This window comes from Ischnura elegans, chromosome 3 (genome assembly GCF_921293095.1).
Source record: "Ischnura elegans chromosome 3, ioIscEleg1.1, whole genome shotgun sequence".
Lineage (NCBI taxonomy): Eukaryota > Metazoa > Arthropoda > Insecta > Odonata > Coenagrionidae > Ischnura > Ischnura elegans.
In genome coordinates, this window is record NC_060248.1 from 123351347 (window position 1) to 124483510 (window position 1132164).

The following is a 1132164-nucleotide window of genomic DNA, read 5'->3' on the forward strand; positions in this document are numbered from 1 at the left end:
AGAGTTGCCTTCCTATGGACAGCACTGAAGGGAGGCTTCACACAATTGTCACACTTAACATGGCAATTAATTTATTGCAGAAATTAACAAACATAAAGATTTCCTTTTAAACAAATACCAATAAATTACAGTGCGACATACATACAAGATACCATGAGAATATTGTCTTTTCTTCTGGTACCAAATTTGAAGATTCGAGACAGGAGAATGCTGGATCTCGGCTCATATCTGCCAAAAGGCAGCCGGATCTCTGAGACAGGAGAATGCTGGATCTCGGCTCATATCTGCCAAAAGGCAGCCGAATCTCAGCTACGTATATCCAGGAAATCACCTGAGTGGTGTCCACAGCCCCAGAGTACTTGCCCTGGAGAGAACAAGAGATAGGATCGACCCATGTCTTAGCAACCGGCCAGAAACCAGTTGATTGCACCCAATGCTGTGCACATGCAGAAATGAGGCTGATCCACTTACCGAAGAGCGTCGGGAGATACGGCTTAATATCCTTCGGGCGCTATCTCTATGCGTAGGCTGGACACTCTCTGAGTCGACCACTGTCGACCGGTCTCCTGTCTACTCTCTCTCTGTCTGTCCTCCGTTTCCCCGTCCTCACATACGCATATTCGCTCGCCTCTCTCCCCAGACTCGCCTCCTGGCTGACGCATCGTTACCTGGGCTCTCCCGGCCAGCCCACCGACCTATCCAGGAGGGGAGGGGGGTTTTGGTGGGAGGTGGGTGTGTAGGTAGGGGAAGGATTATTTGGGAAGGGGAGGGGTGGTTGCCTGAACCATGACTCCGCACGCCCAGCGAAGGGAATACGGGGAAAATGGGAGAGTGAGTCACCGTGGAACCGGCCGGTTAAGGCAAGCCCAGTGGAGTTTTCAGGGTGAACGTTACACTTCCCCCCCTTCCTAAATAAAAAATTTTTCCCTGGAAAAATTTTTGTATTACACCAGCTTTAAGTCTTTTATATGCCAGGGACCATCTGTTAGTCCCTGTTCATCCTGGAGAAGGTAAGCCTTATTTCCTACTTTAGAGTGGACTAGATAAGGACCTAAATATTTTGGTGCTAATTTGGAAGAAAAGTAATTAGCAGCATTGGATTGTACAAAGTTTCTCCTTAAAACTTTCTGTCCGGGCTCTATATTCACATCTCTCCTCCGCAGGTTATAGTAATGGGAATTCTTTTTATAAGCTTGCTGTAATCGCTCAACAACTTCCTTCCTTATTTCCTTGACCTTCTCTAGGTGTTCTAAATGTTTTCTACGATTTTGAAAATCTGGAATCTCTCTTCCATTAATTTGTATTTTCCTTAATGTCCCATTTAAGAAAATCTCTTCCCCAAATACTAGTTTATGAGGACTACATCCTGTCACTTCATGATCGGCGGAATTTATGGCATAATTAATTTTAGATAAATTTTTATCCCAATGGCGATGATTGTTGCCAACATATGCAGCTATCATGGTTTTTATTACCCTATTAACTCGTTCTGTGGGATTGCTCTGGGGATGGTAATAAAAATTATACATAATTTTTACACCATACTTCTCACATAAATCTTTAACCTTATTACTCTTATATTGCACACCATTGTCACAAAGTAAAGTATGGGGAGCCCCAAATTTCAAGAACACATCATCCTCTAAATGGTTTCTAACATTGTCGGCGGTTGCCTTTCTCATCGGTTTCATTATCACATATTTTGAAAACATACAACAGGTCACTACTAAATACATGAATCCATTAATTGACTTAGGCAAAGGCCCGATAATGTCAGATGATACTATCTGAAAAGGTTTTGTAACAAGTCTTTGATCTCCCATGAATCCCAATGGTGCATTCTGAGTAGCCTTGTATTGATTACAAATATCACAACTTTTAATATATTTGACAACATCTGCCTTCATCTTAGGCCAATAATATAATTTTCTTAGTCTACTAACTGTTTTCAGACACCCATAATGCCCTGCTGCCGGATCATCATGGCATTCTATCATTACTTCTTTCCGCAAATCCTTAGGGATGATTCTAACCCACTGATGAGATTGGTTCCAACCTGGATCAATATATTTATAGATCTGATAATCTTGGACCTTAAATTTTGGATATGACTCAGGTTTATCTATTATTCCTTTTCTCAGACTCTCATACCAAATATCTTGGCTCTCTCCCATGACTGTAATTAAGTTTAAACTTATCCCATCATTCGGTAGTGGGTTTCTAGATAAAGCGTCTGGAACAGTATGTTCCTTCCCTTTTCTATGCACAATCTTAAATCTGTATTGCTGCATTCTGACAGCCCAACGACCCAATCTCCCTCTGGGGTCTTTTAAATTATTTAACCAAACTAAACTAGCATGGTCTGTTACCACAGTGAACTCATAGCCCTCAAGATATCCTCTCAGCTTTTCAATAGCCCACAATACAGCTAAGCATTCAAGTTCAGTAGTACAATATTTCTTTTCTGCCTTAGAGGTGCCCCTACTAATAAAAGTTATCACCTTATCTTCTTGGTACAAGACTGCTCCTAGACCTTGATTGCTAGCATCACAATGTAATTCAAATTCTTTTGAAAAATCAGGACATGTTAAAATAGGAGCAGATATTAATTTCTCCTTAATAACTTTAAAAGAATGCTCACATTCCTCTGTCCAAACATACTTATTCTTTTTGGAAGTTAAAGCATTCAAAGGCTGCATGATGCTAGAGAAATTCTGAATAAATTTTCGATACCAAGAAGCGAGCCCTATAAACCTCTTAAGCTCAGTGACATTGGTTGGACGAAGAAATCCAGCTATTGCCTTAACTTTATCTGGATCTACTTGAAGTCCCTTTTCGTTTACCAAGTAACCTAAATATTTTAACTCATTTCTACAAAAACAACACTTATTTAAATTCAGTGTCAAGTTAGCTTTATCTAAACGATCGAGTATCTTATAGAGGAGTTCTAAATGGTGTTCAAATGAATTGGACACTACTATTATATCATCTAAGTAACAAAACACAAAGGGTTTTAAATCTTCCCCTATCACCTTGTCTATGAGACGCTGCCAAGTAGCAGGACTTGTATTCAAACCTTGAGGCATTCTTTTAAATTGAAAAAGGCCTTTCCCTGGAATTACAAATGCAGTCTTTTCTCGACTTTTCTTTTCTAAGGGAATTTGAAAAAATGCGGACTTTATATCCAATGAACTCAAGTACCTAGTGTTTCGCAACTGAACAAGAATATCCTCTACCTTTGGCAGAGGGTAAGCATCTGGTTTAGATACTTTGTTCACCTCTCTTAGGTCTACAACCCATCTATAGGAGTCATCTGGTTTCTTAATCAATAGCACAGGAGATGCCCATGCACTATTTGAAACTTCTACTATGTCTTGGTCTAATAGTTCTTCTATGCCCTTATGCAATATTTCCAATAATTTGGGAGAATATGAGTAATAACGCCGTTTAATTGGAGGCGAATCACCTGTATCAATTACATGTTCCACTAAATTGGTACAACCTATCCCCCTTCTACCTATAGTTTCTCGATAATCTCTCATCAATTTCTCTAATTGACTCTTTTGATTTTCATTTAGCTTGCGCTTAGAGATTACTGACTCCACAGAATTAACACTGATTGGTGTTTCCAGTTTACAAGTACCCTTTAATAAATTTGGTTGTAAGCCCATAATCCACCAAAAATCAACACCAAGAATGAAATCATAAGTGATATCTGGTACCACTAAAAACTCGCATATTCTGGTAATATCCTCTACTTCTACAGGTAAGCTCACTATTCCTTTTACCTGACATTTATTCCCATTTGCAACTTGAATACTAGAGTATGTGGGTTTTTCAAGAGACAGCTTAAGTTTGGACAAGGATTTCCAACCTGATTTACCAATAACTGAATGAGTGGCTCCTGAGTCTAACAATCCATAAAATTTCAGACCATAAACTGAAATTGGCAGATAAATCCTACTATCTCTTTCCATTTCCAACTTCACCAAGTCTAGATTCACATAGGGGGGAACTAAATAATTTAGAGAGTACGAGTGCCCCTTGTCGGACTCTCTCCTTAGTTTTCCTGTCTCTGTGGCTTATAAGTTCTATCAGTTCTATTACCCCTTCTACAATTTGGACAATTTCTGGTTATTTCATTTTTGTACCCACAGCGATGACAAAATATTTTAGAGGATAATTTGCATTCTGAGAATCTATGCCCATTTTGGTCACAATTCCAACATTTAATACCCTCTCTTTTTATCCCTATAGACTGCACCAATGGTTTTTGAGATGCCCTAAATTGGAAAGTTTTATTAAAGGCCAAGTCGGGTTCTAAAGATCTAACCTTGTTCATTTTTGATGCCTCATATTGTTCAATACGGAATTTATTCAAATCTAGTTCCTTGCCAATCGATTTCAATTGCTTAATTGACAACACTGGTTGCAAAGCTAACTTTTCCAGATAATAGGGAGCTAAATTTCTTTTAATCTGACTTAACTTTTCTTCCTCTACGACTTCTTTACTTAGTCTATCATATAGTCCTAACATACAGGCTATGAATGTCCCCACTGACTCAGTCATCCCTTGCTTCCTGTTTCTGATTTCTTGGAGTAAATTCTCCTCAAAGTCCAAAGGAAGAAACTCTGAGCGAAGCATAACCTTGAGTTCCTCCCAACTAGAGATATCATTCCTCACCGACCGAAACCAAAGTAGAGCTTGCCCCTCAAATAATTCCACTGCCCCAAGAAGCAATCCAGCTTCTGACACTCCACGGGCTATTGCAAGTTCCTCAATCCTGACAATAAATGCATTTACACTTTCTGAGGGACTACCACTAAATGTAATGTTCCACTTATGTAATTGTGGTCTACCTTCATAATTCCGGTCTGTTCTCATATTCCCACGAGTCTCTCTATGAAATGTATTAACATCCTGACAATTTTCATACTGATCTGTTGCAACATTAACTTCAGGTCTCCTATGACCCTGCAAGCTTTGTCTTTCTACTTCTGGTCCTGAAGAAGAGGACATGGAACATATATCTGGACTTTGGTACTCTACTCCTTCTCCTAAGTTACTAAACAATGTACTCAATTGTTTTAAACTGCGATAAATCTCTTTACCCTTTTTTCTGTCTCCCCCTTGACACCTGGGAAAGATATAACTAATCCTGTTACTTAAGTGATACAACAGAGTTTTAATTCTCCTGGGCGAGGTTTCCTTCCCACCCTTCTTAATATCCTGGATGGCCAATTGTACTAAAGTGAGTTTCGATTCAATTACTAAAAGTTCTGACTCTATTTCAACGCTTTCTTCCTCCTTAAAGCCACCCATAGGTTGGTCACTACGCAATAATTCTCCGAGAGCCCCTCTTAAAACATCTATTCCTTCATCTGTACCAGCTGAGCCCCCGCGCACTCCGACTTCGTAGATCAGCTCATCCTTAGTTAAACGGTTAACCTCCATTCTGGCCAATCACAGAAAACATAGGGTCTCACCAATCTCGAGTGCTCTCCTCCGGCTGGAAAAATTTCCTTTCTTTCCCCGGAAGTCCAAATCGTTCAAGGCGAAGATCGAGCACTCTCCAGTCTGGTCCATCCACTGAATACCTCTGCCTTTCTGGCTTAATTTTATACCCTGTTACTTGAAAGAGAATTTAAACAAATTTTAGAATCAATTCCACAAGATATTTCTTAACCTATACATTGACATACACTACATAATAATCAATAAATGATTGTATCAACTCAGAAAATTTGAAATTAAATCTTAAGTGTCTACAACTTGAAATCACAACATTATTCAAGCCTCTAAGCACAATTCAAGAGCAGGCACTTCACAATTTTCACTTAAACAGTTCAACACAAATTATAAAACACGTAGTAATGAGTCAATTAAACAATCCTTGATCTTGTAAGGCACTAATAAATGCTTTAAACTAAGTTTGCCTCTCCAGTAAAATGAATCAAAGTTCAAACTGCCGTCAAGCAAGTCGTCGTTGCCGCCCCACGTTGGGCGCCATTTTGTCACGCCTTCCCTCGGCCTATGATCCGATGGGACCGCCTACCATAGCTAATACCCGGCAGCTCTCGGCAGGCTCCGATCTCTTGAGTCGTGGGCTGACCTCATAGGAATTTCAATTTTATGGGCGCCAGGCAACCAGAGTTGCCTTCCTATGGACAGCACTGAAGGGAGGCTTCACACAATTGTCACACTTAACATGGCAATTAATTTATTGCAGAAATTAACAAACATAAAGATTTCCTTTTAAACAAATACCAATAAATTACAATGCGACATACATACAAGATACCATGAGAATATTGTCTTTTCTTCTGGTACCAAATTTGAAGATTCGAGACAGGAGAATGCTGGATCTCGGCTCATATCTGCCAAAAGGCAGCCGGATCTCTGAGACAGGAGAATGCTGGATCTCGGCTCATATCTGCCAAAAGGCAGCCGAATCTCAGCTACGTATATCCAGGAAATCACCTGAGTGGTGTCCACAGCCCCAGAGTACTTGCCCTGGAGAGAACAAGAGATAGGATCGACCCATGTCTTAGCAACCGGCCAGAAACCAGTTGATTGCACCCAATGCTGTGCACATGCAGAAATGAGGCTGATCCACTTACCGAAGAGCGTCGGGAGATACGGCTTAATATCCTTCGGGCGCTATCTCTATGCGTAGGCTGGACACTCTCTGAGTCGACCACTGTCGACCGGTCTCCTGTCTACTCTTTTTTTTTTTTTTTATATTTCTGCGTTTATTTTCTACCACTTCTTCATTGGGGTTGAAAACGCTAACTAGTTTTCTCTTAATGGACTTTCTTGCCACTTCAACAACAGCCGCTTCTTCAGGAGTGGACGCTGACGCCTCCGTTTCCATAGCAGCCTCCTTACTTGGGCCAGACATATTTACTTTTTGTCAAAGAACGCCTTCCCTCGGCCTATGATCCGATGGGACCGCCTACCATAGCTAATACCCGGCAGCTCTCGGCAGGCTCCGATCTCTTGAGTCGTGGGCTGACCTCATAGGAATTTCAATTTTATGGGCGCCAGGCAACCAGAGTTGCCTTCCTATGGACAGCACTGAAGGGAGGCTTCACACAATTGTCACACTTAACATGGCAATTAATTTATTGCAGAAATTAACAAACATAAAGATTTCCTTTTAAACAAATACCAATAAATTACAGTGCGACATACATACAAGATACCATGAGAATATTGTCTTTTCTTCTGGTACCAAATTTGAAGATTCGAGACAGGAGAATGCTGGATCTCGGCTCATATCTGCCAAAAGGCAGCCGGATCTCTGAGACAGGAGAATGCTGGATCTCGGCTCATATCTGCCAAAAGGCAGCCGAATCTCAGCTACGTATATCCAGGAAATCACCTGAGTGGTGTCCACAGCCCCAGAGTACTTGCCCTGGAGAGAACAAGAGATAGGATCGACCCATGTCTTAGCAACCGGCCAGAAACCAGTTGATTGCACCCAATGCTGTGCACATGCAGAAATGAGGCTGATCCACTTACCGAAGAGCGTCGGGAGATACGGCTTAATATCCTTCGGGCGCTATCTCTATGCGTAGGCTGGACACTCTCTGAGTCGACCACTGTCGACCGGTCTCCTGTCTACTCTCTCTCTGTCTGTCCTCCGTTTCCCCGTCCTCACATACGCATATTCGCTCGCCTCTCTCCCCAGACTCGCCTCCTGGCTGACGCATCGTTACCTGGGCTCTCCCGGCCAGCCCACCGACCTATCCAGGAGGGGAGGGGGGTTTTGGTGGGAGGTGGGTGTGTAGGTAGGGGAAGGATTATTTGGGAAGGGGAGGGGTGGTTGCCTGAACCATGACTCCGCACGCCCAGCGAAGGGAATACGGGGAAAATGGGAGAGTGAGTCACCGTGGAACCGGCCGGTTAAGGCAAGCCCAGTGGAGTTTTCAGGGTGAACGTTACACTCTTTCCGATAATGCCATGTATTGCTTCGACAACCGAACGAATCGGAGACACACAGCGGGTAGGACTCGGCAGCTGTTAATTGGTTGCGATTTCCTTTCAATGCAAGCATGAGCACAAGAGAACCATCCTCTTCCAGCCATTGAACGACGTCTCTAAACCCTACATGTAAAACAAAGACATCATTTTTCTTTGGTAAATTACAAATGTCATAGTTATCATCTAAAATATCTTTTAAAATATTTCCATCATTATCCTAATTCCGCACCACCTTAATTTTACTTTACCGCACACTGGTGCGGTCGAAATTAGACTACGGCTCATTCGTGTATGCGTCCGCACGCGAGACGTATTTGAAAGCACTTAATTCAGTGCACAACGCAGGTCTGCGACTATGCACTGGGGCGTTTAGGACCAGCCCGATTCCCAGTATATATACCGACGCAGGCGAGCCTCCTCTATGCTACCGAAGGACCTGGCTTCTTTGTAGCTACGTTTCCAAAATTTTAGCAATGACGAGTCACCCATGTTATAGTTTACTTTTTAAACCCCGTTTTATTAATGTTTTTAACCGAAGGACTAAAGCAACCAGACCAGTAAGCGTTCGTTTTAACGATTTTATTCGCGGATGCGAATTCACGCTACCTGAAGTGTATCCTGTTTCATTCTCGGAACACCCCCCTTGGATTACTCCCACTCCGGTGGTGAATATTCTTTCACGATCTCGACCGAAGTCTTCCACAACTCCCTCGGAGTACCAGCGTTTGTTTGCCATGTTCCGATGGAATCACCCCAACCTTACCCCCGTTTACACTGACGGTTCGAAAGATAACTCTGCTTGTGCATGTGCAGTGGTCTCCCCTATCCACGGGAACATCAGAGCAAAGCTTCACCCGATGTGCAGTGTGTACACGGCGGAGCTTTATGCCATAAGGACAGCTCTAGAAGCCCTAGATGACCACGGCGGCTCCTTTGTGATATGCACTGACTCCAGGAGCTCGCTACAAGCCATCTCTGGCTTCTCACCCGTGCACCCGATCGTGCAAGAAATACACTCTCTCCTGGTGACCCTTTCGAGAAAGGGTTTGAATATCCATTTTCTGTGGGTACCGGGACATGAGGGGATAGCCGGGAATGAGATAGCAGACGCTATGGCCAAGGAAGCTCTGAATAACGAAGTTCTAGTCTCAACGCTGGTTCCCCACGAGGACTTACGAGCATCTCTAAGAAACGTGGTATTTGGAAAATGGAGGGAGTCATGGAGGATTCTAAATAATAACAAGCTCCGTGGCATCAAGGACACGGTAGCAGCGTGGCCCTCCTCAGCTCGTAGTAATCGGAGAGAGGAAGTAGTACTTACACGATTGAGGATAGGGCACAGCCCCCTGACCCATGCGTATCTCTTTACTGAAGAGAAGGAACCTCCCCAATGTGGGGATTGTAAATGTCCATTAAGTATTAGACACATCATGCTAGATTGTGTTAAGTACCGCGAAGCGCGAAGGCGAAATAATCTAGGGGGAGACCTAAAAACCCTTTTAGGAGACCACCCTACCAACTTAATCTGTACATTTCGGTTTCTCAGAGAAATAAACATTTTTAATAAAGTCTAATTATGTACACTTTCAACGAAGACATCAGATGCATTAGATTACTTTATACATAACAATTGTAATTAAATAGCACAGTAGTGGTGCAAAATGACCTTGCCGTCGACGCACCCTAAATCCAAACACTACTACTACTCCATCATTATCAGAAGCGTAATAAGGATCCATGACTTCAATAATAAAACCATAAGTAAACCCTTAATTGGTCGCACCCTGAAACCAACGTAATTGGTCGCGTCGGGTTATTGTGACCCGTGTTGAGTTTTCTACATCTACGTAATACCCTGCGAGCCACCTCTAGGGTGTTTGGCAGGGTGTGATCAACCATTAGCATGCAATTGGATTCCCACAGGCACAGTCCAAAAAACGTTACGCATACTTAAATATTATATACCACATGCTGTTAGAAATAATAATTTTTGCGATTTATAATCTTTTGCCAGAATATTTGCTTTATTTACTGCTAACCTCTCTGTAAGTTGTTCGAATAAGGTTAATACAATTTTATTATTAAATTTGAAGTTGGATACACAATAAAAACATCATATCGACGGTCACGAGGAAATAATTGGTAAACAAATTTTACAGGGTAATTTCAAACTTCAGCGACTTAGCAACAATCGTCTAACCTTTAGAAATTAAAAAAAAATTGTTGCAATAAATATAATTCGCTCCAAGTCTCACTAGAAGCTAGTAACTTTAGCCGATATCTTCATTATCCACTTCATATTCTGGCAGTGGAATTCTGGAATTCAAAACAGCTATAATTTAACACGGCATGGTGCAATACAACATGTGACTAGAATGCAGGTGTGTACATATTATGGTAGAATTTCAAATTATGAAGCATCAATACTTCAATGCCATTTCAATATTTGAATTGAAACTATTTAGAAGAATAGTCGTAAGACTATCATACCAATGGTGCATCATTATGTTGTGTAGTATTGCGGAGCAAACAATTGCCTTAGATGCCTTCTCAGGGGTGTAATGCAAAGTTAGGTCTTTTAATAAGCATCTCCCCTTGCTTTTAAAATGCCGAAGACCCTTTCTATTTTATTTCTTGTATGGCAGTGGGCCATGGTGAATCTGTGTGCCTGAGTTCCCTCCTCAGCTTCTGGCAGTGGAGTGATCAACCGTGGCTCTAATGCATACCCAGAATCTCCTGCAGACGTTAAAATATTTAACCATCACTAAATAGAACTTATGTTAGCTGTTTGATTATTATGCTAGCTTTGAAAACAAGTATGTTGATCACTATTAAACGCACCTATCAAAAAGTACCCTCCATCTGTACTTCTCATTATGTTCTTCACGTGGCAGAAGTTCCATGTGAATTGGTCGTGTACGGGCCCAGGGTATGTGACCACATTTGTTATTATCATTCTATCATCACACGTCTGGAATTTTTCAAAGAGAGTTACTTGAAATTTATATTAACCTAATTACTTAAAATTACTGTGAAGACCAATGGCATAGATGTTTGTCAAGGAAATATAATGGTATCAATGTGAATTTCTCACCATTTGTGTGTTTAGGGAAAATTAGCCTTTTCTATTCCTGTAACCCTCTGAAAAAGTGGCGAATGAGATATGAGTACAGTTAATTAACCCAACTACCTAAGGAAATCGAGCATTAGGTTTAAATCTGAAAACGAAATAACTGAAGAGTTAATAAAAGTAGAGAGAGTCACTTTTTCAATACATCGTAATGAATGTATCGTACCTTTCTAGCATTGCTGCCATTTAATTTTCTATTTGGGGGAATTTAATCCAATGGTGTAGGCGGTCACAGATACTCGAAGTCACTTTAGTGACACACCTGCTTACATTGGGTTGGCTCAGTGCCATCAAAACGTTCTGCCCCTCTTTGGTAGGACCCATCCCTTCCAGGAAACCCCAAGGCAACTAGCACCTACGTGTATGAATATAAGTAAAAGGACTGGAGTGATCCTTAAGTGCTCTCTTTTCCAAGCGGAGCAATCGCCTTTCTCTCAAATAAATTTCCCGCGCGATTTGTAAAAAGTAACCGACTGGCTATGTCCGCTATCTCAGTTGAACAAATTGAGTGCGACCATCCGCGAGTTTTTCTTTTGAAATGGGTGAAAACGTTTTTGGTGTAGGCCTTCACATTTTTTATGAATTTGACGATTGAAAAGAAATTTCAACTAAAATACAGTCAAACAGATGTTGAAGGGGAACGACTGTTCTGAAGAAGTTAAGGCCCACCACACACGTTCCGGCCCGGCCTCAAGGCCCGGCCTCAAGGCCTGGCCTCGAGGCCGGCCTTGAGGCCTGGACTGCGCAGTTTGGCCGCCTCCCACACACGTTCAGTTTGGCCTCAAGGCCCGGACTGTACAGTCCGGGCCTTGAGGCCAAACTGAACGTGTGTGGCGATGCCTTGAGGCGGATCGTCGGCCGGACGGCCGGATGGGAATCCAATGAGGTCCGGCCTCAAGGCCAAGCGAAACGGAGTCGGAACGGAGTGTGAAGGGTGAATCCTGCAGTTCTAGACACTTGTTTTCCCCCTCCCACCACATTTTCAACCCTCTCGCATCTACTGTTTGTAAAAAAAAAAAGCGAGACGCCATAGTTTGAGGAGCTCTATCGTCTAGATGAGGCAATCAATTTCAATGCAACGAAAAGCTACGAAAGGGAATTTATTTCTACGTTGCATCATCTACGTAAAAAAATTTCCGCCCCATATTGTTTTCTGTAATTTTTTTTTATAAAAAAGTACCCGTTTTTTGCGCCTAAAATCAAGTTTCCCAACTTTGAGCGCTTGGTAGTCCCGTAGTTTTCGATCCAATAACTTGGGATTTTTATATAAGATAGCCAAATCTATTATTAACACGTTGCATACAGATGGCGAGAATTCTTGTCATTTTTTTTCCCGAACGTTCCGGACGGATGACGAAGATTCTCGTCATTTAGGCGCGTCAACCTAAATAGTTTTAAAGCGTACAATGCGTAGTTGTTAGTACGTTTTCAATTGTTGTTCGTTATTCATAATGAATTGATGCATCATTAAGTTTGCTTGGGTAAAGTTATATTCTAAACATTAGCTTTTTAACCATGTTTAAAACAAAGGCATTACGCCCTAATAGGCACATATTTCCAATCTCAACACATCCACCCAGAATTCCTAGGAATTTAAATACCCCGGTACGCAACGTGTTAACAATTTGCAGAAATTTAATTTTTGATACCACGAAAATTGATAGATTTGTTGTAAACAACGCTAATATTTACTAACTTTGAAACCAAAGGATCAATTGAAAATTTATTGGCATTGTTTTGTGCTGTAGAATGTGAGCAATGTAATTACATAGATCATACACGTTAAATGTCAGCAGTATATTCAATAGTGTTTGATATTTATTCTTGTTTTGAGATCTGATTGTTAAAATGGAGCGTAATCAGCATCCTTGTTTATTCAAAAGCATAATAGCAACATACATAGCAACATGCATAGCAACATGGATACATATTCATAAGAAAATCTATTTGATGAACGTATCATCAAAGCTGTCTTGTTGTTGATGGTGTAGTGTGCCTGTTGGCGTTGTAGTGAATTGTGAAGGATTTTGTGAAATACTTTAGGTGAAGCATGTCTTTCTGGTCAAGGGATTGCCTACTTCAGTTCATAGAGAAATACCGGGGCCACGGAAGTATCTGGAAAATTAAAGCCAAAGAATACCGCAACAGGGACATGAGGGAGGCAGCTTATCAGGATTTATTGAATTTTATGAAAAAGATTGACCCGCAAGCAACTAAGGACAGTGTTGTTAAAAAAATAAACAACTTACGGAGTTCATACAGAAAAGAGCTGAAAAAAATTAAATGTTCACAAAAATCGGGGATGGGAACTGAGGACGCGTACGTTCCGAAACTATGGTACTTCAACGAGCTGAACTTCCTACGAGATCAAGAGGAGGCAATGGAAGGTGTATCAAACCTTGATGGAAGTGATCAGGTACGCATACAATTAAATTATAATTATTATACTATTCAATAATTACTCATAGATCAATGTTTGCAATGTCTTGACGCAGGCACAGATGGTTTCTAACATATGACTTTATTTTCGTACTTTCTAATTAGTAAATTATTACATAACCTCAGATTTAAGATATGTTATTAGTCTTAATGCACGTATCTATCCTGCCACTCCACGGCTCCTTCGTCGTTGAAGTATTTCACGAATCTTTCCCTTACATCTTTCGCTTTATCACTTTTTGACCGATTAGATCCAGGTGCCAAACTTTTGTTCGGATCCATTCGAGGTCCTGCAGTAAATGTACCTGTTTCCAAATCTTCATTGTCCAACCAGTCAGAAGGGCTGTATTCTTTAGGTATTTTGTTGCGAAGGTAATTGTGTAAATAGCAGCAAGCAACAGTAACACTCTCTACCTTGTCTAAATTTATGAAGGAAATAGGTTTTTGTAAAACTCCGAATCTTTCTGCGAGTATACCAAACACACTTTCAACCACGCGTCGTCCTCTTGACAAGCGATAGTTATAAATTTTTCGCCTTTTGTCAGTGATTTTGCTGTTAAAAGGCTTCATAAGATCTTCACGAAGCGGGAAAGCATCGTCTGCGATGAACACATATGGAAGAGTGACTCCGTCAACAACGTCTTCTTTTGGCACATTAAGGCGTCCATTATTAAGAACTCTGTAAATGTCTATCATTTCAAAAACTCCACCATCAGATACGCGGCCATTGCATCCAAAGTTAAAGTAAAGTATTTCATAGTTCGCATTAACTAATGCCAGGAGTATCTGGCTATGAAAATTTTTGTAATTGTAGAAAAAAGACCCGCATCCTGGAGGTGGTGTTATTGCAATATGTTTGCCATCAATTGCCCCCAAACAATTTGGAAAGTTCCACTTCAGTTCAAACCCTTTGGCCACTATCCTCCATTCCTCTTCTGATTTTGGACACTGAAAAAATAGTGCATGATAAAAATAGCATTAGAAGTAAGCCAATATTAAATGATTTTGTGGAACTTAACATATATGTTGGGTTTCAGGAAGAACTGAGTATTGATGTGACATCTGAGCAGAATACATGTTCTCCGCCCACCACTCAGGTGTCGTCAGCCCAACGCTTTGCCCAGCAGGCTGATAACTTGAGCTTCTCTGAGTCAACACCATCTGGGCCTTCAGGAGCTGTAACTTCCAAGCCATTTAAGCGAGCTAAACCCCTAACGCCAACTGACCAACTTTTGGTTACTGTGGGCCAAAGATTAAAGGAGGTCAAGAAAGAAGACCAGTTTGATCTGTACGGAAAGCATGTTGCCCAAAAACTTCGTCTACTTATTCCTGAACAGCGAATCTTTGCACAGAAACTGATGAATGATGCTCTGTTTGAAGCAGAATTAGGATCACTCCATAGAAATGCTTCAATAAATACCGGTTTCCCTTTGGAATATGACCCTCCATCACATTCATCAGATCACAGTTTCCAGTCGCAAATATCCGTCCAACAACATCAAACTAATTCTAACTACCGATCAACATCTGAGGAGCAGCAATCTTTTTTTGATACATTATAGAACCAAGTTTATTACACCCATTTACAATAACTTTTTCTTATATTTTTTTATAATTTAAAATATTGGCCCTAAGTACTTAACATTACCAAGGACAGTAATACGGGTCAATTTATGTTTGAAGTGTTTGTAAACAGCTCTGCATTTGTATTTCCATCGGTTGTTCAATAGAAATTGACTTCAAATTGCGTACATTGCATTAAGAGTCAAGTAAAGTGAGTACCTATACACGAGTTGAACGTATAAATAGGCTAATAATTTGAAGACAACACGGGAGATAGAAAATTTTGTTCATATAGAAGTTATACTATGTATAGCGTAATAACTCATGTAATATATATATATTACTTTAACAGGTGTGCCCACTTATTTTGCTTGACTCTCACAATCAGTTATTTTATTTATTTACCTTACAGAAGTCCTTTAGTGCTTTTGCTAATGCCAAGCAAGTCTCTGGTATAATTTGTCCCAAAGATTGAGGGGAAATTCTAGTAGTGAACTTCAAATCTTCCAGTGTCCTGCCTGTAGCCAAATATCGCAATGTTGCTGTTAACTTTTCGTGAGGCGTTATAGCTTGCCTCATAACAGTGTCTTGCTTGGCAATAAAAGGTGTAACCATTCTTAATAACTCCAGGTAAGTTGGTTCGTCCATTCTTAAATAGTTCTTCCAATCTTTCGGATAACACTGAAGTTCGGTTAATAAATTAACATGAGTAAACTTTTTCCTTTCAAGCCACGACTTCGCCCACATGCTTCTCTTGCGCTTTTTCCTTTTCGCTAGAACACACACTATCACTGCAATTGCCTCAATCTCTTCAATAGTTGACATGTCGAGCACAAAAGGTACACCTTCGAACAGAGCTACCGCGCGACTGGTTTGCGTGGGGGGTGAACACGACTCCGGCCAAACAATGAGGTCCGGCCTCAAGGCCCCTTGGCCTTGAGGCCGGGCCTCATTGGATTCCCATCCGGCCGTCCGGCCGACAATCCGCCTCAAGGCATCGCCACACACGTTCAGTTTGGCCTCAAGGCCCGGACTGTACAGTCCGGGCCTTGAGGCCGGGCCGGAACGTGTGTGGTGGGCCTAAGAAGGAACTTCTTTTCGGAGAAGTATTGAAAAACGCAGAGAAATCGCAGTGAAAAGTAATCCTTACACTCAATTTTATGTGGAAAAATAGTAAAAAAATACAAAATGATGTCAAAAGTAAGGAATATATTATATCGCAGGACAACTACTATGAAAGCAGAAATTAAGGAGAACAAGAGACTGTTCAATGAAAGAATAGATGTGCGAGATTTCCCCTTACAAGATGAGCACAGCAAGCAGTGTGCTGGTAAAAAATACATCACAATAAATACCACACTTATAATGTTAAAAGTACAAAAGCGGCTCTTGACAGATTCATTAAAAAATCTGCATTAGAAGTTGGTGGCTACTAGCAAAAAATATAAAAATATGAGCGTTACACAATTCTGAGGACTGAGACCTTCTTAGGTTACAATTCCTCATTGTATAAACATGGACCCTTGTAAGAGTAAAATCCACGCAAACATGAAACTAGTAATAAGTAAGCTAAATGTAAGTAAGTAAAATGTTGTACTTAAGTCTCGGTGAAGCAGTACTCAGATATGGTTTAACGATCTGGGGCTCCACAAATAAAACCCTGTTGAGAAAGGTGGAAAAAATCCAAAACAATATGGTATTACAATTGGATCCAAGAGAAAGAAATGTCTTTAAAATTTACAAAAATCTAAACATGCTTCCAATACGCGATTTATTACACTACATATTAATAACGGACAACTATTTTAACAATAGCTACAAAACTGTAAGAAATGTAACACACGATATAGGACTCCGAAGTACTAGAATATATAATGTACCTAGTTTCATCAACGCTCACGGGAAAAGAACCTTGGAACACGTAGTTCCTAAATTGTTTAATACGCTACCACAAAATTTGCAATCAATAGAAAATATTTCTCTACTAAAAACGCGTCTGAGACATTGGTTACTAGAGAAATATAATGATACCGATATATGAGAATTATGTTTGCTTATGTGATAATACATTTATTTCTTTGTCTTGTAGGTATGTTAAAAATATGTTATGTTATGTACACATGTTAAAAATTTAATGACATTATACTACTAAAAATGTTAAACATTGTTTTGTTAAAAACTAATCAAAATTTATGGTTTAAACATGTATAAAGAAAGATACATATATTTTGTCTTTATTTTGTCACATATATAATTTCTTTCTTCCAATACGAGAAATATCTCAAATGCAAACACGTTATATATTAAAAAAAAAATTTAATACATATATTCCTATAATGTTAATGTGTATTTATGTATGTACTCTTGCTCCCTAATAATTTTATAATATGTTTTTGGCAATAGTGGAAACATTATTAGTGAGAATTCATGTTTGCTAATGTGATAATACATTTCTTTTCTTTTTTGCTTAAAGTTATAACCTTTTCTGCTACCATTTCTAATCTCTGCCATTAAATTTCTTATATTATAAAAAAGTCTATTGTTAAAACATTTTATTACATTATATTGCTAAAAATTTTAAACATTGTTTTGTTAAAAATTAACCTAAATTTATGGTTTATACATGTATAAAGAAAGATACATATACTTTGTCTTTATTTTGTCATATATATTTTTTCTTTCTTCCAATACAAGAAATAACTCCAATGCAATCACGTTATATATATAAAAAAAATATTTGATACATATATTCCTGTAATGTTAATGTGTATTTATGTATGTACTCTTGCTTCCTAATAATTTTATAATATGTTTTTGGTAATAGTGGAAACATTATGAGATACACAATTTTAAAAGACAATGTACGACCACGAATAAAAAAAAACTAATAGGCACCTGCTGACAAGCCTTGAAAGGCTTAGCGGGACCTAGACTTTTTTTTCACATTGTATTTTCTTGTAAATGACATTTCATCTTTGATTAATGTTATAAGTTTTTGTAAAATTTCTAATCTCTGCAATAAATATTATTATTAAAAAAAAAAAAAAAAAATAAAAATAATGCTGGAGTTATAAATGAAAAAGAAAACAACTAAAGAAGTTTTGCTAAGCAATACTTGTGGGTGTAAAACTGAAGAAATAATCATTCAGAGAAAATATGTCAAGTACAAAGGTAAAAAGCCTTATGAAAGTAAATAAAAAATTGCAATTTATTAAGAAAAAGTATGGTGAAAAGTGAGAACTTTACAGCTTATAAAATTTAATAATGCACTGTGGTTCTATTATTCGGTGTATTTTTTACTCGAAAGCGGGCTTTAATCTAAAAAAACCTTTTCGAATAACCCTATCAAAAAAGCATCAAGTTATCTTTTATCTTCTGACACCTTTATTTTATTTTTTCAATAATTTTATTACTCAGAGTATGTTGTAAATAAAGCAGCCAATGAAAACGTACAATTTTATAACGGCAAAAAAACTTTGGTTCAAGTACTCATGAGTCTTTTTTGACCACGCCTTTCTTATACGCTTCACGACGGACACGAGCGTTGCGGGGGGCTCCATGCGCTCGGGGCCCACGGCAATCGCCGACCTAGCCAGACCGCCCCTGATTGGCATTACCTTGAAGCCGGCCACGGAAAAGGAGCAGCAGATGGGTTTGGTGGCTGCCTGAAAACCCGAGTCCTCTGGATTGACAGTAATACGCTAGGTACATAGTGACTACTACAACCCCATGAGGGAGTAGTGTAGAGAACTGCCATCCAGAGGACTGCCTGGTGCAACGATGCTACGATGCAACTTAACATACACAAATTTAACGGTGTCTTAAAAACACATGAGATTTGCTGCTCAGTCACTAAACCAAACCTGGATGAAGTGAGAAGCCTAACATGCATTGAATGTGCTCCAAGTGAAAAATGTAAGCATTTTAACATTGGAAAAATTCAAATAGAATTTCAAGACGTCAGTGATAATATACAATTATTTACCTTGTCGCACTGGAAGTTCTGCTTCTCGAATCCTTTGTAAATGTTTATGTATGCTTGGATTTAAATTATACGCGGCAGTTACTGATATTTCACACTTATTTCTCTACGTAGGATATTTTAACGTGGCACATTTATTTGCGAGCGATTTTCCCGTAATGTCGAACGGAATTCCGGGATCTTTTTATTTTATGTAAATAAATGACTGCGCATTTTGTCAAAACTAATGGATACAGTACGGTGCAGACCTAGATTAGGCCAAGTTATCATTATGTTTGACATATTTATTATTAAATACTATTGTTTATTATTACTGAATGTTGAGTTGGCTGCGTTTATAGACGTCACTTTGAATTAGAGTAGGTCTATTTTTTTGTAGGGCATTATATTTAATACTTCAACATTTCACTCTGCACTTCTTTTTGTATTTGAATTCCTGACTAAATTTTATTTATTTTTTATTCTATGAATAGTCAAATTATGTCCAATAACAAATAAAACAAATTATCTATGGGATTCTATTTAAACGGCTTTTGTTTTTTTGTGAGTGAACACATAGTATGCTTCTTTTGTCTTGTCCGTAGACATTTATATCATGTCCGTGGGTAGATAAATCATGTCCGTAGACGACAGAAAAGTAAAAAAGCAGCGTATATATTACTGACGATCTCTGCCACTGACGTCAATAGAATGTTTGAATCAAAATCTGTATTTACATAATTTTGGTTTATATGTAAACAAAAATTAAATTTTTTAAAAATTTGCCTGTAGAATATGTACGTTTTTGGGAGATTGACCCATGGTGACGTCTCTTGACAACTGTTTCACCGGCAATCCAGCTGTCGTCTGAGGTTTACGACTGCATCGCGACGAAAACCTTCGAACTAACACGACTAAGTTCACTTCGTAAATAGTTAAGTTAAATAGTTTGCAACATTGCAAAAGATTAATTTAAATCGTTAATCTCAATTATGCTCATGATTATATCGCCAATATGAAATGTAAATGTTACTTTAAAAACATTATTTGTGTAGTTCGCTGTTGTGTTGCACTTGATATATTTTTTTGTGTATTTTATTCTATTTTACAGCTGCTGTGTTGAAAAAAATACCCTCTTCCCGCCTCGAAATTGCAGAAAAGACTGTGGGTGTGGTTGAAAAGTGCTCCCTACAGGAGGTGATTAATATAGAAGAAAAAATAACATATGAGAAGAAGGAGTATGATGTACCACTTCCGTCAGTAAATTTTCCTTTTCATAGATTTCTACGTTTGTTCATACATTCTGTTTCTCGGACATTAATTTCGTTTAGTTTTCTATTGGTTATGAAATGGATCTCGGTGGAGGGAAGACGATATGTCTTCATTCTTCATTTTACACAATATTTTAATCATCAAATGCCGTTTTTTGACCAACTAGAAGAGTTTGTGCTTGGATCATGTTGAATTGAAGGAAATAGATTTTATTGACCTGGAGAGGTTTTTTTGACCTTCTAAGTGACGTCTTTTTGACCATCTAAATAATGTTTTTTTGACCATCTAAATGACGTTTTTTGACCTCTTTTTAACCATCCAGAAGAGGTCGTGGTTTGGTTTAGGTGGAGAGAAGGAAATAGGCATTATTGACCTGGGATTAAGAGGTTTTTTTGACCGTCTCAATGACGTCTTTTTGACTTTCGTGTACTCATCGGGAGTGGACGGTACATTGCAATGATATTGATCATTTTCATTGGATTACATTGAAACATGCACTTAATTGGAATGACATGCAAAAATCACTGAATCTCAAAATTTCCCAGGTAGTAACATTTCCGAAAATTTCTTGATGAGATATTATTATTTAAAAATGTATTGATACGGAAGATATTGATTTAGAAAATGTGTTGATATGGTTAAATTTTGGGATTCAGCTCAAATCACAGCAGAGAACAAATGGTTAGAAATATTTCATCATTTTGAAACAAACCATGTTGCATAAAATAATGCACTAAAAATTGTGGAGTATGCATTGTCCCTACCAAGAACTTGCTGCGACTGAACGCTTTTTTCTGTGATAAATCACAATTAAGTGTTGAGACTTAGAATGCCATATAATGTGTGAAAGATAATTTAACGAGTTCATGTGAAAAAATTCATTACCTTGTAAACAACGACAGCAATCTGCTATAAAATTCACTCGAATTAGAAAGATGAGAAATAATAAGATAATACTTAACATAATTGTAATGTATTCTATTTGTAAAATGTACTTGCGTTGAAATAAAAACCGAATTTTGAAGCGAGAACGCCGGGTCAATGGTGTCCCGTTTTTCGAATCTTAAAATCTGGTGGCCTTATTTTTTCACGGAAAAATTCGCCGTAGGTTTTCTTTCCCGTATCTCAAAAATGGAAAGATTTTCCTGTATACGTTATGGGCCGAAAAAAGGTTTTTTTCTTGATTAAATTTGCCCTGTGCGGGAAAGTTGCGAAATGATATCAGGATTTCGCACATCAATTTTTTTTTCAAATCGGATAATATTAACCACTTTAAAATTTTGGGAAAAATCAGGCTGATTTCAAAATCAAACTGTTATGAAGACTAATTTTATGCAAATATGAGATAATGAATAATATTAGAGTGGATACGTGTAGAGTATCGTTTCGAAAATTCCATTTACAATATTACAGGCTTTTAACTTTAAGCATGAGAAACGTCAGTTGAGTCAAAATTTCAAAGCAGTTAAGGTTCAAGTCATTTTAATGGTAAGACAATAAAATCTGCAGTTCCATTTATCAGGGGTATACAGCCTAAAAATAGCCTACTGGACAAGAGCGAATCAGAAATAGTCCCGAATCGCAGTACATCTTCATCTACATCATTGAGGTTCTGGAGAGGGCGTCAGTTACCCTTCCCGCGGTTGGAAAGTGAAGCCAGGGGGGCGCGGCACTTTAGCCCGTCCGCCATATTCCTTTATCTCGGGTGAAGCAGAAATACATGGGTCCTTATGGGATATTCGTCAAAGGAAACTCAATATTTTCCCTGATGACAGCCGAAAAAAGCCGTTCCCACTGATGAGCGAAGATCATTTTTTGAATATCAAAGCGGAAAAAACGCATATTTTTTTGATGAAATAGACGAGTCAACCACGGTGTGAAAAATTAAAAATATGACGCAGGACAACTCACTTGCGAAAATTGCAATCAATTTTCAGCTGCAAGCTTGAAAATAACTAATTAATTCATGTGAAACACAAAAAATACAACTGTTGATATTCTCAGCAGATTTTTTAAACCAGATTTAGTTACGAAAACAAGGAAAACGGGATGAATGGACGAGAGAAGAATGTGAGGTTACTGAGCGCTTAAATTATATTCACGTTTAATCGCTTTCGCGTGCATTTAAAGATTTTATTTGACAAATCATTCGTCAAAAATATACGTAAATCGTGATAAGAGTCAAAAGAATACCCTGCGAGCCACCTCTAGGGTGCTTGGCAGAGGGTGATTTTCACCAGCATGCAATCGGATTCTCGCATGCGCACCACAACGGTCCAAAAAACGTCACGCATGCTCACAAATTATACTAACATATGATGTTATAAATAATAATAAAATTAAGAAACATGCATTAAGTTTTACATAGGTTAGTAGACTACACTACAAGTCATCTAATATATTTAGGTGTTCTATCGCTGCCGTTATAATATCTTATTGATGGTGTAAAAAAAGACATTCTTAATCTGTCTATTGTAAAGTCTGTAGCGATGGCTACGCTAAATAACACACTTCGGTTATCTGCGGAGAGGCGTTTATTGTGACTTCAATACAGAACTGAACTGGGTAGCCCAGATGGCTAGCTTATATACATGCGGCGAATATTCTGGAACGCCGCGCCGGAACTTCCTCGAACCTTCTAGAATTCCTGAAAAGATATCGGAAAAAATACCGGCCGGCGCCAGGACTCGAACGCGCGCCGTCCGATTAGTAGGCGGACACTTATCCACTGGTCCAACTCTACATTGTGGCGGACGATGCGCCACACTACTCCCCCCCTTGGAGGAGAGACAGAGTGTTGGCAACAAAACGTTCTGGAGGACGGACGGCGCGGCCGGAGCGAGTGGTGGTATCTGGTGACGGAGTAGGCGGAGGGTCCTCCTCAAGAAGATGGGCTGGCTTGAGACGGTCGATTGATATAGTGGCTGGTTTGCCATTGATGTACAGGGTATACGTCTTCTCACCGCGGCTGAGGACAGGATATGGTCCCGCGTAAGGTGGTTGCAGGGCTGGCCGCAAAGCGTCTTGGCGGACAAAGACCTGGGAGGATGTGGCCAAGTCCTTGTGGATGAAGACACGCTGCGATGAGATGTGGCGTGACGCAGGGGTCGGACGCAGCTGGCTAATGTGGTTACGCAGCTGAGAAACAAGATCCTGGGAGTCCAGAAAATTGGAGTGGAGCTCCTGATATCAGGACCTTGAAGTAGAGCATTGAGAGGGGCCTGTGTGGATGCGGCGTGTGGTATGTGCTGTCGATAAAAATTCAGCATACCGAGGAATCTCCGAAGGTCCTTTATGGTCTTCGGTGGAGGGAAGTTGTTGATAGCAGCTACCTTGTCAGGTAACGGCGAGCATCCGTCAGCGCTCACGTGAAAGCCCAGAAATGTGACCTTGGAAGATCCTAGGACACACTTAGCTGAGTTGACGATGACACCGTAGTCAGAAAGGCGCTGAAATAATATCCGCAGGTGTTGATGATGCTCTTCCTGCGACCGGGAAAATACTAAGATGTCATCTATGTAAGGAAAGCAAAAATTTAGGCCTTCGAGAGCTTCGTCGATGAAGCGCTGCCATGTTTTGGCGGCATTTCGAAGTCCAAATGGCATAAATAGGAATTCAAAAAGGCCGAAGGGTGTAATTATGGCTGTCTTCTCTATGTCTTCGGGAGCCATTGGAATTTGAGTGAAGGCCTTGGCACAGTCGATAACACTGAAGATGTTGCACCCCTGAAGAGCGTGGGAGAAATCCTTCAGATGGCGGACGGGGTAGCGGTCCGGTATCGTACGTGCGTTGAGAGCCCTGTAGTCACCACAAGGTCGCCAGCTACTATCCTTCTTGCGAACCATGTGTAGTGGTGAGGCGTAAGGGCTGTGTGAACGACGAGCAGTGCCTTCGCGTACTAGTAGCTCGAATTCTGCCTGTGCATCTCGGAGTCGATCCGGGGCTAGACGGCGGGCACGGTGGTAGATCGGCGGTCCAGGTTGTAGGCGTATGTGGTGCTTGGTATGATGGTGGATCTCCCGAGGAGTCCCTGATGGCCGCGTGATATCAGGAAATTCGGCCAGGAGGTCGTGGTAGGATGAAGAGCCCGACAGAGCGCGCACGCTGTCCTGGTAAGTTCGACCTCGATGACCCGATGTAGAATGGCCAGTGATTGCGTCGATGAGCTGAGCAGTGGCCATGTTAGGAATGAGTTGAAAGTGGGTTAAGAAATCTGCTCCGATGATAGGCTCGGTAACGTCGGCAACGATGAATCTCCAAAGGAAGTCACGCGGGAGGCCGAACTGAAGGCGTAGAAGTAAAGTACCATAAGTACGGATCCTACTGTCATTGGCTGCGGAGAGCTCGTAGTCAGTGCAGGTTCGTTGTTCGGTGCATAATTTTACAGGGTAGATTGAGAGATCCGATCCTGTGTCTACGAGGAAACGCCGCTGGGAGAGGCGGTCGGTGACGAAGAGGCGGCAGCCTGTGATAGAACGACTCATAGCCGCCGTTACGAGTCGCTGTTGGAGTTTACCGGATTCACTGCATTTGCGGTGCATGGCTGGATGCAACGTCTGGCTTCGGCTCCACATTTGCGATGGTAGTAACACATCTCAGGCTGAGCGGGGCGCGGCGCGGGTAGAGATCTGCTCCAAGTCCGTGAGTACGGAGGTTTTTTCAGATGAGCTTGTATATCTTCGAGCTGCTTATAGAGTTTCTCAACCCGTTGGGCCAATGACGAAACATCGTTGGTATGGCGTACTGCATGGATGGCGGGTGCAGTTGGAGGCGGAGCCACGGCGACGATGCGGTCGGCCATATTTGCAAGTTCATCAAGAGGCATTGAAGTAACTTGCGTTTGCAGGATGGCTTGAGCGTTGGCCGGAAGACGTTGCAACCATAATGTGCGGAGGAAAGAATCCTCCACAAGGGTGGTGCTGATGAGAGACCGCATGCGTCGTAATAGTTGCGAAGGCTTGGTATCACCGAGCTCTTCTGCTGTGAGGAGTTGCCGCACCCGTTGATCCTCGGAGGGAGAGACGCGCTGTATCAATAGGTTTTTCAGCGTTAGGTAACGATTCTCGGCCGGAGGATTCACGATAAGATCGCTTATTTCACTGGCAAAACGATGGTCTAGGTTTCCCACGACGTAATCGTATTTAGTCTTGTCCGAGGTGATGTTGGCCAAAGAAAATTGTGCTTCGACTTGGGCGAACCATATTTCAGGCTGAGCTGGCCAGAAAGGAGGCAGTTTCGGAGTGACGCGGTAGACGGCAGCAGTGTCGACGCCGTAGGATGATGGAGACGGTGAGGCTTGCTGCGATGACAGCGTTGTTTGCTGCTGTTGTTGCTGCAGAGCCTGCTGGTGCTGTTCTTGAAGGAGCGCTAGCTGTTGGCTGTGGTTCGTTTGGTGTTCGGCGAGTTGCTGCTGGAGTCCCGCGATTTGAGCCTGCAGTTTGGCGAGTTGATCTGCGTCTGCCATGGTCGCGTGTTGTCGGGGTCACCACTATAGCGATGGCTACGCTAAATAACACACTTCGGTTATCTGCGGAGAGGCGTTTATTGTGACTTCAATACAGAACTGAACTGGGTAGCCCAGATGGCTAGCTTGTATACATGCGGCGAATATTCTGGAACGCCGCGCCGGCCCCGCACGGGGGGAGGAGAGTTATCTCTTCCTTTGGGGAGCCGCGCCCCCACGGACCCGAGCCCACCGAGGAGAAAAGCTCGTTAAAAAACCCCGTCGCTCGCTTGGATAGTGTCCAGACAGCATGTGACTCTGCTGCTCTGAGTAGCCGTAAGATCTGGCGTCCAGAATCACCCACGTGTTTGCCGTGCGTGGAGACCCGTACGTGGGGGAGAAGGGGATCCTGGTGGGTGAGCTCTCCGGCACCCAGCTGGGCGTCGGATACCCGGTATGGGCCGGAGTTCAACACCCCACTTCGGCCCTGGATTCCCCGCAAAACGGGCGGCCGAGAAGAGCCCAGCTCGGTCAATCGGCTCCTGGCGGCTGGGGAGCTTGGCGGCTCCTTCCGAGCGTACGCCAGGACGGGTTAGTGCTGGAGATATGGGGGTCTCCGTAGGGCGGCTGAAGGCGTGTGGGTTCGGAGGGCCCCCGCGCTGGAGGTTCTAACCCGAAAGAGACCCCCTTTCGAAGGTTCCTATGTCCCTTGGGTAGCCCTGGCGACCACACCGAATCTCGGTGTGGCGTCCCGAATGTGTGGCTCCGTGGTGGGTGGGGAGCCCAGGGGATGAAATATAACGTAGCATGGAGTCTGAAATTCTTCCTCCACCAAAGAGATCCCGCCCGGACACGGGCGGAGGAGAACAGTTATTCGAAAGAGCAAAACGGTTTCTCTCATTGAAATGCTCCAAGGACGGCGAAAATTTGAAAAAGGTTTCTCCCTTCTTCATTAAAAAAGCACTTCAAGCCATCATTCCAGGAGAGCCAAACTCAGTAAAGAAACTTAGAGATGGTTCCCTATTAATCGAAACAGCCAATAACGTACAAGCCGAAAAATTGTTAAAAGTAGAAAAGTTGCACGATATACCAATCAATGTCGAGATCCACCGTACTCTAAATACATCTAGGGGTGTGATCAGCCACTACGACCTACTATATGTCGAACCAGACGAAATTAAGAAGGAGATGGCTTCCCAGGGTGTCATTGATTGTCGACGACTTACAACGAAGCGTAACGGTGAAGTGATTAATACTACCTCGGTAATCCTCACGTTCGGTTTGGATAAAATCCCGAGCAAAGTCTACCTAGGCTATGAATCGGTACCTGTGAGACCTTTCTTTCCCAACCCGATGCGTTGCTTTCAATGCCAAAAATTCGGCCACATCGCACCGCGATGTGAGGGCAAGAACACCTGCCCGCGCTGTGGCAAGGACAAGCATGACGGTGAGAAATGTTCATCGGAGCCTTACTGCGTCAACTGCGAGGGCACGCATCCATCGTACTCCCGAGATTGTCCCGTCATGAAAGATGAAAGGAGGATAATGGAAATAAAGACCCTGGAAAGAATCCCCTACTCCGAGGCACGAATGAAATACCGGTCACAGATGGCCCCAACATTTTCAAAATCGTATTCGCAAATAGTCGCAACCACCACTAAAAAAACTACATGTACCATCTCTACTCAGACTTATAATGATTTTCGCATTGAGAGCACGAAGATGCCCACACGAGAACAAAAAAAAACAGAAAAGCAAATTAATAAAGTCACAGACAGGAAAAGTCATTCTAAGGCGGTTTCCCCTAAGAAAAACCCAAAATCTACTTCTGAGGATGCTGGGAATAAGCGGGATAAAACACCCCCACCCACATCCTCTAAAGATGCACAATATGATGCCATGGAAGAAGACCTCTGTGTCTCGGACACAGAAGTGTTCCAGGCCAGGATAAAGCAGAGGAAACAGCGGTTAAAACGTTGATCCTCCGCTCACTGTGTACATACGTACATTTCCAGATTTTAACCTATTTATTTATTTATTTTAACAATTTAAACCATGAATTTTATTCTACAATGGAATATGAATGGTTTTTATAGGCACAAGGAGGAGCTGGTTGTTTTAATTAGAGACTATAACCCCGTCTGCATATGCCTGCAAGAGACGCATTTTAAGCTGACAGACAAGACCGTCTTAAAAGGTTTTAAATTTTTTAGACTTGACGACACCAGTGGTCAGCGAGCCCAGGGTGGAGTGGCAATTGCTATTCGGGAGGCCCTATACACCTCACGAGTGCAATTGGACACTCCGCTGCAGGCAATTGCAGTGACAGTACACGCACCCGAGGCAATTACTCTCTGCAACGTATATCTGCCGGAAGGTGCACCTGTGAGTCGAGTTAATTTAGAATCCCTCGTTCGTCAGTTACCTCGGCCCTATGTTTTAATGGGTGACTTCAACGCACACGACACCCTATGGGGTAGCTCAAGAACTCAGTGCAATCAAAGGGGACACATAGTCACAAATTTTATCAATGACCTTAACTTGTTTTTACTAAACACCGGTGAAAAAACTCGATTCAACAGCTTCAACGGTACCTTCTCGTGTATCGACTTAAGTATTACGACAGGTGGCCTAATGCCTAGGCTTGAGTGGTCCGTACATAAAGATTTATGCGGTAGCGACCACTACCCTATTTTAATTACTAAAGGTGGCGGTTTTATCCACCGTCCGACTCAACCAAGCAATTGGGTTGTCCGCAAGGCCAATTGGTCTCTTTTTAAAAGAAATTTTTATTTTAACCACGACGACAATGTGAATGGTGTGGGGAACATAAAAGTACTCACAGATAACATTCTAGAAGCCGCAAATTCCACCGTACCCCGTTCTAAATGCAAATCTCACAGCCCCACAGTTCCTTGGTGGAACGAGGAGTGCGCAAAAGCTATACAGGTGCGAAAGAGGGCACTCCGAATCTTTAGCAAATATCCTACGGCGACAAATCTCACCGCCTTCCGGCGCCTCAGAGCGAAAGCTCGGCAAGTGGTTAAGGAGGCCAAGAAAGCTTCGTGGGAGGAGTTTGTGTGTTCTATAAACCACAGGACTCCCATATCCAACATCTGGAGGAAGATTAAAAGCATCTCTGGCTCTAACCACAACCCTGCAATTTCATCCCTGAAGGAGACTGACCGAGTTCTGACGACACCTCCCGAAATAAGCGAGTGCTTTGGACGTCGACTTGCGGAGACGAGTCGTAACGGCAGCTACGACGAACCATTTAGAACACTGAAAGAGCAGAATGAGACGATACCTCTTACCTTTAACCCGAGAGACTCTGGCGAGGTTTACAACGACCCCTTTTCTCTGTGGGAGTTGACCTCCGCCATCCTCGAATCCCGTGACGGCTCACCAGGAATAGATAAGGTGCATAACGCTTTTCTAAGAAATCTTCCCAAAGAAGCACTCCCCCATATGCTGCGATCCCTTAACCAAATTTGGTCAGAGGGTAGTTTTCCAGACCCTTGGAGGGAGTCCATAGTCGTACCCATCCTTAAACAAGGAAAAGATGGATCGGACCCAAACAACTATAGACCGATATCTCTCACCAGCTGCGTATGCAAGGTGATGGAAAGAATGGTCAACCGTCGTCTCGTTTGGTGGTTGGAGCGGCGGAACCTTCTTTCGGATATCCAGTGCGGCTTTCGACGGGGTAGGTCAACCTCCGACCATCTCGTCAGGACTGACAGTTTCATTCAGGAAGCATTTCTCTTGCGGCAAAACGTAATTGGCGTGTTCTTCGACTTAGAGAAAGCGTATGACCGTGTTTGGCGGTACAAAATTCTGAAGACACTTGATAAATGGGGATTTAAAGGAAATCTACCTATTTTCATTAAAAACTTTCTGTATGCCCGAGTTTTTAAAGTTAGAATAGGTGAATATCTATCTACCTTATATCCACAAGAAAATGGAGTACCCCAGGGGTCCGTACTGAGCGTGACCCTATTTGCCATTGCGATAAACGATGTGACCGAGTGTATCCGCTCCCCAGTTATGGGCTCATTGTTTGTTGATGACCTCGCTATTTTCTGCAGGTCATCAAAATTAACGAATGCCTCTAGGCTGATCCAGCTGACTCTGAATAAGCTCTCCGTTTGGTCTCAGAGGAATGGATTCCGTTTCTCTACTGAGAAAACGAAATGCATTCACTTTTACCGAGGACGGGGTGTACAAGCCCCACCGTCCCTATATCTCAATGGTAATGAGCTTCCTTACGTTGAGAACGCCCGATTTCTGGGTATGACATTGGACCGGCGCCTGAATTGGCGCGAACATTTCCGAGCTCTAAGAGACAAATGCTTCAAAGTTCTGAACATTTTACGGTTTCTGTCACATTCGACATGGGGCGCGGATCGTACCTCAATGCTTATGCTGTATCGAGCATTAGTACGTTCAAGGCTAGACTACGGATCGATTGTGTACTCATCCGCCCGTGAGACCTACATGAAACCGCTCTCGACGGTTCATAATACGGGACTGCGTTTAGCAACCGGTGCCTTCAGGACCTCCCCTGTCTTGAGCATTTACGCCGATACAGGAGAGCCTCCCCTAGTCAATCGCAGAGTGACGTTGATGTGCAATTATGCCACAAAAATTTTATCCGCGCCGAACCACCCCTGTTTTAACATTATTTCTCACCCACTGCTTTTAGACCTTTTTAACCGAAAGACAAGATCCACTAAACCTCTAAGTGTTCGCTTCAGAAACCTAATCGCAGAACGCAATTTTACCTTGCCCGCCACGTACCCCACTGGGTACAGCAACGTGCCGCCGTGGTTAATTCCCCGGCCAGCTTTGAGACTTGATCTTACTCGCTGCTCTAAATCTACTACTATGCCGGGAGAATACCAACAACTTTTCAAGGAATTCCGCGCCGAAAACTCCGAATCTACGTTCGTATACACTGACGGTTCGAAATCGGATACCGCCTGTGGGTGCGCTGTGGTATCCCCATATCATGGAGTCCTTAAGGCAAAATTGCATCCGTACTGTTCCATTTTTACGGCTGAGCTCACTGCCATTAGGATTGCTCTCCGATCCATTAAAAACAGTGTTGCGTCATTTATGATCTGTACAGATTCTTACAGTGCTCTCCAATCCATATCTCTTTATTCTCCTTGTCACCCCATTGTTCAGGACATACAAAGCACTCTGTTATCCCTGAGTAAAAAAGGGACCACTATAAGCTTCGCTTGGGTCCCTGGACATGTGGGCATACCAGGGAATGAGAAAGCAGACTCTGCAGCCAAAGATGCGCTCAGGTCTCCGGATACAGATTTTCAGTTAATGCCAGCGGAAGATTTAGGGAATGCCATGAGGGGTATGATTAGACAAAATTGGAAGACGCAATGGCTCGAAATCCAAAATAACAAACTTCGGGAAATAAAGCCCGTAATAACTGCGTGGCAGACCTCTATAAGAAATGTCCGCAGGGAGGAAGTGGTTTTAACACGCTTAAGAATTGGTCACTGCTTATTAACCCATTCATACCTCTTCACCGAAGAGAGAATACAGCCCCAATGCTTAAATTGCGATTGTCCACTAACAGTGCGACATATCCTGACGGACTGTGCAAGATATCGTACTGCACGGGTGAATCACAACCTCGGAGTCAACCTAGCTGAGGTACTAGGAGACACTCCCGAAAACATTTCCCGACTGATAGCATTCCTACACTCAACTCGACTTTTCAATAAAATATAAATGATACCTATTGTAAATTATTGACACGTTAATTTCAGAACGGGCCTAATCCCCTTTATCAATACCAGTCAGTGAGTGGTGCAAAATGGCCTTAGCCGCCGACGCACCCTATAAAATAAACACTACTACTATTATTTAAAAATGAAATCAGGTAGTTAGCAACATACTGTTCAACAATTTTACTCAAAGAGGGAAGAATAGAGATTGGTCTATAGTTGTTCAAGTCAATAAATGAACCCTCTTTATGAATTGGTCTTACTATAGCTGTTTTTAAAGCCTCAGGTAAAAATCCTTCTTTAATACTTAGATTTATAAATTTAGCAATTAATGGAAACAACAAATCATTATTTTTTAGGTCAAACATTCTGATATTATCTAAGCCAGGGGCTTTCACTTTCATTTTTGACATAATCTTTTCTACAGAGTCATAAGAACATTCTGGTATTACAATAGAGTTCATGTTTGTATCACTGTGATTGGTATTGAATTTTTTATTGCATATTATTTTTAAATTTTCTATGCCGTCTGTAAAGTGGTCAACAAATAAATTACATATTACTTTTTCGTCACTTCCTAGTCTTCCAGTTAAATGTGTCAATATGATATCATCTCCTCTCCCACTTGTTTGTCTATCTAGCAATTCATTTATGATATCCCACATTTCTTTTGTATCTTTGATATTGGCTATTTTTTTATGATAATAAATCTTTTTATTTTTCCTGATTTCAATCAATACTCTGTTTCTTAAACTCTTATAATCCTCCTTATACTTTTTGTTGGAAATGTTACTTTTCCATTTTTTAAAAGCAAGATCTCTATCCCTAATTAGCTTTATAGTTGAAATATTCATCTATGATTTTACTGGAGATTTATGTCTATTAACTGTTCGCTTTTCACTTGATACACTATATATTTCTTGTAGAGTTTTGACCAACACCTGGTACATTACCTCAAGATCATTGATACAATTTATATTCCCCCACTGACATTTTTTTATGTTACTTTTAACTTTATGTTCAACCAAGAAACAATCATGATTAATGTCAGAGATGAAATCATTTGATTGAATTTTATGTTGTTCATCCAAGAAAGACAGTCCAACCATATAGTGATCACTAATTTTTGTTTTGTATAGGAGTCCTTCCACAAACTTTAAATTACCATTATAATAAATATGGTCAAGACAAGAAGTAACCAATTTATTACCTTTAATCTCTTCTCTAGTATACTCTGAAATAATTTCTTCATAGCCATATGCAGCTAGGAGATTCCTATATTTTGTACAGCTGATATTTCTTTTATTTTTTATATCAATATTGATGTCCCCTATGATAATGTTATGAGATCAACCATTTAATAAGAATTTGTCTTCTAGTTCTTCTAGAAATGCAGTTATAGAATTGTTTGGAGGCCTATATACACCAATGATATTAAGATTAGTTTTACCAATTGAAACATTTCCACTAATACATTCAAAACTGTCAGTTTTGATATCTTCTATTGTGAATGCAAGACCACACTTAACGAAGAACATTAATCCTCCTCCTATCCTGTTACTCCGTGGTTTACAGTATGTTGAAAATTCTAATTACAGAAGCATTCGGATCCTTTTTGACAAATATTTTCCCATGGTTTATCCATGCATATTGAAAGCCCTTTTCTTTACATCTACCCTTAGTTTTCCAAAACAGATTACTATAATAGCTTGTTAGTGATTCATTAATATAAAAGGATTTCCCTTTGTTAAAATTAGATACAACATTTTTAAGGTGCTTCCTTTTTTTTAACCATTGATCTCTCATAACAGTTGATATAAATTTTACAATAATTTTATCACTTCCACCATCCCTCTTTTTAGGAACAGTATAACAATCATCAATGTCATTAACTGTAAATTCATCAATATCAATGTTCTTGGCTATATCACAAATTATATCTGAACATCTACGATTTTCCGGTAAGGAAACTCCAACAATGTCCAGAGATTTACTCAATTTGGATTGTTCAAGATCTATGATTTTATCCTTTAAATCCTCAATTACTCTGTCCTTATGTGACAAATCATTTTTTAAGGCATCAATAACACCTCTGAGTTCATTTATTATGTTCAATTGGCCGTGTAGATCATCATATTTTGTGCACAAGAACGATAAACTATTTTTAATTTCACTAACATCATCTTCCATTTTTTGGAGTCTATTAGTGTTCTCACCGTTAGTAAATGCTCCATGGGAAGAAACCGCTCCCTTTTCCTCTCCCACTTCAGGCGTCCTTTTCTGCCGGCAAGAGATGCACTTCCAGGAATCTTTATTCTTACGAGACATGCATCGATATGAAGATTCCTTCAATCCAGCACACTCTAAATGTATGTTGCCGGAACAGAATCGGCAGATTACAAAATCGCCATCCTCGGGAAGGAGATCCTTACATCGCGAGCAGTTCATATTATTCACAGAACACTGATCTTTCAGAGAAAGGCACTTTGGAAATGCTTTTTACGAAAATCGATGCTATTTTGTTTCCTCGATAATGTAAACAAACTTATCACAACGGCATACTCTGCACAATAACTTTGTAGGGAATGATATATCACTTTCACCCACAATCTCAGCGAATACCCGTTCACAGTTTTATCTGATATTGCACTTACTATAACAGAGAACACTCCAAATATCTGACAATTTCAAGATTTTTAGTGAGCCACTTCGGAACAATGCCAACACTACTTAACCGCCATCTGCCCCCAACCATTATTCATTAATATAATATTAAAAATGTTTTATAAGCTTTGAAATCGAAATCTGGCGACAAATAGCCGTTCCAGCGCCATCGCCTATATCAATAAAAATAAAAATTTATCATCCCATTAATGCTCCTATCATACAAAAATTATTTTTTATGTCTAAAACTATATAAAATAAAGGTGCATGCCGAAACACAGTGAAAATAGAAATGATTTGACGTTTTTCAACTATGCATAAAATACATCATTTACATAAAATACATGATGTCTCATCGTTACCGCCACAAATACTATAATACTGTTGTCAAAGCGACACTTGCCTTATGGTGCAAAACGCAGCCGAAGGAGATTGATGCTTTTACGCTGTATATATTGCGATATTTCTCGCATTTAATAGAACATTCATGAGATAAAAGAAAGGAGAAAATACTAGGCCAAGATAATAGCGACTAGATATAATAATAGTCCTGCGCTATTTTTCCAGGAAATTGGATAAAATGGGTTGCGCCAGTAAGTAAAATTTTATTTTTCTATCTCAGGGTAAGCAAAAACATATTGTTAAACTTGAAAATCTTGGAAGAATTTATGGCAAAAATATTAATCAAACATGGGATTGTGCATATAATGGGAAAATGAATTTCATCATCGTTCCACCGCAGTCAATAGGAAACGTTCGCAAAAAATAAAGATTATTTCTAATGAAATAAGAGTATTTATAATGAAATTTTATGCCACTCAGTATTTGATATTGTGACCGTACGCGTCGTCACATACGTGATTTGGGGGGAGATAATCACGATCGTCTCGAGCAAAGGAATACTGGAGTCAAACAAATCATCACTCACTCTTAAACATACAAGATATATTTTACCCTTCATGAATTATTACATTTTTCACAAAACAAAACAATAAGAATAATACCCTGATGAGGATGATATGATTGAAATGATTCCACTTCGGAACAAAATAATGACGATGATGATATCGTGATGCTTCCCACCCTCCAAAATAGTACAAGTTACAATACAACAACAAAAATCTAATGTGAATTATTTGGGCCACCATCAACTTGTATCCTTGGATAAAGTTTTTTTTTTTGTTCTCTTTGAACTTGGCTTTTCTGAGCACTTCTTAACCCTTTTAGTGCGGCGGGCCGATATATCGGCTTTTGCTGCTCGGGCGAAAAGTGCGGCGGGCCGATATATCGGCTTCTACGTAGTCCATTATTTAATTTGCTATAACTTATTACATTTAAATTAAATGTTGTATGTTTTTTGTTCTTATGAAAGTGTACATTCTCTGCTTTACGCAACAAGTTTCAATTATTTTTATCGTCACTTTTAATTACATTTGACAATGCATAAATGATACCATAATTTCAGTTGGTTCTTTCTGAGTCAGGAAGCACCGCCCAATCTAAGGCTTGATTTTGCTGCTCAGTTTTCTTTTCTTTGCGAACATATACCAGAGGGCTTATAACCTGATAGTTCTGCTATGAAATGGATGTGTTTTGGTGAGGTTGTTTTGATTCAGAACTGCTAACTCAGTATATTGTGTTACGTTTCATATGAAAGGATTACTTTGTAATCATTTTGGTATCTCCTTTCATCCTTCCAAGCTAATCATTTAGACTTTGTGGAATGGAGTTGCACTGTCAGCAGTTCTCTATGTGTTAGGGCTTTATTTTTTTCTGCCTTGAGATAGTGAATACATTGTCCATATTTCGCGAGGAAAGCACTTCTCTCTTATGACCAAGGAGGCTCAGTGTGGTTTTTACCTTGTGAGTGTGCGGTTGTCTCGATAGCTATTTCAAGCATACTCATACGTTTTACTTTTGTTTCGGTTACCTGAAATGGCAACTTCAAACAAAAAATTAGACGAAGAACTTGTAAATTACTTGTTATCACTTAGTGACGATGATGATTATACAGAGGAAGAAGACTTGAGCGAACATCTGAATGATGAAGACAATTCTGACTCTGGCGACTCTGATATTGTGACGCAGAAAAAAAGGCCAAGGATAATAGAGGAAAGTGATGAAGATGATGTGACCAGTGATGTGACCGATGTTATTCCACCACCAGAATTCAACGTGGTAAATGAAGGCCGTGACACCTGGAATACTAACGCCTTCGAGTATGCTGAAATGACAGGTCCCAAGCATGCGCCATCGCCAGCAGCTCACCCCAGAGAATACTTCAATTTGTTTTTCACGTCCGTACTATGGAATCTGTTCACAACGGAAACTAACAGGTATGCTGAGCAGTTCCTTGCTGCCCATGATAAATTGTCGCCAAGATCAAGAGTGAGGCAGTGGCGGAATGTGGCAGTAACTGAAATGAAAGCATTTATTGCAATTTTACTAGAAATGGGTATAACAAAAAGACCAACCATCTTTTCTTATTGGGTGAGCAATTCTCGTGCCATACCATGGTTCGGAAAAATGATGTCTAGAGATCGTTTTCAATTGCTTCTTAGATTTTTTCATCTCACTGACAATTCCAAACTTGTTTCACCTGGAAATGAAAATTATGACCCTTGTGCTAAATTTCAGCCCATTGTTGACCATGCTAATTGCTTATTTCGCCATTATTATACACCACATGAACATCTTTGCATTGATGAAACTTTAGTTGGTACCAAAAGCCATTCACAGTTACTGCAATATTTACCAAGTAAACATCATCACAAGTGGGGCATAAAATTCTGGATGCTCTGCGATTCGGTAGCGAACTATTGTCTGGCATTCTATTGCTATCGTGGTGCGAAGAATAAAAAAGATAAGAAAGAATTACAGGAACATGGACTGAGTTTTGTGGTTGTGAAAAAGCTGTTGACTCTAGGTAATTATCTTATGAAAGGCTACCATGTTGTTGTGGACAACTTCTTTTCGAGTGTTGACCTGGCTCGTGAATTATATAAAAATCAATCATATTTGACAGGGACATTGCGAAGAAATCGGAAGAATATTCCAATGGAATTGAAGGAAAAGTTTCGCGTTGGGGAAAAGAAATATGTTAGAAGTGACGCGGTTCTTTTATTAGGGCAAAGGGAAAAAAAATCCCAAAAAAATCCTGTTCTGCTGATTTCCACGAAAGCTACAGCAAAAAGCGCAAATACAAGTAAGAAGAGGCATGGTAAAGTGAAAGATATAGTGAGGCCAGAAATAATAAATTTATATAATAGTTACATGGGTGGGATTGATGCATCTGATATGATGGTATATTCATATTTAGATGAAAGGCGTACCGTAAAGTATTGGAAGAAAGTTGTTTTTTCGGTGATTGCTCGTATGGTGCTCAATTCCTACATAATATACAAAGAAAACCATCCCACAAAAACAATGACAAGGCTTCAGTATACTGCAAGCATTATAGAGTCCCTTGAGGTGGAATGGCTTGGGAAGACAGGGAATGACTCATCTCCTAGTACAAGTGGACCTAAGGCTGGACTGCAGCAACTTTCCGGGAGGAAAGAAAAAAATTGTGTTGTTTGTAGTGGAAAAGATGCAAGAAAGAGAAAAAGGTCCCGCACAGTGTGTATAAACTGTAATAAAGGAGTGCATAGCATTTGTATGGTGCAGCATAGATGCTAGATGGAAACAAATACAATAAGGCGAGATTCACTGATGCTATTCTGCAATACACTGAGATGGGACTACGCAGAGGATGGCAAAAAGTTATGCAATTCGCTAGGTTTTTCTTATTTATTGATGATTTTTTCAAGACTTATTTATAATTGTCTTTAGATTTTTCAAAAAGCAGCTTCATTAGAAAAAGTTTTAAAAAATATATTATTTTTGTGTTTGAAAGTAAAAACAAAATATTGTTAAAAATATTGTTTAACTTTATCACATTGAAATAAAAAGATTTATATTTCAGTGCACGTAAAAACATTTTGTAAATATAGACCAGTTCAACCTCATCTACGTAAAAAAAACCGCATATGGATATGTAATAAAATAGCTTTGAATTGTTTTTTTTTCATAGATGCTACATTTTATTAAAAAACCCTCCGCATTTCTCACCAGTACCAGAGGAATAAGGATAGCACTAAAAGGGCTAAAAAGCACATAAAGTTATTTGAAAGGAAGCGATGCACTATGATCTTGGAGAAAACAATTTCTCTCTTCTGATTAGGGGAAATTAACGGTCGTCTGACCATAAACAGATGATATAAGAACTTTCTTACAGTTTTCTGTTGAGGCTGGAACGGAGAAATGGTTTGTAGCACAAGAAGGTGGATCAGCTGATCCACGGCACCGAGGTAACTCCTCTCGCACCGGGCGTGGGACATTGCCGTAACTCGTCCGGGCTGATGCCAGCGTTGGCCACCAAAAATACTCCGCTCTCAGCTATGATGGCGATCACGCACATCAAAAACTTTCCCCTAAGTCGTCCAGTCAATTATGCTCGCGACGCCTTCCCTTCACGGGCATTTATACTCCTCGGGAGGGGAAAAATCACAGGTGGAAATGGTTGTGGGGAGGGAGGGCGATTTCACTGGGGCCGGAAATAAATGGGTCAATAGCTGGTTCTAGATAACTGGGGCCAACACACCGGCCACCATACACATGATTCATTCACTCTCTCACATACACACGTCGCAGGACGCTATGTCCGACCCCAAGACTAACCCCTGCTCGAGTCGTCACGGTAGCGTGAGCAAAAACAAAAAATGCCCATTCGGCAATTATAATTAGAAAAAAAATACTTTCTGTACGGTTCGCTACAATATGGATGAAAAGAGTAATGGATTGAGAAAATTGCAATATTAAGTCGTCAGTGATAACGTAGGACAAATATTTTCATGAGAGAGACATTGAGATCAAATATCAATAAATGTACTTGCAGTCTGTTTTTGCAGCCAAAAGAATACTCCCCGAAAATAAGATTAAAAACCGGTGAATATAATAACATTATTCCCACTGTGGGAGAGGTATTATTTTCCCATCGAAAAAGTAAGTGAAGCGTCAGTGGGAAAATGGAAGTATTACATGCACATAAATGTATATATCGATAATCTTCTTCGCTCTTATAGGCTGCTGCTTTGGGAGGAAAAAGGAGAAAGGGCAGGAAGATGCCGAGCTTGGAAAAGATTATTTCGAAAAAAAATTTGTCGTGCGAAGAACTCCAAGCTATCCCTTTACTGTCACCTATCCCCCACCACCACCACCCAACAGAAATATACCACCTCCATCTCCGATTGATGTTCTTCTGAATACTGAACCCTCCTCCTTCCCCCTCCCTCAATCAACCTCTCTTAAATCAACCTCTCTTAAATCAACCTCTCTTAAATCAACCTCTGTTCAATCAAACTCCAGTGAGTCAACCTCTCTGCAACCAACCTCTCTTCAATCAACCCCTCTGCAATCAATCTCTCGTCATCATACCTCTCTTCAATCAATCTCTGATGAATCAATCTCTCTTCAACCAACCTCTCTTCAATCAACCGCTCTTCTATCAACCTCTAGAGAATCAACCTCTCTTCAATACATTTCACCCAGTCCGAGAACCTTCCGAGGATACGAGTTCGACATGGGGGAGGATAGGATGTTTAGATATTGGCTATATTTCGAATAATGAAGTTGACACTTGAGGTCGTTAACGCATATTTTAACTTCCTTCTCAATTTTACAATATATGTCTATTTCTCTGGCTAATTCATTTAGTGGATGCTAAGCACTGCAAGACGCAAGTGACTTTGTACGCAACCATGCGCACGGGTGCAAAGTTAAATAAACGTCAAGGATGACCAAAGAAGACCATTCGGTCTTCTAGCCAAGTGGTCTCCCTCCATTCTTCCGACGTTTCGGAACACGAGTCGGGTGCCATCCTCATGGCTAATGGTGAGTGTTCTGAAACGCCGGCAGAATGGATAGAGACCGCCCGGCTCGAAGCCCGAATAACCTTTTTCGAATATATTCTTTGGTTATGAAAATGGCTAATAACAAGAGGAGTTTCCTGCCATACTGAAATTCAACAGGTACGGTCAAGCTAAGTCTCCGTCAAGAACGAAAGAAACATAGTCTCTTGTCTTAATCTAGAGGGACGCGACGCATCAGTATCGTCGATGGCATATGATTTCACGGTGTACTACAATGTGTTTCTTATTTTTTGCAGTGGAAAGAGTCTGATGGTGTCGTTGATAATAAGGATTTGACGAAACCCGTCAATTCGTTGATAAAAGCTGAAAACTGTAATGTAAACATAAAAATGTATTCCTAAATTTTTAGTCGTTTCATTTGTGTTCCATCATGATCGTTTCCTCTTAAATTGTTGTGGCTTAAAATGAAAGCTTTTCGAATATTCAAATACTATGTATTTATGTAATAAACCACCAAAAGCACAAAAATGGATCGTTCAATAGTCTTTTCCCTTAGTTGAGTCCAGAGTTCTTTTGTAAGTTCAAAAAGAACCTTTCTTTGAAGGAAGTAGTTACTTATATTTGCGTAAAGAAAACGAAAAAAAACACGATGCCTCAATGGACTCTAATGACTGCGCTGTACACGTTTGCTTTGCAATTCACCAGTTAGTTTCAGGGCAGAGCACCGTCGATGAAATGAAAGACGACTATCGCGAGGAAACTAGACGTATATTGTAAGACGGGATGACAAATCTTCCATTATGTCCTCGGTGTGATCACGGCGCGCCGCGGCGTTCAAGGTGGAAATGAGGATTGGTTAGGATGTGATGCTTGTTCACGTTGGTATCACTTAGCCTGCGTGGATGCCACGGCGGCAAGGGAGGATTTCGAGAGAGGGAAATGGGGTTTGCTCGTTTTGTAGTCGGAGGGTGCGGAAAACTGGAGCATTAGATGAGTGTACCGCAGTAGAAGCAGAGGAAGTAATGGGATGATGATAAGTTGATGACTAATTACCTAATGGCATTCGGGTCGCCACTTCTTCGCTATTCCTCGGCTTTGTGTAGTGGTAGTTATCTTGTTTAAAGGGTGCGTCGACATCTGAGGTCGTTTTGCACCACACTATATCTTATGCTAAAAAGTTCCTGAAGTTATGCTAAAATGTGTGTAGAAGGCCAGTAGCTTTCAAAAACTTATTACCTGGATAAGTTGCTCATGGTCGTCACGGAGCATTTCCTTTAATCCTCCGACAAGGTCCATTCCATTTCGCCATACCCGGTATAAATCATACTCAGTAAAGAAATGACTTACACTGATAATGGGGTCACATACATTACACTGACGCGGGATTTTATCTTCCGTGAATAGATAGTCGTGTAATGACAACCTCCTCTCTTCGCGTACCCCTGACAGATGAGCCCCACCCTGACACGCCAGGTTTCACGCCATACAGTTTGTTCCTTGTTTTGGAACTCCAGTGTTCTTTCCACTGGTTTAGAATGACGTTCTTCGATGCTACCTTGAGATCTTCGGCAGGTACCAGCAATATGTCAGGTTCTAGATCGGATAGGTCCTCTTTCACCGCTCTGTCTGCTCTTTCATTTCCGCGTATTCCCATATGGCCTGGTACCCATATGAAAATATTTTTACACCCCTCATGTGGATGGAGCTGAGGGCTGCATGAATTTCCAGCGCAATGGGATGAGACGGAGAGAAACGCCCTTCCACCCGGAGTTTTTTTTTTTTTTAATAAATCTTGCGAACTCGTCGTTGATCCGGGCCAAGTCTTGGGCCAAAACATTCATAGTCAGAACAGTAAAACACATCATTTTTGGCATAACTTTGCCATTGTCATAGGGCGAATTTGAAAACAAACAGAAAGGCAAATTCATAACATAATCAGAACCGAAACACAAATCGAACACAAAAGATATACCAGAATCAATTCATGAACACATAGAACAATACTAATCTGCCATTGCTTCATGGCTGTATTGCCGCCCTTCACTTTCTGAGTCTGCACGACCTCATCGGCATTATCCGTCTTCCCCCTGCTGGCCCCTGTCGCGGCTCATCCCCAGGTCCAGGAGGGGGAGGTGGTGCAGGCTCTACTGGTTTGGGCGCTCCGCAGGGCCTGGTTCTCCACCTACAACGATCTGCCTTGCCGCAGCAACACGGGCAGCGATTTCCTCTGCAGATAATACCTGAACAGGAAATTGACCCTGCTGGACCATCGCGCTTGATTGCACGAAGCGCGCACATGTGCCTTCGAAGGTGTCCGAGAAGTCCGGGTACCCCTGAATACGCCCACGATGAAAATGTGGGGATTTCACAATTGTACTGCGGCCTAGGACATTTTGCACATAACTTCCCAAGCGGCCCATGCAGTCTTCAGCATCCACGTCGGAGAATGGGGGTGGCTCCTCGCCTGTGAGGTAGCGAGATCCGACGTGATACCGGGCAGGGGCAGCATCCACTAGCCTGCACCTTGCCAGCATTCCCTCGAACGGGCCCATGTCCCCTACATAGGCTACTAGATCACTGTTCTGTAGCCTCTTAAACGCGGCTCGCGAGACTGCGTGCCTATGGGTGCCTGCCGGGAACGAACTGATACGGAGCTGAATGTCCTTACCTGGCGTGATGGCAGTCTGTCCAGTATGGGCTATAGCGGCTGTGTCTGAGATCCCTCTCACACCGCACATGATCAGGATGTAACGCGTGCTTGCTCAGTGCCCCATGCAGTGGATGATCCTGTTCTGCATCTCCGCAGGAATGTCCCTCACGTCATCTATAGTTTGGATAACCTTGGCGACGTACCCGGGAATTGGGCCGCCACCCTGGGCCGTATGGTGGTTTGTGGCCCACCACTGGACCTTGGTCGCGATTATTAGGGTGGCGGCTGCCTTCACAGAGTCCAAGGTGACATTTTCCGCGGGGTTATCAGCGGGCGCTCCAGCACCTGGGCCATCGCGGACTGTGTTTCTCCAGTCTCCATCTGGCGTGCCGTCAGCACTTACGCGAAGGAACCCAAGCCTGATGCATGCTAGGGCTCCCGAGACCATGACCTTCCGGGCGACGCCGTTGTTGTAGGTGAGGTCATCGGCAATAGCAGCAGCCGAGCGGAGGATGGATTCCAGCCTGGCATCCCCAGTGATGTCTCTCTCGGGGCCCACCTGCAGCTTATGGTTATCTGTAAGGGCAGTGTCTGAAGTGGCTACTAAGCCGACTTCGAAGGCTCCGTTAACAGGTGGTAGGTTCCAACGGTCAGCCATTCCTAAGCACGACTATAATAACGTACAGTACGAGAGTAGAGAGTAGTTCAATTTGAATTCCACGGTTTGGGGCTTAGACTCTGGCGCCTGGGGAGAGATCTGGCGCTACGCCCTTCCACCCGGAGAATTCTCGAACGACTGCCCGTTCCAGGCTTCGTCCCACCTATATACCCAGCCGGCAGCTCGCGAATGAGCCGCCGACTTGGCATAGGGAGGTAGGACGGTCCGGGACGGACAGTCGGCCGGATTCCGAGCGGTCGGGACGTAGCACCAGGTCACTGTATGTGACGTATCCTTTATTATTCGAACATACAACTTGCGTACATAATTGCTATTAAATGCAAGGCCCTTACCCTATTGGAGGGTGTACATGGCGGCCATGTTGTCCGTGTGTACTTTCACACTGGTCCCAATTGGGGTAACACTTAACACATGACATGCTGCCATCACGGCGGCCACACACTCCGCTCTGTATATCGCCGTCTGGCGGGGTAAGGCCCAAATCTCGCATATATCGAGTTCGGGGGCCACCCAGGCCACTTGCCAAGGGGTGGCGTCGCTGAAAACATCTATAACCGTACTATAATTAACAAAATAACGAGGTACATGGAATATTCTCTCCTCCCATAGGTGGTGCCACCACTTCTATCTATTATATCTTTCGTATCTTTGCGCGGCATCCTTTATCAAAAATAATGGCAAGTTCAATACATGTATAACCCAAGAGAGAAACCCAAGTGCTTTGGGCATATCACGCCTCCTTAGGCGAGTTAAAACGGACATAATATAGTGAACTCTCTGTAATGTGAATATAGTCAATTGCAAACACAATTTCTGGGTGTCAATCCGCACTCCCAAATACTTAATCTTCTGCTGCGGAAACAAATTACATTTCTTAACATTTAATACAATACCAAGTTCAATAGTAATAAGTTCAATCACACTGTCAATCAAAACAATCTGGTCATCATTTAACTCTAGCAACCAATCATCTAAATAACATAACATGTAAATTCCAAATTTACCAAACACTAAAGCAGCCACCGCGCGCGCGTATCGCTGCATGATTGCGGGGGCTAACGTGTGTCCCATGGGCAGCCTGTCCAGCCTGATGGACTGGAGAGCGCTCAATGATTCAGTGCATATGACAGCGGACACGTCATCTTGTCGGATACGTTGCAGGGCCGTGCGTAAGGCGACCAATTCAGCCGTAAAAATCCGGAGAGAGGGCTGAGCTTCCGTTTTATTATACCGCGGTGGCTTGAAACCACGGCGCAAGCACATGCCGAGTCAGTTTTCGACCCGTCCGTGTACTCAGGAATTAGCTCTGGGTGGAGTTCTCGTCCATTCCAAAGTAACGTAGGTTACAGTCACTGAGACGAAAACCACAATTTTAGCTAAACACAATTTCCTGAGTTAAAGTGTAACAATCTTAAAAATATATTAAAAATGCTAAACCTTGCTTGTATTCATTCATTTTTTATCTTTTCTGGGGGTTTTCATATTTATGATTGAAGGAGAAAACGTAGGTTACTCAGACGAAGTACACATTTTAAGTATTCAACGTGTAATCAATAAACTCTGTGACTCCAGATGAGGTGTAATGTTCTAATAACTAGAAAATGCTCACAATACACATGGAGTTTCACTTGTTAAAAGTGAACAAAATATAACATGTTTATCATAGTTTGTATTGTTAAATCCTGACATGCGTCAGGTAACGTAAATTACATGCAGAGTAACGTAGGTTACTAGTTTTTTTTATTTAGCAGGTTATTTAGTAAACTTATTGATAAATTGAACAATTAAGTACAGGATTTTGTAAAATACAACACCATTCATAATATTCTACTATATTTATGTATTTTAAGATGAATTACTTGGTAAAAATAGTTTTTTTTGGGTGTGGGTGACCTTTTTCAAAAAGTGAACAAAAAAATTATAGCCCTAGTGCAGATAGTGTGATAATTGAGCACTCGATGACGGACCTGAAGCAGGTGCTTGTGATTTACAAATCGTATTTCCATCATCGCTCGAGTCTGAATAAATTTTAGAAAAATGCCAGCGCTCATTAGAGTTAAACTCTTTCTGGACTTTTTAATCTAAAACTTGAATTTCATAAATTTCAGACTGTGCAGTTTGATAAGCAAATACACTATTGTCTGTGCTCTTCTGAAAAAAATAAAAGGAATGAAGGCCCAGCTCGCTCTTCTTTCTATCTTTTTCTCCACTCTTTTTATGTTTCTTATTTCTTAATTAGTTATTTTTTTGTAGAAATTTTTATTTTATCTACTACTTCTTCCCATCTTCAACTCGGTATATTTTCATTTTCTTTGATTTCATCCTTTGACACAAAAAAACTTGAAAATTCTTACAAGATTTTATTGCTTTGTTGTACTAAACTTTCGCTGAGTTAATTGTTACATTTTCAGACTTAACCCTATTCCACATCATGTTCTTTAGTGCAGCACCCACACCATCTACTGCTCCTTTTCCATGTGAGGCAGCAAATGTGACCCATTCAACTGACCAAAAGTTCAAGTCAACCCCTAGATAACATAGATTTGATATTGTAAATTTACTTCTAAACTGACTGGCAGCGTTATCAGAGAAAAAGATGAGCTGCTCTACAAAAGGAAATTCGTCCTTCACAAACTTCGCAACTAATTTAAGGAAAGTCCTAACAGCAAATTTACTATGAATCAGATCACTCAAAATTGCGATTGATTTCACCTTGTCGGCACTGCAAGTAACGCATGTAAAAATATTTACCTGACGCTGCTTCCAATAGGCACTTTGGATCTAATTTTGGTCCGTTGAGGTTGCATTTTCAGCAAAATCCTCCTGGATTATAGCTTTTGTTTTATCCTTTTCACCTTTAACTCTGTCAAAGTACTTGTACAGAACGTCTTTTATGTATCGATGCTCTTCAAAAGCTGGAAGTTTTTTGTTTAATTCTTCTAACAAGAATTTAATAGACCCATCTTTAGTAGAGACCTGAAGAAAACCATTAAATTCCTCCTATTTTTTCCATTTAATATTTGTCACATCAAATCCTTCGGGAATGAATATTTCTGAATCAAACTTGCAATTTTTGCATTTATTAAACATGCAATTTTCACTGGACAGATCGCAGCACATCTTGCTCAGTAGAGTCTTGTATGTTTCTGGTAATTCTGGCATTGTTTTATGTAAAGCCTCTACAATGAAAGAAAAATTTAAATGATTTTTGTAAACGCATACATTGTGTGGAGTCTTACTTGCCGGTAAGACATAACGATAAGACATAACAGAACATCTCTTACGTTGGCCTCTTGCGCTACCCCAAAGGGCGTCATGTGCGTTAAAATCTCCAAGCAAGACGAAGGGTCTGGGTAGTTGATGGATTAATGTCTCATGCTGCATCGTGAGACCGGCGAATCCTCCGGAAGATAGACGTTACACAACGTTGTGGCCGCCGGAACATGGATTGTCACCGCTACTGCTTGAAATGGAGTAATCAATTGCAATCGGGAAGTGTAAAGTCCTTCCCGAATAGCAATCGCTACTCCGCCTCGGGATCATTGGCCACTGGTGTCGTCGAGTCTAAAAACGTTAAAACCTTTTAAATTCCCTTGTCTGAGGTTTAAAATGCGTCTATTGGAGACAAACACAACTGGGGTTAAAATCACGAATTAAAATGTCAAGCTCCTCCATATGCCGGTAAAACCGTTACAGTTCCACTGTAGGAAAAAAAGCAATAAAAAATTGGTAAAAATTTAAATAAGTAGATAAATTTAAAACCGCCCGAGGGAGAGTCAAGGCTTAATGCGTCTTCTATCCTTGGCTTTCGCCCGAATAATTTCCGACTCGGAAATATATTCGTCTTATTCCATAGGTTCTGGTTGGCTACGTGTAGGCGAACCAGATGGGCCCGGGGACTGAAACTTTCCACGCCTGCTTTGCGTGGCCACGGTGGTGGTTGTGGTTTGGTTCTTCTTTCAAGAACCCTGACTAGCATCGTTTTTAGTAGTAGTAGAAATGGGTGTTCGGGTGCGTCAACGGCTAGGTCATTCTGCATCACTGCTCAGTCATTTGATTCAAATGGTCGTCAATTAGTTTATTAACATAAAGTAAGTAGGAACTGTTATATTTTGCTAAACATACCGATTTCCTTAAGAAATAATATAACATTATTGAAATTAGTAGGGTGGTCTCCGAGAAGGGATTCAAGGTTTACTATATTGAACTATTAATACAAGGTTTACTACCCCCACTATATTGAACCGTATCCGCTCGTCACGGTATTTATCACACACTGTAAAGGATATGTCGGATACTCAAGGGGCACCTACACTCGTCACACTGAGGAGCTTGCTTCTCTTCGGTAAAGACGTAGGCATGAGTCAAAGGGCAGTGCCCTATCCTTAGCCGTGTTACTACTACTTCCTCCCTTCGACTGTTCCTGACGGAGGAGGCCAAAGTGACGTTGTCGCCTAGGTGCTTTGCAGTTTGTTATCGTTCAGAGTCCTCCACGACTGCCTCCACTGTTCAAGTACAGCTTTTCTAGGCGACGCTCTCAGGTCTTCGTGGGGAACTAGCGTTGATGTATACTCTTCGTCACTTAGAGCTTCCTTGGCCAAGACGTGTGCTTTTTCGTTCCTCGCTATGCCCTCGTGTCCCGGAACCCAGAGAAAAGAAATATTTACTCCCTTTCTCATGAGGGATAGCAGCATGGAGTGAAGAATATCTTGAGCAATTGGGTGCATGGGTGAGAAACCAACAATAGATTTCAGTGAGCTAAGGGAGTCGGTGCATATAACGAAGGAGCCATCATCGTCACTCAAAGCTTCCAAAGCCATCTTAATTGCGAAAAGTTTCGCTATGTAGACACTACACAGAGAATGTAATTTCGCCTTAGTGTCACCATGGCGAGTAGGGAACGCTGCACATGCATAGGCGGAGTTTCACTTTGATCCGTCATTGTATATGGGGATGAAGTTGGAGTGGTTCCCCGGAAACATAAAAAACTGACGCTGGTACTCCGAGGGAGCAGTGGCGGATTTTGTTCGAGATCGTAAAACCGTATGAACAATAGGAGTGGGAGTCAACTAAGGAGCGTGGGTAGAATACGCAAAAGGATATACGTCGGGTGAATGTAGATCACATCCGAGAATAAAATCGTTAAAACGAGTACTTACGGGTCTCGTTGCCCAAGTCCTTCGATTAAAAACATATAAAAAGCCGAGGTTTAAAAAGTATGTCGTAACATGGATGACTCGTTATGGATAAAAATTTGGATGCATGACTGCAGAGAAGCCAAGTCCTACGATAGCACAAGGCAGGTTCTCCCGCATCAGAATAGATGCTTGGAACCGGGCTTGTTCGGAAGGCCCCAGTGGCAGAGTCGTTGTGCAAAGTGTCATGCAAAGAATTTAATGCTCGTAGATACAATGGGCGAGCGGACGCATGAACGGAGAAGGCGTAGTCCAGTCTAGATCGGGTCCGTGGGGGCGCTGCACCTCAAAGGAAGAGATCACCCTCTTCCCCCCTTGCGGGGCTTCGGCTTTGTGATAGGGCCACCTGTTTTTTTTTTCGTTTTTCTTTACGCAAATACAAGTAACTCCTTCCTTCAAAGAAAGTTTTTTTTTGAACTTTCGAAAGAACTCTGGACTCATCTTTACGCGTACCGTCAACTGGTCTAAAGGCGGACACTTTTATTGGTAATTTACATATAACGAGTTTGGTTTTTGATTTACGCTAATATTTTTTCCGTAAGAATTAACAATCAGTCAAATTATGCATTCATACAGTTTTAATTAACCCATCCAATGTTTTCTGACCAAAAATAGAGAATAACGCGTGTCCAACTCCAACCGCCATTCCGGTATTAAGTCGGACAGTTTTTTAAATTTTACAGAAAAAGTCACCCTTTTGTCCGGATTTGGACGCACAATTGATGAATAAATGTTATTTAATGAAGAAATAACGTCAAAGGGCTGGTTACGGGATGATTTTTGTTATGGGGGTTATGGAGCTGCATCATAATAAAAAATATTTCGAGCGAAGAATTGAAAAGATCATATTTATTGTTGATCCATTTTTCAATAAACACTATAACAAACAAGGTCTACATTCAAATGGAAATAGGTCACTTATCTGCTTAATTTTACCTCGTGTGGGGGATCTACCTTTTAATCAATTTGAATTAAATCCACTAAACACCTGTCATCTGTGTCCGGCCATTTAAAATGTTTTCCCGTTTTCCGTGCACATCGAATTTCTAGTTCTTCGTCCTCACCACCTTCAACACATGCAACATAATAACTGTCACTTTTCTTGCTCGGGAGTTTAACTAACACCCATTCTCCAACTGCCGGTCCCTCAGGAACACTTTTTCCTTTTCCTCGCGAAGTTCTATTACCACAGCGTTTGAAGATTCCCCTTCCAACGTTGAATCATTAAAATGAGAAATTTGCACTGATCTTATATTTTTTGCTCTTTTTAGCACCCGACGTGCCCAGATCCGTTTCTCAAAACGTCGCCAGATGTGACGCTCTTACCAGGCTCCACGTTCATTTTTTCTTGGAGGGGCATTACTCTTTTGCCCTCCGTATTGCATTTTCTCCAACAGCTCCATCACTGAGTATCTCACAAGTTGCACGGTCGAGTTCCTTTCATTAATATTCGAAGTATCCACTGGGGATCTTCTTCAGAACGTTCTCCGGGGATAATGGGTGAATTCCGCAAGTGCGGAAACCAGCCATAAGATTATCAGCGGCATTGGGCTCAACCCTTTCACACAATCTCTTTAAGAGAGAAGGGAAAACATATTTGGGGAGGATAACGAGTCTTCTATCGGCTGTTGCTCTCCATTCGGTTAAAATTTCTCTCCAAGCCGTTTTAAGTGGCCGAAAAAATGCCACATCCAATGGCTGGAGCAGGTGAGTGGCATTGGGAGGGAGACACACAAATCTAATGTCATTTTCCTCGCACAATCTTATCACATCCGCGCAAAAATGGCTGGACAAATCATCACCAATCACCACTTTTGGGCCAATGAGGCTGTTTGGCCATGGCATCACGATGGTTGTAAATCAATCAAGAAATGTAATTTCGTCGAACCAAGCGGATGCTGACCTATTATATGTAGCACTTCTGGGGCCCCCAAGGGTCCATGTATCCCACATTTATTCTGATTTGTACACCACATGTAATGGTAATGTTCGCCCACTTGCTGTTCCTGCGAACATGATGGAAGTGGAAGACTTAGAAGAGTTCAAAATACGCTCAGGGTATTTAGTCCCCCTCTTGAATATGCACACTTTTCCACCAGGATCGTCGCCCATGTTCGTCTCATCATAATTGAGGATGTTGGATGGAGGAACCCCGTCAATCGTCTTTCTCAGCTGTTCAAAACATTGTTTGCATAGCTAAGGGTCAACCTGTAATATGAACGGAAGTTTTGGAGGAAACTTTAAAAAACACGAAATAATCAACACTTGCACTGGAGTTTAAAATAATATAACGAAACCTTACCTTAGATCTCCTTACAGGAATTTTTCTGCAAGTCCGCAAAGAGAGTTCAGCATTTCTGCGGAGAAATCCTTCCACCCATTCTTCTCCAGGCAAATTATTCTTAAATCGCGGCTCAGAACGTACAGCTTTGTCCAGATATTGTTTGGCCAACATACGAAGATCAAATTTTGTAAATGGAAAGCCCCATCCCGAAACCTTAGTCAGATTTACACAGATAATTGCCTCCTCATCTTCGTTAAACACTGTCTGAGCCCCATGCTTGCCAGGGTGTTTTCCACAAACATGATCAGAGAGAGTTGACTTTGCGATCTGGTATTTCTTGGAAGCAGCTCTGATTGAAAGCTTCTTCGATCGAACTTCCTCAAGTGCCTTCTCAATATCACGATACTTATCCATTTTCTGGGCCAAATAACACCGCTTCAATTCCTTAGCGCAAAAAAACACAAACCACACGCACGCACACTTCTCCCGTCCCTTGGCGTTGCTCTGTCCGACTTCAGGCGGGGATATATCCGCACGCTGTCCGACTCATGAAGGAATGACGGGATATTTATTTGACGCTCAAATTTTAGAATTGAGTATCTTGTAAACAATGCACACTAGAAGAGAATGTATTTCTTCAGGATTATACTCACCTTTATACTGATTGTAACTACATTGACGGAGGTCGCATGTGAAAGGCAGCCATATATTCTCCAGATATTTTCTGAAATTAATCTTGTTACAACTTCGAGCCAAATTAAATCGAGACAGGCGCTGTCGCGATTGCTTCCAAAAGGAAACATTATACGCTAGGCGATCATATTACGTCGCGGCGAGTGGGCCGAACAGAAGCAATTCCATACCATTTCTAAATCAGAGCTGCTTGTGTCCGACTTCACACCCCCTGTCCGCCTTTAGACGGAATGACGGTACTTTACACAACTATTTGTGGAATACTGCCAGTCAATTTTCGTTAACTAATATGGTCTAGCTGATGAAGCCCAACACCATTCTGTATAGTCTTTATAAATATCATATCAAATGCATTTGGCGTAAAATTAGGAAACATATTCTACGGATGCGACAAGTTATTCTGAATATTCTAGCATATTTCTCAATTGTCGTTCTATCGAGTCTTATAAGTGTATCAGGAAATCTTATTCAACCTAATGCCAGCAATATATTTTCTTCAACTACTAAAAGTGCCCGAATATATGACAAGATTCAGCGGTTAGTGGTGTTATCAGAGGAATATAAAAATTGACGCAGTTGATTTATCGGGTAATTTAACTATATTTGATAAAACCCTAATAAACGTTTTAAACGGTATAGAACAAAATCGAAATATTTCATTGCTAAAAAAGTTGAGGAAGCTACTTGAGAAGTAACTACATTTAGAAACTGCAAACGAATTTCTATAATAAAGTCGAAAAACTACCTTAAATGAAATATGGCTATAATTACGCTTATTTATTATTATTTGTAAGACATAAAAATACACTAACTTGGATTGCCTAATTTCATATTAAATTTTCTAAGGAAAAATGCAGTAAAAGGATCCATTTTTGTGTTTTGGGTGGTTTAGTAAATAAATACATAGTATTTGATTATTCAAAAAGCTTACATTTTGAGTCACAACAATTTAATTAGATCATGATGGAACACAAATGAAATGACTGAAAATTTAGGAATAAATTTTTATGTTTACATTACAGTTTTCAGCTTTTCTCAACGAATTGACGGGTTACGTAAAATCCTTATTATTCATGGCACCATCAGACTTTTTCCACTGCAAAATATAAGAAACACATTGTAATAAACCATGAAATCATATGCCATCGACGATACTGATGCGTCGCGTCCCTCTAGATTAAGACAAGAGACTATGTTTCTTTCGTTCTTGATGGACACTTAGCTTGACCGTACCTGTTGAATTTCAGTATGGCAGGAAAACTCCTCTTGTTATTAGCCATTTTCATAACCAAAGAATATATTCGAAAAAGGTTATTCGGGCTTCGAGCCGGGCGGTCTCTATCCATTCTGCCGGCGTTTCGGAACACTCACCATTCACTCACCATTAGCCATGAGGATGGCACCCGACTCGTGTTCCGAAACGTCGGAAGAATGGAGGGAGACCACTTGGCTAGAAGACCGAATGGTCTTCTTTGGTCATCCTTGACGTTTATTTAACTTTGCACCCGTGCGCATGGTTGCGTACAAAGTCACTTGCGTCTTGCAGTGCTTAGCATCCACTAAATGAATTAGCCAGAGAAATAGACATATATTGTAAAATTGAGAAGGAAGTTAAAATATGCGTTAACGACCTCAAGTGTCAACTTCATTATTCGAAATATAGCCAATATCTAAACATCCTATCCTCCCCCATGTCGAACTCGTATCCTCGGAAGGTTCTCGGACTGGGTGAAATGTATTGAAGAGAGGTTGATTCTCTAGAGGTTGATAGAAGAGCGGTTGATTGAAGAGAGGTTGGTTGAAGAGAGATTGATTCATCAGAGATTGATTGAAGAGAGGTATGATGACGAGAGATTGATTGCAGAGGGGTTGATTGAAGAGAGGTTGGTTGCAGAGAGGTTGACTCACTGGAGTTTGATTGAACAGAGGTTGATTTAAGAGAGGTTGATTGAGGGAGGGGAAGGAGGAGGGTTCAGTATTCAGAAGAACATCAATCGGAGATGGAGGTGGTATATTTCTGTTGGGTGGTGGTGATGGGGGATAGGTGACAGTAAAGGGATAGCTTGGAGTTCTTCGCACGACAAATTTTTCTTCGAAATAATCTTTTCCAAGCTCGGCATCTTCCTGCCCCTTCTCCTTTTTCCTCCCAAAGCAGCAGCCTATAAGAGCGAAGAAGATTATCGATATATACATTTATGTGCATGTAATACTTCCATTTTCCCACTGACGCTTCACTTACTTTTTCGATGGGAAAATAATACCTCTCCCACAGTGGGAATAATGTTATTATATTCACCGGTTTTTAATCTTATTTTCGGGGAGTATTCTTTTGGCTGCAAAAACAGACTGCAAGTACATTTATTGATATTTGATCTCAATGTCTCTCTCATGAAAATATTTGTCCTACGTTATCACTGACGACTTAATATTGCAATTTTCTCAATCCATTACTCTTTTCATCCATATCAAATACTGAGTGGCATAAAATTTCATTAAAAATACTTTTATTTCATTAGAAATAGTCTTTATTTTTTGCGAAAGTTTCATATTGATAGCGTAGGAACGGTGATGGAATTCATTTTCCCATTATATACACAATCCTATGTTTGATTAATACGAGTATTTTTTCCATTACTTCTTCCAAGATTATCAAGTGTACCTTATGTTTTTGTTTACTTTGAGATTTTAAAAAAATAAAAATTTTACTTACAGGCGCTGCCCATTCTATCCAATTTCCTGGAACAATAGCGTAGGACTATTATTATATCTAGTCGCTATTATCTTATTCTTATATTCTGTCTCCGCTTTTATCTCATGCACATTCTATTAAATGCGAGAAATATCACAATATCGGCAGCGTAATAGCATCAATCTCCTTCAGCAGAGTTTTGCGCCATTAGGCAAGCATCGCTTTGACAACAGTATTGTAGTCTTCGTGGTGGTAACGTGGAGACATCATGTATTTTATGCATGTTGAAATAGGTCCAATCATTTCTATTTTCACTGTGTTCCGGCATGCAAGTTTTCACCTTATTACCAATTCTTCCTCTTAGATTTGCGATGGCACTTTGAAAGAGATGGTTGCATGTGTGTAACCGGGAAAATTGCCTGCCCAATTCATTTCTACGTCTACATCTTCATAATAGCCTGCGAGCCACCTCTACGGTGTTTGACTGGGGGTGATCAATCACCACCATGCAGCATTCAAGAGGACCGCCACATGCACACGCACGGTCTTAAAAATGTTACGCACACTAGCAAAATATACATGCTTATTCATAAAAACATTTGCTAATGGTTAGTGATTCCTAGAGCAAATACATGCAAGGTTAGAACTATGAAAAAACATGCAATGAGTTATCCTAGCGAGCTACGCCATTAATCCTATCCATTGATACAACGATGCTATTCTTAATAGTACGAGGGAAAAATGACATTTTAAATCTCTCTCTCTCAGATTTAGGCGTTGGTCTCGTGCAAGAACCCAGCTCAGACAAGCTGAGGAAAATAGGCTTCGGCGGTTCTTCCTTCTTGGTAATTTCATGGGTGAATATCATATAGCTCCCCGCACGGGGGGAAGAGAGTAATCTCTTCCTTTGGGGAGCCGCGCCCCCACGGACCCGAGCCCACCGAGGAGACAAGCTCGTTAAAAAACCCCGTCGCTCGCTCGGAGAGTGTCCAGACAGCATGTGACTCTGCAGTTCTGAGTAGCCGTAACATCTGGCGTCCAGAATCACCCACGTGTTTGCCGTGCGTGGAGACCCGTACAAGGGGGAGAAGGGGATCCTGGTGGGTGAGTTCTCCGGCACCCAGCTGGGCGTCGGAAACCCGGTATGGGCCGGAGTTCAATACCCCACTTCGGCCCTGGATTCCCCGAAAACGGGCGGCCGAGAAGAGCCCAGCTCGGTCAATCGGCTCCTGGCGGCTGGGGAGCTTGGCGGCTCCTTCCGAGCGTACGCCAGGACGGGTTAGTGCTGGAGATATGGGGGTCTCCGTAGGGCGGCCGAAGGCGTGTGGGTTCGGAGGGCCCCTGCGCTGGAGGTTCTAACCCGAAAGGGATCCCCTGTCAAAGGTTCCTATATCCCTTGGATAGCCCTGACGTCCATTCCGGCTTGCGGGTGGCGTCCCAAATGTGTGGCTCCGTGGTGGGTGGGGAGCCCAGGGGATGAATTCTATATACTTGGATGGCTGAAGAAACTCTACCTCCAACAAAAAGATCCCGTCCAGACGACGGGAGAGTTAAAGTTAAAGGCGCTAGTCAGCGCTACCTAGTAATGAGGTGCCAGAAGGAAGGGGAGAACCTGAAAAAGGTGTCCCCCTTTCTTATTCGTAAAGTTTTGTCGGGTTTGGTTCCCGGGGAGCTGAAATCAGCTAAAAAGCTTCGCGATGGCACACTGCTCATTGAAACTGAAAATGAAGCCCAGAGCGAAAAGTTACTTAAGGTTAATAAGCTGCATGATATTCCCGTCAGGGTCGAGGTGCACTCCACCCTAAACACCTGTCGGGGAGTTATAAGCCACTTTGATCTGCTGTACGTTGAGATCGACGAGATCAAACGTGAGATGGCCTCTCAAGGAGTCTCTGATGCTCGTCGACTCACTACAAGGCGCAACGGAGAGAAAATCGACTCGACATCAGTCGTACTCACGTTCGCGCGTGACAAACTCCCTGACAGAGTGTTTATCGGATACGAATCGGTCCCAGTGCGACCATTCATACCGGCACCCCTGAGATGTTTCCAGTGCCAGCAGTTCGGTCATATGGCCACGAGGTGCCAAGGCAAAGCCACCTGCCCACGATGCGGCCTGGACAAGCATGAGGGTGAGTGCAATGGTGACCAGCGTTGCGTCAACTGCGAGGGTGCTCATCCCGTGTACTCCCGCAAATGCTCGAAGCTGATAGAAGAGCGGAAAATAATGGAGATCAAGACGGTAGAAAAGATCCCGTACTTTGAGGCGAGGAAAAAGTACAGAGCTCAAGTAGCTCCTACTTTTTCCAGATCTTTCGCCCAAATAGCTTCCGCTCCTATCGCCAAAATCACCATCTCGACTCAGACGGAAGAAAATTTGAACAAGAAGGCTGGAGAACAAAAATCGGCCGCGCCGGCTAAGGCCATAGATCCGGCAAACAAGGATAAAGTCGTGGGAACGAAATCTCCAAATAAGAAACCCAACAAAAACAACGCCGGGGCTACACAAACCAAACGCGGGAACTCTCAGTCCCCCGGCCCCTCTGATAAGGATCCAAAGAGCCAAACCAATTTAATGGAATTGGAATACCTATCCGATACGGATATTTTAAAAATTGAGAGCAAAGGGAAGAAGAGTCACGTCAAGCGCCTCAAGCGCCCTTCGTGACTCAACTGCTCCTTTTAGTTTTAATCCTCTTTTATATTTTAATCATGGCTTTTATCGTGCAGTGGAACTGCAACGGTTTTTATAAGCATAAGGAGGAACTTGAAATTTTAATAAGAGATTTTAACCCTTCCTGTATATGTTTGCAGGAAACGCGTTTTAAAGATACAGACAAGGGATATTTAAAACATTTTAACACTTTTAGACCGGACGATACTAGTGGCCAACGAGCCCATGGTGGAGTTTCGGTTTTTGTCCGGGAGGCTCTTTACACTTCCCGAATAAATCTTAACACACCGTTCCAAGCGGTAGCGGTGACGGTGCACGCTCCCGAGGCGATAACGGTGTGCAACGTTTACCTGTCGGAGGGTGCACCCGTCACCCGTTTTAATCTAGAATCCCTTGTTCACCAGCTACCTCAGCCTTTTATTTTACTCGGAGATTTTAATGCTCACGATCGTCTATGGGGAAGCACCCCGGAACAGTGCAACCGCAGGGGACGTATTTTATCAAGTTTTATTAGTGATTTTAACCTTTTTTTACTCAATAACGGCGAGAAAACCCGTTTTAACTCTTATAGCGGCGATTCTTCCTCCATTGACTTGAGTATTGTATCGACTAGTTTGGTCAATAAACTCAAACTCTCTGTGCATAAGGATCTTAGTGGGAGCGATCACTTTCCCCTTTTAATCAAAAGGGAGCAAAATTTAAACCCCGATTTTATTAGACCAGGCTGTTGGATTGTCCGGAAAGCTGATTGGCATCTTTTTAACTCAAATTTTAACTACGTGTGGGATAAAAACAACGACTGTGTAACAAACGTAAATCTTTTGACATCCAGCATCATTCAAGCCGCCGAAATTAGCATACCACGATCTCGAAGCATCCTTCCAAGAAATGCGGTGCCATGGTGGAATGAAACCTGCGCAGAAGCCATTAAAAAACGTAAGAAAGCTCTCCGAATTTTCAACAAGTATCCTACAGCAAATAATCTCTCCGCTTTTCGGCGACTAAGAGCGAAAGCGCGTCAGGTAATAAAGGACGCAAAGAGGATTTCTTGGATGAATTTTGTCTCCGGTGTCAACCACAGGACTCCACTTGCACAGGTATGGCGTAAGGTGAGGAGCATATCGGGTAGCAGCCAGCATCTAGGTATATCCTTCCTAGAAGTCGAAGGAAAGGTTATCACTTCTCCAGCTGCGATAGGGAACGTATTCGCCCAATTACTCGCCAAAGTGAGCAGCGACGAATGCTATGAACCTTCTTTTGCGATCCTCAAGAAAAGGCTCGAGAACGTCCCTATATCCTTTATGGAGCCTAAAACAACGGCAGACTACAATATGCCATTTACCATTTGGGAGCTGAAATCTGCCATCCATGACTCCCACGACACGTCCCCAGGACCCGACGAGATCCACAATGCCTTCCTCCGAAATCTATCGGAATCGGCGTTGCTGGAAATCCTTGAAACTTTTAATCAGCTCTGGGCCAATGGGGATTTTCCTCCGTCCTGGCGGGAGTCCGTCATTGTTCCCATCCCAAAACATGGAAAAGACCGAGCTGATCCGAATTCTTACCGGCCGATTTCTCTCACCAGCTGCCTGTGCAAGTTAATGGAGCGAATGGTAAATCGACGTCTCATTTGGTGGCTGGAGCGTCGAAAACTCCTCTCTAGGATACAATGCGGATTCAGACGGAACCGTTCCACAATGGACCACTTGGTTAGAATTGAAAATTTCATCCAAGAAGCCTTCCTTCTCCGCCAACACGTAGTCGGTGTATTTTTCGACTTAGAGAAGGCTTACGACCGGGTCTGGCGACGTAAGATTCTACGCGTATTACGCGAGTGGGGTTTTAGAGGCTGTTTGCCCATTTTTATACAAAATTTTTTAACCAACCGTGTTTTTAAAGTAAGGACGGGACAGTTGTTGTCAAATTTTTACCCTCTTGACAATGGAGTTCCCCAAGGCTCCGTTCTGAGCGTGACGTTGTTCGCTATTGCGATCAACGACATAGCTCACTGCATCAAGGAGCCAGTGTTAGGGTCACTGTTTGTGGATGATCTCGCGATTTTCTGCAGATCATCTAGGGTCGTGAATGCATCGCGGATGGCGCAACTCACCATCAATAAACTTCACAAATGGACCCAAAATAACGGCTTCCTTTTCTCTTTGGAGAAAACAAAGTGCGTTCACTTTTCTCGCACTCGGGGCGTCCATGTAAATCCCACGTTACACCTAGGTGGTAGAAACCTCCCATTTGTGGAATCAGTCCGTTTTCTGGGGATGACCCTCGACCACAAACTCAACTGGAAGGAGCACATTAATTCTGTCAAGGTAAACTGTTTGAAGTCTTTGAACATTTTAAAGTTTTTAAGCCACGCATCTTGGGGAGCAGACCGCACCACCTTAATTTTACTTTACCGCACACTGGTGCGGTCGAAATTAGACTACGGCTCATTCGTGTATGCGTCCGCTCGCGAGACGTATTTGAAAGCACTTAATTCAGTGCACAACGCAGGTCTGCGACTATGCACTGGGGCGTTTAGGACCAGCCCGATTCCCAGTATATATACCGACGCAGGCGAGCCTCCTCTATGCTACCGAAGGACCTGGCTTCTTTGTAGCTACGTTTCCAAAATTTTAGCAATGACGAGTCACCCATGTTATAGTTTACTTTTTAAACCCCGTTTTATTAATGTTTTTAACCGAAGGACTAAAGCAACCAGACCAGTAAGCGTTCGTTTTAACGATTTTATTCGCGGATGCGAATTCACGCTACCTGAAGTGTATCCTGTTTCATTCTCGGAACACCCCCCTTGGATCACTCCCACTCCGGTGGTGAATATTCTTTCACGATCTCGACCGAAGTCTTCCACAACTCCCTCGGAGTACCAGCGTTTGTTTGCCATGTTCCGATGGAATCACCCCAACCTTACCCCCGTTTACACTGACGGTTCGAAAGATAACTCTGCTTGTTCATGTGCAGTGTTCTCCCCTATCCACGGGAACATCAGAGCAAAGCTTCACCCGATGTGCAGTGTGTACACGGCGGAGCTTTATGCCATAAGGACAGCTCTAGAAGCCCTAGATGACCACGGCGGCTCCTTTGTGATATGCACTGACTCCAGGAGCTCGCTACAAGCCATCTCTGGCTTCTCACCCGTGCACCCGATCGTGCAAGAAATACACTCTCTCCTACTGACCCTTTCGAGAAAGGGTTTGAATATCCATTTTCTGTGGGTACCGGGACATGAGGGGATAGCCGGGAATGAGATAGCAGACGCTATGGCCAAGGAAGCTCTGAATAACGAAGTTCTAGTCTCAACGCTGGTTCCCCACGAGGACTTACGAGCATCTCTAAGAAATGTGGTATTTGGAAAATGGAGGGAGTCATGGAGGATTCTAAATAACAACAAGCTCCGTGGCATCAAGGACATGGTAGCAGCGTGGCCCTCCTCAGCTCGTAGTAATCGGAGAGAGGAAGTAGTACTTACACGATTGAGGATAGGGCACAGCCCCCTGACCCATGCGTATCTCTTTACTGAAGAGAAGGAACCTCCCCAATGTGGGGATTGTAAATGTCCATTAAGTATTAGACACATCATGCTAGATTGTGTTAAGTACCGCGAAGCGCGAAGACGAAATAATCTAGGGGGAGACCTAAAAACCCTTTTAGGAGACCACCCTACCAACTTAATCTGTACATTTCGGTTTCTCAGAGAAATAAACATTTTTAATAAAGTCTAATTATGCACACTTTCAACGAAGACATCAGATGCAGTAGATTACTTTATACATAACTTTTGTAATTAAATCGCTCAGTAGTGGTGCAAAATGACCTTGCCGTCGACGCACCCTAAATCCAAATACTACTACTACTATCATATAGCTTTAGCAATAATCTCCGTTTCTTATAACTTCTTCTTCTATGAAGGTGATGCAGGCTATGCTTTGGAGCCCTGCCTTCTAACTCCATATGCACTTCCTGGTACACCTGACCACGAATACACCCAATGCCATTGCCGGGCAAGGAATGTCATTGAGCGCTTATTTGGAGTCATTAAAGCACGTTGGAGATGTCCTCTAAGAGATAGAGTTCTCCATTACCAACCTCAGCAAGCAACCTTAATTATCACTGCATGTGCAGTTCTCCACAATATTTTGTTGCATTAAAGGCAAGTAGGTTTTTATTACTGGTAACTTAAGTACAAGAATTAAGTGCAGTGATGGAAATGCTTAATTCATGCTAAAGATATGTACTGCCAATAAGGTATAAAGTCACAGTTGATGCAGTGATAGTATTACCTCATTGTTTTTGAGTTATTTAAATAACCTCTACTCTTCATTCAATGCTATTCAGTATGAAAGATGAGCTTCGCTGAAAAATTTGGTGTTATAATTCATGGCCCACTGCCAAATTTTTTCCCATAGATTACCAGACCCAGAAATAAACGTGGAAGAGGCACATAATAATGATATGCTACAAGGCCCTTTACCTGGAGATAACCTTGCGCAAGCAAGAGCTATTCAAAGAAGAATTATAAACTCATATTTCATATAAAGTTACAGCCTTGCTTGCCTGCCATGGTGGATGCTTGTTCCTAGATTAATTTTCATTTTTATAAAACGAACTTCAGTAATTATTTTTTGTGAATTTATATTGATAATTGATTGAAAGCAGTAATTTCATTTCTTATTTCAATATTAATAAAAATGAATTTTTATATAGCTTGATTAAAGGAAGGATCACGTAGAATCTTTTTTTTAAGACATTGACCCTGGAAGAAGATGCATTGACTATATTCTGTATCTTTCATATGGAAATCGTCAACGAAATTATCTTAAAAATAATAGGTGCAGTGATATCAAAGAATTATTAAAAATAAAAAACCTACTTCCTTTAATAGAAACATTCTTTGGTTTACATGAAAAATACAAACAGAAATTCACAGGAAAATTATATTAACGCAGAACAAATAAAATATTTAATGACTTACTTCAGTCTTTTTAAGATTAAAAATCTTCTACATTAAATATGTAAAATATCTTCAAGCCTGTGAAATAAAAAAGCACACTAGTTTAAAAATGTGTGATATGGATGGGATTTTACAGTGATATTTAAATCACCTCATTGACCACTAGAGGAACCGGTGAACATCTCAAGAGCCACAGCTATTCTTTCATTGGTGGCTGCTAGCTCTTTCATTGAATTTGAAATGTGTTTAGTTTCCTCCACGAGCAGGGAATGTTGTGTGTGAAGATTGATTACTCCTTTGATATCCTGAATTAGTATGATTGATCAAGGATGACAAATTATGTTCAAGGTATAAAATTTGCCTTATATTCACAGATTAACCATCACAAAAAACACCTCCAGGAGTTGAAGGTGTCTCTGCTCATAAGATTCAATCTTTTCAGCTACATTCTCAAGCTCCCTGTGGAGAGATGCCTTTTTGGGCTGGTTGTTTCCTTTTAAATCCAAAAAATGCCACTTAAATCTCTGTTTCCATTTTAAATCATACTTCAAACGTACAACAAGGAGTTAAGCCTTTCTTTAAAGATCACATGAAATGGCTCAAGTTATGTATATCAACCTCAATCGCTGAACTTAATGGCAGTAAATGTAGATATACAGGAAGGAAAGAGGACTCATTTCAAGGCTCAAAGTTCATGACTAAATACTGAAGTCAAATATCAGCTATTTTGTATGTAACTACAGGTGAAACAACATTGAAATTCTTACCTTCTACATGTACCAAACACACATGCCTATGTTGCTAAGATTTTTAAATAATAGTAAGTTATAAACAAGGAAATGAATTTCATGGTGTACATCCTCCACTTGCATGTTACTTTGTCAGAGCAATCTTTAAAATATATTATATCTGTGCAAAACTTACTCCGAGGAGGAATAATAGGTTCAGTAACTGCCCCTGCTGAGTTAGAGAAACGTTGTTTAAAAAAAACAACTCCATTTAATTTTTCCATTGAAAAATAATATAAAGAAGATAATGTAACTTATAAAACAATATAACAAACCATGTCCTGGTGAGATCAACTCCGGATTTCCATTGCTGCTCTCTCCAACTACAACCTACAAATGTACAGCATTTTAAACAGAGGTCGTATTCGTTTATTATTAATGACTTTGTACTGCTCTAGACTTACTGAGTGCACAAACTGTTATCTTTTGAGTATGAAATTTACTGAGTAATATTTTTCTTACCTCTATAACGTTCTTCTATTTCTTCTATGTTTTGTGAAATATCTGCATCTTCCTGTAGTGATAAATGATAGATTCAGAGTTGAAAGTCTAAACAGCAACGGTATAACGAAAGAAGCTACATCACACACGTACAGACACCTCATCATTATGTACACTTCCATCAAAAATGGGAATGGAAGTGCGGACCCCAATTATCCCCAGAACCTTTTGATCGACATCTGTCAGCTTTTCTGGGTCCACCTGCTATGTTACATAAATGTTCAATATAAAGTTAACAACCCTGGCATTTTTCACTGTTCACTCTGCTTTAGTTAAGTATCCGTAAATCAGCATTGGTAAATATTCATTTTGATCACTCACTGTAAAATTTCCTGTTTGCCCTCTCTCTGCATTTATTTTTAACATTTTTAGCTCTTGCTTTTCCTTTTTGGTCCTTCCACAGCTAGAAACATAATTGATAATTTTCAAATACTGCTATTCTGCATTACCTTCATTATCTACTGGAATTAAGGTTTCAGATGAGACAAAAAGTGTTATAATAAGTAAATCGTAACCTTTTTCCACTTCTCAGTACTTTTTTTCGGCCCATGACGTGCAAGAATTTCGGCCAGCTGCTTCCATCGCCTCTCAGCTGTCACCTTACCCTGAGGCCCCTGAAAACGCCCACAGGTGAAATCACGGTGATCCACCATATAATTTATGAGTACATTTATTTGGCTATCTCGTACACGGGTCGCTCTTTTCCTTATTTCCCTGAAAAATTCAACATCTTGACATTTTGGCTCGTATCCAGCGCATTCGTCATGTTCTGTTGACACCAGTGCCAAAAATTATTACACTTAACGAAACGAATTAATACAACGCCGCATACACAAATAATATACATTAGAAGGTTAAATTAATCATTTAGTGTCAATTCACGTACTCAGTAAACTCCATTTTCTATTTTCAAAAGTTATTTAGCGTCAGTTGTTCTCCTTTCTATACTTGCAAATATCTTCTCGCCGCTGATTCTCACTCTTCCCTTTTTTAGATGTTTCCATCGACTGCCGGTACAGTTGGTGCGCCATAAATGGACCGAACTTAGTGTACCAATTATAATTTTCATACTCGCCAGGAGAAGGGGGCGGTAAGACTTATGGCCAGGCCATACGATATGGCCCCTCGAGAGTGGAATCGATGTAGGCCGTAATTTCGGGGCAGACCATACGAAACTTACGGCTCGGTAAAGAGTCCATCAGCTAACATTGTCCACCCACAGGAGGGTAAAGTTAGGAGCAATTATCAATGGTAACACAAACAAAGAACACAGAACAGTCATCTAAGTGCCAGCTCACTGAAGAGTCCATGAACTAATATTGGCCACCCAGAGGAGGGTAAAGTTAGCAGCAATTTCTACGGTAGAACAAATAAAGAACACAGAATAGTCTTTGTTGCGTATTACAAAAAAATAAAGGCACGTTAGCTCCTTTCTGAAAAGATTTAATACTTCAACAGTAGAGTAAGGCGGACGAGACGTCGCGGAGTACATGAACAGTTAGGGAGAGAAGAGTTCTTTTCTGCTCTGAGGTCGGCGAGAGAGAGAGAGGGAACGAGCGAACAGGTGCTCACAGCAACGTGAGGTGCGCGGACAATCTGCGCCGTAGTCTTCCCCTAGCGGCGAGAGCAGGGACTAAAAAGCCCGCAAGGGCGCACAATTGAAAACCAAAAAAAAATCTGCAACATACCGCCCGCCTCGTCCATGACGAAACAATACATTTGATACATTTGAAAAAAGAGAAACATTTAAACGAAAGAAAAGGAACCTTATCAACAACAGCAAGAAATGCCGCCCGCCGTGAAAAAATAACATTTTACATATTAAATAAGAATCTAATTTTGAAAAAGGTTCAGGCAAGGCAATTAATTGACAGAGAGGCGTTGAAATTTCTTCAGAAGTCAGCTTCTGGTCTCCATTCACTCTTCGGAGATGATGTTTCACAGATTTGACTCCGGCTTCCCACAGGCCGCCGAAGTGAGGTGCATACGGAGGATTGAAAATCCAATCAGTCCCACAGGTGCTGATATCTGCCGATGCTTTTTCGTAGAAGGAGGAAGCTGCTTTAAATAGACTTCTCAGTTCCCTGTCAGCACCTCTAAAATTGGTGGCGTTGTCGCTGAAAAGTTTCAAACAACGGCCTCTCCTCGAAATAAATCTGCGAAAGGCAAGAGTGAAAGCATTAGAGGACAGATCAGAGACACATTCCAAATGAACTGCTTTTGTGGACATACAAACAAATAGACAAATATAGCCCTTATAACATTTATGTCCTCGACCCTTCGTAGTTCTCAGAAGTACAGGGCCAGCAAAATCCACACCCGAAAAGGAAAAGGCCTTTTGGGGCTTCAGTCTCTCCACAGGTAGGTCCCCCATCAGCTGATGCGCAGTTTTAGTGCGGAATTTGGCACAGACACCACACTGTCTTATTACTTGTTTTACTAGAACCCGGTTTCGGATTATCCAGTACTTTTGAGCAAGGTGGCAACGGGTGAGTTGTTTCCCCCCATGAAGCGTCGCTGCATGAGCATGCCGAGCAAGTAACAGTGCAAGATGGCATTGCTTGGCGATGATTATGGGATGTCTCTCGTCATATGACAAGACAGCGTTCTTTAATCTGCCACCCACTCTGATGATTCCTTTCTCGTCGAGGAAGGGTTGCAAAGGCAAGAGAGGTGAGGACTTGGGCAGAGGCTTGGAGCTTTTGAAGCAGTCAAATTCTAGTCCAAAATATCGAGACTGCGAGCATTTAATCAGGCAATCTAAAGCAGCGGCACGCTCCTCAGCAGTTATGTGGCCAAGGCGTGCACGATCTTTGTTCCTGTAATTATACAAAAATCTTAAACAAAAGGAAATTATCCTTAGCAAACGTAAAATACAAGAATATTTAAGGAAAATGTCACCAAAGTCTGACGCTTGAGCGACATGACATGTCAGTTTCTCTGCACCCTTTAGCTCCACATTTTCGGAGCCATCCGAAACTGTAGGTTCTCTGCTCCAGGCTGTCTCCTCTTTTGCAAGCCAATCTGGTCCATTCCACCACAAAGGATGCCGAATGAGTTCATCAGGGTCAATTCCTCGGGTGGCTGCATCGGCTGGGTTGTGGGCTGTACAAACGTACCTCCAGCTGACCGTGGGCAGGGCTGACTGGATTTCAGAAACTCTGTGTGCCACGAATGGTTTCCACTTGGACGCGTGGCCTCGGATCCAGGAGAGGGTGACCTTGGAGTCAGTCCATGCGAAGACAGCAGGAACCTTTTCCAGGCGGAGTCCACCGATGAGCTTTACTAAAAGACGAGTTAGTAGCACAGCAGCACACAATTCTAGTCTGGGGACACTAATTGTTTTAACTGGGGCCACTTTAGTCTTCGCTACTAACAAATTTACTGATACTCCATGCGTTTGGTCTGACACACGTATGTAAACTGCAGCCGCATAGGCACGTTCTGAGGCATCACTAAACCCATGAAAAGTAACATTTGACAAATTTTCATTTGAAAATTGAATCCAACGAGGAACCTTTATTGATTCTAGCTTCTTTAATGACGACACATGATTCATATCAAAGTATTCTGACATAAATTCAATATATTTCTGCTTGATTGAAGATTGAGTTACTAAGCGCTTCTCAGACATTTGAAATAATCTTAATACGGATGATCGTGATGAAGCTAAATTAGAAACATCCGCTTTTAGAGGCAAACGCACAACATAACGTCCATCTGAATTTCTTGTATGCGTTTCCTTGAAATGATTTTCACAGCGAGTGTCCTCTTCTGACATTGGAGATTCTGAGGGAACCTCCTCCACTTCCCAAAATCTTTGCATTTCAGCTGTTAGGTTATTGTAAGCTTCAATATGCATTAAGGTCACGGAATTTTTCACCAGACAGTCCTCAGAAGAACATTCCACTGGACCTAACAATACCCATCCAAACGGTGTTAGCCTAGCGTTAGGAGAGCCGGCGGGCCCTTGGCGGAAACCATCTAAAAATAGGGGTCCGCAAACATCTGCTTCCAGTATGAGGTCAATTTTTGATGGGATTGCAAAGTCAGGGTCAGCAAGCGTTATGTCAGTTAAGTGAGGCCAATGTTCACGTTGAACATAATTAGACGGAATCAAAGAGGTTAACTTTCTAAGAACTAAAGCTTGTACTTTGAGTTCATATCGAGGATCAAAACTTGAAAGAATACGTAAGTTCACTGCACTGGTTGAAACACCAGTTTCACACCCTTGAACACCCGTAACCGGAACATTTACAATTGTCTTTCTGAGTTGTAAAGTTTGAACGACCCACTCTGAAACAAAAGAGGAATCAGAAGCAGTGTCCATCAAAGCTCGAACTGTAAGCAATTTTCCAGACGGGGCTTCAAGTTTAACGCAAACTGTGGCTAAAAGAACAACCCTTTTTGTAACCACCGAGCAACTAGATGCTCCTGCCTGTTCCGTGGGTACGGAAGCTGGAGGAACTAAGGCCGGTGACTCGGAAACAGAATAACTGTTCGTAGGAAATTGAGTTGTTTCTTGTGTCCTAGGGGGAAAGCACTGATGAAGTAAGGTATGATGTTTCTGATTACACACCAAACATCGGCCAACAGATTTGCAAAGTCTTGTCCTATGCTGTTTAGATAGGCAATTAAAGCAAAGTGAATGTTTATGAACCTGTTCTTTGCGTTCATTTGGCATCATACTTTTAAACACAGAGCAGTAGCTCAAAGGATGCCCATTGGAGCATAAGAGACATCGCAAGGTGCTCTTGTGCGATCGCTTAGTGGATGACGTATGAACTAACGATCGCGTTTTAGATCTTTGGTTACTAGAAAAATCACGTCTGGCTTCGCTTCGAGATGCAGAAGTACTTGCAGAATCTAACTCCTTCGACGCGTCCAGGGCATGAATTCTAGTCTCCAAAAAAATAGAAAATCCCTCGAATTTAGGAACAGTATTCATGTCTGTTTGTGACAACTCCCACATCAGACGAGTAGACGAATCTAATTTTCTTGTCAGAAGAAACACAAACCATTCGTCCCACTGTTCAACCGGTTTGCCAAGATTTTGAAAAGCTCTTACAGTCTGACGAAACTGATCTAACACCCTTTTTAGTTCAGCGGAGGTGGGCTTTTGCACAGGAGAGAGTTCAAATAAATTCTTCATATGAATATTAGAAAGAATCCTTTTACTCCCATAGCGCTGCTCAAGATCATTCCATGCGCCCTGATAATTAGCACTGGTAACAGGTGTATTTTCAATCACTTCTGCGGCACTACCACGCAAATGAGTTTTCAAATAAAGTAATTTGTGCACATCAGACAGTTCTGGCACTTCATGTACTAGTTTTTTAAATTGATCGCGAAAACTCTCCCACTCCAACACATTACCCGAAAAAGTAGGCAATTCAATTTTCGGAAGTTGCGAATGAATACTGACACGCGATATATCACCCGATGCGTCATGCTTGACGTCGGTTGGAGCACATAAGGAATTCAAACACGAGGCTATATTAGAACACGCGTCAATGTAATGCTCTTCTATTTTAGAGAAAATATCTTCAGAAACGTAGGTAGTCTTGGCTACCTCGGGTTTCTCTAGCAGTGCGTAGTGCTTTGACAAGAAATCATCCCAGTACGAAGAAATTAATATTTTTCGCTGTTCTAGGACAGTGCACGAGAGATTATCTACCCCTCGTTTTAAAGTATTAGCCCAAAATCTTGAAATTAATTCTCCTCTCTTTAATTGAGATTGAATAAGTTTTTCAAGTTCCTCAGACATAGCGTTAAGCTAAATTGACACGGTCATTCAGATAAAAGGAACTTAATATGAAGACTGAAGTGAATGGAAAGCACATAAGGTCCCATTGGAAGGCACAATTCAGTCCCGTAGTTCAGAAAATGTTCTCAATCAAGTTTTCAAGGTCGGCATGAAAGTGGCCGTCGACGTTAGTATCATAACTCCCTACGCCAAAAAGTGACTCAGAACAAGTGTTGAGAATGAAGCACTTCAAGTCAATGAATAAAATTTGATGCAAAAGTTCACACGTGACTCAATAGAAGCAATATCCACGTTGAGGTTTAAATGAAAGTTCACTTAAGTTCACATAAAAGAAAGTTCTTACCGAAAATTTCACTTGAAATTAAGGCAGGCACACTGCTGAAGAGGAGGAAAGATGATTTCTTTTCTTCGTAGATTCAGGAAGCAGAAGACAGGAACCAGCAATGGTGAATCAGGAACCACGTGGTCTCTTGAAGTCGACGTTATTAAAGTTCACTTTCGTTTAGCGAAATATTTTAATAGAAATTATTAATCGGCAAGTTTTACTTCTCTCCTACCGCGATCTCAATCCGGCCCGAAGGACCAAAAATGTTGCGTATTACAAAAAAATAAAGGCACGTTAGCTCCTTTCTGAAAAGATTTAATACTTCAACAGTAGAGTAAGGCGGACGAGACGTCGCGGAGTACATGAACAGTTAGGGAGAGAAGAGTTCTTTTCTGCTCTGAGGTCGGCGAGAGAGAGAGAGGGAACGAGCGAACAGGTGCTCACAGCAACGTGAGGTGCGCGGACAATCTGCGCCGTAGTCTTCCCCTAGCGGCGAGAGCAGGGACTAAAAAGCCCGCAAGGGCGCACAATTGAAAACCAAAAAAAAATCTGCAACAGTCTTTCAAGCGCCGGGTCAGTACAGAGTCCATCGACTAACAGTTGACATTTAAAGGATGGCATTCTAAGAGGATTAATTATCTACACAATTCAAACTCACAGAACTACCTCATGTCGGTTGGGCATTAAAATGATATAGTCTTCATGCACCATAACTTGGGACTGAAAACTATGAACAGGAACCACCTTATATTCCTTTGTAAATGTAAATTTTTCATTTGTTTTATATTATACTTAAACTTCCATATAACAAATCTCGAGTCTTGACTCACTCGTAGAAGTTCTATTAAGGCGTGAATTGAATTTGAAGTTGTTTTTATATAGCAAAGAACTTTTTCGTACTGTAGCTTTTCATCTTTAAATACAATGAATTCATTTCTCCTTTGTGTGGCTCGTGTGTACAGGGAACTTGTGAGATTCCCTTTGCCTTCAACTTGCACACGGGAGTGAAATACACTATGCACGGGCTTAAACTCACGCAAGGTACGCACAGCTCTTTCATTAAGAATTTTCAGTCCTCCACGGATAGGTGCCCCCAAAGGTAGTAGTAGTAGTATTTGTGTTTAGAGTGCCTCGACAACTAAGGTCATTTGCACCACAGACAATCTATAAAAACAAAAATTTTAAAAGATGCATTAAAAACATTTAAACATTCATAAAAGTTTTGAAATAAATGGGGTTGTCAAATTATAAAAAGGTTGGAATTTAAACACTGTTAATTAGCCCGGTCTCTATTAAAAACTTTATCACTCGGCTGACATTATCAGGGTCGTCTCCTAGGATGTGCCCTAGGTCTCCTCCGATGTTCAGCCGATGGCGCACAGAGCGGTATTTCTCACATTCAGTCAGGAGATGTCTCACAGTAATGGGAGAGTCGCAAACATCACATAGGGGTGGAATTCTCTCTTCGGTGAAGAGGTACGAGTGGGTCAGAGCGCAGTGCCCAATTCTCAATCGTGCGATTGCGACCTCCTCCCTGCGGTTCCTCCTGACAGACGTGGGCCACGCTGAAATTACCGGCTTGATTGTGCGCAGTTTATTTCCGGTAAGAGAGCGCCAAGTCTCTTTCCACTTTTCTAAGGCTATCGTTTTTGTGGTCGCCTTCAAATCATCATATGGTACCAGCACAGAATCAGCAACGTCGTCCTCGCTGGCTGCCTTCGCGGCCGAGTCGGCCTTCTCATTTCCAGCAATACCCACATGTCCAGGAACCCACAGAAAACGGATTTTCACTTTTTTCCGAGCAAGGGAAAGTAGTCTATTTTGAATTTCCTGGACGATTGGGTGACTGGGAGAAAAACTGGAAATGGACTGCAGGGCGCTCATGGAGTCGCAGCAGACCATAAAGGACGCGTTGCTACACTTAATACCATCCAGAGCCATCTTTATGGCGAACAGTTCTGCCGTATAGCCGCTACAAAGCGGACTGAGCTTGGCCTTGAGGGTTCCATGGTGAGACGAGATCACTGCACACCCGCACGCACGCTCCGACTTCGATCCGTCCGTGTAAACAGGAATGAAGTCGGGGTGGCGGTGCATTACTTCCTTGAAGCTATGCTGGTACTCCGCGGCAGTTGTCAAAGATTTTTGATTTTTGTGGAGGACAAAGCTGACTTGTGGAAAAGGTACCTGCCAAGGTGCATTTTCCGAATTCGCCCCCAAAGGTTTCACAACATTCCTTTCAGGCTCTTGTTGCCCTTGCTTCAAAGCCTGCAGAGATGTTATCAGACATGTTGGAGCCAAAATTTGTTCGCTAACAAATTGAGTGCCATAAACTAATGACAACAATTTACCATTTTCATTTTCAAAAGGGAAACGTGAATTTTCCCATAAAGGGCCCCAATTCTTCACTCCCTGAAATAATGGGTGGATGTTATTAAGACATATGTCTCTCACCGTACAAAATCTCCATATCTCCACAAATAAGTTCAGAAACCGATCTGCGGCATCTACTTCTGTGATTTTGAGTTTTTCCTGGGACAGTGAGAATATGGCCGCAGAAAGCAGCAGCCAATGCTCGTAGTATGGCCTTGGGAATAAGTGCTCAAGGTATAGGGTAGTAGAACAGGAGGCATGACCGGAACTGTGACGCTTTCCAATTACTCAATTCTGTTAAGCTTCTAGGTCCCCGGGTGATGGTTCTTGGAGGACGCATAGTCAAGAAAATCCTATTTATGTCTTCAGACACTCTGTCAATATACCACAGCTCGCTGGAATGCATGCTGTCCTCCCATAAATGCAATAACTGCCTCACAACCCTGAAGTATACAGCATGCATAGCATCTGGGATAAACGAGGAGGACATGTCAATTGAAGGAATCATAGATATGACTGGAGGCCCAATGGCACCCCGTACACGCTCTCGTACTTAAACAGCCTCCTGCGCTTGTTTTAACATCTACATGGGGCTTCTTAATTTCGGCTTGGGGTTCACATAAGGATAAACAAGAACCCTACATTTTTCATAAATGATGTGCATGTGACCCTCATGCTCACAAAAAGAGCATCCAAATTTGCCATTGTATGCCGTAATGTTTGGCATCTCGCTTCTTGCTCTAGCATCCACTAAAATTATTGGTGCTATAACCTTTGATGTAACTGTTACCCCTTTTTCAGTGTCTTTCCATGTTAACCCTGCCCTATGCAGCTTCAATAAACTTTCGGTAAACGGCTACAAAAATGTATTCATAGTTGGCTTTGAGTTGCCATACCATAGACCTGCCAGAGTTCCTATTTTCCGCCGGGTAGCTGGTTTTGTGTTCGCAACAGTGTAAAGAATAGGCCACATTTGTTTCTTAGCACTTTTGAACACTGGAATTCCATCCGTATTCCATATCAGTTGAATGGTATTAGGTGCAACAAGATTCTTTCGTGACATAGCACCATCAACGATATCATTGACATAGTCCGCTCTACCAGGGGTGATGAAGTGCTTAAAAAAATTTTGTCAAGAAGGTGTCTCAAACTATTCTCCAGTGGAAGTTCCACAAAAAATGAATTTATCTTTTCGTCGTCACAGGCTGGACACTTGACTAAATTAGCGGTCCATTCACAATTACCAATATAAAACTGACAAAACTGTACAATACCGGTGCGTGATGAATTTCATCATCAAGCACGTGATGAATTTCATCATCAAGCACTGGTAGTAGCATCATCATGGACTCAGATTGAAATAATAGCTTTAAAAATTTATAGTTAGTTTCAGGGAAAGCCGCTGAGGCTGGCAAAATTTTCTTCGTAATGCCTAGAGTGCTGGAGAGTGCCGTTCTTGTCAACTTAGGAGTCACAACAAATTCCAAAATATGTACATAAGTTTCTCCAAGGGTATACTCACTCCCACTGTACAAAGGGGCACTCCAAGGCAATCCATCCGTGAAAACAAACCTTATCAGCTCATCATCACCAATGAAAGACACTTCATCGTCCATTGCATCCGAAATCTCTGCACCACTCTCTGGGATGCCTTCAGTCTCCGTTGCATCCGAAGTCTCACCTTCACTCCCTAAGATGTATTCAATACAAAAATCTTCACTGTCCATTGCATCGGAAATCTCAGCTTCACTCCTCAGGATGCTATGAGGATCTGAGGGAATCATATTCACAGAATCTTCATTTCCAATGTTTGCATCGTCATCTGAAATAAATGGCTTGACTTTTTACAAAACGAAGTTCAGCATGAACATAATAAATAAACATTATTAACAACTGACTTTCCCACGAACTTCAAATCCCCTTAGGACATAATAGTACCACTAATATTAATAGGATATTGAAATATAAACATAACAAAACTCGAATTCACAATCGCATTGCGACAAATGTGGCGAGTCTCGGCAGGACACAACCGTAGTTGTACTTCCCCTTCCAGATTTGACGAAATGTCTCCTCTGCGTACTTAGAGGAACCTATTAGTGTAAATGAATAGATAAAGTACGTACAGAATCATGTTACATTAAGCGATAATTCATATTTATTATGATTACACCTACCACTATGTCAATAGTGTTATATTGACGGTAACAGCCACGTTTGATTGACGGTGCATCTGCATATTTCTGTTATCAGAAAAATATATATTCCCACGGTTATGTTTATAATTATATAATATTCTTGTGGCAAGGATCACTCAAACCTTCTGGAAATCTTCTCCTGGAAAATGTGGATGCTCCACATACCCTTACAAGTCATTTACGAATTGCGTTCTTCATTTTTTGTTTCACATGTGGCGCCAACCGCTCAACTCGAACCACGGGAACATGGCCCTTATATACCATGGCCCGTAAATAAGAGCCATGCACGTGAATTTTAGCCGCCATGACACACGTTAGTAATCTTTGAGCGTCATCAGTGGAACCTCGTGCGTTGTAGCAAAGACATCACGTAAAGATTCATTCTTGACTTACTTCTTCAAACCATCAAAATGAAGTATTTTATGATGGTGAAGTTCGCAACGAAGAAGGGAATTACTGCTAGTGTTCATTCTAGCAGCGGTTTAAATTGTAATAAGGAGTATGAAAAGATGGAGTCGGATGCGGTGGTGAATGTGAAATGGCTTACGGAAGAGAAAACGTTAAAAGAATATAACGGAACCGTTATATATAAATCTTGTAAGTATTGTGGTTTAATATCTTTTTGTTTTATCACCTTAATTATCCGCTGGAGTTTTACTTAACGTGCGTCACTTTTTAGTTAACGTGTAATGTATAAAGGTGTAGATATTACTTTCAGTGTCTCGACCAGAATGTGTGTCGGTGTTGGAGACATACCTAAAAACTGGTGTGGTTCCGGAGAAGCCTGGGGAAGGGAAGCGACCACTTATCCGACGGGAATGATCGGACGATTGGTCTTCAGGGGGAGAGGATCATGAAATGATTAGGCGGAAGCTTACGAAGAATATAGGCTGCTATTATGAATGTAATAGCATCATGCTATTCGCCGGTATTGCAACCGAAGTTGAAATAATATAGCGTATTGCAACTCAGATGCCATACGGTATTCAGAACGGTTGCAATTCATGTTTTTACTACTCCGGAAGACGTAATTCTCAAAATAGCTATAGCGCCGTTGCAATCCACTATTCTGAACGGCGAATCGCAACCGGTAGGTTTGCAATAATATTACACGGTCTCCCAGGCCGAGCTATTCGGTATTGCAACCCAGAAAGGACGTCCGCACAGACACTTTCATCTGTTTTCTATGTTTACTACGAAAAATGGCGGGACCGCTGTACCTAAATTTGAGGCGATTTCTTTTGGCCTACGAAGAAGTAAAGAATCGAAGTCGACTTCGCATCGAAAGAAGAATATTGCGAGATGCGACTAATCCCGGGAGGATGAATTTATTTCGTACTTCCGCGCGTCCAAAGAAGTAGCAATGTACGTGGCAGACCAGCTTCGTCGCGACTTGCACCGGCGAAAGTCTTTCGGTCTAACTCCTGAATTGCAGGTGAGTAAATACTCAATTACTTAAAAACTTATTCGTTTGCGGACACTTTCGCTTGCCTTTCTCATCCCTTTTTGCGATATGTAGGTACTAATTACTCTGCGCTTCCTAGCTCAAGGGAGCTACCAGCTGGCCGTTGGCAATGACTTCGTTTTGAATGTCAGCCAGCCTTCCGTGAGCAGATGCGTGAGGAATGTCACCGCTGCAATTACTCGCCAGCTGAGTGACTGCATAGAAATGCCAAGGACACACCAGGAGAAATCAGCCATCGCGCAACGGTAGCAGTCCATCAAAACCTTTTTAATATTTAAGGATCTATTCATTATTTTGACTTAAAAATTTCATCATAAGGTTTCGGCCGATAGCAGGGTTCCCTGGCTTGATAGGTGCGATCGATTGCACGCACATAGCAATTGTGACACCAATCAACAATCCATAAGGGTACAGAAACCGCAAGGGTTTCAATTCATTCAATGTCAGAGTCCACGTCTTTCTTAGGCTTGCAAATATATATTTTTTTTAATTCATGTAGTCGATTCATTTCCAGATATGTGATGATCAGATGCACATCATGAATGTGGTCGCTTACCCAGGGTCGGTACATGATCAATTTATTTAGTCTCATTCCAGGGCAAAGGCTATCATGAAAGAGGGGTATGATAATGGGATGGGGAATTTTTTTAATTAGGTATGTTCATTATGATAAATGACAGAACCTGACTTTACTTCTCATTAATTGTAGGCCGAGTACTCTTTCAGTGTACTGTTGAGATTTTTTTATACCATGTCAGGGGACTCCGGTTATGCATTGGAGCCTTTTCTGATTGCCTCATGCAGAGGAAGGCACTCCAGAGTACAGGTACACCTTGGCCCACTGCAAGGCTAGATGCATTGTGGAAAGGCTGTTAGGTGTCCTGAAAGCTAGATGTAGGTGCTTGAGGAAGGATAGGGTGTTGCATTACCAACCACCCCAAGCTATCGATATAATTTCGGCTTGTGCTATTTTGCATAACATAATGCTGAAGCAAAGGTAATGTCCCACTTTGCATGAAAGCACATTACAAACAGGGCTCAGTTGTAATTGTATTTTCCACATTCCATTTATAGAAAGCCTCTTCCTGAGGTGGAAGTTGAGATAAAAATTACCCTCAATGCTGCAGGAGGAAAAGACAGATTTGCTGTAGCCAGAGGCTACCAAAGGGATGTCATTCAAAGATATTTCCGCTAAGGGTATGAATGCAACAAGAATAGTATTTCACTGAAAGGATTTAATTTGATTAAACCAACATTTATCTCTATATCCATTTCCTTCTTTACCAGGTTGATCTTTCTGGTTCCCGGTGAGGCAACCACCAATTTCTCAATAAGCCTGCATGTGATTTTCCCCGTATTTATGGTATGCTGAGCATTGATATTTGTAGCTGTAGCTCTGTAGTATCTGTGGGTCTGAGTAAAATCAAGCCATGTGTAATTGAGGTAAGCTGCTGGCTTGGTAAGGATTGTACTAACATTTTACAATTCACCCAAATTCTTTCCCTCCTCTCTATTAAATTCCCCTTTGGTTAGGCATAGCCAGTCATTTAACCCTTGGCCTTAATCTCTTCCTCCATTTTCGAGGCATTCCGTCAGGGAAAATATTTTCATTTTGTTGCAGGAGATCCCCTTCCCGAGGACTACAACCTTGACGTGGTGGAAGGGTTTGAGTGCTCCACCACCCTTTCCATGTCTTTTATTCCTCCTAATTTTGTCGGACATTATTAATGAAAGGGTGCGAGCCAGACTGAAGGTAGTCCACCATTTCCCATTGTAAGGCTGTTGACTCCAGACTCTTCAAGTACTGATCATGAATTGATGCAATAATAAGGTTATCTGAAAATTACCCTTCTTTGACCTGTTTTTGGTTTGGCTCCTGGAAATGAGGAGATTCAAAAGAATTTTAGGAGATATCCTTACAGTATATGAAAACAATATGGATAATATCAAATTACAAATGATGAATAGTAGCATCCATGTTGTACCATTTATGAAATAATTACGTTCATCCATTCCATACCCTGCTGATCAATCCCTTACATAACATTATTTGAGATGCTGCCTCCAAAGATGGGAACACCTCTCACAGAAGTCTCCAGTCAATAAAACCTAGAATATGGGGAAAGGAAATAGAATGAGACAATACAAACCTCTCTGATACCATGTTTATTTCATGAAGCTAAGTATACATAATGTATTTGGATACAATCTAAAATGTATCTGCAAGTGAATGAAGTGGCGCAGCTGCACTTAGCCAGATAATCTCTAGCTATGTGTGTCTCATTTCAGAAATCTTATCAGAAATCAGAAACAAAGAAATGAAGTTCATGAGGAAGACCGTAGAATATTACATAAATATCTACAATTGCACATTCAGTACCATGCATGAGGAAGGCGTTTCAGCATAAAAAGCTTTCTCACCCCCTGGATGGGAATTGAAGGCTTGTAATCTGGAAGAAATACACTCAAGGAGAGAGCCATGTATTAATGCTTGGTTAAAAATAGATGTAAGCATTTCATCATTAGTGAAATTAAAAATATTAACACAACACAATTTTAAGTCACTCTATCATAATGGTAACAATTTCCTTATTGCATGTTCACTGTGGGATAGGTACTCTCGTACACGCGCGGAGGTGATACTAACACGCAGAAACGGTTCATTATATTTTATTTTCTCGGTTAGACTGTACAAAAGACAAGCGCTTAGATGTAGCACCGACGGGCGTAACAGACGGCGTCAATGACTGGGCCAGACTGAGCACACAACTCCTTCACGAGCAACTCCCCCGGGAACTTGCGCGTATCGGTTCGCCGCTGTTTTTCCGGGGAGTTCCTTGAACTTCCGCAGAGGGCGCGCGGTACGCCGTTGTGAGTCGGAACATCTCCATTATTATGCCGTGCAATCGCCACATCACCCCCCTTCCAGCATTCAAACCTGCGTAGAGAAATAAACGAGATAAGAAAAAAAATTACGAAAAAAATATGTGTAATACGCCAGGTGCGCTGGAAAACGTACGCGCCGTCCAGATCTGTTGGTCCTCGGCGCGGGAGGCGGTGGTGGCTTGGCGGCGGCATCGCGTCGTGCAGGGGCGGGCCTGGGCAAAATTATGCGGTCCTCTGTTGACGGTCGGGGTGTCCGACCGGCGGCCTCGGGTCGTCCGCGGGCAGGCTCTGGAAGAACGAAGAGATTGCTATCCTCGATCGTCGCTTCGGCTCCGCTTTCCGCATCCTCGTTGACAACGAACGCCGGCTTGAGGCGATTGATGGCCACCCAAACGTCGCGCCTCCTTATGCTGACAAGGTAGTCTTTCTCCCGACGTTGCAAAACCTGAAAGGGACCGTCATAGGAAGGAAGCAGCGACTTTGCGCGCCGTCGCTCCTCACGAAGACGCTAGGAGAGTAAGGGAGAGCTTTAAAAATAAATATTTTCCTGCTCCCGTGCTGTGTGGCTGGCGTTGGGCTGATCCTCCGGGTGTGGGCTCGAAGCTGGACCAAAAAATCCGTCTGATCCTCCATAGTAGTGTGTGGATACGGGCACAGAAACTCCCCAGGGAGTCTCAGCGGCTCGCCGAAGACCATTTCGGCTGCAGTGCAGGCGATGTCGTCCTTCCAACTGGCGCGGATTCCGAGGAGGATGCCGGGTAGAACGTCGACCCAGCTGAGGGTGCTGTGGCAACGGATGGCTGCCTTCAATTGCCTGTGGAAGCGCTCCACCATTCCGTTGGCCGCCGGGTTGTAAGCTGCCGTACGGAAATGGGTGGCGCCGCACATGCGCGATAGCTGATTAAACAATCTGCTTTCAAACTGCCGCCCCCGGTCCGTGGTTATGCGAGACGGAGTTCCATAGCGGGCGATCCACCCCAGGAAGAAGGCTCTGGCCACAGTTTCGGCGGTGATGTCCTGCAGTGGAATGGCCTCCGGCCAACGCGTAAATCGGTCGATTACTGTTACGCAATATCTAAAACCTCGGGAAAAGGGGAGGGGGCCCACAATGTCCAGGTGTATATGTTCAAAACGGGACCCAGGAACGCTGAATTTTCCGACTGGTGACGTCACGTGACGCGTCACCTTTGAACTTTGGCAAGCAACACTCACGGGCCAAATTGCGGCAGTCTTTTTTTAGGGATGGCCACACAAAACGTTCCGATACAAGCTTGGCCGATGCCTTAATGCCGGGATGGCTGAGGGAGTGTAATGATTCAAACACTTGCCTCCGCAAAGCACTCGGCACGAACGGGCGTGCAGTAGAGGTCGAAATGTCGCAATATACTTCCATTCCGGTATCGGGGAGAGAAATTTTCCGAAACACAAGGTAGGAGTTGTTGCCGTCTAAGAGCTTTTAACACGGGATCATCCTCCTGAGCAGAAGCGAGGGTAGAGTGGGGCATCGCGGCGGAGACTTCCTCCACCCGCGACAAGGCGTCCGCGACGACGTTTTCAGCCCCGGACACATGACGAATGCCCGTATTGAACTGAGAAATGAAGTCTAAGTAGCGGAACTGCCTGGGAGTGCTCTTGTCACTCTTTTGACGGAAGGCATAAACTAACGGTTTATGGTCCGTCATCACTATAAATGGTCTGCCCTCGACCATATACCGAAAGTGGCGGATAGATCTGTTAATAGCCTTTATTCACGGTCGTAAGCGCCTTAATTTTTTTCAGCGGAGGAAAGCTTGGATGAGAAGAACCCCAATGGCTGCCACCCATTACCAAGGCGTTGTTGCAGGACGGCGCCGATGGCGACGTCGGAGGCGTCAGATACAATGGCGAGGGGTGCAGTGGGATCCGGGAAAGCTAAAACAGCTGCTTGTGAAAGGCTCTCCTTGCAGTCGGTAAACGCCTTCCGCCTCTCGGGGTTCCACGCGACGGGGTGTTAACCTTTCACTTTCTCCGTGAGCGCGCTATGGAGGGGAGCTTGCAAGGTGGCCGCGTTGGGAATAAACCTGCGATAGAAGTTTACCATGCCTAAGAATCTTCGAAGCTCCTTCACTGAGTATGGTTCGGGGAAACTATGGATAGCTGATACCTTATCTTCCAGCGGGCGGATTACTGAAATATCAGCAGACAAGATGCTAACACAAAAAGAACTTAACATATATTAGGAGGCATTCCATAAGCAAAGCTACTTTCTGCTCTCTCAAGTATTTAGCCTGTGGACTGCCACAGTTGCCCAGGGTGTGAAACGGGCAGGCATATATGTGAGAGAGAGGTGAACCAAAAGGGAAAATCCAAATCAATATGCCAACTTACTTCCAATTGAAATGGCTGTAAATCCTCTGGGACACCTTATGCACCCCCTAGGAATAATAAAAATGAAAAAAGAAAATAGCATTCACTGCAATGCATTAGTAAATAGGAAAGATATAAACAACATGCAAGAGTGTGATTATGAAGGAGGTGATCCCTGAAATAAAATAATAAAAAATTACCAAATTGTAGGGTAATAAATCACAAGACTGTAAAAGCTGTGGCAACTTTCTCCGACCTCCTTGAAAGGGCTAACTATGACCCTGGCATTATCAGGGTCCACAGCCCTCGAGACAACCCGCAGAATTTCTTGGAGGGTCCCTTGGTTTTCCCTTTCCAACACCAACCTCTCCTTCTCCACCTCAAGGCGCTGCCTTTCCATTTCCAACTTTTGCAAAGAGGTCGCCCCAGCGAATTGCTTGCTGCACTCTTGATTTTCTCTTGAAAATTTCAAATTTTTTTGCAATACCCTAGGATTTTGAATAAATGTGTATAAAACCCAATTGCAAGGAGACAGGGCATGGTTGAAATAGGTAAATACCAAAAAAACACATAGATCAAAATAGAGTAAGGAAATCACCCAAAATTTAACTTTCTTATCTGCTTAGTTGGAAACGACCAGCAGCATGCCCTGCAGATGAATAGAAGTAATTATTCTTATGAATACTAAGTATTCAAAAGCATAATTACAAGAGCACACTAGAATTTCTCACCTCTTGTTGGAGCAGGGGGCTCCGATGCTGTATCTTCTATCTCCACAGCAATTGGTGATCCGACGATAATCTATTTGGCAAAAATTCAGTTTATTAGTTAATGGACTACACACATTTCACCATAGAATCTACAGATTGGTGAGTATATGATACTAATTGGTGGTAGTAGTTGCCTGATACAAATAAGTCATCTTTCCTCACATATGATACAAAATTATACTTCACACCAAGGACGATTACCTCTGTTTGCAGAGGAAGGTCCTCTTCCATTATCAGCTGAACATACTCTTCATTATCCTAGAAGATCGTCATTATTGGTTATAATTCCAAACAGATTATTGAAATAATGTTCAACAAGTCAACCAAGAAATTTACCTGCAGTGGCATTCCCAGCTCCACCGCTGGGGTGGACGTCTCCACTCCAATTACTGTCAAAATTAACTTCTCCATCTCATTCAGTGGTGTAGTGTGTCCCTGACAAGAATAAATATAGATGTATAGGCATATAACACGGTCGCAAAAGATTATCAAAAGTTGTCAATCACCAAGGCGTATGAATAACTACACACAAAATTAAATCATAGGCACTAGAGAAGCTAAGTTTTCACACATACTAACCGGCGTATTCCCGGTGGCCGTCCTCTCAGAGTTCAAGCGGGCATTTTTGGCCCTCGTCTTGGCTTTAAGGTCCCTCCAAGCCTGTTTTAATGGTATGAAATGGTTGTTTGGAATATGGCTAACAGTGAGCATAAATCAGAAATCAAAATATTTGCATTACCTTTTTCCACTGCTCCTCAGTTTTGTCAGGCCCGTGGAATTGTAATAGGTCTAGCAACTCCCTCCAGTTATTTTCCATCGTCACTTTGCCTAAGGCCCATTCAAATGTACCTAGAGCCACATTCCTATGGCCTACCATGTAGTTCACCATCACCTCCCTTTGCTTTTTAAGCATCTTTCCACACCTGCGGTTGAAACATAGAGACACATGAATGCATCGCTAACGTCGTGATTTACATTTCCTCAACAAAGAATGAACACTGGAATTTCGGTAGTCAAAACTGTCAGTAGAAACGAAAGCTTCCACTTCATCCAGTAAAGCTATATCGTCACGAGCAATACAATAAAAGTTGATACATTTTTATTTTGACATGCAACACACTAACAGACTTCGAAGCCTATTACACGCAGCTGCCCAATTTCGACAGCACTGGCGTGAAACCTCCAGGAGGAGGTGTTCACATGGGATGCTCTGAAGAGCTGCTCAGTGAAGGTCCATTCATCGAATAGATTGGTGAAGGCTGGGAGGAGGGAACGTTTATTACCTGATGACGTATATTTGTCGCTAATAAATCGAGAATACTTTCTTCTCTTGTTTGGTGCGGATGCTATTTGAAACAATGAGTTAGATGTAAAAGTGTGTAATATAAAGCCCCGCAGATCATTTTATCCCTCCCACCAGGAATGAAGCTATAAGTCTCCCAATCTATAGAAGGTACGTTGAAATCTCCACCTACAATCAAGTTTCTTTCAGGATACTTGGATGCTACGCTGTTTATTTGAGTATGAAAATACAACATTGACGTTATATCTGAGTTAGGTGGTCTGTAATACGAACATAATAAAATAGTTTTGAATTTTGGACTTTTAATTGATCACCATACAGATGCAACGCTGGTCTCAGTTACGGCTATCGATTGGCTGACGATTGAATTCTTTACAAACTATAAAAACTCAGCCCCCCCACTCGATTAATTCTGCCTTTCCGATAAACAGTGAACGATTTTGGGAACATCTCATTGTCTGAATTATCATCTGTTAGCCAACTTTCTGTTCCAAAGATGACGTTACACTTCGTACTATGAATTAAATGGTGGAATTCGGAAATCTTATTTCTTAAAATACGGCAATTAACCACAGCCACGATCAAAACTTCGAAAGTAGTATTATTGAGATTAGGGACTAATTCTGATTTGCTCTTGTCGATTAGACTATTAATGCCTTTGAAATTATTGCTCGATTGACGCTTCTCATGCTTAAATGTAATACCTGTATTATTGTAAATCGGTAGTGCTGATTCTGAAACGCTGATTTTCTTTCTAATACTCTACTCTCATTTCTAGGAGGATTTTTGCCTGTGAAAATATTTGAATATACCCCTTTACGTTTCAACCCACAATTATATCTACACTCTGCCCTACTCTCTACTCTAAAAAAGACCTACAGTGCTCATATATGCTACTCGCTACACGACTAGCCGACTCGGCCGTGTAATGGACTCCCGAACGGTTGAGAGGGATCCGACACGATCGGATTGCCGGCCTAAGATCCACGAAGGAGGCTCCCATGTCCGTGCAGAAACGACGCAGCCTCTGGTTTATGTCTTCCACTCGGCTCCAAACCAGAGAACCACGATCGATCCTCGGGACAAAACTGCAAATCGAAAGCTCTATGCCGACCCCAATGGTCCCACCCACCCGCTTCACTTCGGCATTCAGATCCCGGAGGGAATCTAGAATTTCCTCAGATCCACGGAAGATGGCATCATTGACGCCGACATGAGCCACAACCCGCAGTCTGGAGCACTTCGTGCCCCGTACCGCCGCACCAACCGCCTGCGTCACCTGAGGAACACCGCCACCAGGGATGCACCATGATGTTACACGATCGCTTACACGCTCGCGGTCTACCCTCTCCCGTAATGGGACCATCACACGACGGACATTGCTACTCCCTAACACTACAATCCCCCCCTTCCTACTCTGACGCCTCTTCCTAAGTGCCGGTTTCGGGGTAGGAGTAAGCACGTCGGGCACCTCGGAGTTTCCATCCGACAGCAACTGGTACCTATGCGAGACGAGGATTGGATTTGCCTCAGCATCCCCCAAACCTCGTCTTAGAGTGACGCTACCACCGTCCCTCCGAGACACGACCCTCCAAACCTGAGATTTACGGGGTGACGTGACCCCTTCATCGAGAGATGAACATCGAGGAAAGCTCTCGATCGACCAGCCGCTATTTGCAATCGGGCGAACCCGTGCTGCCCCTGGGGCACGGCGAGCTTTCGAAGAACCACCCCAAGGACCATTCCCCTCAGCGGTATTAGCCACTCTTTCGAACTGAGCCCGAAGTTCCCGCACCATCGTCTCCAACGCGGCAATGCGGGACCCGAGAGCCTCGCACTCACCGCCATTTTCGACTCCTGCAACGGGTGACCTATTCGAAGACATCCTATCACTAAAGCAACTTTTTATTTCACAAAATCTAACCTAAAGAGTGCTACGTTTTATGGATATATATGAGTGAGAGTAAACAAAACTGAGAGACTAACTACCTTTGCCACTTATCGAAAGTAAATAAGAAAATGTCACTAAGCTTAAAGATAGGCGAAAGTGATCTACGGATTTAAAACCGGATTAACTATATAAATTCAAAGAAGGTTAATTATCGAAACTTTGATAGGTGGAACAATTAGAGTAAGGTTAACGATAAAAATCAACAACAGAACGGAAAAAAAACTAACCGGGTTGAAACACTCCTGACGACTCAACGGGCGATGTAATCTAATAAACACAAGCAAGCTCTGCTAAGGCACGAGAAAATATTAGTAATAAATATAAATAAAAATTAAAAATGAAACACTTATCCCAACACCAAGCAAAAGTCTACTGCGCCAAGAGCTGACAAACAACAGCTAGCAAGGAGGTGTAGCAATATGTAGATGTAGATTTCTACATCTGGCAAAATGGTAAGATAAAAGGTCAAGTTCAACCACGCGCCTCGGAAGACCTTAATCACCAACCACTCAGATACTCTTCCGAAGTAGAAGCCAAAAAATGTTTCCATCCACCGAGATTCGAACTAGGACACTTCGGCTTCACATCCGAACAACTTATCCACCGGTCTACGACACCTACACCTTTTTCGTTTCTCCTTCAAGGAATACCGCGTTGCTTTCGATAAAGGCTCTACACCAAATTGGTTTGACATAAGTAAAACTGCATTATTATCTTTCCATTCCACTGCGATAATATTTCTTCCTTTTTCAACGCGTTTGTCAATTGTTCCTCTTTCCATTTTTTTATATCCTTCTTTGACGTGATGGTGCATTTTTCCGTTCGATTTTCAAGTACAGTACCAGTAGCACCTAATCCTCTTTCTGAGAGTTGTGAAATTACTTAAGAGCTGGTAAAAAAATTGTCAAAGAAAAAGGAAAATTTAAATCAGGGGTATGAACTCTCCAATTAATCTACGAAACGAAAATAACGGACCCTCCCAAGCCAAATTCTTTCTTGTTCTCATCATTTGAAGTATCTTTTCACTGATATAACATAAATTGAAGACAATACCCTGATTTCAAAGCCAATGACCATGCTTTATAACCAAAACGTACCGGCTTTCCCTTCAAAAACTGTTTGCAGGCATGCTTTCCAAAGTACCTCATCATAGATTCATCAATTGATGCAAAACTCTCTAATGGAGCAAATCGTATGAAAAGTTCATTGACTTTACTTACAAGTGGCCTAACCTTAGCATACTTATCATTGGCGTCCAAATTCAAATTATCACAAGCGTGAAAATGGCGAAATAGTTAATCGAATTGATTCCGTCTCATGGTGTTTTTCACTAGCACATTTTCGGTGTCTGCTCTATTTTCCCACTATATTCTTCGTCGAGGGCATGAATTATAACCCGATAGAATTAAAATCCCTATAAACGCGTACATATCATCGTGATTCACATGGAGGGAACTGTTTTTCCGAGAAGAATACATTGAAGTGTGTTTCACCAAAGGACAATTTCTTCATTGAGAAATAATTTCAGAAAGTCAATTGCCTCGGAGTGTTCCGAGATCGTGAGAGGAGGGAGAAAACATTTTTCTTCAGGCACTGGTATAGAATCCACATCACTAATATCTCCCTGGAACGTTCTTTTCTATTCAGACTTCCTCCTTCCATTAACTCCTATGCCGAATGTGTTCCAAATTTGATCCTTTTTTCATACCTCATACATCTTGCTCCATCACTATTGTAATTTGTCCCCTATTCCTCACACCACCCGATAAAATTTACTATTCTTTGTTATTTATTTGTAAATATTGTTGAATATTTTTTGTTCATTAATGGTTACGATGCTTTATATTATTAAATTGTTTCTCCTGTTATTGTTTATCCTATCTAATCATTGCTCGTGGCCTCGTGCTGTTTTTGGACTGGATTAAATAAATAAATATATAATTACCACGCGAACTTGAGGACGCATATAACTACGTGTGAATTTCCAGGTAATGTGCTCATCCTCGTCCAAGACATTGTTCCCTCAGCCTCTTCATATATTTATGGTCTCAACTTATTCTTCTCACCAAATAGACACAACCGGGTATCCGCATATTCAGTCACCAACCCTAGCCAGGTACCTCCCCTACCCATTATCGCCCGTCAAGTGCAATGACCCTGCGTCCCAACTGCCTGCTCAAGCCGTTCTGGAAGTCTTCTTTGTCTATCTTTCGCACACTTCTTCACACAGTTGGGCCCCTGATACCTCATTGAGGGATTAGCAAGGGTCAACTGCTGAGGGAAGGCTGTCGGGGTGGAACTCTTTGAAGGGCGCAAGAAAGTATGTCATAAAGTGGACAGGGTAGATGGAAGGACATTCTGTAATAACATCATGAGAACAATTTTCAATTCACTATTATTTAATCAATTCATTTTGTCAATTTACAAATTTTCGGATGGTATTCATCAAAAAAACATTTGAAACAGAGGATATTCTTGCACCAAGCACATTTCATGAAACCTACATCGGAAAAATTACATTTTTTTACACGTAACTCGTGGGGGAAACATACCTCCCTTACATTTCTAAATACAGTTCTTTCATCGACTAGTTTTGAGGCATAGAAGGCATATCTCAACATGTCACCGAATTCAGGCGATGACAATTGATGGTGCAACAAAGAATGTATTTTGATACAGTCCTCTCGTGAACCAATTCTCTTTTTTCTTTTATTAAGAAACTACTATTTTGCAGCCGTGCTATGAATTGCTTCACTTGCCTGTAAAAGTAGACATCGCAAGGCTGGCATAATGATGTGCACCGGGGCGAAATTATTTTAATATTGCAATTTGTTACACCATCTTCATTTGTGAAGAAATCATCGTATATTTCGTCATTCGGAGTACTATTTAAAATTCGTAAACTAATATAAAAATAAAAGATAGCAAAGTAACTGATATAAACGAATAGGAATGAATTATAGCAGTGATTTTAAAACATAATAAGGAAGAAAAAGAATTGTCCCCGCTGGGACTCGTAACCCGAAAGTATACATCACACGTTTCGTCCGCGTGCCTTAAACCACTAGGCTACGCCGCTTGCTGTACAGGGGTAGTCGAAGGAAGTCATGGTGCGCGGAATCTTTACATGCGAATATCTCTCGAACCCGGGCCTATGTGGAAGAAAGCCGTGACACTTTTTCTACCTTACCTATATTGTTTCAGGAAATAACATCGTCATTTAGATCCCGAACATCACTTTGGCGACGTCTCCTTGTAAGCTTAAAGATAGGCGAAAGTGATCTACGGATTTAAAACCGGATAAACTATATAAATTCAAAGAAGGTTAATTATCGAAACTTTGATAGGTGGAACAATTAGAGTAAGGTTAACGATAAAAATCAACAACAGAACGGAAAAAAAACTAACTGGGTTGAAACACTCCTGACGACTCAACAGGCGATGTAATCTAATAAACACAAGCAAGCTCTGCTAAGGCACGAGAAAATATTAGTAATAAATATAAATAAAAATTAAAAATGAAACACTTATCCCAACACCAAGCAAAAGTCTACTGCGCCAAGAGCTGACAAACAACAGCTAGCAAGGAGGTGTAGCAATATGTAGATGTAGATTTCTACATCTGGCAAAATGGTAAGATAAAAGGTCAAGTTCAACCACGCGCCTCGGAAGACCTTAATCACCAACCACTCAGATACTCTTCCGAAGTAGAAGTCAAAAAATTTATCCATCCACCGAGATTCGAACTAGGACACTTCGGCTTCACATCCGAACAACTTATCCACCGAATCTACGACACCTAGATGTTATATCAATATATCCATTCTATCTTATCATTTGGAAATTCTTTAGTAATGATAAAATCCATTTCATATATTGATGATAGTTAACAACCTCTCTTCTTTTTTCAGCTTTTGTTCACAAAAACGATACCACAAATGGACGTCCATTATCAAAAACTTCAGACATTATATCAGCTATGGGAAGAAGGCTGAATGAAGTGAGGAAATTAGCAAGTTTAACCGGTGCTGCGGACCCTACGGCTGCCGAGGAACCAGAGGTGCAGGGGAATGAGGATACCTGCTAATACATTTGTATTTGATATGTGTATTGTTTAAATTGTATTGCACAGGGCTCCCACTCAACCGTGAAAACCTTAAAGCCGCGAATAAGCCGTGAATTTCGTCTACCATGAAAAAACCTGGAAAAAGCAGTGAATTTCGCCATGAAACCTTAAAAATACATCAGTCTTGATAATATTTCTACGATTGACTGATCAAATTCGATGTGTTAGTCATGTTTCAAGGTCAAGCACGCGCAGACTCTTAGTTTACGCATTTATCTAGACATGAATATTCGAAGTGTAGTAATTGGTCCGTAATATATGACGACACGTTGACCGATATTTTCCATTTTAATGGCAGAAATCTGCTATTTTGTCTAAGCGTTTCAATTTCAGTTATAGCTTGGGAGTGACTTGTATTTGAAAAAGGACGAATGGAATAACTTGCATTTCCAATAGAACCAGAATGAACCATTTACGAAAATTATCTCATTGGGAACTCGAAGTTCGGTTCCCATACAAAATGAGGGCACATACCTTATGCTTCGAAATATGAGTTTGCCATTAAAATTTTACTTAAGGAAACATTTCTCGGAAACAGCCGGCCTCGGTGGCGGCGGGGTAAAGTCCTCGCCTGCCAAACCGAAGGTCGCGGGTTCGAGTCCCGCCTGGGTAAGTTACCCTTATCCAGTGTATGGGTGTTTGTGATTGTTAAATGTTATCAACCCCGATGTAAAGGCCGAACAGTGCTGTTTTCGGTGGTGTGTTAAATAAATAAATAAATAAATTTCTACAGCGAAAACTCTTTCAATTTATAATCAATAGCTCTCAATAGAGTTCTCAAGAGAGATGTTTCAATTGAGAAAACGGTAGAGTACCTACTCATTCCTTTACTAGGGTAATGAGTTTCATTGAGAAGGGGTAGGCGAGGGTAGGTGTGAGAAATACGTTCCAAAGTTTCTAGCTTTACTTTGTGGAACCTCAGTATTGGAGAATAAAATTCATTTAAATGATATTTGAACATATTTATTAATATTCAATGGCCATAATCGCCTCAGTTCGCAATTAAAACCATCTCTTCGATTTCATAATCCCAATTTGCCCGCCCTCGTTCATTTCCGCCATTTTGACTTCGCTCCTGACCGGTCGGATAAGAAATTCTCGTAGCGAACGTAGCGCCTATCCCTTTCGCGCCAGGCTCAAATCATTCGCAATCAAAGCCTTTCGTTCTCTTTGATGAAGGAAACTACCCTATTGATAGGTGTTATTCGACTGTACATTTAACCATGGGCGTCGCCGCCATAAGGGACATGGGGGACGAGTCCCCCCAATTTTTTAAATTTTCGGGAGGAGGACCCCCGGGCTCTCTATTTGTCCCCCCCAAAGTGTTGATGCTGACGACGCCAATGCATTTAACTCTAACAACATACTTAAACTCTTGCTTGGATCATAAAGGAAATTCATATATTTTTATTGGTCCGTTTATGAACAACACAGAAATAGAAATACAATTTTATGACAACTTTCTCGGACAATGAACTTGTTAAATTTTGATACAAAACACATTTCCAAAACAGTTCATCGAAAGAAAGGCTGTATTCCAATGAAAAAGGTAGCATTAGGAAGCAAACCATCCTATCCGTGCAAAATAATTCTGCGTACAAAATCCAAATAACCAAGTCCATCAAGGGGCGCTACCAGGAAATAAGGCTAGGGGGGTTTTAGGCGCAACTAGACCTGATATATGTGTTATACCCGCCAGGATAAGCGGGAGGTGCGGGGGCTCTCCCCCAGAAATTTTTTAAGATAAATGGTGAGTTTGATGGCTTTCTGAGGGATATTTTATTACCTTACCCTCTTCTATAAGTATATTAATCAAATGAAGTAAAATGGATTAAACTTAAAAGTTTCTCTGAGCTCTGGGGGGCGGGGGGTTCCCCCAAAACCCCCTTTCACATGTTACTGGTGAGAGAACACAAATTATCGATCCCAAAAGTATAGATGGTTCACCGTACACAATTATCAAAGACGTGAAATCTCAAATTAGTCAAACACTGACGTAAATTAATTCTTAGAAACGGGCATATCTCAAAAAATTTAAAGAGAAATGGGACTGCAAACCAAACAAAGCACCGAAATTTCACATGTTACTGGTCTACATCTACATAATACCCTGCTAGCCACCTCTAGGGTGTTTGGCAGGGGGTGATCAATCACCAGCATGCAGCATCCATTTGGACTCCCACATGCACACCACACCGTCCAAAAAACGTGCCGAATACTATCAAACTATACTACTATATGCTGTTAGAAATTATAATTGAATTAAGAAACATCCATTAATTTTTACATAGGTTAGTAGGCTACACTACAAGTCATGCAATCTATTTACGAGTTCTATTGCTGCCGTTATAATCTCTTATCGATCGTGGAAAAAATGACATTCGGAATCTGTCTGTTCTACAATCTATCTCTCTTATTTTACTTATATGATCTGATCTTCCGTAGTACGTTGGCGTCCGCAAGATATGGTTAACTTCGTCAGAAAAGACACTGCTCTTGAATTTATCTAAAAGGTTTAGTCTATTTATCAATCTACGGTCCGACAGAGATTCCCATCCGAGTTTATCTAAGAGGTCAGTTACACAAACAAGACGATCGTAACGACCTTTCACATACCTGGCAGCTCTTCTTTGCACGCGTTCTAACTCTGTTATTAAGCCTTTTTCATGAGGGTCCCAAACACTGGCAGCGTATTCCAGATGTGGCCTAACGTGATAAAAGTAGCTAATTTCTCTCACTTTGTCGTCGCACTTTCCTAATATTCTTTTAACAAAACCCACTTTACGATAAGCTTGACCGGTTATTTCTCGGATGTTGATTCCACGATAGATCATTATTGAGTTTAACTCCTAGAAATTTCACGGATTCGACAGTCTGTAATTGGCTACCCCGAATTATATAGCTACGTTGTGAGAGAAAACAAATTATCGATCCCAGAAGAATATATGGTTTACCGAGTACAATTAATAAAATCCTATCCTATGTACAATATGATTTTATGAAAGGTCACTCATCCACCACAATTCTACCTGACTTAATAAATAAGAGAATTATCGGTTTATTAATAGAAGAAACTTGAGAAAACTATTGATTTCTGAAGTGAATCGCCTTAGTTAATGTGCTTCTCACTCGAGGTTGCTCATTCCTTTGATTTCTCTAGGATGCCTTATGGCGAAGCCTTATGTTTAGGTATTCCATGCTTATGTTCTTCATTAGAAGAACCACATTGTTGCCTTGAGCAACCTCCTGAAACACATGGTCTTTTAGATGGCTAAATGATCTAATGTGCGTAACATCATGCAGAACGTCGTTACATATTTTAGACATAATGTTTCTCTTGCCAACAATAGACTACTACTCTTTCACTACCTCTTAAAACTCTCTCTGCCATCTTGCACAGCTGTATGACACAATGAGATGCCCTCACCAGCCCAGCACTGTCATTGGTGGTGAAACTTTTTATCTTCACTAGTGACGTTTGTTCATCACATGTAAGAGCCTTGAGGCACTCACCACATTTCACAATCCTCATGATCTTTCTGACCACAAACCCTGCAATGTGTGCCAAAACATCCCCCACGCGCGGAGAGAGTTTATCATTCGGCATTTCATAATCATGGTCAGTTAGGGCATTTTGTCTTTCCTTCCATGCACATTAATCTATTGAACTCTCCTGCAGGCTAAAATCATAGCATGGAAAAAATACACAACAACGAATAAAGTTTCTTCTCCTGACCATCCTTATTATAACAACAATGTAATGTTTATGCTCTTGGAGTATAGGTCATGATAAATTAAACTCACATTTGGCCAACGTTTCGGAGATTTATTCTCCTTCCTCAGGGCTCTTAATTATAATGAATGTTTATAAATAAAATAAATAAATTAAGTGGTTACAAAAATTTGAATACAATTGTGCAGTACAAATTCATTGGTAAATTAAAAATTGTGTACAGAATTAAACAACATACCTGTGATAGAAAAGTTTCGTTACTAGGCTAATCATGGTTACTTATAAATATTGATTCATTTGTTAACAAATGGTATCTAAATTATACTAAACAATTTTAATTTCGATGAATTAAATAATAATAAATTTCGCTTAGGTTTTCGATGTCTGATCTTTTATTGCAACTGTTATTTGATTTTGATATGTAAACCATTTCTTTAAATAATCTTTTCTTAAAATTGGTTTCAATGTCTAAAATTTTGGTGTTCTCGAAATCAAAATGATGGTTATAGTCTAGACTGTGATTTGCAAGAGCAGAAAGAGCGATTTTATTTTTTATTGATGATTTGTGCTGGGATATTCGGTTTTTTTAAATATTGAGAAGTTTGACCAATGTAACAACTATTACAATCGAGGCATGGTATGTAGTATATTATGTTACTTTTTAGTTTTTTTGGGATTTCTGATTTTATTTTTGTGTACAGAAGTCTGCTTTGCGTGTTAGAAATTTTGTGTGCACTTTTATAATCTAATTTTTTGAAAACTCTAGTAAGTTGTTCAGATAATTTATTTATATAAATGATTCCACGGAATGGGGACGTTATTGTGTTTGTTAAAGCTAATTTATTTGGTGAATTCTGTGTTTGTGGACATATAGCGTTGTTTTTTTGTAGAATACATTGAATGAGTCTTTTTGGAAAATTGTTTTTTATTAGAATGTCCTCGATTATTTTTAAGTTTTTTTTGTGAAAAATTTTATCACTCAGATTTAGCGCTCTAAATTTTAGTGCATAGGCTATATTTATTTTATGTCGTAGAGGATGATGAGACTGAAAATTTAGATATCTGTCTGATTTATGCGGTTTCTTCCACCAATCCACACTTATGGATCCATCTTGATTTCTTATTGTCAACATATCAAGGAATGGAAGTGTGTTATTATTTTCAAATTCTATTGTGAATTTTAATTTAGGATGGAAGCAATTGAAATAATTTAAAATTGTGTTCTCGTGTATATCACTGGGTAATGCTAGATATAAATCATCAACAAATTTGTAAATGAATTTTTTTTATACACAACAACCAGCATCACCACCACCAGTAATGGGCAATACCGATGTTGGGACTTCTACGCAGTTAGCAGTTTTGAGGCCTGATACGTCAGCATGAAACACAAGTCTTTTGTATGCAGCGGAAAGCTGGATGGCAGTTGGATTATTATTATGGCCACCCTTGGACCTCACTGCACTAAAAATACCTTTAGATGGTCCTGGCTTATTTTGTAAGATAAAAAATAATCCATCAAACCTTACTCCACAACCATCTCCGTATACATTGCTTGCACTGTCTCCAAAGCACTTAAAAACCCCACAAAACCAATCTTCTTCGCTCTTTGCGATAATGGCGTCTAAGCTGAATTTGTGAGGACAGTAATGTATCTATGGATTTCAACAATCCTGCAATCTATGGATCACAACCCTGCAATTATTGCGAGTCGAGCCACCCTTCAGCCCCTTGCAGAAAACATTTCTTGAGTTCAGGATGTCAAAGGCATCGTTAATGTTTAAGAGGAACTTCTCAGTGGGTTCAGTTGAGCTACTAAGCCCTCTATACGACACCTCTCTCAGATTCTGCAGTGCTTTACTAGCGCTCCTACTCAACGTCTGTGCAGCAGTTTTGACCTTCAATTTTTCCCTCTCCCAATTCACATGACGCCTTGTCAACTTGTTGGCTAGGTGCAATCCTTCCTCCTCCTGCATTCTCACCAGTTTCTCAATATATGCTCCAATGGGAGTCCAATGCAATTTTCAGCATATGGCAGGGGTCCAAAATCAGGAACACCTTTTCACAAGTGTCAGGGTGTGGAAACCATGGCCTCCGCGGGGTACCAATTATTTCTACACCAAGGCAGGAAATCATGGCCGAATCGGCCGCTAGTCCACAAAAAGTAATAGATTTTATAATGATGCCAGTCTGGTGAAGAATGCTTAAGCATCTAATAATAAAATGCGCTCTTTCCTCTGACCCAAGGGATGCGATAAAAAAATATGCAACTGGTATCTTCCACTTTCCACTGACACAATAAATCATAAACACAAGGACATTTTTTGCCTCAACAATGCCATCAAAGTCCAGTTCGCCCCAAAAATCCTCAAACCCACTAAAATCCTTTCCAGTCCACTCCACCTATTGCCTGGAATTACCAACAAAAGAAGATCCTCAAATCGCTGCGTCATTTTATAATTTATTTATGTGGAATAACTGTGTATTTAATATACAAGTATTTTAATAATGTTAGAAAAAGAATGATGAGGGACAGTCGAGGTATTTGCGATGACCTATTGACAGTCAAACCCTTTCGCAGATAAGTTGATGACGTCGTTACCTACATCTACATAATACCCATCGAGCCACCTCTAGGGTGTTTGGCAGGGGGTGATCAATCACCAGCATACAGCATGCATTTGGACTCCCACATGCACACATACACCGTCCAAAAAACGTCCCGTACAATAACAAACTATATTACTATATGCTGTTAGAAATAGAATATAGGATAGAAATTCAAGAACATGCATTAAGTTTTACATAGGTTAGTAGGCTACACTACAAGTCATGCAATCTATTTACGAGTTCTATTGCTGCCGTTATAATCTCTTATTGATCGTGGAAAAAATGACATTCGGAATCTGTCTGTTCTGCAATCTATCTCTCTTATTTTATTTATATGATCAGATTTCCGTAGTACATTGGCGTCCGCAAGACATGGTTAACTTCGTCAGAAAAGACACTGCTCTTGAATCTATCTAAAAGCTTTAGTCTATTTTTCAATCTACGGTCCGACAAAGATTCCCATCCGAGTTTATCTAAGAGGTTAGTTACACTAACAAGACTATCGTAACGACCTTTCACACACCTGGCAGCTCTTCTTTGCACGCGTTCTAACTATGTTATTAAGCCTTTTTCATGAGGGTCCCAAACACTGGCGGCGTATTCCAGATGTGGCCTAACGTGATAAAAGTAGCTAATTTCTCTCACTTTGTCGTCGCACTTTCCTAATATTCTTTTAACAAAACCCATTTTACGATTAGCTTGACCGGTTATTTCTCGAATATGTTTATTCCACGATAGATCATTATTGAGTCTAACCCCTAGATATTTCACGGATTCAGTTGACTTTAATTGGGTGCCCCGAATGATATAGTTACGCTGTAGGGAGTTATTCTTCTTCCAGAAATTCATTACGACGCATTTTTCCAAAAATAATTCTAACTGCCAAGCATCGCACCAAGCTTGGATAGCAGCAAGGTCATTCGTTAGTTCATCTATATCTTTGCTGGAACGGATTTCTCTGTAAACTACAGCGTCGTCTGCAAATAATAGTAACTTACTCTGCACTACTTCGCCAATGTCGTTTATAATAAAGAAGGAATAGGAGTCGGCCAATGACACTACCCTGAGGAACGCCAGAAGTGACTCTAACCTCATTGGAGACAGCACCGTCTAATACTACTCTTTGGACGCGGTCGCTCAAAAATTCTCTAATCCAGGAAATGACATCTTCGTCTAGACCATAAGATTTCAGTTTTATTATTAACTTTCCGTGGGGTACTTTATCAAATGCCTTTTTGAAATCAAGAAAAATCGCGTCTACTGGAATGTTGTCTTCCCCGGAGACTAAAATATCGTGGGCGAAAAGCGCTAACTGAGTTTCGGACGATCTGCTTTTCCTGAATCCATGTTGAGTTCCCATTAATAAGTTTTGCGCGTCTAAGTGCTTCATTACCGAGCTGACTACAATGTGTTCAAGGACTTTGCAAGAGATGGACGTTAAAGATATCGGCCTGTAATTAGATGGCTGTTCCTTGTCTCCACTTTTAAATATTGTCGTCACATTATCGATTTTCCAGTCATTAGGTACTTCGTGTTGCTTGATGGATTTACTGAATATTAACTGCAAGTAATGGGCAATTTCTGAGGCTAGTTCTTTATATACGCGAGAAGGGATTTCGTCTGGACCAGGTGATTTATTTGGACTAAGCGATATCAATATATTTTCTATTCCGAGCGTACTAATGTCAATAACTGGCTCTCCATTGTCATTTCTCAGCGAACATACGGTAGCTCGTTTACGTTGAACTTCCCTAACATATGACCAAAATGCTTTTGGGTTATCCTCTAACTGCTCTACCAGTGTTTTTCTTTTGAAATTCGTGAACGCATTCCTGAACGCTTCCTTCGTGGCGGCTTTAGTCATCCTATATTTTTTAATTATTAGCTCGCGTTCATTAGCGGATAAATCTGTGCTGACTTTTTTCATTTTAGCATGACACGCTCTCTGTCGCCTCAATGATCTTCTCACTTCCGCGTCGTACCATCGCGGTTCGCTGCCTTCTTGTACTATTTTACTAGGGATGTAGCTATTTATTACCCGAAGTTACGAGCGAAGGAAAAGCTTTCCAAGTATTCACTACATTTAACTTTAATACTGATTCTTGAAACTCGGGGAAAGCATTTTTCAGATGACTCTTAAACCCATCAAAATCAGCTCTTTTAAAAATGAAAACTTTACGCTCTTTTTTAAAGTTTACAGCGGTATTTAGAGAACACTTTGCAGTTACTACCTTATGGTCACTTATTCCTTCGACAGTGCCAACGATTATTACCTGATGTGGTATATTTGTCGCTAATAAATCAAGAATATTTTCTCCTCTGTTTGGTGCGGATGCTATTTGAAACAATGAATTAGATGTGAAAGTGTGTAATAAAGCCTCGCAGATCACTTTATCCCTCCCACCAGGAATGAAGCTATAAGTCTCCCAATCTATAGAAGGTACGTTGAAATCTCCACCCACAATCAAGTTTCTTTCAGGATACTTGGATGCTACGCTGTTTATTTGATTTTGAAAATCCAACATTGACGTTATATCTGAGTTAGGTGGTCTGTAATACGAACATAATAAAATAGTTTTGAATTTTGGACATTTAATTAAACACCACACAGATTCAACGCTGGTCTCAGTTACGGTTATCGCTTGGCTGACGATTGAATTCTTTACAGCTATAAAAACTCCGCCCCCAACTCGATTAATTCTATCTTTCCGATAAACAGTGAACGATTTTGGGAAGATCTCATTGTCTGAATCATCATCTGTTAGCCAACTTTCTGTTCCAAAGATGACGTTACACTTCGTACTATGAATTAAATGGTGGAATTCGGAAATCTTATTTCTTAAAATACGGCAATTAACCACAGCCACGATTAAAACTTCGAAAGTAGTATTAATGCGATTCGGGAATAATTCTGATTTGCTTTTGTCGAATATACTATTCAAAGGCTCTATACCGCTGATAAATGGAAATGCATGTCTTATTGTCTCACTATCAAAATGACTTGAGCCTGGACTGCCTTTGAACGTATTGCTCGACTGACGCTTCTCGTGCTTAAATGTAATACCTGAAACGCTGATTTTTCTTTCTACTTCTCTATTCTCATTTCTGGAAGAAATTTTGTCTGTGAAAAGTTTTGAACTTACCCCTTTATTTATCAACCCACTAATATATCTACACCCTGCCCTACTCTCTACTCTAAAAAAGACCTACAGTGCTCAAATATGCTACTCGCTACACGACTAGCCGACTCGGCCGTGTAATGGACTCCCGAACGGTTCAGAGGGATCCGACACGATCGGATTGCCGGCCTAAGGTCCACGAAGGAGGCTCCGATGTCCTTGCAGAAACGACGCAGCCTCTGGTTTATGCCTTCCACTCGGCTCCAAACCAGAGAACCACGATCGATCCTCGGGACAAGACTACGAATCGAAAGCTCTATGCCGACCCCAATGGTCCCACCCACCCGCTTCACTTCGGCATTCAGATCCCGGAGGGAATCTAGAATTTCCTCAGATCCACGGAAGGTGGCATCATTGACGCCGACATGAGCACGCAGTCTGGAGCACTTCGTGCCCCGTACCGCCGCACCAACCGCCTGCGTCACCTGAGGAACACCGCCACCAGGGATGCACCATGATGTCACACGGTCGCTTACACCCTCGCGGTCTGCACTCTCCCGTAACGGTACCATCACACGACGGACATTGCTACTCCCTAACACTATGATCCCCCCTTCCCACTCTGACGCCCCTTCCTAGGTGCCGGTTTCGGGGTAGGAGTAGGCACGTCAGGCACCTCGGAGTTTCCATCCGACAGCAACTGGTACCTGTTCGAGACGGGGACGGGATATGCCTCAGCATCCCCCAAACCCCGTCTTAGAGTGACACTACCACCGTCCCTCCGAGACACGACCCTCCAAAACTCAGATTTACGGGGTGACGTGACCCCGTCATCGAGAGATGGACCTCGAGGAAGGCTCTCGATCGACCAGCCGCTATTTGCAATCGGGCGAACCCGTGCAGCCCCTGTGGCACGGCGACCTTTCGAAGAACCACCCCTCGGACCATTCCCCTCAGCGGTATCAGCCACCCTTTCAAACTGGGCCCGAAGTTCCCGCACCATCGTCTCCAACGCGGTAATGCGGTCTCCGAGAGCCTCGCACTCACCGGCGTTTTCAACTCCGGCAACGGGTGACCTACTCGAAGGCATCCTATCACTATCGCAACTTTGGATTTCAGAAAAGCTTACCTGACGTGAGATATGCTTAATAGATATTTGAGAGAGTAAAACAAACCGATAAACTTACTAGCTTGTCTCTTTTAATAGATATTTACGCTTAATAGATATTCGAGAGAGAGTAAAACAAACGGATAAACTTACTAACTTGTCTCTTTTTAAACGTAAATAAGGGAATGTAGTTACCTGGATATGGATTAAATCGATTAATGGGTTTAAAACTGGAAAACTATATAGTTCCAAAGAGGACTAATTAACGAAATTAAGATATAACTTAACGTGGGACAAGTAGATTAACGATAATAATCAACAAGAGAGCAAAGACGAAACTATCTAGCTAAAATATAAATTCCCCGCAATATGATCCCCACGAAAGAGCAAAGCTATAAAAAGGGTGATAGACTAACAAAAATGTATAAATAAGGGTAAATAACTAATAAGTGTACTAACAACAGTATATAAATAAGCGTAAATAGACTTTAAATAAATAAGTAAAAAAGAGTATATGAGTCCTTGGGATAAAAGTGTGATCAGTTGCAATGCGTTTGGTGAAAGTACATCCTAACACATGAAAAGCACTAACAAGGCAAAAATATCAAAACCGCACTCGAAAATGCAATGGAAAATAACTGAAGAAGAAAAATACTAACCTAATAGCATTTGGGTCGCCACTTCTTCGCTATTCATCGGCTTTGTGATAGGGCCTCGTGTTTTTTTTCGTTTTTCTTTACACAAATATAAGTAACACCTTCCTTAAAAGAAAGATTCTTTTTGAACTTGGAAAAGAACTCTAGACTCATATTTACGCGTACTTTACACAACTATTTGTGGAATACTGCCAGTCAATTTTCGTTTACTAATATGGTCCAGCTTTTTAAGCCCGAAACCATTCTGCATAGTCTTTACAAATATTATATCAAATGCATTTAGCATAATAAAGTAGGCAACATTTTGAACGCATGCGACAAGTTATTATGAATATTTTTGCACATTTCTCAATTGTCGTTTTATCGAGTCTTATAAGTGTATCAGGAAATCTTATTCAACCTAATGCCAGTAATATATTTTCTTCAACTACTAAAAGTGCCCGAATATGTGACAAGATTCAGCGAATTCAGCGCAAAAAGTCACTTCATTCAGTGCTTAGCATCCACTGAATGAATTAGCTAGATAAATACACATAGATGATATAATTGAGAAGGAAGTTAAAATATGCGTTACCGACCTCAGTGTATATTTCGTTATTCGAAATATAGCCAATATCTAAACATCCTATCCTCCCCCATGTCGAACTCGTATCCTCGGAAGGTTCTCGGACAGGGTGAAATGAATTGAAGGGAGGTTGATTCTATCTACATCTATATAATACCCTGAGAGCCACCTCTAGGGTGTTTGACTGGGGATGATCAATCACCAGCATGCAGCATTCAAGAGGACTGCCACATGAACACCGCACGGTCATAGAAATATTACGCACACTAGCAAAATATACATAATAATAATAATATTTATTAGACATAAAACACAATTTGCATTAGTCTTCGTCATGATTGGTACACAAAATATTACAAATACAGAAAATTATTATATTATTAGTGCAATTTCTGAAAATATTCACTCACAAAATATACAAAAAATATTAAAAGATACAAGAAATTATAATGAACATTTTGGTGAATTTATGGAGAATATTAAATTACAAAAAAATTAAATCACCGTTTTCGCTATCGAGGAATTCCTCGATTGAGTAAAGGCCTTTTTTATTAGCCAGGCATGCACAACTCTCTTGAATTTGTTAACACTAACAAATTTAGCTTCAGAGGGTAAACTATTAAACAGGTGCAACTAAGGTACATGAAATGATTTATAAGTTTTAGATAGTCTATGGTAGGGAACATTTAGAGTCTCCCTGTTCCTGGTGAAATGCTGGTGGACATTTCCTCTTGTCTCCAAGAAGTTTTGATTGATCTTTACATCAAAAAGACACTTCTTTATATATAAAGAATACAGGGTCAAAATGCCGAGCCTGGTGAAGAGTGGCTTGCAGTGATCCCGAGTTTCCAAATGATAGTACAACTGATTGTGGATTGCTTTTTCAAAAAATTTTCCAAAGACAGGAATTATAGAAATAGGTCTGTAGTTGGAAGGCAGGATTTTATCCCACTTTTTATGGATGGGGATGGTTTTAGATATCTTCTGTGATTTAGGGAAAATGCCTGACTGGAAGCAAGAATTAAAAATTAAAGCAAGGGGTTCGTCAATTACATTGCCAAGTTTTTTAATTAGGTTGATTGATAACCCATATACATCAGTGCTGTTGGAACATTTAAAAGAGTGAATGATGATTCTGATCTCGTGAGGTGTCACCCATTTCCATTTAAAGGGGAGGGTAGAACTTGGGAAGTTCTTAAGAAGGTCCATTGCAGTGTTGTCGGCAGAGCCAACTCTGGAGACAAGTTCGTAGATTGAATTTATAAAATACTTATTTAGACAATCGGATGAGATGGGAAGGTCAGAAGCACATTTGGAACGACCAGTTTCCTTGTTTATTATTTGCCAGGCAGCCTTGCTGTGATTATTGGCGTTGCTTATAACGTTTAGATTTGCATTGCGTTTTGACTGAATTAAGAAATTATTGTATATCATCTTGAGTTGCCGCCAGGTTCTTTTGTCTTCCTCATTTTTGGATGCGACATACCTATGGCGCAGTTGAACCACCTGGGATCTCAAGCTAGAAAGTTCAGGGGTAAACCATTTCTGAGATTTTTTTGTGGGGGCAGGGTGCCTAGTGAGTTTCTTGGGAAAGCAGTTGTGGAAAAAAAGTATGAAATTTTCAAAGAAGCATGAAAAGTTATCATTACCATCTGAGTATGTGAGCATGGAGTACCAAGGTGTATTTAACAATAGGGATTGCAATTTCTGAACCCCTTCTGGGGTGATAGGGCGACTAAAACTATGGGTGTTCTTAAGATTGTTTTTCCATTGCCTTTCTCAATTGTGAAGTGAAATTCGAGGGCAAAGTGGTCTGATAAGCCGAGATCACTCACTTTCACTTTGTACTTATCTGCAGTAAGGCCTGGAATGATATTATCAAGGCATGAGTCAATTCTGGTTGGTTCACAGTTAGCATAATGCAAATTAAATGACTCTTTAAGAGATATTAGAGCAGTGGAAGCAGTAGAGGATTTACATATATCAGCATTGAAATCTCCACACACAAAAAATTCACGTATTTTCACGTATTTACATATATCAACATTGAAATCTCCACATACAAAAATTTCACGTTCAAAGCTGGATAGCATGACAAGACTCTGCTCGAGTTGATTACAGAAAATTTGGAAGTCCCCAGATGGAGAACGATATACACTCACAACAATAGCATTGTAATCTGTTATATTCATAAAATTCATCTGTTATATTCATGATTATTCATAAAAAATTGCTAATGGTTAGTAATTCCTAGAGCAAATATATGCAAGGTTAGAACAATGAAAAAACATGCAATGAGTGATCCTAGCGAGCGACGCCAGTAATCCTATCAATTGAAACAACGTTGCTATCCTTAATAGTACGAGGGAAAAATGACATTTTAAATCTCTCTGTTCTGCAGTCTATTTCTTTTATATTATTTACGTGATCGCGCCTACTATAGTACGATTACCAAGGGATGAGATTATTTTAATGGAAATTTGATACAGGGATATTCACTTTTCTTCATATTTGAGTACCTTAACTTACCTAATTAGGCGTTACATCCATCTTACTTGAACGCTATCTCTGATGCTGATTCCTTATACACTCGAGTTGGAATAAGATCAGTGCCTTTCGGTTTATTTGGATTAATAAAGCTGAGTTGTTTTTCTAAACCACTGCTTGAAATACAGATAGACGGCATCTGGTCATGGTAGAGTCGAAGTAAAGGTGCTGATATATTGGTCGTGAAATTAGAGAAGACAATATGGAAAAAGTTATTGAAGCGATTAGCTTTATCTCGATTGTTCGTCACTCTCTCGCCACGTTAATTTAAGAGTGATGAGACTAGCGCTATTTCCCTGTACCTCCCTCACATATGACCAGAAAGCCTTAGGGTTGTCATTTAAATATTCGCCCAATATTTTTGTTTTGAATTTACTCAACGCCTCCTTAAGTGTTTTCTTCGTCTCTTTTTTTCAATTTTTTTATAATTTTCACGCATTTCTTGTATTTTCTCACAGGCAAGTCCCGCATGTGTCTTTTTTATTTTAGCGTGAATTGCTCTCTGTCGCTTTAGAGCTTTACGGACTTTAGCATTGTACCATATCGGTTCAGTATTCAAACGTTTTAACTTATTGGGTATCGTTTTATCCTCGGCATCTTGCATAATACTAATGAACTTTTTCCATGCGTCGTTTACCCCAAGGTTAGGAGTGGCCTCTTTGAAAACAGCGAATGAGTTCGACAAGTACTGCTTTAACCCTTCAAAATTCGCCTTATGGCATAAATAGACTCTTCTTCTCGACACAGGTTTTCTATCAGAGACGATCCGAAACCTTCCATGCACTGCCTATGTGGTCACTTATACGACCACAGCCTCAGTTCTGATAACGCACTCTGGAATATTCGTTGCTAAGAGGTCTAGTATGTTGTTACCCCTGGTAGGTGTATCTACTAGCTGAGTCAAGGAATTGGAATAGAATGAGTAGTGCAAAGTTTCGCACAGGTCTTTGTCTTTCCCTCCATTTTTATAAGTGCAAAATGACCTAAGATGTCGACGCACCCTAAAAAATAACAATAACTCCATTTTTATAACAATATTTTTCCCAATCGATCGATGGAACATTGAAATCGCCGCCAATTATGACACTATTACGATTTTTCTGAGAAGTAAAACGTCTTATCTGCCTATCTAACTCTAAAACTAAAATTAGGCGGTGGAGTCTCCAATGAGGTTAGTCAATTCTGACGTCTCTCAGGGTAGTGTCATTGGCCCACTCCTATTCCTTCTTTATATAAATGACATTGGCGAAGTAGTACACAGTAAGTTACGATTATTTGCAGACGACGATGTAGTTTACAGAGAAATCCGTTCCAGCAAAGATATAGATGAACTTACGAATGACCTTGCTGCTATCCAAGCGTGGTGCGATGCTTGGCAGTTAGAATTAAATTTGAAAAAATGCGTCGTAATGAATTTCTGGAAGGAGAATAACTCCCTACAACGTAGCTTTATTACTCGAGGTACCCAATTAGAGACTGCTGAATTCGTGGAATATCCAGGAGTTACACTCAAAAATGATCTATCGTGGAATAAACATATTCGAGAACTAACCGGTCAAGCTTATCGTAAAATGAGTTTTGTGAAAAGAATATTAGGAAAGTGCGACGACAAAGTGAGAGAAATTAGCTACTTTTCCCTCGTTAGACCACATTTGGAATACGCTCAGAATCAATTAGAGTCAATAATGATCTATCGTGGAATGAACATATTCGAGAAATAACCAAACACTTTCCAATTCACTCTCTCCAAAATTCTCAGCTCTGCTAGTGTTCTCATCCTTAACTGCAATGAATACTCCTCCTCCTATTCTTGTTTTACGGTCCTTTCTGCATATCGAATATGATTTCGGGATAATCTTTCGGTCATTATTTCATCCGATTGCCAACTTTCAGTTCCTATGATTACATCAGCTTCTGTTATTAGAATTAAATGGTGGAAACCAGCAACTTTGTTCTTAATACTACGGCAATGTACATCTACGATCGATAAAGCTTCTTTAACACACGGTTTTGTGAACTTTCCTGATAATTTAAGTTTCTCATTGCATACTATATCTGATTTTTCTGATGATCTATCACTATTTTCACAAGGGCTATGTTGACGTTTTGAACGCTTTTTTGCTGTTTGAATGGAACCCTTGACCTCATGATTTACTATCCCCATATCTACCCTACACTCTCCCCTTCTCACTAACCTAAAAAAGGCCTACAATGCTCGAAGATTCTACTCGCTATACACCTCGCTGACTCGGCCGTGTAATGAACTCCCGAACGATCCAGAGTGTTCCGACACGATCGGATTACCGGCCGCAGATCAACGAAAGAGGCTCCGATATCCTTGCAGAACTGACGCAGCCTCTGATTTATGACTTCCTCTCGGCTCCAAATCAGGGGTCCACGATCGATCCTCGGGGACAAGACTACAGATCGAAAGCTCCACGGCGATCACCTTGGTCTCACTCACCCACTTCATTCACTAGAGGTTGATACAAGAGAAGTTGATTGAAGAGAGATTTGTTGAAGAGAGGTTGGTTGCAGAGAGGTTGACTTACTTGAGTTTGATTGAACAGAGGTTGATTTAAGAGAGGTTGATTGAGGGAGGGGGAAGGAGGAGGGTTCAGTATTCAGAAGAACATCAATCGGAGGTGGAGGTGGTATATTTCTGTTGGGTGGTGGTGGTGGGGGATAGGTGACAGTAAAGGGATAGCTTGGAGTTCTTCGCACGACAAATTTTTTTTCGAAATAATCTTTTCCAAGCTCGGCATCTTCCTGCCCCTTCTCCTTTTTCCTCCAAAAGCAGCAGCCTATAAGAGCGAAGAAGATTATCGATATATACATTTATGTGCATGTAATACTTCCATTTTCCCACTGACGCTTCACTTACTTTTTCGATGGGAAAATAATATTCCTCCCACTGTGGAAATAATTTTAGATATTCACCGGTTTTTATGTTTATTTTCGGGGAGAATTGTTTTGGCTGCACAAAATAGACTGCATTTACATTTACTGTACATTTGTTGCTATTTGATATCAATGATTCTCGTGAATATATTTGTCCTACGTTATCACTGACGACTTTATATTGCAATTTAATCAATCTATTACTCTTCCCATAAATATTTAAGAGAGGTACTTAACTGAGTATAAAATTTAGGCATAAAATTTCATTATAAATACTTTTATTTCATTTGAAATAGTCTTAATTTTTTGCGAAAATTTCTTTTTGATAGCGGTTGAACGGTGATTGGATTCATTGCCCATTATATGCACAATACCTTGTTTGATTAATATTTTTGCCATAATTTCTTCCAAGATTTCAAGTGTAACAATATATTTTTGTTTACTTGGAGATAAAAAAATAAAATTTTTGGTATTATTTTACAAGAGGTACAATCCGGATTTCGCCTTCAAACCTTCACTTTCCTGTAGTATTTTTGCCTCCTGATTAACGTGGTGACATTCATTCCTGGCGCAAATTAATAGTTTTCGAGATATTTTAACTTTTATGGATAGCGTTTTTCGGGTTCTGCGCATGCGCCGCCATTTACGATCTTCACTTACTCCACCTTTACTTTACGCACTTCACCTTCTGCGCATGCGCAAACATTACCATGCCGCCACATTTAAAGTTTCACTCTATTTGGTCCTTGTCATCATGGCGTGCGATTCCTGTGACTTCAATTACTTCCAGGCCATCAGCTCGTTTCACGAGAAGGAAGACGCTGCTTTGCAATTTCTGCAAAGTCACGGGGTTATTCCCTTTTCTATTACGTGCCCCCGGTGTGCTGCTCCCTGTCATTTTCACCAAAGAAGCATTTGTGGCGTTGCTCCCTTACGCGGAAATCACAAAAAAAGAAAAGTAAGCCCTGCGGTTTCTCAGTATCCGCGTTTAAAGGTACTTTTTTGCGTGGTGTTCATCTACCTGCGTGGAAAGTGATCCTATTTGCCAATCACTGGCTTGCCAAACATTGGGACCACGGTAACATTCAAGAGTGTTTGGGCTATTCCACCAAGTCATCGGTTGACTGGAGGTCCTTTTGCAGCGAGGTTACAGACCATTGGCTCCGTAACCAACAACCGATCGGCGGCCAAGGAATTATTGTGGAAGTCGACGAAACCTTAATTGTGCGTCGAAAACACGATAAAGGACGTCCTTTACAACAAATTTGGCTTTTCGGGGGGATTGAGCGTGTATAAAAAAAAAATTCATTCTTCCGTTAACTGGAGACGGCGAAAAACGGAATCGAAGTACGTTGGAGCCAATATTTACCAAATACATTCTCCCGGGCTCCATCATCGTCTCCGACTGCTGGAAGGCGTACTCCAATCTAGAAAATCTGGGTTACACACATAAAACAGTGAATCATAGCGGAAATTTTGTGGACCCTGACGATTCTGCTATACACACGCAAAACGTCGAGAGACTCTGGCGGGACGTGAAGGAGAGGGTGAAACTTCCCGGTATTCGCAAACATTTTCTCCACCAATACCTATCCCGATATCTCTTTCTTTGCTCAGTCCCTAAAAAAAACCTCCTCCACGCCTTCTTCATACAAGCCTCCCAATTGTACCCGCCACTCTCCCCTGAACAAGACCTGCCTGGGACATCTGGGCAAGCAGAGGAAGACCTGCCTGGGACATCTGGGTAACCATAAGCACTGGAAGGTAAGCACATTTTACCCACTTCTACCTCCCATCCTACCAACTGGACCAGCTCGAAGGATATTTTTTTCTAGTTGACCAACTCGTACATGTGCCCGGAAAGTGATTTACCCACTTTACCAACTGGACCAGCTCGAAGGATATTTTTTCCTAGTTGACCAGCCCGTACATGTGCCCAGAAAGTGATTTATCCACTTCTACCTCCCACTTTGTTATGTATTGGACCATCACTAGGGATATTTTTCTCTTGTTTACAATTTCAAACATGTTCCGTGAATCTCATTTACCGCCATTCCAATATGGCCGCGCATGCGCAGAACCCGAAAAACGCTATCCATAAAAGTTAAAATATCTCGAAAACTATTAATTTTCGCCAGGAATGAATGTCACCACGTTAATCAGGAGGCAAAAGTACTACAGGAAAGTGAAGGTTTGAAGGCGAAATCCGGATTGTACCTCTTGTAAAATTTTACCAATTTTTTACTTACAGGCACCGCGCATTTTATCCAATTTCTTGGAACAATAGCGTAGGACTAATTATCACATCTATTCGCCATTACCTTATTCTTGTATTCTCTCTCCGCTGTTATCTCATACACGTTCAATTAAATGTGAGAAATATCACAATATCGGCAGCGTAATAGCATCAATCTCCTTCGGCTGAGTTTTGAACCATAAGGCAAGTGTCACTTTGACAACAGTATTGTTGTCTTTGTGGCGTTAACGTGGAGACATCATGCATTTTATGCATTGTTGAAATAGGTCAGATCATTTCTATTTTCACTGTGTTTCGGCAAGCAACTTTATTTTATGCATTTTTAGACAAAAAATAATTCTTGTATCATGAGCATTAATGGGATGATACATTTTTATTTTTATTAATCTAGGCTAAGACGCTGAAACGGCTATTGGTTGCCAGATTTCGATTAAAAACCTTATTAAACATTTTTAATATTATATTAATAATTAATTCGCGTAAGTTCCCTGGTAAAAATCGAACGCTTGCCTGAGAGTAGATGTAGCGTAAACGGAGAGTTCCACACGTTACGTGTGGCTTCATTAACTCCCGGTTCACTCTTCGAGAATAATTATTGCTCATTTGTGATTCAAATTTTTTTTCTTTTGGGTTTTTTACTTTACTTTGTGGTAGAATTGCTTAGACTCTGGACTTCACTAGGAATCCATAAACATTTATTTACTTCACATATAAACATTATTGTTGTCAATTACATAGTAACCTGAGAACATATTTACTTTACTCTAACACAAACAGTTTTTTTTTATAAACATCAGTAGTCTTATTTCATTAACAATTTCCAATTAAAAATAATATGCTTCATGAAAACAAACATTCAAATGTTCACTGAATTTTTACATTAAATATTTGTTTGATGACATGTGAGAATAGCATTCCTGCATCTCTCAAATCTAATGCTTAACAATGGTTTTGTGAGAATATCAGCCAATTGGTTTTCTGAGGGACAAAACTGTAAATCAAATAAACCTTCCGAATATTCCCTACTAATAAATCTGTACCTCACCTCAATATGCTTTGTTTTTTTTACTCATTTGGCCGGATTGTATCATTTTGATGGTACTCTGGTTATCTATGTTTAAATTTATTAACACCGGTTTGCCTGTTAACTCCTCAATTAAGGCCTTAGCATTTTTAATTTCTTGACAGCATTCAGATGCTGCAATGAATTCTGCCTCAGTTGAGGATAGTGCCACAACACTTTGTTTCTGTGAACACCACAGGATTGGTGCACCACCAAACAGAATAACATACCCTGTTGTACTTTTTCTGTCAAATATATCTCCTGCAAAGTCTGAATCACAGTATGCCTGCAGCTTTATTTGTTCTCCCATTTCTGTTGGGCAGAAATGTATTCCTAACCCTTTTGTTCCTTGAAGATATCTCATTGTTCTTTTTAAATTCTCCACATCTTCTTTGGCAGGGTTTTCCATGAATCTGCTCTCATAATTAATACAAAATGCAAGGTCTGGTCTAGTTTTGCATGACATGTATAGTAAACTACCAATTGCTTCCCTGTATGGATAATCTACCCTTTCTTCTCTTCTTATCTGTTCTAACTTTTCTTTGGTGTTCGGCATCAATGGAGTCTTAACTGGTTTGCAGTCTTGCATCCGAAATCTTTCCAATACTTTTCTTGCATACTTTGATTGTGATAAAAATATGCCATTGCTCGTCATTGATATCTCCATTCCCAGATAGGAGCTTGGATTATCCATTACTGTTATCTCAAATTCTTCTGTCATTTTTTCCAGTATATCATCTATTTGTTTAATGTCCCATCCAATTATAATTCCATCATCTACATGAATTCCTAAATACAAACCTTTTGTTACATCTCTAAATATGCATTGATCACTTTCTGTCTGTATCAGCCCTTCTCTTCTAAAGAATTTTGTCACTCTCTCATTCCATTTTGCTGGAGCTTGTTTGAGGCCATAGAGTGCCTTTTTCAGTAAGCACACTTTATTTTCACTCTCTTTGTAGCCTTCAGGGACTTTCATGAAGATCTCTTCATCTAGTTGGCCATTTAGAAAAGCTGTTTTCACATCAAATGTCTTGATTCTAAAGTTCTCTTGTGCTGCAATTGCAAATAAAATCCTCAATGATGTAGTATCTATTACTGGACTGAAAGTGTCCTTGAAATCTATATTTCCTTCTTTCTGTTGACATCCTCTCACCACCAGTCTTGCCTTGTATCGACCATCTTCTTTCCTTTTAAATATCCACTTGTTTGTTAATATTTGCTTTCCTGCTGCTCTTTCTTTTTCCACAATCTCCCAGGTATTGTTCTTCAATAATGAGTCTTTTTCTTCTTTGAGTGCAAGCTTCCATTTCTCTTTGTCTTCTGTTTCCATTATCTCACTATAAGTCAGTGATACCTCATCTGTCTCACATCGCATAGCATAGTTCTTGTATCTTGAAGGCGTTCTTAAGTTTACTCTGGGTCTTAAATTTCGTGTGGTTGAATCTCTTTCTTCATCTCTTACTTCTGGTTCATTTCTTTCTTTATTTCTTGTTTCTTCCCTTTCATTATTTTTTCTCATATCTTCATCTAGATCTTCTTCACTCTCTCTAGATTCTTCTAAATTCTTTTCTTTACTTTCCTCTACTTCTTCTTTTTCCTTGTCTAGATTTTCTATACTATTACAAATTCTAACTCTCCCGACATCTTGCTGATTTTCACATATATGGCTTTTATTTTTAGTTGGAGATTTTTCAAAAATCACATCCCTAAAGACAAAAACTTGCCTTTTTTCTGGATCCCACAATCGGTATGCATTTCTGGCATATCCAATGAAAATACATTCTCTTGATCGATTGTCCATTTTCTTCAAAGGCTTCAAAACTTTGGCATAGGCTTTGCAACCAAATATCTGAACCCCTTTCAGATTCGGTTTATATCCAAACCACAGTTCCACTGGTAATGTATGCTGTGGTTAAAATGGCATCTCCCCACATTTCCTTGGGTAGGTTTGCATCAAATATTAATGATCTAGCTTTTTCAAGAAGTGTACGATTCATTCTTTCTGCTTTACCATTTAATTGAGGAGTGTAAGGCACTGTATACTCTAGCACAATACCCTTGTTCTTACACCATGACTGTAACTCTAAAGCACAGTACTCTCTTCCATTGTCACATCGTATCACGCTAACCTTTTTGTTAAATTGATTCTCAACAGAGTTTACAAACTGCTTCAGACATTCAGACACCTCACTCTTATATCTAATAAGAAATACTGTACAAAAATGTGAAAAATCATCTATCATAGTTACAAAATATCTTTTACGATCATGAGTCTCAATCTCAAATGGTCCGCATACATCAGTATGAATTATTTGCAAAATTCTAGTTGCTCTCATTCTTTCAGTTTTGAAAGGAAATCTGGTTTGTTTAGCATTCACACAAACAGCACAAAAATTATTTTCGTCTATATTAGCAATTTCTTTTGGCACACCATCACATAATGATGCTATTTTCTTAAGACTTTTAAAATTTAAATGGCCAATTTTTCTGTGCCAATCCATACCTACATTAACTGTCTGTGTTAACATGGCTTCATCAGTTCCATTGAGATCAACTACAAACATTCCATTTGCTCTTTTCTTACCTTCTATTACAATATTTTGTTTTGGCATAGGTATTTCACCAGTTAATATTTGAACACTATCCTTAGTAAATAATACGGTTCCATTATTCTCTGTGATTTCAGAAACAGACATTAAATTTTTAGTAAGTTCCGGTACACACAACACCTCTTTTAATTTACATTTATTTAGATCTAGAGTTCCTACTCCTTTGACTGTCATAGTTGAATCTTTTTTAGCAACCTTTACATTTTCATTGCACTTACGCAAATTTTTAACCATTTCGATGGAATTTACCATGTGTTTCGTTGCGCCACTATCGATCACAAATTCAAAGATATTATTATGATTAAGGTTAGCCTCAGAATCCGCAAAAAATGCTAATTTATCTTTTCTTGAGTCCCTGTCTCTATACCTTTTTTCATTATTCTGACCCTTATTTTTAAAAAAACAATTTTTTTCGTCATGATTTGTTTTCTTACATATTTTGCAAGATTTTTCTCGAAAGAAACAGTCCTTTTCATTATGATTTGTGCGTTTGCATATTGTACACCCTCTTTTAGGACATCTGGATTTTACATGACCCTTTTCTTTGCATAAAAAACACACTGTATCTATTTTATAATTAATTTTACCGTTTTTGTAATTTGCCGCGAATGATACCACATCTGTTTCGTTTTCCGTCTTCAGCTTCGACTCTTCTATTTGAAGACGTGCGCAAAGGTCCTCAATTGTTTTATCTAGTCCTCTCACGGAATCCCATGCGCTCGAGAAATGCCGGAAATTGTCTGGCAGGATGGACATCATTTTCGTCATTATCATGAGATCGTCGACGGGTTGTTTTAGTCCGTTCAGTCTATAAGCAATGTTTTGCAGATTGCTCATGTTTGTCATGACGTCCTTCGAACTGTCATATTTGTATGCGTAAAATTCTTGTAGGAGTTGACATTTCTGAGTCTCTGTGTCCTTTTCGTATATTAATTTAAGTTTCTGGAACATTTCTTTAGCTGTTTTACAGGTCATTATATGGTGGACCACGGATCTATCTATTGTTGAGACTATCCAATATTGGGCCTTGGCGTCTTTCATGTTCCATCTCCGCGTCTCTTCTTGATTCATATCTTTTTTCTCCTTTAAATCTTCACCTTCAATTACTTCTATCATTTCCTTGGCTCGGAACAGTATTTTAATTTGGAAAGACCACATAGAGTAAGTTGTTGTGTCCTTCAATTTTTGTATGTGCGTAATATCTTCGCTTGACATCGCCATCTCTTTTTTACGTTTTTTTCCTTCTTTTATTCTTCAAATTTTCCTTTTTTTTTACTGCAATTCTTGCCGTGAGCCCATAACCTTTTGGGTTTTTTCTTTACTTTGTGGTAGAATTGCTTAGACTCTGGACTTCACTAGGAATCCATAAACATTTATTTACTTCACATATATACATTATTGTTGTCAATTACATAGTAACCTGAGAACATATTTACTTTACTCTAACATTTTCTATCGTTTTAATATTATTTATCACATAAGAACTGCTCAATAATAATATCAGAATGCTGAACCTGTTCGGGCGAGTAACTCCATACCATGTAACTATATAATTCAGGGCACCCAATTAAAAACAGTTGAACCCGAGAATTATCTATATTTATAGGAGTTAGACTCAATAATGATCTGTTGTGGAATATTCGGGAAATAATCGGTCAAGCTAATCGTAAAATGGGTTTTGTTAAAAGAATATTAGGAAAGTGCGACGACAAAGTGAGAGAAATTAGCTGCTTTTCCCTCGTTAGGCCACATCTGGAATACGCTGCCAGTGTTTGGGAGCCTCATGCAAAAGGCTTATTAACAGAAGTAGAACGCGCGCAAAGAAGAGCTGACAGGTATGTGAAAGGTCGTTACGATAGTCTTGTTAGTGTAACTGACCTCTTAGATAAACTCGGATGGGAATCTCTGTCGCACCGTAGATTGAAAAATAGACTAAACCTTTTAGATACATCTACATCTACATAATACCCTGCGAGCCACCTCTAGGGTGTTTGGCAGGGGGTGATCAATCACCAGCATGCAGCATGCATTTGGACTCCCACATGCACACATACACCGTCCAAAAAACGTCCCGTATAATAGCAAACTATACTACTATATGCTGTTAGAAATAGAATATAGAATAGCAATTCAGAAACATACATTAAGTTTTACATAGGTTAGTAGGCTACACTACAAGTCATGCAATCTATTTACGAGGTCTATTGCTGCCGTTATAATCCCTAATTGATCGTGGAAAAAATGACATTCGAAATCTGTCTGTTCTGCAATCTATCTCTCTTATTTTATTTATATGATCTGATCTTCCGTAGTACGTTGGCGTCCGCAAAATATGGTTAACTTCGTCAGAAAAGACACTGCTCTTGAATTTATCTAAAAGGTTTAGTCTATTTTTCAATCTACGGTCCGACAGAGATTCCCATCCGAGTTTATCTAAGAGGTCAGTTAAACTAACAAGACTATCGTAACGACCTTTCACATACCTGGCAGCTCTTCTTTGCACGCGTTCTAACTCTGTTATTAAGCCTTTTTCATGAGGGTCCCAAACACTGGCAGCGTATTCCAAATGTGGTCTAACGAGGAAAAGTAGCTAATTTCTCTCACTTTGTCGTCGCACTTTCCTAATATTCTTTTAACAAAACCCATTTTACGATTAGCTTTACCGGTTATTTCTCGAATATGTTTATTCCACGATAGATCATTATTGAGTCTAACCCCTAGATATTTCACGGATTCAACTGTCTTTAACTGGGTGCCCCGAATGATATAGTTACGCTGTAGGGTGTTATTCTTCTTCCAGAAATTCATTACGACGCATTTTTCCAAATTTAATTCTAACTGCCAAGCATCGCACCAAGCTTGGATAGCAGCAAGGTGATTCGTTAATTCATCTATATCAAACACAGATCGTGCGAAATTCAGTAAGCGCTCTTCGAACACGATATTTTAGTCTCCGGGGAAGACAACATTCCAGTAGACGCGATTTTTCTTGATTTCAAAAAGGCATTTGATAAAGTACCCCACGGACATAGGTGCCGACTCCATGGGGCCTGAGGGGGCTCGAGCCCCCTCAATAATTCGTTTGGGGGGGCGGAGCCCCCCCAATAATTCAAGAAATTAATTAAATTATGTAATGCTTTGTAAAATCACAAAAATATGTTGGTATTTTTTATTTTCCTTGTTTGACGATAGTTACCTTTTAAAATAAATTCAGTGATGATATGAAACAAATAATTATACGGTATTGAACAGGTTAACTGAAAAAAGTGGTGTGAATCGCGATAGTGTTTCGAGGCTGCGACACACTTTGAACTTTTCCCGATGCGTGAACCTTCGGGTACAAACTGGCGGGCCAAGAGGGATGTAAGCTGCCTCCCGGTTGATTTAAATGGAAGAATGACTAATTTTATAAGAATGGAAGAATGACATAAAAAAATGTGTCAGGCTTGTAGAGTTTCCCGAAGTGTCGAGTTATAAAGAGTCGAGTTTTCGGGGTTCTAATATGGATCATATGACCCCTCGAAAAGGCTTTTAAAAAACTTTAAAACTCACTATTTTTCATCTAAAATTTAGAAAATTTCCCGAGGCAAGACCCGCGGTATGGGCCCCCCCAATATTTTTTATAAGTCGGCGCCCCTGCCCACGGAAAGTTAATGATAAAACAGAAATCTTATGGTCTTGACGAAGATGTCATTTCCTGGATTAGAGAATTTTTATTTAATTCACAGCCCTGAGGACGATGACCGAGTCGGACATCGAAACGTTGGCAGATATGGAGTTCCTGACCCGGTGGCGATCCCGAGAACTCTTTACCAAGTCCATTCGCCGGGAAAGCACGAAATCTTTCTTCAATTCATCTATATCTTTGCTGGAACGGATTTCTCTGTAAACTACAGCGTCGTCTGCAAATAATCGTAACTTACTGTGTACTACTTCGCCAATGTCGTTTATATAAAGAAGGAATAGGAGTGGGCCAATGACACTACCCTGAGGAACGCCAGAAGTGACTCTAACCTCATTGGAGACTGCACCGTCTAATACTACTCTTTGGACGCGGTCGCTCAAAAATTCTCTAATCCAGGAAATGACATCTTCGTCTAGACCATAAGATTTCAGTTTTAATTTTAACTTTCCGTGGGGTACTTTATCAAATGCCTTTTTGAAATCAAGAAAAATCGCGTCTACTGGAATGTTGTCTTCCCCGGAGACTAAAATATCGTGGTCGAAGAGCGCTTACTGAATTTCGCACGATCTGTTTTCCTGAAAATTTTCTAAATGAAAATTTCCTGTCATTGGCCCACTCCTATTCCTTCTTTATACAAACGACATTGGCGAAGTAGTGCAGAGTAAGTTACGATTATTTGCAGACGACGCTGTAGTTTACAGAGAAATCCGTTCCAGCAAAGATATAGATAAACTAATGAATGACCTTGCTGCTATCCCCCTGCCCCTGCTAACCCCCTTTACCCCTGCCAAACACCCTAGAGGTGGCTCGCAGGGTAATTTGTAGATGTAGATGTATCCAAGCTTGGTGCGATGCTTGGCAGTTAGAATTAAATTTGGAAAAATGCGTTGTAATGAATTTCTGGAAGAAGAATAACTCCCTACAGCGTAACTATATCATTCGGGGCACCCAGTTAAAGGCAGTTGAATCCGTGAAATATCTAGGGGTTAGACTCAATAATGATCTATTGTGGAATAAACATATTCGAGAAATAACCGGTCAAGCTAATCTAAAAATGGGTTTAGTTAAAAGAATATTAGGAAAGTGCGACGACAAAGTGAGAGAAATTTGCTACTTTTCCCTCGTTAGGCCACATCTGGAATACGCTGCCAGTGTTTGGGACCCTCATGAAAAAGGCTTAATAACAGAGTTAGAACGCGTACAAAGAAGAGCTGCCAGGTATGTGAAAGGTCGTTACGACAGTCTTGTTAGTGTAACAGTCCTCTTAGATAAACTCGGATGGGAATCTCATTCGGACCGTAGATTGAAAAATAGACTAAACCGTTTAGATAAATTCAAGAGCGGTGTCTTTTCTGACGAAGTTAACCATATCTTAATTGACCTCTTAGATAAACTCGGATGGGAATCTCATTCGGACCGTAGATTGAAAAATAGACTAAACCGTTTAGATAAATTCAAGAGCGGTGTCTTTTCTGACGAAGTTAACCATATCTTAACTGACCTCTTAGATAAACTCGGATGGGAATCTCTGTCGGACCGTAGATTGAAAAATAGAGTAAACCTTTTAGATAAATTCTGGTGATTGATTACTCTCTGCCAAACACCCCAGAGGTGTCTCGCAGGGTAATATGTAGATGTAGACGTAATTGGTTACCCCGAATGATATAGCTATGTTGTGGGGAGTTATCCTTTTTCTAGAAATTTATTACTACTTATGCAATTTTTCAAATTTTAAATCTAACTGCCACTCATCGCACCACGATTGGATAGCAGCAAGGTCGTTCCAATATAAATGTATTCTATATCAACTGCTCTTAGAGTAGGTTTTGTGATAACATGTAGTACCTTGATGGCCTTTACGTATGATTTAGATTCCCAATTAGCAATTTTGTTGCATGTATCAGAGGTTACTTAAAAAGATACTGTTTGTTAAACCCCTTCTAATCCCGCTAGATGACACACCCTTTAGTCTAAAAAATACCCATAGTGCTCAAAAAACACCCTACTCCACAGCTTATTTTAGAGGGTGAAATCAACGGCCGGGGAAAAAATAACCGACATTCGGGTTTCCCCGCCTCCACCCCCCATTCCTTCATCCCCTCACCCTCATTCCAATGCTCCCACGGAAATTTTCCCAGTGCATTCGAAAACGACCCTAACCCTACCTGGCAGATGAGTTCTCGGAAACCTCGCCTTGCCTCCTAATTGCTCTTACCATTCGCAATATAATGCTTCCGGGTTCCGAGTGCACTCGTTAAAATTTCTCCAGCTGTGAGACCAACCCACTTCCCAGAACACTAAGCCTGGTCAGTTCTCGGAATATTGAAATGATTTTGCCTATAGAGAGAATGGTTTGGAAGGCTCCTGCATTGCAGAAATTTTTGTGCGGCGGCTTATGGTAAATAACGAATGATAACGACTGAAAAACTGATTATACCATAATCTCTTATTGATCGTGGAAAAAAAGACATTCGGAATCTTTCTGTTCTACAGTCTATCTCTCTTATTATATTTATATGATCTGATCTTCCGTAGTATGTTGGCGTCCGTAAGATATGGTTAACTTCGTCAGAAAATACTCTTGCATTCTCTTGAATTTATCTAAAAGGTTTAGTCTATTTTTCAACCTACGGTCTGACAGAGATGCCCATCCGAGTTTATCTAAAAAAAGCATAAAAAAGGCACAGTAATAGAATACACAAACACAGTTAAAACACTGAAATGTTTGATGTCTTATTCTGAAGTCTGACTTAATCCTAGGTACATAAAAAGTCGCAATACCATAACTATTTAATCTACTGACATGCATGATTTCAATAAAAGGCTCCACTGGAGGATGGGCCTAATCGCCGATCATGCATAACTTATAGTGTACTTTTTTACTAGAAAGTAAAACATCTCGTTTAAAAAAACATCACGATTATTATTAATATCACTAACAAATTATGAGAATAGAATAGACTTAGCTAACTTAAAAATGTATTTTGTGTGTTTTAGCTTTATTGGCAGGTAATCTTGATGAGTAGTTGGTAAGTTTTGGTGCTGTATTAATGTGGGTTTATAATTTGTTAGTAAGCATAACGTATTTATGGACATTTTGGTGTGCATGTGAGAATCCTATTGCATGCTGCATGTTGGTGATTGATCAACCCCTGTCCAACACCCAATAGGTGGTTCGCAGGTTATCTACATCTACGTAATCTACGACCTTGCTGCTATCCAAGCGTGGTGCGATGCTTGGCAGTTAGAATTAAATTTGGAAAAATGCGTCGTAATGAATTGCTGGAAGAAGAACAACTCCCTAAAACGTAGCTATATAATCTACATCTATCTACATCTACATAATACCCTGCGACCCACCTCTAGGGCGTTTGGCAGGGGGTGACAAATCACCAACATGCAGCATGCAATTGGACCGTCACATGCACACCACACAGTCAAAGAAATATTACGCACACTAGAAAAATATACATGCTTATTCATAAAAAAATTGCTAATGGTTAGTAATTCCTAGAGCAAATACATGCAAGGTTAGAACTACGAAAAAACATGCAATGGGTGATCCTAGCGAGCGTTGCCATTAATCCTTTCAATTGAGACAACATTGCTAGTACGAGGGAAGAATGACATTTAAATCTCTCTGTTTTGCAGTCTATTTCTTTAATTTTTTCTCATGATCGCGTCTACTATAGTACGATGGTAAACGAAGGATATGCTTCACGTCGTCTGAGAAAATATTATCTTCGAGTTTCCTAAGTAAGCCTATACTTCGATCTACGCTCCTGTAAAGATTCCCATCCTAACTCGTTTAACATACTTGAAACGCTGCACTTTTTGTCGTAACAACTCATCACAAATCTGGCCGCCCTGCGCTGTACTCGATTAATTATATAATTCGGGGTACCCAATTAGAGACATTTACATAATACCCTGCGAGCCACCTCTAGGGTGTTTGGCAGGGGGTGATCAATCACCAACATGCATTTGGACTCCCACATGCACACCACACCGTCCAAAAAACGTCCTGTATAATAACTATACTACTCTATGCTATATATAATCTTAAAATGGGTTTTGTTAAAAGAATATTAGGAAAGTGCGACGATAAAGTGAGAGAAATTAGCTACTTTTCCCTCGTTAGACCACATTTGGAATACGCTGCCGGTGTTTGGGACCCTCATGAGAAAGGCTTAATAACAGAGTTAGAACGCGTGCAAAGAAGAGCTGCCGGGTATGTGAAAGGTTGTTACGATAGTCTTGTTAGTGTAACTGACCTCTTAGATAAACTCGGATGGGAATCTCTGTCGGACCGTAGATTCAAAAATAGACTAAACCTTTTAGATAACTTCAAGAGCAGTGTCTTTTCTGATGAAGTTAACCATATCTTACGGACGCCAACATACTACGGAAGATCAGATCATATAAAGAAAATAAGAGAGAGATTGTAGAACAGAAAGATTCCGAATGTCAATTTTTCCACGATCAATAAGGGATTATAACGGCAGCAATAGACCTCGTAAATAGATTGCATGGCTTGTAGTGTAGCCTACTAACCTATGTAATAATTAATGCATGTTTCTTAATTCAATTATTATTTCTAACAGCATATAGTAGTATAGTTTGTTAGTATACGGGACGTTTTTTGGACGGTGTGGTGTGCATGCTGGTGATTGATCACCCCCTGCCAAACACCCTAGAGGTGGCTCGAGGGTATTATGTAGATGTACTGTATGATGTTAGAAACAATAATAAAATTAAGAAACATGCATTAAGTTTATGTGTATGTTTATTCCACGATAGATCATTATTGAGTCTAACTCCTAGATATTTCACGGATTCAACAGTACCCAATTAGAGACTGTTGAATCCGTGAGTGCCCGAGTGCGGAAAACGAGATTGGCGCAAGTCCCGTCTTGCGGCAACAAAAGCCGTATCTACATCTACATCTACAAATTACCCTGCGAGCCACCTCTAGGGTGTTTGGCAGGGGGTGATCAATCACCAGCATGCAGCATGCATTTGGACTCCCACATGCACACCACACCGTCCAAGAAACGTCCCGTATAATAACAAACTATACTACTATATGCTGTTAGAAATAGAATATAGAATAGAAATTCAGAAACATGCAGTAAGTTTTACATAGGTTAGTAGGCTACACTACAAGTCATGCAATCTATTTACGCGTTCTATTGCTGCCGTTATAATCTCTTATTGATCGTGGAAAAAATGACATTCGGAATCTGTCTGTTCTGCAATCTATCTCTCTTATTTTATTTATATGATCTGATCTTCCGTAGTACGTTGGCGTCCGCAAGATATGGTTAACTTCGTCAGAAAAGACACTGCTCTTGAATTTATCTAAAAGGTTTAGTCTATTTTTCAATCTACGGTCCGACAGAGATTCCCATCCGAGTTTATCTAAGAGGTCAGTTACACTAACAAGACTATCGTAACGACCTTTCACATACCTGGCAGCTCTTCTTTGCACGCGTTCTAACTCTGTTATTAAGCCTTTTTCATGAGGGTCCCAAACACTGGCAGCGTATTCCAAATGTGGTCTAACGAGGGAAAAGTAGCTAATTTCTCTCACTTTGTCGTCGCACTTTCCTAATATTCTTTTGACAAAACCCATTTTACGATTAGCTTGACCGGTTATTTCTCGAATATGTTTATTCCACGATAGATCATTATTGAGTCTAACCCCTAGATATTTCACAGATTCAACTGCCTTTAACTGCGCGCCCCGAATGACATAGTTACGCTGTAGGGAGTTATTCTTCTTCCAGAAATTCATTACGACGCATTTTTCCAAATTTAATTCTAACTGCCAAGCATCGCACCAAGCTTGGATAGCAGCAAGGTCATTCGTTAGTTCATCTATATCTTTGCTGGAACGAATTTCTCTGTAAACTACAGCGTCGTCTGCAAATAATCGTAACTTACTCTGCACTACTTCGCCAATGTCGTTTATATAAAGAAGGAATAGGAGTGGGCCAATGACACTACCCTGAGGAACGCCAGAAGTCACTCTAACCTCATTGGAGACTGCACCGTCTAATACTACTCTTTGGACGCGGTCGCTCAAAAATTCTCTAATCCAGGAAATGACATCTTCGTCTAGACCGTAAGATTTCAGTTTTAATATTAACTTTCCGTGGGGTACTTTATCAAATGTCTTTTTGAAATCAAGAAAAATCGCGTCTACTGGAATGTTGTCTTCCCCGGAGACTAAAATATCGTGGGCGAAAAGCGCTAACTGAGTTTCGCACGATCTGCTTTTCCTGAATCCATGTTGATTTCCCATTAATAAGTTTTGCGCGTCTAGGTGTTTCATTACCGAGCTGACTACGATGTGTTCAATGACTTTGCAAGAGATGGACGTTAAAGATATCGGCCTGTAATTAGATGGCTGTTCCTTGTCTCCACTTTTAAATATAGGCGTTACATTAGCGATTTTCCAGTCATTAGGTACTTCGTGTTGCTTGATGGATTTACTGAATATTAACTGCAAGTAGGGGGCAAGTTCTGAGGCTAGTTCTTTATATACACGAGAAGGGATTTCGTCTGGACCAGGTGATTTATTTGGACTAAGCGATTTCAATATATTTTCTATTCCGAGCGTACTAATGTCAATAGCTGGCATCTTATGAATACACGGATTGTCATCGGTCCCGGGTGAGTTTTCGGAAGGCTCCGTGAACACGCTCTTAAAGTAGGAATTTAATAAATTGGCTTTATCGTAACTGCTTGTCAACACATCTCCATTGTCGTTTCTCAGCGAACATACGGTAGATCGTTTACCTTGAACTTCCCTAACATATGACCAAAATGCTTTTGGGTTATCCTGTAACTGCTCTACTAGTGTTTTTCTTTTAAAATTCGTGAACGCATTCCGGAACGCTTCCTTCGTGGCGGATTTAGTCATCCTTAATACCTTGTCATACTTAATACCTTGTCAGCCACCTTTTGGGTGTTTGGCATGGGGTGACCAATCCCCAATATGCAGCATGCAAGAGGACCGCCACATGCACACCGCACGGTCATTGTCATCATGGGATACCAAGTAATATTTATACGTGCGGGAATCTAGCGAAAAAAATATAACGGAATGGAAATGTCATCCGTTTTTGGTGAGCTTAATAAAGAACGCTTTCAGTAATTTGATTTTTTTTACTAAGTGATGAATCTCATTTGCATGAAATTCAGGAGTGACGAATTGACGTAGGTAAAGCAACACACCCCCTGCCAATCAACTTTGAGGTGGTGATCGTAGGGGCTTATGAAGATGTTCACGTAGTGAACGGTGCAGGTAGACGGTGCAGTCTCCAATGAGGTTAGAGTGACTTCTGGCGTTCCTCAGGGTAGTGTCATTGGCCCACTCCTATTCCTTCTTTATATAAACGAAATTGGCGAAGTAGTGCAGAGTAAGTTACGATTATTTGCAGACGACGCTGTAGTTTACAGAGAAATCCGTTCCAGCAAAGATATAGATCGTAAAATGGGTTTTGTTAAAAGAATATTAGGAAAGTGCGACGACAAAGTGAGAGAAATTTGCTACTTTTCCCTCGTTAGACCACATTTGGAATACGCTGCCAGTGTTTGGGACCCTCATGAAAAAGGCTTAATAACAGAGTTAGAACGCGTGCAAAGAAGAGCTGCCAGGTATGTGAAAGGTCGTTACGATAGTCTTGTTAGTGTAACTGACCTCTTAGATAAACTCGGATGGGAATCTCTGTCGGACCGTAGATTGAAAAATAGACTAAACCTTTTAGATAAATTCAAGAGCAGTGTCTTTTCTGACGAAGTTAACCATATCTTGCGGACGCCAACGTACTACGGAAGATCAGATCATATAAATAAAATAAGAGAGATAGATTGCAGAACAGACAGATTCCGAATGTCATTTTTTCCACGATCAATAAGAGATTATAACGGCAGCAATAGAACGCGTAAATAGATTGCATGACTTGTAGTGTAGCCTACTAACCTATGTAAAACTTACTGCATGTTTCTGAATTTCTATTCTATATTCTATTTCTAACAGCATATAGTAGTATAGTTTGTTATTATACGGGACGTTTCTTGGACGGTGTGGTGTGCATGTGGGAGTCCAAATGCATGCTGCATGCTGGTGATTGATCACCCCCTGACAAACACCCTAGAGGTGGCTCGCAGGGTAATTTGTAGATGTAGATGTATAGATGAACTAACGAATGACCTTGCTGCTATCCAAGCTTGGTGCGATGCTTGGCAGTTAGAATTAAATTTGGAAAAATGCGTCGTAATGAATTTCTGGAAGAAGAATAACTCCCTACAGCGTAACTATGTCATTCGGGGCACGCAGTTAAAGGCAGTTGAATCTGTGAAATATCTAGGGGTTAGACTAAATAATGATCTATCGTGGAATAAACATATTCGAGAAATAACCGGTCAAGCTAATCGTAAAATGGGTTTTGTTAAAAGAATATTAGGAAAGTGCGACGACAAAGTGAGAGAAATTAGCTACTTTTCCCTCGTTAGACCACATTTGGAATACGCTGCCAGTGTTTGGGACCCTCATGAAAAAGGCTTAATAACAGAGTTAGAACGCGTGCAAAGAAGAGCTGCCAGGTATGTGAAAGGTCGTTACGATAGTCTTGTTAGTGTAACTGACCTCTTACATAAACTCGGATGGGAATCTCTGTCGGACCGTAGATTGAAAAATAGACTAAACCTTTTAGATAAATTCAAGAGCAGTGTCTTTTCTGACGAAGTTAACCATATCTTGCGGACGCCAACGTACTACGGAAGATCAGATCATATAAATAAAATAAGAGAGATAGATTGCAGAACAGACAGATTCCGAATGTCATTTTTTCCACGATCAATAAGAGATTATAACGGCAGCAATAGAGCGCGTAAATAGATTGGATGACTTGTAGTGTAGCCTACTAACCTATGTAAAACTTACTGCATGTTTCTGAATTTCTATTCTATATTCTATTTCTAACAGCATATAGTAGTATAGTTTGTTATTATACGGGACGTTTCTTGGACGGTGTGGTGTGCATGTGGGAGTCCAAATGCATGCTGCATGCTGGTGATTGATCACCCCCTGCCAAACACCCTAGAGGTGGCTCGCAGGGTAATTTGTAGATGTAGATGTAGTGTTTCGAACACCGTATAAAATGCGCTCGAAGTGGCAACAAAAATTAAGTTTCAACGAGGCTGACTGGTGCTCTCCTTCGTAAACTCCTGAACATACGAAATGGAATTTTTTCAAGCAGAAGAGATAGTGCTGAGATTTCTTCTGAGAATACATTTACCTTGAACACAACTTGGGCTATTATGCTGAGCAGGAGCTTATACAATGGAGTTGGGCCTTCCCGAATTCCTTTTTACTTCCCTGAGTCATCGTCTGGTTTTTTTTTTTTGCTTCCCTTTCCAATGGCTTTGGCTCACCCCCTCTTACACCTCGGGAGGATACCCCCCTCCTCTTTTCTTCTGTTTTTCATTCCGTTTCAGAGGTTTAAGGCGTTTCAGGCATTAGCACAGGCAGCCCCTCGTCATTTTGGCCAATGGCGGTGGATGGATGACTCCTGGCGGGATTGGGGGGAGAGCCAGGGGGCGTTTCCTTGACGATAATTCTGCAAACCCCGAGGAGGCTAGGCATTTATCGTTGGTGGCGTCTGGTCTTCAGTTGATTGCGGGATTGCGGAGAACCGTTTCGTGAGGCGAGACTGTTGAGGAAAGACATCTACATAATATCCTTCGAGCCACATCTAGGGTGTTCGGCAGTGGGAGACCGGCGAATGCATTGGGTTGCCTGACTGATAATTGTGGTAAGTCGAATAGTCTTTTATTTGCTTCTTCAATGCCAGCTTGCCGTTTAGAATGTCAAGAAAACCTTGCGAGACTCGTATAAAAATGTTTGATAAAGGGTGATCAATCAGTAGCATGCAGGGGATCCCCTCATGCACACCACGCCGTCATTATAGCATTACGCATTATTATAATGGTGAAATCCGTTCTCATTTATTCAAAGGTTAGTAATTTCTGCTGCAAATAAATCCATCTGCAGCAGGCTAGTGGAATGAAACATAATCATGCAATGAATCATCCCTGCGAGTGATGGTATTATTTTCATTAATCTGATCCCGTTGCCGTCGGTTGGTCGTAGGGATGAAATACATTTAAAATATCTGTTTTGCGGTCTATTTCCTATATTTTCTTCTTGTGGTCTCGTCAACCATAGTACATCTGCATAATACCCTACGAGCCACCTCTTGGGTGTTTGGCAGGGGGTGATCAATCACCAGCATGCATACCACACCGTCCAAAAAACGTCCCGTATAATAACAAACTATACTACTATATGCTTTTAGAAATAGTTACATAGGTTAGTAGGCTACACTATAAGTCATGCTATCTATTTACGAGTTCTATTGCTGCCGTTATAATCTCTTATTGATCGTGGAAAAAATGACTTTCGGAATCTGTCTGTTCTGCAATCTATCTCTCTTATTTTATTTATATGATCTGATCTTCCGTAGTACGTTGCCGTCCGCAAGATATGGTTAACTTCATCAGAAAAGACACTGCTCTTGAATTTATCTAAAAGGTTTAGTCTATTTTTCAATCTACGGTCCGACAGAGATTCCCATCCGAGTTTATCTAAGAGGTCAGTTACACTAACAAGACTATCGTAACGACCTTTCACATACCTGACAGCTCTTCTTTGCACGCGTTCTAACTCTGTTATCAAGCCTTTTTCATGAGGGTCCCAAATACTGGCAGCGTATTCCAAATGTGGTCTAACGAGGGAAAAGAAGCTAATTTCTCTCACTTTGTCGTCGCACTTTCCTAATATTCTTTTAACAAAACCCATTTTACGATTAACTTGACCGGTTATTTCTCGAATATGTTTATTCCACGATAGATCATTATTGAGTCTAACCCCTAGATATTTCACGGATTCAACTGTCGAAGTACTTCTAGTACGATGTTAAACGAAGTATACATCTACATAATACCTTGCCATCCACCTCTAGGGTATTTGACAGGGTGTAAAAAATTCAGCATGCAAGAGGAATGCTACATCCCACACAGCACAAATATATCCATTGGATATCCAATGGATATCCATGTTGGTTGCCATGACATCCATTGGATATCCATAGATTTATCCAATGGATATCCAGTGGATATCCAAATGTCCTCTATCTGGATACGCCATGGATATACATTAGACATCCATTGGATATCCAGTGGATATCCATTGAGAATTCTCTGGATTTGTAGTGGATTTTCAGTGGATATCCAACTGTTCTCTATCTGGATAGGCCATAGACATACATTAGACATCCATTGGATATCCAGTGGATATCCATTGAGAATGCTCTGGATTTGTAGTGGATTTTCAGTGGATATCCAAATGTTCTCTATCTGGATAGGCCATAGACAAATATTAGACATCTAGTGGATACTCATCGAGGATCCTGTGGACATTCATTTGATAACCAGTGGATATCCACGATACTTAGGTATTCAATGGATATTCATTACAAATCGTCTTGAATTCTAAGGGATATACAGAGTCTAGGGAAAATCTTGGAGATCCCCAAAAATTGGCATGCTACCTACAGGATATTGAGTGGATCCACCAAATATCCACAACTACACTGTAAAATAGAAATTATACTTGAGTTAATGCCTTAAATTTTTCTTTGTTTGGCTACATTAATTTAATGCATTCTTTTGCAATGAATAAGTAAACACACCAAGCAGTGATTGAGAACCTTGTATTAATTTAACAGACTAAGATTTTGGATATCACCAGAGGTATAAATGATGGATGAAAGAGCAATAACATTCTGAAATGAAATTTATTTAACTTATGACTTTTACAATACAATGCTATTTTGTTTTAATTAGAATATGTATGAATTTCATTATTTAAACTCAATTATTATTAACATTATTATTATTATGTGCACCAGGTTCCTGGATATTCCTGAAATAAATAATAGAGCTTGTAAATAACTAAGGTTAGTGCTCTAACAATTTAAAATTATTCCTTTACAGTAAGCTCAGAAGTATAAATCCAATGTCACGTAGCTGAAAATTGTGTTTTTGTTTCAATGAAAAGGAACTCCATAGTAGGAACAATAATGCAAAAGTCTAAATAATTTAAAGATCATCCTAGGCCACCATCATAATTAATGACAGACTAAAATAGGAATAATGATATGCTCTCTGTATAGATATTTCTGTGTGTTGTAATATTAAATAAATAAGCCAAATATTAATAATGAACATAGTAATTTCAGGACTCTACCAGAATTGTTTACCTGGCTTCATTGATGGCCCTCGCCTTTCCGTGTCGCAACCAGTTTTTCACAGAATCAATTATTACTTTGTCCGTAATTTTTTCATTAGGGAAATTACCTCTAACACCGCCTATAGCAAAGAGATAAAAGTAAATAATCATAACATCCAAAAAAAGGGGCAAGTACATGATAGTTAATCTTTCAAAAAGACAAGGTCCACTATGTGCACTTAGCACAAATTATAATAATAGTCGCTAAGCTTATTAATTTAGATGCAATCTTTTTCTAGTACTGCAAATAAAAGTTGGTCACATTTTGACTGGTAAAACTATTAAATGATGATCAAGAAGACATAATTACATAAAATCTTTGTCGAAATTATTGTCTTCGCCACAACAAACCGACTGGTAGAAACAGAAAACAAAGAATTTCATCACACACCGAGGTAATCGATCCATTAACACATTTTCACAATAAGATGCCCGTATTTAAGATTTAACGTACCTATTCCCTCTTAAATTTGTTTTGTTGTTTTTTTGCTCTTAAATTAGGGCATCGAAAATGTTATTAGAATATAAAAAATTTCGTAGCATAAAAAGCGTGGTTAGGGCCGAAAAAACGTAATTGAAACTGCATGAAAACGTTCTGATGCCACATGAAAAGGCATTTAAAGGCCTACGTCTTTAAACACGTGTTTATGGTCGAGAAAAAAATGTTTTCGGGCGGACTTAATTACTTACTGTTTCAGTACTTTTTTTTAGCTGTTTTTGAAACGCTTTCATGAGATTTTTGTGCTCTCTGGTATGTTAACGAATATGGTCAGCTATTAATAGTACGCGTACACTTACCTTTAAAAACTTCTGTCGAAATCTGGCGGAGGAGTCCAGCAAATGCGTCACACAGAATGAACTAGTGACAGCAGTTTAAAATTCACTCGCGAAAAACGAAGTGATGAATATAGTTTTGTCGCACTAGCCTCAATAACTGACACTCGCAAAGACACTAGTTTCGAAAAACGTGGTCACTCGGATGTCAAGTCAAAAGTAAAACCAGTAAAACTGCGAAAAAACGTTTCCCAGCTTTCCCCCTTTCATGACGGTCGCGGGTGTACGACGTCTTTGTTTCGGGACCCAATGCTGCGGGGTTTAGGCTTTACCCTCGGAGTCCGGGAGCAACTACCCTGACCCTTCGCCTTTATTACCCCTCTTAGGGGTAAAAGGGACCGCGGTCATGCAATTGTTTATCCAGTCAGTTTTCTAAATAAATATTTGTTCTTTTCTCAATAAATATAAACTAAGAATTGAATTCTTTGTCTTTTGAGCAGGGTTTACAATTTTTAAACGAAATTTTACGATAAATATTAACTTATATTTCGAGTTCTTTATAAACATCAACATGGAAATTGATGCTGCATTAAATGCGTTAATATTGACCTTAGAACTTCGTTTAAAATTTGACAAGGCTCAGAAGAAAACTAGGAATTCAATTCAAAGTCTGCAATTTACGTGCAAGAAACAATTGTCCATGTGCCAAACACATATAAGCAACCCATGAGTTGACCTCGAACCGATGACACTGGTAGGGTCGAAAATCCGGAGAGGAGGGAGCACATGTGCTCCCTCCTCTCCGGGGAGAAGGGAGCACATGTGCTCCCTCCTCTCCAAGGGAGGAGGGAGCACATGTGCTCCCCCCTCCCGTGTGATTATCGGCGAGACACGTTTTAACGAATGTCCTCCAAAAATGCTCCGTACCAATGGCGCAGCGAGGGGGAGGTTTTGGGGGGAGGAACTCCCCCCCCCCCGCGCAGAGCTCAGAGAAATTTATAAGTTTAATCCATTTTAATTAATTGGATTGATATTACTAATAGAATAGGTAGCGTAAGGATTAATAAAATATCCCTCCTAAAGCCGTAAAACTCACCATTTTGAACCATTTATTTTAAAATTCTGCAATTTATTAATCTCGCACCTACCGCTTATCCTGGCGTGTATTCCATATCCCCACACACCCCGGTACATATTAGTTGCACCTAAACCCTCCCCCCCACCCAGCCTTAATTCCTATAGCTGCGCCCCTGCTCCGTACCAGTAGAAAGAAGAGTCACTTGGGGATCAGTACAGCAGTCATGCTAAGACGAAAACTCCGCCATCTCGAACGGGTTAAGTAGTTATTCTTATTATTTTGTAATATCATTTAGTAACCCCTGTCATAGAAAACATGTATAGATTGATTTTTACGTTCATACTGTAACTACTCATTATAAATAATTATTATCCATGGGTGTCCTCTGATGAATATCCAATGGATATCCACTCTTGGATATCCATTGGATATTCATTGTTGTACTCTGATGGATATCCAGCCATGGATATCCATTGTATATACATAGGATATATCCCGTGGCGATGGATGTGTGGTGGACATTATGGATATCCAATGGATATACAGTGGATATTTTGTGCTGTGTGGGATGTATGCCACACGCAGGGCCGCAGCCAGGAATTAAGGCTGGGGAGGTTAGATGCAACGAATACCGGCGTGTGCGGGGCATGGAATACCCACTAGTATAATCGGTAGGTGCTAAGTTTTAAGATAAATGGTTCAGAAGGATTTAGAATGGTTCAGAGGTGTTTTTTCACTCCCTGCCAAGCACCCTAGAGGTGGCTCGCAGGGTATTATGTACATGTAGAATGATGAGTTTTTCGGCTTTCTGAAGGCCTGGTTACACAATACATTAACACGTACGGGTTAATGTCTAAATGTATGAACGCCAAAATGCACCGTGTAACCACCCAACTTGTGCGAATGCATGAACGGGAAATAGAACCTGTTGTAATTTGGTTCATACATTCGTGCATGTTCCGTTCCGGTCCACCAAAACCATTCACGCAAACGTACATTAACTTGTATGTGTTAATGTACCGTGTAACCAGGCCTTGAGGGGTATTTTGTTAATCCTTACACTATTATATTAGTAATATCAATCCAATTAAGTAAAAAGGATTAAATTTAAAAATTTCTCTGAGCTCTGGGGGGGGGTTTATCCCCCAAAACCCCCCCCCTCGCTGCTCCACTGGCCACACGGTTACAAAATATAACGCATGTGATTCTCACTTCAATAGTATATTTAACATATGCTTTGCTTTACGCTCCTTTAAAGATTCCCGTCCTAACTCGCCTGATATACTGTAGCCAGTTGCTTCCTAGTAAATTGAAATTGTAATCTCAGAATCTTTTACTATGCCGACGCAATGTTTTGTAGCTTTCGTAGTGTCCTCGGGGCTGGTAATCGTGCAGTTTGGAACTGCATTAATTTCTCATAACGGTGTGCAATTGCACGTTTGCATGAACAAACTTAGAACACGGGAGATATTTGATATCTCACGTTATTTCCGCGCCTTCGTACAAACAAACAAAGTAAGCTACAATTATTTGCAGACGACGTTTTATTTTACAGGGATATCATCTACATCTACATAATACCCTGTGAACCACCTCTAGGGTGTTTGGCAGGGGGTGATCAATCACCAGCAAGCAGCATGCATTTGGACTCCCAATCAATTTCAGTTCCAGTATAGATAGGGATGAACTACCGAACGACCTTGTTGCTATCCAAGCGTGGTGCGATACATGGCAGTTGGAATAATATTTGAAAAATTGGCTCGTACATAATGAATTTTGGAAAAAGAAAAATGCCCCACGACATATAGCTATATCGTTTGGTGTACCCAATTAGAGACTTAAATCCGTGAAATATCTAGCAGCAGTGGCGCAGCTAGGTGGAGTATTGGGGGATAAAACCCCCCACAAAGGTTAGATAAATTTTAAGTTAAATCCATTTTACTTAATTGGATTGATATTACTAATGGGGTAGGGTAAGGATTAATAAAATATCCCTCAGAAAGCCATAAAATTTGAACCATTTATCTTGAAATTCCGCAATTTATCAATCTCGCACCTGCCGCTTATCCTGGTGGGTATTCCACGCCCCACACACACCTCGGTATTAGTTGCACATAACCCCTAGCCTTAATTCCCAGCTGCGCCCCTGTCTAGGAGTTATACTCAATTATGATCAATCGTGGAAATAACTGGTTAAGCTAATTATAAAATGGGTTTTGTTTAAAGTGGTGGTGTGTTTGTGGTGTGCATACGGGAGTCCAATTGCATGCTGGTGATTGATCACCCCCTGCCAAACTCCCTAGAGGTGGCTCGCAGGGTATTATGTAGATGTAGAAAAGAATATTAGGAAAGTGTGACGATAAAGTGAGACAACATTAACTACTTTTCCATCAGTAGGCCCCACTTCGAATACGTTACCAGTGTTGGGTTTCGTTAGGATTGTCTTGTTAGTGTACCTGACATCTTAGATGAACTCGGATGGGAATATCTATCAGACCGTAGATTTAAAAGTGGACTAAACCTTTTAGATAAGAGCAGTGTCTTTTCTGATCGTATCTTATGAACGCCGATATACCACGGTAGATCAGATCATGTAAATAAAATAAGAGGTTGACCCTAGAACAGACAGATTCATAATGCCTTTTTCCATGCTCAATAAGAGATTATAACGGCAGCGTTAGATCGCATTAATATAATAGATGAGTTGTAGTGTAGCCTATTAACTTATTAAAACTAAATGCATGTTTGTTAATTTTATTATAATTTCTAACAGCATGTGGTAGTGTTAATTGCTAGCATGCATGACGTTTTTTTGGACCGTGTGGTGTGCATGTGGGAATCCCATTGCATGCTGGTGATTCATCACCCCCTGCCAAACACCCTAAGGGTGGCTCGCAGGGTATTATGTTGATGTGCTCCGTTTTTCCTGTGGGAGCACAAGGGTCTGAGAGGCAAATGATCTCTTCATACTTGAGATTATGATCAAGTACAACAATTACTGTGTGATATATTCTCTTTATTGAGATGAAATTAAATCATTGAGGCTGCGTTATGAATGAATACAAACTATCCATCGCAACTCGGTGACATTTTATCCTTTTTCACGCGTGCGTGTTGATGGAAATAGGTGAGGGCAAACAGCTAAACCCTGAGCAGAGCAATTTTTCTCCACCTTACCCAAATTAAAACATAAATTTGCAGCAGAATATCGAAAGGTCGTTTGAATAGGCTATATTTAATACATATCCATCATTACATTGTTTAAAACGTAAAGAGTAATAAAAAGTTATGGATGTCTAGAGTGGGAGACATAATAGATATGTCATTAGTACGTATGTAACTTATTAATATTTTCAAATTATTAACTTTAATATTCAATAATTCAGTAAATTTTGTTCAATAATTGTTGCATTTGTTGCGGTTGTTTTTTGATCCCAAGTATGAGATAATGGTTTGACTGTCATACCCCTGTGCTCCCCCTGGAAAAAATCCTGGATCCTCTGTTCAGGTTCCCTGCAGGGGTGCCGACTTTAAAAAAATATTGGGGGGACCCAAACCGGGGATCTTGCCCCAGGAAATTTTAAAAGTAGTGAGTTTTAAGTTTTTAAAGCATTTTAGAAGAGTAATATGATCAACACTAGAACCCTGATAACTTGAATCTCGATATCTGGACACTTTGGGGAAAATCGAGAAGGCTGACACATTTTTTTCTCACACCCATAACAAATTTTTGAGGGGGCCCGAGCCCCCTCAGGCCCCATGGAGTCAGCACCACTGGTTCCCTGTAAAATGTGGGCTTAGAAAATGGAACGGAGTTCCATGGTTAGTTGACATTAAAATGCCTGTGGAGTTTACGTGAGTGTTTTAATTATGGAGATCTTTAACTTCCAAAAATAATGGCTTGTGTATCCAGTGGCGATGATGACTGTGAGAAAACCTTTAATAGGCCAACCCGCCCACTCTTATTAATAGCAATTGGGACCAAACATTTTATTAGGTCAATTTACGAGGGTAATAATTATGTGTGATATATTTTCCTATGTCTTCTTATATCTTTGCCTCAAAACGAAGCAATGCAGTTAAGGCGTACAAAATACTTTCTAAAGTTTCATAGTGTTGAAATCTAAGATTTTTTACTATTGCATCTGATGTGCAGCTTCTTGTTCCGTACCCAGGTGGGGTTAGGGTGGGGGGACTTCACCCTCACAAATTCTATTGTAATATTCTTGCGTTATCAGTTTAATAGTTATATTAAATGTCGAAAATTGATCTATTTTATACGTAGTGACGAATTAAAAATGAAATTTTAGGTCCCAAAAAGCGTAAATATGGGTATTTCATTCTTTGCAATGATGATCTGTGTGGAGTAGTGTAAGTTGTGAATTCAGGCATGGGTAACATAAAGTGGTTTTCATTTGAATTTTGCTTTTTTGTTAAATCTTCCATTATGACAATTGGCATATTTTACATCTCCAGCGGCCAGGAGGGATGTTCAAAATTCGTTACCGATTCACGTTTGCTGGACAAAATACGTTACAAATAGTTTTCATTACTGAGTAGGCAAATGGAAGTAGCAATGTGTAATATTTCAAACCCTGCCGTGTGAACGGCGGTGAATTATACAAGAATTGCCATGAGAAAAAATTCCCCTGGACTGGGAATCGAACCACGGACCTTTGGCTTTCCGGGCGTAGGTTTGAGGCTCTCAACCGGTTGTGGCTTCTTGGAAGTCCTTTCTCCCTCGCGTTGCCATCCTTGATGGACCGCAAGGGCCTAACATCTAGTGCCATGAGCCTCGGTATAATTGCCATGGAATTAAAGAACCTGGATAGCGTGGTGGTCTGCGCATTGGCCCGGAAAGCCAAAGGTCCGTGGTTCGATTCCCGGTCCAGGGGAATTTTTTCTCATGGCAACTCTTGGAAGTAGCCATGTTTTCAGAGTACACCTTTTTTGAGATTTCCCTTGTTGTGAGTTTCCTTATGACACAAGGCAATGTTAGTATTTCTTAATTCTTACACAACTGTTTTCCTACATAAGCCTTTTTATGTGCACAAGATGTGTAGTTTGTTGTGGTACAATGATATTTTGTGTAGACTTATTTATGTGGGTGTGTGATTGAATTTTTTCTTCTCATTATGGAAAGCATTATTTATCCGTGACCAACAAGGTATTTCTGAGTCACTTGTTCCGAGCAAATCGGGAGACTTCTCAGATTCTACATCACTTACTATCCAATCTCAGCATTTCAGACTGCATCCTTTCAATTCAAGGAAGTGTTTCCGTCTGTTAATATAGTTGATAGTGAATTTAATTGTCATGTAAATTAGACTATGTGTGCATATGGTATCACATGCTGACGGTGGCCTGGCAACACATGGGTCATGAAGGGGAAAATCCTTGGAAGTTCTGGCCGGTACTTAGAAATTCCGAAGGTGATGTTACTAACCATGGGTATTACCAGATTGATTATTCTCAAAGGAATTGCACAATAGTCCTAACAAAGAGGGAAAGGGTATGCTTGGGATATTTCCTCACCCTTTACAATGAAACTTGGCTGAATAATTTTGTTGAAGGCCGCTCTCTGTCAGTGTCATTAAAAAATAACGGTGACATCATTGACATACCCTACGAAGATTTAACTAATGCGATGAGATTAGCATTCATTGGTGAAGAGCTGGGTACTCTTGTGTTCTCGGGAACGTAGATTAAGGGGCTGCTACTCATGACACATTTCATCGACTGCGGTAACGGCCTAACTAGAGGACAAGTTTGAGTTCAGCGATAAGTGGTGGCTAGACTTAAGAGGGCAGCAACTGTTTACTTTCAGAAGCGTGGTGGAAGAGATTTGGTAAGTTCCATTTCAATAACCAGGAATGGCGGCATATCTTGGATATGAATAGAGATGGAAAATTTGTTCGTAGAAAGTGGACACATGTACTACGCAATCGGTGTACGATAGTCAATCCACACAGTGTTCCCCATGATAAGGATCATTGAGTACGTAAGCGCCACCAAAAAATTAGTGTGAGGGGGTATTGTGAGCACCGGCTATGCAAGACAGTCACTCAGTTCAAAACCATTTTAGTGTCATAGAATTGACCTGGCTCGCTGGTATAGCATAGGCAGCTTTAATCACGGTAAGGAGAAGTTACTGCATCCGCTTAGTGGTATTTCAGAGGGAGGAAGTTAGGAAGGGGTTGATAAGCAGAGGCACATTTACACTAAGTGAAGAGTCGATGCTTCGCTTAGATAATGATGTTATAGAGTGTGGTAACATGTCAGCAATTCATTCCCATAGTGTGCTGCAAAGAGTGCAAATGGAAGAGAATGCTTCGGGGGACTATTGAGAAAACCTTGTTAGATTTTATCAGATGTACTTAAGTAAAAGGGAGGGGGATTATAGGGAGGAGGATATACACCCAATTTTTTGGTTTCCCAATGATTGTTCATTGCTTTTTGCATAGACTAATGGAGATTATAGCATCCCTACCTTCGTCTTATAAACCCTTCCTGTACTTCGACGGGGTCAGTCGTTAAGCCGTTTCGAGGAAGTCGGAAGAGTGCTCCATTAGGCAGGAGTAGTTAATATTAGGCATGTTATAGTACCAGTCTTGGAAATGGTTACATCATCTCATAACAAAGGTTCATTGGCTAATTTTTCATCATCGTTTAATTAACGTAGCAAGGTGGAAACAGGCAAACGCAAGTCTCTCTTCAAGGCGGCGGTTTGTGATTTCAGTTTCGCGATCATTCATGCCCTTGTATTGTCTTTCTCAAGGTGCACTCTGTTGTGGTATTAAGAGATCGCACATGAGGAGGTTATTGGCTACACAGTAAGTGTAATCGAGGTTTCCGTTTACATGTTGCGCGCATTTCATGCGGATTGTTGTCAGGAAGTTAATCCAATCTTTGCATAACAAAGTACATCGGGCATTTCTGCGAGATGTCTTAGCATTGTTAGTTGGAGCTACATCATTGCGTATCATCGATAGAATAATGAAAAACATCATCACCCTGTCATGCTGTTGGAAAGCAGGTGAGAAGGAGGTAATTGCTGTCGCTTTCTTCAAGTACTTGGTTTCAAAAAATCCTGGTGTGGCGGGGGATAACTTGGTGAAAAGTGATGTTGCTGAGGAATCGAAGGAGCCATGCGATAGGCTGTTTAGAGGAAGCCTGATTTTCTGTAGATACAATGAAATGTATAAAGCATTCAACGACATTTGACGCAGAGAAGCCAATCAGTTCTATAACCCTAGGATTTTCAAATGGTTGTTGAAGTGACTCATCCCATTCATAGCATTATGGTCAAATGTTCTGTGCAGGGAGAAAGAGTCGTTGAAGTGAAGCTCAACCTTGTTGAAGTGAAGCTTTAACCTCAGTTGCGTTGAGAAGGGAATCTTGGATTCCGAAATCGGTACGCTTTTCCCGTCCAGGTGGCAGTTCCATCGCTCAGTTTTGAGCATATTCTCCCGGAGTATAACCCAAGGAGTAAGTGTTGTATGTGTGATTGTGTGTGTGTGTGTTTCTTAACTTGAGCAACCTCAGCGAGGCCCCCCAAAACCCTCGCGAAGGTTTCTACACTGTTGATCGTGTGTTAGTGAAGGCTTTCCGGTTGAGAGGCTGGGGATGGTCACTGCTGTGAATTTTCCCATTCCAGCATACCACACAGTGTTTTGTTTATACCTGTGACGAGGTCCCTTGTTACGGCCGTTGGAGTGTTTCTTTCCCCATTTGACCTTGAGGCCGCAGAGCTCAACTTTTTATCTATGGAGAAAACGAGGTTGACGGTTGCCAATGTCTGTCCTGTTGCATCAGTTGCACACCCGGAAAAGACATCCAGTCCCCGAGATCCATATCGTAACGTATGGCGAATGAAAGCCATACAGCCATTAGATCACCCTCATTTATCAACTGAATGTAACCGTTTAGTTTGCGATATAATCTATTTCCAAAACAGCGCTACTGAAAAAGTAACTTATGTAATGGGCTAGGTGGGTAATAATCGTTAACGCGTTTACCTTGATGACTTTTTGACTTTGTAATGGAGGAGGTGGCTTGTAAATTTCATTAATGATTCGTTCGCTCCCGTAGTTACGGAGGGCTATGCCAAGTTAGAGTATCCAAGACACCAGGCGTCCTAGATCCAAGAGGCCAGGCCGAGGTCCGAGTAAAAGTATTTCAATACGTGCCGAAATGCATTAAGGAATAGAGCCCGTGTGAGGAGGGAGGGTTCGGCCCCATGGGAGTACAAATTGTTCCATTACCCGCAGCTGAGAGACACAACTACGGCATATACGTATGCTATTGTATAGAGAAACTAGCCAATGGCCCAGAGTTAGGAGCGTCCCTCGAACCAACGAGTACAAGGAAGTAGCTTGCGAATTATTGTGGAAGGTTTGAAAGGCGTGAATGCCATCTGCCCATTATGCGATCAAAGTGAATTGCCAATTAACTCCTTGGTTTTCGTGTGATTTATGTTCGGGGTGGTTTCACATTAGATGCGTTGCAACATTGTCCTTGAAAGCGGAAATGGAGAAAGAGACATGGATATGTGTTCTTTGCAGCAATCGGCTTGTGCGTGTAGGTAATATGCTATGAAATTCCGCTTCCGTTTATTATTTCTACGTTGCATACCTTCATTGTTTCTGTTGCCTATCTGCTGCAAAATATAGTGGAAGGGCAAGCTCGGAACTCATTAAAACACATTAATGGCAGGTTGTCGCGTTCAAAAGATACTTAGTTTGATCTGTACCACACAGAATATTTCCCTGTGAGGCCCATCTGTTGCAAAATACGGTGGACGGGCGATCAATTTATTACATATGAATTTGGAAGGTCGTCGCCATCAAGATAGTTTGTTTCGTACTTAAAATTCTTTTTACGCCTATCTGCTGCAAAATAAGGTAGATGGACAATCGATAGGTTCAAAGGTGCATGTGGCAGTCCTCTTGCATACTGCATGTTGGTGATAGGCCACCCCCTGCCAAACACTCTAGTGGTGGCTCGCAGGGTATTATGTGGCTGTAGAATGGTCAACAAGGGTTTCCAATGTGCAGCACTGTAGTTATCCTTGCATGCATGCTGCAGTGTTTCATCATACTGAATGTTTCTTGTTTTGCATGACCCTCTATTATCACATAAATCTCATCTTATAACCCACAAATAGATTAGGTGAATTATAGTGTAGCCTACTGACTTGTGTGTCACTGGATGCATTTTCTGATTTTCATTATTATATTTAAGGATGTGGTACTAACGTTTTTTTCCTCTGTGTAATTTTGTGATATATTAGTTGGAAGTGATACATATTTTTCTATTTCAGTAGTTCCATCGCATGGTTTACCGTTGGTGTCACTACTGTATTTATAATGGATATCATGTCCTAATTTTATTTGTTGTCGTTTAGTGGGCAACTGCCTAGTAATTGCTCTGCTAATCTATATTACGTTTCCTTATCTTATGCAATCTCTTCTGAACTTGGTGCAATAAATGAATGATTGTGTGTGGATTAGCTTGAGCTCCAAATGTTGTTATTGAAATACATAAGAGTACGAGCCCAACTGTTAAAAATCAAACCACATTATTTTCCATTGTTTTAACTTACATAATTTGGGCCATTAATAATAATTTAATCATTGCATCTCCTTCATACTTACTCTTATGGAATACATTTTTTGTGTTAACTACATATCATGAAGGTCAAAACATCATTAAAGAAGGTCGGTATTCACATTGATAGTTGAAAATATGACAGTTTGTATAAACCATTGAGTAAATACTGCTGAGTATCCGTTATTGTAGAAAATTATGTGTTTTGCAACTGTCTGTATTTTAATTATGATTCATGACCTTAAAACTCAATTGTACTCTCAAGAGAATGAATGAAATAAATCCATTAAGATCTAAAGTCATTTGCACAAAATGTCAGGAGATTACTTGGGAAAAATAAATGTAGAAAATTTTATTTCTATATTCCGAAAGTGACGAAGTTACTCATTGTTTACTTTCCTGAAGTGTGAGTGACTTTCTGAACTATTGGTTGGTATTGGTTGATACTTTCCGCCAGGTTTCTCTGCTGCTTTCTTTAGCCTCTGATTGGCACCTGCTTCCCGGCACCTCTAAGGCACTGCTCCAGTACTGCAGCGGAACCTCATGCTGTGCTTCAAGGCTGGGTTGCTGCTGCCTATGTGACACCAAGCTGTCAGCCTCTCTGCCGTCAGTCCCTACAACTGTCATCAGGGAGGTGATGACTTTCGCAGTGAGATTGTCTTGGAATGGCCTTCTCGAGCAAACAGAATGGACTTCTAGACAGCAGGATCAGAGGTGCCTCCAACTCCGCAGCCACGCGCCGCCAAATGTGGTGTACCTGCTGCGTTCATGGCACCAGCAAACCACACCGTGCTGCCACCATTGTCTGCTCACTTCTCATTCCTTTGATCAGAGAAAAGATCAATTTTTAAAGCTGCTTTTTTTACCACATAACCTTACATTTGAGGATAAGGGTGTTGCCATATTATTTGTGTTATCCTACCAATGAGCGATTGTTTTCCATAGAATATGCTCTTGCACGTGGCTATGTTAAATATAGGTTAGACTGAATGTAATGATATTATATCGGTAATTGTGCCAATAGGAATTACTCTACCTTTTTAACGTTTACTTTTTTTGGCACATAAGCATCAGGGACTACTTGCATTTGCTCCCTGTAGAATATGCAGGTGACTGATATATGTAAGTAAGACTTGGAAGTTGAAATGGAGTCTGTTATTGTGCCGCTAAGGTACGTCTTTCAGCTGTGTTCCTGGGTCAGTTTTTCCTTTCGAAGGGGGTACACCTTTCACATCATGGAGTGCAGGTATACAAAGAGCAATCTGGTTTAAGGTTGGCAGCACTAGAGTTATACGGGTTCAATAACTGCAGAAGCAGGTGTTAAGTTTTTTGTTTCAGGAGAAGGAACAAAGTTGTGCAGGATTCTGCTAAAAAGGCCGGTGTTGCTGGGGCTCTGAAACCCATGGTGCACCCATCAAATTGGGAGCATTTTAAGATGTTCTTCAATGTTTTATGTGCTATGAATTAGCAAGGATCTTGAACTTTCCTCTTGGGTCTCAAAACATGGCATTTTGTTTGAGGCGTCCAACCTTTTGCTTCAGCAATTAGCTCTGCATTTTTGCTTTTACATTTCAACTTGTGACTGGTTCATTGTATGATCACTTCCTATCCGAAAAGGGGCAAACATTCCAGTACTAGACATGCAGCCACCATAAATATAATGACTTTTGTTAAATTTTATCCCCTTTTTTCAAATGACTCTGAAATGCATCCCATTAACACATTCAGTGCAGGCCCGAGTTTCCTAAAAGTTATCAAAATCAGCTGTTAAAATAAGAAAGTAAAATAGAGGGATATTTCAGCACAATGACTGCCGTTCAAATACTTCTTTTAACAACCTTTGCACTCTGTTTAAAAGAGGGAAGCTTGTTGAATGCCATTCATGCGATTGGAAGTGGATATTAGTCACGTACGGAGGCAGAGGAAGTGCTCCTGGCCCGATTGGCAGAGCGGGCTCTGCATCTCGGCCTGGGAGGGACCTTGTCAATTGACGGGCTTATGCTGAATGCCTTAATAGCATCATCATTGGAAGAGCTTATAGCCATGACATGTCACCTCACAATACAATTGACCTGCCTAATGTTGGGAGTAGGACTGTATTTATATGTGTGGGTGTAAAAAATATTCCACTTAGTTGTGTGTATATTGCTATACTCTGTTCATTTTATCCTTGCGGGAAGGCTTGTGTGGCCAAAGCAAGTGGAGATAGGGGGAGGGAAACTTTCTCGACAATTGACTTTTCCTTTCCCAATCAGCAAACAGTAGACGTGGCCTCAAAGTCGCTCTCAGACCTCAGCCGAGTGAACATTGTGAATCTGCTCGTGGAGCAGTGTTGCCAAACCTCACGTGTTCTCTTGCGACTATGTATGCCTTCCACGGGCTTCTATGAAAGGATTATCCTCAATGCCTTCCATATGAGTATGTATATTATCTCAGCGCCGGGGACGAAATACCTGTGGCTACTTATGACTCACTCGTTTTCAGTGACAAAGTAGGGCGGCTATGCACATTTGGCAACGTAAGTTCGCTCCTCCTCTCTCTTGGTTCTACCCCTCCCCATCAAACGAGCCATCCGAGAGTGTCCGGGCTATCACGAAAGCTCATCCGCAGGCATAAAGTGAATAGACTATAGTATGGAGATTTCCACATTGAGATTATATTTAAGGATATGAGAAAATGGAGTGTTGAAGTAATTAATTATTAACTGTTGATAGTGATAAGATATGGTAATTGCATTATTTTCTTTTGATGGATCTGAGTCTTATGAAGCTAGAAGATCCGTCTTGGCCATTAGTGGTTGGTGCTCCATTGTAAGCAATGATTTTCCTGAAACTGAAACTAGTGAATTCTCCTTTATTACCCAAGGTAGCCATAGTGTGTGGAGATATTGATGTTTCATTGAATGTAAACTTTACTCTTATAATTGTTAGTCCTCAGGGTACGTAATAGATGTGCCTTCCGTAATTGATTTGTTGCCACAGTAAGTTGAATTTCTCTTCCAAAAGAGTTTGAATCTAGCCTAAAGTGACTCTCAACCTCAATTACTTTTGGTTGTGATCTTGGGGAGAGTTCAATGTGTGCTGGTTGTGATAAACAGATTCCATTACTCTTCCTGCAAACTAATTCATCAGTGAAGGAGTTCCTTCACTTTCTCTAGGTGACTTAATGGATCGTTGTTGGTGTTTTTTAACCTAAAATTTCAATATCTTTTCTTGTAGGTATTCAATTCAGGCAGTCCTTGCCTGTTGGGTTTGAAAGACTTCTGTGAAGTGAAGACTGTATCATGGGAGCATCCTGGTGCTGTGTGTCAATGGTGGAATTTCACGGGGGATTTTGCTGTGAGAATGGGTGCTGTTGGGGAGCCAATTTTCTATGAGTGTGGTTTTTAATCATTTAATTCTTTTTATGAATGAATGTTTTCTATAAATAAGGCTGTTGTTGTGTGTTACACTCTCAGTTTTGACTGACCATTATTAACTTTCATTAGGATTCAATAGGCACCTGTGACCGGATGAAATTCTTTTATTGTTGCAATATTGTAAAGCTTGTAATTGCTGTAATGGTCTCTTATGTTAAGATGTTGTTTTGTGAGGGTTTCTCAAATAAAAACTTCTATATTTGCATAACATGGTTTTTTATTTCCTTTTTTGACAGTTTTTTTTCCTTTTTGTTCTTTACGTGGGCAATGGTTAGATGTCAACTTGTGTTTACCCATTTTGTGTTTGAATAATACTTTCAATTGCCATTTAAAAAAATGCAATTTTGGGGTAAAGGGTGGTATGTCATTGAATGTCCTCTGATGGTGAGTGACAGTAATAAATGTGGACTTTAACTTTTATCTCATGTTTTTGAAGTTTTGCCTTAAATGAATGTTATGAATAGGATAATGGATAAACTGTGGTATATTTCTATAGCTTTTGGAAGATAAGTTGCTTGGTAGATGGTTAGAGGTAGTTGCAGTTAGGTTGTGTTAATGGGCTAAAACGGCTTCATGGTCTTGTCTGACAGTCTCAATAATCTCACCTGGGGTCTACAATTTTTCATTCTTTAAAGGGTTTGATATTGTTAGGCAACACTTTGAAATTCCACACTTATGTATTTTGATGTTTTACTGGTTGTATTGACATCTCCTGATGTTATAATTTTACCACGGTTGCCTATTAAGAAGTAAACCCAATGGCACACTACCCCTGCTGGTGGGGGTTGAAGAATACACCAGCAGTATCCCTGCTTGTCGTACAAGGCGACTAAAAGGGTGGAGGACTAAGCGGAGCAGAGGAACGAGTTTTCCTAGTAGACTTCAGCAACTCATGTGAGGGAAATCAGAAATTTTATTTTATATTGCAAATTCTTTTTGACTTTGCTAACAGTTCTGTTCCCACTTCTTGCACTGCACACACAGCCTTGTAAGCAGTTAGGATGAAGGGTTAGTGGAGGTAGGAAAATGCCAATAGGTTAGCAGTGTAAATCTTGCCGTGATCTTAATCCTAATTAACTAATGTTAGATGCTGTTCCACAACAGCCCATATAAATTTCTTGTACGAAATTGGCTTCATAGTTTGAATACATTTGAAAACTGAAAAGATTGAGGCAGTAGTACGCCGCCTACCTGCGGCGGATGCTTGCCCCTTCAACGCACGTATAAGAATGTTGTTATAAGCTAGGTCCATACTAATTATAATTAGAACATTTACACGGTAGAGCTGTATTTCACTTTTATAATGAAAAAAGGACACTATAATTGTTGTCATTATGAAGGAATTGGTTACGTTGATGCACACAGCGGAGGTAGCAGATAGAGGAAAGCGCAGGTAGACCGTCAGTGAAACAATCTGTTCTGAGGTCGACGCAGTCGTGCTCTGACGTCTCTGTTGGCATGGCTCCTATGCCCCGTCATGAAGTTCGCTAAGAAGGGACAGTACAGTCCATAAGTAATTTATAAAAAGCAACTGGCGCACATGGTATCTTCAATCGTGAAACACGGAGACGCGAGCGCAGCCATTCACGCAACGCATTCACACGCGCAAGTACTCCCTATCATGCACTCCTCTCCAAACACTCCATCGCCACCTCCGTCCCCCTCATGTCTAGGTGGATACCATCCGGACGGGGGCGACAGCATTTCCCCATCCACCTGCCTTGGAGGACGGGAGTGAATGAAAACATCTTTATGCCATTGTAGTGAGATTGTTAGGTTGTGATACTCACCTCTCGAAAAACGTGTCGTGTCGGAAAGGTGTGGTTATGTCGTCGTTTTTGCTCCCCCCCTTTAACCAGAGGCAGCTATGAGAAACATAGTAGTCGACTAGAGCGATAGAAGGAAGAAGACATAATGTTGTCCTTTAAGAAACGATCGCCAAATAATATTCATAACGAGCCGATGGAGGGCGGCTCTCAGTAGCGATTCATAGTTTGATATTGCCCCGTCCTGGCGAGCAGTAACGTAATGCACGACGTCGGTGTGCGCGAAGAAATGGTCGAGGATGAACAATGCAAGTCTCGTAGAAGCTCTTTTAGATTCGAATGATGCCACACATCATGTCGTGACTACATCCACACCTCTCTCTTGTCACACCATTTCAAGGCAAGTAATTTTTCCGATGACTTGAATCTCAGCTCGACTTTTTTCAGCTCCTCCATTTTCGGCATATCCCTTCTCTTCCTGCGAATGGCTCCGCAAGCATTTGTTGCCCTGTCCAACAAAGTAGTGCCGGGCTGGAATGCCTGTTGTCCACGTGAAGAGTATTACCTTGATCCAAATAGGCATGCATAAGGCTGGACACAATATCACCGGATTTGCCAAAGTCAGCATGCTGCTCCACTATGTCACTTTTCGTAGTCACATATGACAAATGTTTTTATTCCGAATCGTTTGTTTAAAGTCGGCCCTTTAACAGAGTTAAGCTTTCATCGACGCATAAATTTTTTAATGGCGCTAGTATTTTTAAATGCTGCACGCAGATGAAATACCGCGGGACTGACAGGTGATCTTCATGATTTGATTCTCTGTTGTCCGAAAAAATGAAGCATCCTCCAGATCGAGAGTGGCGCAATGGGTATCTGAAACCGTGGAACACGGTGATACGTGCACACCCATTCACGCAACACATTCACCAGTGCAAGCGCACGATTTGGATATTCCTATCGCAGGCACTTCAATGGGGATTATTTTCCTCCGTCGCACTTTTTGTTATGAGAAGTATGCCCCTGTATGATAATTAGTAGATTATCCTTACCTCCAGCTAATGCCGGCGGAATTCTTTCATCTGATAAACATTTTCTTATTAAGTGCTGACAAGGTACCATGGGATTTTTGGGATTGCAGCATGCCATTTTCTCGTTACAAGTGGAAGTAGACAGACAACATAATTTTTGAGTATTTTATTTTCGATAATATTTAATTATTATGTATCCCTCGTCGTTGAGTTGTATGTGATCCCTCCTACCGTTTATCCATCTGCAAGTAACAAAAAAGGCGTAATAAGCCTACTTTCCACTGATTCTTCCCCCGGTGCAGGGGAATGTTTTGAAATCATGTAGTTAGTTAAAGTGATGATTTACCTGATTATCACCTGCTTTCCTACTGCATAAAAGGGTGATGATGTTTTTCATTACGCTATCGACGACACGCAATGACGTAGCCCACACTAATAATGCTACGACATCTCGCAAAAATGCCCGATTTTGCTATCGATGGATTGGCTCAACTTCCTGACAACAATTCGAATGAAATGTGCGCAAAATATGTACATGGGAACCTCGATAACATTTTACGTACGGCCTCCTCATATGCGGTCTATAAATACCGCGTTTAGGTACATCTTGAGAAAGACAAAACAAGGGCATGAATTATCGCGAAACTGAAATCGCAAACCGCCGCCTTGGAGAGAGACTTTTTATAGCCGAAACTTTTTCTGGAAAACATCCTCTGGCCAGGATGGCACAATTCTCTCTCCCGATAACCTTGTGCACGCACAAACCTCGAGGCCCTTCTCGCAGCCCTCCGCATTCGCATAGCGATCGCCCCATCAATATCTATCATCCTCGCAAGGAGGTGAAGCCGTCTCTTTTGAATACTGATGTACCTCTGGTATACGGCCATCATCTGTGGGATAAGGGCATCCATCTTTCTTATACTAACTTAAGCAACCTACATGATCAGAATAAGATATTTTCAGAGATACATGTACTTCCCCCTCCTTATGAAATACGTTTTCGCGCATATAATACCTTTAATACGAGTTGAAATGTAAAATAATGCCTAAAATACACGATGAAATGCATAATGATTTCTTAAATACCCAGTGATATCCGAACCTTACTTACCTCAACCGCTTTGCTTACCGTCAGTCACTGGTTTCCTTTGATTTCAGGACTGAAGGGCAGCACCGGCTTGACCATCGTTGTGTGAATGCAAGATAGTTCCGACAATCGCTCGGACAATCGTTATGTGAACGAGGCATTAGCCATGACCTCCTAGATACTCAAGGCCTCCGCTGTGACGTCCCCCTAGGTGTAAGCCCCTTCTAACTAAGTTAGTTGTGAATTCTACCGTGTCCAGATCTGTCGTCCTGTCTGTTCGTTCGTCCGGTCGTTCTGTCATTAGATTTTCGGTGCAAGAGTCACGTTTCAGCCGTTTTGCTTGAGAAAATGCACAATTCCCTGAGACTTAGAGTAGAATGGGCAAATCCTCTTCGAGAAGTTCCTGGTCATGGGCAGTAACAGTGATATCACTGAAAGGCATAAGAGCAGCCATGAATGGCTCTTTGTCACCATTGAAGTCTCTGGGTGGACCTCTAATGGTGGTGGTGGGCCTCTAATGCATCTGTCTGGAATTTCCCAAGGAGCACGTACTTCATTTTCACTTCTTAAAGGCAAAAGGAGGTCAAAATCAATGAGAGCATGTGTAGTGTGTGTAAGAGCTGAAAAATGTCTCTTTGATTATAAAATCTGAAGAACACTGTTTATGCCGTATTTCTAGTCAAGAGAAGAAATTTTTAAGAAATTTCTGGTTGTGGTCGTTAACATTGTTTTTGATGGGTGCCAGGTATATGTGTCATTATGTCGCCTTTCTTTATCCGGGGCTTTAACATTGACGACATCCGGCCGTTGAGAAATAATTTTAATGAAAGCAGCTGTTCCCTCAGCATTAGTTAACCCCTTTGACTTACCCAGAGTATTAAGAGCCTATACAATATAATCATTAAAAATCGGGCTGACTGAACGAACATTCTGTTTTTCAATATTGGAGGGCCATAGAGCTTTGCCAGAGAGACCATGTCCATACATGAGCAACTTGTATCATTCAAGATTGTATTACTCCCTTTAAGTGCTGAAAGAAGCAGGCTATCGTCTCCGTCAGGCGGGGAGCCGGGAAAACCTCTACTACGACTATATCCCGGCATCCCCGCCTCGACAGCTCCCGAACGAGGTTGTAAAATGCCGCCTTCATCTTGCGGATGCTGGTGTCAAAAATTCAAAAAGGCGAAAAATTCGAATGTAAGGTATATTCCGGCTTCTGCTACCTTACGGTTCCACATATGGGAATTCTTGCTTCGATTTGAGGAATTTCAAGGATGAGGCTTTCTCTCATAGTTCATAATCCTTTTGCGTGTGATAAAAGTGACGTCCTTGTTCGCATGTATAGCGTATGCAGCTTTAATCACGGTAAGGAGAAGTTACCGAGTCCGCTTAGTGGTATTGAGTGGGAGGAAGCTGGGAAGAAGCTGGTAAGGAGCGGCGCATTTCAATACCGAAAAGAGTCAATCCTTGCCTAACATGCCATAGCCCAATGGAAAGCTGTATACACGCTCAACGAGCAAATTCAACTTCTTACACCTCCAACAGCCTCTCCATCCCTCTTTTATTTAGGTGTATCATGTCCGTCCTCTTCCTAATGCCTATCCCCATCCATTTGTAAAGAAACGTTGTTATAATGATAATAATGTATGTGGGAATCATAAAAGTAATAAGTGGCTACCTATTCTGTTAACGTTTATAAAACCGTGGGCATACCTCTCAAAATATTTCTAACGGTGTCACCATCCAAAAATGGAGTGGTGACGTCTATCGCTCAGAATATCCCTGCAACGAAAATAATTGATCACCTTCCGAAGCGTAATTACGTCAAGTGCAAAGAGTCATGTCGGAGACACACATAGCCATTCACGGATCACACCGTCCTAGAGCCAGAACGTGCCTCCTGTATGTCTCGACTCATGTCTCATTGTCAGCGTCGATAGCCTTCACTATTCAGGTGGATGTCGTCCCTCCTTCCGTTGATCCATCTCAAAGTAACAGGAAACCGTAATAAGAAATCTACATTCATGTTCGTACTCTACGTGCACATAATACCCTGGAAGCCACCACTTTCGTTTATGGCATGGGTTGATCAAAAACCGTCATGCAGCATGCATTCGACTCCCACATGCACACCACATAGTCCAGACAACGTGAAGCTGACCCAATGTTTAAGGTGATTCAAACAGATGCATGGTATGTTTGCGTAGGCCGCCAACTTTTTATGGAAAAGGTAGACAAGACATCAACTCTCAAACTCCGTTTAATCCCAGTCATGTTGCCCAATTGTTTATTGTCCTATAATTTTGTTGTTACATGGATCGAACGTAATTACAGCGCATACGTAGTGTATCGCAGGGTTAAACATTGTCATAAGTCTATTGATTGTACATGCATATACGGTTCCCAGAAGCGGCAGACTGTTCTTGTTGCACACTCCCTTTGTTGTATGGCGCCTGTCGCAACTACCCGGATGCTCTCTGTAATGCGGAGAAAGATATCATTATTACCTACTGAACATACCGCGATTGCAATGGTTATTGATAGCTTTCAGCGTTAAAATCCGCATTAAAGATGGGGGAAAAGGAAGCTAGACTTACATCGCTCCAACCCCCGCAACCATCTGTTGTAAGATTTTAGCCTCATTCGGGAGGCTATCGTCTACGTCAGGCGGGAAGCCGGAAAAACCTCAGCTACGACTATATGCCGGCATCCCCGCCTCAACAGCTCGCGAATGAGGCTGAAAAATGCCGCCTTCATTTTGCGGATGCTGCTGATGCTTGCGGAAAAAGCAAAATACGGAATGAATAACTCGTGGTTATCAATAAGGTCACAAGTTAAGTAATACAGACTGGCATCCAGAAACTCACATTCCTCAGGTCGTTCGAACCGATTACTATTATGGCCCCACTCCTGGCCAGGCCAATCCGCCGGGGAAATCCTGGGAGCGTAGGAAAGGTAACGTGAATACAAGTCTAAGGCTTCCGCAATACGTTTTTCAATGTAAAAAAGTAATCGTCACTTACTTCCCTCTAGGGGATATCCCAGTCTACATTACATCTACCCCACACATCTTCACCTTTCCCTCACCATTCTCCTCCTCATGCAGTCACACGATAGGAAATTGCAACAAATAGTGGAGCGACAAGTCTCGCAATGCGATGAGTTAACCATAAATTCATTCCGCGACGTGTGCCGCAAATCCGTTGGAAGGGTCGCAGTCGGTGGATGGGGAAAGGGACCCGTGTTCCGCAGAGTTGGGTCGTAAAACGGGCGATTGCATTTGCAACACCTCAGGTACCCACGATCATTTAAATGGAGGTCATCTCTCCTTCCGTTGATTAATCTGCAAATAACAGAAAACTGCAATAAGAAATCTTTATTCATGTTTGTTCTCTTCATGCACTGTTATTTTACAATGTCTTGACTCATGACTCATAGGAGAATTTTTCCATTGTTTTGGTACTTACGGCTCATAATTTTCCCTTTCAAATAATGCTCCCGTGCTTATTACCCGGATGCTTTCTGTAATGCGGAGAAAGAAATCATTATTACCTACTGGATATTCTTCCATTGCAATTGTTTTTGACAGCTTTCAGCGTTAAAATCCGCAATAAAGGAGGGGAAAAAGGAAGGTAGACTTAACTCGCTCCCACCCCCGCAGCCACCTGTTATATGAATTCAGCCTCATTCGGGAGGCTATCGTCTCTGTGAGGCGGGGAGCGGGGAAAACTTCTACAACGATTACATTCCGGCATCCCCGCCTCAACAGCTCCCGAATGAGGCTGTAGAACGCCGCCTTCATCTTGCGGATGCTGCTGATGCTTGCGGAAAAAGCAAAATACGGAATGAATAACTTGTTGTTATCAATAAGTTCACAAGTTAAGTAATACAGACTGGCATCCAGAAACTCACATTCCTCAGGTCGTTCGAACCGATTACTATTATGGCCCCACTCCTGGCCAGGCCAATCCGCCGGGGAAATCCTGGGAGCGTAGGAAAGGCAGCGTGAATACAAGTACTTTCTAAGGCTCCCGCAGTATGTTTTTCAATGTAAAGAATTAATCGTCACTTACTTCCCTCTACGGGATATCCCAGTCTCTCTCCCAGGCGGACGGCATGGCTGTCCCCCGTCACCTCATCCCCAGAGGTAGGCGGGCATCTGAAATGATGGGCAAGAAGAGTTGAAATGTACAGATCACATCTACCGCACACCTTTCCCTCGCCGTTCCCTCTCATGCAGTTACACGGTAGGAAATTTCAACAAAGAATGGAGCGACAAGTCTCGCAATGCGATAAGTTAACCATTAATTCATTCCGCGACGTGAGCCGCAAATCCGTTGGAAGGGTCGCAGTCGGTGGATGGGGAAAGAGACCCGTGTTTGGGTCGTACATATTGACATACCTTCACAACTCTGTGAATGGAATGGCAGTCTAATATTATTTACACATACCCAATGCTTTGGCCAGGCAAATGCTTCATCGTTTCATCCTGCGATAGTACTGTGTTCCCAAGGGTTCACGCCACAGGCGGTAGATTATTAACCAATTGTTTCCATGAAGTGAGCGGGGTCACCACAAAGGTAGTGGACGCTGGGCTGTGGGCTGCATTCGACTTGACGTGGACGTCAAAATGACGAAATGTTTAAGGTGGTTCAAACATATGCATGGTGTGTGAGCGTAGGCCGCCAAATTTTTATGGAAAAGGTAATTCCAGTCATGTAGCCCTCATTTTGTTGTTACATGGCATTAAGGTAATCACAGCGCATACGTAGTATATCGCAGGGTTAAACACTGTCATACATCCAATGCATGTACATGCATATACGGTTCCCAGAAGCGGCATACTGTTATTTAACGATGTCTCGACTCATGAGTCATAGGAGAATTTTTCCATAGTTTTGGTACTTACGGCTCATAATTTTGATGATCATATAATCCTCCCGTCCCTATTACCCGGATGCTTTCTGTAATGTGGAAAAAGCCACCTGTTATATGATTTCAGCCTCATTCGGGAGGCTATCGTCTCCGTGAGGCGGGGAGCCGGGAAAACTTCTACAACGACTACATCCCGGCATCCCCGCCTCAACAGCTCCCGAATGAGGCTGTAAAATGCCGCCTTCATTCTGCGGATGCTTGTGCCCTGTGGAAAAAGCGAAATACGGAATGAATAACTTGTTGTTATCAATAAGTTCACAAGTTAAGTAATACAGACTGGTATCCAAAAACTCACATTCCTGAGGTCGTTGGAGCCTATAATAATTAAGGCCTTCTCCGCCATCTCAACCGCCGACACTACCTCCTGGAGGAGATGGAGGACGCGGGCCCCACTCCTGGCCAGGCCAATCCGCCGGGGAAATCCTAGGGGCGTAGGAAAGGTAACGTGAATACAAGTCTAAGGCTTCCGCAATATGTTTTTCAATGTAAAGAATTAATCGTCACTTACTTCCCTCTAGGGGATATCCCAGTCTCTCCCCCAGGCGGACGGCATGGCTGTCCCCCATCAACTGATAGCCCCAGAGGTAGGCCGGCATCTGAAAAGTAGGGCAAGAAGAGTTGAGATGTATAGATCACATCTACCCCACACATCTTCACCTTTCCCTCACCATTCCTACTCATGCAGTTACACGCTAAGTTGTCGCAATGCGATAAGTTAACCATAAATTCGTTCCGCGACTTGAGCCGCAAATCCGTTGGAAGGGTCGCAGTCTGTGGTAGGGGACCTGTGTTCCGCAGAGTTGGGTCGTAAAACGGGCGATTGACATACATTCATAACTCTGTGAATGGAATGGCAGTCTAATATTATTTACACATACCCAATGCTTTGGCCAGGCAAATGCTTCATCGTTTCATCCTGCGATTGTACTGTGTTCGTAAGGGTTCACGCCACAGGCGGTAGATTATTATATAAGCAATTGTTTCCATTAAGAGAGCGGGGTCACCACAAAGGTAGTGGACGCTGGCAAACTTCACTTGTATGAGGAGCCAAATGTGGGCTGCATTCGCCACAAAAGTTAAAGAGAAAATTTTCGCAGCCAGGTGTTCCTCAGGAAGCATTTGCCTGTTACACCCTCTCGCCGCGTTGAGGCAGCATTGGGATAAGAGAGGGTCATGCTCATGCAAAACAAGAAACATGCGTAGGATAATACAATGCGGGGTTAGTGCAATAACTGCTGAAATGCCCCCTATCGCCGCGCTGAGGCAGCTTTGAGGTCCATCTAGATCTACGTAACACCACGCGGTCCACCTATAGGGTGTTAAGCAGGGGGTGCTCAATCACCAGCATGCTATTGAATGTTCACATGCACAGTACAAGAACCAAAAAACCGTTACGCACACTATAACAGTGTACTACCAAATCCATATCTGCATAATAACCTGCGATGCACGTCTAGGGTGTTTGGCACGGGGTGACCCATCACCAGCAAACAACAGGGAAGAGGACCGCCACATGCACGCCTCACGTCGTGTTATATGTGATTGTGATAAGCCGAGAATTGCATCAAGTTATACATAAGTCAGTAGGCTACACTACGATTCATTTGATGTAATTCTGGGGTCTAACATGAGATTTTTGTGGTAAGAGAGGGCCATGCAAAACAAGAAACATGCGTATTAGGAAACACTGCAGCATGCATGCAAGGGTAACAACTGTTCTGCACAGCGGAAACCCTTGTTGACCGTTAGACATCTACATAATACCCTGCAAGCCCCTGTAGAGTGATTGGCAGGGGGTGACCAATCACCAACATGCCACATGCAACAGGAACATGCACCGTGCACCATTGAACCTATCGATTGCCCATCCACCGTTTTGCGCAGCAGATAGGCGTAACGCGGCGACCTGTCATTAATGTCTATGAACGAGTTTCGAGCTGGCCTATCCACCGAATTTAGCAGCAGATAGCCCTCACGGGGAAAATTTTGTGTGGTGCAAAACGTACGAAGTCTCTCTTGAACGTGGCGACCTGTCATTAATGTCTATGAACGAGTCGAGCTGGCCTATCCTCCGAATTTAGCAGCAGATAGCCCTCACGGGGAAAAATGTTGTGCGGTGCAAAACATACGAAGTCTCTCTTGAACGCGGCGACCTGCCAATGATGTGTATGATAGAGTTTCGATCCACCGAATTTAGCAGCAGACAACCCTCACGGGGAAAAAATTTGTGCGGTGCAGAACGAACGAAGTGTCTCTAGAACGCGACGACCTGTCATTCATGTGTACGAACGAGTTTCGGGAAGGCCTATCCACCGAATTAAGCAGCAGATAGGCGGCAGAAAAAATGTAGGGACGCGACATAGAAATAACACAGGCTAACAATTACCAAAGCTTTTTCCCTGAACATACCTAATTGTTATGTTTTAAGTTGCTTAATCCAAATGTGATGCTTAAAACGTTGTACCACCCACCATTTAATCACATTTTACATTTGAATTTACGATAGCAAGCAACATTTTTAGTATTTAACAGTTTTTCTATAGTTGAAAAAAAAATTGAAAAAGTAGCTCTCACGAACAGAGATAATGTGGGATTACTGTAGGTACTTCACCGAGAAGTGCAGCAAGCGATTCATCGCAGAAATACAAAAAATTAAAACAAATAATTCTATGATGTTACACAGCTTATCATTGATTTCCCTAGACACCTTATAGGGGTATTAGACTAAACATTAAATTACATATTAATGGGAAACGATGGGTGATACAAAAAGACTAAGTTCAGCTTTGGATTCGGCACATAAAAGTATATGAGTATCATGTATTAAAATGAAAAGATTTCAAACAATTTACAAATTTCCTTGTTGGCGTGTGTTATGAACGGGAGCGTCATTTCGTAGTGTGGTGCCTACACTCCCTAACCAATTGCTGCAAAGTACACAAATCCACGTCTTCTTCTCAATTTTCGCTTTCGAGGACGACGTTTCTACGCACCTCAAGTGAAACCACCTGGAACATAAATCGCCGGACACCCAAGGAGGGTCATCTATCAAATCGCCTCGGTCGCATAACGGGCAGATGTCATTCACGCATTTCAAGCCTTCCTCAACAACTTTCATAACTTCTTCCCGGTACTTACTTGGGTCAAGGTACGATCCTAACTCTTGACTATTTGCTAATTTCGCAATGTAATAACAAACGTAGATGCCGCAGTTGTAAGTGTCACTCTGTTGCGGGTAATTGAACGATTTATATTCCCAGTTGGGTTCGAACTCTTCCTTCAGCGCGCGGGCTCTATTCCTTAATGTTTTCAAGCACTTTTTGAAATACTGAAACGGGCGCCTGGCGTCTTGGATCAAGAAATGAAAGTTTTTTCGCGGAAGTTTACGTAGAAAAGACACCAACGGTTGCCGTTTTCATTATACAGCATTTAAAGAATTTCATTCGCTAAGTTGACATCTGGCGCAAAATTTTTAGGAGACAATTTCCCTTCTATCGCATTCTGTGACGATTCGCATGTAATGTACTCGACGTTGGCATTGTTCTCCGTAACGACGCACGCGAATGAATCAATGATGAAATTTACAAGCCAACTCCTAACAACGTCAAAAAATCTTCAAGGTAAACGCGTGAATGGTTTTTACCCACGTATCCCATAACATATTGTAATTTTTCGGTAGCGCTGCTTTGGAAATAGTTTTTATCGCAAATTAAACCGTTGGTTGCTGTTGATAAATGAGGGTGATGCACTTCCGTCTTAACACCCTCCGTTCGCCATACCTTTGGACGTGGATCGCGGGGAATGGATTTACTCAACGTAAAAGATAAAATTTTCTTACCCTCAAACGACGTTCCCTTATCGCGTCTTTGACTACGCTGCCTCTTTCCCCATTTCTCCCTCTTCATGGTCGGATCTTCCCCTCGCCTGAATACCAACACCTGTTTCTCTGTCGGCGGGATGCCAAGTTGTATTTCTTTAATGGTTGCCTCGACTGCCTTGGTTGTCTTACTGCCCGAACGAATCTGCCACACGTTAAACGCAACTGGGATCCTAATATCGATTTCTTAACCAAACCAAACCAGCGATCAACGGACGAGTTGCTGAAAGTAACTCCTAGAGACCCCTCTTTCTCTCCGCGCAGAATATTTTACCATAACGGTACGAATGGGATTAGTCGCTTCAACAACCATTTGCAAAACATAGGATTGTAAAACTGATTCTCTTCTTCGCGTGTAAAGTCGTTGAATGCCTTAAGCATTTCATTATATCGACGGAAAAACGGACTTCTTCTATAGAGCCTATAACGTGGCTCCTTCGATTCCTCAGCATCGTCGCTTTTCAATAATTCCTCCGACGGAGCAGGAGGATTTTCGGAAATCAAGCGTTTGAATGAATTGATGGATTCTACTTGATTATCACCTGCTTTCCTACTGCATAAAAGGGTAATGATGTCTTTCATTACGCTATCGACGACACTCAATGACGTAGCCCTGACTAATAATGCTACGACATCTCGCAAAAATACCCGATTTTCTTTTTTTTTCGAAAGCTTGGCTCAACTTCCTGACAGTAATTCGAATGAAATGAGCGTAACATATATACACGGGAACCTGGATAATATTTTCCGTACGGCCATTAACCTCCTCATATGCGACCTCTAAATACCGCGTTAAGGTACACCTTGAGAAAGACAAAACAAGGGCATGAATGATCGCGAAACTGAAATAGCAAACCGCCGCCTTGGAGAGAGACTTACGTTTGTCTGTAACCACCTTCGCACGGTAATTGAACGATGACAAGAAATTTGCCAATGAATCAGTGTTATGAGATGACGTTACCATCTCCATGACCGGTACTATAACATTCCCAATATTTACTACTCCTGAGTAGTAGATCACCCTCTTCCGACTTCCCGGAAACTGCTTAACGACTGACCCCGTCGCATCAAAGTGAAGGATGGGTTTATCATGCGAAGGGAGGGATGCTATCATCTCATTCTGTCTACGCGAAAAGCAATGAACGACCATAGGGAAGCCAAAAATTTGGAAGTATCTATCCTCATCCCTATCACTTACGTACATCTGATAAACATCTAGAATAGGGTTTCCGCAGTAGTCCCCCGAAGCAATCACTTTCCCTCATGGGAGGGAAAGGACTTGGTACTCTTCTGGATGGAGTCAACGGAGGCCACCCCCTGCCAAACACCCAAGATGTGGCTCCCACGGTATTGTTTAGTACGTACTTGGGGATAGACACAGGTAAAATGATGCTGCATGTGCCACTTTATTTCATCATTTCATAGCCAAGTTGTTAAGTTATAGAACGAATGATTCATTCTAGAATGTAGAGGAGACATGTTGATATCTATAATTTTCTCTACCCACCATCTTCATCGCGTTTGGTTGGCATCTAGCTGGGTGACACTGATGATTATTAACAAGTCTGCCACCACTATGAAGTTGATTTGCCAAAAAATGCAAAGCAAAGCAAAAAAATATAGGTAGCAGCCCTGAAAAGAGCTTTGTTATGATGAATAGATGCAGCCATAAGCGTTGTCAGTTCCTTTACATACTACTTCTAAACATTTGTGTAAAAGCACTTGTGCGCTTTCACCAAATCACGAAATAGGTCCTCCGTCGTTGAGAGCCTGGATCGCCAAACAAATTCTGTGAGGAACGATTCCAGATTTCCCACACGTAATCTGCCGGTCCTCCTCCTCAAGTCCCGTTTCATTACTGACCACACGCTTTCGATGTTTTGCGTGTGGGTGCTTCTATCTCCGGGACGAACAAAATTCTGGGAGTGGTTGACGGTATCATGGATGTACCCCAAACTCTCCAGACCGGCGTACCCTCGCCACATATCTGTTTTAATCGTCGTTCCCATTCTTACGTATTTTGTTATTGCCTCGTTGAGAGTGGCGGCATCCCTTTTCTCCCTGGTCTCCCGGTCAACACCACCAAGGACCCACTTCGTTTGGCAGAGACGACCGCGGTTATATTTTCGACGTCCGAATGCGCTCTCGTCGATCTCGACCACGTACCCCGGACCGCCGATTTCTACACTCGTTTCCTGGAGCCAGGTGAAGACCATCTCTTGGAAGGCCCAGATGATGCTGGAAACCGTCCTCCGCTAGATGCCTATCTCCTTAGAAATTACACAGACTTGATAGCGATTAATCCAGCCTATGACTACGGCAAGGACGTCCTCCGGTCTTGTGGCAAACCATTGAAAAATGGTTCCCACTGTGATGGAGGGGACGCGTTGCTGAAAGTAACTCCTAGAGACTCCTCTTTCTCTACGGGCAGAATATTTTACCATAACGGTACGAATGGGATTAGTCGCTTCAACAACCATTTGAAAAACCTAGGGTTGTAAAACTGATTGTCTTCTCCGCGTAAAAGGTCGTTGAATGCCTTTTTCATTTCATTATATCGACGGAAAAACGGACTTAATCTATCCAGCCTATCACGTGGCTCCTTCGATTCCTCGGCAACGTCACTTTTCAATAATTCTTCCGCCGGCGCAGGATGATTCTTCGGAAATCAAGCGTTTGAATGAAGTGTCTACGCTGATCACTTGTGAGTGAGTAAGTGATCGCTTTAAGATGATTATCACCTGCTTTCCTAATGCATAAAAGGGTGATGATGCCTTTCATTACGCTATCGACGACACTCAATGACGTAGCCCTGACTAATAATGCTACGACATCTCGCAAAAATACCCGATTTTCTTTTTTTTCGAAAGCTTGGCTCAACTTCCTGACAGTAATTCGAATGAAATGAGCGTAACATATATACACGGGAACCTGGATAATATTTTCCGTACGGCCATTAACCTCCTCATATGCGACCTCTAAATACCGCGTTAAGGTACACCTTGAGAAAGACATTACAGGGGCATGATTGATCGCGAAACTGAAATCACAAAATGCCAGAAGAGACACTTGCGTTTGGCTGATTCCTCCTTCGCACGGTAACTGAACGATGACAAAAAATTAGCCAATGAATCTGTGTTATGAGATGATGTAACCATCTGCATGGCCGGTGCTATAATATGCCTAATATTAACTACACCTGAGTAATAGAGCACCCTCTTCCGACTTCCCGGAAACGGCTTAACGACTGGCCCCGTCGCATCACCCAGCAGCTATCAGCAGCGCCTTTCTTCTACAGAACTGCTTCCATTTAATGGGTGCAGCATGGGTGTCGGACACCTTAACTTCAGCAACACCGCCCCTGTTAACATTATCCCGCACTATTTCTTCTCCGGAAACAGTAAAGTTTTCGCCTGTTGGTGTAGTTGTTGAACCTGTAAAACTCGCGCCGCCGCACAGATTGCTCCTTATACCCCCCGCACTCGGTAATGGGAAAGGTGTAACCCTTCGAAAGGAAAAACTCGCCCAAAGACTAACTTTTGTCGGCATTCTCACCAACTCACATATCAACACACGGATTAAGGTTTCGAATCTGATCTGGGATTACCAAAGCCACGTACAAGAGAGTAATGCACAGGGAACAAAAACAAGGTACCACAAATGGCAATATAACACAAATTCTACGCTAACTCCTTCTCCCTTAAATGCAGGCAAATGTTTTATAAAATTAAAGTGAAAAAGAGTACATGCAGTAACGGATTAAAGAATTTGTGAAGGGGAATATTCTAATTACAGTTATATGTAAATATCATCTAAAATGAAATATCTAAAAAGAGGCCATGCAATAACGGGTTAAAATAATGTGCGAAAGATAATATGCTAATAGCAATTAAATTGAAATATTTGCTAAAAATAATTCATATAAATTAGTACAATCTGATTTTTTCGTAAGCCGTATATGGAAAATGTTTTAGACGATATTCCAGATAGTTACTTACACTTTCTGCACCAGGAACCACGAAGACTTCGAATTGCTGGATGCTCGGATGCTGTTGCTACCTCGCTGAGGGCTGGTGGAACAATGAAATTACGCGCGCAGGGTGTCTACGTATTTTGGTTTCCCAAAGCCTAGTTGCTCGCGATAGAACAATTCCTATTGGCCGCCTAAATTGTCCAATCGTGTAAAGGTAATTAGCCTTTTTCTGGTATTTATTAGGTCTACATAGAATGGCTGGAAATACCCGCTGCTAATCTCGCACCCAGTCTCTTTCCTCCACCGTTCACTCTCTCTCCACTGACCTTTCTGAGGCAATCTGGTTTTTACATTACCTTTCATTTTGCAATGCCTATAGAACTTTTATACGAAGTTATTCGGTTATTTTTACGGATTTCAGCAAAAGGGCATTATATTATAGACCAACAAGTACATTCCAAAAAGAATTTGTGTAATTTATTTGTTTCTTCAGCAATAAGTTCCGCCAAAGGAACAGAGAAAAAGATTTCAAAAAACTCTCGAATGAAAATTCTGATTCCGAAGGAAGCTAGGGAAAGCGTACATCTGTAGTGGCCCTCTACGTTGACGTCAGCAGCTAACGCTCTGTTTCACCAGGTGACGCCGTTTGAGGCACATCACTATCCGAGTCCCTATCCTCGTCGGCACTGTCACTTCTGGTATTTCCAGGATCGATTGATCCGTATTCAGCTTGGACATTTTCGCAGTGCCCGCAAGTCCCGTCCAGCAAATTTGCCTAATGCTCCACTCGTCCTAGTAACTATGAACACGTCGAGAGCGTAAGCAAAACTAACGAGAGCTCTAAGGAACCAACGATAGGCACTTCAAAAAAAATCCTGGCTGTATAATTCCGAGAAAAAATGTAATTCCACCGAAACGTCATTTGAAAGAAAATCCTTGCAGGAGTAGGGAAGGGAATGCTTACAGAACATTAACGGTTAAATTTGAATACATGCCAAGAAATATTTGAAAAGAAAATGAGCTATTCCGAGAAGAGTGAGGTTATCGTCATCCACATACATATTTCAGTAGGAGGATACTTGCACCAATCTACTCTTGGGTGTGCCAGTTGGAGGGTAATGAGTCTTTCCAAGAAAACATTAATGCGCTAATGTGTCCCGAAGTAAGCCCGTGAGGTGCACAGGGCAGACTACCTTAATGGTTCCTGACCAGAGAACCAAGATATGAGAGTAATTACCTGGCGGTGGCTCTCATATCCTCCTCCGTCGCCGGGAATCGAATTCTGGCGTGGTACTGCCGGCGGACGGCGGCACAAAATTCTTTTGCCTTCGCCGACACCGTAGACCGTCCCACGCCGAAAGTCATGCCCTCCACCCCATAGTCCAATCCCGAATTCAGGAAGTAGAGGGCGATGGCCACCTTCTTCCTCACCGGGATAGCCTCTCTCATCTGCGTATCCTGCCTGGCCACTGTTTCCCCCAAGTCTCTGCATATTAGTCTGAACGTGTCTCTGCATAGACGAAACTTTTTCTGGAACACATCCTCTGGTCAGGCTGGCACATCTCTCTCCCAAAAACCTTGTGCACGTACAAACCTCCAGGCCCTTCTCGCAGGCCTCCTCCGCATTCTCATAGCGATCGCCCCATCAATATCTATCATCCTTGCAAATGAGGTGAAGCCGTCTCTTTTGAATACTGATGTACCTCTGGTATGCGGCCATCATCTGTAGGATATGGGCATCCATCATTCTTTATTCTAATTTCAGCTACCTATATGGTCAGAGTAAGATATTTTCAGAGATACATGCATTTCCCCCTCCTTATGAAATGCGTTTTCACGTTTCAGTACGCGTTGAAATGTAAAATAATGCCCAAAATACACGATGAAATACATAATGATTTCTTAAATACACAGTGATATCGGAACCCTACATACCTCAACCGCTTTGCTTTCCGTCAGTCACTGGTTTCCTTTGATTTCAGGACTGGAGGGCAGCACCAGGTTGTCCATCGTTGTGTGAATGCAACATGGTTCCGACGATCGCTCGGACAATCGTTATGTGAACGAGGATATTAGCCATGACCACCTAGATACTCAAGGCCTCCGCTGTGACGTCCCTCTAGGTGTACGCCCCCTCTATCTAAGTTAGTTGTGAATTCTACCGTGTCCAGATCTGTCGTCCTGTCTGTTCGTTCGTCCGGTCGTTCTGTCATTAGATTTTCGGTGCAAGAGTCACGTTTCAGCCGTTTTGTTTTAGAAAATGCGCAATAAGCAGAGACATGGAGTAGAATGGGCAAATCCTCCTTGAGAAGTTCCTGGTCATGGGCAGTAACAGTGATATCACTGAAAGGCATAAGAGCATCCATGAATGGCTCTTTGTCACCATTGATGTCTCTGGGTGGATCTTTAATGGTGGTGGTGGGTCTGGAAGTTCCCAAGGACCACGTACTTCATTTTCACTTCTATAAGGCAAAAGGAGGTCAAATCCATGAGAGCATGTGTAGTTTGTTTAAGAGCTGAAAAATGTCTCTTTGGTTAGAAAACCTGAAGAGCACTTTTCATGCCGTATTTCAAGCTAAGAGAAGAATTTTTTAAGACATTTCTGGTTGTGGTCGTTAACATTGTTTTTGATGGGTGCAAGGTATGCGTCCTTTCTTCATCCGGAGCTTTAACATGACCACTTTCCACCGTTCAGAAATAATTTTAATGAAAGCAGCAGTTCCCTCAGCATTAGTTAACACCTTTGACTTACCCAGAGTATTAAGAGCCTAAGCAATATAATCGTTAAAAATCTGGCTGACTAAACGGACATTCTGTTTTTCAATATTGGAGGGCCATAGAGCTTTGACAGAGAGACCATGTCCATACATGAGCAACTTGTATCACTCAAGATTGTATTACTGTCTTTAAGTGCAGAAAGAAGCAGACAGTGTGTGACAGTTATCAAATTCAGGGAAGATCACGCATATTCCATCATTCTTCTGCTTTACCCAGTTATTCCTTGTGCACTTGAATATGTGTACTGGATCTATAACAAAGAACAGGGCGAAATACATCGAATGTGTGAGGATAGACGATGCTTACAGAAGGTGGTGTTGCAAAGAAAGGCATTGCTTTGCGATTATGGAGTAATTGTCTGTGATTACGGAAATAACTCTTAGTCCAGCTTTCTCAACCCCTATGACAACCTTTTTTATTACGTCGAGGGAAGTGGCAGTCAATGAACTAACAGGACAATAAACGCAAACCGTTCATGGTTATTGAGGTTTTTCGTTTGAAGTTTCAAATAAAATAAGAAACCCTCATCTACCCCAAATTTAAAAGATATATTCATCTTACGAATGGTACTTGGATGGGGTAAAGGAAGACTGCCAGTATTTCTGACAAACCTGTACGCATATGGAGGTATGAGGAAGAACATCGAAGCAAAAACAATCGCATTAGCGTTGTATCTCAGTGCCTCTTTCTTTTTATGAAGTAATTGCAGTTGGTAGAAATAAAGTCATAAAAATTTTCATTGTCTTTATCATTTATTTTCATTTCGTCAAGAAGTTAAGAAATCTTGTAAAAGTTGGTTATGATGTCAGTTTTGCTTATTTTTTCATGTAATTCCAATGTTTCATAAACCTCATACAAGAATTTCAAGTTGTTAGGCATATTATATTTTCCAACTTTAGTCTGCTCATTTCCATTAATATATGATCTAATGTTTAATTCATTGTCAATTATTGCCGTATGTGGCAACACTGGGGCTTCTTTTACAACAATATGAATAAAGTGCAATGACTCTGTCTTTTCTACAAAGTGAGATGTGCTTGTTTTCCCTTGCCAAAGTTAACAATTTATCAAATGACTTAAGTCCCTGTCGTGCTCTGTATACCTCTTGCAACTGAATGATTTCCCTGATAGCTGCTTCAACAGCTGAGCTCTCCAGCGGTTGCCTCTTCTCCTCAGGAGCTTCGCTGCTGGTGCTGGCAGTTGAGAGGTAACTTGGACAATTAGGAAAGATGTGGGGAACTGCACCCTCCTTAAGCCTAGGCCTAAAAAGTGGTGCAGTCACAACTTTTCCTGATCTCTCATCAAGATAGCTCGTCTTGCAAAGGACTTAATATTTATGAAAACGTAACTGGCAAACCTGGAAAAAGGATTATCCTGTTAGTTGTTGACACTTATAAGCACTGTAGTAGTAACTAATTCTGAGCTTATTGGCTGAGCGATGGCTATCAGATAAAGAAATTGCAAGATTCAAGATGCTGTCATAAAATTAGTTAAATATTCTGACCAAGTTACTAGCTTATTGGGATCCATACTTGTTATTAGGGGTCAAAATAGAAAGTCCTCATGGCTACTAAAAAGGTAAAACCCTCTTTCTCATTTTTGACTGCTAATGCAGCTTCTTAAAAATAGATAGTAGAAAGAGGATACATCGATTATTGCATAGGTAAAGACAGTCTTGAGAATTTTGATAAAATTCGCCGCTAAATGCAACGCTGTGGTGAGCAGTCACCGGAGGACTAACACCAATTACTTGAATAAAACATTAATTGGCGAGGGAAGAAAATTGCTAATAAAATAGGAGTTAGAATGAAATAAACTCAGATGATATGCTGTGTTATGGAGATTTTACGCCCCACAATTTAAGTCCCACAATAGGCGAGTCAGATGTGAAACATACAAGAATATGTGGATGTGAGGCATAGAAGCACAGACAAAAGACAAAGTGAACAAAAGATAAACAATAATCTCACGTAATTTGGAAGGATAAATGCTTAGGGATCCTAAAGCCGAATTCACTGAATTTTCAATGTGTGAATGAGAGGAATTTGATTTCTGTTAGAAATAAAAAAGTGGATACCAAGATGAGAATATTCTCATTTGAGGATCCATTTAACGAAGATAAAAGATGGGAAGCTTCGTACATTTTTTAAAAATAGTTGCAAAATTATCTCTATGAACTTTCATGACAGGTTTATTAACTACAGATTCTTCTTCAGGTGTAGCGTTTAGTAATGAATATGCAACAGTCATTATACGCAGCATAGAGATGATAGTAAAAGGTGGTTAGAATACATGAAATATCTTTGAATAAATCAAAATATGGAAATTGGTTCCTGCACTTTCACCAAGTCAATAATCAATAAATAACGCATTTCCAACCACTTGCCAATCAACGGGATTAGAAACCAGAATAAGGAAATTTTATTCAGATATGAATCCTATTTCCAGAAGCTTTGTTCACTTTGAGCTACAGTTTACTTGAGTAAACATCACCAAATACAGCAGATTCAGAGAGAGAGGGCGATTATTTCCAAGTCATTGAATTAAAGGACCCCACGACCCAGTGGAAAATATCCTTAAGTTTACCGGCCGAGAGAGCACAGCAATGTTAAGGACAATATTTTCCACTGGCGCATAGGCCTACATGTAACCGACAAACACAGAGACGCACACAGCCATTGAGCAGCCACACAGACGCCAGAACGTGCCTCCTGTATATTAAGTTATTCCACATTGCTGGCGCGGGAGGTATTGTGAGGAATGTTACCCCAGGGGTCAACACCCGCAGCTTCATTATTAGGCGAAGGATGTTGGCCCTCAGGGAGCGAAATATCGCAATCCTGGATGAAGGGGAAAATTCTTACGACATTCTCCGCGAGAGGGGAGTTGGGAGTCCGCTGCCGCTCTCTTTCACCGAAAACTGGAAATAGGAACACTTACATTCCGTAGCTCTTTGGATCTGATAAGGACGATCACAGTCCTGCAAAACAGGGCGAACTGTTGTAAGAAATCACAGCGGATGAATATGAGGAGAAGTTATTAGAGAAGGTTTTTCATCGTAGTATAAGTATGTACGCACCTCCCTACAATCGCCACCCCAAGTGGGCACCCAAGCGCACCATGAGTGAGTCGCCCAAAAGCTGATGACCGAACATAACGGGCCCTTCCATGGTCGGCAACTGAAATTGGAGAGTAGCAGTGTTTTTTCTAGAGTTCACGACATGCTTTCCACTGTGTTGTTGAGATGCAAATGGAGTTTGCATGCCCCCGCACGGGGGGAAGAGGCTGATCTCTTCCTTTGGGAAGTCGCGCCCCCACGGACCCTAGCCCACCGAGGAGACAAACTCGTTAAAAAACCCCGTCGCTCGCTCGGATAGTGTCTAGACAGCATGTGACTCTGCTGTTTTGAGTAGCCGTAACATCTGGCGTCCAGAATCACCCACGTGTTTGTCGTGCGTGGAGACCCGTACATGGTGGAGTAAGGGATCCTGGTGGGTGAGTTCTCCGTCTCCCCACTGGGCGTCGGAAACCTGGTATGGGCCGGAGTTCAATACCCCACTTCGGCCCTGGATTCCCCGAAAAACGGGCGGCCGAGAGGAGCCCAGCTCCCTGCACGGGGGGAAGAGGGTGATCTCTTCCTTTGGGGAGCCGCGCCCCCACGGACCCGAGCCCACCGAGGAGACAACCTCGTTAATAAACCCCGTCGCTCGCTCGGATAGTGTCCAGACAGCATGTGACTCTGCTGTTCTGAGTAGCCGTAATATCTGGCGTCCAGAATCACTCATGTGTTTGCCGTGCGTGGAGACCCGTACGTGGGGGAGAAGGGGATTCTGGTGAGTGAGTTCTCCGTCTCCCCACTGGGCGTCTTTTTATCCTTTTCGCGCCGAGCTCCCTCACGGGAAGTTGCTTTTGGCAGTACGAAGGGTTTGAGAATTTCTTTTTCGCCCCGTGCGGAGTTTTTTCTCGGCTTAGGAGTGTCCAGGTAGTCGCTTCCTCCCCTCAATGACCTTTCCTAGCGGGGTGCCGGACCCTTCTTTTGGCAACTGGGCAAATATAATCCTCGACCCTTTTCCCCGAAGGCAGCCCATCCCGGCGTATTTTACGGTCAGTTTATTGTTACCAGTGCAATTTTAATTTTTTTAATCGTTACTGTTGCATTAAATGTCAGTTCATCAATGTATTCCTTTCATTTTGCAATGCCTGAACGTAGAACCGTAGAACTTATAAACGAAGTTCTACGGTTATTTTTAGGGTTTTCAGCAAAACGGCACTATATCACAGACCAACAAATACTTTAAAGGGAATGAAATCTTTCAATGTTCCTAGCCTACTTCTAGGTATTTACGATTTATGATAGTAACATATTTTAGATCCATGATGCCAAAATCCACACTACTCATTTTCGTCTGCTCTCCAGTTCTCTGAAAACATGAGAATGATACATTTAGAATTTTTTTAGAAGAATGTTTTCCCGAAAAATTCTAATAAAACTACTTGAAACTCACAAATTTGTTGTTTGAAATGGCTAAATATTATTTTTAAAAGCAAATTTGCTTGTATAAATAGAAATTCATATTACGCACGAAATCAGAATAAATACAAAACACTGTTTCCAGAATAAATTCTGGGAAAAATCGTTTGGGGACCACAAAACGCCATTACCAGCTATCCTTTTCTGTACGCATGGGGAAGGGAACGGGTAGTCTTCTTTTCGGAATAGATCCCTCCTCTTCGTTTGATGAAGATTCTGATTCATCTGCATACATACATTCCGAAGAAGGCTCGGGAAGACGTGCATCTGTCGTGTCCCTCGGCGTTGACGGCAGCAGCTCACGCTCTATCTCTCCTGATGACGCCGTTTAAGACGCATTACTATCTGTGCCACCATCCTCGTCTTCACTATCAGTTTGGGTAAGTATTTCCAGGATCGATTGATCCGTTATTAATGAAACACTGCCTTGCTATTTTCCACAAAAATAAAATTTTACTTCGACTCGAGTTTCAATGATACTACATCATTTTCAAGGCACTACTGAGAGAGGAGAAATGGGGTGGAAGGTCCTCAAGGAGGTAGCTGGAATGGGTAGAAGTGCAAGGCGTGGGGGGGGGGGGGGAGAGGGGAGAGTGGAAAAACCAGAGGAGGTAAAAAGGTTGGGAATTGAAGGGTTTTTCCAGGGTTAACAAACTTGAACATAGAAATGAAAGCATTTGAATACACGTGGCGGTCTTCTTATCTTCGGGTGTTTCCGAGGGCCATCCGTGAATGGTGTGGAAGGGGGGCGGTGAGTGGGCAACAGGAGGGGGGGAGAAGGGATTGTAACCCTTCTGGGAAACGCACTATTGGAACTTAATGGATAGCAAGGACAATTTTGAAAGGTAGAGGTGGTCATTGAGAAGGGAAACCTGGGAATGTTTATGTTGGTGGATCTCTAATTGTTCCAAGGCGTCTAATTTCCTCCCTTTGATACGTTTATGGAGAACTTTGGTTGTGAAGTTTGGATTGTGGCCGCTCTCAATGATGTGTTTGGCCACCATCGAAGTTGGGTTGCTGTGGGCGATGCACTTCCTATGTTCATTAAATCTCGTGTTGAAATCTCTTCCTGTCTGACCTATATATTGCGCATGGCACTCGTAACACGTAATCTCATATACACCAATCAGTTTTTCACTTTCGAATAGGTCTTTGTGTTTACACAAGAGTCGGGATAATGTTGTGGGGGTATAAAAGGAATCTCTGAATTTTTTCTTAGGGATTTGGTTGGCGATCTTGTAGGAGAGATCTTTGATGAAGGGAATTTTGCACCATTTACGGGGTTCACTTGTCTGCTGTGGGGAGAGAGAGGTGTTGAGTTTCACTGCTTGTTGTCGTTTTTCTTTGCAAGCAAAGAGTCGATGAGTTCCACACTGTATCCATTTTTCGTGGATCCGTTATTAGCCAGGACATTTTCCCATTGCAAGCAAAGTCCAGGAAATCTGCCTAACGCTCCACTCGTCCAAGTAACTCTGAACTCGTCGAGAACGTAAGCAAACTAACGAAAGCGAAACGAATAGCACCTCAAGAAAAAATCCTGGCTGTATAATTCCAAGAAAAAATGTAATTCCACCGAAATATCATTTGAAAGAAAATCCTTGCAGGAGGAGGAAGGGGAATGCGTACAGAACATTAACGGTTCAATTTGAATACACGCCAAGAAAATTTTGAAAAGAAAATGAGCTTTTCCGAGAAGATTGAGGTTCTCATCTTCCACATGCATATTTCAGTAGGAGAATACTTACACCAATCTACTCTTGGGTGTGCCAATTGGAGGATACTAAGTTTTTCCAAGAAAACATAAATGCGCTTATGTGGCCCGAAGTAAGCCCGTGAGGTGCACAGGGCAGAACACCTTAATGGGTCCTGACCAGAAAAGCAAGATATGAGAGTAAATACCTGGTGGTGGCAGTCAATGAACTAACAGGAAGAATGTGGACTACATCTTTATAAGTGGAAAGAAGGATTTGAACCATGAACACATGAGAACTCGAAGCCAGGTTTTCACTGTCATAGGAAAAACCAACTAATGAACCACCATGTATTATTAATATGGATTTCGTCCACCATCAAAACCACAAACCGTTCATGGTCACTGAGGTTTTTCGTTTGAGATTTCAAATACAATAAGAAACCCTCTTGCTGTTGGGTGCCTGGGCCAAGTTTAAAAGATGAATATATCTTGCGAATGGTACTTATATGGGGTAAAAGAAAACTGCCAGTATTTCTAAGAAACCTGTGCGCACGTGGAGAAATGAGAAAGAACATCTAAGCAAAAACAATCGCATTAGTGTTGTATCTCAGCGCCTCTTTCTTTTTATGAAGTAATTGCAATTGGGAAGAAAAAAGTCATTAAAATTTTCACTCATTGTCTTTATCATTTATTTTCATTTCGTCAAGAAGTTTAGAAATCTTGTAAAAGTTGCTTATGATGTCAGTTTTGCTTATTTTTTCAAGTTATTCCAATGTTTCATAAACCTCATACAAGAATTTCAAGTTGTTAGGCATATTATATATTCCAACTTTAGTCTGCTCATTTCCATTAATATATGATCTAATATTTAATTCATTGTCAATTATTGCCGTATGTGGCAACACTGGGGCTTCTTTTACAACAATATGAATAAAGAGCAATGACTCTGTCTTTTCTATCACATTCCGAAATGAGGTGTGCTTGTTTTCCCTTGCCGAAGTTAACAATTTATCAAATGAATTAAGTCCCTGTCGTGCTCTGTATACCTCTTGCAACTGAAAGATTTCCCTGATAGCTGCTTCAACAGCTGAGCTCTCCAGCCGTTGCAGTAGGGGGGTTACTTGGGCATGAGTTTCCCCCTCCCCTTCCTCTACCCCCCGCACGGGGGGAGGAGAGTTATCTCTTCCTTTGGGGAGCCGCGCCCCCACGGACCCGAGCCCACCGAGGAGAAAAGCTCGTTAAAAAACCCCGTCGCTCGCTTGGATAGTGTCCAGACAGCATGTGACTCTGCTGCTCTGAGTAGCCGTAAGATCTGGCGTCCAGAATCACCCACGTGTTTGCCGTGCGTGGAGACCCGTACGTGGGGGAGAAGGGGATCCTGGTGGGTGAGCTCTCCGGCACCCAGCTGGGCGTCGGATACCCGGTATGGGCCGGAGTTCAACACCCCACTTCGGCCCTGGATTCCCCGCAAAACGGGCGGCCGAGAAGAGCCCAGCTCGGTCAATCGGCTCCTGGCGGCTGGGGAGCTTGGCGGCTCCTTCCGAGCGTACGCCAGGACGGGTTAGTGCTGGAGATATGGGGGTCTCCGTAGGGCGGCTGAAGGCGTGTGGGTTCGGAGGGCCCCCGCGCTGGAGGTTCTAACCCGAAAGAGACCCCCTTTCGAAGGTTCCTATGTCCCTTGGGTAGCCCTGGCGACCACACCGAATCTGGTGTGGCGTCCCGAATGTGTGGCTCCGTGGTGGGTGGGGAGCCCAGGGGATGAAATATAACGTAGCATGGAGTCTGAAATTCTTCCTCCACCAAAGAGATCCCGCCCGGACACGGGCGGAGGAGAACAGTTATTCGAAAGAGCAAAACGGTTTCTGTCATTGAAATGCTCCAAGGACGGCGAAAATTTGAAAAAGGTTTCTCCCTTCTTCATTAAAAAAGCACTTCAAGCCATCATTCCAGGAGAGCCAAACTCAGTAAAGAAACTTAGAGATGGTCCCCTATTAATCGAAACAGCCAATAACGTACAAGCCGAAAAATTGTTAAAAGTAGAAAAGTTGCACGATATACCAATCAATGTCGAGATCCACCGTACTCTAAATACATCTAGGGGTGTGATAAGCCACTACGACCTACTATATGTCGAACCAGACGAAATTAAGAAGGAGATGGCTTCCCAGGGTGTCATTGACTGTCGACGACTTACAACGAAGCGTAACGGTGAAGTGATTAATACTACCTCGGTAATCCTCACGTTCGGTTTGGATAAAATCCCGAGCAAAGTCTACCTAGGCTATGAATCGGTACCTGTGAGACCTTTCTTTCCCAACCCGATGCGTTGCTTTCAATGCCAAAAATTCGGCCACATCGCACCGCGATGTGAGGGCAAGAACACCTGCCCGCGCTGTGGCAAGGACAAGCATGACGGTGAGAAATGTTCATCGGAGCCTTACTGCGTCAACTGCGAGGGCACGCATCCATCGTACTCCCGAGATTGTCCCGTCATGAAAGATGAAAGGAGGATAATGGAAATAAAGACCCTGGAAAGAATCCCCTACTCCGAGGCACGAATGAAATACCGGTCACAGATGGCCCCAACATTTTCAAAATCGTATTCGCAAATAGTCGCAACCACCACTAAAAAAACTACATGTACCATATCTACTCAGACTTATAATGATTTTCGCATTGAGAGCACGAAGATGCCCACACGAGAACAAAAAAACACAGAAAAGCAAATTAATAAAGTCACAGACAGGAAAAGTCATTCTAAGGCGATTTCCCCTAAGAAAAACCCAAAATCTACTTCTGAGGATGCTGGGAATAAGCGGGATAAAACACCCCCACCCACATCCTCTAAAGATGCACAATATGATGCCATGGAAGAAGACCTCTGTGTCTCGGACACAGAAGTGTTCCAGGCCAGGATAAAGCAGAGGAAACAGCGGTTAAAACGTTGATCCTCCGCTCACTGTGTACATACGTACATTTCCAGATTTTAACCTATTTATTTATTTATTTTAACAATTTAAACCATGAATTTTATTCTACAATGGAATATGAATGGTTTTTATAGGCACAAGGAGGAGCTGGTTGTTTTAATTAGAGACTATAACCCCGTCTGCATATGCCTGCAAGAGACGCATTTTAAGCTGACAGACAAGACCGTTTTAAAAGGTTTTAAATTTTTTAGACTTGACGACACCAGTGGTCAGCGAGCCCAGGGTGGAGTGGCAATTGCTATTCGGGAGGCCCTATACACCTCACGAGTGCAATTGGACACTCCGCTGCAGGCAATTGCAGTGACAGTACACGCACCCGAGGCAATTACTCTCTGCAACGTATATCTGCCGGAAGGTGCACCTGTGAGTCGAGTTAATTTAGAATCCCTCGTTCGTCAGTTACCTCGGCCCTATGTTTTAATGGGTGACTTCAACGCACACGACACCCTATGGGGTAGCTCAAGAACTCAGTGCAATCAAAGGGGACACATAGTCACAAATTTTATCAATGACCTTAACTTGTTTTTACTAAACACCGGTGAAAAAACTCGATTCAACAGCTTCAACGATACCTTCTCGTGTATCGACTTAAGTATTACGACAGGTGGCCTAATGCCTAGGCTTGAGTGGTCCGTACATAAAGATTTATGCGGTAGCGACCACTACCCTATTTTAATAACTAAAGGTGGCGGTTTTATCCACCGTCCGACTCAACCAAGCAATTGGGTTGTCCGCAAGGCCAATTGGTCTCTTTTTAAAAGAAATTTTTATTTTAACCACGACGACAATGTGAATGGTGTGGGGAACATAAAAGTACTCACAGATAACATTCTAGAAGCCGCAAATTCCACCGTACCCCGTTCTAAATGCAAATCTCACAGGCCCACAGTTCCTTGGTGGAACGAGGAGTGCGCAAAAGCTATACAGGTGCGAAAGAGGGCACTCCGAATCTTTAGCAAATATCCTACGGCGACAAATCTCACCGCCTTCCGGCGCCTCAGAGCGAAAGCTCGGCAAGTGGTTAAGGAGGCCAAGAAAGCTTCGTGGGAGGAGTTTGTGTGTTCTATAAACCACAGGACTCCCATATCCAACATCTGGAGGAAGATTAAAAGCATCTCTGGCTCTAACCACAACCCTGCAATTTCATCCCTGAAGGAGACTGACCGAGTTCTGACGACACCTCCCGAAATAAGCGAGTGCTTTGGACGTCGACTTGCGGAGACGAGTCGTAACGGCAGCTACGACGAACCATTTAGAACACTGAAAGAGCAGAATGAGACGATACCTCTTACCTTTAACCCGAGAGACTCTGGCGAGGTTTACAACGACCCCTTTTCTCTGTGGGAGTTGACCTCCGCCAACCTCGAATCCAGTGACGGCTCACCAGGAATAGATAAGGTGCATAACGCTTTTCTAAGAAATCTTCCCAAAGAAGCACTCCCCCATATGCTGCGATCCCTTAACCAAATTTGGTCAGAGGGTAGTTTTCCAGACCCTTGGAGGGAGTCCATAGTCGTACCCATCCTTAAACAAGGAAAAGATGGATCGGACCCAAACAACTATAGACCGATATCTCTCACCAGCTGCGTATGCAAGGTGATGGAAAGAATGGTCAACCGTCGTCTCGTTTGGTGGTTGGAGCGGCGGAACCTTCTTTCGGATACCCAGTGCGGCTTTCGACGGGGTAAGTCAACCTCCGACCATCTCGTCAGGACTGACAGTTTCATTCAGGAAGCATTTCTCTTGCGGCAAAACGTAATTGGCGTGTTCTTCGACTTAGAGAAAGCGTATGACCGTGTTTGGCGGTACAAAATTCTGAAGACACTTGATAAATGGGGGTTTAAAGGAAATCTACCTATTTTCATTAAAAATTTTCTGTATGCCCGAGTTTTTAAAGTTAGAATAGGTGAATATCTATCTACCTTATATCCACAAGAAAATGGAGTACCCCAGGGGTCCGTACTGAGCGTGACCCTATTTGCCATTGCGATAAACGATGTGACCGAGTGTATCCGCTCCCCAGTTATGGGCTCCTTGTTTGTTGATGACCTCGCTATTTTCTGCAGGTCATCAAAATTAACGAATGCCTCTAGGCTGATCCAGCTGACTCTGAATAAGCTCTCCGTTTGGTCTCAGAGGAATGGATTCCGTTTCTCTACTGAGAAAACGAAATGCATTCACTTTTACCGAGGACGGGGTGTACAAGCCCCACCGTCCCTATATCTCAATGGTAATGAGCTTCCTTACGTTGAGAACGCCCGATTTCTGGGTATGACATTGGACCGGCGCCTGAATTGGCGCGAACATTTCCGAGCTCTAAGAGACAAATGCTTCAAAGTTCTGAACATTTTACGGTTTCTGTCACATTCGACATGGGGCGCGGATCGTACCTCAATGCTTATGCTGTATCGAGCATTAGTACGTTCAAGGCTAGACTACGGATCGATTGTGTACTCATCCGCCCGTGAGACCTACATGAAACCGCTCTCGACGGTTCATAATACGGGACTGCGTTTAGCAACCGGTGCCTTCAGGACCTCCCCTGTCTTGAGCATTTACGCCGATACAGGAGAGCCTCCCCTAGTCAATCGCAGAGAGACGTTGATGTGCAATTATGCCACAAAAATTTTATCCGCGCCGAACCACCCCTGTTTTAACATTATTTCTCACCCACTGCTTTTAGACCTTTTTAACCGAAAGACAAGATCCACTAAACCTCTAAGTGTTCGCTTCAGAAACCTAATCGCAGAACGCAATTTTACCTTGCCCGCCACGTACCCCACTGGGTACAGCAACGTGCCGCCGTGGTTAATTCCCCGGCCAGCTTTGAGACTTGATCTTACTCGCTGCTCTAAATCTACTACTATGCCGGGAGAATACCAACAACTTTTCAAGAAATTCCGCGCCGAAAACTCCGAATCTACGTTCGTATACACTGACGGTTCGAAATCGGATACCGCCTGTGGGTGCGCTGTGGTATCCCCATATCATGGAGTCCTCAAGGCAAAATTGCATCCGTACTGTTCCATTTTTACGGCTGAGCTCACTGCCATTAGGATTGCTCTCCGATCCATTAAAAACAGTGTTGCGTCATTTATGATCTGTACAGATTCTTACAGTGCTCTCCAATCCATATCTCTTTATTCTCCTTGTCACCCCATTGTTCAGGACATACAAAGCACTCTGTTATCCCTGAGTAAAAAAGGGACCACTATAAGCTTCGCTTGGGTCCCTGGACATGTGGGCATACCAGGGAATGAGAAAGCAGACTCTGCAGCCAAAGATGCGCTCAGGTCTCCGGATACAGATTTTCAGTTAATGCCAGCGGAAGATTTAGGGAATGCCATGAGGGGTATGATTAGACAAAATTGGAAGACGCAATGGCTCGAAATCCAAAATAACAAACTTCGGGAAATAAAGCCCGTAATAACTGCGTGGCAGACCTCTATAAGAAATGTCCGCAGGGAGGAAGTGGTTTTAACACGCTTAAGAATTGGTCACTGCTTATTAACCCATTCATACCTCTTCACCGAAGAGAGAATACAGCCCCAATGCTTAAATTGCGATTGTCCACTAACAGTGCGACATATCCTGACGGACTGTGCAAGATATCGTACTGCACGGGTGAATCACAACCTCGGAGTCAACCTAGCTGAGGTACTAGGAGACACTCCCGAAAACATTTCCCGACTGATAGCATTCCTACACTCAACTCGACTTTTCAATAAAATATAAATGATACCTCTTGTAAATTATTGACACGTTAATTTCACAACGGGCCTAATCCCCTTTATCAATACCAGTCAGTGAGTGGTGCAAAATGGCCTTAGCCGCCGACGCACCCTATAAAATAAACACTACTACTACTTCCTCTACCCCGCTCCCTCCCCCACTTGGGGGCTGTTGAGCATGAGTAGCCCTGAGGGGACGTGTCCATTGAAAAAGCCATAAAAAAGCCATGCCTAATGGCTTTTTAAGCGGTTATGGATAATTTTATATGATTGTAGTTATTATAATTCATCATTGATGCACTAGGAAACAATTCTGAACCTATTTTAAATTATAGTAATAGTTGAAAGAATAATAATAATAATCTTCATTGGCCTCGTTGGTTTGGATTACAAACATACGGCAGGTCAAATTATAAAGTAAGATACATACTTCAAAGGTAAATTGGGTACATAATCATGCATAAATTTACAGAAAAAGAAAAAAGAAATAACACGGGTTTTGTACAAAATGGATTAAGGAGATAGTTTCCTTACCATAAATATTCTTCTAAAGAGTAGTAGGGGTGTTGCAATAGGTATTTTTTTACTCTAATTTTGAAAATGTTTAAATTGTTAATATTTTTTAATTCTGGTGGCAATTTGTTATAAATGGACAGGATTGTATGGTATGGACTAGAATCTGAAAGATGGAGGTTATTTCTTTTGTAGTGTATATCTGTGTTATGACGGGTGTAATGATTCTGCTCTTGATTATTAAGGGTAAATAATTTAGGATGTGATTTAGCAAACGTGGCAGATTCTAAAATTAATATACAGGAAAAAGTCAATATTTTAAAGTATGGTTTGCAGGAGGTTTTGTTAGAGACTCTGGCTATAGTTATGGATAGCTTTCACATTATATCAATTGATTATTATTATTATACATTGATACCATAGAGGATCATTTTCTGAACCTATTATATTAAATTTTACTGCGCTCTACTGTATTGCAAAAGGAGAGTAACACGCAGGCGAATCTGGGGAAGGACAGGAACCTGTAGGGATACAAATTTTCAGCATAAAAGTGTATTTATTTCGTCAACATAGAATTCAACACAAGTTTGGCAGAAACACCTGGATTTAATAATTTCGTCAAGCTATGAGTAACTACATATTTCTTCAATCTCACCATCTCTAATCAACAAGTAATTTAAATTATTAACAATTACTAGTGAAATCTTATTTCGTTAGCATGAATCAGCATGGAAAACTTTCTTATTATATTAATTACTATTATTAAACGTCATCGATACACTAGAGGATATTTCCTGCACCTATTATTTTTAATTTTACTAGACCCCATTGTATTACAAAAAGAGAGTAACACAATGGCGAATCTGGGGAAGCACAGGACCTTAAATAATAAGAGTTAAAAAAATTTCATCATAAAAGGCTATTTATTTCGTCAACATAAGATTCCACACAGGTTTGGAAAAAACACGTGGATTTAATGATATCGTCATTATGATGAGTCATTATTTGTTTCCACGATTTCATCATCTCTAATTAATGAATAATTTAAATTATTCACAATCACTTGTGAACTCTTACGTTTGCACGGATCATCAAAACTTAAACTTTCCACATAACTATCTCTTTCACACGTATTACTATTAAAATTTCTATCTAAAATTATAGTTTCCGCACTATCACAAAATACAGCAGATTCAGAGAGAGAGAGAGAGAGCGACTATTTCCAAGCCATTGAATTAAAGAAGGATGAGAAGACAATTGACATTTGAGGATCTTAATGATGAAGAAAAAAGAAGCCAATACTAAATAAAAAACAAAGCCGCCCGACGTTGTGTGATATGGAGAAGCAAATATATATACTGACTTCATTAATAACAAGGGTAGTAGTTTTTTGAAAAAGTTAAAAGGTATCTAGTCAATGATTTGATGAGTATATATCAGTTTTTCACGCCGCCCAAGAGGTAACCGTTTAGGCGCGTCTCCCTTTTTTACAGGTAGAACCTAACGGAGAAAGGGATCCACACGTCCCTGTGGAAAATATCCTCAAGTTTACCGGCCGAGAGAGCACAGCAAAGTTAAGGACAATATTTTCAACTGGCACATAGGCCTACTTGTAACCGGCAAACACAGACGCACGTAGCCATTCTCGCATCACATTCACACACGCAAGCACTGCCTACCTTACACTCCCTTCCAAGCACTCCATCAACAACTCCATCCCCCTCAGATTTAGGTGGACACCGTCGGGACGGCGACGATAACCTTTTCCCATCCACCTGTATGGAAGAACGGGAAGAAATGCAAACAGAAATGAATATTTGGCTATTGGAAAGGCATATAAGAACGTCTTGGCCAAGGAAGCTCTAAGCGACGACGTGCACACATCCTACTCCGACATCGACGTGCACACATCCAGGATCCTTACTCCGCCCTAGTAAATTTTGATTTAAATATAATTTTACTTCATGATGGACAGATCCGGTCCCAAGTGCCGGGGTATCTGGCGATTTAAGAGCAGCTGCTATCTTCTCATGGAACCACCAGATCGAAGATGAACCCGCTCCACCTTCTACAGCTGAATGTGTTGGAGACCCATTGGTTCGAAGTTCTCGGCATACTTCATCACTTAGGGCCTTCATTGCCCTCGAGCCTGTAGCAGGGGATGAAAAATGAATTTTTTTGAATCTCGGGTCCAAAATTGTCACTACACCAAGGATTATATTATTTTCAATGCTGGGCAGATATTTGTCCATCTTCTGGCATAGTCTCCTTTAGTGCCCTCACAGTGGAATCTACCGGTCGCATTCTGCTCACTGATGTTCTGAGGCAATTCATCAATGGGATGACCATGCTGCCTGATGAATACTTTTCCCCAGAAATCTCCACGGTTACTTCATTAAACGGCTTAAGAACCGACACAGCCTCCTCGATCATGGAGATTTCTTGAGGGGAAAGCATTTCTGGCCCTCCTCTGTGCCGTGGAAGTAGAAGCACTCTACCGACATAAACAGAAATTTCGACGAATCTGGAAATACAATCGAGGGTAGAATTCCAGCGTGTTTTTACCACCTGTTTGAGGTACTTAAAGTTACTTTCTGGTATTCCGTCCGTCCCCTCTTCTGCCCTCAGGTCATCCATAGCTTTGGTGCTCTTGCGAAAATAAGTCACTATTATTTTCACTTTTTCAATCACCATTTTGAAATACTTATTAGCATTTTCTCCATTTACGAAGATATTGTTTAATAAATGGTCAAGACATGGAATATGTCTGCCCTCACTCAGCAGCATTTTGATTGCTGCCACAACATAACTTCCTCTATCTGTTGTGGCGCAAAATATTTTGCTGGGTGAAACATTGAAATGTGTAAGCATTTCCTCCAAATCTTCCTTTACATGAAGAGATGTATGCTGTCGTTGGAGCTCCTTTGCTCCTGGGCAAATATTCTCCATTCTATCATTTTCTGTAATGAAAAGATAAAATAAGGCACACGTGAGTTATCAATGCCAGTGAAACTGTTGACAAATTGTAAAGAGAACGGCATTTTTCATTCGTAAAGCATATATTCAGACACGCATGTAAATGAGTGTGATGACAAGCAGATGAACTATAATGGTAAGAATGACAACTTATAAGCTACAAGAGAGTGAGATTTTTTTAAATTAAAGAGGGAATGAAATATGCTTTTAGGGCAAAAACAGGAGCAGGCTGAGTTATCAAAATTGCGATTGTCCACTAACAGTGCGACATCTCCTGACGGACTGTGCAAGATATCGGACTGCACGGAGGAATCATAAGCTCGGAGATAACCTAGCTGAGGTACTAGGAGACACTCCCGTGAACATTTCCCGACTGATAACATTCCTACACTCAACTCGTCTTTTCAATAAAATATAAATGATACCTCTTGTAAATTATTGACACCTTAATTTCAGAACGGGCCTAATCCCCTTTATCAATTCCAATCAGTGAGTGGTGCAAAATGGCCTTAGCCGCCGACGCACCCTATAAAAGAAACACTACTACTACTATTGGTTGACAAAATGCTGGCGGTTAGCTTGGATATACAAATATTGAGCTCCTCAATTTCTTGCTAAGTGATTTAATCTGTAGGGCTAACAGGGCATATTGCATATTTGTAGATTTAAAAAATCCACAAAGAGTACAAAATGCCAATAAAATATATATATTCCATACTTTGATACTTACTGAACTCTGCTGAGCATAATTGGGTCGAACAAAACCCCTTTTTCTCTTTCTTCAAGTCCCTTGAAAGTGAAGGTGGTCCCCACATCATCTGTCATGCAGAAGTACAGCATGTTGTACACTGCCTTCCCCACACTGATGCCCCAAAGTATTTGAAGAATTTGTACCTGAAATTTTGGATTCCAAGAAGCTGACTTCAACAAGCATAAAATAAATAAAGCGAAACCTACCACTTGTTCAAAAAGCTCTGGATCACTTTCCAGGGAACATTCCAGTTCTTCGAACTCCTTCAGAGTTTTCAATGGGACAGTCTTCTCCATTGAGTGGTTTGCCTAGGTTACTGAGTTACCACCCCCTTAGTCAGCTTTGCTAGCCTGCTCACTCTATTGCTGCTCCATTTTCACCAGTTTGCCAAAAAGAGGTAACAGGCTATTTTTCATGGTACGTTTCAGGCATTTTTCTGGGTAGTACATATTACAAAATCCTAACATTTCAGTGAAGTGTCACTACATTGCTGAGTGGCATGAAAAAACAATCATACAGTCAACTGAAAAAGTACAAGATGTTTCTCTACTCATCATTATTCATAACAACCTCTCAAGTAAAATGTCATATTAATTGCACTTACTGAGAATGGCATTTAATTTATCGTCCACATTTCCATGGATGTATGTGCAGCGTTCTGCTCCATTTCTTGACGGCTGCTGCACCATGGTGAAGTCCTCTCTGTGGTCAATCACCATCTCAATTTCATCATTTTCATTGCTGATTCCTGGCAAAACCATGATTGGATACGAGTCTTGCACGTCATTGGATTCAGGTTGCGTAGCAGGCTCGTGTGAATCAGTGATGTTAACTGCAAATAAACAAAATTAAGGTATTCAATACTCACAGGCCTAGAAAACAATGTTAGAACTTTGGAAAAACCTGAATTGAAGTCATCATTTAATCACAAAACTCATTCAGGTCTTACCATATATTGGAGGAGGTGAAATACCTCTCCCATTCGCTCTCTCCTCCGTTTCTGAATCTGACGTTTCCTCTGGAATTTGATCTCTTACCCGCTTGCTAGGCTTCTCTTTCCGGAGGCCACGACCACGGGGTTTGTGGATGTAAGAGTCACTTGTTTCGATGGCAGCATTTTCAAACTGGCAGACTTCACCATATGTATCTGGAAGAAATAATTATTAATTAGTCTATGCAATTAACCTTTGTGGTTCAGATACTCAATACTACCCCGCACGGGGGGAAGAGGGTGATCTCTTCCTTTGGGGAGCCGCGCCCCCACGGACCCGAGCCCACCGAGTGGACAACCTCGTTAAAAAACCCCCGGTACGACTAGGGTAGCGTCTTGTGGGCCCGACTGTCCGTGTAAGGTGATACCATCTTGCCTTAGCCCACCCACGTGTTTGCCGTGCGTGGCGACCCGTGTCGCAGGGAACGGGGATCCTGGTGGCTGAGGGGACCTCCTCTGTGGGAGGGGAGAATCCCCAACACTCCACTTTGGCCCCTGACTCTCCTAGACGGGCGGCCGGGAACTAACCCATTCCCGGTCAATCGGCTCCTGGCGGCTGGGGAGCTTGGCGGCTCCTTTCGAGCGTACGCCAGGAAGGGTGAGCGTGATCCAAAGGGACACTGCCAAGAGCATTCTCGGAAGGGCACGTCTATATCTTCGGGGGAACCTGGCGCTCTGCACCGGCCCGCGGTGCATCGTCCCCTTGTCGGACTCCATGGTGGGTGGGGCCCCGGAGATGAATATAATCAATGTCTATGGATACCCAAAACCCAACACCCATTGCCTCTAGGTAGGCTAATCCCAGCAAACGGCTATGTACGGAAAATGTACAACAGAATGATTACCTTTCTAACGTAGTAATGAGCAGCATAGAAGAAGGAGCTTTGAAAAAATTGTCTCCCTTCGTAATCGCGAAAGTTATCCAGGGGTTGGTTGGCGATGTAAAAACGGCGAAGAGACTGCGGTCAGGTTCTCTCCTCATACAGGTCAACAATTCAAGACAAGCAAAGAGACTGCTTGAGCTGAAAGAGTTCTTCCAAGTCCCAGTAAACGTTGATCCCCACCGATCACTAAACACTTGTGACGGCGTCGTAACATCTTGGGATCTTTCAGACTGCACCGAGGAGGAAATCAAAGAAGGCCTGAAAGACCAAAATGTAATATCGGTCCGCCGCTTGAAAACGAAGCGAAGCGGTACTCTAAAGGACACGAACAGCTTTGTCCTCACCTTCGCCCTTCCGAAGCTTCCCTCGTCCATCTATGTATGCTACAGCGCTAACCAAGTTCGACCGTATATTCCTAAGCCTATCCGATGCTTCCGTTGTCAAAGGTATGGACACACATCAGGCAACTGTAAGGGAGAGGAACTCTGTGGTAGATGCTCTCTGAAGAAGCACGAAGGAGACTGTAGTGAAAAGGAAAAATGTGTGAACTGCCATAGAGAACATCCAGCGTGGTCAGCATCCTGTCCAATATTTGTAGAAGAAAAGAAAATACAAGAAATAAAAACCTCAAAGAAAATAACTTACGGAGAGGCCAAGAAAGAATTCAGAGCTCTGCACCCTGTTTTCTCTGGAAAATCCTATAGCCAGGTGACGGCCAAAAAATATGTGGACGCTGCCGTGCATAGACACACACGCCTTCTGTATGCGCGCCATGCAAAGGCGTGCTCCTGCCCGCCAAGCCTAAGAACTTAACAAGTATCAGCATCACGAAGGATAAAGCTAAGGCTACTGCGGAGAGTGACTCTTCGGGCGAAAACTCGCCTTCAACAAAGAAGGCCAAAACACTCCTACGCAAAACTCATTTTAAAAATCGGACCTCGAGGAGGACGCAGTATCAGACGATATGATGGACGCCGATCCCTCCCAGGAAGCTAAGCAATTCAAATGCTCGGCTAATCCTCCAGGAAAGGGGAAGACGAGACTACGACGAACGTAGTCGACCGTATAAGTTTTTAATACATTTATCTCTTTTTATTAATCATGAATTTTATGTTTAAAACCGTACAGTGGAACTGTATGCTCTAATTAAGGATTCTTACCCATCGTGCATATGTCTGCAGGAAACCCATCTGAAACCATCCGACAGAATGTCACTACAGGGCTATTGCGTTTACCGGGCTGATGATGTTAGTGGCAATAGAGCCCAGGGAGGGGTTGCAATAGCTGTCCGGGAGAGCATTTACTCTTCCCAGATCACGTTAAGAACCCCCCTACAGGCAATTGCAGTCTCTGTAGCCACCCCAGAGTTAGTTACCTTTTGTAACGTTTACTTGCCCCAGTGGGCACCTGTAAACAAGAATGCCCTTGAGTCGCTAGTCGCTCAGCTTCCAAAACCACACGTGCTGTTGGGGGATTTTAATGCGCATGACTCCCTTTGGGGAAGCAACAGAGCACAAGCTAATAGTAGAGGATAGCTAATTTTATTAATGATTTTAATTTTAATTTACTCAACAACGGCGAACACACTCGTTTCAATAGTCATAATGGAGAGTTCTCGATTATGGACTTTTATAGTCTATTTTTATTTTTATAGTTGTAGTTTAGGAGCTAGATTACAGCTGTCAGTACATAACGACCTCTGCGGGAGCGACCATTTCCCGATTTTTATTTCGAAACCGGATAGACGAACTTGCGATTTTAACGGACCCCGTACTTGGACGATTAAAAAAGGGGACTGGCCGCATTTTAGAAATCTTCTCAATTTTACATTTACTGACGACCGAAATGGAGCTGAAAATGTTTTAACCCTTACGAAAGCTATATTGGATGCTGCCGAAGCTAGCGTCACTAGGACATCGATAGCTGCAAGGTCCACCCGTCCCATGGTGGAACAACGAGTGCGCAGCAGCTATTGACGCAAGGAAAAGAGCGCTTAAGAACTTTAAAAAATACCCAACTACAATGAACCTGGCAGCTTTCCGTCGACTCCGGGCCAAAGCTAGGCGGATAATCAAGGAAGCCAAAAAGGCTTCGTGGATTTTCTATGCGTCCCAAATAAACTGTCGGACTCCTATATCTAAGGTATGGGAAAAGGTGAATAAAATCACAGGAAGCCGAACGTCCACTGCTATCGCTGGCCTAAAAGCGGGACCCAAAATGGCAACTTCCAGACAGGAAGTCGCGGAAGCATTTGTGGAGCAATTCGCTGAAGTAAGCTCTTCCAAAAATTATGACCAGGCATTCATATCAATGAGACGAATAGCTGAGGCAGCCCCTATGAATTTTGACAATAAAGCAGACTTTCCATATAATGAGCCCTTTAGTCTATGGGAACTCGAAGCCGCAATCGCATGCTCAAAGAATACAGCTCCAGGTGGCGATAACATCCACTCTGCCTTCATACGGAATCTCCCCGTTAAGGCTTTAGCTGATATATTGTCAACGTTCAACCAGATCTGGTATGATGGATCTTTCCCGGATGCATGGCGGGAATCTGTAGTCATCCCTGTCCTTAAACAGGGTAAGGATCGCAGCGATCCTGGGAGCTACCGCCCCATATCACTAACAAGTAGCCTCTGTAAAATAATAGAGAGAATGGTTAACCGACGCCTGGTTTGGTATCTGGAAAGCCGAGACCTTCTCTCCAAAATTCAATTTGGCTTTCGCCGCAACCCATCGACAACGGATCATCTCGTCAGAAGGACCAACTTCATACACGAAGCCTTTTTCCTCCGTCAGCACGTCAAAGTAGTATTTTTCTAATTAGAAAAAGCCTATGACCGATTATGGCGACACAAAGTTTTAAAAACTCTGCATGAATGGGGTTTCAGGGGCAACCTTTTAACTTTTATCAGGAATTTCCTAGAATAACAGGTCTTTAGAGTTAGAATCCACAACATCCTGTCAAGTTCCCGCACCCAAGAAAACGGGGTCCCTCAAGGTTGTATGTTAAGCGTCATGCTGTTTGCTATCGCAATTAACAGCATTGATGAATGCATAATACCTCCGGTAATTGGATCCTTATTCGTTGATGACTTGGCAGTTTTTTGCCGGGCATCCACGCTCCATTCCGCTACGAGGCAAATTCAGATGACCCTCAATCGGATCGAGAAGTGGTCCAGCTGCAATGGTCTTCGATTCTCGACTGAGAAGATAAAATGAATGCACTTTTACCGATTACGTGGAATATTCCCTATACCATCCCTGTTCCTCGGCAGAAAGAAGCTACCTTTTGTGCAGACGACTCGTTTTTTAGGGCTGACATTTGACTTTCGGTTGAATTGGCGCGACCACATTTCTATTGTCCGGGACAAATGTTTTAAAAATTTGAACGTAATGAGAGTTTTAGCAAGTACGACATGGGGTGCTGACCGAACCACGATGCTCATGTTGTATAGAGCTTTGGTGAGGTCTAAACTTGAGTATGGATCGGTTGCCTACTCTTTGACCCGAGAGTCCTATTTAAGACCTTTGACGACAGTACACAATGCTGGCCTCCGGCTGGCCACGTGTGCGTTCAGGTCCAGCCCGATTACTAGTATTTACGCTGACTGTGGAGAACCACCGTTATCCATCCGGAGAAATATATTAATGTGCAATTATGCTGCCAAAATTTTATCATTAAAAGATCACCCTTGTTTTAATGCAATTTTTAAACCTAGATTTATGGATGTTTTTAACCGTAGGACAAGATCTACGAAGCCTTTAGGCGTGCGATTTCGTAATTTCATGAATGAAGCTGAGTTTCGGCTACCCGACATCATTCTCCAAGGATGCTCAGCTAACCCGCCGTGGGTCATTCCACGACCAGACGTTATTTTTTCTTTAGCGCGGGGAGCTAAGTCCTCCACTTTGGATTTGGAGTACAAGCTCCTTTTTAAAGAAGTTCTCGAACGCAAACCGCGGCTTATACTCATTTATACTGACGGCTCAAAATCCGAATCAGCTTGTGCCTGCGCCGTCATTCCTTATTATGGCGGCAAGATCCAAGCTAAACTCAACCCATTCTGCAGTATATACAACGCAGAACTTCTTGCCATAAAATATGCTCTGGAAAATGTATCTTTACGCAAGTCCTATTTAATCTGCTCAGGCTCCTTAAGTGCACTCCGTGCCATTTCAGATTACTACCCCTCTCATCCCTTGGTGCAGTCCATACAAGATACCGAAACGAAGGAAATGGCGTATAAAACACTAGTTAGGCCTATCCTTGAATATGCCTCAATGGTGTGGGATTCCTATGAGGTGGGACATATAAAGGCCTTGGAGAGAGTTCAAAGAAAAGCGGCTCGATACGTTTTGGGTAGGCATCGGAGGATAGAGAGCGTATCAGGCACGTTAAAAATACTGGGGTGGGAATCTTTGGAAAGTAGGAGAAAAAGAAACCGACTCTGCGGTATGTATAAAATATACAAAGGGGATAAAGCATGGAGGGAATTAAGCAATGAAGTGGGAAAACCTAATTTCATTGGTAGGAACGATCATAAGGTCAAAATCAAATGCCGGGCGCAGAGGACCAATGTTAAAAAATGTGAACCTGAATAAAACAATTGAAGATTGGAACAGATTGCCTGCAGAGTTATTTGAGCCCTTTCCTAATAATGTAAAAATATTTAAGAAAAAGCTGAAAAAGTATTTAATTTTTTAGAAATTTTAATTAAATTTTAAAATTTGTACAACTGTCAAGTTGATATGTGACTTTGTGGGGATGTTGTGTTTTTATTTTTTGTATATACATGTTACCACCTGGCCAGTTGCCAAATTGTAACTTATGCAATAATAATACCCTCTACCCCCGCACGGGGGGAAGAGAGTAATCTCTTCCTTTGGGGAGCCGCGCCCCCACGGACCCGAGCCCACCGAGGAGACAAGCTCGTTAAAAAACCCCGTCGTTCGCTCGGATAGTGTCCAGACAGCATGTGACTCTGCTGTTCTGAGTAGCCGTAACATCTGGCGTCCAGAATCACCCACGTGTTTGCCGTGCGTGGAGACCCGTACAAGGGGGAGAAGGGGATCCTGGTGGGTGAGTTCTCCGGCACCCAGCTGGGCGTCGGAAACCCGGTATGGGCCGGAATTCAATACCCCACTTTGGCCCTGGATTCCCCGAAAAACGGGCGGCCGAGAAGAGCCCAGCTCGGTCAATCGGCTCCTGGCGGCTGGGGAGCTTGGCGGCTCCTTCCGAGCGTACGCCAGGAGGGGTTAGTGCTGGAGATATGGGGGTCTCCGTAGGGCGGCCGAAGGCGTGTGGGTTCGGAGGGCCCCCGCGCTGGAGGTTCTAACCCGAAAGAGGCCTCCTATCGAATGTTCCTATATCCCTTGGGTAGCCCTGGCGACCACACCGGATCTCGGTGTGGCGTCCCGAATGTGTGGCTCCGTGGTGGGTGGGGAGCCCAGGGGACGAATTTTGTACGAGCGTATGGATAATAACTTCTTACCTCCAACAAAAAGATCCCGTCCGGAAACGAATGGGGGAGAAATGAAAAACAATAAATTTCTTATAATGAAATGTCAGAAAGAAGGGGAAACACTAAAAAAAGTGTCCCCTTTCTTAATTCGTAAAGTCCTCTCTGCTACGGTCCCAGGTGATATAAAATCGGCCAAAAAGCTACGGGATGGATCCCTTTTGATCGAAACGGCAAACCAGGCGCAAAGTGAGAAGGTTCTCAACATGAAACTGATGCACGACATCCCAGTGACAGTGGAGGTTCACCGAACCCTGAACACTTGTCGGGGAGTTATAAGCCACTTCGACCTACTATATGTGGACGCTGACGAAATCAAACAAGAGACGGCATCCCAGAAGTGTGCAACGCTCGTCGGATGACAACGAAACGGAATGGAGAAATAGTAAACACCACCTCTGTAGTGCTTACATTTACGTGTGACCGGCTCCCTGACAGAGTGTTCATAGGGTATGAATCAGTTCCCGTGCGACCATTCATACCAGCCCCGATGCGCTGTTTCCAGTGCCAAAAATTCGGCCACATCGCAACGCGATGTGAGGGCAAGGCCACCTGCCCGCGCTGCGGCAAGGACAAGCACGATGGGGACAAATGTGCTGAAGCGGCCTGCTGCGTGAATTGCGAGGGTACGCACGCGGCTTATTCTCGCGATTGCCCGAAAATGAAAGAGGAACGGAAGATTATGGAAATTAAAACTGTGGATAAAATATCTTACCTAGAGGCAAGGAAAAAGTTCAAAGCCCTTAGTGCCCCCTCTTTCTCGCGTTCCTTTGCCGCAATCGCCTCCGCTCCAGTTAAGAAGTGCACCATTTCTACACAGACGGAACCTGAAAAGCAGATAGATGTATTAAAAAAAACGAATGCGAGTAACAGTAGCAACAATAAAAAAACACCCCTAACACCTCCGTAGTGTCTCCCAAAAATACAGCAAAGAAAACAACCAGAAAACCTGACCAGCGAGAGAAAACCCCCTCTCCTGGTCCCTCCGGCAAAGGTATGGAACCGATGCAGGAGGACATAGACGAAGATCTCTGTATTTCGGACACAGAGATCGAAAAAGTCAGGAATAAGGGAAGGAAAAGTCGCTTGAAGCGATGATTCCACAGATTTCCGGGCTAATGCTGCTCCAAGTTTAAATATTTACATCCTTTTTTTCTGTTTTTATCTTTCACCCTTTCTAAACCTTTTTATGGCTTTTATATTACAATGGAACTGTAATTGATTTTATCGGCATAAGGAGGAGCTGGCTGTTTTAATAAATGATTTTAACCCTTTATGTATATGTCTACAAGAAACGCATTTTAAATCGACAGACAAGGGAATTTTAAAGGGATATAGTGTGACTAGGTTGGATGACTTGAGTGGGCGAAGAGCCCAAGGTGGTGTAGCAATAGCGGTCCGGGATACCCTACACACCTTCCGTGTGCGGCTAACCACCCCATTCCAGGCTGTGGCCGTCACCGTCCATGCACCCATGGAGGTAACGCTGTGCAACGTGTACCTCCCGGAAGATGCTCCGGTAAATGACAATAACCTTCAAGCCCTCATACGTCAATTGCCGCGACCCTATATTTTATTGGGCGACTTTAACGCTCATGATCCTCTGTGGGGCGGCCATTCTGCCCAACGCAACAGCAGGGGACGGATTTTAAGCAGCTTTTTCCGAGATTTTAACCTCTTTTTATTGAACAATGGCGAGAGGACACGCTTTAACTCCTTTAACGGAGAATATTCCTCCATCGATTTGTGCTTATGCACGAGCAGCATTTTTACAAGACTGAAACTGTCTGTCCATACGGATCTCTGTGGTAGTGACCACTTCCCGATTTTAATCAAATCTGACGAGATTAACAATACGAATTTTATCCGCGAGGGCAACTGGATTGTCCACAAAGCCGACTGGTCTATTTTTAAAAATTCTTTTAATTTCACGTACGATGCTCTTCGGGGCGGAACAAAGAACGTTGAGGTGCTAACCGCTAGCATAGTGGACGCAGCGAAACGTAGTGTCCCCTTATCTAAGGGCGCAATCCGTCGACCAGCGGTACCATGGTGGAATGAGGAATGCGCCGAAGCTATTAAGAAACGGAAACGTGCCCTCCGTATTTTTAATAAGTTTCCAACTGTCTCTAATCTTGCCTCATTTCGACGACTCAGAGCAAAGGCTCGACTAATTATAAAGGAGTCAAAGAAGGCCTCCTGGATAAATTATGTATCCTCCATCAACCACAGGACTCCACTTGCACAGGTATGGCGTAAGGTGAGGAGCATATCGGGTAGCAGCCTGCATCTAGGTATATCCTTCCTAGAAGTCGAAGGAAAGGTTATCACTTCTCCAGCTGCGATAGGGAACGTATTCGCCCAATTACTCGCCAAAGTGAGCAGCGACGAATGCTATGAACCTTCTTTTGCGATCCTCAAGAAAAGGCTCGAGAACGTCCCTATATCCTTTATGGAGCCTAAAACAACGGCAGACTACAATATGCCATTTACCATTTGGGAGCTGAAATCTGCCATCCAAGACTCCCACGACACGTCCCCAGGACCCGACGAGATCCACAATGCCTTCCTCCGAAATCTATCGGAATCGGCGTTGCTGGAAATCCTTGAAACTTTTAATCAGCTCTGGGCCAATGGGGATTTTCCTCCGTCCTGGCGGGAGTCCGTCATTGTTCCCATCTCAAAACATGGAAAAGACCGAGCTGATCCGAATTCTTACCGGCCGATTTCTCTCACCAGCTGCCTGTGCAAGTTAATGGAGCGAATGGTAAATCGACGTCTCATTTGGTGGCTGGAGCGTCGAAAACTCCTCTCTAGGATACAATGCGGATTCAGACGGAACCGCTCCACAATGGACCACTTGGTTAGAATTGAAAATTTCATCCAAGAAGCCTTCCTTCTCCGCCAACACGTAGTCGGTGTATTCTTCGACTTAGAGAAGGCTTACGACCGGGTCTGGCGACGTAAGATTCTACGCGTATTACGCGAGTGGGGTTTAAGAGGCTGTTTGCCCATTTTTATACAAAATTTTTTAACCAACCGTGTTTTTAAAGTAAGGACGGGACAGTTGTTGTCAAATTTTTACCCTCTTGACAACGGAGTTCCCCAAGGCTCCGTTCTGAGCGTGACGTTGTTCGCTATTGCGATCAACGACATAGCTCACTGCATCAAGGAGCCAGTGTTAGGGTCACTGTTTGTGGATGATCTCGCGATTTTCTGCAGATCATCTAGGGTCGTGAATGCATCGCGTATGGCGCAACTCACCATCAATAAACTTCACAAATGGACCCAAAATAACGGCTTCCTTTTCTCTTTGGAGAAAACAAAGTGCGTTCACTTTTCTCGCACTCGGGGCGTCCATGTAAATCCCACGTTACACCTAGGTGGTAGAAACCTCCCATTTGTGGAATCAGTCCGTTTTCTGGGGATGACCCTCGACCACAAACTCAACTGGAAGGAGCACATTAATTCTGTCAAGGTAAACTGTCTGAAGTCTTTGAATATTTTAAAGTTTTTAAGCCACGCATCTTGGGGAGCAGACCGCACCACCTTAATTTTACTTTACCGCACACTGGTGCGGTCGAAATTAGACTACGGCTCATTCGTGTATGCGTCCGCTCGCGAGACGTATTTGAAAGCACTTAATTCAGTGCACAGCCCAGGTCTGCGACTATGCACTGGGGCGTTTAGGACCAGCCCGATCCCTAGTATCTATACCGACGCAGGCGAACCTCCTCTATGCTACCGAAGGACCTGGCTTCTTTGTAGCTACGTTTCCAAAATTTTAGCAATGACGAGTCACCCATGTTATAGTTTACTTTTTAAACCCCGTTTTATTAATGTTTTTAACGGAAGGACTAAAGCAACCAGACCAGTAAGCGTTCGTTTTAACGATTTTGTTCGCGGATGCGAATTCACGCTACCTGAAGTGTATCCTGTTTCATTCTCGGAACACCCCCCTTGGATCACTCCTACTCCGGTGGTGAATATTCTTTCACGATCTCGACCGAAGTCTTCCACAACTCCCTCGGAGTACCAGCGTTTGTTTTCCATGTTCCGATGGAATCACCCCAACCTTACCCCCGTTTACACTGACGGTTCGAAAGATAACTCTGCTTGTGCATGTGCAGTGTTCTCCCCTATCCACGGGAACATCAGAGCAAAGCTTCACCCGATGTGCAGTGTGTACACGGCGGAGCTTTATGCCATAAGGACAGCTCTAGAAGCCCTAGGTGACCACGGCGGCTCCTTTGTCATATGCACTGACTCCAGGAGCTCGCTACAAGCCATCTCAGGCTTCTCACCCGTGCACCCGATCGTGCAAGAAATACTCTCTCCTGCTGACCCTTTCGAGAAAGGGTTTGAATATCCATTTTCTGTGGGTACCGGGACATGAGGGGATAGCCGGGAATGAGATAGCAGACGCTATGGCCAAGGAAGCTCTGAATAACGAAGTTCTTGTCTCAACGCTGGTTCCCCACGATGACTTACGAGCATCTCTAAGAAACGTGGTATTTGGAAAATGGAGGGAGTCATGGAGGATTCTAAATAACAACAAGCTCCGTGGCATCAAGGACATGGTAGCAGCGTGGCCCTCCTCAGCTCGTAGTAATCGGAGAGAGGAAGTAGTACTTACACGATTGAGGATAGGGCACAGCCCCCTGACCCATGCGTATCTCTTTACTGAAGAGAAGGAACCTCCCCAATGTGGGGATTGTAAATGTCCATTAAGTATTAGACACATCATGCTAGATTGTGTTAAGTACCGCGAAGCGCGAAGACGAAATAATCTAGGGGGAGACCTAAAAACCCTTTTAGGAGACCACCCTACCAACTTAATCTGTACATTTCGGTTTCTCAGAGAAATAAACATTTTTAATAAAGTCTAATTATGTACACTTTCAACGAAGACATCAGATGCAGTAGATTACTTTATACATAACTTTTGTAATTAAATAGCACAGTAGTGGTGCAAAATGACCTTGCCGTCGACGCACCCTAAATCCAAATACTACTACTACTACTAATACCCTCTACTCTTTGAGCAGGAAGGGCATTACAATTTCTTTCATGTGGATCCCGGGGCATGTCGGAATTCGAGGCAATGAGATAGCGGATGCTGCAGCGAAGAAGGCACTTAGTAAAACCAACATCGATTTCGATAGGATCTCCTCGGACGATCTAAGAGCCGCACTGAAGAGAATATGCACGGAGCAATCGCAAGAGGTGTGGAATAATATCGCTGGCAATAAACTAAGAAACATCAAAGTAGAGACGACCGCTTGGTCCACCTCAGCCAGGAATAGTCGTAGGGAAGAGGTCGCCCTCACTAGGCTTAGAATTGGTCATACCGCGCTCACACATGCATACCTCTCCACCGAAGAGAAACAACCTCCCCGCTTTGATAGCTGTGATTTCATCCTTACTGCGAGACATGTTCTGGAGGAATGTACTAAATACTCTCTTGAACGCAGGGAACTAGTTGGAAACCAAGATATACGAGCCATTCTGGGTAATAATTTGGATAATATATGTAATGCAATATATCGTCAACACAGGAATAATTAAACTCTTGTGAACTCATACAATGGGATACCCTACTTTTGTTGAAAGCGCTTAATAGAACCCAATAAGCTTCCTTAAGGTTAGGGAACTATGAGTGGTGCAAATGACCTTGCTGTCGACGCACCCCAAAAAACGCATCTCTACTACTAAACGAGAGGATATTTCCTAAACCTATTATTTATAATTTTACTAGGCCCCATTGTATTACAAAAAGAGAGTAACACACTGGCGAATCTGGGGAAGCACAGGACCTTAAATAATAAGAATAAAAAAATTTCATCATAAAATACTATTTATTTCGTCAACATAAGATTCCACACAGGTTTGTAAAAAACACGCTGATTTAATGATATCGTCATTATGATGAGTCATTATTTGTTTCCACGATTTCATCGTCGCTAATTAATGAATAATTTAAATTATTCACAATCGATTGTGAACTCTTACGTATGCACGGATCATCGAAACTTAAACTTTCCACAACTATCTCTTTCACACGTATTACTATTAAAACTTCTATCTAAAATTATAGTTTCCGCACTATCTCCAAATACAGCAGATTCAGAAAGAGAGAGAGAGAGCGACTATTTCCATGCCATTGAATTAAAAAAGAAGGATGAGAAGACGATTCACATTTGAGGATCGTAATGATGAAGAAAAAAAAGAAGCCAATGCAAAATAAAAAACAAAGCCGTCCGACGTTGTGTGATATGGAGAAGGAAATATATACTGACTTCATTAATATCAAGGGTAGTAGTTTTTTGAAAAAGTTAAAAGGTATCTAGTTAAATATTCAATGAGTATATACCAGTTTTTCCACGCCGCCCAAGAGGTAACCGTTCAGGCACGTTTCCCTTTTTTATAGGTAGAACCTAACGGAGAAAGGGATCCCCACGCCCCAGTGGAAAATATCCTCAAGTTTACCGGCCGAGAGAGCACAGCAAAGTTAAGGACAATATTTTCAACTGGCACATAGGCCTACTTGTAACCGACAAACACAGAGACGCACACAGCCATTCTCGTATCACATTCACAAACGCAAGCACTGCCTACCGTACACTCCTCTCCAAGAACCCCATCAACAACTCCATCCCCCACAGATTTAGGTGGACACCGTCGGGACGGCGAGTATAACCTTTTCCCATCCACCTGTATGGAAGAACGAGAAGAAATAAAACAACCTTATTTGGGCATTGGAAAGGCATATAAGAATAAAATACTAACCTCTTAAATGAATCAGTCGTCCACCCCACCTTGCTCGAGAAGGAAAGGAGTCGTTAAATATATGACTCGGATATCCTCCCTGTGAAGGAAGTCAGTAATGAGAGAAACGGTTAACGTGTGGCAGCATGCATGAGTGCGAATACTGTGTAATATCTTATATCTGTGGTATCGGTGTAGCCACCGTCCCAGCACCAGAACCTGCCTCCTGTATATTATGTTATTCCACATAGCTGGCGCGGGAGGTATTGTGAGGAATGTTACCCCAGGGGTCAACACCCGCAGCTTCATAATTAGGCGATGGATGTCTGCCCTCAGGGAGGGAGGGATGGATGTCTGCCCGCAATGCTGGATGAAGGGAAAAAATATTACGTCATTCTCCGCGAGAGGGGAGTTGGGAGTCCGCTGCCGCTCTCTTTCACCGAAAACTGGAAATAGGAACACTTACATTCCGGAGGTCGTTGGAACCAATAAGGACGATCACAGGCCTGGAAAAGTAACCATGGTCATCCACAAGTCTTCTCAAATCGATGACCTTCTGCTCCGAGACACACATACCGATGGGGGCAGGGCGAACTGTTGTAAGAAATCACAGCGGATGAATATGGGGAGAAGGTATTTCATCATAGTATGTACGTACCTCCCTACAACCGCCACCCCAAATGCGCACCATGTGTGAGTCGCCCAAAAGCTCATGACCGAACATAATGGGCCCTTCCATGGTCGGCAACTGAAATTGGAGAGCAGCAGGGTTTATTCTAGAGTTCACGAAATGCTTTCCACTGTGTTGTTGAGATGCGATTAAAGTTCGAATGCGACCTAGCCCCCCCCTCCCCTCACCGCCGCTTCCCCCACTCTTAAACCTACAAACCTTCCCACTATACGCCGGGCGGCCGTGTGACGTAAAGTCGAGCCATGCTGGCGCATACCGCTCACCGATCCGGACAGGCCGATGGCTACGTCTCCCAGGGTTGCTCTTCGATCATGCACGTAGGAAGTTCACAGGACGACTCACTTATAACACAAATTCACTCCCGTTCGCAGAGTGCAAAAAGCAAATCGAAAACTCGAATGTTAGTGGTATTGCCAACAGGTGCCGTCGCTCGACTTTGTGTGGGGCAAAATACAAAACCGAACAGGCGTTTTTATGGTTTTATGTTTGGTTAAATATTTTTAAGGTTTTTAGGTTGGACGATACAAGTGGACAACGAGGCCGTGGTGTAGTGGCGGTTTATGGTCGGGAGACACGTTACACCTCCCGAGTACACTTTGATACACCGTTTCAAGCGGTGGCGGTGACAGTGCATGCCCCTGAGGCGATAACGTTGTGCAGCGTGTATCTGCCGGAGGGTGCACCAGTCACACGTTTGAACTAGAGTCCCTTGCCCGCCAGCTGCCTCGGCCTTACATTTTATTAGGAGCAATTCCACGTAAATGTCATACTGACTGGTTAAATAAAAAAAGTGGTTGGAGGCTCTGATATGGATCAAAATTTGTGCTATAAAGTCTAGACTTTCGTTATTAAGTGCTGACACTAGCATGAGGTGCGTGTGTCTCTGATAAGAGAAATTTTTTTATGTGCTCACCACAGTTTTTAGCCACATACTAAATTTAATGAGTCATCTACTCGTAAAAAACATCTGTTTCGCTAATTTATTTTTATGGCCACTGTATTAATAATTTTTTCTATTTTGAGGTTCGTTCATTATTTTGAATGATTTTAAGGGTTTTTGCACAAATGTATTTTGAATTAAAGAAGTTATTTTGTAAAATTTTTGGCAGTGAATAAATTTATACCAGAAGGGAATCACAAAAGTCAGTCCGTGACATTTCTGGTCAGTCCGTGACGATGCTTTTCAAGAGGAATTACTCCTCCGTAAAATCAGTTATTGTAATGGGCTTTGCAGCAATATGAAATTTGCATTTGGTGTTCTGAGATGTATTATACAGTAACTCTGATCACTCTTTGTTTCAGAGGAAACCTTAGAGGTTTTACTCTGAGCTGAAAGTTCGTTTCATTTTTGTCAGTCCGTGACAGTGAATTTTAAGTCACGTAAGTCCTGTATTTTTCAAGACAAAGTAGTGTATCGACCAAAGTTAAACTTCACACCATTGTGCAGCAATTTGGAAGTTGAAAAAGTTTTGTATGTCAGTCCGTTCGCGTTACGTGTGTTCTTAAAAGTTCAAAAACGCATTGTGACGGTCAGTCCGTGACGCGTGGAATCGCCCTTAGGAGATTTTATCGCTCATAATATCTTGTGTGGTAGCACATCGGCGCAATGCAACCGCCGTGGACGTATTTTATCTAGTTTTCTTGCTGATTTTAATTCAATTTTATTGAGCAAAGGGGAGAAAACCCGCTTTAACTCATTCAATGGCGATTTCTCTACCATTGCTTTATGCATTTTATCGAGCACCTTAACTAAGAAAATATCATCACGTGTTCACGACGATCTCAGCGATAGTGATCATTTTCCTTTTTTAATCTCTAAGGACCGAAATCTTCACCCTGATTTTATCAGACCGGGCAGCTGGATTACCCAAAAAGCCGACTGGCATAGTTTTAAAGAAAATTTAAAAATACATGCGACGAAAATAGCGATAGCGTTTCTAATACGAAACGTTTAACGAGCGCTATCATCAACGCGGCAGACATAAGCGTGCCATGATCTCGCCGCATAACGTCGAGACATGCTGTTCATGGTGGAACGATGAATGAGCAAAGGCTATCCGTCAACGTAAGAAAGCTCTGCGACTTTTTAGCAAATATCGCACGGCAATTAATTTGTCCGCATTCGGACGCTTGAGAGCGAAAGACCTCCAAGTTGTGAAAGCTGCGAAGAAATATTTCTGGATGAACTATGTCTCTAGTATCAATATCAGGACACCACTAGCACAGGTATGGCGTAAAGTGAAGAAGATATCGGGTAACCGTCTGCAATTAGGCGTCTCCTACATGAAAGTAAATGGAACCACCATCACATCACTCCCTGCTATATGCGACGTCTTCGGCCATCTACTCGCCAGGACGAGCAGCGACGAAAGTTATGACCCATCTTTTCGCTCTTTCAAACGGCGATTAGAAATCATCCCTATCTGTTTTAAGGAGAATCGGACGATGGCAGACTGCAACCTCCCGTTTTCTATGTGCGAGCTACGGTCAGCCATCCACGACTCCCACGATACCTCGCCAGGACCAGACGATATCCACAATGCCTTTCTTAGTAACCTCCCGGAATCTGCCTTGCTAGAAGTCCTGCGAACCTATAATCAGCTATGGGCTGAAGGAACCTTTCCTTCATCCTGGCGGGAGAGTGCCATAATCCCCATACCCAAGCATGGGAAAGTTAAGACTGACCCAAATTATTACCGTCCAATTTCTCTCACCAGCTGCTTATGCAAATTAATGGAGAGAATGGTCAATCGGCTGCTCATTTGGTTGTTGGAAAGCCGAAACCTTCTCTGCAACATTCAATGTGGATTTCGAAGAGGCCGCTCCACCTTGGACCATTTGGTGAGGATCGGAAACTACATCCAAGACGTCTTCCTCCTCCGCCAACAAGTAGTTGGGGTGTTCTTCGATCTAGAGAAAGCCTACGATCGGGTGTCGCTTTGAAAATCTTGCGCGATGTGCATGACTGGGGTTTTAGGGGCAACCTACCGATTTTTATTCAAAAATTTTATCGCATAGTAGTTTTAAAATAAGGACGGGGCAGTATCTAACGCATTCCTACCCTCTTGACAACGGCTTCATCAGGGCTACGTTCTGAGCGTGACGCTGTTCGCTATTGCGATCAATGACGTAGCCAAGTGCATCCAGACGCCGATAATGGCCACGCTGTTTGTAGACGACCTGGCGATTTTCTGCAGGTCATCCAGGGTGGCTAGTGCATCGAGATTGGTCCAGCTCACGCTGAGCAAACTAGACCAATGGAACCTTAGGAGCGGCTTTCGGTTTTCTATTGAGAAAACCAAGTGCGTACTCGTCCACCGTGTCAGAGGCATCCATGTAACACCTACGCTTCGTCTTAGCGGAAGAAATCTCCCATTTGTGGAATCGATCCGTTTTCTTGGGCTAATATTAGATCAAAAACTCAACTGGCGAGATACTAATAACAATCTGAGGATAAGTTGTTCTAAGTCTACTAATGTTTTAAAGTTTTTAAGCCACGTATCGTGGGGAGCAGACCGCACCACCTTGTTCCTACTGTACCGCACATTGGTGCGGTCTAAACTAGACTATGGATCATTTGTTTATGCGTCCGCTCGCTCATCCTATCTACGAGCGTTAAATTCTTTGCATGACACTTTGCACTACGACTCTGCACTGGGGCCTTCCGAACAAGCCCGGTCCCAAGCATCTATTCTGATGCAGGAGAACCTCCCTTGTGCTATCGTAGGACTTGGCTGCTTCGCAGTTACGCATCCAAAATGTTATCCATGACGAGTCACCTATGTTACGACATACTTTTTAAACCCCGTTTTATAAACGTTTTTAATCGAAGGACTAGGGCAACGAGACCTGTAAGTATTCGTTTTAACGATTTTATTCTCGGGTGTGATTTTCAATTACCCGATGTATACCCTGTTGCGTGCTCTACCCATGCACCTTGGTTGACTCCCACTCCTATTGGTCATCTGCCTTTACGATCTCGACCGAAATCCGTCACTACTCCACCGAAGTACCAGCGTCAGTTTCTTATGTTTCGTCATCTGTACTGACTCCGTCAGCTCCCTACAGTCTTATTTCTGGATTCTCCCACATGCACCCATTTGTCCAAGATATTCACTCAACGCTGCTGACCCTCAAGAGAAAGGGAGTCATTGTATTTTTTCTCTGGGTTCCGGGTCATGTGGGGATAGCGGGGAACGAAAAAGCAGACGTCTTGGCCCAGGAAGCTCTAAGCGACGACGTGCACACATCAATGCTAGTTCCATTCGAAGACTTGAGAGCGTCCCTTAGAAAAGCTGTGCTTGAACAGTGGATGGAGTCGTGGAGGACTCTGAACGATAATAAATTGCGAAGCATAAAGGCGAAAACAGCTTCAGCTTCGCCCTCCTCGGCCAGGAACAATTGAAGGGAGGAAGTGGTAATATTTCGGCTGAGGATTGGGCACTGCCACTTGACTCATTCCTTTATCTTTGCGGAAGAAAAGGAAGTGCCTCAGTGTGATGAGTGCAGATGTCTTTTTAGCATCCGACATATCCTGACAGAGTGCGACAAATACCGTGACGTGCGGAATCGGCTCAATATAGAGGGGGACCTTGAATCCCTCCTCGGAGACAACCCGACTAATCTGAATGATATAATTTTGTTTCTCAGAGAAACGGGTCTGTTTAATCAAATTTAAATTTTTTTAAATAATTTCTGATTGTTTCCAACCTATATAAATGAATTATGCTGTGACGATCCTTCTAATTTACGACTTGAATCTAATGACTGAGTAGTGCTGCAGAATGACCTAGCCGTCGACGCACCCTGGCGATCAATACTGCTACTACTAATATACTTATAACCATAATTTTATTAACTAAAAATGTACATCACAGTTGTTCATAAGGATCTCAAGGACTCTTGATAATAAAATTAATTAGGATTGGACTGAAGTACACCATAGGCATGTGCTCTTTATGTTTGCTTGCCTCACACGTGCAAGAATGGGAATTATTACCGAAAATATTGGGGAATCTCATATCCCTAGTGGTTATTTTTATCTTCCTCCCGGAACATTTCCTAGGTCGACCTTAAATCCTATAGTCTACGATCGATCCTGTAGTCTGACATGTCGCACGCACTATTAATAATATAATTACATTCTAAAGATTTTGTAATTGAATCAAACATAATTTCTTAAGTGTGAAATATGATGAAAAGAGTTAACTAAGTTTTTTTTGCCCCTTCGCTATGCCAATCGTAAAAATTTATTCATATCTCACACAGTCTTCCGCGGTGGTCACGGGCGGATCAGGTGGAGGGTGGGATCGCTCTATCGAAGCACAATTGTTGATGGACGACCAAAGCTGAATTGTCGGATACGATCGACGATACTTAATGTTATGATTAGCAAGCCAGTAAAATGGCTCTACAATATAATGATTACAACATGAAAAGCTGATAGTATGTCTTTCCATTCGAAAGGTAGTGTTAGAGAGGTCAATAGGCTAAAGACTTCATGACCGCCACCCACCCCCCCCCCCCACTCCCAATCCAGTGGTGTAGATGAAGGTAGCGATTCCAAAACTGGGGGTCGCCCGCCGTTCGGAAAGGGGTCGCGAGATGTATGTAAATAATATGGTGAACAATGTACTTAAAGTTCACAACCATTTTAAACGTATGGGCCAAAATGGGTCGCGGAAAGAAAAAGTTTGGGAACCCCTGCTCTAAGGTTACCAGATTTTAACATTAGTAAAGCGGGATACTAATTTACGCCGGGTGAGATTCGGAATATTAATATGAAAGCAATATCAGCATGAAAGCCGGAAAATGCATATTCTCTTCCCATTCTCCCGCCGTTTCCTACTATTTCTCGTGTTCTTTGTAAAAAATCGGGACTTTCTTCAAATCAAAGTGCGCTCTGACGGCACTGATGTTCCTAAGGCACAAAAATATTTACGTGAAACTTTGTACATTCCCGGAAAGGCCAATTTACTATCCTCCCAAAATTGCAGAGGATCCTTACTCCACACGAGTAAATTTTGATTTAAATATAATGTGACTTCATGATGGACAGATCCGGTCCCAAGTGCCGGGGTATCTGGCGAGTTAAGAGCAGCTGCTATCTTCTCATGGCACCACCAGATCGATGATGAACCCGCTCGACCTTCTACAGCTGAATGTGTTGGAGACCCATTGGTTGGAAGTTCTCGGCATACTTCATCACTTAGGGCCTTCATTGCCCTCGAGCCTGTCACAGGGGATTAAAAATGAATTTTTTTGAATCCCGGGTCCAAAATTGTCACTACACCAAGGATTATATTATTTTCAATGATTGGCAGATATTTGTCCATCTTCTGGCATAGAGTCTCCTTTGGTGCCCTCACAGTGGAATCTACCGGTCGCATTCTGCTCACTGATGTTCTGAGGCAATTCATCAATGGGATGACCATGCTGCCTGATGAATACTTTTCCCCAGAAATCTCCACGGTTACTTCATTAAACGGCTTACGAACCAACACAGCCTCCTCGATCATGGAGATTTCTTGAGGGGAAAGAATTGCTGGCCCTCTAGTGTGCCGTGGAAGTAGAAGCACTCTACCGACATAAACAGCAATTTCGACGAATCTGGAAATACAATCGAGGGTAGAATTCCAACGTGTTTTTACCACCTGTTTGAGATACTTAAAGTTACTTTCTGGTATTCCGTCCTTCCTCTCTTCTGCCCTCAGGTCATCCATAGCATTGGTGCTCTTGTGAAAAGAAGTCACTATTATTTTCACTTTTTCAATCACCATTTTGAAATGCTTATTAGCATTTTCTCCATTTACTAAGATATTGTTTAATAAATGGGCAAGACATGGAATATGTCTGCCCTAACCCAGCAGCATTTTGATTGCTGCCACAACATAACTTCCTCTATCTGTTCTGGCGCAAAATATTTTGCTGGATGAAACATGGAAATGTGTAAGCGTTTCCTCCAAATCATCCTTTACATGAAGAGATGTATGCTGTGGTTGGAACTCCTTTGCTCCTGGGCAAATATTCTCCATTCTATCATTTTCTGTAATGAAAAGATAAAATAAGGCACACGTGAGTTAACAATGCCAGTGAAACTGTTGAGAAATTATAAAGAAAGCTATAAATGAAAAATTGAAAGAAAAATATGTATGTTGAAAAGACCAAAGTGAATGTAATTTCCCTTGCGTTTCGAAGGAAACTCACCCCCTTTTTTGAGTTGGGGTATGCCAGTTCATACCCTTAAAAGGGCTGAGAGTAGAGCTCTAATCCTTCGCGGAGAGAGATTCTTCACGCTCACACCAGCCTGCGTATACAGTTTCCTCGTTTACCTCGAGAAGGTAAGACACTTCAACATGAGGGTAGCGCAATAGTTTGTACATTTCGTCGCCTGACTTCAAAATGGAGCACTGTGGAAGATTCTCTCGCTGACCGAACTTCCTCCAGAAACTGTTAAGCATTAATTTTGCCAGTGACCTCATACCGGCATTTTCTCGTATATTTTGTGGGTCCAGATCAATATTCTCTCTTTGATTGAATGCCTTAATGTACTGACATTTCTTAGCCTCAGAGGTACACCAACTCGGCCATCCACTTGCCTCCTGTTTTAACTTGAGGAAACAGTTGATACACTCAGTAAATAAGCCACCTTGCTTTTTGCTGACATCTTAGCAATCGGTGTCATAATGCCATGCCTCGTGCATTTCAAGTATTTTGTATCCCTTATTTACCGCCATTTTTATCTCTTCAGACACTCATGTGCCTGTGATAGCCCGCTCGTTTTCCTCGTGAGAACAGTCTGTTTGGGCCCCAGTGGTGGCACATTTCATGTAAAGGGGGAAAATTAGTTTTTCACTAACCCTCACTGGAAGGACGGGGTGGTAGAGTGAGGTTGGAGGCAAAATCGAACACTTGACAAGTCCCTCTATCTCGTTAATTGGGGGGCATTTCTCTCCAACGTAAATCTTCGGGTGGCCAACTGGATATTTCACGTATTTATTGACATATGGATACAATGAGCATACATCATAGTATCTAATTTTTTCCTCTGCCGAGTCGTCAGTTTTCTTATAGAGTTTGATGGCATTGGTTCGCCCCCCATAAAATGCCTCTCTCGGATTAATTGGTGTTTTATCTAGAATTTTATTCTTTTTCAGCTCAGCAATAACGTCACTGTTCTTCAAAATTTCCTTTTCAAAATCACATTCCCACATCTCCACTACATTATATCCGTTCTTGCGGAATAACAAAGTCTTATATTCGGTAGTTTCGAAGCGACTTTGCACAGTCTCATTTCACCCGTTTGATATTTTTTCGTCGCGTTTTATGAAGCATTTTTTACAGCCATGGAAGAAACATCCGTGGTACTCGAAAATAGTTTCTCTATCACCTTCTTTGTGATATCCATCAACTCTCCGTCCTAAAACTTTCACCTCCCTCCCATTCCCGGCATGTTGAATGGAAATCCCTCTTTTCCTCTCTTCAAACAGAATCCAGAGTATAGCCTTAAATGACTGTTGATCAACCCATCTATACCCTCCAGATGGCATTGTGGAAATGGTTTTTGACCGCAGGTACGATTACGAGGGTTTGAACATTTCTTAAATGTTCAAACCCTCAGAAAAATTCTAAACTTATAGTATTAATATACTCTCTGTTAGTATTGTAGGTGGACTACTCTTTTGCTTTAAAGCCTTGAGGATGAAATAACATGCATAATCCTTAGAGAAGTTAATTTATTTCTTGGCAAAGCATGCCAACACAAATATCGCATAAACAATTGCAATTGAAGATTTTTTCCAACCACGAATCACATCCAATACATTCACAGTCAAATTCACAAAGATCATCTTCACTCACCACGGAGTAATTAGGATCAAATAATAGTGTATTAGCATATTTATTTTTTCAATGACATTCATTCAAATCACTTTAATTTGAAAGTATTTCCGTGAAGTGAGCTCCCTCATTTTGAATGTCCTTTTGAAATACATGTTCATCGGATACATCAGTCCAATCCGAAGGCATAACAGTTTCAGCACTTAAAATGTAATCATACAAATCTTGCATTTCGTCAAGAGTGCTCGTTTCACAGACATCTACAACTTTTCCGGCAATTTCCTGTTCATTCGTCACCACAGCCTGTTCTGATAAAATAATAGTCTCCGCACTAGAGTTGCACTCTTCAACGACCTGCACTTCATCACTGTCACACGGTATATGTACTTCATGATATTCCACAAGTTTTCTCTCATTTACCTATTCATTGGTCACCGCATTCGGTTCTGAAAAATAAGTTTCCGCACTAGAATTGTACTCTTCCACGACCTGCTTTTCATTACTGGTGCACGGTATCTCATTACTGGTGCACGGTACCTCTTAACATGTTGCCGCAAGTTTTTCGTACACTATTTCCACACTGTCACTTAAATTAATAGTGTCCTCTTGTTTCCGAGGGGACCAAAATGAATCGGGGAAGGTTATCTCTCTCCTCGGCGAGGATAAATTCACAGTCGTCGTATCCTTCCTCGGCGTTGATGTTGTTATTTGGGAGTTTTGATTTATATTTCCAAACGCCTGAGCCTGCATTATTTTAAATTTCTTCACCCATGGTGGTTGGTCTTGAAGTCTGAATCAGACTCATAGTCTGACCAGTTTGTTACCTGGGAGGATGAATAGAATTTATATATTAAAAAATATACGAGGCGTTTAAATCGAAAGCAAAAAAAGACTTAAATAATATATAAGATAAATTATAACTCACCGTAAAACTTTCTTCATTCTCCCCTTCGGAGAACAGCTTTCGCTTTGCGTTCCTCATGATGAATGATTCGATTGGCAGGCTAGGGTGCAGCGTAGATTGGTTTTGCGGCTGAACTGGCGAGTTGAGGGTCAGGAAGAACCCTTTTACTGGCGAAGACGCTCAGGGCCACCCCCACACGCCAGAGGAAGGGGGTGGAACGTGATGGCGTTGGGGGGGGGGGGGTGGTATCAGAAGTGAAAGTCTGTCGTTAGACTTGGAAAATTTTGGCTCACTGTCCTCCTGACTGGTGTTGTTGACGTGTCGTCATAACCCAACGGCTGCTCTGTTCGAATATCTTCGACCTGTTCCGACTTGTTCGTGTAGAGAGCTTGAGCTAAGATTTCCTAGCGCAGAATTATTGCATACGGAGTCTTCTTTGCGAGATTTAACTTCGTGTTGAAGAAACCGTGCTAGAGGCAGTTTGTGGGCTCGGAGTTTTTTTTTTTTTTTAGCGGAAACTGCCTTTCGTGACATTTTCTGTGCTGGCGTGGAGGCCGTGTCTGCAGTGATTGGTGGTAGAGCGCTTAAGCGGAATAGAGAGAGATCCATTGCTGTCTTCGGAGCCGAGTTGAAGTATTTCGCGGGAGAGCTGTTTAGCAGAATCTACATTTGGCCAGGTTACCGGTTTTGTCAACGGATCCAGGTTCCGGTTAAGTTGTTGTCGGTTAAAATCGGTTAAGTTGTTGTTTTTCTTTTCCCGACTTGTAAATAATTTTGGGATATGGAATCAATTTTTAAATGTGTGCCCGTTGAGGAAATCATGATAGTGACCACCTTTCCCTGTCTCGAGTGGTTGACCTCATGTTTTTAAAATTACTATTGAATCTTTACATTCGTCAGTCAATGAATATACAAGCAAATATGAACAGCCACTGCATCATCCTTATGGAGATGCTTTCTCAAATTAAGTCCATAGTTCATTTTATCTGACTTGTAGATATGAAGTGCTCTTTGACTGCCATTTAACCTTTAAAATCTGATATTAAAGGCTTTAACGACTCCTGTATAGTTTGGGCCGGCACACCTTTTTCTAACAAACTATTAATATAAATTTTGGTAACTTTATCCCACCTGAGGAATAAAACATTTTTAAATTCTAAGCATTGATTAATAGATGAAATATATTGCACATACACTTTCGTACACTTTTCCTAAACAGTCATCCTCGAGGAGCAGTGCTTTCAGTGCAGGCTATGCTTTCTCTTCCTGCTTGTTCTATTAGGGACAAGATCAATTTTTGATGATTATGAAATTTGCAGATGAAGCTAAATCCTTGGGAGGGCAAGAGAGGAGATCATGACATAGATTGCACAGAACACTATCAGCATCCCTGTCCGCTAAACAAAGAGTCGAACGACATTTATGTCAAGAGACCCCTACTAGTGGTGAGGGCACAAGAGAACATGGCAAACCAAATTTTCACCTGTGACCATCTATGAAATGGTCACCGGCCAACACTGGATCCGATAAATTGGTCAACCCACAGGCAATGACCCATGACCTCATCTCCCAGAGGTAACAGAGTTGATGAGAGTGTTTCAAATAGTATTTTAAAAATTTTATCCTCGCAATAGCAATCTCCACATGTACCCTTGCTTTGGCGATGCTTGAGGTCACCGAAGCATCAGCCGTGGTGAATGCTGTTTTTCCTCAGGAATCGAGGATGAATAACACCAATACAATATACATGGCAAAATTTTGCTTCATCAGAAAGCCTTTGTCAACCATATCGTCATCAATGTATTGGTCTAACATGTTTAAAATGCCACTTTCCTCAAAAATTTTCTTAGCTGATGCCCGTCCACTATACCCAGCGCTAATATAACTTATCAAGCCTGCTGGTGTTACCGCAACCATATATGTGCCCACCCTTGTAGTGGGAATAAAAGAGAAACCTACATTTGAGACATTTGAACTTACTGATGCGGATCTTAGTGCAGTCCAAAACGGCTCTCACTCTTAAAATTTTCAAAGCATTGGGGGATGTTTTTCAAAATTTCCTCTTTTGTAGGCCCTTAAATGAATGTGTTCATGGCCGGTGCCGTCCCCTTGATGAACTGGGCAAAGATATTCTTGTAAGCGGTGGGAGTTACAGGAAATAGTGGCCAGTACTGAAAATGGCCCGTTTAATTTTAGTTTCATCAAGGCCATAACCACTCTGAGCCACCATCCTCGTCTTCACTATCAGTTTGCGTAAGTATTTCCAGGATCGATTGATCCGTTATTAGCCGGGACATTTTCCCATTGCAAGCAAAGTCCAGGAAATTTGCCTAACGCTCCACTCGTCCAAGTAACTATGAACACGTCGAGAACGTAAGCAAAACTAACGAGAGCTCTGATGAACCAACGGAAGGCACTTCAAGTAAAATATCCGTCGTATAATTCCAATCTAATTTGGCGATGGCCACCTTCTTCCTTACCGGGATAGCCTCCCTCATCAGTGTATCCTGCCTGGCCAAAGTTTCCCCCAAGTCTCTTCATATTAGTCTGAACGTGTCCCTGCATAGCCGAAACGTTTTCTGGAGCACATCCTCTGACCAGGCTGGCACAATTCTCTCTCCCGAAAACCTTGTGCACGCAGAAACCTCCAGGCCCTTCTCGCAACCCTCCTCCGCGTTCGCATAGCGATCGCCCCATCAATATCTATCATCCTCGCAAATGAGGTGAAGCCGTCTCTTTTGAATACTGATGTACCTCTGGTATCCGGCTATCATGTGTAGGATAAGGGCATCCATCTTTCTTTATGTCGCCTTTCTTTATCTTGGGTTTTTACATTGACCACTTTCCACCATTGAGAAATTATTTTAATGAAAGCAGCAGTTCCCTTAGCATTATTTAAGCCCTTCGACTTATCCAGAGTATTAAGAGCCTCGGCTATGTAATTATTAAAAATCTGGCAGACTAAACGAACATTCTGTTGCTAAACGGTCATTCTGTGTTGAAAGAAGCAGATAGTGTGTGACAGCTTTCAAATTCAGGGAAGGACACGCATATTCCATCATTCTTCTGATTTACCCAGTTATTCCTTATGCACTTGAATATGTGTACTGGAGCAATAACAAAGAACATTGGGCGAGATACATCGCATGAATGAGGATAGTCGATGCTTACAGAAGGTGGTGTTGCAAAGAAAGAGATGATTCCGTAATCACAGACAAAGATTTATTGTCTGCGATTACGGCAATAGCTCTTAGTCCAGCTTTTTCAACCTCTATGACAACGTTTTTTATTATGTCATGGAGTGAAGTAGCAATCAATGAACTAACGGGAAGAATGCGGGCTACATCTTTATAAGTGGAGGGAAAGCTTTGGACCATGAACACATGAGCAAGGTTTTCACTGTCATAGGAAGAACCAACTTATAAACCACCTTTGTAGTCAATGTATTTTTTAATATGGGTTTCGTCCACCATGAAAACCAAACCGTTCATGGTCATTGAGGGTTTTCGTTTGAGATTTCAAATAAAATAAGAAACCCTCATCTTTAAATCAATGCCGTATGAGTCAACACTGAGGGTTCTTTTACAACAATATAATAGAAAAAGAAATAAAAAATAAATAGTAGAAAGAGCATTCGTCGATTAATTCATAGGAAATGACAGTTTTGAGAAATAAGAATTTTGATAAAATTTGCCGCTAAATGCAACGCTGTGGTGAGCAGTCACCGGAGGACTAGCACTTTATACTTGAATAAAACATTAATTGGTGAGGGAAGAAAATTGCTAATAAAATAGGAGTTAGAAAGAAAAAAAATCAGGTGATATGATGCATATTTTACGCCCCACAATTTAAGTCTTATAACGCGTCTTATAGAACTTGGGCTAAATAGCCGATATATAAAATCTTGATGAAAGCGCACTAAGCGATAATATAAATATGTGGCCGATCGAGGCGAACGAACAAAAATTGTACTACTAAAACATAGACACACGTAAAAAAAGGGGACACTCACAAATAAACGCACTCCCATCTTTCATAAAAGACTCCTATCATTTCCTAAGCATACTTAACTCAACCCCTATCCCTGCCGGTACCAATCTCCTAATGGCGACAATTGACGTCGTTTCACTTTATACTTCCATTCCCCACCACGAAGGCCTCAATGCCCTCAACTACTTTCTTGCCCAACGCCCTCAGCCTCACTCTCCCTCCACCAAATTCATCACCCAATTAGCTGAACTGATTCTAAACAAAAACGCCTTCAACTTCAACGAAACCATCTACCTACAGAAGCGAGGAGTCCCGATGGGAACCAGAATGGCCCCTGCCTACGCAAACCTCTACATGGGTCACCTGGAAAACTCTTATTTAAATTCCCAAACCCTTAAGCCTCTCCTGTGGGTCCGCTTCATCGATGATATTTTTTTACTATGGGCCCATGGGCGTGACTCGCTAGACACTTTCATTGCATCCCTCAACTCCACCTTATCCGTTTCTTTCACTTCATCAATTTCTGCTTCCTCCCTTACCTTCCTTGACATAAACATCCGCCTTGAAAACAATACCTTCAGCACCTCCATCCACAAAAAACCCACCAACCATGAACAATACTTGCACTACACCAGTTGCCATCCACCTCACACCAAACACGCAATCCCCTACTCCCTATCAGTCCGTGCCCATCGCATCTGCAACAATTCACCATCTCTTCAAAGAGCCACACAGAACCTCCATCATGCTCTCCTCAAACGAAAGTATCCAGAACCCCTGCTTAAAAAGAAAATACTCTCTCCCTCCGAACAGTACACCCCACGCACCAAAAAAGAACAAACCAGGAAACTGAATCTCACCACCACATTCTTCCCGGGCTCTCAAAAAATTAAAAAAATATTAAAAGATCTGTACCCTATCATCAGAAAAAACAAAATCACGGCTGCTCTTCTTCCATCCTGCCCCTCCATTGCCTACAGAAGAGCACCTAACTTAGGTAATATTTTAAAATCCACCCGCCCCCTCCTACGGCACGCTCTGCCCCCACCTTCCTCCCTGACTCCATGCAACCGCCCCCGTTGCAAATGCTGCCCCCTGCTACGCCCCACCACTTCACCTGTCATCAATAGATCCTCCTCCACACCGTCTTGCACTTCCTTCAACGTTGTATACAGGCTATTTTGTAATTTTTGCCCCGCGTACTACATAGGAGAATGTACCACACCCATATCCATCCGTATGAATAACCACAGGCACTCCTGCAAAACTCCCCCCTTTCATGAACCCATCCCCATTCACACTTCCTCACACAACAGTACCTTCGACCAATGTTTTTCCCTAACCTTCATTGAAGTTTTGCCAGAGAGGGCAACTATCATCGAGGTGAGGACGAGGGAGATGGCCCACATTTGGGTTGAAAAGGCGTTTGAAACGCCCGGGCTAAACATCGCCCACTAAAAAGCCAAAACAAACCCTACCCTCCCTTTTCCCCCCCTCTCCCCTTCCCCTTCTTCCACCCCCACTACCTCACCAAGGAGGGCGACTGGAGGAACTTACCCTGCCTGCAGCAGTTCACCTTCAGCATTGAGGATAGCGGATCAATCCGCTGAAACGTCTGAACGTTTATTTGTGAGTGTCCCCTTTTTTTACGTGTGTCTATGTTTTAGTAGTACAATTTTTGTTCGTTCGCCTCGATCGGCCACATATTTATATATATATATATATACAATGTTTTGGAAAATATGATATGCACGTGGCACGTAATATAAATAGTTCAAGTTAATAACGATAAACACAGAGACACAGAAAAGAAACACTCACATTGAAAAAATAAACTCGTCGAAGCTATCGAAGCACTTCAGGCTTCTTCGTCAGCTGAAGTATGAATGGTGAGGAAAGGAGAGGGTTGGAAGAGGGAGAAGAGGGGTAAGGGGAGAGGTGTATGGGGAGGGGGAGTTAGGAATAGGGGTTAGGATGAGACGTTCAGACCTGGAAGGCTATTGGCTTGAAAGTGCCAAATGCAAGCCAATTCGAGGGTGTGGAGGTTGAGGGCGGAGTCGGTGGGAGGGAGGGAGGCAATAATGGATACTTTGTAGCATTGATTGAAAATGGAATCATGTGACAGACAATGTGTAGGAACTGGTAGAGAGGAGTGGGGGGAAGATGGACAACAGGAGGCGCGATGATTGTTAATTCTGAGATTGAGAGGGGTAGTACATTGGCCAATATAGAAAGCAGGGCAGAAATTACAGTGAAGAAGGTAAATGATGTTGGTGGAAGTACAAGTAGTGGAGGGGAAAATCGGTAGGAATTTAAGCTTGGGGAGAAAAGAGGCAGGGGGTGGAGAGAATATCTTGCAGGTTTTACACCTGGGACGATTGCAAGGTGAGGGTGTGGAGATAGTGACTGACTCCGACTTTTGGAGAGGGCGGGTGGCTTTAAATATGGTGTTTAAATTCGGCGGTCTCTTAAATGTTATCCGAGGAGTGGAAGGGAAAATCTGAGAGGTGGACTTGTGTTTGGAAAGGATGGGGTACAGGTCCTTCAATATATTTTGTAGCAAATGAGCACCAGGAAAGTAGGTTGTGAGCAGAGAAGGAGAGCAATGTTTGTCTGCGCGGGGTTTATTGTGAATAGCCGGTTTTTTTTCTTATTTTGTTCAACAAGAGTTTTTCGGGGTAGCCACGGTGAAGAAGAGAGGTGTGGAGTTTGGAGAGGAATTTTTGAAGGTCTTCGGGGTTATTACAGATTCTGTGTCCCCGGACAGAGAGGGAATAAGGGATGGAACGTTTGGTGTGTGGTGGATGGCAACTGCTGTAGTGAAGGTATTGTTGTTTGTTGGTAGCTTTGATGTGAACCGATGTTTTGAATTTGTTATTATCTGAAAGGTGTATGTCCACATCTAGGAAGGTGATATTGGTTTTGGAGATGGAAGAGGTGAAAGAGACTGAGGCAGAAGCGTTAAGTGAAGAAACAAAGGTATTGAGAGAGTCGGTGTCATGAGGCCAGAGAATGAAAATGTCATCTATGTATCTGAGCCAAAGAAGGGGTTTTAGAGGGTAATCAGTGAGGAAATTTTCTTCAAACAGGCCAAGGAAAAGATTTGCATAAGAAGGGCTAAACCTACTGCCCATGGCGCAGCCAGATATTTGGAGATAGTAGTTATTGTTAAAAGAGAAGGCATTGTGGGTGAGAATGAAATGGGAAAGATCAAGAAGGAAGTCAGTGCTAGGGTTTTGAGGAGTGGGTCGTAATGAAAGATAGTGGCGGAGAGCAGCGAGTCCCTCAGAATGAGGGATTGAAGTGTAAAGTGAGGTTACATCAATAGTGGCCATGATAATGGGCTGATTGGGGGGGAGGGAAATGGAGTTGAGTTTAGAAAGGAAGTCATGAGAATCTTTGATGTATGATGGAAGGGACTGAACGAAGGGTTGGAGATAGAAATCAACGAAGGCCGATATTCGCTCCGTAGGAGAGTTGCGAGAGGAAACTATGGGGCGGCCTGGGTTATTAGTTTTATGAATTTTTGGAAGGATGTAGAAAGATGGCGAAGTGGGGTGAGCTGGTAAGAGAAGAGAAATGTCTGACTGGCTTAGGCCCTCAGAGGGAGCATTTGTTTTTAGTAGGGCATTCAATTCTGTGTGAAAATAAGAGGTAGGATCTGATGAGAGAGGGGAGTAGGAGGAAGGGTCTCCTAGTAGTCGGTTGCACTCTGATATGTAGTCGCTGGTGTCAAGTACAACGACCGTGGAACCTTTGTCGGCCGAGGTAATCACTATGTTAGGGTTTTTTTGGAGTTTCCTGATGGCGGCGGACTCCGAGGGGGAGAGATTTGGCCTTCTTAGGGAGACCTTCTTAAGGAAGTTAACACGATTCTAGTTTCGGCGCACCTCTTCCTCGAGAAGAAACGCGAGAATTCACTGCACAAACTCTCTTCCCTATGCATTTCACATTTCCGAGATGGCCTTTCCCTCCCCCTGCGTCTCTCACCCCACCCACAGGCCCCCCCTCCACTCATAGGTGTCAAACCAGACCTGGCCACACTTTTTAAACTCCCCCCTCCACCCCCACCTCCGCCGCGACCCACAGCGGCCCCGGAGCGCTCAACCCGGCCTCCTCGGCGCGATCCTTTGCCAATTGACCCTAACGACCGGGACCCAGTGGAACCCACCGACCAGCAAGTGGTAAACCTTTCTTCCGCTAAGCTCAGCCCCGCCGAGGTTTCTGTCCTCAACTGCGGACTCTCTTTCTCCCCAACGCCTAGGATTAACCCCACTACTCTTCTCACGGACATTTTGCATTTTTGCCGAAACCTTCGGTGGAAGGTTTTCTGGAATTCCCACATGAGACAACAGGCGCCGGAGGGTGTTCACAATGCCCTCTTCAAATTCCGCTCCCCGTCCTCTCACCAGCCCAAACCTCTTCCTCCCCACCACCCGCTTGAAATTTTTATCAACTGTCTCCTCTCTAGGGCTTCGAGTGAATCTTTCCTACGCTCTCTCCACCCGCCGCCAAATCTCTCCCCCTCGGAGTCCGCCGCCATCAGGAAACTCCAAAAAAACCCTAACATAGTGATTACCTCGGCCGACAAAGGTTCCACGGTCGTTGTACTTGACACCAGCGACTACATATCAGAGTGCAACCGACTACTAGGAGACCCTTCCTCCTACTCCCCTCTCTCATCAGATCCTACCTCTGATTTTCACACAGAATTGAATGCCCTACTAAAAACAAATGCTCCCTCTGAGGGCCTAAGCCAGTCAGACATTTCTCTTCTCTTACCAGCTCACCCCACTTCGCCATCTTTCTACATCCTTCCAAAAATTCATAAAACTAATAACCCAGGCCGCCCCATAGTTTCCTCTCGCAACTCTCCTACGGAGCGAATATCGGCCTTCGTTGATTTCTATCTCCAACCCTTCGTTCAGTCCCTTCCATCATACATCAAAGATTCTCATGACTTCCTTTCTAAACTCAACTCCATTTCCCTCCCCCCCAATCAGCCCATTATCATGGCCACTATTGATGTAACCTCACTTTACACTTCAATCCCTCATTCTGAGGGACTCGCTGCTCTCCGCCACTATCTTTCATTACGACCCACTCCTCAAAACCCTAGCACTGACTTCCTTCTTGATCTTTCCCATTTCATTCTCACCCACAATGCCTTCTCTTTTAACAATAACTACTATCTCCAAATATCTGGCTGCGCCATGGGCAGTAGGTTTAGCCCTTCTTATGCAAATCTTTTCCTTGGCCTGTTTGAAGAAAATTTCCTCACTGATTACCCTCTAAAACCCCTTCTTTGGCTCAGATACATAGATGACATTTTCATTCTCTGGCCTCATGACACCGACTCTCTCAATACCTTTGTTTCTTCACTTAACGCTTCTGCCTCAGTCTCTTTCACCTCTTCCATCTCCAAAACCAATATCACCTTCCTAGATGTGGACATACACCTTTCAGATAATAACAAATTCAAAACATCGGTTCACATCAAAGCTACCAACAAACAACAATACCTTCACTACAGCAGTTGCCATCCACCACACACCAAACGTTCCATCCCTTATTCCCTCTCTGTCCGGGGACACAGAATCTGTAATAACCCCGAAGACCTTCAAAAATTCCTCTCCAAACTCCACACCTCTCTTCTTCACCGTGGCTACCCCGAAAAACTCTTGTTGAACAAAATAAGAAAAAAACCGGCTATTCACAATAAACCCCGCGCAGACAAACATTGCTCTCCTTCTCTGCTCACAACCTACTTTCCTGGTGCTCATTTGCTACAAAATATATTGAAGGACCTGTACCCCATCCTTTCCAAACACAAGTCCACCTCTCAGATTTTCCCTTCCACTCCTCGGATAACATTTAAGAGACCGCCGAATTTAAACACCATATTTAAAGCCACCCGCCCTCTCCAAAAGTCGGAGTCAGTCACTATCTCCACACCCTCACCTTGCAATCGTCCCAGGTGTAAAACCTGCAAGATATTCTCTCCACCCCCTGCCTCTTTTCTCCCCAAGCTTAAATTCCTACCGATTTTCCCCTCCACTACTTGTACTTCCACCAACATCATTTACCTTCTTCACTGTAATTTCTGCCCTGCTTTCTATATTGGCCAATGTACTACCCCTCTCAATCTCAGAATTAACAATCATCGCGCCTCCTGTTGTCCATCTTCCCCCCACTCCTCTCTACCAGTTCCTACACATTGTCTGTCACATGATTCCATTTTCAATCAATGCTACAAAGTATCCATTATTTCCTCCCTCCCTCCCACCGACTCCGCCCTCAACCTCCACACCCTCGAATTGGCTTGCATTTGGCACTTTCAAGCCAATAGCCTTCCAGGTCTGAACGTCTCATCCTAACCCCTATTCCTAACTCCCCCTCCCCATACACCTCTCCCCTTACCCCTCTTCTCCCTCTTCCAACCCTCTCCTTTCCTCACCATTCATACTTCAGCTGACGAAGAAGCCTGAAGTGCTTCGATAGCTTCGACGAGTTTATTTTTTCAATGTGAGTGTTTCTTTTCTGTGTCTCTGTGTTTATCGTTATTAACTTGAACTATTTATATATATATATATATATATATATATATATATATATATATATATATATATATATATATATATACTACTTCATGCATTCACACGGCGCCTTAAGCGCAAACATACATATAAATTCAGAGGTAAGGAAAGAAAGGGATAGGAACATGGAACAGAAAAAGGACGAGGACAACGGTGCTGTGGTAGGTGGAAAAAAGCCAGAAATCAGAGGGTAAAAATGCGGCCTGACTGGGACTCGAACCCAGAACCTCCTGGTTGCCGGCCAGGTGCTCTACCAGTTGCGCTACCAGGACGCTTAGATTTACCATGATTTCGGCGGGGGTTTATACACAGAAAACTCCCTTTGCTGTGGCCCACGAGAGTAACCAATAGATGGCACTGGGGCAGCTCACCACTCACCAAGGGAAGGAATGGACGAGGACACAAGGATGAAAGGAAAGGTACACACTCACACGATAGTAGGAAAGAGACAGGAACATGCGTTTCGGGGCACGCAGAGCCCAAGTGAAATAAGCCAATATGGCCGATACACTACTTCATTCATTCACACGGCGCCTTAAGCGCAAACATACATATAAATTCAGAGGTAAGGAAAGAAAGGGATAGGAACATGGAACAGAAAAAGGACGAGGACAACGGTGCTGTGGTAGGTGGAAAAAAGCCAGAAATCAGAGGGTAAAAATGCGGCCTGACTGGGACTCGAACCCAGAACCTCCTGGTTGCCGGCCAGGTGCTCTACCAGTTGCGCTACCAGGACGCTTAGATTTACCATGATTTCGGCGGGGGTTTATACACAGAAAACTCCCTTTGCTGTGGCCCACGAGAGTAACCAATAGATGGCACTGGGGCAGCTCACCACTCACCAAGGGAAGGAATGGACGAGGACACAAGGATGAAGACAGTCAGGCCGCATTTTTACCCTCTGATTTCTGGCTTTTTTCCACCTACCACAGCACCGTTGTCCTCGTCCTTTTTCTGTTCCATGTTCCTATCCCTTTCTTTCCTTACCTCTGAATTTATATGTATGTTTGCGCTTAAGGCGCCGTGTGAATGAATGAAGTAGTGTATCGGCCATATTGGCTTATTTCACTTGGGCTCTGCGTGCCCCGAAACGCATGTTCCTGTCTCTTTCCTACTATCGTGTGAGTGTGTACCTTTCCTTTCATCCTTGTGTCCTCGTCCATTCCTTCCCTTGGTGAGTGGTGAGCTGCCCCAGTGCCATCTATTGGTTACTCTCGTGGGCCACAGCAAAGGGAGTTTTCTGTGTATAAACCCCCGCCGAAATCATGGTAAATCTAAGCGTCCTGGTAGCGCAACTGGTAGAGCACCTGGCCGGCAACCAGGAGGTTCTGGGTTCGAGTCCCAGTCAGGCCGCATTTTTACCCTCTGATTTCTGGCTTTTTTCCACCTACCACAGCACCGTTGTCCTCGTCCTTTTTCTGTTCCATGTTCCTATCCCTTTCTTTCCTTACCTCTGAATTTATATGTATGTTTGCGCTTAAGGCGCCGTGTGAATGAATGAAGTAGTGTATCGGCCATATTGGCTTATTTCACTTGGGCTCTGCGTGCCCCGAAACGCATGTTCCTGTCTCTTTCCTACTATCGTGTGAGTGTGTACCTTTCCTTTCATCCTTGTGTCCTCGTCCATTCCTTCCCTTGGTGAGTGGTGAGCTGCCCCAGTGCCATCTATTGGTTACTCTCGTGGGCCACAGCAAAGGGAGTTTTCTGTGTATAAACCCCCGCCGAAATCATGGTAAATCTAAGCGTCCTGGTAGCGCAACTGGTAGAGCACCTGGCCGGCAACCAGGAGGTTCTGGGTTCGAGTCCCAGTCAGGCCGCATTTTTACCCTCTGATTTCTGGCTTTTTTCCACCTACCACAGCACCGTTGTCCTCGTCCTTTTTCTGTTCCATGTTCCTATCCCTTTCTTTCCTTACCTCTGAATTTATATGTATATATATATATATATATATATATTGTGGCGGAACATGAAAACGCCACCTATTTTACTGGGTGGGGAGGGCATCAATGGTCCCGAGTACGGAATGATCGAACGATTATTGAGTACTTTGAGACATAAAAAAATATATTTTCCACTTCAGACATAGCATACACACACACTTATCGAAATTAAATACCCTGATGAGAATGAGGTGAACGAAAAGTGCACAAGATGATATGGTTCAATTGCCCCCCCTCCAAAAGAAATACAAAAAAGCAACAATTTGTGATTGGTAGAATTCGTGGGCCGAGTTTACAATTTGCCCAAATTAAGTTTTTAGGCTGCTCTCGTGGTAACACTGAATCAGATTTCTGACAAGGAGTCAACAGTTTGGTGATTACATACGGCGCACCGGGATAGAGAGAAAGAACCCAAATATTTTGGCTACACAGTTTGGGGATTAAATCGGGTCTGGGCGAACGAGCACGGGGACGGGTCGCTGACTGCGACGTTCTTACGGTTTCGTCGGAGCCTTGAGCAGTAGGAGCCGTCGATGATGCGACACGTTGGACCCCAAATGTCCGTGGGATCGGAATAAGCCTTAAATTGAAATTCATGTCGCTAGCTTACCTTGCTTCGAATTATTCTTTCCGTTGCCGAGATTCATCCAAATAGGAGTGATATAACTCTGATGCTGGCGTCGTAGTAAAGGAAACTCGTTTCCGAAGCAAAAGATTTTAAACATACCGACTTCGAAGTTTCCCAGGTTCCTACTTCGAGTAGAGTTTTACCTGTCTACCTGTATGATCAATTTTGAGTACTCCAAGTGCTAAACGTTGTTCTTCTTACATTTATTGCTGTCAATTAGTCTATTTTTAACTTCATAATTTAGTATACCGTGCGAAATAAGTATTTTACCTGTGTATACAATGGAACCAGATCCAATCCCTGGGCCTTCTAGTGGCAGTGCCGTAGACGATTGTTATTCAACGTCAAAACATGCTTTTAGCAAAGATGATTTAACGGGAGCTGTTCGTCATTTTGAAGGTAAGCATATTTTAATTATGTAAATAATGCTATTTATAGCAAAAGATATTCGTGGTCCATTATTTTCAATAGTATTTATTATTGAATGCAAATATTTTATCACGTTACAGACACTTTGCGTGGGATGCAGGCTATTAACGACCCTAAAAACGCTTCTGTCACGCGATGCTCCAAACTAATCGGAGATGAAGTTGTTGGGAGTTTTTTGGATATTTTGAATGAGTTCAAGTTTGAAGAAGTAGAGGAACTGTTTAGTGCCGGTGAATCTGACAATCTCCTAGTGCCGGATGATGTAACAGGATATTTAAGCGAAGAAAGGTCCAGTGATGACTCATCGCCGACGGACCTCAGCGAATATGAACCCAGCCCCAAAAGGTCGACTCACCAGCACATCCCATCAGATGTTAAAGTGAAAGTTGTGAATATGGCTAAGGAACATCCTAAATGGAGCCTTGCCACCCTTCAAACCCTAGGTTCGGCGCATTTAAAACATAAGGGAGTGCTAGCCATATGGGAAAAAGATATAAAATCAGGAGGAACGAAACGCGACAAGCTGGAAATGATCGACAGATGGGTATACGATCGCTTTGTGGAAGCCAGAAACATGAATGAGCCGGTGATGACCCGGTCTTTACAAGAATGGGCCATTTCCGCGTCGTTTCAGCACATATCGCAAGAGTTTGAATTCTCTGCGAGTGCTTCATGGATGGCATCTTTTAAGAAGAGACACCAAATTGTACAACGCAAAATAACGAAATACGTGTCTACAAGGGGGCATGCTTCAATCGAAGAAATCCTGCAATCAGCAATGAAGTTTCAGAAGCAAGCAAGAAGCCTGATTTCCAATTATAATAAGGATTTCGTAATAAACACAGATCAGACCGGGTGTGCGTACAGGGTTGATATGAAGAGGACGCTCTCTAACAAAGGAGACAAAATTGTTAAGGTGGCTCTTGGGAGCGTGAGGAAAATGACACACTCATATACAGCGCAGTACGCTATTACTGCTTCAGGAAAGCTGCTTCCTAAAGTTTTTTTGTGCATGCAGGAACCTGGAGGTGATTTTGGTCCGCGAGTGTGTGAAAGTGTGAAGAAAATGGAGAATGAATTTGGAAACGTTTCCGTTGTGTGTTCCAAGTCTGGAAAACTTACAACTGCGTTGTATGTTAAGTTTTTAAAAAATTTTCTCCAGCCATACGTTAAAAACAATAAATTTTTATTGCTTATCGATTCCTGGGGGGGGCAAACTAATGCTGCCATTTACGATGAACTATTTATCGACGAGGAAGGAGAACCGTTATGCAGCATAAAAATTTTACCACCGAAGTGCACAAACGTATGCCAGCCGTGCGATGTATATTTTTACAGACAGATAAAACAGTTTATTGCACGAATCCAGAACTGCACCTTCCTTCTTCAAGGGCAAAGGGAGATTTCCTCACGTGAGGATGGAATAAAAATTCATTCCATTGTTCATCATCAATTGTCCTCGCCAGCATTCAATAATATGCTTAGGTATGCTTGGTATGCGTCAAAGTTAGTAGAAAATAGAAGTGTTTTCAAGAACTTACGGGAAATACGTTTCCCTGAAGACTTAAAAAAACGCAAGTGCAAATGCTCAGGTAGCAGTTTTATTAAATGTTCATGGTGCTTTTCAATTTTGTGCTTTTCTTGTTTTTTTTTGACGCATATCATCCGAGTTCATGTAAAGGGGAAATTAATAAATAAAAAAAGGAAAAATTAGAGATGGCACTGCCAATATCAGTAATATTCAATTCTTTTAATCTGGTGCCCTATATTACTGAGGTATTTCCTAAAATAAATGGTCCTGTATACGGCAACAATTCCTCGCGGGGTTATACCTTATGGTCTCATGAAAGGGAGGGTAAACTGAATGATATCGTGCTGCAGAGAAAAGCAGAAGGAAGTAGCAGAAAGTGGGAGTCTAGGTAGGCCATGGAAAAAGAAAAGGGAAGGGATGAACCGACAAACCAATCTAAAAATGATACGATCGTATGGACATCGACTTCAAGCGTTGCGGGCCATGAACCAATTTCAAGTTAGCCTAGTAGTATAATCCAGCTAATAAAAAGTTCATATGTGCCAACAACTCCTTCCCCAGTTTATACAGTTTGTTTGAAAGCTCTTGCCCGCTTACTCTTAGCTCTTGCACCTAAATACGCAGAAAGAAGGAGACTGATATCGAGGGGAGGGTTAGTTAGGGGGAGGATACCTCGCCTAGCGATCGGTTAGGGAAGAAGGAATAGGGGATAATGGTTGACAGGGTGGTCAAAAATGACTTTTTGGACAATACACATTCCGAAAAAAAATACAGAACTTCAACCTCCTATCCAGTTCATTAAGTGATAAAAAAACCTTTGTCCTATTCGTTCAGCCCTTCCACTATCCAAGTGTAAAGGACAAAATTTCTTTTCAAAATCCTACCTGCCGCCCGACAAACAATAGTCGGGGTCCATTCGACGGCGAGAGCTATAATGAGTAACGATTCTCACTTCATTCTGAAAATTTAGCATATAAAACATTTCTAACAATTACCAAGTTAAAAATAGACTAATTGACAGCAATAAATGTGAGAAGAACAACGTTTAGCACTTGGAGTACTCAAAATTGATCATACAGGTAGACAGGTAAAACTCTACTCGAAGTAGGAACCTGGGAAACTCTTCGAAGTCGGTATGTTTAAAATCTTTTGCTTCGGAAACGAGTTTCCTTTACTACGACGCCAGCATCAGAGTTATATCACTCCTATTTGGATGAATCTCGGCAACGGAAAGAATAATTCGAAGCAAGGTAAGCTAGCGGCATGAATGTCAATTTAAGGCTTATTCTAAAAATGCAGTCTAGTAAAAAAAAACGTGTAAAGTCTGAAATCAACAAATCTGAAGAAGATGGAACAAAGTACAAAAAATGGAGAATGTGGCAGACTGGAAAAAAATTACACATTCCGAGCCTCGAACCCTGGACCTTCGAAACGTAAGCGCGATACGGTACCACTGGGCCAAATCGACCTATAATCAACGGGGCGAAATTTTTAAATTAAATTAAACGTGACCGTATTTTTAAATTTTTAAATGCTTTTTTTCTCTCAAACCCGGGCGTATTTGGACAAAACCCTTCAGCAGTATTCCTACCAAACTGTCTACTTTCAAATAAAAAGGGTCTCATCTTCTTTCTTGACATCAGTTAGGCAAAGTCTCCTTGTTAGCTGTCTGGCAAGGATGGATCAAAGAATTTTTTTCTAGATGGTGCACCAGGGTCTAACAGGCAAACAGTCTTCTCATATTTGGGATTAAAATCTAGTTCAACAATTGTTCTATGAAAAATGTTCTTAATCATAATATATAGATGACTAACATATTAATATTTTTACTCAAAATCTTTTCTTATTTAAGAACAAGAAAAAGTCAAAGAAAAGTTTGTAAAATGTATTCAGCCTGTAATGGACAGGTTTCCTAATTTTGAAACCTTAAGAATGTTAAACCGTAGCCTACGTTATTCATAAGGCCGTCCAACGTGAGCCTTAAACGGCCAGAATGAGCATGTCTGGAGTTAGTTCCAATTTTCGCCGCTGGCGCTGTTTTGAGAACAAAATTCGTATGGGAATGAATGGCGAACATTTGAAACAGACAAGATTTTTATCAAAATTAGTTCTCTTTTCGTGATTATGCTAACATTTACCATATTTATTTAAATTGGCCTTTATTTTTTGGTATTTTTCACGGAATAATGTTTTCAAAATTATAGGCATTTCGACAAAGTGATATTTTCCTAAACGCAGGTCCTGTTACAGTGTCCGTTTCTTTTTTAGCATAATTGTCCAGAAGTGGCCCCAAAAATTTTTGTAATATTACACGAAGCAATACCGGGTTTGTGCATTGTTTACTAGCAAATTCCTTCCGAAATCTTGGTAAAATGAATGCCAGTAATTGCTCTTCAAGTAGCTGGCGTTGCAGAAAGAGTATTGCCCGAATATAAAATTTTGCTGTCAAGTTTGCGCACTGCTTACACTGAGAAATATGTAAAGTTTTTGCTAGGATAACGATCTATCTATGATCTATTCAAATGATTCACTAATAACAGTGAGGGAGCACTTTTTTGACATGCGGCGAGAGGTTCCAGACACCCTATACATTCAGTTCTCTCCTCTGCGATTCTGACTAGGTAACCCGCCACGAAAGCTACTGCAGCTTCTCTCATATATATTTCAAATATATATAAGCGATGGTCACTTGGGGAAATTTGTTGATTAATTAATTAACTACCAAATAATTAATCAGTCGACAAACACTTTTTCAGTAACCTTACCTGGAATAGGTCTACTTAATATCTCGAGAAGATCTTCCGGTTGCGTTGCAGGAGTTTCATGGCCCTTAGAAATGTTATTGAGTTTCCTGATAAGCAACAGTGATTTGCAATCTTCAGAGTCATTTACTCTATCGCAGAGAGGTAGACAGTTTTGAAATTCAAGTTCTTGATATGTTTTCACTGTTTTCCTCCTGTCGGTAGAGTAACTTGACGAAGTCACTGGAAACGTTTACTCCGTCAGATATCAGTCTACGGTCAAGAAACTGATTTCTCATGTTCTCAAGGGTGTGACTAGAATCGTAGCTAAGGAATAGAGGCCGAAATGGGGTCACAAGGCGCGCAATGGAATACTGTCTTCTGAATGAACGCAAATGAATCCTTTCTTCCACTCATCAATTCGAACATACTGGTGTTCACTCTTTGGCCATCTTTGAAAGTTCCCACAAAAGTATAATTTAACTAGTTTAATAGAGGAACACGTTTTGCTCAATCCCACCCAGTTTTCTTACAATTTTACGCTGTTTCTTGCGGAAAAAATGACATGATACTTGCCAGGACCCCCCTCCCCTCCACGTGAGATTGGGTGAGAATCGGTTCGACCCCCTTTGCCCCTGAACGATTCACGCAATCAATGAGTACCCCTTACAGATAGGGTGGTACGCATAGGCGGATCCAGGGGGGGGGGGCACAGGGGCACGTGCCCCCCCCCAGACCCTTAAAAATATGCTAGATTTTTAATACGGTCCCATTATCATTTCGTTCGTTTTGTATGACGAGGTATCCTTGTGCCCCCCCCCCCTTGAACAAAATCCTGGATACGGCCTTGCTTGTGCCCCTCCCAGAAAGAAATCCTGGATCCGCCCCTGAATTGGTACGGCAGTTTACATAACAAAATCCGAAAACAAGAAAAAGCGGTTTTTTAACCCACAATTTCACACCTTGCTTTCTTTTGTTGTGGTATGCTTTCCTTCCTTTTATAGTGGTACGTCATGTAGTATATCGAAATATGCTGCGTGAACGGCGGTGATATATCCATGAATTTGCCATGAGAAAATAAGTAGTCAGGATTTGGGGAGTCTGGGACAAGGTCAAATTAAGCGTTCCCTTTCACTCCCAGTGAATTCCAGACACGTGCCGAGCCCATAGCTTCTCCCACTCGAGTTGGATATGTTCCCATTGGCAGTTACCAAGGTCTAAACACGTGCGGTTGCAACGTGAATCGTATTTCCCCGTCTCGGCATCGGAAATAACCGAAATTACACCTCTAACTTCTTTGTTATTGAACATTTTTGAAAATAAATGCTCTTAAGTGAAAGAGCAAGTAATTATCAGTAAAAAATATCTCTAACACTTTTTCGATACAAGTCATAGTTATGAAGATAAATAGTATCTTGTCTTATAAACAATTGTTGATTATTAAAAATCGCAATAACTTTGTTAATATTTATGCTATGATCACCATTCAAATTCCTATCATCATCAAATTTAATATAGAATACTTTAGCATTTCCAAAAATTTGTCACCACAGCGATAAATACTCATTTTCAGAACCCTCCACAAAACTGCACATATTGTCTATGGTATGAGGCAAGGCTATAAGTGAAAGGCGTTCCCAAGCGATCTAAGTGGGATGGGTAGGTTACGCCTAGGAGGCAAGGCTATAAGTGAAAGTCGTTTCCAAGCGATCCAAGTGGGATGGGTAGGTTACGCCTAGATTTGCCCCTTCCACGGTACCTTCTAAGCAGTATATAAGGCCGTGCAGCCACTGAGAAAATCACCAGCGGTCTCAGAACTAGTCTGATTCCATCGGTCCAACTGAATCATCGAGTAGGTCTTCAAGAAGTGAATTCTGTAGGAATTCTTTATGAATTCTGATTGAATTCCGGAAGAATCATCAGAGACCCGGACGCCGAAGGAGTTTGCCGCTTAAGGTAAATATGATCCGTAAAACTGAGTTTTTCGGATTTTTTCCTATTTTTTCTATTGCTTTTGGAACCGAGAAAATTCATGAGCATGTTATGCTCAATACCCCCCTTCGACTCCCGGTCAAAAAACAGGAAGGAATTTTTTATGTATCCTAGGATACTTAGGGTATGGTAGAAATCCTGGTCCTAGTACTCCCGTTTTCTCCTCTAAAATTCGGGGAGATTAGTAAAGGAACAACCCCGTTTAAAAAAATTTGATAGAGCAAATAGTTTAGATTCGGTGGGCCAATATATGAATGATGGTATTAGGAGAATATAGGTTAGTAGCAGGTATCTTTGTAAGAAAATCTTTAATATCTCCCTTATTTGAACAAATAGGACCATAGTTTAAATTTGAATGTTGATGAGTAAGTGACAACTCATCTTTTGTGTGTAAAAGAAATCACCTCACTCCAAGGGCGTGGCCCCTATACTCTGGAGATAATTCCTGCGATGGTCTATAACTCCCTTATTTGAACAAATAGGACCATAGTTTAAATTTGAATGTTGATGAGTAAGTGACAACTCATCTTTTGTGTGTAAAAGAAATCACCTCACTCCAAGGGCGTGGCCCCTATACTCTGGAGATAATTCCTACGATGGTCTATAACTCCCTTATTTGAACAAATAGGACCATAGTTTAAATTTGAATGTTGATGAGTAAGTGACAACTCATCTTTTGTATGTAAAAGAAATCACCTCACTCCAAGGGCGTGGCCCCTATACTCTGGAGATAATTCCTACGATGGTCTATAACTCCCTTATTTGAACAAATAGGACCATAGTTTAAATTTGAATGTTGATGAGTAAGTGACAACTCATCTTTTGTATGTAAAAGAAATCACCTCACTCCAAGGGCGTGGCCCCTATACTCTGGAGATAATTCCTACGACCGTCTATAACTCCCTTAATTGAACGAATAGGACCATAGTTTAAATTTGAATGTGGATGAGTAAGTGTCCACTCATCTTTTGTGTGTAAAAAAAATCACCTCACTCCAAGGGCGTGGCCCCTATACTCTGGAGATAATTCCTACGATGGTCTATAACTCCCTTATTTGAACAAATAGGACCACAGATTAAATTTGAATGTTGATGAGTAAGTGTCCACTCATCTTTTGTATGTAAAATAAATCACCTCACTCCAAGGGCGTGGTCCCTATACTCTGGAGATAATTCCTGCGATGGTCTATAACTCCCTTATTTAGACAAATAGGACCATAGTTTAAATTTGAATGTTGATGAGTAAGTGTCCACTCATCTTTTGTATGCAAAAGAAATCATCTCACTCCAAGGGCGTGGTCCCTATACTGTGGAGATAATTCCTACGATGGTCTATAACTCCCTTATTGGAGCAAATAGGACCATAATTTAAATTTGAATGTTGATGAGTAAGTGACAACTCATCTTTTGTGTGTAAAAGAAATCATCTCACTCCAAGGGTGTGGCCCCTATACTCTGGAGATAATTCCTGCGATGGTCTATAACTCCCTTATTTGAACAAATAGGACCATAGTTTAAATTTAAATGTTGATGAGTAAGTGACAACTCATCTTTTGTATGTAAAAGAATTCATCTCACTCCAAGGGCGTGACCCCTATACTCTGGAGATAATTCCTGCGATGGTGTATAACTCCCTTATTTGAACAAATAGGACCATAGTTTAAATTTGAATGTTGATGAGTAAGTGTCCACTGATCTTTTGTATGTAAAAGAAATCACCTCACTCCAAGGGCGTGGCCCCTATACTCGGGAGATAATTCCTACGACCGTCTATAACTCCCTTAATTGAACGAATAGGACCATAGTTTAAATTTGAATGTTGATGAGTAAGTGTCCACTCATCTTTTGTATGCAAAAGAAATCACCTCACTCCAAGGATGTGACCCCTATACTCTGGAGATAATTCCTACGACCGTATATAACTCCCTTATTTGAACAAATAAGACCATAGTTTAAATTTTAATGTTGATGAGTAAGTGTCCACTCATCTTTTGTATGCAAAAGAAATCACCTCACTCCAAGGATGTGACCCCTTTACTCTGGAGATAATTCCTGCGATGGTCTATAACTCCCTTATTTGTGGATTTTTTACCTTATTTGGGGTGAAAGGAAATAGGGAATGACTTCGCAATCCACCTGGGGAGAATTGAGCTAGGTATTTTCCACACTACTGGCGTCATTCAGTAGCAGCTTTGCGCATTCCTTACCTTATTTGGGTGTAAGGAAATGCATAACTTTATCATCTATCCGTGAGGATTGACCTCGGTTTTTTTTCTACTTAGTTGGAATACCTCTGCAGCTGACATCATTCACAGTCTTCTCAACCCACTTGGCAGCCATCCGCTGAAGAGTAGGAGGAGAAGATTTCCTTTTATAAATACCGATCGAAGACGGAAGCATTCATTGCAATCTCGTCATTTGATCCGAGAACTTCCTCTTGGTGACTACTCCTCAAAGACAACGTCATCTGCTCTCAACGAAGACAACATCATCGCCATCTAGATCTTGGTAAGTCTAACTTTTTAGACATTCCAAGTTCCCACCTTAAAATACTACCTTGAGGAAGTAATCACTGCAGAATACACTACCATTTTATTTTTATTGAGATTTTAAGTAGATTGCATTCGTTACGAGGTTAGAATTGAACGTTTTTATAATCCTACATCTGATCCAAGACGAAGAATTAGCTAAACTTTTCTCTATTTTTTCAGATTTCTCACATTAATCATGACATCTATTAGAGACATCATTTTTAACTTTAAAAACAATACATATAGAACTAAAGAAGAACTTGAACAAGCGTTAGCGTGCATTTACAGAAAAGTAGCCCTTGAAAACGAAAGCATTGATGACATGGAAACTTATCATGAAATGAAAGATGTATTAGATAAAGCAAATGGTAGAAAATTTTGTCCTTACTGCGAAATCTTCTATAACATTGATGAGGCTATGCCTCATGAGAATACCAACGCACACCGGATCAAAATTAACGAGCAAATAGGGAGAGGGTTCAATGAAATCGAATCGGCAATTAGATCCAGGCTAAAAACATTTTGGATAACTCCCGAAGGGGATGTTCAGGACGTTGTAACTTTTCTTGGTGAAATAAAAAATCTGTTGATTGAGAAAATTAGAGAGCAAACAAGGACGAACAGGAGTATAAAGTTCAACCTCCTATTGATTTGCAAATTTCAAAAGGGAGAACACGAGGAGCTGAATACCTCATTTAAGACTAGTAATCAACGAGTCCTACTTGTTGATCAGTTAAATGAGATTATGGACGAGAAATTTTCGAAACTTTTAAAAGAAAAGTCCGAATTTCAAGCTAAAGGGTCAGGATGGACTTTGGCTGAAGTTATAGGTTTAGAGCTTCGTATTAACAAGTACACCCCTCTTCGAGGTTCTACATTCATCGAGTTACCTACAAAAATTAAGCATACGAAATCCGTTATCAATGTCAAAAATGATGATCAATACTGCTTTAAGTATGCTATATGGGCAAAATATGTAGCCAATCATCCCGAACGAGTTTCAAAATACGATTGTGAGGAATTTCGGGAGACCTATACTTGGAACTGTATTGATTACCCAGTAGATCTGAAGGATATCCCTAAATTCGAGCGTGACAATAACATTTCAATTAATGTGTTTGGACTAGATGATAAAAACAATGTGTATCCTATAAAAATTGTAGATTATGAGCTTGAGGATCATCGCGACCTCCTCTACATCACCAACGAAACAACTGCTCACTATTGCTGGATAAAGAATTTTGAAAGACTCGTGCGCTCCCAAATTACTAGACATAAAACTAGAATTTTTATTTGTAAACGGTGTCTAACTTATTACCATGACGTAGAAAAACTCGAATCTCACAAAGACTTATGTAGAGGAACGGGGACACCAAGTAAAATAGTGCTACCAGACGAGGACAATAAATTATTGAAATTTACCAACATTAATCGCACTTTCCGTGTACCTTACGTGATATATGCCGATTTTGAATGTCTACTGAAAAATGTAAACACATGCGAACCGTGTTCTAATACTTCGTTCACTAACATCATACAGAAGCATGAGCCATTCAGCTTTTGTTATATCATGATGACTCCAAACGGATGCGAGGAGCCAGTATTGTATCGAGGGCCTAATGCAGCACGTGTTTTTATTGACAGTATAAAAGATGAAGCCCAGAAGGTTTTCAAGTTGTACAAAAATACTATTCCTATAACACCACTCACAGAGGAAAAAGAGAGCGCTTTCCAAAACGCATCGACGTGCCACATTTGTGGGAATGAGTTGAACGAGGATAGGGTTAGGGATCACGATCACCTGACGGGACAGTATCGAGGTCCAGCTCATTCCTTTTGCAATGTGCAGTATAAGATGCCTCAATTTCTTCCAATTTTTATTCATAACCTGTCCGCGTATGATGGTCATTTCATTGTACGAGAGCTAGACTATGATGAGAGGGAAATATTCATTATTCCAAATTCTGAAGAAAAATATATCACTTTTTCCAAGTCTATACAGGATAATTTCAAAATTCGTTTTGTCGATACCTTTCGATTTATGCCCGCTTCTCTTGCTTCTCTAGTCTCGAACCTGACTAAATTTAAATATACCACAGAAATTTTTGGTGACAAGACGCGACTAGTTACACGAAAGGGGGTTTATCCCTATGATTACACTGATTCGTTGAATAAGCTCGATGAAACCTTGCTCCCGGACAAGGATAATTTTTACAACAGATTGAACGACGAGCATGTGTCAGACGAAGATTATGGTCACGCTTTGAACGTATGGTCTTCGTTTGGATGTGAAACACTCGGTGATTACAGTGATGTTTATTTGAAAAGTGACGTCACTCTTCTCGCCGATGTTTTTGAGAACTTTCGTGACGTGTGCTACGGAGCCTACAAGTTAGATCCGGCGTGGTATTACACTGCACCAGGTTTAACATTTGATGCAATGCTTAAGTACACTGACATAGAATTAGAGCTTTTGACTGATTACGATATGATACTCATGATCGAAAACGGAATTCGCGGAGGAATTTCACAGTGTTGTAAAAGATACTGTGAATCGAACAATAAGTACATGTCAGGTTATGACCCAGGTAAAGATTCGATATATTTAACCTATCTTGACGCGAATAATCTCTACGGATGGGCACTCTCCAGACCCCTTCCTTACGGTGAATTTCGGTGGTTAAAACAGGAGGAAATTGACGATTTTAGCGTGGAAAATGTTCCCGATGACAGTGAAACTGGATACATTCTCGAAGTTGATCTTGAGTACCCACATTGGCTGCACGATACGCATTCAGATTTCCCTCTTTGCCCGGAAAACAAGACACCACCTAACGGTAAACATGAAAAACTTTTGACCACCCTCGAAAATAAAAGTAAATATGTAATTCATTACATGAACCTGAAACAGGCATTAGAATTAGGCATCATACTCAAAAAAGTGCACAGAGTTATCGAGTTCAAACAGTCTTCGTGGTTAAAGACCTATATTGACCTAAATACAGATCGTCGAAAAGTTGCTAAAAATGAATTTGAGAAGGACTTTTACAAGCTCATGAATAACGCCGTATTTGGCAAGACAATGGAGAATGTAAGGAAACGGATGAATATGCAATTAGTGACAAGCGAAAAAAGACTTCAAAAATTAATCAATAAATCGACATTTTTGGATAGGACAATTTTCAACGAGTCTTTAGTAGCCGTTCACATGCGGAAAGCCACCATCAAAATGGTTAAGCCAATATACATTGGTTTCTGCGTTCTCGATCTCAGCAAAACTCTAATGTACGACTTTCATTACCGCACCATGCTACCCAAGTACCAAAATAAATTGTCACTCGCCTACACAGACACTGACAGCTTCATTTATGAGATTAGAACGGATGATGTATACAGAGATATGCTAGAATACCTAGATGCATTCGACACCTCGAATTATCCAAAAGAACATCCGTGTTATTCTGAGACGAATAAAAAAATTATTGGAAAGTTCAAAGACGAGTGCGATGGTCTCATTATGACGGCTTTCGTTGGATTAAGAAGCAAATTGTACTCATTCAAGATGAAATCGGGTAAAGAAAAAAAGAAGGCAAAGGGGATAACGAAATCTGTGAAGGAAAAATGCCTAAAATTTGGTGATTATATTAATTGTTTAAAAGAGAACTCGACGCAATTTCGAAAGATGAACGTAATCCGTAGCAAAATGCACGAGTTATACACTGTTAAAATAAATAAGGTGACACTAAATGCATCCGATGATAAACGATATATTTGCGAGGATGGAATGAATACGCTTGCTTGGGGTCATTACAGAATTCCGCGAAAGCGTACACATGATCAGGCATTTGGTAATGATTGAAATTGGTAAAAACTAGTTTCATCGTAATCATGATTCCAGTGTTAATCATGACGTTGGCCTGGAAACATCCTTTCACATGCATCTGCGCGGGTCCGTCAGGTTGTGGAAAAACCACATTTGTCACGCAGTTTTTGGAAAAGTTGGATTATATGATAGATAGTCCAATAGAGCAAGTGGTTTGGTGCTGTGCCCCAGGAAGTGAGCCTAACATACGAATACCAGTTGAATTTTACTCCGAAATACCTCCTTTCGAAGAATTTGGTGGTGTTCCTACTTTGTACGTTATAGATGATTTAATGAGTGAGGGAGCCTACAGCAAAGATGTGTGTAGATTATTCACCAGAGGTAGCCATCATTTTAACATTTCGGTGTTTTTGATCACGCAGAATATTTTCTATCAAAGCCAGCAATCGAGAAACATATCATTGAATTCAAAGTATATTGTAGCGTTCAAAAATCCCAGAGATAAGTTACAATTTGGTCATTTAGCTAGGCAGGTCTATCCGGAAAAATCGGGGGAATTGGAGAGGGTATATAAACAGGTTACGCAAGAACCATTCGGTTATTTGGTTCTTGATCTTGGTCAGGACACGGACGAGAGATTCCGCTTTAGAACCAAAATTTTTCCCCAAGACGGGGCCACTGTCATTTACATGCCCCAACGCGATGAAAAGATTGAAGAACAATAAACACTTGCTCCACGTCCTAAAATCTGCAAAGCCTAAATTACGTACTGCCATATTGAATAGCTCGGACGAGGAGTTGATTAAAACAATTTGCGATTGTTGCCTCAATACTCTAAACGGAAATCACAAGATTGATAAGCGATTGAAACGAAAATTATCCAAGCATCGTAACACACTGAGAAAGTTGGCTGAACGAGGAACTAGTGTAAAAAGAAAACGAGCACTTCTCGTACAAAAAGGTGGCTTTTTGCCATTACTACTGGGTTCAATTTTAAGCGGTGTGATCGGTAGCCTGCTGGGAAAATGAGTTTGCAGAAAATGCTCGTAGTGAGTCCCGAAGTCTTTGATCGAAGTCATGCAAAGGCTAGGTTGAGTAAATTGGATAAGGAAATGAAACTTGTGTTAGCGAGTAAAGGGCTCAAGGATATTGACAAGTGGCATTTGTATAAAAGAATACTCGATAAGTATCTCGACTCAGTGTCAGACTTTAAATCTCCCGTACACGTTCCGATAGTGAAACACTCACCACCAGCACGACTAGTTGAGGGTAGCGATGCAATGAGAAGGCGGTTAGACGAAATTAGGAGGACAAATTCAGAGTTGGATTCGACATGGGCACGAATAAAGGAACAAATCGAAAGCGATTCTCCACCGAGAAAAATGAAGCGGATAATAGCAACTCCAAGAGAGCCAAGCACACCTCCAAGGGAGCAAAGAACATCTCCAAAGGAGCGATGGACATCTCCGAGACCAATTCCAAGGCGAAGCAAGCGAAAAAGGGTACCAAAAATGTTCGGGGCAGAGTGGGACACGACGTAATAGCTAGCGTGTACAACAATCCCGCACATCCTGCTGGTTTTTCCACAGATAAAAAATTAAATAAAGCGACTGGAATCCCTATAAAAACAATTCGCGAGTGGTTGGAATCTCAAGAAGCGTACACGCGTCACAAGCCGGTGAGAAAAAAGTTTGTTAGAAACCGTTACGAAGTAAACTATATAGATGAGTGTTGGCAATGTGATTTAAATGATTTGAGAAGTTTGAAAAAATACAACAATGGGTTCTGTTACATTTTAACCGTAATAGACATATTTTCCCGTTATGCGTGGGCTAGTCCTCTCAAGTCAAAAAGACCAGAGGAAATTATAGAAGCTTTTAAGGTCATATTTCGCGAGCGCAAACCATTGAAAATTCAGAGCGATAAGGGAGGGGAATTTGTTAATAGCAAGTTTAAAAGTTTTCTCTCGAATCAAGGTGTAAAGTTTTACACTACAAATAATCCAGAAATTAAAGCTAGCCTCGTGGAACGCTTTAATCGAACTCTCAAGACAAAAATGTATAAATATTTTACAAAATACGCAACTTACAAATATATCGATGTGCTTCCAAAACTCATCAGTTCTTATAACCATAGTACGCATTCTAGCATTAGGATCGCTCCCTCTCAAGTGAATGCTAAAAATGCATTTATCATTGCTAGTCGGAGAAAAAGCTTAAAGAAGACGGATGCAAAATTTAATAAAGGTGATTATGTGAGGATTAGTAAAGAGAGGATTCCATTCACCAAAGGATACACACCAAATTATACCAAGGAAATATTTCAAGTTACAAACATTGATCGAATGAAACTAATACCAACCTATAAATTGAATGATTTGAACGGGGAGGATATAAAGGGTAGTTTCTATGCGGAAGAATTAGTCAAAGTCAACGTGTCTCCTGACACGGAGTACAGGATCGAGAAAATATTGAGACGTCGGGGGAGTGGTCCTAATTTGGAGTATTTTATCAAGTGGGACGGATACCCACCGTCTTTTAACTCGTGGATTTCAGCTTCTTCCGTGCGTAAAATATGAACGAATTTTATCTTACACTACCCAGCGATAGCTCGAGGGATTTTTTCCCAAGAAATACAATCGCTCATTATCGTACAAAGTTGAGTCATCGCATCGATTTAGAAAATAACGAGTGGTATGTCGGTCTAGCTGAGATTTCGATTCCTTCTATTGAGGTAAAAAAAGTTTCCGAAGACACACCAGCTGTTATCGAAAACTTTACTCCAGCGCCTCGCGTAGCAGACGAATTGCCTCCTAAGGATAATAGGACCCGGACTGAAGAGGGATTAGTTCGAGGGGATAAAGAAGTTATAAATGTGAAACTTTTAGATGATTCATACTTTACAATTCCCATTGGTACTTATGACAGTATTGCGGCGGCATTTGCAAAACCATATATTACCTCCAGTACACAAAAACAAACGTACATTTCAAATGAAGTAATGCGTTATATTGATAAACTGAGTGTAAGGATTAACCAGGTTGGAGTTGATGAACGCATATTACCACGGTCTGCGAAAATTTTTGCGAGCGGAGTAAAATACTCGTTGTCTCCGGGAACGTATGATTCGTTTGCTAACTTATTCAATAGAACTTTGTCAGGCTTTAGTGGAAAAGGCAAGGAAAAGATAAAAAATGACCTATCATTATTATCGGCTGTTCTTATTAGATTATCATTTAAAGATTCAACGTTGACAGATGATGAGTTAGCTGAAATCATCGATGATGCCAGGGTAGAGATTAACACTAAAGAAGACAAAGGAAAAAGAGGAAAAAGAAGCATTGCAACCTCCTCAAAAAATGTTTACGTTTACACAGATATAATAAAACCGCAGTTGGTGGGTGACACTTTGAGTCGATGCATCCGCATCATAAATGTCAAAATTGGTGAATATCAAACTTTCAATCCGATTTATTACTACCCCGTCGAGAAAAACAATATCGAGAGTGTTGAAATTCTTTTTGCAGATAAACTCGGTGAAGCAATTTCTTTTCATAGTGGGGAGCAAAGCTCGATAGTTGTGCTACACTTTATAAAAAAGAGTTGATTCACGTTAGTACATCATTTTACGACGAGATGGCGCCCGTGATGGATCGATATTATAGTTATTATTCAAAACAGGTGGGAGGAGAGATTGGATCCTTGTATAGAGCTTCTTATAGGGTGCAAAAGGGACGAGGTATCGGGAGTTTCCTCGCGGGATTGTGGCGATTTGCAAAACCTTTGCTATTTAGCGGGCTTAAGACTGTTGGTAAGGAGGCCGCGAGCGCTGGGGCAGCAGCTCTTGGAGACCTTGGAACAAAACCGGTTAAGGAGATACTGCGCAGTAGAATAAACGAGGCAGGTCAGAACTTGAAACGCAAGGCCGAGGAAAAGATAAAAGGCATGTCTGGGGGTGGGTTGAGGATCGCGAAACGTCCAAGGTTAATTAAAATAAAACATAGCTGCGTAAGAAAAAAGCGACAGTCGATGAGAAGTCGAAGAGGAAAGAAGGTTGTTGGAGGAGATATTTTTTCGCGATAATGGCAGAGCATATGCTGACTTCGTTGGATTTATTTCAGCCCAATCCGCCGGTGCAAACTAACATCTTGGCAAAAAGACTCGTGTCCTACAAACCCATATCTTCGCTAGATAATCGATCGGTTATAGAATTCCTGATCAAAGACTCTGGGGATGCGTATAAGGATTTGAATAGTATATATCTTAGACTTAAAGTGAAACTTTGCAAAAAAGACGGGACTGATTACAATGAATCCGCTACCAATCAACCGGGAGTAGTGAACAATATTCTGCACTCTCTGTTCGAGCAGTGTAACGTTTATTTCAATGGGACGTTGGTCACACCATCAGAGGATAATTACCATTACAGAAGCTACCTGGAAAATGTGTTAAATTATGGAACAGATGCGAGCAAAACACATTTGCGAAATGTGGGGTGGGAGTTGGACACGGGAGACGATATTAACTTGACAGATACTTCAAATTCTGGTTATACAAGGCGTAAGGGTTGGTTTAAGAACAGTGCAGAGGTTGAGTTGTATGGTAAACTGCACGTAGATGTTTTTAATCAGATACAATTAATGATGGATCGAGTAGACATCGGTATAAGACTATTGCTCTCTAATCATGCTTTCCATCTTATGGTAGGGAATGATGATGGACTATTGAAAAATTTAGACGCAACTTTATACGTTCAACATTTCGATATTAACCCATCCATTTTAGTTGCACATAATAAAATCCTGGAAAACAACAATGCCAAATATCACTACAAGCGTACCGAGTTGAAAACCTTTACTGTTCCTTCTGGTGGACGAACTTTAAGCCTTGACAATGCGATCGTGGGTCGAATACCTAATGTAATTATTTTTACAATGGTGGATAATGAAGCATATGCGGGAAGTTTGAATAAGAATCCATTTGCTCTCTCTCACTATTCGCTCGAGAATTTTTCACTCTTTGTGAACGGTGTGCAAATTCCGTCCGAGGGATTACAATGCAATTTTTCAAGTAAAAAGTATTGGGCGCGAGCGTATGACACAATATTCTCAGGAAGTGGGATAAAGCATTACAATCGGGGTAATCAAATCACTTACGATATGTTTGGACACGGTTATTTTATGCTAGTCTTCGATCTAACACCCGATGATTCGGGTAATGAGGACTATATAAGTTTAGGAGATAGAGGTGTGGTGAGAATAGAGGCGAGATTTGAAAACGAATTATCGAGAACGGTTACGTGTTTACTTTTCTCAGAGTATGATGCAACAGTGGAAATTGATAAAAACAGAAACATTATCACAAACTTTTAGTCATGGATGGAATTCAAATTAACAGGTTACTAAGACCACTCAATATATTTCGCGGAGTTTACGCATCTGATAGGTTACCAAAATCACCACGAAATGGAGTTTACATAATAAATTTAGATCCATCTAAATTACCGGGTTCACACTGGGTTGCAGTCTATTTACATAATAATTATGCAGAGTATTTTGATTCCTACGGCTTACCTCCTTTTGTTTCAAATATAAGTAATTTTTTAAAGTCATTCTCAGTCACTCGCAATCACGTTCAAATTCAAAGCTTTCGTTCGGATATTTGCGGTGAATACTGCTGCCTCTATACCGCTAGTAAATCATTAGGTCAAACACTACACAAATTCCTCGCACACTTTCATCGCACCATCCCTCATCTCAACGACTGTCGAGCCCTGAAGCTGTTTCATCAGACCTTCAAGCGGGTTCGGCGGGCCAAATGTCATCCCAGAGCTCAGCGGTGCTGTTCCCGAATAAATACGATGAGCAGGAAGAGGAGGTGATTATTTGAGAAGAAACAGCCGCAGAATGCAGATCGTGGTATCTGTGACTTATAGCCAAGGCGGGGTGACGGAGCTTGCAGCCGTCGACGTGGATTCAAATCGTTTATTTTGGGGCAGTTTCAAGAAACATGGGAAGCTCATCGCTGGAGGAAAGAAGCTACGTTTCCCAGACCCCTTACAACGAGATGAGACATCCTTCAACGAAGGATTCATTTCACACACCGAACTTTCAACTACCCTGGAAGCTATGACTGAGGGTGCAACCGCTCTCTACGCATTCAGCGAAGCAGAGTGTGAGTTCCTGACCGATCTGACGGGACGCACTTTCATCTCTCTCGAAAAAGAGTTAAACTGTCCCCCTCCCGAAAAATGTTCCTTTCTTGCCTTTTCCTGCCTCAATCCTTGTCACAAATTGCGCAACAGCACTTGCGCATTGAGAGATGCACATTCTCTCGCCCAGTGGTTCCAGTATAACCGTCTCAAAACCGAAGTTGATCCTTGCCCGGATGACTGTTCCCCCACCCCTCCTCCTACATCAACCTCTAAATAAGGACGGTTACGTCACCATACGCCAGTCGTCATGCAGTCATCGGTGGATGCAGACCATCAGTCTCCTCCGGTGAAGAGAAAGAAACCTGCTGGAAATTTTATTCCTTCTATTGGACAATCGGACAATTTACTTCTTCAAACTGTGTATTATTTGAACAAAACAAAGACAAAGAGTGTGTGTATTGGTTACGATCCTGGTAGAGACTTTGAATCAGTTGTGCAATTTAATCAAGTTGGAAAAAAAAGTGTAATTGTTTCACAAAGCGAGTGGGCAAACATCTTGAACTGTGAAAAGGATGTGGATTTGTTCTTTTACAAAGGAGAAAAGCATTTTTTAACTTCCTGTTTGGCTTATGCGAATTACTTTGGGAAGACTCATTTGGTTATTAAAAAGACCTTTAATTTAAAGCAAGAAGAGTGGTTTGCATTGGTGAAACTCTTCAAGCTGATTGATTTATTTCTCCAGAGACTTTCAGCTAGTCGTGACAAAGTGAGACATTTTCTCGCCACAAAATTAGCAAAGAATATCACAGATTGTGATTTTGAAAGACTTGAATTAGAGATGGTACTCATAGCGTATGGTTCGGCTGATGAATAGCCTGTGTGAGTGAAAGGCTTTCTAACCTCTGGCGTGAATGAAAGTTCCGTAAGTTAGAGAGTCTTGATGTAAGTTCAACCCCTGGCATTGGGTGTAAAAACCTTGTAAGTTGGACATACATCACGATGGGTGCCATTGTCGAATTTCAAGGATTTACGGGTAGCAATGGACATTTTATTGTCAAAGAATTGGCAATTATCGCTGTCCAGAATAAATGCTGTAATACGTGGTTATTTAAATCACCACAGAGATTGCTCTTTACAAAAGAGTCTTCTTGGCTGAGAAACAACTATCACGGCTTGTGCGAATACTCTGGAGATGTGGATTATTCAGAACTGGAGAGTATACTTCACAATTATACTAAAAATTTTAAATATCTATTCACAAAGGGTGCTCAAAAAGCTGCCTTCTTAACAAGTCTTCTTCCCAAGGGAATTTGTGTGGCTAATCTGGAACTTTATGGGTGTCCTTCATTCACGAAATTGACCACGAATGAGGGTTGTTTAATTGAAATTCATATGGATGGTAATCTACAATGTGCCAGAAAAAATTGTTTTAAGCTAGCTGATTGGTGTATACGAAATAAAATATGTTAGATTTTCTAGTCAAATGTATCATTTTATTGTTTTACATCATCATGTTCACTTTGATCATTTACGATGCTATACAATTGAGACAATATGATTGTATCTGGGGATATTTAATCGAATGTGGTTATTTAAACGAGAGTGCTAGAGAACTGTCTGCGCTCAGACGTGCTGTTCAATTGTTTCAAGAGGATTATAACATAAGTATGAGTGGGGAAATGAACTATGAAACCATGTATATGGTGAACAATGTAACAAACTCATCTGTGTGCGGTTGAAGAAAATAAACTTTTGTTGTTAAAATTTACCCTGGTCTTTCATTTGGAAATAAAAAACACATAGTATAGTATTTAATATATTTATTGTTAATAAATATACATATCAACTTCAATTTTGAGTATAAACTTTATCACTCTCAGACGGGTACCTTTAATGGCGTCTGTGGTACCATAATCCACTTTTGATTTTCTATGGTCTGTATAACAAACAGGTTTTGGTCCGTCAATACAATCACTTTGAGTCCTCGTTCCTCCTCCTTTTGCGTAGACTCGGGGCTGGTAGCACTCGTACACATCCAACCAGATGATTGGGTGCTGCTTGTCCGCGAGGCGTCGCTTTTCCGGATCGGTGATGTCATCCTGGTTCGTTATGTTAAATCTCTCCACTACACCATTCTCATTCTCGAAGCCGGAGAAAGTCACTTTATGTCCGATCACTTCAAATATCTTTCTCTGGTGTCGGAATACGCAGTAGTAAACTTCGTTAAAAAGTACCGAGAGCACAAAATCTGTGCCTCGTTGAGGGATGTACACGATGTAAGTATCCGGATCTGACTGCTTCTCCACCCGGAGATTGGTGTCCTCCAGGGAGGCTTCGGGATCTCTTCGCAGCTCAGCAACAGTTCTGGAGGTCATGTTAACGTTGAATGAGGTAATAATCACTCGGGAGTCATTTATATGCGGGAGTGGGAGGAGTCACGTTGCAACCACACGTGTTTAGACCTTGGTAACTGCCAATGGGAACATATCCAACTCGAGTGGGAGAAGCTATGGGCTCGGCACGTGTCTGGAATTCACTGGGAGTGAAAGGGAACGCTTAATTTGACCTTGTCCCAGACTCCCCAAATCCTGACTACTAAAATATTCCCCTGAACCGGGAATCGAGGCTGTGATCTTGGATTTCCAGGCCACTGAGCAGACTTTCTTTGATTCACATGGCACTTGTTCCGAGGCTCATGGTACAAGATGAGAGTGGCGGATCTATGGGGAGGGGAGATGCTTAGGAGTCGTAACATACGCTATAGATAAAAATTGAAATTTTCATATGTCACTACTTTGACGTAAAGCAGATAGCTAAATTTTCCGGTAAATTCACCAACTATAACGAGTCAAAATACACGTAATTTTTAACCTTTAGAGCCTATTTTAACGCTTCAGCACTGATAAAACGATCTACTACGCCTGCATAATATAGTGTCTTTTTTTTATCAAAGAATTAGTCTAAAACAGCCGTTTTTGAGTCTGGAAAATCCTAACTTTCAAAATCCCCGAACCCCCCTTCGGCTAGGGGGAAATTCCCGAAATAGTAATTCACGAAGATACCCCCACCTAGTTGGTGCAGATCTAGATCCGTCTTTGCTAGATTTTAAACCCTTGTGGTTCGTCAAGGATGTCAACGCGGGAAAAAAAGGACTTCAATGAAGCCGCAACCCAAGACTAGAGCTCGGGCGTTGCAGGGGGGGCGTGTGCCTCTGGCGAAGATTTGAGAGGGGAGCAGAAAATTTTGAAACATTTACTAGAAAAGTTTTTTAACTTAACATATCCTCAAAGTGTCTCTTCAGCTACTTTCACCTGCAAAATTAGTTAGCCAAAATAATTAAAAATAATTTTAAACTAATATTAATAAAAGTTCTCCACAGCATACATACAGCGAGTAATTTCAACTAACGCACCATAAAAAATGGATTACAGAGGTATTATATTTTAGGGGTGGAAGAGAGAAGGAGATCACGGGAGGGATAGTGGCAAACTGATCGTTGTACCCCCTGAAAAAAGTCCTAGTTATGGCCCCTTCACGACCGGTTAAGAGTCTCAACCCTGCCCTAAAGACTCGCATGGCGGTATGACCGCAGTTCGATTCCCGGTTCAGGAGATTTTTTTCTCATGGCAATTCTTGTATATTTGGTAATTTTTGGTTAGTGAGTAATCATTTCCATCGAAAAATGTTTTGCAATAGGGTCCAAAATCAAAAGCCTTAGGACTAATTTTCTCGAGACCTCGGTAAAATAAATATCCTCGCTTTTTCTCATACATCATTATTTTCCCCTGCCAAATACCCTAAAGGTGGCTTGCTGGGTATTATGTAGATTTACAAGTATTAGAAATAATTTAGAGCCTCTCTTAAGATAAAAATAACGTAATTTCATCAGTTCCGTTGCTATTTCCCGTAAGATCTCATGTAATTCATGTTCTCAAAAGAGCGCCTCTACCGGCCGAAGACTCAACTACGTGCGCTGTCCCAGCTTTTTCCCGACGTTGGACGGCCTTGTATATAACGTAGGCTACGGTTAAACACGTGACTAATAAGACTGTAGCGTCCTGTCTTATGTAATCTGCTTGTTACGTACAAGATACAATTTCTTGCTACAATGAAATGTTTATATACTTCATTATTACAGGAGCAGTGCAGGAGAGCATGACCGCTGAAAAAGATGTGGAGGTTGCCATCCAAAACTGGCTAAGGCACGCCAAGGAGCGGTTGCAGGGGAAGAAGAAAATTAAATAATATGTATGTAGTTTCTTGCATTGTATTATTTTAAGAAGCCAAATAAATATTGTGCATGGAATTGATGCCTTATTTATTTAAATTCTTGTCTGGACCTATTATTTATTTGTATCGAACAAAATGCAATCCTAACCTAAACGTGTCCTGAAGGTGTCCGGAGCGGACACTTTCAGGACGTCCGTAGGCCACCTTTTTTACTGACATGCGGACTTGCAGCGGACAACCTTTGGCATGAATTCGCACGTCCGTAGGACGTCCATAGGCCACTTGACGGACAATCACCGGATGTCCGAAAGGTGTCCGTGTGCTGTGTGGGTAGGTACTGTGTAAGTAAACTCCCTTTGGAGTAAAGTGAATTACAAGTGTTCGAGAGATATGGCATTTTATATTCGTTTTGTGTTCTTATTAATTATGTCTGTACGCATATTGTTGGTCGCCGCGAGCCTATAATGCCATGTGCTCTTGCAAGAGTGGTTTCCATTTTTAATGTGGAAGTTGATCAGTATAAGCAATGAAGAAATTAACAATTTGGCGCACACCAACCCTTGCTAGTGTAGTCGTCGTATCTCCGTGTTTGAAATGACACTGCTTAAATACCTAAACGTCATTATGGTGATAAAAATGTAGTCTCATGTCTATGCTTGTCGCAATTAAAATTAATGAAAAAGTTGACGCCGTTTGATCACAATGGAGACAAGAAAATAAAAAGCTATCACGGAGCCTTGAACCCTGGTACCCCGGGTGGTAGCCGTAAATGCTAACCACTACCCCATGTCACCCACCTGACGAAGAGTGCGGTATCATGAAACTATAAGCGGCTTGTGAAAAGTACCGCATGAAAATTAATTAATTACAGCCAAACTAAGGCCCATTCAACGGAACCACTACTAGTTCAGGGATGTGTTCACCATTCCGAAGGCCGTAAAAAATACGGCATTGAAAAAGGCGGAGCAACTTTCGTGGTCTCCCCTTGTCAGTGTTATTGCAAAAAAGTAAAATTGCGAGGTGATAATAAAAAGGGAAAAATTTATGTTTTGTATTCGATTATTGCAATGAAGTGAAAATGCATGACAACAAAACAAAGGTATACATTAATGTTTTGCCCTGCACTTCACTGTTGAGAAGTTTAATTGCGAAATGCCAGTACCAAAGTAATAATTCACGTTTTACACTCGGTGTAATTGCAAACATATATCACATTTCGTAGTAACAATAAAAAAAAGAAATTAATGCTTTGCACTCGATTCTATGGAATGGAAGTGAAAATGCGAAATGACCTAAATAAATAAATTTTCATATTTTACACTTATTGAAATTGCAAGGAAGTAAAATTGCGAAGTAACGATGAATTGAACAATAAAGTGAGCAATAAATTCATGTTGTGTACTTGATTTAACTGCAGGGTAGTGAAAATGCGTAAAAAATTGTAATTTATGTTTTGAACCAGATTGTATTGTTAAGAAATAAAAATGCAAAATACGTAACAGAAGAGAAAATTCACGTATTACACTCAGTGTTATTCAAAGAAGTAAAATTGCGAATTAACAATAAAAAAGTAAAAAGTATGTATGTTTACTCGATTTAATTGCAGGGAAGTGAAAATGCGTGATAATGAAAGAAAATTATAAATTTATGTGGTGCACTATATTTTATTGTTGAGAAGTAAAAATGCCAGATGACAAAACAAAGGTAAAAATACATGTGTTCCACTCACAATTAAGGAGACGTCGCCAAAGTGATGTTCGGGATCTGCATGCGGATGTTATTAAATGAAACTATTTAGGTAAGGTAGAAAAAGCGTCACGGCTTTCTTCCACATAGGCCCGGGTTTGAGATATATTCGCTTGTAAAGATTTCGCACAGCATGACACCCCTTGAGTAATCGCTACCTGTTACTTGCGGCCGTTCTCTCTTCTAATTTTTGAAATCACTGTTACATTTTATCCCCATTCATTTTATTTAGTTACTTTGCGGTTTTTTAAATTCAATATAAATTTATGGATTTTAAACGAAACTCCGAATTGTGCCTTACCATGGCGATTACTCAAGAGATGTCATGTTGCGAGAAGTATTTACAAGCGAATATCTCTCGAACCCGGGCCTATGTGGAAGAAAGCCGTGACACTTTTTCTACCTTACCTATATAGTTTCAAAAAATAACATCCGCATCCAGATCCTGAACATCACTTTGGCGACGTCTCCTTGCTTGCCAGTGTTATTGCAAAGAAGTAAAATTGTGAAGTGACTATAGAAAAGGAATAAAGTCTCCATCCGAGTCTCCAGCGGCTCCCAGCCTAATATTTTAAGGTCAGTCACGCGCAGACATGGCCCCGGATTTATCTACACACATATTTTTCGAGGCACAATTATTTGTCCGTGTGACATGATGACAAATCGACCCTTAAGCCTGTACCAGAGCCGGAAGACTGGTAGCCAAAGTGCTCCTTAACACTTGCGAAAATTCAGACACTTCTCAGAGCAGAAGTTCTTCTTTTGTTCTCGGGTGAGCTCACTACGGACTTGGATATTTACTATTCTTTATCGATTGTAGCTGTTTAGTTATCCCATCACGTTGTATGGAGATTTCTTCCATCGATTCCTCAGTACATGGGGTATCTAAATAAAATTGAGAGTCATCTGTAGTGTATAAAATTTCGAAGTGGGAATTTAACGTGTTAGCTTTGCTATGTTTTCGGTGACAAGTTTACCATCGTTGTCAGATAACGAATCTACAGTTGAGGATATTCCCTGAAGCTCTCTCGCGTACAACCAAAAAGATTTCGTATTTTCTTCGAGTAATTCACCGAGTACTTTTTCTTGATTTTTTCTGTGCCGTTCGCATTAATTTCTTGGTATTTGAGCGTTTTTCAGTGTAACTTTCTTTTGCATTATACAGAATGTTTTGGGTTCAGTTATTTTCAATGAATTTAAATTTATTAGTTGAATAGTTCGCTATTATGGTTATTGGGCACCCCACCTTACTTGGTCAACGGTTGAATTTTCGTTGATAAAAGTGTTATCGTTTTTTTTTGTTTTCAAAAACATAAGAATTGACATCTCGATGAAATTCAGACTTTTTCAACTTCGAATTCCTTAACATTGCCCTTTCATTTTGGTTTGAACCCAAATGGTGAGGTCAAAATGGCCTGGGGTGGCGATCCTACCTAAAATTTGGGAAAATATTTGAAAAACGACATGCCTGGAAATACATTTCACTACATAATTCTGTGGGTGAGGGCGGTTTAGCGTCTCCTGATTGGCTGCCAGTCCCCTCGTATTTTTAATTTTGATGTAATTTTAAGAATACGAGGGGACTGGCAGCCAATCAGGAGATGCTGAACCGCCTTCACCCACAGAATTATGTAACTTTTTGTCCAGATGCAAATTCAAAAATGTGTGAAGTAAACGCTCATTAGTCATCAGGGGGACATTAATCAGCATGATTACCTTCCATGTAGTTTTGTTATTTACAAAGAAATGAAGATCGGGATGTCCTTTTTAAAGGGCACCCTTTATTTTTTATTCGGCAATTCATATCCTCTCCTAAAGACCTATTCAAAAATGTAGCACAGTGGACCATTAGCATAAACACAACGTTATGAAAACATAATAAACTCGTCCACGTACTGGTGTGCATTTTACTATGTTTTCATTTGTTCACTGTCAACGTCAGCAAGTGTAGGTGCACTAAGCGCTAGAGAGCCAGTCATTTTCCTAACACCGTGTTTATGTTAATGGTCCACTGAGCTACATTTTTGAATAGGCTACACTTTGAATAACAGAATTTTCATCATGAGACTCGATTGAAAAATTGAAACAAAGACACATGTATATGAGATAAGCAATAATTTTATTAAAATTTATACCAAATAAAAAGTTTTTGCTCATATGCAACAGTCAAAAATTTGGTTAAATAAATATTGATTCTCATTGTACAAACACACAAGTACCAAAAATTTCAATAAAAGGACACCATAAAAAAGTAACATCCAAATGTGTAAATTTACTCAAAAAGCAGCCATAGACAAATCGTCAAAGATCACCCCCTCTCTGGAGGAATTCCTTTTTCAATAACACTTTCAAAACCAGTGCCTATTTCCACACAGCTACAAATGTACGCGTTTTCTTAATATTTCACTCATGAAGTTGTGGCATAAGATTATAAATGTGTACAAACTCACTATATAAACTGTTAGATTGAAAATGAGCAATACACTTTAGTACAACAACTATAAACTGCTGTTTAAAAATGAGCAACTTGCATAAATACATATATATGTATGTATATCACTTTCATTTTGGTTGGCACATTTAAGCTAAGAAAATATGTAGTCGGGAACTCAAGTCATACTCACGCCCACGAGAGGCTTGACAGTGGCAAGAGGGTCTAGCTCAAAATAAGGAGAGATTTGCCAAGCAGAGATTCTCGACACGCACACCCACTCCATTATCCTCAATCACTCACACGCAATCCAAACTAATGGTGGGAAGAATAAAAAGATGCATCCATTCCTTCGGAGTTCATTCAGAAGATCACCACCCCTCAATACACTCTCCCCATACATGTTCTATGTATCTTTAGACAATTAATTAATTGGTGTAAACAGGTCTTAGGGCAGCAAACACAACTACAATTATGTATGTGCAGAATGGCCATGGGGTGAGAGAGAGGTATACCTAGGGAGGAAACTGGAAGAGGAAAGTAAACCTCCATCTTTCATCTGTTCGGAGAAGAGATAGGGAGAAAGTAGAACGAACGGCATGCTGGCCAATGCCATTAGGAATAGCTAGACTGGCAGCGAAAGAAGTTCAGAATGAAAGACAAGAGGGAGGGCTTCTGCCAAACGCAGCCCATTTGCAGCCATTTCTGTATGCGGACCCATCTTGGTCAAAAATGGGCATTATGCAAAGTCAATCAGCTTCCACACAGACTCTACTACTGAAAGGCATCCAAACAATAGATAAAACAATTGCACCATATCATGCCACATATAGGGTAAGGGATAAACTATATGCATAAGTTAACCAATACACAGTAAATGCATCTTGAGGAGGACGGAGTTTTAAATTTGGGTAAATTAAAATACATACATAATCTATTCCTAATGTAAGAGGTTCCTTAGAAGATTGTCCTCCCAGACAGCAAGGGCATTAAATCATTCCAGTTCCCGGAAAATTTTAGGCTTTAAACATCACTCAAAGGTAAATATTTTGCACACAGCAGGTACTTAGTTACCCATCATTCAATTAGCCATCACTGGATCATCTTGCAATCAATTCTTCACCCAGTCCTCCTAACCCCCAACTATCCCTCCCCTGGTAAAGAGTTCTCGGGATCGCCACCGGGTCAGGAACTCCATATCTGCCAACGTTTCGATGTCCGACTCGGTCATCGTCCTCAGGGCTGTGAATGTCGAGTGAGAATTTGACTTGCTTATATACAGTCACTCTGGTGGTCAGGTGACTGCTGATTGGCTGTCGTCAGCGGCATGCTCTGATTGGTGGTTTTGCCTAGCCTTTTGTATAGTCTTGAGCACAGGTTTCCAGGTGCTGCTCAGAGCATATCCGGAGTCTCTATTGATGGTATTCTTAGACAGTCTAATTTCAATAGACTCTTTAATGAGTCGATCCCAAAAGCCATTGGATCGGCAGAGCATCTTGGTGTCGTCAAACTTAACAGTATTTTTGCATTCCATCCAATGCTCTGCGATGGCTGACTTTTCGGGCTGTCCTAGGCGGAGGGCTGTCCCGAAAAGTCAGCCATCGCAGAGCATTGGATGGAATGCAAAAATACTGTTAAGTTTGACGACACCAAGATGCTCTGCCGATCCAATGGCTTTTGGGATCGACTCATTAAAGAGTCTATTGAAATTAGACTGTCTAAGAATACCATCAATAGAGACTCCGGATATGCTCTGAGCAGCACCTGGAAACCTGTGCTCAAGACTATACAAAAGGCTAGGCAAAACCACCAATCAGAGCATGCCGCTGACGACAGCCAATCAGCAGTCACCTGACCACCAGAGTGACTGTATATAAGCAAGTCAAATTCTCACTCGACATTCACAGCCCTGAGGACGATGACCGAGTCGGACATCGAAACGTTGGCAGATATGGAGTTCCTGACCCGGTGGCGATCCCGAGAACTCTTTACCAAGTCCATTCGCCGGGAAAGCACAAAATCTTTCTATCCCTCCCCTATTCACAAATTTTCTCCCCTACTCAAAACAACCAGTTTTCCAACGAATGGGCATGAAAGACAGAAGACAGAAACCAAAGAAAAAAATTACTAAGAAAATGACCATGAATGGTTTATCCATCTTGATAGATTATTCATTTGGGTTTTCCCTTCTATTAGGATGGATAATCTAAGTATTACTGCATGCATACAAGATTGCTGCCCGATCATTCACACCATAGAAACCAAATTCCAGAAAAATATTTAATAGTGTAGTTTTTCCTAATAACGGATAGGAGTATTGATCATTCACACAAATTAAACAGCAAAATTCATCAAAACATTTGCCTTGAAAACATTTCTGAAAGAGATTAACAATAAAATTGATAAAAATTTATTTCTTTCTTTCTAACATGAAATTATTATGGTAAAATATATAATCATTGCACAAAGCCCTATTGCAGCAACTACATAGAGGCATTTACAAATATAACTTTTACAAATTTAATTCAAGTTTAAAATAATTTTTAAGGACCACAATATCTACATTAACCTGTATCACTGCCCATATTTCTTCTTTCAGTAGTTCTTAATAAGATATAAGTACAATATAGCCAATGCACCCAGTCATTAGCAGTCAATGGCCCAAGGAGTGAAAATATTTCGTTCAACTGGAAGCGATTTAATAAAATTCATGTAAAAATCAATTTCTTTAAGTGGAGACATGAGTGTAAAGGAGGAAAAATGACAAAATCACTGGATTGCTCACTGGGCAGTTGATCACCTTAAATCCCTCTAATTAAGGAAAAAATAATTTCCCAAAAACAATTTGAGATCAATGTGAGTGCTAACAGCATGATAAAATGCAAGTTTTCCTCTCTTCCTCAGAAAAGAGTGACATCAAAGAGCACCAAATTTTTACGAAGATACAAATACGTGCACCTCGTTAAGAGCTTAAAGAAAGAGAATTAAAATTTCTCTATAGAGGCCCAACATTCACGAACATACATGGCAGGGCTAGGTGCAATTTAGGTGCATTGCGTACATAATTCATGACAAGACACACTCCATTTACCATCTGAGAAAAGGTTTACGGCAGTGATGCGTTTGTAGGAGATACACTGAAGCAGTAGGACCAACCAGAAGATATGATGAAAATAAAGATGGGGGGTGGAAAGGGGTGGGGGGGGGGGTCCACACTCGTGCGGCCCCTTCCCTCGCGTAGAGGGCAGCTGGTCAGGAGGGCACAAAACACGCACCCACGCAAACACGCGCACAGTTCCAAACACTTTTGCTTGCTAATCCCACGATAGCCCACACCATCAAAACAAAAACCCTCCCTCTCATCCACACTCTTACACAGGTGTAAATAAATACCTTAAATGCAATGCAAAGGCACCTCGGGTGCAAATGCAAACGTACCTCAAAAATGCTAAACGGAAATGAACAAAATATACCAGTTGGCAGAGCATATGGACATATTACATGATAGGTTATATAATTCTTCACAGAAGACATTTGTGGGGTGTACCTCAGAGGTCCCGTACCCCTGTGCCGTAGTTGGCTCCACCAGCACGTGCCAGCTGCTCCTTGAAGTGCGACACATCCAGCTCTGCTTCACTCTCCACCTGAAGCTCCACTGCAAAGTTCTGCAAAAGAGAAGGGGAGTGTCACTTGGACAGCAACACCAAGCACATACACTTTTCACACTACATATTTGAGTGCTGACTGGGTTTCCATGCTGGTGGAAAGAGATGAGTGAAGTGACAAGAAAAGTTCCTTATGCAGGCTTCCGCGGGTCGATGAGTATGAAGATACGCCTCTTTCGGGTGATACACCGCGTGGGTCCATTCGACTGTCGTCCGAGAACAATGGACCCACGCGGTGTATTACCCGAAAGAGACGTATCTTCATGACAAGAAAAGTATCTGGGCAGAGTTACAGTTGCTTTCATATGTTTGTCATCCTCCCCCTTTCACGCTTACACCAGTTATTATGAGTCATCAATCAATCAGGAGGTTGGTAGGGATGGGTGAGGGTAGACCTTACCCCAGACTTGGCAATAGGTGAGTGAATGTCATAATATCAAGGGGCAACTCCTACAGCTTGCACGTAAATATCTACTCACCACCAATATGTCTTTGATGATTGCTTTGTCGGTGCTCATTTTTGCTCGGTTGATAACACCTACTGATGGACCGACCCAGGTGATGAGTAGAAATTTCTTTCGTTTACTCATCTCGTCCCCCATCTGAAATTTAAAAATTGCAAATCAAACACATTGATTACTCATCAAATGATCATTTGAACAAGAAATGTCGCAACAAGGTGAGCCATGAGCCCAAAAGTTTCACAAATTTCACTGAGGGAATTTCATTTGTCTTGAGCCTGATTTGCATCCACACCCCTAAACTTCACTCCAGCCGCTCCACCCACTCATGGGCCAATCATCTTTGCCTGTAAGTTAATTTTTGTGGAAAGAGCACCCGGAGCAAATGCAGGTGATGTGGCTCAAAATCCATGTCAACGCCAATCACTTTTCCTCGCAGACACTAGAATTTTCACACCTCCTTCACTTAGGTTGTGGGTGACTCAGTAAAGCTACACGGCTGGCTAACAGGCAATTTCCATGAATTAAACTACAAAATTGGAGAAAGGGTTCAAGAATATTTACATTCTCTGCAAAGTTATTAAATGACTCTCCGATTCAAATTCCCCTAACAAAAATCTTCATTTCCCCAGACTCTCCATTTAGTGGGTGCGCACCATGTTCATTGATGCCTGATGACAACACTTTCACCAGTAATCCATCGGCAATTGTCACCCAGAAGCAGAGTTTAATGCAAGATGGGCCTTCACCATGGTCTGGTTGCTAATCTCCCGACATATTCCGGCTCTGGAGTGTTGCCTCGACAAACGCTTTTACCCCTCAAACCCCTCACACCCTTCCCCGCAAACACAACTCTGGGCACAGTGTGCTGCCACTTGGGGAAATATGGAACTAATTGTGCTGTCGAAAGCATATGCCGCCGCTGACAGCACAGTTAGTTCCATATTTCCCCTAGTGACAGTGCGACTGCGCCCAGAGTTGTGTTTGAGGGGAGGTGTGTGAGGGGTTTGAGGGGTAAAAGCATTTGTCGAGGCAACACTCCAGAGCCGGAGATTAGCAACCAGTATATAAGGGCCATGGCCTATACATTAGGGTGGGCCATCAAATCTGCCCTGTGCGGGAAAGTTGCGAAATGATATAAGGATCTCGCACACAAAATTTTTTTCAGTTTGGATAATATTAACCACTGCCGCCCGAGCTCTAAAGCTTACAATTTTGCGAAAAATCAGGCTGATTTCAGCATCAAACGGCTATGAAGACGAATTTTATGAAAATATGGGATAATGGATAATATCAAAGAGTGGATACATGTTTATAGTTTATAAAAATGAAATTTGAAGTTTATTTGACAAAATCTATGGTTCAAACAATGCCTATGAATTCACAACAAAATTAGAGTATAAACCACCCGCACAACACAACTCATTTTTGCCTATGTTTCTAAAATTCCATTTTGGGGGCTAAATTGCAGGTAAAATAATATTTACCGTATTTCCCGGCCGATAAGACGCACTTTTTTTTCTCCTAAATGTGCTGTAAAATTTGCCTGCGTCTTATGCGCCGATGGTATACGGATATCACGGGTCCTATAATAAGCAACCGTTTTGACAGGATAAATAATTACCATTAAGTATTTTTTAGTGTATCAGGCATTGAAAATAGTTCAATTCATTAAAAATTTTGATAATAGCACTCTTTTGAGCAGGTTGTTAGAAATAAATTTTTAATACGTCGATGTCTAACTCCCTTAAAAAAATTCCCGGATAAATCAGAAATGCATACAATGTAGCATGTTTAGTTTAATCTTGCAATGGGTGCTGCTGCAAAACTTACATACATTGAGCTAAAGGAGATGTCATCTATATGCTAATACATTGTATCTCTCACGATAAACTCACGAGTCTACCGGCACCACCGGCACTCAACCTTAGGTAACAAAGTATGAGCTCTGTGTTCAGTCAGTTCAGGCGTAATACGCATCTTTCTATTTAGTCTGCACATGTGCTTCTAAGCGCAGAAACTTGGTAATTTCTGTATAAAAAGTCAAAATTGGAATAACTTAATGGGATCTAAAGAAAGAAGATTGTCGTACAGTATTGCGTTTAAACTTGAAGTCGTGAAATATGCTTCGGAACACGGCAACCGGGCAGCTGCAAGGCGTTTCGGCCCACCTCCAACCGAGAAGATGATACGAGAATGGCGGAAGCAGAAGGTAGATTTAATGAATGCAAATAATATAGTAAGAAAACTTTGCGTTCATGTTCTCCGAAATGGCCAAAGCTTGAGGAGCACGTTAAGACCTGGATAATAAACCACAGGAAGAACGGGATCACTGTTTCGACAAAAATGATTTTAATGGAAGCGAGAAAGTTGGCGATAGATATGTCTATTGCCGATTTTTCTGGGACTACGTCGTGGTGTGAAAGATTTATGAAGAGAAATGGTCTGTGCATGCGTACTAAAACCACAATAGCACAAAAACTGCCACCCGAATACGAAAGAAAAATTATCGAATTCCATAAATACGTACTTAACCTGAGAAAAATGAAGTGTTTTGAAATAGGACAGATAGGAAATATGGATGAGGTTCCCTTGACATTTGATGTGCCATCAAATAGAACTGTGGACGTTAAAGGTGCAAAGACAGTTACGATAAAGACTTCCGGCAACGAAAAAACACGCTATACTGTTGTCCTTGCGTGTTGTGCTGATGGTTGAAAACTCCCTCCTTTGTTGATCTTTAAACGAAAAACGCTGCCTAAGTGTACAATTCCACATGGAATTTATATTCATGTTCATCCTAAGGGATGGATGGATGGAGAGGGTATGAAACTGTGGTTGCAGAGGGTGTGGTCCCGGCGTCCAGGCGGACTTCTGAAGAAATCGTCTTTGTTAGTGTGCGATCAGTTTAAGGCCCATATAACGGAGTCTGCAAAAATCCTTGCTACAGAACTGAAGACGCATCTTGCTGTGATTCCTGGTGGATTGACTTCTCAACTGCAGCCTTTGGATGTTTCAATCAATAAACCATTCAAGGGATTTATGCGTGAAGAATGGATAAAGTGGATTGAGGCACCAACTCACGATTTCACACCGACCGGAAGAATGAAACGGCCGTCAATTTCTACCGTTTGTGAGTGGGTGAAAAAGTCCTGGCAGAAAGTAAAAACTGAGACTATCATAAAGTCTTTCAAAAAGTGTGGAATCAGCAATGCGCTGGATGGAAGTGAAGATGACATTTTGTATGAGGAAAGTGACGACTCCCGAGAAAATATCTACGTGTATGATTTTAGCAGCAGTGATGAGGAATTTCTGGGGTTCTATGATGAATAAACTCTGACATATTTGCTCATTAATAATTTAAAAATTTTTAAATATTAAAGTTCCGTTTTTATGTAAAATGTTATCATTAAAATTCTTTTTTGTATTATCCAAGTATTTTAGTTTTTTTCGTAAATTTTAACCTGAAAAATCCAGGTGCGTCTTATGCGCCGGTGCGTCTTATAGGCCGGGAAATACGGTAATTCCATTGAATTTAATTTTTTAGTAAATAAGACATCATATGGTAGTAAATAATCCCACAAAAAGTAATAATAAGGTACATTATTTTAAATTAACATCAATCATAATGACGAATGATGTACCTGTGGAGCTATTTTCAACAAGAAATTCAGCCAAGGCTGAGAAAGAACAGAACCTGAACACCAAGCATTTCACTAAGTAGCTCTCTGCTAGTTTCGTGAAGAAAATACCCAGAACTCACCACGAGGAAGAGGCTACCATCGAGTTCCAAGTCGGTGGCACATGTGAAAACTTCTTTAGCCTTTTAACCGCTGAGGTTCACACGGATGATATTGCTGATATCAAAGACATTAGGCTTGGTAGATACTCATCAACATTAGGATTATCAGTCGTCATACTTGCGTTCGGACATGAAAGTAGACTTAAATCTTTGGAGAAAATTTTTTGACCAAATTCAAATTTTCCTCGTAAACCTTTCCCCAAATTTGTTTTTTTTTCCATCCCATACTAACTAATGTTTCACTCACAGATGCTTCAGTAGTGGTGCAGTGGATTTTGTATTTCATCGTGATAGTTTCGTGCCACAGTGCACACACATGGCATACACAGAGTTATCCTCATCCAAATAAAAATATTTCCACGCCATGGAAGACATTTTTTATCAATATAATTAAGTTAAGTTGCAATCATGCATTCTACAACACACTGAATGATGTTTATAACACCATGGACGTCATGGTGGAGAGTTGGGGGAACTATAACAGAACAAGATGAAGGCTCAGCGAGAGGAAGGTGTGGGCAGGAGAACCATATAAAGGTAAGGTGGAGGAGATGGAGTGTGCTCTCTGTCTCCCAAGCAAAAGACCACAGACGAGGGAGTCAAGCGAAAAATGATCTTGCACTTTTGTGATGTCATTACTTTCAAGGCAAAGCCAGGTGAGCTTTGTGATTTATGCTATGTGCTTTAAGTCCATTTCTTCTTGTTAGAACGTAGGTTTCCACGGCGATGGTTTGATCTCTGCATTTCTTCGGGGTTTTCTTCCGTGTCAGCTTGTTTGTAGACAACAGTTTCGCTGGCTATCCTGCCAGCGTCTTCAGGTCGAACACAACAAACTGTTGTCAACAAACAAGCTGACACGGAAGAAAACCCTGAAGAAATGCAGAGATCCATCTCATCTTATTCGAGCATATTCATACTACGCTTGTTTCTTTGAAAATATGTAGCGCTCTTTTGACAATTTTGAACATTGGTCAAGCCTCATTGTAACTAGAAAGCTTTGTGTCAATCAATAAGAGCTTTAAAAAACTTAAATATTGTCACAAATGCATCATGTTCGGTCTCATTATTGTTTAAATAGTTGTTACCAGTGACATTGTAATGATCCGCAAAATAGGATATCCAAGAAAATGATTTGCCATCATATTTCGCATGTGTGACTTTTTTTCAGGAAGGGTTTTACCAAACAAGGTGTTGATCCCAAATTTTGCTCTGAGGAAATGGCTTGGTGGTGTAAATGGCCAACACGCCTGACCGGCAATTGGAAGATCTGGGCTCGAATCCCGGCTCAGTCAAATACTCTTTTCAAAGTAAATGTGATCCTTAGGTGTATTTTTTTAACTCTGCATCCAGGCTCGTGACTGCGTACAAACTTACTGGTTTCATGCAGTGATTACCATCAAACTTGCAGTTGAAAATTAGAGGAAACTTTTCATGTGATTTTTTCATAAGTGCTCTACTTTCACGTCCAACCTTATGGCAGCATTGGTATATTCTCATTATTACACATTCGTTCACTTATGTCATACAAAACCCATACTAATTAGAATTATCATATGAATAATGAAAAAAAATCCTTCATTACCATCACATTCTAAACTCTCTGACATGCGAGAGACGTGATGACTAACCTGGATTCTGACGTATCCAAAAGCCCGATCTCCTTCACCAAACTGGGATCTGAAGTCATCAAAGTTGGTGCCTACAGCAGACACCACAATGCGGTTCCCTTCAAACTTGAACACAGCCCTGTAGAGATACAGAATCCATTAATCAAAAATCCACCATCAACCAAAACACTACGACCACACGAGTAGCAGCTACTGCTTTGACCTTGTTTGCTATGATCTGGTCATAGCTAACAACCATTGGTATAGCAATAATGGAGGAATATTTCTATGCCTTTTAAAATTTATATTTTTCTTGGTGTTGCTGGAGAGACATCAGAATTTATTTAAATTAACCAATTGTCTTGCTAATTTTTTTATTTTTACGTCATTAAGGTATATACAAGAGAAATACAGTTATAAAAAATTCATCCTTACAAAAAGTTTAATTTCATTTATCAAAGATGACTTTATTTGGTCAGAATAAGTAGGAAATCAAGATTTACAACTCTAAGAGCAAATTACTGCTCCCTTAGAATATTAACCACCACTTTTTACACTACCTACCAGTCTGTCTCAGTCGTATCAGAACGTACATCTTCATAAGCAGACCTTATAGCTTCTCGGTCCACATTTGTAGCCATTGACACCTAAGAATAATAGAAATGAATCAACAATCTTTTCTAAACAAAACCTAGAAAGCTCCAACAAATTTAAATCGAGACCTAAAGTATACTTGCATAACAAGGAACAAAAGTGGATGCATCAAAAATGTATGAATATCAATTACAATAAAAGCCTATCATCTATTTTGTATTTTGATGCTAAACCCATGTACATGCAAAGATAAAAATACTGTACGTGTCTGATTATAGTCCCTTTTTTTCCAAAAATGCCTGCGGTTAAAGTAAAGGGGGGGGGGGGGACTATATTCCTAAGCATTTTTAAATTTTTTCCCAAAACTGAAGCCACAAAATTAAGGGGGGGAATATATTCGGAGAAATACGGTAAATGCCACACACAAGATGATCGCAATTACTGACGAATAACATTAATTAAGAAGGGTAATTACACAAAAATAATGGTAATGATTGGTCATCAGAGAATTTAATGAGAAGAATGAAAAACTAGAAAAAAGAAGATAGGAGAAGTGCAATTCAGAAGCAGCACGATAGATGAACAGGACAATGTAGAGATGTTAACAATGCAACAGTAATGAAAGGCAAGGAGAGAAGAAGAGAATGCACTGCTCATAGAATTCAGTGATATCTTCACTATACTTGTTTGGCACTCCCACTACTACAACCTAATAAGAATCCCAGTACTGAATTGACCAAGCAATTTTTTAATACACTATACAGACATATACGAGGAAATTTATTAATGGTAGAGCCCAGTGTCTCTGCTCTTTCATGGGTATGCCATTTCAGAAGGACACTAATACAACCCTTTAATTTTGCAGCACTTCTGTAGCTTGAATACACACTTAAAAAAATAGAATGAAATTGTAGTGAAGTCATGCATCGTAACTTATGGAAAAATAGGAATTATGGTAATCATTATGGTGGCTTTCCAATGCAAGTTTTTATTTCACTAGCTAACAAACGATGTTTAAAGATAATTGGAGAATATCTGAAGGCCACATGTCTTTAAGCTGTCCCATTGAGAGGCTGAGAGGCATTGCATACCACCCAAGGTGTCGTGGAAAGTAATGAAATCCCCCTCAAACAACAACCGTGACCCGCCCCTGACAACATTCACATAACTGCTGAGCTACAATATACTTCTATTGAAGTGGCAGACTACTTTGGATCTTGATGGCATCGTGGGCAGTGTTTCACCACTGACTTAAAGAGTTCTGGGTTCAAAACTAGGGGGACACTTCATAAACCCCATAAAAAATCCTAGCAGAGCAAGATGGTTCAGGGAGAGCATCTTAAAGGCCGCCCTGCCCTAAATGGGTGAAATTCAATTACGGCTCATTGCTAGTCCTGAGTATGCTCTACTCCCTCCAATCCAAACCAGCCTTTTTGTTGAAGCACTTGTGACATTCATTCACATGTGGTAATGTTGCAATGTAAGTGTCCATGTTGGAGGATTCATTTGCCCAATTTCAGTTCAATGATTATCCTTCCAATGACTACAATAACCAGGGTACAAAAGAAGTGTAGTAGAATATCATTTTAAAACATAAAGTGTTCACTAATATGTACAAATGATTCGCAGGAAACCAATAGTTCTTTCGAGAGTATTTTGCAAATATTCTTAAGAGAAACTTTTATCATAGGAATTAAAATGTGTTAACGGCTTTCATAGTTTCCTCACTGGGCTGCTTCTATTTCCTTCGTGAAAGTTAACAAAACGAACCCACGTACACAACGAAAGAATATATCTTGACATTCAAGCCTTTTACGGGCTTACTTTCCAACGGGGCAATATATTAAAATTATAACTAATTCATGCAGAGGTCAGAATTATTCCTTGACGGCTCAAACAAATTCCCCGCAGTGTGAGAACGCCATCTCTTTACTTCCTTATATGGATTGGCAGAAAAGTAAACCACGGGTGCCACCAGCGGCTTATGCCAAGGCCATAGAACTCAAAGTCAATGTTCTACGCGCGGAGTACGTCAGAAGGACATGGTAGGTTACCTGGCCGAAAGAGTTTGGAAGAAACGAAAGTAAGATGCATTCAAGAAACAACGATTAATATCTGAACTGAATACCTCGCGGCACCTCGAAGTTTCTACAGATTAAACTGATCAATTCAGATAATTGTCACTCATAATTTGGAGCACATCATTAGGATACGCCTCCCCGATAATGACAGAAAGAAGCGGAACCAACGGAAAGCCGATAATTGCCAATTTGAAGACGAAGAACAATCATCTAAAACAATTAAATGGGAAAAATTGGAATTACAACACTCCCAAGTACTCGCTTATGTCCAAGTGATTCAGTCTCACGCCATATGAGGCCTGGCCTAGATTTAAATTGCCCAGAAGACGAATAACAGGATAGTGCTTTCGACCCCGTTCTACTTCGCCCAACATATATGAGAGACCCCACGGGTAATAATGCGGACGAATAGTCAAAAACTACCAGCAACTAAAAGTCGAAAACATATGAAAACATAAACATATGAAGTAAATTAGCATGCCCTGCCAAATTTTTTATGCAAACGGGAATTCCCGATGAATGAATCACCATAAATGTCACGATTAGAGGAATATGACTTCACAGAGATGCATCCAAAATGAACACTATCAGCAGGCAATAACGGCAAAATTTAAGGTAGCGACCACAATCGATTCACGTGACTTTGTCTCTTATAATAATAAATACCTTTTTTGGGCCATCAGGATGTATGTAGGAGTCCCGGTTTTCGGCTTTGGTAGCTGACATATTGACGAACTAATAGACACTCGTGATCGTGGGGAATAAATCGCTCAGAGATTTTGATTAAGGCCCAACTTCAGTGATATCACCCGCCCGTAATCACCTAGCAACACTTGACGCAAACACACTAACCGCCGCACAAAATGCCTTTGGCTGCCTAGAGCAATGGAAGACGGGTATGATAATTACGATTTCTGAGTCAGTGGCTCGACCGCGTGAGAGACAACAGACACCACGGCTGCAATGGGATGAGTGGGTGTGGAGGAGTGGTAGGAGGAGGAGGAGGAGAAGGAAAAAATAACAAAATACTCCCGCAACGCGAATTGAATTTTGGGAAAAGATTCGGTCATTTGCATCGGTCGATCTTGCTTCATTCAAGAGCCGCGCCAAATACAACTATCGGAACCGCATACATTTTATAGACAAGATTAGAATTCACGAAGGCAATTCCAATAATAATTTCGTTCGTTTATATTGAAAATGAGAGCCATTTTGAATTAAAAAAGTCTAGGCTGCGGAATATAATCAGAAAAAATGAAAAGAAACAACATGAAAAACATTTTGTAATAGTTAGTCAATTGATTGTGGCCATTTAGCTTTTTGACTTTCAATTGAAACTTGATAGTGACCGAGTGATACACAGGTGGGGCCAGGGCCATGGGTGGGGCATAGGATATCAGTGTAGAGGCCTTACCTGCACGCATAGCCATAGCTTAACATATGAAGTGGAGGCTGGCACCCTGAAACAATCACAGGCCTGGGACTCCGTTGTCTTCACACCATCTTCCAGATCGATATAAACGTTTTCGGGGTCCCCTTGAGGGTGAGAGCCCAGATCTAACTGCCCCTCTTTTTTTACTAGCTCTAATGACCCTCTTATGAGAATCTACTGCAGCCTATCCTCGATATACACGTATAAGCTCATTCTTAGAGTTCTCATCTTCTATGGATATAAACACGATGTTAAATTATCCCATTCCGTACATGAGGGTAGTGCTTCATAACGAAACATGTAAAATCTTGGAAAAGAATATAAAACTATAAAAGGGATTTATACTTTCAAACTCATTGAATTTTTAGTGATGACGATGACAAATATTGTTCAATGCAATCATTTTTGTGTTCATATTTTTATTTAGAAAAAAAATTTGCTTTTCCTTGATTGATGAGTTATTATACCTATATTATATCTTAGTACATTAAAAAAAAACTATAGGGATGGAAGTGGGAAACCCTACCAACTATGTCTTCCCTTTAGAATGGAGGTGAAGTAGATGGAGAGGAAAAGGAATGGCGAAGTGCTGGAGTGAGGAGAGGCAGATTTTAGATGAGATACAGAGGAGACGGAAGGTATGGATGGACTGGTTGAAATTAGTTTAAAACCCTCTACTTATTATCCTGTTTCTCAAAAAATTTTCTTTCTGCTTTTGGATCCCCCCCTCCCAAACTAAAGTCCTGGCTAAGCCACTACTGGCAGTTTTTTAGCCAATCAGAAAACAACAGCTATTGTAATGCCACATTTCTATTTTAATGGAATGATAGTTGTAAACAGCAAGCACTATGGTAAAGATGATTTAAAAGGGGACGGCAGAATGACCGTGTGATTCAAAAAATTATGGATTGAGTGATCACTTTAATGGTCCCTCAACAGCTATTGCAGGAGCTGTCACTCAAAGGAATAGAAAAAAATGATTGTATGACTCAGGCTTAAATTATGAGGAGAAAACCAAAGAATGACTTACAAACCTGACGCACAGTATCGAAAAATAGCCAAAACATTAACTTCCTCAACAAATTATAAGTAATTACATAATCATGAATTAGGTAAAAGAGAAACTATCATCTGAGACCAATCTTCAGATATTACCAACTGACGATAGGCACACACTCTTTTGTACCTGGTAAAATTTGTTGCTAAGCAGGTAAACAAGTCTGTATACAATACGCCATAAAAATTTAATAATAAAAATAAAATTTATACAAAACACCAATATAAAGCACATAAAAATACATTTCATATAGATCATAGCTTCACACAATTTAAATATATATGTTTATTGCAGACAGTTAATGGTAAACAGAGAGCTGTACTGAAGAGAGAGACTGTACTGAGAAAGAGAGCACACTCTGAAGGATGCCATAGAGAATCGACAGATATAGAGAGACAAAGGAAGGTGGTTAACACAAGCAAGAGATATATTTTCACTAATAATGCCACTGTAAAAATCAAATGTGGAATACGTCTTTAGTATTCTTTGCTTTTGCATGTATATTAATTTTTAAAAAATTAAAATAAAAGAGCAATAGAGAGACAATTGGTTAGATTCTAAATAATCTAGATACAAAAAAAATATTGTTTTAGTGAAATAGGGTATAAATGTATAAAAAGTTGCACAAACAACAAATTGATATTGACTTGTATGGAGCAAGCATGGAAAATTAGTGTTTAGTGTATAGATAAATATAAAAATCTCTGCATTGATATAATTTACAGATGCATGAAACTAAACTCTTGGACCCCACGCACGAAGAGATCTGATTGCTTTGTTAATCTGCATGCACCAACTTTGTCGTTCTTCCTTAGAATCAGCGGAGAGAAGGTGCCTGAAAACAACAAAAAATGAAAGTACGATGAGAAAGGAGAGGATATGAGGAACCATGCATACATCATAGCAATTTGGAATTCCATGCTTTGAATCGACAAACTTTCAATCATAAATACAAACAATTGAATAAGCGTTTGTCCATTATAATTACTTTGAACTCACACATTCAGCTCACCATTCATATGCATTACACTCATGCCTCGTTTAGATCAAGTTATGCGTTTCATTGGTTCTTTGCACTAATTAAATTTGTGTTATTAGAGACAATATTAACATTGAGAAGATAGGGATGTGTTCCCGGTAGCATAGGTATTGAGTATCAAATTTCCTATTAACCGTTTACATTCGAATTAATAGCCTTGGGAAACCTTCTTTATGAAAACATTCATAGTCTAAATTTTGTAAAGATAGTAAGCATGCATTCTTAGACTTTTTTTCTTGTTCAAAAATTTTGTACATGCTTCTGAAATTCCCTCCTTTCGTGCAGGTGGGCTTACATCTAGGGAAAACTTGCATGCTATCTCAGGGCTGGTAATGCATTGCCGGCAGTTGGCAAATTTTCACCATTGGCAAAGAAGGAAAACACCAAAAAAAATACATCACATTACAGTAAAAATGAAATTCGTCCATATTTATGCATCTATGTAAACACGCAAAGCATTTTTGCGAGTGTTGATGACAGCACTTAACCAAAGACAGGAGCTTCTTTCACGTTTTTCTTCCCTGATAATGTATGAAGAAGATGGCACTCTCTTCCACGACAATCCCATCTCGCCAACATTAAAAACTAGTTGATGGGGAACTGAATGATTGTTCCTTTCTCAAAAAATATAAACTAAGAATTGAATTCTTTGTCTTTTGAGCAGCATTTAGAATTATTCAACGAAATTCCACGATAAATATTATGTTATATACCTCAATGTCAGTACAAACATCAACATGGAAATTGTTGCTGCATTAAATGCGTTAATATTGACGGTTGAGCTTCGTTCAAAATTTGACAATTCTCAGAATAAAACGAGGAATTCTATTCGAAGTCTGCAATTTATGTGCAATGAACAATTATCCATACAGCTAATTCATATAAACTGAGTATGATTGACCGCAAACCAATGCTGCTGATAGGGTTATAAACCCCCAAAGGAGGGAGCCCAACTACCCTCAGAGTCTGAGATAATGCGGAGTCTCCGCTAAAAAGGGTCAAAAAAGGTTGGTGCTGAGAGAGTGTGATTATCCACGAGACCCTTCTCAACAAATGTCCTACAAAAATGCTCCGAACAGAGGGGACGGAAGAGTCTCTTGGGGCTCAGTCCAGCAGTCATGCTAAGGACAGAACTCCAACATCTTGAAAGGGTAAATGATCTTAATTAACCAATGCCATCCAGTAAAGGAGACAAGATAGATTACTTCGGTAGGTTGGGTATCCAGACGGTATGACAAGTACTGTTTTTGGCTACTTCACAGCAATGGATTTCAACTAATATAAAAACAAAGAAGACTTGAGGCATGAAATACTATTAGTATCCATTAAATGAGAGTAATTTCTAATATAAGACACGGTCTCAGGCGTTATTTAATGGAATTGCTTCATTATTGAATGAAATAAAATAACTTTGTTTTATTCCACACTTTATTTTAAATAGCACAACCTGGGTTTCAACACCTAGTGTTACCATCCTGCTGATAACACTAGATGTTGAAACCCGGGTCGTGCTATCTAAAATAAAGTGTGGAATAAAACAAAGTTATTTTATTTCATTCAATAATGAGTAATTTCATCTGTACTTGTGACAAGTTCACGTTTATCAAGATAGTGTTGAGGTTATTTGATTAGGCTAAGCAGCATTGGGATGCTTCCCAGATGAAGGAATTTGTGCTATAACGAAATTTCGCTAAGCAAAGCGTGGGTGTATCATGATTAGGAGTGAATTTATTGCCAGGTGAATCATTTCATGAAGTAACATTAGATTGGTATCATTTTCAAGAAAATGGCATTGGCTCTTTCGTAATTATGTAGTTGGATTCTCCTAAAGGAATGAAAGGTAACCCACCCAAATGTAATGCGAGAAACCATATTCTCAACTTTGGTGACCTTACGGGAAAAGGTGATGCCACATGGGCAGGCCCTAACCCAAGCAGCATAGAAGAAATGTCAGGGAAAAAGCAGGAGAAATGCTGTGCTCCCCAAAAACAAAATACAGTAAACTCTTGATTTTACGAAGTCAGTGGGACCGGAAAATTGGCACTTCGTAAAATCGAGTTTCGTAATTTCAAACCTTTTTCATAAGTCACGAAAAAATGTTCACTTTTGTTTCTTCCGCCGTTTTTTGTCTTTAATGGTCTTATTTAAATGTTTTCGGTGGTTATTCTCGGTATTATTCATAGAAAAGGCTTTTTGTTATCGATTTATGCTATGAAAGATCGTTAAATAATTATAACACCCTAAAATTACCGTTTCTTGTTCATACTTCAACATCAACGATCGCTTAAGAAATGCCCGACAATTTAGAAAACGTAATCAAATAATGAATTGCAAAGTTTATTATAAGAATTTAATGTTATAAAATTGTGGTTAGGAGCGAATAACAACTATTAAGTACGCCCAAGATAGATATTTGTTTCCAGCACCCACGGAATTTTAGCGGCAGCCGGCCTAACCGCCATTTATGTCGCCCTCTATCGCTCAGTGACGAAAAAAAAAAAGAAAAACGAGGGCCTTAACCATACTATATGAACATAACACTTCACACCCGGTATGAAGAATATGGTCCTGATGAAGAATAAAGTCTTTCGTAGCAACGTCTGCAAAGATGATGGAGCACAGTATCCGGATGGAGAACTCATACAGAATGTACTTCAAATATTCGCCAGACCCTTAACCCATTTCCAAAATAACCTTCGTAAGTTAATATTTCGAGTTACTCCGTATTTTCAGCTGAATGTGCTATCTTTTCAATTACATAGTTATTTTCATTGAGATTTAGTTACGATCATAAATTACGTAGGATATCTTCTGGCGAATATTTGAAGTACATTCTGTATGAGTTCTCCATCCGGATACTGTGCTCCATCATCTTTGCAGACGTTGCTACGAAAGACTTTATTCTTCATCAGGACCATATTCTTCATACCGGGTGTGAAGTGATATGTTCATGTAGTATTTCTCTCTTCTTTTATGCCGACAGGAGCAAGGTTCCAATCGGAAAACGACAGGAGAAACATCTTCCATTATCGGAGAAATAAAGAGAGAAACGTATTTATCCGTATTGATTGTTTTCCTACAAGAGACGTTTCATCATTTCTCAATGTGTGTGAAGTATTGGTTCACTTGCGTGAATTCCCAAAAATGACACGCAAAAACCTGTACCTTCACCTCATTTAGTTTTCGTATTCCTTTCTCCGCCGTATTGAAAGTTATCCAAAGGATCATTGACATAGAGAAAAGATTTTCTTAGCTTTAGCACTAAAAATAGCCGCGCCATAATCGTAAATAAATATAGTGTGGAAAGAGCAAAGAAAATAATTTCAATTGAAAAGTCAGCTGAGAAGAAGAGAGACAATTATTAGCGCGGCACCATTTGCCCGATTGTGGAAGATACTTCTTCAGCCTCTCTCCAGTTAATAACTAACCCCCGTTGCAGGTAAAGATGAACCATGCCCTTCTCCACAATCGGGGAACGTTCCCAGTGGGTGGGGTGAATAAGAGTGGGATGGGGATTGCCTGAGGGAAGAAGTGTGGTCAGCATAACGAGTGGTGAAGGGGGCAGGACAAAGAAGGGTGGGGAAATGGCCTTCAGCTCTGCCTCAGTCTACTTTTGGGGGCCATATTTTTTGCGGCGCACTCAAGCTCCGTCACCTTAGGGAGGGAGTGAATGGGAAATGCTGGGGAAGGAGGGGTTTGGGATGCCTAAGGTGGGTGTCAGCAAGATCAGCAGAAGGCCGCGGGAGGAAGTAAACAAAGACTATGGAAAGAAAGATCTCTCAGCAAGGGAGAACGGGGAGATGCGTGAGAAGAAAGTTCATGGTAAGAGTTAGAAGTGCGTCTTCATTACGAGTAGCCTGAAAAATAAGTTTGTGGTTAATAGAGCCCAATACTTAATATATTTAAGTTGTTTATTCCGGAAGGCTATTATATACACGAAAAGATATTACTAAAAATCTGTTATTTTTTTTCTTTTTGCCCTTCTCCATCGCCGCTTCCACCATGGTTTCTCACTTGCATAAATGGGATTGAAATTGGGGACCTAACTCGTTAGCCAGATCAAGATATCTTAATGTTTGGAGAGCAGCGTGTACTTCTTTTTTATTTGCTGAAATTACCTCCCTTTCATCTTCGTCATCACTGCTATTTTGACTAGTCCTGGCCGCTGCTTCTTCCGACGCAGGTACCAGCGTTCCATTGTCGCAAGCCCGGAGATCATCGTCAAGGGCAATATAATCGTTTGATGTTGCACGCAGTGCTCTTCCTGCTTTTTCCAAGAATTTTTCAAAAACATCTTTTAAGCCCCTAATATCCTCCGCGATTTTATCCGCTGCAACTTCCTGAAGGTATAACGCAATGAATCAACCGTAGCCGTGATATTATAGCAGTAGAATTACTAGTAGGCTAGTTGTTACCAACCTCGAGAACATCCTCTTGATGCGCTATCAAAGGGAATCCGGCCGATTTCCAGCAATTTTCGATTGTAGTGGAGGAAATAAAGTACGTCTTTGAACCGTGTTTCTGCGATGAAAAACAACAATTTTATTAACTTGGCCATTTTAGCAAATTTAACAAAATCGTTATTTCTCATCGCAGAAACAAGGTTCAGAGTCGTACTTGAAAGCCTGATTGGCAGGAGTGCGATGCAAACAATTATTTTTTGATGATTGCATTGATTGATAGATTTTCAAAATGCAGTCAGAGCGGTCACTTTAGGGGCCCCCTCGGAGGGTCGAAGAGAGGGGCCAGCGAGGGTGAGCTCGTCGAGGAAAGGGTCCCGGATTAGGGAACCTTCGAAGTGCTTCGGCAAAAAGCAGTCAAGTAGTCTTCGAAGTACGTTCACAGCAGCCTGCCTTGCGAACGTATCAGGTACGTTAACAGCAGTGCAAAGGGTTAATTAGGAGTGTACGAAATACCCCGCGCGACCTTCCTGACATGTTAAACCACGAAGTATTGTCGATGCGATGTTTACGAATAGGCACGTAAATAGGGGCATTATGTCAGTCGCGATATTTTTACTGAACTCCTACTTCCCCTAAATTCCCACCGTAAGGTTTTAGGCGAACCCTTTCTCTCCAAAGTTGCACTATCATTTACGATTTCACACTTTTGATGAACCACAGTTGGAAGCGCTGATTGTTTTAGCTATTTACGCCGGGGTAACTAGTTTTGTTGACAAATATTTCACCATAGTTCGTATAAACGAATGCCTTTCGCTCCTGGGGACCGATCCGAGATTCGTAAAATCAAAACATTTCGTATAATCGAATAGCGCCATGTATTTAGCATAGGCTTTTCGCCGGGACCGCAATATCACTTCGTATAATCGAAAACTTCATAAAATCCTGCTTCGTATAATCGAGAGTTCACTGTATACATATGTATCATTGCTCCCTCCCTTCATCCTACAAACAGTCCTGGACACAAAAAACTTACCACCGAGGAGCCAAAAAATTTTTCCCAACACAAGCCTTCCCTCGCAACACAAAGTGTTTGTTGTTCTCCGATGTGGAAGCATGGCTCAGCAGCATTGCCAATTCCGCATCAATTCAGGACTTCTTGGCTACAGAGTGGTAAGATTTTTATGTCCAGGACTACACTTCTAGGACAAGTATTTTACCCGACCAAAAATATTTACACTGCAGTGAAAAGATGATGGCAAGAAGTACAATCACGAATGCTCACCTGATTGTTGTGTGCGTGGAGGATGTGACCAGGACAAGGGAATCGCGGTCTTCAGGCAATGCAGCTCGCTTCGTCTCCAGCAGGAATGTGTTTGGGCGAGCGCAAATATGCCGTGGCACAGGACCAACATTCTCGTTCAAACAAGCATTGAGATTTATCCAACCGATTGGTTCCTGCAATTGATAAGGAGTCCATTTCCAATGACAATTCTGAATGCAATTCTCTTACATGTTCCACCACCCAAAATTGTGGAATGTTCTCAGAGTCAATTGCTTTAATGGCATTTAATATTGTATGTAATGAGTCAAATAGTTTCCAATTTTTATCTTTTTTTATCAACCTACAATAAATATTGCACCATTTACAACAAAAGTGACGGAGGACATTAATTCATATGCTCCACCGTCAATGTGCTAATTTTTAAAGGGTATATGATAACAATTATAACATTTGATCAATTTCTAATGTCAGGAGATAGATGTGTAATTTTTGCAATATGGAAAAGGAACAAACTTTCCCCTTTCACCAAGAAATTTTTTCCTTCCAATTCTGGTTACATCATGTTACGTCTCCTCAGATGAAAATGAAATTAACTGCTGAAACTGAGGACATGAATAGCAAAATTTTTATGGAGGAAAATGTGAAGCATGATGTTTTTCTATCCATAAATATGTATAGCAATAATCACGCAAAAACATTTATTGACACTTGCAGGGCAAGTAGAACTTTTATTCAGAGCATTGCTTAGCTGATACAGCTCCTGTCAAAACTGGATATGCTTGAATCTTCAAAACACAGATGAAACTACATACAGTAGGAGCCTAATTACTCTATTCAATTAAAATGGAATAGAATTTTACCCCACCTCTTTCAACTTGTTAAGAGACAAATGATTGTGAGGATGAGATGAAAGGCTGGTAATTGAATGTATAAAGTATGTGTACCATCACAAAAAGAAATAATAATCAGACCAAAAGAATGATCAATGTACACACCCGATTTAATGATAGCCATGTAACATCTGAAATTCTTTTTAAATAGTATAATTTGTACTGATGGATAAAATTCAATTTTCCTTCAATAATAAAATCAAATAAAATTCAAGGAAATGAAGCAATAAGTTTGCATGTGTTGCAAAATGAAATTATAAAAAATAAGATGCGTTTTTTAGCCCTTATTTTTTAATATTTAATCAACATTAATATGCAGTAGAACCATAAGCATCACCCACAAAAGTCAAGTCCGGGACATTGGAACTTAAAAATTGCAGACAGTAAGAGAAACATTATGAAATTGAATATTCTGCACAAATTTGAATTTAATACACTCCACAAAATGGTAGACCTCATTTATCACAAAAAATAGCAATTCCACAAAATCCAATTCTCCTCCTAAGACACGCAAAATCTCCAACTGCAAGATGAAGGCAAATATCTGTACAAGGATTGTGTAGTACGTTTAAAAACTACAAACCTTCTTTCTCTCATCTTCTGGGTACTTCCAGAAAGATATTTTATCATCATGTAGCAAGCACCATCGCCTATGCCACGCCCCAAAGCCGCTAATGTCTTCAAACATCGTGAGGAAACCTCGTTCCTCAACGTTCTGTTCCAGCAAGCAATTCAACTTCATTTGAACCACTCCCTCCAAAGGAGATGAGTACGGGACCTAAAACATATGGAAAAAAAACAATAATCGAGCAATATCCAACAAAACTGAAGGGCACTTAAGAAGTGAACACAAAGCGCTTTGACAGCATGTACATCATACATGAAAAATGCATTAGAGATGAGGAAAAAATTTGCAAATTTGGTTTAATCTTAATATATATGTACATTGATTCCATCATATTTCGATACCTCCACTGCATAAACGCTCAACAATCGCCCACCGAATCAAATCCGCTCATCTAGATAGCCCTAATAGCACTAGATGAGCGGATTCTATTCGGTGGGCGATTGTTGAGCGCTTATGCAGTGGAGGTATCGATTTGTGGGCAGTATATTTGGGTACCAGAGATGAGGAAAGGATTTGAAGATTTGTCCAAATCCTATGAGATCCACTGACTCAACGAAATTTTTGGGGTAAAGATTAAAATACTGGATGCTCGGTTTCTGTACACAATGGAACAAACCAATGATTTTTAAATGACTAAGAGTCAGTTACAAGATAACACAGTAAAAGGGGAAGTTAAGCAAAAGTATTTCGATATTACCTCATTCTGGAACTTGTAAAATTATTAAGGGAAACATCATATGATTGTACTACTTCAGTGGATATTAGTGGATGACAGTTAATTTTGTTATAGATACAATATTCAGTACTGATCACAAATTAACACTGAAGAAAACAAGGAAGAAAGCATTATACTATAAAAAATTAGAAATGAGAAAACACAGATTAAATGAAAAAGTAGACTATGTTTGGAAACAGAAAAGAACACTTTGAAATAAATTTTTGAATTCATCGTCTACATCAGGGGTCTCCAAAATACGGCCCGCGCACTCGTTTCAAGTAGCGCGCGATTCTCGCTCGTTTAACTCTGTGAGACGCCGCTAGGAGCATTGTAGCTCTGTACTGCACATCAAAGTCGCCTTCAACTGTTCATAATTAAGAAATACGCCACCGGATACTTCAGTAGACGTTGGAATCGGATACTTCAGTCATCGGCAAATTTGCTATTCGGCCCGCGGGGCCATTCGGAACTTGGAAAGTGGCCCTCGTGGCCTAGTAAATTGGAGACCCCTGGTCTACATTGAAGCCCAATCATAATTTAAAGAAATAAACAATTAAAAATAATTCTTGAAATAAATACATTAAAAACAAATATGAAATGTTCCAGGAGGAATGAAAAATCCTTGAGGTTCTGTCCAGGCATGGCAAAAAGAATTCAAAGACTTGATGGAATGGACCCACAATGTATCGTATGATGGAGTTAGGTAACTTGAACAGGGTTCCCACTCAACCTACATTATAAAATTCACTGTTTTTTCCAGGTTTTCACGGTCAAATTCACGGTTTGTAGATAAGGCATTTTAGGCAGAAATATTGATCAGGTAACAATCATCGGCCGCACGTTAACTAAAAATGTAACAAAGCCAACAGATGCCTTGAATGCAAACACAGCAATGAAAGTGCTATCTATTATGACTTCACCTACAGTTAGCAAAATTCAGGTCTGGCTAAAGGGTATGAGTTTGGAAAATGGAGAGAGCAGGGTGGCAGGGAAATGAAGAAGTGCCTGATTTTTTGCCAGGGTTGATGTCTTCCAATCGCAGGCTTAAGGTCAATGTTCTGTCATGGCAAACGGACCAATTAATAATTGCGCTTTGAATACACGTGCGCAGAAAAATGCGTGGACTATACCTGCACGTGACTCGGCCTTGAAGCATGATCAAAATATCAATTTTTCTTTTAATGTCTATCGTAGTTCTACAATCAAGTTTGAGAGATTTTTTTAAAGGTTTTTGTGATGAAATTCACGGCTTTTTCCAGTTTTTTTTCAAACGGTAGACGAAATTCACGGCTTATTCACGGTTTTAAGGTTTTCACGGTTGAGTGGGAACCGTGTTGAATTGGCTGCATACCAGCGTTAGGTAAGGTCCCACAAGCGGCAGTGAGGAACATCTTTTCTACATCTGTACAACTTTACAACATCTTTACAACTCACCTTGTTAAGGGTCCACTGGACTCTGCTGAGCTCTCTCAGGGAGAAAACAACATAGCCAGCCAAGGAAAATGCTGTGGAGCGCACTGCATGAGGACCAGCAGGACTCTGCACAATGGGCATGATCAGATTTGACTCTTGCTTCAGCAGCTTCTTGGGCGTGATGCGAATTTTACTGCTCTCCTGTGCACACAAACATAGCACGTATACTCTCACCATCAAATTACAGTACAAAACTATAACAGCTAGCACAGCACATAACATGAATCACGTTATAAATAGTGATTTGCAAGATACCATTTTAACCCTTTTAGTGCGGCGAGCCGATGTATCGGCTTTTTTTACGTTATTGTTGTTAAATTTGAGGACATTGAAATAAAAAACTTATGTATCAGTAAACGTATAAAAATGTTGTGATTATTGTCCAATTTAATCTCATTAATTAAAAAAAACCGCTTAAAGATATCTAAAAAATTAACTATACAGTGAGTCCTCGTTCTACGTCACCCCGTTTAACGTCATTTCGCGATAACGTCACGAAAATTTTGAGACCGTCATTCGTTTATCGCACCTTTGCTTCGCGATAATGTCAGGTCTGGTCAGGTCTTTTAAATTTCGCGTGAGAAAAAATGCGAAGCGGCGGGCGTTGCAGGTTGTTCGTTTTGTGGGCGGTAATACAGTCAGTCTAAACGAAGTGTAAAACGGTGTGTTTATGATCAATTTCGATTACGTTTATAGCAAATTTTCTGCAAAATGAATTCTTAGGTAGGTGCGCATATGTTAAGTGCGTAAATGTCAAGTAAAGTTTTAGCAAATTTTACTTGACATAACGGTTTTCTGGAACCTGAAAAGTGATTTCTAGGAATTTTTCCGGGTAGAACTCGGAGTATTTGTCGTTACTTTTTCGCCGTTTTCTCAATAATCTTGGTTCCTGTAACTGCGACGATGTTTCAGCGATGATGATGCCCAGGCGATGATGCCCAGGTGACCACCACAGCGAAGCCGAAAAAACAAACGCGGGAAGATACAAAAATGGAGAAGGATGTACGTCGCTGCTGGTATTGCCGTCAATGAAGACAGGGACTCGTGTTTATGCCATAGTTTGGCATTCCCATCGTAAGAAATGGCCCAAATATGATACGCTAAAATTTTTTCGCGTAGGAATTGTAAGGTCTAGGAGCCGATATTCACTTTTTACATTGTTTCTTATGGGATATTGTGCTTCGATTAACGTCATTTCGTTTATCGTCACATTTTTCAGGAACGGTAAGTGACGTTAAACGAGGACCCACTGTATAATGTTTATTTTTCCTAGTTGCTACATTTTATTAAAATACCCTCCGCATTTTTCAACTGGAAGAAGGATAGCACTAAAAGGGTTAAAGCCTAAGATTATAAAAAAATAAATACATTCTCATTTCTTAAGAGCCGTCAAAGCTTGTAGGCTTTAGGCATTTATGGGTCTACAAATATATTTCTGCTGAAAAACACAGGGTACACGTTGACAAAAAGAGATGAAAATAAGAAATCTCAAGATAGCATGAGTATTAACTTTACCATATGCTCACTTTCTGACTTTTCCCATCAGTGAACTTGGATGAAAGGTAAGCCAGCAAGACGGCACAAGCAGTGTGTTGCGGTGGCATACGCCATAGTAATATTTCTTAAATTTGAACACCTCTAGCTTCCTTTTTAATTGAGATGAGTTATGACACCAAAAATTTAAATAAATTCCTAGTTTACTCCAAATTTCATACACAAGATAAATAGATATCAATCCACATGTAAGTTAAGAGGCAACTGCTTTTTACCCAACAAAAATTCCAAACTTGCAGTCCCAAGGTTATCTATTAATGCATAGCAACATTTTATCTGAATCATGGATGTGAGAGTTTAATAATTTAACTTAAAATAATTTTCAAGTCAGTGCAGATGATCACTTGCCAGCAATCAAGTGAAGAAGATAAAGTTAAGTTATGAGCAGTAAAGTGATGAAAATATTATTTTAAAATTTCATTATTTTGTGGAAAAGATATTTTGACCAGTAATGCAGCACGCATTTGTATTTACACTCGATATTTTAAGATATATTTCTTCCGAGCAATATACAACTAATTAACTGGGAAGTAATCAGGGTCACCCATTAGGCAAAGATCAATAATATTTATCAATCTCAAAAATTATATTTAAAGCAATGAATTTCATGCACTCATATGCAAGCAATGAAACAGTTATATTTCATTAACATTTGTTAATTGCCTGCAGAGGGATTGTTTACAAATACACAACAGAATTGTAAAGACTTACCTTCCTAATGTGATATTTGGCCTCATGGCTCAGTATCTCCTTCCTCACTTGGAGCCCGTAGATTTCAAGGGCGACTTTGAAGTCGCTGTATAATCCAGAGAGACGGATGCTGTTACGAAAACGAAGGCAGGGAGCCAGTCTGCTTTTGCAGAGGCTCGCAGTGGAGAGCATTTCTGTTGCAATTACATTCTCTTGATGCTTGACCAGGCAAACAAAATGGTGAGTCAAGTCAACTGAAACAACACGAGGAGGGAACACATTAGATCAAGGTCTAGGTCACAGCAAAACAACCCTCTATGACAGAACACAAATGAGTTTTCAAAATGGTGCAATAAAGAGCTCAACTTATACACCAATCTACACTAGAATGAACTCCGAATGAATTTTTGACATTATTCCATTGTTTCCACAAGTATGCGTAAAAGTACAATATTCACCTCATCAGTTTCATTAAGGATAGATCATTTTAACACCAACATGATGAAAAACTGTGGAAAATTACCAAATTATTCACTTATTCATAACAGCCTAGTAATTCCACACTGTTAACAATCAAATTCAATGTTCACTTTTCCAAATTGTGCAACATCCAAAAAATATAGGCCATTGATTTTTCATGGTACTGAAATTTTGTCAATTTTAGATTTAACAGAAAAAATAAATTATGTATATTTGGCATGGTGTCTTTTCATGAATAGAGCTGGATAATCCTTCTTTTACCCCTCCCCTTGGGCCTACAAGACATCTCCCATTCAAACATAAACCTAAACTCACCCTTGTGGCATCAATCACAAGACATTTAACTGCTAAATGAGGGCTGGGATTTATCAGAAAAAGCATCCAAGTCTAAGACCACTTGAGACACACTGGCTGTATACACAACCTAATCTCGCAACATACTCACCATCACCATTCACAACTTTCTCAAGAAATTCTTTCTTCAGTGGCAGAGTGATGTCGCAGATATCAAGGTCTCCCTTTTCTAAGCCAAGGGTTGAAGTCTGAGACTCAGCATTTTTTTTAGGCCATAGAGTGCCTTCCACTTTTATCCTCTGTATCTCATTCAATGCTGCTTGCCGCCTATGTGCTGTGAAAAGGGAGAGAATATACGTGATAGATGAAACAATCACCTACTTTACAAACCACAAATACATATCACATATGATTTACATGTACTTTGCTTATGGATCTCATGCATGCCATAGTTTGTGTTTAAGTCTGTCATTGTCTTCACAGCACAAAATTAGACCTACTTTTCCAATGTTGGCAATGATAAGCCCAAATACCTGGTGTAAAACCCAAGAGAGGCTCATGAAAAAAATTCACCAGTTGAAAAACAATTGATTTTGGTGACAATTGATTGGTGAATTAATTGACCAGTGCGCAGCCCTCTAGCCATCAGGTTATCGATCTTACAGTCCCCAAACTTCTTCCCCCACTCACCCTTCAGTTTCCTACCCCCATTGACCACTTTAACCTGACACCTCCTCCACACAGCGCATGTCCATAAAATTGCAACACTTTGAACTAAACAACAGGTTTATTGCATTTGGTGTAAAAAAATTTTTGCAGCTATAAATCATATTAGATTCATCACAAAATTGTGTTATGCCTATTGTTGGAACAAAAGGCATAACAAAATTTTAAGCCTAGCCCAACACCTAGTACCATTTGCCTCAGTATAATTGCCATGGAAATTAAAGTACCTGGATAGCAGAGTGGTCTACGCAGTGGCCTGGAAAGCCAAAGGTCTGTGGTTTGATTCCCGGTCCAGGGGAATTTTTTCTCATGGCAATTCTTATATAGTACGTAATTAGTTTCACTCAAGTTTGGAGAGGGATAGATAAATAATGGAAAGGGACTGTTTTTTAGAGTGTTTGAGGAAAGCCCCAACTTTAGAAACTTACAACTAAAGTGATTTCTTTACATTCATGTTTAAGAATTTATTACATGCATACTTTTTTCTTCAAATGTTATAAGCTTCAATTTCATATTTTTTACAGGAAAATAGTTTTAATTGACTTAATGAAATGTGGTAAAACCAAAACTCTCTTTCACTCACTAATCCAACCTGGAGGTTGGAATAGATAGGTGAGGGTAAAGCACACCCCAGACTAAGCCACAAAAGCGAGAACATCACACTTTCAGAGTAGGGGGAGGGGGGTGCTTTTCACTGGGCCACTTCTACAAATGTACTTATTATAACATATTTATAGGCCCTCACACTAGATTTAAGTATATAATTGACAGAAATTAGTGAAATATGTACTAACACGCAGCTATAGTTATTGAAGTGTGATGCTGAAATAAATTTTTTAAATTATGGCAAATTGAAATGGCACACAAACAATATGCACTCATTTCAGTCAAATATGCATAAAATACTATGAAAGCGCAAGGCACATAAACCAAAGTCAAAGAATACCATGAATAGCTACACATCTGTGTTTTTTGATGATGGGTATACCCACCATCAATCTGAATATGTACTGACTCCTTAGACTTACTTGCGATGAGCAGCAACCTCTCCCCTTCCACTTGCTCAGCTGACTCGGAGAACTCGACAGTTGAACTGCAGAGATTCAATGCCTGGCTTGCCTGATATATAATGGTCTGCTGTCGATTGACCTGAAAGATTATGACATTAAATGTACACCACTCATTTTCAATTGTTTATGATAATTGCTTACAATTTTTTTCCAAGAAACTCAATGTAGCGAATTATCTAATTTTGGTGCATGGTGGCAGATTAAAATTACAACAACCACCTACCTCCTCAAGAAGGGATTTAATTTTTTCCTGCACGACCTCATCTGAGTCTTTACCAGCACCATTTTGGGATTGGCTATTGGTCCTAGGGTTACGATTCACATGGTGCACAACATTGGGGCACGGTGATGCCTGTGGAAAAAAAATAATTACCTTCTAGCATCAGGAAATTCTACAATGCATGTATTCTATGACGAGTGTTACACATGGGTTATGAGTATTTGTAAAAGGAGCAATTATGCAATGCATACATTTCTGGCACAGGATATACATAAAAGTATGATTGGATATTAGTTTAAAAGAAAATATGCTAGAGACATCAGTAAAAATGGTACTAATGCTCATGGAATTTTAATGAAGTACTGCACTTGTAAATATTTTTATGCCAAAAATTTTCTGTTATTTTTAAAGAATGTAGCAATGCAATTGAACAATGATATTTGTCTTTAAATATTGAGGTGCATTTTGAGAGAGTAAAGGTTAAATAAAGTATGTGATCTTTGTTTAGAAAATTCACATTAACAGTCCATGTTGGATATCAATTTCAACCTCAATTTAAGTACATATGTATTTACATTTCAAATTGTATGGTGAAATGCTGTATCAAAATTAAAAATAGAAATCGATCATTTATCAATGATTCTACAGAGAGAAGTGCTCAAATTCAAGTGTTTCAAATTTTTTTAAATAAATTGCCAGAACTCAAATAATTGCTTTTTTTAAATAACCAAATGAGGCAAATTTAAGAGGAATCTGAGAAGGTTAAGTTTAGGAGACATGCTGAATTAACAGGAGTGGCCCTGTATTATTAGGCACAAGAACATTGTCTTCTGTAAGAATTTATGTGAGGCAAAAGAAAGGTTTCCATTCAATCATAAGTGCTACGCCAAATCACCTGAGCTTGTTGTTTTCTGTAGAAACTGATTGTGTGCATTAGAGGCAAATTGCCCTCATCTTTCTGCACCATCACCGGCTGGCCAGAGTTTCCTTCCACGTATCTCGACGAATGTGAGTCTCGCACTGCATAATCTGAGCTAATACCCTTGCTCTGAAACATAAGGAAGAAATAATGCGTTCAATCCACTGAACTACTCAAAAAGGTAAGAAATTGTAATTAATCATGAGCGTAATCTTTCTCAAAAAAGTATGGAATTAACGACATGAAGACTACTTTAAAAGAGACAAGTACAGTAGAACCTCACTTATGAAACTTTCAGCGGAAAACCAAAAAAAGTCATAAGTGAGGTAGTTTCATATGTGAGGTTTTTTGGTATTTAGCATGAAATCCTTTCCTATAGGGGCTGGTTTGTCTCCAGGATGCAATTACTCATTTGGAGGCAAGAAATTGAAGCCTAATGATCTTATTTTCTCAAAAGTAACACCCGAGATGATGTGTTACTTTAAGAGAAATATAATTTTACATTCCTGAACAACTTTACCGACGGTTGAACAACTAGCATTTCTGGTACTAAGCTGCAAGGCTATCACACTGGAGAGATTTCGGAATGATGACACTAAATGTTCACAGAGAAGCCAATTTTTTAAAAAAGTTGACTCATAAAAAGCGGTTTTCAGGAAATTCATTTTACCACCTATAGGCAAACCCCAGATTGGAGATTGAAGAAATGAAATACCAGAGGAAAGTCATCCAAATTAACCCCGTAATTATACCATTTTTCTGAACTGACGGCGGCTGACCTTGAGCGTGCTCGAATCCCACCCACTCTTCTAGCCAATCACAGAAGAGCGACAGGAGAAAGTGTGGAAGAGCCCGCAGTCTCTCTCCGAACTCCGAGCAGTGCACATCGCTCTCCAGCTAGCAGTGTTGCCAAGCCGAATCTTTGGAGATCGCACAGCACTCGTTCTGCCGCCCCCAAAAGTACCGTTATTCCCAAGGATGGCAACGCCGGTCGGCCGGATGGAGGGGAGTGGAGGGGAAAAGGGAAGGGGATGGAGGGGTGGAAGGGGCAGCGCTTCTCATTGGCTAGTTTCTATTTTCCACCCAGCCGCCGTCAGTTCGGAAAAATGGTATAGGGAGCAAAATTTCACTAATGCATCACGAAGGCTTCACACCCTATGGACCCGGGTTAATGGCAGAGGCAGAAAGTTTTCAGAGATGGCTTTATCCCTGCTTGAGAGTAGTGTGGACGGAACTTCCAGTGCAACACACTGTCCGGCAGATGGGACATAAGCCCTGGTTAAGCCTATCGTTACAACCTGGCTAATTCCAACACAGGGTTTCTATACTCCCTCTCGTACCTCATGGCGCAAATGACCCCAGCTGTCAGTTTTCTCCCTCTAAATACCATGCCATAGATAATATGGAGCACCTGGCAGTGGCGTAATTATGGTTGGGGGATGAGGGAATGGATCCCACTCCAAAGCCTCAGAGAAATTTAAAAAAAATTTAAACACAAGTCTAGCTTTGATAAACAGCAACTGCATCTACTTAAAGTTATTTTATGTGCCAAAATGATGTAGAACATATTTACAGGCATGCCATTTTTTTAAATTTTACGGGAATCCCCATTGCCTCCGAGGGGTGGGGGGTGAAGCCGCCCCCCAGGTACTACCGTCACCCCCAAAGCATATTCCTAGTTACGCCACTGGTACCCCGGATATTCCGTGACTAAGTTCACTTTTCCGGTGCTTAGAAAACTTTTAAGTGAGCATTTGAAATAATCGCGCAACTGCAGTCAGTGATGAATGGACAAAAATAGATTGAGAGCCCGGAAAAATATCCCCTCTCAATAATGTTTACGCACTAAAAAAGAATTTTCCCATGACATTTTAGTAATAATAGATTGAATCTACCGGGTATAGCTTCTCTGCCGGCATTCTTCCGCGAATTCAGCGCCGGGAACTTCGACTCACAAGCCGTGTGACTCATCTTCACGTAATATTTTGCTTCCCCATATCTGAAAACAACACCAGACTGTTTTTGTACTTCGATATAATGCATATAAGTCGAAAGGAACTGCCTTATCTCTCGCGTTTTGAATTTGACTTTAATGATTACGTTACTACTGACGACGCGAGTTATTCTCCGAGGGCTTTCGTACTAACTCTCGTTCAGTTACAAAATGAACGCTTGCCACCAGGCAGTCAAGGTCAAACTATATTTCATTTAAACCCGCAGATACAAGTTGGGTCAGTTTTGATCTGCACGCCGCGTAAGCAACTTTCCTCCGGCTCAATTCGTCCCGCGGATGAGGGATTAGCCCGCGGAATTAGTCCACGCATGCTGTTTTCGCCATCCTGTTGAATCACCAACGGCTTACGTCCATACTACAAATACGATAATCTTTTTTGGATGACCTTGGAAGCCAAAATTTTGATACGCGAGGATTTTAAACGGCTCATTTAGGTGTTATTTCGCTGGGCGACGGGAAGCATAACCTTGGAAAATTCTACACAATCTTCCGTTAGAGATAGATATTCCGGATTAACGATCATCTATTGCAGTTAAAATTAATATCTAATAAACAGCATCGCTCATAATTAAAACTTATTATTCTTCATTGACATATCTATGTAATAAGCGCATACTAACCCCATTCCTGTGGCTAAAATCGGCGCGCCTACCGCAATCTTCTCGTAGATCAGTTCTCTGACAAGTCGTACAAGTGAGGTATTTTATCACATTGGACTGGAAAAATACGTTTCATAACCGAGGTCGTCGTATAGGTGAAGAGTTTCATAACTGAGGTTGGAAATACATGGGTTCATATGGGGTTATTCACCGGACCAAAATAAATCGGCGTATAAGTGAGGTCATCGTATAACTGAGGGTCGTATAACCGAGGTTCTACTGTATAAGCAGCCCACATTTTCTAGTAAGGTTCTGTTCTGATAAATTAATATTAAGAGTGGAATACTATTTAACATTCATCTTATTTGGATTTGAGAGGTAAGCACAAAAATAGTAAATTTTAGATATTCACCCACCGTTGTGATTCTGAAACCCTTGTTCAAATGATAAAGTCATGGCAATCACTGCACCACGCATGTGGCACTGAGAAAAATGATAACTAAAATATAATGCCTGTACAGCGTGATTGATGAGTACACTACAAGAGAATTTACTTATTCAAAACAACATTCTTTTTTGATACTGAGGACAGAAGTTTCCTCTATAGCCTTTAAAAACTCAACTTTTTCCATAAAGAAGGCAACAACCATGTAAAGAAATCTAACAGCTGCTAGATCGTTACTTCTAGTACGACCAGAGCAAATGTATGCATAATTTCCATATGTGGTTTAGGAAATTGAAATGAAAGTAACTTATTATAAGTTTTATTAATTATTAACTTGGATCAATGAAGTAACCTGATAATAAATTGGAACAGAACAACAGCAGGCAGCTTCCAAAAGAGTTTTAAGAGACAGCTTAGGGTGAACTCAACATCACGTCTCATGTTAAATGGAAGAGGAATGTGAATCCAGGAGAAGTAAATACAAGCTTCTTTGGGCTCCCTAATGCGAAGGAGAATAGACACATGGCTTAGAAATTTGAGATGGATGGATAAGGAAATAAACAATGTGTTTCATTAGATTGGTGAAATGAGAACACAATAAGATGTGAAGAAAAACAGGAAGTGTTTGTAGCAATTGAGGTATAAGTATGAAACAATAATAAAATACACCACAGATAGAAGCAGAAAATGCTTTGAGAAAAAATGTGTTATCTAAGATTATATCAGTCAAAATAAAATTTACACGAACAAATTCCTAGGCATGGCAATGATCACTTCGATATAATACTTTCTCTACCTTAGTAGGACTCCTGTAGGAAGTAGCTTCATCAGATGAACTCCTACGTTTCGGAGGAGTGGGGCCTCCCATGCCAGCCTCCTCTTCGGCAATCGCTTCGTCTAACAACTCGTCCATTTCATTCAGCACTGCCTTCTCGGCTGAAGACAACGGCCCACCATGCTAGAATTCAATCAGTTTAGATGATAGGGTCATCAAATGTTCCCAGACAGTTAAACAGCTTAACGAGTTGTAACCTCAAAAACTTTTACTTTTATTAGCTATGAGTCAAAAATTTATACAGACATTCTTCAAAACACTTCCTCCGGGGTTGATTAGATAATTAGATTTTTTTCTTCCTCTTATCTTGACCTAGTTTAATTAATGATAAAATAATTCTTGGAGTATAGGTCATTTGACCTATACTCCAAGAATTATTTTATCATCAAAACACTTCCTTGAGCTTTGGTCAAATCTTTAGTTTTAGTAATACATAGTAAACATATTATGATTGACAAAAACAATTAGCAAACGAAAAGCAATTTAAAAAAGATACTTTATTTTTTTAATTGCTTTTCATAAAATTTATAATATTTATTATTATTTACATTATATTTTACTTGAAATTTGTTGAAAAATTAGTTTTCTTCACATGACATGAAAATTTATTTTGTTTACAAATTACTTATGTGCCCAGCACTAAGATCTGAAACTTTAGTAGTGAAGAATAAATTTAATCGTGTTAAAAAAGTAGAGATGTGCAAGTAGAACTTTTTGATCTCAAGTTGAAAGATGAAAACTACTCGTGAGTATCAAGTCGAGTATGTCAATTCCTGAACTAGGCAATACAGCAATGCATGCTCCAACATATATATGTATACATATGTACTCGCACGCTCCGCGCGCTCGTTAAGGGGCTCCGCCCCTTAAAAACCCCGGTTCCGGCTTCGCCGTCTACATTTGTGGTCGCTCGAACACTTTTAAAGTTCGAATAATCTCACCTCAGCTAGGGGCCGGCTTCGCCGGCCAGGGAGTAGGGGGGCGCCCCACTCTTCCTAGAAACGGCTTCGACGTTCCTCGCTGAAGGGCGGCTTCGCCGCCCAGGGGTTGAGTGTGAGTTGAGATGGGGGGAGTCTACAGCGGCTGCGCCGCTTGAACAACGGGGCTTCGCCGCCCGAGGGTTACTGAAGCTCCCCCTCGCCTACGCCAGGACAAGTACCCATAAAAGAAGACTTAATGGCAACTTTTTCATTTTTTTGCGGGGGGTTCCAACGGAATACCGGGGGTTTTATACTTGAGTTAAGCCAGTGGTCACAAATCGTTCTCGTAAATTCGGTGCCGATAAGTCCTAGGGGTCCGAAACAGTGGTCTGACGATTCTTTTGAATGGATAGGCGATTTATTAGAAATATTTTGTGAGTTTCACGGGTTTATCGGGGGTTTTAATAGGTGGTAGGGGCACCGGTTAAATTGTGACGAAAACTACTCGGAAAGGCGACTTTGAAATATTTTTATTTTTTTGGGCTATGTTCCAGGAGTTTCCAGGGGTTTTCTGGTCTTTTTTCCCGTATGGTTTACAGAGGCTCGCCCTCACCAAATATTCCACATCTAGAGCTCAGAGGGGACGGGTAGTGCGGCGTAATGCTCGTAAGAAGTTCCCAAATAGGAGACTTAATGGCACATTTTACATTTGGGGGAATTTCAGGGGGATACCGGGGGTTTATGTGTGTACTCCCTGTGGTCACCATCCGTTCACATAAATTCCGTTGGGGGCATAGGAATAGTCACGAAAAGATCCATAAAGGTAGACTTATGTGAAAAAATTTATTTTTTGGGGGGTGTATGTGGGTTTACCGGGGGTTTATAGGTTTTTACTGCCAGGGGTCATCAATCGACCACATCAATTCCGTAGCGATGACTGGTAAAGCTTGGGAAAGCGGCGAAATTGTGACGAAAAATACCCGAAAAGGCTACTTATATGCAAATTTTAAATTTTTAGGGGGTTTCGGGGGGTTGAAAGATGACGATATTATATGGTCATATTCATTTACTGTCATATGTAATGGAAGTGTGCCCTATGACATCCATATTTCGAAAGTAGTACAATAAAAAGCAAACCAAACCCCGAAAAAAGTTGGTAGTGCCCGCCATTTTTATTTTTTCGCGGTTAAATTCATTAAAACATTTATTAAATGTATATGTTTTCTAAAAGATAATGCATAGTTGTATGTAACTATAAAAGTTTGAAATAAATCGGTCAGGTTAAAATTGAAGAAATCCTGTGTTAATCTTTCGGAAATCGTTAATTTCGGTGATTTTCGGAATATTTTAATTAATTTCTTAGTAACCAAGGCCGACGAAAGAAAATTGTTACCTACATTTCGTAGATGATGTTATGAGCATATATAAAAATCATTTTCGTTATCATACACCTTAAATTAAGTCGAGGGGAGCGGAAGGTATGAAATTTTTTTCGAAAAACCAATTTTTGGACGCCATTCTGGCTGCAAATTTCTTAAAAAGAAACTAATAACATTACATTATTACGTGCCCACGTTTATAAGCTTTCAATAAATGCATTAAACATCCAAGTGGCACGCACGGTTCGCGCGCAGTAAAATTAAAACCAAAAGAGGGTCCCCGGAAAAAGCGCGATTTCGGCCATTTTGTCGTCCTAGCGACGACACGTGGCGGAAACTTCCGGTTTTCGGATTTTTCCTCCGGATCATTTCGGGTTCCCCGCATGCATGCCAAATTTCAGCTCTCCAGCTCTTCTAGAAGTGGTCGGGAATTTGTATCCATGAGTGAGTCAGTCACCACAAGGGCTGTATATAGATAGGATTCTCATTTTTTTCAATCCCCTTGCAAAATTTCTATTTTGAATGCTTAGCTTGATCTAACAAGGAAAAGATAATGAGGAACATTTATGGTAATTGTGTCGTCACAATTAGGATATGAATGAAAATTAATGTGCCTTAAACACTTCCATAAGCACAATTGAAATGAATTTACCTCTGGTAATATGTCGTCAATTTAATTAATGTATGCATCCCAAAGGCTCAGAAGATGACTCAGTAAAGGCATTTGTACAATTGTAATAAAGATTATATACGTAAATGAATAATGTAATATTTGATCCTTTCAAATTCGCATGCAGAAAAACTAATGGTTGTACATTCTCAGGTCACAGGTTTTGACGTTTCCATGTAACACTACAATTGCCTACAGAAAATTATCTTTCGCAATACACTTGGGTGGCTTGACAAGTACTTTCTTGCAAAAGTTGCAGGATTTGGGAACCTAGAGAATTTTTATTTAATGTTAAATGAACAATATTTATGGATATTGAATCTTCATGGAATTTAAGCAAACAAACTATAGAAATTAGCTATAGATTTGTAGACCTAAATTTCTTTTTCTTTATTTCTTACTTCATTTTATCAACCATAGCAACTGTTTTTTTGTTCATTCAAGAAAGGAACTACACGCAACAAAGGAATAAACGATTTTTCTCCATAGGAATCCTGGAAATTTTTACATATTCTCTCGGCATTTGAGTAAAGAAAGTATGGTAGGTTATATATATAAGTATCACATGAGAAAGTACCCATCTGCGATGCAGTGGTCCTTCTTTGATTATGCCACTGGGTGGGAAGACAGTCAGCCGCCGGGGCTGACGAAAAGGTATTCGGCACCCAAGTCGACAACTATAGTGATTGACTGCTACGTATACAAAATCTGGAACTAAAGGGCTAAGGCATAACAATGATTCATTGACTTCAAAAACAATATCATTACATGAGTTTTTTTGAAAGCACTTCCTGTCGGCAGATTTCTGAACTTAGTGGTATCGACAGCTCAGTAACCGAAACTACTCGACTCGACATTCGTAATAATACTAACTCAAATCACTCTAGTTGAGTACCAACTACTCGACTTGACTCAAAATTTGGATTGCTCGCACATCCTTATAAAAACTCTTCCATACCAACTTATACGTTGGATTAAGACCCTTTTAATTCACCATTACATCAGGCAATGAATTTTCAAAAATAGAAAGAAAGCAGACTTCAGTTATGCAAGTGTTCTTTACGTAATAGTGATACACGCTGTAAGAAAGCTATGGCTAGTCTGTAGATAAAGTTAGAAGCCCATATTACAACTTGTTTTTTATATGTAAACGGCAGGTGTCCTAACAACCCCTACCACACGCCTTTTTAGGTGGCTTGCGGGGTAGTAATATTTAATATTTATTTGCCCAGAGGACACAGTGCATCATGGCAATCGTAAATATGGACAAGAATACAATTGAAGTGAACTGAACTAATTATTGCTACATGCAAAAACTTAATTATCACCTGTGCACTCCAATAACTAAGAAGACTGCAAAATTTTGGATCGCAAGCATGGATCTTGCTCGAGGTTCAAGATTCTTTTCAAATTCTAACTCGACTAAAAGATTTTCATGGATCCCTACCAAAAATACAGATAGCCTTAGCTAGATGTGTCCTATATCATATAAAAATGCGATCAGTCGGAAAAATAAACTAACAGATTAAACCCAGGTGAACAGGTAAAAACTCACCCTCTTTGTCCCAAAATTTTCACTGATTCCAGCAGCTTGGAATATTTCCCGGCCAAAGCTGGTGTCACCAGGTCCCATGCTACCACCACTGCTGCTGCTCTCATAATCCTCTTCCCTCTCCAGGTCGCCAAAGCTGAAATCGCAAAGTAGCATCAAAACATACGCGAATGAGCCCCAAAAAACTTCGATCAAAACTGCACAAAATTGTCACAATATGCACATGAAATATGTGCCATTTTGTAATCTGAAACACATGTACCCCAGCCAAACACACTGAGTGGTTTGTTGGATGTAATGCACAAAATGCACATCTCCTGAATCAATCTTCTGCTGCTCATAACCAAGGTTTGCATGCTTCCAAGTTCCAACATTTTATAACTTTTCCAGATTTTTCAACGATGATTTCAGAATTATTGCTGACTTTTCTCACACATATTTTTACCACTTCTCTCCAAGTATACACATCAGAAAATAAGGTGGAAGTCATTACAATTGAAATATTACTGTATAAGCGCGTGTAACAGGCGCACCTTTTTTCCCAGAAATTGCAGCCGAAAATGAGGGTGCGCCTCTTACACAAACTTCTTATCTTCCCCCCTCCCCTTCACCGGTCGCAAGTCTAAGGGGAACTGAGTGGCCTTGGTTTTCAGTGTGAGTCAGTCATCTGTAATCCTAGGCAGGGGCGGATACAGAAAACACTCAAGGGGGGGGCGCAAAAGATATATTGAGTTGCCTTTACTTTTTATCGCGATATCTCAATAAAAAATAATCAAGTCACAGGCAGAGTAAAATAAAATTTTAATTAATGTAATTATACACATATATAAGACAATGCCATCTTATGATATAAAAAAGTCACAATCGTGGTTCTGCCATGTTTGCCAATACGGCCGGACCCGCAAGGGAGGGGCGCGCGCCCCCCATCTGTATCCGCCACTGATCCTAGGTCAAAAACAAGTGGCAGGCAGGGGAGTTTCTCCCTTAGTGACGTATTTTTAAAATGCTCCTGTTTGCTTTCCTTGTAAGCATCGCGCCGTCACGTCGGTATCTCAGAGGTGAACATGGAAAAGATCGCGTGGGGGTTTTTCGCTCCGGAGGGCGCGCTAAATTTACTGCCACGAGTGGGCATCCCGCGGCATTTATACTGCATATAGTAATCGGTTATCAAACGTAGAGAAACGCGTATTTTTGAATGATATTCCTAGTCAATAGTCAATATCTGTCTTGCCGAGTAATTTCCATTACGCTGAGGACCTGATTTTCCATAAATCATCTTCAGACGCTAATATGAGGATTATTGCAACTGAAAATTATATTGGTATCAAAACCTGCGCTTTAAAAAATTCGAACGAGTGTGATCATTGTTGGACTAAATTGTGGATGGAAGAAATCATAAATGCTTATAAGTGATGAGCGCGGAAGGAGAGGTCCAGGGGAAGGAGCGCGATCCCTCCGTCTTCGAAGCAAGCAACGAAATACGGAGGGGAAGGAGCACGCTTCCTCCCCTCCGTATTTCAAGCTACGAGGCTATGAGCGAAGGAGCACGGGAAGAACACGTCCGATCTTGCATGTGACGTCGTTGCCTTCAAAGCGAAGGGGCGAAGGCGCAGCAATGTGATATACGCAGTGTGCGTTGCCTAAAGTTTCTGGTCCGTCTCGACTTGTTTGAATGCGCTTATGCTACGCTTGTTTCTTCCGAAATTGTCCTGTTTGGACTATTTTGAATATTAGTAGCCTTGTTGTAACTATAAATCTTTGTGTCAAACAATTAGAGCTGAAAAAACTTAAATTCTGTCACATATGCGTCGCGTTAGATCTCTTTCTTTTTTTGAACCTCGTGCGTGTCATACAATTATTGAAAGCTATCGAGATATCTTCGGGCTCAGTAGATGACTCACCTAGCATTTGGCCTCCATAAACTGGGAGATCGATCAAGGTCAGTTGGTGAGACGGGGTAGGGATGAAACACGTTTCCATTGTTCCCCTGTAACTTGATGTTTTCCTATTTTCCTGTGGGGTCTCGGAAAGGAAAAAAAACGGCAGAGGCATTGGCTGATGGAGGGCCGAGTGTGGTTCCGTTAAATCTACGACGTGGTTATTATCCTATGGCGCTGAGATTGCCCCGATTGTTGTCCAAGCTCTTGGGAAGGTTCATGCTATGTGCCTGTCGTGTTTTGCCTTAAAATTTTCCACGGCTGCAATTCTATTGCAGTACTCCTGCGAGAGCATTTAAACAAAATTCTTCGTGAATAGGACAAGCATCGTAGAGCAACGGCTATGCGAAGAGAGGATCGGAACTCTTTCTACTCCCTCTTATGCCGCTATTATCAAAATTTCCTCTTTCAATTAATATTGAAAGAGGAAAGTTGGATAACTGTCGAAATTCCAGGCGTACGTCTGCAACACCGCGCGATAGTATTAAAAAAATGCCGCAAAATTTTTTTCTTCATAGCTCCGATGCTCAAAATAGGGGTGCGCCTCTTACACACGCTTCTACGGTATAATATGGCCACAGGAAAGGTTAAATTAAAATCAAATCTAACCTATCAAAATATTATGTAAGAGAATTTCGAAACATACCAGACAAACATCGAAATGACCTATTCTGGATGTAAATTATGTATAAACTTTTGAATGCTTGCTCTTTTTTAAATTTGAATACCAGTTAAGGCTAAACACAACGAGCATTTGATGTGAATCCTTGCCAGAGATGAACAACCATTGTAACCAAGTCCCACATTTCCCAACATCCGCTTTTCCCCTTCCATCAATCCTCAGTCAACCCTGCAAATGTTTCCCTCCCCTCCATGACCACCCAGCAAACCTCTGACACTCCAGACCATGACTCAGAGGGGAGGGGTTCATGTTAGGAAGACCATAAATCAGTATTTTATCAAGTTACAGGAGGACAATAGAAAAGTCTAATGTCCCTCCCCTTTCTTACCAACAGACCTTTTCACCCTACCTTCCACAAAGCTCCCAATTTCTGGAGGCCAACTGTAACATGAGTCACATATTGGGCCCAAAAGTGTGTAACAATGACTTTCAGCAAATGATAAGGTAACTTGATTGGATTGAAATATTCATATAATGGACAAAATTCTAAAGAAAATGAGACCAAACACAGTGTATTTTTTACATTTTTTAAGCATGTTAAGCATGGAAGTATCACTACAAAAGATTCCAAATGATTCCAAATTTTCCATTCTACTCAGGTTCTGATGCCAAGGAGCAAGTCAAGAGACTTTTGAAATGAGTGCCTTTACAAGGGGCAGAGCTTCAAAAGCACGTATTACCCTCAACACTGTAGTGAAGGCAACTAAAGGGGCTGTGGGCAGTGACATTCTGCTGCAACAAGTTTCCTCTCCAGCATCCTCCTAAGACGCTTATGATGAGTATAAGTTTTACACTGATTGACACTATTGGTTGGTCTTTAGTTAAGACCAATGTTTCATGTCCCACTACTGGTGACATATTCATTGCTATCCAAAGGCATTGCAAAACATTAGGATTTACTGGAAACACTACCCAACCACCCACAAAAAGCTTACATATGACATGCACATAAACATTTGACAAACCTTTCATTTTCACCCTCAGATTCTCCCAAATCCATTTCACTCTCCGTTGCTTCAATGTCCGAGAGACTGGGATACAAGCAACCCGGCTTGGCTGGAGATACTTTGATCTTGCGCAGGCTGGCCAGTGACATGATCTTCTCAGAGTGAGGTGAAGTGGATGGGAGACTAGGCGATGCAGGTGACGAGGTATGATTGGAGAGTACCCCCCCTTTAACTTGGGCTCCTGGCCGTCCAGTCGATGAAGAAAAGTTAGGCAAGGGTGGGGGAGGTGGAGGAGCAGAAGCCTGAGGATATAAGATGTTGGCAAATGGTAATGGTAAATGTTAATGGTAAAAGCAGAAAAACATAGCACATCACTCAGTCATACAATGGCTACCATAGGCAGATCAAGGGGGATGGGGGGACACGTGCCCCCCCCCAGACCCTTAAAAAATATGCAAGATTTTTAATACGGTCCCATTATAATTGCGCTCATTTTGTATCACGAGGTATCCTTGTGCCCCCCCCCCGAGAACAAAATCATGGATACGGCCTTGCTTGTGCCCCCCCAGAAAGAAATCCTGGATCCGCCATTGATTGCTACACCTTACACTTAGCTTGGTCAACCGTAGGAACAGATCCAATGAGTGGCTCACATGCACAACAGTCAGCCACCTCCCCAAAAAACCTTTGAAAACTTCCTTTTTTTGGCTGTAATACTTTATACCCTCATGTAAATAAAAAATTAATGAGCCACATGCATCAATGAACATTTTTTCTAATAAGCGAACCAAGTTTCAGTTGCTCAAATTTTTCCTTATTGGAGGAAAGGAGGTGGAAGGGGCTCTGTGACAGTCCTCACCCAGGTTGTTTACCAGTTACTTTCAGATTAAATACTTACGAAAATCTAAGCGGGAGACAAAAAATTGACTAGGTTGTTAAAAATAAGCCTAAAACCATCTTAAGGTGTGTATTCCTTCACATAAAGCCAACTACAAAAATGTATGCAAAAACCACGAGCTTTAAAACTGTTAATTTCTGCAGGTTTAATTTAATTATTTTTGCAAAGTGCTTCTAATGTATATTTCATCTTTGGAGGCAATCATGTTGCTTTTATTTCCACCACAATCTCAGAGGTCAACTCACGATTATAAAATGCAGCATACTCGGATTATCCGGGCTACTGACGGGGAGAGACGGCACGAACAATCGGAAAACACGAATAATTAATCCAAACTTCCACTTAAATTTCATGTAATTTTGATGATTCGAGTAAATCAAACAATTTAATACCATTTTTGCACATTGTCCGTAATTTTAGGTTTCTCTCCGGAATCATTCACAGCTATCTTTTACCGACCTCAATCTTTTTAGCCGCGATAATGTGATTGTATTCGTATTCCTTCTGCTCCGTGTAATGCATGGTTTCCAAAAACCGGGCTCCCGTGTGTGTGAGATCACGGATTCAGAAAATTGGTTTGCATGAATGCTTCAAAACCACCATGCGATATCAGAATCTAGAATGTCACTCACCACGTTGCGTAGTCGCATCTCGCGCAAGTAGTCCAGTATGTAACTGCTGCGGGACACAGTTCCGTGATCACTGAACGCAATCATGCACCGTGATGCTTATGTAACATGAACACTGAGCTTCTGTGAAGGTAATGGGCACGTAGTCACCTCATCGCGCAGCAGCAGTCATAGGAAACCAGGACTTTTGGCAATTTGTCTACGCAAGCGAGTGCCTGGCAATGAATCATGCTATCTCTACTTCCCGCTGCCTACACTTCCGCTATTCTCTGCCTCTCCAGTTTGACCGTCACTAGTCACAGTGTTAATATGTCCGAATGGGACGAAATCTCCGGTTCCCTTGGTCCGTATTCAATTGAATGCGAGGCCACAGCAATAATTGCACATATGCGATATGAAATATAGAATCATAGATTGAAGGCAACATTTATCTTAATTTACAATTGGTTAACAATTGAAGAATCTTCTAAATCCAATCAAGAGTTTTTTCCCACCACTGATCGTCGTCTGTACGCAAGAGCAGACGTTCAGGTAAACTTGAAACATTCCTTGTGAAAATGTAAATAGAAAAATTTCCTTTCACACAAAGGATTCTAATGAAAATAATAAGCTCAGTGAAGCCTTGCATTAAAATGCAAAAGTCCAGGTGCTTTTGCACCAGATTAATTTTTTATAAAGATCGCGCAAAGCGTTGAGGAAATGTAAAACCCATATGCACGGATACGCCGAAGACCGATAAACCACAGCCTGATAATTGGGAGTCTGCTTTAGTTCCTAAAAATGATGTTCAATTATTTTAACACTCGAAAGACTAACTTGTCATTGTGATAATTTTCCCTGACCTGAAATAATTTTTTACCAAATATGCTATGTCTATGAAGAAGGGGTCTTAATGAAATGCATACGACAGATTATAAAGGATGCAAACGACAAGAAATACATCACTATGAATGAGCTAGCAAATAAAAGAGAATAATGGAGAGTTGTGTCAAAGCAATCTTAGGATCGTTAACTAATGATGACAATGCACATAGTGACGAAGCAATGAATTGTCAATCAGCAGCTCAATTAAAATCTCTATAAATCTTCACTGATTGTGTTGCAGTTACCTTAGAAGAGTGGCTCTCACTCGGTGGGCGCTTTGTCATTTCCAAAGATGACTTCTCAGTCAGTGAGGAGGTGGCAGCAGCAGCTGCAGCCTCCCTCTGGTTATTCCAGCGATTAGCCAGCATCTCCAGTTCTCTTTGGCGCTCTGTCTTCACGCTCTTCAGGATATCATTCTCCAAATTTTGAACAGGTTTACCCTTCTCAAAGATATTACATCTTTCCAGCACCTTGCTGGCAGCCACAGTCGGATTTTCACAAGCTAAGCATAAAAAAATATAAACCAAATTATGAATACCACAAATGAGAATCTCAAAAAAAAAAAACTGTCAAGGGCATATACAAACATGCATTTAGGATACAAAAAATATTGTAACATTTAAATAGAACTTCCCTCTCAAAATTATAAAACGTATTCTACTGTGAAGCTAGGTATCATCAAGACTAGTAGGAACATAACATCTTCCTATGAAGCAGCAATTAAAAAATACGGTTAAGAGCTCTCCACAGAAATGCGATAACATCTTCGATAAATTTACATGAAAACTTATAAAAGTCCACCAGCTTTAACATGATTCCATGGATAGTGATGCAAGGGTGAGCACAGACAAGATCTACTATGTAGTTGTGGCCCTAACCACACCACTTTCTCTCGAGAGATACAATTTAGTAAACATTAGCAGGACAATTTCGGACTTTCGAAGAGAGGTGGTGGAAAGACTGGGATTACAAACACCCTCCAAACTAATTGAGAGGAATAAAAATAATAAACCTACCTTCCTTCACTTTTGGTTCTGCAGGAGTGACCTTCTTGCCAACTTCAGCCATGGAAGACTGCATCACTCGTGCAACTGACTTCACGGCGCTCGGTTCACAAGGAGTTGACTTCTTCACGGGTGCAGGACAGCTGGCCGTCACTTTTTGGGGTGACGAGCTGAGCTGCTTCAGAGGAACAGCCATCGAAAAAGCAGCTTTGGGCACCAGGGCCTGGCCCTTGTTCTTCTCAAAGAGTGCCTTCCTCTCTGCAACACTCAGCTCAGCTGGATCCTTTGATTTAGGGCTCCTCGTGGGAGACTCAAACATGGCTGCTCTATGGAGAATGGAGCTATGAGCAGGAGTTAGTCGAGGAGTGAGTTTCTTTCCACCAACATCTGAAACAATTAAGTGACCAATGGATAAGACATGACAACCAAATTAATTGATGAACAAATAAAGTCAGCACGACAAAACTTTAAAAGTACATATAAATCATTTGATACACAACAGGGTGAATTCATAAAATTCCATTTAAGGAAAATTTAACACGCATGGTTGACAGGGCTCATGTAAAAAGAATGCTAGCAGAGATCTATTAAAGTAGGGTAGTTTCCTTCATCAAAGAAAACGAAAGGCATTGATTGTGATTACGTTATTCGTCATAACGATTGATGTTAATTAAAAATAATTTACCTTATTGGTACTTTTTGTGGGATTATTTACTACCTTATGATGACTTATTTACTAAAAAATGAAATCCAATCGAAATAAATATTTTTTTCTCTGCAATGTAGCCCCCAAAATGGAATTTTCGAAACAATGCTCTACCTAGGCAAAAATGAGTTGTGTTGTGTGGGTGGTCTATACTCTAATTTTGTTGTTTATTCATAGACATTGTTTGAGCTCTAGACTTTGTCAAATATACTTCAAATTTCATTCTTGTAAACTATAAATGTGCGTCCACTCTTTAATATTATCTATTATCACATATTTGCATAAAATTAGTCTTCATAACAGTTTGATTCTGAAATCAGCCTGATTTTTCACAAAATTTTAAACTTTTTAGAGCTTGGTCGGCAGTGGTTAATATCATCCGATTTGATAAAAATTTTGTGTGCGAGATACTGATATCCTTTCACAACTTTCCCGCATAGGGCATATTTGATCAGGAAAAAAAAACTTTTTTTGGGCCACCCTAACATACGTGTTGTGTCACATGATGCCACTCCAGACTGGTCACTAACAACAAAAGTTGAAAATAAATGGGAGTGGTCAGTCCTAGGTGCAATCATCTGGATCCGGGCTCAGTCTGATGCCCAGGGGACAACAGATTTATCACAAATTAGCACTGAGACACACTCCACCACACCAGTAGAATGTGAAGGATAACACACCATATCACAGCACAAAAAAAGTAAATTTGATAAAACATGACCTTTCATCCAATGCCGTCCCCAGCAGTTGTGAGATTATGGAAGGAGGCATATGGAAGGGAAAACTGGTAACTTCTCTCCAGCTAGGCAGCAGATGGCGGCAAGGATGCAGAGTTGCATATTTAGTTCTGGTGAATAAAATCAACTGATTTGGGCGTTACTTGGTGGAACAATGAAATATTCATGGTGAGACAAAACTCAGTACTATTCCACAAACTTTTATTTTAACAATCTACTAGTTTCGACGTTTATACCGTCATTATCAGTCTTGATAATGACGGTATAAATGTCGAAACTAGTAGACTGTTAAAATAAAAGTTTGTGGAATAGTACTGAGTTTTGTCTCACCATGAATTAGCTCTGGTGGATTTGGGACATCTACTCCCCAAAAACGAAAAGGAGAAAAATTAGCCCCCCAGTGCCAATGCATGCCTTCTTTTGTATAGTTTCAGGAGACATGGCAGGCCTTTCTGATGCTTGCCCACGATTACGAGGACAACTCATTGGCTGGGAGGGACAGAGAACAAGGTTCATCCTCTACTGTTGCCCCCACGCTTACACCTCATGGTGGAAGGAACAGTGGACATGGATTAAAGTCGGAGACTAGAAGGATATCCCAGGCATGACCCATTTGTGGCTCCACTTGCAGTCTGTACCCAGGAGGGCAGATTCAGTGCCACATGGCATGTGTTAAGTGGGATGTATTTCTCTACTTATTTTTTTAAACGCATCACTGACCTTGATTTTTCCGAAGAGGGCTCCCCTGGGCACTGGATGACTCAGGTGGTTTATTTGGTGAATTAACAGGAGTGCGAGGAGAACCTTTAGGCTCTACTTTGCGTCCCTGGGAGGGATCACCTCCATATTCATAGACAAGACGTGATCCAGAATTACTCGGCCGAAATCCCTGAGATTCCTGAAAATTACGTACAACAATTAAATGGGGTAGTAAGTAAGCCAAAGTGCATAATACAACTAAAGAGAACAGACGACAATCATCTATGTCAGAGGTGGGCAAATTGTAGCCCACGGGCCACATGCGGCCCACCACAGAGTTTGTGATGGCCTGACACAGAATTTAAAAAAAAACGTGATAAGGTACACTTGTCTCATTAAATTGATTATGTAATTAAATGTGCAAGCAGCTAGAAAACTAATTACATAATATAAAATTAACTATATTAATAAGTAGAATCGAACTACCACTACTGTTTAATTTTTATTATACAATATGAAATTAAAGATAATGTTAACTGATGAATACAATCAATGTAAACGGTGAAGCCCTCCAATAACCTCTGCTCATACAAAGTGGCCCTCGAGCCCAAGGAATTGCCCACCCCTGACCTATGTTATCACACCTATTCCACCACAAAACTATTTTCATTTATGTTGTGACCAATGAAACTGTACTGAAGTGCAATCCAACTTCAGTGAAGAAAAATGAATTCTGCTCCTCAGCTGGGAGGAAAAAGTATAAACTTCTACCCACTGCCCAGAGGTGGTGATGCACTAGGGTGCCTTCCACCAATGACGACAGGTAAGGGGGAAATGGAGGAGCATGAGACAGTCACCATTCAAGCCCACTCAGCTAGATTAGGGGCCCTCCCATCACAGTCGGGACTCGGGGCTACTATGTAATTTCTGGGCTTTCCCAACCTGAGCATCAGAATGAGGCCAGTTGTCAGATGGAGCCACATAGAAGTGCCACCTGGGTAACTAAAATCTCATTTCATTCAACTTGAATGGAAAAACTCCATTCTTAAGTGACGTGAGGGGGTGGGGCTTTGAAAAATGCGGAATGTATGCACTCCACAAGAAATTGTGCGCCGACAGATTTTTCTGATCCTAAGTGGTGGGCCCAGTTGTGGATGGTACACTATTTTGCATCGTACCACCCAGTCTGGTAAGAGTGGGATCCACTGGTGGATCACACTCGCTCCTGAATGAATCAAGTTTTGTGATGGGTGGCATTAGGTCATGCTTAAGTTATGGTCGCACCAAATTGGGTACTATTCATAGTATACACCCACCCACCTAACTTTTGTGTCCCTAAATCCTCATTCCGCTAAATGGCCACATCAAAAAAATGAAGAAATATAGTAATTTTTCTTAGCTCAGGGAGGAAGTGGGGTGTGACCCACCTGTAGAATATACCACAGCAAATATGTAAAGTGGTAGATTGCATGGAATGAATTTGGCATCATGGTCAAGGCAAACGATTCCAACACGATTTCCTTGGTGGATTTCTCTAATCGAACCCTATTAAAATCAACTATTTAAAGTCTGGAGAACCAATCTACAAACTTTGAAGGCCAGAGACAGTCAAAACTCAATGCCTGTAAATGCACAGACTACAAGACTTTATGCCTGAATGTCTACCACTTTTACTTCAGGAGTGCTCTGTGCACAAGACATCATAAGACTTACCAAAACCAAACCAAGTTACAACATAAACTGAAGTACTATTTCAGAGTAATAGATGTTAACGAATGGATAACAAAATGAACAGTTGGATACAAAAAAGTTTCTAGAAGAGGGGTTTTCCAGAGTCAATGTGATCCGAGGATATTCATAGATATTAGGATAACAATTATTTAAGAAGAAAGGAAATTAGATCAAAAAACCATGCTAAATAGAACAAATTTCCCACTCACCAAACTGGCGATGACCTCACGATCCCACACTAGAGCTTTCTTCGGAGATTTTGCAGCTGAACGATCAATGCAAATTTGTTCCTCTTGATTTTGCACAGCTCTCTCATCAACGGCACCTTCACTAGAGTCACAGCCTTGTGAGGAGTTTGAAGGAGACACCGCTTCACTTGCTGCGACACTCTTGGGATGGCTCAAGTCATCCTCCCAGTGATTGATATGATTAGCAAGGGCTGCCAGCCTCTTAACTGTATGCAAAGGTGGCTTTTTCTTAGGCGAAACGTCATCGTCATAACCTTTCAATTCTGATCTATGTATTGGAGATGGCATTTCATCAGCATCATTTATTTCTGAAAATTTTAAATGATCAAATCCACATGAGAACCCAAGAATGCTTAAGCACAAGGAACCAGGATAGTGCTTAAATAACTACTGTGCTCATTTTGCATTAATGAAGAATTTTCGTCATTGTGTAACCATGAAACCTCTGCAGAAGGCCCGGTAGATATAAGAGAGTTAGGGTTCAATGTGACAAATTTTAATGTGATTGAAAGTACATAAGAGGAAGAGGAGTAGTAGGAAGGTTAATGGGTGGATTGAGCTTTATGACATTATTCCAGTATTTTCACTCACGATCTGTTATTTCTCCTGATTTCCAACCCATAAATATACTAACCTCTCATTCAACCTCTCTTTTAGTTTTTAAATTGATAATCAGTGCAAAAATTGATGAGGTTAAAATAACAACTGATAATAGGTTTGTTTTACACTAACCACAACCTTCACGACCACATAAAATGAAAGTTAGAGGATTGAAATGATTACACCTAGTACTGCACCTCTACAGAAACAGACGAACTTCTTCCACACTTTGAATTCCAGCTCTTCGGCATGAAATTTTCTCCATCGTAACAGGTTTCATTGGGAAACATTAAAGATGAAATGGTATTAACATTACAAGCTTCACTCACCTTCACCATTGGAATACAAAGCTCCCAAGCGCTTCAAGCGGGAGCGAGCACTGCTTCGAAAGGTTACTTCCTGCTTTTCTAAACCGGAGTTTTCTTTGTTTGTTGCCGAAAGTTGTTTTGAAGAAGGATTCAATGAGTTTTTCTTTAATTTTGGAGGGCTACTCTCATCATACTTCGGCAAATTTGTGTTATCTACAATACGAATACGAAATTAATGCCATGATTTAACAAATCAATTCATACAAAAACTTCATTAATACGCACCATCGGTTAATTTTCTCTCGACATCATCACGCTTTGACGGAAGACACGAAGTTTTCACGTTACTGGTAGTCGATTCACCAATGCCATTGAGCTGAACATTCAACTTTTGCCTTCTAGCTCTTGCCCTTTCGAGCATCCTCTGAATAAACAAGAACAAATATGTTACAATCCAGAACCAGTTAAAGAGGACCTTTCGGGTAAGACTTTTCAATACAAAATCAACATCTGAAGACATGGAAAAGAATTCTCGGAAAAGACTAATAATTGAAAATTAATGATCACATGACCGGACTCAAGCAAAAACACGCAAATTATAACAAAGACAGGCTCACCTCCGTGAATGGATCCATGCTTCAAACAGAAGATCAACAAAAAGAAGCCGTTTATGATACACCAATTCTTGACAGAACACGCATTTAAAAACTTATATTCGCAGGTAAGAAGTCTAATAAAATAAAGTTGGTATTATTTCCTCTCACACGATTCAGTAATTGAAAATATAAGCACTACAATTGCACCTAACCACATGAAGACAACATAATATCGTACAAACGTTATTTTAAACGATCACCTGCCACCGAACATGTATTTTGAATCTTTTTTGAAATAGGCAGTTAAAGTCAAGATCTGAACTGAATTGAGTATCACTATGGTATTTTTCATTTTTTGAGATATAAAAGTAAGTTTATTGCTTAAATAATTTAAAATATATTTTTTTTAATTAATTTGACGATATTTAATACTTTTACTAATTAAAGTATCAACTTGACTACAAAATAAATAAAATAAGTACCAACATTAAAATGTCATACTGACTAAAAAAAACCGTACGGTTGGTGGCACTGGGACCAATGAAAACTTTGTTACCATGGTAACGAGCCAGTCAACGCGATTTGAATGTAAATAAACGAGTGGTTAGTGATTTTCAACACAAATGAAAACGCATCAACCGAATCGATTAATTTTGTGACGGATTGATAAACCCAAATATCAGAGCATTCAACTGATTGCGTTCTACTTCTTTTATTAAGTTATTGGCAATTAGCCATCGGCATTGGTGCTCGACATAATATCAGCACAGGCATGGAGAGTAAAAATTCATTCGTAATACCCCCTGGAGAAATTGATATAGCCGTCCAAATGATTGAGCCGAGTGACCTTCAAGATTTGGGATCCAAAAGGTTGTTTAATTAAGCAGATTATTTCATAGATCGGATGAGGTAGCCCAGATTTCAAAGTCTGAAATTTGGAATATTAATATTAAATTTGTGCTAAAATGAAGTTCTTTTAACCCCGAAAAATTAATTCATTCATGACCACACACTAATATCATGTAACATATTTCAATTAATGAATAGAAATTGTTTCAAGGTGGCTACTCTTGCATGGTAATTTCCATAAAATCCATCAGCAAGCGGTTTTGGAAGCAAGTGATGTCACAGAAGAGATAGTGAAAGACAAACTAATTCTAAATAATAAGGTTGATATCTTTAACATTTTTTGCGCCTAATACAGGATTGAATGGTTTTCCATTGATCCAATAAAACATTTCAGATTCCTGTGATTGTCCATGAAGCAATCTGTACATCCATTTGGCGGAAATATGTTCTACAGGAGCTTCTGAAAAAGCATCCTGAGCCGAGGAATACATTTTTACTTCTTTCTATTGTGGGTATTCATAATTACGCATGGAACTAAAATGCATCATGACACCAATGAAAGTTAATGTTAATATTCCAGCTGTACCACGAGTCAACTGCTGTGGCCCTGCTGGAAACTATTCTCTTTCATGAAGAAAGCTGTGAATCATTAGGAGATAGTGTTATAGATTTAATTGATTACTGCATTGAAGCTGCAACATACTCCATATCTGGGTAAACCTACATTATTTTAAGTTATTTCTTCATATGCATATCAACGTCACAATGATAGGCCTTACATTTATTTTTTCCATTTCCTGACCTCAATTCTCAAAGCAGAGATGAAGTTGATGCAAAGACAGCTGGGGAAGCTATGAAAACTGGAGCTGATTTCCTGAATTTAGAGGAAAAACGCCTTAAATTTGACAATGGTATCCGAAGTATTTCAATATTACGCTGTCTAGCTGAGTATATGAACAGGTACCGAATGTAAGGCTGAATCTGTAGTCAGTCACTCAAGTTAACAACAGGCTAGATGTACTTTCATTTTAATGGAGGAAAGCCTTCTAAATCTGCAATATATATATATGGTTTCAAAATGTTTTTGCTTCCATATTTGAACAAAATATAATTAATTATAACCTAAAATAATTTCAGTTTAATGCCCACAGCTGCTAGAAGGATGTATGAAAATGACGTACCAATACTTTTTGTGGAGCTAATTGATAACCCACCTTGGTTAAAAAAAGATGGCAATGGGAAAAAGAGAATTTATAAAGGTGAGCATCCTAGCATGGAAAATTAGTATTAAAAAAAAATATGCCATACAAACATCAAAATGTGAGACTGCATAAAAGAAAAGCAATCGTTGAACAAATTTACAGCATTGGGAAGGGTAAACTCATTAAATTTACATGTGAAGCATTATCTTAACAGATGGTAAATGGCATATACAAGAGGAGCTGAGAGGAAGTGGAGACCAGCTCATGACACTGGACGGTCAGGTGTGGATTGGACTGCTGTTTCTCCTATTGGGTGCCAACTGCCAAAACCATTACGAAATCACAGAATCAAGGAAACAGAGCTTAATGAGGGTAAGTTCCTTCAGAGGACCATCCCTGCCAGACCAGTTTCTTTCCTGACATACCTTCTACTACTCTACTTTAGATATTATCCAATAAGATACATCTTTTTAATAGAGTAGACTCTTTTCAGCAATGACCCATATCTCAATTATTATGCCCCAGTATTTTCTAGCATGCGTAACAGGTAAATTTTGACAACACTTTGGTAGGATTTTGGAGGCATGTGACACTCACTCGCACTGAATGCATTACCCACGTTAAGGTTTAGCATCAACGGCATACCCAGGATCATAACTGGGGGGGGGAAACCAAGTTGTGACATTAGTTTATGAGAGTATTTCCTTGAAAAAAAGTCTTATTTTAGTCACATATATCTTATACTAATACACATCACTTTTCATGGGTTTAAAGAAAATTTTGTTGAATACTTTCGCTTCGATTCAGTATTTTGCTTAGACTTAAAACCCATTAGATACTAGCATGAATAGCACCATTGATAGCTACGTGGTTATTATCCATTAGGAATTGAGTTCAGAGTATGTACCCTCACAAAATCCATTATAAATCAAGGCCAAGGGGCAACCGAAAGTGAAGTGGACCTTCAATTACTGTCCTAATGAAGGCAGATGCCCAAACAGTCAAATGAATAAGATAATAATTTCAAGACAATGGTAGTAATTACTTTGGTTTGTGTCACGCCTTCCATGACCCCATGTAATCGAAAAACTAACTCCAATTTGAGGTGGTGGGATAGGAGAGGGTGAAAAGAGGAAATTAGGGGAATGTTGGAGTGACAACCTTTGAGGCTTGCAAACAGGATTAAAACCTGATTTCTTCTTGCCTGGATCCAATGAGGTCACACTTTGGACCACCCCAATTAAGTGACCAACTAAGCCTGCTTATCGAGTGCCCATCTTCCTAGCCAAGCAGTCTCTCACCCTCAACTCCTCTAGAAAGCTGGGCAGGGATGGTGATGGGCATAGGCAGATAGGCACGTGCCCCCCCAGACCCTTAAAAAATATGCAAGATAGGTATTTAACATGGTCCCATTATCATTACGTTTATTTTGTATTACGAGGTATCCTTCTGCCCCCTACAGAACAAAATTCTGGATTTGGCCTTGCTTGTGACCCCCCAGATGGAAGTCTTGGATCCACCCCTGGTGATGGGTAAAGGCATACTTATGGATTTTGTTTGCCCTCGAATCTTGGGCCATCACCATACCACCTTCACATGAGTGACCACTCCTCTCAACAATTTGCAGTGGAATTGTGAGGGGATCGCAAAGTGGGCATGTAGTAGTTACCTGGGTCTCAGATATACACCCTGAGGCAATCATTCCAGTTGAATCACTTTAGTAATACAAGAATGCACTGCTGTAAAGACAGCATTGCAAGTTCAGGTTCCTTCTCCTCTTGCAGGAATGTCACTGAGACCCGAGCAACTCAGCATCTGATGTGCTGCAGGTCTCTTAGACTGTCTGGGGATGTGATTAACTCTACAAGCTTTCCCTTAATAATATAGTTACATATGTGTTATGCACAGTACTAAAGTAATCAAGCTTTGACTGTATTTAACATTTTTAGGTGCAGAAACACCTCACTGAAGATGTGATGGATCAGTTGGCTCCCCTAGTGGACCTCAAACGGTGGCTTGACCACCTCTCCATATCATCCCCTCCAGTCACTTCAAAACCAGTGCTACTTGAGGTGGTGCCAGAGGTCTGCTTTAATTTATATCTGTGACTGCATTCCCTACTCTTTTAATGGAAAAGATTTCATACTTATTTCATGCCACCATTATCAACCTGCAGGAAAATCAGTATCCTATCTCAATGTAATTCCAGTCCAGATTCACTATTATAGAGAGAGTAAATTAAGTACCATCTGCTTTCTTGCAAGTCTGAAATACTGGCAGTTAGCCTCCGAAGTTGAGATGAATTCTAGGACCTTGGTTAGTTGCCAGTTTGCAAGGTGAGGGGCAATGGAAAAAAGGTATACATATTCTAAGTGTCTCTCTCATAGGCATGCAACATGTTTTGTGTTGCCACCAATTGGTGACCAGTGAAAATTTCTATACCAGGAAGCAAGCTGCCAGAATTGCTTACCTCTTTCACGATGAAAATAGGAGATGTGATTAGTGTAAATATTTCTAGTCGTGAATTTGTGCTGAGAATTACACACAGTCAAATAGGAAACGGAATTTCTAGCACACCCTTAATGGGGGCACTATCTTCTTCAGAATACTTTTCTTTCCTATATTTTGTGTAAACCAACAAACATATGAAACATATATTTGAATGAAACACATAACTCACTCAGTAACATGGAACTGAAATACTACTTTCAATTGCAGATAAGAGAGAAAATTTTTAGGCTATACTCCAGAAAGTGGAAAAAAATAGTTAAAGCACAAGAAGCCACTTTACTTAACCCAGTGGGAGATGATATGCAAGACATAGCAAAAAGGTAACCTGCAAATTTAAACCGAAAATTCACCTTACAATGCACTCAAAAGCACTAACAACTTCTTTTGTCTTCAAGCCTGAGTGGAGCATATGACATGAGCAACTTGGCAACACTAATGCAGAAAGATATTTACTGTGCCAATGGCTGTGGCTCCAAGGGCTGCAGGAGATGTTCCCGCTGCAAGCAGGAGTGGTATTGTGGAAGGTGAAACTATCAGTAGTGCAGCTTATTTCAACAACATAAATTTAGAAAAACCCCAACACTATGCACAAAGAGAAAATTCATCACTTCCTACGTGGGTTATCATGTAGCAAATATACAAAAGAATGGTTTCTTTGATGTATGGTAATGGCATGTATGTTAGGTAACCTTCGGAAATTTTTCTTTTGCCCCTTAACTCATCACCACCCAGCAGAATCATAAGGCATTATAATAACACCTTTGCCCTACAACAAACAAATGTGTACAAGAACTTATATGACCACTACCATTGCACAGGTGGTATTTTGACAAAATACAAAGGTTCTACGAAATTAAGTGACATTTGACTTCTGACACCACCTATTTAATTGAATGAAAATACCCCTTAAATGAATTTGGCAACTTAAAAGATTTAAAGGCAATTGGTAAACATACACCCATTCCTCTCTATATTCAGGAAGACCATAATTGAAACCCACATAATTCCCTACTGTTCACATAAACACGAGCATCCTTGAGATAAATATTGCTACTTGATGGCAAAATGCACTTAAAAAAATAAGACAACTGATAATTGACAAAACCTTATTTTAGTCTCATTTATTTCAAGTTCGACATCATGAAGAGTTACAAACTTCAATTTAGATTCACCCCATTTTATCAAGTCCATCCCCTCAAATGGGATATCATATGTGCATAATACACACCTACTTCAGCATAACTTCCCAAGATGACTAGGTGGAGTACAGTCATTGCCTGCCACACAAGAGGACATGGGTTCCAGACCCACCCAGTTAAGTTGCCCTTACCCAGGGCATGGATGAATTGTTAATTAACTGTGTTGAAAGTCCCACTGTGAAAGGCCAATAGGGCTAATGTTTTGTGTGATACAGCAATAAATTAAATTGACATCCCATTGATTGAGTTGACATCCCATCTTACCTCACAAATGCAAACTTAGCTGTAACATCTCAACAGCAAAAATAAATGTATCATGAGCTGAGGAAAAACCTGCAATACATATGTCCATCCAATTTCATTTTAAGCATCACTCTTGTCAGAGGCAACTAAACAGAACATGACATAACACAAGCAAATATTATATGCTACCTATGCAAGACTGTACATAATGAAAGCTACTGGATAATGATCATGATTTCCCACAAACGCGAACCAATGAGCATCAATTCAAAACCCAAAGACCTTTTTCCAATTTATGTGACACAACCACTTAACCTTCATTGGATGGCAATAATTACTTTCAACTTCTCTTTTCAGGGAATGCCAAGTTCAGCACTGGCCTAAGCATAAGATATCATGTGACCTACAAATGGAGACTAACTAACACGTTGAAAAAACTAACACAAGGATAAATCATCAAGAAACAAAGACTGTGACAACTTTGGTCAATAAATAAAACACCAAGGTCAATTTAAAAATTATATTGGTCTTTTTAATTACAGTTACGTATCCCTAGACTGCCCAAGATATTTCATTAGGACATCACTAGCCGGTGTTTCATCGCCCCAGTCCTAGAATAAGAAGACACATTTTATTACAACATTGAAAACACACATAAAATAAATATCTTTGAGATTATCATCATTTCCACACACCTTAACAACAACACACGAACAACCAACAACCTTCCTCGCTTTGCCAGTGTTGTCGATCTTACACAAACCAGCCCACTCGCCCAGTTTCTTGTTGTCATCTACTTTGATAAGTGGTATTTGGTGCTCATTGCACAAAGCTTGGACAAGTTTCTTGTACATTGGCTCATCACAATTTTCCGCCAATATGCAGAGGAGGGCTTGTCTCCTGCAAGGAAAAACATCTTCTGATAAAAAGATGATCAAATAACATGCAATTCAACTGAGCAACCCAAAACATTTAAAGACCACTCAGATGGCTTTTCACAGCACATTCTTGTTTGGGTGACGTCTCAGCAGAGGGAACCTGCCAGATCATCGAATCATCATTGTGACCATCCATAGGGAACCACTCCATGGTAAATTTTTCTATTTCCATTATTCAAGTTAGTATAACAAATTTGACAGCACAAAACTACAATAACTAACGAATAATCAAAATAAACAGGCAACAAAGACTAAACAATGGAATGACATGTAGACTGCAGAGGAGAGAGACCTCAGGGTAAAAAAATGTGTAATCTTGAAGACTTGTCCAAGGGTAAGAAAGCAAATGGATTGATTGCAATTGCACGTGAAACCAAGGCAATGGTGTGGGTACACTTTTCTCAGGATTCCCACTGGGTTAATATTTTAATAACGGCCAACGTTTCAAGTGCAGAGACGGTACTTGAAACGTTGGCCATTATAAAACATTAACCCGGTGGGAATCCCGAGAAAAGTTTACCCACATTATTCGCTGGGAAAGCATAAAATCATGTTTCACAAGGCAATGGTGTTGTTGAGGGATACTCCCAATATCTATTTATCTTTATGACTGGTCCTTTGTGTGAGCTTGGAATGTTGTGAGTGGTGTTGAGGAAGGTGTAACCAGCGACACTGGGGATAGATGATGAGGAAAGATATGGGCATAGCCACATTTTCTCCGTATTTGTCAGTGATTAGAAACAAAAGATTGTGTTAACCCTTTTCCTGCCACCAGGCCGAAATATCAGCCCTCGCTGGTTGAGCAAAAACTGCCAGGGACAGATTTATTGGCACCAATTATTTCACTTTTTTTTTGTGATTGTGGCCTTTTCAACGGCTGTAATTTCTGTAAAACCCCATAATCTATCTATGGTTATAAGATGTAATTGTATCTTAAGAATTGGGAAAAAATCTAGACGTATTAAATAAAATTAAGTAGATGAAAAATTTTTAAATCTGAAATGGGCTGGCAGAAAAGGGTTCAGCCTCTTCCCAACGCTTTCACTTCCTACTCAGACTCCTTATTTTGAGCACATCAACAGCCGACGGTGAGCATCGGTTGAGTGTGAGGCGGGTGACTCAGAAATAGACATTGGAAAACATCAGATTTTAGCAGACTTTAAAGGAAAGAGTAACTCTTTGTAATTTTTCAAATTTATTTTATTTACAGACTGGTTCCAGCACTTTATGCCACATCCGAAGGTCCTAACTATTACAATGTCATGAGTACCTTATACACTTGTACTACAAGAAAGGTAGTGGATGTGGTGTGAGCTCAAATTTTGAGAAAATTAAAAAGTGTGAGTCCCACAAAATGCAGGAAAACATTGGGCAATATTGCCTTTGCCTGACTTCAAAGCAATAAGCTTACATTTCCCTAATCCAGCCTAGGCACCCCAGAAGGATGACGAAGACATTGATCAACTTTCCACAGAAAGTCTTGAATTTCACAATGAATTGTGCTCAAAACGAGGAAGAAGAAATAATAGAAGGGATTACAAAAGAAAAAGGTATGTGAAGGTATGATGGTGAGGTGACGTCAAGTTGAATTTGTTTAATTGATAAAAGTGGGTAAAAGCTTGGAAAAGGATAGAGTCAGGGAAAGATCACCACAGCACAACAAGCAAAAGTAGGCAACTCCACAAACTTGCTCACAAAGCATACATCCCAGAGGTCTGTAAGCGACTGAATATCTCAGAGGCTAGGCTCCATCTATTGCATGTTGGTTGGTTTTCAGAAAGTCTGGTACCCTCCAGCCTCACCCCAAAATCTTGGCCTGGCCACACACTGCAGTATCTGTTAACTACAGTGCAACCTTTATATAACGACACCCCACGGTACACTAATAAACACTCGCTATAGCGAATTGTCGCTTTACCGGAGATGGAGCAAATAATAGCCAATATACCTGTAGCGAACAGATATACAGGAACAGGAGTGGTGCGGCAACAGATAAACATCTATCCGATAAACGTAAGCATAAATCCAGACGAAAGGCGACGTTTTTTTGCATCACTAAATTTCCTTACTCAAATAACGACTAACTATTCAAACAATTTATTAGCGCCGCACTGAATAAAAATCGTGCAAAGCATTGCTTCGTCAATCATTATAATTATCGAACGACAGTTTACCACATAAATTTGAGACTGAGCACTCCATTAACTTCATTTCTAACAGATCGCTAGCAATTACAGAGGTTAAGGAGTCTTGATGAAAGTCTTCCGGCGGTGAAACCCTCGCTATGGCGAGAGCCAACACCGAAAGGGTCTCGTAAAAACGAATTTTTTAACACGCTTATTATAGGGTCAATTGACGGTGCATCGGCTATCTCTCGTTATAGCGGGGGTGTCGCTATAGCCCGTACTCGCTTTAACGAGGTTCCACTGTATTAAATCCACATCCAGTTCATAGGTTGCTTTCATTCAGCAAGAGCCCTTGCCATCGTAAAGCACTGACTGTAGACATTTTTGAGCAAATATATGATCTAGGAGATGCTTCCACCAAGATATTTCTTAAGGATGGCAGAGACTACATGAGTCTTATGATTGGGAGGGTGAGATGAAATATACTAAGACCATGAACCTATTATAATTTACCTCATGAATTGAATTTCATTAAAAAAAGATAGTTTATATCTAGTGATATTTTGTTCCTTTACTCATAATATTTTCTTGTATGTCTCAAAAAAACAATACTCATATACTATTGGAATGCCATTGTCATTGCCATTGGAGAGCCATTATCAACAATTCCCCCCTTTTAAAATGCAAACGTAGATGCAAAATGGAAAACATGAAATAACAAGTGAAACTTTAAAACTTTTTAGTTAGATTTAAGTGACAGCAGGATCTAAGAATACAGACTTTTCTGCCTTCAAGACTGAAATTTTTCCATGAAAAAGATCTCATTAAGACCACTCAGATGGCTTTTCACAGCACAGCCTTTTTGGGTGACATCTCAGCAGAGGGAACCTGCCAGATCATCGAATCATCATTGCGATCTTGCACATGAGACCATACATCGAAAGATGTAAAGGCATTAATAGTCCAAGAAAATGCAACATGCTGACAGAAGACAGAAGAAAATGCTCTTCCTTAAGGCAATTATTAATCTGTAAGTGACATTGAGGGTCACAGCCTGTTCTACCTCAAACTATACAAGAAGATGAGTCTTTTAAGCTATTAAGGGGAGGTTTAGAATATAGCATCATTGATATTAATCATTACATTATATATCATGCCGTCAATTGTAGAGTTACTAAAGGGAAATAAAGTCACTATGCATATTCCACAGTTGATTATTTATCAACACAGCATCAAAGCTCAAAGTCAAGTAGTTATCATAAACAATTAATATTCAGTAGGGAATGCACAATGTGAAGCAAGAAACCTTTAATAGCATTAGAGCAACTAGAAATTAATGGAAATCTAAAAAAAAACAATTACCTTCACAATCTCACTCCTGTAGATATGCAGGAATGATAGGTGAACTGAAAATACTTTACTGAACTGTTACCTGAGGACAATCCTCACATGCAAACCCTGGTTCATAAGAATTATATTTTGAATAAGTTATTTCACATAAAAAAACTTACTAAATACACTGCCCCTATCAGGAACATTATTTTAAGTCGACTTTTTCTGGAGAGATTTTGCGGAGCAGCATGACAAATGAAGATAAAATCTTGCTGACCACAGCTCTGCAACATGCATTTCGATTAGCCTGCAATGACGATTACAAGCCAATCGAAACACGTGTTGTAGAGCTGTGAAATAAATTTAAGATGACAGTCCAATACCTTTGCTTAACAGGTGTTACAAATTACTTTTAAAAATAGAAACAACATAGGTGAATATAGGTTGTTTCTGGATCCAGGAAAGGGAATTCACAGCTAATAGTTAGAAATTGAGGAAATAAGAGTGTTGCATAAAATTTTTAACAATAAGCACCTGTTGATGCCACAAGTTTGAAGCTGAATAAATTTTTTCTATAAATAAGTCAAATCATAATGAAGTCTGAGGACACAAGAGCTTCAGCCATTTCACTCTAATTTCCATCACAAATAACTTGTTTTTCATGGCCTGTGTTGCAGTTAAGAGAATACAGTTAACTTTAAAGGTGAGCCATCCTGACCATAAAGATTTACCACAGTTTCGATGTAACTGACCATGCAACAAAATAAATATAATTACTGCTTAGGCAAACAATAAATAAAAATACTCAGAGCCACTTTCTCTGCTGGTTCATATTCCATCAACTGGTGAAAAGGCAAAGTACACACTTGACATGTGTTAATTTTGAGCTGAATATTGACGTAAGTGATATCTATTGAAAATAAAAATTTATCATTACCTCGAAAATGCAGAGAACTAGATTTCTCATCTATATGTTCTGGTTAGGGGAAATATGACACACATGTTCATAATTTCTAACCACGTGAAATATTAAGATAACACCACTGAAACAGAATTACTGAAACTCTAAGAAAAGAGCAAAATTGAAGGCAACCTAAAGCTATAATTATGACTACATTCAACTTATACGGCAAAGGGCGTCTGAATAGTATGTCTGAATAGTATGATTTCTCCTCTCCTCAATGGTTTGTCCATTTGCCTCCGGAAACGAGCTCAGAATCTCAGGCAATAAATACTATGCCATGAAAATAACATAAACAACATGCCCTCTATTGACACAACCAACCCAACCCTGCAACAAACAGACAGGATAATTGATAATAATGCTGTTTCAACTAATTTCCATGCCACCATTGACCACATAATAAACTTACCTAAGGAAGACAAATGACGAACATTGATGATTCAACACAAGTTCACAAGTCAAAGATTGTAATTGCCCTGTACTCATCACTATCTTGAACATACCACTTTAATTAATTATAAGGCTATATGGTTCTACTTAATCTCGATATGAGAGTATTTGTAACTACAACTAACGTACACCATAACGTATGAATTAACGACATGACCTGCTGGACGACACTAATTGTTTACTAACCTTGAGCCGTTGCCCTAACAATACGACCAAAAATTATCAATGTCTTTTCTTAGTTAGGTCCCATTATGCAACCAGAGTGGAAAATTGCTGCTGCACCATCATCTATGTCATTTCAGAGAACTTGAAGACAGAATCGCCCCCCACCACTTATGTAGGTTCAACTGAGAAAAGCATGTAGGGACGGATATACAGAGTTGACTAAGAATGCGGGTCCTAATTCCAAACAGAAAGATGCAACTCTTTCCCAAATCAGATGCAAAATAAGCTCATGATCACACATCAAAAGTCGGGAGTAGAGGATAATTTCAAAATGGCATATTTGAAATTATCCTCTACTCAGCCAATGGCAAAAAGTGGAACTTAACTGCACGTCTATCATTTCCTAATTCATCTTAGAGGAGGAAATGAATGTGAAATACATATAGGCAGAACTTGATGGTGATGATAATAAGCGACATGACCAACATAACCTTAGCAACGATAAAGAATGTGACATAACAATGAACCTGAACAAAATTTCCTAACACTGGGTGCTTTCCAATCGTGTATCTTCGCTGATCTGTTTTAAACTGTTTAGCTCAGGGCGTTCCAATCGCAGGTGTGACATCATCTGCGCTTAACAGATAGGAACACATCCTGCACCATTGTTCGTCTGCGCTAGCGTGTTTCAATCTGTCGCAATGAGAGCTAATTTGCGCAAGGTGATTGGAAAGCACCCACTGACAACATATAAAAGTAAATTTTGTTAATTTCAAATATTATTCCACATACACAATGACACAATAGACCAAAAAATGTCTCATGTATTTTTTGTATCGAAACCACCTATATCTATAAAGCATAACTATACAAAGGAATACAAGTTTTCGAGGAAGTTATTGAGATCAGTGTATCTGAAAGTGCACAAGGTGCCCAATTGATTACTTCTCACTATTCCATCCATTCCATAACAAATCGAAACAACCTAAAAGAGGAGCCACACTTAAAATTTAACTCACAATTGATCCCTTATATGAACTATTAAATAAGATCAAAGACAACGATACTTCTCCTCAATTACCTAATCATTAAATCTTTTATATTGAGATCAATGTTCCACACTTTACTGAGTCCGGTTGTTCCCATGGCCCAAATAAAATATACAAAAAGCAATCCTGTCAAGACCACTCAGATGGCTTTTCACAGCACAGCCTTGTTTGGGTGACATCTCAGCAGAGGGAACCTGCCAGATCATCGAATCATCATTGTGGTCCTGAACATGGACGCAGGGATCACAAGATTAGAGCAGATAGCATGAAAGATTTTAATAAACGGTAGGAAGAAAGGACGAAAATGCAAAGGTAATGACGAATCTATAGGACGGTATTAAATGCAGCACAATTCACAAGAAAAGGAAATTGTCAGGGGAATTCACTCTTTAAACGTGGAAGATACGTCAGGCCAACAGACGTTTAGGGGATAGCATAACAAGGTAAGGTTCACCGGCATCAAAAATAAGAAGATAGTTAAATAAATATACTGGGTATACTTACTTGTCGAGCGCCTTTGCAGCCTCATGTAAACCATGCGCTAAACTTCCATGACACAATGCAGACTTAAGGACTTGTTGCAGGGCAGTATTTACATCCATAGACCCATCGGCGGCAGCCGAAGGGACGTCATCTCTGAAAATACGACGGACTTATTAGATGCCCGCTAAGGGACTTCGACTATGAGTTCAATGCAGAAAATGTGATCACTTCAGAATGCATTTCACAGCATGATTTTTTTGGGTGACTTCTCAGCAGAGGGAACCTGCATAAGTATTATATCATCACCATGATCACTTCCTGATTGATTCTCCTTCCCACAAGTGGTACGAGTGATAAACGATGCAGAAAAACTCAAATGTGGATAAAAATCAGAACACTAACTAATACTTAAAGAGAACATTCATCCCAACTGATGTGTTAACAGTTCTAGTTAACAATGTTCACTCTCACTGGACCCTATGCTTTGCAAATAGGGGAAGCCGTATCAATAGTTAATTATGATGAAATCGATTAGTGGCTCAAACACAACAGTACTGGTCAAATAAATTACAATAAAAATATTGATTGATGCGAACTTATTTCCGGCGGCAATCGCTACAGTTGCGAGTTGCATTTTGAGGCGAATTCCCCGTAAAATGGCAAAGCAGTCCACCCTTTAATCGAGATTCGACGGCAATAAACGCCAATGTTTATTCATCCTCAACTGGAATTTCAGCCACATCAAGAACTTGGGCACGTAAGTTAAAAAACCAGCCATCACTTCTCGTGTAACACGTTAGTATGTAAATAAACAATTCCAGAATAACCGCAAACCATTAACAAAAGAAAAGATGCAAGCAACTCGAAAACACCGAAAAATTAACGTACGCGTCAACAACGAGTTTTTAGTTTCACTTCCCTCACGACAAGTTGTAAATGAATCCACATGGTGACTACCGTACTTACGTTTCTCCATCGGATCCAGACATTATTATCAGCGACACTGAAAATAAATTTTATATATAAGAATAACTGTGTGGCTTGTAGAGATGTACAAAGTTAAACGATAAAATGATTCTAGAAGCAAACGATTGAAGAGAATTTCGACCGATTACTCACAGATTTACAGAGACGAAAGGACCATATCCCGGTCTCGACGCGTAAGGAACCGGACGTGACGAACCGCAGCGGAAGTTGTTGTTGTTGACTCCGTTTAAATAGCAGAGGGCATCACAATCGCAGAAATTACATTTTCAACGCAACATTTTCAAAAAGAAAGTGCGTACTTATGTACAATTAGAATACACAAGGGAAAATAGGAAGAAAGTTGACGAGGAAAAAATAAATAAAATTACGGTAATGAGACACTCATATAATAACATGTATCGGAGAGGTGTTGCGTAGCGGACACAAAGACGCGAACAGGAGCTAATTTTCTTCTGGACGCTCTCTGGCTCCTCACCGATTAGTAAATATTGTCAAAGTGCTGAGATATTTAAATTTTTGGCATAGAGCCGATGAATTGGGGAGAAATCGTTCCGTGAGATCAATTAAAAACGGCCATCGGCTGAGCGTAAACATTTGATGACTGACAGAATGCGCTCAGCTAAATGTCTCAACAACACTAATTTACTTTTTAATATAAAATATTGTATATTGGATAGTAAAAATAAAAATGATACGAACATGATACCTTGATCACTACCGAATGATACAACACATGTTGGTAAAATATTCGAATCGTTCGAATGTTGCCGCCCTCCCTCGATCCCAAGATTCAAAATATAAAAACAAATGCTACGAAGCAAAACAAAATTCCCTGCAGTGAAGTAATTCGCAAGTATTTCATACTGGACGCATATTGTTAATTATTTTGAATTATTATGAAAGCAGTGCTAGAAATCGAAAGTTAAACCACATAATTTAGAGCTAAAGCCAATTTCTTTGTCACGTTGATTGATCTTAGAGGAAAAATAATTGAAGATGTGAAGGCGACAATGTTTTTGTAGCGAGTTGATATTTTGAAAGTATGGCGAACCATTATGATATACCCAGTTGGTTAGTTTGATGCCGATTTCTTGAAACTTACACTTTTGTAAAGTGCCCTCTGCTTGGTAAATTTCCAATGTGCTTGCGGTTCATTTACGCCTTGCATTATACAATTTTGTTACAGGGCTGGAAAGCCTCCTGTTGGATTGCATTTGGATGTACTGAAAGCGGGGAAACTAATTCAGGTATGGAGAAAAATAGGTTGAATGAATGGCTTAACGTTTACATCGAGGAATTATGTCAAATAGCTTAAGAGAGAATGGGTTTTATGTACTTTTTTATACATGTTTTCCAGAAATTGATGATCGATGAGAAGAAATGTTACTTATTTGGTCGAAATGCCCAGTTAAATGATTTCTGTATTGATCATGCGTCCTGCTCTCGCGTTCATTCGGCATTGGTTTACCACAAGCATTTGCACAGGGCCTTTCTCGTTGATTTGGCCAGCAGTAAGTTTTTGTTTACATGTTGTACAAAGCATGCTGCAATTACCGTATTAAATGTAATTATTGTATCTTCATGCATCTCTTTTGACGTTCAGGACATGGAACATTTATTGGTAGTCTTCAGCTCGAAGCTCACAAACCTACTCAGCTTCCAGTGGATAGTACATTTCATTTCGGAATGTCCACCCGCCGCTATGTTCTCAGGGAACGCCCACAAGCTGCCCCAGGATCTCGTCCTATAATTATGGAAGAGTTGGAACGTGAAGATTACACTTCAGAAGCCAATGAAGCGGAAGGGGGGCTCTTGGGTCTTCCGGAAACAGAAACAGAGTTGGATGTGAGTGTGTTACCAACTTTTGTAATCTTTTGTGCGCTTACTATTTTTATCCTGAAAAAGAAATGTTTTTTTTTATAAAAAATGAATAATGTGTTAAACCTGTCAGTGGTGCAGCGAGGGGGGGTTTTAGGGGATAAAAAACCCCTCCCCCAGAGCTCAAACAATTTTTTAATTTTAATCTATTTTATTTAATTGTATTGCTTATAGAAAAGTGTAAGGATTGATAAAATACCTCTCAGAAGGCTGTAAAACTCACCATTTTGAACCATTTATCTGAAATATTTTCTGGAGGAGGGCTCCCGCACCTCCTGCTTACCCTGGCAGGTATGCCATACCACCAGACCCTCCAGTATTAGTTGCACCTGAAACCCCCGCTAGCCTTAATTCCTAGCTGTGCCCCTGAAACCTGTTACATTCCAGGATCCTAAATTTCAACATAAGAGGATCTCTCCCCTAGTGCACCCTTCCCCTTACTTACCAGAGTTGTATAATGTTTGTTAGGTACAGCATGGAGAAATGTGGGAGTTAGCAAAAAGAGCTAAATTCATTTGGGAAAATACATGAGATGATATCTGAATAATTTTCTTGTTTTCCTTGGAGGGATGTTTTTCTGAATTGAGTAGGTCTTTTAGTACCGCATGGAATTGCATTGCATTGTATCTCTCTGCATTATAGGAAATATTGGGGTTTGTGGTCGAAGAAAGTACATAAACTACCCACATATGAAGCACAGTTTTACAGTGTGTTATTTGTCATCATTCGAAAGAGAGGTAGAGTTTTACTTTGCAAATTCGGCAGCCCGGCATGAAATTAGATGATATGTAGATAAGTGTGGTCACTTACATTCAATTTGAGTCTTCACATGATATTTGCAACAAGATGAGAACTGTTTGAAAAAAAGAGAAGTAACTGTCTACAGAATGAATTTTAATGGCAATTTAAAATAGCAGGAGTCCAGGGATAAGAATGTTAATGATAAATTTTATATCATAGTCACAGCTTCAGTGGCATATTCTCCTTTGGGTGTTTTGGAGTTTGTGTGTGTTTGATCCACCCAGGCATGGGCCAATCATAAGTTTCCACTGCTCAGTTAGACCTTACCTTGGCAGAATAAAACCAGACACGGAAACCACTTTGTTACTTTCACCTGAAGATGCCAGCAGCAATGCTGGTTGAATTGTTGCAACCATTGAGCAACTAATACATTGGCATTGTATGTTCAATGCCAAATATGCCAACCATATTTCAGAAAATTCTTTAAATCTTTTACATCCGTCAACCTAGCTTTTCACTTTCATTTCCCTCCGCTTCATTTTCGTTTCCCTCAGTTGTCTCACAGTATGAAATATTGTTTCTTTCCAGATTTTCAAAATTTATTCAGCTAGTGTTGCTGTTTTTTTTTATTTTAGTTCTGTCGAAAATTTTGCCAATAATCTTACCGATATAACCTTGCTCTTGTGTAGAAATCCTTGTGAGGTTTGTTTTGCAGTGTTCCTCTTGCCTGAAAAGTGGGTTTTATTAAAAGTTAATGTCTTTTTATTGTTACACCAAGTTTCTTGTCAAAAATGGTCAAATCAATTATTCTTGTTCATAACACAAAGTATTGTTTGCAGAATTCCTAACGAGTGGGGAGATACACTTTCATTTTCGTGGAGTAGAAGCACTTACAGTTATTCATATCTTGTGGGTTGAGAAATTGTGTAACTATGATAAATTTGTTTCATCAGTGGGAAACTATAGGGGGGCTGAGGGGATAGTTCCCCCCAAAGCCTCAGAGAAATAAGAATTATATTTAATACTTTTTTCTAGTTTTGACATATAATAACTGCATCTATTTTAAGATAAATTTTAACTGTCAAAATGATGTAAATTGTGTATTCAGGCATGCTATTGTTCTAAAATTTCGCGGAACATCCGTTGCCTGGGGGGAGGTCTCAACCCCAGGCCCCTTCATCCCCCCAAAGCATATTCCTAGTTACGCCACTGTGTTTCTTCATCATCATCAGTCAACAATCCTAAGATTTGTTTGATACAGCTCTCCATTGCGTTCTCCTGTCTGCTAGCCTTTTCATAGTGAAGTACTATTTCTTCTCTTTTACATCCTTAATAACTTGTCCTATGTAATTCATTTGGGGCCGTCCCTTACCATTCTTTCCTTCCACCTATCCCTCTATGATCGTTTTCATCAGGCCATCATGCCTCATCATCTACCATGCCAAAATTTGTTTAAATCCCATAAATTACCAAATTGTAGCCAATTACTAGCAATTTGTTGAGGAGAGAGCATTGAGGAGTAAGGAGCTTAAGGGATTTCCTAAATTTCTGAGAGAAGCATCATTCACATAGTTAGTCAATGCCCAAAGGCTATGCATAGCTTGGTGTGAATAATTTCAGCCAAACCCATTTCCAGCTGTGGGATTTTGGGAAAAGAAGCAACTTCCATCACCAAATGTTTTGCACTCAGGTGCCAGAGAATTTCAGTTTGATAGTTTTTTTTTAGTGTGAGGCACTTTGTTGGACTTGTGATGTACCAGGAAAAGTTGCTTCTCTTCATAATGAGTAAATGAAAAAAGGAGAAAACTCATGCCTTGTTTCAGCTGGAGTGAATAAATGTATGTAATTCAAAATTGCATAGTGAGATCTTAAAAATGGAAAGTGCGGTTAAATCTAATAATTAAGGTGTCTAACGGTACTAAAATCACTTTCAAAAATGAAATTAGTTTAAACAATAATTGTTTCCTTAAATAACATGCTTAATAATGTGCTAGCATTAAAGGCATTTGAAACTTTGTGAAATGAAATTGGAGGTGATCTGTGACCGGTATTGCGGATAATATTGAAGTTAAAGTCACTAGTTCTGTCTTACCTGTGTGACTCAAACCATAAAAACTCAGTCAATTAGGGAAATTTTGATGTATACACATAAATGCAATGATCTTTATTCATGATCTCAATGAATGCGTTGATGGAAGGCAACATACATATTACATGTAGGACTTTTTTAAATGCAATTTTTTAAAATTATGTGGTTGACTTTCTCTGCTAATTAGAACATCAAGTGATTTTGCATAAAAATTTTATTTAAAAATCCTATCACATCACTTCGTGCATTTCCCTGACCCATCGACATTTTCATGACATCAGACTCTTTTTGTTGCATTAATCACTTGTAGAAAATCAATTAGTTATTTTCTTTACAATTTTGTTTACTATACTTTCATTTCCGGGGTAAAATGATGACCCTGGAAATGACTGTGGAGCAGTTGAACCAGAGTTTTTATTAAAGTTTTATGTTACTAAAGGGAGTAATCATTCAAAATTTTTTGCCTTACTCGGAATTATGTGTGAAACTGTCAATTATAAATGTATGTTTAGTGCTTGTCAAGTTTTTGCAGCCATCTTATTGATCACATTTTCTTTCAGAACCTGACTGAGTTCAACACTGCCCACAACCGTCGTATTTCGATGCTTGGGATTTCGGTAGATACTGATGAGATCCGACCTCCAGCTGCTGCCCTAAAGAGAAAGAAGAGGAAAAAAGGAGTTTCGTTCAATGAGGATGAGGAAATTATCAACCCAGAGGATGTTGATCCTTCTGTTGGAAGGTTTAGAAACCTTGTTCAAAGCACTGTTATTCCTACCAAGGTAAAGCATAGAGATTATTTATATTGCTGGTGGCATGAGTGAATGCTAGCTTCTCAAACCTTTCTCATATCAAGGAAGTGGCGTACATATACATCCTCATTTCGGAGGAGGCATTATACAATGTCATTCTCAAAGAACCTTTGAGAATGATACGTACAATGTCAAAAACTGAGTCAGATCATTAAAAAATTAGGGGAACATGCACTATAAGTGTATCTGTGATTATATTTCCTGTTACACAGTTCCGCCAAATATTGCCATCCACCCTTAAATTGGTTACTCCAACTTGTTTTAAACGGCATTCACATAATTAGTTGAATTACTAACTGGAAGGAAAGTCATCTAATCAGCGGGATAACCTTATTCTGAAATGATCCTGGTTCGGAGTGTTTTAAATTATTGGCTTCCACTCTACTAGCCTATGTCTCAAAAAAGTAAAGTCCAATGTGTATCCTAAAAGTTATCCCCCCCTCATCACATCTGTCAATTTTATACACTCTTATTGTACACATTACCCATATTTTGGTCCCTCCAGCTGCGTAATAATCAAGGTTCTACTACTGTCTGTCAAAATGGGGATGATAATCATGGATGTGCGATATGATGGTTCCTCTTTTTCTTGAAAAACCATGTAGATTATTTCCATATTATTTTTAACTTTAGTGATTCATCTAACAGATCTGTTAGAGTCAGGAGATGATTCAGTGTTCTTAAGTTCAAAGCAACATCATATCAGTTATCCTATCACCATTTGTGTGTGAGGGTGTGCAATGATATTCCCTTATGATGATTTGTTTCGAGGTTAATTCTGCGTTGACTCATTTTTATGAAAAAAGGAATTAACCTGGAAACCAATCAACAATTAATCACCGCAGAAGCCTCCATAATAATAATACTCCTTTATGTATGTTTGTTGAATGCTGGAAACTCACCTCATATTACAAATTTTTGCAAACCTGGACGTTTATTCCTGTTATTTCTCTGCTAGGTAATGCTAATTCATAATTATGCGAATAAATGCCCTGGTTGATATGATATCAATATGATCGATTGATTGCTCAGTTTTTTTTAATGTTCATTTGTGTCCTCTGTATTTACTGATTTAATAATGTTTCAACATGGTAAAATGTAACTTTTTCCATGCTGCTGGGCAGGGGCGCAGCTAGAAATTAAGGCTAGGGGGGGTTTCAGGCGCAACTAATACTGGGGTGCCTGGGGGTGTGGTATACCCTCCAGGGTAAGCGGAAGGTGCGGGGGCCCTCCGCCAGAAAAAAATGTAAGATAAATGGTTCAAAATGTAGAGTTTCATGGCCTTATGAGGGATATTTTGTTAATACTCACACTATTCTATAAGCAATATTAATATAATACGTAATATTAATAAAACACTTGGGAAGCACTGATAGGGCCAGGGTTAAGGTTTACGTCTCCTGAGAGAATCACTAGCAGCAGCACCACGACTGCGCTCCAACAGTATGGCATCGAGACAACAGGAGAATGGCCGAGGGATCGCCGAGGCTTGGGTGGATGGGCGTCCAAGTTACGGAGGTCACAGGGAGAGAAACCACTCGTGGTGAAAGTTTAAAAGGAAAAACTCCTGTAGCCAAGCATCGCTATTGGTAATGAATCCAAGAAAGGCTGTGATCGGTTGGCGCACACAACTGTAGATACACGCACCACAATATCTAGGAATAGTGCAAAACTCAAAGCACAAATACAAAAAAACGCAGGAGCTGAAGCATAGCATGATCTCTCACTGGTGGCCATCTAGGCTATCCTGTGGCATATAATATACTTTTTTCTCTCACCCCCTTGTTCCCTTCATTCTACCAGCTGTCGGCTTGCACTGAGAGTGGCTTATGGAAATTAAAGAAAACTACTGACAAAGATGGATTGCTCAGTGCAAAAAATGTGTGAGGGTGCTGGTGGCAGTGGATTAAATATCATGCTTGCCAATCTGAATGTCGTGGGTTTAAGTCGTGTGTGGGACCATCCAGGGCATCATTGTTTGTGATTGTCCATTGTTGTTTGCTAAAAAATCCCATTCGTAATTGGCCTCAGTGTACTGTTTTTGGTGTATGGTGAAGATAAATACCTTACCTATTAATCCTCAGAAGGTTTTTCCCTCACCAATAATTCCTAGCCATCTCCTTCATGAATATGGTGGTGAAGATACATATAATAAATAAATAAACTATGTTTGATCAAATTATTTTCAAAGAGCAGTGTATTGAAATGTATAATCTGCATCAAATATAGGAAAAATGACTGCTGGAAGATACAATTCCAGAATGGAAATTTCAGTGGATTTGAAAATTCACAATAGAGTCATTCACTTTTATGTGGGGCACGAGGAAAGGGAATGTTGTGATTGTTCCCTCGCTTACGCCTCCGTTGTTCCCTTGTACATTCTAACTCTATTTGCCATTGTAATGTATGGAAGTTGCTGGTTGCAAAGTGTACGGAGGCACTTGTACAAGTGCAGATTGGGACACCGACTACATATTGTATTTTCTCTTGGTCCTGTGCAGAGGCTGAGAGCAGATGGCGGGATAGCTGCCGTTGGTTTGGGCATAGACGTGTCGCGGCAGCTTCAGCTCATGCCCACCACCTCCCACTTGTACCACGACCTCCCTCCCGAGCGCCACCTCACCTCCCCCCAGTCCTCTTCTGCCTCGGCCCCCCCATCCGCACCCTCTCCCACCACGCCCACCACACTCCTCTTCTCGTCTGCCCTCGCCTCCAAGCTGGGCCTGGCCCTGCCCAACCCTGCTCCCGACGTGGACGTGGTGCCAGAGGAGCCCATGGAGATATCCTCGCCCATGATGCCGGGCCCTTCCGCCCCTGGCCCCCGCTTGCCCCCCATGGCCCCGGAGAGCGCTCCTGGAGCTGGACCAGCGGCCGCACAGGAGCCGAGGAAGAAGAAGTATGCCAAGGAAGCCTGGCCAGGGAAGAAACTCATGCCGAGTCTTCTTGTTTGAAATGTTTTGTGCTGGACATGTTAGGACTTTTCCAGGAGGCATACTCTGGAATTTTTGTCTGGCTTTTGGCAGTCTTCAGAAGTGTATGAAGTGCATGGTGCCAGAGCACCCAAATTATCAGAGGCAGCGTATACCTCTGGGAGTGTGTGTATGAATAACAAACACCCATCACCCATAAATTCCTCATATCCCTCAAAATTAAAGTGTGACCTGTTTTCTTAAGACTTTTTAAAGGACATCAAAAGAGAGAGATGGATTTTAATTAATTATATTTTACAGCTGATAAGTTATGCTTGAGTTGTTGCTCATTCATAATCAATATTTTCTCAGTGGAATTGCTAATAGTTTTGAACATTCAATCCTCTCAGCAGAATGTTAATTTTCAAATATTGATTTATTTCCACTTCATGAAGCCCTATCTTCCCTTGAATGTGGTAAAGATTCAGTCTTAAGGTCACTCATTCTTGTTTTGAATTTTGTTTGCATGTTTACTGCTTTTAGTAAAATGTTCATTAATATCGTTGACCATTTTTACCTCATCTGGAGTTAAAACAATTGTATCTTTCCGCATCACAAACACCATGCTGTTTGCTATGACTATAATTTACATAGAATTCCTATTGCTAATTTTGTTAATTGCATTGGCTTGTGATAAGCGATACATTTTGCTTTCTTTTATTCCTCTCAGTGCACCGAAAGAAACTAGATGTTATAAAAAGGTAACACTAGCAATAATGATGTGCAAATTGTCTTTATTAATGAGTTTACTGAATTAACTCTGTACATTTTGTTAATGGAGACAATATACTAGTGAAATATTTTATCTGAAGATTATGAATTCTTGGAAAGTCCTCAGTCTTTTTTAAAGCTGAAATCAATTTAATTTTCAATATTTTTTTTATGTTCCAGTAGTTCCTTTGAGTTCAAGAAATTGGGGTCCACAATGTAAGGAAATATGCTAAACTTCATTGTGGGACTCAAATGGGAAATTACATCTCAGATCAATAAAATCAATGGCAGCCAGTGAGGTTTATATCTACCATATTGATGTGTAATTCATAGAATTGCTTCTAGCCTTTTATGCATTTCACTCTTTCATTGGCTTATGCATTGGTCTGTGTACAATTTTTTTAACATATGCTTTTAAATGTCATATACTCCATGAAAATTTAAATTCCTCGGTACACTTGCTAATTCTAATTAGGTTCAGCCTTCACAAGTTAGTGAGGTGGTTATGTTACAGGTATGTACTTAATTATCCTTGTAAAACCAGTTTATCACCATCTCCTAAATTCCAATTATGTACGCTATTGCCCGATAAGCAGTGGTGGCTGGTGGTTATATATCCAGGGTGTGCATTAGAGAAGCTATATGATGATGAAAAAGGGCATGAAGTTCAAATGAATGCTGCTAAATGGCACTGAATGCATTGACGGACTAGGATCCTGAGTGCAGGTAGTGTAGGCGGCAGCTACACCACTACACTACCTGCGAGCTACTCACCAAATATCCGTGTGTGCACTCGCGTTGTGTTTAGTCTGCTCCCAACACCCATTTGAACATGGCATATGCCCCCCCGCTTACCTCCTCCTGCCCGAGCGCCCTCAAGCGATCGATTTAACCGAAGATGCGGCCGGTGCAATTCCACGTGATCGCATCTTTGTAGAGCAGTGAATTCGCCAAGGAGATAGCTGTAGCGTTTGGAGCTTCATATTTCATCCATATGTAGACGGGAGTTTTATCTATCTCGTGGTAAAGGAATAGTTTTCTTTTTTAATTCATTATGTTTGGGTGTGCACTTGCTAACATGCACCAGCCACCACTGCTGAAAAGTAAGCATGAGCACTAAATGAGGCCATACAGCCTGATTGGAATGTCGGATGGATTGCTGAACATATGGGAGTTTTAGTCCACATGCAGATATTTTAACTAGGCATTACTGGCCAATCAGTAACAGGTAAAATTTCATATTTAGTTATTACAACATTTTTGGTGACCTAGCTAATCCCTTTCAATGTCACAGCACTCACAGTGAACTCACGTAAACATGCCGAAATTGATGAAATCAATAAATAATGTGGGAACCTTTTATCTTTAAATAGATATATATGTATTCTTCTTCCATTAACAGATTCTTTATATCAATAGAATCAACCAACTCATTTTAATGGCTCATAACGATACCTCCAATGCATAAATGCTCATCTATCACCCACCGAATCGAATCCGCTCATCTAGTTAGCCCTTATAGTACTAGATGAGCGGATTTGATTTGGTGGGCGATCGTTGAGCATTTATGCATTGGAGGTATCGATCGACAAACCTGTATAAATAGCAACAGTAGCCATACTTATGTTTACAAATGTTTGATTTGCCAATCAGTGGTCTTTCTAAGAGGGTTCTAAGTGTGGTGGTGTGGCCTAGTTGTGCATGTGTTTGGGAAGTGAAACTATGGCTTGCCGGATGGCACCTACAGTTGGGCTATAATGCAGCAAGCTGTGGCTAGCCGTAGCCATAACTGCCACAGGTAAACCACATTTCGGCCACAATGTGGCCATAATTTTTTGTTGACTGGGCTTCCTTATACATACAGAGCAAACACATCTTTAGCCTCAATTTTAGACATGGCTTGTCCTCTTTTTGCCGCCCGATAGCGACTTAACTTTGGCCTACTTCTCCATCCTTCTGGAAATTTTCCATTTCCTTACAGTCTTTTCCGCTAAGCCTCCCTTAACCTTTTAGTTTCACGTCGTTATGGATTATTTAGTTCCCTATACATTCTTGTGCCACGCTCTGTGTCCACGTTCTTCCACTTCCTTCTCTCCTCAATTTCTTTTGCCATTGCCTCTGTAACCCAAGGCTTCTTTATCCTTTTGCTGTCAACGTAGCCAATTAACTTCTCCACCGCTTTGACTATTGCTGTTTTAATACTATGCCACCCTTCCTCTACAGTCTGTTTACTTCCAATCTCCCAGATACTATTGTCCACTAGTTCCTGATATTCTCTCCTCATAGTCCCCTTCAGGGCTTCTACGTTCCATTTCCTCGCCTTCCTAACTTTCATAAGTCTTTTGAAACTATGTTGCATTTCATGAGCTTTAGGCACTAGGTGTATGAATCCACATCTGCTGCGGGAGTTTTTCGCACTATTCCTAAACCTCTGTCTTACCATAATGTAGTCTATTTGATATCTCCCCACATCCCCTGGACTACTCTATGTGTACCTTGGCCTTTTATGGTGATTGAACCACGTGTTTGTGATGAATAATTTGTTTCTCTTACAAAATTCTGCTGCTTTCTCTCTCCTGTCGTTCCGTATTCCTAGTCCAAATTCTCGTATTTCGTGTGCATCCCTCCCTTGCCCGAATGAGGCGTTCCAGTCCCCCATCACTACCAGATTTTTCTTAACCGGTGTGTCTCTAATTATTTCCTCGATCTGTTCATACACCTCATCTACTTCTTCCTCCCTATGATTGCTAGTGGGCATGTAAAAATGAACCACCACAAGGTTTGTGGGCCACGCCTCAATTTCAGAATCCTATCCTGGTCTATATCAACCTCACGCGTACCCATCTACCCGTTTAATACTTAAGCTACCCCTCGCTGGCTTTCCTCCCCACCACTTAAATATAATCCTATAACCGTCACTCCAATAGTCCCCCCCATTCCTCCACCTCACATCTCATAATCTTAAGATATCTGTCCTATGTTTATCCATTTCCCTTTTGATATTTTCTAGTTTACCCGCCGCCATCATTGTCCTCACATTCCACGTCCCTACATTTATAGCCAATTTCTTCTTCTCCATCTTCTTGGTCTTCTTTCTTCATTGCTACTGCTGGTGATGATGATAAGTCTCTGCAAGGATTTTGCATGTTGATGACCCCGAGGACCTAGCCGACTTCGCTGCCGTGACCAACACCCGCCCTTTGCGGACAGGTCCCGGTCGATGATATTCCGAGGCTCATTTGGTTGTAAATTATGTTTTCAGGAAAGAGATAGTGGGTAGGGTTTCCCACTTCCATTCCAACAGTGTTTTTTTTACGTGACACCATCACGTGGACTACGATTCGTCTGGCTCCTACCCTTCGACCTATCTGGCATGGATGGCCCTACCGGGAGTAATTTAGAATTAATCCCGCCAGTGCAGCTCTAGGGGTCATAGGAACGCGCAAGCCTTTCCACCGCGACAAGGTTGTGGCCAAAGGAAAGGCGCAGTATATTATGAGCATTTGAATAGGCGCGCATATTTCTAATGATTAAAAACATAATTAGCTTTGCAGCTCAAAATGATATAAATAAACAAAGAATATATTAAATAGTAGTAAAGTCAGGTATATTACCAGATTTACGCGTAATAACTGTAAATATGAAGTTAACGGAAATAAAATAAACTGGGAAACAAAAAGCAATCGCATATGTGCCATGTTGACTTTGATTTGGCGGTAAAATTAATGGAGTTGGTTAAACGTCACGATGTCTGCAGTTGTATCTTCTCCCAGCGTTATATTGCGGGATTTATCCGTCAAACTAGGTGTCACAAATTCAATACTTAGGTAAAGTTATAGCATTTTACTCTTTGTAAGTATTCATGTACCATTGCGTCGTTGGAAGTACCTCGAAGGTGAATTATATTATTTGCCCGAATTACTAATCAGCTGACGTGTGCCTAGGCTTCACTATCCCTTGTATGCATGGGTTATCTGGACAAAAATTACGGATTCCATGTATATTAATAGTTGTTGATAGTGTAAATTCTCCATATTTTCGATTCGATGAAATGAAAGAATCTGTCCTGTCTTGTAAGTTTTTGTACCGATGCTCTGTGTACCTGATGTTTTCTTTATTATTTTTTTCTCAATAGGAAAGGAAGTGAGATATCGAGGCTTTTGCAGTTAAAAATTTCTACTAATTCTCGAGTTTTGCAGCAGTTCAACGATTCATGTCGGCATATTTTATGTTTGGATCTAGCTGCATCATCACTTGGCGTAGCTTTCGACAGGGTAATGTTATCAACTTTTAATTATGGGTTATGTTAGAGTTTATTTAACTTTTAATTGACATTATTATTACTGTTTTAACTGGTAGGAAACTGCTATTGCCTTATCTGGGATGAAGAAGAGGCTATACTTGAATGGCTATCATATGTTTGAGAAGATGTTAGGATTGGAGCAAAAAATATCTGTGAAAACAGTGTGTATTCAACTAGGATGTAGCGAAGTGATAGAACTGGCGGAGAGTTTGCTAAATAGGTAAGTTCTATCTGAAATTAAGATTTATATATTATTATATACATTTTTACTTCAGATTTGATACTGTTCATTTTTCTGTCATAGGTATAGCAACGGAAATTAATAAATGCAGGTCTAGATTTAATCGTCAGTAAAGTATTTTTTGATTTACACATGTATTGCCTTGCTTTTATCAGGTACGTTGAGGAGCATTCCAGAGGTTCAAATAGAAACAAACCGCTTGATCTTCAGCACCCAATGTATGCAGCCTTTGCTGTTTACTGTGCATGTCGGTAAGTGTGAAAATCATCATCTGGAAGTGCCAGGTGTTTTTTTTAATCATAAATTGATGCAATACTTCGTAGTGCCTCCCTTCAACACTTCCTTTACAATCGACCTGCTCCTCAGAGTTCTGATACTGACTTTTTAGTTGACCTCTCTCGCCTCACCCTCAGCTAAAATGCCTCCTTCAATGATACACACTATCTGCAGATCAAAGGCTGTGCCATGGGAAATAGAGTAAGCCCTTCATGTGCAAATTTATTTCTTGGTCTCCTCATAGAATTCTTCCTATCCTCCTACCCACTTCAACCGTTACTTTGATTTCGCTATATCAATGACATATGCCTTCTCTGGCTTCATGGAGAAGACTCATTGAGCTCTTTTCATTTTGGCACTCAATGATTTCTCCATATTATCCTTCACCTCCCATCACTCCTCCTCCTAAATAGCATCTATAGATGTTACAATTACCCTATAAAATAATAATTTCTTCACTTCAGTCCACATTAAACTCACCATAGACAACAATGCCTCCACTTCAGCAGCTGTCATCCTTCACTTATAAAAGAAGCCCTTCCTTTCTCTTTCTAAACAAGGCCATAGAATTTGCACTAACCCTGACTCCTTAGACACTTTTCTTAAAAATCTTCACCACTCTCCTCCTAGTCAAGGATATCGTTAAAACTTTCTGTATAAGAATATCCTTCACAAAGCCTATAAACTCAATAGTCAGCCTAATAAAAAAAACCCACATACCTCCCTTTTCACTGCCTACTTCCCTGGCATGCAGGCTTTGAACAGAATTGTAAAAAGCCTCTTTCCTATTCCTTCTAACAATGTCATCCCTGGAAAAATCTTCTCTTATTGCCCATCCTTAGCCTTTTGTCGGCCACCAAATCTGTCTTCCATGCTCAAAACCAGCAAACCAGTCTTAAAGCTTAAAGCATCTTTCATACTACTCAAGATTTCTTGAAGAAGGAATGTGGAACAAGTCGTCTTGAACGTTAAAATGATATTCAAGACCATTTGTGATGGCATTTCAAGAATGATTGTTCAACATATCTTGAAAAGAGTTGAAAGGCCTTTCACACTGTTGTGAAAAGCTTGAATTCACCTGAATAATGATAGCAAACGTGATTGACGAGGGCCTAATGAAAAGCAAGACTGAGAGTTCATTAAAATAAAATTTTACGTAAGGGCAATACATTTGTATGTATTAACTTCTTGCGGTGTCGAACTTCTCCTGCTTCATGTGGTAGTTCACTCAATATAGAACACCTTTGCCCCTCGTAAAATTTAATGAGGGCAGACGTGATGTCAATAGGTACTTATTAATATATCTCATCTCCAAGGAAGTGCTGAAAAGGCTAGAAAAACTTCACTGATTGGTCGAAATGCTCCAACACCATTTGAGATTCAATAGAAATTAGAACCGTCCAAGACGAGATGAATTAAATGGAAATGAAGGGATTCAAGACAAAATGTCCGCAGTCATGGCGATTGACATGACATCACATCCATTTGAGAAAGCTTGTTCGACAGGTCTTGAGCGGAATTTGACGTGAATTAAACAGTGTGAAACGGTCTTTAGGTCATATCCTGAACCAACCACCCCCATTGCCAGACGTGTGCAATCCTCGTTACCCAGTCACTTCCCAACAAATTTCTCACTTTTCCGCTTCCTTCCACTCCATCCCCCACCTCCACCTCTAGTAATGCAATTTTTTGCAATTCTTGCCCTGCCTCCTACATCGGTCTAACCTTCACTTCACTCAACCTACAGGTTAATTACCATCAAGTCTCGTAATTTTAGTATACCGGCACTATCCACTGTGATAACTTAATGGAGTCACCTGCAATGCATAAATTGTGTGAAAAATCATTTGCTGTGACCAGGATCCCACCAAAATTTTTTCCCTTTGTGGCAATTACCTGCATTGTGTATAGCACCAAAGAAGATAACTACCCTGATAGGGCCACCCCTTCTAAATTCCTCTCAACTACTGGAAGTTGTGGACTGATATCAGGGTGTCCTTTCTCAATTTCGTGCATACGGAACAATGTCTAGGGTTATATGCCGAAGTGATTAAGTAAAATGTTTTTGAAAAATCAGGCGTATTTTGGAGAAAGGGACTTAGGTGACCAAGGCCTATTCACTATGGCTGTTTTGATAAATATCAATCTTTTGAGCAGGACCGTCCCCTTGCGGCATGCGTCTTGAGGACTTTCAATGGTTGTATTCTGCTGATACTGCTGTTGAGTGACCAGCCACTCCCCAATTCACCACTCCTATTATTTCTAAGCTGTAAAAATTGTCAACACATTGATTGGCTGGTGAGCAACCATAGAGCATTCGGCAGAACATCTAATGTTTTTTTTTTGGCCAAGTGCAGCCACTAACTCTTGACCGATAGCCCTGAATCCTTAGCCTTAATCCTTGTTGTGGAGAAAAATGTGCCACCCCTCTTCTGTTATTTTTTGTAAACAGGCATAAAAAAGTCAAAGTTTCCAAGAAGGTGCTTGTTGAGATGAGTCGCATCAAGGGCACTAGTTTTGACAAAGTCACGTCAGAGATGTCATCTCTTCTGGCTGGAATGGAAACTGCAAAAGCGGCTAAGAAGAGGAGGGCCACCACCCTAATGGATTTGGTGCAGGAGAATTTGAAAGGTGAGAATGACGAAATTTGCCTGAAACATTGAAACTCCCAATTACCTGGATTAATTGGATAACAGAGGGAAACTATGACACCTGACTACTTGCTGCAAGTGTAACACTCACGGGTACCACCCACGGGCTTTACACACTTAGCCATGGGTGTCAAGTATCCTATATTTTGTAATTCTCGCAGTGCCCTTCCCCATAATATCACTTTCAGATTGTTATAAAACATACAACATAATTTCTTCTTCTGTGGCCACCCTGAGGAACCTAATAAAAATTGCTTGTGGTAGTTGGCAATTTTTATCCATTATTTCATGATGACTCTAAACCAGGATAGACTATGTTGAGCCATAGCAATGGTGCATGGTATGACATCCATAGCAATGAGATTATATCTCGTATTTTGGTGAATTTTTATTTTAAAAAGAAAATTATGTATTCACTTTATTAGATAATGCTGAAAGTGAACTATATAGCTCAATCTTGGCTGTATAAATTGATCCAAGGTGTCATGAGTGAGTGATCCACTGTCCTGCTAGGGAGTAAGCTACTTTAGCATTATTGGTAATGGTCCAGTCAACCCTGAGTAAGGTCTGGAGGCCCTTCACTGATTGCTTTTGCTGGAAGACCACTACTGAATAAATCCTGTACATATCTACATATGTATTCTCTTTGTGTACAGGTGAAAATATGAACGTTTTTCATGGGAAATTGAGGGTGATTCGTTGATACAAAAATGATTTTTGTTTTTTCCATCTCAATTTAGATTCTGAAAGCAGAAAGGCAAAAGGAAGCCCCAGTGAAAACCAAGAGGAACAAGATAATGCCATCAATAGCAGTGACTATGAAACCTGGAAGAGGAGAATGCTGGAGGAAGCCGGTGAAGCCTGCTCTTGATAGGGAAGTAATTGAGCGTTGATTTTTAAGATTGAAAGGAAAGACTTTGTTGAGAAGTTCATGTTGAGGTTCATATTTCATAAGCCTGTCTATTATTATGGGATATATTTCTTAGTTATTCTGCTGGATGATTTTTTTTATTGCTTGGATAGTGACCTCTGAAATGTGATTTGTCATCTCATATGCTGAGGTCCCAGAAATACCAGCTCTCTTGTGGTAAAGAAGGATTTCAGCCCTGGGAAAGGGCTACATAGCATGTTCATTTTTGTGTGTTATGTAGTTAGCTCTCAGTATTATTTTGATTTTATTTATTAAATGATAAAGATGCTCATGATTTATGACATTTTGCTGATTTAATGTAGGATAGCATTTATTGCGGATTGCTATTGTGGGCTAAAAAGTCCCTCAAAGGTCTTGAAGTGTTACTGTTATCTGTACCTCCTTTGCTGTTTTTGATTTTGTGTGTGTGACATTCAGGATTATGGAAGGGCCAATAGACTTAGGTGTGTCAATGAAAATGAATTGTTCTACTTTGTGTTATGAGAAAGCATTCTTGGGTTAATCTGTGCAATAGTTAAGTGTGCCAACCAAGAGAAAGTGCCTTCATGACCCGAGTTTCCATTTGGCCCTACATATGTACTTGTTTTACATACTCTTATAATATGAGTTAGCTTGTGCCTCAAGATGGGGTTTGACGAAAGTGCTTGCTATACAGTACGTCTATTTGTATTTCACTTTTTAAATGACTGTAACGGTAGGATGAGTCAGATGATATCTTTCTTTAAATAAACGGTCTGAGTACTTTAAGCATTGTTTTGGGATTATTTTCAATGAGCATGCGGCAATGTATGTTTTTCGTGAGGAGCTGGCTAAATTGACTAAAACACCTACTTATTAATTTCCACTCTAAATTTTCTAAACCTCAACAGTGTTGGGATATTAGTCAAGTAGAGATTGATTTCCAACAAGTGAACTTGCCAACGGTTGAATTTGTTCATATTATGTGGGATCATTGAATTCTGCACTCAATCGCTATATTTTGAATTTCATTCTTCATCTTGCCTGAGGAAAAATTTTAAACTACCTCATATACTTCAACAGCATTGTAGAATTATGTTTTTTGATTGCTTATTATTAAAAAAAAATTGGTTTTAGACCTCAAATATGACAGCATATGGAATGTTGTATCCATGGGAATGGCTGGGATCCTGTGTATCATTGGTGAGTTGTGGATTACTGATACATATTGAACATAAGGAAGGGATACAGAACATCATTCTGATTTTTTGACCCCTCAAGAACCAGATTAAGGACATCAGTTTATCTCTTCCATATCAGGATAAGTTCTATGCCTGTTGAGGATCTGGACTAAAAATTAGGAATCTAAGTGTTAGCTTTACTTTTGATATAAGGAGTGGCATTTAAATGGGTTCTTACCCTCAATTTGCAAATTTTAAGTTCCAATGTCAAGGTGATGTTCAAACTTAACTACTATTGATTTCAGTCGGACTACAAATGCATTAAGCTGACTACGTAGCTATCTTTAGACTGACTGAAGCTGGACACCAATATTGGAATTGGCTGCCGGAAGTACCTAATTCAAAAGTGCTGTTTTTTTGAGGGAGATAGTTCTTTCTTTAACAGGGAAACTGAAGCAGTAAATAAAAATCTGGTTACTGGGGTAGATTTACTTTTCTAATTTATATCTAGCCCCCAACATCCAGTTTTAGAGTCTAATTTTTCCTGAAGACGATTCTGAAGTCGATTATTTGTTCATGTGCTAAAATGGACAATGGCCTATGTCTTTCAAAGAATAATTCCGTAAAATTTTGTTTTCATAATTTTTGCTAGTTCCATATTTATTACTTATCGATTATTAATGTACGAATTTTAATGCATATTTTGCTTTTAGAGAAGTAAATCATGATTTTCTATCCAACTGCTTTAAATGGCATCTGTGGTGTTGAAAGTATCACATGGTTTTATAAAGTAAAACCTCTATATAGTGAACCTCTTTACATCATAAACCTTCATATTTTATACCACCCCTACGGTCCCGTCAGATTTACATGTAAATTTGTTGGCAAATCTCTTTGTAGTGAACCTCTTTATCTCTTAAAATCTCCACTTATCACACCAAGGAGATACCCCCAAGATAGCCTAACTGCCTCCGCAAATCGTACCGAGACAACTAGAGACCATTAATGCAGCCACGATTACGTACATGGAATGACATTTTAAGTGATAAATGTTTTACCCTTATTTTTTTTCTTATACACCTTTAATATGCTGTAATTTTCACATTAATCATTATTTGTGACCATTTTGTTCCATATGAGAGCATAGCTAACAGTAAATAAGAAAAAAGGTATCCAACTATCCTAATCATTTTGAGTGACTGTTGAATTAAGAGAGATCACATTGTTTTCACTCGAATCATGGTAAAAATCATGCGATAGCATTCGCTTTCTGTTATTATTAAATAATAAATACATGTTCACTATTGCACGCATGTTTGTTTAAACATATAAGTATAATGGTTTAAAAGATAGTAGTGCTTTTCATTTCCGAAGGATATGAAAAAATGGTGCCTATCACTGAAACCTCTGTATTGTGAACCTCGATACATCAAATTGCCCAAATTTCGGTCTCCTCCATTACAATGTAAAGAGGTGTTACTGTATTTTTAATTAATTAATATTCATATTTTTTCCCTTAAAAAGACGGAAGGATATGAGTATGGCAATGGATATGATGAGGTGACTGAACTGCAGTAGCGATACAGAAAAAACGGAAGGTGGGGGGATGTGCAAAAGATTTCTTGAGCTACCATTAATTTGTCGTAACGAAAAATAATTTTTTCACATGCAATTTTTAAGAAAGTTTAATTTAAACTGATTATAACCACACAAACAAGACAATGCCATCTTATGATTTTAAAAATTTTACAATTGTGGTTTTGCAATGTTAGGCAATGCGGGTGGCCCCCATATGTATATGGCCACTGGATGACTGCGAAAGGTGAAGACAGCGGCAGATACAAATGGGGGTGGAGGGGACATCCCCCCCCCTTGCTGGGCTGCCTGCAATGACGATTGCCGGCAGCCCAGCAAAACTGCATTGCAAAATGACAATTGTAACTTTTTTATATCATAAGATAACATTGCCTTATATATGCATATAATCAGTTTAAATAAAACTGTCTTAAATTTAGCATATAACTTGATTATTTTTCATCACAATAAAAGTATATGTAGCTCAAAATACCTTTGCACCCCCATTGTGTTTTTTCAGTATTCATTACTGGGAGAAGACTGCACTGGTAAATGTGCTAAGCTGTTGATGTGGTTCATGATATCTTTAGTCATTGCCTGAGGATGTTTCACTTTGTGTGCTATGGGTTTCACTTTAAATTTCTTCAGAATGTATGACTATATGACCTAAAACTTTTCAATGATTTCGTTTTTATTTCTATCTCTCTCTTGCAAAATAATGAAGTCAAGGGTATGGGCCATCCTATCTGCCAAGGGTGTTGTTTGAATTAGTTAATGCTTGGATTCTTAAAAGGGTCTTAAAGAAATTGATTTTGGACCACCTAAAGATTATACGTGATAGAGATTCCCCCTAAATGTGGATTATAGGTGGTGCAAGCATTCCACGTATTTGTAAGTTGCCTAATGAATAAAATGACAAATGTTAAATGAGTAAACTAGAGATGGTGGAATACTAATGTATTTCATATTGTAAATTGACTAAATTGATACTGCCATTTGAAATGTTTTCGTAATGGAGGAGAAAAAGGGATTTCTCTTCAGAAATTTCCCCTGTAGTGTTTGGTTGAAAACCCCCATTCATTTCTTGATTCAAGCCGAGGGGGCCACATAAATAGCATAGAATAGTTGTGAATTAGATGGATTACATCATCTTGAATTAAACCTTTGGCCGACCCTGATTACATGTTGGAACATCTGGTAAACTCATTTAAATGCGCGGTGGGTGACAGCACACAGAGTTTGACTCAAGGATTTCCTGTCGTATTCGTAGTGACGGCACAGTAGTAATTTGTTTGAGTTCCCGCCTTATGGCGCTTTTTGCTTTTCAACTTACCAGACGCAACATTGGCGGTACTTGTTATTTGAGGAAGTGGTCGTGTATTTGTGTACAGTTCGGCACGTTCTACTCAGTTTTGATTTTTTAAAGTTATCTTTGTAAACATTGATTGGCAGTTGATGTCTTCCGTGTCGATTGGTTTCCATTATTCCTCTGAATGTTTGTGTCGAATCGCACTTAAGGTATCTATCTCACGGGCGTAGTCTGCTTGGTACCGATAAAACCTGGGTAATATGCGAATATATCGTGAGTTGCACTTTTAATTATCAATGGTGGGTTTAATTTTTCGATCTATTTATTACAAAGTCATCTCTTTAGGCATTGCTTGGGACGTACTGGAAAATTCGACACCAGTATCGTTATCAAAGTGTGACAGTTACGTTGTTGTGAATACGTATAGCTGAAAGAGGGCTCCTTTTTTTATTAATTTGAGATTTTAAATTAGATTAGCCATTGCTTTCATTCAAGTGTTCTTTCATTCGTGTTTATCTCTTGCTCTACCAACTTAGTTTCTAATTTCTACATGGTGCTGTAGCAGACGACAAGATACTATGTTCACAATGGAACCTAGGGAAGAAGATTTTAGAGGACAATTAGGAGCGTAGGGAAGAGTTGCTTTTGTGTTATTAACAGTATGGTGATACCGCAGACTATTCTAATGACCGGACCACTCGCGATGAAGACCCACAAGAGAAGGAAGAGTCGGTGGGATGTCACTCCTGAAGATGTGGAGAGAGAGAGACTGCAAGAGAACACCAGAGGAGACGCTACTCAGGTTTGAATTTTTATATTATTTTGGACGAGATGTAGTTTTTATGTAGCCAATATTCGTCGTTTTGAAGGATTATCATACTCGTAATCTTGGTTTCTCTTCATGTTATTCCGATTTGGATCTTAATGGATAGCAATGTTTGCGTTAAACGGGAGAGAATAAATTGACTGAAATCATTGCAACAGAGCTTAATTTTTAACACGTCCATAAGATTGTATTATCACTTTTTTGCCATTATTAGTTTGTTTTGAGAATTTAATGGCGGGACGGAATGAGAAACATTTTAGGACTTCGGTAACTGCTGCCCCCTGTTGAGGGAGAACAGGACTATGTCCAACTTCAATCGTCATGCATAAGTTTTGAATTCCAATGGTCCAGGAAACCCAGCCTCCCTCGTTTTATTGCCGTAAAAAAAATGCAACTTGGGTAATGCATCCAAATTTTGTTTAAGTGACTCGAGAGTAGTTATTTCGTGTTGTTTATCTCCGTCAACCAAGCACGACCGCCAAATGAATATTTAGTTTTCATGCGCTAAGTGTTTTCTTTACGTTCCTTCCAAATGTGGCTACTATTTTTTCTGTTTGAAAGTTTTTGACTATGATGTATTTGGTAACTTCACAGTGACCCTAGTATAATGGATCGTGACTTTCATTATGTTGATGCCTTTCTTCCTCGACGGGTATTTCTTTTGAAGCGTTGTCCAACTTATTTTTATATCTTTTATTTTTTTCTACTTATCTTTGTAAACATTTATTGGCAGTTGATGTCTTCCGTGTCTTATGTCCTCTGAATGTTTGTGTCGAATTGTACTCAAGGTATCTATCTCACGGGCGTAGACCGTGAGAACTGAGATCGCAAGAAGTGGGATTTCAAATAGGAGCTGGCGTTAGCATGAAATGAAAAATTGTTAATATATCGCTTCGCGTTATTTTTAATTTTAGAGGTGAAATTTTTACTTATACGAAGTTTTCAGTAATTATTTATGATTGAAGGGGACTTGAATAATTGGAACTTGAAGTGAAAAGAGCAATAGAACTAGTCGAAGTATCCAAATGCTCAGAACCTGACGAAAACTCGCTTTTGATGTGAAGCAATGAAGGTTTTGCGTACAGGAAAGGAGTGAAGTATTAAAGTAATGTTTTTTTCAAAATGATTTTTCGAAAATTGTATTGAAAGTGAAAACTGAAGGATAACATTTTTTTTTACTCAAAAGGTGTTTCAGTTGTGAGAACCTCTATGTAAATATGATTTTGAATCATAGAATGGCGAATTATCCGATTTCATAAAAAAGTGTTTTTTTTTAAATGAATACATCGAGGAACCGTAAGACTTCTTTTTTATCTTTCATGTTATATGTGGCAGCGGCGTAGCCAAGAATTTCGTTTGGGGGCGGGGATCCAAAACCAGGTGGGTCCGAGGAAAAAAAAATGAAAAACGGGATACTAACAATAAGCATAGGGAACTGACTTCGGAACTGCATATTTCTGGGCAGCCTTAGTTGCAATCATTGACCCTACCCGCACTGCTGCCCCTAAACTTTCCAATTATTTTTCGGTGAATCTAAATCAGTGTTTCCCAAACATTTTCGAGCCACCTTGGATCCATAAACCTATACTCAACGATATCTTTAAAATAATCGGTATCTTTAAAATAATAATCAGAATGATATACTAATTAACCATATGAGGAACATTGTAATAATTAAATTAAAAACAGTGACTAATAAATAATTAAGTTCTCTGTGTCGTGAAGTAGTACCAACGATAGACCAAATGAGACTAAACCCCTTCAAACGTTTCCCTTGTGCAAGAGAGGCTTGGAAATATTTTTCAACCGTTCTTACTTTAAAATGAAAGAAAACGCATGGTTTAAATTACTTCCATATGCGGGAAACAAAGTAAACTTTAGAAGCGAAGCTTGAAAACGAATACAAAAGGAAGGTTACGGAACCTTCGCATTTGTCACATTGTCAGGACCCTCCGGGGCCCCCCTGCCGCCCCCTTTTCGCCCCCATAGACTACAGCAGCGCTACTCGGGGGGCGGTAGCGCCCACTTTGGGAACCACTGATCTAAATCTTGCAGAGGGCCTTTTACTTTGAACTGCTCCTTCTGCCATGCTACTGAAATTACTAAAATTCACAATTAAGATCCAAGAGATCGGTCGTGAACGATCATACCTAACCCCCGGAAAATCAGGACATGTACTGGTTTTCTACGCGATCAAAAAGGACATTTACTGGTACTTCCGCTTATACCCGATAATTTAGCCATTAATTTCGTAAGGCGATTTTGGCTATTTTTGGACCTCCTTTCCCCCGTAGTAAGACATCGCGAGATTTGGCTTGACCGCTTCCATCTGATCTTACGTGAGAGTGTGAAAAATGTGTATTTTCATTGTAAAAACGTTAATCTATGTTTCATTGCTTTGGAGTTATTAAAAAACAATTTATTTAATTATTTTTATTTAAGATTAGTGAAGACCAACACAGCTCAAAATATCTACTAGATATGTCTACAAAATATGTAGAACGTCTTCAGCTAATATCTAGAAAACATCTTGTAATATCTTGTAGACATCTTCTAGACATTTTGTAGATATCTGAATGTCCGCTTTTCTGATATCTACAATATATCTTGAGCAGATATTCTCGAGACATTCATATACAAATTGGACCCATTAGGAAAATTCAGGATAAATGATTTCCCGAATATAATATGCTTCGGTACAACAGTAGTTTATTATTCAATTGACAGCCTGCTGGTGGAGCAGGAAGTGATGGTAGAGTGTCTTCAGGGGATTATTCCTGAGTATTGGAACCTCTGTGGCTTTCGCTTCTTTCTAATGGGGGCTTCCTACTCCGATTCCAAATCTGAAGTTTCCTAAGCAGCTTACAATTTCCTTTTGGCTTTCTCAAAGGAGTCTGATTTACACGTTATCAATGAATGTTGATTCAATGTCTTGCTGTATAGGTCTTGAAGAATGTTTAATACAAGTTTTTTACAACGTATTTAAACACCTTCACGAGTACTATATGAGTACATAGCTGTGATGCGTAAAAGATTATGGCAATGTTTTTACGATATTAAAAAAATTAGTTGTAAATTAATTAAAAAGAAGAGACGAGTGTTTTGACATACTTTTTATTCCACTGAATTGGATTTGTGTATTGATGGTAACTAATCTGGGACATTTCATAGTTACCTATGAATTTTGATCAATTTAATAATAATAAATTTAGCTTAAATTGTCGATGTCTGCCCTTTTATCACAAATATATTTTTTTGCAGGATGAATTATTTCTTGAAATAATCTTTTTGTTAAATTACTTCCAGTGAATAATATTGGGGTATTTTTGAAGGCTAAGCAATAGCCAATTTTACACTGTTTCTTGAGGAAAAAAATTACGTGACTTTTATAGAATAAATATATTCTAGGTATCTAGTAGATATTTAAAAAAACAAGCTATGGTAACTTTAAATCGCTTTTATAAACATTCGCCAGAAGTTGCCCTTTGTTTTTTTAGCGTACGTGCGTGCAATGAATTTATATCTATCCATCCACCAAAAAAGCATAGCAGTTACACCTTTTTCTTTTTTCAAAATTCGGGTATGTTTTTGGATAATTTCATTGGACGTATACAATAAGAGTCTCCGCTAAAAAAAGACATTCTAGACATCTAGCAGGCATTTAAAATATCCAAGGTATTAAAGACATTTTCAATACATCTAGTAGATATTTAAGATATCCAAGATATCGGGTATTTTTTGGATTATTTCGCTGGACATATGCAATAAGAGTCTCCGCTCAAAAAAGACATTTTATAGACATCTAGTAGGCATTTAAAATATCCAAGACATTGTAGACACGCTCTAGATATCTGGGAGATATTTTGTGGTATGTGGGGACTAGTATTTAAGATTACTAAGATCACAATTTTACACTGTTTCTTGAGGAAAAAAATGACGTGACTTTCCAGGACCATCCCTCTGTCCCCCTTGCAGGATGGAAAGCATAGCAGGAAGCTGTAAGGCATTTACCATTACCCGTCTTATCTGCCAACTACATTAGCATCGATGTAAGCAATAGCTGTGGGTCGCATTAGTGCGTAGCATTAATTTCAGTGCACGATTTATCGAAAATTTCAACCCCACTTCTGGTACTTACGCTCAATTCCACCGAGATAATCAGATAATTATTTTTTCAAATGATATCAAATACAGCTTAGCTCATGAATCATATCAGAAAGTCTCCGTATGGGCTGGTGTTTGCCATAGTTTATTTATGGCCGAATAGAAACACCTCGTTTTTCCCTATTAAATTTTCGATTTAATCGGTTTGAAAATTGATATTAATCCTAAAATAATTTTAAGATAAAACTAAGTTTTATATTTTAGACGAAGAGATTTAGATTTAGAGGAAGAATTCACTTATCATGTCCATATTTTGTACTGGGGCTACCAATGGAAGCGTTGTTGGTGACGAATCAGGTCCTTCAAATAATATTTTCAAACATTTCGTTCTTCCTCGTACACGATTTCAGTCCCTCAATCTTCTCATCTTGTCACCACAGTGGAGTATGAATATTTCTCCTTCTAAATTTCTTTTTAAACGGTTGATGTTGGTCGTATGTTTTGCTTGAAAAGGAAATTTGACAATTCCTTCATAGCTATTTCGGCTCAAAATTACAATTTCATCCTTTTATGTTTAAAAGCAATTTGGCGGTTGTTTATTAATGATATGTGTGTTGTCTAATTTACTGTGATTATGTGTCTAGGCGCATTGTGTTTGGCTTAATCAATCATCCATAAATCATACGATTGATAGGCACCTGTTGGTGCAATCGCACACCAGTGCATGCACAGCTTTGGTACTTGTGCTTCAGTTCTAGTACTCATGTGTTCCTCGCGGTAAGACGTTGCCATACCAAATTTTAAGTCACTGAAAAAGTATAATTTGTTCTTACATTGATACAATAGGGTTTTCTTTAATTGCCTGAATCTAAATATTATTACTCCTGGAGTACGTATTTCACGCTTTTAGAATTTTAAATGACGATATCTATTTTTCGCGATTAAATGATGAAAAGTGAAAATTTTCAAGCGCTACATCAAAAGTACGAATGGTTTCGAGAAATGAGGCACGTAATTCACGGGTGTCGATACTTCCATTCTTCTTTTTTCAATGCGAAGTATAATGAAAATTTAAAACCGATGTCACTACATTTTAGGTGAAAATATTTCAGCTACGCTTTATTATGCCATAATATTAACCTTTAAAAAAACTAAGTGTAGGTATGAATTTTGATATTTTTGTGCATTCAAATTAACCATTGATTTTGATCCCTTGAGTCGATTCGTGAGCTTGGTCTAAAATTTTTTATCAAATAATATCCTAGAGGCTGAAATAATTTCTCAGCTCAGGCTCTTAAAATTTAAATACTTCATGAAATTCATCATAAAGTTACAAGTTAAGGTAGCAAAATCACTTTTTCACTTACATGATATACGGTCTTTGTTCTTAGGTGCCATCCTCTTTTTTTTTAAATATTTCTCGTAAAGTCATAGGAGAATTTCGTAGAACTAATCGGCTGGTATAAAATGATGTTCATGAGAATACACTGAAATGATAACCTTCCACACAATTTTATTTACAAAATTACCGACCCGGTTTTGACACGTAGTGTCATTATCAAGATACCAATTTGTCTTTCCAAGTTCTATATATACCGGCCTCTAAGTTCTATACATACGTTATATATAGAACTTGGAAAGCCTAATTGGTACCTTGATAATGACACTACGTGTCGAAACCGGGTCTGTACTTTAGTAAATAAAATTGTGTGGAAGGTTACCATTTTAGTTTATTCTCATGGATATGAAACATTTCCACCAGATATCGCCGGACACTGTGAATTATAAAATGATGTTTCTTTTAACATCAATAAATTATCAAATAATTAAATTTATTCTTTTAAAAATGAGTGACTTTAAATAATAATAAATTCCAGCTCCTAAATATAACAGGTACCATAAATAATTTTAAAATCCGGTTTACATAGGTACCATGGTCTCTTACACCGTAATTCCCAAACTTGGATCCAGAGAAGCTATAAAAACGGTGGAATGGCTATTTAAGATGGTGTAGTAATTAGGCAAAGAAACATAATGGAGGGAAAGAAGAAAGAGTCCCCCGAGGAAGACCAAGAGATACCTACACCTATCTAATTATGAGTGGAAAGGAGACTGCTATCATTGGATGGCAATACTATTACTGAATATTTGGGGATGCATCTTGTTTTATGTTATTCTCTGTGCAGGATCTCTAACGTATCCTTGACATGTAAGTACGAGTTCTACATTTTATCTATAATAAATTTTAATGAATTGCACATGCTTTCCGTATTTTATTGACCTAAATTTACTACAAACTACTTTTATGTAATTCAGTTCTCTTCCGCGAGAAAAAAATTTGACATTAATATGCTGGAGCCAGAAAATATACATGAACGTCAGGATAATATTTGCGCTTTAAATTGTGAACCATAAATTATCAAAAAAGTGGCCTAGTGGAGTAACTCACTCTCACGCCCAGTTATTCCGATTGATGCCACGGAAACGGTTGGCTCCGCCACAATCGAACTTTGGACGCGATTTTCTGTAAGGAGTGCCTATTATTTCCGTACGGATCACATAATGAAGCTGCAAATGAATGGGGGACTTGGACGAAGTGGGAGAAATGTCAGTTGTTAGAATGTTAGTGTTTGATAAACACTTTCACATTGACATCATTGAATTTGATGATGAGTTGACCCCTTAACAATAGATAATCAAAAGGTAGAGTATTTCTTATAAATGCGATGTTATAACTTTGTGAGTTATCATATGAAGTTCTTAAAGGACGAATCTCCGTATCTAATATGGTAAATATATTTTATTACTATTTCGCATTGCATCCCGGCGTTAGTGGCAAGCACTTCGGGTGAACGTATATCTGTTCCAATTATTTCTTTGTTGGAAATCGCGCCTATTCCTAGGGTCGAGGAAAGAATTAAGGAAAAAAATCAATGTTTTTTGATAGATTTTGTTGTGATATACATTAGCAAAAATAGGCAGGTACTTCAGAAATGAAATTAGGAGAAAATTAATGCGTATTACAGCGGTGTGCAGTGCGGATATAGAGAGGGATTCTACCTTAGAGTACGTATATTCTTACTCTATGGTTCTAACCAGAGGAGTGAGGGTCTATTTTCCCATCGCCCCTCCATCCTTTGTGGCGACACTTGGAGCGCCACCAACAGTTCATTCTCGTCAACCCAACAGAAAAAAAGTTTTCAACGCGACCCTCAATGATTTATTTCAAATTTGGCATATTTTTGTTTGTATTGTTTTGCTGAATTACGACTATCGAGTCGGAGGAACATGTGAAAGTTGAAATACTTCGTGTACTTGTCGTGTGCAAGTGAGTTAATGGTGCGCGTCATTGGTGTCATTCGGTATTTTCGAATGCGGGCTCAAATTCGGATTACGTAACGCGGCGATTTATCCAGGTACGGGAGAAGATTGTTCGGAAGTTTAATAACTGACTACGTACGGCGCGTGAGTAACAGCTCACTTCCACGGGAAACCCGTGCCGACCAGTGTACCAAACTTTGCGACTACACGATTTTTTCTCCTGATAAACGTTCGCGATGATTTCTGTTCAAGACTTTCGTGAGTTCACCATGGAGATGACTTCAGTACCATGTGAGAGATACTTTTGTCGGGACTACCTTATAACAATGAGTGCATTCATTGACACCTCCTTCGAAAAAGTGTAGGAGAAGAAGTACCACTAGTAAGTATACCTTTTTCCTATGCTTAACACTTCGTTATCTTATGATTTATTTATAAATATTGTGAATTCATTTATACTTGTCTTTCCATCTTGCCATCATTGATTGAGATTTTCATTTCTAAAAGCCGTTTTACACGGTATACGGAATTGCTCAATCTGACGTACGTGCGAAGGCGCAATCAAAATTGCGATGTGTACAGCGGTGAATTGCTAGAACACATGCGAGAATGCGTGGATGCGAGACGGCAAAATAGCCCGTTCTAATTTCGTTCGTGCATTCGCGCATTTCCACGCCATTTTAGAAATTAATGCAGCTCTAACCTGCGCATTCCGTGCCCCGTGTAAAACGACCGTAAGTACTGAAAATCTTTATAAGGGGGACTTAATTCTTGTTGATCGTGATAAGGATCCATTTAAGCACGAGTGCGATGAATTTGTTAGTCATCGTGCCTTCCTTAAATTCATTGACGTGAGTAAATCGTAATAGCGACCATCTCTTCTATTGGCGAATAAATTTACATCTCGTTTTAGAGATTATAATATTTGCATGAATCAGTTCACAGCTCGTTGTAATGCGTGCAGTTTCATATCTGATTCGATTAGGAAAGTACGAGATTTTTAACTATGTTACGCGGGCCTGTAGTGTGCAGTCAAGGCAGTGCAGCCTCTGCACCTGAGCCCTCTTCTACACCTAGTCCTAGATCACTTTGAGTGTAGCTCCTCCTCTTGCCTCGCAGCCTAGACCTCCCTAGACTATCCCTGACATCTCCATCCACCGCTATTAAACCTCCTCACCCCTTTGGGCCACTCTCCCTCCTGCAAACAATTTCTCTCTTGACGTTTTCAATCTTTCTCCTCTTACAAGTTCTACTTAGACCATCCGTTGACTTTTTCTGACGCAAATTGCTTGTATATTCAATGGCATCCTATCGATTCATTTGTTCTAAACGAACTGCATGTCTTTAACTTTGCCATATATATTTAATTAAGCAGTAGATGAAAAATAGAATCGCTGTAGTAGCTGTTATAAAATTTGCTCTCCACAATTTTTCGGGCATGAGACAACCTTGTCATTTATCAGGCATCAAATTATTTCTTGATATCGCTCCTTATGCGTATTGTTCTCCCCCAATCCTTCTTTGTCCACATTCGTTACAATTTCACATTAATCAAAGATGCACTATATTATTCCGGACACACACAGTAGGTTTACATGATGTTTGATGACGCATCATGCAGGCAATTGTCCCGATGTAAAAAGAAATAATTAACTTCTAGCTTCTCTGCTTGTAACTCATATTCGATAATACTCATTATCTATATATATAAAAGAAAGTCGAAAATCGTGTTAGTTAGAACACTTATAACTCGAGAACGGCTGCACCGATTTCAATGAGATTTGGTTCTTTGGATTCGTCTCAGGCGGGGTTAACATATAGGCCATTAAAAAAGGGATAATTTTACAAAATAAAATTCATCTCTTTCCTATGGGCATGCTTTTATGAGTTATAGTAACACAACAATTGATAAGTCGGTCAAAACTACAAATTAAATAATTTATTTTGTTTTTACCACTTTAATAACTGAATTTAGTAACAATATAACGTTTTAATTACTAAATATATTCAAAATATTAATTAAATTGAAATTACATTTTTTAAATTTAATTCGAGCTGATTGTAAGCCCAGCCGTGGCCCAGCTCGAGTTGACACTTCACTACCGTGTTTGTAAACAAATCTCCAAGCAATTGTTGACAAACGGTAATGTCCGTGTTCCTGTCGAGGAATCGAGTAGTTTTAACTCATTTCCTTGGAATGATTGCAAATAAGTTTCAGCGGAAGGTGAGCTCATCAACAAAGAGTTCCAGAATATGATTGATCACCAAAAGAATAAATGATGGTTGATTTAGCGAGCAAGAACGAAGATGTGGATGGCTAAAACGAGGTAAATTCAAATAGTTCGTACTCTGCATGGATTCGAATCTTTTAAATGTGTAACAAACGAAGACGAAATCACCAACTATCTATCTGAATATTTTAAGTCCTTGGACGTACCTGGCCTACCAAGGCACGATTTACAGAAAAATGTAGTTTCTGTGCTCATGATCTTTCGAAGCCTAAAACAACCATAACTATCCAACGGAACGTGTTTGATCATTAAAAAAAATTGGTGATGAATGTGATTCACGCAACTTTACTCAAAGGAAAATTCAAAGGTTAGGAAGTCCTCATTCCGTAGATTCCATGATCTCAACTCATATGCCCTTTTGAGCTTAAACGTATTCAATTTACAATTCGTGTTGCGATTAAAAAATCGCATGGTCATTCTTTCAGTTTTTGTGTTGTTTGTGCTCATGTGCTAATGAAAACCCATGATTTTCTCATGGTCAATTTAGCGTGCTATGTTCACGAGTCGATATAACATCCTCTGTATTTCTTCCTTCGCTTCAAGTGCGTAGCTAGGATAGGGGGTTTTGGGCGCAGCTAATACCACGGGTCTGTAGGGTATAGAAAACTCGCTAAGGTAAGCGGGAAGTGTGGGGGCACTCCCCCCAGACATTTTTTAAGATAAATGGTTCAAAATAGTGGGTTTTGTGGCTGTGTGAATAGTTAAATATGTTTTGTTTGTTAGTCATCCGTCCCCCAAATATTAATAACAAAATCTTTCATAAAAACATTCTCTAAGCTCTTGGGGGCGGGGGGGTTTATCCCCCAAAACCTCCCCTCGCTGCGTCACTGCTTTGCTTCGCTATATTTATTTAGCTTAATCGGCTTTATCTTGCGCCTGATAATCAAACAAAAACTGTTGTTTATCAGAAGGTGCTTGACGCAAGACATTAAACCCGAATGTGTAGGGCTCACCGTGGTGCGTTTACGCATGCAGTACGTTTACGCAGTGCATTTTTTCCAAACAGAGATACTAAAACTGGCGCGCCTTAAGTCATTTAATGCGAATGCTGCTTCATAGGGGCTTTTCTTGCACGAATTTGAGCATCAGTCAAGCGTCGGTCTGGGGTCGTGTCAACCTGCCCCCTGAATGGGCCAAGTGTATGCAACAGACTTGGACCTAAAAACATTTTTTTACAGCTAATAACGCAAATAGCCAACAACTGAATGCGTATAATTTTTATTTCATGAACTGCTTTATTAAACCACAATGCCCAAAATTTCTTAAGCTAAAACGTAAGAAAATTTGTTGAAAAAAATCCGCGTAAACGTGCTCCGATCCACCCTATGTAGATTCAATAAAGAAAATGTCTTTCTGACAAGCAATTTTGGTACTCATTTACGTAATTTTATTGAATTTGTATCCTTATTTTATTATAATAAATTAAACATGATTAAAAACGATACAGCCGCTCTTGATTTATAAATGGTGTAAGTAAACTGTAAGTTCATTGATTGTTAGGCGGTACGAAGTTCGCCGGGTCAGCTAGTTTTAACTTATTATTTGATAGTAAACCTTTTGTAAAGAGTCGTGTTAATGATGCATAATACTATTGCAAGTAACATGCCAAAAGCTAACGATATCAAATACTCTTTTTGAACGAATTCAACAGCTTCAACATAAACATGCACCGTTAATCGTCCAAAATCGAAAACCCCAGCAGACTTTTTACGTACCTTATCGTATTTTTAATTGTAATACTTGTAATCTAGTAACCTTTCAAATGTATCTAACTTTGGCTGAAACGCAAGTGGGTTTCTCAAAATTTATTGATTTCAAATCACCCCGTTAGGAGCACCTATTGGCCCTTTATTTTTAACAATATACCTACGACTCAATCATCCATGCCTCTAGCACCTCCCACCTTTTAAGGAGGCTTGCGAGGTAGTACCATAGAGTAAGTGTATACTAGATAGTACGTATATATTACGTAGATGTAGATTATCTGGTCGAAGATGACCTTCCCATCCTTTGATCCGACCTGCGGTTTGGTGACGAGGGCTTTACTCCCCCATGATAAGATATAACATAAACCATGAAAATGGGTTGTCACTTAGGATAGCGTTAAGTTGGAGTGTTCGCACGTGGTTTTACACGCTGGCAGTGAAAAGTTTTTTTAGGGGTACATCTAATTCTGATCTGCAAGCTGTCTCATCAGACATAAAAACCCTCCGAGCACCTGAAAATAGTCACCATCCCCCCCTCCCCTACCTCACCCCAGTCCAACGGTCAGTTTAAAATTTCCCAACCCTCCTTTCCACCCCACCTTCCACCCCCAATTTCTCAAATGTTTGCGAGTGTGCATTTTTTTATAGGTATATTGGTATGGTTAAATTCTTGGTTTAGTCTTGATAATGCTGCGGTGCAGCGAAACATGTCGACTGTAGTTTAATAAATTTTTATGTGGAAAGTGCGAAGTGTTTCACTTCATATCTCATAATGGATCTCCACAAAATATCTGCCTCATTCATCCAACATGTGGCCGTAGTTTTGAGGACGCTAGATCTTCACCTCCGAGATAGTATTATTTAAACTCTAAATGTGGTTTTGGAATATTGTGAATTGTGCCTTAATTTAATTATGTTCCGTCATTGAAAATATCGGATTCATAAACATATCCTGTAAGCACCTATCTTGATAAATCATTTCCGTTGGCCATGGAAATATTTTGTGGTTCTAAAATAATGTTGTCTTTGCCATTCTGTAGTGCGCTGTTTCTCAGATTTTCAAACAGTATAGGCCTGACCATAGAGTCTCTCGCGGATTCCTGCCATATCACCGTGAAAAAATCTGCTCCCGAAGAAATATTGCAGTACTATCAACGTAATTGCGGATTTTCCTTTACTTCCACACGGTTTGAGCATGGTGATGGTTGGGATGTGGTGGTGTTCCAGGCGTGCAGGTGGGTCCTCTACTATATAGTCTCTCTCTACTTATACGTCGGAGTGTGTTGGGATGGGTGGGAGCCGCGGTGGGCGATGGGTAAGAGTGGTAACTGGAGAAGCAGTCGCGCCCTGGGGCTCCAGATTAGCAATAACGACATCTGACGTCTCGCAAATCAAATAAAACGAGGTGGGCGGTTGAGTGGTAGCTATGGGGATGGGGGCGGATTTGTAACGGGAGAGGAGGAGCCAAGGGTGGGTGGTGGGGGGGGGGAATGGGATGGGGTGGGGGTTGACACGCCCCCTTGCCTCTCCCCCCTTCGTAGGCACGCAGGTGAGTCTTGAGTTCGACTCCCGGACCTCCCGTCTACGGCCTAGTTTACTCGTGTCCAAGTTGACTGCTGTTAGATTCGCATGGAAACTATCTGTTGCTCCTCTTACAATTAGATACTAACACGCTTGAGTATTCCATAAGCTTCATGATGGTAGATGTATAAAAACTTACGTTACTATTATTAATCTCCTCTTTTTTGTGGAAAAATGAAATAACGTTCATCTTACGATTGATACATCACAAGTAGTGAATTTATAAAAAGCAAGCTTTAATGATATCCTTTGGCTGCGTAGTTAAATCAACATTCCCATTGGAGGAAGAGTTCTCGGGTTTCCAGCCTGGTTCAAGGGTTTTTCAGCACCGACGTTTCGAGGGCGAAGTCTGCCATCGTCTTCAGAGTAATTCATCCTGAAGTCGATGGCAGACTTCGTCCTAGAAACCTCGGTGCTGAAAAACCCTTGGACCAGGTTGGAAACCCGATAACTCTTCCTCCAGTCTATTCGCCGGGAAAACCTTAGGTCCTTCAACATTCCCATTTCCTCTCATATCGGATAGGATAGAGTTGCAGTTGGGTGCATAGTTTATTTATTACTGCGGGAAACAATCCTACCACTAACTACAATTAGTACGTATCAAAAGGTGTCTGAAAGTTTCTATTCAGAGGTTTTGTGAGCCTCTATGACAACGTCTTCGGAGAACAAGTTGCTGCACAAAGGGATTTTCTAGAGTTTTCTAAAGGGCGTGCTGAACGTTTTCTGTTGTCTCTCCTCAAGAGGTGTGGGTCATGATATGTAACTGCTACGCGGTTTTCGAGTGGATTTGTAAACGTTTCGATGTAGGGAGGATCTTGATGAAGGTCTTTGAAATCACTGAAGAAATTTTCGGGAGATTTTCAACGTCGGTATTGAAACGAAGTTTACAGATTTTGTGCAAAACCTTTACCATCACCTTCATGCATGGGCGCAGCTAAAAATTAAGGCTAGGGGGGGTTTTAGGCGCAACTAATACTTTGGGGTGTTGGGGTATTGCATACCAGCCAGGGTAAGTGGGAGTTGCGGGGGTCCTCCTCCAGAAATTTTTTAAGATTAATGGTTCCAAATGGCGAGTTTTAAGGCTTTCTGATGGATATTTGATTAATCCTAAGATTTTTAATAAGTAATACTAATCCATTAAATAAAATGGATTAAATTAAAAAAATTCTTGTGGGGGTTTAACCCCCAAAACCCCCCCCCCCCCCCCTCGCTGCGTCACTGCCTTCATGAAGTTTTCCAGGGAATTTTGATGAAATGGCCTGCAATCCCTTTGAAAATTTAACCTGAGTCTCTTATTGGCTCATGAATTTCGTCTTTGGTAGAATGCTCTGCGGGGTTACTTAGCGATCATGTGGATTACGCGAAGGCGAACTCATTCGAGGGCGAGAAACAGAACAATCCTGTGACGAGACTGTTTTCTCATTTTCTCCTTGGAATAGAACAGAAAACATTTTAAATTAAATTAAAAAAAGAAGAACTTTGTGCTTTCACATTAATATTTATTTACGACCATGGTTTCAACGTTAGACGTCATCATCAGGTGAACTCTACAGAGGTCCATCACATCCTTTTATACCAGGCTAGGAGGGGCTAGGACTAATTACCTTCCTCCCTCCCCCTCCTAGCCTGGTATAAAAGGATGTGATGGACCTCTGTAGAGTTCACCTGATGATGACGTCTAACGTTGAAACCATGGTCGTGAATAAATATTAATGTGAAAGCACAAAGTTCTTCTTTTTTAATTTAATTATGAATCGGTTTCACCAAGTTACGCCTCAAACAATCAATTTTAGAAAACATTTTGTTCTGGGATTCCTTTAGGGCCAAAAATAATTATTTTTTGCCATTATGGAATATTTAAGTACATAACCTCAAGTTGAATTTCTTTTGTTTATATTTTATTTTTTTATTTTATTCTCAAACCACCGAATACAGCTCATATTGGCCATTTTATATCGGGATATTCAACAAATTTAACAATTAAATAACAATTAAACGTACACAAACAACCATGGCCTGGACACTGGACTGGACCCAGGCGGGACTCGAACCCGCGACCTCTTGTTTGGCAGGCGAGGACGTTACCCCGCCGCCACCGAGGCCGGCATATTCATGTTTAGCCTAATTCTTATTATTATCGTTATTGCTATTTTTATTGATACATATGTGAATAAATGGTCAACTAGAAATGTGCTAAATCAGTGTTATCCTAATGTTACGGTTTCTTTTAAAAAGATTTTGTTTGTCATAATTATCATAATGCATTGTCACCTTAAATTCTTGTATTAAGTATTTTATAAATGAGTGCGATTATTTATTTTTTTGTTGAAAATATTGTATTGTTTTTTTTCATGCTCTTGGCGATCTGTGCTGGTTGCATTTGCCTGTAATTATATTTATTTACGTTTTTACTTCTATTTATCTGCCAAGATGGAAATGTAGAAAGCTGTACTTTTATTTTCTCATGGGCCCCAGTGCCTACGAAAATAAACGACATTATTATTATTATTATTATAACAAAAATGCGTAACATCTTGGACAAAAAGCAAAAAAAATACTCTTTACAAAAAATCGTGAATTCGTTAATAAGCCGCTATCAAGATCGTGAAAGCAACAAATGAAGATGGTAAATAAAAGCGTCGCGTCAAACAGTAAAAGAAAAGCAGGCAAAATATCAGCAAAGCAGAAAACTTGTGGCAAAGATAATTTAAACTCCGACTATCGGCTAATAATTAGATATTGTTTTACGTTAAGTCACATATTGAAGAGACAGAATTGCCAAGGCATAAATTTAATAACATTTATTGAATCGAAGCGCATTCCTGGAGGGATTCATTATTCGGTCTACGAATTTCACAGGAAGCGGGGTGAAACAAGTTTCACATTTTCCTGTGCGGTTCTTTGAGGAAGTAAAGTATTTATTTTATTGGGATGGACTCTTTGCAGTTCGGCCATCAAAAGTGCAGGTTTAGATATTCCATCCATTTCCAGATTTATTGCTATTCAAACTCCTTTGTGGAATTGGGCATTCATCGTGACAGAATTTCAAAGGTAAATCGTGAACTGCCATGAGGTCGTTCACACAAATCAGAAATTGCGATTCATTGAAAGAGAACGGCATTCAACGGCGTTAGGAAACATGAGATACGACGGAAAAGCTAATCTTCTTCATGCTTTTCATTAAAAAAAAAACAACCAAGTCGCCGCCCACGATTCATGAGCTGAAGAGTTTCGGCTCATCAACTCAGGAGTTCAGAGAGAATTGAGGGAACGGATTGCTCAGAATAATAGTGTAGTTCCCTTCATCAAAGAAAACGAAAGCATTGATTGCCATTCGTTACCCACCATTAGTGTATTCATAATATAAAAATTATTTGGTTTTAGAAATCCCAGTTCAGACGAATGGCAATGGTCAATTTTAACCGCATTTGAAAAAGGCTAAATTGGCGCCCATGCGATGCCACTCCACGTGACGTCACAGGGACCTAGTTTCTATACGAGTAGATAGGAGTTTGACATCGTCTGAGATTACCATTGCATGCATGAGACACAGAGCTCAGGGAAACATCTCTTAATAATCACACATTAAAACTGTCTATGTTCGGAAATTTCCTTCGTTTGATAAGGTATTAATAATCCTTATTTAAGCCGAGTGCTACCTCCTAGCAGGGTACTCTGCTACCTGCTAGCAGCCTGTGTCGTGTCAGCGCTCAAAGCCTCGCCCCAAGGTCACCTCACTCGGCGAATGCTGGAACCAGAAATACGTCACACGGGCTTTTCCCATCATTCCTACTTAGCCGTCGCGTTTTCGCGCGCTTGAAAATTTTCACGTTTCATTTAATCGCGAAAAATAGATATCGTCATTTAAAAATCTAATAGCGTGAAATACGTACTCCATAAGAAATAATCTTTCGATTTAGGCAATAAAAAAATAAAAGGAAACCACCCCATTATAAATAACCGCGAACCACGCGAGGATGAGGTGTGGCCTAGACGTGGCTGAGATGCTGTGATTTCCTTGTTCATCCTTGAAATGGTGTCATCAACTTCTATGCGAAAGGTCGCCGATATTTCGCCGCGAGAGCTGGACAATGGACCGAGTTACGGCAAAGTGTCTTTATTTTGCTTATGTTATTACATATGTGAATTTTAGCGGTCGATTCCGGAGTGAATATTTTAAAATATATCTCTCAAGTGTTTTATGCACGACTGTATTCGCTAAGTGAAAACACAACAATATCTTAAATGCAAAAAACATTTTTTAAACCCGTTACCACGTTATTTTTGGGCAACAACAATCGACTTGAGTAAAAAAATGGCGAATGGATGCTCAATGAAAGCGTACTTAGCTTACTGGTCCCCACCTTCTTCCGACATTTGTCATTATTGCACCCCAGACACGTGTCTCAGGATGTAGAAATGCTTTGGACGAATCATTGGATACAAGGAGGGCGAAACACTTTTTAGAAAGACCTTTCCGGCCCACCCGCCGGAACCGGAGTCGACCGCACGCTCGGAAAAACGATTTAAAATTCGGGTTCGCCAATGTGAGTATAGGATTTTAGTTGAGATTCCCAATTTCGAAGCTTGGTAGAATAGAATGGTGTAAGTCAATTTGCTGGACTCAGGCGGAAGCATCTAGGTACTTCATTTCTACGTATGTGTAAAAATTGGCTGACAACAGCCACTCCGCCTTTTTTGTGTATCTATGGCTAAAATATTTTATGTACTACCAAAATGAAGGACTCTATTATTTTAAAATTATGCCACACTTTTTTTTTACCACGCAACAGTTCATTAAACTACAGCAAGTTGGTAATTTTCAGAAAAAATCGAGGGCGGCCGTCTTTCGCGAAATTTGTTCATCTTTGGCCTCGTATTGCTGGCGCACGAGCACATTTATCGGGAAACGTAAGCGTAATATATCGAAGCCTTCATGTGAAATATACGTTTGCCAATGCCACGGTCCGAAATACTTTCGTCCCTGTAGTATGGGGAGTGTGGGGGAGTTGGTTGTCAGGGGCCGACGGTTGCTAAGCCACCGGGCGAGAGGCGTATCCCCGTGCTTGCTTCGTTGCTTGCTGGCTTAATGGCTGTTGCCCCACCCCCTCCCCCATCCCCCTCCCGTCTTACACAACTCACGTGTGATTGTGGTGCGTGCGTGTTCAGAGCAGAGGGCGGTGCGTGCGGGGGGTGGGAGGGGGTGGGTTCGTGTTCTCATGTTCCCATAATGCAATCCTCCCACAACATCACCAAACCCCACTCCCCTCCCTCCCTTCCTTTCTTCGCAGCCTCCCGTGGACCACTCCACGACTTCATTTAAGGATTTGCGCCTCCTCCTCGCGCCCAACGCAGGCGGATTATTAATTCCCGAAGTGAAGGGGATGTTGAGGATTTGCCCCTTCACTTCACCCCACTCCACCCGCCTCGCTCGCTTCAACTTAAGCTGACGCGTCACTTCCTCTAGATCATTTCCTCGCTCATTACTCATTGCCTGCGTTTTTTTACAATTTGAGTTCAGGATATAAATGGGAAAGAAAGCCTGTGAAAAACAAAAAATCTGGAAACTGCCATTGAAATATCGGGGAAGGTACCCTAAATCGCACCAATTTTGAAAAAAACGAATTTACTCAAGAATAAGTGACGCAATATAAGTTTTTAATGCTGCTGAATATGAGGAGGAATATGGGTAAACTTTTCTCGGGATTCCCACCGGGTTAATGTTTTAATATCGGCCAACGTTTCAAGTACCGTCTCGGCACTCATCTTCAGGGCTGAATATTGAGATGAGTGCCGAGACGGTACTTGAAACGTTGGCCGATATTAAAACATTAACCCGGTGGGAATCCCGAGAAAAGTTGACCTATATTCAGCCCTGAAGATGAGTGCAGAGACGGTACTTGAAACGTTGGCCGATATTAAAACATTAACCCGGTGGGAATCCCGAGAAAAGTTTACCCACATTATTCGCCGGGAAAGCATTAAATCATATTTCATGAGGAGGAATGTCTACTTCTCTCACAATTTTTGGGGACAATTATTTCCAAGTTGAAGACATTTATAGAAATTCAATTTCAAACCTCTGCAAACAGTGCGATTTATGCAACCGGTTTCCCAAATCAATGGAGACATAAATTATGAAAATGGTGTTTCAGCGCGACAACTAGAGGCGGAGACTCATGTTAGTTAAGTTTATTTTTTAGATCCCTCAAGAGAGCAGACATGTCCATTGAAATACCCGTAACATAAGGAACGAAAAATGTCAAATAAGCCATATCTTTGACATAAATAACATAAGCAGTTTTATTGCTTGATATAAAATCCGCAAGAATTGAAAAAATACAAGTCCTTTGTAGAAGTGTTTAATTCTTTGGGATAGTCTTTTCACGGCAGCTTTTTTAAGACTTCTAACATTGCACAAGTAAAGAGAGACGTGGTGTGATTTGGGAGCGACCGCCATTTTATATGAAATCATTTCCACTGCCTAAACACGTGATCATACCACGCTGTTTATAGCATTAAATGAAACACAATAGACTTCAAAATGTGATATGTAGCTAAAACTATGTAAAAAGAACTCGTATGTTTTCAATATTCTTGCAAAAAGACGAAATAAATAGCAGAAGAGAAACTTATTTTCATAATACCTACGCATCTGACTTGGCACTACACAGGTGGCCACAATAAGGTAGTTTCCTTCATCAAAGAAAACGAAAGGCATTTATTGCCCACCATTCGTGTATTCATAATATACAAATTATTTGGTTTTAGAAATACCGGTTTAGACGAATGAGAATGGTCAATTTTATCCTCTTTTGAAAAAGGCCGGATTGGCGCCCATGCGATTCCACTCCACGTGACGTCACAGGGACCTAGTTTCTATACGAGTAGAAAGGAGTGTTACATCGTCTGAGATTACCAATGCATGTATGAGGCACAGACTTCAGGGAAACATGTCTTAATAATCACCTATTAAAACTGCCTATGGTCGGGAAGTTTTCTTCGTTTGACAGGGTATTAATAATCCTTATTTAAGCCAAGCGCCACCAGCTAGCAGGGTACTCTACTAGCTGCTAGCATCCTGCGTCGCATCAGCGCTCAAAGCCTCGCCCCAAGGTCACCTCACTTCCGGCAGCGGGAACCAGAACGACGTCACACGGGGTTTTCCCAGCATTCATACTTAGCCGTCGCGTTTTCGCGCGCTTGAAAATTTTCAGTTTTGATTTAATCGCGAAAAATAGATATCGTCATTTAAAAATCTGTAAGCGTGAAATACGTACTCCAGGAGTAATAATCAGTCGATTTAGGCAATAAAAAAATAATAGGAAACCACACTTTTGAAGTGGGGTGTGCTTGGTGATGCGGGAAGTTCCAAATGCAGCCATTAAATTGCACATATAGCTATTAAATTGGTTTCTAAGATGGTGGTGCGATTTGGAGAGCGGTGCGATTTAGACAACTCTCCCCTCCATTACTCCTAAGGGAGAGATTTGCTAATTACTTGTCCTTAGAAGTAGGAAGCAAATTGTTTGGGGCATTTCATGAGGCATCACTTCCTCCTGAGTGAAATTAAGGAAGGAAAAGTGTAAAGCAAACGCAAGGAAGGAAGAAGCAAATTGGTTATGTTGACAAATTTGAGGAGAAACGGGAGTTATCAAGAGAAGAAAATGAGGGCGCAAAATAGAGAAGTTTGGAGCAGTTCAGCGGGATCCAGCCTTGGGGCAGATCTTCATTGATGATTATTACTTGTTTAGAACTCATCGCTATTCTCATTGTTCCTATTCATCTATCTTGACCAACTATTATCCCAAGTACCTTGAAATTTCCTGGGTACATGGATATGTTCTGTCACAATTTTTTTTAAATTCTGAATTATCGATTGTGAAGAATCGCCTATTTTTCGAGCCGTTCGCGACGAATTTCGACGACCTTCGCTAATAAGTTGATGATGTCGCGAACTCATGTCGATCGGGTGGCCGATTTCTCCGTTATTCCTTCGACTCGCTTGGTGTTTTGTTGCTCGCCACCCCCTCTTGTGAGCGATTCCAACCCTCCATAAAAAGGTTCTTCCCCGAACGAGTAAATTAACCGGAACTTTCAAGACGTCACCAACTCATGAAAGGTTGGCGACATCGTTCTCAATTTAAACTGAAAAGAGATTGGCTGAATAGGAAGGATAGCTTTCTGACAATTTATCTTTCCCTTTCATATTTAAAGTTCAAGTGAATTGCGATTTATGTGTGAGTGAACGACCCGCAGTTTTCAATATTTCCCAAGTTAAATTCAAAATGTAACGAGAGTATTTGTTCTGGGGTAAAATTTTCACAATTGAGATAGAGATATAGACAGGTATGGGTATCATTTATGTATTATTTACATTTAAGAATTTCGTGTTATTCTTAAACAAATAACACGTTAGGAAGTTAGAGGGGTCGAGAGCATTCAGTAGTGATGCACCTTCTTGACTATCGGTGTCTTATTTTGGACGAAGCCGATAGCTCAGACATATTGGCCCTGGGAAATTCTTCAATATTCGTGCAGGGATATATGTAATGAATAGGGTAGTTTCCTTCATCAAAGAAAACGAAAGGCAGTCATTGCGTTTCGTTACCCACCATTAGTGTATTCGTAATATACAAATTATGTGGTTTTAGAAATCCCAGTTTAGACGAATGGCAATGGTCAATTTTAACCGCATTTGAAAAAGGCCAGATTGCCGCCCATGCGATGCCACTCCACGTGACGTCACAGGGACCCAGGTTCTATACTAGTAGATAGTAGTTTTACATCGTCGGAGATTACCAATGCATGCATGAGGCACAGAGCTTAGGGAACCATCTCTTAATAATCACCTATTTAAACTGGCTTAGGTCGGAAAGTTTTCTTCGTTTGATAAGGTATTAATAAACCTTAAGCCAAGCGCTTCCAGCAAGCAGGGTGCTCTGCTACCTGCTAGCAGCCTGCATCGCATCGAAGCACATACCCTCGCCCCAAGGTCACCTCACTCGGCGACAGCGGGAACCAGAATGACGTCATACGGTGTTTTCCTAGCATTCATACTTAGCCGTCGCGTTTTGGCGGCTTGAAAATTTTTACTTTTCGTTTAATCGCGAAAAATTGATATCGTCATTTAAAAATCTAAATGCGTGAAATGCGCACTCCAGGAGTAATAATCTTTCGATTTAGGCAATAAAAAAATAATAGGAAACCACCCTATTGTCAGTGGAATTAATTGGTGTATCTTTCCCATTGTTGAATCTAATCTCCTTGAATAAAACATTTTAAAAAGTGAAATAAATCAAATATCCAATGTCACTTCCTAGGTACATTAATCAAAATCAAATAATCATGTATGGAATTTAAAATCTGAAGGATATTATTGGAAAGTTATGAATTAGTCATCGCATCACCACTGATTTAATTCCGGTTGTAAAGCCGTTAATATAGCTCCGTGATATTCGGATCGTCCAGCGACGCGGGTGGCGGCTTTTGCAAACGTGGTACAATGCGCTGTGGATGGCAACATTTCTGAAGGCCGACCGGAGATATCCTATTTATAATACGGGGCGCGCTTTTTAAGTACCGCTTTAAAGTATAAAAAAACTGGTAAACTTTTGTGACAATTTTATTTTTTATACGAAAGCCCGCATTTAAAGTACATTTCCACATAATCTCCGTTAATATTAAGGTACTTATCTTATCGAACCACGTGATTTGTGTAACGTTGTCATAGAAAATTTCCGCTTGAGTTGACAGCCACTTGTTTTATCCTTTCATCGACATCATGGCGCTGGCTTCCTACGTGTTTCTTGAGTCACATGGCGCTAGGTCGGGACTGTACGGAGGATGATGGAATAGTTCGCAACCGAATTATGCAATGAGATATTGAGTTCGATCGGCTGCGTGTGGACGGGCATTGTCCTGCAGCAAAACGATCCCTTGACTCACAATCCCTCGTCTTTCGCTTTCAATTGCTCGGCGCAATTTGTTTAAGATCTCACAATTCCTCGCAGCATTTATTAAATCACCACCAGGCAAATAATCGACAAGCACAACCCCTTGCCTGTCCCAAAACACGGGTCCATATGTAGCCATTTTGAACTCAAGTGGTTGACAACTCAGGCGGCAATTTTCAATGACGACAGCATACAAAAGCACGTCGTTCGATACGATAAGTGCCGTATTGTTAGCGGGAAATATGTGGAAAGATTGTTTAAAATGTGGGCTTTTCTGTGAAAATTAAATTGTTACAAAATGACAGTAAATCCTGAGAAGAATTTTATCTGCCATCATTCGCCGGGAAAAAGTGAAATTGTTACTATTTGTTTTTTAATATTTCAAAACGGTACTTTGTTAAGAAAACGCGCCTAGTAATATTGGTGGTCCTGCCGTGAGCTGCAAATTCAACCATCCCAGCATCCCTCAGCCTCTCTTTTCCTGCTTTCAGGATGGGCAGCACCTTGTAACGACATGGGTGCTGCTTCTGCGTGATCCTCGTCGTCGCGGGGTTGCTTTTTTTCCTCATGTTTTTTTTTCTTTTCTTCTCCACACATCCATCCATCCGTCCTCGTGGTGGTTTTTTAGCGGGGGAGGGGGTTGTGTCTTCCTCCCACCCCCCCTACCCCTTCCCACCGTCCGTCGCTCCCGAGAAGTCGCTGTCCTTGTCACTCCGGGTCAAGATGCGGTCGCGCCGACGGAAAGAAAGGGGGGCCACCTGTGCGGAGAAGGAGCGCTCGCCGTTGCTGCATTGTTTCTCGGAAAGGACGCGTTCCTCCTCTCTCCGCTTGCGTGATTGAGGGCGTTGATCGCACCGACCCATCCCTCCCATCTCTGTATCTCCCCTCTCCACCGCCTGATTGTCAGCGCCAGTACGGTCCATACCAGGAGGAAATATTTGCTGAAAATTTTATCGCTTTAAGGGCAGTGGCGTAGCCAGGGGGGGGGTCCAGGGGGTCCGGATCCCCCCCCCCCGAAATATAAAAACGCAATTATTTTCCTTCATGAAGAAAACAAAATATTGAAAAATCATGAATATACAAAATATTTCTTTAACAAATGAAGTTTTTTCGATTATTAACAGTGTTAAAATTAGTGTATAACCCATTACTTAGTACCCTGTTTTCCACAAATTTACCCCCCTGGTTTTGGACCCCCCCCCCACCCCCCGAACGCAATTCCTGGCTACGCCACTGTTTAAGGGTATTGTCAAGCACCGCGGAGGTCGAGTTATCAAGAAGGTTTGCATTAAGGGGAATATAGGGAGTATTTCTAGGAAAAGGAGCATCCGGAAAAGTCCAAGAATTGTTAACAGTTGATAAATTCCCCATCGAATTGGTGCGAATGGTTTGGAAAATGTTTTGTGCAAGCGTTGTTAGATGAATTCGAAGTAAGAGAAATATTTATCGGCCTTGTAGGAGATAGGAAAAACTAAATGGAGCGACAGGGTCGGAAATGAAGAAGATTTTACCAAGGAGTTAGGGAATAAGGGGTGCCCGTTTGAGGAAAATGACGATGCCGATGGATTGTTGGCGAGCGAGACGCATCGAACGGAAAGTGAATGGTAAGTGAAAAGGAAGTGGAAAGAGGGGAGTGACATCAGATATGATGGGAGGATGACAATGGGATGAGAAGGTTACATTTTGGTATTTAAGGTCGTACCGAAATGTAATCGATGTTGGATAAGGTAATGGATTTGCCGAATAGTAATCGAATTCGGTTTGGATGTCTGACATATGAGTGGACCGATAATTGTGGAAAAAAATCGATTCTTTCACTGCACAAACGCTCAACAATCGCCCACCGAATCAAATCCGCCCATATAGTACTACTAAGGCTACTAGATGAGCGGATTCGATTCGGTGGACAATTGTTGAGCGTTTGTACAGTGGAGGTATCGAAATGGAAAATTGAAATCTCACTCAGGTCAAAATAAAAAAATTGCTTGGAAAAAACGAAAAATCAGTTAACCTCAGATAGTAGACAATTATTTCACTGAAATATTCCGTAGCAAGGTTAATGACGTTTTTATGGGATGTATAAAATTCTGACTTAGGGATAAAATATTTGACTTGTATTGGAATCTAAATTTATTTGCGCCACTGGTTTGACGAAGATTTGGAGAGGTTACTATACGCAGCCTAGGTTAACAAAATAAGAACGTATGCCCGGTAACTACTCGAAAGTAACGATTTATTTGTGAAAAAGAACAAGTATTAGCGATTACCGATATGTACGTGGTATGCCCATCACTGCCAGTTACCGACTTTCAAAGTTGAAATTATCAACTCAAGGTGCGTGAAAAAGCGCAATGCGGAAGCCGTTGACACCATTGTAAACTCAAGTTACTTCTCGACAGGTAAACAATAAAAATGGATGTGATGGAAATATGGCAGTATGAAAAGCACCAATTTACGTCTGACGGTGGGGATGTGATCGCCAAGCTTATACTAATTATTCTGTTTGAAATTAGTTACACTCGGAGACACATAAATACCAAACTCACGCCTTCGTTCACATCGTCGTGGAGAGCACCCTACCTCCGTCCCCTCAGGCCAATGCACACACACCGACCACACGCCGGCACCGGCAAAATGCCGGTTAGCTGCCGGCCATTGTCACTGTGGATCTCCGGCGCCGGCTCAAAAACATAGCAAGTTATCGTTTGACCGGTAAAAATCCGGCGTTTGTGAAAGCATCGCTTCGCCGGTAAAATTTAGGCCGGTATTTTACCGGCCGTCCAAAATCGGGTGTGTGTGTGTGCAAGGGGCCTGATTATGACTACAATTTTCGGCAATAATTGATTTGACATGAGCTAAGTAGCCGTAGTGTCTTAAAACGGCGATATTTAAAGAAGTGATTTTGGTGTGTTCTTTCTTCGATCGCGGGAATGTTGAATTCTCGAATTTCTCCTTTCCAGAATATTACACACGATTTAGTGGTGTTCAGGAGTGTGTTCATTGTGTGAAATTGTGATATATGCCGCCGTGGTGAGGGAATCGGGTTGGTGTGGTGGCTGGAGTGTTGGCTTCCCGCCCCCGTGGACTCGGGTTCAAATCCCGGCGGTGGCAGTGAATTTTCAGAGACTGCCTGATCCCTCCTTGAGTGCCTTATGGAGGACACTTCAAATACAGAACTGCGTCCGGGATGTGGGACGTTGAGCCCTGGTCTCTTAGTCACCTTTCGTTAAGAGCAGGCTAACCTTAACGGCTTCTTAACCTCGGGTTTCTTTCCATCCCTCACCCTTCCCTCGTGGCGCAAATGACTGGAGCTGTCGGTCGCCTCTTCCAAGTACCACTGCATACCGCATTGGTGAATTATTATCGCTATGAGTGCGAGGAAGAGGACGGCCAAGGCTGGAGTGGGAAGGCTATGTGGAGAGGCTGGCAGCCCGGCACGGGCTGAGTATGTGAAGCGGCTCGCTCAGAATAGGAGGTAGTTTAGGAAGTGGCTGGTGGACCCCGACGCCTAATAGCAAAAGTGGATTAGAGAAAGAAGAAAAAGTAGTGCAAACCTCCTAGAACATGCATCTTAAAATTAAATTCATCTGCAATTCAGGGGCTAAGCAATACACAAATGACGGGCAGCAAAAAGCAGAAAATAAATACATAGTTGCACTAATGCCAGAATCAGATAGTTTAATTGATTACAGCAGTGCTAAAATTTGTTCAAGAATCTATTACTGATAATTTTTATTCAGCTGTTGGTGGGTTGTCTGGGGCAACGAATGATGGCAATCCGCATCATTTTTATTTTAGGGATTTATACATTTCAGGCGATTTCAGTCTTGGGCGCCTGGGAAAGGGCCGATAATTATAATAATATTAATGATCACTCCTGTCCACAGTTGTTCGTGAGTGATCGCCATTTCATTGTATAAAGCTCTGCGGTCATGCGTCATTCCATTGTTTTCTCTCTATTCCAGTGCGCTTCTTATGAATCGCCCTCTCCCCACCACACCTCCATGCCACTCTTCCCTCCAGAACGGTTTTAAACATCCCGATCAGTACTCGTTCCATCCATTCCTTCTGTCACCTCCGCCTATCATCCAGAAGCTTGCTCTCTTTACCCACCATGTCCTGCACTTCGTCGTTCCTCCTCCTCTTCGTCCACTCCATCCTTCTCCACATCTGCATCTGTAACGCCTCCATTCTTTTCTCGTCCTCCTTCCCACAAAGTAGATAGAGTTTATGGAAATAGTGAAAATAGGAACAGTTGAGCGGAAACGATGCGTCCCCTTCTGGGTGAAGAGAGCCAACTTTATTCAAGAAAGAGTTACATATTTTCCCTTAAATATTGTAAACATGATTCTCCACTCCCGCGGTTCCATTGAATTCCCGCCGGTCGCCGTAAATAGTAGCGCTCCAGTTGCTAGGCTGCATGTCAATACACTTACTATTTTCCTTTCTTCCTCTTGGGACTTGTGCAGACGACGCGACGGATTGAATGGAGACAAGAGGACCTGTGTGGATGGTGGGTGGAGTGATTGTTAAAGGCTGGTCACCAAGGCGACCGAGGAAGAGCAAAAAGGAGCGGAGGGTGTGTGTAAAAAGAGCTGAATGGAAAGTCGCCCCCAGTTAATGCCGCTCGACGGACTAAAACCCTCTCTCCTTCCCCCCCCCATCGCATGCAGCTTCGCTTTTGTTTTTTTTATCTGCTGGCCGCCAGCGGCGCTCGAATGGCCTCCTCCTCACGTCAGCCGCCACCTCGGGAAGGGCGATGAAGATCGGTGGTGACAAAGCCACTCGCATGAGTAGTCAGCGGGCGGGGAAGGTGCAGGAGAGGGTGGGTGGGGGGAGGGCGGAAAGGCAGGAGGTTAGCGGGCACCGCACACACACATACCGCGAGAAGTTTTTCGCCCGCACCCCCAAAAAAAATGAAGAGAGAAAAAAAAACAACTGATGAGAAAAATCGACTTCATCGACAAGGTGCCCACGGGTGACAGCCGGGAGAGAGAAATAAAAGATTGAATTATGGGGGATGAGAGGACACCCTTCACTCTACCGCGCACGCAGGGCGAGCCAAGGAGGAAACAAGAGAAGTACGAGATGGAGAAGAATGTGTTGTCCCTCGAGACGAGAGACAGAGGGATTCGTTTCCATGGGGAGGCGCTCTTCTCCATGGATTCGTGTTCCGTGACTAATTACCCCTTCCAAACGTGAATCATCACCTGAAAATTTTCAGAGAGCACCGAGTTGAGACTTTAAAAACATTTGCTAGAGTCTCAATTATGAAAATGTTACCCAAGCATTATCGCAGATAAAAAAGTGGATTAGAGAAAGAAGAAAAAGTAGTGCAAACCTCCTAGAACATGCATCTTAAAATTAAATTCATCTGAAATTCAGGGGCTAAGCAATACACAAATGACGGGCAGCAAAAAGCAGAAAATAAATACACAGTTGCACTAATGCCAGAATCAGATAGTTTAATTGATTACAGCAGTGCTAAAATTTGTTCAAGAATCTATTACTGATAATTTTTATTCAGCTGTTGGTGGGTTGTCTGGGGCAACGAATGTTGGCATTCCGCATCATTTTTATTTTAAGGATTTATACATTACAGGCGATTTCAGTCTTGGGCGCCTGGGTAAGGGCCGATAATTATAATAATATTAATGATCACTCCTGTCCACAGTTGTTCGTGAGTGATCGCCAATTCATTGTATCAAGCTCTGCGGTCATGCGTCATTCCATTGTTTTCTCTCCATTCCAGTGCGCTTCTTACGAATCGCACTCTCCCCTCCACACCTCCCTGCCACTGCCGGATAAAATCCTTCATGGCTGCCGACGTTTCGGGGTACGAGTCGTACTCCATCTTCAGGGCTGAATGATGACGATTCGAAACGTCGGCAGCCATGGAGGAGATTACGCGGTGGAGCACCCGAGCAACCTTCACTACCAGGATATACACTGTTGTGGAAGGGCAACGGTGAAGATTGGGCATCACGTTGTGGTTAAAGTTGAGGGAAAACACTCACAGAACAAATTGAGTGATTCTCAATTTATTTCCTGCGCAAAACAGAGAGGAATATCACTGTGGAAGTGTTTTTTTTTCGTCGTCCCCGAGTGATTCGGTACATGAAGTTACCGGCAAATCATATTTTCCTCATTCTGAAAATAATTCTTCTTTTGAATCTTATTGTAGTAATCAAGGTTTGCCGGAGTTTAATTTTAAATCGCACTACTGCCTGGCTTGGCGAGGCCTGGCAAATATCAGGGCTTTCAGCCCTGAGGGTGGAGTCCGACTCGTACCCCGAAACGTCGGCAGCCATGAAGGAGAGTACCCGGTGGAGCACCCGAACAGCCTTCACTACCAGCATACGCCGGGATAGCATCAGAAGCATCAGATCTTTTTTCAAAAATTTCGATCATTAATTGAAATCATTGCCATCAACTGGTTGCCTGTCTGCTGCCCATAGGTCCCAAACGACACGGTAGATGTCTCCACCTTCTCCCGTCCCAGACATCCTCCTCCTCCCTTCTCTTCGCCCTCACTTCGCCATTTTCATCTCCTCGCCTCCTCTTCCTCACCTCCCTCCACCTTCCACTTCCAATTCATCGACTTACTTTTACTTAAACTCCAATGGAATATCCAAATCCCCTTCCTCTTTTCTATAGTTCTCAATAATGATCTTTCCTCCCCAGCTCTTTGCAACGCCTCCTCGTTTCCCCTAGAATCTATTTCCCATTCCACTCTCTTCAGCTTCCCACAAGGAAATATTGACAACGGCCTATCGTTGTGGTTCTTGCAGGCCAGAGAAATGGGGCTAAAGTCAGGGAATCTCTTCAGTGAAATTCAAGCTGTGATGGTCGAGTCAAAGAGGCTGTCGGCTGACTGCGTCTTTGATACGGAAAGATGCGGTGAATTTGCCTTTGGAATTGCAATTTGAATTTGGCATGATAATTTGGTATGGTTTTTGCAAAGTTTTGAGTAAAATCGAATGTACGAAACCAAAAGTTTCACTATTGACCCTGATACTCTGCTAACTACACTGGCCTGCAAAAAAATATTTTTTGAAAGTTGTTTGAAATTTGATAACAGATTTTTATGTACTTTTCAGCGCTGATTTCAAAAATCTAATCCATTTTTGTCGACTAAATTGGACTTCCAGGAAAAAATTAAGCATTTCTTATCTTGAATTTGCCTGTTTCAGGGGTTTTTATAATAACATTGCATTTAAATGCGATAAACAGCGATATAAATTGAAGGTTATTTTGTCGAATTTACGGACAACTGGGTATAGGCACTGGTGTGTGCACAAAGGCGGACCGGGCAGGATAAGCCGCGGCCTCTCAGTTTCTCCATGGTGTCGCTGCACAGGCGTGTTGAGCAGTGAGACATGCGAATGAGTTGTCAATTAAAGGAAGAATTCAAGTTAAATCGTTGAATACAGAATTTATTTCGAACTGACTAACAAGTTACAACGAATGAACGGATGGTGTCGTCAGAAGTTGGGGGAGTTTCACTATTGACCCTGATGCTCTGCTAACTATCTATGCAGAATGAAAACTGTATCCAAGCATATTTCGTGCACCCCATCAAGATCAACATTAACCACTACTGTTTTCAGCGAACGCCTGTTCAGTACTGCGGACAATATTTCAGTCAAAAATAGATTACACCCAGATGGGGTAAAAATGTTGAATTTTTCAAATCAAAACGTGTAGAAAGAACCAGTGGCTGCCTGATTTAATGTGATATTTTAGTCGATTCTTTAAGAGCCGATTTGGATTAACGCGATTTTTTTAATCGTCGTAACTGGGATACGAGGTTAATTCTTTTGCTTCGGATTTATTTGGTAGGCAACGGAGGCGGGTATTACACTAGCCTCGCATGACTAGCGTAATTTGATTATGTACTCCAAGGCTTTAGGTATAGGTATATCCTTTGTAGATTCGATTAGATATTAGTATACCCTTGGGTTATTTGGTTCAGCAGTTATGTTTACACGGTGGCTCAATGACGGTGCGGCGTAGTTTGTATGCAGTTAAGTCATGCCATATGGTATTGCAAAGGTTTTGGAGTATTATAATATTTTAAAAGTTACATTTGGATTTAATTTTTCTAATTGTTCCTGCATGTGAATGTGGGAAAAGTTTACTTAAAATAAGATTGTTGTGCGATATTTATGAGGCTTTTGAGGTTTAATTTTTTGAATAAAGATGACTCTGAAATGAAATGTACTTAAGTGTGTTATTGCGGTTAAGCATTAAAACCATTGGTGTCGCCAGCCCTGGCCAGTTCCTTCCCCTGGCGTACCCCTCTCAATGGACCTTGGTGCATAACTCTGTAAGTGAACTACTCGAAAAAAACTTCATACTTTACCTTTGGTGATTTTTCTCCTTCACACACTTTATCCATTATTATCACCGTACTTACTCTTAACTGGCAAGTCACCCGGCGTTGCGCGGGAAGGATACTACCCAAAGAGGTGGGAAACTTGGAATTCGTGGTCACATAGCAGGATTTGTAGCAAAAGGAACAAATCAGGTATGATGGTGGCATACAGGTGTAACAGCAAAAAGTGGAAAAAAAAACGTTTTCCGTATGCCGCCCATTGGATCTGCTCATACCAGATCAGTTTGCCCCTAGAGGATTAATAGTTAAGTACTGAATCCTTTGAGTTGTTTTCCAATTTATCGTGTCAAGAGGTATGCCTACCCGGTAGGATGACCGACCACAGAAGTTGTATGACGTAACGTAACAAACTTAATTGAGCAAAGGACGCGTCGTACACAATCGAAAGAAGCATTGCGAGCTTTGAGAGTATGAGATACACTAACGTACTAACTTTGTTTGCAATCCGTGCGGCCGTATGGAAATGCATAGCGGACAAATAAACCGACATCCTTTTTTGTACACTTACAATTACAGATTAACTCATGTATGTATTGTGCATCGTTAATTCCCTTTATTTTCAGTGTTCGGGCATATGCTTTGGAAGCATTGCCTGTATGATGTAATATAAGTCAATGTTTTCCTGCTGTCTTACAACTGGCATGAAAAATATTTATCCGTAATATGCATCTCGGGCCCTTGAATGCTTTGAAGGAAACTCGAAATAACGTCATTGTTGTTAGACTCATAATGAATACGTATAAGTGTATTCGGTAGACAGATTTTTGACGCATCGCGATACACTTAATTCAGTGATTATTATGTATATAAATAATGCGGCATTTGCTAATTTCGATGCCATTGAGCGGTTTATAAATTATTTCTGTGTTTACAGCTGAGTGTGGTCGAGGAGACTTCAGTAGAGATTGAGATTGGATTCCCTGGGTCTTTGTAGCAGATGCAAGCTCATCACCATTTTAAATGTACACCATGTATATACCCTCATTAGTTCTTCAAAGTATTATAATTATTTTGCATTTCTGGAAAACATTAAAATAAATGGGTAAAAATCACGTTTTCTGTGAAGTCATATGACAGGTTTTTCTCGTCTTGTGGTTCACCTTCGATGTTGGATCATTACACCATTGGATCATATCTGTCTATTATCATTTTGATATTGTGATCTTTATACCTTTTAAAGCAATTATTTAAGTGCTCTCGATCACATTTTATTCTCCTTGGAAAAGTGAATATTCGGAAAAGTGCCTATTATCAAGCACCATGGAATTCCTGGAAAAGTCACGATGGTTCGATTCGATATTTGAATCCAGAAAGTGGAGACCCATTTTGACAAATTTGGAATTGACATACTGCCTAATCCATGTGGAATTCAGTCGAAGGGCTTCGAAAGAAGCCCAGAATTCTACCTCGATCGGAGAGAAAAAGAGTAATGGTTGACGTTTGTTGGAGGCGTAATCTAATGGGAGCGAAGTAGCACCTCACTGTCTATTTTTCGGTCCTTCCTTCCTTTACAATCTTTTTGCTCGGTGTAAATGTATCATACTATACATAATTATGATAATTTAAGTGCCAGGCCAATGCCGTATATTGAAACAGAAAAAAGCATTGATGTACAATTTGGTCTTGTGCGTGAAATCTGCGGAGACTACGTTAAAAAAATATTTTTCCTTTTCATCAAAGTCAATCTTAGAATTTGCGGCATGTCGTATGTAAATTGTCATAAAATATTTGGCAGTTTTGACAAGTGATCGCTTAACTTGTTGAAAATGTTTCCTTAGTTACTAATTGTTTATGTTGCTGCACAGTGGAAGAATTGTTGACTATCGATAGCATAACCAAGGGATTCCAATGTAAGATTATCGTAAACCTCCAAAGGAATGTTTCGTGAGCATGACGTAGAGGTGTTCCGGCATGTTTCTAATAGAGTGACTGAGAAAAATGTGATTCTTGATTCAGTGGTAGTTAGTCCACAGTTCGCAGGCTTAGTAAAGACGTAGTCTATGTCTGTCTGAACTAATTGTATTAAGGTTGCTGCCCTATGAATAGAAATCGCTACTTTTGGGGACTCTTGCACGGAATATAGGAGAATTCCGGATGATAGACCTGCATTCATCGTTTTGATCGCACTCATATTTTAAATGAGACTCAATTTTTCACAATTTTTTAATGATAAACAATTTTTCAGAAAGTTATTTTATAATTATATACAGACTGTCCCAAGTGTCGTGTGTCATTTTTGACCTGTAATTTTAGTAACTTTCCGTAAAGCTATGTTCATGAAAATTGGCACACTTATGGGAAAAGGTCCTAAGTTTTGTTGAGCGTAAGCAAAATTTTAAAATTTTGACCTTTTGACCTCACAATTTGGGTCCAAACAAAAAATTTGAATTTGCCTTATGGGGTTTCAATGTTAAAAAAATCGAGATAGAAAAATTTCTGAATTTCATTGACCAAGGTGTCATTTCTTATGGTTTCGGACCCGAGAAACCCGAAAATAACAATTTTATTTACGAAAATTCAACCGTTGACCCAGTAAGGTCACGGTCAAGGTCACAAGGGTGGCAAAAAGAATAGCATACCGACAAAGGTGTCGATCCATGGGTTTTATAGGGTGCCCAAGTCATTGGTATTGTCCAAATACCCGTATTATTCACTAATTGACCTACGAGGGTCACAATGGGGGCCAAAGGTCATAGCGTTCAACGTCGGGCCATCATGGCAACTAACGTGTCAAACCATGGGTTTTGAAGGGTCCCAAAGTTGGTTAGGCAGTTCATAAATCAGTATTGTTAGTTTTTTGACCTCCGAGGGTCACAATGGGGGTCAAAGGTCATAGAGTTAAACGTCGGGCCTTCATGACAACCAACGTGTCAAACCATAGGTTTTGAAGGGTGCCAAAGTCGGTTAGGCAGTTCATAGATCCGTATTGTTGGTTTTTTGACCTCCGGGGGTCACAATGGGGGCCAAAGGTCATAGAGTTAAGCGTCGGGCCATCATGACAGCCAAAGCGTAGAACCATGGGTTTTAAAGGGTGCCCAAGTCAGTGTGGCTGTTCGTAGCAGTTTGCATAATGTCGATTTTTTTACCATCGAGGGTCATAAGGGGGGTCAAAGGTCATAGATGTATGTTTTGAAATAATAGGAAAACTAATTTCCCCAACTAAAGGTTTTGAAGGGTGACCAAGTGAGTGGTGTAGTACACATATCCACTGCCTTTTCCGACAAGCCTCCCTTACCCTCTTAGTTTCACGCCGTTCTTAATTATTTATTTCCCTAGACATCCTTTTTCCCGACTCTGTGTCCACATTCTTCCACTACATATCTCTTCAAAGAAGGTCCTAAGGAGGTCTAACGCCACATAGGACTTTCTTTATAACTACGCTGAAATCCCATTGGTTTTAAAGGTCAACAAGCAAATAGCAAAACCCATTCATGCCGCTTTTCATTTAAGCATTAGACCTCCATTGGTAACGCTCAAGTTAAGGGTTGCGAGTTTTTCCCATGAAAGTCCTAAAAATATGTTAAATAAGTAGTTAAGAGAAAGTCCCAGTTTGACTGTAAAGACCGCAACCTTCTGACTGACCCTCGTCCTGCAAACATTACTGGCTGCAAATTTATCAGGACCTCACTTCAAATTCCAACTTGCAAATTGGTTGGGTATTTCTCTGCTTTGATGAGATTTTTGAACACCCAACAGTCTCATTGCTATGTCTTGGCCTTTCCATTAAGATGCTTTTGCCGCTGAGCACTATTGTCCGCGCAGCGTGTACTGGACAATTCCAGGTGTGCGATATAACAAAATTTAAATATTCTAAACTTGAAGCCCTAGAAAGTGTAATGTTGCAGCTTCGAGAAGAAGAGCATGGCATCCAAACCATTTCTGCAATTGGATGGTTGACTAGCGCAATGAAAACTCCATGTTCACATTTCAATTTATAATCCTATTAATTTTGTCGTCTAATGATATTTCTCTTTAATGGTTAAATATTTATCACAACGCATGATACAATCAAACTAAAAGATGGATTTATCCATTTCTTTTATGTTTTACCTTATGGTTTCGGACATAGCCAATATCTTTTAAACGGAGTTTCGTCTTTCACTTTGAGCTGCAAATCAAAATGATGTTTAGAGAAATAAATGATCAACTTCGGCATTAAGCTAAGATAGCATGGGAAGCCTGCCGGAAAGCACTGCGAGGAAATGGAAAATTTTTGGAAGGAAGGGGGGTAAGCGCATTGCATATTTTCTTTATGACCTTTGACCCCCATTATGAATTTCGGAAATCAAAAAAATCTGTTATGCGGAACTATGAACTGCAAAACTGACTTGGGCACCCTTTAAAACCCATGGTTCCACGCTTTGGCTGTCATGATGGCCCGAAGTTCAACTCTATGACCTTTGGCCCCCATTGTGACCCCTGGAGGTCAAAAAACCAACTACACGGATCTATGAACTGCCTAACCGACTTTGGCACCCTTCAAAACCTATGGTTTGACACGTTGGCTGTCATGATGGCCCGAAGTTCAACTCTATGACCTTTGACCCCCATTGTGACCCTCGGAGGTCAAAAAACCAACAATACGGATCTATGAACTGCCTAACCGACTTTGGCACCCTTCAAAACCTATGGTTTGACACGTTGGTTGTCATGAAGGCCCGACGTTTAACTCTATGACCTTTGACCCCCATTGTGACCCTCGGAGGTCAAAAAACTAACAATACTGATTTATGAACTGCCTAACCAACTTTGGGACCCTTCAAAACCCATGGTTTGACACGTTAGTTGCCATGATGGCCCGACGTTGAACGCTATGACCTTTGGCCCCCATTGTGACCCTCGTAGGTCAATTAGTGAATAATACGGGTATTTGGACAATACCAATGACTTGGGCACCCTATAAAACCCATAGATAGACACCTTTGTCGGTATGCTATTCTTTTTGCCACCCTTGTGACCTTGACCGTGACCTTACTGGGTCAACGGTTGAATTTTCGTAAATAAAATTGTTATTTTCGGGTTTCTCGGGTCCGAAACCATAAGAAATGACACCTTGGTCAATGAAATTCAGAAATTTTTCTATCTCGATTTTTTTAACATTGAAACCCCATAAGGCAAATTCAAATTTTTTGTTTGGACCCAAATTGTGAGGTCAAAAGGTCAAAATTTTAAAATTTTGCTTACGCTCAATAAAACTTAGGACCTTTTCCCATAAGTGTGCCAATTTTCATGAACATAGCTTTACGGAAAGTTACTAAAATTACAGGTCAAAAATGACACACGACACTTGGGACAGTCTGTATTTTTCATAAGCTACATTTGATGAGTCGTTTGATGTATTTACTGTTTACTATCTTTATTTCACCCCCTCCCTTGAATTTATACGAGTACTTCTCTATTAAAGGGCTGCTTATACAATGTAGGTTCATTCCCCAAATCGAAGGTCTTGTCAAACCGGAGCGAAGTACTTACCTTCCTCTTTTTGTCTTCATCCTTCGTAGCGTGCGCTTGATAACAGATGATCGACGCGGGGCGAAAAAAAAAAACAGAAGAGTGTTTCATTCCGTGTGGCTTTTGTCCTCGTCTGCGGTCGTGGATGCTCGGAAATGGCGGCTGTGGCGAGAGATTCGGAGTTTATCGGGTGTCTCTTTTGGAGGGACACACGAACCACTGACAGCGTCTTTTGGTCGAATAGAAAGAACATCTCGTGGCACGGAATTTTGAGGAGACGACCGACAGCTGATGTCAAACGCGCTTCGGAGAAAGGCGGTATTGGAGATAAACCCCGGCGTCGGCATTAACGAAAGGCGCTCGACCGAGTGCTGTATATACTTGATGTGCCCTCACTCAAGCCAAACCTCTCAAGTATGAATCGGGAGGTCCCTTAAAAATCTCTATCACCGGTGGGATTTGACTCCGGGCCCACTGGGTGGGAAGCCAACAATCTGACAACCACGCCAACACGATCCCCGAATCATTTATGTAAAAATTAAGCCTGGGAAATTAATCATTTTAACTGAATATAACAAATATTGATTCTTGGCGGTTTTATACCATATTTTGTTCAGTGGCGTAACTATGGGGGGAGGGGATGTATCCCCCCCCCCCAAAGCCTCATAGAAAACAAAAAATGATGTGAAAATCTTGACTGGATTAGATCTATAATAACTGCATCTGCTAAAAGTTAAATTTTAAGTGATAAAATGATGTAAAATGCATTTTCAGGCATGTTATTTTTCAAAAAGTTTCCTGAAATCCCCGTTTCCTGGGGGGGTAGCGCCCACTAACCCGTCTCATCCCCCCCAGAGCTCCCTCACCACCCCCCAAAGCATATTCCTAGTTACGCCACTGACTTTGATAACTGCTGGTGTTTAAGCCTATACTTATGATCCTCGTTTCGGAGGATTGAGGGGGGCCTTCTCTCATACATTCGCCCCTGATGAGACCACCATTATAGCCACTCTGTTTTGTCCTATGGTATAGTGTGACCTCGGTGACGAAAGGCGACGATACACGACGGCATTATTGTAGCATTATTCTTCGAATTTGTTGAGTGAGGATGTTTCGGGTTTGCCTGCCTCCATCTCTCGCGCATATCCTGACTATTAATGCTTAATGATAACTCAAGATATTTTACAAAATAAGATCGATGATAGTGGGGGAGTGAGGATCGAAAAACGGTTATAACTCATTTAATAATAGTATTGTATATTTACTGCATAACTGTTAGCATTATTTGAGTAAAAAAAATTCGGAGTTTTAGGTAGCCTCAAAGACACAATAGCCCGAGTATGGAGACTGCCTTTCGTAAATAAATCCATGGCATTGCTGGTTTTGCTGTACAGTATGTAATATATTGTACACAACTGAAATTTTCCGAACATATGTAGTATCCGAATATGTAGATACAAAAATAAGGACCATTTCATTTATCCCATATTGTGAAATCAGTTTTATTTATGGATAGTATCCTTTCCTTTAGCAGCATTTTAAGTGAGGAAACGCGGTGATATTTTAAGCGATACTCCCCCATCCACTCCTCGCATCCCCCTCTCCTCGCATGAGCTGTTGCACCCTCAATTTCGCATCCCTCGCCGTGACGGTCTTTTGTAAGGGTAAGGCCCGCCACCTAAAAGTCGCGGGTCCGACGCTTTGAATTGCGTGGGTTCTTGCCCTTGGTGTCGGGAAGCGAATAATCACACGCAAATGTTTGAAGTTTTGGACCCAAAGTTTATTTCCCTTTAAAATCCCAGTTTCTAAATCAGTTCAATGAAAATACATAAAGTAATGATGAATCAGAGCGTCTAGAATAACCATAGTTTAGGATATTACCAATGTCTAGGGAAGGAGAGGAGCTGCTGTTGATGGCAAGGGTGGATAGCAAAGCGCTTAGGTCGCAAGGGCCATACGGCTTCGACTCCAACTGACGGCTACGTGGGTGATTTCCATTCATGCGACTCACGCGTCGACTAGTGTCGACTCATGGAAACTGTTTATAACTCTCCAATTCCTGTGCGTTACCGTTTGTTGACTTGTGTCACAACAGTCGGCGACACACACAGAATGGAACACGAAAACCGCGACACAAGTCGACTTGTGTCGACGTGTGTCAATGACTGGAAGGCACCCATTGCTGACTGACCACTGGTGAGCCTACTGGTGACTGAGTAACTGCGTCAAGTAAGTGAGTGTAAGTCTGTGCATCTCCACCGTGCCATTATATAGGGAAGTGGAACCAGGATGTTTTCGTCGAAGAGGAAGGGGAAGAGGAAGGTTAGGCGTTCTTGAAAGTGAAAAGGTACCAATCCCGAGAAATAGTTTGACATAGCTGGCTATTCTGAGACATCACACAACAACACATTTATGCATATTTTGGAAATGGAAATCTTCCATTTCCGGATCACTACACTTTTCTCCACCCACCCTCCCCATCTCACTCCTTGAATCCACTATACATACATACATACGTGCCCCTTGATTGCACTCGATGGCAGTGCTCACGATTATGCTACTGTGCGGTGAAACGTGTTTTGCGAATCTGAAATATTAAAGCTCAGTAAACTTCAGTCTTTTGCTTATTCAACCATGAACATCCAATGATTACACCATGTTACTCGTGAAGCAACCAGTTTCCTTTGATGATATATTAGTTTGCAGCAAAAGAGTGGATGCCAGGACAAACATTACACTCGGGAAACAAAAGCTTGAAGAGGCAAATATAAGTTTTGTTACCTAAGAAGCCGACTAACTAACGATGGACGAAGCGAGAAATGAATAATCAGTGGGATATCTACGGCGACGGGAACTTTCTCGAAAGGGAAGGATTTACTTACAGCATATAAGTGTAGAAGTAAGGAAACAATTCATCGGATGATATGGAGCATTTTCTTTTTAATGTATTTATTTCACACACCATCGAAAACAGCATCATTAGGCCTATTAATCGTGGTGTTTGATAAAATTTTTACAATCAAGGGTGCACAAACATCCATGCCCTGGATGAGGTTACCTTACCCGGTCAGTACTCGAATCCGCGACCTATGGTTTCGCAGGCGAGGACTTTACCCCGCCGCCACCGAGGCTGGCGAAATGTTTCTCTATGGAAGCGAGGCTTGAACGTTGACAGGAGTGGAGAGTGGAGGCATTGGTGGTGCTGCCGAAGAGTGATGAAGATAAAATGGATCGACCTTGTTATGTAATGAGGACGTGCTAAGAAGAGTGGAAGAAAAGAGAAGCCTCCTGAAAACCTTAATCAGAAGACGGGACAATTTAGTTGGCCGCTTTATGGGACGCGATGAAAACAATCGTATGATCAATCGTCACTGATGGGAGTGAAGAAGCGCAAGGGACGGCCCCGAATGACTTAGTGCAGGCTATGAAGGATGTAAAAGAGAAGGAATACGTCACTATGAAAAGACTGGCGGATAGGAGAAAAGAATGGGGAGCTACCTAACGGGGTAAAGCTAGCATAACGGGGTAAAACCAATCCTGCCGACCCGCCAGCTGCCTGTGTCGGTCCCATACAGTTTTTTGTCGCTCCATACGGGAATGCGTTCCGATTTGCTGATATGGGGCTTTAGTGACGGTTTCAGCGACGGAAAAAGCGACCGGACGAGTGATGAAAAAAGTGATGGGAATCCTCATCATTGGAGTGATCGCGAAAAACAATTGCCGGCGACGATCATTCGCGATAGTGATCACTAGGAAATAATGGATCAAATTATCGTGTGATTCAGGCTTTGTATAGACTTTCTTATATTTTGCTTACTTATGTAGTACTTTTCTACAGCTTTTTTTATTGATCATACAATTAGTATCACAGCATAACGGGGTCTTTAGGTAGAATGTTGTACATGAAGATGTCGCTGTGCTGTGAAACTGTGTTTTTCTTGGAGTCGATAAAATTTTTTGTGGACAAGTGGGATACAACATCATGAATACAAGGTATTTCGAGTCGAGTGTAATGTGGTTGAGCATGCACTGACAGCTGTCGTTGGCTCCCCTCTTATTCACATGTTGGGATGAACTTCGCCGCACTGAGGACGGAAGGCGATTGTCCAACAATGTCCCACAACAGCGCAATTAAATCCCTTCAACGCGTGAAGAGGAAATGGACGCTTATCGCTTGATCAGGGTGCGTTTCTCTCGAGCGACCCTGTCTCTCGCCAGACCCCCAAGTGTGGGGGGGAATATGTAGGAACATGCATACAATGGGGGAGGAAGAGAGATTACGTAACGAACCCAATAAAAGTGGAGAGGTGCTGTAAACGATCCCTGGGCGTCCTCGCTTCGTTACCCTTTTGCGGTGCGGTTGGGGGATGTGCTGCACCCCCCTCCCTCCACCAGTTGGTTGGTCCCCCCTCCCACCCCACCGGGACCAATCGCACGTCATCGCCCCGGTCCCCTTCGGGCCGTGATTAATTCGGATGCCTCTGACTATCGCGGTGCAAATCATTAACAAAGCGACCCGATATGATTCGACCTCTCAAACAGTGTGAGGATGAATATTGATTAAATATTTAGCAACAGTAGCAATTTTATGCACCAAATGTTTAACCTTTATAACCCAATGTTGCTTCTAAGCAACATCAAAAATTGTTCAAATTCAGCTCTATTTAGGAGATATCTAAACTAAATATTATTTTGTAGTGTAAATTTTAATGACGAAATATTTAGCTGCCAGGATAATTATCATTGAGGGTAAAATTTTCAAGATTTCAAAATGAAAAATCTTGAAATTCGATATCTCCCAGAAACAGCTCTGGGTTAGAAAGGATTAATGGCCACGGTTTCGCAATAAATTGCAATAAACAAGGCCACTTGGTCGGATTATGATTATGACGCCAAGTTATTGAGATGTTTTTTTCTGAAATTTAATTGTTGTTTTTAAATTTCACGCCTAAAATAGGTGACGTGGGAACTTAGTGGGAAGGGCCCTCAGCCGCTGACTGGGTTCAGACACCTTTGGACACGTGGACGAAGCCAATATCCTCCAAGTTGGCGGTGGAAAAGTGAAAGATTGACTCCCTAGTCGTGAATGTGTGAGAATATCCTATGGCTAAAGCCTAGCCGGGGGTGAGCTCTACCCTTACCTGTAATCGAATAGTGAGTGAGATTGGCCGGAAACTGCACAACAGTTACACTATGTCACCTTTTCGTAAATGCTGTTGGAGATAATAATACCTTCTTCTTCGTCTTCCTTCCCTGATTATAAAGCACATTTTGGCTTACTCGTACTTGTTCTTGCAGTTTGGGTGGACTTAGGCACCATTTTCATTGAATCACTCGATTTTCGTTGCTGAAAACAGTTCTAGGAGGAAGAAAAGCTAGTCAAGTAGGAAAAGAGTATGGATAAAAGTATTGTGCTCGTTGACGGGTTGAAAAGGAAAAGAAAAAGAGAATTCGAATAGTTATTCTGGTATTTTTGAGTTGACTACGGTGCTCTTTCCCATTAATAACTCCATTCCCCCTGCTGAAGACTATGCTAAAGGGAGGGATACTTGTCTGGTGAGGCTGGAGGAGGAATGGGAAGGTTGAGTTTGCGCAGATGGGATGATGGGGATTTGGCCTTGTGCCGTATTGAAGAAGGAAATCCTATTTAGAAACGGAAACCGGCTTCGGTAATGGGGAAATTTGTGTGTTGTACTCCAAGCAAACCTATTTTGCCTGGCAGATTAGTAATTTTAATTTATTGCCGAGTGAAATTAATTTGAAAATTATGGACATGCATAAAAAAATTACGAAAACGCTGTTATTGCTCTAAGAAAATTGATAGATAATACAATATTATTTTTAGTTGCGTTTAAAGTGATATGCTTTTTGCGAAATTTCTCTGTAATATACTTATACTCTAGAGAATGTAAAAAAATCGGACGTGCGATAGGCATTTTGAGTGTGTTTATTGTTTGCTGCCCTTGGCAGAATTTCGCCCCCGCGACCCCCGTAACCATTGAAGAGCCTTTTTTCTCCCACCCCACCCCCCTATTTCGAAATATCCCTCGACAATGATAATCATTTCTTCGTATCGTTGTGGAGGGGGCGGCCGTTGCTTGTGGTGGGGGTGGTGGATAGGGGGTGTAGTGTTACCACCCCCCCCAAGGGACTCTCATTCATGAGCAGGATCATCCCCCGCCCACCCCCAGGGGAGGGATCGGGTTGGTGGTGAGAGAGAGTGCATGCTCGGGTATTCTAATTCCACCCCTGAACGAAGGGAAGGGATGCGCGACGAGAGGCCGACATATTTTATCATCTGCGAGCACCTTTCACAATCCTCCTCGGGATATCAGTCACGATGTGGACTGATTTGTTCGATGTGCAGCCCCATCGCATGCTTTTTGGATTTAGAGGAGATGTAATGGAATAGTTAGGCGTGGGTACCCAGTCTGACGGAAGCCGCCAGCCTCTTACAAGATGGTGGCTTGGGTGGTTTTGCGCATGACCAAGGACCATGCGCATATGACTCTCCAGACCACACTCACATCCCGATTGAGCTGTGAACTGATTTCGGTGAAAAGGTTCGTGAAAGCCATTCATTTTATGACATATCATTGATTGATGTGAAGCGAAGATGCTAAAAAAAAGGATTTACGAAACGATTTTATCGTAACTTCATTTATAAAAAAATCAGTTTCCAGGCTTTATTAAAAATTTTATGTAAATAACATCCTGAAACTTAGTTTGGATAAGGAGTAACTGATGTGACCAACAGTGGCGAAAGCCCTTCTAAACTTCTTCATCTCGGGCAACCTATCTCACGCCTGCGCTAATTTCGAGTAAGTCGCATGGTTACTAATGAGTTTAGTTCGGCCTCGAGCGACAAATTTTTTCAGTTGAGTTTGCTGTCGTTCAGCAGTCAAAAATACATTTAAAGCTATGGAAACACATTTTAATTTTTCGTATTCATAAATTACTAAATTTTAAAATTTGTATCAATTATGCATGTGAGATACTTGGCTGTCACAGTTATTAAAACGAGGGATACCACTTTTACTATGAAAATAACCAAAATTCGTTCAATTGTATTAGGCTCAACTATGTGGAGTTAATACTCGAAATTGAAAAGGAGACTTCGTTGATTTCCACTAATTTATTTTGTCTGTACGGCATGTTTCGAACCATAGAGGTCATTATCAAGGTGCCTTGTTAATGACCTCTATGGTTCGAAACATGTCGTACGGACAAAATAAATTAGTGGAGATTAACGAAGTCTCCTTTTCATTTTCGATAACCAAAATTATTTAGATAGTTCTTTAGCTTTTTCCTCATTAAGTATAGTTTAATCTTGATGAGAGGTTTTCGAAGGTTCTCACGGGCAGTAGCTTGGGTGGGTTCTCCCTACGATTTCACGACCAGTGATTGGCATTTTCAAAAAGGAGATGAATTTTTCGGATGGCCTTTTCGTCTCGGCGTGTGGATAGGAAGTCGAGGCTGCTCCGTTTTTCACCGCCATTCAGGAGACACTGATTCGGAATAAAGCTCGGGCATAACGTACTATTTTGTGATATTTTTGGAACGTAATGTGAAGAGATTAGTCCAAGAAATGTCCCTCTCACATCCCCCTGATCGTCCGGTCTCTCGTCGCTAACATTAAACATTTGCTAACATTAAACAATTGCTCAGTATGGACCGGGCCTTTTGCAGTAAAAAATATCTTATCTTTGTGGTACAAATTGTGGTTCCATAAATAGCGAGGCAATACGCGTGATAAATATAATTTTTCTTAAAGTTTGACATTATTCTCACGTATCCATGGGTAAACTACCAGGTAAAATTGAATATAAAATCCATAATTAACTTTTTTAAAGGAATCTGAAATTTATTATCGTTAGCTTCTATATTTCTTTATTAATATTAGTGAGTAATTCTCACGTCGTATTTAATATGAGTACACGCCTCTGCCATCCATAAGAATAGTATAATAGGGTAGTTTCCTTCATCAAGGAAAGTGAAAGCATTGATTGCGATTCGTTACCCACCATAAGTGTATTCATAATATACAAATTATTTGGTTTTAGAAATCCCAGTTTAGACGAATGACAATGGTCAATTTTATCCTCATTTGAAAAAGTCCAGATTGGCGCCCATGCGATGCAACTCCACGTGACGTCACAGGAGCCTAGTTTCTATACGAGTAGGTTGGAGTTTTACATCGTCTGAGATTACCAGTCGCGCGGGCTTTTCCCATCATTAATACTTAGCCGTCGCGTTTTCGCGCGCTTGAAAATTTTCACATTTCATTTAATCGCGAAAATAGATATCGTCGTTTAAAAAGTTAAAATCGTGAAATGCGTACTCAAGAAGTAATAATCTTTCGATGTGGTCAATAAAAAATAAAAGGAAACCACCCTATAGCCATGAAGATGGCGCTGTCCGATATTCTTGGCGCGGAAGTGAAGATTAAAAGTGAAGTAAGCCTTCCAGAGATTTTCGCACTTCTCCCGCGCGACTATTTTTTTATTGAAGAAAGATTTCGTGCTTTCCCGGCGAATGGACTTGGTAAAGAGTTCTCGGGATCGCCACCGGGTCAGGAACTCCATATCTGCCAACGTTTCGATGTCCGACTTGGTCATCGTCCTCAGGGCTGTCACAAGGCCCTGAGGACGATGACCGAGTCGGACATCGAAACGTTGGCAGATATGGAGTTCCTGACCCGGTGGCGATCCCAAGAACTATTTTTTTATTGTGTATTGTATCCTGAAAGTTTCTGAGTTTTGAGTGGAGCCTTGTGAACACTAAGCGGTTGATAGCCGTTCAATATTATTGTACAATAAGGGTTGCACAAAGTGTTGACGGAGGCCGGCGGTCAATATTATTGCACAGTATTTTGGTTTGTGCAAAAGATTGTACCGTGTGGAGGCGATATTGAAAGTTGTGCAGTATATTGCGCAATCGCGAGCACATACGCACAACCTCATTGTGCAAAGTAACAGTCCCTGCCACAATTTCATGGACTCAACATAGTGATTGAATGTGAATTGTCTTGCGTGATAATTGCTGTGACCGCAAGTCGTAAAAATGGAAAAATATCCGTTTTAATTCTTAATTTTTTTCACTACTTTTTGTCTCTAAGCATCTGGGTATTTTTCGCGGTACTTTTCTATCAGAACATCGTAATGCTCTCCCTTTTCTCGAGATGGCTGCTATAATAATAATAATTGATCCCACGGAGCCGGAAGACCACGACGCAACTCAATTAATTCAACAATAAAATCTTTTTTGGTTTTCTTGTCACCAATGATAATTAATTACGCATGATTGAGACGACTAGTTCAAACGACCGCTAGAGGCTAACTGACTGTACATTACGCAATATTGCCAACAGTCGGTACAATATTATCCCATTTGCACAATATATTTTCAAGATTTTGAAAATCACCCAATATATTGCACAAACCTTCAATGATGCCCACATACGATCATTTTTGTTGCAGAAATCCAAATATTATACAATAATATTTGCCGTTTAGAGGTCGATTTAGCCCTTACATCTCCAATACGAATGTTTTTTCTCGGCATTTTCTGCAACCTAAAATAAGACAATTTATAATCCTGGCCAATGTTAAAATGTGCCTTGATATACTTTCAAGATAATCGTTTGCGTTGTTAAAAATATTAGGACAGGGAAAAAAGGCAGAATACATTACATACATACTATCCCGCAAGCAGCATCGACAGGGTTTGGCAGGGGTTGTTAGGACACTAACAAATGAAAAGCAAATGGGCGCACGAAGCCTAGCATTCATTATAATTCCTTTATTGTTCGGAATAAAACGAATTCCAATACCAATCCATTCGATATAAAAATTCTATAAATGCATAGTTTCTTCTGGACATAGGTATACAAACTTTCCCACAGGTCGTGTGTCATTTTTGACCTTTAATTTTAGTAACTTCGCTTCGAGCAATTGTCATGAAGGTTGGCATGCTTTTGGGGAAAGGTCCTAAGTTTTGTTGAGTGTGAGCAAAATTTTACAATTTTGATCTTTTGACCTAACAATGTGGGTTCAGACCAAAATTTTGAATTTGCCTTATGGGGTTTCAATTTAAAAAAAATCGAGATTGAAAAAAGTCTGAATTACATTGACCAAGATGGCAATTCTCAGGTTTTCGGACACGATAAAACCGAAAATAGCTTTTTTATTTACGAAAATTCAACCAGGTCAAAAGATCAAAATTGTAAAATTTTTCTTACACTATCAAAACTTAGAATATTTCCCCATAAGTATGCCAACTATCATGAAAATTGCTCGAGGCGAAGTTAGTAAAATTAAGAGGTCAAAAATGTCACACGACCTGTGGGACAGTCTGCAATTAGTGAGGCTCCAAGTTGATGTTCTCCGTGTCGCTCTGATATTTTCAATAGGGTAGTTTCCTTCATCAAAGAAAACGAAAGGCATTGATTGCTATTCGTTACCCACCATTAGTGTATTCATAATATACAAATTATTTGGTTATAGAAATCCCAGTTTAGACGAATGGCAATGGTCAATTTTATCCTCATTTGAAAAAGGCCAGATTGGCGCCCATGCGATTCCACTCCACGTGACGTCACAGGGACCTAGTTTCTATAAGAGTATATAGGAGTTTTACATCACTTGAGATTACCAATGCATGCATGAGGCACAGAGCTCAGGGAAACATGTCTTAATAATCACCTATTAAAACTGCCTAAGGTCGGAAAGTTTCATTCGTTTGATAAGGTATTAATAATCCCTATTTAAGCCAAGTGCTACCAGCTAGCAGGGTACTCTGCTACCTGCTAGCATCCTGCGTCGTGTCAGCGCTCAAAGCCTCGCCCCAAGGTCACCTAACTTGCGGCTGCGGAACCAGAACGACGTCACACGGGGTTTTCCCAGCATTCATACTTAGCCGTCGCGTTTTCGCGCGCTTGAAAATTTTCACTTTTCATTTAATCGCCAGTTGCAGTTTTTGACGAATCGCGACGATCTCCTTTGTATCTTTTTTTTTTAATTCTCGCATTAATTATTTCTGCGCCGGATCTCATATGCTCGCTGCATGTTCTAGGTGTGGCCATGCGAGTGCGAAGTAGCACCTCTCTTTTCCTATTTTCATCCAAAAATCTTCCCGTAACACGCGTAACGAATATCCTTTGCTTTTTCATGGCGCTGCAACAAATATATGTGTGTTTCTCTCGATAGGCTATCGCATAGCTTCCAGATATATCCGACTGGTCGTGCGATACGCCGCCTTTAAGTTACCGTCACCGTTAATTCGATTACTTCGGCTTGACAACACCCGTATTAATAGGGGGGACCTTTGGACAAGATGTTTCCTTTATGCTGCGCTGCCGTAGTTAGAGAGGGGCCTTTTCATTTCATTTGTAGTCCCCTGGGGGCCCCCCGCGCACGTGTGTAAAGGGGCGATTCAATTGAGGACCCTCTCTCCCTCCGTATACTTTTAATGAAGCTGCCTCCTCTTTCACTTTCCGATGGGGTCTCTTCCAATCCATCCATCCCATGATGCCGTGCGGCGGCCCAAGTGAGGGGGGGGGGAAGGGGCGTCCCATCGCGCCAACGGGTTTTAGGTTTCTCATCCCCCACCCTCTTACGTTTATTTTTTTAAGTGGAAATATTCTCCCCCCTTCCTCTCCCTCTATACATACACACACCCACGAACACCTCCCCCCACACTTTTATTTTTTATGCCTTCATTATTATTTTTTCCGCCGAGGTGTGCGGCGAATGCGTTTGCGCTCCCACCCCCTCCTCTCCCAGGGAAGAGGGGTGGTGGCTCCCCCTTTCCACCGCTCCCCCTCCCCTGCATCGTCTTACTCCTTCGGGGGTGTGTGCGTTGGCGGCTGCAAAAGGAGCGGCTACCTACCTTATACCTCTCCGCACGTCGTGCTTCATCTGTGAACATGATTGTCATGGTTACCTCCCGTCCAAACGCTCCTACGCCGTCGCCTCCTCCTCCCGTCACGAAAACCTTTGCGCTCAAAACAATAGAATGACGATATGCCACCGTCGAGCCGCCCTCGTGGAGCTGCTAATTGTAAGTCATTGCGCATCCAGTTGTATTTGATAGTTCCTTCGAGAATTGCGCTCCATTTAAATGCATGTGATTTGGTTTTTGGTTGAAAATATTTTTTTGCTCTGCTGGATCCATTCTTATATGATTGAGATATGGAGGAGATGTCATAGAATGGTGATAATGATAATATTAATAATGATAAATGGAGAGGGGAAAATTCTGCGGACTATTGCTTACAAGACGCTCTTAAGGAGAGAGAAAGGAGCGCGGCGTGGAAGATGCCAGGGGCGCAGCTAGGAATTAGGGCTGGGGGGGGGGGTTTAGGTGCAACTAATACCGGGGTGTGTGGAGGTATGGAATACCCACCAGGATAAGCGGTAGTTGGGAGATTAATAAATTGTGGAATTTTAAGATAAATGGTTCAAAATGGAGACTGCTTTCTGAGGTATATTTCATTAATATTTACACTATTCTATAAGTAATATTAATTCAATTAAGTAAAATGGATTAAACTTAAAAAAATTTCTAAGCTCTGGGGGGGTGGTTTATCCCCCAAAACCCCCTCCCCCTCGCTGCGTCACTGGAAGATACTATTATTAAACAATGGGTTAGTCGAAATAAAGCGGAGTGAACATGCAGACAGAATATTAATAGCGGGTAGTGAAAGAGGCGATGCTTCAAAAGGAAAAATAAGTGCGGGTGGACGGAAGGGGAATGTGGAAGGATAACCAATTCTAGAAATGTGCTCGAGGGAAGAGACACTGGCGTAGGAAGAAAGCTGAAACGAGAAGAAGAAGAAGAATGTTTGTTTAAATGATATAATTATGACACTATGGTATGATGATTTAAGCTCTTCTATTACAACTTCCATCGTCGCATTCTAATTTCACGCACTTTTCCACTTCCACAATACTATGATGAGGACACATACATTGGTGGTGGCCCAAGCAGTCCGTTCCGTTGGAGATAATAATAGTCCTTATATAAGGGTAATAGGGTTTATAGGGTAATAATAATCGTTTATTAAGCCAAGAGCTACCTGCTAACAGGGTACTCTGCTACCTGCTAGCAGCGTCGTATCAGCGCTCAAAGCCTCGCCCCAAGGTCACCTCACACGGCGGCAGGTGGAACCAGGATGAAGTCCCACGGGCTTTTCCCAGCATTCCTACTTAGGCGTCGAGTTTTCGCGCGTTTGAAAATTTTCACTTTTCGTTTAATCCCGAAAAATAGATATCGTCATTCGAAAATCTAGGAGCGTGAAATGCGCACTCCAAGAGTAATAATCTTTCCATTTAGGCAATAAAAAAATAATAGGAAACAACCCTATTATGACTTTGTTAGATAAAATCACTACGAATTTAAAGTTCTATTAACATCGGTGGTTTGAGGCATAACTTTGTGAAAGCGATGCACTACGAAAAGTACATCCCCTCCAACGTCCATACCTTCCCTAAGGGAGCCTCCTCCCCCTAACTTCTTTCAAACCGTACGACCAAGTTCTTTCCCCCCTCCCTCATCTCTGTTGACCAATCCATTCAACCCAATTACCTTCCTCCCTACTCCCTCCAAGCCTGGTGTAAATTGATGTGATGGACCTCTGTAGAGTTCACCTGATGTTGACGTCTTCCGTTGAAACCCTGGCCGTGTAAATGTTTGAATTAATATTTCATGTGAAAGCACTAAGTTTCTTCTTTTTAATTTTTCAATTAACATCACAGCAAAGCTTATTTCTCCGTAAATTTCGGGCCACTCTTCCCGTCAGCGGCGCACGTGGCACCTTTTGTAAGCCCCATTTAAGTGCGCGTTGAGTGACAACACATCCGGGAGAGTACTACAAGAGAATCGTCTTTATTGCAATGTTAATTATGAATCACCGTCGGCCATGGTGGGAGGTCACGCACACTCTCCTCAGCTGATCCCGCGCGTCTACGTTCAATTGTTTTGTGTTCAGTGCTTTGAAAAACCACTCTTTGATATTATTCGCATCGATCGCTGCCCCCCTCCTTACCCTTCGTTCCACCTGTGGGGGCGGGGAGATAGAGGGTAAAGGCGCCATTTTGGATCTAACCCCACTTCTCCCCCCTAATCCGCCCGCGCGCCCCTCTGCGCGTCTTGCAGGTGCGTGTGGAGATTTTTTCTTTCCTGCGTCTAAAGGCCGTTTTACACGGTACACGGAATTGCGCGGTCTGACGTACGACGTACATCAGAAGGCGCAATAAAAATTGCGATGTGTAAAGCGGTGAATTGCTAGAACACATCCGAGAATGCGTGGATGCGAGACGGCAAAATAACCCCTGTTCTAATTTCGTTCATCCATTCGCGCAATTGCACACCATTTTCGAAAGTAATGCAGCTCTAACCTGCGCAATTCCATGCATCGTATAAAACGGCCTTAAGATAGGGCACGTGTCTTGGGTTTTACACTCGTAATACATAGCTTAATACTGAACGTTGAGGATCTAGCTGTGTTTCTTGCAGGTACATAACCTAGTCTTATCATCGCATCATCATAGTACTATAACCCTAATATTTATATCCTAAACCTCCATTTCAGCTGCTTCCTTTAGTTCACTCGTCTACGTTCTTTTCACTCAATAGTGTCCTTCTTTTCATTCGTCTCAAAACATTCATCTCTAGCTCTTCCTCGGTGTATGATCTTTCCTTCAAATTTTCCCCCTCCATATATGCCTCGCAATCGCTGTGTCACAATATCTTTCTTCGTCGTATGATTCCCCTTAGTGATGAAGCAAATTTGGTCACCATGGACCCGCTAAAATGCACCAGATCTATTGAATTTAAAGTCGATTGCTGTTTTTTTGACACTTTATCTCTTGTGCAGTACAGTTATTTTCCTTAAGTCTTATGTTGTGTTATTATCCACCGGAAACCTTCCTCTTAACATGGTTCCTTTACTTCTCCTTCCGTCCTTCGGTTCACTTCCTCGTTTGGCCTCCTATCTTTCCATGCGGTCTTCAACCCACGCCAGGTCCTGGAGGCTTGTGGGGGCAGCTATTTCTAAGCTTTCATCGGGACTACTCGTGGGCGTTTTTTACTAGAGCTAGAGATGGAATCAGTTGCATAGAATAATTAATTCAAATATTTTACTTAAAAATAATTTGTCTTCTTAATTGGTGTGTTTAGTTGCCGCATGTCCTTTCCTGATGTATGCATGGAGTATGAAATATGGCGCGAAAAAATCATTTGACCTACTTCCAAGTTCCTATGAGTCGGTGAAGTATGCCATCAGGCTGCCTTTTTATGTGAATATCAGGTTAGGCTTGCCAGAAAAAGGGCCTTATGCCCTTATTTGAGTACAGGAGATAGCTGTTCGAGGAATAATATTTTTACTTCGTCGTAATTCAACGAAGAACGTTAATAAGTACAATTTTCCAACATCGATTAAATTGCAAAGGTGAGATCTGGTGTCTTACTATACGAATCATTGAAACTGCACCATTATTTTATGATAACCCTGCTTTATATTTTGTTCTATACATCCTATGTTTACTAATTTAGAATTAATCCTGGATAGATGTTGTCTGTGATGCTGGAAAAACATTTTTTTAAACCTCGTACGCGAAAAGTTCTTGCTTTCCGTGAGTGCCGCCATTTATGGCGCTGGCATACAGCTATATCGAAGCCATCCGACTTCGCGGGGCGCTGCGTTCTTCAAAGGTCGGGTCTATAAGTAAATGACCTTTTTCTCTGCACATCCTTGTAAGGTCTTTGATTTTGGGAAAGATTAAAGTGAAGAGGCTTCGCCGTGGTGATCACGATTACGCCTCAAGGTTGAGTTAGGCCTACCCCTAGCGAAACCTGAGATGCACTGTTGGTAGAGAAAGGATAGACCACCTAATAGAAGCGATGTTCCATAGATTTCAACTCTAGATACTCACGAGCACACATTTTGAGTCTGTCGAGAGGCGCGGGGATTAAGTGTGGTGCGGTGGACACCAATCACGCCCTCCAGTCGAGGGGAATGGCAATATGGCGGCGGGCGCAAGGGTCGCCTTTTCTAGCGATTATAACGAGATTGGTGCTTTGGCTACCCACTCCCCCCCCTCTCAGCCCCTAATGACCGATTCCGTATATTATATCCCTCGTTTATCTTCCACGCCTCTTCTTCTTCTTAACCGCCAGATGGCGCGATGCGGTCGTCATCCCGGTGGGCTTATATTAGTGGATGTCCCTGGGGTTTCCCTCCGTGATGGGTTGGATGTAAACCGCATCGCTGACATAATCTGCGTAAAAGGGTGGAAGAGGGAGAAATGGACTCTCGAGGGATGGAGAAGGTTATGGAGGGGTGCGATATCTATGACCTTGGGGAATCCCCACTTGGTGGTGCTCAAGCAGAGCTGTTAGTTCGATTTGGAATATCAGATGGCGTGCTTATCAATGGAGGCGTTGAGTAAAGCTTCCAAATAGGTACAGACACCCCCACCCTTCCAAATAGGTACCCCCCACACCTATCTCATCCACGTCCCTGCGTTCTCCTTGTAGAAAATACTCATGATCACACAACACTGAAAACGCGGCAGTAAAAGTTTCCGTTCATTTATAGCATCTGATCTGCGTAATCTACCGAGATGGAGTGGAGTATGTCTATATTCATGTTGAGAGGTTAATTTTTCCGAAGAAATAACTTTCAATTCGATACGTCCAAGTGTATTAGGCGAGATGGGGTGGAAAAAAATGGGGAATGAATTGAATGAAACTTATGCATACAGCAGAAGAGTTAATTTTCGCAATGATAAAAAAGTGATCGGTATGCATGAGTTTTATTCAATGCATTCCCAATGTTGCTCCACCCCATCTCGCCTGATGCACTTGAACGTATCGAATTTAAAGTAATTTCTTCGGAAAAATTAACCACTTCCTTAATGGAGAAAGTGGTTTTTTATTTCAGTGACTCTTCCTAAGAATGCCAAGTAGTGGCTTACATATTTTACGTCACACCCGATTATCATTCATCAGCAAACATTCGTATCACTTGTTACGATTTTATGGGCAATCTAGCGCTTAGGTTTTACATAGAATCTTCAAATTATACTAATCACCCCCACCTTCTTCATCTGTTGTAATTCTTTCTTCAGCTCGGCGCTATTGCACTCCATGCCACTCACGAAGGCTGCTCTATCCTTACTTCTCCGGGTCCTCAACATCCTAGCCTCATGATGGTTTCTCATTCCTCATCCTCACTCAGTCTCCTCGCCTTCTCCATGCCTCTTCCTCCGTACCCACATCTCGTGTGCCTTCACTCTTGTCCTCCTCCTTCAGCCTTCCGCTTTCAACCCCCTTCTATCCAAATCACTTTCCAATCGATCATCAGTGGCGTTTTATTTGCACTCCAACTCGACAACCCTCCCTTCAAAAGTTTAATTTTGGTCATCGAGCGTAAAATATTTCGTAGTTTGATAGAAAATATTTTGCATTGCATGTGATGTACGAATTAACGAAGCTGTAAAACGAAGTGATACCACCTTTGAAGAATGAGGAAGTTCGTCCTGTCTGTGGGCGAGGTGGAATGCATGTAAGGAGCTGAGCTGCTTCGTTGTATCCATAGAAGATCTCAAGGATTTTTTAAGCGGATAAGGCGGATTCTTCGTTACTTGCTGTGTAACATCGGTCAAAAATTTGGTTATAAATATTCATTATTGATAGCAAATATTTAACCAAGCGTTTCGGTACATCATAGCACCATCTTATGTTCGATTAAATGCCAAGTATCTCATTTTATTTAAGACTTCCTCTCTAATGTATACTATATGTATCGAAACGCGTAATTAATTTTCACAATGATAAAAAAAGTTAGCGGTATGCATAACTTTTATTAAATTCAGTCCCCATGTTGTTCCATCCGATCTCGCCTAATACACTTGAAATTATCGAATTTAAAGTTATTTCTTCGGAAAAATTAACCTCTCAACATCAAGATAGACAAATATCACTCTATCTCGGTAGATTATTCAGATTAGATGCTATAAATCAGTGGTTCCCAAAGTGGGCGCTACCGCCCCCTGAGGAGCGTTGCTGTAGTCTATGGGGTCGAAAAGTGCCAAGGGAGCGGCAGGGGGACGCCGGAGGGTCCTGACAATGTGACAAATGCGAAGGTTCCGTAACCTTCCTTTTGTCTTCATTTTCAAGCTTCGCTTCTAAAGTTTACTTTGTTTCCCGCATATGGAAGTAATTTAAACCATGCGTTTTCTTACATTTTAAAGTAAGAACGGTTGAAAAATATTTCCAAGCCTTTCTTGCACGAGGGAAACGTTTGAAGGGGTTTAGTCTCATTTGGTCTATCGTTGGTACAACTTCACGACAAAGAGAACTTAATTATTTATTAGTCATTTAATAGGTCATTGTTTTTAATTTAATTTTTACTATGTTCCTCATTTGGTTTATTAGTATATGATTCTGATTATTATTTGAAAGACACCGATTAGGAGTTATTGAGTATAGGTTTATGGATCCAAGGGGCGGTGGCTCGAAAATGTTTGGGAAACACTACTATAAATGAACGGAAAATTTTACAGCAGCGTTTTCAGTGCTGTGTGATCATGAGTATTTTCCATGAGGAGAACGCAGGGACGTGGATAAGGCAGGTGAGGGGTCGGCAGTTATTGGCGTGGCGAGGAGTGCTGTTGGTGCGAAAGTGCCTTCGAGGGAACATTTCGTAATTTTGAGGGAATTTAAGGGGAGTGGGAGGTGGGGGGGGGGGGTTGATATTCGGGGGGTGGAGAGGGGGAAGTCGGTTGGACGCGTGCGTGGGATCGATATACTTGGGGTGCCGGGGGGGAGGGGATGGAGGGGGTGGAGTCGAGGGGGTAAATGTGCCATACATACCTACCTATACGTACATATATATACGTATTTACGCAAGTTGTAGCTACATGTGTTCGCACTCAGTCGCCCATGTGCTGTGTTATGTAGAGTAGAGTAGAGTTTGAGGGGGAGGGGGGAGTCGTGGGGGGGGGGATGAGGGGCGGGAGGGGGTGGTCGGTGAAGTGGGCGTTGCCGGGAGCTCGGGTGGAGCCATCTGCGGGCCCCCGTTCCAAGCTCCACTTCCCGAAAACGTTTCATTGGTCCAATTTCGAAGCGAGCCCGAAGTCACGCGTGTGACCTCTTCTCTGAGTGATTTATTTTTGAGAGCGCAACGATTTTAGCTCAGATTGATGAAATTCTTGGAGGCAACCAATTGATGACGTACATATTTATTTTTGGAATTACAAATTGACTCCTTCGTTAATTTATCTGTTTTGAACTTTTGTTTTTCCCAATCGATAAGATTACCATTTTCCTTATTCTGACGGCATTTTTAATCGGGGAAAATCGAAGTGGTTCCATGAAGATGGTGTTGTAGGGAAGCAAAGTGCATGAATGTAGTCGCAATCGTGATAATCCTGCCGAAGAACTAAGCCCTCAATAGGGAAGTGCATGTGTATTTCTTATTTGCAATGTCAACTAAAGCACTAATGTTAATTTCCTCTAAATGATCAATCCCTTTTGAGAGGAATCGAACCGTAGCCTTTGGCCTTACCGATGGCACGCCCATGATCTTCGTTTATCATGATAACTATAGTATAGCCATCGAGGATTTAATGTTATGTGTTCATGGTACAGCAAAGATGTTTAAGCTTGAGATTTTAGCGGCATGGATAGACTGATATCATTGATGATGAAACTTAACACCTCGCAAAAATCACAGTGAAACACTGATTGTTGTTGGTACTGACTCAAGTAATACTCTCCAATATTGCGTATTGATATGAACCCTTGGAAATGCTTTTAGCAGTTGAATTTTGATTGCGTGCCTTTGTGTGCGGAGTTAAGTCGAGTGTGAATGAAATGACGAAATCGTAGGCCATCAGATGAGTGTAGCAGACCTCAAGACTTGTTAGTATGACCTGCTGATGCCACTTCGGGAAGTACATGTCTGGAAAGTCATGGCCCTGTTTTTCTCCAAGTTGTTTTTGAAAATGTATTGTTGAATTTAATGAATTAACCAATTGCTAATTTAAATGAAAAGAAATAAGCAAAAGGGTTGCCAATGGTCAAGAGTTGTTGATTAGTTACAGGATAAGATGGATCAGTCAAAGAGGCAACAACGGCAATTATAATTTGAGATTAATTGGACCTTATTTACATTAATACTGTGTCTAATAATTATTTATGGAGCAGAAGAATAATTAAAACCAATATAAATTTAATTTGGCCGATGGTCGTTTGTTATTGCAGATTATGTAGATTTATACTGATCAATGCTGAGTGACCTCTCGTCATTCTATCGCGTGAAAATTTTCCCTGGCTCTCCAGCTTGTGAAGCAAACTCTTTACAGAATCATAAATTTATCAGGTATATCTAAAAATAGCGCTGTGTAAAACTACACTCGGCTTGTACTCCTTCGTATAGAGTCAGAATGGAGCACTCCGCGCCTTACTGCCGGAATAACGGGCGAACAATCGACCATCAGAACGTCCACCAACATGGATCCTTAGGGTGTCCCAAAAAAACCGAAAGTTTGAAAGTTGAGGGGGCATTTCCATTTTCCTATGCGAATGCATGAAAAAACATCCCATTAAAATTTTCTGCTCAATCGGACAATATTTGACCCTGCCGAAACGCATTCAAAGTTTGAATTTTTGAGTTTTCCAAATTTCATGCAATCTTGCCTATCTCTAAGGGTCTTGGGGGATTTAAATTAGAAACCTCTGAAAGAAAATGCTCAATTATTTTTATACTGTCACAATGCGGATACAAAAGCACTGGGAACAACAAGCAATATGAAAAACTAGAGTTTTTTGCCACTTTTTTAATACATTTTCCTATGCCGCCTAACAACTAGTAACAGATGTTGCCATTGAGCCTCATCATATGTCAATTTTTTCTTGACTAGAAAATATTTTATTAATCGAACTCCTCTCTCTGCAGTATCATTAACAACCTTAAGGTGTTAAACTATAGATAGGCCCTTCTGATAGTCTACGTCACTTTTCCATTTGCACGGATCTCGCAACAAAAATATCGGCGAAATACCAATAATTTTGAAAAACTTCACATAATTTTTCGAAGCGAAGTCAGCGAGAGTCAGCTCACTAATAGGTCGATTAGGGGGAAGAGTAACCCGAGGTGCGTCATCATCAGACCCCTCATTGTCTCTGATTGCTTCCGCAATGTCTCCGTCAGAAACCATTTCATCGAAGAGGGCCATACAATTCAAGTTTTCGAAAGTTTTAACCATAGATGGTTACAAAACTTGGCCAAAGCTGCTGCGTAGTGAGGGTCTTTCTTCCGACCAAGGACTTTAAGTAGCTCAAGATCCATTCTCGGAGCGCTCACTGCCACGGGACACGTGTACCAATGTTTCATAAATGCAATTGCAATGAAGCAACACAATTTGAATAAATTGTCACTGTCATGTGTCGACAAACGCAATTGTTAGCCAAAAATCCACGTTTTAAAAGAGTAGAGCTCCTTATTCATCCACCGTGATTTGTCAGTTGGGCCTGGGGGGCGAACCACATACTTCTCTTTCTTGGGAACCACACCACCCAACCACACTATACCCAACTCCAAAAGTTCTTTGTAGTCGTCTCGAGGATGGTGGTTCTAAAATAATATGGGGCATGATTTTAAATACTAATCCTGAGGATGGACTTTAAATCACCCTGAACATCCTGACATTTACCATTTACGAACCTGCAGATGAAGAATACAAAATTTGATAATGTCATTTACACTTGAAATATCCTTCAAACAGCCTCTTGTCGTCTTCATTGCTTGGAAGTAATTTCCCATCCCAGTGCACTGCTAACGGAACTTGAGGGTGAAAGTCTTGCTTGATAAGCCTTACTGTATCGGTCCTTTTATTCACTCTCATTCTATGTAGATGAGATTTGGAAGATACTAAATGGATTTCATCCCCTTTAAAACCCAATGCAGATGCTATCGTATTGGTGACAGCCTGGACTATCATAGACCCAGCGGCAGAGGACGTCTGAGTCCGATCTAGGGAAGCAGTCACAAGGCTGTCATTAAACTTACTCTACGGCGCTTTCCGGACCTTGTCCGCATTTCAAATTCTGTAAAAGTAACAAAATTTTATTTTTCCCTTTCTTCCGCCATATTGATCACCCTTCCCGCACCCGGAAAAAATTACCTTCTTCCGAATCCACCAAGCTTGTCGTACTCTACGCAGACATCTGTCGAACGAGGTCCACTTTCTCACCCAATATTTCCTTTTCGTTCTCATGCCGTTTTTTCCTTAAAAAATCCTCTTCTTGAAGTCTCTTACGGTTTTCTAAACGCTTACACCACTTTATATCAATACCCGCCATATATCCTTTTCAATCAGTTTTCATAGATATGTAAAACAACTTGTCCTCCTCCACAGTAATGTTTGAAAGGGCGTCTTTGCAGCCGATGTCAAACAGACGGTCGAGCACTTTGCTGAATTCCTCTCTTGCGGACACTGACTTCTCACTAGTTTTATTTTGTCTTCCCCAAGGGCACGGTAGTTCTCGCAAGTTGTCAGGAGCTTCTTAATGGCTGCTCGAACCTCCTGCGTAGGAATATTAGACATTCCCCACACAACAAGTAACTCTTTGATTGCAATCCTTGCTGTATCTTCCGCTGACATCGATCCTGGAGAACAGTGTAGGTTGTAAAAGAAAACTTTGAGAACTTCACGCAGCGTTGGGAGTTTACCATTGCCGGGCAAATGTTTGGACTCATTACCCACCAACCACACACTTGTCGCACTTCGCATAACCGGCGTACCCTTCGACTTCACGCTCATTCTGGCCACCGCCGAAACAGCCTCGACCTCGAACCACACGACAATACCTCACGGTCTCAGTTAGTGCACAACACTAAATTCCACGAGTGACTGATAGACTAAGCCGGGATACTTTTAACATAAACAGAGCGATGTTCCTAAAGCACAACTCGAATCTCAACGCGACACGGCGCGGCGGGGCAATATGCACTCGAATGGCGCCTGGCGGCCGCAACGGCGAGCGGGACTTGTAAACACACCGAGTTGTGGCTATGAAGCTCATTTTGACTCAAGTGTTGCTGTCAACGACTATAGAGCTAGAGGAGATGGTTTGAAATTAAAATTGGTTGTTTTGTAACACTCGAGCCTCCTGCAGGGTAGGCAACATTGCTAGAAATTTGGAAAACTCAAAAATTCAAACTTTGAATGGGTTTCGGCAGGGTCAAATATTGTCCGATTGAGCTGAAAATTTTTATGGGATGTTTTTTCATGTATTCGCATAGGAAAATGGAAATGCCCCCCCAACTTTCAAACTTTCGGTTTTTTTGGGACACCCTAATAGATCCTTGATGAATTGGATGGATGAGGCAGATACTTTGTGGAGATCCATTATGAGATATGAAGTGAAACCCTTTCCACTTTTTTATGTGGAAAGTGCAAAGTGTTTCACTTCATATCTCATGGACCCTTGACCTGGTTGAGAGCGAGAGGAAGCAGTCCGTTTTATTTTTCCCTCTTCTATTCGTCTGTGCGACAAACCTTTTTACTCATTAATGGGCTGATACCCTTACTTTAGCGTCAATGCTGATAGTAACCGGGTGGCGGCCGCTGTTTTCAATAACTGTGAGATCTCGCTGTTTTCTCCCGCGGCTCCGACTGCTTTCCTCACTTCATGCAGCCGTTCACATCACAAGAAATGTGGGCTCAGGGGAGCCCTGTGAGGATACAACGAACCGGGGCCGGGGTCCAGCAATCGTGCCGATTCGCCCGATCACCCGGGGAGGGGGAGGAAAGGAAGGAAAAAGGAAAGAGGCGCTGCCGCTATAAGGAGCGCGACGACGCCTCTGGGATAGGAATAGGGTTGGAAGGGATGGTACGGGGTAAAACACCTTACCGCTATAGAAGCGGAAAAGGGCCCACTCACCAGCGAAACTCGGCATCAGCCATTAATGTGCCAACGATTTTGGAGGATTTTCCTATATAAGAGAAAAATCCATCGATCAAATTGTTGGATATCTACGAAAAATCGTAGGATTTTCCTTCCTAATAGGAAATTTTTTCCTTTCCGTAGAAACATTAAATCATGGTTTCGTTAGTAGTAGGCCCGCCCGCCTCTGTGATGGTGTGGGATTCCTCGTCCCATCCCTTCCTTCCCTATCCCGCCCCAAGAGGCGTCGACGGGTTCCTATCGCGGCGGCGCCTCCTTCCTTTTTCCTTTCTGTCCTCCCCCTTCTGCGGTGCAGAGGTGAAAAGCTGCGCTTACAGTCCCTGCCCCAGGAGAGTAACCCCGCGAGCCCGCCTTGGAGTCTCGTTCCATTTGTCCTCCCTCACATTCAGAGGACCCACCTAGGAGTCCCGATCTCTTTGTCCTCCCTCACATATCTACGCAAAATCGTAGAAATTTCCTTCCTCCTAGGAAATATTTTTCCTTTCTGTTGAAATATTAAATCATGGTTTCATGGTTTCAGTGGGCCCTGGTCGCTTCTATAGCGGCGAGGTTATTCCCCATCCCTCCCTTCCAACCCTATCCCTATCCCAAAAGCGTCGTTGGGCTCCTATCGCGGCGGCTCCTCTTTCCTTTTTTCTTCCCTTCCAAACCCTTCCTCGGGAGCGCGGGCGTATCAGTTATAGTACTGGGTCCCGGCCCTGTCGGTTGTAACCTTCAAAGAACCCCCCTTCGGTTCTCATTGGTGTCCTCCCTCACATTGTGCCTCTTTCTTTGCTCTCTGTGATCAACATGGGTTCCCGTCTGTGGGGAACACTTCATTTGACCACTACACCGATTGACCATGCCAAATATCGTTTTGTGTACTTAAAATTTGCGACTTAACGTTAGGATCTATTACACATTAGTGACGGCGAGGACATTTGAATTATTTTGCTTCCTAGAATAATATCCAAAGTCCTTCCAGGTTTCGTAATATCTCGTTTAAATTAAGAAATAAAATTTCTTCTGTTTTTTGCCAGATGCAATTCTAAAACTGCAAACTTTGGCGATAAAGGCGTTTGTCTTCGAGGACTCGAGCTGTGATTGTAATCGATTATAGGGACCAATATTCCCACTCTCATGGGTGGACCTGGTTACCCCGAGCACTCTCGAAAACGGGTACCCTTTTCGTTAAAACTGCGATAAAAAGTGCCTACTAAAACAAAATCGAGTTTTAAACAGGACTGAATTGAATTAAACGACTAGACAACTGAATTATAGGACAAGAAAAATTTGTTTAGCTTATTTTTCATATATGTGTTCGTTATTTAGTTACTTAAATCCATAGTCGAGGGTTCTTCGTTGAGAGTAGGAGGTCAGCCCGTTGGGGCCAAGTACGCCTGTGGGGGCGACTTCCCGCAGTGCACGGATGCGTTTTTGCGTGAGAATCAATTACAGCACCGTATCACTCTTCTCATTCCTCTGCGACTTCTTCGCGTTTACAGAATAAAATACACTATTCAATCGCACCCTTATTGGATTGTATTCTCATCAACTATAAACTCGTGCCAGCGTTGAAACAACGCAGAAATGGGTTTGTTAATATTAAAAATGAATAAAGTTAGTAGTCTTGAAATCAGTTGCAATTCAAATTACGAAGTCAAATTTCAACTACTCTGGTTCGTCAAACTTAAATGAAATTGAAATATTTCAGTCCTAATAATGAACGTTTTCGCTTCAGGTGAAGCAATACTATTTATGGAATCAGCCAATCAGTTAAGTTTGTTTTAGCGAAAATATCGGAGGGGAAAGGGTGGCGGATCACGTGACCTCGATGTTTTCCAGTCTTGACTTCAATCGCACCAGAAAATCATCTCAATTTCTTATTCTTAATCTGGTTTCGGATCTATTGAACGCGTAGATCGCCAATAACATGAGAATAGTTCATAATTAATAATGTAAAACACTTTGTTACTTCCACAAAATTCACAGAGTTTCTATTTTATTACCGGTTTCGGCCATTACACTATTTTTTTGTGAAAATGTATTTGAAAATGGTGTAATAGCCGAAACCGGTAACAAAATAGAAAATATGTGAATTTTGTGGAAGTAACAAAGTGTTTTTCATTATTAATATGGAGGCCTTCCACCACGTAAAAGCTTCAAGTTTCGATTTAATAGTTCATAACTTTAATGCAACACAATTTTAATACTTTTGTGGATTTCACGGACAGTCTCATTGTCCTAAGCAGTTCGATCGTTTTCGCGGCAAGGATTGTGTCCGTGAGTCTCATTCGGCCATCTTGTCGAGGGTGGAATATGATTTGATGCTTTTCCGGCGAATTATGTGGGTAAACTGTTCTCGGTTCTGTCGAGGGTGCTTTGCCAAACAAGTTTTGGCGCAGGGTGCACAGTCTAGGATTTCCGCTCTTGGGAGAGCACGACGCATAAAGGTCTGTAATGATCGAAATCGAGATTTGGTCGAGCGTTCGCTGCACTCGACATCATCCGCAAGGGAGGCTGAGGCAGCAGACACTTGTGCAGGTACATTTTAGGTCCATTTGCCCTTTTATCTGACGTCCGATGAGCATGCAGTCCTTGAATTGACTAGATTAATATCGTCCTCCTCTCACCAAATGATTTGCATTTGTTGAGAGGAGGATTCGGAAATCCAACCATAGCGATGCTATCGCTTATAAAAACAAGAGAAATTCTACCGGCTTCTTTAATTTGCGTTGCTTCTCAAGAACATAAACCAGTAAACCTTCATGCACCTATTTTGTTGTCCCTCTCGAAAACCGTCGGTCCTAAGTGTCCTCGCGAGAGAACTTTCGGGTATTACCACTTTTAAACAGCAAGTTTTTGTTCTAATAGCTGAATTTTTGTGCCCTGTGAACGGACATAATTTGCGAAATTAGCTGAAATCCGGGAGAATTAATCTATTGGGCTGAGTTTATCAGCTTGGTAACCAGGGCATTGTAATAATCTATTCAATCACTAAGTGATTTAAATCGAAAGTTGGTTTTTGAGCGGTGAGGGTAGAGCACACCCCGATATAAGCGACTGGCGCTTGGATATCAGGCATTGAGGAAGGCCACCACAACGTACATTGGATCTACATGCGTCAAAGAGAAGCACAGTGGGTTGGCAATGGAATGAAACCTATCAAATGGAAGGGAAATGGATCGAGAGATATGCACCAATTTAGAGAAAATGAGGAAGGGAGGGGAGAAAAAATAAGAATCACAAAGAAGTAAAAGAACTGGCATGGGATCTGAAGAAATGGAGGGTCGCAGCACAAGAATCTAGCCTTTTAATGCAACGAATGAAGCTCCTAATTCCAGGCGATTTCACTTTCCATTAAACACGCGCAGAGACGGACACTGAGTAGATTCCATGCGTCAGAGTAAACCCTTCATAGTAATAAAACCGAGCAGTTAGCTCAGTCAATGCTCCGAAAATCTATACGGGACAGGCCCCAAACCATTAGCTATCAGTATAGAGCTACACTCCCTCACTAATTCACTTAGTCATTCAACTCAATGGCTCATTTGGGTGGGTGATGGTAGAGATCACCCCAGACTAAGCCAGAGTATAGTGGTCCCTTTCCTTGGGTCACCTTTCACTAACAGGGCTTTGCTTGGGATATGCGGGAGCTCCACCCGGGCTTTCAACCCGGGATCCTCTTCTCAGTAGCCTAGCGCCCTGCCCACTAGACTACCACGCTCCCTGCATATTCATTTTGCTCTTATTTTTCATAGAAATGTTACTTGTGATGGAAGATACAGTGCCACGATTGGCTTCACCCTAGTCAGAGTGTCCAAATCCCAAGAGTGTGCTACAGTGATGCATCCCCATCATGACGTCTCATGTTTTCGTCGAAATGCTCCTCGGAAATGATTAACTTATGAAATCCGAAGATATTTCGAACAGTTGTGGTTGTAATGGAATAAATTGTTGGTTTCTTAAAGTTAAAAATCACATGGAAGGAAATAAATTGCAATAAATGTACAATTCCTCGCTGTTTCACCTCTTCTGAAAAAATTTCGTTCTAAATCTATTTTCTTCATTCCTTTTTTATGAATGCAACATTTGCATTTTCCTACATAAAAAAATCTCTTCGCAGTTACACTCCTCGAAAATAATTTATGACTTATGAAATTCGGAGATTATTTGCAAAAATTTGTGGAATTGGCGTAAAGTGAAGGAACAAAGTGGAAGTATCCTAAAGTTTAACTTACCTGATGGGGGGGGGGGCAAAAAATTACCATTATTCGTGATATGGGCGTTATATTACGCCACGTGAAATCCTTTGATTTTTGCTCCGGGCGTAATATTACGCCATATGTCTTTTGGAAAATCGTAATTAGCCATTTTTCAACAAACATGGTAATAAACATATGAAGAAACAAAAGCAAAATTCATTCTTAAAAATGATACCAAACACCCATTCCTCGCATCATAGGTTGGTTGATAAAACATAACAGAAATGCATTGCAAATGGCCACCGCTAGTGTACGAATCGACCGTGCGAATATCAGCGCGGTAAGTTTATAGTTTTATGGTTTGCGGGAAATTGAATGCTATCTCCTCGCTGACTTAGCTTTTTCGCAGTTTTAAGAACGGTATTCCTTAAAAACAATTGCATGAAAATATTATTAAATGAGATATTGCAATATTTCCACTTAGTTTTATTCTGACACAACGCGTTTCGTCGTTACAAACAACATTATCAATCACACTTGGTAATGTTGTTTGTAACGACGAAACGCGTTGTGTAATAATAAAACTAAGTGGAAATATTGTAATGTCTCATTTTAATAATATAACAAACTTCCACCATATCGTGCCCAACATCATACAAGATATGCATGAAAATACATTTGTTTTTCAGGAATACGTTATTAATCTATTTCATATATTTTTAAGGAGTATCTCACTCGTTGCGTTGAGTGGTAAAACGGTGAGATTAGGCTGGGGGGATGTGGCAACGCGTGCATCTGGACCGGCTTGGCGAGGTGCCGGGGGGGGAGGGGGTTGGAAGGGGGGGGGCGTCGTTGTTTGCCTTCGCATCCATCAACCCCGCCACGAGATGCACCCCGCGCACCGGTTGCCATGGCTACCATGAATCAGCGAGCGTCCCGACACCTGATCCGCACTTCCATTTCGGCGAGAGAGAGAGAGGTAGATGGATGCATGTATATATATATATACAGATGGAAAGGTAGGTAGGTAGAGGGAGAGGGTCCCTTGGAGAGAGGGGGGGTGGGATGGAAGAGGAGATTCTACCCCCTTGCGCCCTCCTCTCTCTCGTCGCGAACAGCAGTCACTCACATATCGACCCTTCCCAAACTTCCTCACCCTCTCCGCAATCCCACCCCCGCCATCATTTCTCCTTCTTCTTTCTCACGAGAATCTGCTCCAGGGCCAGCAGCAGCCTATGTTCCTCCTTTCTCTCCCACGCCTCTCCACCACCTGCCACCCCTCTCTTATACTCGTACCTCCCCTTTTCTAATCCACCTCACGCCCTCAGGCGGAGTATTTGGCGTTCATCAATTAGCGCATGCTCTACAATGGCCTATTAACATCCTGAGATGGTGATTTAGTTCAGTGAAACTGTATTCCCACCGTTATGTTAGATAAAAACTTTTGGGCTATGTCGCCGCGTCAATTTTTGGGTGGCCCCCACGTTTCACGACCGATGCTGGTCGCTTTCTCAAGGAATTCTGTATTCGCCATAGATATAATAACGAATTCAATTGATTCGGCTTTTACTTTGTGAAAATGCATGTTGAAATGAAAATACACAACCTTGGTAACTTTTCACTGGAAAATTATTCATTGGTACGACGCTTTTCGACGCTGAGGCGTCATTCTCAAGTACACATTCTCAAGGTACTTGAGAATGACGCCTTAGCATCGAAACGCGTCGTACTAATAAATAATGTTCCAGTGAAAAGTTACCTGGGTTGTGTATTTTCATTTCATCTAAATTACAACGTGGATTTGAATTTATTTTGGAAACAATTTTTAGTGACATATCTAGCGTAGGTTCTTGGAATTGGGAGGGTAGTTTAATGGAAGTGTCTCAGTCAGTTATCACTCATTGATGAATTCTCTCGCGCTCCGGAACGCTTAAGCTGTCAGGGGGCCCTCAAGATTTCAGTTAAATGACGCTCTGTCTCTTTGGTTCCTTGCTAAGGACCCTGAGTAGTCGGGGGACCCTTCAGTGAGCACTTTAACTATATACCAAGTATGAGAACTCTAGAAGCCGAGGAAGGAGAAGATAGGCCGACACGAGAACGTCCTTGTTGTGACGTCAATTATGAGCTGCAACTCTTACGGGGATATGAAAACAAAACAGCCTCAACATTTTCTTCGTTATGCCTCCGATGCAGTGGGCCACAATGATAGCGACAAGGCCTAGCCTTTTGAGGAACAACAATCTGTTGAGTAAATCCCATTGAGGGCTGGTTTGGATAGGTGAAGGTTGAGCTCACCCCAGATAACTTAAATGCAGACGTGTTGATTTCGAGCGAAGAGGGTATTGCCTTCCCCAGGCCACCCAGCACCGTGAGGAATTCAATCAGGGGTTGTCCTACAGCACCTGGAATTCCTTAACACTCCCTCAATCCTTTTTGACTCAGCGCAAAACAATCTACGATGGATTCTTCCACGCTACGTAATGATTAAGCTTTCTGGGTGCCCTAAAAATTTCATTTGAGTTTCTACTGTTTATTATTCGGTTAAAGTCTAGGCTTATAGAAAATAGTCTTTATGAGCAAGAGGACCTTCCAGTGTTCGCTTTTATTTTTAGTGGAATTATTACTTGTATGTGAGATAAAAGTGGAAAATGTGTTTTCCTTTATTAGATCAATTCAAAATTATTCATTATAAGGTGCACAATTTATGATAACGACAGGTTTTAGAAGTTAATATCCTGGTGACGTTGTGGGGTAATTATGATGACAAAATGCATATCTGAAACCTCCTTAAAGTAACGCCGTTTGTGATTGAACTTAAAGATGAGGCGTTGAACTGGAGCCCGGAAACAGCGTCCCATGTTGTTCATAATGTGTGGACCGATTGAAAAGAATAACATACATTTGGCCTCATCGAAGCAGTGTCATTCCAAGGAGCCACGAGGGAAGTTCCTAGGAACCAATGGCTACGTTGTATGACAAGAGGTGAAATAGAACTGTAAAAGATGTACTTATTCCATAATTCTAAATCTTGTGCGAGGGATACTGGTTATGCTTATTGAAAATAATTTATCGCTGTAATTGTCACCATTTCATGTATATCAATGGAGTTTTCTATTCTTTCATCAGCTTTTTTTTATACGGATGGAACTAACCTAACTATGGAAACAATATGTATTTATATCTAGCTTACTCGAGGATTTGGTCTTGGTAGCTATGGAATTAAAGTAAGTAGCTTAATTAGGAATCTAGGACCCATGAAATTACGACATTAGTTAAGTATCTTTAGATATTGCTGCGCGATGTAAGTTCTTGTTGTGAGCATATGCTTAATGTCCTAGACCACGAAGAAAAAACCTTTGTAAAGAAGAAGCATTAATAAGGTAAACAATATAAAGTGATGCAATTATTAAGGCAATCTTGTTGGAATCGGTTCTGGTAAGTATCAAGGGAACTAAGTTCAAGTGATTTGTAGCAATGTAGGATAATTTACTTGTTTCTTTTCTCCATTATAAGTAGACGCGGCACCCATCTTGCCAAAATATTTTTCGCATCCAATTTTTCGTTAAAGATAGAGCGAATATGCCAATAAAAATGTTGCCTCTATTATATCGCGCAATTTGATTTGTATATCACTTGATCGCATGGAATCTTGGATTTTGCGAATCAATTCGTGGGGGGCTTTCATAGGGCATCCGGAACGATGTTTATTTATTTGCTTGTACGGCCACATTTAAACTCATTTACCCAATTGGAAATACAGTGGAACTTGGTTATAACGGCATCGGCTGTAACGTCAACTCGGGTTTAACGTCACATTTTATACAGACCAGCCAAAATTGAACATTTTATGTTGTACGAAAACCCGTTTATATCGTCAACAAATATTGCGACGCTCAGGTATAGCGCCAAAAATTTTGTGATTCTTAGGTTGCAAAAGTGGCAGTGTGATTGTATTATGTGCCAAAGTTGTACTCATGTGTAGAAACATCAAAAGCAAAAACAGGTCACAAGCTGGACGTTGAGCTGGTGACGGGATGCAACTCTTTTGTTTAATTGGTGTCTGGACATATTCCAATGCACGAGTAGATTTCAATAAACAGTGTTGTATAAAGAGCAGAACATTTGCGTCTTTACTTTGTCCTTCCACTCAGATTAAAGGCTGCTTTTTTTTATAACGTCACTCGGATATAACGTTAAAAATCTTCTGGTCCCTTTGATGACGTTATAACCAAGTTCGACTGTATTTGCAAACGCAGGAGAAGATCTGCCATGAACTTCACTCAAATTGGATTCGGTTTCTTTCAGCCCTTCCTATAAAAATGTGCTTGATCACGGCTCGAAACTCACTTTTATCCATTTTTATAAACAAATAAAAGTCGTTTACTACAATCTGCAACAAAAATCGAACTATTCAGCGATACAGCCGAAACTCTCGGGAACTAACTAGTCTAGAGTGCTCTTTCCTGGAAAAATAATTTTTGATACTAAGATGGCGATCTCTCGAAAATTCTAAGGACTTACTGAACGACCCTAGTATCTAGGTAACATTTTTTGCCTTTTGTTAACTTAGTGAGGAACCTATCAAGCGCTCCTCCCATCCAGTCTCTAAGGTACGCTACTGGTTAGCACAGGTGCGCGGAGTATTTTGTCATCTTTAGACACCTTGGCCTTCTCATTTTGAATGTACTTTTACAGTGCGGCAGAAGACCTGTTAGTCTTTGTTCTTCATTATATCTTTACACTCTATTTACGAGCAAGCATCTCGGCACGCATGGATAACGCACTCCCACGTATGGGTCGCAAGGACCCCATGTGCCTCATTATCGAGGCGGGGTGCTCATCCCAGGGGGTCGGATCCCCCGCTGATATTCCGCTGATGGGCCCCCCTCTCCATCGCAGAATCAGGGTTGCAGGAAACCACTTCGTGGTCACAATGGAAAAGAATGGACTCTCGAAACATGCTATTTTCATGGTGGAGTTGAAGGCAGCATTTATTTAGTTATGCGTTTAAACACATTATCAGCCGATTAACAAATGAAAACGTATTCGCGCAATCAATTGTTGAAGCGGCTACTGCGGACGCAGTCGAGCTGTAGCGAGTGAAATTGCGTCATAGAGAGCGAACTTCGAAGGAAAATAGCGATCGAAAATGCAATTGTTTTTAAATCCGTAGCATGGAATCAATGGACGGAGGCAAGTAAAAATCAACTGCCAGCATGTAGGCGTATATATTAAGAAATAAAATTTATACGTTTTGTTTTTCAAAATGTAGTTTCAAATTAATTTAGATCATTGAATGCTTGCATGAATTTATTTATTTACAATATTATTTATTTATATTCGTATTATGCTATTCTCGTTGTTTTATTGTAAAGGCCATTCATCCTTGCATCATCACATGTATATTTATGCTCGCAGTGAATTGCCAGTAATGCTACAGAATGACGTCATAAGCGGCCACAAGCTGTTGAACTCTGGTTCACAATTTCAGTGAATATTAATCTTTGGTTAATATTTAATTTATCAATTTATAGGCTTGGCCTTAAAGTAATGGCTCATAGAGGAGATAAAAACAAATACAAATAACGCTTTTAGCTTTGGAGGGTATGTTAGTATTTGGAATGGCTCGAAGAGAGAATTATAACTTTTTTTCAGTTTTCCCACGAGTCTAACAGAAATAATAAGCACGCTCTTAGATTTTCGAATGACGATATCTATTTTTCGCGATTAAACAAAAAGTGGAAATTTTCGTGCGCGCGAAAACGCGACGGCTAAGTAGAAATGCCGGGAAAAGTCCGTGTGACGTATGTCGGGTTCCAGCTGTCGGCGTGTGAGGTGACCTTGGGGCGAGGCTTGAGCGCTGATACGACGCAGGCTGCTAGCAGGTAGATGAGTACCCTGTTAGCAGGTAGCGCTTGGCTTAAATAATGATTATTATTGATCTCTGCATTTCTCCAGGGTTTTCTTCCGCGTCAGCTTGTTTGTAGACAACAGTCTCGCTGGCAGAGACTGTTGTCTACAAACAAGCTGACGCGGAAGAAAACCCTGGAGATATGCAGAGATCAAACCATCGCCGCGAAAACCTACGTTCTAACAATGATTATTATTACCTTATAAAACGAAGAAAACTTTCCGACCTTAGGCAGTTTTAATAGGTGGTTATTAAGACATGTTTCTCTGAGCTCTGTGCCTCATGCATGCATTGGTAATCTCAGACGACGAAAAACTCCAATGTACTCGTATATAAACCAGGTCCCTGTGACGTCACGTGGTGTGGCATCGCATGGGCACCAATCTGGCCTTTTTCAAATGCAGTTAAAATTGACCATTGCCATTCGTCTAAACTGGGATAATTTGTATATTATGAATACACTAATGGTGGGTAACGAATCGCAATCAATGCATTTCGTTTTCTTTGATGAAGGAAACTACCCTAATCTCCATTTTCGACTTTGGACTCAAATTCGGAAGAAGTCACAGATTTATCCAATTACAGGTATCGTATGAAAGGTCAATCAGTGACCGCTAGTGTTGGCTCACTCATAGGAGTCACTTCGAAGAGAACAGTTCGTTTCCATCGAGTCATCATTGTTGCCTCGAGCAATGAATGATTCATTGAACGGTTCATTTTAAGGTCCAAAAAGCACTCGGAATGTGGTCATTTTCATTCCGAAATACAGAATTACCCCCAGTTATCTCACAGGGATCGAGATCTCCCCGCGAAGGAACAGTTGAAGGAGCAAGGCGAGCTCTTCGGCTGGAATAGCAGCCCCTCGCGTCATCCGCGCGCGCAAAGTGAAGGTAATTTATTATTCGGATAGTGCGCATCCGGCCATGTTGGGAGTGGGAGAAGTGCTTTGCTTCCTCGCTCTTGACTCCACGCGTCCCACAGACACACCACGGAAGATCCCCTCTTTAATAATTGCCACCCCCTCCTCCCCTTCGAGGGCAGTGGGTGGGGTGACCGTCCATCTAGTTAACCCTCTTTCGCGACTCTCTTATGTTAAGTCGCGAAAATTCGCTCCGCAGACACTTGACGCTTGATTTATGCCCTTTTTTGCTCCTGACCCCCTCCACCTTCTTTCCCACCGACTCCCCCGCCCCCTCAACCCTCGCCCGCTTGCATTTGTTTTTTTTACCCCTCGCGACTCCGTGTTTTCCGGCGACAACGGGAGCGCTGTTTTGTTTTTTTTTAAATTCATTTCGTTCAGCGCGTACTTCCACTTACTAGAAAGACCGTTAATTTTTAAGCGGAGGGAGAAGAGCCGTGATGGTTGGAACAGCTACTTGAGGAAAGTGAATGTGCTCGATTCGACTCGCACTCGTTGGCTGCGCCCTTCGTCCAATATCGCAATACTGCCGTAGTTTGCCGTGGTAGGAGGAGCGGAAGTGGCCACGGAAATAGGGTAGTTTCCTTCATCAGAGATCACGAAAGGCATTTATCGCGATTCGATACCCACCATTAGCGTATTCGTAACATAAAAATTATTTGGTTTTAGAAATCTCAGTTCAGACGAATGGCAATGGTCAATTTTAACCTCATTTGAAAAAGGCCAGATTGGCGCCCAATGGTACCACTCCACGTGACGTCACAGGGACCTAGTTTCTATGGGAGTAGATAGGAGTTTTACATCGTCTGAGGATGTTTACCAATTCATGCATGAGGCACCGAGCTCAGGGAAACATGTCTTAATAATCACAGCCCACAATATTTAAGCCCAGCGCTACCTGCTAGCAAGGTACTCTGCTATCTGCTAGCAGCCTGCATCGTATCAGCACTCAAAGCCTCGCCCCAAGGTCACCTCACACGCCGACAGAGGGAACGAGTATGACGTCACACGGTGTTTTCCCAGCATTCATATTTAGCCGTCGCGTTTTCGCGCGCTTGAAATTTTTCACCTTTCATTTAATGGCTAAAAATAGATATCGTCATTAAAAAATCTAAAAACGTGAAATGCGTACTCCAGGAGTAATAATCTTTCGATTTTGGCAATAAAAAAATAATAGGAAACCACCCTATTCACCACCTCCTGCTCCGCAGTTAATTTTCTCTTTGGTGTTTTTTTTCTCAATGAATTTGAATGTATAATTATCGACCATTTTCGTTTTCTTCTCCACTTCATCACATCCTTTGTCACAATCCTCCAACTAACGAGTAAATGGCGATATTTAATAGAATCTCATGACAGATGACATAATGATGAAAAGGCACTGTAGTGCGTTCCACACATTATTGCTATCCGACCTATGTATCCGTAATCACTAAGCCTATATGGCCATTTAAGTGTATCTGGATAATATGGCAGAATGTGACATTCATCTACATCTACAGAATACCGCGCAAGCCGCCTAAAAGGCGTTTGGTAGGGGGTGTTAGGACACCAGCCGTTCTTACATAAAAAGGAAATTACAAGCAGCTTTTAGGAAATTACGAGCAGCATTAAAGTCCTTAATGGTTCGGGGGAAAAACGAATTCCCATATCTATCCGTTCGGCAAAACATCTCTCTTAATTTATCGCTTCAATTGGACCTGGAAATATAGTGTGGCTCTAATGCATATTACGTTCTCCGTGTCGCTCTTTAAGATATGCATTCTCAATTGTTCAAGCAATCTAAGGCTAGCGCGCAGCCTCCGAGTCTCCAGCGGCTCCCAGCTTAATTGTCTTAACATCTGGGTAACGCTGTCTGTAAGCCCGCAGCAGTTTTTGACGAAATTGCTGAAGGATCGATCGGATGGTAGGAATTTGTGAAATGCACTGAATTGTAGTGGCCTTGTGGAATTCCATTTTAAGTTAATAAAAATAACCAATTTTGCTTTCCACAACTAACTTTTAATCGTCTAACTATAATTAAGACGATCAAAAGTTAATTTATAGAAAGCAAAGTTGTTTCTTTTTCCTAATTTGAATCTGTGTAATATGCAAAATTGTATCTTTAGTCCTCTCATCTTCCTTACCCATCGCATTCGCCTCTGTCGTTTATGGCAGGAATTCACAGGTTTCCAAATGTGTCCCAGAGGATTAATTTATTCCAACGTTTCGAGTGCGAACTCTACCATCGCCTTAAGGGTGTCTATAACAGCTCCATCACTCTGAGGACGCCCTGGAAACATAGGATGAAATAAACCCTTTGGAACCCGGTGGACAACCCGTGTACTCTCACTTCCAAAAATTCGCCGCGAAAGCCTAAAATGCTTCGTGCCTCTGTCGCTGGTTCGCGACTTACGGCTGGAGCGTGCTTCTAGTGGGCCGGGTCCAGCACTTTTCTCCGTGGTGATAGCATCTCCGTGGTGTAAATGGCCGTTGCTTGGGGAGATGTGGGGATTTGGGGGGGAGGGAAGGGTCGCGGACGCGCGTTTGATGGTCCTTGGCATTTTTCGCATTCCGCGCGTGATTTTGGGACGGGCCCCCACCATTCACTCCCACCACAGAGCCGTCTCCAAGGGACGGGGCGTATCTCAACTGCAGATGCTTATCACTGCCCCTTCCTCCATCCACCCTCTGATCACAGTGACTGAGGCATAAGGGCTCTCTCTCCTCCTCACGTGGCAATTTCCTCTCTTTCGATGTTTTTGGTGATTGAGTCCGACGCTAGGGTGAGCTGGCAGGCGTCTACACTTCTTCCCTGAGGCCTAACCTCGAATACGAGGCAAGTAGTATGGAATATAGTATTCAATGACGAAAGGTTTGGAAAAAATATTTCCTGCTCTCCGGAGCAGAAAATTTTTATTCATGGGAAGGGGTTTAACTTTACGTTTCGTCAACTTTTCCCTCCAAATCTTTTATTCGAACATCATGAGGACTGATTACAACCTTGTTACAACAACATTAAAAAGAATGCAGTAGTAAGTGTACAATAAAATGAAACGCAAGTGTTTTTTAAGTGATACGAAATTTTTGCTTTTAAAATTACAAACTATTCTTAAATGTTTAAAGTAACTCTTAGAAAAAGTATTAGTATTATTGTTATATTATTATCCAACTACAAAGATATTCCTTGCTGTTGTTTTAATGTAATGTACAAAAATGTGCATTGATGATGCTTAATTGTAATGCACCAAAGTTGACGACGTTCGTCTTACACGCATCTCTCGATGCAGCCGGCGGGGAAGTAGGTATTTAGATGGCCGATAGTAGATGCAGCTAGCGGGATAGCTGTGGATGTGCGGAAAGACTACAGAATGAGTGGCTGCTGTTTTTCTTGCCTCCATCGGCTTCTTCAGTTGACCAGCGGGGGAAAAGCCTTCTTCCACTTGGAGCGTGCTGCTTGCGAAGTTGCCGTGGGCCGTTTCAGGAGTGGCCATCTGTTCGTGGCTCTCCTAGTCGCATAAAATTCGGGGAAGCTCTCCTTCGCTCCTCTGCCTTCTCTTTTTTTTCCTTCTTCTCCCCACGAGATGGCACACTGGTCGTTTGGTCAAACATTCCTCCGAGTATCCTCTCGCGTTTTATCGCCGCCTCGTTATTAAAGTCTCCCGAGTGGCGGCGTCCTCGTCGTGTGTTTTACGGCATTTGTTGAGTGCGATTGATATCTCTCCGCCCGGACGTTCGCCCATCATCCGATGAAGATGTGCTCGCGTGTCAATTGGCTCCGTCTCGGTTGTGCGCGAAAAATGTTGTCGCCCTCCAGCGTTTGTCTTTGCATGTGGAGTAAATTGGTCCACTCTTCGCTGTGTGGGTGGATGGGGCCTGTTGATGAGGTGCCCTGCCTTACGGTGCGTGGATGTTTCATAGCGCTGACTCTTTATCTTCCACCTTCGAAATGTAACCTGTCGTAGTTGGGTCTGGCGAGGGCGGAGGAGACTATGTGGTTGGAATAAGCAACGCCTCCGCGATAGCGTAATAATGCATTTGTACAGGTACCTGTTCATGATATCGTGGAGATAGATATCGCGGCCAAGATGAATTCATCGATTTAGACCTGGACTATGCTTGGTGAATTGCTGGAGAGGAAATAAATATATTAGACGATCTCGCATTCAACAGGCCCTTACCACGACGGAAACAAATAGAATGAGGCGTAATTTTTCTGCAATTACATGCTTAATAACATGGTTAGAATTTTTCGCCAATTTGGTGTTAACAGTTTCACTCATTTGAAAATAGCCATTGGTTAAAGACACCCAATTATTCAGCTATTTTTAAAATTCGTATGCAAATTTAAATTAATATATTGTGTATTGTCTATTCTTAGTACAGCCTCATTCGGTTCCATCGCTCCTTTGTTATTATAAAAAACAAATACTAGATTTATTCTAGAATACTATATTTTATAGAATACATTATTCAAATATTTAGAATATGAAAGGAGTATTTACCATCAAAAATGACGTGGAAGTGTTGATATCGGTCGAGGTTTTACCATATAATGTGTGTGGAATAGTCAAAGTAATCAACTTATTTAATGAGTAAGTTCCACGAATTAGCTCGCAAACTTCTGAATGGCTGACTTTGAGAACTTAAAAAGTATATTTAGCGCTATTGAGTAGAAGTTTAAAAACTAAGACAAAGGCATATTTATAATTTTCTTCATTTAGACTCAAACTTATTGTGTAATTTTGTTACACCAAGGATGGAAGACTCGACGAAAAAAATCTTTCGGTTCAGTGGGAATTCGAACCGGGATCTCCAGATTGTGAGTCAGCGTCAACACCTGTTCCACCTCCAAGTCTAATCACTGAATGATGGACCGACAGTTGGGAGACCTGTGTTCTAATCCAGGCTGAGCCAAATGATGATTCTCATGGATAATTTCATCCTCCATGTGAATGACCGTGCGCGTGGCTACAACTTAAGTTGCGTGTTACACGTAGTTATTTTCATGATTTACTTATAGTCTATTCACTTTATGCTTGCGGGTGAGCTTTCGTGAGAGTCCGGTCACTCTCGGATGGCTTCGCTGATAGGGGAGGGGTCGTACCAAGAGAGAGAGGAGGAGCGAACATAACGTTGCCAAATGTGCATGGCCGCCTTACTTTGTCACTTAAAACGTGTGAGTCATAAGTAGCCACAGGTACTTTGGCCCCGACGCCGAGACAATATACCTACTCGTTTGGAAGGCATTGGGGATAATCCTTTCACAGAAGCCCATGCATTGTCAGCTTCCGCGCTGAATCAGGCACCGTTGGTGGAAGGCATACTTAGTCACATAAATACTCTACAGTAATATAAACTCTATGCTTAGTCATATAAAGGGAGAACGCGTGAGGTTTGGCAACACTGCTCCACGAGCAGATTCAAGATGTTCACTCGGCGGAGGTCTGAGAGCGACTCACTGAGGCCACGCCAACTGTTTGCTGATTGGCAAAGGCAAAGTCACGTGTCGAGAAACTTTCCCTCCCCTCATCTCCACTTGCTTTGGCCACACCAGCTCACCCGCAGAGATAAAATGAACAGAGTATAATTTTAATTATCATGTCATTCAACAATCGCATTCCAGATTGTAGCTCCGAGATTTTATGTGTACAGCACAGATTTTCATCCCTGAATTTTTAAAAGAAAAATTCGAGATAATGCCCGTGGGTTATAAGGACTTGGATAAGACCATCGATTAAGCGGTTAATGGTTGCGGATCGGGGTGTCTCGAGTTCAGACACCGGGTGAGGCCTTCGAACGCTCCCAAATTAAATCCTCCAAGTGCTAGGTGTCCCGGGGAAAGGAATCTGAATGCGTAAAATCCGTGCGCCCGTGGTTTAGTTCCAGGCGAGCTCTAATCCCACCGATCCAAAACCATCCATTGGGTTTATCGTAATGCAGCGATAGAATCAATTATCTTGTCACTACTCACAGTTTTGTTTACTTTCTTTATTCTTCCTCTTTTATCTTTTTAAGTACAAAAAATTATATAAACTTCCGTGTTCTCTCTCTTTTCGTCCCCAAAATAAACAACCCATTATTGGTTTTTTTTCCATGGTAACTTATATGTGGAGTTATTGAGGGTTTTCTATTCCATTTATAACATACACGTCAGGTTGAATCCCTGAGATGTTCTCTTCAAGAGAAAAAATGGGGAAACGTGCCCACGACCTGTTTACCTATCTTTCTTCGCCAATGCTTAGTTCCAGATGTCGTCGCAATTTGTCGTTTTCTGTAACAGTATTTGAAAAAATACAATATAAAATTATCCACAGCACATCATGAATGAGTATGATGAAGAAACGCGGGGTATGCCTTTTCAGGGTATATTTCCAAATTTATTCCTCTATTTTCGCTCCATTATCTCATGGTATACAAAAAGGCTTTCCGTGTTCTTGTTTCTCGATATTGCATTGCAAAATCCGTATTTATTTTCAGGTTCCTATGGCAACACCGTTGTCTGCCAACGAAGTGTGCCGTTTTTATGAAAGGACACCAATAAAAATGCTTCACAATAAACAGGGGAACAGTGATGATAAAAATGAAGTGTTAACCGTAACGGGATTACTTTTTTAGTTATTTGGAATTTATTGACTTCAATTCATGCTAGGTACATGGCATTGGCACTAACACTATTAGGATTGGATAGTCTGCACTGTCTGTTTTTCTTTTATAACTCGATAAAGATAGTCTGTGACAGAAATATTGTTTTCTACCACCTTAATCAAGGGCTCAACAATTCGAAGTAGAGGAATTGGGAAATCATTAAACACGCACATCACCTTTCAACTGTGTTTTTCTGTCTCCGAGATTATCATGTGAATCTACATTGTCTTTCTTACTGTTATGGATTTATGATTAGAGAACAATCCATTTCATTCGTTGTAATTCATACCCGCGGTGAGAACATGGAAATATTCCATCAATGAGTTTCATATTGTTATTGCATAATTTAACTCACAGGTAGTAACAGGACCAAGGAATGTGTTTTGAAGGATAATTTTTCAGGGTCGCGGTAAATTAGGAAAATACCGCGGTGATTAAAATGAATAGTGGTGTGATTTGTCAAAGTTTCCCCTCTCTAGCTTAAGGACTATGTCTTCCCGATGTCCCCGGGTACTTAATTTCCGCGCGCTCCTGTGTGGCAGAATAGGGGTTGTTGAGGAGGCGTGAAGAAAAGGATTGATGGAGCAGCGAGGGCAAGCGGGTTGGGGAGGGTGGGTAGGTGGCAAACGAACGGCCCAGCCAGCAGCGCGGTGCGTGATGTTTTTAGAGCCCTCTCTCGGAAGAGATTTGATTTCCGCGCCCTCTCTTATTAGACCTCTCAAGGGTGGTCCTTCCTCCGTGGTGGAGATGAGTGTAATGGACTGGTTAAGTCTGACGTTACGACAGTCGGTTGCCGTGGAGATCGCCATCTTTTTTTCTAAGCAATGTTGTGTTAATTCAGTTTCTGCCATAGGACATTTTTGAACCGTTACCTTTATGGCTAAACTTGTCCAGGCATAGTAAAAACTTAAATTCTCTTGGGCATATATATCATTGTTGGGGTGACAAAAAACTGGTATAAAGTTTACCATTGGAATAATGCCAACGCTAGTTGATAAAAATCGACCATTTGGTCGGGTGAGTACAAAATGCGACAATAAAGCCCTCATTAATCAATTTTCTTAAACCTGTCCATATGTCCATAATATTTATCCAAGTGTTACTTGTGAAGGGCTACAATATTTTTCGTGCAAACCATCCCAGTCTTCTATCGCTAGATGTAGGAAGGAATACTTGAGCGTGTTTCAGAGCTGCCTCGGAGCCTCTATGTTGCAATTATTATCCTCCATAACCATATAGCTAAGTCACTTTAAATTGTTTTATAGGTCCCTCTATGCACGATAGATTTGTAGATACGCACAATGTTGGGCTGAAGATCATTGAGAGTCAAGAAGGTGTTTAAATATTATTAAATCATATATAAAAAAAGGAAGAGCTGCATAATCAAACATGTATTTTAGACTAAAATATTACCTTTAGTAATTATTACACAACTCTGAAAAACCGGCTAAATTGCAAAATTTATACATTTTTAATGATCTTGTGCGATCGGTAATAACAGTTTAAAATCATAAATATGCATAAATTGATAATAAACTATGCTATTTGTAATCATTTTTTGATTTAGCGTTAAAAGATATTAATTTAATTTTATTTTTTTACAACGAAAACATTTTTTTTTCATTTTTGTCATTTTTTCAGGTGCTTTGCGGGATCGGAAGATGACGTCCGATTTAAATAATTCTTTTTTTTGTTTTTCTTGTACTAAGTAACGTATCGCAACTTTTCCGCACTGTAGCGACACGAAATTTGTAACTTGAGTTTTTTCGCACCACCCTACCCAACATTTTCAACATCTCCAATTAGTACCCTTGTGATGCACGTCGTCATGGTGTGATATTGAGACCAATATCTCGCCAAAGCAGCGCACAAAACCTGGTTGGCATCGCATACGACATCTTTGGGATAAAAATCATGCTCTCACGATTCCCATATCAATTCGTCATATAATCGTGCACATACACACTATCCCATTAGCAGCCTCTATTAGCTCGTGGCAGGGAGTTTTAGGGCAACAGCTGTTAATTTCTGCTGCACCTTGTTAACCTCGTAAAGAATGCAAGGCATATGCCATAGATATTTAGATTAGTTTTTTTGTCGAAGTCCTTTATTCACTAACGCATGATTAACTTAGTGGTATTCCATTATAAGTTTTCCTGGATTTCACACAATTACTTATACCTCTTCTTTTATAAAATTTTCTTTTTTTCTTTTTTTAATTCTTTTAAATTTTTTATTTGCGCCTGAAGGTGACGATAATTCATTGAAACCCGAGTCGCGCTCTGTATAAAAGAAGTGGTATAAGTAACTGTGTGAAATCCAAGAAAAATGAAGCCCTTTATTATCCGCAGGGAACACGATTTTTTTAAAAGATACAGGTATCTTTTAAAAAAAAAATTCGTGCCTTGATAATGGCACAAGTGACCGAAACCATGGTCGGTAAGAATAAAAGAATGTGGAAACAGACATGTGTTTTCAATAAGCTGAGACGAATTTTCTTACCTATTCGTTCGTCAAATCATCTCTCTTAATTTATCGCTTCCGTCGGACAAGCGATAGGTTCTAATATAATGTCCTCAACCTCACTTCGAAAGATGGCTGGTTTTAACTGATCAACCAATTTATGCCCGAGCCCGTATCCTTCTCCTGCTCGCATAAAAGCCGTGTAGAACGCCCTCTCCTCGCTCTTAGTCGTTTTGTACGAATCATATCCCTCTTTATTAGAGAAAATTCATTTCGTCCACGGGTTGTATCTTTCTGCGCTGGCTCCCATCGTAAGTTTACTGTGCGGTGGGGTAGTTTCGTGAGAGCGAATTCATCTGTTTCTTTTACAGATATTTCGCTGCGATAGTGTCGTTGTTTCGCTGTTGGCATGGCTACCTTCTCCCCCCCCCCCTTCCCCGCCGCTCTGGAGGTCTTCAGCGGCGGTGATCTGCCCCTCCGCCCCCCCCCCCTCGTTACTCTATTGCCCCCGCTGCTGGCAGGGAAGGGGGCTATCGCTCAGAAAGCGGCTGTCTCCAATCCATTTGATGTCGTCTCTATCCATTATTGCGGCATCCGGCTGCTTCTCCCGATTTTCTCTATGACTATTTATTTCGCTGTCACCTCGGCAACTCCAGCCCCAGTTATTGTTTCGTTTCGCAATGCCTTGCTGACAAGGACTTCATTTGACGCAACTCAGAGATGCTGTGGAGTTGAGGAATCAAGCAGAGTGCCCGCCAGTTCTTAATTACTTAAAGCGTAGTGACACGACCAGTAGTGGTCCCTAATTGAAAGGAGCTTAATTTTCACTTAATTTTTAGCCAAAATCAGGGAGAATGTAAATATCTGTTTCTGGTCCAAAAGCTATCGGAAGTCCTTTAAAATCAAATCGTCAGTTCATGGCGGTCCACTGAATACAATTTAAAGGAATGACGATTTCTCACCATCGAGTGAAGCCGACAAACTTCGCACCTGGCCATCTTGGACAGTGGCATTGCGCTCCATTCAAATGTAAAATTGGAAACGTGGAGAGCTTTGGAATTTTTTCTCGTAGCGTATAATTCGGAATGTGTTTCAGTTGATCCGGCGTGCGGAGCAAAGGGATCGTCATTTCATCGCATCGAGCTCACTGGCAAGGTTTAATCTGTGGTTGGTGTAATATTTCACCGTCAGACCTGAGTAATAATAAATCTAGTCGCTTCAAATTAAGTTGATGACAACGAGGAGTGTTATACCTTATTTACACCAACTTACGTTGGATGAACTTGGCGTTATCATGGAGTTCCGGACTCTAAAAGATCGTCAATGGGGAACATGCATGAAATTTGTTCATCATGCTAGTAAGTCTCGCTGAATAGACAATTTTCTCGCGAGTTTAAATATATAAGCCAAAACTCTCCTAGTATTCCACAATCGTCATTAAATGCTAATTCAAGTGCTCGAATATCGCTTGAAGTCACGTGACCTCAAACGCCTTCTGACGTCATCGGACAGTACACCATTCACTTCGCTAAGATAGTAGAGCGGTAGAGCCTTGAATGCAAGATACCTATCGAAGTAAAAGTAGCAATTGTTTTTGCCAAATTTTCGCTTGAGCCCCTGCATAGACCGATTTTCTATCCATTTCCTCAGTCTGTCATCAGTGGATACCGTACCGCGACGTCACGATCCGATGACGTCTTGTTTTCAAGCAGTCGATGAAGATTAATTTTTAAAGACTCATACCTCAGCGAAAAAATATTGTTCATCCGCCAGATTTTTGGCGAGTATATTTGAGGCAAGGACTTTTTATTATAGTACTTTTTAAAAATTGTGCATGTTTCCCGTTGTTTCACAAAAACTTAAAAATGGCTTATCTCGACTTTGGGCCGTAATTAGTTAAGAAAAGCTCCAATTCCTCTAGAAATGACGGGGAGAACGGAAGAAGGTTTTGTCTATCATTAGACATTAAAACAATCGTAAATTCTTTAAAACCGATTTTAAGATGGAAGCTTTTTCAGTAGTTAATGGTATATGTCATTCATTAGCCTCGGAGTCTATTCTCGTATTTTAACCTACCTTGGTTATTTGCCTAGCAAGGAAACCGAAATTGCGTTTTGCTGCCATGCCCATTTTATCGTGTCAGTTTAAAACTTGTAGAAGCAATGTCATTGATTTGCAACAATGAGGAAATTTAGGGACAAATTAATGAGATTCAGTGGAACAGCGGTAAGCGTAACGATGTCTGGACAAATTTACTACAGCACACTCGTGATTTCTTTATTGGCAAGTTTTGCGACGATTAATGTAAGGCTAATGCTAGAATCTATGCTACGCGAATTAAATGGGGACTGCAATGAATCGTAAAAGCTAAGATACAATCATTTCCTTTTGAATGTTATTAATTCGCTTAATTAAATTCGCTTGCTGTAAGAAGCTATATCCCTTCATGATTAAAACACTGTATAATGAATACGTAGGCTTGAAATTTTTCAACTATTTTTCACATGATTTCAGCTGGAGCAGACACGGCTCCCGGTGATTGTAAGTTGACGTTCCTGTTGGTTAGAATACGAGCATGGACTCCCAGGTTCATGAAATGCTCAGATACGCCAGGTCAAGTTCTCGTGAGCGAGGCTTTATCGTGGGGCTAATTCGTCGATGCATGGGTGGGCTAAGGGAATGTAGCGGGGGATGCCGGAGACGAATATTTATGCCGTGGGGGAGGGTTGCTACGGCAACGAGCAATAATTTCCGAGTCGAGCTTTCACCAAAAGTTTTTGAAATACGCCCATCGGGAATGACAGCCGACATGGCGCCGGGACTCCAAACGCATTTCTTATTTTTTCGCCTCGGCTCCATTAATTTGGGGCGACGTGCTATCCCACCACGTGGTGATTCTTTTTTATGCTGTGTTACGGCGAGGTCTGGGCGTCATTGCCGCTCTGACGTGATCGTCTTAATTTAAAATGCTTCCGCGAAATTGATTGCTTCTTCTTCTCGCTTCTTCGATGAACACGCTTCGTAGCATTCATAATTACGACCCCCAACTCGATATATAAGCGTTAAAAATGTTGCTTTTTATCGTAAAAGAATTTTCTTACTGACGCAAAAGATTGCTGACGAAATATTGTGATGCATTTTCTATTATTTTTTACGATTCTTTTTTTGCATTTTTGTGCCTATTGATTAAGTAATTTTTATTATTCATAATGTTAATCTACCAGTTGAGGTAGGTTGGCATATAGTTTAGGCACAACTATTAATGAATCATTCTTTGTATGTTCTCATATTGGATTTATGTCTTCAGTCGGAGCTAAAGAAATTATTATTTTACCGCATATGAAATTGAAGTCTATTTCTAGGAGTATTTCTAATCACTCCACCCTTCATGCACACTGAATTAGTTTATTTCATTCTATACCTTTTCTCTTCCTTCCTGCTTTCCCAGAATTCTTCTGCTGTAAATTAGAGCACGTTTTATTTACACAATCGCTGACAGCGAAGCCGTGGTTTTCAAATAAGTTTGTGTAATCTTTTAATGCACGGCAGTATTTCAAATATTTTTTCAATTCCACTCAACTTGTTGAAAAGGCGGTCGCCAAGGCTCTAAGTTTTTGATATCGCACGTGATAAGTAATATCCATTAGCAACATGTAATCGATAAGATAAGAGGATAAGATTGTCAAATTTCTGAGATCTTGGTCTGCTTGGATCAATTTATTAGTGCTATTATTTGAAATACATGAGTTATAATGACAAATCTCAAGTGTTAATTTACCTTTGCTCAATTTAGGTCACATTTGAGACTCAGGTCTATGCATGAAAATGGACTATGTTTGTCTTTCATGTTCATGGAGATCTTCTCAAGCCCTAAAAAAAATTCGTATTTACGAGTAAATCTCCTTTTAGGTATTATTTCCTGGGTATAATATTTGTTTTCACAGGACATATTAGCAACGTTGTTCTGCTGAATCTCATGCCAGTTCAAATGTTAATCCCATGCCCAATCAAATGTTATTTGTGGAGATGAATTGATTCGTTCTGAGAAGTAATTTTCTTTAGCACTGACATATTCTGATTTCTCAACGATGCTTTTTAATGACTTTAATGCTTTTTAATCTGCCACAGTTTTTTTTTCTCGCACGCGTGCAAGTATCTTGCCTTTCTTCCAAGTTATTTTCATATGCTATGCCTTAAACACTTTTTCAATTTTGGTCATCGATTCTTCCAGGATCATGCGGGGGAAAAATGAAAGGAATATGATCCAGAAAGGATTTTAGCCAATGCGTCATATTACCTCTGTTTCTGCCAGCCAGGTCAATTCACCCCCCCTCACCCGGCTACGTTCCTGGATTGCGAGTCATCGGTGTGATTTCGCGCCAGCCCTATCCTCCCGCAAGAAGTGGCCCCTCTGCTTAGTTGAAATGCCGTAATACTCGTGTGGTCCACTAAGGACACCTTTAATCGCAATCCTCAGCGTGATGCTCCCGGGACCGCTTAATTCCGCGCGCGTCATAAATTCCCCGATGATTCTCAGCCGTGGAATATTTGGTTACACTCGTACGCGCCCATCTTCCGGAGACGAAACGTTCTTTATTCTCGCGGTGGGTCGTGAAAGGAAAAATGTCTCGACGAGCGGGGACTCGGAGTAAAAATTAAAGTATTATTACCTCGAGCGCAATCAGAGTTTTGAGGTGGATCGGAGGGGGAGGGGGGTGGACCACCAAGAAGACGGGCCACCATCCCCTCTTCCACCCACCTCCGACCGCTCCGCGTCCTGGGTGGGCCTTCTATCCGTTGTCTTCTTTGACGCCACGGAGGTATAAATGTGGCAACAAACCCTTGGCGCGATAAAACAGTTGGTGGAGGAACACGGACCCCGCTCCCGAAGACAGATTATCAAGTCGAGAAAGCAGACACCGACCCCGGGAGGGACTCCGTGGGGCTGGAGGGGTTCCACGTCGGTTGGTTGGCTCTCCTTTTTTTTATACTTCAATGTTGGTACGAAAGGGTCATTCATTTTTGCTTGCTTATGAGCTTCTCGGTGGTAGACGTAACAGGGCGCACGGAAACGCGCCAATGAGTATTGAATCAGTGCAGACACCTTCAGGCGGGGATACAAAATACTACTACTCGAGAAACGGCAAGTGGATCAAAATGGGAGGGAGACAATTGCCCAGCAATAGTTTCCGTACTTGAGCTTCCGTACTTTGACGACTGCTTAAGATCTTTCCCGATCGAATGCTCTTTTATTTCGTCTCCTATTGCTCCTTTTAAATTGACGTTTTCATCTAGAAATAATCAGGACGTTAACAATAGAATCTCGTCAACGTTTGTCCGTTTCTATAGTATAAGAGTTTTGCCTCTGTGTTATCACAGATGTAATGTTCTGCATTTGAGGTACAAGAAAATATGGATGAAAGTGTTTTATGTAAACCCTGAAAATTTCAAGATTTTTGCGTTCGTACTGAACGCCACAAGTCTGCTAACAAGTCATGAAATAGGACGAGTGGCTTAAATGCGATTGGGCTGATGAGAGTCCGCTTAGGTGATGTATTTTTGAAAAAGCCGACCAATTGCATAATTCACGAAGAAATAAACTTTTATGAGATCACTTATTTTGATTTTGACTGACTTAGAATTCAAGATAGGTTATTTCGCTCTCAAAATGGCCTGGTTACACGGACATTAACACGTACAAGTTAATGTAAGTTCGCGTGAATGATTTTGGTGGAACGGAACATGTACGAATGCACGAACCAAATTAGAACAGGTTATATTTTCTGTGCATGCATTCGCACAAGTTGGGTGGTTACACGGTGCATTTTCGTGTTCGTTCACGCGTTCATACATTTAGACATTAACCCGTACGTGTTAATGTATCGTGTAACCAGGCCTTTAGTGTAGACGAGGCATAGCAATGAGAGTGGTTTAACCAACAACGAAACTTAGGTCGCCCAAATCATTATGGGGGAGTAATATAAGGGCCTTCGACTTACTGTTATATTGATTGAAATTATTCCCGCGATGCATTTGCTTCTGATTTGCTGCATATGCACTCCTATCTATATACTATGAAGCCCCGTAACGACCACTCACTCATTCACTCACTCATACAAATGTTTGGGGTGAACGAAACGAGATACGACAAAAAGTCTTATTAAGACCTCTAAAATTGTCTGAAACCCCAGGAAAAATTATGAAAAAACTAAATTTCCCATTATTTATCTGTCTATTCATTCAAAATTGAATATGGGGATTAGCTCAAAAACATACAATCAAAACAACAAGCAATCATAGCAACATATTTGTTTATGCATATAAGATTAGCTAAATTGGAACAGAAGATAAAGGAATTAAAATGAAAAAATGATAAAGATAAGGTAGGAAATTTAGAAAGTAATTTTTGAAAAGTCGATTTCTTTATGGCTTTTTTCCATTTAAGCAAAAATTTGTTTACATCAAAGCGCATTGAAAAGCGGAGAAATGCAAGGTAGGAAATTACTCATTGTTATTGATAAATTACATTCTGTATATGAAATTTCGGTGTTATCAAAATCGAAAGTGTGGTTGTGATTATTTCCATAGTTATAACAAGTGCACATAATACCATTTAAAAAAAGATGATTCGTACTGTTGACTGAAGTTCCTGTCCTGTTGCCGATACACGATTGCAGTCGAAAGATTTCTAAACGAACCTTCCGTAAAAGATGGGAGGGTAAAAATGATTTTATTTTAATCGATTGTGAAAGCGATAACGTTTTATTTTTGTACGTTATTTTTTCCGTTAATATCCATTTTAAAATGCAATGTTATCTTGTCCTATTCTACACACCAGAAGATTTTATTGCGCATTGTATTGGATATTAAAGCTGTTTGGAGATGTTTTTGTATCCCGACTCATTAAAACTTAAAAGAGTGGTAGTGATTCCTGATGTGGTATTATTCGCGATCATGATAAATAATCTTTTGTTAAAATTCATCATACTAGCCCCAATTCATGCGAAGGATCTCCAATTTGCGCGTTAGCACTAGATATTTATAGTCAGTTTGTACGTAATTCTATTGTGTGCATCATCCTCCCTTAAGCTTACGAAAGGAAACCGCAGTCAAAACTGATTCATATCTCAAGAAATTGGTCGAGTAATGTGAAAAATAATTAAGAAAAGTTTTTGTAATATTTATCATGGCAACCGATGAGCTTGGTCGATAGAGTCGGTTATTACGCGTGGGGAGCCCGTGTTCAATACCCTATCCAGACACATTTCTTCTCCTATTGTTTTGTATTTATTTTGAGGAAACCTAAATTCAACTCCTAATTTTATGATTTCCAATCTTATAAATTGTTTTCTGGGTGGAAAATCTTTCATCGGGTCACGCTACATCAGGTTTATTATGCGTTTGATCTTTGTTGTTTTATCAAACTAATGGGTACCATGTTGATAGTATATATCGAACTACATTTATCAAACTTGTTTGGTAAGAGTAACAGAAATATTCAATGCTTCATATGAATCCATAGTGAGATGAGTTTAATCAGAAAGTGGTATTTTTAACTATACTTTTTGCAGTGTTTACTCACGTTATGTAATTATTTATCAATTAAAATGTAGTTATCTGCAGTTAATTGTGTTTCGTAAAGTCGTTATGTTAAGACATTAAGCATGAATTGAGTGCTACAGTGGAATATGCTCTCAACGTTTTTTGTGTTTGAATTGAATAATATAGGGACTATGTCTGACTCGAAGAAAAATTATTTTATATTTTAAGTCCCTCAGAAACACGTTTCTCTTCTATAAAAATTTATTTTCATATTGTAACCTACGTACCATGCGCTCGTTTTACTTGAAAGTGGAAATATTGCTTATGGGCAGATCCATTTGCGACAGAATTACCTTTAGAGAAAACTATGCCATAGGATATTTCGATAAAATTGTAAAATACAAAAAATGTCAAATTCTAGCTGAGCATGATCAAAAAACATTTAAGAAGGCGATTTCCATGTAAAGAAACTAAATAAATTATCGAAATACCTTCTAAATATGCCCAAAGTTAGTATGTGACGGAATGAATGCCAGGTAAACATCCTAAGTGTAATATTTCAAACATATTCAAAAACTCTGTGAATCGAAGTATAATTTGAAAACTTTCAATAAGGCTCTGAATAACGTTTCAAGATAAAATATCTATAGCCTAAATATTAATGTGGGAGATAAAGTTGACATTATCATGGAAATACCCTGATATCTAATCTAGCCAACTGAAAAATAAACGATCCTCAAGTAATAAAAGGCAGACAAAAAGTATATGACTACACAGTGAACATTAAAGGCCGGAGGACTTTTAAGGGGGGGCGAGCAAAAGCGAGTATGATATCTATATTACATAATTTTCATACATTTATGTGGAGGTTCGTATCTCTTTAATGGCGGTGCGTCCCTGCGTTATATGAAGGATAAGGACGGGAAAGGTGATTTCAAAGAATGCACGACGCGCACAGAATCGATGGCGAAGTGACGTACGTGGCGGCCCGTAAATTCAAAGGCCCATGGGTCGATCCCTTGTCAGTCAGGTTTTTTTCTTGTAGCAAATTAATTCGAAGACGATTGTTGACGGTAAAAAATATTTTACCCGGGAATCGAATCGTATTCTTCGCTTACATCGCAGGAATCCTAGTGGTAAGAAAACTCGATAAACGTGTTGATTTGCTCTATCATGAAGCTACGAAGCTCTAAACGCAGTTTTACATGGTGCACGGAAATGCGCAGGTTAGAGCTACATTAATTTCTAAAATGGCGTGGAATTGCGCGAATGCATGGACGAAATTAGAACAGGGACTATTTTGCCGTCTCGCATCCACGCATTCTCGCATGTTTTCTAGCAATTCACCGCTTTACACGACGCAATTTTGATTGCGCCTTCGCACGTACGTCAGATTGCGCAATTCCGTTTACCGCGTAAAACGGCCTTAATGAACGTTGAGTGCAACTTCGCTATCTATTTTTCCAAACTATTATCGCAAGTGAGGCTGACGATCAGCGAAAATTTAGTTCGGATCATCGAGTTAAGCCTATATAAAATCCTATAGTACCAGGAATTAAATTTATGCAATCGTCTTGCTCTGGCGAAAAATCTTCCTTTCTTTCATACCAGAGAAGCATGACAGTTAGGGTCATCACTCGCGTGGCATATTCGTGGCTTCACGAAGTTTCATCTTCGGTTGGGATCAGCAACTCGGCTGTGAATTCTTCAGGAGGAATGAGTGTGCGCTGTCCGTCGTTGCTGCTGGTGATAGATGCCGCCAGTCGGGGGCTGTCCCTCCCCTCTCGCGCGCAGTGGACCAAGGGAGGGAGTGTGAGCAGGATAATATTCGCGAGCAGAAGCGTGAAGATGCGAACACAAGAGTGGAGAGAGAGAGAGAGAAGGGGAGAGAGGTGGTTGAAATGCAGGATAACAAGAGAGGGCTCGTCTCCTTCGCAGGTGTCTGAATACATTCCCCCCCCCCCCCAATCCTCCTCCCCTTCGCCCCTCTTGGGGGTCATCCAAGGGTCGGAGGGTGCCGTGTATTCGTTCGTGTAAGCAGTGGACACGTTGATTTGGCAAAATGTTCGTCCCATCGTGTGGAAGTTGCTTGCGGACTGGTCGCATCACACTTAACGACCGCAAGCGAAAAGTGGTTATCGACGGAATCAGCTCTGATGTAAAATAAGATCGTTAGTTTTCCCGACGAACAAGTCGAAGGAATTCTTCTCAGGCTCTTCACCGGTTGAGATTCTCCATTGCCGAAGGACTGCTGATTTTTAGACGATTGAGTATTTTTTAGATTTTTGGGCGTTTTATGGAATGCTGAACTCGGGCATCGTCATCAGGGGAGATAAGTTGTGAGGTGTAATCGTGTAGTCAATGACAGTAATTCTGTCCATTTAAGCCCATGTCTCCTCTATCTGGGCCCTTGTCCACTTCGCAGAATATAAAATTCTTCTATTGCAAAAAACATACACAGTACTGGAAGAATAAGTAGGCAGAATTAAATGACCTATCACCTAGCCTTCGAATCACTAGTGGCAGTAGTCGTCGAATGTAAGCGTCGTTTTAATGTGAATTTTCTAATTTGCTCTTATGGTTATGCTCAACCGCGTTTCCCTCTCTACTCACGCTAGGATGGCAATGTCTTCAGAATGAAAAACGTTTTGTGGATGGCATTTTCTGTGCTAACTACTTTGCACTCACGATTCCAGAGCCTGTCTCAGAAAAAGTCTGTCTTTCATAGTTTGGAGTAATACGCATTCTTTCGCTGGCGTTACTGCTAAAATAATTTTTTAGAGGGCCAGTATCAGCGTGTACTCATCTATAACTGGCTTCATTGAACTTAACATACTGCGGTTAAGATATTATATGTATTGTTATAAAGTGTTAAAAATGTTTTTTTTTGAGTAGTGGATACAGCCCAAAAATATATGGGAGCAAAGTGTTATTTAATTTTCGTAGAGGTTTCTCAATTCCTATGCACAAGCCTAATTTAACGATGTACAGAAGGAGTTTTTTGTATATGGGACCAAAATTGTATAATATGCTACCAAATACAATTAAAGAGACAAATGTTTTTGGTAAATACACAAGGTTGATAAAGAAATGGCTAATGACTTTTGATGACATCGAAAAGTTATCGTAAAGGGTCGGTATATTGCAGAAAATACACTTGGCATCATATGTGTTGTACATTACACGTTGTATTTCATCTTACGGTCTGCTCAGTTATGATATTATTACGATCATAATGTTTTTTTCTCGAGGTATTGTGTATTTTGGTTCTATGTGTTATCATTTCCGCAATTTATGAAATATGAAGTTAGCCTAAACACAGGCTTATTGTATGATCTTAGGTTTTCCCGGCGTATCAGTTGCAGAAAAAGTTTCTCGGGTTTTCCACCGGCTGATGTCGTCCATGTCTCCCGACGTTTCGATCCGCGACTTGCTGATCATCCTCAGGGGATCTTCCGAATGTCCTGCATTCCCTGAGGATGATCAGCAAGTCGCGGATCGAAACGTCGGGAGACATGGACGACATCAGCCGGTGGAAAACCCGAGAAACTTTTTCTGCAACAGGCTTATTGCCTTACAGGCTTCCTTACTTCCTTGAATGGATGTAATAATCTGTAAAAAAATATGTATGCAAGAAAGAATAAATTATTATTATAATTTTTATATTATTATTTTGGCTAGATGAATTCTATTTGATAGCAAGACCATCAGAAATGGGAAACATGGCGCTGTCAATATCTTTATTAAGAAGTTATGGGGCACTGAAACGGCCAAAAGTCTAAAAATACTCAATCGTCTAAAACTAAGTTCTTGGAATGCTTCACTTGTAAAGAGTTCAATTTTTTAGCTTTTTTTGTGAGAGCAATATCGTGAAGTTGGAGGTGTGTATTTGTTCTGCGTTCTGGATCTTCCTTGAAAAGTGCTTGCTTCGTTGGTGGATTTATATCGTTCGTTTTTGCGCTTCGTCATTCCATTTCGCCCTCTTTCCGATTTCATCGCATTCAGTGAGTGTCGCCCGTGTCGAGGAGGCCTCGGTGTCGGAGCGAATAAAATCCTTTCGTCTCGTTTTTGTTTGTCTGTTTGGTGAGCGCGCATCGCTCCTCGCCACCCTCATCTATATAAGTGAGCCTCCCTTGATGATCTACGCGGGAGGACGAAACGAGGAAAAAGAAAGAAAGGAAGAGCGCTTTACACAACTTCTTCAAAATCAAAAAGCCCCTCATATTTTCACGCGTTTAATAAAAACACGCGGCCGTAAATATCTCCAGGCCTTCCCTCCCATCCATACGCACCTTCCCCCCTCCTTTAATAGCGTCGTGGGGACTCCCCCCCCCTCCCTCCCTCCAACCTCACAACCCGACGACACACACACACTTGCGCGCTCTTGCGGCCATCCTCGGAGGCTGCGACGGACGCCTCGACCGCTCGTTTTTATCGCCTGACCCGAACACCCAGAGGAATCTCCCGAATCTCACCCTCCCTCCCCCCCCCCCCTCGCGTCTCTTCTTTATTGCCTTGTTCCCTCGCCTGTTTTATCCCTCGTATAACGTGCGTATATGCAGGCCGAGAACTCGGGGGGGTGGCAGGAGGAAAGGGGTGGGAGGTGAAAGGGGTGAAGTCAGGTAGTGTATATGTGTGTAGAGCGAGTGGAGAGAGCGAGGCCTACCTTATCGGAGGCAGGGGGGGGGGGGGGAGGCAGCAGAATGTCTCGTGTTGGGGGCGTCGGAGTACCTCAGGGTCCCCCTCTCGGCCCCCATTAGTCACTCGCATCGCCGGCGGTGGCGCGGCAGCGTCGCATTCGTGTGTTTCCAGCGCCCCTCTTCCTCTCGCTGCCTGCCTGTCGCTGCCTTTTTTTATTTCGAGGGCTCCGTGTGAATGTTTTCGGCTCTGACCGATTGCCCGTGTACGACGAGCCGTGGGTGCCCCTGGGAAAGGGACAATTTTTCGGGTCGTGGCGGGAGGGGGCGAGAGAGGAAAATTTACCCTCCGACTCCGAAAGGTGCGCACAACCTCGACGAGGACGTTTCCTCAGTGAGTAATGATATGAGATCGAAGATGTACAATATTTTAGGGCCATGTAGCGAAGGGCAGTTTATTTATTTAATTTATAATGAGTCACGAGATGTTATTTCTTTTGAAGAGGAATTTATTAATCTGGTCGGAAATAATGAGAATTTTTTGAAGATCATCCCCTTCAGTCATTCCCAAGTTGACTGCTATGATTTTTAATGGTCACCTTTCCATTGAACCCTTTTTTTGTAAATAAGGCATAATTTCGTCCATCATCACGTGGAAAAATTGTAAAGTTCTACCTGGTCCTTATAGCTAATTGTGATTCGCACACCCGCTGTTGGGAAAGCGTTTGTGCATTAATTCAAGTAAATTTCCACACTTTTTCGTAATCAATTACTAGAAATTTGAAAATCTGAGGAAAAACCATGTTTCGTGACTAACTTTTGGCCTCCGAATAAGAAAACAACCTCAGTTTTTTTCTATCACATCAAATTTTTAAGCTAAAAAATGAAGTCAACAGAAAATAAGTTAAAATTTGTTCCCCAGTGTAATCAATCGAATTATTATTATTTTTCTTACTCTTTTAGGGTTATCAAAATGATTTAAACTACGAGTGTATCTGGTAATTTAGTGGGAATTGTATTTAATATGAGAAGAAAATTTTCTCAACTGATACTGGACAGCCGAAAGGACACGAAGATACAACCTGTACTACTTCCTCTGATTTTATCTTCTATCATTGAATGAATCAGCTAATAAATAAGTGTGTTAAGATAAATAGCCATTATTTTAATAAATTCAGTCGTTTAAAAAATTCTGTATTAATAATTTATCAAGTAACCTGTGTCTATTATGTTGATGTTAATAATTATTATTGTACAAAATGGAAATAAAATATATTTTCTATGGATTTGAAAACTCCCATAATTTATGCGAAAAAAAATTCGCGTGAAATAAACCTTCTCAGCTATGGTGCCATCTACGTACAATGAACATTGAGTCCAAATATGAACCTGAAGAGAGGAAAAACCTCGCCAAGGAGCCCGAAAGAAAACAATCCTACAGTCGTGTGTGGACGTGAGTATCTGCAGGGCATTAGATTATCAAGGGATTTTGCGCCTGGAGTTTGACTCCTGTCTCGATAACCCGATCGCCCCCGCGTCCGTCCTCGTCGGCTCTGCGTGGCGGACGGGTGAGAGATGCACGTTACCTTACATGCCAACCATCCAAGTTTTTACCGACACAAACACATCAGTTACGTGGGGCTCGTGGGTATTATATTGGAAATATATTATATATACATATTATTGGAACATATTATATATACATATTATTATATATACATATTATTGGAAACTATAGTACATATTAATAATAATAATGATAACGGTAAAAATAGCATAACAATATCATTAGCAGTGGAAGTAGCAATAGTAATTGCACTAGCGGGAACATTAAAAGTAGCAGTAGCATTAACAGTAGAAGTTTGTATAAAAAATCGATAAAATTGAGTTTTGTACGGCGATCAAGCACTTGTTTTTGAAAAGATTAAATATATCAAAGAAAGCTATTAAAGACAGCCGAAAAATGACAACGCTAACTTAAATAAATCGTATGGAAGATCTGTTCCTGTGTTTGAAACTATTTGCAATTAAGTAAATGAGTTAAAACTTTTCCGTGCATCCAAAAATAATGAACATTGGTCCGGACGCTTTGTGGAAGTGTGTACTCCTCAAAATGATTGACTAAATCCACGATATGGTTTTAAGTGCTAGACGAATCAAAGTGCACGATGTAGGTTAGGCCACAGGTATATCGTAATGCACAATTGCTTTAATTGTGAACGAAAAGTTGGGTGTGAAAAAAATATTGGCAAAATTGTTGCCACGTTTTTTCTCTTTGGAGAATAAACGTGATCGTATGGTCAACTCAAAGGCTGTTTTAGCGCTTTTCCTTCGCAATCCTGTGAATTTTCCGCATCAATTCATAACTTTTGATGAAATATGAATTCAACACTACACTACAGAGACATAATAACAGCTAAAACAATGGAACTTTGGAAATCAACGGGCCTCAAAGTAGGCGAAGATGTTGGCATGGGCCGGTTAAGTCATGGCAACGATATTTTGGAATTTTTTCGGGAGTATCTACATCGATTCATTGGAAAAGGGAAAAACAGTAACAGGAGAGTATTATGCATCGTTATTGGACCGGTTGGTTTTCGAAATCAAGAAAATCGCCCTCGTTTAATGCAGAAGAAAATCTTCCTTGAACAAGACAATGCACGGATGCACACCTATTCAGAGTCAATATCCAAAATTACAGGATCAAAGTTTTAATTATAACAAAATTCACCTTATTCAATAGAATAGGTTTCCGGTGACTATTTATAATTTCAAAAGTTGAAGAAAAGACTTTGCGGACTAAGGTTTACGTCTATGGAAGAGATCATCGCCCAAACCAATGCCTATTTTGAGGAGATCCCGAAATTCTACTTTTTGAACGACTTTAAATGCTTGGAAAAATGCTTTAAAATATTTATATGGCTGATAGAATGGGGAAATCTATTTAATAGTCGTATTTTTAAGACATTAAAAGAATTTGGCTAATTTAAATTAAGCGACATCTAGGGTCTCACTGTTCCTGGTATGGTGGGTATGTATGTTCGGCCTTTTCTCAATAGAGCCAAGATTTTCTCTCCTATTGCAAAGGCAATTAAAAATATACAGGCTATGCAGAGTCAGAAAACCTAACTCGCAGAAAAGAGGCTTGCAGTGATTCCTGGGGTGTGTGAATGAAATTATCTTGTCTGCCTTTTTTTGCATCATAAATTAACTATTTTTGGATGGCGAGTGGCCCCATTGCTCGATGCCATAATTTATGTGGCATGAAACAAAGCATAATATACATGAGTAAGGTACTCTTTTGGAATAAAATACAGGGTGTCCCATTTATCTTGACCACTCGAAATAACTTTTTGTCCAGACGCAAATTCAAAAATGTGTCAAGCAAATGTTCATTAGCCGTCAGGGGGACATTAATCAGCATGATTGTCTTCCTTGTAGCTTTGTTATTTACAAAAATATGAAGAGCGGTATGTATTTTTTAAAGGCACCCTATATTTTTTTATTCGGCAATTCATTTCCTCTCCTAAGGTATTATTCAAAAATGTAGCACATTGGACCATTAGCATAAACACAGTGTTATGAAAAATGACTGACTTTCTAGCGCTTAGTGCAGGTACGCGGGTATTGGAACTACTCCACTTGCTGACGTTGACGGTGAACGAATGAAAATATAGTAAAATGCACACCAGTCATAAAAAAACGTCCGCATTGAGTGGACGAGTTTCTTATGTTTTCATAACACTGTGTTTATGTTAATGGTCCAATGTGCTACATTTTTGAATAAGACTTTAGGAGAGGAAATGAATTGCCGAATAAAAAAATATAGGGTGCCTTTAAAAAAGACATACCGCTGTTCATATTTTTGTAAATAACAAAGCTACAAGGAAGACTCATGAATAGAGGAAGAAAATGAAGAGAGGAAGAATCATGCTGATTAATGTCCCCCTGACGGCTAATGAACATTTGCTTGACACATTTTTGAATTTGCATCTGAACAAAAAGTTATTTCGGGTGGTCAAGATAAATGGGACACCCTGTATATTAAGTATACATAACATGTACTCTGCTTGGGACAGTTTTCCAATTGTGCCTACTGCATGTGTAGTAATATCGAAACCTAGGTCGTGATAAATTTAATAATCGAGAAAACTTACACGTTTTCATTTCATTACGGTTGATTTGAGTCATGCACTTATTATTTCGTACCAGCATATTTTAAAAATCATGGATATATAAAGAAGGAGGGAAGAGAAAGGAGGTGGAGAAAAGAGGAAGAAGACAGATTCAGGATTAATTAATCTCGCGGTCGAAGCAGGCAGCAATCAATCGAGGGAGAGAGAGAGAGAGGCGAGCGCCGTCGTAAGGACTACAGTGGAACTTGGTTATAACGTCATCAAAGGGACCAAGAGATTTTTAACGTTATATCCGAGTGACGTTATAAAAAAAGCAGCCGTATAACTGAGTGAAAGGACAAAGTAAAAACGCAGTTGTTCTGCTATGTACAACACTGTTTATTGAAATCTACTCGTACATTGGAATATGTATAATAAAAAAAAACGTTAATAAAGAAATGATATTCACAATTAAATATTTTATAGCCTAATAAAAATTTTACTTTACTGTCGAAAAAAATCTGTCTTCTTTTGAACGGTCCTTTCAGAAATATAAATTCTCTCCGTTGTGCAACAAACGTCTTGAAGAGATTTTGAAACGATTTGATGTTTCTACACATGGTTTTCTATAAACTTTGGGACATAATACATTCACACTACCACTTTTGCAACCTAAGAATCGCAAAATTTTTGACGCTATACCCGAGCGTCGCAATATTTGTTGACGATGTAAACGGGTTTTCGTACAACATAAAATGTTCAATTGTGGCTGGTCTGTATAAAATGTGACGTTAAACCAGAGTTGACGTTACAGCCGATGCCGTTATAACCAAGTTCCACTGTATTAGGTACTAAGTGGAAGGGAAGGAGATGTGATGAATGTGCACGGCAATGCGTTTAAGCTAATGAATTTGTCGCGAGGGCACATCAACTCAAGAGACGCGACGCCGAAAGAGATTGAGACTGCCGCATCAACTAATCTTCAAGAGATGCGTTGCATGCGCTGTAATATAACAGAATATATTCCCGAGGAAATCAAGATATGAAGGAGGCCTCCCTCCGCCCGAGACGGATGTAAGGAGCGTAAACACTCGGCGCGCAAGGCTCGCGCTGAAAAATCATCTGCAGGCGGAGGGCGGGGGGGGGGGGGGGGGGGAGGGGGAGAGAGAGTTAATGTTACTGGACACACGTAATTCAAACGGCGGACGAGATGAGCGCTGCCCTTCAAATGCACGACGCGTGAGTTTTCACGAAACGAATGAAAATAGGAATAATGGGAGCGATTCGATATTTTAAATGGGGAGCGCGATCTTAAATCGAGCGTGCGGACGTAATTGAGGATACCGCTTGCGACGTCATTGGATCTGCCGTGTTTCAGCGAGGGAAGAAGAGCGGGAGGATTTTTTTTATGATTCCCATTCCGAGGCGAGGCGACGCACGCGAAACGATGACGGAGACGCCGAATGAGTTTACGGATCAAAACGGTGCGGCGTCGCTCTTCTGCCCGAGGTTGGCTCAGCACATGCAAGATATAGCTCAAATGGGGCTGCTAAAACACGATCCCTAGCACTTACACTATTATTCTATGAATTAAATCGCACGGTCAACAGTTGAATCTTTTACTCTTGCTTAAATATATGTACAACTAATAATTATCTTATCCCTTCTTCAACAAATCCCTCAACCATATCATAACGAATAAATCAAAACCAAGCCAATTCCAGAAAATAAATAGGAAATAATTATTCCCGACTTGTATATTCATTATCTGCAGCCTCTTATTATAGGGAAGATTCAGTTTTTGATTAGTAAGTGATGGCGATGCCACAACTCCACACTATGACGATGATTTTAAAATGCTCTAATTAAGTCACACTTTCGCCAATTTGTACAAAACAACACCAATACCACACTTTTGACACAAAAGTAGAACATCGGGACGCCTCGCGAATACCTGTGGAATATGAAAAGTATTGAATGCCACAGGATATGAGACGGGTTTAGCTCATCGCATTCGAGACAGCGGTGAAAATTAAAATCATGTCTACTCTAAGTTATAAGAACAAAAGCGGGCGTATATATTGGACTCCAAATAACAATAGCTGACAAGACAAGGCACGCACACACTTCTCGCAGACATTCCAGAGAAAAACACACGGCCTAATAGGTTACCTAATAGGTAACCACCCGATGAAATTAGCCTAAAGGGCTGTGATCGATTTCGAATGAACGGGAAAATTACCGCGGAGCCTTGCTACACGGTGTCGTATTTATTTTTTCGTGTACTTTGCAATCGCATTTTTCTCACTCCTCCATTTTACAGCTAAAATCATGGGTTCATTTTCCATGACTGCTATTTATCAGGTATGAAAAACAATAAGTATCTTATTCGCTGCGAAAAGTATAGTATTCAAAGAACGTCAGTGCTTAGAAGGTTCTTTTTTGTTTATCAACAATTTGATGTATCGCGTAACACTGCTAGGCCCTTGTTTTTGGATCAAAAATGGATTATATTTGAGTGAATACATGTTAATATCCTAGAAAAAATAGGGTGGTTTCCTATTATTTTTTATTGCCTAAATCGAAAGGTTATTACTCCTGGAGTGCGCATTTCACGCTCTTAGATTTTCGAATGACGATATATATTTCTCGCGATTAAACGAAAAGAGAAAATTTTTAAGCGCGCGAAAACGCGACGGCTAAGTAGGATTGATGGGAAAAGTCCGTGTGACGTATTTCTGGTTCCAGAGTCGGGCGTGTGAGGTGACCTTGGGGCGAGGATTGAGCGCTGATACGACGCAGGCTGCTAGCTGGTAGCAAAGTACCCCGCTAGCAGGTAGCGCTTGGCTTAAATGTGGATTATTTCTACCTTATCAAACGAAGGAAACTTTCCGCCCTTGCGACAATTTTTATAGTGATTATTAAGAGATGTTTCCCTGAGCTCTGTGACTCATGCATGCATTGGTAATCTCAGACGATGTAAAACTCATATCTACTCGTTTGGAAACTAGGCCCCTGTGACGCCACGTGGAGCGGAATCGCATGGGCGCCAATCTGGCCTTTTTCAAATGAGGTTAAAATTGACCGTTGCCATTCGTCTAAACTGGGATTTCTAAAACCAAATAATTTGTATATTAAGAATACACTGATGTTGGGTAAGGAATTGAAATCAATGCATTTCGTTTTCTTTAATGAATGAAACTACCCTATTGATACCGGACCTGTCCTGTGTCGCCATCGAATACCTTTTAACTAACTGACTTCGAAACTACCCTATTACTGAAACCTCGAATAAATTACGATTTTCGACAGAGCGTTAACAAAGCAGTGATCTTGTTAAAAGTGAATACCAATGAATCTGGGAATCTCCCGCCATGGCGGATAAATCGCGGAATCTGTCTGCCAACCGATTGCCTATCATTGGCTGGAGGTATTTTGGTCACTGCAGCCGTGGAACCGCATCGCACTTATGGACCGCTTCACCGCCATAGCGGTGAAGCGGTCCATAGGTGTTTGGTTTTGGACCGGTTAAGTGCATTGGTGCGTCTCCGATCGGCCGAATGGCCACGGCCGGCGTGACGCCGTCGCCGCTGCGGAATTTCCGTTTTTTCATAACGGCCACCAAAGACTCACTCGCGCAGTATTTCCGTGTGATCATAATTTATTATTATCCCCTTTATATTGGAGGGTTTACATATATATTTTTTTACTTTAGCTTTCTTTGGCCGACATTAAAAGAAAAGTGAAAGATAAGTGATATTGTAAACTTGTAATTTCTTTATTTTAATTTGAAATGTACAAAATATATTAAATTATCATAGGTTTGTTTAAAAGCCCCTAAAGTTGAAATTGAAACTTTTAATATAAATGCTATACTCTCAATGTGCCACATTTTGTATTGAATAACTGGAACCTTCTGACAAGCTATATGGCTTAGAAGGACCAAGTTTGTATATGCAAATTAAGGCAATTATTATTGTTATATATTATACTTTCATGTCATAATTTTAGTGCAAAGTATTATTCAGAGTTCAATTATGTATGTCATTCGTACGGTAAAATTACCGATGAAATTATATTAGGTGTTACGCGCGTTGTTCAGAGATGAAGATTTATTTTTGGAGCGCGAACGGATCCCACCGGGGAGTCAGATGTTTGTGTGGGGATGGTGACGGGGATGTTTTTTTGAAGGAATTGGGGGGGGGAGGGGACATTTATTTACCTCCTCGACGAAATATCTCCCCCCCCACCACCCCACCCCTCTTAACTAGTTAACCGGAGCGGACTGAAGATGGAGGCAGGGTCGGAGGGGGAAAGGGGTTACAGGTGGTCTACAGACAGGCGAGAAGGAGATGCCATCGTCGATCCTCGATTCCCACGCTCTCTGCCCCTCGCAAAATCTTCCCCCCATCTCTCCCCTAACTCCCCCCCTCTTCTTGTGCCCATTGCGCCCCATTCGAATCAATCCCCAGTTTCAAATCCAAAACAATCAACTTCATTTTGAGAAAATGTAAAGTTTATTTGGCCCTAATTTTGATGATTAAAAAAACATACAAACCAAATGGCTTGAGAAAACATTTTCTATAGTTTATAGTGAAGATTTCCTATCTCATTTAAGTATACCGGGACTAGCCACGGTGATAACACGGGAGTATGACGCCTCGGTAGCTTAACTGGCTGAAGCACTCGGCTGGAAATCGAGGGATCCTTGTTCGAATCCCGATCAAGGCGAATGATTTTCCCTCTGTGGATTTTTCGCACAATTTCATATCTCAGTTTGCTTGAGAATTATTTCGTTAGAGCGTATGTTATTTTCCGTCGCATGTCTTGTACCAAGTGATCCATGTTAAGGGTTCCTTTAATTTCCATCAGCCATTCCTCACTGCATTATCCTACGATCGAGGGAATGAACGGAATGAGGGATTGAAAGGAGGATCATCCACTGTGCGCAATGGAAGGAAACGTGATGGAATGAGGGAATGCGGAAAACCAACGCAGATTCAGGAGCTGGGATCGGAAATTTATCCAACGGTGATCTGCGCTCGTGTATCAAGACTGCTCGCGTCAAAATTCTATAATCCATCCGTAAATGTTTACTATGAACGCGGGACAAACAGTCTTTCATAATGCTCTTGTTTTGAATGAGGCCATTTGTCGTCAACCGGTATTAATTGGTACTAAACGTGGACAATGGTCAGAAGTAGCCGGAGCATTAAGCCAGTGGCTTCACGGGCAGTTTCACACGACCGTTTGAAATTTTCATGTATATACCTACTTCTATGCAACGCTTATGGGTAAATTATCTCAGAGTATATATGGACGAGAGCGTTCAAGGTGGTCAAGCTGATGCAGACATTGAAAACCCCAACTTCAGTATGATTATAATGGGAGATAGAAATAAATTGCAACTTTTTTATTTAGATATTTTTACTTATTCTTATTCGCATCAGTTTATAATAGGATAAAATGTGTAATTGAAATAAACAGCAAGTCAGCAAACGCGACCGTTGGAATCACTTAATGGCAACTAAAACGTGATTTTAGATGCAGTTTTATTCGGCATGTCTACGTGTATTATGCCAATCGTGGTGATTGAAAGGAGAATAATTGATAATTCCACAACATTTGTTAGTACGCCCATGATATGGATCCCGCTTTTATGTTACAAACGCACATTAGTGTGATTAGCCTAAATGGTTTAAAGACGATTTAAAGGCCGTATGGAATGATCCGAAAGTCCAAAATTTACATAGATTTACATACATTTTACTTAGATGGATTTACAAGCTTTCAAGCTAGTTATCATTTTATTGGAAAACCAAACATTTTTACATCCCTGTGTATTTGTAACAGCAGTTTTTTTATGCCTGATGACGGCATTCTACGTCGAAATCACGGTTGTGTAAATCTATCTGAGTAGGTATATGAAAATGGAAGTCTGTTTGTCTGTCCGCTATGCGTTTTCATACGGCCGGAAGGATTGCGACCAAAGTTTGTACACAGGTGCATCTCATGCTCCCAAAGCCCGTTGTGCTACTTTTGGTCGCGTATTACGCATTTGTGCGTCGTTTTCTCATTAATGTTTGTTTCGACGAATCATGCAACTTCAGCGGTTGACATCCTGCCGCATAGGCACACTTCTTGACACGCTCAGAGGAAAAACATAAAAATCCTGTTACGTGATCATGATTTTGAAGTTCCAAGCTTCCCACTTCCTTAGGTACTTTTCCTTCCGGAGCACCGCCGGGTGCCTGCCTCCTAGCAATAGGGTGGTTTCCTATTATTTTTTTATTGCCTAAATCGAAAGATTATTACTCCTGGAGTGCGAATTTCACGCTCTTAGATTTTCGAATGGCGATGTATATTTTTCGCGATTAAACGAAAAGTGAAAATTTTTAAGCGCGCGAAAACGCGACGGCTAAATAGGAATGATGGGAAAAGTCTGTGTGACGTATTTCTGGTTCCAGTTGTCGGCGGTGAGGTGACCTTGAGGCGAGGCTTGAGCGCTGGTACGACGCAGGCTGCTAACAGGTAGCTGAGTACCCCGCTAGAAGGTAGCGCTTGGCTTAAATATGGATTATTAATACCTTATCATACGAAGGAAACTTTCCGACCTTAGACAATTATAATAAGTGATTATTAAGAGATGTTTCCCTGAGCTCTGTGACTCATGCATGCATTGGTTATCTCAGACAATGTAAAACTCCTATCAACTCGTATTAAAACTAGGTCCCTCTGGCGTTACGTGGAGTGGAATCGCATGGGCGCCAATCTGGCCTTTTTCAAATGAGGTTAAAATTGACCATTGCCATTCGTCTAAACCGCTATTTCTAAAATCAAATAATTTGTATATTATGAATACATTGATGGTGGGTAACGAATCGCAATCAATGCATTTCGTTTTCTTTGATGAAGGAAACCACCCTATTATATATGTATGTTGAACCACGTAGTCTTTTCTCTTCAATCACGTGATCCTGGATTTTGCCAAATCCGTCTAGGTCGTTTGCGTGGAGGCCGCAAATCACGGATCTTGTTTATATTTTTACCTGGTGTGGAGGATACGACTGCATTCCTCGACTGTCGAGAAAGCGGATGGAAAGCGCCGTGGGCCGATGGAGGGAGCAGTTGTAAAAAGTGAAGTGGGATTCCGATTGAGCGAGCAGCACCTCTGTTGGAGGAAGAGGGAAGCTAGCTCTGGCGTCCCTTCGGTAACGCCAATAATAATCCACAAAAGCCCCTGTCCGCGAATGAATACGATCGCATTATCCAAGGATGCGATCGTAAAACTGCGGACTCCACCCGCGAGATGGCAGCAATATCGGTAAGAGCGTGGGCTCCACCTTACGTGGAAACTGTACGCACTGACGCTACATCCATAGCGTCCATTTCGGAAACTGGAAATGAGAAAGTGGATGTGGAAAAGAAACCTTCCCTTCGGATGAGTGGAGAGAAAACACAGCGATCAAATGAGAACATTTTCCGACGACTTACCTATTTCGGGTAAATGCGAAGGTCGAGAAAAGGGATCACCAATCTCTGCGTCTATATCGTGCACGTTTCCCTTTTTCTAATTTTCCGCCAACTCAAAATAAATGGTATGATCGAAGAATGATTATGCTGAGCATTTGTTTTTCTTTCCTTTGTTCCAGCCTAAAAAGGAATCTCTTATAGGCCACGCGCACACATTTCGTTTTGCCCATTTTGTTTAATGTCATTTCCATAAAAAATGCGAATTTTCATCTTCTTGAGAGAGCGCATGCGCCTAAGTTTAATTTTTTTGATTGAGGTGTCTACTGCCCGCTCGTATGTTCAAGTTGGGGCTATGTTCAGCATAAATTTTATCGGAATGTAATTGATTTAGAATTTTCCCGGCCAATTTTCATGCAGCAATAGTTCTCAGGCTTCGCTTATGGTATGTTTTCTAATGCCGCTGACGTTTCTGTAGAATACTGGCAGAAGATAATTGAAAAGTCATCTGTCGAAACGTTGGAGGTAAAAAAAAACAGTGCGGAGCCCGAGAAAAGTTTATATATGAAAATTTTGCGTTTGAGAAAATACCTTGGAGCAAGAGGTTTATCATTATTATTTTCTCTCATTTCAGGTTGGTGTCTTTCATCCATTGGTTGCTTTATTTTGGTGACCTCACTGGTGTCGAAAGCGTGCAGGTCAGTTGTGTGATGTATTCTCTTGATGACTGGTCTCTTGGACTGAAAAATTTGAATGACCTGTCCTTGAAGGGCGGAAAGCGCCGATGCGAATATCATCATCACATCCCCAATCGCGTCAGCTTCATGTTTCTACCGTGGCGCTTGGGTCCAAGCAAATTGTTTATCCGACGAAATGATCTTTGGATTTTCATTCTCATAGAAAAAATCTTCCAATTTGGTTGGTAAATTACTGTCGGCGTCAAAATGATGTGCCGCTGTACTTTGCAAATTTATATGTGGACTTCAGTGCATGCCAAAATGATGAATAATTCGTTATTTTAAAGGAAATTTTCTTTTCAATTCTGATTTATTTTTTGTTTTATGAAAAAATCCAAAATCAAGACACGCGAGTGTAATAAATGACTCCGCGCACCCATAAAATTAACCCTTTTGTCAACTTCATGAACTTTGTAACTCGACGTAGGGAAAACTACCACGTGTACAACATTCATCTTCCATAATAAGTTGCAAACATTAATGTAGATTAATTAAATGGCTTTTACGTATTTTAGAACGCATATTTTGTTGTGAAATTACGAAAATGTTTAAACACTATCTAATCCTACAGTTTACCCCGAAAGAAAAAATAAAAATATTGATACACTTCGTGCGAGGTCAATTTAAATTTTCGCTTCTTATTAAAGTTTTCTCGAATCTTTCAAAGGAACCGTGAAAACCGTCCAAATGCACTGTCGGACACCGCCGTCTTTGAATAAGACTTGAATGATATTAGAAGAAAAACTGGCAAAGATGGAATCGCCCATTATTTTTTAAATATTCCATATCCCTAACTTTATGAAAGTTGCAAAATTCGCAGCCAAATCTTGTGTAAAAATGTCACCTTTCACTTCATTGCTCGCATTCTCAATTGTAGATTTGTGCTTTTCATTCAAACTCTACCTGGCTGGCTGCTGATCCGAAGGTATGGTCTGGAGCTGAAGGGAGATTTCACTTCGTTTTTTTTTGTTCTTGACGTTTACGTCTCTCGGTGGAGCGACTTTTTTCTCTTGGCACTTGTCACTTTTTCCTGCTGTGAATTCGTGACGCTTTGCATTAGGCTCAGGATAGAAGTATCCTGTGACCTGTATGCGATGGGCATTCACGCGGTTGGAACTTTTATGTTTTGCTCATGGAAATTTTTATGAGAGAAAATTTGAGGCAGCAATAATTGCGCATAAGTTATCAGCAGATTAATAATTCTCTAGAATAGGGTCCTCCAAATCAAGGCCCATGGGGCCCTCACATATGGCCCTTGGAGACAGTTTTTATCGGCGGGGAATGACTGGTGAAATTCATGTCTATGCGTTGCCAAGGTCATCCGCCGCTCAAATGGGCATCACCGTTTTACTGCAGTAAAGTAGAGGTGAGCAGAAGTGCATTATGTTTTCTAAAGATCATTTCATTGCAAATTCTAAATTGCACTAGGGAGAGGGTGTAATCGGTCCCCCAGACTGTTGTTTGGCTGTGAATGCCCCCCTCAGGCCCATAGTGTGGGGATCTCTTCTCAAATCTGTTGACCCTGGCGAGAACTCTGGTTTTCTCAAAATAAACAAGGTGTCCTAGGCAACCCAATCACCTTTGAATAAGTGACTAGTAGGGGTGACGAACCGTCGGGAGATAACCTATACCACGCGGTAAAACCCGAAAAAGTTTTATTTTGTATATCAACTATGAACCACAAAAGCCTCAGGGAAGAGTGGAATATTGCAGGTTTGTGCAATATTTAAAGGGAAAAATGTTGTTGGTACGCAGTTCTGCACCATTCTTCGAGTAGAACAGGCCAGATAATACTAACAGGTAAAATTATCTATATCCTACAGATGAGATAAAAGCCTTCGTGATTCTCCAGAAGTTGACATTCGGTTGATCAGGTTCCCCCATCCCCTCCCTGACTGCGGCTTTTTTTTCTTTCTCCCCCCCCCCCATCCTCGTCAAACCCCCTCTCCCCCCATCTTGCCCGCTTGTGTGGTCGAACAAGGCAAGGAAACAAGAGAGACTGGCGCCGGACCTAAATAGTGGCACCCTTCTCCCCTTCCCTCCTTTGTATCTGCCGAGCAACCACCTTCTCCGCGCGACATGCTGTTGCAGACGAAAGAAGGCGATTACAAATCGATTCCATGGCATACACGATGCTTATTGCCTGATTCGATTACTGCCTGCTTGTTACCACATCTTCATTAGCACTCTTAAATGGTTGCTGTAGCTTTTTACTCATCATGCCACACCTTGAATACCCTCCGAGATTATGGGATCCGTTGTAGGAAGACTTAATCTGTGAACTCAATATAATTCAATGGAAATCTTTGTGATTCCTTGAAAACTGTGACGATCGCACAGGAAGCGTTACAGCTTTATTACAAATTAGGCTGGGAGCCGCTAGCAACTCGGAGTCTACATTGTAGGCTTACTGGCTTGGCTTGTTAGATTGCTTGAGCAATCAAGAATAGATGTATTTCAGAGCGACACGGAGAACATCACATTAGAGCCCAACTGTATTTCTAGGTCCGACAGAAGCGATAAATTAAGAGAGACTGTTTGCCCAACGGATAGATATGGGAATTGTTTTTCCTCGGAACAGTAAACGACTTAAATGACTCCGATGCGGAAGTTAGTTTTAGCAATTCCTTTTTTTTTGTTAACGGCTGGGAACCTGATACCCCCGCCACACGCCTATTGAGGCAGCTCTCGGGGTAGTATGTAGATGTAGAACCTATTTTATAAAGTGTAAAGAACCTATTTTTCTCTCATCGACTTGCGATTTTTTTTAGTAAAATTAAACTCTTGGAAAACGTTTATACCTCCGCTTCTATTTATCGAAAAATATAAAATCTTATTATTATTTTAATTGTAGAACATCGAAAGGGTATTTTTTAGGAGCCCTCCGTTTCTCCCTATCCAATGGCAGTTATTTTCCCGTCCCGAGGCTCTTCTTCGCCTTATCCTTCATAATCTATGCAAGGCACTTGTCCCTTGGAGTCCCTCCTGGGACTCGATCAATAATTATTGTTATCCCTTTCATTATGTGTCCCACGCAACCAACTCTCTGTGCTCCTGTGGCTGACTCCATAGACTGCTGTATCCTGCATAGTAGTTTCTGCAAGGAGATCCGATTAGGAGACTACTTTATTTCTGGAATATTTTACCGGGAGGATGCCATCGTGTCTTGTTGAGCGCAAAGCTGCATCTTCTAGGGAAGGCAATGTGATGGTTTTCTATTGACTTGCACATCGCAGTACTCACCATTTCCGTGATTTCTCTCTCGTCTCTATGGCAATAGGGTGGTTTCCTTTAATTTTTTTATTGCCTAAATCGAAAGATTATTACTCCTGGAGTACGCATTTCACGCTTTTAGATTTTTAAATTGTGATATCTATTTTTCGCGATTAATTGAAAAGTGAAAATTTTTGAAGCGCGCGAAAACGCGACGGCTAAGTATGAATGATGGGAAAAGCCCGCGTGACGTCATTCTGGTTCCCGCCTCCGCAGTGTGAAGTGACCTTGGGGCGAGAATATTGTGCGCCGCTGCGATGCTGGCTGCTGGCAGGTAGTAGAGTACCCTGCTAGCTGGTAGCGCTTGGCTTAAATAAGGATTATTAATACCTTATCAAGCGAAGAAAACTTTCCGACCATAGGTATTTTTAATGTGTGATTATTAGGAGATGTTTCCCTGAAGTCTGTGCCTCATGCATGCATTGGTAATCTCAGACGTTGTAAAACTCCTATCTACTCGTATAGAAACTAGGTCCATGTGACGTCACGTGGAGTGCATCGCATGGGCGCCAATCTGGCCTTTTTCAAATGCAGTTAAAATTGACCATTGTCATTCGTCTGAACTGGGATTTCTGGGAAGAAGATAAGGCGTTGATTTGAAAATTTATAACGCGTTTTTATAAAATATGTTTGAGAGGGCCTAAAAGAAAAAACGTTTTCTGGGGGTGCTTTTTAATACCTTTCGGCTGACGTATTGAAAAAATAATTTTTAGGTGGTGGAACATCGCGAAAAAATGCGATTTTGGCCATTTGGCTTTATGCTCTTGCCCAAGTTCTTGCCCTGTCTTGTCCTGTTCAAAGTTCTTGAAAACAATTGGAAATCTGCTCCATTAAATAAGGTTTCAAATGTCGCAAACGGCATTAAAAAATATGTCTTCTTGACCGAGAAATTAAAAAAAGAGTAAAAATCGTATTTTCGATCCAGCCGGCCCTGGTGGGCATCTAGCGGGCTGGAACTGTGGGGAGGTTTGTCCTATTTGATCCCAAATCGCATGCCCCAAGTACGGGAAAAATCCCGGAGGGGAGACTTTTCACCCTCTTATCCGGCTATGCCCTTTACTGCTACTTTTTCAGTGAACCTTTACATTCGCAGAGATCGAAAATCTCTCCGGGTTCATGCGATGGCCTCAGCAGTGCACTTCCCTCTTTGCGTTCAACATCCCCTCGCCGTAATTAGCGGACTCGCAACACCCCCCCCCCCTCCCTCATCGCACTCGACCGCACGACGCGCATAAGAGGTGCAAAATGTTGAGGATGGTAATTGAAGTCGGATGGTAATTACTCGCCGCCGCGCGGACGGAGGCGGCGGCGACTCGGTTTGATACCTACCGGCCCCTCGACGCCGCTGCAAAAGGCTAGCCGTTGCCAATCTCGCCGGACTTCGGTCGGTTTGAAAAATAAGCAGGGGAAAAGTGCGCTCGGAAATGGGAGAAATTACTCGAGTAGCCGCGTGGGAGGGAAAAATACGGCTGGAGTGGATGTTGCTTCTCTTTCTTCTGCGCGCTGTTTTCCAGAGGCGCGTCGACGCTCGCGGAATATACGTGGGACATTTCAGACGTGGTCTCGAGCATCCGACTATCTCGGATGCAGAATGCGGCGAACGCGAGTGTCGGGTCAAATGAGCGCGCTTTCCACATTAACCCCTGACACACACTCGCTCACACTTGCTGACAGCGAGCATTTGTTTATTTGGCGTTGATCAATGAGTCGACCTTTGTACTCTTTCCTCTGACTCTAAGCTCGGAATCCACATCTTACGCGAAAATTTTAATCCTTTCTTGTGGATCTTCTTTTGAAGTTCAACCAAAAGGATTGTTTTATTTATCCGACTGGAATTCCGTCGGGTAATCAATATTTCGACAATTATTTCTGGCGAAATGAAATTGCTGAACGAATTCAGTGTTTTTTTATGGCTATAATTAATCGATTAATAAATATTAATATATACAATTCTTTTATCGAATTATTTTGCTGTACAAAGTAAAGAATATAGGGGATAGAATCCTCGCTAACCTCTCTACTGAGTCACAATCCGTGTGCAATCGTCCCGTTGAGTGAAATTCTAGACAAAACCTCTTTCATTCCGTAATTTTTGTGTGGTAATATAGAATAAGAATTCTTGAAGTTGTAAGTATTAATGGACAGTCATAAGATATTACAGTCTTATAGCTAGGTTCAAACGCTGTACATTTATTTACGCTTAAGTTAAAATATATGAAATATGCTATCAGTGGGGACTTTCAACAAGTACGCAAGACCAAGAAAATGTGAATACAGTTATTAATAAAGAAAAGTTAGCAATGAAAGTTAATAATAAATTCATTTCATAATAATGTTAAATTAATTATTAAAAAAAATAATAGCGATCACTGCGAAGTGTGAAAAGGTGTTAATTAAGGTAATATTATGTTTATAATGGCACTAAAATAGGGTAAACTTGAACTCAAAAGTATTCCTAACAGCTAGTTTTTTCCCCATTGTGCAATATTGCTCACGCAAATGTTGCCAATTTACCCGAAGTAGAATCAGGAGGTTTCAATCACTATCATACCCTAAATACTGCGTGAATTTTTAAATTAGTCTGGGCATTGACTCAAAATATGCTTCAATACGAGTCCAGGATTATACTCTTAGTATGTAAGAATTAATTTTCATAAAACGTTATCATATTCTGTTTGATGGCGCAGAACAATCTCAGACTGGAAACTTCAGCTATCATGAGTCTCATTCACACGGTTCAAAAATCTCGAGCAGAATAAAATGCATCGAGTGAACACCGGATCTTTCAAAAGATAGGAAATTTTCTTTTTGGTCTCATGAAATTATCACTCGTAAAGACTTCGCTGCGTGCAATATTAGAGGTCTCCTGCCTCCTTTTTCCGAGAGCCAAGTGCGGATGAGAGGCTCAAAAGACGAGATGACAAATGGCCGCAATAAGATTGGAGTGGAAGGGGACGCGGCTTTGCTTCCCCTCACTTCCCCCATTCCTCCCCCCCTCCTCGTCACAACCCTCCCCCCTTCCCGCCCAATGAGAGAGGCCAGCGTGGGTACAAGGCACATTTCTCCCCTTTGCAGCAGCATCCGAGCGATAACTTGAGCAAAAGAGTGTAGTATACGTCGCGAGATATCCCGAGGAGGGTGGTGGTGCTCGGAATTTTATTACATCGCCTCCTCCTAGGGGAAAAATCTCGGGAAAATAAACTCGAAGAGAGGCGCTTAGTGTATATTATCTGTGTGGATTCCGCGCGGAAAAGAGATGGTGGATTGCACTGCGGTCGAGGTAATTCTCCGAAGGAGGGAAAGGGAATTACAAGCGGTGGGTCTAGTTATATTCGGCCCCCACCCCACGGCAGGAAAACACGGAGGGAAAGCACACACACATTAAGACTCACCCCGGGATTAATGCAAAGGGGTGAGTTGGATACACTCTTCCCTCTTTATCTTTCTATCTCTCTCTCTCTCTGCTGTCCTCACCCACCCAACGGATGTGGACGAGTCGTCCTACTCAGGATGAGATCGTCGGAGAAGGTCACGTGATGCGCACTCTTTAGGATGGGCTGATAATCCGTTGATAATAGGGTAGTTTCCTTCATCAAAGAAAACGAAATGCATTGATTGCTATTCGTTACCCACCATCAATGTATTCATAATATACAAATTATTTGATTTTAGAAATAGCGGTTTAGACGAATGGCAATGGTCAATTTTAAACTCATTTGAAAAAGGCCAGATTGGCGCCCATGCGATTCCACTCCACGTAACGCCAGAGGGACCTAGTTTTAATACGAGTTGATAGGAGTTTTACATTGTCTGAGATAACCAATGCATGCATGAGGCACATACTTCAGGGGAAACATCTCTTAATAATCACCCATTACAATTGCCTAAGTTCGGAAAGTTTCCTTCGTTTGATAGGGTAATAATAATCCTTATTTAAGCCAAGCGCTACCTGCTAGCAGGGTACTCTGCTACGTGCTAGCATCCTGCGTCCAATCAGCGCTCAAGCCTCATCTGAAGGTCACCTCACAGGGCGGCAGGGCTCAAATTTTCACTTTTCGTTTTATCGCAAAAAATAGGTATCGTCATTCGAAAATCTAAAAGCGTGAAATGCGTACTCCAGGAGTGATAATCTTTCGATTTAGGCAATAAAAAAAAAATAGGAAACCACCATATTATTTTTTTCGACGGCATTAGCAGGTGGGGGTGGGGGGGGGGGGGGGTTGATGACTGCGGCTTGACACGGTGGCGCAGGAGTTTTGGGCCAAAGGAGACAAAGTGTTTTGGATGGAGCGAGAACTGAGCGGGGAGGGAAAGTTAAGTAAGCGTGTGAGGGGAAGGAAAAGAATAGGATTAATAGATAAAATGAGAGGGATTAAACCTCACTGGGAATTGGAGAATGAAGCTCTCTAGGATTCTATATGTGGGATATAAGTGAATTGGTCCTCCTGGAAATTGAATTTACGGACACATTGAAATTGAAACGGATATATCGATTCTCAAGTACTTCATGTAAATCTATATTTACCGTTGGAATGCATATTACCTTTCATAATTATACTTGGCCGTATCTTAGCGGAATGTCCTCTGAAATTTAGTTGTGCACACATGCACATGTAATCTCTGTGATAACTCAGGAACAGGATGATCTGAACAGAATTCAGACTAAATATGAGCAGAAAGCTAAGAGGACTGGGCACAGCGTCGAAATAATCGCCCTCGAAATTATAATGGAAATGGAAAAGTTAGTAAATTAAACACTAATCAATTGAATTGAGTTTAACGTCTTAGAGGATACGTTGTGGAAATCAAGAATCGATGCACTCGTAATGATGATAGTTTTTTTTATTTCCACAGACTTTATTTCTTTACCTTTCAAAAAATAAAATCTGTGAAAATAAAACTAATGTTTATCATTATACCTATGAATTGATTGTGCCTATGTCCTAATTTATCGTCTTCGTCGTTCACTGTCACACTTAATGAGAGCAATATTCCCAACACAAAGATAAACAGACTCACCGATTATAGTACAGATATGCCATCTACGGTTTCAGCCAATCGGCGATCTTCCCACGAGTGGAAAAGCCATCACTTCTCCCGAAAATAGCTCGACAATCGCTGTGGTTATTAAATTTCTCGGTGAAAGATCACCAAATCTTACGAAATTCTAATTTTCAATTGTTTCTTATTAATCTCAGAGTATAACTAGTAAGGGATTGATGGAAAACGTTTGGATCTCATTTTACACCCAAACCTTCGATATTCTCCCACCCCTGCTCCCCCAGGCCCAGCAGGACAGGTCTGGGTGCGAATCCGCCCAATGTGCTTACTCTTGCGAGATCGTACGAGGAGATCAACACAATTGTTCTCTTTGCAGAATTTATAAATGGTTTGGGGCGCACTTGGAGAGGAATATATCACAAAATTCGGCGGAAGGAATTTTGGAACGATCTCTACCTGATGTCAATTTGCATGAGTCGTAATTTTGCCGGTAATGGAATCGTGTGTTTCAATGCGTTTCAGCATATTGTCGTATTCCCTGACCTCACTGGAATTTGATTTTATTTTATCGAGAGCAAATGGGCTCTGCTGCGGAAACCTCGTCCACGATAAATAACCATTTTCGATGCAAAGTGAAACATTTCACGGGCTCATTGATTGATTGGGCGCTGCCTCTGAACTTCAGGAGTGCCAGGGGAGGAGGAGACGGGGTCAGTCTTTTCAAACCCGTTCGCCTCCTTCCCTCCCCCCCCAAAACCCACCCTCCCTCGAAGGTGCTGGCTGGCTGGGGAGGGGAGTCTTGCTTATCTGATGCTTGAACTTTCACCTTAAAATGTGACCATCGGAGCGAGCAATTTGTACCGCCTTCAGCCTGACTCGTCTTTTTATCGCCGGGTCCTCCTCTCTCTCTTTCTCAACCCTCCACTCCACACACTTCCCACCCCACACCCTCATCCTTATTTCGCAGCTTTGCAAGAGAGGCAATGGAGGCGAAGAGCCGAGCCACGCAGCAAAACCAAGTGGACTGTGTCGCAGGCCATCCCGCAGAAGCTTCATCTATGCTGCGAAAAACGCTTGCTTTTTATCTTCATTTCTTTGTTTGGAAACTGCATGCATATTTGTTGTTAAACTGAGGAAAATTGTTGGTTCCCGTTATAATATTCCTTAAATTCAAAGCTTAAATAAGCAATGAGTCATATGGCCTGAAAAAAACCATCCTTACCTTAGAATATACTGAAACATTTTCAGTGCATAATGGCTAAGGTTAGGTAATGACATTGGAAATCGCGATAATCTGCAGCGACGCCATTCGCCGAGGTATTAATCTCTTTTTTAGTTTGTTGCCAAAAATGTTCGCAACGCGGCGTTGAGCGCAGTGCGATCCATTGATTCCAATTGTTTGAGTATTTGAACTCGCGAGGAATGGCGCGGAAAAGTTAGGAATTGTGTGCATTGAATCATGTAGAGTATAAATTTGGGCTTGAAGCTCTTATTAATTTTATTCTACCCGTAAAAATCCTATGCCGTCAGCGACGCGAGTGGCAATTCTAGTGTATTCATTTAAATCCTCCATGGGTTGCAGCACATGTAGTGATCGACTTGAGAGTCCTCTGGCGTATTATTCCTAGAACTAAGGAAAGCCCCTCCGCGTCCAGGCGCCCGGCTGTCTATTCGCTCGTTGAAGTCCCCACCCGACAACTGTACGCTCACCCGTTGAAATCTCCACGTGACCACTCCCACAGAATCTCAGGACTGCGCTGCGCCGCCGTCACTACATGCCCGTGTTTTCATCCGCTTCGTCCTCACTGCCCTGCTTCACTGACATGGGGAAAATATTATTCGCGTTTAGCTGCCGTACTCTCTTTCCTATTGGGCTGCAACTTTGTTGCGGTGGAAAAGCTTGCGCGTCCCAATGACAGCTACTGACTGGAGGGAGTAATCCTCAGTTACTCTCGACAGGAGAACCCAAGCCTCAGATAGGCCGAATGGTTGGAGCGATAGGAAAGATAGTTAAGAGAGTTCTCGGGTGTCCCACCGGATACAAGGGTTGATTTCTTTCGACTTTTCGAGTCTGCCATCCCTGAGTTCCCTTACGTTTGATTTTAAAAATCTAAAAGACCCGTATTAATCTTATTTTTTGATCGATCCAATACTTTTATAGCATTGCCTCTTGGGAGATTTTAAGATCACCCTTTATTCAAATGTACGCCGTCCGATTAATATCGTAAGTAATTTTGATAATCAAAATCGAACTCTGGTGTTTCTTATTTCTCGGATTTTTCTGCGATCGTTTTATCGAAAAGAAAGTCAAATGTCCGATTCGAGTTTAGACGATTTCAAAACCTCTTTTCTCCCACTCTAGCTTTATTTTATCTCGACGATCACCTCCGATCGACAACTCGAATCTTTCCTTTCGGTGTCGAAGCATTCGATATAAAATCTATCATGCCGGATTCGATTCCGAATCACTCGCCTCACCTGTCATCCCTTTCGCTCGCATTTCCTCGTAATCACCCCTCCTCCCCTTCCTCCCCTCCCAACCCTCCCCCACTCCACCCGGGGCACGCCTCGTAAATCGCATCCCTTTAAGGCGACTCCCTCGAGAGATGGGACGATCTGATAATGAGCGCGCCCACAGCATGCGTGTGTGTGTGTGTGAGTCGGATCGCTGGACCACGTTGTGGTGGGGGTGGGGATCCCTCCCTCCCTCCCTCCCTCCCCCTCACCCTTCCGAGAGAGGTGGGCACGAACAAATGAGGGGAGACACCGCGTTTACATTTTCTCCTCCTCCCTCCCGAGGCAGACTCCCTGAAAAAAAAGCCAGAGGACCCTCATAGTCCGTGGCCACAAATGTCCTCCGCCCCTCCCTCCAATCCATCCGTCTCCCTTCTTTTTTTTTATTCACATCGCGCGCGCTCCGACGACACTCGTTCTCACCCCCTTCCCCCTTCCCTCCCCCTCCCGGACCACGACACTCACTGCTGGAAGGGTGTTTTTTCTTTTGCCTTGGTCGCGGTCGTGTCCAGATACATTCTTCGAGAGAGCACTGCCCGAGGGAGGACTTGTTTGCGTTCCGTGTCCACCGCTTCGATGCGCCAATGGATTTGCGAAAAGAATTTTCCGAAGGGAATGCGCCGCCTGCTGATGGAATTTTGAACTATCTCCGCCGCACGTTTCTTACTTACCGTGCACCGATATCATTAAAATCCCTGCCCTGGAGTCCTCTTATTTGCACCGATAATCGTCTTTTAGCTAAGTTCGCGCATTAATGGATGCGCCGCAGGCGCGTTTCAGCTGTCCCGGTGAACCAGTTCAACCCAACCAGCCAGTTGACTATGAGTAATATTGTGCGCAGGTGTTGGTGTTTTGGGGGTAGTGTTCTGTTTGTGTGGGCAGAAACTTATAACTAATAAATGAGTTGAGCGTACAAGATTTAGATTTGTTTGCATAGAAGTATGAGTTTTGATTACATAGAAGTATAAGTTTTGATTACATGAAAATACAAGTTTGATTACTTAGAAATAAGTCATGGTTATAATAATAATTATTTTTTTCCTTCCTTTTCTTAATTATTAATTTATTTGAATAATTCCTTCTTCTTTTTTATTTTTTTCTATTTATTTTTTTTAATTATTATTTTTTTAAAATCTTATCTATTAAGGTTATTCCTCTAAATAGTCTCACCAAATGCCCGATTGAATTTTGAAATCGTGCGATTGGTCGTAAATCGGTTATTGTCGTACATATTTTCGTGTACCTTATAGAGTATCCAGGTTTTGACCGCTGCAGTCGCGCGAAAGTGAAAATGAATTTAACCGTTGATGAAAGCTGATGATGCAAGATAGGGAGAGGTTTCGTGGCCTGGATAAAATAGTCGTGTAATAAAAAGTGAATGATCTAATGAAGTTTCGCCTAGCATTTATAAAAGTCCTTAATTGTTCGGGTGCGGAGCGAATTCTCAATCCCTATGGTGATCCGATGTAAACGGCCATTTCTATTACGTGTTGACGACTGGCGTTTTTGTGCAAAAATATAGCGATGGCACCTATAATTGAAGTCAATGAGCTTTTAAAATACATCAATGTTGGCCAGGACCTTTGACTGAGGACTTGAAATCGTTCAATACCAAATAAGTAATTATTGCACGTGGTATCGGTGACATCTCGTCTGTATTAGTCAGTGCCAGTGGTATGAAGACGGGAATATTCATTAGGAACCTGATGAGGTTAAATGTCCGATCTTGACATCGAAGGATGCCCGCTCCAATGAACCATTACGAGCAAGTGTGGTTTGCGGATATATAAGTATGTTGTTGATATCCCCGCTTGGTCACCAAAATTGCACGCATAACGAATGCTATTTTGACGTTACTCGATAATAATTTATATAATTCAAAAATTAATTTAAGAAAGCATATTTCTTGAAAAACATCGCATAAAATATTGACCGAATCCATCACAATGGTCATGGTATCCATCATTAAGTCACGAAAACTACATGCAATCAAAAACAGATTTATTCACCGTGATCACGTTTTTGCCCGACAAGTTTCAGGTACTTAGTTTGGATTCACGAATGTGGCGCTGAAGGTTTTGCGTGAAAAGGAACGCACTCGCGATGTCTCGAGTCGCTCATTTCCTTTTTTCTTTTTAATCCGTCGCGGGGTGCCCTGCTCCTAGGGGGTGGGGGGTGTATGGCCCCGTTTGCTTTTCGCCCCCCCCCCCTCCCCCACCCCCGCCTCCGTCCCAACGGCCCCACGCACATTCATTTGCCTCGGACGCAACCGTGCCGTGACTCGCCCCACGGACACACCGACTGCTTGGCACGTTTTTTAGTCATAAAAAAAGCAGGAGGCCCTGTTAGGTTTTTCACGCTCATCTCTTCGCCCCCCCAGCCCCTCTCTCTCTCTCTCATGCAATATAAATTCATGCCGAAATAAGGAGGAATGGCTCCAAATTCCCCCGGAAAAATGTCCTCAAAAATTCAACTGATTATTATCGTCTCCATCCCTCGTTCTTATCTGGGGAAACTTTTAAATGTCTCTTCTTCTCCAAGCGAAGCATTCGTGTTTGCGGGGCTACTTATAACGTAGGGTGAGGGATTTTCCCGAATCTGCGGAAAGTCTGACCAAAAGTGTAATCGTTTTTTCATTTAGAATCGCTGCTTCATGAAGTAGAGGAGTTGTGGATAAATTAATGTCCTCATGGCTTCCGTTGGGAATTCGAGAGAAATTACTTCCCCAATCAGTCCAGTCGATCGGATATGTGGTGAAAAAGTCACCAAATTTGGGCTAGGACATCAATTAATTATTTTTAGCCGAACGGAAGAGATGCTGTTTTTATGATATTTATTGTTCATTCACTCTCTCAGGAATATTACAAATAATTATGATGAACTACATACGGCTAGCTTTAGGTTGGCTCTATAGTCACTAGGCCTTCATTGAGCCGCTATAAATTAAAATAATAGGTACGGTATACGTATAGGTACGGTAATTATAGGTTTTAGACATACTGCTAAACATAAAAAACGAAACGGGTTGTAATTTTAAAAAAGTCGGAGACACAACGCTTACTAACTCTAATAGAAAAGAAATGTTTAGCAATATCTTTAGAGTAAACTCTAATAGAAATAATAAAAATAAATTGATGTTTTCCGAGCGTATTATGCTGATAAACTGTTTATAGAATCTCGGAGAAAATGAAACATATCAATCGGTGTAAACCCCGAGCAGATATCAGCGGATGAAGCATACCTCTAATCACATCATCCAATGAAAATCTACGCTAAGTTTACAAAATTTCCTACAGTTTAAGTAGGCACATTCGAATTTAAAAGTATTCAGCGGCACCAATTTTTCCGCAGTTCGGAAATGGAGCTTCGGTATTTTCAGCTGTACCGTAAGGAGGGAAATTTAAACAACATTCTCATTTCCCTTAGTATTTTTATTACTACGTTAGTTAAGGTGAATACATACGAAATGTGTGAAATGTTTAATACTACATGAATTGTGCAGCTCATTCTAGGTAAAAATAATCCTCCTCCAAAACTTCAATTTGCTTTCTCTCGTGTCTTTTCTCACCATTGGCGCTGTAGTCTTTTGATGAGGCATAGCGAACCTATAATATTTAAAATATTCGCCGCAATATCACTAAAAATAAAGCCACAACGTGTGGAGTCCCGCTGCATTATCACCACACCAACTCACTCATTGTGGTCGGTTGTGCCTCATTACGAATTTTCTCAAGCCATTACTTGGGAACGAACTAGTCCTCTACTGTCACTGAGTCAAAATGAGTTGTAACACGCAGTGGCATTATTTTCGGTTATATTGCGGCAGATATTTTATATATTTTACGTACGTTATGCTTTATAGAAAACTGCAGCGTTAACGGCAATGAAATAAACTTCGACGGATCGGCCAATGGGCGAGTGAAAGTTAATTGAAGTTCTGATGGTGTTTTTTTTTTTAATCTGGCATGAGCTGCTCAATTGATGTTGTATCAAACATTTCACATATCCCATATTAATCTCTCTTCAACAATGTTATAGTAAAAATATAGCGGGGGTTGGTAATATTGCTAAAAATTTACCTCCTTGCAGTACAACAGAATATACCGAAACTCTATGTCCGTCCTGCGGCGAAAGCGAAAGGACTCAATTCTTTATGATACTTATGAATTCGGCGGTACAGGAATGCCTTGTTGGCAGCTATTCGAGGGCCTTAAGCAAGACAGGGTTTTTGTAATAGTGTGATGGTCTGTAGATAACATACTACTAAGGACTAACTTCCTGATTTATTTGGATAGTTTGAGTTGTTTTTATAAATGCGCATATGCAGTTCGCTTTGAGGGAGGAGCAATGAAGGTCTTCTCCAAATTAAGGAACCATTATTCCCCCTCCCATGGTATTTTTTCTGACTTGATTTAACTATAAAGTTTATACTATCATGCAATAATTTACTTGTCATATATGAGACTTATCAGCATTGTTTTGTATCTAGTACATAAAAATATTACATCATCAGTTTTATTGGAAGTGAAATTTTCATGTTTGAGAGCCAGCCAAATGTTATTAATAGTCTCCGCCTTGTGTACCATGAATCTTTCATTGCAATGGCGTATGTTCTGAGCATGTCTTCATAAAACTTTCAAAATATTATCTTCTAAGCAGTCGACTTCGTCAAAGTAAGAATCATTTCCATGATATATTTAGTTAGGATGGAATTTTATGGTACACTATTTTTTACAGGACCATACGGTGACACCTGTATTTGCGCACGACGAATTTTGATCACCATGCTCCCTTACGAAGTCCTGGGTTCAAACCGGGTGAATCCTTTTGAACACCCCAAAATAAAACCCTCGATTTGCGGGGTGGCCCAGGAAAAAGGAATGCCTCCCTCCTACCCTGAATGTACGATATTCACATGCCTGTATAACTTAGTATGAGGCGAACTTTACTATCACCAACCTTAGGAATGAACCACTGAATGAGTGAGTGAAATATTGGCCAATGCTAGATGATATATGTGAATTTTTAACATGCAGCTGGTGCATACTGCGTCCTAACCAAGGGGCCCTTCCATGGCAGTCTTGAACAAAATTATACATAGGCATATTGTTGTGCAAATTTTTGTGTCATTAGTATAAGAAGACTGTAATGGATGTAAAATCGCGGTAGTTACTTGAAAATGGCGCTGCGGTCAGGTCAAATCCTGCAAAAAGTTATAGGCTAAATTACCTTAACAATTATCTAGTTTTTCATTTTTTGTGAACGTGAAGGTGAGATAAGGAAGGCTTGAATGCAGCGAGTTCTGAATGGGAACAGTTATAGAGTGAAGACTGTTAGTTGACCGAGGGGGGGGGGGGAAGGTGAAGATGATATGTTTTTGGAATGACAGGGAGTGCTATGCATTATTATGAATTTAAGAGGGTAGTCGAGGCTGGGGGGGGGGGAGGAGGGGAGGCAGGCCGGATTAATCTGCTAGATAAGCCATGCAAGCTTACTTTTACACTTGGTAAATGGTAACTTTGTTAACTTATTATTTTATTTGTTGATTGAAAATGGAACCTCTATGTCTCTTTATGTCATGAGCAACTTCATTTTGTATTTATCTGCTTAAATTTTATGTTTGACGAGGGGTTAGATGGATGATGGGACTTTCTAGTCCGGATCTCGCCCAATAAAGACGTTTTATTATTATTACTCGTGGACTACTTTCAGTCGCTTACTCAGTGATGCAAAGCGACGGTTGATATGGATAGGTGAGAGTACCAAGGTCAAGCCACATGCGTATGAATATCACACAATCATAGGGGGTTACCTTCCCTGTGTGCTGCTTCGCTCGTACAGGATTTTAATCGTGGTTGTCCGAATTAGGATTTGAACCTGGGACCCTCTGATCAGCAGCCAAGGGATCTACCCACTTGGCCACCACGCTTCCTCGACATTACTTTCATAACAAAAAAAATTATACGCGCAGAAAGTGCTTGGTTTGTATGACGGAATCGCCGACGTATCTCCTGTAATATCCGATATTCTACGTACGTGTATGAATTTGCCGCCGCTGTGTGGTGGGGTTGTCCACACGCGAAGGGAGTCTCCCCCTAGATCGTCCCCCCCCCCGTTCGCATCTCTTCCGGAAACACGGTCCAAGGGTCCGCAGTCCTTGTCAACCCCTTCGCCCGGATGGATATCACGTGTCGCCCTTCCTGCTGCCATCTCTTGAGAGGAGGAGGAAGCCATGCACGTCGCGCCCACTCCGTGAAGGGGCGCTGGTCCTCTCCACTCACCCACCCCACTTCAACGATGTGCACCCTTTCGCTGTTACCTTTTAAATGCGGCTAATTCATTGCATGACGACCGCTTTTATGCTCCAAGACTGACGCTCTGTGGAAACAAAATTATTTGAAATATTTTAGTGAGTGAAATATGTTTAATTCAAACACTGTTGATCCATTTTCGGCAACAAAGTCCACTACTCTACTCCAAAATTCTAAGGCAGACCGAAAGGAGACCGGAGGAAAACTGCCTTTTTTGGTTATCATGATCTGCCGAAAAAGTGATGGAACACTGAACCAGAGTGTGTATAGGGAATCAACCCATGCGGACGAGTACTTAAATGCGAACAACCATCACAATCCTTCGCAGAAAGTAGCTGTCATCTTTACTTTGCCGCATCGGGCAAAAATCATTTTCGACCAAGGTATTTGCACCGAAGAACTTGAACGCTTGGAGACAAAATTCCTCCAGAATTCATTTTCGGTGCCTGAAGTCAATCGCGCTCGAAGCAGAGTTCAGGCAGAGAGGACCCTTAATAGGACCAATGATCGTGAACCAGTAGCAAGTGCACGCATCCTGTTTCAAGTCAAGTCTCGAGTATATCAGGTGGAATCACGAGAATCTTCAGAAGACACAGAATCTATACTATTCAGTTACTGCATACCGAACTGCAAAACAGCGGGGTTAGAACTAAAGATCCAACTGGATTGAAGACTGAAGTGGTGAACAGCATTCCCTACTGTAGATGCTTCCACTTCATGAGTTCATAGTTATTACAATCAGTCATTTCCATTTTATTGAATAGGTGTTTCTTCTGCAAAGTAGTTCCGTGCAGACGGCGTATTCGATTCCTATATTTCCTCTATCCTCGAACAGCTCATCTCCACAAATTGCATCCAATGCCCTTCTCCTCATCAACACTCCTCACCTCTGGCCCATTTTCACTTTTCCTCTTTTCACTCTGCTTTCCTAGATATTTTTTTAAACCTTTTAGTTTCATCTCTTCGCCTAGAAACGTGTCCAAACCATCGTAGTCTTCGTCTAGTTGTTCTTAACTATTAATTCCCTCTTGTTAACCTTGTTTTCCCCTCCCGAGGACCTGCTGCATGCCTAACTGTCACCACCAAACGTCTTCTCTGTTTTTCACCCTTCCCAACCCCCTTACCTTCTTCCCAGAATACATACATATGTATCTATGGTGGAGTAGAGAAGTGCATAATTTATCTTGAGAATAAAATGTTAATTTGTCGAAACCATGGGCTTTAAATGCAACATATATTCAGTGTGGAAAATTTTCCATTGTTTTATTAAGAATATCATGTGTTTTCACAAAACTCTGCCTAATGCTGGTTTATATTTCTCGAAGGGTTTCCATCGCATCCTCTGTCATCGTCCTCCTTTGCATCTCTATTTTTTACGCCCTGTCCAATCTACGTATTACGTCAATTTCGACTGATCGTAGGTGGCATTCTTCCCTGTCGTTTTAAGGCGATGACTCAAGCTCGTGTTCAACAATTGTTCATTTCCATTGACATTTACGACAAAAAATACAATATATTGCTGTTGATTAATGCTCACACAAAAATGCATTTACCTTCAATATTAAGTAGGCACTCTCTTCAAATGTCCAAATGTGCGATGACAAGTAGGCTCTGTTCTTCCTGCGCAAATTTCTGTCTTGGCCCTTTCGAAGAAAAATGACTCTCAAACCTCCCACTGAAATCTCTTCTTTGGCTCACAAGCCAAGGTGCAGACGCGGGTATCGTCACCGAATCGCGTTCAAACTTCGCCCAAAGAAAATGAAATTTTTAGAGATATGATTTTGCTCAAACGTCGCATGGAACTTACTTTTCGAGATATTATCGATAGAAAAAACGGGTAAACTCCCATATTTATGCAACCGATGTCACAAAACACGACTGTCTTGAGTACAAGGTATAAAGTTCTTAAAGTAAGGGCCATTTGGTCACAGAAAAATATACTAATATGTAAAACATTTTATTGGCACTTTTAGTTAGCTACAAACCTACTTCACTTCTCTACATAATCGCCGTTGACTTCCAAGCATTTTTCTCACCGCTGCACCACCCTCTTTAACCCCTCTGCATAGAAGCTCGCCGCCTGAGAGTTGAACCAATTGAGAACGCTGTTCTTGAGTTCCTCTTCTGTTTCGAAACGTTGTCCACCGAGCCACCGTTTCAAGTGCAAGAAGAGTAAGTAGTCGCTAGTGCTAGATCAGGACTGTACGGTGTGTGGCCAAAGAGTTTCCAACGAAAATCTTTTGCATACTAGAATCGTATGACAGAACACATTTTTTACTTGGTGGGTTCAACGATTGTCACGGACATTGTTGTTTGCACGCACGAACAAGCAAACGACTTCTTAAACAAAACGAATGCCTCTATAGCTTCTCAATGAATCGATAGATGGCGTTGCAGGAGTAAAACTGTGTTCTAAAAAGCCAATATTTGAATATAAGCCAACGGCCCTTACATTCGGAATATGCTTCGTAATACCAATATAGTCTAGCCCCTTCCGTGCGATTTCTCAAGCTTAGCAACAAAGTAGAAGAGTCTAGGTAAATGTGAATGGGGCTACATTGCCATTACGTTTCGCTTATATTTTATCGCGGGTTGCCCACATTTAGGAGTTTTACTCGCCCTTTTTGTAGGCAGAGCCTCGAAAAGTATAGTTTGTTGTACGCTTTTGGAATAAAACTTACTCATCTCTCAAAATATCATTTTCTCGCACACTTTTATCGAATTCTTAACGGGATCTGGTGTTGATTCTTGGGGTTCCATCCCTTGTTGGATATTTCGACGGAATCTTCCTCATCTGGTTTTTCGACGTCAACTCCCTGAACACCCGAATATCCTTGCTCAACACATCTGCATAGCAACTGCTCATTTGGTGGAAGACTTCTTGGGAATTAAGTACTCTCTCGCTCATATATTCACCATTGAGGCACTTTGCTAACCGACGTTCTTTGATGAAGTTATAGATGTCTGTCTCTGAAAATTATCGAAGAATCAAATTTTAATGGTCAGTGAGGATGGAATATGTTTCCTTAACTTATACACGATGAAATATTCAATGAATCCGCATGAATAGATGCTTAAATATTGTAGTTAAACTATAAAATTACTGTCAATTAAAGCATGGGCGAACGGGAATCAAATTTGCGGATTGTATTTGCAATGCTTCACTTGCCAAACGACACACTAAAAGATATTGTGCAAGGTTGAGTTACAAATGCTGCCGCTTACCCTATGTGATTCATGAATTACTAGTTATAAACTCCCGCTTGGCTGGGGTCAAGATTAGTTTACATAGTTGTGCGGAAATGTTACAGGTTTATCATATGCGACTGGTATAAATTTTTGCGGGCTGAAATGAAAATTATTTGACTCGTAAGCAAGGCTGTATGGTATGACTCAACCCTTCCCTGTGACGTGCAATTCTCGTTACACTACCAGTGACGTACGTTCTGGGAGACCGTAATAAAAGAAAAATTCACAAAACGTTGCAAAGTCATTTTTATTGTTTGGTTTAATGTTTCTTTGAGTTCTCAACTATTACAAAACTTATATTTAATATTATGCATTCCAAATACGAACCAAATTTTTCCGTAAAAATTGTTATTAGAAACAGGATCAAAAAACTTATATGAAAAACACTTGAGTTTTTATTATTATCATACTTTTTTTTAAATTAAGCACTCATTTATCCACGTTATGCAACTAAAAATGCTTTTTTATAAATTTATTACATAATTATTATTCTTGAAAGTAACTAGCGATTGCTTTTAACAACTTTTTGATTCATTTCCACTAGCATTACGCTTATTGGTTTTTCCAATTTAGTGACGTGAGGTCTCACAGACCGTTGCTAAAATACAGTTGAAATTTTTCAGGAATAAACAATAAGAACGTTTAATTTTGAGAGTGATATGTCCTTATTAAACAAAATTATGACGCTCACGAGGAGTATAGATAATTTGAAATAGCAATTTTGAAAGTTTTCATAATTTTAGAAACGCAGCGGTCTCTCAGACCGCACGTCACCGGTCAAGGGTTAATAGGAGGGACAATTGAAGTAAAATGGTTGGTGGTTAATGAATACGGTACGGTGAGATCTGATTCGATAGATATGGCGTTTCTGCCATGAGAATATACGAAACTGATAGTTTCAAGTGGGATGTGGTGGAACCGATCCATTATAAGTAAAAGAAATCTTGCAAGCACCCCCGTACCTTATTTATTTACTGGCGCTTAACGATTGGTCGCTTTCTCGCCATTTTCCAGTGACACATGACGTAAAAATGACGTCGGCCGTAAATAAAGTTCAGTAGATTTTCCAAATTGCATTCTATTTATCATTTGAACACATATTTAATATTTCATTCATAATTATTTTTTTTCCTTATCTTGACCTCGTTTAATTCATGTTAAAATAGTTCTTGGAGTGTAGGTCAATGTATGTTATGCAAAAAAGTTTTAGCCAACGTTTCTGTTTATTTTAAACTATCATCAGGGCTTAACTTTGTACATATTTATTGATAGTATGATAATACAATATTAATAATTATTTTATTACATAATATCCATAAATATGTACAAAGCTAAGCCCTGATGATAGTTTAAAAAAACAGAAACGTAGGCTAAAACTTTTTTGCATCACATACGTTGACCTACACTCCAAGAACTATTTTGACATATTTTATTCATTACACAGCTTATTGTCCGAAAGTCACTAAAAATCAAATTGACATGGGTACCTTAGAGAAAATCCTTTAAGATCTTGCTCTATCGACTAGCTTTTACTAGCGTCGGAGTTATCCAAGTAGAAATTTGGTGTGTGTGGTGTCGACGGGTCACTTCACAAAGGTCCTCTCTCTCTCTCCCTCTCTCTCCACCTCTCCCTTCCGCCCCACTGACCAATTCCCCCAATGACATTGCGTTCGCCCGACCCCACTTCCTCCCTCCCCGATGTTCCTTGCCGCTCCAACGGATTCCTCCCCAGACGCTCGCTTGCCCATCATACCCTTCGTGTCCATCCACATCTGACCCCCCTCCCTTCCCCATCTCAGTCGGACCCCCCTCCCTTTTGTTTTCTCCGTCTCCCAGGACGACGATTACCTCCATTCCTACGGCAGCCTTTTCGGGGACTTCTCTCGACAAATTGTCCGACAGTCATTAGCTTGCGATCTCGTCCAAAGATTAAGGAGGCATATTTGACACACTTTTGACGTATCAGCGTGTATTCTGGGCAATTATTAACCGCTTCTGTAGATATTCGAGGACTTGGCCTCTCTCCGAGCGATCCTTTCCATTCGATAAATGCCCAGAAGTAAATTTACCTTCGTATTTGGCTTTGGGTCTCTGTTGCCTGATTTATCACTGGAGGATATCTCATTGAGGGACATAGGCTATTTATTTAATTGCCATGGCTGAGCATAGTATTTAGTGCGATGCAGATTTTTCTATCTTAATGCTGCAGTTTCAATTAGACTAAGCGTGTTAGCTAAGAAAATGAACTTGGAGTCTTATTTTAATGCCGCAATAACAATTTCAGATCGCTCCTTTTCCATATGTAACAAGCATATACTCCAGAAATTTCGTTTTATGATGCCTCGATTGTCTCCCTTTCTTTTATAATTCCTCCACACCACAATCCCATCTACCAGACTTCTGTCTTTGCAATTTCCGACCATCTTTTGCCTTACCCGTCGCATGTTAGCGAGACATGTATTTCTTCTGAATTCGGTTTGGTAGTCACGGACCCAGATTCCCAAACGGTGTTCCCTTTTATTCTATTCGATAAATGCTTTTATTAATTCTGTTAATTTTTTAATTTACAGAATTTAATAATTCAGTTAATTTCTGGTAATTTAATGCTAAAATTTAATTTTACTTTCTTGTTATTCTTTGGGTCTTTGCTGCCTGATTTATCAATTGGAGATGCCTATCATATCGAAGTGTCGAGAGATGTTCAATCGAGATGCTTCAGACACGGGTTTTTATTCATTAAAGTAAAATCAACTTTTTTAACGTCCACTCTTTTTAATGGAGTATGTTACTGCGCGTTTCGACTTATTTCTTCCGGTAAAAATGGTGAGATAATCGGTGATTGAGGCTATGCCTCGTAGTGAGTTGAAAGTGACTTTCGCCTTTGAGGAGAGAGGGCAGCACAAAAAGCTTTAATTTAAAATTTTAAAGCACTTTAATTCATCATCATATGTTCTCTCCCATTCATCATCCTACCTCAACCGGTTACACTTTCGATTTTATTTCTTTTCGTTGATGGCGTATACGGTCATGTAATTCTTTCCTTGACACTTGATTATATTTTGCTGCATTGATTTTTATGTTTTTTTATAAAAAACGAGATGCGGGTAATATAAATGAAGTGTGAGACGTAGATTGAAGCAGCGATAACATTTTACGATCGTCCTGTGTCGATAATAATCAACGGTTCCTTTGGTAACTTTTTCTGGCGTTTGGCGTTGTCCCCCATCATTCTGGACAGCCATCCGATATCCTTCACGTGTCCACCCACCCTCGCACACCTTCCGACCATTTTTTATCCCCTGTCTCCGCATTGCCTCCCCACCGCCCATGTCGATCACTCTCAGCCTTGTTGGACATTCCTCTCGACAAATAGGGTGGTTTCCTTCATCAAAGAAAACGAAAGGCATTGATTGCGATTCGTTACCCACCATTACTGTATTCATAATATACAAATTATTTTGTTCTAGAAATCCAAGTTCAGGCGAATGGCAATGGTCAATTTTATCCTCATTTGAAAAAGGCCAGATTGGCGCACATGCGATTCCACTCCACGTGACGTCACAGGGACCTAGTTTCTATACGAGTAGATAGGAGTTTTACATTGTCTGAGATTACCAATGCATGCATGAGGAGCAGAGTTCAGGGAAACATCTCTTAATAATCACCCATTACTATTGCCTAAGTTCGGAAAGTTTCCTTCGTTTGATAGGGTAATAATAATCCTTATTTAAGCCAAGCGTTACCTGCTAGCAGAGTACTCCGTTACCTGCTAGCAGCCTGCATCGTATCAGCGCTCAAAGCATCGCCCCAAGGTAACCTCACGCGGCGATAGCTGGAACCGGAAATACGTCTCGCGCGCTTTTCCCATCATTTCTACTTAGCCGTCGCGTTTTCGCGCGCTTGAAAATTTTCACTTTTCGTTTAATCGCGAAAAATAGAATCTAAGAGCGTGAAATGCGTACTCCAGGAGTAATAATCTTTTGATTTAGGCAATTAAAAAATAATTGGAAACCACCCTATTGCCTCATATTCATTAATTTTCGATGCGCAGACTTCGTCGTTGGAGCACTGTCGACGTATCCATCGCATGATTGCTGACGACTTAATGTGCCACCTCTGGTACTTTTCGCCCCAAACAGCTGATTAAGGCAAATGGGCTAAAAGTAATTTCACTTCCGTATTCCGCTACGGAGAATCTCTAAAACCTTAAAGGTTTGTATATGGAGTCAATCGAAACATATTCTGTAGATGTGTGGCATATTTCTTGACTGCTCGTTGGTCGGTCGTGAAATATGTAGCTCTCGTTTTTCTCACCTGTGGCAATTTTAGGACTATACCGGACAAGGTGGTGTAATGGACTGCTGAACATGTTGTGCGATTAGCAGTCCAATTTGTGCGCACAGCCGGAGAGCAAAGCTCGAACTTTGAACACTTAGTGGAGGTGTTCGCTCTTGACTAATTTTAAGTATAGCGGGACTAGCCACGGTGACAGCCACCCATCGTTTTTCTTTCTTTTCTGTTTTACTGTCGGATGTCCATGGAGAATGGCTCGATGATAGGTTGCAGGTCCAGCAGCAGGTGCAGCTTTATTTTAAATTGCGTTTTATGAGACATCATGTTAATATAATTCCGGGCGTACTATACGTTTATTAATTCTGTTTGTTGAAAGTCAAATTTTACCATAGAATAAAATTTTTCTAGTATAAATGAACTACGCAAAATAATGATTTTTCCCTTTCATGGATCATCCTACTTCTTCTGACGCGCCTTCGCCTGTGTCTTCCTCATCCCCTCCCCCAAATCCCATCTGACACCCTTCCCACTCCCAGCAATCCGTTTTTTATCCTCTACGTTCCCATCGTTATCTCGTTTTCCTTGGCAGTGATGACCCCTTGTCGGGAAATTCGTTCGACAAATTATCTAGGCGTCATTAGCTTTCGTTAGTGCGATTTCTTCCATTGATCAAAAGGACTTAGTTGACGTATCTTACGCATGTTTTCTGGGCGTGTAATGGGTGAAAAAGCTACTTGATAGTCACGAAACTTGAGATTCCTCGCATCGATAAGCCGCATTTTTGAATTACAATTATGGCCTGACAATAATTTTAACTCCGCAAATTTTCCTCATCTTATGTTTTCTCAGGGAGTGAATGGCAATGGAGTCGGCGAAAGCGTTGCTCTCGTTTTTCCAAAAATCCTTATTCCATACATTTTGCATGGTGGGTTGACGGCCGTGGAAAGATTAAAAAAATTCCTTCCAATGAACGACTGTAACGAACGATAGCGCACAGTGGGGCCAAACCCCACTTTAGACGGACAAAAGTCCAAAACCTTTATCATCAACCCGTAAAATATTAATGTTTATATTTTCGAAATCGCTTTATTGAAATACGATATCCAGTTTTCAAATTTTTCTCGATTTAAAAAAAATGAATTGTTTTTACAATTTTTATAGTAACTTGATTAGTTTAAAAAATAGATTAGACATAAAAATTGAGCTAATAAAAATGAAAATTTTCACGTCAATATTTTTAGTCGTCGGAAAAAATCGGATGTAAAATTTACAAAATTATTTTAGCAAATACCTCTGCGAAAAGCTTTCATGCTTCATGGAAAATAAAGATTTGATCTGAAGTTTGCATTCTCTATTTTTCAATGCATTTAGAAATAAAATACCGCATTTAATAGATATTTTTAACTATCAAACATAAGATACAATTAAAAATGGTGTATTGAGCAAAGATACTATAACAGTAGTAAACTAGGAGTAAATGGCATGGGTCGGCGAAAGCGGTGCACTCGTTAATCTAAAAAGCCTTATTCCATACAATTGTGCATGAATAGTTGACGGCCGTGGAAAGATTAAATAAATTCCTTCCAATGAACGACTCCGCAATGGCTTCTACATTTCAAAAATCTAAGCTCTTGTACAGAAAACTTCATCACTTGTACGTAAGAGTAGACACAATACATAAATCATGAAAATTTGATTTATTACCAAATAATAATATCTTAACTGACACTGTTTGTGCTATAGTTTACCTGTTGCCATGTGGCCATTGCGGGCGAATGAATTCCCTTTCGGCTTGTCACGCATAGCTATTGTTTTTTCGTAAAACTCCTTTTGCGACTCAATGGCAGTTGATTCCTTTCAAATTACCTAGCTCTGTCTTTAACAATTAATATAAATTAAAATCACGATACAATTCCGTCCGATTATATAACTTTTCTCTAATTAAATACAAATTTTCATCGTGAACAATCAACGACTTTTCATTCATGATAATTAATTGATTCACGGTTATTTTCACCAAAATAGAAACATGAAAAGAATATTAATATTTCCATACTTATGTCCATCAATTGAAAGTTTAAGAAATGAAATCATGAGGACCAGTGTACTGCAGTCATAGTTTAAAAGCGACCGTCCATTTAGGCGTCTGCGTCTACGGGACCAATGCTTCGCTTTTCTCTCCCTTTGACACTTATTTCTTCGCGAAGGTGAACATATACAATCCTGTGAAATACACCGTTATGCAGATCAAACATCCCATTACCAAATCTAATAGATAAAAAATCCCATTCAAACTTTCAATTCTGGACTTTTGTTTGTCCACGTTGCGGCGGCCCGGAAAGCAAAAGATCAATGACATTACTAACACCGGAAGAACAAATTCTCGACAGAGAGGAATAAAAGGTGGCACATGTAACTGATACATGGGAAATGCAGAATAGTCTAAAGCATTACCTGCTTCTTTCGTATGATTGCCTTCAGTGGCTGGTTTTTGGCAAGTTAATTTTGAATGTTGATAATCTCTGACGCTCGCATGCAGATTTAATGGCCACACGGCGTTTCTTTCGTTGATCCTGCCTCGAAAGTGTCCAGTGTTTTCAATTGGTATTGACAAAGATCAAAAAAACGTCCTACAGCACTGCCAGCTTCGGAAATAGCCTTTGGATTTCTAACTGATAGTGAATTATCGCTAACTGCGTGATATTAAAAAAAAAGTATTTCACTGAGGTGAACTTTTTCTCATGCATAACGTGACCACATTGGTTTCCATCAAGATATACTCATCATGAAATTTACATTATCGGACAAATGTATGGAACTTATTTGCACAAGTGACACAGAACTAGTTACATTCACAATTTAACATTTCATAAGAAAAATAAAAGATGTGCAAAATCACACTAACTTTAGCGAAGAAAAAGAAACTGCACATGTATATGGTAATTGGGACGAATTGATAATTATTCGCATTGATTTTTTCACAGTCTTGGTGTGTAATAAATATTACGCTCAATTATTTTAAAAAACTCAAGCGGTTAAAACACATATCTTTGCTAGAATAGGGTTCATGCCGTGACAAATATGCACAGCAGCTTCACAAATTTTCTCGTCCCTGGAAGAGGAATTGTCAGAGCACATGCGTGGTTATTGACTGTCTTTCATTAGAAAAATCTCAAATCATAGAAAATCACCCCGAAAACTCGCCTACCTACTTCAAATACTTCTGAGGATTTTAATTACGAACTGATGTGAATTTCCCTAGATTCAGAGATAAATTTTTGAGGGAAAGGATTGCCAGTAATTTCACACAATCAATTCGCAAGCGTCGAACGCAAGTTTATAGTGCAGAGGGATCAAATTGCATTGAAAAAGCAAAACAGGAGTGTAAGAGGAAAGAAGTTAGTGAAAATTGTGCAGTGCAAGTAAATTGCAATACGTTTAGGGTAAAAGTTTTTAGGTAGAGTAAGTTTCAAGGCAAGGAGGAAGCTGATCGAATGAAAACTGTGACCGTGTGCTGCATGTGTACATCCTCTCTACATATCGCACCCAATGCCTCTGCCACGGAACGAACATAAACGTTAATTTGATGAAGGAGACAATCGGTCAACGACGGGTAAACATTTCTAGGATTGATGAAAATAAAGTGTAGATTGAGTAAAATAAAATTTCTTGTTAGTGTAACTGGCCTCTTAGATAAACTCGGATGGGAATCTCTGTCGGACCGTAGATTGAAAAATGGACTAAGTAAACCTTTTAGATAAATTCAAAAGCAGTGTCTTTTCAAACGATGTTAGCCATATTTTACGGACGCCAACATACTACGGAAGATCAGATCATATAAATAAAATAAGAGAGGTAGATTTTAGAACAGACAGATTCAGAATGTCATTTTTTCCACGATCAATAAGAGATTATAGCGGCAGCTGTAAAACTCATAAATAGATTGCATGACTTGTAGTGTAGCCTACTAACCTATGTAAAACTTAATGCATGTTTCTTACTTTTATTTTTATTTCTAACAGCATATAGTAGTATAATTTGCTAATATATGTGACTTTTTGGACTGTGTGGTGTGCATGTGGGAGTCCAATTGCATGCTGCATGCTGGGGACTTATCACCCCCTGCCAAACACCCTAGAGGTGGCTCGCAGGGTATTATCATAGAGTAAGTATATACTTACTCTATGGTATTATGTAGATGTAGATATGATTTATGAACTTGACATATAATGGACTAGCACATTAGAAACGGAAATCCTCGGAAAGGCTCTAGAAATTCTGGTAATACACGAACATATAAAATTCGGAGCAACCCCTGGTCGAACGAAATTCTCCGCCTATCTCCCTCGCTACTACTAGATAGAATTTCAGGATACAAAGGCCCACGCATCAAGCAACAGCTGTGCCCATTGAGAGTTGAGACATCACCCCCTGCCCCATTTCCCCAGGAAAAGAGGTTGGACCCTGGCTATCCACCCTCCCACACTGACACACAAAAATCCATCAGGATCCAAGGTTTATTTGATTTGTTATACTTCGAGACTGTCGTGTGAACGTCGTGTGAATATACATAAATTATAATTAGAAAAATATTCCCTGGAACGGGAGGCGAGCCGCGGAATTTAAGATTCCGTACCCCTGCGCAGACCACTACGCTACTGAATTTTCATGGTGATTATCTCGAGGATCGAGGGCCCTTGCGGTACATCCAAGATGGCAACGGGAAGGAGAAAGGACTTAAATGAAGCCACAACCGGTTGAGAGCCTCAAATCTGTGCTTAAAGTCGCGCATAGCGGTAATGTGTAATATTATGAGCCTGCCTAGTGAACGGCGGTGAAATATGCGTTAATTTTAGCGAGAAAAAATTATTCTGGATCGGGAATCGAACAACGGATGACATTAGTGTAATCAACGGAATTAGTTCCAGTATATTTTCCGTACTGCGTGCATGTCAGTCCATTGTGGCACAGTACCGTAATCGTGATAGATTTAACAGCTGTGTGTTTAATCTTCACATGGACCCCACTTTATCCAATTATTTAGTCGCGCTTTCGAATCGCCATGGGGACGGCAGGTGGCAGCACCTCCATATATCTTTCCTCGTGCGATGTCATTAATGGCGGAAAAAGCAGCGGCAACAGCATCTCTCTTCTCAGGAGGGCATTTTTTTCGTGCGACGCTGGCTGAAAACTTAACCGATTGCTATTTGTGTTGGCGCGGAGATGTGTAAACACGTCTCCCCACCCTCACTCTTCCCGTCAGCCCAATTCCCACCCCTCTGCCCCCTCCCCGCCCTCTTTCACTTCCACCCTGCTCACTTCGTGCGCCTCTGAGCTCTCATTTCATACTCGCTCGTCTCGCAGTCGATCAGAAAACCATTTTGTGGTCTAATCTCCGTTTTAGTTCGCATCTGAAACATGTCTGAATCTCATTCACGGTTGGAAGGAACATTTTTTTTCGAACATTGGCGTAAATATGTGTGCGTCAGATCTATAGCTGGGATTAACGATTAAAATTAATCCTTGAAATTTAATAAACTTGATTGTTTCTGGCTTTACTTTGTGAAAATCCATTCTTAATGATAAAACGTTATTGTACTTTTCCACACGATTTAATTAATACAACTGTTATTATAACGGATTCTGTACCCGATGATGTCGCCTCTGCGACGAAACCGGTCGTATTAATTAAATCGTGTGGAAAAGTACAATAACGTTTTATTACTTGAAATTTAAGTTACTATTGTATTTAAAATTTAAATAAATAAAAGATTGTAGCACTTTTCCACAAATTTTTTGTTTACTGCGTACAACGCGTTTCGGCTCACTGAGCCATCATCTGGTACAAGACCATCTTGTATGATAGACAGCCTTGTACCAGATGATGGCTCAGAGAGCCGAAACGTGTTGTACGCAGTAAAAAAAAATTGTGGAAAAGTGGTAGGATCTTTTATTCATTTAAATATGTCTAACTTCCACCAATTGAAGCCTGAGTCGGTTGAAATTATATTTAAAATTTTTACAAAACTATAACTTGGCTTATTTTTATGTATTTGCGAGTATTTCTCACTAAGCGGTGAAATCACAAATTTATCAACACTCCAACATGCTATAAAACACACTATTTTATGGATCATAAAGTACAAAAACAGTGTTTTAGGACGTATTCTACTAGTTTAAATTACTCAATTATTGTTTTTAAATATCTCTGAAAAAATATCTTTTAACTGAAAACTATTTTTTAAACTTTTACTTTGATTAATTATTCTTTTAAGAAAGTAGAATTTTAACTTTAACCACATACTTTTTAATTAGTTTAAATTTTACTTTGACACATAATTGTTTTGGTAATCTTCCCACTTGTGATCAGAGCGAATTCCTATGGCATACATTATAGTGACTTGGAAGCACCTTAAGCATTCTATGTCTGCTTTAAAATTTTTCATCTTCACAGGGCGAGCGTATCAGTGCGTTCTATGTTATTTTCTTTTATTAAGGAAGATTCTGTACGCCAATACTTCTGAAGGATGGTTTCCCCTCTGACTAAGAACAGCAAATCTGTTTTCGCTAGTTGTATCTCGCGTCGCCTCAATTCTTTGCCCCGTAATCTTTCAGACGTATCTTCATCCGTTTGACGTCCACGTGCTCATATATTAATTATAATCGGTTGCCTCTCTATTGCAGAAGAAATTCCTGAGATCCCCACCAGGGAGTGCAATTGAAATGCAAAGCGCAATTTTTAACTCATTCACACAAATCAGATGTAAAGTTATCTGCTTGAGTGCAAGCGTAAGGCCATCACGGTGTGAAAGTGCATGGAGAATGTATTGTGATTCCTCCAAGGAATAAATTCTCAAACGCAAAATTAACGCCACATCTTGTAGCCTGGTTCGAAACAATTTGCCTTGTTGCAACTTGATATATTGCGAGCCGGACCAGTTGATGATCCATTCCTTTAATCGTTGCACAAACTACGGATCAATCGAAAAATTTATTTAAAGATCTTAAGATAGCTATACATATGTACATATCTTCAGAAATAAGCAATTTCTATGGCTCTTTGAAGAGTTTTATTTTCAAAAATTGAATTTTAAGAATAAATTTATTGACTATGAATGTACTAGTGAATCTCTCAAGTCTAGTTAGGTACGCCTTTTAAATTTGTAGTAAATCAACAGTCTTTTTGAATTTGCAGCTTCACATTTACGCCAAGCTAAGTCAAGTGCTGTAATCCAAGTTTGGTTCAGGATACAAAAGTCATAATAGTTAACTATTCAGATTGTCAGCAATCAATATTTAGCCAGCAAACGATTGTGGGTTCTTTGAAATCTTATGGAAAACACTCTCAGCACATAAATGTATAGGCTCGTCTCTTCCTGCCGTTAATCACTTGAATGGGTTCTCTTTAGTTAGTGAAATGTGGCCCCGGGGGCCTTTTTGAGGGCCTTGGGGGTTGGTTTTTGAAGGTCCTCCCGCAGCTTCGCCCTATAAAACATTTCGCCGTTGGAAGGTGGCATGCGGACATGTTCCCTTTCTTCTGACGACGGGTGCGAGAGGGGGTAGGGGGGGGGAGGGTGGTAATGGTGCGGAAGAGAGCGGGTGCGGTGCATATGTACCCCCCGTTCCCAGAACCCAACCAAAAAAATGCGACCGAATGCAAAAAAAAAGTACTTCTCGACCCCTCCCAGTCCGAAGATGGCCCGCACTCTATATGTTCGGCTCGTTTCTGCGCTGCGACGTCTCCATCACGATAGTCCGCACAACGCAACGGTGGGAGAGATTTAACGATGGAAGAGAGCTATAGTGACATTACGTGTTCCACAAGGTAGCGTAATTGCCCCCCTTTTGTTCCTCACATACTTACATGGCCTCTGTTCCCGAATTAGAAGTAAAATACGTTTATTTTTAGTCGGCGCTGTCATCTATCGCGAGATAAGTGGTCACTCTAACCTTGAAATTCTGTCATCGGATTTAAATAACGTTCACGTGTGCGGCCAAGAGTGGTTTCAACAATTTGATAGATTCATCATGGTTTTCATTCCATTGATAACTCTAACCTTGAATTTGTGCTCAAACATACAGATCTGTGGCCTTGGAAAATATTGTAAACTCTTTCGCAATAAACTGATCTTCCCCTGCAAACCAAAGCCTTAATGATAGTGGATGTGATTGACAAGATTAAGATTCCTTTCCTTGAATTCCTAGTGACTTGCTCCCTTGTGGCAGCTCGCCGTACCAAACGTACACTTGCAATTGCAGTGGAGTGATTTGATTGGAGTGCAACCGAAGAGACCATAAAGGGCGTTGGATGTCACTCACTATGGAGGCGTCTCCCTCTGGTGCCACCCTTTATTAACCCTTTCACTGCCACCGGGCCGAAATTTCGGCCCTCGCTGGTTGAGCGAAAACTGCCGAAATATTTCACTTTTTTGTGATTGTGGCCTTTTCAACGGCTGTTATTTATGTAAACTCCCATAATCTATCTATGGTTGTAAGATGTAAATATATCTTAAGAATTGGGAAAAAAATCTTGACGTATTAAATAAAATTAAGTAGCTGAAAAAATTTTTAAATTTGAAATGTTACTAATTCCGGAAAATAGACTCGGCAGTCTTCGTACATCCCACCTGAAATGGGCTGGCAGTAATAGGGTTAAGCATCTTCGCCTCTATTTTGCCATTTCTCCATTTAGATAAGAATCGGAATTTTGGAAATGGCGATGCACAGGCTTTGGCTCTTCCATAGTCCTAGAAACATTTCGAAGGCATTTCATCTCATCACCACTCTTGTTTAGAATATTTAATTATACAACGCCAAAAACAGCACTAAGGCCTTTACATTGGGCTTATAAACAAGATAAATAATTTAAATATAATAATGAACACGTAAAAAAATAATATCATAAATAACAATCATTTTCAGCTTATACAACAGATACAAAAGGTCAGAAAGATAGACTTTTCACTTGGTTATTAAAATTAGAGCGGGAGGCGAAGATGTCAAGAGAGGAAGAAGTATTGGAGACTGAATTGAAAATAGAAGGTAGGCAGAAAAGAGGGATCTTTGAGATGTTGCCAGACGGAAATTGGGCTGGTGTAGAAGTTCAGGATTGCGGGTTTTGCGAGCAGGAATGCGAAGTGAAAAGAAGGATAGGAGATCACTGGATCTGAAGGACCCATTTAAGATGCTGTAAAGAAATTTGATGTCTATTGTCAATCTGCGGTGGTTGGGGTGTAATAATCCAAGTGAATGAAGTATTTCGGCACGCGAAGAGAATCTGAGGTGAGGTATGCGGTGTCGAACTATTGCTAAGAAGAAATTAAGTGGACGGTTGAGTAGTTTAAGTGTGGTGGAAGAAGCAGTTGACCAAATGGGAGAGTAATATTCAAGGTTGGGTTGCACACATCCAACGAAGACGGATTTTAAGGCACTCGGTTCGGATATGTCGCTCAGACGATATAGGGTCCCAATCACTGCCTTGTTAACAATGGTTTTTATATGTCCGTAGAAGGTTAATAAATTATTTTGCCGCTGTGGCAAACGTAATTGCAGAATCGAGGAAATCATATTTATATTTGATGACTTTTTAATGCTAATAGCGAAGCGGCAGCATGTGAAATGATTAGTTTATTGGATAAGTGAGTAGAGAGCTGCTTCAAATCATTCTTAGGATTGCTTACCAGTGTTAACCCTTAACCACTGACGTGCAATTCTCGTTACGCTACCAGTGACGTGCGGTCTGGGAGACCGCAGTAAAACAAAAATTCATAAAACGTTGTAAAGTTATTTTTATTGCTTAGCTTAGTTTTTCTTTGATTTCTCACCTATTATAAAACTTATATTGAATATTATGTATTCCCAATACGAACCAACTTTTTCAGTAAAAATTGTTATTTGAAACAGGATCAAAAAACTGATATCAAAAGCACTTGAGTTGTTATTATTGTCGTACTTTTTTAATTAAGTACTTAATTATCCACGTTATGCAACTAAAATTCTTCCCTACAAGTTATTAATTAATATTATTCTTGAAAAATCACTAGGAATTGTTTTTTTTACAGCTTTTTGAATTATTTCCACCAGAATTACGTTTATCGGTTTTTCCAATTTAGTGACGTGAGGTTACACAGACCGCTACTAAAATTCAGTTGCAAATTTTCAGGAATAAATAATAAGAACGTTAAATTTGAAGAGGGCTATGTCCTTATTAAACAAAATTATGACGCTCACGAGGAGTATAGATATTTTGAAATAGCAATTTTGAAAACAATTCATATTTTAGAAACGCAGCGGTCTCTCAGACCGCACGTCACCGGTTAAGGGTTAATGAACGCCAAGTTTGAAACATTCTTTTTCTACGACCAGCATAACATTTGAATTAGAGACGAACTGCCTCAGCTCACCGTCTTGGAATAACGAAGGACCGACTTTACGGACTTGCAGGATCATAGGCTCAACGTGCGGTGAGAACCCCACCTGGTGGTCACCGCCCGTACCAACGGCAAGGGGACTCGCGTAAATTGCTAGAAACGTTGGGCGACCTGAATATAAAAATATGAAATAGAAAAGCCGCAAAACCTCCCTTAATTAAATTAATTTTCACACTAATTCCATCTGCAATTGATAATAAATTATATAAACGCCAAATAAAATGAATTAAAATTCTCAAAAGTTAATTTTTTGCCTTTATTTCTGCCGATATTGTGTGCTGCAAAATTGAAATACTTTATAATTCGTCGAGGTATTAAAACAGCCGTGTGTTTGTCAATTAAGACGGACATTGATAGAAGGTTAGCGAAACATGGCTTCCAGTCATTTCAAGAAAAAAGACGTCCAGGAAACTGCATCTAGTAATCACCACCTCTCAAATGATACTAAAGAAAGGCGACACGGTTATTAGCCCTGATAAGGTCTCTTGCATAGGAGAGGAAACGTTGGCCATTTTAAAATCTTTATTTTTTTACGTTCATCTCCCCGAAAACAGCACAATTTGACCTTTGCATCGGGGAGATGCAACATATAACAAAGGACGATCACTGACATTCATGCTCTAAATAGGAGCAACCTACCTAGGTGGGACTCGATCCTGCGACCATTAGGTGTGGCAGGCAAGGACTTTACCCCGCCACCGAGGCAGGCAATGAGGTCTTGACGCTAATTACCCCAAAAGCCGTTAATGCTGACAATATTTTATAATTATTGGCTGATTCAATAAGAGTTTCTTATACTGCAGTCTCGTAGGCTGTTGAAGTAATTAGTAATTATTTTAACGAAATGTTAATTTAAATCAACAACATTAAGTGTAATAAGGAATGCACATATGATATCATGGGATAGATTTATAAGTGGAGTAGAGGATGATATTCATGGTAGGCAAGAAATAGCATATAAACTGATGAAACAGCTTAACAAAGCAAAGAAAGATACTGCCCAACTAAATGTTATATCGATGGAAGAATGGATAGAACACTATAGGAGATTATGGTATGATCCAACATTAGATGATACGATCAACAATCCAGAGGAAACAATAGGAGTAGACCCTATTGACTTGAAAGAACTAGAATATGCTCTGAATAAGACAAAGAATAGGAAAGCTGCTGGCATAGATGGAATTGAATCAGAGCTGATAAAATATGGAGGTACATCCCTAAAAATAAGAATCCTCCATCTATACAACATGTGTTGGAAAAAGCTTGAAATCCCAAAGGATTGGAATGTGGCTAAAAAAGGAAAAAGAAATAATTCAGAGAATTGCAGAGGTATAAGTCTACTAAATACTGCATACAAAATTTACAGTAGAATAATAAATACTAGACTACAAGCTATCTGTGATACCATTTTATTAGAAGAACAGGCTGGATTTAGGAAGGGAAGATCTTGCATTGACGATGTTTTTACTTTAAAACAAATAATTCAAAAACGAAGAGAGTTCAATCTGGAAACGCATCTGGCATTCATAGACTTTGAAAAGGCATTCGATCGTGTAAATGGAGAAATGTTATGGTCAGTTATGCAGAAAAGAGGGTTTCCTAGACATCTGATAAAAGCTTCCCAGAGTCTATACAGAGACACCAGAATTGTAATTGACACAGGGAAACAGATCATCCATGAAATTATCATTAACCGAGGAGTTAGACAGGGTTGCAGCCTATCCCCAACCTTGTTTAATCTATATATAGATGACGTTCTAAGAATGTGGAAAGAGAATAATGTATCACCAGGCATAGAAATAGGACCATCTCAATTCTTAAATACGATGCTGTTTGCTGACGATCAGGTCATAATACAAGATAAAGAGGACAAACTCCAGATGGCAGTACACAGACTACACGAGTTGAGCAAGCTATACAACCTGAGAATTTCAAAAACCAAAACAAAGACTATGGCATTTTTAGGAAGCAACCCGATAAGAACAAAAATTGTTATTGAGGATCAAGTCCTGGAGCAAATGTCGCACTTCTAGTACTTAGGATGCGACATAACATATGACGAGGAAAAAGATATTATAAATAAGGTTAACACTTTCCAGAGAATATGCGGCACTATCAGAAGAACTCTAAAGAACAAAACAAGAAAAGAAACACAAATAAAATTTTACAAAGTGATGGCAGTCCCTACTGTACTCTACGGATCAGAATGTTGGGTACCAAAAAAGAAGGAATTAAGGCAGATAGAATCGTCTGAAATGAAATTTTTAAGATCAGTAAAAGGCTGCACAATATTGGATAAAATAAGAAACACTCAAATAAGAGATGAACTGGGTGTCCAAGCAGTCACTGACAAATTAAAAGACTACAAACATAGATGGAAAGAACATTTACTTCGAATGCCAAATGAAAGAATTCCAAAGCAAGCAATGGAATATCATCCATTTGGCAAGAGAAGTATAGGAAGACCAAGGAAAAGATGGTGATGTGGAGCCGGAACAGGCTTAGTAGCCTAATCCTGGAAGGAAGAAGAAGAAGAACATTAAGTGTTGAAGTTTATAAATAAGCTAAGGGTTGTCAAGGGTTAGAAAAAGTTGTTGACTAGTTACCAGAGCAGTTGAATAAATAAGTTAAAAGAGACAACAATATCGTGTATGTTTAAAAAGAAAAGAATAATTGAGTTACTTCATAGGCTCGTGCCTATGTAACCTATACTTAAAAATACCCCTGGAATATTCATGCCCTAGTAATCAGGGTCAGTTTGAATTAATGGATCCGTGGACTGTCGTAAAAAACTTTTCGCGGTTAAGACCGTTCGCTTTGTCGCGAGAGAGGAGACAGTTTCCTCTGCTGTTCCGACAGTGCCTGTTTCCACAAAATGATGCCTGCTCAAATGTCTTCTTCTTCTTCCCCGCTAACGATAGTCCCGTGCTCTACACTCGGCGTCACCTTTCTCGCGTTTGTTAAAATTAAGAGGCGACCTTTTTGAGGTGACCCTCGCATCCTGGTTCGGAAGGAGATCACGAGAGCTATGCGAAGAGGAAGAGGGGGATGTTAGTTAGAGTTTGTTTTGCATTTTTTTTGAGCTCTCACTTCCTAGAGAGTGCAAGGCGAGGCGCATCCGTTATGCAGGAATCGCGCAGCTGGGAAGGGAGCGATCATCGGGGGACCAGTTTGGGGGTGGCTCTCGAGAGCCAGTCTTTCGGAAAGAAAAGTTCCAAGCAGCGTCAGCACAATCTGAGAGAGTAATAGCATAAGGTAATAGATGGTGAATGGTATAATAGGGTGGTTTCCTATTATTTTTTTATTGCCTAAATCGAAAGATTTTTACTCCTGGAGTACGCATTTCACGCTTTTATATTTTTAAATGACGATTATCTATTTTTCGCGATTAAATGAAAAGTGAAAATTTTCAAGCGCGCGAAAACGCGACGGCTAAGTATGAATGCAGGGAAAACTCCGTGTGACGCCGTTCTGATTCCCGCTGACGCAAGTGAGGTGACCTTGGGGCGAGGCTTTGAGCGCTGATACGACGCAGGATGCTAGCAGGTAGCATAGTACCATGCTAGCTGGTAGCGCTTGGCTTAAATAAGGATTATTAATACCTTATCAAGCGAAGAAAACTTTCCGACCATAGGCACTTTTAAAAGGTGATTATTAAGACGTGTTTCCCTGAGCTCTGTGCCTCATGCATGAATTGGTAATCTCAGGCGATGTAAAACTCCTATCCTCTCGTGTAGAAACTAGGTCCCTGTGACGTCACGTTGAGTGGAATCGCATGGACGCCAATCTGTCCTTTTTCAAATGAGGTTAAAATTGGCCATTGCCATTCGTCTAAACTGGGATTTCTAAAACCAAATAATTAGTATATTATGAATACACTAATGGTGGTTAACGAATCGCAATCAATGCCTTATCCGCGGATATTGCCCTTCATCGGATACATCGGATCCAAAGTCGCGGAAGACATCGGATCTGGATCCGAATTTTTAAATAATAGCTTCAGTGAATACCCCGTAAGGGTGGAAAGAGTTCCGATTCTATCTTCGAATGCGCTGTCGCATTCGATTCTTGTCCTTCTCATGAACCGTTTTGTTTGAAAGCTCTCGCAGAGGTTACGTAGGAGAATTTCAGCCGCGGAAAATAAAAAAGGCAAAATACGACTGGCACATATTGTGACTCTTCCCAAGAGATTGAACAATCATCGGGGGAATCTCAGTGTCAGGAATTTGAAAATGCATTTGAATCCGAGAATATCCGATCCGAAAGATTCGGCTCCGAAAATCAAGGATCCGATCCGAATCCAAATCCGAAAAAAATCCTGGATCCGTCCATCCCTAGTAAAAATAAAGAAATGGTTCTGTCATCGTGAACGACAACCATCGGATTTAGAAGTCAAAATTCGGTTGCTTAAAGTTGAATGATTTAATCATTAAATTGTTGAATTCAGGCTTTTTTTCATGGTGGAAAGCTGGGAATTGAGAAGTACTAAACAAAAAATTTAAATTCGTGAAATTCATTGGATTTAAAATGTTAAATACGAATGTACTCATTCGCTGTCACTTGGATATTCAGGTTGCCTCTGGTAAAACAATTGTTTAGGCATTAAGTACTCTCGTACTCAGATGATTTTATGCGAATTTTTCCTGCGCCAGTGTCCCTCCAAAGGTACCAAACAAAAGAAAATATAAATTTAAAATTAACGTGTGAATGGGGTGGTGGAATGGCTGAAGAAATGCGAGTGTAAGGATGCATATTTTTTAACAAATCTTTTCTATGCTGTTATTTTTTCCGACATAAAATGGCACCCATTTCCTTACCCTGTGCCCCTGTATTAGAGTGTGGCCTTGGGGAATAGCTATTATTCGACATGTGTGCGCGATTTTATCGTCTAAGGGTCCATCGCAGCCACGTGAGAAGTGTCGTCTTCCTCCACTTGAGAAGAAGGGGGGACTGTTTTCACAAGGAGGTCAGGGGGTTAATGAAGGGGTGGGGAGACGAGAGGGGTGCAAGCAGATCCCATGTGGGCCTACGTGCATGCACATCTCACCCTCACGTCCAGGGTGATTGGCAGGGGGTGAGTTTTTTTTGCCTTACACCAGTGACGAAAAAAATGCAATCCAAGTGGCTATTCTATTTTATTAGAAATACACCAACGGATGAAGTCCGATATGAAAAAATATTTGACTTAGCCGGGATTCGAACCCGGATCTCCCTTCATCCGTTCAGGTGTGTTTGCCAGTTATGGCATGGTGGTGTAACTGGATAACACACCTGACCGGCAATCGGGAGATCCGGCTAAGTAAAATATTTTTTCTTGGCGAATTTCATCTGTTGGTGTAGGTATTTAACTTTGCACCCGTGCGCGTGACCACGTACAAAGTCACTTGTTCCTGCAGTGTTTATTAGAACTATTGCCGATATCCGTGTACTTAACGGTATTTGTATGATAAAATAATAAGTTAATAATTGCGGTAATATCATATTTACGCTTGTATCAGCATATAGCAATAATGAAATCTTATTGAATCACTCATAGCATCCACCTGAAAGTCGGTTTTGATTGCTGAGGGTGGAGCTCGCCTCATACTAAGCCACGGGCTTGTGATTCTCACGCATTTAGATTAGCAGTTACTTTCCCTGAGTAACCTCGCAATTCGAGGTTTCTGGGTGCCCGACCGGGATTTAAAACCATTCGATCCGTTCGTAGCCTAGCGCTCTACCCACTCGGCTACCGCGCCCTTCAAGTCTGCCTCCCATACACATCCAGCGTCGAATATATTTCCACGCCCGCTCACTGACACTTGAAACTATCCCTCGTCTCTTGAGAAATTTGTTGGCTGCATGATGTTTCCATGGAAATTTTGAAAATAAATAATGTGGTGGTTACCCAAGGTTCTTAGACTGTAAGGTTGCCTCATTCGCAACTGCGCATGCGCCAGCAGAAGTCCCGTTACGTCACTGTAGACCATGTATCCCAGCTGATCCTAGCCATTTCATTGTTTGCACGCCAGAAATTGAGAGAGAATAAGTTCCTGAGACCCTTCGCCGCCTTGTGTTTAACGCGAATCTGAACACATTTCCTGCAATTTCACTGGAAAACGTCTTTGTAATCCAAGACGAACTTTTTGTGGGTGAAGAGCGCCTTTAATCGTCGGATATGCCAGGCTCCCGTTGTACTGTGACAACGTGCTCCAACAGCTTGTCGAAAACGAAGAAAGCTGGACGGAATGTCTCATATCACAGGTGGATGCTTAAGTTGAAAAATCTTTTTATTGTATATATTAACTAATCGAATCACTGACCGTGTCTCGCCCCCCACACATGTGAAAAAAGTGGTGAAAGTGAATCAGTCAGAAAAACTAAGTGGACATGCTAAAGATTTCGTAATCAAGAACTTAGATGCCCCTATTGCGTTGGAAAATCAGGAATTCTTCCCTTTTAATGCAAATTGAACTTAATATTTTGCGCACTCATTCATACAGGAGGGACTATTTTGCAAATTCATCGTTTACCTCGTATGCTATGAGTAACATCGTGTGCCAATGGTAAGACATCAGGTAAACAAATTTCTAGTACTATGTCTGTAAATTTGAGTCCTTTCGTATGCATTTAAGAGTTATTGAGAAATTTTCGAGGCCACGGTTGCGCAAAATTGTTTATTAATTTAGGGGCAGAAAAGTTTTAGCGTGTATAAAAATATTTATCAGGAATCAAGTGTTAAATCGTAGTTCACATAAAAGAAAATTACGTTAATGTTAATCATAATATTTTCTCTCGAACTAGTAAATTGGTTAAGAATAGCGTATATAAACTTATGAATGTTGACTTGAGTCAAACCATATAATATTTTTATGCACTCTTTCGCGTTTATATTTACCTGCGAACTGTAATGAAGTAGACTCTACCCTCTAATTAGGACTAATTCGACAAATTACCAATGTTCTGTGATGTGTCTCCAACTTGGACAAAGCAATTATTAAATGTTACGCCAAGCAGAGGGTCTTCACAAGAATAAAATGTTTGAACAAAAAAATGCAACAAAGAAGAGCAACTTTGGTAGTGCCACTAAAAAGATTTAAAAAATTTGTCAGTAAATCCTTTTACATAAATTCTCGAGTCTTATTATTTATACCCTCTTCAAAATGAACCTTGACCTTGGAGCTAAATTTTTACAACAGACTTATGATCGACCAAATAGCTGATATGCATTAGTTTAAGTTTTTGTTTCAGCTATTGTCACTGAAAATAATCGAATTTGTTTCCTGCAGTGCTTTTTGGTGCCATGAAACATTTTTCTTTTAGGTTTTTTGACCAAAGGCTACAGTAGAAACTTTCTGTGGGATTTAAGATAGAGAAGAGTCCTTTGATTCGAAGGCTGTTCTCCACTCAAGCGGGCAACTATGGTGCTGTTTTGATAACGGTTCATTTTCCATTTCTAGAAATTATTTTACCGAGGAATTCTTATTTCTCTCAGCATAATATTGAAGTTAGTTTCGCTTCATCTGCATGATTTTTTGCTTAACGTATGATCACTTTGAATTTCTATTACGAATGATTTGAAAATGGTAATAACGGTAAATTTACAACTCTTATCACTCTACATGCTTATTTTTTCTTCCCATTGAAGTAAAGGATATCAATGTTCTCTTGTATAATTTTCTTTATCTTATGTATTTTAAAAGCCCGGCGAGGAATGAAAACGAGCATAATTTCTATTTAAAAAGTGGCTGAACTGTAATTTTTTGAAGCAACTAGTTCGTTTTTTGCGTATTTTCCCCCAAGCCATATTAATCTAAGTTTAAATTATATTGCGGAAGTAGCAAGGAAAACAGTGTTTTGAGAGTTACAGGAAGGAAGTGTGGACACGGAATTAACTCGCACACCTTCCCATTTCAACACTTCATCAGGAAATTATGGCGTCTGAATACACGAATTTATCTTTTTTTAAATCTTAACATCATTATTTTCATAAATCGGCATTCAATTTAAAATTCGGCTTATAGTGTTCGATAGAGGGTAACTTCAAGAACTCGCTGCGGTAAGCAGTTACGCCCGCGGAAAGGCTAGAATTTGAAATGGCGCTAGAAGTTGGGTCTACAGTGACGTCAAGCCAATGGGAGCCCGAGTCGCGAATGAGGCAACCTTTACTCTAAGAACCTTGGTGGTTACCATTGTCATAATTTTGGTCTTAATGCTGTATTTATTTATTTATTTATATCACACCACAAACAGCACAAAGGGGTTTACATATGGACGGTGTGAGGGCTTGAAGTATGTATAAACTCTTCTCGGGATACCGCGCGGGTAAGATTTTGTAAGAGCGCCGACGTTTCGACGTTTGGTTTGGGTAGCCGTGAGAATGGGTAACAAGTCGGTACCCGAAACGTCGGCGCTCTTACATAATCTTACCCGCGCGGTATCCCGAGAAGAGTTTGTACATATTGTTCGCCGGGAAAGTGTAAAATCTTGCAGTGCTTGAAGTACTTAAATACTCTGTGATTCCACTATTTTCAAATTTAGAGCTACAAGATCAATTTGATGGAAATGACTAGTACTATAGTAAAATTAAATGATAATTATGTAATAAATTATTATACTTATGGTACATAAAATAATCTTTTTCTCCTCAGGTGAGTGGTCCCCTCGTCAAGCTGCAATTAACATGCAGGCTTAACTGAGTGCAGTCCATTTCTCTATCTCCCATCCTCATGTTCAACCCTTACACCCTTGCCTCAACACGATTCCTCGAGCAGGATTCAACGAGAGGAATGTGAGCAACCCCATCGAAGGGGGTGAGTATTATACCTGACTCGCACCGAGCTACTTTTTACCTGCATGTCTTGGGCGCCGCAACTATAAATGGCTCGTGCAAATGTGCGATAGTGGTTGAATCTCACCGAGCTTGCACCATTCATTCCGCTACTGAAGTGCTTTCACCTGGATCCAAGTACGTTCTGTATCTACTTGACATGCAAAAGATTCTTGGGTCCGATCGACCTGTTGGTACCACTCGGCACATAACGCATTTGGCAGTGATGTAGTCGGAAAGTAGCAAACTATCAAGAATATCAGGTTCTGAATTCTGTTGTATTCTTTTTAACGTTCAAGGGAAAATATTGGGACCTTACCTTTATCCATTTTGAGGATATTTTCCTGTAGTCGTTATCATCACTTACTCTACCGTAGTAAGTACACACAGTGCTTTAACTTGAGGTTTGGTTAGGATAGGCGAAGGTAGAGGCCACTCTGGACACCCACGAGCTTAAGTCCAACAGTCAACTCGTTATCCTGAGGCTGCGAGAGAGAATTGTCACCATTACTCTCTAGCTAGTATGGTTTGGTTGAGCGCTCTTGTATGTTTTAACTCTGAGGTCTCAAATCTAACTCAGATCCTCCAAGCAATGCATGATATGAGTATGCTTTTCGGTCCAGAAATTTGGAAATATCGTGAGTCGTGTAATGTCGTGTAAATGCAAAGCATGGTGTTGTTGCGAGGTTATTCTTCGATGGCACAATTCTTCGAAATCTTATGGCATGAGTTATTTAGTAATGTCTCTAGATTTTAATTATTTATCAACTTTTAACACCAATATTTCGAGTATCTTTAGGGCTGAGTACTGAGACTTTAATATAAATATTTAAGTAATTTTTTAGTAAAATAATATTGAAGACATAAGGTGCATTTATTATTTTACTGTTACTTCCACTATTATTTTTTAAAAATTTTTTCATATACAAGCCAAAAATTGTTTAATATTAGGGATTTAAATATGTTGATTTTTGTTACTTTGTTGCCAAAACATTTGGAGCAAAAACTTAAGGTTCTTACAAAAGTTCATAGTATTGTTATATTATAGATTTTTTTCTGTATTTTTATTTATGTTATTACAAAGAAAATAGCGGAAAAGAACTACAAAATAGTTCGGAAATCAAAACTTGAAAACAAAAATGATCGAGTTGCTTAGTGAGTGTAGGATAGGCGGAATCTTTGATTTGACTACATTGACGCATGGAGTAGTTTCAGTGGGTTGGGGGGTGGGGGCTCCCTCCCTCCCCCTTCCTCTTCAGCAGCAGCAACAGCTAATGACTGCCCGGACGAGAGAAGGCCAAAATATACTCCCCCTTTAACGACTTCGGAGTTCCTTCCGCTCCTCACCCTCCTTCACTGCTCGTACTCTGCCTCACCTAATGGGATGGGACTCTCTCTCTCTCTCTTCAACCCCCTCCCTCTCCCTTTGCAAACAAATTATCACTTCGCCCCCCTCCCGACCGCGTCTCCGCCACGCACAGCGCCCCCTATCACTTGTAATGGGTTAATCAACATCTTCCCGATGTGTCCTACGAGTCATGGATGTTTGGCTTCGGGAATTTCAATCGAACGCGCGATATCCTCGCATACTACTCAGCGAAGGATCTCAGTTACCGGCGGAGATTACATTTTTGTATTTTTGTCTGAAATCCTTACATTTTGCAAATTCTACTTTTACACGTCATCTATGTCCTTCATTCTTAACCAATCACGTTTACTCTTTCTAAACTTTTCATTGCGATCGTCAGGTTTGTATACCAAAGAAAAACAAATAAGTATTTCAGGACCTACGTTGGTTATAATTTTATTCTCTTGTAATTCGTGACTGCGTAGGTTTCCGCGGTGTAGAGGTTCCGAAAATCTCCATTCTTCCGGTGCTACCGCGTCTGGTTGTTTGTTGATGACAACAGTTTCGACCTGAAGACACTAGCAGCAGTGCTAGCGAAACTGTTGCCATCAACAAACAACCAGACGCGGTAGCAGCATTGATCACGGAAAAAATGACATTCGGAATCTGTCTGTTCTACAGTCTATCTCTCTTATTTTATTTAAATGATCTGATCTTCCGTAGTAGGTTGGCGTCCGTAAAATATGGCTAACTTCGTTAGAAAAGACACTGCTCTTGAATTTATCTAAAAGGTTTAGTCTATTTTTCAATCTACGGTCCGCAAGAGATTCCCATCCGAGTTCATCTAAGAGGTCAGTTACACTAACAAGACTATCGTAACGACCTTTCACGTACCTGGAAGCTCTCCTTTGCACGCGTTCTAACTCTGTTATTAACCCTTTTTCATGAGGTTCCCAAACACTGGCAGCGTATTCTAATTAGCTCAAATAAACTTAGTTTCAGTTCAAGCATTGTGTGATCCAGGCATGGATATTTTAGACCGTTTTATCCTGGTTATCCTGCACCTTCACGTTACCATCCTCCCAGAAATGCATAGGTGTAATGTATCGTGTGATTCAAGCTTGAGAATTTTTCCTTTATGATGTTCTCATCCGACGTATAATGAATGACCCTCTAAAATTGAACGGGCTCGTTGAGGACCATTGCGAGATGTTAATTAGGTGCTCGGTTGCGGTTTCACAGCAGTTTGTCGTCACAATCGCCATCAATTTTCCACTTAACATGCGATTCGCGGCCGCAACAAAGTGTGTGATTACATCTGTATCGTGGTTCCGCCAATGAGGCATCCTTTTAAGGAACTACTGTCGTGTCCTCGCCTAGGATTCCTTATCGGTCGAAGCGTGCGCGACAGTTGGTAGCGACTTTCTCCTGCTCACTGTAAATACACGCAATTTTCGCAAACTGCGATTTCAACCAATGTTGAAGCGGGAAGGCAGTTCCATATCACGTGACCACTGTCGAGTCTGATCAAGTTATTTGTGTTTTTATGCCATGTTACCTCAATATTACAGGAGGAAAAGAAGAAAAAATGAAATACGCACAAGTAAATAATGTAAATAAGTATGTATGTAATAAAAATACGACAGAATGGTCTGGGCTTCCTCATCTCCATAAACAGTAAATGACGTAATCAAAACTTAGCAGTGATTGACATGGTAGCAATCTGTTTGCAGCTGTTTTGAAATTCATAAAGCATCAATTTACCTCGGGAAAACTCCCAGGGATGGCTACAGGTTACTGTGCATTTATAACAAGTGTTTGTTCCGGGATATATCGCCTGAGGTGCAAAGAAATACTTTAAAGAGATCTCTTATGCTATCCAGGTTGAATTCTGTATCGCACCACATACAGTTGCCGATAGAGGGTTAACGCATTACATGAGGAATGTATCCTGGAAATTTTGCAAGTGTTTCATCAGCAGTTTGGTCTCCGTGTTGATGTGTGTAAGTGAATTAGTCTGTCAGTCAGAACACGTTGCTTTATGTAATCCAAGGATCTTAAACCCGCGGAGCCCGCGCCATAGAAAAAGCGCCACAGTGCGGTCACCCGGCTAATTTCTTACGGACCCTAGAGGCTAAAGAAAATATTGTATCGCGCCTAAAAATATGAAATATAGCTCCACTGCACAAACGCTCAACAGTCGCCCATCTGGTAGCCCTAGTAGTACGAGATGAGCGGAATTGATTCGGTTGGCGATTTTTGAGCATTTGCACAGGTATCGATATCGACAAACTCGTTAAAAATAAACAATGTCAAAATCGTATTGATTGATTGAACTTTATAACTAATAATGATTATTGCACTTTGAAATGATAGGTTTTTTTTAATTTATTGATGTGGTGGTAATGTGGCGTGGAGAATTGTGGCCCTCCGGACGATTTGAAGTCGATTTTATTTTTTATTTTATTTTTATTTATTTCCAATTTCCCCGTAAACAGCACACAAAGTTCTTTACAACGGAGGAATTAACAAACACACGACACAAACATCCATGCCCTGGATAGGGACCACCTACACAGGCGGGATTCGATCCCGCGACTAAGGGGACTGCATAGAGGAGGCCCAACTCCATCGCATAGAAGGCTGATTTCTGTTACCACTTCGGTCGCATTTTAATCGGTTTTCAAAAACGTCCGGAACGCGGTGATGAGCGTAATGCGATCCAATTTTTTTCCAACATTTTGCTGTATTATGTTTGCTATTGCGAGGTTTGCATTGAAGAGTTATGAAATTGATAAATTACATCATCATGAATGTAAATATTGGTTGTTACCCTAATATTAAACCTTATTTCCCCGTTAAACTAGAATCAATTCGTCCGTCAGCGACGCGAGTGGCGACTTCTGTAAACCCATTTAAATGCGCGGTGGTCGACAACACATTATGAGGTCAATTTGAGTATCTTCTATTGCAGTGGTTCCCAAAGTGGGCGCCACTGCCTTGGGGGGCGGTGTTCTACTCTGTTGGGGCGAAAAAAGCCAAGGAGGTGGCAAGAGGGCAATTTATCTCTATCTTAAAAGTATATTATTACTTAAGTTCCTTTTATTGAGTTCTAAGCCTTTTGCACAAATGTGCTATGAAAACTATACACAGGTTGAATTCTAAATAAATATTCGATTATTCATTGTTTTTAATTTAATTATTACAATGTTACTCATTTGCTTATTTAGTCTATGGTTCTAATTATTATTTTAAAGTTACCGATTAGGGGGCGCTGAGTATAGGGTTATGGATCCAAAGGGGCGGTTGCTCGAAAACGTTTGGGAAACACTGCTCCATTGTAATATTCGTGCCCGCGACGTACGGTTTGGCAAGCGAGGACTTTACCCCAACGCCACCATGCATTAAAAAAGGTTGAAGATCCCTGATGAGAGCGATTTATCGAATCCCTGCTGCGTCCGAGCAGCGTATTTGTTAAGCATTTAGGAATGCTTGCGAATAAGAAAAAAATCGCATCAGGAAAGCGCCAGAGTGAGAGAGAGAGAGAGATAGAGAGAGAGAGAGAGAGAGAGAGAGAAAGAGTGATCCCACGTTTAATTCGTTTAATTGCGAATAATTATTAGCGAGCGGAGAAGTTGCATCTTGGGAGCGATTTATGTTTCGACCCCGAGGGGCTGAAGGGCCGCGGGCCCTCGCCATCCGCCAGGGCCCCTCTCCATAACTCACGCGAGCAGAGGCTCCGTTACACTTCCCCTCGGTGAGGCGAGAGACTTCATCCATTACAATCCGCACAGTGTGTTTTCGCATGGGGAAGGTCGCCTATAAATCTTGACGCCGCCGCAGCTACGAAAAAGGTTTCTTAAGAGGAAAAATCTCTCATCTAACCGACCGTCACGACGAGAGAAAAAGAGAAGAGGAAGGATTTGTTTTTTTCTCCTCTTATTTTTTCCAGTACTGAGGCGAGTGGGAGAGAAGAAAAAAAAAACCAAACACGGCCGCGATGCGCTCCATGGAAACGAGCGGTCGTCAGAGGGTAGCGATTGGGCGAGGCGTCCTCGTTAGCGCCAGGGCCGGCTGGGAAACGCGAAACTCAAGAGATGCAATCCGAAGGGGAAGGCCCGAAATCTTTCGAGAGTCCGACGCGGCGGCCGACCTCTTTGATGTCGCACGAATAAACCAACAGGCGAAGGAGGGGAAAGCGTCGAATTCGGACTCAAATTTTTTACTTCAACTAGAATCATGGAGAGACTAGGAACGCAAAAACGACTTCGGGCGAACGCCAACTTTTTGTTTCGATTGACGACTTTTTCAAGGCTGAATATTTTGTATTTATTTGTTTATTTATTGAATTATTCAAAACACAGCCAAAATGGCCTTTACATTGAATACAAAACATAAAATCTGCAGCTTTAACAAATATAAACTATAAAAAGGATATAAAAAAAGGGATTCAGATGATGGATTTTCGAAGCTGCCTCTTGAATGATCTGATGGGCATTGAAAGATCCAGGGAAGGGTGATTAGTCGAAATGGCATTGAAGGAGGTAGGGAATCTGTAAAAAAGTGATCCCTGAGAGAAAGACGGAATTTAGGTTGGTGTGGTAGGTGGTTATTACGGAAGGAGCGGGTGGGAATGTGGAGTGAAAAGAAAGGCAGCATATCTGAGGATCGGAACTTGCCATTTCTTTGGTCATTTAAGGAGCAGATGCATTGCCAGGGAAAAACATTGGTTCCAGAATCAATGCATTGTGAGGTGACATTGTCCTGCTCCACTAGTGTCACAAGTTTTACGGGCTGCGAGTGCGAAACTCAAAAAAACGAATGTAACGGAGAAAATCGTATCATAAACGGCCTTCACAGGTAAAAATGTATGTGTACAGTGTAGAGATAGTCCCTGCCCTTCCATGGCATGCCACAGAGGAAGAAAGTCCCCGGCGTCTGTGTGGATATGATGGACTGAAAAAGTACAGATATTAATAATAATAATAATAATGCACTAAGTTATCCCAAAAAGACTATCTGCACCGACTCAATCAAATATGCATCATCAACCAGAAATTAGCTATAAAATATAACTATGGGTATGATAAGAGGGTTATCGTATGTGCGGGATCAATTAGACTCATAGGTCTCGAGAAATTGATCCGGATTCATTTCCTATTAAATCCTTCCCTGCAGTAATTATACTCCGGTTCTCCATCGCGTCAGGTTTTCCATGGCCGACGCTTCGATGCTCGTCTGACCCGTTGGAGGATATATAAAGAAAAATATTATAGCAAATGGGATCTGAAATCCTCTATGCAAGTAGATAGGCAAGGAAAAAAATGAACTTTTGCTCTATGTCGTCCTGAAAATACCTTTCTACATGAATATTTGCGTTAATTGACCGACCGACTACTAGCGGAGATTTTTGATGTGAAGGAAGCAATAGGCTGTGACGAAACATTAACTGGATGAAAGAGGAAACTTGTCGGATAAAATTACGTTGGTTTTTCTGTGGCCTGCGAAGATTACTCTTCATTTATTTATTTTGATAATTTACGAATTTGATTGCATTTTTTTGGAAAATTTAGTCACCCGCCTGCCTTCGGACCTATTAGTGGAAAATTATTCACTATGTAATATGTATGATAGATTTAGTCTTTATAATATATTTTTAATTAAAGTTCAAAGAAAGGAAAGAAGTCGCGTAGAAAAGAGCAGCACTATATCAGTGCCAACCGTAAAATTTTTCCGAAGTATTTTCTAAGATTTAAATTAATTTTATATTTGAAATGCAGTCTAGTGTTGGAATGTCTCTCTTCTATATTCGCTCAAATTTCAAGATGGCAATCTAAAGTATGATCTTATACTTTCATTGAATCATATACATAATCAAAATTATTCTTTCATTGAATCATATACTCAAAATTATTCTTTCGCAAACTTAAGCATACCGAGACTCACCACGGTAATAACTTTGCGTAGTGACCCGCAATGAAAAAATTGCGCGAAAGTCCCACATAGAAATAAACCATTCTCCTTGACCGGGATTCAACCCGGATCCCCCAATTTTCTGTAACCAGTTAAGTTACCCAGGCATCATTTACCTATGTGGAAATTTGTGGACTATACCGAACAAGATGGTCTGTACTGCTGAGCATGTTATGTGATTAGCAGTCCAAGTCGGTCTAGTCCATAAATTCCCTCGTTGGCTTAACTGGCTAAAGCACTCGACTGAAAATCGGGGGACCCGAGTTCGAATCCCGTTCGAGGCGAATGATTGTATTTCTCTGTGAAAAGTTCGCGTTATCCTTTCGCCCTGGTGACGGTGGACCAGTCGTGGAAATTACGAGAAGAGTTGACGGTGACGAAGTGACGTTAAAACGATGAATACGCCAAGAGAAAAAGACGGTCGGTCGATGCGTGCTCGTACATAATGGCGCAACTCGTCTCCATTGGCGAGAGTTTTTCGTGCTTCTATTGTGTGCGCCCTTCCTCACTCACGTTGAGCAGGGGGTTAAAAGTGCGGGCACCCACCCCCTTCCTCCACTCCCCCTCCTCCACTAACTGCAAACTTCGGGACATCCTCTCTCGTGTGGTAGAAGATGGAACGAGGGACAAAAAAAGCGTGACAACTTTCGCCCTTCTCACCCTTCTTGCCTCGACATTTAAATCATGAGTTATGACGTCCGGGCGCGCTCACAACTCCCCCCCTCCCTCCTTCACTGCACCCCTCCACTCTCCCCACTCCCAACCTCCACATTCGCACATTCGGACATGGCAGCTCGCGTGCATCGAATGTAGTACCTACTTACCTCGAATATTAATACGTCAAAGGATTCTCCGAAGAACGTGCTGTTAACCCACCGTGCATGGCTTTTAATTGGTTGCACTAGAGTGGCCACGCGATAGAGTGTCACTCAAGGGGAAATAAGTCGTATCTAAATAGGGTTGTCAACTGAAATTTATTCTCCAAGTGATGCAATCAATAAAAGAGGTTAGGGGTGAAGAAAACCTTATTGTTTTAAGTGATTTATCGCCAAAGACGTTCTGGGAAGGCGAAAAGTTGCGAAGATAAAGCCATGGATCACGGTTGACTCCTAATTGGAAGGAAAAAGTACAAAAATGCGAAAACTGAAGAAGAAGGGCTTGCTACAAGAGAATAAGAAACGAGATTAGTTGCAAACGGAGGATAGATGGGGAAGTATGGATGATGAACCTAAGCGAGCATGTGCACAACAACCTCGTGCAGCGGATAGGCTTCCTATACAATTCTGAAGGGCCACTTCAAGGAACGGAGTGCAAGATATGCCAAATGCGATAAGTAGGGAAATATTTTGATTGAAAACGAAGACAAAGTGACAAGATGGGAAAAGGACTTGGAAAATTTATTCTACGCAAGGAAACTCAACGCAAAAATATCGGAGATGAAATTAAGGTAGAAAAGGATGGCATGAGTGTCAGCAATTCAGAATTTGCCGAATCAGTGAGAGACCGGCGAAAGAATAAGGCTCCATTAATAGATGATATTAGTAAGTAACTTCGAGAAGACGAAGACCAACCCTATATTCCCAGATAGGAGAAAGTTGGGAAATGTGAAGATTTTCGGACCACCTACGACCCATGCGTCGGAAGATACTGACAAGAATCATCTAAAGAAGAATAGAATGAAGAGCGGAAGAAGTCGTGGATGAGAACCAATTCGGATTCAGAAAAAGCAGAGGCACAAGGGAAGCAATATTGGCTCTTAGACTGTTCATAAAGAAGAGAATGGAGAAGAAAAAACCGAAGTTCATAGCATTTGTGGATTTAGAGAAGGCACTTGACAACGTGGAATGGAATTCAATGCTTGGGATTCTGAAAGCAATTGGAGGGCCATACAATGATCGTAACACAATGCCTATACAGTTTATACATATATTTGAGTTTGTACATGCATGGAGCTACTTAGTTTTATATTAAAACCAAGTAGTTTTGATAGCATCTGGACCCAACTGCGGAGAAGCAAGATAAGGAAAGGAGTGAGACAAGGATGTGCAGTGTGCACTGTCCCCCGTTATCTTTAATGTTTACTTCGAGAAAGTCAATGAAATCAAAGAGAGTATTTTTATATTGAGTATTGCAAATTATAAAGGATGTTAAAGAGAAGAAATATAGAAAATTACAATACAAAGAATATTATAGACAAGCTAGCAGACAGGAGAGCTGCGAAAAACCAATGCTCGGATTGTTAACTTATGATGATGATTGCCATGTATTATTTTTATTTGTTTTTCGGATTTATTTTTTACACTAAACACTCTTGAATGATATTTTGCAGTTCTACTTTAGCACGGCGGTTACCTTCTCCCGACGTCTCTTTTGTTTCTACATTAATTTTTTAAAGTTATGTTATATTTATTTTGTCTCACCACTATCGGTGCAGTTGTAAGAACCGCCCAACATGACTTCTTTTTTCCCCCAAATGTTGTTTGCTGCTCATGGGGCGCGGGCGACTGCAGAGGACGAGCGTCACAAACCTTCCGGGTAGTCAGCATCTTGCGCTCCGTCGCCCTCCTTTGTTTCTCGCACGTTATTTATCGCCTCCGTCCCCACGCGCCACCTCACGCATACACTCATCGGAATCTCTTTTCGTGGAAACTCATAACTAATGCACCTCAACATAATTACTCATACATCTCCCTCTGTTTCGCCTAATCTCCGATCGCCCGGCGGCGCGGCGCTGCTATCAATTTACGATTGTTTGTTTCCATGGTTGGCCTCTTTGGCCCCTCCCAAGTGAGTCGGGGCCCTCCGGCGCGGCGCCACGGCCCTTAGATAAATCTCCTCTTCCTGACATCCAAGACCTCCTCATTCTCCTGCTATAGCAAGGGGCATAATTATCAATACTGGCGACCCTGAATACCACAGTGGCCTCAGTAGCATGTCACGCTGTACTTACTTCATTGCACTTTTCGGGACTTTGTCTGGACCCAATGAACACTATCATGAAAATCCGAAGTAATATCCTAAAGGATACCCCGAAATATTTTCTTTCGTCTGCATACCAAAATAAATATTTTCAGATTTTCCGTGGCATGGAATGCGATTAAAAGCATAGGTAGTGGATACCAATCTGGAATTATGATGGTGTAAATATTTATATGTATAATCTTATCCAGTAATGATAAAATTATGAAACTTTGCCGGCCTCGGTGGCGGCGGGGTAATGTCCTCGCCTGCCAAACAAGAGGTCGCGGGTTCGAGTCCCGCCTGGGTAGGTTTCCCCTGTCCAGGGCATGGTTGTTCGTGTGCGTTTAATTATTAAATTTATTGAATACCCTGATGTAAAATGGCCAACATGCGCTGTATTCGGTGGTTTGGGAATTAAAAAAAATTAAAAAAAAAAACCGGTGATTACTCTAACCATGTAAATTTTTGTGTACGTTACGTGTGTTAAAATTACATTCCATTCTCAGTATCGACTCATTTTCTCGTATAACTTTCCTCCTTTCCGTTATGTAACCCAAAGCAGTGGCGTCACTGTCTTAATATTTACCCGCGGTTGATATTATATCACTTTATTTGTCATATAGTTGAATGACCACTCCTTGTCTCAATGCAGAAAATATTTTTTAAATTGTATTCCTTTCCCTTCCTTCCCAATCCATAACTTTCAATTGTTATTCACTAGGTATGTAAAGCCCTCGGAGTAATTATTTACGTGCTTTAAGAAAAAACCTCATGCCGCTCCTTGGTAACGATGACTGCTGTAAATTGACAGTTGTGGTGCAGGGAACACTCCCCACGACGCGGAACTTCTAAGGTCGTTTCTGAGCGTCCCTAGTATGTTGTCTTCAGTCCGTACACAGACTCTTCATTACGTCAAAATGGCGACTTCAATAGCAACCTCGGCAGATAGAATCTTTATGCTCTAAGCTAGAGGTGAATATAGTGCCGTTCGGGATCGGCCTAAAGCTTTATGTTCACGACAAATTAACTTGGTGTGAACCAGTGGCTCAGCGAGGGGGGGTTTTGGGGGATTTTATCCCCCCTAGAGCTCAGAGAAATTTTTAAGTTTAATCCATTTCACTTAATTGGATTAGTTTTATTATAGAATAGTGTAAATATTAATAAAATATCCCTCAGAAGGTCGTAAAACTCACCATTTTGAACCATTTATCTAAAGAATCTTCTAGGGGAGGGCCCCCGCACCTCCCGCCTACCCTGGCGGGTATTCCACACCCTCAGACACCCCAGCGTTTTGCGACTGAAACCCCCCGTAGCCTTAATTCTAGCTGGGCACCTGGTGTGAACTGTCTCATCATGAAACCGGATCAATAAATGGCTTATTCCTTCAATTAGAGCAGAACCAACCATTGCAACAATCGTGAAGTCATTCCCTTAGGGTTTACGTTAATATTTCTCGGTAAACGGTACTTTCTTCCCCACCTGTGGCTAATTTGGAGAGAAATTCGGGCTTTTGTCAACTAACTACTTGCAATTGAGTCGATTTTCACCGTTTCGATTCGTGGCGGACCAATGAACACTCTTTTTTAGTTTTCAGCCCCTAAGTTACGCCAAATTAGGTAGGCAAGGCTTAATGTTAAGGTGTTGGGACCACTATTTTGCCTTAGTAACGCATGCACTCTTTGTGTGATATTAGGCTATCTCTCGCGAACTTGACGACAATGAGGCCATCGCACCAACTGCAGCGTTGAGAATGTCGGAAGGATTGTCGCGAGAGTAAGGGAGCGAATCGCGAGGAATGATATGATAGGGGCGCTGTGCGGAAACTCCCGGGGGGTGATATACACATCACAGACTCACCCTTGGGTATTTATGATAATTACTACTCCACGTGGAGCCCAGCCCACTTCACCTGAAGAAGGAGACGAGGGGAGAATGAAAAAATACTTGGCCTGTGTATGCGGTTAGTATGTTTGGGTTATTCCTGTGCCTCAGTCGAGCAGATAAGGAACGTGTTTTCAGCGAAGTGGGGGACTAGGTGGAGATGGTTGGCAGACTTTTCCGCCGCGGATGTGTTGGCCTTGAAGACGAGGGAAATGTTATCATCATTTTTTATTTTATTTATTTCCAACTGCCCCTTAAACAGCAAATAAAGGTCTTTACAACGGAGGATTAACAAAGCACAATACACACACCAATGCCCTGAATAGGGGACCTTCTAACCAGGCGGGATTCGAACCTACGACTTATGGTTTAGCAGGCGAGGACTTTACCCTACCGCCACCGAGGCCGGCAACCGTCACCTTTCGTCACCGTCCTTTTGGACATCACGAGTTTTTCTTCAAGGACGAAATAACATTCATCTTTGACAGAGATTCGGAAAAATCGCAATGACGGCCAATGCATATTTTTTTTAAATTTAATGCTCTCCCACTCACTCAGAGATTCACTCAGAGATTCAATCAGAAAGTGTGTGTGGATCGGCGAGGGTACAGCTCACCTCGAACTAAGCCAAAGGAGGAATTATATCTCACATTGAGGGTGGGGGGCCTGTTCATTTCTGTGGTCCGCGTCGCACTTTCGAGGATTTTGATTAGGGGTGTCCGAGGGCTTTATTAATTGCGATAAATGCTCTGTCTAGTATTATTTTGTGTATGAATGCTACAAAACGCAAAATTCAATGGTATTATTGCGACAAATACTATATTTCCATATTTTCAATCAATATTTAAGGGAGCTAAATACCTTGTTCGATATGAAATACTTTTAAACGTAAGGAAAGCCTTCTGTCTTTACATGGTGGTCAGTGTGATTTTTTTATCTATATAACATGAAGCCCCTTAACGACCACTCATTCATTCATTCACGTATACAAATGTTTGGGGTGAACGAGACGAGATACGGCAAAAAGTCTAATGAAGACCCCCTCTAAAATTGTCTGAAACCCCAGGAAAAATTATGAAAACACTAAATTTACAATTATTTATCCGTCTATTCAATTAAAAGTGAGTATAGGGATTAGTTCAAAAAATGGCCACCAAATTCCAATGGCGGCGCGGCAGTCATACAAACGAACAATCATAGCAACGTATTTGTTTATGCAAACAAGAGGAGCTAAATTGGGAAAGAAGATAAAGGAAATGAAACGAAAAACTGATAAATATAAGGTAGGAAATTAAGAAAGTAATAATTGAAGTGTCTATTTCTTTGCGTCTTCTTTCCGCAAGAACAAACACCTGTTTAAATCAAAGCGCATTCAAATGAAAAGCGGAGAAATGTAAGGTAAGAAATTAGTTGTTGTTTTTGGTATATTACATCGAGAGTGTGGTGGTTATTAATTTCAAAGTTAACAAATGCTCTAAATGCCATATTAGAAACATGATTCGTGCTGTTGACTATAGTTCGTATCTTGTTGGCGATACACGATTGTAGTAGAAAGACTTTCAAACAAGTCTTACATAATATAGGTTGGTAAAAATGATTTTATTATCGTGTTTTGTGATGGTGATAACTTTTTATTTTTGTTTACGTTCTTTTTTCCGTTAATTTCCTTTTTAATGTACAATGTTATCCGTGAGCTGCAGGAGTGAATAGGCAGTGAATAATACAATACGGAAGATAAGGGCAAATAAAGGTATTTCTTATTCAATTATTTGTCTTGCGAAAATCACGTTTCCTTGAGTGACTAAGTTATTCAACTGTGAAAATTATCGAAATCTTGACATTCACAATGTCTTGTACACCAAAGGCTGTGATCCGTTACTCACTCCGTTCTCACCAGTTATTGCGCATTGCGTTTTGGATATTAAAGCTGAGATATTTGTGTATCCCGATTCATTAAAACTTTAAATAGAGGCATTTCTGAAGTGAAATCATTCACGATCACGATAAATAATATTTCGATAAAATTCGTTATACTAGCCCCAATTCATGCTAAGGCGCATTTGTTTCTAGATATTGATATTCAGTCCCAACGTAATTCGCTTACGAAGGGGAACAGCTGTTACATCTTATTCGTATATCAAGAATTTGGTTGTTTTGTGGAAAATAATTAATAAACGTGTTTTTCATTGTAATTCGTAAAGTCGTTATGTTATGATATTACGTATGCATCGGGTGTTACAGTGGAACGTGGTCTCATTTTTTTTGTATTTGAATTGAATAAGTTAGAGAAACTCGTAGAAATTTATTTTACTATTTTAGCCCCTCAGAAAAACGTTTCTCTTTATAAATATTTACATTCATATTGTAGCCTACGTACCATGCGCTCGTTTTACGTGAAAGTGGAAATATTGCTTATACCTAAGTTAGCCAGCTTAAAAGTAAACGATCCTTAAGTAACAAGTAGCAAACAAAAAGTGTAAGACCTCCCACAGTGAGCATAACAGGCCGAAGGCCTTTTTCGGGGGGGCCTAGGGGGGGCAGAGCCCCCCCAGCGAGCTAAGCGAGTAATAATATAAAGCTACGTTGTGAAGTTGTAAGATCGTAAGTCGTCGAAAAGATCGTAAGTTTTGAGTTTTCTTCACGTTACCGCTTACAAGCGAGAGAGAAAAACTAGAAGTATGAGTTCGCTTATTTCTTACTACATCCCTTAATTAATATGTGCAGTACAGTTTACTGTTTTTATAATGTTTTTATGCATATTTATTATGCGAAAAATTTTTCCACGGGGTCGAAAACTATATGAAGACACGTTGGACAGGGAAATAAAGAGCTTAAAGTTTATATTCCTCAACATCAACATTTAAATGAATAACGATTCGCAGTGATATCACAGATATATAATTTCCTGATAATGTATTGAAAATTCAAAGTGCCAACCTGTGAAGAGAAAAGGTATGCGGCGAAGTTTCCTAACCCCTTGTTAGTGAACATCTCGTGCTTAAATCACATTTTTCGATCATTGGATTTGTAGTATGATATAGATATTACTATACCAATGCTTCCCGAGAAGGGAACATTGGAAGGACATAAATGCAGTCCTTTGAATTTCATTAATTAGCCACTACACGCATGCTTATTTCATGCTTTCATTTTGGCTTAAAATTATTTTCTGCGAAAGATTTCCTTCGTGATGGAGTGAATCGTTATGCGCGGATTCACTGCGCGTGAACCCAATGCGTACGCTACTCTCTCTGTAAAGCATTGTCAAAGTCTGGGCTGCAATGGAATCGTAATTAATCACTTCGCAGTTAATTAATGCCTAAGTAACCGGTCTTCTTTGGACTCATTATTATGCATGTTACATGTTGCATGCGTGATTCAGCGATTTGATTTTCAAGTGCGTGAAGCCGAATGGGAAACACCTGACTGTCAGCGTCCGAAGCACTTCGTCTTCCCTCCAAAGTTATGCCCCGTTTACACCACGATCTTATGCCTCGTTCACATTACGATCGTCCGAGCCGTCGTCGGAACTATCGTGCATTCACATTACGATGGTTGAAACCTGTGCTGCTCTCTAGTGCTGACATCTAAAGTGAACGGGAAATTGATGATTAGCAAAGCTGTTGAGGTTTGCATTGACAAGATGTTACTGCTTTCAACGTGTATTTACCGAATAATTTTTCTTCCGCTCATATTCTTCCTTCCTAGGACAAATCCATGAAAATAATAGAGCTTAACGAGCTTTTCGACCTTCTCTTGTCGCTTCCGTTTCCGGTCTCCCAGCGCCTAACCATAGTAAAGTGGCAACGTTCGGAACTACGTCAACTATAGTCAGAACTTGCATTCACACGGCTAGTTCGGTCAACTATCGTTAGGACGACGGCTCGGACGATCGTAATGTGAACGGGGCATTACCGACGTTGATCGCGACTACTGCACGTTTACACGTCTAAAAGTTACCATCGTAACTCAGTGCTGCCCTCGTTGTGGAATTGTGTCAGATAACAACTGACGACGACACTGCGTGAGAAAATTGAAATCTTGCAAATCTTGGAAATAAAGAAGCAAAAGAATATTAATGTTTTCGTGTGCTATAACTAAAGTTAGACCGAACTGTTGGTAAAAATTTAAAGGATGTAGGATTCATTATGGGAATCGGTCCAAATTTTAACAATATTCATACGGTAAAGACAGTAGATATGTCGCTTTGCTACGTTCCAAATTGGAATATATTGTTGACTGGCCACTTTATTATAATATCGACTCAATCCGGCTTGAACGTGTCCAAAATAAATTTCTCAAATTAAATGATTACAAATTCGGAATCTCACTGTCTGATTAAAACACTTCATATATTCTTTCCCTTGTCAATTTGAAAACTCTAGCACGACAAGGATCCTCCAACAAAGGCCTATTCCTCTACAAAATTATCAATTAATATTTAGATTGTTCCTATATCCTCTATTGGTAAATTTTAATGGATCCCGTCACAGCTATACAAATCCTCACCTGCTTGTTTTTAATTACCATAGAGCAAATTATGTCTTCAACTCCCAGATATCCAGAATGATGAGGTAAAACTAAAACTAGTCATAACAGTCCGTGAAGCCTTTAAGAATCTAGATTCTTCGAGAGAATACGTCAAAACATTCAAGAATATTCACGCATTAAAGACAGTACATATTGCTGTTATTATTTAACTAGAAAAGGCTTAGATTTCGGCTTGATTCGGCACAAGTATTGATTTCTCTATGTCTTCATCTAAATGTTAGTTATATCTGGCGAATTTCATCGTGAAATCCTGTATACAACGATTTTAATAGGTTAATATTGTGAGTATGTTTGTTATTTTCCATAATCTGTGAAGTATAATGCAAGGATACATGGTTATGGGTTAACCTGTGAATAAAGAAATACATTAAACTGGTATAGTATAGAATATCAGATATCATTTGCTAAATAGACCATCAGAAAAAACTTTCCCATTACGTCCTTCCATTACCTGTTCAATAATGTCTTCAATCGTTGCCATATATCTTATATATATTAGAGTTATTTATGAAATATCAATTATTGTATCAAGATTGCAACGGCGCGAAAGAATCGTATATGCATCGATCTTCATTTCCTAACTCTTTTTTCTTGGCACACTAGCGCTAACCATCTTAAGTTCGGCAGTGTTAGGTACTAAGGCCTACGATGGTAACTCTGCGCGTTTACACGACGTTTTGAGGTTACGATCGTACGGATCAACGTCGCGACGATCGTTGTGTAAACGGGGCATTACCCCTCCAGCGATGCAGAGTGAAGGTGCGCGGCGCGGAGCGTGGTGAGGCGGCAAAATTCAAATGCGATAGCATGCCATAAAATGTGTAATAGATCGGATGATATAGATTTTTCGATACAAAAAAGTCGAATTTGATTGAATCGAAAATCGGAGTGGTAATATCACTTTCTATTAGAATTTAAATAGAATTTCCGATCCGATCCGAAAATCTGAAAAATGTTACTTGCTCGTGTCATTTTGTTAATATTGCATATATAGATAAGTTTTTGCTTTTCCCGCGACTAAAAATCGATGTTACCTCTGCTACTGTTTGTTGGCCACGTGGTCTCTTCCAATCCTCTCCCCCCACCCCCAAAGCCTTTCAAGGAGTGATTTGTGAACCTGCCTCACATGTGCTCACCATCTTCTTCTTCCTCCCTCCCCCTCCGATCCCCCATCCCTCCACCCCCCTCCTCCTCCCAACCTCCTTCCTTTTAAAAACTGCGCTCACTCCGCACAGATAGTAGATATAATATGACCCCTACAACTAGCTCCTTTCCCTTCCGGCGACGGCCGTGCAAACCTCATGTTCTCAACTTCAACCCATCATACCCTCCTTTCTCACTAAGAGCCTACATTTCCCACACCCTTAACCACGCTCACTTTTTTTCTTGGATAGTATTTCTGCTTCGTTGTTCCTGGGCAGTGTTGAAAAAATTTAAAATATTGCCACATCCCAGAACTTATTAATGTATTTATTTCTCGCACCCAAAAGCAGAACAAAGCCGGCCTCGGTTGCGGCGGGGTAACGTCCTCGCCTGCCAAACAAGAGGTCGCGGATTCGAGTCCCGCCAGGGTAGGTTTCCCCTGTTCAGGGCATGATTGTTTGTGTACGTGTACTTGTTAAATTTGTCCCCGATCTCAAATGGCTAATATGAGCTGTATTCGCTGGTTTTAGAATAAAATAAAAGTAAATTAAAAAAAAATAATAAAAAAATAAAGCCCTTTCCATTGGTTGAATCAGTGGCGTAAATATCGGGGGCATAAGGGGGATGGATCTCCTCCCCCCCCAAAGTGTCAGAGAATGAGAAGCAACTTTAATAGTGTACTAATGTCTTCCCTGTTGCGATGATTTCCCGCGGAATTGCGAATGAAACTCAAACTTAAAGCGTCACATTTATGTTGTCAAATGTATTTCCAGGCATGTCATTTTGCAAACATTTTCGCTGATCCCCCGTCGCTTGGGGAGGGAGTCGCCCCACCCCCAAGGCCACCCCATCCACCTCCCCCCAGGGCATATTCCTAGTTAGGCCTCTGGGTTGAATGATAAATTAATATTTATTTCTTATAGTATTCTACCGATTAAATTAGGTATCCATGGAGTACTTAAGAAGTGATCTGGGAGCCTCCCTTTCCTTCCAGCACTGCCTTCTTCAATTCACTGTAAGCCCTACTCCCTTTTAACCTATCTAAAAATCCTATTCTTTTCCTTCCCCTCCCTCGTTTCCCTAGCATTCTACCCTCTAACACCATTTTCAACATTCCCTCCCCGCTAAGTACTCCTCCCATCCATACCTTCTGTCTCCTCAGTACCTCATCTAAAAGCTGCCTCTCCTCGCCAACCATATCCAGCACTTCGTCGTTCCTTTTCCTCTCCGTCCATTTCATCCTCTCCATTCTTCTCCATACCCACATCTCGAATGCCTCCAATCTTCTCTCGTCTTCTTTCCTCAGTGTCCACGTTTCCGCACCGTATAGAGCTACACTCCGGATCAAACTCTTCACTTACCTTTTATTTAAACTCTTACACAACGATCCTCTGAGAAGGCCCTTCCTGTTCATGAACGCCTCCTTTGCTAGTGCCATTCGCTTCCTGATGTCCTTGCTACTGTGTCCGTTTTCCTCTAATGTGCTGCCCAAATAGTTGAATTGCTCTACCTGCTCAAGTTTTTCCCCACCTACTTTTATCTTGAGTCCTCACATTCCTCGCTCGCGATGCTTTACAAATAATACGTACTATATAAATTGAAAAACATCGAGATCGAACGAATATAGGGTCTAACGAGGGTGGATAGCGGTGAATTGTTTGGGGTGGTGTTCTAGAGAGGATGTATAAATGGTGCCAAAGGAGGTTAAGTCCAGGGAAAAGGATATTTCAAAGCATCGTTGCTGGAAGCATGGTATTAGCGAATTGCCGTGGACTCTGTATTAACATTGTGTTACTATATTCTTAACGGCCTTGATGACTTGTCCAAGTTAATATCTCCACTTCATTACTAACCTCCATGTTATTGTTCATGTATTTCCGACGTATTCCTTTATTATATACGGGAGAGATTCACCGAAACAAATGAATTTGGCACTGCGCTCTCAAGGTATCTCATGCCAATCATCAGTCCATCGATTCTTACGCTGATTTTTTCGCTTACACGGAAACGAAACAAAATATTACCGTACCTATATCTAATATATCTTGATAATTTTGACTCAAATGTCGCGAACTAGCTAAGTTGTTCGAAGCTCCGTCTCAGACTATTGTTTTGCAATATTTATTTCACACATTTTTTTTCGATGAACGTTGCGTTTTACCTGACCCCATTTATTTCACTCCACGTGCCTACTGCGGATAATTTTATGCATATTTGCCTATTTAAAAGAACCTTTAGATACAAAACTTAATCCATTAGCTTCTTCGGTTTGCAGAGACTTCAAAAATTTAAGAACCTGGTTGGTTGTCCACTCTTTGATCCGTACTGATGTTATGTTTCGATATAACATGCCATCACCTGCGTACATAATTGCCGAAAGCGACGCCGTAGTAATACGAAGTGTGTACTTATTCCTTGTTTGAAGCTTTCGTAGCAGTTGTGATGTTTTGCACCCCGCGTATTCTTAATCTAAATCAACATACTATCCCGCAAGACGCCTCAATAAACGCGTGGCAGGGGGTGTTTTGGCACCAATCATTTTCAAAAAATTAGTAAAAAGAAAAAAGAGAATGTTCAAACAAAGAGACGTCTACCATTCATTTAAGTTCTTTATTGTTCGGGGAAAAGAATAATTCCTATGGCTATCCGTTCGGCAAAACATCTCTCTTAATTTATCGTTTCTGTTAGGCATGGAATCGTAGTGATGTTCTAAGATGATGTTCTCCCTGTCGTCATCAAAGTTATCCAATCTTTATGGGGTGGTTTCCTATTATTTTGTATTGCCTAAATCGAAAGATTATTACTCCTGGAGTACATATTTCACGCTTTTAGATTTTTAAATGACCATATCTATTTTTCGCGATTAAATGAAAAGCGAAAAATTTCAAGCGCGCGAAAACGCGACGGCTAAGTATGAATGCTGGGAAAACTCCGTGTGACGTCGTTCTGGTTCCCGCGGCCGCCCTGTGAGGTGACCATGGGGCGAGGCTTTGAGCGCTGATACGACGCAGGATGCTAGCTGGTAGCGCTTGGCTTAAATAAGGATTATTAATACCTTATCAAACGAAGAAAACTTTCCGACTTTAGGAAGTTTTAATAGGTGATTATTAAGACATGTTTCCCTGAGCTCTGTGCCTCATGCATGCATTGGTAACCTTAGACGATGTAAAAATCCTATCTACTCGTATAGAAACTAGGTCCCTGTGACGTCACGTGAAGTGGCATCGCATGGGCGCCAATCTGGCCTTTTTCAAACGAGGTTTAAATTGACCATTGCCATTCGTCTCAACTGGGATTTCTAAAACCAAATAATTTGTATATTATGAGTACAATAATGGTGGGTAACGAATTACAATCAATGCCTTTAGTTATCTTTGATGAAGGAAACTACCCTATTCCTGTAAAAGCTGTGTAGCGCTTTCTTTTCAACCGTAGGATTTTTTGAGAAATCATGCGGCTTTCCTTTGTATTTTATTAAGGTTAAGGGTAAAGTTTTTCTGCGCCTGTTAGAATATGGTCGCTGCATGTTTGTGGTGTGGCCGGACGAGTGCAAAATGGCACCTTCTCTTTCTCCCGAAAATCTTCCTACTACACGCTTGACGAATCTTCACTGTCACTTCGCTTCATATGTCCTCTTTATGTTTATAACATCCACGGCATATTAATGGGGATAAATGGACGTCATATGCAAGAAATGTACCACCGTTCATTTGCTCAGATTTGGTGCTAACCTCATTCTGAGCTCCTCACATGAACGTTGTTTACATCTTACGATAGAATTTCAAGTCTGATTGTTCAATTAGGAGTCTGATGGATCACTAATTTTACGATACATGACATCGTCATCAGCTAATAAACGTATGTCAGTGGTAATTCAGGAGCAGAGATCGTTTATGGATATAAGGGAAAAAAGGGGGCCCATTACGCTTCCTTGTGGCACACCTGATAACGATTCCTTTTATTTTCCCAGTCACGGGCTTGACTCCGCGTTGGCCCTTTTCTTCGGAAACGGTCGCAAAAACCTGAATCTTGACAAACTACCACCCGTGGAAGCCTCATGATGAAAAATTAAACAGATCCATATGCTAGTTCTCTTGGATCTTCATTGTTCTTAATAATATTTTGTTCTGTTGTTCCATGTTCGTGGCTTTTTTATGCCAGTAATTCTTTTTTATGGCGCTTTTATGCCAATGTTCACCTAAGGTACGTTCTCAGTGGAGCGAGGGGCCCAAGAGCAATAATATATGTAATTCTTTCTTGCTCCTTTGAAATAATTCATTCTCCATCTGATGGCCGTCGTCTTCAAGGGTGGCGCTTCTTCTTCCGTCCCTTCCCTTTGTCTCTCCTCCCCGGACACCCACTCGCTTCCCAGCATCCCTTTCGCCCTTCCCATTTGTCTCCTCCTCCGCGCGCACCTCCCTCGCTTAGTCATTGCTCGGACACAAAGAGTGAATGATGGCCGGCGCGCGCAACCCCATTTGTCCCCTCTTACGCACTCCCTCGAGTCGCTGTGCGTCCGTGGGTGAGCCATCGAGTGAGACATTCGGACCACCCCGAGCGAGATAATATGGCAGGACTCGGTGCGCTCCCTTGCGGTACTACTCGGTACTGATTTATAGTGATGGGGAAAACGTCGTAAACATCATAGTTACAATTTAGATGTATTTTGGTTGATTAGATGGGATGAATCCATCATCTGATTGAAATTAATCTTCCTCTTTATTATTGGGGTGTTTATTTTACACTTCTTCCGATGCGCATCATAAAATTTTAGTCGAGATTGAAAGTTGTTTTCCCAACAAGAACGTTTATTAGAGAAAATTGGTTGATATGATTTCATTCTATAGTAAATTATAGGTCAAAGTCATAGTTCATATCAATTCCAATGGCATAAAAATACATTTGTTATGGCATTCGCGCTAAGTGCTCCCTACAGATAATTATTTGCTATCCTTTCTGTAATTATTGCCTTCAGGCTATCCCTCGGCGCGCCAAATGGATATTAAACTGCCGCGGCGGTTTAATATCTTTTCTCCTTCCCACATATGATTGCCCTTCTCGATAAAAAAATCGATTTCGGAGGTATTTCTTTTTTCAAGTGTAATTTTCACTCGGATTTCCATGTTTGGCATTTACACTTTAGCGAATTAGATGCTCAACATTATTATTACAGTCCACAGAATTTTCAGGACACGCATAGACATCAAGACATACTCCGAATTCTCCCCGCGCACCGATGTTAGAGTCCATTGCGTGGTTGTTTGGGTGTGGTCGGCCATCTGCCAAGGAACTCCTCCTCCCCCATGATTATTAGTATCTCTCTATCTCCCAGGGGACTCACTACCCTACAACGATCCCTCCCTCTCAAGAGTTGACTTCGCGTGCGCGGTAGTGCCGGAACGTGATTCTCGCGTTGCGTGCGATGGCACCAAACGATCCCGCCCTCTGCGCAATCCCCGTTTTCTCTTGCTTTCATCGCCCGAACTGCAAAAGACCAAAATGCGCGGCTTTTTCACGGCCAGGATCGTTCCACCAATCCATATGCCAATACTTCTTGCGGAATTCGTCCAACTCTAACCATATTTATGTAGTGGATGGTATTTGCATAAAGGCAACAGACGAAGTGAAGTACCTGGGAGTTACGATAACCTTGAACCTCACGTGGGGAACACATATAAATAATATTTGCGGCATAGCCCTAAAGAAATTAGGATTCGTCAAGCGTATTGTGGGAAGATTTTCGGATGAGAAAGTAAAAAAAGGTGCTATTTTGCTCTCGTCCGACCGCACCATGAATATGCAGCGAGCGTATGGGATCCGGTGCAGAAAAACTTAATCCTTGGATTGAACAAAATACAAAGGAGTATAATACTGAACTGACTGAACAAAATACAAAGCTGCGTGTTTCGTTAAAAACTGCTACGGGCGTACAGACAGTGTTACCCAGATGTTAAGCAAATTAGGCTGGGAGCCGCTGGAGACTCGGAGGTTGCGCGCTAGGCTTAGATTGCTTGAACAATTGAGAATGCATATCTTAAAGAGCGACACGGGGAACGTAATATTAGAGCCGCAATATATTTCCAGGTCCGATAGAAGCGATAAATTAAGAGAGATGTTTTGCCGAACGGATAGATATGGGAATTCGTTTTTCCCCCGAACCATAAAGGACTTTAATTAACGCTAGTCCCAGCTTCGTTAGAGCGCTTCATTTTTTTTAGCTGTAAACGACTGGTGCCCTAACACCCCCGGCCTCACGCCTTTAAGGCGGCTTGCGGGGTATTATGTAGATGTATGTAAGTACGACCGAACGCAGAGCGTTACACGGGCTGTGCACGAATTAGGCCGTGAGCCACCAGAAACTAATGAAGCGATTGAGAGATATTTCAGAGCGACACGGAGAATATCATCACGGAGAAACTCACTGTATTTCCAGATACGACAGAAGCGATAATTTAAGAGAAATATTTTGCAGAACGGATAGATATGGGAATTCGTTTTTTCCTCGAAATATTAAGAACTTTAATGAATGCTGGGTAGGACTCAATACGGGAATATTATTTTCTTTTGTCTCTATTTCTGTTGACGGCTGTCCCAACCGACTGGTGTCCCATATCAACCCCCGTTACACGCCTATTGAAGCGGTTTGCGGGGTTGAATGTAGATATACATTAATCCAAACCGCGCAAATGCATGGGGAAAAAGGGAAAAGTTTGCACTGCCATTTCCTCACCTCCGTTATTCTTCTCGCTCTGAAGTAATATCTGCCCAATCATTGGTCCCAGTATCCTGCCGTAGGAATTTTAATTATATTTCCTTCATTTACAATGTTTTAAATGGCAAGTTCCGATCCTCAGAAATACTGCCTTTCTTTTCACTTCACATTCCCACCCGCTCCTTCCGTAATAACCACCACCTACTACACAACCCTAAATTCCGTCTTTCTCTCTCTCTCAGAGATCACTTTTTTACAGACTCCCTACCTCTTTCAATACCATTTGGACTACTCACCTTTCATTGGATCTTCCAATGTCCATCAGATCATTCAAGAGGCAGCTTCGAAAAGCCATCTTCTGAATCTTTTTTTTCTTTAATATCCTTTTTATAGTTTATATGTGTTAAAGCTGTAGATTTTAAGTTGTCAATTCAATGTAAAGGCTGTTTTTGTTGTTTTTGAATGATTCAATGAATAAATTAATGGCAATGGTCCGATTCCGACGAGGGACATTCATCTTCCTCTTTTCACCGTTCAAGTCGGAATAATACCTGTACAGCAGCAATTCCCGAAGTGGCGGCAGCAGCGGCAGCGGGTGGACTGCGAGTTGAACGTTTGATCTTTGCCGAATGCAAGACAAGATGAAAGAAGCAAGTAGAAAGAGGGAGCGGACGGGGCATTTTCGGAGAGGGGTTCTTTTGTTTTGGTTGCACTCTTGAAAGCTACGATGTCAACTTGAAATTGAATGGGGAAGAAAATTAAACTTTTTTTAACGTCTGCTACTTTCTCACACTTTAAGAGAATCCATCCGAGAAAACAGTTGAAGGATGAAAAATGCGTCTTAAAATTCCCACTCAGAAATATCGCGATATGTCCTTGTGAATGATTCTCCCGTCATTGAAATGCCTTCAAATCGTGCGGAGAATGCTGGTATTAACCAATGGCGTGACTTTTCACCTTCAAGAGTTAATCTACATCTAAATACTACCCGTAGTAATGCAAGCCGCCTCATTAGGCGTGTGGCGGGGGTGTTACGATACCAGCCGCTTATAAAGAAAAGGAAATGCTCAAACGATATTACACCTTGTATTTATTAAATCCCTTTATTGCTCGGGAAAAAGCTGTTTCCTGCGCCTGTCCGTTCGGAAAAATATCTATCTTAATTTATAGTTTCTGTCGGACCTGGAAGTATATTGGAATTCAAATAGGCTGCTCCCCGTGTCGCTCTGAAATACATCCATTATTTATTGGTTTCAACCAATCTAAGTTTAACGCAGAAACCACCGAGATTACACCGACTATCAGAAGTTCTGAGGTTTGGTTGAATCATGGAAATAAAAGAGCAGCCTTCCCTTTAAAATACGAAAATGTCACGACCCGTCAAGCACCTGAGGAAATCGAACAATAATGCAATCTACCAGTCAACTAAATCTTTTGTTGTAACCTCCTCTAATTCTATGGTAACTTTGTTCTTGTTGTAAATCCTAAAAAAAAAACTTGTTGATTACCTCAATTCACAGGTTTTCTGTCCTCCATCCCTCCTACCCTCTTTTCGCACCCTCTGGCTCCCCTCCCCTATCCCCACAGTTGCCTCCGCCCCCGCACTTCCCCCACCCATCCCTCTCCTCCCCTTCCCCTCCCACGCACGCCCCCTCGTAAAAGGGGTGCGGCCCGCTTATCTCTGCGGCGGCACCCCCTCCCTCCCTCTTCACGAATAATAATAAGTCACCGCTTTTGCTGCCCTTTTTCCTCTCTCCATTCGATTCGCCCGGCAGTGACGTAGCGATCAAGCTTAACCAATCATTGCTTCACTCGCGAAATCAATGTATAAGTGCTGGGGATGGGGATGATTGAATTTTGGTCTTTTAGATTGTTAATTGTTCGACGACGTTTATCAATTATATTTTGCTCATTAATTAAGCATTTTTAGTGTTTAGTAAGGGACATTACATAAAACATTATTGGCATTACAGAAGTAATTGTAAAATAAAATTTATACTTTAAGTTTTCGCTGAATTTGATTTTGATTTTAAGAAACCAAAAATATATCAACACTGACATTTGATTTTATTACATTATACGCATGTTCTTTGCCGCCTTACAATCTTCGTTTTTATAATGAGATGAAAAACCTCGCCTGATCACGTCGTGAGGGAAAAGTTGCTTAATTCGTGGGAGTCTGGATATATGTGGACTATCTTATCTGACGTCATGAGTAATTCCACGAATCGAGTGCTAACTTCTCTCTCGAGTGGGCTCCTGCTGCTCACCCACGCTGCCGTCCCCCCTCACTCCTCCCTCCCCCTCCCCATATCATCGGAGCACCAAATTCCCCGTCGCCCCACTCCCAGCATTCATTGTCGTGTGGCCGTGTTGCCGAGGAACCCGCCTGATCTTCGTGGATGACTTTATCGCGAGAGCGGCTTCTGAATTATCCCCCACCGCCTCCAATAATGTGTTCGGACGGCCACTGTGCTGTTTGGCGCCCCGCTGGTCCCACTACACATACGCCCTCTCGAAATCCGCGCGAATTTCTCTCAACCATAAGAGTGTTTCTCTCTCTCTGTCGCATGCCTATCCGCCCTTCACGTCGTGCCACTTTCGCGGCTCTGTTGGGTGCTTTACCTTTTCAAAGACTACGAGAATTTTTTAGATTTGATGTTATTGTTATCGAGGTAATTCTTCGGAGGCTGTAGCAAACGTGTCGCAATTTAGGTAAACATCGTTGTGAAATTGCTCGTTTTATTTCCAATCCTTTTTTGGTGTTTCTTTTTTTATGCAGTCGAGAACTTGAAATGGCACTCCTTCATTCGTAATGTTATGTTTTGAAAGAGGCTTCTAAAGATCTTCCAGACTTTAATGTCATTATTTCACAGTATCCTGCAATGTCTTCATGAAATAAATGCCGCCATACACGGTGAATGATCTTGCGAATGATCATGCGAATGAAATTATTCGCTATTTGTAACGGAAAAATTAGCGAATGAACCGTCATGCCCATGATCATTCAGTGAAAATTAGAACATGCTCTCTTTTGCTCGCATGATCCTGTGAATGATCCCGTGGTCATATCCCGTGGTCATTCAGCATTATCATTCGCATGATCATTCACCGTGTATAGCGGTCTAAAGAAATCCCTTCATTTATTTGAATGCTCTGTTTCTTGGTTTCTGGAGCTCGCTTTTATTACTGATTCCGGTCAGGTGGGTTATTCAGCATTTTCGAATGAAAATGACCTCAATTGGAGAATTATTATATCTTCAAATGAGCCGTTTAGTGAGTCGTTCATTGTTCGAGGCAACAGCGATGACTCAATGCCATTGAACCGTTCCTGTGTAAGTGACCCCTCTAACCCCTCCTGTAAGTGAGCCGCTACTCACGCGCCGAAGGCGGCGGCTGATTGAACTTAACAATGCCCTTATTTGAATAATTCTGTGACGTAATCTGAATTTGGGCCTTTTTACCGAAATACGGAATATCCGCCCTTCCAGCCTAGGCTCTCATATGGATTTCAGTTTAAAGGGTTTATAGCTCGTGTTTTCATTGTTGGAGTGGAGGACCTACCTGTAGCAGATCTCCGCCTTTGTTGCGATCTCATGCGTTGAAATCACCAAGCCTACACGATCGGGCAGGGTGACTCTGTACCGTAGAGGAGGTACATAAACGCTATGTGAGAAAGCAGCGTATACTTTTATGTATATTCAAGTTATTTGTTTTTTATATGGATTCAATTAATTTTTATTTTTTTAATATACATATCGTATATGCTGGATTTCCTGAGATGAACTCGAATGAAGCAAAGATAATACTTGACCAGCCCGACATCCAATGATCATTGAATGTCTACGAAGCTGAACACAATGTACTAAAAGAAGAAAATAATACATATCGATATCATATTTTGTACGGTAAGAATGAACTTAAATACCTATGTAGAAGAGCCCTGGCACGGGGAAAGAAGGGGCCGGATTGTGGCCTCACCCGAGCCAGGTGAAATAAAACAAAAGTCAAGTCAAGCTATCTCGAAACTGTCATAAAACTGGATTTATTGGAGACACGAAAAGTGCGATCATTCTATCTCTAAATTAAGGGAAAGATGTGCTTTCCTGGAGGAATAGTTCTCGGGTTTCCAGCCGGGTCCAAGGGTTTTTCTGCACCGACGTTTCGAAGGGTAAGTCTGCCATCGTCTTCAGGGTGATTCACCCTGAAGACGATGGAAGACTTAGCCTTCGAAACGTCGGTGCATAAAAATTAAAAACCCTTGAACCCGGCTGGAAAACCCGACAACTCTTCCTCCAGTCTATTCGCCGAGAAAACCTTAGATCCTTGATGTGTTTTCATCTTTTTGGTTATCGCTTTTCCTTCTTCCGAGCTTGCTTGCGAGTGGGTAGCGGCCTTTCAAAATCGCAATAATAATATCTGTTGAGCAAAGGTGGACTGAATTGTAGATTGCATGGAGTACTGTTTTTCATTTGCGATGTTAGCTTGTGGCATGTTGCATGTTGGTGGAAAACTCACCCCCCTGCCAATCTCCGCTGAGATGGCTGGCGGGGTGTTACGTAGAATGTTCGTGTGGTCCTCTTATACTGTCTCGTGAGCCGTCGACCATGTCTGAAGATTCCAGAAAATCAGAATGACTCATGGCAAGAGCCGTGGAAACACATTTAAAGTTACGACTGCCACTTATTTCTTTTTATTGCTGAGTTAAGTCTAAGGTGGCTGTTGTAGAGGGCTTTGTCTCTGGTTTCTACTGGGAGTTCGATTTCACTTTCGGTCACGTTATCCGCTTAGTTCGTCAAGTATTTGGAAGGAATTTAGTTAATGTTAGTTCTTTTTATAACTTCTGTTTTGTTGTAGCTGGCCGGAGAACGCTAGGAGATAGCTCATCTCCTAACGGTTTTGCTTGTTTTGGTCGATATTACCTGGCATAAAAACGGAATTGATCTCGAAGGAGTTTACATGCAGTCATTTTTATCTGGTAGGATCCTCTTTCATTTTCGATTGATCCGACCTATTAAACTCTATAGTACTCGGGTGGTGATGCATCGGTCTATTTGTCCCACACGTACCGGACTGCATGATCCGCATGAGACATGTACACTTCACTTATTTATAATTGGCTGTTTTTTATTTTGAGTAATAAATTATTCTTCCCTCATTGACTAGTATGTAGATAAACATTCGATTTTTTCCTCCTGATTAAGTTTTTCATTTTCGCAGGACAATGGGCCAAGAACCCATAATATTCGATTTTTCTCCGTAGTATTTCCATGGGTGATTATTATTTCTTTTGTTTCTGTTATTATCTCTTAACGAATTGTCAAAGGGACCTATTTCAGGATCATCTTGGTTAAACACGGTACCCTTGATAAAGTTGTTGTTTGCAACAACATTCGTCGTGCGAAAATAAATCAAGTGGAAAATTGTGAAATGTCTAATTTAATCGATATTAATGATATCCATCGCTTAGAGACACACACTGTGTATGGTTATCTAAAATACTTCGGTGGTTGCCAAACAATCTTCAATTAATTACGACCCAAACCGCGGTCTAAGGATCGATGATCTTTATTTGAAATTAGGACAAACATGGTGTTTAATGAAATAATCCTTGAAGTTAGGTAAGTGATCCATTCAGCGCGATTCTCCTTGTAAGTGTGCGAAATCGTGGAAAGTGATTACCAGATATTTCTCAGTACCTATCTAACAGGCTTCAAGGAGTAGTTTTCTTGGGGTTAGGGTAAATGAGAAAGGAATATTTTCAAATCCACATAAAAGTTTGATCTCTATTATGATTTCTCTCCTTCGTGGATGAAATTTTTTCATCATGCTACTAAGTGTCATTGCATTGACAATTTTCTCACGAGTCCAAATATATTAGCCAAAACTCTCCTAGTACTCCGCAAGCGTCATTAAATGCTAATGTAAAGTTCTGGAATGTCGCTTGAAGTCACGTGACCCGAAACGCACGTGACGTCATCGCACGGTACACCATTCACTTCCCTAAGGGATAAGTGCCTTGAATGTAAGATTACGAAGTAAAAATCGTCAGCTAGCTTTGTTGCACTTCCTCAAAGGAAAAATTGACTTAGAAAGGATTTAACAAAGCTTATTACGACAGTTTAAGTTTGGTCGAATCCCTTATGACGGCTGATTTCCTGAAAAACGGTGTTCGTTTTCGTTCGTTTCCCCAATGAGAGTTAATAGATTCATTTCTTGCTGAAAATCTATCTTATGTATTTAATACTCTCGTAGTATACAGGGTGTCCCATTTATCTTGACCACCCGAAATAACTTTATGTCCAGATGCAAATTCAAAAACATGTGTCAAGCAAATGTTCATTAGCCGTCAGGGGGACATTAATCAGCATGGCTGCCTTCCTTGTAGCTTTGTTATTCACAAAGATACAAGGGAGGCAGCTTCGGACAAGAGACATATAGACAAGAGGAAATGAATTGCCGAATAAAAAAAAGAGTGCCATTTAAAAAATAAATACCGCTGTTCATATCTTTGTAAATAACAAAGCTACAAGTAAGGCAATCATGCTAATTAATGTCCCCCTGACGGCTAATGAACATTTGTGTGACACATTTTTGAATTTACATCTGGACAAAAAGTTACTTCGGGTGGTCAAGATAAATGGGACACCCTGTATACATCCGATAATGTTGAATTTTTAAAGTTCCTAAGTCATATTCGTAATAAGCGACCTCTAAAACCTAAATATATATTCTAATTTGGTTTGGATAGGTTCCCGACGTGTCGCTCTTTCCTGTATGTATTCTGGACCGATAGCTGTGCGCCTCCGTCTCCTCCGAATGTTTGACTCACTCGAATGTATTTCCTTTCCTTTTGAAACTCTGCGAAGCGTCGACAGATTGACGCGCGCACCCCACAGCGCCCTCTCCCGTGTCAAAGGCAACTCTTTCTTTCCCTCTCTCCTGCCGTGTGCGTGTGTGGGGCGGCGGTGCGCATCCAGCCAGTCACTTGTCACGCGGACACGTGACACTGGCGCTGCGGTGTGCGCACCCACGGGAGCTTCCCCGCGATGAATGAAGGGGGCCGTGCTTCGGCATAACAACAACATGCGAATCCAGAGTGGAGCGTAAGAGTGAGTGTGGTTGGCGTGACGGCGGGGGGAATTTTTTGAGTCTTCCAAGAAGGAACGGTGTATGTGTTTCCTCATTATTATTTTCGTCCTCAAGGAATGGCTCAAAGAGAGAAGGGGAATAGTGTCTCAAGCGAACGATATCGCTCCTGCTGACCCCTCTGATTTTTTACGCATTGTCAATAGGGTGGTTTACTTTTATTTTTTTATTGCCTCAATCGAAAGATGTAAAGACTCCTGGAGTACGTATATCACGCTTTTAGATTTTTAAATGACGATATCTATTTTTCGCGATTAAATGAAAAGTGAAAATTTTCAAGCGCGCGAAAAAGCGACGGCTAAGTATGAATGCTGGGAAAAACCCCGTGTGACGTCGTTCTGGTTCCCGCTACCGCATGTGAGGTAACCTTGGGGCGAGGCTTTGAGCGCTTATACGACGCAAGATGCTAGCAAGTAGCAGAGTACCCTGCTAGCTGGTAGCGCTTGGCTTAAATAAGGATTATTAATACCTTATCAAACGAAGGAAACTTTCCGACCTTTAATTTTTAGAATTTTAATAGGTGATTATTAAGAGATGTTTCCCTGAGCTCTGTGCCTCATGCATGCATTGGTAATCTCAGACGATGTAAAACTCCTATCTGCTCGTACAAAAATTAGGTCCTTGTGACGTCACGTGGAGTGGCATCGCATGGGCGCCAATCTGTCCTTTTTCAAATGAGGATAAAATTGACCATTAACATTCGTCTAAACCGATATTTCTAAAACCAAATAATTTGTATATTATGAATACACTAATGGTGGGTAACGAATCGCAATCAATGCCTTTCGTTTTCTTTGATGAAGGAAACTACCCTATTTAAAACTTACGTTATCATACCTAGTTTGTATGGACGACTATTTTGACATAATCGTGCTCGGTATCTTCCGAGCGTATTCAATTCGTTGCCCACTCTTTATCGGCCCATAATTATGCGAATGTTAACGTGGAATATCTCTGTAAGGAAGTAGCCCTTTAATGTACGTATTTACCGTTGCCGACAATTTGTGGCAAAAATCATGCTCTATATCTTCCGAGCGTATTTCAGGTCGTAGTTCCCTTAAATTTACTTCTAATATTCCGCATTTATACGTGGAGTAACTTTTAAAGGAAGTAGCTCTTTAATCGTACTCAACTCTTCAATCGTATTCGTACTTGTTTCTTTTGACAATTCTTACCCTATCCTAGTATATCCGTTAGGGTTATGACTTTTTTGCAACCCCATGTTTCTGTGCTATAAATTGATGAGCATTTGTTCAAAACTAAAGAAAAAGACATTCTTTCGATTTAGTTTTTGATAAAGGTCACCCCCAACCTAAAAAAACTATTTTTACCATAATACACGTTAGGTGAAAAAATCATTTTGTAGCAGTTTTTTATTTAAATTAATAAATTAAATTATAATGATGATATTTTATAACACTTATGCAGTAAAATACATCTATCCAGTGGCGTAGTAAGGCTGACGTCCGGGGGGTTCCGGACCAACCCTCCTCCCCCACCGAAATATTGAAAAACCATGAATTGACAAATGAAGTTATTTCGATTACAAAAAGTGTGAAAGGTAGTATTAAACCCTCTTCTTACAATTAGTACCCTGTTTTTATAAAAACTCCCCCCCCCTGGTTTTGGACCCCCCTGAATGCAATTCATAGCTACTCCTCTGGATGTGCTCAACTGTAAGAGACAAATCTACAAATTTTGAGTAGTGAGGTTGTTTTTTCTGGTAAAAGAATAAATGACAAAAGAGCTAGTATTGCTTGGGTATTCCACCTGGTATTACTTAAATTAGTTGTGTTCTGAAACTTTACTTTAGGAAATCTCCCAGTTTCTTCAAAAAAATGGAAAACCTGAGGTAAATGAAATAGACATTTCATATCATCACGTCATCCTGCTGACTCAGTAATCTCTTCTTTACCATCGTTGAAATTCATTTTTAGTTGTTCATAGTTACGTATTTTCAAGTTCTGGAATAAACGGATATTATCTGTTGGGATATGTCTTGTTTTCTCCAATTTCATTATTCTTTACTAAGCGAAGAACTCTATCAAGAACATGGTGCTGACAGGCAATGAATTGTAGCTTTTCTAGTTTATTTTCAGCAAACACTGAATAGCAACTCAATTATTTCTTCCAGTATTCACATTTGTAGTGTCCGCAACAATCATCTTAACACTTTTTCATAGATTTTTCCATTTGTTTCCATTCCGTTTTCCATTATTTTTTTCCAAACTGTAGCGTTTCCTTCATTTATTTAAACGGCTTCTTCAAAAGCGGATCTGTAAATACCCGATTGTGAAGGCATATCCACATTAATCCCATCTTGAAATAGCTGTTTACAAGCTGCTGATGCTTTTCTGGTCGATAAATTTAAAGATTTTACTAATTTTGTTGCAGTTTTTGTTCTGCTGTGCTTCTTACATATGCTTGTGGATTTTTCTTCTTCGGACTCTTCATATTTAATCTCAGTCACTGATATACAAGTTGATATTATTGTTGTAGTTGTTGTAGATGAAGTAGATGCCAAAGGCATTTTTCTTCTTTTGGATCGATGGATAGATTCATTATTTGCTGCCTTTTCAGTAGAATGTCCTACTTTTCCTTTACTCTCAATCCGTAGATGATAAAACTTTCTGTCCTCACTGCACAGCCATTCACCATTTCCTTTTGTTATGTCAGATACTTCACTCAATGAATAGTATTTTCCTCGCTTTACACATTCATCATAGGTTTTAGCACATTTTCTAGTTGTGATTGTACTACTTGATTTCATAAAGTTAGGAAATTTAATTTCTTTAGCCACAAACTTGTAACTTCTTTCATAATCTCTTTCACTTGTTCCTTCCTTCCTGTGATTGATGGTCCAAGGGTTAGATAGCGGCCAACAACTTGGATTTTCAGTGGTACCGTGCTATTCTTTTCCAGTGACTGTTCTTTTAGTGGAACAGTTCATCTTTTCCTATGTGGATCTTGAAATTGAGTAAGATTCTTTTACCAGATCTTCTTGTTCCTTTCAAAGTAGTTGCACTTATCTAATGAGGCATTATTATTTCAAATTGCAGTTGGAGACTTGGAACAATTTAATAATAAATTAAGAATAAGAATTAATAAGAAGAGAACAAACTTATGCAGTTATATACTCTAAATTGGGAGAATGTTCTAGAACTTTCTGGACACTTCATTTAAGTAATAAAAAGTTCAATACTGTCATAGAAGACTTAAGAGAGTCTTACAAACATCCAGAGTACTCTATAGAGTTCCATCATACCGATTATGATCTTTGGTGAACGTTTGAAAGCACTCTATAAAGAATAGGGATATACCTTTTACAAGACTGAAATTCTAATTAGTGATTTCTTGTTGGGGGTGACTTTTTTAAAAAATAGAACAAAACTAAGACTTCTAACATTATTTTTGGGCGAAAGTTCATCCTTTTGTGGCTCAGGAAATCAAATTTTGTACAAAAAGTCATAACCCTAATATTCATATTTGACTATCAAAATGGATTGGCGTGGGTACTTGCTGCGTCATGAGATTTGTTTGAGGGCTGTCAATTGGACGCAGTCTCAACTTCGCCTCCGATCGCCTCCAATGCACGCATCCAGCATCCTATCCTTCGGTTTGATGCGGAAGATACGCTTGCTTAATTGACTTACGCAATAGAAAATTGAATTGATTATTATTTTCCCTGTAATAATTACGGAATATTATTTTTGTAAGGAATCCACCTTTAGAGAAAGCGATCCCGTAGTTTTATTTCCTGCAACCATCAGTGGCTTGTTGTTTATGTTCAAAGCAATCAATTTTTCCCCGTGACAATGGCAAGATCTATCAAATTATCATGGGAGACAAATGAAGTTTTTTAAAAATATAATATAACTTTATTCCATTTACATTCAAATATATTACATTAGAAAACACTTAAATAATTATGGAATATATAGGTACCCCTTATTGAATAGTTTTGGGGCTACCATCTTACACTTTTTGCACAGGTCTGGTGCTAGCACATATGAGAAGTAAATTTATTTCTTTTCATTCAGTTATTTTTTATCTTACCGATTGCATTCATTATTATAATATGATATTTCAAATATTTACACAAGGATAACTATCTTTCTTATATATACGCATAATTACATACATAGAATATACAATAAACCTTTTATTGTAAACTTAATGCCACCTTTCTTAGTAGAAACTCTACTTCCTCATATCTCATGAGCCATTTTTTTTACAGCGGATGCAAATCTCCACCTTTGTTAACGCATGCGTCCACTTGATGGATTCTGGTATGCTCAAATAGTTTCCACGTTTTGCGACATTTACAGGAATTAATTAATGCCGAAAAATTTCGAAGCTTGTGCTAGAATCCAAAAAGTGGACACTCGACGTCTGAGATGACTCTTTGTGTTTCGCGTTATAACGGAGATGAATTGGTTGAAGGTTCGTCCTTGCTTGATCGTGGGCACATGCGCGAATTAGGTCTTGAGTCGAAGGCTGTCATTTTGGACGACTGCAGGCACAAATGTAGCTTATAATCTTTGCTCGCGTCTGCTCCAGTGGGCGCTGGAAGCCTCTCCTACTGCGCATCACAAAGTGAACCCTTTCTACTTTGGCGGGGGGGGGGGGGGGGCGACGGACGGCTAGTGGTGGGGGTGAGCTGCACGCCCTAATAAGTGCATCGGACAGGCATCGGGCACACCCCTTTCAAGTCTCAGGTTGCCCCCTTCCTCCCTTCTCATTACCTGCCTCATCGTCCCAACAATCTCCCCCCATTCGGCATTTCCACGGCTTCTGCTCCTACTCCACATTCCCTTTGCCATCCCTTGCTTTTTTTATTCTCCAACGTGTATGTATTTTTTTTGTTCACCCCCGCTCACCTCCCTCCGACTCTAGCGTGTGTATTCCGCTTGGATTGGTCACTCGCCCCCCTTCGTTTCCGGCCTCTTCGCTGAAACTCGAGAACGCAGAGAGAGGAGTCCCCGAGAAGACGATGATGACGAGGAGTGCTCTATGCGCCGTCGCATGTGCACCGAGGAGCGGAGGCAATATCAATCGCCCGCTCCACATCTACAACGTACGTTGAGGTGGGATGTATGGCAGGGGATGAGTGCAGAATATTAAAACTTCTTGCATTTATCCATGGATAAATATATTTCAGGGTTCCCACTCAACCGTGAAAACCTTAAAATCGTGAATAAGCCGTGAATTTCGTCTACCGTGAAAAAACCTGGAAAGAGCCGTGAATTTCGTCATGAAACCTTAGATATCTCTCAACCTTGATTGTAAAACTACGATAGACAGATAAAAAGAGAAATCGATATTTCGATCATGCTTCAAGGCGAGTCACGTGCAGATACTGTCCATGCATTTTTCTGCGCACGTGTATTCGAAGCGCAATTATTAATTGGTCCGTGTGCCATGACAGCACATTGACCTTAACCCTGCGATTGGAAGACATTAACCCTGGCAAAAAATCAGGCTCTTCTTCACTTCCCTGCCACCCTGCTCTCTCCATTTTCCCGCTAACGCCCTCTAGCGGACCTTAATTTTGCTATCGATTGATGAGAGATAGCACTTTCATTGCTGCGTTTGCATTCAAGGCATCTTTTGCGTTTGTTACATTTTTAGCTAATTTGCGGCCGATAATTGTTACGTGATAAATATTTCTGCCTAAAATGTCTTATCTACAAACCGTGAATTTGATGACTTTCATACCGTGAAAACCAGTAAAAAACCGCGAATTTTGTAATGTAGTTAGAGTGGGAACCCTGTATTATATTTGGCTCTCCCAGCGTCATCTGTAAAAAAAGGCCAACAATTAAACCCGGCATAAAATGGATCGTCAGATCTGATGAAGCTGATATTTAAAATATTGCCTTTATTGCAAGCAAATTTAGGATGAGACAGCCCTTTCTTACAATTTACTAGTTCAACAATCACATACATCCATGCTCTGGATAGCGGTAAATCCAACCAGGCGGGAGTTTAACTTGCAACCTTTTTGGATGGAAAACAGTAACATTACCCCGGCGCGCCACTGAGACCGGCAGGCTGATAAGGAACTCATTGAGAAGTACCAAGGACAAAAATAAAATGAAGGCTGAGGGAATTTACCAGATTAAATTCAAGACGCGCGAGAATTTCTAAATTGGAGAACTGGGAGAACAATCAGATCGAGAGTCAAAGAACATGGGGCCGCCATCCGACTGGCTTTTACGGATAGAAGGACACGCTGCTCAAGAACACGACGCAGAAATCGAAAACCACATTATCATCGCAAGACAAAGAAGTATGAAACGGGAAAAAAGTAAGAGAAGCTCTAGAGATAAAGAACAATAATTTTAACTTCTATTGGTACAAAGAGCTAATGATACGTGTTTCTAATAATAGGGTAGTTTTCCTTCATCAAAGAAAACGAAAGCCATTGATTGCGATTCGTTACCCACCATTAGTGTTTTCATAATATTCAAATTATTTGATTTTAGAATTCCCAGTTTAGACGAATGGCAATGGTCAATTTTAACTGCATTTGAAAAAAGGCCAGATTGGCGCCCATGCGATGCCACTCCACGTGAATCCACAGGGACCTAGTTTCTATACGAGTAGATAAGAGTTATACATCGTCTGAGATTACCAATGCATGCATGAGGCACAGAGGGAAACTCATGGAAACATGTCTTAATAATCACCTATTAAAACTTGCTAAGGTCGAAAAGTTTTCTTCGTTTGATAGGGTATTAATAATCCTTATTTAAGCCAAGCGCTACCTGCTAACAGGGTACTCTGCTACCTGCTAGCATCCTGCATCGTATCAGCGCTCAAAGCCTCGCCCCAAGGTCACCTCACAGGCCGACAGCGGGGGAACCAGAATGACTTCACACGGGGTTTTCCCAGCATTCATACTTAGCCGTCGCGTTTTCGCGCGCTTGAAAATTTTCACTTTTCATTTAATCGCGAAAAATAGATATCGTCATTTAAAAATCTAAAAGCGTGAAATATGTACTCCAGGAGTAATAATCTTTCGATTTAGGCAATAAAAAATAATAGGAAACCACCATATTACCAGAGGAAAGAAAACAGCCCAGTATATTGGAAATCCACTCCTTTAACCAGATATATATCGACGCGCAACAAAGGGGAGATAATTTAATCTTGAGGAGGATTCCAGCAGTTGGGAAGCCGTTCTTTCAATTGACGCTGGCAAAACTATGATATGATTTTGTGTTATCCTGGGGGTGAGTGTAGAAATTCAGTCATTTTCAGCGTGAGTTTTGTGATAAATTGCTAACACGCCATTTTCTGAAGCAGTGACTGTTACGATACGGCCGAAACCTGGATCCGAAATATTAAAAATTTAGCTTGGATAAATTAGTTCATGCCGCGACAAATGAAGATGTTAAAGGTGTTTAGTATTTGCAGGGGAAACCGCTTCGGTTGGATTTTGAACTCAGAAGGAAAGCGAAAACCGAGTCACCAGGCGACGATATTTAAGATTGCAAAAATTGCAACTTTTTTGACCGTAGTTTTCTTAGCGTGTACCTATGGTCAATTTTTTTATATATGAGCTTAGAAATAAATACTTTACTTAATTTTAATTTCCATACATTTAGTACGACTTAAAAAAAAAACTTTCAACCAGCCTTGTCCTTGTGGCTTACAGTTAGTGTTGAAACTTTTCCCACCCAAGCCAAATATCTTCTTCTCCTTTGATTCTTTTGATATATGGTGCTCGCGCGACAGTTATTCTCATGGTCACTCCACACTTTTGTTGGATTTTTTTCTTAAAAACAAATCTACTGGAAGGATAGTCTCGCTTGATAAATCTTGTGGAATTCATATTTCCTACGGTAGGTACAATTGTCCATAAAAAAGGAATACATTATGAGACGTCTTTGATCATAAAGTGTTTAATTGTTATAATAAAATTTATTTGTCGCCAATGATTGTGATGGAAGAATACGTTTGAATGTGTTAAATCATCAATCAGTGCTGTGGTGGTAGTGTCTGTATTTTTCAAACTTGATTTCGGCTGAAAATGGAATATTTCACGGTCCAATGCTTTTATGATCGTGGGGTTTTTGAGAGCCGTAATCAGGGGCGTATGTAAGTGTAGTTGACGAAGGAGGATATGAAGAGTCATTGATATATTTACATACACATACATATGAACTTCGTCTCCTAATCGTTGGGAAAGAAGCTATGTGCTTCGAAAGCCCCGAATATTGTTTTCCTGCGTGAGAGTTCTTTTTAAGTGTTTTTTTAGTAATTGTAAGCGCTGGTTACTTAGTGTTTTTATAATTTAAATATTAAATAGTTGTATGCATACTAAATATTTAATTAAGATATAATGGGGTGTCATTGTTTATAATGAGTTAAACCAACCTCATATTGATCGTGGACCACCTACTACCTATGAATCATTTACCTCCTATCCCTCCCTGGTGGGCAAACGCGAGAAATAAATGCAAACCCCATTGGCCGAAATCACCTCATTGAAATTGAGGAATATTCTGAAGTATTCTGAAAGGCGCGGTCGCGTCTCGTCAACGAAGTTATCCTCTGAATAGGTTACCGAAGGCATACCGAGATCACCTAAGTTATTCTCGGGTTCGTATCCAGGCAAAACCAATTGGTTTTTTTCGTGGTGAACTTAATCCTTAGAATAATTACACTTGCCGCGCTTGGATCTTTATGGTCGTGTGTCCATGTGGTGAGTTTTGAGTGGGGACTTGGCTTCGAGGCTTTGGTGGGTTGGAAGGTGCGTGTCGCCGCCTTCCTTTGTCTCGCCTGGCTGCTGCCGCCAGCTGCCGTGGACGGCGCTGATGCTCGTCTCCTCGCCTATTGAATTACACGGGCGTCTCCTCTCTCTCTTCCCCCCCTCCCCCCCCAAATACGCTGGCGGGGGCGTCGCTCGGGGACCGCATGGCCTCCCTGGAATGACGACTGCCCGTTTTCACCTGGGAGGAGGAGATGGCGGGCAAAGGTCTAATGTGGAAGCGAAAATGAACGACAAAAGGCAAACGGCATCGGTAGTCTAATACCCCGTTTACACTACGATTGTATCGACGTTGATCGGAACTACGGTGCGTTTACACGTCTAAAAGTTAGCATCGTAACTCAGTGCTGCCCTCGTTGTGGAATTGTGTCATATAACAACTGACGACGTGACTGCGTGAGAAAGTTGAAATCCTGGAAATTAAGAAGCAAAAGAATTTTAATGTTTTCATGAGCTAAAACGAAAGCTAGACCGAGCTGTTGGTAAAAATATAAAGAATGTAGGATTCATTATGAGAATCTGTCCAAAATTTAACAATAATAATGCAATAAGGACAGTAAATATATCGCTTTGCTACGTTCCGAATTAGAATATATTGTTAACTGGTCACCTTATTATAATATCGACTCAATCTGGCTTGAACGTGTCCAAAATAAATATCTCAAATTAAATAATTACGATTTAGGAAAGTCTGTCTAATTACAACACTTCATATCTTCAATTCCTTGTCAATTTGAAAACCCTTGCTCGACATTACGATCCTCCGACAATGCCCTATTCCTCTAGAAAATTATCAATTCCTATTTATAATGTTCCTATCTCCTTTATCAGTAAATAAGTAAATTAGTAGATTAGTAAATTTTAATGGATCCCTCTAAACTCTCTCTCCGAGTGGATGAAGAATAAATACCATTTATGAATTGCCATATTTTGGCGTCGTGGCAATATTGTTCAGTTGACCTGATGAAGTCAGCTGAAGGGCTAGCGAAACATTACTCCGCGCTTAAGGAGGTAGGTTCGCGACTTCTTGATCCAAAACAAGCACTTTTCGCTCTTATTTGAGCCAGCGCTATTGTTACGTAACTAACGGAATTTGACTTTGAATTTACAATATTAATTCGATAATTTTAAATTTAAAATGTACTGAAGGGGCGAGCCACAGTTTTATTTTAATGCCATGAGTCTTTCAGTTGTAACTAATATAATACTAGTCAGTGGTGGATCTATTGGGGGTGGCAAAAGGGGCTATAGCCCCCCTTGGGTATCCAATTTAAACTAAATAGAATGGTAATTTTGTTCGGAACCTCACCACTACTGGGAGGTTACCCTCCACATAGCCCTCCCCCCTTGTCCTTATCCTGGATCCGCCACTGATACCAGTTTGTTATCAAAACGACACATACATTCTGGCATTACCAACATTTTTCGGCTGCTTAGGCCAAATTGCCACAAGAGCCTGTATAATAATATTGGTTTTCAGATTCAATACCCAGCTATTTTAGCCGGAGATTCTTGTTTTTTTGCTTTCTGTCGATTATGTACTGTTGAATGAGCTCGTTTTGAAATTTTAATAAAAATGGCAAACACGTCGTATCTCGTACTAATCTCCTTGGATGCACGATGAAACCAGAATGAATATATTTATATGTATAACGGGAAGTGCCTCTTCGGAAGATTGCTCAAATGTTGATTGGCATTTCGTCGCGACGTCACAAAGGATATACTGAGGGAACACCATGAGAACACACCATGATAATGTTTTGATGGAAATTTCGCCCGACGGCCCTCTTGAAAGTAAGTTAAATTTGTGCCGTGGAATTCTTTTCTTTCTTCTCCTCGTCCCTTTCCCTGTAGCGCAACCAGTATCGCCGACCATTGAAAGTCACACAATCCGGCAAAAACAACGACATCACTTACATCTTAAATGCTTGTTTGATGCTTAGCGACCGCAATTAGCTTATTTAGAACATGGCCAAATAAGCTTCGCTGTGATCACCGCTTCACTGTCCTCTCTGTAATGGCCCGGATGAATAAAAGTGAGCAAATGCTTATGCTCATTGGAATTGGAGCATTTGCTTCAGTTTATATGAATAAAAATCGGGAGCATAAGCATTTGCTCAGCTCTGTCAGCAAATGCTCACTTTAATTGCGGAGCATAAGCAAATGCTCAATTTTCAAGCATTTAGTATGAATAAAGTGGGGAAATTGCTTCAGAGGGTGAGTAAATGCTCAGAAATGAATGCATCTCCTCCGTACTGGATGCATCAAGGAAGTTTTTCATGATTAAGGGGATTATTCGTTGCGTATAGCTATATATTGGCATCAAATCTGTTTTTATCGATAAGACATTGATTTTTAAGCGTGAACAACTATGATTTCGGTGGAAATTTACGGAAATGCAAAACGTAATCTTTCGTCCGAGAAACGCATTCAAAATTTTTGAAATGTTAATAATGCCCAGATTTTCACTAACGAAGGAAAACACGAGGATCGATTCGTGTGGCGACGTTCTGAGGGAAATTTCTCGTGACGTTTACCATCGCTGCCCAGCTGACTTCTTGGGGACCCCACACGGTGATCGGCTTCTGGAGGACGCAACACTGGTTGTCACTGCATTCTTGAGGTGTGGCAGCAGGGGCTGTGGGGGGGGGGGGGAGGAGGAGGGGGAGGGGGCGATTGTCGGCTGACGCACTGGCAGCGCAAGGTGCGTGCGAACGTCGTGATGCTGTGTGAGAAAAAACATTTGAATGTAGTCGAAGGAAGAAATGAGCACATTGTCCAAAATACAATTGCTGAACGGAAAAAAACATGGCAGTCGTTGGACTGCCGTTGGATATGAAAACTTTTTATTTTAAAAATTTTGGACATTGATTGATGCTAAAAAAATGTACGAGAAGCCTATGCTACTAACTGGATTAGGAATATAAACTCGGAAAAGCCAAGTTACTAGCGAAATTCCAGAAAATATTTTTTATAACTATTGCTATGAACAAAATCAGAAGTCGGTCATAGAAGGAACACACATAACAACAAAAACAATACGTGCGCATTCATGGAGGTGGCGGAGGAGCTCCCACCAAACTTTTATCGCTCCGTGCCACCACTGCACAAAAACACTGACGTAGAAAGCCAAAAGTTGGTTAGTTGCTGTGAACGAGGTGTGATTAGGGATGTGGTAAAATTTGAAATTAAGTTATATGCGATTGTTTTGAATTGCCATTCCTCGTTGGATACTCTTTAATCGGTGGATTGCCTCAAATTCGTGAAATTAGTTGGGGATTATTGTTGGTTGGGTTGTGAAGTCCTCAACTGGAACAAAACCCTTGGGCGGGGTCGCGAGGATACACTCCCGGGGGCAGGGTGTGTAAGCGCGAGCTTTTCACCTCTGCACCGCAGAAGGGGGGAGGACAGGAAGGAGATAGGAAGGAGGCGCCGCCGCGATAGGAGCCGGACGACGCCTCCTGGGATAGGATAGGGAAGGAAGGGAAGGGACAAGGAATCCCGCACCGTCACAAAGGGTCCTGCCACTAGTGAAACCTGGTAAACCATTGCTATTCTAACAACTTTGGAGGATTATCCTATGAGGAAGAATAACACAGGCCAACAGAAAAATTTTGTTTGAAAACTTTTTTTTATTTTAATAGCTGATCTTTATAGATTTTTATGTGCCGAATCCAAACCTGGCCTTAGTTTTTTTGTATCAACCATAGTTTTAAAGCAATATGTATTTAATAATTAGTCTAATACCCCTGTACGGTATATAGGGAAATCAATGAAACACCGTGTTACATCATAAAATTGTTTGCATTTACTGTTCACTGCATCGTGATAAAATTGTTTGTATTTACTACAGCGTGATAATACAGGGTTCACTTGTCAACTGGAATTGGTCTACATTTTCTTTCCCTTTTTTCCTTGAAGTGTTTTGTGTAGCTTTTTCTGCGATGAATCGCTAGCTGAACTTCTCGGTGAAGTACCAACAGTAATCCCCCATTATCTTCGTTCATTGGACCTACTTTTTAATTTGATTATAACTGTAAAAAAGCTGTTAACTTCTAAGAATATTGCTTGACTTCATAAATTTAACTGTAAAATGTGAATAAATGGTGGGTGATACAACTTTAAAACCATCATATTTGGATTCAGCAACTTAAAAAACTTAAGGATAAGGTATTTTCAGAAATAGGTTTTTTCATTGTTGGCCTGTGTAATCCAACGATCAAATCGTACGGTCTCCAGGAAGGCGGTTATTTTTTTGGGCCACGTCTCGCTGGGTTTGAGGGTGCATCGGATGGGATGAGCGTGTTTGGTCGCCGTCTGTCGCCGCTGCTCGGGGAGAAAGGTGCGAGGCGGTGATTTTGCTCTTCTGATCGTCTGCGAGGGTTGGGCTTGAAGGGATTCACTCGCCATGCAGATGCTGCGGCGCCTCACGGCCCGGGATGCGGTCCCCGTCCACATTTCTCACCTTTAATACTTCATCTCCGCACCCAGGTGCGGCCGTTATATCTTTATCGGAGTGAATATAGAAAACAGTTCTCAAAGATTCATGGTGAGACAAAACCAAGTAATATTCCATAAACTTTTATTTTAACTGTCAGCTAGTTTCGACGTTTACACCGTCATTATCAAGACTAACAGAGCAATAGCGTACAACGTCCAGCCTTATTTACCCAACAATAGTGTGGGGGGAAGGAGGAGGGGGGAACTGATAGAGGGCATTGTTGGTTGGATTGGAGGGTCAAAACACAAAGTATAAACCTGGGGGGGTTTAATGTAAAAATAATTTAAAAATATCTTTATAAAAATAATTGCAAATCATAAGGAAAAAATATAAAAAAATAACTGCGACTTGCAAAATAAAAAAAACATAATATTACCGAAAAGCAATAATAAAAAATGAATAAATAAAGAAAAGCAAGTACTAAAAATGATTTAATATTTAAAAAATAACTTTAAAAAAATATCTTTGTGTTTTAATTGTTCATGTCAAATAAAATTGTATTAGATGTAAGTTTCCGTTCACACAAACCCAACACTTCACACACAACACATTTAAAGGAGCAAAATAATCAATCTATTGTGAACTGGCTGGTTACGGTGATATGGTTCATCGGTACAGCTGAATCGCGCCTGCGGCGCGTCAAATAATGTTGAGATGAGATAGAAGGTCAGGTGGTAACGAGGTTAATGGGAAGAGGAGGATTGTCAAGGAAGAAATCAGATTTTAAAAGAGCAGATAAATCCCCTCCTCTACTGGGTTTTGTTTCACCATGAATATTTCATCGTTCCACCATGTAACGCCCAAATCAGCTGATTTTATTTGCGCTCAAAGATGGCCAATATTGAAACTCCAACCGCTTTATTATTAGGGGATATAGATAAAAAAAGACTAAGTTGGTGTTCGAATTGTTTTGAAAGGTTTAAAAATCATAACATCGGAAGTAACTCACGGCATTATCTACCCCCGACTAATCCTACGCGGTGAACCCAGAAGCCACGGAAACATATACAAATCTTCGTCGCGGAAATCTGCGAGTCAATATTTTTATTATTTTAATATTATTTAATGATATTTTATTGAAAATAGACTTTCGACTAGCTTATACACATTCTGTAAACGTTCAGTACTTATATTTGTGCTTTATGGTAAAATATGGAGCTAAAAATCATAACCGTAAGCAAAATAGGAATTCAGGAAATCAGGGGGTGAATTGATACGGAGCCATGCGGTGCCAAACGGCACCGCTATCTTCACTTATCTCAACTTTGAATCGGTCGATTCTGTTAATTTTTTAAAAATAAATATTAGTTTGTACTTTACTATTTACGAAAAAAATGCGATAGAATTATTATAGTAATAATTATAGGCACCAAAAGCAATTCCCTATGTCGAGTACCCTCAACTGATGGGTCAGGAAAAACCTTATGCTGTGAAACAGATAGGACGATCCGATGATGTGAAAAACACAATTTACATTGACTGAATAAGGGAAAAAACCTACGAAGTACGTGCAACGAAACTTACGCTAGGAATCACATATTATATGCATTGCAGGTTTTTTTTCAGCCGTGGGCGTTGACTGGTCAACTGTTGAAATACCTATGCTATTCTTGCGAACGCTTCCGCGGTGTGATAGTTTCCAGTTTCGAACCGCGTTTTTTTATATCATCAGACATCAGAAAATGCAGTGAAAACCGGGAAGCCGTGTCAGTATGCCGATACTTACAGTTCAGGAAAATCTTCATACACCTCCTTCGCATGAAATTTGATGGGTTTTAAAGAGCTATTCGAGATTAACAGCATATGAACAAAAGCTATAGTCGGAATTAGCCAATCAGGGATAACGTGTTCTGTGGCTCTACCACTTCTTGGTCTTGATCGCTAGCGAAAGAGCCGAAAATCGCTCCCATATCGGTTTCATCTTGGCACTCTTATGAATTTCATATTTTATGTCATTTTCTGTCAAATGTTTTTCGATTTCCTAATGCAATATAGGCTCATACGGTGATATTTGGTCAAAACAAATGAAAATCACTAATAATAAATAATAAAAACGGTAATATAGCTATCGTTGCGGCAGAAAACTGTATCAAATTTGTTAAATGATAAGAATTGTGATAAATATAAAATTTAGAGGCATCTTATTGCATTTTTTTCTAGGTAAGCAAATGATGGCTTTAATTAAGGTCAAATAGTGATAATTTCATGCAAATGACGCTCATGAACATTGAACAAGCATTAGTTTATCGTTATAAGCATTACTTACGGAGAAAGTTAATAACTGTGTCCTTGTTTACTTTTTATCTGAATTATCTGAATCCTCTTTTCAAAGAAAATTTTTAATCGAAATATGCCGCAGTATTTTTTTTTAGACGAGAAAGATGGAAGGACGAGGTGCTGATTTATATGGGATAGATGGGAATCAGCGAGTCGGATGCAGAAGTTAGAAAGAGTTGGAGGCAGACAGTTGGCGAGGCTAAGTACCATACAGGGTATAAATGGCCATGGGAGTGATTGAGTGTGAATTTTTTTGGCATAAAAATTCCACTGGAACTCCATCAAGAGCTAAATAAAAATTTATTCCTCGAAGAAAAGTTTTAACAGAATTTGCCACCTTTATAAGAGTAATGTTTCCGTGTATAATGTTTTGCTGCCTCTGTGAGGTCGTTCAGAGCGTGTGATTTGGTGGTAATAACTACAGCGCGGAGGCGAATGTCAAAGAAAAGTGTGTAAGGATCAAGCGAGGGCACTTGTGTGGTGAGTGTCTCTCTTCGCCTCTGTTCGAAGGAAGGAGCGAGTGGGGGACTCGTCCGTCTGTCTGTCTGTCACTATAACATCTCTTCCTCCTCTTCCCCCCTCTACCCCCCCCCCGTCCGCTCCTCACTCGTCGCCGCCTTTGAATCCCCCGCCGCGAGGATTCTCTCTCAGGAAAAGAAGGAAGGAGACTTCGCCGCGGAAGACGACAGTTCATTGCAAAGGGGGAGCACCCTCACCCCCTTTCCTAGAATAGGGTAGTTTCCTTCATCAAAGAAAACGAAAGGCATTGATTGCGATTCGTTACTCACCATTAGTGTATTCATAATATACAAATTATTTGGTTTTAGAAATACCAGTTTAGACGAATGGCAGTGGTCATTTTTAACCGCATTTGAAAAATGTCAGATTGGCGCCCATGCGATGCCACTCCACGTGACGTCACAGGGACCTAGATTCTATACGAGTAGATAGGAGTTTTACATCGTCTGAGATGACCAATGCATGCATGAGGCACAGAGCTCAGGGAAACATCTCTTAAATCTCCTATTAAAAATGCGTATTGTCGGAAAGTTTCCTTCGTTTGATAGGGTATTGATAATCCTTATTTAAGCCAAGCACTACCAGCTAGCAGGGTACTCTGCTACCTGCTAGCATCCTGCGTCGTATCAGCGCTCAAAGCCTCGCTCCAAGGTTACCTCACACGGCGGCAGCGGGAACCAGAACGACGTCACACGGGGTTTTCCCATCATTCATCCGTCGCGTTTTCGCGCGCTTGTAAAATTTTCACTTCTCATTTGATCGCGAAAAATAGATATCGTCATTAAAAAATATAAAAGCGTGAAATAAGTACTCCAGGAGTAATAATCTTTCGATTTAGGCAATAAAAATAATAGGAAACCACCCCATTTCTCACTCCACTCTCTCTCTATCTGCTTTTTAATTTTTAAAATCTCATCATGATTTAAACCCACGCTATAATTTCAGGTTTCTAAATTTATTTATTCAACGTATTTATTTATCCTATACACTCGTTTAACTATTTATTTATTTATATCTATTTATTTCATTGCTATATGTTTTGTTGGATATTCTACTGGAGGCCAACAGTTCTGCCCGTTGGTGTTTTGGGGAAAGAGGGTGTTATGTTATAGCCTGCCTCCTGACTTGGCTAAATCAGCACAAGAACATGAGAATTTCTATCGGCCTGCGCGCCGAGCGAACTGAACATTCTGTAAGAGATCCCTGGCGCGGGGGAAGAGGGGGCCGGAATGTGGCATCACCCGGGCCAGGATAAATGAAACGAAGAGTCAAGTCTCCCTATCTACGCTCTCTTTTTCGTGACGCATTGCTGGCTATAAACTCTGGATTAAAACCAGCAATTGTTTTAAAATGAGGAGTAAGTCCTGATGAGAGTAGGAGAGGAGTCTTGTGAAAACCTTAATAAGAAGGCGGAACATCATAATCGGCGGTGTTTTGAGGAATGAATGCTTAATGAAGACTACCCTATTGCCATGAGAGCTATTTTCACTGGTTGCCAAAATTCTTGAATGCCCAATTAATTTCTTTATTTCAATAGTCCTACACGGTGCTCCTCACCTCCGTAATAGGGTGATTTCCTATTATTTTTTATTCCCTAAATCGACAGATTATTACTCCTGGAGTACGTATTTGACGCATTTAGATTTTTAAATGACGACATCTATTTTTCGCGATTAAATGAAAAGTGAAAAATTTCAAGCACGCGAAAACGCGACGGCTAAGTATGAATGCTGGGAAAACCCCGTGTGACGTCGTTCTGGTTCCCGCTGTCGGCGTGTGAGGTGACCTTACGGCGAGGCTTTGAGCGTTGATACGACGCAGGATGCTAGCAGGTAGCAGAGTACCCTGCCAGCAGGTAGCGCTTGGATTCAATAAGGATTATTAATACCTTATCAAACGAAGGAAACTTTCCGACCTTAGGCAGTTTTAATAGATGATTATTAAGACATGTTTCCCTGAGCTCTGTGAATCATGCATGCATTGGTAATCTCAGACGATGTAAAACTCCTATTTACTCGTAAATTAAAAACTCGTTTTTTAAATATCCTATTTATAGTTTTTTATGGTTTATATTTGTTAAAATTGCTGATTTTAAGTTTTCTAATAAAAATGTAAAGGCCGTTTTGGCTGTTTTTGAATGATAAAAATTAATAAAAATCGTCGAGGGACAATTGGATGGTAATGATGGAAAAGGAAGACTCGAATAAAATTTATGGAACAGGTTAAGAATGTAGTGAAAGGGAAGAAATATGTTAAATTGAAAAAGATTAGCGAACAGGATAATTGAGTGAATATGTGCGTCAAAACCAATCTTACGATTTTTGACGAATGATGATGTTGAAGGTCATGTAGAACGAACCTTTTTCAGTATTCATCTGAACATCCAATTTTAAAAAATGCATGCTAGAGAATACTGAGGATAAATTTCAGGATTAAAAATATTTTGGGTACTCTGACAGTTTTATTGATTATATCTGAACCAGGTATTTTTTCGCCACGTTACAATTGTTTTCCACCTTATCTATAATCTCATATTTTTTGGAGTACGCAGAGCAGTCTTTTCAAAATGTATCCTTATATGAAATGTAAAAATTCAACTAGGCCGTCAAGAGGTGGCATCGCACACTTTCGACTTATCTTTTATCCCTACGTAGGCATTACATCCTTCAAAAGTACGCTCTCATGTTCTGATTGTCCGGGTACATACGTAGAGTAGACCCAAGTCTAACGCTAATCGTGATGCTGACAAATATATTCACAAGGTTCCATTCTATAGACGTAGGACTGTTTCTAAAGGGATAGCGCAAGTTTTGAACGAGGTATACGTCACGATGAAGAAACACGTCATAATGAAAGACGTCTAGATGAAACGCCGAGGAGGAGTGATTCGTCCTCTTAATAATTAGCCAAACTGGTTTCCTTCCTCTCTCCCTGATAAGGTCCTTGCATATTTGCAATGCCTCTTTATTTTCGTGTGGTGGGCCGTGAAAATTTCTTATAGGACCACTCAAAACAACCTAGACATATTTGAGCTCCTTAAGGTACTTGAAGCGTAAATTTTGGTGGAAGTGTAGCCGGGCGAAAGAGGCATCAGCTTCATCATTCATTCAATAACACCCTGAGGCTGGTCTGGTTAGCGTAGTTTACAGACTGAGACACGGACGTGTGATATTCAGGGCAGTGGGGCTATTCCTTTCCTTAGGCGGCGTCATAAACTATGAGGATTTCATTTGGAGTTGTACGACCCCTTCACCCAACGATCAGCAGCTAGGCTCCTCTTCCGCTTGGCAGATAAAAGAATCTGGCTTGGAGACTGGAATTTGACGTGCGAGGTTTAGATTGCTTGAAGTGCTAAGACCTTTCTGAGTGACGTGAAGGACGTCATCTTAGAATCTCTTTGTGTGTCCAGGTCCGGCATGAACGATAATTTAAGAGAGATATATTGTGCCAAAATGTTGGATATAGGAATTTGCATTTCCCCCGCTCAATAAAGGAAATTAATACATGTTACTATATGGGATTCAGACACTCGAATCTTTCCCAAATATCTTGCCTTAATCCTTTAGTCTTTTCGCATGGAACTACGCCTGGTCACCAACCGCCGCGCACCTTTTGTGGCGGCTTTGCGAGTGTTTTGGAGATGATGATGCGATTTTATAATTTCTTCAGCAGATGTGGCCGATTAAGTTGTTTCGTCTTCTTCCTTAAATTTGAATCAAAAGATTCGCTCTCTTCTGTTCGCATTTGGTTGATCCACTTCTGGTTGATCCACTTCATACCTTCAGTGGAGCACCTCATGTCGAGTCATTACGCCCTATAAACTTCTGATGCTTTCACCATTTTTCAAATGGCTGGCATCATCTATAATACGTTCATTTTTTATATTATGAAAGTTGAAAGTGACTATGGTAAAAATGCCTCTTTAACGGCCGGTTTTGTAATGTCTGGTTAAAATTTTGCGGCGTATGAAAACTATAGTTAACTCATCCTGGCGTTTACGATCATGAGTGAGACGAAACATTATTTTGAACTACTTTTACTTACTTTCACTTGCTAAGATTCTCCAACTAAGCTTTTGGCTGCACCATGTTCCGGTTAACGCTAACCAGAAATTACAAAACCGGCCCTAAGAGTAATTTGTAATTCCTTTTATGCACTATGTGACGACCTGAATTTATTGGAGCATCGAAGGAAATTTTGCTTGGAGGTGATAGAAATTTTGTACGAAATGAACTTGTAAATCAAAATCATATATGTACATGACCAGCCTGACTCTGTCATATAGAATTTGTATTTTTTTTTATAAATTCGTCCTGTGATTGTGTTATATGTTGAATGCACGTTAAACGTAATAAATAAAATCTATCCATCTATGATCTACATCCCCTCCCTCGAAATGGACGGCTCTCTCTCCCTCCTGCGCCCCCTTTAGGGGGTTGGCTAAGGCGGCACATCCACTCGAGGCTTCTCTTCCGTTTCTCTCTTTTTCACAGCGAGAGGGCGCTTTTCAATGTTTCCGCTCCCCTCCGCTCACGTTGCACCTCCCTTCTCTACTGCACCACTTTCCTTCACACCCGTCCCATCCTACGCGCTTCGCACCACATGAAAACGTTATATTCACTATTATTATTATTGTCATTTCGCACTTTTTCAGCTGGCTTAAATCAACTGGAAATATTCAATTATCTTTAAAGTAAATTAGGATTAGTGTCGGATGTAAAGGAAGATAATTTGCCCTATCTTACATTGTTCGATCAAAGCCGGACCAGGAATCTTCTTACAATCTGATATGTCTGCAGTAAAATGGATTCTTGCCCGAGGTTAGTCAGGTGTTTTTGAAATTCCTCGTTTTCAATTTATTTTTTGAATCTTTTTTATTACATTACTTTTTTTATTTTTATCATTACAGAGATTATTCATGGGTGAATACTGACTCTTTCAATTTCTAAATATTTTTTATTTTACCCGGCAAATTTTGATATTTTTGTATTTTCTCTGTTTACTTGGACACAAAGTTGTGACTAATATTATTATTAATCATAAATATGTGAATTGGAATTTTGAAAATGGTCACTTAAAAAGAAATTGAAATAAAACTTCGATGGCGTGCCGCTGTTATTTCTGTCATCGCACTACATCCGTCGCACCTCCTTCCCACTACAATGGAATAGTCTCCTTCATCAAAGAAAACGAAAGGCATTGATTGCTATTCGGTACCCACCATTAGTGTATTGATAATGTAAAAATTATTTGGTTTTAGAAATCCCAGTTTAGGCGAATGTTAATGCTCAATCAATCTCATGATGTGGGCGAATAAGTTGTCCCGCCGTTTTCTCAATGTTTTTAAAAGACTTCTCTTTCACTCAACACTACTCACGCGATCTATATCATGTTAATCATTTTCCCTTGTCAATGCATTTTTTTCGCTTTCAACTCTACCTTCTCCGCTGCATTCATCGTCCGTTCATCGCTTTTGTTAAGTATCATGTTCATGATATTAGTCACTATGAATTTCTTCCTTACTTCAAGGCTCACATTTAACTGTGTGTTTCGTACATTCCTCTTCGCTTTGAGTATTCTACTCTCTCTTTCTTTCTTGCTTTGTCCGTCGCTATCACTCCGTCACCGTGGCAGCAGAGCTTGCTTCTTCCCCAGGTTTTGCTTCCCTGGTTCAACTTGAGTCTTTGCCTGTTATCTTCCGATGCCGACTGATATTTAGGTTTTATACGCATCGTGGTGACTACCCCAACGATACCTTATATTTCCAATCAAAGGATTTTAGGAGCAATAATGTGAATACATAGAGTTACAAAGTTGATTTCTCGCTCTACATTTCCGAATAATATACCCAGTTGCTTTTAAAGGCCCATGGGTGTGTGCGTTGCTTTGCTCGCATACTTTTCCTTTATGATACATGGTCGCCTGGGAGACAGATATTGCCATCGGAGAATGAATGGCGAGGGCTATGCTATGCCTCTTAAGTTCGCGTGTCATTGTGGTGGCACCTACATGTTAGAGCTTAGTCGATGTTTGGGATAATGGAACTCACCCCCTGCCACATACCGCGGTGGTGGCTCGCCGGGCATATCGGAGATATGATAAGAACGGTTCCGCAAGATTTGGGTGGGAAGGAGAGTTGATATTCACGGTGGCGTTGTTTTTCCTTACTATCGGAGGTGGTCACGTGCCGCCCTGAAGGAGCAAGGGGGTGGGTGTCTGTGAGCCGCCCCCGCTGGTTCCCACAGTGCCATTATCATCCATCCCCCTCAACCACTCCGCTCCACCCCCTGATGCCCGCTCCTGTAACTCGCACCCCTCCCGTGTTTGCTGCTGCCTTTTCCCTTTTACCTGCCCGTCGCCCTGGCAACGCCCCCCCTCACCACCACCCCTCCGGAGTGCTTTTACCCCATCCTCCCCCCCCCCTCCATCACGCACCCCTCAGACACCGACACGCGGCCTCAACCAGCAAATGCCTGGTCTCATTACGCCCTCTCAAAAGCACCCTCCGATAGCCCCCAAAAACTCAGAATAACTCCAGGTTAGGAGGGGAGGGGGTAAACGGCAGCAGCGTTCATAGTTGGGTTAGTCGTAATGATGATAATGATGGTGGATGCAAGAATTACGGAGTCGGCTCTGCTACAATTGGGAGGCCGCCTCCCTGCGGGGGATCTCACCGTTGGGGGTGGCATCCTCTCCTCGGCGTTTCTCTCTCTGGGCACTGGACGGCAGCGGTCCAACTAAGAAGTCTCCTTATAATGCCGCTCCCCATGTCATCCTATTAACTGCTAGCTGGACGGCATCACTATAATATGCCCACTGCCATACAAAACACGCATTTGGCCCATTGAGGTATTGACGTGGCCTTTGTTCAACTGTCACGCGAGTAAATGGTGTGTCATTTATTTCTTAATGTTCATTTCTCCTTCGGGATAACTCAAACTTGCTTTAAGTCCATTACGACTCTGCCTTCATTGTAGAATTTAACCGATTTTTTTTACGATTTCTCGGCCATTACTATCAAGTATTGCAATGAATATACGATAAAATAGTCCACTATCCTGGAAATGCTCTCGCTTGAATCATAATGGTAACAATAATGATGTTTATTATTACTCAAAAGTAGAATTCGCCATATTTCAATATTTCCAGCAAGAGATAATAGGTAAAACAGTATGATATTTTAGTACTATGGTAAATCATGGGTATTTTTAAGATTCATAATTATAAAATGAAGTGGTTATAATTTTTGTTTTCCATTTAAAAGTATGCATTACTTATACTTATTGTTAGTATATTTTATAAGGTAAATCTCAAATAACCATCAATTATCTTATTTCAGTTCAATTTAATGCAAGAATTATGTATTTTTGAAAATTTAAATGGTAATGTTTTTGAGATTATATCCTTAGCATGGGAACATTTATTTTGAAATTTTTTCATACTTACGGAATATGTCCTTTAGAAATTTAAATCAAAATTCATTTATATAGTTGCGGAAATGAATTCACGTTGAAGAATTTCCCATATTTTTGTATTTGAGTGGAAATTGCGTCTTAACTGTAAAATTAAGACCAGAAGAAAAGAGGGTCATCTGATTTTATATTCGGGTGATAATGCCTAAATAGTTTCTTGTTATCCTGTCTCATGGCCATACATTCAATATTTATGAAGGCCGTTTTACACGGGGCACGGAATTGCGCAGGTTAGAGCTGCATTAATTTCTAAAATGGCGTGGAATTGCGCGAATGGATGAACAAAATTAGAACAGGGGCTATTTTGCCGTCTCGCATCCACGCATTCTCGCATGTGTTCTAGCAATTCACCGCTTTACACGACGCAATTTTGATTGCGCCTTCGCACGTACGTCAGATTGCGCAATTCCGTGTACCGCGTAAAACGGCCTTGAGATTGTGTCGATTTATTTCAACCGCGCCCTCTTCCTTTTCTCTTCAACCTGTCCTCCGGAGTTTCGCACGGGGATTCTAACTGAAGCTACCTCTCTAATAATTTCGTTTTTCACTAAGCTGTGTCTATTAGAAGAGACAGGGGGGGTGATAACCTAGTGGGTAGAGTGCTGGGCTTCTGCCGGAACGGTTCTTGGTTTGAATCCCGGGTGACGCATTCGGGCACCCCCAAACAAAATCTTCGAAAAGCGATATGTCCAGGGTAAGAAACTCGGCCCTCTATTCCGCAAATTCGATAATGAATCACCTGTGGCTTAGTCTGGGGTGGGCTCTACCACCTATTCGAACCAACGTTCGGGTTGAAGAATAGTGGGATTGAGTGTTTTTTTTGTTCACGAGACGGTGTGACTATGCTAAAATTGTCCTTCTCATTATTTTTCTAGACGTCTTTCGCCTTATCTTCCGTTGTAAAACCACAAAACTTTAATGTGTAGCGTGTAATTAGTGGATTAGGGGAGTAATCATCGCCGCAGGATACTCTCCTAAGGTGCTTTAGGGAACCAAGACGTATTCATGAATTTACTCGCATGCATCGGCTACTACCAGTTATATCGACACTAGCAGACAATGGACGGAGGCACATTTGCCATCGTTTAATTTGTCATCACTGTCGCTTCGTGTAATCTATTTTCTCGCTTTCCATTCGATTGGCTGCTGGTAATATTTCAATGAATTGCGGAATCACCTATATTCCATTGTTTTTAAGGCCCATCATCCTGTCTTCTATTTTGAATCCCCTCCTTCCACTCCTGCTTTATTTATGACATTTTTATGGGTGCCGACGTGTAATAAATAGCCGGAACCTGCTGTGATTTAAAGTTCGATTCGTTTTAGTATTTCCTTTGAGTAGTCTAATGCAAATACTTGTTATGTATATGTATTTAAGTTAATCAGCGATATTCCTTGCTACTTTATTATTTTGTTACGGTACAAGTGCTAATGCTAATGTTCGTTATTTAATCTCTCATCACTGTCGATTCATGCAATGTATTTTCTCGCGTTTCATTCTAATTGCTGTAAGTAATGCTTCAATTAATTGCGGAATCGCCTATAATCCATTTTTTTTAAATGCCCATCATCTTGTCTTATATAGTGAATCCCCCCTCGTGATCCTCGGCTCCTTTTGCCCGCATACCACTCATTCTGTCTCAACTCCCCCCCCCCCCCCCCGCATGTGTAAGATCTTCGCCGTTCACCCCTCATTTGTTTCTTTTGGGCTCGCTTGCGCATCGGCGGAATGAAAGAGAAAGGAGCAGATCACTGTGTAGTGGATGAGATAGAAAAGGGCCCGTTGTGAGACCTCCGAAGCCCCCCCTCCCTCCCTTCCTCAGGCAGCAGCGGCTTCCGGCGACAGTCTTGCAACAGAGTGGGGTTGGAAGGAGGAGTGGATGTCCGAGGGGGATGTGGTCGTGAGTGGGTTTGAGGAATCGCGTGCTTTGACTAACACGAGTTGAGAAGGTCCCTCTTCGCCTCCTGTATAAATTAAACCTCTTTTTTCTACTTACAATGGCCAAATATATTTGCCCTTCCTAAGAAGGTGAGTAAGTAATATTTTAGAGCTTTCCGTATAAATGGCGGTGACATTTACATGAATTTTCATGAGATGTTTCATGTATATTACGCCGCCATTAACGCGGCAGGCTCTAAATATAAAGCCTGAATCACACGATCATTTTAACCGTCATTTCCGAGTGATCACTATCGCGATCACTAGAGTGATTACTCGCAAATGATCGTCGCCGGCAATTGTTTTTCGCGATCACGATCGCGATGAGGATTCCCATCACTTTTTTCATCACTTGTCCGGTCGCTTTTTCCGTCGCTAAAACCCCATATCAGCCAATCGGAACGCATGCCCGTATGGAGCGATTGCAGCGCAACGTTTGACAATCGTGGGAACGACATAGATAAACAAACACGCTATACCATACATTTTCGTGATCGATCTTTGACATCGAAAGTGATGCGAAAGGTGACGGTTGGAGGGACCGTGTGATTCAGAAAAATGATCACTAGAGCGATCACTTTTCCCGTCGCGAAAAGCGATCACTTCTCGCGAGGAAAGAACATGATCGCGTGATTCAGGCCTAAGGCATTACCGCTATGGGCGGCTTTAGCGGAGGTTCGAGGCTCTTAAACGGCAGTGTCTTCATTGAAGTCCTTTCTCACTCGCGTTGTTATTCTTGATGGACCACAGGGGCCTTCCATCGGATAGAATGTGCCTCGCTTTAATTTCCTGAGGAATTAAGAATCCTGGATAGTGTCTACACAGTGGCGCGGAGAGGTCCTTGAATCGATTCTCGGTCCGGGAGAATTTTTTATCACGGCAATTTAGTTGAAAGGTTAATAACACTGTTCTACAAAAAAATAGTTCAAAAAATGCCTGGCTACAATTTAGGGTGTTTCTGGCTAATTTTGGGTCGCTGAATCCGAAAATGACCTCCTAAATTGGGGAAAACATCCCCTTAGCTAAACTTATCGCTTTTCAAGGGACTTTTACCAATGTTATCTGTTTCTGATTGAAAAAAACTGACGTTTTAAGGCTATCAGGGTCAAGAGAGAGATAAACTTCACAGGGTTTGAAAGGATTTAGGGGGTGAAAATTGAAAAAAAACTTTAAAAAGCATTAAAATAACCATTTTTCTTCGTTTTTTTTATGACACATGATGTGGTAGCTAATGGTAGCGTTTTTAAGGGATGAAATCACTGTTCACCCCCCTATTTTGTAAGGATTAATATAACATAAAATATAAAGGGGGAAGGGGTGTTGGCAATGAGGAAGGACGATCAGTCAGAGGGAAGAATGAGAGAGATGAGTATTTCGGACCTTGTCTCCGAAGCGGTGGATGAGGGACTCGAAAGCGCTTCACTATATTACCATCCAACCCTTTTTTTTCTTCTCGATAGTTATTATTTCTTCCTGGGAACTCTTCAGCGCTGTGTGTCCTCATTTTGTGCAATTCAGGATAGCAATTTCAAGAATCCGAGTCGATTTTTTAAAGCTTATATCTGTGATTACATAGGTTATCTTTATAAAAAATAAATATGACTCTGATAGCTTTAGTTTTCATCTTTAGATTTCCTCGATATGTGTTACATACTCATAAATATCACATTTTCCAGTCAATTTTTCTTTTTCTTCTAGGTATGTTGAAGTTTGCGGTCTGAAATTATTTCTGCACTCCTGAGTGAATTACTACTTCGAGAAATCTGTGGGACACGAGGTAAGCGTTTTATCTAGGTCACAGCAACCTGATTCAACGTAACTTGGCTTGGCAGACAGGCTCGAGATGTTGAGCCTTACGTCCGTCTTCATCATTATTTGTCGCGTACAGAAGCTGTTCCGGTAATCCATTTTCACCCCTACAAGCCAAATTACAGCAATATTTTATTATGCGCATTTGTCTGCGTTGCGAGACTGCTCGTTTATGACAACTTACAGAGACGCTATTCCTCTTGCGGAGGTCTAATAAAATAGATTGACTGGGTCATTCTCGCTATTGATCTTGCTCCATACAAGAAAAGCTACAATAGCTTCAATGCTTTGTATCATATTTGAATAAATTATGACATAAGGTGTCAGTACCTCGTTGTCGACATATTGGTAACGAGTTAAATTTGCATAATGTACTGTTTCTATTATGAACAAAAAAAATCACCCTTAAGGCGAAATATGTATTGGGCTTAAAATTATGCCGGAGTTACAATGAGGGGATTAACTGCAGTTCCACCCTGAGTTATTTTTAAGGCTACTCATTAGCGATTTGTTGGAGGAAACGATTTGAGGGTTGTTTGGGAATATAACGCGCTGCTATAAATGGTTGGGTGCGAACTTTCTCCCAAAAATTCTTTCGGAATTTCAAAACTTGTTTTTAGCAGGTTTCATACGCCGGAAATTTTTTCCTTTTATCGCTCGCAGAATCAGTGATGGAATAGGGTGGTTTCGCATTATTTTTTTATTTCCTAAATCGAAAGATTATTACTCCTGGAGTACGCATTTCACGCTCTTAGATTTTCGAATGACGATATCTATTTTTCGCGATTAAACGAAAAGTGAAAATTTTCAAGCGCGTGAAAACGCGACGGCTAAGTAGAAATGATGGGAAAAGTCCTTGCGACGTATTTCTGGTTCCAGCTGTCGGCGTGGGAGGTGACCTTGGGGAGAGGCTTGAGCGCTTATACGACGCAGGCTGCTAGCAGGTAGCAGAGTACCCTGCTAGCTGGTAGCGCTTGGCATAAATAAGGATTATTATTGGCCTATCAAACGAAAGAAACTTTCCGACTTTAGGAAGTTTTAATAGGTGATTATTAAGAGATGTTTCCCTGATTTCTGTGCCTCATGCGGTTAAAATTCGCCATTGCCATTCGCCTAAACTGGAATTTCTAAAACCAAAAATTTTGTATATTATGAGTACACTAATGGTGGGTAACGAATAGCAATGAATGCATTTCGCTTACTTTAATGAAGGAAACTACCCTATTTACAAAACCTTTCGGTTTTTCGTATATATTTTTTTGTTTTTTTTTCGAGGTCTGTGCCGTCATTTGATTCCATTGGCATTTTATTCAGGAGGGTTATATTCTATTCTCGTGTTCACGCTATTCCTTCCTCCCCTCGTGATGTGGAACTGCGCGCTTGCAAAGTTAGTTTGCATTTTTCCGCACGTGTGGCTTTCTGTTAAAATTAATTTCACAGATTTACGGTGTTTACAGCAGAATTTTCGTGGACTTGACGCCATCTATCATTTTTATGAAGTATTATCGGCTAACTTCCGCGCACACCCTGAGTTGAAACACGGATAAAAAGCGCATGGAGCACTTAAAAATACGATAAAAAAATCACCCTAATTTTCCTGATACGTGAAAATCGACCAAACCTTTCTCCAATTTTCCCGTTATTTTAGCTAATTTCCACGCTAGTTATTCTGTGAATGCCACAATCTATGACGTAATAGTACCTCATGTTAAATACGCCATGCGGATACTTCATTGCAATTTTTTTGTGGAAACCGTCTTTTAGTCCAATTTTACAGAGATAGACGATGTAGCACGCCCCACTTCCTTCTGCTGGCCGGCATTGTGTGTGTGTGAGTGTTGTGGTGGTACACACTCAGACCTTCTTTTTACCCTCCTCCTCAAACTCCCTCACACGTGGGGGCGGGAGGGGTTTGGGAGAGGAGAGGGGTGGGTTTGGAAGGCGCGTCCACGCCCACTTCCGGCCCCTACCCCCTTACCCCTCATCCCCCCCTCCCCAAACCAATCCCACAGCACAGGGCGGGCAGCGCACAGAAGCCCTTTCCCTGCGTTCCCACGGGCGACCCTCTCTCTCTGAGCTGCACCTGCACTCCGCTCGCCATGAGGGAAGAGACTGTTCAGCGCCTCAGAAGGATGGAAGGTCATTGGCCAGGGTCGCGGGTGGTCAGTGCAGATGACGGGGGGTCGAGTGTGACTCTTGCTTTCGATTGTGGAAGCCGAGAGGCCTCTTTTCAGAAAAAAATAGCGATAAATTAACCGTAGGAAACATTAAGTTAGCGTGATATACCAGCACATTTAATTCAACGGCGACGGACAAATTGAGCGCGGGCTTCGGTTAAATGAAAGGTAAAATTAGCATCGGGTTAGGTCGCTTTTGAAGTAAGTAACGGGAGTATTAGCGTGAAATTTTAGGAACTCGCAGTGTTATTAGTCATTCGTTTAAGAGGTTCACACTATTTTTATCCGTGTTTCATGGATTCAAACTGCGAATCGTGGAAGTAGGGATATTTGGATGAAAAAATGACACGGCTATAATATGGAATGGAGATATAAACTACGGAAAAAATATCCATGCAGATAACAAACAACTCAGCACAGTTTCATCGCCGTGTGTGCGGCAGTTTTCGATTAGTTCTTCAGTAGAATGGTAGATGGCACACAATTCACGCTAACTATGTCATTATCAAGGTTAATATACACTAAATTTGCGAGCTTATATATACCAGGGAGGGGGGGTGTTCTGACAGGGAGGAGGTGGGAGGGGTCCTCTCCTTTATTATCAGTTTTCCTGGACTCAGCAAGTAAACCCACTGACCTTGAGAAAACTATTTCCTCGTTTGCTCTTCCCCCTCCCACCATCACCACCACCTCCCTGTCTTAAACCCCCCCCCCCTCTCCCTGGTATATATAAGCTCGAAAATTTTGTGTGTATTCACCTTGATAATGACATAGTGTACTGTCGAAACCTGGGTCGGTTATTAAAACTTCTGTGGAACTTACAAAGGTGTATCTTTATTATATTTCCTGTCACCAAGTTCCACCAAGTGAATTCCCCAAAGACTAATCTAAATATTAATATGTATCTAATTTTTCTTTAAAGCGGCCTCAGGAATATGGCGCTGGCCTCACGCTGCCTTCTCTCTCTCCGTTTTATTAATTCCGACTCGAGAAAAAAAGCATCGACTCCCTCTTTTCCTGAGACACGCGCCGCACAGTGTTTGGTTGCGGTGTGCTTTCCCCGGATACTCTCGACCACTCTCGCTCTCCTCTCCACCCGCCCCTTTCGTTTCGTCTCGGCCGAGTTACGCATTCAAGCACATCCTCTCTTACTCCGCAATCCCATCACGAAATAATGCTGATATTTTAACCTCTTCCACCATCCCTTCGGAAATAGAATAGATGTCTATTTCAAAGAGTTATAGACACTCAGCCGAGGGCATTGGTCTCATATTTTTTTAACAATAATATAATATAATATAATTTATTGTTCTCAGATTTTTACATTCGATGGGAAATTTATATATATACAGTTTATAGCTCAGCGATCAGTTTATCAAATATAATAATCATTTGAACCAATGAACTGAAATGAGCATGTACAAAAATTTCAAGATAATCAAATACAACAGAAGAAAATAATTTGAACCAATTTACAAAAATTAACATATACTAAAATTTCAGGTTAATCTAATACAATAGAAGAATATAATTTGAAACTATTAACAGAAATGAACATTTAGAAAATTTTCAAGTTAATCAAATACAACGGAAGAAAAATATACAAACAACAATGCGGGACATACAAAACATGTTTATGTAGTGTGTAAGTAGTCAATAAAGATGAGCTGGTTAAAAGGTTTAGTATAATAAAGATGGCTGGTTACTAAGTTTAGTTTATTTCGGAATATTTGCAGAGATGAAGATTCTTTGAGTGTTTTAGGGAGGCTATTCCATATTTGTGAAGCGGAAACAGTAAATTATTTTAGAAAGGTTTTGGACATATAATGGGATATATGGAGATAGTTGGGAACGGCTCAGGCAATAACATTAGGCAAAGTTGTTCTCGTAGGATAAAAATCAATGATGCATTGCGGCTCATTATTTTTAGTATTTCCTTCACAACTTGCGAATTCCCGTTAATTCTGCTTCAATATTCTTCCAGCATCGTACCTTATCACTCAGCGTGACAGCATCTGTCCCTCCATTTTCTAATATATCCCTGTTTTTAATAATTAAACCAACAAGAAAATTCTTTTCAACTACCGTAATCTGCTCCGTTTCGTTTGCGTCTGAAGAAGGAACCTGTATTTCAAGAGGAGACGGTCTATTATCCAACAATCTGCGAAGGATGTAAGCTGTACTTAAGGGGAGATATATACAAAAATGATCACTACTAGATACTATTCCATATTTGTGAAGCATCAGCAGTGAATGATTTTTGAAAGGTTGTGGACCTATAATGTGATATATGGAGATAATTGGGATCGGCTCTGGTAATGACATTTGGCAAAGTTGTTCTCTTAGGATAAACAATGGAGGAGGGAAGGGCCAAAAACAATCTCTTACTGATGCTTTTCGCATTTCAATGATTTTTTGGCTATAAGGTTGATTTCATGAGCAAACAAATTGATAGGTGATAACCGTTATGAATTCAAATATATAGTTATCAAATTATCATAGTATACTTATTATTGGTTTTTGCTAAAAGATAAATTAAGAAAAGATGCCAGAAGTACAATATTTATTTATTTAGGTAATTAAAGACTGCCTATAATGCGGACTTCTGCTTAAGTTGGATGTGTTAGTGAGGTTTGTGGGCACCGGTTGCAAATCCGAATTTTGTTAATTCTTGGGAAAAATTGATTGAACGAATCATCAAATTGAATGGTTTTATAATATTGCGATAATTCATTTTTCGTGTGAAACTGAGATGAGCCGGAAAAGTGGAAGATATCGGTAACTGAGCAGACTGGCGTGAAGGCTGTGTTATGTGAAGAACATCGACCGTCACCTCGTGTAAGTCCTCTGCACTTGATGAAATCGACGTAATCTTATTCCGCAATGGTAGTGTTAATCTAACCCGTTTCATCAATTCAGTGCCATTTTTGAGAGACTAAAAAATTTGAACAACGGGAAGGTAACCTTTTAAAATAATAATGGATCAGGTTTTGTTACCTTTTATAGTTTGATGTTACCTTTAATAGTGCCTCGGAATGGGAGGGAGAGTCAAACACAGGAGTCATACAAAACAAAAACTAATGACAACAAGGAGAAAAAGGAAATCCAAAATAGAATAATTCTAACTTCAGCAACCTACTGGTTATTAGCTAATGAGATCAAGTCATAATTACTGTCAAAAAACCTCGAAATTTTAAATATATCACCAAATAATCCTTCCTTTTTGTAAAGACCAGTAACTCGGGTGCCATCAGTATAATGTGAAAAGAAACTTATAGTTTTTTGAAAATGAGATGCTGAAAAAAATATATGGACCAATACTAGATGAAGTAGGCTTGAGAATAAGAAAATACGGAGAATTGATAGATATGCATCACCATTCAGATCTTGTGGCAAGGATAAAAAGCAGAAGATTGAGATGAGCTAGAAATTTTTGGAGACTAAGAATGCATGCTATAATTAAAATATAACCCAGATGACCGGACGGCCAGGATAACCCAGAAGGCAGGAGACCATTCGGCAGGCCGACAGGATAGAGGGGCCAGGCTATAACTACATTAGGAATTAACCCCGAGGCAGCTGAGGATAGATAAGAGTGGAGAGGAATCGTTGATTTCAGTAGCAAAGCAGGCAAGGCAAGTCATAGAATTTTTGAGGTTAAAATACATGGTAGAAGTATGTATGTTTGCCATCATTTAGGAAGCGAATTGCACTAGCAAAGGAGGCGTTCATGAACAGGAAGGAGCTTCTGAGAGGATCGTTATGTAGGATTTTAAAGAAAAGGTTAGTGAAGAGTTTGAGTGTAGCTCTTTACGGTGCGGAAACGTGGACACTGAGGAAGGAAGACGAGAGGAGATTGGAGGCATTCGAGGTGTGGGTATGGAGAAGAATGGAGAGGGTGAAATGGACGGAGAGGAAAAGGAACGAGGAAGTGCTGGATATGGTTGGCGAGGAGAGGCAGCTTTTAGATGAGATACGGAGGAGACAAAAGGTATGGATGGGAGGAGTACTTAGCGGGGAGGGGATGTTGAAAATGGTATTAGAGGGTAGAATTTTAGGGAAACGAGGCAGGGGAAGGAAAAGATTAGGATATTTAGATAGATTGAAAGGGGTTAGGCCTTGCAGTGAATTAAAGAAGGCAGTGCTGGGAGGAAAGGGAGGCTTCCAGATCACTTCTTGAACACCTAACTTAATCGGTAGAATACTGTAATAATAAACGTAGTGAAATTAAAAAAAATTAAAAGTAGCTGAGGATATCAAGAATGGAGAGGTTCTGAAGGATACTAGAGTTGATACATGGACGATTGGGGGTGCTATGAGCTACAGTCGACGGGAACATTGTTTTATGAGAAGTTAAAACAAGCCACGTCATTATCGCTAATAAATTAGTTGAAGACATCATTAAGAGATTTTAAATTTCCGTTTGAGGATTGGGGATTAGGAGGATAAACGTAGTTATCGAGTAAAAACGGGTGTTAAATCCTGTGTACGAGACTGGAAGAATAGTAACGATTTACTCTTCTCTTAACATTAAGAAACGAGCATGCAGAGGAAATTCTGAAAAATACAATTCCTACTCACTTAGTAAAAGGTGCTTTGGTAGTAAATGCATGGTGTTTTTGAAGTCTGGTCTGACACGATCCTCAAGTATTAAATTAACTTTGACAATTATTTTATTTTAAACTCGTCATTTTTTCCATTCTTTTAGAAGTATTACAGTGGAATATTTTTCTAAATAGTAATGTAAATGCTTTTCTTTTTTCAATTAATAATAAACCTTATTTATTATCTTGCGATGATTTAGAAATTATTATTTACCTGAATTTATTTCTCAAAAACAAGGAACCAGTCACGAAGGATCTAAGGTTTTCCCGGCGAATAGACTGGAGGAAGAGTTCTCGGGTTTCCAGCCGGGTCCAAGGGTTTTTCTGCACTGACGTTTCGAAGGCTAAGTCTGACATCGTCCACCCTGAAGTCCGTCCGTCCTATTCACCCTGAAGACGATGGCAGACTTAGCCTTCGAATCGTCGGTGCAGAAAAACCCTTGGACCCGGCTGGAAACCCGAGAACTCTTCCTCGAAGGAACCAGTCTTTGACAAAACCGCTTGCTACATTGGTTACATTGCTAATATTTAATTTATATTTTCGAAAAGTATTTCCACGTCCGCTCTCATTATGCAACAACAGTCTAATCTCTCCAAACGACCACCTCTGTTCAGAGATCACTCCATTTCCCTACGTTCGTTTTCACTCGAACTGAGTAAGTTTCTCTGTCATCCTCCCTTAGTAAAATGGGCGTGTAAATTCAGCGATCACCTTCTCTTCTCGGCCAGTGATTCAACCATGACGACATAGGACAGTCGCTTCCATGATTTCACAAAATACGAGGCGTATCTATAAAGTAAGTGCAGTTTTGAAAACAAAAAATAGTAAGCAATTTCATTGGATCAAGAGTTAATTATTAAATGAAAGGACATATTATAAATTACTTATTTACGTGGTCCTGTGTGTCGATGTGTTTCACGTCTTCGCCAATTTGAAAACATTTACCTGCTAGCTCACGCTCCAAGTGCAAGAGGATGTGGTAGTGGGATGGTGCCATCCTTGTCTGGACATGATATAGCACCGTCCGAATCGTGATTCTTTTGATCTCACGACTTTTACGTCGACTCTCCTTTACGAGATCATAATTGACGAAGGATTTGCTTCCTTCCGAGCCTCATCGTTGACATTAGTTCGTTCTTCATCGAACCCACCATGTCACCGCATAATTTCTAGTGGGAACGTCTTCAATAGGGTAGTTTCCTTCATCAAAGAAAACGAAATGCATTGATTGCGATTCGTTACCCACCATTAGTGTATTCATAATATAAAAATTATTCGGTTTTAAAATTCCCAGTTTAGACGAATGGCAACGGTCAATTTTAACATCATTTGAAAAAGGCCGGATTGGCGCCCATGCGATGCCACTCCACGTGACGTCACAGGGACCTAGTTTCTACACGAGTAGATAGGAGTTTTTACATCGTCTGAGATTACCAATGCCTGCATGAGGCACAGAGCTCAGGGAAACATCTCTTAATAATCATCCATTAAAATTACCTAAGTTCGGAAAGTTTCTTTCGTTTGATAGGCCAATAATAATCCTTATTTATGCCAAGCGCTACCAGCTAGCAGGGTTCTCAGCTACCTGCTAGCAGCCTGGGTCGTATCAGCGATCAAGCCTCTCCCCAAGGTCACCTCACACGCCGACAGCTGGAACCAGAAATACGTCACACGGACTTTTCCCATCATTCCTACTTAGCCGTCGCGTTTTCGCGCGCTTGAAATGTTTCTTTTCGTTTAATCGCGAAAAATAGATATCGTCATTGGAAAATCTAAGAGCGTGAAATGCGCACTCCAAGAGTAATAATCTTTCGATTTAGGCAATAAAAAATAATAGGAAACCACCCTATTCGACGATGAATTTCGGCCGGCTTTATCTTCCTTGCATTAAAAACCGAAGCACCGAATGAATATCACAGTCGGCGGGTTTAGGAATTCTCTTAATCATTTTAAGTGCGTTTAAATACATTGGCGAAAGCGACAAAAATGGTGTGAATTTTTTCCAAAAAATCGAAGAGACATATGCTTATGGGAAGATAACCAACTCCTTCGCTGCAGTGGCGCCAGAACAAAATGATTCGTCTAATCGCAGGAAACGATTCATGGGGGAGAAAATGAATTTTTAAACTCCCGCCTCATCCGTAGATACACGAATAAAGAGAGAACAAATGAAAGCAGAATAGAAATTGGAAATCTCATTTCCTCATTTACCCATTATAACCCAATGTTGCTTCTAAGCAACATCAAAAATGTATATATTATATGCTCTGTTTAGGAAACATCTCAACTACGCATTATTTTGTGTTGTTAATTGTAATGACGAAATATTCAGTTGCCACGATAATTATGATTGATTGCAAAATTTTCAAGTTTTCATAAGAAAAAAATCTTGAAATTTGAAGTAGCTCTGGGTTAGAAAGTGTGCAAGAATGTTATAGACCCAAGTAGGGAAGAATTATAATTGAATTCTACGGCTAATCATGTGGAAATCAGATAGGCTGCCATCTTTTCTGAGGTCCCCAGCCGACCGCTCGACCCTCACAACGGAACTATTAGATTAGATAAGAAACATAATAATTATTCAGAGGACCTTTGAAAAGTTTAAAATTGTATTGAAAAAGTGCAAAGAAAAGATGGTATTTCCTTTGAATTCGAAGTTCTGAGACGATTTCCCTACTGGAAATGTTAATACCACTTTTGATTGAATTTATGAAAAAGTTGACATAGAAACAAGACGATATCTTCATTGCGCTGTCGCGCCGTCAAAATAATCTTGGGCAGCAATTATAAGACATATTTGTTGCCGAGCCGTGAAGAAGCAAGGATTCGTTAAGCGTGTAGCGGGAAGATTTTCGATGAAAAAGTGAAAAATTCAGTCCACACGTTGAATACGTGAACGCTACGAGCTTTTTAGAAATTGTCAACTTAATAAACTACGAGGAAAGCTGCGAAATTTGTCAAAACCTCCTACGAGTGAGTGAAAAGCGTTTCACTGCTTTGACTCAATTGAGGCTGGAAGCCGCTAGCAACTCGGAGGGTTAGTTTTAGGCTTCAGATTGCTTTCAAGCTATTAAGAATGGATATATTTCAGAAAGACGTAGAACATCATCTTTGAACCTCATTATATTTCTAGTTCCGGCAGATGCGATAAATGAAGGGTGATATTTTGCCGAACGGATAGATATGGGAATTAGTTTTTCCCCGAACAATACAGAACTTTGATAAATGCTAGGTGAGATTCGGTACTACTATTTCCTTTCTTTTTTTCTTCTTTTGGGTACGGCTGGTGTCCTCACACCTACCGTCTTACGCCTTTGAGGTGGATTGCGTGGCTATTGTAGGCAGATGCAGTCTTCGTCAGAACAGCGTGCTGCAAATAGGCCACCCAGCGCACACGCATGCATCGGTGGTTGCGGACAATGAAGGAGTATTCTCCCGCGCTCGATTGCCCAGTTCCACATACTGAAGTGCTCCCTTAATGCCAGTGCACCTTGATCATTCAATATGCATAGAGGGGTATTTTATACTCCTCTTTGAGATTTTCTTCGTCAGTAGTCGTGGTATTTCATGTTTCTCTATTGACCCTGCTTTTTATTCTATATTGAACACAGTTAATACGTCTTGGGCATGGGGTCTTTCGATATTTGGGTTTGGCGATATTCTAACCCTGTGGGCACGCATTTTAACCTCGAAGTTGGTATTGCAGAGGCTGCGCGATCTCTGCTGGAATCCCGTGTGGAGGGCGTTTCAAACGCTGCACTCCGTTCGTCGAATGGGACGTTAATCCGTAGTCCCCTTGGCGTTCCTAGACAGAGAGTGAAATTCTGCTTATTATTTAGGCTCATACCCTGAGTTATGTGTCATGATTGCTCCACGCGCATAGATTTTTAGAAATTTTTTCGTCAATTTGATAAATCCCAAACAATATTACTTTATGATTACAGTTCTTTAATCTAAGACTATGGTTACTGAGGTTATGTGCTATGTTATATTTCTGATAGATTAATTTTGGTGATGCAAAAAAATAGTAGAGGAGGAAATCTCCGTGGACAAAATTAGAGTAATGGAATCACAAATTTTTTTTTCATCTTTTTAACGGTTTAATTTGTATAAGAAAGTCTCAATTAACAAAATTTAACAAGAAAATAATAAACTTTCGTATCGATTACAATGGCTTTTTTAAAGGGATCAATATTAATAGTCTATTAACAGGATGTAACCCAAGGCTTATATGACAAAAAATATGTATCTCCACTCCTCAATTAGATAAAAACTGTAGTTTCTCGTGAAGGACGAATATACACGAAGATATTAAATATTACGGATGGGCATTGAATATTTGTCATTGATGGCGATGCGTCGAATTTTGACTTGAATGGACTTTGCTGTTTATTTTTCCAGGCCGAGGTGAGGCCACAATCCGGCCCCCTTTTCCCCTGGGCCTAGGCTCTTTTACATGGTATTTGTTTTGGTATTGAACTTAAATACAGGAATTGGTACTAATACATTATTTCGTCTAGTTGTCCATCGAGATTTGGTAGAATTTCTCCTTCCTGACGTCTTGTTGAGCCGGTCAAGTCTTTGAGTGGCTTCCTGTAACTGTCACCGCTCAGGAAGTCACGATAAATGGTAGGAATAAATTATAAACAGAATTTAAGCCATTAGAAGTTAACAGAAACCTGGTTAAAAAGGCATGATAAAACAATGAATAAAGGAAATACGTGAGGTTTGAAGCAAATAAAAACTGATAACTGAACAAATTTGTATAAAATATCAATAGAGAATCATTTGTGCCTCTATTTTATGGCTAAATATGGCTTAATTTTATAGTATTTTTCAGTTCCAGTATTTATTTAGTAATTATACCAATCATTGGATGGCGAAGTGTTAGAATCAGTTGTGGTCGGATTAGTGTGAGGGCCTAAGAAATGGCTTCCTAACAGTACTACCCGCACTTCAAGTACAGAACTCCGGCCGTCAGATGGGACGTTAAGTCGTGGTCCCCATGGCGCCTCTCGTTAATATAGCCCAGTCAAAATAGACATTGACCATTGCATAAATTCGCAACAGGCTGAAATTTTGCATGAACATTAAGGATACCACTCTTATGAAATCCTGAATAGTCCCCATCCATCCCGTGTGTGGTAACAATTTTATTCAAAGTCAAAGGTCAAAAAAATGTTTTTTTGTGCCTCATGTCATTTGTTTGCCTCTTTTATCAAGGAAGACCCTGAGTGTGATAGTGCGTGGGCAAAACCCACTTTCATTCGTGGAAGATGATTGCTATTGATCCTGGGCCCCGTGTCTCCAGCGGCGGTGGTGTTCCGTTTCCAAGGTGTGCGAGAGGCGAATTCGATTCGTTGCGCGTGCAGATGGGGGGTGAGTTCGATACGTTTCTCGGAGGATGACGCAGGGAGGGGAGCGGCTGGAAGGAAATGAGTTTAGCGAACAGTGCGTTCCGGAGGAGAGTGTTTTCTTGGGCGCGGCGGGGGGGAAGGAGGTATTCTGGGAAGGAAATGGCGTCTGCGGAGGAGCCATATTGTTGGGTGGGGGGAACGGTCGTTGCCATGGTGACGCTCTGGCTCCGTGGTGATCGAATCCTTTCCATCTCAGCGTCATAAAGGGCTTACTTTTCTTTCTCACACATCATCTCTTTGATGGATTTGAATAACTCTACTATTTCGAAGTAGATATACTCTAGCACAATTCTCTACGAGCCACCTTATTGATGTTTGGCATGGGGTGAGAGGTTTTCATCCCAATGTCCCTCTCAGTGTTTACTCTTTATGTCTGTGAAAGAAAGTTAATTCCATAGTTATCCAAATTTATGCTCAACACATAACCCCCTTTCAAGCAAGTATCGCATCATGCGACGTTCTTGTTTAATTCTCTAGGGTCAAATGATGACCTAAAACCAATGCAGATGCCGAATTATTAGAACTCTGGTTAACAACCTTTACCTGTCTTATGTGTGCTCGTTTAATACCTTTAATTTAATGTATTATGCAATGCCCTAATATCATATTTGCCCCTCTTTAACTTAACCTAATCAACCCGTATTTTGCACATTTTAAATTGCTGGAACTCGCTAGTAGGCCATTCATCCTTAATTATAGATTCCTTTTTTAAATTTAATTTTCTACAGCATATTTTAGTCTTAAACTAAGTCTAGAGAACACATATGAGCACTTTTTAAGGAAATGAAATATCTGCAAATTGTTCACTGACTCTTTTAGTGCAATTGTGACCTCTCAACCCCCTACAATAATTTATGGACTTAACTTCGCATTTTCACTAGTAGCGCAAGTAACATTATATTGCGGGGTCAAAAAGGTCTTAACAAAGAAAAATGGTTTTATTCTAAGTTCATTAGTTCGCACTAACGTCAGTGCACTCTGTTTACGCGGGAAAGGCGTAGGCGCGTAAGGTTTTACGTATCACTTGCGTATAATATTACGCTCGCTCGTGTCCACTAGTCCTGAGTGGGAAATAGTCCATGCCAGCTTGTGCGTCAGTTTCTTTTGGCAATAGCTAGTTTACTTGAGAGGGCCTTTGTCACTGAACTTTACACAATGCTTGTCTGGGACCCACATTTTAAAGGAGAGGTGAAGAAATTGGAGAAGGTGCAGAGAAAGGCTGCTTGGTATGTGTTACGAAAGCATAAAAAAACGGAAAGTGTTTCAGAAATGCTCAGAGTTCTAAGGTGGAAGAGTTTACAAGAGAGGAGGAAAAGAAGCATGCTATGTGGCATGCTGAGAATAATGAGTGGGGAAAAAGCATGGAAAGAATTTGGGAGGGACATATCAAAACCCAGTATTGCTGGAAAAAATTATCACCAGTTCAAGATAAAGTGCCGATCACAAAGGATAAATACAAAGCAGTTCTCCTTCTTGAATAGGACCATAAGGGACTGGAACGACCTACCAGCAAAACTATTTGAGCCCTTCCCGAAAAATTTACATATTTTTAAAAAGCTGTTGAAGAAGTAGGGACCAAGGGTTTCTTATAATGTTTTCTATTGTTTTTGCATCATATGTACATGCTACCACCAGGCCAATGGCCTACTTGTAGCCATTTAATAATAATACTAATAATAAAATGCATATGCCTCGTCCCCTAATGAAGCCACCAAATTGCGCATCTGGGCATCTTCTGAAAGACCTCTAGAATTGCGCTCCATTTGAATAATTTTTTTTCTCATATAATTCGAATGAAATTGCAGCTTTTAAGATCAAACGGATCTACTACTGGCATTCCATTATTTTAAGTACAATGCAGTTCACAATGCAGTTAACATGGCAACAATTGACTCACGATTGATCGGGTAATAGTATGTCGATTACGATGACTGCTAATTTCCGGGTTCTCCAGCCGCGTCTGTCGTTTATGGTTGACTACAGTTTCGGAAGCCATCCTGCTTCCGTCTTCAGGTCGAAGGTGAGAAGTTTTCATTTTTTGCCGTCATATATAGCACTGGCCGATCTCCTCCTGTGCGCTGATTGGTCAGAACTCTCTTCCAAACGTTGCTGGAGAACCCGGAAATTAGCAGTCATCGTGAACAACGCCGCGGAAACCTACGCACGAATTTCAGTATGTCGATTAATCGGAAAATATTCATGCGAAGCATCCACCTTTGAACGTCCTGCTCTGGTGTTTCGTTAGAGGCCTATCTTCTGTTGGATTCGCTCCTTCTTGGCGGGTCGCGCCTTACTGCTGAGTGAGTGCTTATGGTTCTGAGTGTTTGAGGTTCGCATGGGCGGGTTCGGTGGAGTGTTTTGTTGTTTGGCGATGCCATTGGGGAGAAGAGCGGAGGGTGGATCGATGAATATCCCCGTTCGTACCCTCCCCTCTTGTAGTCGATTGTTGGGGGGTGTTTGAGGGGAGGTGGGGGACGGGGGTTGGCTGGCGGGGGCGGAAGGGGTGGGGGTGCGTTTGCGCGCTGCGTTGCCGCGCAACCGAACGAGGGGGAAGGGAGGGGTGGGGAGGATAGAATATGTACTTCGGTGGCGCTTAAGGTTGTTGGTTGGCTGTGACGGAATTGATAACTTTTGGCTTAAGCATCGCCAGTTGACCAGTTCTTCGATAATCCTTTTAACCTAATCCTATAATTTTCATTTTTTGGCATTAATATCCTGGGAGTACCACATATAGCACGAAAAAATACTCGACTTCTACGCATGCCAATTAACATCCAAACTTAATGTAAGTTTCAACTGCTCACTTCGATATTCTCTCGGGGAAGAAGACGGCAGGTGGCGGAGTGTGCCACCAAAACATATTGAAGACGTTGAAAATACTTCGTTGGTTTCCCGCTGGGCCAGATATCCTGCTGCCGACATTTCGATAGCTAACTCAGCCGTCTTTTTCCGGGCGTTCGATGCCGAGTTCGGATTAATCTCCCGTTGACGCAGTGCGGTCAGATGGCTCTCGTTCTCTCTCCCCCTCTTGGTCCCCTTGATTTCGTATATTGTGCATTATACCCACCCCGTGTCTTTTATGATATTTGTATCCTCCTAGCGAACCTCAATGGCCACGATACCCTAGTCACTGGGGCAAGCCTTCCTCTATAAAAGATCAACATAAGAGGCCATTAAGATAATCATAACGAGTGCGACGGCGATGTCAGCCATCGCAACGTATGCAATAGAATATGTGAAAAATTCGCGAAGAACTTATTACATATGTGATATGTTTTGGCTGCAAACTGCTCTTCCGTCTTCAGGGATGAAGGGAGAATCTCCTTCCCGGAGTTATGACGGACTGATCCGTGGAAAGGTTTGTTTAGTTTGGACGTGGAGGGTGCGAATTGAGATGTGTAAAAATGAGGTTTTTTTCGTGGTGCATGACTGAAGGGTACCTCAATGGGCCTTATTATTAAATTTAAATAAGTATAAAAAATCAAAGTATGAAATTCCTGAAATAAGAATATCGGAAAAATGGCCCAGCCAGTGGAACACTTGCGATGAATAATATAAAGAATTATTTTTTTAGAGAAAAGGACTGAACCCGTAGATTTTCTCGGAGTTGGGAAAACTCGGATCGGTTCTCACTCGTGTTATTTGGGTCATACGTCCTCAATGCAACAATCCTTTGTCCCTTATGGTCTCAGATTTTAATGAAAACTTCTATATGGGTTTATCTTTATCTCTGAAGGCAGTTTTGAGAAAAAATAATTTTCGTGCGTTTTATGGGAATTTAAATGTTTCTCTTAAAAAAAAAACGATCCTTGAACCTTATACTTTCTTCTATTTCACCACAAAATTGTCGTCGAGCCATTGCGAAAGACTGTAAAACTTTCATGGAATGCCTTTCCCTAATATTGCTATATTTTTTAATGTCTAAAACATTAAAAAATGGTCTAGCAAGTGGGAAGGCCCGATAAACAAAGCGCAGAATTATTTTCTATAGAAAGGACTAAAAGCGTTCTATCTGAGATGAAAAAACTCGCCTGTGTTCAAACCCGAGGTGTTAGTAATTAACACAACATATCATAACATTGAAAATCTTTCTCGTTTCATTATTTGCACCGTGATCCATTTGCCTGGCCATTTATCCTAACCCCCGTGCCGACTCTCTCATCAGCGCCTCTTCGTCTTTGCGCTTGTATTCTCTCATTTCTCCTTGCTTTCCTTCAGCTCCCCGACCTGCTTTTCCACGCCCCGTTCTCCTTTGGCTGCCTCGAACGCCTCACACTTAGTTGCATGTGATTGGTAATAATCGAAAATCGAATTGCTTTGCGAGGCATTTGTAATTTGAAACCGGTGGATGGGTTGTCGCCTCAGGCTGTCACCAGAATTCATCAACTCGGGAGATTGAAAGCGCTGGGGATCCAATGGTTCGTGGGAGACCGATGCTTAGCCCAGGGCTTCGTTGCTACTAGGCGTAGCATTATACATATACCAAGTAGATTGCGACGGATTTAACTTCGTTGAATCAATATATAGTGAAAATGGCGTGTCAAGCCATAGATCTTCCAATTCTTTAGTCTCAACCTGCCAGTCGGTTCTTCTTGATGTTATTTGGGTCATTCCCAGTGAAGTTCACCAACCTTTTTCCCTTATGGTCTCAGATTTTAATGAAAAATTGTATGTGACTACATATTTTTCTCAAAATAAATACTGTTATGGGAAAAACCTTTTTTGAGCGTTTTATGCGAATTTAAGTTTTTTCACATTTTTGCCAAAAAAAAGATGTGCCTTGATTCGTATAATTCTTTCTATTGCACTGCAAAATTTTCACTGTAGCGAAAATTTCATTGAATGCCCTTTATTAATTGCTGTTAACTTTAAATGTTTACTAACTTTTCTATTTACTTTTCTTAAAAACCGCACGTCGGAATTCGTCCAAGCTTTTGTTTTAATATTAATAAATATCCTCTTTTCTATTACAAAAATATAATTTAGTGTAAGACGATTAATTGATTATTTAAGTATTTTAACGTTTATATTTTTTCTCTAGGGCAGCTTTCTGACTCTCTCATTTGAAATGCATATCATAAGCTCATGTAACGAATCTATGGATCTATAACAGCTGGTCCATTCGATAGTAACATGATCTAGAGCTTCAATGATAAACTAGCTATCAACGCTGCTAATATTTGTTATCTATATTATTGGCAATGTGTCTTTTACGAATCTTGTGCGAAAGCTGTACTGAAGATTTGGATAAGACAACCAGTTAGCATGATGTAATTGTGAAGCTTACTCGTGCCGTAATGGTTTACTAAAATATAAAATTTTGTTATATTCCAATATCAATTCCAGCGTTCATAAAATTCATTGTGTACTTAAGATTTAATATGATCAACCAGGTATCCACTCAAGTAATAAGAAGTATTTGAACGCGAATGAACACTTCCAATAGTCTTCAGCTGAGTGGAACAACTAGATTGGTCTCTGTAGTATTAATTATATTTCAACATGCACATTAGTGTGGGCATCATTGCGGCTTAAATTTATATTATTTTCACATATTCAGTATGCAATGAATACCCTGACTTATACAGTGTATTGACGATATCTGTTCCATGACTGTAAAACAAGCCATCGTTTTTAGTACCTTATAATTTTCGAACTGTTTGCATTATGCTTGTATGTGTTCATTGCATTAATTTGATTATGAGTGCTTTTTGTCGGTACTAAATTATTCATGATAATATTCAACTATTAACCTGAGTACTCGACCCAAGGTGAATTAGACCCTGGAAATATCCCAGCTGCCAGCTGCTGTCTGATAGCGCCTTTCGAAGTAAATTGCGTGATTTATAAAATACGATAGCGGAATCCAATTGCTGCAAGTTAGAGCAAAATACATTTCTGTAGACTTGAAGTACCTATTCTTACACACTCCTTGTGGAAAATGGACCATCATGTCCTCAGGAAGCAATGGATGGACTGGAAAATTGTGCGACATTCTGATTAGTGGAAAGCGTAGTAAAAATTTCAAAGTTCCTTAGGAATGTGGTAAACATTATCACGCCCGTGATACCCGTAAAACTGGACCATTACAAGGCAGAATCCACCATTTTTAAAGTCTTCCATTGTGCAGTGGTGAAAGATTTCGCTGCAACGGTGCCTGGAATTGAGCGGAGCGTGCTGAAGGTGGGTTTACAACATTTTTCCAGGGATGTGAGGAGGATGAATGATGCTGGCGAAGGATGCGCCTCTATCGGGGATCAGAGGAACGTCCGCCTGCCAATTGGCCCGTTATTTCACACCTTCACCACTTCCTTCCACTAGTATGGTTGTTACTTAAGTTCTTTTTCTATGCCATTCAGGAAACTGAAGGAATTCCTGGGAACTCGAGTGAGTGAGTACCACGTGAGCACATATGAACCCGAGTGTTCATCACAGTACTTTTTATGTTTCATCTCACTAGCGTGGGTAGTCATTGCATTTTGAGTGTGTGCGGTGTTTACCCGTTTTTTCACTAGTTTCGCGATGATTGACAGCTTCGTCAGTAAAAATGCGCGTTTTACCGGTAATTCGGGAGTAGAGGCCATTTATGAAAAAAAAAAATGGGGCCGATTACGCTTCCTTGTGTGATCAGGATGTATTTAACGACATCAGAGCTAATTCCGTCATTAACTGTTTTTTCCGAAAATTCTTTTTGAAAATAGATTATTTCTATTCCAAAATCATCCGCTGCACAATGCCGTAAGATTGCTCCACGTCGAGTGTGCGTAGATTTTAGCTTGCGCCCTCTTCTCATCGTCTCTTTGGAGCAGGAAGTTTCCCAACATTTTTTCAGGGATGTGCTGGGAGGCGCCTCCTCTGCCTATGAGGGCTGAGAGTAGTCCACCCCTCCTGTCACTTGGCCCCTTGTTTTCCATCCCACTCCCCCCCTTCCCCCAAACAGCAGCGCCCCCGCGGCGTCGGCGCTGGAATGAGAGCGCACACGGGCCCTCTGTGTGTGCGTGGGTGGGTGGAAATGCCTTTGTTTTCCCGACGTGCCTTTGGGGGGCGCTGGCGTGAAATCCGATCGTCGACGGGAGAGCCTTTCTTATTTTATTTCAATTCTCTCCCCCCCCCTCCCCTTACATCATTCAACCCCCACCCCCTGCGGGCGACGTATCCCTTTGCGTGTCGAGGAGGTATTTTGAGGGCTTTCAATCCCTTTGCAGCCCTCGCTCGCCGATAAAATGTTATCTTCGACTCCTCGCAGTTTGCATTATCACCCTCGTCGTAATGATGGGAGGCTGTGGCCGCCCATTCCATCGAGTGAAGGCTTTTATTCGCTCTCCTTCAAGTAGTGTTCTTGCCGCAGTATATCCTGGGGCTTTGAGAATATTGGTTGTTGAACTTTATTTGATTTCACTGCATTTTATACGGAATAAGCAAGAGATTGATAGCTATCGGTATCACATTTATTAATACATTTCTTTTTTATCTATAAAATATCTTTGACTCCTCACATTTTTGTAACATTTTTGTCTAGTTCTATTTCAAAATGATAATAGGGTTGCGTTTTCTGCTCTGGCTCATTGATCGTTTTTATAAATTTTTTACAGGATGAATAGCATTGCTGACAAAATGTTTACGTTTTTTTACAGCTGTAACCCGGCTGTCGGAAATATCTTTTGCATTTGATTACCGGTATTTCAATTCCTTCGCACTAAAACGTGTTGTTACTTAAATTTTTGGACTTTTATCCCAAAGGGCCATTTGCTGCGTAGGCTTTCCCCCCGACATTCATAGGCTTGCAGTTGTCCTGAGGATCCTACCCCCTCTCTGGTCATTATATTTTTGTGGGTAGGTAAGTGCGACGCACCATTGTCCTCTCTCCACAGAAGTGCTTTCCCCTGATGCCTTCTAGTTCGCCCGTCGCCATTCCTAACTGCTCCCAATCCCGGCGAACCCTCGTAGTTCCTTGTCTCAGCGCTTACCATAGGAAATTCCAAAATCTTTCCAATTCTGTTTTCCGAGGTCAATGTACTTAGCTTCATACACATGCATCACATTTTGCCCTCTTCCGTTTCACATGGCATTTTTATTTATTTATATCGTAATTTGGAAGTTAAAGCATAAAAACATTTTAAATTTCGAAAAATATTCGCATTCCGTATGTTACCTTACTTTTTGAAAAGGAACTGGTCGCAATGATCAACTACACCCATGAATTTATTATAAGTAACCACGGTCTCTGGTTTCTCCTTGCCTTGTCTAGTGGTTGCCACTAGGTCACTTCCAAATTCCGAAGAGATCATTGATATATCCCGCTTGTCTTTCCAGCGGGAAACACATATTCCCTGCTTTCTCCACCGAGAACAAAACCTCTCCTTTCGGTAATTTGTCCCTCCCATTTGGTCTCAATGTACCTGTACAATATATTTTTTGACAAAGAAGCAACGCTGTTGTAATTATTGTTCATGAAAACACTGGCCACCATTTTCAAAAATTTCCAACAATTTTTTACGACTTTATCGCCATGTCCTCGTAAGCAAAAAGCAAAAAATCTCAAGGTGCGAGGTTGCTTTGGGAATGGAATTTCTACCCTATCCCCGAGTGTGTGTTATTCCGATACCTTTGACTTAGCCTGAGTAGAGGTCTGCCCTCAATTATCCATACCAAACCTCCGCTTGATATACTTTGTGAACAAGCAGTATTTTGCGATGCAGCGGTGAGATCTAGAGTAATTGGAATGTGTACCACGAGCGAATTGTCAATTCGACCTGATTAACATAAGCTCGTGACGACATCATTCTGCAAATAGATCGAAGCCGGCGATTATTTTAATGCGAATGGCTCGAGAATGATGCGACGGATAGAAAATCATGAAAATACATTTCTCTGTAATGTATAAAATTCTATCGAATTCGACGCTGATAAGTTGTCAGGCTTTGGCTTTGTATAAAATTGTTTTAGGCTTGATTTTGTGGAATTTTCTTTATTGATGTTGAAAACACAAATGGTAATTTCCACACTATTTCATTAACCACTCAACGAGCGAGACCATGGCTTCAACACTTTGTGTCATTTTCATTGGTGATAATGCCGCTAAGTGTTCTCTCGCATCGGCCTCGCGTAGTTCCTCTTCTTTACACTGCTGCATACAATAGGGTAGTTTCCTTCATCAAAGAAAACGAAAGGCATTGATTGCGATTCGTTACCCACCATTAGTGTATTCATAATATACAAATTATTCGGTATTAGAAATACCAGTTTAGACGAAAGGCAATGGTCAATTTTAACGGCATTTGAAAAAGGACAGATTGGCGCCCGTGCGATTCCACTCCACGTGACGTCACAGGGTCCTAGTTTGTATACGAGTAGATAGGAGTTTTACATCGTCTGAGATAACCAATGCATGCATGAGGCACAGATCTCAGGGAAACATGTCTTAATAATCACCTACTAAAACTGCCTATGGTCGGAAAGTTTCCTGCGTTTGATAAGGTATTGATAATCGTTTTTTAAGCCAAGCGCTACCTGCTAGCAGGGTACTCTGCTACCTGCTAGAAACCTGCGCCTAGCGGCGCACCTGCCGTCGCCCCAAGGTCACCTCACTCCCGGCATTCATACCTAGCCGTCGCGTTTTCGCGCGCTTGAAAATTTTCACTTTTCATTTAATCACGAAAAATAGATATTGTCATTTAAAAATCTAAAAGTGTGAAATGCGTACTCCAGGAGTAATAATATATCGATTTAGGTAATAAAAAAATAATAGGAAACCACCCTATTTGGTACTTCCCCAAATCTTAGATGATTGAGTACATGAACCACATTTCTCATCAAATCCCAACTCTGGAATGATAAAAGGCGACTTTCCCATTTTAATATCTTTAACTTAAGCGAGAATGGCTGAATGGGGAAGAATTTTCCCATCGCAACTCATCTCAACCTTTCATCGAGGGAATAGGGTGGTTTCCTATTATTTTTTTATTGCCTTAATCGAAAGATTATTACTCCTGGAGTACGCATTTCACGCTTTTATATTTTTTAATGACGATACCTATTTTTCGCGATTAAACGAAAAGTGAAAATTTTCAAGCGCGTGAAAACACGACGGCTAAGTAGGAATACTGGGAAAGGTCCGTGTTACGTATTTCTGGTACCAGCTGTCGCCGTAAGAGATGACCTTGGGGCGAGGATTTGAGCGCTGATACGACGCAGGCTGCTAGCAGGTAGCTGAGTACCCTGCTAGCAGGTAACGCTTGGCTTGAATATGGATTATTAATACCCTATCAAACAAAGGAAACTTTCTGAACTTAGGAAATTTTAATGGGTGATTATTAAGAGATGTTTCCCTGAGCTCTGTGCCTCATGCATGCATCGGTAATCTCAGACGATGTAAAACTCCTATCTACTCGTATAGAAACTAGGTCCATGTGACGTCACGTGGAGTGGTATTGCATGGGCGCCAATCTGGCCTTTTTCAAATGAGGTTGAAATTGACCATTGCCAATCGTCTAAACTGGGATTTCTAAAACCAAATAATTTTTATATTATGACTACACTAATGGGAGTAAGTGAGTAACGAATCGCAATCAATGCATTTCGTTTTCTTTGATGAAGGAAACTACCCTATTCTTTTAGTGAAGCAGGATTTCGGGTCTTCGTGCAATCCGGCTGAACGCAATCGTTTGGTCGGTCTTTTCAGTTCCATCCTTCTCCCCTTCCCCTCTCCACATCGTTTTATTCATCACAACCCCTCACGAGGGCGGTCAGGGATCTCACGGCGAATAGGGCGCGCAGTCGCTACTGCCAACATAAGGCTTTCACTCACTCAGTGATTTTACCCGAAGTTCGGTTTGATAAGGTGAGGATAGAGCTTACCCCTGACTAGGCGACAGACGTGTTAAGTAGTATGAGTAGTAATAATAATATTAATGTCGTCTTTATTTCACGAGCGAATAACGAGATAGTCCTCTCTTACAATTAACTTGTTTGACAATCACATACATCCATGCCCTGGATGTTGGTCAAACCACGCAGGCGGGAATCGAACCTGCGATCTCTAGGTTAGCATTCGGGGTATGTATTTCTTATTTGTAGTATTCTAGTAGATATTCTAGTAGTAGTAGTATTTTGTTTTTAGGGTGCATCGACAACTAAGCTCATTTGCACCACTGACAAACTATAAAATCAAAATTTTAAATTATAATTCAAAAAAACATTTAAACATTCAAAAAAATTTTGTTAAAGAAGTGGTGGTCAGATGATAAAAAGGTTGGAATTTAAACACTGTTAATTAGCCCGGTCTCTATTGAAAACTTTATGACTCGGCTGATACTATCAGGGTCGTCTCCTAGAATGTGCCCTAGGTCTCCCCCGATGTTCAGCCGATGGCGCACAGAACGGTATTTCTCACACTCTGTCAGGAGATGTCTCACAGTAATGGGAGAGTCGCAATCATCACGGAGGGGTGGACAGGCGTGTTAACTTCACACATTGATCGTAGGGGGACCAGTTCCTTCGAGAATATTCGTATGGGGGTGTGCGAAGGCTTTACTCGGGATTTGAACCCGGGAAACCTCCATCAGCAGCCTAATGCTTCACCCACTAGGCTAACATGCTCCCCTATATTTGATTTACGTAGAGATGGACATTTGTCCAAATTCTACACTGATCTGAATTAGTTACCTCTTCACAGCCGAAGGGATTATATCGTGGGATCTTTTCTGTTCTCCTTATTCCAAAAACAGACTCCTGCATACCTGTGCGAATTATTCATCCACCGCAAAAAAGTTACTGGAATTCCCACCCGCCGTGTTTCTGACCTTCAAATTCCTCAAGCCCGCACCAATATATATTTCAAATCTTTTCATCCAACTGCGTCTAGATTCTGGAACTCTCTTCCGCCAAATATAGATATGTCACAATCACTTCGGTCGTTTAAAAGAAGGCTGTACTCCTATTTGAAGTCCGGGGCTTAATTCAGTCTCCTCAACTCATTAGAGTTATCACCTAAAAGTTGTGATGTTATCAAAACTCTACATAAATGTGTATATGTATGTGTGTGTTCAATACTGTATAAGTTAAAACTTATATTTTTGTGTTATTAGTATTGAATATTTTACATTTTTTGTATAAATATCTCTACTTGTTAGCCTAGAAATAATCTCCATAATGCATTATTTTTGTCAAAATTCCTTTTATTGTACATTTCCTGTATTTTCTATTTTTTGCTCTCATATGTTTTACCTAGAGCATAATAAAAATATTCTATTCTATTCTAATGTCTGCAATGCTGTGACAAATATTATTCCCTCTTCCTGTTTTTGTAAGACGATGAACGTTACATGGCCGACGTTGAGGCAAATTGAGGCGCATAAATATCATCGAGGAAAATAAAATATTTTCGTCGGCCTGGATTTGAATGAAGATCCATATAAATGCTGCTCACCCATCAAGCGCACTTCATAGGATCAAGAAGGCAAAATATTTGTCAGTCCCATTTGGAATACCCGCACTTTTCTTAAGTTGGTGCTAACATCTTTTCAGGGTAAAATACCCTTTGGTGACTTCGAATTTGCTTAATGCATATTTTTTATCTATTACATTCAATCCCAAACGAGTGAACTTTGTGAAAATTATTTCTCAAGAAATGAGTCCCGTTTTTTACTCTATTTTTATCAATGACCTCGACTAGTTTCTTCGTCTCAGCCCCAATATCAATATTTTTTTCATATTTTACCTATTTTTAGGTCAAATCGGGCCCGCAACGCATTTTAATTTAGAGGAGACATATTTAATGGAGTGTTCCAGCTCAAAACCCATTGTAGTAGCTAAATAGTGTTTTATTAGAAATACTAATGACCGCTTTGGCGTGATTTACACTATTCGAATAGTCGTTGGAGAGTGAGACAATGCCAGCGTTTCCCTTACCTATTCGTCTAGCACTTTGAGCTCACAATGGGATGGTGTCTCATGCGTCCTCTCCTCCTAAGGTCCGTGGTGGTGCGGGCGAAACGTCTGCTCGGCCGAAGTGGGCATGGGGGCGGTGGTGGTTTGGTCACGGACCCTCGGCACATGCGGGAGGTTTGATATGTCGTCTTTTGTCTTCCGTCTTTTGTCTTGAATTTCGCTCCTCCATTGTCTGCTCTGAATGCCTTCCACTGTCCGCTCCGAGGGACGCTCGCTCTCTCGCCACAAGCCACCGCACCTCTCCCGACTCCTCGTCTCTTTCGCGACCGCCTGGCGCCATTCGTCTTCGCTGGCGTCCTTCCTTCATGCCCTGCCCTTGCTCGAATCCCTTGAAAAAATTTTTTTGCCATTCGAAATTGTCCAGAGCGTTTGATTAATAAAAATATTTTTATTTTAGCTGTGTAGAAGAATAAGTGTGCCCTTACCACAACCAAATTTGACTTTGTTTGAAAGATGTTTTTTGTACGTAGGACCAAAGGTTTATAATTTGTTAACCCAGACATATTTAATTCAAAGTCTTTGAAAAAGGTTTTGCAAAATGCACATTCTTGGCTTCTCACTAAAGAAAGTATAGAAGAAATATTGTTATAAAATATTGATGTAAGTGAATTTTAAATACTACTTAAGTTGTTTTTTTTCATGTACGTACTTCTTTGCTTTGTTAGTATAGATTATCAAAGTAACACAAAATGAACTTCACTATATGTAAAGCATAATGTATTATTATTTTGGATGGTAGCCTCAAACAGATTATCCTTCGTGGCTACCTAAAATTACTCAATTTTGCTATTGTCATGTAATTTGTGTGTGGAGTAAAAATTATTATTTTAACATTTGCGGAAGTATTCCCTTTGAACAAAAGCCCTCGGCAAGCGTTGTCAATCCACATAAGATGCATTTTGGATAGTTGACGACTGATTGTTGAATTGAGCTCAGTGCAAAGCGGTGAGGCCGAAAACGAGGCATTGTTTAATGATTTGTTGAGTTGATGGCTACAATATGTATTTTATTGTTTGTCAGCGATAGTGTGAAGGAAGAAAGAAAAAAAGATCTCTATTAAGTAATAAAATGGTTGGATTATTACGTAAACTATAACGAAAGCTATGTTTCTGCTGGTTTTTATTCATTAAGTATTGATTCCGGGATGACCGTTTGCCGTGATGACTGTATGATCTTGAATTTGGCAATGGTTGTGCTGTAATGGAGGTATACGAGCAAAAATACTTTAAGTAAGGAGTTTTTAATTGGAGTACTGGTAAAAACTCATTCTGGTGATGATTTATGAGTCTTATTTCTTTATAACTGAGTTTCATTCTCATTTCGCAAGTTATGCGTGTGGCTGTGTTAACATTGCAACAAAAATTGCGGTGTTCTCTCTTTTGTTTAATGCTAGTGACCGAGCGTATTGCTGTTCTTTTCTGAGCGAACGCACGATCTCGTATATAAAGTGTTGAAATTAAGCCGATCGCTTGGTCGTTGCAGTCGTTGAAATCACCGCATCCGAAGCATTTCTCTTGAATGGAGAGAGGCCGCCTCTGAATGCGTATAATGTTTCCGTGTCGGCAGAGTGGAATTTATAGTTGACTCATTGGGATGGCTCATGCTCCGCTCAACTGGGGCTCACCCGAGTTCGCTTCCGAGAATTCGCGTCGAGTGAGACAATGGCATGGCGAACTCCGTCGCATCTCCCGTATGTGTCTCAGTATAGACGCTCGCTTAACATGCATGCTGTTGGAGTTGTGCTTATTGGTCGGAATTGCGTAAGGACGATTGTGGTTCCATATACTGGCCAGGTGCATTTTCCCTGAGTTAGGCATGAGTAGTCGGAAATTTATTTTTCACCTGTGTGTTCGTGATACCTAAGAGGTTTGTTTGGTAGGGCGTGAATTATCCCTATCCCCAACATAAACTAAGCTGTTTCAATTTTGTTGCCTCCACAATGAAACGCGAGTTTATATCGCAGGAGTTAACTCCCTGCAAGCGTTCATTTCGACTCTAATTAAGATCAGATCTGCGTTCCTCGACATCAAAGGGTATGGAAGAGAATCTATGCTACATAACCACCTCATTATTACTGGGAGTATTCATCGGTAATTAATTAAGAAATCAGCTTAAACTATGACACAATACCATGTTTCATATCGCGATGAAGTCTATTGTGCTCCCCTATCCTTCTCGGCATGATGCTTGGAATGATGATGACTGATGCTAGGAACCTCCTCGTTCTCGACTCTATTCATCGGATTTTGTAATCAGCATACAGTCCACCGTGATCGATGGGGTTTATCCATATATCGTTGACGTTATCAGCAAGTATTCAACCCTGAGAATTATTAATGAGATTAATTTCATGCTTTGAACTACGCTCAGGTAATGGTGCCCTTGCAAATTGTTGCAGGAGATTCGTTAATTATGGGGGCTAGGGTTGGGATTAGAGTCATTGGCTCTTGTGCCATTTGCCCTTGACCGCGCACGCTCGATTGATGGAACGAGTTCCAAAGATGAATCAAGAGAGAGAGAGAGAGCGATGTGACGTATTGGATGGTAGACTATTCATGCATCTTCTCGGATTATTAGGGATTATGGGATCGGTGTGTCTTTATTCGCATTCAGGGAACTGTGTGCGTAAAATATCATCCTTTGCCCGTTGATTATATTTATGAGGAAGGTGGCTGATTTGTCGCGGAAAGGACTCTAATTTCGTATTAAATGTCGAAGGGAGAATTTTTAGTGTCAGCTTTGCTATCTAAGGCAACGCTTCAAATGTTGAAACTTTAATGACTCGTTATGAAAAGGACTCGTTTGAAACTTTATGACTCGTTAAATGGAGCTAATATTTTTTCCATTACACTCTTTTCACGGATATGGAGTTAGCGATCGCCTTGCTAAGAAAACATACCCTCCCGCGAGAGCAGTTCAATCTGGAATTGGAAGCCTGAGCTATGAACATCATTGGATATTTTACTCCATTCTCTCTAGATGCGCTGCTTGTAAATATTGATCCGAGGTAAGATACGATGCTTTCCCGGCGAATATATTCTAAAAAGGCTTACTTCATCCACTCATCATTAGCCCTGAGGACGGGACCCGACTCGTGTTCCGAAACGTCGGCATAATGGAGAGAGACCACCCGGCTGGAAGCCCGAATAGCCTTTTTAGAGTATTGATCCGAGGTGTTTCCCTCCTCTTCAGAGGAACAGACAAGGAATGCACTCGGAAATTTTTAAATGGAAAAGTTAATATGTGCAAGTCAGCCTCAAGAGCAATTCTTCATTTTCTACTCATATATACAATGGGGTCTCCTTTGTACTTAGTTACTCGCAAAAGCACAATGATGGATTCTGGATATTTTGCCTCTTTCATGAATTCGGGCTATGTGAATATATGTATATTTATGGTCTTTTGCTTCTCTTTTTCAATTATCGTTTACTTTCACTACCTTGAATTTACATTATATGAATTCCAGGTATTAAATAGTGATAAATTACATTATGACCGTCCCTATTAATAGTAAGACTAATTTATAGCACGATACATAGTGTCGGGGGCAGCGTGTTAGTCCCATGGGTATGGTACATAGCTGCTAACCCAGGGTCTAGCCTTCGGACGCCCGCAAACCTAATCCTCTTTGCGAGTTTACCCAGGGAAAGGAATGAATGTGTGATATTCACTCGCCAGTGGTTTAGTTTGGGGCGATCTCTACTATCACCCATACGTACGAATCTTCGGCTTGAATCACCAAGTGAGTGTGTGAGAGAGAGTTTAGCTCTGTACCAATACGTAGCTAATGGCTGTGCGTCTGTCCCGTAAAGATTTTCGGAACACCGACAGCAGCCAACTGCTTGGTTTATTTCAATGAAGGGTTTGCGTTTTTCGCATGGAATCTACTCAGTGGCCGTCTCTACGCGTATTGAATGGAAAGTGAAATCACCTGGAATTTGGAGCATCATTCGTTGAATTGCAAGGCGAGGATTCTTGTGCTGCGACCCTCTTATTTCTTCGGATCCCATGCCAGTTCTTTTACTTCCTTGTGATCCTTATTTCTCGTCCCGTCTGCATTTTCTCCAAATCGGTGCACATCTCTTGGACCTCTTCGTCGTCTTTTCTTTAAGTTTTCCCCCCGATAAATCTTACCTCTGCTTGATAGGTTTCATTCCATCGTTAACCCGCTGTGCTTTTCTATGGCATTGTGCATTCATTGTGACTTATTTATCCTGTTTTTCGCTATGTCTCCTCCTTTATCACCCTATCCGTTCATTTGATTTTCGCCATCCTTCTACAGGCCAAGATCTTTTCGACTTGGTTTTTTCATTGGTCCATGTTTCTGGATTTTCGAGTCAAATTGAGATGTGTCGCTCGTTCTCCTCGATCATCGAGTGATTGGTTGTGGTCATCAATCCTCGCGCCTTCTCTTTTAATGACTCACCCTTTCGTGCTCCCCAACCCCCAGCCCAGCCTCCCTCTCCAAGGGGAGTGCATTCATTGTATCATCCCCCTTCTTATCCACCCCTTTCGCGTAAGGCCCACCTCCCGTGCGTCTGTTGCCGCCTTTCGCCGAGGGGAGGCGACACCCGCCCTGCTTCCCCATTGGCTGCCCGCAACCGGTTCTCGCGTCGACACCCGGAAGGGCCCTCTCATTGGTCGCCTCGTTCCGCGTCCCCGGATCCATGTCCCCACCCCACGCCCTCGCACCTTCAACTGTTCTCTCTCCCCTTTCGCCCCACACCCCTCTTGCGCATCCCGCTGCTCTTTTTTTCCCTCTCATCTCTCTCTCTCGAGGCGTGACGTCAGGAGGAGGGAGTTGGGGGGTGGGGGGATGCGCGCTTCGCTCGTCGGCCGCAGGGCGCCGCCACCTTCGCCCCCACCCACCCCCCGCTTCCCTCCCTCCGCTCCGCCCGCAGCAGTCTCTGTCCGTGATCCGTGCTGTGAGGGACGCGTGCGCCTCTTCCGTGCATCCGTCTCACCCGTACGACCCTCGAGAAGCGCCTTTGAGAGGCAGGGCGAGGTCCGTTCACTTCCCGCCTGCTCCCTGCATACCTTCCTCTTGGGAGGCTGCGCACCGTAGTGCTTTTTGGTGCCGCTTATCCTTCGCGCAAACGGCCTTCTTTGCCTCTGCCGCGGAGAGATAGATCACTCCGGGAGAACTGTGATCCTGTTTCATTTGAAGAGAACAGCCGGGAAGAACTGCTCTCCTGTCAGGAGGAGAGAAAAAAATTCGTGAAGATTTGTGCTCGTCGTAAACAGTTTGGGAGAATTTCTCTCCGACCGCAGTGGGCATCATTTCAGGTCAGTGCGAGTTTTAAAATCCCGAGAGACTCACTGGAGAATTGTCATCGTCCTGTACCTCATTTTGTTCGTGTCCAAGAGGGGTAATCTTTGAAAGAAAGAAAGTGAAGAGGCCTTCCGCTCGCGGGCGCCTGATTACTCTGCTGGCTGGAATAATGATGCGTGCAGTTTGAAACGCCGCGAGTGGATTTGGAAGGGTTGATCGGCGACGCATCCCAGTCGTTTCCGGATACTTTCCCTCGTGTGTGGATTGATAGCGAGTGCTTTTTCTGGTGGCAAGTGTGTTGTTGGTGGCATGGGCGGCGGAGGTCCTTTTTCGGGGCCCAACTGACGTGGGGCCGCGGCTGGTGGTGCTGCCGTGAGGGGGCGGAGTGGCTGAGGCGGGGGCAGAGGAGGCGGGGGGCGCGGGGTCGGCCATGCTCTACAACGTGTCTTCCTCCTACTACAATCACTCGCCGCTCTCCTACTACCACCAGGTAACAACCCAAACCCACCCACCCCCTCCTTCCCAACACACGACCAAATCCCTCTCGAAGCATCCTCAAATTCCAGGTTTCACTTGTGTTACCTCGAGTTGCCTCAAAAGACAGCGCGATATTATCCCACTCCTAGCCTATCCTAATCATTCCTGCTCTATCCTTAGTTAATTCAACGCGATCACCATTCATTCATTTATTTCTTCCTAAAATGCAGCCTCCTCTGATGAAATGGGGTAACAGTGAAACATGTCATGTTCTACCAGTATGAAATGATTGGTTTGAGTGTTCACTTTTTGGAATGGTGACATTATTGTTAAGTAAACATTTATATTCCACACGGTGGTATTTATTTAAGTAACTCAACCGGTTTCGACATTTTCAGGTCATTATCAAGAGGTGAGGTAAGATGTGACATGTGTCACTGTTCCGAAAATATTCTACATGCGAATGAGTTGTAGACCCGGTCCTGGTCCGGTAAAAGCATCCCCGTGACATCTGAAGACTCTGCTACTGCCTTGGCAGTGTCAATGAGTATGCCTACACGATTATATGATTCGAAATTATTTTTTTTTTTAGTTCCTCAGGGAATCGAACGTGGATAATATTCCCTTCGCTGGTCAGATTTGTGTTCATTTACACCACTATTCCCTTAAGTTACGAACGCGGAGGGAATCTTGATCACGACTATGACAGGACATTGGCTACGTTGCCGGGGAGATGCATGTGAGTAAGGACCTCGGTTATCACTTCGGCAAAGTCACCGTTGTTTCGTGTCGTTGATAATCGTGTATTAATTTTAGCAGGACGGAATATGGGGACTCATTTTCTATACCATGTGACTTGCAGACCAAAAGTAGAACCCCAGGGTAGTAATCTCTAGTAGTTGGCAGTAATATCTGACCGGCAATTGGGAGATCCGGTTTTGAATACCCGACTTGTCCAATGAGTTTTATTCACAGCGATATCCTTCCTTGGTATTTACATTATGTAATCGACTGCGCGTGAAGTCACTTGCATTATGCCTTGCATGGAAATATATCTCGGATTGGGCGAATTCTGGCAACCTGAGTGTCCCTGGGATTATGAAAAAGCTTTTGATGGAATCCGTCGGGGTTAAAGGCAATTATTATCATTAAGGTATCAATTGACCGTTCTCTTACCTTTTTGTGCTAAATTCATCAACACCGTTTTGCCATTTGCGAAATGCCCAAATTGTTGCTTCGTTGTCTTTCTTAAGTGATTGAATTAGGTAAAGATTTTACAATTATTTAACCTGCATGCTCCGGAAATTTTAGCAGTTTTTAAACTATTTTCTGCTGTTAGCTGTAGTATATGTTGTGATTTTAAATTCTATTTATATTATTATTATTTTGAATGCGTATGATTTTTCCTCAGATTTCTTTTCTTTCGACATTATTGAAATTGGACAATTTTTGTGCGTAGAATTTCGGCCGAAATGCTGGAGTAATGACTCCGTGTATAACGGAGGAAAGTAAAGGCTCTGTTCAATGAGCATTATTATTGCTTGCTGGCGTTTTAAAATGTGTATTTCAGCAGGATGTCGATATATTCAATTCCCCTGGGTACCACTTGCTTTGAAGGCTATCGTTTACGTAGCCGCCCTTTGCCCTTTGAAACCATTTTTTCCTTGAACTCGCATACGTTCAGTTATTTGGGGCACATAGTGTTCCGTCCCTATTGTAACTTGTTTTCGCTTGAAGATGACCTTTCGGCTGAAACGGATTGTTCCAAAATTTAATCAGAGGAAATTGCAACCTAAAATCTTTGGAAAAGAAGCATCAGGTTTTTGCATTGCTATCTTTTCTTTATTTTTATCGATCATGGTTTCAGTACTTTGATTTATATCAACGTGAAAGTCTCTGCCATAATGTCCATATATTGAAAACAGTGAAGGTCAAGTGTATGTTTGGAATATGCATAGACGCGGCTTTTTTAAAATCTCATTGTTTCAAATGAAAACATATGATGTAGGTATTATCAGGCATTGGCATTATTATTTTTAAACATGTGTGGCTAGCATCATCACCAAAACAATTTAATACATTACTTCCGTAATTTTATTTAACTGAAGTCGTTTTCCGATGCTGGGGGTCATGAGTGAGGTTCAAGTGTAATTATTATTTATTGTAAACCTTGTTGTTATTTTTAAGACGGTACTCAGCAGCTGAAAAACCTGTCGATATGATTGAATTACAGTGGGCATATTCTAGTTTGCTGTTTTGGTAATATCATGAAACGTTGAGCTCATTCGGAAGCGTCAGTCACCCGTTCCGCTGGTCTTCTTTCCTGTTGTACTACTAGTTTAAGAACTCGCGAAATCATCTTGAAAAGTTCAGGGTACTTATAGTGGTATCTCTATAACATATTCACGTACGTCTAATGTGATAAATTTTATATCTGGGGTATAGGTAAATGTAGTAAAGGGTCACCCCCATGTCTCCTAAATATTTCAATATAATCGCGAAATACATTGTATAAGTGACACTATGTGGTTTACGTTACGAACATTAGCTGCATGAAACATACCTTTTCCAATTCTTTTTCAATTTCTGCTTTTGAATTAATTCCCTCACGTCGTGTTTCGTGACTACAGCAACATTCTAAAGTCGTTGTGACAAACGAAACGCGTCCTGCGAAAATTAATTCAGTGGAAATATTGCTGTCTCGTTTGATTAACATTGGTGAGTATATAGAACAAGTAATGCGTTAGGAAAATAGACTAAATGCGACTGGTCGCACAGTGACGCGTATTCACAAATTTTACCTTCGTTATATTTGCCGAGGATAAATAAATAATCGTTTGTTTGATCGGGAAACGTTTTGGGCTAAATTAGATGCAGAAGAGCGTGGATACTGCCCCTATTTAAAAAAAAGGCGGTAAAGTCAAAGTTTAAAACGACAGATAGAGTGATAGGGTGGGCTGCGTCATCTCCTTGTGCATTTCGGGGCGGAGACGGCAGTCCATCAGTCGTGGCCCCGCTGTGAGCGAGCTCCGCTTCCTCGGTCATTCCCTGGGGGGCGCGCAGGTTCCCCGCAGAGGGCGAAGCAAGCCTTTCCAATTCTTCCCGAGTCTTTCCGGAAGCCATGAGAATGTATCCCTTCATGCATTCACCCTGCGTTGGCTCCGATCCGTATTCTTAAGTCTCTCCCTTTATCTCTCTCTCTGGCCTCTAATTTGAGATTAATAAACGTAATGTATTCAATGTTGTTTAACGTCTCGCAGTTTAGGTCTACGAAGATGATAGATATTATATATGCAGAATTGTTTGCCAGTGTTTCCATTTACTTTTCTATGCCTTCTTCAGGGCTTATTTGCAAGGCTTTGCGAAGTAACGAGTTCAGTGAAATCTTTTGAGGTTTATGCACATTGAAAAGTGGAGCAACGAGGAACTAATATAGGTGAAACGTAAGAATTTGGGTAATTCTTCTGTCGTAATTCCTATAGTAATTTTCATCCCTCAAATAAGGATTCTCGTGAACTATCTTGCAGCTCACGATAAGAATATATTTGAGGTGAACGATGAAAGTTCAGGATATAATTCCAGTTTCATTACCGATAAATCTTGCGTGATACCGAAATATTTCCATTGGTATTCCGTTAAATTTATTGTAATAGATTAAAAATGTGAGAAATAGCATCACTCGTGTATAATATGCAACTTTGTGATGTATACACTTCATTTTTTCACTGGAGCAGTCATTATCATGTCATTTAATGTGGTTTCTTGCAATAAATTCACCGTACCATTAAATTCCAATATCATACGCCGATCGCCAATGAGTTTAACTGGAGATCACTTGCTCCGGAATGCTAAATTGGTGGCTCAGTCATGCATATTTTTGTTGTCTTTATCTTATGTAAGAATGAAAGTATATGGTTTTTATGGCCAGTTCTTCAATTCTTATGTACTTGTGAGGAAGGATCTGGGTTGAGATCAGAGAGGTGATGCGGAAAATGCGTTTGGATTGCGAATGTGAATTTTTGCGCCGAAAAATCCATTAAAAATGTATGTGCCTCTACTGCCCTTGCAAAAAGTCGGGATAACCCCAGTTTGAAGTGTTGCCTTGCTGTCAAGTGAAATGAACAGTAAATGAAAGGGAATTTATTTCTACACTTCCTCAATAGCATCAGATAATATGATATCAGATACTATTTTGTGATAGAAGGCACGGTTTTTGACGCTCAGGGAAGATTAGCTCCTTTTTGAGAGCTGTTTTTTTTTAATAATTTGCTTGATTGCATCATTTATCACGTCATTTTTTTGCCCCCCTTTGTAATTTACGGGTGATTAACTTAATTTTTATCCGAGATGGGACCTGTATCCGTATGTCTGACCTGTATGGGGGTGTTAGGACACCAGCCGTTTACAGCTTTAAAAAAATGAAGTACTCTAACGAAGTTGGGACTAGCGTTTATTAAAGTCCTTAATGGTTCGGGGGAAAAACGAATTCCCATATATTTATCCTTTCGTCAAAACTTCTCTCTTAATTTATCGCTTCTATCCGACCTGGAAATATAGTGTGGCTCTAATATTATGTTCTCCGTGTCGCTCTTAAAGATATCTATTCTCAATTGTTCAAGCAATTTAAGCCTAGCGCGCAGCCTCCGAGTCTCCAGCGGCTCCCAGCCTAATTCGCTTAACATCTGGGTAACACTGTCTGTACGCCCGTAGCAGTTTTTGACGAAACGCGAATATGTGTATTAAAAAAAGATCTGATGCTTCTCCGGTGCATGCTGGTAGTAAAGGTTGCTCTAGAGCTCCACCGGGTAATTTCGTCCATGGCAGCCGACGTTTCGAGTTACGAGTCGTACTCCATCATCAGGGCTGAATGATGATGATTCGAAACGTCGGCAGCCATGGAGGAGATTACGCGGTGGAGCACTCGTGCAACCTTCACTACCAGGATATATACTGTACTGATACTGTTGTGAAAGGGCAACGTTGAAGATTGGGCATCATGTTGTGGTTAAAGTTGAGGGAAAACACTCACAGAACAAATTGAGTGAGAGTCTCAATTTATTTCCTGCGCAAAACAGAGAGGAATACCACTGTGGAAGTGTTTTTTTTCGTCGTCCCCGAGTGATTCGGTACATGAAGTTACCGGCAAATCATATTTTCCTCATTCTGAAAATAATTCTCCTTTTGAATCTGACTGTAGTAATCAAGGTGTGCCAGTGTTTAATTTTTCCAACAGGTTGTAAAAAAATTTGTCCTACTGTACAATTTCTTGCATTTTAGGCTTAAATTTTTAGGAGTGACATAAATGTAGCGGCTCATTTGTCAAGATACGGCGTTTTATCAACACGTTGTGGGAAAGAGCAACGGATTATAAGTTTATTCATTCACTCTATTGTGTTCCATAGTCTTGAATGTTAGTGGTGGTCGCATTTAATTATTGTTTGATCCAGATTTTCTCGTATCCACGGCTGAGTTTTTTGGAAATTTCAAAATCACTCTATCAAAAGCGTCATTACTCGTGAATTTTTGGTTTAAATATATTTTTCCTTGCTTGTATTGAAATTTTGCGCGCAATTTTCTCACGTATATTTCTCAGGCCGTTTTACACGGTACACGGAATTGCGCAATCTGACGTACGTGCGAAGGCGCAATCAAAATTGCGTCGTGTAAAGCGGTGAATTGCTAGAACACATGCGAGAATGCGTGGATGCGAGACGGCAAAATAGCCGCTGTTCTAATTTCGTTCATGCATTCGCGCAATTCCACGCCATTTTAGAAATTAATGCAGCTCTAACCTGCGCAATTCCGTGCCCCGTGTAAAACGGCCTTCTCACTGCGTGTCGGTGACATCAATCCGCTTTGACTGTATCTTTGATTGCGCGATTTCCAGAGCGGAAAACAAGCAAGAGATGAAGGAGATGTAGAACGGGGGGATCGAGCAGCTGTGGATGCCCAGGTGTGGTAAGTGGGTGCTTTGCCTTCGGCAGATGCTCACCTCACAGCCCCGATTCAGCAATCGCTCCCTTTTCAATGGACCGCTTAAACGTGATCGCTTTATTTGATAATTTCCTCGATAGCCATTATAATTGAACTCATTGTTTCTTTGTCTCTCATTTGACCTCACGTCTTTATTCGCCCCTTGCCAATTCGATCAATCATTTATCGTATTGTAGCGATAGAATTAAGTATCTTATCACTACTTACTCTTTTTTTAACTCCTTTATTCTTCCTCTTTATCCTTTTAAAGGTACAAAAGATTATATGACTTCGTGTTCTCTCTTTCGTCCCCAAAACATAAACAACCACCCATTATTGGTTATTCTTCCATGACAACTTGTAAGAGGGTTTTCTATAGCATTTATAACATACACGTCACATTGTCCTATGATGCAAGAACATTCTATCAGTTTAGATCTATATTTGCCATACCATGAAAATGATGGGAAAGTGGTGAAAGAGAAAAATGAAAAAGACTGACAGCTTGTAACCGATTGAGATACAGAATAGCTTTAATGACTATTTTCGTATTGTCTTTAACATGTTACTCAATTAATCCCTGGACAGTCTAGTCACAAGACTGATTACATTATTTGTCATGTAATCATTCTCCACTACCCATATCTTATTATTTTGCGTTCCGCATATTAATTGAAGAGGTAAATTCGGTTTTGCTACGAAAGTTACGGCGCCTGTCAACTTCCTGTCTTCGGGCCCAATCCTTTCATTATTTTCTCTTGAACCTCCTTTACCTCGTCATTTGGCTTCTTCTTTATTGAGCGAACTGAGTCAGGCGACACTGTTTCATCACAATACTGAGCGCCATCAGAATCCACATCGCTGTAACCTGAAGATGACGCTCAGGCGTCCAAACACATTGTTTAGTTGTAATAAACTGCCAATGGAATATACAACTTCTAGTGCTTCAAGTTTAATTAATTTTTATCTCGATTCTAATTTTGTTTTAATTCATTCCGACGGGTTTTTGGAAAACTTCCCTGCGAATGTAAGGCTTGAGTTCCGGTGTAATATAGGCTGAAAGCTCCCGCGGGTTATATATTGGCTCTTAGTTATCCTTAAATGACAGATGCAATAACTTCAGGTCATAATAATGTTGGATTTTTCATTAAGCAATCTACCTTGGAACAGTGACTATTTACAAGGAAATTTACCACGATAAATCTAACTGGTTCCTTACAGAGTTGTATCCCTACTTATTCTTACAAGTAGTGAGTTACAACCGTATCTGGATTTAACAAATGGAATACAGAAAGTTTCCTGGTACTTTTGGTTTAATTGTTGGACATAAACATTTAATTTATAGAGTATATCCCTGTCTTTGCTAAACTTTATTATTTAGAGCGAGGACTCATATATAACCCATGCCATTCCTTCATTCCAGAAGTGTTACAAATCCATAAAATTTTAGCAGGTTCTTATAAGATTTATAATTTTTTGTACTTTGGATACACTTCTTGATATGATATGAAGGCTTTCCTTTTTGAACGTAAAAACAACTCCCAATTCTGGAAGAACCAAATCATAAAAAATATATCAATTTGCTAAATGATGATGGCAGCTGCCTCAGCCACGGAATTTAAAAATTGTTCAACGCGGAGCACAGCCCGAGAGAGCTTCATGAATAGCGATTCGTATGATGCGGAATATCCGTGCGTCGCGGTCGTGGCTGGGTGGTGAGGTGTGAGCGCGTTCTCCCCCAATCGAAGCGGACCTCACCCGCCGCTCATTCGTAAACACTCGCGTTTCCGACGATGCAATATGGAAAGTACTCGGGGGAATTTCAAGTCCAGTCACACCCCGAGAATCGTTCTTTTTTTCTAGGATACCTTAGGAAAGATGTGGCGACCAATTTTCTCGAGGCCCCTTCGTCCACCCTTCTCCTCCGCTCAGCTAAGTCAGGCCTCTCACTCAACCGTGAAAACCTTAACCCTTTATAATCCATAACTGATTCTGGGAGAAATAAAATTTCAAGCCTTATCATGATAAAATCGTGAATATTTTCTCCTCAATCATAATTTTTGCGGCAGCTACATATATCGTCATTCAACTTTACAGCACAAAAGAACACGTAATTTGAATCTTTCCTGAATACAGCGTAAAATGTTTAAATTTTTGATGTTACTTAGAAGCAACATTGGGTTTTAAGGCTGGAAATAGCCGTGAATTTCATCATAAAACCGTAAAAATCTCTCAGGCTTATAGAAAAAGAACTACAATTGACAGATAAAATGGAAAAAAAATATATTTCAATCATGTTTCAAGGCCAAGCCACATACAGGCACTGTCCACACATTTATCTCCACACGTATATTCGAAGTGCAATTATTGGTCCTTGTGCCATGACGACACATTGATCTTGAGCCTATAATTGGACGACCGGCATACAAAGTGTTCATTAACCCTGGCGAAAAATCATACACTTCTTCTTCACTTCCCTACCTCACTGCTCCCTCCATTTTGGCACTCACAACCTTAAGCTTCACCTAAATATTGATTACAATAGGTGACCACATGAGAAATAGCACTTTCATTGCTACGTTTGAATTCACGGCGCCTGTCGCGGTTGATAAATTTTTAGTTAACGTGCGGGCGGTGACTGTTATATCATCAATATTTGTGCCTAAAATGGCTTATCAACAGACCGTGAATTTGACCATATTTAGACCGTGAAAACCTGGAAAAAACCGTGAATTTTATAATTTAGTCAGAGTGGGAACCCTGTAAGTACACGACTCACCCTTAATACATATATCTTATATTAGCGTTTCTCCTCACTGCCAAGTGACTGGCGTATTGTGCGACCGTCGAATGCCTGAACGATTCAGGGCCAAAGTATACAAGACCGTAGTCCGCCCAGTGGCCCTATATGGAGCAGAATGTTGGCCAGCCACAGCAAATCAAGAACAGGCCATGCATGTCATGGAAATGAGGATGCTGCGATGGATCCTAGGCATCTCCCGCCTGGATCACATCAGGAATGAAGACATTCGGAAAAGAATGGGAGTTGCATCGATCACAGACAAGATGCGGGAGGCTCGACTGCGGTGGTATGGGCATGTGGTGCGTAGTGATGAGAACTCCGTGGCCAAAACAGCAATGCGGCTGAGTACTGAAGGACGCCGACCACGAGGACGACCAAAGATGCGCTGGCTCGACAAAATTAAGGCGGACATGAAGACCATCAACGCCACGTCAGTAGACGCCCTGGATCGAGCCAAGTGGAGAAGGCTTTGCAGAAAAGCGGACCCTGCAATAGCGCGGGACAAACGCTAGGAAGAAGAAGAGGAGGAGGAGCGTTTCTCCTCACTCATTTTTCTGCCAAAGCATCATTCTAGACATTTGGAATAAATTTCAATCAAAAGTTACGGTGAAAGAAAACAATTGAGACTGGTAAATCCGAGATGTAATATGCCTAGAAAACCTAAGTAAACTTTGGGGAAAAATGCATTGATTGTCGCGTAACACCTCGATTTTGCATCGAATGTTTCTTTTGGTTGCTTTGCAGAACTTATATCGTATGCGTCAACAGATGCGCTCTGCTCGCTATACCAGTAAACCACAGATATTTTAATTTTCTTCGTGCCTTTTTTTGCAGAAAATACCAAATTTACATGTTTCAAACACATACCATTTGGATACCATAACAATCCAGGTCTAATGCATCTAAGGTCACACGAAACGCTGGATTTGGCGAAAATGTATTGGAAGAAACTCAGATAATCCCTGTATAAAAAATAATACCTCGCAATTTTACTTTTTTTATGCATACTCAGTGCTTAACGTCGGCCGGAATGGCGCTCCGGCACCTCTCAGGGAAAATTAGGTTCTGTCAAAAAAGTCATCGTTTTTTTAATATTTCGTTAAACGTTATTCCTCATTGTAATTTTTGTTACAAATTTTGAAAAATTGAAAGTTTTTATGGGGAAAGGGGTATATATTTGAAAATGGCGTGCATTAAATGTGTTGGTTTGCGTTCCGGTACCTAAAATTTTAGAAATTAAACTCTGTTTTTACTACTAAGTTAAATGGGAGAGTTGAACAATTATAACCTATTTTTTACACGTAGGCCGTTCTCATGATATCCAATATGTAGAAATATTATTTTTTGCTAGATCTCTCTCTGTCCTTCTGAAGCGTGATTTGAACAAACTACTTGCTGAACCTAAGGTGATTTGGTCAGGCAAACGAAATAATTCCGCATTTATTGGGAGTTTTCTTGTGATTTGACGCTTGCAGCACTATATTGCTTGCATCACAAGTATCGCTTGTTCTCTTTGGGAATTCTTTCCAAATTGTTGTATTTATCGTTTCGACTGTCTTCTCTCAACTTGCTTTGATTGTACTGCATGAATAGCAGCTAAGGCATTACTTTTTGATGGAGTTGGTTCTAATTTTATTCCATGGCCGAGCGAATCGTGATGAATTATCTCAACTGCTCAAATACCTTGTCTAAAGATTCTCGGAAGGATACAATTTTCCCGCACTGGGCGGTGTTTATAGATTGTATCTCCTAGTTTAGATTTCTTTGATTCTCTTCAAGATACCGAGACAGAAAGTTACGAGCGGCCGCAGGTGATGGTTGTGATGTATGTTTTTCGCCGCTTAGTTATCTACATCTTAATTATCCGCACGTCCATTTCTTGTACCTTGAATGTTTTGCTGGAAAATGCAAGCACAATTCATTAAGATCAGACTCGCTCGCTCCCTGTGCTACAAATATCCTGAAATTCGAATCTCGATAACGAAGCTGGATCAGTGTTGTCGATAAATTCATAACCCATAATCTTAGCTGCTGCACGGATACTGCGCTACAATATTACATGTATCCGAAAAAAGCGTTCCTTTTCATGTACTATCCGGTGAAACTTGTTCCCACGATTCGTGGATGTCGAAAACTTTTATATTTTTTCTCGCAGTGCGTTTAAATCGTGGCCTTTGTATGATTTTGCGGCATTATACCGCATTTGTGGCAATTGATTATCACCGTTTGGAGGGTGCAAATTTGTTCTCGCTTTGGTTTTGACTGGGTGACTAATTTCTGGAACGCACAGCTTACAGTTTCTTCATGTTTTCGTGAGTAGTACGTAATATAAGTTAAATATAGTTAAAGAGTTTGTGTAATTGGGTAAGTTTTAAAAATTCTCTGGTACTAGATCTGTTTGCGTTGCCAATCCTCTCTCCATTGTTGAACGTAGGTTTTAAATTGTGCAGACATTTTTTTGTTGCTGGTAAACTTCCACAATAAGATGAAAGTAACTAAAAGTTGAACGCACTCTGGCATTTTCGGTACCGTAGGAATTTTTAGCTACCGATGGATGATAATTATAAAACCTTGTAGAAATAATTGTATGTGGAATATATTTGTCTATGGCAAAATATCCTTAAAATGCTGCCTGAAATGGTTTAGTGTCCAGGCAAACATCGAGATTACGTTCATTAGCATTTCCTTTTCTATCCCATCGGTTCTTAGGCTCAATATTTTAGTAGACGATGTAAAAATTGAAAATATCGGTATTGCTACCTGGGCGAAAATGAATTTCTATGCTCAGTGTCCTCTCTTTTTAACGTGAGTGTGGTTGTCAGCGACGAATTGTAGCTATTTTGCAACGTTAATTCATTGAGGAATCTAAGTCTCTGTTTCCTTCGTTCTAATTGACAGATCTCCTCGCCTGAATCAGAATGTGTTTCTATTATGTAAATAAACTTTAATTATCCACAAATTTAAATGGGCACACCACCGAGGTATCGACCACCAACCCTTGGTGAATAAAATGGTTGACGACGTAGTCACTTAAGATGGATTTCATATTCCCTGAGGTGGTCAATGCAGGTGATTGGTCTGCAATTAAATGGGCTTCTTAGGGAATTAATGATGCGTACCAAAAGGCACTTAGAAGGCAAGGAAAATGGACGAAATAGAATGGCGAAGAGGAGAATTTTCTTGACTTTGCGGGGGAAGAAAGAAACCTTATAGTGGAAATTTGGAGTCAGGAGGTGTTGATGGTGCTATGCGGGAAACAGTGGAAAGAAAACTCGACGACCCTTTCACAGATAAGTTGATGACGACACGAGCTCATGCTCAGAGTGGATCAGCAGAGGTCTTTCAACTCCTCGTTCGTTTTCGTGGATCCCAATTTAATCGAGGCCTCTTTCCTGCTCTTTTTAGACTTAGGTACCTCCCTTTGGGGACGACGACATCTCCCCATCGCCGCTGCGAGCGCTGTGATACCCCGGGCGCCTTCTCCACAGCCGCCCGGGATGTCCGTCCGCCCCTCAGGGACGCGGCCGCTCTTTCCGCGTCGGCATCAGACGTGCGCTCTCGCGGCGACGACGGTCGCGTCTCCGGCTATTTATCCAATCCACTAAATGCCTCGCTTTTGCTTAGTCAATCCTCACCTTATGTGAAACAATGAATGAATCCCTTTTTTATGCTATCAGTGGCTAATCGCATTACTCAACGGTCCACCACGCAGTATCATGACCCCAAGATGTGAATTTTTACATGATTCTAATAATAATAATTATAATAATAATATTTATTTGCTCTGGGGCTCTGGGTAATACCCTTAAGAGCACAAATTGTACATTAAGTGGTGAGTAAATTTACTTACATAATACAGTTGATAACATATTCATTATTTGTGAATTGCATATAAACATAAATAATTAGCATATTAAAGTAGATAATTCAATTAAATTTATCATTTAATAAGGTATTTTTTAACATAATAATAAATCAAAAATTTGACACTTGATAACATTTTATTACTTTATAACATTTAATGAATAATAAACCAAAAAATAGTTAAGAAAAAAAGAGGAAAACCGCCGCAAATTCTATTGGGTATTAAAGTTTGGATTACATGACTGTGAATTATAGATTATTGAATTATGTTTTGCGTGAAAGGTGAGAATGAAGTTTTGATTTGAAGGACTGCACATTTGAAATATTTTTTAAGTTGATGGGGAGATGAGTTAAGTTGATTCTACTCAATTATAACAGCAATTTCTTGAATTCCAAAAGAATTATTCCCTCAGTCATCCGAATTCGATTGAGTTCAACGTCTTAGGTGATACCTTGTGGAAATCGAGAATAAATATCATGATAAAGATAAAACAGTTGTTTATTTTCCATAGATTTTATTGTTTAACCGATTTAGGTTTCGCCAGTATATAATGTCAATATGAAGGTAACATCTCATATTTCTGCTTGCATTTGTTTTAAGCGGATCTGGAAGGCGTATCGGCTCAAGGAATTCGCATATTGTCAGGTTCATATCCGAATTTCACCCTTTCCTATTAGCTATTTCATATTTTCACACATTTGCTGGCCCTTACCTGGTCCGTATATCTCTTGTGTCCTTTATCTTTGTCATAAGTATTCTATGATTCTCTGTTAGTTAAACATTTCAATTATATGAATTGGTTGTTACGAGTTCTCCTAAAAGTGAGAACTTCTCAGACGTTGTTCTTCCACCGATAATTTCCTAGTGGCGTCTTGTAGCGCGGCTACAAAGCCAATTACGGGTCATCTCTACGCATCTGAGAGTCCTGGCCCGAGTGCAGAGTAGCCTTGAGGAAAATCTCACGGCGGATGATTCCGGGAAAAAGGTGTAGGGGTGTGTGCTTCAATAGTCGAAGACCGAATTTTTTAAAATAATAATAATATATATTTATTCCACATTATGGTACATGAAATTATAACAGCTTACTCAAGCATGAGTTTTTACAAGGTGGAATATAGGCACCCCTGTGGTAAGAACCAGTGTTAGGGTTGCCATCTCTTAAATTAACAAGCTGACGGCTGGTGCGGCCAAAAACAAAAGAATATACCATAAGTAATGAGTCTAAGTACGCTTTTCTTTAAAGTGTGTTCCTTTGAGAATATTATGAAAGATTGAAACATAAAAATAAATGAAAACAAATACATTAATTACCATGATACATAGAAATATTCCATACACTGTACAGAAATCAGACTAATAACATACAATGTTAAAATAATGTGCAAAGATAGTATTTACAAGTACTCTTCAATATTGTCTATGGAGAACAACCATATTGTCAATTCACGTAAAAACAACGTGAATGACTTTATAGAGGTGATATGAAATGGTAGGAGGTTAAACATCTCAGTATCACAATATAAATAAAACCTTCTAAAAGCTTCGTCATTCGGTTTTGGAATAGTTACTCTATTCCGTGGCCTCAAGCCATGATAGGAAATATTTACATAGCCAGTGACATTGCGGAATAATCGAGAGCGCTCGTTATGAACTTATTTTTTTGGTGATTCTTTGGTTAGTTAGGTGACGGGATTAACCTCTAACTATTCGAGCACAACCATCGGAATATCGACTCATCTTTCGTTGCGGCTGTCGCTCGTTTGCGTAAAATTTTCATGTCGTAATTCGAAAAACCAGTTGTCATGCCTCCGCAAGGTTTACACGTAGGACCACGGTTTTGTCCAACTCTTATGATGTTTACCTTTGAGAAATTTGAATTTAATGCTTGTTTTCGGGCTGGCCTATCATGTTGTGTGCCATGCAAGCTGCTGCACCGACAAGTCTGCAAATCGCGTTTGTCGGCAACTACAGATTTACAGTGTTTTTGGGCGGAAAATTCTACATTTAGGATTAATATCGCTATTTTTACTGCGTCGTATTTGGACAACTCGTCTTATTCTTTCTTGCTAGGTCTCCTTTTATACCTTCCACTTAAAAAATCCATCGTGCCATTATAAACTTAGAACTCCAAAACATCACAAGCTGATTTAGGGAATTTTTCAACAAACCTCTTTCCCTGCCAATCGTCGAAGGAAACATTTCCCTATGAATGCATATGTTACAATAGCCTATTTCGGCGCCGGCAGGAGACCGTCTGCTCTCCCGGCGACGACGGATCCGTCCCCGGCTATCACTCCAATCCAGCGAATGCCTCGCTATTGCTTTGCCAATCCTCACCACATATGAAACAATGAATGAATCACCTTTTTATGCTATCAGTGGCCAACTGCATTACTCAACGGTCCACCACGTAGTATCATGACCCCAAGATGTGATTTTTTTATAGAGAATAAATAGAAGCGACAACTATGAGCTTCCCCAAAATATGTAATAATATTTTTCATCACAAATTTCTGCCCAGTCGACTGGTGCCGTTTTGTAAATCATGCCTTCAATTCATCAATGCCTCCAGAAGAAAATTGCTGTTTTTCATTCCTTCGTCATCAATACATCTTTAATAAATTTCAACTGGAGCATGAAATAATTCTCATTTTTGACCGCGGTAGTGTTCTCCTAATAAAATTCGTCCGCAGCACCGTTCTTTCTCGCACCCAACTCCCAGAGACACCATGCAAGTTAGGCTACGCATATGCCTGAATTCCAAATAATTTTCGTGTAAATCTTTTCAAAATTTTCACTCCGGGTATGACAATACCACGCGGGGCAAAAATAGTGATAACTTGTGTAATTGAAAACATATGTTTTAGGAGTAACTTCCTAACTAGTAAGCCATGAAGATAATTGAAAATAATAACAATGCCAGAGTGAGTATTGGGTGCAAAGAAGCAAGTGAATTTCTTATAAATCAGGTAAGTCGCGTGGACAGGAAGAAATCTTGTCGAAAAAAGTGGCGCCGCCTGTCGAGCTGATTTTGACACGAGTGACCACCGAGGTGCGTCGGATGCCCATAATCCGTTTCATAAATCATCCCACTATTCAGCAGGAAAAGAACATCCTTTCGATTTTTTTCCAGTGCGTCCATCTCCACTAATAACGCGGCGTTGATCTCCATTTACGGGCGTGATTTTTTTTTAAATTGACAAAGGAGGAGCGACTCGATCGAGCGTACGACACTTGGCTGCTCTTCTCTCTTTGGTGGACTTTGTAACTCTCCCTCAAAGTAAGAAATCCCGCCAGTCGACAGCAGAGCAGCGCTCTCCTTCTCCGCCCGCCGCTCTCTGCATTCTTGTGACAAACGAGGAGCGGCCCCCGCCCGCGCGTCGAAAAAAAAGAATGAACCCGTCTCCCAAGAACCCCCATCCCCCCCAATGCCCGACACCCGTGCCTGCAGAGAGAAAGAGAGAGCGCGTCATAATTAATGTATGCGGACCCAAGAAGAAGAAGGGACTCTTTTTATCGATTCCGTTTCGTATTCCTTCTTAAGCGCTATTTCAGTAATTGTGCGGTTGATCTCCGTAACGATGACACTCACATTACTGGAATCGTTAGCGTTTAAAGGCATGTTATGGGCGCCATGCTCTGCTGCCCTACCCCACGCCAATTCCACCCCTCTTCTGTAACGACATGCCCTTGGGAAACTTGTTTCGTGTCGGAGAACGTCCTTAATACTTCTTTCTTCCTTCCTTCGTTGGGAGTCGAGGAGACTTCCTTGCCATTTTGTCGTCTTAATCCTCTCCTCTCTTATTCACAAAGATGGCTCTCGTGATGAAATCTCATTATCGCCTCTATCTCTTATATTTCTGCTTTTATGACGGACGTTTTCATTGAGCCATTGAGTGAATTAGTCGGCCGTTTTCATTGGTCAGATGGATTACACGCACTCGCCCGCGATGAGTTCGCTCGCGCTCTCGCAACATCAATGCAAGTTATGTTCTTACTATTCGTTCGCTAAAACGGTCTTTGCAGCATTTCAGGTTGACTAAGTATTTTTTCCATCGTTGGCGTGATTCTCACCAATGTTTGTGCGCGCATTTGCATTTTTGTAGCAGTGCATGATTTGGTCTCGTGATCTTCGGTCATTTCTCTTGATGTATCCCTTGTTTGTATCACTTTTTCTCATTTTTCGGTTATTTAACTGCTGAAATTATTTTTTGTTTCACTCCCATAGTGGCGGAGTTACGATCGCTCTCTCGAAAAATCAGAGGAAGCTACGTGGGTGCCATTCATTCGTGGATCAGTCTTTGCAGCAATATTATCATTCTATTGTAGTGAACATGCTCCTGTGTAATTTTTGCTCTCGGTCACTAACGCCCTTGGTTTGAATGCTACTTGATTTGGTTTCCATCTCTGTTTTGATCTGGTTCTTGGGGTTGATATCGTACTTATAATCTCTTCAATTAGTTTTTTTACTCAACTAATATCAGAAAATTTTTCTCGAATGGGAGGCGGTTGCAGAGAAGGGGAAATGGATATTAAATTGTAATTACCACTCTCGCTGGATCGGTATTTTTTTCTGTGACGAATTAATCGCTTATATAGTATAATATCATCATGAAAAATTCACCGCCTGTAAGTATAAAGAAGTATCCTTTATCTCAAATTTGATAATTTTACTTCTTACTTTTAAATAGTTTTCTCAGGTGTAATTTTTTAATGCTCGAGATAAAATCAAATGTCGAATAGGCTTCACTCTGCCTTTTCTGTCAAATTCTAGATGACAGTATAAATTGCATGTGAGTAATCCGTCACCAAGTAAAACCCCTCGGAAGGAAGGCATGCGTCCTCATAATGATAGCTTATTTGAGCAGGAAACGAAAGTACAGCGAACTTCCGCAATAAATGAGGATGCGATATGAATTTCTTGTGAAATTTATGGCGGTATTCAATGTACGATCCTGGAACTTCATCTGATTTTTTAATTATTCTATTTATAGACATTTTTGCTTCCATATTTGTGGACGAGAGGTAGGGTTGGTTCTTGAATTTGTGACCGAGATTATCCTTAGTATTGCGTGAGTGTCAATTGAAATATTTGTCTGTTATGCACGCAATCGGTTTTGAATGATAGCCCTTGTAGCCAACTGTAATCTCCACCGCTGCTGTGTTCGGTGTTTAAAGGCTAATTCGGTAATCACATTGTCATCAATGCCACTGTTGATACAAATTCAAATTCGGTTATATTCTTTTCTCTCGTTGTTATCTTTCGGAAATTTATCGTTTCATTACGTGAATTGTTATTTTTTAAGATACATTTAGAGTCACATTGTTTATTTTTGGCAACATTTCTACTTTTTTGTATACCGCATTATCATAGCTGAGACAGATAATCCTCTGCATCATCAGATATTTGTGAAGGACTTCGTAATCAGTGATAGCCAAGTGAACGCACTCTCCAGCTTTGAGTTAATGGAAAAATTCTTGTTGTCATTTGATATGCTTAGTAAGGTTCGTATCAATTAAAGATATTAAAAATACAATTGATCCCCGCGTCGACTTTTGAAAGAATATGTGAAGGCATTCTTTTAGAATAATGGGATCCTTTTGTGGGTATAACTGGTTTCTTTCAATTTTTTTGTGTATTTGAAAGTAGAAACAACTTTCAAATAGTTACACTTTCTTAGCTCAGACTATTTTCGGCTTTCCATGCTAACCCATTTCAAGTCGTCGTTTTTTTCCCAAGCGAAAGGATGCTTGTTGTTGGCATATTTGTACGTTTTAATCTCTATTTCAAAGTTTATGTGTCACATACTTCTGTCTTGGCTTATCCTTTTTTCCCAGCATCATAAGCAGTGTCAAATATATACATTGGTTGCCAAGCAGTCACTCTGATTGCGTTTACATTTCGGTGGCCGTTGGAAACATTCCTGTATTTTCTCCACTCCACTGTTTGACATGTGTGGATATTGTCTTTCTTACCCTATTTTCTATATATTATATAACATTCTTATGGCTCGTCTATTTTTTCTATAGATTGAGATCTTCCGATTGAGGGAATAGTGCTCCAAAGAGGTCAGCTTTACTTATTTCCGTCTGCTAGAACGTTAGTCACTGCTGATCGAGAGAAAGAACTTTATATTCGTTGTTTTCTACATACCTATCTTGAAGTCTTACCATTAACTTGCAATCTCGTTTCCCGGCAAGGATATCTCTCAGTGGCCTCCAAGAAGCTTCTCCTCTGCCGCTAGTAATAGGATTAAACCTTATCTTTCTTGTCTGCAATATTTTTTTGTCTTTGCGCGACGCGTTTCTTCTTGTAATGGCATCATAAACTACTTGCGTTACGAGGTTTGTGTGGATAAAAACGTTGCCTCAATAAAGATTGAATCAATCCATTAAAGGCCGATGTCATTACTTTATTGATAAGTCTTTATTGATACTTAAATGCTGAATTAAGGCAACGATTTCTTGTGCCATCAAAATTTATCCTGAACATGCAAAATGTTCTACAAAATGTCTTATCTTTTTTAAACTCGTCGCGTTTATCCTTCTTTCTTCGTGCGCGGATCCGTCATGTGAGTCGTGGCTGTGTGCAATTACTCACCGTTGATATAATTTCGGATGGTCGTCAAATTTTGATTGACATTTTTATAGCCTCAGTCACTTCTATCCAGCGGCTATTGATTTCTTAGCCATCCATGAAAATCGAGCAACATGTTAAAGCCGTAATGTCCAACCGTTTGAAACAACAAACAGTCCATCAACCAGTCCAGTTTTTTCATTTTAATTATTTCATTCTTTGATACTTGAAGACCATCCGCTTTAATTCATAAGTGAACGTTTCAATCCTGGAAGATGTTAGCTTAAAATAGACGTCGGCCAGAAATCGCAGGAAATCTTCAGTCACTACTCAGGAAAAATTTTATGCTCGCATGTTCGACTAATGGACCAATCAACATGTCAAGTCAATAGACATTTATTTCCTTTGCTGCCAGTGTATATGAATATTTGCACAGTTTTTTAGGTACAGTTATAAATTACAACTTGTAGTACGCTAGACGTGAGGGCAATCGGGAAAACCCCACTTGTCAGGCCGCCCCGTGACACATCACCATTTGGTAAAATCCTAAGATCCAAGCTAGATGGGGTGTAATTTTTCCATGTACACTAGGCCGGCCCTTATTTTTCAGAATTGCGAAAAGTTATGTTTTCCTGGTCTCAAAATGATCCAAATGGTGTTCATATTCACGTGTTAAAATTTGGTTACTTTAAAATAACGGCAACCCGTGCCCCAAGGGCCCTAAGTACTAAGGACCCTCAATTGAGTTTTTTGGGGCCAAAAAAGCGCTATTTCTATGTAAAACGTAAACCCTTTAGGGCCGATTTTCTGTTTGTTTTAGCCTATCTCTAAGCGTTTAGGCGATATCATCCGTCGTAATGCAATCCCCCCCCTAGGGCGCCACCTCGCACCGCGGCACCGCTGAGGTATGTCCCGCACCACTTACTAGAGACTTCCCCTCAACCCCCTCCCCTCCCTCGGCAAAGACTTTGCTCCTGATATCAAGGTCTAGCCTATGAAGAAATGTGCTTACCTAAGAAAGAATTTAATTGCCATATCAATACTTCCAATCCAAGAGATCAATTTATTTTCACTCTGTCCATGAATTTCGGTACATTAACCAAAATAAAATAGATTTTCATTGTATTTCTAATTTTTCACTGACATCCTATATTTGGCAATGAAAGTGCCTTTCCGCACGTAAGGGTTGTATTGCGATGAAAAGTCACACTTAGTAATAAATTTTGAAAGCTCTCTTCCTTCAACGTGATTGCCTAAAAATCTGGAATTAGTTTCACTCCTCTCGCTGCACAATCATTTCCCACTTGGTGACCCCGAATAATTCGCAAATCGTTCTTGTATGTTCATCCCATTCTCGCATGTTCACATCAAAGAATGCAATGCATATTTACAATACATTAAATAGCTTTCTCGAATTAGTGGTGACAAAATTTGGTATAGATACCTTAGTCATGTCTTTACGTTTATAGAATGCCTTCTTCGGTGGATCATATTTTCCTACGCAAGACCACATACGGCGTATCACGTTTTTTTTCACACCTAGAAATGGATCCGTCAAAGAATGACAGGCCTACCAACTCCTCTTTCATGTACCACAAGTGGTTTGAAAACCTCTTTTGTGCTGCTTTCGCTATGTCTAGGTTAACACTTTCGTAATTAACAAGTCTTCGTAGGAACTGCGGGTCACTGATGGGATCTAATGCAACAAAAGGAGCGGAGAACCACATCTTTTCATTTCTTCTTGAATGTATTGAAATCTATTCAACCAGTAACTGCATTTCGTTCTCCTCTTTATTTGCATGAGAACTTTATTTCTTCAGCCCAAGCACATTTATCCGAGAGATTAACTGTACTTTCCTCCTCGCGCGTCAAAAATTCAATGGTACCGCTCCTTGCAGTGTCAAGCAAATCATCAAGTTTTGTTACGAAAGATTCTCTTCTCTTCATATCCACTGTAGTTCGCACTCTCTTTATGCCGTTGCACGTTCATCCATTCTTTGCGTCATTTTTCTAACTTTTCAATCGCCTTATTTTCCGTAACAACTGGAATTCTAGTATTATACTATGGATGAGACGCATTTCTCACGGTTTTTCTCGCACTAAGTCTTACAAATTTCGAACCCATTAGGTGATAGAGAAAACACACAGTACTTCTCTCACTGTCGGTAAATTTGAGCCGAGTATTTCTTCACCTTCTTTTCCAACCAGTTCAATGCCTGGATTTAGTCTTGATTATATGCCTTTCCTTGTTGGTCTATTCTTAAAATGAACGTCACGTTCATGATAAAGTATTTATTTCACCACTTTTCTCCTTACATCTGAAAAAACTTAGCACTTCCTATCCTTTGCACACTATACACAAGAACTATCTCTATTTATCCACAGTGATCTACATCCGTGAACTGACTGCCTCGTTTCTTCTTCCTTGAATATTTCTATCTACTGTTGGAGCCCTGGAAGCCCTGCTCATTCCCTTCATTCCTTTATTATTCATAGACACATTTCTATCACATGCTTATAATATTTTGTACATAAAAAGCACTTTGGAACAAAGCCTTCTGGAATGGTTCGCGGCCGTTTGGCGGCAAAAAATCAAGGTTTAAGGGGTAGGTACCCAGTACATAGGACGGCGTTGAAGGGTTAAAATTGACATTATAGGCTTTAACAACATTAATCATGACACAAGAGGAACAACCTATTCAATACTGTACCACTAGCATTTAAATCTTGTCATCAGGAGCAAAGTCTTTGCCGAGGGAGGGGAGGGGGTTGAGGGGAAGTCTCTAGTAAGTGGTGCGGGACATACCTCAGCGGTGCCGCGGTGCGAGGTGGCGCCCTAGGGGGGGATTGCATTACGACGGACGATATCGCCTAAACGCTTAGAGATAGGCTAAAACAAACAGAAAATCGGCCCTAAAGGATTTACGTTTTACATAGAAATAGCGCTTTTTTGGCCCCAAAACACTCAATTGAGGGTCCTTAGTACTTAGGGCCCTTGGGGCACGGGTTGCCGTTATTTTAAAGTAACCAAATTTTAACACGTGAATATGAACACCATTTGGATCATTTTGAGACCAGGAAAACATAACTTTTCGCAATTCTGAAAAATAAGGGCCGGCCTAATGTACACTTGCAATTGTCTACGAGATGTTTTAAACTCCAGTTAAAATTGTATATATTGAATGCACTGAACACCATTTGTAGGTACCTTGAAGATGATCCAGTTACGTCGAAACCTGGGTCGGAATAAATATTAAAATTCTGGAAAGTGTTTATTTCAATCGCCACCAAAGAATGGCATATTTCTTAATTTTTGCAAGGAGAATTAGATTATCTCTTTTGAATGGCTAAATTCTAAAGTTTATAAATTTTTCCAATTTATTTTATTTTCCGCGTATCATTAGTCAAATTTTTTTAGCTTAAAAATCTAACATGTTCTTCAGTTATCAACGATAGCATATTTTCTCAATTACCAGTGGAAGTAATATTACTTAGCGACTTCATGTTAGATGTACAATATTACTTTAATTGGAATTGCGTCGAGTTCTGCTTTTTTGTACACATGAAATCTTCTTTCGATTTTTGTATTTTTTAATTAATATACATACTGACTTGAAAAAGCACAAAGTTCTTCTTCTTAATTTTAATAAGTTCTTCTTTTAAATTTTAACCACGCATGGCGTTTTCGCGTTCCCAGTGCCATTTAAAACTAAGACTAAATCTTCATAAAAAGTTGCACGTTATGGATGAAAGGTGGTGAGGAGATGGGAACTTTTCTCCTTCCGTCGGAGAGCAAACGTTCGTGAGGAGCTTTGCAATCGCTTCCCGTGTTTTGCGCGGTTCGCTTCGGCGATGCGTCGTCCGCCCGCCGCCGGCCGGAGATGCGTCAGCGGCCGAGGACCAGGCCGATCGGCCCAGCGGCGCCCTCTCCTGACTACTTGCAAACTACCCGGCATTGATCGCATCATTTTTATCGCTACGGCGTCTTCTACCGCCTGCCCCACTACTCTAAACTTGCTCAACCGTCCTGTAAACTTCTTTCTTGCTGTTGCCCGCCATCGAATCCCCACACTCAGATATTACGCCCGTGACGCTATCCTTTCCTCCCTCAGGATATCTAACATAACAAGCCGCCGTGTCTTATCTGACCTCATGTTTCTGCATAGAATCTTTAGCGGTTCTCTGCGGACAAACGAAATTCTCCCTCTTTTCCGTTTTCATATTCCTCCTCGCCCCTCACGAAACAACTCTCTGCTTCACATTCCGCGATTCCGTCTCTCCATCTCTCAACGCTCTCTTCTACCGAAGCCCCTCCTTGTTTAATTCCAAAGCTTAAAAAATCCCTTCCCTGGACCTATTTTCCTCTGACACTCGTTACAAAGCCACCTTCAAACGCCATTTGAATTATTCACCATTGTCTAATCAATAGTGCCCCTTCTTATGTTTAGTAATTTTGTTTCCTGTTAGTTTTTATTTTTTTGTGCTATTGTTTGTTATCTTTTAGGTATTATTTATTTAAGGAAGAGCAATGGGTGTCGCACTCAACGACATGAATACTATTGAGCGTGGAGACACTTGTTCTTTTTCATTTGATCAACTAGATATGTGCCAGCATAATGATGATGTGGAAATATTTTTACCTCATCCAATATGTGTGATAATGTAGGTACTGAATCTTTTACTTTGGTGATGCTCCCTTGTAACCCAAATATATCGAAGTATCGAATCCCAATGCTGAATTATTGTTAATTAAAAAATTGTAAAGGACGCTCTGCCTTGTAATTTACTTTTGGTTTGGTGGTATTTAATAAAGTTAACGTTCTACTGTCAACGCATCATATTTTTTTCATCGTTGGGGCAGTGCATTGACAGAAATATAAATGAGATTTTTGAACCTATCAGTTTAGGTTTACTTAGGACATGAAGTTTAGTGTGGAACAGCTCAACTTTCTACTTAATTGTGCCAGCCGCAAGGATCATGGCAATTCCCATAATCAGCCAAAATATTTTTTTTCGTTATATGTAATGCTCTGAGCTGTTTTTGGAGGAATATATATTATTAAGTAGTCTGGTTTGTAATAATTAGCCAATTCACGGCGAGTGTTTAGGGGCGGGGATTTTCTTTCGGTGGCTCAGACGCTTTTAGAATCAATCTTTTAGCTTTTTTCGTATGATTATCTCCCGCCCTGATGTCTCCCGAACATTTTGAAGCCTAATGAAATTATTTTTATCAAATCTAGCATGAAAACGATCGGTTTGCGGTCGTAATGTCGACGATAGTCCCGGGAGATCAATTCCGTCGTGTCAGTCGGTGAGATTGTCGCCGCAGTTAAGAGTTTTGGGGGGGGGGGGTCACCAAAGGACCCCCCCCCCCACTCCTCACCGATTGCAGCCTTGCCGAATGGGCGGATGGCCTTTTTCCCCTTTGCTCTGCCGCAGGGCCCACGCTGGGGCCCGCCCCTTGGACCCACGAGAGCATTTGTTCATTTGGCAGGGTGCCTTCATGGGCGGGACCTCGAGAAAGGGTTCCAACAAGGGTTCTCTGCACCTGGAAGCACTTCGCCATCATCATCGTGCACTGTACTGCACGACCACGAACGATGGCCGCCAACTTTGTAGTGAGTATCGATAAAAAGTAAGGGACTTGTTTCCTGGTCCCTACGCTCCATCGAATCAAAATCTATGCATTACCCTTCGTACAAGAAGCTAGTGGCCAATACTCATATCATGGAAAAACATTTTTTTTTAATGTTAAGAGGAAATAACATCAACTATAAAACAATTTTGCTACCAATCCTAGTGAGAAAATAAAAATGCCGAGCGGTCTGAGAAGTGCCACTCTCGCGTTCAAATATTTATCCGTTTATTTCGATTTTTTTTACATTTCTCTCGTTTATTCATTTCATTAACGATAGGGACTGACGCAATTTTGAACCTTTGTTTGCCTACGCCCGAGTAATACGAACGGATACTTCTACACCATCCACGACACCTGTCATTAATCGCTTTCTCACGTTTTAAAACGAAATCCAATTGAAAGCCACTATAAATATAATTTGTTAATTTATTTAGACACATCAAAGCATGTTAAATAATAATACTGTATCAAATTTTCTCTGAGTCCGAGTCGGTAGTAGAAAAATAGGCATATTAGAATAATAGATTAAATTCTTGCAGCTACCTTAATTTCGCCATTTCTGGCTACTGGCGTTCCGCAATAAGCAATGGGGTGGTTTCCTATTATTTTTAATTGCCTAGATCGAAAGAAACTCCTGAAGTACGCATTTAAAGCTCTTAGATTTTCAAATGACGATATCTATTTTTCGCGTTAGCCGAAAGGAGAAATTTTTCAAGCGCGCGAAAACGCGACGGCTAAGTAGGAATGATGGAAAAAGTCCGTGTGACGTATTTCTGGTTCCAGCTGTCGGCGTGTCATGAGACCTTGGGGCGAGGCTTGAGCGCTGATACGACGCAGGCTGCTGGCAAGTAGCTGAGTACCCTGCTAGCAGGTAGCGCTTGGCTTAAATAAGGATTATTAATACCTTATCAAACGAAGAAAACTTTCCGACCTTAGCCAGTTTTAATAGATGATTATTAAGACATATTTCCCTGATCTCTGTGCCTCGTGCATGCATTGGTAATATCAGACGATGTAAAATTCCTATCTACTCGTATAGAAACTAGGTTCTTGTGACGTCACGAGGAGTGGAATCGCATGGTCGCCAATCTGGACTTTTTCAAATGAGGGTAAAATTGACCATTGCCATTCTTCTAAACTGGGATTTATAAAACCAAAGAATTTTCATATGAGGTAAGGAATCGCAATCAATGCATTTCGTTTTCTTTGATGAAGGAAACTACCCTATTCAATCATGGCTGTATTTTTTCAAAATCCTTAAAGAATTTTTTTTCATCATGAAAAACTGATGTGGCACAGAGTGAGACCGAGTCCTGTTGCGTGGCACAGTTGTCGCTGCACTACGCGAGGAAGTCATTAATTCAAACACACTCTTTTTCCCTCCTTGTTTTTATTTTCAACTCTGCTCCGTCAGCGTTTTTTCGAGTCGCGTATTCCCGTGTAATTAAACGCAATGACAACGGCGATCACACGGCTCCCGTATTCCGCGCACCCTCATTGTGTTTGCCCACTTCGATACCTACCCTCTCTCTCTTTTTATTGCCTCGACGCGGGAGTGGATGGAGAAAAAATTGAAAATCTCCCGTTAAGTGAGGAGCTCTAGAGCGCCTTTCAAATCGATTCCCTCCTCCGCCTACCCCTGGCAAAAAAAACACTCTCGCGCAGCAGCGGCGCTGAGACGGCATTTGTTTTTCGTCCGTCTTCCACTCTTTTACTCGCTCAGCTCGGCCAAAGAGCAACAGGCGCGAAAAATCCCGGCAAACAAATGACTCTTCCTCCTCCCTTTGGGTGGACATTGGGGGGGGGGGGTGCCTCTCTGGCCTTATAGGCGCCTTCCACCGGCGCCTTCTTCTCCCGTTGGGTGAGCGAGAATCGATCCACTGGATTCGTCCTTCAGGACTGTCCATCGATTGGAATGAAAAGCACTCAGTCTGGACAGAGGCCGTTATTGGAGGACTGGCGACATTGTTGTTGAGGTGCCATTACGACTGAGCAATTCAAAATTGATAAATTCCGCATAGTTTAAAGTTTTGTACTTGCGCATGACATAAAATAAAAATACTTTGTTCTATTCCACACTTTATTTTAATAGTACGACCCGGGTTTCTGCATATCATGCTATCATCAGGATATGCAGAAACCCGGATCTTACTATTTAAAATAAAGTGTGGAATAGATCGTCAACATCTACATAATACCCCGCAAGCCGCCTAAAAGGCGTGTGGCAGGGGGTGTTAGGACACCAGCCGTTTACAGCTAAAAAAAAAATGAAGTGCTCTAACGAGGTTGGGACGTTTATTAAAGTCCTATATGGTTCGGGGGAAAACGAATTCCCATATTTATCCGTTCGGCAAAATATCTCTCTTAATTTATCGCTTCTATCGGACCTGGAAATATAGTGTGGCTCTAATATTATGTTCTCCGTGTCGCTCTTAATGATATCCATTCTCGATTGTTCAAGCAATCTAAGCCTAGCGCGCAGCCTCCGAGTCTCCAGCGGCTCCCAGCCTAATTCGCTTAACATCTTGTTAACACTGTCTGTACGCCCGTAGCATATCAAAGTATTTTTATTTTATGATGAAGCAGTTCCACAAAGTAACGCCGGAGACCGTGTCTTATATTACGTATGGCATTCATCTTTGATGAAGGAAACTACCCTATTTAGTCGGTTAGCGGGTCGTACGTTCTCAGTGTTGGTTCTTGCTCCTGGTGTCGGGAAGCGAATTATCACACACAAATACTTAAAGTTTATTCCCATTTCAAATACCCATTGCAAATCAATAGAGAGAGCAAGTATCAAATAATGAACTTTTGCGTCTAGAAAAGCCAAAATTAGGATATTACCGATGTCTCGGGAAGGAGAGGAAGTGCTGGTGATAGCGAGGGTGGATAGTGAGGCGTTTCGACTCCCGCTGACGGATACATTGTCACTGACGGGAATCGAGTGACCAGTGAGCAGGCTATTCTGAGACGACACAAAACAACACATTTATGCATATTTTTGGAAATGGAAATCTTCCATTTCCGGATCACTACACCATTTTCATAGATATGCGTCATCCTCAGGTACTGGAGATGCTTTCTATCTGTCAAAATTTTTGCGTTAAATCGATAGAAAATTTTGAATCAAATCAAATATTTGAGAGAAATTGGAAGGCGAGACGCGAAATGGTGGATCCGAAGAAGCCGTGGTAATAGATAACATAGATCGCTAGTCATATCGTTTATGGAAGCATGTAATTTTATTTACCCTATCTACATGACTTATACAGGATTTTGTCTTACCAATTGTATGGCTATTCTCGTTCGTAAGGAGCCCTCAATCGGCGTATCCTCCGCAATACAACCGGAATTACTTTTCGGGGTTATTCTCGCATCAATTTTTGCGATAATTTTCGTGAGGAAGAGGTTTTCTTCCATGAATACCACTGGAATATGCGGAACGAAATTTTTTCTCCAGTTTTAACTTCATCGAAGTTTGTTTAATTCATAATTATAACCATTTGGCCGTGAAAGATCTCTCCAGACTTCTGCGATGAGCTCAAAGGGAAGTTTTGTTTATGTTCGTGTTGCGTGTGTGCAGAAGTATATTTAAGGCATATGATTAGAAGCGTTGCTGGAATAAGAGCGCTTTAAATGTTCAGAACACGCAAGTAGTTGGAAAGCTTTATTTGAAAATATCTTGAATTTCATCGAGATTACTTTTTCCACGTTGGGTGAAGTAGGGTGCGTGGGCCTTGAGATAAAAGTCTCGCCTAGCACAATGATCATTTTCTTCTGTTCTTACGACAGGAGTTCTACCTCAGTTGCAGCGGGCATCTTCAGGTTGTTCAGTAGCTACGTACTTCAGGTCCCACAACGAATCTCACTGAAAAGAAATTTCGTGAATTTTGTTAATGCTTTGGCTCAACGCTTGATTACAATGAAACCATTCTTTAAGGGTTTCGTGATTGTATGTTTTACTTGGATCTAGAACTTTGAACTTTTACCGAGGCCATCATTAGTGGCAATCACCATTTAAACACCTGCCGATTTTTGCAGTTCTTTACACTTTGAAAAGTTTTTTTTCGATCCCTCTTCGTTGGTTGTGTTTGATATGGGCTTGAAGATTCTCATTACCGTATTTTGTTGTGCAGCTTTAGGAAAGCAATTTGTATTACTCCGAAGAATGGAGTTGCTTTACTCTTTTTATAATAATGGTCTTATTTTTTATTGAACTATATTTCTTTATATATGGCAACTATAGCAAATTAGAAAGTTTTTTTAAATCAGAGTACATCCTGAGAAAGATATGGTAGAGGAACTCATTGAGAATATAATAAATGCTGTGCTATGATTGAAAAAAAACTGCGATGAGTTTATGCAAAAAATATTCAATGGCCAAACGAGGATAAATTTTCGTGCAAACCACTTTTGATGAAAACTCGTAGCAAACTCGTAGAAGTAAGAAGCGAGTTTGAAAAATATTTATGAGGTGCGCACCTAAGTTCCCGCTGTTTTTTGAACGAAAATGCAGCGTTATCGTGATAAAATAGTTATAAATAAATCATTCAAAGTATTGTCCATCGCTAGCTACAACTTTTCACCATCAATGTGGCAGAGGCCAGTACCGTAACTGTAAAAGTGTTCATATTTTGAGGCTACCCACGAATCATGCCTTTTTTTTGTGACTTCGTATTAGCGCAACTGCAGATCAGCCAGACCATTTGCCATATAACAGAACAAGTGATAATTGCACGGCGTAATATCTGGGGAATACAGCGGGCGGGAGTCAGGACTTCCCATTTGGGCGTTTACAGGTAGGTTTTAACGGGTTTTGCAACGCGGGGTCGAGCGTTGTAGACTCATTTAGAATCATAAGGAATCCAAGTTCCTTGCTTTTGCATAAATCCCAACGCATCCAATCGCTTGGAAATGGATTGGTGGGTAACTCTTAACGCATAAGCTAGCTCTTCTTGAGTTTGGTACTGATCTTCATCGAGCAATGCCTCCAATTCAGCGTCTTCGAACGTTTTTGGTCCTCCTTCACGTCAGCATTGGAAGCAGAAGAGACGGAAGCAATCACGGCTTGTTGTTTCACTTGGAGCAGCATCACCGTAAACTTTTTGGAGCTCTCGATGCACTTCAGCCTCTGTTTTCTTCGAATGAAAGAAGAAAATAAACACTCCCCGCGAATGAAGGTTACCTGGTACAAACTTGGACATTTTCACGCAAAAATAAGGATATGACGTTAAAAAAGAAACTAGCCATTGTTGTCAAGCGGTTTGTTTACCAAATGTGTAAGCTTGATTCGTGATTTCCGATACGTCAAAATCGACCATTAATCAATGATAGAGCCAACTGTTAACAAACAGCGGGAACTTAGTTGCGCACCTAATAGAAAAAAATGGATAGGAATCATTTTGACGCCTCCTGAAGAGATAGTCTAACGATAATGAAATAAAGTAGATTCCGGTTTAATGGAACATATCGGGACTTGTGCAGTTTGCCCCAATTAAGCGGCTACTCCAATTAGGCGAACTATCCTGTACATGGGCATAAACAAACGTTGAAATGACAGAAAGAAGATTAAAGAGTATTTATAATGGAACATAAGTTTATTAAAATATTAAATTGATTATTAAATCAGCGAGTTTAATTAATTTATTATAATTTTTAAGAATTATAACAAAATAGTTAAAAATATTTTTCACAGCCTCGGGCGACGCCGAATGAATGTATTTTACTAAGTCCTATTAAAGAAAAGTCCTTTCCTCTTGCGTATAGTATAACAACAAGAGCTTTCAAAATAGGGCAAGAATAGGAAGATTAGTGAAAAATGAGAGTAAATCAAAGGAGGAAAATATAAAAAATAGTATTCTGAAAACAAAAAAATTTAATTTCGTTGCGAGTATAGAGTCTATTTCGCCGACTCATGGCCCAATCAAGCGGCATGTTGTCCCAATTAAGCGGAGAATACTCGGGGATATTCCTCTATTGGGTTCTGTTCTTCAAGATCTGCCCCAATTAAGCGGCTGCCCCAGGTAACCGGTGGACCCATTAAACGGAATCTACTGTAGAAGTTGATTCGTTGGTTGCGAGTGTGGCATTGTGTGTTTCCAAACGCGATATCGCTTTGGCTGTGTTTTGGGGTGCTTTCTCGTGGGGCGCTGTGAGTGGAATGCGGTCGACGACGACTTCGCGCGCGGCTAGGAACCCGCCACTCGGACGATCCCTTCGGCGGCGGACATCTCTCCCAGTGACTAGTCGACAATGACGCTCTTCTGCGAATTGAAATCTCTTAAAACACTGTTTATTTCTTATGATTCCAGTTTACGAATGGAAAGAACTGAAAGACGTAACCATTTATTCAAAAAATTAATCTACTTGGTGCGAAGGCTTCCGCGGTACTGGGGTGCCTATATAACGGCGGCCAAAACACGGCATAATCACTTCGACCTGAAGACTCCTGCTGGAATGCAAGAGAAACTGTTGTCCCCAACGCAACCACGACGCGGTGAAACCCGGAAAATGCAGCCTACATTAATTAATCTACTTATCTAGCATAATAAAGTGCAAAAAATGTATAACGCCACATAAATTTTAGTACTGTGAGGCCTAAGTTTCGACTTGGCCCGCCATCATCTGGCAAATTTGGATCGAAGACACAGAAAAAATAGTCGCTCACAACTTAATTCACAATTCCAAAAAAAAAAATCCTGATGATCTGAGTTTTTTTTGGAATTTTGGAAGGAATTTATGAATGATTTGCTACTTTTTCTTGTTCAGAATCTCGAGGGAAGCGTCTGTCGGCGCGAGGTGGCTTGTCCGAACGGTATGCCTGCCGATCGGCTGATGGGGAAGCTCATTCTGATCGGTGCGAAACGACGAAATACAGAATATGGCTCCAGGTATTAATTGATACGTTTCCATGGCAGAGTCATCCATCGTTTTCGGAGCTGGATTACCCAGATGCAAACCCGACAACAATTTACTATTCGGCCCTGCAAAACTTCGAATTTTTCATTGGAGTGGAGTGAAAGAACGCGCATATTTTCGTGTGAGGACTCGACCAAAACATTAGTGCATTGAGAATCCATTCGGATAGTCATAAAGTCATTTGTCAATAATAATAATATAATTTATTGTTCACAGATTGTTAGATTCGATTTTAATGGAGTGGGTTGTTTCATTTCGTGTTGGGTTGGTTTATGTAGAAACGGGTTGATTTACAAGCTGAAGAGTGTTGGATTACGTTGTGTTGGCTATCTTACTCAGAACTTCTTCCGGGAATAAGTTATATCAAAGTCGTTTTACACCCGCAGCATATCGGGAGATTGTGGTAAGGGCATATGGTCGGAGTCTAATCAGTCACGACTGAAACGTTTGAATGGTGTGATCGGAGATCACCCCGACGGTGTTTCATTTATTCACTGTTTCCGATATTTCATATTTCTCCATCATTTACCGAAATTTAGGCTTCCTCTTCACACAAAAGAACATAAAAACTGACAACGATTCATTTGCGCCATTTTAAATTTATTAGTGTAAACTGACTGGTTGAAGTAAGTAAGGTTTCGCCGGTACGGCAAAACGCCTTCATCGCGGCCATTCAATTTGAGGGCAACCTGAAGATGTTATAGAGGTGCAAGAAACACCCTCCTTGCTCGTAAGCGTGAATCACACGATCATTTTTTTCCGTCCCCTCCGAGCGATAGCTCCAGCTATAGCTCCAATTGTTGTGCAAAAGCCACCGTGTCACGCGATCATTTTCCGCGATGGCTCAAGGGACGTGAAAATGATAAGAAAGCGTCGAAACGCGACTTGTAGTGTTGTCGTGAATGAAGTGCCTAAGTGGGACCAGCACTATCTTCTCTTTTATATATTTTAGCACGATGAAAGAACGCGCATATTTTCGTGTGAGGACTCGACCAAAACATTAGTGCATTGAGAATCCATTCGGATAGTCATAAAGTCATTTGTCAATAATAATAATATAATTTATTGTTCACAGATTGTTAGATTCGATTTTAACATTGTTTTCAAACAATTTACAGCTCAGCAATCAGTTTAATGTCTTCGAATTGTAATATATTGAAATCGTTTACAAAGAAAATTTAAAGCAATGAATTAAGCAAATATCTTCCATTTAATTATTAAATTCATTACATTTACATTTTATATCCTGTCTCAAGTTTGGAACTAGATTACTGCATTAGTCCAGTTTGAAGTCAGAGTATAGAAATAAATTGAAAATCGTTAACAAATGCAAATATATAACACTATGCGGAACATGCATAAATGAATGTACATCAATGAAAAGGGGAAAGTCGGTTTGAAAAGTTTTGATTGGTCAGGCAATGAATTGAGTTAGCAATTTGCGTGATGGAGTGGCAACTGCAAACAATTACTTTTGGTGCACCATTTTGCTCGGCTGCCCCTCGTTGTATTGTTGTCTGCCGCCGCGACGCGCGTCAGCTGACCCAGGGCCCTGTGCAAAGGGGGTGGGGGAGTGTGGCAGGGAATGTCAGGGTGCGATTCAGAAGAGGGGGTTTGCGGGGGGAGAGAGAGAATGGAGAAATCGGATACGTGGGCGTCGCCCGGCTGCAGCCTTTCAAAACGAACACAGAGAGAGAGTACATACATGCAAACGCACACACGATCTCTTCAAATGCTAGGCCGTGGTGGGGGGGGGGGGGGGGGTACAGACAGACAGAGGTAGCAGGACCCCCCACCTCCCCACAATTTCTGCACCAAAGAAGACACCCTCTAATCCCGGTCGCACTGAAGCCGTACAGCAGATGCGCTATCCCAGAAAGCGACCAGCTCCCTCACCGCCACAGTGCGGAAACTGCGACCTGCCATTTTTCAGCGATGTTTTTCACCGTTGCCAAACTTAAAAACCTATGATAACACTTCATGCATGTACTTTGAATGAACGGCATCACTTTTATCCAATTTTTTATGCACATTTCCATAATTTTTGTGTCTCATTTTCTGACATTCATTTGTTGTTTGTTGTATTTCCTTTTTTATTTGTTAGTGTTTTGTGTTTGGCGCCATGGTGACAGTAAGAAAACAAGGGATTATTGTGGAGGAAACCATATTGATATGTATGGGATGAAGAAAGATAAAATAGTGCCGAATGATACTGAAATTTTTATTTTATTTAATCGCTGTGATACATTACTGTGTAATGGTGCGGCCCGCCACCTCGAAAGTCGCGGGTTGCACGCTTTTAAAAGTGCGTGGATTCTTGACCTTGGTGTCGGGAAGTGAATAATCACAGACAAGTATTTAAAGTTTTTTTACCCTAAGTTTTATTTCCATTCAAAAACCCAATTTCCAAATCAATTCAAGCAAAAGGCATGAAGTAGTAATGAATATTGTGAGTCTAGAATAGCCAAAAGTTAAGATATTACCAATGTCTCGGGAAGGAGAGGAGCTGCTGGTGATGGCACGGGTGGATAGCGAGGCGCTTAGGTCGCACGGGCCATAAGGCCCGCGCTTCGACTCTAACCGACGGCTACATTGTGACTGACCACTGGTGAGTCTACTGGTGACGGAGTAACTGCTTCAAGTAAATGAGTGTGTGTCACTGAGTGCGTCCCAATAGCATCTCCACCGGGCCATTATATAGGGAAGTGCAACCAGGATGTTTTCGTCAAATAGGAAGGGGAAGAGGAAGGTTAGGCGTTCTTGAAAGTGAAGAGGTACAAATCCCGAGGCATAGTTTGTCATAGCTGGCTATTCTGAGACGTCACACAACAACATATTTATGCATATTTTGGAAATGGAAATCTTGCATTTCCGGGTCACTACAACTGTTTACACTTTAAATTCTCGAGCGACCAAGGATTCTGCTGTGATGGTGACATATTTCTGCCTCCGTACCCTGAATCTTGTCTTCGCTGCAACGGTGCGACACCTGTCCACCTCCTCTACGATAATAACTATGCACTTAAGTGCTAATGGCTTTTCAAAGTTGTGAGGTACCTGTGTCATTTCAGGAGAAAGGTAATATTTCTCAAACGAACTCCGTGGTGCACTCCCAGGTGGGAGGGAAATTAAAATGGAGACTGGAATTAAGGGTGGAAAAATATTGTTGACCCCCTCCAACTTATTTCCTTGACTATCATTGTGTTATGTACTGCATTCACCCCTCTCCGACGTATGGCATTGTCTTTGCAACTGAAATTTTCAAAATTAAAATGTTTTCTCGGCTGTTTCGCGAGTTTTATCTCTCGCCACCTCCCCAAATATTTCACCGCCAAAGTGTATTGCTGTCAGAAGGTCGCTCTGTAAGCCAAGAGGAGTGAATGAAGGTACCTAATGTAGGTACCTAATGTTAGAATGTAGGTACCTGATTTGATGTTGAATCCTTGAAGAAATATTGATACCATGATTCATTATCATCGTATAGATACCTATGGTGTAAGACACAACTACCAACCATTTTCTCTCTTTAAAGTGCAGTACTGTCTGCAAGATGTCCGCTAAGAAAAGTTATCCGATGTGTTTTAAGAAGACGCATCTCTCCCAACAGATTGTGTTGCATCATAACTTGTTTTAAATTACTTTCGCCCTGTCAATCTGGGATTCAAACTTTAAGTTGGTTTAAATATGCTAGGGTAGAGCTCACCCCGCATTAGGCCACGGTTTTGTAAATAATACAAGTTGTTCGGAAAGAGAGCCAGTTCCTTTTCCTTGTCTCTCACATGGAGGATTTATGTTTGGTCGTTTAAGGACGACAACCAAGATTTAAACCCAGGACCCTCAGCTCGATATTCAAGCGACCCTCCTACTGAGCTTCCTCTTTACTATTTCATATTTACCCTATTAGGTATCTTGAAATGTTCTTGAAATATATATTGCCTCCTAGTGCATACTTCCCTGCGTCTCATGTATGAAATTTTTAACTTCAGAGAAAGCACTGAGGTAAATTATTCACATCTTAGATACAGGGGAATGTTTAAAAGGATCTTTGCCCTGAAATTTCAAGATGATGGCTTAATGGTTAAAGAAGTAGTAAGACGACCGGTTTTACATCTGCATACTAATCCGGATGCCGTCTAAATAGGCGTATGGCAGGGGTTGTTAGGGTAACAGTCGTTAACAAGTATAAAGGTAATGCACTAAAGAAGATCCGCGTAGCATTTATTAATGCCCCTTATCTAGGCCCTGGAGAAAAACAAAATTGCATGCCTATCCGTTCAGCAAAATATCTCTCTCTTAATCTGTAGTATTTTTCGGAATCTGCGAAAAATCGTAGGATTTTCCTTCCTCATAGGAAAATCTTTCTTTTTTGTAGAAACATTAAATTATGGTTTCGCTAATAGAAGTACCCGCCCGCCTCTGTGGCGGTGCGGAATTCCTTTTCCCTTCCCTTCCAACCCTATCCACTCCGAGGAGGCGTCGTCGGGCTCCTATCGCGGCGGCGCCTCCTTCCTTTTCCCTGCCTTGTCCTCCCCCTTCTGCGGTGCAGAGGTGAAAAGATTCGGCTTTAGTCCATACTTTGGCCCAGGAGAGTAACCTCGCCAGCCCGCCGTAGGGTTTCGTATCCACTGTAGTATTATTCGGACCAGAAAATACAGTGGGGTTCCAATATGATGTTTACCATCTGAAAGATACCTGTTTTCGATCGTTCAATAAATCTGCGTCCGTGAAATCGTCATCGGAGTCTCTAGCGACCCCCAGCCGGTTGAGTGCGAATGGCGTTCTCCACGGTCGTAAACCTCTTGCCCCTCGCCTCATTGCTTGTCGTAGGTTTTTTAAGGGGCGCTCGCTTCCCCCAACCTCCCTTGGCTCCCTAGTTTGTGCAAGGAGAACCCCGTCCTATGCACCCACCATGTAGCGGGGGCTTCTGCCGGCCTACCTGGAGTAATAAGGGACCCTAGCCCCCTTACGGATATCCGTACAAACCCTTCTTTTTCTCATCTGACCCTGTGGGTCTTCCGCTAACTGTGAGCACGCAAATGGCCCAGCCACGCTCCCCTGAGGTACACCGATGAGAGAGAGTGAGAGAGAGAGAAGGGGTGGCTCGCGAGGGCCGTTTTCCGGGATGGTGGACAGAGGGTAAGTTTTAGGTCCTTCGAATACATCGCGTCGGCTTTATGAGAGCCAACGACGCGACGTCCTATATTAGTTAGTTAAAAGTTATTGGCAATTATCCACAAATACTTTAATCTCACCTCACGACCGTTTTCAATACATTTTGTGTTACCTTCAGGTTGTTATTGAGTGGCCAAGAAGATAATAAAAAAATGCATTGAAAGCGGTCGAAAAGTGAAATTGAAGTATTCGTGGCAAATTGCCAGTAATAGATTCAAAAATAGACTTTTTTATATTCTATTTTCTAACATGTCACCTTTCCACGAAGGGAACTCGCAAACCATTGATTTCAATTGCCTATAACTTTTAATTTTCTAATATGTTAGCATTCCACCACATAAAATCACACATAACTCTCAATAAGTGATGTTCTACACTTTCTTTACTTTGTTTAGAAGCCGAGCGATATCACTCGGAGTACATGTTGGAACGATTCGACGAACATCTGCGTATTTCAAAAGTTTTCCAGTTTTGGACCTAAGATTATGATCAACATGTTAATCGATCAATTTTAACATTTCATTTTTCTATTTCCCCAAACGTCATGGCAAGATGTTTCACTCTCTGATGGAATGGCAGTCGATTTAAAAAAAAAATTTTATCTTTCGAATCCGCAACCTCCACCGTCGTCGTCTTACACCAATCCTAACTGTTTCCCACTAATTTACTGCCACCAACACAGTCAAGATGTTTAACCGCGAAATGAAGTTCAAGATATCATTTTCATGAAATTTTCAAAATATGTTCTTTTTCTTTTGCTTCATAGACTCATGACCTCAAAAAATAGACATTTATCACTATTTTATGGAAATTGCCCTTGTTAATCCACTTATTTGAGCAGGTTTTCATGACTATTCTTGTCCCTTTATAAAAAATTATGATTAGTGCGTGGATACATCAGTCGTTTGACAAAAATGTCAGTAATATAATATCTAAACACTTTAGGAAGTATGATAAAAATCAGACTCCGCACCAGGCTACATTTTGAGTCATCAGCCAGATTTAAGTCAAGTCATTAAATATATTTTTACCCCGTAATTTTCTGTTTATACTACGAATGTGGTTGACGATGGCACAATATAACTATTCGCGGTATGTATTCGTTTTGAATCATGGACTTAATAATAATATAATGAATAATTTCATTTCTCCTCACACAAATTACATGACAATAGCAAAATTGAGTAATTTTAGGCAGCCGCGAAGGATAACCTGTTTGAGGCTACCATCCAAAATAATAATACATTATGCTTTACATATAGTGTAGCTCATTTTGTGTTACCTTGATAATCTATACTAACAAAGCTTAAGTGCGTACATGAAAAAACAACTAAAGTAGTATTTATAATTCGTTTACATCAATATTTTATAACAATATTTGTTCTACACTTTCCTCAGTGAGAAGCCAAGATTACGTCCGTGAGGAGCCTCGATTTTTAGCTGCACCGGCGTTGCATCCGTCCTAGTGCATTTCGTGACTGACTTTCCATCGTCGCCAATCCGCCCGGTCACCAAACGACGGCGGAGGGGGTGGAAGAGGGTGGAGGGGGGGCGTCCTTTCACGGGGAGAGACACGGGGTCCTTGGGTCGTCGAGAGTGCCGCCGCCGACGGTCGCGTGCTTGCAATATGCGCCAAAAAGAATAAAATCGCACGCAACTCCCCATCCCTTCCCATCATCCTCCTCGCCACCAGCAATCGGATCGCGACGACAAGGCGAAGACAAGTGAAGGCGACGACAGCGCAATCCTTTCTTTTTTCCACCCCTCATTCGCCCCCTCGGCCTTTTTGTTTTGCTCTCCGACTTTCAAACCAGAATCACGCGATCGTATCTTCGTCCCTTTTTGAGGGAGGATGGGAGAAAATCCCTTGGAGAGGAACAAGGAGTTGGTTGCTTCATACAATGAGTGCCACTTTTCGTCAAAATTACAAAACATGCCTCCGTACAGTGTTTTTTCGATTGTCCTTCCAAAAAATGAGACATTTTAACGATTTAGCTCACGAGTCGTAAATAATGAAGTAGGTTCCTGTGTTTAAGCATTCAACGCCTACTACTGTGCCGGAGGGTACACATTATGTAGAGACTCATCGTTTTAATCCCTTCGGAGGCGGCCTTTAAATGCTATTGAGTGGCTCCCTCGAATGCGAATGTTAATATGAAAACCTCCATTTGGATATTAGAATCTGGATTGGATCACATAAGTTAGGAGTATGCTTCTCTACGGAAGTGAGGCATAGACAATGAGAGCCGCGGAGAGAGCAAGGGTAGAGGTAGGGTCTTCGAAACGTGGTGCTGCTACAGAAGAATGATGAGGATCAAATGGATCGACCGATTAAGTAATTAGGAAGTCCTGAGAAGAGTATGAGTGAAGAGAAGCCTCATGAAAACCTTAATAAGAAGGTGGAAGAACTTAATAAGCCATATCTTGAGACATGATGGCCTTAAACCCCTAGGGTAAAATCCCTAAGGATTGGTGCTTACCAGGGGGGGGGGGGACCATGGGGCGCCTCATTCGGAAGGATAGAAGCGTGCGCGGAAAGAGAGCAAGGTAAGTAGGTGTACTCGGAGAGGCGGCGATTCTCATGTCGCGCAGAACCGCCCTCTGATGGGCGCCCACTCAATTACATGATGAATTCCAAGTCCCAATTCGTACTGAAAAAAATCATTCGAAATGGAAAGATCCCGATTCAATGGAGAATAATATCGACCGTAAGCGGCTACCAAATATGTTCTGTCCACCTTGCTAGATTAAAGAATGTTAAATTGGAGTAGAATTTGCAGCGATCTTGGTTTTCTTGTTCAATATGTTGTATGCAACTTTTCGAGACATCGCTCCTCATTGTAATGCTAGAGCAACTGATCAACTTCATTCACTAGACAGCGTATTGATGCAGTATTATGCTTTCGGTCGACGTGTTGTGACACTATTATTTCGTAAATTTTCATGAAGTCGAGTAATTTGATGGATTACAATAAAATGCCTCGTCGCAAATTATGACGTGTCTGCTTTTATCATTCGGGACTTATTTCTGTGGGCGAATGTTCATGCGACGCGTCATCGTTTAATCCTTTCGGAGTTGACCTTCAAACCTATTTAAGTAGCTCGCTTGAGAATTAAGTGAGGGTACATTTTCGTCTTCACTTCAGTTTTTAAGTTGCCGTCTGTGTTTCTTGAATTGAACATTTGCATCGAAGATGGAGTGCGTACTTTGGTCCGATGCGGCGGAGGAACTGCAAATTGCCGCTGGCCACGAGTGCCGTGAGATCTTGAGAGTGGATAAGGCGACGTGGGGTCTTAAAGAGCTGCCTGAAAGCGTGTGTTCCGGAGTTGTCGCTGCAAGTAATGCCCTGGGCTCAATGCACTTCCTTGCAGCCGCGTCGTAACTCACTCGCCTCGTTGTGCCGCACGAAAACGCATGCCGCTCTCTCAACTCAATCACCCTCGCAACTCCTTACGAGTCAGCCGCGGACGTTACCGCCTGTGCCTCCCGTCCACGACATTCTGCCTCCCCCAGGAATCCATATAATTTTTATTTCTTCCGTCGACTGTCATTTTGTTCGTCAAAAATCTAAAGTATTTTTATCAGTTCCTTGTAATTATTTTTAACTCTTCTTCATTGAGAATAAACTAAAATGGTAACCCTCCACACAATTTTATTTACTTAAGTACCGACCCGGTTTCGACACGTAGTGTCATTATCAAGGTACCAATTTGGCTTTCCAAGTTCTATGTATACCGTCCAGCAAGAGAAAGGTGGGGTGGAAAAGATAGCAAGGGAGGGGGGAGACAGTTTGACGAAAAAGATGCGTAATAGGGTAGGTCTTTGAAGGAAGGGGGGACTAGGGATTACGTAAAGGCAGCGAATCGGGGAGGTAGGAAGAGAAGTCATAGCAACCAGGACTACGTGTCGAAACCGGGTCGGTACTTAAGTAAATAAAATTGTGTGGAAGGTTACCATTTTAGTTTATTCTCATGGATGTAAAACATTTCCACCAGATATCGCCGGACACTGTGAATTATCTACTTCATGGGACGTAAACTTTTCAATTTTTACCTTACTATATCTTCCAAACTCAGATTTGTATATAATTCTTGCTATCTAGTCAACATATTATAACTAAATCGTCTGTATTAATATTTACATGTCCTAAATGATTATCTCTTTATCTATTTATCCATGGCAATTCAAATGTGGTGAGTTCCATGGTGCCGACTCAACGGAGGCTGCCTCAATTACATCGGTGTATGAAAGGAGTCACTCCACACCGTAGGAGCCTTCTGACTTGACCGTACATCCTGTCATCAATATAATGGACTTACCGGCATACGTGCTAATAAAATGCTTATTACAATAAAATCTTATGTAAAAGAGCCCAGTCCCAGGGGAAGAGGGGGACGGATTGTGGATTCATTTGGGCCTGGTTAAATAAACCACAAGTCAAGTCAAGTCGTCGCCAAACTCTTGGGCTGAATCTTGACTAGTGCGCCGTAGGACTGTCCGTTGCAAAGCATTCTTTAATTCGAGTTTGAAGACAAATACGTCAAATGGCCGCTCTTTTGATTTTAAAACTACGTGAATCGATTCAAAACTCGTTAATTAGGGTGTGCCGAGGGCTGAAAACCTTTTTCCACCTAATTGTAAATAATTATTTCACTGTGCGCTCTGCGAATTTTTATGGTCGCCGCTAAAGTTCACCGCATTTCCGGCTACAACCTACACAAAAGGTATTTCAAATCTTCTTCGGAGCGCAAATGAAATTATTATTCTCCCTCTTAGTGCCAGTTACCAGGAGTGACACTGACGAGAAATGCCAAAGGTATTTAAAGAAAATGTAACATCTTCGAGAAAAAAATTATATTATGTCATTCTTTGGTCGTATTTCAACATGCTGTTTTAATGTTTTTACTCGCATAATATTAATTTTTAACTGTACAATTAATCTTGATTTTGTATTCAAGAGTTTATTTTCTTCGTAATTATTAATTTGAACAATTAACTTGCTCAAAGCCGATATATTGGCCCGTGGCACTAATATCTAATTAAGGGTTCTAATATCAAAAAGGCTTCCATTTATTGTAAAATATAGAAACGTACGAGTCTTTATGAGATGTGATTAATGAAGATAACTTCAAATCCTCGGTAGAGATCACACAGAAGAAGTGGAATCCTGAAGAAGCTTGGATTCTTCAAATGAATTTAGGGAAGTTTCACGGACAAATGAGTGATTTAGAGATGATATCTCAGCACTCTTACGCGGCAAGCGAATTGGATCCGACAGAGAAAGATTTAATTTATTATTCCAGGAGGTAAATGAAATACATGGGAAAGAGAGATAATACAAAAAATTTGGTACGAGAGGACTGAGAATGCTTTTACACTAACGAGGATGGGAGCCCCTGGAGGTGCTAAGTGTAACTTGGTGGAGCAATAAAGTAGCAATTAATAAATATGTACTCGAAAGAATAAACTCGTATTAGTCGTGAAATGCTGTTGGTCTTTGTTCGTTTCAAATTGAAAATAGAAGACATTTTGCTTATTTTAGGTGAAAATATTCCTTATTTTCTCCATATCATTTCAACAATGCATCGCTTCGCGTCAATAGTTATGTCCTGTGCTTTCCTTACGCAGTGTTTCATCCCTGTAAGCCCATTTCATTAAGAAAATTCTTCCGTCAACGTGAGTAATGAGCACTTAACATCGAATGCGTTTTTGTAGCCCTCTCCTACACGTCTCCAATGGAACATATCCTTTCTCTAATATCATGATGTATGCGCCCTTTCCAATCCCTTCGACTGCAGGCACGAATTTTCACTCGGAATAACCGCCTCGACAGTTTCCCCGACCTCTCTCTCCTGTGAGTCAAATCCGTGAACGCGTGAAGAAGTGGGCCAGCCATCGCTCGAAGTAAAGCGTGCGTCGTGTTTTCTGCCTTCAATTGTTTCCTCAACCACGAGTAACTGATTCCTGGCTTATCTGAGATCGAGGAATATTATACATCCAAGTGTTGCATTTGTCTTCTATCGGCTGCATCAAGTGTGAGAACATCCATTGATCTTTTCCAAAGAAGTCGTGCTCCCACTGTAAATTCACAATTCAGCGTGATGAGGCTTCACTCGCGTTTCCTAAGTTGCCTGAGTCTAGTCGCCGAAGGTGAAACGTGTGGAAATGCGCACATTGACCTACATGGCCAATTTTAGACATGGGGTGCCTCGAATACTCCGAATATATATTGACAACGGCAAATTACGAAATGGCCATTTTAACGCGGTTTCCTCTCTGGGGTTTCAGATGATAATAAGTAAGGGAAAACTCACATTTCGCTGCAAAACGTATTTTTAAAAAACGTACACAACCAGCAGAACTAGGTTTCACGGAAGAATTTTTTTGCGTAGACACTGCAAATGAATCAACGAATTGCTCGACAGTACACAATAGTGCATCAGAGTAGAACAAAAAATGCTCTTTCACGAAGCATCAAATGGGGATATGCCCATATATGTTTCGATTATGTGCCAAAGTGTGTATCATTGGTAAACGGATGGAAAAAGTAAAGATGGAATAATATAGAATCAGTCGTGAGCAACTAGATACCCAATTGGAATGTGAAGAAACACGGGATATCATAAAAGTGTCCTTTTAAGTCGGAGGTGCTCGTTCTTAGTAACAAAGAGTGAGTGAGAAAAAATTTACGTGCAAAGGATAGTGTAGCCATCCCTCAATTTATAGTGTAATTTAAAATAGAGGCAACGTCACTATTGCACTAGTGTAATTCTTGCCACAGCTTGGAATAGAATATTAGAGCTGAATTACCGTGAAATTGTTTACGTGACTCAATTTTCTGTTTTGAAATGGAAATAATTTGGAGGAATTCTAAGGTTTCTGGGCGGGATTACCCATGGCCAGGTTGGAGAAGAAAGGTGCAGGTGAGGGAGATGGGTTGGAGAGACGAGGTTCGGATGGAGCGAGTACTGAGCAGCGACGAGATGGTTAGGGGGTGAGCTGGGAAGGGGAATCAAAGGGATGAAAAGGAATGAGTGTCACTTAGAAGATGGAAGCTCAACGCGAACAGACGGCAGTGAGCCTGAAAATGCTCCCTGTAAACTTACTTTAACCGTGAGAAAATTCCAAAGGGAAAAAATCGTTCGCATTGGCTGGGATTCGAACCCGGATCCCCCGATTTCCGGTCTAGTGCTCCAGAATCCAATCAAGGAGAATGATTTTTTTTTCATATTATTTTCGCACAATTTGTGTATTGTGGGTGACTTCATAAAATTATCGCCGTGGCTAGTCCCGGTACACTTAAATTACCTGAACGGCATAATACTATTTTTATGGTTAAACGGATAATACATTTGGCGATTTATCTTTCCCATGCACAAAAGTGATTGGAACATAGAAACCTACAGTTGATTCATTATAAAAGAACCAGAATGATTCTCCAATGTCATAAATTCCAATTGAATGCATAAGCAATAGAAAATATACCATACGATGCTGTTAATAAAAGGCACACCAAAACCTGATAATATACGCAAACAAATATATATATTGCAGTAGTTCGAAAGTACAAACAAAATATCCCTGTAAGTTAATCCGTGGTGGTACCAAGTGACACCCGCCCGTGATGGGAGTGATGCTACAATAGAAGTGGAGTCACGACCCGTTTTTGATCACAGAGAAATACACCTGATGTTTCTTTTCAATTGAAACAGTTCATCTGATAGTCACCATCCCATAACTCATCTAATATCAACAGCTTCAGGCTTGCTGTGGTTGGGGTATACACAAGTGAAATAGATACTGTTGCTTTTTTCACAGGAATATTCACAAAAATGTGTTTTATCTCAGGAAGCCATTATGAGACCTAAAGCAATGTCGTCACAGAAGAACTCACATATTAAAGAGGATAATCTGAATTTATATGTATGTTCTTCCGTGGTGCTATTTTATTGCCAGCTCTGCGAGTTGAAACGCGTTTTGTGGTGAATACAGTTGTGGAAAAGTTAAGAAGGCTATTCAACCTGACCGCTTTGATAGTTATTTTAACCCAAGATAGGTGAACGTTACCCATCCTCGGCGCCGAGAAGTGAACAATTAGAAAATACGAGAAGCGAATCGAAGATGCCTCGGTGAATTTTGCGCCGCGTTGTGGAGATGCAGCGAACGTGAGTGAGTGGAGTGGGGTGGGACGGAATGGAACCCCCACTCCCCCCTTCCCCTCCCCGCGGCATTCCTTTCTCTCCCCCCCCCCCCTCGCGGTCGAATCCCCGCCCACAGTCCTCCCCTCCCCCCTTCACCCTGCCAACAATGAGGGGATGGTCCAAGGTGGTGGTGTTGTGCACCTTTCTCTTGCACATCGTGCTCTGGGCAGGCGTGGGGGTCAAACCGGGACAGAGGGTGAGTGGGCGGGATAGTCAGTCACCCTGCCGGCCGGGCGATGGATGGATGGAGAGGCGCTTTCGCAGCCACCCACGATGGAGCCTCGCTCACTCACTCACCTCCGAGAAAAGTAGTATCAGCGATTGGTCCTCGTGGATGAAAAAAAAATCAACGATAAGTTATCCAATGATGTTACTGGCGCCATTTGAATTGGACGGTCGGAGGGGGTTAGGACATCCTTCACTGCGACGCCGCGCGAGTTGTAATCGCCGGGATAGGGGCGGATAACCTGATATCCTTAACGTGTTAAAGGGCTAAGCCCTTTATGTGATCATGAACGTATAAACTGGAGGAGTAGGATTCGAAGAGAGGACAATGGGCGCGTGACACATACGTCGAATCTATAACTCTTTCTGGCTCTAGAAGCTATAGCGATTGCACCTCAAATTATAGAGGATGTAAATGGAGAGAGATATTATGCCCCCCTGTGGATATCTAAGTATAAATCGGGGGATTCGGGTTCGAATCCCAGTCAGTGCGAACGATTTTTTTTCTGTGGAATTTTCGCATGGTCAAGGTAAGTTTACAGGGAGCATTTTCAGGATAATTTGCATTTTTACACCAGAAGGACGAAGCTCGTTGAGAACCCTGGATTGGATTCATGTGGTCAAACTTTACCTTAGTTATTATTGATTAAGTTTACAAACATGTTATGTTTAAAAACGCATAGTAATTGAGAAAATCAACGTATTAAGGCGTATTGAGGATTTTAGTGTTATCTTTCTTTAAGCGAATATTTCCCAGCAGCTGTTTTCCTCTGTGGAAGAGAACTTTTGTTGAATTGGAGTAATTTTATTTTTTTAATATTGCTTTATTTCTTGGCATTAAATCAGAATTCGGGTGGAAGAATGTTAGGCAAGAGGGAAATGGTGGGAAGAGGGTAGGATTTATTGAGATGAAGTAAGGAAATTGGCCTCCACATGAGTTAATGAGGGAAGGTTTTAGGTGGGGGACGGCAAACCACTATTGTGAATTGGGTGATAGGATGAGAATAGGGTGATTTTTAAAATGTGGCGTAGTAAAAGAGTGATAAAAAAATAGATCGACAGGGTAAGTAATGACGAGAAGAATAAGTAAGTAGTAGAATAGTAGGAGAATATAGGAACGTTATGGAAGTCTCAACAAGGCGGAGCAATAAAGTCGGCCAAATCTTAACACATATCCTGATGAAGACAATAGGGTAGTTTTCTTCTTAAAAAAAAAACGAATGGCATTGATTGCGATTCGTTACCCACCATTAGTGAATTCATAATATACAACACGTTTGGTTTTTAGAAATCCCAGTTTAGACGAAAGGCAATGGTCAATTTTAACCTCATTTGAAAAAAAGTCAGATTGGTGCCCATGCGATGCCACTCCACGCGACCTAGTTTCTATACGATTAGATAGGAGTTTTACATCGCCTGAGGTTACCAATGCATGCTTGAGTCACAGAGCTCAGGGAAACGTCTCTTAATAATCACCGATTAAAACTGCCTATGGTCGGAAAGTTTCCTTCGTTTGATAAGGTATTAATAATCCTTATTTAAGCCTAGCGCTACCTGCTAGCATCCTGCGTCGTATCAGCGCTCAAAGCCTCGCCCCAAGGTCATCTCACACGGCGGGAGCGGGAGCCAGAACGACGTCACACGTGGTATTCCCAGCATTCATGCTTAGCCGTCGCGTTTTCGCGCGCTTGAAAATTTTCACTTTTCATTTAATCGCGAAAAATAGATATCGTCATTTAAAAATATAAAAGCGTACTTCAGGAGTCGTAATCTTTCGATTTAGGCAGTAAAAATAAAAAAAAATCCGTGGCTCCACCTGGGGAGCGAGATTACGAATCTCCGCGTTGTCGTCATCGCTATCCATAACGCAGACTCTGCATCTCTACACGTCTGCTCCCCTCGGAGTCACCACACGAGCAAAGCGGCAGGGGTACCAACCCAACGGACCGGAGAGGAGAAAGAAAAAGAAGAAAGGAGATGTTGCGGAGTGCATGTACGAAAAACGAGATGCGTTACGAATGTACCCGCGTGTGTGTTTGTTCCCTTGTTTTTTTTCCATGTCTCGTTCTCTTTTTTACTGCAGCCAGGATTCCTGTTCATACGTCTGTTTCGCACGGCGCATCTTATAATTTTATCGCTTCAATTACGAACGCCTCACCCGATGTCCTACGCGCCGAACTCAACTCCGCATAATGGCATCCTTGTGTTCGTCCTCCTTTTGTCGCTCGGTGTTCTCCATCTCAATTGGATTTTATTCCATAGCTTTAGTCGCGCGTATCACTATGTTATGCACCTTCAAATTCTTGAAATAGTCGACCTCATATCCGTGGCAACTTCCTCGGATTAACGTTTCAAAGGAACTCTCGAGCTGTCTTACGACTCTTTCTCCATGCAATAGAGGATCAAAGCAGCTTCGGAGGCACATGCATTCTTGGGAAACGTTTTATTCTCCTGCAATGCCTCTTTCTTGCAATTCATGTCTCGATTTATTTTTATCCGTGCTTTATCTTGGAATACATTTGGAAGAAAATGCTGAACGCTTCTGAAGTATTAGGAATTGATGACCCGTAAGAAGCATAAATATTAAGACTATCTGATTTTGGCTCGTGCACTCCATACATAATAATAAAGGCACACTGTTGTATGCTCCACAGAAGTTTTAATAACCGACCCAGGTTTCGACTATACACTATGCCATTATCAAGGTAACCTTAAAATAATGACATATTGTATTGTCGACACCTGGGTCGGTTATTAAAACTTCTGTGGAATATACAACAGTGTATCTTTATTACGTTTCCTGTCACCAAGTTTCATCAAATATCGCCGTCCAGCCTTTGGTTGATCCACACATAATCTTTTGTGGATGATCCTCAATTATTTCAAACACCCACATTTTGCCTCTTTACTTACCTCCGAGTTATGAATTTGGTAATGAAGTGAGCGTAGCTTAGTGTTCACTGTCTGATCAACTGAATTCTGCGCACTCACTTCGAATACTCAGGTAATTGTAAGATCAATAGGAACGAGAGCATCTGAAAGTAAGAGGACCCACCTGGTCATACTGTGGGTGATATTAATTTTTGATAATGAGTGCTATGATCATTATAAGTATCTATTTTCCCCTTCTTATTCCGCGGCTTCTGCTAATCTCGATTGGCGATGCAGAAATGATCTCACCCAAGATGCTAGAACCACAATATATGCGGAAGTAAAACGTCGCTGAACACATACTGATGAAGGTCGCAACCCATGGGAGCTTATTGATCCCAGCTTGCGACCTAATTTATCATTACTCAAGTATTCTACCGATAAAGGGAGTAAAAAGTGTTTTGCGAACAGGCTGAACCAGCCCTAATTGGTCCTCCCTATATATTTCACATTAAAGTGCTCATCTCCTTTCATTCTATCAATATATCCTATTATTTTCGTTCCCCTCCCTCGCTTATCTAATAATATCCCTTCTAACACGGGTTCTGGCATCCCTTCCCCGCTCAGAAATCCCTCCAGCCTAACCATCCGTCTCTCAAGCTTCCTCTCCTCACCCACCATGTGTTGCACTTCGTCGTTCCTCTTCCTCTCCGTCAGCGTGTTCACCTTTGCTATTCTCCTCCAATGAAATTTGTATTTAAGGTAAGGCCCTTGATGATAACACCAGTGGAGAGCCTTCATTTTAAAGTTCATATAATGATGTATCTCTAAATATTGGGACATCATTGGCAGTGGCGTATATAGATGGGGGCGCAGGGGGTGCGCGCCTCCCCTTTGCGGGGCCACCCGTATTGACAAACATAACATAACCACAATTGTAACTTTTTTATATCATAAGATGGCATTGTCTTGAATATGTATATAATCACTTTAATTAAAAATTTCTGAAGCTCTGCTCATGACTTGATTATGTTTTTATTACGATAAAAGTAAAGGTAACTGAAGATATCTTTTGCGCCTCCCTTGAGTTTCCTCTGTATGCGCTGCTGATCATTGGTCACCTTAATCAGCGGTAGTTTCCGCCCTTCTTATAATTTGAGAATTTGAGCGTACAGACAGCGTTCCCCAGATGTTTTGCAAATTAGGCTCGGAGCCGCTGGAGTCTTAGAAGTCGATTCTGTGGATTTATGTTGCTTGAGCAATTGGGAATGGGTATCTTTCAGACGGTGAACATTATATTAGTGCCCCACTATATTTCCCGGTCCGACCGAAGCTATAAATTAAATTATTTTGCCAAACGGATATGTATGGGAATTCGTAATTCCCTCGAACCATTAAGGACTTTAAAAAAACCTATTCTTGATTTTTTTAAGCATTTTATTTCTTTATAAACGGCTAATAACCTAGCACCCCCAGCCACACGCCTTTTTAGGCGGCTTGCGGGGTGGTGTGTAGATGTAGACGAATTGCTTGAAAGGGGTCAGTTTGTATTTCTTCCCGTGGATGAGATATTTTCCTTTTCGTGTCTTTCTCTGTGCTCGATGACTGCATGGACCCTCCTGGATATGCACGTGGACGGGGGGCGGAGATAGACAATCGCCTGCTTAGTATTTCCGCTCGTGTCCGCAGTGGCGTGGGCGTCGCCGCCCGTGTTGTTTTGCGATTGCAGCGCCAGCCTTGACCCGCCCCGCCGCCGTCCGGTGCGTTCCCTTGACGACGACGAGGTCAAAGATTAATGGCGAATCCCGAGTGCATCTCCATCTCTAGAGAATCGCCCTAACGTCCTTTCTCTTTTTCATATTTCCGCCCACTTATTACGCCACGAGACGTGAACCAATTAGTTTTCACTTCTTTGCGAAGTTTATCGCAAATCTTCTCTCGTTCGCTATTCTGTTCACCGCTTTTTAAGTTTTCTGTCATGTCTAACTTGAACATACTTGGCGATATTTTGTGTAAAATATTTACCGGCAATATAATCTCGACTGTAGGACATTGGCATTTCCCTGTTATTTTCACTCTGTCTTCTCAAGTTACAGCCTAAGCAACGTTTGGCATACGTGGCCATTAGCACTTCAAAGGCATCAATCAATATCCTGTAAGTGAAAATGGATCGATTTGGGAATCTAGATCAGCCAGATGAAATATATATTAGCCATAATTTTTACTCAGTTAACTGTTGTCAAGTCTGCTTTAAAAATGCTGACCATAATATTTTTTGTCCGGCAAATATTGTGGAAATGATTTCATTGTACCGGAAGTAATTTCGCAAAAATAAAAGGGTGTTGCGAATTCCGGAAGTATTTTTGAAGCCTTTGGTATTAGGAATTGCATCCCGATCTGATTTTTAAATGTCTTCAAAAATACAGGGTCCTACCTACATGCTCTAAAATGTGTAAATTCATCCTGACTGAGTTTTTGACAGTTTTGCCTCGTCTTAGCACTAATTTCCATGAAGTATTAATTCATTAGGTTTAGAATTGAATTGAGTAGGGATAGCAACGCTTTACTGTACAATCAATCGTTTTTTTTCAATTTTAATTTAATCTACTTAAAACTGCTATTTTGGTTAAATATGGCACACTCATGAGAAAAATTTGAATGCTATATTTAATGTAAACGAAATCAGAGATCCCTATAATCTGGCTCCGAACGTAAAAACCAATTTTTTCTAAAAATTCAATGCCGAAATTTTCCACTAGCAGTAGGTATTTGGTTATTATGAAGTAGTACTCTATTTACTTTTATTCGCAAAAAATGTGACCGTTCCCTTAGTAAGATCTCTTTGTTTCCGCGAGTGTGTCAGATTTTAGGTGTGCCCAAGTCAATGGCACACTCCATATTCCCACATCATCAACATGTTGACCTATAGGGACCACGTGTGGGTCAAATGCCATTGAGTTTTGTTCCTTACCAAGCGCCCCCTTGATCATAGGCTTGAGCTGACAGAGATGACAGTGATTCTCCACGCTTCTTTCTAAAACAGGACGAAAAGCTGCGCTTGCGATGACTCGAAAAGCTGGTGGCGGGACAAAAAGTGTGAAAATGGTTTCGATCAGAGTAAAGTCTTGTGCACTTATGAACTGAATTCTTGCGATCAGTGGCGCAGCGAGGGGGAGTTTTGGAGGATAAAACCCGCCTCCATAGCTCAGAGAAATTTTTAAGTTTAATCCATTTTACTTATTTGGATTGATATTACTAATAGAATAGTGTAAGAATTAATAAAAAATATCCCTCAGATAGCCGTAAAACTCACCATTTTGAACCATTTGTCTAAAAATTCCGCAATTTATCAATCTCGCCCATACCGCTTATCCTGGTGGTTATTCCATACCCCCATACACCCCGGTATTAGTTGCACCAAAAACCATAATTCCTAGCTGCGCCCCTGCTTGTGATGACCGTTTTGTCGCACTGCAGTGGAAGGACCTTGAGGAAGGTAATGTTGGAGGTAATGGACTGAAGAACGGAATGATTTCATCCTTTCCTAGGGAGAGTAGCTTTTGCGAAATTCATTCATTCATTCTAATGCGATCGGTGTACTACAGCAATCCCCAACCCAAGCTAGTTCTTATTTCCTCGTAGAGGCTCGTCGTCTCCGAATACTTCTTGATCTGTCCCGTTTACCATCTCACTAATTATTCCTACGAGGAATTTTCTATCATATCTTCTCTTCCATTATATTTCCCACGTGACTTGTGTACCTCATTACGGGGCCAGTCCACCGTGTTCTTCTTTGGCTTGCTGTAGTCCATACTGTGCTTTCGTCTCCTATTCGTCCATATACCTCCTCATCACTCGCCCTATCCTCTCCATTTATCTCCACCACTAGGTCTCATTTCTGTCTTTCCGATGGTCTCCGATAGGGCGCAGCTAGGAATTAAGGCTAGGAGGGGTTTTTAGACGCAACTAATACTTACGGGAATAGGGGTGTTGCATACCCACCAGGGTAAGCAGGAGTTGCGGGAGCCCTCCTCCAGAAAAAAAATATAAGAATAACTCAGGCCAACGATGAAAAAACTTTTTTACTGAAAATACCTTATTCTTATGTTTTTTAGGTTGCTGAATCCAAATATGATGCTTAAAAAGTTGTATCACCCACCATTTATTCGCATTATATAGTTAAATTTATAAAATCAAGCAATATTTATAGAATTTAATAGCTTTTTTAGAGTTGAAATAAATTTGAAAAAGTAGGTTTAATGAACGAAGATGATGTTGGTAGCACTTCTGAAACACATGCTGAACCGCTGATGTTTTGTTTACTTTCAGCCTAACCTGACTTTCACGTAACCTGTACATGTGCTCAGTGCAATGTCTAATGGCGGTTGTAAAAACTCTGCTGACAGTTTTTGTTATATTTGTGGTGAGTTTGTTAATTAAAAACTCCAAAGAAACATTACAGACTTTGTGAAAAAAGTTTATAAGTATTTTCTGATGTACAGTCGGAGTGTTTCATTGATTTCCCTATATACGGTATAGGAGTATTAAGCTATATAATAAAATACATATTGCTTGGAAACTATGGGTGATACAAAATAAATTAGGCCAGCTTTGGATTCGGCACGTAAAAATCTATAAAGGTCAGCTATTAGAATAAAAAAAGTTTTCAAATAAAATTTTTTTGTTAGCCTCTGTAATGGTTCTAAATGGTGAATTTTACGGCTTTCTAAGGGATCTTTGATAAATCCTAGCACTTCTTTAAGTAATACTTATCCAAATAAGTAAAATGGATTAAAATAAAAAATTTCTCTGAACTCTGGGGGGGTTATCCCCCAAACCCCCCCCCCCCCTCGCTGCGCCACTGGTATCCAATGGTCTACTGAACCCATTGCGGGTACCCACGAGAGCGTTTGTGATATATGCAGAGTGAATTTAGCTTTTTAAGATAATTTTTCCATTAAATTTTTTATAATTTAATTTTCTTTTCCTTTTCAGGTATGTTTCCGTTTTCTGCCTTCGGTTGATGCTAAGGTTGTATGGTTGGACCCATTGTATCACCAAAACGTATGTTTTTCAAGCTGAATGCTTGTCAGTGTTTCTTACTTTTTATTGATTATTTCACTTTACTATTTCTTTGTACAGTATTACATTCCGGTTGATTTTGACTCATGGGTACACTTTGGCCCAGTTTAGCGGTTGCTCCATTTTTTTCAAGCATTCCTTAAATATGCATACTTGGTCGTTCAAGTGAAAAAAGATGATTATTTGAGAATTTAAATGTTATTCCGTTCTTATACGTATTAGTTCAGCTATAGTTATTTTAAAACAAGTTCTGACAGTATATTGCCTATTTATTTCTGTCTCCTCCCATTATAATGTAATCACTGCACATGATTCAAGTACTCAAGAGGTTGACGTAGGTTGACGCGGATTGTTTTGCGAGTCAACTCAGAGTGAACCTCTCTACCTTCAATTCGCAATTAGTCCTTCGATTTTAATATTCTTCTCGTAAACTGAATTATTAACGGAATTGACTCTGCTGAAAAATAAACTCCTTAACATTTATTTGGTCTGCCCATTCTCATTATTTATTAAATTACATCAATGTTATCTATTTTCTGTCAAACCAATCGGTATTCTTTCATGACGATTCCTCGTCGAGGTGGCTTACTAGGCAGTGTGTGGGCGTAGAAAACCCTCGTCATGGTCAGCGCGATATAAAGGAAGTGGTGGTTATTTCTTACTTTTATTTTCCTGTCTCCTCCATATGTCGCGAGTGGCCTTCACAATTTGCCGCGGAATCAGTCGAGAACTGTTCTCAAGGGATGGGAAGGGGTGCGTGGGGGTGGGGGCTATTATTGCTCCCGGAAAGGAATTATTGGCGAGGTCGGGAGACGTCCCGCGCGTGACCAGCAGCGGCCCTTGCTTCTGACAATTGACCGATTGCGTATTGCGGAATAAGGAGGACACGGAGAATGAGGGGATGAAAGATGCTTTTAAACATGGTGGACTCTGGAAGAAGTAGGTGTGCAATCGCGAATGTAAATAATGGAGCGTGTTCATCGGTGGACTCTAGCGGTGGTCTCCCTACTAGCTTGGCAATCATCCTCTAGTCGGTGTATTGATATCCATCCCTTGTTTTACACAAGTTAGAATGTTTTTTGTGTCTTGACGTCTATGTACTAATGATCAAAAGTTCCTAGAATTTACGAAAGTTTTCAAATGTGCCCTTGATGTTGAAATGAAAGTGTCATTTGTGCCTCCTACGCCACTTTTGCTTTATTGGCCATTTGAATAGTTTGAGTTATCTTCTTGACATATTCATGCATTTCGATATTTTTTATTGAACTACAGGTAACTTATTAAGTGATAGTAATAATATTAATTATTATTATTTTGAAACAGCATATGTGGCCAACGTTTCGGAAAATCATTTTTCAATTATCAAGGTCATCATGCAATGAATTGTCTCAGGCTACTGTTTAGATTTTGGTATGATTTCAAATATAAGATGGGCCCGTATTTATCCGTTTGTCAATCCGTCATCTTCTTGCCGAGCCATTAGCGGCGAATAGTCTCTTCCGCGCCTTGTCGCCGCGAGGAAATTAAATTTCGATGATGCTCCATCTCCCGAAACCTTATTTTGAAGGAAAATCAAAGAAAATAAAATTAGTCAATTTTTCCGTCGTACAGAGGACTATAAGATAAGAGTCGACATTTTCAAGTCAGGGAGATTTAACTTGGCGTGAAACACTTAACATTTTTCTGAGTTCTCCCTTATCTTCTTGGTAAGAGCACACCTCGCTCTGTATTCGGAAGACAGATTGCCTATGTGTGTGTAGCGAAGTGCAGGAGCCCCTCTTGCACTCCTCCACCTCCGCTTGTCTCGTCTTCGTCTCGACATATGCGAAGGCGTACGCACGCCCACCCACTCACTGCCGATTCTGCTGAGAAGGGAGGGGGCGGGGGGAGGGGGGTTAAGGGAGGCACGCCTCCTCCCCCACTCCTCCACGAAGGGAAGTGGCGACCCCTGCATGTTCGCCCCTTTGACCCCAGTGGTGCACACCATCATTGTCCACGCGAGAGAGAGAGAGATCTTCAGCTCCACCCTCTCCTTACTCATCCTTCTCCAACATTTTCCATCTTCTACATGCTCTGGGCATGGGGTTCACATGCAGGCTTCATGTGAAGTCAAAATATGGGATGGGAAAAAAATGGGATTTAAATACACCAACGGATGAAGTTCGCCATGAAAATTTTTTTGACTTAGCCGGGAAGCGAACCCGGATCTCCCGATTCGGATTAGGAGCCGGGTTCGAATCCCGGCTGTCAAATATTTTTTCATGGCGAACTTCATCCGTTGGTGTATTTAACTTTGCACCCGTGCGCGTGACTGCGTACAAAGTCACTCGTTCCTGCAGTGCTTTCAAATACATGGGAGTTGCCGTAATTTCAGGCACTGGGAAAAACAAATGAAATAAGAAGATTCAGACGTGATGGAGTGGAATTTTTCCATTTTAAAATAAATACTTGTAATTTTCCACAATTATGAAATATGTTACGAATTAGGTTTCATATTCACTACATCACCTTCATGGTATCAACGCAGATATTCAAGGTGGAGATGACTCAGCCTCATTGAAAGCTAGGTAGTTATACATTTTGAAAAATCGTGTAAAATTGAAAGTACCTATTAATTTCAACCCTTGGAAAACGTTAAGAAAATATCTATCGAGTAGATATCGTGAGGGTGATGCTCGGGATCTAGATGCCGACGTTATTTCCTGAAATTATACAGGCAATGTAGCCAAAGTGTCACGGCTTTCTTCCCCAGACTCGAGCCCAGGGCGAAAGTGATAGACTGCTCTCCTCAACGCACGCGGCTTCGCCGGTTTTTTGTGGAGCGTGCATACTCGACGTTGCTGATATTGGGCGAAATATTTACTTGCATTTATCTTTTGACAGGCCTATGGGGGAGAAAGTTGCATTTACATTACATTATATATATATATATATTATATATATATTATATATCAGTTGCCACCCACCACATACCAAACGTTCAATCCCTTTTTCTCTCTCCGTCCGTGGTCACAAAATCTGCAACAACCCCGAAGACCTCGAGAAGTTCCTTTCCAATCTACACACTTCTCTTCTACGCCGCGGGTATCCCGATAAACTGTTAATCAACAAAATTAGAAAAAAACCCTACAGGTCCGATAAACCCCGTGCGGAAAAGAATTGCTCTCCATCTCTTCTCACCACTTACTTCCCCGGTGCTCATGCCTTACAGGACATCCTGAAGGACTTGTACCCCATTCTCTCCAACCACAAATCCACCTCACAAATTTTCCCCTCTCTTCCACGGATCACGTATAAGAGACCACCTAACCTCAGCACCATCTTCAAAGCCACCCGCCCCCTTCATAAATTGAATTCAGCCCCCACTACCCCACCCTCACCGTGCAACCGTCCTAGATGTAAAACCTGTAAAATTCTCTCTCCACCCCCAGCCTCTTTCCTCTCCAAACTAAAATTCCTCCCGATATCTCCTTCCACCACCTGTACCTCCACCAACATCATATACCTCCTTCAATGCAACTTCTGCCCCGCTTTTTATATAGGCCTATGCACTACCCCTCTCAATCTCAGAATTAACAATCATCGCGCCTCCTGTTGTCCATCTTCCCCCCACTCCTCTCTACCAGTTCCCACACATTGTCTTTCACATGATTCCATTTTCAATCAATGCTACAAAGTATCCATTATTGCCTCCCTCCCTCCCACCGACTCCGCCCTCAACCTCCACACCCTCGAATTGGCGTGCATTTGGCACTTTCAAGCCAATAGTTTCCCGGGTTTGAACGTTGCATCCTAACCCCTATTCCTAACTCCCCCCTCCCCATACACCTCTCCCCTTACCCCTCTTTTTCCTTTTTCCAACCCTCTCCTTTCCTCACCATTCATTCTTCAGCTGACGAAGAAGCCGGAAGTGCTTCGATAGCTTCAAGTTTATTTATCCAATGTGAGTGTTTCTTTTTTGTGTCTCTGTGTGTATTGACATTAACTTAAATTATTAATATATATATATATATATATATATAAAATTGCCTGCATAGTATACGAAAATAATATCGGCCTTTATAGAGATATAATAGATCCCTAATATCACTCTCGCGAAGTCTCCTTGTTGCTGGCAGGGTTTTAATCAAGCTGGAATTCCTTAAGCTTTTGATGATAAGACGCTCTAATGCGTATGGGATCCGTGCATATGGACTACATCATGTAATCCGCGCACTAAATAAAGTACAAAGCTACACGATTAGTCAGAACCTGCTTTGAGCGAACAGCAGTTGTTACATGAATTAGTTTGGAGGGCGCTAGAGGTTGGGAGACGACGTGTCAGGCTTAGATTGTTAGAAATTATCTCTTTAATCAAAGCTTTCTTTCTGCTGGGCCTTCAGCTTCCTGTATCAAAACATTGCTATACCATGTATTTTTACAATCTGTCTTAGCGACATATTTTTTTAAGAGTTAGGCATGTTCATCACGTATGTACCTTCAATTTTTTTTTAATGTGCGTCCCTTGTTATTTCACTTGAAAAAGTTAAGTTCAAGATTCGGGTTTTTTTCGGCAATTTAGAATATTTATTATCAATAACGGACTTTTTTTACTTCCACATTATATTTTTAAATATCTCGACCGGTTCCGGCTGCTACACCATTATCAAGTACAGAAAATGTACTTGATGGTAATGTAGTTTATAATGGTGTAGCAGCTGAAACCGGTCGGAATATTTTAAAATATTGTGGAGGTAACAAAGTATCCTTCACCACCTATAAGCTTCAAGCTTTGATTGGATTATTTATCTGATATCCTGGGGCACGATTTATCCATGTGTTACTTTTCGCAATATTAAACGAAGTTTTTGTACTTCTCATTAATTTTCTCGTTCACGCTGGCGCCGTAGGCCGACCGATCGTGTGGCATTCGCATTTCGGCTTTCGTTTGTTTGTTTGAGACGCGATGAGGCGCCACAGCCAACACTTTTGAGCCCCATTGTCGGCGGCAAAAGGGGGGGGGGGGAGGCAGGGGTCCAAGCGAAAAGGGACGACGACGCTTTAAACTCCCTCGCCCCCCCCCCTCCAATCTTCCCCACTTCTTTAGAGCCCCCCCCCCCTCCCTCACCCTCGGCACTTGTGTTGAGTGGCTTCCCTCCTCTCCAAACAATCGCTTTTTCTTTTAACGCTTTCAAAACACGCGCCTCGTCTTAAGACAAGTTCCCACGCGTTCATCACTCTTTATGGGCCACGGCGTCCCGAGATTTAACGAGCTACCACTCCAAACAAATACCTCGCCGCTCAGTGCCTGCTTTTTTCTCGTAAATACCGTTTAAAAATACTTATTTTGCGTTTAAATAGCCATCGATTTTGAGAGTCAAAAGTGGAGCTATGAAACGTTTTGTTCAAGCAATCATTGACTTTAATCATTCAAATCATTTTCTTAGTTAAATATGGCATTGAAATATTTCCTCTAAATTCGTTATTGCACGACGGATTCCGATGTAACGACATTGGCCGTTGAAATAGATGTTCGAATCGGCGGTTCGGCACCAACCGAAAGTTTGAGACGAAGTTTGGACTGGCATTGCATGCTAGAATAACGAATATCTTGTATGATATGTGGCACGACTTGGAGGAAGTTATTAATAAATTCAACATAGCAATAATAATATAAATAACATCTACAAAACGGCCAATGTTGCTGTAAAAACGAAATGCGTCGGGCAAAGATAAATTCAGTGGAAATGTTTCAATAATATCAATTACTTCCACCACACCGTGCCACATATCATACAAGACGCAAGTTATTTTCGCTGTTGCTTTCGAATATCATTTGGCGGTCAATTATTTGTTCGTATTAACCGGTTGCTGTTTACTAACAATATTACGCATTTCCGAGTATCAAAATATAAACTGTTAAGTATTAACAGTGATAATGTTTTTGTCAAATTTGTTTTTTCTAGAAAACAAGAAGCTCACGGAAAATTTTGCAGAAAGTAGTTGTAATTGGTTCCTTTTTATTGACAAAATAATGATTACGAAAGATTCAAAGTAAAAAATAGTTCAAATTTACTTCATTTTCAAAGCAGATTTGTTGACAATTATTTTCTTCTGTGAATTATTTGTACAAAAGTTTTATAAAACTGTGTACTCTATTGAGTCGATCATAACTTTGTTCTTCTTTTGACTTCAGTTTCGTTATTAATTTTTCCTGGATTCAATAAAAGTCTTTTGAAGTGCGAACAACCTATTTTTCTCGTGATATAACAAGTCTTCGGTCAAACGATAAATGTATAAGTACTACCTCTAATTTATTCACATTATCCTCGCATGCAGTAGTAGCCGAATGAGGTGAATAAAAATTTCCTTTTTTTTAACAAATTATCGATAAAATACAGCATGAAACATCCAATTCTGCTCTAAGTTCGGCTGAACGAAATAAGTAGGATATATGTCACAAGTCACATGCTTCGGACCTGTCGCGTGAATAGCAGTGTGTATTTAACTATACCGGGATCCCGGTCAAGGCGAATGATTTTTCCTCTGTGGATTTTTCGCAGAATTTGTGCATTTCGGGTGACTCCGTAAAAGTTATCACCGCGGCTAGTCCCGGTATACTTAAATAAGTCTAGAGCGAACACCTCTTCGTGTTCAAAGTTCGGGCTTTGCTCTCCGGCTGTGGCGCCATGCGCACGACCTGGACTGCTAGTCGCATAATATGCTCAGCAGTCCATACCACCTTGTCCCATATAGTCCACAAATTTCCACAGGGGAGAATGACGCCTCGGTAGCTTAACACTCTAAAGCACTCGGCCGGAAATCGAGGGATCCGGATCCCGGTCAAAGCGAATGATTTTTCCTCTGTGGATTTTTCGCACAATAGCAGTGTGGTCCGTAGACATTGCCACGGGGAAAAAATTATTAAATGGTAAAATGAAATGTGGACGACCTGCTTCCTAGCACACTTTTCAGTTCGCCATTCCTGATTTCGGTTCTTTGATTCTAAGTGCAATCCTACCAATTTAATTGTGCTCTGTGCTGGGAGTAAAATTATAACGAGAAGGGAAGAAATTCTGCATCGTAATGGTTTGTGTTATGGCTCGGTAAGTCTAAGGTCATTGGTTCGATTCCAGATGGTCCTAAGGAATGTTTTATGTATGGCAAATAATACGAACTAGAACGCATTTCGAAATTTTTCAAGACTTCGCGACGTCAGCCATTTTTTTCGCTGTTAAAGCAGCATTTCGTCCGGTGGAGACACGGTAGCGACGGCTGCCCCAATACCACCGCATTACGCTGCCCCCCTCGTCTTTATTATGAAAATAGTCTCTCGTCTGTTTGCCTCCGCTTTTACTATCGCCCTGCTTCCCCCCACTCCTGTAGTGCCCGCCGCATGCGTACACATGTTCCTCAAAATCCGAAACCCCACCCCCCTCCACCCTCTCAAGGAGCAAAAGAAGAACTCCCCATTCGGAGTTATTTTTAGCGTCCACTCTCCATAATAGAGTCCTTATGAATGACACCATCACGACAGCGGCTCAATCGACAGAATAGCCGCACTGGACACTGGGCGCGAAGCATAACACGCATCCTCCTTTCTCCTCCTCATTTGAGAGGCTGAGCATCCACTGGACCATCCCTTCATCTCAGGGTGGTTCTTCCTGGGGGCGAAGTGGTCACCCAAATGCGCAGGCAACGCTCCGTGGTCGAGAGTCCCCAACTAGTAAATTCCTCCGAAAAAGAAAGCGAAGTAAAACATTTACGGGTAACAGTGTCTGTCTAAAGGGAAGTAAGTGGGTGTGTAAACAGTCGAGTGTTTATAGTTCTTATGATTTCTGAGTAAACTTGTACACACTTGTGGAAGGTTACACGGGATTTCCACCGGGTCAGGTTCTCCAACTCCATCTCCGCCGACGTTTCGATGGGCGAGTTGTCCATCGTCTTCAGGGCATATCGAGTCTTGAAAATCGTCCTTATATATGGATGACGGCGATGTGTGATGCAAATCATCATCATTAGTCAACAATCCTAGGATTGGTTTGACGCAACTCTCCATTTCTCTCTCCTATCCGCTAACCTTATCATAGCTAAATATTTCTTCTCATTTACACCCTTTATAACCAGTCCTATGTAACTCATTCGGGGCCGTCCCTTGCCCTTTTTCCCTTCCACTTGTCCTTCAACGATTGTCTTCATCAGACCATCGTTCCTCAAAATGTGGCCAACTAAGTTGTCCCTTCTTCTGCTTAATGTTTTTAGGAGGCTTCTCTTTTCTCCCACTCTTCTTAGCACTTCCTCGTTACTTACACGGTCAATCCATTTTATCTTCATCATTCTTCGGTAGTGAAGCAAATATGAAACAAAATTGAATAACCTGAGGACTTGAATGACAATTTTTAGCGTAACCTAGGGACCAATATTCCTCTTAACGCATTCTGCTTGTCTTTTGTGAGCGTGAATTCCACTGAGTGTCTCCCCTTGTCTTTCCTCGGCCCCTGATGAGTTCCAGAAGGATTCCAACTTGTCCCCTCAGTCCTCGGCTCAACACTTATCTCTCTCTCATCCTTTCCCTCTCCTCTTCAACAGCAGGACTGCTAAGTATACACAAGGGTCGCCTAATTGGCACTCCACTCTCTAGGGGCCTAATCGCTCCCTCTCTCACTCTGCAGGTGCTTCTTCCTCTTTCATCTTTCGCTTCGTGTGTGAGGTGCGAATGAGCTGACACGCATCAGCTCTCTGTACCCCTCGATCGAAACACGGAAACCGATTCGCGGCACCCACCCACGAATATTACAATCAAGAGGATTCATCTGTCGCGTTGTCGCCCACCGTGATTTTTAAATGCGTTCAAGTAAAACCGCCACTTGTCGCTGATGGGTAAATCGACCCGAATTCAACGAAAAAATTTGCTATAATTGGAGCAGTTAACCGCTATAATAGGGAAGTTTCCTTCATCAACGAAAACGAAAGGCATTGATTGTGATTCGTTACCCACCATTAGTGTATTTATAATATACAAATTATTTGCTTTTAGAAATCCCAGTCTAGACGATGGCAATGGTCAATTTTAACGGCATTTGAAAAAGGCCAGATTGGCGCCCATGCGATGCCACTCCACGTAACGTCACAAGGACCTAGTTTCTATACGAGTAGATAGGAGTTTTACACCGTCTGAGATTACCAATGCGTGCATGAGGCACAGAGCTTAATGTCTTAATAAACACCTATGAAAACTGCCTATGGTCGGAAAGTTTCCTTCGTTTGATTAGGCATTAATAATCCTTATTTAAGCCAAGCGCTACCTGCTAGCAGGGTACTCTGCTACCTGCTAGCAGCCTGCATCTCAGCGGCGCATACATCCTCGCCCCAAGGTCACCTCACTTTGCGACCGCGGGAACCAGAATGACGTCATTTGAATGACGGGATTTTCTCAGCATTCATACTTAGCCGTCGTAGTTCGAAAATTTTCACTTTTCATTTAATCGCGAAAAATAGATACCGTCTTTTAAAAATCTAAAAGCTTGAAATACGAACTCCAGGAGTAATAATCTTTCGATTTAGGCAATAAAAAAAATAATTGGAAACCACCCTATTGGAGCAGTTAACAGAAAAATGGGGAATGTGGTGACCTAAGGGGTCTTGGGCTCCAATCCGAGGTGAAATCTTCGGATAGCTGCAGACAAAATCCTCGAAGTACGAGGTTCCACCCGAAGGTTGGTCTGGATAGCATCGTACGTATTCGATGCGGATATGTTCCGCGCTGGGGACTATTAAACTCGGAATGTACAGTATTCGCGGAGAGCAAGTGTAGGTAGCACAATCACCGCTTGTCGTCGCCTCACGATGCTCGCCCGCCTCCATCCGGCATCGCCCTCTCACACACGATCCTCGAATCGCACATGCTGTCGATTTTTATCGATCGAGACGTTTACGGAAAGGAAATATTTTCACCGGAGATAGTCCTCGAGAAACGGCGGACGCAAGGTACACTTGGTTAAGAGGCAGACAGATCCCTCGGGTGTGATCGCCTTATTTGACGCGATCTCCATGGACACCATTGTCGAACCCCCCCCCCCTTCCCCCTCTCCAGTCGATGGCTGCAGCAGTGACCACGCCCTCCATCCCCGATCGAAGTGACCGCGTTTCCGAGCGAACGAAGTGGGCGAAACACGAGTTTAGTTGTGGAGAGGAGAGAGTGTCGTCGGACACTCATCGTTGAGTGGCGTTTCTCCATACCACCTTCCTCACCTCACTCCACGATGGAAAATATTTTCACTGCAGACGCCTCGCAGAAATCTTCTATATTATTTCTACTGTATAGATACCTTTTTCTCAACTTATACGCGACCAAACCCTACAAATTAGGTACCAAAATGCACAGAATTTATCAGAGGACATGCGACGGCATATCTTACTTCCTAAATATTGTTATTGTATCCTAAAATTGGTTTTTAAATAATTAAAAAAAAACAAAAACCGGCAAATATTCCTGAAGTTAACGTCGCACAAACTGATACATTTGTTCATTTGCAATATATATCTCGCATTCTTTAAATAATTTTTATCAAAATGCGACTGATTTTCATATTCAAGTCTCCTGTTGGTACGTAAGTATGAGTCATCATGTGCGTTTAACAGAGGATAGTGTAATTACTTCCAATGTTGTGTTTAAAGAAGTCTGACCTCAATTTGTACATGAACATTCCAATTAAATTTGTTCATAAGACCCTGCCTTTTTTTTCTACATTTTAAAATTAGAAACGCGGGGAGAGAGAAAGATGCTCTCGATTGACCAATGAATATGACATTTCATCACTGAATCATTTATTTCAGTTATTTTTTTTTCTATTAGATGGTCCGGAAGAATGATGAAGATGAAATGGACCGAAGGAATTAATAAAGAGGCAGTGTTAACAAGAGTGGGAGGAAAGATAAGTCCTTAGGAGGACATTTTGGGGAAGACGGAACAAATTCGTCGGTCACATTATGAGGCGTGATAGCCTGATGAAAACAATCGTAGAAAGACAGGTGTATAAGAAGGAAGGCAAAATAATGGAAATGGTTTTCACAGATCAGGTTATCGTGGTTGCTAAAGGGAAGAAATCACTATGAAAAAGCCAGCAGATAGGAGAGCAGAATGGAAAGCGTTGTCAAACCAATCTTAGGATTGTTGGCTTAGCGATGATGATAGCTTTTAAGTTTTCTCTAATATGTGCTTCATAGGAGCTTCATATCTTTTTAAGGAATATGAGGTCACCCAAGAGAGCATTAATTTTTTTCTTCGAGCTACTCCAAAAACAAAATATAACGACCTACACATAAGGGTTTCCAACATTAAATATGTACGATACGAAGATTCATGACCTATGCAAAAAAACCTGCGCAGGGCTCGAGCCCGGTACTTTCGGTTTGGCAGGCAGTTTTGGTTTAACCCCGCGGACACTGAGGCTGACCAGTGACCATTTACGATTGCAGGAACATTGTGTACACTTTAACGGGATGGAATCGGGGAATATAAAACTAGGTGGTTGATTCAAAATTTTTAGGTAAAATGAACACTTTTTGAATGAATTTTCTATGTATGAAATTAAAATTTTCGTGAATGTCTAATTTATTAGTATATCAGGTTCCTCTATTAACCCTACCGCGAAAGGTTTTTGCCATTACTAATGGTGCCAATTTTCATATTTTCACGTGAGAAATCCATTTCATGGCATGTTTTTCATCTAGTTGTTTCATTTTGCGCATTCCGAGGGCGACTCATGAGGTGGATGACGTCAGTGACTCATGGAAAGCTCCTCATAATTCTTCATGAAAAATTTTTGATGTAGGGACAGTATTTTGCCTTAGCCACGCATGTATTTGTTACATTACTAACTATGGGCAGGAAATAGTGACGCTCCAAATCGATATTGGCTGCTGCGTCGAGCTATTTTTGCACCGAGATAACGAGTATACCAAATAGATTGTTCACCCATTAGCTGTGTACGTAACTATGACCGATTGTGCGATATTTTTACTACTCAAGTTATGATAATGAATGCACTTTAAAATACTTGAAACGCATCATGCGTGAATCCATTGGCCGATGGTGGCAGCACCGTCGTCAGCGGAGAGATTGCAAACGGCCATTTTAATTTCGCGCCGACGGCCGCTGTTTTTTTGTATTGAAATTTAGCGATGGCCTCTGTAGTTCAAGTCTTTGAGCTTGTAAAATACATTTATGTTTGCCAGCATTCTTTGGCTGAAAGTAAGGAATCGTTCAATTCCGATCAAGTCAGTAATTACATGCGTTATTAATTCTAGCTCATATATTAAAGAATCTGTCGATGGATACTTGCTCTAGACACTTGAAATCATTAGGAAACCTCATGAGGATAAATTTTCGATCTAATCATAGAAGGATGGCAGCTTCAATGATCCATGTAATGAAATATTTCGTGGAAGTCTGGGTCTGGAAGGTGTAAACATGTTATTCGTGTCCCCATCTGACAGTCTAAGAGAGTGCACGCATACCGAATGCTTTGTAGACGTAGTGTGAGTCGATACAAAATTATGTCAATCGAAATAAATATATGAGGGCATATTTCTCGGAAACCACCTCATTAAATACCGTTAGAATTATTGCAGTCATCACGGGTACGGTCAAAATATCACGATTACCACCTTGGCTCAGAAAGCTTGATTCGCGCGATCACCTTTTCAAAGTTTCGATTCTTGGCCGACGCCGGTTGCGAGTCACTTTGTTTGGACTCGCGAATATTGGGAGCGACGAGTCAGTTCCTTACAATTCTGCCTTTCATCCCTTCCCCCAACCAATCTCCTACTTCCCCTAATTCCTCCAAAGAGGATTTTTTTTCAAAGATTACTGCGACGAGAGGTGCTTCACACGTTTACACTCTCCTTCTCCCGCGCCCCGTGCTTCCTAATTCTCACCTCTGGGACAATTTCTCACTCAACCACTTTTTCTGCTCATCCTCCTTCTTTCACCGCTTTAATCCTGGCGCGCACAGATTCGTCGTCCTGAATTTGGTTGGTGTTGGGACCACCCCATTCGCGCCCTCCCACGGCGTTCTTTGGAGGAATTAGGGGAGGGGATAAGGAGAAGGGGGGAAATCCGCCTCCATGATTATTACTTAAGCATTTTGACGGTCTACTTAGGTTTGCACGCAGCATTTGACAATCACTCCGTCCGTCTCCACCTTGAGCTTCCCTCTTTAAATCACAATAAGGCGTACTCGCTTTCATCTCCGTCTATAAATCCCATCCTCTTCCATCCCCGTGTACCAAGAATGGTTTTTAACATCCCCTCCCCAATTAGTACTCGTTCCTTCCAGAGCCTCTATCTCCTCTATATCCACCTAAGATCTTTCTCTCTTCGCCCACCATGTCCAGCAATTCGTCGCTCCTCTTCCTATCCATCCATTTAACCTTCTCAATTTTTCTCCACTCTCGCTTCTCGAACGACTCTTGTGTTCTCTCTTTCTCCTTCGTAAGTACCCACGTTTCCGCTACGTAAAGCGCTACTCTTCAGATTAGAGTCTTCACTAGCCTTTTATTTACTCTCTTACATGAATGTCTTCTCTTCAGCTCTTTCCTGTTCGTGAGTGCCTCTTTTACCTGTGCAATTATCTGATGGACGTATGTACTGCTGTATCCGTTTTCCTCTTATGTGCTGCTCAGATAGTTTAACCGATTCGCCTGCTCCTGTTTGTGACCACCTCCTTTTATCTTGAGCCTAACGTTCGTTGTGATGCTTCTTAAAATCGCTCAACCTTAGTCTCCTCCCGCCTTCATAGGGACAAGTAATAGTAGTTTGGTTTATTCCCTGCCATATATTTGTGATTCATAAATGCATCACTTGACCACTATATTTTATATTCGTGATTGCTTGATAATATACATTTGATTCCTGGCGAACTTTCCCTCGAATTTATAGTCTTTTTGAACACCAAGAATCAGTCAAATATCAGTTTAATTGAAGAGTTATAACAATATTAATAATATAATGATGGTACGTACAAATTATTTATTAATAATTAGTTTTATAGAATTGAAGCAATTTCATTGAGTAATCATCTGAAGACCGTCATCAAAATTTTAACGAAATTTTTGACCCAAGGGGAAAACACCTGACCAAGTCTTCGTCCAAAATACTTTATTCGTTGGCTTTACTGTTAAGAGTGCAATTAGTATCAAGTTCTTATAATGCAGTTCCACATCATGACTAGCCTGATTCTTTATGGCTCATTGCCGCGAGTGTAGGGGCAACTGTTTTTGGGAGCGTGTTCACCCTCCAACTCCTTCTTATATATATACATAAAAAACGGTAGTTGGAGGAAGAGAGCTGTGTCTCTTTGACTCCTCAAGATGTCGTCTCGTTCGAGCTAAATAATTCTCTTTTTTAGTGTGGCGGATGGTGATGGAGTGAAAAAAACGCACAGTGGTTCTATCTCTCTCTCTCTCTGAGCGGAGATTCTGGGTGTCTCTGTGGAAACGCCATGGTTACGAGAGCTCTACGAACTCACCGAAATGCATTCGAATCGAATTTGGCATATTAGAACTTGCTTTACTCGTTGAAGATGAGTTCGGAGCTACAAAATGATATCTTGCTCCTATAATCTGCACATAAGTATCATAAGAGAACCAATCGTCTTCGGGAGGTCGGAGGTAGAGAAACAAATGAAACGGCTTTGAAGAAAGAGAAAGAGTTTCATTCCATCTTCTTTGTAGGAAAATTTAATTGAGTTTTCTCTATTCAAAGATGCTTCATAAGACTAAGTGAAAAAAAGCAATCTGTAATTATATTAATTTCCTGGGTTGTCACATTAACATTTTGCGCACGCGAGACATCCATAGACATCGATTCCAAGTATGAAATTGCAGAGTTGAACTTCTTCAACCTCGCCAATGGATCAAACCGAATGCGATCGATTCGTCCGTAATTTCTTTTCAGTTTTTGCAATCACTGTCCACAGGCACTATTCGAGCGTAATATTCGACATTCATATATCAACGTGTAAAAAAGGTTTTATGCTCGATAGCTAATCGGAATTTTTTATCGAAAAATATCCACTTGATTCATTTTCCAGGTGCAAAAGTAATCTCTATTGAGGATTTGTTCACTGAAGTTTAATGCATTGCTTCATTATATGTATGGAAGTCGGTCTCCATCAGTCTTACTCTTTGGAGCCTGAGGATATCTAGATATTTAATTTATGTTTACGACTAGTTGCAGATTTCATTAACTAATCAGTTCACTATTACCACTAGTTTCAAATGTGTGGATGTTGAATTCCGCAAATGAAAGAGCACATGATTTTCTGCTGGGGATTTATTCCCTCAGTACGACATGTCTCTATTCTCTTTTCGAAAATTTGGAAGCGGTCGCACTCACCAGAGAACCTTACTAGAGAACTGACCAGACTTTCGTGTCCTAAGTTTTCTGTTTAGGGCCTTCAAAGGTAAGTGCATCACAGTATGAAACCGTTATATTTTTTATTGAATTAAACGTTGTTAGGGCTGCATCCGACATGTTTCTTTAGTTTGGCTGATACGCCTCCGTAGTTAGCCTCTCTGTTCTTCTCTTTATTTACTCGATCATTCCGAAAAATGCTGAATGCGGAATTTCAATTACACGAAGGCCGTTTTACTCGCGGCACGTCATTGCGCAGGTTAGCGCTGAAAACATTTGTTCAAATTGCGAGAATGTGAGCTCGGAATTAGAGAGGAGCTATTTTCCATCTCGCATCCACACTTTCTCGCATGTATTCCTGCAGTTCACCGCTTTACACGACGCATTTTTGGTTGCGCTATCGTACATACGTCAGATTGCGAAAGGACGTGCCCCGTGTAAAACGTGTTGAGGTCTCAATCTTGTAGAATTCCATTTTTAGGAGAAATAACAGACTTTTCTTTCTAAAACTCAACCTTTAATCGTCGACTAGTTTCGATACATTGTATCATTTTCAAGAATAGATTAAAGGCTAAGTTGTAGGAATTACAATTTGTTATTTGCATCAAAAACTTGGTATCTGCAGTATTGACATTTATAAATTTTGAATAATCTATGAGAAAGGAAAAATACTTTGAGATTCAGGATCAGAAGGCTTTTCGGAGCTGCCTCTTGAAAAATTTGGTGGTTTCCAGTGGCAGATACATATTGGGGCCGCCCGCATTGCCTATAACATTGCAGAACCACAATTGTATCTTTTTTCTATCATAAAATGTAATTGTCTTGTATATGTGTATAATCCGTGCGTAAACTTCCTTAAACTTTGCATTCGACTTGATTATTTTTCATTACTATAAAATTAAATGTTGCTCAAGATATCTTTTTCGCCCCCCCCCCCCTAGTTTTTATAAGACTAATTGTGAAAAAGCAATCCGTAATTAAATTCATTTCCTGGGTTGTCATATTTTCATTTTAGTTTGGTCATTTCCGGCGATACTTTATGGAATTTGCTGAGTATTATCAGTGAATATCTTAAACTTTGTTTTTCCAAAGATTTTTTTTATCAAATACGACCATGGTTTTGACGGCTGAGGAAAGACCGCAAGATGACGTTAACCATGGAAACTATGGTCGTAATTTAATTAAAAAATCTGTGGAAAAACAAAGTTTAAGTTATTCATTCAAAACTTCCTCTTGAATATCCAGAAGGGCGTTTTTATATGCAGGAAAGGGTAGGTAGAAGAAATGGTGTTAGAACGTAGGTTTCCGCGGCGATGGTTTGATCTCTGCATTTCTTCAGGGTTTCTTCCGTGTCAGCTTGTTTGTAGACAACAGTTTCGACCTGAAGACGCTGGCAGGATAGCCAGCGAAACTGTTGTCTGCAAACAAGCTGACGCGGAAGAAAACCCTGAAGAAATACAGTGATCAGACGAAATGGGGTTGAGCAACGTGGGAAGTCGGTAGAATAGTCATCTCTGGAATTGAGAAACTGATCTTATATCGGTCATGAAGTTCTCCAATCCTCGAAAAACTTGAAATCAGTGGTTGAAACTTAGAAAATGTTTCTTTAGTACGTCTAGTGTTGTACGTTGCATAAATTGGACCATGTGTGTAACGGCGCTTGTCTTCCGAGAGGACGGGGTCCGTGCGATCGCCCTTTGGGCCGCCCTCCGCCCGCCAACCCGACCGTCCGACTCCCGCGCCCTCTCAACACGGACAGCCGAATCACGATGCGGGCGTGAGGCGTCCGCTGGACCACGCCGACACTCATCGCTGCCTCACTGTTCTCAGTACGGCGGCGTCCCGCCATCTACTACTTTCCGCCATTCCCGATAGGTTTTATCGCGAAATTTTCTAAAATTGTTTGAGCCATTCATTTCTATCTATCATTTGCCAGTTCTTTCAACTCCCTGCGAGGGTGCCGACTTACAAAAAAATATTGGGGGGGCCAAAACGGGGACCTTGCCCCGGTAAATTGTATAAGTAGTGAATTTTAAGTTTTTAAGCATTTTAGAAGAGTCATATGATCAAAATTAGAGCCCTGATCACTCGGATCTCGATATATGCACACTCCGGGGAAAATCGACAAGCCTGACACATGTTTTCCTCGCATCTGTGATGAATTTTTGGGGGGGCTCGGGCCCCCTTAGGCCCCATGGAGTCTGACCCACTTGGAGGCCCACTGACTCCCTGAGACTTGTCTTCCCCGTAATATGGGATACACGCAGAAGGATACGGGGATATGAATCTCTTTTTATGGCGTTTGTGTTTCATTAAGTTTCTAACAAGATGCCAAGTTTAACCCAGCGCAGAAACTATCTCCGCCGCTTGCTGGAGTATTTTTTTCTAACAGAGATTAGATTTCGTTCGTACGGCGTTTATTTAATTGATGTCAAACATTTGGAAAGAACGTGACTTCGTATGTTTGCGCGGTGTCGAGGTTCGAATGTCTCCAATTTTTCGGTGCAGCCGCGTCGGTTGTCGAGTAATGACAACAGTTTCGCTGGCACAGCTGCCTGCGTCTTCAGGTCGAAGATAATGAAGATGAGGAAAGTCTTCGAGCTGAAGACGCTGGCAGTAGTGCAAGCGAAACTGTCGTCATTAATCAACAACCGACTCGGTAGCACCGTAATAATATAGCCATTGGAATGTGGAAAGAACAATTGTCGCGACATAGGCTACCGTTTCCGTATTTTAAAAAGCTGTCCTGGTTTGATATTAAATCAAGGAGAAAATATAACATGACTCGTTTTATGTTCAATCTCTTCAAATACGGTAGCCCTCTGCATTTAAAGGATATTTTTCTCCCCAGTTGTAAACACACTAATGTTATTTCGATACAAGACCCCTGTTTTTTGTATGCCCCACAGTTCCGCGCGGCTACAGTTCAGAAATCATTTACTGTTGTTGCCTCAAAGCTGTGGAACGGTTTGCCGAAACAGGTATAAGACAGTGCTTCAAAGGAAGTATTTAAGAAAAGGATTGTCACCCACCTACTTTCTGGCGACCCATGAACACTAATCATGTAATTCATTTATCTTCTCATTGATGTGATTAATACCTATTGTTGTTTTAGAAGTAGTAATATAGTTCTTGTTTCATTTGTTATGCTAAACTTCCTTTTTTAAGGTTTTGTTATTTATTTCTTGGTATGTTTAATGTTCGTTTTCTGTTAGAAATAGAAATTATTCTTTTCCAGTTTTAATAAGTTAATTCCAGTTTACTATGTTAATTGTACTGCTCACCACTTTAACAATTTCTATGTTCCGAAGGAGTTTAACTCCTAGAGCAATAAATGAGTTAATTATTAATTATTATTAATTAAGGCCTTGAGGCTATGAAGTATCCCCGTCCAGTAGTTGAGTATTCCATTCCGCTTTCGGATTTTCTATCGAAGATCACCTGAAGATGGTTCCAGGAGAAGAGGCGTCTGGAAAGCTACAAGTACATGACAGCAATCCTGAAAGCGGAATTGAGGCTATATTTTAATCACAGGCTACATTAAAGCATTCTCGCAAACACTGTTTCGTCCATAGAATTACATTTATGCAATGTGAAATTATTGGTATTATTCCGCAACTTATATAACCCCGATCTGTTTCAGTACTGTTGTACCGTTATCATGAGAAGTAACGAAGAGTTTTTTTGGAGTTCAGGGCATAAGTTGTGGACTTGAAGGATCCTTGTAGTCCCTAAAACTTGTGCAATGAGGCTTCGGGCTTGTGGATGGGCTGTGCACCGGCCCAGATGGGAATCAAGTAGTTTCAAGAATTTAGTTGTTACTGTTGTGGGTAATAATTGAGCATTGCTGATTAGTTGCGTGCGCATAATTGGATCCACATCTTCCCATTCGGTCGCCTTTGCAGGGGCGTCTCTTGGGGGAGGGGGTTGTGGGGTTCCGGTTACAGGAAGACCCCTGCTTCATAACGACCCCTGCTCTCTCTCTCTTTCGCTTTTTATTCATTTCCCTTTCTTTTACCTCCTTTAACATCGTCCCCTCTCTCCCACACCTGTCTCCGGTTTCTCTCTCTCTCTCTCGCTTCCATTTGACTAATTAACGCGCGAATTCCGCGCAATTTGTGCGAATAATAAAAAGGCGATGCAGGACGTGGTGTCGGAGGTACATTCCTCTCTTCCCTCCACCTCCCTACCACACTTTCGTTCCCGTTGGTCATCCCTCCTGTGAATGACAAAAGAATGCCGAAAATAATTTCGCCGCTAACAGGAGAGAGGTGGCGAGCCTATTTATTTATTTGTTTGTTTGCTTTGTGCCAAATGAGGTGAGTGAGTCCACACCCCTCATACCCTTGGCGGCCCTACCCCTGGAACGGAAGCGCGATGCTGGCGATGGAGACCATGGCATTCACTCCGGAATACAAGGGCCCCTCGCTTTTGACCAACGCTCGCTCGAATTTTTTATACTAACCGCTGTGCTAATTATGGCTTGCCCTCGGTCCTCCTCGCTAATTGACTTCATTATATGTTACCCTTGATTGGGGCTTGAGCTAGGGACTTATGGCTTTACGGGCCAGGGACATGCGGACTGCTATTTATTCAGTTTCTATAAGTGGTAGTTTTCTGCAGTTTAGTGAGTATTGGTCCTCCCACATTTTTGATCGAAGACAAGAGAAAGTTTCGACCTGTAGACGCCGACTGTATAGTCGACGAAATAGCTGTCTACCTTAGCAAACATGGTCGGAGACGAACATACAGCCTACTTCACTGAAACACACACGGTCATCTTCGATCATCATTATATTTCTAGGTCCGACGGAAAAATATAAAATAAGAGACATTTAAATTATATATAAAGATATATATTGAAGGATAGGCATAGAGATTGGTTATCATCCGAACAACAAAACGAACTTCAGTGAATGCGGGGTGGAACTCATCAGGCAATCATCTATTTCAACGCGCACCTTATTATTTACATCTACATCATACCCATAGCAATGCAAGCCGCCTCAAATGGGCGTGTGGCAGGGAGTGTTTGGACACCAACCGTTTATAATGAATGCGCGGATCCGGGTTCTTCAGTCACGTTTATTGTTTATGAGTGACTACAGTCCCGAAAGTCCTATCCTGCTCTGTCTCAAGGTTGAAGGTGAAGAGCTTCGATTTTTCGCCGCCGCCTTCGCCGCACTGGCAGTTTTTCCGCTGAGCGCTGATTGGTCAGAATTCTCTTCCACTCGTTGCTGTTTAGTTAGCCATGGTCTCTGTGCATATTATCGGTCTTTTGGATTTCCAAGGCTTCCCTGATTTGCCTCTCGGCGGCTCTCCTTTGCCACTACCTCTGCTCCTTCAAAATCAGTCTTATGTTCTGCCTCACTCCAAACGTGTCGGGCAACGGTTGACAAATAGTTCTGTTTTGTGGTTCTTTTCGGCATGTTTTTTCAACGCGATTTTATTATTATTAGTATTCTGGTGAGATTATCGGATGGCGTGCCACAGCACCTCCCACCAAACGCATATTCTGTAGGCTGTTGGGGAAGTTTGTAGTAGGAGTTATAGGGGAAACTTCAAGCTTATTAATTCCCAAAGTGAATTTCCGGAGAATAAATGTGCTGTAGGTGGAGTGACCTTCTGGTCCATCGTTGACGGAAGCGAAAAAGTGAAAGGTAGTTCAGAATTCACTGCAACGCAAGAAATGTATAATAAGAAGTAATCCAGGGTTGAAAGCATATTATCGACGTATGTATTTTATTCCTATCTACAGCGCCAGCCGCTAGTCATTCTTTCGGAAGGAGTCGAATGTTTCGAATCTACTCTGTTCTCTCTCAGAATGTAAATCGTGAAGGCAGCCTCTTGAAGTCAACGCAATCACATGGGTCTGTGCGCGAATCCTGGGATCTGAATTTCTCCTTTATCGTTTCCTTAGCGTCACTGAATAGTCCGTTCATTCACTCATTAAAGATACAATTTTAACTCTTGTTAAATCATTTAAAACCAGAATATATGAATGATTCTGAATTTTTCATTTGATTTTCGGGAACTCAAATTTTGATGTGATTTCATGAACAGGCACTTCAGTAGTCGGAGAAATCAATATAACTGATATAAAATTCCTCTGATATTTAAAGATATGCATTATCAGTGGCGCAGCGAGGGGGGGGGTATGGGGGATAACCCCACCCCCCAAGGATCAGAGAAATTTTTAAGTTTAAGCTATTTTACTTATTTGGATTGATATTACTAATAGAATAGTGTAAGTGTTAATAAAATATCCTTCAGAAATTCATAAAACTCACCATTTTGAACCATTTATCTTAAAATTCCGCAATTTATTAATCTCGCACCTACCGCTTATCCTGGTGGGTATTCCATACCCCCACACACCCCGGAATTAGTTGCACCTAAACCACCCACCTAAACCCCCCCCAACCTTAATTCCTAGCTGCGCCCCTGTGTTTTATTATGTACCTAAAAACTTGGCTACACTATGGCACAATTGGGTTTGAGCATGCTTAAGTTACATTTTGTGGAATCATATGATCGTGGCCAAATCTCGAGAGCACACGAATACTTGATGTCGTAAATACTTGATTATCCTTTAGAGTAGTTAAACTAATAGATGCCTTTGGAAAACAGTGCAATTGATGTAGCAATGGTGGGTGTGAGGTGGAATGGATAAGTTTAGAATTCGGGAGAGGAAGGAAGAAGTACAAGGCGTGGTGGGTGAGGTAAGCGGACTTGCGGAGGGGGTAATGTGGAGAGGGAAGGCAGTGTTGGAGACGCCGTGTCTGATGCAGTGGGGTGAGGGCCCACGGGCCGAATAATGATGGGCGAGAGGATATTAAACGGAGGGAGACGAAGCCGTGTGTTCTGAGGGACGGAGTCAAGAGATTTTTCTCAATTGGTATTTATTCATATATGTATTCGAAAAAGTCTCAAGAAGGTACACTGGCTGATTACATTCATGGGCGTACCCAGCGAGGGGAAGGAGGGGGCAGCTGACCCCCCCTAGAAGCAAAAATCGAAAATCGCTTGCCCTCCCACCTAGACCATGGCTTGCCTCCTCCTATTTATGGTCCTGGGTACGTCCTCGACTGGACTTATATTTATTTTGATGTGATCATGTATGTATACTCATAAAAAGCGGGCGATATACATTCGCGATTTTTATTTTTAACTAATAAGTGTATTACCGAATGAGGAATATATATATTTTTCATCGTGACATTCATTATCTCTCCCTTTCAACCATTTTCGAATTATTTGAATGAATTGCGATTTAGGGGCACGACCTCATTGCCATTCAAATCCTCAATCCACGTAGTGGCTGCTCAGATCGCCCGCCATCGCAATTTCAGCGGGCTGCTCCCGTTGTCCATTTTTGCGAATGACTATTCGTGCTGATTGGCACTCAGGGAGGCGGCTGTCTCTCTTCTCCGCGGAGACCGAAAGAGCCTCCCAAATGCGCACTGGGGGTCTGCCTGTTCCTGTTGCGAGCGGGGGGGGGGGAGGGGAATGAGAGAAGGGAGTCCGACCCCGCCATGAGCAGCCCTATCCATCTCACAATCTTTCGCGATAAGCCAATGCTGAGCAAACAGATTCTCATCTCTCGCCGGCCTTTTCTTTCTTGCACCCTCCGAGATGCATGCCGGGATAGGCCCTTTGAAGGCCACCCGCCCTCACCTGCAACTATAAGAAGCCTACTCCAGGGCCCCTTTCCTACCTCTTTCCCCCTGCACGGGCCCTGTGCGCCGCACAGACAATGGCAGCCAAAGGGTTTCGGGCAGAATAATTCCGTCGGCGTCTGCTGCTTGCTGCTGCCTTGGTGCTCATTCGGGTGCTATTATCCTCCCTGCATATCATTGGCGGGGGAAAACTCTGCCTTTCCCTGGGTTCAGATCCGTATCAGTCGTCGGAGGGCAGTTTGCGGCCAATCCTGCTTTGCCCTTCGTGGATGTCCACTCCTCAGATCTGAACTTAGCGAGGTTACTACTGAATGGCTTCTAGGAATGCGGAAATTTCGTTGAGAAACTGCGTGCGTGTTGCTTCATGGAGATTGTTTTACAAGGAAGAAAGTTTGGATATTTAGGTCTACTTCTTAAAGAAAGAAGTGAGATGGGGTTTTGGAGGGTGTGGTGGCTACACTGTTGACTTCCTATGTCCGTAGTCCGCGTTCAAATCCCAGCGGAGACATCTCTATCCCTGTTCGATTACTTTGTGGAGGACATTTCAAGCGTAGCACTCCGTCCGTAGGATGGGACGTTAAGCCGCGGTCCCCTTGGCAACTTTCGCCAAGAGCAGGCTAATGCCGACGCCTGGTTTCTCTCCCCCCATTTTTCCCTCATGGCCCTTAAGACCTAAACATCCGGTCGCCTCCTCCAAATACCATAGACTGTTGACTAAATCTGACAGGGACAACAATTTTTTGATTCACGGCATCAATGACCTTACCAAATAAATGTTCCAATTCCTCACAGTACTTCTCGTGTTGTATATCAGTAATTAATAATTATGTCATTCCTTCTGTAAAGGCTGGAGGGACCAGAGCTTAAATTGTATGTGCACCATATTAACTTTAAGATTTAGTTCATTAAGTGTAATGCTAGTATATCATGAAGTAGAGTTCTTCATTATTATAAAGCGAACCAGCGATTAGCGATGGACGTGTCCGTTATCGAAACCTCGATTGTAATTAAGAACCGGTTGCTAACCCAACAAAATTTTATCAACATTATACGCCATTAGGTGGAAAACTTCGGACAATACTTGACTTCCTAAAGATTTACCGTTGCCAGGTCCGTGATTATTTCCAAAAACTTTTCTTGCAGAGCGTTGGATAGCCTTTTGAACCAATGGAGCCATAATGGTGCGTCAGTGGTTGGGGGAAGAGACGCCGACGCCCCTTCTTTTGTTTTCCCTCTGCCGTCCCCTCCATTTCCCCTCCCGGCAGACATACACCTGTGCAAACTCCCCCCTCCCCCCATTGCATCCATCTTCTCGAGGCAAACACAGCTCCCCTCCTCCCCCTCCCGCATGTATCCTCCCCCCCCCTTATCCTCCGTCCCACTCCTCTATCTCTCTCTCACTTGCCACGAAAGCTTTGAGCGTTCTCTGACTGACTGCAGATGATGACGACGAGTGACCACCGCCATATTTCAATCGCAGCACATTCTGCTTGATTGGTTTGTTCATCACCTCAGTATCTGAACTTTTAACCCCCAACTTCCTCTCTTTACCTCACCAACCACGCTACTTGCATTTATAGTGTTGTCTTAATTTAGTGAAGAGTTCTCGGGATCGCCACCGGGTCAGGAACTCCATAGCTGCCGACGCGACGTTTCGATGTGCGACTCGGTCATCGTCCTCAGGGCTGTGAGTGTCGAGTGAGAATTTTGACTTGCTTATATACACTCACTCTGGTGGTCAGGTGACTGCTGATTGGCTATCGTCAGCGGCATGCTCTGATTGGCTGGTGTTATGGTTTTGCCTAGCCTTTTGGGTAGTCTTGAGCACAGGCTTCCGAGTGCTGCTCAGTGCATATCCGGAATCTCTGTTGATGGTATTCTTGGCCAGTCTAATTTCAATAGACTATTTGATGAGTCGATCCCAAAAGCCATTCGAAAGAAACGTCGGCAGCTATGGACTTCCTAACCCGGTGGCGATCCCGAGAACTCTTCACTAAGTCCATTCGCCGGGAAAGCACGAAATCTGTTGTCTTAATGCCTGTGAGAGTTTAATTTAAGTTTACTGGAACTTGCCACGGCGATAACTTCAAACGAGTCACCCGCAAGTGTTCAAAGTTCGGGCGAAGTGTATTCAAGAATTTTGTGAACTGTGACAGAAGATGATACGCTGTATCGAAACCGATAGCAAGTGAATAAATCATTGTGGAACAAGCAAAGTTTTAGTCTTTCCCGATATTCACAATGAGGTTCCATCCATCCAGTAAACCATTGCGTTTATTTAGAGCTGATGTTAGTTTGGAAAGACGAACTCAGGGTTCCCACTCAACCATGGAAACCTCAAAACCGTGAATAAGCCATGAATTTCGCCTACCGTGAAAAAAACCTGGAAATAGCCGTGAATTTAATCATAAAACCTTAAAAATCTCTCAGGCTTATAGAAAAAGAACTACAATTGACAGATCAAAAGAAAAAAGGATATTTCAATCATGTTTCAAGGCCGAGCCACATACAGGCACTGTCCACACATTTATCTCCACACGTATATTCGAAGTGCAATTATTGGTGCCTTGTGCCATGACGACACATTGATCTTGAGCCTGTGATTGGAAGACCGGCATACAAAGTGTTCATTAACCCTGGCGAAAAATCAGACACTTCTTCTTCACTTCCCTACCTCACTGCTCCCTCCATTTTGCCACTCACAACCTTAAGCTTCGCCTAAATTTTGATATCGATAGGTGACGTCATGAGAAATAGCACTTTCATTGCTACGTTTGAATTCACGGCGCCTGTCGCGGTTGATGAATTTTTAGTTAACGTGCGGGCGGTGATTGTTACATCATCAATAATAGTGCCTAAAATGGCTTATCAACAGACCGTGAATTAGACGATATTTAGACCGTGAAAACCTGGAAAAAACCGTGAATTTTATAATTTAGTTAGAGTGGGAACCCTTCGAACTCTAACTAAAGCCCAAATTGAGTGTGAGATCTAATACCGCCGAGGTGGAGTGGGGACTCAAATTTGATTCAGGATCTGGATTACTGCCCTTAAAGCCACCGTCGACGTCAGTCGGAGGATGGTAATTCCATCAGTTTCGGGATGGATGACGAGAAATCGCTATTTGGACCCGCGTCCAGCCACGGCGATCACTGTTGTCGTTTCGTTTGGTATGAGGATCCCTTTTCTTTTTTACTCTCACGATCGCACTGCTGAGCTCTCGATGATTTAGTTACGGTGTCTTTGTGCTCTCAACCTAAGTAATGTTTATGGAGCCAATCCTTTCATTTCCGCCGACGCGAAAAAAGTGACGAGCGGGCGGCGGCGCCCGGGTGTGGCTCCCGTTCTTTCGCGTCGCATCTGTTTCTTTTTCGTCTTGATCTCGCTCGCTTTTTATTGGCTCGTATTCTGTGCGAGACAAAGCTTCCGAAATAATCCCTTTTTCTGTGAATGCATTCGGGCAACTTATTTATCCTCTCCTGGATTCCGAAAGGAAGCCGCTGCGGGCTCGCTTCTTTAACGACTCTTTTTATTGAATATATCCTGACCCTGTGTCGGCGCCCATGTTCCTTGAAGGACCCACCCAAGCCTAGATGCTTCCGTGATTCCGCTGGCAATACCCGATGTCGGTAACTTCATGACGCATCTAAATGCGAAACAACTACCGCTACGAAAAATTCTTATCAGTCAGTTGAAGTAATCAAAGAGGTTTATGACGTGCAATATCGTGCGAAAAAAGCAATTGATAATCAACTAAACCAGAAAACACACGGTTCGGTATTTAGTTTTCATCTCCCGGATGGGACACACCCGGATGGAATTTGTATATATATATTGGCATACTCATTAATTTCTGGAAGAGTGGAATCTTTGATTTATTTTGACCAATAAACGTTTTGAAATTTGCGGCCAACATGGATTTCAACTATGACATGTTGTCTAAATACTTCAAGTTCAAATAATAATTATTTCCATTCCAAGGTAAAATGTCGTATTCTAGTATTTCGGCGGTTGTAGAAAAAAGGGATTAAATATGCCTCATATCTATGTTTTTGAACGTGTTTATTTGATGCATGAAAATAATTCGCGTAGAAGTTTCCAAAACTCCGAATTTATAGTAGTAATTTATAAATTACAACATTTTATTAAATTTCAACCTACAGAACAGTTTTATCTATTTGGCTTGGTTTTAATAAAAAATGTCATCCCTGGAAATTGATGTTTTATTTTTTCACCGCTCTTTTACGATACTTCTTGATGTAATTATCCATTTCCAGCCCAACAACCAAAATTTTCAAGTAATAATCTAATTTTCAACTGATATGATTTCGTTAACGCTATACTGAAAGTTCTTCTACTTGAAATACCCATGTAAGCAACATATGTAATCATTACTGGAGGTAGATTATAGCAATCCTTGTCTGGACTGTAAAATACCTATCCGTTTAACTTTTTGATTTCCTTTTTTCTGTCCATTTTTGCACCTATGTGATCAAAGCACATGAAGTTCACCTGTCGCGGAACTCAGAAAATGTAGGAACTATTTAAGACTCGATTAGATTAATACGTGGAAATAAACTATAACTTATATCGTAATTACAGCCTTTGTTAATTATTTACTCAACGAAGTCATGTCATATGAAACTTGAAATTGCTGCTGCTTGTTCTTCGATTTCTATTACTCTCTGCCGTAAGCAAGCTCTGATCCCTTTCACCGGTTTGGTCTTCAGTACGCAAATGGACTCTATAATATGTCAGAAACACGTCATCAATATCAATTCCGCAATCATTCATTGCTTATTTTTTGTTGATGACGCAAATTTGACTTATAGCCTTTTTACGCAGTGAAAAAAACCTGTGACAATCTCGAGCTTAGGAATATTTAAGTTATTTCATTATATTACTTTAATTGGACCTCTGTATTTAAATATGAACTCTTGAGTTTTAGGTGACTTATGAAAATGCATGTTTGCTGTCGTTTAGAAAATTTATTTTCCATTTAACTAAATGGAAAAAACGAGAGATACAATACTTACAAGAGCGGTCAAGTAATAAATGTTAATTTTACTGCGCAAAAATATTCAATAAAACATTTTAGCAGATAGATTTCAAAATAAAAAAAACATGAAGAATTAATGTGATATACCTTTTATGCAGTTGTTTTCGTTATTTTGTTAGTTGCTGTGTTACGTTATAAATTTTAATTTTTTATATATTTTTACATCAATTTTGATTTATTAGATTACAATATTTTTTTGTTTTATCATTGTCAAGGGAGGAAATATTTAATGGTGCTTAGGGATGGTGTGTTGAGTTTTCTCTGAAGACGATGAACTTCGTTTTTTTGTCAAGTCCATAAGGGGCTTTCGGAATACTTGGCTGGGTTGAAGAGGGAAGGCAGGTCGTTTGTCGACGCTTGCTCCTGGAAGACTTCGCTCTCATGAAGTGAATCTGGGAAACTCCGCATCCCATTGTACGAGAAGAAAATGTTTTCACAGGGGCACCTACGCCTGGCCGAGTGAGGCACAACATCCCTTGACGTATTGAAACGCAATTATGGAGACGGCGAAGAATGGACTGGCCCCTTTTCCTTTCATTCCTTCGGAACTTGAAGAGAGGACTTTTTCATGAGTTTTGGTGCGATCCTTGACGGAGGAGAGGAGAAACGTTGATCGCGCAGAAGAGAGGGAGAGGGGCCCTCTCTGACAATAATCGCGGATGAATGGCGAAGGGTCCTCTCCGCTTGGGCCCTCGGGGGGGGGGGGGGGGCCCGACAAAAGGGCCCCAAGCAAGACCCAAGCCCCTGACGGCAGAAAGGCGAATAGAAAAGGAGGCTGCGTAAATCTATCGTCTTATGTTTTTTTTTCACTCTCTTGCTTCGGAAGCCGGATTAGCAGACAAGTCTTTGGGCCTCTCCCTCTCTCCTCCTGTGTGCGTGCGGGCGTTGAAGTCTCTCCACAATGGACACCCCTCCTCACCGCCTCTTCCACCTTTAGTGCTGTCCTTTACCGCGTCCTTCTCCATTGGCGCTGAGAGCGCTTTCCTCGGTTGGAAGGGGGCGTGTTGTAGCTGTCTGCTCTCGAAGAGTTCTCCTCATCCTCTTGAAGGACCACTGCGATATAGAGGACATACAACTACTGCTCTCACCAAAAACAGAGGTACAGAACAGGAAAATGACAACTTAAGGTTACCCCAAAGATAAATATCTTCGTGGGGCTAACCATGTAATGCGTGCAAACAGCATTTTTTTTAAATTTGATGTTGCTATACATATTACTTGCAGTTTATTAAATACCACATGATATACACTAAACTATTTGCGTGAAAGAATCCTTTGATTACTCAAATAGCTCGTTTATGCACAGGAATAATTATTTACTCTGGACAACTGTTTGATTGACATTATCAAACAACATTACCACATTTTCGAGAACATATAGCCATTGTTTACTGTGAAAGTACTTACTTCGTAATTTTCTCTGAAGGTCGAACTTCTTTACCTTGCGGTTTTCTTCTTCTTTCTTGGGCCCCGTACTCTGAAATCCAGAATAACTCCCCCTCTTGAACTGCAAATAAATAAATAAATAATTTAATAAATATTTCCTCCGTATGCTTTTTTTTATTCGCGTTATTTATATCACGCGCTTTGGGGCCTTGAGCATGTTTTGTTTCCGTGGCTTTGTGCTGATGATATGAGAGGGACTTCAGCCCCGTGTTCCTCCTCCTTAATATCGCCTCGAGTGGGCCGCACTTGCGTGGAGGGCCGCACTCAGGCGAGGGATGAGTGGATATAGTGCGGTTGGTCGCGCCTTCCCGTGCCCATTGTCCCATAACCCGATTGGAGGCATTCAATGCAGCGGGTCAATGTGTGGAGAGGGATGATGATGATGACGATGGATATCAAGGAGGGAGAAGGTCCATGTTAAGTAGTCCTCTTCACTCGGCGTCCTTCACAAACCTCTTGACTTGAACTGTTACTCGGTGGGACGTCTTTTGGGCACTCGAGAGAGTTGAACGAGAGCTTCCGCTGGTTTGTCTAAACTATCTGAAGTGCGAACAACGATACAGTTTGAAAGTCATTTTCTCGAAATTTTCAAAATGTGCTCTGAAATGTTGTCTCGTAATCTTCCGCGGCGTTCAGAATTGGTGGATCTATCTATTTCACGGGTTTTCGCCGCGTTTTGTCGTCAGAGGTGACGCCAGTACCGACAGGATGTTGTCTGTTGTCAGAGATAACGACATCCTGGCGAAACTGTCGTCACCTCTTACAACAATACGCAGCGAAAACCCGGGAAATGGATAGATCCTGAAAAAATATTCTCTTAAAGTTGAACTTTCTCGACTTGTGACCGCTTCAAGTGATAAACATTATGGTATTTTTTTAAATGCCCATTTTTACACAGTCTCTGATAGTGGCATCACAATTCTTAGCTACATGAAAAGTTTTATTATTGCCAGAGTATTCGTATAATATTCGTCGCACCATAAGATAATCATGAAAGAAATAAAACGTCAACGTACGACGTTTAATAGTATGTTACCAATGTATCGGTAGATTGCCGTGTGCTTAGCGCGGCGAAATATTGAGTCGATGGCTTTCGACTTGAGCCTGTATGGTGATTATGAGGAGAAGGTCAAAGGTCGCTGGGCAGTGCGCGAAAAGGGAGTGCGTCTTTAGGAGCGAAGGAAATCCTCCGTGCGTGCTGTGAACGCATTTCGATTGGAACGCGTAGTGCCGTGTCTTCTTCGCAATGCATCTCACGTGAATCAGTGTTTTGGAGGTTCGCTGCTGGCATCATCGATAGCTTACAACTTAGCAAATGTATGCACGGCGTCCTAACTTTGTTATCATATAATTTATATTTTTTAAATTAATTATTTTATAATTTATCCATTTAACAATGGTATATAGAGTCACTTTTACAGTGTTGATGCCCTAAAGATTTTGTTTGTTAAAAATGAACATTCATTCTGGCTTTGACAACAATACGGTCAGATTCGTATTTCAAGTTGATTTTTGGCGTACTCTTTTCGGGCCTATATTTTTAATTAATCTAAGAACCCTTATAATATGCCAGGGTGGTAATAAAAAGGTCTTGTATTTTATAGATTACTCTTCTTTTACGATGTTGTAATGAGAAAATACGGGTGTAAAGATATAGATTGAGGATTAATAGAAAAGTTCCTCGATGTAAGAAATAAATCGATTGGAACTTGTTGGAGGGAATAGTAACATTGATGTTTCGTCTTCCGCATGAACCAATTGTAAGCGTGGGATTGCTTGTAATATTAATTTATTTGATACTTTGAATATTTAAAAATCAATATGTAACAGACGGAAATTTATATGTGTCGATAAATTAGTGGTGGCTCACGAGATGCTCGGAACCAACGGTCTGAGGACTAGGGGAAGAGGAGAAACAAATCTGCTTTAAAACGGACCAGACAGAGCCCACCTAGAGAATTTCCCAGTTGCTCCACCACCCGGAAGACGACGGCAGAAGACGCCTTCGAAACGTCGGAATAAATCAACCCTTGGACGCGGTGTGAAACCCTTGTTCTCTTGCCGCTATCCATACGCCGGCAAAGCACCGAGATCATTCGTGACTGTCCTTTCAGCTTTTCCTGTCTAAATCCCACTCGGCCCAATTATAAGTCACCGAATCGTGCGGGATAGATTGGTGTTGAACGGGAGGGATTGTGAAGGCGTGCTGTGAAAGCCGGAGCAACGAGTGCCGTGCGTGATTTAGTCGGTCTTAGCTTGCATCACTGCGCGGACACTATGCCGACCCACGGTTATTCAATTCGAGTATGCCTCGAATGCATCTGTGCGTCCAATCTCCATTCACCCCGGTGTCTGTCGCCGAGTATCATGGGACATTCGTGGCCCGCAGAGGGTGTCGGGAAATTCCCTTTTCCACTCCCTCCCCTACAGAGTCCCCTGTAATGCGTCCCCCTCCCTCTCCTGTGATCCTGGTGCTTATAATGTCATTCGTCCCCGTGCCCTACCGCTGCTGTTCGAGGGGTGGGTAAGTTGTTTTTTTTTAAGAGAGCGGCCCTTGTGCGCGGGTAATCGGCGGAAAAAAGTGAAGAGCGACTCCCGAAAGCGACCCTTTCCGTCTCTCTGCCTTCTGCACTCGAGACTCAAAGGTCCTCCGCTATGAACAGTTACACTCAAAAGTTTTAGGACGAAGTTTGTGGCGCCACTTCTGCTTCTCAAGGAAATTTAGTTGTCCTTACTCCCTTTGCTGTCATTGGCTACGCAACGTAGCCATTTCGTTTCCACGAGAAGGTATATGCAATTGATCTTAGGGTCAGCAGGTATGGACTGAACTCATCCCTACAAGTACTAGAACCACCTACCAGCACCAAACGTACTTATTTGAAGATGGTTTTGTCTATTATTACTTTGAAATGTAGAGCTATTACTCTTCCCTCCGATTCTTGGTTCTTGAAGAGGGGGGGGGGGAATGTAAAACTCCCCTTCGCCTCTCTCCCAAACTGCTCCATTAAAGCACTCCACCGAAAAAGAAAGAAAAACAGGAGAAAAACACTTCAAACGTTTCACACCCTCCTGGACCCCCCTCCGCGCCCTCCATCCCCATTCCTCCTCTAAAACAAAACACGCACGGGCTGCGGACAGTCGCGCCGCCAGCGGTCCATCGCGGGGGGAGCAAAGGCCCCCCACTGCTCCCGCAACACCCGACGGAGCCACTGAACGCGGAGAAAACACGAGAGGGGGGCCGCAGAAGCCGTTGGCGCCACGCGGCGCCAACCTTCCTCCCCCATGAGACCACAGACATCGGAAGAGGCGAGGAGTCTCGTCGAAATGCTTTGTTCTTGCTCACCGCTCATTTGTTGAGCTAATGCAGACAAAAAATTCTCATAAAATAACCAAGTTAGTGGTTCTGCTGATTTTTGTTCTACCCCCTTCACACCTTTTGATGGAAGTTATAGTGTTGGCGCCAAGGTCTTTGTGTTGCGCGCCTTTGTCCAATGTCCACTTATTTTCTTTGAACTCGATTATTTCAGAAGTATTTCCCGCTCTTTTGGCGAGATAAAAGTATAGAATGATACATTTCACCACACTAATTGGACCCTCGTCAACCTCAACCTCGTCCGACGTGCTCAAGTACTGAAACTTACTATTAAAAATTTATTTTTCCAATTTTTAGCGAGTTAAATTTCAGGAATAGGTGTAAAAAGTATTAAATATCTGATCGAACCCAATTCAAGACACCTAGATACACGACTCAAAATTCCTCTGAGACATTAAGAGATATTTACTGGATACTGGATACTTGCGGTCCTTCTTCACGTTAAACTATTAATCATTGTCCACGTGACATTGACAGGTGAGAATCGTAAACTGCCGCTTTGTTACGTTGCTTCCAGTGAAACCTTCTCCTCCCTCTATAGGGTGTCCCAAAAAAACTGTTTTTGAAAGCTAAAAATGAGGAAGAGGATGAGGATGAGGATTTGTGTGGTTTTATAAGGAAAAAAAGGAAAAACCACAGATTTAACAGACTTAAAAATCGCGCTAGAAAATTTCGGGTGTATTTTAACGAATAATTCTCCACTCTACTAAGGAAACACTCGGCTTCTTCTAGTTTCCACTTACGCCAGACCAGCCAAGCCAGGTTATCAGTTACAACCTCAGCTTTTAATCGAGAAAATCGAGATATGGAACATTGAAAAACGATACATCGAACGACCTGCTCCATCAACGAAAAATTAAGATATCGAACGACCTTTTTTGCGGCGCCCGTGGAGGCGATGCAACGTAGCGATCGGAGCAGTCATGAGGCACACGGTGTCATCCTCATAAAAGCTACTCTTCCCACTTCACTTGCCGACGAACAAACAAAGAAGCGCCTCGCTTCAGCATCCACATGGGGTGCGGCTGCTTCGTAGCTGGCGACGGCACTCAACTCCCTCAAGAGAAACCCTCCCCCCTTATTTCACCTTCCCCATCGCTTTTAAATCTCCGCAGCATCCGAGAAGAGGGACACGCGTTTGACGTCCAGGAGAGGGATGAAAATAAAGCCCACTGTCGGGACTACGCACACACATTGTCGGGGGGCCACGGCAATTCCATACCCCTCAACTAGCATTACTGAAAAGTCAATATATAATTATTTAGTATTGATGATTGGAGACTAAGTTAACTAATGTCGGGACAATAATCGGTACCGACTAAAATATCGCCCGAATAATAATCGCCTCACGATAAAATATCGCGATACAAAAGATTCAGTGAGATGATATCGAGGGAATCCAGTAACATGTCGGTTGATATACCGTAATTATTTTTCATCGGGTGGAGGATTTTTGTCGGATTTCTGTCCCGCCCATAAATTAATATATCGCGATAAACTTAAGGTTTTTGTGGTCTTATGGGTTTTTCGTTTTTTTTTATTTTTGTTATCGGGCAATATGTCCTTGCCACCTTGTCGCAAATAAATATTACACTTCGTAATAGGACATAAAATTCATTTATTCCATACGGTCTGGTTTCAGTCACTCAAAACCATCTTCAGGAAAATATGCCGAATAACTTATCTTTACATACACTATAATAGGCATACAAATAACCATTCATTGGCAAACCTAATTAATAAATCATATCGAAGGGTAGTATATGTTTCCGAGATCGAGTAAAAAATATCTTGATACATTTTTTTCTTACTTCTCTTCTTACTGGCGGTTATGAGACTGGATACAAGATGTGGCCCAGAAGATTTTTTTTATTCACGTCCCAAAAAGCATTAAATGCTATTGCACTTTCAAGCATCGGATTTTGTCGGCAGGAGTGGAAGAAAAGAATGTCGGGAGGACAAAATAGCAAAGCTGACGAATCGCCCCACCCTCCGTCGTTAGAGTCACTCCGTGCGATGAATTAGGCAGAATCAGAACACTCAGGAGAAGGTCGTCAAACGAAATTGGCCACTCAAGCCGAGCACGAGATTCATTAGGGAGAGTCGGAACCTTCAGAGCAATGACGGGAAACCCCACGTCATCTTAAGCGGGCCAACTAAGAATTGCGGCCCGACAGCAGATGATTGCTAAGGGGCAAGCGGCGTCTGTGAGCGCACAGCGATTACACATCCTTAAAAGTTAGCCATATAAAAATTTCCAGTTATCATTGCGATATTTTGTATGGCAACCCCGTACGCATCCTAAAATTAAACAATATTAAATCGTAGGATCATTTTTTTACATCATTTTATAATTCATAAATATAAATGTTAAAATGGCTGTCCAAATCTTTCATATATTTTCACGTACATTGTTATACGAACTACTAACTGAGCCCTTAAATAATATTTCCATCCCAATTCAGCAGATGTTTTTTTATTGCCAGCTGGGAAGCGAATGGCCCCCCTATCTACCCGTTGTTGGCTTCTGGTTTACGCGATGAGTGAGATTATCCACCCTGTTTCGTGACTTGATTATTGATTTACCCACCTTCGAATTAAATTTTCTTTAAAATTGATGTGTTTGCAAGTTTGAAATTGGAAACTGCGAGTGAATAGTAAAGTGAACAACTCCAGCCAATCTCGATGATTAAAATTAGAAGAGTGTCATTATGCAATCAGGGGTTGCTATGGTAGGGATGACCACGAGGTAAGGAAGGAGGAAGACCCTTCAAATGGACGGAGGCAATCAGAGGGCTGAGGAGAGGGAGGGAGCGAGGTAAGGTGTATGTTGTGAGGGCGGGGCCTTTTGAGGGGAGGATTGGCAAATTGGAGGGTGGGAGTGGGGGTCGACCAGAAGGGGGCGGAAGAGGTCAAAGGAGCGAAACGAGGAGGGTCCTTCCTCTCGACAGTCACAGACCGATTGAGGGCTTAATTGAAAAGATTAAGACAATGGGCGCGCAGGATGAGGTGGGGAGTGGGTGGCTTCTTAATTTTTTAATGTTCCACATCCTCGAAGTAAGACGGTGATGTTTACGGAGGAGAGACGGAGAGGGAAGATGAGAATCGTCCAAAGTCTGATTGGCGCACGATCCGCAAGCTGCCCTCGAGACAACTCCATTCCCCCAGCATCCCCTGACATGCATTTACCCATTGAACTTCTCCAGCCGCAAAGGCTAAATTATGGATAAATACTAGAGTATATTTGATCAAATATTTTAAGAAAAATTGCTTCAAGACTCTGGAAGATTTCTCCATGTTTCTGGGTTTCACCGCGTGGATTTTCTTTGTCACAAAGAAAATCCACGTTGTGAAACCCAGAAACATGGAGACATCATCTAGACAACGCCGCGGAAAACTACGCATCAAAGACTCTGCAATGGCGTTTACAGAAAAAGTAACGCGGGTCGGACTCACCTATCGCGCTCCCATGAAGTAGACGCAAATTGCAACACACACTCTAATTCCATTGAGCCGACACGGAAAAAAGTTTAGTTAGAGCTATCGAATTCTGATGAAATTTATCAAACTTTTCTGTTCATATGGCACAATGAAAAATTCAGTATTAATTACCAAACCAGTTTGATAAATTCTATCAAACTGGTTTGGTAATTTTTACCGAAATGGCCACAGAAGTTTTTACCGAATACGTCTAATTAAAGTTTTAATGTGTCGAAATGCACGAACATCTCCTTACAGCTTTAATATCCATGATAATACGCTATTCAATCATTGCCTTTGATACACCAGCTAACGGATAACATTGCAATTTAAGCAGAAATAAACAGAAAAATGATCGTTAACAAAATGAAAACGTTATCGCCATCACAAATAATGAAAATAAAATCATTTCTACCAACCTAACTTTTAAGTAAGGTCTATTTAAGAATCTTTCAACTGCAAACTTTTATTGACATAAACAAAAAAGGAAAGACAGACCGTTAGATAAACTACGAAGCACTTAGTAAATTCTATCAAACCAAATTTGGGTGACATTAAAGAGTTTGATAATTGTTACCAAACAAGCAAGCACCTTCGTAAAATTAATCATAACTCAGGTGAAAATTACCAAACTCTGAATTGTATTGAATGAATTCAGTTATTTTTACCAAAGTCTTTCGTACAAATGACCAAATTATGAAATACCAATATGTTCGATGAAATATATCAATAGCGTTTAATAAAATAAATCAAGTGGTTAATAATTTACATCAGAGTTTAAGTATTTTCAACAAAAATACTCCCTATCACGCCAGTTTGATAGTTGTAATCAAATCTTTTTTTTCGTGTATCTTGATGAATATGAGGGTACGTGGCAACCGAGTATTATGACCTCCATGGCAATAGGTCTTTGACACATGTCTTCCCGAGTATTTTAAATTAATTCCCCCTATCAAACAAGAGGTGCAATAAATATCTGCTTAATGACTGTTACTGAAATTGAGTAAAATTGTTCAATAGAAATATTTTTCAAGTATCCGGATTCAATTCAACGGTAGTTTTATGATTATATGATCACGTAATTACAACCAATCCCCCTGACACATTTCTACTATTACATTATTATTAAAGTAGTCTCAAGTATGAGTACTCATTAAAAAAACCGTCTTTGATTATGCAACCTGATTCCAAATAAACCAATGGTGTGGTACAAGGATAGCTGCAAGACGTTGCAGAAGGATATCGAGAGGAGCTAGGTGGACCAGCTGCAGAGTACCACAGCAGCGAGCACAGTCCTGTGAGCAAGAGTAAGCAAGCACTCTGCTCCCAACCGTCCTTCTTCCTCCCTCCCTCTCTCTCTTCACACACAGTGCGAAGGGTCCCCAAATTCAACACCCCCGCCCCCCGCAAGCCAAATGGACGCTCACTCTAAGGGCTGCTGCCTAAGACACCCTTTTTCCCCAATGTGTGCACTACTCTACTCTACTCAGCCTCCACTATCGAATGCGAGGGACTCCCCCTCCCCCCCTCCACACACACAAATATCCCCTCCACACGACCTCCGTCGTAACCGAGGTCCGTACCGCAGTATCCCAGAATGTACCGTTTGAATGCTCCTTGGTTACCGAGATATCGGTACTTCTACATGGATACCACATTCAAGAATATCATTTGCAGCTTAATAAGCAAGATTATTTTGAATTATTATTTCACTGAACCTTACAAAGTTTTATTTCTTTATTTCCAATATGGTGAGGTTTCACCAAGTAAAGCCTGAAGTTAACATCAAGATTATTTTAATTTTAAAATTAAAATTGTACCAAGCCTCAGAAATTGCTACCGTGTAAGGAAGATGAAAGGTTTTTTTTATTTATTATAGTATTCTACCGTTTAAAGTAGGTTTCCATGGAGTATTCAAGAAGTGATCTGGGAGCCTCCCTTTCCTTCCAGCAATGACTTCTTTAATTCACTGTAAGACCTACTCCTATTTAATCTATCTAAAAATCCTATTCTTTTCCTTCCCCTTCCTCGTTTCCCTAACATTCTACCTTCTAACACCATTTTCAACATCCCCTCCCCGCTAAGTACTCGCTCCATCCAGACTTTCTATCTCCTCCGTATCTCATCAAAAAGTTGCCTCTCCTCGTCCACCATGTCCGGCACTTCGTCGTTCCTTCTTCTCTTCGTCCAGGCTACACTCCAGATCAAGCTCTTAACTAACCTTTTCTTTGAACTATTACACAGCGATCATCTCAGAAGCTCCTTCCTGTTCATTAATGAACGCCTCCTTTTGAGTGATGGTAAAAATTATGCTTGGCTTCGGATAATTTTACGAAGGATGCCGGTAACAGAAAAAAATGTGACTTAAATTTTGCTTTAAGCCTCCTATCAGAGGCCCAATTGTGGAGCGAAATCGATCGAGCTTATCAGAATACTCCAGGGTTGAGTGAAATACAGTTTTCGTTAATACAAAGTTTTGAGAGCACTTTTGAGAGCGAGTATTTCTACTTACGACTTCTACCTGACTCACAGGAAAATTACCGGACCTCTGGTAGTATGGTATTAGGAGGAGGCGAACGACGGCTAAGGTCAACTGCGATATGACGAAAGGGTAGCGAGGGAAATGTTGAGAAAAACCCGGCGCCGGCATTAGCCTTCTCATGACGAAAGGCGCCAAGGGGACCACGGCTTAACGTCCCATCCGACGGACGGAGTTCCGTACTTGAAGTGTCCTCCACGCAACAGTCAAGCAGGGGTCGGGTGACCTCTGAAAATTCTCTGCCACCGTCGCATTTTGACCCCGGGCCCACTGAGTAGGAAGCAAGCACTGTAGCCAACACACCCACACGATCCCTTCCCTGACGTCTTAAGGAGTTAAGAACTCCCAGATAAGAAAGATGAGTTTCCTCGGCCTATATTTCGCCACATTGAATACGCTGCATTTGCTCCTATTTTAAATAAAATAATGAAACTCGTACAAGTAAACGTGTTTGGAATGCTTTTCGACCAAACATACACAGTCCCATGTACCATGCACAAAATTCAGGATAGACATGTAACAGGGATAGAGAAAAATAAAAAAAATCGGATGCCAGTTTCACAAGGATGGCTGAAATCCAATCAAGTCTTCATGAAAATGTGGAGACACAATGTTTGCCACGGGAAATTTCCAGTATTTTTCACGAAGATAGAGTCGACAAAAATTGAAATAATTTAACCAATCAATAAATACGAAGGATTTACCACCCAGTACGACACCTAGTAATATCCCACGTTAATGAAATTATTGCATCGTTGAATAATGCGTTGAAATAGGCACCCTAAGGAAATGCATTCGTCAATTTAACTGAAGATCAGTCATATCAAGTTGCCTTGAACTAATTAAAGGAAAAACGTACATTTACCTTTCTATTTCTCTATGGATAAATTCCCATTAACAAGGCAATGTGCCGGTAATTCGTTCCTATGTATCCCTTTGGAGATCACATTAAACCCAAACGAGAGATGAATGAATAAGTCACACGATTATTTAGAAATGAATTAGGGTTCCAACTGGCGTAAAACTCACCAATTAATTGTTTTTAAATGCGGAGGACGGTGCGTGCAAATGTAGCTGGCCAATCAGGGCGCAGGTCACGAGAGTGTCGCGAGGCGACAACACTCCCCCACCCACTCTCTCGTTTCCATGGCGACCACTAGCGCTAAACGCCAAGAGGGAATTTTCAGGTGCATAAAAGGGCAGATGCAAGCCCTTTATTATTTTTTTAATTTAAAATTAAAAATTGTACCAAAACTTATAAATTAGAACTACCGTGTAAGCAAAATGAAAGGTTGAGTGATGATAAAAATAAAGCTTGGCATCGGATGACTTCACGGAGCATACCAGTAAATGAAATATATAAATATATAATAATAAAAAATAATGTTTGCTTTAAGCTACCTTCCAGAGGCCCAACTGCGGATTCGGATGCTCGTTGAGTCATTTGCAGGTGACACTCGTGAAGATCCGTTCCGGGACACTATTAGTATTTCGAAACATATACCTTACAATGTAATAATGCTATGTAGCCGTGAGAATGGGTAACGAGTCGGAACTCGTAACGTCGGCGCTCTTAAAAAATCTTAACCGCGTGGAATCCCGAGTAAAGTTTAAATATTCTGTTCGCCGGGAAAGTTTCAAGCATGAAGATGTTCTCTGCCATGGGATATTATTTTTTCTTCTTTGTGATTTGGGCATTACTCGTTTAATAGTTTCGCGGGGGTGAAATCTTGATATCTTGAAATGTGCGGGGGTAGGGAGAAAGCAGTATTTGTCTGTATCTCAAGTTTGAATTTTTCCTCTCTATTTTCTCGGATTATATGTTTGTGGTGCCGGTACTTTTTGACGAGGGTGTACTTAAAATACTTTTCCTGAAAATTTCAATGTGATAGCTTTATTTTTTCTTCCCTTCGATGTTTCGACTTGAATATCTTGATACCACGAGGGGTGGGGAAAGCACTGAACCCCAGAGTCCCGCGTTAGAACCCCGGTCGAAGCTTTCAGACACCTCCAAATTGAAATATGGAAGTGCCAGGGCGTGTCTGAGGTGAACTCTACCCTCAGCTAAAGCAACGTTCGGGTAAAAAGACTGAATGTGTTTGCATATTTTTTAAACAAACCAGGTACAGCACGAAAAGAGTAGTGGAGCGCTAGTGTCGTCAGAGATATTCGAACGGCCGCACCAAAGACGCAGAATGCTGTAATATGTGAATCGCTATCTGCAGAAAGGCATCATGTCCAAGTTGGATGATTTTTTATTTTGTTTTTCTTCTTTAAGTTGTTGCTAGGTGCAAGGCTAAACGTTTCCTACTAAAAGGAAACATGTCATGCTAATAAGACCAAGCATATGTTTCCATAACATGTTTCCTCTTAGTTGGAAACGTTGAGTCTTCACCTAGCAACAACTTAAAGAAGAAAAAAGAAAACTTGTATAAATTAAGAGAGGTACTTTCCCGATGGATATTGTAATTCGTTTTCCCCCTAAAAAAAACAAAGGATTTTAATAAATGCTAGGTGGAGCTTCGTTAGAGCATTTCCTTTTTAATTGTGTATCGGCTGGTGTCCTGAGACCCCCTCTCCTCTCGCCTAGTGGTTCATCTTTGAATTGGGGTAGCATGCAGGTCTACATGTATCGCTATCTGCAAAAAGGCATCATGTCCAAGTTGGACAATTTATCTTTTTTTTATTAAGTTGTTGCTAGGTCCAAGACTAAACGTTTGCTACTGAAAGGAAACTTGTCATGCTAATAACACCGAACGTATGTTTCCATATCATGTTTCCTTGCAGTAGGAAACGTTGAGTCTTGCACATAGCAACAACTTAAAGCAGAAAAAAGAGAAATTGTCCAACTTGGACATGATGCCTTACTGCAGTTAGCGATTCATGTACGCAGTGTATAGTACATGCCGCCGGTGCACCGCAATGTATATGCGCCCCCTATAAGTGAACCCTACCCCAACTGTGCCATTTTACCTCGGAAACAAAAAATTTGTGCATTTTTGTCGTTGTTGGTGTATTAATTGCTTTGCGTTAAAAAGGAAACTTACAACAAACAAATTTGACGTGTATGGAACTCTTTATGATCACTTGAAAAAAAGGAATTCTTTGTTAGTGACAACTTAATAATTTTTTATTATTTTCATGTTTTCTTTTAAATTTGTTAATGTCTCTTTTTTCTTTTTAAAAATATATACTGGCAAATTTTTCTCCTTTGTAATATTTTTACTCATTTGTAACTAGAATTAAAAATATTTTATTATATTATTTTTTCCCATTAAAAAAAAACAATATACCAAAGATAAGACGTATATCGAGACATAGAAGAGAGACTTCGATAAAATTGGGAGAGTAGTTTAAATGAGGCAGTGTTTACGTTGTTGGGAGGATGTCTGTAAGATGCGTAACAATATTGTCCGTCAGCCTGAACATACGTCGGTTGCAATTCTTCTTGGGATAAGGGAATTAGTAGTTGGACAGTGGAGTGGTGCGGGAGAAATGCCTCGTCGTGGGAGAATGCCGCACAGTGCGTGCGTGCGCGAGGGTGCGGTGCGTGTTCGTGGAATGGCTGCTGCTCTCCGCACGGATGATCCGCACCTAGACAGAGTGTAGCTTTGCATCCACGAGGCAGAGAGAGAGAGAGAGGTTGAAGGTGGGGATGAGTATGATGAGGACAACCTGCTCTCTCTCTCTCTCTCTTCCTGCCCCCCCCCCCTATACTGACCCCCAAAGTGACTCGGGGCCGTGCCGTTGGGGGCTTGCCATCCACAGCGTACCGCGCCCTCTGTGTCCGAGTGCGCTTCCGCCCTAGTCATGACCACTGCCATACGTGGGACACGGGAATAAGATTTTCCCTTAGGGTGCCTTCACAGTTCGGCGTTGCGTTGACGCCGCGGCTAGCGAGCCAATCAGAGCCCGTCTTTGAGAATTGATGACGTCACGTCTCCAGGTCGCTGCGTCGTCGCAGAAAAACTGAACCTGTCGGATTTTTCTCTGCGTGAAGGCGGCAGTGCGCCGACGATTTCGAATTATTGTTTGTTTACGGGAAGCTTAGGTATACAAATATGAGAGATTAGCTCAAATGGGAGTGACAAATGCTATTTATTTCATTATTTACTATTATTTTGAAGTGTTAAGCATATATATTTCGTACGTTTCCTAAACATAAGATAAATGATAACCCTAAATTAGATTACAATCACTGAGGAGTAAAGATTAGCATAACACATACCCGTCAATGGTATCACAAGCTAAATACAGCGTGAGAACTCCTTGTTGGTGACTACGGTCGTTTAAATTCCAATTGGTGTATAATAATTGTGTCCTCTCGATCTGCTCAGTTAGAGCTATTTAGATAACATGACTGGGACAATCTGTTTGAACAACAGTATAGAACTACATGCATTTGGAATTATGACCCCATAATTCCAGTATCATATTTTCTGCCTCATCAAGTTACTCTTCTATGAGTCTTTCCTGCGTCTGTCGACCATTTTGTAGTTTTAAATAATGGCATTCGTTGAATATGTTTATGTTGTAATTGAAATATTTAAAAAGGAAAAAAATAAGGATAAAAATTTCTACTAGCAACAAAAATAGTCATTAAAAATAAAAAATAACAAGACGTAGCAAAAGAAGATAAAATAATATAATTCATTTAAAAATATTTGCTTTATAATTAAAATCTGTATGCAATTGTTAGAAATTTTTTGATTCATATTGTGAATGTTTAATTTTTAACTTCTGCTAACTCTATAGCAACTCACGCAAAACAGACAAATGCGCTCCGAAATTATTGTATTGTCAACTGGTAGGTTGGGGTGGACATGGTTTATCCGGTCGGATTCTGAATACCCGTGCGAGGTGACAAATAACGAGAAAGAGAGAGGGCCTTTCTTTCCTTCTTTTTTCTCCCTGTATTGCTCTTCATTGATATTGCAGGTCAATTTTTGTAGTCCATTAACACTCCTTTTCCTCCGTCCTTTTGCTTTCCGAGGGTATCCACTCACCTCGCATGTCCTGTCGAGCGTATTTCACGCCCCATTGAATTGCCAAGGGTCCTTCATCCCCAAAAGCGACCTCAAGGGCGAACTACGCTGAATCTCTGAATTATCCGGCGATCCTTGCGTCGGGAAAAAGTTTACTAACCTGATAATATGGTATGTGAATACGTTACATTGGCCTAAAACGTCTCTATCCATTCTGATCTCATAGTTAGTGGTTTACGTCTGGGGCAGAAGCGTTTCTGAAAAGATAACCTCAAAGTATGAAACGATTGAAAATTGGGTATCTTCGTTCGGAAAAAGGTCCAATAAAGTTATTAAAAGATTATATCACCCGTGAACTATTTTAACGGTGAGGGCATAAAGTGATTTAAAATCTGTTCCCTAGTAAATTGTTATGTGGTTTTGTTTTGAGTTACGTAACTAACGGTCTTGTTTTTTTTTATTTACAGGTAAGCCTCCTTGACGGACTCCAAGAGTACGGAGGTGTTTCCACCCCTTTGTGACCCTCTCGAACTGAGTGAGTGGTCAATAGTATAGGCTTGCCCCGTGGTCTGTTAAGGTGTCGCCTCCGTCCAAAGAGCCGATTCGCTATCGGAGTATTTCTTGAGGTGAAGGTGTGGGGTTTCAATTTCGCGCTTCTGTTCCTGCAAAGGATTTTCGGCAATACCGTCCTCTCACGGTAAATTTTTGGAACATTTTTGTTAATATTTCATGAATTGTACTATTGAAATCCTTTTTTGTTGATGGTCACGCTTTTCATGTAACATTAATCGTAACCAAGTAAGTATGGGTAATTACTATCTTAAAGTATTCACCTGCTTCCAGTTCGTTACATTACCAATTACGTTAATTATTCCCCTAGTATATGTCATTATCTGCACGGCAAGCGGCACTTCTCATTGACCTTGTAAAATTATTAGAAATCCTATTAAGCTTCGTGAAGCTGGATGACGATAATATATTCTGTTGGTTGAAAGTAATCGCATTGAAGTTAAATTCCCCCTTCACACAATTATCAACAATTGGTACAATACTGATTACAATATTGATTATAATATTGATTATATCCCAAAGAAATTAATCTTGGTGATACAGAGAGCGTTAATCGTATTCGTGATAGCCGTAAAATTGAAAGCGTGATAAAGACTGCTAAGTTTGTCGCGCAAGTCTTATGCCGCGGTCTAGTGTATCACACCCATTTAAAAGCGTGTTTTATCTCGTTTGTTCCATCGAAATGCCGTCGTCTCCAAGTTCAAATAGGTAACACCAGAAGAAGAGGAATTGTTTCAGAAAGTGGTGCATCTGCTTAGCACGACTCATGACGCTACCATTAGCGAAAAAACTTTTTTAAGTTCTGTTTAAAAAAACTTCAAAATTTCAACAGTTAATTGGGACCACTTTTGAATCCTACTGTCACTGTAGAAAATCCGACAGTAACTGTTGAAACTCAACAGTTATTGTTGAAGTCCAACAGTAATTGTTGAAATCCAACAGTAACTGCTAAAATCCGACAGTTTTTTGCTAAGGGCAGTGGCCTACGATAAGCTCCTTATGACTCCATACGAAAAACTTGTTTTATTGGAACCAATATTTTGCCTTAGCAACGTATCCTACTGTTTACATAATCGAAGGGCATAATGATATGATATGATTATTAGGGATATTGTTGAACATAAAATTGAGATTAGAAGGGCATTGTGGCTCTAGCAGAATTAAAAACCGTAGTAAGTTCTTGAAAATATAATATGTATTTACACGTTTCACATGAAACGATTTTAAGGAGCGCAGCCCATATCCCTCATGCGTCCAAGTTGTCGGTCGAAAGTATAAACGAAGTGACATGCATCCCATGGATCCCTCCCACCCTGGAGCCCTGTCTCTCTTGTCACGGGGGCATTGGGGCCGATCGGGGGGTCATTGGCCGCCCCCGTTTCGGACCCGAGGGGTGTTGGGTGCTCACTGCGACGGGGGTGGGGGTGTTTTCCACCCCCGTCCTACCCTCTCGTGGGAAGGCGTGGGAATATTTCCGAGCCTGACAACCAACCCTCAAGAGGGGAGGAAGGGGGCGAGAGCCGGAAAAAAAGAAGCTTTCTTGAGGGGTATTATGGTCTTAAGCTGGGGGCAGGGCGGGAGGAGGGTGTTGTCGGAGGAAGCTGTGGAGAAGAGGAACTCCATTTCGAGGAATGTAGTCCATTTCTCGGACGTTCTTTCGGCAAAATGGCCCAGAAGAAGGAAACTGGCGGTTGGTGATGTTTATGCTTTGGCTGAAGGTCCGACATCTGAACCTAAAGAGACGCAAAGGCGATTTTCGTATTGAAGACGGCGGAGAGAGTCTTTTCAAAGGCATTGTGCTGCTGCTGGGAGTATTGGGAGGGGAGGGGGGCTCTGGGGATTATGTTGCTCCCCTCCCTGAGGGTCGCTCAGATTCCGGTCAGTTATCTTTCATCCCTTTGGCCTTTCACGGTCCTTAGGTGCTTAACTTCTGCACGGCAACTTGAACAAGTTTGTTTTTACAAGACACCCTCTTCTGCCTCTATGACTGGGAATCGGCCGACGGAGGTTCAGTTAATAGTCTGGATGATGCACTGAAGAACGTGGCTGGATAGCTACTCGCACACGGCGTGACATTTGTAATATCCTAACTCTTTTCTCTTTGACAAATCATTGACCACGTCCTCATTCCACCATTTTATTTCCACGACAGTCCTCCTTCGTTTTTATTAGTAGTTCCCTAGGCGACCACGATACAAAGCACTTGCTACAGATGAGCAACAATTCAACAAAGTATACGTGACAATGTTCGATATGGTTCTCAAACTGAGGCTAAATAGGAGTTTAAGCTCTTAGTATGGTGACCAGCTACTCATTGAAACAAGAGTATTTATCTTTGAGTAAATGCAAAGACTATGCTCAAGGTGACTCGACAGCGGCTGAGCCAATCATTAAGACACCCAAATTCATTATAATTATGGATTTTGGCGAATGGTAGCGAGTTATATACTCAATTAAGTAATGAAAAACTAAAATGGAGATTTTTATGTTGTCCTCAGCTCTTGACTAAATTGCACCCTGCTGTTTATAATGTTCTGAACCGGCACATTGCCAATGTCTTTGGGGGCTTCAACTCCCATCTAAAATTATTCCCCTTTGTGACGATTGCCAACGATACATCCCCTCAGGAGACAACCAGCCCATGGGTACCCACACCCTCTAACTAGCTATCTAATATTCAAAATTGCTAACTGCGATGAGGATGTGTCAGATCTGAATTTTGCTCAAAATGGGATGTATTCTGATCACTGCTGCCAGAGAGCGACAGTTTAAAATGTTTGGATAAATCGGGTGGATTGCGGAAACAAACGCCAATGGAGACCAAGCCATAATGACTGCGATCGTTTCGGCAAAGACCGATGGAAAATTTTAATTTCGCACCCTGCAGAGGAAATTTATTGCTAAACTTTCGGTTTTTTGATTCGTGGGAATCGAAAACAAATTATCAGTGTGGCAAACGACATACCAAAGCTTCCCAGTAGCAAATTTCTGGCTTGGTGACTAGCTCTTAGATCACATCCCGATCTCGATCCTTCAATAACTGGACTTTTGGCCCTTGCGTTCTGCTTGCTGCCTCTGTGCGTCTTCAGACCACATCTTCAGCATTCTTTACTTTGCCATTGGCACTAATAGAGCATTGGAGAATAAATCTCGACATAGGGGACATGACATTTCAAGCGTGTAATGGACCAGTGTATACCTTTCCAGTGTAAGTGAAGGAGAAAGTGAAAGAAAGTCTGCTAGTGAGCGTGTGCATTGCACTCTTAGGTTTTGGAAGAATAACATTTATTACATGATGATTGAAATTTCCCTAAAATATTCTAATTCTAAAAAACTTAAATCTAATCGGCTATACATGGCGCCGGCAGGTGGCCAAATATCGGTCCACTGCAGTAATCTAATAGTATATTATTGATATTAACATACATATTTTTTCTAAAAGGATTACTTATTTTTGGTTATTTAATTTTTTTGTGGGAAAATGCCTCTTTTCTTGTTTATATATTTTTTTGTGGGCAAATGCCTCTTTTCTAGTTTTTATAGATTTTTAATAAGGTTTTCTTTTATATTATTTTTTAAAAAGTAAATCCTTTATGTATTTTAGTTTTTATTTTTCCAATTCATTTTTTACATTGAAACTACAACCGGGTGATTGAGCTGATTGCTCTCTCACAAGGTGGTTAAAAATATCTGAAACCTTTCCACTCCCAAAGTACCGACTGACATTGCAAGTGACCACTTTCCCATCCAAACTGACATTCGGTGTGCGCCTGATGAGATCTCCCCGACACCAATTAGTAAAACGAACTGTCAGTATTACGCAGACCACATCACAAATCTCTTGCAACTACGTAGTTAGCTGCTGTTGCGCTGTAATTACCGGCGTAATATCTTTCGAAGGAGGCTTGAGCGCTCTTGTCCACTTCTCCTTCCTGAGGACCCTCTACGTGTGTAACTTTGAGGGATGTCCATGTCTTCATATGTGCCGGCCCTGTCTGAGGGTGGACGAGGGGCCCTTGTGGTCGGTGGGGCGTGTCATTCGTTTGCTCTGCATTCCGCGAGGGTCCCCTGCTGGGGGTGCAGGCCCACCGACGAGGCCCCCCTCAACATGTGGTCTCATGGGCACATTTTGCTGCAGGACTGACCGTCTAGGTTTGAGAAAGTGGGATGGATGGTACAGACTGCGAACAGATTGTCCAAGCTGGTCGACTGAGAAATAGATCGTAACAACTATTTCATTACTACTCGATTCCAGTTTTCCTCAAACATGTTGTTATGGTTCATTAAAATGAATATTTGATCGATGAAACGTTTACGTTAACTTAAAAAATTTATTGTTTGAGGCGTAACTTGATGAAAGCGATTCATTATTAAAATTGAAAAGAAGAACTCTGTGCTTTCACATTCACATATTTTCACACATTTACGACCATGGTTTCAACGTTAGACGTCATCATCAGGTGTACTCTACAGGGGTCCATCACATCCTTTTGCACCAGGCTAGGAGGGGGAGGGAGGAAGGTAATTAGGTTGAACCGATTGGTTCCCCCTTCCTCTTCTCTGTTAACCAATCCAACCAAATTTAAAGGCAAATATGATAACATAGAATTTGATGCCTGTCGTCTCCGATGCCAATATTAATTTCGACGTCATGAGCGGCAATACTTCGTTTTTGGTCGTGCGCTAAGGAATCTTCTTCTTTAAAAACAGTTTCCAAAGCAGCTTTGACTGTGCAGGTGGTGAGTGGAAATCCACCGTCTCGAGCATTTCTCGGTTCCTCTCTCTTTTCCTCAGTTTTTCTCCGTCCGGAGTCGAATTCGCGAGGGAGGGTGAATGGGCGTGGGTTGGTGAATGCTCGAGTCCCTTCCCTCCACTCGTGACGAACACATTTCAGGATCTTTCCCTCCCGCCAACCACGGCCGCTGAACCCAGCGCATGCTCGTTGTCGTCGTGCACCACGCTTAAGGTGTACCTATGCTGGGAGTTGTATGTGAAACTCCTTTCCATAGGGTAGTTTCCTCCATCAAAGAAAACGAAAGGCATTGATTGCGATTCGTTACCCACCATTAGTGTATTCATAATATACAAATTATTTGATTTTAGAAATACCGGTTTAGTCGAATGGCAATGGTCAATTTTAACTGCATTTGAAAAAGGCCAGATTGGCGCCCATGCGATGCCACTCCACGTGACGTCACAGGGACCTAATTTCTATACAAGTAGATAGGACTTTTACATCGTCTGACATTACCAATGCATACAAGAGGCACAGAGCTCAGGGAAACATGTCTTAATAATCACCTATTAAAACTGCCTATGGTCGGAAAGTTTCCTTCGTTTGAAAAGGTATTAATAATCCTTATTTAAGCCAAGCGCTATCAGCTAGCAGGGTACTCTGCTACCTGCTAGCATCCTGCGTCGTATCAGCGCTCAAAGCCTCGCCCCAAGGTCATCTCACTTGCGGCAGCGTGTACCAGAACGACGTCACACGGACTTTTCCCAGCATTCATACTTAGCCGTCGCGTTTTCGCGCGCTTGAAAATTTTCACTTTTCATTTAATCGCGAAAAATAGATATCGTCATTTAAAAATCTAAAAGCGTTAAATACGTACTCCCGGAGTAATAATCTTTCAATTTAGGCAATAAAAAAATTATAGGAAACCACCCTATTCACAATCCGCACCAGGTTAGGGATCGGTCATTCATTATTTTCGAATTTGTGCTCAAATTCGGGTGGTGTCGTATTGCGGCATTGCTTGGAAGTTCAATAAGTGACCCAGTGGCGTAGCCATGACTCGTTCGGGGGAGGGGGTCCAAAACTAGAGGGGGAAATTTTTAAAAAGCAGGGTAATAAGTTGAGGGTTGTTAACTAATATTTACACTTTTCATAATCGGAAAAACTTCATTTGTTCAATAAATATTTTGTAAACTCATGATTTTTCAATATTTTGTTTTATTTTATGTAGTAAAATAAGTATGTTTTTATATTTCGGGGGGGGGTCCGGACCACCCCTGGCTAAGTCACTGAAGTGACCACCTACGGCGCGCATGTAACGGCTCATAGAAATCGCTCACTTCCACGGGAGCGGTTCCGTTCCATAGTATCATCGTTGTTGCCTCGAGCAATGAGTGATTCATTGAACGATTCATTTAAAGATCACTTAGCTCTCCAATGGTGGATATTTTCATACGGATATTCAGAATAACCCTCCTTAAAAATAGAGTCTTAAAGCGATGGGTGTGGGGATACGTAACGGGCGAATGAAGCTGTGGGCGCGATGACATTGGCATGGGCTGACGTCTCCCGAATTCACTGCACACATAGGGGAGCCAGCCTTCCCCTCCACATCGTAATGGTGCGCCCCCTTCAATGGGATCCCCACCCGATTGTTGCGCCGCAGTCGCCGCATTGTTGCTCATTTGATTTCCTCCCCCTCCGTTGCTCCTTTTTCCCCTCTCATTGTTCTCTCTCCCCCTCCCCCATTGTTGCCTCGTCCTTTCCCCTGCCCATTCACCCGTCAGTGTTTTGTTGCACGCTCCTTCTTCGATTCTTGCGTCAGCCCTCTCTTTTGCCCTCTGCTCTCTTTTTTTTGCACCATCCGCTCCCTCTCCCGGTAGTTATTATTATTATTATTATTGTAATTGCGACTGGTCCTGCTCATACACCCTCCCCTGCTCCCTCTCCAGTTTTATCCCGTTCCAGTCCGCGCTGTTCTTTCGTCTTCCAGTCATTTGAGTGGCCCCTCGCCCTCTTCCCCCTTGCCACTCCCATTTCATAAGGGGCTCAGAGGAAAACCCTTCATACATATCACTCGGCGACCGACGGACTCTCTCCAATCCATCCATTTATTCGCGCCAAACCATTGATTTGAGTTTTATCGTCCTCTCCGCTCTGCCGCTGCATGTCCTCGCCAATTGTCGCGCTCATGTACTCATACCCCACGACACTGAGCGGCGTTATTTTTCTTTACTCCTGACATAAGCTTATAATACTTAAATCATTTCACTGAAAATGGTTTCTGCACTTGATTCCACAGTAGCTGTGGCCATATTTTGAAAGGAACTTCTCTAGATTACCCTCACAATTGATTACAGTTTTCGTTACAGGGTACCTACAGTTATTCGTTTCGTCAGGGCGAAATGAAGAATACCATCTTAGAACCGGGCCATATTTCAAGGACCGGGACTACAAAATAAGAGAGATGTTTAGATGAGCGTGACAGCCTAGTGGGTAGAGGGCTTGGCTGCTGAGTCGAGGGGTCCCGGGTTCAGATCCCAGGTGAAGCATTCAGACACTGTAGAACAAAAAATCCTGTAAGTGCGAGGTGGCCTGGGGAAAGGAACTGCCCTGCCTACCTTTAATGTGAGAAATTCACACCCCTGTGACTTAGTCTGGGGTGAGCTCTATCCTCACTTATCCAAATCAGCTTTCGGGTTGAATTACTAAGTGAGTGATTTTGACGAGTGGATAAGTTTAGGGGTTCTTTTTTCCGCGATAACCATTAAGTATACTTATAAAAAGTCTAAGCCGAAATCAGCCAGTTCTAATCTCTCTCATCGCACTTGTAGATAGTCTAGTATTCTCGTATTTGCGTGCACTCGATGCCATCTATCATTCTTCTTTATAACTATAACAGAAAAAGCCGCACTCTAGGTGTTGACATTGATTTGAGTTGTTTCTCAGCCGCCTCGATTTCTTTTCCAGAATTCAATTCTCAGTTTCATACATTATCCACTTTATCTTTCATTTCAAGGTTACTCTTTCTCGATTCTTACTTAGACCATATAAGCCACATACGCAGCTTATATGGTCTAAGTTGGACAGAGATATCCAAGACCATAGACCATACAAGCTACATGCGTAGCTTTATGGTCTAAGTTGGATAGAAAAAACAAAACACGCTTGCAAAGCGTACGAAACAAATCAACACGACACGGCGCATTCAAATGTTTCACGCTGATTTTCCCGTCAATTTAAATCGACCAAACCTCTTCACGATAATCTTCGCGCTTATTTCATCAATGTAGTTTCCACGCTAACTACTTCTTTAAACACCGCCATTGACGGGTGAGTAATAATATCACGCTATGTGCTGCGAATAGATGATTTATTGATATTTTTTCTCTATACCAACATTTTTCTCTCAGCATGCTAAGCAATCGTGGTATACATGTAAGTGCAGAGTCGTTCCATTACTAATCTTGCCCTGGGGGTAGGTGGGGGTGGGGGTGCAGAAGGCCGTCGGTTGAGGAGACCCGTGAACCAGTTTCCGCGTGGCGCCCTCATCGAGAGAGAGAGAGCAGCTTCATGACGTCTCGCGTGATTGGCGGTGGGGGGGGGGGGCAAAGGGGGGCGGGAGGGGGAAATGACGATGAGGAATGAATGGAGTTTCGAGAAGGGAGGAGGCAGACTGCGACGTGTTGGCCATCGCATAGTGGAAGAGGAGGGAGGGGAAACCGGTCGTGTGTTACTCCTTCGGAATAAACAGGATCGCGCGATCATTATGAAGCGTGTGCGGCAGATGGGGCTAGGGACGCACGCTGACCGGATGGACCATTGGGTTGACCAGAGCAGGGGCGCAGCTAGGAATTGAGGCTGGGGGGGAAAGGGGGTTTAGGTGCAACTAATACCAGGGTGTGTGGGGGTATGGAATACCCACCAGGATAAACGGTAGGTGCGAGATTTATGAATTGCGGAATTTTAAGATAAAACGGTTCAAAATCGTGAGTTTTACGGCTTTCTGAGGGATATTTTATTAATCCTTACACTATTCCATTAGTAATATCAATCCAATTAAGTAAAATGGATTAAATTTAAAAATTTCTCTGAGCTCTGGGGGGGGGGGGGGGTTTAACCCCCCGAACCCCTGCGCCACTGGATCAGAGGAGAGAGAGAGATGAACGAGTAACGTAATGACGGAAAAACTTTTGTATGGTCCACAGAATTCTAGTATTCGTCGACCGAGGTCTCGAGAACTAATATCATTATCAAGGTACTGGACATATTTTGATAATCGTTTAAGTTGTGGAAACCTAGGACGGCTAAGAATAAAGTCCTGCTGACCATACAAACGTTACCTTTCATTATGTTACCTGTTACACGGTATCACAATATATTGCCATCTACTCTTAAGTTAAAGATGTGCATTCCATATAAATTTTGACCTTACTAGTGTTGTATTTATTTTATCTTATCTTGATGTTTCGCTATAATAAAATTTATTTAGTTCTTAGCCACCGTTAACATAACTTGTGATTTACCAAATCTCCGAGTTTCCAATGAAGTGAAATGAAATTCACTTTGTATGTACATTTCACACTGAATATTTATTGAGACCTTCAACCATGGTTATGATGCTGTTATGTCACTACCAAAGTACCAAGTTAATGTCTATTAACATTCAGTGTTGAACTTAATAAGTGTTTTATATTCTCCTATTTTCACGTATTGAAGCTGGAAACCTTGGACAGTATTTCTCAGTGAAGTTCTGAGCCCCGAGGATGGCTATTATATTTATCGAGGCATTGGTCAAGGACTATACATATTTTTATTGGCCAAACCTCAAGATAAACTGAAAATTAATCCATTGAAATTGTGGACCTGAAACACATTCATTAAATATCTTACTTCTGTTCTTCAAGTTATGATCATGTATATAGATCTAGGAATGTTTTATAATGAATGACGACCTATTATAAATGAATAGTGGAATGTGAGCTCATGAACCATTTGCGGCCCAACGTCGAGGCTGACCCTATAAAGGCCTAGTGCTAGCATCAGATCCAACGACAAGTTTAGCACGACATCACAAGGCACTGCGATTATACGAGGTCTCAAAGCATTATACATTATTTGAAGAGATATCACACACAGAAAATTTTATTAAAAAAAACTCTGATAGAAAAAGGATACAATTAAAAACAGTGGATTTTTACCTTAAACAATAAAATAAGAATAATTGGAGGTCAGCAATCAGTCATGTCAATTTTTTCCTAGAAATTATTTTGAAAAAAAATAATATATTCATGAAATAGCACGGGGAAGTATTAAATTAGTGGACTTCGGTGGTACTTGGAATATTTATGTATGAATATTACAATATGGAGTTCTCCAGTCGTGTTGTCTCATCTCTGCGCATTCGAATGTGTTTACGAAAGTCACAACTAGCGTCGCTGTCCGGCAGGGCGGTCCGAATTTCAACGGAGAAATAAGTGACCGGCTCCGGTGGGTCTCAGTCCTGGGGACTCTGATCACAATTTTATTTCATTTGGTTGACTGTATGATCGAGATTTGGTTCTATGAGATTTTCCGATCCGTAAACTTTCCCACATGGGCTGCTCATGCGATTATCGTCGTCGCAGTGGGGCGTGTGACGAGGCGGGGTAACACCAAGCTCCTCATGAAGAGGTTTTGATTGCAGGAAGAATATTTAGCGTAAGCAACGCAGTTGCAGGTCACATGATACGTCAGGCGTATTTTGGGGAGATTTTCGGACGAGAAAGTAAAACAAAGGTGCTATTTCGCACTCGTCCGACCACAATTTGAATATACAGCGAGCGCATGGGATCCGGTGCAGAAAGACTTATGCCGTGAACTAAATAAAATACAAAAGAAAGGTGCGCGAATCGTCAGAAACTGCCACGGACGTGCAGAAAGTGTTGTGCAGATGTTAAATAATTAGGCTGGTAGCCGCTAGACACTAGGAAGCTGTGCGTTAGGCTTATATTGCTTGACCAATTGAGAATGGATATCTTAAACACCTAAGCGCCTTATGCCCTAACACCCCCTGCCACACGCTTTTTTATGCGGTTTGCGGGGTCTTATATAGATGTAGATGATCAACGAAGTGTTACCTATCGATCAATGTCCCGTCGCCTATCGACTCGTTCTGCTTGAAATATTCCTGCGCCGATGTTACAATAAAGAGTATTCACTCCACTCGGCATCTAAATGTCTCATGTTTGCATATTTATTTGGGTTTTCAAATTTCACAACTCGCGGAAAGATCAGAATGTAACGGGGATAACATTTATAATAAGAACTGTTTGCCATCTTTTTTTGTTAAATGTATGTTCGTGAAGTGTGATTATCAAATTCATGACTTTTCCATGCGATTCTTTGTGATAGAATATATATAATAATATTAACAACAGTTATAATAATTTTTATTTCCACGTAACACTTTCATTATGTATGGCTTTGGCTACATTAGATGGATGAGTCGTCACAAAATAGCAACAAAAATTCCCTATAAAAAATATCCGAATATCTCATTGGGATTACATGAATTAAATTATATTTTGATCATTACATATTTACATTTAAAATTACATTTCCAATAGGATAGGATTTTCCAATATACGTGCAATCACCGACATATGTATTCTCTAGTCAATGCAGAAAATACATTCTTTCTTAGGAAATGCAATGAAAGAAAAAAATAGTAAGTTAAGGGTGGATATTTCCGGTTCATGCATAAAAAGTGCGTTTACATACAGTGGATTCATATTCAGGTGCCCTTAGCAAAAGTGCATCAAGAAGTTTGCATAAATATATTTACATATCGACTAAAATCGTATCATCTAGATTTTAATGTATAGTGTAATACCTTTTGTTTAAGGAAATTTACTTAATTTTAATCCTGAATGTATTGGAATGAATATATACGTTTTTTAAACTCAATTAGCAACATATTGTAAACTTCAATGCCCCTGTGTAAGGACGATGTTTGTAAAGCTGTAGCCTGTTGTATGTAATTAATATTAAAAGGCCATTTCTAGCCTCATAATTATGATTAACATTTCCATCTAAATATTGAGAATCAGTGGATCGCTCTGCACCCGTCGCCGCTCTGCGGACGTTTTTGAAAACCGATTGAAAAGCTCCCAAAGCGGCAGTCTGGGCGTAAATCAGTGGGCTCCGTTGGGACGGACTGCGTGGGCCTCCTCTACGTATATCGCCTCCCATTGTGTTCCTGCCTCGCCGATCGCCATGTTCCTCCACCTCCCTCTCCCCCCTTCCCCGCAGCGCCCCCCGCCGATGTATTTTCGCATCACTGGCGATAATTGGGCCACCCGCTCTCTTCTGAGCTGCGCCCTTCCACGGGATGAATAGCCGGTGGCGGTGATTGACGTGTGACGAGTTTGAGAAGGGAGTAGAGGGTTGGTTGGTTGTGAATGGGTGCGGAACCAGGTGGGAGCAGAACTGTTGCGGACGCCAATGTATGCACCCTTAGTAAGGAAGAACGCCCGACAGGCCACACTGTTAGAGGCGAAGTGTGCTGCCATCTGCAGCCAAGGGCGTATGTACTCCTCCCCTTCGCAAATATCAATGAATAGAGAAGACGAGCAATAGCTCGTGCGTCCTCCTCACCCAAATTAGTGTGAATGTATGTGGGCTAAACTTTGTGGGATCACGACTTGTGTACGTTCCACACTGAATAGTTATTAACACAGACTATGATTCCGATACGATAAAAATTGCTCATTTCAAAATTGTAGAGCAGGTAATTTTCTACAAAATTGTCATTGTATTTTTCTCTCTAATATTTATCATTTCTGAGATAGAGCCATTCGAAATTACCCGTAACTGTATTCTCAGTAATACGCATAACTATATTGTTGCGCTCTTGAACATTATTGGACGCGTAACACGCGTATTGCTCGAATGGCTCTCTCTCAGAAATGATAAATCTTAGGGAAAAAAATACCATTACAATTTTGTAGAAAATTGTCTGCTCTACAATTTTGAAATGAGCAATTTTTTTCGTAAAACTAACCGTTTCGCCGAAAAATCCAAAAAACCCATTTTTGTGACCTTTGACCTTGAATTTGAATTTTTGCACACACGGGATCGATGGGGACTTTTCAGGATTTCATTAGAGTAGTAGTATTAACGTTCCTGGAAATTTTCAGCTTGTTGGCAATTTATGCAAGGGTCAATGTCTATTTTGACCGGGCTATAATAGATTACGTATCAAAAGGAAACTATCTTACATATTTCGCCGCGGATTACAAATTCAAGTATATCAAAACACAGAGAGTTCCCCTAACCTGTTTTGATCCTATTAAACTGTTGTTACATTAGCTCTAAATATTTCTGTTGGGCGTTTAAAAGTTTTCCGTCTAAAGGGATAGGCCATATAGAGAGTTGTTACAGGTTTAATTTGGTGGAGTTCTAACATAGTAGTGAATGCAGTTTGTTGACAATTTCCCGCTAATACATGTTGGCCACGGTAAGGTCGGAGGGGTAAAGTTCTTGCTTTTCAAACCGACGGTCGCGGGTTCGACTCCCGCCTCGGTACCTCTATCCAGGGCAAGGGTGTTTGTGTCGTGTATTTCTGGTTGTTTGATCTTCTCGTGAAAAAGCCATGATGTGCTGTTATCAGGGGAAGTTTTAATTTTTTTAAAATTATAATTTGCCTCTATTGCATCTTTAAATCAGGACCTTCTAAGCCACATGGCTTGTCAGAAGGTTCCGTAGTATTCATACCAGCGGCATGATACATAGTGGAAAATAATATTAACGTACATAAAACAGAAATCAAAACACATCTCATTGGAAAGAAAAAAAGAACTTAAAAACCTGTAACATGAATACATTTGCCATAGTATAACATAATATTGCAATGATATTAGTAAAAAAATCACAAGCGATCACAGAAATGAAACATATTCATAAATATAGTGCTTAGTTTTAAGGGATTACAAATTCACAATATCAAATTCACAAATAAATAAAATATGAATGAATAGATACTGTTCTGAATCCGGCAGAATACAATAACAAGTTGGGTCTGAAGATAGTAAAAAACAGTGGCGCAACTAGGAATATACTTTGGAGGGGATGGCCTGGGGGGGGGGGGGGGGGTGACGACCCCTCCAGGCAACCCGGTCCGAGGAAATTTTTGAAAAATCACATGCCTGGAAAAGAATTTTACATCATTTTGGCGCTGGTGATTTAACTTAAAGCAGATGCAGTTATTATAAGTAAAAAATGGACAGCAGTTTTTAATATTTTTTTATTTCTCGGAGGCTTTGGGGGGAGGGGATCTATCCCCTCGTCCTCCCCCCCCCATAGTTACGCCACTGGTACAAAATGAATCGAGACATGTCGCGAATTGGAATTAATGTTTTCGAGAAAAATTGATTAATGATTTCGAGAAGAATTGAAGGCGCTCCTTTGTGAAAGCGATTCATTATTAAAATTAAAAAGAAGAAAGCACAAAGTTATTCTTTTTTAATTTCAATAATGTATTCGAGGAAAATTGCCAGTCACCTTTTTATCGCTCACGGGTAGTCCTACGGGTTGGTTTTTCTGCGTCCTGAAATGACGCGGTCCTTATTCACGGTGATGTGCATTCTGGTTTGGAACACTCGCCGCACAAGTGCAACAGAGGATGCCGTGTGTTTATTTATTGATTCCTTTTTCCTGGAGGGTTTTGCGGTTGAGCGAATCAGTGCATTCGACCCTTCTTTAAAGGCAACCCCCCCGAAACTCTGGGGTGGGCCATTGAGTGGCGCCCAGGCGAGCGGAAGGCGGACAACACGCACGGCTTCTCTCGTCTGTTTGCCCTCGTTCCGACATTTTTCGGGAGCGGCGCAATTTGCGGCAAGTGCTCCTCAAATGTTTTTTTTTCCTTGAGGAGAATTCACCTCCTTTTCCGGCGTGTCTGAGGTGCATTCAGACGAACGGACGGAGAGCACAGGCCTCCTTCTTCTTCGTCCTTCAGGCAAGAGTGGGGGGAACCCATCACACACCATGTCGTACCGCCGTAGACTGTGGCGCCGCCACCGCGCATAATAAGTAGACTCTATTCCTCCCGTTGAAGTTGGTCGAGCGTTGGTCAACGCAGTGTTCTTTGAATAGAAGTTCTCCACACTGCTCCCTCCGAAAGTTGAGTCGTCTCATACATTTTCACTATGAGAATTGAGAACTCCGCCATCTTTGTTCCAACGTTTCTATGTAGTGCTATGGGGGAGAGTCAGATTTTCTTAATATTATCATAAATACGCGATTCCCATTTCATTTAGGGTGGCATTAAATTAAAATCAATTCAGTCTGGATGTAATACGAATGCTTTATCAATAATTTATCAATTGAAAATCGTGAAAAATTACCAATTAAACTCGCATCAGTAAAGTTTTGATTCTATTCACGAGACTTTTACCGTTTGTGATATTTACAATTAGTATATTTAATATAACTATAGTCATCTATTGGTTACTCTTGTGGGCCAAAGCAAAGGGAGTTTTCTGTGCATAAACACCCGCCGAAATCATGGTAAATCTAACAGTCCTGGTAGCGCAACTGGTAGAGCACCCGGCCGGCAACCGGGATGCTATGGGTTCGAGTCCCAGTCAGGCCGCAATTTTACCCTCTAATTTCTGGCTTTTTCCATGCGCCACAGCACTGTTGTCCTTCGTCCTTTTTCTATTATATGTCCCTATCCCTTTCCTTCCTTACCTCTGAATTTATTTGTATATAATAAAGCTATAGTTCATATTTGAGTATATAGATCATTATCGGCAGGACTCTGGGTTAACCTGCACTCTCTGTCCATTGGCCCATGCCCTCTTCTCTGCCTTTGTACTCGCATTGAGGAGACCAGCCCCACCAACCTATAATAATAGACTAATAGACCCTATGAGGGAGTAGTGTAGAGAACTGCCATCCAGAGGACTCTGATCCAAGGCTACTATTATTGTTTTATGGAATGGCGGCGTATGACGGATAGTTATAGTTGGGAGTAGCATTCAGTAAAATCTTGTTTATGAATGGGTAAAAGATCTTATTTGGTCTCTGGATGCTCCAAAATTAATCATAGTAAAATTGATCATCATTAAATATTTTTCAATTGAAAATATTCAATTGTGTCTGTATCTTTATTCTTTTTTTGTTCCATTTTACGATGTTTCACAAGGTATTGCTAAAGTCTGAAATAGAATATACAGGTTTTTTTTAATTTATAAAATTCTTATTTTTTAGTTAAATTAATGAATTAAATTTATTAATTTAACCAAAAATACCTGTCTATTCTCGTTATTGAAGTCGGTAGACCTGAATTAGAGCCGTAGAATCGAGCCTATTATCGATTTAACCCTGTCCAAGCGTATCCGTGAGCCATGATGATATACTTCTAGCTTCCTGAGTACACTACGTCCTTTTTATTACAGAATTTCTGAGAAATATTCCGGTCGTTTACTTATGTCTGGGGGGGAGGGGTGAGGAGTTTATCTTCCTCCTTGAGAGAAGCGAGCAGCTTCTTGTGAGAGATAAAAAGAGGAAAGCAAGTCGTGCGTTTGTCTTGGAGGAGTCCTTTTGAGCTGCCAAAGGGGAGAAGTTCCACCTGTCTCTGGTGCGGGGGACGCTGGGAAAACAAGTGAAGGAGAGGAGAGCGGAGCCTTTTAAACCCCCATTCCCCCGATGCGCATGCAAAGTGGCTCAACACCACACAACCCCACCAATAGACAGAGAGAGAGAACATCCTTTGAAGACAAATAAATGGACCTTCATCCCCCCATTCCGCCCCCTTACATATATCTGTCACTCTTCTCCTGTCCGTCTCGTAAGCTCCATCAATGGCATCTCAAGTAGAGCTGTGATTAATAGATTAGAGGCCGGTAGCTAGCACCCTCTCAAGCAAACACCTGTACCAAACATCATGCATCACGTGACATGGGAAATTTACGCATCAATGATTCACTAATCAATAAAATACAGTATATTAAAATATTTCAACTTTACTCACTCATAACACTCTTCTCATTAGTTTTATAACACAAGTAAAACCGATGTAATAATAGCTCACGAACAAGCTTGCAGTCGGTTCGCATATGATTTTATTTCGTTTTCCTTGTGCCTCGGTTAACACTTGATGATATCGCCTTTGCAGTATTATGATTAGAAATAAAAATTCAAAATTTTATATTTTATAATTCAGTTGCTTATGACTCCCCCTCTTTCCCCACCCCCTATCCCCTCACCACCCCACTCCACCCCTTATCCTAGTTTCCTTGGAAAAGCGGATTATTGCGATCGTATTATCGCGGCCGCCCTGGCTCAGCTGGCAGTCGAAGCTGAATCCTCTTACCTTCTCGGCCCGGGTTCGATTTCCGGCGACAGCGGATTGTAGGTAATCTCCGCGTCTCTTTCTCGATTACTCGTGTACCGCACTTAGCAATCCTTGTCTTTCTCTCTCTCAAGGGCGGGCATAGAAATCCAAATCTCGCCCACTGTCTTAGGACGTATTAGGAATTAGAATTGCCTTTCGGATGAGATAAAAATGCTGCTTAATAATTGGTGCCAGGAGCTTTGTGCATTCATGAGTGCGGAGGCCTAATTACTCGTGATAAGTCACTCATTTTCTGTGTGGTGATCGGGTTGGATCTGTGGCTATCGTGCTGTCTTCCCTCCCTGAAGGTCCGTGTTCAAAAATCCAGTGGTGGCGATCCCTATTTGCCTAAGTATTGTGTGCCGGGTAGTTGAAATACAACCCTCTTTCGTTACCGAGAATATAGCACAATAGGGTAGTTTCCTTCATCAAAGAAAACGAAAGACATTGATCGCGATTCGTTACCCACCATTAGTGTATTCATAATATACAAATTATTTGGTTTTAGAAATGCCGGTTTAGACGAACGGCAATGGTCAATTTTAACCTCATTTGAAAAAGGCCAGATTGGCGCCCATGCGATTCCACTCCACGTGACGTCACAGGGACCTAGTTTCTATACGAGTAGAAAGGAGTTTTACATCGTCTGAGATTACCAATGCATGCATGAGGCACAGAGCTCAGGGAAACATGTCTTAATAATCACCTATTAAAACTGGCCAAGGTCGGAAAGTTGCCTTCGCTTGATAATTTGTTAATGATCCTTATTTAAGCCAAGCGCTACCTGCTAGTAGGGTACTATGCTACCTGCTAGCATCCTGCGTCGTATCAGCGCTCAAAGCCTCGCCCAAAGGTCACCTAATTTGCGGCAGCGGGAATCAGAAATACGTCGCACGGACTTTTCCCAACATTAATACTTAGCCGTCGCGTTTTAGCGCGCTTGAAAATTTTCACCTTTCATTTAATCGCGAAAAATAGATATCGTCATTTAAAAATCTAAAAGCGTGAAATGCGTACTCAGTGAGTAATAATCTTTCGATTTATGCAATGAAAAATAATAGGAAACCACCCTATTTGCTATACGAGATGAAAGTGGTTGGCTCCCGTAGGCTCTTCAAGGAGTGTCGACTCTATCCCATGGCGCCAGGCACCAGAGGAAAATCTAAAGGAGCCGTTCTCTCCCTCCCCCCCCCCCCAACACCCTCCCCTTCGCTTATCTCACATCATCGCTCTCTCTTTGAACAAGTCCTCCGCTCTGTCTAAGTATGTACCGCCGCTGGATGCTTAACAGCAATCTGATTGCTGATCTCTCGCCTCGAGAAACAGAACTTCCTCCCCATACCCCCATTTCAGCCGTGTATCGTCAAAAGAACCACTGTGCTTGTTTGCCAGCGTGGAAATCAGATCGGTACACTACTTTTTTACAGTCTGGCAATTGCAGGGTATTGAATTGGCCCGTAAATATCCTCATGCCACGCTTCGTAGTTGATCGATATTATTTAAATGAGATCGAAATAGTGTTGTTTATTCTACTATTGTAAAATTTAGATTAGAAATAATGCAAATGTTGGTTAATTTTTATTTTAAAAGCTCCTATTCATGTCATTATTTTGCACGTTTCCAAAAAATACTTTATTTTTCGTAGTTACTCGTTTTTTTCTGGCACTCAGAAATGAATAAATAAATTTACCATCATAAAATTTCAACCACATCTTGAAATATTACATTTTTCCCAGCACTTTCTCTTCGGCACATTTTTTTTTACTTCAGTTACAGGGAAATGTAGTAAAAAGGTCCAGTCTTCTTACTCTGAAAATTTCAAGGCGATATCGTAAGTTTTAAAACGAGTACTAATGCCTGATTTAGAAGGACGCGCGACCGGTCGAGTGGGTTCTTCTCGCCTGTCAATGCATCGCTCTCTCGGCGGATGGCCCTCAGCAGGTCGACGGGGGTCCTTGGGGCCCGAAAAAGTGAGGGGCCCCGCAGGCATCACTGCCCCCCCCTTGTCCCATGTGCGTCTCCCGTTGAAAGGGGGAGGGAATGGAGGGGTGGGTCCTGCGTGATGAGTCTCTCGCACCACCAAGGACGACGATGTTCGGCGGTGCGTTTCTCTCTCTCTGGACCAGTTTCGGCCCTCCCTGCCACACTCTCCTCCTCCAGGCAGTGGCTCAAACACTAGAAGCACATTGCCCCATCCTATCATCAGGGAGAGTGCGCTATATACATTCATTTATTTATTTAATAAAGGGAGTTATCTTCCTGACATAAAACTAGGGAGCTATATCCCGTAGGAATTTCCTTCATTTACAATGCCTTAAATGGCAAGTTCCGATCCTCAGATATGCTGCCTTTCTTTTCACTCCACATTTCAACCCGCTCCTTCCGTAATAACCAGCTACTACACCAAACTGTTGTCGACAAAACACAACGGACGCGGTGAAAACCCGAATAGAATGCAGAGATCATCTAATCAACGTCGCGAAAATCTTCGAACCTACCTACTACACCAACCTAAATTCCGTCTTTCTCTCTCTCAGAGATCACTTTTTTACAGACTCCCTGCCTCCTTCAAAGCCATTTCGAGTACTCACCCTTCCCTGGACCTTTCAATGCCCATCAGATTATTCCAGGGGCAGCTTCGAAAAGCCATCTACTGAATCCCTTTTCTTTCTTTTTTATATCCTTTTTATAGTTTATATTTGTTAAAGCTGCAGATTTTATGTTTTGTGTTCAATTTAAAGGCCATTTTGGCTGTGTTTGAATAATTTAATAAATAAATAAACCAAATACCAAATATATCAGAAAGGATCTCAAAATCACCCCTATTTTATCTAAACTCAAAGCATCACTAGAAAATTTCTCTAAATCTTTTGAAGCCACTGAGAACTCTCCATTATTAAATTTATGGGACTATCTTCTCCCTGTGAAACCAAAACACCGCCTCCCAAAATGTACGCTGAACCCCTCCCATATTCCCATCCCTTAATACCTCTTGCAATAATGCCACGACTTTGATTCAACCATCAAGATTTTAATGTTCCTGAAATCATTTTCCTAAGCAACTTTTTTCCTTACGCAACCAACTACACAATTTCAGGAGACAGCTTTCAGCTGGGGACTGAGAACTCAAATGCCAAGTGATACCTAGCGTAGCGTAGCTGACATCTTAATAAATATTGGAGACTATTTTTTCTTGGAGTACATAGTATTTGGTTGGTGCACTGCAGCCCTCAATTTCTCCCCATCCCTCCCATGCCAGTTCTTTCGACCTCGCTTAGGCTCTTCTCCTTCATAACCTTCTTCATCAATCCCTGGTTCTTGTCTCATAGTCCCCTCCGGGGATTTCCACTTAATTTTTTTCCTATAATTAATTTTTCAACTGCTGCATCTCATTACATGACATGTTCTTTTTTTGCGTTCAGCAATTTACGGTGACCTGTCTTATATATTCCTCCTTATTTCGTAACATTTCCGTCCATGTTATCTTCTACATCCTCTTCCAGCATCATGCCTCGATAACCTCTATTCTTTTACAATCACTATTTCCGATGGTCCAAGTTTCTGTCTTCATAGAATGTCCTCTCTTGGACAATCGATCTCATTTTTCTTTAAATTAAAAATCATTTAAGCCATCGTTTCGCAACCTGATTGTTACCTTGTCTAGACTTGGATGAAAGTGTGTTTGCAATTTAATGATATACTTTTTTTAAATCTACTAAACATGTCTGGCAATAATCAATAGTTGCAAAAGAAGCTAACAAGTTAAATTTAAGTACAAATAATCACAGAGCAGCATACCTGTAATTTAGCAGAAGAGAACTTAGAATTTTTGTCACTTACATTTCATGGAAGGAGTTGGTTATGGTAAAGAATCTCATTTATTTATTCCCACAGACGATGGCATGGTTTAGGTGAGGTGGCACTGTGAGGCTACATCAAAAGATAGCATATGAGTCGTATTATAAACGAAACCGTTGTAACTGACAAATATGGAGTAAGCTAAACATAGACGTTAATATTTCCGATAAAATTGCTTAAATGGTAGTCATCCATGTCTATGCATGCATTTACCATATCTCTTTGTGAATGCCAATATGTGACATGGTAGAGGTTTAAGCAGCCCTTCACGTAACTGGTTTCATTCAATGAATGTCCTGCTGAGGAATGAGAATTAGTTTCCACTTATTTTGGGATCTATTTCACTCTTCGCAACCTTATCTGAATGCGTGGATTCGTCGCTGAGCGTGTCGGTTGCTGGATCTTGAGATGCGATTTCGGAATCTTATCCCTGAACTTTCTTTCCCTCTCGCGATAAACATAGATGTGGAGATTCCCTTTGTTCCGTGGAGTCGCGTCGTTTGGAGACAATGTGTGAAATTCACTGACATGCTACAGCTAGCGTAGCTGATCAAGTTGCACAGGAGGTTTATTTACAACTTAATAACGGCAGTTCAAGAAGCGGAAAGTTGGTGATAGCTTATTATATCGAAGATAATTGCTTCATCTCCACTAGGAAAATCATGAATTATAAAAATGTTTGAAGATTACAACGAGGGTCCTAAAGGAATAAATAAAAAAGATGCTATTTAAACTCGCCAATGCTAACACCTGTCAAAATTTCTTCGATTATCATTAAGTATATTTATCATACATTGTGTGTCTTTCCGCTGTAACTAATGCCAAGCATAATACACTGTATTTTAAACGACAAAAATTGTCCTTTTTTTAGCATAATCTATGCAATGACCGGAGGATAAGACTTCGGAAGGCGTATTTCGTGGCGAGAAGAGAGCGGAAAGATTCGGAGGAAAGAATACTATCGCAGATCGGTAGTTTAGATGCATACATTATCAAATCCATGAGTTCATTTCCCTTTATTTTCGAATGATTGATATTCTCATTTGATCGATGAACATGAAACGTCCTTAATGCCAGTAATATTGGCTGATTAATTGTCACAAATCTGATTTATTAGTAAGGTTAAAGTGGTTAAATATTAACGGCAACACGTGACCACGGATACTCACCCAGTAACTAAGTTATGATTGCTTGATATTATTCCCTTTTGGAAACCTCAATAAAACATCTACGTCTACTTCTACATACTAGTTTGACTCAGCTCTCCATTACACTCTCCTATCCGCTAGCCTTTTCTTAGTATAATATTTCTTCTCTTTTATAACCTTAAGGGACCTTTGCTTTTGTAATTAACTAGGGGTCGTCCCTTGCGTTTCTTCCATCATTCTTCGGAAGCACCACTTTCAAATGATTCCGCACTTTACTCGTCTTATGCTGTTAACGCACGAGGGACGTTTTTTTTTCAACCTACGATCGCTCAGCAAAAATACCATACAAGCGACAGGCGGGTACTGCGCGAACAGGGCAACTGCGCATCCTCCGCACCACACGATCAAGTCATCCTTGACCTTAAGTTGTTAGTTTAATGTTAGTAGTAATCTCATTAACTACACACTACATCAATACATTCTCCCGCCAAGTGTGTAGGTACTGCGGAGCGACAGCCAGAAAACTCGCCGAATGGCTTCAGCATTGACATTTCTTGACCTCTATGCCGATAGAAGAGAATTTTTCTTTAATGCAATGTGGCTAGAGTGTGAAACAGCGTGAAACATCACACCCATTACCATTCAAAACAAAAGAGGAGACATGCTGGCTTCAGGAAGTGTTCTGATCCATGACAACGACCGTCATCTCAGCGTTGATGCACCCCACTGCTCCTTGAGCAATTTCAATGGGACATTGTCGATCATCCGCGCCGTGCAATGTGGTCATAGTGCCGTGTGACTTCCATCTTAACACTGAAGTGAAGAAGTGGCTGGGAAGGAAGGGTTTTCAAACAGGCTTTGAGCTTCAGAACTAAGGCAAAATTCATTGGAGCTCACTGGCGGCAACATCTTGTGAAGAGGGTATTGTAAAACTTGTCCACAGGCAGGACCAATACCTCAATTGACGAGGCGATTGTGTCGAAAGGATACCACAAGTGTGCTAAACATTTAGCGTTGAAATAATTTTTAGTCATTCACTTCGTCTTCCGTTCATAATCCATCGGAGGTTGAAAACAGAACTTCCCTCGTACGAGCCTCGCTCCCATAAATTCCAATTATAAGCTCTTCTCAGTTGTAGGTAGATTATTCTTTGAGTTCTGAAATACTGTCCGCTTTTAAGGTAGAGAGAAAAATGAAATATTTGACATGTTTACTCAGAAACTACAAGAACTATGAGACTGACCGATGTTAGATAAGATGATGATGTAAGAATAATCTAACTACAACTGAGACACCAATTGCTATCCTTGATAGCATGAGGAAAGAACGATATTTTAACTGTCTCTGATTTGCACTCTATTGGATCAGGTCTGTGAAAAATCCCTTCCACCGCTGGGATCTGATCCCGGGCCCACGGAGTGAGAGCCACCACACCAAGACTGTTGCTTTAAATCGTAAATTGAACGGCTTCATTTGAATCACAAAAACTTGCTCACTAATGTTTTCTCACTTGTTTTAATGCGAGGTTTCCCCGCGGGGGCCATTTAGTCTTAAGCAGTCTCACATTCGCACGTCTCCCATCGAGGAACCACCTCCACTCATTCCTAATGCAATTCAAGGTAGTCAGTGCCTATTGTAAGATTTGAATGAATCCGAGTTGAGTGTGTAGTTAGCGCACAAGTGGAGAACGCGTGTTCTTCGGGTTCATTTGGGGACAGAGGTGTGCGTGTTGGTGAAGGACGAGGAGGGTGGAAGGGGTGGGGGGAAGTGAGAAGGGGGGACGGGTTGGGGTAGAGGTGGACAGCGTTTGAACGAGGGTCGTCGCTTGTTTTTGTGAGAGGAGGTTGTTGTATGGTGGGCAGATCCACGGGGCGGAAAATCGTGTTCCCTCTGGGTCGGTCCTTTCTTCCTTTTTATTTCTTCTTTCGCTCAGCAGCCAGCCTCTCTCTCTCTCTCCTGTCTATTCGGAGCTGCTGTGGGTGGATGTTTAAGAAGGGGTCCACAAACAAAACTCGTTCCGCTGTCCCTCGGAAAAAGGCCCGTTGAGGCGCATTTAGGGCCAATATCAGTCGGGGAGGGTGAGCGTCACGCGGCAAACCAACCGTTCATTGAAAGAGATGATGATGATGAAGCCGGAGCGAGTGGTGTGCTCAGCGGAGTTCCTGATCTTACCTGCCTCCCTTAAATGCCCAAAAAAGGGTCGCGGGCACCCTTTCTCCTGGCCAATGGGAGAACATCCATCCAGCCTCCCTGCGCCCCACCGGCCAACCTCATTCAGATAAAGGGTCTTTGCATGTCTTATTAGGGGACAGTGTACAATTTCCTTTATTCATTCGTAGTATTCCAATTCTAAAATTAGTATAATTCGGCCCTCCATTTCTTTCTATCACTCTCATGCTCGTTCTTATAGAAGTTGGTGGTTTGAGGCGTCACTTTGTGGATTTAAAATATATTTATGTGGAAAAACAAAGTTCATTTTCATTCATCTCATTCTTATACTTCCATGAGACTTCTCCCCTCGGTATCTTTCTTTATCTTTATTTAGTACATATTTTGAATGAATAAGTTAAACCATGTTTTTCCATAGAATGGTTAATCAAAAAGCATTATTAATAACGGTTAATCAACGACCATGGTATCAACGGTTAACGTCGTCTATTTCTGGTTAAAATTTAAAATTTCGTTCATTCGTTCATAGTACTGCAACCCTGAGATTAGTATAGTTATCTACTACAGCCTTTCATTTCTACCATTCTCTTCCAAGCTAGCTGTTTTTAGGCACCCCGAGGCTCTTCTTCTCCGTATCCTCCTCCTATTGGTACATATTTATTCTTTGGTCTTCCTTGGGGGAATTTCACATCAATTTTTCCTTCCATCATTGTTCGCGACGCAAATTCTGTGTCCCATAACCATTCCACCGTGTTCTTCTTTGGCTCATTGTAATCCATATTGTCCTTTCTTCTCCTATTTTTACAAATTCATCCTCATTTATCACGATATCTGCACATTTTATCTCCCTCATCTTACAATATCGAGAGCACTACAATGATACATGTGTTGTGATATTTGAGATGGGATGAGTCGAGACTATTCTGTGCCCAGCAATTGGGTAGTTTCCTTCATCAAAGAAAACGAAAGGCATTGATTGAGATTCGTAACCCACCATTAGTGTGTTCATAATATAAAAATTATTTGGTTTTATAAATCCCGGTTTAGACGAATGGCAATGGTCAATTTTAATCGCATTTGAAAAAGTCCAGATTGGCGGCCATGCGATGCCACTCCACGTGACGTCACAGAGGCCTAGTTTCTATACGAGTAGATAGGGGTTTTACCGTCTGAGATTACCAATGCATGCATGAGACACAATAATCTCTCAATAATCACCTATTAAAATTTCCTGTGGTCGGAAAGTTTCCTTCGTTTGATAGGGTATTAATAATCCTTATTTAAGCCAAGCGCTACCTGCTAGAAGGGTACTCTACGCTACCGCCATGCTCAGCAGCAAGCAGCCTGCATCGTAGCGGCGTTCATAGCCTCGCACCCTGGTGGCATCACACATCAGCGGCCAGACGTCACGCGGGCTTTTCCCAGCATTCACACTTAGGCGTCGCGTTTTCGCGCGCTTGAAATTTTTCACCTTCCATTTAATCGCGAAAAATAGATATCGTCGTTTAAAAAGTTAGAAGCGTGAAATATGTACCCGAGGAGCAATAATCTTTTGATTTAGGCAATAAAAAATAATGGGAAACCACCCTATTTAGATAGCCATGGCGTTAAAGATGGCCGTCAGAGACCAATTACACATGTAGCCGCGTCGATTTGGCCTGTACAAGTGATTCAATAGCTTTTCTAATCTCCACTTAGCCGTTGATCAGTGTGTCACACTTATAGAATAAACCAAAGAACGGTGTGGTGGCTAGTGGATTCGACTCCCCCTTTCAGATGGTCGCTTGTTCAATTTCGTTTGCAATCACCCGACTTGGTGTGCTTTTCAATCTGATGATTCCCATGTGCCAGGTCTAAGTTTCGCCATTGATGTCAAACCTATACTATTACGATCTGTTGGTCTAAATCACCACCCTTTGTACTTTGTCAGCATCACTCTCCTGGTACTGAGAAATTCATAAGAAGTTAGTGTGCACGAGATATTTAGCCGTTGAGGATGGACTTGCAAAGGTATAGACCGGAAGAGGCCTGTCAAGTTTAAACTCAAAGTGAGTTAACACCTTAAGCAGGCTTAACTCATACGCTCCGGTGGCGTGTAGGTGACAGTCGATGCTAAGCGTTTTACCATTGTTGATATTTAAGGCGAAAAAATGGTAAGATTTCAATTGTTTTTCGGCATGAATTGTTTTTTGGTAGGTGAAGTGAATCAAGGGGAGATTCAGTGGTAGAGATTAAAGCCTCATTTTCCGCAGCGCTAAGATTATTTTTATTTTTTTGTTCGAGTTCTTTCCTTTCCCGTCAACCCTTCCGTATTACTCAGATTCAATCCGTCTTCTGGAGAGCTTACTGCTTATTAAGCCGCTTGAGGAAAGAGGGCGAGGCCGTTGGGGTTGGAAAAAAACTACTCTCAGCTGCTTAGAAGGAGAGGAGTTCTTTCGTGGGCGTATTTTATCCTGTTGATTTCTTTGGGACTCGCCTACTCAGGACTTTCATTACGTGAATCACATAGGTGGTAATATGTTGTGTATTTTTTTGTATCCATGAGGATAAAATAAAATGGTAACCTTCCACACAATTTTATTTACTAATGTACCGACCTGGACTTTTACGAGAAATTTGAAATTGTTAATAGCCCGCATAATCTTTGTAACGACGAAGTGTATTCTACCCAATCGCCTTTTTTAACCCTGAACATTCCTGTTAATACATAGATGTTTTTAATTTCTGACCTTCGGCAACACCCGCTCCTCTCCTGGTTGCTATGACTTCTCTTCCTACCTCCCCTAATCACTGCCTTTACGTAATCCCTAGTCCCCCCCCCCCCTTCCTTCAAAGACCTACCTTATTACACATCTTTTTAGTCAAACTGTCTCCCCCCTCCCTTGCTATCCTTTCCACCCCACCTTTCTCTTGCTGGACGGTATACATAGAACTTGGAAAGCCAAATTGGTACCTTGATAATGACACTACGTGTCGAAACCGGGTCGGTACTTTAGTAAATAAAATTGTGTGGAAGGTTACCATTTTATTTTATTCTCATGGATATAAAACATTTCCACTAGATATCGCCGGACACTGTGAATTATATTGTTTTGTAGTTAGCAAACATCGAATATTAAATAAAGGAGATTATGGAGGCTCCGCCTAAGAACCAAAGGCGTGAAAAATACTTGAAAGTATCGAAATCCGTAATGAAAAAAGTTTTCCTGCAACGTCAAGTGTTAGCAGAATGCATTACTTCCACATATTAACGTAAAATATATATGTTATTTAGACTCGCTTCGCATTTGTCGATATTTTTCCGTGGCGCTTGCACGGCATTATCGGAAAAAAAACTCAAAATGTGCGTCAGTGTGTTTAATATTATAAACTTATATTAGGAGAGAAGAGAAGCCTCATGAAAACCTTAACAAGAAGACGGAGCAACCTTATAGGCCACATCATGAGACATGATGGCCTGATGAAGACAATCGTCGAAGGACAAGTGGAAGGCAAGAACGGAAAAGGAAGACCTCGAACAAATATATGGAACAAGTAAAGAGAGATGTGAAAGAGAAGAAATACGTAGGTGTGAAAAAATTAGCTAATAGGAGAATTGAGTGGAGAGCTGCGTCAAATGAATCCTAGGATTGTTGACCAGTGATAATGATGGTTAAAAACACAATGTTTCCCAATGAAAAATGAAATCATCGTAATGAATTTTAAATTAAATCATTTGTATTCGGTGCAATGTCTGTATATAGGCAGCTGTATTCTGATTTCTAGATTCAATGATTGGACTAAAACTCTGGTAAACATTGCATTTTTAATATACTTTTACACTATTGTATACACCGACGTATATTTTGAGTTTTTTCCGATAATGTTTTGCTAGCGTAAGCGGAAAATCTCGATGTATCAGTGACGAGTATAAATAATTATCTTTTTCGTTAATGCATGAAATCAATGTATTATGTTTACAATTGACGTTGAAGGACCATTATTTACAGCTTTCACACTATATGTTCAGGTCTTGGCTCGAAACTTCAAGAATATATTTCATAAAATTGGAGAAAAACGTTGGTGGTAAATTTATTTTTCCTCAAAGTCATCGATAAAATGAAAAATGTGTCGTAATGACTGCACAAATTCATTCATCATTATAGTTTAATATGCATCGAAAACTTTCAGCGCACCATGGCCAAGTTTAAGCCTCGAAAAAGGAAATCGTGATCATCTGCAGCGACGCTTTACGCCGAGGTAGTGAACTAAGCGAGTTAGGTATTTTGGTTGCGGTTTGGCTTGGCAGCCAATCGTTGGACGCAAACTATTTTCACAAAACTAAGACCGTGCCTTTTTCATAAAACGTTCGTTAAAATTCCAAACTGTTTTGCTCGCGCGAAAAAAGGTTAGGCTATCCCGAGACGATTATTTACTATTTGCGTGCGCGCTTACAATTGCATTCCTCCGTCCACTTCTCTCATCCCACGCGCGTCCTGCCTTCTTATTTTTCATATTGTTCTTCGATGAAACTCGAGTCCGCAACCCCCCCCCCACGCTTCCTCCCCTCCCACCCCACACCCGTCTCATCCCTCACACCCTACGCTCAATGGAAAGAGACAAAAGAGGGGCGCAATTCGCCATCATCTTCACCTTCACGTAATTCGTACGTACGTATTTCGATATAATTCTCTTCTGCGTGCCTAATAACCTGACCTACGCAACTCATTCTGGGCAATCCTTTGCCCTTCTTCCCTTCCACCTGCCCTTGTCTCCATCATTCTATCATGCCATCATGATGTGGACAATCCTTTCTGCTGATTGGATTGATTGGCTGCATCGCCGCTTTTTTGTTTCCGGAGTAAAAAAATCTACGTTGTCACTAAGCGAGTTATGTATAATTAGAGTTAGACTAATTTGCAACCACTCCTGGTATCTCAGAAAAAGGTGATAAGGGTAATGCTGAGGGCATCAAACTTAACTTATTCCTTCCCCCTATTCAAAAATATAAACATCTTACCTTTGAGGTATATATTTGTTTATTTGTAGGTCTTTAGAGTATTTTATATTAGAGGTGGTGAAAAGAACTTACCGATATCACATAATCTCCGACATTGTAATGCTTTTCACATACCCAGACCAAGAACAGAATTATTTAAACAAAGTTACCTATTCTTGGGACCGAAAATTTACTGTGAGTTACCAAAATACATAACTGACGAAATGAGCGTATACAGATATATTGCAAAAGGGTAAAGATGTGGTTGTTTGCTCATAATGATGTTTTACATTTGCTTAGGTGAATGAGGTATTGTGATGAATGGAATGAAATGCTATGATTGTTTTATGTTAGTTAGTGATTTCATATTCAGTTTGTTTATTTATATATATTATGTTTACATATTATATATGTTTCATATGCTAGGGAGCTTATTATATCTCAATACGAATGATCCAGCTAGGTAACATTTTTTGTGTAATATGTACAAAAGCACTCTAACTGAAGAACGAGTCGGTAATCCCAAAGCGGAGTATTAACTCCTAAGGGGTACCTATGTTTCTGTAGCCATGTAATTCTTAAAATTCATATTTGTGTGGAACAATAAACATTATTGTTATTATTACTCTTGTTGAATGAGGTGAAATGAATGACTCGCTTTACGCAGATAAACCTTTATAATGCACGTATTACCTACAATATAAGATGATTCTACCAAGCTCAGTCCGAACGGCTGGTGATGGTTCCGAAGAATTTTGAGGATTTATCCATTCTGTGAAGTAATCGTGTACTTACCAATGATCAGTTTTGGTTTTAGCTATTTTGGGGTAATTATTGCCCCATTTATTCCAAATTTGACTTCCTTGCGAAGGTATTGTTTTACGCTGTAATGATTATTTAATTTCTTTTTTAAATAATTTTCACCCTAAGTACTGGAGTGAAATGTGTAATCCCAGAAATTTATTATTGGTAAATAGATATTGTCTTACATTCCATTCGATTTTCATTGATTGTTTCGTTAGTTGTTTCGTTAGTTGCAGCAGTCAGACTAAAGACTTAAGAGTCGTAAAGACTGATTGAATGGAGCCCGAGAAGGAAGGTGAAGGACCCTTTTGACAATGTGAGAGTCAAAATGAGAGTTAATTCTCACTTATTAGTGATCGCCGTAAAAAATGACCCAGTCTATCTAATTTTGATGCTTTTAGATACAGAGTTGAAATTAAAGCAGGGTCCAACCGCGAGGGGGTTGTAAGCGATTTGCCCTTTTCAAGGCGGCGTGTTGAGGTGTGTTGCGAGGGCAATCCGATCGAAGTGGCGCTCTCAAGCAACGAGGATGCCTCGCCCACCTAATGCATTGTGGGTAGGAATTAATGCAATGGGGGCGTGGAAGGGAGGGAGAGGGTGCACGCAAGCAAGGGCCGCCTCGTAAAGCGAGCCTCAGCACCCCACTCAGCACTTACCCTCCCGCACTCTGCTCTTATCCTCCCGCATCTAGGATTGAAATGGATATGCTGCACTCGTTCCTCCGACGCCTGAGCTATCTGCACCGTGGCAGACGCACGAAAACTCTAGGAATCCATAGGATTTGTCCTCTTCGATAGCGAATAAAAAAGGAGATGATTTGGGGCATGACATAAAGAATGTTGAAGACGAAGAAAGAGAAAACACACTCTGTAAGGTCTCTCGTAATTTTCACCCGTTTAAATCTTTTGTGAAACATATTCATTCACCCTGATAAAGATAGGCGAGTCGTCTATTGAAGCGTTGGATATGTACAAATGTTTAAAGCGGTGGAGATACCGAGGATACTTCACGCAAATAATTATCCAGGAAATAATAACTTCATATTTTACATTCGGTACCTCTCTATAATTGTAAATCTTATTCTAGGGAAATGCCAAATGTATTTTTTCATGAATTTCATCGGCTCATTCAGCTGATGAAGTAATCGGCTTATAAGACAATCAAGTTTTGAAACGATATAACTAGTGTTTAAAACGTGAAGTATTAATGAATTCATATGATTCGTGAGCCGAGAGGACGGGAATGGGAGTTTGAGAGTATTTTGAAACTTTTTCCAAATACAGAGATCCAACGGGATAAGGCTTGCTTCTGTGTGGCGCGTTGCAGAATATGGTGCAAAATGAATAACATTACAGTACAAAAAAATTATGCAGGTATATAGCATCGTTATTATTTCGCAGAGGGTCAGCATTGTAATGGTCTATATGATGCTGCCGAGATTTTTATGATTGAGTGGAAAATTTTAGCATTTGTAGACTCTAGGATTTTTGAGTTTTTACTTTTTATTGCGGAGAAATGAAGTTAAGTTAAAACGAGTTTAAAACTAGTCTTTCAATTGCCAGCGATTTATTTATATTGCTTCATTAAAGTTCGCGTGGTGGCCTTAATAAAGGAACCCGCCACCTTTCCCATGTAATATTGTGTCATATTTACGCGTTCATGGCTGGTCTGGGGTGAGCTTTAGCCTCACGTATCCAAACCGACCTTCGCTTGGATCACTGAGTGAGCGAGTGAATTGAATTTCGTGATTCCATGGACAGTTTTCTCTCATATTTAATCACGGTTTTACGAGCTAAGAAACTGCTTTCAGGATAGGGAGCTCACAGGGCTTAATCCGTAAACTGAATCCTAACATCATTGCTCGGGTAAAACCTGTAAAAACAATCAGTGTGCTAGAGTATGATACAATAAATGCCGTAGATTGCCTGTATCTTTGGTATGCAATGCTGTCGTTAAACCATATAATGCTACTTTTATTGTAACTCCAGCGGAGATGTAACCGTTAAAATCCCATGTTAAATAGAAGTGAGAAAATAACATTTAGCGTTTACTGTTTAAAAAAAACCGTCCCTTTTAGCCATTGATTGATTGCGCCCTTGGTTAAGTTAAAATGTGAGACAGGGAGATCGGTGATGGGTCCAGAGAAAACAATGGCTTCCATAAAGACTCGTTCAAAACCCAATAAGTAAGTTTAATGGTCGCAAATGTAATTGCCCATCGTCATCAAAGTCACTTGCCATGTGTGAGAAACAACACGATTGCGATTTAAGGTCAGCCGTTAAGAGGTCATTTAAACGCATCGCGATCCGCGCTCAAGGGCCGTAAGATCGCCGAGCAGTATAATAAATAATCATGGGTCTCCTTTGGATGAGGCTGGGAAAGTGAAAGGAATTAGAAAGGCCGGTGCCTTGACGACAGATGGCCGTAGTGTCGCGGGCGATCCGACTGTACGGACCAAGGAGACTAGATAATGGGGTAGGAGGCATGATTGCGTCCCGTTGAAGCTAGATATAGTATGTCGCCGCTATGGGCGTATTTTAATCAGTTTACAAAAATATGCGCAATACGGCGAAAGCGATACCCTAAAGTATTTCCAATTGTGAGGAATATCATTTGAAGTTATGAATTAGACAGATCATACTGTTGCGCATGAATATATTTCGGTCAACATCCCTATAAGTATGCCTTATTTCTCCGTGAAGTTGGGATCGCTCTTTCGCGATCGCGATTCAAGTCGGAATAACAATAACTTCTAACTAAAACAATGGGGAACAAACAATATAACAATAAAAAAATATAACAATGAAACAATTTATTTTTAAAGGACATGAAATTTTTGACAATTTTTAACAATTTTTAAATAAAATGTAATTGTTGCAAGACAATAAATATTATCTTTCTTAACTAATATGGCATGAGTGAAATTGAATATTAAATCATACTAGCCGCTTCTGTGATCCAAATCTTCAGCACAGCTCTCGCATAATGTTCGTCAAAGGCAAAAGTTAAAAATATCGATAGCAAAGATAAGCGGCGCTGATAATTAATCATTGAAGCTGTAGTTCAAATTAAAAAGCTGTCATCACATCAAACGACTTGTATTATGAACCTATAGTATGAATTTAAAATTGAGGAACTGTATTTCCAGGCGTGAGGAAAATGAAAATATTTAAATATTTTCTAAAAATCCATTTATGATTTGCCACTTAATTTATTTTTGGAATTTTACGTTAGATGTGTGTAGATTATAGAGTAAAAGTTTGAGCCAATTCTGAGTTTGAGTATTTGACAAAACTTAATCAATCATTTGTTAAACTTTTAAATGGAAAAATAATAAGGAAAGGGTATTTAATGAAATTTTAACAAATTCATTGTCTTGCACAAAGTCTTGCCTTTAGAAAAAAGCAATAAATCATGGCTGTATTACTACAATTCGGTCGTGAAATAGAAAAAATGACATGAATGAAGACACGTTTTTTTTCAATATTGGGAAGAAATTTGAATGCGCATATTTACTGTTTTTTTATTTACTGTTTTCACAATTTTTTTAAAAAAACGGTTACGGGGTATCTAGTTTCAAGTGGATACAATTATTACTTATACATTCATTTCCGTTGAAATCTAAGGCAATAAGGGATAACATTTTAGTTAAATAATACAAATTTTTGTTGTGACAACGGAATGCGTCGACCGAAAGTAAATTCAGAATAAATATTTCATTGTCTTATTTAAATAATATTAATAACTTCCACCACACCGTACCGCATATCATACCAGAAAACCCTTCATTGAATTGAGGTAGTATGATCCACATTAATTTGGGTCAGAAGATATTACTTTATATTTATTTAGCACGAATGCCACTAATGGGAAGTGCTAATACTGAAGCAATAATCTCCGAGTTGTGTGGCTATTAGTAATTACTCTTCATAAGTCGCCATAGTGTTGAAGTAGTTTATTTAGGTCATATTTAATTCCTTGAATAGATAAACCAACCCTCGCACTGATATCACTGAGAAGCACTGTTAATAGCTCTGAATAGTAATTTGTAGAGCTGTCCTAGTAATCAATGGTTCTTAGTGATCCTTCCAGTTGTGCGCACTGATTTCATCCTTTTCTTATTGTTTCCATCAGCTCTGCAGGTGTGTACCATAGAGCTGCAGGTTCATACCCCATTTTCCATAATTTCATTCCTTCATAATTGAGAAAGGTTTGTCCGAGGCACTTTGGCGCCGTAGACATAGAATAGATGTCCTTATGTGTGTGTGTGTGAGCTGGCTGGCGAATGGAGTCACGCATCGCTGTTTTTAGATGAACCACTTTTTTCCTTCGCATGTCAGTCGAGTCCCCAGATGTTCTCCCCTCCCGTTGCCCTTAACTAGAGAGAAAAAATGGGTTTGGGCCCAAAAGAGAAGAAGAGGGTAAATCACGGAGGGGCCTCTGAAGGCTCCTGCTCCAAACCTTCAAAGGTCGAGAGCTTCTTTTTTTTGTCTTCTGAAAGGATCCCATGTTGAATATTAGATCAGCATGTTACGCATTCATGCAATATTAGACCAATGAGATCGTTTCACCAATTATTTTTTACAAACGATAGTGATATAGTTAGAGAAATATTAAATAAGCCCGTATTATTCCGATTTATCGGCTTCTTCTCGAGCTATTCGTGACGAAAGCTCGACCATCTTAACCTTTTCGTGGATAAGTTGATGACGTCACGCGCCCTTGCCGAGTGGGTCACTGCTCTTTGCGGCAAGGTCCTTGACAATGGTACAAGTTGCCGAAACCATGGTCGGTGAAAATAAAAGAGTGTGGAAACAGACTAGTTGTTTTAATAAGCTGAATATCTAAGATTTCCACCGCATCACGCCGGACACTGTATCTTTCATTTCCTTTAGATTTCATTTCTCGTTTGAAGGTCCAAAATGTTACGTACCTTGAGATGATTGAATCGATATTTAACAAAATTTCACCATATTCGATGGTTGTGTAGGTGGGGAGAAGAACCGTGAATGAAAATGTAATTCCTCTGTGTAAGCACACTGCAGTGACAGTAGAAATTGAGGGTCTGTGGATGTGATATTGTCTTCATCTTGCTTTCAATAGTACTGATGGGCTATTTGGGATAATATATGACGAATTCGCCACGCTCGACACGCAGTCATTATGGGCGAACATATGATAAGGGTAGCCAGGACATTGAAATGTATATTTTTTGGTAAATTTTATAAATTATTGCTGTATCTGTATGGATTATATATAATTTGTGAAAAAATTGTAAAAAATTCGTTAGATCTACTTTGTCTCTACACTAACTAGGATGGATAGTAAGCGTTTTATATGCTTTCTTCGGTTGCACTGTATGACTGTCTGTGAATTTAATTTTCTTTGGTATATTTTACATAATGCCACCGAAAAATTGAGATGAAGTCACCCCAGTTGACGGTACCTTAAATATTCCCTCCTTAAGCTTCGGTAATCAAGTAACCAGCACACATTAAAAAACTGAACTCCAAGTATTAACAAAATGGTTCATGCTTGATAAAAATGTAGAAAAGAAATAGTGTAATTTGTATGTTTCTAATTGTGATATTTTTTTCTCGCAGGTGAGTACGAGGAGCGGATGGATGGATGTCCTTCTGTCTTCGTATTGCAGGGAGGAATTCGTGCGTATCCACTCAAACGCGTGAGCACTATCCCTCTTAAGTGAACCCCCGGATGTGGTACGTACCAGTCTCCTCCTCATTCTATTTCGCACCCTTGAGCTCAAAAGTGAGTTTAGTACCACTCCTGAGCTTGGAGCGTGGTGCCTGCAGTCAGTTATAATAATTAATAATAATAATAAACTCATTTATTGCTCTAGGAGTTTAACTCCTTTGGAACATAGAAATTTTTAAAGTGGTGAGCAGTACAATTAACAAAGTAAACTGGAATGAAAATAGTAAAACTGGAAAAGAATAATTTTTTTTCTAACAGAAAAACGAACATTAAACATACCAAGAAATAAATAACACAACCGTCAAAAAGGAAATTTAGCTTAACACATGAAACAAGAACTAGATTACTACTTCTAACACAACAATAGGTATTAATCGCATCCATGAGCAGATAAATGATTATTAAATTACATGATCAGTGTTCAATGAACACTGTTCATAGTTAGCAAGAAAATGACAATCCTTTTCTCAAATATTTCCTGTGATGCACTGTCTTTTACCTGTTTCGGCAAATCGTTCCACAGCTTTGAGGCAACAACAGTAAATGATTTATGAACTGTAGTTGACTTAGTGGTCTTGTCTTGTTACAACATTAGTGTATTTACAACTGGGGAGAAAAAGATCCTTTAAATGCAGACATTATACGCCTAATTCGTACTCTTCCTGAGCATCGTCGGCGGATAGTCTTCTGTCTCCTCACATGTACCGGCAATGTATTCAACATGACGATTTCTTCATGGAGCTTTTTTAATTTTTATTTTTTAGTACATCTATCTTGAATTCCCGCTGATTCCGGAAAAAACCTTCGTAATTGACATTTATTTTCATGGGTAAAATTCCTTTGTACTGGAGTCCGGACCTTTGTCTTTCCGAGCTTTGACTCCTACTTTGCTAATCCCACCAATCGCCACGGCAAATAAGGATCCTGAATAGCGTAGTGGTTTCTGCTGTGATCCGGAAATCCAAAGGCTCTTAGTTCGATTCCCGGTCCAAGCGAACTTTTTCCCATGCCAATAAAAGTGAATTCCGCCGCCGTTCACGCGGCAGGTATGAAATATGTTGCATTGAACCTTTTTACTATGCTTGAAACTAATTCAATGCGAAAGATATGAATTCTATGATAAGTCTTGGTGACGTTACTGTAGTGGCTAGAGGACTTCCTACTTACCATTTTATCGCATCGCTCGAAGCAAATTTAGGGCACTATATAGGATAAATCTGGTGGTTAATTTTTAAAGGGCTTCTCTATCATTGTTAATTTACCATGATTTTTTTCTATCTAATTCAGTCTACATGTTTTTAAATTCAGATATTAATGCTTATGACATGAACCTAACAATTAATAGTGTCACTCACATTGAGTAGTTAATAAATCTGAAGAGCTGTGCTCATTTTTAACGTGAGTTGACGCTAAATGGGATATCCGTGTCGTAGTTTCTTATCGAGGTGATAAGGGGGTCCCAATCGGGGCCCATAATTTTCTCCTTACGGAATTGCGGTTCATGGATTACGTTTTCAATGCCTCAGAGCTCCCTGTGATAAACTTTAATTGTGTCTGCATATTTCTTTGTAGCCGTTATTCCGTTGATATATTTCAGCTAATGTACGGTTTATCTTGTTTTTTTCTCCGTGTCCAACTGTCTTCTGTTTCGTAAGAATGAATCACCTTCTACTTCCATGCGAAATTTGCAAATGTGTGATTTTTTTCTCAAATATCGCTTCTTATGTCGGTGGTTCAGTTGGGGAAAGGTCGGCTCGGGGGAACTTTCTCTTCGCCGCCTCTCGTCCCGTTGTTAGACAGGAGGTATGGATGGAGCGAGTACTTAGCGGGGAGGGAATGTTGAAATTTGGTGTAAGAGGGTAGAATGTTAAGTAAACGAGAGATAGGAAGGAAAATAAATGGATATTTGGATAGATTAAATAGGAGTAGGTCTTACAGTGAATTAAAGAAGTCATTGCTGGAAGGAAAGGGAGGCTCCCAGATCACTTCTTGAATACTCCATGGAAACCTACTTTAAACGGTAGAATACTATAATAAATAAAAAAAACCTTTCATCTTCCTTACACGGTAGCAATTTCTGAGGCTTGGTAGGCCTTATTGTGAATCGAAAAGATAAGAGGGTTATATTATTTTTATTTTATTTTTTTATTGCCTAAATCGAAAGATTAATACTCCTGGAGTACGCATTTCACACTTTTAGATTTTTAAATGGCGATATCTATTTTTCGCGATTGAACGAAAAGTGAAAATTTTCAAGCGCGCGAAAACGCGACGGCTAAGTATGAATGCTGGGAAATCTCCGCGTGACGTCATTCTGGTTCCCGCTTTCGCCGTGTGAGGTGACCTTGGTGCGAGGGTATGTGCTTTGCTGCGATGCAGGCTGCTAGCAGGTAGCAGAGTACCCTGCTAGCTGGTAGCGCTTGGCTTAAATAATGATTATTAATACCTTATCAAACGAAGAAAACTTTCCGACCTTAGGCAGTTTTAATAGGTGATTATTAAGAGATGTTTCCCTGAGCTCTGTGACTCATGCATGTATTGGTAATCTCAGACGATATAAAACTACTATCCTCTCGTGTAGAAACTAGGTCCTTGTGACGTCACGTGGAGTGGAATCGCATGGGCGCCAATCTGGCCTTTTTTCAAATGCGGTTAAAATTGACCATTGCCATTCGTCTAAACTGGGATTTCTAAAACCAAATAGTCTGTATATTACGAATACACTAATGGTGGGTAAGAAATCGCAATCAATGCATTTCGTTTTCTTTAATGAAGGAAACTACCCTAGTCGATGAAGGGAAGAGAGACGTTCAGAATACTTCGTAAGTACCATTAAGAAACCTACCTTATCGGGTAGAATACTGTAATAATAATAAGTGCACTCGCGTGTGAAGGAATGTCTAGGTATAATGCCTTCTAGACCGCGTTGTTTTCCTTATAAAAAAAGACTGTCTCCCCGCGTAAAAAGTTGAAAAAAGACTTGAGCGGCTATCGGGAGGAGGAGACGTTACACGACACTCGGCGCAGGGGATGGGTGTCACATCCACCACCCTTGGAACCACCCTACAGAGAGGGTTAATTCACGTGGGGTCGCGGGCGCGGTGTCTTTGGACCATCGAAATTGTTCGAACCCTTTGCCGCTAACCCATCCTCCAGGCTAAAGGGCATGAGAGTGTCACACCGCGCAGGCATTCGACAAAAGTGTTTAATGTGTGATCGTCGGGAGGTGGGTCGCAGCGTCCACACCCGGGGGGCCAACAGCCTCCCCTTACCCCCTCCCCAATGCCCTCTCAACCATATCGAGGTCGGCTCCGTCCTCGCGAAAAGTCGAGGTACCCCAGTTTTAAGTGTCGCATCTTGGCAACGAATGTATTTGTTGCTATGAAACAAACTGTAAATGAAAGGACGGATGCTATTTCTACGTTTCATCATTTTCATCGGGAATTCATCTTTATGCTAAAAAATATTCTATTCGGATTTTTATGAAAAAGATAGTCTTTGACGCTCGGAAAGCGGTAGCTCCATTTTGAACGCTATATTTTCAAGAACTTATGAACGAGAACGAGTCTTATGCCGACAGAAGACTCGTTCTCGTCTCTCTCTATAAAGTTCCCTATAAATAGTGTCTCTATAAATGTTCATTTCTGGAAAGAACTTGATAGTAATTTTATGAGCGCCAAAATTGTTGCCTAAAAGAACTAAGATGATTTTGACCTTTAAAGATCTGCGCAACATTTTCAATCATAGTTGAGTTTTTGTTTTATTTTTTTGTTACGGTATACAGTGCGGAGGGAATCCACTGTGGCTGAAGCAATGCATTGCGCAGGTGACTTCAACAGACAAATTTAGCGAGAAGTAAAAAAATGGGAACGCAAGAACGCAATGGGATAAACCTTTGGTATCAATTGATGAATCCAATACAACAAAGCGCGAGAAAATAATAATGTCCACTAAAAATTCAGAGAGAAGCGGCTGTGTGAGTCATTGTAAGGCTATCTTTTGCTTACTTATTCCGGTGGTATCTCGAGTTTTCTTTTTTCCAAGCGTCCGCTTTTCATCGCCGGAAAGGTTTGGCGTCAAATCCAGAGGAAATAATAATTCCGACTCCAAATCTGGATTTCAAAAAACCGTTTACCAAATCCATCTATTTTTTTTAGCCTTTTCTCTCCCTGTGAACCTTATAGTTCACTTTTTTGTTCGTCCGCTAAACAGCGCCGGAAAGGGTTGGCATCAAACTATATTTCAAAGACCAGGGTGAAAAATGGCGAGAATATAACAATTCGAACTCCAAAACTGGATTTTAAAGAAACCGTGTGAATCGTATCGAAGTTTGTCGTCCGCTTTATTTTTCCTCTGGAGCTGTTACGTTTATCCTTTTCCCGATGTCCCGATTTCCAGCGAAGCAAAGGGTTTGTGCAAAACAGGTGTCCGGAATCTACTGCAAAGACGTGCGAGCAAATGATAATTCCAACTTCAACTCGGTAGAAAAACCGTGAGAACCCTTTTCAAAGTCTGTCTTACGCGTGTTTTTTTTTACCGCAGAAGACCTTGTGAGTGTCCTTTTTTCCGACTCTCCAGTCATTATTGCGGGAAAGGGTTGCAATCAAACAATTTTCTGGAATCCACGGCAAAGGAGAGCGAGAAAATAACAATGTCAACTCCGAAACCAGAGAGAAAAAGAGAGAAGTAAGGCAAAGAAAAGAACCCGTTCTTCCCTTATATTTTTTTCACTCCGACTCGCCCAGGGTCTTGCTTGGTGGGGCGGGGCAGTGTGGGTCAGGGTTTGAGGGACTCCTAGCAAGGGGTCACGCCCCTGTGCACCCAACCCTAGGGATGCGCCCGGAAAATAAGGGTTGCTTCCAGGTGCGATAACCCTTTCCAAAAAAAGAAAAAGGGTTTTGGAGTAGATCCAGAAATTTGGAACCGTGTGAGATTTAATTTTTTGTTAATTCTCACTTTTTTCGTTCCCGCGTGTATCCACTTCTTTCTCGCACCTTGCGTCCCTCTCTCTCATGCTTTTTTCTTCTTCCTTCCGAATCAACCCTTACTGCTCCACCCAAAACCCTTTTCGCTTCAACCCTTGCCCCTTTGGACGTACGAATTTTTTTCCATGTACCCGAGAGCCTGAGCACTTTTTTCGCGACACCTGAAATGCTTGGGTCGTTTCGAGTGATCTCGGAAGGGTTGACAGAAATTCCTTGCCCGTCTTTTCCTCACCGCGGGAAAAAGCAAATTTTTTCATTGGGTTGCACGCACACGAGAATTGGAGTAGTTTTGTGCGAAGTTTTTGCGTCGTTTATTGGAAGGGTTGAGTGAATTTCTCTGGACCCGTTCCCGCCAAACCGTCTCCAACAACCTGCGGCACATTCGAATATTTTTTCAGGGCACTCGATAACTATAGCGGTTGTTCTGCAACATTTTTAAGCTTTAAGTGTGTATACCGTGAAGGGTTGAGAGAACTCACTTCCGCCGTGGGAATTTTAATGCGACAAAAACCCGATTTTCAACCGATAACGGATGAATCCTTTTGAAATCGCCCTTTAGTGTTTGTCCAATTGAGGAATTATCTGTTGCCGTGGTTAAAGTATGTGTCGACTTTTTTTGGAAAAATATAAAAAACCCTTCCAAAGTTTGAGTTTTTTCGTTGACACCTAGTTCTCGTCGTTTGAAAGTTTTCAACTGCTTATACTGCGGCCATTGTTCATTCCCACTCTTCACATCAGTTCATTGAATTCACGATTCTACAATACCCGCTCAAAGACTCTGGTCATTTGGTTCTTCTTCGGACATTTCCTCAGTTAAATTCACCATCTAACATTATAATAGATAAAAATCCCATATTTTTATAGAACATAATCAAATTCGATTCTCCCTTACTATCAGTCCATCTAGGTTAACAGGTGAGACATCTATTGATTTCTCCTAATCCACGAACAAAAATTTTGGAAAATTCATTTAATAACCGTGTTCCAAGTTATGGAATGGAGTACCTTATCATTCGAAGAGCTCCAAAATTTTCTGTTCTTTAATTATAAAAAACTCAATCACCACCAAAATATTACTGAAATACTGATTCTTAAGATTGGTTTGGCAATATTTTCATGCAAATGCAAAGTATTTCATTGACCTTTGTTCAGTTACCTTTTTTCAACATGATTGATACTTTATTTTGTATGGAATTTAGTTAAGTTTTTCTGGATGTTTGTTTTGCATAAAGTTTATTTATTGCAGTTGCAAGTTAATCTCACTCCTATAGTAAATAACCCCTTAAAAATTTCCTATTCCAGTGACTTCAATCCTTTTGATTTTTAAACTACAAGCGTCGTATCTTTAATATATATGATTAGTCCTTTCGCCGCTGCACGCCTCTCCATCTGTCCATGCTTCGCTGTTCAATTGTCGTGGCGTGAATGTGCTTCCCTCCGTGTGTGCACCTTAATGAAACCCCGTTGCGTCGTTGGATCGTTTGCCCCGCCAGCGTGACTTCTGATTGAATCCACGTGTGCGTCTCCGTATCCCCATTTCTAACAGAGTCGACTCAACAGCATGGAGGGTGCCCTGATTATATCATATTCATAGACCGCCCGGTGAATCGCCATTCATCTTGAGACTAAATTTTAATGAGTTTTTTTCGAGTGGAACCATCGTGAGCCTCGAATAGGTTTTTTTATGACGACCCTTTGAGGTTCTTTATCCACACACTGTTCTCCGTCGAGTCAGAGGATGACTCTATTTCCAATGGCCGACCCAATGGAGCGATATGCCGCTGAATTTTCTGCGTGTGTTGTACTTATGGCCTTATATGGCCTTACTTCTCGTCGTCGTTTCAACTCGTACTTGCGCTGTACGAGTTGAAAACGGTCGCGTTATATGCAGTAGTTGCACTTTGTTACATTCCACGCTGTATACTTATTGACACCGACCAGTTCTTACCCTGATAATGATGTAAGTATCCAGGCCATGATCGTTATTCATAAATAATCAGTAGAGAACGTAGAAAGTGATTTTTACATCTTCATATCGTGGTTCCGCCGTGAAGTTAAACCGTAAAACTCAAACGAAAGTTGCCCGTGGTGTGAGCCCAGGTGTTGCGAGAGCGGAAATCGTGTTGCTCATGTCGACGTGAATACCGCTGAGGATTTAAAATTAGAATTCTCAGATCATGCCGAGTGTTCATAGAAATGGAAAATTCATAGAGTTCCGAAGTCTTATGATTTATGATCATGATTGATGATTGGAATGAAAATCCATTTGGAATCAAGCGATCATGTCCACAAAGAGTCCTGTCTTGGGTCGATTTCCATTTTCCATTCAATTGTGTTACTGTCACGGGTTGCTACATCCGTGGATGTCGCCATTCTTCGCCAGAGCAGACGTTGCTCCCATAGATGAGTATCGTAGGGGTCGCTATGCGCCGTAGTTTAAGCCTTGCATTCCCATTCCAAGCGATTCGGGTTCAAATCCCGGCGGAACAAGAGGTTATTCAGAGGTGCCCCTATTCTTATTTGGGGGATACATTTTTGTTTACATGCACTTCGAGTCGTCTAAAAATTTCCCTCTTGTGTTGTATAGATCATGTGAGTAAGCAGATGCACTTCTTTGCGTACTTCACCACTTCATCTGAGCCTCACTGTTTATATTTTAACTTGGGGAGCCCATGAATTTCCAAAAAGTTCACAGTGATTTGCTTGGGGTAGTTCTTCAGGGACTAACCAAACTGACGTAAAGCAAACATAGTACTGCGACGCTATTGATCCAAATCTAGCTCCTCCTAAAAATTTTTTAACGTTTGGTCCAGTACCTTTCCTTTGCAACGCATCAACTGTTTACATGATCTTTGCGCTTTTTTGTCACCTATATTATACGGTTTTTGTAGGTACCAAAAATGTCGTTATTAAAAGATGTTAATTGTTTCTGTGGATATTTTCGGGTACTTATTTTAGCATCTATTGAACTACATGCCGTCTAAAACCATTATGTTTACCATATGGAAAAGAGTTAAGTCTATTTTGGCCATAGTTCTCTAGTATAGGGCGTACTGCTTATTTACTTATACATTGAGTGTTTTTACCATGTTAGGGTGGTAGCCAGAACTCCCCCGTCCCTCAAATTCGTCATTATTAAAGCCAGAATGGGATTGGCGGCGATCGCAAGCCATTGTGTGCGCGTGGCTGGCCGTGGAGCGGTGGTCATGGCATCAGCGGCTGCTGCGATGCCCTCATCATAGGGTGGTATATTCGTGGGCCCATTTCACCCTCCTGGGTCGAGATATCGGAGAAGGGTCTATAGGGTTATATTCATATTGTAACCCCCTCCGGATAAAGAGGACTGAATAGGTTCTGAGGGCTCGGGGTCACCCCAGTAAAGCATTCTGAAGGGAACATAGTTGTTGTGGGGGGGAGGGACGGATGGCCGGGTGGGGAAGCAAGTCTATGAATGTATGTATGTAGTACAACGTACAATAAGGAGGGCCTCCTCGCGGTTCCTCCGCCTCTGTGACGTATTCTACCGCGGCCCACAAAAAGGGAGGGCATCGAAGAGGGAGACTTCAACGCTCGACAGTTGACGGAGAGTTCAACGCTCGCATGGATGTGGGGCGGCCATTGAGAATAAATAATCCGTGTGGGACGACTGAGCGATGGCATCGCGAATATTACTACGAAGAGAATTCTCCAGTCGGACATTATTAGATGTATTGTCACCCACTGTGCAATTAAATGAGTTACAAAAGGCGCCACTCGCGTCGCTGATGAGCAGAGCGATCCGAATTTCATCGGAGAAATGAGTCTTAGTGTTGTTGACCGGAATTCATCGATGATATGATTGATTAAATTTGCATATTTTCAATGCTATATCTCTAGAATGTAAATATTTTATAGTAATTGATGGGAATAAATGGGTCGCTGTCACACAATCGCCGCACTGTGGACGTTTTTGAAAATCATAAAACTGCACCCTTAGTGGAACAAATTTACATCTATGAGTTACCTTGCAAGCCACCACCAGGGTTTGTGGCACGGGGTGATTCTATACCAGGCATGCAGTACTCATATTGGCCTTAATAAGACACGCGCTCGCTTGCGGGACTGGTGCCTCCAAATATCAAGGTTCAACGGGACATAGTAGTGCCTTCTGTATTTAGTTTCATGAGTATTATTTTCAACCTCTTCGACGTCTGTCAGCATTCCATACGTTTTTTTTCTCTTCCTCTCTTCTATTGTATCTTACTTATCCTCTGATTAATTTCTTAGCATTATTTCCAGTGTTATTAGTCTCCTTCTTTTTGAAGTCCTGATTAAATTAAAATTCCTGTGAACTATTCCCGTTTCCTGTTAGTCTCCCTAGGCAATGGCCAAGGTCCAAGCTTCCAGTCAGAAAGATGGTTCAAATTAAACTTTATAATTTCACTTGAAAAAAAATACTAATACAGTATTATCTCAGCAACAGTAAACGTTTAATGTATAGAAATTTTCGTGGCAGTGGTTTCAGGTTTGACCTGAAAACGTCACACTTGGACAGAAATACCACGCACAGACACAATTACACTTTTTTTAAACTTTTATCCTTTCAGAAAAAAACCGGTTAATTTATTTTTCTATTTGGTTGTTGCTGATGGTGTTCATGTGTTCTGCAATTTGAACTACCTCGTTTAAATTCAAGAACCATTTTCACCAACTCATTCCGCAAACAATTCGTTTCCAATCCTCAAGTTTCTCGTTTCAAATCCGCATAGTACAGTTGCAAATCTCAAAACAAATCTCTGATAACACGATATATAAACACGTACGAGTTATTTTTGAATGATTTTGGTGACCAGAACAAATATGGACCAAATCAGAACAGGCTCTATTTGCCAGTTTATGCATTCTTAAAAGTTGGGTGGTTACACGGCGGTCATTCTTGCGCTCGTGCATTTAGGCGTCAGCTATACGCATCGCGTAACGAGGCTTTTAAGTAAACTTTTCATCAAAAAGGCTATTTGGGCTCTAGCTCTGGGTTATCTCTTTCTCTGGAAAGACATAACCCGACTGGAAGCTTGGATAGCATCTTTTAATTATATTTGCGGGGAAAGCATTAAGTCTTACTTCATAAAAGTATCATCCTCTGCGGCGTGGGGCAGTTCGGGAGGAGGAGGATAAAGCTGTTGAAGGAGATCGAAAGAGTGGACTAAAGAAATGATTGAATCTTTCGGTCCACAAACCGAGAAACACCAAGGCGTCAATTATGAAGGTCGGCGGCGAAAGATCCTTTGTTTTGAGGAGTGGGTGTGAGGGTGAAATGGAAAATGAGGGAAATGGCCCCTTCGGTAGAAAGTGCCACAATGTGGTAGACACACAAGATTCAGTGCGTCTTCGAGTGGATCTCACTTTCTCGGTTTCTTGTGCAGCGTCTTCCTCTATTTTCCCATTTAAAGCCGTGCCAGTGTTACCGCGCGGTTTCAACCTCGTCACCCCCGGAAGTACTTTTTTTATTTTCAATAACAATTCCAAGTCACCTGAAATGAAACTACTCGCTTGAAATATTCATTATTATCAATTTGCTTCCATTCTTGTACTGTTTCCGGCTGTTCTTCCTCAATAGCATTCTATTACTTGCCTTTCCCTTTATTCTCTATGTAGCTCCTGCCTTCTGTGGTGGCTGTCGGCAGCTGTGTTCCATTATCCCTCGCGCATCTTCCATATTCACTTTGCAATTTTTGCTATTGCAATTGTGTATACGTGGGACGGATAGGAAGATGTTTTGAAATCAGGAAGAAAGAACATTTAAATGCTTACAAAAATAACAAAGATGGAAAAAGTAATTTTGCTAAAAACTTAATTTGCAACTGCCATAGGAGCGTTTTAAAATGAATATTTAAAAAATTTTCATTGACCGCCTTTGAATTGGACTCTAGGGAGCAGTTAGAAATTTTAAAAATTATTGAAAGTCAGGACAGTTTCCTTATAAATGAACATCTCTACCCATCCTTTTCCCCTATTCTGGCGTCCGTTTTAAAATTCATCAAGTAACTAGGTAACAATAATAAGATACATCATAATTTGCGCCTGAGTATGATGATAACTCTTTGAAATCCGGGTCGCGCTCTGTAAAAAAGAAGTGCTATAAGTAATTGTGTGATAACCAGGAAAACTTATAATGGAATACCACAAAGTTAATCAAGAGTTAGTTAATTTTGTTCATATTCACATTTATGAGTTAAATCTTAAATCTATTCTCACCTGAAAATATGACTATCATAGCCTAATACGCATCAATATGTCTACATCTATGCCTATATCCTTCAATTCTTCTGGCCCACGGTCAAGTTTTGCGTTTTCATTGTATTTACAAGACTCCATTTTTTCGTGTTTATATCTAAGGCGATAAAAAATAGACGTTTCGTCCTCCCCATGAAGAAGCAGTTCCGGGAAGAGTTAAGGGCTGCTGTGGAAGAGCGATGGGGTCGGCTCGAGGAAAATGAATCTCCGAGAAGCACCGAGGCGTGAATTATGAATGGAGGTGGACGGATAGCGTTTATAAATTATACAATCTCTTGTTCTTGAGCGTGGGGCGCGTGGTGGTGGCGGGGGGTGCCTTTGGTGTCGGTCGGGAGAGAGAGAGAGAGGCATTGGTGGTGCGGTGGAGAAGATTTGGTGCCTCCTCTCTCTCAAGTCGAGTCGTGATTTCCTTATTTCCCTCCCTCCCCCCCCCCCCACCCACGCTGAAGCCCCCGTGGGGTGGGTGGGTGGGTGGGTGGCCTGTGTATCCCACCCCCGCCCTCCCGCCCGTGTCTTTTGCGGAACACACAGGTGGATGTCGCAGCGGGGACGACCAAGGGTGGGTGGGCCACCTTCACGATTTGTAATGGGAGGGGGGGGAAATGGCAAGAGAGACCTCTCTCTCTCTCTCTCCGCTTTGTGTTTTATGGTTCCGCTCGCGATCCTTCCCCCCCCCCTCCCCTCCTCCCCCTCTCCCCTCCTCCCATCATAGCTCCCTCCCTCCGTTGCGTCACAATTAGGCCCAAGAACGCAAATGCATCCAAGTGGAACTTCATCTTTACTTTATACCACACGTGCATGAAGACTAGGCAAAACGCTGTTTCGATCTCGTATTAGGCTTGTAAATCAGGACCTCTTCGTATAGGCTCTTGGCCTATTAGTCTGGGACCACCGCTGTCTTGATCTCTTCTTAGGCAATGAGGCTAGGTCCCTACGACACGAATGCCTCCCGGGTATCCCGTCGTCTTTACTCTTTATGACGCCCGTGTTCGCATAACGTTGGGGCTCAGCACTCTGCTCACTCTGATCTTGCTTTTAGAAGACTGAATAGTTGACGGAAAGGTGTGCTTTTCTACCTCTTCGCAAAGACCTCTAATCTCGAGGTAGCATTCGGTAAACGGTGGCCTGCATTGATATTTCTCTCAGCTTTCAATACTGTTGACTATCGATTATTTTAATTGATGGACAGCGCAGCGCTATCTCCGCTGCGTTACACTCTAAGTATACTGAAAAATTCTCCGTGAGGTTTGATATTCTCTTTTGCAGAGAATACTTCTCCCTTAACCACGGGTCGGCAGCCGATAGACCTTGGAACAGTCTACAACTTTAAGATGTGTTTGTTCTGCTCAAGAGATTTTCTTTGTAAAAAACAGTTTATGCGTGGAAATAGTCCCTAAAATAATTTTAATTGCGTCCTTCGCCCCCGCGGCGACACAACGGGACCGTTCTCTCAGGCCCTAAATATCAGTTTGTTTAAAAATTTGGGAGACGGGAGAGAAATATGAGTTACGACGAGAAAGAACTCTTCTTCGTCCACTTATTCTTTCTTTATTTGAGAATATAAAAACGCGAAAGTTGCAACTGACACTTTTCTTGAGTTGTTGACGTCATTAGAGTCAGGGAGAACATTTCATTAAGGCAAACAGTCGCTCAGGATGATGAAAGCAGCAACGAAAATCGAGAGTCCAATGCACAAGTAGGAGAAGTCGAGGGGCTGTATTTCTCTTGACTGAGTTCGTCAGTTCATCAACTTATCTGCAAAGGTGCTGAGGACACTGATTTTTCTTCGGAAGTTACCTGAGATGTGGTTGAAGGACCGGCATATAGATAATTGTAGTCTTCTTTTTAAACTCTATTGCAATCGAAAATAAAATCAAATTGATGTACGAGTCCATTGGTTTAAGTCCCCGGACGAAAATTCCTCTAGGAGAAAGTGTGTGTGTGTGTCATATTTACTTACTTTATAAGGCGCGTGCGTCTGCATAACAATGAGGCACTGCGCTCCCTCCTATTCTCGCTTCTCTTTTTTCACTAAGCTGAAAATTTGACGGTGAGATTATTGTTTGCTTTTGAAATTTTTGGTTTTGTTTTCCCTCTGCGAAGACCTTAACTTGTATAATGAAGCCATTGGCAACCGGCGGCTTGCGTTACAGCTTCTTTCGGCCCTCAAAACTGTTACCATGAGGAATTTTACGCTTTAGGTAAATGAGTTTCTAACTTAGTTTTTTGTTGTTTTTACTTCTGCATTAGTCTATTTTTACATTGAAATCTCCCCCCCCCCAGAAGAAAGGATGGAAATTGCCTCCCCATCCCCCGCTACATTCTTATCAGGACGCAAATGTCTCCAATTGTGTGTTTATATCCCGTGTGCCGTTTAAATTCTTAATTAAAACTGAAGCTGTCTAAATTGGTGGTGTGGCTGGAGTTCTCAGGACGTCAAGCGTTAATAAAAATGGAAAATAAAGGTAAATAGGAATTGGAGATGTATAACAATAGTCTCTCGACTTGAATTCATTTAAGTCCTTAATTATTCTGGTAATTCCACTTATCCGTTCGGCGCAGTATCTCCCTTAATTTATCTCTCTGTCGGAGCAGTTCATAGCGACGTTCTGAGATGATGTTCTCTGCGTCACTTTGAAATTTTTACATTCATAACTGCTCAATCAGTCGAAGCCCATCCGTACTCAGCCTCTGAGTCACTAGCGGGTCCCAGCCTTATTCGTTTATTTCACTTTGAAGAACGCATGTGTTGATCTCACCTCCGCAGTGATCTCCACTCTCTGTATCAGGGATAATCATCCTTCGACCTTCAGAAAGATTTCTTGCGTACCTTACAACTTCTTCTTTGATTGCGCAAGTAATAAGAGCTTGGTAATTTTCCACACAATTTTACTCAACCTAATCGATTTCTACATTTACAGCGTCATTCCCATGGGCATTAAATGGAGGTCTACCCACAATTCCCATAATTATGACGAAATTCTCCAAAGTTTAGGCAGCCACTATTGAATCATTCTTCTTCTTTCATCAGTTGGTATTTTGCCTGTTTACGAGGGTCATCCAGAAAATAAGTACATCGTCGTTCTACCTAAGTAATGAATTATATCGTTGGTTATTCTTCCATCTTTGCTTAACGTATGGATATTCTCCATTTCCTCCTGCTGGCTTGTCTTGCACTACTTCCTATCGTTCAGATATCCATGTGATCAACGGGGTTTCATTGGCGTTTTTTATCTTTTAAGTGTCCAATCGTAACTATTTTCCATCTTTCATATTTCTTATGTTTTATTACTGTATCGACCCAGCAGCTTCATCATCATTATCAGTTTGCAATCCTAAGATTGGTGTGACGCAGCTCGCCACTCATTTATCACATCAGCTGATCTTTTAACACTCGTTTTTAAATCATTCATCGCCTGCTCTTTGTATCTCATCCTAGGTCTTCCTCTTCCCTTCCTCCTGTCATTCAACGAATATTTTCATCAGGCCCTAGTATCTTCTGATGGGGCCACGGATGCCGACTTACAAAAAATATTGGGGGGGGGGCAAACCGGAGATCTTGCCCCGGGAAATTTTATAAGTAGTGAGTTTTAAGTTTTTTAAGCATTTTAGAAGAGTCATATGATCAACATTAGAACCCTGATGACTCGAATCTCGATATCTGGGCACTCCGGGAAAATTCGACAAGCCTGACACATTTTTTCCTCACACCCATAACGAATTTTCTAGGGGGCTCGGGCCCCCTCAAGCCCCATGGAGTCGGCGCCACTGGATTGGGCCGATATAATTGTCCCGTTCTCTAACCAAAGTTTTCCAAATACCTCAATCCTACACATGTTAGAACTTCCGCATTAATCACACGATCTATCCATTTGATCTTCATAATTAATTCTTCTATAACACCTCTACAACACCAACTTTCGGAAGCCTTCAACCTTGGTTTCTCCACTGCTGCAATGTGTCCACGCCTCACTAACATAATAAAACGTGCACCGAAAGCTGAGGCCTAATCAATTGTTTCCTGAAATCAACGTTCATATTCTCAGCAACTAAGATACTTATTTAGTCAAAGAATGTCCTCTTTCCTAAGGCCTAAGTTCCTGGTTGATAACGTGGGATTCTTCGCAGGGGTGGTGAGACCCTGCAAAGTTGTTCGTAGATGTACCAACACACAAGCATTCGGAAAACAGTTACACACAGATTAGCTCACGCACGGGTAGCTGCAATACACACGGGAGAAATAGGGTGGTTTCCTATAATTTTTTTATTGCTTCGATCGAAAGTTTATTACTCCTGGAGTACGTATTTCACGCTTTTAGATTTTTAAATGACGATATCTATTTTTCGCGATTAAATTAAAAGTGAAAATTTTCAAGCGCGCGAAAACGCGACGGCTAAGTATGAATGCTGGGAAAAACCCGTGTGACGTCGTTCTGGTACCCGCTGCCGCTAAGTGAGATGACCTTGGGGCGAGGCTTTGAGCGCTGATACGACGCAGGATGCTAGCAGGTAGCAGAGTACCTTGCTAGCAGGTAGCGCTTGGCTCTAATAAGGATTATTAATACCCCATCAAACGAAGGAAACTTTCCGACCATAGGCAGTTTTAATAGGTGATTATTAAGGCATGTTTTCCTGAGCTCTGTGCCTCATGCATGTATTGGTAATCTTAAGGCCGTTTTACACGGTACACGGAATTGCACAGGTTAGAGCTGCATTAATTTCTAAAATGGCGTGGAATTGCGCGAATCCATGAACGAAATTAGAACAGGGGTTATGTTGCCGTCTCCCATCCACGCATTCTCGCATGTGTTCTAGCAATTCACCGCTTTAAACGACGCAATTTTGATTGCGCCTTCGCACGTACGTCAGACTGCGCAATTCCGTGTACCGTGTAAAACGGCCTTTGGACAATGTAAAACTCCTATCAACTCGTATAGAAACTAGGTCTCTGTGACGTCACGTGCAGTGGAATCGCATGGGATCTGGCCTTTTTCAAATGCGGTTAAAATCGACCCTTGCCATTCGTCTAAACTGGGATTTCTAAAACCAAACAATTTGTATATTATGAATACACTAATGTTGGGTAAGGAATCGCTATCAATGCTTTTCGTTTTCTTTGATGAAGGAGACTACCCTATTAGCTCTAAGAAGAGCGTAAAGAGGGCGGTTGTAAGGTGACGTTTCTATTGTCCCCTGTGGTCCAACCCTTCATCCTCTGACCGCTCATTTACGCCTTTTATTCGCGTCATCTTATCCTTGTTTTGTTTTTGCGGAGAGTGGTGAATTGGACTGCCGACAGATTGGTTCAGGGTTCAAATCTTGGGTGAAGCATTGGGACACCCAACGCAAAAATCCTTAAAAAAGTACAATTTGGCCCAGGGAAATAAATTGACCCCCTGATCCTGAGTGCGTGAATTTCCCTCGACTATTTTCAGGCGAGCTTTACCCTCACAAATCCTAACCAGCATAACGATGGCTAACTTCAAACAGAACGTAGGTATCTCAAATTCGGCCGGTTTGGGGGAGGTATGTTAAAGAAAGTGTAATAACATTTTTTTAAATAAAATATAAAAAAAAACTCTTTGTTTGTAAATGAATGCTTCTTTTTCAGTTTTATGAACTTTTGGTTTTTAATTTCAGTGTACAAGTAAAAAAAATAATATTTTTTTGCTCTCCTGAAAAGTTGCTATTTTTGAGATACGTGTTGTTAGAATTTAGCCATCGATATGGATTAAATCAATGAGTGATCCTTGTTTTTTGCTCATTTTCTCCCGTATTTATTCTAGTCTTGTATTTGGCTTTGGAAAACAGTTGGCCCTTCAAGTGTTTTGAAATTTGAATTTCTTGCGGGCGTGTCAATGACGGAGATCTTCAAAACGATGCATTAATTCTCAGGGTTCTCCTCCCAACCCCTGTTTTATACATCACGCTTGCACCGGATATATCCGTTTATGGGACGAATGAGGGCGAATGCACCTGCTGAGTCGGTGGGATATGCATCCTCCAGATGCCACCCACATCGCCATTGTTCCCATCTCACAAGCACTACACCAAACACCATCCAGTCGCTCGTGCTAGTTTCGCCCACATTCCTGGAAAGCATCTTCCGGTGAACTCATCTCGGCCTCATCACTCAACCGTCGGAATCTCTCTGAAAAAGTTCTCGAGCTGCATCCATTTTGTCCATCCAAGTTGTCGGCAGCGGCATCCATTCAAGCCGTTTTTCATTTGTTCGCATCTTCATACTCGTGGATCTTGTCTTTGAATTTAGGTCTCCCATTTTTATCTTCACTAAAATAACATGCTATGCCAACGTTTCGGATCTTCATTGGTTGATTTTTGAGGTTTGAATGAAAGTATGTCAGCTAAAACATTTTTTTTAAGGATAGCATCATGTCTCAAAATAAGGTAGAGTGAAAAAAATAGCTAAAAGATTTCATTAAAAATCTAATTCAATAAATAGGCAAATACCAGTATTTTAGCAGGAAAAAATTAAGAATCTTGACACATGCATTTCACGCATAGAGTTTTTTTCGAAAATGAAAAGAGACTTCGTTGATTTCCACTGATTTATTTTGTCCGTACGACATGTTTCGAACCATAGAGGTCATTATCAAGTACAAAAATTGAATGGTAAGCAAACATATATACTCCGTGAAGGGAATGGGGGAGAGAGAGTGGAAGGAGTGGGTGTCAGGGTTTCCAACCGAACACCTTCCCCTCCTCCCTATATTTTTGCTTACCATTCAATTCTTGTACTTGATAATGACTTCTATGGTTCGAAACATGTCGTACGGACAAAATAAATTAGTGGAAATCAACGAAGCCTCCTTTTCATTTTCGAGTATTAACTTCCACATAGTTGAGCCTAATACAATTGAACGAATTGAGTTTTTTGTGAAAATAGGAGGCCTATAGCGCAAGAAATAGTCAGAAAATATATTGGGAGCTTAAGAGGATAACGCGTTCTTTATATTGTAATCCAACGACCCCTGCGTTTCCCTGGACATCTCTTTACGGACCAATGATCAGCTGAAGCTCAGGGGCTCAGTCTGCAAGTGACTCACAATTCCACTATCGGTTCGAACTCTCGGTCCGGCGAAGCAGATGGCATGAGGAGGTCATTGGTCTGTTTCGGTCAGTTGATAAGCTCTAAAGATCTTAATCTACATTTAATTACTGCATGGGGTCCATTCCTAGTCAAGATTTGCGGAGAAAATTTCATTTTCCATCCGTACATGAAAAATTATTATTCCCAACGAATTAAGAGGAACGGATTTTAATTTCATGATCATTGTTTTTGGAATCCGGAATTTCTATCCAAAATATTAGACATATATTCGTCTTTGTAAAGTTAGCTAATGATAGCGCTGAGTACGTACTTTGTTTATGACCACTAATCCATGTTAATCTATTGGTTTTCTATATTGTGTATTTGATTTTTGGGATGTTGGTGCGAATACTTGGTGCAGGTTGTCGTGGAGCCAATCGAATCGCGCATCGTTTGCCACTGGCCGAGGACCCTTTCGCCATTCCATCCGGACGATCATTATACGCGCGAGGGATTGAAGCCAATTGGGAGTGGCGTGTCAGAGATCGGAAATAAAGAGCCGGAGGGAGGGCGTGTGGTATGGATTCTCGTCTTGAAGATGATGCTATCTCCAAATTAATATGTTAGCGCGCAGATCTATCAATTCACTTGTCCAATTTGTTTATTCCCCGCTCCGCTCTGTAAACGGACGCATAAACATCGCCTTTGAATCGAAACGATGGAGCTCGTTTTTATTTGCCGCGGGAAGGTGGGGGGGGGAACACTTTTAAAAGCGCATATATCAAATTACCATTGTAGGAACGCTCCTTTTCCACGTCGGCCATAAAGAAACTCACTCCTCTGCTTATCGCCATCTCTCGCCCTCCCTTCTCACGGCGTTAAAGGTTTCACTCTCTCTCTCTCCCTCACTCACAGTCTCCGGGTGGATAACACCCCCCCCCCCAACCCCACTCCCCCCTCACCCACCCACCCTTCCCAGTCGACATTAAAACATTGCATTCCTCGCATGCCGTCCGCTTTATCTCCTCGCTGGGATCCTTCTCTTTTTGATGCCACGTAAATAATTACGCGCCGTGGCCCGATGCCACACACATTCAGGTCGTTTCGAGGGTCCAGGGGGGGCAAGCTCCTCAAAATATTTGCCCCCCCCCCCAACCCCCATGCCCCCCGTTTTATGCTCTTTCTCTCGAGGGAGGGAGGTGTGTGTGTGTGTCCATGGAGTATCCGTGTTTCTGTGTTTAGGCGCGTTTTATATGCGTGGCCGTCATGTTCCCGATCGAGGAACTGTAGGATTAAAAGAAAAATGAGATGATCGATCCGATAAGATCTAATATTGTCTCGTAACTCCCTCTTCTTTCATAAATATTCTCATAATAATGCTTTCGTCTTTAGTAATGATTCTTCCTAGCCTAGAAAATGATTCCGTGCATCGAATCTATCGGACGATCAAAGGTATAGTGGTAGAAAGCAAAGTTTGTCGATTTTCCTTGTAAACAATAAAAAGTTATGACGAATATTTCTCGGGTTTGCAGCCAGGTTAATGCTTTTATATAAGCCTACGTTTCGAGAGACGACTTGTCTCCCATCCTCAAGGCTGTGTTACTTTATGGAAGTCCAAGGCTGCAAAGTTATTATGCACAAAACAAAAAAAATTGTTATCCCCAACTTCAGCCCTTTTTGAAATGTGTCGCATTTTGTGTGCAAATTTTCCGTTAAACCCATGGCATGCGTAATTGCGTAAATAGTTACATGTGAGTGAACTAAATGTTTAACTTTAAATAGCTTTAAACAGACACCAAAGGTATTGAAAAACCTAGGCATACCATGCTATTGTTTATTTGAATTTAATGCTCTATTTCTAGGATATGTGGATAAAATCATCAACTGGAATACTTTGGTTTAAATGATAATTTGAAGATACTGAGAAGCATTTAGTCTGGATTAGGATAGTGAGTAGTAGAGTCGCTCGAGTACCAATTTAGTGCGTCGGACCAAATCCTTCTAGCAGAGTTTCTCCGTCATAGCAGGCTTTGGAGTCATCTGAAATATGAAAGAATAAGGTCAGTCAGCGTGGTTGAAAATAATGAAAACGTGGCCTATCCTACAATAGAAAATCGAAACTCTTCAACTAGAACATCCGTTGATCCGTGGTCGGGTGGGATTTTGTTAAGTGTTGATCAACTCTTGGCACATTTGTTTTGGCTTGGCGCGTGAACCGTTTTGCACAATTTATGGCATGAAGGGTTGCAACATTGATGGCGAATTTCGGCGTAGGAGAGCGCTGTTGAATCAAAATCAAGACACTCCAAGAACTATTATATAACATGAATTAAACGAGGTCAAGATAAGGAAAAAAATAATTATTTTACTCAGTGGAAAATGGAGAAGGGCAAGGTTATATCGAAACCGAAGCTTGTACTTGGTGGAAGGGCTCCATATTATCAATAATAACCTCTATGTTACTTCCACAAAATATTTATTAAAATTTCGATTTCATGACCGCTTTCGGCTGTTACACCATTATCAAGAGCAGAAAATAATATCTTCTGTACTTGATGATGGTGTAACAGCCGAAACCGGTCATAAAATCGAAATTTTTATAAATATTTTGTGGAAGCAACAAAGTGTCTATTATTGATTAAAAGCAATGTTTTCCAGCTTTCTTAGAGTTGCAGGGATGGAGGCGGATAGTGGAGGAAGTCATCATTGAAAAATATTTTTGGTGAAAAATTTCATATGAATCCGTACTGAACACGCTTTTTTGTTTATGTCCACCGTTTCCCTTGGCGCATGATCTGTCGTTTTAAAGCTTATATTCGTCCAAGATTGAAGTATGCTATATAATGATGCATCGATTGCGATGAAGCTGAGTGGTATTGAGAAAGAATTTATTTTGACGCATTCTCGATATCTTATTCGATTCATTAAAGCATTAAAATTCTTTTCTTCATTGGAAAATAGAAAAAGGTAAATTTTTCCATCTTTGGCCCTGTAATAATTCGTTCTTCCGTGATATGGGCTATCAACGCTCATTAATAATTTAGTCCTTGCAAAATTTGCTCTCAAAAAGGAGATATAATTTTCTGAGCGACAAAAGCCGTTCGGTTTGTCCTAAAAGAAGGATAAAATTTTTATAATGCGTTCAGGAATTAGCCATGATATTTATGCAACGAAAAAGGAATCGCTTTCATTTTTAGGTAATTTCATCGGAATCTATTTGTCTCGTACTGACATGCAACACATAAAATCATGGTGTCTCGACTTCAAGTAATAGTATATAGGATGCTCGATAATGGTAACATTAAATTTATTAATTCTAAGCATAGAATTGGTAATGAAAAAAGAATTTTGATTACCTGGGATTCTTACTTCGATCCACCGATTGCAGCTCTAGTCTGCTAACAGATACAAATAATACATTCGAGGTGAATTTCATCCCTGGTGAAAATAACTTTTCTCCCGTGCCCGCATCTGCGTTCTCAATTAAGTGTAGGTACATTCAATACTTTGGAATATATTTAGGTCATTGAAATGGCGATCCTTGCATTGACAATCGCGTTTCATTTCCTTAAGGTAGTTACCATGGGTATCTCGAATTTCCGTTATTCATTAGATGTAGTGTCAGCAGAGTGACATTGACCCAGCTCGACTTAAACTGATCCCGTGCACCGATGAATGAATGTGGCAACATGACACGCACCATGTGATCGTCAGAATCTCCGCGGATCGGTTTCCATCCTTGGGTAATATCCGGTTGTGGATCGAATCGCCACGCAGAAAATCCTATCTATTTATGCGAGTTAATAGTTCAAGTAGTGGTGAAGATAGCGCTTCCCTCACCTGAAAGCTAACCTGATTGAAATCCTGGGTACCTTGGATCACTTCACAACCATGAATGTGCTCACAATACTTGTAATTGCCATGGGGAAAAACTTCTCCTGGACCGGGAATCGAACCACCAACCTTTGGCATTTCATGATCATTGCGCAGTCCACTGCGATGTCCAGGATCTTGTATTCCCATGCTAAGATACCTAATCCAACCCGTAATATTCATCACGATGTACCATGGTGGATTGTCATCGCAATTAAGGAAGCTAGATTTTCGTAGAGGTGGTCTGCGTAATGGCCCGGAATTCCAAAGGTCTGCGGTTCGATTCCCGGTCCAAGGGAATTGCTTTTCTTGTCAATTATATTGTGATTAGCACCGCTGTTAACGCGATATGTTTGCGTGCCTCACATTCACTCCTGTATCTGATGAAAGTTTGAAGCCAATATTTTTTAAATATATTTATTAAATTAATCAAACACAGCCAAAATATCCTTTACATTGAATACAAAACATAAAATCTGCAGCTTTAACAAATATAAACTATAAAAAAACTATGAAAAGGACATAAGAAAGAAAAAAAAAGGGATTCAGTAAATGGCCTTTCGAAGCTGCCTCTTGAATAATCTGATGGACATTGAAAGATCCAGGGAAGGATGAGTACTCGAAATGATATTGAAGGAGGTAGGGAGTCTGTAAAAAAAGTGATATCTGAGAGAGAGAAAGACGGAATTCAGGTTGGTGTAGTAGGTGGTTATTACGGAAGGAGCGGGTGGGAATGTGGAGTGAAAAGAAAGGCAGCATTTCTGAGGATCGGAACTTGCCATTTAAGGCATTGTAAATGAAGGAAATGTCATGGAAATTCCTACGGGAGGATAGTGGGACCAATGATAGGGTAGACATTATTTCAGAGCGAGAAGAATTACGGAGGTGAGGAACACGGTGTCGGACTAATTTTGCGGAATGAAGAGGTTTTTCTCTGGAGTCGTATGGTATCGGTGGATGAAGATGGAGGGAATTTGATTTTGCTCGGAGGGAAAAGTGTGAAAGGAGTGTGTATGTGTGTAGGGATGACACTTCTTTCTCTTCCTCTCCTGTTGAGGTGTGGGCTGCGGATGATGGTGTGGGGCACGATTGGCTCTCTCTGTGGTGAGGTCTCTTCGGCCGGAGAGATTTCCAGCTGCGATAATGGACACACTCCCTTCCCCCCTTTGCTTCTTCCCACCTTGCTGACCCGACGGGACGCCTGCCTCGTAAATTCAGACCCCGAATCTTTTTCCCTCTGCAGAGTGGAGGGGGGAGAGAGGGGAGAAAGGTCCCCTTCCCCCACCCCTCCTTCCCCTCCTAACACTGATTGTCACCCGGGGTGACGACATTGCCTTTATTCCTCCTCGAAGTTATTCAATTATGATTTTGTTCTTTAGATACGGCGTATGATGCCGGTGAAATCTTCTCTGGTTTTCCACCGGGTGAGTTGTTTGTAGGTGAAGTTTCGATGGCTTCCTCTGCCACCGTCCACATTGCATGGTGTTAGGCCGATGCGGAGATCTCATCATAAATTCAAGTAAAAATAAATAAATTTCATTAAAAATGAATCTTCGAGTTCCGAACACGCAACGAGACAGACTTTTAAAGTTTTAAAGACCTCGCTAAGACGGAGTGAGTCGGCATGCGATTGTTGTGACGTAATTTTTCTCACCACTTGGACACCCATCACCAGAAATTGCAGCGATCAGTGAAATGATGTTCCAGGGTAATGAAGGAGTTTTCTCGCGAGCTGGTGTTTTTTTTTAATTATTTAAGAATAACTTATCAAATAACCAGTGCTACATCATAATTGGGTACATATTATGCCTGTAAGAAATGGAGAATGCATATGTTAGTTGTTTTAAGTGATATCCCATTATCGCCTTTTCCACATCATCCACCTTCTCCACTGGAGTTTTTCTCCATCGCGTAAATAGGAATTATGCCGCAGGGCTTTAGCGTAAATGTATGCCACCTACTGGTAGGCGGTTATTTCTCGGCATTAAATAATGTATTCTTCACTGTGACGAGGCTGATTGAGATCGGGTCTTAGGAGCAATCCACCTAAACCCTTGACCGGTTTTCGGTGATCTTTGAAGCGCAATTTTTGATTTTTTTTTACCTTGGGGAAAATCAAATTGAAGAAACGTAGGCTATACTAAAGCAGTTGCCGCATGCAAAATTAAACTAAGAAAAGTTTCCCCAAAAAAATTATCATTTTGTTTCTGTTGGATGGGTGCTTGAGCGAGATAGGTACGGATGATGGAGTGTTAAGAGGGAGCCATTGGTAATTAATACCCCGGGGGAATCGCCAATTTCTCTAGAGACTTGTGTCTACTCTTTTTTAGCGCTCAAAATACAACCTCGGTCTGCTGAGGGAATGACCGAGGCTTACGAGCGACAATAGGATTTCATTTTGCCTTCCAAAATCCGATCTGAGTCTTGATAGTGGCAGACTGGAGGAGCCATTCGTAACGAACGTAAATCAGTCCCAGAGATGCGACCGAATTCGAAAATACAAAAAACGCCCCCTGAACAAAAAATTCACCCTGCGTTATGAATGCATGTGCACCCCCCCTTTCGCCTTCGTCTCTTCTTTGGCCCAAACCCTCCCTCCCCTAATTCACACCAAATGTCTAACTCCGGCCTCGCCTTTCCCTTTGGACCCCTCGAAAAACTCCTTCAGCAGAAGTGTTACTTCACGTTCCTTTAAGACCCTTACACTCCAATCTGAGTGCGCCCAAATTAGTCACAATAATTACACTAATTTAGTTACAAGAGTAATCGAACGATCACTTGAGTACTAGCGTGTGTACTCAAGCGGTTAGTGAGTCAAATGCTGGGAGGGGCACACTCCACCTGGGGGGCAAAATTTTTTAATATTTTGTATATTTTAGTGAGTTTTAAGGCAATCTAGGGATCATTTTGACCCACTGAAACACAAAACAATCACTAACACCAAAACTCTAACAATCACTAACGCGATTAACTCAACTACAACTAGGCTTATTTACATTAAAACAATTTACACGTAGTAAGTCAACTGGTCACCAAAAAAAGGCATTCTGCAACAATGCAGCACCAAGATTATAGCAGCGCGGCGATGTCAACTCACTAGATAAGTCGCTCTGCGTATGCTCGGACGGCGTCCCATGACTTTCATAAGGCAGAAGCATAGGCGCGTCATAGCACCAGCAGCCCCCACCACTACCACTCTTCATATAACTGCATGGCGATGGATTGGGACGTTCTGGCCAGCGCCCCGCGGCTACAAATGCGAACTTCTCGCTCTATTTTTGCGTGGTATTCCTACATTTTCTGTATATGCGATTGAAAAAACACTTTGGTTAATTAGATGTATAATTATAATAAATGAAAACGAACAAATTTTGTATTAATCCACAAACTTTGTATTAATTTCAGTAGATTAAAGTTTGCTCGTTTTTATTTATTGAAATGAATTTCCACAACGTTGAGACTGTGACTATAGAGATTATGTATAATTATAATTGAATGGGTGTTTAATTTTTTTTTTCCTTTTTCAAATCTTTGGGAGGGGCGGCGTCCGAAAGTTCTTATGGGCAAGCCGCCGCTGGTTCATCATCATAAGCCAGCAATCCTATCATTTTTTGACGCAGCTCTATCATGCTTGAGTTCGTAAATTATGTCTGGTTTTGATAATTATGTTTGCATTTTATGTTTTGTACATGCTATTGTATTGCAGTCCTCCGAAATATATTCACTTGCCGGTGTTCACTCGCACAACTCCCAAAAAATGCTCTATCTTCGATGGCATCCGAATGCGAGCCCAAATTCGGGAATACAGAATACCTGTTTTCTGTTGCACCGGAAATAATAATAGTAATAAATAATTTTATTACTCCACACACAAATTACATGACAATAGCAAAATTGAGTAATTTTAGGTAGCCGCGAAGGTTAACCTGTTTGAGGCTACCATCAAAAATAATAATACATTAGATTTACATAGAGTGTAGCTCATTTTGTGTTACCTTGATAATCTATACTAACAAAGCTTAAGTACGTACATGAAAAAAAACAACTAAAGTAGTATTTATAATTCATTTACATCAATATTTTATAACAATATTTGTTCTACACTTTCTTTAGTGAGAAGCCAAGAATGTGCATTTTGTAAAAACTTTTTCAAAGACTTTGAAATAAAGCATGACTGGGGTAACACATTAAAAACCTTTGGTCCTACGTACAAAAAACATCTTTTAAACAAAGTCAAATTTGGTTGTGGTAAGGAAAGAACTTAAATGTTCTCAAAAGGTCGAACATTTTCATATGGCTGTTTTCTTCTGCTTATTAATCTACATATGATTATTTGTTTCTTGATCCATCTCATCTGTATATGCAAACCCTACAGGTTATCTGAAGTATTTTTCCTTAAAAATAGAAAATACTCCCTCTGAATTAAATTTATACGTAAAACTAATCATGCCAAGTAAAACCCCCTAACTGATCTTGCTCACTCTTCGTCAATCGTTTATCCTCGTCCCTACTTCCTCTCTCCAGTAATTTTTTTATCAACAATATAATTTTCTTTGCGTGCCAATACTGTCAGCATCAAGTGTAGCATCCGAGAAAAAATGGGCAAGTTGCATCCCCTCGCCCTGATACATCTCAGTTGTTTACCTTTTTTACGGAAAGGGCATTGCAAGGAATTGATTGATATCTATTGTTACCCCTGTCAGGCATTTCCAAATTTTCGAGAGGATGGCGACTTTTGCGATTTTAACTTTTGATTCACGATGGAATGGCTTTATGCAGAGGTCTTTTCTCGAGTACCAAAAATATTCCCGCGTCCACATCGCATTCATGCAAAGCATTCATATTTAATGAGCCTAATTTTTTTCTCCGTTGACTCCCCAATCTCTTGTTCTCATTCCCTCGCCGAATGTTGGACACTTGGCTCACTGTGGATCTTTATTCTCGGCCCGTGTCGACGTCGGTTTCTTCAAAAAGTGAGCAATAAATGATACGCATCGAGTACTACGTGTGAAAATCCAGTAGCCATGCGTCATCGAAAAAAATATGCGCAAAAAAATGGATTTTGGTCGATCTTACCATTTTTTTCCGCATTTCGTCGAAACGGGAAAATTTATCGTGATATTTTGAAACGCGCAGTGTATCGTCGTCAGTTTCTTCCTGCTATTTTCATCATTGCGATGGTATTTTAAGCGTGAATTATGGGAGAATATATATCGGCATGTAAAATATCATGTATCTAATATTGCATGGAGCAGTAAATGCTGGCTAAGTCAAGTATTATTCCATGACGACCTTCATCCTTCATCGTGTCACTGTAGCCATTATGACCTTCATCCTTTGGTTCATGTAAATTTGCACCCGTGCGCGTGACTGCGTGCAAAGTCACTAGTTCCATGCAGTTATTTAAATAAAATAAATAAAATCCAGTTGGACAAAGAACGACATTATAAGATAGGGTCCAGTGCACGATTGTTTTCACACTAAACGCCCCAAAGCTGAGTAGTTGATTTTTCGACAGTGCTTAGTTAACATTATTTTCCTTAAATAATTGGTCTTTGTATTTGGCCTAATTCTTGCAGCTCTGTTGGGCATCCTTTCCATACTATTGCAGTCAGTGGCATTTTCCATGTGATGGGCGTCACGGCTTTCAATTCGCTCCGAAATGAATGAATGAATTCGTGCACTCCTAGCATGTCACATCCCCTCGTGACCTCAGTGACCTCCCTCCCATCCAGAAATCCCTTCTCGCTAACTGGATCCAGCTGTGACCCCTTCGCCAACCAACACTTGACTCACTCCCTCGCCTTTTCGACTTTCTTCACTCCGGACAGAGGAGAAAAAAACGCGGGGGGGAGGGGTGGGAGACGCAGTCACCCCTTCGCCCCTCTCTTCAGGGGGAGGGGGGGACACAGTCACTCTCCACTCCTTTAACCATAAGACACGCGGCTATTCCTGCCAAAAAAATCTTTTTCTCGGCTCTTTAAATTTCTTAAGGCTCGTTTATATTTTCTACGGTTTATCTCCCTTTATTCAAGCATGGTTAAATTATGTAATAGTAGAAGATTGGAAGAATTGAATTGTTCATAATGAAGAACTAGTCGTCATCCGAGCTTTTCGTGTCACTGTAGCCATTATGACCAAGGGAAAACAAATACTTTGTATTTTTTCACGTTAACTTTCTGTAGATATCATCTTTCAAGCGAATTGTGGGATTTTCGGATGAGGAAGTAAAAGAAAGGTGCTATTTTGCTCTCGTCCGAACGCGCCTAGAATATTCAGCGAGCATATGGGATCCGGTGCAGAAAGGCTTGATCTGCGAACTGAAAAAATACAAAGGAAAGCGGCACCATTCGTTAAACTTCATTCAAACAAATATTCTTTGTGCTACGGGCGTACAGAGTACGGTGGAAGAGACAGCGTTACCCAGATCCTAAGCGAATTAGGCTGGGAGCCGCTAGAGACTCGGAGGCTGCGCGCTAGGCTTAGATTTCAGGAACAATTGAGAATGGATATTTTTAAGAGCGACACGGAGAACATAATGCTCGATCCACACTATATTTCCAGGTCCGATTGAAGCGATAAATCAAGAGAGATGTTTTGCCGAACGGATAGATGTGGGAATTCATTTTCCCCGAACCATAAATGACCTCAATAAATGCCAGTCGTAATTTTTTTGTATGTAAACAGGTAGTGTCCTAACACTCCCTGCCATACGCCGTTTTAGGCGGCTTTCGGGGTAGTAATTAGATGTAGAAGGATGAAAATTATTCTCACGAATGCTTTCATACGTTTACCTTGTCGCTTTCAAGAAGTTTCCGAGTGACCTCTTGAAAATCTACAATATCGTTTTGGTGTGTCGCGGTGGCCCTTGTCTGTCGTCCTCATGTTGAATAATGATTCCGATAATGACTCCGCGGCGCATCTGCTTCCTCCTAACTCAACCACTCCCTCATCCCACCTCATCCGACCTCATGGAACTATCCTCGTTGTTAGGAGGGAAATGAAATCAGCGACCATAACACCAGGGTGGCCACGGACCCCCTTAGCCCTTAACCTGTGACGTGCGGTCTGAGAGACAGCTGCGTTTTTAAAATTATGAATATATTTGAAAATGACTGTTTTTAAATATCTAAAGTCATCGTTAGCTTCATATTTTTTAAAAATAAAGATCTAACCTTCTTAAAATGAAACGTTTAAAAAAATGTAATTCTGTAAATTTTCAAATTAATTCATTAGCGGTCATAAAGACATCACGTCATGTCTGCATGAAGAAAAGGAATAAATACGAGAAGGAGATGAATTCAATTGCTTTTAATTAGTTAGGCATCTTGATTTAACATGTATGGCCTTATTTTGAAATATGGCGAGATATTGACGCTTAAAAACGATAGTAATAACTACAAACTAATAGTTTCTTTGACGCCAGTTTTTTGATCCTGTTTTAAATTACCTTTTTTACCGAAAAATTGATTCGTAATGGTAATGCACAAAATATAAAGTTAAGAATAGTTTAGCAGATAAAGAAACATTAACCTAAGCAATAAAAATGCCTTCGCAACATTTTATGAATATTTGATTTATTGCGTTCTCCCAGTCTGCACGTCAGTGGTAGTGTAACAAATATTTCACATCACTGGTTAAGGGTGAAAACCCTGGGAATGTTCTTAATCGGGAATCGTTCGTGCATGTATGACTTTTGCCTTCATCTTCATCTACAATCGAATCACTCCATATTTTGGGTCTTTTCGTGGGCCTCACACCCCGTTCTGCATGAGACTCTGGGGCCCGGCACCCTAGAAGCACCCTACCCAATAGAGAGAGAGAGAGTCAACTATTGCAGTTAAGCCCTCTCGCTGCCCTGGCCTCTTTTCAAAGTGAGGGATTTGGAGACTCCAAAATAAACCCCTGGAGGCTTCTTCACTCCACGAGATGGTCTTGAATGGGCCGGCACTTGCATGGGTGTAGATAATAGTCATGAACTAGAGATTTAAGATATAATTTTTCATTATGACGAGCAGTTGAAAACACCATGCGATACCGGGAGGGTAACTTCAAAATTTATACTCTTTACTTTCTCCGTGCGAGGCTTCGGCAAAATATGTCGTCCTGAATGCTGTTTACAGTATGAAAAGTCTGCGGAAATGGTCTATTTTTTATGTAAAAAAATGAATGTACAAGATAAAGAGTAATACAAAGTAGTTACGTTTTCCCTGGAAGGGTAAGCTTCATATGCATCATAAGCTTCATACTGATCAAAGGTCGACAAAATGTGATGACTTGGCAGCTCTCCTATCAGCCTGGACCTGTCCATTTTTACCCTCCCTTTTTTATCCTTATGAAGCAGTCTTCTGCGATAAATTCTAGTCAACCGTTTCCAACTTTCTGAGAAGTAGAAGTTAGGCGTGACACTTGAAATCTATATCAATTAATTACTCGGAGTTTGGTGACAATATGGAATATTTAGTGAGGTGAGCAACGAGATAGCAACGAGTGTTTTTGCTGACATCCGATTGACTCTCTTCTCCAACCTCCTTGATATTTCTTGTTCGGGGGAAGTGGTTCTCAAACACTCCCACTTCCCCCTGGGCAGGCACACAGCCAGAAATTTATATGGGGGAGGGCGTGCGGGGTAATCGGGTCCCCTGTACTGGTAATTCCCTTTGAATTCGCAGTTATAGCAAACACTTCATTTCTCTAAATAACATATGGATATCGTTTAAATTAAGCGGAAAGTTAAAATCGTCGTGTTATACTTCTGAAATGCCCTTTCTTACGATATTATGGCTTGTTCGCCATAGGCATTTTATCCTGAAATCCGTCTGAGTATTTTTATTTTAAACTTTAACATTTGTTAGTTGACCTGATGGGGTTATTGGATGAACCACCACCTGGTCAGTGTTCATCACTGATGGAATCTGTTTTTTTTTGGGAAATAACTTCGAACGCTAGGAGTTGTAGCATAATTTTTCATTTTTAACAGAATACTAATTCTCTTTGCGTTTGCTTTTCTCTTTCGTTTTGCGAAATACCGGCTCTGCTGGCCTCCATTACTTCCACTTCTTTTACTTCCGATAGGGTAGTTTCCTTCATCAAAGAAAACGAAAGGCATTGCTTGCGATTCGTTGCCCACCATTAGTGTATTCACAATATACAGATTATTTGATTTTAGAAATCCCAGTTTAGACGAATGGCAATGGTCAATTTCAACCGCATTTGAAAAAAGCCAGATTGGCGCCCATGCGATGCCACTCCACGTGAGGTCACAGGGACCTAGTTTCTATACGAGTAGATAAGAGTTTTACATCGTATGAGATTACCAATGCATGCATGAGGCACAGAGCTCAGGGAAATATCTCTTAATAATCATCTATTAAAACTGCCTATGGTCGGAAAGTTTCCTTCGTTGGATAAGGTATTAATAATCCTTATTTAATCCTAGCGCTACCTGCTAGCAGCTTGCAAAGCAGCGGCGCACATATCCTCGCCCCAAGGTCACCTCACACGACGACAATGAGAACCAGAATGACGTCACACCGGCTTTTCCCAGCATTCATACCTAGCCGTCGCGTTTTCGCACGGTTGAAAATTTTCACTTTTCATTTGATCGCAGAAAATGGATATCTTCATTTAAAATATAAATGCGTGAAATGCGTACTCCAGGAGTAATAATCTTTCGATTTAGGCAATAAAAAAATAATAGGAAACCACCCTATTCTTTCTTTTTTCCTGTAAATTTCTTGACCTGCCCTCATCCTCGCCTTTTCTCTCTCTCTCCCTCTCCGGAGAACTATCCTATATCATTTTCCTCCCTTATATTTCCCACGCTGTTACTGTGTCTCATGACCCTCCCCCGCACGACTGCACATCACTAAATTGGCGTGGATTGTTATTCGCGACCCTTACCCTCCCTTCCCAATTGAGCTGAGGTCTCCGCGCGTGGCCACTCCACTTGCTGCTCATCGCTTTTTCACGCTCACTTCTCATCGAGCTCTCAGTCTGCGTCCGTCTCTCATCTTTCGTGGCCGCTTCAATCTTGCACTCACGAAGACACATTCATTAGTCTTAGGCGACGACCATTGCAGAATCGCGGAAAGATAATAGGACTCCCGCCTCCCATAGCAACATTTTTAAATCCCCCTTATCGTCATCGTCCCGTGGCACCCTCTTAGGCGATTCACGCGGTCTTCTTTCGAGTGTTCGATTGTTTGTGGTCTCACCTGGCGTCCCAAACGTTCTTTTGTGGTACTACCGCGGACGGGTTGATGGGTAGTGATGGGTGTATGTACACTTGTTCGAGTATCCAAAAAATCACGAATCGTTTTCTTTTATTAATCCGAGAATATTCATGCTCGGCGAGGAAAGGGATTTAAATCAGTTCTCCATTGTTGGTTTCATGATCGCATACATTGCAATTTAATTCAATAGGAATTAATATTAGTAGTTAATTCTACGTATCCAAAATATTTTATTCAATGCGAGAAGGGTGAAACATCCATAATGGTCGCCACTACCTGTGAATGAGCTCGTTAATGCGCAATGCGCGTCTTCTTGTGGTCACGATTGGAAACAGGGACGAACCTAATGACGCGTTTATCTAGTACTGAAGGGTGATTTCGCACTAGGCAGAATGCTTGAATTGCTGCTCAGAATATGGCAATTAAAATGTGATCGATTGAGTATCATGTACATTCCTCGCATGATGATCGTGTGAAGCAGCCTTGAGAGAGAGAGAGAGAGAGAGGAATCTGCGAGTAACAAGAACTGAGCACTCACAGACGGATCTTCACGGAGGAGAAAATATCACCCCGTTGCGTTGACTACGATACGGTACTTACAGCCTTTTCCGGAATTTACTTAACATAGGGGTAACAACATATATTGAAAAAAATCAGGATGGTAGATCATAATAGTATACACAATTTAAAATCAAGAAAACGATTTATAAAAATAAAAACTAGAGATATGGTTAAAAAACTATAAATCGTGTTTCAATTTTTTCTGGGATTATTTTCCACTGTTGAAGTCCGAAACTTTGGGAAAACGCATAATTTTGGATGCACTTTAAGTGTGTATTTTTTATTTCTCAAAATATCGGGGGGCACTTTTCACCATCTTAACCTGCTAGACCCTTTCATGCATCGCTACTTTTGACCTGTAGGTATACGCCATCAGGATGGCTGGAGAAACTGGCATCACCTATGGACAACTCAACGCGGAGGAACGCCCGGAAGCCGAGACTCTTATTTACTCGCACGTGTTTAGGTTTAGTCTCTAAGCCTTAGAAATGCTATTGAAATGAAATCACTTTGTCTGCTTGAGAAAATTAACTACTGTTGCATTATATGCTCTTGAGCGACCTCTAAATTTTTAAACATCTACATACTAATGCGCAAATCGCCTCAATAGATGCATGGCATTTATATGGTCTTAGGACACAAGCCCTTTATAAATAAGATGGAAATGCTACAACGATGTAACGCTCAGCATTCATTTAAGTCCTTTATTGTTCGGGAGAAAAATGAGTTCCAATACCTAACCGTTTGGCAACCTATCTTTCATAATGGATCGTTTCTTTCGGACCTGGAAATATAATGGGCTTCTAATGCTATGCTATCCGTGCCGCTCTTAAAGATATCTATCCTCAAATTTTCAAGCAATCTGAGCCTATCGCTTAGCCTCTGAGTCTCAACATTTGACCAAATATTACGTATTTTTAGCATATTGATTCCACTACCCGTAGCTTATTTTTAGAGTTTGAAATCAGGGGAAAATTAAAAATAGAATGCCACTCCCTGATGCACGCTTTATTGAGAGAAAGAGCTTGAAGATGCGTATTTTCGTGCCCCGTGTGAAACAGTCTTCGTACAATATGGAATGTCACCTCTGCGTGCCTTGTCTGCACGCGTCCTCGCGCACGAGGTCAGCTGCTGCTTCGTGCTCTCTCTCGTTCTCACCATGTGCTGCTGCTGCTGCCCTCTCGTGGCGGTATGCGCACTTGGGATTGGAGAGGGGGAGGGGGGCGTGGCTCTCTCGTCTTGGCGTAATAAGGCGCAACTTGAGACTGCGTGGACCTTTTGATAGGAGGCATCCTCATTCAGCGGCCGTGGGAATTCCTCTCGTGGCGACCAAGATGAGCAGACTACTAAGCTGCTCGTTCCGCAAGAGAAGATTGGCAAGGAAGAGGTGGCGGAGGAAGTATTAATTTCAAGAGAGTAAGGTATTTTGGAGGATCGCATGTGAAAAATTCGTAGCTAATTAGAAGGTAACTCCAGCGTCACTCATATTACAAGTTTATTTTCCTCTCCAAAATATCCAAATGCCCTTGTTCAACTGCAAATATTTACTCGTAACGCAATAGAAATAATTTTATGTAGCCGAATTCTCGATATTGAAACAAGAAGTTACGGCTCAATTCATTGTAAAAATTATACAATGCCATTCAATCGACTTAATCATTTGGTATTCAGTCTAAACTATTTTTTAATACTTCCAAATCATTTTCACACAAATTATATTATAAGATTTGTCAATTACTCATTAAAGTGCTATGATATGGTTTATACTTATTATTTTATTTATTGTAATGATACTAACAGTTTTAATTTAAAATAATTCCATTAATTATACTCACTAATATTAGATTCTATTAATCTGTTGCTTACTTGAATCCAGCGAATATTTTCAAGTTAATATAAGTACTGAAAGAGATGACAAAATAATACGTAGTTATTGTTTTATTTCATCCGTTCAAAACCACAGTTTGCTATCGTCGGACATAAAATCAAATTAAGGGATTCAAATATGAAAAAAACTTACGCCTACCGCTTTCGTTGAACACAAATTCATATTTAGACAAATCAGCATTTTAATCTTAATTGTTATTTTTCAGGTGATTCTGATTAATTGATTTCGATGCGTTGATTAGTATATTTCTGTATATCTTGCGGGTGAATAGCAAACTCTTTCGAATTATTATTTCGCTGGAATTTCCATTCTTATCGTCAGTCAGAAGGCTATAAGTATAGATATAGGCTGTCCACAAATGGGATATTTACCTGTTCGGTGTATTTTGACGGATTGTTGATGGGTTTCTTATTGTGTATCCCTTTTAGGTAAACTGATTGAGTTGGACCTATCTTTTCTGTTCAAATCATTAGCCACGTTTTAGTTATCGTAACCAAGCATCCAATTGAATCTATCGGATTTGTAATTGAACGTCTAATTCGGTATAACTCGAGTATTTTATTAAGGTCTTCACAGTCTATCTTCCTCAATCAAATCAACATAAAATCTCTGTGGATGACACACTTTTATGTTTCCGGAAGAGAAATAAATTCATGAGAAATGTTTACATGCAGGGAATGGTGTCGATATTGGCACTTTTAGATAATCGAAGCTCTGCAAAACGAAAATTAATCGGTAGAGCAAGAGTCAATCCAAAATAGATTATCTGAAAGAAAGTTATCACTTAGTGTAATAAAGGAAAAAATTATCTTGTGAAGCGATGTCGATTTAAAAGATAAAACTTTATTTTGTCTAGTTTACCTTTACTCTACTTAACTTAAGTGTTTTTATGTATTTTTAAAGCTATTTTAACAAAGTTTCAGAATTTATTGAATTCTATCTTAATGGCTTAGAGTTTGTCGTATGGGTATATCCTTAATGCTACTTATTATTTGGATGAGTCCCCCTACCTATATTAAGTGAAATAAATATGCATCTTTAAAAAACCTGAGCAAAACGCCTCTAGGAACCACCAAAACAGACCTCTGTGAGTCAACATTACAACATGAAACGACTTTCAATTGTTTATATGACAACCGCTTTTGTTGTCATATTAAGCCCATTAAATTCCGAAATGTTGGCGAAGAATGATTCTTTAATCGCCGTGACTGATGACCTAAACTCGATATTTTCAATGAATACATAAATTTAGAGCTCGAGGAGGAAGATACTGTATTTTGTCATCACATACCTTTCTAAATGTTACCGAGTTTCTAATGTTTCTAATTGTTATGTCTTGCAACCGAGTTAACTGACGAGAAAAATGAAGAAATTCAGTGACATACACTCTGACCGACTTCATCGGATAATAACGCGCTTTGAAAAGACGTTTATATCGTTGATTTGTTCTAATTCCCAATTTTACCGTAATGGTAGACATAAAAACGAAGAGCAGAGTGCAAGAAAAGTAGCAAATTCCAAATACTTCAAACATGGTAAATGAAACAAACAGTGTACTCTCCACGCAGATATATGAGCACCGATCGATTAAAATCACAATGCGTAATTTTCAAATAGGGGCCAACGTAGTTCAATACTCGTGATATAAGTAATGCTGTTACAATACTAGGTCGACTTTCTCAACCAAATGGTGAAAATCCCTCTTCAGAATCATGCTTGGTCTTTGAAATCAATTCAATTTCGGGATTCAATGTATAAGAGGAAAGTAGACAGTTTGTTTCATTGGCCATGTTTAATATTCGTTATATCCACTAAGTTTCGCCACCATCCAGTGATTTCATTCGAAATACTCGTTACAACAGTGATGGCTAACGAGAGCCGAAGCGTCAGCATTTGCACAGTTCACGGGGGCGAAAGGAACTCTGCTGACGCGGCGAACTCTTAACAATAATGCTCTCATGTCCATGTGAAGGTGAGAGAGGTTGGGCGGCGTGACCTGTTGAGAGTGGCCGCTGGGCCTGAAAGGCTTTCGCTCTCCTCATTCGACCAATCGATAAGAGTCCATATTTGGGACGAAGACGAGTGAAGACTCTCGTAAGATGACTCGTTACTCCCTCTTCACCGATATTATTCATCTTTTACTCTATGCGACACGACGTGGAGGAATTCATTAGCAGAGGTTAAATAAGGCGTTTCAAATCCATTGAAGTGCTCAGTGTCATTTTCTAGATTGTAGAAAAAACCAGTTCGGTTAACATTAACCCTCTTAGTGCCACCGAAATTTGGTGGTTCTAGCGAAAAGTGCCAACCTAAATTTAAGAGTTTTGTAGCACTTTATGAAAAAACACAATACGAAGTTACTATTTTAGATATCAATGTGATGTTTTTTTTATTTTACTAAACAGGAATTATTTCTTGATAATAATATTCTAATACATTTGATAAAGGATAAATTTCATTATTACGACAATATTAGTTTGAAAATCCTGTCTACGCTCGAGCCGATGCATTGGCTCGAGGCACTTTTCACCCGTGGAGCAAAAGCCGATATATCGGCCCGTGGAACTAATAGTGTTAAAATAAGTGTGGAGTTCACAATCTTCTATATTATTTCTACTGTATAGATACCTTTTTCTCAACTTATACGCAACCAAACTCTACAGATGAGGTACCAAAACGCACAGAATTTATCAGATAACATGCGACGGCATATCTTACTTCCTAAATATTGCTATCGTTTCCTAAAATTGGTTTTTGAATAATTAAAAAAAACAAAAAACGGCAAATATTCCTGACGTTAACGGCGCACAAACTGATACATTTGTTCATTTGCAACAATATCTCGCATTTCTTAAATAACGTTTATCAAAATGCGGCTGATTCCACATTCAAGTCTCCTGTTGATACGTAAGTATGAGTCATCATGTGCGTTTGACAGAGGATAGTGTAATTACTTCCAATGCTGTGTTTAAAGAGGTCCTCTGACCTCAATTTGTACATGAACATTCCAATTAAATTTGTAGATAAGACCCTGCCTTTTTTTCTACATTTTAAAATTAGAAACGCGCCTATCCCTCTGTGGACTTGCATTGAAAAGAGCGGGGGAAGCACGCTCCTAGTGTTTTATTACTGAAGACTGGAGACCCAAGGGTTGTCGGTCATTGTCTCAAGAAGACGCGGGTCGATCGGATGAGGTGCTGGATATTACCTACCCTCCCTCCCTCTCTCCAGCGGGGCAGTTAGTTGCCTTTCTCTCTCTCTCTCTCTCTCTCTCTCTCTCACACACGTCGTCCTGTGTCAATATTTGACGCTTTGGCGCCCGATGACGAGTGGGTGCGGATGCGAGGGGCCTCCGTTCGAGAGCAACACCACCACCGCCTCCTTCCCTTCCTTGCCTTTCGAATTCTTTCCCTCTCTCTCTCTCGAAGTGCGCCATCAATGTGATGTGCTCCACCACATCCAATACGCGCGCCCACACACTGCCACTGCTTTTTTTTTTCACCCTCCTTGTCCCGCAGGCCGATATATCGGCTTTTGCTTCGCAGCTGAAAATACTACAAGCTGAGCACGTCTTTGAGGTAGTAAAGTATTCAAATCAATAATTGCGCGGTAATTAAACCCAGGAATTAAAAATCGGATAAATATATACCAAAATGACACAAATTCTGTTCTCGAAGATGTTTTTCTCGAATGACCGTGACTCCGCAAAAGACTCGGCAAATTTTAAAACGTTTACATGATATATTATGATATTTATGTTATAGTAAAAAAATTTGTAGTTACCATAGATTTTTACAAAACCAGCAATGAGCTTTTTAGAATTGATAAACCAAAATTACATATTTACGATTTACTTTTGAAAGTAGTAATGGATGGTCCACTTGTCTGATATGAGCAAACGCCGAATTCCCCTCTGCATGTTATAGCAGTACTAAGCATGATTTCAGCGCCCTCGCCATCTCGAAATGAGAGCCAATGAATGAACGCTCGCCAGTGATCAAGGCATCGCCTGCGAACGCGTTCTATGCCTGCATGTCCATCCTATCGTCGCCCGGGCAATATCACTCACGTAAGTGTTGCAGCGTATTTGGCGTACTAAATGTCACGTTGCTTAGTGACAGTGAGGTATGTGGTGAAGTGTCGCAGGCACGATCCCCAGAAGGTTTGTCTCTGTTCAAAGCTAGGAGAGAAAGATTTAGCAATAGCGAGGAGAAAAGGGATTGGTCATTTGAATCATAAAGTATTCTGGCTTCAAATAGGTAATTTTATCTCATTCATCATCATCACTGGTCAACAATCCTAGGATTGGTTTGACGCAGCTCTCCACTCTATTCTCCTATCAGCTAATCTTTTCACACCTACGTATTTCTTCTCTTTCACATCCTTCTTTACTTGTTCCATATATTTTGCTCGAGGTCTTCCTTTTCCTTTCTTGCCTTCCACTTGTCCCTCGACGATTGTCTTCATCAGGCCATCATGTCTCAAGATGTGGCCTATAAGATTGTACCGTCTTCTTGTTAAGGTTTTCATGGGGCTTCTCTTCTCTCCTACTCTTCTTAGGACTTCCTCGTTACTAACTCGGTCGATCCATTTGATTTTCATTATTCTTCTCTAGCACCACATCATCTACAAGAAATTCCTGATGCCTTCCCGGCGAAAACATTGGAGAAGATTTCTCAAGTTTTACTCCGGGCGGGGTTTTTCAATTCTACTTCGACGAGCGACACGTCTTCAGGGATCCATTTGACATTTATGACTAGGGAATTCATTTCCCTGTGACTTTAGTTTCCTCTTCACTTGTGTTTAAATGAATTTCTCGTCGAAGGACTTGATTTAGTTATTGATTTGAAGGTGCGTCTTGTAGCTTGTGGAATTTTCTCGAGTGTAATAGGGTATTTTCCTTCATCAAAGAAAACGAAAGGAAAACCAGTAGTGTATTCATAATATACAAATTATTTAGCTTTAGATATCCCAGTTCAGACGAATGGCAATGGTCAATTTTATCCTCATTTGAAAAAGGCCAGATTGGCGCCCATGCGATGCCACTCCACGTGACGTCACAGGAACCTGGTTTCTACACGAGAGGATAAGATTTTTACAGCGTCTGAGATTACCAATGTATGCATGAGGCACAGAGCTGAGGGAAACATCTTTTAATAATCACTTATTATTAATAATCACTTATTAAAATTGTCTAATGTCGGAAAGTTTCCTTCACTTGATAAGGTAGTAATAATCCATAAGGTAGTAATAATCCATATTTAAGCCAAGCGTTACCTTCTAGCTGGGTACTCTGCTACCAGCTAGCAGCCTGCTTCGTATCAGCGCTCAAGCCTCGCCTCAAGGTCACCTCACAGGGCGGCAGCGGGAACCAGAACCACGTCACACGGACTTTTCCCATCATTCCTACTTAGCCGTCGCGTTTTCGCGCGCTTGAAAATTTTCACTTTTCTTTTAACCGCGAAAAATAGACATCGTCGTTCAAAAAATCTAAAAGCGTGAAATGCGTACTCCAGGAGTAATAATCTTTCGATTTAGGCAATAAAAAAATAATAGGAAACCACCCTATTCGGTATGATAACATGAAATTTTCCTGTGACGTAGGCGTCCCTCCTCTCCAAGCTGTCCATCCTCCCCCCGCCATCCGCATGAGGGCAGCAGACGTGTTGATTTTGATCTCGATGACCAACGCCCCAAAGAGAGAGAGACTTGGCTGTTTGCACAGGGCGCGCTCACTGCCGCCGCCGCCGTTGACCCCTGCGCACGGTAGCTCGTCTCTTGTTTGCTTTGCCCACGGCGGCATGGGGGCGTGGGAGAGGCTCGCGCACTCTCTTTCGGCGACGAGAAAATATTTATTGTCCCGGGTCGCGCAGCTGCTCATTCCCGCTCGGACGTTGCCAATTCAGCCGGTAAAATTTCATCAATAAAGGGCATTTAATTTACTAGATAAACGAATATGGAATGGCGGAATTAGAGAACTAGGAAGAGAGTGGAAAAGAGATCATGTTGGGATGAGTTCAAGGTTCTGGTAGGTTTTATTCCATACGAGGCCACAAACCGTGCAGTTTTAAGTAAATTGGATTGGCTTGTATCTATGTTGAATGGGTTGTTAGGTCGGTATTAATGAGAGAGGAATTCAAGTGTAGGCAGTTCCAGTATATCGATGGCTAAGATCTAACAACACGTATCTCAAAAATAGCAACTTTTCAGGAGAGCAAAAAAAAACGATTGATTTTTTTCTAATTGTGCGCTAAAATTAAAAACCAAAAATTCATAAAACTGAAAAAGAAGCATGCACTTGCCAACAAAGAGCTGGTATTGCTTGCTTGTATTTTAATTTTTAATGTTGTTACACTTTGTTGGTACCTATATCAAACCGGCCGAATTTGAGATACGTGTTTTTAGAATTTAGCCATCGATATGTTTAAATTGTTATAATTTGACTACATGTAATTTTAAGAATAACCTGACCTGATGACTAATCCAGAAAATGAAGTTAAGCACACCAAATAACTCTCCGCAAGCATCAATCCGCATGAGAAGCAATTTCTCAGAGAGAAGAGGTAAGTTGGTAGTTTGCAAGTGGCTTTGCATGAAAATTATTCATCGAACACGGTACTGGGAGGGTAATTATGGAGGCGGTTGAGGTTGCCACTGGTGATAGCAGCTCAATATGGACTCGCGCTGAAGGAGGGGGTGGGGGCGGAAGCTGATAGGTGGGCGAAGAGAGTGGTGTGCGGGGAACAGTCACGTGACTGATGTCCCATATCGAGGAGGGGAAGCCGATGAGAATCTTTGCTATTCGATGGCGCAGAATGAATGGATTCCTTTCATTTTTTTATCCTCGTTATGAATGGAATGTGAAAGGTCCCGGTGAAGGAGGATCGTGTTGGTGGACTCAGTTGTTTAATGAAAACTTTCCCAAATCAGTGATTTGACATCGGCACGACTAAATGCATCGCTACCTTTTATTCTTGCTGTGCATCATAAATACCCTTGCCTCGCAATTTCCTCGATGGCAATTTTTGCTGATACTTTCGATGGACAGATTATTTGGCCGCGTCGATACTTCTAAAGTCTTCGAATTTGACGGATGCATCTTCTTTGGTTGATTTTAGACTGCTATAAACTTTTTCTGATATTTAAGTATACGTTTAACACTAAAATTGTTCTTATTTTTAGGCTTAAAAAACTTGTAGTTGGTAGTTTCAGGTGAGATGTGGTGAAAACGGTCCATCATGTATGAAAGAGACCTTGTAAGTTCCAATGAAAAAGTTGATTGACTGACGTTACGCGTGTTGACTTCCGTCATCTTCATCTTTAACAATACTTTAAGTTTCCTCGGTGAAAATTACGCGAAATCATTAAAGTGGCGTCTTGTTAGTGGCTTACTATGTTTCTCAGTTGAACTTTTAAGATTTCTTTCATTATTACTATAAAAAATATATATCTCATGTTATTAGCTCGTTCGAATGCTTCCGAAAATCTTCTACCGTCCTCGGAAATAGTTGCCATTTAATCTGGCCCACCGTTTTCAGTAATTTCTTCATGTTTTAAAAGAGCAATTTAAAGTTTTTGACTTAGTTTTGTGGAATCGCTATATAGGAAAAGAAACCTCGCTGATTACTGACTTTAATTTTTATGAACTTTTTTTCATTACTAAATGTCGTTGTCAAGTTAGCAATTTATTGTATGACCGTTTCTTTAAATGTTATGAGAGAAATAAGAGAGAAGACGAGGAGATGACCTTTTCCCTCCCCTCCTTCTCATGTAGTAATTTAGGAAAGGACGAACGAGATGATCTTGCCTTGATAATGGCCCGTGTATCTTTAATAATTCTGTTGAAGTCGTGCTCTGAAAAACGTTGGCGGTGGAATACGAGGTGTGATCAGAAAATGACGGGAATTTTTTCATTTTGCGGGTTTGGAGAGAACGATTGTCAATTTTTTTTTATTATGGTGCCATACATTCCCCGGAATTATGATAACAAATTCAGATGTGTTCATTGTTTACGTTGTCTATGGCAGCCGCTAAGGTTAAACGCGTTTTTATGAGTTCCGTGATTTTCGTTTGTTAAAAGAAAAACGGTTCCAAAAATGATGGTAGAAACATAGAAATAAAAGTAAGTAAAGTGTAGAGAAGTGTGCAAAATGTAAAAAAAAGTCTACGGTGAGTCTGCTGAAAATAAACAGGAATTTATAGTTAGTGTTAAATATGTTTCCAAGATGGCCGTAAAGACGTTGAATATGACGAACGCCTCAGCGCATTAAAAACAGATGAAAACGGGGAAAAAGTGAAATAAATGGTTACGAATAACTAATTTAATGATTGAAACTATTTTGAAAGCGGCAATGTTAATGTGGACGAATAAATACTTTTTCTTCAAAAAACCAATTCCAGTTATTTTCTGAGCACACCTCGTACGCAAAGCGAATTTCCTTTTCCTCCTTCGCCTCATGCTGTATATTCTCGCTCTGCGTATCGAGCACCCTCCCCTCCCCCTGTGGAGAGGGGAACAAAGGAAGGGGGCGGTCGCGCATCCCTCCGCCTTGATAGTTAGTTGGTGGGATTGGCCGCGGCGAGGCGCTACCAACAAGGCCGCCGCGGCTCTTCTTCTCCCTCCCCTCCTCAGCATCCCCCTCCCGTGGAGCTCTTTTCGTCTGTATCCGTCTCTCTCTCTCTCTTTCGCTGCCCGCGTAGGCGGGAGGGTGAATCGAGGGGGCGTGGCAGTGGAGTTGAATCCCATTGGTCGCCGCCGCAAGCTCCGCCCACCGCTCCTCCGACGCCCTCCCCCTCTCTCACTCTCACCTGGAGACTCCCCCACCCTCTCTCCCTCTTTTCAACCATCTCCACCTGGTCTTCCCCTCTTGTCATCCACTCATCTGATTGTGAGTACCCCCATAGAGTAAGTTTATGTAGAGGGCTCACCAAACGTACAAAAATCGTATACGTTTTTGGTGTAGTTCTGGAACAATTAACCAGATGGGTAGGAACAATTTTTTGCGATTTTTTGAATATGCTCGCTCCACAAGTCTAAAAATATATTCTGAAGCAGCAAGGGTTGCTACGTTTAGCGGAGACATTAATTATTCGATTTTGTTTATAACAATTGTTTAAAAAAATATTTTCTCGAATTTCGGCTAGTTACTTGACTTTTCCGAGTTTATATTCCTAATCCATTTTCCGGCAGACTGTTCATAGTATAAATTTGAAACTTGCAGGAAATGTTTATTGCACATTTTTTCCATACTGGTAAACTTTAATTTGTTCATAACTCAGTTTCAACGTTGTTATTGTGTGTTTATATATCTTTCGGAAGAAAAATCTGGAATTTTGCTGGGTAAAAATCAATCGCCTGATAACTTTCGTATCTGACGATATAGGTCCATATATGCTGCGTAGGAAATTTGGACAAAACTATAAATTTATTTTTGGTGAAAGAATTGTAACTTTATCTCGATTGCAGGGGGAGTTATGAATTTTTAATGGCCGCACCTCGTCAGGCATTCCTTACTGGCCTGAGTCTGCGCTGAAAGCTCCCGCCTCCCTAGGAGATCGTTTTGCCATCAGATAGGTTGGCGAGGTGAGGCTGTTGTTTTGACGAGGAAGAGATTTTCCGTGAGGGAAGATTTTTTCGCTTCAAGAGAATATCCTCACTCTGTGGTACCCCTCAGCAAGGGGCACTGGAACGAGTGCCCCTTTCTGGAGTGGAAGAAGTCGCTGCTGGCAATCACTGTATCCCTTTTAGTGGGCGATGCGGCACTTGTGCCAATGAAGACGCTCTTGAAGAAAGAATAGACCTGTGCAGTCACTGCGAGGCATTATTCATTGTAATGTTGACGTTGTGGAAAACGGACAATCGTTTTCGTTCTTAAACAATTTGTGTGCAATTTTTTCACAAGAAGGTAATAGAAAAAAACATTGCCTAATAGAAGGGATTTTTGGAATACGTCGATGACTAAGTTCTAACAACGCGTATCTCAAAAATATTAACTTTTCAGGAGAGCAAAGAAATGATTTAATTTTTCTAATTGTAGGTACGCTAAAATTGAAAACAAAAAATTCGTGAACCTAAAAAGAAGCATACATATGCCAACAAGAGTTGTTTTTTGCTTGAATTTTATTGTTTAATGCTATAACACTTTGTTTAAGATACCCACCTGCGTCAAACCGACCAAATTTTAAGACATGTGGTGTTAGAACTTATCCATCGATATGCGAATGCATTGTCAATGTTTATTTTTCTGAGTTACTATATGCATATTGTTCATTTTTTTGAATATAAGTTTCAATTTTGTGAATCTTTCAACTGACAATACATGTGCTTTTAATGTTCAAGTTATTGATTAATTTCCATCCTTGAAAACCAACCCAGGACAACAAGGATCAGTCTTTTTAATTTTTATCTCTTCGTAAGCGATATTGCATGAATGGATATAAAGCTACAGCATGATATATCCGACGCATGATCGTATATTTTTCAAAAAAGCGCCCACGGAATCAGCGGAAAATCTTAGCGTTTTAATTCGTACATTCCCCGTTGTAATTTTATGTTCGTAAAGACAGCATTGCAGTCTGTTTTCACGCAGAGGTGAGAGGCCAAACGCATCTATCGATTTTCGCCTTCCGCCCCCTCCCCCCCCCTAGGTAGGGAACACCCTTGAAATGTAAACCATCCCCCGCCCCACCTGCCCCTTCACACTAGGCTCTCATTAGAGCCGACAATCGACCCATCTGTCTTCTTCCTTCCTTCTCGTCCTTTTTGCAGCCATCCGCCCTTGAATTGGATCGACTTCTCTTCCCTTACTTTATGTTTATAATCACTAAGCCTTTCTTCGCGTCTGGTGATATCTGTCGTGATACTACCTGGGGTGGGATTGTTTGGAAGTTTAGACAGCCTTATTTAACATATAAAATTCGAAGATTCAAGCGTTATGGAGTGGAAGTTTTCGTATTTGAATGAATACTTTCAGTTTTCCAAGATTACATTTTGGAAGTCGTGGAAAATTTCAAGCATTTATTCCAATAAATTCACTTAATTCCCTCATAGTATTGAAATCCTAAGAATGCCCCATCTCCCATGCCAATTCTTTTCCCTGCCTGAGGCTCTTCTTCGCCGTATCCTTCCTCATCTCCTCCAGTGATTTTCTTTTGATACTCATTCGGGGATCACTTCTTTGATTTTTCCTGCGTCGTGTTTAACACGTAATTCATTGCTCCCTTTCATTACGTAGCCGACCCACCGTCTATTTTCGCGTCTGGCTCCATATCTCGCTATCTTTTGCTATTCTTCGGTACACCTTTTTTCTCGTAGATTCGATGGAAAGGGGAAGGTTAAGGAAGGTGAGACGTTTCATTCGGTAGTGCGCACAAATATAAATATATGCATGTAAATATGTGTGTACTACCCAATGGCATGTCTTCCCATTTCCTCAACCTTCCCCTGGGACTCCCCATTCATCCGAACTGTATAATTACAGCTCCTGATTCCAACAATTTTACATAGTTCTTGAGGATGACCTGACGGTCGAAACGCGTCGTGCATTATTAAATAAATTTTGTGGAAGAATAGCCATCTCTCTTTTTCATGAAATCGGGATGTCATTCCACTACATCTCGCCTGCTTCAGTTGCTAATAGAAAATTCAATATTTGCACAGCTAAAGCAGGTTTAGCTTAAAATACCTATTCTCGATGGTGTCAATAGCATTTCCATCTCTCTTAAATTTTCGCATAATAGGTAATTTTGAAAATGTGAAGGAAAAGTTTAGTTCCATTTTAATTGAAACCAAGGTCGTGTATTTCGGTCTAGTTTGTTCATTAGATTTAGGGATCAATTTCCTCTGCAAAAATCGGATACTAGTTTCATCCGTTGCCTATTCATTATTATGAAAGATATTCTACCGGTTAATGGGGTTAACACGGAGCATTTTACAAATCATTCCGCTCTTTCGCTATTTGAACTTTCCTCTTCGTTCCCAGTGAGGACTCTTCTCTTTCACCGCAAGAATCTCTATAAATCTTTTTCTGTTCCTCACCCTACTCGCCCACGTAGCATTTCTCCCTCTAATACTAATATGCAGGTCCGGAATTATAGGGGGAGGGCAGAAGGAGTACATGTAATTATTTTCGAGAAGTACTGCTGATATACTCGGTCCACAGGCAAAGACAATCGCCAACTCTGCAATACCTTCGTGAATAGGCGAAACGTGATCTAGAAATTTTTTTAAAATTACAAATTATTGGAATACAAGCAAAGAGCAAGGACAAAACACGTATGACCATAATCGTCCATTATTATCGGATTAAATGTCATGCTTGAAACTCCGTTGACGCAACAAAACTTTTAGGATGGGAAGGGAGGCGATGGAGGAGATACACGTGGATATTGACTCACTGCCTCAAGGACAGAAGAAGGGCACTGGAAGTGATTGGAGACACACTTCAGTGAGATTAATATAGTTTTTTTTTAACGTTTATTTAGCTACTCCAAAGCAATGATCTCACGTTTATAGCCATTAAATGAAAAGCAAAATATCTATCGTTTGATTTGGTTTCAGTGACATATTGTAGAATAAAATAGAAAACAAATTTGAAGTCCGAAGAGGAGATTAACGTCGCCACGTTCCAAGCGTGTGCTGTTCAACTTTATCAATCTGAAGTGAATCAGTAGCAATGCAGAGTCTAATCAGTTCCACAGCCTTTTATACATTAGTCTTCCTTCCAAAATGAGTTTTCATCATGACGTTTAGTTTTATTTTTTAAATGCAAATTAGGATTTTTAATCGTGATCGAAGATCGGCTTAAACTTTTTAACTCATAAAGAACAGTTTCAATAAAAAAGATAGTGTGACCAGGTGAAAGTGGAATGTAAGCCCCTCATTAAATGAAACTATCTGTGGTGGATTGGTTGAGATAACTGATAAATGAGCAATTTTAAATTACGCCTAGCTTTGAAAATTTCGGAGAAAAAACTGAATATCTGTGACAAAAATTGAAGGCCGATAGATGTAAAGGTCTTGAATAGTCCAAAATGCAGTGCAAGACGGGAAAGTAAAGGTTATGTCACAAAAAAAACATTTTCACAACACGGGTGATATAAAAGTTACTCTGAAAGTGAACAGTAGTCATGTGAAATAAATCTAATCATTGAATCGCACCCTTCGCTCAAATGATGAAAACTCTCCGACCACTTCCGTTTATCCTAGAGATTAGGTGACACCCGTTACACCCCTCCTCCCCCCTGTAGCACTGTTCCCCACCCCCTCCTCTCGCGTCATTGCCGGCCGTGTCCGCGTGCTCCACTCCAATAGGGTAGTTTCCTTCATCAAAGAAAACGAAAGGCATTGTTTGCGATTCGTTACCCACCATTAGTGTATTCATAATATACAAATTATTTGGTTTTAGAAACCCCAGTTTAGACGAATGGCAACGGTCAATTTTAACCTCATTTGAAAAAGGCCAGATTGGCGCCCATGCGATGCCACTCCACGTGACGTCACAGGGATCTAGTTTCTATACGAGTAGAGAGGAGTTTTACATCGTCTGAGATTACCAATGCATGCTTGAGTCACAGAGCTCAGGGAAACATGTATTAATAATCACCTATTAAAACTGCCTTGGGTCGGAAAGTTTCCTTCGTTTGATAGGGCATTAATAATCCTTATTTAAGCCTAGCATTACCAGCTAGCAGAGTACTCTGCTACCTGCTAGCAACCTGCATTGAAGCGGCGCTCATTGCCTCGCACCAAGGTGGCCTCACGCGGCGGCAGCCGGAACCAGAATGGCGTCACACGGGGTTTTCCCAGCATTCATGCTTAGCCGTCGCGTTTTCGCGAGCTTGAAAATTTTCACTTTTTATTTAATCGCGAAAAATAGATATCGTCATTTAAAAATCTAAAAGCGTGAAATACGTACTCAAGGAGTACTCTTTCGATTCAAAAATAATAGGAAACCACCCTATTGCTGCCTGCACCATCTAGGCGCTACACAATACGATCCTTTAGATATTTCACCATTTCTTCTTCTCTTTGATGCCGTACACTATTCTGTACATTGGCTGCTAAGGCATCGCTGTCTTACCCATTGAAATACTCGTAGATCCTCTGTATCTCTGACTGCTGTCCAATCTTTGACGTTTTCTGCCCACGAACATTTTCTTCTCCCTCTCGGGCGCTTTCCTTCAACTCTCCCTTCCAAGACAAAGACTGCGGATTTCTTAATTTTTCCCTCACAGAAAGAGGCCAAGGCATGAGATTTTCCTCTTCTCAATTAACTTCCTTTGAGAGCGATCGAGGCTTGCTGCTCGCAAAACATCTTTGTTTGAAACACTCTCGATCCATGAAATTTTAAGAAGCCGTCTCAAGAACCACATTTCAGTTGCTTCCAGTCCATCCATTGGTGTTTTCTTAATCGTCCAAGTTTCCACTCCACACAATGAGATTGGTACCTGTTTTGTAGCACTGCACCACTTTTTTCTGAGAGTCAAGGGAGAGTCTTTATGGATGAATATATTATTTAACTGCCGAATATCATTTTACCCATGCCACATTGAATGTTAATTTCCTTCCCACATTCAAGAGATGAATAAATCACTGAGCCAAGGCACTTAAATACTGAAACCTTTTTTTTAGCCATTCAGATCACTATGGAGTCTTTCCTACTACCCTGAACCTTTGCCTGCCTCAAATGGATTTATTTCACTGTATTATTACCAATAGTATTATTTTAAGACTTAAAAAAATGGTTCAATTTATAATTTATTCTAATAGTATTTTCAGTTCTGCTGATGTCCCAGTAAATTATATGTTCGCCTACCTAAACAGCTAAGACTTTATACACTTTCCGAGGATCGTCCGAGAGGTGAATGAAATTTCTAAACATCCTCATAATTTCAATCGAGAGGATAGCTACCAACTCCACAGTACGTGGAAGAGAGTGTTCGTACCATACTCCCATGCTATTGGCCGCAAAGCGACCTATCAGGGATAACATACACCACTGGGCATATTACGGCGGCCAAAACACGGCATAAGCACTTCGGCCTGAAGACGCCTGCTGGAATGCAGGAGAAACTGTTGTCTCCAACACAACCACGACGCGGTGAAACCCGGAAAATGCCGCCTACATGACTCAATGGATTTATTTTTTTCAACACTCATCAAAACTGTGGGCTCAAAATGTCGTTGAGACAAAGAGCGGCGCCACGTGGACTTGGTCATCCTGACCTCATCACGGAGCTCTCGTTGACAAGACACTTTGGTTCGCGGGACGATTAGTATGTACATTACACAGGTGAAGGCCCCCGCAGGGCCGGAGGGCATCCTCGAACGCCATGTCCAGGCCGCCCCTGCTCTCCTCTCAGGAATCGAATACAGGGAGCAGCGGAGACGAAGCATGCCTGGAAATTTGGGGACTGAAGACACCGAAGAGCATTTAAAAAGATACAAAAAGATATCCTACTGTCTACTTATTTTAAAACACGACAACACGAGTTTCAATTGGCTCGCAGTCATCATCAGCTAGAGGAATATTTCATTTAGGGACAGATCTGGATAGCTCATTACTTCGAATGCTTTATCTTCACACAAAGAAGAGGAGATGAAAGTACCTCTCCTTCGACTCCCTTAGTTCTCTTGCTTTTCTGCTGTCCAAAGCGCGTTAACACTCATGAGACACTTTTATGTTGGTAAAAGCAACTGGGTATCGGTATTTTGCATCTGCATACTGCTACTTCGTAAGCCTACTTAATGGGCGTATAGCGGGGGAGGGGTATTGTTAGACTTCAAAGAAAAGAAGAGAAAAAATGAAAAGGATATTCGCGTACCTAGATCCGCCTCGCATTTATTGAAGTCCTTTATTGTTCCAGGGAAAAATGACCTCCCGTATACTATCCGTAAGAAAAAATATATCTATTCATTTATCCTTTTAGTCGGCCCTGGAAATGTAATAAGGCTCTTACATAATGTTTTCGATGTCTCACTGAACAATTCGTAATTGCTTAAGAAATGTTCGGCTTACTAGCGCGTAGCCTCTGTGCCTCTAGCTGTTCCCTGCCTAATTCGTTTCACATCTGTTTAACGTTTTATGTTCGTTCGTGGCAGTTTTTTACGAATCGCGCAACTTTCCTTTGTATTTCGTTATGTTCACGCATTAAGTTTTTCCGTGTCGGATCCCGTACACTCTCTGCGTATTCAAGGCATGGTCTGAAGAGTGCGAAATAGCGTCTTTCTTTAACTTCTGCATCCTAAATTCTTCCCTCTACATGCTTTTCGAATCCTAACTTCTTGTTCTTTTGCTGCTTCATTCCACTCCCACTTGTAAAGCAGACTTTAAGAGCACTTTCGCAAAGGTAAGTGGATGATGGATGAGTGGGCATAATGTTGAAGCAGAGCGGCGTTGTAATGTTCGTTGGGGCCTCGTGGAATGTGCGCGCATGAGTTTCTCACGCGTGTAGCACGCTCTCAGCAAACGTGCCTATCTGCGAATGGCTCCTGCGTGTTTGTTGTCCTCCCGCGAGAGGGCACGCGTCCGCCTCTGAGAGATGACATCGGCTCCCGCTCCCACGCCCACCACCACTCCCCCTTATCTCTCTCTCTTTCTCACTCCTAAGTCTTCCGTTTCTGCACCCCTCCACCTCCCCACTCGCACTGCAAACAACCACGCGTGCGTACGTTGTGATCTCGCTTTCCTATTCGTAACAGCCTCGGCCTCCCAATCAGGGCCACGGTTTTTCACTCACAGAAATCAGGTGATCGTCTGTGAAAGAGCATGCTCAGAAAATGAAAAGGAGACTTAGTTGATTTCCACTAATTTATTTTGTCCGTACGACATGTTTCGAACCATAAAGGTCATTATCAAGTACTTTAGAAATAAATTAGTGGAAAACAACGAAGTCTCCTTTTCATTTTCGAGTATTAACTTCCACATAGTTGAGCCTAATACAATTGAACGAAGCATGCTCAGAGTCTGCGTTTCAGATAAAGATGTTCTGTACTTCTACGCTTGTAGACCTTGCTGTCAGTCTGTATATTCATTCCTCTTTTTATTGAATCCCCTTTTCGCTTCGGATATTCCACTGATTCCTTCGGCGTATCTTCTTTTTTTCTCTTTCTTTGTTTTCTCCTCCTCTTTTGTCGGCCTTTATTTCTTTCTATTTTTTGTTTATTCAGAACCGTAAGCCAGTACCTCGGAAATTCTTATTTTAAGAATTCCCACGGTAGTTTTATAACTGGCCAGGATGTGTGATTATTTAGATAGTTCCTTCTTACAGTTGTGATTTGGGATTTTTAGTAACAAATTTTTTCCTGAGATATTTCGATTCATTTGAAACATACGCACTTTTCCATAATTTCTTCACAATTGGTTACCCGTCATGGAGATGTCATCACCTGTAATATTGATGAACACCGGCAGGATAATCGCAGAATACCGTTTTGGGAAATGAAACACCGATCGGAGAAGGGATGCCGTTCGTAACATTGTGCGCGAAAAATCTAGCCGCGGAGTTTATTTTCTTCTATTTAAGATGTTTTGTTGCAATTACTGTAGAACTTATGTAATATTTTCTTTATTTCCAGGTGAGTCAGGGGTCGAATATGGAATCCGTCCTGATCGCATTATGCTGCCTTGCATGTGAGTGGTACATTTTTGTATGGTATTCTACCAATTCATATACACTTTATTGTACGGTGGGTGTGAATACGTTTTGATGGAATGGTTCCTTGCTCTATATGAATCCCAAATAGGACTCATGCAGCGATGATATAATAATAATTATTATTATTGTTATTTCTCCACTTCATTTACAAACAAAGACATAGACTAATTATTAGGAGCTTTTGGTAACCTAGCAGGCAGACCTGTGTCTATGTTACCATCATTATATAATAATCTTCCATGCATCTGTTTAAATTTCGGAGAAAAGAACATGTACCAACGTTAAAAAAAAAATCTGTACCAAAAGAATTAACTGATTTCAGTTTTGGTTCAGAATATTACATTAAAAGTTTCGTAGAATTTTCGGGAAATACTTTCAGTACATTTTGTATTATATATAGGTGACTTTTTTCTCGTAATATTTCTTGAAAGAAGCATGGAGGGAATCAAGTAGAACGGGGGAAGAGATACTCTACTCCTACATATTTTCCATTAAGTTTGTTTATGTGAAATGTTTGGAGAAGAGGTCATCTGAAGACAATACAAAGGGCCGCATTGTCAGTCGCTCCTTAAGTTTAGAAACTGTGGCTTTCTCCCTGCTCCAAGGCGACTAACAATAATAAAAGTTAGTCTGTACTTTCCACGCTGGTTTAATAGCTCGGCAGCCGGTTTCATCATTATCAAGCGCGGCTGCGTCTCCATAGAAGCCAGAGCTCTTTTTATAACATGGGAGAAGAGGGGGAGTAGGTGATATGGGCAAGAGAGGAGGTTGGTGTTTGGAGTGGTGAAGGTCAAGAGCCTATTGGGATCCGGGGGTGGAATTCCAGGGTGCTAAGTACCTTTTATTATTACTATGCAGAACTTCCACCAAGTGAATTCACCTAGGTACTATCAACGTCCAAGACGAATAATTTGTGATTGAGAGTCGCGAGGAGGTGGAGGTCGACTCCAATTAGGAGAGAGTCGAATCTTAAGCGAAGGTATCCAACGATCGACCATAGAGTTACGTATACATGTTCGTAATACCCTGCGAGCCACCTTTTGGGTGTTTGAAAGGAGATGATCAATCACCAGCATGCTGCACACAAAGACAATCCCATCATGTAGAGTATATGGTCATAAAAATATTACGCATAATGAGAAAATATAATTACGCATTCATGCAGAGGCAAAACTTGACAGGGATTATTAATTCCTATAGCAAATACATGCAAGGTTACGACAAAGGAAATATAAAAGCATGCAATGAGTCGTCCTAGCGAGTGACGACATTTATTTAATTGTTCGAGACACCGTTGCTATTCTTTATGTTATGAGGAAAGAATGACATTTTAAATCTCTCTCTTTTGCTGTCTATTTCCTGTACTTTTTATCGTTATTACATATACCACAGTACGACGGTAAACAAAAGATATTTTTCTCGTCGTCGGAGACAAAAATCTTCTCTGAATTGAATAAGTAAATTCAGCCTATACTTTTCCGACCGCTCTTGTAAGATTCCCATCCCAAGAAGATACAAATAGTTCAGCGCTCGTCCCGACAGTGCAAATTCATAAGCGAGCGTTAGGTCACGTGACTACTATTTCATGGCAGCACATTATTATTACTCCGTTCGGGATAATACACGGATTAGTTTACATTCGGAATGGTATTATCAGTTAAGGTGGCGTTGTTGTTATGAAGATATAATGACAAAAAGAAGAAAATACGAGGCTACATAGAATTTTCGAGAAGAAAAAAATATAGAATGCCAAGAATTTAGATGCCAAGCAATTGTTTTCCTAATCTTGAATTTCTATACCCATTGCATAGCATATGAAGTTAAAAATAACCATCATACTGCGTTACCTTCGTTGGTAGCTATTGAAACTTTTCTAAAGCCATTAAAAGTCGGCTGCCTCCTCAAATCAGCTTAAAAATTCCTTTCAACGTGTTTTTGCCCAGGGAATCTAATAAAGAATGCTTTTAAGTTTCAAATTTATTTAAAATTCCTTCTTAAATCAAAGTTGGAAAATATTGTGCAAATTTGTAAAAAAAACAGATTTTGTAGAAAAAAAGGACATAAAACCGCTGGAATGGTGCAATAAGATGAACAGGAATGAATCTTGGAGTGTAAATACGTTGTCGGCTGACCGATAAAATTATTGAAAAATATTTTGATTTGTCAGTTATAATAATGCGTCCAACGTAAAATGCAATTTTTTTTCTGGGATGAAAAAAGCACGATTACTCTCCAATATGTTGTGATTTATTGATGGTGCATGCTTATTTTGTGTTTCCACTCTAGACCCAAAATCCCTATCTTAATCAACTCCACTATTAACCCCTCTTCATATGAAAAATGCCCCCCCCCCCAAGATTTTCCACCTCAGTCTTGCCAATTAATGATATTGATCGGGCTGCTGAGAATTACTGACTATCCTCAATCATATGCTTTATCTCCACCTCCGTTAAGAATTTCATTTCCATTGCATTAAAATTACTCTAGTAAAATCCGTTTATATCGCGGGTCCGCGGAGGACAGAGTTTTTATCCGCGTTATTACGGGAAACATCTTGAGAAACAAGACCTCATTAACTTAATTTTCCCGCAAATTTCTTTAAATAATACAATTTGAAAATTTTGTGTAATGGTTTGAGCTATCATTCGCGCTGTACTGTATCGGGATTAACTTTATCTGTTATGTTTTTTCTTGTATATTTTTCGCATAAATATCGCGGAAGTAGCTTACCATTTCATTGGTTGATTTATTTAATTTTAAAACAGAGTTTTCAACTGAAAACCCTCGAAGCTGGAATAAAAATAAACTTAACGCGGTGTTGGGGACGTGCATATTGCTGGGGGCTACTCACTCTTGTGATTTTTTTTCTGCTCTAATTCAAAAGAAATTATGACCGATTTCTTTAACTGTATGTTCCGCTTAAAGCTATGTTCTCTTAAACGCTGTCGCTGGGTACTCCCATATCAAGTTACGTATTCGAAGTCTCCAACTGTGATTATGATTACATCTTTGACGATTTGAGTATATCTTACGCAGTGGTTAGCTCGCTTGAGGTGGCGCCGTTGCCTAAATATCGAGAGCCCCAATAATCCAGTCGGTTTGTCATGCTTACAGTCGACTTGGGCGAAATTATTGAGGATTAAAATAGTTTTCATTGAATGTCTACTTATTTTTTGATGCTAAGTAAAGAAATACTTATAGAAAAAATATTCATACTTTTACAAATGAAAACAATGTTTACTTGAGAATTATAATTTTTGGAGTGAAAATTAAAGCATGAGAAAGTACAAGATAATGTAACAACAATAAAAAAGTGAAAATTAGAGACGTGCTTTTTATACTTAAGATAGCTATGGCAACGTTGTACATATATTGGTAATGCGTACCGTATCCTCCCTACGTTCGAAGACATAAGAATTAGTTTGAACGAATTCACACCTTATCTTTTGTAAATTTTTTCACACACTCCGTGTTTCCAATGCGTTCTTTGTATGGTACATTATGATCTTATGTCAATAATTCAAAGATAGGTTTCATGAGCTGTCGGTTCAATTTCTCAATCAGCTGGTCTTTTTACACGTTCTTAACAAATCACAGCCCAATTTCCCCATTTGGGAACAGATTTATTAAAAAACTTCATGAAAATTATATTTCGTGTCTGTGGTTACTTTAGCAGCTTCTTTATATTAGTAGAGTGCAGAAGTGTTTTTTCAAGTGAATCGTATGACTTGTGCATACTTTGGTCATTCATTATACCTTTTCAAAATTGGTTATTTACATCACCTCTGTGGTGAGTATGCGGTTTATTCGATATTTTCCCATATAGCCGCTCTCCAGTACAAAATGCTCACTTATTCAAAATATCAGTATATATTACGTTGTAAATGTTAGATTTATGGTCAAGGGTATATTTATTTTCTCAAGCAATATTAAAATTTTGTGGCGTTTTCCCATTTGGGAACATGATTGAAAACGCATTTAAAGATTTTTGTTCGGGTTGTCTTTTATAATATCTTTTAATAGTGTGGTTTCCTATCATTTTTTATTGCCTAAAACGAAATATTATTACTCCTGGAGTACGTATTTCACGCTTTTAGATTTTTTGAACGACGATATGTATTTTTCGCGGTTAAATGAAAAGTGAAAATTTTAAAGCGCGCGAATACGCGACGGCTAAGTATGAATGCTGGGAAAACCCCGTGTGACGTCATTCTGGTACCCGCTGTCGCCGTGTGAGGTGACCTTGGGGCGAGGCTTTGAGCGCTGATACGATGCAGGCTGCTTGCAGGTAGCGCTTGGCTTAAATAAGGATTTTTAATACCATATCGAACGAAGAAAACTTTCCGACCTTAGGCAGTTTTAATAGGTGATTATTAAGAGATGTTCCCCTGAGCTCTGTGCCTCATGCATGCATTGGTAAATTCAGACGATGTAAAACTCCTATCTACTAGAAACTGGGTCCCTGTGACGTCACGAGGAGTCGCATCGCATGGGCGCCAATCTAGCCTTTTTCAAATGAGGATAAAATTGACCATTGCCATTCGTCTAAACTGGGATTTCTAAAACCAAATAATTTGTACATTATGAATACGCTAATGGTGGGTAACGAATCGCAATCAATGCCTTTCGTCATCTTTGATGAAGGAAACTACCGTATTAGTTTAAAATTAATGGGATGTGCAAAAAAAAGATAAAAATCAGTTGTTAGGTTAGTTCGGTCTTTAAAGGGCCAATTATTTCGCTTCGTCAGCTGCATCTCATCGGAGGCCTTCCTACGCCTTGCTTCTTCTTTTGACTGTTCTTCAACGATTGACTCCATCGCACCTTCACGACTCATCGTGCGAGCGATTACGTTATCTCATCTTCTTTTCAAGATCTTAGGAGCATCTATTTATAACGTGAGCCGTTTTGGGGGAGAGGAGGGGGTTGACCCGATTCTCATCCAATCTCATGTGCGGGAGAATAGAATAGAAAATGAAATTTATTATTCCGGGACAAGTTTGTCCCTTAGGAACATATATGATGTAACTTTTTAAAAATCTTCGCTGCTTTATAAACAAATAATCCCAATATAATTCGAAACAAACTCTATATTTTGAAACTTAGAGCATAAAACCAACATCAAAAGCCACCATGATATCACAATTCCATTTATATCTACCACCACCACTCACTGAACCACCGCCATGAACTGCACCCGCGAGGATCCTGAGTTCCGCCGTATTCCCCTCCTCCCGCTCTCTTCTCCTCTCGTGGGCGCCTCCCCTTCTCTGCTTTCTCTTCCTTTCTCTGCTACACCGCCACCTTTCTTAGTCCCTCTCCCGATCCTTCCTTTAAACACGTCTGCCTCCTTCGACTCTCCATACACAACTCCCCGTTTTCCTTCACAACAATCCCCCCGTCCCTCACTACCATTGTCAGTTTTAAATTATATAAAAACAATATGGTGGCTTGTTTATGTTATGTTACAATAAGTATAAATATAATAGAGTCAGAAATATTACAAGAATAAGTAGATTTACATTATACATCGATGTCACAGAATACGACTAAATATATGATAGAGTGGAACAAAAAATACATTGTGTATATAATTATCGGAAATACAAAAGTATGAATTCATAAATACATCTGATTTGATTGACTTTAGCATCAGCACAATAATCAGTTAACTTTGGCATTAGGGGAGAGAGGTTTACTTGCATGCATCAAGTAATATTTTCCCGCAAGAAAACAGTGTAAAATATAATTCTAGACTACCGTAATATTAGCAATCTTATGTACTAGTCTTGAGTGATCTTAAATGAAAATAATTAAATTAATTGTTTTTTTGTAATCCAACGCAATTGATTCACGAATTTACGCTGAAAATACGCATTTTGAACCCTCTCACGTGAGATTAGAGGTAGGGGGTCGAACCAAACCTCACGATATCTCACCAAAGGGGGAGGAGGGGTCCAAAAATCACCAAAATCACTTCACGCAAATAACGGAGGCGCACTTACCTCTTCTAATGCATCTCCATATTACTCACACGATCGATCTATTTCGCATTGATCATTCTTTTGTTTCACCCCATATCAAATGCTACCAACTTCGAAATCAACGTCCACGCCTCTGTACCGTAAATGATGATGCTCCAGATGAAAGTTCTATCGCAAATTACTACGTACTTTGTGAAGAGTTCTCGGGATCGCCACCGGGTCAGGAACTCCATAGCTGCCGACGTTTCGATGTCCGACTCGGTCATCGTCCTTAGGGCTGGGAGTAATAAAGAAAGTGAGTGACTCACAGCTCTGAGGACGATGACCGAGTCGGACATCGAAACGTCGGCAGCTATGGAGTTCCTGACCCGGTGGAGATCCCGAGAACTCTTCACTAAGTCCATTCGCCGGGAAAGCACGAAATCTTTCTTTACTACGTACTGTAAGATATCTTGGACTCACGCTCACCTGCTATGTATCATGGGATCAGCATGTGCTTGAAGTATGTAATAAAGGGAATAAGGCTCTTTATTTATTGAAACTACAAAAGAAAAATCTCCCTATTTCCACGAGAATTATGCTTGTCACATGTGTTATCTTCCCCATTATTGATTATTGTATACTAGTCTATAATGACTTACCTATTGTACTTGAAATGTGTTTGCAACGGTTAATTAACTCCTGTGTTAGATTTATATTTGATTTACGTAGAGATGAAAATTTGTCCAAATTCTGGACTGATCTGAATCGGTTACCTCTTCACAGCCGAAGGGATTATATCCTGGGATCTTTTCTGTTCTCCTTATTCCAAAAACTGACTCCTGTATACCTGTACGAATTATTCATCCCCCGCAAAAAAGTTACTGGAATTTCCACCCGCCGTGTTTCTGACCTTCAAATTCCCCAAGCCCGCACCAATATATATTTCAAATCTTTTCATCCAACTGCGTCTAGATTCTGGAACTCTCTTCCGCCAAATATAAAGTCGTCACAATCACTTCAGTCGTTTAAAAGAAGGCTGTACTCGTATTTGAAGTCTGGGAAGTTCAGTCTCCTAAACTCATTAGAGTTATTATCTTAAAGTTGTAATGTTAACAAAAATTTCTACATAAATATGCATATGTATGTGTGTGTTCATTACTGTCTTAGTTAAAACATATTCTTCTGTGTTATTAGTATTGAATATTTTACATCTTTTGTATCAATATCAACTACTTGTCAAAATGCCTTTGTTAAGATTTAGAACATTTCCTGTATTTTCCATTTTTTTTGCTCCTATAGGTTTTACCTAGAGCATAATAAAAATATTCTATTCTATTCTATTCTACTTTATCGCAGTGTAAAATTAATCCATTCCCAAGGTGTTTTTTTTAATTTATCACCTCCACGAAAGAATAGTTGTGATACGCTACAAGATCAACCTCGAATATTATATGTATGAGATATATACTAATGTTGTGCTGGATTAGCCCTTTTCGTATTATCCAACTCACTTGCCTTTTGAAGGGTGAAAATGGAGCATTATCCTATGACTAGTAATCTTCCCACGATGCGTTGATTGGGTCGTTTTCCACGTGACTCCGTGGAATACCCTTGTCATTGTTTTCACTTGACGTGGGGCACTTCATTTCCTGTTATCTGCGTAAAAGTGCGCTGTCGTAAATATTTTGATACTTTCGCGACAAGTGAATGCGTAACGAAGCGGAATTTTCTATTTTTAAAATTCTCGCGAACGATTTAATGGCAGCCGAGAACCGATTTAATTTCTTCCTCAAAGTGTGGATAATCTCTTTTAAAACAAATGGTTTTATGTCATAATTGTTATTCAGCACTGTTAGTTATGGCTTCTTTTCAATTAAAGAATAAATACTTTTCAGAAAATAAATACTTTTTTTTAATAAATACTTTTTCAGAGAATAAATACATGCTTTCGAGGAAATTGCTGTGACGAAATCTCTCCTATCCCGACTGACCAGCACGTTTCCATTATTAAATGTCATGCATTTCCGACTCCTTGTGCTTCCTGTATTATTCTTAGAAATTTCCATTTGCCTGTTGACGAATTCCTAACATTTTTTCTCTTTGGAGGAATCATGGCGTTTTCCGATAGATTTACCTACGCATTACCAATATGTGTACTATTTACGTTACCATCTTGCAATTTTCAGATTAAGTACACATGACCCTGGTCAACGTACACCTGTTTCTCAAATATGAAAATTATACTTAAATGTTTCCTGTGAAGATCTCAAGGTGATATCATAATTTTTAACAAGGAATACGTCAGGAAAGAGACAAATTTGGACCGATTGATCAGGAGTGATGCTACTGCTTATTCCTGATTGTCTCCATCATTTTTTCTCACCCAGGGGGTGTATTTGTTTACTCCCCAAGGTTCAATGTGTTTTTTTCCGAATCTGGGCTCAAAATCGGAATGACGTCAAAGAATTAGCCAATTACTGCCCTTGTCTCTAAGTTCAATAGGTGACAGCCTATGGCTCCCGATTTTCGGCTCACTTAAAGGGCTTACAAGGGAACGGTTAATTTCATCGATCAATGAATGATTCATCGAACGATTCGTTTGAAGACCCAAAAAAACTCCGAATGTGGTCATTTTCATTCGGAATTATAGAATACCTCCCCAGATCGGTTTTCATCGCGAATGGTTATTTGGGGTGTACGAATTTTGTTGTGTTCGATTGTTGACTTTACGACGACGAGACGATTCCTCGTATTTAGCGGTCATAATGAAAACTTCCAAGATAGAAGAAATTCTGATCGCATCGCCATCCACTCGTAATCACCAGCTACTCGTCGTGAAACTGATCGAAATAGTTTTGATGTGCCAAGCACGCTGCCCCTGGAATCATTTCAGGTGCAATTTTTGGCGATGGGAAATATTATGGCCAACGGGAATCTGTGTGTTATCTACATGTGTAAGAGAGGATGTCTGTTTGTTTGTCTACTATGCGTTTCCATGGGGCTAAATGGATTGCGACCAAAGTTAGTGCACTGGTGCATCTCCTGCTATCGAATCCCGTAGTGCTGCATTCTGTTGCATTCGAAGCGTCATTTTCTCATTACCGTTTGTTGCGGCACGTCGTACAACTTCTACGATTTGACATCCTGATGGCTAGGCACACCTTTCGACGCGCTCAAAGAGAAAACATAAAAATCCTCCCTTATGACCATGAATTCCAAATTCCAGGTCATCCACTTCTCTGGGTACTATCCTTCCCGTGCAACGCCGCGCCGGGTGTCCTGCTAGTATCATGTAAGTAAGTATATGGCAGAGCTCCTTGGTCTATTTAGAACGTTCTAGCTCTTCAAGTGGGAATCCGTTGGCTCGCTGGATTCGTCGGGCGTGAGACACAAGGGAGAGGGCATCGCAGTGCTCGCACATTTTTCCTTTAAAATGAGTTCCCTCGAGGAGGGCTGCTGGTCGCGTCGTGGGAAACGGAGCGCAAGGAATGAACGGTGGGGCCTGCAATACGTGACTTCTCGTTTGAAACGCCTTTCTCCGACTGACGCCCTCCCCTCGTCTCCGTGTTTACATTTACAACTACCCATGCTCCTTTACAATCTAATAAGAAAAGGAATCCGTATTACTCGTGACTTCCGGTGACTTTGATTACAAAACCTGGAGAGAGAATTGATTTATTGTAAATGTTAGTATATCATGAAATGAAAATCCATAATTTTCACATCTTCGCTGTTTTTCCTACCAGAGATCTTAATCTTATTTGTAACTCTACCTCGGTTGTTTCCCGAGTTAATTCACTGACGTCGCCTGTAGTCGATTTCCTCGTAAATAGGTCAGAGTATAAGTAAACATTATCGAAAGAAATTGGAATTTTCTTTGGGTAGATGATGAAATGGTTGATGATTTCGTTAATAGCATATTGACTTGTGGCGGTTATTTTATCGTCGTTTTGTGTATTTCAATTCGAAATATTATTTACAGAGAAGGAAAGGTTTCGGTATTTTAGTAAAATCTTTTTTTTATGTTTCAATTTACTAGCGTTGTCCAATTCCCTCACTTACACACAAGACGAAAGTTTCAATGTTCTCCACATCGCAACCACACCAATCACTGTGTTTACATTTAATTGTATCGGCTTAGTAACATAACAGAGATTGCATTTGGTTAATTTTCTCGCAAGAATGTTCACAAAGCCATTGCTAAACATTAAGTAAACATAAGTCACCAGTATACATATTTGGGAGAACATGATGTAAGCATTTGTCACGAGAAAACTGGCGACTTCCCTTCGATACCAGCGATGAATCACTGAGATGTAATATTCTCCGGAACTGGGATTGGCTATTGTTCACGTGACCCCCGTGACGTCATTTGAAGGAAGCAGTATCGTTTCCACGCGAATGAATGAATGAATCGTCTCCTCGTGTGCTTTCGTCTGAAAATCGCTTCCGTTTGAAAAAGCACTCCTTGCCCCCCTTATCAGTCGAAACGCCTTCGCACCCCCTGCCCCACTTCAAGCGTGCCTAATTGCCTCCTCCTCCCCCCCCTCTCACCCCCTCCTACCGTGGTGAGGTCACCCACAGCAGCGGCCGAACAATAAACAAACGCGTTCCCCCAAAGCACTGCCGTTCCGCGGACGCGGTTGAATTAACATAAGTGTGCGGCCGGCACGGAGAAGGCACTCTTTCGCGTGAGGAAGCTGTCCCTGCTCATTAGTGGTCTGCACACTCTGTGGTCCGTCCTCTACAGTCTTTCTTCAACAGCTGTCGTGTCGTGCAGTATTCCCGGTGCAGTCTCATAGAGCCTATAGGAGATCAGTTTGTTCGTACTTATATTTATATCGATCCCATTGCTTTGCCTTTTTGTTACTCCTGCTAAGCAAAGTCTAGCTATTTCGGATTTGTTGGCACCTCGGCTGATTTGTGTTTTGTTTGCGAGTGAGTTGGACAAACGTTCTCGCCTGTAATTCTCCGGATGTGACTCATTGTGTGTGGTGAACTCCTCCGAGTTTGGATCAGCTTGTCCCCGTGTCGACTGCACAGCCACCGCCCCAAAATGACGATGCTGCCGTGGGAGATACGGGACCTGTTCCACAAGCGCTATAAGGTGAGGGAAGTGACAGATTACTCCCTTCTTGTCCTCGTGGGCTGCTTTCTTCACTCCTCCCATTTCATAACACTTCGTCACCCCCCGCTTCAATATTACCGAGTGGGCGTGTCTTTACCATCTAAGGATCTCTGAGTTTCCCGGCGAATTCACAGCAGGCAGAGTTATCGAGTGTCCCTTTGTGTCCGAGGGTCCAATTTCTTCCGACGCTTCGAGAGTGTACTCTGCCATCATCTTCGGGGTGATACGAGCAGCTAGAAAGACGTCTGGCGGTTCATCTCTATGGAAACCGTAGAATTTTCTAGCTCATACATGACTATAAGGAAGCAGAGCACGCCCTAGGAAGATATCTGCCCTTGGACCCGGTGAAAAGCCCGTGAAATCTTCTTCCTAAGCATGTCTCGTTACTTAATGGCTGTGTTGTGCAGTGATAAGGGAATCGTATTTTGGGTTGTGGGTTTGGATTCGGATATGAGGTTGAGTGTTCAAATCTGTGCGCATGCGGGGAAGAGAATCCGAACATACCCGAACAAACATTCTCGCAAACATAGGTATCGCAGGGAAAGGAACTGACCCCAGCCACCCATCGAGTGTGAAGTTCGAGCGCCCAGATTTCACGGGAGGTGATTTAATTATGGCAGATGTATTTCATTGGTGAAAACGAATGGGACTGCGCGTGAAAATAAAGGATAATTATAAATGGATTCATCAACATATGAATCGCTAACTGCAGAAAGGCATTACTTATTTCCAAATTGGACGATTGTTCTTTTTTTCTTCTTTAAGTTGTTGCTATGTGCAGGACTCAACTTTTCCTACTAAAACGAAACATGTTATGGAAACATACGCTCGATTTTATTAGCATGACAAGTTTCCTTTTAGTAGCAAACGTTTAGTCATGCACCTAGCAACAACTAAAAAAAATCTAACGAAGCTCCGCCTAGCATTTATTAAAATCCTTTGTTTTTTTAGTGGTAAAACGTTCTCAATATCCATCGGCAAAGTACCTCTCTTAATTTATCGCTTCTGTCGGACCTGGAAATATAGTGAAGTTCTAATATGATGTTCTCCGTTTCGCTCTGAACGATATCCATTCTCAATTGCTCAATCAATCTAAACTTAGCGCGCAGCCTCCCTGTCCCTAGCGGCTCCCAGCCTAATTCGCTTGACGTCCTTGTAACGATTTCTGTACGGCCGTATCAATTTTTGACGAATTGTGCACACCTTTATTTCAGTTGTACATATTATATATTGTTCCCGGTTTAAGTTTCTCTGCGTTATTTGCGCGTTGCGTATTCAAGGTGTGACAGGACGAGTGTGAAATGGCACCTCTCATTTACTTTTTCGAATTACCGCGAGTTAACATTTTAGTGCCCTGTGCTTTGGTTTATAAATGAATCATGAATTCTTCTCGTTTGCTGAGCGGATATTTAATATTTTTCACTCGCGGGAAAGGGAGAGATATGTTTGTTTTGTTCTTCTGCAGTCCTTTGCATTGGCTGAGACGTGTGTACTTTTTGAACTAAACACATGGAAGTAAAACGAGTGTGATTAGTAAGACAATGTAGACAAGTGCCAGAAAAATATTACACGAATATAAAAATGGGGAGAGTTGTTACTTAGTTGGTGGATATGTGGGCTATCGGTGTCACGTTCAATAGGGTAGTTTCCTTCATCAAAGAAAACGAAAGGCATTGATCGCGATTCGTTACCCACCATTAGTGTATTCATAATATACAAATTATTTGGTTTTAGAAAACCTAGTTAAGACGAATGGCAATGGCCAATTTTAACTGCATTTGAAAAAGGCCAGATTGGCGCCCATGCGATGCCACTCCACGCGACGTCACAGGGACCTAGATGCTATACGAGTAGATAGGAGTTTTACATCGTCTGAGATTACCAATTCATGCATGAGGCACAGAGCTCAGGGAAACATGTCTTAATAATAACATATAATAATTGCCTAAGGTCGGAAAGTTTCCTTGATTTGATAGGGCATTAATAATCCTTATTTAAGCCAAGCGCTACCTGCTAGTAGGGTACTCTGATACCTGCTAGCATCCTGCGTCGTATCAGCGCCCAAAGCCTTGCCCCAAGGTCACCTCACAGGGCAACAGCTTAAACCAGATATACGTCACACGGACTTTTCCCAGCATTCCTACTTAGCCGTCGCGATTTCGCGTACTTGAAAATTTTCACTTTTCGTTTAATCGCGAAAAATAGATATCGTCATTCGAAAATCTAAGAAAGTGAAATACGTACTCTAGGAGTAATAATCTTTTGATTTAGGGAATAAAAAAACAATAGGAAACCCCCCTATTCCGACTGAAGCCTAGTGATATCTCCGTGCTAATCGCCTCACGAGGTTCGAGGCAGCCTCGGGCTAAGGAGTCCCTTTCCGATTACCTTTGCCACCCCCTCTATAGCCTGAAAGTGCGTAACCTTAACGCATAATTTAGGATGACTTTATCCATCATCACCTAACTTAACCAACAATCAGCTTGAATCGAGGAATCGCAGGCGATCCTGAGATTTGAGAGGACTGCACATCTTATAGAGGTCACCCCCTTCGCAAATAACACGCTATTTGAACGCATGACTTCCAATACGCTTCTAACTATCGCATTCGAAGACAAATTATTTTACTATTCATTTGGAATCTCTTTCGAAGAATCTGTGAAATACGAGCAGGTGCTGTACCATCGCCCATTTTATGTTGATATTCCTTCTGCTAAAACATTCCCTTAATCGAGACAATTCTAACAATTAAAATAAACATACTAGCTATGCATTTAAATTAATTATTAGAATAAAAGTAATAACTCATTATCTTTGCTGACTCATTTAACAGGTCCTTGGTACCGATAATCGTAATACGCAATCGTTCTCAGTGTTACCATCTTAGTATTGGTGAAATTTAGGCCTGGATATTCCTCTGTTTTGTTTTCTCTGACAATTTTTTTCATCCACTTTTGTTCTGACAATTATTTTCACCCATAACCGTCGAAATGTGATGCTTTCGATCTGCAATGTGATGCTTTCCTATCTTCTTCGCGTACGACCGCGCGGCAAGTACTCCATGCTCCTGAGGCTGACTGTGTAAGATATGCAAAGAGGTCATCGGGGACATCGCCACCTCATAGTATCTCTCAATTGTCTTCATCAGCTGCTTTCGTATCTCTGTTCCCAAACTTCTGCTACGCGAGCGATTCTATGCTTTGCGGCCCACTATCCTCGCGCGCAGCTGATAATTTCTATCTCCTCATAGCAAGATGCGCTACCATCAGCCCATCAATGGCTGGCCTCCTATTTGCTTTTCACGATGTTATCACCCCCAGTGTGCCCATTCTCACCATCAAAACTTACTTAAGGCAGTGCTGCTTGGCAGTCTTGAGTGAACTTTAAGAGAAAATAAATTTGTCATCTAGACAGTTGACTGTATCACGGTATCCTTTTTATGCCAGTTCCATCAAAACAGCATTATTTAAATGACCATGTTAGTATCGGAAAATTTAATGATTAAATTTTTTAAATTAAATCTTTAAAATGATTTTTTGGTTATGTGCGATGATATTTTTTCTATACAGTGTAAGTATTGAAATAATTACAAGTAAAAAAAACCGCTTCATTCAACCAAACGTTTTGATGCATTACCGTGGAAATAAATGGTTTTAATTCAATTGTAGTATTGGGAAGGATCCATAAATATGACATTTGACAATCCTATTTCTCTATGGGGATAAATCTTCATACTACTCCGGATACTGTGTCAACAGGTGTATGGTAGGGGGTGTTAGGTCATCATCTGTTAACATGTGCACGTTCTATGTCCTGCCTAGCACTTATTAAAGACCATTATTATTCAGGAGAAACCGAATTCCTATATTTATCCGTTTTGCAAAATATAACTCTTAATTTTTCATTTTTGTCGGAGTCACAAATATAGTGAAGCTTATGGATGATGTCCTCCATGGGGCTTTGAAAGATTTTTACTGATGAAACAATCCAGGCCCAGCGCAAAGCATTCGTGTTTTTAGCGGCTCCCAATCTAATTCGTCCACAAATTGTACAACGCTTTCTGTATGCTCGTAACGTTTTTTCACGGATCGTACATATTTCCTTGGTAATTTATTAAGTTCAGGGATTAAGTATTTCTGCGACGGATCCCATATGCTCGCTGGATACTCAAGGTGGGGCCGGAGGAGCGTGAAATAGTACCTCTCTTTTACAATCTCTTTATAAAATCTTCCCACTACACGCTTGACGAAGCTGGTCTTATAACCCAAGATTATTCAGGCCTCTGCTTCAAATGTTTCTTATATGTGTTTCTTACGATAGGTTTTTAGTTATTGCAATTCGCAGATACTTCACATCATCTGTTGCCTTCATCTTAAAACCACCCACAGCATATGCAAGTGAATAATTGAACGAAGTACGCAACAAAATCATCGCCGTGAATTAGCTCGGATTAAGTTCTATTCCCCCGCCCATGGTCTCACCCATCTAATCCGATGATAGAATTTCAAAGCCAGATTGATCAATTATTTCGCTTTCGCGATATATGACACCGTCGTCAGCGCATGAAGAAATTTTACTGCTTTTTCGGGAGCATAGGTCATTTAATACCCTTCCAGCAAACGTGGTGATATCAATGTGGGAAGTTACGATTGTCTAGGAAAGTCATAATATTGCTGATAACGATCTGTTCGGGAATCTGAACTATAATCGATGTGATACTGCTCGTCGGTCTTATCTGATTCCCTTTCTGAATATCGGTGTAGCGTTTGTTAATTTCCAGTCCTTAGGCATCTTTCGCTCAGACAATGACTTCTTGAATGTTATCTCGAAGAACGGTGCAATCTCGTTTCGTCTATCGACGCGAGAAAGTGTGCAAACGAAAATGTTGGCCCAAACCAGAGGAAGAGGGATGAAAATTTTTTAGCGAAGCAGGGATGCCGACTTACAAAAAATATTGGAGGGGCCCAAACCGGGGATCTTTCCCCGGAAAATTTTGTAAGTAATGAGTTTTAAGGTTTTTAAGCAGTTAAGAAGAATCATATCATCAACATTAGAACCTTCATAACTCGAATCTCGATATCTGGACACGCCGGAGAAAATCGACAAGCCTGACACATTTTTTCCTCACACCCATAACGAATTTTTGAGGGGGTTTGGGCCCCCTCAAGCCCCATAGAGTCGACGCCACTGAAGCGAAGGGAGCAAAGCTTTTGCTTTCATGAAATAATTCGTAGATTCAAGACCCTGGTATACAGATTGAGAGCTGTGAGAATTTCTTAAAAAGTTGCATCAAACCCGAGGAGCAATCAGTTTTCTTCCCCGAAATTATGACCGGATTTATTTTATCAATATGCATTTAAAACTCGATTCATGCAAAGAATGAAATGAATTTTTGAGACCTTAACCTTGTAGAATTTCATTTTGTGTCAGGAAAAATGACAAACTTTGCTTTTTACAACTTACCTTTTGATCGTCGTCTATTGTCGATACTAGTCTACTTTCACTTGAAAATGATACTGAATATCGAAACAAGTCGACGATTCAAAGTTAAGTTATAGAAAGCAAAGTTTCTTATTTTTCCTGACTTAATTTAAAGAATGTTAAGGCCGTTTTACACGGAGCACGGAATTGCGCAGGTTATAACTGCAATCATTTCTTAAATGGCGTGGAATTGCGCGAATGCACGAACGAAATAAGAACAGGGGCTATTTTGCCATCTCACGTCCGCGCATTCTCGCATGTGTTCTAGCGATTCACCGCTTTACACGACGCAATTTTGACTGCGCCTTCGTACACGCGTCAGATTGTGCAAGTACGCGCCCCGTGTAAAACGGCCTTTAAACTTTGCCTAGTCTGAGCACGTCTTGTTCAAAGCTACCGTGGACGGGGTGCATTGATTTCGAAGTCCACTCTGATTCGGCGACATCCGATATGGGTCGACCACTGATCGATGATCGATAGATGGCCGAATTTTCGAACGCCAAAGGGTCGGATGCCGCTGCTGCACCCACGCCACACTACCCACTTCCTGCTTGAACACCCACACCACCCCGCTCCCGAATATCTGCTCCCCTCTTAATACTCTGCGCGCCCGCACTTCAATCTCTCTCTTTTTCGCGAAACGCGATACTCGGCGAGGCGATAAGGGGGTTGATGGGGGTCATGGAAGGGTTTGTGTCACACCAAACTCCCCTACCCCCCGAAAAAGACAATGATGGATTCATCTATCCACGACCTCGCGGGGTTTCACTTTTTTGCTAGTGAAAAAAAAATCAATTTTTGATCTGTGGACTTTTCACCGCAGCATCGAAAGCTGGTTGGTTCGGTTCCAAAATGATCGGGTCTGAGTGGTGAGTAGGAAAGTTGGCTTCACTCCCTTTAAGCCGGAGTTCAATACCCAGCCGTGATAAAATCTTTTTTGGGGTTTGGCCGATCCCTTACTTGAGGCATGGATAGTGGAGGGCACTTCGAATACTGCACTCCGTCCGTCGTATGGGACGTTCGGTCGTGATCCCCTTGGCACCTTTCGTTACGAGTGGGCTAATGTCTACGCCGATAAACACTTATTGCGCCAATGGCCTTGGTCGCCTACTTCAAACACCGTCGGTCCTTATAAAATTCGACGACGGGCTATGCCTCTCATTATTATTATTGTCATTGGTATTTCAGGGAAATCAATGCATTTTGTATTATCTTCACCGTGAAGGGATATTGAATTATTTTGAAAATTTGCCTGAAGCTTTTTAAGTGCTTCTACGTGCCGATTTTCTCATCAGTTCTTTCCTATTCATCAACGCTTAAAAACTTTGAAAATGGCCGTGAGATCACAAATGGCGAATGGAACGAGACTCCAGGGCGGGCTCTCAAGGATACACTCCTGGGGCAGGGCCTATAAGCGCTAGCTTTTCACCTCTACACCGCAGAGGACTGGAAGGAAAAAAGGAAGGAGGCGCCGCCGCGATAGGAGCCTGACGACGCCTTCTGGTGGGGGATAGGGAAGGAAGGGAAGGGACGAGGAATCCCGCACCGTCACAAAGGCGGGCGGGTCCTACCATCAGCGAAACCAGGCAAAGCCATTAATGTGCCAGCGATTCTAGTGGATTTTCCTATGAGGAAGAAAAATCCATCGATCAAATCGCTAGAATGACAATTGGCAGTGTCCATTCAGTTAGAGTCCATCTTCAGATGGGGTTTGGGGGGCGAATCGAGGCTCTACCCCCCGCCCCACCCTAATTTTCTCCTCCGCCGAGGCGCGGCTCAAAAAGGGGCTCCGTTTAATTCCTTTTTCTTTTCGCATTCCTTTGTGTCGCCGCTCGTGTCTTTAGCTCCCCGAGAAAGAAATAAAGACGCCCTCGCCTCGAGTGGACGGACGCGCTCTCGGATTTCTAATCTTCTTCCTACCCCTGCTGGAATTACCACTCCCGACGCCACCAGACTTAAATCCACTCGCTTCATTTCTTTTTAAAAATTCCCTTCTTTTTATTTCACTACGTTCATTGAGGTCGCGAGCGGATTATTCATCCATCTTTGTGGCGCTGAGGATGCTGGGAAATCCCCCGCTGAGAACCAATCCCCCTCTTACTACAGACCACTTTTTCAGTTTGCCCCGAAGGATAACAGCGTTGCGATCTCCACGTCCATTCATCCTTCCATCTTGATGCTTCTCTTGAGAACCGGGCGCAAATCTTCGGGCCGTTCTTATATTGGACCAGCGAAAGGCACCGGTTGAATTACAACGGGAAGCGAAGACTTAAACATGACGTTACGATTATTAAAGCTGTGATGTATTACAGTTTATGGTAGATTAAGGTAAAAAGTAGGCTCAACCCATGTATGTGCTTTAAACCCGTAATGAATGAAAATTGTACTTTGTTTTTCCACATAAATATTTATTTTATCACAACCATCCTCTCGCATCCCCTTGGCTTTTACAACCAGGGAAAGACCTAAACCCTCCCCCTCCCCTCCCCTCTCCCAACCTCCCCCAACCTCTTGATTCCCCCCACTACTTCTGGTTTATATAGTCAGGTATTTAAGACGATCTTTCATTGTACTCCTCGCCTGAGGATGACGCAGTGCGTCGAAACCACAGTTCAATTTTCATTCATTATGAGTAAATTCCACTAAGTGACGCCTCAAACTATCAACTTTGAACCCGTGTTTACGGCTGGTTGCCATTAGATAATTCCTATAAATTAAATGCGAGAAAAATGAATAACTTTGGATCTAAAAATGCCATTATTAAAAAGACTAAGCGGATCATCATATTTATAGTTCTATTATATTAATTATCATTATATTTTATTCTATTAATATATCAAATCATATCTAAATATCATTATCATAAGACTAAGCGGATAGCACATTTGAACATGATTATTAAATTCTGTATTATTTTTTTTCACGCAATGATATAAATTTCCTCGAAATATCTCGTGTGTAAAGGCCGTTTTACACGGGGCAAGTACTTACACAACCTGACGTGTATACGGAGGCGCAGTCGAAATTGCGTCGTGGACAGCGGTGAATTGCTAGAACACATGCGAGAATGCGTGGACATGAGATGGCAAAATAGCCCCTGTTCTAATTTCGTTCAAGCATTCGCTGAATTACACGGCATTTTGGAAATTAATGCAGTTTTAACCTGCGCAATTCTGTGCTCCATGTAAAACGACCTTAAGTAATTCAAGTAAGCGAAGAAAAAAAAGGTCTTCACTGAATTGAATGCTGAGTCAAAAATTTAATATGCATGGAGTAAATATAACCTCATAGATTTTTGATCGCAAAAATGCTTTCTTAGGACGCCTGTACTTGACAGGAAGATTATTCTACATTCTGGAAATTTCGTGGCCGCAGCATCTTGAGTACCTTGGCCTGAGCGCTAATTAGTGAGTGTATCTTTCTGTCAGTTAGGACACGTTGTTTATTCGAGAGATTTTCATCTGTTTATCTGGGAATATTAAACCTCGGGTCTCGTTAGTGGGAGCTCACGTCGCCTCAATGAGGACTCCTCCCTTCCCTTATCCTTCCATATCTATCTTAGGCCGTGCCAGGGGTGTGGTGATGCTCACCTTGCCGCACAGTGGTTCCCAGACGATGCATTTGTTGGACAAAAGTCTAGAAATGATTGGCATTTCATGTCTGATTGTTTATAGAGGATTTTCTATGCTGAGGAACCCAATTTTATCAGTTTCGGATCCTTCAGAAGTCGATTTTAAGCATTTTTTTAATTGTGCTTGTTTTGATTTTGAATAAATTATAGAGAAGTTTTGCACATGAGCGAGTTTCCTCCGATCATTTTCTGGTAAATTTGTGAAATGGGTTTTGTAGCATTAATATTTTTGAAAAAAACTTGGATTTTATGATTTCTATATTTGAAATGCTCAATTTTTTTATGAAGACATAATGATCAAAGCTCCGTTTATATCATTATCATAAATTGATTTCAAAAGTTACACCGGGAAATTACTTCACTTTGAAAGCAGTAAAATCTTTAGGTAGTTGCTAATAGTATGAATTTACAAGTAGTTAATACATATATAAAAACTAATGTTTATAAAATTTTAATATGTATTATAAGTGTTATCTAAATTATTCCTTCGTCATCATCATTATTTATTTCATTTTGCATTTCAAACACCTCCGAGTCATCTGCAGGAGGCTGTAGTAGCATACCTCCTTAGGTATGCTCCCAGTTTTCCTTCTAGGTGTTTCGTGTAAGCTGGATAATGATCGGATGATAATAGAAGCATATGCAGTAAGTCTTCGTTGCATGCTTTCTAGATATTTTGCGTGTGTTTCAATTCTCTGTATCGTCTACAGTCCTTGTGTCGAGCCTCTATTGGTTCTTCAGAAAATTGTCCGATGGGGAGGGGTGCGACTTTAATAATGTCCGATCCGTGAATGAGAATTTTGTGAAGAGACGCAGGCATGCTATACCATTTGTATAAGGAACAAAAAACATTGCCCACTTCTCAAGTGTACTCTCCGAACGATTTTATTTCATAGGGACTTGAGAGAGCCCTCAAAATGACGGACAGACGAAAAATCAGATCTGCATCAATACCGGTAATGCTGGACGCTAGTTTTGGATTTTCAAAAAAAAAAACGACGGTTCTCGTTGCTTATCTGGAGCAGCCAGTTTGCTCAAGTATTGAAACGTTTCAGTTTTGCATAAGGATAGGTTTAAACATTGACTCAAATTCTAATTTTATTTGAAGGAGTTTAACATTATATTTCATTATAGTATAGAAATGAAAAAAATAGTATTTCTATCAGAATATCGGACGCAAAAGTTCTTACCTCGATTAATGCCTCTTTCTTACCTTGAAATCCTAATTATCAATTACAACATTTTTGGAAACTGTGCTAAACACCGTGTACTGAGGCTTAAGAGGTCGAAGAGCCTATGCTGAAATAAAAATGCGGTACTCACTTTCAGTGAAAGTAATTATCACTATGTTTTTGTTTCTATGCATGAGCTTGTGTTTTGAATTTTCCACTGAGATTGAATTTCCTGATTCTCCGGAGAGAAAATTATAGCTATATACACCCACCATACGCAATATCAGCTGTAATCCTTTCTCACAGCAGTGATTCAGTTAAACTGATTTTTACAGCAGAATAACATTTGCTTTGAACTCATTGTTACCATCTCTTATTGTGTATGGATGATAAGTTTCCCTCATATCAGACACTCTTTTATTTGTCCAGGATAATCCCACGGTCCTGAGGTAATCGTACCGATAATACTTAGTGGTCCGCGAGGCCATTTGGAGTTCCAAAGTTCTTTTCATCCCTTTATCCAATTCCCTTTTTTCCATCCTCTTTCTGGGCGCAAAGACACTCGAACTGCCATCATTTATCGGGTGATGTTTTGTAGGATCGGATGTGGGCGAATTCCTTTTGAATGGACAGTTTCCCTATTTTCCTTTTATTCGTATTCACATTCAATGGATTGCATTTTTCTTTTCTCAGCTTGGCGTGCATAGATTTTTTCAAAATCCTCGCACATCTTATTTCTTGCTCAAATCATATCCAGAATGTTTGTCCTTATTCCACTGTTCAAATTTTAAAGAGATCATGACTTATTTTTTCATGCACAGACCCTACTTGATATGGTTTTTCGATCACTTGTCCTCAAATAATTATTTAAGGTTTTGAAATAAATATTTTCAATTTTCCACGGTTATAAAATTTATTACGTCCTAGTTTGCAATGTTACTGCATTTTCGAGTGATAGTCAAGTGAAACTTCAGTTTTCATTTCTCTTCGCTGGGATTTTTAAAAGTTGTTGATGCTGTTTGATAATTTATGGAACGGCGAAGCTTCACTGAGATAATCCATTCCACTCATCAATCAATCATGCAATGAATGTCATAGTAAGTAAATTTTATCACAGTGGTAATAGGCAGACGGGTGGATGATCTGTTAATTGAGGACGTGACTCTTAGGAGGTGATTCAACTTTGAAGACAATATTGTAAAATTGAAAACCTAGGTCGTAATAAATTTTATATCTGCAAATCTTTAAATAGCAAGTATTTATTTCCAAATGGAAAAATTCCACCCAATCCGCTTGAATCTTTGGGTTTTATTTATAAAAGACCTCAGAAGGAATATGATCCACGGCGTGATGTAAAATTTCGCTGCAAACTTACTAAGTTAATCTTAAAAGAATTTGTGCCAAAAAGGGCCGTAATTTATTTCCTTTCACCATATTGAAAAAGTTAAATTTTAACTTGAGACACCCTCATATTAAGCGCCGTTCAAGCTAGCCTGTGAAAGATGAAACGCAGAAGTGTGAACGTAATTCACCCTGCCGTATGTTTAGAAAGTTTCGCAAGTGCTGTCTATGTTGTTCCTTCCACAGAAGAGATGGAATACTTTAAATTTATGTTTGATAACCGTACTTTCTAGTAGTATAAACATTTTCGGGTGATAGTCAAGTGAAACTTCAGTTTTCATTTCTCTTCGCTGGGATTTTTTTGTAGTAGTTGATGCTGTTTAATAATTTATGGAACTGCGAATCTTCACTGAGATAATCCATTCCACTTATCAATCAATCATGCAATGAATGTCATAGTAAATAATTTTTATCACAGTGGTAATAGGCAGACGGGTGGATGGTCTGTTAATTGAGGGCGTGAAGGAGGGTTGCTGGCGTGAAGACAATATTTAGTTCGGCGTCGTCCACATGCGCCTGTCACTCGCGCCCCCTCCCCTTCTGCTGTCTGCGGCAAATATCCGCATCCGACGGAAGACGGCGCTCGGAGCGGCTCCCCCTTCCACCTGTGCGGAGCGGGGAAAATGCCCCTAAAACCTATAAATATGATACAAGAAATTAAGCTCAAAACAGAAGTTGCTAAGAAATTGAAATCACTGTCTCCCGGCGGACGAAACTGATGCGAACGAAAACAATGACGTGGTTGTAAGCCCGAGAGTTATTTTCATCCATATTTTCTAGATCGCGCGCCAATGGAAACAGACTTTTTGAGCGGCTCGACATTATATTTTCAAATCCTTTTAAGGTTTAAATAGCTATATAGCTTTATACCTACAGCCAATGGTGCTGGTTTGATGTTGTAGCAGTGTGCGATGCGATACACGTTGTCGGGGATATTGACTCTTCTGTATGGTATCTGCCACCACCCCAGCAACTTGCAGTTTTTCGAACTTTAAATCAATAAATTGATTATATGTCTTCGTGTCTTTTGAGATCTATTTAAGATATTTTAACGCATCATCACTGTATTATCCACGATTATGAAGGTCTCATCGTTGTGCTCTTGCATGTGGAATTTTTCTTGTCGTGAATGACCCACCGGTTTCCAAGATAACATTGTTATGCTAACTTTTTTTAATTCCTAATATTGTTTTGAAAATATTTAACTGTATTAAAAGATACTGCAGCCCTTATTATTTGAAAAGGTCGATGTATTGTCTCATAGATTAAGGAACGTGATCTGTCTGAATCATTCACTCTCTCAACAACGCTCTCGCCAAACGACTGAAGATACTGCAGACACGAAATTTCCTCGATATGTATTTCTCATTTCACGTTTTCGCGCACTGAGAAAGTATTTTTGCCAGTAGCTATTTATTTATTTGGTTGTTTTTTTATCCATAAAACATTAATTTTTTTACTCACATAAGTAAAAGATTCGAATTCTACACTGGTCTTTTTATTTCGCTAAGTCAATTACTCACTCTCGAGATATTTGGTGGAAACTCATATCATTGCATAGAAAAGAGAAATAATCTGTTTAACTCTGAAGCTCAAATTACAATGCGACTCGTTTCCCTCTGATCATTGTATTTTTAGATCCAAATTAGTTCATCTGTCTCTCGTTATAGCAATAGAAATTACCATAGCAACCAGGCGTAAACACGCGTTCGAAACAAATAGTAATGCCAAACCTACTTTTCTCTAAACATACCATAAACAGTAATTCACAGCTTTAATAATCGTGAAGTCATATTAAACGTGTTCACAACCCGTCGAAATCCGCTGGGGCACTTTCACTGGTTCTGAGATATAAAGTAGAAGGATAGAATGTCATGTAGAGGTGGCGAGGTGTACTTATGCAGAGTGTTTGAGAGCATAGTAAAAGGTATTTGAGTGTCCTTAGTGAGTGATCTCCTTCGGAGGCGAGGCAATGTGGGTGGCATTCGCTTGTTTTTTCCCCTTTTTCTCCAGATGGAAGGGTTGGCGGGATCATTAATTACCCATCATGCCGCGCGGGCGCCTCTCCGTTGATTGGGAGTCGTCCGCAGAGCCCCAGGGCGAGAAGTAGAGGCCCCTGAAGGAGTCGAGTGGGAGGGGGCGATGATGGGGGGACGGGGAGAATGAAAGCGACTCGATTTTTCGGCGTTTTTGTACTTATAAGAAATAGCTACACGTCAGCACAACTGTACTTGACGAAAATTAATTAGTGTTGATTTTATTTATTTATTTATTTCCATACCACCAGAAACGGCTCTATACGGCCTTTTACATCGGGATTATTAACATGTTAAAAGTTTAAGGTCCACAAATAACCGTACCCTGGATAGGGGTAACTTAACCAGGCGGGATTCGAACCCGCGAGATAACATAATAGTTATACGTGAACATAATTGTGTCATCTTACCGTAAAATTGTAGATTGGAGATTTGACCCATTAAAACCCAATGTTGCTTCTAAGCAACATCAAATAGGTATAAATTTTCTGCTCTATTTAGGAAACATCTAACTAAGCATTATTTTGTGGTGTAAATTGTAATGACGAAATATATAGATGCCACAAATATTATGATCGAGTGAAAAATTTTCAAGTTTTCGAAATGAAAAATCTTGAAATTTGATTAATCCCAGAAACAACTCTGGGTTAGAAAGGGTTCAGCTACTTTAATTTCTGAGCAGTGCCACAGTATTCGAGAGTAATTATTGTTGATTTTCATTCTATAGATGATTACATGGGTGCATGGTAGCCTAGTAGGCAGAGCACTTAGCTGAGTAATCGAAGGTCCCGGGTTCACATCCCGAGTGAAGCCGTCTGACATCCCCAAATCAAATGCATCAATGTGTGAGGTGTCCTAGGCAAAGGAATTGTCCCTCCTACAGTCCTACCACGAATGTGTGAAGTTCCCATGCCCGTGTCCTAGTCTGGGTTGAGCTATGCCCTCATCTAATGAAACCAACCTTCAAGTTGAATCACTGAGCGAAGTAATTTTGACGCTGGTAATAATCTAAACAAATTACCAAAAACATCCGATTTTTTCTTTCAATATTTATTTTCATGTATTTGTTGAATGTTATAAACCTACACACTTCCATGGAGGAAGAGGTCTCGAGTTTCCAGCCGGGTCCAAGGGTTTTTCTGCACTAACGTTTCGAAGGCTAAGCCTGCCATCGTCTTCAGGGTGAGTTCATTCCCCCTGCCATTCACCCTGAAGACGATGGCAGACTTAGCCTTCGAAACTTCGGTGCAGAAAAACCCTTGGACCCGGCTGGAAACCCGAGAACTCTTCCTCCTGTCTATTCGCCGGGAAAACTTTAGATCCTTCATTACACTATTCCATTCTTAAAAAAGCAATCCTTCCTTAGTTCTCCCCGGAATCCGCTCCCATGAGTAATTGCCGCGAGATGCATATCTCTAGCCCGGCCACACCCCCGCCACCTCGCCCATTTTCCCCTCTCAAGCGAACGCGCAAGTGTCGTGGCTGGCATCGGACGCGTCTGCGATTGCGCACCAACGGAATCATGGCATAGGTGTGGGGGAGGCGTCTCTTTTTGGCACGCACCTCCAGTCAGCCCCACTTCGAAATGAATCCCACGGACGCAGCCATGTCTCCCGCGAATGTTATCGCCTTGGAAGACGAACGAACGAAAGCGGTGAGTTTCCCTCAAGCGATAAAAGTACTCAAATGAATGATAAGCCGCACTCAATTCTCCAAACATACGCACGCCTTAATTTTTTAGTACATACTATATGCAACTAGACGGATGGATATTGTCGCAACGCCTTCTGTCACAATTCCATCGAGTTGTTCTGAGAGGTAGTATGCAGGGATGCCGACTTACAAAAAATATTGTGGGGGCCCAAACCGGGGATCTTGTCTCGGGAAATTTTTTAAGTAGTGAGTTTTAAGTTTTTGCTTAAGATTGTGCAAGCACCTCCAGTCAGCTTCTTCCCCCCACTTCGAAATGGATCCCACGGACGCAGCCATGTCTCCCGCGAATGTTATCGCCTTGGAAGACGAAAAAGAGAGCGATGAGTTTCCCTCAAGCGATAAAAGGACTCAAATGAATGATAAGCCGCAGTCGATTCTCCAAACATACGCACACCTTAATTTTTTAGTACATACTGTACAACTAGACGGACGGATGCTGTCACAAAGCCTTTTGTCGCAATAGGGTAGATTCCTTCATCCATGAAAACGAAAGGCATTGATTGCGATTCGTTACCCACCATTAGTGTATTCATAATATACAAATTATTTGGTTTTAGAAATCCTAGTTCAGACGAATGGCAATGGTCAATTTTAACCTCATTTGAAAAAGGCCAGATTGGCGCCCATGCGATGCCACTCCACGTGACATCACTGGGACCTAGTTTCTATACGAGTAGATAGGAGTTTTACATCGTCTGAGAATACCAATGCATGCATGAGGCACAGAGCTCAGGGAAACATCTCTTAATAATCTCCCATTAAAATTTCCTAAGTTCAGAAAGTTTCCTTTGTCTGATAGGGTAATGATAATCCTTATTTAAGGCAAGCGCTACCTGCTAGCAGGGTACTCTGATACCTGCTAGCATCCTGCGTCTTATAAGCGCTCAAAGACTCGCCCTAAGGTCACCTCACTTGCGGCAGCGGGAAACAGAACGACATCACACGGGGTTTTCCCAGCATTCATACTTACCCGTCGCGTTTTCGCGCGCTTGAAAATTTTCACTTTTCATTTTATCGCGAAAAATAGATATCGTCATTTAAAAATGTAAAAGCGTGAAATACGTACTCCAGGGGTAATAATCTTTCGATTTAGGGAATAAAAAAATATTAGGAAACCACCCTATTCTTGAGTTGTTAATCGCGTCCTGTGTGTAGATGGCAGGGCGCGCGGCTTCACTCAGAAGCCGAGACACGGATCTTGTTGTTAATGGACTCTTGCTTCCTTCCCCGGGGCCCTCTCTTCCTCTTTAATGAGGTACTTCTTCCCCCTTCCACACTTCCCCTCGCTAACGAATCTCCATCGCCTTCTTTATCATCTTCTCTCTCATTCGATCTTCAACCTTACTTACTCTCCCCCGACTCCTGTCGGTTGCGATGAGAATTTTTTTTTTTGCTTACTGCGGAATATCTCGTCGAGATGGGCGTAAAAGCACTGAGGATACTGTTCGCGCAAGCCCACAAGCGTTTATCACGGCTGTAGCGGGGAAAACAAATTCGGAGAGGGTTAACTGATGAACCCTGTGACCACCCCACTCGCTTAGGCCTTAGTGTAAATCGCCTTTCTTAATTTCCTGCGCTAGCTCTAGGTAGCGAAATATATCAGCCACTCTCGCTATGATCGTTCATTCTAATTTCTTAGCGCCATGTATAAAATAAGATGATGGCGGGTGACTTCACTACCTTGGTTGTAACAGATCTCGAGCGTCTCCATGGTTACGTGGTATTGTGTCACGTGACTTGCACATATCGACTTGCTCACTATTTCTGTGAATTCAGAAAAACCATTCAGTGAACTTTCATTGGTGAGTCGAGCGAAAAATATTTTATTATGTCACATATCATTTCTATATGTGCCTAATTTTTCTTTCCGGGTCAATGTTTTGATATTCCACGTCACGTGATTCATGTGATGGGTGCGCACGTGTACAGATGAGTGTAATTCGTCACCCACCCGCAAACATATGTGCTAAAATCCTTAAGCTCAGCGGTTGGCCAATGTTATCCTTGGGTAAGGCTTTCAAATACACTCACCACTGAGAGCATGTTTTTTTAAATGTTCCCTCCATTATCCTTTCCACGTTATCACTGTTTCTGTGAAAGAGTCCTGGGGTGGGGGAAGAGTCCTCACTTATCTCACGTAAAATACAAACTAGCAAATAAAATTACACGGCCAATCCGCCTCTTTTGTCTTCCGAGTGCGTCTGCACTGCCCATTCTTCTCTTTGGTGTTCGACTCCTCGCTTCTCACCCCATTCGTACATTTATTTGCTATTCAGTGTCCAGCACCAAGCCTCGAATGCTTCTGTTATTTTCTGATCCCTTTTTTTCTCGTGTTCCATGTTTCTGATTGCTAATGCCGCTGTCCACGCAAATTTTTCCTCATGGCCTATCTTAATATTCTTTGTGCTCATTTAGAAATATAAATCTACACACTACCCCGATGCAAGCCGTCTCAATAGGCGTGTGGCGGGGGATGTTAGGTCACCAGCTGTTACCCAATTAAAAAGGAAATGCTATTTCGAAGTATCGCCTAGCCTTCATTAGAGTCCTTTGTGGTTCGGGCGAAAAACGAATTCCCACATCTATCCATTCGGCAAAATATCTCTGGTAATTTATCGTTCCTGTCGCAACTGCAAATATAGTGAGGTTCTAATAATATGTTCTCCGACTCGCTTTGAAAGATATCTTTTCTCTATTACGCAAGCAATCGAATAATTGTAATCCTAGAACGCAGCCTCCGAGTCTCTAGCGGCTCCCAGACTATTCCGTTTAACATATGTGTAACGCAGTGAAATTCTCTGAAATTCGGAATTTCCAATTCTATCACCTTTTTTTGTGGACTAGGGGCGATCCTCACCCTTCAGACTGCCGTGGGTTCACCCTTTCCTGAGCCTACTCCAACCCTCTCCCGCCCTACTCCACCCTTCCAGCCCTATCCACCCTTTTCGGGGGTACCCGTGACCGTATTTCACATTTTCCCCAAAAAACGCGAAAAACCCCTTCTCCGAAAGAGGTTACACAAGGCACGGTGTCTTTTTTTTTTACTGCTGTAAAGTGGGCATTTCTGGGATAGGGACCCCTCCCCTCCCCCCGTCCTAAGTTGGCGTTGATGAATGGCGCTCGGATTGGTCCGCAGGATCACCCCTCCCTCCCTCCCGCCCCTTTAACCTCCCCCCCTACTCCACCCCCCGACAGCCGAAAGGCCGACTGCGAAGGCCCCCTTGCTCTCCGTCCGTCTTCCTCACTCGACCGCCGGCAGGCCCACGAGCAGCACTGCCGAGCCCAACACACACACGCTCAAGTCGGAACACCACCACAGCCAACCTGCCTGCCCCTCACCCGTGTATTCTAAATTGTGCCGTTTCCAACGCTGGAGCGTGTGTTGTGTCCATCTCTCTGAATTATTCGCCTGAATTTCCCCTCGTGTCGCAGTGGTGTCTCCGCGTCTCCTCCTCTTCGGCGGTCGCCTCGCGAATTGCAGCCTCCCCGCCGAACACAACACCACCGTGCAACAGTTGCCGGATGCCTTTTGATGGACTGCTCTTTTGCACTCCCATCCGACTGCTCGTTTCTCCGCAACTTCTCCAAGTTCTGCTCGCATCGCTCTTTCCACGGCCGCATCACCGACGACCGGATGATGATGAACACTCTTCTGGACTGAAACGAAACGCAATTGGTCTCAGCACAGAGCGACGGGAGCGCTGAAGCAGAGCGGAGTATTTGGTGCCTAATTTTCACCTGAATTTGTCCCTTGTGCGTTTGTCATCGAGCTACTCCTGTTATTCACCAACGGATCCAATTATTGCGTCTCCCTTCCTGCGGCCAGCTCAATAGTGTCGCCCGGACAAGGGGTGAGAACCGCTCTGTTGAGTGACCCTGCTTCCAGTGATCAGCAGGGACAATGAGTTGAGTCACGGAACTGAATGAGCAGAGTTCAGTGGGAGCTTGACCACCCGTTGCTCTCATCCGTCTCCTCTTATCGCTGAGCGACTCCCGTTCTTTCGTCAGTGATCCTTTGATTCGCTCAATCTGCGCTCATTTCGCGGCTGCCTGATTCCGTCCAGATAGTGTCGGACATCGCCTGTTCCTCAAAGTGATTCTGTCCCATATTACTCCTGAAAGCAGCCGCAACATCGAGCAACCTGAACGCTGGAACGGCAAGAATCATTGCTCGGTGAGTATCAGACTGCTCTTTCTTCCCTACCCGATTGCTCTTTCCAACTAAGACATCATTCTCTCATAACTGCTTACTATAAATATCGATTTCCAATTTCGGTACCCCCGAACTCACTCGCTTGTTACTCCGCCCTGGATATGGCTGAATATGGACCGTGTTAGCCTAGCAGGAAGAGATGTATGATATTAGGTTTTCCCGGCATATCAGGTGCAGAAATGTTTCTCGGGTTTTCCACAGGTTGATGTTGTCCATGTCTCCCGACGTTTCGATCAGCGACTTGCTGATCATCCTCAGGGGATCTTCCGAATGCCGTTCTTCGAAATTTGTCCAGTAGGTATATTTACACTCCATCCGAGGTCAGGTGTAACCTGATTGGTTCACTCGTGTTGTGCTTTTACCGCCATTTTTGTTGTATATAAGGGACTTCATAATTACCCGAGAAACTAGTAGGAAGAGAGCTTGGCTGCTGATATAAGGGTACTGGATTCACATCCCGAGGAAGTCCTCGGGCGGCTCTGTTTAAGATCTTCAGAGTGCGAGTTGCCACCCAACACCCGGAATGTTTCATATTCAAACATCTTCGGCCAAGCCTGAGGAAGGTAGGCTCTACCATCACCAATCCAAACCTTTGGGTTGAATCACAAAGTGAGTGAGTTGGGGATGGACAGTCATCTTGTCTGTTTTTGAACCCACACTTCTTCCGGTTATCCGGTTATATCTCGCAGTGGTGATCGCCTGCCACTACCACGAGCAACAGTGGTCGACCGGAGTCGACTGTTCCTGTCCATCCTCTCCCAACAAACCACTGTCCATCCCTCCACACTCGGCGTCCCCCCCCCCACCCCTCACCCACTACCACGTATCGATGTATAATCTGAGGTTTCAGGCGAGATGGAGTGGAAGCGGAAGCTAATGTAGAAGCAGGAGCAATTTCCACAATTTTAAATTTATTGGTACTACCGGTTTCGCTTACAGCATCATCAGGTACAAATCGTACCTGATGGTGCTGTAAAGCACTCCACTGTACCATAGGTAAAGCACTCCGGCCGTCGAATGGGCCGTTAAGCCGTAATCACTTTTAGCGCCTTTCCTAAAGAGCATCGCATCACTCTCGGTGAGCCGATCGTATTTTGTCTTTCTTCATGACTTGTTTAAAACTTTTTAATCACGTTTAAATTTCCCAAGTTTATGGAGTGCACTCTCAGGTATCAAATATTAAAGATATGCCTCATGGAAAACATGAGATAAATGCTTAATATACAGACTGATGATGACAATTGTCTACTCTGCGTAATGTGGCAACGTCTCAATGAAATTTTCAACATGATATCGTAATTATTAAAACAAGTGATGCGTTTGGAAATGGACTGGTGGAGAGGGAGGGCAGGCCAGCGCCGGCACCGGGTTTTTCTCCACGCCTCGTTTCCTTCCTCTCTTCTGACGAAATACCGCAGCTGTTGTTTTCCTCCTCCAAACATCCCACTGTTTTCCTGGAGTCCTTATGCAGTGCATGCAGTTAATGTGTTTTGTTTGCCAGGCATTTTTATCGCCGATTATCACATTGCTCATCGCTAAGTAGAGGCCAACAGAGAGTTCGTTGTTTACACCACCGTGGTGAACTCCACTTAGAGCGAATATAATCAAGAGTGAATTTTAGAATCTGTGCATGCGACTTAGTTTTCAATGGAAAAATCCCAGGTTATTCCTACCTCTCTCATAATTCTACGACTGATTCTATCGCGGATTGGCTGATTCCGACAATGGCATAGTTTGATTTGAATTGCGAAGCTAATTTTAAATTTACGAAATTTACGATTTTTATCTGTTTACGTGTTTTGTATTTCGTTGAAATTGTTTTTCATTAAATTTGATCTTCACGAAGTAGGTGAGATGACAAGATAGTAATAATGTAATAGAAAGTATTTAGAAGTATTTGATTTTCAAACTTTATCTTGTTTCCATAATAATATTGAATGTAGAGCTTTCATCGTTACCCACATCGTTATGGTTACCACACATCAACCTTGCACGGCATATTTATAATTACAAGAGTATAAGTGCAGTTACCTGAGTTTAATCACGATAAACATGCCATGAATTACGAGATAAAGTGATCGTGCTTGTAGTATGAAATAAAATCGTAGTATTCCTTTTTTTCTCATGAAGATCCTTTGCAAGCTCCACCTTAAAACGTAATTGATGATTAATGGTTTATTGTCGATAATTAATTTAACTTCGTCGAATCGCATCATGTGTCTGATATACGAGATACTTATGTAATCTTTTGAAATCGTCTTCTTAATGGAACTCTCCCAAGATGTATCTCAACTGCTTCTGCAAGCATCTCCATTGTGTGCAATCCCTTTTCATAGTCTCATGTCATGGTGATAGCCAATATTATTCCGCCAATTTTTCCTTTCCCTGCTGTGTTTCCTTGTGATCTTCCTTCAAGGCAAGGCATACAATTTCTTCTGATTGTATCCATGCCATATATATTCATTTCTACCACTACTCCTCTCCAAAGCCATCTCTGTTCCTCAATTTCGATGTACATTTCTTCATCTTCTGACTGCGTCACTGATTTTTATCTTTTTCGTAATCACAATCGCCGATTATCACATTGATTATCGCTAAGAAGAGGGCATCAGAGAGTTCGCTGAGATTCTCTAAAAAAAATTTGAATTTTGAATCTCTAAAAAAATTTATTCCTCATATAGAGGGTATTTTCAGGGTTAATTCGGTGAAATTCTAGCATACTGGTAAATTGAACGGTGATGTATATATATTACAATGGTAAAATTAACTTTAATTTGCTAAGGTGCTCATCCATGCTTCATCCCTGTACATAACCATATTCAACAGAAGGCAATTAGCGTAAAGTTTCGTCAATTTTTTTCATCTCAGTCCCAGAATCGGTGTGCTTCACATTCAGCAATCTCACCAGATTTAGCCATTGTTAATAATTAATTTATGGATTAAAATAGATGCATACTGAAGTCTCTTTTTTGTGGAAGGGCGGGACTCACGGCGACCGCGTCGTCGGCATCTCCTCACTCGCAAGGTGTCTTCCGCATTCATATCTTTGGAAATTCCCAAATTTCAAATTTTTCGATAATATACTGGTGCACTTTTTTCAAATACATGTAGAATGTCAGAGTGACAATCAGATAATTGGGGTTGCGGGTATAAAAACATTTTGCAAACATGGATTTCACATCATAATTTAGAAAAGATGTCTTACACTCCTTCCATGTTTAAATAAAATTTACTCCCTGGTGTTCCAAGTTAATAAAGAATTTGCAGTAAGTGATGTTACATTCTAGAATTTTATAACGCCCTGGCTTCAAAATATCCTATCGTCCATACTAAACCTCCTTTCCCATCGTTTTGTAATCCTTCCTTAAACGCCACCCCCAAAAAATTCACCGATTTTTAACCTCCCTTAAGGCCGTTTTACACGGGGCACGGAATTGCGCAGGTTAGAGCTGCATTAATTTCTAAAATGGCGTGGAATTGCGCGAATGCATGAACGAAATTAGAATAGGGGCTATTTTGTCGTCTCACATCCACGCATTCTCGCATGTGTTCTAGCAACTCGCCGCTTTACACGACGCAATTTTGATTGCGCCTTCGCAGGTACGTCAGATTGCGCAATTCCGTGTACCGTGTAAAACGGCCTTATAATCACTCTCATCGTTTTTCCTTGATTTTGTTCTATTTTTATCGTTGTATCAAATTTTTTTACACATTGGTCCACCAATTTTTGGCCTTTTTCGGTGGTGAGAAATGATTCATGTCACTTTACCCGTTTGCCTTCATATTCCCTTTATATCCTTAGGTTTTTCCCGCGTTTGTTTACATCTTTTTGCACTTGGTGAATGATTCACGTTGCACTTTTACTAAAGCATATTCCTACGTCCCTTTTGTTACAATTTGACTTTGTTTAATTTCAAGTGTAACTTGACAATGTATTTCTCCACCAATACTTAATGTATGACGAGGGGTTAGATGGAAGATGGGATTTTCTTCTCCCAATATCGCCCAATAAAGACGAATAGGGTAGTTCCTTCATCAAAGAAAACGAGATGCATTGATTGCGATTCGTTACCCACCATTAGTGTATTCATAATATAGAAATTATTTAGTTTTAGAAATACCAGTTTAGACGAATGGCAATGGTCAATTTTAACCTCATTTGAAAAAGGCCAGATTGGCGCCCATGCGATGCCACTCCACGTGACGTCACAGGGACCTAGTTTCTATACGAGTAGATAGGAGTTTTACATCGTCTGAAATTAGCAATGCATGCATGAGGCACAGAGCTCAGGGAAACATGTCTTAATAATCACCTATTAAAACTGGCCAAGGTCGGAAAGTTTCCTTCGTTTCCTACTCTGCTGCCTGCTAGCATCCTGCGTCGTATCAGCGCTAAAAGCCTCGCCCCAAGGTCACCTCACTTGCGGCAGCGGGAAACAGAACGACATCACACGGGGTTTTCACAGCATTCATACTTAGCCGTCGCGTTTTCGCGCGCTTGAAAATTTTCACTTTTCATTTAATCGCGAAAAATAGATATCGTCATTTAAAAATCTAAAAGCGTTAAATGCGTACTCCAGGAGTAATAATCTTTCGATCTAAGAAATAAAAATATAATAGGAAACCACCCTATTATTATAATATTATTATTTGCCTTAGGTAGACGCCATGGTGTTCGGCAGTCACGTTACCAGCCGGAAGCATCTCGCAATTCCATTGTCGACTTCATTTTATTCTATCGAGGCGTGCGATTAGGTTGATTTGGTGGGACGTTATGTGGGGGTTCGTCACTGCAAGGGAGGTCGCCTCGGGCAGTGAGGTCGGGCCTGGCTGAAGAAGTGGTCAGAGGCACACGGCCTCCCTTGGCGCACGACACTTGAGCTGCCCGCTCCAAAGGAGACGCCGACGTCATTCCCTCGACATCAGTTTCTAAGCGTGTTCGTGCATTCGTTCCATCCTCAGTGCCTTCACCATGGAGCTTGCTCACTCTGTGTGTCAACGTAACGTAGAGACAAATAAGTTAGTCATTGAAATTCTGAAGTTGCACTGGAATTGCGTTTTTTTTGGTGTTTCATGATATTTCATTTTCCCCCGTTAAGTTGTTAATTCGCCAATAGTGCGTAAAAAGCATAAATCAGTAAAACTCTCGGATCAGGGACATTTTCTCATCCATTGGGTAGATATAGCGTAGAAACCAATAAGCTTTTCTTTAAAATTCTGAAGTTGCATAGGAATTATGTTTTTTTTGTTGTGTCATGACATGTCATTTTCGCGTGATAAATTGTTTATTCGCCTATAGTGCGCAAATAGTATAAATAAATAAAACAGTGGGATCAGGATATTTTCTCATCCATTGGGTAGATATAGCGTAGAAACCAATTAGTTAGTCGTTGAAATTCTGCAGTTGCAAAGGAATTGTGTTTTTTTTGTGTTTCATGATATGTCATTTTCCCCCGTTAAGTTGTTAATTCGCCTACAGTGTGTAAAAAGTATAAATTAATAAAACTGTGGACTCAGGGATATTTTCTCATTGATTGGTTACACATATCGTAGAAACCAATGGGTAAGTCATTGAAATTCTAAAGTTGCATAGGAATTGTTTTATTTTTGGTGTTTCATGATATGTCATTTTCCCTTGTTTAAATGTTAACTCGCCTATAGTGCGTAATGAGTATAAATCAATAAAACTGTCAGTCAGGGATCGGAAGTCAATAAAAGTCAATCAGGGATCGGAAGTTGGTTGGGTTAGATCAGGGCCGGAACTAGGAGTTTTGTCAGAGGGGGGCGATGATCAGTTTGCCACCTCCCTTCCCCAAAATTGAAATGTAGTACATCCGTAAGCAATTATTTTGAGACGCTGTAGTTGAAATTACGCACCCTATGTTTGCTTTCTTAGTTTCATCAATATTATTGTTTCATAATTTATCAAATATTAATTATTGTTTAGTAATTGAAGTATAAAAATTAAACATCTTTTTTCAATAGACTTTTATAAATTGTCGCCCCATGAAATCCGCCGCCCGGGGCACGTGCCCCCTCTCCCCCGACTCATTTCTGGGCCTGGGTTCGATTAGGGCGGAGCTCACCCGAGAAAACTCTGAGATGGTCAACAAAACACCATTAACCACTCGAAATTTAATGGTCGTACGCAGCATAATCACTGGTCAACATGATTAGTTTGAATAAAAGATATACAGTGTCCGGCGTGATACGGTGGAAATCTTTGATATTCAGTTTATATATAATATTTGATATTCTCCTTTACAAACCGCGCTCTTTCCTCCCCTATATAGAAACACATAAGGTCAATAAGTTTACTTCATTGTATTGTTATTTGTTTAAATTCATTACGTTTGATTGTGTTTGTGCTTATTATGTTTGTTATAACGTGCCACTATAAAATGGCAAACTATGCTGTATGTGGACAATTTGATAAATAACTTATTAAAACCACTTGTCTGTTTCCACACACTTTTATTTACACCGACCATGGTTTCGGCAACTTGTGCCATTATCAAGGTATTAATGATGATGGCACAGGTTGCCGAAACCATGGTCGGTGTAAATAAAAGTGTGTGGAAACAGACAAGTGGTTTTAATAAGTTGAATGATTAGTTTGATTTTCACTCAGCTTTCATGTGAGCTAACGTCATCCACTTTTAGCCTTGTCTTATAAGTGCTGCGGCAAGAAAGTTGGTTGGGATAGGTTAGGATAGAGATTACCACAGAAGTGTGAATATCACACATTCAGGAAGGGCGGTAGTTCCTCTCCCTGGGCTACCTCGAACTTTCACTTTGGAGTGTAGGAATGCGGCTCCCGGGATTTGAACCCGCGGCTCTTCGGTCAGACCCCTAGCGCTATACTCGCTTGGTTACCACAATAGGGTAGTTTCCTTCACCAAAGAAAACGAAAGGCATTGATTTGCGATTCGTTACCCACCATTACTGTATTCATAATATACAAATTATTTTGTTTTATAAATTCCAGTTTAGACGAATGTTAATGTTCAATTTTAACCTCATTTGAAAAGGGCCAGATTGGCGCCTATGCGATTCCACTCCACGTGACGTCACAGGGACCTAGTTTCTACACGAGAGGATAGGAGTTTTACATCGTCTGAGATTACCAATGCATGCATGAGGCACAGACTTCAGGGAAACATCTCTTAATAATCAACTATTAAAACTGCCTAAGGTCAGAAAGTGTCCTTCGTTTGATAAGGTATTGATAATCCATTATTAAACCAAGCGCTACCTACTAGCAGGGTACTCTGCCACCTGCTATCATCCTGCGTCACAGTGGCGCACATATCGTCTCCCAAGGTCACCTCACTTGCGGCTGCGAGAACCAGAACGACGTCACACGGGGTTTTTCCCAGCATTCATACTTAGCCGTCGCGTTTTCGCGCGCTTGAAAATTTTCACTTTTCATTCAATCGCGAAAAATAGATATCTTCATTTAAAAATCTAAAAGCGTGAAATGCGTACTCTAGGAGTAATAATCTTTCAATGTAGGTAATATAAAAATAATAGGATACCACCCTATTCATTCGGGGCAGTCCCTTGCCCTTCTTCCCTTCCACCTGTCCTTCTACGATAGTCTTCATCAGGCCATCGTGCCTCAAAATGTTGCTAACTAAGTTGTTCCCTCTTTTCCTTAAAGTTTGTAGGAGGCTTCTAACTTCTCCCACTCTTCTTAGTACTCCCTCGTTATTTACACGGTCGATCCATTTTATCTTCATCATTCTTTGGTAGCACCACATGCTTCCGCTGCTAATGCCTCCACTTTTGACTTCTCTGCTGCTGTCAACGTCCAAGCCTCGCTTCCTTAGAGATACTTGCTCCTTATATACCATCTGATTGTTTCCTTACTTCTATACATGTATTTTGTGCTTTAAAAAAGTAGAGTAAGTGCTCTAATTTTAGGTTGGATTTCATCTTCGCTAGTTCTATTCTGCTGACTATTACTTTCTTGTTTCGTCGTCCATCGCTGGTTAATTTTCTCGTGAATACCCCAGCGTTTACCCTCTATAACCCTGTGTTGCTTCTAAGCAACATCAAAAATGTTTAAACTCTCAGCTCTATTTAGGATATATCTGCACTAAATATTATTTTGTAGTGTAAATTTTGATGGCGAAATATTTAGCTGCCACGATAATTATCATTTAGTGTAAAATTTTCAAGTTTTCAAAATGAAAAATCTTGAAGTTTGATTTCTCCCAGAAGCAGCTCTGGGTTAGAAAGGGTTAAAGAAAATATTCTGCATTCACCTTAGCCTACCCTTCTCTTTTTCCATCCCTCAAGCGCTCTTCACCATCCCCTCGTCGTCTTGTCTCCCCTCTCCATGGAAACCCGCTCCCTCGTCTTTATCCCTTCCATCAGTGTCATATCCTCATCCACTTCCTTCCTCGTTCCTATTCCTCCCCGCCCATATTTCATTCCTCCTTTCCTCTCCATTCTCATTTCCCAAATGCCTCTCCTCATCCTCCTTCCTCCGCGTCCATTTTTCCGTGCCATCAAGTGCTACGCTGCATAAAAGAGCTACGACACATTACTCTTTGCGAGGTGTTCATTCACACCCCAACGCAGAAATCCTCTCATAAGCTCTCTCGTGGTCATTAACACATCCCTCGTGGACGCAATTCTTGTTTTGCTGTGTCCATATCCCTCCAGAGTCCTTCCCTAATAGTGTAAATATTGCATCTTGATAAGCTTGCGACCACTTATTTTCCTGCTCATCTTCATGTACCCATGCTGTATAATCCCGAGGAAATCCGCATCAATTTGGTCTTTCACATGAATCTCTAAGCATGTAATTTCCCAAGCCCAATTAAAATTTACTGGTATATAATGTGTTGTCAAAATTAATCGTCTATATATCTATTATTTTTTATTTAACGTATACCTGTGAAGAATTACACTCATGTCAGCCTTCTCCAAAAAAGTTGGTAGTTTAGTCGAACATCTACGTAATACTGTGCGAGCCACCTAGGGTGTTTGGCCACCTATCATGAACATGCAGCATGCAAGAGTACCGCTACATGCACACCGCACGGTCATAGAAATATTACGCATGCTAGCAAAATATACATGCTTATCCATAAAAAAAACTTGCTAATGGTTAGTAATTCCTAGAGGAAATACATGCAAGGTTCGAACTATGGAAAAAACATGCAATGAGTCATCCTAGCGAGCGACGCCATTAATCCTATCAATTGAAACAACGTTGCTATCCTTAATAGTACGAGGGAAGAATGACATTTTTACAACGTATCTATAACTGGCTGATTTTTTAAGTTTTTTCCTTATGAGGGAACGTCTGAAGACTAAATGTATTTTAATTTTCTCTCGGATTAGCAGATATTAAAAGATATCTCTTTCGCCTCATGGATTTCTTTTTCCATATCTGTCGTCAGGAAGCGTAATCTCACTCTTGGACGCTTCTGCATTAACATTAGTAGCGAGGGTTCGCTTTCTTAGCCTTTGTCATTGCCGTCAACTTCGACGTTTAAGCCCTGATTTAGTTATAAACAAAGAATGTGTGAGTCAGGAATTCGAGGAATACGTGTCCGTCCATCCATCTGTCCAGTGTGTGTATCTTAAGCTACGTGTCTCAGCCAAATGGTTGTCTCCTGTGAATTTCCATTTGGTTTCAAAACTATTTAAATCACCTCATTACGTCATTAAGCAATGTCGGAGGGTATGGCTGAAGGTGGGGGCTAATAAGGGTTTGGGATGTGGAAAGGATTGAAGGGACATTTTGGTTGTTTGTTCCTGCGTTTTTTTTAAATACTTGACCGGTGCGTCGTCTTATCTTCCTCTCGTGCTCCGCAAAGGGACCCTTTCCCTCTATGTAATAAATAATGAATTTAAAAAATTGTTTTATTACTCCAAAAAAAATAATAAAAAGTACAGAGTAGAATTAATTACATAAAAAAGGAGTAACTTTAGGTAGCAGCCGACCCCCCTATTGGGGCCGACGGCCCTCACCCCCGGGGGGGGCACCGTGATGTTGATGCCTCCCCCCCTTTGCCCCGCGGTCCTCCGGACGATCGCTTGCGTGTGTGTGTGAGAGTTGCGTGGCCGCTGCCATGGCGACCAGAGGTGGGTGGAGTGGGGGGTCTGCCGTGAGTTTCTTCCCGCGGACATGTCGCAGAGCATGATGGGAAAGAGAAGAAGAAAGTGGAGCGAGGAGGAGGGGAGGGGGTTGCGGTGTGTGTCCGTCTCCGGTGGCAATTCCATCTCCACCCCCCCCCTTTTCTTTTCTTCTCCCCCACCCCCGCCATAAAATGGCCTCGAAGAGTGACGCGCGGATGGAGACCGCAGAAGCAGCAGCAGCAGTTGTGGTGGTGGGGGGGATGGGGTTCGAGCCCCGTGTCCCGCAAGGACGCCAATTGGCACGGATAATAGACGCGGGCGGCGCACTGCCCCTACGTCCTTCCTTTCTGTATCTATCTTTCTTTTTTTTTCTTTTTCCGTCGCTGCGGTTCTGTCATGGGGGCCACGATCCCTTGCTGCAATGATTTTTCACTTCGATGAGATCATTATTCCCCCAATTGCGAACGCAGATTGCTTAAACCTCTTGGTGCCGTGATTATGCTTCTCAGCCGTGTAAAGTGCCACGACCCGAAATATGTCACCGTTGAGGTTGTTAGTTGTAAAAATAAATAATCATGCAGCAAAAAAAACTCTTGAATCCAAATTCAGGACTGTAACTATACTATTTTAGTAGTATAGTTACAGTAGTATAGTTAAATAAATATACTATTTAAAATTGATATAACAAGAGTAAAATTTAAAAAATAGCATGTTCACATATCAAAAAATGAGCTGATAGAATTTTTTTCTCGAGGGTATTACATTTTATTCGAATAAATTTGGCATTACAGTGACTTTCCTAGTAGTTATCACTGAGAGGGCTTAAATACCAACCACTGGCATGTAAAAAACTTGTTTTCGAAATTTCTTCAATTTTTCCCCTTTCATCAATAAAAATGTCCATAGTCTACTTCGACTCGTCACAGAGGTATAGGGTTCGAGCCTCGTTAGCCAAAAGGACCCCCCCTTCCATCATCTCAATCGCTAATTCACTCGATTTTTTATGTACTCTTTTTTTTAATTGCTGCGGATCACGATCGCATTGAAGTGGGAAGGAGGTGATATTTCATTTCTCTTTCAGATCTCTTTGCGTATAAATGTTTCAAAATCAGTGATGCATTTATTTCGACTGCATGTGAATGGATCGTAGAGGTCTGAGTCTTTCGTTAGGAATTCTTGTATGAAGGAGACCAAATGGTTTGGTTCACTGGAGCGTAATGGCGATTGTCATGGTGGTACAGGCGACTTTTACTCTTTGTAGAATAAAATAATAAAATATTTTCTCTGTAAATATTGGTCCGAGCATTGAAACTTTTTCATGAGGAGCTTGCCACTGCTTCACAACCCTCATGAGCAAGCCTAACGCACGCGCAATACGAAATAACTCGTCGAAAACCATGTCATTGAATGTCGTGGTCCGCTGTTGATAATATTAAGAGATTAAATAAATCAAGGCGAAAACTTTTCTATCCCTCATAAAATTTATTTGCGGCCGTTTTCGACTTCTTAAGGTCATCCTCGTGCACAACTCAAGAGCAACCAGACCGGTTCCGCCTGACAGTGCGATCAAGCGAATAGAGTCCGTGATGAATGAAGATCGCGTTGATTTTGGGACCGTCTGCTCCAATGGTGAAGTGTATAAAGGGGCATATCTGTTTACGCTTAAGTGGGGTGTGAAGGCTAAACGAATTATAAAATGCAATAGTTAAAAATAATGGTCGAATCTTGCACATTGTATTCGATCACTTGATTTCAAAATCGAATGAAACAGACTATTTATGCTGTATATATGAAATCATGGTTAATTTTCTAATCTAAAACAATGTTAATAATCTAAGCGTCCTGGTAGCGCAACTGGTAGAGCACCTGGCCGGCACCCAGAAGGTTCTGGGTTCGAGTCCCAGTCAGGCCGCATTTTTACCCTCTGATTTCTTGCTTTTTTCCATCTACCACAGCACCGTTGTCCTCGTCCTTTTTCCATTATATGTTCCTATCCCTTTCTTTCCTTATCCACCACACACGTTTTTCACACAAGTCGCCACAGGCGAATATACAATCATAATAACAGATAGAAATTGAAACAAAGAGACAGAAACATAAATACAGAACGATGACACAGTGTGGCGTGGAGATGGAATGAAGACCGAAAACACATGGAAAAAAGTTCACCTGAACCGGGAATCGAACCACATATATATATAAAATTATGTTATGGTGAAAAGTTGAATGTTTCTTTCTTATTGTTACTTTTTTATTATAATCGCATGGCCTCGGCGACCTTAATTATTGTGGCCGTCGATCTGATTGTGGTGTGCGTTGTGAATGTGTGTCGACATTTTCTCCTTGGTAGCACGCGAGAGAGGGGTGGGGGGTGGTGCGGTGGTGGTGTCTCTGGCCGGGTGCGGCTCCGCTCTGCTCCGTTTCCCGCTGCCACTCTCTGCGGCGGCATGCAAGATAACCCGAGTACGGTGGGAGCAACACAGACACGGGAGTCGTCCGAGGCTGAAAATCTTTCTCCCCCCCCAGGCACAGAGATCTCTCCTCTCCACCCCCCCCCTCCCTCCCCCGTCTGCCCCCGGGGGCTGTCGCTCTACACACACCGCAGACCTCCTTCCACGCCCCCCACCACCCCACCCCCTGGCCCCCCCTCGCGACACGGAGGCCACGGCCTGCGGCGGAGAGACAGTCGACAGCTAATCTTCACCCGCGCGACGCTCACTCCGACCAACCACACACTTCGCGAGTGGCTCTGCAAAGGTCCACTTGGACTGGACTAGGATGTGTGGGATTGTACTGTGGAACCACCCGATGTAATTAAGTTGCTCTGGACGACTGGACACCCGCGAAAATTGGACGTGGCGACGGATTATCAAAATATTTGTGAATGCGACGTCTTAAAGTCTTGATAACATCACGTTTTTTAATAGTGTTTGATGATTTTTTCGCGGAACAGATGTCAGTAGTACGTCTCCGTCGAGGATCGAAATTGTCAAAGTGCTACTGAAGGCAAAGTGCATTTGAAAGATCCGAAAAATAATCCCGAGGCATATTTGTGATTACACCTGCTGGTTGGACAAGTCGATGTTGAACGACATATTTTCGAATGCAATTCTCCTGCTAGCGTGAGGAAGGGTTTACTTGCAAGTGCCACTGAGAAAGGATTTACGGACGGATACTTCATCGTCCATCTGCCCGCATTGGATGTTGCTCGCATCGGATGTTGATGTTGCCGCTGATTGTGAGTGAGTGCGGCCACCCCTGAGTGGCTGTCAGTGTGAGTGTGGCCGGCCCTATCATAAGTAACGCGTCGTCTCCGTGGGATGGGTGCTTCGGGATGCTGGCCACCGAGCACCACCAGCAGCAGCACCCGGACCCCTGCTCACTGGATGCGACCACGCTTCCGCACCACCAGGTGGGTCACCCCGACAATTCAATCGCTGCTGCCATGGTTTCCGCCTTTCCATTGAGCTGTTTGATGTCTGATGACGACAGTTTCCCTGGTAATCCCGACAGTATGTTCGGGTCAGGAGTGCAGTTCGATGCCAGATTGGTCTGGATTTACTCACCGTATTGATGGTAGCAGTGGCGCAGCGAGGGGGATTTTGGGGGATAAACCCCCCCCCCCAGAGCTCAGACATTTTTTAAAGTTTTATCTATTTTATTTTATTTGATTAATATTACGTATAGGATAGTGTAAGGATTAATAAAAGATCCCTCAGAAGGCCGTAAAACTCACAATTTTTAACCATTTATCTTAATTTGTTTCTCTGGTAGGACCCTCGTATCTCCCGCTTACCCTGGCAGGTATGCCATACCCCCAGACCCCCCAGTATTAGTTGCCTGAAAACTCCCCTAGCCTTATTTCCTAGCTGCGCCCCTGAATGGTAGAATCGGTCTTTATTTACTCGAGTTTGCCCTGATTAGCCAAAGTCGTCTTTGTGGTTTGGGAGTGGGGTCCGTGAAGAAGTCTCATCCAATCGTTGGCGGTAGCTGTCCTCTCTATTGATGTTTATCGGCGCTTTGACCATTTCTATTGCCTCTCGAATCAACTTTGGGAAGTATCTCTTTTCCTTGTCGATCACTTAACGCTGTAGAAACCCGGAAACCTCGACAGCATCTACTACTCATCTCGAAAGCCTTCGCAAGAATAAATATGCTTTAGTCTCGTCCACGTCTCCAATGTGCCTTTGCGCGAATGGATTACGGCGTTGTCAGCTCTATGTCCTTACTTTACCCTCTTGAGGAAAATTACTTCACCCTAATATAATTCAATTTTAATAATTTTTATAACTTTTGTTGCTGCTCAGTAAATACGAAAGAGTTTATTCCGAGTGATGGAAATATCGTATCTTTTAGTGTAAATTCCAAATATAGGTTTTGTCATATTTGGCAATGCTGTGCTCCATTCGCACTATGAAGAGCCGATATGAGAGAGACACATATGAGCCATTATTTAAATGGAAACATGGAACGCACTGTGTCTTTACTTAGCCTGAGAGTTAGTTACTAACTATTATATAAGATTAAACTTGTATAGATCTATTTTATTGCTATACGTATGCTACCACTTACCAAGTCTTTCTTTTTCACATCTTTTTTTTACCTGTCCCTAATATTTTACTCTAAGTATTCTACTGCCGTTCTTGTCGTTGTCGTTACTTGTCGTTACATCAGACCATCATGCCTCACAATTTGGCCAATTCAGAGGGCACATTTACGTATATGTATGTATGTATGTATTTCTTCGAGGCATTTGCTTTATCCTCAGGAGCTGAAGTGAGGAATCGTCATCGCGTTATCTTCTCGTACTGGTTTTTGAATAATGCAAAATATATATTGACTTTAGCGTAGTCCTCCATTACTCTACAAAAAGTGCGAAATTCCGGGGAGGAAAACTTTTGTCTTAAATTTGACTTAGGCGGGGATTTTAATCCGGATATTCCAAAGTGCGCCGAATGCTAAGCGTCGAAAGTATTGAGGTGCCATTTTAAATTGCAAAAGACGAATTTATACACGCATTATCGTCACTATTATTGGTATGGTCCACTTCATATCGCCTTCAACGTCTCCATTTTTTCGTGAGTTGGAAACGCTTGCCATCAGTGATGACCTGGTCTGAAGTCCTACAAGCTGTTTTACGCAGCACTCTCGCTCAGTTCTCTTAGGATCTCATATTTTCATACCTAAAAATTTCTTAAATCACATATGATTCATCACCAGTTCCGTATATTTCATTTAAGCATGTCGTCCTTACCTCATACTCGCGCTGTACGATTTTTCTCAACAGATCATCGTGTCTAAAAATTTTGAATATTAAGGCGACGCATCACTCTCGCTCTGGTTAAAATGAAGTCAGTGCAGTGTGTACACTCTAGCACACTGTTATATTCAACTTAAATATAAATATTTTACCTCTTATAAAATACCGAAGTATTAATTTCATTTTAGAATACACATAAACGTTGAATAGGTTGTATTTAATATGCCCTTAAAATTTGAAAGATCGTCGCTAAAAATTCAAGGAACCAGGAACGCTTAGGTGGAATGGATAGGAAAGATAGATTGTGCGGGTTTGACGATTCCAATTGTTCTCTCGTCTCTCTTCTGGTGTTCAGAATACACCTCTCTTTCTCTTGTGAACGCATCGAGTGTCATGATTATCATTTGTCAATAGTCCGAAGATCGGTTTGACGCAGCTCTCCATTCCTCTCTCCCATCCACTAGCCTTTTCATTGCGACGTACTCCTCCTCTTTTACATCCTTTATAACCTTTTGTCCTATGTAAGTCATTCGGGGCCGTCCCTTGCCCTTCCTCTCTTCCACCTGTCCTTTTGCGATTGTTTTCATCAGGCTATCATATCCCATAATGTGGCCAGCTAAGTCTTCTGCTAAAGGTTTTTAGAAGACTTCTCTTTTCTCCCACTTTTCTGAGCACTTCTTCATAATTTACTCGGTCGATCCATCTTACGATCTTCATCTTTTTCGGTTGCTCCACATTTCGAATGCTTCCACTCTTGATTTATCTGCTACTCTCAACGTATACATTGGGTGTATGTATCATGTAAATCGGAAGTACATCAGCATCGCTTAGGGTTTATTGTGGGAGGTCTGTTGATGTTTTCCGCCATATGTTGGCGATTCGCTTCGGCGGTTGGAGGAGCTCTCCCTCGGGGGCCGAGTCGGATTTAATAAGAAATGTTAGTACGACAGTAGAAGACTTAGAGTAAAATATTAGGGACAGGTAAAAGAAAGATGTGAAAAAGGACTTGGTAAGTGGTAGCATGCGTAAAGAAATAAAATAGATCAATACTAGTTTAATCTTATATAATAGTAAGTGACTAACTCTCAGGCTAAGTAAAGACACAGCGCGTTCCTTGTTTTCATTTAAATAATGGCTCATATAATGATACGATATTTCCATCACTCGGAATAAACTCTTTCGTATTAACTGAGCTGCTACAAAAGCTATTAAAAATTATTCAAATTGAATTGTATTAGGGTGAGTAATTTTCCTCAAGAAGGTGGATGGAAGGAAAATTAATTTAAAAAATTATTGTCATTTCATATTGAGCAGCCACTAAATTTAAATCACTTGACCTGATTCTTTTAATCATATATATTGCATCTGCTGCTCATCGCATATTTAAAAGGGTAGAAATCGGGTAATGAATCCGCGCGCCGCAGGGCTGACTCTGCGGGCGTGGCGCTCTGGATCTCCCCCTTGTCCACTCCGACGCCGCGCCGCCGGGAGGAAGCGATGCTCTCAACGCCCAAGCCCAGTGTCTAAAGGCCGTTTTACACGGGGCACGGAATTGCACTATCTGACATGTTTACGAAGGCGCAGTCAAAAATGCGTCGTGTAAAGCGGTGAATTGCTAGAAAACATGCGAGAATGCGTGGACTTGAGATGGCAAAATAGCCCCTGTTGTGATTTCGTGCATGCATTCGCGCAATTCTTCGCCATTTTAGAAATGATTGCAGTTCTAACCTGCGCAATTCCGTGCTCCGTGTAAAACGGCCTTAACATTTTTTACTTTAAGTTAGGAAAAATAAGAATCTTTGCTTTCTATGACTTTACTTTTAATCGTCGACCTGTTTCGATATTCAGTATCATTTTCAAGTGAAAGTAGACAAGCATCAACAATAGTCGACGATCAAAAGTTAAGTTTTAAAAAGCAAAATTTTATCATTTTTCCTGACGTAAAATGAAATTCTACAAGGTTGCATTACAAGGTCGAGAATGCATGGATGCGAGACGGAAAAATAGCCCCTGCTGTAATTCCAATCTACTGTTCTCGTAATTGCAAAAATGTTTACATTGCTAACCTGTGAAATGACATGCCCCGTGGATAGTATTCATCCTCAAATGTCCCTCACGTTCTAACCGGGACTAATTTCTTTTGACACCGGTGTCGTCCTGAAGGTTTCTATGTAGAAAATTTAAAAAAAATGAAACTATTGGGAATGGTTCATATATTTGTGAACATTTAATCGTATATGTAAGAGTTAAACCTTTTAACCTTGACGTCATTGCCTTTAGGTGTCGTAATGAGTTTTCTAAAAATGACCGCTCCTTACAACGTTTCGCATTTCACTCAAACGCATACTTTTACGCACGTGAATGTAAGCCACAGATGTGTGAGTTTAGCGCGCACTTGCGTTAAATTCACGCATTTGTGGCATACTCCGAACCGATTTGGTGTGATGACTAAAATGTTTGCTTCGCATCCCGCGTGTCCGGCTTCAAATTAAGAAGATGGTGAAGATATGTCGGAGATAGTCCGATTCCTGCTTGAGAACTCAAGGAAGTATCCACCCAAACGCTGCACTCCGTCCGTCGGATGGGACGTTAAACCGTGGTCCCCTTGGCGAATTGAGTTGAGAGCAGAATGATGCCGACGCCGAGTTTCTCTCCACCCATCCTTCTGATATACTTCCAATTTGGCGCAAGCGACCTCGGCAGTTTGTCGCCTCCTATGAATTCCTACCTGTCCACCAATATGCCGGTTGAACCACTGAATGATAATAATAATAAAAAATCGTCTTTTTTTGGGCGAGATTGGGAACAGAAATTCTCATCTTCCATCTAACCCTATGTCATACATTAAATATATATGCAGCGCATTGCATCGTCAGGTTATTCTTAAAATTACATGCAGTCAAATTATAACAATAGAGACAAATCGACGGCTATGTTCTTACAACACGTATCTCAAATTCGGCCGGTTTGATATAGGTATCTTAAACAAAGTGTAACAACATTAAAAATTAAAATACAAGCAAGCAATACCAGCCCTTAGTTTGCAAATGAATGCTTCTTTTTCAGTCTTATGAATTTTGGTTTTTAATTTCAGTGTAGAAGTAAAAGAAATTAATAGTTTTTTAGGTCTCCTGAAAAGTTGCTATTTTTGAGATACGTGTTGTTAAAACTTAGCCATCGATATGCATGATTTAAAAAAAAAACAAAAAAACGCAAAGTGAACAAAGTTACGTTAAGTTAACAAGATGTGAGCAAACTTGGGAATAATCTAAGGATATCAACTTTCGTCCTTATTGGAAAAAAAACCCACTCGATGAATATCTCGATGAATATCTTTTGGTCTCTACCCTTGACCAGTGACGTGCAATTCTCGTCACACTATCAGTGACGTGCGATTTGGGAGACCGCAATAAAACAAAAATTCATAAAACGTTGCAGAGTCATTTTTATTGCTTAGTTTAATGTTTCTTTGACTTCTCAACTATTATAAAATTTAATATTATGCATTCTCAATACGAACTAACTTTTTCAGTAAAAATTGTTATTTGAAACGGGATGAAAAACTGATATAAAAGCACTTGAGTTGTTATTATTATCCTAATTTTTTAATTGAGTACTTAATTATCCACGTTATGCAACTAAAGATGCTACCTTACAAATTATTAATTACTATTCTTGAAAAATCACTAGGAATTTTTTTTGACAACTTTTTGAATAATTTCCACCAGAATTACGTCTATTGGTTCTTCCAATTTAGTGACGTGAGGTCTCAAAGACCGCTACTAAAATTCAGTTTCAAATGTTCAGAAATAAATAATAAGTACGTTAAATTTTAAGAGTTCTATGTCCTTGATATACAAAATTATGGCGCTCACGAGGAGTATAGATATTTCGAAATAGCAATTTTGAAAACATTCATAATTTTAGAAACGCAGCGGTCTCTCAGACCGCACGTCACCGGTTTAGGGTCAAATTTGGCGACTCTTTCTTGCATTTCTTCTCAATTTCCTCCTTGACTTCATTCCTGAATGCTTCGGACGTGCTCTCGTCCCGTGGGTAACCTAGGAAAAAGCGTCATTAATTTTAGCGTGCGCTCTCGTCAGCCGGTCGTGTCCTGCGTATAAGAGGAGCGGGGAAGCCGCTCCCCGCTGCACCCCTTTTCCCGCTGCATCCCTTCCTTCCGCACCTCTGCGGTCGCCGTGACGCTCTCGCTTTATTTCACGCTCCCGTCCGACGCAGACGGGCCGCGATGCTCTTGTGTTTTTTTTCCTTTCGCGGGAGAGAGAGAGAGAGTTCTGGTTGACCGCAGATCGTTCCTTTCTCCGTCTTCCTTTGTTGTCGAGGGAGGGCGCCATTTCCTATCCCTCGAAATATCCAACTCCCCTTTTCACCCCCTTCACTCGAGAAACTTGATCGCTCATCCCTTTGCGAGAGTGATATGTGCTCTCTCTATCTCCCTGAAAGCAGCCTCTGGCCCTTGTACAGCGGGTGGCTCGTCAAAAATCTCCCCTTTTTCCGCCACACGAGGCGGGAGACGGTAGCCGATTGCGGAAAAATTATGTGACCCACGGAAGCAGCGAATAAAATATGATCTCTGAACTCTGAAATTCGAGAAGATTCCAAAATTGCTCTATGCCGTCCCTTTTTCGTTGATGCTCCGCCCTCACCAGATGTTCACATGGATTCGTTTGGCTCGAGATCTTCATCATCCCAGGGGATGTTCGGAAAATCATCGCAACGTGAAGCGAGTTTTGGGAAATGTATGCTATCCTGAATCCGAATTTACCAATTTTTCGAGAGAAAATCCCCGTGTCTCTCTGATCTCAATATGTTTTCCAGTTTGAACTGAATGAAAATTCTTTCGATAAAACAAAATTTGATTTATATTTCTTCCCTAAGAGTCTCCTTTTTTATTGTTTTGAAGCATTTATTTTCTTGCTCTCTCAGAGAATTTTACCTTCTTTCATCCTTCTTTATTCCTTCCTAAAACAAAAGTTTCAATAAAAATTGCCTTATCCAATCTAGACAGCGGATAGCCGGTTCTCCATATAACACGACTTATCCCGCAAATGCGTGCGAGGTTTGCGAAAGGGTAGAGCGGAGAAAAAGCAGTCGGACAAAAAATTACGTGATCGATTGCGGGACCAAATAAAATATGACCTCTAGTCTGAAATACGAGATGGGGCCTATACAACTGGGGATATCCTGACTTTTTTTCGTGGAAGCCAAGCCGACCATCTCCAGATGGTCGTGGCTTCAATTGCCCTGATGATACCCTGAATTACCCTTGAGGAGAATAATTATGAAAGTAAAAACAAATATAAACGAGATATGGGATTAATACAGTGTGCTGACCCTGGAGTTTCATATTTTTAGGAAGAAAATTTTCACTCGTTCTTTCGTGCAGCTATTCTTGGTCAACCAATGCCCTTTAAAAGCATTGACAATCGCGATATCGCCATGGTTACAGTTTTAAGTGCTCGAAGTTGCTCTTGCTAATTTATGTGTAGCTGCAACAAATTTTCGCGAATTTCAAAATCCTTGACTTCAGTTAAAAAAATTTTCTCGATATGATTGAGATAAATACTAAATGGAAGTGTATGCAGTGCATTCAATGTAGACATAGTTTTTAAGTTTTGTAACAACTATGGATGCGATTACTGCCGAAATAAACTGTAGGTACTTAAAATAGCTATTTGCGAAATTCGATGCCTCTATTTGTAATTCATAGATTTGGTTGTAGGAATCAAATATTTTTAAACCGAGCAAGCATTCGAAAAATATTTATATTGTTCCAGTTGTTTAAATATAACAGAAGCATTTAATTTACGGGGTAATATTTTTCTGGCTATAACAGATTTTCATACACTTTATACAGATATTTTGAATCGTTTCTTGAGGATTGTGGTGTGGAGGTGTGGCCTGTTTTATTTATTTTTTATTCGTTTTTGGGGGGGGGGGGGGCAGCTACCTGCTTACGCAAACACTTCTCCTTCTCAACCCCTGCCACCCACTTTAACCGTCGTCGTCTCGTGACGGACCGCTGCGGATTTCTTCTTTCATCTCTTTCGCGGTCACACCCCCTCCCGTATTCCTTCCCACCCCCCATCGGACAAGGAGATCACGCAGAGGCAACCAAGCAGTAGTCTCTTGGGAGGGGGGGGGGGTCGGGGGGAGCTCGTGAAATCATCAACCTCCCTCAGTCCACTCACTCCGCGTCCTCCAATCCCGAACTTAATCTGAGCAAATGCATGACGGTACTTTTCTTGCGGTATTCGTCCAACTATTTTATTTATTTATTTATTGAATCATTCTAAAACAGCCAAAACGCGTAACTAAATCCTTCACAATAATCGCCTCTAGAGTATGGAACTCCCTACCATCCAAAATTAGAAATATTAAATCCATACATGCCTTCAAAACCCAGGTGTACGATATCTTAATAAATAACCCTAATATGCTGTCAGTTTAAAATTGATTGAAGTAAGTCGGTGTTAAATCGAATGGCTCAAACATATGGTTGCAAAAAATTGAGTTTAAAATTGTGTTAAATTAGAGTGTTATACTAATTTGTTATTTATTTATTTATTTTTTGAAAAATACAGTTTGTTTGACACTAGTGGCACCTGAACGCTGAACCTGTATAAGTTGTAAAATAATCTTCCCAAACATATTCTTGGCTCAAACATATTGTTGTAGAAAATTGAGTTTAAAATTGTGTTAAATTATAGTGTTATATCAATCTGTCATTTATTTTTTTGAAAATATTGTTTGTGTGACACTATTGTCATAATAAATTGTCGCCTTAATTTCTTGTAATAATTAGTCAGTTATATCGCAGTATGATATTTTTCCTTTCGTTAATATTGTTTTGCCGAATTGTCTGTAAGTTAACGGCGGTCTGCAACGAGTGAATCTTTTGTATTTCTTTTCATTTTTTCTTTTCTTTTATAAATTTAATGTCATTCTGAACTTGTAAAAGTTTTACAATAATTTTCTCATGGGCCACAAGGCCCACGAAATAAACGAATTTATTATTATTATTATTAGGAAGAGAATAGGAATTTTAGATAGAACGAAAGGGGTAGGCCTTACTGTGAATGTAAGAGAGCAGTGTGTGAAGTGCGGGGATACTATTAGTAAGTACACTCTGTAATCACTCCATGCAAACTTACATTGATTGGTTGAATGCTTCAACAATGATGATAAAATGTAATATTATTATTAATCTAAAACTTGTTATCCTGGGATTCTTCAAATCATTCTGTGGGGCTGCGGGGTGCCCCCCGCCAAATACCTTCCTCCGCCCGCGCGTGAGTACATATCTTGGAGCGGCCATTTTCTCTTTCCCTCCCATCATCCCCTGTGTCATCTGGAGCGCGACACCCCTCTCCCCCTTCCCCTTCTCCATTCTGCCACCCCTCCCGTTTCTGCAATAATTCTACTCCATTCCCATTCCTGCTTCCACTGCACTCATGGCGACAGTGAACAATCTACTGGTGAGGAATCAGCCCCCGATTCCACATATCTTAAACCACGACCTGTTTCGTAAATAGGAGTGGACAGTGCGCATATGATGAAAAGTTAAAAAATAATCCCATCAATAGAATAAAATCTTTCCTTCCGGGAATTTCGTTCGGGGGTAGTCCAAAACCAGGGGAGGAATTTTTTAATAACAGAGGTTTTTAAACTAATTTTAACCCTTTTCATGATCAAAAAAGCTTCATTTGTTAAAGAAATATTTTGTGAATTCATGATTTTTCAATATTTTGTTTTCTTTTATGAAGGATAATAATTGTGTGTTTATATTTAGGGGGGGTCGGACCCCCCGGACCTCCCCCTGGCTACGCCACTGTTTACTGAAACGGATTTTTTTCAATGCTCATTTATATCTCGATATGCCTGAAAATTACGTTTCTTTCATTAGGCCGCAACTATAGCATAATTATTCTGTTTTATTTTCTCAAAAAGAAAAGGGGAGAATAATTGATATTAATGTGAACTTCATCGACGTCTGCCTGTATAAAAACATAGCTTAAAAATGAAATTATTTCACTGTTTTGTGAAATAACCATTGCATAATTATAAATTATCTTTTTTTCCAAAATAAAAAGTGAAAATGAATCTTGTATTGCTTTTTTCCTATATTTTAGCCCAGTGCGGCACAGAGCCGTTTGAAGAAAATATATTATTTTTCCATGAAGGGAGATTACTGCGTGTATCTCACATTTTAGACGTTGCGGATGCTGATGCAGTGGGCTGAATAGCCCTCGGACCAAGATTCTCAATGCGGCCGTGGCCACTCTCTAGTTGTCGTTTATTTCGAAGCCTGAATGTCGGGGAAATTCACATTAATTGCCATGATGAAAAATTACCCTGGATGGGATTTGGCTTTCCAGGCCTCTGCGCTGACCACTACACTATCCAGGCTGTTTACTCTATAGTTAAAAATAATAATATTTACTTGTCAAATATCAGTAAGATGAATGAATATTTACGTGTATCTTGCACCGCCTCTCTTTGATATCATTCAGCAAATGCCCCGCAAACGTGCGCCACCCACTTGACACCACTGAGATCACGTAACCAACGCCCTCAAAAAATGTTTCCCTCGAACGAAATTTTCCTGTGGAATTAAATAAATGCAATGTGAAAATAATATGTTTGTCGATTTCTGTCGGCACAGAATTAATTATCAATTATGGAACTAATTCTTACGCTACATTTATTTAGGATTTATTCTCGGGCTCCTTACCAAGTTATTGCCTTCGTTAACGCTAATGTTTCGAAAACGACTCGCTTCACATTTTTTGAGGAGTTATTAAATCTAACAGTGTCGTATTTCTTAATCAGATTTCAGTCTTGATGCGGCTAGATAAACACGCCTTGCAAATTGGAAGCGAGTCGTTTTCGTATTAGGCGGGAATGAAGCCAATAACCCAGGGCAGAGCCCTAGAAAAACTCTTAAATATTATAAATATTAAATTAAATATGTATAATAAAATATTAAATTAAATATAATTCGTTTATCATGATTAATCATTATCAATCCTTGGACTGTTTTGTACAGCTTTCAGATCAATTCTATTACGTGCTAATTGTTACGCCCTCACGTACTTCTCTTTGACATCCGTTATTCCATGTTCCGCGCATTTTATTCGAGGCCTAATTTATTCGTCCTTTCCATCCTTGGTCGATTCTCTTCTTCACTCTACCCTGTCTGATGATTTAGTTGTTCCATTTTCTTCTTATGGTGTTCAGCAGACCTCTATTTTTCTCCCTCTCTTCCCAAGACTTCAACATTTAATACGCGTCCCATCTTTGCGATATTCATCTTTTTTCTGTGGCACCACATCGACAATGCTTCCAGTCTTGATTTCTCAGATGCCATTTCGCTCAATCCTTTTGCCTTGATGAAATATTCTTAAGATGTGTCCTTGCATAGTAGTTAGGAAATGTGGAGGGATGGCCAATGGTTAAAATTATTAAAAGCTGATGCAATTTTTAAGATTCGTGAAAATTGCTTAGTTTTATCATCCAGTTCATCAATTTTCGGGAAAGGGTATAAAGGGTAGGGGGCTTGGCTTCTGACCAAAAGGAGCTGCTTTCAAATCCCGGTGAGTCATTGGATAACGCACTTCAAATTCCACGTCGTTGGAGGTGGCCCTTGGGAAGGAACTCGCCTCCCTTCCCTGAATGTGTGATATTCACCCGACTAAGTCGGGGCTGAGCTCTACCTTCACATATCCGAATCAAAACACAGGCTGAAACACTGGTGAGCGAGTGAGTTTGAAAATGCAGTGTGCAGAGTTTTTTTTGGGTCTGAAATTAATATTATCCAGTCAAGGGCGGTCTGGCCAGGTCGGCTGGTCAGCAATCGCCGAGGGCCCCTACCTTAGGGGACTCCTACAACGCTCCCGTCTATCGAGAAGCGTGTGTTACAGGTGTATTAAAAAAAGACTCGGATTACCAAAGGTTTTTTTGTAATTTTAACATTCAGATTTTTTATTAGTTGCTTTTTTTACAACATACTCAGAGTAAAAAAGTATATAAAAATAAAATAAAGGTGTTAGACGATAGAAGAGAACCTGATTGTTTTTTAATGCAATTCGGAAACGTTATTTTAGAGGGTTTTTTTTAGGTTTTTGTGCAGGATTATATTCCGTAAATTAATTATAGAACCATAATATATTCTTGAATTTTATAAGCTATGAAATTTTCACTTTTCATTGTATTGCTTCTTGCAAAATTGCTATTTTTTTATTAAATTCTATAAAGTTTTTAAGAGCCATTAGATTAGCGTCAATTTCCATATTTGGGCATGCAATTTCCTAAAATTTTGAGGGGGAGGGCCCCCTAATATGTAATAATGTAAGTCAGTAAGGCCCCGAAAAAGTGAGATGGGCCCATCATGAGCTCCATGAGGGGGGGCCCTGATCGCCCCACACCCCCCCTGTATCTGGTTCATTTAGAAAACGCGTGATGTTGTCGCGAAAGTAGTTAGTCCGCCACCCGCCTCGTTTGACAGTGTCGCCCATGTGAGCGCGAAATGAGGCGACAAACCTCCCCTTCTCCCCACTCCACTCTTCGGATGGGGAGGGGTGGGGATTGGTAGGGAACGATTTCGAGGCAGATATATTCGTCTGTTTTACGGCGGTAGGGTTGAGTGATGACCAAAATAGCGGCTGTAACGAACCTCTCGAGTTCACACGTCATTTCCTCAGCCCTCATAGTAGTGAACACACGGTGACTTTGGGAGAAGATTTAGGTCCTCTTTTGTCGTTGAAACTATGAAAATTCTAGTTATGAGGTATGCATTTGGAGTGAAAGGCCACAAAAAAACAATTGCAGCAACCAGATACGGCCGACAGTTTATTGAATATACTTATTAAAATAGTGTTCCCTTTTTAGGTACGAATATAAACCCCGTTCTTTACTCAGAATTGTTTATAACTGTTCAATGTTGTCGCAATTTAATTCAATGCACACTAAAAATCATACACATTAGGATTTTGATTACATATAATAGTAAATATTTCTATCTTTTCCCAATTCCCAGAAAAATATCGAAGTTTCAGGGTTGGCTTTGGTTTTTGCGCAGCCATGTTTGTGCGATCATGTTTACATTTATTTCGAGTCCATAGCAACAATGGTCCCTCCGCCATATTGCAGAGGGTCGTGCTTTGAACTTGCAGCGTCAACTTCAATTTTCACGGAGTTCCTACCGTCGCGTCGTGGAAATGTAGCTGAATGGTTGGTGAGATTGCTTAAGTGTTGGTTTCTCACCCTGTGGGTCGAGGTTCATATCCCATTTAGCAATAAGACGGAGATGTTTTCGCAGACTGCCAAATCCCCACTTGAGTGTTTTGTGGAGGGCACATCGATCACAGTACTCCGTCCGACGTTGAGCCGTGGCTCCTTGTTGCCTTCCGTGAAGAGTAATAGGATAGTTTCCTTCATCAAAGAAAACGAAAGGCATTGATTGCGATTCGTTACCCACCAGTATTGTATTCATAATATACTAATTATTTGGTTTTAGAAATCCTAGTTTAACGAATATTAATGGTCAATTTTAACCTCTTTTAAAAACGGCCAGATTGGCGCCCATGCGATTCCACTCCACGTGACGTCGCAGGGACCTAGTTTCTATACGAGTAGATAGGAGTTTTACATCGTCAGAGATTACCGATTGAGGCAGAGAGCTCAGGGAAGCATGTCTTAATAATCACCTATTAAAACTGCATAAGGTCGGAAAGTTTTCTTCGTTTGATAGCGGAATAATAATCCTTATTTAAGCCAAGCGCTACCTCCTAGCAGGGTACTCTGCTACCTGATAGCAGCCAGCATCGCAGTGGCGCACAATATCCTCGCCCCAAGGTCACCTCACACGGGGACAGCGGGAACCAGAATGACGTCACATGGGATTTTCCCATCATTCATACGTAGCCGTCGCGTTTTCGCGCGCTTGAAAATTTCCACTTTTCATTTAATCGCGAAAAATACATATCGTGATTTAAAAATCTAACAGCTTGAAATACGTACTTCATGAGCAATAATCTTTCGATTTAGGCAATAAAAAATAATAGGAAACCACCCTATTCCAACGCCGGGTTTCTCTCCACCCTTACTTCCCTTCCCTTTCCTCGTGGAGCAGGTGACTCTCAGCCCTTCCAAATACCATTCACCGAGTATCATGTGAGTGGGTGTCTCTTGAGCAAAGATTGGTGTTGGGGATGAAGGCGTCCAGTCTCATTAATCCTCCTTCCCCCCCCCCCCCCCTCGCTAAGGAGGGAGGAGGAGGAGATTTACGTCCTTTGGAGTGGAGCCAACCCTCCCCTGCTCCATTTTGTCTCGTAATTGATTGCACTCCGAAATGAGGCGATTAACTGCGCCGCGTCCCCGCTTTCACGCCCCCGCGTCGTCCTCCCAACATGGCGGACTCTCCCTCATTGTTACACCAAAATTTGAGAGGGAGGAGGACAAGATGGCCGACTCCCGCACGTAACGAGGCTCAAATTTTAAAATTTTCAACGCTATAATAAACTTCTTTTTCCAGTTTTCCTACCTAAATATCGAAATTTTTGCCCACTCTTAAGTTGGCTTACCGTCATGCTCCACTGTAAATGTGGTTTAAGATATTTCTGATTGTTTGATTGATTCTTTTTATTCTGTATGCTAGAGGCTGAATTGCTCATTTCGAGTTTAAGAAAAATTAATTTCCGATTGATGCCAAAATCTTGGTTAGCGTATATCCGCATTCTCACTACACCGTTTTTTTTCAGATTTTGATCGGTGAGCATTTTGAATCATTTTTTTAAATCGAAATATAGGCGTTGTATTCCGATGTCTGGTGGTTTCGGAGTTGGTATCGGCTTTCGGCTCCCGTGCAGCCTCGGCGAGCGCCTCTCTCCCTTCTTTTGTTTGGTTTTTCCGCGGTGCGAAGAAGGGAAGGCCGGTTTTTCGCGAGCAAGTAGGGAGGGCGAGGAGGGGGGGGTTCTTTCTCAATTCCCGCGCTCATCTCGATTACCATGGCGACGCGAAAATAGCCCCAGGGAAATGAATGGCGTCTGTGGAAAGGGGGGGGAGTGGGAGGGAAGGGGGGGTCTCTCTCCGTTGAGGTATCGGATGACGATGTCACGGCGGCAGAGAGACACGCGGCCATTTAAATTGATACTCGCCCTGATTTTCGGAAATGAGTCTGTCCGCTTATTTCTCTTCATTTGTCTTTCTCTTCTCAAAAAGAGATCGGATGGTGATGAGTGCGCGAGTTAATCGAATCGACGAAAGAGTCGACGTGGATCGATTGCGTCGTTTGTTATCGACTCTATTCATAGACCTCTCCTGCCGAGGCCTGCGATGATGATTCAGCTCATTATACGAGTCTCTCTTTGCCGTCGCGTCGTCGAAAACACACACTATACTCTTCGCATTTCCGTCAGCGACGGAATTTGGTTAAAGGAGTGAAGTGCATTCCTTTGCAACAGCGAGATTAAAGAGCGGTGAGCTCTTATCAGTGTCTTCCCTCTCACGAGGCTTTGTGGCCTGAGCCAACGCTTTATAAATACTCTTTGGCTATGGACCCTATGGAGATCATGGCTTCTGCTGTGGACATCCTCAGTGTCATCAATTGGCGCACCTCAAAAGTATTTTCCAAGAAAATTAATTGGTCCAATTGTATTAGGCTCAACTATGTGGAAGTTAATAGTCGAAAATGAAAAGGAGACTTCGTTGATTTCCACTAATTGATTTTTGTCCGTACGACATGTTTCGAACCATAGAGGTCATTATCAAGTCTTGATTATGACCTCTATGGTTCGAAACGAAGTCTCCTTTTCATTTTAGAAAATTAATTGGGATTGCCTTTATTCCCCTAGGTTTACTTTTTCTTTGCGTGCGGAAGGAAAAACATCTGGTGATATAGCCACGGCGTTTTAAGAATGCTTCCCCGATTCGACGCATATGCAAAATGTTTTCACCGGCCTAAATTTTTTTATTTACTACGCGCCGTTTGTTTGTGTCTATGATACATTTAGCATTTAAAATTAGTTATCGATAAGCTACTCTTATAAACTATATAATATGATAAATATTTAAAATACAATCATATAAAGATGCCCTAAAGCCTAGATATGTTTATAGAAAATTATCACTCGTCGTAATAAAAAAGTTTTTTTTAAGAATCACTCTGAAGGGACTCAAGAGCTCGGCAACGGAATGTTTGAGAGTGGAAAGACATCTTCCTAACTTGGCGTGCTGCGTAATTTGGATTATAAACGCAGACCCTGAGAAGTGAAGTTGAGGATAGCCAACAGATGATCAACATTTGGGTCTACAGGGTGGGATTTGTAAGTTATGGCAAGTAGAAGAGGAAAGGCGAAGGAAGATTTCGCACTCGAAATAGTGTTCAAGAAGAGAACTCTTAAGAAACAAGTAGACCAAACTTCTAAACGTCTCGGTTTGCTGCCAATGGCTTAATTTCACCTTATTCCATCGGCTTCATTCGTGGCAAAACCCATTTCATTTACAAGTTTATTTCTCATAGGCAGTTTTTGGTCGTCCTCCCTGGTTTTAGCAAGTATGTTTTCTTCCAAAGTATTCGGTATGAATATTTCGCGCCGAAATAATTCTATAATCGGTTTTCATTTTCTGGCTAAAGTCCTTTCAATATTTCTATTTATCTTGGATCTATAGAACCTTAATTTCTTGTTATTTATTCCTTATTAAAGCTTTATTTCAGAGTCAAATGGGTGAGCGCGTGAACCATTTTGTAGGACCGGAACGGAACATATGCGACTGCGTGAAACATCTTAGAATATCCTTTATTTTTTATCCTTTAAGCCTTTATTGTTTTAATCGTCTTTATTAATATACCTTTGTTAATAATTCCTGCGAATTGGGTGCATTTTCGCGTGCATCTTTGCCTCCTTACATTTATTTATACGCACATTAATATTTAACTATTAATCTTACGTAATTCCATTACTTCGGGCTTGCTCACTATTTTTTTTATTTCGACACATCTAGTTTTCGTAATATCCTTCGCAAGGTATTCGCTTCGGCGCCTATTATCGATTTTGCCTCGTTCACATTACGATTGTCCGAGCGATCGTCCCAACGATAGTTGGCCGAACTAGCCGTTGGTGAATGCATGTCCTGACAATAGTTCACGTAGTTCCGAACGTTGCCACTTTACGATGGTTAGGCGCTGGGAGACCGGAAACGGAAACGACAAGAGAAAGACGAAAAGCACGTGAAGCTCTATTTTTTTCATAGATTTGTCCTAGGAAAGAAGAATATGGGCGGAAGAATAATTATTCGGTAAATACACGTTGAGCACAGTAATATCTTGTCCCTGCATACCTCAACAGCTTTGCTAACCGTTAATTTCCCGTTCGCATTAGATGTCAGTACTAGAGGGCAGCACAGGTTTTAACAATCGTCGTGTTAATGCACGATAGTTCCGACAATCGCTGGAACAATCGTAATGTGAATGAGGCATTTCTACTCGTAGAAATCGATCGGATCAAATGAAAATACTGTCTTAAGTGCGCGGCGTGCCCGCAAAGTGAGATGTCTCGACTCCACTCCATATCGGCGTAAATCTCCGCTCCTCAATCTGTGGTCCGTGGGTTGACCTTAAATGATGCGTGCTTGCGTGCTTGCGTGGGATGGGATGGAAGGGGGCGTGGTCGTTCGGAGGGGCTGAAACAAAAGCATATCGGGAGGGCGCATCAGTTTCCCTCCGCCGTCGCCGTGACGATGCATTTCTTCCTCCTGGACATTACGTATTCATTGAGAGGCTGTAATTGTAAATAAATAAACGATAAGGGATGGGACGTAGGTGGGGTGGGTGAGGAAGAGGTTTTTTAACATGCTGCTAATGAACTGAGGGCGACCGTTGACCTCTCGGGGGACGCCAAAGGCTCACCGCAGAAGGCTCATTAGGAGTGGCCCTCTTCGACTCCCGAGTGGTGATCGCCTTAGAGAGAGTAAAAAAAGGCCTCGCGTCCCATACCATTCCTTCCTTTAAGGCCTTTCCTCTGGCTCGTTTCGCTCCCGTGAGCTGCGGCCGAAACCTCCGACGAAGAGATTGATTGGGATCGAGGCCCTATGCGGTGAGGAAAAGCGGACGCTCAAGACAAGAGACGGAGGTGAGGTTGAAACGTCGGAGGGGTTAATTTGGAGGAGATTGGATGGAGGACGAAACGAACTAGGATGCGATAGACTTGGATATCAAACGCGATGGTTGGCGAAGAAACTTGGTGGAATATAGGAATTTGAAGTAATCATAATAGGGTAGTTTCCTTCATCAAAGAAAACGAAAGACATTGATTGCGATTCGTTACCCACCATTAGTGTATTCATAATATACAAATTATTTGGTTTTAGATATCCCATTTTAGACGAATGGTAATGGTCAATTTTAACCTCATTTGAAAAAGGCCAGATAGGCGCCCATGCGATGCACTCCACGTGACGTCACAGGGAACTAGTTCCTATACGAGAGGATAGGAGTTTTACACCGTCTGAGATTACCAATGCATGATGCATGAGGCACAGAGCTCAGGCAAACATGTCTTAATAATCACCTATTAAAACTGCCTATGGTCGGAAAGTTTCCTTCGTTTGATAGCGGAATAATAATCCTTATTTAAGCCCAGCGCTACCAGCTAGCAGGGTACTCCACTACCTGCTATCATCCTGCGTCGTATCAGCCTCTATGCCTCGCTCCAAGGTCACCTCACTTGCGGCAGCGAAAACCAGAACGACGTCACTAGGAGTTTTCCCGGCATTTATACGTAGCCGTCGCGTTTTCACGCGCTTGAAAATTTTCAGTTTTCATTCAATCGCGAAAAATTGATATCGTCATTTAAAAATCTAAAAGCTTGAAATATGTACTCCAGGAGTAATAATCTTTCGATTTAGGAAATAAAAAAATAATTGGAAATCACCCTATTGATTAATTCCACAGTTACTTTGTCATATTGGCTCTTGGGGGAGTCGACCAAAAGCATACGTTAATTGCGCCAAGGTTGGGGAAGCGATGGACGGGTGGAGATGTGTAGGGGAGGGTGGTGTACCTAGGCAACGCTACCTAAAGACCAGACTACGTCTCGAAACTCTTAGCCACCTTTGAGATTTTAACCTAGGCCCACGTGGTTGGAAGCGAAAGCTATAGTCGTCTCACAAACCATCATTTTATTCTAATCCTAAGATTGATATATTTATTGCAGCCCTCCATTTATCCCTATCTATTCTTTCTCGATAGTTCTTTTTACCTACCCGTCTCTTCTCTTCTTCCCCGTATCTTTCTTGATCGCATGCCCACCCAATAGAGTAGTTTCCTTCATCAGAGAAAACGAAAGGCATTGATTGCAATTCGCTACCCACCATTAGTGTATTCATAACATACAAATTATTTGGTTTTAGAAATACCGGTTTAGACGAATGTTAATGATCCATTTTAACCTCATTTGAAAAAGTGAGATTACTAATGCATGCATTAGGCACAGAGCTGAGGAAATTATTAAAATTGCCTAGTAAGGTCGGAAAGCCTTCGTTTGACAAGGTATTAATAACCCTTATTTAAGCCAAGCCATGATCAGAGGCGCAGCGGGGAATTAAGGCTAGGGGGTATTTTAGGTGCAAATAATACTGGGGAGTTATAGGGGGTATGGAGTACCCGCCAGGGTAAGCAGGAGGTGCGGGAGCCCTCCCCCAGAAAATTTTTAAGATAAATGGTTCAAAATGTTGAGTTTTACGGCTTTCTGAGGGATATTATATTGCTCCTTAAACTATTCTATAAGTCATATTAATCCAATTACGTAAAATAGATTAAACTTAAACATTTCTCTGAGCTCTGGGGGGCGGGGGGTGGGTTTATCCCCCAAAACCTCCCTCTCGCTGAGAGGGGTATTCTACGCAACCGCCATGCTCGGCATGAAGCAGCCTGCATCGTAGCGGCGATCATAGCCCTATTGCTATGTCTCATTAAGTGGCATATGTACTGTGTTCCACTTTGACGTTCAGTGAGCCATAATGCCCTTTCTTCTCCTAATCTTCCATATTAGAACTCATATATATACCTACATTTTATCTTCAGCATCCTCCTCCAGCTGCAGGTCTCGAAGGCCTCCATTATTTTCCGATAACTTTTACCGATGGCCCAAGCTTCTGGACCTCAGGAGTGCCGCTGCCTACGCCAATGTTTACACGTGCTGCTCCGTGAACACATTCGTCCACCTCACCCACTTGGAATCTCATTCACTTTCCCGCCTGTAGCGATACCATTATGACGCAGCAATCCATCTCCGCTTTGTCTCCGCTCTTTTTTTTTCGCCCTCTTCCCTCCACGGAGCGCGCGTGAGTGTGTGTGTGTGTTTGAGGACGCGTTTTATGAAATGGGAAGGTCGAGACCACCCCTCAGGGGCGGCGCCACCGTCTCTCTACTGCAGTAATGAATGAACTATTGGGGCACTCCCCTCCTTCTGGCTGCTATGATTGATGGCCTCCCTCTCTCTCCTTACGATCCCGCTGTGCTTCGTCACCCTCTTAATAGATGCCGCCGCCGTCCATGCTCAAAAACCTATCCTCCCATCGTTCAAGTTCGGACGTCGCTCAAATACCAGCCACTACGACGGTTAACCCTCTATCTCTCCCGCTACACCTGTGAAATAATAGGGTAGTTTCCCTCAGCAAAGGAAACGAAAGGCATTGATTGCGATTCGTTACCCACCATTACTGTACTCATAATATATAAATTATTTGGTTTCAAAAATCCCAGTTTAGGCAATGGTCAATTTTAACTGCATTTGAAAAAGGCCAGATTGGCGCCCATGCGATTCCACTCCTCGTGACGTCACAGGGACCTAGTTTCTTTACGAGTAGATAGGAGTTTTACATCGTCTGAGATTACCAATGCATGCATGAGATACAGACTTCAGGGAAACGCCTCTTAATAATCACCTATTAAAACTGCCGATGGTCGGAAAGTTTCCTTCATTTGATAGGGCATCAATAATCCTTATTTAAGCCAAGAATTACCAGCTAGCAGAGTACTCTGCTACCTGCTAGCAACCTGCATCGTAGCGGCGCTCGTAGCCTCGCACCAAGGTGGCCTCACACAGCGGCAGCCGGAACCAGAATGACGTCACATTGACTTTTCCCAGTACTCATACTTAGCAGTCGCGTTCTCGCGTGATTGAAAATTTTCAGTTTTCATTCAATCGCGAAAATTAGATATCGTCATTTAAAAATCTAAAAGCGTGAAATTCGTACTCCAGGAGTAATAATCTTTCGATTCAGGCAATAAAAAATAATAGGAAACCACCCTATAGGGGTGATAAATTTAAGAAGACGAAATGTGAAAATTTAGGGAAATAATGAAGTAAGATTTATATTTTTATTTTGCATATACTTCTTAATTATTAGGTAATTTCTTATCACATTATTATTTTTATTTCTTCATTCTTATTATGTATTTTTACATTTCACGATCTTTAATTTAGTTGCTACGTTTTGGCAGCTTGCAATTTCATTGCTTGTCACTTATAAGTTGGGTACTCCTTTACCTATTCCATCTCCGAATTCAGGAAAAGAATTACTCGATCTTGGCCACGAAGTTATCTATTGCTGACCGAGATCCTTCCATTCACGTAATAACCATCACAAAATGAACCTTTCAGAGCAGCGGCGTAACTAGGAATTTGCTTTGGGGGCAAGGCCGATCTTTCCCCCCCGTTTGGGAAAATGTTTTAAAAATGACATGCCTGCAAATACATTTTAAATAATTTTGGCACTTAAAACTTGTGTTTCGTTAAAAGGTTACGTTAAAATTTACTATATGTTCAAATCAGACAATAGTTTTGAATATTATTTTTATTTCTCTGAGGCTTTGGGGGAGGATCTATCCCTCTTATCCCCCCCATAGTTACGCCACTGCTACAGTGTGTTTTAGTTTTATGAGTTTCAATTTCATGTACAAAAATTTGTCTATCCAATCAATTTATAGATATGATTATGTGAGTATTCTCTTAAGTTGTGGTATATATTTTGTCGATGCTTCCATAATCAGCCCTTCCTTTTTCTAATAGATTGATCGATGCTCCGCATGTGATCACTATTATCTCCAAACAGTAAGCTAAAATTGACTTTTGTTTTTCCATAGGATGTCACAAGATTTTGATGCGAATCGTAATCACCCGATGATGGCACGTCTTAAAATGGGCAGACGACGTAGAAAACTTTCATAGGGTGTAAATTTAAAATTCTATAAATTATGTTTAGATATCGCCAAAATTTAGCTTTATTCTTGCATCTTTCGATGTTCTCAATGCAAATTTCTGTTAATCGTAACCTTCTGGCCAAAGTTCTTACTTATATGATTAGAGTGAAATCTTTTTTTTTCTTTGAACATGATTACGCAGTCAGCCACTGTACAAACTGCGTGGTTATCTGCATATTCCATTCACATGCGAGGAAATCAAATGCTGTGTGCGCTGATCACGGTAGTGGCGCCGCAGTCATCTAGCGACTTAATTACCTCATTAACCGTCGTGTGGCAGCGCCACCGAGGCTCCATCGGGGAACAGTTGAACCCTTTGACGGGAAGTGACGTCAATCGTCGCGTTCTCAACCGCTATGAACCCGCAGGAAAGATTGAGTGTTTCGCAATAACAATTTTGATTTCTTTATTTTTGTTAACGCAACTTTTGCTATCGCATGTAGTGGTTTGTAACCTAGGCTTCATGACACGATTGCGGAAGTTTCATTTTTATCTTATATAAGAGGAAATATCTTTAGCATACTTTTCTAAATTTTTAGCATGCGGATTAACCTCAGGCTGTTCATGTTTAATATAGTACTCTTTTGTAGTAGGTAATCATTTCCTTTATTACACAGAATTTTTCTCTAATTTAAGAGTTAAGTGCTTGTAAACGTTATTGCTCGAAAGAATCCGTTGGTAATAGTAAGGAAATCACAGTGCTTTTGCCATTATTTCATAACGAATTTCTGTTTTAGAGAACAACTTTTCATTTACTACGATTTGAATGCTTTTTTTGTTGCAAGTCTCTTCAGTATAGTACCATTATTACTCTTATCTGGTTATTTCGCCTACAGCCTTCGAAATGCACAGTACGAAAACGAGCATAAAAACTTAAAAGTTCCTAAGAATGAAGAAAATATTAATAGTATATAATCGCGTCAAGTTGGTAGCTGATCTATGTCATTCCTTAAATCATTGGTTCTCAAAGTTCACAATGCCAAAACCTTTCGGACCTGACCCTCATGATATGGTGATCCTCGCCAGTGTCAATATTGAAAAAGTATGTTTTTTCCGATTTTCTCAGTCAAAACCTGTGAAATGATCCTTCTACCCCCAAAAGGGTTCATATTATGAATAAAAATGTTACTTAAAAAGACTTATTATGAATAAAAATGTTGGTTAATACGTAAAAGAGAAGAAATACATCTCTATGAAAGGACTAGCGGATAGGAGAGAGGAATGCTGAGCTGCGTCCAACCAATCTTAGGATTGTTGACTAATGATGATGATTGCCAATACTACCCGACCACTTCTTCATCCCAGAAGCGATAAACTTTTGCGTGCATATTCGGAGGATTCCCAGGCAAAAAGAAGTAGCTGGGATTCATTGATCACCTTGGTGTGATGTTTTAATTGACATCTCGTATTGGCCCCAGTGACGAAGGCATTGGGAAATATTGTCGGAGATATTTTTTTAAACAATTAATAAGAGACATGGTTTATGTTGGTGAAAACAATTGATTTATTGGCCTCATTATGTCAATTTCTGCAACATCCAACGGGTGAAAACGAAACAAAACATCTGAATCACAATTTAAGCAAATAGTAATGACGAGTTAAGAGAGACGAAGGAGCCTGCGAAGGCGGACATCATTAAAGGATTCAAACACTCTGCAGAAGCTGTTAGAAAACACAAGTTACATTTTTTTTGTTTTTGGAAATTTGCTTCGGCGGATTTTTCTCCATGGCCGTGCCAAAACCCGGCACTTCTGAACTTCCTTTCGAAAAGGCGTTAATAGCGCTTCCATACCGGTTCCGTAGTGCAGTAAGCGATTCTGTTGGTCCACCGCCTCCGGTGACGTTCCGTTTCCTTTGCGAGCCAAATAGCAGTCTCTGGAAGCAGTCGGCTTTGCGTTGATGTAGCCGCGGTCGGCCATGCATACTTTTGTCCGTGAAATCTGATCCGTTTGGGATCCTCGACTTCCATCGTGTTAGGTATCTGGAACTTAAGAGCGGGGACCTGGAACGTTTCCTTGCCATCGGATCGGATCAGGAACATAGGTGGTGGGGATGTAATTTTGCGAGATAATTCGTCATATAACATTCTGCGAAAGGAAATTGCAAATTTTATTGTTGGACAGGATAATTCTGAATACCTGAGAGTGAATGGTTGGTGTAACAATGCAACTGTTTGAATAGCCCGTGAGAGAAAACGGACAGAGGGCTTAAGGGAGGGAATAACGTTAGCAAATCAGTCATTTAAGTGTGTCATTGTGCAAGATTGTAAATAAAAGGTTCACAGAAAGCTTGTTAAGGGGTTTAATGAGCGTAAATAATTGATTTCTAAATTCAATAAAGCTACATAAATAAGTGTTAAAATGGATTTTCATAGAAACATGTTCTTTGTTAAATCTACATGCGATAGAATGGGGTTGGCTTTGGCGGATAACTTCGTTCTTACTGCAATGCGTAAACATCTACCCTGCGCATTCGGGTTTGCTTTATTGAGTCAAGCACCTTCCGATATATGTCAGCTTTTGTCTTGTTATCAGTCGCAAAAACAAATAAAGCGGATGATTTACCAACTCGTCACCATATCACATATAAATGACCATGAGATAAACAAGAGTTTTCATGAGCACATCAGCACAAACACCACAAACTTTCAACGATTTACCTTGTGCTTTATCAATCGGCATCGCGAATGCCACACGAATTAGAAATTCAATTTCTTTAAACTCAAAGTAGATATCATTTGGGATCATGGGTATCCTTGGAATGAGAAATTCCTCATCATTAAATTTTCTCTTGAGTATAGTCGCAAGGGCGTACCCAGGATCAAAACTTGGGGGTAAGGGGAGGGCAAGTCATGGTTGTTCAAGATTGAAGCATGGAAAGGTGAATGAAATCAAAATTTTAAGGAAATTTTAACAGCTCTTTATTAGTTTTTAGAATTATTTGCTTGAAAAATTATTATTTTCCTCAAAGACATTCGCGAATTTTGCTACCCCCTTCTGCCCCTTGCTGGGTACGCCCATATATAGTCGCGTGGATCACATTGATTATCAGTTTTTTTAATCACCAAACGCGTTCCACTGCGTAGTGTTGGTTGATTTAGGTTTCGAAGCGTCATAACCACCGAGCTGACCTTCAGCTGTAAATTGTGTGGTGGTAAGTAAGTAAGCAAAATCCAAGAAGTTTAAAAATTCAGCTGGATAGTCGGTGACTTCGTCTTCGTTTGTTACGCAGTCAACAGATTTGAGTGAATGTGGTGTACAAATGATTTGATGCTGAATTACATTTTTTAGAAGTTTAATTTATCCACATCTTCGTCCTTTGCTGTCAAAAGTGCTCGCCCACTCAACCATTTGTGATTATCAGTCATACTCTGGAACACTTTGTTGATGAGCTCATCTTTCAATGAAAAGAAGTCGTAAAAATTCCGAGGAAATTAAATCAATCTGCTCGATTCGTCGACAGGAACACAGCCATTACCGATAATAAACAATTGCTCCGAGATTTGTTTACAAACACGGCAGTGAAGTGTCAACTGGAGCTTGGCTTAGCTCGAATTAATTTTTTAAATATTATTTTAATATTTTTAATATGTTTAAACTATTAAAATTCTTTTAATAAAGTTACAAAGCTTAGTCATTGAATTGGTAAGAACAAAGCAAATTATCTAGTTTTGTGTGATTAAACGGGTTTTACAGTATTACCAACTCCTACAAGAGTACCCTTAAGATCAATATTAACTTTTTTCGTGAAATTTTACCATATTTTAATGTTTAATCTGTTACCCGGGGCTGGGGCGAATTCAAAAAACCAAATATCATCCAATTGGTAAAGCCGTTCTCGAGTAATGAATGGTGTAACTAACACGGATTTCGATTTTTTTGTCCATATAAAGAAGATATCTTCCGTGCTCTGCAATTTTGAGTAAAATTACGACTTACACACTGATTTCTGCCAAAGAATTTTCGCATTTCCTTCATTTTTTAATGAATGTATTCGCCATTAATTCCTGTTATTTTTTCAAATTCACTCCATATTCAAGATCTCACTTCCGTAATTCTCTTGGACATAGAAAAAAAGTCCTGTGAAGAAAGCCGTTTTTGAACGAAAATTGTCTACCCTTGCCAACACGCCCTCACATCTACCATGTAAAATTATATTGCAAAATGAGCGAATTGTTGCGAGTGAGCGTTATTCAGTTGTGTGAGTCGGGATGGATTTGAGGGCTTACGTGAATCCTTAGCGTGGAGATGACAATGGAGAAGATGATGAAGGTGATGCACAGGGTGATGGCGCAGCATTCAACGATGGATCTTAAATTGACTCGCCGCGTCGACGACTGCGATATGTTCTGCGTGAGGGCAGCAGAAACAGACTCCATGACTACCACTCCCGCACTGCGCGTGACACCCATTGCTTAGCAACCTCCCGTTTGTTGACATAACAAACGCGAGCTAGGACTTTTCATCGGTCATCTCAACAATTGTATCGATCAATTTTATATAATTTTTCTCCTATTTTTAACACTCCGGTGGTCATTATAGCTATCTCATTCATTATATTTTTTTATATTTATGTATCACTCATAAAATAAATTCATAATGCTAAATTACTTACAAAATATTTAATACTGGAAAATGGCCGGCCGACTTCTTAAAGATTGTGATGATACCAATTCCAAAAAAGACTGGAACAAAAAAATATACTGAGTATAGTTGCACATGCTGCTAATATTCTGTTAAGAGTGTTAAATCGAAGGTTAATAAGTATAATGGAAGAAAATGCTGGTGAGGAGCAAGCAAGTGAAATTGTCCTTTAAAGTGAAAGGGTATTTTTTTAATACTTGTTTTTCAGCACTGAATCGAACAATGTCTAAAATTGCCTGTGCCATCCTTTTTGTGAAGTGTAGGAGATATTTGAGTGCAGCAACGCCATCTGTAAGCTACAATCGTGGAGGCTGTGATGGTTGATTAGGAGCACTTCCCGTGAAGCCGAAGGTGAACCTGCTCGAAACAAGCGACAGGGTTTATACCACGCAGGGATATACAAATCGCATTTGATTTGATGTGATTTTACGTTAGAAGAGCATAACAGTGATAAAGAAGGCGTGATAAAGAAGTGAGAAAGAATAAGGTTATACGAGATGCAATATTCGGCTCGCCACACTTACCTCTTTGTTGACTCCATGCTTGCCACTTGACTTTATTTCGCAGCATCCCGCACAATCTCCACGCACGACTGCATTCCCATTCATGTGCTTGATATGAATGATAGTATGTTGTTTTGAGGAATGGGGATACGTAATTTTGTATGAATGTGGGTATTTCATTAAGTGTGAATGTAGTTTGTGTAATTTAGGTTGTGTGTGAGGGTATTATTTTGGCATGAATAAGAGTTTGTTTTTTCAATGAATGATAATATGTAATTTTGTGTGAATGAGTGTATGAAATTTAATGTGAATAAGATTACGTTAAGCGCGAATGAGGGTACGAAATTAAGTGTTAATGAGAGTGCGCCATTTAGAGTGTGTGATGGTATTATTTTCGTATGAATGATAGTATGTTGTTTTGAGTGAATGGGGATACGTTATTTTGTGTTAATGTGGGTATTTAATGAAGTGTTAATGAGGAGATAATATTTTGCGTGAATATGAGTGCGTTATTTAATTATTTATTTATTTATTTATTTATTTGTTATCATTTTTTTGTAGCTATATTCTTGTATTGTTCGCCCTATAATTATGTTTATGTTGGGTGAACATTCATCATCATCATCATCACTGGTCAACAATCCTAGGATTGGTTTGACGCAGCTCTCCACTCAGTTCTCCTATCAGCTAATCTTTTCACACCTACGTATTTCTTCTCTTTCACATCTCTCTTTACTTGTTCCATATATTTTGTTCGGGGTCTTCCTTTTCCATTCTTGCTTTCCACTTGTCCTTCGACGATTGTCTTCATCAGGCCATCATGTCTCAAGATGTGGCCTATAAGGTTGTTCCGTCTTCTTATTAAGGTTTTCATGAGGCTTCTCTTCTCTCCTACCCTTCTTAGGACTTCCTCGTTACTAACTCGGTCGATCCATTTGATTTTCATCATTCTTCTGTAGCACCACATTTCAAAGGCCTCTATCCTTGCTTTCTCCCCTGCGGTTCTTGTCCATGCCTCACTTCCGTATAGAAGCATACTCCAGATGTAGGTTCTTATAAAAACATAATAAATAAATAAATGTGTGTTCAGGTTTTTTTCTTTTAAGTTCAGGCTGGGAATCAGGGGAAAGTCGTGGAAATTTAAAGTTCGTGTGCGATCTTGAATGTAGGCGTTGGCTGTTCTTTTGGTGGAGGCGCGAGTGATACGTTTGGTGAGTAGCGGAGGAAGTCGCCTGCAATGGACCGCTACGGAGATAGACCCACCCCCTTCTAAGTATAAGGATCTGCTTCGGTCCGCTCACTTGCCAAACATTTAGCCGCGACACTCTGCTGGCTACTGCATAGAATGAATCCTTTACAGAAGGAACCATTGAGTGTCAGTGTGCTCGTGTGGCCCTATCTGGACCATTGCCTTGGGCCGCGTGTCTGGAGGGGGCTTTTTACGAACGATTTGACTTCGTGGCTGCGGTAGAGATGCTAGAAATGTAATGACCCGGGCACGATATGATTAATGGAAGTTGGTCCATCCCCACAGAAAAAAATTTAACTGGGTTACTTCCAGCCAAACTGGGCATTGCCCGAAGGCAAAGCCTCTGCGATGCAGCAAAAAAAAACTATTAAAATTTTGACCCTCAGCAGACCGTAGGTTTTAGGTGTGTGCTTTTAATTCCAAACTGCATAGTGTTTGGTAGAGGATATCTCGCTAAGCCAAAGGCTCTCGTAAACTAATGCGAGGAGTGAAACTCGAAAGGAAAGTCTATCTTGATAGTTTTAACATTAGAGGCTAGCATTTCTTTTATAGAAAGTATATTCAGGCTTAATATGGGGGAATTCTAACATCTAAACTAAACTTTTCTAGCGATTTTCCACCTTCATTCGCACGAGCGATTTCAATACATTTTGTAATATAAATTGGTATGCATATTGTATTGCTGGTCGTTATACGAGATGTGTTAAACAAAATCCAGACGATAAGGGGGCGAAGGGGCACAAGGGGTCCAATTGGCACTCCTTCACTCCATTTATACTACTTGACTTTATTTTTTTACGGTACATGCCTTGCTGCAATTTTCCATGAAATTGCTTTGCACGCCTGCTTTGCCCCTGATATTATTAAATCGAGGAGATGTTTAAAAAAATTAGGAGTCGGGATCAGGGAAAAGTCAGGAGATATGGAAAAGTCAGGAATATCGGCCTGGATGGCGGTGGGAATAAGTCCTCGCCTACCACACCGAAGGTCGCGGGATCGAGTCCCGCCTGGATAGGTTGTGTGACGTCGGAATCCCTCAAATAATATAACGATGGCTAAGTTCTAAGAACACGTATCTCGAAAATAGCAACTTTTCAGGAGAGCAAAAGAAACGATTTAGATTTTCAATTGTACACTGAAATTTAAAACCAAAAATTCATTAAACTGAAAAAGAAGCATACATTTGCAAACAAAAAGTAGATTTTTGCTTGATTTTTTTATGTCATTACATTTTGTTTAAGATGCCTGTCTCAAACCGGCCAAATTTTGAGATACGTGTCGTTAGAACTTAGCCATCGATAAGCTTTCTTGAAATCTCAATTTGGTATTGCCTCTCTTTATTACATGTCTTCACTCTCAAACTTTCTTTTTAGCAATCCCATTATTTTTAACTACAGCACACGATAACGTTCCTTTAAGCAATCATCAACCTAGCAAAGCATACATTAACGTATAAATTTATACAATCAAAACCCAAATAATGAACGAAATTAAATAAATAAAGTTAAATAAAATAAATAAAAGTGGAGTTAGACAATGCACGGCGTTACAGTTGCTCTTATTCAAGACATGGATGTGTCTGATCGACAATTTTTAGTTACTGAAACACCCGATGTGTCTTATGCCCCGTTCACATTACGATTGTCCGAGCCATCGTCCTAACGATAGTAGGCCGAACTAGCCGTATGAACGCATGTCCTGACAATAGTTGACGTAGTTCCGAACGTTGCCACTTTACGATGGTTAGGCGCTGGGAGACCGGAAACGGAAGCGACAAGAGAAAGACGAAAAGCTCGTGAAGCTCTATTTTTTTCATGGATTTGTCCTAGGAAGGAAGAATATGGGCGGAAGAAAAATTATTCGGTAAATACACGTTGAACACAGTAATATCTTGACCCTGCATACCTCAACAGCTTTGCTAACCGTCAATTACAGCACAGGTTTTAACCATCGTTGTGTGAATGCACGATAGTTCCGACAATCGCTGGAACAATCGTAATGTGAATGAGGCATTATTGTGCTGTTTTCGAGGGTAATTGAGGTGAATAAAAAAGGAAGGTTGGTGTGAATGGAGGGAGAGAGTGTGAAAAGCAGATGCCTCAACGCATTGCACTCCCAAGGGTCGCATGTGACAATGCAGAGGGCGCTGGTGCACTTGTCTCTGGGTTTAAGGGAAGCAAATGGGAGTGACCCCTTTGTCTTCCCTTCCCCGCCCCTTGCTCCCTGCTGGGGAGGAGGCACTTGCAAGGGAGCGGTGCCCTTTCACAGGGACCGGAAGGAGATAGGGTTTTTCGAGGAACTGCCCAGGCAACCATCTCCAGGGTTCCGTGACCCCTTTCATTTCCGACTGCAGGAGGAGGGTGCGAAGCTGGGAGTGACTGTGATGCATTGCCCACCCACCCTCTCGCTCTGTGCCTGTGGTCACCACGTGGTCCTCCACTGGTCAAGGGGTGAGGAATGGGTGTGCCGAAGAGTGGCCATCGGAGCGAGTACAAAGAGATGGAATGACGTGCAGGTCACATCGCTCGGACACTTTCTAAAGTAGCTGAGGAGATCCCGACTATACATATTGTTAGTGCAAGCGAAGCAGTGCTTGAGGTGTTTTCGAAAGCACTAGTAATCAAGTGAAGTAGATAACGAGTTCACTCGGTGACGAAGGGCAATCATTTCACATGACGGTTTACCAAGGTCCTTAAAGTATATTTAACTTATGTGTCATAATATTTAAACTTATTCGTGACAAGTTATGAATGAAAGAACATTTTAACGCAATACATTTTCGAAAAGTGATCTTTTTCATGTATAATGAATGAGCCGTACCGCCAAGAGAGCATCGGCCCAGGGAAATTCTAGGAGCGCGGGTCTGTTCATCTCAGATGCGCGACTCTGATGGTCGTCGGTGACGTCAAGCCAATTGGGAGCCCGATTCGTGAGTGAGACAACCTTTATTTATCACGAAATGTTAAGGATTTTAAGGACCTTGACGGTTTAACAACAACCCCCAACGGAGGAGGCATCTAGCGGTCGTTGCCACATTTTAAAAAAATGAGCATCGAATTTCCCATAATGCCCTGAGGGCAAATAGTCTTTAACGCGGCGAATGTCTCTTTCGTTACGTAGTAATTCGTAAATTTTCATTCATGAGATCGTTGTCCATGGTCATCAAGTGGACATAAAATCGACTTCACTTGATTATTGGAGCTTTCAGACAAAATAAACTCTTACCACGTCATTGCTTTAGGCTAAAGGAAAGGAACTGGCCTTACTACCCTATGTATGTGTGAAATTCACATACCAGTGGCTTAGTTCCGGATGAGCTCTACTCTCACCTACGTACACCAACCTTCGGGTTGAATCACTGAGAGAGCAATACAATGTTTTCGGGCGACAAGATTCGTCTGGAAATTTTGAGCGCATTATACATTTTTTAAAATTATTTTTCCTCCTCCCACGAAAGGACCTTCAGAAGGTTAACCACCTCTATGCAAGGTCGAATGGGGTGGGATGGTTTTAATTTCATCTACCCCACTAGCCGCCTAAAAGGCGTGTGGCACGGGGTGTTAGGACACCAGCCGTCCACGCATAAAAAATGAAGTGCTCTACGAAGTTGGGACTAGCATTTATTAAAGTCCTTTGCGGTTCGGGGGAAAAACGAATTCCCATATCTATCCGTTCGGAAAATCATCTCTCTTAATTAATCGCTTCTATCGGACGTGGAAATATAGTGTGGCTCTAATATTATGTTCTCCGTGTCGCTCTTGAAGATATAAATTTCTGCGTCATTCCGTGCCCAATATGCGATTTCGAGGGTGCTCTTTGAAATATCATCATATTTTGGTTATCTTTAGTAAAAACAAATCAATAATGAAGCCGACGGTATATCTGTCAGTTGCATAACTGTCCAAATATAAAAATTGTGCACTTTAATGTCTGAAAATTGTAACTTTGTGTTCATATGAAAATTTTATTAATATATTTTAGTTGTGATAGTCAATAAATTTGGGGTAAATTATCGTAAATTTTAATTTTATATTCTCCTATATGATGCTAATTACTGATATTTGATTTTTTGTACAAAATTTTCCTTTGAGTATACTTTGTAATGCAAATGATATAAATTTATTGCTAACCGTGTGCTATTCTCTTCTTTTACAGGTCAAACGACCTAGGCCTGACATTGCGGACACTGAAGCCGCTGCAGAAAGGATAAGGTAATTTATTTAACTTATTGTCATAAAATTTAAACTTATTTGTCACAAGTTATGAATGAAAGAATATTTAAACGCAATACACCTATTTCTGTGCCTATTCGTGCCTGTTACTGTTGACCTAAACTCCAGGAAATATTTTAACATGTATTAAACGAGGTCAAGATAAGAAGAAAAAAAAGATAAGGTAATTACCATCTCCTACTAATTAATGCTCTTCATGTGTATGTATGTACACACTTCGCCACGATGTTTGAAGCGGGGCTTGAAGCGTGGGAATATTCGGCAGTCCTGTTCTTCTGAATAGCTTTCCAGTCCTCTTCAAGGCGAGGCCCATTCATGGCGGAATTAATGATGACTGTCGCCTTATCTTCCGACCCGCGATTCCTGCAACTCATCGATTGCCAATCGAGGCGCTCGATCTGTCGTCTTATCGCTCGCTCTATTGATGTCCACTCACCGTGACTAGCTCACAGCGGCGATTCAAAACTGCATGCATGTAAATGTAAAGTGACGTCATCACGTCTGGATCCCTGGCTGTTTGCATAACAAGACTCGCTCACGTGTAGGTTTTCGAGTTGATCCGTCAATCGATAGCAGATCAGCTCGTAATGGTGCTCCTGCGGAGACTACAAATGAGTGGGTTGGAATCCAAGAGGTACAAGTGATTTTCTCTCAGAGTTTGGTACAGAAAATGAGAAAAGAAATGCACAAAAACTTGTTATGTAAGACTTTACACTTTCCCGGCGAACAACATGTAAAAACTCTTCTCTGGATACCGCGCGGGTAAGATTATATGATTATTATATTTATAAAAAATACGGTGGGATGACACCAGAGTTTTATGGCGATCAAATCAATTCTGGGATCGTTTAACCAAAGAGGCTAATATTGGAATAAGACTTGAGAATAAGAATGTAAACAGAGATACCGGATATTCGATCAGCAGCTCTTGGAATTGAACTATTAAAAGAGTTATGCTTGCCAGAGCTAAGTCTACGCTGGTCCACGGTCCTCCGCGACAACAATCGGGACTCGACCAATCCGGCCCCTCCTAATGCTGAGCTTCAATGGTCACTTCGAATTTTCTGTCTGTAGCCGTGAGAATGGGTAGCGAGTCGGTACCTGAAACGTCGGCGCTCTCATATAATCTTACCCGCGCGATATCCCGAGAAGAGTTTTTGCACAAAAACTTGGTTTCCATGGCTTACGAGTGAGTCTCAGTTCTGTGCTGACATCGACTGAAAAATCAAATGCACTACTAAGTACATATCTAATTGATCTCGTTTTTTTCTATACCTAATTTCTTTTCCTAAGAGTTTTTAGAAAAAAGAAATCACTTGCATACCCCTTGGCTTCCTAACCACTCAAATGAGATGGTGCATTATATGGGTGATTGATTCATTGGCGATGTGGATCGCTTCTCATTCATGCGATTCCGGAACTTGTTGACCGTCCTCTCATGCTTCTCCGTAGTTCTTTGAATGGACGTAATAAATCCGCCGCGAAAACAATCATTATACTTTACACGCGTGCGTGCGTGCGATCCTAATTCCTAATGTGCTGCGTGCGCATCACGGCGTCCGGCGCGCCGCACCGTTTCGAATCGAACTGGGAACTCGAAGGCTGACCGCGACGCGACTCGCGAGGGAATATTTGAGTTTATTCTCGTGGAAAATTTTTTTTCAAATATTTTCACGTATGTTGTCGACTTTCTGTGAATTTTGCCTGAAAAAAGGGTGAACGGTTCCACCTTATAGCCTAAAAATATAGAGAAAAATTTTTGAAACTTGTACCAAGTATTATTATTTCGAAACGTAATATTTTTAATTAATGAAAATTATTACATTACTCCTTTTACATTAGCAAAACTTCAAATATTTTCGAAGATAAATAGAGCGACCGTTATGTTTGAAAATGTATTCGTGTTTGAGACTCTTTGCCTGAGGAACGGGTGAAACCTATTATGAGGAATGAATTACCAGCTCATATAATTGCTATTTATTTGTGCGTATTTCTGCATATATTCAAGAGGCTATCTAAAAAATAGAGCATTCAACTGTGCGCCGTTCTGAATCGAACTGGGAACTCGAATAAGCGCACACTTTTAATGAAATTGAATTGACGAATTGTTCCTTAGCCACCATAGATAATTTTTCCGTCGCGTTTTTCTTATTCTTCCGTGGTACTTTTCACCGCGAGATGGATTCTTCCATGATTCAAACTTTGAGTTATTAAAACACGGAGGATGAAACGAATCAGTACGGCATTGCGCACTCTGGATATTTCACGCTAATTCAAAATCGGTCCTGCCTTACGCTCCTTTTCTCTTTTAATTCATTTTTCGCTTTTTTTCCTATTTTTCTAGGGAGGCCTTACCTAAGGCCACCGTAATCCCAAGCGTAGTCCAGCATACACTCAATAAATTCATCGTTATTATTTTCTCTGAACCGGCCTTTAGACGATCCCATGTATCTATCATGTTCATAGATATCGCCTGCGTTCCTCCGTGAGTCGCTTTTTGCCAAGCTAGAAGGTATTTGTATGGATGGGGCGACCGGCATCTTTGGACATTCGGGTCTTATTGAAGATGGGGGAAGAGAGGAGAGAATCCCGGCGTAAGGATTGAACCGCTCTCGAAGAAAGGCGACCACGGCTCAACGTCCCATCCGACGGACGGAGTGTTTTTCTGGTAGTGCTCTGATCGAAGCAATCAAGCAGAAGAAGTCGTTGAAAAATATTTCTTGAACTCACATTTCGCGATCAATTACGGATTCTTACATAATTGGTCGTGACTTGCTAGTTCGCATTTATTTTCTACGAAATTATGAAATAATGTACTGTGAATTTGGATTCTCGGATGAAACTGCCTACTATTGAATCTTACAACGGCAAGCTCTCTAAGTAGTTATTTCTGATTCGGGCGAAATTCTCAACACTCGTCATTGGCGAAAGAAACGAAGTTGGATATATATGTATATTATATATATATCTACGAGTGGAGCAGGATGAGCCTTTCACATTGAATTCATGAGGGTGAATATAACAGTAGCTCGATTAGCTTCTCTGACTAATCTCCGCCACCACCGGGATTTGAACCCATGCCCTCCGGGTGGGAAGACGCCACACCCACCCGATCAGTCCCCCTTTTTTTTAAGCAATGTTCTGTGCAGGGAGCAGTTCTCCCCCCCCCTCCCCCCCCGTGCCCCACTGTGGTGGCCTTCCGGTGGTCGTTAGAGGCCGATTTGGCTGCCTCCATCTCTGAGCATGTCTGCGGGCGGTAAATCTCCTCGGAGGATGAGGAGTGTGTGTGTCTGCCTTGGAGCGATGGACCACATGGCCACACAACAAAGAGATAAACGCGAAGCTCCATAGTGACGCATTCAAAAGGCAAGCCATCTCCTCGCTCCACCGCTATACAATCCAACTACACTAATCGTCACCCTCCTCAGTGCCCACCATATGAATGTCCCGATCTGTTCTACGTGTATATCCAACTCCGTTTCTTTCACCTGTGCTGCCTTTTGAGAATCTCACCTGAATCAGAAGTAATCCCCCTTTTCCCCTTTTGTTAATTGTGCACGTTAATGATCACTGCTCCCGCATTAGCAGTAAAATACGTTTATTTGCTGACGACTCTGTCATCTATCGCGAAATTACTGATCAGTCTGACTATGAACTTCTATCATCGGATTTAAACAACGTTCGTCTGTGGAGCCAAGAGTGGGGGCTCGAACTTAATCTGAGCGAATGCATATCGGTACATTTCTTGCGGAATTCGTCCAACTATAACCATATTTATGCTGTGAATGGTATTAAAATAAAGGCAACAGACGAAGTGAAGTACCTACCTGCGAGTTACCATAACCTCGAACCTATCGTGGGGAACACATATAAGGAATATTTGCGGCATAGCCCTGAAGAAATTAGGATTCGTCAAGCGTACCTATTGTGGCAAGATTTTCGGATGAGAAAGTAAAAGAAAGGTGCTATTTCGCACTCGTCCGTCCGCAACTTGAATATGCAGCGAGCGTATGGGATCCGGTGCAGAAAGACTTAATCCGCGAACTCAATAAAATACAAAGGAAGGCTGCGCGTTTCGTCAAAAACTGCTACGCGCGTACAGGCAGCGTTACCCAGATGTTAAGCGAATTAGGGTGGGAGCCGCTGGAGACTCGGAGGCTGCGCGCTAGGCTTAGATTGCTTGAACGATTGAGAATGGATATCTTTAAGAGCGACACGGAGAACATAATATTAGAGCCCCACTTTATTTCCAGGTCCGATAGAAGAGATAAATTAAGAGGAATGTTTGGCCGAACGGATAGATATGGGAATTCGTTTTTCCCCCTAATCATAAAAGACTTCAATAAACCCTAGTCCCAACTTCGTTAGAGCACTTCATTTTTATGTGTAAACGGCTGGTGTCCTAACACTCCCTGCCACACGCCTTTTAGGTGGCTTGCGGGGTATTATGTAGATGTATATGTAGATGAATCTCTAAAGGTCGTTTTACACGAGGCACGTAATTGCACAGGTTAGAACTGCATTAATATCTCTCTGAGGTGAGGAATTGCGCGGATGCACGGACGAAATTAGAACTGTCTATTTTGCTATCTCACGTCCATGTGGTCTCGCAATTCTTCGCTTCACAAGACGCAATTTTGACTGCGCCTTCGTATACACGTCAGATAGTGCAAGAGTGTTACCCGTGTGAAACGGTGAACTCAACTTTGCATTCTTTGGTTGCATGTAATGTCATGAAAGAACCCAAATTCACTCAATGTATATTGAGAATTGTTTCAGGCTTGGTCTAGTGGAATCTTTACCAGTAGTCAAGGCAGTTTTCACAAATACTTTAATTTCATTTCTCAATCGGTTTCGATGCATTTCGCTCATTTTCTTATTTCTTTTCGTAAAATTAAAGACAATAAGGAATGTAATAAAACCAGTCGTGAAGTTAAATTTAATTAACTATGGAAAATTTCCGATAACTTTAAACTTACTGAACACTATATATTCTTTCGCTATTTTATCGAAAATGACTGCGGACTAGTCAGCCGTGAACATTTGTGAACACGTAGTCGCTCGCGAAAAGTGAGTCAATTCAAAGAGAATTTTCACCCAGCGAACGCATTTTATGTTAGTATGTACCTTATGCTTTTGCTATGGGACTGTGGCTCTAATCTCGCGAACTTGTTTCCTACTAATGTAAATGCGTGACAGATATTCTGTCTTGTCCATGAAAGCAAGCAAAAGTTCATTAAAAAAATCAAGGCGCATAACACAGGGAATGGTGGGTACATTTCTGGGTTGGTTGATTTAAGGGGTATTCTTGCTCGAGATTGTTTCTCCTTAGCAATCGGAGCTCCTCCAATTTGACCTCCCCACTCGCCTACGGCCTTGCCAAAAATGTAGTCCTTAGCAGCTTAATGGTGGTTAATCCATTCATAGAAAATGAGGAGTGGATTGTGATTCTGTTATAGAAGAATGATTTTTCCTCGGTTAAAATTTCGTTCTCCCTTCAAATATTTCCGTCAAAGTAAAGCCTGAATCACGCGATCATTTTCTTCCGTCGCGAAAAGTGATCACTAGAGCGATAGCTTTTCGCGACGGGAATTTAAGTGATCGCTCTAGTGATCATTTTTCTGAATCACACGGTCGCTCCCGCCGTCGCCTTTCGCATCACTTTCGATATCGCAGCTCGTTGTCATAGGACCCGCATTTAACGAAAATATATAGCGTGTTTGTTTATCTATGTCGTTCCCACGATTGTCAAACGTTGCGCTGCAATCGCTCCATACGGGCATGCGTTCTGATTGGCTGATATGGGGTTTCAGTGACGGTTTCAGCGACGTAATAAGCGACCGGACGAGTGATGAAAAATAGTGATGGGAATCCTCATCATTGGAGTGATCGCGAAAAACAATTGCCGGCGACGATCATTTGCGAGTGATCACTCTATTGATCGCGATAGTGATCACTCGGAAATGACGGATAAAATGATCGTGTGGCTTAAGAATCGCCATTTTATTAACCCAAGAGATGTTTGCCCGCTGCTATTAGTCTACCGGAACTGACTTCTGCGACCCTAATGTAGTGCATTTTTTATTTTCATTGTGTTGGCAATGGCACCGGTCTTAACCTAGAAAGATTTCCAAAAACATCCGAATATGTTGTGCTCACTGATTATTTTTTTTAATTTCTGGATTTAATGAACCTAAACTATTCTATTTTATCTTGCGGACTATTAATGGCTTCACCAAAAAGTCACGTGGTTTCAATTTTTGCCTCGGGAATCAACGTCTTATTCATCCCAGTTATATTTCTTTTTTCCTAATATCAATAAAATCCGAAGATTTAAGCGTGATGGAGTGGAATTTCTGTCCATATTGAAATAAATATTTTTTTTTAATTTTCCACGATTATAAAATTTAACACGACCTAATTTTCAGTATCACTAAATCATCCACAAGATAATCTAGTAACACTGAAACGTTGATCGCAATAAATTTTATAGTCGTGGAAAATTGCGAGTGTTTACTTCAATAACTTTTAATATCAGTTTTGACGTCATCTCCAAGGATCTACATCTACATAATACCCTACGAGCTACCTCTAGGGTGTTTGGCAGGGGGTGATCAATCACCAGCATGCAATTGGACTCCCACATGCACACCACACGGTCCAAAAAACGTCACGTATACTAACAAACATAACTACTATATATATGCTGCTAGAAATAATAATAAAATTAAGAAACATGCATTAAGTTAGTAGGCTATACTAAAAGTCATGCAATCTATTTATGAGTTCTATCGCTGCCGTTATAATCTCTTATTGATCGTGGAAAAAATGGCATTCTGAATCTGTCTGCTCTACAGTCTATTTCTCTTATTTTATTTATATGATCTGATCTTCCGTAGTATGATGGCGTCCGTAAGATATGGTTAACTTCGTTAGAAATGAGGATGAGTGCTTGTACGTATTTCGGGGTCGGTTGGCCATCTCAGTTTGGAGTGCGACACGACGCAATCGTGAGTCTGGCATGGATCTTCAGGCTTTTGAGTCGTCCGTGAATGACGTGAAGGTTGCATTAATTACTCCTTCGGGGAGGCGCCCAGTCATGCTCTCTTAATTTTCGTCCAATCCGAATCCCCTTTTCTAATCAGACCCATCAATCTGCTTCATTTACTCGTCTGCACTGACTCGTCTTCCCGAGGCCACCGCCAGGGGGTTCTGGCGTCGCGACATCCCTCCCCCCTCTGCAGATTGGAGGACGCCTCCGACCAAGACCGATCGTGTAAATCACGGTTCACCAAAAATGTTCTCCCCCCCCCAATGTCTCATTTACTATCGAACAGTAGCTCGGGAACCGAAAGCACTCTCGAGGTCCATATTCTGAAGCCTGAAATCTTTAATGTTGTATTCAATTATTTCTCAGTATTTTTTATGTGCTGTGATGCCGGGATCCCTCAAATAACATAAAATTCCTTGAAATTATTCAATTTGGCATTGCCCCTCTTCATCACACGTCTCTCTCATGAGCTTTCTTTTGGTAATCCCCTTATTTATATCAACAATGTATAGCAACGTTCTTTTAGACAAACAATGAACAATCTAAAGCATCAAGCAACGAAAACATAAATTAACAAGTAAATTATTACAATAAAATACCTAATAGAGACGAAATGAAACAGATAAAGTTGAATAAAAAAATCATAATGGAGTTGGACCAGTTATGATGTTATAGCATTTAACGTCGACGTAAACAGCGTCTGATCTTGGCTGGATCGCGTTAATTTCGGTTCGTAAAATGGTCCCCTCGTGCTGGTTTAGAGGGCTTCGTGTGTCGTATCACTCCCACGGGCCGTACTAACTTAGACCAAAATCACTGAAACTATGTTAAAATAAAGAAAAATATATTTTGGATATGTCCAACAGTTTTTTTTAATCTCCTAGAAATATTCTATCCGGCAACTGTGGATGCTTAGTTTCTAAGATCTTCCAAGAAAACTGCAAAACTCCGTTCCAGGGAAAGTTTTGTCACGCTTACGTTACAACGACAGATTTAGATGACAATTTATCTCCGTTTCATTCATTGCAAACCATTTTTTAGTAAAGATGAAAATTTTCCTGTTCCTACCGGGAAAAAGTTTTTTTTTCTAATTTTATCCTCTTTTTTTTTAATTCAACGCGCCCTGTGGGCTGAAAGCCTAGTTCGGAGAACGCTGATGTGATCAGAGGATGGGTTTGCTAGGGCGTATTATTTTTCCCACTATCAATACTTTTTTAATGGGTTGCTCTGGACCGTTACTGCCTTACGAGTCGATATGCGCATGCGCTAGTTCAAAACAACGAAATAAAAAATATTTTACGCGACCTACCGTCTCAATCTGCATGTATAAAAGGGCGTACAAGTTACGAACTTGTCCAACTTATGCATCCAAGATTATATTAAATATTGCATTTTAGGAAATCCTGCGGGAAAGTTTCTTATTTGATAAACTGGTACTTAGTGTCCATTCATCACGAAATGTTCACCCTGCATAGCTGATGCCAGTGAGAACCAAAATTGCTTATGATATTTATGTCGAAAACGCAAAATTTTTAAACTGTACAGAAACTTTGAGCAAAGTGCTCCGATTGGCCGCGAGTTTGCCCTGTTGCCGGAGGCCTTGAATTCGTCGCGATCTCCGACAGGCAAAGCATTGGAAGTCAGGAGTTGTCCAGAGCATCCGGCAACAGGGCAAACTCGCGGCAAGACTCAAATTTTCGGTAGTTTAAAAATGGTGCGTTATCGACATAAATATCACTAGTAATTTTGGTTTCCACTGTCATCAGCTATCAGGGGCGGATCCAGGATTTCTTTCTGGGGGGGGGGGGGCACAACCAATGCCGTAGCCAGGATTTTGTTCTGGGGGGGGGGGGGGGGGCACAAGGATACCCCGTACTACAAAACGAACGCAATGATAACGGGGCCGTATTAAAAATCTTGCATTTTTTTTAGGGTCGGGGGGGGGGGGGGTGGCACGTACCCCCGTGCTCCCCCCCCCCCCCTCCTAGATCCGCCTAAGTCAGCTAAAAATTAAGGAGCCACCAAGTTTTAACCAAAATGCAAGTGTTGACAGAGTCCACTCAATATTTCCCGAAAATTTCAATATGATATCTTAAGTTTCAAAGGAGCATGCATGTGTTGCGTTGAGCAGACGGGTTGGGATGATTCTCCTTTTGAAGAGCAGACTTGGCATTGGGCATCACGCCCGCTTTCAACACTGACACTGAGACTGTCCCTTTTTTTTCGACCGCGTGCTTTCTTGCGCATCGTCCACGTCGTGTGTCCGCACTTTTTGCGCGACTCCCTCGCGCGTCGCACGAGACCTCTGCCGTCGCGACACTCAATGAGCGATCTCCGTCGGCTGATATCACCCGCCAGATAGCGTCCCAAACGTGCATCTGCTAGCCATTCGCCCTTTGACGCAATCCAGACGGACTGACAGTCGGAGAATGGAGGGGCGGTGGTCTACAACACACCCTCTCCTCCCCCAAAGACCTCCTTATCTCCCTGGATTCCCACCACCCACCCCCCTGGATCTTTCTCTCCTATCCTCTCCAGCTAAGTAATTTCACACTCATTATGACAGTATTGTCGATGGCCTATTAGCATCATTACTATTTTCATTTCTCAGAACGAGACATTCCTTCACGAAGCACCTTCTTCGTCTCTTAACCGCGATGAGACAACGAAGGAAATCAATTATATATTTAGTTTGAATACATGTCATAACGATTTTCTTGGAGCAAATTAGATTTCTCCTCCAGTAAATCTCATATTTATTTATTGAGAAAGCGGAAAATTTACAATTTTCCAATATTACTCTTGTTGGATCACCCACACAATTATACGGCGAAGCCGGCCCTTAAAATCATAAATTTATAACACTAGTTAAGACCGTCGAAGGCCCCGCTCCGCGGTATCATAAAACGACCGTTTTCGCAGTAGAATCCTGTGGGTCAGGGATCGAAGAGTAAAGAAGGTATAAGAGTCTCGGCTGGTGTCTATCTGGTAGGTCTTTTTGTATGAGTCCCAGGAAAACAACTCACTTTTTCGAGGTGTGAACGCTTTTAATAGCAGTATGGTCTTCGATCGTATCCAAAGAAAACGAAATGAACTTCAATGAAACGTGCACTTACCTCGGCTGAAAATCCTCCACTGTCTTCACCATATGCCACCTGAGAATCGGTGTCTTGAAGCAAAACATAAAAACGGTGAATGCTGAGCGTTAAAACCCATGCAGTTTCAATAGCCTTCCCGCGTCGCGGCTAATCCAACTCCCGACGCGCGGAGACAAACCCTGCCGCGCGATCGAAAAATTCATGTAATTTCCGGCGTCGCAAACTTATGTCAAAGGTAACTGATAAAACACCTCAAGCAATCTTTAAAGAATGCTCTCTTACAAGTTACTTCGCGTGACTTTGCCGAAAACCCAATTGAAACTCTACCTAAATGTAAAACTTTGTCGAAAAACAGTATCCGCCATTTTGTAACTGCATGGTAAGAATTTATCGATGATATTCTTTAAGATTACGGATAATTAAAGAAAAAACACCATGGCATCATATTATGTGGTTTTTTATTCCGCAAGAATCCACCTATAACTTCACCATCCACTTATTTTGGAAGATTTTCAGAGAAAATTGAAGGCAGGCGTTTTTATGGAAATTTGCACACGTTTGAGCCTCTGTATCTCAGTAACGGGTGGGATCAATGTCAAATGAAGTACATATCCATAAATTTCAATCTTTTTTGAGTATATTTGCGAAGTTTCAAGTTTGTAACTAAAAAAAAGTCGTTTTGTAAGTTTGTCCGGCTTTTTCCGATTTCCGCCCACTGTGCGGCGTGGGGGAATTCTTATATATCCTACCCGGCTTTGGAGTTCATTAATCTATATGTTCTGACCATAAATATTGCATAATATATATTTAGATTTTTTATAGTGATGTAAACTCTATGGTTCTGTCCTATGGATATGATTTCATAATGACCGCGCACATGCAAGTTAAGAAGTTGCTCCCGGGAGATGTTTACAAAATTGCCGCAAGATGGTGTGGAGTCGGCCGAGTATCTCTTACTCACACTTTCCTATCGTACCAACCAAACGAAAGGAGCGCTTTGACTTAGGAAATAATCTCCATGGGCAGCCTGCGAGCAGGGACTTGAAGTCTGTCGGTTTTACTAGTCTACAATCAACCGTTTCTTTTAGCTCATGAGGATGGATTATTGAGAATTCGTCTTTTAATTACATTGAAAAAAAAACGCTTGCAATTTTCCACAATCATATCATTTATTCCGTTCTAGGTTTCCATATTACGCTACCATCTTCAAGATGGTAACATCGAAACCGAAGTCGGAATAAATTTTATAATCGGGGAAAATCGCTAGTGTTCATTTCAAAAATGGAAAAATTCCACTCCGTCACGCTTGGATCTCCGGATTTGAGTCTTTTGATTTTAATCGATCGTCAGTTTTGACCACCAACGGGGATGAAAGCTTCTCGGGTTTCCAACCGGGTCGGCTTTCATCCATGCTATTCACCGGGAAAAGCTCAGATTCTTCATAGACCACCAACGCCTCACTCTTTTACTCAAGCTTCATCAGGTTCTAAGTTTTCGCTGCAATTGGTTTTCGAACGATTGTATGAACAAGTGACGAATAAATATGATTTAAAGGCGAAAACTCAATAAGTACCTAACTCATCCTCATCATTTACAAAATAAAGAAGGAGTCTAGAGAACAACATGGTAGTTCCTATGGAGATCTAGAGCCTTGGCTGATTTTGCTAAACATTAAGTAGGCCAGCAATACAGGTGTAAAAGTAGTGAAACGATCAGGAGAGGAGTATGGGGCTCGTTGTGTTACATGACTGCCATCGAAGAAAAAATGAATTTCATTGCGAGGCTAACGCTACTGCCGAGGACATGATGTTTTCCAAGATTCAGAAGTGATGGGTATCTCATTGTAGGACAGGACACTTGCGGGCGTTCCTTCGCGTTGTAGTATCTTTTTAGTCAATGTAATTTCTCAATAGGGCACCCTGCTGAGGTCCGAACCTCTCATCTCGAGAAAAACAGCACGCTGCTGGCTGGTCAAGCTATCTAAGCAAGCTAGAATTTCAGAGTGATCATTAATTTCACGATATATGGCAACTTCGTCTGCAAATATGCGTGTTTTACTGCTAATTCGGGAGCAGAGGTCATTAATGTATGCATATAATGAATAAAAGGGGGCTGATCACGCTTCCTTGTGGAACACCTGATGTCACTTGAACTACATCAGAGCTAATTCTGTCAGGAACTACTTTTTGTTTACGACCATTCAGAAAGTCGCGTATCCAGTTTACAACTGTTTCGTTTAATCCGCATGACCGTCAATTGTATGAAAGTTTGCTGTGAGGTACCGTATCCAAAGCTGTCTTAAAATCTATAAATAATAAGTCAACTTGTCTTTTCGATCCACCAGATTTGAGAACGTCGAGAAGAAAGAGCGCGAGCTGTGTTTCGCATGATATACCTTTTCGAAAGTATGTGTGGTAGTTGGAGGGCCACGCCCCCTGCACACCAAAATGAGAAAAAAACGCATTTCGTCTTTTGAATGCCTGTTTAATGAATCATGTACGGGAACATTGCCGCTGTGACATTGCGTCTTTTTTCATGTTTTTATGTATTTAAGTATTAAATATGATTTATTGTCCTTATTTCAAATGAGATAGCTTAAACGTACATTGAACATGGCCCACGCCAGGATACAATCTATGCATGCAAATGGGCTCCCTATTTAATAATGTGGATGGCGACGTGTGGCGACCAACTGTCTCCACGGTTTCTTTCTACGGCGGGCGGGGGTAAAGGGGGGTGGCAAATCGAGGGGAGGGGTGGGTTACGGCGGCACGAGGAAAGGCATTCATGGCATCGGTATCTTGTCTGATTCACTTCTTACGTGCATAGTTAATTCAGGTATTCTACCGCGAAGATAGGTTTAAATGGAGCATTTTGTGGATGGAGACTGGCCAGTCCTCCTTACCAAAGTGAACTTTCTCAGATCGGTTGTTGACGAGTTCATTTTTTTGGAAATTCATTTGAACAAGCCACAAACAGCTTTAGTAATTTTCCCCATTGTTTCATTCGCGCAACCGGTTCCAATGTTTGTGCGTCCTTATCAAGTGCTGTCTGAATAATTTTTCATGCAGATATAATTATTCAAATAATCACGGGTGAACGTTGATACTAGTTGAGCGAATAATGAGGCGTGGAAAATTATTACTGCTGTTTGTGTCTTAGTGAACTTCTGTCTTCAGTTCATACAATAAGGCTTTCATTCCATCAGCATGTATCCCATTCTCCATCACTCTCTTCACAAAACGTTCTTCCTTCTTTACGCGGTTTTTTAAACTTCCCCATCCTACAACCATCACCACCACTCTTCCGCATCTCCCCTAGAAGCTTCTTCTCCACTCCCACCATTTACAGCAGTTTGATCTGTCTCACACATCTCGGGCTATTATGTAATTTGATGAGGTCACGAGCTCAAATCGAGCGCGTCACCGCCTCTCATCTGCTCCTTTGCCTTGTGCATTGGACTCGCGTGGTTCACGCTCTTCCCAGCGATTCCTCCTCCCCCCCATTGATCAAGTAAATGAACCAGAATACTTCAGAAGTCACCAATTCATGGCAACTTCCGCGTTTTTATTCTTTTAAAATTTTACGGGAGCGGCGAACTTGATAAGGGTTTTTTCGTCGTCACTTTCATCTTTCCAAATTCTTATTTTAATATTTAATTGCGATTTGGGGTGTGAGTGAGCGAGGCACACTTAAAAAGTACGTGATATGAAGCCGGGAATAGACGGATGTACCCAATACAAAGTCACCGTGAATTTTAAAATGAGGGAGAAATGATGGCGGTGGTCGATGCGGAGCAGGGGCGCAGCTAGGAATAGAGGCTAGGGGGGGTTTTAGGCCCAATATATATATATATATATATATTTTATACCTACCGGCACGGGCGCCGACTTATAAAAAATATTGGGGGGGCCCATATCCAAGGTCTTGCCCCGGGAAAAGGTTAAATTCAAAGTGTGTCGCAGCACCGAAACACTACCATGATTCACACCACCTGATTCAGTCAACCTGCTTCACCTTATAATTATTTGTTTTAACACATTGTTGAATTTATTTTAAAAGGTAACTATCGTCAAACATGGGAAATAAAACTTACCAATATATTTTTGTGATTTCACAAAGCATAATATAACTTAATTATTTTCTTGAAATATTGAGGGGGCTCCGCCCCCCCAAACGAATCTTTGAGGGGGCTCGGGCCCCCTCAGGCCCCATGGAGTCGGCGCCACTGCCTACCAGGGTAAGCAGGAGTTGCGGGGGCCCTCCTCCAGAAAAAAATTAAGAATAATGGTTCAAAATGGCGAGTTTTACTGCTTTCTGAAGGATATTTGATTAATCCTAACACTGCTCTATAAGTAATACTGATCCAAATAAGTAAAATGGATTAAACTTAAAAATTTCTCTGAGCTCTGGGAAGGGGGGGTATCCCTCAAACCCCCCCCCTCGCTGCGCCACTGATGCGGAGTTACTCTTCCCTCATTTTTATGTGAATTTAAATATCGCATTTTTCCCATTAGCGTGGCAGTCATTTTCAAATGTCGCCAAACGCAAAGAAATAAAAGATGAGTGAGGACGACGGATTGAAGTGAGTTGGTTTAGGATGTGGAGAGTTTTCTCAGGGGTCTTGGCGAGTGTTATTTCGGTCGCAACTCATGAAGGGAGGAAAAAAAAGAAGAAGGAGGAGGAGCGTGTCTCGGATGTGCAGCGCACGCGTCCATTTCACTCACCCGTCTTCTCCTCCTCCCCTCCCCCCCCTCTGCCTCCACGAGAGGGGGTGGGGCGTTGATGGGAGTAGGAGAGGGATAATTTGGATGAGGTGTGTTCAGAAAATAACGGGGAGTTTTAGTTCTTTGAAAAAAAATATTTATTTCTCCGTCTACATTAATAGTGTCGCTGTCAAAATAGTCCCCACTAGATATTATGTACTGGCGCCAGTACTTCTTACAATCCTCGAAACAATTCTCATACTCGATCTTTGGGTTAGCCTTTAGATCTGTCAGCGATTACTTTTAATGCCATCTACGCTTGAAAACCGACAGCCCTCTATGGCTCTCTTTATTTTTCGAAATAGGAAGAAGTCACACGAATTCTGGCGAATAAGGAGGCTGGGTATTAAGCTCATGTGTTAAGGCTTTTTTGGCATTGATCCTAAATTCCATACGTCTCCCGCATTCACAACAATTGTTATATTATTTTTATGAAACAATATTTTCTAAGCAACGTTTGCCCATATGAGGTGGATTTTGACGCTGTTGTCATTACTCCGTATCTTTGTACCTACGTTGTCAATTGTTCACAAATATGCGTTGATTTATACCTTGATGTATTATATGTGACATTAGGGAAATTCAGGCTCTTCCCCAAAGCCGAGGAAAAGGCAGGGCGTTCAACAAGTACTATTGTTGCTGGCTTTTTTCCGACTGGCGCTAATCACCTCGCATGGAAAATAAAAACTTTTAAAATGCATTTATAAGTAGAAACTATTAGATATCTTGCGGGAAAAAGTATGCATCTCTAGTTTCTCTGAATTTTTAACTCTGAAATAAATAATGACTCCATAGCGGTGTATGCGTATACGTATAAAAATCTGTGAATTACATAAATTTTAATTATGAATCCTTCGGTGTTTTTTTTTTCAATTTAAATCGGAAATGAGTTTTAACGACCCTATTTGTCGGTTTACAAATGAGTCCGATTGCAATGAAATATAAGGCGACGAAATGGCATTCATAATCAAATGAATGATACAGTGGCGTGATTTTATACTTTCATATTTCACTGTTTTCAGCGTCATTCGACGGGGCAGATTTAATTGTTTTTATTGCATTGCCTTTATGTGGAACTGAGTTAGCGGATGTGAGAGGTGGGCGTCATGGAATGGGAGTCACGTCAGAAATATATGAAAAGGCAGGGAAGAGATGGCAATTTGGCGAAGGAATCGAATGGTTGAGGTAAATAATCGGTGTCAGGAGCATTCAGGCCCGTCTCTGCTTTTGTTCTTCTTTTCTGAGGCGTAGAATTTCGTTTGGGGTCCAGCCGATCACTAACAACCGCCGAGCATTCGAGCAACTGTCGTCTCGTTAACCGTTTTTACTTTCGAAAATATTTAAAAATATGATTTTTTTTCAACACGCTCGACCGATTTCCGTTAAAAAATTGCACTCTTCACAGAACCATTTTGGCTTTTAAAAAATTGTAAAATTTTCTATTTAATCTTACTGCCGGGCTTGTCTGTGCTCTGTAAATAATGTATATTACACCCCTGCTGCATGTAATACATACGTTGATGCATGGATAGCGTTTTTGCAAATACTTTTACAAGGCGCATATTGTAATGGTAATGGCGTTATATTTGGCTTGAGCCGCCGTAAATACTTTTAAAGCAATTTGGTTCAATATTCGTCGACTAATCTCTGTAAGAGGGCAGGCTGTATGGTACTTTGAAGTGGGCAGTCCATGATTGGAGTAAAGACGCCAGAGAGATTCTCAATTGCTCCATACTCACTTACCTTCAGTGGCGTAACTATGGGGGGGGGGGGGATGATTGGGATATATCCCCCCCCCTAAAGCCTCAGAGAAATAAAAAAAATTATTTGCAACTATTGTCTAGTTTTGACATTTAATAACTGCGTCTGCTTAAAGTTAACTTTTATTGTGATAATCATGTGAAATGTATTTCCAGGCATGTTATTTTTCAAAACTTTTACCCAACGGGGGTGGGGAATCGCCACCCTAGGCTATCCTATCTCCTCCCCCCAAAAGCATAGTCCTAGTTACGCCGCCTTGAATGATAGAATACTTAAATAATCTGCATGCATTGCTAGGCTTTTGGGTAAATCGTTAGATGTAGCTAGAGAGAGAGAGAGAGTAGAATGTTTGGAACAATATTCACGGAAATTTGGAAAAACAATATACATTACGACTCAATTTTAAGGCATCCTTATATCTCGTCGGAACTTTCACACGTTTCACGAGGTTTTGGGACCACATCATGACCATTACAACATTACGTCTGTTTGAGGCCAGAAAGCATATCGTCGTAAAAGATCGTATCGTTCCATATTCTCGTGAGTCTTTACTCCCATTGAATGATAATTTTATGTTATAGAATTGCAATAAAGAAAACAATATGTCACTGCTGGGATATTTTCCCCATTCTATGAAGAAACACTTATTCAAGAAGGCGAAAAACACCTCGCATAAATGGAAACCGTTCGTAAATAGTAAGCATAGTGCTGTCCTCGTGAAAAGTCGAGATACCCGAGTTTGAAATGTTGTAAATTGGCAAAAAATATTTTGGTTGCAATTGAATGAAACTGGTAATGAATGGACATTTACTTCCACATTTCCTCAATATTGTCCGAAAATCATCCTTACTTTGACAATTTTTTTATTCAGCTTTGTATGAAAAAAGTAACGAATTTAAACCCTCGGAAAACGGTAGCTCCAATTCTATCGCTATTTTCTCAATGACTCCTCCATTAATTGACATGAGGTTTCATTCAGTGAAGGTTTGGACTCATTTCATTAATGTGTTCTGCAGAGAGGAACTTTATATCAATGGTAGTGACGATAGAAATTGTTGTTAGAGAGAGCACCGCTATATTTCGTTATTTCTATAAAATTCAAAAGCTCAATCGGCGCTACGCGCATGTCCTAGAATCAAACTCATGTTGGCCCAACTACGGTGATGAACGCGAATGTCTGTTACACGTACATGGTCGGAAGAACCTTGAAAATTTCGATCATGGTTACCCCAAAGTGTTTCGCTATCTCTCTCTCTTACTTATGACTCCCGCTTGATGACGGCGGCGTCCGCCGACTTTGAGATGAGTGCGTGGGAGGGAAGTGTGGCAGCGGGTGCTAATTTGAAGCGAAGTGCTCCCTGAAATTCACTCGCGGTGAGGACCACGTCAACTCGTCGACACATCAAAAGGAACAGAAGAAGAGCGCTCTTCGCACGCCGTCTTCTCTCGGAATTTGATTGGCCCGCGGCCATTAGGCGATGCTTCCGTTTCCTAGACGACGTTGACAAATAAGCGAAGTCCCAGCCGCCCATGTGCACTTTTCGCGGCTATTTGAGTCCTCGCCTTTCCCAACTCTTCCTTTCTTGGCTTTCGCCGTGAAAATGCTCCTGATGCAGCGGAAAATGTAACTCTACTCTTTCGTGTTGCCTCTTTGGGGGGTAAAGGGGGGTTTGTGGCCGGGAATAGGTGCGTAGTCGTGTTGAAATAGAGGCAGGGAAATTGGGTGTGAAGCACCTATTTAAGTGCGATACTCCTCTTTTTGATTTTGCTCTCCGCCATGAAAATACCTCCTCCGAAAGCAGATGAACACGCAGCAGCGCAATTCTTTTGTTTTATTGTGTGATGAGATGGAAGGGGAGAGCTACGAAAGAAGATGGATGCCGGGGGGGGGGGGGGGGCGGAAATAAGGTGGACCCGGCAGCGGAGAATATCCGTGGAGATGTAGTGTAATGCTGAAAGCAAATTCTACTGTTCTTTCGAATATTTTTGCGTAGGCTCAGCTTGTAGTTAGCACCGTTGGGCAAGAATTTGAAGAATTCTTTCTCCGTGGAGTCTTTGTGGAGATTCGTTCCTTTGTTTACACGATATTCGATTGTTTATTCGATGCAACAGAGAAATGAAATGTTGTTTTCATTTTGTGCACGTTGTCTCGTAGATGTTTTTTTTAGTGTTTCCTGGAGACATCAAGCTAATGTATTTTTTATTTCTATTGTTATATTTATTCTACTAACTATAAGTGTAGGAGGATTCACGCAAATACGAAGTAGCAATTGTAATTTAACATTTAACAAATTCTAAGGTTATCCCAAATAAATATCAATTAAAATTGAATCAATTTCGTTAAATAAACTGCGAAATGCAGGTGATGTACCCTATGTGATTTTTTCCTTGAAGATGGAATTCATTAAATTCCAAAACTTTGGCAAAGAATGATTTGTCAGTCAGCCAGACTGCCGACCCACACTCAGTGCAGTATGCAGTGTGTGATGTAGATTTAAACCACGGGAGGCCAAGCGCCAGGGCGAGGAGTAGCAAAAAAGTTATCTATTAACAGCTCATGACATCATCAAATTACCAGCAACAGGGTTAACTCCACCAATTTTCCGAATAGCTCGAGAAGTGGATATATTAAAATCAAGAGGTTGAGAAGGAAGATACGATAAATAAATTGCCATTGGGTGTACTCGAACCGGAGTCTCCCCAATTAGGGCAGACTTCCTAGATATCGCAAACCAAAAGGGTTAGCCTACGACTGAAGAGGTCAGTCTAAACTCCCGCGACTTTCGTCTTCCCCGTTTCAAACCAAGGCAAATGATTTTCCCTCGGAAAAAAATTCACATTTCAAGGGATGAAAGTTGAGTAGCTTATACGAAGCAGTTTGTCGATGCCGTGGCAGCAACCTACATCAGGTAGGATCTTAGAAGCCACTGCTCCTGTAATTTTGAAAGTTACAATTTGAATACATCATATTCGGCGCATCTACGGAATCGCTTTCTCTGTAAATAAAACAGAGCTTTTCCCTTATAAATTAATAACATCAGTCCTTACTTGTTGGTTGAAAATCACCATCTTGAAGCTCCGTAGAATAAATGAAAATAGTTTCTACATTTAATTGTGTAATGCATTGTTTTCATTATCCTATAGAACTTCATCGCTCTCTGCTGTATCTTTGAATCTGTATTAAAAGAACATCTATGTATATTTTGGGGTCTCAAAAGTATCCATTTCCTTGGTCCATTTTGTGAGTATCTCGGTGGAATCGTAGAAATAATGGCGTATCTCACAATGGTCCCACAATCTTACATTGATTTGAATATGCCGTATAGATGTTGAATTGCATAATTATTGGAATTGTTTTAAATCATGTTTTTGTCTAGTATCTTTTACATTGCGTTGTTGATGGAAATAAATATTAGCGGCGGTTTGTGTGGCTGTCTTTGGTGCACGTTTAAGTAACAGATCCTTTTCTAACCATATTAACCCCGTCGTTAAAAAATCTGCTCCAAAGATAGGATCTCACGATGAAACTGAGTTAATGAAAAATTATTTTTTATATCCGGGTTGTAAGAAATACTTGCAACTTAAGAATTACTGGTTATCCAATGATAAATATCAAGACTTACTCGCTATGTTACACTCTGAGTGCCGGCCACTAATTTTAAAGCCCTACTGAAAAATCCAGCCATTTTTACTAAATTCGCAAATATTTTTAAAGCATTAGTAACAAAAATATATTTATAACGATGTGTATTTCAATAAAAATGGACTTTGCTCTTCTTTATGTATGAGTTGAATAACATTTATTGCTAACTTTTAAATATATATTTTTATAATGAAAACCTAATGTTTTTGAAAAAATAAAAAAGTTGCAACAAATGACGTACCGCCATAAAATGCATAATATTTTTTATTACGCTCAATTTGAACTATTTAATCCATGGAAATCATACAAAAGCATTGTTCCAAGCAGATCATTCAAAATCCTGGATGACAAAAAGGGTCACTGCACCTTCAACGAGCGGTTCTTTCCTCCAAAGAATTTTCACACAAAGTAGGCTGAGATAAGGGTGCCGGTAGCTACAGAGGACTTTTCGTCCTCAATACATTAAAAGAACTCTTTTTCCATCGAGGAGTTGATTTTTGAAATAACAGAACCACTAAGCAGTAAACTGGAAAAGTACCATGGGCGAAATATTACAGCTTCACGCAAAAAAAGTCAATAAAACAGATAGACGTAATATTACGCCCATGGCACGCAAAGTGTTAAATGACACTGGATCTGTAAAATGTGTTCCTTTGTTGTACTTTTGGTGTATCAAACCTGATTCTCTTGCATGATGTTGGGCACGATATGGTGGAAGTTCTTAATATTATTAAAATAAGACTTAGCTATATTTCTCAGTGGAAATATTGCAATGTCTTATTTTAATAAAACCTGATTCTGTTGATGCATTAAATGCTTCGAATTTCTTAAAAGTATCTGTTAAATACAAAGTGTCTTATGCAATTGATATTGTGTTTGGTGGAAGGAGTTTAGAAATACGTCTTTAAATTTCAGGACTTGGCTTTTATTTATCCCGCTTTTCTCTAAGATCATGTGAAATGTCCTCTATCTTAGGGCATATTACATCTATGTCTACACCCCGCAACTCGCCTCATTAGGCATGTCGCGGGCTATGCTAGGGCACCAGCCGTGAAGAAATAACTAGGACATGCTGAAACAAATTTCCGCCTATAATTTATTGATTTACCAGCCTTTTATTGATTTGAAGTGAGACAATTTGAATCTTATGTAACCGCAATAGTTTGGCCATTTATTAATGTAATTTTCCCATAAAACATTTGTATAATAATATATTCTTACTCAGCTTAATATTGCGCAAATTAATAGTGCATTATATCTTTATTATCGCTCGTACGAAATCATGAACAGAAAAGAGAACCTGTTCTAATTTGGGTCATCCTATTTCCGTTCCGGTCCACCAAAATCATTCATGCAATCAGTCATTTACTCGAACGGGCTAATGTTTCGTGCAGACAGGCCTTCGTAAAGACTTTGACGCAAGTGGTCCACGTTGATTTCGGGCCACCAAAGGAAAGTCAATCTGTTTACGACGTGCGTATCTAAGGTGTGCGTGAAGATTTGTGATCGGAGACCTCCCCCTGTTGTGCTTTCGGCGTCTGCCGCTGCCGGTGGTCGGGCGCTGTGGTGCGTTAATGAGGCACTAATTACTGGGAGGCGACCAGCTGATTAATATTTGAGTGCTGTGATGGCCCCCCAATACATATATATCACCACTCCCTCCAACCCCACCCCCCCGCCCCCCCCCCCAATCCCCCAGTAGATATCATCTTTTTCCGTCCGCTTTCGTCGCCCATTAATCTCCCCCTTCGCAGCGTCCCGTCGTTACTCTTTTTTTTCTTCCTTTGGCCCCCTGCCAGACACATCTTCCCTTCGCAACCCTCTTGATAGCATTATCACTCACTCTCCACCAATTGAAATGTTTTTCCGTAGACCTCACGCGGCGCAATTATATACCGGGAACAAATTTCGCTTCTCGATCATTGAGTGCACTGTTTTACGTTTAATGCATTATTTTTAAATAATTTTTAAAGATTACGCTTAGTTCCCCTTACGACCGGCCGTATATTTTCTTGACTTCTTGACGCATTGATTCTTTTAATGCTCTAAATAACAAAAAGTCAATAAAAGAAATACATTAACAGATTTCTTGTTCACGATACCTCCGATTGCTGTGTATCATGCGAAAAATATTTAATATTTTAAACTCCTCCGGAACCAGATGTGCGCGGAATAACAGAAAAAGCGAAATACAAAGTTCTGTCGTACCTTCAATTCCCTTTATATGAAGTGAAAAGTTTTTTTTTGTAGCTGCAATAGTCTGGCCGATTTCGCGCATATTTTTGTACAGAAATATTTATGCAGCAATAATTTATTACTTAGCTTAATTTATGACAAATAAATCGTGGAAAGTTTCTTTATTTTCCACGAAATACCTTAGCAGTTTGGAATTTTTAAAACTGTCAACGTCTCGGGGCAGGTAGCTGCACGGGGTGAAACAATCCGATTTCCCAATTATATCTATCAGGCGAATGAAAATTTGTTGACTGGGAAAGTGCATCTTAGTTTCATCATATCACGTCATCGTCCAATTCGTCCAAGCAATTTTATCGTCCAATTTCATTAACACGTTTATAGGCAAGACACTTGAGCATATCGTCGTTAGCAATATCATGACTTTCTTGGACATTCGTAACTTCCTCCAAGGCTATCAGAACGGATTCCGAAAAGGTGGATCATGCGAAACAGCGCTCGCGCTCTTTTTTCACGACGTTCTCAAATCTGGTGTATCGAAAACAAGTTGACGCATTATTTCTAGATTTTAAGACAGCTTTCGACACGGTACCTCACAACAAACTTTTATACAAATCACAGTCATGCGGATGAAACGAAACAGTGGTAAAATGGATACGCGACTTTCAGAATGGTCGTAAAAAAAGTAGTTCCTGATGGAATTAGTTCTGATGAAGTTAAAGTGACATCACGTGTTCCACAAAGAAGCGTAGTCGGCCCCCTTTTGTTCATTATATACATTAAATACCTTTGCTCCCATATTAGCAGTAAAATACGTTTATTTGCAGACGACGCTGTCATATATCGCGAAATTACTGATCACTCTGACTATAAAATTCTATCATCTGATTTAAATAACGTTCATCTGTGGATCCAAGAGTGGGGACTCGAACTTATTCTGAGGAAATGCATGTCGGAGCATTCTTTGCAGAGTTCGTCCAATGATAACCATGTTAATGCTGAGGATGGTATTAAAATAAAGGTAACAGAAGAAGTAATTAGGAGTTACGATAACCTCGAACCTCTCGTGGGGAAACATATAAGAAATATTTGCGGCATAGTCCTGAAGAATTTAGGATTCGTCAAGCGTATTGTGAGAAGATTTGGGGGTCCTCTGAGGGTTACAACACACCGGGGCCGCGACCCAGTAACTTAACTGATACGCCCGCACTCCCAAGGATGGGTTTGGAAAGGAAGGAAAAAGGATATAGGCGGCGCACAGTAGTGGGCTGAAATCGAAAAAAGCTGGAAAAATCTCAAAAACGATTTTTTTAAATGCGGAATTGGAAACTTTGCACAGTTGTTGTCAATACATTAGTGCGTTTTTGACGCAAACCGTTTTTCATAGGTTACTCTTTTAAACAAATTATTTGACCTCAAAGTTGATCAAATTTCGCAAAAATTGCCCGCATTGAATTTTTTTCGAAATTCAGAATGTTGAAACTAATGCCACATCTTTTGAAGTGATTCAATGGAAACAAAAATTTACACTATTATTATGCGGTTTATCATTATTAATACTTGGCAACTTTCACGACTCAGTTATATTATTTGTGGCCGATACGATACAAAATGGCGGACCCTGTTTTTCGTCGATATTTTGTGTTCATGTAGGATTATAAAAAAAGGATCATCGAGTTACCTCGAAATATTTACACCACATATACAGCAAAACCTGTAGAGTATGATACCAAAACGATAATTGCGACCACCTGCGACGCCGAAATTAAGATCGATTTTTCGAACGTGCGGCACAGTTCGCACCTCGCTGTTGGCCACGGGGAATATCGTGCTCGACATATGTTGGACTTTAAATCTTTTAAAGCGAATTAATGGCATAAAAGCTATTATATGTTAGTGCCACATTTAATTTCCGTTTCATAAAACCTAGTTTCTTCACTTTCTTGCGATATTTATCGTCGATACGATACAAAATTGTAGACCCTGTTTTCTGGCGAAATTTAGTGTTCATGTACGATTATAAAAAAAGGATCACCGGGTTACTTCGAGATATTTACTCCACATATACAACAAAACCTATAGAGTATAATACCAGAAGGACAATTGCGACCACCGGCGACGCCGAAATTAAGATCGATTTTTCGAACGTGCGGCACAGTTCGCTGCTTGCTGCTGGCCTTGGGGTATACCGTGCTCGATGCACGTTGGAAAGTGAATCGTTTAGCGAGTGAATTGTGCAGAAGATATAATTTAATTAGTGCAAAATTTATTTTACATTTCATAATACCTAATTTCTTCGCTGTCCTGCGATATTTATCGTCGATACGATACAAATTAGAGGACTGTTTTTCGTCGAAATTTTGTGTTTATTTGGGATTTTAAGAAAAGGATCACCGAGTTACCTCGAGACATTTACGTTAATATTACATAAAACGTTTTAGAGTCTGTATCCAAAGAAATCAGACGCGGCGTACTTTGCAACCACGCGCGAGGATGACGCGCAGTGTCGGAGGTGAGCCTTGACCTACTCGGCGGAAGTTTGTGACCTCATCAACTTATCCGCGAAAGGGTCCAGGCCGTCCATATTTCGGCGTAAACACCTCAAAAAGAACGCGACAAAGAGGGGAACGGAATATTATTTGTCTCTTTGTATTTTTTTTAATTCTCACCAAGTAAAAAGACTAGGCAGCTGAAAGGTAAAGCAGCTGATTTCGACTTCGGACCGGAATGAACGACCACAAGTATTAGTGCCTTGAAAGTGTACCTTTTGGATACTTAGCGGTGTCGAGCAGGGGCGCAGGTAGAAATTAAGGCTAAAGGGGGGTTTTAGGCGCAACTATTACTTATGGGTGTGGGGGTATTGCATACCTACCAGGGTAAGCAGGAGTTGCGGGGGCCCTCCCCCAGAAAATGTTTAAGATAAATGGTTCAAAATGTTGAGTTTTACGGCTTTCTGAGGGATATTATATTACTCCTTAAACTATTCTATAAGTCATATTAATCCAATTACGTAAAATGGGTTAAACTTAAACATTTCTCTGAGCTCTTGGGGAGGGGGGGGTTTATCCCCCCAAACCTCCCTCTGGCTGCGCCACTGAGAGGGGTATTCTACGCAACCGCCATGCTCGGCAGCAAGCATCCTGCATCGTAGCGGCGTTCATAGCCTCGCACCCAGGTGGCCTCACACAGCAGCAGCACACAGTGGCGTCACACGGGCTTTTCCCAGCATTAATTCTTAGCCGTAGCTTTTTGCGCGCTTGAAAATTTTCACTTTTCATTTAATCAATCGCTAAAAATAGATATCGTCATTTAGAAAATCTAAATGCGTGAAATTTGTACTCCAGGTATCCCCCAAAACACCGCCCCCCCCCCACTGGTGCCGAGGGCGTTGTAAAATCCAGTGCGTTCAAAACTTGGTGATACGTGCGCGATCTTCGGTTTTGGAGATGGGCGAGTCTATTTTGATGATTAGGTGTCGCACGGGGGTGCAGGCTGTTCGGGACTCGACTCCACTCAAGGTCCACGCCGTCGTCGCCCTCCCCTCTCAACTTCCCCCACCACTGCCACTTTCCCCTCCACCCGCACGAATTATGCGCATTCAGGGGCCACCAAGTTTTGACCCGAATGTGTATAACCTTGGATGGATGTGAACGACGCGAGGCATGATGGGTAAGGTGTTGGGGGCGCGGAATCCCCTCCAACCCCATCACAATTACCATTCGCCACTCACACTCTTTTATTTATGCCCTTGATGCTTTCATTAGACAGTATTATGTACAACAATCCGCAATTAGCGTTAACGTGAAGTATTTTTTATCAACTCTGATTTCAATTACTCTGCTTAGAGGATGTTTCTCTTTGGAATAACGGGCGTACTACAGAGAGGGGTAGCAAAATCCTGTTGGCCGCCCTCAAATTAACTTATGGATGTGCTCCTGAATTTGAGGGGAAAATATTTACTGAAAACGGTTACTTAGACCATCACCGGAAGCGGAAAAAAGTGTTAACCTCTCTACTTAATCATACTCTTCATTTCGTCGTAATCAGGTCTTCATTAGCTGCATCAGTGCTTCAGTCGTTATTGACGACGCCTTATTGAATTATAAACAAAAGCAATGTAAATGAGTTTATATTGGGAATTGAACATAATTTTGACGTCCACTCTAGATAGAGATGAGTCCTCGCTCTTGGTTAACATAAATCAGACATTGATTGTATCTCCTTTGTGCGCGATGTCTGCATCTGATGAATTGTTACCTTACTTCCATGCTTCTATTCTCAGCTGTGAGACGATTCTTCTTTTTTGTGGAAAGCACTCTGTGCCTGGGCTATTCTACTAGTAACTATTTCTTTCTTTCTTCGTCCATCGTTGGTACCTAATTCGGCTTCCCTGGTAAGAAATCTCTTCACCTCTTCAAGCTTATGCTTTCCTAGGTTAATCAGGCATTGATTTTATCCTCGTTGTACGCGAGATGACTTGGGGACGAACCGGTCGAGGCGTCCATACCAAATAAAGTGTGTGTAATAGACAAAGTGACGTAGGTACTTATTTAATTAACCAGATATTGATTCAGTGGCGTAGCCAGGAATTTCGTTCAGGGGGGTCCAAAAGCAGGGGGGGGGGGGTATTTTTGAAAAACAGAGTACTAACAATAAGTAGAGAGTTTTAAACTAATTTTAACACTCTTCACATTCGAAAAAACTTCATTTGTCAAAGAAACCTTTTGTAAATTCATGGTTTTTCATTATTTTGTCTTCTAGTATGAAGGAAAATAATTGTGTTTTTATATTTCGAATTTATAGTCGGGGGGGTGTCCGGACCCCCCCGACCCCACCTGGCTACGCCGCTGCATTGATTGATTGGTAATGACAAATATTAACATTAAAAATAGGCACATTTTTAAAATAAGATATTAATTATATTTACCCGTAGATATTTAAACATTTTTCATTTTTTTCGGAAAAGCATTCCATGCAACGCTAGATCTGACATTGAATTATTTTTCGAACATTGTTCCTTCGTGGGCAGGTAGTGGGAATATTAGACGAGTCAGTCCGCGTAAAAATGTTTCTAATTGCCGGTGTGTTCCAAAGCTCAAATGCATATTTACATTTTTATTTTAAAATACGGAGAATAATTTTTATGTAGCAGTCTCTTTACTCAGTGTAAATAGCGTTATTGGAATTGACATAAAAGTTCTGTCCTCCGTGCTAGTGTCCTCAATCGCTTCATAATATGTACAGATTGCAGCAACTCGAGAATCCCCGCTCCCATGGCAACAGGGTCGTGGTCCCATTCGAATGGCACCTGTTGCCGGCGGCCGAGGGTGCATTAGACTCGACCGCTCGTAGCTTCCTTTCCCCCTCCACTGTCCATCTTCCCCCATACCACCCACCCCCAGATCACCCAGGCGATCTACCTTGCCGTAGACAAAGTTGCGAGGTATTTCGTCACCGTGTAAAAGGATCTGGGCTGTCATTGGCCGATGATGTCCCACGAGAGGGGGTTCAGACAGGATAGGGGAAATAACTCCAGACAGGAGTGTGTGACGTCCGGCCCCGAGGAGGTGACTTGTGTTGTCGCAGGGAGTGCTTTGGCGAGAAGTGTTGTTCGCCTCGATATTATCCTTATTTAGCTCCCGGATTTCCCTTCTAAAAAGGGAAGCAATGCATCACCATCCTTCGGGTCGAAGTTCGAAGCGCCTGCCCGCGGAATGGATGGCGAACGACGACGCCGTCGACTGTACCATTCGTTCTGTGCCGCCTTGCGACGAGGCGGAAGATTCGATTCCGGAGATTGCGCCTGTAAGAGGTAGCAGAGCGGAGGGAGCATCATCGCCGTCTCTTTGGTCCTCGGAGGTTTTGCCTCAGTCGGAGGGGGATCATGACATGTCTGCCGACCTCTCTGACGACTCTTCGAATTGCCTCGTCATCGACATGTCTCCGCCGGAATTCGCCAGCACGCCTCTCGGCTGCGACGAAGACTCCAGCGAGCGGACGACGCGGCCCCCAGACGGCGGGGCGCCCTCCTGCGCCGCTCCGGAGGAATCCTCCCCCGTCTTCGCGGAACTGCAGGTCGTCTTCCGAGAGCCGAGGACTGACATACCTCCGCAGCCCGATGCAACTTGCGGGGACCCTTCAGACGGGCTTCAGCCCTTCCACCGCCGCAGCTTCGAATCGGAGGACCGCTGCGGGCCACTCTTCGGGGCCTACGACCCCCTCTTTTGCTGCCCCTGCTACCCCTCCCCCATCGCCCCGGCCCCCCAAATTCCCTCATGGTGGTACGGTGTCCGCGACTACGGCGATGTGGGGCGGAGAGGACACGAAGAGGAGGCCTCCGCGGCTGGAGGACAGCCGGACATCGAACTGCTGACTTCCGGAGATATGTCGGTTCACTCAGACGGCTACGACGGAGGATCTGAGCGGCGAGTACTTAATGGCTCTGAGCCGCGTTCACTTCGAGTGTGCTTGGTGGTTGGATTATTAAATTGAAATTGAATGCAATGAATTTGTCAGGTCAGGAAACAGCTTTTTCGGTTGTCAACGCTACACATTTTTACACAATCATCGTCTGGGAGGAGAGAGTGCGTGTTAATCCGTAATTGGTCTAGAAGATATTTTCTCCATGCAGCCTTGATTTTCATTTTGATTGATCGTCTTCGGGCATTTTTTTTTACTTTGATCAATTAATAGATTATACTGCATTATTGCCTTAAAATTAATATCATCTCGACAGAAAATCAAATCGCGAACCTTCTGCTTCGTGCGGCACTGCGCAAGCCTTCACGCAATCCGAGATCGTAAATTTACTCGGTACTAGTGTCTAATTACTAATTAATTTTTCAATATAATTACTAATTTAATTACTATTTCTAATTAATAATTAATTTACTAATGTCATAGTGTTACCACTGGAAGAAATTGGAGGGTGCAAATGGAAGGGAGTGTGATAGGGAGAGGGGGAGAAGGTGGAGTGGGGAGGAACGAAGGGAATTCCTTATCGGATGGCGTCGGTGATCTGTGAAAATGAAAGGCCCGCGGTTAGCCTCTGGGAGATATCACTTCACTTTGAATTTCATGTGAATATACATACATCGGCGATAAGTAGGTACGTCCGAAATTTACACATTATACAGCATCTACTCACGACTGAGGCGTTGGCATTACTTTCTTCTCTGCCTGAGCAAGGGCGTACCCAGGATCATAACTGGGGGGGGGGGGGCAAGCCATGGTCTTGTGGGGGGCATGCCGTGGTCTAGGGGGGCAAGCCAAGTTGTGACATTTTAGCATGGAAAAAGTGAACGAAACTACATTTTAAGAAAATTATAACAGCGCTTTATTAGTTTATGAGATTATTGCCTTGAAAAAAGTTCTATTTTTGTTTCATAGCTTATACTAATACATTTCATTTTTCGTGGGTTTCAAGAAAATGTGTTGAATACTTTCGTTTCAATTCATCACGATGATTTTGCTTAAAGGTTTTTGCGATTTTTGCCTCTGGAGGGGCAGCTGCCCCCCTTCCTTGCCCCCTGAGGTTTCTTTGAAGGACTGTGTCTTTCACGTTTTCACTCTTCGATTGATTGGTACGATGAACGTTCATAGATATTGCCATAACCTGGAGATTGTTCCGGATAGTGTGAGGTCTGCGGTTCAATTCCCCTTTCCAGTGGCACGTTCTTTTGAGTCATTGCTTGTCGACCGTTAAGCTACTCAGGTTATCTGTGCGAATATTATGTCATTAACACTGTCTCGATTTTCGCGCATTTCATTGCTTGCTCATTTTGTTACAGAATGGGGTGACTCTCACGTCTCCCACGCCTTGAGTTATCGTTGGCTTAATGTTGTGGTTTTGTTCCTTTCGTTAAAACTGGCAGAAAAAAATGTTTTTGTGGAAAAGGCGATGAATTTAATCTGGGGAAGGGAATGCTGGAAACCGTGTTGAAGGTATGGATGTTACGGATGGAGGCTAGGGGGAGCGAAAGAGAGGTGAGGATAGGTTTAAGAAAATATGCGTTACTTTACACGAAAGAACAGGTGTCAACCAGTCCGATTTTTGGCGAAATACTTGTTTAAGATAATGCTGTCGTCTTGAAAATATCAGGGTATACAGTGCTACTTTTCAATCATAAAATGAATCTTAATCGTGAGAATTTTATCACAGTATTATCTACGGAATAAATTTTTCATGCTACAGGTGCGGAAAAATGTTTGCAGTGTGTACTCTGTATACCTACCATGAACACTTCAAAATTATAGTGTAACTTTTTGTCTAGTGATTCGTCGAAAATCAGACGGATTGATTTGGGATTAATGCACTCCCTTTGCATGCTTAATGCGTCATTTATTATCATACGTGAAAGTGCATTAGTTAAAAATTTGACGTATCAATCAAATACGTCAAAGTGCATTATAGGTATATGTGACAGCATCGCATGCATCATGCCGTAACCTTAATGCTTTTCTAGGGGTGGAAAGGTTGATTTTTATAGAGGGTAAATTCCCTGGAGAGGTATACATGAATTGGCAAGAGAATAAATTCCCCAGGACTGGGAATCGAACCGCGGACCTTTTGCTATCCATGCCTCTGCGCAGACCACTACGCTATCCAGGTTCCGTAATTCCAATGGCAATTGTACCGAGGCTCATGGTACTAGCTGGTGGGCCCTCGCAGTACTAGATGTCCCATCAAGGATGGCAACGCGAGGTAGAAAGCCAAAGGTTCATGGTTCCATTTTCCGTTTAGGGGAATATTTTCTCATGGCAATTCATGTATATTTCACCGACGCTCACTCATTACTCGAAATATTACACATTCGGGGGGGAAAGGTTCATTCAGTGGGGGTACACTGAAGTCCGTGCAACCAAATGAACCTCCAGACCCCTCTGCTGGGGCCTCGGTTTGCATCATTATCATTATAGTATTCTACCGATTAAAGTAGGTTTCCATGGAGTGTTCAAGAAGTGATCTGGAAGCCTCCCTTTCCTTCCAGCACTGCCTTCTTTAATTCACTGTAACGCCTACTCCCTTTCATTCTATCTAAAAATCCTATTATTTTCCTTCCTCTCCCTCGTTTCCCTAACATTCTTCCATCTAACACCATTTTCAACATCCCCTCCCCGCTAAGCACTAACTCCATCCATACCTTCTGTATCCTCCGTATCTCATCTAAAAGCTGCCTCTCCTCACCCACCATGTCCAGCACTTCGTCGTTCCATTTCCTCTCCGTCCATTTCACCCTCTCCATACTTTTTACATCATCATCACTGGTCAACAATCCTAGGATTGGTTTGACGCAAATCTCCACTCAATTCTCCTATCAGCTAATCTTTTCACACCTACGTATTTCTTCTCTTTCACATCTCTCTTTACTTGCTCCATATATTTTGCTCGAGGTCTTCCTTTTCCGTTCTTGCCTTCCACTTGTCCCTCGACGATTGTCTTCATCAGGCCATCATGTCTCAAGATGTGGCCTATAAGGTTGTTCCGTCTTCTTATTATGGATTTCACTTTTTACATAAATCGTTCTTATGTCTTTTTGCTCTCTCTTTGTCTTGCAGACCTTCGGAGCAGAGCGGGGGCAGTGGGAACGCGTCCAGCTGCAGCCCTGCAAGCCACTCGGACAGCACGTGCGGTTCCCCGGGGGCTTCTGCTGCCTCCGGAGGCGCCGTGGCCATAGTGCCCCCCAATGCCTCACCCTCTTCCTCCTCCTCCTCTACCCACCACCCCCAACAGCCCCCGCTGACCGCCCTCCGCCCCCAGGCGGCACCGGAGGCGGCCTCCTCCATGACGGCCGCCGCCACGGCCGCCACCCCCGGGGGGCCCCCCGCCTCACCCCCCTCCTACAACTCGGCCGCCGCCACGGCGCTAGCCAATAACAGCTCCTCATCATCGTCGTCGGGAGTGCCCTGGGGCCTAGCCGCCGCCAGCGACTCCAACGGTGAGTCCTCCCAACTAAGTAACCTCTTCCGCTGCAATCTTCTCATTTTTTTATTTTATATGCAGCAGTTAAAGCAGTCCATATTACACTTAACAGGGATGCCGACTCACGAAAAATATTGGGGGGGCCCAAACCGGGGGTCTTGCCCCGGGAAATTTTATAAGTTGTGAGTTTTAAGTTTTTTAAGCATTTTAGAATAGTCATATGATCAACATTAGAACCCTGATAACTTTAATCTCGATATCTCCACACTCCGGGGAAAATCAATAGGTCTGACACATTTTTTCCTCACACCCATAACGAATTTTTGAGGGGGCTCAGGCCCCTTAGAGTCGGCGCCACTGACACTTAACACATTAAATGCTGGCGTCTTTAATTCGAGGCAGCATTTCCAAGTGTTTCTTGGCCAACAATCTCCATCGGTAGTCTCTGTTAGATCTGTTGATTTTTTACATTGAGTGTAACAAATAAATTATTGAAGCAGGTCAAAATTTCCTTTGAATTTTTATCCCTTGTGGTCCGTATGTGGCTAATCAGAAGGCTCTCTGCCTTTGCTGCCTAAATATGTCTACTGCATGAATAATGTAAAGTAGTTGTAATTTCTGTGAGGCAAATTTTTACTGATCTCATTTGCAGTACACTCCCGATTATCCGAGCTAATGGGGATGGGGAGATACGCACGAATAATCGGATACACGGATAATCCAAACTTTCACATAAATGTCTTGGAATGTTCATAATTTACCTAAAACAAACAATTTATGCAATTATTCTGTTATTTAAGAGTGCTTCCCGGACTCATTGAGAGCTTTCTTCGCCAGTTCGCGATCTTTTTTTGCTGCGATAACATGGTTGTACTCGTATTATCAATGCTCCGTGTTAGAACTGTTTTCGAAAACCACACATCCGTGGCTGTATGATCACGGATATATATATATATATATATATATACTCCCTCCCACCTCTGCCTCATTATCTCAAATCATTATAAAAGGCAAAATTATTCATTTTTTGCTGAAATAAGTACTGTGTACGGAACAGATTTTCGACGAGTAGAACACCTTTCTCACGAAAACGATATTTTCCTGAAGACGCAGTCATATGGGAACCTATAGCGTTATGTCTTCGTAAATAATATTCCGTGCCTAATCAATCCAAAATTAATCTATTTCCCAAGTCCATCTAAATTTCTTAGAATCTTTCATGATTCGTTAAGTATAGCCGTTTTATTCGCGAACAATTTCCTTAGGCACAAATACCTGCATGCAACAGGTGAGTGCATACGCAATGATGCTCACGGATGCCCTCCTAGGGTGTAATTGAAATTAAGCTAAATAGGGTGGTTTCCTATTATTTTTTTATTGCCTAAATCGAAAGATTATTACTCCTGGAGTACGTATTTCACGCTTTTAGATTTTTAAATGACGATATCTATTTTTCGCGATCAAATGAAAAGTGAAAAATTTCAAGCGCGCGAAAACGCGACGCGTAAGTAGGAATGAAGGGAAAAAGTCCGTACGACGCATTTCTGGTTCCCCCTCCCGCCTGGTAGGTGACCTTGATCGAGGCTCTGAGCGCTGATAGGACGCAGGATGCTAACGGGTAGCTGAGTACCTTCCTGTCTGGTAGCGCATGGCTTAAAAAAGGTTTATTAATACCTTATCAAGCGAAGAAAACTTTCCGACCTTAGCCAGTTTTAATAGGTGATTATTAAGACATGTTTCCCTGAGCTCTGTGCCTCATGCATGCATTGGTAGCCTCTGACGATGCATAACTCCTATCCTCTCGTGTAGAAACTAGGTCCGTGTGACGTCACGTGGAGTGGAATCGCATGGGCGCCAATCTGGCCTTTTTCAAATGAGGATAAAATTTGACCCTTGCCATTCGTCTAAACCGGTGTTTCAAAAACCAAATAATTTGTGTATTATGAATACACTAATGGTGGGTAACGAATCGCCATCAATGCCTTTTGTTTTCTTTGATGAAGGAAACTACCCTATTAATAATTTAGATTCAAATGAACTCCAATTATTAAAGCATTCATTAGGTTTAGCCGGGACTCGAACCCAGATCTCCTGACTTAGGCTCAGTCCTTCTCCTGTGCCGCTTGAGACTTCAACGCTTTAATCGGTAAGCCCACCATGAATTTCGCCTTTGTAGAAAAAAATGGATTGATTGGTGGTGTAACTGGTTGTATACCCGACCGTAAATCAGGAGATCCAAGTCTGAATGCCGGCTAAGACTGATGATATTTTTTCTCTTCGAAAAATTCACTCTTGGGGTGTATTTCCTTCGATCTTCGGGTGGTTTTGATTCGTTGCGGAGTGATCATGGTGTGATTCTCCTGTGGCTGCTGGCTTGATCGTATTTTTTGTTATTGTTTGTCGGCAGGTGGCGACTCCACGTCAGAGTACCAGCAATCGAACAGCACCTCTGCCGCGGCGGCCGCTTATGCATCACAGTATTACAACAGGTGAGATCACACGAATGAGGAAAATGCCCTCATGCATTCACTTTGGCTTTTTGAAGTTAATTTTTATCGATTAAATTCACGTCTCATTATCATTTGGCAAGCGTGCACTATCTGAGACCGTCCGGGGACATCAGCAACAAAAATGTACGCGAATTGCCATGAGATAAAATTCCTCTGGACCGGAAATCGAACCACGGACCTTTTTGACTTTCCGGGCCACTGTGCAGACCAGTTCGCTATCCAGGTTAATGATTTCCAATGGCAATTGTACCGATCAAGTTCATGGTACTGGAAGTTATCATACCTTCACTAATCATCACTGTATATCATATACATCTCGTACCATAAGCCTCAGTGCAATTGCCATGGGAATATGGATCCTGAATATCGCAGTGGCCCAGTAAGCCAAAGGTCGGTAGTTCGATTCCTGGTGCAGGGAATTTTTTTCTCATGGAAATATCACATGATTAACTTGTTGACAGTATTGTTACAAACAAGGCCGACTGTAGTACCGGACAGGGACGCCGTCCTTAAATCTTTATCACGCGATCACTTTCCCAAAGCTTCGATTTAATGCCTCTGAACACTTTTATGCTTGACCTCCTGTGTGTGGGCGCAGCCCTAACTCTGTTATCTCGTTGCCATGGCAGCATGCAGGTGGCGGCAGCGGCGGCTGCTGCGGCCGCGGCGTCCGGCTACGGCTCCTCCGTGCACCACGGTGGCTCGTCTTCGTCCACCACGCCATCGTCTGCGTACTCGTCCTCGTCCACCACGGCCCCCTCCTCGTCCTTCTACAGCACCGCGCACCACGGATCAACGCCATCCTCGCAGCACCAAGCCTCGTCACAGCACCACCCTCAGCAGCAGCAGCAGGGGCACTTCCAGCACCAACAGCACCAGCAAACGCACCACCACCACCATCAGCATCAGCACCAACAACAGCAGCAGCAGCACGTGTCCGGGTACTCGTCCGCCTCCACTGCGTCTGCATCTGCCGCCGCATACGGCGCCGAATACCTCGCGCACGGTGAGTCCATACATAATACCCTGCGAGACACCCCACAGGGTGTTTGGCACGAGGTTATCAATCTCCAGCATGCAAGACAATCCCCAAATTTTTTTTGTAACCCTAATGAAAGAATGGAGAGAGTGAAATGGATGGAGAGGAAAAGGAACGACGAAGTGCTGGACATGGTGGGTGAGGAGAGGCAGCTTTTAGATGAGATACGGAGGAGACAGAAGGTATGGATGGAGTTAGCGGTTAGCGGGGAGGGGATGTTGAAAATGGTGTTAGAGGGTTGAATGTTTGGGAAACGAGGGAGGGGAAGGAAAATAATAGGATTTTTAGATAGATTGAAAGGGATTAGGCCTTACAGTGAATTAAAGAAGGCAGTGCTGGAAGGAAAGAGAGGCTTCCAGATCACTTCTTGAACACTCCATGGAAACCTACCTTAATCGGTAGAATACTATAATAATAATGACTATTTTATTGAAGTGAAAACTTGTAATGGCACGTTGAGTAATTTTGTAGATGGGTAAAAGACATTGGACTCGCGTCAGCGTCACCGCTACTGCATATATGTATAATTATGTATATTCTGTGTATACACAGTATACTCGCTGTACTTGTGGAAACAATTGGACTCGCATCACCGTCACCGCTACTAAATATTTGTGTAATTGCATATTCTGTGCATACACTTTTGTGGATGGGTAAAAGTGAAAACTTCTTATGACGCGTTGAGCACTTTTGTACATTGGTAAAAGCCATTGGACTCGCGTCCACCGTCACCGCTACTGCGTATAGGTATATTAATTGTGAATATTCAACATATACACAGTATACTCGCTATATACACAGTACTTGTGGAGGGATACAAACCATTAGATTCGCATCACCGTCACCGTTACCGCTAATACATATATGTATAATTGTGTATATTCTACATATACTCAGTATACTCGCTATATACACAGTATTTGTGGAGGGGTACAAACCATTAGACTCGCATCACCGTCACCTGTTCATACTCGTGCAGGAGAGTGTACTCGATACAAGAATAGTGAAGGTTAGTACAATATAACTCAATTTCTTTTTCTACGTTCAATTTGAGTAGCTTGTTCGAATGTTCTGCCATAAAATTAATTTATAAATGTGAAGTGTTTACAATTATATATTGTGGAAATATAAAAAAGGAAACACGTGGAGAAAAATTTTTGAAGTGAAAACTTCTAATGGCACGTTAGGCACTTTTTTCAGATTGGTAAAAAACTCTGAACTCGCATGACCATCACCTCAAATTCGTCACCGCCTCGCTGTTAACGAAGGAGAGGGAAATAAAGAGAGAAAGAGTTTTGAATGTGCTCGTTCCTCATGCATGAAAATATATTCTGAAGCAGAAAGGATCGCTACGTTCAGTGTTGACAGTAGTCAGTCGATTTTGTTCATAGCAATTATTATTACAGTATTCTACCGATTAAGGTAGGTTTCCATGGAGTACTAAAGAAGTGATCTGGGAGCCTCCCTTTCCTTCCAGCGCTACCTTCTTCAATTCACTGTAAGGCCTAATCCCTTTCAATCTATCTAAAAATATTAAATGTGGTGCAATATTGCAACTGGTTTTTGACAACCCTTCCGTATGTAAATAATTATAAAAAATATTTTCTTGAGTTTCGGCTAGTAACTTGGCTTTTCCGAGTATATGTGCATAATCTTGTTAGTAGCATAGGCTTCTCGTACATTTTTTAACGTCAATCAACGTCCAAAATTTAAAAAAAAAAAGTCTTCACTTCCAACGGCAGTCCCACGACTGCCATGTTATTTTTATATGTTAGATGTTTTTGAGTGTTATTGAGTCAGGTCTTTGTTGAAATGAAAGAGGCTCTTCTTGTTTTGCTTCATCTGATCAAATCATTGATGTCTTGGGCAGTGGCGGCTCGTGAGTCAAATGCTGGGAGGGGCACACTCCACCGGGGGGGTCAAAATGTTTGAATATTTTCTGTATTTTAGATAGTTTTTAAGGCAATATAGAGGCCATTATGACTCACCATATAGTACACTAAGCAATCACTAACGCTAAAACATTAAAAATCACTAACTCGATTAACTCAACTACAACTAGGCCTATTTACATTAAAATTATTTACACTAAAGAAGTCAACTGGTCACCAAAACAAGGTATTCTGCAACACTGCAACGCCAAGATTATACGGCTGCCGCGCCGGCCGGCGCTGTGCTGATAGCTCTGCGCATGCTCGGACGGCGTCTCAAGACTTTCATAAGGCACAAGCTTAGACGCGTCATAGCACCAGCAGCCCCCACCACTACTACTCTTCATATAACTGCACGGTGATGGATAAGGACGTTCTGGCCAGCGCCCCGCGGCTACAAATGCGAACTTCTCGCGCTATTTTTGCGTGATTTTGCTACATTTTCGATGTATGCGATTGACAAAAACACTTTGGTTAATTAGATGCATTGTTATAATTGAATGGGTATTTAATTTTTTTTCGTTTTCAAATCTTTGGGAGGGGCGGCGTCCGAGAGTCCTTATGGGCAAGCCGCCACTTGTCTTGGGTTGTATCCACCTGTGTCTACACATCAGCCGCTGTTTTTCCTCCTGATAATATTACTCCTTGTTGGTTCACAAACGTTTCATGCAAGTGTCCTTCTCCTTCGCTCACAGCTGGAGGTCGCGGCGGGTCGGTTGGTGCTGGCAGTTCGGGTGGTGCCATGGCTCCGGCGCACCAGCAGTGCAAGGCGTCCAACTTGGGCCACCAGCTGGCCGCATATCTCAACCCCTGGGCCGCACAGTCCTCGCACCACGCCACCCAATCAGCAGCCGCCACGCAGCAGAGCGCCTACCCTTACAGCGGCTATGGCGCCGGCGCCTCGTCTTCCACGACCTTCTCCTCAGCCTCACAACAGGTAACGCCTTTCAACGCCACGTTCAACATGAATTCTCTTGAATTATATCTTATACTTGTCTTTTTGTATTTTTTGCTTCGTAAATCTAAATTCTAAGTCTTAATTTTTTATTTCGCACGTCAAAATTTTTCTCCCCAGGGAACACTCTTATTTTATCTGAATCAATACAATACCTGCGTACATGAGAAAAAAAATCAAAAAAATTAAATCATCACAAGGGATGACAAGGGCGTACCCAGGATCAAAACTAGAGGGTGGCAAGCCGTGGTCGTTCAATTTTTTACACAGAAAAGGTTGAGAAAACCAAAATTTAAAAAAATATATGTATAACAGCGCTTTATTAGTTTTTTTAAATTATTCGCTCGAAAAAAATATTTTTTGTTGCACAAAATCTTTTTATACTTACATCACTTTTCTTGGATGTAAAAAAATACTTTCGTTTTGAACTAAATTTACTTTTGTTTCTAGGGGGGGCAGCCGTCCCCTGCTGCCCCTCGCTGGGTACGCCCATGAGGGATGATTTTGTGAGGAAAGGCCAAATAGCCTTAGGTAACCTATATTTTTAGCACGATGTGGCTATGCCTGGGTTGAGCTTTATCCTCACCTATCCATACCAACCTCTTGGTTGAATCACCGTATGGAGCGAGGGGTTCTGATTTCTACTACAGTTCAGGGATGCCGACTTACAAAAAATATTGGGGGGGCCTAACCGGGGATCTTGCCCCGGGAAATTTTATAAGTCAGGGGCGAAACCAGGATTTTATTCTTGGGGGGGCACAAGCAAGGCTGTATCCAGGATTTTGTTCTGGAGGGGGGGGGGGGGAAGGACACCTCGTAATACAAAACGAACGTAATGATAATGGGACCGTATTAAAAGTTTTGCAAATTTTTTAAGGGTCTGGGGGGGCACGTGCCCCTCCCCCTAGATCCGCCTATGTTATAAGTAGTAAATTTTAAGTTTTCTTAAAGCATTTTAGAAGAGTCATAGTGATCAGCATTAGAACCCTGATAACTCGAATCTCGATATCTGGACACTCCGGGGAAAATCGACAAGCCTGACACATTTTTTCCTCTCAGCCATAAGGAATTTTTGAGGGGGCTCGGGCCCCCTCAGGCCCCATGGAGTGGGCGCCACTGCTACAGTTTCGATGTCTAATGTAATTGGTCCGTATTGTCTTCAGGGGTTGGACTATGCGTCCGCGGCGGCGTATGGGTCGTACGGCCACCAGAGCAGCAACCCTTATGCATCGTACTACGCGGCCCAGAGCTGCTACTACCCCTCGTCTGCCTCGGCGGCCGCCCCTTCAACGGCATCCACGGCTTCGCCTTCCTCCGCATCCGCCGCTGCGGGGACCCAGGGCCTCTCCATGGCAACCAACGCAACACTCGGACCAACTGCCTACCAACTGCCACCGTCACTCTCCGCTTCCTCAGGTATGCACTCCCAGAATGTGTGGTGTGTTTCACCTTTTGGAAAGGACAAAAATCACCTTTCGGGAACTATGAGATGTTGGATTCTAATTCCTGTGATGAATTGGGAATGATTTCATGTACAGTGCTTACTCTCTCCGTAAACCAAGCAAAATTTCACTCCCAATTTCCCGTCGAAATCCCTATTGTAACTTTTTCATTCGATTCTTCACGGGTTGACGAGATACTTTTTGGATAAAATTTCGTATTCGAGTCTATGCTACCGAAAGGAAAACATAAGGGTCGGTGAGAGCTAGAATTTTCGCGAAAAATTTAATTTTTTCCCCCGAATGAGGGACACCCTAATGTGGATATGTACATTAGGGCGGATCGGAAAAATCGATTTTTTTCAAATCCATCTGGCCCAATGAAAAAAAGTTGTGGGACCGATCAAAAATAAGGCCTGAAAAATTTGAGACCTCTAGGTGAACCCCTGACCCTCGCTCAAATGCGATTTAGGGGGGGAGGGTCGAAATTCTAAAAATTTAATATTTTATGGTCATTTCCCATAGAATTTATTGAGTTACTGCCCTTTAGGACAATAATTTCGTGCATTTTGACGTATCTGCCACCGTTTAGCCACAAAATGCCTAATTTGAGTCCGCGCCCGCGAAGAAAATATTCCAACGCCCACGCAGCGTCGCGGATACAAGAGCCGCAGGCCGATCCCCTCCCCTCCCCGCTCGCTTCTACCCCTCCCACGCCTCCAATACAGCAAAATTCATCCCGCGTATGCTGCTAGGAGGTCGTTTATCATTGTTAATATAAATCGGAAGATGGTAGAAGGTAATAAAGGAAGCTTAGTGAGACGACTTGTCCCTTATTAGGCGCCTCGTCGGGGTTAAACAAATCGATGTTACCAACTTTTAGTGAAGTGATGAAATATTTTTAGATCCGACAACGCAGGAAAGAAGCCTACGGTCCATGAAAAGGCCTCTGGAGTGGCTATAAAGGTGTGCGAACTATGGTGACGCTTCCCTTCCATTATGTGTGTGACTAAATGGATTTAGCGGTACAGCAGGAAGTACTAAAACTTACGGAAAATGCGAATAGGCCAAAAGTAGGGTTTTTGCTTAAGTACAAACCTGGAGCACTTTTGAAAGAACATTTGAAATTATGCGATATTTTTGCGTGCAAGAAGGAGCATAATGTTCCCCCAAATCAAGAAGTATGTTGAGAGACCAGCGGACGAAACTAAAGATGATGGCTGCTGGATTGAGTCCTAAAGAAACTCGACAACTGAGGAAAAAAGAGAATCGTCGGAGAGTGTTGAGTCGACATCGTCAATTCTTGTATGGGAAAATAGTATCAAAAATTTTCTTCATCAATTCATCCGAAGAAAATTAAACTGAAGAGAAATCATCCGATTTTTATCTCTACGTTCCTCATCAAATAAAAATTCAGGACTAAACTCAAACTGGAACTTCTGCGTCGAAAATGCATCTGCCAAATGTGATAGAGGTATATGCAAGAACCAAGAAACAGCAATGATCGTCCCCGCAACTTTAGTTGACGCAAAAATCATAACTTCGTAAGAAACATCCAAGGTAGTTTGCAAGATTACTTACGTAGACAGAAAAAGATGCTAATTATTGTGAAGACGAAAAGAGAGGTATCAAAGGGTGTCATCAAAGGAATACATTTTTATGGAGTGAAACACTATACTTTTGTCTGATGAAAAAAGGCAAGAGTACTTATCAATCCAAGTTTAGAGGGGAATGTGTGATGTTAGTTGAAGAAGCAGGGTCCCACTTTTGGGTTTGCCTCCCCCGTTGGAGGAATAGCAAAAGTTATAAAATCTGCGATTCTCGATTCCTTTCCGAGTGAAAATTAGATACACAAAAATAAAAAGGATTTGAATGCGATGGTGAATACCGCCCAAAAAGGAGGCATCATCCCTATGCTACAAGCATAATTCCAACATCCCTTGCTATGTGAGTAAACTCTTCTCGGGATTCCCACCGGGTTAATTTTTCCATAATGGCAAACGTTTCAAGCTCCGACTTGGGGCTCATCATCAGGGATAAATTTCGTTGAATCCCTAGAAGAGTTTATCCACACCATTCGCCGGGAAAGCATCAAATCATATTTCATCCCTTACAGAGGTCTATTTGCTAATTGCACTAAGTTGACTTAGATTTGCGGCATAAACATTGGGAGGGCAATCTAAGGACCGAATTTGCGTTGTTGCAAGTATGCGTTTGGCGGCCGATCCGAGATTTTTTAAAGTGCTGGATTTTAATATCAACTTTAAGGACTACTCGCTGATGACATATTGGAGAGAGACCACAGTACCTCCGGCTACATCTGACCTTAGTGCTGTGGATTTTCAAAAATCTATTGATGAACTTTCAAATTTGAAGTTAAATATTTCTTTTTATTATAGATACGGACGAGAGATTCATGAAGAAATTCACCAAAACTTTGTTGACAACAGCGAAAGACGAGGAATGACACTGACATTAGAAATACAGATTGGAAAGCAGGTAATTGAAAAATTCTTTTGTGATAGTTCCTCCACAGACGATATTGAAACATTAAATATTTAGACTAACGAAGTAAGACGCACTTGGTCTGAATTTTGGTGCATTTGGCGCGTGGGAGAAGCTTGCGGGAAGGGGACGCGAGCGGCTTTCGCCCAAAATCCATTTAATCACATCTGTCGGACAAAGCCGAAATTGGAGCGCATATCCGAAGTTAGCACACTCGCATAGCCACTCGAGAGGCTTTTTCATGGACCGTAGGCTCCTTTCCTGCGTTCTCGGATCTAAAAATATTTCATCACTTCTCTAAAAGTTGGTAACATCGATTTTTTAACCCGACGAGGCGCCTAATAAGGCACAAGTCGTCTCACTAAGCTTCCTTTATTACCTTCTACCATCTTCCGATTTATATTAACAAAGATAAACGACCTCCTAGCAGCATACGCGGGATGAATTTTGCTGTACTGGAGGCGTGGGAGGGGTAGAAGCGAGCGGGGAGGGGAGGGGATCGGCCTGCGGCTCTTGTATCCGCGACGCTGCGTGGGCGTTGGAATATTTTCTTCGCGGGCGCGGACTCAAATTAGGCATTTTGTGGCTAAACGGTGGCAGATACGTCAAAATGCACGAAATTATTGTTCTAAAGGGCAGTAACTCGGCAAAATCTATAGGAAATGACCATAAAATATTAAATTTTTAGAATTTCGACCCTCCCCTCCTAAATCGCATTTGAGCGAGGGTCAGGGGTTCACCTAGAGGTCTCAAATTTTTCAGGCCTTATTTTTGATCGGTCCCACAACTTTTTTTCATTGGGCCAGATGGATTTGAAAAAAATCGATTTTTCCGATCCGCCCTAATGTACATGTCTGTAAGACGAAGGAAATCCTCGTCTCTGTTGGTGAAGTGACGATTCTTCTTTTTTTTTTTGATGATAGAGTCCCCGGAGTACATCTTGCCGGACAACGAGCACGCATCCCCCGCCATCAAGCAGGAGTCCAACGGCGGAGGGAGCGCCCACACAACCCCCAGGAGAGGAACCACCCCCGCCTCCACCGCCCCCGAAGGTAACCACGCCCTCCAAGCACCCTGTTTCAATCGATGCGTCTGCATCAGTAGGTCCATCAGTAAATCCACGTGATATGTAGTAGAGGTTTCCTTTTTATGGACGAATGGAAAAAAACCATGGGTCAACCCAGTTGAAATTTTATTGTGACTGTTTATAATAATCATAATAAAACACAATTGTAAACTTTAATGTCAACTTGCTGAGGTTTCGACACTGCTCAGTGCCAATTTCCACGTACATCATAGACAGGGTGTCCCATTTATCTTGACCACCCGAAATAACTTTTTTCCAGATGTAAATTCAAAAATGTGTCAAGCAAATGTCCAGTAGCCGTCAGGGCGACATTAATCAGCATGACTGTCTTTATTGTAGCTTTGTTATTTACAAAGATATGAACAGCGGTATTTTTTTTTTAATGGCCCCCTATATTTTTTGTTGCATAGTGATGGGTGAGAAAATATGGGTAAAAATGTGGATGGGGTAGTTAATGAGTTAGTAGAGTGAATGATAGCATTCTAGCTTTGGTATAAATGGATTTGAAAGGTGGCTTATTAAGAAGTTTTTTATTGTGGAATAGGTACTACGAGAAACTAGGATATGAGGGGGGTACTTTATAAACTGTATATAATTCCGAGTATTCTCCATTGTATTTGCAGGCCCTGGTTTGCGCACGGGCCGCGGCAGGGGTCGCCGCGCGGGCCATAACAATCCCGCGTCGCCCAACCCGGAGTACAACCTGGAGCGCGTGTTCATTTGGGATCTGGACGAGACCATCATCATCTTCCACTCTCTGCTCACGGGATCGTACGCCACGCGATACGGAAAGGTGAGTGAGTCCGTCGTCTTATTCTTATTCTTCTTCTGGAGAGAGAGAGTGTGTGTGTGTTGTCTGTTTGGAGGACTCGAACGTCACAATCCATTTAGGGTTAATATCAAAGTTAAAGATCATTTTTGTTCTTTGGCAAAGCAACCAATAATGGAAGACAACATGGAAATCGCGATAATTCTCAATAATTTTAATATTGATGATATGTGAGACCCACATCGGCATAATTTTCCAGCTGATACTCATGAATGATGGAATCCAAAATAAACTTCGTTATATTCCACATAGTATTTATTTAAAAAACTACCGGTTACGACTTTTCCAGGTCATAATGACCTAAAACAATGTTAACATTGATAATGACCTGAAAAGGTCGAAACCGGAAGAGTTTTTAAATAAATACTGTGTGTAATAATAACAAGGTTTATTTTTGATTCTACCATCTCACCATTGCACGTAGTGGACTCGAGAACCACATTCAATAACCATAAATATTCGCTTTTATAATTTGCATAGTTGTAGTTTATTTGCCATATTGACTCGGCCCTCGGGTTGCTTTCGTGCTGATTTCCTTGTCTATTTCTTCTTCTCCTCCGTCAATAGGGTGATTTCCTATTATTTTTTTTATTGCCTAAATCGAAAGATTATTACTCCTGGAGTACGCATTTCACGCTTTTAGATTTTTAAATGACGATAGCTATTTTTCGCGATTTAATTAAAAGTGAAAATTTTCAAGCGCGCGAAAACGCGGCGGCTAAGTATGAATGCTGGGAAAAGCCCGTGTGAGGTCCGGCTGCTGCTGTGTGAGGCCACCCGGGTGCGAGGCTATGAACGCCGCTGCGATGTAGGCTGCTTGCTGTCGAGCACGGCGGTAGCGTAGAGTACCCTGCTAGCAGGTAGCGCTTCGCTTAAATAAGGATTATTATTAATGCCCTTTCAAACCAAGAAAACTTTCCGACCGTAGGCACTTTTAATAGGTGATTATTAAGAAATGTATCCCCAAGCTCTGTGCCTCATGCGTTAAACTTTCGGAGAAAACTTCGTGCAGTGTAGTTTTCTCGGAAATGATCGGTCAGAGAAACTTGTGCGTTGTACCGCTGCCTTCCTCCTGACTTTTTCAGTGCGATATTGTTGCGCTCTTTGTGTGTTTTTTTTTTTAATTTTAGCATGCCGAAGTAAGCGACAAGGGAAACGCGTCGACGAAAGAAAAGAACGAATATTCTCGAAGGTGGCCAGATGTTCGCAGTTGGATTGTGAGGCCATCTCAACTCAGTTTACGAAAGCGAATACGTCCACGCGGCGACAAACCGATCAAATTCGCCACGGAGAAATGGAAGTGTCAGCAGGCGTTCCAGCAGTGGGAAAATCGTGCCTTTGCGACACTCGGTGCGACCATCTTGAAAATGCATTCATTCTGCCGTCAATGCGGGCGATATTGGAAACGTGAAGAAACGACGGAGTTGAGGAGACGGTGGTCGAGGACAGAACTGAGCGATGGAGAGGAATTGGGCAGTTTCCTTCATCAAATAAACGAAAGGATTTGCGATTCATTACCCACCATTAGTGTATCCATAATATACAAATTATTTGGTTTTACAAATCCCTGTTTAGACGAATTTTAATGGTCAATTTTAACCTCATTGGAAAAAGGCCAGATTGGCGCCCATGCGATGCCACTCCACGTGACGTCACAGGGACCTAGATGCTATACGAGTACATAAGAGTTTTACATCATCTGAGATTACCAATGCATGCATGAGGCACAGAGCTCAGGCAAACATGTCTTAATAATCACCTATTAAAAGTGCCTACGGTCGGAAAGTTTCCTTCGTTTGATAAGGTATGAATAATCCTTATTTAAGCCAAGCGCTACCTGCTAGCAGGGTACTCTGCTACCTGCTAGCAGCCTCCATCTGCAGCCTGCGCCTAGCGGCGCACCTGTCCTCGCCCCAAGGTCACCTCACTTTGCGACAGCGGGAAGCAGAATGACGTCAGACGGGATTTTCCCGGCATTCATACTTAGCCGTCGCGTTTTCGCACGCTTGAAATTTTTCATTTAAAAACTCTACCGGTTTTTACTCTTCCTGGTCATTATGACCTGAAACAATGTTAACATTGATAACGACCAGAAAAGGTCGAAACCGTAAGAGTTTTTAATAAATACTGTGTGTAATAATAACAATGTTTATTTTTGATTCTACCATCTCAACATTCCACGTAGTGGACTCGAGAACCATATTCAATAACGGAGGAGAAGACGAAAGAGACAAGGAAATCAGCAAGAATTTAATCGTGAAAAATGGATATCGCCATTTAAAAGTCTAAAAGCGTGAAATGCGTACTCCAGGAGTAATAATCTTTCGATTTGGGCAATAGAAAAATAATAGGAAACCACCTTATTACGCCAAGGACGTCTTTTCCTTAGACTGAGAGTATAAGAGAGTATGATTTACGTCCTAAACAGATGCAGTGCACCATTTTTTTAGTGAACCGGAAAGAGGACGTTGCTAGGAGTCCGCGCATTTGATGCGACGACACAATCACGGCGAAACTTCGATATTTCGCGGCCGACAACTCAGGGAAACGGTTGGAAGGATCAAAGGAGTGAAAAATAGGACGTGTGTCTTGAGGGGGGTGTGGGGCGAAGGAGGTCACCTGATACGTTTCAGCGACGTCGGCCCCTTTTTCGCCGGTCTAAATTAGAGGGTGGGGATTAATGATATTTATAAAGGGCCGCGTGTTTTGACGTCTGAGGAAGGAAGGGAAGGAAGAGAGGGAGTCAGGTGGCGATGTGTTGACGGGTCACAAGGGGTCCTGGAAGAGGGCCAGGGGGGGGGACCGACCCCTCTCTCTCCGTCCAAGGAATCTGGGAGAGAGACACATAGTCGCTGCAAGAGACATCCCACCCCACACTTACTAGGAAAGGTGATGACGGCCTTGCTCTGCCCCCTGTATTTGCTGTTGTTGATCAAACATTTATTCAGAAATTTATTTAAGTGAGGATCGGGTCGTTGTGGTGGCTAGTGCCTTGGCTTCCTACCCTGAGGGATCAGGTTCAAATCCTGGTGGTGGCAGGGAATGTTCAAGGACTTGACGATCCCTGCTTGAATGTTGTGTGGAGGACACTTCTAGCAGTGGCGCAGCGAGGGAGGGGTTTAGGGGGATAAACCCCCCCCCCCCCCCAGAGCTCACAGAAATTTTTAAGTTACTTAATTGGATTAATATTGTTTATAGAATAGTGTGAGGATTAATAAATAAAATATCCCTCAGAATCACCATTATGAACCATTTATCTTAATTTTTTTCTGGCGGAAGCTCTCCGCACCTCCTCCTTACCCTGGTGGGTATACAATACCCCCAAGCCTCCCAGTATTAGTTGCGCTTGAAACCCCCCCTAGCCTTAATTCCTGCGCCCCTGACTTCTAGTACAACACTCTATCTGCCAGATGGGACTTTCAACTGTGGTCCCCTCGGCGCCTTTCGTTAAGAGCAGGCAAAAGCAGACGCCAGGTTTCTCTCCACTCTTCCTTCCAAACCCTTCACTCATGGCGCAAATGACCTCAGCTGTCATTCTATTCCTCCAAATACCATACCATTTAATGCAAGTAATTATCCACATGAGTCTTTTGAAATGTCATTTGATGGTCTTCAGCAGTTTAAAAATGTTTGGGTTGCTATTGGGCTGTATTATTTTTGGGGGGTTCATTTGGAAGGGGTGCCGTCATAGGCGGATCTGGGGGGGGCACGTGACCCTTAGAAATGTGCAAGATTTTTAATATGAACCTATTATCCTTGCGTTTGTTTTGTATTATGAGGTATCCTTGTGCCCCCCCCCCAACACTAAATCTTGGATACAGCCTTGCTTGTGTCCCCCCCAGAAGAAATCCTGGATCTGCCCATGGGTACCGTGCTTCTCAAACATTTCTTGATGAGCTCCTTCACCCATGGCCTCTGTTGCCATATGTTTTCAATGTGCTATTTTTTATCAAAATTTCATTTAAAAAATTAGAAAAGGATCAAATGGCATTTTAAGTTTAATTAACTTCAATTTATTAATGTTTCAACAGTATACAAATTTCTAATGTCCAACTGTCAAGTTGTCAGAGCTGAGTTTTCCTTTTTCATACAAACCACGCAGACAATGTCAACAAATGTGCAAAATACAATTGTTTATGTAAACTGACTGTTTGGCATACTGGTCAATGCTAATGCTTAACCGATACGCTATTGGCGAGGTCATGGATTCGCGAGTGATTACTAATTGGCGATATTTTGGTTTTTTTGAGCTCACGGAATTTTTGCTGAATCTCATTCAGAGTTGACTCCCAATTGATTGGTCCTTTTTCCCCACGTATTTAAACTTAAGAATATTGTCTTGAAATTTTCAAAGTATTCATCATCAATCGTCACCAATATTTTTCTCTCTATAAAATATAAAAATGTTATCTTTCTCTGATGGCATATTCCTATCTCCTCATGAGATATGCTGAAGTTTGTTTTTCCTCACTACGAAGGTTGCTCATTTCAGAAACAATCTCTCTTCCGCACAGGATGCCCACAGTGTGGTTCAGCTTGGCTTCAGGATGGAGGAAATGGTGTTCAACCTGGCAGACACGCATTTCTTTTTTAATGATGTTGAAGTAAGTGCTCCAGGCATTTCAATTAGTGTACTTCTGTGATTTTTTCCTGCCTGTTTGACGCTAATCCTAGGAGTATGGTAGCCCAATGGGTTGAGCATGTGGCTGCTGATCAGAGAATTCTGGGTTTAAATCTTCAGACACCCTCAAATGAGTGTGAGGCATTTCAGGGGAATAGTTTGAATTGTAAACAAAATAAAAAAAATTCAAAGGTGATTAATTATCATTTTATGACTTGAAATGAATGAGCAAGGGCTCACCAGTCTTGGATTAGGGTCAATCGGACGCTGTGCATGAATCCTTTAAAATGATAACAGTTGCATTCTCAGATCAATTTTTCTGTTTGCTTTTGTATTAATGAATTATATGAGTGTGCAGTGGTAGACAAGTGCTTGTTTTACAGGAACGATGCCTGCTTCTCTAGTGTTTAGTAAATGTGCAATGATGTTGTCTTCTCCTAAGCAAAAATATTTAGCCTTACAGATCACCTATTCATTCTATTCATCTATGTACTCTCAGTCAATGTCACAATCTTATTTTAGGAAAAGTTTGTGTCCCTTAAATATTGTAATATGTATTTACTATGGTCGAAGAATGCAGCTGAGGAGAATTTTTAGTGTCTTTGATGATTATCTCGGCAACGGACAGGTTCATATTTATTTAACATTATTTAAATCATCTAAATTCTCAATGTAGTTTACTATTATATACGTTATGTGCAAAAATTGTATCAGGTCCTTAAGGACAGGTAATTTAAGTTGCTTTTTTGTGAAATAAATGTTAATACCTATTGGGTTCAATGGATGAAGAGGTTGCTCAAGGAGGATTTCTTTTATGCAGATTTTTCCTTTAGGCATGTCCAATTTGTTACCTTGCATAATATTTGTGTCATTGTTTTCCATTGTTTCTTAATCTGACCCATTTGGAAGAAACTTTTATATGAATAGGATGAAATTAGTTCAGATGTGCTCATCCCATGGTGTACTTTATTTATTGCAGGATTGCGATCAGGTGCACATAGACGACGTGTCATCAGATGACAATGGTCAGGATCTTAGGTGAGTAATTTAGTGTTACTTTAGTACGATCATGGTTAATTATTTTCTTAATATGAGACTTCACCATTACTGTGATCAGGAATACATGCAAAAACAATTTTATTCTACATAGTGTAATAGTAATTATGATTTTATATTAATTCGGAAATACCATATAAATATAGACTAGCTAGAAAAATTGTGTATGTTTATGGTCAATGCATCCTTTTTCAGTTGGACAGTTTGCATGATCAAATTTCTCATCTTATACATTTTTTTCCACTTGAAGTTGGCATTGGGTTTCATAAAATTGTGATGAAAGTGTGGGGTCTAGAAAGTTTAGATTTTGTACTTGTGATTGAGAGCACATTCTTTTGATGGTGAAATTTCTCATTTTTTCATGACAACTATTCTCTAATTACTCTGGGCACTTGCTCACATAAATATGAAGTTGTATGAATCAATTAATCTCTAAGTAGTATGTAGACTTGCTCTTGTTCAACTTCAGCTATCATTTTGACATCAGCGCAAACAGTGGATATCTTCTATTGGCCTAATTCTTCTGCATAGATTGTTTTCTCTGTTTTTTCTTTCAGAACTTTTCTTGCCATTCAAAATTTTTGATTCAATGCTTTATAGATCTTAATGCCTTGGAACAGTCCTGAAATACCAGTTTTACAGGTTTCATTGTTAAATTTTTTAAAACCTTGTGCTTGAATTTCAATTGAGATAGTAAACTTTCTTTTTAGGACTTGTTACTTAACACTTGTGTTTGAACTGGTATAATTAAGACACTTGATGCACCTTGACCTTTTACTCTGTATTTCGCAATTGCTTCATGAGTCTGTGTAAAAATGTGTGTTTGTGATTTATGTTTAATTGAGCTTCTTTTTTCTCTGTTTCAGTGCCTACAACTTTGCCACGGATGGGTTCCACGCAGCGGCCACCAATGGCAACTTGTGTCTCGCCACTGGCGTCCGGGGAGGCGTGGATTGGATGAGGAAATTGGCATTCCGGTATCGCAAAATCAAAGAAACGTACAATAATTACCGGAATAGTGTTGGAGGTGAGATCGGTGTTAAAATGCAGATTTTGAGCATTCACATTCTCAAATTGCCTACTTTAGAGGCTGTGGAACACGGTTTAAAGCACCAAAGATTGCATTCTTTTTGGATGCTTTTGTATTAAGTTTGTGGAAATGTAATAAATCTCTCTTGATAGAAGTTTCTTAACCCTTTTAGTGCGGCGCGTCGATATATCGGCTTTTACCGCTCGGCTGAAAAGTGTGGTGCGCCGATATATCGGCTTTTACGTTATTGTTGTTAAATTTGAGGACATTGACATAAAAAAAACTTGTATATCAGTAAACGTATAAAATTGTTGTGATTATTGTCCAATTTCATTAATTCATTAATTAAAAAAACCGCTTAAAGATATCTAAAAATTACATAAGTGTATAATGTTTATTTTTTCCTAGTTGCTACATTTTATTAAAATGCCCTCTGCATTTTTCGACTGGAAGAAGGACAGCGCTAAAAGGATTAATGCTTGTAGAATATTACCGATTAATGTAATCATTTTTTTAAATATTCAACTATGTATTTGATTGGGCTCAATGCAAATTCTCACGTCTAACAATCTTTGAATGGACATATGTTTAACCCCAGCTAGCACATTATAAGTCATTGAGATAAGGTGGAAAGAAGAAATAAGGAAGGCACTTATCAAGTGAGCTTGTTATGGGTTTCATACAGCCAGGCGGACAAACATCCAGAGTAATGACAAAACAGATGCCAAACTTTCAGCACTTCCATAGATGCTGTTATTATCCCATTGTTTCAGAGTATTTATTAAGACATTTATGTATAAGAATAATGTTTTTATTCTTGGCACTTCTATATTATGAGGAGAAATAATATCATACAGCCATAATTTGAAAATCAATCACATTTATGAAATGACTGCGAAACGACAGTCGTAAGAAAAACATATAATTTCACAAGAATAGCAACATAGAATAATATAAAAATAACCGGAAGGAATCTCTAATATATATTGTATTCATCAGGTTATCAGATCATAAATTAAAATTCATAAATGTTATATTGTGAGGACCTTGAATAATTTCAGTTTTTTCATTCACGTACCAGCTAAGTTTTTCTATATCGTTGGAATTTAAAATGGTAACCACACCTTGTTTCCTCATCGGTTACCGTGGTCTAGTAGCTGCAGATACTGAGGTCATACATTCGGTTCTCCCTGTTGTTTTTTTTTCTTTCCGCCACAAGGATAAAGTACTTGTATTATGCCTTATATCTTCACCTGCCAGTCCCTTGCTGTTATTAATTTTTTTCTATTTATGTAAAAATCTGTTATCAGTCATTAAGCTCTTATTAAGTCTCGCTGAATTTCACCGGTAGGCTTTAAATTCATGTCGGGATGAGCAGCGTAGCATATGTAGTACGCTGTTCTGCCGCCTTTGGCACTCCAACGGAAGCAACTTACGTTGCCTGAGGATATTTGACGGCATTCCTTACCTATTCTTTCCTAAATCTTACCCTTGCCTTGTATAAGCCCCTTAGCTTACGATAAGTTGCTTATCAATTTTTTCCGTAAGAAATCCGTAAGAAACGGATAACTCTTACTTTGTATTATCTGGGATGTTCTTGAAGGAGATCAACATTTTGAAAAGCATTCCTAATTTCTTTGGGTGCTAGAAGGCTATATCGAATTTAATATTCCTATGATTTATCCTCGTATTTACTCAGCATTTTCCTAATATTTTGTGTAGTTTTCTTTGTAACTGAAAAGATCAAGCCATTTATTATGTACGTATTAATTTACATCTGTTTGCAGGTTTACTTGGAGCTGGCAAACGAGAAGCGTGGTTGCAACTACGTGCAGAAATCGAAGCAACCACCGACAATTGGCTGACCCTAGCCATAAAATGCCTGGCACTCATTAACTCAAGGTGAATTTCTTTGTGAAAATATTTTTTCCTCCTTTTCTCAGGTGCATTTAATGAATAATGGGCTTGATAATTTCATTTAAATTTGCATTGCATTTCAATTTTCTGGAAATAATTCATGGTATTCTCAGACTCCATGGTGTTCTAAGACATGGTATTCTGCATCCTTGAATTGAATCCTCTGCTCTGTAGTAATACTTTTGTCATGTGGGTAAATTTAATATGGCTCAAAAAAAAACTGGTGGCAAAACAGTCTGTTGAATTGAAAATGGAGCTTCTATCCTTTTGAGCATTTTATTCTTGTTGTGATGGCAGAAATTTAACTAAATTACGCGTGTGAATTTTACTGGGGTGGCTTTTAAATAGTGTAATTCACTGGCTAACCAAAATTTAAGTAAGATGAAACAATTATTATTTTGCACCAAAATGTTCTCTCCAGCTCACTCACGACGTTTCCACAAAAGGGTTTTGATGTGTCTCTTCTTCTTGTAGGGTAGCTTTGTCACAAGCGTATTTGCTGGCATTTCACTCGGAGAATAGTGTGCAAAAAGTGTGCATGTTCATCGAATTTTGTTTATTCACTCACCTCTCCTTGAGTGGTGGATGTTGCAAACCACATTTGTGATCTTATGACATTCGTTCGATGAAATGAAATGTCAATCTTCACTAGCATGTCCTTGGTGTCACCTACAGCAGTGAAATATTGTCAAAGAGCATTTGTGGGACTGCTACATTTGTTGGGATATTTGTTTGACTCATGGTATTTACATATATGCACTCAGGTTGTTGAGTGACCAGTGAAACCTGGAATACTCTGGGAAATTTTAGGCGACTGAGGATGAGGAAAAAATCAGGGAATCCTTTTTTTTTACTGAAAAAAAATCTGTAAATTTTCGTTGGGTCCAATTTATTCTTGGGCTCAGAGTGCCCTTGCCATTGATCTGCTTCACATTAAATGCTGTTGACATTAAAATTCCCCTGGACTGGGAATCAAAGCAAGGACATTTGGCATTCTGGGCCTCTATGCTATCCAGGTCCCTTGATTCCCAAGTTTATTTCCCGAGGTCTGTGGTCTTATGGCCTAACATTTGCCACCATAAACAGAAGTGTATTGCTATGGGAATCCAAGAACCTGGATAGTTATACCAAAGGTCCTTGGTTTGATTCCCGATCCAGGGTAAACTTTTTCCCATGGCTAATAATGTTGATTTCTACACTGTTCATGTCGCTCAGTGTAACCCTGGGTTCAACATTAATATGTAATGAGTTACTCAACTTGTTTATCATTTATTTTATGTACTCTTCCCTCTGGACAAAGTTTGGCTGATCAGGACCATCACTATCGGAAGAGTTAACAGTGGAATGCAATCCAAAGGTGTCACAAAGAAATTGGAATTAAACTGTGAAAAATCCACGTACTTATTCCAAAATTTGGAAAGCTCAGGGGAACATTTTATGCGTTGAGAATTTGTGGATACTGTGTTGCTCCTTGTGTTTTGTTCATCTTAATAATATTCATTGTTTCCTCCTTTTTCGTAGGTCCAATTGTGTGAATGTGTTGGTGACTACTACTCAGCTTGTTCCCGCTTTAGCAAAAGTACTCCTGTTTGGATTGGGAGGACTCTTTCCAATAGAAAACATTTACTCTGCTACAAAAATAGGTAACGCTTGCCAAATTGTCAACACACACTCATATTGTGAATTATTGGCTACGTAAAAGTACACATATAGCGTTTCAAGAGAATTGTGAAGGCATTCATTTCATAATTTGGCTATTTCAGGCAAAGAGAGCTGCTTTGAGAGGATTGTGTCTAGGTTTGGCAGAAAGTGCACGTATGTGGTGGTGGGTGACGGACAGGATGAGGAAGCCGCCGCCAAACAGGTCAGCTCTCTCTTATTCCCACTTTTATCCTTTTCTCTCTAGTGGTACCCTTGAGTTGTTTAATAATGGATTGTTCAAGGACTCCTTTTCAAGTAATTTTCTATCCATGTATGTATTTTTGTGCTCAAATTAAGGCAAGAATGTCTCAAAATGTGGCAATGAACTCTGTAAATATTGAAAGAAAAAGAATGTAGAAATAAGGGAAACTCAATGGTGGATACAAAGGTTAACTATCAAGGCTAATGTGATGTCTACATACCTTCAGCAATGAAATGAAAGTGTGTTACTCCTCAACAGTGGTGCAGCGAGGGGGGGGGGTTTGAGGGATAAACCCCCAGAGCATTGATTTCAATTGATGGTCAATTGTAATAATAATAATAAATTTATTTCACCATTGGCAAATTATACATCTGCAAGGCTAAAGTAAATATGAGATTTACAAATAGTTACATACCAACATACATACATGATTGAAAATTTTCCAGGTTCTTGGGAATTCTCAAAATAATCGTTTCACTATATGTACAAACATTAGAAACAGAGCCGAAAGGGTTATAAAAATACTAACAGAAAGTATGGAAAAATATAGGCATTCAAGTTGCCATCTAGAAAATTTCCTTTATAATGCATCCTCCAGATATTCATTAATACTGTAATAGCATTTTTCAGCTAGGAGGATGTTTAGTCTCTTTTTAAATTCGGAAGGTGATTTGCTATTTCTTATTTCATCGGGCATATTTATGTAATTACCCTTACTTTATCGTAATGAATAATATAAAATATCTTAATACAAAAGTTTTGAAAATTATAGTAAAACACTTTATTAAAATCTGAAATTGTTGGCATATGGTCACTTAGGTTTTTGTTTATATCTTCCTGATAAATCATTTATTTAAAAGAATAAACAAATTAGAGACCCAAGTCACACGCATGGACTGCATACTGGGATCTAACATGATTTTCTGGGGGTGTCCCATGTCACCCTATATTATGAGGTGTGACTTGGGACAGTTATAATTAGTTAATAAATCTGCAAATAATTACCCAATAAAGTTTATTTTTTTTATTATTCCTGACACATTGTCTTGCACTTCGATATTAATTTCAAAAAAGTTAGCTGAAGTTGGAGAGACAATTTGAGTTTTGAATACCAAAACTGTCCCAAGTCATCCACTTTGACGGTATACATATTGTGAAGATGGATTGAGTTTGAGAAGTACCTGAACCAAGTCATTTTTGGATATTTCTGTAAACATATTGTTGAGTCAACAAAAATTTTTAATACTTCTCTTTGTATGCTTCATAGGTGGATCAATTTTAAAAAAATATTTTTTGTTTTTTTTTAGTTGAAATTTTAAATTTAAATTAACATTTTTTATTTCGGTTAAACTTTAATGTAACTTCCTTCTTTCTGACTCTCAACAGCTCAACTTCCCATTCTGGAGGATCTCCGGACACAGCGACACTGCTGCCCTCTTGAATGCACTCGACATGGGCTTCTTGTGATCTCCCTCTCTCTCGTTGACCTGAGCTGAGAACTATTCTGTGAAACATCGACAATTCTATGACGTCAGTTTTTGTGCAAGGTGTTCAGACCCGCAAGGGAACTTGTTGTGTGCTCCAAGATTCAACTCTTTAATAATCCAACCGGGGAGTGATTTTTTTTTCGAGGGATCTGTGAATGTTTGATGTAAATCGGAATAGTGCCGGGAACGCATGCTTTGGGAAAGACAGTGCATACGTAATAAGTATTTATATATGCCCTAGTGCTTTTGATGGGACCAGGGTGTAGCAACTCATTGTGGAACTGTTTATTTATACATGAGTGTGCAGTCCTGGCCACAAAGTCTTATTGTGTAATGGTCAAGTGTTTTAATCAAAAGTCGTTTGGATTCTCGGCGAGAGATTTTGAAGGAGAAGGATAGCAAGCGAGCAGGCTTTGGAAGGTTTTGAGGGGCTTGTGAGAGGTTGAGACTCGGTTGAACTGGCTATTTGGATTCCAGTTGGTTTTAGCAATCATTTTCACCACTCGTTTTTTCAAAGTAGCTTGTACCTGTCCCCTCTAATATCTCTTCCACATGGTGATCCGGAAATATCTGCATTGTAAATAGTAAAACTCACTCATCATTCAACTTTCGAAAAAAACACTGTAACCTTTTTAATGACATTGGCATGTAATGTACTTTTATCTTTTGTCTGAAAGGTGGAAAACTTTTTTTTTTTATAGTTTCTTTTTTGAAAAATCGAGAGTTCTATTTCTGTTACCATTTAGTCTTGTCTTAAAAATTACCGGTAACTAAGGGTACAGTGATTAACATATCATTCCTTTATTCTGTTGAGTAAGTTGGAAGTACTGTTTTGAAAATAGTTTTGTTAGCATGCAATAAAATACACTCGCAGAAATCTACTCTTTTAATCCATCACCCTTGGCCGTATTTATGTTGTGTGAATACTCATTTCTCAATTATTTCTGTCTGCATTCCTTGTTGCCTATCTTGGGCTTTGACAAACTCCATCCACCTTTGTAAGTCCTTAACCTAAGTCCTTACCCCTCTCATGTACCCATTCTTCTTCATTCTAGCCTCTGTTCTTGTTTCTAGGTCAAACTCTCAGATCTCGGGTTCTTCTTCCATGTGGCTTGGCTTCCAAATATTTTGACGATGATTCGAGATCATCAATAACTCATTTTGTTGAAGTAACCTTGCACCAATGTATTAGCTAATTTCTTACTGTGCCCTGGGTGGAGATGAATTTTGTTACAAAATTTTAACCACCCTTTTTTCAAATCCATTTAAACCCATCTTTAATTGCTCTGCTTTAATTTGCGTATTTCCTGTGCCAGTGGATCATCCTCCTTCCCTTCGCAATGGCAAAGTTACTGTTTTTTTTTCTGTGCAGGTATCACTTTTTTTTCTTTACCAAGAAGGTGGCATTGTGATTTTGTATGGGAATAGAAAATAAGGAAGAAAAATGGAAATCTGGCAATCCGTTGATTGATTGGCATTATAAATTTTCTCTGAAAAGGATGTGCATTTCTTTAGGGCTTTAATATCCCGTTACATTCACCAATTAAATATTTCTCTGTCTCATGACAGATGAGTCATTCTTTTGAGCAATAATCAATTCAGATATCAATTCAATTCATATATCAAAGTATTTGGGTTTGGCTAATGAATAAGTATTTCCAATGCCTTGTCAAAGCTTAGATGTTTCACTGAGTCCAAAATAACCAATTTGCAAAGTAAATGTAATTGTTTAATCATTACCGTAAACTTAGAAAAATGCTTTGTACCTCACGATTCAGACTTGTTTACATGGTCAGCACAGCATTAAAAGTAAACATTAGCCCTAAATAACCAGTTTTCGACCACCTAGACCCAGTGGCGGTGGGTGTATGTACGCATGTTCACAAGTGCACACCCAAAGGTGAATGAATTATGAAAGAAAACTATGCATTCCTTTAATACGAGAAAGATAAAAACCCTGTCTACATATAGATAGGATATGAAGCTCCAAACGCTACCATTGCATGCATGCATGCATGCGAATTCACCACTTAACAAATGTCCCATGGCATCACGCCGAACGCATATTTAGTCTATGCTATCGCTTGTAGTTATTTGGGTGGGAGCACAGGTAGTGTAGCTGCCACCTGCGCTCAGGATCCTAGTCCGTCAATGCATTCAGTGCCATTTAACAGCCTTCATTTGAACTTCATGCTATTTTCATCATCGTATATCCCTAGTAGCACAAAAGGATTATATCTGTATATTTTTAAGATTTCGAAATACATCAGTATACAGATTTGCAAATCTGTATATTAAACATACTTTATACATGTCTGATGATCTATGGTCCTTGATGTATACCAGAGTCTTTAAAATATACAAATAATATCCTTACGGCGTAAGCAGGGATCATCAGACATGTATAAGATATCTATAATATACACATTTACGACGAGTTATATGTATTTAATCTATATAAAATCCATATTATGGAAGTAGATATAATACGTATAATATCTAGATATTATCTGTGTGGTAGAGGACATTTGCATGTATTTTATACAGATATAATACGTATACTATGATACATATAAAATCTAGATATAATCCTTATGGTGCTACTAGGGATCTTCCCTAATGCACACCCTGGATATGTTACCACCAGCCACCACTGCCTAGACCACCAAAATTAAAAAAAAAAAAGGGATTGATGGTGCCTGGATGGCAGGGCCGGCCCTAGCAGGTGCGGGGCTAGGGGCGAACCTTCAGTGCGGGGCCCTTCACTTAAAATATTAAACTCTATACCCCATCTACAAACTCGAGCATTTTGAATCCCTACAACTCTCTGGCTAAGTATGTGTTCCCCTCCCAAATTCAGACTTCGTAATAGGGTGGTTTCCTATTATTTTTTTATTGCCTTAATCGAAAGATTATTACTCCTGGAGTACATATTTCGCACTTTTAGATTTTTAAATGACAAAATCTATTTTTCGCGATTAAATGAAAAGTAAAAATTTTCAAGCGCGCGAAAACGCGACGCTTAAGTATGAATGTCGGGAAATATCTCCGTACGTCGTATTTCTGGTTCCCCCTCCCGCCCGGTGAGATGACCTTGAGGCGAGGCTTAGCTCTGATACGTCGCAGGATGCTAGCGGATAGCTGAGTACCTTGCTGAGCGGTAGCGCTTGGCTTAAAAAAGGTTTATTAATACCTTATCAAACGAAGAAAACTTTCCGACCATAGGCAGTTTTAATAGGTGATTATTAAGACATGTTTCCCTGAGCTCTGTGCCTCATGCTTGCATTGGTAACCTCAGACGATGCATAACTCCTATCCTCTCGTGTAGAAACTAGGTCCCTGTGACGTCATGCGGAGTGGAATCGCATGGGCGCCAATCTGGCCTTTTTCAAATGAGGATAAAATTTGACCCTTGCCATTCGTCTAAACCGGTATTTCAAAACCCAAATAATTTGTGTATTATGAATACACTAATGGTGGGTAACGAATCGCAATCAATGCCTTTCGTTTTCTTTGATGAAGGAAACTACCCTATTACGCCGTTATGATACCATCACGCAGTTGAGGTTCAAAATAGTATGATACAAATAATTACTTTTTCATAATATTATTTTTGTCTATCACCGACTTAACAATACAGTAATAGTTGAAATTGCATTTTCAAAACTATCGTATATTTTAATTATTTTTTTCACGAACGCGGGGCCCCCCAAAGCGCGGGGCCCGGTGCGGTCGCCCCGCCCTAAGGCTGGCCTTGCTGGATGGTGTTTCCAGGTGAGTCCATCTGGCACTGCGCTCTGTATAACTCTCAGGTTGTGGAAGTCCAGAAATTAGCTGTCCCTGGACATTGTTCGGAGGGCAGACCTCTAGCACAGTTCCCCGGGTGCAGTGGGCCCAAATGGTGGCTGCCTTACATTCGTCCACTTTCCCTCTACCCGCTCTCATTGGCTGAAGGCCCCCAACTGCAGTGCCAACTTTAGGCAGTGGCTATAAGATGAACCTGCAGGTGACCCACTGGGTGTGTCCCACTTTGCCAAATTGCCATCAAGAACCGAAAGAAATGTCATTTTCATGAAACTTTATAAATATCATCCTCAGACAACACTTCTTAGAGTAACTTTTCATGCCATATATTCTGAAAATGCCTTTGAAAATCTGGGTAATTTGATATGGGGATGATCGTCTAAGTATATGAAAAATTCTGATTTCAACAGGATAATTTATGTCATTTTCACATAATATTGCTACAAGGTTTGTTACACCATAAGAATCACGATAAAATAAATTATTGGCATGTCACCCTCATATTTTTCATGTTATTAGCCAATAAATGCTGCGATTGATTTCAAATCACGTCTGTCTTCTGGGAATGGCACTGCGATTGGCTCATGAATTTCGAAGAGGCCAATAAATGACCACTTCCTATTTCCCAATTTATGTGTGACCTTATTTTTTTTTCATTATCATCAATTTATCTCATCTATTTAAACCAAATTTTATTTTTCTGCCAAATAGTGTTGTGTGTAATATACAAGAATATAAAATAGAGGGAAAAACATACACAAAGTGCCAGTTACTGACTAGGTATCTCAATGCATTCCACACAGCCTCAAAGTACCCCCAGCCCCTAAGTTCTTACAGTGTTACATATTTTCCACAGTGCCCATAAAATAATTAGTTACTTGTAGATCAAAATTATACTCAGAAATTGCCCACTATAACGTATGTGAAGCCTGAGCCACCATGTTAAACAAAAAGTTAATAACAGTTGGTTGGTTGTTAAACAAACAGCATATACCAACTGGATTTATTTTTAAGTTTACTTTGACAGTGTTTTTGGCCAGTTTTGATAGTATCTGCTATGATGTGAATATTTTAATGGAGGGGAGGCTTTAGGGTCCATGGTCTCAAAATGAAAGCATTCTACAGAATTTGTGAGGGAATGTGGCTTCAACTTAAAATGGTACCACCACGAATTGGCTTGATTAGTTTTGACACATCTCTCGCTGCATAATCATGGGTGTGTTGCACCCGCTTCATTTTATGCTCATGTTCTTCAGTATATTTTGTCTTCCCGTCCTCACTTTGTCAGCTTCACATCCGCTGACCCACATCCAGAATCAGCACCTTATGCCACTGGTGGCACTGCAGCTGCTAGTGCTGCAGCCGCCGATGCTAAAGCCCCTGGTGCTAGAGCCCCTGGTGATAGAGCCCCTGGTGCCAGAGCCCCTGGTGCCAGAGCCCCTGGTGCCAGAGCCCCTGCTGCTGCAGCAATCGGTGCTAGAGCTGCTGATGCTAAGTCCCCTGGTACTATAGCCCCTGGTGCTAGAGCCCCTGGTGCCAGAGCCCCTGGTGCTAGAGCCCCTGGTACCAGAGCCCCTGCTGCTAGAGCCCCCGGTGCTAGAGCTGCTGGTGCTAGAGCCCCTGGTGCTTGATGAGCCCCTGCTGCTGCAGCAATCGGTGCTAGAGCTGCTGATGCTAAACCCCCTGGTACTACAGCCCCTGGTGCTAGAGCCCCTGGTGCAAGAGCCCCTGGTGCTTGAGCCCCTGGTGCTACAGCCCTTGGTACCAGAGCCCCTGGTGCTTGAGCCGCTGGTGCTTCAGCCGCAGATGGCTTTGCAGCCGGTGGTGCCACTTTTGGTATTGCTGCAGCGGCTTGCCCATCATCGTTGTGACTTTCCCGTTGTTGTTGAGGAAAAGAGGACAGCAAGAGCTTGCTGGAATCCAACATCGGCACCTTGTGCATCATGCTATCAAACGTCTTAAGCTGTCAGGAAGAAAAACAGCATAATAATGCACTCTGTGCTTAACATTAAACCTTCACCAAAAGCCAGTGGTAAATATAGCTCATACCCACACAGAAAATTGACATTTATAGATAACTATATATTTTCTATTTTCAGCTATGAATAGAAATAAATCTATCAGATGCCTATTAAACATATATTAGATATATCTCTATCTGTTCGACATCTATTAGATGTGCAGGTGACAAGGGGCGATTTTGGATGCATCTCCGAAAGTGTGTTTTAAAACGAGATTCATGATCAATGAAAACGATTATTATTATTAGATATATCTTAGATAAGGGACAAATATTTTGGTTCTTTACTCAAGCGACGGCAGACTTGAAAAATTTGGTGACACGTCACCTGCCGACTGCCTGGCGGCTATGCCAACTGCATGACATCAGCAACCGCCCGTTTCCCCTAGTGGATTTACAGAGATTAGCACTGATTACAGTAATAATTTTAGTTACATAAGATGTTTGATTCCCCAAAGGTAAGAAAATTTAACTTATACACCAGACATTAGAATACCAATTTCTTACTTTTTTGCAATTAGGAATGTAAGACAGACTGGTCAACTCAGTGGTTTTAGTCATTTTGCATGCACTTGCGATCACTTCCAGGTTTGATCAGCTTTCTCTCTTCAAGCAGTAAAAGTGGATATCCAGCAACATCTCCGATAAGTAAGTATTCAATTATAAAAATACTTAATATCATAGGCATAGTTGCTATATAAACCTAAATTTATTTGAGGAACATGGTTAACGTAATTCTTCAAAAGCCGCTGTAACACACAAAATACTATGGTTAATGACTAATCTAAGGAAGATCATGTGCAACAGCGTAGGGTGCTAGTAGCGGATATAGAAAAAACTCAAGGGGGGGGGTCGCAAAATATTTCTTGAGAACTTTTATCGGAATGAAAACTAAAACGCAGGCAAAGTCTCAGGATGTTTCATTTAAGCTGATTCTACACATATACAAGATAATGCTATCTTATGATTTAAAAAAGTTACAATGACATGCCAGAAGATGTCTTCGTAAATGGTATCATTAGAATTTATTTACTTTTTTCCTCGCGTTTAGAACCTTTGGTTGTTGATGACTATTCATTGATCACCTCATCGTCCCTCCCTACAACGACTGGCTAGTCGTTATGCACCCACTGCACTCATCGTCTTCTCGCCAAGTACCTCGCTGAACAATACGAAAACAAAGCATTTAGAAGGAGGCTGAGTAGTCGTCCACCAACTGAAGCAGCTCAAGTCAAGTAGGGGAACTTACAGGTATACCTTCTCACTGGTTTTTCTCTCCGTTGGGACGCAAGCCGCAGATTTCAAAGATTTTTGCTCAGATGTCATTTTCGCCTTTAAAAAAAGGCATTTTGGAAGCCAGCTATTAGTGTCGTATGTCATCTCGGAAGGTATCTTCGTAAATGGTATCATTAGAATTTGTTATTTTTTACCTCAGTACCTTACCGGACAAGGGCAAACAAAGCTTTGAGAAGGAGGGTGAGTAGTCGTTCAGCAACGGCGAAAGCTCAAGTCAAGAAAAGCAACTCACAGCTATATTTTCTTACATGTTTTAGATAAAGTATAAACGTCTAATGGATATCTACGTATAGATAAACAGTTAGATAACTATATTTATCTATGTATAGATACGTATTATATATCTAATAGATGCTTATTTCCTGTGTGGATATCTTTTGGAGGTGACCAAGATCAACATAAGATTGTATTTCGTAATTTAAAATAGGAACACCCATTGATACACTTTAAATTTGAAATGAATGTTAAAAGATGGCAGAATATTACCAAATGCCACAGACATTCTTCCACGCATGGCTGTGGCATTGAGTCGTGTATAATTTATTAAAATAATTAAGATGACTGCCATTGAATTTTTTTATCATCCTCATTTTGCTGGGGTCTTGGTTCTCTCATTATACATATTTGTCTGAGGCTATAGTTGGCGGAGGTGGAGAAGAAGGGGCCTTACCATTTCTTTTGCCATGACTTCCATCTGCTCAAAAGAGTGGGTCGGGTCCAATGTTAATTGCGGGCGTGCTGTAGGGGAAAAATTGATACCAATTATAAGAATTATAAAGTACATTCTAAATCTCTGTGATTAATTCACTCGTATTTAACAAGTCAGCCTCATTACGCTCTTCTTCAGATCTCGTATTCTTGCCGATCTGTCGGTTGTTGCAACATTTGTACGGGCATTCGAAACTCTACTGGGAAATCGAAGGGATTGTCAGGGAAAGTCTTCGATCATGTGAACTGAAGATTCGTCATTTGGGTAAAATATTGATCCGCACATTTCCACTAGTGTTCATTTGAGTAAAAAAAAGTGCAATTTTGGAATTTCGTATCGCAACCCTTTCAAAAATTTTCCTTTCAGCAATGCAAGCTTATCTGTAAAACTTTACATTAATCGATTAATTTATATGCTAAAGTCAGGGTGCGTCGCCTACCCTCGCCTATTTCTCGCCGTCCGCAAATAGGGTAGTTTCCTTCATCAAAGAAAACGAAATGCATTGATGGCTATTCTTTGCCCACCATTAGGGTTTTCATAATATACAAATTACTTGGTTTTAGAAATCCCGGTTTAAACGAATGGCAATGGTGAATTTTAACCTCATTTGAAAAAGGCCACATTGGCGCCCATGCGATTCCACTCCACGTGACGTCACAGGGACCTAGTTTCTATACGAGTAGATAAGAGTTTTACATCGTCTGAGATTACCAATGCATGGCACATAAGGCACAGAGCTCAGGGAAACATCTCTTAATAATCAATTATTAAAATTGTCTAAGGTCGGAAAGGTTCCTTCGTTTGATAAGGTAGTAATAATCCATATTTAAGCCAAGCGTTACCAGCTAGCAGGGTACTCTGCTACCTGCTAGCAGCCTGCGTCGTATCAGCGCTCAAGCCTCGCCTCAAGGCCTCCTCACAGGGCGGCAGCGGGAACCAGAAATACGTCACACGGACTTTTCCCATCATTACTACTTACAATTAGCCGTCGCGTTTTCGCGCGATTGAAAATTTTCACTTTTCGTTTAATCGCGAAAAATAGATATCGTCATTCGAAAAAATAAGAGCGTGAAATGCGTACTCCAGGAGTAATAATCTTTCGATTTAGGCAATAAAAAATAATAGGGAACCACCCTCTTTCTCCCTCTCTTATCGACGATTTTTCCCTATTTATAATTATTAGATATAATTAAGATAAGTATAAGAGGACTAATGAAACAATGACTTGCAATTTTCCACAATAATAAAATTTACTTTGACTCGAGTTTCGATGTTACTGCATCATTTTCAAGGTACAACTGAGAGAGGAGAATGTACTCTCTCAGTTGTACTTACCTTGAAAATGATGTAGTAGCATCGAAACTCGAGTCGAAGTAAATTTTATTATTGTGGAAAATTGCTAGTCATTGTTTCATTATGAATCATTTCCACTCCATCTCGCTTGATTCCTCGAATTTTTTAAGAGGACTATTTAAAGAAAGTTTTTAGTTCAGCCGTAAATCATAATATTCTGCAATTCTGAGCACATTTCAGATCTGAGACCTTGATATCAGCCGGCAACATACTACAGTTGATAGAAAGTAATAGGGTAAGTAGTTTTCCCCTGGGCTATAGTTGTCTCCTCAGCAAATGTTTCGCGGGCAGTTGCCACACGGGGAAGAAATTTCAGGGGGGGCTAATGCTCCTTAACCGTGTCATCAAACGTGTGTGGGTAGATTTTCGTACGAATGAGTGAAAGATGGGTGCTATTTCGCACTCGTCCGACCGCACCTTGAATATACAGCGAGCGTATGGGATCTGGTGCAGAAAGACTTAATCCGCGAACTGAGTAAAATTCAAAGGAAGGCTGCCATCACAGACCACGTTTTTCATCAAAATTTGCTCGGCCGCCCTTTTAAAAATGGCTGCCAAAAAAAAGAGTATGGCTTGTAAATTTTTTTCGAATAGGTAGCGTTTTGTGATTGTCTTCTTGTAGGCAACAAATGATTTTTAAAAACTCAGGAAAATTAAAAAGTCGAGCGACAATTTTATCCACTGTATTCAATGTATTTTTAAATGCTAAATGAAAAATAGTATCCAAATGAAACGTTAAAATGAACGTTGATTATTTCTGTGTCATACTGCGATAAGAATTTCAATCCAATTCCAACTTTTCTAGGAGCGTGCTATGTCCAGCACATTTCCGCACCTAATAATTTCAAAATTAACAAATTTTTAGGAAATAATTCCTTCAAAATGATCATTGAGACACACAAAAATGTGTGAAATAGTTGTCAATTCACGGCAAATCAGCTTCCGAAAATCAAAATTTGAAGCGATGCCCCACACTCAGCCAGACTATTTAGGGTGGCACGCGGGTTGCATACACTCGAAATTTGTTGATCATTCTCATCCATCGTAACACATAGATACCCAGAGATGGGCAAAATACTTGTCAAATGTATTTAAGATACAAAATACAAATTACTTTTAAAATCTGTATTTCAAATACAAAATACAAATTACTTCTAAAAATTGTATTTTCGATACTAAATACAAATGTAATTTCAAAATACTCTATTAAAATACAAAATACATGCCTTCACCGAAGTTCTTACCTAATAAAAAATTAAAAAATCGATTCAAATATGAACTATTTTTAGAATGAGAGGATCAAACATTCTTACAACGTATTTATAGGAAACTGGCAATTAGACCATTATTCATGGCAAAATGTCTTAAATAAAATGGAGAAAAATCTGGGGGGGTGGGGTTTGGGGGATAACCCCCCCCCCCAGAGCTCTGAGAATATTTTAAGTTTAATCCATTTTACTTAATTGGATTGATATTCCTAACAGAATAGTTAACGGATTAATAAAATATCCCTCAGAATGCCGTAAAACTCACCATTTTGAACCATTAATCTTAAAATTCCGTAATTTATTAATCTCGCACCTACTGCTTATCCTGGTGGGTATTCCATACCCCCACACACCCTGGTATTAGTTGCACCTAAACCCCCCCACAGCCTTAATTCCTGCCCCTGCAATGCACAACTACATTTCGCAAACTACTCCACACGCGACTACGCTTTGCAAGTATACAAGCGCCTGCGGGTACTACAGAAGTAAATTAAGGGGCAATTTATTGTCCCATAGATGGCAGGCTAATACCGACTCATTTGGGATCCCTGCCTTCTCGTCGCACGCTCTTTCTACTTATGCACAAAAACATTACATGTATTTTGATTTTGAATGTATTTTAAAAATACAAACTACTCTTTAGATGTATTTTCGTTACAAAATACAAAATACTCTCAGAAAATGTATTTCCGATACAAATTACAAACTACAAAAGTATCGAAAATACGTATTTCAAATACAAGTATTTTCGATACTGCCTTGTATATACTTGTATTTGAAATACGTATTTTCGATACTGCCCATCTCTGTAGATACCGATTTGTCTTGTCTGCAGTGTGGCATTTTGGTATCTAAATTACTTTTGGAAATGCTTTAGATAAACTTTAAACTTCGACAGCATAACCTTTAATGTTATATTCATCATTGCTTATTTTGTTAAAAGTCTTAGTTGCAGTGATATTTTCTCCGTAGGTCTCGAAATTCAGAATTCTGAATGTGATCATTCTGAATTTTCGCAAAATGATAAACTTAAGGTCTCAAGCGGAATTGGTCGACAATATCCGATTTTGAAAAAAATTTTGGAACTGAGATCCTGATATAAGTTGGAAACTTTCCCCCACAGGGCAAATTTAATCCTCAAAAAAAAAAAAGTCGTTTTTCGGCTCCCCCTGCACTGTTTATGTTTAGACGGATCAATTGACGAGTACCACCAAATTGGCTCCATACATTTGACAGAGTGGAAGTTTCCAGGCATTAGCTTTTGTGATGCCGCAACATTTATTTCTTCTCAGACAATAATAATCACTTATAATCTTTAGGAATTTATTTAATCCCCTCCATCCAAAATGGCTCTCTCTCTTACAATCCCCTGTTTACTCCCCATCACCATAGCGCCCTCAACTCCAAAACACCAACATAAGCACAAATACGCATACAAATAACAAAAATACAATTCAAACATCGACGCATAATCAACCACGCCAAACATCCTGGACACAACGCGTCGCGTAAAAAGTGTAACGTCGCGACGTTACACTTTTTAAATATTAATTTAGTGCCTGGAAGCAACAACAGATAAACATGAAGAATACGCACCGTTTATTTTCAGTACTGCCACCGAGAGCAGCAGGAAAGCGTAGCACAGGATCATCGCTGGAAGGAGTAAAAACAAAAAAACATTAATTATTATCATCGCATTTCATTCCCCGACTCTTCATTAGCAGCAATCACGTTTCCCTTAGCGTCGAACATTCGCCTTGTTTTCCAGCCACTATATAGCGTTACTCTTGAAATACATCGCTTTAAATGTTGTTTTAAAATATATTTTGAGGAGAGCTGAGGTATAATTTAAAATAATTTAAGCTGTAGAATAATTTTAGTTTGTGTCTGTACTTCCTTTGTATTCTTATGTTTTAACTATATCGTTTCTTCTGTTCATTAATTTAAAAATCGTTAATGCAATAAAATGTATCTGTATCAATCGATGTCTACACTTTCTCTGTATAAAAAATGTGAAAAATTAAATTTTTATATCATTAACAGTTTCGTAATGCACGCAGTTTATTCTGAAAATGAGTTTTTTTTTCTTATTTTCCACATGGACATATTGCAGTGTGAGAGGTTAAAGAATACTGGGTAAGAATTTTTATTTAAATTATCGCATTTTGCTATGTAGACATTTTGCCGTTAGTTGTAATGAACATCTATTTAAATATCTAAGATTATTCAGGAAAAAAATTGGTGTTACGGAACTGTTTTGTTAATGTATTACTATGACACTGATAACTTCATGATCAATAATGACATGAAAATTTTTGTTAGACAGATAAAGTATGCAGTTTAGAATTAATCTGCTCAGTGATTAATTCCGATAAAACTAGTTTAGAAAATTTAGAAAAAAAAGATAATATCAATAAAAAAAACTGAGAATTAGATACCTTATATGATGAACGCATAAATTTGGCATTCAATAGTAGCATATTTAGCATGCGTTCATTCCGAAGATAAAAATAACAACATTTGGCAATTACACAACAGAATGAGAAGGAGTAAAATGTTAAATGGAAATGGATATCATATTCGCGCGGAAGGAAGTTTGAATACGGTTGTCGGCGCAAGTTACATATTGCATATTAATATTTATTTATTTTTTAATTCTAATTTTTTAACGCATTTTAAAATTCTGTATTGATTACCGAAAAAAAATATTGAAAAAATCTATAAGACTATCTTTAAAAATATATTCTTGAATTTCGAAAAATAATGGAGTTGAATGATATTTCGTCATAGTTGAAATTCGTTAAACTTTATATAACCGAGATAACTGAGTGCTAAGTCTGCGGAGTCAATTTTTCCAATTTTGCATAGTTTAGCGGACATTGTTTTGAAAAAAATCTTAAAATATTTTTTTTTCTAGAATGAAAATTTCAATGTAAATTCAAACGATGCACTTAAATGGTGTTTCAAACTTGGCTCAGTTTTTACTTGAATGAAAATTATCTGGTGCATTTTAATTGGGGTACAAAAATATTGGTGTTAATTTGTTGGAATCTATTCAAATGCAAAATAGATACCGATTTGTCTTGTCTGCAGTGTAGTATTTTGGTATCTAAATTACTTTTGGAAATTTATGTGTTGCTTGTGGAAAGAGGTGTTGAAATTCTAAGTTGTGGGATTAATTTGAATTAAAATATTCTTGCATATTTTGAGCGATGCTGCAATTAAATGCGACGACAATAATGCTGAAATTTGATTGCAATCCGTCAAATTTAATCAAGCGTACATATCTGTACTTTTTCAGTTGAACCCTAATTTGAATTTCTGTAATAGTTGGCAAACAAAAAGCAGAAAAATTACCGGGTCAACTTACTTAGGTCAACTTCCTATTTTGAATTTCTGTAATAGTTGGCAAACAAAAAGCAGAAAAAATACCGGGTCAACTTACTTAGAAGAGTTACCGGGTCAACTTGAATTAAAATTTTCCTCTTTATTTAAAACGAAAAATCCAAATGATGGCGAGAAATTGCTTGGAATCCTTGAAAATGTAAATATTGCGTTTTGTCTCTGCGTCCTAATCTCTCCACCTAGGTACTCAACGAGGCAGACACAAGTGCTCTGCAGAATGCCCAATTTCATCCAGTCCATCCATCTTCGCATTCGTCGGTTTAATCGAGAACTTAACGAAGGCATTCCGCCTGAGGTCGCTCGATTATCGTTAGGTTATTTGGTAAAAATATCCTGCGATTTCCCGGCATTTTTACCATAAATCACTTTCCGTATGCACCGCTTTTTGATGTGGTCCATTTCGTCCAAATATTCAGACGTGGACTCGGCGTTCGTCATGTGGGAGTCAGAATGATGACGGGCTGACTGAAGGTTTGTTGTAAATGGCCTATATCCACCGATGGAAGTCCGAACTGTCCGAGCTGGAAGGATTATCGACTGTCCAGACGTACCCAGATCTGTTTACTCGAGTCCTGTCTCAACTAGTGTTAGTCAATTAGTTGTGTATGCGGTATGGGTTTAAAAAGATTTCCAACAAATCTTTTGTATTTCGTCTGGTATGTGCGATTTAGAAATTATATATTGCTAAGTGAACTAAGTATGTCCCTTACGTTCTCTGATTATTTTTGTACGTTACTCAAAACACGCACTTTAAGATCAAAATAATTTTCCATACACACTAGCGATAATTTCTACACCAATTTAGCAATAACTATTGCTACAAATTAAGAAAAATAAGCGAGCTATAGCATTAATTATATCTGTAAATTCTTTTCTGCTCGGTGATGGTTCATGAAATGACCTATTCAACCAAATTTTATACCCTGATATAAGAGTAAATAGGTGAATTTGCTGTTAATGTCACATGCTTCACTTTTGTTGCCGTACATATAATAACATACAACAACAATAAAAAAAAGTCAAATTTCGTGCAAGAGGGGCCACTTTATTTTTTTGGGAAACTTCTTTGAGCCGTGGAACCCATGTGTTCTACCTCCTATCCACTTCTTTTGTTTTTGGTAGATGGGAATCTGAATTTAGTTTTGTTTTAGTACAGTAAATTCTGGTTAATTGGGACACGGGACTTGTGCATTTTACCCCAATTAAGCGGCTGCCCCAATTAGGCGAGCTATCCTGTATATGGGCATAAACAAACGTTGAAATGATAGAAGGAAGAATAAAGAATGTTTACAATGCAACACAAATTTATTAAACTATTAATTTGACTAATAAATCAGCGAGTTTAGTTAATTCATTATCATTTTTAAGAATTATAAAAATGTAGTTAAAAATATTTTTCACAGCCTCGGGCGACGCTGAATGAATGTCTTTTACAAAGTCCTATTAAAGAAAAGTCCTATCCTCTTGCGGATAGTAAAACAACAAGAGCTTTCAAAATAGGGTAAGAATAGGAACATTTGTGAAAAATAAGAGTAAATAAAAGGAGGAAAATATAAAAAATAGTATTCTGAAAACAAAAAAATTTAATTTCGTCGCGAGTATAGAGACTATGTCGCCGACTCATGGCCCATTAAAGCGGCATGCTGTCCCAATTAAGCGGAGAATACACTGGGATATTCCTCTATTGGGTTATGTTCTTCTAGATCTGCCCCAATTAAGTGGCTGCCCCAAGTAACCAGTGGAGCCATTAAACGGAATCTACTTACCTACTCATATTCCCGATCATATGGCTCACTCGAGTGCTGTTTACTTGAAATGGTGTCGGGTAGCGAGGCAGGTTCGCGATCAGTAACTCACCTTCACGTATTGTTAATCTTCCGAAGAATTCCGTCGAAAAGCACCCGCTACAACGGTACGTGTGGCTTAATATATATAGGTATGTACATCGACGCAGAGATGCAAAAGAACTGCTTCGAGCATCCTGCGTCCGTTGGAGATTGTTTCAACCGGTCACGTCCCGAGTAGAAGAGGGCCAGATAAGGCACGCGTGTCAATCCGTCACGCGCTCCTTCGCATCTTCCAAGGGTGAAGAAGAACACGCACATCTCCTTGCGTGATGCAAAACTGAAGAAAAAAAACGCGATCGTTTTCTTTCTGTACGATGTGTACGACATTGATGCATTGCCTGGCTCAAGCTGCTCTTTGACGATGTCATGAAAGGAAAATTCCTCCAGGCTAAAATTAAGAACGTTCGTTTTGAACGAGTCATTCATCGCTAAAAATATAAAATAATCAATTATTATTTTATATATTTTAGCGATTTGATTAATACATTAATTACTATTCGTTTATCTGTTAATTCGGTTAAACAACGTTAATCTGCTGATTGATTGCTCGAGATTGTATTGACTGCCGACCCCGTGTGAGAGAGTGTTGGAATTACACCTCATCGACATCATTACTTTAATTAATTTAATCGATCAGATTCCAAAGTTCACACGTCTGAATCTCCAAACACTTCACGTGCTATGGGCGTAATATATAAGCAACGTGAAATCCACGTGAAAAATCGTAGTTTGTCATTTTTTAGCATAATCGTACTAAACTCTAAATAAACAAAAGAAAAAACAACGGCATAATTCATTCTTTAAAATGATACCAAACACCGATTTCTCCCTCCAAAGGTTGGTTGTTAAGAAATACCACAAAAGTATTGAAAATGGCCATCCCTAGGGTACTAATATCAGCATAGTAATTGTTAATTTTGCTGAAAATTGATTTGTATGAACGAGAAAAAAAGTCCAAAGTGCCATAAAATTGAATAGAAAGGTGCGTAATCAAGTCTCAGAATCATAAATGTTTGATTTTCAATTACCATAGTTGTCTCGTGTTTGTTCAGCATTACCGTGGTTGCCCGCACTGATCAGTTAAAATTCCCCTATATCATATTAACTCGTTTTTTTGTCAGCTTCCACGAATCATTGAATGGCTTTTCATCTACGTCTACATAATACCCTGCGAGCCCCCTCTAGGGTGCTTGGGAGGGGGTGATCAATCACCAGCATGCAGCATGCAATTGGACTCTCGCATGCGCACCACACAGTCCAAAAAACGTCACGCATACTAACAAATTATACTATCATATCCTGTTAGAAATAATAATAAAATTAAGAAACATTCATTAAGTTTTACATAGGTTAGTAGGCTACACTAAAAGTCATCTAATCTATTTATGTGGTACTATCGCTGACGTTATAATCTCTTACTGATCGAGGAAAAAAAGACATTTATCTGTTGGACAATCTATCTCTCTTTTTATTTACATGATCTGATCCTCTAAAGTATGTTGGCGTCCGTAAGATTTGGCTAACTTCGTTAGAAAGACACTGCTCTTGAATTTATCTAAAAGGTTTAGTCTATTTTTCAATCTACGGTGCGACAGAGATTCCCATCCGAGTTTATCTAAGAGGTCAGTTACACTAACAAGACTATCGTAACGACCTTTCACATACCTGGCAGCTCTTCTTTGCACGCGTTCTAACTCTGTTATTAAGCCTTTTTCATGAGGGTCCCAAACACTGGCAGCGTATTCCAAATGTGGTCTAACGAGGGAAAAGTAGCTAATTTCTCTCACTTTGTCGTCGCACTTTCCTAATATTCTCCTAACAAAACCCATTTTACGATTAGCTTGACCGGTCATTTCTCGAATATGTTTATTCCACGATAGATCATTTTTTAGTCTAACTCCTAGATATTTCACGGATTCAACAGTCTCTAATTGGGTACCCCGAATTATATAGCTACGTTGTAGGGAGTTATTCTTCTTCCAGAAATTCATTACGATGCATTTTTTTTCAAATTTAATTCTAACTGCCATGCATCGCACCACGCTTGGATAGCATCAAGGTCATTCGTTAGTTCATCTATATCTTTGCTGGAACGGATTTCTCTGTAAACTGCAGCGTCTTATGCAAATAATCGTAACTTACTGTGTACTACTTCGCCAATGTCGTTTATATAAAGAAGGAATAGGAGTGGGCCAATGACACTACCCTGAGGGACGCCAGAAGTGACTAACCTAAAGGGGATTAGAAGCCAACGGGTACAAGTGGTTTTTGATCTGATCTTCCATAGTAATTTGGCGTCCGCAAGATATGGTTAACTTCGTTAGATAAGACATTGCTCTTGAATTTTTATAAAAGGTCTAGTCTATTTTTCAATCTACGGCGCGACAGAGTTTATCTAAGAGGTCAGTTACACTAACAAGACTATCGTAACGACCTTTCACATACCTGGCAACCCTTCTTTGCACGCGTTCTAACTCTGCTATTAAGCCTTTTTCATGAGGGTCCCAAACGCTGGCTTCTATTTCCTCTCAACGGAAGGGGTCACCACTTGCCCGAGTTCTCTAAGCTCGAAATGGTGTCGGATAGCGAGATAGATTTATGGAGCAAGGAAATGTTGAACATATCGCCTCGCGACAGCTGACTCCCTCGATAGCTAATTGCCCTCCAACCAAACAGTACCCAGCGTGAGTGGCGGAAACGTCCAGCAATGCATTGTGTTCGGATAACTCCTCAACAAAATCACGGTAGGACTAGGATAGAATTAAAATCAATAGTTTTAAACATTGAGAAAGCTACTTTTTTCTCCGCTCCTGATTTAAAAAAAATACGATTAGCCAAGATTAATTGAGATTCTCTTAAAAACCGATCAGCGTCATTCGGGATCAGCCGAAGAGTAACTTGAAGAATTATACCAAAAGTCTTCAACAATAATAATATTAAATGTTAAATAAATTTCTGTTTTTGTTTCCACCGCATTTTGGAGTAGTATCTTGCACCTTGGAAAATCAGACACAACCATCAATATGAAATATTTTGTCGTTTGCAGTGAGGAAATGTATATTGTCCTGTGGATTCCGAAAATCCCATTCATCTCCCCTGCACATTGCGCTATTATAAAGGAAAAATATGAGCTCGCTGCCTCTGGATGTCACATTATTGTCAAATATTTAACATTATACATCTGAATAATTAGTAACTGGTTTTATTTCTCAATATTTTGTTTGCGAGTTCTCCTGGTGTCCTAATTCCATGGAAGAATATTTACAAAATATAGTTACAAAATAATAGATAAAATTAGTTGACGAAAAAATTAATCGCTATTTTTATGGTAGGAATTACGGCTTACTAATTAAAGGAGCTATAATTTATCAACATGATATTTTTTTTAAAACCTTATCTCAATCAAATTTTATGGCTAAATTAACTTATATATGACAGAAAAACATCTTTTGAAGAAGAAAAACATCTACATCGAGTGGTTAGAGTATTCGGCACGAACTCTGGGGGTTCTCTGGGCAAACTCTCACCCCCCCCTCCCTTTTACCCTGGCTGTCCCTTAAGGCCTGGTTACACGGTACATTAACACGTACAAGTTAATGTATTTTTGCGTGAATGATATTGATAGACCGGAACGGAACATGTACGAATGCATGAAACAAATTAGAACAGGTTCTATTTTCCGTTCATGGATTCGCACAAGTTGGTTGTTGGCTACACGGTGCATTTTCGTGTTTGTTCACGCGTTCATACATTTAGACGTTATCCCGTACGTGTTGATGTATCGTGTAACCAGGCCTTTATGCACAGCGATTGCATAACCCATTCACATGCAATGCGTGTCTTCGTCCATAGGGTGGTTTCCTGTTATTTTTTATTGCCTAAATCGAAATATTATTACTCCTGGAGTACGCATTTCACGCTTTTAGATTTTTAAATTACGATAATTATTTTTCGCGATTAAATGAAAAGTGAAAAATTTCAAGCGCGCTAAAAACGCCACGGCTAAATATGAATGCTCGGAAAAGCCCGTGTGACGTCATTCTGGTTCCCGCTGTCCCCGTGTGAGGTGACCTTGGGGCGAGGATATCGTGCGCCGCTGAGATGCAGGCTGCTGGCAGGTAGCAGAGTACCCTGCTAGCAGGTAGCGCTTGGCTTAAATAAGGATTATTAATACTTTATCAAACGAAGAAAACTTTCAGATGTTAACAGATGTTTCCCTCAAGCCTGTACCTCATGCATTTGTAATCTCAGTCGATGTAAAACTCCTATCCACTCGTATAGAAACTAGGTCCCTGTGACGTCACGTGGAGTGGCATCGCATGGTCGCCAATCTGGCCTTTTTCAAATGCAGTTAAAATTGACCATTGTCATTCGTCTAAACTGGGAATTCTAAAACCAAATAATTTGTATGTTATGAATACAGTAATGGTGGGTAACGAATCGCAATCAATGCCCTTCTCGTTTTCTTTGATGAAGGAAACTACCCTATTATAAATATCGTCGATTGCGAAGCAGTCTCAGAAATAAAGAAGCAAGTGCTTCTTGCGTTTCTTTTTCTCTCTGTCGACAACTTATTCGCCGATTCTCAGCGATAAATCTTCCAAAGAAAATTGAGTTGGCAATTTCAAAACAAATAGTCAGAATCTAGATTTCAGTACATTTGTCGAATTAGTCGAATATTTTTTTGTAGCAAAAACTACCAGAATCCACACGACGTCATTCGTTAGATATTCTCGCGTTTTACAAATGTTACTGCGTTACTGTTTTTTTTTTCACTGATAAATACACGCATTTGAAACTGACAAATTTATAATGAAGATACCCAATGGACATTGTGCATCTAAAAAATTATGCTGAAAAGTAATATTTTCATGATCAATGGTTTCAATTTCGGAACACCTCACGATTTCTTGATTACGGAGTGATTGCAGTGGTGCAAATAAGGTGGAATGAGTTTTTCTGTGTCCTTTTTCGTCATACTCTTCTGATAATCCAAAATCGGTGGTACATATATTCTTCCTTGGAAGTCGCATATATTTCGTGGAAATTTCTGTTCTTTCCCCGAAACCTGCCATGTGATAAGTGCAGGAACGGCGCAAGCAGGTGCGGGGCTAGGGGCGAACCTTCAGTGCGGGCACCTTCACTTAAAATATTAAACTCTATACCCCATCTACATACTCGAGCATTTTGAATCCCTACCACTCTCTGGCTAAGTATGTGTTCCCCTCCCAAACTCAGACTTCGTAATTACGCCGTTATGATACCATCACGCAGTTGAGTTCAAAATAGTATAATACAAATAAAATTTATAATTATATTTATTCATAAAATTATAACGTAAAATAAACGTAAAAAGCGCGCTTAAAATTACTACATTATTATTCATTTTTCATAATATTATTTTTTGTCTAGCACGGACTTAACAATACAGTAATAGTTGAAATTGCGTTTTCAAACTATCGTATATTATAATTTTTTTCACGAATGCGGGGCCCCCCAAAGCGCAGGGCCCGGGACAGTCGCCCCGGTCGCCCCGCCCTAAGGCCGGCTCTGGATAAGTGTTCCTAAGTTGATTCACAAACTAGGAAAATAGCCACTTGGTGACACGGCCGAAAGAAAAAACATCGCGACATAAAAAATTCTCAAGTCTAACCGTCCAATGGCGGACAAATAAATATTCAAAAATAGTGTCCTACTTTTTTTTAGATGGAGATTTAAAAATTACAATTAACATGTTTTTTATTGAAATAAAATACGGATACTTTCCGTTCAATTAGATTTTCGTTCGATTTTTATTTTAGCATTCGAGGTTTTCTGAGCTTGAATGTAACTCAAATGTACAGTCGGATTCAAAAGTATTGCAACAAATGGAGCGGCGCCACTTTCGCCCCAGTTTTGAAATCGAGTTTCGGTATTTTCTATTGCACCAGTGGGAGGGAAATTTGAACAATATGTGGCTCCGTAGCCGAGTGGGTCTATACTGTGCGCTGTAACTTCATGAAAATCTTGCGAGGGATCAAGTCCGAAGTAATGAATTTTTTCTCTATCTCTCTCTCTCATATCTCTCTCAATTTGTCGTTTCTGTCGGACCCGGAAATGTAGTGGCATTCTAATATCATGTTCTTCATCCAACATCTATTGAGTGTAAGATAAGGGTATACCCTTCCTTGGGACTCCTTCCCCTGCCATCTGACTACCCTTCCTCTACACTCAATCAACGGTAAGGCAAGTTTAGGACTATCCTTCGTCCATCCTTCCTTGGAACCTCTTCTCTGTAAAAGAACATAAGCAGCCTTTGATAGCAAAGCTAGACGGGATGCACAACAAATATTTAAAAGTCCTCTAAGGAAAAGTAGTAGCTATAATTGTGTGAAAAGGACCTAATGTTTCTATGTGGCTGTCAAGGAGACATGGCGAGAGTGATGTTCGGGATTTGAATGCCGATGTTATTTTCTGAAACAAATAAATAAATATATAATAGGCAAGGTTACCTTGGTAGCCGTGGGTCTCACGGTGTGTGGGTCCCGGATTCAAGTCCACATGAAGGGTAATTTTTTTCTGTCTTCTAATTTTAGAAATCACTGTTACAACTCATCCCCATTCGTTTAATTTAGTTGCGATTGTAATAGCTTAGTTGCGATAATTATGTTGCGATTTTTTTATTTTCATATTATTTTATGGATTTTTTGTTTTCATATTAGTCCTACCCTTCCTTTGCCCTTTATTGAGTATGGCCCAACCCTTCATCTGCCTTTACCCTACACTCCAGGAAGGATAGGGCCTACCCGCCAATGTTCTAAAATACGCTCCGTCTATCCTTGCTTAAGGGTATAGGAAGGGTAGTTTTAAGAATCAGAAATAAAAAGATAACTGAGAGAGATTTATATGTAGTGAGCCAGATATAATTGCAACAATAAAAAGCAATTTTTTAAGATGGATATCATCATCATCTGGAGTTTTGCCTGTTGGTAGGTCCCTTGCGCCAACGCTGTCTCCATTATTTCCTGTTTCTGGCCATTTCTTTTTAGTCGCTATATTTTCCCATCTTTAAATTGTCAACTAACAGCCGGTATGATAAAACAGCATGTTAACTGTAGACCAATTGATAAGACAAGTGATTGAGCAAGACTGCGTTTGAGAGACAAGTGCCAAAGGATGTAAAGAGATGTGGACTGGAAATAGAAATGACAGAAGAGTGAATGCGAGGCCAAAAACCATCATGGGTTCACATGGCCACACGAGTGAGTAAGTTAGGTGGAAATGCATAGGCTCCTCAGGCCAGCAATGGGAGGGAGAGATGGAACAAGAAAGAAAAATAACAATTACATATATACTTGTCAAAAGCAAGAAAAGCTTACTTTTTTGTTTTGTCTATTTACTGCATCTTACACTCCCAACAGGTATGAGGCCAGCAATTTTCTCCTGGGGAGCTTAGCAATTCCTACACTAGCAAATCGTAAACATCATTAAACCAGCTACACATATTTTTCATTGGAATCTTGCTGAAAGTTAAATTCGAAGTTTTTTTTTTGCAGACATTAGATATGGAATATAACTAATGAGGCGATGGCAAAACTACACATAGGCCTAAAGTCTACCGATTGTGACAAACGGCATAATGACTGAGTTTATGCCTAATAGCAAGTAGGCCAAAGTATCAGAATTCTATATAGAGTTTAATTTCACTCATTTAATTTTATTTATTTCGCTTGTTCTAAATTAATGACTTTAAATACTGTACAGTTATTGACTTTAAATAAAATATTGAATATTGTATGGATTTTGTTGTTTTATTGTGTACTATACTTTAATATGTGCACATGAAAGAATTATTATACTGTGCTTAGCACCTAAATATTAAAGAAAATAACTATACCGTAAATAGAAAAGTCAATTTCTTCGAAAATATTTTGTCTTAGAGCTGTTTGCATTAAGCAGATGTTTGGGTTGCATGTGTCTGTATTAGCTGGACTCCAATGTATTTGGAAAAATGGAGTATTTGAGGATGGATTGCCCTGGGCTAGTGGTCTCCTCAACAGATGTATCAACGGCAGTTGCCGTAAAGGAAAAGATTTTGGTGGAGAGTGAAACCTCCAATGCTCTTCCCTCGCCTGACATTCAGTTGCAAGAGTTAAGGCTACTCCATCTTCATCGCAAACTTCTCCAAAAAAATCAGCTCATGTTCGAGAGCTCATGTTCATTTCCTATGGGGTCTTTCAGTTGGACCCAATATTACAATTCTACCAGGCAATTCTGCAAGTGGATGGAAAAGATAAGTTATGACAAAAAAGGTTTTTCTCATTCAGTTATTTTCTCATAACTTCTAATATAAGTGAAAAAATGTAAAATTTACCCCCTTTTTTTCATGAGTTAGTGATGTTGTTAAGTTCTGGTTCATTAATTCATTTAGATAAAGAGGTAGATTTCACTGTTCATTTTCATCCTTTTCAGTAAAATGAGCAATTCTTGATGAACATTCCCAGCATATTACAGTTGAGGACCTCAAATCCGGAATCAAGAAATCCAGAACATTTGAAAATTCCTCTGCGTAGTGTTTTGACTTGCCACTCCAAGTGGCTTCACTTTATGACCATCAAATGATTTTAATATTAATAACGTGGGTTTCAGTTCCACCTTCATCAAATTATCACTTTTACAATGTGTCAGTATTCTGTATTCTGTAAGGCAGAACATTCAATTGAGCTCCGGTATCTAGTTTAAATTTGACGTTTACACCATTAACATTAATAATCTCAGACCAGACGTTCGAATCATCTGTATACTCAAACTGCTCACAACACTTTCAATTACAAAATCATTAAGATCGTGTTCAACACTTACGTCTTGGGCAGATAAGTCAACTGATTTTACTTTAGTATTATTATTCAATTTTCTAACTTTAAATGCATTTGCAAAATGATTTTGCTTTCCACAATTATTGAAAATTTTACCAAATGCTAGACATTCTCCTTTTCTATGCTTATAATTGCACGTTTTACACAAATTCACTACTGCCTTAGGTAGGTACTTATCAGTATGCCTCACTGAATCCTTCAATGCTTTAGCTCTCGTTCTTTTCCTGCTGACTGCATCCACGGGTTTGGTTCCTTGCAGGGTCTCAGCCTGATGTTTCCCCATCTCAGCTGCCTTGCAGATCTCTTTTATGCACCCTGAAAATTCCAAGTTGGTGCATGAGTTTTAAGCTAGTAATCCGTCACAAAAAAGACCGATTGAGTTCGAGGTATGCGTCCTCTTAAAAACTAACACTAAATATCAGCGCTGATGTTGGGCACTACGTGATAGTTTTTGCAGATAGCACAATTTTTTCGCATGATAAATCGAAGCGGTTAACTAGGGCTGGCAACTGATAAGCAACGAAGCTGTGGCAAGGCGACGTCACTGAAAATGAGTTCTAAGAGGTGTGTAAGGAGTTGTAGAAGACCGTAGCTGCTTTGCGAGAGTTAGGCAATGAAAACAAACCTGTCTAGAGACAAAATAAAAACCAAAGCTTAAAATATAGGAGTTATTCGAAGATAAGATCCTAGCTTAGGCTGAGAAGTTCAATCCTTGTCCTGGTTGGTTTGCGCAGGCCGAAGCAAGGACAAGAGGCGGGGGCTTAAAGGTTAGCAGGTGGAATGGTATGTATTGTTATATGGGCACTTTACTCGAGCAGAGAGGTTCAGATCCAGTTGAGTCTACAGGCCTTGACTCGCCCCAAAAAGAGGTAATGCGAAGTTGGGCCTAACCGGTCATATCCACGCGTGGAAAATAGTTGGAGACTAATTTTGAGTGGTAAATAGGTCTAACGCCTCAACAGATGAAATTTAATAGGAAATAAGTTACATTTATGCAAACCGAAGGTTTTTATTGAAGAAAATTGGCCACACCATTCCCTGCAGTTAATTTCATGCCCTAGAGAAATATTTCCGCCCCTCAGCATTTACGGAAATGGCAATTAATATACCATGAATTTTTCTCGGACTTCCGACATACTGTTAGTGAGACGCGTCCATCGAAACGTCGGCAGAAATTGGGGAGCCTAACCCGGACGGAAACCCAGAGAGAAAAAGCCATCGCTGCAGCTCAACGGGAAAGCAGCAGCAGAAAAAAATACTTCTCAGGCACTATAAATTTCATCGTTTTGCCCAACTTGTTGAAATCATTGCGGTCTCGAAAATATTAACGCAAATGGCAGAAAATAATCATCAAGATGGACAAAGAATTTTGAATGATTTTTGTAATGTTATGTGAATTGGCATAGAAAATAGAGTAATTCGATACTTGAATAAACACTTGAAGATGCATCGCATTGGTGTTAGCCATGTGTGAGAGAGTTACTATATTACCTTTACCGTTATTCAAATCAAGGCCGCAGTCGTAATGTAGTGGGGATAGAACCACCCACGTAATTTCTGGGAAAATTGAAAATATTGCAATTGCTTTTAGGCGTATCTTGTATGATGTTAGGCATGTATGCTTTTAGGCGGCTTACCAATGAAATTTTTCGTTTGAACAGATGAATGAACAATGTTTAACAATAATTCAAGAAAACCACAAAGGCACTCGTCAACATATATCAGGCTTCATACGTAATATCACTGACAAGTATTGTACAACAAGGCGGTATGGAAGTTTATGAACCCTTTAAACAACGATGCACAACGACTGCTCCTGCCATACACATAAAATGTCCGGGTAGGAGGGGTTCATTATCAGGGATTTCGCATATGATTATTCTCTCTAGAATTTCGATAGGAAGAGGAATTGAGATCGCCCTGACTCTCCCACCGCTACCACGCCAATGACCTCAAGCTATTACCATTATTACATTGAAAAAACAACACGAAAATAAATGCTCGCAAATGCGGATGACTTGATCTTTACCATTAAGTTCTTAATGTACTATGTGGAACTACCGAAACCGTAAATATATGGAAAGTGATAAGCAACACAAAAACAGCAATCCGATTGAATCTTAACGTACAACTCAACCACCCACTTAAAAGTGCAGCAAATTATTTCATTTAAAAAATAATAATTTTAATGCTTTCAACAGTGTCATGGAGATCAGTTAGCGACCGATTTTTGCGTCCTTTAATTACACTGCTATTTTGACGAAAAAATCACATCTCAAATAGCGAGATTTTACAAATGTCTATTACTTTTTTTTCGATTCTTCCCACCCTCCAGATACAACCAGTAAAATAATTACGAACATTATCGTAAAAAGCCCGCATTACTTTTTCAAAGTAAGTTTATCCTATGAATTGTTCTACCGCCAGTAAAACATTTTCGTACTCACGTAAATGGCCATCCGAAGAGTTTTTATGTTTCTTTCGTAGTCTCCTTCGCACTGTCTTCTTTCCGTAACTGCTGAGGAAGAGGGTGATCTTGACGAAGAGGGTTGGCTGGTTTATCAGCTGTCTAATCAAGAATAAGTTGCTTGAAATGACACCATGGTTCTTGACGATTAGACTAGAGGGGGGTTAGACTTGATAGGAGGCGGGGTAGGGCAGTTACTGAGGCCGTCGAATTAAGGCAGGCTCGACATCAAATAGCCATGACTACTGCCCAATTTTACGTCGCGGAACAGACTGTTACGAGAGGCAATGGAATAATGCAATACTTTCGTGAAATGATGATAATCTTGCGGATGACGTCTTTGAATGACCTTTGAAGCAGATTTTCCCCCTCCCACAGGATGATTTTTCTGGAAGGTCTATGCGCGAAAAAGGTTGGAAAAATTGCATCGTGACCCTCGCGTAAGGATACTGTTTTCCGCTAAAGTTATTCCGCGAAGACTTTAAATTCGTTCTTCCGCGTAACGAATCAATTTTCTAATCGCACCTAAACGTATCATTAAATTAATAAGCAACATCAAATATTAAAATAAATAGATTTAAATATTTTGAAAGTTATTTATGCTATGCTGTCGCTTGCTTTTTACTGTTTTTTAAATTTATCGGAACTATTTATTGTGGTGGCTAGTTGTCACGTGACACTCGAAGAGGCCCACAATGATTCTCCTGAAAATCTTTCATCAGTCTGGCGGCAACTTGCATTGAGTTAAGAGGTGAGTACGGGAGTGTTCCCAAAAAGTTAACAGTTTCCATATTCTACATTCCTCTCCGGTGTTGATGGTGTGTGATTTCGACTTTAGGCATGTGAAATAATTCTTGTAGCGAGTGACTATGGAACCCGTAAAGTAAATTAATTTTACGGAAAATGGTGTTCAACGAAGTGCTGAGAACCAGTGACCCCGTATAGTCTTCAAGCTTATCAAGAGAAATCCTCATATTTTATTCGATGTTTGAGGCTACGTAATGTAATCGTTATCGATATGATGGTCGTGAATATATTTTTCGGAGGGAAGTTTCCATCGTTCGTTTACATGAACCGTTCTCGTTTTTTTCATGTTTTGGGACTTGCAAAATACTTGCAACGTATGAAATATCCATTTTTGTGTGTGGTGAATTTCTCTTGCCTCTCAAATTTTAAATTCACTATTTCTCGGCAAGCGTGAACCAAGGTCGTAAGACGTGCTCGAGAAATTTTTTGACCGGGGTTTCAATGTAGGCTTTTGAATCGGCGATTCTCGGGACCGTACATTGCTCTATACCGTCATACTCAGTTGGTACTGACATTGTCTTTTCAAGTTTTCACCGGTGTGTTGTATTGGTTGCGTCAAAAATTGTTAATCAAAGTATTCGTATATTCCATAACTATGTAGTGATGTGAATCAGAATCTGTAACATCATATCTTTTGCCAATCTTCGTTGGTATATTCCACGGATTGGTCTAGGAAATGAGTACATTGATACATAATATGAAACGCTTCTTTGAAACTACGGTTGGGCCATAATTCTGAGGAAGTTGGAAATAAGAATTAGAAATTAGACGACAAGAAGTTATAAATTCTTTCCCTGTATGATTTGTTTCACCTGAACGGTTAAATTAACCGGAGCTGTAATGACGTCATCAAATCGTGAAATGTGGGCGTGAAAGTTATGAAGATTATTTTCCTCGTAACTTAATAATCTTCGGACTTTCCTCGTAACTAATACAATGTCCCCACTTCCATCTACCGAATATGTATAATGAATTGTGGTTTCGGGTCTGAAAAATCTACCCTACTGTGGCATTTTGCCTCCTAAGCACTCTAGCGTGGGTGACTACTAGTAGCGCTTGGTTCACTATTAGGCGCGAAATTTTAAAAATTCTCAATCGGTAGGGATCGAATTCCAATAACTTTCTTTAATTTCGTTTATTTCTACTTGAGAAATGTATCAAAATAGCTCACTCAGATATTCTCGCATATTTTAATTCTTTCTAGTTACAATATTTATATTATGACTTGAGGTTTACAAAGGATAGTAATCGTTTGAATCGAGCACTAAGTTGAGGCGAAATTTAATTTGTTATTTTTCTTTCTTTACAGCAATGCAAATTCGTTGTCGCTGTCGATTGCGTGAAGTGAAATCAGATTTTGCGGGAAATCCTTAGTAGGTCACATGGGAGAGGTGTGCTGATTAAGATATGGTAAGTCAGTCAAATTTTCGTTCATTTTAATTTTATATATCCTTGTTGGTTCATTCGCTTCCTTTAGCATTTGCTTCACTTATATTTTGTTTTTACTTGACATTGTCTCAATACACTCGCAAAGCAGAACTATTTAATGACGTAGTGACCATTCATTTGGTGATTCACGGGCATTGTAAACTTTTTCTCGACGTAGATTTCTCTGCCTGCTTTGTTCCTCCGTGAGGGAGGCTCTTAGGAAAAAATATCCAAAATATACTCAAAAATTTTATGCAATGAGGTGGCATTAGGCAGGGTCATGTATCATGAGAACATTCAAGAAACCTTTTCTGAATTTTGTTTCAATCATCAACGAATGAAACGCATGTTTCAGCTTCACAGTGATAAGTTGACAGTCGTCATGTTAATTCATTGCGAGGATTTACAGTTTTGTTCAGCTTCATTAAGATAAATAGGTTTACCTATAACCATGAGTAATCATCATTAAAGCTTAATTTGAATGACTTGCGCACTACGATTTGCCCAGCTTTCTTGTCTCCTTTGCCTCCTATGCACCATTCTTACTTCGATCTATTTCTCAGCTCGAGTGATACGTCTTTATTTGAGCTTATACTTGTTTTTGACACAATAGACCAGTTCAGGACTTCCTTTTATCGTCAATTTTGATAACAGCACTGACATATTTTTCCGTTTACAACCCGTCGTCCACTTATCGAGCAATTCTCGGTGAAAAATCGAAGGTATCGAGACTTGGCAGAAAATTTGATACAGTCACAAATTAATGCGGAGCGAGTCACCGCCCCTAGAACTCCCAAGCATCTCTCGCGTAACAAGCGAAGTTCATTGCCGCTTGGTTTATTTATTTGTTCCGACGATAACACTTTTATTACTAGAATGAAAACAGTAGAAATATAGTAAGATGCGGATCAGCAGTGGCGGATCCAGAATAGGGAAAATGGGGGAGGCTAAGTGGGGGTTAGCCGACCAGCAGTAGTGGGGGTCCGAAATAAATTAATATTCTATCTAAAGTGAATTGGACACCCAAGGGGGGGGGGCTATGGTCCCCTTAGCCCCCGCATAGATTCGCCACTGTGCGTACAGTTAAAAAATAACTGCTTACAAAATAAATACAACAATTATTAGCCCAGGAAGGTTAGGCTATTATTATACGAGATCAACTAGACGGTTCTCTAGTTGGAAATGCTTTCCCTCTCTGATCGGTTCTGATTTATCAGAGATGCAATGGCATCACCAACTCATGATATGTGGGGGTACCTTCTCGTATATTTTCATTTTAAACAGAGAATGGCTGAATGAAGAAGATCAGTTTTCCTCGTAAGTAATCTTCCCACTTCATCAACCGAATTCTAATAATGAATTGCGGTTTCTTGTCTGAGTAATCGACCCTATTGTGAAATGTTGCCTTCTAAGGGCTGCAGCGAAATACTTAGCGGCGTGGGTCTCTAGTGCTTGGTTCACTGTTGGGCAGTCCAGACTCTCCTTTCACTTCGTGATAAATTTTACAATTTCTCAATCGGTAGGCATTTAAGTCAAATAACCGTCTCAAGAGCCGTTTATTTTTACTTGCCCAATGCATGATTTTAGCTTACTTCGACTGACTTGCGCACTACGACCCGGCCTGTTCTCGTATTTCTCATCATGGCTAAAACTTACTTCCTTGTTATCATACACATGAGTAGGGTTCCTTTCCCCCAAAGTAGGCGTGAAAATGCTTAAGACCTCTCATCTCTGCTGCCTAAGGAAATAGGAGGCAATCTATAAGGATATCTGTAAGAAAAAGAAATTCTTGATACTGATATAAATTCATTGATCTAGGACACGTCACAAAATACCAAGTACACTTCTTCCACATTTATGCAAGGATGCACAATAGTTTCCACTAATTATTCGCATGTTTCAATAAATTACAGGTCAACATTGACTAATGATAATGACTCGTCATTTTCATTTGTTACAAAATATGATTTTGTTTAATTTTTGATTTCTTTTCTCTCGAATGTCTGAAATTATAAATATGCCGAACCAACCGTAACTCAAATTTCGTTCTTTCAATAAATGCTCGCATAACTTTAGTTTTGAAAGACATATCAAATGAATGTCGTTTCAAAATCTTGAAGGGGAATTTCCATGACTTAAGGGATGTAATACGGAATGTGAGCTGAGGGTTGGTGGTGTGATGACAGGGGAGACCTTAGAGGTCTGGATTTGATCCTGTGAAACTAATCAGGAGTTTTCCTGTGAAAACATTTGTGGTGGTAGATCGGTTACTTTGCGATTTTTTTTATTGCCCTACCACATAGGGTCTAGACTAGGAGCAGACTTTTATGTACAATATATTAGGCGCAGCTTCCCCCTTTTACTTTTTCTCAGAACCTACTCTTCTACATCTGTATACTACGCAGCAAGCCGCGTCAATAAGCGCGTGGCAGGGGGTGTTAGGACACCAGCCGTTAACGAATAAAAAGGAAAGGCTCTAACGAAGTTCTACCGATAATTTATTAAATTATTTTATCGTGCGGGAGGAAAACTAATTTAATTATTCATCCATTCGAAAAAATATCTCTTATTATCGTTTCTGAGGGACCTGGAAATACAGTGTTGTTCTAATATGATTTTCTCCGAGTCTTCCTCTTCTTGTCGTGCCTGTTTTCCAAAGCGGAAAAAATGTCAAGCGAATTATGCCTACTATCTGTGGCTTGTCGCAACTAGACATTTACTTTTGAAGCCCATTGTACAATAGCGAGTCGATTATTCAGTCATCTTTTTCTCCTACGGTTTTATTCATTCCTGTCACCATATTAATGCAAGCGTATAAAACCCAAATTTAATAAAACGTGTTTATCGTTTTAAGTTTCCCGTTGATTTTAACCATTGGCTTTGACTTGCAATGGTGAAATGCCTTCCTTTTATTTTTATCATTAGTCCTCCATAATAGTTACATGTATTTCTCCTTAAACAATTTAAAAAGTTAAATACCATACATACATAAATAATTTTGGAGCTATAGTTGACCTCAATCTATTGTCTGTTGGAGGGATCACCTACAGAAATACAATCGTAATTCTGTGCATATTGCTGCGAAACAAGAAATGCCTTCCAGATGAACTTTTGATACATTAGAAACACACAATAAATATGAACTAAAAAATGGAATCAACAATAAAAAAGGAATATGGTTTGAAAATATTTCTATTAGATATCCCGTATAATATTTTTTAGTATACAGCCAGGTTCACTTGCTTAAGGATGGTATATATGTGGTTACTCTCGTAGTCGTATACATATTGTTACTCTCTTTGGTTGTTCTTCGCGAACTGGTGCAAATTTTTGGTCCCAAGAAAAGAAAGCTGCCTTTAAAAAAATAACATTTGGTTTGGGCAATACACATGAAGTATTTGTTCGTAGATAGTATTATTGGGGCTTGTCCGAGACTTTTGGACTACCTCCATCCACCACGAAGGTAGAAAACATTAGCATCTAATAGATTTATCAGTGTCTCAGGGGTAGTAAGTACCTGCAGTTTAACAATTATAGGAAAAGAGAGTGAAAGGCCATCTGCTCCGGCTGCAGGGGCAAGTGTAATTGCTCTTAGAGCTGTATGTGGACGCTTGAGCGAATTTTTAAATGCACTAGCCTAGCTCAACATACCATAATTTACCCTCGAATATACGAAAGCATAATAAATATTTTAAATTACAGTTAAAGAACACTTATTACGAATCGAGTAGTGTTTCATTCTACAATTTTTCAAACTATTTGCAATATTATTTGTATAATGCTTCCATTTTAGATGCGCATCAATTGCTAAACCATGGTATTCGTATTCCTCAACTCGAAACAGTGTGAAACTGTCAGCATGTCATTTAGTACGCTTGGAAGAACGTTACACAACATTAGTCAATGGGGAAGCTGCTGTATAAATTTAAACATAATTTGTGTTTTATCGCTTAATTTAAGTGTGTTCGATGCAAACCATTTGTTGATATCGTTTATTTCACATTTTATGCATTGCTGTACATCAATCCAGTTCACACTTTTGTAAGACAGGACTAGGTTATCCGCAAAGGCGGTTAGTTTACCTCTGAAATTTAGATTACACTGATGATTGATTTATAATAAAAATCATATTGGACCTAACGCTGATCCTTGAACCACTCCAGAACAAATATTTTCGGAACTTCTATGGTTGTTGTAGTACCTTAAAAACTTTAAGCGCGCAGTCAGGAAACTCGAAATTACTTTATGGAAATGCTACGAATTTCTGCAAGATGTTGTTTATCCAAAAACATCTTGTATTTTATTGTATCCAAAGCTTTTTTATAAATATGCATGCAGCAGTGGTTTATTTATTACATGTAATGGACTGGAATCTCGGGGTGATAAAGTTTTTCAAGCGTCCTGTGTACTTTTACCTATCCTAATACAAGGTTCGTTCTATAAGTCCTTAGAATTTCCGAAAAATTGCTCTCTTAGTATCCAAAATTAATGTTATTCAGAAATTAGCACTTGTGACTTGTCAGCAGTTGAAGTTGACTTGTCAGCAGTATCCATCCCATAGTTTCTTTGTTGTTACCGATTGTAGAGAACAACTTTTGCTAACAAAAAATTATAGAGCTGAAAGGAGACTAAAATCAAACATATATAATAATTTGTCCAATACAATTTGTTTTTATACCTTTTTCTAAAGACCTTTTGAACGACCCACGTACTATATTGACTGTCACATAACTACTTCCTTTTCCAGAAAATTTACCAGTACTCTTTTTACAAGTTTTTCAAGTACGTTAGAATAAGTTCAGAGCAAAGAAATCGGACGGTAATAGTGAATATTACGTAGTTCGACTATTTTGTGAACGTGAAAAATAATTTCTTGCTTTAAGGATGCAGGGAACCTTACATTTGGCAAGCTTTGATTGAAGAAATGGCAGAGTACATCTGCATCGTCTTATATGATAATTTTATCATACCAGCATTTAGTTGATCCGGACGGGCAGCTTTTTTAAAGATTGGCTATTGGCAATTTTTAATACATCAGGCGTCGTGACTGGTTCCAAAAAGGAGATTAGGCTTCGATGATTTTTACTATTTGATGAATTATCAATCATTGAATTATTTTTTACAAATGGATACAATTTAGGAGACTCAAATGTGCTTATGAACTCCTTCTTGAAGTCAATATCAATAATAGCTGGGTCATTTAAGGTCCGATTTCCTTGTATTAGTTCATGCATACGAAGTTTGTTTCGCTCTCGTTAATTCCTTGAAGATGCTCCACTGTTTCTTTTTATTTCGATTTACTTTGTCCAATTGTTTCATGTAATAGGAGTTAGCCGCATTACGGACACATATACAGTTTATTTCTTATCTTTAGGTACTCTTTTCTCAAGCCGTTACTGTGCGGGTGATGACGTAGTTTTTGAAAAAGATTTTTTTTACGCGCAACTTTGCTCATCGAGGAGTCAGTCATCCAGGGCTTTAATTTTACGGCACGTTCATTCCTGACCATACTTAAGACTCATTTACACATGTCAACAGTATGTTTGAAAATGTAGTAAAAATTTAGGAAATTTCATGTTCTTCATACAATACTTCCCGAGAAAACAGTCGAACATTTTCATTTAATGATTTACGGCAGCAATACTATAGCGAAGAGACATTAGATGGTGTATTTTCGTTTTCTTCGCGAGCAGAAAGATTGGATATTGGGTTGGACTCGAGAGTAATGCGTTATACCTAAATGCATAACCTTGGCTTGGAGGTCTACATCAATTGTGTTAAACCACCGAGTGATTACCTGATTTGAACAGGTAGCTCATTGTAAAGTAATTCTGGTTGCTTCAGTCATTAAGGTAGTCAAGCCACATGAACTCATGAGATTTGTAAACTGCTTGGAATCGCAGCTGGACATTAGTAACTGAACATTCATATCACCGATCATTACTAATTTTTTAGATATGCCCCTTGATTAGGGTTCAAAATCTAAAACAAATTGATCAATAGAAATTTTTTGTCCCTGTAGACGACAAAGAGATCAAATGTACAAAACTTGCATGAAACATTGATCAACAAGCAATCAGTTGGGCTTATATGACAAGGCCTCAGTACGGTTGTTATGTCATGTCTTATAAAAGCTAACACACCTCTTGCTCTTCCAGAAGTATTACAACTTCCATAAGAATAGTACCTACCCACTCACTGTATATACATTAATTTAATCAGATTGTATTCCTATTTCATTCAAAGCTATAATATCGGGTAATTGTGACATGCTATTTAAATGTGAAAGTAGTAAATTAAAGTTGCGTCTAACACTTAGGATATTTTGATGGAAGATCAATAGGGAATTCATTCCATTAAAGGCATTTACAGTAATATTTATATCCATATAATTGACTTATAGTCTAGGTATACCTTCTATATCATTGAATTATGAATCACAAAAGCAATGATCAAAGATGTTTTACGTCATCCATAATGCTAACTACAATTGCTGGCTCCTTTTCTACTTTTCTCAAATAAATTTTACCTCCACGAATCCAAATATGCTTACAGTGCTTATCATTCTGCGCCACCCCACCTTTCTACCAGCACAAAGGGTCTCATTAATGTAAACAAGTATTATTGTTTTCAATAATATGCAGACATCCACCAGTCCCATTTTATTGATGGGGCCGTGTCGGTGACCACTTACAGGGTTGGCACTCAATGCGAGCTGCTTCCTTTGCTTTACGTCGCCGACGAGGTCGGACGCGGATGCAGCCCGGCTAGCGAAATGGGAGTCGAACTCCCGGGGCAAAAACCCTAGCAGTTACAATGCACTGAGGAAACTCTCGCACACGTTGGGCCGTCTGAGTTTTTTCTTTCGGGCTCAGCGGCAAGTACAAACTATGATGTGACTCACTTGAGGGGGTGTATATCGGCCACACCGGGAGGAACTTCTTTACTCGTGTGTTCGAACGCAATATGTGCTTGGAGAACCGTTACCCAGCTGTTCAAAACGCCCAATGGCACAAAAACATACATCAAATTTTCGATATTAAAATTATTCGGTTCCAAGAAAAGGGCTTATTTTAGGTGCGGCCGAAAAGTGGGAAATGGTGAAAAAGAAAAGGAAGAAATTTGACTTACTGAACGGAAATGAGTTTTTTAGTCACTCCCCCATCTTATATGTACTCCCCTGACTGTTACCTAACCCCACTTCCTTCCCCAAAACCTTTTTTACCTCGTGACATGACGCAAGTCCGGAATTTAGGTTGCCTGTATGATCAACTCTTCTTGACTTACCGTCTGTGCGTCCTCCTACAACCCCTCCACCTACTTCTGTCTGAAACTTCCCCCTCACTATTTTTCAGTAACGGATATGAAAAATAACTCAAGGGGGAGCGCAAAAGATATTTTGAGCCTCCTGTACTTTACTCGTAATGAAGAATAATCAAGTCACATGCAAAATTTAATATAGTGTTATTCTACATTACGATTATACGCATATACAAGATAATGCTATCTTATGATATAAAAAAGTTACAATTTAGGTTCTGAAATATTAGGCGATGCGGGCGGTCCCGCAAGGGGGAGGGGCATATGTATTCGCCACTGCTACTTTTGAAGATATATATTTCTGTGCGGAATAGTAATTTGTTTGTACCCGATTATGACTATATAGGAATCGAAACACGTGCTGTGAGGAGTGGAATGAAATTAGTGGGCAGTACGATATCTTTGCATCAATTCGATATTTTGTTCCGCGATATCTCCCCGGAAAAAGGTTGACTTCGCGGCATGGTATATCCTCTTTTCATTTTCATACGTGACTCGCCGTTTCTGACTTACGAATTTGTGGCTCTATAGCTTGCATGTGCGCTCTATATATTTCATGTGCTGTTGTTGCGGTGAAATGTGGGAGGGTTTAAAATCGAATTAATTATTCTCTTTTACATTTTATAAAATAATAGAGTATACAAGAGTCAATACTACATTTATAAAAATAATGCCTCTATCTACCTTAACACATTTCTTTCTAAACAGATTAAATCACTGAGATAAAATAAGTCGAGGAGGTGGCAGTGGTTTGTTTATCTTAATTTCCTTGCGGCTAATCACTGTCAAATATCCATTGAGTAAAATACCAACTTATAGTATCGGCAATACTCGATAACTAACCAGCTACATCCGTAGTTGAAATCATTTTATAGCCCTAGGGTATGAAAATTATTTTAACTCACTAAAATGGGACACGTGGATGTCTATGATATTATTGAAAACGATTGTACATCACTAGGAGGTAGGATTACAAGGCCAAGAGTCGAATAGAAAAAAAATTTTACTTGGCACTTAGCTAACAGCTTATCATTTACGTGCTGATTCAGAATTCGGAGTTGAATTCCTCCTGTTTCCCAACTAGATTTCGTCTTAACCGGGTAGTAGTGGACAATTAGGCTACTATTTATTTCTGCATCTAATGCAGCACAAACTGTATTCACTACTACTTCCATATTTTCATTACATTGGCTGGGGATCCCATGAAATTTCGTCTCAATACCTAACATCCGTTTCGCAAGGCCATCAGAACGGTTTAGTGCGTCAGAAAGTAGCGTCTTTAGCACCACATTTTCACTTTGCAATTTGGATATTTGATCTAAAATTTTCTCTAATATTTTACCCTGCGATTCAATTAACTTTAACCTGTCTCCCAATTTATCTTATGGCTTATGAATAGTGTTTTTTTGATCCGTTATATTTAGTTATTTTATAACCTCTATGAACAAATAAAATATTTCCTGGAGGGATTTACCTTCCGATTTACTTCTGTCCATACGGCATGTCTTTCGTAAATTTTGGCAGTACACACATTTCCAGGATTGTCCTCTTGATTCAATCCCTTCGATGTCAGCGACTCCTGAAGAGAAAATCCATGGAAGGTTTTACGGCAGGTATGGCTATTGATGGAAGTTGTATTCCGTGTAGATGTGTTACACTTTGCACACGATAATGCCAGAAAGATGTTGTAGGCATGGCGGATATCACTCCTGTAAGCTCGATTTAGCACACTTTTCTTTACACAAATAAGGCTTCCACTCAATGAAGGCAACTATTTTCACACATTTAGCCGGAAACTAAATGGCTCGCAACCGGCGATGCATTCCACAACGTTGGACGTTGAGTCAACCACACGGAGTGCGAACACATCCATACCCGACGGGAGCGGAACACGAACTGAATGTAGCCAATCTTAGCACCGGACCTCGTTGCACTCACTGCCCTTTAGTTTACATCTACATACTACCCCGCAAGCCGCCTAAAAAGGCGTGCGGCAGGGGGTGTTAGGACAGAAGCCGTTTACATATGAAAGAAAATGCTCTAACGAAATAACGCCTAGCATTTTTTTAAAGTCCTTTATGGTTCGGGGGAAAAACGAATTCACACATCTATCCGTTCGCCAAAATATCTCTCTTAATTTATTGCTTCTGTCGGACCTGGAAATATAGAGGGGCTCTAATATTATGTTCTCTATGTCACTCTTAAAGATATCTATTCTCAATTGTTCAAACAATCTTAGCCTATCGCGCAGCCACCGAGTCTCCGGTGGCTAATTCGCTGGGTAACGCTGTCTGTACGCCCGTAGCAGCTCTATTACGAATCGCGCAGCTTTTATTTGTACTTTGTTCTGCTCGCGGATTATGTCTTTCTGCACCGCATCCCATATACTTGCTGCATATTCAAGGTGTGGACAGAAAGAGCGTAAAATAGCACCTCTTTCAGTTTTTCATCCGAAAATCTTCCCACAATACGCTTCACGAATCTTAACTTCTTTAGGGCTATGCCAGAAATACTCCTTATATGTGTTCCCCACGATTGATTGTAAGTTATCATAACTCCCAGGTACTTCACTTCGTCCGTTGCTTTAATTTTAATACCACAGTTTAATCAAGCGAAGGGGCACCGCGAAGTTTTCAGACACGGAAATGAACCTTTGATTACCGGAGTAACTAAAACAGTCGAACGTAATTAATTCCGTTACACAGAATGAAGGGAGTCATATCAATATTAATTCGAGGCTGTAGAATCTCACCTGGTTAAGAAGCTCGGCTGCACAAATCTAGTGGTACCAAAATGACAATCAGCGAAATGGAAAATGAAGGCAGGTCTCACCAGATGTCAAATATTTCATATTGCTCCTCGGTAATCAATCACCTTCTCGGATGCCAGTGAAATTAACCCTCCACCACTTGCCCGTTATCGTATATTTATCCAATTAGCAGTGTTTGTAAAAGTGCTGAGAAAAAGAAACTCGGCTATATTGCAGTTACTTTTTAAAAGGTAATCATTTACGGGTATAAATTACTGATTTTAAAAGTAATCAGTAAAATTATATTAACTTCTTCTAAATTGTCCACTCTAAAGACCACTTGGCAATTAATGTCGAATATTGGAGTAAAAATATGGAAAACTAGAGTCAGAAATAGCTAAAGTTGCACTTTAACTCGCGATATTTACAATGATAACTATTGTAACACCACTAGTGTCGTATTTTGTACCCATTTGTGTTGGTGCTTACAACAGAAGAGTGGCTGAACCTAAGCAAGGAAATTATGGCACTCAAGGATTAGAAGTTATACATAGGCCTAGGCAAATCAGTAAAATCTATAATGCTAGCGTCGATTAGGAGCAATTAACGATTACATCGATAGTACCGATTCCTCTTCCAACGTAAGTAGTAAATTACAAATAAAACTTGCATTTCGTAAAAGTAATTGTTACAAATACAAATGACTGCAAAAGTAATCGTTTTAAGAAATCCGATGCGTTTTACTCGATAACCAACCAAAAACTCCGATGAGGTACCTTTACGGTAATTATTCCATGTTGGGTTATTCTCTGCATAGAGGAGGCATCAAATGAGATGAGACACGTTTTGCTCTGCCGTTCCAAGCACTCCAATACACAAAATTCTAGCGGTGAAACACAACAAAGTACTCTCTCAACATATAGATTAGCTTAAAGCCAGAGGTAGCACGCTGAATTATTTTTGAAGGCGGACGTGGAGATTCGCACACGACATACCTCTCGCACGCAACGGGCTGATAATGATTTTTATTGGTCGGATGAAGAGACATTCACACTGCGAATTGTCAAGTAGAAGAATGCTAGTGACTTCATCCGTAAGGGCCCACAAATATTTACAGAATATTAAATGCAATCTCTAGAAATGCAGATATTTTCCAGAAATCCACTTTTTTTTAACAAAGTTTCGTGAAAGGCTATAAAAAAATGATTTTTTTCACATATAAGATATTTCAATTTTCTCTATTGCAAAGGTATTAATTCTTTATGTAAAAACAACCGTTCGTTATGTTATAAAAACATGTTATCCGAAATGTCACATTCGGGGACTTTCCTTGCCCTTCTTTCCTTCCACCTGTCCTTCTAAGATAAGATTTTCGTCAGATTATCATGGCTCATATTATTGCCAACTCAATTTTCCCGTCTTATCCTAAGGATTTTAGAATATTTCTCTTTTCTCCCTTTTTTCTTGGCACTTCGTCATTATGCTTACTCAGTCGATTCATTTCATATTCATCATTCGTCTATAGCACCTATTCGCTTCAACTATATCTTTATCATTCTCCGGTAGCACCACATTTCGAATGCTTCCACTCTTGACTTCTCTGCTGCTGTCAGCGTTCAAGTCTCACAACACGCCATAACGACACGAATTTGAAATATTTCACGATTATTATCAATCAGCGATTGATAAATAGAATAGGTATTTACATCAGCATCGTCATGTGGGTAGAAAGGCTACACCATTTTGAATTCAATTTCGAAAAATAGATATCACGACTTACAACGCATATTAATATATTGTTAATAAAATGAACGCTACAGTGAGAGTAATTTACGGTTTTTATTGATAATAGGAATTTCTATCAGCGCCGTCATATACGTAGCCAAGCCACAAAATTTCCAATACACTCGCGAATAATCGTTAGAGGTGGTTTACATTAGGATTCATTTGGATATAATAATAATAACAGAAAATGTTAGAGGTGGTTTACATTAGGATTCATTTGGTTATCGCGCGATTACTTCTCGAAAGTTATCCATACGTAGAATGTAAGTGCCTACTAACGTTTTCCAAAGTATGTAGACACTCAGTATTCCTACTTAACTGATGGGGCCGGGTCGGTGAAAACTTGAGAGGTTGGCACATAGAGCGACCTGCATCCCTCACTCGTAAGCCTCGTAAGCAACTAAGAGCCGACGAGGATGGAGGTGGACGCGACCTAGCCACCGAATCTGGAGTCAAACTTCATTAGCATAAGCCCAATCAGCATTAAGATTAGCGGATGGAATGTACCTAGGTAACCCACGTCCACACTCACGTTGGGCTGTCGCAGTGTTTTCTTTCGGGCTCCTTGGCGAGGTTCTGCCTATCTTTAGATTCACATTTGGACTCACCGTTTGTCTCTTACTACTACGTGGCTCCGTCGCCGAGTACGTCTATACTGTGCGCGGTTGTCGAGGAAAAGTTCCGGGGTTATAACTGAGATCATCAGAGGCTTAGAAGTCTTGTACTGCAAAATGTTTTCGGACTTTTCGTCGCGTTGAGAACTCGGAGCTGACAGCTGTTGTTGAGTCCTAGTTAATAACCGATTATTTATGCGGATATCAGTACTCCTTTTTAAAACCTAATTTAGGCTTTATATGACAGTTGTTACAGTTTTTATAAGGTGTTCAAGTGGCCGTTGAATGCTGATACGCTGTAGTGAATACATTGTTGATGACTAAATGTAAGTAATACTATCGTAATATGGACGGGCTCTAGGAACCCTTCAACTATAAATGAAATACGGGAAGGACAGACAGGGGTATACGTCATAAGAAAACATATGAAGCGAAAATAAAATGTTTGTGAGAAATATTATAATTGTCGTAACTAGATTATTAAAGAGGCTTCAATAAACTTGAGGAGCCACCTGCCAAAAATTTGCCCTGAATCCCTTCACGGAGGGATTTCGATTTAATCTATCCTTTTACCTTATTACTGAGAACATGTTTTATATATACACGGCTTCCGGAAACACAGCTCGCGCTCTTTCTTCACGATGTCCTTCAATCTGTCGAATCGAAAAGACATGAATACACTTTATTCTTAGATTTTAAGAAAGCATTTGACACGGTACCTCACAATAGGGAACTTGCATATATTTCAGATATAATCAAGAGCCCCAAAATTATATAAAAACATATGCTTGCATACCACGGTGAAAGTTTTATTTTATTTTATGACGTGGTTTGCGATATTTAATTCATCAAATTTCACGAGAATTTTCAAATACAAGTGAGAATCGAAAATGCCCGATGATTGGCTGGTAGATAAGTGACGTCATTATTCAGTACGAGGAGGCACGGCCATGGTAGAGGTTGCATACTTGAATACAAGCGACGGCGTGGTTATGATTCATTTATTGAAGTGCAGATGTATCGGAGTTGTTTATTGTGACTACAGGGCTATTATTTGATCTATTTTTCTTTTATTGAAAGCGATAGATTGCATGAAGGTGAAGGAATATGGTTATTCTTTGGCTGATCCTAGCAAGCTTCCTGTTACTGATTCCATCATGATACCAGGGTATTTTTGTGAAACTGTAGACTTCGTCGGCGCCGAATGTCGATGCCGAGAAATGGAAAGGTAGCTGATGTGCATCTGAAATGTTTTATAGTTAACAACAACGTGAGACTTGAATGAATCATTGGCGAAAGCGTATGTGAAATGTGTATTCTCTTGGCAGTCCGGTAGAGTCTTATGGTGAACTTATTTTCCATCTCGAGGCAGTCAATGATGCTTTCAACTTAAAAATAGTTTGCCTGGAAGGCGACAGGAAGCTCTTTGAGATTAGAATCTGAGCAAGCCAGACTAATAATTGTTTCAATTTAGTAGCGATAATATGCACGAATTTACCACACAATCTACCAGCTTGTGACTCAAAAACTCAGAAGCCACTTCCTATTTTGCAGAAAGAATCAGTCAATCGCACTTCGCTCAATATAATAAACACAACGTCTTCAGGTGTTAATAAGTTAATTTTGTAATTAAGGCCTTCCTAATGTAACATTAAAATATGAACATTTTCCAAAGAGCGTCCATTTTGGGAGCTTTTCTCGCGATATATCTGGAACCTACTCTCAATATGAGCTCATCGTCATTGCGAGCGTTGCCACTTAAAAATTCCGTATCGGAAATCCTAGAGGGATAACCTTCACCTGCACTCTCACCATTTTCCCTGTGGTGCAGATCAGTCCTACTTTATACGATGGCCTGACAACCTTTAAATGGATCCTTGGTTTTTCCTGACAACCAAAATAAAATGCTGAATGGAAATTGCTGATCCACACATGTATTCTGCTTCTTCCTCCACATTGTCCAAATCAAGGGCCGCGGAGCATTCCTCTTTTGATTCAACTTTTTCTGAAAAGCAAGCAACGGCGTAGAATAACATCAAAGAATGCTACGATTCATTTTTTTGTGACCACCTCTGTATTCCATTCTTTTTCCATCTACAACTTACTTTATCATACGTCTCCGATCCATTCTCGCAACAGTTCCCTAGGTTCCGCCGCGGCCCCGTATGGCAACATGGCATTAATAGAGTTGATTAACATTCATAAATATCAATATTTTTATAGATTATGGTTCATAGAAAAATTACAAATAAAATAAAAGGTGTTTCTATCAGTTTTATTTTTTCTTTCAGGGTAAACTACAGGACAAGATACTGATTAAATATTTTCATTAATTTATAACAAAATATGCGCTTTAAAAATACCAAAAAGCCATTTTTAATCTACACTGATGTTTGTAAATAATTATGGAAGAAGAGCGCTGTTGACGCAGTAGTTTACCCTAGGTTGAGTTTCAAAGTTCATTAAGTTGACAAAACGGCTACTTATACGGTGCGCGGAGTCATTAATTGCACTGGTGTGTCTACATTTTTTAATTTTAAAAAATCGGAATTTAGAATAAAATTTTCTTTAAAATGACGTATAATTCATTATTCTAAATAATCAACCCATTCCCTCTGTCTTATCCCACTCCGATTTAGGCGTCACTTTTGACCAAAAGTTAACCTTTTACGAGCATATAAAAACCGTTGTTAACAAGGCTATGGCAGTGGTTGGGACCCTATATCGTCTGAGCGAGATATCCGAACCGAGTGCCTTAAAATCAGTCTTCATTGGATGTGTGCAACCCATCCTTGAATATTGCTCCCCCATTTTGTCAACTGCTTCTCCCGCCACACTAAAATTAATCAACCGTCCACTCAATTTCTTTTTAGCAATAGTTCGACATCGCATACCTCACCTCAGATTCTCTTCACGTGCCGAAATACTTCATTCACTTGGATTATTACACCCCAACCACCGCAGATTGACAATAGACATCAAACTTCTTTACAGCATCTTAAATGGGTCCTTCAGATCCAGTGATCTCCTATCCTTCTTTTCACTTCGCATTCCTGCTCGCAAAACCCGCAATACTGAACTTCTACACCAGCCCAATTTCCGTCTGGCAATATCCCAAAGATCCCTCTTTTCCGCCTACCTTCTATTTTCAATTCAGTCTCCAATACTTCTTCCTCTCTTGACATCTTCGCCTCCCGCTCTAATTTTAATAACAAAGTGAAAAGTCTATCTTTCTGACCTTTTGTATTTGTTGTATAAGCTGAAAATGATTGTTATTTAGGATATTATTTTTTGTACATGTTCATTATTATATTTATCTTGTTTATAACCCCAATGTAAAGGCCTTAGTGCTGTTTTTGGTGTGACATAAATAAATAAATAAACTTATAGCATGCACTGAAGCCAAGATATAAAGTTGCGAAGTACAGCGTCTCATCATTTTGACGCCGACAGCAGAAGAAAACGATGTCTTCTTGGCTGGCACTCGAATGTATGAGGATAAACGCTGCTCTTTATTTTCATGTTTCCTTCCTTGATTTTAAACATCATGGAATTTTCTATGTCCTCCCGTAACTGAAATTGAACAAGTGCCATAAGTAATTCGAGCCCATCGTATCCATCGAGAAACAAGTATCTCGAAGTTTTTATTATAAGGCGGCCGAATTATAGAAAAATCTCAGGTTCAAGTCATTCAGTCGATGAAATATCGAAATATTATTTATATTAAAGTTATCTTCGCACACATAGCACACGGGTTTATCATTCCGTTTATTATACTCTTATTTTTCCGCAACGCTCATTCCGACGAACGGCATGTATCGCGGCTTATCTTCTAATTTCCTCCGTGGGAATGCAAACGACAATTTTTTTTCTGGGGTGTTATTGCACAGAGGAGCAATGCACCACATGTAATTTTTCCTTATTCCAGCCATGTTCTCCTTTAAACGCAAATTGGCTCTTCCAAACCTGCAGCTACGACGTTACTGGGCTTGGATCTTGGACTCCTACTGAATTATGACGTCACGGCGTAAGATTAGTGGGGGCGGTATTTTTTATCCCGCGAAACTCGGGAGACTTTTGGGAGTCATTTTCTAGGGTATAAACTGAATTTTAAGCGGAAAAAGTATATTGCGGTACTAAGTATTTACTGTAGTATATCAGCATACTGTCCATAAAAAGTATGCAATTTCCCTATTAACTCATATACTATTTATAGACATGCGGATTAGATGAAACAGTGGTAAACTGGATACGCGACTTTCTGAGTAATCGTAAGTAACAATTAGGCCCAGCGCACACGGAGCGACTCTTTTGTGACCACAGTTGGGAATCAGTTGCGTCTGCAACCAGTTTGCAACTGAAACAAAACTTCTGTCCGCACACGGGTGTAATGACAAAGGGCTGGTTGTAAATCAGTTTCGTCCATTGTGCAATCAGTGAAGTGTTTATTTAGTGCGGTCCGTGTTGTTTTAATTGTTTGTTACTATTATCAATACCAAAGACGTTATATAATTTGCATTTGTTCGGGACTTCATGCTTCTCTACTGCTCCAACGAGCTTCATGTTGACTTCTTGATCATTCAATTTGAGATCGACACTATACGGCCGTCAAAATGCCACCAAAACACCACGTGGTCTCGTGCAACTGAAGTCTGCAACGCAACTGCAACCGCGGGCCCACGGTTGCATGTGACTGGTTTCAGACTGGTTTGAGATCGTCAAAAACCAGTCGCGTCGTGTGCGCCTCCCCACTCAAATACATTGTCGATGTCACAAAACAGTTGCGCGCGCAACTGGTTTGCAACGGTAGTTGTAAAACAGTCACACCGTGTGCGCTGGGCCTTAGTTCAATGCGGAATTAGCTCTGATGTAGTTGAAGTGACATAAGGTGTCCCACAAGGAAGCGTATCGGGCCCCCTTTTGTTCATTAGGCATATACATAAATGACCTTTGCCCTAGCATTAACAGTAGAATACCTACGCTTATTTGCTAACGACGCCGTCATCTATCGCGAAATTAGTGGCCACTCTGACAATGAAATTCTATAATCGAATTTAAACAACCTTCATTTGTGAAGCCAAGAGTGGGGACTTGAACTTAATTTGAGCAAATTCATGTCGGTGCAATTTTTGCAGAGTTCGTCCAACCATAACCATGCTAATTCTGTGGATGGTATTAACATAAAGGCTACAGAGGAAGTGAAGATGGCAACGTCGCGACGTTGCCATCCATCCCGCCGTATTAGTGATCACTCAGGCTTTCAAATTCCATCTACGAACTTAAACAACGTCCATGTGTGGAGCCAAGAGTGGGGACTCGAACTTAATCTGATCAAATGCAGAATGACGATGAAATTATTTTGCTCGGGTCGCCCTACTATCTCCATGTATTTTCTGTGGATGTTTTTAATATTATGGTGACAGATGAAGTAAGGTATCTGGGAGTTACCATAACCTCGACCCTATCTTGGGGAACGCATATAATGGCCTGTTTACACGATACATTAACACGTGCGAGTTAATGTCTGTTTCCATGAATGATTTTTGTGGATCGGAACGGAACACGTATGAATGCATGAACCAAATTAGAACAGGTTCTATTTTCTGTGCATGCATTCGCATAAGTTGGTTGGTTACACGATGCGTTTTGGCGTTTATTCTCGCGTTCATACATTTAGACCCGTACGTGTTAATGTACCGTGTAAACAGGCCTTAAGAAATATTTTTGTAAGAGCCCTGAAGAAGCTGGAAATCGTCAAGCGTTTAGTGGGTGGATTTTCGGATGAGAAAGTAAAAGAGAGGTGCTATTTCGCGCTCGCCAGGCCACACCTTGAATATGCAGCGAGCGTATGGGATCCGGTGCAGGAAGATTTGGTTCGTGAAATTAATAAAATACAAAGGAAAGCTGCACGATTCGTAATATAACCGCTTCGGGCGTACAGAAAGTGTTACACAGATGTTAAACGAATTAGGTTGGGAACCGCTGCAGATTCGGAGGCTGCGCGTTAGACTTGGAATGCTTGAGCAATTGACAATGAAAATCTTTCGAAGCGAAAACGGAGAACATCATATCAGAGCCCCGCCACATTTCCAGGTCTTACAGAAACGATAAATTGAGAGAGATATTTTGCCGAACGGATAGGTATGGGAATTATTTTTTCCCCCGTCGACAATAAAGCTGCTGGGCGTAATTTTGTTAGAGCATATCCTTCTCATTTGTCAACGGCAGGTGACCTAACACTCCCCGCCACACGCCTATTGAGGCGGCTTGCTGGTTAGTCTGTAGATTAGATTTAGATAATCAAAACAATTTTTAAATAATTTAAATTATGTTGTGGATTAGTTCTGTAAAAGGTTAACGCACCGTCTAAATAACGCCCAGATGACGAGTAACGATTAATTAATGATAAATTTCGTTAGTGTATAAATTTTTACAAATGCGCTCATAAATATATTGTGTGCTTGCGAGTTAATACTTTTCTTTGCGCTGACAAGAACGCATGTAATCTTCCTTCTTCATTCCGTTAGAATTTTTCACCTGCCCTCTTGTCGAGAGTCAGAAATATTGAAACTTTTACTTTGCGGTGTCCGAAGTAGATGATATTAGTTCTAAAGAATTTCACGATACAGAGAATAATAATGGTTGCCGAAGAGAAGAAATTTGAGTAAAAGAACGTCATATGTTATGCACTTAGAGCAGTAATAGGAAAACTACATAATAGTAGTGATCCTGTGTGATTAAAATTAGCTTTTCAATCATTATTTGTCCGTAGAAAACTGAAATATCAGTTAGTGCTGGTTTTTATGGAAAAAATGAAAAGGGGCTCCTTAGTTTAAAGCTGATACAATAATATAAATCTCTATCATTCGAATAATTTCATTGGGATTCGGGAAGTACTAACCATTGCCTAGGAAAATTATTGAAATATTTGTTGGAAAATTGCCATATGACAAAATTGATTCGAGTTCTTTGTATGCCGCCAATGAATAAATTCAGATTAATTTTATAGTGTCCGTGAGCGATAAATCTTGCGAAGAAAGGAAGTTAGGACCCAAGGAACGCAGTAAATTACATTTTCAACGATAGTTTCATTTGAAATCACGGACCAAACTCCTCTTACATTAATATCATGTTTCGTAAACATTTATGGAAGGTAGCTTACATGCTTGTGATAAGCCAACCCTGCCAAACACTTTTTCAGTTTGCTGGCTGGATAAGTGTTTCTTTTTTTATAAGTTTACCGGGACTAGCCACGGCGGTAAATTTGCGAGGGTCACCCACAATGCACAAATTGTGCTAAAATCCACTGAGGAAAAAAAATCATTCGGGGGGATCCGGATTCGAATCCTGGCGAATGATATTTTTCATCGTGGATTTTTCGCACAATGCTGGCTGGATATTATGCTGAGTTAGCATTTGACATCGGGATACATGTCTCACTCTCGTTGGCGCTAATCTAACTAAACCTTCAAAGGGCATCGGAAAAAATGTCACATGAAGCATAAATAAGCGAAGAAGCTGATTAAGTGCAGAAATAGTCTCTCGCGTACAGAAAGCTAGTACGTGATTCGATTCAGTGAATGAGGCTAATCATTTATGAAATGAGTTTTAGGATAAGACCGTGCTTTTATTATTTTTTAATCATATCCTTCACTATTGAAGTTGAAACGTTTGAAAAATTATAATATTTAGCATTTCTTACTTTTAATATCATAATTTTTTCGCAGATGGAGTTTTCACGCTTATCTTTTACGTGTCCGTACTCGATACTAAAGCCTTTATACAGGTGAAAAATAAGAAACCGAGTATTATTATCATATTATTCTCAAAGTTCCTCTTAGTATAAATTGATAGACCCTCCACTTTCCCCTTGACTTGTAGGCACAACAGAGCCACATTTTTCGGACGTTAATGTCAAATAATGCTACGTTGGTTTACTATTCCACCTTCCTTATTTCCTGAAAGGATTTTATTTTCTTATTTTTTTCAACATCCAAGCAAAATATACCACTTTCGTCTGTCAACTATATATTTACTTTGTATCATACAAGCCAATTCTTACGAATATTACATCTTTGGGGGTATCCATTAACCCTTTCGACACAGTGGTGTTGTTTCCTTAGCATGACTGAGCCCCAAGGGTCTCTTCCGTCCCCTCTGTACGGACCATTTTTGCAGGACATTGGTTTAGAAGGGTCTCACGGATAATCACACTCTCTCAGCGCCAACCTTATTCGACTTTTCCTGGCGGGGACTCCGCATTATCTCTGACTCAAAGTATAGTTGGTCTTCCTCCTTTCCGGGTTGATAGCCCTCGCAGCGGAATTGGTTCCGGGTCAACTCATGGTTAGTTTTTTTGAATTAGCTACATGGATAATTGTTGTTTGCCCGTATGTTGCAGATTTCGAATTCAATTCCTCGGTTTTTTTCTTTGCATTGTCAACTTTTGAACGGAGCTATACCGTCCTAATTAACGAATTTAATGCATCAACAATTTCTATGTTGATTTTTATATCGAAATCGAGATATAAATTAATATTATGGTAAAATTTCATTTAAAATTTTTAAATGCTCCTTAAAAGGCAAATAATTCACTTATTATTTTATATTTTTTTGAGAAAGGAACAAATGCTTATTTCAAAAACTGACTGAATGATCACTATACCTTACCACAAAAAGGGGTAGTAGAAGACGAGGTGTCCGGGTACCTGCTCCCGGATTTCGAGGGTACGGCCCATGTCCCCGCTTTGTTGGGTCCCGATAGGACTTCGCGTAGCTGCGACCGGCATAAAAGGGCAACGAAACGGATATTCGTTCGTCTGCGTAGGAAAATATGAGACGAAAATTTGCTGCTTTCGTCTTCCGTGTCATAAACCGTCCGAGCGAATATTTACATTGTTAGTAGCGAAAGGGTTAGTTAGATGGTTACGGTGTTTAGGAGGGGCGAGGGGGTCAAGCCGATTCTCACCAAATCTCACGTGGGGGACCAGGGGCCGTATTCTTTAACTCCAAACCGATCGGTGCGGCACCGATTCGTCGGGTGCGACGTCACACCGACTCCCGGTAAGAAGTCGTGCGATTCTGTACGAACCCGGTCGGTGCGGCACCGACGAGAGGACGGGAGATCGTCGGTAGCCGTACCGACAGCAAAGAGGTGTCGGTACGGCCACCGACTAGTGGGTTTCATGAATTCCCCGGTGCGCATTGTACGTTTTATTTTGTTTTTACCTCATCACCGAGTAAATAATGAGGTTTTCTCCAATGTTATCTTTTTCTGCCCCTTCGAATACGCCTCTATAATTCACTGTGTCATCATCTATATTAATTACCTTGACAGAAATATAAGATAATGGTTAATAAAAATGAGGTTTGCTAACATATAATGACTTTCTCTCATTTATGTTACCGCACTTTCACTCGCTTGTAATAGGCTTTATTTCTCTCTATCATCATTTATTTGCTCCTTTGACATAAAAAAGATATTTTTGATTAAATATGAGTTTTGCCGCAATGTTATCACTTTATATCACTCTGAATAGGCGACTGTTATTTCACTCAATCATCAATTTGGCGTTTCTCTCGGCATAGAAATAAGATCTTATTATTTAAGTATGAAGTTTGCCACAACGGTATCAGTTTCTTTCATTTGTAACGGGTAACTATATTTCATTTCATCGTCAGCCATTGATTCCCTTGACGATAAAAGAAGATATTTGTTAATAAGTATGAGGTTTACCGCAATATTATCATTTTCTCTCACTTGGAATGCGCAACTTATACATATGTATTTCACCCAATCACAATTTATTTACTTCCTCGTCATTACACTTCTTTTAATTGCACCCAGCTCCATATTTTTATAACAATTTCCTAACTTGTTCCTCTAATATTACATTTGCATTTGAATCCTACGTTCACGTTCCATGGTATGCCATTTTCGTCTGCTACGGTGCCAATGGCATAACCTTCCGTTGATAACATTTATACGGAACTTACTTAATGACAACTATATTACCAAATCATGAATAAATAGCATTATACGGAACCAATATTTAAAAAAAGAAACTACGATCTCAAGGATAGTTTCAATAATTCATTCCAGCAACAACAATCTCCATCACATACAAACTTTATTGTGATGTTGTAATATTGTTTCCTTCGATTCTGTAGGTACAGCATTACTACCACACATTATATAAGCATTGTTAACAACTTATCCAATATCGTTTATCTTAATCTAGCAATAAGTCGTAATTTCCGCAAATAAAAAGATTGAGAATGACGACAACAAACTGTGCCAATGAGTCTTCACTTGTTTTTACCCTTCTTTCATTGGTGGAGACACGTGAAACTTCGGATATATTCGGATTTTCCCTGTTTGGGAAGGAAGGGGAACCGTACCGACTGGTTGTAAACCGACGACCTTATAGAATCGCTGAAAGTGTCGTCGTCGGTGCGGAATCCGTTGTCGGTACGGTTTGATGTCCAGTCGGTGGGCTTGAAAGGGAAACCGACCGGTGCGGCACCGACGAAATACAGAATACGGCCCCAGGTGGTCTTTGCAAGTGTCTCGTGATTTTTTTCATAAAAAACGATAAAATATTGTTTTTTAATAAATCTAACGAATGAAGGTTAGATTAACGTGTTTACACTGAAAATACGCATTCAATTCTGTCGCGATAATAACGCATGGTTATGGGCCATGGTTTTAAGGTATTGATTTTTCATTTTACCACTAAGATAATCCGTGAAACATAGAAATAAGGTTCACTTGACTGCCTCCTTTGTCTCCAGTATCAATTCAACGATTTATGTGAAGAGAGAAGGAAATTTTTATATAAATATTGACTCTGATCATTGATTAAAAATGAGCTTCCGTACTAATTTATCCAAAATAAACGTATCCAAAATAAACTAGATAGTTAAATCGTGATCTCGGTGGAACAAAGCAACTTTGAATTCCTATTTTTTCAAATCCAATATAGATAAAGAATCTTGCTCAACTTATATAACTCAATATACTAACATTGTGCGGTCAATAACTTCAATTTTTTGAGTTATATATTTAACTTTTGCTGTCTGCCTATTTTTAAAAACAAAATAGTTAATGCGATGTAATATTTCCCAAAATGTTTGTTTGGTATGTATTTCTTTGGTACTGCTTATTCTACGAATTCCCTAGTGCTGCTATTAGAATAATTTAAGTTATATATTTCTAAGTCATTTTACATATTTATACAAATCTTTCACTGCTAAAATGAAGTGGATAAAAGAGCTCCACATTAAAGTACAATAATTTAATCTGTTTACGAGAGATTTTAATATACCTACCCTATTCAATATCACTGTATTAAGCTCCCTAAAAAATAGCCTGTTGTTTAAAAGTCATTGAACAAATATGTGAATTTCTAGAGAATTTTTTGGGTGTCCTTCTTTTTAAATAAACAGCCTTTGTTTTAGCATCCATTTCCACGATTTTTAAAGACAGACGGGTATAATAGTTTGAGTCATTCCACCTCAATTCCAAAAAAAGCTTGTCCCGTAGGGTCTCAGATTTTGATGAATTCATGGTTGATATTTTATAGTTGACGCTGTAGGTCATACTAGTATGATATAGATTACCAGTCTACGAGTACACGTTCATAGAATGCTATTAAAAGTAATCGGAAAGCCGCACGGGAGAAAAAGTAAACGTTTAAATATTTTCAAAAATATCATTCAGGAGGTGATTTAAATTTAATTTTTGTAATTCTAAGGTAATTAATGAGCCTACATTCTAAATAATAAATGCTTGGGCCAATTCTGAGATGGGTTTTTTTTTTAGAAAAGTTGATTAACAATGTTTTAAACATATAAATATAACAATAATAGGGAAGTGCACTCTATAAATATTTTACTCAGAGTGACTTCCGAAAGGACTTAGCTGTAAAAAAGCAGTAAATAATGGCCATACGACAATTTGATAGTTAAATTGTGGGGTTTATATGATTTAAGGCAATTTCTTTGGGGAAAAAAATCGATAACGTATTAAAACCACATTAAAAAAAGATCTCATGGTATTTGGTTTGAGGTTGATGTAGACCCATGCAGATATCAAAATCTGAGACTCTTAGGGACAAACGCTTGTTGAATTTAGGTGGAGTGACCCGTATTTAATAATCTAACCCCCGAATTTAATTAAATTTATTGGTCTCTCCTTAGGTGCAGGCCATCCCCGGACGTGATGGGAAGAATAAAGGGTGGAGCAGGGAGAATGAAGAAAAGAAGAAGACGATGGCCTCTCGGGATCCAATGCTAATTCCTTTTATGTTATTCGGAGAGATATGACTCGAATTTTAATCCACATTTTTGATTTTTCAATTTCAGAATGAATATTGAAGAATTAGAACACCATTCATCTACTTACGTTGAAGGCTGGGAAGAGTGCAGTTTTCCTCGGACGCTGGTCATTGCCGTATCAGCTTTTCATCAGGTTATCTTGAACATGAAATGGTAAATTAGGGCCGACCTGAACCACACACCTGGAGTTATGAGAGACTCCTGGTGGAAAGTGAATTCACACTCTATTATCAAAGCACGACCTCTAGGTAACAACAGTACACGAAAAGTAACGGCTCAAAGGAGCAAGTTCAAAAAGGTTTCGAAACACCGCTGAAACTAAGGTAGCAGAAAGTGCACTTTAAAGTTATTTACTACGAATGAGACCGGTCCTGGTAGACAAAGAATGCATTCTAGGCAGGAAATAAATGTGGGTATTTTTGTGTGTGTAGTTTTTTAAGGTATTTGGGTGGGTTTTGTACTAACACCATTTATTGTAGGAATGAAGAATGAAGAAACAAGACGTAGCTGAGGCCCCGAAGATTGAAGACATCGCTGGGGGCCTCGAAGAATGAAGAGTGAAGATAATGTATGTGTGTTTGGGGAATGAGTGGACATTGAAAATCCCTCGCCTGAACTGAGTGTTTTTTTTGTACTTAATTGTAACATGTCTGTAACCCTTTCCCTTCCAGCCATGAAGACTGAAGACATCAAATTGAGCTCGAAGAACGGCAAGAATCCGATTTCGTGTGTTTTTTAATCTATCGTGTGATTTCGTGTGATATTTTTCTGCGTGTGATTATTTATATTTTCGTGTGCTGCGAGTATTTTTCCGTTGTGTTGCGTTAGGGCTTGCATGTTAGTGTTATTTATTTATTTGTTTGTGCATGCACTAATCTTACCTCTTCACAGATTCAAGCCATCCCTGGACTTCGAGGAAGGAAGAGTGAAGACTGCACGAAGAAGAGAAGATAGAAGACGCAAGTATTCACAGAAGAAAGAAGAGGAGCATCGCAAGAAGACGTGTGCGATATTTGCGGCTTAGTTTTGGGCCCTTCTGGCCAATGAATAAAAATTTGCGTAAGGCTAGGCGTTTTTTCCGTGCGTTAGTTTTAGTTTTTTGTGCCGTGGTTTTGCATTACGGATTCCATTGCGTCATGCAGGAATGTGGCTGTGGCTAGGTAGGAAATTTATGATTTCCTATCGATGCCATTGTCACGTTCTTGTGTGCCGCTTTGGAGTGGTGCAAATCCTCGGAAGGGTTATTTATTTGTGTGTGCACTAACCCGCTCTCTCCCTAGGCCCGCAAGCCATCGCTGGATGTGAAGAGAAGAATGAAGATTCATCGGAAGAAGAGAAGACAGAAGAGGATGGCATCGCGGGACCAGAAGAAGACGACATCTTAGCTTTGGGCCCTTCTGGCCAGTGAATAAAATTATGCGTAAGGCTAGGCGTTTTTTTGCGCGCGTTAGTTGTAGTTTTTTGCGCCGTGGTTTTGCATTACGGATTCCATCGCGTCATGCAGGAATGTGGCTGTGGCTAGGTAGGAAATTTATGATTTCCTATCGATGCCATTGTCACGTTCTTGTGTGCTGCTTTGGAGTGGTGCAAATCCTCGGAAGGGTTATTTATTTGTGTATGCACTAACCCGCTCTCTCCCTAGGCCCGCAAGCAATCACTGGATGTGAAGAGAAGAATGAAGATTCATCGGAAGAAGAGAAGACAGAAGAGGATGGCATCGCGGGACCAGAGGAAGACGACATCTTAGCTTTGGGCCCTTCTGGCTAGTGAACATAAATTTGCGTAAGGCTAGGCGTTTTTTTGCGCGCATTAGTTGTAGTTTTTTGTGCCGTGGTTTTGCATTACGGATTCCATCGCGTCATGCAGGAATGTGGCTGTGGCTAGGTAGGAAATGTGTGGTTTCCTATCGATGCCATTGTCACGTTCTTGTGTGCTGCTTTGGAGTGGTGCAAATCCTCGGAAGGGTTATTTATTTGTGTGTGCACTAACCCGCTCTCTCCCTAGGCCCGCAAGCCATCGCTGGATGTGAAGAGAAGAATGAAGATTCATCGGAAGAAGAGAAGACAGAAGAGGATGGCATCGCGGGACCAGAAGAAGACGACATCTTAGCTTTGGGCCCTTCTGGCCAGTGAATAAAATTATGCGTAAGGCTAGGCGTTTTTTTGCGCGCGTTAGTTGTAGTTTTTTGTGCCGTGGTTTTGCATTACGGATTCCATCGCGTCATGCAGGAATGTGGCTGTGGCTAAGTAGGAAATTTATGATTTCCTATCGATGCCATTGTCACGTTCTTGTGTGCTGCTTTGGAGTGGTGCAAATCCTCGGAAGGGTTATTTATTTGTGTATGCACTAACCCGCTCTCTCCCTAGGCCCGCAAGCAATCACTGGATGTGAAGAGAAGAATGAAGATTCATCGGAAGAAGAGAAGACAGAAGAGGATGGCATCGCGGGACCAGAGGAAGACGACATCTTAGCTTTGGGCCCTTCTGGCTAGTGAACATAAATTTGCGTAAGGCTAGGCGTTTTTTTGCGCGCATTAGTTGTAGTTTTTTGTGCCGTGGTTTTGCATTACGGATTCCATCGCGTCATGCAGGAATGTGGCTGTGGCTAGGTAGGAAATGTGTGGTTTCCTATCGATGCCATTGTCACGTTCTTGTGTGCTGCTTTGGAGTGGTGCAAATCCTCGGAAGGGTTATTTATTTGTGTATGCACTAACCCGCTCTCTCCCTAGGCCCGCAAGCCATCACTGGATGTGAAGAGAAGAATGAAGATTCATCGGAAGAAGAGAAGACAGAAGAGGATGGCATCGCGGGACCAGAGGAAGACGACATCTTAGCTTTGGGCCCTTCTGGCTAGTGAACATAAATTTGCGTAAGGCTAGGCGTTTTTTTGCGCGCGTTAGTTGTAGTTTTTTGTGCCGTGGTTTTGCATTACGGATTCCATCGCGTCATGCAGGAATGTGGCTGTGGCTAGGTAGGAAATGTGTGGTTTCCTATCGATGCCATTGTCACGTTCTTGTGTGCTGCTTTGGAGTGGTGCAAATCCTCGGAAGGGTTATTTATTTGTGTATGCACTAACCCGCTCTCTCCCTAGGCCCGCAAGCCATCGCTGGACATTATGATAAGGAGAAAGAAGACACTTGGAAGAAGATTGGATGGTGCACATTACCGAGCCGGCTTCTTGCGGCTCTACATGAGTTGCAGCAGATAAGGAGCGGTATGATCTCATAATATTCATTCAAATTTGGTTCATTTTTCCAACACAATTTTTTAAATTAAGGAGTTGCTTGAGAATGCTCAATTTTGCATTCCTTAACGGAACTCAATTGTGCTCATGCTTATACTGAACTTCTTATTTGCCCATAATGCAATCAAAATAACCAAATAAACTTAATATCCTCCTCAATTTAGTCATTGACTACTTAGTTTGAAAATTGTACTTGGTACTTAGTAACTGGAAGTGATATTTCATTGACCTATTAACTTCGAATTGAATTGAAAACTTATGAAATGTATTGCAATGGGCAAAATATTTTTTTGTGCCAACATTTTTCTGAATGACTCATAATCACCTATTAACATATTTTCTTTACAAGTGTTTTCAAGTCAAAATATCACCTCCCGTCACAGTTTCCGCAAAATATTTTCGCATTATAGAGCAGTGCGAATAACATTTATTTGTAATTAGTTTCTAATTATTTGTTTATTCATTACAAATTTTATTTTGATTTTTCATTCTGAATCAGAATTATTTAACTATTTTTATCCTGTGAATGGTTACCCACTTCAACATCAATCCTTAATTTTTCCTATTTAAACAAATATATAACTCCATTTAATTGTAATTAATTTTTTATTTTAATAATTATTATTAATTAATTGAATATTATTTTAATTTCCGCTGCAATATGGGAAATGTTATTTTTCACTCGAAGTTTTTTTAATCTAATTAAAAGGTGAGCCTATCCACTCTCTAACGTCTGTGCGCCATAAGAAAATTTATTGAATGATTCGGCCATGAAGCCGGTTTTCTAGGACATTGATTTGTCTCTTCATGAGTGTTCGTTTTTTTCCATTGCAGAGTTCGTTGGAACGTCTTGTGTGAGTTGACTACTCGAGGCCTCGATGAAAGCACGTGCAAAAAGATGGAAAGAATGCAGCTCGTTGACGCAGGCAGACGGTAAGATTTCATTCATTCCTCTTCCAAGTTTTGAGTTCAGTTCAGAACCATTATTTAGTGATCACAGGGGTACACTATAATTTTTATATTCAGGAACCTCGATGATAAAAGTAATGAATGTGTGATAAAATAAATAAATCTTTTCACTTTTGCAACGCGAAAATATTTAATTAAACCGCACCAAAAATTAAGATCTCGTGATTTTCTTGAAACACTCACAATACTTAAATCCCGCGCTGAATATCAAGGCATTGATTGGTTGACGACGACGATAGCGTTTGCTTTCATATATTTCGGTTTGTTACTTCATTTCCATTAAATTTAATAATTCGAATGAATGACAATTATGGGGATTTTCGTGAATCTATCATAAGTATTTACTTTTCTCTTTAATTTTCTCATTGAAATGTAGAGGTCGAGGTTTCCATATTAGCCTTGCTTTTGATAACCCAGCAACCGTCATGCGCGCTCAAGTAATTACTTCCTCGGAGACCCTACCTGAGGGAAACATGAGATTCCGGTAATATTTTCTACCTTACTGAATTTTTCCGTGAATTTAATGAGTATAAGTGACATATTTCAAAAAAAAGTCGCAACAATAATGTCACAATGATTGATACTCTTTTGTGTTTAATTTTGGGTACTTAATTTCTGGTGACGCGTTTTTCCTTGCTATTAAATATTTATTAATCCAATGGTGTCGGAAAAATCAGTATATATTTTTCATTTTTTTCGGCTGTTTTTTTTCTGAAGAGACACTTTGACCTCTGGCTCTTTGCATGATCTTGAGAATTAACTTATATTATTTCTTTCGTATCAGAAGACTTATTTATAAAATTACATCCTACAAGAAATTATTAAAATACATCCTCCTGGATAGGTGTGGTGTCCTTAATATGGATGCCATATTTGTAACTTCTGGTTTCGTCTTTTTAAATAATTTCAACGTATTGATTTTTGTAATTTCATTGTTGTTTTCTAATTCACATAATAGTACATATATTACATGCAGAATGGTATATATTTGCTATCAATGTTTAGTAATACCCATGAAGTCCAAGTAAGTCGTAAAAAAAGTATATATATAACAGACTCAGCTCACCGTAATGATTTTCGGGAAAATTTTTAATATTGCCCGATCATATCTTTAAAATGTTTAAAGAATAATGAAAATACATTGAAATATCGCCGATGAGATAAGCGTCAAATAATTTAGAATTACCCGCTCTTGCATTTTTTTAATTTTAAAAATTTCTTGACCATTACAAAGTTAATATTTTCTCAACGTCTTCCTCGAAATGATATTTCTGAGCTGAAAGTTAACTTTTTAGGTCTCCCCTTCGTTGGATTTTGAGAATTTTTTGTTATATTACCACAGGTCATGCTTGTGGACAACGACAGCGATTGCTTTTGGAGACAACTTTGGAGGTCCATGAAATGGACATCTGAAGGTTACTGCGCCGACCACTAGAGACTTGAGGATTTATCGTGAGGAAAGGAAGAATGAAGATAGGAAGAAAGAAGACACCACGCCTGAAGATAGTTGTTTTTTTGCATTTTTTGTTGCAATTATTGTACAGGGTGTTTGTATATTTTTTATTTATGCATGTATTTTTTCCAGCTATAGTTAGGATTTGCGGCAGGAGAGTAGGGATTTTATATTGCGTCATACCTTCGAGTAGAAATAACTAAGATTAGGCAGGTCTTCGTATATCGTGGCCACGATTCCGTATATAGGCGTTTAATTAATTCAGGCGTATAAAGAAGTATTTAGGTAGGCAGGGCTGTATGAATGGATGAATGTGATTTAATGAATGAGTGAATGGAATGTGATTTTATGAATGAGAGGGTGGAATGTGATTTGATGAATGAGTGAATGGAATGTGGTTTATGAATGAATGAATGATATTAGTAGTAGTAGTGCTTGATTTTTATGAATTGCTAATTCTTTTTTGTGTAGTTTTTTTAATTCTTATTAATTTTGGTCGTAGTGTAGTGCATGCCCCCCTCAAATCCAAACTGTTCCCTCATCGTGGGGAGGGGGTGTAACAGGGATAAGTCATTAATTTACGCCAAATGCTTACAATATTGCACCCTTATTGGGAATGTGATAGAATATTTTTTCTTCAAAGTTTATGGTTTTTCCGCATGAGTTGCAAATTGTAAATGTTATTTGATAACATGCAAATATGACTTATCCCTGGCTAAAACAGTTGGTGCATTTGTGATTTGTATTTAAATATGTGAAATCATTGAATATAATATATTATATGTTGCTGTGTTCTTTATTCCAGTGCTAAGTACTATTTGCATTACTGTTTTTGTGGTTTTTCGATAATATTGTACAGAGCCTTCTTTTATTTTTGTAACTATTGCTTGTATTTTTGCCAGCTATAGTTTAGACTTGGGGCAGGAGAGTAGGGATTTAATATTGCATCTGACAGTTGTTAAGAAATGACTCAGAATAGGCAGGTCTTCGTATTTGCGACCATGAAAATATAATTAAGTAACACCTTGACCAGAATAAATTGTACCCAATGCTAAGGTCGATTTGTATTATTGTTGTTGATATTTTTTCTCGATTTTTTTTAATAGCAGTTGAAATTATTAATTTAATAATTTTAAATGCTATTAAATGGTGTGCATGTAATTTCTCCCTACTACTTTGTACTGGTAAAGACAATAAAATTATTTTCTATATACCTTTGACTATGTTACGAAGGAGATGTTGTAAAAATAAAATATTTTAGTATCTTTGTGATTGGTGACATAAAATAAAACATTTTAAATGTAATTTTTGTGAAAATTAAAGTGCTGGTACAAATCCAGTAAAATGGAATGTCGTTAAGGTATTGACAAAATTTTACATTCGTCAGTTGACAATTAACCTAAATAAAGTGAACATTTTCAGAAAGCATCCATCAAGGGGCAATTACATTGGGCATATATTGGGTATATAACTATATTTTAATTCATTCAAGTGTATGCAAATAGGCGATTTGTCAGCATTGTTAATCAATTTTTTGTAATGATAATAGGACATTGTTACACAAAAAAGATTAAGAACATGTATTTTTTCGGCTACAGTTTAGATTTGGAGCAGGAGAATAAGGGTTATATATGAATTATATAATGCTGTCGATTATAAATAACTCAGACTAGGCAGGCCTTTGGTCATCGTGACAATGAGTCCATATTATGGCGTGAGATTAATTCAGGCGTGCATCTTGAGGTATTTAGTTAGGTAGGGATTTAACAATGGATGAATGTAATTTTGTGAATAACTGTAATAGTACTGGTAATGCTTAATCAGTATGAATTGATTTTAATAATGTATGTTTTAATTTTTTATAACCATAGGGGTGTTTTGGGGGCATAAACATCCCCAATTATTCTCCCCTATAGGTGACTACCTGCAATGCATCTACTGAGAAGACCACAAGCCCTCCAGCACTCCAATTTTCAAATTATGTTGTTACATTTCATTATGTATTCCAGTAATCAATTAATTGTTATAATGCTGTAAGATTATTTCATCGCTAAGTAGCTGAAAAGTTTGTAACGAGTGTATCGTTGTCTGATACCTCCAAAGCGACGACAAAAGAGTATCAGTGCTGGCAAGCCACATAACACCCAAACACTTCATACCTTTCTGGCAATGTGGCTGGCTGAGAACTAAGCAGCGATCTGCCAGATCAGTTCAACCATGAAAATTAGATCCTAATTTGCATAGCTAATTTGCATTGTGTTTTTTTTAATATATGAAACTGTTATACAGTAAGATGGAGGGGAAGGGGCTTTGGGATATCGGCCTCGAATATTTATACATATAAGATGAAAATATTCCAGGTTGGGCACACACAGTACAACACAATGTAATAAAAATCTTTCCTAAATCTGAAGGTGGTAGGTGTCCCTGAAAATTTATTTATTTTCATCTTTAAGTGTGTATTTTACTGTGTGCGCCCAACCTGGGACATTTTTGTGTTATACACTTCATAGAAGAATTTCCTGAATTATTTATACATATAATGGTAAGCAGGGGCGGATCTAGGAATTTCTTTCTGGGGGGGGCACAAGCGCGTCCGTTCCAGGATTTTGTTCTGGGGGGGACAAGGATACTTCGTAATACAAAGCAAACGCATTGATAATGAGACCGTATTAAAAATATTGCATTTTTTTTAGGGTCTGGGGGTGCACGAGCCCCCGTGCCCCCCTCTAGATCCACCATTGATGAACCGCCATTATTTATTAAGTTATTAGTTATATTTATATATTGTCACTCCTTGGTAGGGTAAGGTAGCTACCTCAAAAAACCGGATGCAGTAAGATCCAGTATTATATGCATAATATATTTTAGTGCAGCAAGAGCAATCTCACATGGTCACTAAGTGTAATACATCGCCGGCGAGAGGGGCGAGACAATTCCCGCAGCCGCTCCCGTGCGAACTCCCGTCCCCCATCCAGCGGCGGGCTATGCTGCTATCACGCGAGGTTTGCGGAGAAGGCTCATCGCTGTGAGTCCCCATGTAACTTCGCGGAAAACATGTAGGGCAATTGGTATACGCGGCAAGCGCCCTGCAGTCAGCCGCCTTTTCATCACTGACGCCACCTCTGAACTGCAGCATCTCATCGACACTGGATGGGACTTGTAGAATCCTGGAGGGAAAACTTCGCTGTCGCTTATATCCTTCATAAGTCAACTCTCTGTTCCTATGACCATGCCTACGTCCTGGAATTTACACCCGATTTTAGCACTCTTGTTTATAACGCTATGAAAATTAATTGCGACAAAGTTAATGTCATATTTTTTTTAGATTACCTTTCGGTCGGTTCTTTTCTTCGCTGTTTATAAGATGAGTGTATCACTATGAAAGTGCTAATCAATTTAGATATAGTAGCTTTCCCTGGAGTAAGCGTTTTGGATATTTGTTATTTCCCTGCATTACTGCTCCTAAATTTAATTCAGGTGATGTGAGGATTTACGCATGTGTGGATCACCTCGGAGTCTAAATTTAGAAAATTTTACTCCTTAAAAAATTCAGTATTGAATTTTTCTTAGTCGCCACCATTATTATGTTGATAAAATAAATAACATTCATTTCATATATTATGTTTAAAAAATGAAAAAAAAAGATTGATTTCTTCGGACTTGATCCCTCGCAGGATTCTCATGAAGTTACAGCGCACCGTATGGATCCACTCGGCTACGATTATATATGCCTACGGAACTACGTATTGGTAAGAGGTAAAAGGTGAGTCCAAATATGAATCCAAAGATAGGAAATGATATCTGCGGAAAGTAAAAAGATAACTTTCTTCATTAAAAATTTTACAACGACAGAAGAGTTTAATTAAGTTATTATGCGTTAAAGTGGATTTAAAAAATTGTTACTGCCATAACATGTAACAAAAAAATTATTGCAGAGAGGTTCGAAGCACCTACTTCGGATTACTACCGTAGTGAGTCTTCTCCTTAACCACTAGTCCATCTTTTTTTTAAATTTTCCCACCATCGCATTTTTCAATTTCTCCCAATTGTTTTCCACAGATCTAACTATATTTCTTTCCCACTGAATCCCCATTATTTTCACTGATTCCTTGTTTTCCCACAAATCCGTTTTAAAATTATCTTTACTGATTAAGTTCAGATAGCAGGTTTTTTTTCCTATTAACAGACATGCCGCTGATGTCGGAGAACGATGTCAGAATACTGTGGACCAGATTGTGTTCTTTTTCGTCTTTTAGGATGATCGTCACATCATCCGCATAAGCTATGCATGGGATCTTAAAGGTGTCCATTTCTAGTCCAACATTCCTGTCCTCTACCGTATCTAGGAGGGGGTTCAGTTGTATACAGAAAAGAATCATTGAGAAGGGACATCCCTGTCTTAAGGACTTACCCAATGGTATCCATTCGGTGTACTCATTTTTACACAATTCTATTTTTACATATGGGTCATTATATAAAGTGTTTATTACATCTATTGTCCTTTTGGGGAATCCCATCTTCTCCATTACTGAGTTTAAAAAACAAAGGTTGACTTTGTCGAAAGCCTTCTCAAAGTCCACTGCCAAGAGTTGTAAGTTTGGCACACCTAGACTGTCTTTTGCAGCTATTATATCTCTTATTACCCTAGTAGCCGTGTTTATATTCTTTCCTTTCTTACTAATTGCATACTGCAATGGGTGTATTAACTCTTCGGCTACATTCATTAGTTTATTCTTTATAATTTTCGCGAAAATTTTATAGTCCGTGTTTAGAATAGTTATTGGACGGTAGTCCGTTATTTGTTTTGGCACTGAAATTTTGGGAATGAGGATAACTTTTCCCTCCCTTTGCGAACTTGTAAGCTTCCCCTGTGACAAACAAAACAAAAAACAGTCAAACGACTCCGGAGAAATCAAATCGCTGAAGCCTAAGTAAAATTCTGAACCCAGATCATCGTTTCCCGCAGCCTTCCCTTTCTTTAGTTCCCTGATTGCTCTACTCATTTCCTCAAACCCAAAGTTTTCACTTACTTTTTCTTTCCCTTCCTCTGTTAATTGCAATTTAGTTTTAAAGTTCCCTTGATTGACCGTCTGTGCCGGTTCCAGATTTTCTTTAAAGTATTTGCAAATAAACTGTTTTATTTCATTCCCCTCTGTCAATGCCCGATTTCCGTCTTCGCTTTCGATACATTCTATCTTGGTTTCCTTTGCTTTCTTTTTCCCAATTACCAGGTGCAAAAGCGAAGACAATTCCCCTTCCACATAGTCGTTACAATTTTTGAATGTCTTAAAATCCGTTTTCTCTTTTTCTAAATTTTGGATCTTTTGTTTTATTTTGAATATTTCGCCAGTGTCAGTGGAGGACATCAGAACATCCTGTAATGCCTCCCTATAGAATTTTATCTTTGTATTTAAATCCCATAATATCTTTTTTCCTTGGCTATGAAATATTCTTTTGCCTTAATTTTTAATACTTCCCATTTATTTTCGGGATTGAAATTTTTATATCTATTCCTCCACTCAGTCCATTTTTGATTAAATTCAAGCCCTATTTCCTCATTGCTAAAAAGATTTACATTGACTCTAGCTTTATGTTTCCCCTTTATGTTGTTCGTTCTATCATTACTGCTCAAGGACAATATTAAAATATTGTGATCACTACATGCGACAGGGAATGACTCTTGACCTGTTATTTTGATGTTTGAATTATTTTTTATATAAAAACGATCTATTCTTGTCGCGTAGTTGTTAGTTATTAGTGTTTACTTGACTCTATATTCCTCTAAAACTAGGTCATTTACATCTAGAGCATCGAAGACGGTTAACAATTTTTTCAAGTCCGTATTCACTGGGTAGATAACTCCATCCAGGTTGTTCAGGCTATCTTTAACATCTACTATAGCATTGAAGTCACCACCTAGTATACACTTTTCCTGAAAATGATACATATAATGACATAATATTTCACTATAGAATACTCTCCTTTCTGCCGCCAGCTTACTCCCAGATGGGGCATACACATTTATAATCTTAAACATGTAAAAGTCATCTATTAGAATGCGGCCATCAGGGCTATAAAAATCATTTTTTAAGCACAGATTTTTTTTAAACATAAGGCCTGTGCCGCGTTTACCTTGCGAGTTTATTAGCACCTTAATGTCCTTTCTCAACCAATATTCTGATGGTATCACCTCCTGTAACAATAGGACATCGATATTGTTTTGTTGAAAACATAGAAAAACTTGTTCGATTTTTCTTTTCGAGGTTATTCCGCATGCATTTAGAGTTGCTATTTTACATGTCATTTTTAAGTTTTTATTTATTTAGTAGTGATGTTTTCTTCACTCCCGTGACTTCTGCGCTGTAGTCTTTCCTAAAATATTCTTTCGTAAAAGACGTAGAAGCATTGTCCCTCCCCTTCCGCCTAGCCCTCTTCTTTGTTCCCGTTACCTTACCCCGATCGTCCTCGCTTTTACTTTCCTCCCCTATTTCCTCACTCATACTTTCGGGTCGCTCTCCTTGATTGAAATCGACCGTCCTTGGCTTATCCGCCGGGTCATCGGCTGCGGGCGGCCCAGCAAGGACTTCCGCATCCATTCCCTTGTTGTTTCCCTCACTCAACCCCCAGTCTATTTTTTTGGGCCTTTCTTCCGCTTCACTCAACACTATTAACTCCTCCCCCTCACTTTGTTTATCTGCCACGCGGTTTACAGGGACCTGCTTTTCACTGTTGTTCGATTTGAGTATTATTTGCTTATTCTCCGCTTTGAATTTTTTCACAGATTGGGCTTTTTCACTATCCCGCACACGTTCATCGTCTGAGCTCTCAGCTGATTCACTGTTGCCCGTGGACGACCTTTCCCTTCCTTCCCTCGCACCGCGCACACCTCGTCTATTATTCTTTTTTCTTTCACTCCCTCCCTTATTTCCACTTTCTTCATCAGTCCTCCCCTCCCTTGACCCAGTTTCAGCCACTACCGAGTCATTCGTCTCTAGGTCGTCACCTTCCTTTTCCCCTTATTCCTTCAACTGCGCGTGACTCCCCTCTATGTCCATTAAATCCTGTTCTGTTATCGCTTTAACTGCTTCACTATATCCCCGTTTTATCGGAGTAATTAGGTTGGGACAGTTAACCCTAAGGTGATCTGTACCCCCGCACCTGGAACAGGTAATTATCTGCCCTTCGTAGTGGATAATCGCCCGCTCACCTGCTATGTTGAGGTAGCTGGGAATATTTTTTTCCACTATCATCTTAACGGTTCGATTGCCGTTTTTTAATTTAAACTTGTGTTCCCCCCCCATTTCGCCTCTAAATACGATAAGATTTTCCCGTAATCCTTCATCACCTCACACACCTCGCGCTCTGTAACTTCAAAGGGGAGCATGCATACCCGAACATACGCTGCACTCTTGGCTGCAGGCTCCATCGTTGCCACTCCTCTTTTCTGCCTCTTCGAGGGGAAGGGCAGCTCTCCCGGGTTGTCCATCAGGATCCTCTGCAAAATCTCCTCACTTCGGACTTTCAGGAAGGCTGTCCTCCTGAATGGGCCAAATTTAAGACCTATGAGGTCTTCCTCCTGTACCTGTAACTCTTCGGACATGAACGTCATCACCTCGTAACTGGTGATGTCCGTTGTCGCGTTAAAGTTTATCTTAATAGTATTAATTCTTTCCTTCGGCATCGTGATAAGTTGTCGATCGCGTTTCCGCGCTCGTACAGATGCTTTCACTTCGAAAACTTAGCGCTTTTCAGCGCTTCGCGAACGCGAGGATAAAAAAACAGAACACAATCGGTTCCTCCCAAGATCGAGCCCGGGCGAATGCCGAGGCAAACGCCGTGCAGGAAAACTCTCGCCTTCGGTAAACTCGGCCGAAATAGAATTCAACGGAGCGATCCGCACACACGGCTATCTCACTCGTTGACTCCGACGGGGATTCATTACGAGCTTTGTCAGCAAAGGGAATGAACCAGTCTTCTGGTGTCACTAAATCAAACTGAATTTTAACACTCAGTGGCATTATTTGCTGTGATATTGCGGCGGATATTTCATGTGTATGTTTTGCTCGCTATCGCTAATCGAAAAGCTTCAGCGTTAATTGTAAGACAACATACTTCGACGGATCGGCCAACTTAAAGAAGTAAAGTGTCGCTCTGGACGTAGATTTATTATTTGGCATGAGCCGCACAATTTATGTGGTATTAAACGCTGCAAATATCCCGCATGCATTTCCCTTTAATGATGTTGTTATAAACATATTGCGGGAGGTGGGCATGTTTTTCAAATTTCCCTCCCACTGGTGCAATAGAAAATACCGAAACTCGATTTCAAAACTGCGGCGAAAGTGGCGCCGCTCCATTTGTTGCAATACTTTTAAATCCGACTGTACGTAAACGAAAACGCATGACCAAAAAACAGATTTAAGAGGAGTCGTAAACTCTTTGTAGACTTATAACACACATAAAACACGTTCACCTCGAAACTTTCGTGCACTTTACCGGTAAAATATACTAGTTCAATATTTGTTGATACGCGGATGTTAACTAAAATTTATCGTGTGTAATATGTATTACATAAATTACGGATTTCCAATGGAAGTGAGTGCGTACAAATTTTAGTCATTTAGTGTGCATCTGAAAAGTTTTTAATATAGTTTTAACAATGTGATTTGATTTCTGTGTCCAAATTTAATGAAAATATGTGGTATGAATCTATCATAGCTAACATTTGTCGGGTAAACAATGGGATATATGGTGACTATATTGTGAATTATTTAATATGGATCAGTAAATGTTGAGAATGATTTTGGACTAGTTATCTTACTGTCCAAAATTCAAGATCATGCGGGGAATAGATCTATCTTTACTTAAATTTATCGTGCGCGATTATATCCAAAATACCAACGGAAAAGAGTGGTGTGAATAACTTTTAAGTTGTTAAATCACCGAAATTTGGAATAAGAATTTTACTACATAATTTATAATAAGTGTCGAAATTGCATGCTCTTAACTGGGATGCTTCCATGTCAACTCAAATTTATCGTTTGTGAAAATACATAAAACACCATCGGAAAAGAGAGTGAATAACTTTTAATTTAATTACAATGCAGTACTGCAATTTCGAGTATAAATTTTACTACATAATTAAAATAAGTTTACAAATTTCATTTCTTAACTGGGAAGCATCAATGTTAATTCACACTTGATTCATTCATTTCAGAAACAGAAATATGGTTTTAACTTCTAATGAAAATAATCGAAAAATACTTTTATTAATTTCCGTGGAATACATTGGTAAAATCCATATCCTTAATATTATATAGATACCACGCATCTATACATTCTATGATGTATCGATACATCACGGTTAAGTTGTTTAGGGTTATGTATCAAAGTTTCTAAGTCAGTGATAGTACTTGTATGAATATAATAAGCATCTAACATGCAGCGCTTTTAATATTAAAATTAGGGAATTTTTACTGTTTCCGCCATTTTATTTTAGAGAGGCCCCTGATTATTCTAGAGCAAAAATAACATTAGAATCGGATTAAGGAGGTAAAATTTATTAGAAATCGAAAAAATCGTGGATCTACGTTGAATAATAACGGAGATATTAGTTTTGTCAAGCTTTTTTCGATTTCCGCCCACTGTGCGACGGAAAGGAGAGTGAATAATTTTTGAGTTTTTTACTATACATTATTGAGCATGAATGTAACTACATAATTTATAAATGGTGTCTTAATTTCATGTATATAGGTGGGATAGATCTATCTCACCTAAAGTAGTAATACCTAAAATACTAACGAGAATGAGAGTGCTAATTATACTCTTGTATTTCTGTGCCACACATTAAATAACTTCTGAGTTATTTAATGTGTAGCACAGAAATTTCGAATATGAATTTTACTACACAATTTTTATTAGTGTCGAAATTTCAGGTTCTTAACTGGTATGCTTCTAATTACAATCGTTATGGGTTTGAGCGTTAGTTAGAGGATTAAATATGTGGAATATAGTATAAAACGGGTGTTATGGGGGCACAGGTGATGGAAAAAACAGCAAAACAAAATGGCCAAAATCGCATATTTTATTTTTTTCGCGGTTTTCCACCACCTAAACATTCTTTTTTCATTGCATTAGCCGAAAGGTATTTAAATACTCCTTCGAAACACATTTTTTCTTTGAGGCCCTCTCAAAAATATTTGGTGAAAATTAGCGTTTGAAATTTACAAATCGACGCCATTTCTCCATATGCCACTAAAAAGTTATCAAAAAAAATTGAGTTTTTGCTCCATTAAGACAGCATTCAAATGCCGCAGACTGTTTTGAAAAATATACTTTCTATCCCGAGATATTAAAAAAACAGTGGAAGTCGAATTTTCGAGCCAGCCGGCCCTGGTGGGCCTCTAGCGGGCTGGAAGTGTGGGGAGGTTAGTCCTTTTTGGTCCCAAATCCTATGCCCCAAGTCCGGGAAACATCCCGGAGGGGGGACTTTTCACCCTTTTATTCGGCTATGCCCTTTCATGATCTTACGTGGGATGGATTAATCATACCTAAAATTTATCATAAGTAGAGATACGTGAAAATCGCACTTTCATTTTTATTTTATCGCATTTTCAACAACAGATTATCGCATTTTGTAGCGTCTATTTTTTCTTTTCTTTTCGAGGTACATGACGATAAAAAGTAGTGAAACACAGTTATATGACAAAATACTGAATATTTTAAATGATTATATTGTAGAACAAAAATAAATTAAGGAATAAGACATATAAGTGGCGGAGGTGTAGCTTGCCCGCGCCCACTTGTAGTTCGCGACCACGTAGAATCCCATCCAACTAGCAGCTGGCCATACGCTCACATGCTCGTTCACAGTCCAATGTTCCCTTATGGGAAGACATTAATGAAAATTCATGAAAATTATATTTCTTATCAGTGGTTACTTTTATAGTTTTTATTGTGTAAATAAAGTATGGAAGTATTTTTAAATCGAATCGCATGAATTGTGTATGCATTGGTCGTTGATTATACCTTTTTAAAATTCGTTATTTTCAAAACCTCTGTATTGAGTGTGCGGTTTATTCGACATTTTTCCCTACACTTGCTCTCCTGAGACAAATGCTCATTTATTCAAAAGATTAATATATACTTATTTCAAACTTAGTTTTTCGGTCAAGTTAATCTATTAATTTTTCAAGCAAAAGCATAATTTTGTGGCGTGTTCCCATCAGGGAATACGCTTCAAAACGCATTTAAAACTTTTTTTTGGGTTTTCTTACATAATATCTCTTAAGTAGTTGTAAAATAAATAGGGTAAGCAAAAGAATTTTTTTCTAAATCAGTCAATAAGTTAGTTCGGTCTTTTAAGGGTTAAGCGGTGAGTGTCGGCGGAGCATTTAAACTGCACTCGGCACAAAATGTACGAATTTTGCCGTCGAAAGGGCAAACTTGCGTAAAAATATCATAAAAGTCCAGTCATCGCATCTATGTCGCATTTATTTGCGCACATCGCATCTATATCGCATTTATCGCATTTGCGATTTTCACGCATCTCTAACCATAAGTAATAATATCTAAAATACCTACCAACGAGAAAGAGAGTTTATTACTTTTGAGTAAGTTACTGTGCAGCACTGAAATTTTTTGTATGAATTTTACTACATAAATTTTAATGAGTGACGAAATTTCATGTTCTTAACTGGGATGCTTCTATGGTAACAAAGATATATCATGAGTGAAAATATCTAAAATACCAACGGAATTGGGAGTGAATAACTTTTTAAACATTTCCTGTATGGCACTGAAATTTCGAATATTAATTTTACTACATTATTTATAATTCGTGTCCAAATTTCATGATATTATGTGGGATGGATCTATCTTAACTAAATTTTATCGTGTGTGACTATATCTGAAATACCAACGCAAAAAAGAGTGAGTTACTTTTGAGCACTGAAATATCGACTATGAATTTTACTACGTCATTTTGAATTTGTGTCCATATTTCATTACCTTAAGTGGGATGGATCTATCTTAACGAAAATTCGACGTTTGTGTTTCTGAATTAATAACTGATTATAATTACCAATGGAAGATAATGTCAATAAAATTTTGGATATTTATTATAGATCTCCGACATTTCGAATGTTATTTTCCTATAATAATTTAAAATTATCGTTTAAATGACATAATATTGAGTGGAAACGATTTATACTAGCCAATATTTAGAGTGTGTGATATTGTCTAAATTACAGATTCCCAATTCAAGATAATGTGATTACATTTTGAGTTTATTTGTGAATATCGTTAAATTTTCGTGTGTAATTTTAACTTAAAATTAGTGACCTGATTTTTGTGTCCAGATTTCATGACCCTACTTGGGATGGATCAATCGTAACCACAGTTTATCGTTTTTTGTAATGTCTAAATTACGGATTTCCAATTGGACGAGTGTGTGAATTACTTTTGAGTTTTTTACTGCACACTGCTAAAATTTCGAATATAATTTTCTGTTAATAAATTATAATTAGGTCCAAAATTTAATGATCATGCGTGAGACGGATCTATCTCAGAAAAAACCTGTCGTGTAAGATAATATTGTCTAAAAGACACATTTCCTATGTGGTTTGAATTGACTAGATTACGAATTTCCACTGAAATAGAATGTGAATAACTTAATATTCATTTGGCGTATGATATGATCGCGTATTATTAAAACCTTTGAGATTTTTCATTTTCGTATACATCTTATGATCCTATGGGCGATGTAAGTGACTTGATAGTTAACGTGCGAATCGATCAACGGGTACTCATCACAGACCAAGCGGGCCTGACGTGCGTATCACGTAACTCGCAGGATACAACATTTTTGAACTGATACAACTCAATTTATCAGTGGTTTCACACCAATTATACTTTATTGAACAAGTGGAACGAGACAGTAGGGCGGGCTCGCGAGGATACACTCCCGGGGCAGGGTCTGTAAGCGCAAGCTTTTCACCTCTGCACCCTAAGAGGAAGAATAATCCAACGATCAAATCGTTAGATAGACTTTATTGAACAGTAAATATACATGAAATTTTTTACATAATACAGTAAATATGCACGGAACGAGCCAAAATTGCTCATAATGTCCATGATACTATTTTCCCATGTAGGGAAACAGTTGCCTGCTTTTAACCTATGACCTCATATGAACTCAAGAGAAGTTGTCACAGGCGGCCCTCCTGGGGGGTCTGAGGGTGTGGAATACCCGCCAGGGTAAGCGGGAGGTGCGGCTACTCCCCTGGAAAATGTTTCAGAAAAATGGCTCAAAATGGTGAGTTTTACGGCTTTCTGTGGGATATTTTATGTATACTTACACTATTCTATAAGTAATATTAATCCAATTAAGTGAAAAGGATTAAACTAAAAATTTCTATGAGCTCTGGGGGGGGGGGTTTTATCCCCCAAAAGCCCCCCTCGCTGCGCCAATGGCTTGGCCTGTGCTTTGTTGGTCGAGTGGTTCAGTCAGTCAGTCAGTCAGGACACGTTGCTTTATATTTATACACGTTTTACACGTTGCTTTATATAAGAGATTACCGAAGGCCTTAGATGAAAATAAGTCGTTTTTGAACGCACGCGTAGGCGCACCCCCGGCCAAGGTCACTTTGTGTAAATTGAAGCTCTCTTCGATTCGCGCGATAAGAATTCCTGAAGAGGAGCGGAGTTTGAGAGGCTATACATTCCAATGTGTATATTGCTCTAGAAGTATTTGTGGATTATTTGCCGAGTCTATCCGCTTCAAATTTGAGACACTTCCTCCCCTCTAATCAATTATTTTCTCCACAAATGTTCGTGTTATTGGCATTTCTGTGTCACGCTAAGATCAGTTTTTTCGGAATCTTCTGACGAAAAAGGGATAAAGTTTGCTTGACCGCTTGGAAAATGAGAGATATAATTTCGATCATTATTTTCTAAAGTATTCTTCCGGTTAAATTTTGCTTATAATTATCATTTTCGAATCATTCTGGTGGACTAAACTGACCTTTCCTTTGCCGCACATGATGAGGCCTATTCCCTTTCATTCCCATCCATAAATCCTCTCATCTTCCAGGGGATCGGGTTGGTGTGGTGGCTAGAGTGTAGGATTCCCACCGTGTGGACTCGAGCCCGAATCCCGGCAGTGGCAAAGATTTTTCAGGGACTCCTCGATCCTTCTAGCGCAACGGTCCGACCGTCGGATGGGACGTTAGACTGTTACCCTTGGCGCCTTTCGATGAGAGTAGGCTAATGCCGATGCCGGGTTTCTCTCCATCCATCCTTATCGCTATTATTGCCATCAATCACGGCGCAAATGGCTTTATAGCTTTCGGTCACCTACTCCAAGTACCATACCACAAAACAGAAAATAATATCCAATGGACGTAACGTAGGGACTACGTCACCGGTGCAAAAACGAATACTGTGTTGGTGTGCTGCAACGGAAGTATTCGCAATAGTGACCAACTCCAGCCTCCCAACCGGAAACACTTTCTTAAGGCATGTTTATACGGTACATTAACACGAACGGGTTAATGTCTAAATGTATGGACGCGAGAATGAACGCCAAAATGCACTGAGTTACCACCCAACTTGTGCGAATGCATGAACAGAAACTAGAACCTGATCTACTTTGGTTCATGCATTCGTACATGTTCCGTTCCTGTCCACATTAATCATTCATGCAAACAGACATTAACTCGTACGTGGTTGTATCGCGTAAAAAGGCATTTAAGCACTGTCTCAACTCGGATGAAAACTTAGCGAGGGCTGAATGGAAGCATCCGGGCATTGATGTTTAAATCACTGAGGTTCACGGATTTCGAGGCCAGTGGCGCAGTGAGGGGGGGTTTTGGAGGATAAACCTGAGAGAAATTTTTAAGTTTAATCCATTTTACTTAATTCGATTAATATACTTATAGATGAGTGTAAGGATTAATAAAATATCCCTCAAAAAGCCATAAAACTCACCATTTTCAACCATTTATCTTAAAAAAAATTTTGGGGAGGGCCCCCGCACCTCCCGCTTACCCTGGCGGGTATACCACGTGTCACGTTGCGGTGGCGCAGCTAAGAATTAAGGCTGGGGGGGAGGTTTAGGTGCAACTAATACCGGGGTGTGTTGGGGTATGGTATACCCACCAGGATAAGCGGAACGTGCGAGATTAATAATTGCGGAATTTTAGGATAAATGGTTGAAAATGGTGAGTTTTACGGCTTCCTGAGGAACGGATATAGGATTGCAAGCACTATTGATGAATCTTTTCGGTACCCGAAACGTCGGCGCTCTCATATAATCTTACCCGCGCGGTACCCCGAGAAGAGGGAAAGTGTGAAATCATATATACTGTTGATGAGTAAACGGTGCGAGGAATATGGCAAGTGGCGTAGCCTGGAATTTTGTTCGGGGGAGGAGGGGGTCCAAAGCCAAAAGGGGATTTTTTTTTAAAAAACAGGGTACATAGCATGGGCGTACCCTGCGAGGTCTGACGAATCCAAACGTCGCATATTTTCTTAAGAATGCCATTAACTTTACCATGCACACTCTGTGAATTGCTTTCTCAAAATCCATACACGTCCTGGTTACGCTCCAGTTTTCTCTCCATTAGGGTCATCATTACCGATATTACAGCACAAATTGGCTTTCCTTTGATGTAAAAAAACTGAACCTAGCCCAAATATACGTTTGCCCTCGTCTCCATTTTCTCCGTTTAAAATCCTCAGCATCACCTTCGCCTTATGCGTTATTAGGATAAAAGTCCAATAGTTTCCGCATTCTACAGCCTTCTTTTCCGTCGGTGGCATTATTACTATCTCGATGATATCCTCACTTTCTTATCTATGCTCATTTTTTCTGGTCTATTCCGGATCTCTTGCGGATTATCCACGTGTTCATGAAATGGGTTAAGCCCGCTATTGCCGCTCTAAAGTTCACAGAAACCCTCTCCACCACGGCAGGATTGTAGCCCAATGCTTTGGAGCGGATTGTCTTGTACAGTCGACTGTAGCTATCCCTGATGTTCATTATGCATTAATTTACCTACACGTAGAGCTTGACACGTTCCACTTCGTTCGCTCGGAAGTATGGACATCGCGCGGTTCGAGCCACTTGACCTGGTGACGTGCGCGGCTAATGTCTTTCTAGAGAAAAATCCAAGTAGGGATATATTCTGTGATTCGTTGAGAGGTCTTACTAAGAAGACTAGTAACTTAGCCTAACTCCTTGTTTATCCTATCCTTGTTTAGTTATTATATCTATCAACTTGATTATATGTTGATGTAAACTCTACTAAACATTATTATAATTTAGTACGCAGGTATATTTTGTGACCCAGGTGCGCTAAAATGTTGGTAGAAGTCGAAAAGAGAAAGGAAGGGGAATGAAATCTTGTCCATGCCCAATGCAATCCTCCAAACTGAACGAGAGGAATCGTCTGCTGCAAGAATTGAAAACATGTATTTTACCCCAGCGGAGAAAACTGTCACAATTATATGTGTCAAACGTTCACTAATTCCTCAAAAATAAAAACCTTAGGTGCAACCCAAGTTTCGCTTGTAACAGCATTGTCAAATGTTGATGCTAAAATCCACCACATAGAAGAGAACGTAAGCAAATGAGACGCTTCAGAACTGATGATAGAAAAATTATCCAGCGATCCAAAAACGATCCCCCGACAGGAATTCCCCTCTCTTATTGAATGAGTGATCGAGAATTGGCAATAACGAAGTACTGTTCCATAAAGAATTTTACGCTCCTACTGGTTTTAACAGCTATTTGTCTTGATGATAACGCTAAGACATTGAAACTTTAATTATTTGTGGAAGAGCGCTTTTTCCTACCATGAATAGGTATTACTTCATTCCACCGAAACAATAAGTTAAGATTGACATTTTGCTGACCAGATTAGTGTAGGAAATCGCTTTTTCTCCCTAACAATAAAGACTTTAATAAATGCCAGGTGAACACCCCCGCCAGCAGGCAGCTTTCGAGGTAGTATATATACGTATGAGTGGTCAGGTTGGATCTGTATGACACTCTAAGGCATTCCATTCAGGAAGGATAGAGTTGTAAAATGTTTTCTTTCCAGTTTGCAGTTGCTAAGGACCACAGCTGAGCTCCTAAATCTCTCCCTTTCCCCTCTTCTGCCTTCGACGGCAGGATGAAGCGGGCTGTTGGGAGCAGGGGCGCAGCTGGGAATTAAGGCTAAGGAAGGTTTTAGGCGCAACTAATACTAGAGGGCATGGGGGTTATGGAATACCCGCCAGGGTAAGTAGGAGGTGCGGGGGCCCTCCCCCAGAATTTTTTTAAGATAAATCGTACAAAATGGTAAGTTTAACGGCTTTCTGAGGGATATTTCTATTAATCCTTACACTATGCCATAAGTAATATTAATACAATTAAATAAAATGGATTCAACTTAAAAATTTATCTGAGCTTTGGGGGGGGGGTTATCTCCCAAAAACCCCTCCCCTCGCTGCGCCACTGGTTGTAAGTAATCTTTGGCCCTGCGTTAACAACGGCATTAGAGTATGATCAGTGATGTATGGTAGCGAAGTAAAAGTACTCGAATTAATTTTAACGATCGCATCTTTGGTAATTTTTTACTATCAGTCGATGCATTTTCAAAAGAGTAATAATTACTTGTAATCTACTTCAAAGCTCGTGCGAGTAATCGTTACATTTGAGTAATTTATTTATTTATTTATTTATTTCCATCGCCCCGAAAACAGCTCACAAGGCCTTTTACGTCGGAGGTTATAACATGAAACAACAACTATCACACACAACCATGCCCTGGATAGGGGCAACCTACCCAGGCGGGACTCGAACCCGCAACCTTCGGTTTGGCAGGCGAGGACTTTACCCCGCCGCCACCGAGGTCGGCGGGGTAAAGTGAGAATTTTAATTCCGCGCGCGCTGATCGAAAAGCAGTTCCAGCTACATTAACCTCATCCGTGGATTTAAAATTTTTGGTAGAACATATTTATTCGTGCCTAAATTTTCTAAATTAAAATATCAATAGCTATTTTCGGCAATAGCATTAAATAATAATTAAGATGATGATTAGCACGTTAGTGCTCCCTGAGAAATTCTGACGGCGATAATATCATGTACGGAAGCATCATGGAAAGTAATTTCAATATTTATTGCATTTCTATTGGTTACTTCTTCAAAGACTAGTTTTTAATAGCAATTAATTACAAATTTGACTGCTTAATTATAATTGAGGCCGATTTCATTTTTTTTTTCAATACTTTTTCCCATCATTATTCATATCTCAGAAATACGCTGCTGAAAAGCATTTGAAAACAACTTGCGGTATCAACCCGCACATGTAGCTTGAAATGATAAAAATATCTATCTTTTAGAAAATAGGGTGGTTTCCTATTATTTTTTATTGCCTAAATCGAAAGATTATTACTCCTGGAGTACGTATTTCACGCGTTTAGATTTTTAAATGACGATATCTATTTTTCGCAATTAAATGAAAAGTGAAATTTTTCAAGCCCGCGAAAACGCGACGGCTAAGTATAAATACTGGGAAAACCCCGTGTGACGTCATTCTGGTTCCCGATGTCGGCGTGTGAAGTGACCTTGGGGCAAGTATTTGAGCGCTGATACGATGTTGGCTGCTAGCAGGTGGTAGAGTACCCTGCTAGCATGTAGCGCTTGGCTTAAACGCCTTGGCCCTATCAAACGAAGGAAACTCCGACCTTAGGCAGTTTTAATAGGTGATTACTAAGACATGTTTCCCTGACCTCTGTGCCTCATGCATTGGTAATCTCAGACGATGTAAAACTCCTATGTACTCGTATAGAAACTAGGTCCTTGTGACGTCACGTGGAGTGGCATCGCATGGGCGCCAATCTGGCCTTTTTCAAATGCGGTTAAAATTTACCATTGCCATTTGTCCGAACTGGGATTTCTAAAACCAAATAATTTGTATGTTATGAATACAGTAATGGTGGGTAACGAATCGCAATCAATGCCTTTCGTTTTCTTTGATGAAGGAAACTACCCAATTGGCGATATTAGGAATATGTACCATGTCGATGCATCGCGATGATGAAATTTGCCTCTCAGCACTGCGTAGTTTGTTTTTCTCGTCTCTTTAGAGAAGAATTATGGAATTATTCCTTCCTGAATTCATTAGTATTATTTCGAAATGTGCATTTCGATAGCAGGCATTTAATTACTTTGATAGAACTTTGAAATTTTCCTTCCAGTCTCAGCGATTACCGATGGCGGATACAGAAAAAACTGAAGTTAAAGGCATCTTGAGATACCTTTACTTTCATCGTAATAAAAATAATCACATCATATGCGTGAAGGAGAGAGCTTCAGGGAAAACATTGAAATGTGGATTCGTTATTTGATAAAGATGGTAAACTTGTTACCGAAAATATTGACAAAGCTAACACTTTCAATTCCCACTTTGAAAGTGTATACACTACTGACGATACTCAATTCAATTTAGACATCCCAAGTACTGAGGAATCGATGGAAGAAATATCTATACAACGTAATGGGATAACTAAACAATTGCAGTCGATTAAGAATAGTAAATCTCCAGGTCCGGAGGGAATACCCGCGCGTGTCCTCAAGGAGATAGCTCCACAGATTGCGCCTTACTTAGAGATCATATTCAAGAAGTCACTCTCCGAAGGGAAGTTACCGCCAGACTGGAAAATTGCAAGCGTTACACGCATATTCAAAAAGGGAAACAGGCATGGCCCAGGCAACTACCGTTCAATTTCATTAACATCGATTATAGCCAAGATACATGAGCATGTCGTCGTTAGCAATATCATGACTTTCATGGACATTCGTAACTTCCTCCATGATTGTCAGCACGGATTCCGAAAAGGTAGATCATGCGAAACACAGCTGGCGCTCTTTCTTCACGTCGTTATAAAATCTGCTGAATTGAAAAGACAAGTTGACGCACTATTTCTAGATTTTAGGAAAGCTTTCGACACTGTACCTCACAATAAAATTTTATATAAATTACAGTCAAGCGAATTAAAAGAAACAGTTGTTAACTGGATACGCGACTTTCTCAGATATCGTAAACAAAAAGTAGTTCTTGACGGAATTAGCTCTGATGTTGTAAAGGTTACATTAGGTGTTCCACAAGGAAGGATAATCGGCCCTCTGTTGTTCATTAAATATACATTAATGATCTCTGCTCCCGCATTAACAGTAAAATACGTTTATTTGCTGACGACGCTGTCATCTATCGCGAAATTACTGATCACTCTGACTATGAAATTCTATTATCGGACTTAAACAACGTTCATTTGTGGAGCTAAGAGTGGGGACTCGAACTTAATCTGAGCAAATGCATGGCGGTACATTTCTTGCGGTATTCGTCCAACTCTAACCATGTTTATGCAGTGGATGGCATTAACATAAAGGCAACAGACGAAGTGAAGTACCTGGGAGTTACCATAACCTCGAACGTTACATGGGGAACACCTATAAAGAATATTTGCGGCATATCCCTGAAGAAATTAGGATTCGTCGAGCGTATTGTGGGAAGATTTTCGGATGAGAAAGTAAAAGAAAGGTGCTATTTCGCACTATTCCGACCGCACCTTGAATATGCAGCGAGCGTATGGGATCCGAAGCAGAAAGACATAATCCGCGAACTGAATAAAATACAAACGAAGGCTGCGCGTTTCGTCAAAAACTGCTATGGGCGTACAGACAGTGTTACCCAGATGTTAAGCGAATTAGGCTGGGAGCCGTTGGAGACTCGGAGGCTGCGCGCTAGGCCTAGATTGCTTGAACAATTGAGAATGGATATCTTTAAGAGCGACACAGAGAACATAATATTAGAGCCACACTATATTTCCAGGTCCGATAGAAGCGATAAATTAAGAGAGATTTTTTGCCGAACGGATAGATATGGGAATTCGTTTTTTCCCCCGAACCATACAGGACTTTAATAAACGCTAGTCCGAACTTCGTTAGAGCACTTCATTTTTTATGCGTGGACGGTTGGTGTCCTAACACCCCCTGCCACACGCCTTTTAGGCGGCTTGCGGGGTATTATGTAGATTTAGATATGCAAAGTTTAAGAAAGTTTTATTGAAACTGATTATGCAAGAAAATGCCATTTCATGATATAAAAAAGTTGCTGTTTTTTTTCTCTTCCGAAAATGATGAATTCTGTCGCGGGCGGTCCCGCATGGGGGTTGGGGGGGCTCATTTGAATCCGCAACTGGACCAGTGACTCTTCATATCACTGTCTATACAGTTGTGTCATCCCATTCAATTATCTCTCTGTCGACTTGCAGTGCGCCGAGCCCAGCGCCTCTAGTGGTGAGCGTGTGCAACTAAAGTAAGGCATTGCATCATGTATCGCATGCCACTTCGGTATATTTCAATTCAAACATTTTGAACCTTTCCAAAGCTATATATTTCCTGTCTCTGGCTTTTTGTCACCCCATAGTTACCCTCTTTAAATTTTAAAGATCTCGAGTGGATCACCAAGGAAACGCTAGAGGATTGATACGTTTTTTAATTGGCTCTTGACTTTCTAACTGCAATCTCTCGATGTCCTTTTAATGCGTCCCTCTTCCTCGCGTTGAGTTCAGAAGACGGTCATGGATGGAAAATTCTCCTTTGATTACACGCAACACTCCATACAATGGCATAGTGGTTGCATAAGTGTCAGGATACAAAATTGACTAAACTACTTACAGCGCATACGCGAAAAACGCGTAATTTAGCTGATATGTGCGTTCACAGTCCAGAATAAATTCAAGGGAATAAACCACGGACCTTTGAAATTGCGGGCCGCTGCGGAGAACTGTCGCTGGACGCAAGGGGACTGCATAGAGAAGGCCCAATTCCATCCCATAGAAGACTGATTTCCGTTGCCACTTCGGCCGCATTTTAATCGGTTTTCAAAAATGTCCGCAGTCACGGTGATGAGTGCAATGCGATCCAATAGTTTTCCTTTATTTTGCGGTGTGATCTTATCAAATGCGAATAATAGCATTGGAGCGTTATGAATTTGATAAATCGCATCATCATGAGCGTAAATTCAGTGTTGACACCCCTAATAGGCAAATTGAATACTTTTTATAGACAGTATGCTAATATACTACTGTAAACACTTAGTACCGCAACATACTTTTTTCCGCTTAAAATTCAGTTTATACACTACAAAATGCCTCCCAAAAGTCTCCCGAGTTTCGCGGGATAAAAAATACCGCCCCCACTAATCTTACGCCGTGACGTCATAATTCAGTATGAGTCCAAGATCCAAGCCCAGTAACTGCAGGTTTGGAAGAGCCACGTTGCGTTTAAAAGAGATCATGGCTGAAATAAGGAAAAACTACACGTGGTGCATAGCTCCTCTGTGCAATAACACCCCAAAAAAAATTTTCGTCAGCATTCCCACGGAGGAAATGAGAAGAAAAGCCTCGACGCACGCCGTCTGTCGGGATAAGCGTTACGGAAAATAAGAGTATAATAAACAGAATGATAAACCTGTGTGCTATGTGTGCGAAGATAACTCTCATATAAATAATATTTCGATATTTCATCGACTGAATAACTTGAACATGAGATTTTTCGATAATTCGGCCGCCTTATAATAAAAACATCAAGATACTTGTTTCCCGGTGGGTACGACGGACTCAAATTACTTATGGCACTTGTTCAATTTCAGTTACGGAAGGACATAGAAAATTGCATGATGTTTAAAATCAAGGGAGGAAATATGAAAATAAAGAGCAACGTTGTTCCTCATACATTCGAGTGCCAGCCAAGAAGACAGCGTTTTCTCCTACTATCGGCGTCAAAATAATAATGTGCCACTGTACTTTGCAAATTTATATCTTGGCTTCAGGGATAAAGGAAGGACCCATTTAAAGGTTGTCAGGCCATCGTATAAAGTAGGACTGATGTGCACCACGGGGGAAATGGGGTGTTTGAGGGAAAGTCAAACCCAAAGTTGCCCAAAGAATGTGCAGTTCTCTCATATGTTGCTCCTTCCCCAGTTAAAACCAAATAGAAATTGGATTGGGATGATATTTTCAGCACGGATTCCAGTGATAGTGAGAATGCAGGTGAAGCTTATCCCCCTAGGATTTCCGATTCGGGATTTTTAAGTGACAACGATCGCAATGACGATGAGCTCGTATTGAGAGTATGTTCCAGGATTGTTTTGGAAATTCGTGCATATCATCGCTACTAAATTGAAAATTAGTAGTCTGACTCGCTCAGATTCCAGTGTTAAATAGCTTTCTATCGCCTTCCAGGCAAGGTATTTTTAAGTTGAAAGCATCATTGACCGCTTCGAGGTGGAAAATAAGTTCACCATAACACTCTCGACCGGACTGCCAAAAGAATACACATTTTACATGAGTATACGCTTTCGCCAATATTACTTGCAAGTCTCACTTTGTTATGAACTAAAAAACATTTCAGATGCACATCAGCTCCCTTTCCATTTCTCGGCATCGACTTTCGGCGCCGACGAAGTCTATAGTTTCGCTAAAAATACCCTGCTGTATCGTGATGGAATCAGTAACAGGAAGCTTGCTAGGATCAGCCTAAGAATAACCATATCCCTTCATCTTTACGCAATCCATCTCTTTCAATGAAGTAGAAATTGATCAATTAATAGCCCTGCAGTCACAATGAACAACTCCGATACGTCTGCACCTCAAGAAATGAATCATAACCACGCTGTCACTTGTATTCAAGTATGCAACCACTACCATGGCCGTGCCTCCTCGTACTGAATAATGACGTCACTTTTCTACCAGCCAATCATCGGGCGTTTTCGATTCTCACTTGTATTTGAAAATTCTCGTGAAATTTGAAGAATTAAATATCGCAAACCACGTCATAAAAAATAAAACTTTCACCGTGGTATGCAAGCATATGTTTTTATATAATTTTGGGGCTCTTGATTATATCTGAAATATATGCAAGTTCCCTATTATACCTTATTTCCCCGTGAAACTCGGATCAATTTATCCGTCAGTGACGCGATTGGCGACTTTTAATAAAACCCATTTAAATGCGCGATGGGTGACAACACATTTAGAGGTCGACTTAAGGATCCTGTTTTGTATTAACCGTGGCTGGTCCCTGATTTCCCATGGCAATTGTACCAAGGTTCATGTAGGGCCTTGCGGTCCATCCAAAATGGCAACGCGAGGGAAGCCGCAACCGGTTGAGAATTTTTCGCTGAAAGTGTCGTCGTCGGTGCGGAATCCGTTGTCGGTACGGTTTGATGTCCAGTCGGTGGGCTTGAAAGGGAAACCGACCGGTGCGGCACCGACGAAATACAGAATACGGCCCCAGGTGGTCTTTGCAAGTGTCTCGTGATTTTTTTCATAAAAAACGATAAAATATTGTTTTTTAATAAATCTAACGAATGAAGGTTAGATTAACGTGTTTACACTGAAAATACGCATTCAATTCTGTCGCGATAATAACGCATGGTTATGGGCCATGGTTTTAAGGTATTGATTTTTCATTTTACCACTAAGATAATCCGTGAAACATAGAAATAAGGTTCACTTGACTGCCTCCTTTGTCTCCAGTATCAATTCAACGATTTATGTGAAGAGAGAAGGAAATTTTTATATAAATATTGACTCTGATCATTGATTAAAAATGAGCTTCCGTACTAATTTATCCAAAATAAACGTATCCAAAATAAACTAGATAGTTAAATCGTGATCTCGGTGGAACAAAGCAACTTTGAATTCCTATTTTTTCAAATCCAATATAGATAAAGAATCTTGCTCAACTTATATAACTCAATATACTAACATTGTGCGGTCAATAACTTCAATTTTTTGAGTTATATATTTAACTTTTGCTGTCTGCCTATTTTTAAAAACAAAATAGTTAATGCGATGTAATATTTCCCAAAATGTTTGTTTGGTATGTATTTCTTTGGTACTGCTTATTCTACGAATTCCCTAGTGCTGCTATTAGAATAATTTAAGTTATATATTTCTAAGTCATTTTACATATTTATACAAATCTTTCACTGCTAAAATGAAGTGGATAAAAGAGCTCCACATTAAAGTACAATAATTTAATCTGTTTACGAGAGATTTTAATATACCTACCCTATTCAATATCACTGTATTAAGCTCCCTAAAAAATAGCCTGTTGTTTAAAAGTCATTGAACAAATATGTGAATTTCTAGAGAATTTTTTGGGTGTCCTTCTTTTTAAATAAACAGCCTTTGTTTTAGCATCCATTTCCACGATTTTTAAAGACAGACGGGTATAATAGTTTGAGTCATTCCACCTCAATTCCAAAAAAAGCTTGTCCCGTAGGGTCTCAGATTTTGATGAATTCATGGTTGATATTTTATAGTTGACGCTGTAGGTCATACTAGTATGATATAGATTACCAGTCTACGAGTACACGTTCATAGAATGCTATTAAAAGTAATCGGAAAGCCGCACGGGAGAAAAAGTAAACGTTTAAATATTTTCAAAAATATCATTCAGGAGGTGATTTAAATTTAATTTTTGTAATTCTAAGGTAATTAATGAGCCTACATTCTAAATAATAAATGCTTGGGCCAATTCTGAGATGGGTTTTTTTTTTAGAAAAGTTGATTAACAATGTTTTAAACATATAAATATAACAATAATAGGGAAGTGCACTCTATAAATATTTTACTCAGAGTGACTTCCGAAAGGACTTAGCTGTAAAAAAGCAGTAAATAATGGCCATACGACAATTTGATAGTTAAATTGTGGGGTTTATATGATTTAAGGCAATTTCTTTGGGGAAAAAAATCGATAACGTATTAAAACCACATTAAAAAAAGATCTCATGGTATTTGGTTTGAGGTTGATGTAGACCCATGCAGATATCAAAATCTGAGACTCTTAGGGACAAACGCTTGTTGAATTTAGGTGGAGTGACCCGTATTTAATAATCTAACCCCCGAATTTAATTAAATTTATTGGTCTCTCCTTAGGTGCAGGCCATCCCCGGACGTGATGGGAAGAATGAAGGGTGGAGCAGGGAGAATGAAGAAAAGAAGAAGACGATGGCCTCTCGGGATCCAATGCTAATTCCTTTTATGTTATTCGGAGAGATATGACTCGAATTTTAATCCACATTTTTGATTTTTCAATTTCAGAATGAATATTGAAGAATTAGAACACCATTCATCTACTTACGTTGAAGGCTGGGAAGAGTGCAGTTTTCCTCGGACGCTGGTCATTGCCGTATCAGCTTTTCATCAGGTTATCTTGAACATGAAATGGTAAATTAGGGCCGACCTGAACCACACACCTGGAGTTATGAGAGACTCCTGGTGGAAAGTGAATTCACACTCTATTATCAAAGCACGACCTCTAGGTAACAACAGTACACGAAAAGTAACGGCTCAAAGGAGCAAGTTCAAAAAGGTTTCGAAACACCGCTGAAACTAAGGTAGCAGAAAGTGCACTTTAAAGTTATTTACTACGAATGAGACCGGTCCTGGTAGACAAAGAATGCATTCTAGGCAGGAAATAAATGTGGGTATTTTTGTGTGTGTAGTTTTTTAAGGTATTTGGGTGGGTTTTGTACTAACACCATTTATTGTAGGAATGAAGAGTGAAGAAACAAGACGTAGCTGAGGCCCCGAAGATTGAAGACATCGCTGGGGGCCTCGAAGAATGAAGAGTGAAGATAATGTATGTGTGTTTGGGGAATGAGTGGACATTGAAAATCCCTCGCCTGAACTGAGTGTTTTTTTTTGTACTTAATTGTAACATGTCTGTAACCCTTTCCCTTCCAGCCATGAAGACTGAAGACATCAAATTGAGCTCGAAGAACGGCAAGAATCCGATTTCGTGTGTTTTTTAATCTATCGTGTGATTTCGTGTGATATTTTTCTGCGTGTGATTATTTATATTTTCGTGTGCTGCGAGTATTTTTCCGTTGTGTTGCGTTAGGGCTTGCATGTTAGTGTTATTTATTTATTTGTTTGTGCATGCACTAATCTTACCTCTTCACAGATTCAAGCCATCCCTGGACTTCGAGGAAGGAAGAGTGAAGACTGCACGAAGAAGAGAAGATAGAAGACGCAAGTATTCACAGAAGAAAGAAGAGGAGCATCGCAAGAAGACGTGTGCGATATTTGCGGCTTAGTTTTGGGCCCTTCTGGCCAATGAATAAAAATTTGCGTAAGGCTAGGCGTTTTTTCCGTGCGTTAGTTTTAGTTTTTTGTGCCGTGGTTTTGCATTACGGATTCCATTGCGTCATGCAGGAATGTGGCTGTGGCTAGGTAGGAAATTTATGATTTCCTATCGATGCCATTGTCACGTTCTTGTGTGCCGCTTTGGAGTGGTGCAAATCCTCGGAAGGGTTATTTATTTGTGTGTGCACTAACCCGCTCTCTCCCTAGGCCCGCAAGCCATCGCTGGATGTGAAGAGAAGAATGAAGATTCATCGGAAGAAGAGAAGACAGAAGAGGATGGCATCGCGGGACCAGAAGAAGACGACATCTTAGCTTTGGGCCCTTCTGGCCAGTGAATAAAATTATGCGTAAGGCTAGGCGTTTTTTTGCGCGCGTTAGTTGTAGTTTTTTGTGCCGTGGTTTTGCATTACGGATTCCATCGCGTCATGCAGGAATGTGGCTGTGGCTAAGTAGGAAATTTATGATTTCCTATCGATGCCATTGTCACGTTCTTGTGTGCTGCTTTGGAGTGGTGCAAATCCTCGGAAGGGTTATTTATTTGTGTATGCACTAACCCGCTCTCTCCCTAGGCCCGCAAGCAATCACTGGATGTGAAGAGAAGAATGAAGATTCATCGGAAGAAGAGAAGACAGAAGAGGATGGCATCGCGGGACCAGAGGAAGACGACATCTTAGCTTTGGGCCCTTCTGGCTAGTGAACATAAATTTGCGTAAGGCTAGGCGTTTTTTTGCGCGCATTAGTTGTAGTTTTTTGTGCCGTGGTTTTGCATTACGGATTCCATCGCGTCATGCAGGAATGTGGCTGTGGCTAGGTAGGAAATGTGTGGTTTCCTATCGATGCCATTGTCACGTTCTTGTGTGCTGCTTTGGAGTGGTGCAAATCCTCGGAAGGGTTATTTATTTGTGTATGCACTAACCCGCTCTCTCCCTAGGCCCGCAAGCCATCACTGGATGTGAAGAGAAGAATGAAGATTCATCGGAAGAAGAGAAGACAGAAGAGGATGGCATCGCGGGACCAGAGGAAGACGACATCTTAGCTTTGGGCCCTTCTGGCTAGTGAACATAAATTTGCGTAAGGCTAGGCGTTTTTTTGCGCGCGTTAGTTGTAGTTTTTTGTGCCGTGGTTTTGCATTACGGATTCCATCGCGTCATGCAGGAATGTGGCTGTGGCTAGGTAGGAAATGTGTGGTTTCCTATCGATGCCATTGTCACGTTCTTGTGTGCTGCTTTGGAGTGGTGCAAATCCTCGGAAGGGTTATTTATTTGTGTATGCACTAACCCGCTCTCTCCCTAGGCCCGCAAGCCATCGCTGGACATTATGATAAGGAGAAAGAAGACACTTGGAAGAAGATTGGATGGTGCACATTACCGAGCCGGCTTCTTGCGGCTCTACATGAGTTGCAGCAGATAAGGAGCGGTATGATCTCATAATATTCATTCAAATTTGGTTCATTTTTCCAACACAATTTTTTAAATTAAGGAGTTGCTTGAGAATGCTCAATTTTGCATTCCTTAACGGAACTCAATTGTGCTCATGCTTATACTGAACTTCTTATTTGCCCATAATGCAATCAAAATAACCAAATAAACTTAATATCCTCCTCAATTTAGTCATTGACTACTTAGTTTGAAAATTGTACTTGGTACTTAGTAACTGGAAGTGATATTTCATTGACCTATTAACTTCGAATTGAATTGAAAACTTATGAAATGTATTGCAATGGGCAAAATATTTTTTTGTGCCAACATTTTTCTGAATGACTCATAATCACCTATTAACATATTTTCTTTACAAGTGTTTTCAAGTCAAAATATCACCTCCCGTCACAGTTTCCGCAAAATATTTTCGCATTATAGAGCAGTGCGAATAACATTTATTTGTAATTAGTTTCTAATTATTTGTTTATTCATTACAAATTTTATTTTGATTTTTCATTCTGAATCAGAATTATTTAACTATTTTTATCCTGTGAATGGTTACCCACTTCAACATCAATCCTTAATTTTTCCTATTTAAACAAATATATAACTCCATTTAATTGTAATTAATTTTTTATTTTAATAATTATTATTAATTAATTGAATATTATTTTAATTTCCGCTGCAATATGGGAAATGTTATTTTTCACTCGAAGTTTTTTTAATCTAATTAAAAGGTGAGCCTATCCACTCTCTAACGTCTGTGCGCCATAAGAAAATTTATTGAATGATTCGGCCATGAAGCCGGTTTTCTAGGACATTGATTTGTCTCTTCATGAGTGTTCGTTTTTTTCCATTGCAGAGTTCGTTGGAACGTCTTGTGTGAGTTGACTACTCGAGGCCTCGATGAAAGCACGTGCAAAAAGATGGAAAGAATGCAGCTCGTTGACGCAGGCAGACGGTAAGATTTCATTCATTCCTCTTCCAAGTTTTGAGTTCAGTTCAGAACCATTATTTAGTGATCACAGGGGTACACTATAATTTTTATATTCAGGAACCTCGATGATAAAAGTAATGAATGTGTGATAAAATAAATAAATCTTTTCACTTTTGCAACGCGAAAATATTTAATTAAACCGCACCAAAAATTAAGATCTCGTGATTTTCTTGAAACACTCACAATACTTAAATCCCGCGCTGAATATCAAGGCATTGATTGGTTGACGACGACGATAGCGTTTGCTTTCATATATTTCGGTTTGTTACTTCATTTCCATTAAATTTAATAATTCGAATGAATGACAATTATGGGGATTTTCGTGAATCTATCATAAGTATTTACTTTTCTCTTTAATTTTCTCATTGAAATGTAGAGGTCGAGGTTTCCATATTAGCCTTGCTTTTGATAACCCAGCAACCGTCATGCGCGCTCAAGTAATTACTTCCTCGGAGACCCTACCTGAGGGAAACATGAGATTCCGGTAATATTTTCTACCTTACTGAATTTTTCCGTGAATTTAATGAGTATAAGTGACATATTTCAAAAAAAAGTCGCAACAATAATGTCACAATGATTGATACTCTTTTGTGTTTAATTTTGGGTACTTAATTTCTGGTGACGCGTTTTTCCTTGCTATTAAATATTTATTAATCCAATGGTGTCGGAAAAATCAGTATATATTTTTCATTTTTTTCGGCTGTTTTTTTTCTGAAGAGACACTTTGACCTCTGGCTCTTTGCATGATCTTGAGAATTAACTTATATTATTTCTTTCGTATCAGAAGACTTATTTATAAAATTACATCCTACAAGAAATTATTAAAATACATCCTCCTGGATAGGTGTGGTGTCCTTAATATGGATGCCATATTTGTAACTTCTGGTTTCGTCTTTTTAAATAATTTCAACGTATTGATTTTTGTAATTTCATTGTTGTTTTCTAATTCACATAATAGTACATATATTACATGCAGAATGGTATATATTTGCTATCAATGTTTAGTAATACCCATGAAGTCCAAGTAAGTCGTAAAAAAAGTATATATATAACAGACTCAGCTCACCGTAATGATTTTCGGGAAAATTTTTAATATTGCCCGATCATATCTTTAAAATGTTTAAAGAATAATGAAAATACATTGAAATATCGCCGATGAGATAAGCGTCAAATAATTTAGAATTACCCGCTCTTGCATTTTTTTAATTTTAAAAATTTCTTGACCATTACAAAGTTAATATTTTCTCAACGTCTTCCTCGAAATGATATTTCTGAGCTGAAAGTTAACTTTTTAGGTCTCCCCTTCGTTGGATTTTGAGAATTTTTTGTTATATTACCACAGGTCATGCTTGTGGACAACGACAGCGATTGCTTTTGGAGACAACTTTGGAGGTCCATGAAATGGACATCTGAAGGTTACTGCGCCGACCACTAGAGACTTGAGGATTTATCGTGAGGAAAGGAAGAATGAAGATAGGAAGAAAGAAGACACCACGCCTGAAGATAGTTGTTTTTTTGCATTTTTTGTTGCAATTATTGTACAGGGTGTTTGTATATTTTTTATTTATGCATGTATTTTTTCCAGCTATAGTTAGGATTTGCGGCAGGAGAGTAGGGATTTTATATTGCGTCATACCTTCGAGTAGAAATAACTAAGATTAGGCAGGTCTTCGTATATCGTGGCCACGATTCCGTATATAGGCGTTTAATTAATTCAGGCGTATAAAGAAGTATTTAGGTAGGCAGGGCTGTATGAATGGATGAATGTGATTTAATGAATGAGTGAATGGAATGTGATTTTATGAATGAGAGGGTGGAATGTGATTTGATGAATGAGTGAATGGAATGTGGTTTATGAATGAATGAATGATATTAGTAGTAGTAGTGCTTGATTTTTATGAATTGCTAATTCTTTTTTGTGTAGTTTTTTTAATTCTTATTAATTTTGGTCGTAGTGTAGTGCATGCCCCCCTCAAATCCAAACTGTTCCCTCATCGTGGGGAGGGGGTGTAACAGGGATAAGTCATTAATTTACGCCAAATGCTTACAATATTGCACCCTTATTGGGAATGTGATAGAATATTTTTTCTTCAAAGTTTATGGTTTTTCCGCATGAGTTGCAAATTGTAAATGTTATTTGATAACATGCAAATATGACTTATCCCTGGCTAAAACAGTTGGTGCATTTGTGATTTGTATTTAAATATGTGAAATCATTGAATATAATATATTATATGTTGCTGTGTTCTTTATTCCAGTGCTAAGTACTATTTGCATTACTGTTTTTGTGGTTTTTCGATAATATTGTACAGAGCCTTCTTTTATTTTTGTAACTATTGCTTGTATTTTTGCCAGCTATAGTTTAGACTTGGGGCAGGAGAGTAGGGATTTAATATTGCATCTGACAGTTGTTAAGAAATGACTCAGAATAGGCAGGTCTTCGTATTTGCGACCATGAAAATATAATTAAGTAACACCTTGACCAGAATAAATTGTACCCAATGCTAAGGTCGATTTGTATTATTGTTGTTGATATTTTTTCTCGATTTTTTTTAATAGCAGTTGAAATTATTAATTTAATAATTTTAAATGCTATTAAATGGTGTGCATGTAATTTCTCCCTACTACTTTGTACTGGTAAAGACAATAAAATTATTTTCTATATACCTTTGACTATGTTACGAAGGAGATGTTGTAAAAATAAAATATTTTAGTATCTTTGTGATTGGTGACATAAAATAAAACATTTTAAATGTAATTTTTGTGAAAATTAAAGTGCTGGTACAAATCCAGTAAAATGGAATGTCGTTAAGGTATTGACAAAATTTTACATTCGTCAGTTGACAATTAACCTAAATAAAGTGAACATTTTCAGAAAGCATCCATCAAGGGGCAATTACATTGGGCATATATTGGGTATATAACTATATTTTAATTCATTCAAGTGTATGCAAATAGGCGATTTGTCAGCATTGTTAATCAATTTTTTGTAATGATAATAGGACATTGTTACACAAAAAAGATTAAGAACATGTATTTTTTCGGCTACAGTTTAGATTTGGAGCAGGAGAATAAGGGTTATATATGAATTATATAATGCTGTCGATTATAAATAACTCAGACTAGGCAGGCCTTTGGTCATCGTGACAATGAGTCCATATTATGGCGTGAGATTAATTCAGGCGTGCATCTTGAGGTATTTAGTTAGGTAGGGATTTAACAATGGATGAATGTAATTTTGTGAATAACTGTAATAGTACTGGTAATGCTTAATCAGTATGAATTGATTTTAATAATGTATGTTTTAATTTTTTATAACCATAGGGGTGTTTTGGGGGCATAAACATCCCCAATTATTCTCCCCTATAGGTGACTACCTGCAATGCATCTACTGAGAAGACCACAAGCCCTCCAGCACTCCAATTTTCAAATTATGTTGTTACATTTCATTATGTATTCCAGTAATCAATTAATTGTTATAATGCTGTAAGATTATTTCATCGCTAAGTAGCTGAAAAGTTTGTAACGAGTGTATCGTTGTCTGATACCTCCAAAGCGACGACAAAAGAGTATCAGTGCTGGCAAGCCACATAACACCCAAACACTTCATACCTTTCTGGCAATGTGGCTGGCTGAGAACTAAGCAGCGATCTGCCAGATCAGTTCAACCATGAAAATTAGATCCTAATTTGCATAGCTAATTTGCATTGTGTTTTTTTTAATATATGAAACTGTTATACAGTAAGATGGAGGGGAAGGGGCTTTGGGATATCGGCCTCGAATATTTATACATATAAGATGAAAATATTCCAGGTTGGGCACACACAGTACAACACAATGTAATAAAAATCTTTCCTAAATCTGAAGGTGGTAGGTGTCCCTGAAAATTTATTTATTTTCATCTTTAAGTGTGTATTTTACTGTGTGCGCCCAACCTGGGACATTTTTGTGTTATACACTTCATAGAAGAATTTCCTGAATTATTTATACATATAATGGTAAGCAGGGGCGGATCTAGGAATTTCTTTCTGGGGGGGGCACAAGCGCGTCCGTTCCAGGATTTTGTTCTGGGGGGGACAAGGATACTTCGTAATACAAAGCAAACGCATTGATAATGAGACCGTATTAAAAATATTGCATTTTTTTTAGGGTCTGGGGGTGCACGAGCCCCCGTGCCCCCCTCTAGATCCACCATTGATGAACCGCCATTATTTATTAAGTTATTAGTTATATTTATATATTGTCACTCCTTGGTAGGGTAAGGTAGCTACCTCAAAAAACCGGATGCAGTAAGATCCAGTATTATATGCATAATATATTTTAGTGCAGCAAGAGCAATCTCACATGGTCACTAAGTGTAATACATCGCCGGCGAGAGGGGCGAGACAATTCCCGCAGCCGCTCCCGTGCGAACTCCCGTCCCCCATCCAGCGACGGGCTATGCTGCTATCACGCGAGGTTTGCGGAGAAGGCTCATCGCTGTGAGTCCCCATGTAACTTCGCGGAAAACATGTAGGGCAATTGGTATACGCGGCAAGCGCCCTGCAGTCAGCCGCCTTTTCATCACTGACGCCACCTCTGAACTGCAGCATCTCATCGACACTGGATGGGACTTGTAGAATCCTGGAGGGAAAACTTCGCTGTCGCTTATATCCTTCATAAGTCAACTCTCTGTTCCTATGACCATGCCTACGTCCTGGAATTTACACCCGATTTTAGCACTCTTGTTTATAACGCTATGAAAATTAATTGCGACAAAGTTAATGTCATATTTTTTTTAGATTACCTTTCGGTCGGTTCTTTTCTTCGCTGTTTATAAGATGAGTGTATCACTATGAAAGTGCTAATCAATTTAGATATAGTAGCTTTCCCTGGAGTAAGCGTTTTGGATATTTGTTATTTCCCTGCATTACTGCTCCTAAATTTAATTCAGGTGATGTGAGGATTTACGCATGTGTGGATCACCTCGGAGTCTAAATTTAGAAAATTTTACTCCTTAAAAAATTCAGTATTGAATTTTTCTTAGTCGCCACCATTATTATGTTGATAAAATAAATAACATTCATTTCATATATTATGTTTAAAAAATGAAAAAAAAAGATTGATTTCTTCGGACTTGATCCCTCGCAGGATTCTCATGAAGTTACAGCGCACCGTATGGATCCACTCGGCTACGATTATATATGCCTACGGAACTACGTATTGGTAAGAGGTAAAAGGTGAGTCCAAATATGAATCCAAAGATAGGAAATGATATCTGCGGAAAGTAAAAAGATAACTTTCTTCATTAAAAATTTTACAACGACAGAAGAGTTTAATTAAGTTATTATGCGTTAAAGTGGATTTAAAAAATTGTTACTGCCATAACATGTAACAAAAAAATTATTGCAGAGAGGTTCGAAGCACCTACTTCGGATTACTACCGTAGTGAGTCTTCTCCTTAACCACTAGTCCATCTTTTTTTTAAATTTTCCCACCATCGCATTTTTCAATTTCTCCCAATTGTTTTCCACAGATCTAACTATATTTCTTTCCCACTGAATCCCCATTATTTTCACTGATTCCTTGTTTTCCCACAAATCCGTTTTAAAATTATCTTTACTGATTAAGTTCAGATAGCAGGTTTTTTTTCCTATTAACAGACATGCCGCTGATGTCGGAGAACGATGTCAGAATACTGTGGACCAGATTGTGTTCTTTTTCGTCTTTTAGGATGATCGTCACATCATCCGCATAAGCTATGCATGGGATCTTAAAGGTGTCCATTTCTAGTCCAACATTCCTGTCCTCTACCGTATCTAGGAGGGGGTTCAGTTGTATACAGAAAAGAATCATTGAGAAGGGACATCCCTGTCTTAAGGACTTACCCAATGGTATCCATTCGGTGTACTCATTTTTACACAATTCTATTTTTACATATGGGTCATTATATAAAGTGTTTATTACATCTATTGTCCTTTTGGGGAATCCCATCTTCTCCATTACTGAGTTTAAAAAACAAAGGTTGACTTTGTCGAAAGCCTTCTCAAAGTCCACTGCCAAGAGTTGTAAGTTTGGCACACCTAGACTGTCTTTTGCAGCTATTATATCTCTTATTACCCTAGTAGCCGTGTTTATATTCTTTCCTTTCTTACTAATTGCATACTGCAATGGGTGTATTAACTCTTCGGCTACATTCATTAGTTTATTCTTTATAATTTTCGCGAAAATTTTATAGTCTGTGTTTAGAATAGTTATTGGACGGTAGTCCGTTATTTGTTTTGGCACTGAAATTTTGGGAATGAGGATAACTTTTCCCTCCCTTTGCGAACTTGTAAGCTTCCCCTGTGACAAACAAAACAAAAAACAGTCAAACGACTCCGGAGAAATCAAATCGCTGAAGCCTAAGTAAAATTCTGAACCCAGATCATCGTTTCCCGCAGCCTTCCCTTTCTTTAGTTCCCTGATTGCTCTACTCATTTCCTCAAACCCAAAGTTTTCACTTACTTTTTCTTTCCCTTCCTCTGTTAATTGCAATTTAGTTTTAAAGTTCCCTTGATTGACCGTCTGTGCCGGTTCCAGATTTTCTTTAAAGTATTTGCAAATAAACTGTTTTATTTCATTCCCCTCTGTCAATGCCCGATTTCCGTCTTCGCTTTCGATACATTCTATCTTGGTTTCCTTTGCTTTCTTTTTCCCAATTACCAGGTGCAAAAGCGAAGACAATTCCCCTTCCACATAGTCGTTACAATTTTTGAATGTCTTAAAATCCGTTTTCTCTTTTTCTAAATTTTGGATCTTTTGTTTTATTTTGAATATTTCGCCAGTGTCAGTGGAGGACATCAGAACATCCTGTAATGCCTCCCTATAGAATTTTATCTTTGTATTTAAATCCCATAATATCTTTTTTCCTTGGCTATGAAATATTCTTTTGCCTTAATTTTTAATACTTCCCATTTATTTTCGGGATTGAAATTTTTATATCTATTCCTCCACTCAGTCCATTTTTGATTAAATTCAAGCCCTATTTCCTCATTGCTAAAAAGATTTACATTGACTCTAGCTTTATGTTTCCCCTTTATGTTGTTCGTTCTATCATTACTGCTCAAGGACAATATTAAAATATTGTGATCACTACATGCGACAGGGAATGACTCTTGACCTGTTATTTTGATGTTTGAATTATTTTTTATATAAAAACGATCTATTCTTGTCGCGTAGTTGTTAGTTATTAGTGTTTACTTGACTCTATATTCCTCTAAAACTAGGTCATTTACATCTAGAGCATCGAAGACGGTTAACAATTTTTTCAAGTCCGTATTCACTGGGTAGATAACTCCATCCAGGTTGTTCAGGCTATCTTTAACATCTACTATAGCATTGAAGTCACCACCTAGTATACACTTTTCCTGAAAATGATACATATAATGACATAATATTTCACTATAGAATACTCTCCTTTCTGCCGCCAGCTTACTCCCAGATGGGGCATACACATTTATAATCTTAAACATGTAAAAGTCATCTATTAGAATGCGGCCATCAGGGCTATAAAAATCATTTTTTAAGCACAGATTTTTTTTAAACATAAGGCCTGTGCCGCGTTTACCTTGCGAGTTTATTAGCACCTTAATGTCCTTTCTCAACCAATATTCTGATGGTATCACCTCCTGTAACAATAGGACATCGATATTGTTTTGTTGAAAACATAGAAAAACTTGTTCGATTTTTCTTTTCGAGGTTATTCCGCATGCATTTAGAGTTGCTATTTTACATGTCATTTTTAAGTTTTTATTTATTTAGTAGTGATGTTTTCTTCACTCCCGTGACTTCTGCGCTGTAGTCTTTCCTAAAATATTCTTTCGTAAAAGACGTAGAAGCATTGTCCCTCCCCTTCCGCCTAGCCCTCTTCTTTGTTCCCGTTACCTTACCCCGATCGTCCTCGCTTTTACTTTCCTCCCCTATTTCCTCACTCATACTTTCGGGTCGCTCTCCTTGATTGAAATCGACCGTCCTTGGCTTATCCGCCGGGTCATCGGCTGCGGGCGGCCCAGCAAGGACTTCCGCATCCATTCCCTTGTTGTTTCCCTCACTCAACCCCCAGTCTATTTTTTTGGGCCTTTCTTCCGCTTCACTCAACACTATTAACTCCTCCCCCTCACTTTGTTTATCTGCCACGCGGTTTACAGGGACCTGCTTTTCACTGTTGTTCGATTTGAGTATTATTTGCTTATTCTCCGCTTTGAATTTTTTCACAGATTGGGCTTTTTCACTATCCCGCACACGTTCATCGTCTGAGCTCTCAGCTGATTCACTGTTGCCCGTGGACGACCTTTCCCTTCCTTCCCTCGCACCGCGCACACCTCGTCTATTATTCTTTTTTCTTTCACTCCCTCCCTTATTTCCACTTTCTTCATCAGTCCTCCCCTCCCTTGACCCAGTTTCAGCCACTACCGAGTCATTCGTCTCTAGGTCGTCACCTTCCTTTTCCCCTTATTCCTTCAACTGCGCGTGACTCCCCTCTATGTCCATTAAATCCTGTTCTGTTATCGCTTTAACTGCTTCACTATATCCCCGTTTTATCGGAGTAATTAGGTTGGGACAGTTAACCCTAAGGTGATCTGTACCCCCGCACCTGGAACAGGTAATTATCTGCCCTTCGTAGTGGATAATCGCCCGCTCACCTGCTATGTTGAGGTAGCTGGGAATATTTTTTTCCACTATCATCTTAACGGTTCGATTGCCGTTTTTTAATTTAAACTTGTGTTCCCCCCCCATTTCGCCTCTAAATACGATAAGATTTTCCCGTAATCCTTCATCACCTCACACACCTCGCGCTCTGTAACTTCAAAGGGGAGCATGCATACCCGAACATACGCTGCACTCTTGGCTGCAGGCTCCATCGTTGCCACTCCTCTTTTCTGCCTCTTCGAGGGGAAGGGCAGCTCTCCCGGGTTGTCCATCAGGATCCTCTGCAAAATCTCCTCACTTCGGACTTTCAGGAAGGCTGTCCTCCTGAATGGGCCAAATTTAAGACCTATGAGGTCTTCCTCCTGTACCTGTAACTCTTCGGACATGAACGTCATCACCTCGTAACTGGTGATGTCCGTTGTCGCGTTAAAGTTTATCTTAATAGTATTAATTCTTTCCTTCGGCATCGTGATAAGTTGTCGATCGCGTTTCCGCGCTCGTACAGATGCTTTCACTTCGAAAACTTAGCGCTTTTCAGCGCTTCGCGAACGCGAGGATAAAAAAACAGAACACAATCGGTTCCTCCCAAGATCGAGCCCGGGCGAATGCCGAGGCAAACGCCGTGCAGGAAAACTCTCGCCTTCGGTAAACTCGGCCGAAATAGAATTCAACGGAGCGATCCGCACACACGGCTATCTCACTCGTTGACTCCGACGGGGATTCATTACGAGCTTTGTCAGCAAAGGGAATGAACCAGTCTTCTGGTGTCACTAAATCAAACTGAATTTTAACACTCAGTGGCATTATTTGCTGTGATATTGCGGCGGATATTTCATGTGTATGTTTTGCTCGCTATCGCTAATCGAAAAGCTTCAGCGTTAATTGTAAGACAACATACTTCGACGGATCGGCCAACTTAAAGAAGTAAAGTGTCGCTCTGGACGTAGATTTATTATTTGGCATGAGCCGCACAATTTATGTGGTATTAAACGCTGCAAATATCCCGCATGCATTTCCCTTTAATGATGTTGTTATAAACATATTGCGGGAGGTGGGCATGTTTTTCAAATTTCCCTCCCACTGGTGCAATAGAAAATACCGAAACTCGATTTCAAAACTGCGGCGAAAGTGGCGCCGCTCCATTTGTTGCAATACTTTTAAATCCGACTGTACGTAAACGAAAACGCATGACCAAAAAACAGATTTAAGAGGAGTCGTAAACTCTTTGTAGACTTATAACACACATAAAACACGTTCACCTCGAAACTTTCGTGCACTTTACCGGTAAAATATACTAGTTCAATATTTGTTGATACGCGGATGTTAACTAAAATTTATCGTGTGTAATATGTATTACATAAATTACGGATTTCCAATGGAAGTGAGTGCGTACAAATTTTAGTCATTTAGTGTGCATCTGAAAAGTTTTTAATATAGTTTTAACAATGTGATTTGATTTCTGTGTCCAAATTTAATGAAAATATGTGGTATGAATCTATCATAGCTAACATTTGTCGGGTAAACAATGGGATATATGGTGACTATATTGTGAATTATTTAATATGGATCAGTAAATGTTGAGAATGATTTTGGACTAGTTATCTTACTGTCCAAAATTCAAGATCATGCGGGGAATAGATCTATCTTTACTTAAATTTATCGTGCGCGATTATATCCAAAATACCAACGGAAAAGAGTGGTGTGAATAACTTTTAAGTTGTTAAATCACCGAAATTTGGAATAAGAATTTTACTACATAATTTATAATAAGTGTCGAAATTGCATGCTCTTAACTGGGATGCTTCCATGTCAACTCAAATTTATCGTTTGTGAAAATACATAAAACACCATCGGAAAAGAGAGTGAATAACTTTTAATTTAATTACAATGCAGTACTGCAATTTCGAGTATAAATTTTACTACATAATTAAAATAAGTTTACAAATTTCATTTCTTAACTGGGAAGCATCAATGTTAATTCACACTTGATTCATTCATTTCAGAAACAGAAATATGGTTTTAACTTCTAATGAAAATAATCGAAAAATACTTTTATTAATTTCCGTGGAATACATTGGTAAAATCCATATCCTTAATATTATATAGATACCACGCATCTATACATTCTATGATGTATCGATACATCACGGTTAAGTTGTTTAGGGTTATGTATCAAAGTTTCTAAGTCAGTGATAGTACTTGTATGAATATAATAAGCATCTAACATGCAGCGCTTTTAATATTAAAATTAGGGAATTTTTACTGTTTCCGCCATTTTATTTTAGAGAGGCCCCTGATTATTCTAGAGCAAAAATAACATTAGAATCGGATTAAGGAGGTAAAATTTATTAGAAATCGAAAAAATCGTGGATCTACGTTGAATAATAACGGAGATATTAGTTTTGTCAAGCTTTTTTCGATTTCCGCCCACTGTGCGACGGAAAGGAGAGTGAATAATTTTTGAGTTTTTTACTATACATTATTGAGCATGAATGTAACTACATAATTTATAAATGGTGTCTTAATTTCATGTATATAGGTGGGATAGATCTATCTCACCTAAAGTAGTAATACCTAAAATACTAACGAGAATGAGAGTGCTAATTATACTCTTGTATTTCTGTGCCACACATTAAATAACTTCTGAGTTATTTAATGTGTAGCACAGAAATTTCGAATATGAATTTTACTACACAATTTTTATTAGTGTCGAAATTTCAGGTTCTTAACTGGTATGCTTCTAATTACAATCGTTATGGGTTTGAGCGTTAGTTAGAGGATTAAATATGTGGAATATAGTATAAAACGGGTGTTATGGGGGCACAGGTGATGGAAAAAACAGCAAAACAAAATGGCCAAAATCGCATATTTTATTTTTTTCGCGGTTTTCCACCACCTAAACATTCTTTTTTCATTGCATTAGCCGAAAGGTATTTAAATACTCCTTCGAAACACATTTTTTCTTTGAGGCCCTCTCAAAAATATTTGGTGAAAATTAGCGTTTGAAATTTACAAATCGACGCCATTTCTCCATATGCCACTAAAAAGTTATCAAAAAAAATTGAGTTTTTGCTCCATTAAGACAGCATTCAAATGCCGCAGACTGTTTTGAAAAATATACTTTCTATCCCGAGATATTAAAAAAACAGTGGAAGTCGAATTTTCGAGCCAGCCGGCCCTGGTGGGCCTCTAGCGGGCTGGAAGTGTGGGGAGGTTAGTCCTTTTTGGTCCCAAATCCTATGCCCCAAGTCCGGGAAACATCCCGGAGGGGGGACTTTTCACCCTTTTATTCGGCTATGCCCTTTCATGATCTTACGTGGGATGGATTAATCATACCTAAAATTTATCATAAGTAGAGATACGTGAAAATCGCACTTTCATTTTTATTTTATCGCATTTTCAACAACAGATTATCGCATTTTGTAGCGTCTATTTTTTCTTTTCTTTTCGAGGTACATGACGATAAAAAGTAGTGAAACACAGTTATATGACAAAATACTGAATATTTTAAATGATTATATTGTAGAACAAAAATAAATTAAGGAATAAGACATATAAGTGGCGGAGGTGTAGCTTGCCCGCGCCCACTTGTAGTTCGCGACCACGTAGAATCCCATCCAACTAGCAGCTGGCCATACGCTCACATGCTCGTTCACAGTCCAATGTTCCCTTATGGGAAGACATTAATGAAAATTCATGAAAATTATATTTCTTATCAGTGGTTACTTTTATAGTTTTTATTGTGTAAATAAAGTATGGAAGTATTTTTAAATCGAATCGCATGAATTGTGTATGCATTGGTCGTTGATTATACCTTTTTAAAATTCGTTATTTTCAAAACCTCTGTATTGAGTGTGCGGTTTATTCGACATTTTTCCCTACACTTGCTCTCCTGAGACAAATGCTCATTTATTCAAAAGATTAATATATACTTATTTCAAACTTAGTTTTTCGGTCAAGTTAATCTATTAATTTTTCAAGCAAAAGCATAATTTTGTGGCGTGTTCCCATCAGGGAATACGCTTCAAAACGCATTTAAAACTTTTTTTTGGGTTTTCTTACATAATATCTCTTAAGTAGTTGTAAAATAAATAGGGTAAGCAAAAGAATTTTTTTCTAAATCAGTCAATAAGTTAGTTCGGTCTTTTAAGGGTTAAGCGGTGAGTGTCGGCGGAGCATTTAAACTGCACTCGGCACAAAATGTACGAATTTTGCCGTCGAAAGGGCAAACTTGCGTAAAAATATCATAAAAGTCCAGTCATCGCATCTATGTCGCATTTATTTGCGCACATCGCATCTATATCGCATTTATCGCATTTGCGATTTTCACGCATCTCTAACCATAAGTAATAATATCTAAAATACCTACCAACGAGAAAGAGAGTTTATTACTTTTGAGTAAGTTACTGTGCAGCACTGAAATTTTTTGTATGAATTTTACTACATAAATTTTAATGAGTGACGAAATTTCATGTTCTTAACTGGGATGCTTCTATGGTAACAAAGATATATCATGAGTGAAAATATCTAAAATACCAACGGAATTGGGAGTGAATAACTTTTTAAACATTTCCTGTATGGCACTGAAATTTCGAATATTAATTTTACTACATTATTTATAATTCGTGTCCAAATTTCATGATATTATGTGGGATGGATCTATCTTAACTAAATTTTATCGTGTGTGACTATATCTGAAATACCAACGCAAAAAAGAGTGAGTTACTTTTGAGCACTGAAATATCGACTATGAATTTTACTACGTCATTTTGAATTTGTGTCCATATTTCATTACCTTAAGTGGGATGGATCTATCTTAACGAAAATTCGACGTTTGTGTTTCTGAATTAATAACTGATTATAATTACCAATGGAAGATAATGTCAATAAAATTTTGGATATTTATTATAGATCTCCGACATTTCGAATGTTATTTTCCTATAATAATTTAAAATTATCGTTTAAATGACATAATATTGAGTGGAAACGATTTATACTAGCCAATATTTAGAGTGTGTGATATTGTCGAAATTACAGATTCCCAATTCAAGATAATGTGATTACATTTTGAGTTTATTTGTGAATATCGTTAAATTTTCGTGTGTAATTTTAACTTAAAATTAGTGACCTGATTTTTGTGTCCAGATTTCATGACCCTACTTGGGATGGATCAATCGTAACCACAGTTTATCGTTTTTTGTAATGTCTAAATTACGGATTTCCAATTGGACGAGTGTGTGAATTACTTTTGAGTTTTTTACTGCACACTGCTAAAATTTCGAATATAATTTTCTGTTAATAAATTATAATTAGGTCCAAAATTTAATGATCATGCGTGAGACGGATCTATCTCAGAAAAAACCTGTCGTGTAAGATAATATTGTCTAAAAGACACATTTCCTATGTGGTTTGAATTGACTAGATTACGAATTTCCACTGAAATAGAATGTGAATAACTTAATATTCATTTGGCGTATGATATGATCGCGTATTATTAAAACCTTTGAGATTTTTCATTTTCGTATACATCTTATGATCCTATGGGCGATGTAAGTGACTTGATAGTTAACGTGCGAATCGATCAACGGGTACTCATCACAGACCAAGCGGGCCTGACGTGCGTATCACGTAACTCGCAGGATACAACATTTTTGAACTGATACAACTCAATTTATCAGTGGTTTCACACCAATTATACTTTATTGAACAAGTGGAACGAGACAGTAGGGCGGGCTCGCGAGGATACACTCCCGGGGCAGGGTCTGTAAGCGCAAGCTTTTCACCTCTGCACCCTAAGAGGAAGAATAATCCAACGATCAAATCGTTAGATAGACTTTATTGAACAGTAAATATACATGAAATTTTTTACATAATACAGTAAATATGCACGGAACGAGCCAAAATTGCTCATAATGTCCATGATACTATTTTCCCATGTAGGGAAACAGTTGCCTGCTTTTAACCTATGACCTCATATGAACTCAAGAGAAGTTGTCACAGGCGGCCCTCCTGGGGGGTCTGAGGGTGTGGAATACCCGCCAGGGTAAGCGGGAGGTGCGGCTACTCCCCTGGAAAATGTTTCAGAAAAATGGCTCAAAATGGTGAGTTTTACGGCTTTCTGTGGGATATTTTATGTATACTTACACTATTCTATAAGTAATATTAATCCAATTAAGTGAAAAGGATTAAACTAAAAATTTCTATGAGCTCTGGGGGGGGGGGGTTTTATCCCCCAAAAGCCCCCCTCGCTGCGCCAATGGCTTGGCCTGTGCTTTGTTGGTCGAGTGGTTCAGTCAGTCAGTCAGTCAGGACACGTTGCTTTATATTTATACACGTTTTACACGTTGCTTTATATAAGAGATTACCGAAGGCCTTAGATGAAAATAAGTCGTTTTTGAACGCACGCGTAGGCGCACCCCCGGCCAAGGTCACTTTGTGTAAATTGAAGCTCTCTTCGATTCGCGCGATAAGAATTCCTGAAGAGGAGCGGAGTTTGAGAGGCTATACATTCCAATGTGTATATTGCTCTAGAAGTATTTGTGGATTATTTGCCGAGTCTATCCGCTTCAAATTTGAGACACTTCCTCCCCTCTAATCAATTATTTTCTCCACAAATGTTCGTGTTATTGGCATTTCTGTGTCACGCTAAGATCAGTTTTTTCGGAATCTTCTGACGAAAAAGGGATAAAGTTTGCTTGACCGCTTGGAAAATGAGAGATATAATTTCGATCATTATTTTCTAAAGTATTCTTCCGGTTAAATTTTGCTTATAATTATCATTTTCGAATCATTCTGGTGGACTAAACTGACCTTTCCTTTGCCGCACATGATGAGGCCTATTCCCTTTCATTCCCATCCATAAATCCTCTCATCTTCCAGGGGATCGGGTTGGTGTGGTGGCTAGAGTGTAGGATTCCCACCGTGTGGACTCGAGCCCGAATCCCGGCAGTGGCAAAGATTTTTCAGGGACTCCTCGATCCTTCTAGCGCAACGGTCCGACCGTCGGATGGGACGTTAGACTGTTACCCTTGGCGCCTTTCGATGAGAGTAGGCTAATGCCGATGCCGGGTTTCTCTCCATCCATCCTTATCGCTATTATTGCCATCAATCACGGCGCAAATGGCTTTATAGCTTTCGGTCACCTACTCCAAGTACCATACCACAAAACAGAAAATAATATCCAATGGACGTAACGTAGGGACTACGTCACCGGTGCAAAAACGAATACTGTGTTGGTGTGCTGCAACGGAAGTATTCGCAATAGTGACCAACTCCAGCCTCCCAACCGGAAACACTTTCTTAAGGCATGTTTATACGGTACATTAACACGAACGGGTTAATGTCTAAATGTATGGACGCGAGAATGAACGCCAAAATGCACTGAGTTACCACCCAACTTGTGCGAATGCATGAACAGAAACTAGAACCTGATCTACTTTGGTTCATGCATTCGTACATGTTCCGTTCCTGTCCACATTAATCATTCATGCAAACAGACATTAACTCGTACGTGGTTGTATCGCGTAAAAAGGCATTTAAGCACTGTCTCAACTCGGATGAAAACTTAGCGAGGGCTGAATGGAAGCATCCGGGCATTGATGTTTAAATCACTGAGGTTCACGGATTTCGAGGCCAGTGGCGCAGTGAGGGGGGGTTTTGGAGGATAAACCTGAGAGAAATTTTTAAGTTTAATCCATTTTACTTAATTCGATTAATATACTTATAGATGAGTGTAAGGATTAATAAAATATCCCTCAAAAAGCCATAAAACTCACCATTTTCAACCATTTATCTTAAAAAAAATTTTGGGGAGGGCCCCCGCACCTCCCGCTTACCCTGGCGGGTATACCACGTGTCACGTTGCGGTGGCGCAGCTAAGAATTAAGGCTGGGGGGGAGGTTTAGGTGCAACTAATACCGGGGTGTGTTGGGGTATGGTATACCCACCAGGATAAGCGGAACGTGCGAGATTAATAATTGCGGAATTTTAGGATAAATGGTTGAAAATGGTGAGTTTTACGGCTTCCTGAGGAACGGATATAGGATTGCAAGCACTATTGATGAATCTTTTCGGTACCCGAAACGTCGGCGCTCTCATATAATCTTACCCGCGCGGTACCCCGAGAAGAGGGAAAGTGTGAAATCATATATACTGTTGATGAGTAAACGGTGCGAGGAATATGGCAAGTGGCGTAGCCTGGAATTTTGTTCGGGGGAGGAGGGGGTCCAAAGCCAAAAGGGGATTTTTTTTTAAAAAACAGGGTACATAGCATGGGCGTACCCTGCGAGGTCTGACGAATCCAAACGTCGCATATTTTCTTAAGAATGCCATTAACTTTACCATGCACACTCTGTGAATTGCTTTCTCAAAATCCATACACGTCCTGGTTACGCTCCAGTTTTCTCTCCATTAGGGTCATCATTACCGATATTACAGCACAAATTGGCTTTCCTTTGATGTAAAAAAACTGAACCTAGCCCAAATATACGTTTGCCCTCGTCTCCATTTTCTCCGTTTAAAATCCTCAGCATCACCTTCGCCTTATGCGTTATTAGGATAAAAGTCCAATAGTTTCCGCATTCTACAGCCTTCTTTTCCGTCGGTGGCATTATTACTATCTCGATGATATCCTCACTTTCTTATCTATGCTCATTTTTTCTGGTCTATTCCGGATCTCTTGCGGATTATCCACGTGTTCATGAAATGGGTTAAGCCCGCTATTGCCGCTCTAAAGTTCACAGAAACCCTCTCCACCACGGCAGGATTGTAGCCCAATGCTTTGGAGCGGATTGTCTTGTACAGTCGACTGTAGCTATCCCTGATGTTCATTATGCATTAATTTACCTACACGTAGAGCTTGACACGTTCCACTTCGTTCGCTCGGAAGTATGGACATCGCGCGGTTCGAGCCACTTGACCTGGTGACGTGCGCGGCTAATGTCTTTCTAGAGAAAAATCCAAGTAGGGATATATTCTGTGATTCGTTGAGAGGTCTTACTAAGAAGACTAGTAACTTAGCCTAACTCCTTGTTTATCCTATCCTTGTTTAGTTATTATATCTATCAACTTGATTATATGTTGATGTAAACTCTACTAAACATTATTATAATTTAGTACGCAGGTATATTTTGTGACCCAGGTGCGCTAAAATGTTGGTAGAAGTCGAAAAGAGAAAGGAAGGGGAATGAAATCTTGTCCATGCCCAATGCAATCCTCCAAACTGAACGAGAGGAATCGTCTGCTGCAAGAATTGAAAACATGTATTTTACCCCAGCGGAGAAAACTGTCACAATTATATGTGTCAAACGTTCACTAATTCCTCAAAAATAAAAACCTTAGGTGCAACCCAAGTTTCGCTTGTAACAGCATTGTCAAATGTTGATGCTAAAATCCACCACATAGAAGAGAACGTAAGCAAATGAGACGCTTCAGAACTGATGATAGAAAAATTATCCAGCGATCCAAAAACGATCCCCCGACAGGAATTCCCCTCTCTTATTGAATGAGTGATCGAGAATTGGCAATAACGAAGTACTGTTCCATAAAGAATTTTACGCTCCTACTGGTTTTAACAGCTATTTGTCTTGATGATAACGCTAAGACATTGAAACTTTAATTATTTGTGGAAGAGCGCTTTTTCCTACCATGAATAGGTATTACTTCATTCCACCGAAACAATAAGTTAAGATTGACATTTTGCTGACCAGATTAGTGTAGGAAATCGCTTTTTCTCCCTAACAATAAAGACTTTAATAAATGCCAGGTGAACACCCCCGCCAGCAGGCAGCTTTCGAGGTAGTATATATACGTATGAGTGGTCAGGTTGGATCTGTATGACACTCTAAGGCATTCCATTCAGGAAGGATAGAGTTGTAAAATGTTTTCTTTCCAGTTTGCAGTTGCTAAGGACCACAGCTGAGCTCCTAAATCTCTCCCTTTCCCCTCTTCTGCCTTCGACGGCAGGATGAAGCGGGCTGTTGGGAGCAGGGGCGCAGCTGGGAATTAAGGCTAAGGAAGGTTTTAGGCGCAACTAATACTAGAGGGCATGGGGGTTATGGAATACCCGCCAGGGTAAGTAGGAGGTGCGGGGGCCCTCCCCCAGAATTTTTTTAAGATAAATCGTACAAAATGGTAAGTTTAACGGCTTTCTGAGGGATATTTCTATTAATCCTTACACTATGCCATAAGTAATATTAATACAATTAAATAAAATGGATTCAACTTAAAAATTTATCTGAGCTTTGGGGGGGGGGTTATCTCCCAAAAACCCCTCCCCTCGCTGCGCCACTGGTTGTAAGTAATCTTTGGCCCTGCGTTAACAACGGCATTAGAGTATGATCAGTGATGTATGGTAGCGAAGTAAAAGTACTCGAATTAATTTTAACGATCGCATCTTTGGTAATTTTTTACTATCAGTCGATGCATTTTCAAAAGAGTAATAATTACTTGTAATCTACTTCAAAGCTCGTGCGAGTAATCGTTACATTTGAGTAATTTATTTATTTATTTATTTATTTCCATCGCCCCGAAAACAGCTCACAAGGCCTTTTACGTCGGAGGTTATAACATGAAACAACAACTATCACACACAACCATGCCCTGGATAGGGGCAACCTACCCAGGCGGGACTCGAACCCGCAACCTTCGGTTTGGCAGGCGAGGACTTTACCCCGCCGCCACCGAGGCCGGCGGGGTAAAGTGAGAATTTTAATTCCGCGCGCGCTGATCGAAAAGCAGTTCCAGCTACATTAACCTCATCCGTGGATTTAAAATTTTTGGTAGAACATATTTATTCGTGCCTAAATTTTCTAAATTAAAATATCAATAGCTATTTTCGGCAATAGCATTAAATAATAATTAAGATGATGATTAGCACGTTAGTGCTCCCTGAGAAATTCTGACGGCGATAATATCATGTACGGAAGCATCATGGAAAGTAATTTCAATATTTATTGCATTTCTATTGGTTACTTCTTCAAAGACTAGTTTTTAATAGCAATTAATTACAAATTTGACTGCTTAATTATAATTGAGGCCGATTTCATTTTTTTTTTCAATACTTTTTCCCATCATTATTCATATCTCAGAAATACGCTGCTGAAAAGCATTTGAAAACAACTTGCGGTATCAACCCGCACATGTAGCTTGAAATGATAAAAATATCTATCTTTTAGAAAATAGGGTGGTTTCCTATTATTTTTTATTGCCTAAATCGAAAGATTATTACTCCTGGAGTACGTATTTCACGCGTTTAGATATTTAAATGACGATATCTATTTTTCGCAATTAAATGAAAAGTGAAATTTTTCAAGCCCGCGAAAACGCGACGGCTAAGTATAAATACTGGGAAAACCCCGTGTGACGTCATTCTGGTTCCCGATGTCGGCGTGTGAAGTGACCTTGGGGCAAGTATTTGAGCGCTGATACGATGTTGGCTGCTAGCAGGTGGTAGAGTACCCTGCTAGCATGTAGCGCTTGGCTTAAACGCCTTGGCCCTATCAAACGAAGGAAACTCCGACCTTAGGCAGTTTTAATAGGTGATTACTAAGACATGTTTCCCTGACCTCTGTGCCTCATGCATTGGTAATCTCAGACGATGTAAAACTCCTATGTACTCGTATAGAAACTAGGTCCTTGTGACGTCACGTGGAGTGGCATCGCATGGGCGCCAATCTGGCCTTTTTCAAATGCGGTTAAAATTTACCATTGCCATTTGTCCGAACTGGGATTTCTAAAACCAAATAATTTGTATGTTATGAATACAGTAATGGTGGGTAACGAATCGCAATCAATGCCTTTCGTTTTCTTTGATGAAGGAAACTACCCAATTGGCGATATTAGGAATATGTACCATGTCGATGCATCGCGATGATGAAATTTGCCTCTCAGCACTGCGTAGTTTGTTTTTCTCGTCTCTTTAGAGAAGAATTATGGAATTATTCCTTCCTGAATTCATTAGTATTATTTCGAAATGTGCATTTCGATAGCAGGCATTTAATTACTTTGATAGAACTTTGAAATTTTCCTTCCAGTCTCAGCGATTACCGATGGCGGATACAGAAAAAACTGAAGTTAAAGGCATCTTGAGATACCTTTACTTTCATCGTAATAAAAATAATCACATCATATGCGTGAAGGAGAGAGCTTCAGGGAAAACATTGAAATGTGGATTCGTTATTTGATAAAGATGGTAAACTTGTTACCGAAAATATTGACAAAGCTAACACTTTCAATTCCCACTTTGAAAGTGTATACACTACTGACGATACTCAATTCAATTTAGACATCCCAAGTACTGAGGAATCGATGGAAGAAATATCTATACAACGTAATGGGATAACTAAACAATTGCAGTCGATTAAGAATAGTAAATCTCCAGGTCCGGAGGGAATACCCGCGCGTGTCCTCAAGGAGATAGCTCCACAGATTGCGCCTTACTTAGAGATCATATTCAAGAAGTCACTCTCCGAAGGGAAGTTACCGCCAGACTGGAAAATTGCAAGCGTTACACGCATATTCAAAAAGGGAAACAGGCATGGCCCAGGCAACTACCGTTCAATTTCATTAACATCGATTATAGCCAAGATACATGAGCATGTCGTCGTTAGCAATATCATGACTTTCATGGACATTCGTAACTTCCTCCATGATTGTCAGCACGGATTCCGAAAAGGTAGATCATGCGAAACACAGCTGGCGCTCTTTCTTCACGTCGTTATAAAATCTGCTGAATTGAAAAGACAAGTTGACGCACTATTTCTAGATTTTAGGAAAGCTTTCGACACTGTACCTCACAATAAAATTTTATATAAATTACAGTCAAGCGAATTAAAAGAAACAGTTGTTAACTGGATACGCGACTTTCTCAGATATCGTAAACAAAAAGTAGTTCTTGACGGAATTAGCTCTGATGTTGTAAAGGTTACATTAGGTGTTCCACAAGGAAGGATAATCGGCCCTCTGTTGTTCATTAAATATACATTAATGATCTCTGCTCCCGCATTAACAGTAAAATACGTTTATTTGCTGACGACGCTGTCATCTATCGCGAAATTACTGATCACTCTGACTATGAAATTCTATTATCGGACTTAAACAACGTTCATTTGTGGAGCTAAGAGTGGGGACTCGAACTTAATCTGAGCAAATGCATGGCGGTACATTTCTTGCGGTATTCGTCCAACTCTAACCATGTTTATGCAGTGGATGGCATTAACATAAAGGCAACAGACGAAGTGAAGTACCTGGGAGTTACCATAACCTCGAACGTTACATGGGGAACACCTATAAAGAATATTTGCGGCATATCCCTGAAGAAATTAGGATTCGTCGAGCGTATTGTGGGAAGATTTTCGGATGAGAAAGTAAAAGAAAGGTGCTATTTCGCACTATTCCGACCGCACCTTGAATATGCAGCGAGCGTATGGGATCCGAAGCAGAAAGACATAATCCGCGAACTGAATAAAATACAAACGAAGGCTGCGCGTTTCGTCAAAAACTGCTATGGGCGTACAGACAGTGTTACCCAGATGTTAAGCGAATTAGGCTGGGAGCCGTTGGAGACTCGGAGGCTGCGCGCTAGGCCTAGATTGCTTGAACAATTGAGAATGGATATCTTTAAGAGCGACACAGAGAACATAATATTAGAGCCACACTATATTTCCAGGTCCGATAGAAGCGATAAATTAAGAGAGATTTTTTGCCGAACGGATAGATATGGGAATTCGTTTTTTCCCCCGAACCATACAGGACTTTAATAAACGCTAGTCCGAACTTCGTTAGAGCACTTCATTTTTTATGCGTGGACGGTTGGTGTCCTAACACCCCCTGCCACACGCCTTTTAGGCGGCTTGCGGGGTATTATGTAGATTTAGATATGCAAAGTTTAAGAAAGTTTTATTGAAACTGATTATGCAAGAAAATGCCATTTCATGATATAAAAAAGTTGCTGTTTTTTTTCTCTTCCGAAAATGATGAATTCTGTCGCGGGCGGTCCCGCATGGGGGTTGGGGGGGCTCATTTGAATCCGCAACTGGACCAGTGACTCTTCATATCACTGTCTATACAGTTGTGTCATCCCATTCAATTATCTCTCTGTCGACTTGCAGTGCGCCGAGCCCAGCGCCTCTAGTGGTGAGCGTGTGCAACTAAAGTAAGGCATTGCATCATGTATCGCATGCCACTTCGGTATATTTCAATTCAAACATTTTGAACCTTTCCAAAGCTATATATTTCCTGTCTCTGGCTTTTTGTCACCCCATAGTTACCCTCTTTAAATTTTAAAGATCTCGAGTGGATCACCAAGGAAACGCTAGAGGATTGATACGTTTTTTAATTGGCTCTTGACTTTCTAACTGCAATCTCTCGATGTCCTTTTAATGCGTCCCTCTTCCTCGCGTTGAGTTCAGAAGACGGTCATGGATGGAAAATTCTCCTTTGATTACACGCAACACTCCATACAATGGCATAGTGGTTGCATAAGTGTCAGGATACAAAATTGACTAAACTACTTACAGCGCATACGCGAAAAACGCGTAATTTAGCTGATATGTGCGTTCACAGTCCAGAATAAATTCAAGGGAATAAACCACGGACCTTTGAAATTGCGGGCCGCTGCGGAGAACTGTCGCTGGACGCAAGGGGACTGCATAGAGAAGGCCCAATTCCATCCCATAGAAGACTGATTTCCGTTGCCACTTCGGCCGCATTTTAATCGGTTTTCAAAAATGTCCGCAGTCACGGTGATGAGTGCAATGCGATCCAATAGTTTTCCTTTATTTTGCGGTGTGATCTTATCAAATGCGAATAATAGCATTGGAGCGTTATGAATTTGATAAATCGCATCATCATGAGCGTAAATTCAGTGTTGACACCCCTAATAGGCAAATTGAATACTTTTTATAGACAGTATGCTAATATACTACTGTAAACACTTAGTACCGCAACATACTTTTTTCCGCTTAAAATTCAGTTTATACACTACAAAATGCCTCCCAAAAGTCTCCCGAGTTTCGCGGGATAAAAAATACCGCCCCCACTAATCTTACGCCGTGACGTCATAATTCAGTATGAGTCCAAGATCCAAGCCCAGTAACTGCAGGTTTGGAAGAGCCACGTTGCGTTTAAAAGAGATCATGGCTGAAATAAGGAAAAACTACACGTGGTGCATAGCTCCTCTGTGCAATAACACCCCAAAAAAAATTTTCGTCAGCATTCCCACGGAGGAAATGAGAAGAAAAGCCTCGACGCACGCCGTCTGTCGGGATAAGCGTTACGGAAAATAAGAGTATAATAAACAGAATGATAAACCTGTGTGCTATGTGTGCGAAGATAACTCTCATATAAATAATATTTCGATATTTCATCGACTGAATAACTTGAACATGAGATTTTTCGATAATTCGGCCGCCTTATAATAAAAACATCAAGATACTTGTTTCCCGGTGGGTACGACGGACTCAAATTACTTATGGCACTTGTTCAATTTCAGTTACGGAAGGACATAGAAAATTGCATGATGTTTAAAATCAAGGGAGGAAATATGAAAATAAAGAGCAACGTTGTTCCTCATACATTCGAGTGCCAGCCAAGAAGACAGCGTTTTCTCCTACTATCGGCGTCAAAATAATAATGTGCCACTGTACTTTGCAAATTTATATCTTGGCTTCAGGGATAAAGGAAGGACCCATTTAAAGGTTGTCAGGCCATCGTATAAAGTAGGACTGATGTGCACCACGGGGGAAATGGGGTGTTTGAGGGAAAGTCAAACCCAAAGTTGCCCAAAGAATGTGCAGTTCTCTCATATGTTGCTCCTTCCCCAGTTAAAACCAAATAGAAATTGGATTGGGATGATATTTTCAGCACGGATTCCAGTGATAGTGAGAATGCAGGTGAAGCTTATCCCCCTAGGATTTCCGATTCGGGATTTTTAAGTGACAACGATCGCAATGACGATGAGCTCGTATTGAGAGTATGTTCCAGGATTGTTTTGGAAATTCGTGCATATCATCGCTACTAAATTGAAAATTAGTAGTCTGACTCGCTCAGATTCCAGTGTTAAATAGCTTTCTATCGCCTTCCAGGCAAGGTATTTTTAAGTTGAAAGCATCATTGACCGCTTCGAGGTGGAAAATAAGTTCACCATAACACTCTCGACCGGACTGCCAAAAGAATACACATTTTACATGAGTATACGCTTTCGCCAATATTACTTGCAAGTCTCACTTTGTTATGAACTAAAAAACATTTCAGATGCACATCAGCTCCCTTTCCATTTCTCGGCATCGACTTTCGGCGCCGACGAAGTCTATAGTTTCGCTAAAAATACCCTGCTGTATCGTGATGGAATCAGTAACAGGAAGCTTGCTAGGATCAGCCTAAGAATAACCATATCCCTTCATCTTTACGCAATCCATCTCTTTCAATGAAGTAGAAATTGATCAATTAATAGCCCTGCAGTCACAATGAACAACTCCGATACGTCTGCACCTCAAGAAATGAATCATAACCACGCTGTCACTTGTATTCAAGTATGCAACCACTACCATGGCCGTGCCTCCTCGTACTGAATAATGACGTCACTTTTCTACCAGCCAATCATCGGGCGTTTTCGATTCTCACTTGTATTTGAAAATTCTCGTGAAATTTGAAGAATTAAATATCGCAAACCACGTCATAAAAAATAAAACTTTCACCGTGGTATGCAAGCATATGTTTTTATATAATTTTGGGGCTCTTGATTATATCTGAAATATATGCAAGTTCCCTATTATACCTTATTTCCCCGTGAAACTCGGATCAATTTATCCGTCAGTGACGCGATTGGCGACTTTTAATAAAACCCATTTAAATGCGCGATGGGTGACAACACATTTAGAGGTCGACTTAAGGATCCTGTTTTGTATTAACCGTGGCTGGTCCCTGATTTCCCATGGCAATTGTACCAAGGTTCATGTAGGGCCTTGCGGTCCATCCAAAATGGCAACGCGAGGGAAGCCGCAACCGGTTGAGAGCCTGAAAGATTTTATGCCTTCAGTCAATGGCTGCTGGCCAACATTTATGTATTTAGACGAGCTAAAATATTTATTTTATCGAGACAATCGCTTAATTTTAATTAAGGAACACTAGTCGTCAGTACATAAAGCATTTTGCCCCGTTTGCAACCGATTATCTCTCCTCCGACGCTGATGCTACCACCATTGGACATTGGATTCGCGAATACACTCTCGTGGGCAGTTCCTATGGATCATCACCGCGTTCCCCAAATCTATCGTTTTTTTTGTTCTCTCATAAAGCCTTCTTTCGGTTTTGGATACAGATTGAAACGGGCTGTTGGGAGTTGAGCTTGACCCTCCGATAACGATATCAGAGCATTTTTTTACAAATACACATAAAAAATCAGGAGCAGAGGGCATTTTAAAATAACGTGATCCATCAGCCACAGATGAATGTGTTGCCATGGAATAGCTGTAATTTGCGATTTAATATAGGTATTTTATTTATTTTGAACACATGGCGAATAATGAATTTTGCCCGCTTTTTAAATATATTTAGCCTGGTCTATTTGTTACCTTACAATAACATTAGAAGTAAAAATGTCTACCCGTAATGGTTAATAAATATTTGAGAAATTTTTATGAGTGACATTTTATCAATTCGATTTTGTTTTGAAGCCTTCATCCTGAAACGATTGTAAAGGATTGTACACCAGAGTTGGCACGGGCAGGTGAAGGTAGAGCTCACCCGATAATAAGTGTTTACATAATAATAATAAATTATGTTTAAATAATAATAAGTATTTGGATAATAAATTATGCGTGTATAATACTAACGTAGGGTAAACGGATACTTCGACTACGATACATATATGCCATATACTTATGTATGTATATAAATGCAAAGGAGAGACCAAGAGAGGCCACAAAAACGAAGGCACACAAATAAAATGAACACTCGCGTAGTTTCAAAATTTCGGCCACTTCTCGGTATTCTTTCTTCGGAAAGGAGACAAGTGGTGAGTGAAATGATGACAGGAGGAGATTAGGATAAGAAAGTGGGAGGGAGAGGGTGGGGAGAGAAGGGGAGGGTCTTAGAAGTTAGTAAGACCTAATAAGACTAGGAGGATTGAACGCTTGGTGTAGCCATATGCGCGATCGCTTCAAGGTTTTCAATTGTAGTGCTGAGGGAGGTAAGTATTCCTAATCACAAGAATCAAGTAATCAAGTATTCCTAGGAATTATCACAATCTAAATTGCGGGAAAAAACATGGGTGGGGACAGGAAGCGAGGCAAATGGATTAAGGGCTCAAGGGGAGTCCTTCAGGAATACAACACACCGGGGCCGGGAACCAAGTCAGAGACGGCCGATCAACCGGGGAGGGGGCGGAGAGGAAGGAAAAAGGAAAGAGGCGCCGCCGCGATAGGAGCCCGTCGACGCCTCTGGGGTAGGATAGGTTCGGAAGGGATGGGACGGGGAAAAACACCTTAACGCTATAGAAGCGAAGAGGGCCCTACTATTAGCGAAACCAGGCAAAGCCATTACTATTCTAGCGATTTTGGAGGGTTATTCTATGAGGAAGAAAAATCCATCGATGAAATCGTTAGATAGGAAGCGAGGCAGATGGGGAGGAAGGATCGCAGAAGGAGCGATGGTTGTTTACCCAAAGGTTGAGTGAAGTGATTGTTCAACCGATGTAGAAGGCGAGCCAAGGAATTCAAAAATGATGTAGATTACATTATTAGTAGTGCTGGTGGGGGATGGAGTGAAAGGGAGCGGAAAAGTGAGATGTGTTTTGGAAGTGATTGGCATATGAGAATCACCCTTTTTTTGCAAAGGGGTCGTTGGCATGGGGTAGGTAAAGTGTTGGTTCGGGTTGTGGACCTTGAGAGCGCTTTGGTGGTTTTGAGGATGGAGGAGAGATTTGTTGGCCGTTGGAAGGCTGAGGATGGGCAATTAGTGAAGATGTTTTCAGTATAGAGGTTATTATAAAGAAGAGGAAAGAGGCTTGTAATAATTCTATTCGATGACTGCACCCAAGGGAAGCAGGTGGTGGAAAGTGAGAGGTTTGTGGGAATTTTGTTAGGGTGATTTTGGGTCCATAGGATTTGTGAAGGGTTTACTTATGCAGAATGTTGTCAGGATATCCTCGACGAAGGAGAGATTTGGGCAGGTTTTAAAGAAATTTGAGAAGGCTCAAAAAGGCCTCGGTGGCGGCGCGGATAAGTCCTCGCCTACCATACCTCGAAGGTCGCGGGTTAGAGTCCCGCCTGGATAGATGTCCCCATCCAGGACACGGGTGTGTGTTATCGTATTTTGTTGATTGTTTAAACTCCCAATGTGAAGGCCGCGTTTTCGGGGGTAATTGAGATAAATAAAAATTTAAAAAAATAATGCCAGTGAGTTAGGGTTTGCAGATTCTATCGCCTCGCATAGAAAGAGAGTAAGGAAGGGCTTATTTAGTGTGTGAAGGATTACAGCTGTTGCTGAATGAACGATTGCCTAAATGAACGATTTCGATGAGTGTGCTCGATGAGGCCAAAGATGAAAAATGTCGTCAATGAAGCGAAGCCAGACTAAGGGTCAAAGTGAATGGGACGATAGGAAAGATACTTCCAGAAGGCCAGGAAATAAATTTGAATGCGAAGGGCTGAATCTCCTTCCCATGACGCGGCCTTTGATCTGTAGTGGATAGTGTTTGTCATTGAAAGAGAAGGCGTTTTTTGTAAGGACGAGGCGAGAGAGATCGACTATGATGTCGGTGCTTGATGTATGAGGTGCAGGTCGATTGTCTAGAAAGTGCCGAAGGGAGGCGAGGCCTTTGTCGTTAGGTATGGAAATACGTAAGAATGTTTTATCGATGGTGGTCTTTATGAGATATTCGTCAACGGGAAGAGAGGTAGAAATAAGGCGATTGAGAAAATCATATTATATAATCTTATCTTAATGTAAGACGGAAGAGAGTGTACAAGAGGCTGAAAGTAATGATCGGCGAAGGATGAGATGCATTCTGTGGGAGAATTGAAAGAAGAGATGATTGGGCGACCAGGTCATTTGTCAGCCTTGGGTAGAATATAGAAGTGTGGAGTTCTTGGATGGGGTTAAGATAATTAGGAAAAGTCACCATTAGAATGCCCCCTTCAGGTGCTTTTTATTTGAAAAAAAAGGTCGGATGCCCCGGTGAAATGCAGGGTTGAGGTCACGTGAGTTAGGTGCGTATGAAGAAGTGTCAGCTAGCTGTTTTTGGACTTCGTGTTGATAGTCGTTGGAGTAGAGCACAACAGTAGTGCATCCTTTGGCAGGCAATGACAATGTCAGAATTTTGTCTCAGGTTGCTAGGCGCTCTCTTTTCTGCTGTGGAAAGGTTTGTTGAAGGATTTGGAGATCTAAGGAATGTGGGATCTGATACTTTTGAAATAAGTAGATTGGTGAGAGTTTTAATGGGAAGAGGCTTCGGTTCGTGAGGGAAAGGAGGTTTGATATTAGCTAAAGAGGGATGGGCACTCGGAGTTTGAAATTTTGCGGGAGCCGTAGTTCAGGACCGAGATTTCCAAAAGTTTTAAAAGAGGAACTTGGACCTGAGTGGAATACTGCTCACCAGTTTCTTCTACCGCCTGCCCCACTACCCTAAACTTGCTCAACCGCTCTGTCAACTTCTTTCTCGCTGTAGCCCGCCATCGAATCCCCACACTAAGATATTATGCCCGTAACTATATCCTATCCTCCCTCGGGATTTTTAGCATAACTAACCACCGTGTCTAATCTGCTCTGATGTTCCTGCATAGAATCTTCAGCGGTTCTCTCCGGACAAACGAAATTCTCCCTCTTTTCCGTTTTCATGTTCCTCCTCGACCCTCACATAGTAACTCTTTGCTTCGCATTCCGCGATTCCGTCTTTCCATCCCTCAACGCTCTCTTTTCTACCGAATCCCCACATTGTTTAACTCCGTGGCTTCAAAAATTCCTTCCATGGACCTCTTTTCCTTTTACACTATTTATACAAATCCTCTCCAAATTGCCCCCTGAACAATTCACCACCGTCCAACCCATACTCCCCCTTCTTATCTTCAAACGCTTTGCTTTCTGTTTGTTTTTTTTATCTATCGAGTTATCTTTAAGCTGTTATTTATTTATGGATAACAACCAATGTAAAAGCCTTTGTGCCGTTTTTGGTGGTGAAATAAATAATAAATGCATAAATCTCCATGATTTCACGAGATATTGAGCGTCAGTCAAGCATCGGTCTAGCGTTGCGTAAACTTGCGCCAAGAACGGGGCAAGACTTGGGAATGAACAATTTTTTACGGTTAAAATTGAAAATAGGCCAACCACTGAATGCATAAAATGTTGACTTTATTAACTGTTTTATAAAAACCACGACGTCTAAAATTTCCTAATTCAAGACATAAAAATTAGAAAATTCGTTGAAACAAATCCGCGTATGCGTACCCCGGTATATCCTATGTAGATCGAATAAAGAACTTTTTTTCTAACAAGCCACTGTAATACTCATTTTTGTAGTTTCATTGAATTTTTTTCTTAATTTATTATAATAAGTCAAAAATTATTATAATCAGTGCAGCATCTCTTGATTTATAAATAGTGAAACTAAAATGTTCATTGATAATTAGGCGGTACGACGTTCGCCGGGTCAGCTAATAATAAATAAAAAAGTATCGCCAGAGATTGATAGTTTCACTCACATCTTTCTTTCATGTTATTAACTTGGAAAGACAACACCTCCTCCAGTTCGGGCATTTCGTCTGATGTGAGGGTGTAGGAAGACAAGTTGACCACCGTTTTTTCCGGGGACTGATTATGTGGCCGGCAGAAGTTGGGGATGAAGGAGAGGGAGGGCAGCGGGGCATGGAATCCTCTGCGGAGGAGGCCGAGGGGTGCTGTTGCCGGAGGGGGTGGAGGAAGATTGAGGAGAAGTGCGAGGTCAGGTGGGTGTAGAGGAGGACTGGCAGATTTGCGATTATTATCGGAAAAGATAACCCTTTTTGCTAAAAAGAATAAGAGGAGGGAAGAGAGTTTTTTCAAGTCTTTTTGACGCCTCATGGTAAGAGACTTCTCATGGCAAGAAAGCACAAAATCCAACGATTTGATCGATTGATTTTTTTTTCTCTTTAATAGGAAAATCCACCAAAATCGTTGGCACATTAATGGCTGATGCCTGGTTTCGCTATTTAGTGGACCCTTTCCGTTTCTATAGCGGTGAGGTGTTTAACCCCGTCCCTTCCCTACCAACCCTATCCCTACCCCAGAGGCGTCTAGGGGCTACTTTACGGGCTCCTATCGCGGCGGCGCCTTTTTCCTCGTTCCTTCCCATCCAAACCCCTCCCCGGGAGCGCGGGCGTATGAGTCTCTGACTTGGATCCCGTGGCCCCGGTGCGTTGTAGCCCTCAGACGACCCACCTTGGTGTCCTAATCTCTCTTAAGAGCAGAAATACATATGTATGTGGTACTTGGTATATAAATTCAAATTCACACAGGTCGACTTAAGCAAATGTACATACATAAATACTAATAGAGGATGAAACAAAGGGATTGGAAGACATATATATATGACGCTGAAACTGCGATGGCGTGGAGATAGAATTATGGGTGAAGTCACATGGAAAGATCTCACCTCGATCGGGAATCGAACCACGGACCTTCTACTTTCCGGGCGGATGCTGGGCGGTGTCTTACTCCGTGATGAAATTATCTCTCTTGGCATATATTTGGTCGTGCTTAGTGGTCGCAGCAGTTGCCATATCGAGGAGAATCTTCACATGAACCCCTCGAGATATCTATTTTGAGCAGCTACAGACGAGACACGGATCAGGCGACTTTTTTTACAAATGAAAATCTATTACGAGAATTAAAATACTGAGAGTCGCTTTTCTGCTTTCTAGACTTCTGTTTGGTACTAAATATAATGTATGTTCCGATTTGAAATGCTCAGACCCAACGAGAAAATTTTTGGCTTAAAATTTCTTTTCTCTATATTTGTCATGAATCAATAGGGAAGTGCACTAGTGTTTCAAATGCACCAAACACATTTTTTAAATTAGAGTTCAGAATAACATAATGTCGTAAAACCACAGTTTAAATCCTAATAGTGAATACTTGATTCGAGATGACCGTCTGAAATATGGAAAAATTCAAAGGCCGCGAAAACGGGTGTCCATGTTGAATATTGGCCGTGACGTCACAAGGCAGTAGCAGAAGGCAGCTTCTACACCGTTTAGTTCTACCACTATTATTGCATAGAAAAATTACAGAATTTGAGGGTATCCGTTTTTTGCTGTCATAAAATATCTTCAGATTATATATGTGGCTGCTTCTCTTTTGAGTAAACGACTTCATCATTGCGTAATATATTAATATTCATTTACGTGTCAACTTCAAGTTTGGAAAGAGTAGTACGAATAGCACATTGAATATTTAATAAATGCACGATGGCATTTATTTTTCGCTGGGTATATTTTGGCACAATGCCGTTTATCATGCCAAAACTTTTTTTGTAAGAACCGAGTCAAACTAATAAACCTATTTCAGACGTTTGCTGCAAGACTTAGGTATTCGTTGCGTATGTATTCACGCCGGCCGGAACGTTCGCCCTTCGCTACTAGAATCATGGGATGCATGGAGAATACATTATATATATATATCCCCACGATGTGTAAAAAAGGCGATTAATTGCTAACCGGCCGACTTTAAAATATTTTATTCGGATATAAACAGCAAACATGCGTATTCTAAAAACTTTGGATCTAATTTTTCATAGGTCTTTAGCCAACTTGCATATAGCTGGCACTTCCCGCCATTGCTGGCGGGAAGTAGCAGCAGCACATTTTCCTCCCCAGTGCTCACTTTCCTCCCACGGCGAATGATAACCAATTGTTATCTCATCACAAGATATGTATATTAACGTCTAATAACAGAAAATTTAAAAAAATCGGCCAAAGTTGATCAATCCCTCTTACCAACTAAAATGGTACTCACCGTAGCCACACCATGCCATAGCCTTGGACCTGCTTTCTTCCAGATATCCACCGAAGTGTTCACTTTTTGCGTCTTCTTGTAAGCGATCGTGCATCCCCACACATAACAAGTTCGAGAATTGCAAATATTTTCCAAAGAAAATCTCACAAATTGATGAATTCCGGAGCTCTGCACACAAGCGTCCGTTGCCTTGCGTTGGAATGTAATGACTAAGCAACCCAGAGAATATTTTTGTCGCGACAAGTGGCAAAAGTGGGGAACTAATAGACGCGGGAGTCGGACCACAGCGCTTTCGGATTACAACGGGTAGCAAGACAACTAACCTGTGTAATGTATTAATCATGATGGGATGTTAGCCTTATTTCCGAGCTAGCTGGTTGTTGCAATGGTTCGCTGTCCAGGATGGGTTCAAGAAAAGATAATCTTGGTTGGGAGAAGGAAAATTCCAACGATTTATAAATGGTATACCAAACTTTGATGTATTTATGGTTACTGAATTTTTGAATAAGGAGGACAGGTTCAACGCTCCATGGAAATGCGAGACGTTAAGGCTAACAAGGGGAGACCGCGTACCTTGCTGCATCTTTTTCAATTAGGGCGTTAGTTACGCTGTAATTAATTAATTTTCATGCGTTACTTTTTACAAGTTATGTATATAAATTCAAAATATCCTCCATCTCCCAATGGGTCGGATGGTGTAGTGGTAGAGTGCACGAGTCAAAGGAAAGCTGTAACCCGAAGGACCGTGGTTCAAGTCTACGTTACGGCATAATTTTTTGTTGCCTTCATTGTGATCATACGGCGTCTAGTTTATCATTAATTATAATTGCAGCAATCATTGACATGAGACAATTTTTTTATCGTCATTATGGCGTTTAGGTATTTTAGCAGTGTCATTACAAACGCCGAGATACGATGACTACAAGGGTTGGTGTGCGCTAAAATATTAATTTTTTCTTTGCTTATACTGACCAACTTCCACATTAAAAATGAAAACCACTCTTGCAAGAGCACATACCATTAAAGGCTCGCGGCAAGCAACAATAGGCGTACAGGCATAATTAATAAGAACACAAAGCGAATATAAAATGCCATATACCTCGAACACTTGTAATTCACATTACTCCAAAGGGAGTTTACTTACTCAGTACATACCTCAGTACCTTGTACTCAGTACCTACCAGTTTACCTCAGTAGCAGTGCTAAAAGAACCATTCTGAAATATAATTTCAACTAACAAATAGGATGAAACAAAAGTTGATAACCCTGGACCGGGCTCGCTGGCGTATAAAATACGTCAATCTTTGAAAACCAAGGATTTCGACATTGTACGTACATTCTGGGCTATAATGGTCTCGTGTATTCTTACAATGTACTTTGACTGCCTATAATGCGAGTTTTCAAAGTTCGAGGTATTGTAGCTAATTTTTTAGATCAGCAAGATGAACCCGTCACCAGTGGAGTACAAATTACGCCGCGCGACCTGCCGTGTACCTTTATATCTGTATCACCTATAAATGTACTAATTTCAACAAATAAAGATTAATTTTAACAAAAATCGTTTGTTATCATATATGCACATATCATGGGCAAAGTACGCATTTTGCTCGGTCGTGTAAAAAAACAGTCGCGCCATAATTCTTTAACCAAACTACTTTCAGTTAATAAATTACGTAGGTCTACGGGGAAGATGCTATATTTTGACTCAACACACTTTCTGATGTGACTGAGGTACCTATTAATTAAATTATTATAATATAAATATCAATTTGATCTTACAATACCTTAAAATGATCTTCAAAACAGAATATCATCGATAGGTAAGAGTCAGGAGCAGCCTTGAACCATTTATTCCGTATAGCTTGTGCTTAAGGCACGCTTTTTTTTCTCCAGGCTTTTGTTTCGACGTCGAGATGAAATTTGGAACAAAAAATCATTTATAATTCTATTTTGAATTCATGTTTTCGGTACTAGACGACATTGTTAGGAAGCAAACTCCACCGATTCCCGGAAACTCTCGCCGCGCTAAAGAAGGCGACGGAATACAGCGATACTCCACTGGTGACTACTGCCTTGTGACGTCACATCTCAATCAAGATGGAGGCACTGTGTTTCAGCGCAACATGAAATTTTCCGACTTTCAAAACGTTTTAAAGTGCATACCCCAGATGCAGAAAATAAAAGTGACTATACTAATGTTTCTTTTTTAGGCTAAACTTTCAAATTCAGCAATAAAAAAAAATTAGTGCACTTCCCTATTTCAACAAAAATATTACAGCCAAATTACTTTAAACCATTCCCACCTCTTAAACAATGGCAATTTGTAATGAAGTTCTGTGCTTCGCTTTCGAATTGTGATTGATATGGACCATCATAAGGATGAGAAAAACTATCTTATGTATTTTTGATGCCTGAGATGACGTTATTAAAGCCAACTACCTTACAGAGTATATGCACATGTAGGGAGTTTTTCAACAGCAATATATAATAAGTGAATAGATAAAAAATTAACTTGGTATATACCACACACCATTTAATAGCCGACCCAGGTTTAATCTACAGCACAGGCATTACCAAGGTCTACACGAACTATTCGTGTGACCAGAATTGACATGCTGAGAATCGATTTTCTCGCGAGGAAGCTATTGTACACAACTGAATATAATATGTGCCACGATTTTAAATGCTTAGGCCCAGCGAGAAAATGTATGCCTTGAAAATTCTCTGATAATGCCGTAAATATCTCTGATGATCGCAAAATTCTCTGATAATAAAGGAAAGCTGGGTCGATTATTAAGGCCGTTTTACGCGGGGCACGACATTGCGCAATCTGACATATGCAAAAAGGCGCATCAAAATTGCATCGAGTAAAGCGGTGAATTGCTAGAAGACATGCAAGAATGCGTGGATTCGAGTCGGAAAAATAGCCCCTGCTCTAATCCGAAGCTCGCATTCTCGAATTTCAACACGTGTTCAGTGCTAACCTGCGAAATGACGTGCTCCCAGTAAACCGGCCTTTAAATATGCTGTGGAATATTCCTAGCCTACTAAGAATGTAGTTCCGCGGAGTCACAATTTCATAAATTCAGTTTAATATATATTAATTCAGATAAAATTTCATCGAATTCCAACTAAATTGACTTCTATATGTGTTTGGTTCGCAGTATAACTTTATAAACTTCAAAATTGCATATTATACATTATACATATTTTTTACACGTATATTATATACACGTGTGTAATGCACTGTCTATAGCCTACGTATTCGTGGAGTTTTATTTTCTTCACAATGAATTTTCAAATACATTCTACCACCAACATCTCAGTGACGATGGAATTAATGGTACAGGATAGTAATGTAAAAACCAAGGGAACAACGAATGTGTATTCGATATTCATCTTTTTAACTCGGCGATGACCGCTGGATGTGTCTTCCGATGGAGGTAGTTCGTAATTTGTCGTAAAAGATCGTTTCTCTTCGTCATCAAGTGATCTCTTGAACTTGATTATCGTTTCTTTCAAAAGCGCCCTAATCGGAGCCGGGTCGCGGTCGATTCTCTTCGGCAGTGCGATCTTTCAGTCTCCGTGTGCTTCCTTGGTGACGACGTCGCTATACACTCCAGCGAGTCTCTCTCTAACTACCAACTCAAGGGCTTCTTAACAAGCCATCGGTGGATGGTTTACGAGACGGAGCTACACACAATTTTGAGGTGATATTCTTAGTACATAACAGTATTGTGTTGTGGAGTACTTCGAAAGCGAAGGTAATTTTAGGACTCACTTTATCAGTTTTTAGGACACACAGTTTTATCTGAAAGAAATCAAGGATAATTAATGCACAGAAATATAGAAAAAATTTCCTACGATTTAACAAAATTGTAAAACTTTTATGAGTGAATCGATATACTTAGGGTTATCGCTAGTGAGGTGATGTAACGAAGTAAAAGTAGTCGAATTACTATTAACGATTTAAAATTGGTAATTTTTACTTGTAATTTTACATTTAAAAAAATACATTTCTTATTGTAATGCACTCCAAAGACCGTGCGATAAATCGTTCAAATTTAGTAATCAACAGTGAACATTTAACTGCAGGTGCGCTAATCGAAAGGCAGTTTCAGAAACATTAATACCTCATCCATAGGGGTAAATTTTTGGTGGAAAATATTTATGAATGCCTAAATTTTCTAAATAAAAAAATTAATTATTATTTTATTCAATGGCATGGAATAATAATAATAATAATGATTGTTTTCATGGTAACACTCCCTGTTTGAGAAAATATTGACAGCGATTGCATCGTGTACGCGGGAGCGAAATTGAAAGTAATTCTACTGATTACTTCTTCAACCAGTAATTTCTTATTGCGATATATTACAAATTTGACGGTGCAGTTGTAATTAAGCCCGATAGCATTTTTTCAGCACTTTTTCCCACCATTATAAATGATAAAGAAATACGCAGCTTAAAATCTGATGTACAAACCATCTGAAAACAACGCGGTATCAACCCGCAGGTGTAGCTTAAAATATAATAAAAATATTCGTCTTTTAGAAAATTGGCGATTATAGTATTATGTTGTATTTCCATGAATTGCGATGACAAAATTTGGCTGTCAGCAGCTATTTATTTATTAATGCCTAAATTGCCTTAATCAATCACTTTAATTATTAATTTATGCAATGACAAAGAATAATGCTGGGTTTCATGTTAGTATTCCCTTATTGAGAAAATAATGACAGGTATTGAAAGTTGTCGTTGTTATTTTTATTGATGTCCGATAAAATCTTAAGAAAGGATATTTACATATACTTTAATAACATTTGAGAGCCAAATAGCCCACGTTTTTCGGCGTATATCAGAAAGGGGTTACGCTTTAAGTTAGGTTTCTGAATAAAGTCCAATAAATCATGCTGCCAAACTGTAACAAAGACGCATTTCGTAATGTGCTTGCGACATTGGATACTGTTTTAATCGGCAAAACCCAAATTTAAAGGGAGCGTAAAACCTTGACGGAGAGCGTAACCCTCGGAAGATAATAATAGCGATTTATTTTGTACGTAAACTGCTTGTAACGCTGCATTTTCACAGATAAGGGTACAAAATGGAATTCGATGAGGCATATATGTACTGAATTATGCCGTTAACACTTAGTGATCATCAGTGATAGATCTCGAAAAATCCGCAGTCATTTTAAATAATCCAGCGCCTTTAATTCGTAAATGAAGTTTTGCGTGTTGTTTAAATTCGAGAATAAGGGACCAGTATTTGCAGCTAGTATGTATATCTTGATTTTTGGGATCGCAAATGCATAAATATAAGTTGTAAAACTGGGGATATCATTGGTTTGAAGCCTATTTTTCCTAAACTTCGCCGCTAATACGCCGCCGCTTCCAGCCGCTAAACGAGCAATTTTTCTTGATGAATTTCCTCCTTATTCATCCTTACCAAAATATATGGTGAAAAATATTTAAGTTCATTATGGCCAAGTTTCACAAACAAAACGGGAATTCGAGAAACAATGCGGTCTATTTTCAGTCGATATCCTGAGGAATTTCTAAGTTAAAACCTTGTCTTGTATCTAGAAATATTTTCGTTTATTTAAATTATACCACTGTCAGTAATCACCGGTATCTCGAACATTAGAATTTTTTCCAAATAGCTACTGAAGAAATTTTTTATATTGCTTTACCGAAGTAATATAAAAAATGCCGTTGTAGAGAAAAAGAAGAGATATTTGATGCGCAATTTCGCCTAAAATAATATACCTCAGCACCTATTTTTCGGGATATTACCTAGTGTCTGCATTTACTGCGGACTAAATTCGTTCGTTGGCTGAAGGTGGCGCTGCGGTCGGTTTTAGATCTGAAAACTGAAAACTGCAGATTTCGGTGGGTGCATGTTGTATTTATTTGACGTGAATAAGAGCAAACTGCGTATTCAAATATAATACGAATGCACACTCCGTTACGAAGCTCATCGAACACATTCCTTGCCAACGAGTGTAAGCACAGAAATGATGGCAGCGGAAGTTATTTCCTGCTGGATGTGCAGCCAAATCGGTTGGCGTCAAGGACGTTGTGAATATCTAGAGGCGCTGCTTCCGAGTTTTTGGCGTGGTCAAAGTTCCGCCATCTTGGTTTGACAATTTTTGGACTCGGTCTCCGACTGATATTTTGAGGTAGCTAAGTTTTGTTCTGAAAATGAACTAAATTAATTGGAAAATGCTACCATAATCATTAGTATTTCGCCGGTGATTGTCATAGGATTTTTCTCATCATTCGCGATAGTTCTATTAATGTATGAACTCCGTTTCTGTTAGTCACTTTACTGGTGGGGATATTCTTGAAAAAATACTAAATTAATGTATTTGTTAATATCCGTTGTCTATAATAAAATGCAATACCAGTACAAGTGCAGGTAAATGACAAGTATACTCTCATTAAATTTTATTTTCAGCCGAGCTGGTTGTAGAACGCAACCGTGGTGATTGATAATAATATTTCCCTGGGAAAAGGTGTTTTAGTCATAACTTCGCGAAGCCTACCAATGAAGTAAGAAAATAAAAGGTTTGCATTGTGCCTTTCATAGTTTATTTTAATGTATTAACGAGTTGTTACCAAAAATATCACCAAATAGTAAGCATTGACCTTTATGGGATTGTCAATGTTTTGGTCAAAGTGGGCGTGGCTTGTCCTACCCCAAGCACCCCCATTCCGGCCACACTTCGCTCGAAAACAGTGCTGCCCCCTCCAGATATTTACAACCTCCTTGATTAGCGTAAACATAATCTCATTGTAGAGGAGATATTAAAGAATTTTTCAATTAAATATTGTAAAATAATGTTGTAAGTAATGTTCTGATGTTCAAAATTTGTGAATTCATGGATTTTGTGAAAATATTTCTGAGACCTAAGTATGGAATAGGCTTTATTGTAGTGCCTACTAAAGTTTTCATGAAAACATGAAATTCTAACTTTCCTTCGCATTTCTTGCGATATCTATGATTTTCTACAATTTATGTTACATTTCTTGCTAAGTGAGGATAGCATTACAGGCATGTACTTGTATTTGCGAAGTGAGCTTGCATAGGCAACTTGACTCGAGCAGTCGCAAGTCAACTTCCTCAATTAACTTGAATGAAAAATATCAGCGAACAATATAACTTAAAATATTAGAGATGAGTCGATTCCAAATATCGATTCTCGATTTCACCGATTCTCGGGCACGGAATCGGAATCGAGAATCGATCGCCTAAAGTCGATTCCATTTCCATCGGTTCCATATTTTGAAAATAGACTATAAGTTTTGGGCATAAAGTTTACCACACACCTGAGGCATTGTGCACTGTACATAATTAAGTTAACAATTGTCTGAAACAGTGAAAGTATTTATAATATTATTAAAGCTGAGGATACATGGCAATAAAACTAATTCGCTATTTTTAAATGATATACTTTTTGAGCAACTTTATTGCCTTTGTTATTTCATTCCATTCAATTTTAAAATTTTGATGACAGAAATGCTACTCACAAACAACTATCCCCTCTGCTGGTATGAATAAGAGTAGATGGAATCGGAAAAAAAGTGGAATCGACTCATTCCCACTTAATATGTATCACAATGGGGAACATGCACAATTTTTTATAACCAGATGAATCGGAAGACCACTATCTAAAATGGATTTGGTAAAAATTTCACAGGTGACCTGCGGTTTTTTACTGAGATATCACTCTTTAAAAATAATTCTTTCTCGGCAGCCTGAAAACACTGTGTCATGGAGCAATGGACGCGTGACGTCACAGAACGATATCGCTAGAGACCATTGTTTATATTTTGACAAGAAAGTAAGTGGATCAATGATGGAACGGCATTTCGAGTAAATTATTGCTTTTACTTCTTAATTAGTGATTTTCACTAATCTTAATTGATTATTTCATTCAAGCATAACAAGCATAATGGATGTAAACGAGAAAAAAGAGAGAAAGTTTTACAAATCTTGTGTCGTGCCCTGTTGCTCAAATACCTCAAATTCCACGCCGAAGAAGGTTTTCATTAATGTCCCGAAAGATTCGAAGAAGAGATTTAAATGGTTTAGAGCCTGCATAAGAGACGTAAATTCTATCTCGAAATTATCAACAGCTTTCTGTTGTGAGGATCATTTCAGCGTACGTGCCAGTAAGGTTGCAAATATTATTTTTGTGAGTTAAAAAAGATTGAATTGAGCCAAAGGATGCTATTGCCACGTAATATAAATTGAAAAGTTACAAACAATCACATCAAAGGAAAAACTTAATAATGAACGGAAAAAGTGTTATTATATTTCAAGAAAAGTATTATTATAAGATTTTTCTACCGCGTTGATGGAGACTTTCGCGGGGTGGTGCAGCATGCGCAGCAAGGTTTTCGGGTTGACCATGCTGAGCATTTTTCTATCGATTTAAGTACGTGTGCATGGAGCTTTGATACTTGCATTTTTCAATTCATGTATATAAATAATTGAGCACAGGTTCCAGTGGCAATGAAACTGACAAACTATGTGAACTTGAAGCTGAGTCAGAGGATGACCGGCTGAGTAGTTCAGGTATTTCCTCTCAAGTGTCATCAAGTGTTGGGGTTCAAGTACGCACTAATTTCAGGAGCAAACAAACGCAAATAAAGACATGTGTTTCTGATAGGGCGACATCACCAAAAAAATAAAATATGTAAATACCCAGACACCCCCCATTCAAAGTTTGAAGAGAAGGAAAGTCAGTGAAACTTGTGAGGAGTCGAGCTCTGAGGAGGATGTGAGTGAAGAAGATGAGTACAGTTTTTCTGATAATTCATCTAATGACTCAGAAGCTGAATTTCTTAATGAAAATGACTCAGTTGAAAGAAAGGAAGTAGCAATTGCACGAAAAAATTTATTAATAGAAACCCTAAGCTATATATGGGTGTACCTGAAAACTGTTGCTTCATTCTGGGCACTCTTCAGAGAAACACAAATTTACATATGTCCATGATCATGCTAACTCTAAAAAAGATTAGACTTAATGAATGCTTATTCTCTCTGATGACTTTAGCATATCATTCAGCACAGCTAGTAGGGTGTTTCATGATGCTGTTCCAAAAATATCCCAATGTATGAAACAGCTCATTATATGGCCAGCCAAGAAAAAGATATTAGAGTTATTGCCCATACCATTTCGATCAAGGTATAGCCATGTACAATCAATTATTGATTGCTTAGAAGTAGAGATAGAAAAACCATCGGACACTGTAAAACAAGCTCTAACATGGTCGGAATACAAGTCTGCAAATACTCTGAAGTACTTGGTGTCTAGCACACCTGATGGATTAATAAATTACATATCTAAGGGCTTTGGAGGTCGGATATCTGATTCACTGCTTGTAGAGCAATGTGATTACTTTAAATACTTGCCTTCTCATTGTGCTGTGATGGCTGATCGGGGTTTCAAACACATTGATAGCTTTCTTCCCAGACAGCACACATGCTACTGTATACATTAAATATACGTATACGTAGTGTATAACATGCGTATACAGTAGAAGATACACGTATACTGTATACGTATAAAAACCTTCTACCCACCATCTACCAAATGTATATAACGCAGCAAATGTCCTCCTACCACGCATATACAGTATACGTATACAGTATACAAGACATATATATATACAGTATACAAGACGTATATATGTATGAAAGCAGAAAATTACTGCAGAATTCCAGGTTTTCTAGGGAAATTTTACTAAATTCCAGGTCAATCTTACGAGATAAAAGCTATGTATACGAATTTTACAACACTACATTTACTTAATACTTTTAATTAATTCTATAATTATGTATTGTCCTAATTAAAATTCTTACATTTTTAAAAGAAATTATTCACTTATTTTATGAATGCAACACTTGGAATATCAACAAATTTGTCAAAATTGTAAAAGTTATCTAAACAGTGTTTGCACTCATAAAGTGCAATTTAAAATGCAATCAATGCATTTTGAAGCATGCATGTAAGTATATAAAATAGGCCTGAAAATTGGCCTTGCACTGACAAATTTCATGTGAAACGAGTTTGAAATAAAAGATTTTAAATGCAAAGCAGGAGCAAAAATTCATGGATATTTTTAGTGACAAAAAATCATGCATATTTCCAGATTCCTAATCACTAAACACCCTGAGTATATTTTTCTTCATTGAGCAAAATCCTGAATGCAGCTGTTGACATACACTGCCGTATTAAAACTGAAATTAAAGTAGCAAAACGAAAACTAAATCTCTGTTCTGGTGCCAGTGTGAATTTAGTGCAAGCGTGGATAAGTACTAGTACATTCATTTTGTCATTTAGTGTGAGTGACATCTCCAGCATTTCAGAGTGTTTGCGTACATTTGAGAACATCCTGTCTAAGCAGCAGAGAGCGTTCATAAACATAATGTAACATGCTAGTGTGTTTTGCATTGTTCTGTGGGAACACTTACCAGTTTGTTTGAGACTTCTTGCTGACAATAAAGTGAATAGAGAAAAAAATCTGTGAGATTCAGGTCTTACAGGGTCTACAGAGGAAATGGAAAACACATGTGTGCTGTTAAAACAAAATAATTATATTTAACTAAATATTACACATTTTTACTAATATACCACACAATCTCAGAAATACATAAGATATTGAATTCATTAGACACAATAAAGGGGCCAAGCCCGGATGGTAAACCACATTTTGTGCTTAATTATCGTCAAGAGGTTTTAGTGGATCCTCTCACAGTATTATTTAATCAGTCTATTCATCCAATGTAAAAAAACATCTTATCGTATGAGTAAATTCACTAAGCATAGTAAGTTAAAAGTCAATTTAAGAAGTAGTAAGAATTTAGATGTCAAATATAACTAGACAAATATTTTCTGAATATTTTGATGAGTGTTGATAAATAACAAATACCGTTAGAAATGCCTTTATTCAATGTAAACGAAAATAAAGAACAATAGGATCAATATCAATGTTTTTGCCTGATTATCCTTCCTTAAGGTCACAAGAATCCATGAAGAACAAGCTCACTTTTCCTCGTATTTCTTCATCATTGGCAATTTGGAAAAGTCTTCCTTTCTACACCTGTAAATAATATCACATAAAATTTATTAGAATCTATTAGTGATACATCTAATTTGTCTAGTTAAAGTAAGTCATTTTGTTAAAAAGTAATCTCTATTGATGTGATTTTCCCTTAAGCTATATAAATACCAACTATCAACAAAGGATATTTCGAAAAAATTCCCCATCAGTTCTATATGTAAAAAACGATAAGTTATTCACCTTGAATAATCGAAGTACTAAATTGATTTGAGAATTTAATTCTTAATAATTTAAAACCGATTTGTCTAAACCTAAAGAGTGAAATACCCTCTGATCTCCAACAAATATGATTACATTTTAAAGGAAGCAACACTAATGGCACAACAGCCAATTAAAAAAATGTAAATAACTTTAAATGACTTAATAAATAGTAAAGTCGAGAAATGTTTGTTCACATTCCTCCCACACTACGGTGATTATATGCGTCAAGCACATAAATAAATTAAAGTTTACGCAAATGCAAAGTTTTTCAATCAATAGAAGATGGATCCCTCAGTCTCAGAAAGTGTGAGAAGGTTGAAAATATTAAGAATTTGCGTCATTTAAGAAAGAAAAATGTGGCAATGGCAACACTTCTACTTACCCAGATTGTGATGAAGGAAGCAAAAGTAGCACTTGAGCGGTTGATAAACTTTCATTGGACAAGTTTCGCAAACAGCAAACACAACACTACAAAAGTTAAGTTATAACGGTAATTGATTGCCTAGGTGCAGGTGAAACAAGTAAATGAAGAACTTAAGAGGCTGATAAACTTCGGCAGGATCAATTTCGCAAACGACGAACACAACACAGTGAACGCAACATTATTCGCGTGGTCTTTGATTGTGAAAGCGGTTATGGACGCATTTACGTTTTCATATGTTTATATCTGTGGAAATCGACAACTGGTGGAATCGACTATCGACGGAATCCACTATCGATAGGTCGAAATCACGGGCGGGAGTCCAAATCTTGGCATTCAAAAAAATTAAGTTTCGCGTTATGACTCGAGGAATAAATTCCACTGAAAAATATCTTTTTTGTTTCATCGCCTCAGTAGATAAAAAAGCACGATTGAAATCACATTTCGAAGAGCATTTTTCTTTATGAAAAGAGGGACTTTTCATGGCAGGATTTTTTACATCTTAAGGCAGTTCATTGATTTTTTAAATTAATCTGGATTTCTTAATAACCCAGGCGGACGGCGTTCTTGGGTGTTCCGAACAGAAATGATAAAACACTCTCCAGTACCGTTATCAGCCTCCTTCATTTTTGCCAGGGCTGCCTGAAGCCAACCGGGGAAAATAAATTCACTGATGAATCAGTTTAAAGATATTAAATGAGACGACGTCTTTATCCAATGAAACCAGAAGGAGAATAAGAAGAGAGTAGCGGCTCGAGCCGATACCTTTACAAAGAATGAAGATACATGTACAAACGTAATTATTTGCTTTGCCAACCTCGCTGCCGTGAATGACACCTGCCCTTTGCGAACAGGTCCCACTCCATGTTTTCAGGGAAGAGTTAGCTGGTAAGGTTTTCCAACTAAATTCCAACAGTGTTTTTCACGTGACACCATCACGTGGACTACCATTCGTCTGGCTCCTACCCTTCCACATAGTTGGCGTGAGTGGCCCTTCCTGAGGTAATTTAGATTTATTCCTGTCAGTGTAGCTCTTGGGGTCATAGGAGCACGCAAGTAACGGAAAGGTTTTAGCCCATTGGAAAGGACGCTGTGTATACTGAAGGCTACATATGGAAATAGTATACGGACAGAGTAACCTTTAAAGGACACTAATTTTTTACTAATGGCTACACAGTAGCGGATACAGAAAAAAACTCTAGAGGGGGGCGTAAAAGATATCTTGACCAACCTTTACTTTTATCCTAAAAAAATAATCAAGTCACATGCAAAGTTTAAGAAAGTGTTATTTGAACTGATTATACGCACATAAAATACAAAGCCATCTTATGACATAAAAAAGTTAAAATTGTAGTCCTGCAATGTTTGGTTATGCGGGCGGCCAGGAAAGGGTTGGGGGGCGCGCCTCCCATATGCATCCGCCACTGAGATTACATATGGAAACAGTATATGAAAGGTATACGTATACCTCTCAGATACTGTTTCCATATGTAGCACATACGTATACAGTATATTAAAGGTATACAGATACCTTTCGTATACTGTATACGTATACGCTTCAGGATACTGTTTATGTATACCTAGAATCTAAAACATGTATACAGATTCTCAAGGAAACAGTATACACCTGGTATACTTACGGTATACGTATACCGTTACCAGTGTGCTGTCTGGGCTTGGAACAAAAGGCTGCACATTAATTCCACCCCCCAGTGTTAAGTCTGAAGTTAAGAGCACCAAAAAGGAAGTAATGGAGACGAAAATATTGCCAGCTTGAGGATTCATGTTGAACGTATTATCAGACGCATTAGGGAATTTAAAATGTTAGTTCCTCATGCCTGTATAGATCACAATCTTATTACCTTGATGGATGATGTGATTATTATATCTTGTGGCTTAATTAATCTTCAGGCTCCATTAATAAAGTAGCATACTTGAAAAAATGCCGACAATGAAAGGGAGTGCAAAATAAATTTATTACAAAAATATAACAAGAAGCATATGGGGCCAGTTCTGGGGTACCTAAAAAAACTAATCATGTTTACAACTGTTGAAAAGAATAGAAAAAATATTTTTCTCCCAAAACCTTTTGGCGGCAGCCTCAACATTCGTTACAAAATCATGGTCATACTCAATCCATAGACAAGAAATATTCTTTGCCTTCTCAAAATCAGGAGCAGCAACACAAAGTGCCGCTCCTTTTTTCTTTTTTTCAGAGATAGTGTCATATTATGAGACACATTTAGTTTGCTATATGCCGAATCGTATTTTTGATGAGTGAAGATGTTGTAATAATTCAGAATTATTAGGCATTAATCATACCTGAAACATATTTGTACATTAGTCTATTATTTCATTACTTATATTCTAACAACTATGGAGCTGATATAAGAGAACTAGTTTATTTTATTTCAAAAAGTAGTATTTATAAACAGAATACAATGTTAAAACTTAAAATTTTTCCTATGCATTAAATAGCTTGCTTACCTGCTTGCTTTCACTCCACGCATCTCGGCGGCGACGAAAGAATCACTGTGTTTAAGGAAGGCGGCCACCATAAAGGAGTCAACCATAGGTAAATTGTCTGACTGCGCATTCTTAAATCCCACTTCAGTCATTTTGTCAATCAGTTTTCTTTTCACCTCATTCCTCCAACAATCCCCTTCTTTTTCCATCAACAACTCCCTAACGACATTAAAGGTCTTTATTCATTGAATAACAGCAGTATTTAGACATCGAATTTTACGGAGAACTGAGGCCACTGACAAGGGGAATACACGACCTTCGCATCGCCGATCGAGCTCAAATTTTGCGAATCGGTAGTTTATGGGTACAAATGTAATATGCCGAAGCGAGACGACGCACTTCTCGTAATATTCCGAGAAAAAAGCAATTAAAAATCGTTAAAAATTAATGTAAGCTATATAATCTGTTTTGAAAGCCCATGTTAAACAATAGGGCGGCAGCCCAGTGGATACGGTGTCCGACTGTGGAGGTGAAGGTAGCGAGTTCGATGCTCGCTCAGGGAACTTTTTTTCGTGTTAATTTTTAAGAATTTTATTGTTTGAATTTTTAAAGTTCGTTTTCTTATCTTCGTTACTACTATGGAATATATTTTTAAAAGAGTTTTTTAAAATATTTAAATCAGGAATGGATCAGCTTGGGATTAGGAACTGAGGATGAAGGGTGGATAGAAACCCGGCGTCGCCTGCTCTTAACGAAAGGCGCCAAGGGGACCACGGCTTAACGTCCCATCCGACGGACGGTGTTCTGCACAACTAGTGCAATCCACATTACACGCAGGGATTGAATTTAGGAATGCCCCTTAATTCTTTACCGAGATTTGGATGTGGAAGGCCAGTACACTGCCTCACCACTCCAGTTAATCCTTTATTTGCAATTTTCAGGATGGAACTCATCATAAAGACATGCAAAGCAAAGTAATTTGCGGCACCACGAACAAGTAGAAAAGGCGTTTTTTCCACAACTGCAACGACTGTCCATAATTTTTGAAGGAAAACACATGTCATTTACATTTACGAAAAATAGTCTCGTGCCAGCGATCTTCGAAGCAAAAATGCATGTTCAATAATTTTCCCGGAAACATATAATGTTATGTGGGTACTTGATTAACCTGTAATAGAAGAATCGAATAATTGGGGAAAGTTTTGCAAATTTTTTCCCTTTTTCGCGGCCGACGGGCATGAGCGGAAAGGGGTGATGTATGTGCATTTATGACCGGAATCACTTTTGTATGTGTTTGGTTTGTTTTCTGTTTTTGAGTTTATTTGTTGTGTTTTATTTGTCTGTGAGCATGTTTGTTTTTGTTTTGATTTTTTTTGCTGATTTGATACTATGGTGAGGAGAGATAAACAGTAGATTGTTAGGCAGAGAGCCATCTTGGAGTGAATGTACATAAGATACAGTGTGTTAAGTGATATTTTCCTTTGGTTTAATCGCTTTGATACGTTAGTGGTACACACTTCTTTTGAACATAGAGACTCTATCCTTGGATATTCCTACGGATGAGTTAACGTGTGCGTAGCAGTATTGCTGGGAACTGCTTATCGATAAAAATTATATTAGCTGCGAACCACGCGTTCAACATTCCGATAGATCAGCCTTTTCTGCTTGTTCGTGGTGCCGCAAATTACTTTGCTTTGCATGTCTTTATGATGAGTTCCATCCTGAAAATTGCAAATAAAGGATTAACTGGAGTGGTGAGGCAGTGTACTGGCCTTCCACATCCAAATCTCGGTAAAGAATTAAGGGGCATTCCTAAATTCAATCCCTGCGTGTAATGTGGATTGCACTAGTTGTGCAGAACACCGTCCGTCGGATGGGACGTTAAGCCGTGGTCCCCTTGGCGCCTTTCGTTAAGAGCAGGCGACGCCGGGTTTCTATCCACCCTTCATCCTCAGTTCCTAATCCCAAGCTGATCCATTCCTGATTTAAATATTTTAAAAAACTCTTTTAAAAATATATTCCATAGTAGTAACGAAGATAAGAAAACGAACTTTAAAAATTCAAACAATAAAATTCTTAAAAATTAACACGAAAAAAAGTTCCCTGAGCGAGCATCGATCTCGCTACCTTCACCTCCACAGTCGGACACCGTATCCACTGGGCTGCCGCCCTATTGTTTAACATGGGCTTTCAAAACAGATTATATAGCTTACTTTAATTTTTAACGATTTTTAATTGCTTTTTTCTCGGAATATTACGAGAAGTGCGTCGTCTCGATTCGGCATATTACATTTGTACCCATAAACTACCGATTCGCAAAATTTGAGCTCGATCGGCGATGCCCTTGTGAGACTGAATATTGTTCGGTGACGTCAAGCCAATGAGAAAGCGTTCCGGGTCACGTGACTTTCGTCGATTTTTTTTAGAATTTCATTAGCATTTTACAGCATTTGTGATTGACGTAGACAACTTTGGTATATATATTCGGATTGGTGAGAAAATTCTCTATAAGATAGGCTACAATAACGGGAGATACAAAGTTCATGCATGTTCCCCATTATGCCCTACCCCTCCTCCCTAAGCCATGCAAAGCGCTAACTCTCAAAATCTCCAAATTTCACTTTGCTGGCGGCGGAACCGAATGTGTCCACTCGAGTCCCCCGAGTCAACTGAGTGTGGCTGTGCTCGCCCACTTTCGAGTCGACGATCGACGGACGACAATGAACGGATTCGGACGACTTGGCAGCCTCTTGGGTGTTTGCTTAGCTCAAATCTGTAACACGTTGGAGGAGCTGCGAAATGTGACGAATGATTTCTCGAGTGAACATGACTGTTCTCGACAATAGGGAAGTTTCCTTCATCAAAGAAAACGAAAGACATTGATTGCGATTCGTTACCCACCATTAGAATATTCATAATATACAAATTATTTAGATTTAGAAATCCCAGTTTAGACGAATGGCAATGGTCCATTTTAACCGAATTTGAAAAAAGGCAAGATTGGCGCCCATGCGATGCCACTCCACGTGACGTCACAGGGACCTAGTATCTATACGAGTAGATAGGAGTTATACATCGTCTGAGATTACCAATGCATGCATGAGGCACAGAGCTCAGGAAAACATTCCTTAATAATCACCTATTAAAACTGCCTATGGTGGGAAAGTTTCCTGCGTTTGATAAGGTATTAATAATCCTTATTTAAGCCAAGCGCTACCTTCTAGCAGGGTACTCTGCTACCTGCTAGCAGCCTGCATCGCAGTGGCTCACATATCCTCGTCCCAAGGTCATCTCAATCGGCGGCAGGGGGAACCAGAATGTCGTCACACGGACTTTTCCCAGCATTCATACTTAGCCGTCGCGTTTTCGCGCTCTTGAAACTTTTCACTTTTCATTTAATCGCGAAAAATAGATATCGTCATTTTAAAATCTAAAAGCGTGAAATACGTACTCCAGGAGTAATAATCTTTCGATATCGGCAATTAAAAAATTATAGGAAACCATCCTATTCGTCGTTGAGCATAGCCGTATTCGGCCACAGATTTCCGATTTCTCCGCCAGATCGCGGGCTCTTCGCCCGTTTTTCCGTCAAAAGCGTGGAATGGAAAATGACTATCAGTAGCAGCCGATTGAGGTTGAGTACTGAAGCGGTTTTGAAGACATGATTGATTTCTTTTTTATTCCCACAGAGAGGATTTACTTTTGTTGGAGGGATCATTTAACGACCGACTGAAATTATCCAGGAGATGAATTTGCTTGTGGTGGCAGCTCTGGCTTGGGCTATCGGCCTACCCCAGTTCGGGACGCGCAGTACCATTTTGGCGGCCGCTGAGGATCCGAACAGTTTAACCGAAGACTACCCGATAAAACTGGACGCATCCTACAACACTGATTTTGGTATGATCTAATTATTATTCTTTCTGTCTAATTTGTTGATTGCATCATTTTATAATACTTTCTCTTGAAAAATTATGCTTGGTTTGTACAGTTTTTTCTCTTTCCTGATTCGTTATTGCTGGTAATTTTACTTTTATCCCCAAAGCGGCGATAGAACCAAACACTCGAATGATCACTGCTTTTAACTTGGCTTACCCTGACCCAGGTTTCGACGGGTTACCGTTATTTTTAAGGTGACTAACGCTAGCAAAGCACCCGCACATACATATTTGTCTCAATTAGGCTAAAGGAAATTTCTTGGTGTTATGAAAAAAGGACACTGAGGGATCTTGCTATGCTTCATCTGCGTCTAAATACTACCCCGAAAACGTATAGTCCTATCCTGCATGTCTTTGAAATTTTTAAAAGAGAAATAAGATTTTCTTTATCTAGTAAAGCTGCAAAGGAACAATTAACCTGTGTCGACAGGATTTATGCATGTTACCTACCTGTCTTCTCTTTCCAGTTTTTTATTATTGAGTATTTCTTTGCAGCGATTTAAATAATGTACTTCATAAGCGTGGTAGCCTATTGGGTTAGCCCTTTCGGCTGTTGATCGAGGGTTCCCGGGTTCAAATCCCAGGTGAAGCCTTCAGACACCCCCAAACGAAAATCCTCTAAAATGCGAGTTGGCTCAGGAAAAGGAACTGGCCTGTTTCGGCGTGAGCTCTACCCTAATCTATCCAAACCAACCTTTGGATCGAATCACTGAGTCAGGGGCGGTCTGGCCAGGTCGGCTGGTTGGCTATCTATCGTCGAGGGCTCGGAGCGCAAGGGGCCCCCCGCAACGCTCGCGTTTATGAAAAATGCAATTAATAAAGAATCACACTACTTGAGCCAAAGTGTTTTTTTGAAATTATAAAATTCCTTTTAGTTTTAAGTTTAAATTTAAAAAGTTTTAAATAAAAAACGCTAACTTTAATTTTTTTAACAAATTTGCTTTATTTACAACATAGTTTTAAAAGGTTATATAAAAGTGGTCAATAGAATGCAGAGAACCTGATTCTCTTTTGAAAAGATTATTCGAAAAAGCTTATGTTACAGGTTTTTTAGATTTGTACGAGGGTGGTTTGATAAGTTTTTAAGACTTTTTGAATCAAATATATTTTTTCGGCAAAAAAGTTTTGTACTCCTATACATAGACTCCTTTTAGCTAGATACATCTTGTTCAACGTATTTACATTTTTTAAATTTCTTCTTAATTATAGCATTTACCAAAGCCCTCAAAATAGGCGTTCCTTTCAGTGATAATCTTCGTCTAATGGTTCGACTCAAACCTCTTACCGCCTAGCATTTCTTCATATTAGGAAACAGGAAGTAGTCGCAGGGGCTTAAATCTGGAGAATATGCTGGGTGGATTTTCAGTTCGTAGCCTAATTTATGGATTTTTACCATGTCCACTAAACACGTGTGCACCCTTGCATCGTCTTGACGGCACAGTATTTTTTTCTCCTTCAAATGTGGTCGTTTTTCCTTCAAATCATTAAAGAATTCGTCCAAAAGCTCTGGATAATATTTGCAGGTGATCTTTGAATCTAAAATAATAATGAATGTGAATGACACCGCGTGCACCCCAAAAGCTGTGGTCATGACCTTTTTGGCCGAAAGACCCGCATTGGCCTTCTTCGGTGTATGTTCACCCGCTGAAACCGATTGCCTTGATTATTCTTTGGTCTCTGCTGTATCGCGATGGTTTATGTTTTGTCCAGTGTCCACGGCCACGAAACGGCGAAAACGTTTGTTCGGATTGCACCTGAACATCTCTAAGCACTCCTTTGAAGTGTACATACGGTTGTGCTTAGGCTCAATGTAGGCAATTGCGGCACCCTTCGCTAGGATAGCTTTTTTTACGTCCAAATATTCATGTAAAATGTGATGTAGGCACTCATTTTAGATGCCTACGGCATCGTTTATCTCTTTCACTATCATTCTGCGATCGTCCAGGATTATTCCATGGATTTTATCGACGATTTCTGGCGTCACGACCTATATCGGGCGTCCTGAACGTTCGACGTCACCTGTGCTGGTATGGGCAGAAAGAAATTCAATAAACCACTTCTTCATCATTTTAATTGATGGCGCAGAGTTTCCATTGTATTTATCAAGTCTTTTCTTGGTTTCGGCGACAATTTTTTTTACCAAAAAATAATGTTTAGTTAGTGCACAAAATTCACTTTTATCGATTATCTTTAAAATTCACAAGGTTGTATGCTTTAAATGGCTGTCAAGCGCAAACTAAACGACTGAACTAGCTCAAAATTTCGCAGCTGTGTACTAATAGATGGAAATTCACGGGAGTATTGCTGTATTTATAGTTACAAACCGGGAAATTCAAAAAGTCACGGACTGATCAAACGACCAACGTATTATAAAATTTCATAAGCTGTAAAATTTTCACGTTTTACAGTGTTTTTTTCTGACGAAATCCGGGGAAGGCCCCATCATGAGCCCCAGCCGAGGCCCCAATTCATCCCACATTGCCTCTGCACTAAGTATTAAGCGTTTACAGCATAATATAAACTGTTGTAATAGATTTATATTTGACTTACAAATAGATGAACATGTGTCAAAATATTTAGCTGACTTAATTTGTTACCTCTCGTTTCCCGAAGTAATACTTTCTTGGGTCTTTCCTTTTCACACTCTTCAATGATCGTTATCCTGCCTACGCCTATCATCTATTTACCCCCACGAAAAGACTTCCCGATCAGACCCTACCTTCCTACCCGTGTTAACATCTAATTCAATTCTTTCCCAACCGCTTCTTTTAAGTCTTGGAATTCGCTACCCACCCATATGATTCTCCTCCACCCTTCCAATGATTCTTCTTCCGTCCTCTCGAAACCAAATGATTTTGCTGCTTTGAACCCCAGAAATAAAGGTGCGTAACTTGGCTTTATGTTCAGCCATAAGTACACTTCTGTATTTATCATTATGATGTGAATTGACTTTGCTTTCTTGTGTGTGTATTCTTTTTGTTGAGCTAGACATGCCATTCATATAATATTTTACTCCGTTGTTCACCCCAGAGCACAAATAAAGGTTTAATTTACTCAAGCCGCCTAAATTAGAGAGTGGTGGGGGCTGTTAGGACCGCAGCCGTCAGTAAAAAAATAAGAACCACATGCATACGTTTACGTATCCCTCATTGCCCTTTCCTGGATGCCATTTATCTAATAATTATAATTTCGCGGTATAGAGCAGTTGGCCTTCCTCATTTCGATCCATTTTACTCCAATATTAATTAGCAACATTAAAGGATCGATGGCGGTTAAACTATCGAAAGGGCTTAATCGATGATTTGCGGCGTTCGTCTATTTTTAGTCTATAATTTCGATATAGATTATTGAGTCAGATCTTTGGGTAGAGGCAATTTTTACACAATGCAACTAAGTTTTCTATAAATTTTACAATATTTCCGAAGTAATAAAAAATATACCCGTGATATTTTCCGAGACCTCACCCATTGCAATGGGGGAGATTGGTTGAGACTCCACTCTACCTTACAAATGCCTTAAGTGATTAATGGTCCCCTCCACATCATGGGTAATTAACTCCCAGCACGTCGATCCATGAAAGGCGAAGCGTTCAGAAGTATTATGCATGACAGTTTCCATAGCGATTGATTATTTAATATTGTTCTTATTGTGTTTGTTAGGAAGGCATAAATCCACATAATCTCTATAGTCTCAGGCTCAACTTTGTGGAAGTTTATTCTAACAAATGAAAACTATGTATTTATCCACCAATTTATTCTCGCACTACAACTAGTTTCGACGCAGCGGCATCATCATCAGGTACAAGGGTTGCAAGCATAAAATACGTTCTTATATATATACGTTTCAAACTAGGAGGAGGGGAAGGATTATGGGTTGCTGGTTTTCCGTTGGTTACACGGTACATTAGAATGTACAAGAATCTGTACATTTTTCTGAATGGTTTTCTGAACAGATTCTTGTACATTCTCATGGACAAGATCCACGAGTAGGTGGTTACACGGTACATTTTTTCGGACATTTTTTCGTACATTTTTAAATGCGCAACAAATTATTTCAACTTCAAATATAAACCAATGATGAACATGCAAACATTTTTAAAAGTACTGGAATAATAAGATCCTTACCTCAAATGTACTTGCCGAAAATTTCGCGGATGAATAATGTTTTATAGCTGACAAGGAGACTTTGCCTAACCGATGTCAAGAAAGAAGATGAAACCTTTTTTATTTGAAAGTGGACACTTAGATAGGAATACAGTTGAAGGGTTTTGTCCAAATACGCCCGGGTTTGAGAGAAAAAATCATTTAAAAATTGAAAAATATGGTCACGCTGAATTTAATATTAAAAATTTCGCTTATTGCTTGAGAGCGATTTGGCCGAGTGGTAGCGTACCGCACTGCTGAAGTGAAAGTCCAGGGTTCGAGACTCGGTGAGAGTAAATTTTTTCCAGTCTGCCACCTCCTCCATTTTTTGTAATCCGTTCCATCCTCTTCTAATTTGTTCATTTAGGACGTTTAACATTTTTTTTTACTGTTGTTTGAGAATAAGCCCTAAACTGACATTTTTGTCGCTAGCTAACCCTTTCTTCGAAATATTCTTTCCGTGCCAAGATTCATGAAAGCAGGAGTGGTAAAACTGTGGTGCTGGCTTCGAAGTGAAGGGAACTCATTTCCAAAGCAAAAGATTTTAAACATATTGTCTCCGGAGAGTCTCCTAGGTTCCTGCTGTTGTAGTATTTAGAATATACAACAATTTTCACTCGTCTACCTGTATGATCAATTTGGAGTATTCCAAGTGCTAAACGTCGCTATTGCTCTTCTGACTGTTGTTGCTCTCCTGTAGTCTATTTTTTTACCTTGGTAATCGTCAGGAAATGCCCTTATAACTTAATTTATTTTGCTGAATAACTTTTGCCGCATGTATTTTGTTGCCGAGAACCTATTCAAGCGAATTCGATTTACCGGAGATATTGAGTTAAAAGTTAAAAGGCTAAAATGTTTGCGTATAATAGGATTTTGGAAAGGAAGAAAGAAATTTTGTCCTCAACACCTGAATAGTTGAAGGGCTGGTCGATTAGAACGAAGTTTTTTCAACACATAGTAACCTGGATAGGAGGTTGAAGTACCATCTATATTTTTCGTTGGAATAGTAAGCCATTTTTGGGCACCCTGCCGACCATTATTCCCTACTCCTCTTGCCCTAACCGATCGATGTGCGAGATATGCTTTCCTCCCACAAACTTACTCTCCTCTCAATGTCAGAGTCCTTATTTCCGCGTAGTTAGGTGCCTAGAGATTTTAAACAAGCTGTACAAGCTGGGGAAATTGTCGTTACATGTGAACTTTTAATTACCTGGAATATACTACTCGGCCAACTTAAAATTGGTTCATGGCCTGTACCTGTTGAGGTCGATGTCCATATGATAGTACTGTTTTTAGTTTGGCTTGTCGGCTCGTCCCTTCCCTTTTCTTTTTTCGTGGCCTCGCCAGACTCCCATTTTCCTACACTTCTTTTGCTTTTTCCCGTAGCACAATATTATTCGGTTTTCTCTTGCTTTCATTAGATCTTATGCTCACGAGAAATCTCTGTCGCGTAAAGGACCATGGGTTGGAGGAAATACCTCCATAATATAAAGCAAAAATATATAAAATTGAATAATTTGCAATGCCATTGCCTTCTCCAATTTTTCATTATTTATTTATTACTTCGCCTCTTTACAGTAATTTGGATGATAATTGTAATAAAACAAGAAAAGCAAGTAATTGAAAAGTACCATGCTCTTTCTATAAAACTGCTACCTGAGCATTTTCCATTGTGTTTCTTTATATCTTCAAGGAAACATAATCCCCTTAACATTTTTAAACAATTTAATTCTCTACTAGCTTCGAGGAATATCATGCATACCTTAGCATATCATTGAACGCTGGTTAGGACAACTGATGATGCACGATTGAATAGATTTTTATTCCATCCTCATGTGAGAATATCTCTCTTTTCCCTTGAAGGAGGAAGGTGCAGTTCTGGTTTCGTGCGATAAACTGCTTTACTTTCCTGTAAAAATAAACATAGCACGGTTGGCTTACGGATGTGCACTTCGGTGGTATAGTTTTTACGCTGTATATCGGTTCTCCTTCCTCGTCGATAAATAGTTCATCATAAATGGCACTATATTTTTGTCCCCCAAAAATAAATAAGCAATTAAAATGTATTGTTTTTAACACATGGCCGGAGAATATTTTTTTTTAATTTGAAATACAACCCAGTCGTAAGTTTTCCAGATTTAGAATACATAACAGAAACATTTAAAAATCACTCTCCAGTTTCTTCCCTCACTTGCGGACCAAAATCACCTCCAGGTTCTGATAAGCACAATAAAAACTTTAGGAAGCAGCTTTCCTGCGCTGTATATGAGTGTATTACTTTGATCACGCTCCCAAGAGCAACCTGAACAATATTCTCCCTTTCTTGATCGCGTTCTCTTTATATCCTCCTCTACGGACACCCGGTCTGATCTGTATTAATTACGAAATCCATTACATTTGGAGATTGGGCTTTTTGTTTGCTTCTGAAACGTCATTGCCGATTGCAATATTTCTTCAGCACACGCTTGCTCGCCCGCTGATACGTATTTTGTTAATTTACGTTGCACGATTGAGTTTCTCTTCTTAAAAGATGCAACCCATGAAGCACCAGCAGGGAATTCAAATCCGGGAGATATGTGCTGAAATCACGCATAAATAGCTATTCTTGTAAAGTGCGAGTCATCAGCGGCTCATTGCTGTTCCTGGGTTCGACAAAGTGATCGTATACCCATCTGTAGATCATTTCAAGCTTGTCGAATTTCGTTCCCCCTTTTTTATCTCTTTCTCCCGTATGTAACCGGGGAAACTCTCCGGAGACAATATGTTTAAAATCTTTTGCTTTGGAAATGAGTACCCTTCACTTCGAAGCCAGCACCACAGTTTTACCACTCCTGCTTTCATGAATCTTGGCACGGAAAGAATATTTCGAAGAAAGGGTTAGCTAGCGACAAAAATGTCAGTTTAGGGCTTATTCTCAAACAACAGTAAAAAAAATGTTAAACGTCCTAAATGAACAAATTAGAAGAGGATGGAACGGATTACAAAAAATGGAGGAGGTGGCAGACTGGAAAAAATTTACTCTCACCGAGTCTCGAACCCTTGACTTTCACTTCAGCAGTGCGGTACGCTACCACTCGGCCAAATCGCTCTCAAGCAATAAGCGAAATTTTTAATATTAAATTCAGCGTGACCATATTTTTCAATTTTTAAATGATTTTTTCTCTCAAACCCGGGCGTATTTGGACAAAACCCTTCAACTGTATTCCTATCTAAGTGTCCACTTTCAAATAAAAAAGGTTTCATCTTCTTTCTTGACATCGGTTAGGCAAAGTCTCCTTGTGAGATATGAGTCTTTAAAAATAATCTTCATCGACTGCTTGAAAACACGTGACGGAGCGTGCGCGCGTTACATCGCGGCCTGGAATCCACTGATGACAGACTGAGGAAGTGGATAGAAAAACTGTCTATGTAGGGACTCAAACGCAAATTTGGCGATTATAATTGCTGCTTTAACGTCAAACTTCGGATTGTGAATATATTGGGTTGCCAAGGCGTTGTTGAAATAAATAAAGGCGATTGTTTGGGGGGCTTTGGAAAGATTTAATTAAAATAAGTTGATTGCAGATTGTGATCTACGTTACACATCTACATCATTTGCTTAATGCAGTAAGTATATTTCAGCATGGACCTTCAAAAGAAAAACGTGTGAAAACCATATAAATCGTGTTTCCCATAAAACCATATAAAGTGCCCCGACGTCTAGTACCTCTATTTACTCGCCGGAGAAGTTTTTTGCTTGTGTTCGAAGGGAAAAATAGGAGGAATAAGTGGTTGATGATCCACAGAATGGAGTCAAATACATTATCTATATTGTCAACGGGATATCCTCAACGTAAGTACACTCTTAAATCAGGGTTACCGCAGGATATTATCAAGTTACTTATTTCACTTTGTAAACAACTCTATAAATGTACCTATCATTCTACCCATTGTAGGATCAAATTATAAGGAAAGTGGCTGTTTACGAGAATAAATACTGATTACGATTAAACCACGGTGAAAAATAAGGAATGTAATGGGCGGCCGGCCTCTCGTCACAAGGAGCCCCTAACAAGGAATATTCACGAAGTGTCTTTCGCCGATATCGTTAAAATTTTGTTGGACAGTAGTGTTCCATAATAAAAGCACATTTTCAAAATTTCTCGTGCCCTTAAGCCTTGTGATATAATAAACAGGACATAATAAAGGCAGTTGAATTTTAGACTTGAAAGCGAGTGTGTCGTGATTTCTCTCCATCCTTCTCCTGTGAATCGGCGCACGCTACAGGAATATACGAGAAATATGAGGCTTTTGGCAAGGTAAATTCAATATTTATTACTGCGATGCCCATAACGTTCGCTGCATGTCAACGCAACACCTAAAATTTCGACTCGTTTTGCAGTCGGCCTCGATTCAAAAACAGGAACTTGAGTAAATACAGCGTAAATAGTACTTGAATCTTATTTCTTTGCCTATCACACGCTTTTTTATGACCTTTATACGATCATTTGAATCTCAATCTTGGACAGTTCTCGCGGTTCATACATTCAGCGCCTTTCCATCTGATCCTTCCTTTTACCCATCCCCTTTTCTTGTGTTCCATTCTTTCGCTACCCATATCCAATCAGTGAGATATCCAAGTCAAGCAAGATCATTTCAAATCCAAATAACTATCGGGGCCGTACGTAAACAAAGAAGTCGCCTATACAAGCCAGATGAAATGAATGTGTCGCTTTCGTAGTCTGCCACCAGGTGACTCTGAGTTCAAATTGTATGATTGTCTGAGCGAAATTAGAGCAGGCGTTCAGAAATTCATACATTCTTACATTTTGCGTGGTTACACGGTGCATTTTCGCGATCATTCTGAGATTCAGACATTCTCACATTTTCTTGTACATTCTCATGTACCGTGTAACCAGGCCTTTATAAAAGGCAATCTTGAAAAGGTTTTTGGGAAACAGGTGGCTTACTTTCTGTGACAAAAAACCGTAGTAAGGTGATTTACACCACTTAAATTTATCGTCCTTTGATTCCATTGGACTGAAAAATATATTTTGTGCTCTCAGAGAGCGTTTTCTTATGAGCATTTTATCCACAAGTGTTCTGTTCTACCCATTCGCTAGTGCTTTAATCGTTTCCAATTCCTTATTAAAGTTTTCTTAGGAGAGGGGGAAATTCAGAAGTCTATTAAGCAAGAAGTGGAATGTCGATAACTTTTGGGAAATGTGATGGCGGGAGTCGGAGGGGATTAAATGTTCCGTGGTGGTGGTTATTCTAAAAATTGCAAATTCAAAACACTTAGTACTTTTGGAAACATTCACTTCAAGGAAATTCAATTTACCACTAGCTTCTTTTTCACATGTAGATGTGTGGTACCGCGAGAATAAATTGGTGGATAAATACATAGTTTTCTTTTCGTTCGTTAGTATAAATCCATATTTGATTATTTATCAGTATGCTAGATCCTTAACCGATGAATGAACGTAACATGTGCGACGTCTTACCTGCCAAATCTAATAATCTCGGGGCGCCAAGTCTCAAAGACCACCAAAAATTTGGATTAAGGCCGCCGACGAATGCCAGGATTCGAGATAGGTGACTTGGGACAAAAGAAAAAACAGGATCCCCACAAATACTTTGCTGCTCTTGGATCTCGGACTTTTTTATGTGCCAAACGCACTTTACGCCGTTACTCATGGTATCTTGTTTCTCTGAAAAGATAGTCATCAATTAATATTTTCGCTTCCTTTAATAATAAACACGACACAAGGGAAACGTCAATCGATGACAATATTTCATATTTTCACTAATTTGAGGATACTCCGGTATAATTTCAGGGGGGGAATGCGAGGGGCAATCGGTTTCCTTTCTCGCTCCAAACTTTTTTTTGGCACCAAAAATTTGAAGCAGTTTTCAATCGTTTTAGGATCTAAGGTCTAATTTTGCCTTAAATTTCATTTTAATCAATGATCTTAGGAAAAATAACTTATCTTCCGGCTATTTGTCGCCGTTATCATTTTATGGCGGTGAAAAAAAGTTCCTGTCGGAAAAAAATACCAACATGGTGGTATTATAGATAATTGGATGCGTGGATTTGCTTCTAATATTTAGACCTGACGTAGAAGCAGAAATTGGGAAGGTTTTTAGAGATTGGACGAAAAACATGACCTCCCAGATGAATAACGGAACATAGGGAAGATTGGCATGATGCCTACGATCGAATTGGAACTATCACATTCTTTTGCAACAAAAATAAGACGAGTAAAAGGTGAATGCCTATATAAAATTACAATTGCGTGGTGATGAATTTTTCTGATTGTTTTTTGTCGCTTTCACAAAGTAAATTTCCACTAGCAGTGAGTAGGTAGATTTCCGACTGCTTACAGTTGTAATCGAACCGTATGAAAAATCGTTATTTTTTATATTATAGATGATGAATTATTACAAATTATAGGTTATATACTCATACTATGTTTAATTCAATTCACAAGTAAAATGTTTTACTGGTCTTCTGGTCCTGGTCCTCCGCGAACTCAATCTCTGAAATCAGCATAAGTTATAAAAACTAACAAATCTCCCAGGCCGTTACGACGTCAACCAGCATACCGTCACGGAAAGAAATGAAATCCGCATATGGATAATTGACAATTGCTGAAGCTATCAGTGGTATTTATGCACAAAAGACTTATCTCATGACCGTTGGATTGACACTTCATTAAAAAATTTGCTACGGCAGTTTGAGGGAGCACATGGGACGCTATCAAATCACTTCCTTGAAACTTTAAGATTATAATCTTTTTCTCGAAAATATTGTCATGAACTGCCTGCAAATGATATTTAAATATCCCTAACCGAGTTACTCACATCTGCTGCAATGCGTCTGAACTGCAGTGATTCCATACATCTACATATATCTACATAATACCCTGCGAACCACCTCTAGGGTGTTTGGCAGGGGGTGATCAATCACCAGCATGCAGCATGCAATTGGACTCCAACATGCACACCACACGGTCCACAAAACGTCACGCATACTAACAAATTATACTACTATATGCTGTTAGAAATAATAATAAAATTAAGAAACATGCATTGAGTTTTACATAGGTTAGTTGGCTACACCACAAGTCATGCAATCTATTTATGCATTATCTATGAGGTCTATCGCTGCCGTTATAATCTCTTATTGATCGTGGAAAAAGTGACATTCTGAATCTGTCTGCAATCTGAATTCTGAATCTGCCTTCTGAATCTGTTCGATTCCATAACGTGACGCCAAAAAAGAGGAAGGTAGAGAGAAATGGAGCCGCTATTTTGGCAACATGGAGCGCTGTAAGAAGTCTAAGTAAGTCTATTCCGATAAACTTAATAAACGTGATTTTTACCTTAGTCGCTCGCTGAATGTCTTTTGGAGAATGTATTTTTTACCTAATATAATAAGGAAATGCAGTATTTCTATGTTAGATAGACTGATGCGGTACTTAGACGGTATAAGTGATCACAGAGTAATTTCTGCAGCCTTTAAAATTCAAGTAAAGTCAGCAGTAAAATCAAATTACTTATTTAATTGACGGGACAGTTTTAGTAATGATGGGACGCTTAATGATTCGTACACGAACTTTGTAGCTAAAAGAGAGGATGAAAGCACTGTTGGAAGGAGTGCTTAGAAATTCTGCGACTAGGAATCAACAAATATGTTCCTCAAAAACTGAAATTATATAGAAAAAAAGGAGTTGCTGTAGGAGAAACCTTAGGAAACAGAGAAATTGGTACAACTTGTACAGAAAGTCCATTCCGCTAGGTAAAAAATCGAAGGAACTTGAAGCAAGAGAAAGTTACGCTGCGCAACGCTCCAAAGCCATGAAATCCATTCGTACAGTACCACAAAATTTCAAGAAAAAATTGCTCGAAGAAAATCCGAAATCTTTTTAGCCCTATGCGATTTCAAGGAAAATATTCATCTCTACATTCGTTACGTGATAAATATATAGTCTTAAACTGAGTGCGTGATTAAACTTAAAATGTGATAAAACTTGTCATCAAAAATACAGAAAAGGCTAACAATTTCAACTCCCACTTCGAAAATACATGCACTAATGATGATACTGCGCGTTATTTAGACATTCCTTTCATTGAGTGATCGATGAAAGAGATCACTATTCAACGCGATGGAACAACTAAACAGCTTCAAATGATAAAAAATAGTAACTCTATTAAAAAGTATTTTGCCGAACGAAAAGGTATTGGAATTTCCCCCCGAATAAAAAGGGCTTTGATAACTGCTATAAGGCGGAATATAGGCGGAACGTGCTCGAGAATTTCCTTTTTATTTGTTAACTTCTGGTGTCCTAACACCTCCCGCCACACGCCTATTAGGGCGGCTAGGGGGGTGACATGTAGATGTAGATACGTTGGTTTTTTTATGCTTAAATCATCCTATGCCCTCCCACCTAAGGTGAGTAATACCATGGAGTAAGTATATTTTTACTCTATGGTAATATCTATTGCCTTTAACTATAATTTATTTTTATTTCCTTTTCTAGTCATGTATGTAGCTCTATGAGCTCCTGAAGGACTCTTTACACTTTGTAATTAAATCTCCTAAGACTTTCAATTCAATAAAGGCAAATCGAAAAGTAGTTCTATTCTTGACAGTTTTTGCCAATTATTCTCGCCTTAATGTCTAGCACGTTTTATTTTCACTACATGCATAACAATGTTAGTCCAAAAGATGACATGCTGGCTTATACTTGGCTAATATTACTCACTTTTATCGTTTTCTTCCCTACATAGTTTCTGTAGAGACTGGAGAAAATACTAGGGATATGAATGTCGAGAAACGGAACTTTCACAGGCTCGACTGTTATGAGAGTAAGTATTTATCAACTATGACTTTAGTAATTACTATCCGGAGTACAGCTGAGTTGGCATATGCCTCAGGCAGTAATACCGGATGATTAAAACTGATTTTCAATATTTGTAATATTTCGAAGTCTGCCACGGGAACGGCGGTGAAATATACATGGATTTATTTATCATTTATTTATTTTTTACATATTGTTACTACTGTCGGCGTCAAAAAGATGTTCCGCTGAACTTTGAAAATTTATATCTGAACTTCCGTAGATGCCATAATAATGAATAATACATCATTTTAAAGGAAGTTTTATTCTCGATTCTAATTTATTTTTTGTTTTATGAAAATTTCAAAAATCAAGACTCGCGAGTGCAATAAATGACTCCGTGCACCATAAAATTAGCCGTTTTGTCAACTTCATGAACTTTGTAATGCAACCTATAGAAAATTACTACGTTCACAGCATTCATCTTCCACAATAAGGTGCAAACATTAATTAATATTAATAAAATGGCTTTTGCGTATTTTTAGAACGCATATTTTGTTGTAAAATAACGAAAACGTTTAAATACTATCTAGTCCTACAGTTTACCCTAAAAGAAAAAAGAAAACTAATGTTGACGTTATACGTGTAATGAGGTGTTCTTTGTCCGGGCCTGCTCTCCGGCTGTGGCGCTGTGCGCACGATTTGGACTGCTTGTGGCATTGTATGCCCAGCAGTCCAGCAACACCTTGTCCGTTAGTGCCCACAAATATCCTTAGGGAAGAATTACGTCTCGGTAGCTTAACTGGCCAAAGCACTCGACCGTAATTCGGAGGATCCGGGTTCGAATCCCGGTCAAGGCGGAAGATTTTTTTCTCTGTGGATCGCACGATTGTGCATTGCGGGTGACTCCCGTATATGGTATCACCGTGGCTAGTCCCGGTATGCTTTAAACTACTATTTATGACATGTTGCCAAACGCGGCCGCACCGTGCCATCGTCGGTTACCAGGAAGCAAAGTAAAGTCGCGCGCAAGACGTGGCAACGCAGCATTCGTTCGCTCCGGCGGATTTTTTAAATATCCATATATAATCTATACTACATAAAAATCATCTACTTTCGGATCTAAGAACGATTGAAAGTAAATTGAGAAGTGTTTCTGTTAGTTTTATTTTTTTCTTTTAGGGTAGACTGTAGGACTAGATAGTATTTAAACATTTTCGTTACTTTACAACAAAATATGCGTTCTAAAAATACGCAAAAGCCATTTTATTAATATTAATTAATGTTTGCACCTTATTGTGGAAGATGAATGTTGTAGAAGTAGTAGTTTTCCCTGGGTTGAGTTACAAAGTTCATGAAGTTGACAAAACGGCTAATTTAATGGTGCACGGAGTCATTTATTGCACTCAAGAGTCTTGATTTTTGAAAATTTCATAAAACCAAAAATTAATTAGAAACAAAAATAAAATTTAATTTAAAATGACGTATTATTCATGGTTCGTGGTAGTTTGGTGGCGTCATGATCCAGCCAGGTATATTGGACCCCAGCCATGCTCGATCGCTGCCCTTTCCCGAACCCTTCCTCCGGCTCCCAGAGATAATCCGGGTCCTCGGGAAATGGCTGTCACAGCAGGAGCTCACCCCTACCGATATGACCTATCATAGTATATTTTTTACTTTGCTAATTTCAATACGTAGAGTTAAAAAATACATTAATCATATTCCTCGCGGTTGAGCTATTAAATGCGTCTTTTGATCGAGGTTCTACGATGAGAAATAAGGACTTTACGAAAAGTGACAAAATTTACGCCAGAGAATTTGTAACGCCGAAATTTTGTGAGGGGAGGGGTAAGGAGGAAACTCCCTTTTCTTCCCCCACTCCACTTTTTAGCTCGTCCACGTGTATGAGTATATCTGGAATTCTGTACATCTGCATTAACTCCATGCGAGCCACCTCTAGGGTGTACGGCAGGGGGTGACCAATGACGAGGATCCCCTCAAGCGCGCTCCCCAACGGAAGAATGGAAAAGTAAAATCATGCAATCTACATCTACATAATACCCTTTGAGCCACCTTCAGGGTGCTTAGCAAGGGGTGATCAACCTCCAATATTCAGCATATATGAGAGCCGCGATATGTACACCACACGGTCATAAATTGTTACAAATAATACTAACAAAATATACTATAGTACTAACAAAATATAATCGCACATTCATTTGTTTCAATATCTCAACACAATGCCAAAACATGTTTTTAATATCATAAATAGTTTATATTATATAATTGTAATAATAGCCAGTAGTAATACAGAATTTTTAATGCAATAAATTAGGATAAAAAGGTTACTTAAATTCTTCCATTTAAACGGAGATTGGGAAAACTTGCCTAAAATTTGCGAAAAACTTTTTTTATCAGGAAAAAATCTAACAACCGCTGATACGGTAGAATAAGCTAAAAAATAGAAATTAGATACTTCTCCCTCGTCACACTCCACCTAGAATACGCTGCCAGTGTTGGGATCCTCGTGAAATAGGCTTACAAACGGAGTTGGAACGCGTGCAGAGAAGAGCTGCCAGGTACGTGAAAAATAGTTATGATAGCCTTGTTAACGTCATTGATCTCTCAGATAAACTCGGATGACTACCCCCTGCCAAAAACCCTCGCGTGCAGAGAAGAGCTGCCAGATCAGTGGCGGCTGGTGGTAATTTATCTAGGGTGTGCATTAGAGCAGATATAGGATGATTTAATTATATTATGTTAATCCTTATCCATGAGCATCGTATTTCGTCGTAATAGAATACATAGCAAGCAAAACATTTCACTGGTACAGTCTACTCTTAAAATTGCATGAATAGAAACAATATTAGCATGCTAATGGAAATAATTATTCTAAAAACACCTTTACAAGTGACGGTAGGTGAAATTCATTCTCCTTTCCTTCTTCCGAGCGAACTTGTCTATCACTTTGTCATTGAAACCTTCGATACCATCCAGGAACTTTTTTTCAATTGACAACATCGTCAAAGCAGTGAGCCCGTCCTCGTCCATCGTGCTGCGTAAAAATGCTTTAACACGCTTAAGGGTTGAAAAACACTTCTCTGCTTCACTGGTTGTCATCGGAATTGTCACCAGAATTTTCAGTAGTTTATTTGTTTCACTGAATGTGTTTTGAATGTTATTTTCAACAAGAAATCTTAGTAGAGCAACGACACTAGAGACTTTCCAGAAGTCCTCGCGCATGAAAATTATTTCAAGTTTCAAAATGAGTTACACTCTATGAGGAAGTAGTGTAGAAAACGGCCACACAGATGACTCTGTTGCACACGGACTAGGAACAACTAGGATCCTGAGCGCAGGTAGTGTAGGTGGCGGCTACACCACTACACTACCTGCGAGTCAGTCACCAAAAATATGCGCGTACGCACTCGCATCGTTTTGAGTCTGCTCCCATCACCCATTTGAACAGTGCATACCCCCCCGCTTACTTCGTCCCGCCCGAGCACCCATATGCGATCGCATTGACCGAAAATGCGCCCGGCGCGATGCCACGGGTTCGCACACTTGTAGAGCGGTGAATTCGAAAAGGAGATAGCTGTAGCGTTCGGAGCTTCATGTTTCTTGCTTATGTAGACAGGATTTTTATCCTTCTCGTTGCAAAGGAATAGTTTTCTTTTAAAATTCATTCATCTTTGGGTGTGCACTTGGTAACATGCGTATACGCACGCGCCGCCACTGTGCCAGATACGTGAAAAGTCGTTACGATAGTCTTGTTAGTGTAACTGACCTCTTAGATAAACTCGGATGGCCACCCCCTTCTAAAAAAACCCTAGAGTTGGATCGCAGGGTATTATGTAGATGTAGATGAATAGGAGTAATGGCGTCACTCACTATGTCGACTAATTGAATATTTTATTTTTTCCATCGTTCTTATCTTGCATGGATTTTTAAGCAATAACTAACCGTTGGCTAGTTTTGTCTATTCAGGAAGGTGCACGTATATTTTGTCATCTTGCGTAATATTTTATGACCGCGTGGTGTACTGGTGTTGGAAGAACAGAGAGACGGCACTTTTCCGCCGGTGTATTATTGAAAGGACGACGCGTATCGACCGTCAGATCATTATCAAGTACAATTATGTTTTATTTGTACTTGATCAAGCACAATCATGTTCTACAGCACATTGCACTTATAATGCCCTGACGATAATGACGATTGCACGATAGTGACCTGTCGGTCGGAACGCTTCGTACTTTCCACAATAAACCTATGGAAAATAACCATCTCTCTGTTCTTTCAATATTATTAGGATGTCATACCAATATATCTAGTCTGCTTATGTTACTTTTATGGCGAGGTGTACATGTTGCGGTCCTATCGCATGCTGCATGTTGGTGACTGATCATCCTCTGCCAAACACCCTAGAGGTGGCTCGCAGGGTATTCTGTAGATGTAGCTTGCGTACTTTTATTTCTCCATTGTTCCGTTGGGAGCGTGCGTGTGGGTATTCTTTTGCATACTGGTGATTCCTCACCCCCAGCCAGGTACATTAGAGGTGGCTCGCATGGAGTAATGTAGATGCATATCCGCAAGTATAATTATAATAAAATAGTGGACGATGGTGATAACTCTCACTCTGCCAAACACTATTGTGGTCGTCACCGGAATTCCGAAAACACGTGGACGTGCAAAAAAGTCGAGGAAGCCTCATGAAAACCTTAATAAGAGGACGGAACAAAGTTCAAGGGCACATATTGAGACATGATGGCATGATGGAGATAATCGTCGAGGGGCAAGCAGATGGCAAGAACGGATAAGGAAGACCTCTAACAATATATATGAAACAGGTAAAGAAGGATGTGAAAGAGAAGAAATATGTAGGCGTGAAAAGATTAGCTGATAGAGGAATTGAGGGGTGAGCTGCTTCAAACCAATCTTCGGATTGTTAACCAGTGATAACAGGTGTTCAGGGACTCGACTCTTTGTTCTTCCATTTATTTGGACGATTGTTTCGCTGGGCTTGTGCTCAGCTTCTTTAGGCCACTGGATTTCTGATGCATATTTTTTTGCCACCTTGTATACCATAACGTCGGTTCAGGTTGCACGTGATTGGCTGTTGGTGTACCTATACCTTTTTCTGGAAAGGAAAAAAGTATGGATCAGAAACTCGGTGATCTGAAAAGGCCGAGTGCAATCCTGGCGAAAATGCCGTCCAAAGAAATGGATCAACGAGGAAGTAAGCTCAGAAGATATTTATCTTCACAAACAAACACCCGCGGAGACCTACTGAAGGATCAATGCATGTATGCTTATGCTAATTACACCCCAACCCTTAAAAACTTTGTTTTTTAGCCTTGCAGGGTATACTCTCTATATATTACGAATTTTTGATCACGCTTGCATTGAAATCGGACTCGTGGCTTAGGTTATGATATGCGAACACCCACCTGAAATCCCCTATTCTTAACCTGTGCCTTTATGAAAGAAGGTCATTTAGCTATAATCCTCCAACATTTCCTCGCTCATTCTCCTCTCATATTTCCTCTGCAGAGGTGGAGAAGCCCGATCGCCTCCACTCGAGACGGGACTGGGAGTGGGACGAGGACGAGTTGGCGTTGGAATCCCCGGTGGATGTCGTGGTTCTGAGGGACGGAGGCCGTAGCTTCTCTGGGAGGCTCGATTACCGAGCCATGGTGCGTTTAATGAAGGGCCCAAGGAAGGCCTGCGACCTGCGTGAAAACTTCTACGTCGGAGACGACGGAAATGTTTACGAGGGCCGCGGCTGGCATGTCGCCCCCTACGGGCACCTGCTCGGCCTCAGGCGCCACGCTATCACGGTGCGCTTCATCAGCTACACCGCCTCTCCTCCCGCACTGCAAGCCTACGCGATGCTGATCAAGTCCGGAGTCTGGAAGGGGCATTTGTCGCGTGACTACAAGGTGATCGCCATGGGGCGACTCTTGAACGACAGCAGGTTCTCAAGCGATGGACTTGTCAAGACCGTGGAGGGCTGGGAAAGACGCACGGATGTCGCTCGGTTGTCTACTCGGTGGGAGTTCGTGGTACCCCATCGTCTGACACTCATTTTCAGGGAGGAATGGAACGGATCAACTCCAAATGGGATCCAATCGCGGCCTCCGAAGAATGTCGAGCTCGTGATGATCAGCGAGAGCGGGGAGGGTTGCCGCAGCCGAGTGGAGTGCTCGGCTTGGATCAAAAGATATCAAGACGAGCAAATCCGAGCTGACGGAGACCTCGAGCACAACTTTTACATCACGGAGGAAGGCGAAGTCTTCGAAGGTCTTGGGTGGGATAGTGGGGCTTACAGTGAGTTGAGTGGCATTACAGAAGACTACGTGAGCATCCAGCTATGCGGCAAATTCACTAGCACCCCACCTTCCAAAAAGGCCATCAATTCACTGAAGCTTTTGGTTGCAAGTGGTGTGGGTCTGGGGATGATAAGGCGCGATTACAGACTGTTGCCCAGCTCTCTGGGGTCGGCCTTTCAGAAGTACGTAGAAGGTTGGTCCGTTAGGCCTGATCGTATCTGATACTATGTCTGCTTGAACTGAGGTGATGTCCGAAGGTTAGTCAACAATCGGCGCAAGGCTCATGTTTAACGTAGCAATTTGGATATTCACGGATTGTCATCTTCCAAAACATGAGGACACTGCAGAAAGAGTAATTTCAGACGATGGAGGTCCCAGATGTACCTATTACCCAAAAAGAACGTATTGCCGCAAGTTTAATTCTTGATGAATATGTACCATTTTCATAAAAAAAAACATTGATTGCTTCCTTACGGCGGGGATACGTTCTGGTCAATAGATAATTAAGAGCTTAATAAAAGGTGTATTACAAGCACATAAATATTTTTATAGCCCTGTGTGATTTCATATATCCGTGTTAGCTGTAAATCTATAACACCTCTGTAATTGCTAAGAAGGTATCCTAATATGCGGAAAACAGATAATTTTCTCCAATTTGCCAGGGTTGAGAGTCAAATAATCGTCAAAAAGTATGTTAAAAGTATTTGGTAGATAGTGAAATAGGTTTCAAGCACTATTAACGCTTTACTTACTCGGATTCATTTTCTCGAACCGTGACTCACAGAAAAAATAGTCCAAAATTTAAAGATTTACTTTCAAATTCAGCAAACGTAATGGGCATAATAATAGCAAAGGATTATCTTAACCTTGCCTAAATCGCCGCAAATTTGCCTCATATTTTTCCTTTGCCTCATATTTTTCCACGTATTCCTCATTTTTCCTCCGCAGTTTAATCTTCATTATCCTTTAATTACGTAAATTAACACTTACAGCTAAATATTTTATATTTAATCCTTTAATGGGATGACTAATTGGTGCTGATATAAAAGTATACTCACGTTAAAATATTCCTCACAGTATTAGGCAATTGACAATTGTGGCAAAGAATTTCAATCCCTTCTGCAGGCCATCATCCACTTTCTTCTCTTATTCTTGAACACGGACTTAGAATAATCTCTTGTTCTTGACCTATGGAGCGTAAACACAGACCTTTGGAAATGCATTGAAAATTGAGGCACTTGAACAACGGTGCACTAAACGATTTATGTTGCTGTCGTTTAAGTTTTTCCCCTGAAGATCCATTGCTGCTTCGATGAATACTAAGAGTTGGATAAGTGTATCGCATTAAAAAATATATAATTTTGTTACGTATATAACAATAAACCTTCTCTGAAACTAATTTATTTACATTATTCAATTCAATCAACTTATTTGCAAAGAAGTCCTTCCCAATCTTCCCCAACAATCCCCATACTTCAAATAAACCGTTGGCAACCAAACATACACAAAATTTGCAGTCAGGCAAGGCAACTGTAATCATTTAATTAAGGAGGAACCTGCGCTTCGAAATACTGATTTCATTAGTTAGATAAACTAGACAATAACGAGTTATAATGGCTAAATTTGTCATTCATAAAAATTAAAAGTAATGTTAAATCAATCAAAATAGCTGTACAATGCATGAATTTGACTAAAAATGGAATAATACTGTGATATGAAGAATGGCTGCTATATTGACTCTTAGGTATTGGAAGAATTTAAAACCTTTCTTAGGAAATACAGTAAAGCTTAATAACTATATCTTTTGTGATGAATAAAAGGAACTTAACTAGTGAGAGATTTTGCTCTGTTAATTTCAACCTAATTTGAAAAAATGATTTATGTATAATTGCTGACCACCAACTCGACAACGCTGTCAATCACACCGGTTGAGCACCTTTGTTTGTTTACGCTACCTCGTTTAGTTACGTTGCATTGTGACAATATTACTCGTTTTATTATCCACTTTACTTAGCCTAAGTTATTAAATATACCTTTGGGCTGAAGTGATGGCTTCATTATGCCGATTTAAAGGCAAATTTGTGTCTGAAGGTGAAGGTAAGATCTTGGATAATTTGAGGAAACGAAATGTGGCCGAAAATGAATCCATCAATTCCATCGAAGTGTTCCAATGAGTGCATCTGTTGAAGGATGCCGAATCGTCGACGTGCATTTTTGGCAAAGCAGATGATTTGTACACATTGTTCTTCAAATTTATCATTATCAACTTCAGAGTCATTTAATTTTGATAATGTTATCTCCTATATTTGTCATGATTTAATTTGCTTAATCCCATATTAATCCAGGTTCATGAATATATTAATTTTTAGCACATGATAAAATTGAAGACAAAATTGAAAATTCAAATCCTTTCGTCAAACTATTTAAATTAGGTCTCATCATCATTGGTTTTTGAAGATGAAAACACGTCAATAGCAATAAAATTTCAAATCTTAAAAGATACAATAAGCTACTGATTTTTCATTTCTTAAGAAATTTTTGCAATATTTCCCAACATAAAGTGTCCATAATTGTTTTATTAATCAATGTTTATGTCTTAATTTAAGAAGATTAAATTCCCTTTCGAATGACTGGCACAAAGCTCTTTAATGTTTATTTCTTTGTAGATTTTCCATTTCATAGCCTCATCCATACTATTAATAAGGAGTTGATTAGTGAAAATTAGAAACTAATGTTTCATTTATAACCCAAATGCAATTCGAATCATTAGTATCAGTATAATTAAATAATCCTTTTTCCTAGTTCCGAAGTTTCACTAAATTTGGAAGGCTGGCATTGCAACTTCTACAGACTCACTTATGTTAGCTGTCACCGATTGTTCAAGAATGCATCCTAATTTTTATTTTCCTACAATGACTTCATGAATAGATGTATTTACAGTTATTTTTTTTCAAATTATGCTAATTGGACCTTTAGAAAACGTATTAAAGTAAATTGGTTGGACAGTGAAAAAAGAAGTACTCTTTTCTATTCTATTTTATACTTTCGAAGAATTACATGGGTGAATATTCGATTAATTAGTACGTTTGCCAAGTTGTGTCTCCAAACACTACATAGTCGGTACCCAACAGCAATATGCTTGTCTCGTGGTACATTCATTTACCTGTAGACCTTATTCTAGACTTTTAATGTAAATTAAATTGATGATTAAATACATAATACGCTAGATAATTAACTTCTATTTAAATAAGTATTTTCTGCAAGTTAAAACCAACGATGTATATATTTCGAAATAAACGTTTCAATTTGAAGTAGTATTCTGAAGAACAGATAAACTATCGCAAGTCTCAATAAATTCTATCATTTTCGCTTTTGAAGCGATACGCCTTCAATTTCAAGGGATGTATTATATTCGGCACCTTGGCATTTCGATGGTGCTTTGGCATAGAAATAGAAGTAAAGCATCGAACATCTAGACCGGTTGATATATATTATAATATTTCAGTTGACAAAATAATATGTACCTTCAAAAGAATACCGTTATGAACTCGCAAAAGCTATGAAAAATATGTAATTCACCGCGTAATAATGAGTCTGCATCAAATCACCGTATTAGCAACATAATTTGCAAATTACTATGAGTCCATGAGATTTTTTGGGGTTAGTTACCACAAAAATTACGATAAAAACAGCATATTTTTACAAAAATAGACCTCACATATCTGCTTATGATCCACTAGCAGATATATTGTATGCTTGTCATATCGATATATGTATTACAGATTAAATAAACGTAAAAGGAATCAGGGAATATAGAGTGCGAAAAAATAGATGATTTTTGCGAGTGTTCTATTAATATTAAGACTTGTTGCACACACACACCGATTTTGGACGACCGGTATAATATTGGCCGTCGAAAATCGTGAACCGAAATTGTGAACAATTGAAGGTCATGGAGGCTTGCACACTGACCGACCACGAACCCGTAGCGATCAAAAGTCGTTTATCATCATATAGGTGAAAAAATATTTAATCCATGAACTTAATAAAATACAAAGTAAAGCTGCACAATTCTTCAGAAACTGCTACGAGCTTACAGAAAGCGTTACATGAATGTTAAAACGAATTTGGCTAGCAGCCACTGGAGATTCGGAGGCAATTGAGCAATAAATTGAACATGAACAATTGATAATAGCATTCTTTAAAAGAGACTCTGAGAATATCACATACAAACTCCATATGCATAAAAGTTTCTCGGGTTTTCCTCCGGTTGATGTCGTCCATGTCTCCTGACGTTTCGAGCAGCGACTTGGTGATCATCCTCAGGGGATCTTCCGAATGATCCGATCCGATCGGTGGAAAACCCGATAAACTTTTCTGCACCTGATACGCCGTGAAAACCTAAGATCATACAAAAACTCCATCTATTTCTAAGTGCGACATAAACGATAAATTAAGATAGATATTTTGCCGAGCGGATAGGTATGGGAATTTGCTTTCCCCCCGAACAATAAGAGACTTTAATAAGTGCTAGGCGGACTGTCTTTAGAGCATATTCTTTCATTTGTTAATTTGGTTTCTTAACCCCCCCCCCCCCCCCCACAAGCCTATTGAGGCGGCTCACCGGGTGGTATATAGATGTAGACGATCAGAGCTGATCTTGGACAAGCTTTTTTAATTTTCAAATTCGCCGACAGTCGTAAAATATGTCATCGGTCAAGTAATTCTACGACATGTTCAATTGTATTTTATTTTTGAAAGTTAAAACTACCTCTTCAATGCAGTATTTTCTTTCTTTGTGCATTGGAAAATGGTACATGCAAGCTTAAGAGCGGGGTAGTAGTATTTTCGTAGTATTTTTTCTGAAAAGTTTTAATTTTTTAATTTTATTTTGTTTTTTAGACCGAGAATAACGTAAAAATCCATTTCCTGGCATGCGAAAGCCTAAAATTTTCCAAGGCGGGAGAAGGAATGGAGGCGAGTTCATCATCCGGTTAGGGGGGGGAGATCCAGCCGAGGGTCCCCAATCACCTCAGACAGCCCCTGGTTTTAAGATACGAGTTTATTCATTAAGTATAAACAAAATCAATAATTTTACAAGCATTAACGTTATTGGTGTCCACATCAATATAAATTTAAAATGTATATAAATGGCTTCCTTATTTCAAGGTACCGATTCAGCGATTAAGTACGCAAAGGAAACGGCATGTTAAGGTGCTAAATTTATTTTTGGGTACCGAAACGAGAGTCTCGTCCGAGACTCGAGACTGAGACAAGACTTGGGTTCAAGAAACGAGACGATATCCGAGGTCAGATAACGAGACTGAGACGAGACTGCCGCAAGTCTCATCTCGCCTCGTCTCGCGGCACCCCTGCAAATAATATGGTTTATCAATTTAGCTATTTATTTCAGCCGATTACATTGAAAGATAGCTATACCAGATTTTCTTTACCACATCCGTACCGCGTGTGAAATAATCTTTGCATCTTCCTTTACTTCTATAGTTGAAAGAAGATATCCAACTTGTAACCGTATAAATGCTTCGGAAGGTTCGTCAATAGACTCGAATTTTAAATACCCGTCGCGTAGAAAAAGAAGGTGAGATGGCCGGGGTGAAAAGAATCGGAAGTTGTTAACACGTAGGATGAGGAAACTGCTGAAGAGTACCTATAGCATTTGCTAATTTTTAGTCAATTTCAATGGGATGAGGAGAAAAGAATAAGCTTGAATTCAATGCCCAGATAGAATTTATTCAAGAATTGAAAGCGTAGGAATATTTGATTCCTCGCACATAAATTTCACATCCGCACGAAGCATTTCGCGAGAAGCAGACTCCAGGGAGAGGACTCCTTCCTCGCTGCGTATCCGTCCATTCGCTGTGTCGACGCTCATTTGTCCGTCACCCGGAGGAAAAGAGGCCGCTCAGCGGGTTCTCATTGGCTCCCTCTCCCCCTTGCTTCATTGCCGGCAGCTTGCCGAAGATATCCGTCAGCTTACCCATCATGTCGCCACCAGCGCCACCTCCCTCCTCCTCCTAGTGGTAGACACAAAATTCATAATCAGTCGTTATCATTCATTAGAAAACATCATTCAGTAAAAGTGAATCGATCATGCAAATAGCTCAGAGGAAATGTTTGCGGGAGTACCCGCTTTGGCGATTGAGGCCAGGATGTCACGTGATCACCCCTCTCTTATTGAAGAAGTTTTTTGAGTTATTCTTTAAAATTTCGTCCCCCCTACAATAATATCACCATCTAATTGGATTAAAATTCTATTGTACTTACTGGGTGAGGTGATGGCAGGCCACTAGCCTCCTGGAGAACTGAAATTGAATTGAGAAAACACTCTTGAAATATTGTATGTCAATCACATCTGAATATCGGTGCGATTGAAAGGTTATAAATAAATAGTGTTTAATGATAGTGGTTGCTAATGAAACTTTTAAAGAGTGACAGCATTTTTCAATAGATAAGCATTGCCTCAGGCACAGAGATTTTAAAACACTACACAATTCTTCATTGCATAGAGTCCTGAAAGAAAAATAACCGTTATAAAAAGAACAATCCCGTTACAAGAAAGGCCCCGTTACAATCCGCGATAGATGGACTCACTTACAGATCCAAGACATTCGCTATACTCATTCTATGCTATATTTGTAATCAACGGGACTACATGCCACCAGATGGCACCCTATTTCATGTTTCAGACGAGGAATACTCACCATTGAGAACGACGACAAATCCCAGCAACATAATCATGGTGTACTTGTGCATGGTGGCCATTATGTCCTCGACCTGCGAGAAATCAAAATCCATTACAACCCTCATCATTTGATTCCATGGCTCTAATGACGAATAAAACAAATATACTTGTAATATTGTAGGGCGAGACTGCCAATCCAAAGGTCGTTGGTTCGTATTCGACTTAGGCTGATTTCTGATTGGCTGAATTTACTGTTAAATACACGATGAAATAAACAAGGAAGGTTTCGCAAAAGTAAAATTCCGTAGCTCTAGTGAAAAATTAATTTCATTAACTCGCGATGTTAGAAGTGATCGCAGTCGATACCAGCGCCCTCTTCTGAAAGCTTTTTGTGCGGCGAATTCGAAAATCCGAGCTCTTGTCCGAGCACAAATTAAAGAGTTTTTTTCGCATAAGGCTCCAAGAACCACATAAGAACACTCAAGAACCACTTTTTCCCCCGAACAATATAGGTCTTCACTAAATGCAAGTTTTAATTCAGCACGTTCATTTGCTTTTACTTGTTATTTTTTTGGCGTAGCAACCTCTGCCATATACCGATTCAGACTACCTGACGGTAGATTGTATTTTTTTACGTCTGTTACTTACCGAGCGATGAAGGGCTGCGAGACTGATGCGTGGAGAGAACTTCTCGAAGTGGATACCGTCTGGGTGGAGAACGCGTCCTTTTATACGAAAGTAAAACAAGAGAAGCTATCATTGGCGCAATCAATCTTGGCTGTGTTCGCCGCTTACTTTATCTCGGCGAGTGCGAGAATAGACGGCAATTGCAAATTACGAATATTTCACCCGTCGCGTCACAATTAAGAACGCCCTGGCAACGCGTTTGTTTCCCTCGATTCGAGTCCGCGGGAAGACAGTTGAAGGTGCGACGCCGCTCTTCGCTAGGATAAGACAAATGACGAATGGCGTCCCAGGATACTACGCTACGCTGAATTTTCACGGCTTTATTCCTTGGACTTCAGTTCCCAGATTTATTAGCTGTCTACTGAGTGTTTCATTTCTTCTGGTGGTTTCAAAAGTTTAGTTCTCTTCTAGCGATGGCGTATCTGCGGCGTGCTTAGGTGGGGGAGGGGATGTGGGAGGGGATTAGGGCAGTTTTGGGGACATTGTGCTTTTCTTTCCCGGAAGGTGTGTAGTCCCAGAGGGATTGCAATAGTTCATTCTCTGTTGCTAGGAAGGATTTTTGGAAGCGTGGTAGGTAGGATTTTAGGATGGTGAGGAGAGGGGTAACCTTTAGGTCCTTTCTAATGTTTTTGTTTGATACGAACCAGGGCGTCCCACGATAGACTAATAGGGGAAACGATTACACAAGGCGCAGTAAAACCACTCCAACACGACGCATATATAAGCGAAGTACTATCGACATAAATGTAACCCTGGATAATATGTGCGGGAATATAATTATGCCTATCGCTGTGAAAATAGCAAAATTTCCCTCAAAAATGCATAAATTAGCGAAGAAGCGAATAAAAAAATTTAGTTGGGGTAGAGAAGCATGAGTATTTCCTTTTTCTTTAGTTTTTTCATTATTTCTTTTGTTTTATATACTCTCATAGTATAATTTTATTGGCATGACGCAGTGATTTTTTTACTAAATTCACGTCGACACGATTGGTCGCTCATCCAGCTACGTGAACATTATCGCCCTCATAGATTATATCATGTAAACACCTCATTTGTCGGTATATGCTCTAGCATACATTCAAGAGTGTTACCTTGGTTGATTTTTCCACTACTATATCTTTTTTCAAAAATTAAACTAATATGTTACCAGAGACTTGCGACGTCACTAGGATACCAAGTGCGTAGCAGAACTACAATGGAACCACCACCTCAATTCCGCATATAAAAAATCGACCGAATTTATTTTCGGATATGCTTAGCCTCCGGAGATTATTTTGAGAGGTCGAAATCTAAAATTCGAGGAAAACATGTCACTTTTCTAGTTAAGATAATTGAAACCATATTTGTATCCATCGGAAACAATGGGGTATGCAAATGTCAAAGGCACAGCAGTAAGGACATTTCAGTTGCAAGGGAAAATAATTGGGAAAGGCGTTAGTATCACAGTCATAAGAATAGGGAAAAAGAATAGCCATAGACATATGAGAGAGTCTAGTGTGGTAATGTAAATGAAAAGCCAGCAGAGAGTCTGAGGTCTGTCATTTCACGGAAGGCGAGATGGACGGAGAGGAAACTTGAAGTTGTTGACGTAGAGGGCGATGAAACGTCGATAGGGTATGAGAATGCCACAAGGGAAACGAGTGATACGAAATGATTAAAATGCTGGAAAGTCAGGGATAAAGGGAATTGGCTTCATTGGGGGAAATGTTCAAATATTTAAATGTTCAAATATTCGATGCTCCTACGTGGCCTCATTAACTAGATGGAACTCAGATGTGGGGAATTAAAGCATTATTCACTTTATTCACTCTGCACTGAACATTTATTGAACATGATTTGGATACTTATATTATTATCAAGGAACAAATTTTTCACAAGGCAATTCCTCTAATTCTCCGGAGTTTAAGGAATTGATTTTTGAACATTTTGTATATTGATGATAATATTATTGTCGAAACTATCATTAATAAATGATGTCTCCATGTTTCTGGGCTTCACCGCGAGGATTTTTCTTTATGACGACAGTTTCTCCGGAAGAAACTGTCGTCAAAAGAAAAATCCACGCGGTGAAGCCCAGAAACATGGAGACATCATCTAGACAACGCCACGGAAAACTACGCATCAATATCATCAATAAATATTCATTCTTGAGCGATAAAAGTGAATTTTATTTTCCTTTATCGGCTGGTATATTACCAGTGAGGAATATTATAGCCAAATACCCATGGAGGTCGTCTTTTTTTTAGCAAGCTCCCTTCATCGTTCTTTTCTACGAACTAGTTTTAGCTACGACTAGAATCGTCGAGAGTCATCCATTTAATCACCGTGTTCTCTGTTCTTGCACTAAAATCGAGAATTTCCCACGAAAGCTCCTTTTAATACTTAAGTGACGTATGAGATAATGAGCGACATCATTTGGATGTGAAAAAATTTGAAGATACAATATAGTCTGTAACACTAACAAAAGACGAAATCATGGGAATTAATTCTTTCGTACACTCATTATGCCTTTTTCGCGAAAGAAAGGTAAATTTCTCGGGTAATTGTTTTAAATATTGTTTTAAATTGTTTTAAAGGTAAATTTCTCAGTTCTCTGTGTTTCGCACTGAAGCAACGACGCACCCATACTTCACCCGAAATTCAGTTCAAAGTAAGGTAATAACGGTTTATTTTAGCGGCTATTCAGGATATGGTGTGACGTAAACGAGTGGATCTTAATTATACGCGCGTTACTGCCACCAACGAACCCATCACAATTGCTTCTCCTTGTCTTTTCCTCCAAGGGACATCTTCCGTCAGTAACTATTTTCCATCTTTCGTGGGGCCAATTCACACCTTTATTTCGGCGTGTGCATTGCTTTTCGCAACGAAGATTGGAATTGGGGAATGAAATGATTACTAAAACAAAGTGTAAAGCAGACACCAGCTTGTGAAAGCTGATTTACACTGTTTTAATTGGAAGTTAATTGCACGATTCCGATCCGCGTTTTTGTTTCAATCTGGTACATGTACAATAATAAATTAAGTTATCTCCATAGGAAGGCATACATAGGTTGCCGAGAAATATTTATTTAAATTGAATAGGTTAATATTTGGCCTGTGTATGTCTATATTTTTTAAATGAAAATGTAGTTATTGCTCCGTTTACACATATCCTGACTAATTTTGGTGATCAGTTTGAAGTAAATTAAAGCTCCGATGACGGTATAACTCCATACATGCAAAACTCTTACAATATTTGTTAGCTAAATTCTTTTATTACTATTAATACGGGTATTACAAATAATTAGTGTTGCCGCGATACTCGAGACTTTCTCGTCTCGTCTCGTTTTCGAGATCTAGAATTCGAGACGAGACCACTTTTTGACGAGACGAGACGATACCACATCCACGAGACTCTCGAAAGTCTCGAAATACATATATATGCCCTTAATTGTTACATACTTGGTATAGTTTTATCCCTAAAAATATGTCCTTCTGTTAAGACGAAGTAACGTTAACTTTTTTATTTAGCATTAAATTTAAAATACAATTCAACAACAACTTTTCGATAAATTACTTAACTATAAAAAAGAATTTTGCAGAATGATCAACTTCTTAATGCATGAGCGTTACTTCTGAGCCATGTTAGGGAGTGTTCATTGCTGAATATTTTTCCTTGTTTCCTTCGATAATAACCTTGCAAAATTTATCCTGCAAAAATTGAATTAATTACTAAAAAGGAAACTTTCAGAGCTTACTCCTACGACAAAAATATCTTGGATAATACTCGCATGCGTGTAAAGTATCGCTCAGCGGCACTTGCAATCCTTCGTATAGTTTGCTTGATAGGGGAAAATGATCGCCAATTTCAAATTGCGCAAGGCACATTACCTCGGCGGAAGGACGGATGATAATTGAAGTAACTGTAAATATAAAATATAAAATAACTGAAATGTACCACTTTCTGTATGATATATCTTCCGAGGTTTGTGAGGATATTTAGCATAATGTAGCAAAATTTTGTTAAACAAATAAATAATAATTGTCATTAATTTGCATATACAAACTTGGTCCTTCTAAGTCATATGGTCATTATATTATGGCTATATATATTGAGGATGTTACTTTTAAAAGGGATAACTACAATTGGATTTCCTTTGACTTATTTTGTTGACCAAAAGTCCATACTGGATCACCTGATCGGAATTTATTCATGCAGTCCATTCTAAAAGGGGCCAGAAACCTCTATAAAAAATCTATTTGCAGATTTGTGCGAAATTTCTGAGAGGAAACATCATTTCCCCTAACCGGGATTTGAACCTAGATAACTTGATTTGCGGCCAAGTTACTAATTACGCTGCTTTTTGAAGAAATATTTATTTATTTCCAATGAAATATTCATAGTGCTATTATGCCTTCAGATTTTTTTTAATGTTTCGATGATATTCCGTTTTAAACCAGCGAGTTGACGAATTTAGTCCCAAAAATCGACTTCTTTCTTCAACTGTACTATTTTGAAAACTGCTGCCCATTCTGCTTGTGAGACGACGAGAAGGGTCAGCCACTTTACTTGAGATATGATATCTTCCTTATAATCTGACAGCCTTATCTCCGTCTTCTTCTTGTGAGTCATCACCTCGAGCGCCAAGTGTGCTTGGTCCACCTGGCTAGTCCTAAACGAAGAGACCATGTGCTTCGCTATACATTTATTTTTTTATTTTTATTGTGGACAGTAATCAACGAAGATAAGATTCCTTCCAAACAGTCGGCGTATACCAGGACCCCTTCGAGATATTTTTTCGTCTCTTGATGGAGCTTCGAAACCACGCGCTTTAGTCCACCAAAAACGTTCATGCTGTGTGGTGTTCTTTCAGGGTGTGTGTTGAAATTCTCGTCGGGTGTACTTCCTGTGTGTGGTTATTTTTATTTCTAATTGAGGATCCTACGAAATGGGAATAGTATTGAAAGGCAAAAAGGAGACTCGGAAGTCTGTTTTGAGTGTTAGGCTATAATATATTCATATGTTGGGTGGATCTCAAGGACCTGTTATTGCATTCGTACCTAATGGAAAGAAAACGCGATAATAAGGGGTGCATGAAGCTGTTTAGGAGACTATTCTATTCCGCAGTCCTAAATTCATTTGTTATTCACTTGGAAACAAGAAAAAAGCTGGTTGACGTAATATTTTTTTAATATGCAACTACATACGGACAGTTTGGACATGGCCGTCACTCATTTGATAATTTAGTACCAAGACTCACCGAAAGACATTTCGTAAGGAGACTTCCTGCTGCTGTGAAGATAACCCCCAAAGGAGTTGAGTTTTCAAGGGGAAATAAATGACAGCGAGTTCTGGTGTGAACAAAATGCAATGAGCTTATGCACGAATTCCTTCCAATCATGTCGTACAAAGCAGAATTACTTAGGTAAAGTCATTCGAAAAGTTCCATATTGACTTTTGAAACAACAGAATATAAATGCCTATAGGAAATAGTCGGTAATAATAGAACAAAGTCAAAGAAATGGGCCAAGTTATGAATTTTCAAGTAGGCAAAGCGGGTAATCCTATCGGAAATATCCAATTGGTTATGAAATTTTCAACCCAAATGACTAAAATACATCATATAAAAAAGCATGGAATGTCAGAGATCTCGTAGCCAAATCTAAACTAAATTTAATTCTTTGAAAACTGAAAATTTATTAATTAGTTTAGACAACGAGATACATAAAACCACAAATATCTATTAAAATTGCATGAAAAATTATCATAGAGTAGCGCATTATATATATTATGGACAGTTGGGGAGGTTGACGAGAAAAGACTGGAGGCATTCGAGATGTGGGTGTGGCGAATAATCGAGAAGGTAAAGTGGACGGAGAGGAGGAGGAGCGATGATGTGCTGGACATGGTGGGTGCGGAAACGCAGATTGTAGATGAGATACGGAGGAGACAGAAGGTATGGATAGGGCGATTAATTAGCGAGGAGGGGATGTTGGAAACAGTGTTAGAGGGAAGAATGTTAGGTAAACAAGGGAGAGGAAGGGAAATAAAAGGATTTTAAGATAGAATGAAGGGGAGTCGGTCTTATTGTGAATTGAAGAGTGAAGCGGTCGATGGGGAGGGAGGAGTTCCCCATATAAACCTATCTTAATCGGTATAATACTTCATTAACAAGCGCACTTTATTACGAATGTTTACAAAAATTTTCAAAATACTGATCATGTGACACGAAAATTATAAACAATTGAATGATAGCATGCCAGAGAGGCGAAGTCGACTAAATGTCGTCCGGACGCTGGAATAGGATTAAATAAAATGCCCGCCTTGCTTAAGGGGTTAACATTATTTTTACGTTTATTGTCTTAAGCCACGTCCACTCTTCCCAAAATATTCTCTTTTTTCCCTAACATAGATCGCGAAATCCTCATGGATCCTTGGTAGTTCGTTGAATGCCAATGGTGAATGCTGTTTTGACAAGTGAGAGGGTTTCATGGCAATGGAAGTGTTATTATGGAACGTGTTCACAAAAGCGGTTCACAGAAAAGAAATGAGAAGAAGAATCGACTCTTTTGCGTTAATAATATCTCAAAAACGTCAGTGGTTGGCTGAACAGGAACAGTGGTTCCTGTATCGATTTAATACATGATGAGAGCTTTGATACAGATACAGGTACGTTGGCATATTCGTATTTTCATTTTAATAGTTTGATAAATACCGTCTGGTTACGCGTTTCGAGTCAACTTCTCGTGAAGGTCTTTCTTCTCTCATCAATTGTGTTCATTTTTTATTTCGTGTTTTACATGTATTTTAATTATTTGTGCGCTTAGTTTCTATTTTCTATAGGTATTTTCAACGGGTAGGTTTAAACGCAACCAAAGGAAAGAAACGATCTAGTATTGCAAAATCTGCCGTGATACACCTGATACCAGAGGCGAATCTAAGTTTGGACCAAAGGGTGGGGGGGGATCGGAGGTCTGCCGAAGGGGGATTCGGGGATATAGGATATATGGAATTTTCGAGACTCAATAACGGCGGGTTATGGCTAATTCTTTGACAAATAAAGATTACTATGCACACGCAGTAGGCCGATTCATTAGTAAAAATTTTATGGTGGTCATCTACATCTGCATACTACCCCTCAAGCTGCCTCAATAGGTGTGTGGCGTGGGATGTCAGGACGCACGCCGTATCTATCTATCTATCTATATATATAAAAGAAAGTCGAAAATCGTGTTAGTTAGAACACTTATAACTCGAGAACGGCTGCACCGATTTCAATGAGATTTGGTTCTTTGGATTCGTCTTAGGCGGGGTTAACATATAGGCCATTAAAAAAAGGATAATTTCTCAAAAAAAATTCATCTCTTTCCTATGGACATGCTTTTAGGAGTTATAGTAACACAACAATTGATAAGTCGGTCAAAACTACAAATTAAATAATTTGTTTTGTTTTTACCACTTTAATAAATGAATTTAGTAACAATATAACATTTTAATTACTAAATATATTCAAAATATTAATTAAATTGAAATAACATTTAAAAAATTTAATTCGAGCTGATTGTAAGCCCAGCCGTGGCCCAGCTCGAGTTGACACTTCACTACCGTGTTTGTAAACAAATCTCCAAGCAATTGTTGACAAACGGTAATGTCCGTGTTCCTGTCGAGGAATCGAGTAGTTTTAACTCATTTCCTTGGAATGATTACAAATCAGTTTCAGCGGGAGGTGAGCTCATCAACAAAGAGTTCCATAAATATGATTGATCACCAAAAGAATCAAAGATGGTTGATTTAGCGAGCAAGAACGAAGATGTGGATGACTAAAACGATGTAAATTCAAATAGTTCGTACTCTGCATGGATTCGAATCTTTTAAATGTGTGACAAACGAAGACGAAATCACCAACTATCTATCTGAATATTTTAAGTCCTTGGACGTACCTGGCTTACCAAGGCACGATTTACAGAAAAATGAAGTTTTTGTGCTCATGATCTTTCGAAGCCTAAACCAACCATAACTATCCAACGGAACGTGTTTGATCATTAAAAAAATTGGTGAGGAATGTGATTCACGCAACTTTACTCAAAGGAAAATTCAAAGGTTAGGAAGTCCTCATTCCGTAGATTCCATGATCTCAACTCATATGCCCTTTTGAGGTTAAACGTATTCAATTTACAATTCGTGTTGCATTAGTGATAACGATTAAAAAATCGCATGGTCATTCTTTCAGTTTTTGTGTTGTTTGTGCTCATGTGCTAATGAAAACCCATGATTTTCTCATGGTCGATTCAGCGTGCTATGTTCACGAGTCGATAATCCATCCTCTGTATTTCTTCCTTCGCTTCAAGTGCGTAGCTAGGATAGGGGGTTTTGGGCGCAGCTAATACCACGGGTCTGTAGGGTATAGAAAACTCGCTAAGGTAAGCGGGAAGTGTGGGGGCACTTCCCCCAGACATTTTTTAAGATAAATGGTTCAAAATAGTGGGTTTTGTGGCTGTGTGAATAGTTAAATATGTTTTGTTTGTTAGTCATCCGTCCCCCAAATATTAATAACAAAATCTTTCATAAAAAAATTCTCTAAGCTCTTGGGGGGGGGGTTTATCCCCCAAAACCTCCCCTCGCTGCGTCACTGTTTTTCTTCGCTATATTTATTTAGCTTCACCCGCTTCATCTTGCACCTGATAACAAAACAAAAACTGTTGTTTCTCAGAAGGTGCTTGACGCAAGACATTAAACCCGAATGTGTAGGGCTCACCGTGGTGCGTTTACGCATGCAGTACGTTTACGCAGTGCATTTTTTCCAAACAGAGATACTAAAACTGGCGCGCCATAAGTCATTTAATGCGAATGCTGCTTCAAAGGGGCTTTTCTTGCACGATTTTGAGCATCAGTCAAGCGTCGGTCTGGGGTCGTGTCAACTTGCCCCCTGAATGGGCCAAGTGTATGCAACAGACTTGGACCTAAAAACATTTTTTTACAGCTAATAACGCAAATAGCCAACAACTGAATGCGTATAATTTTTATTTCATGAACTGCTTTATTAAACCACAATGCCCAAAATTTCTTAAGCTAAAACGTAAGAAAATTTGTTGAAAAAAATCCGCGTAAACGTGCTCCGATTCACCCTATGTAGATTCAATAAAGAAAATGTCTTTCTGACAAGCAATTTTAGTCCTCATTTACGTAGTTTTATTGACTTTGTATCCTTATTTTATTATAATAAATTAAACATGATTAAAAACGATACAGCCGCTCTTGATTTATAAATGGTGTAAGTAAACTGTAAAGTTCATTAATTGTTAGGCGGTACGAAGTTCGCCGGGTCAGCTAGTATACTATAAAGCCCCTTAACGACCACTCATTCATTCATTCATTCATAAAAATATTCGGGGTGAACGAGATGAGATACGACAAAAAGTCTTATGAATACCCCTCTAAAATTGCCTGAAACCCCAGGAAAAATTATGAAAACAATGAATTTCCAATTATTTACCTGTGTATTCAATTAAAATTGAGTATGGGGATTATTTCAAAAATGGCCACCAAAACCAATGGCGGCGCGACGATCATAGAAACAAATAATCATAGGAACATCTTTGTTTATGCAAGCAAGAGAATCTAAATTGGAAAAGAAATTTAAGGAATGAAAACGAAAAACTGATAACGATAAGGTAGGAAATTTAGAAAGTAATTTTTGAAATGCCTATATTTCGTTACGTATTCTTTCAACTGTAAAACAAACATATGTTTGCTCATGTGGAAAGACTTCCATTGTGCGCATGCTATGCAAAAATTAATTAGACATAGTTAATATATAACAACCGAAGGTCTTTATGTGGCCCAAAAATGTCCTTTGTAATATTTTACATTTTTACTCCTACTGTTTGAAAGGATTACTCGATAAGGTTATTTTAGAGGCTCAATAAGTTCATGGCATTTTCAAGGAAAAAACTAAATACGTAAATAATAGAACTGTGGCTTTTTTTATTGTACCCCTCCCCAAATTTCTGGTACCCCCCCCCAGAAATTCCTCCGAATTCCTCCGACTTCCTTTGAACTTATCTGCAGAACTTAGCTCGAAAAGTACTTAGCCGGAAAGTTTTTTTCGCGCAGAGGCCCTTCGACCCCAAGGGTCGGAGACTCTTGTCTCCGAAACACTGCCTCCGAAATTCTGCCTCCGAAATTTAGCCACCGAAATCAGCCTCCGAACCAGCCATACCTGGAGAACAAACCTATATAGGAAGTACAGCGGAGGAATGCCTACTCCTTGGAATTCAAGGGGAAATGGATGCTGAGGCACAAGTATGCAGTATGGAGTGAGAAGTATTACAATAGTCCTATCACAACTCTCTCTCCCTCCAACACCTCACCCCACTATGTTTCTTCCCTCCATGAATTTGCAATGAATTTCCCATCGATTCGAGTGATATCTCCAACCCAGAAGATTGAGGGGAAAATTCAAGCCTGCACGCTGTTCCCCCCTCCTGCCTCGGTGGGATGACTGATGCTTGGCGGAGGTGCCATTCAGCAGGGGCGCTTCTTAGGGCAGATTCGCCGCTGATTGAACATCGCCCTTTTTTACCCCTCCACTCCTTTGCAAAAATCCCTCCCCTCCATTCTGACACATCTCGGAGTACGCAAGCCCTGTTTTTGCGCGGGCGCTCGTAGTAGACGGATGCCGTGACTGACATGGGTGATAATAGCAAAATTATATATCTTGTACTTAGTTTGATAATGTTTCTATGGGATCATTAGTTATCATCGTTGTTTTCTGTAATAATTCTGATTTTGAATACTTCTACTTCAAATAGATATTGATTGAAAATAACTCGTAATTTTTTTTGACAAATGTTTCTTGAGTGCTGGTTTCTGGTTTGTGGAGTCATTCCCTGAACCAGCTTGTGAGCGACGATTGGAGTTCCCTATGTCTGGGGCTTACGTGCACAATCCACCAAGATTTAACGACGTAACGCCACAGAACCATGATTCATAATTAAATTTTATGAGCTGTGAAGTTCCTACTTTTCGTATTATTTTTTCTGAAAAAAATTATTTTTTAAATTTTATTTCGTTTTTTAGACCGAAAATAGCGTCAAAATCAATTTCCGAGCATGCGATATCATAAAAGTTTCCAAGGGGAGGGAGTGGAGGCGAGTTAAAATCATCCGGCCAGGATGAGATCCAGCCGAGGGTCCCCAATCACCTCAGACAGCCCCTGGTTTTAGGTTACGAGTTGATTCATAAAGTATAAACAAAATGAATAATTTTACAAACATTAAGATGGTTGGTGTCCACATTAATATAAATTTAAAATGTATATAAATGGCTTCCTTATTTCAAGGTACCGATTCAGCGAATAAGTACACAAATTAAACGACTTGTTATGTTGCTATTTTTATTTTGGGGTACTGATATTACCGATACGAGACTTGGGTTCAAGAAACTAGACTCGAGATGATACCCAAGGTCAGAAAACGAGACTGAGACGAGACTGCCGCAAGTCTCATCTCGCGGCACGTCTCCAAATAATATGGTTTATCAATTTAGCTATTTATTTCAGCCGAATACATTGAAAAGAGCTAACCTCTAAGTAAGGTACCTCGAACCAAAGAAAGGTGGAACCTCGAAATATGGAAGCCATTCATATAAGTTTAAAATATATATTGATGTGGACACCAGTCACGTTTATGCTTGTAAAATTATTGATTTTGTTTATACTTGATGCATTAACTCGTTGCTTAATACCAGATTTTCTTTACCACATCCGTACCGCGTGTGAAATAATCTTTGCATCCTCTTTCATTTCTATAGTTGAAAGAAGATATCCAGCTAGTAACCGTATAAATGATTCGGAAGGTTTGTCAATAGACTCGAATTTTAAATACCCGTCGCGAAGAAAAAGAAGGTGAGGTGGCCGGGGTGAAAAGAATCGGAAGTTGTTCACACGGTGGATGAGGAAACTGCTGAAGAGTACCTATAGCATTTGCTAATCGTCAGTCAATTTCAATGGGATGAGGAGAAAAGAATAATCTTGAATTCAATGCCCATCTAGAATTTATTCAATAATTGAAAGCGTAGAAATATTTGATTCCTCGCACATAAATTTCACATCCGCACGAAGCATTTCGCGAGAAGCAGACTCCAGGGAGAGGACTCCTTCCTCGCCGCGTATCCGTCCATTCGCTGTGTCGACGCTCATTTGTCCTTCAGCCCGAGGACATGAGGCCGCTCAGCGGGTTCTCATTGGCTCCCTCTCCCCCTTGCATCATTGCCGGCAGCTTGCCGAAGATATCCGTCAGCTTACCCATCATGTCGCCACCAGCGCCACCTCCCTCCTCCTCCTGGTGATGGACACAAAATTCATATTCAGTCGTTATCATTCATTCATTAGAAAAAATCATTCAGTAAAAATCACTCGATCATGTAAATAGCTCAGAGGAATTGTTTGTGGGAGTGGCCCTATTTGGCGAATGAGGCCAAGATGTCACTTGATCACCCTTCTCTTATTAAGGAGGCTGATTGAGTGATTCTAATTGGATCACTAATGGATAAATATCACCATCTAATTGGATTAAAATTCTTTTTTACTTACTGGGTGAGGTGATGGCAGGCCACTAGCCTCCTGGAGAACTGAAATACAATTGAGAAAACTCTCTTGAAATACTGTATGTCAATCACTTTTGAATATTAGCATTCGGTGCGATTGAATGGTGGTTTTAAATAATTAATGTTTAATGATAGCGGTTGCTAATGAAACTTTTAAAGAGTGACAGCTTTGTAATAGATAAGTTATAATATATATATCGCCATGCCATTTACGTTAAAAAATTTAATCTTATAGGCCAGTTAGAATGTTCATGAAAATAGTAAACCGCACAGCTCGAAAACTTCTGCACAAAAAAAAACTTAACCTTGACCGAGGATCGAACCCATGACTTTACACATTGTTATCTGCGAGAATAAAAAACAATTGATCGATTTTGATCGAGTGGGCAATCGCCCATTGCTGTGAGCTATGTTTCATTTTACGGAATGCATCGACACGACCAAGGCCGTAGCCAGGGGATCAAGAGAGATCGTTCCCCCCCCCCCCCCCCCCCCCCCCCCCCCGAAATGAAAAAAATTAATTAGATATTTTATGCTCGCTTGGTGCTCACGCGACGATGTTATATAGCGGCGCAGGGACATCTAGTAGTCCAATGCGACTTAAGTCAATAATTATCTAAGCGAATTTTAGGTGCAATGTTTGTAGTTGTAGTTCAGTGTGTGAAATAATAGTGCTGTGAATTAGCAGAGAGGTGAGTGACTTATGAGCCTCCTGAGGGACCGCAGAATTGACGTCGACACCGAGGAGTTAATTGATTTCTTCGCTGCAAAGAAAGATAAATTCAATTTTATAATAATATTTTTATATTTTCCTTTAAGGGTTTATAATAAATACATATATTTAACCGTATACGCTATTTTATTTATCTTATAAAAATAATTTTATGTTTGTCTACTATTTCATAAACCTCCCCCCCCCCCTCCGAAAACATCTTCTATCTACGGCCTTGGACACGACGAATGGAAAGTTGGTCCCGATACAATCTGCGATAGATGCACCCAGTAACTGAACCATTTCTCCAAGATATTCGCAATAACTCATTCTGTGCTTTATTAGTAATCAGCAGGATCACATTCCTCCAGAAGGGACACAATTTCATATTTCATACGAGGAATACTCACCGTTGAGAACGACGACAAATCCCAGCAACATAATCATGGTGTACTTGTGCATAGTGGCAATTATGTCCTCGACCTGCGAGAAATCAAAATCCATTACAACCCTATAATTTGATACCACGGATCTAACGTGGAATAAAACAAAGCGGCTTGTATGATTATAGGGTGAAATTGCAAATCCAATAGTCGTTGGTTAGCATTCGACTTTGGCTGAGTTCTGATTAGCTGAATATATTGTTAAATACCCGTTGAAAGAAACAAGGAAGGTTTCCCAGGAGTCAAAGTCCTCACCTCTATTGAAAAATTAATTCTATCAACTCGCGGTGTTAGAAGTGATCGCAGTCGATACTTACGCCCTATTCTGAAAGCTTATTGTACAGCGAATTGGAAAATGCGAGGTCTTGTCCGAGCACAAGTTAAAGAATTTTTTCCCTGATAGCCTCCAAGAACCACAATGAAATTTCAAAAGCTACTGACGGATATTGTGAGTTGAGACCAGCCTAATTCGTGTAAAAGCTTTAGACAGCTTTTACACAAATTTTGCTGGTAGCCACCAGAGACGATTCGGATGCTTCATTCCTGGCTTTGGTTACTTGAAATTTTTTTAAATTTCAGAGAGACGCCGAGAACACAATCTTATAACCTCACAATATTACAGGCCCGACAAAAATGATAAATTAAGAGAGATATTTTTCCGAACGGGTAAGTATAGGAAATCGTTTTTCCGCCGAACGATAAAGGACATTACTAAGTGCAACTTTGAATTGAGCACGTTCATCGGCTTATATCTGTTATTTTTTGTTGGCGTAGCACCCTCTGCCATATGCCGATTGAGACTACTTGCGGGGTCGATTGTAGATGTTTACCTTTTCTACTTACCGAGAGTCGTAGGGCTTTGAGACTGATGAGTGGAGAGAACTTCTCAAAGTGGATACCGTCTGGGTGGAGAACGCGTCCTTTTATACGAAAGAAAAACAAGAGAAGCTATCATTGGCGCAATCAATCTTGGCTGTGTTCGTCGCTTACTTTATCTCGGCGAGTGCGAGAAGGGACAGCAATGCAGATGGCGAATATTTCACCTGTCGCGTCACAATTAACAACGCCCTGGCAACGCGATTGTTTCCCTCGATTCGAGTCCGCGGGAAGACAGTTGAAGGTGCGACGCCGCTCTTCGCAAGGATAAGACAAATGACGAATGGCGTCCCACCATAGACTAATAGGGTAAACGATTACACAAGGCGTAGTAAAACTACTCCGACACGACGTATTTATAAGCGAAGTGTTATCGACATAAATATAACCCTGGATAATATGTGGTGGAATATAATTATGCCTATCGCTGTGAAAATAGCAAAATTTCCCTCAACAATATTCAAAATAGCGAGAAGCGAATAAAAAAAATTAGTTGGGGCAGAGAAGCATGAAGATTTCCTTTTGCTTTACTGCATTCATAATTCCTTTCGTATCCTATACTATCGTAGCATAATTTTATTGGCATGACGCAGTGATTTTTTTTACTAAATTCACGTCGACACGATTGGTCGCTCATCCAGCTACGTGAACACAGTAGCCTTCATAGATTATATCATGTAAGCACATCATTTGTTGCTAAATGCGTTAGCCTACATTCAAGAACGTTACCTTGGTTGATATTTCCTCTGATATATTTTTTTCAAAATTTAAACATATATTTTACCAGAGACTCATGACATCAATAGGATACCGCGGGCGCAGCAGAACTACAATAGAACCTCAATTCCGCATTTAAAAAACCGACCGAATTTAGTTTCGGATACGCTAAGCCTCCGGAAAATATTTTGAGAGTTCGAAATCTGAAATTCGAGGAAAACTTGTCACCATTCTATTTAGGATAATTGTAACCACATTTGGCCCGATCGGAAACAATGGGGTAAACCAATCTCAAAGGGTCAGCAGTAATATTATTTCATTGCAAGGGAAAAAGGTTGGGAAAGGCGTTGGTATCACAGTAATAAGAATAGAGAAAAAGAAAAGCCATAGAAATATGAGAGAGTAGTGTGGTAGTGTAAATGAAAGGTCGGCAGAGAGTATGAGGTCTGTCTTAAAGTGATAAAGTGAATTGGCTTCATTGGAAGAAATGTTCGAATATTTTAATGTTCAAATATTCGATGCTCCTACGAGACTTCATTACCTTGATGGAACTCATTTATAGGGAATTAAAACATTATTCACTTTATTCACTCTGCGCTGAATATTTATTGAACATGATTTTGATATTTATATTATTATCAAGGAGCAACATTTTCACAAGGCAATTCTGCTGATTCTCCGGAGTTGTAAACATTTTGTGTGGTGATGATAATATTATTGTCGAAACTATCATTAATAAATATTCATTTTTGTGCGATAATTGTGAATTTTATTTTCCTTTATCGGCTGGTATGTTACCAGTGAGGAATATTATAGCAAATACCCATGGAGGTCGTCTTTTTTTAGCAATCTTCCTTCATCGCTCTTTTCTACGAACTAGTTTTAGCTACGACTAGTATCGCCGAGAGTCATCCATTTAATCACCGAGTTCTCTGTTTTGGCACTAAACTCGAGAATTTCCCACGAAAGCTCCTTTTAACACTTAAGTGACGTATGAGATAATGAGCGACATCATTTGGATGTGAAAAAATTTGAAGATACAATATAGTCTGTAACACTAACACAGGACGAAATCATGGGAATTAATTCTTTCGTATACTCATTATGCCTTTTTCGCGAAAGAAAGGTAAATTTCTCGGGTAATTGTTTTAAATATTGTTTTAAATTGTTTTAAAGGTAAATTTCTCAGTTCTCTGTGTTTCGCACTGAAGCAACGACGCACCCATACTTCACCCGAAATTCAGTTCAAAGTAAGGTAATAACGGTTTATTTTAGCGACTATTCAGGATATGGTGAGAAAGAAACTAGTGGATCTTAATAATACGTCCGTTACTGCCACCAACGAACCCATCACAATTGCTTCTCCTTCTCTTTTCCTCCAAGGAACATCTTCCGTCAGTCACTCTTTTCCTCCTTTCGCGAGGCCAATTCACACCTTTATTTCGGCGTGTGCATTGATTTTCGCAACGCAGATCGGAATTGGCCAATGAAATGATTACTGCAACAAAGTGTGAAACAGCCACCACAGGCTGCTCTAGCAAAAAAAAAAAGAGCAGCTTGTGAAGGCTGATTTAAACTCTTTTTAATTGGAAGTTAATTGCACGATGCCGATCTGCGTTTTGGTTTCAATCTGGTACATATACATTAATAAATAAAGTTATCTCCATAGGAAGGCATACATAGGTTGTCGAGAAATATTTATTTAATTTGAATAGGTTAATATTTGCCCTGTGTATTTCTATATATATTTTTTAAGTGAAAATGTAGTTATTGCTCCGTTTACACATATCCTGACTTATTTTGGTGATCAGTTTGAAGTAAATTATAGCTCCGATGACGGTATAACTCCATACATGCAAAACTCTTACAATATTTGCTAGCTAAATTCTTTTATTACTATTAATACGAGTATTACAAATAATTAGTGTTGCCGTGATACTCGAGACGTTCTCGTCTCGTCTCGTTTTCGAGACGAGACCGTTGGGTAGAATTCGATACGAGACTCAGGACGAGACCACTTTTTGACGTGACGAGACGATACCAAATCCACGGGACTCTCGAAAGTCTCGAAATACAGATATATATCCTTAATTGTTACATACTTGGCATAGCTTTATCCCTAAAACGATGTCCTTCTGTTAAGTCGAAGTAACGTTAACTTTTTTATTAAGCATTAAATTTGAAATACAATTCAACAACAACTTTTCGATAAATTACTTAACTATAAAAAAGAATTTTGCTGAAAAATCAATTTCTTGATGCATGACCATTACTTCTGAGCCATGTTAGGGAGTGTTAACGGCTGACTACTTTTCCTTATTTCCTGCGATAATAACCTTGCAAAATTTATCCTGCAAAAATTGAATTATTTTCTAAAAAGGAAACTTTCAAAGCTTACTCCTACGACAAAAATATCTTATCGCTCAAAGATATATATATATAATATATATATATATATATATATTCAAAAATACTCGCTCAGCGGCACTTGCAATCCTTCGTATAGTTTGCTTGATAGGGGAAAATGATCGCCAATTTCAAATTGCGCAAGGCACATTACCTCGGCGGAAGGACGGATGATAATTGAAGTAACTGTAAATATAAAATATAAAATAACTGAAATGTACCACTTTCTGTATGATATATCTTCCGAGGTTTGTGAGGATATTTAGCATAATGTAGCAAAATTTTGTTAAACAAATAAATAATAATTGTCATTAATTTGCATATACAAACTTGGTCCTTCTAAGTCATATGGTCATTATATTATGGCTATATATATTGAGGATGTTACTTTTAAAAGGGATAACTACAATTGGATTTCCTTTGACTTATTTTGTTGACCAAAAGTCCATACTGGATCACCTGATCGGAATTTATTCATGCAGTCCATTCTAAAAGGGGCCAGAAACCTCTATAAAAAATCTATTTGCAGATTTGTGCGAAATTTCTGAGAGGAAACATCATTTCCCCTAACCGGGATTTGAACCTAGATAACTTGATTTGCGGCCAAGTTACTAATTACGCTGCTTTTTGAAGAAATATTTATTTATTTCCAATGAAATATTCATAGTGCTATTATGCCTTCAGATTTTTTTTAATGTTTCGATGATATTCCGTTTTAAACGAGCGAGTTGACGAATTTAGTCCCAAAAATCGACTTCTTTCTTCAACTGTACTATTTTGAAAACTGCTGCCCATTCTGCTTGTGAGACGTCGAGAAGCGTCAGGTACCTACTTTACCTTGAGATATGATATCTTCCTTATAATCTCACAGCCTTATCTCCGTCTTCTTCTTGTGTGTCATCACCTCGAGCGGCAAGTGTGCTTGGTCCACCTGGTTAGTCCTAAACGAAGAGACCATGTGCTTCGCTATACATTTATTTTTTTATTTTTATTGTGGACAGTAATCAACGAAGATAAGATTCCATCCAAACAGTCGGCGTATACCAGGACCCCTTCGAGATATTTTTTCGTCTCTTGATGGAGCTTCGAAACCACGCGCTTTAGTCCACCAAAAACGTTCATGCTGTGTGGTGTTCTTTCAGGGTGTGTGTTGAAATTCTCGTCGGGTGTACTTCCTGTGTGTGGTTATTTTTATTTCTAATTGAGGATCCTACGAAATGGGAATAGTATTGAAAGGCAAAAAGGAGACTCGGAAGTCTGTTTTGAGTGTTAGGCTATAATATATTCATATGTTGGGTGGATCTCAAGGACCTGTTATTGCATTCGTACCTAATGGAAAGAAAACGCGATAATAAGGGGTGCATGAAGCTGTTTAGGAGACTATTCTATTCCGCAGTCCTAAATTCATTTGTTATTCACTTTGAAACAAGAAAAAAATGACCCTATTGTCACTTCGCGTGTAGCTGGTTGACGTAATATTTTTTTAATATGCAACTACATACGGACAGTTTGGACATGGCCGTCACTCATTTGATAATTTAGTACCAAGACTCACCGAAAGACATTTCGTAAGGAGACTTCCTGCTGCTGTGAAGATAACCCCCAAAGGAGTTGAGTTTTCAAGGGGAAATAAATGACAGCGAGTTCTGGTGTGAACAAAATGCAATGAGCTTATGCACGAATTCCTTCCAATCATGTCGTACAAAGCAGAATTACTTAGGTAAAGTCATTCGAAAAGTTCCATATTGACTTTTGAAACAACAGAATATAAATGCCTATAGGAAATAGTCGGTAATAATAGAACAAAGTCAAAGAAATGGGCCAAGTTATGAATTTTCAAGTAGGCAAAGCGGGTAATCCTATCGGAAATATCCAATTGGTTATGAAATTTTCAACCCAAATGACTAAAATACATCATATAAAAAAGCATGGAATGTCAGAGATCTCGTAGCCAAATCTAAACTAAATTTAATTCTTTGAAAACTGAAAATTTATTAATTAGTTTAGACAACGAGATACATAAAACCACAAATATCTATTAAAATTGCATGAAAAATTATCATAGAGTAGCGCATTATATATATTATGGACACTTGGGGAGGTTGACGAGAAAAGACTGGAGGCATTCGAGATGTGGGTGTGGCGAATAATCGAGAAGGTAAAGTGGACGGAGAGGAGGAGGAGCGATGAAGTGCTGGACATGGTGGGTGCGGAAACGCAGATTGTAGATGAGATACGGAGGAGACAGAAGGTATGGATAGGGCGATTAATTAGCGAGGAGGGGATGTTGGAAACAGTGTTAGAGGGAAGAATGTTAGGTAAACAAGGGAGAGGAAGGGAAATAAAAGGATTTTAAGATAGAATGAAGGGGAGTCGGTCTTATTGTGAATTGAAGAGTGAAGCGGTCGATGGGGAGGGAGGAGTTCCCCATATAAACCTATCTTAATCGGTATAATACTTCATTAACAAGCGCACTTTATTACGAATGTTTACAAAAATTTTCAAAATACTGATCATGTGTCACGAAAATTATAAACAATTGAATGATAGCATGCCAGAGAGGCGAAGTCGACTAAATGTCGTCCGGACGCTGGAATAGGATTAAATAAAATGCCCGCCTTGCTTAAGGGGTTAACATTATTTTTACGTTTATTGTCTTAAGCCAAGTCCACTCTTCCCAAAATATTCTCTTTTTTCCCTAACATAGATCGCGAAATCCTCATGGATCCTAGGTAGTCCGTTGAATGCCAATGGTGAATGCTGTTTTGACAAGTGAGAGGGTTTCATGGCAATGGAAGTGTTATTATGGAACGTGTTCACAAAAGCGGTTCACAGAAAAGAAATGAGAAGAAGAATCGACTCTTTTGCGTTAATAATATCTCAAAAACGTCAGTGGTTGGCTGAACAGGAACAGTGGTTCCTGTATCGATTTAATACATGATGAGAGCTTTGATACAGATACAGGTACGTTGGCATATTCGTATTTTCATTTTAATAGTTTGATAAATACCGTCTGGTTACGCGTTTCGAGTCAACTTCTCGTGAAGGTCTTTCTTCTCTCATCAATTGTGTTCATTTTTTATTTCGTGTTTTACATGTATTTTAATTATTTGTGCGCTTAGTTTCTATTTTCTATAGGTATTTTCAACGGGTAGGTTTAAACGCAACCAAAGGAAAGAAACGATCTAGTATTGCAAAATCTGCCGTGATACACCTGATACCAGAGGCGAATCTAAGTTTGGACCAAAGGGAGGGGGGGGACCGGAGGTCTGCCGAAGGGGGATTCGGGGATATAGGATATATGGAATTTTCGAGACTCAATAACGGCGGGTTATGGCTAATTCTTTGATAAATAAAGATTACTATGCACACGCAGTAGGCCGATTCATTAGTAAAAATTTTATGGTGGTCATCTACATCTGCATACTACCCCTCAAGCTGCCTCAATAGGTGTGCGGCGTGGGATGTCAGGACACCCGCCGTCTCTATGCATATACTATAAAGCCCCTTAACGACCACTCATTCATTCATTCACCCATAAAAATATTCGGGGTGAACGAGATGAGATACGACAAAAAGTCTTATGAATACCCCTCTAAAATTGCCTGAAACCCCAGGAAAAATTATGAAAACAATGAATTTCCAATTATTAACCTGTGTATTCAATTAAAATTGAGTATGGGGATTATTTCAAAAATGGCCACCAAAACCAATGGCGGCGCGACGATCATAGAAACAAATAATCATAGGAACATCTTTGTTTATGCAAGCAAGAGAATCTAAATTGGAAAAGAAATTTAAGGAATTAAAACGAAAAACTGAGAACGATAAGGTAGGAAATTTAGAAAGTAATTTTTGAAATGCCTATATTTCGTTACGTATTCTTTCCACATGAACAAACATATGTTTGTTCATGTGGAAACATGTAACGTATGTATGTACGTAGGCTACAATATGAAAATAAATATTTATAAAGAGAAACGTTTTTCTGAGGGGCTGAAAAAGTAAAATAAATGTCTACGAGTCTGGCAGAGTCTCTAAATTATTCAATGCAAATACAAGAAACGTTAGGATCATGATCTACTGTATCACCCAATTCCTACGTAATATCATAACATAACGACTTTTCGTATTATGATGAAAAACACGTCAATTATTATTTTTTACATAACTCAACCAAATTCTTGATATATGAATGAGATGTGACAGTACTCATTTCCTAGACAGTTTGACAGTTTGTGCTCATATGCTAATGAATACCGATAATTTCTCATGGTCAATTATAAATACAATTTTTACGAGTCGGTAAACCATCCGCTGTATTTCTTCCTTCGCTTCAAGGGCTCAGCTAGGAATTAAGGATCGGGGGGTTTTAGGCGCAGCTAATACTGGCTGTTCTATAGGGGACAGAAAACCCACCAAGGTAAGCGGGAGGTGTGGAGGCCCTCTCCCAGACATTTTTTAAGATAAATGGTGGGTTTTGCGGCTGTGTGAATAGTTAAACATGTTTTTTTTTGTGAATCATCCGTACCCCTAATATTAGTAACAACATTTTTTATAAAAAAAATTCTCTGAGCTCTTGGGGGGGTTTTACCCCCCAAAAACCCCCTCGCTGCGTCATTGCTTCGCTGCTCTATATTTATTTACCTTCATCCGCTTTATCCTTCGCCTGATAACAAAACAAAAACTGTGGTTTAACAGAAGGTGCTTGACGCAACGCATTAAACCAGACTATGTAGGGCACACCGTGGCACGTTTTCGCATGCAGCACGTTCACGCAGTGCATTTTTTCCCAACGGAGATAATATTAATGGCATGCCTAAAGCCATTTGATACGAATGCTACTTCATAGGGGCTTTTCTTACACAATTTTGAGCATCGGTCAAGCGTCGGTCTAGCGTTCATTAACATGCCCCGTAAACGGGCCAAGTTTACGCAACACACTTAGACCTAAAAACATTTTTTTACGGTTAATAACACAAAAAGCCAACAACTGAATGCGTATAATTTTTATGTCATTCACTGCTTTATAAAACCACAATACCCAAAATTTCTTAATTAAAAACGTAAGAAAATTCATTGATGAAATTCCGCGTAAACGTTCTCCTATCCACCCTATGTAGATTCATTAAAGAACATGGCTTTCTGACAAGCAAATTTGATACTCATTTACGTAGTTTTATAGAATTTTTATCCTTATTTTATTATAATAATCAAATATGATTAATAACAATACAGCCGCTCTTGATTCATAAATTGTATAACTAAACTGTAAGTTCATTGATTGTAAGACGGTACGAAGTTCGCCGGGTAAGCTAGTCCATTTATAAAAAATATATTCTAACGAAATTACGCCAAGCATGTATTTAAGTTCTTTGTCGTGCGGGGGACATAACGAATTCCCACATCCATCCGTTCGCCTAATATCAATCTTATTTTATCGTTTTCGTCGTACCTGGAAATGTAGTGGGGTTCAAATACGATGATCTCCATGTCGCTCTAACAATTAAATATATCCATTCTCAATTTCTCAAGCAATCTAATCCTAGCACGCAGCCTCCGAGTCTCTAGCGGCTCCCAACTCAATTCGTTTAACATCAATGTAACGTATCTTTCTGTACGTCAGCGGAAGTTTTTCACGAGTCCCGAATCTTCATAGTGTGGAAGGAATGAGGCCTTGAAGAGGAAGGACCCCACGGATACCTCTGCCGCCTATTTTAAATCTATCTTTTAAATAAAATGATCCGAAAAAGTTAGAAAATTGATCTCCTGAACTATTCTTCTGGATTTTCTACTGACGTGTTGCTTCCCGTTTCTTTGACGTATGAATGTTCTCCGTGTTGATATTCCAAACCCTAACTCATCTACCTCTTGAAGGGAGTTTACGGATAGACTTTTGAATTCAAGTTCGGCATCGAGTCAAATATCAGCAATGTTTAAGGAATGTCAATAGTGTAGAATTGGCCTTAATTGCTATTTTTTTATTTCTTACCTTAAATGTGTAGAAGTTGGTTGTATTACTACAGTTCTAATTATTTTTTTTGGGAGTATTATTTGTGAGTCTCTGAACACATAATCACTTAGAAACGAAAGCACAAAAAATAATTGAATTTTTGATTGGATACTTTAATATTTGACAGTTACTGACAAAATACATTTTTTAAACAGCTTCTCTAATATAAAGATAAAAATTAATGAGAGTCTCAGATATTTTTGTTAATTGAGGCTTTAACTTATCTACGGAATTAGTACCTCAATTTTTGCACAAGATTTTATCTACACATTAAAACAATTAAAGCCAACGAGTATGGATAAAGGCTACGTACTTATGACTAATATATATTGCGTACTTAATCGCTCATCGGTATCTTGAAAAAAGAAAGCCATTAATACAAATTTTAAATATATATTGATCTAAACACCAATCACGTCAATGCTTGTAAAATTATCGATTTTTATTGATACTTAATGAATAACCTCATAGCTTCAAACTAGATATATAATATTTTAGATTACCATTGTGTATATGCTATGCAAAAATTAATTAGACATAGTTAATACATAACAGCCGAAAGTCTTCATGTGGCCCCAAAATGTCCTTTGTAATATTTTACATTTTTACTCCTACTGTTTGAAAGGATTGCTCGATAAGGTTATTTTAGTGGCTATATAATGTCAGGGCATTTTCATGGAAAAAACTAAATATGTAGATAAATGAACTGTGGCATTTTTTCGTGTACCCCTCCCAAAATTTCTGGTACCCCTCCCCCAGAAATTCCTCCGAGTTCCTCCGAACTTCCTTTGAACTTATCCGCAGAACTTAGCGCGAAAAGTACTTAGCGGGAGAGGTTTTTCGCGCAAAGGCCCTTCCACTCAAAGACTCGGAGACATGTCTCCGAAACACTGCCTCCGAAATTCTGCCTCCGAAATTCAGCCTCCGAACCAGCCATACCTGGAGAACAAGTCTTATATAGGAAGTACAGCGGAGGAATACCTACTCCTTGGCAATCAAGGGGAAATGGATGCTGAGGCACAAGTATGCAGTTTGGAGTGAGAAGTATTAACATAGTCCTAACACACTCTCTCTCCCTCCAACACCTCACCCCACTATGTCTCTCCCCTACATGAATTTGCAATGAATTTCCCATCGATTCGCGTGATGTCTCCAACCCAGAAGATTGAGGGGAAAATTCCAGCCTGCACGATGTTCCCCCCTCCTTCCCCGGTGGGATGACTGATGCTTGGCGGAGGTGTCAGTCAGGGGGGATTTTTAGGGCAGATTCGCCGCTGATTGAACATCACCCTTTTAACCCCTCCACTCCTTGCAAAAAATCCCTCCCCTCCACCCTGACACGTCTCGGAGTACGCAAGGCTTGTTTTTGATCTGGCGCTCGTAGTAGACGGATGCCGAGACTGACATGAGTGATTTTATCAAAATTATACAGCTTGTACTAAGTTTGGTTATGTTTACTATGGGATCATTAGTTATCATCGTTATTTTCTGTAATAACTCTGATTTTGAATACTTCTACTTCTAATAGATATTGATTGAAAATAACTGGTAAATTTTTTTTTACAATTGTTGCTTAAGTGCTGATTTCTGGCTTGTGGAGTCATTCCCTGAACCAGCTTGTGAGCGACGATTGGAGTTCCCTATGTCTGGGGCTTACGTGCACAATCGACCAAGATTTAACGACGTTACGCCAGAGAAACATGATACATAATTAAATTTTATGAGCTGTGAAGTTCCTACTTTTCGTACTATTTTTTCTGAAAAAAATTATTTTTTAAATTTTATTTTGTTTTTTAGACTGAGAATAACGTAAAAATCCATTACCGGGCATGCGAAATCCTAAAATTTTCAAAGGGGGGAGAAGGAATGGAGGCGAGTTAATCATCCGGTTAAGGGGGGAGCCCATCATGAGATCCAGCCGAGGGTCCCCAATCACCTCAGACAGCCCCTGGTTTTAAGCTACGAGTTTATTCATTAAGTATATACAAAATCAATAATTTTACAAACATTAACGTGATTGGTGTCCACATGAATATAAATTTAAAATGTATATAAATGGCTTCCTTATTTCGAGGTACCGATTCCGCGAATAAGTACACAAAGTAAACGACTGGTTATGGTGCTATTTTTATTTTGGGGTACCGAGACGAGACTGGGGTTCAAGAAACTAGACTCGAGATGATACCCAAGGTCAGAAAACGAGACTGAGACGAGACTGCCGCAAGTCTCATCTCGTCTCTTCTCGCGGCACGTCTACAAATAATATGGTTTATCAATTTAGCTATATATTTCAGCCTAATACATTGAAAAATAGCTAACCTATAAGTAAGGTACCTCGACCCTAAGAAAGGTACCTCGAAATATGGAAGCCATTCGTATAATTTTTAAATATATATTGTTGTGGACACCAATCACGTTAATGCTTGTAAAATTATTGATTTTGTTTATACTTGATGCATAAACTCGTAGCTTAATACCAGATTTTCTTTTCCACATCCGTACCGCGTGTGAAATAATCTTTGCATCTTCCTTTACTTCTATAGTTGAAAGAAGATACAGTAGGAACAAAACACTTGGGTCGGGTTCGCGGGACACACTCCTGGAGCAGGGACTATAAGCCATCAGCTTTTTTCCTCTGCCACCAGAAGGGGAAGGACGGGAAGGAACAAGGAAAGGAGGCGCCGCCGCGATGAGAGCCCGACGACGCCTCCAGGGGTAGGACGGGGAAGAAGGGGAGGGGATGAGGAATCCTGCACCGTCACAAAGGCGGGCAGGTCCTACTACTAACGAAACCAAGCTAACGCAATTAATATGCCACCAATTTTAGTAGATTTTCCTATTAGGAAGAAAAATCTATCGATCAAATCGGTAGATTGAAAGAAGATACACAGCTCGTAACTGTAAACGCTTCGGAAAGTTCGTCAATAGACTCGAATTTTAAATACCCGTCGCGTAGAAAAAGAAGGTGAGATGGCCGGGGTGAAAAGAATCGGAAGTTGTTCACACGGTGGATGAGGAAACTGCTGAAGAGTACCTATAGCATTTGCTAATCGTCAGTCAATTTCAATGGGATGAGGAGAAAAGAATAATCTTGAATTCAATGCCCAGCTAGAATTTATTCAATAATTGAAAGCGTAGAAATATTTTATTCCTCGCACATTAATTTCACATCCGCACGAAGCATTTCGCGAGAAGCAGACTCCAGGAGGAGGACTCCTTCCTCGCTGCGTATCCGTCCATTCGCTGTGTCGACGCTCATTTGTCCATCACCCGGAGGACATGAGGCCGCTCAGCGGGTTCTCATTGGCTCCCTCTCCCCCTTGCATCATTGCCGGCAGCTTGCCGAAGATATCCGTCAGCTTACCCATCATGTCGCCACCAGCGCCACCTCCCTCCTCCTCCTGGTGATGGACACAAAATTCATATTCAGTCGTTATCATTCATTCATTAGAAAACATCATTCAGTAAAAATCACTCGATCATGCAAATAGCTCAGAGGAAATGTTTACGGGAGTGGCCATCTTTGGCGATTGAGGCCAGGATGTCACGTGATCACCCCTCTCTTATTGAAGAAGTTTTTTGAGTTATTCTTTAAAATTTCGTCCCCCCTACAATAATATCACCATCTAATTGGATTAAAATTCTTTTGTACTTACTGGGTGAGGTGATGGCAGGCCACTAGCCTCCTGGAGAACTGAAATACAATTGAGAAAACCCTCTTGAAATGTCAATGTATGTCAATCACTTTTGAATATTAGCATTCGGTGCGATTTAAAAATTTTTAATGATAGTGGTTTTTAATGAAACTTTTAAGGAGTGACAGCATTTGTAATAGATAAGTAATAATATATATATCGCCATGCCATTTACGTTAAAAAATTTAATCGAATAGGCCAGTTAGAATGTTCATGAAAATAGTAAACCGCACTGCTCGAAAACTGCTGCACAAAAAAAAACTTAACCTTGACCGAGGATCGAACCCATGACTTTACACATTGTTATCTGCGTGAATCAAAAACAATTGATCGATTTTGATCGAGCGGGCAATCGCCGATTCCTATGAGCTATGTTTTATTTTAGGGAATGCGTCGACACGATGAATGGAAAGTTTGTCCCGACACAATCAGCGATAGATGCACCCAGTAACTGATCTATTACATTACTGATCTATTATTAGATATTGGCCATAACTCATTCTATGCTATATTTGTAATCAACAGGATCACATGCCACCAGAAGGCACCCTATTTCATGTTTCATACGAGGAATACTCACCGTTGAGAACGACGACAAATCCCAGCAACATAATCATGGTGTACTTGTGCATGGTGGCAATTATGTCCCCGACCTGCGAGAAATCGAAATCCATTACAACCCTCATCGTTTGATACGATGGATCTAACGACGAATAAAACAAAGCGGCTTGTATGATTATGGGGTGAAATTGCAAATCCAAAGTTTGTTGGTTGGTTCAAGTTCTGATTAGCTGAATTTATTGTTAAATACCCGATGAAAGACACAAGGAAGGTTTCTCAGAAGTCAAATTCCCTACTTCCATTGAAAAATTAATTCTATCAATTCGCGATGTTAGAAGTGATCACAGTCAATACTTAGCCCTATTCTGAAAGCTTACTGTACGGCGAATTGGAAAATCCGAGGTCTTGTCCAAGCACATGTTAAAGAATTTTTTTTCCCAGATAGCCTCCAAGAACCACAATGAACTTTTAAAAGCTTCTGACAGATATTGTGAGTTGAGACCAGCCTCATTCGTGTAAAACCTTTAGACAGCTTTTACACAAATTTTGCTGGTAGCCACCAGAGACGACTCGGATTTTTCAATGCTTTCGTTACTTGAATTTTTTTAAATTTCAGAGAGACGCGGAGAACACAATCTTATAACCTCACAATATTACAAGGCCCAACAAAAATGATAAATTAAGAGACATATTTTGCCGAACAGGTAGGTACAGGAGATCTTTTTTCCCCCGAACAGTAAAGGTCTTCACTAAATGCAAGTTTTAATTTAGCACGTTCATCTGCTTTTATTAATTATTTTTTGGCGTAGCAACCTCTGCCATATACCTATTCAGACTACCTGACGGTAGATTGTATTTTTTATGTCTGTTACTTACCGAGAGTCGTAGGGCTTTATGACTGATGAGTGTAGAGAACTTCTCGAAGTGAATACCGTCTGGGTGGAGAACGCGTCCCTTTATACGAAAGAAAATCAAGAGAAGCTATCATTGGCAAAATCAATCTAGGTTGTGTTCGCCGCTTACTTTATCTCGGCGAGTGCGAGAATACACAGCAATTGCAAATGGGGAATAATTCACCTGTCGCGTCACAATTAACAACGCCCTGACAACGCGTTTGTTTCCCTCGATTCGAATCCGCGGGATGACAGTTGAAGGTGCGACGCCGCTCATTGCTCGGATAAGACAACTGACCGAGGGCGTCCAACGATACACGAATAGGGGAAACGATTAAATAAGGCGTAGTAAAACCACTCCAACACGACGCATGTATAAGCGAAGTGCTATCGACATAAATGTAACCCTGGATAATATGTGCGGGAATATAATTATTCCTATCGCTTTGAAAATAGTAAAATTTCCCTCAACAATATATTATGTAACATGGAAGCGAATAAAAAAAATTTGGTTGGGGCAGAGAAGCATGAAGATTTCCTTTTGCTTTACTTCATTCATAATTTCTTTCGTATCCTATACTCTCATTGCATAATTTTATTGGCATGACGCAGTGATTTTTTTACTAAATTCACGTCGACACGATTGGCCGCTCATCCAGCTACGTGAACACTGTAGCCTTCATGGATTATATCATGTAAGCACCTCATTTGTTGGTAAATGCGTTGGCATGCATTCAAGAACGTTACCTTGGTTGATATTTCCACTAATATATTTTTTTCAATAATTAAACATATATTTTACGAGAGACTCGCGACACCAATAGGATACCACGGGCTTAGCCAAACAACGATAGAACCTCAATTCCGCATTTAAAAAATCGACCGGATTTTTTTCGGATATGCTAAGCCTCCGGAAAATATTTTGAGAGGTCGAAATCTGAAATTCGAGGAAAACATGTCACCTTTCTATTTAGGATAATTGTAACCATATTTGACCCGATCGGAATCAATAGGGTAAACCAATCTCAAAGGGTCAGCAGTAAGGACATTTCAGAGCAAGGAAAAAAGTTTGGAAAAGGCATTAGAATCACAGTCATAAGAATAGAGAAAAATTAAAGCCATAGAAATATGAGAGATTAGTGTGGTAGTGTAAATGAAAGGTCAGCATAGAGTCTGAGGTCTGTCTTAAAGTGATAAAGTGAATTGGCTTCATTGGGGGAAATGTTCGAATATTTAAATGTTCAAATATTCGATGCTCCTACGTGACTTCATTAACTTGATGGAACTCAGATATAGTGGATTAAAACATTATTCACTTTATTTACTCTGCACTGAATATTTATTGAACATGATTTGGATACTTATATTATTATCAAGGAACAACATTTTCACAAGGCAATTCTGCTGATTCTTCGGAGTTGTGAACATTTTGTGTGGTGATGGTAATGTTATTGTCGAAACTATCCTTAATTAATATTCATTCTTGTGGGATAATTGTGAATTTTATTTTCCTTTATCGGCTGTTACATAACCAGAGAGGAATATTATAGCCAAATACCCATGGAGGTCGTCTTTCATTAAAGAAATCTCCCTTCATCGTTCTTTTCTACGAGCTAGTTTTAGCTACGACTAGTATCGCCGAGAGTCATCCATTTAATCACCGAGTTCTCTGTTTTGGCACTAAACTCGAGAATTTCCCACCAAAGCTCCTTTTAACACTTAAGTGACGTATGAGATAATGAGCGACATCATTTCGATGTGAAAAAATTTGAAGATACAATATAGTCTATAACACTAACATAAGACGAAATCATGGGAATTAATTCTGTTGATTACTCATTTTGCCTTTTCCACGAAAGAAGGGTAAATTTCTCAGGTAATTCACTTGTGTTTCGCACTAAAGCAACGGCGTACCCATAATTCACCCGAAATTCAGTTTAAAGTAAGGGAATAATGGTTTATTTTAGCGGCTATTCAGGATACGGTGTGAAGGAAACTAGTGGATCTTATTAATACGTCCGTTACTGCCACCAACGAACCCATCACAATTGCTTTTCCTTCTCTTTTACTCCAAGGAACATTTTCTGTCATTAACTATTTTACTTCTTTCGCGGGGCCAATTCACACCTTTATTTCGGCGTGTGCATTGATTTTCGCAACGCAGATCGGAATTGGCCAATGAAATGATTACTGCAACAAAGTGTGAAACAGCCACCACAAGCTGCTCTAGCAAGAAAAAGAGCAGCTTCTGAAGGCTGATTTACACTCTTTTTAATTGGAAGTTAATTGCACGATTCCGATCCGCGTTTTTGTTTCAATCTGGTACATATACAATAATAACTTCGTTATCTCCATATAGCCGCATGCATAGGTTGTCGAGAAATATTTATTTAAATGAAAATGTAGTTATTGCTCCGTATATACATATCCTGACTTATTTTGGTGATCAGTTTGAAGTAAATTATAGCTCCGATGATGGTATTACTCCATACGTACAAAACTCTTACAATATTTGCTAGTTAAATTCTTTTATTCATATTAATACGAGTATTACAAATAATTAGTCTTGCCGCGATACTCGAGACTTTCTCGTCTCGTCTCGTTTTCGAGATCTAGAATTCGAGACGAGACTCGAGGGGAGACCACTTTTTGACGAGACGAGACGATACCACATGCACGAGACTCACGAAAGTCTCGAAATACAGATATATATCCTTAATTGTTACATACTTGGCATAGCTTTATCCCTAAAACGATGTCCTTCTGTTAAGACGAAGTAACGTTAACTTTTTTATTACGCATTAAATTTGAAATACAATTCAACAACAACTTTTCGATAAATTACTTAACTATAAAAAAGAATTTTGCCGAAAGATCAATTTCTGGATGCATGAGCGTTACTTCTGCGCCATGTTAGGGAGTGTTAATGGATGACTACTTTTCCTTATTTCCTGCGATAATAACCTTGCAAAATTTATCCTGCAAAAATTGAATTATTTTCTAAAAAGGAAACTTTCAGAGCTTACTCCTACGATAAATTATCTTATCGCTCAATGATATATATATTATCAAAAATACTCGCTCAGCGGCACTTGCAATCCTTCTTATAATTTGCTTGCTAGGAGAAAATGATCGCCAATTTCGAATTGCGCAGAACACATTACCTTGGCGGAAGGACGGATGATAATTGAAATAACTGTAAATATAAAATAACTGAAATGTACCACTTCCTGATATATCTTCCGAGGTTTGTGATGATATTCAGCATAATGTCGCTAAATTTTGTGAAATAAATAATTAATAATTACCTTTATTTTGCATATACAAACCTGGTCCTTCTAAGTCATATGGCTATTCTATTATGGGTATATATATTGAGGATGTTATTTTTAAAAGGTATAACTACAATTGGATTTCCTTTGACTTATTTTGCTGACCAAAAGTCCATTTAATCAAAAAGTCCAAACTGGATCATCTGATCGGAATTTAGTCATGCAGTCCATTTTAAAAGGGGCCAGAAACCTCTATAAAAAATCTATTTGCAGATTTGTGCGAAATTACTGAGAGGAAACATCATTTTCCCTAACCGGGATTCGAACCCAGATACTTTGATTTGCGGCCAAGTTACTAATTACTCTGCTTTTTGAAGAAATGTTTATTTATTTCCAATGAAATATTCATAGTGCCATTATGCCCTCAGATTTTTTTTTAATGTTTCGATGATATTCCGTTTTAAACCAGCGAGTTGACGAATTTAGTCCCAAAAATCGACTTCTTTCTTCAACTGTACTATTTTGATAAATGCTGCCCATTCTGCTTGTGATCCGTCGAGAAGCGTCAGGTACTTTACCTTGAGATATGATATCTTCCTTATAATCTCACAGCCTTCTCTCCGTCTTCTTCTTGTGTGTCATCACCTCGAGCGGCAAGTGTGTTTGGTCCACCTGGTTAGTCCTAAACGAAGAGACCATGTGCTTCGCTATACATTTATTTTTTTTATTTTTTTTTGTGGACAGTAATCAACGAAGATAAGATTCCTTCCAAACAGTCGGCGTATACCAGGACCCCTTCGAGATATTTCTTCGTCTCTTGATGGAGCTTCGAAACCACGCGCTTTAGTCCACCAAAAACGTTCATGCTGTGTGGTGTTCTTTCAGGGTGTGTGTTGAAATTCTCGTCGGGTGTACTTCTTGTGTGTGGTTATTTTCATTTATTTTTGGGGATGCTACGATATGGGAATAGTGTTGAAAGGCAAAAAAGAGGCTCGGAAGTCTGTTTGTATGTTAGGTTATAATACATTAATTTGGCAGGGTGGATCTCAAGGACCTGTTATTGCATTCGTACCTAATGGAAATATAACACCATAATAAGGGGCGCATGAAGCTATTTAGGAGACTATTCAATTCCGCAGTCCTAAATTCATAAGTTATTCACTTGGAAACACGAAAAAAATGGCCCTATTTTCACTTCGCGTGTAGCTGGTTAAGGTTATATTTTTAAAATATGCAATTCATACGGACAGTTTGGACCTGGCCATCACTCATTTGATAATTTAGTACCAAGACTCACCGAAAGACATTTCGTAAGGAGACTTCCTGCTGCTGTGAATATAACCCACAAAGGAGTTGCGTAGTTTTTGCCAATCATGGAAAAATAAGAGCAGCGAGTTCTGGTGTGAACAATATGCAATGAGCTTATGCACGAATTGCTTCCAATCATGTCCTGCAAAGCTTAATTACTTAGTTGAAGTCATGCGAAAATTTCCATATCGACGTTTGAAACAACGGAATGTAAATGTCTGTAGGAAATATTCGGTAATAATAGAAAAAAGTCAAGGAAATGGGCGAAGTTATGAATTATCAAGTAGGCAAATCGGGTAATCCTATCGGAAATATCCAACTGGTTATGAAATTTTCAACCCAAAATGACTAAAATAAATCATATAAAAAATGCATGGAATGTCAGAGATCTCGCAGCTAAATCTAAACTAAATTTAAATCTTTGAAAACAGAAAATTTATTAATTAGTTTAGACAACGAGATACATAAAACAATAAATATTTATTAAAATTGCTTGAAAATTTATTATACAGTAGCGCAATATATATATTATGGACACTTAGGAAGGATGACGAGAAAAGGCTGGAGGCATTCGATATGTTCGTGTGGCGTATAATGGAGAAGGTAAAGTGGACGGAGAGGAGGATGAGCAATGAAGTGCTGGACATGGTGGGTGCGGAGAGGGAGATTGTAGATGAGATACGGAGGAGACATAAGGTATGGATAGGGGGATTACTCAGCGAGGAGGGGATGTTGAAAACAGTGTTAGATGGAAAAATGTTAGGTAAACAAGGGAGAGGAAGGAAAAGAATAGGATTTTTGGTAGAATGAAGGGGAGTGGGTCGTATTGTGAATTGAAGAGGGTAGCGGTTGATGGGGAGGGAGGATAACTCCATATAAACCTACCTTAATCGGTATAATACTTCATTAACAAGCGCACTTTATTACGCATGTTTACAAAAATTTTCAAAATACTGATCATTTGTCACGAAAATTATAAACTATTGAATGATAGCATGCCAGAGAGGCGAAGTCACCTAAATGTCATCCGGCCGCTGCGATAGGATTAAATTAAATGTTCGCTGCGCTTGAGGGTTTAACATTATTTTTACGTTTATTTTCTTAAGCCTTTCGTTTTTTTTTCGTTTTAAGCAGGGGCGGTCTGACCAGGTCGGCTGGTCGGCGATCGCCGAGGGCCCCGAGCTCAAGGAGCCCCCAGAATCCTCTTGATTGTCGATAATATACTACGTAGTGCATAACAGTCATAACGCTGTGAGGGAGTTGTGTAGAGAACTGCCATTCAGAGGACATAGGTGGCCCCGAGCTGCGTGGGCCCTCACAACTCTCACGAATAACATGAAGCGGCCGGCATGCTCTGGGGCGCTTACGGCGTCTCTTCTCTCTCTTTCCTGTCCCGCGCTTAGGCCAAATTCGACGTCGAGTTCGTGTGATTATCCTTTGTGAGATGAGACGACAGTGGCAACCGAAAGTGTGACCTTGTATATTTCAGTATATATTGGGTACAATTACGGATCATGTGACACTCCATTTTTTTCCCTCGTCCACTCTTCCCTAAATCTCCAATTCCCTAGCGAAATACGATAACACCGAAGCCAGTGGCGCAGCGAGGGTGGGGGGGTTTTCGGGGATAACCCCTCCCCCAGAACTCGGACAATTTTTTAAGTTTAATCCATTTTACTTGATGGATTAGTATTACTTAAAGAATGGCGCTGAGATTAATCAAATATCCCTCAGAAAACTGTAAAACTCGCCATTTTGAACCATTAATCTTATAATTTTTCTGGGGTCGAGAAATCTCGAGACTTATCGACTCTAGTCAAGACTCTCGACCCAGGCGAGACTCTCGCCGCGCCGAGACTCTAGTCCCGACAAGGTCGAGAAATTAAATTCTCGTCTCGACTGACGAGACTCTCGCACAGCACTAATTTCAGGACACCCGCCGTATCTATCTATATACTATAAAGCCACTAAACGACCGATAATTCATTCATTCATTCACTCATACAAATGTTTGGGTGAACGAGACGAGATACGACAAAAAGTTTTGTGGAGACCCCCTCTAAAATTGTCTGAAACCCCAGGAAAAATTATGAAAACAATAAATTTCCAATTATTTATCTGTCTATTCAATAAAAATGTAGTATGCGGATTAGTTCAAAAATTGCCACCAAAATCCAATGGAGGCGCGGCAATCATACAAATAAACAATCGTAGCAACACCTTTGTTTATGCAAGCAAGAGAAACTACATTGGGAAATAAGATAAATGAATTAAAACGAAAACGGATAAAGATAAGGTAGGAAATTTAGAAAGTAATTTTTGAAATGTCTATTTCGTTATGTCTTCTTTCCACATGAACAAACATTTGTTCACATCAAAGCGTATTCAAAGGAAAAGCGGAGAAATATAAGGTAGGAAATTACTTATTGTTTTTGGTATATTACATCGAAAGTGTGGTTGTTATTAATTTCATTGTTAGCAAGTGCACATAATACCATTTTAAAAAGATGATTCCTGCTGTTGACTGTAGTTCGTGTCTTGTTGGCGATACACGATTGTAGTAGAAAGACTTCTAAACACGACTTCCATAAAATATAGGTAAGTAAAAATGATTTTATTTTCATTTTTTGTGATGGCGATAACTTTTCATTTTTGTTTACGTTCGTATTTCCGTTAATTTCCTTTTTAATGTGCAATGTTATCCGTTAGCTGATGCATCAAAGACAGTGAATAATACAATATGGAGGATAAATGCAATTAAAGGTATTTCTTATTCTAGGTCTTGCGAAAATCACATTTCCTTGAGTAACTAAGTTATTCAGCTGTAAACATTATCGAAATATTGACATGCACAATGTCTTGTTCACCAAAGGCTGTCATCTGCTACTCACCAGATGTATTGCGCATTGCGTTTGATATTAAAGCTGTATATTTGTGTATCCTGATTCATTTAAACTTAAATAGAGGTATTTCTAAAGTAAAATCATTCGCGATCATAATAAATAAAATTTCGATAAAATTCGTCATACTAGCTCCAATTCATGCTAAGGAACTGCATCTGGCTAATTTGCACTAGATATTGATATTCAGTTCCTACGTAATTCTATTGTGTACCATCTCTCTCTAAAGCTTACGAAGGGAAACATCTGTCACATCTTATTCATATAACAAGACTTTGGTTGAGTTATGTGAAAAATAATTAATTAACGTGTTTTTCATCATAATACGTAAAGTCGTCATGTGATGATATTACGTAGGAATTGGGTGTAGGAAACAGTGGAACATGGTCCTAACAATTTTTGTATTCGCATTGAATAATTTAGAAACTGTCATACTCGTAGAAATTTATTTTACATTTTCAGCCCCTCAGAAAAACGTTTCTCTTTATAAATATTTATTTTCGTATTGTAGCCTACGTACCATGCGAGCAAAGCGAGTCTTATTATATTTATAAAAGAAAGTCGAAAATCGTGTTAGTTAAAACACGTATAACTCGAGAACGGCAGCACCGAATTTAATGATATTAGGATCTTGATAGTCGTCTCAGCCCCGGATAACATAAAAAACATTAAAAAATGGGAAAAGTCCACAAAATATTCATCTTTTTCTTAGAGATATGTTTTTAGGAGTTAGTAACAACAACAATTGATAAGTTGGTAAAAACCACAAATTAAACAATTTGTCATGTTTTTACCAAATTAATAACCGAACCTGTAACAATATAACATTTTAATTACTAAATATATTCAAAATATTGAAATTGTATTTAAAAAATTTAATTCGAAATAATTGGTAGCCTAGCTCGAGTTGACACTTCACTACCTTGTCTGTAAACAAATCTCCAAGTAATTGTTGACAATCGGTAATGTCCGTGTTCCTGTCGACGAATCGAACAGTTTGATTTCACTTCCTCGGAATGTTTGCAAATTAGTTCCATCAGAAGGTGAGCACATCACCAAAGTGTTGCGGAAATGATTGATCACCACAAAAATCAAAAATGGTTGATTGAGCGAACAATTTTAACGGCCTGGAACGAAGATGTGAATGTCTCAAACTAGGTAAGTCAGGATCAAATTGTTGGTACTCTGCATGATTCAAATATTTTAACTGTGTAACAAACGAAGACGAAATCACCAGCTATCTATCTGAATATGTAAAGTCCTGTGACGTACTATCATTTGCAAAAGTCTTGCAACAAATCGAGCGGCGCCACTTTCGCTCCATTGTCGATTTCTGGCCACCATTAAATTTGAATGATCACTATCTGGGTATGAATCTTCATGGTAGCTCGGGAACGACTCACGAACGGGTCATCGTGACACGGGAGGGAGACGTAGGAAATAATTACGATGCTCAGTTGAGTAAACGAGCGTCGATGTTGTTGCGTCGTCGCGGCGTTTGAGATTATTTTTATACTCGTAGATTGACTGGAGTAAATAATTGAACATATTTACCCGTTAAAAGAGTGGGCACCTATGAGGACTGGCTTCCAATGGTAAACCCCATAAGGCCGGCTGGGGGGTCGATTTCGCCATTACGAACACGGAAATCAAATCGCTCGTAAATTTTTTTAGGGATTCAACGTCATTTAGGAGACCTTCATATTAAGTTGTTGAAATATTTGTTCGATATAGGAGAAATAATAAATGAAAAAAAATGAACTGGCAATTTTTCGGAAAAAAGCACGACTCTTTCGACTCCACCATCTTTACTTGACATTTTATTTATTTATTTATTTCCATTACCCCATTTACAGCACATTTTACGGCCTTTACAATGGGGCATTAATAATTAACAATGAAGGACTCACATACACCCATACCCTGGATAAGGGTAACTTCCCAGGCGGGACTCGAACCCGCGACCTTCGAGGTGGCAGGCGAGGACTTTACTCCGCCGCCACCGAGGCCGCGGCAATTAATATTAATAGCAATGATTGACATTAAATAGTTTTTGTAGAAGACTTTATGTAGGTTGAAGCTGATAAAGATAGCTTCATAAGCTTCCTTCTTCTTCGTTGATTATCAATTTTTGTTAATTGGATAAATAAATTTACACCAATGGAAATGTTTCCTCGGAAAAAAATTGAATTTTGATTGCCAAAAAAAATCGCTTGGCCTCATCGTTGGAATGTGTCTTTATTTTTACTGTTTATATATCTAGGAGAGGCTTAAATTTTTACGATAGCACTAACATATTTAGTTATCATATCGCATTAATCTTCGATTTTGTTATAATAAATTAGTTATTGTTTCGATTTTAATATTTAGGTCATTATTATATTATTAAGGACAGCCAACTTAAAGAGTGGCATAATAGTACGACTTTTCCCTATACATGTATGCCTCCATTGGTAAGGTTTCCCATAACAACGACGGGCAGAGACTAAATTGCAAGGCAAATTCAACCAATATTAGCCCTTTTTTAATTCCAGACTATCGATTATGGAGGTAAAATATTTTGCGCAGAATTCAGCCGCTCCCTCAGCTCTCAACGCTGAATCGGATGCTCCCGGGCTGTAGTTTTGGTTAGCTGATAGGTCCTGCACCTCATCATGCCCTACATCTTTATCTTAACTTTACCAGCTAATGACGAGGAAGCAATTTACCTGGATTAAAACTTGCAGGCCGTAAGTGATTCTCACAAACTTCCAAAATAGTGTAAATAGGGCCAATTTTTAGCGCTAACATATACATGTCGATGCCATAATTTGCTTGAAGAAAGTCCGCACTAGAGGAATAGCTGATAAATACCTCAAGATAAGCCTTTCCTATAATTAAAAATAAGCGCCGAGGTGCGTTCACAATTAAGGATTACCATTACCTAGGTTATTACTAGGATTGTACTTAGTAGATCAGCTGGACTCACATTGTCCCTTTCCATCAAAATTCCTGTATTTAAAAAAACACTGATTATAGAATATTGAGACCTAAAGTTTAAAAGTAAAATTCTTCACTTCATTTATATCTTTTTCTATCGAGGGATTTTTTCTAGAAATTTTTCAAAGAAAAGTTTCCGTCACTGCTCATTTACGAAACGGAAAAGGGTAAAATTATTCTGAAAAAATTTACTGGAAAAATTAATTTGGTGGGAAATGGCGACACGTTGATGACAATTAGGCAGCATACTACATAGACGGACAGCATAATCGCTGCGAAATTTACAAAATATCACTCATAATTTTCCTTTTAATCAGCTAAAATTGATCTATTTAAGAAATTACGTATATGGAACCTTAGATTACTACGATAGTTCTCATTCCAAAGGTTTTACGGTTTAAAGCTTAATAATGAGCAGTTACGGACCTGTAAAGGAAACCTTATAACACTGGGAATCACATTCACCAGTGATTCTCATTGGAGTTCCCTCAAGGGAAACGCAATGATTTGTCCTACCGCGCTAACAACGCAGGATTTTAGTCGCACGATAATTTGAATTACAAGTTGTTGTAAAAAAATGTTCAAATTCAAAATTTGGTACCCTATCAAGATACATTTAAAAAATACAAAATCTTTAGAATAAAATACGGCTGTGAGGAGGATAAAAAAGTTTCCGACATCGGAGGGATTTGAATTTCGACCCTCTCGTTACCAGCCAAGTCCACCGTTATCCACCGGATTCATCCACCGCTCTATTCACACTTTCCGCGATAATTTCAATCATTTATTGTAATTGTAACCCTGAGCTGCTTTCATGTGCTTCTCAAGTGAACGAAATTTGATCAAAATAATCACTTTCTCAGTATTTTAGTCTTTTATTCGTTTATATGATTATAACTTGAGCACGGAGGCTTTCGCATACTTTATGTTTCGGCTGGTTAGTAGATACTATAGGAATACTTATGTTGTTGCTCGAGTCGCCTGCGACTTCGGTATGGTATCGTCCTTATAAGTTATTATTATTTGTTATTATGTTCCTAACTCGGTATTTGTATTTCTAATGAAGCAAGCGTATACATTCATTTCAAACAGAAATTCTATTAGGATTTGCTTACGTCCTTCTTACTCGACTTGAAAGGTTTTATGAAATGAGCTGCAGTTCCACTGATTTCAATCTTGCCTTAAACATAAAACGCATTGCCAATAAACACATTTACGAATACCATGTAACCTAATTAATGCAAGTAGAGAAGTTAATTAATGATTCTAAGTAAGTATTCTACACTATACCGAATTCATCAGAGTATATGTAAATGATTGCAGCTAAATATGAAAACTGAATCATCAACGACATAGCAGCGTAGATTTATTATACGCATTCACACTTATTCAGCAGCGGAACATATTATTAAGGAATACCTGTTGAAATCCGAAAATAATTGAAAATGGGACTTTTAGCTGGAATTAAGTTTTCCTCGTCTTACTTTGAATACGTGGAAAGGAATACAACTTTACCGATTGACGGACGTCGGAGAACTCTGTTGTTACTTACTCAACGATTAATGCCCATCAGCTTAACTAATTTCATATTTTACGTGTTTGCTCAGATATTTTATTTATATTTATAGGATGAAACACTGGGAATATCAAAGCTGCCTCGTATCTTACGTCGTAAATATTGTATTAAAAACATCAACCAGAGTCGATAGATGTAAACAAAAGTCTGCCATGTTCACAGTGACTCGTGATTTCCAGCTCTCTGAAAAGAGCTAAGATCACTCAAAAAGAGCCAAGCTACAAACTTTTTAAAATCTCTCCGAGTAATTACCCCCGATCTTTCCTCCAGCATGAAATGCTACAATGTGTTTGGGGGAATATAATGAACATTAATTTCACCGAAATGGAAGCGATCAAATCCCGAGACTGAAAAGGATGAAAAAGTACCTCTCCCACCTAATGACCCGTTCTCCATATATTGAACCATGAAGACTAATGTTTGATTGCTGCATACACCCAAAAACCATGCATTTTCCGGGCACAATCTTTGTGGAGCGAAAGTGACGCCGCTCGATTTGTTGCAAGACTTTTGCATATGATAGTACCTGGCTTACTAAGGAACGATTTACAGCTAAAAGAAGCTCTGTTTCCTTGATCTTTGGATACCTAAACCAACCAAAACTATCCAAAGGAACGCGTTTGGTGATTGAAAAAAACTGATAATGAAAGTGAATCACGCGACTTTACTCAAAGGAAAATTCAAAGATGAGGGAGGATGTTCTCATTTCGAAGATTTCATGTTCCCAACTTATATACCCTTTTGAGCCTAAACGTATTCAATTTCCAATTTGTGTTGCATTCGTGAAAACGATTAATAAATCGCATGGTCAGTCTTTCAGTTTTTGTGATGTCTGTGCTCATGTGCATTGAAAACCCATGATGTTCTCATGGTCAATTATATGTGGAATGTTTACGAGTCGGTAAACCATCCGCTGTATTTCTTCCTTCGCTTCAAGGGCGCAGCTAGGAATTAAGGATCGGGGGGTTTCAGGCGCATCTAATACTGGCGGATCTATAGGGTATAGAAAACTCGCCACGGTAAGCGAGAGATGTGGAGGCCCTCTCCCAGACATTTCCCTCTCCGAGACATTTTTTTAAGATAAATGGTTGAAAATGGTGGGTTTTGCGGCTGTGTGAATAGTTAAACATGTTTTGTTTGTGACTTATCCGTCCCCCTAATATTAGTAACAAAATGTTTTATAAAAAAATTCTCTGAGCTCTTTGGGGGGTTTTATCCCCCAAAAACCCCCTCGCTGCGTCATTGCTTCGCTTCGCTATATTTATTTACATTCATCCGCTTTATCTTGCGCCTGATAAAAAACAAAAACTATTGTTTAACAGAAGCTTCTTCACGCAAGACATTAAACTCGAATGTGTAGGACACACCGTGGTGCGTTTACGCATGCAGAACGTTCACGCAGTGCATTTTTTCCCAACGGAGATACTATAGCTGGCGCGCCCAAAGTCATTTGATACGAATGCTACTACTGCTATTCATAAGGGCTTTTCTTACACGATTTTGAGCATCAGTCAAGCGTCGGTCTAGCGTTGCGTTAACCTGCCCCGTGAACGGGCCAAGTTTATGCAACAGAATTAGATCTAAAAACATTTTTTACGGTTAATCACACAAAAGCCAACAACTGAATGCGTATAATTTTTATGCCATTGACTGCTTCATTAAACCACAATACCCAAAATTTCTTAATTAAAAACGTAAGAAAATCCATTGCAAAAAAAATCCGCGTAAACGTTCTCCGATCCACCCTATGTAGATTCAATAAAGAACATGGCTTTCTGACAAGCAAATTTGATACTCATTTACGTAGTTTTATAGAATTTTTATCCTTATTTTATTATAATAAATCAAATATGATTGAAAACGATACAGCCGCTCTTGATTTATAAATGGTATAAATAAACTCTAAGTTCATTGATTGTTAGACGGTACGAAGTTCTCCGGGTAAGCTAGTCCATTTATAAAGGATATGTTCTAACGAAATTACGCCAAGCATGTATTTAAGTTCTTTGTCGTGCGGGGGACATAACGAATTCCCACATCCATCCGTTCGCCTAAATATCAATCTTATTTTATCGTTTTCGTCGTACCTGGAAATGTAGTGGGGTTCAAATACGATGATCTCCATGTCGCTCTAACAATTAAATATATCCATTCTCAATTTCTCAAGCAATCTAATCCTAGCACGCAGCCTCCGAGTCTCTAGCGGCTCCCAACTCCATTCGTTTAACATCCTTGTAACGTATCTTTCTGAACGCCAGCAGCAGTTTTTGACGAGTCCCGAATCTTCATAGTGTGGAAGGAATGAGGCCTTGAAGAGGAAGGACCCCACGGATACCTCTGCCGCCTATTTTAAATCTATCTTTTAAATAAAATGATCCGAAAAAGTTAGAAAATTGATCTCCTGAACTATTCTTCTGGATTTTCTACTGACGTGTTGCTTCCCGTTTCTTTGACGTATGAATGTTCTCCGTGTTGATATTCCAAACCCTAACTCATCTACCACTTGAAGGGAGTTTACGGATAGACTTTTGAATTCAAGTTCGGCATCGAGTCAAATATCAGCAATGTTTAAGGAATGTCAATAGTGTAGAATTGGCCTTAATTGCTATATTTTTATTTCTTACCTTAAATGTGTAGAAGTTGGTTGTATTACTACAGTTCTAATTATTTTTTTTGGGAGTATTATTTGTGAGTCTCTGAACTCATAATCACTTAGAAACGAAAGCACAAAAAATAATTGAATTTTTGATTGGATACTTTAATATTTGACAGTTACTGACAAAATACATTTTTTTTAACAGCTTCTCTAATATAAAGATAAAAATAAATGAGAGTCTCAGATATTTTTGTTAATTGAGGCTTTAACTTTTCTACGGAATAAGTACCTCAATTTTTGCACAAGATTTTATCTACGCATTAAAATAATTATAGCCAACGAGTATGGATAAAGGCTACGCACTTATGACTAATATAAATTGCGTACTTAATCGCTCATCGGTATCTTGAAAAAAGAAAGCCATTAATACAAATTTTAAATATATATTGATCTAGACACCAATCACATCAATGCTTGTAAAATTATCGATTTTTATTGATACTTAATGAAAAACCTCATAGCTTCAAACTAGATACATAATATTTTAGATTACATTTGTGTATATGCTATGCAAAAATTAATTAGACATAGTTAATACATAACAACCGAAAGTCTTCATGTGGCCCCAAAATGTCCTTTGTAATATTTTACATTTTTACTCCTACTGTTTGAAAGGATTGCTCGATAAGGTTATTTTAGGGGCTCAATAATTTCAGGGCATTTTCAAGGAAAAAACTAAATATGTAGATAAATGAACTATGGCATTTTTTCGTGTACCCCTCCCAAAATTTCTGGTACCCCCCCACCAGAAATTCCTCCGAGTTCCTCCGAACTTCCTTTGAACTTATCCGCAGAACTTAGCACTAAAAGTACTTAGCGGGAGAGGTTTTTCGCGCAAAGGCCCTTCCACTCAAAGACTCGGAGACTCTTGTCTCCGAAACACTGCCTCCGAAATTCTGCCTCCGAAATTCAGCCTCCGAACCAGCCATACCTGGAGAACAAGTCTTATATAGGAAGTACAGCGGAGGAATGCCTACTCCTTGGCAATCAAGGGGAAATGGATGCTGAGGCACAAGTATGCAGTTTGGAGTGAGAAGTATTACCATAGTCCTAACACACTCTCTCTCCCTCCAACACCTCACCCCACTATGTCTCTTCCCTCCATGAATTTGCAATGAATTTCCCATCGATTCGAGTGATGTCTCCAACCCAGAAGATTGAGGGGAAAATTCCAGCCTGCACGCTGTTCCCTCCTCCTGCCCCGGTGGGATGACTGATGCTTGGCGGAGGTGCCATTCAGCAGGGGCGCTTCTTAGGGCAGATTCGCCGCTGATTGAACATCGCCCTTTTTTACCCCTCCACTCCTTGGCAAAAATCCCTCCCCTCCACCCTGACACGTCTCGGAGTACGCAAGGCCTGTTTTTGCTCGGGCGCTCGTAGTAGACGGATTCCGTGACTGACATGGGTGATTTTAGCAAAATTATACAGCTTTTACTAAGTTTGGTAATGTTTCCTATGGGATCATTAGTTATCATCGTTGTTTTCTGTAATAATTCTGATTTTGAACACTTCTACTTCAAATAGATATTGATTGAAAATAACTCGTAAATTTTTTTGACAATAGGGTGGTTTCCTATTATTTTTTTATTGCCTTAATCGAAAGATTATTACTCCTGGAGTACGTATTTCACGCTTTTAGATTTTTAAATGATAATATCTATTTTTCGCGATTAAATGAAAAGTGAAAATTTTCAAGCGCGCGAAAACGCGACGCGTTAGTAGGAATGATGGGAAATCTCTCCGTACGTCGTATTTCTGGTTCCCCCTCCGCCCGGTGAGGTGACCTTGAGGCAAGGCTTAGCGCTGATACGTCGCAGGCTGCCAGCGGGTAGCCTAGTGCCCTGCCGCCTGGTAGCGCTTGGCTTAAATAAGGATTATTAATACCTTATCAAACGAGGAAAACTTTCCGACCTTAGCCAGTTTTAACAAGTGATTATTAAGACATGTTTCCCTGAGCTCTGCGCCTCATGCATGCATTGGTAACCTCAGACGATGTATAACTCCTATCTTCTCCTATAGAAACTAGGTCCCTGTGACGTCACGTGGAGTGGCATCGCATGGGCGCCAATCTGGCCCTTTTCAAATGAGGATAAAAATGGACCATTGCCATTCGTCCACACCGGCATTTATAAAACGAAATAATTTGTATATTATGAATACACTAATGGTGGGTAACGAATCGCAATTATTGCCTTTTGTTTTCTTTGATGAAGGAAACTACCCTATTGTTTCTTGAGTGCTGATTTCTTGTTTGTGGAGTCTTTCCCTGAATCAGCTTGTGACCGACGATTGGAGTTCCCTATGTCTGGGGCTTACGTGCACAATCCACCAAGATTTAACGACGTAACGCCAGAGAAACGTGATACATAATTAAATTTTATGAGCTGTGAAGTTCCTAATTTTCGTATTATTTTTTCTGAAAAAATTTATTTTTTAAATTTTATTTTGTTTTTTAGACCGAGAATAACGTAAAAATCCATTACCGGGCATGCGAAATCATAACATTTTCCAAGGGGGGGGGAAGGAATGGAGGCGAGCTAATCATCCGGTTAAGGGGGGATCATCATGAGATCCAGCCGAGGGTCCCCAATCACCTAAGACAGCCCCTGGTTCTAAGCTACGAGTTTATTCATTAAGTATACACAAAATCAATAATTTTACAAGCATTATCGTGATTGGTGTCCACCTCAATATAAATTTAAAATGTATATAAATGGCTTCCTTATTTCGAGGTACCGTTCAGCGAATAAGTACACAAAGGAAACGACTCGTTATAGTGCTATTTTTATTTTGGGGTACCGAGACGAGACTAGGGTTCACGAAACTTGACTCGAGACTATACCCAAGGTCAGAAAACGAGACTGAGACGAGACTGCCGCAAGTCTCATCTCGCGGCACGTCTACAAATAATATGGTTTATCAATTTAGCTATTTATTTCAGCCGAATACATTGAAAAGAGCTAACCTCTAAATAAGGTACCTCGAACCTAAGAAAGGTGGAACCTCGAAATATGAAAGCCATTCATATAAGTTTAAAATATATATTGATGTGGACACCAATCACGTTAATGCTTGTAAAATTATTGATTTTGTTTATACTTAATGCATAAACTCGTAGCTTAATACCAGATTTTCTTTACCACATCCGTACCGCGTGTGAAATAATCTTTGCATCCTCTTTCATTTCTATAGTTGAAAGAAGATATCCAGCTTGTAACCGTATAAATGCTTCGGAAGGTTTGTCAATAGATTCGAATTTGAATAACCCGTCGCGTAGAAAGAGATGGTGAGATGGCCGGGGTGAAAAGAATCGGAAGTTGTTAACACGGTGGATGAGGAAACTGCTGAAGAGTACCTATAGCATTTGCTAATTTTTAGTCAATTTCAATGGGATGAGGAGAAAAGAATAATCTTGAATTCAATGCCCAGATAGAATTTATTCAAGAATTGAAAGCGTAGGAATCTTTCATTCCTCGCACATTAATTTCACATCCGCACGAAGCATTTCGCGAGAATCAGACTCCAGGGAGAGGACTCCTTCCTCGCTGCGTATCCGTCCATTCGCTGTGTCGACGCTCATTTGTCCTTCACCCGGAGGACATGAGGCCGCTCAGCGGGTTCTCATTGGCTCCCTCTCCCCCTTGCATCATTGCCGGCAGCTTGCCGAAGATATCCGTCAGCTTACCCATCATGTCGCCACCAGCGCCACCTCCCTCCTCCTCCTGGTGATGGACACAAAATTCATATTCAGTCGTTATCATTCATTCATTAGAAAACATCATTCAGTAAAAATCACTCGATCATGTAAATAGCTCAGAGGAAATGTTTACGGGAGTGGCCCTATTTGGCGAATGAGGCCAAGATGTCACTTGATCACCCTTCTCTTACTAAGGAGGCTGATTGAGTGATTCTTTAAAATTTCGTCCCCCCTACAATAATATCACCATCTAATTGGATTAAAATTCTTTTGTACTTACTGGGTGAGGTGATGGCAGGCCACTAGCCTCCTGGAGAACTGAAATACAATTGAAAAAACTCTCTTGAAATACTGTATGTCAATCACATTTGAATATTACCATTCGGTGCGATTGAATGGTGGTTTTAAATAAATAATGTTTAATGATAGCGGTTGCTAATGAAAATTTTAAAGAGTGACAGCATTTGTAATAGATAAGTTATAATATATATATATATATATATATATATATATATATATATATATATATATATATATATTATATGGCATGGCGATATATATAATATATATATATCGCCATGCCATTTACGTTAAAAAATTTAATCTAATAAGCCAGTTAGAATGTTCATGAAAATAGTAAACCGCACTGCTCGAAAACTGCTGCACAAAAAAACTTAACCTTGACCGAAGATCGAACACATGACTTTACACATTTTTATGTGCGTGAATCAAAATCAATTGATCGATTTTGATCGAGCGGCCAATCGCCGATTGCTGTGAGCCATGTTTTATTTTAGGGAATGCATCGACACGACGAATGGAAAGTAAGTCCCGACACAATCTGCGATAGATGCACCCAGTAACTGATCTATTACATTACTGATCTATTATTAGATATTGGCCATAACTCATTCTATGCTATATTTGTAATCAACAGGATCACATGCCACCAGAAGGCACCCAATTTCATATTTTAGACGAGGAATACTCACCATTGAGAACGACGACAAATCCCAGCAACATAATCATGGTGTACTTGTGCATGGTGGCAATTATGTCCCCGACCTGCAAGAAATCAAAATCCAATACAACTCTCATCATTTGACACTACGGATCTAACGACGAATAAAACAAAGCGGCTTGTATGATTATGGGGTGAAATTACAAATCCATAGTTTGTTGGTTGGTTCAAGTTCTGATTAGCTGAATTTATTGTTAAATACCCGATGAAAGACACAAGGAAGGTTTCCCAGAAGTCAAATTCCCTACTTCTATTGAAAAATTAATTCTATCAATTCGCGATGTTAGAAGTGATCACAGTCGATACTTAGCTCTATTCTGAAAGCTTATTGTACGGCGAATTGGAAAATCCGAGGTCTTGTCCAAGCACATGTTAAAGAATTTTTTTTTAGACAGCTTTTACACAAATTAGGCTAGTATCCACCAGAGACGACTCGGATGTTTCAATGCTTTCGTTACTTGAAATTTTTTTTAAATTTCAGAGAGACGCGGAGAACACAATCTTATAACCTCACAATATTACGAGGCCCAACAAAAATGATAAATTAAGAGACATATTTTGCCGAACAGGTAGGTACAGGAGATCTTTTTTCCGCCGAACAGTAAAGGTCTTCACTAAATGCAAGTTTGAATTCAGCACGTTCATCTGCTTTTATTTGTTATTTTTTGGCGTAGCAACCTCTGCCATGTAACTATTCAGACTACCTGACGGTAGATTGTATTTTTTTACATCTGTTACTTACCGAGCGATGAAGGGCTGTGAGACTGATGAGTGGAGAGAACTTCTCGAAGTGGATACCGTCTGGGTGGAGAACGCGTCCTTTTATACTAAAGTAAAACAAGAGAAGCTACCATTGGCGCAATCAATCTTGGCTGTGTTCGTCGCTTACTTTATCTCGGCGAGTGCGAGAATAGACTGCAATTGCAAATTGCGAATATTTCACCTGTCGCGTCACAATTAACAACGCCCTGGCAGCGTGTTTGTTTCCCTCGATTCGAGTCCGCGGGAAGATAGTTGAAGGTGCGACGTCGCTCTCCGCTAGGATAAGACAAATGACGAATGGCGTCCCACGATAGACTAATAGGGGAAACGATTACACAAGGCGTAGTAAAACCACTCCAACACGACGCATATATAAGCGAAGTACTATCGACATAAATGTAACCCTGGATAATATGTGTGGGAATATAATTATACCTATCGCTGTGAAAATAGCAAAATTTCCCTCAAAAATGCATAAATTAGCGAAGAAGGGAATAAAAAAATTTAGTTGGGGTAGAGAAGCATGAGTTTATCCTTTTTGTCTAGTTTTTTCATTATTTCTTTTGTTTTCTATACTCTCATCGCATAATTTTATTGGCATGACGCAGCGATTCTTTTACTAAATTCACGTCGACACGATTGGTCGCTCATCCAGCTACGTGAATATATTCGCCTTCATAGATTGTATCGTGAAAACACCTCATTTGTTGGTAAATGCGTTAGTATGCATTCAAAAACGTCACTTTGCTTTATATTTTCACTAATATTTTTTTTTTTCAAAAATTAAACATATATCTTAACATAAACTCGCGACGTAACTAGGATACCACGTAGCAGAACTAAAATGGAACCTCCACATCAATGCCGCATTTAAAAAATCGATCGGATATATTTTCGGATATGCTAAGCCTCCGGAGAATATTTTGAGAGGTCGAAATCTAAAATTCGAGGAAAACATATCACTTTTCTATTTAACATAATTGAAACCATATTTGGTCCCATCGGCAACAATGGGGTAGTCAAATCTCAAAGGCACAGCAGCAAGGACATTTCAGTGCAATGGAAAAGAATTGGGAAAGGCGTTAGTATTACAGTTATAAGATTAGAGAAAAAGAAAAGCCATAGAAATATGAGAGAGTTTAGTGTGGTCGTGTAAATGAAAGGCCAGCAGAGAGTCTGAGGTCTGTCATTTTACGGAAGGCGAGATGGACGGAGAGGAAACTTGAAGTTGTTGAGGTGGAGGGCGATGAAACTTTTATAGGGTATGCGAAGATCACAAGAAACGTGTGCTAGGAAATCTTTAAAATGCAGGAAAGTCAGGGATAAAGGGAATGCGCTTCCTTGGGAGGAAAGTTTAAATGTTCAAATATTCGATGCATCTACGTGGCTTCGTTAACTTCATGGAACCCCGATATGGGGAATTGAAACTCACTTTATTCGCACTGCACTGAATATTTATTAAAACCTCCTGAACCTTATTTCGATACTTTTATTATTATCAAGGCACAAAATTTTCACATGCCAATTCCGCTGATTCTCCGGAGTTAAAGGCATTGATTTGTGAACATTTTGTGTCCTGATGATAATATTACTGTCGAAACTGTCATTAATAAATATTCATTCTTGAGCGATAATAGCGAATTTTATTTTCTTTTTTCGGCTGGTAGATTGCCAGTGAGGAATATTATAGCCAAATACCCATGGAGGTTGTCTTTCTTTTTGATAATTTTTCTTCTTCGTTCTTTTCTACGAACTAGTTTGATCTACCGCTAGGTTCAGCGTGATTCATCCAATTAATCCCCGTGTTCTCTGTTTTAGCACTAAACTCGATATATCCCAGAAAGCTCCTTTTAACCCTTAAGGTGACGCATAAGACAATGACCGACATCAATTGGGTTACAAAAAATTGAAGATACGATATAATCTGTAACACTAACCTAAGACGAAATCATGGGAAATAATGCTTTCGATTACTCAATATGCCTTTTTCGCGAAAGAAGGGTAAATTTCTCAGGTAATTCACTTGTACTTCGCACTAAAGCACCGGCGTCCCTATACATTCACCCGAAATTTCAAAATTAAGAGAGTAATGGTTTATTTGACCGGTGAAATGGAATACGTTGTGACCCAAACTACTGGATCTTACTCATACGTCCGTCGCTGCCACCCACGAACCTATCCTAATTGCTTCTTTCTCTTTTCCTCCAATTCACAACTTCCGTCAGAGTTTCTTTTCCCTCTTCCGCGAGGCCAATTCGCAACTGTCATTTTCTCTAATTCTCTGAATATTTCCAGTTTTAATATCTTGTGTTTTACTCAAGGCATTCTAGGATCGTATTTCGTATAAAAAGTGACTGACGGGACGAGGTGCATGAAAATGCAAGAATACGGTTCCTTGAGGGAGAATCTATATGCGTAATAATGCGTTTCTCTCTCATATTGCCTAGCGACAGAGAGCGCAAATGTCAACAACGTTTTTGATTGGTTAATTGCATCGAGAAATAACAACACAAAATTTCACATTTGCTTCAATTTATTGTTGCATCATCAAACAGTGAGTACACGTGTGTCAACATGGCGCGCGCCCGCAAGTGCATACTAGGAAGGAATGAGGAGGTCGAGGCGGTCATTTGAGGTGTTTCCGGGTGCCGTGGTGGGAGCGGCAGGTGCTGCTCCTATCCGGACCGCATCCCCGTGGCCTGGGCGTCTCCTGCAGCCGGGAGGTGAGAGGCCAATGGCGAGTTGGCCACCGCGCTCTGCACGGCACTGCGGATCTGGTCGGCGGCCTCCGCCATTTGCTGATGGGATAAACACAACCACAATTCACGAGAGGGAAGCATAGACAGTTTACAATATGCTAAGTGCCGAATATGCTACCTTTGCGGCGTAAACAATGACAGAATTCTGTGATTAAGGAGACTCATCACTTCCAATCTTCCAGCCATTATTCGCGACTAATTGTTTGTTTGAAACCCGCGTTACTAATTTGAAATTATAGGGACACCGTGGAATTGGCCGATGCCAATATTTGCTTGAATCGAAAGTTTTACAATTAAACCTCATTATATTCACAGATGTATATAATTTATACATTAAAGATAAATACGGTAAATGTAGAAAAGAGTTTATTTTAAACACCGTGAAATTTTCCATATCATGGCGTAAGTTTTAAACGATAAATAAGAAAAGAAAAAAACAAAACACGATAGGTCGAAAGGAAGTGATGTGTCCTCTTAAATAATTAATGATGCCGAAGTTTCGCCCGCTGAGCTCAATGCAATTGAATGGCGATGATTGCAAGAGAAGCCGAGAAATTACGCAGCTGGCCATCTTGTGAAGGACCTATGAGCACTGCGCTTCATTGGATGTTCAAGTAACATTGAAATTTATTTCTCAGCTCATTTAGTTCTACTATAACTGTAATTTTAATCATAAATACTCGGGTCCTAATCGCTTAAGTTGTAGAATATAATCTCATGATAATGATAGCAGAACAAACACACACTTTAATAATTTTCCACATTTAAATCCATCGTGCACCAATCTAAGTATCAACGGATAACCGTCATTTTCAACGCCTCATTCCAGGATGGCTGTGCGATGGAACCTAAGTCGGTGTGAGTTGGTTTTAAGTGTGGAAATCACAAAAGTGTTCTACGATATGCGATATAAAAGTGCATGTGTGTTCTTACACCCACCGACTGAAAATGTTCACCTAATTAAACCTTGAGTCTATTGCTCATTATTTCATTTCAGAGCTAACAAATTCGCAGAGTTTCTACTTTATTACCGGTTTCGGCTGTTACACCATTTTCAAATACTATTTGTATTAGTATTTGAAAATGGTGTAATAGCCGAAACCGGTAATAAAATAGTTCAAACTCGGTGAATTTTGTGGAAGTAACAAAGTGTTTTTCATTATTAATATGGAGCTCTTCCACCACGTAAAAGCTTCAAGTTTCGATTTAATTTCATTTCAGAGAGTGGAATTCACTTAAAAGCAGGTGCATTGGAACCTATCTAAATAAGTTTACGGTTCTTCGCGTCGCTGAAAGAAATAGAACCCCGAATCAGATTTAAGGAGAAATAGTGGAGAACGTGTGGTGTGCAGTCAGATCAGAGTATGCCACCAAATTAAACTCCTATTCAAAACAGCGTACAGGCAGCGGAAGTCCATGTCAAAAGCATAACCAACTCAATTTTTTCAAAACCATTTGATAAATTATTTGATCAACTAATACCTACCATTCTCTAAGAAATTATGTGCCTTCGTCACATTCGACTTCACCAAAATAGTTTCAGCGGCCTTTAAACTTGATTGCAAAAAATACCTAACTTTGCGAAAGTAAGGTAATTCTTGCAAGAAGCTGGTCACTTAAGAGCCGTCGCCACGTTGTGTTGACATATAGCGATTTTCACAAAAAGTAGGTAAATAATAAGAAAATCGGAAAACTACAGTGATATTCATGATTCCATGAGTGTAGTGGCGATGAAATTTTTCGAGTAGCATAAAGGATAAAATACAAAATACAGCAGTTTTACATTATACAAGAAGTAGAGGAAATTATCTTCTATCCTTCATTGTTGCTCTTAAAATAAGAAAACTTCCTTAGTAGTGGTGCCACGGGAAAGATATGAAGGTATGAAATTGTAAAAAAATACAACGTATTAGCTTCTGACGCTAGTATGCTAGGCATAATTCAATTAAAGTTTATTACGCATGGAATATTGTTTGAACAAAATCTCAAACAGGAGGGCCAAAAAGTCGATGTGGAGAATATTCCAAATCTTTCCAAAAGCCAACGATTAAAAAACACGATATTCCTTTGAAAAAAACTTGTTGAAACAAAGCGAACCCAAAAATTAACTTCTATTTTCAACAGCACACAGACTAGTACAGACAGCGAAATTCCACATCATGAGCATAAACAACTCAAACTTTTCAACGTCATTTAATAATTAATAATATGATTAACCAATTCCGACTCGGTCTCCTACGGACTGAAATGGTATCAACGAACGCAACTTACTTGTGACTGCGCCACGGCATTGGCTTCGGGAATACCATCATGGAGACCATGCGAATTCGCCATTGTTGCGGGCAGAAGCATTTGCAGGGAGGAAAAAAAATATTGTTAAAAAAACACTAATTATAAATTGTCCCCTAATCACATTCTCTACTGTGAACTTCACATTCACAAATATATTCCATACAAGGTCGTCTTAACAGAAATACAAGCCCTTGCACAGAAATTTATAAACAAAACTGTCACATAATTAACATAAATTACACGATAAATGATGTAAAAAGGTAATTTATAACAGAGGCGAATCTTGAGCTGAATTTCCATAATTTTTCTCTGATTAGAAAATATCGCTGAAAAGTGGAAAACGAAATATGTAAATAAGCAAATATATATAAATATCTGTCGCGAAAATACTATGGATGATTGAAATGCATATTAGGTTTTAATCGTTAGTAACGTGCTAAAAATGTACGTAAAATCCCAAAGGTAAACATTTTTTACAGAATAGACCAGTATTAATATAATTTAAAATTTACAAAAAATCCATCTTGATGCCTCGCGTTTGCTCAAAGCATAAATTTGAAAATTTGTATTTCATGATATAATTTCGTCGCGGTCATTAAAATGTAAAACAATTGAATTTATAATTTTTTGAGCCTGATATTTCATACTCACCATATGCCAGGAATACTACACCAACGAGAAAGAATACAGCGTACTTATACATGGTTTTACTTATTGCTTGCACCTGGGAAAAGAGAATACCTTTAGTGCCTCAGACATTTTAAAATTTGCATTGGGCTTTTTTCATTTTTATTCTGTGGTCAAAATAAATATTTCTCTAAAAATAAATGCTGTCGATGAAAAGTTTTGACCTAAACAACGTTCATTAGTGGAGCCTAAAGTGGGGACTAGGACTTAATATGAGCAAACGCACGGCTGAACATTTCTTGCGTAGGCCGTCCAACTATCCTCATGTATGTGTTGTGGAAGGTGTCAGCATAAAAGCGAAAAATGAAGTGAATCACTTTTGAGTTATGATTACTTTGAACCTATCGTGAGGAACACACAAAAACAATATTTGTAGCTGAGCCCTGAAGAAGTTAGGATTTGTTAAGCATGATTTGGGAAGATTTTAGGATCAAAAATTAAAACAGAGGAGGTATTTCGTACTCGTCCGGCCACGCCTTGAATATGCAGCGAGCATATGATATCCGGTGTAGAAAGACTTAGTCCATGAACTTAATGAAGTACGAAGTAAAACTTCGCGATGTGTCAAAAACTCCAAGGCGCGTACAGAAAGAGTCACACAGATGTTAAACGAATTAGGCTGGGAGCCGCTAGAGACTCGAAGGCTGCGTGCTAAGCTTAGATTGCGTGAGATATTGACACTAGATATCTTTCACAACGATACACTAGCATCAAATTAGAACCCCACTACATTTCCAGTTACTCAGAAATTGACAAAGTCGAAATTGCACAATACATTTTACTCTGCCACAATTAAGTTTAAATGTCGACATATTTTATAACTAGATATAGGTTCTTTCCTGATAATGACGGTGCCTTGTTGGGACTCATCTCTGTTAAATTTATATAATAATCTCAAATAAACTTAATTTCAGCGCAGGGAAATATCATCTTATTCCTCATTAATTCTCTCAAAAAAATTCACTCGCTACAATTGAACTAACGCAAAAACGACATTATATTATCATTAGAGGTTTCTCTTAGAAAATAATAGCAGTATTATATGTATTACTCGTTTTATTATCAATAATATAAATTTGATCAACCAAATAATGCACGTATCATGTTATTTTAAATGTTACTTCTAGGCAACCTAGGTATTTCTTTCTATTGTGATTATTAAATTTGTTATTTTATATTTACTGGCAATGGGTTTAGCCTTTTTCGGTGCTATTTTCAAATTAGGTAATATCCGTGATTATACCATATAGCATAAAAATGCGAAACGCTTGAGTGCATCTCATAATCAAGATCCTTGTTTTTTGAAACGGAAGCTTCCATAGCGAGATGAAAGACGGCGAAATACAATAGAAAATCAACGACTGACGACTTGGCTAATAAAACATTTCTAAGGGCAGAAATATGAAATCGGAAGAAGCAAAGTCTGTTCACTTTCAGGATCTGGTCTACTCACCTTTTTGCGACCGAAGGATAGTGGCACACTACTGATGAAAATCCTTTTACAATACGGCTTTTATAGGAAGCCACAACTATTTATCGATCCGAAAATTGTAATCATTGCATTGCAACTCAACTCAGTGCAATCGGTACACGATTGCATTTTAGTTCCAACCGGTGGCGGTGGATGAAAGATATCATCGGCTGTATTCCTCGATCGAAAGAATCCTTCCGCTTCCTCTTGACTCGCATTCTACCATTAAATCAAAATTTGATTATTCCATTATTCGGTAGCGCACTGAAAGATTCCAATTCCTGCTTGGAGTGCACATTTTTTTCTGTGAACAAAGGAATCCACAAATTCGATAAAAACCCACGCTCTTCGCTTCGTCGGCTAGCCTTTTGAAATCCATGTCACGCGCACGGAAAACATCGACGCATTGTTTTTCGAGCAGCTGCTCAAGCTGTGGACATAATATCACGTTATCTGTGGATACGCATTCCAATGAAACTCTTTCAATAATAGAGGGAGAAAAAAAGACATGAAAATTCTCGCTGAAATGGCCCTAGTCTGGCATTTTCCCGCTAAAATATAGGCAGTGTGGGTTGAAAATTATGCATTTCCTTTTGAAACAAATTATAAATGTTTTAAATAAGAGTTACACGCGCGAAGCAATTGTATAGTGGGAGAAATATCATGTAGAATATTCAATTCAACACATCTCATATTCTGTTTTAAACGGGCAATGCAGTACTTACCAGATATTAGTTAGTCACTTACTTAGCAGTACGTGCAACACCGGATTTCAAATTGTGTCGCGTGAAGCGGTGAATTGCAAGAACGTATGCGAGAATATATATGGCAAAATAGCCCCTTTACTAACTTTGTTAGTGCATTCGCACAATTGTGCATCAGATTGAAACAAAAACGAAGATCGGATTTGGGCAATCAAATGATAAATATAACAAAGTGTAAAGCAGCCTCCATAGCCTGCTCTAGTGAATAAATAGCAGCTTGTGAAGGCTGATTAACACTTTTTTTAATTGGAAGTTAATTGCACGATTCCGATTTGCGTTTTTGTTTTAATCTGGTACATATACAATAATAAATTAAGTAATCTCCATAGAAAGACATGCATCGGTAGCCGTGAAATGTTTATTTAATTTGAATAGGTTAATATTTGGCCTGTGTAAGTCTTTTTATGATTTTTTTTATTGAAAATGTATTTATTCCTCCATTTCCACATATCCTGACTTATTTTGGTGTTCGTTTTGAAATAATATATAGCTCCGATGATGGTGTAACTCCATACATACAAAACTCGTACATTATTTGCTAGTCATATTTTTATTTATTAATATTAATACGAGTATTACGAATAATAGTGTTTATCAATTTAGCAATTTTATCTCTTTTCATGTTTTCAGGCGAGTAGGGAGGGTATCCATAGCACGGGAACGAATCGCACTGAAAGCCACCGTCCTGAAGTATCACGCGATAAAGGCAAGGCTCGCGGTGGGAGCCGCTTATCTCATTCAGGTATATTCCCATACGTAACAGTGAATATGCGTTCATTCGTGTGGAATCCCTCGCGCGACGAATCGAACTCAGGAGAATGAAGTTGATAAACGAAGAGCAGTCTTTGGATCCATACAAGACAGATTACAAGGGAATATACCATGATATATCAAGAATTGAAAAACAGTTTCTTGAAACTCCGTTTCAAATTCAAACTAATCTATATTAATAGACTTTAAAACAATTTACCATCCTCAAAGACTATTTTACTTAAATTTTTAATAAGCGCTTTTTCTAATAGTTTAAAATAAAGTCTTTGTTTATATTTTATTCTTTGTCGAATAAATAAATATGAAAATCATGGAGATTTCCCAAGGAATTCTAATTATAATGAACCGGAAGGGGAAAAATTGTGATCTGAGATCAACATTTACAAATAAATTAAATTCGAATTAATGGACCTCGTCAACCAAACATTCAAGAGGCCATCACTTAAATTCTAAGGGAAAACAATAAAACCCTTAAAAAATAATGTAAAAGTTATCAGATTGCAGCCAGAGATGGATTACGTTATGAGTATTCGTACAATGGAGTACAATGGAGTCGAGTGGATGATTCCAAAGAATTTTTAAAATAATTTTCTCACTGAAACCTCCCCTTCTGTGTGTTAGTGCATTTAAAATTTTGAAATAACAATAGTTTATTAATCTAAAATGATTATTATATATTTTAATGCAAATAAATAATATTTCAAATATTTAAAAGCATTAAAACCTAGAAGGGGAGGTTTCACTGAAAAAAACAATAAAATTAATTCAATTCGTTTAAATCTTAACCCTTAAACTTGATGGTGATAACATTTTAAAACCTTAAAAATATATAAGTGTTGGAGTCGTCGTCGTGAACATCATTTTATACATTTCATGATTTATACATTTTTCTAGCCTCATTTCTGCATGAAATCAGAATCAAAATTTAAATATTTACAAAAGTTCTGATCAAATAACAATTGAATTGAATATATACTGAATTTTTGTAAGGATTAAATAGTTTGTCACCTCATTCATGTGTTTATGCTACAAAACGCTAGAAATTTTGTCCTAGTAAAAACATTCCTTAGTGTATAATAAATTACCTCTCCTTTGACTTGCAATATGAACTGTGCAATCAGACTTAAAATCTTTTAAAACTGAGCTATTACGGGCGTTTGGGGCGAACATTTCTCGAATCAATTTCTAGCTAACAGTTAAATCTTTAACACTTGAATTCGGCTTGAGTGTTTTAAAATTTAAAATCTCAAATTAGACGCAATTATACTATAAAGATTGAACGTTTAAAATTACCTCAAAGTTAATTTTTGTCTCACATTCTTATTCACATTGCTGTTTTTATCTTCGCATAAAAAGTTTTGCGGTATAAATGTAAAATGGCATTTTCAAAATGACATATCACAACTTATTAACATGTTTCATATTCAAAACTTTCATGGTAAGACCTTAAATGTATTGAATATATTATAAAATACAGTTTAACCATGCATTCGGAAGCTACTGAAAACAATATAAAAATGATTTTCTGCTTCACCCTCTATTAATTTATTAAACTCGTAGAAAGTCTTGCGGATTTAACTTTAAATCTGCTAATTCAAATATCGTAAATTTCGTAAAAACTGAGCTTCGTGTTCAGATATTTCAAAGCGTTTCAATTTCATTGAAAAGTAGCGATTGATATTAGAGTCTAACACAGGAGGAATTGTGATCAACTAATGCTTCCGTGACGAATTACTTTGTAGAAATAATCATTTTCTTTAATTTACAGGTCATATGGAGTAGCAAACATATCTATTTACAGTATCACAAATATGAAAATTCAATCTTACTTTGTACCCTATTTTTCAAACATTTCCCCCCCTGGTTTTGGGCCCCCTCCCCTAACAAAATTCCTGGTTACTGATCCCTAAGGACGCAGGGATGTGATCCGATACGTAAACGCACACTGAAGCACGAAATTTCAATAGTTTCGGACCGCTGTCACTTAAAGGCTCTCAACCGAAATTACACGAAATGAGACAGCACGAAACCTCCTCAAATCTGAAATGGCTAATTGAGGAAAAAACTGCTGATTCGAAAAGGCCTCCTTACATGAAGAAATGCATCCTCTCTTAGAGTTTTATTTTCTCTCGCAAGAAACCATCTTGTGGTTTTTACGATGCATGAACGATTTATGAAAATAATATACTTTTACAATAGGGTAGTTACCTTCATCAAAGAAAACGAAAGTCATTGATTGCGATTGGTTACCCACCAGTATTGTATTCATAAAATACAAATTAATTGGTTTTAGAAATAACGGTTTAGACGAATGGCAAGGGTCAATTTCATCCTCATTTGAAAAAGGCCAGATTGGCGCCCATGCGATGCCACTCCACGTGACGTCACAGGCACTTAGTTTCTATACGAGTAGATAGGAGTTTTATATCGTCTGAGGTTACCAATGCATGCATGAGGCACAGAGCTTAGGGAAACATCTTTTAATAATCACACATTAAAAAACCTTAGTCCGGAAAGTTTCCTTCGTTTGATAGGAGAATAATAATCCTTATTTAAGCCCAGCACTACCTGCTAGCAGCCTGCTTCGTATCAGCGCTCAAGCCTCGCCCCAAGGTCACATCACAAGGCGGCAGGGGGAACCAGAAATACGTCACACGGACTTTTCCCATCATTCCTACTTAGCCGTCGCGTTTTCGCGCGCTTGAAATTTTTCACTTTTCGTTTAATCGCGCAAAATAGATATCGTCATTTAAAAATCTAAGAGCGTGAAATGCGCACTCCAAGAGTAATAATCTTTCGATTTAGGCAATAAAAAAATAATAGGAAACCACCCTATTATGGAGCACTTATTATATTTTACAGTTAATGAAATTACTTTAAAAATCCTATTGATTCGAGATTTGTTGCGTCAGCTAAATTTACCGCGAATCCTATTCCATGATTTGGCTGATAATTAATTAGTTTTCTCCGTTTGGAACAAAAACCAAGTTTTTTTTAGGATGAGATCATGATTTTCCTGGGTGAAGTCGTCGCTTACGATTCCTGATTTTATCGCCTTATATAATTTTTTTAATGCTTCCCACGTAAAAATCTGCTTCGTGTTCAAGGTAGAAGGATAATCTTCATATTGGAAGGAAAGGCTCAAATAAATCCTTTTTTATTCTGAAGAATTAATTTTCATCGTGGAATTCCATGCGCTTTATTCTAAGGTTAAAATTTAAAATTGTATAATAACTGAGCGTTGTCTTAAGGTATTCCAAAATTTCCAAGGCTTTTAAGTTTCTTAAAAAAAATCACATTAAATGTTTTGGTAAAAATTTGATTAAAAGAATAAATTTTTAAACATTGTACTAATATCCGTTTGGTAGCATCGGAAAATAATTTTTATTAAATTCCTGTTTCATTCTTTTACAGAAAAAATAATCTACCACTAATTAATAAATGGGAAATCTTATATTTCTGGACTAAAATACGTTATCTTGTCAAAATGTGTGAATAACTGAAAATTTGAAGTATGCATTTGCAATATGGAATCCTAATTATAAAAACATAAAATACATTCACAGTACAAACTTTTACGCCTACACGGAAAAAAAAGTTTAGCCAGAACTACCGAAATCTGATGAAATTTATCAAACTAATGGGTTCGTATGGCACAATGAAAAATTCTGTAATAATTACCATGCCAGTTTGATAAATTTTATCAAACTGATTTGGTAATTGTTACCGAAGTGGCCACAGCAGTTCGATAAAAACTATGAAAATCGAAAGGATAATAAAACCGATGTAGCGTGCACATGTGAAATATCTTCAATCCAGATAACACTATTCTGATTGAAAATCATAAAATTAGGAGTTTAACTTAATTATCTGCAAACGAAATACAAAAAAATTGGAAAGATAATTATACGCCTGCATGAAGCATTGAACGTGGGTCCCCGGCGTGGTAGCAACGGACACTAACATCTAGTCTAAATTGATTGCCATAATATTTTATCACTTAAATGCCGTAATATATTATTATTGTAAATAATCAACCTTCGTTTTGAACTGTGTATAAGGTGTGACTACAGTTTCCCTTTGTAAGCTTAAGAGGAATACTTGATGCACACAATTGCATTACGAAGGTACTCCTTATCAATATCTAATGCAGATGCGCAAGAAAACTTTATTTGCAGGCTTTTTACATCGATGTAGAGATGACTTTAACGAGCTGGGTGATATCCTTAGCACGGATTGGGTCTGGTATGACGACTTTTATCACATGTTATTAAACATGATCGCGAATGATTATATCTCAGGAATACTTCTAATTAAAGTTTCAATGTGTTGCAATACACTAACATATCCTTAAAGCTTTAATATCCATGATAATACGCTATTCAATCATTTTCTTTTATGCACCAGCTTACAGACAAAATTGCAATTTAAATCAGAAATAAATAGAAAAATGAATGTAAACAAAATTAAAACGTTATCGCCATCACAAATAATGAAAACAAAATCATTTCTACCAACCTATCTTTGATGTAAGCCTTGCTTAAGAATCTTTCAACTACAAATGCGTATTGGTATAAACAAAAGAGGAACGACAGACCGTTCGATAGATTACGAAACACTTAAACTCTATCAAACCAAATTTGCATAACAATTTAGAGTATGATAATTTTTACCAAACAAGTAAGCACCTTCGTAAAATTAATCATAACTTAGATGAAAGTTACCAAACTCTTAATCGTATTGAATTAATTCATTTATTTTTACCAAACTCTTTCGTAAAATTGACCAAATTATGAATAGTCAAAATGCTTGATGAAATATATCAAGAGCGATTGGTAAAATAAATATTCTCCAAATTTTGCAATGACTAGAATCGGGAGATAAGGCAATATGTACATGAATTCTAATAAGATTGGTATTTTTAATGATAATATTTAGCACATTAAAAGGATAAAGAACGTAGCTGATGTTAAATACTATATTGCCTCTTTTTCTCTCGTGTTTTCAGTATTAGTTAGTGTGATATTTTTGTCACTGTTTTTCATATACTTTTCATATAGCCTTATTCATTACCATTATATTCTAAACTACATTATTGCCCTATGATAATGTATTTTTGTTTGAAATCTTACCTAATCTTATTGTAGTTAAAAGTGATTTTTGCGACAAATACATGCCACAATACACAAAGAATAATGCAAATTGATTACTACCCGTAGACGTTTAAATAAATTAATAAATCAATTGATAATCCATGCCATATTCCGTGATACAAAATATTACATTTTTATTTTATGCTTGTTGTATTAGTATAATAATAAAAAATAGCTTTACCCCAGAAGGCTTTCAATTAAAAAAATCTCCGAGTAAATATTATAGTATAAGCATTCAGACTGTGAAGATGTTTCCTGAAAAAATTTCTATGGAGTGTGGTGACCCATGGACGTGAGGTATGGACACTAAGGATGAGTAAAATGACCAAATTTAAAGCTTCATAAATGTGGTTTTGGACGAAGTTTACAAGAACCAGATGGACCGACATAATTCTAATGGAGCAACTACCATAAGGTCCCATTCGAAAGAGAACTATGGAAAAAATCGAAATAAGATAGCAATGTTCTCTGCGGAGACACAACTTCATACGGGATATTACGGAAAATGCTTGGCAAGAGTTGATATGACGGCCGAGAACTTCATACGTTCAAGTATTGGCGATGGAAATGGGATGGAAATGGCATGGTGAGGAAGACTGGAGATAGAGTTTGTTTGTTTGTTGTCATGACTATGACCATGAACATCATAACCTATCGTATAAAAATAGGCGCATATGATATTTTTTTACTTTTAACCTGCGGAATTGTCGTTTAATAAAGTGTATCTCGTAAAAGACGCTTTAAAGGCTTCCAAGAAAAATAATTGGAATTTAGCAATCGAAATAAATAATATGTTTACACATGACTTCTGTTAACTCATCGCACCAGAAGTAAGTCCGATCATGTTTCAAAGAAGAAAAAAAATTTGAAATATTTCTTAAATTCCTACCACTTTTTTGATTATATAGTTATCTATATATCTACTTGTGATTAATATTACCTGTCCTAATATTTAATGAGACATTATTTCAAGGAGGATTATTTACTCATTGGAAGGCAACGATTATCGCTTCTTCCACCCTTGGGTAGGCGACCGAGCGTCAGCCCTGCAGGAATTTCACTTATCTGCTACGAGTATGACCGACGCCGGTTGGCAGCAGGACGCCGCGACGCAGATAAAAACAAACTAAAGCTGAAGCACACTTCACCACCAGCAGATAGGGACCCCTCGGCCTCTTTTCCACGAAACAATCTCGACACGCATAAATATATTCCTAGCGGGTGGCTGTTGTGTTTCGTCCCCGAGACGGACAGACATCAGAGGCGTCGACGCACCGACAGCTGCTTCCAAATGAAAAGGTAATTGCGACTAAAAAATCTAATTGTCCCCCAGGTCTCGGCTGGAAGGGTTTTTGAACTGCTAAACTTAACAGGCGTTTTAAAATGCTTAATTGACGCCCGGATACATAAATAGTGCTTTCCTTCTTCCATGGATTAATCCGTGTTTCGGGCAATATATTCCGTGGTACACGTTACCGCGACAGTTGAAAATACGACTTGCAGTAATGTAAAAAGGAATTTATTGATGCTCCTAAAAATGTAGGATTAGATTATCTAAAAAACACTTTTATTAATTAGGACAAGTGTGCAAACTACTGACCTAATGTTAATTTTATCCACATATTATATTTGGAGCTTTCAGTACAAGCTTGATGGTTTTGCTTTATTATTTCTCGCTTAATGGTTTCAAATTTGACAAAGTTGAGAAAACTGCAAATTCTTGGAATCGCGGAATAAGATTTTCAATTGTTGAGGATGTAATAAATCCTTTGAGAGGGCCTCGGACACCACGAAGTGCAAAGATGGCGAACCAGGAAAAGGGACTTGCCCCTCTCTTACCCTGAATGTGTGAATTTCACACGCCTGTGGCTTACTTCGAGATGAGCTCTAACCTCAACTATCCAAACCAACGTGCAGGTTGAACCACTGAATGAGTGACAAGTATGCTTGAATAAATCGTAAACATAACGATATGATTTACATTTTATGAAGCTATCTTTGGTATGCTGTGCATATTATTAGCGGTCTCACAGGCCAAAAAACACCAGCATATAGACAGTAAGAGTAGGTCCTTCTCTCCATGGAAGACTGTGAACACCCTTTGTGGTGTTCCCATTGAATCGTGTTTGACAAATACATGCCAATACGATCCGCTCGCACCCATTTGAAGGGGTCTACTTATCAAATTATCAAAAATATTCCATTGGCATATACACTCTGTGGGCAACTACAAATCCTTAAATTATAACCACGCCCATGAAATTTAGTCCACATAATTTTAAATTGGTATCGTATTATAATTCCAAATTTCAGTTTATTCGCTAACTTTCAGTTTCTTCCCTTTTAAATCCTATCTAATGCATTGTCCTGTGTAACTCGTTCGGGGCCGTCCCTTGCCCTTCTTTCCTTCCACCTGTCCACCTTCTACGATCGATTTTATCGGGCCATGATGCATTAGGCTATTTGGGACCCTCATGAAAAAGACTTAATAGCAGAATTAGAACGCGTGCAAAGAAGAGCTGCCAGGTATGTGAAAGGCCGTTACGATAGTCTTGTCAGTGTAACTGACCTCTTAGATAAACTCGGATGGGAATCTCTGTCGGACCGTAGATTGAAATATAGACTAAACCTTTTAGATAAATTCAAGAGCAGTGTCTTTTCTAACGAAGTTAACCATATCTTACGGACGCCAATATACTACGGAAGATCAAATCATATAAATAAAATAAGAGAGAAAGATTGTAGAACAGATAGATTCAGATTGTCTTTTTTCCACGATCAATGAGAGATAATAACGGCAGCGATAGAACTCATAAATAGATTAGATGACTTGTAGTGTAGCCTACTAACCTATGTAAAACTTAATGCATGTTTCTTAATTTTATTATTATTTCTAACAGCATATGGTAGTATAATTTGTTAGTATGCGTGACGTTTTTTTGACTGTGTGGTGTGCATGTGGGAGTCCAATTGCATGCTACATGCTGGTGATTGATCACCCCCTGCCAAGCACCCTAGAGGTGGCTCGCAGGGTATTATGTAGATGTAGATGTATGCCTCATAATGTGGCCAACTTCTTCTCCTTAGGGTGTTTATAAGCCTTTTCTCCCACTCCTCTAAGCCCTGCCTCATTACTTTCTGTGTCAATTCATTCTTCGGTGGCACCACATTTCGAATGGTTCCACCCTTGACCTCTCTGCACCTGTCAGCATTCAAGCCTCGCTCCAATAGAGAAACTCTCTCCATATGTACCTAGCTAATGATGTTTTTTTTTCCTTTTTTTATCTTCAAGCTTATTTTTCCTAATTTAATGTTTTCCCCAGCCTCCTCTTTTGCTGCTTACTAATATATTACAATTAGTCTTATTTTTGTACTTCGTTGAGGATTATTAGCTGGAAAAAAGAATTAGTAAGATTTTAATATGATCGATTCATTTTTCAAACTTTTCCAGTTGTAATTAATCCTGAAGTTCGGAATTGGATTTGGAAAATATTAATTTTTTTACCGTTTCATTTTACCATAAATTTGAATTTTTGATAATCCTAAAAATGTAAGATTAGATTATGTAAAAAAACACTTTTATTAATTAGGACAAGTGTGCAAACTACTGACCTAATGTTAATTTTATCCACATATTACATTTGGAGCTTTCGGTACAAGTTTGATGGTTTTGCTTTATTATTTCTCGCTTAATGTTTCAAAGTTGACGAAGTTGAGAAAACTGCAAATTTGAATTGAAATGTAAATTGGGCGGTTGCGTGGTTACCAAAAACTAATCAGTTTTTGGTAACCACGCAACCGTCCGAGACACACGGCCTCCATTTGATTTGTCCAATCCAATCCAGTGGCCTCTCTTCCCAGAGCGCCGTGCTGTGCACAATCTTGCCCCCCTTCCCCTTTCATCCCCTATCTCTGAAACGGACATGCTGAGGAATGTTTTTGGCCGTGAGGGGGTTGCTCTTTCCACAACCATACATAGTATGTGGCGCGTCTCGCTACAAAAAAACACAACAGACTCTGGAACACCGCTGCTTCGCATTAAGACCGAAATATCCAGTTATATATTATCAGGTGTAAAGATAGATTGATTGTCCTTTTCAAACACATCTTCTCCCCAGTTCCTGATTTTTACGACTAAAAATATTAAACTCATCTCAAATATAACCGTCGGTGAAAAACATCGTAATAAAGTATGGTATGGCATGTTTCAATCAGCAATTCCAATTGGAAACCATCAATTAGCAAGCCAGCAATTCCATAATTAACAGAATTATAGTCACTATGAACAGTTATTTTTTACTTAAAATTCACCAGCTAAGTTCAAATATGGCCGGAAACAAAACATTTTAATTCCAATATACGTACAGCTACATATTTCTTTCTATTTATATGTGACATTTTTTTTCCAATAACAGCAAAAACTCAATTACATATTAACCGTAAAGTTTCAATATTTTCCAGCAAACCACCCGTAGCCATGCCCCAGCATATAGCCGTTATCTACTTACTTGCAACTCTGTTCTGCATAAGCGGTAAGTTCCATTTTATACTTGTTACTATTACTATCCTGTATAATTAGAAAAGTATTAAAATGAGGTCATTTTAAATTCCCTGAACAAAGAAGCATCAGTATTCAAGAATTCTCAAACCAAAAATATACACGCAAGATTGATTTTTTTCCTTGTAATAATTGTACGAGGTCAAGGGGAATTTTTAAAAATGGATTATCGCTTGTAAAACGTACTTTTGCAAGTGCACAATCATGAGCCTTGCGGTAACTCAAAATCGGCAGAAATACGAGTTCTCGCAATACTTTCCGCATAATATTTACGTATCATGATATACATTAGCCCATGGAAAAAAATTACTTAATTCAGCCGGTAAAGCTACTCTAAATTCATTTTTTAATTGCTTATAATGGTAGGCTACGTTCAAAATCCCCAATATGAAGTTAAGTACGTTACTCACAGATCTTATTTCACTTTTAATTATACTTTTAATTTACTTTTTTCAAATTTTGATAAAATGCATAAACTTAAGTTGACTTATCAAAGATGTTTCAAAGATGTTTCGAAGATGACGAATGTGAGAGTACTGCCAATTATTGTGATCACGGAGTTCGCTTTTTGATTGCTATATCAGTAGGATTCTGTTTTTATTTATTAGTTAAATTTACGGTTACCGAGGATCATCGATTGCATAATCAGTAATCGGGTGATGGCTTGTATAAACTTTCTGGGTCATAAAATGATATAGACAATAAATTCGAAAGTATTCGGACGAAGTTTCAATTAAGCCTCCGACTAATTCCTGATTTAAGATGTATTTCTTCTCCCTCGAAAATATCTGCGCATCCAAATTCCTCCAAAAATTGCAACCACGATCACTTCTTTAGAAAAAATCAAATTGGCCCCAGATATTTTCACCGGTTCCAGTATTTCAACTCTCAAATTGTGTTATCATTGGGTTTCATTCCTATGACTTTGCTGTCACTGCTTATCTTCAGCTTCTTTTGCTTTTAATCAGCACCTCATGGAAATACGATGTCTCAGTTTTGAAAATAACTCAAAGTGTTGTTTTTCGTTTTCATGCCCGTCTCCGACGCGCCATTGAATCCATGGGATACAACGCCGTCCGTGAATCAAGCTGCAACAAGTGCTTCCAGGGCACGCGCCGGAGTGAGTACAATCCGTTTACTTTGAGCTCCGGGTGATGTCGCATTTGCGGTGGAATAGGCATAAATCAAGAGAAACTGTGTCAGATCACTGGCGAGGAGGAAAATGGCCAGAAAAAAAAACAGAAATGCCGTGCAAATTTCTCAGAGTAAAACGAATGACCTACTGAATAGATTTTTTAATATTTTTGGTTGTTTAAAAAATAAACAGACCTATATTTCTCCAATCTTCAATTTTTCACCTGCTTCTCCAGCTGTTCGCAGAGAAAATCGAAGCCTTGGACCCTTTCCCACACAAGGGGATGACGTCACGTACTCCTGCCGAGAGGGCCGACGCATTTACATGCCCTCGAGCTTTGCCTCTCGTGTGGTTCGCTTTTGACCTTTACACAGTTATGAGTGATTCGTCCCCTCAATGAACTATTCTCCCTGACGGGTTAGTGACCAGAAAGTCACATGATGTCACCAGCTCATGAAAAGTGGGCAGTGGCCTTTTTTTCTATTTTAGTATAGTGAGAAAATGACAGAATAATGGAGGATTTGTTTAAACACTACGAGAGAATAGGAAGACTTGTTTTTCGCTAAATCTTGCATTTCATCTGTGACCCAATTATTTTTATCCTTTCCAGCCCTTTTTTATTTCTGGGAAAAACTTAACTTGATTATTTTTCAATTAAAAATGGATAATTTTTCTTCTCAATCGTAATAATCATGGAAAAATCAAATATAATTTTGCAGTGCATATATTACAAGTGATGTATGATCTTAGGATTTCCCGGCGTATCAGTTGCAGAAAAGTTATTCGGGTTTTCCACCGGTTGATGTCGTCCATGTCTCCCGACGTTTCGATCCGCGACTTGCTGATCATCCTCAGGGGATTTCCGAACGAATTCCGAATTCGGAAGATCCCCTGAGGATGATCAGCAAGTCGCTGCTTGAAACGTCGGGAGACATGGACGACATAAACCGGTGGAAAACCCGAGAAACTTTTCTACATAATACAAGTGGTTTCAAGATCTGTCTTCAATGGAGCTGGAATTGAACACATTTTTTTTTTAAATGACGGATCTTTACATTTGATGTTGTTGTGGAGTGTGCTGGCGGGCGATGAACTGAAAGAACTTGGGGCCGTAGTGAACGAGAAGAACGGGTCTTTTTCCCGGATGCTATGAGCACGACTGATGAACGCATTATACATATATGATATATAGATGGACACATATATGGGCACGAGATAATTTCTTTGCAAATTTACGGCATTAAATATAAATTATCGGGGAGACTCATCGAAATTCTCAATTTGCAAGCAGTCCACTTCAAAATTTTCATTTTCTGCGCTGTTCTTCCCAGACTCGTTTTCCCATAGCAATTGCCTTCTTTTTCATTTACCACGTATTTCTAGCTTATATTTAGGCAGCCATGAATAAAACTTACCTTCAGATATGAAAAAAGAAATGAGATTAATAATAATCCGTATGTTTTCACGCCCTCACGCCAGTAAATAATGGAAAGTTGGTAAAAAAAAGTGTAATTCATTTATATTGGTATTATAACTCGCTGATGGGAACAGATGTTTTCTGGGTTACTATAATTTCCCCGCTATTTCATATTAATAGTAAAAAATTACATCTGAAACGGCGAGTATTAGAAAATTAATATAAGATTCGGATCAAATATCATTAACTAATTAATTAAAGTCCATAATTTCATTCCCTTCTGAATAGCTAAGAATTTAAACACATACATTTATAACCGATGAATTAGGGTATCAGTAAACGAAATAATAATTGGTATCATAAAATAATTCATTAAGAGACAAATTAATTCATAAAGAAACAAAATTGAAGAAATTTAGTTTGAAATTCGAAGTAATGGCGATGCAAGTAGGTGCTCCAAACGTAAGTCGTGATCAGCATAGCAGAGTTTCACGGCTATCCCGGACAATAATCACGTGCACTACATCCTGCACATTAAAAAAAATATATGCAACTGTAATTTAAAACCAATTTCATACGATTATTGTGGTGCATTAAACGTTTAATTAAATTCTATCAAAAAGTAAAACTTTTTATATTTTTTTATATAAAAATTTTCTTATATGCCAGGATTTATTAAAGTTTCCTTAAAATATTCATTAATTAATATTAAAATTAAAATAAATAATAAAAAAATTGACTGTTGCAAAAAAAATAATCTTTTCTTACAAAAGTTTCTGTGACTCCCACACAATAATTTCTTCTCTTGAACGTAGCGTCATAAAAAACCGTTTCTGGGTGAATCGGTGTCGGCAAAGCACAAAAAATATACTATTTCTTGAAATTATTGGACAAATAAATACTTTTATTTTACGTTGATGTACTGAAAGCCATTAAAATAAATACCGACACCAGCATTCCGTGGAGACTTCAACGCCTGCTAATGATAGAATTGCGAAATTGTGTGTGCAATGTCTTAAATGAGAGCATTTCGTTTCTTTTCTTTTGAAGGATGATGCGGAAGACGCCATGAACGAATTCTTACAGGGAATGTTCGACCAGTTCATGGAGAGTGTGAAGGAGATGGGAAACTCGCTGTTTTCACCTCCCGACGGCGACGCCAGCGCCAGCGATGCGCAACTTCCCAAACAGGCGGCTGTGAATTGATCACACCACAGAAAGTGTCAATTTAATGTGACGATAAATCTGTAAACAAAATGTGAGGAATAAAAGCTGATGAGTCCTTGTTCCGCCTAAAAGTGTTTCATTTGCAAGCAACATCATTACATGAATGAGAGGCCCAGTATGCCATGAGACGATGGAAGATGGGCCTCAACTTTCTGCATTACGATTGAACAACCCCAGGTGCTTTCTCCATCTCACTGTCATTGATCCATTATTTTCCAAAAGATGCTCTCTCACGACATCATTCCCAGTGCAGTTACATCTCCGTCCTGCAAGCAATGCATTGAAATAAGTTTTCCTAGCTGCGAACAAGGTACTCTCTAAATGGTATGGTTAATGTAGGACAGCCTCTGGGAATAGTCCTCTACCTCTTTATGAAAAAAGGTGATTTGGTTAAGTAAATACGTTTTCTCCCACAATATTTTGAAATACAACATTGCCCCCGACTGGGATTTCGTACTGAAACTACCTCAGAGTGCCTTCAGCCTGAGGAAACTAACCAGCAGTCCAGCAACGAGTGTAAAAATCAGTCATGGTAGACATTATGATGGCAATGCTAATTAGTAGCAAGTTAACAAAATTGCAATTCATTCCAAGCATACAGGAAAAAATTCCGTAAATGGTTTCAAGAGAGAAAATCTCGATTCATATAATTCTTCTACAAATCCTGCTTTACCGTGTCGGAAACTATCTCCTCCATTTATTCCTCGTTAATTACTACAGTGTGTTTGTATCGTTCCCATCCGCATGAAAAAATCTTTATTTACTTTTCTCCGGTAAAAATGCGCCATTTGGTATTGTACTACTTCGATTTATTTTTTCTTACAAGCTGTATGCTCCTCACTTAAAGAAAAAACCTAAATAAGATACATACCACCCCGTATTTCCATCGCTTTTATTGAAACCTCTATTATACCTAATTTTTCCACATTTTCCACTGCTATTCCAATGACGAATTCTAAAATAAGCAGTCAGATCGCCACTTTCATATTGCCAAATTATAAACCTGACTACAAAATATACC

At 40.4% G+C, this 1132164-nt stretch overlaps 11 protein-coding genes and 4 long non-coding RNA genes across 20 annotated transcripts; 9 read left to right on the forward strand and 6 right to left on the reverse strand.

Annotated features, from left to right (window-relative positions):
- Nucleotides 1-24844: 24844 nt before the first annotated feature.
- On the reverse strand, nucleotides 24845-25816 carry LOC124155270. The gene has a single exon (XM_046528989.1). The coding sequence runs from the start codon at nucleotides 25814-25816 to the stop codon at nucleotides 24845-24847; it is 972 nt and encodes a 323-aa protein (XP_046384945.1).
- Nucleotides 25817-125124: 99308 nt separating this feature from the next.
- Nucleotides 125125-143048, forward strand: LOC124156495. Its single transcript, XR_006864338.1, has 3 exons — nucleotides 125125-125433; nucleotides 139889-140145; nucleotides 142650-143048. It is a non-coding gene; the product is annotated as an uncharacterized LOC124156495 (long non-coding RNA).
- Nucleotides 143049-181332: 38284 nt separating this feature from the next.
- Nucleotides 181333-182169, forward strand: LOC124155271. The gene has a single exon (XM_046528990.1). It carries the CDS (start codon nucleotides 181333-181335, stop codon nucleotides 182167-182169), a length of 837 nt encoding a protein of 278 aa, XP_046384946.1.
- A 41438-nt stretch (nucleotides 182170-223607) lies between these two features.
- On the forward strand, nucleotides 223608-226671 carry LOC124155113. The gene is made up of 3 exons (XR_006864133.1): nucleotides 223608-223890; nucleotides 226208-226433; nucleotides 226637-226671. It is a non-coding gene; the product is annotated as an uncharacterized LOC124155113 (long non-coding RNA).
- Nucleotides 226672-247020: 20349 nt separating this feature from the next.
- Nucleotides 247021-258024, reverse strand: LOC124156497 (coactosin-like protein). The gene is made up of 5 exons (XM_046531069.1): nucleotides 257716-258024; nucleotides 254939-255021; nucleotides 254396-254513; nucleotides 248984-249106; nucleotides 247021-248504 (listed from the first exon to the last, which is right to left on the reverse strand). Exons 1-5 carry the CDS (start codon nucleotides 257773-257775, stop codon nucleotides 248388-248390), a joined length of 501 nt encoding a protein of 166 aa, XP_046387025.1. The 5' UTR covers nucleotides 257776-258024; the 3' UTR covers nucleotides 247021-248387.
- A 1788-nt stretch (nucleotides 258025-259812) lies between these two features.
- Nucleotides 259813-297226, reverse strand: LOC124156496 (anillin). The gene is made up of 19 exons (XM_046531068.1): nucleotides 296946-297226; nucleotides 296614-296752; nucleotides 296350-296541; nucleotides 295382-295728; nucleotides 293463-293640; nucleotides 291312-291686; nucleotides 290541-290797; nucleotides 287923-288206; nucleotides 284342-284474; nucleotides 279779-279940; nucleotides 275901-276053; nucleotides 275009-275137; nucleotides 274744-274864; nucleotides 273141-273323; nucleotides 272237-272469; nucleotides 269933-270112; nucleotides 267736-267930; nucleotides 266263-266435; nucleotides 259813-260373 (listed from the first exon to the last, which is right to left on the reverse strand). The coding sequence occupies exons 1-19, from the start codon at nucleotides 296961-296963 to the stop codon at nucleotides 260274-260276; spliced, it is 3552 nt and encodes a 1183-aa protein (XP_046387024.1). The 5' UTR covers nucleotides 296964-297226; the 3' UTR covers nucleotides 259813-260273.
- A 257-nt stretch (nucleotides 297227-297483) lies between these two features.
- Nucleotides 297484-303449, forward strand: LOC124156498 (zinc finger MYND domain-containing protein 10). Of its 2 annotated transcripts, none has more exons than XM_046531070.1 (11): nucleotides 297484-297794; nucleotides 297985-298093; nucleotides 298168-298281; nucleotides 298354-298487; nucleotides 298590-298733; nucleotides 298911-299032; nucleotides 299190-299347; nucleotides 300925-301059; nucleotides 301694-301806; nucleotides 301882-302010; nucleotides 303286-303449. In XM_046531070.1, the coding sequence occupies exons 1-11, from the start codon at nucleotides 297697-297699 to the stop codon at nucleotides 303350-303352; spliced, it is 1323 nt and encodes a 440-aa protein (XP_046387026.1). In that variant the 5' UTR covers nucleotides 297484-297696; the 3' UTR covers nucleotides 303353-303449. The 2 variants fall into 2 exon arrangements, with proteins under 2 accessions (XP_046387026.1, XP_046387027.1); XM_046531071.1 differs by having other exon boundaries at nucleotides 298593-298733.
- On the reverse strand, nucleotides 303435-311676 carry LOC124156501 (40S ribosomal protein S12). The gene is made up of 5 exons (XM_046531073.1): nucleotides 311555-311676; nucleotides 311402-311438; nucleotides 310457-310588; nucleotides 303624-303828; nucleotides 303435-303539 (listed from the first exon to the last, which is right to left on the reverse strand). Exons 2-5 carry the CDS (start codon nucleotides 311422-311424, stop codon nucleotides 303471-303473), a joined length of 429 nt encoding a protein of 142 aa, XP_046387029.1. The 5' UTR covers nucleotides 311425-311438; nucleotides 311555-311676; the 3' UTR covers nucleotides 303435-303470.
- Nucleotides 304773-308071, forward strand: LOC124156502. The gene is made up of 2 exons (XR_006864339.1): nucleotides 304773-305416; nucleotides 306845-308071. It is a non-coding gene; the product is annotated as an uncharacterized LOC124156502 (long non-coding RNA).
- A 538-nt stretch (nucleotides 311677-312214) lies between the features above and the next one.
- LOC124156499 (nuclear inhibitor of protein phosphatase 1) lies at nucleotides 312215-320716 on the forward strand. Its single transcript, XM_046531072.1, has 6 exons — nucleotides 312215-312493; nucleotides 312609-312669; nucleotides 312780-312933; nucleotides 313026-313267; nucleotides 316691-316912; nucleotides 319444-320716. Exons 1-6 carry the CDS (start codon nucleotides 312465-312467, stop codon nucleotides 319891-319893), a joined length of 1158 nt encoding a protein of 385 aa, XP_046387028.1. The 5' UTR covers nucleotides 312215-312464; the 3' UTR covers nucleotides 319894-320716.
- Nucleotides 320717-324315: 3599 nt separating this feature from the next.
- LOC124156503 (origin recognition complex subunit 6) lies at nucleotides 324316-329771 on the forward strand. Its single transcript, XM_046531074.1, has 6 exons — nucleotides 324316-324449; nucleotides 324758-324896; nucleotides 324982-325145; nucleotides 325322-325417; nucleotides 327895-328073; nucleotides 328834-329771. The coding sequence occupies exons 1-6, from the start codon at nucleotides 324370-324372 to the stop codon at nucleotides 328962-328964; spliced, it is 789 nt and encodes a 262-aa protein (XP_046387030.1). The 5' UTR covers nucleotides 324316-324369; the 3' UTR covers nucleotides 328965-329771.
- Nucleotides 329772-333105: 3334 nt separating this feature from the next.
- On the forward strand, nucleotides 333106-893852 carry LOC124156504 (eyes absent homolog 2). 5 transcript variants are annotated; one of them, XM_046531079.1, is made up of 17 exons: nucleotides 333106-333320; nucleotides 333584-333849; nucleotides 836156-836211; nucleotides 868303-868682; nucleotides 871074-871155; nucleotides 871806-872182; nucleotides 874842-875083; nucleotides 876265-876517; nucleotides 879969-880097; nucleotides 880756-880925; nucleotides 885476-885565; nucleotides 886562-886620; nucleotides 887505-887665; nucleotides 889456-889570; nucleotides 891107-891228; nucleotides 891349-891449; nucleotides 892875-893852. In XM_046531079.1, exons 2-17 carry the CDS (start codon nucleotides 333709-333711, stop codon nucleotides 892953-892955), a joined length of 2559 nt encoding a protein of 852 aa, XP_046387035.1. In that variant the 5' UTR covers nucleotides 333106-333320; nucleotides 333584-333708; the 3' UTR covers nucleotides 892956-893852. The 5 variants fall into 5 exon arrangements, with proteins under 5 accessions (XP_046387035.1, XP_046387036.1, XP_046387034.1 ...); XM_046531080.1 differs by having other exon boundaries at nucleotides 333106-333256; XM_046531078.1 differs by having other exon boundaries at nucleotides 333106-333849.
- A 3322-nt stretch (nucleotides 893853-897174) lies between these two features.
- LOC124156505 (spidroin-2-like) lies at nucleotides 897175-908825 on the reverse strand. The gene is made up of 4 exons (XM_046531083.1): nucleotides 908688-908825; nucleotides 905022-905078; nucleotides 900766-900833; nucleotides 897175-898742 (listed from the first exon to the last, which is right to left on the reverse strand). Exons 2-4 carry the CDS (start codon nucleotides 905074-905076, stop codon nucleotides 898104-898106), a joined length of 762 nt encoding a protein of 253 aa, XP_046387039.1. The 5' UTR covers nucleotides 905077-905078; nucleotides 908688-908825; the 3' UTR covers nucleotides 897175-898103.
- Nucleotides 908826-1018220: 109395 nt separating this feature from the next.
- On the forward strand, nucleotides 1018221-1052990 carry LOC124156506 (peptidoglycan recognition protein 4-like). Its single transcript, XM_046531084.1, has 3 exons — nucleotides 1018221-1018702; nucleotides 1032905-1033112; nucleotides 1051665-1052990. Exons 2-3 carry the CDS (start codon nucleotides 1032962-1032964, stop codon nucleotides 1052663-1052665), a joined length of 1152 nt encoding a protein of 383 aa, XP_046387040.1. The 5' UTR covers nucleotides 1018221-1018702; nucleotides 1032905-1032961; the 3' UTR covers nucleotides 1052666-1052990.
- Nucleotides 1052991-1111424: 58434 nt separating this feature from the next.
- Nucleotides 1111425-1116290, reverse strand: LOC124155115. Its single transcript, XR_006864134.1, has 4 exons — nucleotides 1116101-1116290; nucleotides 1114612-1114684; nucleotides 1113940-1113962; nucleotides 1111425-1111707 (listed from the first exon to the last, which is right to left on the reverse strand). It is a non-coding gene; the product is annotated as an uncharacterized LOC124155115 (long non-coding RNA).
- Nucleotides 1116291-1132164: the final 15874 nt, after the last annotated feature.

What these genes read in the sequence shown, in the direction of transcription:
- LOC124155270 (XM_046528989.1), bottom strand. Translation starts at nt 25,816, where the DNA reads ATGGCAGACGCAGATCAACTCGCCAAACTGCAGGCTCAAATCGCGGGA.
- LOC124155271 (XM_046528990.1), top strand. Translation starts at nt 181,333, where the DNA reads ATGAGCAGCATAGAAGAAGGAGCTTTGAAAAAATTGTCTCCCTTCGTA.
- LOC124156497 (XM_046531069.1), bottom strand. Translation starts at nt 257,775, where the DNA reads ATGTCAGCTACCAAAGCCGAAAACCGGGACTCCTACATACATCCTGAT. An exon ending in ATCCTGATGGCCCAAAAAAG is followed by an intron (nt 255,022 to 257,715) that starts GTATTTATTATT and finishes TATTATTCTTAG; the next exon opens with GTGTCAATGGCTACAAATGT. An exon ending in TCATCAAAGACATATTGGTG is followed by an intron (nt 248,505 to 248,983) that starts GTGAGTAGATAT and finishes TCTCTTTTGCAG; the next exon opens with AACTTTGCAGTGGAGCTTCA.
- LOC124156496 (XM_046531068.1), bottom strand. An exon ending in CCTACAGGAGTCCTACTAAG is followed by an intron (nt 276,054 to 279,778) that starts GTAGAGAAAGTA and finishes CTTATGTTTCAG; the next exon opens with AGCAAGGGTATTAGCTCAGA. An exon ending in TCCAGTGGACCCTTAACAAG is followed by an intron (nt 267,931 to 269,932) that starts GTGAGTTGTAAA and finishes CATATGTTTTAG; the next exon opens with GTCCCGTACTCATCTCCTTT.
- LOC124156498 (XM_046531070.1), top strand. Translation starts at nt 297,697, where the DNA reads ATGGAGAGTAAAAATTCATTCGTAATACCCCCTGGAGAAATTGATATA. An exon ending in CATTTTTACTTCTTTCTATT is followed by an intron (nt 298,282 to 298,353) that starts GTGGGTATTCAT and finishes TTAATATTCCAG; the next exon opens with CTGTACCACGAGTCAACTGC. An exon ending in ATGCAAGACATAGCAAAAAG is followed by an intron (nt 301,807 to 301,881) that starts GTAACCTGCAAA and finishes TTTGTCTTCAAG; the next exon opens with CCTGAGTGGAGCATATGACA.
- LOC124156501 (XM_046531073.1), bottom strand. Translation starts at nt 311,424, where the DNA reads ATGTCTGGATCCGATGGAGAAAC. An exon ending in GCTGCAAAGGCGCTCGACAA is followed by an intron (nt 303,829 to 310,456) that starts GTAAGTATACCC and finishes TTTTCCTTGCAG; the next exon opens with GAGACAAGCCCTCCTCTGCA. An exon ending in GTTCGTGTGTTGTTGTTAAG is followed by an intron (nt 303,540 to 303,623) that starts GTGTGTGGAAAT and finishes TTCTTATTCTAG; the next exon opens with GACTGGGGCGATGAAACACC.
- LOC124156499 (XM_046531072.1), top strand. Translation starts at nt 312,465, where the DNA reads ATGGCGAACCATTATGATATACCCAGTTG. An exon ending in CATTATGATATACCCAGTTG is followed by an intron (nt 312,494 to 312,608) that starts GTTAGTTTGATG and finishes ATTTTGTTACAG; the next exon opens with GGCTGGAAAGCCTCCTGTTG. An exon ending in AAGCGGGGAAACTAATTCAG is followed by an intron (nt 312,670 to 312,779) that starts GTATGGAGAAAA and finishes CATGTTTTCCAG; the next exon opens with AAATTGATGATCGATGAGAA.
- LOC124156503 (XM_046531074.1), top strand. Translation starts at nt 324,370, where the DNA reads ATGTCTGCAGTTGTATCTTCTCCCAGCGTTATATTGCGGGATTTATCC. An exon ending in TTGGCGTAGCTTTCGACAGG is followed by an intron (nt 324,897 to 324,981) that starts GTAATGTTATCA and finishes TTTAACTGGTAG; the next exon opens with GAAACTGCTATTGCCTTATC. An exon ending in GGTGCAGGAGAATTTGAAAG is followed by an intron (nt 328,074 to 328,833) that starts GTGAGAATGACG and finishes ATCTCAATTTAG; the next exon opens with ATTCTGAAAGCAGAAAGGCA.
- LOC124156504 (XM_046531078.1), top strand. Translation starts at nt 333,709, where the DNA reads ATGGTGATACCGCAGACTATTCTAATGACCGGACCACTCGCGATGAAG. An exon ending in GACAATGGTCAGGATCTTAG is followed by an intron (nt 886,621 to 887,504) that starts GTGAGTAATTTA and finishes TCTCTGTTTCAG; the next exon opens with TGCCTACAACTTTGCCACGG. An exon ending in AGGAAGCCGCCGCCAAACAG is followed by an intron (nt 891,450 to 892,874) that starts GTCAGCTCTCTC and finishes GACTCTCAACAG; the next exon opens with CTCAACTTCCCATTCTGGAG.
- LOC124156505 (XM_046531083.1), bottom strand. Translation starts at nt 905,076, where the DNA reads ATGATCCTGTGCTACGCTTTCCTGCTGCTCTCGGTGGCAGTACTGAAA. An exon ending in GGCAGTACTGAAAATAAACG is followed by an intron (nt 900,834 to 905,021) that starts GTGCGTATTCTT and finishes TTTCCCCTACAG; the next exon opens with CACGCCCGCAATTAACATTG. An exon ending in AAGTCATGGCAAAAGAAATG is followed by an intron (nt 898,743 to 900,765) that starts GTAAGGCCCCTT and finishes TCTTCCTGACAG; the next exon opens with CTTAAGACGTTTGATAGCAT.
- LOC124156506 (XM_046531084.1), top strand. Translation starts at nt 1,032,962, where the DNA reads ATGAATTTGCTTGTGGTGGCAGCTCTGGCTTGGGCTATCGGCCTACCC. An exon ending in ATCCTACAACACTGATTTTG is followed by an intron (nt 1,033,113 to 1,051,664) that starts GTATGATCTAAT and finishes TTTCCTCTGCAG; the next exon opens with AGGTGGAGAAGCCCGATCGC.